Raw genomic sequence first — 1,153,433 nt, 5'->3', positions numbered from 1 at the left:
CCCCAGAGCCTGCTTTTCATTCTAATTCTAGGAATCTCTCTTTTGTATTTAGAACCATAGACCTCCTGCTTTCTTAATGAAATTCCTTCCTTTTTCCCATCTCTCTATCTGTTGCCTTGTCATTGTGTTCCCCTACTCCTTTGCTTTGTGCTGTCACTTGTTCCTTCGCCTATTAACTTGAATGTGGCCTTCCCTCACCTGTACCCCAGGCAAGACTCAACTTCCTGCTGGATGTCTTCTTTCTGTTCTTTAAAACTTAGCATGCCCCACATTGAATGCCTTACATTGTTCCCCAGAGGAGTTCATCCTTGCTCTCTCTCTTCCTCTTTATAGTACCAATCATTTCCCAGTGATACTGGCTGAAGATCCTGAGTCCTAGAATTGAGTGCTGAGCTGTTTCCAAACTTATTGCAATTAAATAAATATGTACTGAGTGCCCTTTGGTGGTGCCAGGTTCTAGGCTTTCCTATTGAAGAGCTCCAAGTCTGGAGGATTCAAATGAGAGCACCATATAACCAGGGCTGCAGTCAACAGCTGCATGTGCTTTGGTGGCCCACAGAATGGAAGGAAGGAAGAGAGGCATGACTATTCATGGAGGCTCTGCTAGGCATTTCCTGCACTAGGCTCTTCTTATATATCATCTCAGTTGAAGCTTATGACCCTCTGAGGTAGTTATTACAGCCAAAGAAAGATAAGCTCAGTGAGGTCAAGGTTGTATGACTACATAATAAATGCTGCAATCAAGATTCATAGTTGGATCTATTTTTTTTTTTTCAGAGCACCACATTGCCTCCTGGGTTGTCACAGAGGAGGTGATGTGCGTTAATCATTTAAGGATGAACTTTTCTCAATAGTTAATATGCAGAAAAGAGTTCCTAGCATTAGGGATAAAATGTAAAAGGGTGCAGAAGTATGAAGGAGTATGCATTAGAGTTTTAAGTAGAAATGAGAAATATGAGAGGAGGAGGAAGTTCAGGGGGAAAGATGATATATTAGATTTCTGACATGTTAAGTTTGAGGCATTTATAAGCTACTCACATTGTCAGGTGAATAGTTGGATATATGAGTTTGGAAATAAAGAAAAAGATAGAGTCTACAGAATAGGTAAAAATATTTGCAAATCATACATCTGACAAGGGGTTACTATCCAAAATATATAAGGAACTCAAACAACTCAACAGCAAGAAAACAACCTGATTAAAAAATGGGCAAAGGACCTGAGTATACATTACTAAATAGACATTACAATAGGCATATAAATGACAAATAGGTACAAAAAAACCCCCTAAAAGGTCACCATCATCATAATCATGAAGGAAATGCAAATTAAAACCACAATGAGATATCACCTCACAACTGTTAGGATGGCTTTCATCAAAAAGATGAAAGATAAGTATTGATGAGGATGTAGAGAAAAAGGAACTCTTATACACTGTTGGTGGGAATGTAACTTAGTACTGCCATTATAAAAAATGGCATCAAGATTCCCCCCAAAACTAAAAATATATCTACCATACAACCATCAGTCCCACTTCTACGTATATATCCAAAGGTATTGAAATCAGTATGTTAAAACGACATCTGCACTCCCATATTCATTACAGCATTATTCACAATAGCCAAGATATTAGCAGGCTTAAGTGCCTGCTAATAGATGACTGGATAAAGAAAATGTGGTATATGAGGGCAGTCCAGAAAGTGTCCAGCCATCATTAATATAACAAGAACATGTTACATGGCTGGATACTTTCCAGACAGCCCTTTTATATACACAATAGACTACGACTTAGCTTTAAAAAAGGGGGGAAATCCTGTCATTTGCAACAATATGAAGGAATCTAGAGGACATTATGCTAAGTGAAATAAGCCAGGCACAGAAAGACAAACACCACATCATCTCATTCTCATTTATAAGTGGATTCTAATAAAGTTGAACTTATAGAAGTATTAATAAGTATAAAAATGTTTATCAGAGTCTGGGAGGTTGGGGGGGGAAGGAAAAGGGGTATTGTTGATCAAAGGGTATGAAGTTTCAGGTAGACAGGAGGAATAGGTTTTGAGATTTATTGCATACCAGGGTGACAACAGTCAATAATAATTACATCTTTCAAAATAACTAAGAAAGTACCAAATGTCTCACCATAAAAAAGAAAGGTAATTGAGGAGGTGGATATGTTAATCAGTTTGATTTAATCATGCCACATTGTATATACATATATATGAAGACAGTCCAGAAAGTATCTAGCCATTGTTAATATAACGAAAATGATTACATGGCTGGATACTTTCCGGACAACCCATCTCAAAACATCACATTGTACCCCATAAATGTATATTACTATGATTTGTCAATTAAAAAGAAGAGATAGGAAGCTAGAAATTTAAATTTGTATGTCATCAGTGTCAGTGTAAGGTAGGGATTGGAACCATGGAGGTGGATGTATATATCCAATCTAAATAGGATGTATACAGCTAAAAAAATAAAATAAAATAATGAGCAAGGAACTACCAAGAACAGGAAGATTGAGAGGGAGCTGCCAGAGAGATAGGGGAACAGGAGGAAAGAGCAGATAATGAAAACCAAAGAAGAGTTTCAATGTCAAAGTCAACAGAGTTTGCAAAGAGATAATTTGAGGTCAGGACTAAAAATAGCAACTGAATCGGGCAACTAGGAGGTCACTGGAGAAACTGTTGAGCACAGTTTTCACTTAGAGGTGGGAGGTGCAAGTTTCAAGGACTTGGAGGTGTGGAGGGAGTGAAGAGCAAAAAAAATATCACAGTGGTCTATTCTTTCAAGGTAAGAATGTCTGCATTGTCTCTATACTGGTATCTTCCACATTTTCAAGGCCCAGCTCAAATATAATCTCATCTATAAAATTTCCCTCCATATCCCTTTTCTTTTCCCTGTTTCCAGGTCATTCTTTCCTCCACTGTATTGCTTACCACCATCCAATTTGTATTTCTGATTTGGGTACAGCTTCCAGCACTATTTAACTTCCATGAGGTGTGAGATCCTTTTCTTGGTGTCACTCACAACACTAGCCTTGCAGACAGTGAGTGTTCACATAGTACCTTGCAAACAGTAGGCATGCACAAAATAGTTGCTAAATCAGATTATTGAGAGACCAGCATCACAGAAAATAGCAAAAATTCTTATAATAATTCTGGCAAGGTTTGCTTTTTTTTTTTTTTTAGGGGAGGGAGTATATGCTGAGTAAAAGAAGTCTGGGTAAGTTTTCTGACCAAATTTTCTTCCAGCTACTTGGGGTCTGTGTTCTGAAGTTAGATAGCTCAGTCATCAATTATTTCAGAACTTTTAACCGTTTTGTCTGCATGAAACCCTACAATTAGCATGAAACATTGTTCAAGTTGACATTTTCTTCAGCTTGTTACAATGTGCTTCAACTTGTTACAATTTTCTGGGGATTTTAACTTTGTTTAGAAATGAGCTTTCAGGGGTTCTCACCCACCTCAGTGTTCTGGATAGTTTTGGAGTAATTAAATAGAAGAAAAAATGGTAGTAATGAAATGTGACCAAAAAGAGGGAGACCACTGCTGCACAGTATTCTAGAAAGAACTCTGGACTCCGAGGTAGGATATTTAATTTCTGGTCCCAACCCTACTCCTAATTAGCAGTGTTATCTTACTCAGCTACTTCTCTGTGTTTTGGTTTCCACACCTATAAAATAAGGCAACAGGATGTCCCTAAGATCCTTCTTCCTATTTCAATATTTTATGAATCTAAAAAAAAGCATATCCACAGTCATAATCCACAAAATATTTCTACCGTCATGCTCTCTAAGCTCCAGCATCCCTTTGGCAGTGAACATGGAGTTACTGAAGGAAGGAAGCACAAAATTAACTTCTTTCCTCCCTCCCCTCCACCTGCCTTGCTGTCATTACAAAGAGCTAAATGCAACTTGATGGCCCTAGTTTGATTGTTGAACTGTAAGCTCTGCAGAGAAAGGGACTGTGTCTAATCTTCTCTGTGTATCAACCCAGAATCATGGTTCCGGATCCTACACATGCTGTTTGCTTAACTGACCGTTTGAGAGCCCGGCTGTGTTGACTCTGTGTGGTGACCTGCTGAAGGTGAATTGCTCAGCTTGGCAGGTAATTTATGATTCCTATTTGTTGCTATTGATTTTAATTATGTGCTGTATTTCTATAAATATTCTACATAGACCCAAAAGCACATGGGATATATATACGCACACATATATAATATGTATTGCAATCTTTTATATATGTATATTTTTATGATTGAAAATGAAAACCAACTGGAAGGAAGAGAAATCCCAGCACTGGCCTTTTTGTCACATTTTCAGTCACAAACCAGGTGACAACTTGCTCTGCTTCTGGCTTCATGAGTTCTGTGTAATTTCTCAGTTGAGCTCTTGGGATAAGGTAGGGATGGGTGGGTGGTAAAAGTCTTCTTATTAGATGTGACAGCACTGGTGGTTGTTGTAATGTAAGGATTGGTTAAAAATGGCAATCTGAAAAAATGATGCATATGTCACTCAACGTTTCATTTCAGTCTAAAAACCTGTGAATGCCTATCCCTTTTCTGACCTTTTGATATAAGGTCAAGGCCTTTTGTGGGGGGCCTTCGGGAGTATACACTACTCTTGCACACACATTGCCAACAGTGCCCAGTTTCTGTCTCTTGAGGTGGAGGGAAAGCTTGGACCTTTGTAAAGCAATCTGAGTGCAGGTTGCCTTAGATATTTGTGGCCATTTCCCCAGTCTTTCACAATTCTTTCACACCTACCTGATTAAACACACCTTTGTGATCTTTCCAAAATATTCAACCTAATTTTCATAGAATTAACTCTTATTTTTCCACTCCTCTTTAATCAGTTTATACAATATTTAGTTACACTGTATAATTTCAATAGCATGTAAAACTGTTAATAACAAGCCAAGAAGCAAATTCAACGTGCTCCTGGCAGGCATAGAATACAACTGCATGAGGGCGTCTTAAAGTGGCCTCATAGTCACATGCCTCGGTGATGCGACAGGCATCAGCCCCGTGTTCTGTAGAGGAGATGGAGGCTGCTGTGCGGTGATTTGGTTACTGGAAAGCCCTTCCAAGAGTACTGACTGTACCTTTGAAGTATCCCTTCAACTAAAAAGCCAGAAGTATTCTTTTTTATTTTTCCAGCATTATTGAGGTATAATTGATAAATAAAAATTGTATGTATTTAAGGTATACAACATGATATTTCATTATACATATACATTGTGAAATATTTATCACAATCCAGCTAATGAACATCTCATATAGTTGCTATTTTTTTTTTTTTTGGCCAGAAAAATTAAGATCTACTCTCTTAGCCAATTTCAAATATAAAATACAATATTGTTAACTATAGTCACTATGCTGTACCTTAAAAATCCAGAACTTGTTCATCCTGTATATCTGAAACTTTGTACACTTTGATCAACATTTCTCTATTTCCCCACCCCAGCCCCTGGTAACCGCCATTCTATTCTCTGCTTCTAAGAGTCTGACTTTTTCACACTCCACATGTAAGTGAGATCATGCGGTATGTGTCTTTCCATGTCTGGCTTATTTCACTGAGCATGATATCCTCCAGGTTCATCTGTTTTGTCACAATTGGCAAGCTTTCCTTCTTTTTTAAGGTTGAATAATATTCCTGTGTGTGTGCATGTGTGTATATATTATGTATACTACATTTTCTTTGTTTTGTTAGATTGTGTGTCTTGACTACTGTGAATAATACTGAAATGAACATGGGTGAAGAAACAACTTATGAATTGGGAGAAAATATTTGCACACCATATATCCAATAAGGAGTTAATATCCAAAATATTCATATATAAGACACTCAAACAGCTCAAAACCAAGAAAACAACCTGATTAAAAAATGGTGAACTAATACCTTTTGTAACAACCTGGATGGAACTGAAGACCATTTTTCTAGGTGAAATATTGCAAAAATGGAAAAACAAACACCACGTGTACTCACTATTAAATTAGAACTAATCATTCAACACTCATGGGTACATAGGGAAGTAAAACTCAATGGAAACCAAACAGGTGGGAGAGGAGAGGAGGGGGTGGGTAAATTTACACCTAATGGGTACCATCATGCTATCTGGGTGATGGGAACACTTATAATTTTAACTCAAACTTTACAAAAGCAATTCATGTAACCAAAACATTTGTACCCCCCTGTAATATTCTGAAATAAAAAAAAATGAGCAAAGGACCTGAGTAGACATTTCTCAAAAGAAGACATACAAAAGAAGACATACAACAGGTGGCCTTTGTATGAAAAGATGCTCAGTATCAATAATCATTAGAGGAAATGCAAATTAAAGCTACCATGAGATATCATCTCATATCCATTGACATAGTTATCACCAATAAGACAAATGATAACAAATGCTGGTGAAGATATGGAGAAAAGGGAACCCTTGGACACTATTGGTGAGAATGTAAATTGGTACAGACTGTTATGGAAAACATTATGTAGGTTCCTCAAAAAGTTAAAAATAGAACTACCATATAATCCAGCAATCCCACTTCTGGGTGTATATCCAATGGAAATAAAGCCAAAGATATTCTTAATTCTGTTATAGGTCTTGCTCAAAATCCAAAGCTGATTTTTGTATGCTGCTTACCCTGTTGACTGAGCACACAGTGGGTTGGTTTCCTTCCCTTCACCTGTGTAGCCTGCTCATGGGCTGGTGCAACTGTCTCAATGCTTATTATGCACTGAAATTACTAAGATAGTCTTGGACAAATCATTGTCATTGTTACCACTGGTAGTAATCTTCTAGTGTACTTACAACATGGGAGATGCTGTACAGGATGCTGAGAATTCAGAATATGAATTATGGTCTTCTTCTCTTAAGGATGGGTGCAATCTAGTGGGAGAGGAGGGATTTTGGGCATAAATATGTATGTATGTACACATAAATGGAAAGCTAATAGTGTGGAGTAATATGTTCAAATTATAAAATGGTTTGTATAGATAGTAAGGGCACAGGAATTCAGATGGACTGAATGTTATAGTTAAAGGTTTAAAACACTTATCATACCTTGAGGCATATTGGGACATAGGTAAGATATTTCAAACAGGAATATCTTGAACTTCAACTTGAACTTGACTTGAATAGGACATTCCAAAAGGGGAACGGACATGGAAATGGACAAGTCACTGGATGAGAACAGAAGTAGAGTGAGATTCAGCTGATGTGCTGGGGAAAGCCCAACCCACAAGTCAGAAGTCAGTGTTCTGAGCATCTGCACACAGGCCAGTGGGGCTAACCAATGTCCTGTCATGGGGCCTAGAGAGGGACAATATTAAGATACTAGGGGACAGGCAGTTAAAATTGTCAGCGGAAACAGGGCTGAAGCCACAGAGCAGATGTTCATGAGGGCTTTGGCCAAAATGTAACTTGATCCCATGTATTGATCAAATTGAGCACTCTGTAGATGCTTTACCAAGGAAAAGAGGCTTAAAGTACCTCCTTTTGCAACTAGAAAGTGACACAACTTCCCATTGTCCCTTTCTCCCATTCCTGTTTCTAGAAAAGGAAATTTTTTAATCTAAAAAAATGCATGTGGGATGCATGTGACCAATGGAGAATGTGGCTCCTTCAACCATTGCTTGACTTCTTTGGGTCCCTAATAAGTCTCCTGTTTAGAAAGGAACTTAGAGGAGCTGTATGTAGCCTCAGAGTTGCAACGGTTCTCTACCAATTGCGTGAATCCAGTGAGACAGAACACTTGCACCGTAAATCAGGCAGAGCTCATTTATTACTCAGCAAAGATAAAAAGAAGCCTAGGACCCAGGTGAGCCAGTCCCCCAAGGCTCAGGAAAGCTGCCAGGGTGAATGGAGTCTTGTCTGTGCATGCCCCACGTTGTACCATAGCTGAGGAACTCCAAAGCGCTCCACCCTGGGTTTGTATGCCTTGGCTGCCACTGGGCTCATTGAACACAGTGTTGCAAAGCATCCTGTTCTAGAAGTAATGAGGACATTTCTTCTTTATCATAGGGTGCTGCATTCTTGGTACATTCTGACAAAGAATGAAGCCACTTTGTCCCTGCTGGTAACCCCTCTCATCATGGCACTGTCAGCAGGGCTACACATTCCTGTCGGGATGTGGGGATCCTATTTCCACGTGGGAGTCTGTTGTGTTGCTTCCTTTTTTGTGCCATCTTTGTGAATTTCCCCTTTGCCTTTAAATGTGCTCTATATCTGTTTATTGTCTGTTTTCTCCATGAGAATACAAGCCCATGACTTTTTGTAGTTATATCCATAATGTCTACAACAGAATCTGTACGTGGAGGATACTCAATGAATATCTGTTGAATGAATATGTTCTCTAATTGTGTGTATTGTACATTTCCATCAACCACCCACTAGACAGCAGTCAAGGTGCCAGTCACTGGTGGGGAAAGGGTTAGTTGAGGTCACTGACAATAGCAAAGCAGGGCCTTAGTCCCATAAGACCTGGGACACTGAACAGGTTATCAAAGGTGGGTCAGCAAGGATTCTGCTACCAGAACCAAGATAAAGGGCTTCCTCCTAAATTCCCCTAGACTGAGGTCTCAAATGCTGCGACAGGCCCCAGTCTCTGCATTAGCGTCATTCACCCCTCATTAAGGAGAAATGAGTGTTGCAGCTACAGAAATGCAGGCAAAGCATGGTGGAGCTTTCCTGCTTTCTCTCCTGTGCACTTTTGGCCAATGCGATGCCTGTGAATTGATTGAAATCAGGCCACCTCAGTCCTTGAAGGGCTGAGTGACAATTTAGTTGTCAAATACCTGAATTGTGGACAAATCATTGTTATTTAAATCTCCTTACGAAGAACATTTGTAAAAATTACCGCACTATCCCTCCTGCCTGCCTCTGAAAACTGAGTGCTTGACAGCAGAGAGAAAAAAATGTTTTTGTTTTTTTTTTCCCCACAGCAGCCCCAGAATACTGGCAAAAGAGAGCAGGCTGCCTCCAAAGAACTACTTTCAGGCACATAAACAGGTCGGCTTGTGACAGGGGGAATATCCCTGGGATGATTCGATTGACGGCGTTTTCCTGGGTCTTGCTGTGTGCAGGTCCTGGCTGCTCTGTTGCAATGCAGCACCAGCCCCTCCCCGTCCTGTCCCCGTATGTGAGGTGTCTTTGGGCCCAGGTACCACATCTCCTGGCTGCTGAGAGCCAACCTCTATCAATTTGGCCTGGATTTATTAAACTCTTGTTCCCAGGATATTATGTATCACAGGGACATTAAGGCCATATATAGTGAGCCCTGTCCTATATTTCTAACTTCCCTTCTTGTCTGCACCTCTCTCTGCCCAGAATTTTTGTGTTTCTCTGAATGTCCAAATCACCCATAAAGTGCCCATTTCTCTTTCCCAGCTGCTCCCTTGTGTTATTTATAATAGGCCCAGGAGAAAATGTTCATTGAAATCGGAAAGAGGAGGTGATGTCAGAGGAGAGAGAGATTTGGCAATGCTATTTGGAGTTGAAACCTGTGACATTAAAAAAAAAACAAAAAAAAAAAAAACAAGGAAAAGAAAATGAAAGAAAATCATGCGCTGGGCAAGGGCTGCAGCCAGAGGTGAAGTGTGATCCAGGAGCTTCAGGAATTGATTATTTTGGTGTGAAAGAATCGTTTAAAAATAAGCAATTTAAAAATTGTTATTATCACCCACTTTTGATCAGGACTGAAATAATTAAGTGAATTATCTTTTAAGGAATATGACAAAGAAGTAGGCACTTGGGGGAAATGAAAGCTTTCTGCTTGATCTTGTCCAATCAATACAAACTCCAGGGGTCCCTGTTCAATGAAGAAATTCAAAAGACCCCTGGCATTTCCAAGAGCAGGACTCTGCTTTCTGAAATCTTAACATAAGTTCTGTAGCAACTGATGAATTTGTTTGCTCCAGAATACTGACATTCAGTGAGAATTCTATATTTAAAACGACCCTGGAACATGTACCCAGAACATAAGTGGATAAATCCTTTGTTTCTAAAAATATTAATGATGCTAGCAACAACTCAGAAGTGATAAGAACTAATATTCTACCTTCAAATTCCGGGTGGCTAATTCCCATAGACTTGCTATTTCAGTTTGAAGATCTACATAATTCTGTACTGCTCTGATACTATGTAGGTCTACAATTGATGGAGAAGTTTCTAAATTTCTTTGTCAACTCATTTCTAGGTCTAAGGGAGCTAAAAACATGGCCTGTTTGCAGGAATTTAAATCTGATGTTCAATATTGTAACCTCTATTCACCTTACCCCTTAGCCCTGAAATTTGGTTCTCCTTCTAGTTCTCACACCCCAGTATGTGGTCCTGCTACCAACCTACTGCTCAAACTGGTAACCTCTGAGTCCACCACCCCCAGTCTATTATGGAGCCCTGATGTTTCTGCTTCCTAAATAACACTGGAATCTGTTTTCTTCTTCCCAGCAGCCTAGTGCAAGCCGCTCCTCTCTCTCCTGGGCTACTATAAGAGCCTCTTCATGTCCTTACTGCTGGTCTGGGGCCCATCTGCCCTGCAACCTGTCCTTTCCTGCCCTTGGTCCTTAGAAGATGTAGTTCTCTCTGCTGGGAACATTTTCTCATCTCTCCTCCCAACCTGTTTGCTTGGCCAATTCCTACTCTGTTTAAAATTCAGCTTGGATTTAATTTCCTCAATGGAGTCTTCCCTGATCACTCTGTATATACTGGAATATCTTGTTTCAAGCCCTTACAAAATACTGTACTTGGTAGCAGCACAAATCTCACTTCTAATTGATGGTTCTATGCTTGTTGGGTTGTAGGCTCCATGAGGACAAGGATAGGGTCTGTCTTGCTCACAGGACCTATAATACATCCGACACTCAATAAATATTTGTTGTGCACAAGAGGAATCATAGAGATGATTGATCACCGTTCTATAGATGTATTTTTCTTGTAGAAGAAGCCCAATCGACAAAGCAAAATGAAAGGTAGAGACATATGAAAGTAGTTCTGATCCATGCTAATTTGACTCCCAAAGTGAATTCCCAAGTACAGTCAGTCTCCACATATTTTTATTTTTTTACTTGAGTATGACATCTGCATCCTGGGTGAGTAAGATTTTAATGGGTCATTCTGTGCCATTCTTTTTGTGTTTAGATGAAATGGAAAATGTGGTTGTCTTCCATGCTATGCTTTGGCTGTGGCTTTTTCTTCTTCTTCCTCTTCTCTTAGTATTTTTCAGAGGCTGTGTCTTTCTTTTCTATTTCCACATGCTATTTCAAACAGATACATATAAATATGCGAGGTTGTTTTGTAGCAGTGGGAATGGGTTACAGACATGTATCATATACTATTTTGGTACTTAATCTCGTTAAAAGCATTTCTTGGTAATGTGGAAATTTACAACCATCCCAAGTCACAGCTGCTTTCAGAAACATTGCTGAGTAAAAAAAATCTAAGTAAAAGATGGAAAAGTTGGTAGACCTGCCATATGTTCTAGTTATGGAATCATTCCTGGTGACTTGCTGTGTGCTGACTCTCAGCCCCTGTGTGTATGAAACTTTGCTGCCATGAAAATGACGAGGTGGGAAATGAGGCTGCATCCACAGGGTTTACTTCAGTGTGATGGACCCGCTTTCATCACACAAAATATCATGGATTTTGCCATCCCCAGATTAGCAGCAGTTCAGCTTTCTAACATGGCACTTGGCATTTTCAAGGAATTATTCTTGTTTTGGTTTGGTAGAAACTTTGGCATCATTCTTGCCAACAGCAGCATCTCCTTGGGTTTTTCCTGGAGGACACAATGCTGCTTTAGCCTTTTGAAAGACAGATGGAGACTTCAAATTGTTGTGTGAAAACGGTACTCATCATGTTCCTGGGAGACTTCAGTGTTTTCATTTGTTAACAGCAGGGGTGATCAACATCGTCAGCATGTCTGAATATCTCAATAATGAATTTAATTTACTCGTTTGAATAGGATTTGGGGGAGAAATTCTTCTTTAGCATATTTATCATTTTAGTATTTGATTTCAGGAAATATTTTATGTTCACTTATTTGCTTTTCCTGGAAGTACCCTTTGTGGTTTTTTTAAATTAATTAATTAATGCTTTTTAATTTCAGAGTATTAAAGGGGTACACTTTGGTCACATAAATTGCCTTTGCACTGCCAGAGTCAAAGCTACAAGCATGCCCATCCCCCAGACAGCGAGCACTGCCCCTATTACACCCTTTATGTTAAGGCTTGCTAAATCAACCTTTAACAAATTATCACACTTCTCAATACACTTTTAATATAAATTGCATTGGCCATTTGTATATTTTTCTTTGAGATATACGGTAAACTTTTGGTTATTGAAATGTTGATTGTCTCGTTTCTAGAATTTCTAGATTTTTTGTCCCTCATCTTTCTTTTTATTGTCTCCCTCTGCCTGCCTGTTTTCTGACCTGTTAGTTCTCTGCAGAAGGAGGAACTGGGCCATGGAATCCATCATTGGATTGACAAATACTGCTCATGTGTTTAGGCCCAGTGCAGCCTCTGTTTTATGGGAACTTGCTGCTCTCCTGGGAAAGTGGTATCCGTGAAAAAGTGTGACCCATCCAAGATGGTTTGTTATCAAGTTCTGAGTTGGTGGCTTAGTCTATGTGAGGGGGTGGGAGGTTGGTGAGGCTGGAAGGGGAAAGTGAGGCTGAGGAGAGGCAGCATTTGAGCTGTGAAGGCTTTGGAGGATGGTGGGGATTTGAACAGAAATAAGATAGAGGGGAGAGCATCATAGACCTTCAAGGGGCCAGTTTTCTGCTGGGGATGTGAGATGGGCAAGCAGGTGGAGTGACTCTGGGGGACAGGGTAGACTGGATTACGAAGGGCTTTGATTGTTGGAAAGTACTTGATGTTGGAGGGACATGTAAGAGGATTTTTGGCTTTGTGTAACAGGCGATGGGAAGGCATTGATGATTTTGCCCCAATCCCTGAGATTCAAAACAATTAACATGATTCCTTATAAGGAGCTTTGGCTAAAGCCTTGACAGAAAATTGAATGAAAGTTTAAAATTAAGTTTTGGGAGATTTATCAGTTAACTTTAAAAATTTTAATCCTCTAGTTTTGAGGGATGACAGGGCATTAGCTTCATGTCATTTCGCCCCTCTTTATCTCACTCTTTTGTATGTTCATTGATAGGAGATTTGCATTTGAAAAGTTTTATTATACATTTCAGTAGGAAAATTGTACATTGTTGATAAATGTATCTTTTATAATCCTCAGTGTTATTGGAACACTGCTAATTTTGTTAACACTTTCTCAAAGGAAAAGAAAAAGTGAAATAAATGCCTGTGCAGCCCCTTCATTATCTTGTCTGCCCTTGCTCACTTGCTTTGCTGAAATTCGAATGGGAAAAAAAAGGGGGTTGCCCAGTAATTTTCTTTTCCTATGACATTTCAGCACTCCTCCAGTTTATTGCTGTAATGAAAATTGGCAGCTCTTGAGAAAAACAGTAACCATTCAGAGGAGAGCACCTGCTCCATGGACCATGAACAGCGGAAGAACCTCTCCAGTCCAAATATGATGCCATTCTTCAAATGTATTAGAGGCAACTCTGCTAGATTCCCAAAGGTCAGTCAGTATCAGAGGAGGAGATGGACGGACCATCCTATCCCAAATGCCTCATCATCCATAATCTCGCTCATAATGATCAGAAGTTTGAAGTTTAAAGGCAATAAGGCCCCAAGGTCACTGTGATTTCTCTTTGGACTTTTCGGAACAAGAAGTAAAGGTGTCTTAACAGCATTAACATCAAAAACTATTCAGTCCTTACACAGTTTTTTTTCTTTTTATAGAATGTTCCATTCTATGATAGTTAAAACAACATTATATTGATTTGCCTTGAAGGATAATAAGGTATGACTTTATGGTGTTTTCAATATACCCATGGTGTTGAAATTTGAAGGGGCTATCTTAGGTCTCTGTGTTTATTGCAGTGATGGGCCCTGGATTATAATCAGATAGTAACCCTCCTTTGGGAATTCCTCTGAGATAGCTGATAAGACACACAAAATAATCACACAGTTTTCTCTTAAATCTCAAATGATATCACCCAACAGTGTTACCCACAGTGTTTGCCAGCTTTTCTTTGAGTGAATTTTGACTGTCCCATAAGTAAGTTCTACTCTGAAAACATGAGGCACATTTCATTTTTAATGCACCTTGAGCACATTCTCAATTATTCTGAAATAATCGAGAATGTGCTCAAGGCAGGAATAGAAATTTCAGAGGTGGATTTCCAAGTGATTTTCATAAATGGCAACATCATTGGAACAGCGTCATGTCTCGAGATGACAAATTTGAGCAAGAAAATATGCAACTAAATATACACATTCTTTGGCATTTTTTACACATATGTGGTGTGTAATTAACAGCATGGGATTTGGAGCCAGACAAGCTGTATTTAAATTCTGGTTCTGCTACCTTAGAGAAGTCACTAGCATGAGAGTTTCAGATTCTTTAGAGTAAAATGGGGATTGAAATATCCATTTCATAGGTTTTTGTTAGGATTAAGTTAACTGGAATTAAATTAAACTGAATTAAATCTATGTGTGTATATGTGTAGATAATATACCTATTTATGTATTTATCCATCCATCCATTCATCCCTATCTCACACAGCAATGGCCCAATAAATGGCAGTTATTGTTACCAATGCACAAATCGTCACTAACAATCTTTCTATTCTCTATGATCTAAACTTCTTGGATGGTGCCGCCATTGGTTTCTCTTCTCTTCTTTCTTCCTCTGTTTCCCCTTCTATCTTCTTATCTGCTTATAAGCCTTCTTTCCCATCCCTGTCATCACTTCTCCCTCTTTCTTTCATCTGTCTCCCTTATAATTCCCTTCTCTCCTATGAATGAAGACTTGTCCTGCTTCCTAAGCATGGAGAGAGAGAGAGGATGAGCAGAGTCTGGCAACCACCTGGGCTTTGCCACTTTCATGCTGAGCTGGACATTTACTTAGTCTCCCTGTCCTGCCTTTCTGTCTTCTGCAGAGGGAGCGCTGGACGGCTCCCTGGAGGGAAGGCATACAACCTCTTCCGTTCTCATCAGCAGCTCCTCTCTCCCCAAGCGCTTTCCTGTCCTATCCCGTAGGAGAGAAAAACACACCAATCATGCTGAAATGAGACAGTTTCCTTTCCTAGTTTTGGAGTTAATTAAATTTCAAGTCTGTGACTCTCAACCAGGACGTCCAAAAGAAAAATCAGGATTTCTCTGTGGAAGAGGCAGGTGGGTTGAAAAACATGTTCATTGTGATAATACCACGTTAAGACAAAGCCAGCCCAAACCAAATAAAACCAAACACTGTTATTTTCTTAAATAAAACTGGAAAAAATAAGCTAGACAAACCAGCCTTGCTTTGTGAAGACACTCTGAATATACGCTTTATCTTTGGAGCGATCGAGTATCACTAGGAGGTTTTAGTCTTTGACTCTTCTTGTTTTTCTTGAGGGGGAACTGCATGAGCCTAATATATTCACCAAACAGAGAATAAATTTTTAAAAAGTACAAAGACTGTTGAGAGACACTGTTTGTTTATGAAGTTAGCAATCATAACCCAAGCCAGACACCCTGACCTGGGGACTCCTGGGAGACCTGTTTCTGTGTTTAATGAGAAGCTGGTCTAAGGGAAACAGGCTGAAACTCACATGCCCATTGTATTTGTTTGGAGCATTTTAATTGAATGTTAACCTGCCCATTACAGGAAATTCACATGAGGTCTCAATCATAGTAAGCACCACTTTGTACTTCAATAAGTAGAATTAACAATCCCTGTGTGAACTAGACATATGAAATTGATGATAACCTTCCTTGGGTTTTTCTATTTGCTCCAACGTAATTGGCTATTTCATCGTACTTTAGGAAAAATGAAACTGCGGGCTAATGCTTATAAGCATAAAATCCTCTAGTTTCACTCAGGTGAATCTCCCAATATTGACACTTTGGACGTTCAGCTTTGGATATTACATGTTACCTACCTAGTAGCATATGATCAATTGGTTATTATATATTAAAAGACAGACAAGTATTTGGTATAGGCATAAACTCCAAAAAACACCAGCTTTTGATTGTAGTTCTTCTGATTGATGTTGTAAACTGCCTTTTACTTAGGATCTCTTATCAGATAGGAAATAAATGCGGAGAAAGCATGGTGTACTGAAAACAGCAGATTTAAACAGGCATGTGTTTGAATTTTGGCTCTAATATTTAATAGCTGGGTGGCCCTGGATGATATATCTAAGTTTTTTGAGCCTTATTCTCCTCATTTATTAAATGAGCCTCAGTTTCCTCATCTACTAAACACCTTCTCTGCAAGTATTTTGTGAAGATTGAAGACATGCTTGAAAAGCATCTAGCATAATACTTGGTGCAGAGCATGCAACAGAAGCTTATTTTTATTTTTATGCACATTGGCTAACTTCTCTAGCTTGAAGTTTAACTGAATACTAAACACACATTCTTACACTGATCTCAAAGTGTCTTCTCACTTTCAGGTGTCCTGGAACCCTAGCCTATGGATGGGCATAGTTATAACCCTCTTACTCATGTTTGCACTAAGATCAGTTTTACACATTCAGATAATCATATACAAATACACATAAACCCATTCATTTTAGGGTTAAATTGACTCTGTTTTCAGTACCCTCTTGTAAGACACATGCACAACGGGATGGAAGGTGGGGCAGAGAGCCGATGCCACTCTGCACCCAGCCCACTGGTGCTGATGCTATGCTACCCAGGCAAGGGAAGCTGAGGACTGCTCACAGGCGCAGTCACTGGCTCTGCACTGGTGTCTGCTCACAAATGCAGTTTGACTGAGCTCCAGCGTTTTGGAGTCTCTGACATAGCAGAAAGCCCTGCTCTTTAGACCACAAAGTGGTTGGCATGATATGAAGACCGGGAGGCTGACCTGATGCCAGGCAGAGCTGGGCAGAGAGCTCTGAGGTTCGTTGTTGGCTCCCACCCCTTCACTGAGCCCTGCTGTGTGTTTTGCACATCTCCTGTATAGCGTGTGAGCCTGTTACGAGTACTGCCCGTGACCTCTTGCCCTACTGTCTGAGTAGGGCACTTTTCACTCAGGAGAAACTTAATGACCAGGGAAGGAGAGAGGAGCCATGGTCCTGCAAGATGGGCAGTTATTGATTAGCACCTGACTGTCGGGCGCTGACTCTACCTGATCAGCCAGCTGGACTTCTCTTGCTAAGAAAGACATGTCCTTTCTCTGGGCCTCGTTCAGCAAGGCCCTTTTGAGGTCAGGTAGGAGAAGGGAAAAGAGGGAGACGCCAATCAATTCTAATTGTCCTTGTGGGTGACACAGGGAAAGCTTTGGTGGGGTGACTGGGAAATCTATTGTTGAAGGTGAGGTGTATGAATTATCTATTGATTTTTTTCCACAATGAGAAATATCTTTACGTGTTTTTCCGAGTATGTAAAAAATACATACTCATTTTAACAATATTTGCACGATGCCATGAAGTATAAAGAAGAAAGTAGAAATCACCTGGCATGCCAATACTCTGAGATTACTCCCATTAACATTTGGTGACCTATTCTTTCATGAAAGCTTTTATGCACATAAATCTAGAAATATCTAATTTCATGCAAACTATGTGGCAATGCTATGTATTAGACTCATGGGCATAGTTTTTTGTGTGGCGTTATACTAAAGTTGGTGTAGATACACTGCTGTGCATCGTGCTTTTCTCAGTGAACACTTTGGAAACATGCCTGTTAACCAGCATGCACCTAACTTACGGTTTCCCAGCTCAGCACTGTTGGCTCTTTGGGCTGGGTAATTCTCTGATGTGAAGGTGCTGTCCTGTGCATTGTAAAATGTCTAGCAGTGCCGCTGTCCTCTACCTACTACATATCAGCAGTGCCCAGCCACCCACCACCCCTGGTTGTGACAACCAAAAATGTCTTCAGACATTGCCAAATGTCCCCGGGGGACCAAACATTGCCCCTGGATGGAAGCCACTGATCTAACGGATTCTTTTCAATAGCTGCATGCTATTCCACAGTAGGGATCTGCCACTTTTTATCCAATCGTTCCTTTCCTGGTGGTCATTCAGTTTGATTCAAGTATGTTTTTAGCCTATCAAATTGATGATTTCGATAGGGGCTGCCCTTGGTCCATGGTTATCATTTAGAAACCTGAATACCTTGCAAGACAAAACTCATGCCTGTATCTCTCCAAATATAGCATTGCTGTGGTTGGACGTCATTCACTTTACTCCTGGGTGAGCCCAAAGAGCCACCATGCGTGAGTGAAGCTGATGACAGGGCCTGTGAGACACTGGGGAGTACCGCCCCATTTATCTGGGCACAGGTGGGTGCTCTTCAGTAAGAGGGGGGTGACCAGGTAAGAATGTAGGCCCAGTGTCACCACATATTCTGATTTTCAAGAGAAGCTGGAAATCCATATTCTCATGTAAAAAAAAATTTTGCCAATAATTTAAGGTTGGAAACTAATTAACTTTTTTAGGCTAAACAAAAAGGCCTCTTGCCCAAATCTAGCCCGCTGGTGACCAGTCTGTAATCTCTAGCATAGATATTCATTACTGATTGTGATTGCTGCCTTCCTGGGATTCAGTTCTTTGAATGATTAATCGTGAAGCTCTTGTACAGCTTTTTGGGGGTGAGCACTGTGTGCTCTGACCCACCTTGTCTATCACGGTGCTTGTCTCTCCCCGGAATCCCCATCCTCGCTGCAAGACAGCTCATGCTGCTGCAGCCGCCTTGTCTCCGCGTCTGACGCTGCTGAGCTGTCCCGGTGCGTGGGAGCTGCGGACTCACGCGTTCTCGGCAGGATCAGTGTTAGGGCTGCCTGACGCCGCGGCATCTTCCTAGCTCCACCTTGGGAACGTGTCCCGACGGTGCCTGAGGTAGCTCTGTGCGACGGGGCGTTTACTGGGACTTGATGGCTTTCAGCAACGCAGCAGCTACGTGCCTGTTTGGAGTGTGCTGTTCATTTAGAGGCCGTGCTGCTAATTTATTACCTGGTTTCCTTCCTAGGCAACATGTTAGAGCTAGAAAGGACGTTGGAGATCTTTGACTCCCACCCCTTCGTTTCACAACTGGGGAAAGGGAGGCCCAGGGAGACGAAGCGACTTAGCTGAGGCTCCACAGCCAGTGGGGAGTCGGGGGCAGGACTGCTGTCCCTGTGTCCCTTTGCAACATGGCTGTACCACCGCCTCTCAATGGCTGGCTTTGCTAGAAATCCGCTTTTTCTGCTTCTAATTTTCAGCTGATTTGTCTGGATGTGAATATTTCTATGACCCATATCTGGGAGGTGACACTTAGGTGCTATTTATGCATTTATTTGAGTTTTGGGGAAGCTAATTACCTCCTCAAGTTTTTCAAAGCAACAGCCTTATTCTTCCATTCGGGCAGTATTTTAGAGAGAATTGTTTTAGCCTGGGAATAGATTAGAGGAAGATGTTGTGCTCTAATCTAGCACGAAGACTAGGTTATGTCATATTTGCAGGTGCTGCCTCAATAAATTAAATTCTGGGCTTGTGAAGATTATGAAGACACAGAAACGTGTGATAACTAGCAAGCTCTAAGTGGGGTTGGATGAATGGGCCGTTTGTCCCTTCAGTAGGAAATGTGTTGCACCGTGGTTCTTATGGACTCAACTTGTTGGCTCTCTGCACCCACAGCTGCCAACAGCTCTCGGCTGCTGAAGAAGGCAGCCTGAGAGCAAAGCCACGTGTTGGCACAGGCGTTTATCCCTGTGCCAACTCTGCTGCCAGGATGCTGTCAGCACAGTCTGAGAAATGCTTTAGGGACTGTCCACCGGCTTGACACCTGGTTGGCCAAGGTCAGAATCCTCAGGACTTTGACTGCTTGTTGGCAGTTGCAATAACAGAAGCAATGGCATGAGGAGAGGCACACTGCTCCAACAGAGGAGAAAAGACGCCCAATGAAGAACCTCAAGGCCTGGGGTCCCGTAATCCCTTAACTTCTCTAAGCCTCAGTAGTCTTTTCTGGAGCATAGGGATGGAACTAAATTGCCTTTTCCATATCTTAGAGATGATATTAAAGTCAATGTCACGTATACCATATGAATGTGTGTGTCTTATGGGTTGAATTGTGTCCCTCCAAAATTCACATCAGATGAAAAATTACTTGTGGGTACAGGGGGACAATGTACATTATTTGAGTGATGAGTACAAAAGCCTGGACTTCACTACTATGCAATGTATACATGTTACAGAATTCAACTTGTACCCCCTAATTCTATTAAATTAAAAAAAAAATTTAAAAACAAAACAAAATGCACATATTGAAAGTCCTAACCCCCAGAACCTCAGAGTATGATCTTATTTGGAAATAGGGCTGTTGTAGATGTAATTAGCAAAGATGAGGTCATAATAGAGTAGGGTGGGCTCTAATCCAATGTGACTGGTGTTCTTATAAAAAAAAAAAGGGACCGTGCCCACAGACTCACACACAAGAAGAACACACAGTGAAGACTGAAGTTATAGTTAGGGCACAAGTCTAAGAACTACCCAAAGCTAGGAGAGACCTGCAGTGAGACCACGGCCCTACTGGACTTGATCTTGGACTTCTAGCCTCAAGAACCATTAAATAGTAGATTTTTGTTGTTTAAGCCACTCAGCTTGTGGTACTTTGTTACAGCCTTCCTAGAAAACTAACACAATATATAAAATGACTTAAAATATTTAAGGCTCAACAGCAACCTCTAGCATATCTGGGATCCAGTACAGGCCTGGTCGTGGCAGGGTGTGAAGCTAATTGATTCACACTGGCAGGCTGGGCAGAGGATGGGGCTTAGCTAGATGGAAACACAGACTCATCAGTAAGACCCCTGAGGGCAGGGGCTGCTTCAGTTGTACTGCATTTGACATTTTATCCTCAGCACCCAGTGCAATATCCAGCTCAATATTGGTCCTATTTATTGAGCAGATTAAAGGTTATGACCAGTGAAATTATTATCATTCCAAAAAGAAGCCCTGTACACATTAAGCAGTCACTCCCATTCCCCTAGCCACTGGCAATGGCTAATGTACTTTCTTTCTCTGTGGATTTGCCTATTCTGGGACATTTCATAAAAGTAGAATCATACAGTGTATGGTCTTTTGTGTCTTGCTTCTTTCAATTAGCATAGTGTTTTCAAGATTTAGCATAACGTAGCGTGTATTAGTACTTCATTCTGTTTTCAGCACTGATTAATATTCTGTGGTATGGATATACCACACTTTCTTTAATCCATTAATCAGTTGATCAGCATTTGGGTTGTTTCTAGTTTTGGGGTACTATAAATAATGCTACTATGAACAATTCATGTACAAATTTTTGTGAACTTTTATATACAAGTATTCTCTTGGATATACACCTATGTGTGAAATTGCTGGGCCATCTGGTAGCTCTGTGCTTAACTTTACGGCATCTGTACCCTTTTACATTTTTCCCAGGAATGTGGGAGGTTTCCAATGTCATTTTCTGCACTTCCCGGCTCGGATTTATTACTTTCCGTCTTTTTTATTTTTTAAATAGCCACTCTAGTGGGTGTGAAGCGGTGTTCTCTTGTGGTCTTGTTTTGCATTTCCCAAAGATTAGTGATGTTGAGCAGCTTTTCATGTGTTGATTGGTCATTTCTATATATTCTTTGGAGAAATGTCTATTTAAGTCCTTTGCCTTTTTTTTGAATTTTTTAATTGTAGTTCTTTATATATTTTAGATATTACTTCCTTGTTGGATATATAATTTGCAAACATTTTCTCCCATTTCTAGGGCATCTTCTAACTTTATTAACTAATGTCTCTTGACACACAAAATTTCTTAATTTTGACAAAGTCAAGTTTATCTATTTTTTTCTTTGCTTGTGCTTTTGGTGCTGTATTTAAGAAACTATTGCTTAAGCTAACACCACAAAGTCTTACACCTCTGTTTTCTTCTCAGAGTTTTATAATTTTAGTTCTACATTTAGGTCTTTGAGCCATTTTGTGTTAATTTTGTATGTAGTATGAGGTAGGGGTCCAAATCCATCCTTTTGCATGTGGCTGTTGAGTTGTCCCCACACAATTTTTTGGAAAGGCCATTCTTTTTCCACTGAAAGGTCTTGGTGCCCTTGTGAAAATCAGTTGATCATAGACACATTGGCTTATTTCTGGACTGTCAATTCTTTTCCATCGATCAATATCTATCTGTCTATCTATCTATGTCTATTGAGGCTTTCTTAACCAGCAGGGACAGCTAGGACTTGGTCAGGAATCTGAGTTCAGCAAATTGTTAGCAAGACGGCCATGCCCTCTCAGAGATGAAGACCGTCTCTCTACCCTTGATAATAGCTCTGATGTGGAAGAGAATATGACCCGCACCAGGACAGTGGAGCTGTTGGTGACTGAAGTAGCTAGTCAGTCTCATTGTTTTCCTTAGATTTGTGTCAAGTCACCTTGAAAATCAAATACATATTATCTCACTCCATTCTTCAAACATATACCCAAAGCATATCGGGCAAATGTGCTTATGCCCATTACATAGATGGAGAGAGTGAGTGGCAGAGTTCAAAGACTTGTTCAGATTACAAAATTAATTTATGGCATAATAATTACAAGAAGCAGGTCCCCTATCTCTCAATGTGGTGTACTTTTTTGTAATTTTTTTTTAAATTACATGAACAGTGAGTGTTAACTATAAAAATTCATTACAAATAAGGAGCAGAAGTAGAAAAAGAAAGAAAAGGTGTCTTAGTCTGTTTTATGTTGCTTATAACAGAACATCTGAAACTGGATAATTTATAAAGAAAAAGTATTTATTTTTTACAGTTCTGGAGGCTAAGAAGTCTGAGTTCAAAGGGTCGCATCTGGTGAGAGCCTTCTTACTAGCGGGAACTCTCTGCGGAGTCCCGAGGCAGTGCATGACATCACATGGTGAGGGGGCTGAGTGTGCCAGCTCAGATCTCTGCCACGTCTTATACACCCACCAGCCCCATTCCCATGACAACCCATTCATCCATTAATCCATGAATGGATCAATCCATTCATGAGGGTAGAACCCCCAGTCTCCTCTTAAGAGCCCCACCTCTCAATACTGTCACATCAAGGATTAAGTTTCAACATGAGTTTTGGAGAAGGCAAAGATTTAGAAGGAGAAGGAGAAGAAGAAAGAGAAGGAAAGGAAGAAGAAGAGAGAATTATCCATTATTCCATTACTCAGACAAGAGCCACTAATTGTGAGATTCCTCGCTGGACTATGAGCCGAGTTGTGTTGGTAAATGTTTAGCAACTTGCTCTCCAGAAAAAAATTAATGTCCTGATTTGTAGCAATTTCCAATGTCAATTGTGTAATTACTTCTACTATGGCTGATTTCAAGCTGCCAATATGACATCACTGAATGAAAGTTTGGGAAAAGATGCATAGTTGGCTCTTTTGAGCCAGTGCCAGCACCAGCACACCACTGAGGATATCCTAGTTTCTTGCTGTTCAAAATGTCGTCCATGAACCAGCAGCACTGGCATCACTTGAGAGCTTTTTGAAATCCAGAATCTCAGGCCCTACCTGGCCCATGGAATCAGAATCTGCGTTTTAACAAGATCCTTAGGTGATTCCTATGCACACTAAAGTTTGAGTATATCTACATGTCCAATAGGGTAACCACTAGTCACATGTGGCTATTGGACATTTAAAATGCACTGAGCCCAAATTGAGTTGGTCTGTAGGTGTATATAATACACACTAGATTTTGAATACAAATAATGTAAAATATCTAATAATTTTTGTATTGATTACATGTCAATATAATAATATATTGGATCAAATAAAATTCATTATTAAAATAAATTTTACCTGTTTCTTTTTACCTTTTCTTAATGTGTCTACTAGAAAAGTTAAATTTGCCATTTGGCACACATTATATTTCTATTTGACAGCACTGCTCCAAAGCATGGGATCCCTAGAACTCTGACTGCTCTGTGTGTTCCTTGGGCTTGCCTTACTTTAAAACATATTCTAAGTTGACCTGAGCCTTACTGTGATTAGTTGCCCATGGCCATACTGCTAGTAAGGGCTGAAGCCACTTCCTTCTTCCTTTTACTACTGTTCTTGTGCCCTACTGTGAACTCGGAAGATGTTAACAAGCAGAAATGAATAATTATAATACCTCTTTGCCATTGAAAGCTTTGGGAACATTCTACTTCAGAATGAAGTAGGATTCCAGAAATTAGCAATGTCCTGTACACCTCTTCCTGTATCTGTTGTTATCCAGTCGAATCCCCTGGCAATGGCACATTGAGCTGAGTGCCATTTCTAGGACCCTCCGTGATCTCTCAGGGACTCCTCTCTACAAAAAAGGAGGAGTCACTAAATAACTCTTGTTCCTAACAGAGCCCGAGATTGGGTGCAACACTGCTCAACATATTAACCATATTTACCATCTAAGAGGCAGAAAGTAGCCTGTACCATTTGATGAGGAAGCCATAAAGTTTTAGGGAACTGGAAGTAAATCAAGGCTTCCATTTGCCTTGTAAAAATGCACTGCCTTGTGCTGCATCTCACCCTTCACTCGCACGAGTGTATTTTTATTCCTCTGTATAAATAAAACATGATTTATAGCCACCTTCTTGACTTGCTCCTGGCGCTGGGTTCAACAACCAAAAAATTAAAGATGGCATTGTGTTTCTGATGAGGCCTGAGCATTAGTATGAAATACCTAAAATACTTGCAAGACGAAAACAGCTTTAAGCTGAGAAAGGACAAAAAAAAAAGAAGAATCTTCCCCCTCAGTCCCTGTGAGAGTGCATGCAAAATGCCTGGTGCAGCCTTAGGTACAAATTAAGACCACAAAACAGGCTACCTCACCTTTCCTTTCCACGTGTTTTAGCCAAGAGCACTTTGAGGATAAAAATAGATGAATAAGCAAACAGCCACATTTGGTAACAACAGCCAGTTTTTAAAGTTGCTTCACAAGATCAGTGGCAAGTGCTAAACTGTGTGCTGCAGTCACATGGATATGTGAATATTTGGAGACATAAAATTTTGTTGGTTGATTTTAGTCAGCCATTTCCTTCTTTTAGACTCAGAATAGTTCAGGCAAAAGCTACTTTGTTGGCTATTAGTGAATCTGATGTCCCCTTTTTACTTTTCCTGAACTTTAACTTTGGCGCTGATGTGGAGAGAAACTCCAGAACCCCGCACCTTGCAGAGTTTGTGGAGGGGTTGGGTGGGGGAAGGTGGGAGGGACAAATGTCTGGGCTGGCCAGACCCACAGGGCTGGACTGAGGCTTGGAGGCAGAGGACTGTGGAAAGTTGCCAACTTTGAGCAGTAGAAATGTGTTCAAAATGGATTATCAAATCCTACAACCCTGAATCAAATATTGGGAGCTGAGATGTGGTATCCATGGTGTCTGGCAGTTGGGGAAGGGAAGGCAGAGAGAAGATGTTCCGGTGAATTCCAGACTCCAGCAGAGTCATCTTCTAGTGGGCTTATGTGCCTCTACTGTGTTTTCCTGGATAGCTTGGGTTTATTTAAAGCACCTGGCATGTGTTTGACAGAGAATGTTGTCTATCTAGTTTATCTGATTTTTCACTTTTTAGGTTTTTTTGGTTTTATCTAAAGAGTAACGTTCTTTTAAGGGCATGTTCCCTTTCATAGATTTTTAAATATAAATCTTCTGTTAACAGGATTTAAAGATGGCATAACTTTCATGTCAGAATTTTATATAAAACTTCAACATTGAGAATAACAGGCAATAAATAACATCATATTCTAAAGAGGGCAGTGGACGTGATCCCCTGAAAACTTAAGAAGACAACACAGAAAACTACAGAGACCCCAGCACCTCCTCCACCTATATCAAAAGAAGCCTTGACATTGGAAAGGATGTGGATTGTGGGTTGTAGACCTCAGGTAGGATTTTACCCTCTACTCTTCTGACATAGTTTTCTTCTAAGCCAAATGGGAGCACTATTTGTGTAGATTGGGGGTGCCTGCAAGAAAGGAAGACTGGCACCATCCTCCCCACCTAGCTGGTGCATGTGGAATTGTAAAATCTGTGGGTCTTGTCTGAGCCACCTTTGGAGCAGAGTGGGGTGCAGTAGAAAGGCCTCTGCAGCCTGATATCTGTCTTGGGTGTGTGGGGGCATGTGAGAACAGAACCATGTCTCCTGATTGTCTGGAGAGCCCTGAAGTCTAGATGTCAGGAGCAGCCCTATGGCAAGATGAGGAGAGAAGGCAGTAAAGGAACAGCCTGCACACTATTTGACTCAGCAAGGGTCAGTGAGTTTTCTGTGGGTTAAGTACTTATTGCAGAAAGTACTGGATTCCTTCTTCCTATTGTCCCCTGTAAGACTATAGGACCAGGACAAGATATTATGGACATGCCATCTGGGATAGGAATGGAGGGAGTTGTCTGAGAGGTCAGCCACAGAGTGTATCACCCTGTGAAGGAACAGTGAAGGGGCCCCCAAAGAACCCACTCCTGCAGCCTACAAGAGAACCAGCACTAAAACACCACTGCCCACTGGGGCACTGGTGGCCAGCCCATAGGGCATGAAAACAATGGATGTAGTTAATTAAAATACTGTTTTTTTCCATCTACTTCCCTTCTCTCCTATCCAATGAAAGTTGGAAAAGGGAGATAGAAGAGATGAAGGAAGAGGAAAGAACAGGTCTCATTCTCTTCCTCATTTCTGGTCTTAACTCAAGGGTTGGGCCTGAGTGATGGGCAAGTTAGAACCTTTGAATTGTATGTAAGATTCAAATTTTGATTTACATTGTACTGTACTTTTCAGAACCAAAGGAGGAGTCTAGAATGGGACTTGTTTTTGTTGTTGTTGTATCTGAAAGTTCCCGGATATCTATTGGATCTGCTCAAACTGAACTGCTATCAAGGGTTGATTTGTCAGAGCAGGAACAAGGGAGTGATTGGGGAGAAAAATAAAACTATTTCTTGCTTGAACTCCACTGAAGCTGTTCAGAATATTCAATAACCTAAGTACACCTGTTAAGACAGTCCTTCCCACAATTTTTATGTCATGGCAAAATAAAAAATGATAATTCTTCTGGTAAGGCTTACTGAGGCAAAGAGACAAGGCTATTAGTCCCTAGGGGTTGCTAGAGCTGACTGGCTGGGGGGATCTTCAGCTCCATTCTGCCCTAGACCCTGATTCAAGAGCTGATGACCATGGCCCATGGACTGGGACAATTCTTTTTCTTTTTTCTTTTACCCTCATTCCCAATGGGACATTGTTTTATAGTGTGTAAATTCAGACTGGCCAGGGAGAATTTTCCATCTTACTTTATGGGAGATAGGATAATTTTTAGTCTCTATATACAGCGTTTTTAAGATGGTATGGGTTATGGAAATCCCTAGGTTTAAATTCTTGTCTGCATATCAGCAAGTAGAAGAAACAAAGAATAATGGAACAAATATTGGCTTGGGAGACAAAGTTACAGCATTGTCAATGGCCATCTATGTACATTGGGCGGGACCCTCAATCTATCTGGGCTTTCTTTTCTTAATCGTCAAATGAAGGGATTGGAGAACAAGCACTTAGTAAATGGCAGCTATCACCACTGCCACCACTGCTACTACCATTATACAGGGCTGAGCTGTAAGTGAAGGAGCAACAAACCTCTCATTCAACTAGCTCATCAGACTTTGATTAGATGCCTACTACAAAAAGCAATATGAAACTCCCCAAAGCATATGAAGTGGGGTGTTTCATATTCTAGTGCTGCAGAACTCTCCAAAGTCTTCAGTGTCATTCTCTGGGACAAATGATGCGTGGTCAAATGTCTCTCTGTGGCCTCTGAGGCCTTTCCTGTGATGTCTGTTGACTTTAAGAAGCAGTGCATCCTGGTCACGTGTTGGGTGGCTACTGCATGGGATTGGTTCACTGCCACTGCCTGTCCTATTCCTCAGAGTTCCATTACTCTGGTTTCTACAAGCATCCAAAGGAGGCAATCTGTCTAGCAAAGGGCTCACATTCATCTGATGCCAGCAATATTAAAAGTGGATTTGGGATATCCATGGCATATCAGTACTATGTTTGATCAAATATCAAATTTTAGCTGCTATTTGCCCAAAGGTCTAGAAATTATTATCTAGGGAGAGAGTGGTATGTGTGTCTGATAGGCATGGGATTCGCTCTGTGGGTATTCACGTTTCTCAGGCAAAGAACTCAGTCAGGAATCTGGGTAGAAAGAAAGCATTCTTTCTTATGAACCAACTTCCATCAATCAATTAACAAACATCTGGTAACTTATTCATTACCTCCTTCCTTCCTCATCCCTTCAGTTAATACATATCAAGCAATTTATTCATTGCCTCCTTCCTTTATTACCTCTTCCTTGGGAGGTGATCCTAGGAAGAGGAGTGAGGGAGTGAACTGGGAGAGTGAGACAGAGAAGGAGAAGGTCAGTATAAAGGGTACATTATCAAGCTCATTGCTGTAAGAAATGGAAGCTTGATTCCACTAGATTCTTTTCAGTCTTTGATTTTTAAGCTTCGTTTGACACTTTTGATAGCTCCCTCTGTCTTGAAACTCTTTACTGACTTGCTCCTGGTGACCCTACACTCGTGGTACTCCTTGAATGAAGTTCTCTACTTTATTCTCACCTTTTTTGTGGGTTCCTCTTTTTCTACTTACCCACTCAGAGACTCCAGGTCCTGTCTTCAGTCCACTACTGTTCTCATTCCAATTCATCTTCCTGAATCATCTTATGCATGCCCAGCCTCAACAACTCTCTATGAAATGATTATTCACAAATGTATACCTGAAGACCCATATCTCCTCTGAGCTTCAGACTCATATCTCCAACTTCCTACCAGGTATCTCCACCTGAAAATCCCACAAGCACCTCAAGCTAGCATTTCCAAGACCAAATTCATCTACTTTACCACAAAACCTACTCTCTATTTTTTTCTAGATCATGCAGTAGTACCGTACTCTACCTGCTTGATCCAAGATAAACGCTTGCAAGCCATACTTCATTTCTCTCTCCCTGACCTTTGAAAGGTTAAAGAACTTGGCATAGTCACAGAGCTAATAAGTAGCAAGCCTGAGAGTAAAAGCAATACATTTTTTCATCCTACATTAGCAATTGATGAATAGGCTCTGAGTTTTCATAGTTGAATTTTATTTTTCTCTTTCTACTATCTAAAAAAAATGAATGGGAAAGATAAACAGTTAAGAAAAGAAAGAAAAAAACTCACAGAAAGACTAGTTCCAAAAGTAATCGGTTCATTCCTCTAGTCTCTAAAACCAGAAATCTATTAATGGGTCCACCAAAGAACCAACAATCTGAACCCTCCACCTTAGTTTTGCTTTTACTGATCATGCTTTGGGGGAATCCTGTATTCAAACATAAGAAATGGTATAATAAAACTCACACCAAATTTTACAAGAAAGATTTTGACAAAGATGTAATTCATTGCAGCCTCTTACCTTCTTTGAGGATCCATGGAGGAAATTTCTCTCTGCTGTCAATGCCAGAAATAGTTGTGTTGCTACTGAGCAACACATGCCTTTCAGTCATCATAAAGTTTGCACTTTGTCATGCTTCCTCTTCATGTTGACGGTTCAACATTCAGAGACTTTATTTGACTTCCACATCTAAGGAGTATACAGGATTAAATGACATCTGTTCTTACAATACTTTGTTAACTGACTCATTTTTAACTTATCAGAGATATAGATAAAGGTATAGACATAGATAAAAATGTTTGTTAATGTATACATGCTTGTAGGACACCATAAAGCCTTTTTAGCATAGGAAGATACTGCTGGCACTTTTGTCACATCACCCAGCCCACATCTGATTTCAGCACTAGTGTGAACGGAGAGTTCCCAGTGATCCTGTCCTACCTCAAGAATGCTAATGCTTCCTTTCTTTTTCTTTCTTTTTTTCTTCTTAATTATTATGGGGACATAATAGTTGTATATCTTTATGGGGTACCTATTATGTTTTGATACAGGCATACAATGTGCATTATTCAAATCAGGGCAACTGGGGCATCCATCACCTCAGGCATCCATCATTTCTTCATGTTAGGAACATTCCAATTCCACTCCTTTAGCTATTCTACAGTATACCCTAACTTACTGTTGGTAATAGTCACTTTGTTGTACTATCAAGTATTGTTCATTCTATATAACTATACAACTATATTTTTGCACCCATTAACCATCCCCAATTTATCCCCATATCCCCGCCACTGCTCCCATCCTCTGGCAACCATCATTTTCCAGGAGATGCTTTTAATATTTAGCTCTCACATGTAAGTGAGAGCATGCAAGATTTGAAGAATGACATGCTTTCTACCCTAGAGTCTTCTCCAAAGCCCTTAGGGCTTGCAAAGCTGGTGCAACCTGAAAGTGCAGGGGAGGCAATGCCTTGGGGGTAATTATCAAAAAAAAAAAAACAAGGAAAGGAAGCTGGTGGATAAAGACACCAGTCTCTCACCATTTGTTCCATGGGATGATTCTGTTGCACTCTGGACTCCACCTTAACCTTTCTTTCTGGGTGGTTTCTGTGCTTCATTTTCACATCCCATTTCTGCCTCCTGCATTCCCATTAAATCTTGCTCATTTGTCTCTATTACTTTGGGATAGTCTCTTTTGTTGGGGCCTGGTTTGGCTGAGGAGAGCAGGGTATAGGGACAATTCATTCCAACAAGCACTGATTTCAGGGGCTGTGCACACACAGGTGCCCCTAGGACAGGCTGGTCCCAGGAGTGGGTTAAGTGGGAAAGGGAGAGAGAACCTATCAAAAACATCTAAAGAGGACACTCTTTGCCTGAGTTGATTATAAGCAGATGGGAGCTTAGGCTCAGTGTTGCTGAATTTTTTTTTTTCAGGAAAAGTTGGAGACATATGTGAAAGTTTTTAACACGAGAAATTAACTCCAAAAATTTTCAAACAATGTGTGAGCTATAAAATCCATGCCCATGGACAGAACCTGGCTCAGGGGTAAACAGCTTACCATATTTAACCCGCGGAATGTTTTCTGTGCCAGGCACTGGGCTGTGGGAAACACTAAAATGAGTGAGACAGCTTCCATGTCCTGAAGGGATTCACAGGGGAACAGTGAAACCCATAAATTCCTACTCTGTCACAGGCAAGATAAAAGTAAGTCTTTCTGTGAAGAGGGAGTCTGGGAAATGCTGTGCATGCCCCAACAGGAAGAGATTTTTATGAAGACATTTTTCTTTATATGATATTAACATGAAATACTGATTACACCTTAAATAAATAAACTTCAAAATATCCAGGGAAACTGATTTATTCTGCTGTTCATGGGATCTACAGTATGTGACTAGCTTAAAGGTGAGACTACTTTAATAAGGAGATTTTTTGGTACTTCACTAAATAAATCCTTTTGAGGGAAGGATTTATACTTTACTGATTTCTGCTTTGGAGTGTTACAGTGAAATGCCTGTGTAAATAGTGAAATAAGATTTTAAAAGATCACTTTTTCTAGGCCGGATGACTAATGAGAGAGGTAGTCCTTTAAGATGCATCCACTTGCTCAGCAGCCTAAAATATGAAGAACCCTCCAAATGTGACCAGCAGATGGTAGTGGCAGAGCCAGACCTGAAGAGGCCCCAGGTCAGGGGATCAGGTAGTTCACTGGGTTGAGGCTTTCCCTGGGCGCAGATCCAACTGGGCCAGATGGAAGGAGAGAGGCCAGAAGTCAGCAGGACACCCAAGTCAGGGTATAGCAATTATCGCATCATCCCTGGTGTGCCTATGGCATTGGGATCCCACCCTTCAAAACCTTTTCATATGCTGTATTGCATGCTGCATGCTTCCCTCCAGCAAGCTTTAGCATCTTGGTGCAGGACCAATGTTGTCACATTCTAGTGCCTAGGAGATGGCTGGTATGAAGAGACATATCAAATGTCGGTTGAATGAACGAATCAATGATAAATCAAATAAAAGCTTAGTCAGGTGTATGGCACGAGGGAGCTTCAGCAAGAGGTTGTTGTACTGGTAGGTGGATGAAGTGAGGTGACAGTCTGGAGCTAGCAATATGTGGAGATCCGGGTCTGCAGACCAGAGGGTGAAGTGAGGGGCTGGCTTCTGATGGGGGGCAGGTGTGCCAAGTGGGTTATCAAGGCAGGAGGAAACACGACAGGGATTCAGTTAGTGGGATGGAGGAACAGAGCACAGCCGCAGGGCAGCACATAGCAAAGGGTAGGAGTGCAGGCTCCAGCGTCAAAGAGATTTAAACTCAAATCATGGTTCTACCTTTTCCTAGCTGGGTGACTGGGCAATAAGCATGATCTTAAGTCTATTGTGCCTCAGTGTTCACATCTCTTAAATGGAGGTGTAATTGTTACCGAGATCAAATTAGATGTTGCTTGTGAATCACTTAGCACAGAGACTGACAGAGAATATTAATCAGAATATAGATAGGGCTGGATTAGTAACAGGATACTGGTGCTGAGACTTCTGAGCAGAGACCAGGAGCTGCAGAGTCAGCCTCAGGCATTTGCAAACCACAAATACCCTCGTCCTACCCCAACCAGTGTGTTTCAGAGAAGGGAATACATGCTATATTTTAGAAGCTTTCTAGGAGACTCTAATAAGTGAGACTTTTCCCTTTGTGCACTCGCATTTTTATTTCTTTAAATCATCCATACAAAATCACTGTAGGTCTCAATGTCTTGTTAGGGGATTGGCTTACAGATGAAGATAAAGTAGCCCCGGATTGTGGGGACTAAAATGATATCAGGGCAGGCAGGGCTGAAGTATCCATGCGGTTCCCATTACACTTATATACCTATAAAAATGTCTTAATTTCTTTTAAAATGAGAAGAAGAAAAAAAGAACTCTTAGGTTGAAGAAAATGTTTTAATATATAATAATATATTCATCTTTTACCAACACAGTTATAAAATATACTTTTTGATATACTTTATGAAAGAAGGGCCCACAAAGGCCAGCATGAGAAAGGTTCACTAATTCATCCATGAAAGTCATAATGAGGCCTTGGGGACAGGAATCCGGGCCAGTCATTGCACTAGTAATTCCCCACGTTTTAGGTGCATGAGAAGTATCTAGAAAGTTTATTAAAATGCAGATTCCTGGGCCTAAACCCAGAAAGTCAAATACAGTCTATTTGTAGGGGCCCAGGAATGAGCATTTGGGCAGAGGCTCAGCTCGTTCTGAAGCTTCTCAGCCTTGAGAAGCCTGAGCCCCGCTCAGTCAGGGGTGGTCACCCCCCAGCCACGTGACGGAGGTGCTGGGCGGAGGGGAGCTGCTGTCCAAACTGGCGAACCCATCAAAGCACCAGGCAGAGCAGCCAAAGTGTGATCAATTCAGCAAACACGTCAATCTGATTCTGCTGCCGAAATAACTGCTGGATTGATGAAACTTTTCTCTTGCCGCCTACGTGTTAAGACCTCACTTATATATCTTATGCCTGTAAAGAAAGGTGTTTGAAGCAGCTTTTCTTTAATGTGTTGTGCCATTGCGGGATGTTACTTTGTATTTAAAACCCAGTTTCAAAAGGTTATTTTATAAAATAGTTCCATGAAACCTCCACATTAAACACGGGCATTACACAGGCGGCTGAGTTTGCTCCATTCTCCATGAATAAGCAGATTTCTTTAATTAAATATATGATTTTCTTTGATTACAGCAGTTAGTTGGAAAGGTGATAGCTAAATAAAATTTTATCCTGCAAAATTTATAGAAGAAGAGTGACATTAAAATAACATTAACGTTGTAGGACAAATAGTGAAGGAGCAAACAGGCAGAAAATTGACAAATCCCCCACCTTAATGACTTGCAGCTGCACTCTGTTAAGAGCGGTGTGACTTTTATCTGTGTTTCCTTGCATTGGTGACTCTTTCCAATAACATTCTATGATCTTTTAATACTTCTGTTTTGTCTCCATTGTTATTACTACATAAATGATTCCCTTTACAGGCATACATCAGAGATATTGTAGGTTCAGTTCCAGACAAATGCAGTAAAGCAAAAAGACAAAATAAAGATTTTTTTGGTTTCCCAGTGCTTATAAAAGTTATATTTACACTATACTATAGTCTATTAAGTGTGCAATAACATTATGTCTAAAAAACAAACCTTAATTTGAAATACCTTATTGCTAAAAAGTGCTAATGACCATCTGAGCCTTCAGCAAGTCATAATCTTTTTGCTGGGGAAGGGTCTTGCCTCAAGGATGATGGCTTCTGGCTGTTGAGGGTGGTGATTGCTGGAGGTAGCGTGGCTGTGGTGATTTCTTAAAATAAGACAACAATGAAATTTGCTTATTGGCTCTTCCTTTCATGAAAGATTCCTCTGTAGCATGAAATGCTGTTTGATAGCATTTTACCCACAGTAGAACTTTCAAAATTAAGGTCGATCTTCTCCCACCCTGCTGCTAGTTTCTCAACTACGTTTATGTAATATTCTAAATCCTTTGTTGTCATTTCAATAATAGTTATAACATCTTCGCCAGGAGTAGATTCCAACTCAAGAAACAATTATTTTTGTTCATTTATAAGAAGAAACTCCTCTTCTGTTTAAATTTTATCATGAGATGGGAGCGGTTCAGGCACATCTTCAAGCTCCCCTGCTAATTCTAATTCTCTTGCTATTTCCACCACATTTACTGTTACTTCCTCCACTGAAGTCCTCCATCCCTCAAAGTTATCCATGAGTGTTGGAACGAACTTCTTCCAAACTCCTCTTAATATTGATTTTGACCTTCTCCCATAAATCGCAAAGGTTTTTAATGGCACCTAGAACAGTGAGTCCTTTCCAGAGGGTTTACAACTTATTTTCCCAGGTCCTTCAGAGAAATCACTATCTATGGAAGTTATAGCTTTATGAAATGTATTTCTTAAATAGTAAGACTTGAAAATTGCAATTACTCCTTGATCCATGGACTGCAGAACAGATGTTGTGCTGACAACCATGAAAACAACATTCATCTCCTTGAGCTTCTTCATTAGAGCTCTTGGATGATTACATGCATTGTCAATGGGCAGGAATATCTTGAAAGGAATCTTTTTTTCTAAGCAGTAGATCTCAATAATGAGCTTAAAATATTCAGTAAACTATGCTGTAAGCAGATGTGCTGTTGTCCAGGCTTGGTTGTTCCACTTATAGAGCACAAGCGGAGTAAATTTAGCATCATCCTTAAGGGCCATAGGATTTGCAGAATGGCAAATGAGCATTGGCTTTAACTTAAAGTCATCAGCTGCATGAGCCCCTAATAAGAAAGTCAGCCTGTCCTTTGAATATTTGAAGCCGGATATTGGCTTCTCCTCTCCAGCTATGAAAGTCCTAGATGGCATCTTCTTCCAATATAAGGCTGTTTCATCTACACTAAAAATCTGTTGTTCAGTGTAGCCACCTTCATCCGTTATCTTAGCTAGGTCTTCTGGAGAACTTGCTGCAGATTCTACTTTAGTACCTGCTGCTTCACCTTGCACTTTTATGTTATGGAGATGGCTTCTTTCCTTAAACTTCATGAACCAACCTCCGCTAGCTTCAAAGTTTCCTTCTGCAGCTTCCTCACCTCTTTCAGCCTTCAGGGAATTGAAGAGAGTTAGGGTCTTGTTCCGGATTAGGCACTGGCTTAAGGGAATGTTGTGGTTGGTTTGATCTTCTATCCAGATCACTAAAACTATCTCCATATCAGCAATTAGGCCATTTTATTGATCATTTGTGGGTTCCCTGGAGTAGCACTTTTAATTTCCTTCAAGAATTTTTCCTTTGATTTCACAATTTGGCTAACTGTGTGATGCAAGAGGCCTAGCTTGTGGTCTATCTTGGCTTTTGACATGCCTTCCTCATTAAGCTTGACCATCTCTAGCATTTGATTTAAAGTAAGAGATGTGTGCCTCCTCCTTTCACTTGAACTCTTAGAGGCCATTGTAGGATTATTAATTGGCCTAATTTTAATATTGCTGCATCTCAGGTAATAGGGAGGCTTGAAGAGAGGGAGAGAGATGGGGGAATGGCTGATTAATGGAGCCATTAGAACATACACATTGATCAATTAAGTTCACTGTCTTATATAGGTATGGTTTGCAGCACCCCAAAACAATTACAATAGTAACATCAAAAATTACCTGGCCACAGATCACCATAACAGATATCACGATAAAGAAAAAAGTTTGAAATATTGGGAGAATTACCAAAATATGACACAGAGACACAAAGTAAGTACATGACAATGGAAAAATAGCACCAATAGACTTTCTTGATTCAGGGTTGCACAGACCTTCAATTTGTAAAAAAATGCAATATCTGCAAAGCACAATAAACATTAGCACACTAAAACAAAGTATGCCTGTACTTTCATGGTTTTACAGAAGAGTTTGTCACTTTGAGACTGAACCATCTGGGATTAAAGGCAGTTTCTGTGAGTTGGTTAAAGACCAAATCTAGATCAGGGGCTTATCCTAACAATTTTAACACCCCTTTTCACAGTGAATAGTTTGTAATGCCCCCTTAACCAACCTAAAATGAACTTAGTAGGTAATATAATCTACCTACTCATTTTCATAAAATTATCAATATAATGCCTTATCTGTAATAAACAGAAAATATAAGAGGTGAGTTATTTATAATAAAGTAATATGTATTTCAAAATGCAAATGCTTGGGCAGGACTGTATTAAAAGACATAATGAAATTGTCAAGTGCTTACACCTTTATGAAGAATCACACTGAACGCAAAATCATCCCTGTATGTTCTATTGGTAACTCAAGTAATACCCAAGTGGCATTACTTTCATTCATGAAAATGATGAAGGACTTCTGGTAAAGTTCCAAATAAAGTAAAACACATTCTTCCCTCTATTTCTCTGGTAGTTATGCTCCTGGAAATTCAGTGTACATAAAAAAGTCATGCGTAAATTGCTGTGTCTCTATGTAAAACAGAATTTTGTTCTAGGCTCAGGTAATTGTAAGCAACATTTCACACTCATGAATGGGAAGATTCTTCATTATGTGGGCCACCACCCTTGTTCACCCTGCCTACTAAATGCCAGTAGCATCAAAAATGACCATGTAGGTTTTCAGAATTGACCCCATTAAGACGCACTGGGATAGATGAAACGGGAGAGCACACCATCAGCCTGGAAGAGAAGAGGCAAGGGAGTAGGCAGAAACTAACATTGATTGGATGCCAGGGCACAAGTCACACACTTAGAGCTTAAATGAGATTTTGTTCTCAAAAACAACTTTTTAAAATCGAATTTGATTGCCAACCCAACACAACTTTCCATCACTTTTTATTGTCTTACATATGCCTTGATTTCTTTCTTTGTGTTACCTTTTATTTTCATAAGGACATTTAAGTTGCTTTTGCTGGTCTATGGTGACTCAGTAGCTGCATATCCATCCACTTATTTAACCCTTACAACTACTTATCCATGGAGGAATCCAGTGCTTTCCATTTTACAAATGAAAACACTGAGGCTCAAAGACATGAAATAACTTCAACATCGTACAACTTCTAAGTGGCAGAGTCAAGATTCATATTTATTTGAATCCAGAAAACTATGCTCTTTTTATAACACGTTCACCATTTATACATCTCACATCTGGCACTTAGGAGTTGATCTGGGGATGCCCTCCATGAAAAAAACCTTGATTTCTGACACTGACATCTCGGACAAGTGAATGATGGTCTCTGGACAGGTGACACCAGGACCACAGGTTCTGACTGTTCCAAGGGAGACCAGAAAACAATGAACTTGCATTGCATGCCTTTCCTGCTGAGTTTATCCACTATTGTTCAAGCAGCCCGATAGCATGGAGAAAGATTTTTCTCCACAGCGTGCTCCTGTAAATAAGTAGTTTATCAAAGAAAACCTTTCGACATAGAGGGTGAAGACATGCCGTATTGACAATCCCTCAGTGACTGCCTGTTTCTGGTGATGCAAATTCACCTCTCATTCAACAATTGTATTTGTTGCAGGTCTGGAGGCTTAAGAGGTTTTGTATGAATTTGGATTTGCAGTTCATTTGAACAATCCCAGTTTTCCAATTCCTTCCTAAGGAATAACCCCTTGGAATTCAATAACGTATTGCAAAACATGATAAAAAACTCATTTCCCTGGGTTTTTGTATAATTATCTTTGTGAGATAAATCTCATATGTAAGAGAAGGCAAGGTTATAAAATGAACTGAACAGTATTTATTTGTTCAGGCATTTGGGGGAGTAATAACTGTAATATTCATTTATTGAGCACTGCAACAGTGCCAGGTACAAGTATACCAGAGTGGACATGTTTGTACTTTGTGTCCCTGTGTCCCTGGCTGGACCAGTGATGGAAACCTGGTCCAGTTTGAATTTACTGTTGGAATTTTGAATTGTGATTGTGAATGGATAGTCACTGACTATTAACTCTTGAACTTGGAAGAAATATTGTGGGATGTGGGAGAAAGGGCATCTTCACCCATCTGAGGAGACGAGTATAGAGAAGATTAAAGGCCAGGATTAGAGAGAGGTAGAGATGAGACTCTGTGCAGCTCCAGAGATAGAAAGGAAATGCTTGAAGCCCTGCCTTCCTGAAAGTGCTTCGGTTGTTGGTTTTGGTCCTACAGGAGGCCAAAATGCATACACAGGTCTTGGGGTTAAGTGAAATCACTGATCCTTAAAACAAATCCTCATTTTTGTTTAAGCAAGTCTGAGTAATTTTTTACTATGTTCAAGCAAACAATTCCTGATAAAAACAACCAGTTTCTTTACATACTTCATCTTGTTTAATCCTTACAACAACCCTTTGAAGTAGGTACTATTATTTCTGTTTTATACACGAGGAAAAGGAGATTCAGAGCTATTAATTACTTCCCCGAGGTCAAACAGCTAGAGTAGAGAAGTTGAACCCACAAAAATTCCTTTCTGCATGTTTACTCTTGTTAAAATACTCCCTTATGTTTGTGTTACACTTTATAATTTATGAAACCTGTGTTATATTGCTTAATTCTCACATTGACCTAAGGAAAAGGATATTTTATACATAGGGAAATTGAGATATAGAAAAGCTAGGTAAGCAGTTAAATTTGAATATATATTTCTATGTATTTATTTTTTTTCAGTAAGTTTTTTCCTTTTCTGGAAGTACAATCGCTAACCCTCTTTCAACATTATTGGAAAGAGAGCCCCGTTGATTCGTAGGGGAATAAGAAGATATTGCTATGGAATAATGTAGTCTTTAGTGTTCCCTTGTCTAAAATGCATGCTATCAACATTTAAAAAATGAAATTTTAATAAATATTTTATATATATAAAGAAATATGTAAATGAGGTCTGTGTTTACCTGTTGTATTAATCAGCTTGTGCTGCCATAACAAAATACTATAGACTGGATGGCTTTAACAACAGAAATTGATTTTCTCATGGTTTTAGAGGCTGGGAAGTTCAATATCAAGGTGACAGCTTATTTGATTCCCACTGAGGGTTCTTTTCCTGGCTTACAGACAGCCTCCTTCTTGCTGTGTCCTCACATGGTGGAGAGAGAGGGGGGTGGGCTCACTGGTATCTCTTTTTATAAGGGCACGAATCCCATCAGACCAGGGCCCACCCTCATAATCTCATCTAACCCTAATTACCTTCCAAATGACCCATCTCTAAATGACATCACATCAGGAGTTCAGGTTTCAACATGTCAATTTGGGGGAGGGATTCATTCAGTCCATAACACTTATACACAGGGAAGACGGTATAATTATTATTATCATTATTGTTATTTCTAATAGAAGTGTTGCAGAGATAGGCAGATTTCCTTGTCATATCCCTTTTCTGAAGGCAGGGCAACTTTTCTTGGCCTGCTTTTTGCTTTCAAGGCTCTGGCTATATGTGTGTGTGTGTGTGTGTGTGTGTGTGTGTGTGTGTTGGGGAGGAAAGCATCTCAGGTCCTTAGATGCAGCTTCCATTAAATTTGGGCGATCTTAGTTTTTAGTTTCTTGCATGGCCACCTTTAATTCCAAATTGCTGGATTCCTGGTAAAAGCATTTGATTGTTAATTGACTTTATTCACCCTCCTTTTGTTGTTGCTGTTTGTTTTTGTGTTTGTTTGTTTGTGCCCTTGGGGATTTTCCTTTAGCTCCATGTTTGTGAGCTCAGCAATGTTTTTGACTTTGTGGTAATTTCTCCAACACCCAGTTCTTTTAGAGTGGTCAATTTTGTTCAGAGTATCTAGTCTCTCTTCCCTTCTTTTTTTTTTTAAATTATTGCTGGTAAAGTATACATGTAATGTTTATCATCGTAACCATTTGTAAGTGTACAGTTCAGTGGTATTAAGTACATTTACATTGTTGTGCGACCATCACTACCCAATCACCTCCACAGCTCTTTTCATTTTGCAAAACTGAAACTCCATACCTCTGAAACAATAACTCTCCATTTCCCTCTCCATCCTGCCCATGACAACCACCATTGTACTTTCTGTCTCTATGATTTTGACTACTCTAAGTACTTCATATAAGCCTAATCAGACAATATTTGTCTTCTTGTGACTGGCTTATTTCTCTTAACACAATGTCCTCAAGGTTCACACATGCTGTTGCATATGTCAGAATTTCCTTCCTTTTCAAGGCTGACTGATCTGTTATTTTGCTATTTGTTTTCTATATGCCTTATAGCTTTTTTTGTTACTTATTTTCTGCATTATTGTCTTCTTTTGTGTTTAGCTGATTTTTTTGCAGTGAAATATTTGAGTTCCTATCTCATTGCCCTTGTGTATATACTGCAGTTATTTTTTTGTGGTTATTATGAAGATTATATTTAACATATTAAAGTTATAACACTGTAATTTGAATATATACTAGTTTAACTTCAATAACACACAAAAACTCTGATCTTTTACATCTCCATCCTTACTTCTTTTAGTTGTTGTTATATCCAAATTACATCTTTATATACTGTTTGTCCAAAAACATAAACTAATACAAAATGAGCATCCCAAATCTGAAAATTCAAAATCCAAAATGCAACTTTTTGAGTGCTGACATGGTGTTTAAAGAAAATGCTCATTGGAACATTTTGGACTTCAGATTTTTGGATTTGAGATGCTCAACTGGTAAATATAATGCAAATGTTACAAAATCCAAAATCTGAAACACTCTGGTCCTAAGTATTTCCAATAAGGAATAATCAACTTATAATTTAAAAAAATTCACCAGTCTCTTAAATTATGTGGGAAACAAAACATGGAGTCACAATAATACTAGCTGTAGACTAATAGCTGCTTTATAAATTTTTTTAATTTTAATTTTTAAATCTTTAATCATGCTTTAAACATGTATTACTGTCTTAAATTATGTGGAAAATAAAAAGGTGAAGTTACAAACCATTGTTACGATAATACAGGATTTTATAATTGTCCGTATTTTTACCTTTACTGATATCTTTATTTCTGCATGTCACATCTGGTTACTATCTAGAGTCCTTTCATTTCAACTTGCAGGACTCCCTAAAGGGAGTTCTTTCAGGGCAGGTCTAAGGGTAATGACCTCCCTAAGCTTTTGTTTATGGAATGTCTTTATTTCTCCCTCACTTCTGAGGGTCAGTTTTGCCAGTTATAGAATTCTTGGTTGACAGTTTTTTTCTTCTACCTCTTTGACCATATCAGCCCAGTGCCTTCTGGCCTCCAAAGTTTCTGATGTGAAATCTGCTGATAATCTTTTTGATGATCTCCTGTATGTGACAAGTGGCTTCTCTCTTGCTGCTTTCAAGATTCTCTTTGTTTTTTGCTTTTGACAGTTTGTTTATAATGAGTCTTAATGTGGGTCTTTTTGAGTTAATCCTACTTGGAATTTCATTTAATTTCTTGGATGTTGTATTCATGTGTTTCAGCAAATTAGGGAAGTTTTTGGCCATTATGTGTTAAAATATTCTCTCTTCACTTTCTATTTCTTTTGTCTTTCTGGAATTCCCATAATGCATATATTAGCCCACTTGATGGTCTCCCATGGGTCTTTTTTATTCAATCATTTTTTTCTTTCTGTTCCTCAGAGTCAATAATCTCTATTGTCCTATTTTCAAGTTCATTGATTTTTTTTCTTTTGCCTCCTTAAATCTGCCTTTGATGCTCTAGTGAATTTTTCATTTCAGTTATAATTTTTTGCCCCAGAATTTCTTTTGCCTTCTTTTAAGTTTTCTGTCTCTTTATTGATATTTCCATTTTGTTCATACATCATTTTCTTGACTATCTTCATGTGTTCCTTTAGTTCTTTGAGAATTTTTAAGACCGTTGTTTTAAAATCTTTGTCTATTAGATCTGCCATCAAGTATTTTTCTGGGACAGTTTCTGTTTGTTTATTTTTTTTTCTATTGAATGGGTCATACTATTCTTTTTCTTTGTATGTCTTTTGGTTTTGCTGAAAACTAGACATTTATATCTAATAATGTAGTGGCTCTGAAGATCGGATGCTCCCTCTTCCACAGAGTTGGTGCTCTTGCATGCACATTCTCTCTCTCTCTCTCTCTCTCTCTCTCTCTCTCTCTCTATATATATATATATATATATATATATATATATATATATATATAAACTGTAAATGGCAGTTAATTTTGGTCAATTTTGGATCTTAGCAGAGTATCAGCTACTCACCTCCCACCCCTAGCCCTGTGGAAGGGAGCCATGGTTCTAGGAACAATTAACACACAGCTTGTAGGATCCAGGTGGGCAAAAAGGATTCTGTCCTCCTAGTATTGGGGATCTGTGCTCTAATTGCTGATTCCTCTTCTGATCAGAGAGGTGCAGAAACTCTATCTTCATAGAGTTTCATGTGGCTTCTTAGCAGATATGTGAAGCAGGCTGGTGTTTCAGTACCTGCATGAAGGCAATTGGAGGATTTTATAGAAGTCACTGAGGCTGATCTAGCCACTTATTGTTTGTTTGTTTGTTTTCTGTTTGTATAGAGAGTCCCAGTTATCAATCTACTCACCTAAACCTTGGTGCCAATTGCCTCTAAAAAGAGCAACAAATCTCAGAAATGGCCTATGTGTATGTTTGTTTAATATACTCAGAACCCCCCCAAACCATTAGGTTCGCCTAACTAAAATCAAACAGGTGGTCTAAAGTAAATTTAGCTTTTCTCCAATTTCTCTTTCATCTTGAAGTTCATTTTTTAAAACAGGAATGTGTATTTATGGCAATCATAAGTAAATAACTGGTTGTGTTCACCCAGTCCTATGAGGTAGAGGAAGGTAGAAGGAGGAGTAAACTAGAAGACCATAGAAGCAGGAGGCACAGTGGGCTGGTCTTGATTTTTTCAACCAAATAACTTTTCTGAAAACAACTGAGCATAATTTTAGAAAGCCGTTTTGCAAGGCTAAGGTCATTCTTCTTCTCTTTTGAAATATATCTTGTTATTTGGTGAGATTTTTCCATTACCTTTTCTACTTCATGAAAAATAAGCCAATTGCACCTTCTTGTCTACCTAATTCCTTTGAAAGTATAATTCTGGCATCCAATAACAATTTAGCCAACTCTGGGAAAACCTCCTGAGGTAGAAATTGAGTTCAGTGGCTAACAAGAGTAAGAGGCAATTAGTTAGAAATATAGCATACATTTTGTAATTTCACTAAGGAAAGATTCACTATGCAGAAGACTGGCTGAATTTACAGATAGTAAGAAAACTTTTAAAAGAACTGAATCAAGTGATTTAGTGTATACAGTACTAAATCCTGGATTGGTAGAAGCAATTTTCACTATCCTTTATTTATTAAATTCAAGTCTACTTGAAAGGGGAGATAGTGATGGATGTGGATTTGCTTTTGCTGCCATTTTCAGGCATAAAATCTTTTCAGTACCTGGTAAGGTGATAATAAAAATAATTCTATCTAGTGAAAAACATGAGTATGTTTGCAGGTGTCCCACATAGTTACCTGAGGGGGTGTGTTTGAATACATATACACATGTATGTATGATTTAGTGCCTGTCACAGGGTCATCTTGTAGTTCCACTATTGCATACAAACCTCATGTTTATCTGTCACCAAGAAGATAATGGAAAATTGCTTGTTCTCTGCTTATATTGCAGAGCTCTGTGATTATGTGCTCTGAGTGATGTACAGCACACATATATTTATAGCAACAATGCAACAGCCAAAGAAAATGGTTAAAATAAAGCTTTCACTACAGTGTACATATCCCACCTGCACAGAGAACCCATGTCATCTAAGAAGACCTGGAACTACTTCTGCTTAGAAGGGTGACTCCATAACACCCTTTTTATAGATCCACTCCAGGAGCTTATCTCTGGAGGGTCACCTGATCAGTTATTGCCTCTGTTCTGCTGAGTCCTAAGTCCTTGCCCCTTCTCAGACATGGTCTCAAACACTCTCTCTTAGTTTAACCAGATTCTGAAGTTTTCTCCCCAGGGATGATCACTAATCCACGGGGCTTGCATTACAGGCACAGCAACAAGTCTCAAACTCTTTTTAGAAACAACCTGAGAATCATAATTTCATGGATGACCCTCTCCTCATCCCCATGAAGCCCAAGAACAATCCAGTCAAGTATTTCTACATTCTGTATGTTCAAATGGGGGTGCTCCAAGGGTAAGGGAACCTGAAGTTGCTATTTGTCTTTCTTCTGAACTTCCAGTCTTTCTGTAGTTTGTTGAACACACTGCACTCTAATATTTCAAGCCTCTTTGCCTTTGCATATGATGTCACTCTGCCAAGAATACCCTCTCACTGTTTCACTTAGAAAACTCTTATTCATCTTTCAAAGTTCATTCTCCATCATCTCTCATGTAAAGCTTTCCCTGAGATTTTGGACAGATAATTACTTCCTTTCCTCAATAAATTATGTGCTTTATTTATCTCTTATTGGAAACACCATTCTATATTTAAAGTGTTATTTATTTATTGCTAATAATTATTAATGAAGACCTTATCTTATGTACTAGACTGTGAGTACCTTGGTGGCAAGGACAGCCTCCTATCCACCTTTGTGCCTTCTGTCTCTATTATAGCATTCGCTTGGCACATAGTACAGGTTCTTGAATAGAATTGAATCTCATTACAATGGTAGATTTGTCTGTGTATCTTTAGATAATTTGATGCGTTTTATCAGTTATGGAAAGAACTTCTCAAATCCTTAGACCTCCACTCTACCCATTTAAACCTCAGACCATGATACAAATTGAAAGCAGCCCACAGCAGAGGAAATAATCTTGCTTCTGACTCTCTCTGGTCTCCCAAGGAAGTGGTTCATTAATCTCATTACTATAAACTGTGAAATAGGTAGGTAGGCATTATTCATGGTTTGGGGTTGCAGTTAGAGGCCATTCCCATTAATTAAGTTGCCCACAACTCAAGTCCATGGCTTTCTGTGGGTGCTTTTGCCCCAGAAGGGCCCTGGATAATGGCTTCCAAATACAATCCAAAGTGCAGATTATCTTCAAATGAGGCAAAATCTTTCTTTATTTGAAGAATAACAATCAAATAGATTTATCTGTCTTCTGTTTTCCCTGGACTCCAGTGCCTGAAATTCATTGTGGTTACACTACTGGGTGGTCAGCGTCTTAAGATTTATGAGCATCTTTGTGTGTTGTTGATACTGACTTTTAAAGAGCAAATGACTTCCCTCCAATAATTGAAGTCCCCCAAAGGTAGTCAGTCACCTCTGTGGATTCACAGCCTGTCAGATCCCTGGCCATAGGGATTCAGTGTCTTATTCTGCTTTGAAAGATGGTTGGGCTCCAAGTAAAATAACTTTTAATTAAAAGCAGGGAATTAATTGTATTCTTTCATCAATTTTTCTTTTTCTTAAAGTGTTTTATATTTTCATTTGTTTAGTTTTTCAGGTAGATTCCCAAACTATTAAATATTTTGTTTAATTTCAAGAGAAATCAGCTGTTAGGATAGAATGGTAGAAAAAGAAGGCAGAAACTCTTTTGTTTATTCATTTATTTCTTCATTGCATTGGGCCTGGGACACGAAGATAAATAATGAATAGCACTCTTGGCTAGTTCAGTCTGGTGAGGAAGAAGGAGAATTTAAGGAAAGCTGATGATGACGTTGAGGAAAAGATTGAATAATGGGCTGGATACACAGTGAAGGAACATCTTACTGTATTTGGGGAGTAGGGATAAGTGGTCAGGAAGACTTTTAGAGGTGAGACCTACCTATATATTCTACGCCCAACAGCACACTCCTCACAGAGGGTGAACTGGGGCTCTAATGCATGTTCCAGGCAGGAGGAATAGCATGGGTAGCAATGCAAGGAGGCCTAGGAAGAAAAAAGGCTACCTCTGTCTCAGGAGCATAGAGTAATAGCAGTGAGGGATTGACTCATGATACAAAGTCAGTAGAATCTAAGCTAAGTCCTGAACGATAACTTAGGAAAGGGAGGAGCAGACGTTACAGTGACTGAAGCCGGAGACTGACGGAGAAGATTCTTGGATCCAAATAGTGATTCTGGAGAAAATGGGATCAGGAATGCAGGCTAAAGGGGACAAACAAGAGGGGCAGAGTTAAGTGTGAGCTCTGAGAAACAGCCCAGCATATCGGCAGCAAGAATGGAACTTGACTCCATATCAGGGATCTGTAAGTCGTGTCCTCTTGGGTCTCTTTGGATTCCAAGCCCTAGTCCAGTGTAATACACATATGCCAACAGAGGAAAGATATGATGATGGAGACAGTGGTGGTGCCTCCAATGCTATGAGCATGTGTGTATCTCAGAGTCTGCAGTGGGGCACAGCGGTTTAACTCACAGACGAGAGTGAATAAGGTAGCAGGGTGGTGACCAGGCACTCTCTGGATGGAGTCAACTTCCAGGGTCTAATATTACTATGCAACACTTTTCTGCCAAAGTCAGAACAATTTTGTTATTGAACTTTGTTATTCTCTGCGAGATTAATATGTGTTTTAAAATAATAAAATAAAATGTGGCACAATGCTGAAAAAATCTTGTCGAGAGCAGGCATGTTTCTGACAGAAAACTACCCTTATTATGTTCCTGTAGGCCATTAGTAGGCTTGATTGACTTTTTAAACTTGTTTTACAGTGATGGTTGTATACTAACAAGAATTATTAAACCATTAAAAAGAATGAATTTAACTGCACATGAGTGAAAGAAATTGAAACAGATTAAAGCACTAGACAGAAGTTAACTCCCAAAATCTCCATAAAAGAAGCTTCTTTGTCTGATCTCGGTGGAGTAGCTATTGGAGCCCATTCATAAGGACTGACACTGGGTTTTTATTTCTAAAGAATTATCTGTTGCGTCTAAGCCAGCTGATGGCCTACGCCATATCAAACGAAGCCCAGCGACTTCCCAAAGGAACTGCTGCCACAGAGAGTTCACATCAACCAGAGAACAGCAGTTTAGCCTGCCGGGTCCATCCTCCATCCCAGCTCACCCAGAGGTGGGGGCAAGAACGTTATGAAGGATAACTGCATAACTGGTACTGACCATTTCTTTTCCATAACATGGGTTGTTCCAAGAAGGGAAAAAGAACTTCATGTCTAAGGCACACTAACCAAATATGTTATGCTATACTAATTATAAAAATAATTTATAATATACCTTCCATTCCCATCTAAGATCTCAAAGTCAATTGTATCAAAAATGTTTATGAAAGCACTGTATCAGAATCTATGTAGTACATTTGTTTAGTCAAACCTAATCCTTTTCTGCAGGGAGCTTATAATTTTGCTGAAGATATAAGTAGGAAATCACATAAAAAACTTAAACATGTTTTATTCATTACTGTTTATTTTGCATCTACTATGTGCCAGGGATGCAAAGATAAAACAAAAGTTCAAAATAATAATTTAAAACATCAGTAGAATAAGTGAATTTCTTATAAATTCTACGAAGGTCACAGCCTGGCACACCAGAGCTATATTATTTGTCTGGCAGAGTGCATTTTTTCTTTTCTGTTTTAATTACATTGGAATACCTTTTAGGGAAGACATTCTCTATAGTTTTTCCAATTACCCATTTATGCTACCTGCCTGACTCCTGGAAGCATTTGGGTTACATCTTTAATATTTTTTCTTTATTTTTTCTCTTTTTTTTCCTTCCCCCATATCGATAGAGATGGGCATGGGTTACATCTTTAAGTTCAAATGTAACCCTAGTTACATCTAGCATGCCTAGTTCAGAGGAGTAAAACAAACACTTTGAGATGAGGGAGCAAAGGAAAATATTAAGACACACATGGGAAGTCCGGGTCCTTAAGGATGGATAAGATTTGGATAGACAGAGAGTACTGGGGAAGATTGGACAATAAATCATCCTCCTCTGCTGAGTTCCACATCAGTTGAAATATAGACACAGGGACAAGTAGGAGCCCAATTTGAACATTAGCTTTTTTTTCAATGTATTAGACAGGACAGTCAGGATAGGTTATTCTGTGCTGACAAACATCTCTAAAGTTTCAGTGGCTTAATACAGCAAAAGTATTTATTTCCCACTTCTTCTACCTGTCCAATCCAGTCGTTAGGAGTGTTCTGCGAATCGTGGTAATGCGGGGACCTAGACTGATGGAAGGCTCATCTCAACGAGTAGTTCCATGAGTACTGTAACAGCGGGAGAGAAACAGGGTGTACAACTCACTGGCCTTTAAAGTACTTCTTTATGTTTCATTGGGCAAAGCAAGTTACATGTGAAATCTAACTTCCAGGGACTTAGAGAAATATAGTCTTACCCTGTGCCCTGAAGGAGAGGAAACTGACCATCTGTGAACAGCCCTTACGACTGCCCAAGCAGGTCTGCTGGATTGGAAGATGCTCCCGAGGGCCAGGGCCACCGTGATCCTGCTCTGCCCCTTCCCCACCTTTTGACCTGAAGAACAAAGAAGACTCTTTCCCAGGCAACTATACAGAGGATCATGGCCACCTGTCTCCATTGATGGGCACAGGGAATCAGAGAGCGAGAGAGCGCGAGTGAGAGAAAGAGAGAGAGAGAGAGAGAGAGAGAGAGAGAGAGAGAGAGAGAGAGAGAGACACGCATGCCATAGTGACATTTAGCTCACGACTCTGCAGGACCTCGGACTCTTCACCCCCTAGTCAGATCAATCTCGCCTCCTGTCAGGTGCAGGATGTGTGTAGCTTGACAGAAGACAAAGAACAGAAGGGGGAAGGCAGTATGATTATAACACAAAGAAACAGAAATCTGCACCATAAAGGCAGTATCTGGGACTGTCTTAAAATCTCCATTTAAAGGAAAACTGAGACCCAGAAAAACAAAGAAATTTCACAGGATATTCTTGTTGGGCTGGTTAGAGCCGCAGGCTTGGAAATGCCCTGGGAAACTGTCCTGGGAGGATGTGAGCCTTTGCACCGGGGGTGTGGGCCGGGGAGGAGCCGTCCAGGTCCTCAGCCTTCCGGGCCTCTTCCCTTCTGGTGGCCTGCCTGGGAGCTCACCCCTCGCTGGCTCAATTGCCCTCGCCCATTTTTTTTTTTTTTTTTAAAGAAAAGCATATCTTTAACCCACACTGCATTTTACTATTAACATCATTCCTTTCTCCAGGGTGTGAAAAACCTCTGAGGCACCAACACGAGGGACAATCTGAGAATGTGAAGCTCGGGAGGGAGAACGTGGGAAAGAGCTGAGCTCAGAAGCGGTGACGGAGCCGCTGCAGAGTCGCGGCCACACACCTTCCTTCTGTACCTTGACAGCTGCACTCGTCCATTGACCAACCTACCTTATCCATCGATCTCATCCACTGTAAACGCAAAATTCAGAAATGAGGTGTTAGTCACAGGGACGCTTACGAACACGTTGGGTTGAAATTTTAAAAACGAAGCCATAGTTGTGTTAGAAAGCTAACTTGATTCTGCTGACTGGCCTGACCGGGAAGCCCACTTTGCTCGTGGGGTTACATGGCAGACGATTTCTGTGAATTAAACGAGCTACATCTCTAGTGCCAAGGTTTTAATAAAAATAGATTTAAAGCACATTACACAACATGCACCCTGGACGTCACATGCTTTTTAACTATTAAACACATGATAAACACTTTAGAGGTAAGCTTAAAAAATTATGAGGGGATATAAAAACTGTTTAAAAAGTCTTTTAGGGAGCGTGCTAGTAAAAAAAGGAAAAGTTCCAAGACCACGATCTAGGCTTCTTGATGAAGTGACACCTGTAGGCTGGGGATGTCGCGGTTTTGGAAGCAGCCTGCAGGGAAGGGAAAATGTGGACGGCCCAGGAAGAGAGTGGCAGGCAAGGGGCACCAACGGTGAAGGCAAAAGCTGAGAGACTGTTGTCACAAAGTGGCCCCGGCAGCTCCTGGAGAAGGTCTGCCTGTAAAATGGCCGGGCTAATGAGGCCGGGGTTCCAGGCCTGCTCTCTGCAGCCAAGAGCTTCCCCTGGGCTGCCAGGATTGCACCTCGGCCATCTCGCCAAGGTCGGTGCTGTCACAGAGAGGACCAGCAGAAGCGACAAGTTGGTGCCTTAGCCATTAGCCAAAACCCATCATCACAAACATACAAACAGCTCAAAGCTAATGTTCCAAAGCAATAAGGTCAGGGACATGTCTGTGTGAGGAGAGCAGCCCTTCAAAACAGATCTGCGAAGAGCACTTTGCAGACCCTGGCTGAGGGTATATGTGCGGAGCCAGGGTTCCCAGGACACGTGTACCCTGTTACCTCCTTTCCTTGGAGTTCCTGGAGAGCCCCACTCAGCCCCTGCTCCTTCGGGGAGCTCCCAGAGCGAGTGGCTCCAGGACAGAGACAGCAATTCTGGAGGAGAAGCCGACACTCAGTGCTGGCCATGCCTAGAAGCGGCTGCTCAGGGAATGTTTTTATAGCTCTGATTTCTGGGGGAAAAATATTTAAGCAGGTCAATGTAAACAAACAACGAAGAATATCTTTGGCAAAGCTTTTTTTTTTTTTTTGCTTGCCTTTTTATTTTCACAGAGGAAAAATAATTGGAACATGTTAAGAAACATTGATACTGACTTCTACTGTGAAGTCCAACAGTGAAAATGAATGGAGACCAAGGGGGAAGGTGTTAGATCTTAATTAGTCAGAGCACTGTGAAGGGGAAAGGCAGCGTTCGACATGTCCACTTGCACTGGGTTCCTTGTTTGCTGTCTCATGGCCCCACGGTGTGCAGGCTCAGTGTCTATAACAGGTTCTGCCTCTGTCCCCAGGCTTGGCAGACCAGTCCGAGGTGGAAACACAGAAACTTAGGCTTGAGCCAGCCAGACCATGGCTCAGGCCTGGGCTCCAATGACCCTGGGGACTTTTCCAATTAATAATAATAGTAATATATTAATAATAGCAACAGTAATCTTCTAACACATTTATGGAGTGTTTAATATGTGACAAGCACTATGTTAAGGTTTTCAGACCTTGTGTAATCTCCAAACAACCCCATAAACTCAATTCTGTTATAAGGAAATTGAGGTTCAAATAATGGGCCCAGATTCCCAAACCCACCCTCTGAATCTTTGGGCCATGCTGCCTTGCCTTTCTTCCCTGTACAGCAGGAGTAATCTGGAGCTTCTCTGTGGTAGAGCCATGAGGATTCAATGAGCCAGTGTGTGTAAAGCAGATGGTACAGTGACTGCCATTTTATTGAATTCACAATAAATGTTGATGACTGAAAATGGTAACCACTGATGTTTATCGTGTGCTTAATACGTGCCAACCATTGCTTCACACTCTTTTTGTGTATTCCCTCATTTAATCCTGTTCTCCTCACAGACCCATGAAGTAAGCATTACTCTTGCTCCCATTTTTACAGATGAGGAAATAGGGTCTTGGAGTGGTTAAACAACTTACTCAAAGCCACCGAGCTAATATTCACTGCTAGGGCTGGGATTTGCACCCAGAGTCTGAGTTCTGATGAAGCAACACTACTTATTATTATTACTGTAATAGGAACTGATGCAAAAGGAAAATAAAAGAAGAAATAGCCTCAGCAAACTACATTCTCTGGGTTTGTGCATTTTTTTAAGAAAGATTTATGAACTTCTTGTGACATAGCTTATCAATATATACATAAGCTGAGTATCCCAAATCTGAAACCGTCAAATCCAAAGTGCTCCAAAATCTGAAACTTTTTGATTGCCTACATGATGCCCAAAGAAAATATTCATTCAGTTTTGGGATGGTAAACCTGTAAGTATTCATATAATGCAAATATTTCAAAATCCAAAAAATCCTATATCTGAAACACTTCTGGTCCTAAACATTTTGGACAAGGCATATTCAACTAGAAACACAATTATTTGTGAATGTGTTTGTTCCCCACAATTCTGCCTGCTCCTGCATGGCAAGGACTGGGTGTCTCTTACCTTTGATTTGCAACTCATCATAAGTGCCTGTGGAACAGAAAGGAAGTCTGTTCATATGCTGGACACTACACTAGGATAAGCTAATTCCATTTCTTGTGGGTTTAAAAATGGGATGGTGAAGACACCATTTAAGCAAATAGTGGCACTATAACTGTGATGCAGTAATAGAGCCACAGCCAATGTTTCCTGGGACAAGGAAGCCCTTTCTCCCATGGTGGTTAGGGATGGGTGTGGTGGGCATGGGTGGATTCCAGAGGAGGTAATGCTGGGGCTCATATTTGAAAGATACAAAAAGATTTTTTTCTGGTGGAAAAGACGTAAAATATACCCAAAGAGAGCAGCATCTGAAAGAGTAAGCCTCAGGGGACTTGTATAAGCACTAAAGAGTGGGTACTGCATTTTCTTCCTAATAAGGATCTGCAGAAATATTTCAAGCAGGAGAGAGGTAGGATCTGATTTGCATTGTAGAACAATTTCTCTTGCTGCTCTGGGGAAGATGGTTTGATCAGATGGGGTGAGATTGGAGACGAGAGACCACTTATGGGCCCATTGCAATAGAACAGGGCAGTGACAGTAGAGTCTGGACTGAGCTCACCTTGCAGCTTCCCTCTGAAGTGGTTTCAGGGAGGTGCTTCCCGAGGCTCGGAGGAGCACTGCGAGAACCTGTGGTGCCCTCCTCCTGCTCCGGCTGCATCCGGCTCTGCAGCAGCCAGGGCTCCACGGGGGGAGGGAATAACCTCGTGTTAGCAATTGCGTCTGGGCCTGGGCTATTCTACTCCTCCAGCAGGCATTTGCTAAAGAAACAAAGTAAAGGGAGCCCGACAGGAGCAAAGACTGAACAAATAGAGTGAGTGGTGACTACCAGGCGTCTCCGCCCCGTCTTCTGGAGCTACGTGTAATGAAGGAGCCATTATGGGCCGAGCTCAGGGAAGGACGTGGGGTGATAGGCAATGTGTGAGGGCTCTCCATCCAGGGCTGTAATCTCAGTGAACTCTTGCCTGGGGATACAAAAAAATAGTTGCTGGGGAAAATTTAAGAAAAAGGCTGTGAGTCTGGGTGAAATGAGGCCTTGTACTGTTCATATTGTTTTTATGGCTATTGAGCAGGAATAACCCAGTAAAGTATGATAGGAACAGGCAAAGTTGTCAAGAACTTGTACACTACACAATACACATCTTAAAACGACTTGTTCCAAGTCAGAATATTCTTTTTGTATGGCTGAGCTGCTAGAAGGTCTCCCTTTTTGCTGTGTGGACTGTGGAGTTACCCTGGAGAGTAGACATCTCCTGTGACCTTTGGCCTTATATAGATCTCCCCATGGCCCCTCTTCTGCTCGTCCCCCCATAAAGCTGAAGGGGTGCCTTGGAGAAGCACGTAAGGGACAAGACCTTGGGGCTGCTCCCAGCATGGAGGATTTATCACCACCAAGCCCATGCGCAGAGTGACCAGGCTGTGAAGAAAGCCGGAAGTGGTTACCAGGTGGTCAGGCTGGGTGAAGGCTGGAAGAAACATCACCCGACAAGTACAAAGGTCTTGCACTTTCTTTTTCTCTTTCTGAAATCTTTTTTTCCCAAGGTCTTTGTCTGGCTTCCTCCCGCTCAAGGTCTAGGGCTCAGCTCAAATGTCACCTCCCCCGCAAGAGGCTTCCTCTGACCCCTCCATCTAAATTAGTCCCCCCACTGCCACTTCATCCAATTGTCCTCACGACAGCACTATCTGAAATTACAAATGTGAATATGAATATACATGTATATTCACTTATTTATTTGTTCATTGTCCATACATGTCTGTCTCACCCACTGGACCATAAGTTCTATCAGAATGTAAATGTCATCTAAATCCTTTATCACTATATTCCCAGCTCTTAGAAAAGTACCAGGCATATGGGAGACACTGAACACACCCTTGTATCAAATTCAAGAGTACATTTTAAAAGGCCCCAAAGAGATCTCAGAATGACAGCACAAATTCCCAATATGATGCTAGTTACTTTTCTACCTGGAGGAAAGATTTGCTTTTATTGCCTTACAAACAAGGAGGGATTCAAATGGCCAATCCTGGGAAGAGAAGTGGAAATTAAACAGCTTTAATCCATTGAGTGAAATAGCTTCTTAGCACCAGACTCACTCCAGGGAACGGGCTCGTCCGCTGGTTCTTGTCTGTCCTTCTAGTGGCAGCCAAAAGGTATTGACGGTGGGTCTCACCTTTTCTCCTGTTGAGTGCATTTTCCCAACTCAGCCATGTAATTCTGGTGTCAGGGACCTGGTTCAACAATGCAGATGAGCAGGGGGGGGAAAGAAGCAAATGCAGAAATAGGAACCTTTGGGGAAGAAGCTCTCTAACTCTGTCTCTATGTCTATCCTAGTAGACGTTAATCTCATTGCTTCTCCTGGACCACAGCAATAGACTCCACATAACACTATCCCTCACTCCCCATTTTTTTCTCCATCCAATAGCCAAGAAGAACTCTCCAAAGCCCAAATCTAGTCAGAACGTTTCGGTGGCTTCTTACTGTTCAAGGCCCTACAGGGTCCACTCATCTACCTTTCCAACTGTATTTCTTGCTGTGGTTCCACAGGACCCTGCTCCAGTCACCTTTATTGGTGTGACTTCGTGGCTTATGTCTTTTCTACTCACTAGAATCCGTGAGGTCAGGCATTGTGTTTGTTTTTACTTATGATTTCGTCTTCAGTGCCAAGCACAGTGCCGGGCAAATAACAGATGTTCAATAAATATTTGTTTGGATGAATGCATGAGTAAAAGAACGAATGGTGTTTAGGTCATATCCCACTGATGGTAAGGGAAAGGTTAAGGCTCTCAGAAACATGAAAGTCAGAGCAAGTCCCTGGACTCTATTGCACAGGTGGAATGGTGAGAAATTTCTGTCATCACATCAGCTGAGGCCAGTCTGTACAGGTGGGAGACAGTAACCTAGATATTCAGGTCCCTGCTGTGAAGGCAGTCAACCTCTTGCTTGCAAACTGCTTGTGGTCATTAAAACCCACAGGTAGTGTGATTGTTTCAGGGCTAGAGAGACTTATTTATCCACAGGAGATTCCTGGAAACCTTAATGACCAAACTTAATCCCCTGCATCGCAGCCTCTTGTCACCATGGTGTGGGCCAATTGAGTGACCGTCAGGATTGACTGATTTTTTTTTCCTAAATCTTTTGCACCAATTTTTCAGGCCACAGCCTGCTGCTTGTCGGGTTCACGTAATTACATTGATGTTCTCTCAAAGGAAAAACAGAACAAGAAATTCTTATACTGGGGTGTTTTACAACAGATATCAGTTAACAGGCATGAAGGGCAACAGGTTGAAGATTCTGATAGCTAAGGAGACCATACCCATCGCTAAGTAAGACAAGATCTCGGCAGAAAAGTAGACAACCCATTCATCAAAGAGGAAATCAAAATAACTAATCAACATACGAAACATGGTCAACCTCTTTAAGAATCAAAGACGACTGAAGAGAAAATAAGATAATTTTGACTATAATGTTTAAAGATTTAAAAGTATGATGTCAGCAAGACTGCATGTAATAGACACTTTGAAAGAATGCTTGTAAGAGGGTGAGTTGCTTGAACTTTTATTAATGGTAAAGCATATTGGTAATACATAACAGGACCACAGAAAGTATTTAATGCCCTTTGCAAATCATCCTCCCCAAATCAATCCAAAAGATGTTTGACACAGTGTTATTTATATTAAAAAATAAAACCCCATGAAAATATACCTTAAATACCTAATAACAGGGGAGTAGTTTAAAAACACAGTGCCACCACAAAATATTTACAAGAAATTTTAATAGAGAAAATGCTCATAAGGATATTTAGTAAACAGAGCATGGTACAAAGCTGTATGAAAGTTAGATATTGAGAACACAAGAATATTTGCATATACTAAAAGAAGAAAATATCAAATGTTTTTATGTTTAGACATAGCAAGGAAAGCAAAAATCAGTATAATTTCACAATTCTAGGTGCAGATATAAGACAAATTGGTATGATTCTTTATATTAATTATGTATTTCCAAAATTTCTATACTAACCATACAAGTCCAGAATATCATGGAGAAATTTATTAAAAACACAATGGTTTTGAGGTTAGCTAGGCCAGGATTCCTATCATGATTCTGCCAGTTTATTGTGATTTTGATCAACATGGTCAGGATCTGTGGGCTTCAGTCTCCTCATTTGTACGGTGGATACAATAATGTACAGCACACAGGGGTGTGATCTAATGAAATAACACATGGGAAGTGCTTAGTATAATAGTGCCTGACACAGAATAGGCCTTGGTTAATATTCATTTCTCATCTTAGAATCACAGAATTGGAGAATTTCAAAATGCTGAAGGATATTGGATCCATCCTTTCAGTTACTCAGGTTGGGCAGCTGATGCTGAGAGAGAGTTCATCTCAGTGGTCAAGAGACCTGTGCAGGAACCCAAACCTCTGGCTTTTGCATCCCTGTTCTGTGTGCTTTTTGCTACGCCTCCTTGCTTCCCAGAGAAACAGAGTTCAGCCTTGAATTATTCCTGTTTTTTGTTTGTTTTGTTTTGATGTTTTTTACGCCATTCATCTTTGCAAAGTGGAGCAAATTTCCTAGAGTGATTGTTGATGCTGAAGCCAAGGAAATTACATTCTGAGAGAAGAATTTAAATGACAAATACTGCTTAATATCAGTTGAAGATCACTGAGCACAGGAAAAGTGACAGGAGAAATCAAAGGAAGTTGGGTTCACCTATCTGGAAAGTTAAGCTTTACTTTATGGCAAAGCAGGAACGGCTACTCTTGGGAAAGAGGATCTTCAATTCACCACCGGACAGCCTGCTAACTGGCATCGTCTTCTGACCCCTGTTCTTGCTGGTCTAGATTTCACACTAAGGCAGCGTGGGCTCTATAAAATCCATCCCCTGCACCTCCTGATATTTCACCCAATTAAACGGGCTCTGTAAAATCCCTTCATCCTTGTGTAGAGTCCTAGAGTGCTCTGTCTGTGTGTTTCCACAGTCTACAGTTTAAGTTTCTGTTTCTATATTATAACTGTCTATCCCCTTGTCTGTCTCCTACATGGGACCATACACTCCTTGAGGACAGGATCCATCTTCTACTTAGGTTGGAAGGTCCAGCACTCAGGGTACACTGGTTCTTAACAAATGTTTGTTGATTGATTCTCTGTATAACTACTGTCAAATCTAACCTTTCCCTTCTCTTTTCTCTTCTTTTTTTTCTCTCTCTCTTTCTGATGTTCTGTCTTCACTAGGGCCATTAGTGATTTTATTAGTGCTTGAATTTCCATGTGTTTGAATTTCACACATCTCAGGTCACACTTTGAAATGCAGTTTTTGTATCTGTAATGAAGCCTGGAGCCTTGCTTAAAATGACAATAGCTACATAAATAGAATTTGATTGAAAAATTTATTAATAATTCTTTTCTTTGGGAGATAAAAGTATGCATTTGGGCTTTATCATAGACAATGTAAGTTGAAAATTGAAAAGTTCAAATCTTTCACATGAAAAATAGGCTTCATACAACTAAAACCTAAACAAAACAAAACAAAAAAGTTAATCCAGCTTTTTTGAAAATAACAGTCTCAAACTGATCTATAATTTCCAAGGGGCTTTTATGGTTCTTGCTCTCCCCTTCTCTCTCCTCCAAACCATGCATTTACTTTTATGCTGAGAAATATAACTATCTATGGTGGGATGAGTGAGAAGTTGTCATTCTCTAAATGATCATGTCTCAGAGCCTATGGAAGAAATTCCATGACATGATTTGCACAGTGTGCATCTGTGCGTGTGAGTGGGCAAGATTGCTGTAAATTAATGAGACATGTAATAATATCTCACATCTTTTTCTTCTAGAAAGCTTTTCCTGGCTCTCCCATCTGGGTTAGTAAACCTTCCTCTTAGTTCCCTTAACACCTTCCTTACTCTATAATTATCTATCGTGTTTAGTGTAGTGCACATGCTAAAAAATGTTGCTCAATAACCAAGATTGTACAGTGGAGATTTATATATATATATGTGTGTGTGTGTGTGTGTATTTCTACGTGCATACACTTATTTATTTAGTGAACACTCATATAGCACTATGTGCAAAGCATGTTTCCAAGTGCTTTATACATATATTCAGAATGTTATAATTTACCAAAGCACTTTTGACACATTGGCTCATTGGTTCCTCATTTTAACCTTAATGAGCAGATGGATAGAAATTTTCTCCATATCACAGCTAGGGGAACACACTCAGAGAGGTTCACTTATTTCCCCATACACAATTACATGGTTTGTAAATAGCAGAGTTGGGATTTTAATCCACATATTCTGCCTGACCCCCCAGCCCAGTGCTTTGCAAGAAGAATCATGGCAGATCACCTTCAACATTTTAGCATTACCACACTGCAGCAGGTGAAAACTGAAGGGAAGCTTTGGCTATTTTGAGAGCTGATTAAGTCTTTAACAAAGACTTTTTTCATATGTTTAAAACCAATGTTGATAGTGTCTCAGTTAGCTATTGCTATAATAGTGCTACTCTACAAATAGCCCCAAAGTTCAGTGCCTAAAGCAACACTACAGATTGGCATGGAGTTGGCTGATCCAGGTTGGCTTGGCTGGGAAGCTCTACATCAAGTGGTGGAACTGCCTGGGCTCAGCTCCTTGCAGTAGGCTGGGCTCAGGGCTATTCCACATGTGTTCGTTCTGGGATCCAAGCTGTTTCTTGGGAACACCATGATGGGAGAAGTGGAAGAATTTAAGTCCAACTATGCAAACTCAATTCAAGCCCCTGCTTAGATCCCATTGGCCACAGCAGTTTACATAGCCACACCCAATTCAATGGGGGAGCACACTTGCAAGTGACATGGCCAAGATCAACTTCTAATGAGCGGGTAATCAAATTCCACCATTGAAGATGGGGGAAGAGTTGGACATGAATATTTTTGAACAATAATCTAATCGACCACGGGAAGGTTCCAAATAGGGTTGCCAAATTTGGCAAATAAAGAAAAGTATAGGAGCAGCCAATTCATCTAAAACTAGGATTTCCAGATAATTTCAGATAAATGTCAAGTAGATTTTCATATAAGCATACCCCAAATATGGCAATGAAACATACACTAAAAATTATTTGTTGGTTCTCTGAGATTCAAATATAACTGGGTGTCCTGTATTTTATCTGTCAATCCTAGTTTTAGATGAATCAGTTGCTCTTCATAAGGCTGGGTTAATAGTAAGATTCTATAATTGACTAGATTGTGCAAAAAGCACGCCCATGTCAATTTCTTTAATAACCACCATCTGCCAGGATTGGCCTTGTTCTCAGCGAAAAAGCACTAGCCTCCCCGAAAATAGCACTAAATATTTTAAGGGGCAAGATAAATGGAGTCCTCCAGGCCAGTTAGCTGCTGGCCTTCTTGTTAAGCTGTCAATGAAGGGGACAGTGGAAGATGCTGGAGATTTTGTAATTTTAAATGATGTCAGGGAGCAATTCTGGGCAGGTTGTCCCCGAAATCTCTCCCTGAAGAGGGATTCCAGGCTTCGTAACTGTATAATCTGAGAGTAAATAGAAGTGTTTGTCTTTATCATGGCTTTTGCCTCTTCTACTCTCAGTAGGTTGGAAAAATATTGGTGTCCTTAGCATCAGGTGAAGAATGGGATGTCCATTCACGGGCCACAAAAGCAAAAGCAGATTAATTTTCATTTGGTGGCCACCGATGTTGCAGTGATATAAAATCTTTATTTGGAATGACTCCTCCCTCAGTCTCTCCTTTGTCCCTCACCCTCAAATAATTATTTATGGCCTACATACCCCTGCCATGGCTATTAAAATGGAAGGACAAAGGACACACCTGTGAATTGCTCTAGCTAGCTATTTGAAAGGGATTTGTTGGAGCAGATTACTTTGTTCGGTGTTTGATTGCTGTGGTGCCAGTAGTTTTTTGAACCAGCACAAAGGGTCTTAAATTGTGGTGTGTGTGCCTGTTTTTAAAGGTTGAGGAGGAGGAGCAGAGATAAATAGCACGCGAGAAGTTCGGTATTCTTTTCTTCGTGCCTTGCTTTTCATCCAGAAATATTTATATTCAAATATGAGGCCTGGGTTTTGTAGATGAATGCCAACGCCATAAACTCAGGATGTTAATTTTCATTTCTGCAGGGATTGGAAATGATTCATGGTTTGCAGGAGTTAGAGACACCAAAGCATTTTCCATTAACACCTGGAGCTGACTGCGGAGGTGAAAGGCAGTTCTTATAGAAAGAAAGATGTTCTCCCGGGAAGAAAAATGTCACTTTTGTCGTTTTTTTCTTTCTTTTGTTTGTGTGTGAAGATAAGGATTTTCTTTTCCTTGAGAAATAGTTCTTATCTTGTTGCAAAATGTCACTGCAAAAATCTGTTTGAGAAAATACTGAATCATCCCTCTGTTTATTCTTTTTGCTGTGTTCATGAAAATATCACCTTACGCATGTGGTGAAAATTAAGGGAAAATGAGCCATTTCACCTGGTTTTGTAAATGATCGCATTCTTTATACTCTTCAGTTCTGTGAGAGTAACAAAGGAAAATTTCCTTTGACTAGCTGATTAAATAAATGTCTATTTCTTTTCTAGGAGAAGTTGAGAGACGAATGGGGGGAAAAGTGGCAAAATAAACAGGCACTTAAGTCTAATCATTTCTGTGGGTGACAACTGTGTCAGGGGTCACAGGGACAAAAATGTACTCTTCCAGTGGCAGAGATCTTGGCTTTTGCCCTTCCATCCCTTTTGACTGCTAACTCTAACCAGTTTTCAAGGAGCCCTAATAATTATTAAGTGTATAATAATGATACTGATAAATGTATTGAAAAAGTAGTAATACTAATGATTATAGCTATCATTAGTTAATCACTATGATGAAGACACTATACTAAATGTTTTTTATACTTTATCCCACTTTTATTCCTCTGAAAACTCTATCATTAAGATGGTATTAGAATCACATTTCATGGTTGAGGAAGTGAGAGGTGTAAGGAGGTTAAATAACTGTCCTAGGATTCCATGGCTATTATGTAGTATAGCAATAATTTGAGCCTAGACTTCAAAGCCAAATATTTTTTAAGAGATGAGGTGTCGCTATGTTGCCCAGGCTGGAGTGCAGTGGCTTCATAGATGCAGTCATTGCTCACTGCAGCCTCTAACTCCCGGGCTCATGTGATCCTCCTGCCTCAGCCTCCTGAGTAGATGGGACTAGAGGTGCACGCCACTACACCTGGCCAAGGCCAAAAGTTTTAACACCTAAATTCTTTAATGGGTTTTCATATTGGTGTGCAAGAGATACTCTAAAATCTAACCCTGCCTCCTCTATGGGTTTCTGTCTCTGTTTGATGTCCTATTAATACTTTTTCGGGATTATATTCTAAGCCCTGCTCTCCAGGTCTTGGCAAGCCAAGTGAGATGTTAATTAAGGAGCTAATGCTAGGAAAATTTTCCAGAGCCAAGGACTGAGAAGTAAGGTAGTCACACAGGGCTTAGAAAGGCAGGTGGAAAAAGAATATATCACATCCAAGAGGCGTCAAGGGTCAAAAGCACAGCCAAGTGAGCCATGAGGAAAAAAGGTAGAAGGAAAATCCAGAGTGTTTGCCAAGTAGAGCTCCAATCTCCCTTCTGAGGTCTGTGTCGGGTGCCCTGGTGCTTAGGTCAGCCCAGTTAGCACGCAGGTGAGGCAAAGGTCAACAGTCTTCACATTATCCTCCCGGAGGGCTGCTCTTGATTTTTCCACTCTGTGATCCTTACTCTGTGCGTGCGGGAGGTAGACGTGGCTATAAACATGGGGGTGTTGCCAATGTGGATTAGTCACTTCCAGCTCAGCAAACAGATTTCCTCTTGGGCAAGTATCAAGTTAAGATTTTGCATCTCAAGAATATTTTTGTTAACTTTAGACCTCACTGGATAACATCTTCACCATTTTTACATTAGCATGGCTTACTCAGACGCATAGATAAATTTTGACCACAGAGGAGGTCAGGGCAGAAAAACAGCAAGTCTGTTAACCTTTTGAGTGAGTGCGGGCCCGGGGTTGGTCCCTGCAGAGGTGAGGTCCAGGCTTCTGTGAGAGTGTTTTCCGGATGGGCACTGTCAATCTCCCACGGCCCGTCTCTGCCAGGAGCTGTGCAGCGTTGGCCTATCAGGTCTATGGGTAGGTCAGCAGAAGTGTGGGAGCCCTTACAGCACCCCTCGTGGAAAATCACCCCAACCTCTAAAGGCTCCAGAAGGAACAGCATGGGGGCCTAGAGGACTTTTCCCTCTTAAATCCCTACGTGCTGCCAGGGGCGTGTCTTCCCATGTTGTGTCTCTTTAGGCGCACGCATGTACTCAGGGGATCGCCTCCTCAGCTGGATTCCATGGGAGGGCGGTGCGGCCACTGAGCTGGCCACAGGCCTGCAGGGCACTTGGCGACTGGCTGCAACTCTGTAGCGTGGCTGGACTTGCTCCCTTTCTCATCAGTGCCCAGTTTCCACTGCGCCAACAGTGGGTGAGAAGGCAACATTCTGTTGCTCAGCGGTGTGGCGCCTATTCAACCAAGGGGCATGTGCTTGAAACCAGTGCTGATGGAGGCCCAGAACCCTGGCTCTGGGTGTCCTGCCACCACCCAGATGGGCCCCGAGTCCTGGCTGGATGAAAAGCTTCAGGGAGAAAATTTCCTGGGTATCTGTCCAATGAACATGGCCTTAGATAATTCAAGACGTTACATCTCCCCCTGCCCCCACCTTATCGTTCTTGGCATCAGGCAGTAAGATTGAAAACCAATGCTGTTCAATCGAATGTTCCGTGATGATGGAAACGTTCTATATCTGTGCCATCCAATGACACAGTAGCCACCCAGGGGTGGGGAACCTGCGGCCTTAAGGCAAAGTGTGGCCTTCTAGGTCCTTAAGTGTGGCCTTTAGAGTGAATCCAAATTTGGCAGAACGAATCTTTTTATTATTAATAAAAGGGGTGCAACAGAGAAAGATGAAGCTTTTCTTGCCTCTTTTGGCACTTAAAAAAGAACAATCTTGAAATCAGAAGGCTGTAGGTTCCCCTACCCCTGCGGGCTATTGAGCACTTGAGATGTGGCTTGTGTGATGGAGGAACTGAATTTTTAATTCTATTTTATGTAAATTTAAATAGCCACATGTGGCTAGTGGCTACTGTATTATATAAATGTACTTTGAAATAATTTTCTTATGGCTTGGAGGTGGTTTGGTATAAAAAGAACGCGTGCACACACACACACACACACACACACTTTACATTTTCGTAGAGCTTCTGTCCACTAGCACTATACATCTCCAACACTTTGTTATCACATCCATTATCTCTTAACCCACTGGGAGGGTGATGTTTTTGTTTTTCAAGTTTTATAGAGGAGAAGACTGAGTCGCAGAGAAGTTACAGGTTTTGTCTGAGGTTACTTAGTGAGCAAGCCTGAGCTCCAGCCCAGGTCTGTTCCTGAATCCGGGGCCTGTAGTTGGTGAATCTCTCAGGAAAGATTCAGCCTCATGCTCTTCTGTTAACTCATTGACCACGTGATTGGGACGGCCTTAACGTGGCTCACCCCAAAACCAGAGCGTAAGGCAAGGGCGTGGTTTGTGTAATCTAGTTTGGGAAGAGACCCTGAGGGACAGAATCGAGGGTCTGGGAAGTGTGATCGGAAAGGAGAGAAAGCCAATCCAAGGCATGCTAGTGAGTGCAGTGCTGTGGGCAGCTGGCTCCATCCTGCAGGGCCTCTCAGGAACGGCACAGCATGCTCCTTAGAAGTGTCCCCGCCCACACTGAAGAGGGGAGTACTCGTCCACTAGCTTCTGTCCCCTATTGGTCAAAGACCCCTCAAGTGGTCTCAGCTTGCTTGCAGTTCTGGGTTTGGGCGTGTGGGAGCGTAGCTGAGTGGGCTTCCACAGGCTTCCTCCATGGTGGTGCAGAGGAACCCTGGCCAGAGAGCAAGAGACACCTGGGGTCACTGAGGCAAGGTGCTGTCAGGTTCTACCTGTGTGCAGCCTGCTGCCACAGCAAGAGCAGCAGCTAAGAAAATGGGCTGAGAGGATGTGAGATAGGGCATAAAAGAGGAGCACAGACCAAGGGAAGGAACTAAATAGCATAGGTGAGGCAAAGTCAGAAATGAGCATTAGAAGAACCTGTGAGGAAGTGAGAGTGAATTCTTCTAAAACATTTGAAACAAATAGCCCTTAGCTTTGATGCTGTCAGTGAGCTTTGGTCCACTTGGTTGCCAGCACAGAGCTATTGCTTTTGCACAACATGCATCACTGTGTTTTAATGTCAGGCTCGATTCTTCCCGTTGCCCCATCTTTTCTTGGTTGACTTCATATTCCGCCTAGATGGAGTGAGTTCAGGGAAAGCAAATGCATTTAAAGTCAGCTTGGGCAGAATAAAATTTAGAACTCAACCAATAATTTAATGTATTCCAAAGCCACATGAAAAGATTTTTAAAAATTACTGTTTACTCATTTGTCCATTTATGGGCAGCATGGCAAAGACGTTAAGAGCATTGGCTTTGAAGCCACATTGCTGGGTCCAAATCCTTGCTCTACTACATTCTAGCATTGTGGCCCTGAGCAGATTATTTAGCCTCCCCGGGCCTCAGTGCCTTCATCTGGAAATAGGGATTATAGTTCCTACCTCATAGAGCCAAGGTGAAGATTAACTGAGCTAATATATGTGAGGGATTTATAACAGTGTCTGGCATGTAGAAGGTACAACATGCATGTTTGCTATTATTTATTCATTCATTAATTGATTGAGAATTATTTAGTGTCTGATACATGCAAAGCACTACTCTCTTTGTTCAGTGTGCATGTTTGGGTCTGATAATGTTCCCACTGACCTATGCTGTTGAAATTCTTCATGCTATAAATTCTCAGGCCACCATCCTCTCCTCTTTTTTCTTCTACTTTCACTTAATCAAACCTTCTTATTTTCCTTTACTGGTTCCTTTTTACTGTCCAACCTTTAAATGTTGGAGTGTTTCAGGGCTCACTAAATCTTTGGGCATCTTTTCTTTCTTATCGACATGGTCTGTCTGGTCCTGTGTTTTAAAAACACCTATATGCTGATGTCTTTCAAATATGTATTTCTAGCTCTGATTTCTCCCCTGAGCTCCAGGCTCATAAATTCAACTCTGTACTTGACATCTTGATGTGGATATCTGCCAGGCACCTCAAACTTAACATGGTTGGAAGAGAACTATTGGTTTTCCTTTATGCCCCCCGACCTCCTGCGACTGGATCCACCTTCTATCTTCCCTATTTCAGTAAACAACATCCCCAATTAGCTAATTACTCAGGCCCAACCTAGCAGACACCTTAATATTCAACACCCAGACCAATAGTATATCCAAAATTGTGTCCAGTCTGAGCATTTCTCAGTATAACCACTACTGGGATCTCCATATATGATTGTGCAGTTTGTGCACTGCACAAGGGAGTCCCCACTAATATGGTAGACATGATAGGTTTGTGTTTTTGTGATAAAAATTTTTCAGCAGATGGCCTAAACGTTTCTTCTCAAAAAACCAGAATATCACAACAACCTTCTAACAGATATAATCAAAATGCATCAAGGATGAGGTGCCTCTTTCTAGTTTTCACAATAGTGCTATAAGAATTAGCAGTGACCCTAACCATTGCTACAAATCTAGTTTATGCTACCATAAGCACTTGCTCAGATTATGACAGCCACCTCCTATTCAGTATTTGGTCTCCCCTGTAGTCTATTTTTCACATGGCAGCCAGAACGATCCTAAGGTTTAAATCAGATGAGATTACTCTTGTTCTTAAATCCTCTGTATTAGTTATCTATTGTTGCATAATAAATGATCCATAAAATTAGCTAAAAACAACAGAAATTTACCATCTCACAGTTAGTACAGGTCAGGAGTTCGGAAGCAGCTTAGCTGGGAGGGGCGGGCTCAGGGCATCTCACAGGGCTGCAGTCAAGACATTGCCTAGAGCTGCTGTCATCTGAAAGCTTGACTGGGGCTGGAGGATCTGTTTCCAAGGCAGTGTACTTACGTGGCTGTTGACAGGAGGCCACCATTCTTTGCCATGTGGGCCTCTGTCTCGAGCTACTTCAGTGTTATCATGACATGGCGCCTGGCTCCCTCCAGAGTGAATTTTCTGATAGAGAAAACAAGACAGTTGCCACAATGTCTTGTAGATCTAACTCAGTGATTCCCAAGCAGGGAGGATTTTGCCTCCCACTCTCTGGGGACATTTAGCCTGGTTTGAAGATAGTTTTGGTTATCACAATTGCAGGGAGGAGGACACATTAGCCTCTACCTGGGAGAGGCCAGGTATGCTGCTAAGCATCCTATAATGCAGAGGACAGCCTCCCACAACACAGAATTATCTGGTGCAAAACATCAATGGTGTCGTGGTTAAGAAGCCAGGATCTAGCCTCAGACATCAAATATCATCACTTCTGCCATATGCTTCTGTTGACACAGACAAATTCTGATACGGTGTGGAAGGGGATAAAACAAGATGTGCATACCAGGAGGTGGGCTCATTGGCCGCCATAGCTTGCTACCTCCCCTCTCCAGAGGCAGAGGTTGTGATCGAGTTAGAAGGAAAAGTGCTTGCCATGGTCCTCAGGTCCTGCCTTATTTAGCCTCAGCCTCCTCCTACTTCATTTCCTACCATGCTTCTCCTCTTCCGCTATGCTCCAGTCACATTGGCCTCAGTCTCCTCAACATGCCGAGCCTGACCCTGTTTAGGGCCTTTGTCCCTACATTGAATTCTCTCCCCTGATCTCTAGGCGATACTTGCTTTTCATCATTCAGGTTTATCTTAATGCCCCCTCTTCAGAGAACCCTGCCCTCATGCTGGAAGCTAACATTGACACACTTCCCACCAGTCACTGTCAATTCCATAGTTTTGTTTTATTGTGTTCACACACTTTTCAGTCTGTGAAGCTATTTATGCATGTGTTTGCATGTCTCCTCCCAGGAGAAAACAAGCTGGGGCTTTGTTCTGTTCAGCTCTGTATTCCCAGAGCCTATGGCAGTACTTAGACCATAATAGATAATCAATAAATATTTATTCAATGAATGAATAAATATGTTCTCTCTCATTTTTAAAATGTTTCATATAAGCTCCTGGCAGATTATGTAGATAGATTTGTGAAATATTTGGGGAAGGGGTGTGACAAGGAGCGGAGAAGTAACACCCTTTTGAACTAAGCTCCTTTTACAGCAATGTCATGGGAGACTCCACACATATTTTGAGTTATTTATCCTCTTATCTCTAATAAATTTGCTACTCCAAGTTCCCTTCTTTTTCCATCCTGTATCCATCCTTCCTTGTGGTCTTGGCATGGACTGTAGGAGAAAGTTAAAAGGCACCATCTTTGGACATGGAATAAGGCAAGGGAATTGATCATCTGACCTTGGCCTCATTAATCTAGTACTGCAGACATTGCCACTAACTAGCAAAGAAGTCCCTGAAACCAAGTACAGCCACATTAACCACTTTAGGATTTTTTGACTAAAGAGCTATTTTTACACAGTAGGAGAATGTACTGCAAACAAAGAATCAATCTTTTATTGGAATAATTAAAAGCCAAACTCACTGCCTCGTACTGCAACGTTATCAGAGTCAATCTGCAGAGTTCTGTCAGTCCCTTGGGTATTTTGAATTTATAGACACTCTTTATCCTGAGTTTACTTTTGGACTCGGCTGTCTCTGGAGCAGTGATTCATGTGACTTCAGTACAAGAATCACTTTCAGACAGATTACAGCTGAATTCCTAAGCCCCCAAATCTTTACTCAATTTGACATTCCCAGACACCTCCAAGAGGAAGATGTCTGCACAGAATAAGTTGTCTCTTCGGGCAGGAGCAGCTAAATATGGTGAAGAAAGAGACAGGGTCCTCCACCAAGGGGGAGCTTCCTGGGCAGAGACTACTGGTCAACCCTGTCTCAGATTATCCCATTTGGACCCAACTCATTCCCTGGCAGTTTCAAACTTCAAGATTTCAGTTAGAAGCCAGAGTACATGCCTGTGGAATTTCCATTTATTGGATGAACATGCTTAGAACTGGCCTACTCTGTGAGAGGGCTGAGGGAGAGAAATCATTAGTAGCACTGAAAACCAGAGTCTGAGAGTTCTTACTTGCTGGGAGTCAGCGTGTTACTGGGATGACACCCCACCCCCAACCATGCTGTGCTGGGGAGCAGACCAGCTCTCCTTGAAATAACGTAATTACAGCATTTGGCAAAAAGTAGAGGACAACAAAAATAAAATTCAAGAATTCAAGCACGTCAGCCAGACAGAAAGGCAGAAAATCTCAATCCAGACCCCCGGGGGGGAAATGAGGTGATGGGGTCTGAGGTGCACACAGGCAGTTGTGTTATAAATGGTAGCTGCCTCAAGCAGAAATTTCTGTTACAAAACTAAAAGAGAGATTCGGTGACACATTCCTGTAGGTGAATGAGGCAAGTTTCCTTCCAGATTCCTGGGTTGTAGGCTCTAGAGAGGCTTTGAAGATGGGAAGGCACAAAATCAGAATGTAAATTCCTAAAGTGTGGGAGGAGGGTGAGATGAAAATAGGAATCTGGCTTGGGTTGTTCCTGTCTCTGCCACTAACTAGGAGCTGTCTCTGCTGCTAACTGGTGGTGTTGACACATTACTTAACCCTTCGTGATCTGTTGAGACCTTCAAGTCTCTCTAATAGAAAAGCCTCATGGCCTGGAAGTCTGAGGGTCTTTCCTGGAAGAAATGTGGACACCTTTCTCATTTTGTTGTCCTCTGGGGCATCACCTGGCATTGGTTGGTGGCAAATGAGAAGAAACAGCAAAAACATGTCAAAGGAAAAGAAGCCAAACTCTGTAAAATAATTTAAAGAGGTTTATTCTGAGCCAAATTTGCGGACCATAACCCGGAGTCATGCCCAAGAAGCCTTGATCAAGTAGACTGGCTGTGGCTGGGTTACAGTTTGGTTTTATACATTTCAGGGAGACAGGGATTACAGGTAAAGTGACAAATCAGTACATGGAAGGCATACATTGGTCTGGACTAAAAAGGTGGGCCATCATGAAGCAGGGGGCTTACAGGTTATAGGTGGGTTTGAAGATTCTTTGACTTGTAATTAGTTAAAGACTTGAAGCTTTGTCTAAAGGCTTAGGAATGTTTTAAGATAAGGAGGTCTGTTAACCAGAGACAAGCCACTGACATATTTGGTGTATAAATTTGAGGGCCTACATTTTAGTCTTGCATAGCCTTAGCCTGTTAATGAGTTACAAAGGATGTCTCTAAGCAGGGAGGGGGGCCTGATGAGACATGTCTGACTCCCTACTCATGGCAAGCAACTCAGTTTTAGGGTATTCCCTTGGCCAGAAGGGGGTCTATCAGCCAGCCAGTGCGGGGGAAGACTTAAGATTTTATTTTGGTTCACAAACATATTTGGTGTGATGCAAAAGTAACACAGCCACCACCAAGATAGTAAGAAGTCACCAACTTCAGGTCACACAGTGTTAATCTCTATAGGCTTCAGTTTTCTCCTCTGCGAAATGAGAGGATAGAGATAGATAACTTTTCTGGTCTCTTGCAGATCTAATTTATGAGAATGTCTGGAATTAAGTGAAAGATAAAATTATTGAAGTAAGGATTTGTGTCTACTCATTGATTTAAAAATGTTGGTTGGACTCCAACTCTGAGCCAGGAACTGTATTAAGATCTTCTAGGAATTTAGAGTTAAACCTACATAATCTCTGCCCTCACTTAGAAAAATAGTCAAGCCAACAAACCATTATATACAGTATGGTGATTGCTGTAATGAAGACAGCACAATGGAATGCAATTTATCCTAAAACAGAAGTTTGAATGAGGGATCTTGTTTTGTTTATTAAGTTACTGAAAGAGTTTGCTACCAGATTCAACCTCTGATATTAAAAAAAATCAGAACTTTTAAATGGTATCATTTAAGCACACTGCTGTTCTGGGGGAGGAAAGGTCTGAGCTGAGTAGAAGGCCACATGGTGAGCTGGGTCCTTGAGCAAAGGTGAGCACTTTGCACTGGCCTGAGAAAGGAGACTGTGTCCTCAGCGTGTGGCGTGGAGACCCTGAGCAGGAGGGCAGGCCGAGGAAGCCGCCAATGTACCAGCTTCTTAATTAAGCTCCATCATTATTTTTGCGCTCCTAGATGCTGATGCAAATTCATGGGTCCAAATCCTTTCCAAAGCCAAATAGAAATGATCCTTAGCTTATCACCATTTGGGAGCCGGCATCTCTACCCCTCGTCCTTTTTCTGGGCATACAAACTAGAATTGAGCATCCTGAAATCTTTGATTGCACAATACAACAAAGCCTTAAAGGGAGCTTTTGAATAGAGAGGTCAGCTTTCTTCATTAATCTAATATTTATTTATTTCCCATTTGTCTTTTTCTGTATTCCCTCTACCATGATATCCCATGACTTTTGCTTTTCAACAATGCACTTTTGTTTTTCTCCTCTTATCTGGGGCACAGCAAGCCCAATTTGCCTGGCTCTGCGGCTGGCGTTACCACAGTGAATTATGGCATCTCTGTGAATTCTTTGCTGAAGGGTGACTCCCATCCTTCCAGATTCATTTGTGTATTTCCTCTGGTCTCTGACTAAGGTGACAGGAGTCTGTCATATAAGCCTGAGCCTGGTAGAGTAAGCTGATAAACACCAGTGATGCAGCCAGCAGGCTAATACTGATTAAAAATACCATTTCTGGCAAACAAAAAATGTTAATAAAAGGAATTCAGTTAGCTTTCTATCCATGCTGATGGAGGGGGGCAGTGGTGCAGATAATGCAAATGTCAGTTGTATTTAGTTTTGCTCTGCCTGCCCCATGCTCAGGGCGGGATGTGGCGTAGATAGAGGCTTCTGCAGGTGGCTCAGAGGTCCGAAGATTTCCACGGCAGAGACCATTTGTGACGTCTGTGACTGAGGTCACCAGTTTTGTTTTGAAGCTGGAGCTGTATCTCAGTTGTCTGACTGTGTGATTCAGTTTAGTTAAGGATGCATTCAGTAAGAAGCTGCCATGTGCCAGGCATTGTATTGGGTACTGAGGATTCAGGGGTATGTAGGGAGCTGTGAGTGTCGTGTGTGTGTGAGCATGACTGATGGAGATGGAGACACCCACGCACCATCACAGTATCAGTGTAGTTCCCTTCGAGCATTGAGCAATAGGGTTGATTGCTGCCAAGTACCCTCTGTGCCCCACTGGGCAATCCCTCAGGACATGGGAGGGCTTCTTAGCACTGTTTGCCACTGAGTTTTAGAGTTTCCGATTTTTTTCTCCTACTTCTGTGTCTACTTTTTTTTTGTTCTTTTCGCAAGAATATTTTCCTCTAGAAAGCCATTTAACGTAGAGTTCCTTAGTCCTGGGTTCTCATGCTCTCTCTCTCCCCTGCCGTCTCTCTCTCTTTTTTTTTTTTTTTTTAAATTTTGGATAGTCTCCTTACTTAATCTTAGCCATGCCCATGGCCTCAATCAACATTTCCTTGATGGTAACTCATACACATGCATCATTATCCAAGACTTCTACTTTAGCTGCAGGCCCGTACATTTAGCAGCATATTAGACAAACCATCTCGGAGGTTGCTGTGGTACCTCATACTCAGCATGTCCCAAATCCAGCTCACAATCCTCCTCCTGGGATTGGTCCCCTGCCAAGACTTCTTTTCTCATTGAATGGCACCATGATTCAACCATCTGGAAACCTGGTGTCAACCCAGACACCTCCCACTCCCCAGCCCCATATCTAATCCATCACCAGGTCCTGTTGGCTTTTCCTCACAAATGTTTCTGGAATCCACCCAGTTATCTCCATCACTGCTGCCACTATCAATGTCCAAGTTCACCTCCCCTCTTGCCTAGATCAACAGATTTACCCACATCCACTCTGGGTCCTGTCCCACCCTTTCTTCATAGTGTAGCCAGAGTGATGATCTCAAAATGCAAATCTGAGAAAAATGTCCTAATCAGTGGTAGATGCATCCCGAAACACGTCTGGATGATATGGTGTGATGTTTTGGATTTGTTTTAAAATAGTCCAGAAAAACAATGGGCAGAAGAAAGATCAAACAAGATAAGCAAATGTTGATTACCAGCGGAGCTGGGTGATTAGTACAAAGGAGGTTCATTTCACTATTCTGTCTACTTTGGAATTTTCCATAATAAAAAGTCAACACAAACACAAACACACACACACACACACACACACACACAAATATCAACATGTTACCTCCTTGGCTAAAACAATCACTGGCTTCCTGTTGCTCACAGTATAAAGATGAAATTGTTTACTTTCTTACTCAAGTATCTGTGCAGTCTTGTCTCTACTGATCTTTCTAGTCCCCTCTGGCACCATGTGCTCTTGCTCTCAGCCCTTCAGGTCTGCCTCCCGGATGCTACTCCTCTGTGTATGCTGTATCCTCCCAGCTGCAAGCTCAGCACCCTCTCCCTTCCCTGATTGATCAGATGCCTCTAATACAGACTGTCAGAACACAGACTACCTCCTTTTCATATTCCATGTCACCACTGCAGTTTTTGTATGATTGTGCAAGTCATTGAATCTAGTTTATTCCACTAGACCATAAAATCCAGGAATCGCCATTATATCCCCAAGCACAGTGCCTAGCACATGTTATCATGATCAATAATCATTTCTTGGCTGAATGAATGAATGAATGAATGAGAAGGGATGGAAAGTATTTGGAAGTGGCATTCACTTTGCAACTTGACCACAGAAGCTCCAGGATCTGTTGAAGACAAACTAAGATGAGCCTGCAGGGGGGCTCTGGTTTGTTCCTCTGCAGTGCCTGTGAGACAGTGAGGTGCTGTCTCTAGTTCTGCCTCATGTTCCTTGAGGCAGTAAGTAGCAAAGCAGACTCGGGCCCATGATCACAATAGTCTCCTTCCAGAATTCAGCAGCTCTTTGACTATTGTAACTAAGCTTCCTTTTTGCCAATTGGTCCTGGAACTCAGTGCTTCTGGAAAGCAATCTTTCCCCATCATTTGATGGCCCAGACCTGGGCTTTATCCTTAGTCTTTTTCATGGCTCCTACCGGTGAGTTCTGACCAGTTATTCTGCTTAATGCTCTGTCTCTAGGCCTGACCCAAATTCCCTCCCAATAGAGCCTGCCTTTCACATTCCAGCCCTCCATTCTAGATGCCTCCCCTGCTACCCCTGCCTAGTGGCAAAGACCTCCCTAAGTAGACAGGTGGCCTGGCTGATCACCTGCCAGCCAGTTTGCTGAGTATTGCCTGCCACCTGGATTCATCACTACTCTCCCCTGTCCACCTTCTTGAGTCTTCAGGAACAATTATGAACTTATGTCTGAAGCTGTGTTGTCTCTCCTAACCCTCTGCCTCAGGCAACAATCCTCAAACCTCAAGGCTGTCAATACTCAGCCTAGAGAACTCTGCTGCTAAAATCAGCTTCATAGCCACATAGGTCCCCCAGACTATGGCCCTCAGTGGTGAGAAGGCCCTGAATCAGCTCCATGTCAACTTCTCCCCATTGTGTAAATCACAAGTTAAGATATCAGTAGGATGGGATTGAAGGAATCTAGGATTAGCAGCTGGGAGATAGCTTCAAAAAAGAAGAAAGGAAAGAAGGAAGGAGGAAGGGGCTTTTAACTAGATTCATGTTTCCCAAAAAGTCACACCAATAAAAGTATTTGGTGGCAATTTATGTTTGTAGAACACTCAGGCTAAACAGAATTCAATAGCTTTCTTTATAGCAGAACTTCTTAGAGTCTTGAATGTGCTAACCTGCATCGTGACTCTCCATGAGAGATGTATAGAATAAGGGTTTGCAACACTTATGTGAACACTTATGGAAACGAGTTTGGGAAATACAAGATGAGATTATTTTTGAGTTAAAACTCTAGTCCTATGATTTAAAATTTTAGTTTTCTTATCTATATTTTGAAGTGTGATATCTAAGTGTGATGTGGTCTGAGTGTTTGAAGAAGAAATGGTGATGCTCCACTGAAAGGCCATGCCATTGAAAGGAGGCTCTAAATTAGTTTAGGTCTGGTCATCTTTGGGTAGACCACATGGCTCTCAGAAAGAGAACATCTACTTTCCATCTGGCACCTTCCCAATCGAGGCAAATTCCCTCATCACCAGATTCCACCATGGAAGATTGTTAGCCTGAGAAGACCAAGACACTCATTTCACAAGGGGAGAAGCAGGAAGTCTTAGTGGCCCAGATCAGGATCCATTTTGGAGGGTGGCAATTGCTGAAGTCTCAGACCCAGTGCCAGCTTGTTAGTAGGTCTTGTCTGAACTGTGAGTATTGGGCTCCTGTGTTTAGGTGACATGAACTCTAAGATTCAACTGCAGAGTAATTAGTTCTGCCTGAATTACCCTCTTGTGCCAGATCATGAGCTTGATCTTTTACACCAAACTTGATAGTTCAATAGAAAAATCTGTTATTTCATAAAACTGAGGGTCTATCCTGGCCAATCTGGCCTCAAAAGACCAGTTTTGTAAATGCTGCTACAACTTTGCAAGGTCTGCTCCTTGGTCAAGACCCATAAGAGAGGAGCATTTCACCTGCTGCCCACAGCTCACAACCTTGGGCCTGACCCTTCCAGCTTCTCCAAGTTCCCTCCTAACTGCCAGTCTTCTGCAGCCCTTTTGTCTCTGCCTTCACAAAGACTCTCTACTTCTGTTCTCCAATTTAGCAACTCTCACCTCCCAACTCTTCGCCCTACCCTCAGAGCTTCCTGATTTCTGATTTCCTCTTGCGCAGCATGCCTGCTGGTGAACCCTTCTTAAAAACTCCCTCACTTGGAAACCCTCTCACCCCATTCCCTGCTGTGGAAGGCGGGCTTTCCCTCCCCACCATAGGTTTTTCCCAAGCCTTCCCCACACTCTTCAGGTCCTCAGATTGGCTGCATACTCTACCTGGTAGAACACTAGAAAGCCACATCTGACAATTTTTTTATTCCTAAATAAAATAAAAACATGAGGAGAAATAACAGCACATATTAATGGACCGTGACAAACACAGGCTACTTCCTAACAACCCTTGGTATTTGTCTTTATTTTTAGAATGTCCTGCTGCTTTACTATCACTCTCTATTTGTTCTTGACAAGGTTCATAGAACAGGAGAGAAAGGAAAGAGGCAGAAGGGAGAGTAGAGAAACAGGTTATTTTTAAAAAAAGAATGAGAAAAAAAGACAAGCTGCTACCAACCCCAGCTGACAGGAACCTAGTCATGCTTTGGTTTCCCTGGGTAGGGTCACGTATCACGTGTCATGACCTTGATTCTTCATTCCTCTGTCTGTTGGTTCTGCTGAGTCCTAAATGGGATGCACCATTCTCCTTTGATCACCAGTGACTTCTTGAACTGACCAAGTGACACACAAATCTTCGTATGGTTGGGACAATAGGAAAAGGAGTCAGTGTTGTTCAATGCTGAGGTGTTATAAAGAACATTTTGTTTTCTTTTCCTCTCAATAATGAAAATGATTGAGATGTCATTTGGATGTCATGTCTTTGGACGTTTTGGGGAAGATAAAAGGAGGGTCAGATAGGGGACTGCCCTTCTGAAAATAAGAAACTTATTGCTTCTCTGGAAGGTTTTTCCTAAGTACTCATCACTAGCACTCTTGGCTCCTGGCTTGTCAGCAGGAAACCAACAACTATTTTGTCTTGCCTTCTATAAACCCAGAACTATGCTAGCAACTGTTGTGTGTTATCTGGTTGTGGATACAAAATATACATAAAAGAAAATATTAGAGAATGATGTCAGATGGCATAAATTGCAAAACTTTTTCCTCTTGTGTAGAATCAGGTTAGAACACAAGGTTAGAGGGTTGAATAAATGTCCTCTCCTCTGTTCTCTCTCCCCTCCACATGGCTTTCAAACCATGTCACACTCCCTGCAGACAACCACAACCAACATGCACACATATGTCACCCAATGATGCAAATGCCAACTCACAACTTTGTTCAAGTCAACTCCTCTCCGATGCCTTAGACTCCCAACCCTTAGAACTGACCACTCAGACATCTGTGCCTGGCTCTACCCAGTATAGGTGGCTTGGTTATGAGACCCATGCCCTTAACTGTACATATTTATCTGTGGGTAAATTTTCCTTTAGTAGATTTCTAGGCTCTTGAGGGCAGAGACTTTTCTTATTCCTTGTGAGTCCTGGAGCTGATCTAGCTGACTTTAGACAACCAACATAACCTCTCTGAATCCCAGATTCTGCATATATTCATTGAGAGTTAATACTGTCCTCACCACATTAAGTGGTTGTTGAGGCTTCAGTGAGACAATAAAGACAACACATGTAGCCTAGTACCTCACATATAGTAAATGCTCAAGAAGGAATAGATGAAACACAAAAGAGAACGTCTGTATGCTCAGTGCCAGTGCAACCTGGGCCCATTCACAAAGGCTCTAATTAATGTCCAGCGAATGACTGAAGCAAGGACTTTATTCAAGGGAGGTTTCCTGCAGATGAATAGTTTCTAAATGAATTGTTCTTAAGCTGGAGATAAATAGTTATATCTAAATTTTTTCAATTAAACATAACCCTTCATATCTTTTTCTGACTCCTTGTAGAAAAGAAATGCAAACTTTGTTAAAAAGGGAACACAGACCCACTGACCAACAGTTCAGAAGGAATTGCTGAGCAGGCAAAGAAAAGCACCAGTGTCGGTTGACTTGAAATTTTGGGCAAGGCACCACTGGATAGAGGATTAGCGGTGACCTGGCCTTGCTCTGAGCCAATCCTAGCCTGCATGGGGCCCTGTTCCAGCCCCCTGGGCTGTGCGTGACATCACAAAAGACCACTGGACCTTACTTTTTTCTAGATTTCTGACAGCACAAGTGCCCTACATAAAGGGAGATAAATTGGGGTCAAGGTCACCACACTATACCAATAATAAATGGGCAGTAAACTGCCCTTCTGGTCCATGCCCAATCAATTCTGAATGAATAGCAAAAAGAAGGCAAATAAAGTATGAAGGTGGAAGAGGTCAGAGAGCAAATGGAAAAGCAGGTGGAATGTGTTTGTTACTACCTTTCTATGTTCGCCTCTTCCCCCTTGGTACTCTCTCCTTTCTGCTGGTTCCCAGAACCTCTGTGCCTTATGTGTCCTTGGTCTGGCTCTGCTATTTCTAGCTTGCTCAGCTGGGGTCAGGGAACTAGTACCTAGAGGAATAGCCCCAGGAATTCTTGACTCCGCCCCAACCAAGACAGGCAAGGAAGCTACACTGGTCTGAACTCCAGACTTGGCAAGGACCCTGGCATTCTGCTTCGTCCTTGTCCTCTGGTGACATGATCTGTATGCACTGGGCTGGCATTCTGTTCCAAGCTGCGTGGACAACCACTGCCTCTTTTTGACTATGAGTGATACACAACAGGGATACACAACATGTTGCCATGTTTCCTCTCGTAGATCAGCTCCTCATTGATATAGACATACACTGTTCAAGTCCAAGTTTATCATTTCTCTTGGACAGAGAAATCTGAACTGCTAACTTCTGTCTACTTCCAGGGCAGAGACCCACAGTTGTGTAGTCTCCCTTATTTCATATTCTGCAGATTTTAGAACTCCTTCCTTTTCCCACTGCTTGTCACAAAAGTCCCAGTGTGCCTTTAGTTAACCACCCCTTTATGCTGGACTTTGTCTAATCTGCTCTCCAGTAGAAGGTGAATTAGAAAGTGATAGATAAACTAAATTGAGGAGGAGAGAGAGAGAGAGTGAATGAGAAAGAAACCTTCATCCAAAGTTATAGAAGAATGTTATGCTCTGATGATTGGTCACTGCGGGATTAGCAGGAGGTAATATAGATCCTCCCCCACCGGCCTCTTTCAAATGACCTCACATAAGTGATTGGTTACTCTATTGCCAACCAAAACTGACCTGATAAAGATCTAGTTAGTAAATCAACATTTATTAATGTAAATATTTTTCTGTGGTTTCCTCGCATATGATAGGGTTTTTGCTAATTTTAAATGACATTGCTCTTTCATTGGAGATTAATAAGATATGAAGCAATCCCAATATTTTAATCAGTGTTTGGAGATGATTCCTGCTGAATAGGAGGGAATATCATTCTTCTGGAAATCCATTTTTCATTTGTTTTGTCATTTGCACCCTTAGTTTAAAGAAAATTGACTTTTTAAAAGTGAGTGATAATTAATCTGAAAACACTGCAATTGGTTGGCTTTACTGCTATTTCAGAATACCTAGCACATACCCATGCCAAGCGGAGCTCTGCTGGAGGGGATGCAAGGATGCAGGGACAGCAGTGCCGTGCAGTCACTTTGGCATTAGGCAGTGGCCAGCCCAGCTGGTGGGGAGGGGCGGAGGGGCGTGAGACCAGCTCTGACAGCCCCCTTAGGTGGCCCGGGAAAAGCCTGTGCTCCTTTGAAGCATTTGACAGTCTTTCTCCAAGTGGGGAAACAGCTTGCTCAGTTCAAATGAACTGCAAGGGCAGACTGACGGATAGTTCAGCAACGCGTTATAAAAGTTAAATGATAAAGGAATGAAATTCATCTCCAGCAATATGATACTAGATGGGCAGATAAAACTCTCTAGGTATAAAACAGATAAAAATGCTGGATACGATATTTCAAAATGTATTTGTAAAGCATGGTTGAGCTCACAGTGAAGGGGAATAATTAAAGACTAGTAATGACAAGAACTCGTTATTCTACAAGAGTAAGTAGGCATTAGAGCTGGTGACTGTCCTCAGGGCCTGTGTTCTGAAGAAAACATCACATCCTCAAAGGCACCTACCTACAGTCCACACCTGCCCAGGCATATTAAATAAGAGCTCAAAGTGCTGGTATTCCCAGCCTGGAGTTTTCAGACACTGTGATACACAGTGTACAGGTGAAAAAGCTTGAGGCCTTAATAGGCTGGGAGGTTGAACTAGAAACTCTTGCATAAAGCTACAATCCTCCGAGGTCAACACATTTGGTAGGTGAACTACAACATAATTTGCCTTATAGAAGGAGAATTATCTGTCCCTACCTTGTTTCTGTGTGAAGTAAAAAGAAAAAGAAATTAAGTTCCACTAAGAATCCCTAGCTCATATGCCTGCCCTCCAGATTTGAAGATAGAATTCATGCCACCTGTATAATTAAAATGGAAATTAAGAAAAAAATACACAAATTGATCAGATATAATGGGCCCCTGGATTGACAGTACCCATAGGAACTTGATAGAAAAAAGGCAAATCTTTTATGAAATAACACACTTAAAATACAGGTCCCAAAATTTCTATAAATAAAGTCTCAAGAAACTGGAACTCACAGTCAAAAAATCACCAAATATAAAATAAAAAAGCTACCATGAGTAAGGGTCAATAGAAACAACAACCTATAGAGTCAGATCCACAAAGAATGTAAATATTATAATAATCTGATACAGAATATAAAAACATATGTGTTTCACATGTTGAAAGAAAGATAAGAGAGGGGTGAAAAAAAAAGTCAAGACAAAAGACCAAGAAGATTTGGGGGAAAGTTACACAAACAGAATACTTAGAAATTAAAAGAATAGTAACTGAAATAAAAAACCGTATGTATAGATTAAACAGAAGATTGGAGACAAATGAAGAGAGAATTAATGTTCTAGAAAATAGATAGGAAGAAGAAATTAACCTGAATATAGTTTAGAGACAGAAGGATGGAAAATATGAGAGGTTAAGGGACACAGAGGACAGGATGAAAAAATCCTGCATCTGTCTGACTGACGTTCCAGAAAGAATAGAGAGAGTGGTGGACAAAATATTCAAAGTAATAATAGATGGAAATTTTCCATAATTGGTAGAAAAACTGGACACCTTGAACCAAACACCAAACTAGGGATGTACAAATAGGGAAAACTGCAAGCTAATGTCATTGATGAAAAATATATATATATAGATAGATAGATATAGATATATATAAATGAAAGTCCTCACCGAGTTCCAACATAAATCTGGTAATGTATAAAGAAAATAATAATACACTATGACTGGTTCTATGCCATCTTTTCTTTCTCTCCTAGGTCATTTTACCAGCCTATGTGAATTTAAGTACCATATTTATGCTGATGACTTCAAAATTTGCAGCCCTAGCCCAGAACTCTTCTTCGAGTTTGGACTCAAGTATCCAACTATCTAAGAATCACAGACATCCCAGCCAAAATAAGCCCAAAGTGGAGCCCTTCATTTTTTTCTTTGCAAATCTATTTTGATCTCCCGTCTCACCTCTAGGTCTTTCCCTTGGCTGTTTCAATTTCTCTTCCATTTTCTTGATCTAATCCATTCCTATATGTTTATCACATCTCTAGTTCCTCTACTCAAGAAATTTTTCCTGACCTACCTCTTCCCTCCCTCCAAAACCAAGGATAGTTGTTTCTCCTATGCCCCCACCTCAGGAGCCATCTGGAGAAGGTCATTGTAACCTGAGGGATTTATATTCATTAAAAGTTGACAAAAGTACAAGTCATTGCTCAGAAAGGGAACGATTACATCAACTTTCCTCCTTTCTGCTGCTCATTGTTTTCTGCTAGTTTTATTACTGTTTTGGCACTGACCTTGATTTTGAAGATGAAAACAGATAGTGGCTTCGTGTCCAATATTCATTAAATATGGGAAAATAGGTTAATCCGCAGGAATCTAATTTTGATGTTAAAATTAAAACTCATGCAGACTTTTCTTAGGATTTTGAATGCCTTTTGTAGAAACTGGTGACAATTAAAGACAGGTTATGCCTCCTGGGTCAATTGTGCTCCATTCCTTTTTGTAATCTTCCTTTTTAATAATGTTTTAGAAAATACTAATTTATTAAGCAAACATAATAATCTCCACAGACTGTTATCTAAATATTTAATTTGCATATTGAATCATACATCTGATAGGGTGGAATAAATGTGATTAGATTTATTAATATAGATGTCCTGACATGAACGTTTTCCTTGCTGTGCTGTGATGTGTTTTCGACTCAGAGTTGAATCAGAGCACACTGGCTTTTAATGCCACAACATTACCATCTCTTTTGTCCTTAATAGACAATGTTGTCAATATAGCCAAGCAAACAAGCACCAGCCGAGGAGTTGTATGCACATCCTCGCTCTCAGGAGGAGGCCCAGGGAGTGGTGAGAATTTGGGCAAATGTGTTCCAGGGGCCTTATCATAGGTGTAGATACAGTTTTGCTGCTTCTTGCACCTCGCCTTCCAGACAGGGTGGGGCAGCCCTGAAGCCATGCTGGGAGACTGGGCCATGAGAGGCACTCCAGAGGAAAATATCCTTTGACTAAATGAGTGTTCAGGATCCAGAAGAAAACTGAGACTGCTGGATTTGAGCGAGTCCCCAGCTATCTGGTAAGCTTGCCTAGAAGAGAAAAATGCACGAACAAATGCATGAACTCATTTTTAATGAGAAGCAGCATGGCATAGAAGTTAAAGGAATAGACTTTGGATGCAAACTTCCTAGTTTCAAACCTATACCTTAGTTTTCTCCTGTGTAACTAGGGATCTTACTGCTAGCGTGCTCTCTCCTGAGCTTGACATTTGCAGAGTTCTTAGAAATTGCCTGTCACAATATAACCAGGCTTTCTCCTTTACCTGTTGGTGTCTGGTCCTCTAGCACAGGGTCTGGCTGGCCGTGAGCATTCAGTGTGCTTAAATTCAACCCACTGGCCATCAGCACACACTCCCTGAACACCTACTAGGTGCCAGACCTGGGCTAGGCACTAGGATAATGATAAATAAGACACCATCTCTGATTCGAGCAAACCAGAGTCTCGTACAGGAGACAGATGTGTAAATGGTGGATTTAATTATGTGTTATGAAAGGAATAACAGAAGTAGATATAAAATTCCAGAGGTGGTAGAGGGAGACTAAGTTCTGATTTAGGGATTTATGAAGGGAACAGTTTTCATAGTTTTCAATTACTGTGCTGGATTTTGAGGTATGACTAGGAGTTGGAGTTGGATTTTCAGGAGTGTGAGTGATAAGGGGGAGTGAAAGGGTTAAAAAAGGGCAGATATAGGATGAAGAACATGGGAGTTAAAGTGCCACGTCTTTCACTCCTTCTGTTGTTTCTCTGATTTGGCCATGAGATTTACGGTTCTGGAGTATCACCAGTTGCCAGTCTAAGTCTGGAAAGAGTTGCGTGCCTAATGCAAGCATCAAACTGGAGAGTTCCCTCCTATTCTGGGAACTGACGTGCTGGCGTCCAGCTGCATGTGTGCTGCCATTTATAGACCACTGGCTTGTCTCCAAAAACAGAGTCTAGACTTGGTCCATTACTTTGCTTCTGAGAGGATCTTCTTGCCAAACCAAACCAAGAGGTTGTTTGCATATCAAGACATCAAATCTGAATCCTTAGCTATTCAGAGCTTCATTCTTCTGGGGAAAATAAGATGGCCAAAATTTGAGACAACTTATGAATTTCAAACTCGAACCATCTCCTTTGCTGGAGGCAGAGTGGAGGATGGGAGTCACAGTTGCCACAATCACCTTCTCCATTTCCTCTGCCCTTCAGTCACTTGCCTGTCTTTCGAGGTACTATCATCCTGAGAAATGTATGTAAAAAAAAAAAACAAACCTCGGTTTTCAATTTATTAAAATTAAACGTGTCACATTTTACAGGTGAAAGTACAATTTTCAGATGGAAAATGAAAACATTTTTCCCTCCTATTTTGCTATTACTGTGCCCACAGTCTCACAGTTGACAGTCAACTTTAAAAGGCTGTTTCACACAGATCTGCACAGAATTCTTATTGGGAGCATCAGGCATTGGGGGGAAGTGCACACAAGTGCTTTCAGGGGAGCCAGGCTGTGTGAATGAGCTCTGAGCCAACCACGGGAACCACACCCCTTTTCTGATGGTCTTGCCTGGCTGAGGAGGGGTGGATTGCTTACCTAAGCTGAATCGATTTAACCAAAGCACGCTGTTAAATTTAAAATGATGTGTATTGTTTCCAGGCTGGTTGTATTTTTGTTCCTGCTTCTACTTAGTGGCTAAAGGAGAAACACAGAACTAACCATTTTCCTCCCTAAATTGCTTTCTCCTCTTGGATTCCCAGTCTTAGTGGTACCATCCTTTTCCCTAGTGAGAAATCTGGGAGTCAGCCCACATTTCTCGCTGTCTTTAATTTCTTGGTCTAATTTTCACTGTTGTTTCCATCTTCTCCATTTTTTTTTGTCTTACATCTCTCCCTTTCATGTTCCCCTTGTGAGTGTGTGTGGAGATGGAGACCCTTAATTGAGAAAAATCACCATTTTTACATATATTTCAAAACATTGCTCATCTGGATTTCTGCAGGAGCCTATCATGGGGTCTTCCTGGCTTTTTTTCTTAAACTTCTATCCCAGATTTGCAAAACTGATTATGTTCTGCACTTTGATGGCTACAAGAAATAAATGGCCTTTTGCCATCTGGCTCCCGCTTCCTTCCAATGCCTCGGAGTTCCTCTTCATGCCTTTGCACACGCGCTTCCTGTCAAACCTTCCACTCATCTTTCTATGAATTTTCTTGAATCGCTTGTCAGTCACCTTCTGTCAGGACACAGCTTATTCAAAATGGGTAAATTGAGGAGAATTTAATAAAGATTATCTACACCAAAATGGGCAGGAGGTGGGGAAAATCACAAAAGATAGAGTAGTAAGTCACCTGGGGCAAAAACAAGGAGCTGGCATCTGCCCCCTCCCTGGGCAAGGGAGCTGTTAACTTGCACCCAGAGACAAAGAGGGCTGCTGCGGGCAGCCCACTGTTATTCACCTCCCCTCTCTACAGGAAGGAAGCCAAGGGAACAAACATCCTTACCTCACTCTTCCTTCCCTGCAGTCTCCCCCCAGCCCTCACTGTGGGCTGAAACCGAGAGGAGCAGGGCTAGGGGAAGGGAGGAGCCTTTGCCATGGATCGCATATGTCAGCCTCCTGGGGTGCAGAGCAGCCTGAAGAAGGGTGAGGAGTGAAACTGGAAGGGCGACTGAAGCTATCGGGCACCCCCCCCTAAGCAGAAGTGATCACTTTGTTCTCCAAAGGGCCTGGTTCACACTTCCTTTATTGACATTATAATGCCACATTGCAGTTACTTGTTTCTGTATTCCTCTCCTCTGCCATGTTATAACCTTTTGAGTAGCAGGAGACACATTGTTGGGTTTTGTTTGTTTGTTTGTTATTTTTTGGTCTTTGTATTCCTGTTGCTCACCACAGTGCCTGGTAAGCAGCAGAAACTCAGTGAAAGTGGTTTATCCAGAAAACTGTGAAGACACAGCCTTGGAGGGTGAGAAAACTGACTCTTCTTATATATTGGAGGGGAGGAGCTGCACCACCTGACACCAGCAGCCTCTTTCCACTCGCCACCCCCCTTCACCCAACGTTCTCCACTCCTGGCATCACTGCCTCCCTCTAGGGTGCTGGTCCCTTTAACAATGGACACCCATGTGTGGAATCCCTAAGTCTCAAATTGTTATCCAGGCACTTTGGTTACTAAAAAAGACACAGAGGAAACTACTTAAGACAAATAAGGACTCATTTTTTTCCCCCATTTTTACACCAAGTCCTAGCTGTGCTTCTGCTCTGGTGAGCTGGGCTGAACCACTTAGGAAACATGAATTTCTTCCCGTGTGATCCTTCTCACCTAAGACCTAGAGCAGAGCCATCCCTTAAGTGGCCTCCCAGTTATTTCATTTTTGGATACTACCCCAGTTTCTACCTGGCCCTCCTAGGCTGAAGGCATCCCAAGAAAAGATCTCCCTAACCTAAAATGCATTACCCAAAAACAAGTAAAGAAAGGACATCACGCTCCCCATTTCAATCCTCCAACTGGAAGGCCCGTGTTGGTCTCCCTTGTGCCCTAGCTGCACATGAGAGCTCTACCCGAGCTCAAATTGCAAAGGGGGAGGCTGAGGGCTTAGAATGAAACTTTGATGAGTGGAGAAAAGAGGGCCTTGATGGGAAAGAGAAAAACAAACTTTCTTATATAGTTTAATTTGCAGATGGAGCTCCTTAGCATGACCCTGGGTACGAGTTTCATGGTTTTGGTGAGATTTGGGCTCTTTTTTTTTTTTTTTTTTACCACTGGTATCAATAAAGTCAAGATATATTGATACTTGATATTCAAAAATCTTTTTGCTAGGGGCTGTCTTCAGCACAGAGAAGACATGTATCATAGCCTTAGGAGTGTCTATGGTCATGAAATTCAGTCTTTTCTTCATCAAACAGGAAACTGTTAAGAGGGAGAAGTGGCGATGTAGTTGACCACAAAGAGAGGAAAGATGCAATAAACGCTTGGCACAGGTATCCTAGCCTGGGAGGTATGCTCTTGCTATGGGCTTCCTGTTCTTTCTCTATAACAGCTCTTACTATACTTCACTATAATTGTCTTTTTAATGTCTGTCTCTCCCACTAGACTATATGCCCATGAAGGCAGGGAATTTGTCCTATTTACTGCTGTAACCCCAGTGCTTAGCACAGTGTCTGACCCACAGCAGATGCTCAACAATTACTTGTGTGAAAAAATAGTTTCCTATTGTTTGAAGAACATTTGTGCAAACAGGAGACCCGCATTCTATTCAGTATATGGGGCCAGGTCTAGAGTGTGCTGGGTGTGGCTGTGGGAAGGAAGATTCTTTTATTTCTTCTCTCATGGAGGGATAATGCATGAAAGTTATTTCTAGATACCTATATAATAAGATGTAGCAGGTGAGATAATTATGTCACCCACTTATTTTTATTTGAAGATTCTTGTGGTCTCAAAATACCACCTCTTACCACTTAACATTAGTCATTATCAGCTCTGTCAAAATGAAAATGTGTATCATAGGGTAGAAATACAATGACCCATCCTAAGCCATTGGCTTCCATGGACTTGTTAACTCTACTATTTTGTTAGATTGGCTGGAATAAAATATGGACCTGGGACACAGGATGGCTAAGTCTTGATAAAGGTGAGCAAAGGGAGAGCTCTTTCATATTGGTCCTCAGTGGAGAGGGAGCATAAAGGAAGGCAGTTCTCCGGGGGCTGGAACCCTTTAAACTGGCCCTCTGGCCAAGGTGGAGTGTGCTGTCCACAGAGCAGGTCTGGGTGGAACACCTCAGGCTGCGTAACTCGAGATCTGGGAGAAAGCAGGATGAGGAGGGGTCTGCAAATATTTCAAATTTTACCTGGTGCTTCACTGGGAAATGCATGAGAAGAGATAGGACATGAGGCTGTGCCTTAGACATCAATGTCCCTCAAAACACGCAGCAAAGTCTGAATAAACCCAGGAGGGAACCTGATGGCTGAAATGGATCCAATATAGTTCGAGGTGATTTTGAGGACCTATTAAATATTAATATCTGAAAGGTGCTGTTTTTTTTTTTTTTTTTTTTTGTAGGTAAGATATTTATTTATTTATTTATTTATTTATTTTTATATATATTTTTTTTTTATTTCAGCTCATCATGGGGGTACATAAGTTTAGGTTATATACATTTTCCATGTCCCACCCATCCCCCCGAGTCAGAGTCCCAAGCGCGTCCGTTCTCATTCTCCCGACAGTGCACCTGGCACTCATCATGTAGTCATACCTCCATCCCCTCCCCCCCCCACCTCCCCGGGTCTGCACCTTCAAGCATGACCATTCCCCAGAGGGTGTGCAACGCACTCATCATGTAGGCATACACCCATCCCCTCCCCCCACCCCCCATCCCAGTCTGATATCCAATTGGTATCCTTCCCTGATGTACATTTAGGTGATGATCAGGGAAACCAGTTTTCTGGTGAGTACATGTGATGCTTGTTTTTCCATTCTTTGGATACTTCACTTAGTATAATGGGTTCCAGCTCTCTCCAGGAGAACCAAAGAGATGTCGTATCATTGTTATTTCTTATAGCTGAGTAGTACTCCATGGTATACATATACCACAGTTTACTAATCCATTCGTGGATTGATGGGCACTTGGGTTGTTTCCACATCCTTGCGATTGTAAATTGTGCTGCTATAAACATTCGGGTACAGGTGTTTTTGTTAAAGAATGACTTTTGTTCTTCTGGGTATATGCCCAATAATGGGATTGCTGGATCAAATGGTAGGTCTACTTGAATCTGTTTAAGGTATCTCCATATTGCTTTCCATAGGGGTTGCACTAGTTTGCATTCCCACCAGCAGTGTATGAGTGTTCCTGTCTCTCCGCATCCACGCCAACATGTGTTGTTTTGGGATTTTTTGATAAAGGCCATTCTCACCGGAGTTAAGTGGTATCTCATTGTGGTTTTGATTTGCATTTCCCTGATGATTAGGGATGTTGAGCATTTTTTGATATGTTTTTTGGCCATTCTTATGTCTTCTTTTGAAAAATTTCTATTCATGTCCTTTGCCCATTTTTTGATAGGATTGTTTGATTTTTTCCTGCTGATTTTCCTGAGTTCTAAATAGATTCTTGTTATCAGTCTTTTATCTGATGTGTAGTATGCGAAAATTTTTTCCCATTCTGTAGGCTGTCTGTTTATTTTCATGACTGTTTCTTTGGCTGTGCAGAAGCTTTTTAATTTAATCAGGTCCCAGTCGTTTATTTTTGTTGTTGCTGAGATTGCCTTAGGGGTTTTCTTCATAAATTCTTTGCCTAGACCAATGTCTGTAAGAGTCTTTCCTACATTTTCTTCTAGAATTCTAATTGTTTCCCATTTAAGGTTTAAATCTGTTATCCACCGTGATTTAATTTTTGTGAGAGGTGAAATCTGTGGGTCCTGTTTCAGTCTTCTACATGTGGCTATCCAGTTTTCCCAGCACCATTTATTGAATAGGGACTCTTGTCCCCAGAGTATGTTTTTGTCTATTTTGTCAAAGATTAGATAGTTATATGAGGATGATTTTATATTTGGGTTTTCTGTTCTGTTCCACTGGTCTGTGTCCCTGCCCTTGTGCCAATACCAAGCAGTTTTAAGAACCACAGCTTTGTAGTATAGTTTGAAGTCTGGCAAATCAATACCTCCCATTTTGTTTTTATTGCTTAAGATTGCTTTTGCAATACGGGGTCTTCTCTGATTCCATACAAAGTGTATAATTATTTTTTCTAAATCTGTGAAAAATGATGTTGGTATTTTAATAGGAATTGCATTGAATCTATAGATTACTTTGGGTAGTATAGACATTTTAACGATGTTAATTCTTCCAATCCATGAGCATGGTATGGATTTCCACTTATTTACGTGTTCTGCAATTTCCTTCCTTAGCGTTTCATAGTTCTCTTTATAGAGGTCCTTTACCTCTTTAGTTAAATATATTCCTAGATATTTTATTTTCTTTGTTGCTATTTTGAAAGGTATTGAGTCCTTAATTTGGTTCTCCGATTGAATGGTATTGGCATATATGAATGCCTCTGATTTGTGTGTATTGACTTTGTAACCTGAGACATTACTGAATTCGTTAATTAATTCCAGGAGTCTCTTGGCTGAGTCCTTGGGGTTTTCCAGATACAACATCATGTCATCAGCAAAGAGTGAGAGTTTGATCTCTTCTGTCCCTATTTGGACACCTTTGATTCTGCTCTCTTGTCTGATAGCTCTCGCAAGGACTTCCAATACTATGTTGAAAAGTAATGGGGACAGTGGGCAGCCTTGTCTGGTTCCAGTTCTGAGTGGGAATGCTTTCAGTTTTTCCCCATTCAGTATGATGTTGGCTGTGGGTTTGTCATATATGGCTTGTATTATTTTTAGGTAGGTCCCATTTATGCCTATGTTGTTAAGTGTTTTTATCATAAAAGGGTGTTGAATTTTGTCAAATGCTTTTTCTGTATCTATTGAGAGGATCATATGGTCTTTATTTTTGCTTCTATTTACGTGGTTAATTACATTTATAGATTTTCGTATGTTAAACCACCCCTGCATCTCTGGGATGAAGCCTACTTGGTCATGATGAATTATTTTTTTAATCAGCACTTGGATACGATTTGCTAGGATTTTATTGAGGATTTTTGCGTCTACGTTCATGAGAGAAATTGGTCTGTAGTTTTCTTTTTTTGTTGCATCCTTTCCTGGTTTTGGTATTAATGTTATATTGGCGTGGTAGAATGTGTTGGGGAGGATTCCATCCTTCTCAATATTGAAGAATAGTTTATGTAGGATGGGCACCAGTTCATCTTTGTATGTATGGTAAAATTCAGGTGTGAACCCATCTGGACCAGGGCTTTTCTTTTTGGGAAGGTTTTTTATTGCTGTTTCAATTTCAGTTGTTGATATTGGTCTATTCAGGAATTCTATTTCTTCCTGATTGAGCTTGGGAAGGCTGTGTGATTCTAAAAATTTGTCCATTTCCTCCTCATTCTCCAATTTGTGTGCATAAAGATTTTTGTAATATTCATAGATAATGTCACGTATCTCTGTGGCTTCGGTTGTGATTTCTCCTTTCATGTTCCTGATGGAAGTTATTAAAGATTTTTCTTTTCTGCTCTTGGTTAGTCTAGCCAGTGGTGTGTCTATTTTATTTATCTTTTCAAAGAACCAACTTTTTGTTTTATTAATTTCCCTTATAGTATTTTTGTTGTCTTTTTCATTTAATTCTGATTTGATCTTAATAATTTCTCGCCTTCTGCTGGGTTTGGGGTCAGTCTGTTCTTCTTTCTCCAGCTCTTTGAGTCTATTTATTAAGTTGTCTAGTTGTAAATTGTCTGTCTTTTTGAAATAGGCATTTATGGAAATGAATTTTCCTCTCAGGACTGCTTTAGCTGCATCCCATAGATTTTGATAAGTTGTGTCACCTTTGTCATTTAATTCAAAGAATGTTTTGATTTCTGACTTAATTTCTTCCTTTACAAAATTGTTATTCAGGAGAAGGTTGTTTAGCTTCCATGACTTTGAGTAGGAATGAGAGTTCCTGTTAAGGTTCATTATTATTTTTATTCCATTGTGATCTGAGAAGATGCAGGGTATGATTTCTATTTTTTTAATTTTTTTAAGACTTGCTTTATGACCTAGGATATGGTCAATCTTAGAGAATGTCCCGTGAGCTGATGAGAAGAATGTATATTCAGTGGTTTTCGGGTAGAATGTCCTGTAGATGTCAGTCAGGCCCATTTGTTCTAGCATTCTGTTTAAGTCTACTATGTCTTTACTTATTTTCTGCTTGGAGGATCTGTCCTGTGCTGTCAGTGGGGTATTAAAATCTCCAACTATTAAAGTGTTGTTGCCTATGATTTGGTTTAGATCGAGTAGGATTTGCTTTATGAATCTGGGTGCACCTAGATTGGGTGCATATATATTAAGTATAGTTATGTCTTCTTGTTGAATTGTGCCTTTCACCAGTATGTAGTAACCGTCTTTGTCTTTTATTACTTTTGTTGGTTTGAAGACTAAGTTATTGGAAATTAAAACTGCCACACCAGCTTTCTTTTGGCTACCATTTGCTTGAAATATCAGGTTCCATCCTTTTATTTTCAGTCTAAATGCATCTTTGCCGGTTAAGTGAGTTTCCTGAAGGCAGCAGACACTTGGTTTGTGTTTTTTTATCCATTGGCCCAGTCTATGTCTCTTGAGTGGGGAATTCAGGCCATTGACATTTAGTGAGAGAACTGATAATTGGGATAGATTTCTGTTTATCTTATTGGGTAGAACTTCATTGCTATGTTTTCTCTCTTGAGCCATTGTGGTGGCTAGAATTTGATCTTTAGCTCTTGGGTGGTTTTACATTCGTGGGTCTTTGTTGTGATGATCCATGTGTAACTCTCTTTTGAGTACTTCTTGGAGGGGTGGCCTTGTCTTGGTGAATTCCCTCAGTCCTTGTTTATCCGAGAATGTCTTAATTTCTCCTTCATATAGAAAGCTTAGCTTAGCTGGGTACAAGATTCTAGGCTGGGCATTATTCTGTTTCAGAAGAGTGAGAATGGGGCCCCAACTTCTTCTTGCTTGTAAAGTTTCAGTTGAGAAATCTGGCGTAATTCTAATGGGCCTCCCTTTGTATGTTACTTGTTTCTTTCTCCTTACAGCTCGAAGAAGGGTCTCTTTAGTGGATATTTTGGTCAGTCTGACGACTACGTGGCGTGGTGTTTTCCTATTTGCTATGAATCTACCAGGGGTTCTTTGAGCTTCTTGAACCTGTATATCTAAAGTTTTAGCAAGGCCTGGGAAATTTTCTTCTATTATGTCTTCAAATAGTTTATCCAGCCCTTGCTTATTATCTTCTTCACATTCAGGGATGCCTATAACTCTCACGTTAGGTTTCTTCACATAATCCCACATTTCTTGAAGACTCTGGTCTTTTTTCTTATTCTTTGCTCTATCTCTGTGACTGTCTTATTTAATTGGAAAGAGTTATCTTCGATTTCTGAGATTCTGTCTTCTATTTGATCTACCCTGTTCTTGAGACTTTCCACTGTGTTTTGTAGCTCCCTGAATAAATCCCTCATTTCTAGGAGTTCAGTTTGGTTTTTTTTTCAATACGTCTATTTCTTTAGTGAATTTTTCTTCCAAATCCTGGAATTTTTTTGCGGTTTCTTTGCGGTGGATATCAATTTTTTCTTGTATATCATTCAGCTTATTTATAACCCAAGACTGAAATTCTTCTGGTAACATATTGGTATTCTGAAACTGGCTTGTGCCAATTGGAGGAGAGTTGGTATTTCTCTTTGGGGGCGAGGTTTCCGTTTGGTTTTTTGTGCTCCCCATATTTTTCCGCTGAGCCCTTCCCATCTGGCTCTATCGTTAGATCTTTTCTCACAGCTTTAGTCTAGTTAACAGCACGTCTTGTACTCTGTTCTTAGGCTATGGAACAGTCTAGGAATGTTGCTTCCTTTATCTATAGGGGGAGACTGTTGTGTGCTGTTTAGAGTTTCTTTTTTCTATCTCAGTTGGGGGACTGCTTCTGATGGGTCCACCCCCAGAGGGTTGGCTTGACCTAAGACCAGTTTGGCAAGTTGAATCATTGTGTTGCGGACTTTCAGTTAGTAGGCAGGATTCACACAATTTGCAAGCGGAAAGCCTCTTCTCCCTCTCTTTTTTTTTTTTTTTTTTCCTCCCCCTGGCTTTTTGGTTCTTCCTCTGGATGTGTGGTTTCTGTCTCCTTCAGCAGGAAAGACACTGGCTAGGCCGAGGAGGCAGTGCCCTCACTCCCTCAGTGCCCCAGCTGCTGCAGCTCCCACGGGCAAAGGTCTACACTGTCCCAGTGTTCCCAAGGTCCGGGCTCCACACTCTTGCCTTTAGGGAAGCACTCAGTGTTCACACCTGGGAAGGGGACCTGGAGAGGGTCTATGGATCAGGGGATGGAGCCTCCTGAGGAGTCGCCTGGCACCCTATGGCTCTGCAGCAATTAGACCTTGGCCCGCACAATTGTTCCTGCCCCCCCGCAGATCACTGGCACTGGGGGGCAATTTTCAGGGTCCGATAGGAATCACAGCTGGGGGTCTGGAGCACTCAGGAGTTTACAGTAGCTCCTGGGCTGGAGGGACACCGGAAAGGAGAAAAGAAAAAGAAAGGAAAAAAGAAAAGAAAAGAAAAAAAAAAAAGGAGAGAAACAATATGAATAACAAGAAGAAGAAAGAGAAAACAAGAAAGAAAAGAGAAAGAAAGAAAGAAAGAAAGAGAGAGATAAAAAGAAAAAAAAGAAAAAAAAAATCCCACTTTAATATTTCAGGCTCGGGGCCCCTCGCCTCGGTGCAGGTCCGCGTCTGTCCCTTTAAGAGATAGGGCACTGGCACCGCGGAGGCCTGCCAGAGTTCAAGGTCCTTTCCGCTTAGCTGTGGGAACCGAGATGGCGACCACGCGAGAGCGTTCAGAGCTCGGCAGGCGCCAAGGCCCGCAGCGGCTCCCCAGCCGGAGAGCTGCTGTACGGGGGAAAAAAAAAAAAAGCAAAAAAGTCCCGCTTTAATATTTCACGCTCGCGGCCCCTCGCCTCGGTGCAGGTCCGCGTCTGTCTCTTTAAGAGATAGGGCACCACGGAGACCCGCCCGAGTCCAAGCTCTCTCCCGCCTATGTCACCTGTCCTCGGAGCTCCACGTCTCCCGCGGTGATTCTGCACCAATTTCAGCCAGATCCCTGACCGAGTGGATGTGGGGGTCAGTGGGGAGATGAAGCCGCTTTGCTGTGGGGCTGCACCCGCCCCACTCGCCGGTGAGGCAGGTACGGCCATCCCGCACTCCGCTGTCTGTTTTCCGTCCCGCACTCTCCAAATTATCTCGGTCTGATTTCTCACTCGCCTCTGTTTTTTCCTGTTCCCCGTGTCCCACGGTGATTCTCCGTGGGTTCACCCCACCGTTCCTGTGGAGAAGCAATCCTCTAGCGTTGTGGCAGGTGGAGATCCACGCCTTCCTCTCTGGGAGCACAAATCCAGGAGGTCACCTCCACTCCGCCATCTTCTGATCCCCCTAAAGGTGCTGTTTTGAATGATTATGGGGCATACATGAGGCGTGCAAGACACTGTTCTTTTCCCCAGGAATCTCACAGTATGGCTTTGAAGACCTCATAACAGAATATCAAACCAACCACTTCTTTGCCTTGTATTTAAAACGTACCAATCTTTGCTCAATCAATAACATAGACCATCTGCCTTCCAGACACTTGTCAGCGAGAATAACCTCAAATTGTCGGCTCTCTAACCCCTATCAGAATCCAATCTGAGAGAAGAGTAACTTAAAGAAGATAGTCTCTAAGGAATGGTTTTCAAACTACTTTTTTTTTTTTTTTTTTGGCAAGAGGTTTTTTCTTCCAATGATATCTTACCTGGAAACCCGGCATAGGAAATAGAGACAAGTGAAGGTGCACCTGTTGAAGAGGGCAAAAGACCCCTGAAACTCCTTAGCCCTCTTTGGTGCCTGAATCTCCTGTGTATGGCCCCACTGCCCCCTTGGAGTGCAGTTTGGAAGCCAGAGGTCTAAAGGAAATGCAAGATCTTTACTCCTCCGCAACTTCTGCCCTTGTAAACATAGAGAGGAAAGCCACAACCAGGACTCCTTTAAGCTTAGCATATGCAAAGCTGCCTCCTATGAGTTATGCCCTTAGCTTATCCTGAGGGCAAGGGCAAGAATGGTCTGACGTGTTTTTTCTCTTTATAGATAGACAAATTATAAAAAGAGTGTGTTATTTCTATAGCTTAAAAAATACAGAAATAGATGATATAATTAAGCAGTATCTTAGAAAGATGGACTTGATAGCTTAGAATAAGTTGAAAATATTAGAGACTGCAAGCAGAGAGAAGTTTGGAAGCTGGTGTCGTCAGCCTAGAGTGGCACTAGGGACACCTGGACTGCAGTGGTGACAAGTACAAGATGGAAAACATTGTTCATGAGAACCACTCATTGTGAGCGTGGATGGACAGGGAAATGTCAGAGACATCAGGAGGACAGAAGGACAGAGGGGCCTGTGGGGGAATCCTGAGGGAATGGAACAGTGGGATTTGTACAAGGAAGCAGGGATCAGAGCTGTCTTTTAGCAGTCAGGATCAGAGACAGCCATAGCTGGGAAAATCGTGCTCCCTTGTGTCATGAGGGCCATGGAGGTGAAGGGGAGGAGAATGATGGTGCACATAGAAGTGGTAACATCGCACACTCACCGGCGACTCTGATCCTGCATATAAGATGCTTTCTGCCAAAACTTCTCCCCGATGAGATCCTCCCTGAGTAATGCAGTCTGCCTGGATCCTAGTGACTTAATAAAAGTAATAATCATTTGCCTTTGTATACAGAGTGGATGATGCATTTCTCCAGAGGGGTTTCACATCCATCCTCTTGCTTAGCCTGTCCAGCAACTCTGTAAGGGAAGAAGAGCTGCTGGGGTCTTGATTTCTCGGGAAAAGATTCAGACAGAAAGTGCAGTAACTGACTTCTCGGTAATGGCCAAGCCATGCCTGGGACCTGGGTCTCCTGCCTATAGCCCTGCACTTGGTCTCCTCCTCCACCCCAAGCAGGCTCACCCAGTAGGGCTCTGTGTCCCTGTATGTCTGCAGGGACACAGGAATTCCAGACTCTTGAAATCATTTGGAGTTTCTGCTATGTTTGGTAGTCTGCACATCACCTTTCCAAACTTTTCTGAATTGGATATTGATGTTGGGCACTTGGCTCGAAGGGCTGTGTTTCATTTTTCCAATGTTTCAATTTTACTCATTTAGCGGGTATCTTGTCTCTCCTTATCCATATTTTATCCACATTAGCACCATCTTGTGTGTCTGAGCTCTCATTTAATATGCACAGGCAGGTGTGGTCTGCATGAAGATGACTTTGAGGATGTCTTCCTTGATGTTTCCTGTCCTCTCATTCTATAGGTTTTTGCTGGTCCTGTGGCCTGTCTCTGGTTCTTGTCAATGCACTTATGGTGATGTCCTATATATTTTGTGTAAACGTGACCTTTGCAATGTTTCTAGACTGGCCTCTTTTACTCATGTTTGTGAAGTAGTGTGTGATTAGGTACTTATATAAATACACACATATAAATATATGTAGTATATATATAAATTATTTAGCATATATTATATAGTGTGTATATACATGTGTATAAATGGTATGCATACGACTATCTATTTATCCATCTATCCAAACTATTTATCTATCCACACACACATGCACATAGATTACATACTGGGCTAGGTCCTGAAATCTAGTTATAAAAACATCCTTCCCCAAAAGTGATCTTGAATATGACATATACGTGGGAGAACATAGTCAGTTTGGTTTGTTCAGTCCCCTGAATGGGGTTATTTATACAAAGAGGAATTGTTTAATTAGAAGCACTGAGTTTTAGACATAGAAGCAATCAGGAAAGTCATCATGTCCAAACTCCCATTTTGTAGCTAGGAATGTAAAACTTACAGAGTTAGCTTAAAGCCACTCAGCTCTCTATGACTTATAACTCAGTTGGGAGCAGAGCCTGGGAGTTTCCTAATTTCTACTCTGGTTCCCTTCCTTACATCTTTGTCTCTGCCCCATATGTATCTTTGTTTTCAGGAAGCACAATTGGCTAGAAGAGAAATTAAAATTGGAGTTTAACATCATCATCCTGTAACATTTTATTGTGGGAATTGTTATACACGATCATGTTTGTCCCTGAATTCTCCTGAGACCACAGAGTGTCCAGGGACATGGAAGACTGAAGCAGGGAATTAAGAGCCTTGTAGGTGAAAAGGAAAGTTTTCAGCATGGTAAGTGGACAGCAGGTGTTGGGGGCTTCCCTTCCCCAGCCTTTGGTCAAGGAAAGATCTAGCACCACCTTCTCCTAGTACCTTTCTGCTTCCCCATCAACCCCTGGGTATCAGAACCAACCAACAGTTATACAAATATAAGTCACTCTGCTTCACAAAAAGGATACAGTTACCAAGGGGTCTTCTGTTCCTACCATCCTGAGGCTGTCTTTTTGCATCATCCCAGGCCAAGAAGTGATTTTGGCACTGGGTATTTAGGTTTGCCCAATGCTGAAACAACACTTGATTTATGCAATTTGGTCAGACACCTGTAAAATCACTCAATAGAAACTCAACTGGATGAAGTGACTGGTGTGTGAAACAACTGGTCATTTGAACGAGAACCCTCAGTCTGGCCGTTTCGTGCTAATATAACATGTGCAGAGCACCAAACCAAGCCTTGCCCTCATACAATTTTGATGAAGTAATAAACCATAGGCACATAACTTTCATAGAAACTGTACAAGAGAATTCTTCCTAAATGAGCTCACTGGTGGGAATTTTCTACCCTAGAGAGATAAAGCTGAGAGGGGAAAGCTGCAATGGGGTTGGGCTGGCATTGTGCTACCCCTGTGCCCGGAGAGGGCAGGCAGCTGGTACTTTCCCATTTAGACCATTTAGAACTTCTGACTGAATGGCCTGGTCACCGCCCAACTTTTAACTATGAAGTGATTCACCAGTTTGGCTAAATGAGATGGACTGGTGGTATGTACAGGCATAGCCAAGGCCTCCTACTTTTTACTGTTTATGGACAGAGCAGATCTGGACTTTGTCCCTGCCTTGTGTTCATGGAACCAAAACTCCTCAGCAATCTGAGTGTGAATTACATAAATGCAGTCTAGTTGTCTCTATGACCAACAAGCACATAAGACCTTTCCTCCCTCTACTTGTTAATGTTTGTCTTTAATTCATTTATTCATTCATTTTTTTAAAAATTTGTACTTTGAAATAATTTTAGATTTACAGAAGAGTTACATTTTCTCTCTCCCTCCCTCCTTCAAATATTTCAGTGTGTATTTCCTAAATACAAGAGCATTCTCTAATATAACCACTTTACATGATAGAAATATCTTGTTTCTCATTAAAGTTTCACTCACTGGTTTTAGCATCCATTGATGATTCTTGCCTTATTTATTTTTGAATGATCAGTTTAGTGAATATCCACTGTGTCTCAGCTACTGGTCTAGACACATACATGAACACAAGTCACTCTCTAACCTCAGTCTATTAGAAAATACACAATAGATGCTGGCATTAATGCAGAGAGAAAGGAATGCTTATACACTGTTGGCAGGACTGCAAATTAGTACAACCTCTATGGAAAACAGTATGGAGATCCCTCAAAGAACTAAAAGTAGACCTACCATTTGATCCAGCAATCCCACTATTGTGTATTTACCCAAAGGAAAAAAAAGTCATTCTATCAAAAAGACACCTGCCTATGAATGTTTATTGCAGCACAATTCACAATTGCAAAGATGTAGAATCAACTCAAGTGTCCATCAATTCATGAATAGATTAAGAAAATGTGGTATGTGTATATTATGGAATACTCCATAACCATGAAGAAGGATGAATTAAGGCCTTTTACAACAATTTGGATGGCACTGGAGATCATTACCTTAAGTGAAGTATCTAAAGATTGGAAAAACAAACACCACATGTACTTGTTAAATTGGAACTAACTAATAAATTGGAATGAGCACACATGTGCTCAGAGAGAAGTAAAACTCAGTGTAAATCAAGCAAGAGGGAGGGAGGTGGAGGGAGTGTGTGAAAACCTTCCGAACAGGTATGATGGACACTATCTGGGTGATGGGCACAGTTATAACCCTGACTCAAGCATAACAAAATCAATACATATAACCAAAACCATTTGTACCCCTGCAATATTTTGAAATAAAATAAGAAAAGAAAATAATAAAAAATTAAAAAATACATAGAAGAATTTCAAGAAAAAAAGAAACTATAGACATGTAAACATTGTCATCAGAGTAGCAAGTGGATCAAGGATAGCAAAAGGGTAGCTCAGAAGAGGTCAGGATGACTCTGGGCAATGAGGTCAGGGAGGACCTCACACAAGAAGTAATTTCTGGAGTGAATATCTCCAATTAAGGCTGAGGACATATTCTGGGCCCTATACATTATTGTGGTGATATGAAGTCTTAGCTGTTCTAAATTTAAGACATTCTTGCTGCCTGCACTTTTTTTGTCTCAATATTTCTCATTGTTTTAAAACTTTATGACTTCTATCCATAGGAAGAAATAAATTTTACATTGTGGTGTAGTGCTCATGCACACACACACACACACACACACACACACACACACATACACACACTCATAGAAATACAATCTCCAGGGACAATTCTTAACCTTACCACTCTTTTGATGCATTCTCATATTTTCTGTTGTATTTGATTCTACCCTATTCTGTTCTCTTAATATACACGTAACTAATACATCCAATATACAAGAAAGGGGTGATGTGGAATCAGCATTCCTAACCAGTTCTCTGTGTCATTCTGATGTTGACCTAGGGTCCTGGCATAAGGAAAGGTGGAAAGTATTCTGAGACAAAAAGAGTGGCCCCAAGTGGCTCTGTTTAATAGAGAAGCTCTTGAAGTTCACTCATGGGCAACCCTGCTCTAGTTGATACATGAGATCTTTGTCATGGGAGTGTTCATTTGCTGATTTACAGCTAACTGGCACAGGGGAAGAAACCAGTGTCAAGATTTCTTAAAAGCTCAGTCCTTCTCTGTTTGTGGGTGGTTGACAGAAGCTGATGAGAACTCTCTGGCAAAGATGAGAGAGTTGTCCCAAGAAAGAGAATGAAGGTTTCAGTGGTGAAGTGATTCATTCCAGTCTTCTGCTAATGCTTCATATAACTCTGTCAACACTGCTGCAGATGCTTACAGTGCTATGTTGAAAGGCAGTTGGAACAGGGAAAAGATGAAGCAATCCCAGGCTTTGAAAAGAAATTTCTTGTCTTTATATAAATCACTTAAAAACATGGATCTTTGGTCAGATGTCAGCTTACCTTTGATAGGCAGATAATTTTTCTCAGTGTGTAGCACCTTTTCTCCTAAATAATATAAGCTTTCTGAGTTCCAAGTTCCAACCAGATTGTCCTTTATTTTAAGGACATGGACGGTGAAGAACCAGAACCACAAAAAAGGGGCTACTGAAAAATAACATAGACGTTCACCCAGAAAGAGCATGTGAAAAAAACACAGGTGGGATGCCACATGGTGCTGGAGTCTCAAGTTGTAGAAATCATGGTGGGGAGTGTTTCTGGGGGATTCGGAGGTGCTTTAAAGTCCTACTAAGGGCACATTAGAGTCTCTTCTGCAGTGACAGGTGATCAGTTCAGGTTGTTACACAAGAGACAGAGGTGGTCATTTATTGACTCTAACATGGAAGAGAAGCTGAGGGAGGAAGGTACAGAGAAGGAAAAGTCAGTTGGGTGGTTATCTCAATGGCCTCAATGGGAGAAGCCAAAAAACTGAAAGTAGGGAGTGCGCTAGAGAAGAAGGTTTGTCCTCCAAGCATCCTCCACCCAACCCACTTCCAAGAATGTAAATGTCATGAAGGGAGAGGCTTGGTTTTTCTGTTCAGATCTTAGCACCTAGACAATTGCCTGGCATATAGCAAGCAATCAATTAAAACTTATTTAATCCATATTTGTAGAAGTTCATCATATCATTCAAACAACCAACTAATTATATGGGGAAATATACCTTCTAGAATAACCACTTGGCCTAAATTGGAGGTTCTTAATCCTGAATGCTCATTAAAAATGCCTAAGGGAACAGTTACCTCAAGGTAGAGTAGCCCAGGTCCTCTCCATCATAATTAAAACACATAGTAAGTCTCTGAAATGTGGAGGAGCCACAAAACAGTGAATCCCCTGGGTTTCTTTATTGCTTCCAATATATCCTAAACAAAGTGCTGTAGGGGCTTCCAAAGTGGAACTGCCAATAGGCACAGGCTAAAAACCCCCAAGAAAAGCCAATGCCCCTGGCCAAAAGACTGGAAAAAGCATGGCCTAAAAACCGAAATTTTTTTTGGCAATATCATCCTATTCCAACCAAAGACCAGTATAAAAACCACATCTCCCCACCCTCTCTCTGTGGCCTCGCCTGACCCAGCAGGAAGCTGATCTTCTACACTTACCCAGTGGATGCAGAAGGCACATTCCAATTTCCCCACTGGGTGATGTCTTCAGGGAATGGAAAGCTAATCTTCCTTCCTCTCCTGGCAGAAATAGATGGTGCTCCAATTCCCCTGCCAGAGGAGTGCTGCAGGGTTCAGCTAAGCTTCCATCCCCTCCCAACAAGGAGGCAAGAGGAGGCAGTGGGAGGTGGGGTAGTTGATGCTGTTTTACTATCTCCCCTGGTGTCAAAGGAACCCAGTAAAGAGCTGAGTCTCTGCCTCCACCTTGCAGCAACAACCCTCTGCTTCCCACCTCCCTGGTGTCAGCAGTACCCACTGGAGAGAGCACAGGTGAGACCACAGGTGGTATAAATCACAGCTTCACTTTTACTGGGGCAGTGTCTCAGAGGCCCAGCCAAAAGTTGAACATACACACCCACCTGGCCCCTAAGCTACACCTCAATAAGGGAACTACTGCTTTTAAAAAAAAGATTAAATAGAATCTACAGTCTCAGAATGCAATATCTCAAATGTTCAAGATACAATTGAAAATCACTTGTCATAGGAAGAACCAGGGAAACCACAACATGAGCAGGAAAAGAAAGTCAAGAGGTGCCAACACCAAGATGAATCAGATGTTGGAATTATCTGACAAGGGTTTTACAGCATCCATCATAAAAATCCTTCAGCAAGCAATTATGTATTCTCTTAAAACAAAATGAAAAGATAGAAAATCTCAGCAAAAAAATAGAAGTTATAAAAAAAGAATTAAATGGAGATTAGAGAATTGAAAAATATAATAACTGAAATAAAAACTCTGCTGGCTGGACTCAGTCGTAGAGTGGAGATAACAGAAGATAGACTCCATAAACTTGAGGAAAGGCCAAAAGAATTTACCAAATATGAACAACAGGGAGAAGGTAGCCTGAAAATAGTCAGAGACACATGAGACAAAAACAAAAGATCTAACATTTGTTTCACCAGGTTTCCAGAAAGATAGGAGAAAAACAATGAGAATGAAACAGTATTCAAAAAAATAGTGGCTGAAAACTCCCAAAATATGGCAAAAAGACATAAATCTACATATTCAACAAGGTGAATGAAACCCAAGTAGGGAAAAAACTAAAGAAATCCTTGTCAAGACGCTTTATAATTATATTGTTGAAAACTAAAGACAAGGAAAAAATATTGAAAGCAGCCAGAGAGAAACAAAACACTGCCAATTTGAATGATAGTGTATTTCTAATATGAAACTATGGAGGCCAAGAGGAAATGACATAATATTTTTCAAATATTGAAGGAAAACTCTTCAGGTGTGAATTCTCCATCCAGTGGAACTATACTCCCCAAATGAAGGGGAAATAAAGACATTCACAGGAAAAGAAAAACTAAGAAAATGTCTTGCTAGAAGACATAACCTTAGAACAGTTAAAGAAAACCAAAAGTATGATCCATAAAAGGAAAACTGATAAATTGGACCTCACCAAAATTAAAAACTTTTGCTCTGAGAGACTGTTAAGAGGATGAAAAGACAACCTACAAACTATTTGTAAAGCACATATACAACAAAGGCCTCGTCTCTGGAAAATTTTTTAAAAACTCTCTAAAGTCAACATTAAAAAAAATGAACAATCCAATTAAAAATGGATAAAGGACTGAAGAGGATATGCAAATGGAAAATAAGCATATGAAAATATATCTAACATCATTAGCCATCAGGTAAATGCAAATTTAAACTACAATGAGATACAGAATAGCTAACATAAAATATAGTGACAACAAATGCTGAGAAGGATACAGAGAAGCTGGATCATTCGCACATTTCTCATGGGAATGTAAAATGATACAGCCACTCTGAAAAACAATTTGGCAGTTTCTTTCTTTTTATTTCAAAATATTAACGGGGTACAAACATTTTAGGTTTTACGGATCACTTTTATAATGCTTGAGTCCTGGCTAAAGGTGTGTCCATCATGCAAATAGTGTTCATAATACCTGTTAGGTAAGTTTTTCCCCTTCCCCTCCTCTCCCTTCCCCCCGGTTGATTTCCACTGAGATTTTCTTCCCTCTGTGAACATATGTGCTCATCGGTTAGTTCCAATTGAATAGTGAGTACATGTGATCTTTGTTTTTCCATTCTTGAGACACTTCACTTAGGAAAATTGTCTCCAATTCCATCCAGATTGTTGTATTAGTTCATCATTTTTTATGGCTGAGAAGTACTCCATGGTATACATATGCCACATTTTATTAATCTACTCATGAATTGACGGGCACTTGGGTTGATTCCATATCTTTGCAATTGTGGATTGTGCTGCAATAAACATTTGAGTGCAGGTATCTTTTTGATGAAAAGTCTTTTTGTTCTTTGGGTAAATACCCAATAGTGGGATTGATGGATTGAATGGTACCTCTACTTTTAGTTCTTTGAGGAATCTCCATACTGTTTTCCATAGAGGTGGTACTAATTTGCAGTCCTACCAATAGTATATAAGCATTCCTTTCTATCTGCATCCATGCCAGAATCTGTTGTTTTTGGACTTTTTGATAAATGCCATTCTAACTGGGATAAGGTGATATTTCATTGTGGCTTTAATTTGCATTTTTCTAGTGATTAGAGCCATTGAGCATTTTTTAAATATGTTTATTGGCCATTTGCCTTTCTTTTGAGAAGCTTCTTTTCATGTCTTTTGCCCACTTTTTAATAGGGTTGTTTGTTTTTTTCTTGCTGATTTTCTTGAGTTCTTTGTAGATTCTAGTTCTTAGCCCTTTATCAGATGTGTAGCTTGCAAATATTTTCTCCTATTCTGTAGATTTTCTATTTGCTCTATTGATTGTTTCCTTAGCTGTGAAGAAGTTTTTAATTTAATTAAATCCCATTTATTAATTTTTGTTGCAGCCATTATTGCCATTGGGATATTTTTTCGTAAATTCTTTGCCAAGGCCGATATCTAAAAGAATTTTACCTACATTTTCCTCTAGAATTCTTGTGGTTTCATTCCTTAGCTCTGGGTCTTTATATCTCTTGAATTAATTTTTGTGAGTGGTGAGAGACAGGGGTCCTGTTTCATTCTTCTGCATGTAGGTATCCAATTTTCCCAGCACCATTTATTGACTAGGGCTTCTTTCCCCAGTGTACATTGTTGTCTGCTTTGTCAAAGATCAGTTGATTGTAGGTAGATGGTTTTATATCTGGGTTCTCTGTTATATTCCATTGGTCTATGTCCATATTTCTGTATGAATACCATGTTATTTTGGTTAGTATGGCCTTGTAATATAGTTTGAAGTCTGGTAATGTGATGCCTCTAGATTTGTTCTTTTTGCTTATGATTGCTTTGGCTATTTGGGCTCTTTTCTGGTTCTAAACAATGTGTAGAATTATTTTTTCTAGTTCTGTGAAGTATGACATTGGTAATTTGATGGGAATTGCATTGAATTTGTAGATCACTTTGAGTAGTACGGACATTTCAACAATGTTTATTCTACCTATCAATGAGCATGCTATGTTTTTCGTTTGTTTGTATCCTCTGCAATTTCTTTCCTCAAAATTTTGTAGTGCTCCTTGTAGAGATCTTTCACTTTCTTGGTTAAGTATATTCTTAGGTATTTTATTTTCTTTGCAGCTATTGTGAATGGTATTGAGTCTTTGATTTGACTCTCAGTTTGATTGTTATTGGTATATAGAAATGCTACTGATTTATGTACATTGATTTTGTATCTTGAGACTTTGCTGAATTTATTTATCAATTCCAGGAGACTCTTGGTGGAATCTGTGGGGTTTTCTAGATATGAGATCATATCATCAGCAAAGAGTGATAGTTTGAAATCTTCTTTCTCCATTTGGATACTCTTGATATTCTTCTCTTGTCTGATTGTTCTGGATAGGACTTCCAGCACTATGTTGTATAGAAGTCATGACGGTGGGCCTCCTTGTCTTGTTCCAGTTCTTAGGGGGAATACTTTCAACTTGTCCCCATTCAGTACAATGTTGGCTGTGGGTTTTTTATATATGGCATTCATCATTCTGAGATATGTTCCTTCCATGCCTAGTTTGTTGAGCGTTTTTATCCTGAAAGGGTGCTGGGTTTTTGTCAAATGTTTTTTCTGCATCTATTGAGAGAATCGTATGGTCTTTGTTTTTGCTTCTGTTTATGTGGTGAATCACATTTATTGATTTATATATGTCGAACCATCCTTGCATCCCTGGGATGAAGTCCACTTGGTTCTGGTGGATTATTTTTTTGATGTGCTGTTGAATTCAGGGTGTTAGTATTTTATTGAGGATTTTTCCATCTATATTTATAAGAAATATTTGTCTGTAGTTTTCCTTTTTTTGTTGTGTTCTTCCTTGGCTTTGGTATCAAGGTGATACTGGCTTTGTAGAGTGAGTTGGTGAAGATTTCCTCCTTCTCAATATTATGGAATAATTTCTGTATTATGGGTATCAGCTCTTCTTTGTAGGTCTGATAGAATTCAGCAGTCAATCCATCTGGTCCAGGGCTTTTTTGTTCTTGTTGTTGGGAGGTTTTTTCATTACTGTTTCAATCCCACTGTTTGTTATTAGTCTGTTCAGGAGTTCTGTTTCTTCCTGGTTGAATCTCGGGAGGCCATGTGTTTCCAGGAACTTGTCTATTTCCTCTACATTCTCTTTTTTATGCATATAGAGATTGACATAGTATTCATGGATTATGTTTGTATTTCTGCCATATCGGTTGTAATGTCAACATTTTCATTTCTGATTGAGCATATCTGGATCCTTTCTCTTTTGTTCTTGGTTAGTCTAGCAAGAGGTCTGTTGATGTTGTTTATCTTTTTAAAGGACCAATTTTTAGTTTCATTAATCCTTTGCATTTTTTTTTGTTTCCAATTCATTTAGTTTTGCTCTGATCTTCATTCTTTCTTTTATTCTGCTGGCTTTAGGCTTGGTTTCTTCTTCTTTTTCTAGTTCCTTAAAGCATGACAATAGGTTGTTAATTTGTGATCTTTCTGTCTTTTTGATGTAGGCATTTAAGACTATGAATTATCCCCTGAGGAATGCTTTTGTTGTGTCCCAAACATTTTCACAGCTTGTGTCCCCTTTGTAATTTAGTTCAAAGAATTTTTTGATTTCTATCTTAATGCCATTCTTGACTCAGTAATCACTCAGCAGGAGGTTGCTTAATTTTCATGACTTTGTGTAGGTTTGAGTGTTTCTCTTTTGTTTTTTGTTTTTTTTTCTTGAATGTTTCCCTTATAATTGATTTTTAATTTTATTCCACTGTGGTCTGAGGAGGAACATGATTTTGATATTTTTAAATTTGTTGAGACCTGTTTTGTGGCCTACGATATGATCAATCTTGGAGAATGTCCCACGTGCTCCTGAGAGGAGTGTGTATTCTGTAGATTTTCGGTAGAATGTTCTGTAAATGTCTGTTATGTCCATTTGATTTAGAGTTTGGTTTAAGTCCATTGTTTATTTATTTATTTTTTGCTTTGATGATTTGTCAAGCTCTGACAATGGGGTGTTGAGGTCCCTGGAAATTATGATGGTACTGTTTATTTCTTTGCTTAGCTCTAGTATAATTTGCTTTATGTATCTGGGAGCTCCTATGTTGGATGCATATATATTTAGGATTGTTATGTCTTCTTGTTGGATCGATCCCTTTACCATTCTATAATGACCCTCTTTGTCTTTCTTTACATTTGTTGGCTTAAAGTCAATTTTATCTGATATGTGAATAGCTAGCTACTCCTGCTCTCTTTTGATTTCCATTTGAATGGAATATTTTTTTCCATCCTTTCACATTGAGTCTATGTGCATCTTTGTGATATAGATGTGTTTCCTGCAGACAGAATATACTTGGGTTGTGTTTTCTCATCCGCTCAGCCAGCCTGTGTCTTTTGAGAGGTGCATTCAGTACACTACCATTGATTGATAGCATTGATATGTGGGATATTGGTTTGTTCGTCCTGTTGGGTGGTCCCTTATTGCTTTGTTTTACCTCTTGTTCTGTTGTTTTATAAGAAATGTGAGTTTGTGAGGTTTTCTTTTTTTTTAGGTGAATTTACACTGGTGAGTGTCTGTTGTGTTGATTTGTGTATAGTGCTGTCCTGAGTATTTTGTGCAGGGCAGGTCTGGTCTGGCAAATTCCCTCAGTGTTTGTTTGTCTGGAAAAGACTTAATTTCTCCATTGATTGTGAAACTTAGCTTTGCAGGATACAAAATCTAGGATGGTAGTTGCTCTGTTTAAATTGATTAATGATGGGGCCCCAATCCCTTCTGACTTGTAAGGTGTCCACTGGGAAGTCTGCAGTTAGTCTGATGGGTTCTCCTTTATAGGTTATTTGGTTCTTTCACCTTGCTGCTTGCAGAATTTTCTCCTTCATTTTGACTTTGGCTAAGTTGATTACTATGTGTCTTGGAGATGACCTATTTGCTATGAATCTTCCTGGTGTTTGATGTCCATCATGTATCTGTATGTCTGAATTTCTGGCAATACCAGGGAAGCTTTACTCAATAATTTCCTCAAATATATTTTCCATGCTTTTAGTTCTTTCTTCTTCTCCTCAGTGATACCTATAATTCAAATGTTAGTTCTTTTCACATAGTCCCATATCTTTCTCAGTGATTGCTCAGGCTTTTTAATACTGTTCTCTGCCTCTTTGAATGACTGAGTTATTTGAGAGCCTTGTCTTCAAGATCTGAGATTCTTTCTTCTCCTTGGTCAGCAAAAGAATCCTGGCACATGAAAAAACAAAATAGTTCAACACTCCCAAAAGGAGCACAATGGAGCCTCAGTAGTGGACTTCACCCACAAGGAAATTGCCAAAATGACAGAAATGGAATTCAGAATATGGGTGGCAAATAAGATGAATGGAATTGAAGAGAAAGTCGCAAACCACCAAAAAGAAGCCAAAAAATATTTCAGAATATCAATGAAAAAAATGAAAAAGTCACTAGAGAACTAGACAACATAAGAAAGGGTATAATAGGGCTTGACAAAATGCAAGAGTCATTTAGTAACTTTCAAAATGCAACAGAAAGCTTTAACAACTGGCTAAACCAAGGAGAAGAAAGAATCCCAGGGCTTGGTAGTTTCTTTTAAAATTAAACATGCAATTACCATCTGACCCAGCAAATGCACTCTTAGGAATTTGTCTCAATGAAATGAAAACTTATTTTGACACAAAACCCTGTGCACAACTGTTCACAAGAGCTTTATTCATAATAGCCTAAAACATGAAACAACACAAATGTCCTTCAACAAGTGAACAGTTAAAATGTGGAACACTATCAATAAAAAGGAACAAAATGTTGTTAAACAAAACAATATGGATCAATCTCAGGGGAATTATGCTGAGTTTAAAAAGCTAATCCCAAATGGTCACATATTATATGGTTCCATTTATACAAAAATCTTGAAATGACAAAATTATAAAAATGGAGAATAGATTAGTGGTTACCAGGGGTTATTAAAGAGGTGGGGGAGGGAAGGAAGTGGGTGGGGTTATAACAGAGTAACAGGAGGGATCCTTGCAGTAATCAAACTGTTCTGTATCTTGACTGTGACTGTATCAATGTAAATATTCTATTGTGATATTGTACTACACTTTTGCAAGATGTTACCTTCAGGAGAAATGGTGCAAAGAGTATATAAGATCTCTCATTATTATTTGTACAGCTGCATGTAAATCTATAATTTTCTCAAAATAAAAATTTAATAATAAAAATATATGAAGCTTAAAAAAAATACTGATGTCTGTAGCCCATAATACATTCTCCCTTCCAGACTCTGATATAGTTAATTGGAGGTAGGGACTATAAAACCCTATTTTTTTAAAGTTTCCCATGGGATTCTAATGTGTGATGAAGGTTGAGAACCACTGGTCTTAAGAATTGGTTAGGGAAACATGGCTGGAGAGGCAGCTACATCCAGTCACAAGTTTATGTCCTTTCTGCCTCCAGTTGTGTCACTTGACCTTGATAAGCTTTCCACGTGCATGGACTGTGGCTGTGAGCACTGGGACAGCACCCTGCTCTGTGCAGTGGTGCTTACTCTGAAGCTGCTGTTGCTAAAGACAGTGATGCTGCTGGTGGCGGTGGTGGGTATGGGGGTAACAATGAAATCATTGATCCAACTCCGTTCCTATTCCATTCCTCATGTTTATCCGAAAAATGAAATTTTATCTGAAGAATAATAACATTTCCATGACTATTTTCATGCTGGATCTGCAGGGAATCTGAGAACAGGAATAAGATAGATAATGCATGCTGCCTTCTCTTCTTGCATAAATCACAGCTACTACTGGCTTATCCATTCTGAACATATGTTTGGTAACAGTTATGAGTTGAGCATATGTTGTTTTAGGAGATTATTTAAATCTTACTCTAAATCCAAAGGAATCTTGTCTGAATATAAAGAGGCCTACAAAGCACTCTGAGCAAACCGAAGTGGTGTCATGAATTCTAGCCTATTTTTTCCCCATTACATTGAGTCATATGTAGGTTTTCTAAATGTAATGTTTGTCATCTTCTTTGGTCCAGGGATCTTATGAGAAGCTATTTTACTGACATGGTTGGCTATTACTTTTAATTGTTAGTAATTAGAATTAATTAGAATATTAGTTTCATTATAATAAAAATGTATGGCTGTTGGAAAGAGATAAAGGTGTTCTAGAGGTACTGACTGGGCCCAGGAATCTTACAGCAGTCATTTTTTTGAGTGCCTGCTATGGGTCAGGCACTCCGCTAGGCACAGGGTTGCAAAGATACCTACAGTCTACTAGGATGCTATAGAGTTCTCATAATTTGGGAACAAATAGATCTTTATATAAACAAATATTATCCCCAGCATAATGCATGTTTTCTGGCATGATGCATTGATTGGTTTTTGCTTCTTTTTAAAAGTTACAGCTCGCTCTATCTTTTCTTTCCCTCTTGTCATTTAAACCCAAAGAACATACTCCACGCTGGCTTGTGCACTCCTCCATCTCCAAAACCCCTAACAGTGCTAGCCACGCATGCATCAAGCAGAGCCTGCTTCACATTCCCCTCTCCCACCTGCAGACACCATCCCCATCTGCGCACTCCCTTCCCACCATGAACAGTGCAAGAGACCTTTCATCTCCTGTCTGCAGCTCATTCTATCACGTGAATTTACCCCATCCTGTCCTGTTTGCTCTGTGATCTTGCTTCATCAATTTTTATCCTCTCTCTCTCTTATAACTTCAACCTTTCCTACTCTTCTTTGAAAAAAACATACTCAACTCTCTTTCTAAATAGAATTTTTGGACCTCCTTATTGTTCCCTCTAGCTATTGACTTATTTCTCTTCTTTGGACCTTCTCATCAAAATTTCATGAAAGAACTTGTCTTAAACTCACTCTCCTTACTGCTTAAGCCCTTGTTCACTTCTCAACCCATTGCAATCTGGCTTCTACCTCCCTGAATCTGCTGCTTCTGTCCACACGGATGCTTCTGCTTAGAGTGCAATTTCTTTCGAGGCATCTGTCATGAAACCTTTTCTCAACCTCCCAGTGAGGTTGGGTGGCCCTTTATGATTTCCCTGGGCATATCTTTTTCAGGGTTCTTACTACTCTTCAGTCCTTTCTTGAAACTTTAAGGCTTGAAGGCAACTTTGTAGGTCTGACCCTTACTGTAGTGTCTTGTTACTCCAGACACTCGGTAAATGTTTGTTTAATGAATGAATCAATGAAGGAAGAAATGAATAGTAGATTCCCAAATCTATATATACAGCCCAGTTCTTTCTCATGTGTTCTTAAAATAGACAGCCAAGCATGTACCGAATATCTGGATGTTTTATCAGAATTTCAATCTCAGCACAGCTAATACTGAATTTATCATCTTCTTCTGAAAACTGATTTGAGTTCTAAATCTTTTTGAATAACACTATCATCATTAGACAAGAAAAAAATTGGAGTCTTCTTAGACTCTTTCCTTTTCCTCATCCACTTACTTGAATCATTCACTAAGTCACCCCAACTTATCCTTCTAAATAGATTTCAAAGTCATCCTCTCTCTTCTATTCTCACTGCCATTGCCTTAGCTTAAAGATATATCATCTCACACCTGAGCAATTTTAACAGCCTCCTCACAGGTCACTCAGCAGCCATTATCTTCCCCTCTAATTCATAAGCCACACCTCCTTGTCAATTCTCATTTTAAAACTCAAATTTGATTCATCTTTTCCATAAATATTTATTGAGTACTGACAAAAATCCCATGTACTTTCTAAGGCACTAAGGATACAGTAGCAACCAGAACAGACAAATCCTTTGCCCTTGTGGGGGCAAAGTTCACCCCCTTCTGAGATACGATCATGTTTCTTCCCTAAGCATCACCTCCCACCAGTCCCCTGTTACCTGTGTGGGAAAATAAAATAAAGGAATCTTAAAACGACACACAAGGTCCTTCACCATCCAGCCGGGTAGCTCCAACTTATTGTGTGCATTTGAGTCACTTGGGTTCTTGTTAAAAATGTGTCTTTGTGGTTTCTTTCTTAAGAGATTCTGGTTCTTGGGTCAGGGGTGGAGCCCCTGCATTTTTAATTAGACTCTCAAGTGATTCTAACACAGGTAATTCATGAGCCATCCTTTGAGAAACACTTACCTATTTTTTTGCTTATGTCTCCTGCCTCACCTCCTGCCTCTTCTCTCTGTTCATCTTATGTTTTAATAGTATCAGACGACTTTCTTCACTGCAGTGGGATATTTCTTACCTCCCTGCACTCAGCTATGCTGGTTAATTAACAACAGCTGATCTAAAAAACAACAACAAAATCACAGTGACTTAAGATGATGGAATTTATTTCTCATTGTCTGATGTAGCTATTCCTGAATACCTTTTCTAGGTGGCCCTCTTCGAAGTGGTTGCTCTGGGACCTAGGCTCCTCCTGTCTTGTCATGCCAGTGTCTGGCCTCCAAATGCCCATATAACGGGAAAAGAATGTGGGAAGGAAGCACACTGAATGCTTAAACTGCCGCAGACCAGAAGGTACACACCTCACTTCTGCACACATTCTGTTGGCCAGAACTGGTTCCATGGTCCCACCTAGATGCAAGGAGGCTGGGAAATGTAGTTCTGGCTGAGAAGCTTCGTCTTAGCCAAAACTCCACCCACAAAGTTGTGGCAATCCGAAGGATATCCTTGCCACCATCTGCCCCTCTGGTCACTAAATATCCATATCCCTTCCCTGTCCCCACCATGCCCTCACACAGCACAGTTCATTCCCTTCTCCACAGGGGCTGTCTGTCACTATACCTGGCTCAAAGCCCATGATTTCTGAGTGGTCTGTGGTCTTCTCCATCAGTTTGGAATGCAGCCCCTCTTGGCTCAGCAACTTATAAACTAAGAGGATAAGACATCCTTCCCACACCCACAGCCAATGTGTGGTGATAGAGCAGAGACAGGATAACCTTGGGACAGACTCCTGTTTGGGAAAAAGAAAGGATTCCAGACACAGCTCAGTTACTTGCCCATGGCAGCTGTGGAACAGCAAGCATTTTGAAGGGCCCTACCCCCACAGTGAGTGAATTTTCTTGTTTAGGCCCTGGTATTGCTCTCCAGGGGATGCTCCCATTCATTATTCTTCTTTGCCCCTGGTTCTATCCTCTAGGAGTTTCTTCTTCCTTTTGTATATCTTCCTTGGCCACATCTGTAGTTGGTGGGGCTCGTGCCCTCCTGGGGGACTGCACAGTGTTTACAACCTTCTTCCTGCTGTGCAAACTGGAGGGCCCAGGGGTTATTGTACCATTGGAATGGCCAAAGCATTTTTTTTTCTTTTTAGCAATACAGTTTCTTCAAAACTTGGTAATCTTATGATCAATTTGCTTCTGGTCAATTCCAGGTGCCTGTAAGCACACTCAAGAATTACTAGACAGAACACTCGACACTGATTTGTTTGGTTTCATCTTCTCCTCCACACCTCTTTCTATTCAACCTAATGCTGACCACAGTGAGGCTGTCTGAAACCATGGCTAGAAAGGTATAACCTTAATATAATTTTGCATCGAGTCCCTTTCATCAATTGAAAGAGGTTTTAAATGTTTGTCATTCAGAAGTCTTTTTATTTTTTAAATTCTCATTTCTTAGTGTTTGAAGTCTTAAAGCTGTGAGCTTTTCAAACATGCAAAGTCTCATACATTTGCTCCCTCTCTATCCTCTCATTTTGGCTTGCAAATCAGCCAATTCTTTCCTAATCAACCAACACATATCACTAACCGTCTGTTTTTCAACCTCTTCTCTTAGAGCTGTAGACTAAGTAGGCATGTCTGCCTCCCAATTCACCATATGAAAAAGTTTGACCAGGTGTTTTGTTTCTACATAACATAGACTGCCATCTTTCCAACCTCTGATAACAATTTTCTTGCTACCCAAGAGCCAAGCCAATGTCACATTGCTCCATTTTACTCTAATAAATGCATAACTCCAGTTGCCCTAATCCTTACTAGCTTATAGGTGGCAATGGGATCCAATTAATAACATCAACTCTAATGCCACGGGATCACGTTCAAAATCCTGCATGAAGAATCTGTAGAGCTCTTAAAAGATCTTACTCATACTCTGGGAGTTACAGTGAGTTGCCAAGCAGGTTTACTTGCACTAGACTGCTATACTCTTCCGTCAATATCTTCTGGGCACTGCATGTTGGCCCAGCTTATACTATTTCCTGCTAGACACTTGCTGGGCATTTCCATGTCCACTGGACACCTGCCATCTCCTCCTGAACATCTTAGTTTCTACTAGTGCCCTTCTATCTTGTCCTTCCATAATGAATTAAATTTCTTAGTACCAAAGGGGTGCTGTGTTTTGTATTGATTCCTCTGCTCTATTTGGAGTCATTCATAGTGCTTAAGCACCATGCTTCAAAACTCATCCACTTTGCTCCTGCAACCTACTTGGGCAGCAGTCTCTGTTCTCAGAGCTCAGAGGTCAGAACATACCATCAGGCCCAGCGTTGGCCCAGAAGTTACCTCATACATATGCTGGCTTTCTCTAGGCACAGCCACAAAACTTTCTCCTTGCTGATTCTCCTCTCTTGGGCCAATCAGCTTATTCAACTGACCTCTTGGAATCCCTGGGTTGTTACCCTCTGACATTTTTAAATCTTAGCCTAGATTTCTCCTATGCCCCCTTCTATAAAAACATTGTGTCTTATGGAGGAATAAATGTTCTTTCTTCCTAGAGTATCCCTCCTACCTTGTTTAGCCAGAGAACTCCTGTTCATTCTTCAAAACCCTAGTTCAAGGATGACCTTCTTGCTGAACCATCTCAACCATGTCCAAGTCTCACCAGAGAATCTCACTTTCTGCTCTGTGCTAACTCAATTTGTAGCTTTTTAAACTGAATAGTGAATATTAGCTTGCTTATCTGTCTCCTCTATGTTGTAGTATGATCCTTACGTGTATTCTCAGTCAGCCAGGTGGAAGATGTTTGGTCAATGTTAATTGAGTTTAATTTCACTAAATTTCCCTTTTTAAAACACATTTCATCTTCACAGGTGCTGCAGCCTTTTCCAGTCTGGTCTCCTTTGTGTCGTATACACATGGATTAACTGTCCGCCTCCTGCCAGTTCTCGAAGGGTTGTGAAGTGAATGGAACCCCACGAGGCACTATGTGATTCTGAGAGTCACGGGCCACAGAAAGATGTGCTTCCCCGAACCCCACTCCCCATGATCTGAATAGTGGATGATACTTGATGTAGTAACGTTTTATCTGCTCCTGGTATTTCAAAAGTTCTGAGATGATCAGCGTACAGAGCTGCATGTGTCATGAAACAACATTTTGTCTTACAACGTTATTCGAGTTGTGACACAGCCTTCTTGACCTAATTCACAAGAAAACATGATACCATTTTGATCTGAAAACTGCTATAGAAAGTAATTGTCCTCTGAAACACATCTCAGACAATACGGGTACCAACTTAATTTTTCTCCTTCACCACTGTTATTTATGAGGTAGAGGCAAGGAGAAAAGAGATGTTTTTAGATGAAAGGTGAAATATTCTATTGTAGGGTATGTTTTATGAGGAAGGAAAAGAGATATATAATTTCTGACTCTGGGTTTGCATAGGCTCCAGATATCTTTTTAAGTTACCATCTCAACACATTATTTAAGGCTCTGTTCTCTGGGATTTTGAAGTCTTAGTTTATTTTTTGATATAGAGTCATATCACTCGCAGGGTAAATTCTCCCCTAACAATTGCCAAGCCAAGGGCATTGTTTTTCCTTGCATTTTCAAGGTTAAAGGGTTCCATTTACTCAGAATATATTTAGTGAATATATCATGATAAATATGCTTTTAATGATATTTCATTTATCATGTGTTATTTTCCACTAATTTAACAACAGTATCCTTCTCTGCTGTGGGGGATTTAAGAACAAGCCTGAGGCCTTACATGGGAGAAACATCTACAGGGAATTCTTCCAATAAAATGGATTATAGCACTGAATGCTCATAGGCACAGGCTCAAACCCTGTCCCCAATCCAGCATTGCACGGATGGATGCGGTGACTGCTGTAGGTGTAGTGGCATAAGCAAGGGTTGTTCGGGCATTTGAGAGGGTCTGTGGCTGAGAAGTTTCTTTTCTTGCTGTCTCTCTCCTAAATGAGGTTAATCATGAAAGGAGCAGAGGGTGAGAGCTGGCGCATGCTGGGAAGGATGCGTAATGGAAGACAGAGGCAGAAGAGTGGGCCATAGAGCATTTTGAACAGGCTGGTGAGCAAAGAATGAAGAGAAGTCGTGGGGCATGGAGAAGAAAGAGAAGGAAGTTGGGAGTAGCATAAATGATATAAGAGGGCTTTAGATGACAAGGCCACGTGTTCTGGGGATGTCAACTGTTGGGTTTGGTCCTGAAATCTCAAGAAGGATCCTATAAGAGACACTGCCAAACCCCATTCTCAAGGTGGCACAGGTGCCAGGCATGGACTGAATGCCTCCCCTTAACTTGAACACTCAGACCCCAAACCACAGGAAGACATCACTCAAAGCAGGAAGAAGAAAACGACCCATTCAATACCCAGAGTGCCAACCACAGGGGTGGTTGGGGCTGCTTCAGAGCAGGAGTGTTAAGGCTTTCTTCCCGTTAGGCCAAGATTTCTCAACTCAGAACTATTGGCATTTTGGGTTGTGCATTAAATAACAGCAGGTTCAGCAACATCCCTGGCTTCTACCAACTATATACCCCTAGCAAGAGCCCCATCCTCAGCTGTGACAACCAAAACTGTCTCCAGACATTTCCAGATGTCCCTGAGGGGCATAAGTGCCCCTAGTTGACAACCACTGCTCTAGACCAACGTGGAAGCAAAAACCACACATCCGTAAGCCCTTGCTTCACTCAGAACATTCTAGAATCTGACCCTGGTGTCTTCATCTGTTTTTCTGGACCTTAATCTCTCAGTCTCTCCAAACAACAGAGCTCACCTGAATGACAACCCTTCTACAACATGAGGCTATTACTGCTTGCTGAGTCTGCCATGTGGAATCCCATTGACGGGACATTTTTTTTTTTAGTTGAAAACTCTTTGAGTAGTTTACATACAACAGGAGGGTATGGGGTATTTGAGAAGAGCTGGAATAGACAGCTCCACCCATGCAGTGGAAAGAACACAGATTTTGAGTTCCACGAATTTGATTTTGAATTCTCATTGGTAAATTGTGGATGAAAACAATAATCCTCACTCCATCTCAGTGAGGTATTTTGAGGATAGTGTTAGTGAATGTACAGGAATTTACACATATCAGACACTCAATGACCCAACAGCAATGATTAATGCAGTCATAGCACTGAGCAAGAAGATATATTTGGGATATTACTTAAGATTAGTAAGAGCCCAGATAGATTGTAGGCATGAGCCAAGGAAGAAAGAAGTATAGTTATATATCTGCTATAGGTTATTATAAAAATATTCTTGTAGGCCCAACTGTTTATCAGCAACATGCTTTCATATGCACGAGGGACAGCATGCAAAGGAATGCAAGCCTGGGCCATGCTCTCTAGAAGCTCCAGAAAGCCAGGTGTACATGCCAAGTGAGCTGGGCAGGTATTACGTACCTGGGATCTTAGAGACAGTGGGATTTGAGTTCTTCCTTTTAATCCTTTGAATAAGCATGGGAGAGTCAAGAAAGTTACTCTGGGTGCTAAGTGGAATGTCTCAGGTATCTCTGCAGAAGGTAGGAGAGGCCAGGAGTTCTGCATGGCTGGGCCAGAGGGAAGCCGGTACAGGAAGCCTGGGCTGTGCTACTGTCGGGGCCGGCTTGTAGCAGGCAATTCATGACCCTTAGGGAGTGAGTCTGCCTGGCACAGTGTGACACAGTGAGGCTTGGTTGAAGAATAAAAGCTCAGGCCCAGAAAAGACCCAGAACTGAGGAGCCAGGTAGAGGCACGTTGGCAATGATGTCTATGTACATACAATCATCGTTCAAATTATAGAGGTTTAAAACCCCAGTTTTATCTGACAGCTAAATATTAATAAGGATTAGATGTTTGAATTACTAAAACATTACTGAATTTTAAAACCAGCTTGCCCTTTTTCTCATTTCATCTTAGCCAATATTTTCTTTTATGATATTCATTTTCTTTTTAATCACGGTGTAGACTTATTGAGAATCTACCATCTTTAGACCTTTCATTTTATAATGTAGAAAATATAAACCCATTTCTTTCATAATATATTTTTAAAGAGCAGTAATGAATCTTTTGAAATTTTTAAATGACTGTTTAATGGTAGACTTACCTTGAGCTCTAAACTCTTCCAGACAATGAATAACTGTTTTATAAAAATGCAGGAATATTTATTATTCCCAATAATAACTCTCCAATCCTCCAATCTGCATGATGTAATTTGTTTAAAGCATTATTCATCTTGCCTAGGAGGCTGCAAATAAATAAGATAAGAAAATGCTAAATTAATGATCGCCTCATTTTGAGACAGAGTCTTCTGTTTTCCAGAATGTCTTTTTAAGATTGGAGAAGAGCACTGATTCTTGTGTCTCGTAGGAGAGGAGATACGAGAGGAGAAACGTTAGAAGTTTACAGGAAAGCTGCTAATGGAAGGGTCTGGTCCTGTTATGGGTTTTGTCCCTTGCTCCACACTGGCTGCTATGGCCATCGGGGGCAGGGAGGGAGAAGGAGCATGTGTCCACCTGCATCACCCGGACTGGCCCGCACCCACCCGCATGTGCTGCCCCTTCAGCCTGAGGCTGGCCTGGCTCTTCCACCCCTAAATCTTGACTGCCCTGGAGTTGAGTGAAGCCCTGGTGCCTACCCTCGGGTATGGCTCTGACAGATGGCATAGAGACAAATAGATAAACAGATCAAATAATACAATCGTCAAGCTGCTGTCATTTGTGAATTCTTTATTTTATTGATTGATTTCCATGGAAGAGTCCTGCTCTCTAATATAGTGCATTTATCTGAATATCTCAGCTGACAGAGATAATCATGGACCTCATAAACCAAGAGGAGGCACATTTATATTCCTAAGTATAGCAGATATTTAGCTATTTGTTCTGGTTTATGTTTATTCTTTATGGGCTTATCTTTTCCCTTCGAGGTAAGTTAGAGATCACGCTCCAATATTTATCATCCTCCATGGCTGTTGTTATTAATAATCACCAGTCTGATAACAGCCACCATTCACTGAGCTCCTTCTGTGTGCTAGCCTGGTAACAAGACACCCTCCCTCCTCCCCATACTCCTTATAGCAAATCTGCGATGCCAGGATTTTTACTCCCATTTTTCAGATTGGGAAACTGAGACTTCTAGATGTCAGGCAACATGAAAATAGTCGAATTAGAATTCAAACCTTGGCCTTTAGTATTAAAAATTAATGCCCTCTCAGGTGTTCCTGGGCTGAGGCTTCTGAGGCCATCTGCAGAGCTTCAGTAGCTGTGGGAATTGTTAGTGTTTTGTCATGCTAATAATTTAAAAATTTGGCAAAAAAAAAAAATACCTTTGTTTGGTGCCCACAGGGTAGAAATAGGAATTTGTTTTGCAGCAAATAAACATCATGAGAGGTTTAGTTACTCAAATGAGAACATATCGCACTACATTCCTGCATCTTGCCCCCCCCAATCTGGTTTATTTTATTTTATTTTCTACATTTGAGCCTCTGAATCATCCACTTCTCTGTGAACTTTTCTAGGACATTCTTCATGCCTCACCTCTTGCTAGTGCGTAAGATGTCTGGTGCAGAGTCAGCGTTCTGTTGAGTGAATGACTCACTGACCGTAGCGTTCAGGGGCATCGCCTGTACTCACCTCCCGCTTGGATCCACCCCTGCTCAATCTTCTACCCACCTCAGGACCTGGCTCCTGCATCTCCATGATTAGAAACTTTTAGAAGATCATTTTACTTTTAAGTCAACTGGCATCATTTGACTTTTAAAGTTTTATGTTAAATTATGCTCATTTATTTTTTAATGGGTCATCATATGGAGGCAGTATGATTCAAAAACTCAGAAAAGGTGTGGAGTTAAAAGTAAGCCTAGCTTCTTTTATTTCTCATATAGCCTGTTTCCACATTTCTCATGTGTCCTTACAGAGACTGGGTATGCAAACATAAGTGTGCGTGTGTGTATTTGTTATATATATATATATATATATATATATATATATATGTATACACACGTAGATAACAGTTTAGCCATTATGAGAACTGTGTGTACAATGTGCTATCATATATGTTAGTATACACGTATACTTTTATTCAGATCATTTCTTATGCCAAAGTACTTGATACATTTAGTAAACATTACATTGTATTATTTGATACAGTGTCATAAAACAAAGCATAAAATCTCTACTTTGCCTGGATTGGATACAAATTCATATGCAATAGAATTACTGAATGGTTTCCTGGTGATCCCAATGGACTGTTGCACCTTCCAAATGTAGCTTCACAGGGTGAGTCCAAACAAGACTATTCCATGATGCTGCTGATAGAAACAAAGACATTCAGGTGGCCTTCAGCAGTCTCTGATCACTGGTTCATAATTCTGGCATTTTGAATACCTTAACTATTGAAGAGCTACTGAACCAATTTGTCCTTTATCTTTTTATCTTTTTATCTTTTTATTTATTTATTTATTTATTTAGAGATAAAGTCTTGCTCTGTCACCTGGGCTAGAGTGCTGTGGCATCAGCCTAGCTCACAGCAACCTCAAACTCCTGGGCTCAAGTGATCCTCCTGCCTCAGCCTCCCAAGTAACTGGGACTACTGGTGCTCACCACCATGCCCAGCTAATTTTTTCTATTTTTAGTACAGACAGGGGTCTCACTCTTCCTCAGGCTGATCTCGAACTCCTGGGCTCAAGCGATCCTCCCACCTTGGCCTTCCAGAGTACTAGGATTACAGGCAGGAGCCACCGCGCCTGGCCTACTGAACCAATTTGTAAGACAGAAAACTATGGCAGAATGGTCACCTCCTTAGCAAGTGCCACTGTTGCTGAAAGGTTTAATTTCATGAACGAAAAGATAATAAAGAGGTTTTATTTAAGAAGTCCAATTAAAAGCTTTTTTTTTTAAAGAAACATATTTCTTATGTTTTATCTTGGCTTACAGTGATGCCCTAAAGTATGAAAATGTTTCTAGCTTGTTTTTACATAATGGTGGGTCTAAAACATTTTGTTATTGCAATTCTGGAGGACGGGTTCACTAAGAGAATCACATAAAAGGAAATGCAGTTGAGAGAAAGAGAAAAAAGTTCATTTTTTTCCTTTTTGTCGGGCTCTCTGACTTCTTAAGAGATCTCTCCAAACACTCCCTCCAGACTGTCCCTAACTAAGTCTGCTTATGGTGAGAAGGCCCTGCCTCCGAATTAGGCTCTAGCAGGACCTGCCGTCCACCTCCCTCCCTGGCAGAGTCCAAGGCTCTGTCTCTGTGGGGCAGTGAAGGTCTGCTTCTTGGGAACTGCCCATACTATCTGCTTGATTATTTTCCTCTTCGTACTCCAGTTGAACTGTTTTTATTTGTAGTCTCTCATTCTACTGTGGGAGGACTAACCTTCTAGTATTATGGAAAAGAAAACAGTCCTAGTATCAGCCCTTGAGTGGTCTGGTAACCCGGGGCAGCGGCAGAGCACAGCGCTCTGCCCAGCTGTTCAGTTCTGTGTTTCCTCCTTCAGAGGCAGGTAGAGATTTCCAGTGAAACCATCCTGAGGAGTCCTTTTCCTTTTTCTCCGTGTATGCAAAGGGAATTTGACAGCTTGGTTCAAGGCAAAGCCTGGAGAAAGCAATTATCTTTGGTCAAAGGGAAAGGAAGGTAGTAACCAACACAACATAGCCAGGTGGAGCTTAACCCAGACTGGACTATGGCTGATGAGTCCTGGGCAGGATCTCCAGGGGTTGTGTACAGCAGGGCTATTTATTTGTTTGTTTGGCTGGGTCAGAAGTCTCTGGGTACTCTTTCTGGGGAGGGAGGGCTAGGGATAGAGGAGGCACTTGATAAATATTAGTTTTCTTCCTTGCCCTTTCCCTACATGCCAACTTTCCTCTTGCTACTTCCATTTCTCTTGGAGAGCTGCAATCAAGCCGTGTGTGTGTAAACATTTCCTTCTAAACCAGGCACTGATTTTGTTCCATGAGAGAAACTGGGTCTATGGAGCTCTATCTAATGAAGCATTTTTCAAGGTGATTGAATTACTCTCTGAGAAAGAGGATACCAAAGGAAATTGAAGAGGCTATTTCTGCAAGTCACAAATGGTCTATTTTTGATGCCCATAAGATGAAGTGTAGCATGGAGACAGAGAGGGAGTCATCTCACTTTTGCACAGAATGTAGAATATCTCTGGCCTAGTGATAACTCCATGGATCGGACTCCTCTGGCACCTGGCAATTCACAACTTTGGGAACATAGAAAGGTAAACCTCCTGGCACAAATGCTGGTAGTTTTGGTGAATACCAAAAGTTGTAAAGCCATGAGCTTTGAATACTGACAAAGGGAGTCAGAGTACTTTCATGAACACATGGGGACTTCAGAGGTATGGAGAAGGAGTACTTTGCAAGTAGCTCTCTTAAGCAAGTGGGAGGAAAAACCAGAGAAATTGGGGCTTTTGCCTTTAGTGTGACCCTATTTGCATATCTTGCTGGATGAGTTGTGGTGAAGTCAGGACAAGTAGTCCATAGCAATTCTTCAGCTTGTTCCATATCTAGGTGTTGTTGAATAAGGACATAAAATTAAACATCTGTGAGATCTTGTGTTATACAGAGAGCATGCCCATTGAACAGAAGCAAGAAATAAACATGAAAACTATACTCTTACTCTGATATCTAACATTAATTGAATGGGCATAATATACAACCCTGTTCTAAGTGTTTCACACACATCATCTCATCAATCCTCCCAACAACCCAATGAGGTGGTACTGTTATTCTTATTTTACAGATAAGGAGATGGAGATTTAGAGGTGTTAAACAACATAGTGGATAATTTGTGAATGTGGAATGTGAACGCAACTGTGTCTGGCTCCAAAGACTCTCCTTTTTTATTTTTCACTTTATTTTTATTTAAATAAAAATTTTTAAATTGACTAAAAATAGAGTTACCATATGATCCAGCAATCCCACTTCTGGGTATATATCCAAAACCCCCTGAAATCAGTATGCCAAAGAGATACATGCCCTGCCATGTTCATTGCAGCATTATTCACAATAGCCAAGATATGGAAGCAACCTGTGTCCATCAACAGATGAATGCATAAAGAAAATGTGGTATATATACACAATGGAATACTACTCAATCTTAAAAAAGAAGGAAATTCTGTCAATTGCAAGAACATGGATAAACTTGGAGGACATTATGGTAAGTGAAATAAGGCAGGTACATGAAGACTATGCTTTTAACCACCAGGCTAAGTTGCTTCTCCTTTTATTTGCCTAAAATTGTCTAATTTCCTAAACTGGATTGGAAAGGAAGCAGCTAGTTGCACTTTCTCCAGGCAGGGGAGATGTCAGAGGATATTCAACATTCTTAACTCTTTCATTATACTTAATGGGTATATAGTATAAAATGAAAATAATAGTAGATCTTGTGATTTTTGCTTCTATATCAAAAAGAAGTGGAGGTAGTGGGAGATTTATGTTCTCTCTTAAGAAAGGAGAGACATGGTAAAACTGTTATGTACTGAACAGATATAATAGATAGGCATTATGTTGGACATTACAAATTGTGAATTACTTCTGTCTTGCAGGTGAATAGGAGTAATGAGTTAGTCTACTTCTACATTTTCTTTTTGATCTCTAAGTTTTCCACCAATGAATATAAGGCAATATAAGTGCTAGATCCTGGGCTCTTGGGAAATTTACAAGTGTGCTGGGATGTCAATTTATAATCCTATAATTCTGTAGATAATACAATTATGATAATATGATGCATGCCATTTACTACCTATATGCATATAGATTTACTATGTTGTATATTATTAAAATAATATAATTCTGTTACTCTATAAACTAGTGGAGGAAAGTAACAGTGAGTGGAATCGTGTACTAAAATTCATGAAGTAAAAATAAAAACACCATGAAAGTTCATAGATGGGAGAGAACTACAGGGACCAGAGTAAATAGAAAAAGCTCTTAGAGTAGGTAAGACTTGAACTGGAGTTTTTCTGGGTAGAAATTTGGACTCTGGCAGACTAGCTAGCACCAAAGCAACCCTCCCACAATAACAACAGAAAACTGGATCTAAAAAACATTGTTTAAAGGCATTGGAGAGCTTTAAAGTAGCAAAGACTTCAGGGTCCTGGAGAAAGGATAGGTCAGAGATGCAAGCATAACACTGGTGCTGCCTCATCCCCCTAGATAGCAGCCAATACTAAAGTAGCAGCTGAGAGGGCTTTGGTAATCTCATGGGACTGAGGGAATGGAGAAATCCAGCATCTGCCAAGAGAGGAAGGCACTCATAATTACTTGAGGCTTTTATCTGGGACTCTTAAAGGTTGCATTCTAGGAGTAAGGACAAACTAGAAATAGACCAATCTTCACAGAGACTAAAACTCCATTGAAAACATCTCAATCTCAGATTAGAAGAAGATCTGCTTCTGCTCCAATTTCCTGCCACTAAGCAAGAGGAAATCCACTTTGGAAGAATATAAAATCATTCAGAGCCTCAAGGCAATGGTTGGTGTTTATTTAAAAAAAAAAAAAACAGGATAAAAACTAAACTAGGCAAGCAAAAATACAAAAATTAACCAAAGAAGACAAAAGTCTCTAGAAATCCACAAGGAGGAAACCTACATATTCTAGTTATCAAACACAAATAACTGTGACTACTATGTTTAAGAAATTAAAAAAATAGAGAATTTTAGCATAACATGAAAATTATAGAAGTGTCAGGTGAAAATTTTAAAGCAGAAAAATATCATAACTAAATTTAAGAACTCAGTAGATGGGTTTCACAGCAAATTAGGCACAATTTAAAGGTTAAAAAAAGTAGACTGAAAATACAAAGAGACAGGAATACAGAAAAGAGCATAAAAGATTTATGGGTTATGGTGTAAAGGCCTAATGTATTTGTCATTGAAGTCCAAAAGACTAGGAGAGAGAGAGAATGTGTGAGAAGCAATATCTGAAGAGCCATTGCTAAGATTTTTTCAACATTTACAAGACATCAAGCCACTAGATCTATGAACTGCTTCAAAACCAAAATAGGATAAATACAAAATGCCTGTGCCTAGGCACATCATAGTAAAACAGTTGAAAACTAAACACAAGAGAGGATCTTAAAAGCAGCCAATAGACAAAAATATTACCTTCAAACAAGTAAGAATATCCTACAGAAACGATGGAAGTCAGAAAACTATGATTGACAGCTGTAACGTGCTGGAAAAAAATATCACTGCTAACTTAGAGTTCTATATCCAATGAAAATATTCTCAGCAAGCAGCCAAAATCAAGATGATTTCCGACAAACCAAAGCAGAGAATTTATCACCAGTAGACCCACACTGAAAGAAATAATGACAAATCTTCCTCAAGTAGAAGGAAAATAATCCCAGATAGGAGGAACATGGAAATATAGGAAGAAATAAAGAACAGTGGAAAGAGTAAACATGTGAGCAAATCTAAATGCATATGCCCTGTATAAAACAAGTATAATAATATATTGCTGAGTTTAAAGTATATTTAATCTATGACAATAAAAACCCAAAAGGAAGAAGGGGTAGATGGAGTCAAAGTGTCCTTGACTCAACTCAAAGGTCTTTGAGTTGTCTGAGATGTTGCATACCAATTAATTTATATTACGCTTTTTAATACGTTAAAGATTCATGTTGTAATCTCCAGGGTAGCCATTTAAAAAGTAGTGAATAGTGGAGAAAATTGTTGTTTTACTTTGGGTTCACCCAGAAGCAGTCCTTGGGACAAGGGTTTAAGTGCAGGAAGTTCATCTGAGAGATGACCCCAGTAAATTCCAGCAGAGGGGTGGGACAGCAAGACATCGATAGGAGGGAAGCCAATGAAGAGTATCTTATCAAGAAATGTACCTGTGGGAGCAACAGAAGCTTTCTACTGGGGAACACTGGGAGCCAGGACAAAACAAGCACATTAGACTTATCTCATCCAAGGGGTAATCTCACAATGACTTATCCTAGGGTTGATAATTCCCTGGCACTTCTGTCTTGCTTAGTATGTAGGCAGAGAAGACTTCATTGGCCAGAGAGATCCTTCAAATAAAGAGTCACAGCTGTGGGTGGGTGGAAATTGGACTATAGTACCAGGAAATGGTAAACTCCAAGATAATAAGGAGGGGGTAACAACAGGTGCTGCAATACCCAGCAAAATGTGCACATGTATGTGCTAAGGACACGTGGAAGAATATACATAGTATCACAAGTGCAATGGCCCCAAACTATAAACAACCCAAATTTCCCAATAGTAGAATAGATAGATTTTTTTATATTCCTACAATGTCATATTACATAGCAATAAAAGCAAGCTATAGCCATACACAAGAACATGTATGTATCTCACAAACATGATGGTGAGCAAAAGAAGCCAGATGTTATAGAATGCATACAGAAGATTATATTTATATACACATTTTTGAAATCTGCAGGATATGTAGGGAATTGTAAAAATACTGGTCTATGGAAGCCGGAAGACTCATGTTAGATAGATACTATTGGGAATATCTGGCACAATGAATGGGTTAAGACTAGTTGTGGGAAACTGAGGAATTTGTCCTTGACATAACAGGTAATAAAAAGACATTATTGCATGTGAAACTCCAGGCTCTGTTTCAATTGCCATTTCTCACTCTTCACATGTAACCCCATACTTTAGACAGTAGAAATCACTTCTACTTTACTAACTTGGTAAAATGCATAACACGGGTAGGAACTTAATGAATCATGATGAAATTAAAGCCAGCAATCAAGGGGAATTTTAGTTTACTTAAAATCAAAATGTGGACATTGCATACCTCATCTGGACCTTGTGAAATTTATTCATTTGGAAATTTCAACCTTCTGTCTGAAAGATATTGAACTAGGTGCCAGGAGCACAATGATGAGTTCAGCTATGTGAGCATGCCTGACCCATAGCAGGAACTCACTATCTGTGGTTGATTATAAGAGAGTGCGTAGAGAAGCAAGTTTCAGTAACTTGGTCTAATTTCTGGAGGAAAGTGTTTTGAATGTAAACATGAATAGATTTTAATAACATTATGTGTTTGGCGGGCAAGGCAACATATATTTACGGAGGTGCCATTATTGTGACAGACAGCAGCTTTCTTATGCAGAGAGTGCTATTCTGATACGTCTGCCACATTGTCTCTTTTTCTCCTCTAACAAAAAAGGCAAGTGAAAATTAAAATGGAAACTTCTGGAGGGGGCAAGTAATGAGTATTCTAATTATTAAAGATTCCTTTCAAGACTTCAGATAACACCTAGGGTTGAAACTGTCTCTCTTCAAATCCCATTAAGAGCAGAACACCTATGTCTGAGAATGTTATGATGGTGTTTCACGCCCAGCCTCCTCTGTCAGCCACAACCCAAAGAAAAGAGAAAGTGAAGTGTCTCTCTGTTACATGGTGACTCATTTTTGGAAATTAACTTCCTCTCTGATAAGGTGATACGATACCCTCTTAGCAATGAGCATTTGCCTGGGAGGCATTGTCTAGCAGATGAGGACAGAAGATGTGACTGCTACAACCAGACACGTTCTGGCCTTGGGTGAGTGAAAGATTTCTCCACTTTCCAAAGGGTGGTACAGTGGTGGTATTATTTTTTCATGATAATAGAAATCCATATGAATTTAATGGTGTTTACTTGTTTATTGACCATTCTTGTTACAAGAACAGTTCACCCCCTCATGAACAAAAGACTGCTTTAAAATTGCAATCACTTTAGCTAACACTGTCAGCAGAAAGGACTAGATTCAATTGGCTGTGACAACTAGCTCCATGTTTTAGAGTATTGCTTCAAAACCCAAGGCCAGGTCTGCATAGTGTTTGAATTTTGCAAAAGCCAGTGCCAACAGGTGGTCACAGTCAGCAGCTAGAGGGAATAAAACTATGGACCCACTGATGTCCTGAGCTGGATACCACATTCAGCCTCCAGGGCTTCTGACAATGTGTATGCCGACACGCAGACAAGCTCTGTTAGAGGGCACGACACAAGTACATGGGCAGCACCGAGGAGCTGCCTGCTAAGTGTGACAAAGGAGCCCTCAGCGCAGCACCAGCATATGGAAAGCAGGCATGAAATTATCCCATGCTCAGGCTTAAGAACTGTGCAGATTTTTTATATGGAGCTCAAAGTGCTGGGTGATGACAAGCTCCTCTTTGCTCCAGCTGTGAAAAGGCTGGCTAATTGTCTTTCTCTGACAAAACATGACAAACGTTGAACAAAATTCTCCATCCTCCTTCTCACTCTGCTATTTTGCTTTGGCCCTTAAGTTGTAGCTGACTTTCTGGGTTCCTAAGCAAAATATGAAACGTGTGTGGCATGTGGGGTAGTATGTGTAGTATGCATACATGTGTGCATATATATATGCAAAAATTAATGAATAAATTTTAAAAGCTCTTCCTTGCACTATTCTGCATTGATAATTGCTTAGCTTTCTTTAAGGAAGGTGCATTCTCCATTATGGCCCTGCTATGTAATGCCATTGCTCCAGGAAGAAACCCTAATCTGAGGAAATGCACTTCTATCTTCAGAGAGTTTTGAGGATCCTCTCTGGGTGCTGGTACCTTGGGTGGTACTCAGAGCAGTTGACAGCTGTTGGAGGGTCCTCTCCTGTGGCTCCACATGCTCTTTTGAAGCAGGCAAGTCACGATGGAGAGAGGACCTCTTTTTTCATAGCCCCATTTGAGCATTGATTGTAAGGTAATTACAGAACTCAGGGTGAGCCTGTTAAAGCAGGATCAGCACTACCAGATTTTCTATTTCCAGATTTTCATAACCCAACCATAATACTCACCAATAGGAGGAAATAAAACACACAATACATAAAAGATATTTTTCCTTGAATTGTCTTTCTGAAGTAAAGGAAATTTGTGTTGGTTCTTGGTGTCTAAGAACTTTTCCAATAATAGTGACGATGATGATGATGAATTTTTCCCTTCATGAAAGATTTAACTTGACTATCATTGCTTTCTTAAATTCATAATGCTAATATAAATAATTTCAAATCTAATTATTTGAATAGTCTTTTGTTCTTCCAATTTGTGGCCTGGGTGAGATGAAAACCCAATAAACGTTCAACATTATTGTAATAAAAAATTCTGCTCTGATTCTCCTATTCAATCATTTCTCTATCAAGCTACCAAACATTTATTCAGATTCTTCTTCCTATATGCCAATCACTTTGCTAGACACTAAGGACCAGCATGGTGAAGGCAATGTCCTTGCCCTCTAGGATAATAGAAAATCACAATACACTCTGGTCCAAACAATAATAGAGGTGGTCACTTAGCAACATGGTATTATAAAGAATGGGAGCTTAGACTAGAATGGTAGGTAGATCGGTCTCAGGGATGATTCCTTGTAGGAAATGACCCCTTAGACAAATTTTAAAGGCTAGAACTTAGCCATGTACAGTGGTGTTAGGTAGTCTATGTAGAGAGCAATGTGATCCAAGGCATGCAGAAATGGTAAACAGGTTAGTAGTGCTGAGAGGCAGGGATAGGAGAGAGGTGAGGATGAAAAGGCTGATAGAAGAGAGATCCTGGAAGATCTTGTAAACTAGAGGCTGGGCTATTGTTGGGAAGCTATTAATGACATCCATGTTAAAGTTGACAAAGGACTGAGCTAGGGCAGTGTTACTCAGACGGACAAGCAAAGAAAATCCAAATTTGAAACATATTCAGAAGGTAAACCCAGCAGAATTTGGTGGGGGATGACATATTGAGAAAAGTCCATGATGCTTCTCAGGTTTCCAGCCTGGGTATCAGTCTGGATGTTGATTGGTATATAAGAGATAAGATAAGATACTGATGTGTGCAGTGCAGGCTTGGCTGGATTTGAGGTGTCTGTGGATATCCAGGTCAGCATGTCCCACAGAGAGTTGGATTTACGAGTCTGAGGCTTAGAAGAGAAGGTCTTCCTGGAAATAAAAAGTTGGAAGTCATCAACATCTAGGTGGTAGTTAAACCCACAAGCGTAGGCAGACTGGATTATCCAGAAATAGGAGTGAGGAGAGCACTCTACTGAATTCAGAATCATGAAAAAGACCATCTTTTAAGGGGAGGATGAAGCAGAAGCATGCATGAAGAAGACAGAGCAGGAATTATCAAAGTATGAGGAGAACCAGGTAAGCATATTGTCATGGATGCTAAGAGAGCAGATTACAAATAATGAGAGAGCAACCAATAAATGCTACAGAGATGCCTCAGATAATAAAACCTGAAATGTGCCCAATGGATTTGACCCATCTTAGACCTCTAAGCTTCAACCTCTCCTTTTCCTAAAGCCAATTGACCTAACTCAAAATGTTATTAAGAGAGAAACAGTGGGAACCAGATGCATGCAGTTGTGTTAACTGTTGTCTGACCTGCTTCACCTTCTGTGGCTTGCCCTGAAGGCTAAGCTCTCTACAGGCTGCAGTCGTAGCTGGTGTGTGTGCCTGTGTCTCTGCATGGTTCCCTAGCACGTCAGGGTTTGCAGTGCTCTGTGCAGCTGGTGTAACAATTACAGGTATCAGAATAAAAATGGACCATTCCATCAGCCATGTAGCGTCTCCTTTATCCTATGACAAGAGGATCCATAATTAGACTGGGTGTGATCACTCATGCCTGTAATCCCAGAACTTTGGGAGGCCAAGGTGGGAGGATCGTTTGAGGCCAGAAGTTCAAGATCAGCCTGGGCAATGTAGTGTGGTTTCCTGTCACTTGTATGGTGGGAGCTGTCCAAGGTTTGCCTCCAACCTGCTCCAGACTGAAGGCTCCCTATGTGTAGTGGGTATATAAGAAATATGACAGAAATATTCCTTTTAAGTGTTGATTCCTCATATTTTTGAATGACTTACCAAGACTGGGATGACCTGAAAAAAGCATGTAGCTCCGTAAGTAAGAGATGATTTGCTCATCTATGCTATATTTGGGATATCTTTCCATATTTATTAAAATTAATTTTGAGAATATATTGAGACAGCTCATTTGTGTTGCCACATGCCAATTTGGAGTTGCCAATTCTCCACATTGTCTGCATGCAGATATTTATAATGCATCACAGATAGATTACTGTGCCCCAGTCCAGTCTTAGAATCCTTGTCCACGAGAGCCCTCCTGTAGCCACTGTGAATTAACCAGACGTCTTGTGAGATAAAAGCTTATTTGCCGGATGTGGCCTACTGTGGTCTAGCGCTGAATGAGGAACTCTAGATATTATGGAAAGGCAAACACATTTATTTTCTAGGTTGCTTATAATTAAGCTGAAGAAATGAAATATATCCGAGTCATTGAAAGGCAGTATTCAAATGTGTCCTCTCTGCAGGAGAAGGAGAATCAGTCACTGTATTTTGTTCTTTATCCTGATACTCAAGCATCAGCTGGAACATTGGGGTTTGTATTACTTGAGATCCTGCAGAGAAACAAAACACACACACACACACACACACACACACACACACACACACACAGAGAGAGATTTATTATGAGAAATTGGCTCACAGAATTATGGAGACTAAGAAGTCTGACATTCTGCCACGTGCAAGCTGGAGACCCAGAAAAGCTGGTGCTGTAGTGCAGTTCAAGTCCAAAGAGCTGGGAACCTCGGCAGGTGAGGATGTAAATCCCAGTCTGAGGGCCAGAGAAGTTGAGATGAGATGTTCTGGCTCAAGCAGTGAGGCAAAAAAAAAGGAGCAAATTCCTCCTTCCTCTGCCTTTTATTCTATTCAGCCCTTCAGTGGACTGAATGAGGCCCACCCACATTGGGGGGCCGGGGAGACTTACTTTACTGAGTTCAATGATTCAGACGCTACCCTCTCAAAACAACCTTTAATCTAGGTGCCCCTGGGCCCATTCAATTTGACACATAAAATTAACCACTACCAGTTAGCTGACTCAGAAGAGCTTTTGTAACCTTGGAAGCTATTGTTCTATCAGAGTCCAAGCAGCCATATCAGCTGCTAAAGCTGTGATCGACATTGGTGGTGATCAACATTGAGATGTATAAAGCTCATCGCCTGAAGAACTTATTTAAAATGCAGATTTCCTGGGTTCTACCCCAAGATCTTCATTCAGTAAATATCAACTTAAGCCCAGCAATCCATATTTTTATAAGAACCTTGTTGATTCTGATAAAGATGGTCTGAGGACCCCATTGTAAAAAATATTAGGGGCACGGTCTCCAAAGTAAGGTATGCATGCCTCTGCCACAAGGGACAATTCTTTATGGTGCGGAAAAATTTTAGAACTTTTACTTACATTTATCTTAACAAAGGAAAGTCCTTAAGCTCTGCTGCTCATTGGCACTGGTGCCCTCATTGAATCTGTATGATAGTCAGTTGGTCACGTCCTGTACAAAATCTGCAGAATCTCAAGGAGTTGAGTGGGAGTGGAAGGTGACTTGAGTTTAGCTTACTGTGAAGTAGCGAGGTGTGTGTTGCTGGGGTAAATCACCTTCATGGTCAATGGTCTTGTTTAACAATACCACCCCTCACAAAATGAGCCTGAAGCTTAAAAGATTTCCACAAAGAACACATGAATAGATAATGCCAAAGGAACATCCACAGGGAGCAAAAGAAAATGGCCATGTTGGCGCTTGTCCTAGTCATTCAAAACTCCAGTCAACTACATTAAGTGGTAAAAAAAAAAAAAAAAAAAAAAAAAAAAACAATGACAGTCTAATCAGATACGATTACTAAGAAGACTATTTGAAATATGGATTTACAGCCACTGTCATTAATGATTAACCTCTCCCAAAGTGCACATCATGCCTCAAGATATTAGCTAATATCATTGTGATCAGCACGGCAGGAGAACAATTTGGGAGGCAGGAGAGAGTAATGCAGAGGTGAGGACTCAGGTGCTAGAGCCAGACTACTGGGTTTGGATCCAAACTCTGGTGCTTACTGGCTGTGTGACCTTGCATGAGTTACTTATCTGCACTGTCTTAGCCTGTTCCTGCTGCTATCACAGAATAACCTTAGACTGGGTAATTTATAACAACAGAAATTTATTTCTTTACAGTTCTAGAGGCATGAAAGCCCAAGATCAAGGAGCAGGCAGATTTGGTGTCTGGCGAGGGCTCTCTGCTTCAAAGATGGTACCTCTTGCTGCTTCCTCAGAAGGTGGAAGAGTGGAGGGCCCAATCCAGACACTATAAAACAAGATCCAGACCAAAACCAAGGCCTGTTTGTTACGACAAGAGGCCCATTCGCTGTTTTGTGGCAAAGTATCTTGGAAGGCCACAAGGAGCCAAACACCCTCAAGCCCTTTTATAAGGGCGCTAATCCCATCCATGAGGGCAGAGATCTCTTGATCTCATCACCTCCTAAAGGCCTCACCTCCTAATACTATCACAGGACAACCTTTGAAATCCAGGTGGAGGCAGCCATGCCCCCACAGTTTGTGCACTCTGTCCTCTGAGGGAGATAGCACCACACAGATGCCACCAAGGTATGCCACCTGTGTCTTCTGGAGGGGTGGCCACTACAGCACACACCACACCTGGGCCCATTGGAGCCACACCTGTGATGGCCAAGAAGCACTGCGCTAGAATGCAGGAAGCAGAGACTGGAGGTGGCCCATGGCAGCGAATACTGAAGTCCCATGGGTGTTTGAATCCCCCCTTTTGACACCATTTTGCCCACAAGGCCCTGGTACTCTGGGCCTAAAGTCGAAGTATCAGCCCCTGACAATCTCTGAAATGCCTTTTGGGTCATTCTTCCACAGTCTTGATAACTAGCATCTTGCTTCCTTCTATCCATACTAGTCATATCAAACAGGCTCTTGATCACAACTTTGGTTCTCTCCTGAACACACTTTCTCAATTTTTTACAAACTATGAATTTTCCAACTCTTTCAGTTCTGCTTTCCTTTTGATTATCAATTCTGTCTTTGTTTGTCTTTTCTGGCATTTTACTATTCACACCTAATGGATGTGGTGCGCACCATCTGTGAGCTGGACATGCTTGAAGCTCTCACTCGGGTGGGGCAAAGGCAATATATGTAACCTAAACATTTATGCCTCCATAATATGCTGAAATAAAAAAAAAGAAAAGCCATGTTGCACCCTCAACACTTCACTTAGATCTTAGAGATTTCTTCTGCCAAATATCCTAATTCATTGCTCTTCAGTTCTACCTTCCACAAAACACTAGGACACAAACACAATTCAGTCAAGTTCTTTGCCACTTTACAACAAGGATGGCCTTTCTTCCAGTTTCCAATACTGTATTCCTTATTTTCATCTAAGAATCCATCAGAATGGCCTTTACTGTCCATATTTCTACCCACATCTGATCACAACCACTTAAGTAATCCCTGAGAAGATTGAGGCTCTCTCTACAGCTCTCCTCTTCTTCTGAGCTCTCACCAGAATAGCCCTTTATGATCTAGCCTCTATCTATTACCCAGATCCAGAAAGCTTCCACATTTTTAGGCATTTGCTATAGCAACACCCCACTTGTTGGTACCAATTTTTGTCTTAGTCTGTTCCTGCTGCTATAACAAAATGCCTTAAACTGAATTATCTATAGGTAATAGAAATTTATTTCCAACAGTTCTGGAGGCTGGGAAATCCAAGATCAAGGTGCTAGCAGATGCTGTGTCTGGTGAGGACCTGCTTTCTTCCTGTAAGATGGCACCTCTTGCTACGTTCTTACATGGAAAAAGGGTGAGAAAAGGACGAATGCTGTGTTCTCACATGGCAGAAGGAACTGAGGGGCCAGTCAGCTCTGTGAAGCCTCTATTATAAGTGCATTAATCCCACTCATGAGGGCAGAACTGTCATGAATCAATCTCTTCCCCAAAGGCCCTATCTCTTCATACCACCGTAATGGGGATTAAGTTTCAATGTGAATTTCAAAGAAATGCAAACATTTGAACTAGAGCATGCACTATGCCTCAGTTTTTCCATCTGTAAAATGGGGTTTAATAACTATAATATGTACTTGGAGGAACGATATAAGCATTAAATAAGTTAATATGTATAATGTGCTTAGACCCATGCACATATACTGTATGCTATACAAATATCAGTTTAAAAAATATAGTTTATCCCATTTTATGTTATCCCCTAAAGATTTCTATTTTTATATTTTATTTGGGTATGTTTTATTATAATATCTAAATAAATACACTGACTTTGGGGTATATGCTCAAACTTTCTTGCTCATGCGGATAAGCAAATAAAATATCTATAGTTCACTTTCCAGCAGATATTGGTGCTCCTGAAAATGCCCCAGGTCTCCGGAAGCATACACAGTCACTGACATCACCCTTTGCTGGGACTGCGGGGATGACCAGTGGTGGGGACTGGGTATAAAAGCAAAAACATGTCATCTTTTGACTATGCTCTCTACACAGCTCTTCTGTATATGAAACATTCTGACCTAATTGACACCTTATCTGGCTTCCTTTCGTACCTTTTTATTCTAGTCCTCAAGACTGTCATACCAAGATATTACCTGAAAAAGTGTTTAGAAATGTGCCAGTTTGGAATAATGAGCTTCTGGGGAGCTCCTCTTCTCCTTTTGTCCCCCACACCTGGCCCTAATCCTCTGCCCCGGGGCTCCTGCTCATAGGCATGAATGCTTCCTGGACCAGGCAAGCCCCGGCCACATGTCCAAGTGTGTGAACAAACACAATTTGTTCCCTTTTCCACTCAGTACAGGTAGGTGAGACTGGATTTATTTTTCAAAAGCAGAATTTCTGAGAACATAAAAGAAAATAAGCAAAGGAAATGCCAAACCATTGAAGTAAATGACCACATCCAGTATTTTTTCCAGTCATCATTTACTGAACACACAGTCCTCATTTTTCTCAATCTGCTCTAGCAAACTACTGCCAAAGATGGCTTCAGGTTGGATCCTCCGTTCCTATCCAGTGCCTATTTCCTAGCTGTCGTTGCCTATAGGTCAGAGTCCAGACTCTGCACACTTTCATTTAGTTTTTCTCCATGTTCTACCTCTGCATTAAGGACTCATGTACAGGATTGGACTAGAAGACCTTCGCTTCTCCAACTTTCTCTCGTTATCTCTCCAGACAGACACTTCTTCCAAGATTGCTTCACCAGTGTCTAAACTCATCATGATCATTTGCTTGTGGCCTCTCCCTGAAGTCATCCCCCAATTCTCACAGCTGATACAAGTTTTGTTCAGCTTCCTGGGATACATCAAATCCCACCTTTCATGAGGGATTATCATAGACTAGGGAGAGAGGTAACCTTTGTTTCATCTCAAGTCACACTCCAGAGCTGTCTGCTTTGTCTGTAGAACTGCACACTATGTCTCCAAGCAAGGCTACCTGATCTAGAACAGAGACTTCAGGGGATTTTTCTAGGGTGACATTCCTTCTAGCATGGGTCAACCATATTCAGCACTGTTCTAACCATTGCAATATGTTATACATGATTGAACCATTGTATCTCAGGTTTGGAAAAGAATCTACCTTCTACTTCCACCCAACATGTGAACCCCTCTGAGCACCTCAGTGCACAGTTATCCATACGCCAAAACATCTCACATGATGATGACCTCACTACCACTCTAGGCATCTAATTTCTCAAAGCAGAATATCTTCAATTTACTTTAGAATTAGTATCACAAAACACAGCCTAGATTTCAAAAAACACAGCAAAGCTTTTTAAAGAAAATAAGGGTGAACTAGTGATGAATTTTGAATATGATCAGATTCTTTGGGTGCTTTGGAAACATACACTGAATATAGCCAGGTTACTGAGGCTTAATATTTGATTAATATGTGTGCTTTGCTAGTTTCTCCTGAAAGTGAGTGTTGAAAAGGTAATGTCCTGTGAAGCATATGAGCTTGTATTGGAAAACGTATAGTATTCCAAAATGGGTAAGGGCCAGAGAGGACAGAGAACTCTGGCTCTTTGTCTGAAATCCAAAATTCTTTTCCAGGCACTAGAAGACTTACTAAGCTTAAGCTATTACAATTTATTGGTTCATTATTGACAATAGGCTTGTTGATATGTATTAATAAAATACAAACATACATTAACTTTGCCATTGGATTTTTTTTTTTTTTTTTTTGAGACAAAGTCTCACTCCATTGCCTGGACTAAGAGTGCCATGGAGTCAGCCTAGCTCACAGCAACCTCAAACTCCTGGGCTCAAGCAATCCTTCTGTGTCAGCCCCCCGAGTAGCTGGGACTACAGGCATGTGCCACCATGCCTGGCTTAACTTTGCCTTTGGGACATAGGAGGTGGATGGGGAATGCCTATTGACAAGGTTGAGTAGATTATTTTAAACAATTTTAAACACATGGATATGTGTATTGTTTTCTGTTGCTTTGATATTATTTTCAACCTTATATCTTGCTTTAGTCTCAGGAGAATCCTGTTACTTTGTTGATTCTTCAAAGTCTTCTATTTGTCCTTGCCTTGTTCTTCAGTTTCCATTTGCCCCAAATTCTCATGCTAACTTGCACCGTTGGTCTGATCTGCCAGCACTGACTCTTTTACTGATTCCTCTTTCTGCACAGTACTTGATGACAGTGAGAACATGTTCAAGGCTTTAATGCATTCCTCTGCTGAGGACTGAAGGTGATTGATGTTTCTAAAATAAGGAATTTGTTTAAACATAATCATGCATCTTGTCAAGTGTTTTAAGTGAATTAAAGACATCAAAAAGTAGATGAAATTATGTTACAGTTTTGTTGTTGAATCGTTTTTCAATGGTCAAGCAGTACAACTAAAGGTAGGAGAAACTGGCAAATCTCTTTGAGGTAGACAGAATGATGCTTCTTCCTGCTGAGACCCCAAGATGTACATGCCTTAATGCTCCAAATCTTGAAATTTTTTAAAAATGTTAATTTACATTGCAGATGTGATTAAAGGTACAGACCTTGAGATAGGGAGACTATCCTAGATTATCCTGATTGACACAATCTAATCTGGAGAACTTTTCCCAGCTGTTGCTAGAGGGTGATGCTATTGTGGAATAAGGGTTGGAGAGAGAGTTAACTTGCTGGCTTTGAAAATGGAGGAAGGGGGCCATGAGCCAAGAAATGTGGGTATCCTCTAGAGGTTAGAAAAGGAAGGGAAACATACTCTCCTCTAGAGCCTCCAGAAAGCAATACAGCTCTGCCAACATTGGTTACAGCTGAATGAAACCCCTGTCAGACTTCTGACCTACTATAAAATAATAAATTTGTACTGTTTTAAGCTGCTAACTTTGTGGTAATTTGTTGCAGCAATAATAGGAAGCTAATTCAATGTACTTCCAAGACCACCTTTCATCTTTATTGGGAATGTAGTCATTATTTATGCCCTGTACCTGGAAGGGCTTGTAGCGAAGTCCTGCCCTTCCGTGCACAGCTAAGGATTTCTAGGCAATACGAGTGGCTAAATGCTCTGGTAGCTATTTGTTTTGGAATCATCCAGAATTGGAATGACTGACACCTTGTCCATGAAATCCTAGAACTCTTTGCCAAGAAATTAAATATTATTTGCATCTACACATGACCTTTCTACAATGCTAGCTGGCTGGTACTCCCCATCTTAAAGTCCTTTAATTGCTCTTCTTTTTTCTTCAATGAAATCCAAGCTCTACATGGCTCTTCAAGAAATAGCCCCTGCCTACTCTTCCCACCTTTCTTTTTGCCACTTCTTATGTTTCAGACACACGATTGCTCGCCATTCTCTGAAAGCATCATACTCTTTCTGACCATCATGCAACTGCCCCAGCCTCCTGCCTCCCATGGCTTGCTTCTTTTCGTGCATGACTCCACTCAGGCATTATCTTCCATATGAAGATGTTCTTGTTACTCTCCAGCCATTCCTCACACCCCTCGATCCTTTGTACTCCCATATGACACTCCCTGCAACCTCCATAGTAGCACTTATCATGCTGTATTATGATGCATTACCTGTCTATATTTCATGAGCTCTTTATAGATCAGCAGAACACCTTTCATCTCTAACCTTAATGACTACTACTACACCTGGCACCTGGGAGGTACTCACTAAGTAGTTTATAAATGAGAACATACATCCTATTCTTACGGTCTTTGAAAACTCTACAGCTTCAATTAGGAATTGAGAGCTTGGCTTAAGAATCGAGGTATTTAGAAGTTACAGTGCTTTCATTTAACACTTTAAAGGTGGCCCAGGAGTTCCTAATTATTTTCTTTCCTTTTTTGTTTCTTTTTCAGCGTATGTTTTATTTTCCCTACTTTGACCACTGTAGGAGGTACAGAAAAATAAAAGCAAACTTTGGAGCAAGAATTTTTAACCTGGAGCCCAAGTATCCCCTAGGAACTCCATGAAAGGGCTTCATGGGGTTCTGTGAACCACTCTAAATATATTTATTACTGATATGAGTGCATTTCTGGGAGAGAGTCAGAAGCTTTTATCATATTCTCAAACAAATGTGTTCCAGGGATTCTGTTCTAATAAGCAACAGTGCAGCTATGGAGAAAAATACTCAAATAATCCTTTCCTTGACTTTGGGTACCTCCAATGCAACTTTAAGCTTCATACTTTCAGGAGCTTTTGTCACCACATTTGCACCCAAAGGAAGAAATTATCTCTGTTATTGTATACTAGGCAGTTTGAGGAGGTGGCCCCTGTGGGGTGATGGTCTAGGCTGATATTTCTTCACTTTCAGCAGTGGAGGGGGTCATCACTAAACAAATGGGTATCAGGATCAGGGTGACCTGAACACAATCATTTACATGGGATTTTATATTTGTTTAGGACTGACAGGGGACTTTGAAGTGTCACTTTGCTTTATGACCTCCTTTGAAAAAAATTTCAGATGAATTATATGAGTTAAACTAAATTACATCCTATCTATAAGTATACTTTCCCCATCCCTAAGAAGGTGGTTGCCTAATTTTAACCAGGGAATTCCACACTCACAGGGTTACTTGGGGAGAAAAAAAACAGAGATCAGTTGCTTGGAAAATATTCCGTGGCTTTCTTTTTTCATCAAGTGTAATGAAGTGGAGAGAGACAAAACTGTGACTGTGGATTTAAATCCTTTGGTTAAACGGTGAGCAATCTTCCGATGCCGGCCACACGGTATGTTCCCTACACAGGTAGTGCATGCAGAAGCTCTTCTGCAAATAAACCACAAAGTGTGCAAACTTGGTCACAGCATTTGAGCAAGAGCAAGTAGTGAAAAAAAAAATCCCTTCCCTAAGGTCAACATCTCTGTGAACTCATTTGGGGGGCCTGAAGGGACTTTCTTGAGAATTAGGAAATTTTTCCTTGGAGAAGAACAATTTTCTGACTACTGTGTCTAAAGCTCATCTACTATTGTCAAAACTGTGAGGCCAGGGCAGGGAGAGGCTGGCCTCAGCCTTAGTTAATGCCTGTCTGCATTTAATGCTACATAAGCAATTTAGGAGTGTATAAGAATCAGGAGGAAGGAATCAATCCAGCAATTTGAATCCTTTGCATTCATTCGTTCATTCAAATGGCAGTTATTTAGAGCACGTACTGTGAAGCAAGCATTGTGCTCAGTTCTTGGATTCTCCTACGTAGACTGGCTACAAGGGGCCTGGTTATTTCAGTATAACAAGGTAATGATTGCCTCTTAACTTTGTTTATTCTGCTGAATATTAATTAATCCATCTGTATTCATTAGATTTGTATTAATCCTACTTCTACCACATGCAGAACTAGGAGCAAGGTGTTGTCACAGATAGATGGAGATGACAGAGTGCCAGTTGTTAAAGAGTTTACTATTTACTCTTCAATTACCTCTAAGCCCCCTCTTAGAAACAGGCAAGTTATATACTATAAATAAGAGCATTTCGCTTTCTCCTACTCCCTCTTTCATTCTGGAGGAAAAACTTTAGTGTAAGAGTTCTGTTTTCACAGTCTTCAGAAGTGGAAATGTATACTCCATTTGGCTATAAGGGGATGGCACTCTCTTGTGCTAAGGAGAACTGGCTTTGCTTAAATTCAGGTTCACCAAAAGTCTTGTCTTGGCCGGGCGCGGTGGCTCACGCCTGTAATCCTAGCCCTCTGGGAGGCCAAGGCGGGTGGATCGCTCGAGGTCAGGAGTTCGAGACCAGCCTGAGCGAGACCCCGTCTCTACTAAAAAAATAGAAATAAATTATCTGGACAACTAAAAATATATATAGAAAAAATTAGCCGGGCATGGTCGCGCATGCCTGTAGTCCCAGTTGCTCGGGAGGCTGAGGCAGTAGGGTTGCTTAAGCCGAGGAGTCTGAGGTTGCTGTGAGCTAGGCTGATGCCACAGCACTCATTCTAGCTGGGGCAACAAAGTGAGACTCTACCTCAAAAAAAAAAAAAAAAAAAAAGTCTTGTCTTCATCAAATCATGAAATTAGCAAATAGAAAATAATCTTAAGAGTTTATTTTCCCTCTTTTTTCTCTACATAGTAGAATCTCCCAACTAGTACATGGAATAGAATTAAATTTATTCCATTATTTTTGTTTAGATTGTATACATTTTGAATTACCAATGTATTTCTGAAGCCCGCCTTCCTTCTACCTCCTCCTAGTATCCTTTTCCCATTGGCTTATGAGCTCACACCAACTATCTTGTATTTTCTTGGAGCTAAGACTTTTCCCTTCCTTTGAGTTATATTGAAGCCTACCCAATCTTGGTATTCCTCCCCTTTGAAAATCCTGTACAACTTGCCTTTTTTCCTTCCATTGACTAATATTGGCTCTAACTTGGAGTCAACTTAAGTTTAACCAGTGACTGCCTTTCTATCTACTGCTATAGTTGACACAGCATATACATAATTAACTACACCTGTAAAGTTATCGCCTTTCAAGTTCTTCCCCTTTTCTCATTTTGCCCTGCCTCTGTCCTTAAGCATACTCTCTCAAGGCTAAAAACAAGTCATAAAAATGTTTAGTGAATATTTATCTGCCTTCAGAAGGTCTCTGCACTTGGGAAGATCATTGTATTGGGCATTTTCTATTTAACTAGAGAATAAGGAATTTTAAGAGAATATAAATAGCACTTTTTGATGTTGCGTTTAAGGAAGTTTCTCTAGCCATGGAAGGTCTTATTTAAAATTCCTTGTAAATGATAACTTCATTAATAAAACAAGAAGATAAAGGAAGATGTATACAAATCTCTTTGGTGGTTTCTGTGCCACTTGTTATGTTTATATGATACATATTTAGAAGAAAACATACGCTGATTGGTTTCAATGTTTATTTCTATTTATAATAGAGTAAATAGGTCGGGCGCGGTGGCTCACGCCTGTAATCCTAGCACTCTGGGAGGCCGAGGCGGGTGGATCGCTCGAGGTCGGGAGTTCGAGACCAGCCTGAGCAAGAGCGAGACCCCGTCTCTACTAAAAAAATAGAAAGAAATTATCTGGCCAACTAAAATATATATAGAAAAAAAAATTAGCCGGGCATGGTGGCTTATGCCTGTAGTCCCAGCTACTTGGGAGGCTGAGGCAGTAGGATCGCTGAAGCCCAGGAGTTTGAGGTTGCTGTGAGCTAGGCTGACGCCACGGCACTCACTCTAGCCAGGGCAACAAAGCGACACTCTGTCTCAAAAAAAAAAAAAAAAAAAAAAAAAAAAGAATAGGTAGAGAGGATAAAGGCTAATAAATCCCTACTGATAACTTCCAGTGGCAGAAATTTGATTCATAAGTCTAGATAAAGAATAAGGCGGTCCTTTTCCATACTAGTATATTGCCTACGGCTTGCATTTAGTATAACATTTATCACACTGCATTATAATTATTACTATTCTTGTTCGACTGCCTCACTATAAGCTTCTTGGTGACAGTGAATTTTTTCATTCCATATTATCACTTTACTGGTTAGAATATTTTTTTGGCTGTAAAATAATAAAAACCCTACTCAGACCTGTTTAATCATAAAAGAAAATTTATTGACTCAAATATTGAAAAAGTCCAGGCTCTAAGTGGGCCTGGGTTCCAGGAAGTCAAATGCTTTTTTTCAGCATTTCCTCTTTGCTCACTGCTTCTCATGCAGATTGTGCGTTAACTGCATTTTCTCTCTTAGAAGAAGGCTCCCTCCATATAGCCAGAGAAGATGACCACATGCAGCTGCAGCACACTTGGGATAATATGTTCAAAATTTTTCTGATAGAATAGCTCCAGAGAGAAATCATTTTGCTTTCCTTCACTGTCAACAATTCATTTTTGTCTCCCTCCAGAATCCAGCTTGAATTCCTTTCTATAGATACCCTCTCAGTTCATTGAAACCAGGATATGATTTTCCATTTAATTCATTCTTGATTTTTTTTGGCCATGTACTTGAGAATGGAACATTATCTTGAAGCTTCCCTTTACTATTGTCTTGCCTTGATATTTGGCTCTAGAATTGCTATTTAACTTTTAAGGTACCTGGAAGACCATCACTAAATACTTGCTGATTTGACTTGCTAGAAAGAACTATATGGCATGACAACTTTGCATAATGTCTTCCTTTGTTCTCAACATTTAAGATTTGGGGTTGAATGTACTCTATTTGGCTCTCTTTTCCACAGTGGTAGAACCAGTGGTTCTTAAGCTAATGGATCTCCTCCTTACTGGGTACTGAGGAAATTATTCACCTTCTTTGCCCTTTATTTCTCCATATATAAAATATAAATAGCAGAACCTTCTACTTTAGGCTTCTGTAATAAGAAACTAAATCACATTTTATTTGATTGCCATCATTATTTTTGCTACTGCATTTTGGCAAGAGTGAAAGGTGGCTGCTGTCCAACGTGCTGAATAAAGCCCCACATTGTAGGAACACGGAGTGTAAGTCTACCTTAATTTCTAACAGGCATTCCAGGCAGATCTGATACAAAAATAAACAGAGCATAAGACATAAAAGATATAAGGTATAAAAGTGGTCTTTGACACTTATCTTTCTTATATTTTAAATAACTTCTATTATTTAATAATTCACTCAGTCAACAAATATTTATTTGTTGCTAAGAACAAGTAAGATGATATACCTTGCTTATCTCTCTCCAAGAGTGGTTTCAGGATTGCAGGCAATGGTTCTGAAATGTGTGTATGTACAAGATTCATATGGAGAGCTTGTTAAAATACAAACTATAGGATCCCATTCCTGGAGAGTCTGACTCCGTAGGTCTGGTGTGAGATCCCCTAAACCTTCATTTTCTCATACCGTAGGTGGACTTGGAACCACACTTTGAAAGCCAATGACATATTATATGTGAAAATTCTCTGAAGTGTAATCATTATTCCAAAGATGGATGCAATCTATTTATTTCACTAAACGCATGCATTAGTGGACTTAGGGAATAAACTTGTCACCCAGCAATACCTAAGCTATTCCATGATGGGTTAGAAAAGTGCCCCAAAACACCATGGAGAAATCTAATGCCCTTGAATATAGGTGCACAGGCCAAAGTTATGAGACAGGGCTGATGGCAATTTTATTGCCAAGTAGAAGTAATAATGAGGGAATCCTTGTACCATTTCTACTGAGTTTCCTAATATAGAATTCAGCCTTGTGAAATGTGCAGGTGAGGTTAACCTTGTATCCCTCCAGCAGCTGGGAGATCAAAGGTCTAACAGAAGATTTTTCTGATTCTAAATATTGATTCTGCAAAAGCCCTTACTGTTTACCAGCTGCAGTTTGAGGGGCCTTTAATTACTGTGCTGCTTTCCAGCATTCCTACAGGTTCACCTCAAGACATAACAGTCTTTCAAGCTATATTTTGAAAGGAGTGGCTTGTAAACTTATCCTATTTAAGTAATGACATGTACATCTGAATTAATAGCTATTTCAGATACATATGTCAATACCTAATTATGGACCATCCCAACCATTCTCCCACCTCAGCAGGTCTGCCTCTTGTGGCCTCTTTCTTGGGAGCATCCCTGCTGATGGCTGCTTGACTTCAGAGCCCTGAGTGACTGCAGAGTTCTCTTCCACCAAGAGACAGAATTAGTCATCAGAACTGTTTTAGGGTTCCTCTCATTCAGATAACACTTACCTAAAACAGAAAAATTAAAATTAGGACTACACTTTTCTTTTTGTAAGACAAAGAGTATCAAGTAACTTGATACTTGATGTGTATCAAGTTACATATCAGTTGTAAAAATAATCAAATAACAATATTTTTGAAAAAAAGCACAAAACGCTAAAAAACACATCTCCCAACAGCGCTTGCTCTTAAAGAATCTGCATATCTGCTTGCTTTTATCCACCAGGCTCAGTGGTTTAGTAGATTCTGCTAAGTGAATGTTTAAATTTTTAACAATTTGTATAGTTACTTCATGGTCTACATGATCCTCCTCTTACTATGCCAATAGGTATTATAAAAGCACATATGCTGTAAATTAGAATTTAATCATAAATGAAATCTTATTTGTCACCTAATAGGCACTAAAAACATAATTTTCATGTAATTCCAGGCCCCAATGTCATAACAATCACCAACTAAAGAAATCAACATTTTCACAGGGGTATTGCCTGCAGAGATACCATCTAAAAACTTGCCCATTGCTGAAGACAAGTGGATGATGGACATTTTTTTAAATTAAAAGGTAAAATAATAAGGAGTAGGGCTTTTTGTTATTGTTGTTGTTTAAGAACCTGAACACAGGCACTTTGGAATGCATGAAATTGCTTTGAGGAATCTGAGATTCAGGACAAACCTGACATCACCCTTGATTTCTCATGGTTCGGCTGTTCTTCTCTCTCCTCTCTTTCTTGTGTGTAAATAAACAAATTTTCATCTAAATAAGGACAAACAGAGGCTATTTACTCAGGGCTTGCTATAGGAAAAGAGTCAGCCACCATCACTTGTGTTTTGTAGAGACTCAAAGGCAGGAAGAATGGTGGGAAAACTTTATGGTGAAAAAGAAGAGATGATTTCAGGCATGCTCTGATTAGAAGTTGCTGGCATGAGGAAGTTTGCGGTGAGAAAAATAGAAGTAGAATATCTTATGTGATAGGTTTGAGGAGCATATTTGGCTCTTTCTGGGTGGTTCTGTGTTGGAAGAGGGAACAAAAAATACGAAAACCAGCAGTCACTGGCCAAGTCCTGAGCAGTCTGGGCTGGCTGCTACACAGGCTGTAGTCTGGCTTTCTGGACTGCTTGCTGTAGAAGCTTTTAAGGTCTTGCATGGAAGGCAGGGTCCATCCCTCTCCCTACACAGAGTGGCAGCATTCCTACAGCAGAGCCACAAAGCTGTCTGTTTGGGGGTGATGGAAAAGGTTCTACCCCGAGCCCATTTTGGTGGAGAGCCACAGGACAGGGATTTTCCACTGCCCTCAGCTACACTGTGGCCTGGAGGTAAATGACAGCAACGAAACTGAAAGTCACCAGCCCCAGGATGGGATGTGATAGGGAAGTGGATCATATTTACATCTACCCAGGTTGTGGAGCTGGTGCAGTCTCCTCGTCACACCCTGGCAGAGACTGCAGCACATTTCACCATGAGCTCCTCCTGCCACCCCCGTCAGGGTCAGTGCTGGTGTTTCTGCTTGTCATTAGGGTTTCCAAGGGCGAGCTTGGCAGTCCAGCCCCACCTAGCTTTGTCTCCCCTCCTGGGGCTGAGCAGGTAACTCAGAACACTGGGCATTCCATAGACCAGCCCACTTCCTGAGGCAAATGAGAGGCCCTCCTGGTAAGCAAAGATCAAACACATAGACATCAGCTTCTGCCACAGCAAGCACTTGCCCATAAACACCACCTGCTGGCCTGGAGGTTGAACTGCACAACCCAATACAAAACCTGCTGACAGAAGTGCAAAGTGCTAGAGAACAAAATAAGCTTCCTGAGCCCTCCACAGTCCCAGTCCTGCAGAAGGTAATGAGCCTACTCAAATGCCCAGTGCATTGCAACTACAATCAGCATTTGAGAAAGCCTCTGCAAGAAGGCTATCTATAACCAAGAAATTTATACAGAACCTTGGACCCCTGAAAGCACCCAGAATCAAAACAAAATGAGCAAACAAAATATACATTACAGTCACACCCTCAAGGGGAAAAATAAAAATAAAAGAGTCCTATCCAAATGACTCCTGCATAAGAATGCATTTTCCAGATGAGAAAGAACCAACATAAGAACTCCTAAATAAGAATGCGTTGTGAAAAAAACAGAATGTTTCAACACTCCTAAAGGATCTCACTAGCTCTATAGCAATGAATCCTAACCAAAATAAAAATGCTGAAATGATGGTAAAAAACTCAAAATATGGATTGTAAGGAAGTTTAATGAACTCCAAGACAAAGTTGAAAACCAACACAAAGAAATTAGAAAAACAACTCAGGGTAAACTAAAGACATAGATTTTAAAAAAACCCAAACAATTTCTGGAGGTGAAAGATGCATTGAAGGAATCACAAAATACAGCTGAAGGCTCTAACAATAAAATAGACCAAGCAGAAGAAAGAATTTCAGAGCTTGAAGACAAGTCTTTATTTTTTCACCACATCTGTGAAGACAAAACAAGTCTTTTGAATTAACTCAGTCAGATGAAAATAAGGAAAAAAGCATTTCAAAAAATGAACAAAACCTTCAAGAAATATGGGATTATGTAAAGCATGGAAACTTATAAGTCATGGGTATTCCTGAAGGAAAAGAAAAAGTAAAAATGGTGGAAAATATTTTTGAGGAAACAATTGAGGAAAACTTCCCTAGTCTTGCAAGAGATTTAGACATTCAGGTACAAGAAGCTCAGCAAGTATAAGTGAGATACATTGCAAGTCAGACTTCACTAAGGCATAAAGTCATCAGACTATCCAAAGTCAACATGGAGGGATATATATGGTCATAAAGTGGTATAATGGACACCTAAAACTAAGAAGGGGGAGGATAAGAGAGGGGTGAGAGATAAAAATCTATCTGTTTAGTACAATGTACACTATTCTGGTGATGGGTACACTGAAAGTCCTGATGTCAGTGTGATACAATTCATCCATGTAACAAAAACCCTTGGTCCCCCTAAGTTTTTTGAAATAAAAAAAATAAAGTCAACGTGAAGGAAAAAATCCTAAAAGCAGCAAGAGAAATGCCTCTAGTCATCCACAAAGGAAAGCTGATCAGACTGACAGTAGACTTCTCAGTAGAAACCTTACAAACCAGGAAAGATTGGGGACTTATTTTCAATATTCTTAAAGGAAAGAAATGTCAGCCATGAATTTTGTATCCTGCTAAACTGAGCTTCACATAGGAAGGAGAAATAAGATCTTTTCCAGACAAGCAAATGCTAAGGGAATTCATCACCACTCAAGGAAGTTCTAAACATGGAAATGAAAGCATTATACTTGTCATCATAAAACCACACAAAAGTATAAAGCTCACAGATCTTACAATGCAATTACATAATTGAGACTATAAAGCAACTAGATAACAATTAACATTATGACAGGAACAAAACCTCACATGTCAATATTAACCTTGAATGTAAATGATATAAATGTTCCACTTAAAAGATATAGACCAGGGGTGGGGAAACTGTGGCCTCAAGGCCACATGTGGCCCTCCGAATTTCAGCCAAAAGTCTGCACTCAAGGATCCAGAAGACCACATGTGGCCTCAAGTCTATATTATAAACTGACCAAATGGATTTAAAAAAACAAGATCCAACCATATGATGCCTACAAGAAACCTACCTAATAGGTAATGACACTTACACAAAGTATAGGGGTGGAAAAAGGTGTTTCACGTAAACAGAAATCAAAAGCAAGCAAGAGTAGCTATACTTATACCAGATAAAACAGACTTTAAATGAAAAACTATAAAAAAGACAAAGAAATTAATTTTCTAATGATAAAAGGATCAATTCAACTAGAAGATATAGCAATCATAAATATACATGCACTCAATACCAGAGCACCCAGATTCATAAAACAATATACTGCACCTAAGAAAAGATATAGGCAACAATATAATAATAGTGGGGGACTTCAACACCCCATTGGCAGCACTAGATAGATCACCAAGGCAGAAAATCAACAAAGAAACTCTAGACTTAAACAAGACTCTAGATCAAATGGACCTAATAGACATTTATGGAACATTCAACCCAATAATCACAGAATATACTTTTCTCTCATCTGTACATGGAACATTCTCCAAAATAGATCATAGGCTCGGCCACAAAGCAAGTCCCAATAAATTAAAAAAAAATCAAAATCACATCAATTATCTTCTCAAACCACAATGAAATAAAACTAGAAATCAACACAAAGAGCAACTCTCAAACCTATACAAACACATGAAAATTGAACAACCTATTCCTGAATGATCTTTGCATATATGATGAAATCTAAAAGAAAATTAATAATTTTTTAAGTGAATGAAAATAAAAACGTAACATCCCAAAGCTCTGTGATACAGCAAAAGCAATGCTAAGAGAGAAATTTATAGTGTTAAATGCCTATATCAAAAATATAGAACGATCTCAAATTAACAACCTAATGTTGCATCTTAAGGAACTTAAAGAAGCAAGAAAAAACCAAAACCAAAGCTAGCAGGAGAAAAGAAATAACAAAGATCAGAGCAGAACTGAATGATACTGAAACTAAACACTTAAGCAAGGAGGTAAAAGATGTCTATGAGGAGAATTACAAAACAATAATGAAAGAAATTGTAGATGACACAAACAAATGGAGAAACATCTGTGGAAGAATCAACATTGTTAAAATGCCCATATTGCCCAAAGTGATTTACAGATTCAATGCAATTCCCATGAAAACACCAATGTCATTTTTCACAGAGCTAGAAAAAAATAATCCTAAACTTCATATGGAACCAAAAAAGAACTCAAATAACTAAAGCAATATTAAGCAAAAAGAACAAATGTGGAGGCATCATATTACCTCACTTCAAATTATGCTACAAGGCTAGAGTAACCAGAAACAGCATGATACTGTTATAAAAGTAGATATATTGACAAATGGAACAGAATAGAGAAACCAGAAATAAAACCATATAGCTATGACCAACTGATTTTCAACAAAGTAGACAAAACATACACTGGTGAAAGGACACCCTCTTCAATAAATGGTGCTAGGACAATCAGCCACATGCAGAAGAATGAAATAAGATCTCTATCTCTCACCATCTATAAAAATTAACTCAAGATGAATTAAATGTGTAAATGTAAGAGTAACCCTCATATCTATCAGGAACTGATGAGGTTGACTATCTACATTTATAGTTAATTCACCTAGAGTGTTTAAGGAGAAGGCAAGATATTAGGCACCTTTTTCTTCCTCATGGTATCCTAAGAATCAGAACATTTATTGATGTGAATTTTCTGACTTTTCATCATTTTGGTTATTATTTTGTAAATGGGACATTCTTTTGTTTTTCAGTGTCCCTTGTATTTGCAATATTTATAAGTGTCCTTGTCAATAGGTGACCAGTTTGAAGTTTGATCTACTGTTTGATCTGCAGAGCCACAAGTATATTTTGGATTCTGTCTGGTTTTTGTTCTAATGGTCTTTTAAAATGTTCTTCTCAGAGCTGTAGTTCAGGTAAAGGAGCTATTTCCTACTCTAATTTCTATTCTTTAATTAGGTCTCCAATATAAGGTTTAACTTCAATGACAAAATCAGATTAAAAAGTTGCTGTTACATCATTACCTTCTTTAATTTCCAAGTGCTGTTGGAAGGTATTTCTAGTGTATCTTGAAAATATCCTATCGTCTCATCTTTTCTGTTTGCATGATTGAATCATGGTCCAGTCAATTTTTATTCAAAATATTTTTGGTGTGGCTTTTAGGACACTTTGATCTACTTTGGGGGGCTTTTTTTTCACCCTTAAGACTTATTGTGAAAAGAAGGATCCTATAGGTCACTTTCTGGGTCAGTTCAACCAGCTTTTGCCATTCATTATTTAGACTCTGAGGATCTGACCAACAATGTGTACAATTTTATGTAGATCAGATAACTCTGGGTCATATGTACTCCAAAGAACTCTAAATTATTCTATGAATCATTTCTGGTCTTCTCCAGGTTTAGGGACACCCTTAACTATAGCTCACAGTGCAGGTTAGGTCCAAGGTTTAAGTTCATTGTCTGCTTAATTGGCTCATGGGAAGATGGAGTTTTAGAGGCACCTGGTGTTTTGAATCTTAGGAGAGTCACTGGGAAAAGTAGGGTGTCTGGAGTAGGGTCAGAAGATAGAAATGTTGATGGAGGTGTGGAAGGAGAGAGAACAAAAGCACCGGGAAGAAGGAGAGCTGAATGTGCAAAGGTAACTGAAGAATAAAGGGGAGATATTACTAGGGAAATGAGTCTAGTTTGTTACTTAAGTTTGTCAAATTGATCATTAGCTTTGGCCAAAGAATCTTTAGTGAAGCAATTTTTCATCCAGAATTTCATTTGGTGGTCTCTGCATCCCACAAAATATAAAAACAAAAAAAAAATGCTGCCAATTGGGACTAAGTAGTCTCATTCCATTTCTTTTTTATTTTTTTTAGTTTTTCCATCTGATTTTTGACAAAGCAGACAAAATCATACACAGGGAAAAGAATCCCTATTCAATAAATGGTTCTGGGAAATTTGGATAATCACATGTAGAAGACTGAAATAGGATCCATACCTCTTACCACTCACAAAAATCAACCCACGATGGATAACAGACGTAAACCTAAGGCATGAAACCGTAAGAATTTTAGAAGAGAATGTTGGAAAAACTCTTATAGACACAGACTTGGCAAAGAATTTATGAACAAGACCCCAAAAGCAATCATTCCATTTCTTTTCTAAGATACCTCTCGAAAAATTTTGTCCAACTCAAATGTTTCCCAGAGTGTCCACTGAAGGCACAAATCATCTTTGTCAAGTTATGCCATTTAGAAAGATAGGTGTAACGATTAGGATTACAATGACAGTATTTTTAGGAAGGAGTAGTTTTCCTGGAAGAGGAGACGATTTAGTTTTAGACAACCTCATGAGGGCTGGCAACAGTTGGAAGAAAAGCAGTATTTGTGTACTCTGTGTCTAGGGCACCCAACCTGATGGTTGTCCTCCTTCAAATACAGACCCAGAAACCCATGCCCCCGCAAGCTGAAAACCAGAAATAATACTATACTCTGTCTGGATCAAAGCCAGGGTCTCAAGACAAAAAACATCTGGTTTCACTGGTGATGCACAGCAAAGTTTGTCCACATTGGCACCAGTCTGGTGAGAACCAAAATCTTCACCAGCCTGTGAAACCAGCTCAGACAACACAGGCTTATGGAGCCTATTCCTGTGTCTTAGATTGCAATTCTACTTTTTATAAAGAGCAACAGTTTTAGACAGTGTGACATATGGATGCACAAAGGAGAGCAAAAAGCATGAAAAGGGATGTCCTGATTCCATGAAGAATACCAAACAAATGACAAGCAGTAACAAAACCCTAGTACCAAAAGGAGAATAAATAGCTGAGGAACAATGTTTAAAGAACAATACTAGGTTTTCTGCTCTGTTTTCTTAAAGGGCTAAACACCACACATTCTCTAGTTCATCGATATTTATGAGGTATATACACTTTATTCTGTATCATCAATTTTTCCTGTTCTACTGGATCATTCCAATCAGCAGGTAAACGTGATAATATTTTAAAAAGTCCTGAACTATATATTACACACACTCCCATAGTATAATTCCATTTTTCTGTTTCTTGAAAAAAAATGATCAAAGTATATTGCATTTCCCAACATTTTCCCTACTTGACTTCAATCCCACTCCTTCCCTATCTCTTGAACCCATTCTAACCAGGCTTCTTTCTGCACCACTTCTGCAAGTCTACCTTTGTCAAGGTCACCAGTGACCTCCATGTTGCTAGATCCAATCTTAAATCCTCCCCTTGATCCACCTCTCAGCAGGATTTGACCCATCTGATCAGCTTTTCCTTCTTGAAACTCTTTCATAAGCTTTGACCAAACCTTTCTTTCTTAGTTCTTCTACCTCCTAGTACTTCCTGTTCTTACTTGTTTTCTTCTTATCTGTCAGACTTTTAAGTAATTATGGCCTCAGGGCTTGGTCTTTTCTCATCCCCTATCTAGCTACACTTACAACCTGAAATGATCTCATTGGTCTTAATGGATTAAAATAATGTTATATACTATTGTCTTTCACACTGATATTTATTGTCTGAGCCTCTGTATTGAACAACAGGTGGATACTTCATAATTTTTATGTTTAATTGGCACCAAAAATTAAAAATGAACAAAAAATTTCCGTAGTAGGCTTTCTTCCTTGAATCTGCTTTTTCCACAATTTTCCCCAGATCAACCAAGAGAAAACTTATCCTTCGAGTCACTCAGACCAGAAACCTCAGCATCCTCCTTGATGCACTTGCTCTCCACTCCACCCCAGACTCTAAACAAATTCTGTTGGCTCTATCTTCAAAATATATACAGAATCAAACATTACCATCATCTCCACTGTTACCACCTGGACAGTGGCAGCAGCCTCCTAACTGGTCTTTCTACTTCCATTCTTGCCTCCCTACAATCTAGTCTTCATCCAACAGCCAGGATGATTGTATGAAATCTAAATCAGAGTATGCCACTCCCCTTCAGAAAGCTCAGAAAAATCTTCTCATCTCACTAAGAATAAAAGCCAAAGTCCTTACAGTGGCCCATAGTCTGGTCCCCAGGCCACTTTAACCTCATCACCTAGAACTCTACCCTTACTTACTCCACTCTGGACACTCTGCATGCCTCGATGTTCTTTAAATGTGCTAAGCATGACCTAACCTCAGGGCCTTTGCACTTGCTCCCTCAACTTAAAATACTCTTCTACTAGATATCTGCATGCTTTATATCTCTGCTTCCTTCAGATCTCTCCACAAATATCACCTTGTCAACAAAGTCTTTCTTGTCCAATCTGCTTAAAATAGTGACTACTCCCATCTCCACTGTTCTGGATCACTCTTTTAAATTTTATAAGGCTATACACTTCCCTGATTAGTTTCCCCCATAGCACTTCTCACCATTTCTCATGCTAGCTATTTGCCTTATTTATGTTTGTCTTCCACCACTAGAATGTAAGCTCCATGAAGGCACGAACATTGTTATGTTTCCTGCTACATCTCTAAGCTCACAACAGTCCCTGGTACAGAGTAGGTGTTTGACATTTATTGAATGAACTAATAAAACCATTATCTAAATAAAAGTATCTAATAAGTGCCCATTAGGTAACTCTGTTATTATGCCAAATATTCTAGCAGATCCAAAAGAAATAGAAAACAGTCAGTGTAGAACTGAGAGACAAGACTGTCAAAAAAAATTTTTTTTTTAAAGGCTAGGGAGTGACTGAGTGTTAGCTTGACTACAAACGCTGTAGAAATTCAGAGGAAGGAAACATTTTAAAGCTTAGCTTAGACAAGAAGGACTTTACAGAGGGTGGGAAAAGGGGCTGAACAGGTATGTTGATGTTGAGGGAGAGGAGCCCAACAGAGATAGAAAATATCATCCGTGATCAATCATCCCTAGTTCATATCATGAAAGTGATCAAGGCCCAAAATTGGATAGGCAGGGATTCAGTGGAGACATGGAGCCACAATTCTTAATAGTCAAAAGCTCTCACTTTAGCATTCTCAGGGTAAACAGTAAAGGCTTCTTCTCTGAGTCATTCTTTTTTAATTCATTTGTTCATTCTCCCTAGTAATTTACTGAATATATATTGTTTATTCAGTATTACGCATATATCAAATATGGTATGATTTTTGGAAAATTTTACAAGCCAATTGGAGACAGAGGAAAAAAAATCATACGACCATAAGGCAGTCTAGTAAAAGCAGAAGGAGGCTCATAAATACATGCCTAATGACTAGCTAGTCAACATCTATCTGTTTCTGGTTTACGTGTCTTATGGTTCACTCTGTTATTAACAGAGATAACATTGCCAGCATCACAGTACTTCTGTGGCTTACATGAGCCATCATATAACAAAGTACTGTGTATACTGTAAAGTGCTACTCAAACATTTATTATTGCTACCTGGAAGTAAGTACAGGGAGGGTAAATGACTTCAGAGCTTATACAAAAAATCATGAAGCTTGAGAATCATTAATATGAAGATTTTTAGAGTTAACCAATTTAAAACTATGGAGGAAAGGTGGAAAATACAGAATTTGTACATCTCAGAAAGGGCAATGAACTTAACTACCCCAAACTTCCAACACAAATAGAACATTTCAAACTGAGAAGCCAGTGAAAGTCTAACCCTTGTTTGAGTAATTTTGGAGAAAATGCGTTATTTAAAGTCCTTCCATGAAATCAAAGTCAATAGGTTCCATTATTTTTAAAAAGCCTGTTAAGCAAAATTGCTATTGGTGCAGCACTTGGTTATTTTCTCCCTTCTCTGCTAGAAGGGAGTTTAGTTGCCAGTGTGATCCTCCTGACTGAACGTGGGCTTCCCCTAAGCTGCTACCTTTCTGATGGCCCCTTCTTCCAAAATGCATATATTTGCAAGAATTATCCCTCGGGAAATTGTTGTTACCTGAGAGAACAAGCTATGGAAACCCCTCTTTCTTTTATCAACAAAATTAGATTGAATAGATTTTTTTTTTTTCATTTTCAAGAATTGATGAAATAGGAAAAAAGAAGCACTTAAATTTTAAGAGGAAGAAATAGAATAAAACTTTTTAAAGCTTGAGAAAGTTCAAAGTGGAAAAGGGTAGGGGCATTATGACACATACTCTTTTAAAGCATTGATTTTTCTTTTCGAAATTGATCTGAAAGCATGACAAACGTTTACTCCAACACCCAATACGGTATTAAAAAACTCAAATGTCAGGATGAAAGTCTGATGGGCTGCAACCTTAGTGGAAGGAAGGATAAAATATATCATGTGACCCAGGACTCCTGAAAATGCCTTATTTTTCTCTTTTTGCCTTTTTTTTGTCTTTATTTATTCACTTCAATTCAATTCACCTAGAAAAGAGGAAGAAAGAAGCCATTTCTACTATTAACACTGCCAATAGAACTTTGCTACCCTTAAGTAAGGGAATTCTTTTTTCTCTTTGTTTAAATAGGAATGATCAAACTTATTAATATTGTACCTTAATTACTCTTTCAGTAATAGATGTTCAATCATCAGGCATCTACTTAAAGGTGATGACTCAGCACTGTGTGGAATCAAAGGACAGCCATGCCATGCTAAACAGTTTCCCTTGCAGACCTCACAAAGGTTCTTTGCACCCCAGAATGTATTGATTTCGTTAGATGTGCTAATTTAGCAGTTCTCTGGTTTAAAGACCATAATTACAACACAATGCACGACCTGTGGATACAGGCTTATTGCAAGGAGAAAAACTTTTGCTCTCAATTTATTATCAGCAAATGTACACATTTTTTTCTGTAAATGTTAGTTATAAATCTCCCTTATGAACCCACAGGCTCTGTTATTATAGTCTTTTATTAATAAACTGAACAATTTTATATACTGTTAATGAGTTAGAGTTTATCTTGTGCTCTTTTTTTATAGTTAAAATGTGCTAGAGACCTGGACAATTTATCTAAGCATGTGAGTGACTAAGGTACATGATACTTTTAATAATTAGGTCCCATCTATCTCTATTTCTCTGATGGAAAAATGTTACACTTGATTTTCTCATTTTCATAGCTGTATCAGAGTTCAGAGAAAACAAATCAAACATAGTAATATGATAATAGAGCTGAATTATAGGGCATCTTCACTATAAGTGGATTTTTACTGCATTCTGTGTACACTGTGTTTTTGAAACAATTACTAAGACATGAGGAATAAATTAGGTTGTTCTTTGTTTTCTTTTGGAATACTAATTTTATTTACGGCACATCTGCCTGTTTGTAAATGTTTGCTCCCTTGCCACTCTATATGTCTATTTTTTTTAAAGAATTAATTGCATATCTACCACGTGCTGGATACTGTGCAAAGAACTTTCACTTTATTTTATCTATTTAGCTAGATGGTAAGGTGGTACAAGGGTGCTAGTGGAGGTATGTGAGTGTGTGTGTGTGTGTGTGTGTGTGTGTGTGTGTGTGTGTGTGTGTGTGTATATGTGTGTGTGCTGCCCTCTACTGGACTTGATTTCTAAATAAGTATTTAGGAGATCTTTTGCAGGGTGGGGGGGTGCAGAAAGGTGAAAGAAAATCTAGGGAGGACTATATTTCCTTATGTTACCTATAAATTTCTTGGGAGTTGGCAAGGCATTTTATATAGCCCAGGAATCCCAGAGTCTAGTGCAGCACCTTTTATATAGCAGGTGCTCAATAATTGTTAAGTAAATAAGTTAAATAATTTATCAGAATCTCTTTTCTCCCTGATAGATGGCCTCTACAAGTATTTAACCCAAAGAACATTGCCTCAACCTTAGAATCTATAATAGACTTGAAAAAAAAGTGACATAGCTTATTAGAGACAGGGTAGGTCTACATAAAACCCCACATTTTGTGTAATTAACTTCCTTTGTCAAATGTCAAAATTAATAATTTGGTAAAGTATAGTTAGGGATGCAAAAGCAGGATGAAGGGTAGCTGCTTAAATATCTGCTTAAGATTTCACCCAGGTGAACAAGAACTTGAGACATGAATTTGGCTATGAGTAAAGAAAGTATATCAAGGGGAGAGATTAGCCTTTCATTAACTATCTTGCACTTCAACCATTTGGCATTTTTCACCTACTAAAACCCAGGCAACAGGCAAGTAAGAGGCAAAGTCATTTAAGGGTATGCCCTAGGAGAAAAAAGAACAGTGTAGGAGAGATGGCTATTTGCCTACTGAAATCCATTTGTAGCATCCACATTATGAGATTTTAGCTGGAAAATAGCTACCTAGCCAGGGACTGAACTTCCCAATCCTCCTCGCATTTTAGTATGGTCTTCTGGCTATGCCATTCACAAACTGGAATGAGAATGAAACCGACCAGTGCCACCTCTGACCCAAGACTTTAAGCTGGTGCATGCATCCCTTCTCCCCTATCTTTCCCTTTCCACTGATGGGAGCTGACAGCAACAAGGCACAAGCCAGAAGGAGTCTAGCAACCTACTTACTGCCCTCCAGCAGTAGAAGAAACCCTAGTGAAAAAGAAACTTTTTTGTATTAAGCCTCTGGATTTGTTTGTTACTGCAGCTAGCATTGCTTACTTAACTAATACAAACATAAATTCAATATATTCTTTCAGATTAACAAGGCAAAAACACATCTTTTAGGAGGAGGTCCAAATAAAATACTTAATATTAAAACAACCACTTTCCTCACTTATGCTGAAGACATATACCTTAGGGGTTTCTAATAGCTAGGATAGCCCTGTAGTCTGGACTGGGCATTCATTTGGTCTGTCACTCAAGCAGGGATGGCTGCAAACAGAAAGGACAGAGTCTATGGATCCACAAAATATATTACATGGATACATCGGTGCCTTGCTTGGTCTTAGTAACAGGAAGGCAGATAGGAAGGGTGAGTGGAACTCATAAGGTACAAGTGGAAAATTAATGCTCTATTTTTATGCTAATTAATTGTGGAAAAGCTTGGTTCTACTATCATTAGATAGCTGAGTCTGCACAAAAAAAAATCGACAGCTTTGTCTCCAATGGACAATACAGCAGTTGTTTTCAAGACAGCCTTAATTAATTAATTAATTAGTTCATTTATTATCTTCATCCATTTGTAGTAAATGAAGATATTTGACTATGTGTTGTAATAGCCCCGATACTGTGAGAGAAACCTGATACTGTGCTTGGCTGAATATAGCTGAGGGGTCTCAGAGGAGATGTCTTGACCCATGCTGTATGCAAAAAAGCATCCAATAATGAGCTAGATTATAATGGAGTTTGGATGTTTGCACTTTAGGTCCTGCTGTTATCATCCTATTTTCATAAATGATTTTTGCATTTTTAATGGAAAAAAGTGTACATAAAAACTCACTAGTTGGGTTAGAAGGTGCTCAAAGGTATTATCCTTCTCTTTCTCTTCTTGCTCATGTTTTATTGTACATTTGCCCAGGGGCTATGGAACAAGATCATGTTTATTAATCCAATAAAGAAGTACGTGTAATGATGATCGTTTACTCCTGACCTATAAGAAATAGGTACTTACTTTATTGGTGTAATGAAGTTTTATAGTTTCACAATTTCTTTGCTTTTTAATTCCTCTTAGAGTCCTGGGTTTGGAGTTTCAAAAAATAAAAAGAGCACATTGATACAAATCCACACTTCCAGAGTCTTTGGCCTTTGCATAGCTTTTTGAAATTCTCCTCCTGTTTGAGTTTTCATTTTCTGGCTCACTAAGATGTTTCTTGTTGGAATTTCGCTTTATCAAACACTGCTTGAGATAAACTGGCCAATTGCTAGATCAGAGGAATCTTTTTATCATTTGGAGATCTGAATTATCATGGGTTATAATAAGATTTGACCTGTAGACACAGGCAGAAATATGTTCATGATAGCTTTGTTGTAGTTCTGCCTGGAGGCAAAGTTATAAGCCAGATAACCTCCTGAGGTTCCCTATAACTCCATAATTCCACCATCCTAATCTCCTTGAGTGAATCCCACATTTTTTTTCCTCCTTTGAAGATACTAGTGTTCTGTGCTTTGAAAATATGTTTCTCTTTGTTCTTTTGAGGCTTCTTTGGTAACAACCAAAGAACAAAGTAGAAACTTTTAGGAAATTCGTGAGCGTGAGGCCTGCATTATTTTTCTGAAAAGAAGTGGGAAGATGGAACAGATCTGTGGTTTCCAAAATTTATTTCAATTCGATTTAATTCGATGAACAAATACTGAGTCTGTTTATTTGGCAGACACTATAATAGGATGTGATATATCACCTACAAAACTGGGGTAATAGGGTCTGGCTTATTTCACAGGTTTGTTGAAAAGATGAAATGAGATCACAAGTATACCCAGCACCTGGCACATAGAATACCCTCAATAAACAGCAGCTATTCTTGTCAGTATTAAGAAGTAACTGGACAACCTGAAAGCACTTTGAAATGTAATGCTTTGTTAATTTCAGGTTTTTAATGCCTACAGAGTGTTGTTCTGAACAGCTGAACAGTACTGCGTGGAAGATAATGCTGACAGTCTCCAGCAGGTCCGGGTTTGAATCTTACTTATATTGTCACTACATCACTCAGTGTCAATTTTCTCATGTAGGACTGTGAGTTTTCTAAGTGAAGTAACTAGCTCACCGCAGGCTTGCATTCAAAGGCAACCATGGTTACAATTATTATATTCTAGATGTCTTAGGCTGAGTCCTCTTCAAAGCAGCTGGAGTCAGAGTGTGGAGTGTAGGTCGATGACTTGGGAAGTGACTCTAGGGAGTAAGGAGTAAGAGTCGGGGGTGGGAAAATGGAAGAGAGAAGCAGGGAAACTAATAAAAGTGACTGAGGTGGCCACGGCTACAGGTGACATGTTTCCTCTCACCAGAATCTTCTGGAGACCCTTGTGAAATATGTCTCAAAATTGAGACTGGGGCTTGGGCTTGGGCTGAAGGTATGGCATTGGCATAGTCAGGATGCACCTAAAGGAAGCAAATTGGTCAGAAGACTAGTTGTCACAGTGGCTAAAGCAAGGGGTGGAGTCCAGAGAATATGCAGTGTTGGGTGGAAGTGTCCAATAGGCTGGAGGACATCCAAGAGAGATGAACAAGGCAGTAGCATTGCTTGCTAAGCTGGGAAGATCACACACACACACACACACACACACACACACAGACACACACACAATATAAAATGCATTTATGGGAACTGATAACTAAATTTCAAGTGCGAATTCACGCATCTGTTGGTCATAGTAGGCATGTTTCAGTTGTTTGTGCTGCACATTGTTTGAACTCTGTTCTCATATCACACCAGCTGTTGGAGTTTGGGGAAATAAAAAGAACACACAGAAGGTTCTCAACTTTGAAATTTAATAAAAACTGTGGGAGTAGATCATTTTTGCTGTCTCTCTCCACTTTCTAATATTGTATAAACCATTCTCCTAAAGCAGAATTCCAAGAACACAATGTCTTGGATTTAAGTTGGTGAGCAAGTCTTTAACTAGAGGAAAATGAAATATAGATGTCTTGAATTGTAGCTATATTCAGAATAGAGCCCTCTTTACAACTTTTTTGAACCAAAAGATTGTTTAATCTTTACCATCTAATGGAAAATGATTTCGGAGAGAGAGAGAGAGAGATGTCTTCTATTCTCCTATCCCCATAGCTATTAGAGTTCACATTTATAACAATTTTTTGTCCTCTCCAGAAAAAAACTTTTATTCACCTGTAAGAATAACCAGTTCAATATTAACCTTAGCAGGTTTCCTGGTAAGCTGCTATAAAGAACTTCTGTATTTCTATAAAGTCTGTGAGTGTGCTGGCAGATGCTTTTGGCACTGGAAACAACATCCTCAATGAGGGAAAATTCGAGACTGTCATGCAACGGTCATTCAGCTTTGTTTTGAACACCATGTAAAAGGAGTAAAGATTCACTCTAATAAGATATGCTTGTTATTTAAGAAACAATATATTAAAACATATGATTACAGATGGTCCCCTATTTATGTGATGGTTCAACTTACGATTTTTGGACTTTACGATGATGCAAAAGTGCGATGCATTCAGTAGAAACGGTACTTTTAAGTTTGAATGTTGATCTTTTCCCTTGCTGGTGATACGTGGTATGATACTCTCTTGCAATGCTGGAAAGGGGAAAGGCCATTTTGTTTTCACTTTCAACACACTATTCAATAAATTACATGAGATATTTAACACTTTGTTACTAATATAAAATAAGGTTTAGATTAGATGATTTTGCCCAACTGTAGGCTAATGTAAGTGTTCTGAACATGTTTAAGGTAGGCTAGCCTAAGCTATGATGTTCAACAGGTTAGGGGTATTAAATGCACTTTTGACTTATGATATTTTCAACTTATGACAGATTTATGGGGACATCACCCCATCATAAGACGAGGGGCATCTGTACACCTCTGAGTAGGCAGTATATGTGACCTAAACAATTAAAAAGTCTTAGTCCTTTATCACTTAGTGAAAGTTTTAAAGTGACAAGCCTTTATTATTTAGTGAGAATTTAAGGACTCAGGATTGGCTGAAAATAGTGAATGAAAACTTTCATCTCTCTTTTTAATGTTGTGTCACAATTTAAATGGTATTTTTAGTGACATAAGCAACAAAAGGAAGGGAAATTGTGATTTCAAGATACCTAATTCTTGAGTTATTTTGTGCTTTATGTATCACTAATTTAGACAATTTTTTTTATCAAGAAGTCATGTGTATGTGTTAAAGATAACATGTCTTACTTTTACAGTATTTATTTATGCTTAATTTAAAATTAAAATTTCTATATATGAATATCAAAATATCTATCAGTATCATTGCCGTATATTAATGAATAAGTTTTTTTCTTTCTCAAACTGATTATGGTTGAAGATTCTAATTTCCCCTAAATGTCTATACTTTAAAAAAAATCTGCCATGACAAGATTTTAGTTAATATTTTAGAGATTCTTTCCCCAAAATATATAAAAATCATCAATCATATCATAGGTTTTCTTTGACTAAGATGAGGGATTGAGCTATCAAAAAAGATGTGTATAAATTAACTCTTAATTAGGGAGACACCAATTTAAATTCTATAGTTGTGTTAATGGCAAACTGATAGAACATGTTTAACTTAAGCAATTGGGTCTTGTCTATTCCAAGTCATCTTTTGTCTTCCTCTTAATTACTAGAATTCCTGTGCAAAACTCAGAAATTAAATCAGAAGATGAAATGCTGAAATAAGTCTTTTATTGTTGTGGCTTGAAAATAGGAAACAGTTTTCCAATTCTTGCAATAATGAGTCAGAGTCCGTATTTTAAGAAGGTGAAATGAAATATTTTGGATAAAATGATGAGTGAATTAATGCCATTTCTAATCAACAGTGCCCATGTCAGCATAGAATTATCTGTTTATCTCTTTTAACTGAAATAATTGGTCACTTCTTCCAACAACACATTTGAGGGATTTTTTTAAGGTCAAAATGATGAAAGACAAATCTTGTATACATTCATTATATAACCAATGGGACTGAATTTTCCACTGTATTGACTAACTGACCTAATTAACAGCTAGGTTTCGAATTTTGCCTACATAGGGTGACATTCCAAGCATAGTCCATACAAGGAGAATGAAAGGCCGGGCAGTGTCCCAAGGCATTTACTTTATGTGAGGACATGGACCCATTTTGGTGGAAAGCTGGCTCCTTTCCTTTAATGTTGCTAATTGTGTCTAAGATTGTGTTCTGCTTTTATTTCAGAAACATTGCTGCTTGTTATGTATCTATAAACACCTGGGAAATGACATTTCTAAGAATAAGAATTACACTCCCTTGGGAGATAAAGATTGGTCAGAAAAACCCTTCACTCCCATAATTTTGGAGTGCAGCCTGAGTGCACTGTTAGCCTCATCTCAAGGGCTGTGTCTCTACCAGTCCCTTGTATGAGAATGGCAAATAAAATATTTAAATGGTATTTTTGGAGACTTCCACATATTTTAATATTTTTTTATCTCCTCTTTCAGACAAAACATCTGAACAAATGAATGCAGATGCTCTCTTAAATTGTGCCAATTTAAAAACTGAGCCACATACTTTCATAGTGAACTTGTAGATTAAAAGAAGTACAGTATTGTGTTTTCCTCTGGCACTACTTGTAGAGGTTTCATCTCCCTTCAGACCCATGTGTACGTGTCAGGAATTGGCTATCAGTTCGCTGTTATCAACTCTCTTAGAAGGATTCATTAATTTTATAACACAACATCTCTTTACAATGAATAGTTCTGCAAACAGGGAGCTTCGTTATTTTGTTCAGCTCGAGCCTGCTTGGCATGCTGCAGGATTCTCTGGGAATAGAGTTTTGCAGGACGAGACTATTCCCATTTTCAATAACCCACGCATCTGTTCGTGCAGCGTCATCAGTAAAGCAAATAATAAACCACTCTCAAGAAAGCCTATAAAAGGCTCTCCTCCCCATCCCGAGCTGAAGCATAATCCTCCCAAAGACCCACTCTTATCTGGCCCAGTAAAACAGTGTAAGTAAATTATTGTGGCTATTAACCAGTCAAATCATAGAAGGAGAATTGAAAAAGATGCCTGAGCTGTCACATTTGGGGAGACCTGGCTTTAAATCCTAAATGTGGGAAATGTTATTTAATCTCTCTGAACCACAGTTTCCATGTCAGTAAAATGAGGACAATAGTGGCTTCCTTGTAGAATTGACATAAAATTTGCATGACATAATATATGTAAAGTGTGAATATACACTATCAATTATTGGTTGGTATTTCAGTCAATAGTTTTATCAGTGAGAATACTTCCTGCTTTAAGTAATGAAAATCCAACTTGAATGGCTTAATACGGTGATTTATATGTCACAGAACAAGAAGTCTGGAGGCCCTGCGGGCCCAGCGTTGGTGATTTCAATGGGACAGTCATGCCCAAAGAGATCCAGGTCCTTCCACTTTCCGCTCAACCATTCTGAATATTCTCCTTGGGCTCACTTCCTTCACAGGTCACAGATGTTTAGTTTTAGGGTTTACATCTTCATCAAGAAATGTCCACAGCCATAAAATGGGGCTTTTTAGCCCCATATCTCTTGTAACTGTTCAGAAACCCACCCAAGAGCCATCCAGCTCCCTCATCAGTAATGTGGCTAGAATAGAGTCCCATGTCATATGCCCGCTCCCCAGTCACTGGAAGGACAATGGCATCACCATTATTAGCGTAGACGAGGCATGATAATTAGTATAGCCCAGACATGATTTGTTCCCTGGTTCTGGTGCTGGAGATGGGGTAGGCACCTGGACATACCTACCCGATTGAAGTCTAGGTGCTATTAGCAATATTTAAAGAGAAATAGTTGGTAGACAGGCAACCAACAGTGTCTGCTTCACCATTATTACCCTAAACTTCACCCTAGACTTCTCCTGGTAGCAAACGCTGAGAGAACATAAAAGTTGCTCCTTGTAAGGTGTAAGTTGAGTTGGAGGAGACGAGACTGGACGCAGACTCTAGTGAAGTCTTACGTGGCATACAGCAGCGCTTCTCAAACTTTAATGTGCATGCAGACCACTTGGGGGTCTTACCGAAAGGTAAATTCTAATACAGTAGTCTGGGGTGGTGCTGAGATGCTGCATTTCTAAAAGCTTTCAGACGATGCTGTTGCTGCTGCTATGAAGAGCACACTTTGAGTAGTAAAGGCACAGACCACATGTGATGCTAGATGTGTAGGAAGAGTGAAATCTGGATCATTCTGGAGTGCTGCCCAGAGGTGGCAGGATACTGTGTGGGCCCTAAAGCTTGTAGGATTTTGATAGATAGAGAAGACAAAATACAATACGTTTTGGGATCTTTTATGGAAACACATTTGTTAACTTGGTAATGCAAGTAAAATAATGTGGCTATAAATCCACACCTAAGGGATGCGGTCTGCGCTGTCTGGGGGATGGGCATGCATGTCAGGCAGTGCAAAGGCAATTTAAGTAACCAAAGCATTTGAACCCCTGTAATACTCTGAAATAAAAAAAGATAAAAAATAACTAAAAAATAAATTTAAAAATATAAATAAATAAAAATTAAAAAAATATCAACACAAAGTGTAAATTTTCTGGACTAAATATCAGGCACACTGTACCAGAAAGCCATGGCTCTTTCGGTTACCTGCTCTTCTTTTCTTTGCTTTAATGCACGAAAAAGAAAGGGACACGGTGACAGTACATCTGTATCCCAGAGCAGAATAGCAAGCTAAAAGAACGTAGCCAGGATTTGGATATATTTTCACAAATGGGAGTGGGCCTTTGCCTAAAAATAAATTAACCTCTTTGGAGTTTTTTTTTTAATATTCTTTACTCCTATAATCAAATAATCAAAACAAAACTATATCCCATCTTAATGGTTGCACTTTTCCTTTCTTAATGCTATTTGTTTTATGAATTAAATAGTCAAGTGAGATCTTAGAAAATCAAGAATGCATTGGGGAAAACTGGAGAAAATAGGGGATATACTCCTAAAAAGTACGTATGTACATATGTGGGTAAAAAGATGATTATAACAGTAGATGCTGACCAATCAATTGGGCTGTTGAGGCAGCATGTTGATGTTCCTGAGTTATAATGATGTGATTTTTCTTTTGAGAGTGTAACTGGAGATTCCCTGAGAGCTCAAGAACAATAAAGCTATAAAAAATTAAAAGGGAGAAAAGACAATTATGGAGTGTCATTGATTATACAGCTAATTTGTAGACTGTTACTCGAGAAGCATTCCTATCCTCCCTGCGAAGGCCAAAAGGCTGGTGATTAGGAATATCAGGGATGATATTTCATTTTTACATGGATGAAAATGAACAGCAATAAGGAGTGAAGAGATCCTAGCTCCAAATTCTGGATTCTTCTGCATCTGGTGGCCTGCACTCTGGAGCACTACTTTTTACTATTATGCAATGCTGTTGATCAGATGAAAAAAGAATAGGATTTGGTAATCAAAATAAATTGAGCATGAAGAAGGGGATGTTAGCTCCGGCAATACTATGAGTTAGCAATCTGGTTCTCTGGTTCTTGGACCCACCTAATTCCTGAGGGTTGGGTGGGCTCAGGAATGGGGCCCAGGGAATATGCACCTTTAAAAGCCTTCTTGGTTGAGTCTCATATAGTGCTTTCTCCCCAGGTTGGAGGACCTCACATTTGGAAACATTGGGAACCATCTTTTAAGATCCAATTCAGCCCCCAGATCCCATGATTTTAATACAACAGTTAGGGTGGTGATTTAGGAATAGAGAATGATTGAAAGGAAAATAATTTAGATAACCATAACAATAGTATTCTTAAATTATTAGTTTACTGTGAAATGGTTTTCACAGTGGTTGGGCCCAAGTATTTGCCTCAATTTTACTAGACTTCACCTTTGCCTTTGGGAATGGCCGTCCATCAGCACAAAGCTGATGTGGAGGCAGAGAGGAGAGAGAAACCACTTTATTTGCACTCACAGATCCTGGTCTGCATTTATTCAGGCTCAATTAAAAACAGTAGGGTTTCCCTGTTAACATTTGGTAAAGCTCAAAAAGATTGTTATTTTGTTTATTGCTTTGAAAAGTCTGTGGGGGAGGAAGCATGTTTTGATGAAAGCATTGTCTTCAGTCTCCAAATGTGAAACTGTGTGTTGGCTTACGCATCAGAGTGTTGGTTCTAAAGCACTTTGTGGTCAACTCTGAGGGCCAGTTGGGAGTAGGAACTCTTTTTTCACCTCTTCTTCATTAGACGCTGTGCATGTGTTTCTTGAAAGGATGGAAGGCTTTTCTTCAAAGATGTTGTTGAAGTCTTGTATTTTGGTGGTGCTTTTGCCTTATTGACTGGTAAAAAATTGTTCCTGAAGTTTCACTTCAGGAAAATATGTGCAATCTCATCAGGTATGTGGGCTTTCTCGATACTTGTGCCTTTAAACCAGGCCAATCCCTGGTCCACACAGCTGGCACCCGGATGCAAGGAGGTTTGCTGTCCTGGCTCCTTTATGTTTGTGCCAATTATCCTATTCCCCACCCCCAGCCCGGCCCTCACATCCCAGGTGTGTTAAGTCCTTTCCCCTCTACACCATGCCTATATTTACCTGGCCCCGGGCCTTCTGCCGTGTCTTCCACTATTCATGCTGAGGACTGAGTTAGAATTTGAATTTGTTTTTGACCCTCTTTCTTAGACCAGGATTGTGTTTGCCTTCTGATTGTATCTGCTACTTCAGGTGACCATCTATTGAACAAAATTCCGGTCCCTAATATTATATCACTGCTGGGTCTGTCCCTCCTCCTCCCCACCCTTCCAACCTCCAAACACCTTCGTAACATTTCCTCCCTGTGCCTGTGCCTGAAGACTAGACTGGTTCCTGGGATTTGTCTTACTGAAAACCTCTCACAGGGTGGTAGAGTTAATGGTATAACTCACTGCCTCTCAAACTTCAATGTGCAGATGAATCACCTGGGGATCTTATTAAAATGCAGACCCTAATTCAGTAGATCTGGGGCGTGGGGGACTTTTCTAAGAAGCTCCTAGGTGATGATGCAGTGCTGCTGGCCTGCAGACCATATTTTATGTAGCAAGGTATAACTGATCCCAGAGGCAATATAATATAGAGCAGGAGGTTTCAACCTTTGTGCTATTGACAGCTAGGGGTGGGTAATTCTTTGTTGGGGGGTGCTGTTTTGTGCATTATAAAGTGTTTAATAATATGCCTGGCTTGTATCTGCTAAATGCTAGCAGTATTCTTCTCTCCCAGCTTTGACAACCAAAACCATCTTTGGACATTGCCAAATATCCCCTGGGGGGTAAAACCACTCTCGGCTGAGAACCACTGGTATAGAGGTTATCACCAAGGACTCTGGATTAGAATGCCTGGGTTCAAATTCTGGCTCACCGACTGATTGGATGTGTAGCCTTGAGCAGTTTACTTTCTTGTGCCTTAGTTTTCTCCTCTATAAAATGGGGCTAGTAATATCTACGTTAATATTCATAGGGTTGCTGAGAGGATTAAGTAATTAAATATCCATGAAGTGCTTAGAGATATATGCATGTGAGTACCTGGAAATCAATAAACATTATCAACATTTTACTCTGTACTGGCCTTTTTATTAAAGGACACTAATTTACCATCTGCTAATATACTTTGATCAATCAAAAGAAAATAAATTTTACATATTCATGAATTAATGCAATGTAGTTTATTTACTTATCCAGATAAAGAATGGAAAAATAGCTCATTAAAAACACATCTTGGCATTTTGTATTGACTCAATTTAGTTAATTACAATCCAATATTCAACACCTAATTAATTCCACTTGAACCTTATATAAGGTTATTATCAGTGGGGTGTAGGAAGATGTAGCATGCCTATGTGTCTGACTCCTAAGGAGCAGCATCTAATCTCTACCCAATCCAAGCAATTCTGAGGTTTGGGTAATAGAACCACAGTCCCCCAACCTTCTTCTAGGATTGGGCATTAGTTATTTCTATTAAGTCTTAGGGTTTAACATCTTGGGGTGTATTTGATTGATGTTTGCTTCTGTGGTGGGAGAAGAGGATATAAAAAATAGACCATAAATTTCTGCTACATTGGGATTAAAGCTACCCAATGAAGGCCCACGGAGATTCAGATTAGTGGCTAGAAGATAAGGGTGGAACCAGCCTGCCAGACGTGGCGTTTCAAACTTGGGATGTCTAGCCTGTAGGTTGGTCTGAAACCCAAAGACCCTGCGGAGGATTATGGCAGGGTTAACAGAGCCAGCCCCCAAGTTAGCTGGATTTTAGTCTCAAATATACCTCTAACAAATCTGTGACCTCTGTCAAGTCTGTGACAAGTTCCCAAAGCTTTCTGGGCCACTTCATGGCGGCTTTGGTATAGATTAATGCTTCCAGTGACCTGGAACCTGTCAGACTCAGAGTCTCCCTACCCCTCACTCCCATAGGACTGAATAACCCCCGCTGAGTGTTGATTTCCCCCCTGGCCCTTCTCTCCGATCACCCTGCCCCTACCCCTTCCGGTTATGGTAAATATAATCATATTTTCCTGGTATTTTCCAGGGGTATGATTTATTTCATCATGATCCTATATTCAATGCCTAATTAATGCCACCTGTCTGCTTGGTGGAATTTTTTTTAGGAAGAATCTTTCTTCTAATTGTCAATGCTTTTGCCAGGATGACAAATAGTTTACTTTGAATAACCTCATCAATTATGATATTTGGATTATTTCTTCTTAATCATATGCTACCATTGACTTTGTGCATAACTTTCTGTGTAAGAGTTGTTTAGACTTTACAGGTCTCTGTGAGACAGCTAGGTTTATGGAATGAGAAAGCACAGCATTATTATTGTACTTGTGCTTAGAGCATTTCTACGTGGTGATAGAATAGCTGGTCATTTCAGTGGAAAAAGTCCACTGGTGTTTGGTTTTATGTGAATCAAAACAAACAGATGAATAGATAAAATTTGAAATTATTGATTGAATTTTTCACTTGCTGTCACTGCATTGGATGTCTAAGCAAAACTGAAGTGAGATGCACAGCAGTTTTCTTTGTTGTCCAGCCATACTCACGTCCAGCCAATAGCTGGTGAGGGCTTACTGTGTCCTGAGCACTGCAGTAGGCACATTTTGTGCATTATCTTGACTTAGTCCTTATTCCAAAACAGTATATTCATATTCTCCCCTCCTCATTTTGTTGCTGAGTAAATGGAGGTCTAGAGAGATTTAGCGTCTTGTCCAGGGTCACAGGGCTAGTAAGCGATGGAACTGATATTAGAACCAAGTAAACTTCAGAGCTCTTACTCATGATGCAATCTTTATCAAGATTTATGCATAATTTTGGCAGGGTGCAGTGGCTCACGCCTGTAATCCTAGCACTCTGGGAGGCTGAGGTGGGAGGATTGTTCAAGGTCAGGAGTTCGAGACCAGCCTGAGCAAGAGTAAGACCCTGTCTCTACTAAAAAATAGAAAGAAATTATCTGGACAACTAAAAATGTATAGAAAAAATTAGCTGGGCATGGTGGCGCATGCCTGTAGTCCCAGCTACTCAGGAGGCTGAGGCAGTAGGATTGCTTAAGCCCAGGAGTTTGAGGTTGCTATGAGCTAGGCTGACGCCATAGTACTCTAGCCTGGGCAACAAAGTGAGACTCTGTCTCAAAAAAAAAAAAAAAGATTTATGCATAATTTTATTTTAAAACATTCTCAGTATTCACACTCTAGATGACACTAGCTACATTCTGAATGTGTTAAATGGAAATTCCCTGGTACTTTTGGTTGAAGAATTATCCAATTCACATAAGAAACAAATAAACATATTCTGCTTGTATATCATTGGCACATTGCCCAATCTCATTATCTGTTCACATTTTGGACTTATCTTTCTTTAATAGAATACTATGCTTGCTATCTGTTTTCATTGTTACAGCAAGAGAAGACCAATTTGCTACTCTACCAACTAGTTTTTTTTCTTACTTATTAAAATGACTGTAAATCCAGAGCTGGTAAAACATGTCAGATTGATAGCACTGCTCTAGGAAGCCACAGAAAGGAAGTGTAAATTCTTTCCTCACTTCCTGCCAATAATCTCCCACTAAAACCTGGAGGGTGTATTTTTAGAAAGGAGAGACTAATTCATGGTCTGAGGCCATTACTCTAAAATTTCCTTGAAAGCCCCAGTTAGGAAGTGAAGCATCCACTAAAGTAAAGTGGAGTTGAATCCTTTAGAGTTGTAATGATGAAAAGAGAAAGCACCTTCAGAAAAGATGACTTTGTATTTATTAATCAGCACAGATGAGTACATTTTTACCTTTAAGATTTGTGGTAAAGTCATGAAGAGTTTCTTAACGGTGGAGAGGAGTTAGCCAGGATGGAGAGCCATTCTCAAATCATTGTGATTTTGACTGTAAGAAGTGAGGATGTTTGTATTGAAGAAGAAAATAACGGGGGGAGGGTCTATTATAATTATCCTAAAATATTTAAAGAGCTGTCATGTTAATAATAATGATATTAATAATAATATCTACTCTTTATTGGCACCTCCAGGTCCTCATTGCACACTATCGAGTGTAATTTCCACAACAACCTGAAGCGTTATATACTATTTTCATCCCCATTTTGCAGATGAGGAAACAGAGCTCCAGAGATTGAGAACCTGGTCCCAAGTTCACAATGCTAGTTCATGGCGGAGTCAGGACCTAAACAAGCTCTGTCTGCTTTTAGAGCCCTTTCTCTTCAACCACAACACGTAGTCTCTTTGTGAATGAAGGCGTAGGTTGATTCTTATTCCATTCAGCTTCTCAGAGCACATCCAGGACTAATGGGGAAAATTTACAGGATGACATATTTAAGCTCACTATTTCTAAATCTAAAGTAAGTACATTTACAGCCATCTATTTTCCATGTTAAAGAATGTGGAATTTATTCTCTGGGCAGTAGTAAGCCACAGGAGGGCTTTTAAGTAAGAGTGTATTTGATTTGGAGAAGGTAGGGAAAATGACTATTATCTTATCATAAGATTGTTGTAATAGTCTAGGCAAAAGATGATGGAATCTGGACTTTGGCAGAGGATGAGGGGACAGTGCATAGGAAACGTATTTCAGAGACACCTGAGAGGTAGGCAGGAGGGACTGCTGATCAGCTGGATGTGGTGGGTGGAACAAAGAAAGAGTCAGGGACGCTTCTGAGATTTCAGCTCAGGCAATGCAGTGAGTGCCTAGTGACACTATTAACTCGGATATGTTATAAAGGAGAGACTGATTCAGGGTCCTGGAGAAGAAGTAATGCATTGACTTGCTGAGCCTGAGGTGCCTGTGCCACAGGAAGGCAAAGATACAGCTTGGGCAGTTAGAAATGAGTCTAATGTTACAGGGAAAGGTCAGAGCTGGAGATGAAGTTTGGGCCCCTCAAGTCAGAGCTATGGGATGGATGGACACTCCCAAGGGGCATGTGGAGCCAGAAGACTGGAGGGCTGAGGAGGACCATTCACAAAGTAGTTGTGTCTGTTCCAACCATTTAGCAGGTGGTTGCTGGTGGAGGAGAACCACAAAGAGAAAATTAGATGATCAAGCCTCAAATCACAAGAGAACATGTTGTTTTGTTGAGATTATCTGCTAAATAATGCAATCTGTGTGCAGCTGAACACTTCCAGTTTTCTCATACAAAAGGCTCCCAGTAGGACAGAATCCTTAGGAACTGGTTCCAGGGACCACGATGTAGGCTGGTATTCTTAAGACCTCCCCCCTCTCCTCCCACTGCTTCCCACCACCCTTCACCCCGATCATTTGGGAACTGACCTTCTTTTCAAATTATGGTTTGCTAACATTCTCAATAACTTTTGTGTGTTAATACCATATTTGAAGTGTGATAAAATACATTGAGAAGGTATTTTAGGCATTAGGTTTTTGTAGAGTGTTTTTGTTTTTATTTATATAAGAGGCTGAAACCATTTCTTTTTCCTTTTATCTTCTTACTCACTTTTCTTCAACTATAGGTGGAATGGTAAAAGGCCCATCTCACATGTTTTCTTCTTCTTTCTATTTCTTGACAATCTGTGTGACCTTGTACAAGACACTTCAGCTATCTGGGGGGTCAACCTTCCTTATCTTTTAAGTACAGGAATTCGACTATATTTTCTCTGAAGTCCCTTTCAGCTTAAAAAATTTTGTGATTCCATAATTCAAGCTCTGCACAAAAATGCCATTTAAATGTCATTGGTTAGATCACCAAAAGGCTAATAATTGTATAATCAAGGATAGATCAAATACCATTGCAATAAGTTTCCTCAAAGATTGAAATAGTCCTCTTTAGAGGAATGAAATCAAAAGAATTTTTTTTTTCATGAGGTCAAAATCTCCATTTTGGTGTGAGTTTTAATTAAATTAAACCCTGAGAAATTTAGACTGGAAATATGGAAGAACCCTTCCCTCCCCTGGCTGACTCTAAAGGTTACAAAATAATGGAACATGTTCTTTGGAAAATGTACAAACTTTTAAGAAAGGTGAATAACTAACTTGATAAGAAGGTTGTAGCGCTAAGCTACAACTTAAAGTGGGTGAACCTAGCTAGAGAGTCTATTTTGACAAATAAGGACACAGAACGTCAGCCTGGACGGGGTAGGGTATTGTCCTCAAACAGCTGACAGCAGTATTACCTGAGAGATGGACCAGGTCATGGTTCACATGGGAAGCAAATTGTCTAAGTCAGAGAATCAATGCTGAGTGACACTCCTGGTAAGAGGGCTAAAGGAAGGCCATCAACAGGGAGCCAAATCAAGGAGTCAGTGATGGGGAGAATCAGGGGCAAGCTGAGAAGCAAGGTGTGGGAATATTTGCAGGGAAAGCAGTGCTGGACAAAGGTTGGTACACCATGAGGGCCTTCCTTTGTATGGCCCTAGCCACCTGTCCTGGCAGTTTAGAGAAGCCATGCGAGCCGACTCCAGAAGATAAACTCACTTTAGTGCTCCAGGCACCCTCGGTTTAGGGAGAGGAGACTGCTAAGGAAATGGAAGTCTTTCCTTCCTTGAGGGCTCTAGAAATCGGGCCAATGGTGCACACGCATGATATGATGTGTCATATTGAGATGTGCCTGTATATTATGGCACCTGCACTTTCTGTGTATTTTGGTGGACTTGGAAACAGACCCTCAGGTCAATCCTGTTTTCCATCCTGTCACTGCCCTCCCCCCCAACACACCTTGGGTGATTCATCTCCTTCCAGAACAGTGACAGCCGTCACCAAAATTGAGAACTCAGTGTGACAAAAGGGCTGTTTTCCCAGTTCTCTGGCAACATAATATAAAAGTTCACCACATCAGGCACATCATCTTAATCACCAGGATCAAAAGAACCTTTACGTGTGACAAGTGGCTGCCTCCTGAGTTAACTTCTTCCTTCTGATTGGCAAGGAGAAGACTGCAAATCACCAACACCCAGATGATCACTTCACTGTATAATTTCTTTAGATATGTCTCTATCCATTGCAAATACAGATTTCAGCAAGAGTCTTTTGTATTAAAAAGTTATATGAAAGGAAGCCAATGCTCACTCTTAAAATAAAGATAAGAATGAGCAAGAGTGCCAGGGTTTGGAAGTGAACCTGTGAATGTGTTTCTGTAGTCCAGGTTTATTAAGCACCTACTCTGTGCCTGGCATTGTTTCTTTAGGCACTGGGGGTACAAGAGTGAACAAGCAGACAAAGTTTGGTTCTAATTGAGCTTATGTTCCAGCAGATAAACAAATACTGGAAGAGCAAAATGTCACACGGTGACAAGTATCATGCAAAGAACCAAGGAGGGGGATGTGATAGAGAGTGACTGGTGGCTACTTTATTTAGGTGTCTAGAAAGACCCCTCTGAGAAAATGACATTAACCCTGAGGTCTGAATGACGAAAGAGAGGCAGCTGCGTGCAAGTGTGGGGGTTGAGTGGTCCAGGCACAGTGCAGAGTTGGTGCAAAGGTGCTAAAGCCACCTTGAAATTGGCATGCAAGGCTGTAGTTCAATGACGACAGAGTCGAGAAGTAGATGACTGACTTCTTTAAGAAAAATAAGGGCCAGATCACAGAATTTGGAATTTATTCTAAGTGGGAAATCATTGGAGGGTTTTAAGCAAGAAAATGATTTTATCTAATATAGCCTTTGAAAAGATCACTCTGGCTGCTACTTGGAAAATGGGTTGCATAAGGACAGGAGTGTAAGAAAGGATGTCAGTTACTGCTACCACCCACCATGAAAGATCAGAGTGGTGGGAATAGAAATGAAGAGAAGTGGATGTATGTGGGACTTATCTTGGGGGTAGACCTAACAGAACTAGTTATTTCTGTGTGGGTAGACTGATAGGAAGAAAGCATGATGCGCAACTCCTGGAGTTTGGGGTTGAGCAGAATTAGTGTTCAGTCTGAAGTACATGTGTGAGGTCAAAAAGAACATCAAGCAAGTACTTGATTATAGAGTAGGAGTGCACAGGAATGCTCCATGCTGGCATGGCAGAGACAGTTACTGCTCACTGCATATCACGTGCTCACCCACATTTTTGACCACCCTGCATTTTGGTGGAGTCACATGACTAGTTCTGGCCAATGGGCTATGTTACTTTGGACTGTAGCATAGTAAAGGGAATTTGAGTTTTTCTATGATCTCTCTGCTACCACAGAGACCAGCAATATCCAAGACGGCATAACCCTTTCAACCCGGGTCCCTGAGTAGGTTCTGTGAAGCAAAGTCACAATTTCCTCTGCTAACCTGTGTTAGTTATACAGGATGAAAGAGAAATAAACTTTGTGTGTTATGCCACTGAGGTTTGGGGGTGGGTTAATTTGTTACTGTAGCACAACTTAGGTTAAACTGACTACTACAGCCAGAGAAATGGATTAAGGTATTGTGTGTAAAAAGATACTCCCTAAAATCATGGGAATGGTTACATTCATTTAAGGAAAAAGTGTACATGGAGAGGAAAGGGAGGCCCAGCCTAGAACGCTAACACAAAAGCTGGTCAGAAGAGGAAAGGAAGGGTTGTGTGGTGCCGAGGAAGCTAAGAGAAGAAGATGAGGTGTAAGAACAGGATTCTCAGTGTTGAAATGCTGAGTATTTGTGCAGATGGGATGGTTCTACAGCTTGCATAGACGTCACAATGGCAGTTGTGTTTTCCCTAGACTATGTGTGTGAGAGACTTAGAATTAAGTCATGAGTGGAGCACAACATGCTAAAAATGGGACATTTATAAATAAACTATTTCAAGCCAGCAAGTCACAAAACCTGAGGATTTTTTTTTTCCTGGCTTTGAATTTGGGCAGATGCAGACAGGTTCAACCTTTCAAGCTTTTTCTGACTCACTCTAGTCTAGGTTAGATGCTCTTCCTTGGGGCTTCTAATGTGTCCACAGGATGCCTCTAAGGTTTGGTTTATTGCAATTTAAATGTCTGTTTCCTCAGAAAATAATCTCCTTCAGGACTCTCCCCAGCATTTACAGTGGTGTCTGCCACAAAGCAGATTCTCAGTCAGTGTTTGTTCAATGAATAAGGTCTTTCCTGGCACCTGGCAAGATCACCTCCCACAAACATAAGGTGGCAAGTGTTTCCATTAACATCACATGACCAAAGGAAGCCTAACCCTCTTGTTCAGATTCTTTACACATCACAGTCTATCAGCAAGTACTTACTGAATGCCTGCTGGGTACCAAAAGTTGTGGCACTGGAAGAAAAAAAGGGAATATCTATCTTAGCCTCTACCTTCAAGGAACTAGTAATGCAGTTAGGAGGACTAAGCTAATGGCTATGAAACCATTAGAGGATGGTAGGAGATGGTGTACAGTTAATTGAAAAGCTGAACAGCACCAATAATGAGCACTAAAGGAACTTGATAAAGGGAAGACGTAGATAAATTTGAAATAAAATGAGATCTAGGAAAATTTTTTCAAGGAGGTGGGACTTTGACGGGAGGTAAGATCTGCAAGGCTGGGGAGAGAGACAAGAAGAGGATCTGAATCAGAGCTCACTGACTGTGAGGGGGCAGTGAGGGGACTCCTGAGACCAGAGCACTGGGCATGTATTGGGCAGTGATGACAAACATCCATGGCAAGGTATGGTGGGGCCAGATTAGGAAGGATCCCAAAAGTCATTCATTGTGACAGTAACGTATGCTGTTCACTCATTCATTCAATTATTCGATATTTATTGAGAGCCCAGGATATGCCAGGGAGTGTTGTAAGTATGGAGTGTGTGTATGTGCATGTATGTGTGTGTGTGTGTGTGTGTGTGTACTCTCTGCCTCATGGGGCTTATATTCTTAATAAGAGGATGGATGATAAACATTGAAACAACTACATAGCAAAATTTCAGATTGTGATAAATGCTATGAAACAATAAGACAAAGAGAAACAGACAGATGGAACATGCTATTTTCTCTAAGGGAAAGTCAGGGAAGGTTTTTCTGTGAAGCTGATGTTTATGAATGGACTCACATAAAGTGACCAGATGAAAACAATTGTAGGTTCCTGGGAATCAAAGCAATATGACAGAGTATTTCAGGAAAATGATGCATAATATGGAGAAAGGTAGAGAGTCAATGAGGTAGCAGCAAGAAAAATGGCATAATTCAGATTCTGAGAAGAATATATAGAAAGCTTCAGTTACAAGGGTTTCTTTTATATGTTTTCTTTTCAACATCAAATGTATTGGGTTTCCCCCCTTAGATAGTTGAGTAATATAGTTTAAATGAGTAAGAAATAAAACTTTAAAAAAGGTCTTCTATTTGTTCCACCCCTCATACCTCACTCATGAACACTGTAGCTTGCGATCCATTGACAACAGCATCATTTTCCAATGTTTTCTATTCTTTGTACCCGTGGAGGAACCTGCTGTCCATCAGAGAGGCTGGTGTCCTTGGAAAACAGAGAAATGGAATATACAGGCTCTCCTGCTCATCTCATCAAAGTCAGACCTATGAGAATTGTGTGGCTTTGTTCCCAGTAGAAGAGGATTAAGGTTGCCAAATCTTTGGATAATAACAAGCTCCAATCTACATAACACCTGGTCTTTACAAACCAAGTCATTATGAATGTGATCCAAGTTGTCACTCCAGGGGTTTTATTATTTCCACATTAGTTGGAATGTCTTACATATATGGAAGTTGCCTGCCCATGTTCTCTTATGTAGTGTGGATTGAGTGATTGCCTCTCCTTTGTTCACTTTGGTTTGGTAATGATAGAGAGCAGTGAGGAAGAAGGGATCATTGTACCCCAGATCTCCTGGTCAGTAACTATTATTGGAGGATGAGCGTTAAAATAAAGAACTTAGATTAACGCTGGGCATTGCAGAGGGAGTGGGAGTTTCTAGGACAGGGATCAGAAGAAAAGGCTCCAGAGCTGGTCAAATGGAGGCTCATCACTGTTCATCCTCTCCACAGTGCTATTATGACAAGAAGACAGAGCCAAGATCCAGCGGCTGAGATAAAGAATCTGGGATTTTGGATCTTGAGGTACACAACTGGATGGTCAAACCTGGGGAGAGGTGGGAAGGCAGAAGTGGAAATGAAGGGATGAACCAGGCCTCCCAAATACCCACCAGACCCATCTGGTTCTCTCCCTTTCCATTAAGCCACCATCACCTCTTGCCTGGACCATGGGTCTCCCTCTGACATTTTTGCCATTTTCTTGGTTTCTGCAGAGCACCAGGGTGATCTTTCAGAAGTCTAAATTGGATCCTATTGCTCAGAGTTGAAACCATCCACTGGCTCACAAGGACTTGCCCTTCTGCCCCCTGCCTGTCTTTCTTACCCTGCCTTGTGGCTGTCTTCCCCAGGCTCACCGCTCTCTGGCTACATTGGCCCCCAATGGATTCCTTATGTGCCAAGCTCTTCCAGCCACAGGCTCTTTGGCCATATATCCATCTTCTCCCCCTTTCTTGGCTGATGCCCACTTATATGATATGCAACATATCTCAGTAGTTAAAAATGCACACGCTACTGCCAGACTGCCTGGCCAAATTTCTAGCTTTTCTACTTAGCAGCTGTGTGACTTTGAAAAAGTTGCTTAAACTCTCTATTCCTCAGTTGTCGAATGGAGTTGATAATAGTGCCTGCCTTGTGGGGTGGTTATGAGGATTAAGTCACGTGTGCAAGGATTTAGCCCAATGCTTAATATCCAGAAAAATCTCAGTCAGTGTTACCTCTCATTATCTTTTGGGTCTCAGCCTAAATATCTGAGACATCTTGCCTGACTCTGACCCTTCGTTTCCACTCCCCTCTCCTGCATTCCTTTTTCAAAGAACTCATTTTTTTCTCTTTTCATGCTATATGTTTATAATCATTTGAACACCTCTCTGTTTATTGTTCCCTATTAGACTATAAACTTCACGAGGGCAAGGACTCTGTCCACTATATCACTGAATAACCAACAGCGAGTGCAGTGCAAGGCACAAAGTAGCCACTCAACAAATATGTTGCTGAGGGAACGACTGAGGCTGATGGTTCAGGACTAGGTTTGCGAGGGCCGCTGAGAGTCTGCTGGGAAAGCACTGGTGCATCACAGGGACTGAGCTGGCCAGAAGCCAACTGAGTTCCACTACACTACTACTTTTCAAGACATTATCTTTATGTTGTATTTTAAGATGTTGACACATCAAAATCAAATTACTGGACCTAGCTCAAAACTTACATTTATATGCCAGGATTAAATGCTCTTTTTTGGCAGAAAAAAATGTTCAGATTTGCCATAGAATCTCATCCAACCTGGAACTGGCCTGAATGAATTGTGTAAATGAGATAATCATGGTTCTTTTTCTTCTCCCCCCTTCTTCCTTTTTTTGTCCCCCAAAGTGACTGGATATTTGACTCAATTCACTGCCTCAGTGGATGGGCTATTGTAGATCTGGGCAGTGACTTCCTGGTGGCAAGTCCAAGGTACTGGATCCTGTTTGCATTTCTGACTCCTATTTTCAGTTGGGCTTCATGATCTACATGCCTTCTTCAGCTCTTATTTGTTTAATGCTACTGCTTGTTTATTTCATTTACATAACACTTTCCTATCCAAGCTTGTTAGATTGTATGGAGAACATTGTGCTTAGAAAGAGCAATGGCAAACACATAGAACAGCAACAAAAAAATGAAAATTTAAACTCCAACAGTACTTGGCTAGCATAGGGTTACTTTCCTCTGTGGTTCCCCTTTGGTTCCCACTAGAGACCTAATCCCAACAGACTTTCTCCTCCCACCCTCTCTCCTCTTGCATGCACTTTTGTTTTGTTCATACTCATTGGAAGTGTGGTGGGGCCTCTGGCATCTGTTTGTGCAGGGTTATGGGAATTTCTAATCTCTAGCATATTTTCCATCCCTGAAGCATTAATCTATTCCTTACACATAATGATGCTACCTATTTTTGAAGGTTACCTTCTTCCAAATCCTTTCTTTGTTCATTTATTTTGTAAAATTTCTGTCCTTCTCTCACAGTCTTCATTATCAACACCTCTTTCCCTGCCTATGTTGCCCTTTTAATGTTTCTGACCTAATCTAGATTTTAAGGGCAGTGCTTTTATTAAGAATCAAAGCTGATAAGCAACTAACATTATCAGCAAAATATGCATTTTAAAACATAAATTGGGAGTTTGAGCTAGAACTGGAAAGAGAAAGTTAGAAGAATGAGTCTTATGTCTGCATTTTCCTTCTACCATTTTTGTATGTAATTGCATGATGTCAGATAAAGTTCAGACATCTGATACATTTTGACTATACTGAAATACTTATTGGCAGTGCCTTAGTAAAAAGTGACCATTCTGAAATTATTTAGATTTCATTCTTATAAATTACTACTTTTTTTATTTTAAGAAACCCAATGTGTAGACCATAATTACCATGTAACTATTATCTCATATCCTAGATTCAAAAACCAGGAGACCAAATATAAATAATACCTCAGAAGAGAAAAGTTGTGTTTTAAGAATCAAAGTATTCTAATGAGTATCATAAGTGATCACTGCCATAGAGCAAAGGATTAATGAGAATCGGCCAGCAAATGAAATCAGAATGCATGTTGAAATCAAATTGCCAGCCTAAAGAAAAATATACATATCATTGTTGCTGAAGAATTAGTAACTACTAACATGTCCATAAATGACATACTCACAAGTTGTCCTTGATGTCTTCTTTCCAGATGGATTGCAAACACAAGTCTTTCCACCATATGGATGAATGTTCCTGGGATGTGGCCTGAAAATGCAGCATTGATTCTGGGAAAATTGAAACCTGGGAAGCCTGGGTGTAATAGTCAGGAAAACAGCAATGTTTTTCTTTGGCTGTTGTTCCTAAAGTTACTTAAACGAGACTCATTGGCTATTGATCTGTATATATTGAGATTACAATAAAACATAATGGACCCGTTTCTCTTTCCCCAGACTTACAGAATTGGCATTATATCTTTGGGGAGTAATAGATCATGTTCTTAGATTTGGGGAAATATTCTGGGATCTGGATGGCAGCTGATTTATTTTTAAGACAGTGATGTCAGAAAGAAAAGCATAGCCCAGAATGTGACTGCAGTGCTCACTGGGAGAATAGTGACTGGTGTTTAAAATATTAAGTAAGGCTTTCCCGCTTTCAGAATCCATCCCTACAGCAAGCTGGGTTGGAGCCCCTCAACAACGCATACATTTTCCTTTACAGTGGCACTTAAATTCTTTTGATTTGTTTTTTTTCTGGACAGATCCTAGCTGCTCTATTTATCTCTTTAGTCTGATTTGTGCGATGACATCAAGCTTTAATTTTATCATTATTATTTTGCTTCTTTTTAAGCACCCATAGTGTGCCAGGCATTGGATAAAATAGAAAAGATACAATCCCTGCTGTCGCTGGGCTCACACATTTAAAGAGATATGACAGGCAAAATATCCTGTAATTGGCAATAGATAGTCCTCATGCTTTCTTCCCTTCTCCCTTTTGAAGCAACTTCATCTCTCTGAACAAGCCTAAGAAGTTCCCTTGATCAAAGGTGTCGAAAACCAGTAGGGTTTGGAACAAGTGTCAGAGAGTAAGCAAATGACTTTGTGAGCTGTGATTCTGCTCCTCGTCTGCCCACGTGCTCTCCGCTCCGTGCACTCCTGCCTCACCTGGGCGGACCTGGACTCTTCACCTCCCGCACTGCCTCTGGCATCAGCTACCCGGGAGCCTAGGGCGCTCCTTCCCGCACCTCCCCACCTCTGCACCCCAGGACTGCAAAACCTTTAAACAAGAGTCCCCAGAGCTAGGGGTTTTTCTAGGCTCTGGTCAGCGTGGGCTGATAGCCGCTGGAAGTCCCTCAACAGGGGGATGTCCAGGCAGGTACGGACCCAGCTCCCGGCGTTTTCCGGAGTCACACCAACGTCTCCCTTTCTCTCTACCCCACACATCCTGCTAGGATCTTCTTTGTCTTTTTTCCTAGTAACACCGAAGCCCTCTCGTGCCCGGGGACTGCAGAGGAACGCCCGGCCGTCCGGACCGTGCGGGATGGCCCAGGGTGCGTGCGTGCTTTCTGGTATGTGTCCTAGTGTTCTCGCGTGCGTGAGTGCTGGGCAGGGTCGTAAACGGGGGCCTAGAGCACCCCCACTCTCTCTTCCGCTTTTTCTCCCAACACTTGGTGGACCCCTGAGGCGCAACGCGCTCGCCCCTCTCAGCAGCGCTCGGCGTCTCGGGTACCCCGGACTCAAGCTCAGCTGGGGAGTCCCCCTCACCCAGGCCGCACTTACACCCCGAAGCTTCAAAGTTGCGGCAAACAGTTGCGGGGAGCCGAGGAGCGGAGGTCGAGGCCAGCGCGCCCGCCCGCGGCTGCTCGCACCGGGAGCCGGCAGAGCCGAGGGTCGGGCGGCGCGCGCCGAGGCAGGGGCGGGGGCGGGGAGGGGAGGGGAGGGGAGGGGAAGGGGAGGGGGCGGGGCGGGGAGGGGCGTTGGGGAGCCGCTGCCGGGGGAGGCGAGCGCAAGGTGGCTCCCCGCGCCCCGCGCCCCGCGGCTCCGGGGACGCACCGGGCAGCCAATGGCTGCGCAGAGGTGTACAGCAGATGGCGTCCGACTGCGCCGTGCCTTCCTCCTCCTCCTCCTCCTCCTCCTCCTCCTCCAGTGCTGAGGAGCCGGAGTCGCCGCCGGGTTGCCAGACGCTGGAATGGGTGGTCTCCCGACACACACCACCATCTTCCTTGCGCTCGGGAAGCTCGGGGCTCGGCGGCTCCCAGAGGCTGCGGCAGCGGCTCCGGCGAGGCGGGTGAGTGCGACCGCGCTGAGCCCCGAGCGGGGAAGCGGGGCCCCCGGGCCGGCGAGCGAGGGCGCGAGGGGGCAGCGGCCGGGGCTGGGGGCGCGCCGCCGGCACAGACTTTGCTCTTTCCTCGCCGGGCAGCCTCCGTCGCCCCTTCTCACAGCCAGACGCGAGAACTTGGAAGCGGAGCCTCTCGGACGCCTCTGGCTTCAGGCTGCGGGAAGCGTGGGCTGCCCGGGGCGCAGTGTGCCGAGACCCTCGGGCGGGTGGCGGACACCCCGCGCGGCGACCTGGGCACCGACCTCAGGCAGCCAGACTGAGCCATGGGATGGGGCGACAGGGGTTCTGTTCCTTCCACCTCTAGCTTGCTTTGCGGGGTACTGATGAAGGGAGGCAGGGGTCCGCCATCCTGCGCGGGGAGTCTCGCTCGGAGCCCAAGACCGGAGGGCGGGCAGTTCTGCGGGCTTTGCAAACAGGTTGACTGAGGGGTCCCCTTTGGTAGCGCCGATTGCGAGATCTGCGCGTGGGCGTCCAGTGCCCGTGGAGGATAGCTGGGCAAGCCAAGAAGTTTTGCAGCTTCCTCTGATTTATCAGTGAAGTGTCAGGAGGCTGCAGCAACAGTTTAAATTTTCACTGCCCCTGAGGTGGGCGAGGGGCGAGCTGGGAAGAATGAGACTAGAGGGTCGGACGTGACATCAGGCTGTTTATCTAGAGAAAACTGGGAACACGGCATGAGAGTGAGGGGCAAGGAGGACGACGCGCGTATTTTCTAAGGCATCACACATTGGCACCTGTCTGTCACCTTTCCTCTGAGGCGTCCCTCAGTATTAAAGTTATTTGAATATGCAAATGAACCCTTGCTCTTTGGCAACCGCGTATTTTGAGTTTTTGAAGTTGGAAAACTTGGGGGTCAGGTGTTCAGGAGGGGGCATTAAACTTTCTCACTCTTTAAATACAGGAACCTCCCCCCTTTTTTTTAGTGGGGGTGGCATATGATCTAATGGTGTTTTCGTTTTTCTTTTTGGAATCCCTGAGCTCTGTGAACATCCCATAAGATGGGATCCAATTGCCATAGCATAAGATGCGATTCAATTTTGTACAGCCAAGGTGGAGTTCTACTAAAATTGTGGGACACTGGTGTATTCTTTGGGAGACACCAGAGTTCCTCGGTGCTCTGTTCATTGCTGGAGTGGTCTACTGGTAGCCTGCTCCTTCAAGCGCATTCGTATTTTTAAATGACAGTCTGACCAGAGGAGCCTGCCTGGTGTTTCTCAGCAGTTCACCTATGGGTGCTCTGTTATCATGGAAATGGTAACCCATGCAGGCAGGGCTCATGCCAGCCAGACTGTGTGTGTGTGTGTGTGTGTGTGTGTGTGTGTGTGTGTGTGTGTTTGGAGTTTCCTTTTGACAAGCAATCTTTGGATGTCAAAGTGGTACAATTATCTCCCTGGCAGCGTGAAGGCAATCCGGGTTTGTTAAGTTAAGGGGAGGAGGTGATCTCCAGGGAAGTTTTTTTGTGCTCTTGACTATAATACTCAGCAGTTGGGTAAAGCTTCCTGAAAGCCACTTAGGGTGTTACTAACCAAATCAAGTCCTATTCAGTGGTAAGTGGAAGCTCATGTCTTTGTGGGTTAAAAAGCTATATAAAGTCCCTGTCTTGAGACCTCAGTTTGATGCACTGCTGGTTTTAAACCTCAATACCATTAATAACAGAAGCCTCCTTTGAAAACTTATTGTGGTCAGTTCTCTGTTTTCTGTGGGTGGATGAGCCAACCAGATAGATACATTTCTTGAAATTGGCTTCTTTCTTTCCTTGGGCATTTTGTTTTCTTATCTACCTGCTGAGAGTTGAGGACTTGAAACTCTTTTACATGCAAATTTAAGTGAAAAAAGAATTATGAAGATAATTCTTCTGACCCTGTAACAACATACCTAGATACTTAAAAAATAATTTGTAATTGTTAACTTTAAAAATGTGGGGTAGTCTTGCACATCAGCACAGACAGGTCCGGCAGGCCTGAATACATACAAACTATTCAGGGTTCTGGAAATTTGAATTTAATCTGTGATAAGGGGTTGGAGAATGTATGGTCCAGGAAAGGGCTGTCTATTGCTAGTGGACTTTGATGGTCTGTTTAGAAGGCTCATAAGACACTTTATATCTACTTTAATATGTAAATCAATACTTGAAAAATGATCTTTAGCATGTTACCCCCCCCCCCAGTTGTTTTTCACCAAAGTTGCTGCTTGTTAAAGAGTTGAAAGGCTAAGAAACAGGAACACTGTCAGATAGGTAGAAAATAATTACTGATCATAAAAACAGTATAAACACAGACTCTGCTGTTTGAGAATTGACATTAATAAATTGGTAAGGAGCGGTATGTTTCTGTTCTCTGCTGAGTGTGCCTTTTGAGAGAAGTCAAGGAAATAAAGAAAAATGGTACTGCTAAAATGTACTTTATCAGAAAGGCTATTAAGGACCTTCCCTACTTGCTGCAGATACTATTTCTGAAGGAATAATTCTTTTATTAATATCCGCAAAAAAGTTTGTCCTTAAATAATAGACTAAAAGAGCAGAATAAAAAGATAGGAGTTAAGTTAATAAGAGTGTCTAAACAAGAAAAATTTTAAGGCATGTCAACTTATTTTAATTATACTTCACAAATTGAAGCTGGAGTCATATGAGTCCTTCAAAGAAAAAAAAAATCTTGCCTAAACTGTAATTTTGCTGTTCTGTACACCTTTACAAAGATTAGACATTAAAGTAATAACATTGCTTCAAAAGTTTGAATAGAATGATGAAGAATAGTTGACTGGTCCTATTGAGTTAACAGTCAAAATGACAAATGATACAATGTATTAAATATACAATTAAGACAAATGTTTCAAGGATTCTAAGTAGTGACAACTATAGCACTTGATGGAGAAAAAAGCACAGCACCATTAACAACAAAGCTTGAGAGATGTTCTACAGACAAAGTATAAAGGATGAATAACTGTTGGGTGTTATAGTATCAAAAACTATTTACATGAGTTACTTAGATATGTTTTTGGATATATGAACATAGATTGCATATAAATGCTTTATGTTTTCAAAAGAAGGAATTACCCAGTGTATAACTATAAAGGAAGCTTCTGCATTCACTTTGACACCAGGCAGCTCACTAAATATAACACAGGTCCTTAATTTAGAGCTGTTAAGATTAATAACTAAATGATAATTAGCACATTAAACCTGTGAAAGTAGAATTTTTAACTCCACTTTTAATCCTAGAAATTTACTATTCTGAATTTGAATGGGATCTGTAGTTTAGCAGATCTGAAATCAGAGCCACCCTTGCTTCAAGATGATAAACATTTTATTCAGCCTTTAAAATTTCCCCATTAATTGAAATTGTTTTGTTGATGTTTTTAGTAGGATATTCATGGGTGGTTATTCATAATGGTTTAACAGTGGCAACTGAAGAAACCAAGCCAAGGAGGATTAGGTACAGTTTCCTGTCATATGGTATGTATCTCTTGACTGAGAAGAAAATAGGAATCCTGGAGATTGAATTTCTATAATAATGCTTTCATTCTGAGATGTGTTATCTGGAGTGGGCCAGTTATACAAAATATAGATACATGTTTATTTTTCCAGTTTGTAGTCCACCAGTGATTTATTATGAGCATTCTGTAGCTACTAGATGAAGCATTTCATTTGAAAGGGAAAATAGAATATTAGTGAAATCCTTTCACTCTATATCTTCTGGTAAAATTTTGAAACCAACTCTAGAGATGTTATAGAATAGAATTTTACTGCTGGTGGGGACTCAGGGTTATTGCAGGTGGAGAATTGAGTATAAGCTTGGTTTGTAAGCAGAACAATGAGGCCATCTGGCACATATAGGAACTATTAATGTATTCTAAGAGTGTGTATATGCTGTTGTGAAGAATGAAACAGTACATTTAAAAGCATCACTAAATTCATATTAGCTTTTGGTTACTAGATATTTTTGTAATTAATGGATTTTAAAAGTACAACTCTGCTGTGATGTGGAAATAAGTAGAATTTTTTGAAGTGAAAAAAGAGGCCCTCATACTAGAAAAGGCTAGACATTGACCTAGATGTGGGGATCCGTGAAAGTGTGAAAATGTTTCCTCTATGGAAAAAAAAACCTATCGTTGTTTAACTTAGATATTTTGCAGCGAGAGACATGATGCTCACTTTTGATTTTGCCTCTCTAGGCATATTTTAATTATGAGCCTCTTGTAATTAAATATGCTGTAGCTAAAAACAGAATCCTAAGTAACTAATGCACAAACAATTCTTCAATGCCTTGACTGGGAAGAAGCTCATTGCTGTGTTCCACTTGCCTGCATGAGGGTTGGCTGCTGATTTGTGTCCCAGTGTTATGTTAGTGAACAGCTCATTACTTCTGGAAGAATCACAACATTGAGGAAAGCCCTAAACTTCGAGGCAGTTAGGCACGATTGCCTTGGTCTTAGATTGTAGTTTTGTAGTAATGCATATTTTAATTTTGGGTCCTTTCAGATGGTTATTTTTAAAAGCATACCATGTAGTCTGCATACATGAAAGATTTTAATTATAAGAAGACTAAGGCTTGCAGTAATCTCCTCTTGCAGAGTTTGCTTCTGGGCTCTCCTCTATTGATTTCTGCCTTTTGTGCTTACGTTAGACATATTCAGGGAAATTTGGCCAGTGTGCATTAATGTAGACTTACTGGTGGTGAAAATATTGAAATATTTGTGTACTAATAGGTAAATGGGTACTGTTCTGAGCCCCCTGAAGGCCCCACTATCACCCCAGTTTTATAGGCCACTCCCTCAACACCCCTTAGATCACCTCTCAATATAGCCATCAAGTGTCACCTACCTGCTATGGCAAGGGGGCCTTGGGACCCACTCTAGGGATCTTGCCAGAGGCTGTTCTGATTGGTTTGTGCCTGAGCCCTAGTAGGTGGTAAATATTTTTGATATTATTCCTTGATATTTTTATTTATAACAAGAATAGATAAAACCATTGGCATTATCAAGTAGTTGAACTTGAGATCTGCTTACATTTACATTTTAATTTTCTCTAATATTTGTATCTGTTAAAAACACTTAAATATTATTATATTTATATTACCTAAGAGTCCAAGGGTATTAAGATGCCTTTCCACTGAGTTCTTGGTTCATATAAAGCCACCCTACCTTCAGTTTAATTTGTTTTCTTAGAAAATATATAATAAGAATATTTAGTAATACTACTGGTAAGAGGCAGAACCCAAATTTCTAAGCCAGGTCATCTGCCACAACTATAAATTCTACCCCACAACTGTCTCAGACCACATAATTAAAATGTATGTATGTGGGAGTAGTTCAACAAGGATTTTTCTTTAGGGGAAAAAGTAATTATTTTTTTTCCATCTCCATTTCTAGTTTTCAGAATTAACTCAATTTATTTCATATCGACTTCCATTCATTTTCATGATTAAATATTGTTAATGGGGCTTCATTTCATCTGAACTGACCCATTCTACGACCTGGAATATCTTCTGGCTAACCACAGAGAGGCATGGGATGTTGATGACTTCTTCAGACTCTTAGAGGAGAATTCTTTGGTACTTTCTTCTGGATCTCTTCTAGCTGAAACTAAACCCAAGCAGTACTTGCTTGGTCCTGAAAAACACAACTTAAATTATGCTTCTTTCGGCCGGGTGTGGTGGCTCCTGCCTGTAATCCTAGCACTCTGGGAGGCTGGGGTTGGTGGATCGCTTGAGCACAGGGGTTCCAGACCAGTCTGAGCAAGAGCGAGACCCCGTCTCTACTAAAAATAGAAAAAATTAGCTGGGCATGGTGGCACACACCTGTAGTCCCAGCTACTCAGGAGGCTGAGGCAGGAGGATTGCTTGAGCCCAGGAGTTTGAGGTTGCTGTGAGCTATGCTGATGCCATGGCAGTCTAGCCTGGGCAATAGAGCGAGACTGTCTCAAAAAAAAAATTATGCTTCTTTCTTGAACAGAAAATAAAGTATTCCAGATCCTATATCAATTTAACTTATGCCTGTCATTAATTTCTTATTATCTACCTTTTTGTTCTATCAGGCTTATTTCTTTAAATTCACCGACAAGACTCACACCTATTTAAAGTGGCCAAAAGTGCAGCTTTCCTTACCTCCTCTGTCCCCAGTTATCCAAATTCTGTCTATTAGTCAAGATCCAGTTCTAATTTTACTTCCACTGAGCTTTCTCTGATTATACCAAATCACAAAGCCCTCTCTCTGTCCGAACAACTCAGGTGGTAAATTTTAATTTTAATGTTTGATTGAATCTATTTTCTTATTAGCATCTACATGTGGAGTTCTGATGGTAAAGGATTTGGCCGGGCGCAGTGGCTGACTTCTGTAATCTCAACACTTTGGGAGGATGTGGCGGGAGGATCGCATGAGCCCAGAGTTCAGGACAAGCTTGGGCAACACATTGAGACCCCATCTCTACAAAAAGTTAAAAAAAGATTTAGCCAGGTGTGGTGGTGTGCACTTGTAGTCCCAGCTACTCAGGAGGCTGAGACAAGAGGATCTCTTGAGCTAGGAGTTCAAGGTTGCAGTGAGCTACAATTGCACCACTGCATTCCAGCCTGGGCAGCAGAGCGAGACCCTGCCTCTAAAAAGAGGGATTTTAACAGGAAAGTGTGCCACTCTCTACTGAGAATCCTGGAAAATATTGGAAAGAAGTTGGTGGGGAGTAGGGGCCTGGGTTATAACAGTTGTTTGAGGGTCTGTAAGGTAAGGCTTAACAGTATCCAGGTAGGCAATGAGAATGACTGCTGTCATTTCCAATACTGTCTGTTAACAATTTCTATAGAAATAGAGTGCTGGAATCTGACCAGTTCTGTCTTTGCCTCTGGCAGAATCATATAGAAAGAAGCTCAGAAGAGTCTAAGTTGTAAAGAGATTTTTACTCATTCCAGGAATGAACTTTTTCACGTTCAGAGCTGTCTAGAAATGCAGCAAGCTGTCTCATGTGAGTCCCCTGTCTTTGGGGGTATGTCGGGATGTTCTGCAAAGAGGATGTGTGCTTTGGATATTCATAGCTGAGATTTATTGAACATATACTATGTGCCAGATGCTGTTCCACGTGGATTAATTTATGAAATCCTCTCAGAACGCTTATGAAATTGGTTGTATTATTATTTTCACTTTACAGATGCAGAAGCAGTAAGTGACTTGTCCCAGGTCAGGATCTGCATCCAGGCAGTCTGATTCTAGCCAAGCACTGCTCAATAGAAACAGAATGTGAGCCACAAACACAACTTACATATACGATCTTATATTTTCTTGTATCTGCATTAAAGAAGAAAAAAATTGAAATTAATTTGAATAATTTATTTTATTAACCCAGTGTATCTAGAATATTGTCATTTAAATATGTATTGATTATGAAGAAGTTATTAATGTGATGTTTTAGATCTTTGATGTGTTATGTCTTCGAAACCCAGTTTATATTTTTACACTTACAAGCACATCTCAGTTCAGACTAACCATGTTTCAAGTGCTGGGTAGCCACACGTGGCAGGTGGCCACCATGCCGGACATGCCTAGAATACACACTATTCACAATTCCTTTCTACTTCCTCTATTGACAAAAGAAGGTTTCCTTCCAGTGTTTACACTGTTAGTCTTTGCATATGTGAGGCCATTCATCTACTTGTTAATTTTGCCCTTAAATCCCAGCATGAATAATCTCTTTAAAAAACTTAAAACATTCCATGACTTCTCTCAGGAGCACATTTACTTTCAAAACCTGTAAGACAGGAAGATTTCTCTGTGTCTCGTCTATTAACAACTGAATCCCGTACCTTTCATTTGTGAAGATAAAGCACATCTGGCTTGCTTCCACTTTATAATTATTTGTGCACATTATGAAGTCACCTCACTCTTCCTGTTTCCAGGCTAAATAATCCCAGTTTCTTTTATCTTTTTATTTTTTGTATTTATTGGTTTTGCTAGTGTGTATGTGTAGCCTGATGCATATGAAATGGACATATCTCAGAATCTGCTTATCTTAGCATGAGAAAGGAAACAAAAAAATAACCTTTAACTAAGATTGAATCTAACCATTTTTTCTAATTTACACTTGAAGTGCATTTCTCAGCTGTCTTTTACTATATCCTTGTTATGAAGACTGCAGTCAGAAATGACATGCAGCCCACCAAAGTGATATTTCTGATCAAATGGTAGTAATTTTTTGGTAGGTTTGATTCATTCCTGGCAGGTAGCATTCTTAGTGACCTGAAGGGCTTTTCTCAAGTTGAATTTCTGACAGTAACCGACCCTCTGGGCTGTGACATGTTTCAATTGAAAAAACAGAATGTGACATGCCTTTCATTGTGTGGAACATATAAAAAAAAAGTCCTGTGTTTCCTTTGTGAATGCAACCTCTATTCAGCTATACATGGCAATGTGAAACATTTTGATAATTTCCAGCCTCTTTTGGTGGGGGGCATATTACACAGATTGCTTAAATCTGACTTCAGTTACTTATTAAAAAAATATTAAGAACAGGGCTTCCGTTAGAAAAATTCTAAACTTCACAGGGAGGAATTTCCTTGTGGAGACAGACTGTAAGGATGTGTCATCTAATGTTATGTGCATGATTATTAAGTATTTCATTTGGATTACAGGCAGTTGGTGGAATAAAAACATAATGCAGTGGGCATAATATAGTCCCAGTGAAGCACTTCTTGTAGTTTTTTTTTTTTTTAAATAACTAAGCAGTTTTCACACATAGCAAGACAAACTAATGTAAAGTGCAAGGGGCATTTGCTGTAAGCTATGTGAATAAATTCATAGAGTATTTATTGAGCACCTGCTGTGTCCATGGCATAGAGTAGATAAAATCAAGTATAGGATATCAGCTCCAATTTCTAGGAATTTACAGTTTACCTGAGGATATGTGAAATGTACATCCTCTGCCTTTGGCAAAGCCAAGTCACTTTATTTATATATGCCTGTCTCTCTTACTAAGTATCAGTTTCATAAAAGCAGAGAATGCATCTTACTCATATTAGGGGCCTCTCTTGCAGAGACTGACTATACAACAGATATGTGTTGAATTAAATGAAAGAGGTATGTTAATTTTGTTTACATGTGAATTAAAACATGGATGTAATGCCATATTTACTATGAGACCATCTATATAAAATTTACATTTTTAATAGTGAAAACAAATAGAATCTAATCTCAATCCTTTTTCTACTCCTCTGGATCGTCTCTGCTCCCTCCATTTGGTGAGTTCTAACATCCCAGCTGCACTAGAAAAAGATTATGCTTACCTGAAGGGAGGAAGGTGATGTGGACCTCTGTTTTCAACGTGGCAGGGTCATTTTGGGATTTACCCTTAGTCACAAACTCCTTCAGTATAAAAACAAATTTATTTGGTTCAGAGGGTGAAGAACCTTGTCATTCAATCCTTGGAAGTATGCGTATGGGAGGTGGGAGTGGAGCAGGATAAAAGTGTGTTTACATATGCCTGCATATGACTCGCGATGTCTCCTGAAGAATACAGTGCTAAGCAATACCAGGACTACCACTTAATATTGGTGAGCAAAAGGAATCAGGCAAAAATTAGCAAGGTTATATACCCCGCAGAGATTGAGCCACCTTTGAATAATCCATCAAGTGCATAGAATATGCTGCATTGCTAGTTTGGCTACTGGAGCCAGTTACAGAACAGTGTACATAAACAGTGAGGGCAGCAGATCATCAGGAAGATATTTCTTTAGCATTTTACAGGCAAGAAGTTCAATATACTTTGATAGATAATTCTTCCCAGCCTCCTGGGTTCCTCAAGCCAAATTTAGCCAATGGTTATTATGTACTGCTTGCCTACAGTGTGCAATATATGCGCCATGTCTGACCCAGCCAGAGTGTACAGGAATACCCAAGAATTGGCCATGCCCTTAGGAATTTTCATGGAGTCTCTGTGGACATAGAGGAAAAACAGAAGGATGCTTCAGAAGTAAAAGTGGAATCTGTAGGGTTTTATAGGTGAATAGATGCAGCATGGAAATGAACTGGGCTCCCTGTCTACCTGTTTGTTTCTGACACACTTTTCCCAACATTATTTCTGATTCTGGGTTATATATGCTAGTCTTTAAGATGGGTTATTTATATTCTCTTTAATATAAGATCTTATTTCATAGAGTGTTTTGAAGTCTCTGGCTTCAGAAACCTCTTCAAGTGTAATTAAAAACAACAGCAGCAGCAATAACAACACCTTCTACAGCCTGGCAGTGCAGGCATCTCCGGTTTACTGGGCCACATAAAACTTGATAGCATTCTCAAACTCTGTGTTTTGAAAACTTGTGATGCTCACAGCACAAGCTAAATAAAGAGAGACCAAAAGCCTTATAATCCAAGGTAAACAGTTTGTCCTGGCATGTGGCAGTGTGTGGTGAGGAAATGTACACAGGGACAGAATTATCCATTGATTTGGCAATGAGGTTGGCAAGCGTAGATGTTTAGTAAATGCCTACAAGATAAAAGCACCTGAAATAGCAAAGTAATTATTCATCCCCAACAACTGAAAGCTAAGAGAGGCTCAAAATAGTATAAAATAATTTATGCTGTGAAGGCTTAGGAAGTGAATATAGGCTGATGGAAATTTGGGAGGGCATACACGTGCGCATGTGCACACATACAGAACACACACACACAACACACACACACACACACACACACACACCACCCAAAAGAACACATAATGTTTGAATGACAAGAAAGTGAAATCCAAGGTGAGAAATGACAGGAAAAGAGGCGCAAAGAGGAGGCAAACAATTCAACTGAAGGGTAAAAAGCATTCTTAGCTATTGGTACTAGACTTGTGTGCAGAAATATCATTTGATTGAAACCAAAAAAAAAATAAGATGATTAAAAGGAGTAGAGGGAAAGAAGACATATTGTTCCTGAGGTTACCCAGTTGCAAAGGTGGGAGAGATCTGTGTAACCCAATTGGATTGACCATTCTCTTGGATTTAGAGAAACTTTATGTCCCACTTATCAGTTCTCTCAATAAATGTAGAGAAACTTTATGAACAAGAGCAAGAACAAATGAGAGAGAAATGAAACAGTAGGTGATAAATAGTGAAATTTAATACTATTTATCATGTACTGTCAGAAGTTCATGCATAGTACATGCAAGCCCAAGACTTTCCCATTTAAAACAAAACATCTGCTACTGAATTCCTTTCCAGTTACTTCTTCATCTCTCACCTTCCTTTCAAATTCTAACTTCTGAAACTAGCAGAACTTTCTCAGGGTCTCCAGTTTGCACTCACTCTTCGTGCACCCAGGCTGGATTCTGTGCCCCACTGTTCCAGCTGAAATAGTTCTGACCAAAGTCATGAATTGCTTCTCAGTTGTCAAATCCAACGGACATTTTTCAGTCTCTATTTATTGTGATGATTAAAAAAAGAATCTTAGTATATTAGAGGAGCCAAGAATGGATTGGCAAAGTTCCTGTGATTCTACCATTTTGATTCTGTCTGTTAAAGCTGCCAAAATAACTACTGATGCTTTAGACAAGGAAAATGAGTAATTTTGGACTAAATGTAAACTGAAAAAGATTGGAATATATGACACTTTGCCAAAAGGATAGCTCCATGATGAAGTTGAAATTGGAATATTGGCCTTTGGAAATTGAGCAACATATGGGTAAGTAAAGGGAAATTTAATGAAGATTTGTTAGGAGAAAATATAACAATGCTTTATGGAAGATACCCTGTTAACTCTGCAGGGGATAAGGGGAGATGTTGCCTAGAATACAGACATGTTCCTCTTCCTAGAGGACTTTGGAGCCAAAAAGTTAAAAGTGGCAAAGTTTTACAGGAGTACATAAAGATGAACGTGCACTCAGACACAGACGTCCTTCTGAGCACCAAACATTTATTGATCCACAGTGTGAAGAGAATGAAGGGTGTGCTTGTAGAATGTTCTGGTTGACAGTGTTACCACTGAAATCATCTTTCCAAGAACACCTGGGAATTTCCAAGATGATTATTTTTGAATAGTTCTACATTTCTGTGGTTTCACTGTCCTCATGTTGCCAGATTAATCTGCTTTCTTCAACTTGCTTTACTGCTCAAATTCTGTCATTAAGTCTGCATGGTCTAGACTGGCCTTCAGAGTCTTTTTTTTTTTTTTTGAGACAGAGTCTCACTCTGTTGCCCGGGCTAGAGTGCCATGGCGTCAGCCTAGCTCACAGCAACCTCAAACTCCTGGGCTCAAGCGATCCTCCTGCCTCAGCCTCCCGAGTAGCTGGGACTACAGGCATGCGCCACCATGCCCGGCTAATTTTTCTATATATATTTTTAGCTGTCCATATAATTTCTTTCTATCTTTAATAGAGACAGGGTCTCATTCTTGCTCAGGCTGGTCTCGAACTCCTGAGCTTAAACGATCCGCCGGCCTCGGCCTCCCAGAGTGCTAGGATTACAGGCGTGAGCCACTGCACCCGGCCCAGAGTCTTATACTTTGAGCTCTCATACTTCTCATACTTAGTTTTCTACCATTTCCTTCTATAGCACCCTTCTGCAGATCATCCGTGGCAACTACACTTGACCCTGGAACACAATCTTTGTGCTTCCCCCTCCTGTGATTCACTTCAGGTTCTGGTGTCTCTTCTGCCCTTCTCAGTAGCTAATTCATCGCTTCCTAGCTGAACGTCCAGCCTCCCACCCCACCCACCCTGCGGTAGATCCAGCCTTTCACAACCTTCTCCATGAATCCGTCAATGTCCTGCCCAGGAATTCACACCAAAGACAAGATGGGGCAGAGGCTCTGCAGTTCTGTGAGAAATGTTTTGATGTTCCTTTGTAAAAAACCTCTGTCACCTATCTAAAAAATGCTGCTTGGGTTTCTCAGTTAAATTCTTACATGTTTACAGACTCTAGGCTTATTCCATATTTACTTTTTTTTTTTTTTAGTGTGGTCAGAATCTGTCACTTCAAGGAAATTCAAGAGATAGAAGAGGCTGGGTGCAGTGGCTTACCCTAAGATTACACTCAGTGTAATCCTAGCACTCTGGGAGGCTGAGGCGGGAGGATCACTTGAGCTCAGGAGTTTAAGACCAGCCTGAGCAAGAGTGAGACCCTGTCTTTACTAAAAATAGGAAAATTAGCTGGGTGTGGTGGTGAACTCCTGTAGTCCCAGCTACTCAGGAGGCTGAGGCAGGATGATCGCTTGAGTCCAGGAGTTTGGGGTTGCCATGAGCTAGGCTGATGCCATGGCACTCTAGCCCGGGCAACAGAGCCAGACTCTGTCTCCAAAAAAAAAAAAAAAAAAAAAAAATTTAAAAAAATAAACAAAAAAAGAGAGGAAAAAAAAAGGAGAGACTGAAGTGGAGAAATGGTAGGTCAGTCCTTTTAAAAGAGAAAAGATGCACTAATACCACTACAACCATTAGGAACAGACATTTATTAAACACCTGCCCTGGGCCTTTAAGACAGCTGTAAGATCAGGGAGGAATCTGGATGCTCTGCAGGGAGATTTATCTGGAGAAAAAGAATGCATCAGCTCATTTTTAAAGGAGACTGAGGCCATCAAAATCATCCCCAATGTACCCTTTCAAATCCAACAAGTCAAGCAAAACTATGGTTAATGATATACTTGTGTTTATCAGAGCTGGCATTAAGTAAAATTTATAATACTTTTGAGTTTACATTTGAGTTTTATTTTTGTGCTGTGTATAGACTTGAGTATATTGGATCCCATTGCATGATTCTACATAATTATTATTTCTTGTTAAGGATACTTATGTTATATTAAATGGCTACCAGGGTTTCTTATGATTTGTGTTTGTTTTGTGATACGTTATTGATTGTATGTGTGTGTGTATAGATGTGTGAGTGTGTGTGTGTATTCTTTTGAATGCCAAGTCCTTGATCAAGAAAACAACCTCTAATTATAATTTATAATATTTTCCCTTTGGGAAATATAATCCAATTTATGACCCAGTTTCTCAGGACACATTAGAACAGAAAGAAAAGTGTCTTTGTTGGTGTGTGGCATTCCTATAAATATTGTTACATTGTAGCTTAATTTATGTTCTGCCTTTTCTTATGAGTATTATAATTGCTTTAAGGTCCCAATTGTATTATATCTGGATTGTCTCCATTATGCTGAGCACATTACTGTGTATACAGTAGGAGCTAATTGAAGTATTTCTTAAATGAATCATATTAGAGTAAGAAAAAAAATCTTGGAAACTTCACTGAACAGAGGTTAATCTTGCTTTGATGATTTAGAGTTCCTTTAGGAACTTGGAGTAGTCCCAGAAACACTAAGAAAATCAATTACCATTGAATGGCACTATAAATTCTGTTTGTTTAAGTTTTCTGGGGTTTTAGAAATGTAATAAATGGGATTTTACTATAAATAGGAAGAGATATGCATGCACACTGACTCATTCAGCCTACAACGATCCTATGGAAGAATGCAAATAAACTGGTTATTGATACAAATAGGGCTAGTCCTATAGAGGAGTTGATGTCAAGCCTGCTGAAAAAGGTCTTGTATTTAGGGTACAATGCACAGAAGTTATGGAAGAGAAAAGGAGTCTGGCCTGAATCTTGGTAAAATTTAAAGGCCAGAGTTGAAGGAAGGGATTGGCCAAGACTGCAGGGTGCTGTCCACCACGGATGTGGAGGGTTTTGTTGTGTGTGTGTGTGTGTGTGTGTGTGTGCATGTCTGCCTTAGTCTGCTTTGTGTTGCTGTAACAGAATACAACAGACTGGGTAATTACAGAGAACAGGAATTTATTCTCCCACAGCACCAGAGTCTGGGAAGTGCAATATCTGGCAGGTTCGATCTTTGGTTCCAGGATGGTGCCTCATCGCTGTGTCCTCTGGGGAGGAGGAATGTAGTGCCCTCATATCGCGGAAGAGCAGAAGAGAGAACTCACTCCTGAAAGCCCTTTTTATGGCAGCATCCATTCCTTCATGAGGGCTCTGCCCTTATGCCCTAAACACCTCCCAATAAGGCTCTGCCTCTAAATACTATCACATTAGAGGTTAGGATTTCAGCATATGAATTTTGGTGAGACACAGCCATTCGTACCGTAGGGGTATGAGTATGTCTGTGTGTGTGTGGGGGGGGCTTTTCTCTTTTTACCTTAAGTCTCCCCCAATTAAATTTGATTTCCTTTATGTAGAGTGAGCAGATTGTAGTTTTCCCCAGTGATCACCTTTCTCTAGTGTCTAAATTTGACTTGCTTTTCATCTCCACTTTGTATATGTCTTTCAAATACATACTTTTTGAATGAAGTATTTAAACAAGTCTTTTAGATCACCCAAAATCTGATCTCTTTATATGGGCATTTAAATACAGAGGCATTTATTGCTTTTTATGCTATTCATTGAACAATCCAGGTGGTAGTTTATTCGTGCTCCTCAAAATTCCAGAGAGGTGCAAAATAGGTCCATACTTCTACTTATAATTACAGAGTTAAATAATTAGAAAGGGGGGGCAGCCCTACTGAAGGTTAACATTGATGCCCCCATGCGTGTGATGAAGGTGAATGTGCATATAAAGAGTGTGAGTAAAATGCTTCATGAAATGTGTGTGTATAAAACAACAATATTTTAAAATCACCATATGATTTCTTGTAATGTGATTTTAAATCTGCATGTGTAAAGATTAATAACTTAAATTTTTATAAATAGATGTTTTCAACCTAGTAAACATTGTCAAAGAGTGTGTGTGTGTAGCTATTCAAGTTGGCCCAACATAAATTAATTTGCATGTGATCAGTGAGAAAATGGGGCCTTGTGTTATATTTGGCCTCCTTACCACTTTCTCTGGAGACTTGTCTACATGTCCAGCTCCCTCCTGCTAGTCCACTGTGGCCCCTCTCACCTTCCCATGCCTGGCAGGCTCTCCACGCAGCCCTTGCCTACCACTCTAGCCCTCCGGCCTCCTCCCAACCTCACTCCTGTCTCTCAGTTCTCCAGCTGCCCCACTCTGGCCTTCCTGCAGTTCCTTCTAACTATGCCCTGCTCCCTATCTCCAAGCTCTGGCCCACTACTCTTCTCTCCTAATACATGGCATCATAGAGCCATTGCTCTTTCCTTCAGTGTTTGTTCTGTTACGATGTGACATATACATTTTTGAAAATCACCATGCTATGCAAAATTGCACAATGAAATACATAGGGCAATGGGAAAAGGGATTAGGATACAAACTTCCCCAGGGACACGTTAAATAAAAGAAAGGGAACTAATACTAAATGGTAGTATGTTTTTGCACATGTAAAATGGTTAAGAAATGCCTAAATACCTCAATAAATGAATGTGATATTTTACCTTGAAAAAGACCTAAGTTTATTTGTGGAAGTGGGCTTTGGAAAAGCTGCTTGTGAATTGGGAAGGGGTGGGGGAGGCTTATCTGAAATGTATGCAAGAGTTGTAGCACCAGGTGGGTGTGGCTGAAGGTGAACTGAGATCCCAGAAGACGTATGTGCTTCTGTTCCATTTGTGTATTAATATCTGGCTCTGTTCAGCCGGATGCAGATTTTTGTGTGTTTTTTGTGTGTTTCACGTGGGAGTTTTTCCCAGGTGAAATTGCTGCATAAACAAACATGAAGTCATGTTATGCTCTAGAAGTAGAGAGTAGAATAGTGATTACCAGAGGCTGGGGTGGCTAGAGGGGAGGAGGAGATGGGAAGATATTGGTCAAAGGATACATAATAACAGTTAGAAAGGAGAATTAAATTTCAAGAGATCTATTGTACAGCAAGGGGACTATAGTTCCTAATGATATCACCTAAATGCACATCGGGGAAGGATACCAATTGGATATCAGACTGAGACGGGGGGGGGTGGGGTGGAGTGGGGGGAGGGGGTGGGTGTATGCCAACATGATGAGTGCGTTGCGCACCGTCTGGGGAATGGTCATGCTTGAAGGTGCTGACTTGGGGAGGTGGGGGGTGGGGGGAGGGGATGGAGGTATGACTACGTGGTGAGTGCCAGGCGCACTGTCTGGAGAATGGACACGCTTGAGGCTCTGACTCAGGTGGATGGGCGGGACATGGACAATGTATATAACCTGAGCTTTTGTACCCCCATGAAGAGCTGAAATAAAAAAAAAAATGTAAAGAGAGTGGACGTTAGGTGCTCTTACCATATGTGATGACTATGAGAGGTTATAAATGCATTTGTTAATTAACTGGATTTAACCATTCCACAATGTGTATGTACTTCAAAACATCATGTAGTACATGATAAAAACATGCAATGTTATTTGCCAATTTAAAAAGAAAGAAGGAAAAACGACACAAAATAGAGGAATGATAACATTCCACAGAGGAAAAAAATCATATTATGCTCAAACTGTTGCCTAATACATCAATTTCATATTTTCCAAACAAGTTCCTTAGCAGAACTGGCTGCACATTGTTGTAAACTTACACTCGTTTTTGTGATATTCCACGAATGCCCATCTTCTTCCCTGTTAGGCTAGACGCTGTGAAGACCACTTTTGCCTTCGCTTGTCTTGTAGCCTCATCATCTAGCACGTTGTCTGGCACTTGAAAAATGAATGAATGAATCTGTGTGTCCATTCTGAACTCATCTGTTGTCTCAGGGCCCTTATGCTTGCTGTGTACACTGTGAGTGAAAGGGTTAGTGGCTGATTATGGTTTAGTGTATTGTTGACTTACAGAGCAAAATCTTGGAGTGGTTTCTTCATGAATTACCCAGGTGGCCCCTGTATCAGGCAGAATTGAGCTGGGAAAACAAGAGCACTTGCCAAGTTGTTCAGTGAAGGGAATTTGAGATGGGTACTCATTCCAAAGGTGTTTTTGAGAATTGAAAAGCCCAGAGGTGGTAGCCAAGCAATTCAGGGTTCAGCTACAGCAGGAAGCTGCCGCGGCCCTGGGGCTGGAGAGACCAGCGAAGGAGGCGGCGTTACCAGAGCCCAAGGCGGGGAACCACCAAGAGGGACCTGGAACCACGAAGGGGTCACAGCCACTGCTGTAAATGCTGCCCTGAGAGAGCGAGAGAGGTTAAAATACAAGGGAAGGTGAGCTTCCCTGTCCTCTCACCCCCAATCTCCTGCCAGGACCTCCCATTGGAAGCTCTTAATCAGAAGCCAGTTAGCAGGGGAGTGTGGGCATTGAAGTTTGCAGGAATCAGCCCACAGAGGGGCCCTGCTGTTTCATCACCTCCTTTTCAACAAATCAGTGAATCCATGGTGTCAGTGCTGCTGTAAGAGCCACTTTGGGAAGGGCTTCTTCATCAGTTCCTTAAGAGAAATGCATGGCAGTTGGGACTTTAATTAGAGTTTTCTTGAGAGAACTTACTGGTTAATGGGTTATTTATGTTAAAAGTGTGAAGTGTAGGCCACATAGAGCCAGTGAACCGGAGGGTGTGTTCCGAGAATGTGTGTCATGAGGAAACTTCTTTTCCTAATGAGTCATAATGTGAAATAATTTTTTTTTTTAAAGCTAAGTCTCAAGCTTCAAGTCACAGAGGCAATGTGGTGCGTCTCACCTTTACCCTAGCTTATTTTCCTTGTGGTTTTTAGGCGATTTTGCCATCCAGAAATTATGTTTCCAGCTGAATATTAAAGTATTCTCCAGGGCACAACAAAAGTAATCAAAACGGTGCTTTTACAAATAATGATTTTGAGCACTGATTCTGCCTGAGACGGAGAACGTCCTTTCTACTTGGGCTGGATTTTTATTTGATTCGTTCCTTGTATGTTTTAGCTCAACAATGCTATAGAAATGGCTAGGCACAGTTTTTTTTGTAAGATATTAAAGGGCTTAGGTTATTAAAAAAATATCTATATTGTAGGCTCCACTCTTTGTTATTGTTTTTGTAAAATATGTGGAAGACAATTTAAGATGAACAAATAAGAGGTTTTTAAATCATTGGCTAATTCATTCTTTCAAGGAGAAAGTGTTATTATAATACAAAATGAAATTTAATTTTAATAAATGTATCTTAAATTTCTAAAAAATTTGATTTTTTTTCCCTATCTGCTATTATTTAGTTCTGAACTTCAAAGGCATTATATGCAAGAGACTTTTTTATCCTTAGTCTATAAAACTGTCATCATGATGAAATACTTGTTAACCTTTCCTCTGTTAGTAGTACCTGAAGTACAATTCACAAGGCAAGTTACAGTGACATCCACTGGCTCTGTAAACAGGGATAAATTATTGTCCTGGCTACAATATTTTTAAGCCACATACTTAAGAGTGCCAATAAGTAAATTTCTTAATTTTTTCTCTTGCATGTCAATCTCTATATTCATAATGCCATTCAGGCTAATGGCAGAAAATGTAATCTGAGCTAATTATAGATTAACTTCATCACATCTGGTTTTTTTTGTTTTCCTCATTCAGTTCTGAATATCACTCTCACCTTTCTCCCCTGGATAACACCTGTTGTGGGCGAGATCTCTGGCCTTGTGCAGTCTGCCGTGGTCCAGCTGGCATCGTCTGGGATGTAAAAGCCTTTGCTGGTCCTTGGGCGTTGCCAGCCTTCCCTGTCCTGGCCTCTGCAGTATATCACAGTTCCCTCCGGCCCTCTCTTTATTATGTCCACACCACCCTGCATGTGGCATCCCCAGTCACTGGGAGACCCTTTCCCTGTGCGTCACAGCCCTGCCCCTCTTGGTAGCTCCCCTGCTTCCTCAGGTGAGAGCCAGTGAGGCAGTGTAGCCCCTCTGCTTAGCCCCTTGTTGCTGTCACTTCCCTGCCATGTGGCCCAGGGGAGCTTGGGGACGAGGAAGTGTGGGGACAGGGGCCACTCACCACTTCTGAAGGCCCAGAAGGAAGGCAAGACATGGGTCTGATTTCTCTTCACCGCCCCCCCCTCAGAAACCCTTTAAACTTGTCCACTTTGTTTCAAACACACATACAAGGCCAATTTGTAAACCCAAAAGTCAAGGACTTGAGATTTCTGTTTTCTGATTATCCTGTGAACTTCCCCTTGAGGCAATGAGCAATTCATTTGGTAGAGGTCCCTGGGACGGGGAAAGGCCTCACAGTCCAAGTTCAGGGATTCAACAAAGCTGGATGAGGATGACTCAGTCAATACTCAGTACACTCCTAAAACCACATGGTGTAAACTCCTGGGAGCCCACTTTCTCATCTGCAAAAAAGAGTTTATAATATTCAGTTTGTGAGGTTATTGTGAAGATTAAATGCAACAGATTAGGTCAAGTGCCAAGCCTGGCGACCATTCCCCACAATTAGTCCTTTTCCCTATACTTCTCCCCTCTCCTTTGTATCTTAGAGGCAGAAGTTATTTTAACTTAAGTAGATACACAAGATAAAATAAAATCAGTTAACCAACTCAAGACTGTAATTCAAAGTATCACCCATATAACCATTTTGAAGTGAAGCCGTTAGAACAGTCTTGTATTATTACAGAAGCAGTACATATGCGGTGCAGAAAATTAGACAATGCTGATAAATAGAAATAAGAAAGAAAAAGTAGTTGTATTCCAACGTGTAGAGATAACAGTTTTAAAATTTTACTGTATATTCACTTGATCACTCTCTTTCTGTCTGTATACGTGTATGTATGTGTAAAATTACAAATTAAATTTTCATCTCATTTAGTACCAAAGAATATTCACATTTTCCCAGTTGTTCTCAAAATGTCTTTCACTGCTGTTTGTCCCAGCCAGCATCCAAAAAAGGACCGCACATTGCTTCTGTTTGTCAGGTCCCTTAACATTTCTTTGCACTAAGAGCTGCCTATTTCTTAATAATGTTGCCTTGTTGAAGAGACCTGTCTGGTTGTCCTGTGAAATATCTCACCTGGTTTTGTCTGATTGCTTCTTCAGTGCGTTGTTTGGCTTGCTCCTCTTTTATTTATTGATTTTGTTAACGAGACGTTTTACTTAAAATGTTTATCAGCAAAAATTTGGGGTTTGAGTGCTTCATTGGCAATTTTTTGTACTTCAGATTGCATCATATCAGAATATACACAGTCTTGGTGGTAACATTCTGATGCTTCCTTTGTGTGGTTTCCCCTCTGTCTAGAAAGTAATGCATGCAGGGTTATTTTGGTATTACATGAATCTCTGATTTCTTGTCAACCATTCACCTATAGTTTTAGCACCAATTAAAATAGGGAAAGGTATTTTGGATTAAAAAATGGTTAAGTATGTTATAGGGATGGAGATAGGCAGGCATAGTTTACAAAGGGGGTGGCTACATCAGCTTTGTCTGTTCAGGTTAGCAAGGTGGTCAGATTTTAGTCATCTTTGCCTGAGGCATACCTTGGTGGCCAAGACACACAGCATTGCCAGAAGTATCAAGAACTGAGCCTAAAGTTCAGAAGAAAGCATAGGGTGATTTTAACAAAGAATACTTTTGAGTTTGTGTCTGGGATAAGTGTAAGGGGGAGAGTTAAAGTTTAGAAATGGTAGAATTCATAATCCAATGTCACTCAGAAAATTTAAAGCACCCTAAAGATGAAATTCAAGAAGCTTCAAAATTTGAAGTTGGATGACTTTTTTTTTTTCAAGGGAAGTCTTGAGTTGGAATATTTTTTCCTTTATATCTGTATAGTATACTTTTGATTAAGTACCAGAATTTTATGAGCTCTGACAATTTTTTCATAAGCCCTCTCTTTTTAGCTCTCTAGGTGTAAATTATTCTTTTCTGTTTGCCAGGAGTAAATTACCCTGTGCTCTGGCGCAGTGACTATTTCAGAGACTGCTGGGAGGATTAGATGGTAGTGGATTCTTATAGAGTTTCAAGGTCTGGTTTTTCGGAACAGGTTGCTTTGTAATACTGCCTAGTGTGTAAGTTTACAAAAGGAACCTACTTGGCTGGTTTGTTTATCCCCTCCTATGTCAAGATTCAAAATCCCTTGGAGAATTGGAGTAGAATCTGAAGTTTGCCTTGATAAATATAAATATTTGTGGTTTTAGAGGGTATGATAGATTGTATTATTACCTTATCATTCATTGATTATCAGAAATATATTGCTGTCCCTTGTTCCAGGAGGCTCCTGTACAGAGCTTGGCTGTGTGACTTGCTTTATCCTATGAAAGGTGAGTGCTCCTCCCAAGCAGAAGTTCTAAAAGCCATCGTGTGGTTCTACTAATGCTTTTTTTCCCCTTCTTCTCTGAAACCAGCATGTCCAAGAAAGAGGCTGCTCTTTCAACCTGGGGTCTCAGATTTGTGATGAATGTGTAGCATGTGTGAGAAATCAAAATGTGGTTGAAAGCCACTGTGATTTTATTTTATTCATTAATGCAGCATAACTTAACCTAAACTGACTGAAACAGAGGGCAAATGAGATATGTGAAGATAAGGCAGGGTTGTGCTGAAGCCAACTGGAAGCTAAAAGGCACTGGGACTTTCATTTCAGTTTTGTGATTCAATGAAGTAAGCTGCCAAACCAGAATAGGGTTAAAATGCCCATTGGGAGAGACCTTAAGCTACTTGAGTTATGCCTGACACTACACATCACAATTGATTGCAAGAATGGGAAACTATTTCCTCTGATATGGAGCACAGTTCCACATTGAGGTTAATACTAGTGGTCTGTTGGAATAGTTAGCTGAAAATGAGCTGGAACTTTTTAATTATTTTTCTTCCAGATACGCTATTTGAGATAGTTATGCGAATTGCAGTGCCACGTTGTGAAATAACACAATCTGTTGCTTTTATAGTCACACAAATTAATTTTCAACTGAAATATAAATGTCAGATGATGTATGTCTTACTCAGCTTAGGAAAAAAATTCCTTTATATTTGATTTTTTTTTCCTTAGGAGAAAACATGCTTAGCATAAACTGTGAGAGCTATGAATTGAGAGGAGAAACCATTCTCTCTTCAATTCAAATTAATTTCTCAGAACAGAAGCAGGATAAACACTCCTGCTGAAGTGTGTGCCTTAATTACAAACCTTAAGTTTTATGGCTCAGTTTAAGCATCTAAACCTGTGCAGCGTGCCTCAAGTTAGCTGAGTTATCTATGAGGTGATTGTAAATCATTATTTTGCATAAGGATAGTTATATAAAAATTAAGAATTAGAGACACGTCCCTTCCTACCTCTCCTGGTTAAATGAAATTGATCTTCAAAAGAATGTTCTTTTCAGCACATCATTTGCTATGTGTTGGAGGTTTCTACATACAGGTTCTTCAGACAATCAAGAAACAGCGATGAGGGTCTATAATTCATAATTCAAATTTAGCCTTTAGATTAACTTCATTAGTATGCAGTTGATTAGGAGGTATGTGTTTATTAAATGAAATGACCTCTAGATTTGCATATTCAGTACAAAATTAGGTTCTTGGAGACGTAAGGATGTTTAAAATCACTATTTAAAGGGATATTATTGCCAAGATTGAATAATTAAAATTATAACAGTTTGGTTTTAAAAGTTTTTATAGTTTTTGAAATTGCTTCCAGGCCATTTCTTTCTACACTTCTGTCCTCAGCAAAAAGTAATCTTTTTAACATTAAAAAAAGGTGAATGGAAATTTCCTAATCCTAAAGAGCTGATGATCACTACTTAGTTTGATTTTTAAATTTTTTTAGTTTTTATCAATACACAAGAGATGTACATATTTTTGGGGTACCTGTGACAATTTGATGCATTAATATAATGTGTAAAGATCAAATCAGAAAAAAAAATCAAATCAGAGTAATTGGAATATCCATCACCTTAAATATTTATCTTTTCTGTATGCTAGGAACATTTGAATTGTTCTCTTCTATCTATTTTGGAATGTACACTAAAAAATTTCAGTTTAGTTCACGAAGCACCTCCCGTGTGCCAGTCATTGTGCTAAGCTGGTGACGCAAAGATAAAAAGATTTGCTCCCTACCCTCAGCAGCCTCACAACCTAATCAGGGAGATAGATGCTTTAAAAATAAGCAATGTATACCTTGGTATGTGACATTATGGGAGCATTATAGAGGAGAGAGCAATTAATTCCATTATGAGGAATTAAGGAAAGATGAATAAAATGTTATGAAAACTAATTTTAATTACAAAATTGGCTTTTATATCTAAACAACAACACAGTTAAGGTGGACATCATAAAAAACTTTGTCTAGGGGATAGTTTAGAGAACGAGGAATATGTTACTTCTTAAATTCCCAGTCCTTATAGCATGTGACGTTGCATGAGGGAGGGATCCTTCAGTTTTAAGTGACAGAGAGGATGGGGCCCTCTGCAGAGGTATCTTACTCTCTTTTATTTCCCAGGTGGCCTGGGGAAGGGATGTAGCTTTGTTTTCAGGGCCTTACCAAATTTCTTTCCAACTCTCTGTGGCCTCCAGTGGTCGGGAATCTTTTTTGGTTCCGTGTGTGTGTGTGTGTGTGTGTGTGTGTGTGTGTGTGTGTGTATTATACATTCCCCTTGCCCTGGGTTTCTTTGGGATTAGGGTTTTGAAACTCAGCTCCCCCTTTTCACTCCTCATTTTTGATAAATTATAAATTCCTCACAGGTAATAAACTCTACTGACTTAATAGGAGAAAGAGTAGAGAATAGAAGAAAATATGGAAGGGGAAAAAACCCTCTTATTTAATATCTCAAAATATTAAAATAGTATCTGGCCTCTTTTATTGAACTAGATATTAAAGATCCAGATTTCAATTCTATAACATATCATATTTATTCATCAAAGTTGCAGTGAAATCCTGCCTTCTTTATGAAGCTTTTATTAATAATTTAAGTCACAACGATCTCCACTTGTATTGCAAATTTTTATGACATTTACATGTCATTGTAGGTAATAGAGCTTTCAATTATATATTGCCTTCTATCTTGTTTTCCTGTTATTTGTGTTAAAACATTTTCTCCCCCCAAAAGATGAAAGTCCTTGGAGATTTCAAGGACTGTGATTTATGCTTATCTCCACTATGATAGCATATTTGTAATGGTGAAAATGCTACTTAGGGCATCTATTAATAGGTTCACATTGGATAATGTATCTACCTAAATCCAAATCTATCCACAGGTCTCCCAAAGAAGGAATACAGATCAACAAAAAGAGCAAATAAAACCACAGCATAACAAAGGGACCAAGGGCACTACAAACTCCAAATTACCTCTAAATAGAGAAACACACAAGTGCAGCAGAGGAAACACAGAAGAGAGGACAGAGGAAACAGGATGGTTGATGGAACCATTGAAAATGCTCACTTACAAGAGGGAAAGCATCACATAGGTTGGAGGTATTAGGAGGAAGTCTGAGACTTGGTAGACCAGAGTGCTGGCTACTGGAGGACTAAAGGGAATGAACTTGAATGTTTGTGAGATCTGACATGGCCATCTCAAGAAGGCATTACAACTGGTGGGAAAGGATGATTGGGCTAGGAGAGCTCCCATTGGAGACTTGGTGATACTGGGAAAGAAAGAAGAAAGAGGGTAAGAATTAAGGATCCTACAGAAACAAAAGAAAATCATAAAATCAGAAGATGTAGCAACTCCTAGATTCCCCTCTCCCCCTCCAAAAAACCTGCACTTCTTCATGCCAGGGGACAGTGTGGAAACTTAATAAGGTATAGTCACGCAACCATCTCCACAATTCAGTTATTTTAACTATATCAAAACAGCGGGTTTATTGTTTTTTTAATATAACAACTTTATTGAGGTACAGTTCACATACTATACAATTCACCCATTTAAACTGTACAATTCAATAGTTTTTAGTATAGTCACAAAGTTTTGCAGCCATCACCACAATAAATTTTAAAATATTTTTATCACCTAAAAGGAACCCCCTTGCCTATTAACAGTCACTCTTAATTTCTCTCCAACCCCTCTCTGCTTCCCATCCCTAGGCAACCCTAATCTACTTTCTGTTCCTATAGATTTGCCTATTCTGGACATTTCATATAAAATTATACTGTTTATGATCTTTAGTGACTGGCTTCTTTCACTTAGCATAATGTTTTCAAGGTATATCTGTGTTTGTCAATATGTGTCAGTACTTCATTGCTTTTTATTGTCCAATGATTCCATTGCATGAATATGCCAAATTTTTTTCATTGGTTGATGGACATTTGGCTGTTTCTGCTTTCTTGGCTATTATGAATAATGCTGCTAGGAACATTCATACACAGTCTTTGTGTGGACATGTTTTCATTTCTCTTGGGTATATCCCTAGGAGTTCAATTGCTGGATCATATGGTAACTGTATGTTTAACCTCCTGAAGAATTGTTAGACTGTTTTCCAAAGCACCATTTGCATCTCCCCCAGCAGTATACCAGGATTTCAGTTTCCCCACATCCTTGTCAATCTTTGTTATTACGTGTCTTTTTGATCCTAGTGGGTATGAAGTGATATCTTGTTTTGCTTTTGATTTGTACTTTCCTGATGGCTTATGATGTTGAGTGTCTTTGCATGTCACAACCTAGGGTTGGAACACTTCCATCACCCCTCAAAAGTTCCTCTGCAAGGAACTGAAAAAGCAACACAGTGAATTATTCCAGCTATATGACATTCTGGGAAAAGCAAAATTATGGAGACAGTAAAAAGATCAGTGGTTGCCAGCATGGGTGCTGGGGGAGGGAGGGATTAGTAGACGGGACCCAGAAGATTCTTAGGGCAGTGAAACTATTGGCTCTGAAACTGTAATGGTGGATACCTGTCATCATACATTTGTAAAAACCCATGAAATGTTTCCATATCTTTGCAATTGTGAATTGTGCTGCTATAAAATTCAAGTGCAGATGTCTTTTTTTATAGAATGTCTTTTGTTCTTTTGGGTAGATGCCCAGTAATGAGATTGCTGGATCAAATGGTAGTTTTACTTGTATCTCTTTGAGGTATCTCCATATTGCTTTCCACAGAGGTTGCACTAGTTTGCAGTCCCAATAGCAGCGTATGAGTGTTCCTGTCTCTCTGCATCCACATCAACATTTATTGTTTTGGGACTTTTTGATAAAGGCTATTCTCACTGGAGATAAGTGATATCTCATTGTGGTTTTGATTTGCATTTCCCTGATGATTAGAGATGTTGAGCATTTTTTCATATGTTTGTTAGCCATTAGTCTAACGTCTTTCGAAAAGTTTCTGTTCATGTCCTTTGTCCACTGGTGATATGGCACCTCTTGCATTATCCTGGATAGAGCTGGAACTCATTCTCCTAAGTGAAGTATCCCAAGAATGGAAGAACAAGCACCATATGTACTCACTATCAAATTGGTTTTAACTGCTCAACACTTAGGTGCACATGTAGTAATAACATTGATTGGGTGTTGGGCAGATGGGAGGGGGTAGGAGGGGATGGGTGCATACAAACATAATGAGTGCAGTGTGCACCGTCAGGGGGATGAATATGCTTGAAGCTCTGACTCGGGTGGGGCAAGGGCAATATACATAACCTAAACATTTGTACCTCCATAACATGTTGAAATAAAAAAGAAACCCATGAAATGTATAGCTCCAAGAGTGAAGCCTAATATAAACTATGGACTTTGGGTGATAAGGATGTGTCAATGTAAGTTCATCCATGTTGACAAATGTACCACTGTAGGTGCAGTGTTGATAGTGGGGGTGTCTGTTTTGTGCTTGTGTGGAGGCAGCAGATATATGGAAACTCTGTGCTTTCCCCTCAATTGCTGTGAACCTAAAACTGCTCTAAAAAATAAAGTCTATTTAAAATAAGTTCCTCGACAATTATGTTCCAAATTAATCCCCGTCTGTGCTTATAAATCTCCATTTCAAACCCAAGCAAACATTGATCTTTTTCTTATCTCTATAGTAATACTGTCTATACTGAAAATCTTATGTAAATGGAATCATACATTTCAAACATAGTGTTTTATGTCAGACTTCTTTTTCTTATCAGTATGTTTTTGAAATTCATCCATGTTATTGCATGTATCAGTAGTAAATTCCTTTGTATTGCTGGGTAGTATTCCATTATGTTGCTCTGTCACATTTGATTGTGCATTCACCATTTAAAAGCCATTGAATGCAACCTAGTACAGCCGTTGTGGAAAGTAATGAGATCCTTCAAAGAGCTACAAGTAGAAGTACCATTTGATCCAGCAATCCCATTACTGGGCATCTACTCAAAAGAAGAAAAGACATTCTGTAAAAAAGATGTCTGCACTAGAATGTTTATAGTAGCACAATTCACAATTGCAAAGATTTGGAAACAACCCAAGTGCCTGTCAGTACATGAGTGGATTAATAAAAAGTGGTATATGTGTACCATGGCGTTCTACTCAGCCACAAAAAAACAATGGTGCTCTAGTACCTCTTGTATTATCCCGGATAGAGCTGGAACCCATTCACTAAGTGAAGTATCACAAGAATGGAAAAACCAGCACCATATGTACTCACCATCAAATTGGTACTAACTGACTTAACTGACCAACACTTAAGAGCACGTATGTAGTAACACTCATCGGGTGTCGGGCAGGTGGGAGTGGGGAGGAAGGGGTGGGTATGTTCATACCCAATGGGTGCAGTGTGCACTGTCTGAAAGCTTGAAGCTCTGGTGGGGCAAAGGCAATATATGTAACCTAAACATTTATACCCCCGTAATACGCTGAAATAAAAAAAATAAAAAAATAAAAGCCATTTGGATTGTTTCCAGTTTTTGACTACTATGAATAATGCTGTTATAAACCTTAGGGTATAAGTAAGTCTTTTTGTGTGGGCATATATTTTCATTTCCCTTGAGTAAGTATATCAGTGGAATTGCTGTATTTTAAGGTAGTGTATGTTTAACTTTTAAGCAACTGCTAAACTCCTTACCAAAGTAGCAGTCCTATTTTGCATTCTTACCAGTAATGTATGGAGTTTTCAGTTTCCCTGCATCCTTGCCAGTACTTGGTGATATCCATCATTTTGATATTAGCCATTCTTGTGGGTAGATAGTGGTATCTTATTTTGGTTTTAATTTACATTTTCTTGATGACTAATGATGTTGAGCATCTTTTCATGTGCTTATTTTCTACTTGTATATTTACTTGGTAAAGTATTTATTCAAATCTTTTGCCCATTTTAAAAGTTGTTTGAATTTTTATTATCGACTTATAAGAGTTTTTTATATATCATGAATAGAGCTCCTTTTATATATATATATATATATATATATATATAGAGAGAGAGAGAGAGAGAGAGAGAGAGAGAGAGAGTTCATAAATATTTTTCCCAGTATGTGATTTATCTTTTCCTTTGCTTCCCAGTTGATCTTTTGAAGAGGCAATTATTTAACTTTGATACACTAAAACTCACAAATGACTTTTAAATGTTAAACCAGCTTTGCATCATTGGAACAATGTTGTATCATCCATTTTTATATATTACTGCATTTCATTAGCTGGAATTTTCTTTAGAATTTTTGTGTTTATGTTCATGAGGGATAATGGTCTGTAATTTCTTTTCTTGTAATATCCTTTTAGGTATCAGGATTATCCTAGCCTCATAAAATAAATTGGAAAGTATTTTCACTTTTTTTATTCCATAAGGGAGTATATTTAAATTTGATATTTCTTTCTTAAATGTTTGGAGGTACTCATTTGTAAAGGCTTTTGGACTGTTGTGGAAAGATTTTTAATTACAGATTCAGATTTTCATTATTTTTTCATAAATTTTGATAATTTATATTTTTTAGTGAATTTATTCCTTTCATTTAAGTTGACAAATTTATTGCTATAAGTTTTCTCCTAACATTCTCTTATTATCTTTTTGTGTGTAGTGATAACCTCACTAATTCCTGATATGTGTGCTTTGTGTTTTCTTTTTCTTATTCAGTCTTCCTAAGTAAGACTATAAAAATATTTTACAAATCTTTTCAAAGAAAGTCTTTGACTATATTGAACTGTATATATCTGCTTTCAGTTTCATCAATTTTTATCTTATCTTTGTTATTTCCTTTTTATACTTTCTGAAGCTTCAATTTTCTGTTCTTTTCCATTAGACAGAAGCTTAAATAACTGATCTTCCACCTTTATACTTTTCTAACATATATATGTAAGGCTAAAATTTCCCTCTAAGCACTGCTTTAGCTAAATTCTATAAGTTCTCATATGTTATATTTTCATTTTCATTCACTTAAAATATTTTGTAATTTCCATTGTTTTCCTATTTTCCCTTTTAAAAGTATATTATTCAATTTTCAAACAGTTGGTAGATTTTTCTAGATATCTTCCTGCTTTTTATATCTAAATTAATTCCACTCAGGTCAGAGCACATAATCTGCAGGATTCAGTCCATTGGGATTTGTTGAGTTTTGTTTTATGACCAAATACATGATCTATTTTGGAAAAGTTCTATATGCACTTGAAAAGAGTACTGATTCTGCAATTGTTGGGTATTAATGTATATACTTTTACTGGGTCAGTTAAGCTGTGTTCTTCAGATCTTCTACATTTTTGTAGATTTTTTTGTCTGACATTCATTCTTGAGAGAGAGTTGTTAAAATATGTAATGATGACAGTGGATTAGTCTAGTTCTCTTACTTCTCACATTAAAAAATTTAGGGCTTCCATGTCTTCCAGTTAAGCTGACACTTTTATACTTACAAAATATCCCTATTAACTTGTAGTAAAACCGCTTTTCAAAAAGTCTATTTTTTCTAATATTAATATGGCCACACCTGCTTTCTTTTGGTTAATATTTGCTTGATATGTCTTTTACCAGCCTTTACCTTTAAGTTACCTATTATCCTTATATTTAAAATGTTTTTCTTATACTCAACTGTATTAGCTTCCTATTGCTGCTGTAACCAACTACTACAACGTATTGACTTAAAATAGCACAAATTTCTTTTCTTACAATCCTGGAGGTTAAGAGTCCAAAATGGGTCTCACTGGGCTAAATTCAGGATGGCGGCAGGGCTGTATTCCTTTTGGTGTCTCAAGGAGAGAATCTGTTTTCTTGCATTTTCCAACTTCTAGAGGCTGTCCCTATTCCTTAGCTCATGTCTCCTTTCACCATAAAAGGGCCCAGTTGAGTCTTCTCATGTTTTATCAACCTGTTTCTGACTCTCTTGCATCCCTCTTCCACTTATAAGAACTCTTATAATTACATTGCTCCTACCTGGATAATCCAAGATAATCTTCCTGTTTGAAGATCCTTAATCACATCTGCAAAGTCTCATTTGCCATGTGAAGTAACATATTCACAGGTTCTGAGAATTAGGACATGGACATCTTAGTGGGTGCCATTACTCTGCCTACCACACCAGCATATAGTTAGATATTGTTATTTTTATCTACTCTGACAATTTTTGGCTTTTAATTTGATTGTCTATTCATTTACATATAATACAATTAATGGCATAGATGAGTTCACATCTACCATCTTTATTTTCTATTTGATATATTTGTTACTTATTCTCTGTTCAACCTCTCTCTCCTGCCTTTCTGTGGATTAAACAAGTATTTTATTATTCTATTTTTTCTCTTGTAATCTTTTTAGTTATGTATGTAGTTTTATGATTTTTTGTGCTTACCTTAGAGATTTCAATATGCACACTTATTATAGTACATTTTGAATTGTTTTTATCACCCACATTTTTTAAAGTCCTTGTATGCTAACTCTAATACCTGGATCATACGTGAATCTGCTTCTGTTTGTTCTCCCTGTGACTATCAGTCTCATTTACATATTGAATACACACATAATGTCTTATTCTCATTTACCCTCATCTTACCTGGAAAGTGTTCTTTCGTCTCTGAAATCTCAGTTCTTGTAGGCTTTACTGCTTCTACAGCTTTTTGATGTTTTTCAAAGTATGATTTCTGAAATTTATCCCTTTTTTTAAAAGTCATTTCAGTAGGACCTCTACAGGTTGCCATGACTACTACAACCATCCTAAAAGCACAGGACAGGAAATGTTATTTATGAGGGAGAAAAGTTAAAGAAACTGGCATAGAACAAGGCAGGCAGATTGTTAGGGACACTGGCCCAACCTGAGAAGTGGCATTGACTGGTTTTTGATGACACTTTCACTTTTGTTTTTCTATGATCTCTTATGTTTTTGTAGCAATTGCTTCATGGCAAGGTTTGTAAAGTTTGACATTGTATGGAAACCTGCTGGGGACTGTGGAACTTTAATTGTAGACTATATGCCCATCTAATTCACACAGCTCTGAGGGGATTTGGTTGGAAACTAGTCTAGTTCTACCAAGGTCCCATTTAAATCTTTTCAAAGCAGATTATGAAAGCTGGGTATTACCTATAGGTGGCAATAGAGAGTCATTCAGGTGTGATAAAATCTAATTCAAGATTTTATGAGATTAATTACTAAATTATGGAATTGAAATATTCCCCAATATTTCAGCCTTTGTGCTTCTTATCAAATCTGGGATTTTTGAGTTTCTCTAAAGTCAATATTTATTTAGGTTTGGAAAGAGACTCTATGACGTTATAGGCATGTCATAATATAAATTCCATCATGACTGAGGTCATGAATTTATCTTTCTCCTTAAAAAAGCTTCTGTTTTTCTTTGTGTTTCTTATAGTAATTTAACATCATAAATAGAACTTTGCTTCTATATTTAAATAAGTACAAGTATTTGCACATGGTAGGGAGTACTTGGCAATGGCATTTCCTTATAAGAAAGTGTTGATGCTTTGAAACATCCATCCCTTGATATCAAGCTAAATGCCTTGTTTGAATGAAAAAACTGAAGGGGAAAGACAAACGAAAAGCAAATCATGAAATATCCCCCTCTGAGGGGCATTTATGAAGAAACCACAGGTAAATTTTGGAAGAGTTTGGCAGAGTATAATATAATCCATTTTACTGGCCAAGATATTGATATCGTATTTGATGACACACACACACAGACACAAAGGAACTCAAGACTTATTTTTTTAAAGAAACAATAATTAGCAATAAGCAGAATGTCTGGTAAATTTTGTTTACTTGGAGACCTTTCAAGGACAATGCAGTGGTGCTTCTATGTGTCATTAACCTTCAGATACTGCAACCAGTTATTGAGAGAAGGTGAGAAATTTTCTTTTTAGGAAATTATTCAAGTCTCTGCTGGTTAGTTTATATACTCATCATCCCCTTCTGCCCCTCAGTCAAGGGAAAGATTTAAATAAACACTTTCACTCTCTCAAGGCCATGAGTCACTAAAGCACACAAATTAAATAACCTTTCTACGTTTTGAATGAATGGACTTAAAAACAATTGGAGAGGACATAAGTCAACTCCATGTGAATGAATAAACTCAGAGCAGATGTGTGCCTACCGAAGTCTTAATAGTGCAGGTGAAACTCCACTGAAAGACCATGGAATAGGGCTTAGTTAAAATGAGCTTGCTCATGTGTTGCAAATGGATAGGCCATCGATTAGACATAGTGCTTCTTCATGATCTTTTTGAGACTGGTGAGATGGAAAGCAATACAATTTTGAACACATTTAAATCATTTTTATTGAGTGTTGGCACTTGCATTTTCCTGAACTGTTAAGGGTACATTTCATGGTTTGCTTTTCATTTGTCTTTTCCCTTCAGTTTTTTCATTCAAACAAGCCATTTAGCCTGATACCAAGCGATGCTTGTTTCAAAGCATCAACACCTTCTTATAAGGAAATGACATTGCCAAGTACTGCCTACCATATGTAAATTCTTGTAGTTATTTAAAACCAAAACTTTTACATGGGGTTTGTTGCATTCTTGGATCAAGTGGCCTGATAGATTTTCTGTCATGGTATTTAATATATCTGACTTTTGTTTGGAGATGATTTATATATAAAACAAATCATTTCCTTGCTACTACAATTACAGACAAGTATCTAGCAAAATTGTGCATTCCATTAGATTTATTCTTTCTCCCCTATGACCATTTCCTACTGGGACTATCATTTCTTGGGCCCCCATCTGATACTCAAGGATGTCTATTGGTTGACCTAGTACACTGAGCTCTGAAATTATGCCTTTCCTCCAAGTCCAATTCTTTTAGTTTGACTATTTTCCCTCCCGCCCTATTAGAATATCAGGATTCAGAGTCTAGATACCTCAATCTTGCATGTTTTTTCCACTTCCTTGTTTTATATGTTAGGAATTTCCTGGCTTTCTTTTGATGGCAGAATGGTTTTTACTGGCTCCTAACCACTTGTGAACAGTTCCTTGAAAACTTTGTGTTCAGTTCTTTGGTTTCTTTGCAGGGATACAAAGTAATAGGGATTGCTTTAGATGCCATAGATTGGATTTTGAAGGGAGGGGACATGGTAGGTAGGGAAAGATCTCAGTGTTCCTTAATAGAGTCACTAACAGCATTTTGGGTGGGACAGGTCTTCCTGTGTAAGGCTATTCTGCATATTCCAGAATGGTTAATGTCCTTGTCCCCTCCCTGTATTCTAAATGATAATTTCTACCTTTTGTCAATCAAAAATGCCTACACAGATTTTCAAAAGATCCCCTCAAGAGATGGTACTGTTCCAGATTGAGAACCACTGACATGGTGTCAACACTGTACCAAAACCAAAACCAAAACAAAACCCACCAAACTGGCCAGTAAACATTTTTACTCTCTTGCAAAATGATTAATGGTTGAAGCCACATTTACTATGACTACTCTCTGTGGAACTTAGTTAAAACAACATAATTATTTGACTGCTATTTACCCAGCCAATTTCCTTTGAAAACTCAAATTTCCATAAACATTGGTCAAAGAGACAGTAGAACTATTTAGTCATGCTTTCTTTTCAATTTTGTAGTCTACACACATTTCCTAACTTCCTTTAGGCCTTGCCCAGAGACTAATTTGCCAATGAATCCATAGATTTTGGGGGAGTTCATCTGAAGTCTCTCTTTCAGGCTTAATGCTGCCTTTCCTGATGAAAGAACTTTGTTTATCTACCTTCCTTTACTAACTGGTAATAGTATCTTCCATCTAGACTTGCCATGTAGGGTAATTCTCAACACCCCTCTGTTAGCTGAATAAGAAACATGTTAGCTCTGAATAAGAAAAATGATTTATTTTGCTATAGCAAAAAAAAAGAAAAATGTTGGCTGGCCATGGGATTTTACTGTAATTTCATCACTGCTTTACACTACAATAATCCATTTTCCTAGCATAAAATGTATTTTGGAAATGTTTTGGGAGATTGAAAAAATAATCTTAACATTTAAGTTTCACAAATTTTAAAAATATTTCTTTTTGAACAGTTGGAACCATTAATTAGAGCTTATTTATTTTATTTTGTTAATAAAAATATCTTTGTATATTCATCAATAGTTTTCATAGATTGCACTGTTTTTGTAATCCAATTTCACCTTCAAATTCACTGACCTGTGTTCCAAGCATGTCTATAATTTAATTAAGGTCAGTTCCGATATATTACAAGTCATTATCTCCATTCTAGTCAATCAGCATTTGAGTTTTTGAAGTCAGTTTGCAATTGGAAAGGGTGTTTGACCATAAACACACACACACACACACACACACACACACACACACACACACACGAGATATGCAAACACACATTTATGCATATACTACACGTTCTTTCTTTTGTCACTGTGAGGTGCTGCCCCTGGATTGGTGTTACTTTGAAAGAAATAGGACTTTCAGGGATTTGAATATCACCTTTTCAGTGGGATCAATATGAAATTTTATATAAATTATTCTTAAGATATACTTTCTTATATTATATATCTTATACATACATGGCATCTCCATTATTCTAGATCCCAAGAAGGGTCATTTTGGTTTTAATTCTGCCCTCAGTAATATGGACATGATTGAATAATTGTGCACATGAAGTAGCTATGTCAATAGCCCTGTAACTAAGTAATTGAAGTAAGAAGACCTTATTATTTATCCCCTTGAGATATGTGTTCGCTCTAGGTGCAATAAGAAATATTCTGATTTGTGGTGGTCCATAGAAAATTGATTGCATTTGAAAAAACAATTTTATATACTGTGATTTAAGGAAATCCTGACCTGTTAGTATCTGAACTCTCACATTATTTCTAATATTGATTAGATTCTATAATGTTTTATGTAGTATATGCTTAAAATAGTTTTCGACTTCAAGACAGCCAAAATTTAGTCCAGTTGTGATATTTGCATGAGTTTCAAGTATTTTTACAATAACTCTATTTTGTGACTACCTCCTTTTGGGAGGTAATTAAGCATCACATTAAGGGGCATGGGCTCTTGGCTTAGGCTGCCTGGATTTGAAATTTATCTGCATCATCTCACGGCTTATTCTGCCTCTCTATGACTTACATTCAGTATCTATCAGTAGGTGACTATGTTATGGTATGTTCCCCGCAAAGTGAGTTGTAGTGTATGTAGTATGACTTGTGGCTGCCAAATCTGAATAGGAAACTTAAGACTAGTAACCAAAGCACTCATTCTGGGTGCTTTTATCTGCTAATCAATGCAGCCAAGTGAAACTGTTTAGAGAAATGTATTGTTCAACTTGTATCAAACCTACTAAAATTGTTATATTTTGGAAATAAAATGTTTTCAGGATGAGTTATTTTTCAGGTACATGCATTTTGTGTAGGCTTCCATAATTTTCTCTTGTGTTTCTGTCTTGATGTTTAGGATGAGAGATCAAGCCTTTTTGGGAGCCGTAAGAGAGAAAAAGACAAGACAGGCAGAGAAAGAGAAAGACTGAGAAAACAACTTTCCAGATTTTCTTCTCCTAAACTTTCTTGCTTTTCAGATAGCACAGAACTTTTGTGGAGCTGGAAGATTTTCCTTGTTCCTCTTTTTTGTTTTTGCCTAAGCAGTTCCCTGGGCTGATCATGAGCTCATGAGCTCGCTATTCAAACTCGTACTGTACTTATCCTTTAAAAGAACACATCCATAGCTACCTCATTCATGAAGCCTTTTCTGACTTTCCCAGGTAGACCCAGAGTTTTTTCTCTTAGTCTTCCTTCACCATCTGAACACATGTCCATTCTAAGAATAGTCCTAAGTCTTGGTGGTTTGCATATCTGCCTCCCCAAATAATTTATCACCTGGAAGGCAGAGGTGTTTATTCTGACGAATGATGTAACTTGCAGTGCAATTGGCCATGACCCCTAGGGAATCAGGGATACGAAAAATTTTAGAACTAAAAGAAATCATACACATTTTTTTCAGTTAAGATTTCTTATTTTATATATGAGGAAAACTGAGGACCTCTAAAATTCCATTTCCATTCTGTAGACTTGGTTGTGTCTAGAATCATTTGAGATGGCATTGGGTGGGCATGTTTAGGATAGAATTCATTTCAAGAAAGAGATGGTCAGGGTAGTCTGGTTCATCCCCAAGCTCCTTAGAAAGGCCTACTATGGCCTCAGCCTGTTGTGGTTGTGACTACCTCTTTAAACAAGGTTCAAACAGTTCATTCTTCCTCCTTCCACTCTCTGTTCCAATATTCTTTGGTTAGCATCTATATTAGAAGAAAGATGGTGGTGGATCAAAAGAAGAGCCCATTAAAGAGGCTCTAACAACTGTAAGAGAGTGTTTTGCAAACGAGGGGGGTGGTTTGAATAGTATTGTAATGCAGTTGGCAAGCCAGTGGAGTTGTGTCTGAGGGCAGGATGTAATTGTGCAGCTGTGAGTGGCTAAAACGAAGGCAGTAATTTTCAGCACATGCTGTGATCTGGAGTGCTAGAACTAAGAGGAGACTTCAGGGAAGGAAATGATAGCATCTTAAACCAGAGCATTATTTCATTCCAGTTGCATAATGTAGACATGGCAGTTAAACTGTTATTGTAGAGAAATGGCTTATGCATATTTAGCAAGCTGCTTATATAGAAATGAGTGGCTGTTACAATAATATAAATGCATGTGTGGTTTCTGAACAGTTAATAATTGTTTAATAAGCAATTCCTTGTAAACCTCCCTGAGTCATTGTAACTCTGGTAGAGATGGATTATTCTTCCCCATTATTAGGGACAGAATAAGAAATAGCTGGTAATGAGGAAAACACTTTAAATATAAGGGGAACATTAATGGGGTAAACTGCCAATTACCATCACGAGAAATTTTCAAAGCTGACAGAATATACCGTGAGAATAGCAGAGGCAATATAATCCTATGGATCCTTGGAGAATTCACTTCCTTTTATTTCCAAATAGATTTTAGCAATATATGTACAGTGAAGGAAAACAGGAAAGCTACACTGTTGAGAGGGAGCCAGAAGATTTTGGCCAAAGTACTGAATTCCTTTGTATTGTAACATGAGCAATGAGCATAGCTTCTCTTGACTGCAGAAATGTACAGAGCAGGTGTAAAAGTGAACCTGTCCCCAGGTTGTTTCTCCTGAAAGGATAACAAAATATTCAACAAACAAAATGCTGTAATTGTTTTTAGATAACCTGGTGTTGTAGTCCTTCTGGTATCCCTACATATGTACTGTTGACTATAATGCCTTTAAAATGATTTATGAATCACACTTATATACGTGTGTGTAGTATTTGATCAAAGCTTTTGCACCCAAGAGTGGGCAAAACCTACTATAATTTGTCTACAATGAAATATTAAGCAGCCTACTAAATATTTAATTCTCCTGCTGAACTACAACAGAATGGTTTAGAAATGTGAGACCTTCTTCACTTAGAGGGACACTTGCTATATAACCAAATGAATTATTAACACCATTCATTATTATATTATTATTTAGATCTTTATTATCATCCAATGGTGGGTAGGCTTGGAAAAATTTTGCCTGCAACAAATAGAGCTAATATCTAACAACAGAGTCAATAGTATTTTTCAAAGAGTAAATCTAAGCTCATAAAAATTATGAGCCATGGTGCAGATCAAGGAAAAGATGCTTATTTATAAAAACATTTGAGAGACTCTCCGGTAACATCTCGATATTATGGATTCCTTTGTATGGATCAAGTCATATTTCCTTGAATATAAATATATATATAAACAATATCACATTAAAACAAACAATTCTCTGTTGATTTGTTCTGTCCAAATTTTCTGTAAGTATACAATAAATTAACTTAAGGAACACTTAAGATGATAAAAAGAAAGAAGCAGCAAATTCACTACCAAAAACCTAATACAGCTATTGTGACTGAATCTTAAATTTGATGCTGACTTTCCCAGCAGTCAAGGCCAGGAGGCATAGTAGGATTGGTTGCAAAATTCTTGTTATCAGGAAGGAGGGAACATGTCAATTTTTTAAAGGTAAACATCTGCACTAAATTCTAAAATAAATTTTTACATAGGACTATGGGTAGAGGACTTTGGGGATTATGAAAGTTAAATGTCCACCATGGCTATTTTATAGAAAATGCAGAGGCAATTTTTACCTGGCTGTCTAACACAGAATAAGAAAATGAGATTATATACTTATATTAAACAAGGTTCTCCAGAGAACCAGAACCAATAGATCTATGTCTATATCTGTATCTTCATATCTATATCTAAGAAGAGATTTATTATAGGAATTGGTTTATGTAGTTATGGAGGCTGAGAAGTCTAACAGCCTGCTATCAGCAAATCTGAAGGACATGGAAAGCTAGAGGTGTAATTCACTTTGAATCCATAGGGCTGAGAATTGGGAGGCAATGGTGTAAGGCCCAGTCTAAGTTTGAAAACCCAAGAACCCGGACTGCCAGTGTCTGAGGGCAGAAGAAGATGGATGTCTCAACTCAAGCTGAGAGCAAATTCACCCTGCTTTTGTCCTTTTGTTCTATTCAGGCCTGTGTTACTCCATTTTGCCCTGGGTAATTTATAAACAAAAGAGGTGTATTTGGCTCATGGTTCTGCAGCCTGCACAAGGAATATGGCACCAACATCTGCTTCTGGTGAGAACTTCAGGGAGCTTCCAATCAAAGCACAAGGTGAAGGAAGAGTAGGTATGTCACATGGTGAGAGGAGCAAGAGACAGAGGAGGTGGTGCCAGGCTCTTTTAAACAACCAGCTCTTGAGTGAACCAACAAAGTGAAAACTCATTCAGTATCTTGGGGAGGGCACTCAGCCATTCATTAGGGATCTGTCCCCATGACCCAAACACCTCCCACCAGGTCCCATTTCCAACAATGGGGATCAAATTTCAACATGGGGTTGGGAGGGGCCAAATATCCAAATCACATCAAGGCCCTCAGTGGACTGGATGACGCCCACTGGCAATGGTAATGACCATATGCTTTGTTCAGCTCATCAATTCAAATGCTAATCTCTTGTGGAAACACCCTCACAGGCATACCCAGGAATAATGCTTTCCTGGGCATCTCTTAGCCTAATCAAGTTGACACATAAAATCAACATCAAAATCCTGCTATGTAAAGCTGGATATGATATGGCCTCTGAAGGAAATGTGGTACGTTGGAAAGAGCTTGTTCTGTGAACACTGCTTTGGTCATTTATAGCTATGTGATCTCAGCAGTGCAATTATCTTTCTATGCTCAGTTTCCTCGTCTCCAAAGATCTTCCATGTAGAGTTACTGTGAAGGTGTAATGAATTACTGTGTATACGTAGAGGCTGAAGCTTAAGGTTAATTCATTGCTTCATTCTTGAGCACCAATGCCATAAATTAATACATTACAACTCTCTCTTACACACACACACATGCACATACATCTTTTTCATTTGAGATTTCTCTTTAAAGATGTTAATGCTGGAGAAAATGGAGCTTTTTTTCAAAATTAAATTTAAGGCATGAAGATCAGTATGAATACCAAATGTTAGCTTGGGGAGTTTCAGTAACATTATGGTGTTTTGTAAGGTAGTCAGCCAGAGTGTTAAGATCTGGGGCATTGCCCTCTGAAAGACTGTATTGAAGAGGAGGGTCTGGATCATCTTTCCTACATACAACTCAGAGCTCCTCAGTTATCTGCATTCCTTTTCTTGAAGTAACTTTTTTGGTTTGGGTTCTTCAAAAACCTCCTTTAAAAAAACAAACAAACTTTGCTTCATCATTAAGACTGGGTCACGTTACTTCCAGGGAGTAATATGTATAACTTTCTTGGGGCCTTGGGATCAGGGCCAGCAGGTGGGATGACGACGTCACATTCACTTTTTGTCCTAGGGAAATGGTGCCTCCTACAATCACTAAGTGGAAATGGTGGTGCTGGAGTTGAGCAGTGCAAGTCCTCTTTTGGGCTAGTGGCTAAGCAAACTTAAGTTAGAATTGGATGACGTCCGCACAGCTGACTGTTAAACTGAGCTAGACCTTCAAGGACTTAGGGCAGATTGCTCTTCTTTTCCTCACCATGAATGCTGAAAATATGCATGATTCCATACAATCCTTATCTTTATTGCTCTTGGGAGGAAATAATCAATTAACAAACATTGTCTTTTATGAGTCCTCTTTAACTGATAAAACTTCTATTGGAGTAGACTTATGTATCTGTGGCACTTAGACAAATCAGTGACCACACTTCAATCTTTTTTGTGTTCGTTTGAATTAGAATCAGAGGGAAAAACATAGCACATTAAAACAGTATGTGTGTGTCTCCACCAATGGGATGGGAGAGGGGATCTGTTCTGTGCGTCTGAATGGAGACGCCTATAATGGCCACAGTGAGAAAAGACCTTCCTAAGTCCAGCTCAGAGTCAGTTGTAGTTATGTGTGGGTGGACCAGCTAGTCAGTTTGCCTTGAGCGTTGAAGAGCTGCTGTTTGCTTCTCCCGATCCCTTCTTCCCTCTCATTTATCCTGTTGCAAGGTCTGGGAAGCAGAACCATATTGGCTGCATCTTCAGGTTCCTTTTCCCATTGGCTTCTGATTGGGTTTGGCCAGTGCGGGCTGGTGTGCTGGGAGACAAGTAAAAGTTGGAGCCTCTCATTCCCCTAACTTTCTCCCTGTGGGGTCTATATCTTCTGCTAAGTGGCTGTCTTCACCTGCTTCTTCTCAGCCTTTGGCTCTGTGTTCTGGTCCCTTGGGTCACAGCAACAGCTCTGCCGCTGCTAGTTTCAGGTACTGCATGATTCTTTGTGGCTTTTTCACACCCAGCCAGCACCTCTGTAAATAATACCTTTACTGCACTCTCTTCATATTGCCCAATTAGAGTTTGCCATCTGCTTCTGCCAGGACCTTGGACTGCTACAGTTATTTAGTGCTGGTGCCCACTTAGAGGGTGGGAGGCCCCCGGGGGAGATTCAGGCTGCTAATAAATATGTCTAAATATAACTTGGCCAAAGCATTGCAAAAGTTGACTCTTGTTCTCCTGCAGGTCATAATGCTGAAACTACTTCTTCAAGATTGTGGAATTAAAATTTTTTAAAAATCTTTTTCAGCCTATGATATTTTAGACTTTAGGAATTATATCATGGGAGTCAGAATAGCGTACTAGATAGAGTGTGGGCTAGGAAAACACAGGTTTGAATTTCACCTCCCCTAGCTGCATGGCTCTAGGCACTTTATATAATCTTCACTTCTTCATCTGTAAAATAGGAAAATAACACTTGACTCTTAGGGCTGTTATGAGGCTAAGAAAGACAAAGTATGGAAACCACCAAGTGTAGTGTTTGTAGTTTAGGAGAATTAATAAATGATAATGAGAGATGACACAGCTTAGCAAGAGGACAGATAAATGTTTTATACTTAGTCTTGTTATTATTTAAATAAACTTTAATTTTAGAATAGTTTTAGAGTTATAGAAGAGATGCAAAGATAGTACAAAGAATTCCCATATGCCCAGCACCCAGTTTCCTCTATTGTGACATCTTGTGTCACTATGGCACGTTTATCACAACTAATGAACAAATACTGATCCTGTTCCAGGATCTCATCTGGGATATCATATTACATTTAGTTTTCTTGTCTAATGGTGGTGATTGTTTCTCAAACTTTCCTTGTTTTTGATGACCTTGAAAATTTTGAGGAGTTAATAGAGATTTTGTAGAATGTTTTTTATTTTGGGTTTACCTAATATTTTCCTCATGGTTAGACTAGGGTGTTTGGGAGGAAAACCACAGAGGTGAAGTGGTCTTCTCAGCACAACATACAAGGGTGTGTATACTGTCGATATGACTCATTCTAACTCACTGAGTTAGTGTTTCCCAGGTTTCTCCACTGTAAAGTTATTTATTGTCTTTATTTCTTCCTTTTCTAGACTGTGCTATTTGGACAAGTCACTAAGTATAGCCCAGATTTAAGGAGTGAAAAATTATGTTCCGTCTCCTGGAGAAGAGGAAAATTTACATAAATTATTTGGAATTTTTCTGTACAGATTTTTTTCTTCTCCCTCACATATTTATTTATCCTAACATTTATTTATGTCAGTATGAAGTCATGACTATTTACCTTATCCTTTGAGTTATTCTACAGTAGTGTGTTATTTACTTTTTGTTCACATTATTCCAGCTTTGGCCATTGGGTGTTCTTTCAGTTGGCTTCTCCTATATGCTTTCACATACCCGCATCATTTTGTTTTTGAGGATTTCCATGTTTTCTGGCACTATAAGATGTTTCTAGCACATCTTGTATATTCCCTGCCCTGGTTCTAGGACCAGCCATTTCTCCAAGAAACCCTTGTTCCTTCTATTGGAAAACAGTATTTAGAAACTAAGATCTGGGCACTAGATATGCCCTTTGCTACTGTCATTGCTTCTAGACCCTCTCAGTGCATAGAGTTAGGAAATATATGTATGTATACACTATCCATAGTAAGCTATACATGACTTCCTACTGATATCTGCAATTCTAATCTGTTACCTCATGTTACCTCCAGCCTTCTCCCTTTGCTTTTCTGTAATCTCCCACTCCAATAAACAGAAGCCATTACTTGTTCAATCCAGTTACATGTATACAGTGTTTTAAGCATTATCAACTTGTACCCCCATAAGAAGCAACTTTCCCAATGTGATTCTGTGCTCATGTGTAGGTCCTTCTGTCTTTAGTCTTATAGTTTTCAGTCATTTCCAAAGTCCTGTGGTCAGTGCCTCTTTTTCCCCACACTATTCAGTGAGGTTATGAACTGCATCTGTAATAGAGTTAGGTTCTTTTGTCCATCTCATTCTGGGTTACCACGCCCTCCTGACTGATTTTTTTCTTTTCTTTTTCCCTGTGCATTTAGGTCCACTCTTTGTACTGTAAAGTTGTATAGGTTTCTGTAAATGTATAGTTTCATGGATCCACCATTCCAGAATAGTTCCACTGCCCTAAAACCCTCCCTGTCTTTCCCTTAGTCTTCAAGTTTCTAGCTGCTCCCTCACAAATCCCTGGCAGCCTCTAATCTGTTTTCTGCCTATAGTTTTGCCTTTGCTAGCATGTCTTGTAAATGAAATTGTACAGTATATAGCCTTTCCCAACTGGCTTCTTTAATTTAGCAGTGTGCATTCAAAATTCATCCACATTGTTGCACTGATTCATAGCTTGTTTCTTTTCATTGCTATGGTATCATCCGTTATATGGATCCACTACAGTTTGTTTATTAAAGATGTATGTCCTTCATCTATGGAAGAACATCTTGGTTGCATCTAGGTTTTGGGTGATTATTAATAAAACCATTATAAATTTTTATGTGCAGGTTTTTGTGGGACATATGTTTTCAAATCAATTGGGTAAATGCCTAGGCATGTGACTTTCAAAGTGGCCGTACCATCTTGCATTCCCACCAGCAGTGAATGAGAGTTCTTGTTACTCCACGTTCTCATTAGCACTTGTAATTACTAATTCTTTTCATCCCTAGAAATACAAATATCTAAATTTAAACACATGTAATTTTTATGTTTAAACTATTCTATAGCTTTTTGCAACAGGTAAAGCTACCTAGGGGCATTTGGTCTTTTACAGATCTGTCCCTGTATGCTGGAGGTTTGCCAGGTTACTTGTCAATGAGGACTAATTTTCTTTCAGAAGTGAGAAGTGTGTAAATTATCTTTTTAAGGTCTATAAAAACAAGTTTGGATACTTGCCTAAGCCACTGTTCATTAGAAGCACCAGTTTCGTATATTCACTTGTTCATCAAATATTTATTGAATACCTACTACATGCTGGGCTTGGGAATTGAGCAGTGAAATAAATAAATGACATTCTCCTTGCAGTTATGGAGCTTCCATTTGTAGGGGAGAGCATTTTTTCATATAAAAATATAATATGACATGATGTAATATGATATATAAAGTAGTGATAAATGTCATGATCAAATCAAAGCAGGGTCTAGGCATCTCGAGAACAGGAGTTGCATGGGAGATCGGGAGTGATCAGAGGAGGGCTAAGAAGACAGTGAGCAGAGATCTGAATAGGGTGAGGGAATGAGCCAGGCAGATGTCCCGAGGCATGAACATTCCAGATAGAGGGAAGAGTTGCAGTGGATGCCCTGAAGTGGCAGTGTGCTTTCCACATTTGAGGAACAATAAGCCCAGTGGCTGGAGCTGAGTAAGTGAGGGTGGTAGAACATGAGGTTGGAGAGAGGGTCGGAGCTTGGTCTTGGAGTTGGTCCACCAGTGCTTTTCAAACTGTAATGTGCTGAGACCTCACCTGGGGATCTTGTTATCGGATAGACTCTGATTCACTAGTCTGGGCAGGCCCTGAGATTCTGCATTTCTAATAAGCTCCTGGGTGATAGTGCTGCTGCTGGGTCTATGGACCACATGGTGAATAGCAAAGTTGGAGACTCTGGTCAGGGTTTTATTCTGAATGAGACTAAAATGCCTTAGGAGGGTTCTTAGCTGGGAATGATATGACGTGACTTAAAATTTTTAAGGCTATTGTGTAGAGAGAATCCTCTGTGTAAGTGAGGAAGAAAGTACAGAGAATGGCTAGGAGCCTACTGTTGCAGTCTTGGTGAAAGATTTTGGTGTTTGGACTTGGATGGTGGTGACGACAGTAATGAGAAAAGTGCCAGCCAGCACAGTTGCATAGTTTGTGCACTGCCCAAGGTGCTCACAGAGCAGGCACAATGAACTGGCAATCTAGCTACATTCCACTTGCTCAGCGATTCATTTTGTGATTCATCAGCCCTTTTTGCAATTTATCCTCCCAGAAGGTAAGGAGTGACTTTTTATAATTATGCAAAGGCAGGGTGCATGCTGGCTGTGCTCTGGGTAGGAAGTGGCTGGATTTAGTTTAGAAGACTCTGGGTAGTTAACGTGTAGAGAAGGCAAGTGTGACAAAAGCCTTTCTCTCTCAGTTTTCACTTGCGCTGTCATGTGCTGCTGCCTGAGTTCATGGCCCATGAAAGCTTTTCCTGGAAAGTCGTGCAGCCACAGAGGAGCTAAGCTGAACTTTGAATTTTCCAGAGAGTAGTCTTTCAAAGAAATTGCTCTTGCCAGAGGAGATGGAAAACAGACCTAAGTCATTTGTTTCAGGCTTCTCTCTGTGAAGAGATAGAAGTGAAATTTCTTTTAAAATGTCTCTATACAACTATAAAAGGGGTCACTAAGTGTAAAAAGAGAGAGTCATAGATGCCTCTGCCATTTCCCAAACTGAGTCTAGTAGTTAATCTCCCTCTCCCCATTGCAAAAGGGGTCTGAAGATATGTTTTGTCTAAAAAGTGAAACTATAACATAAAAAAGATATATCATATGTTCTGTAGCTGCTGACATGTTTCCCTGAGAATGTTTTAATCAAGCTGGTTCTTGGATGTGGGTTGGGTTTCCTTACTAAAGGTTGCTTCACCCTTATGGGTTTTCTGGTGTGCAGTGAGCTCCATACACGAATGTTTAGTTGATATGTCCCTAAGCGCTATATATTATAATTAGCTTGTATGCTGTTTTTACTTACTCGTGTCAACATAGTCTGTTCCTTATGGACCAGGCATTGGCATGGTGCCAACCCTATTTGAAAGACAGAAATAAAATATGATGACCTTGGGCTGGTCATGCTCCTGGCATGGATTGAGTTCCTTTATGGGGAGTCATGTTTGACTTGCACCCCTGCACTAAACATGGGGTGATAGATCTTGCTGACAGCCTAGTGAGCCATATTTACCAGCCTTCAACCCATGGTTTTATTTTATTTATTTATTGATACTTTTTTTTTTTTTGGTAGAGATGGGGTCATGCTATGTTGCCCAGGCTGGTCATGAGCTCCTGGCCTCAAGCGATCCTCCTGCCTTAGCTTCCCAGAGTGCTGAGATTACAGGCGTGAGCCTCTGTGCCTGGTTAACACATGGTTTTAAAAAACAGTTGAATAAATGGAAACCAGCTCAACAAAAGTTGGCGATCCAGTGAGTTCTTCTTTTTTTTTCCTTTTTCTTATTTTAGGATATTATAGGGGTTCTTTTTTTTCACTTTTTTTCCAGCATATTATGGGGGTAACAAAAATTTAGGTTCGGTATATTGCCCTTTCCCCTGCCATGCCCCCGAGTTAGAGCTTCAAGTGTGTCCATTCCCCAGACAGTGCGCATCGCACTCATTATGTAGGTATACACCCATCCCACCCCCCCCCACATCTGCCGGACACCCAATTAGTGTTATTCCCAAATGTGCTCTTAAGTGATGATCAGTGAAACCAATTTGATGCTGAGTGCATGTGGTGCTTATTTTTCCATTCTTGGGATACTTCACTTAGTAGAATGGGTTCCAACTCTATCCAGGAGAACATAAGAGATTCTGTATCTCCATTATTTCTTATAGCTGAGTAATACTCCATGGTATACATATACCATATTTTATTAATCCACTCATGTATTGATGGGCACTTGGGTTGTTTCCACATCTTTGCGATTGTGAATTGTGCTGCTATAAACATTTGGGTGCAGATGTCTTTTTTATAGCGTGACTTTTGTTCTTTTGGATAGATGCCCAATAATGGGATTGCTGGATCGAATGGTAGGTCTGCTTGAATCTGTTTAAGGTATCTCTGTATTGCTTTCCACAGAGGTTGCACTAGTTTGCAGTCCCACCAGCAGTGTATGAGTGTTCCTGTCCCTCTGCATCCATGCCAACATTTATTGTTATGGGACTTTTTGATATGGGGGTTCTTGATGGTGAGAGTCATGGTGAGTCTCATTCACAACTTGAGTCCCCCGAAGAGGATGCATTCAGGCTCTGCACAGGAATGAAGGGCTGTAATATCTTCCTACGCTGTGTTCCCCACGGCTGAATCTTTCAGATCTGGCCTGGACTCTGATATTTCTCTTCATTAGACAAGACTATCTTCTTTAGCATGAGTTTGGATTTTATTTTACAAACTCATTAGATAGATGTAGAGAGTAGCACTTATCCCATTTCTGAACCCTCAGGCCTTAGAATAAATGCACAGTACCTGGTAGGTAAAAAACTGTCAAGTGAAATAGTAGAGAAATGAGGGTGAGAACTTAATTCCCTTCTTACTTTGGAGCTCTGCCCTCTGCCTTCTTGGAATGGTTTATTATCTAGATCACAGACCATTAGTTTACTACTTTAGATTATATAAATTAATTATATAGTTTACAAGAATTATTTATTTATTGTGAATATTTATTTTCCTCACTCTCTTCTGGCTCATTAGCTTATGATTATTGTGAAAACATTTTATTTTGAAGAAAGCAGGATATTCATACACTAGGGTTGAGCTTGGAATAAACATTTCAGTGGCCGAATCTAGCTTTTAGACATGATGTGCTTGGTCTAAACAATGTTTAAAATCTTCCATCATTTAAACGTCAGGAAATTTTACACAAGACTTACGTTTTCTGTGTCTGTTGAAATGTTTCCAAATGACAACACAGGGACCTCATTTGGACATGGTGACCATCAGCATGTGCTTAGTAGCAGCTGTCCTCTCTGGCAGGATGTGTACTCTTCAAGTTCCCATCATCCTCTGTACTCGTGGATGTTACCTGCTTGATCTCCATAGGTATTGAATTCTGAGTCCCCGATCTGAAGAATGAATTCCTCCAAGACTATGTTTGCAGTCAAGAATTTAGTTCCAACTCCAATCTAAATTAACATAAAATGAATTATTAAGTGCAATAGAAAGCAAATTACTTGATTAGAGCAATATATCTCAAACTACTTAGGATCTTGTGAATCATGTTTGAGTGATTAATTCATTCTAACCAACAAATAATTTTGCTTTTAAAATAATAATTTGAAAGCTCATTCTGATTGCTGGAGCTCACTCTGAATACACTCGGTTATTTCAGCCTAGAAATGGCAATTTTGTTTTCTTGTTTAATTGGCCAACATCTTGCCATGTTGTTGCACAATGATTGTCATGAAAAATTTTAATGGCATACCCAGTCAATTATCTAAAAAGAATATACAAAATTTATAGTATTAATTCTTAGTTGACCTGAAGCTTGATAATTAACAATAAGATATCGTATTTGGTTTTTTGTATTAATAATATTAAAAGAACATTTCTATTCTCTAACTTATGTTATTCTGATAAGACCTTGGTGAGGTAGTTGTAAGCTAAAACTCAGAAGCTGAGCAAAATAGCAATGGAAATAATAATAACTACTATTAATATTTATTGAGAAGTCTCTATGTGCCAGCATAATGCTAAGTACTTCATATACATTATCTTATTTACTCATCAAAACAATTTAAAGAAATAGCCACTGATATGTTAACTTCCTAGATAAAGAGACTGAAGTTGACAATCTTTAAGCAATTTGCAGTAGGTCACACACAAGTAGACAGCAAAGTGGAATTTAGCCTCAGGCCTGTCTCACTTAGAGGTTGCCACAGTACACATTCTGAGTGTAAACTATGAATAAATAACAGTACTGGGCTCCACATCCAAATATAATTAAGGAAACTATTGATTTTAGGAGTTTCATAAGCTTTGCTCTAAAAGGACATTATTTTTGGAAGTTCACATAGGCAGTGGTTGCTGGGCAAATATTAATCTATTTACGTATATCTGGTGATACAAATGAGCAATACTAGTTTGCATTTGGCCAGCAGTAAGTTACATTCTTCCACCTGTTGTTAAATCAGTTGATTTACAAGATAAAATAATGTGATTGGATAAAAGTAAGCATGTCTTATTTACCACATTTTCTTCTGTTTAATTACTTTTCTTCTTTTTAATTAATATCCTTTCTAAGTCCTCATACTTTTTTGCTTCTGTTTGATGAATATGCAATGATTTTTTCCCAGCATGGCTACATCAATCTGGAGGAAAAATATTGACCTATATGTCAAATAATCTTTCTTTTTTATTATTACTCTTAATTAAAGCCATTTAACCTGACCTTGGACCTGCTGTGACTTACTAGACACCGCTGTGCATTCATACCCTTTGGATTAGCCCCACAGTATGACTACAAAGCTCATGTTGGCTGGAAAGTTAATGATGGGTACTTCTTATTTCCCAAGAGAAGGAAAAATGGAGCGACTGCTCTTTGAGATGACTTACACACACACACAGAATTGACAAATGGCTTCACTGTGTTTACACTGATATTAGTTTGCAGACAACCAAAGATTTTTAACTCCTAATTTCAAGTTTGAACTCACACAACTTTGAACTTCAGCTACAAAATTGCAAATAATAATTATGAAAATGCCATAATTCAATTTACTTGATATTCTGTCATTTTTTCAGTTAGCTCCACAAATCAATACAATTTCTCAGAGTGATTTTTTGTTGTTTCCAGAAACACAGTAGGAAATGATGGCCGTGTTCTTTAAAGTCAGGTTGCTGGTTGTATTATTTAATGAGGATGATTAGGTTAGTTCTCTGCTTCTGACTCCATACAATTTCTCTTTCAGACTTCATTATTTTTTGTTTTATTGTCCTCAGTTTACAGAGGGCTTTTCTCTTTTGATTCTCATAAAAATTTTGTGAGTTAGGTGATCCCATTTTACATATGAAGAACTATGTCTTAGTGAAGTAACACAGTGACCTGCTCTCCTAGCTTCATAGTGGCTGTGCAGGAACTGGTGACTTTGGGATTTCTGACTCAGGCTCTTGTAATTTTCAGTATCTCCCAGTGTTCTGTTGCATAAACCACCTGTCAGGAACTTTGACTTCTATTTTTCCTGGATCTTTGAACTCAGTCACAATTCCCTTAGAGCAATTACTGAGTAACCATTACACAAACTACATAAATTGCTTTGTTCCTGGACGAAGATATTTAAATTCCCGTAGAAAATGAAAACAGGCTTTTGATGGGAAGAAGTGGAAAAGTTAGCCTCAGAACGGACTCGCTGGTAATTACGCATGTGTAATTAAATGACACCATTACAGTTCTGTCTAAGACTCTATTTCTTAAAAGATTGTTTTTTGATAAGATTCATGTTTTTGTTGCCTTGTTTATTTTTTGTATATACAAAGAAATGTTCAGCGGGAAATATTATAAACACTTGGATCTTTGTCTTTCATCAGTTTATATGGCAGCAGTAAAATTGCCAACGCTGATGGTCTAAAACAGGGGTTGGCAAACTGGATGGTGGGACATGTGTGACCTGCTACCTGTTTTTGTATGGCTCTTGTTTTTACAATGTTTTTTACACTTCCAGATAATTGAAAAGAAATCAAAAGAAGAATAATACTTCTTGACATGTGAAATTATATCATATTCAAATTTTAGTGTTCATGAATACAGTTTTATTGGAATACAGCTGTGCTCATTCATTTATGTATCACGTGGCTATTTTTGGATTAGAATGACAGAGTTGAGTTGCTGTGACAGTCAGTATGGCCCCACAAATCCAAAAATATTTGCTCTCTGTCTCTTTACAATAAAAGTTTGCTGACTCTTGTTTTATAGGAAACTTACAGGAAAGCATATCTGTATTGTTTTAAATATACCTTTTGTTATCCAAATAGATGGCTATTGCCTTTTGCATTTTGGAGAGAAGCAGTGTAGGATTCACTGATCTAGAATGAGAATTGACTTGTGTAGGCCAGTCAGGCAAAAGGATGGTAAACTTTGGCCTTTTCCAAAAGACGCCTCTCATCCAGCCTTCCATGACTCCTGGTACTTGATTTGGATTAAGACATTATCTTTCCTGATAGCCTCTGTTAAACTATACCTAGATCACCTATCAGTGTACATAAGTGGCATTTCCCATGTGTTTCCTATTTGGAATTGACAACAATGGTGTAAATGTATGAGATAGTTTGTTAAGTGCTTTTTTCCCCCCTTTGATATGGATTCATTTTAAGGTATATCAGAAAAAATAATTAGAATATTAAACCCACTATTTCATGGATGAGTCTAAAATATTTAAATAAAAACATGAGCTAATATAATGAATAGAGTGATAGACATTATAAAAGTTGGTAAATATAGTGAACTTAATAAGCAAATGACAAAAGTTTGGAACACACTACTTAAACAGATTAAAACAAATTAGGTTATGAGTTGAGTTAGAAGATCCAGGGTATGTCAAAGACACACAGAGAGGTAAACTTTGACGAAAGTGATGAGATGAGGGCATGCCCAGCTGAAAGTGAGGTTCTTATTCCAATGTGGAGAGAGGCTCAGGGGAGGGATTTAAGGATTTGGTTTGGGATTATTGCAATGTGGAGAAAGCATTTTTCTGTCTCATGTTCTTTAGAGTTTTTTCAGATAGGTATTATGTGGGGTCCCTACATTGTGGGAATTTGAGAAACTTGGAAAGCATCCTTTGATAAGTTAAGTGTCTGTTACGTGCATACACATTTTATGAAGTGGAGAATATTCTGCTTTTCTATTTGGTATACTGCTTTAATTGTACATTGTTTAAGGCTGTTTTAAGATGACTTCATATACTTGAAAGCTATGTTTTTTTATTTCAAAAAATTTAAGGACTACAAATAAATTTTGTTATGTGGATGAATGGTATCATACTGAAGTCAGGGTTTTTAGTGCACTCATCACCAGAATAGTGTACGTTGTAGGTAGATTTTTATCCCCAACCCGCCTCTCACCCTCCCTCCTCCTTAGCTTCCAATGTCCATTGCAGCTCTTTATGACCATATATATCCTTTGTTTAGCTCCCACTTATGAGTGGGAACATGTGGTATATGTTTCTCCATTCCTGAGATACTTCACTTAGGATAATGGTCTCCAGTTCCATGCAAGTTGCTGCAAAAGACCTTATGTCATTCCTTTTTATGGCTGAATGGTACTCTGTAGTGTATATATACCACATTTTCCTTATCCACTCATGAATTGATGGGCACTTAGGTTGATTCCACAACTTTGTAATTGTGAAAGTTACAATAAACATTTGACTGCAGGTGTCTTTTTGATAAAATGACTTCTTTTCCTTTGGGTAGATACTCAGTAGTGGGATTGCTGGATCGAATGGTAAGTTTACTTTTATTTCTTTGATAACCACCATACCGTTTTCCATAAAGGTTGTATTAATTTGTAGTCCCACCAATATTGTGTAAACATTTCTTTCTCTCTGCATCCATGCCAGCATCTGTTATTTTTTGACTTTTTAGTAATGGCCATTCTGACAAGGAAAAGATAGTATCTCATTGTTTTTTTAGTTTGCATTTCCCTGATGATTAATGATGTTGAGCATTTTTTCATATATTTGTTGGACATTTGTCTGTTTTCTTTTGAAAAGCTATTGTTCATGTGTTTTGACCACTTTTTAATGGGGTTTTTCATATGCTTCATCTACGCCTAGTTTATTGAAGGTTTTTATCATGAAGGGGTGCTGAATTTTTTCAAATGATTTTTCTGTATCCATTGAGGTAATCATATGGTCTTTGTTATTAATTCTTTTTATGTGGTGAATCACATTTATTGATTTGCATACGTTGAACCATCCTTGCATCCCTGGGATGAATCCCACTTGGCCATGGTGGATTATTTTTTTGATGTGCTTTTGAATTTGTTTTGCTAGTAGGTCTGCTAGAATTCTGCTGTGAATCTGTCTGGTCTGGGAATTTTTGTTGTTGTTGTTGTTGGGAGAGTTCTTATTAATGTTTTGATCTTGCTATTCTTTATTAGTCTCTTTAGGATTGCTATTTCTTCCTCATTCAGGCTTGGGAGTTATGTGTTTCCAAAACTTTATCCATTTCCTCTGGATTTTCTAATTTTTGTGCATAGAAGTTTTCTTTGTAATTATGGAGATATTTTATATTTCTGTGATATCAGTTGTGTAATGTCTCCTTTTTCACTTCTGATTGAGCTTATTTGAGTCCTTACTCTCTTTTTTCTGATTAATCTAGCTGGAAGTCTATCAATCTTGTTTATATTTTCAAAGAATCTAATTTTTGTTTTATTGATTCTTTGTAATTTTTTTTTCATTTCCATTTTGTTTAGTTCTGTTCTGAGCTTTGTTATTTCTTTTCTTCTGCTAGCTTTTGATTTGTTCTTTTTCTAGTTCCTTGAGTTGTGACATTAGGTTGTTAATTTGTGGTATTTCTGTCTTTTTGATGTAAGCATTTAAGGCTATGAACTTCATTCTTAACACTATTTACCTATATCCCATAGATTTTTGGATGCTTGTATTATGTTTGTTGTTCAGTTTGAGAAATCTTTTGGATTCCATCTTAATTTTGTCATTGTCCCAAGGATTGTCCAGCAGCAGGTTTAATTTTCATGACTTTGTGTAGATTTGAGGGTTCCTCTTAGAATTGATGTATAGTTGTATTCCACTGTGATCTGAGAAGATACATGGCATGATTTTGATTTTTCTGAATTTGCTGATTCTTGTTTTATAGGCTAACATATGATCTATCTTAGGAAATATCCCATGTGCTGATGAGAAGAATGGATATTCTACAGTTTTTGGCTAGAATGTTCTATAGATATCTGTTAGGTCCATGTGTTCTGGAGTCCCAATGATGTCCAGTGTTTCTTTGTTTATCTTCTGCCTGGATGATCTGTCCAGTTCTGTCAGTGGAGTGTTGAAGGGCCTGCAATTATGATGCTGCTGTTTATTTCTTTGCTTAGATCTAGTAGAATTTGTTTTATGAATCTAAGATCTCCTCTGTTAGGTGAATATATGTTTAGGATTGTTATATCTTCTTGCTGAATTGCTCCCTTTATCATTATATAATGACCATCTACTTTTTACCATTGTTGATTTAAAGTCTATTTTATCTGATAAGAGAATGGCTACTCCTGCTTGCTTTTGGTTTCCATATTTTTTCCATATCTTTACTTTGAATCTATGAGAATCCTTGTGAGTTAGGCGGGTTTCTTAGTGACAGCATATAATGGGGGTGTGTTTTTTCATCCATTCAGCCAGTCTATACCTTTTAAATGGAACATTAAGACCCTTTATGTTCAGTGTATCAATATATGAGATACCACTCTGTTCATCATGTTGAATGATACTTAGTCGCTTTCTTTTTTCCCTTGTGTTACTGTTTTATAAGAGTTGTGAGCTTTAACTATTTGCTGTTTTTACATTGGTGGGTGTTGATTGTTCTGTTCCATGTATAGAATACTTTTAAGCATTTCCTGTAAGGGTAGGTCTAGTGGTGACAAATTCCCTTTAGTGTTTGCTTGTCTGAGAAAGACTTTATTTCTCCTTCATTTATGGAACTTAGTTTTGCAGGATACAGAATTCTTGTTTGGCAGTTATTCTGTTTAACTGAAGACTAAAAATGGGACCTCAATCCCTTCTGGTTTGAAAGGTCTCTGCTGAGAAGTCTGTTGTTAGTCTAATGCATTTCCCTTTTTAAGTAACTTGTTGCTTTCGTCTCACAGCTTGTAGGCTTTTCTCCGACTTTGGTCAGGTTGATGACTATATATCTTGATGATGTCCTGTTTGGTGTGAATTTTCTAGGTGTTTGATGATCATCTTGTATCTGGATGTCTCAACCTCTAACAATACCAGGGCAGTTTTCCTCTTTTATTTTCTCAAATAGGTTTCTATGCTTATTTCTTTTTCTCCTTTTTCCTCAGGGATACATATGATTCTTATCTTAGCTGCATAATCCCATGTTTCTCACCGTGATTGTTCATTCCTCTTTTATCTTTTTTCTACATTTTTTACCAACTGGGTTGCTTCAAAATCCTTGTCTTCAAGTTCTGAAATTCTTTACTCTGCTGGGTCTAATCTATTGCTAAAGCTTTCTGCTATATTTTGAAATTCCCTAAATGACTCTTTCATTTCTTTAAACTGTTATCTCTTTTATAATGTTATCTATCTCTTTATTGAATTTTTCATTCATGTCCTGAATTATATTTTTAGTTTGTTTGAGATGATTTTCTACCATCTCCTCAATTCCATTCATATTACTTGCTGTCTATAATCTGAATTCCATATCTGTCATTCAACGATTTCCTTTTGGTTGGAATTTATTACTGGAGAGCTATTGATCCTTTGTGCGTGTCTAGACAGCCTGTTTTTTTTCATGTTGCTAGAGTTTTTGTGCTGGTTCCTTCTCATCTGGGGCCACTTCTCTCAGCTCAAAACAGATAGAAGATATGGTACACCTGTTCTCCTCTGCTGGGGACTCTGTTGCTCGGTGAAGATAGGGATAGGCCCCTGGATGGCATCTTGGGTCCTGCTCCAGAAGCTTCACCAGGCAGGAGAGGTGCAGATGCACTGTGAGCCTTTAACCTGCTGCTGTGCTGTGTCTCCCCTGTTCTCCTGTGGTTGTCATCGAGCAGCTGTGGCAGGGCCAGCCCCTGGTACAAGGTGCACATGCAAGGTGGGGCTATCTGGCAGGAAAGGGCCTGCATGGGGGATGGATGAGGTACACCTGGATAACCATGGGGCTGGACGTGTGGGCAGGGCAAAGTAAAAGCAGGGCATAGAGAGCCTGTGGGGTGGAGTGGGCCCGAAGAGCGGGCCCATGGGTCACAGCTCATGCTCGGGTGGAGAAGGACCTTAGGATAGAGTGGGCCTGTGGGGCAGGTACCTTTGGGGGATGGAGCAGGTCCACAGAGTATGGTGCTCATGTGCGCAGGCCAGGGCAGCTGTGGTGCCAGGTGCCTTGGCAGGGCAGGGTGTGGTGCCCAGGGTGCCTGAGTGGCATGGTGCACGGCCCTGGCATGGAATCTGCCTGGATCCAAAGGTAGCTGGGTTGGCATCCCTGCTTAGAGCCTCCTAGGTGGCAGTGGTGGTCCAGACACCTTGACAGTGGGTGGTGGGTGCCAAGGAATACGGGCCCACAGGAGGGGCAGTTGAGTGGGATTGCTGCAGGCCATAGCAGCGGACGCTGAGCCCATAGTCTTCTGTTCTGCCCAGATCCACCAGTGGTGGTGGGGGTGCATATCATTTTCCCATGGGGCACGCAGGAGCACCAGGATTCCCCGCACCTTCCCCTCCTGGCATTGGCAAAGGAGAGGCTGCAGTCACAGATCTGACCCTTGGGCAGAAGTAGTGTTCCAGGCTCGGGGTGTTACAGTGGCACCAGCCACAGTGCCCAGGGGTTAAGCCAGCTGTCCCTTGTTTCCGGATGCAGCTGCACAGCCTCTGGTCAGGTCTTTATATTAGTCCAGAGGCCTATTGTGGTGGAGAAGTCCTTTCACCAGTCTGGTTGCCATATCTTCAGGAAAAGCATGGAGCCTGAGATTCTCTCCTCTGTCCCTCTCCATGGGTAGCCACCTTCCCTAAGTCCCTCTGGTCCTGCTAAGCAGATCGTCCTACTTCTCTGTTCTGCACTTCACTCTCGCCTTCTCTGCATGGATTCCCAGTGCTCTCGCTCAGGTGGTCGATCCGAAGGTGCGTATCTATTACCACGCTCAATCCTCTGTGCGAGAGCAGCATTGTTCAGGCCCTCCTCTCTTGAAAACTGTGATTTTAATAGCTGCATAGGGTTCCATTGCATGAGGTGCAATTTAGTTAACCAATTCTCTGTTCTTGAATATTGTTTTGTTTTGCTGTTATAAATAACACTGGGATAAGCAACCTTCATCCTTGGTTACATTTCTGACAATTTCCTTAGGATAGATTTTAACACAGAGTTCTTTGGGTTAAAGAGTATACATGTAGCGAGAATTAATATGTAATAGCAATTGAGCTCCAGAAAGGTTGCACAAATCTGCGTTTCTGCTGGGAATGTATGTGAATGCTGTGCTTATTTGTTTGCTTATTTACTTATTCTTATATCTATATCCTTATGCCTGTAAAAGTTTTATAATTTTCTAAATATAGGACTGGCACATTTCCAATGAATATTATACTTAAAGATTTAATTATCTGTTTGTATGGTGAATAGGAATCTTTATTCCATTGTTTTCCGTAAGGTATTGCTGACATATTAAGAAAACATCACTTTTGGTAAATTTCATGTATGACCATATTGGTGAACTCTCATTCTAAAAGTATGTCAGTGGATTCTCTCAGTTTGCATTTAGACAACAGAGAGGTTAGAGTCGAGTCTAGGTGTGAAAAACTTTAATTTTCCTCATTGTATGTGAAATACACATAAAAGCCTCTATTGGTCCATTCTTATCTGAGCCAAAAAACAACACTAGTAAGTAACACGCTAAAAGGACCCAATTTGGATAAATAAAACTGGATTAATCTGCCAGTTTGAATGCTTCCCTTTAAGAGTAGAACTTTTAGAAATACTAAGGTTTTTGTTTGGTGTTACTTGTCAAATTTGTTTTTAAAAAAGAGAGTATGTGTTTTCCTAGAAAAAAAAAGTGTAAGAATTGTGTTCAGCATTACAAAGAACCTGGAATGGGTTTGGAAATGACTACAATCCTTTGCTTCTTTTAGCTTAAAACAGAATTTATGTTTTAATTTAGTTCTTCAGCCTCTATGTGAAATTGTTTAACATGAGTGTTAAGGCCAATGGTATAATAAAATGTCACCGATTTCTCATTTCTAATTTTTTTTTCATTTAGCAATGTCCATTGGCTTTCAAATAAGTTGATTTTTAGGGAACTGGATTTGGCTCCCTATGGCTCTAATAAAATTATGCTGTTATAAAGGAGAATTGTCATTTTAGGTACTATCAGACTTTTATGTTCTCAATATCCTGGCATCTCAGTGGAGAATTAGGTATTTATGCTCGGGTGAAAGCAGATTTAATGAACATGAAAACCATTGCCTTTACTCTTTCAAAGCTTTCTCCATATTTGTCATGTAAAACCCACTGAGAAGCTGTGTGCTTAATACTTTTTTTTTTTTTTTTTGCTTATTTCATCTCAATCCTCCAATGTCAACACTGGGAACAAAAGGATCCAAGCTAGTGTCCTTGAAAAAATATATAATGGACCAAAAACAAAAAAAAAAACAACCCCCCCCCAAACCATATCAAACTGTCATTTATCAAGGGGTTTTAAAAGTCAGGATCATTATTATTTTTTTAAGGAGACAAAGTATGATTATGTAAACACACTAATAGTGCATATCTATTGTTTTTTCTGCTCATTACATCTTCTTCCTTTCTTCTGAATTAGGATATTTGGAGATCATTTTCTCACTGTGTCTTGGGATGGGATTGGGTGTGTTAGGGTGGATTTGTGATCCAGACCTTGTCAATCCAAACACCTTCCCTCTTCTTCCCCGCAGCCCCTATCCCTAGGGATTTACTCAGGCATAGACAGGAGCCGGGCAAGGTCCAGGAACCTTGTTCTCAGGACTTGTTCTCAATCTCTTGGGGAAGAAGCACTCGCTTTCCCTGGGATGACTACATGAGAACCGTGAAAGACTGCACCTGGCATGGCCATCTGAGTCACCTCCAGGGGAGAAGAGCTGGAAAGGCTCCTGGCACCATGCTTATGCCCCCCAATCCAGTTGATGCCGAAATGAGCTGTTACTGCTGTCAAATTATACCGACCAATACATTTTCTTCCACTTCCCCCACTTTTAAATTCACTTTAGTTTGGGGAGTGTTTTGATCAGCTGTAAAGGAAAGAATCCTAAGAAATCTACTTTCCTCTTTGCACATTTCACTGTGCTCCAGCCACACTGGCTCTTTGATGTCTGTTAAACATAGCAGGCTCCTCCAGCCACGTGCATGTGCTAGGCCGTGTGTCTGGAAAGCTCTCCCCTTCCCCAGGTTCTGGCACTCACCTCTTCAAGTCCTCGCTCAAATGTCAACTCCTCAGTGAGGCCTTCCCTGACTGTCCTATTTAAAATGGAAGCAAACACACCCATCCATAAGCCCCCTTCAACTTCCTTCTAGCACACTAAATACCATATCTTTTATTCATTGTCGATATTCCCCTGCCACTACTCAATCCTTGGAGGAAGAGTTTCTCTGACATTCCTGGTGCCTCAAATAGTGCTGGACAGGGTGGATGCTCAATTAACATTTGTTGAACTGTATATAAAAATGGTAGCTAATTTCTCCAGAGGTAACTTATTTACAAGAGGGAAAATGATAACTTATGCAGTAAAATAACCTAGAGGACACCATCTCAACCCAGTGATCGAAGTCAGTATCCCTAACAGTGGGACAAAGTGATATCACATACCTGTGCCTCCCGTTGTGAGGCACTGAGAAGGATACAGCATCACTTCCATTATCTTGCCACAAAATGCAAGGAAACATAAGAATATGTCACATAAATCCAATACAAGGGATAGCCTACAAAATAACTGGCTTGTTATTCTTCAAGGATATTGATAATATAAATGAAAAAGAAAGGTTGATGGGCATGGTGGCGCACACCTGTAGTCCTAGCTACTTCAGGAGAGGTTGCAGTGAGCTATGATAATGCCACTGCACTCTAGCCTGGGTGACAGAGCAAGACTCTGAAGACTCTGTCTCAAAAAAAAAAAAAAAAAAGAAAAGGCTGAGAAACTTTCTGGATTAAAGGAAACAAAAAAGACATGGTAAACAAATAAAACGTGATCCTGGATTAGAAAAAATTGGTATGAAGGTGATTACTGGGATAATTGGAAGAATTTGAATATGGACTGTATATGAAATAACAAGAGCATATTGATGTCAAATTCCTGATTTTTAAAATAATGCTGTGATTATGTAAGATAATATCTTTGTTCTTATAAAATACACACTGAAGTTTTTGAAAGAAAACGTAATGTTGCAACTTACAAAAATTTCAGCACTGTTTATATCTGTATCTGTATATATCTATATCTATATCTGTATCTGTATCTATTAGACAGAGAGAGAGAGGGAGAAGCAAAAAAGCAAATGCTGCAAAATGTTAGTAAATAGAGAATTTAGGCAAAGGGTAAATGAGAATTCATTACGTTAAAAAAACAACTTACCGATAAATTGCAAGAATAATATCAGGTGGGCCCATATGAAATTACCAATACTTGGCCATTTTCATTTAAAAAAATGACAATTTCATATGCTTCATCTAATAATATTGCAACTTTTCTGTAAACTTGATTTTGTAAATGAAAATTTTTAAAAAGGAAAGCAAATATGGTAGATATGAATGGACAATCTTTACTGAGTAATATATTTATGTGGATTATTTTTTTCCAATAATTTATATCAGCTCAACTTTTTAAACTCCCATATCCAGTGTATTTGCTGAGGGGAAGAAAGAAAGAGGATGTAAAGTTGCCAACTAGTGGCTTCTCAGTCCCTCCTGATCATTTTGTCTTACTTAATATTCATTTATCATCAGTTTGAGACTCCCAAGTCCATCCTATGTGATAGTTCAGAGCTCCCTGGGCCTGGCTGCTCAAGAGTGTCTGCTGGGACCGGCTCATGTGGATTGCATTCTCTCCCCTCCCTCTCTCCTCCCTGTCCAGTTTCCTAAACAGCTGGTGGCTGGGTGGGTATAGAGGGTAATCATGGCTGGTGGGTGGGGAAAGAATCCTTTTTTTGTAATTGACAAGCAGAGCAGCTGGACTTGATGGAGTAGGTCCCTTTCTTGGTTATCACTTGCTTCTCTGGCTGATGCTGGAGGTCTATGGCCATGGCCTCTGCCAAGTCTCCTTGCTCTGTTTGGCTGGCGTCTACTCTGAGCTTCTCCTGCCTTGGAGTTTTCAGCACAGGAAATGTACGTGCTCTACTCTAGCTCCAAACTCAGTGGCCTCTGAGGGAGCCTTCACATCCTTTTAAAACCTTCTACCAGTGATACATGCCACAGCCCAACTTTGATTATGAACTTCTTTTGTAAACTTTAGGAAGGCAGAACTTTGCAGTGTGCACATGACCTGGTAAGACTTCAGTAAATGTGTGTTGTCTACAGAGAGCACAACAAACTATATCAGGACATGAATAACCAGGAACATAGAGAGATGGGGGCGGGGCGCTCTGGATCATGGCTGAAGACTGATCACCCTACTTACAAGCCCCTCTGAAGTGGAGAATGAACCATACTCACACTAGATAGGACAAAGTAACTATGGCATAACTGGAGGACGACTTGGGAGTTATAAAGAGGAAGTTCAGTCCTCTTCCTTTATGCATTTCTCTAAATGATGTAGAGACCTGTGCACTGCCATTCTCAGTGAGTTGATTTGTCAGAGTTACGGGGACTGTCACACTGAGAACCTCTCCAGACTGGCTTTCACTAAACACACTTTACGTGATTTTATTCCAGCAAAGAATCCCCTAGGCTGTTTGTGTACTGAAATATAAAAGCCAAGGTGTACCCACTCCTTCTAGAAGTTATTGTAGGCCTGTGCTAAGCCTGAGTTCTGTTGTTGCTGGAGTTGCAAGACCAGCTTGGCAAAAACTCATGGTCTTTTTTTGAAAGATAAATGGTGTGAAGCACTCCTTTAAGCACCTTAAACACTTATTGACTCTTAAGATCAGCAGAGCAAACTTGTGAAATAGGCATTATTTCTCCATTTTACAGATGAAGAAACTGAGACTTAGAGAAGTCAGTTGTCTAATTACCTTCTACAGCAGGGTTTTGACTCTATCTATGATTGATTCCAGGTCATTTGCTTTTAAGCCCAGTCTCCAAACATGCATAAGTATGTCTAATAAAGGAAGAGGGGAGCGTCCCGTGGAAGGAACTAGTGGAAGATGGCTCAGAGCACAGGTTTTCCTGTGTCTAACATCACTGTGGAGCATGTTTAAAAGGGAGACACCTACTTCCCTTCCACACATCATGATTCAGTGGATGGAATGGAGAATCTAACATTTTTAAAAGCATCCCATATAATTCTGATGTCCTAACTGCCCTAGAAAGTTAGCTAGATTTAGCCTTACACATTAATGAAATTGTTTATTCTAAGTAAACATATGAATTCTAACTTATTTTGTGGAGTACTGATGGGGACCTTTCTTTGGAGAAGTTTGGGGTTTAATTACAAGGCGATATTATCAGTAAGCACCTGTTTTATATTTCTTTTATGACTTGGGTAGTATTTAGAACAGTGAGAGGCACAATACATGCTTTCTGGTTAGTTGGTTGGTTATTTAATGTGGGAGAGATGTGCATCATCTGGAAGAGGAACATTAACATGTAGGATATCCTTATGCAAGATGATTTTTCAAAGATAAAGGCAAAGAGATAATGAATAACCAAAGAGAATGGGGCTTTTAGTACTAACATCCGGAAATTCCTCAACTGCTCTACGATGTGGGCCATTAAAGTTCTGATTTGAAGACATCCAGCTGCTAAAGAACAGTTTAGTACTTTCTCCCTCAATTTTGGTTCCATTTTCTTTTTTCTTGTGACAGATGGCACTTGCTTTGGTTAGCAGAAAACAGATGATACTTGTTTTAAAAGGCATAGCTGAAGACACGAGACCACCTCCTTACAATGATCAGTTGACCTTTCCTCCCCTTGTCTCTTTTTTTGCTTCCTCAGGTCTTCTGTGTTTTTTGCCAATAACATCTTTTAGTTTTTTTTTTCATTGTTTAAACTTGTGTCTCCCCATATTTGCTTCTACATATTTAAAACCTGGCTTAATTTTTACTTCTCATGGTATTCTCATTTGCTCTTAATTCTCCACAGAGATCTCATTTTAGCCAATTTATTACTTGGGCAAAATTTTCTTTTCTAAAATTCATTTTTATTATCTTCCTGATTTTTCTCCTCATTTTCTCAGAGTTTAGCATCTGTTCTTGTGTTGTTGCTTCTATTTACCAAAGAAATTCCTCTGTGATTCTTAACTAAATTAACAAAGAATGTTAGGGTAAGTCCCTTCCTTTGAACTGTCCCTGTTGTTAGGAAACTGACCAAGACATGGCAAAAATAGATCTGATGAACTGTGGCTGGATTCTCTATCAGATTTTATGGTAAAATGTTTCCACCACGAGCATGATGACCATAATTGAAGAAACTGATTGGTACTACGTATTCAGTACCTATTGTGGCTCAGACATGGTACTAAACCTGTTACAACTGTTACTCCTTTATTCCTCACAACAGTGTACTGAGCTTAGTACTCATTTATTACTGTTTTGCAGGTGAGGAAACTGAGGTCCAAAGAAATTAAGAAACTTTCCTAAAGTTACAAAAGCAGTAAGTGGTGTAGCAAAGATTTGAATGTAGATAGTTACTTTTAGACAAATGCTTTTGTCCCTTCTTCACCTAAAAAAAAAATTTCTAAATAGTATTTTTGGAATTTGTATTCTTTTGTTATATATATGTAAGCTTCCTTTGATTATTTGATATTTTCTGAGGTTAAGATCCTTTTTTTGTTCGTATCCTCAAAATGATTGTTATGTTAGCTAGGAAGCTCAGTTTTGGATCCATCTAATATATAAACCCCAAAGTTATCTTTTTTAAAGGGCTGTTCCGGGAACGTTGACAAATCATTTTATGTGGCCGGGCTTCAGTATTTTGAGTGTACCAAATATAATCAGTGTTTGACTGATTAAATATGTTACTTGCAAAATATTTTATTAGGTTTGCAAACTCTAATACATGGCCTGCTGTCCTGTTTCTGATAGCTAAGGGTGGATGTGGAAACTTTTAATACATGGAGTGTCTTCTCTTTGCTGATAGATGTTTCTGTAAAAAATGGATAAGGCGATGAGATCAGAATCAACTGTGTTTCTTATGCAGAACCAGTACTTGAGATGCACGCTAAATCCCCAGCTATGCATCTCATTAACTTGCCTAGCAGTCGGAGATCTACATACTGACTTTGAGAATATTTCATTACTGTATTTTTCTAAGGGAGGCTTTCCATTTGCCAAAGAACTGACAAGATATGTGTCTCTATAACTCAACTAGTTTTATATTATGATCAATATGAAAGATTGCTTCTGATTACCTGGGGATGTCATGAAACTGTTCAGATATATTAAGTTTCTGGTTTATTTTCTAATTGACTGGATCCCGTAAAATTTAGGAAAAGGAAGTACATTGAAGAAAATTTTAAAATGCTATTTCTTTTTACTCAGTTTTTTTTCATAAAAATCTATAAAAATCTGTGTCCAATATTGCCATGTAATGTTGGTAACAGTTTAGAAGAAAAATGAAAAGACAATTCTCCTCATTTTACAGTTGACACAATATAAAGGAAAAACAAGATAGTTTTCTATTGCTGCTATAACAAACTACCGCACATTTAATAGCTTAAAACAAATTTATTATCTTGCAGGCTAAAATCATGGTGCTGGCAGGACTATGTTCCTTTCTAGAGGCTCTGGAGGAAAATCTGTTTTTTCCACGTTCTAGAGGCTGTTTGTATTCTTTGGCGCATGGGCCCTTCCTCTGTCTTCAAAGCTTGCAACAATAGTCCAATCCCTCCCACACTTCCAATCTCTCTTTTTTCTTTCCTCTCATCTTTTTGACCTGGCTAGGAAAGGCTCTCTGCTTTTAAGGACTACTTTGATTAGATTGAGCCGGCTTTGATCATACAAGATAATCTCTCAATTTCAAAGTCCTTCTCCTCTTAGCATCTGTAGTGTCCTTTTTGCCATTAAGGTCACCTATTCACAGCTTCTGAGGATTAGGATGTTGACATCTTTTGTGTGTGGGGGGGGGCGCTATTGAGCCTACCACAGGTTCTTCAATGTCATAATTGAAAAAGGGTTCATTATATATAAGTGTTAGTCTCATCCTTGTCATTATGAAATTATATACTTCAAAGTAGACTTTCTGAAATATAAAATAGTTCATAAATATTTAATTGGACATAGATTTCCGGAAATGGCAGATGTGAAAGAGGGAGTCTCTGTTGCGAGGATTTGTTACTGCTTTCTGTGGTTTAACCCTGTTTTGTGCCGTTGGTATAGCTCCCAGATAAACTGTAAGCATCTTGAAGGAGGTAAATCAGACTTGTCCTTTCTTCCCTAAAGTGTCCTACTCAGTGCTGAGCCTGTGGTTTCTTGTTCATTTGTTGACTGCTGTTAAAAAGCTCTTTGATTCCTAAGTAATTACAATAGGACTGGCTCAAGGAACATTGGTTAAAGGCTCAGATTGCGTTTTCCAGCTTCAGCCTCTTTCTTCCTCTCTCCCTCTCCAGGTCACACCGTCCCTTCTCTCCTCCCATGGAAGGTCTAGGGAGGCTTTTGTCCTAACGAGATCTGCTGTTGAATTCTTCCCTCATGATGCCTGGCAAAATGTGTTTGTTTGCATTCTGTTAGTCATTAAAACCACCAAAGAGAGAGGTGATGAAATTTCAGATGCAACTAGTAAATAAAAGGAATTTCTTCACATTAAGACCTTCCTGGTGGCCCCCAAATCACACTCCACGACCTCTTTTCTCTGCACTGGATGATGTCTCTGTCTCTGTCTGATCAGTGATGAAGCAGGAATGATCTGACATATTTCAGCAATAGCGTTGAGCGTAGACTCTACCTCTGGGTGGACTTAGTGATTTGTTGGTTAATTATATATTTGTATCCTTGCTTCTTTGAGGATAGGATTTCTGACTTTTCCTTTAAAAAAGCGCTGATAAATAGAAACATAAAATTAGAAAACCGGAACAAATGCAGGAAAAGAAAATATGCTAAATATTAATGTAGTCTATATAGTTCCTATGATTAGCAATCAGATTTGCCCTTATGGCCACCACAGCGAAAAGAGACTCATGAAAGGTCACTGGTTCCTCTGGCAACATTTGGTCAGCTCCAGACTCTTGCAGAATTTCTGACCCAGTGTTTTTTTTTTTTTTTTGATCTTTCATTGACTTGGAATACTCAGTATAATATAGAGTGTGTGCAATATCCAAAATATTTAGAAAACTCACATTTATGGTATTCTGGCATCCAGTCTAGGTATTGTGGGCATCCTGAAAAGAAGGATCAATAGGTAGTTCTGAACTGTGTGGGACAAGAGCATGTATGGCCTTAGGCAGCAAGGAGAGAGAAACTTGAGTTTAGTTCTTTAGGCCAGGACGACAATTCATCTGTACACTAGAGGATGCAAGTGAAGTCTTATTTGAGGAAAGAATAACTCAATGTCTCTCAGATGGCTGCCTCTGTTGACACAGTGTCGCTGCAGTTTAGTGGAGCTTGATAGTGGGGTGAGGAGAGCCAGAAAGAACCTCCCAGCCTCAGACACTGGAATGAAAACAAAGGCAAAAGCTCTCACAGTGCTACGGGTGTTCCTGGTCTGCTTTCTTTAGAGGAAGATACAGGTACATTTCTTGAGTTGATACTTACAAAGGTGTAGCCATTAGTTGTCAATAGAAAGGTTTGAGACATTTAGAGACAGTTACAGTAGAAGGGGTGTGTGTGTGGCTGGGGGGGGGGAGAGAGAGAGAAAGAGACAGAGAGTGGTTAAGGGGGTAAAAGAAGAAGCTCATTTTGTGCTTTGTATTTCAGATTACAAGAATTGAATTTAGCTCGTTTTTTACCTTGATTATTGAGAGACAGTTTTAGTAAATGATCTGAAGGGTGTGTGTGTATGTGTGTGTGTGTGTGGGTGTGTGTGTTTTGTTTGTGTATATTATATTGGTGGATATAACATAGAGCCATGAAAATGCTACCAGCTGAGTGGGGATTGACATGCATTTGTACTCTACTCTCTTCCTTCCTTGACCTCCAGGTCCTCATTCTATTCTTATCTTTCACCTGGCTCCTCATTCCACCTACAGTAATTTTGAGGAATCCAATAATCTTCATGTTTCTAAACTCAAAAGTCATCATATTTAACCTGTCTAGAGCATTCCCTTCTCCTTTTTAAATAGCCTTTTCCTATTTTCCCTTTTCAGTAAATGGCACCATCCTTCCTTCTGTTATGCAAAGCAGAAACCTAGTAGCTATCCTTGCATTCATTCCCACACCTACCATCCTAGCTCAGCATGTCATCATTTCTTACCTGGTCTGTGCAGCAGTCTCTGAGATATCTCCCCATGTACATTTTTGTCTTGCTCTATTGCCTTCCCCACACAGTTGCTAGAAATGTACATACGGCGAGGTATTGTTTCAAAATGAGACTGCTACCATGGCCTACAAGGCCCTGCACGTCTGGTCTTGCTTTTTCTCAAGCATCATCTTTTGCTCCTTGTTCTTTGCACTCTAGCCACATGGCCTTCTTTCAGTTCCTCAGACCTGCCAAGCACATAATTGCCACAGGGCCTTTGCACATATTCCATACTCAGACTGCAGTATTCTTTCCTCTTCTGTTTCGCCTGGATAATGCCTTTTTGTCCTTAGATTTTAGCATGATTGTCACTTCTTCTGGGAAGTTCCCTCTGAGTTTTTTTTACTAGGTTCTTTCCTCATATCTCTCACATAGCAGCATGGGCCTCTCCTGTCCATGCCTATCTCCTACTAGACTATGAGCTTAATGAGAGCAGGAATTATGCTTGTTTTTGCACCTGGCACCAAGTATGTACTCAGTAAATATTTGTTGAATGAGCACAATCCTACTGTCTCTTTATAGGCTGTTCAGACCTGAATGAAACCCTCCTTTTTCAAGGCTACTCTAGCATTCATCACTTAAGTGTGAGTATTCCTTTGTTCTCTTTCTTGTTGTATTTTAGTGTGTTCTTCTTACTAGAGAGTAAGTTCTATAAGGGCAGGTTGTAAGTTCTGTGAGCACAAGGAGCATTTTTATGCTTTAAAAAGGCCCTTTGGAATGCTCAGAATGATTTTGAGCAGATAGCAGGTTTCGAAGCAAGACTTGAGGATCAGTTTACCTTTGTTGATATGTATGTGGAAGTTCAACCATAACCTTTTGCACCTGGCACCTCCTTTCTGGGCTTTCTCCTCCCGCCTACTGAGATATGGAATAGGCTGGGTCAAATGAGAGGTGGAAGTAGAACCATTTATCAGCGCCGCCTTCTCTGTGGGAGCTTTCTGGACCCTAGAGAGCACAGGCTTCAACTCCTTACCTGTCATATCAGGAAATTGAAACCCGGAAAGGAGAGACTCTCCCATTACATGGGGCAGGTGTGCAGTCAATTGTACCAGGCTGCGTAACTAATTAGAAGAAAAGCTGTGGCCATCAATTTTGTCCCCTGACTCCAGGCCCATTGTTCTTTGTTGGGTTGTCTCATTTAAATTGGGGAAGAAAGATTAAGCACTCGTTAATATGATGAGGAGCATGTGCTGGGAATCAAAATGAATAGGGACAGGGAAAGCCATGAAGATCCTGAGAGGAAATATGGGTCTGTGGGTGAAGCCAGGTGGAGCAGGGATGTGTTATATATTTGGCTAAAACCATTATCTAGAATTTATTTTTGTTGGAAGCATATACATTACCTCTATTTCTTTATGCCTTACTGCTTTAATCTTTATAGGATAATTATACATGAAAACATCCCTTTAAAAAATATCCTTTTCCGTCTTGCCTCCTTTTACCTTTTTTATGTTTTTATTATATAAGCTCTAAGTTGTGACCCTCCAGGGCATTATGGTCTGTAACTGTGAGCAGTGGTGTGTGTGGCTTAGTTTATGTTCATACACAAGTCTGGTGGCTTTTCCTCCCAGTCCTCATACTTGTCCTTTTCCTAGGTGCCAGATGTCATGTCCTTTCTTTGTGCCCCAGCGTGTGCACGTGCACAGACACACACCTGAATGTGCATAAACAAAGACTGAACTGAAGTGAAATACTGTGACATATGGTACCTGAAAAACCAGTCTCAATAACAGATCTGTAATCAAGGGTGCAGATGTTTAGTATTTGACAAATGAAGTTTTTTATGTAAAACTGTTTTAGTACATTAAGTTAAAAGATGGGAAATTAGCTGCATACTGTAATGAACATTTTCTTTCATTGAGAAGGAATAAAATGAGAAACTTAACCAAACAAATAAGTTAGGCCCCCAGTGATCCTCTGAATACGTTTTTCCAAGTACTCAGATTTCATTTTTATTGTCTCCTGGGGGTTCTTTTCTTCTACCTTCATTATTCAGCTTACACAGATAGTGCATTAAGGTGTTCTGAGTTTTGTTAACCTCAAAGTATTTGGAAATAGAGTTTCTATAGGCTCCTGTAATGTTTTCTTTCTCTAATGTTGAATTTTACAAGAAATGTAAATTTTTTGTTCTCTCTACCCTTTCAGACTTTTCTGTTACCCATTTTCTCCTAGTTTCTGGAACCTCTTTTCCCTTCTGAACACCTTTACTTAGGTATTTCAAATGGATAACAGCCTATTTTTCAAATATGTTTCATTGTCTATATCATTGTTTTTAAATTTAGTTCTGTGTACAATTTGGCACTTAGTTATCCGCTGTCCAGAATTGCTCCTTGTTTAATGAGCGCTATTCTTTTACTCCACCTAGATTGTAAATCCCTTGAAATTAGGAGTTAGATCATGGGGTAAGTGATCCATAAATACCTTTGATTCCTTTTAGATTGTTTTTAGAAAAGGAAGGAGGTACACTGCTTAGCAGAAAATGACATATGTGGATCAATTATAAATACATAAAATGATAATCAACTGGTAATTGCCATCAATAAAATGATTTGGCACTTCTCTCAATCTTTTGGAACTGGGCCATCTATGTCCTAGTTTGCCTTATTTGGTTGCTGCTCTGGAGTTCTTGGCCTGCAGAATAATCATTTTTAGCAATATTCACTTTGCCAATGGATTTTTTTTGTGCTCTTTTCATTAGTGGCAACTCAAAATGATATTTCTTAACAATATCTTTGTATTAAAAAGAAATAAGGATCTCAGTTAAAGATTAAAATAACATTTATGTTTAATATTTAATATTTGTATATTTTCTTTCATCTTATTTGACCCTTACAACAATCTAATCTTATATAGGCAGGCATTTATAGTCTCAGTTTATGAGTGAGGAAACAGTCTCAGTTTATGAGTGAGGCAGGCATTTATAGTCTCAGTTTGTGAGTGAGGCATATAGGTGTTGGATAGCAAAGCTTGAGCTCCAACCCAATCATCTTGTTTCAGAGCCTTTGGGCTTACCACGTACATTGTGTCTTTGGTACAATAGCTAACCTGTAAGTGAACACTGTTGTGTTTGAAGTTGTATAAAGAAGTAATCTCCAAAATACATGGTAAAGGCATTTCTTTATGGTAAAGACATGTGCTGTTACAATATTTTGCCTAGTGGCACAAATTTGATAAGAAAGACATGGATATCAGCTGTGTGTGGATTTGCCAAAGGTTGGTGTACCAAAGGAAGGCCCAGGAGTTACAGCCAAATGATTTTGGAAGCTCTAGGAAAATTTAAGGCCCTACCAGATATTGCCCTTTGGGGCATGCTCGTTGGTCTTGGCAAATGACCCTAGGTATACCTTTCTTATTCTGACCTAGCCCACTTATCTAAAGCTTATCTTTCCTTCAGGCCTAGCACAGCACTCCTGTATGGGCTTTTTCTGTGTTTCTGAGGACACTGGGATCTCTTCCTTTCAGGACACTCCTACAATAGTTGTTTTCCATGCTCATTTATCACTTAGCAAATGTGTTAGCTTAATTTTTTTTTAATAAATGTTCTGCTTCCTCAAGTAGTTGTAAGGTCTCTTGAGGATGGAACCATGCTTATACTTTTTTATATTACCAGTTTGACCACAGTTCCTTATACATACTAGGCTATAATAAATACTGGTTGAGACATGTATTAGTCAGGGTTCTCCAGAGAGAACCAGAACCAATAGAATATTTATATCTATAATCATCTATCTGGGAACATGAAGTTGTTCCCATGGCTAATATACACACACATTCAGAGAGAGAGAGAGAGAGAGAGAGAGAAATTGATTTATTATAAGGCATTAGCTCACATAATTATGGAGGACGAGAAGTTCCATGAAATGCCATTTGCAAGCTGGAGACCTGAGAAAGCTGGTGATGTAGCTTAGTCTGAGTCTAGAAGCCTGAGCACCAGGGGAGCTGATGGTGTAAGTCTCAGTCATAGGGCAGGAGAAGACCAATGTCCCAGCTCATGCACTCAGGCAGAAGGGGTGCATTCTCCCTTCTTCTGCCTTTTCTTCTACTCAGGACCTCAATGGACTGGAGGTTGCCCACCCACATTGCAGAGGCCAATCTACTTTACTAAACCCACTGATGTAAATGCTAATCTTGTCCAGAAGCACCGTCACAGACATACCCAGAAATAACGTTTAAATTGGGCACCCATGTCCCAGTCAAATTGACACATAAGACTATCACAAGATGGTACTGTTCCCAGTGGCCTTAATCACTGTGCCTTTGGCCATCCAAGTTATTGATACCACCTTTAAAAAATAAATACCATTTGCCTTGCATATAGCATATGACAGGTGCTATGCTGGATCCTTTTTATATTAGGAAGTTAAATAGCTTGCCAGAAGTTACCAAGTAAGTGCAGAGTTGGGATGCATTTTTTCTTCTTCCATACTGACTCTTGAAGCCTGGCCTGTGTTCATCCTCTAGATATACTTTAGTCTTGGTTTTGTCTTTGCCATTTGCCTGGGAATATTGGTAACTGGACAAAAATTTGTAGATTTTCCAGATAAAACTTTCACTCTTCTAATGATCTCTTAATGGACTCTGTGGTGGGTAATTATCATACTGGTAGAAATTAATACCCTAATAAGTTTAAAAGTAAAGGGCAATTATGTGCCTAGATCTTGATTATTACTAGGACTTTTTTTTTTAACAGTTAGTTATTTGGTACTTTTAATGACCTATCTCTTTCCTTTTTAGATTTAAGACAATAAATTAGAGCTGATCTCAGCTGGGTGAACTATGAAGGGTCAAGTGTGTTTCTTTATGATTTAAAGAAACTTGTATTGAGTATCATCAGAAATATCCTAGTTTGTGATATTACCATTGTGTATCCAAAGTCACATGTCTGAAAACTGCAGATTGGAGCCTAGTTTATGGAAGGGGGTGTTTCTCACTCAGGAAAAGTGCAGAAGGCCAGCTAGAATAATTTAGACCATCATTCAGCATCTTCTTTCTCATCTCCCATAGGTCTCCTCTCTCAGCTCTTGATGAGGGCAAGGAAAAGAAAAAGGTTTGAGATCAGGTGGGAGAAAGTTTGTTAAGATGTGGATAATCACTTTAGCTCATAAAAATTGCAAAATTCACTAAAGTTAAAATAATGAAAATATCACTACAATTTTTATTTGTCTAAACTGTATAGCATAGCCTCTAAATTCCCAGAGATTTTTATTTTTTGGGGGATTTATTTGTGGAATTTTGGAGTTTAGTAGTTTAACCAGAATCCCTATCAGAACTTTTTCCTGCTGAGATGTTGTTCCTTTGACTAAAATATAGCCAGTAAATATCAGTGGAAATATTGAAATATTTCCATATTGGTTGGTAAATGTCACTACCCCGACCTGCTGAAATGTCTCATAATCCAAGAGCTAAAGGGTTAATATCTGGTACAGCAGAGGCCACCAAGAACCCTGCTCATGGACAGCATCCATCCTATTGGTGGTGAAGGGTTCTGGGTATCACCTTCGGTGGTTCCTGCACAGTCTCTCTGCCATCGAATGTGCAAAATTGTGTAGCTGAAGTGGCTGTGGCACTTTGTCAAGCTGAGAGCTGACTTTTGAGTGTTATTTGACAGATATGTTCCAATTTAAATTAGTGGTGGAGTCTTCTAATTTGTAAATACCATACCTTCAAAACACCCCATATATCTAGGCAACAGTGAATGGAACAATGCTTGGTTTTGCTTTCTTATTTTGTTATTAGGATTGTTTCCCAAGGAAATGCATATAGGTTGCCTATGACTATGTGAGATATGGGTGGAGTTAACAGAGTTTTAAGCTGGGGGTGTCTAGGATTGGGGAATAAAGATTTGGTTTCTGAGCTTCTATGACAAGGCATTCCATGGATTGTGAAGTGCTTTGACTCCAGGATTTATTAAAAGAAGTTGGTTTTATGATACAAGTACAGTGGTAGTAGTTGCGGTAGGGACAGCAACAGTTAGCACTGATTGTCTTGTATTGCATGTACAATTGGCCTCTGGAAAATGCCAAATTGATGTCTACTAATAAATCTAGGTTACCTTCTGTATTTTATGTAACCATAAAATGTTTTAAATCATTAATGAAACAAGGTTGGATATAAATAAATGTTCAAATGTACCCGTTGTCTAATTTTATCCTCATAAAACCAATGAGAAAAGTCCTACTCCCTGTATTTTACAGAGATTAAGTGGCTTGTTAGAAGCCAGATGCTTCTCAGTAGTGGAGCTAAAGCTGAGGCTTAGATCTGCCTCTAGAGCCCATGTACAAGTCTGCTCACCTCTACTCTGATGCTAGGATATCTTCCAGTTGTCAGGACCCCATCTCCATGCTGAGACGTTTTATTTTTCATCATTTTCAGTTTTTATTTTTTTAATTTATTTATTTAATATTTATTTTGAGACAGAGTCTTGCTCTGTTACCCAGCTAGAATGTAGTGGCATGATCACAGATCTCTGCAACCTCAAACTCCTATGCTCAAGTGATCCTCCTGCCTCAGCCTCTTCAGTAGCTGGGACTACAGGCACATGCCACCATGCCTGGTTAGTTTTTCTAGTTTTTGTAGAGATGGGGGTCTCACCCTTACTCAGGCTGGTATTGAACTCCTGATCTCAAGGGATCCTCCTGCCTAAGCCTCCCAGAGTGCTAGGATTATAGTTGTGAGCCATTGCACCTGGCCCTAAATTAGAGACTTTTAAAGTTATAGAAGATTTCCAGGTCATGAAACAAACCAAAACAAAAACACCTCTTTAAATATAAAAAATGGAGACTGTATTTGTTGTGTTTTCAGATTGTTCATAAAATAAGAGAGGAGGAGGATGATATTTTGAGCTTTTTAATTGAGTCCAGGTATCAGTCTCTGGTGACTGCTAAGCTATATTTTCCTTAGTGATTGAAACAAAATTGTTAACATTAGCTTGCCTCATAGGAGATGTTATTGAATGTTGGGAAACTTTTAAATTAGGAATATTGATAATGTAAATTATTGTGATGCAGAATGTGAATTCATTAAATTTTGCAGCTGTGAGGAGGCTCTGGCTGTAACATCTGTTCCTCTGTTGATGTCAGGAGTAGATTAGGCTCTTTAGCAAGCTGACTTGTGACCCGTTCTCCCTCTGCACTCCGTGGGAAACTTTTTGAGTTATATCCTTGGTTTTCTTGGGGAGTAACTCTTTAATCTGTAATTTGTTTTAGCATCTTCATGTTAGGTTATGAAAGGTATCTAAAATATTATCTCTTAGCCTTTCCGTTTCTCCACAAACAGTGGAGAGATAAAAGACTCAGATACATTTTTCCTTATTGAAAAAAATGCTGTGCTTCCTGAATGTTCCATGCTCCAAGAAGAGAAACTGGTGCACATTTTGGTTGTTAGATAAAGGACTGAATCTATCCCTGATATTGATAAAAGAACACAGAGGTTTGAGTTGCGTAAGCACAGAGAAAATAACTGAGAATTAATGTCTGTTTATCTTTGCTTTCGGGGAAGAAATTAAACTAATCTCATCAAAGTTATTTAGGAAGTTTCTGACTGTACTCTTTAATCTTTGTTTCAAAAAACAGCAGACTGCATTATTAGAAAGGAGATCATTGCATGTGGGAAGAACATTCAGCTGCTGTCTGTTTTCAAATATGAAATTAAAGAATTTGAAGTTAATTTCAGAGCTGAAGAAAACTGCTAGTCAAAACAGTGTAGGGCATTTTGGAAATGTTATTGCATTGTTTAAAACATATTTATTGAAAAAAGTATGTATATGAGCTGCTGTAAATCCTATGAGTGTAATCACAAATGAAAATTTCACTGATGGTGAGCTCCAGATTCAAACTGGACAAAGGGACTTGAGGGTGTTAATTTAATCTCCCTTTTTTAGTTGGTCCATACTCAACTCTTGCCAGAGTTGGGAAAAGAGAGTCTAGAAGTCTTTTTCCATCTTCACTGTCAAGAGGTGCACATGTATGCACACACTCCAGTGGTATTTTAACTTCATATTGTCTAGTCCTATGGCTAGGAGGGATGAGATTAATTAGTGTGTATGCAGTACCTTTTTGAATATATTACAATAATTAGTAAAACCACCTTGTGACCTAATATCCTTACAGGGAGTTTAGCACCTCATTGGCTGTCCTTTCTTATCAGCTTTTCTAGATCCCCATCCTATGTTGACCTCTGAATGCTGGAGTGTTCCAGGGCTCAGTTCTTGGACCACTCCATTTACCTAACTACACTCATAGCACTCACTCCTTGGGTGACTTCATCCAGTCTCATGGCTTGAAATGCCATCTGCATGCTGATGATGTCCATGTTTTTATTTCCAGTCTCAGTAGCTCTTGAGTTTCAGACTTTTGTGTCTACTGTGTAGTATACATTTCTCTTTGAATGTCTAAGGTCATCTCAAGTCTAGTGCACCTGAAATGATAGCTATTAATTTCTGCCCCCCACCCTCCCTGTTCTTGTTTCTCTCTCGACTTCCCCATCTTTCCTGTGCTACCATTTATCCAGTTAATGGTGCTACCATTTATCCAGTTGCTCAGGCCAAAAAACCTTGGGATTATTCTCATTCTCTTCCATTTTGCTTGGATCCATTAGCAAGTCCTGTAAGCTGCACTTTCAAAATATATTCCCAAAGAAATCCCAGAAACTCCACTGCTATCTTCCTAGATTCTACTGGGTTCATCCTTCCAAAAGCTCTCTGTGTCCACTCTCAACCAGACGATGGTCTGTATTCCACGCTTTGTATTCAGAGTGAATCATTGAAAATATATAACTAATCTTGCCACCCCTGTCTTCTAAAGGTTTCCTGTCTCTCTGAGAATTAAATCTTAAGACCTTCCTATGGCCTGCATGGTCTGCCATGGCTGGTCATTGTCGGTGGCTCTTGCTTCATTTTCTACCACTCTCCTGCTACACCCACCTCATTCACTCTGCTCTAGCAATAGCCTCCCTCTGGCCAACCAGGGGCCTCAGGGCCTCTGTTTATAATGCTTTTTATCTAGATATATACATAGCTCATTCCCTCCCCTCATTTAGAAATCTGTACTCTCCTTCCCAATTCCTGCAAGGCTTCCTTTCTGATGTCATTCAGAATAACTCATTCTATCTGCAATAGCAACTCTAACACTCTCTATTCTTGCTTAAAGTTTTATAGCACTTCTCATTACCTGAAGCAATATCGGTTATTTCACTTGTTCATTCATTATCTGTCTCCTTGACAAGTGTGGAAGCTCCATTTGGACGTGGCATTGTGTGTGTTATTCACTACTGTCTCCAGAAACGTCTAGCATATGATGAGTGAATGAATAAATGATGCAATTACATTCACATTTTTCCTTTATATCCTCACCCAGTCTCCAATCTTCATCTTGTGGTGGTTTAAACTGTTTCTTTATATCCATCTCACATTGCTGTGAATACTCAACAGTATCCTGGTTCTTTTAGAATAAAGGATGTGTCATTTAAGAGGCAGTCAAAAGAGCAAAATGGACTCAGGCATAGGACTTGGAAAGAGACAAATGTGGGTTAAATGCTGGCTGTCTCATTGCTAACTTTGTGATTTTTTGAATATTTGTTTCATTTTTCTTGATCTCATTTTCCTTATTTGTAAACTGAGGATAATGGCATCACACCATATGTTTGTTATGAAGAGTAAATAAAATCACATATGTAGAGCTCTTGGTTTAGAGTTAATGATCACATGATATGGTATGGTACCTGTTATTATTAGCTTTCATCCTAAATAATTATGTCAACTGATTTTTTGGTGATAAAAACATTGATATCAAGTGTCCACATTTGTCAGTTTTTTTTGTCTGATGATCTGGACGTGATTGTGATTTTCTTAGGAGCTGCTTCCTTGGGGTGGGATTGTAATTTGGATATAGAGGGAAGGAGGGTGGCCAGTTTGCTTGGCCATTCCTGAATGAGAAGAGTCATGTTTTGGGCTTAGGAGCACTATGAGAAGTTTCTCTTTTATCATTTAAATATGTGTTAATAGCAGGGTCAATATTTAAGCCACTACAAATGAAGCTGTGCAATAAATGTAGATTCTGAATTTTCTATAATTGATCTCATCTTGCTTGCAAGCATTGCTCCACTGGGTACTAGGGGCTTGGGGGAACATAAACTTGCTATTAATAATTAAGAGTACAGCAGTGTCTTTTGGTCAAAAAAGTCATATTTTGGGCATTTAATTTTTTGACTGTAAATATCCAGCTTTCCATAATTTCTCTCCCTTCCCTGTCCTCCTTCCCAAGATTGGGTCCTTAAGTTGAGAAGAACTTAACAGGCTGACAAACTAATGTCCAGGTCTTTGTTGGTGTCTGATGGGGTGTGGCCATTTTGGTCTGACCCTGAATGTCAGGCACTGTACCTGCACAGGTGTTCTAGGCCTGACTTTCAAGTTCCTGGGCACCATACTGGCACTCACTGCTGAAATCTATTTTTTTTTCCAATTATAAAAATCTCAATATGTTGCCTGAGGTCTCTACCTGCGCAGCTACCTTGTTCTTTAAGCCCAGGTTTCTCTAGTTTTCTCCATTCTCTCAGCACCTGGAAAGCCCTGGATGGTGGAGAGGATATTAGGACCTGCCAGCTGCTTTTGCTTCATCTTGCTGGACGGTCAGAGCTCAGGGAGAGAATGCTTTAGTCCACTGCCTGGAAACCTCTGTCATGTATGTCTAAACTACCCTTGAAACACTATCCTGTGCTCCTGCACCATATTGGACACAGCAGTTGACAAGGGCATTTGCAGACTTTCCTAGACTATGCTTTGAGGAGAAAATATCAAGCCACCCTCACACTGGAGTTTTCTTGTAAATGTGAGGGTTTCCACCACACCTACCTCCTCTCCACTGCCTGAGGGTCACCTGTGGCTGAGAGGTTACTCTTTCCACCTCTTGCTTCTCCCTCTCTCTCCCTGGCCTCTGCTAATGAGCAATGGGAGAAGAACTTCTGCTTCCTGGCCAGTGGGAGCTTCACATCCTCCATCCCCAACACACTGTGGCTTATAGGAAAGCTCTATGGTCTGGGTTCAACATGCTTACTTTAGATATATAAATAGGGAATATTATAGTAATAATACTCATGATTAAAAAAAAACAGAGCTTTTTCTTTAGCTACAATCTCTGACCTTCCAGATTATTGTCTCACTAGGTTCTCATTAATTTTTGGCTTTGAGACTCAGAGTCTAGCGTTAACCTCTTTGCTTTAGGCAGAACCTCCTCTGTCCATCCAGGAGACACCTGACCTTCACAGTGGAGGTTGTAAAGGGAAAGACTTTCTTTCTTTCTTTTTTTTTTTTTGAGACAGAGTCTCACTCTGTTGCCCAGGCTAGAATGAGTGCTGTGGCATCAGCCTAGCTCACAGCAACCTCAGACTCCTGGGCTCAAGCGATCCTACTGCCTCAGCCTCCCGAGTAGCTGGGACTACAGGCATGCGCCACCATGCCTGGCTAATTTTTTTTCTATATAGATTTTTAGCTGTCCAAATCATTTCTTTCTATTTTTAGTAGAGACGGGGTCTTGCTCTTCCTCAGGCTGCTCGCGAACTCCTGAGCTCCATCTGCCCGCCTTGGCCTCCCAGAGTGCTAGGATTACAGGTGAGAGCCACCGTGCCTGGCCAAGGGAAAGACTTTCAAAGAGATAACCCGTGCCTCTCTTTAACCTATTGCTAATATTATTGCATTGAAATGTTTTACAGTTCCCTTTTCCTGCTGGTGTGCTGGGGCCTGATGTTCATCTAGATCATGCCTGTTTATGTTGGTCTTGCTAATTTATGATTTTTATCAAAGAAATCAAGCAGTCCTGGACAGAGACGTGCTTGAGTTAAGTCAATGGGCTCTGAAGTGGAATCTCTTACATACCATTTCAAGGATATACATTCAATAAGCATTTTCTGAATACTAGCTATGTGCCTAACATTTTATAATGGTCTGGGAATAATTAAATTGAAAAGACATGGATTTTTGCCTTAAGGAGAACCGAGTTTAGTAAAGGAAACAAACAGAAAAATAAGTACAAGGCAAATTGATACCATATAACTGTAGGAGGATATGAAAGAATACGGGGGTGGAAATTGCCAGTTCTCTTGGATAGTTGCAGAGCAGGTCAGGGAAGGCTCTCTGAGGAAGTTACCACTGAGTGGGGGTGGAGGAATCGCTTGGCAGCCAAGCAGAAGGAGAGTGGTACCAGCAAAGGCATTGAGGCACACCTCGTGTGCTCTCTAAAAGGATTTATATGGTCGGGCATTAGAAGTTTGTGGAATTGGCGGAAAATCAGATTGTCAAAGAAAACAGAGTCCAGATCAACAAAGGCCTTTTATGTCTTGACAAAGAGCTTGAATTTTACCCTAAAGATGAGGGTCATTGGAGGATTTTAAGCACAGGAAGGGTATGATCCAACCTGTAGTCCAGGGAACTTGCTCTGGATGTTGTGTGGAGAATTGATTAGAAGGAAACGAGCCTGCTGGAAACCAAGTAGGATATAGCAAAAGATGATGGGGGAAAGAGAAAATATATTAGTATATAAGGTCAAGAGGCATAAAATAAGCAGAGTGACAGGACAAGTGGTTAGGGTTGTGGGGAATGAGAGGGTAAATATGGAATAGCTCCAGATTTATTGGTTTGTCTGATTGGATAGTTGGTGGTGCTACCAAAGGAGAGGGAAGATGTCAAGAAGAGTTTCCTGAACTATCATTAGTGCAGCCAGCATTTACTGAGCACTTGTTATGTGCCAAGCCCTTTGCATTTGCTACCCTTAGGTAATGCTCTATGATAAGAACCAACACTATCCTCATTTTACATACCAGGAACTGGAGCTCCCAGGGGATAGATCTTTGTTCACAATCACACAGTGGGAGGTGTCTGAGCCAGGACTTGAACCCAGTCTGTCTGACTCCGTAGTCTACTTAAAACATATTTTAAATTTATACATTTAATGTTTAATATAATTCAATTTTAAATGTAATATGCATTCAATATAGAAATGAAAAAAAATGTGAAAGCAGGAAAAGGAGAAATGTTGATCAGAGTCTTACCACACTAAAAGCCAAGTCTTGGCTTTATTGTGCTGGGTAAACTTGAACTTTCAGGTGGGGTTGGAGGAGTTGGAGTCGTCTACAGGTTACACAGTTGAGAATATTCTAGGTGGTTGCTTATGAGTCTGGATCTCAGACTAGCAGTCAGAGCTAGAGTCACATATTTGGGAATCATCAGTGGGTAGGTGATAAATTAACTGTAGAAATGAAGAAAAGAAAACCAAACTTTTCTTACCTATTGCAACTGTGTGGATCTTGACCTTATGCAAAGAAAATAAAAATTTACAATTTTGTTTGAAGAAATGAAAGGCTGAGTGCATGCAAGCAGATTTGTGCAGAATCTTATGCATACTAGCGTGAGAACCAACTGTCAGTGATTCTGGAGATTTCTCCTCTTTTCTTCACCATGTTAGTTTGTTACTACTTTGTCAATGTCTTCTGCTTTACCAATAATGAGACCTATGTCCTCCTAGCAGGCTAATTGAACTATAAAAATGACACTCTGAAGCAGCTGAGTCTGTGGAAACACGGATTTATCAAATAAAGGGATTTAAAGACAATTGTTTTTAAAGAATATCTTGCACTCTGTGTTATCACTTCCTTTTTCATCCGAATGATCTCTGCGTTCTTGGGAAAATACTAGCATTTATCATTGTTGAGTTGGAAAAAAGAACTGCACTGGGTCATTTTATAGGTGTCAAAAGCTACACAGGAAGTAGAGAGCACCATGAGGTACTAACAGTGTGAAACAGTATGTGTTCCTTGTACCTTGTCCAAAAATAATTGACTCATTAATCTCAACTACATCAATCTGGCCCCGTTATGAGGGTCAAAGATAGGTTAATTCTAATAAGTAGATGAGTATCAGTTTCAGATAGGCATGCATTTAACAGGTATTATCTTAGCAAGACAGCAATAATTAGAAAAATTATTTAGTGAAATGATCTCAGGAAAATGCCATCACGAAAGCCTTTGTTTCCGCCTCAGATTTATCAGGAGAAAAAAAAAAACACTGAGCTATGTTCTGAAAACTGACATTTGGAAGTAAAGCACAAAGTAAACTTCTTTTCACTTTGGGAAAACCTTTTATGAAGATTATAAACAAAACACTTTCATTAAGGAGCAATAATTTCACCTAAACCACAGAACAGTTGGGGAGAAGAAATGCAGGGCTTTGACATGACAGTGTGGTGGCTTTGATTCCTGACTCTGTGGCTTCACTATTTGACTTTGAGCAAAGAAGTTAATCTTTACAGATTTCTGTTTCTTTCTCCATGAAGTGAGACAATAATCTATTTCTCAGACTTAACAATAAAATGTATGTGAAAGCATCAAGCACAATTCTTCATGTGCTGTAATTGTTCGGTAAATGTTCTCCCCCTCTGAATAATGAACTCTAATCAGGTACTGACTGGCATAACCTCCCTTTCCAGAAAAACGTTATGGTAATTTTGAAGTTGAGCAAAATAACTGTTCACTCATAGCAAGTGATTTCTTTCTTTTTGCTTCTTTCCTTTGGTTCTGACTAAGACATTGCTTTCTTTTTCTTTCATTTAACTTAACAGATAAAAGCACTGTTTATACTTCCATTGTCAAGGGTAATCATTCATTTGAAGTAAGGCAATGTCCCATTGTTATAGTTATTGGTGTCTATTGGGAGAAAAGTTAGAATTTTATTAAGTCTGCTTAAACATTACATTTCTTACATTTCCCAAGAGGAATCCTAACTTATCTAAAATTCTCTCTGATGATATTTATATTAAGATGCTTATCCCTCATCATGGAATCATATTCATGAATGCCCCATTGTTCTTTTCTCTTGCATCATAACCATTCCATATTCATGGGGAAGCCATAAAAAAGGAGAAAAAATATTAAATAAAACTGTCTGAACCTTCAAGAAAAAGGCATAGTAATGAGACTCTACCATATGCCATGTACTTTCTTAGGGGTGGAATTTGATGAATAAGACAGTTACCGCCATACCCTGTGGAAAAGATAGGCATGTGCAGAACCAGTGGTGAACTGACTCCTATCCTGGAGGCAAGCATCTATTTTGATAATCCATGTGCAGTAACTTATTACTTGGTTTGCAGATAAAAGGTGCATATTTTAGTTAGGCTGTTTCTCTGTACTGGGAAGGTGAGGAGGGGTCCCAAATAGAGCACCCTGAGAGTTTTGAGGTGGCTGCTTCTCTGATGTATTGTAAGATGGTTGGGTTCTGGAATACTCCTTGTTGTTCTCCTAGGTGCACAGTATCCTTTGTACACTTGGGATTTATTTCAGTTTGCATGATTTCATGATCAATAGCTATTCACTGTCCCCAGCTGCGGGGGCAATGTGTGCCATAGTAATGGAGGATCCTCCACTGTGGATTTCAAACTGTGCACTGAGGGGCCGGAGGCGTCTCTGGGACAGAAAGCACTGTGCTTCCACCCCCTTTGGGCAGAGCTCCACGATTTTGATCTTTTTTACATATTGGGCTTCTGCATGTGGTTATGTTCCCTAGAGTGCAGTCAGGCAAACCAAAATCATTCTAGATACTTCAAATGGAGGGAATTTAACACAGGGGTTGTTGACATAGGTGATGGAAGAGCTGAGAAGCCAAACACTGGACAGTGTGGTAACTATGAGTCGACAGCTGAAAGCTACTGCCATTCCTGGGTCTGGTGGAACAAGAGAGGGAGAGGTGTTTCCACAGCCCAGGAGCTGGGGCCACATGGTAGAAGCGGGAATGACGGCTGGCCTGACTGTTGGATGCTGGATCTACACGGGGCAGGAGTTTTACCCGAGGGGAGAGGCCACCCAACAGAGAGATGGGGAGAGAGACATTTCTGGGCTTCTCCCTTCCTCCTGCTCTCTAACCTTCTTTCAGCGCCTCCTAATGGCCAAACCTAGCAAGAGAATCAGAGACTTGTGAACGGCCGTTTGAAGGGGAAGGGCCAAGATTGGATTTGAGTGCAAACAGGTGGTGACTAGTGGACGTGGAGATGAGCCCTCCTTCAGGGAGGAAGCAGCAGGATATGTGGTCAGCAGACAGCCTCCAGCTGTCAGCTCCTTTGATCTATCTCAGCTATGCCAGCCTGCTTCCTTGAGGTCATGCCCAATTCAGGGGAACCCACCTCTGGTGGCTGAGCTAGGAGAATGGATAAGAGCCTGGGCATCAGAGGGCGAGGTGGCATCACTCTAACAAGCAATATTCTCCCCAGAACTCCAAGATGGGTTGGCCAAGACTTGGCAAGCCTGAATTGTAGTTTACCTTCTCTTTCTGCCCTCTTCCGCCTTCTTCCTTTCACAAGTGTTGATACCTAGTGAATATCTTGCACCACAAACTCCATTTCGGCATCTGTTTCTAGATAACCTGGGGTTAGAGACATGCTTATCAACTCAAACCTGGACACAATCCAGGGCAGAGAGAGAAAAGAACATGCTTTGGTTCCGAGAAGGGAAACAGGATTATAATTCTCTTTACAGATTAGAGAAAAGGCAGAGACCCTGGTGGATTAGAGCAGCTGGGCATGTCATCACAGAAGGGGTGAAAGCACTGGGAGATTTGAATAGGTGGGTTGCAGTGAAGGGAGGATTCTGGAAGAGATGAAGAGCTTAATCAAAGCTGTAATGTGGGAATTACGCTCAGTGGAAGAGGTAGTGCAAAAATTTAGGACCTGGCCTTGATACTAAATTCCATTCCAGGGAGGGATGAGAAGGCTTGATAAGTGAAAGAAGTTTTTCTTTTTAACTTTGCAGCATCTGGGAAACATATTTCTCAGTGTGGTGGAAAGAGGCATACAGATTTTAAATAAGCTTTCTAACAAGATTCTGTATCCTGGGTCATTTTTGTTGCCCTGTAAAAACCTTTAATCACAAAAGCATAATTGAGCCAGGTAGAAGTCATTGTTTAAATACAAATTCTTTTTATTTTCTGGGGTTTAGTATTAGAAAGGTAGAACATCAGAAAGGCACTATTATAAGCAGTGACAGGATGGAATGCTCTGTGTTTGACCTATTATGATCTTTGGTACACCTAGGCAAGATGCACTTTTTTGTTTCTTCTAGATTAGATTTAGGCAGTCTGTGAACATGAATTTGAGGAGAGAGTTGTTGTCAACAGTTATTCCTGAACATTTGGAAGCTTAAATTGAAAGTTCCCAATAATTTCTTTGCTGATTATGTAGCTCCTGTGATATGTTGTTTACATGAAAGGAGTATTAACCATTCCTGTTATTGGCCATAGTGTGGTATATGAATGGCCTAATAAGGGGACCCTGGTAAGTGCAGGAGGTAATCAGACTTCTTCCTGTCACTGCCTCTCTTCTTGGCTCAGGGATGATTCCTTAGACTTCCTGAGACCAACGAGGAATTTCCTATTTTTGTTAATGAGGGATGCTTAACACTAGGGGCCAAATCAAGAGTGAAGGGTCTTCTGCATAAAATGGGGCCTTTGTTGCATTTTTCCATGGTCACAACCATGGTGATTTGGCTTGAGACATTGGGCTTCCTAAGTCACTTCCTCTTCTGAGAGGGCTCTGAATATGATGACTAAGGAGAAACTGGGTACTGAGCAAATGTCTGACAGCCACTCTTAAGATTCTCTTTCATGCTTAGTGTTATGTGGGAGAGGAGCCATAACTAGTAAATGTGATCACTTCATTCATTAGAGAAATCAAAACACTTTCTAATACAGTAATTTGATAATAAAATTTGTATATTGCAAGAAGCAAGAACAACACCCCAGTACCTGCCTGATTTTCTTTAGTTATAAGGCTGATGCTAAATAATTAACACGAGAGTCGTTTATAGTGCCCTTATTTTATTGAAAAGCACTCTGTGATTTCATTTTAACCTTACTTAGTAATTCACACAGAGTGCAAGCAACAAAGGCATCATCATAATTATACATTGAAAATTGCCCTACTAGGATATAATGTTTTTACTCATATAATATAGAATTCAGCAAGAACATGAGCAGAACTTGGTATGTGAGGAAGAAAATCACCCATTGAAGTACCATATGGGTTTTATGATACACAGATTTCTATATTAAATTTAGGACAGCATTAGAATTTACTAGCAACTCTCTTTCCTAGGACCCTATTGATGTGCAATAAATATCAATAATAAAAATAATGGTGAAAAGCTGAGACTTCGTCTTTATACATGCTGCTGGCTTTGTATGTAATCATATCGGTTATTTAGAGTTTATGTAAACCTTTGCTCTGGCCTTGAGAGACACTTGGAAATCTTTCATTGAACATAATTTTTCTATTTTTTTCCTGCATAGAAGACTTTTACTGCTGAATTAAATGAGGGAATGAAGATGTCTTGGGAACACATCTTCATTTGGATGGAAGTAAATGGAATCAGTTTGATTTGAAACAAATTTTCCAAATAAACTTGGAAGGCTGCTACTATATTCTGCTATTGGCCAAGGTGGCGCTATGTTAGTAAAGTCATGGAGAAGTGAGAATAAACACAGAATGAGAAAGTCTGAGTTGGTCAGTGAGATCTGAGAGTGGCAAACCTTCCATGATGGAAAAGAACGTGCATTGAGGATTGCTTGATTTTCGTTCAATCTAGAACTCTCTGCAAAGCAGTCCTGGAATCAGAAAGCCTCTTTCTGCTGGGAAGGGACTATAGGCTCAGAGGGGAAAAGATATGTTGGAGGGTTTAGGGGTGATTTCTGTCTCCTGGAACAAAGGAAATGGGCATTCTTGGGATGGTTACCATGACTTTCTGAGAAAGTCTTTAGTAGCCAAAAAGAGGTGAATATACGAGGTCTATCCAATAAGTATCCAGCCATGTAATAGGAAAAATAGAGACATTTATTGAAGCAGGTATAAGATACAAGAAACATTGTATATAGGATAATGACACCTCAGTCCCCTTCAAAGTAGGCACCTTGGGACCTCACATAGTTCTCCCAGCGTCTTTCAACTTAACCCGTACACATTCAAAATTCTCAGGTGTTCTGCTTGTTGTAGGCCTTCCAGAATGTGGATCACTTTCAACAGATTCTTGGCCATCTTTGAAGAGTTTGTGCCACACTTTTATTTGTGCTGTACCCATTGCATCCTTACTGAAAGCCTTCTGAATCATCTGGATAGCCTCCGTGGAGGAATGTTCAAGCTTATTGCAACATTTGATGTAGATTTGTTGCTATGCTCGTTCTGTCATTTTGAATGCAATGCCCACATAGTACCCATGCTCACTCAATAGCCTCTAGCGACCTACTGACTAGTACAGTGATGTCGTCGTTGTTCACACATGCACATCACAGTCCACTCGGCTTGGCTGCCTGGTTACATTGATGTCCCGCAAACCGTTCTCATTATATGAACAATGGCTGTATACTTTCTGGACAGACCTCATATGTCTGGGTTTAGTGTCTACTTGGAAATGGTAAAATATACATTTATGGTATTTCATATGCAGTATATTAATGCTTCTTTAAGAGATTTCTCTCTAGTAACTCTGAAGAAGAGATGAATGTCTGTGATTGTTGGTTGATTGTCAATAGTGACACAGAATCCTTGAGCTGTGTGGGGTCTCTGTGTGGATGTTTACCAAAGTCTACCTAAGTCCCACCCTTCAAAACCAGGTCAGAGACCATGGAAGCAGGTCTTTGATTTTTGAGAATTTCATGTCTGTCTTTTATTTTTACCTTATACTTTGGCAGAGTTCTTTCTCTACTTTAGGCTTTTGGTTAGTTTGAATGAATACACTAGAAGCAAAAGATGTGGAATTCTAAAAGCATTCACCACAACTTAGCTTTATCCCTCTCTTCTTACAGGAAAACCTTTACTAAGATTCCAGTTGTGTATTTGAAGGTTCCCCTCACCCTACACTGTCTATCACTTTTGAGGTGGAAGGGACCAAAAAGATCATCATGTGGAACCTCCTCCTCTGTGTTTTGAAGCATTTTGTGCAAATAAAGAGACCACTATCTTTTAGCCTCAAAGATATAAGGGATCTTAGAGGTTTTTGATACAGGCTTCCAGCCAATGTACAGATCCCTTCCTTGTACAGTGGCCCTCTGCCAGGTGTGGTCAGAACACTGGGCTGTTCCCAAGATTTGGAAACTGTGGGTTTACTATTATGCAACCCAGCGTGTCTCAGATTTTTGCATGCATCATAATCACCTGGAAGGCTTGTGCAACACAGATTGCTGGGCTTTACTTCTGAAGTTTTGGATTCAGTAGGTTTGGGATGGGGCCCTAGAATTTGCATTTCTAAGAAGTTTCCAGGTGGTATTGATGCTGCAGATCCAGAGACCATACTTTGACAGCCAATGGTATAACCCGTAGTTTTGGATAGTTTCTGAGATTTGAAAACTAACCAAACAACATATACTAGAAAGACAGATGCTAAATTAAGTATACAATATAAATTCTAATAACTTTTTCAAAATGCTTCTCATTTGAAAATCTTAATTTTAGATTTTATTGTGATTCTCTGAATGTATTTATTGAGGGCAATGAAGACATAAGACCTAAGCATTTATTGTTTCTTTTTATTCAGTTTTTGCCCGGAGGTGAGTAAGTCTGTCAATCATTTTGAGAAAGCTGTAGGGGTTTTAGTTATGCAAAGTTTTATTGAGAATGAAATGGTCTTATTCTCTTGAAAGTTTGTGCAGAGACACATTAGATTTAACAAGACTTGTAGTGGTTTTAAAATTCATAGTTCATTTCTTACTCTGTGATCATAAATTCCCAATTTCTTCTCCTCTTGTCTTTTTCTCTCTCCTCTTAGTTTTTAGAGACTGATAATATTGACAACAACAACAACAGTAATAGATGCTATTGTCATTGAGTGCCTTTTTAGGCCTAGCACTTCAATTTATGATATCTCTGAGTCTTCCAATAACTCTGCAAGTTATGTTTTGTTATTCCCACTTCCCAGATGGAGGAGATTGATGCTAAGAAATGTCACATGACTTATTAAAAGCTATGTGCAATATGGTATCTTAGGTTGTAAAGACTTGCATTTTCTTCATTGCAAAATGCATTTCTCTCCACCACAAACAATATATCTGGTTTCTGAAGCATTTTGTCTTTGTATACATCAATATTGCTTGAAGGAAGTTTAAGGGACTAATATATCAAGTGCCCACTAGGTGCCGTGCATTTTATATATGTTATTTCATTTATTCCCGACTATACTCTGCATGTGAAGTATTATTGACCTCTCATTATTAGGATGAGAATTTTAAAACGTTGAGAAGGTGAAGGAACTCATCTAAATAATTTGGGTTGGAATATTTGAACTCAAGTCTTTCTGGCTCTTAAATCTATACTCTGTTCAAGACACCAAAATGCTTCCCTAAGCCTTGAAATGGTCTTAAAGGCTATTAAAGTTGATAATTGTTGTGGTTAGTTCACCTAATCACAGTCAGACTTACTCTTAGGCAGAACAGAGAGACTTCTTTCTAGAGAGACTTAAGGTGTATAAGGAAGTTCTGCCCCCTCTCTAGCTCCCTAGTAAAACGTCGGGGCTGGGGAGCCCGATATTTGTCCATTAGTGTTTCACAGCTATAAATACAGCCTCCATTTCTCCAACTGTCTTCTGCAAATGTGTCCACCCCTGGGAGGGCTAATGCACTAAAACACTCTCCCATATTGCATTTCATTCTCTACAGAAATAAGCAGAATGAGCTTTAAAAAATTGTTTGGATATTTTTTGTTATAGAATATTAGATACATACAGCAAGGTAAAGCAAATGCTTTAACTCCTATGTATATACCACTTAGCTTTATCAAATCTTTAGTTTTTTATATTTGCTTTAAAAATTTTTTTAATGTCCTAACATTACTTTTTCTTTGGAAGCCTCTTGTATTCTTTGTCTCAAACCCATTCTTCCCCACCTCTCTGCAGAGTTAAGCACTAGCCTTTATTTGGTGTTTATAATAATTCTAATATGTATTTTAATACTATCACTGCATATATATACAGTTATAGAATATATTATATTGGTTGATGTTTTTAAACTTTAATTAAATGGCTTGATACTTTAGGTATCATCCTGCAACTTGTTTCTTCACTCAATCTTATATTTTCTGAGATTTGTCTAAGGTGACAAATGTAATTTTAGTTTATTGATTTTTACAACTGTATAATTCTACATTGTATGAGTACGCTAAAAATGATTTATCCCTTGTCTTTTGAATGGTCATTTAGGTTGTTTCCACATTATGCTATGGAAACTGTGTGTGCGTATGTGTTTGTGAATGTTCTGGTGCGTACTTCCCAGAAACAAAGACACCCTCCTATATTATTACTCTACATCCTTCCTAATCAGGAAATCAACATTGATACACTGTTATCTATCTTATTCCTTTGTGGTCCAGATGCAATCGAGGATCATGTGTTGCATTTAGTTGTCAGGTCTCAATAGTCTCTTTCCGTTTGGAGCAGTTCCTCCATCTTTCTCTCTCTCTCATGTCCTCCAGAGAGTTTTAAAGAGTACAGGCCTTTATTCTGTAGGATAATCCTTACTGTGGGCACATCCAGTGTTTACCCATGAGCAAACTCAGGCCACGAATTCTTGGCAGGATACCATAGAAATGATTCTACGTTCTTCTTACTGAATAACATCAGGAAGCACACATGCTGACCCATCAAACCACTGGTGATTTACCTGGTCAAGATGGTGTCTCTGAGTTTCTTACCTTTAAAATGACCTCTTTCTTTGTGTCTGAGTAACATTTTGTGGGGAGATATTACTATATTATGCCAAATCTATGCTTATCAGGCTTGGCATTCATTGATGCCTCCTCCTTGTATTAACTACTACTCTCCTGATTGCCAAATGATGATTATCCAGTTCCATCATTCTTTCTAAATTTGCAGATTAGCATTCTGCTGTGAGAAAGAATTCTCCCTTCTCCATCATTTATTTACTTATATCAACATGGACTCATGGATTCCTATTTTATTCAACAGGGTGTAATCTCTGTCCCATCCATTCTTTCAGTACTTCCTTACTTTCTGGGATAACTGGATGCTATAGGCTCATCTTATCATTTTGTATCTTTCTTAACCCAGCCTAGAATCAGATCAGCTATTTTTCCTTGAGCACGGCATTTCAAGACCAGATCAGGTTACTTAATGTGTTTATTTGTCCATTGCTATGGGAATGTCATAGCTTCTAGATTTTCTTAGGAAATAGAGCAGGAGGGACTACACACACACACATACACACACACACACACACACAATCACATGTGTACCTACATCTATAACTATTTCTATACCTGCAAATATAGATATATATATTATATCCTATGATTTTGTACCAACACTCTCAATTCCAATTGAATACTTCAGGATTCTTTGTAGTCTTCCTTTTATCCATGTTTGTAAATCCCTTCATAGATAGTGAGAAATGGCCCCCATAATCTTTCATGTATTCACTTCTTTGCTCAGTTAACACATTTGTTCAGTTACTCACCTTGCTACCCCCCTTTTTTCCCCCACCAGGTGACACCCTCATGTGTCCCCTTCCTCTGCCCCATCCCACCTGACCTGTGCACATCACCACGGCCTCAGAGTAGCACCCACTCTCCCCACAGCTCTGCTTCCACACGTTCTGTTTGCCAAGGCTGGAGAGGGATAAGAAGGAAAGATGGGAAGTTGGAAAGGGAAGATGTGAAAGAAAAAGCAGCTAGATCACTTTTACTGAGAAGTAGTTCAACAGTTTTTTTCCTCTCTCTTTACCTACCCCTCTGTACCCAGGGTTTTATCTTGACATTTTATGCTCCCAGGTCATGATGGTGTTGTGGTTGTGGGATATCCAGCCATGGATGCAGGGGACACCTGGTTTCAGTTCTTGGCTGCTGGTATCTGTATCATCTCTCTTCCCTGTGTATGTATTTTTTGTATATGTTTTCTATAAGCCATTTGCCCAGGTGATGGTCAGCAGAGGTGTTTATTTTAGTTTTTAAATTTCTTTTTCAAATATAGGAAGCCCTTTCATAGGCACTGCTTTCAAATGATTAGGCTCAGTGTGGTCTGCTATACTATGTAAAACATTTTTAGTTTCCTTTCTGCATCCGATGAATTCTTGGCTGCTTCCTCCTACTTCCAAACATGGGACTCAGAATGCTGATGACTTTAGCCTTACCCACTACTCAATTATTGAGATATGGCTCTTTGAATTTCTGTATATTTATTTGTGTATTTTTCCTATTTGGATTTTATTTATATGTATAGAGTGAAGAGTTGGTGCATCTTGACTAAAATTTGAGTATATTTTTCTCCTATTTTCGTCAGATCACATCACCTTCCCCCCCAACCCCTGACAATCCTACCACTTAAAATCTTATAATGACTTTTATTATCTTAAAATAAATCCAAACTACTTGCCTTGACTTTAAATGACCTATATGATCTAGCACCTGCCTGTTTCCCTTAACTCTTCTTTTATCATTCTCTCTCTCATTCATTATGCTCCAACCTCAATGACCACCTTTTTGCTCTCACAGACACCAAGCGCACACTGTACTTGTGGCCTTTGCAATAATTTAACTCTTCCCTCTGCCTGGGTGACCCCCTCCTCTTCCCCAGATCTTCACATGGCTGGTTCCTTCTTATCATGCAAGTCTTGACTCAAATGCCACCATCTCAAGGGAGTTTTTCCCTTATGCCACCTAAGTCCATACTCCCATCATCACTTTTTATTGCACCACCCTCATATTTCTTTCAGAGATAATTTATCATTTATCCCTTTCAGAAAGAATTTTGCATATTTATTCATGTCTTAATCTCCTCCATGTCACTGAAGGGCTGGGCACTTTTATTCTTGGACGGTCACTAGCATGTGGTAGACTCATGCTTGTTGAAGGAATGAATGAATGAATGATTCCCACATTCCTAAGAGGGAACCAGATGAACATGGGCATTTAGGGAGCTGGGAGGGCTCAACCATAAGCAGAGGTTGAGGGGTCTTTCAAAACATACCTGACTACCTTTTTAACAGGCTGGGGCCAGCTCTTGCTTATTATGTTTCACCAAAAGGCTCTTATTATTGAATTCAGTGTCATGGTTCTGTTCCAGATTTTCTTTAAAATGACTTTTAATGTCAGTGCTAAATCCTCTCTTGAATTTAGGTCAATTTACTTAGCTCATGATGAGAAAGATCACTCAGTTATAATGAGCTGGATGTCTGAGTGGGGTTCAGACTTCCTGTTAATTGTTTTTCTTGAATCTTCATTTTAATATTTTCTTCCCTTCAGAGAGACAGTGTGAGAGAGAGAGAAAGAGAAAAAGTGAGAGAGAAAGAAAGAGAGAGAGGTCCACGATCCAAGATTTTAGAAATGACCTTTCTGAAATTTACTTAATTTTACTTTTCTTACTTTTCATTCTTTTAGAATAGAGACCTAGATTAGTTTCTATATGTGATGGTTTAAGACTTTCATTTTATTTCAACATTTTTCATTTCATTTTGACTATTTTCATTTCAATGATATCAGAAATGTGGTTTAGCCACTATAAAAAATCATTTGATGTATAACCATTAAATTAAAACTTAAATTGGCATTATTGATTTTAAATTGACACCAATTTGGCAATCTGTGGTCATGAAATTATGCGATCAATTTTAACAAGAAACAAAATGACATGTCCTTGTGTTGCCAGAGTGAGGTTCTCCGTGTGACACTTGGCGTGTCCACTCTGGGCTCAGGCATGGGCTGGAAGCATACTGATCCCATCGGATTCCATTGCGCCTAGCCTGCCGAGGCAAGCCTCGTGCTTATGTTTCCACCAGTGCAGCAGTAGGTGGCTGAAGGTTGCAGCAACTTGCACTTCTTTGTTCCATAACCCTGAAAGTGTTAAAACAGGTGTCGCTTTTCCAAGTTCTCTTAGGCATCTTATGTTTTATTTCCCCTTTGTTTAATTTTGCACTTGGATCTATCCTGTTGAATGTCTCTAATGTGTTTCTATAGCTTTGTAAAATTTGATAATTTATATCATTCCTTATATATATGAATGAGTTTAAGCTTACTTAAAACAAATCCAGTGCTATCAAGTGGAGACAGAAACATATATCTGGAGGAGTGATTTGAAGGTCCAGATCTGGGTTGCTGAATTCACACAAGATGACTCCAACAAAATCTCACACAGTACCAGCTTTTCGGAAGGCTGAGGTGGGAGGATTGCTTGAGGCCAGGAGTTCGAGAACAGCCTGGGCAAAATAGCAAGACCTCATCTCTAAAAAAATGATAAAAAATTAGGCATGGTGCCATGCCCATGTAGGCCCAGCTACTCGGGAGGCTGAGGCAGGGGGTTTGCTTGAGCCTAGGAGTTCCAGGTTAGAGTAGCTATGATCGTGCCACTGCACTCCAGCCTGCGTGACAGAGCAAAACCCAGTCTCTAAAAACAAACAAACAGAAAAACCTATAGAGTTCATGTCTTTCATAACAATTTTTCCCTATTGTTGAACATTGCTATATCATCTTCCCTCTGTCTAAACTCAATCCTGTCTCCTGTACCCGCAGTTTAAACTATTTCTTGCTCTTCTAGCATCTGTAGAGAATAGCTGTTTGTTTCCTTTGTCTGTCTACTACCCATTGTATTGCTGGAAGGTTTATATTTATGCCCTGGCTGCCTTTCTTTACATTCTGAAATATTTGTAGTTCCTGTAGTCTTTCTCCTTAAGCCTAGTATCTGAACTCCTTATTTTGGATGGGAGTAGCATTACAAACAGATGTCTTAAAAACATAATTGAACACAGTGTTTGAGGAAAATAATTAAGGATGCAAGTGAACAGAGATTAGTTATTTAGATATGTTAATTCAAAAAATTTTAAAGTGATTATTAAATGAATATCATTCTAGTTTTGGGCACTGCATTTTCACTAAGATTTCAAAATCTTTTCCTTTTGGAGATTGAAAATGGCTTGTTAGACAAAAATGAACAAACAAGGCCCATTTAAAACAGGATCTATAGGTCTATACAGTGTGGGAATTGCAGACGTGCTAAAATGTGGTGCATTCCGGGCTTATCTTGAGTTGTTATTGCCATTGTCTATTCATTCCACACAATATAAGGCTAATGGTGCTTCACATTTTTGTCCATTTCCAGATCATCCTTGGGCATCCTGTGAAATAGTTAGGTAATACATCAAAAATATGTTCTTTTACACAATACACACTGTTTAGATAGTGATACTTTGTTTGACAGAAGCTTCTGCCAACACTGCATTTTGTTTATATGATCTAAAATAGTGATGCCATTGTGAACATGTAGTTTCAAAAGTCCAACCCATTTGTGTTATTATTTTTATATTCCTTTCAAAAATGTATTGGAATGCTACGCTGGGAAATTGACCTAATATTTCCAGGTGATCAAGTACTCTTTTCCCTCCCATTATCCGAATTGCTCTTGCCACCCATTGTGAAAATGGAGAAAACTTAGGCTGACGTCCCATAATATCTTCCCATGGTGCGCCCTTATTGAACTATTTCCAGGTGGATGGGACAGATGTTCATCAAGTCGCTCCTGGCTTCCACTGTTAATTGAACCATAATGGGAGTGACAGCAGGGAAGGACAAATTACTGGAGTAGAAATACAATTTGAACTCTGGGTTCCCATGACCTTTCTGGAAGTGTTGTTGGGCTGATAATTCCTGTTTCTTTCTCATACAATGGAAGGGATGTGAGATTGTTTCTGCAATGATATATAAACAAACTAATGTCTTCTGAAATTAGTTGTAGCTTACTGTTGACACCTGTTATCAGTCAACTTGTTATCTCTTTAACTGTGAGGTGTTAACGGGTTACTAAATCAGGGGTCATAAGTCCTAACTATGAATCATATCTTTAGAGAAGTCCTTTAATCTTGATGAGCCATCATTTCGTCATTTCCAAAAGGAGCAAACATTACCAGTTTTAAAGTATCTGAAAATGAGGCCTTTTACTTGTCCATGAATATTTTTTTGCAAGGAGATAAGTGCATGTACCAGGCCACTAGTTAAGTGACTGTTTTAAAAGTCACTTAACTAGAATTAAAAATTTTCCACTCAAATAATTTAGTTTGATGGAGAGAAGATGGACTGGAAGTTGGCCGAGTTTAACAAGCCTCTGATATGCTGATAGACGAGGACTACAGTAACTAACAGTTAAAGAAGAAGCTACTCTAAGAATAGAATTTGCAAACTTCCCAGAGATGAGCTCTGAGGAAGAGTGAGTGGCAGCCATCAAATAAGACAGGATATAAAGGAACTGAGTGGAGCAGTGGCATGGCTGGGAAGACAAGCCCTCTGTCTGTGTGTAGCATCCAAGAGGGAAGACTGAATGGTCAAGTATGCGTGGCCACAGGGTGTTCTGTGTTTATTGGTAACAGCCTTCCTACCAGTTCTTTAGTATTTTTTTAAGAGGAGCGATATGGCCCCAAAAGAGAAGCCAATAACTACAAGTGTCAGGAAAGAAGGGAAGGAAGAACTGAGGGACGTTAGCTGACCTCTGGTGGGATGTGACCGCAGGACTGACTGTCCGTCTCCCACTGTGTGTCAGCCAGTGAAGGGAGCAGAGAGCAGCCAACTCCTTCTAGAAACTAGTTTTGGAAAAGGTAAGTGTGGAGCCCAGTGTAACATTGGAGCGGGTTGGAGAAGACAATTTGTGCTTTATTTGAAGAGTTGAGGGAAGTAGTGTGGGAGGCCAGGGAAGTGGAGTGAGGGAGAACTCAAAGGAGACAGAGGTGTGAGTGGAGGACACATGTTTGTTGATGGCGGTGCAGTCCTTGGTCTCCTCTATTCATGCTCATACCACCTTGGTGACCTCATCCAACCTCAGACTATATGTAGCTAATGCCTCCCAAATTTACCTCCTCAGCTCAGCGCCCTCCCCTGAACTACAGACTTGTCGATACAGTTTCCTACCTGCCGTTTCTACTTGGGTGCATTATAATACATTGAATATATATGTGATGAAATGTACGTATACACATTTCAACCTTACTATCCGAAACTGACCTCCTGCCATCCCTCCTGCCTCAAATCTGTTCCTCTTACTTCACAGCCTTCCCCTATCTGTTAGTAGTAATTTTATTCTTTCAGTTGCTTGTGTCTAGAATCTCGATGTGATCCTTGATTCTTGTTTCTTACTCACGTCTAATCCATTCAGCAAATCTTGTTGTCAGTGCCTTCAAAATATTTCTAGAACTTGAATAATTCTTTCCACTGCCATTCATAATTGCATCGTATCCAGGCTCTCAGTGTCTGTATTTTCCCCTCCTAAGTCTATTCTTAGCACAGCAGACAAAGAGATCCTGCTAAAATGTAAGTCACATGATGTCACTCTTCTGTTCAACATAGTCCAGTGGCTCCCCATCTGATTCGTAGTGAAAGCTACAGTTATTATAGTGGTCTGTAGGGGCCCTACGTTTACTTTGTGGCTTTTCTGGACTCCTTATTTCTGTTTCTCTTCTTGCTCTCCCTGGCTTCCCTGCCTCAGGACCTGGGCACTAATTGTTACTTCTGCCTGGAACGCTGTTTCCCAGATAGCTGCCCAGCGCACCCTTATCCGTATCGAGTTTATTTTGTTTACTGCTGTATTCTTTGCAACAAAAACAATACTTGGTATATAGGAGGCACTGACTAAAGATGTCCTGAGATAATTAATTTACCTTGAATTAGGACATGGGCCAGAAGGCTGGCAATGTGGCTAGCATGGGAGGGGTTTGCTAAAGAAGTGAGATGGACCCATTCTGTTACATACAGGGGACAGGTCCTGCCACAGAAATATTTTGTGTGAGGCAAAAGTCTAATTTTCGGATCTCATTATTTTGTGGTTTATCCTCTATAATGGTTTCTTCCACTTATTTCTTAGCCTTTTAATCTGGTGTCTCTGAACTTTCTTTAGATTCTTATTCAATTCATATTTACTGAGCACCTACCATGTGTCAGATAATTGTGTTGAGTGCTTAAGATTTTTTTTTTTGTCTCCTTTAGGACCACTCCACAATAAATGTTTGTATTAGGCATCGTATTTTCATTTTGCAGGGGAAGGCAACAGAGTTTCAGAAGGATGTGCCCAGAGTCACAGAGCAAGCCAGGGAAGATGAGGACTTGAATTTCGTTCTTGTAGTTTTATTTATTTATTTTTTTTAATTTTTTTATTCTTATTTCAGCATATTGTGGGAGTACAGAAGTTTAGGTTATGTATATTGCCTTCGCCCCCCAAACCCCTGAGTCAGAGCTTCAAACGTGTCCATCCCCTAGACAGTGTGCATCACACTCATTATGTATGTATACACCCATCCCCTCCCCCACCCACATCTGCCCGACACCCGCTCAATGTCATTCCTAAATGTGCTCTTAGGTGATAATCAGTGAAACCAATTTGATGGTGAGTACATGTGGTGCTTGTTTTTCTATTCTTGGGGTACTTCACTTAGTAGAATGGGTTCCAACTCTTTCCAGAAAAATACAAGAGGCGCTATATCACCACTGTTTCTTATAGCTGAGTAGTTTTATATCTGATTTGCTCCATGCTGCAGTCTTTAATCCACCAGCACAATACTGAAGTGTCTGTTCTGTGGGAGTCACCATTATTGACTGTTCCTTTTTACCTTCTTCGTTTTGGGGAGGAGATCTAGAGAAATTGAAAGAACCTAAGTGTATCAGTCATTTATTTTTGTGTAACAAATTATTCCAAAATCTAGTAGCTTAAAAGAACAATAAGCATTTGTTATCTCACTCAGTCTCTGTAGGTCAGGAGGCTGGGAGCTGCTTAGCTGGGTGGTTCTGCCTCAGGGTGTCTCATGAGGCTGCAGCGCAGACATCAGCCTGGGCTGCAGTCTTCTGATGGTGTGACCAAGGCTGGAGGATGTCCTTCCAAGGGGACTCACACACAAGCCTGGAGTGTTAGTGCTGGTTGTTGGCAGGAGGCCTCAGTTCTTTGGCATGTGGACTCGCAGTAGGGTTGCTGGAGTATCCTCGGGACATGGCAGCTGGTGCTCCTCAGAGTGAGTGGTCCAGAGGGTGGGAGGCAAAAGCTGTAATGTCGTTTATGACCACGCAAGGTGTGGGTATCAGGAGCTGGGATGGTCAGAGGCCATGCAGGAGGCTGGCCACCATAGTCTGCCCTGTGGTGCCCGATCACCCTGAGCCTGCCCACTTGCACATGCACTTCAGGGCCCCCAGTGTGTAGCATCAGCTGGATGTCTAGAATCCCATCATCTAAATCAGGTCCGGCTACTATTACTTTTATTTCACAAAATCTTGCTGTTTTATATCTATTTCTACCTATAAGGACATTTTTTCCTCTACTTTGCTGGACACTGGGCATCTAATAAGCATTGATTAAGTGTCTCTCTGTGTGAGGCACTGAGCTAGGAGTATGGAAAACATGATGAGGCAGGATGTTGAGTGCTGGGGAGCTCACAGTCCAATAGGTGAAAGAGATGCGTAAATGATTATTACATAACATATTTTAGGGTCATGAATTGGGGAGTGAATAACTCTCTCCAGATGAACTAGAGGAGCCCCCACAGATGAGAAACTGTTTATGCCAGGCCTTGAGTTTTACAGAGAAGTTCATAAAGCAGTCAAGTAGAAAGCATTTCCCTAGAAGAGACAGCATGAGCAAAATCTGCTTCTTGCTCGTGAATGTGAGCAGAGTACCCTTAGCCTCCCACTCTTCTGCATTGCATTCTCTCACTTGGAGAGCTTGCCCTATTTTCTACTATCATGGACTTAACCACCAACTCAATGGGCCTGATTTTCCAAATCCATTGCTTATGGAGTAAAATCAGAAGCTTTTACATTTCAGATCCTTTACCATGTGGCCTCAATCTGCATTTAAAGCTTGATCTCTGATTTCAGCACTTTAATTCATGCTATTCCCTCGATTGCTATTCCACGTGTTTTCCCATGCTCCAGCCTTGCCTAACACCTCCTCCTCTTTCAGAGTCTTTTCCTTGAAGTCATTCTAGGAGCACCTAGGACACCCATGCTTTGTAATGGGAAATTGCATGGGCTACTTTGTGAATTAAATCTTTACTTATTACATGTCCATTGATGGGCAGTTAGTTGGCAAGCATCCTGACATGAGGGGCTTGTACACCTCAGCCAGGCACTCTAGTTTCTCTCTGTATTCCTGTATTATTAACTATTTGATGATGGCAATGGATGATATGACATATAATGTTCGAGGAGGAGCATCATGAGATTCTGTTCACCGTGTTGCTGAGACTTAATATGATGCAGTTAGTTAGGTGTGTGGCAGATTTTAACTACATCCAAGGGACCATCCAGATCTTTTTCACTGGAAATTCATCTAATATTAAATGAAATCAGCTGGCAGTTAGCTGGTGCGGTGACTACCACTGTGCTAGAATTTGGCCTCAGTTCCTTGAAGGGACAGCCAATTGGAGCAGAGGATATTGGGAGGAGAAGGTATTACGGTGGATTTTGGTTGGTTGTTTCACAGTCTTAGGAAGAGGGCTCCGTGGCTGGCACAACTATTAGGGATGGCCAAGGAACGCGGAGAGGGGTAGACATCTCCATCTCCATTTGAATTTAAGCTTTCTTTATTGAACACAGGAGCAGCTTCAATAAAAATAAATCACAGTGATAGTAACTTCTTGAAAGGGGCAGACCATTTACATTTATTTTAATTTTCATGATGCAAGATGTAAAAGTTATCTGGCAACATGCCTTGATTATTTATGTGGGACCATGAAGCCCAAGGGTCCGCTTGCTGTGCAGCTGCAGGCATTGCCGTTACAAGCCGATGGTGACTCCATGCTTGGACGAGCTTTTAGGGAACAGCGGAGGGGAAGCCAGGCCCCTCTTTGCTACTTGGAAAAGGAATGGCTACATGGGGAAACAACACTATTTTTAAAGTAGTCATTAAAGTTTCTTTTGCAGGAGATTATTTTCCTTCCTGGGCAAAACATCGTTTCACTGACAAATTGCCAAAATCCACACAGTGCAGTGAAATGGCCTTGCTGAGTTGGCTTCTCCAAGCAGGCGGCAGATGCTTCTTAAGCGCTCAATATGTACTCAGAATTGTGCCACAGTTGGTGCTGGGACACACAGTGTGTTCTCTGGATTTTCTTTTTTTAAAAATAAAAAATCTGTAAAATAACAGTAGTCTGAATTGCACATGCTCATTATAAAAAGCTTTTGAAGCTTGAAAAAGTAAGAGGATGAAGAATAAAATCTCTTGTATTGCTACCATGCAAATACAACTAACATTTTTTGTATATTTCTTCCAAAAATGTTAATGTATAGATTTTTGGTCATAATTTAAGTCAAATATAATATTGCGGTTTTATTCAACGTATCATAATCCATTTTTTAAAATCCTTTTCCATGTTTTTATAATCTTTGTAACGGCATAATATGGCTACCCAATACTTCATTGAGAAGATATAACAAAATCATTTTCTTATAATAGACATTTAGGTTACTGTCTTTCTATTAATAATTAATATTATAATATGTTTAATTAAAATTAATAATAAGCACTGATACGAACACTTGTGTGCACAGGTTTTTTTTTTTTTTTCTTTTTGTATTTTAGATTACCTCTGGGGCAGTCATTGCTCTGTCCAAATCCTCTTTACCTGGCCAGGTGCTGTGAGGGCTGACTGCTAGTGGCTCACAGCCTTACCCTCCTCAGAGAACTGCTTTTCACCTCCCGGAGGCATGTCTGGAAAAGGGGCCATTTTGGTGAAGGATATGGGAAGCATGCTTAGTGGAGAATGGTTGAGATGGATATGTTTAGCCCATAAAAGGGAGACTTGGAGTTTCAGCATGTGGCAGAAAGATGAGGCATACTTTAGCTCTAATTATAAAGAGAAGAGTTAGGATCAAAGGCTTTAGAGTAAGAAAGGAAAACAGTTATTTCCATTTGAGGTGCGCATCCTAATATTTGGAACTATCCAAAACTGGAATGGGCTTCTTTGTGGGGCATTGAATTAATTCCTTGTCATTGGAAATATTCCATTAGAATATTAGAGAAACTTTGAGTTATAGAGATCTCTTCCAACAGTCTTTTAATTCCTTGATCCTTCAAGTGTTTGTGTCAATGCTATCAATATTCTCTTCTAGGCTTCAACACTGACCTCAACATTCATTTCTTCTTGTGCTTGTGAGTTAGAAGATGCAAGAAGAGTTTCTGTAGAGGAAGAGGAGGAAGATTTAGAAAAACTATGGTGTGAACTGAAAACTGTTGAGGGAAAGATAACATTGTCAGTTAGGGAGATATCGCTGGAAGTTGACATCACCAGTTAAAAATGGTGTTTTTTCTCATAAGACCATTGATCCTCTGTAAGAATAACTACTGCATTTTTTTAAAATAGTGACAAAGATGTGTTGGAGTACATCATCCCTCTTTGTCTAAGACTATTCAGCACTCCCACTCCGAGGCCAGTGACAAGCATTTTTAAAGCCGGTAGGGGATTAAGGTCCAGTTGTAGCCACAGAACAAAGTGAGAAATGACCCACAAGGTGACATATTGTGTTACTTTTTGTCTCATAAATTTACAATTCCATTCAAGTGTGATTTGATTGGCTTGGATGAGGCGGTTTATCTCTGGTTCCCCAAAAGTATCATCAACACCTATGAAGTGGGTGTGATTATCAATTTGCCACAGTTGTACCCAACATGGGAAAAAGTGAGATTTCTTTTTTTAAACATTTGTGAGAATGTCTGTTTCATTCTTGTTATTCATCTAGTTCTTCCTAAGCTTACTTGGTGTTTATGCTAATTTGCTTAGATTGTATCATTTTTGTTTTAATGCTTTTAAGAAGTTTCTGGTATTTCTTTCTTCTGTCTCAGACTCCTGCTTTGTTTCCACAGATATCTCTTCCTGACCTTCAGACCTCTGAGCATTATTTTTCTTCTCCTAAATGACAGAAATCATGTCAGTATTGCTGTTAATAAAATATCAGGTCTGTAGGAAGTCCTATTTTGAACTTTAATAGAAAATGACTATATTATAGCATGTTGTTTTTAATGGCCCAGATCCTTTGAAAGCTTCCTGAAATTCACTCTTAACTCTGAAAAAAAAAAAAAAGAGTGATTATTTGAAGAAATTATAAGGCATCTGACATTCCAACACTATTAGTCCAGGGAATATGACTCATTTATTTTCTTTAAGAACTTTGCCTAATCATTAATTAAGGCTTACTTACCAACACATCTGTTTGGCATTTCATTTTTCATGTGCTGCCACAATTAGAAAAGTGTTCCTCCTTGAAGCCTTAGAGATCTTCCAGTGCTGTGCTTCTTGTTGCTCACTTCAGTTTTGGAATTGGCAACACTCTGGAAAGTGTCTGCTACAACAGGTGTAATGTTGATAGGGTGAACAGAAAAAAGTTAGATATCTAAGAAAATCTGTGGGAAATGGAATTTTGCAACGTTTTGGGAGAAGCATAATTGGTAATCGATTTTCTGTATGTGTTTGAGGTTTCTGGCTTTCCTAGGTCAATTCTCTTTTATTCATTGTAATTTTATTATATCATAATCTATTACTAGAATAAAATGTAGCCTGCTCTACCTATTCCCTTCATTCAATCCTTCACTTATTCCACAACTACTGTGCACCCGCTGGGTTTCGACGTTGGGCCACAGGCTTGGAATACAAGATGCAAAAATATGGCCCCTGACTTCCAGGAACAAGTTCTTATTTGGACTCTGCAGAATCCACAGGAATATTGTTGAGGCTTTGAAAATGCACGTCTTTAGCATGCTAGTATCCCACGTAAATACTTTTGTTCATGCCAAGAATAAAGTTGCAGACAAGCTATCCCCTTGGCTATCCCTAGTGGACTACTGCTAATTCAGGGGACACTGTGGTGGTCACTGTTGGCTCCTTTGCCTTCTTCTGAAGCCAGTGGGTCTCCATGCAGTGTGGAGCTACCTACTTCAAGGGTAGGTCGCCAAGGACTGCATGCAAACAAATAGATGCTTTTCAATTCTCCACATTTCTTAGAGGACCTTCCCCCTTCTCCATACTCTATTTTCTGCCCTCATACCTGAGAGTGAAAGGTTTAAACATACTTTGCAGACTGGAATAGTTTCAAAGAATATATTATATAGTAAATAGTTTTAATGAACTGAGGGTAACAGTAATATCATTTCACAGAAGAGATCCATCCTACTGCTGTTTAATTAAAATCTTTCTGCTGATGGAAAGTTCTCTCTCTGGTGTTTTCTTTAATGCATTCATGATGCATCTGTGTGGGCTCCCTTGCTAGAGATATCTTTCATTATAATCCACTTATCTAAGTTTGTAATTAAACATCTAAATGTAAAATTTCCAGTGGTAAATTGCCAGGATACTCAGTGAACTTTTCTTCTTTCTTTGAGAGAAATCACTCTTTGAAAATTTTGATTTCGTGTTTCAGCCAGTGTATCATTTTAAAAGTATCTGTGTGTATGCACACACTTTACTAGTGTTATACAGTCATGAAGATGAAGAGTGTTTTTTTTTATTTAGTATCATTAATTTTTGCCTGTTTCTGTAAAATGGGAGGTAGAGAGTATTGATTGAATGAATGTATTGCTATTTTTTTTTTTTTTTTTTTTTTGAGACAGAGTGTAGCTTTGTTGCCCGGGCTAGAGTGAGTGCCGTGGCGTCAGCCTAGCTCACAGCAACCTCAAACTCCTGGGCTTAAGCGATCCTCCTGCCTCAGCCTCCCGAGTGGCTGGGACTACAGGCATGAGCCACCATGCCCGGCTAATTTTTTCTATATATATTTTTAGTTGGCCAGATAATTTCTTTCTATTTTCAGTGGAGACGGGTCTCGCTCTTGCTTAGGCTGGTCTCGAACTCCCGACCTCGAGCGATCCACCCGCCTTGGCCTCCCAGAGTGCTAGGATTATAGGCATGAGCCACCGCACCCGGCCAGAATGAATGTATTGCCATTTTTAAAGATAGGAAAATGGTAAATGACATATACTTCAAGAAAACTGCCTTTAGGCTTTGTTGATCTATTTAAAATGTCCAGACACACATACACACAACACACACGTACACAACCTTAAAGAAGTTAGTGGAAAGAATAATATAATCAGTTTTCCATTGGTGAAACATGTTCTTGCAACTTTCCTTGGAATTTGTACAATAAAAAAAGAATCTGAAAATATCTTTTGCATTTCAACTTAATTTGGAGTGTTCTCTTTCAGACAGCATTCCATTCTTTTGGGAAGAAGAGATAACACAGAATGAAGGTAAATTCTATCGAATCTCCTGAATCTGAGCAACTTATTAATGGTCAATGCCTAGCCATAATAAATGAAAACTTATAAAAGATAATGGAAGAGACTGCTAAAAAATTTTATGAGCTAATAAACATGTTATTATTTTCACGTCAACTGTGGATATATTTTTCAATAAGTTTCTTTGCAACAGTAGATGCATAATTAATCAAGAGAATGCAAAGCTATATTTACAGTTTAACTGGATAATCCTCCTGACATTAAATATTTAGAATCTTACATTGAAGAAAATATTAATGAGTAATTAAGTATTTTTTTTTTTAATTTCAAAGGATAACAGCATTTGAGAAGAGGATGTTTTCTTGTTAACACATTCTGGTTATTCTAATTTCTTATAAAGCTCTTTAGGTAACTGTCAAATATAAGCCCACATGAAATCACTCTCCCTCTTTACATCATTCATGTGTGTGTGTGTTTGTGTGTGTGTGTGTGTGTGTGTGTAAATTTGGTAAAAAGAGGTTATCCAATTCTTTCTTGCACCTTCAAGCAGAAAGGACTATAGACTAACATCATTAGGTATCTATTTTTTTCCTTAAAATATCTACAGAAAGTGATTGCATCAATGTTATTGCTGTTTCTAGAAAGTAAGGTTTTCAAATGGAATGCATTTTCTTTTTATAATTAACCCAAGCTCCTCAAAACAGGAGATTATATAGATTTTATTTTTTTCTTTAGTGATTGCTTTTTTTCCCCTTCTTTTTAATGGGGGGGGGGGAGGGATGTCTCACTGTGTTGCTCATGCTGGTCCAAAACTCCTGGGCTCAAACAATCCTTTTGTTTCAGCCTCCTGAGTAGCTGGGATTACAGGTGCATGCCACCACACCCAGCTTTATGTTCTGTTTTTTCATATTATTTCTATTAAATGATTTAACTTACATTTTTTCCTACTTTTTAAAAGGAGAGCCTCCCATTTGAGGATTTTTAAAGTATAGACCATATAGAACTTCCTCTATTTTTCTGATTTTTTGGGGGTGGTGGAGTGGGATGTTTGTAACTTATTTATAAGAAGGAGAAATGTTTTGGTTATTTACCATACAGTGGTACAAGTACTAAATTAACTTTACTAAGTGCAGGCAGAGAATTCAGAGACTCAAACCAAGAGACATTTCTATCGTTATTAGAAGTTTACTATGGGCCTGGGCAAAACTTAATTTAAATGCTATTTAAGAGATAACCTACTGCTGTTCTCAATTTAAATACTTTCTACTTTTCTGTAAACTGAATAAGTTATAGGGGCCATTAAAGTTAAAATGCCAAAAACACATTTTAGTCAATGTGGTTTTTTTTTTTTTACCCTAAATGCAAAGACAACAACTTTTATTGAAGCTGAGCAGCATTCAGTAGTGACAGTCACTACCCTTGAATAACAATGCAAAGAAGGTCCTAGGATGAGAGGTAGGAAATCATACATTTTAGAAACCATTCTTTTTGAGTGAATTTTGTTTTCCTCGATTCTGTAATTTTATTCCTTTCCCACAAGAGGCATATCATTTTGTATTTGGGAGCCATTTTGTGCTTTAAAAAGTAAACAGTAATTTGTTCCTCTAAAACACTAGGAAATATGATCCTTTCTAAAATGGACATCAGCACCTTCAGCTGTATCTTACATTGTGGCTGATATTAATAGTTCTGAGTGTTGAATTAAGACCCCATTACCTTCGTGTTTGGATCTACCACCTATGTTCCAAGTGTTAGGATTATAGAAATGATTTTTTAAATGCTTTGAAATAGTCTAATTTTTCAGGTTGGTGGGCCTTTCTACCCATTTCTTCCCATTGTATGCTAAAGCTTCTTCATTAAAAGTGTGGTCCAACATCAAGAAAACTTAACTACAAAAAAAATTTTAAAATTTGACTCAATAATCCTTGCATTCATTTAGCAAATCTTTATTGAATGTCTGTTTTCCAGGCAATAGACTAGGCTCTGGGCATGTCACAGTGAACAAGATAAAGCCCTTAGCTGCTACTGGAGGATATGAAAATAAATAAATAATCCAATAGATACACATTGAATTGTGGGATATTGAGCTTTTGTAAGTGTCACAAACAAACAACAAACGAACGTAAAGAGGACAGGGTGATCTCAACTGTGCTGAAGAGAGGGTGTGGGAAGGCCTTAGAGCAGGATGAAGTGGGGAAAAACAGCAGTGCAAGGTCCCTGAGAAGGTGCATCCTTGAGGAACAAGAAAGAGGCCAGCATGTCTGGGGCAGAGGAGTGAATGGAGGGGGTGAGAAAAGAGGAAGGAGAAGGGGCAAAATCCAACCAGCAGAGGTTTTTAGATTTTATTCTGTAATCAGAAGCTGTTAGGAAATTTTGAGGAGGAAAATACATTTTTTTCCCTTCCTAAAGAGCACTCTGGATTTTCTGCAGAGCATGCATAGAAGGAGACCAAGAGCAGAAGCAGGACAAGCAGATAGGAGGCTGTTAAAGCAGCTCAGGTGAGAAATGATGTGGCTTGCAGTAGAAAGGGCGTGGCTTGAAACCAGATAGCTTGTCAACCAGTTTTGCTGATGGATTGGTTTTCAGATGTGACAGAGAGAAAGGATTTCAGGATGACTACTGGGCTTCTGACCTGGTGACCTGTAATGCCACTGTTAGGATGGGGACACTGAGGGGAGCGCTGGGCCCTGGGCTCCGCAGGGCAATGGAGAGCTCTGTTCCATGTGTTATGTGCGAGTGCCGATCAGACACGGAGTGGAGATGTTCGGGGGTGAGTTGGATGTATGCGTTCACGGGAGAGATCAGGGCTGGAGATAAGGGAATGGCTACGGAGAGACGGGATCATAAAGTATGGTACTTAACACTGTGGGACTACATAAGATCACCTGGAGAGTGAACAAAACTAAAAAAAAAAAAAAAAAGAAAGAAAGAAAGAGTCTGAAGACAGAGCCAGAGTTATGCCAATTTTGAGGTCAACATGAGAAGGGCATAGGAAATGGAGGCAGAGAAGAAGTGGCCAGTGAGAAATCAAACAAAATGACCAGAAGGTGATGTCTCCATCCCAAGTGAAGAAAGTGATTAAGGAGAGAGCTGGGGAAAATTTGAGCAACAGCCAGGAACACCAGGGAGTAAAGAGGAGGTGATTTTCTATGAGGTGATGACAAGGTGGTTCTAACATTGTACGAATGTGTCCATGATACCTTCAGAATCAGGGAGGGCTCAGCAACTGCAGGGAAGGAAGTTGCATAAATATGTTCTTACTTTAGACTGTCAAATGAACAGATTCGTTCTCATTGGGGGAGCCGAGGCAGTTTACCAGAATAATTACTACCTTTCTTTGGTGAGCTGCCTCCGATCCCCTAATGAGAACAAGCCCATCCATATAATTTACTTCTGTGTACTTGCCATCATAAATGAAACACCCCTTTCTTCACTGGAATGACACTTATGAAAAATGACAAGAGATGCAGATACTGTATTTTTCTGTGAGTGATACTTGTATTGCCTGAAGAAGCCAATATAGGGAATAAACCAACCTCACCTTCGTAGAAACAGGGCCATTGTGTTCAGGCTCAGCAGAGTGCTGGAGGAGCGCTCGCTCACACAGCTCACACAAACATACACAGATGTTTATAAATAGACCCGCTGCACCTAGTGGCTTGGATAGTGCAGGACTTAAGAGTCTACATGAGCAGAAAGCACATAAACATGGCTTAAAAACAAAGTGGTTTACTTTTCTCACAAAACAGAAAGTCCAGCAGTTGACAATCTAGACAGTTGCTGCAGCTCTGTGATGGTGTCTCTGAGTCTCAGGTTTCTTTGTGTCTCCACACCCCATCCTTAGTGAGTGGCATTCACCCTCATGGTTTCAGATGGATCTGGCACCTCCAGCTAGTATATCTTTGTCAATGAGGTCGATGGCAAGAGGTCATACTATCTTTTTTTGGATTTTATATTTTTATTGGATAAGGTTAATTTCCACACCCCTGACACTTCTGCTTATGAATCATTGGCCAGAACCATGTCATATGGCTGCCCTAGCTACAAGGGCATTTGTGATTTTTCTTTCTTTTTAAAAAATCAGGGCATGTGAACATCATGAAAAAAAAAAAGCACTTCTAGAAGAAAGGAAGAATACAGCAATGTCATAGCTGCCAAGTTGTAGTTTTGAAGGTTTCACAAAACCTATTTCAAGCCCCTTTTCTATCTGTTAGATCCTGTGGCAAAAGTTTGTTACAAGGTCAGTAAAATATTTGCGAGGACTTCTTGCACAATTTTCTGTCGCTTCATTATGTGATGCAAAGCTATCGCAATTATTAATACATCAAACCCCAAACCATGTGAATGTATATTTTTATGTTACCTGTTCATGCACCATGTGCTGACATTTGACACAATTTAGAATTCTTCAGTTCCCTGCAGAAGTTGTAATGCTGGGGTCTGCAGAGGGAGGTGCGTAGTGGAAGAGGCTGGTGATTCAAAGGCCTGATAAAGTTACGAAACTTTGTGTCGTTGGGAGGCCAGAGGTTACTTTCTCATAAAATAGAGATGATAATACCTATTTTCTCCTTCACAGGGTCAGTGTGAATCTTTAATGGGGCTTTTGGTACGGAGAGCTTTTAGCTCTTCAGAAATATGGCACAAAGTCATGAGATTGGGAGGTTGAAAAATCGTCTTCCCTTCCTTGCCGCAGGGCAGGATTGCATTCCATCCATTCCTTAAATATTGCTGGAGTAGGGTTTTTCTGACTTTTGAGAGAACAATGACAAGAGTGACAATGGCAACCCTTTAGTGAGCTCTCATGATACACTGGCCGGCACTCATCTATGCACTCCGCACCCATTATTTTATAACCCTTAACCCCTAAGGGTTATTGAATGAATGTCCTCTCGTTTTGTATATGAGGACCCTCAGGCTCAGAGGTCAGGGACCTGCCAGGGTTCATGGAGTGCTGTAGGAAGCAGATGGGCTTGTGGCATCAGGACTGTTTTGTGACCCAGCTTTGACGCTTGCTGAGGTGACATTGGAATAATGATTTAACATCCTTAGTGATCAATCTCTTTTACATGTGAAAACTGGGAATAATTGCTTATTGTGAGGATTAAGTGAAATGATATGATATAAATTGCTTTGTACAAGATGCTGAGAGAACCCACATGAGGTTGTAAAGAATCTACACTTCCCAGGATATGAAAAACTGCTTGTGTTGGTTGAGTTACAATGGTCGTCTCTCTTATTTCAGAGAAAGACCACTGAGGTCACTTGCAGACAACTTACTACCCTTGTGACCTTGGCTTGTCACTGAATGCGCCATGCCTCAGTTTCCTCATCTTTAAAGTGGGGCATGATATGAACATCTACTTTACAGGGCTGTGGTGAGCATTAAGTGAAGCACTTGTTTATGTCTTGTGTGTAGTAGCATATGGCAAACGTATTATGGAAGAGGAAATGGAATGCAGACTGTTGCAATCAGACATTAGCCCATTGACCACCCATCCTTACTGAGCCATCCTCTCTGCAGTTACCGTGAGATGGCACTATGAAGACATGCACCGTCACGGTTACCTTTTCTCCCACTCATTGCTATTCCTTCAGGCTGAAAGCAAATTGGAATGATTTTTATTTTATTTTATTTTATTTTTTTAAGTTTTGTACCTTTTAAATATTCAAGGGCTTCAACAAGAATGCATTTAAGAGAAAATGAAATGCATATGAAGTGTAAGGCACATTTTTCATAGTTTGAATGGCCTTTCAATGATTAGAAAACTGAGGCTAAAAGGAGAAACTGTGTTTTTTATTTCTCTCAGTATTCATCAGTTTAGAGCTCACCTTGCAAATACATTTTGGATGCTAAGATATATAGTAAATAAGAGGATTTGGAAACTCAACGACCTTCATGATATAAATTATTCATCCCATTGTGGGTAGCACATGTCGCCTGCATAATATATTTTTTATCGTAGTTATGGCACTTTTCATTTGTGTTATACAAACAGAGGAGTGGAATCTCTAATTGTTTCTTGTCCTCTCATTTTGTTTATAATGAACTCTTGGGTGGCTTCCCGAGTTACAGACACAAGAATCACTCCCAGTATCTTACAAGGAATAATTTGGTGAGTTTCAGGCATTTGGGGGACAGAGAGCCAACATGAAGAGGAGAAAGACAAACCTGTGTTTAGATTCCATCCTGCACTCTTCACTAACTCAGCAGAGAGTCTCATTTTATTTACGGAGTAAAGCATGCAGTGTGACTGATGGCAGAAGCTCCATCAAAGCCAGTTTCCTATTCACTGCCCTCAAATTTCTTGGAAAAAGGGAAATAATGAGTTATAGGGTTATAGGTAATGCAGATACCAAAAATGTGTGTGTTTTTTTTTTTTTTTTTTTTTTTAGGAGTCAGATTGGTAGGGCATCCTAAATTGAGGTGCTTTTGATCATTCTCTAAGGTCTGTATTCCAGATTGTTTTTGATCAAGATCACTCTTACGTTTCTTATTGGCTCTTTGCCTTGTTAGTGATAACCATGAGATATGGTGAGCATAGGAGTCCAGTACGTTCTCCAAGCCATTCTGAGTGTTGGATCCTAGCTTAGGTAAACACAGAAGGAAACTTAGAGGCATGAAGTCACTTTGCAGAGTCAATAGAGGGCTTTAGATGCTGAGAAAACCTTACGGGAGCCCGGGCTCATAGGAACCTGTGCTAAGACACTATTAGTGTGATTATTTATTGTTGTTGCAATTAAGATCCAAAGACTGATGAAAAATTAAAAGTATTTTTATATGAACCCTTGGCTAATCATTCTGCCTCATGTATGGTCTCTTTGGAACTCATAGTTCCTTTATATTTCTTTTTGGCTTCCCACCTGTAGCCATTTGGAGTGGAGCAAATGTGCTTTTGATCTTCCTTTTCTTTTTACATTTCAATGACTTGAATATGTTGTTAAATGTGATGCATGCTTGTCTCCCACTATTGGGGCTGCACAAAATCATCTCCTGCATCCTGGTGATTTTGTGTCACGGAAAAGAGTGGTCTCAGTAGAGAACTGGTCCTACTAGCTGTTACCTTACTAACTTCGGAAATAGTAGCTTAGGATCAACTACCCTAAAACTCAATCATGACTTTATCAAAAGCCTTCTAACACAGCACTGACTTAGCCCCATTGTTATACAGAAGGCTAGCTGATGTGTTTCCCAAAGGGTACATTTTTCAACTAATTTTCTTTGTGTGAAGTTATTTTGCTTTGAAGGAACTTTCACCAGGAAGTTACATTGTTTTATGAGGACAATGTTTAGATATTTTTCAATGCCTTAATGGAATAATTGATGATAATGTCTTCTGTAAAGTGTCCAGACTAAAGACTTTGTATCAAATCTATAAAATGCAGAATTAATCACCCATTTGTGTGTGTGTGTGTGTGTGTGTGTGCATGTGTGTGTGTGTGGAAAATAATAGCCTAGCTTCAGTCCCCCTTTCAGCAGAAGTTTAGTGACCATCCGTTGAGAGAAAAAACTGAGGCAGACTTTAAAGTATCACGATACAATTCTTACTCCATTTCTTGTTGTATTATATCATAAAGCATGTGAACTTGTCATTGTCAATGTGAAATATCCATAGTTTACTGTGTGTGGATATGTATGTGTGCACAGAAGTATCTCATTTAACGGGAATTAATTCACATCATAAGCACATACCAACATCCATGGGAGCATGCGAGTGGGAGCTGAGATTCCAGGGCTTCTAGCTGGAAGCCTACGTAAGCGCTTCCTACATAAGCCCGCACCTGAACCAGTGGCCTTGTCAGCAGAGTAGTCACTGACTGGTAAACACATATGCTGGCGGCTGCAGTCTGTGCACCCTACATCTTCAGCACCCTACATCTGCAGCTCTCGCTCTGCCTGTGGCACCATCTCCTCACCTGGAGAGTGGGAGGGAGGGTGCAGAGTGTGCTTTGTGTTGGGGATGTGCGTGTCTGTGACTCTCCACACGTGCAGATGGGCTAGAGTGGGCCCACATGTGTACACAGCTGGGGCTGCTGTCCAGAGGGGCTCTGGAAAAGGACTTATGGCCAGAACAATTCAGGTTCTGTAATAGTGTACTAACTTAAAATATTTTTACTTGAGGAGGGGCTACCTCTATCTGCTTCACACAAAAATACCTTATGAGCTAGTAATGGCCTTAGAATAAACTATAATTTAGTATCCATGTTGCCCAACCTTTTAGCAAAAGCACAGTTGTGATAAATCATATTCTTGGATGGTTGCTCCAAGGCAATGTGGCCAGTTCAGTTCTGTAGGCCAGAGGTTTCATAATTGTGCGTATAATGCCTCAAGGGTTCTATGAAATCATTTAACGGGCCGTTCTTGGAGAGAAACACTCAAGCAGTTTGAGCCTTACCCTGTTTCAGCTGGAGCACTCCACTATTAGTCTTCTCACTACTGGTATGCAACGTAGAAATTTGAAGAAAAGTTTTTGGTTGATTTTCAAAGTATTTTCTTCATCCCTGGATTAAGGCAGGCCATAGGAGAGCTATGTATGAAACTTCATTGCTTGACTCTTTGTAGAATAACTTTTACTGATTTGTACTTTGCCACTGTACCCTTGGAGTGTTCTAGAAGTGCCATGAGACTGTGCTGTAGACAATTTGCAGTTGTCGGTTTTATTTTATGAAGTAACGTGTTCGTTGCTCAGCACATCATCTGTCTTTATGAGGACTCCTGGGGTAAATTCCATCAGTGCTTGGGAGCAGGGCAACAGCTTCTCCTGGAAAAGAAAAAAAAAAAAAGGTATAATTTAATCTTATGCACATGGGGGTCACAGTAGCTATTTCTTTTCTTTGGCCATTAGGAAGCTCATAGTCAGATTTACCATCTACCTTTAGCAATTCTGTGGGTATATATTTAGGGGCAATAACTTCTACCCTTGAGATCCTTTTCACTGTTCCATCTTTTTACCCCCCTTAACTATGTCTTTTTATATTTTTTTCATAATACATATATTGCAGTGAGTTATTTCAGATGTCCTTCACTCCAGGTAGAATTTTCTTATTATCTTTTGGGAAACTGTACCTGGATATCTGGTAGGCACACCAGACTTAATTTATTCTAAAGTAAATTCTTTTGTCTTCCTTTTCAAACATGGCCCTCTCCCTGTTTCCCATCATTGGTAAAGAGGTCCCATTAGTTCAGGCATCTGAGCTCGTAGTCTTGATGTCTTTTTTCATCTTCTTCCCTTATATAGCACAGCCAACCGGTAACCAAATCCTTTTAATCCAACCTCTGCACCGCTTTCAAATCTCCCCTGGTCCTTTCAGTCACCGATACTTGCCTAGATAACTATTTCACTGGCTTCCTAACCGGCCTCAGTTTCTCTAGCATCATCCATTAGTAATCCATTATGTACACTGACCATTATGCACACTGATCCCGGTTATTTAAAAGTCTTCTGCTCATCTGTGATTCTTATTGTTACTATTTACAGTGAACTATTTACATGAGAAGCCCAAATCCCCTATATGACATTCAAAGCTCTTCATAATTTAGCCCCCAACCTATGTGTTAATCTCATCTCCATCCATTCCTCCCTCCCCTTTCTGTCCTTCACAGCAATCACCGGTCCCCAAACACAAAATGCATTTCAACTCCTTGTTGATCTCTCTGCCTGAAATTCCCTTCCTGACTCCTTCCAGTCCTTATATTTCCCCAAGGCTCCTCTCCAGTATTATCCTGTGTGAGGTTCTCCTCTCTTTTTTCTTAGCACTAAGGAACTAATCGCCTTGTCCTCAATCTTTCCTTCCCACTTTCTTAATACCGCTATTAGAGCATTCCTTGTCCTATTTTGGATTTTGTTATGCGTGTGTATCTCCTTCCCCAAATCACAAGCTCCTCAAGGAATTTGGCTGAGTAGAAGGGAGGCAACATACCAAGTACCTGCCAACTCTGCTTTTAAAAATAAGAGTAAACTGACGGAGGGACTTTGGCATCTGTAGAATTGATGATACCTTCAATGGGTAAGGATTGAAAATGTGGCTGATTAACTGCTGACCTGAAAATGTTAAAATTATATGTACTATCTTCATGGTAATGGAAAATTGACAATACCATCATAGAAAAGGTTCTAGCAGTCAAAGTGAGTTTTTATCATTTTGTACAGAAGAAACTTACCTGATTTTCTTCTTCTTCTTTTTTTTCTTTTAGGTTTAGGCAAGTTAAAAGGCTGAAAATCTGAAGAATGTTTCCAAAGAGTACTCTGGCTGTCACTTGCTGGGTATGGAGGAGCATGAGGAAGCTATTTCTATTACTGTCTCTTTTGCTGCCCCATGCAGCTCATTTGGAAGGCAAAAAGGACAATCAGTTCACCTGGAAACCAGGTAGGAATGCCCTGGCTGTTCCTTTGTCCCATTTTCATTAATGAGAAGAATATTCTTTCCCTTCTTGTTCTTCTTATTTGTGGAGTAGTGGGAAACATCTAGAGAGGAAAAATAGGCTGTCTTTATCATGCAGCGTACATGGGATTTTTACTCTTGCATAATTGTCTCTCCCGTCCGTGATGCTTGTTATCCTCCTGAATTTTCATGTTGTTGTCAATTAAAGTTATGATTTCCATAGTTACATCTACGTGTCCTTTGTCAAATATTTCACCACTGTGCAGCACACTTGTAGCAAAAATGACATCTGAATTTAGCTTGTATCCTCAGGCTAAGAATGCTTTGGATCAGTTTTGTAGGTGTCTTTCTTTCAGGGTTCAAAATATTTAGCTATATGCAGCATAGATCTTGTATATCCAAGTTTGGGAGCATGAAAAATTATCCTAACCTCTTTGGTCATTAGTTGTGACTATGAAGTTGCTTTAATGTATTTTGGGACCCTTAGTTACCTCATATGCGATCCTTTATGTATATGAGTAATTTGAGCTGAGGTTTGGTGGCTTATATATAACGTACATTCTTCTCTAAATACTTCCTTAATTTGGCTGTGGAAAAGATCTGTTAAATTTACTTTCAAAGCCTAATAATTTATTAACTTAAATTATGAACCCTGAACATCTTGGCTCTTTGTATCACTGATGCTTTTCTTTGCTCTGGATTTTAATTTTCTTAAAGTTTCAGAATCAGATCATTTAAAGCATTTATTACTGTTTCAAGAGTCCTTTCTTGCAAATACAGATAACTTATACACTTAGTATCATGGAGTTGGAAAATGTGATGTTGTAGAAGATCTATGGTCCTCAAAGAGTTTTCATTTTGGTCTCATCATCCATAAATTAAATAGACTGCAAACGTATTGTGTCACCATGGAAATATGTACAAAAGTGATATTTGTAATATTTAAATGACTTTGCAAAAATGAAAGTGAATTATGCTCTGAAGTATATTAAGTGAAAAAACCCGGCACCATTAGAGATACAGTCTGGAGGAAATTTAATTGCATTAAAGCCCCTATAAATTAATTTAATTGTGAGCTCCAATATCACATTAGGGATTTGCATTTTTTTCTCACAGTAGTTTTAAGAAGCTTTGGAAATAGTCCTAAAAGTGAATATTTCATTTCTGTGGTGAGGTTATTTTGTTTTAATCACAAAAGACAAACATTTTATCAAGTCAAAATAAGCCCATTTTTATGACTATCCTCTTGTCTAAAGTCTCCCCCCCCAAATGCAATTAAAGTGGTAAATAGCAAATTTGAAACACGAGTGAGATGTGTTAAGAAAATGGGCTTATTTTGAAGTAAATTTAAAAGTAAGAATGGTTTTCTAAAAACAGGTCACTGGGACAAGATGGTCAGAACCAAGTCTGCAGTGGTAGAAGTGAGAACCCTTTTCATCATGGTTTAAAATGAGCATTAAGTCACTACTCACATTTCCTCTGGTATTTGTTCCTTCTTTCCCTCCTTACAGTGCCTTTGAAAAGGTAATATACATTTTTCCCCATTTAGTTTTGCTTTTCAACCAAACTACTTGTATATAACCGATACTTTGAAAGTAGAAAAAAACTTAAAGGTACAAAATTAAAAGCAGAAGTCCAGATGTATTTCACTTTCCAATCGTTTTGTATCCTTCAGAAATTTTCCTTGTACGTGTACATAAGAACACCTTTATGCATACTTGTGTACATAAATCACACACAGTATACATACATATACACATATAATTATGGTTATCAATTAGGTTTTGCCAAGAAAGAAATGGCATGTGCAAAATAGGTAATTGAGAGTTTAATAAAAGGATTATTTACGAAAGTGGGCAAATGGGGGCAGGGTTTAAGGACAGCAGTAAGGGGCTGTGCCAGTGCCCCTGGGTGATATCAGTTGGGAGTCTCTACAGCTCCTAGGCCTGCAGGGCCCAGGAGAAAGACTAGTTCCTGGAATTGGAAAGACAACCTGATGCAGAGGATGCCTGATAGATGCAGTGACCTTTAGAGGGATGATACAACAACCTGCAGTGAAAAATAGGAAAGGGGCCAGGGGAATGAAGGGCCCCACCCTACTTTCCTTCTGTCCTCAGGTCTCCTGCCAGGGCTCCCATTGGGTAAATCCAGCCCAAAACCACAAGGCAAGGGAGTGCATTGGTATATCAATACCAGTGAACTTCTTGGGCAGGAAGCAGGGTGGAGAATGGTGGATCTGAAAACATTTAATTCATTCCTATATGCACGTATGTATACACACGTGTTTCCTATAAGCAGAATCATGCTCTGGGCCCTTTGTTGCAGCTTGCTCTTATATAATGATGTTTTGATGAATATTACATTTTAGCGTGCATAGGTCAACTGCATCTTTTAATGATGGCATAGTATTCTCTTGTACTTTTATTCAATAATTTATTTAACTAGTCCCCCGTTGCCTTATCTTTTCTTCCCCTATTGCTTGGCATTTCAGCGGTTTCTAGTTGTTTTGCTATTATAAATAATGCTGACATGAATGCAACATTATTTTAAAGGTAAGCAACAGATCGATTTGAGGATCATATCCCTTGAAGCAACTCTGGGCCATCACCTTCCAAGACAACCTCAACATCTTAGAATCTGTTTATTTATGGATGAATTTATTACATTTTATTTTTTAGCTGTATTGCAGTTGAAATGAGCTGTATTTTTATAGTATGTTATTAAATCCAGGGACTCAGGTCCACCTTAATCTGGAATTTGAACAGATTTCCATGGAGATTCAGAGAACTATACTTTATTTTAGAAACCTAGAAACCATTCTGTAGGTTTAGATTGTAGTGCCAGTCACTGAAGCTCTTTTATTGGTCTCTATTGTTTCCCCCCCTGAATCAGTAAGTTAAATGTTTGTCAATCTCATCAAAAGTAGAAGCATTTCTAGGTGAGTCTTGGCATTGGAAAAACAATGGATTGAAGAATAATAAGTGAATGACAGATTAAGTTTCTAAGGATTTCTGTACAGAGGGAGTGGCTGGTGAGTTGTTGGCAATGGGGTCATTGATCTGGCAAGGCTGTTGAATGCCTGCCATTGTGGTGAGATCTTCTGTTCTATATTTAGGGTCAGGCAATCTGTAATCTATGCCAAGAAAGAAGGACTTGTCAGCAAGGGTATGAGATAAGGAATGGTGTTGCTTGTTGTTCTAAGTTTAAATATGTGGCTATTCATGCCTGTCTGTTCTGTAGAGGTGAGCAGATCATGATCTCCGACACCACAGTAAATAGCATGAATCTCTTAAAAAATTCCTCAGTTTTGTTTTTAAGAGGTTCACTCATTCTAATAAGGCTTACCGATTCCTTACTATGTGCCAGGCATGGTAACAAACCCATGAGGTACGTTGTTTGAGAACAAAGCAGTCAAATCATTGGTCCTCCTAGAGAGGCCAATAAACATGAACAGCAGTTAAATGGAGAGTACGTGAGACGGTGGCCCATGCTGGGGAGGAAAGACAAGGCCAGGAAGAGGGATATATGCTGGTAGCGAAGACTAAAAGTTTAAATACCTTGTTCATGGGATGCCTCACTGAGGAAATGATTTGAGTAAAGACCTGAAGAAAGGAAGGGCGTTAGCCATGGGGATATTGAGGTGAAGAACATTCCAGGTGGGGGGAACAGGAAGGACAAAGGCCCTGAGGTGGGAGTGTGTGGGGCATGCTTGAGGACCAGAGCGGGGACTAGTGTGTGGAGCAGAGTGAACATGGGAGGGAGATAGGAGAGAGGTCAGAGAGGACTCACACCAGCTGTGTCCTCATAGGTCAAAATAAGATTTTTGCATTTACTCCATGTGAGATGGGATACCACTGAAGCATTTGGAGAGAGTAGTGATATGATCTGACTTTCTTTTCAACAAGATTTGAAGAGGACCCTTGCGGATGGCCAGTTGAGAAGAGCATGGCAGGGAGGCCAGTTAGAAGGCTCCTGCAGAAATAAAGAGGGGAGTGATGACGATAGCTTGAACCAAGGTCATGGCAGTGAAGGTGGGGGGAAGGGGTTGAATTGTGGATGTACTTAAGAGTGGTTTTGCCCTGCGGTGGATATTTGGCAATGTCTGGAGACATTTCTGGTTGTCACACTGGGGTGGGGTACTACTGCAATCTGTTGGGTAGAAGCCAGGAATGCTACTAAATATCCCAAAATGCACAGGATAGCTCCCTACAACAAAGAATTATCAATCCCCAAAATGTCAGTAGTGCCCAGATTGAGAAGCCCTTATGTAAGGTATAACCATCAAGATTTCCTGATGTGAGGTGGGAGGGAAAGCGACACAAGGTGATGCTGACTTTGCCCTGAGCAGATGGAAGAGGAGTTGCCGTTGTTTAAGATGGGCTGACTATCAAGAAGCTGGGATGGAGGGAATGTTAGGAGCTCAGTATTGGACATGCTAAATTTTTGATCCTGATAGGAATTCATGTGGAAGTGTTGATGAGGAAGTTGGATACATGGGGTCTGAATTCAGGAGAGAGGTTTCTGCTAGAGATATAAATTTGGGAGCCCCTACTAAGGAGGTAGAATTTAAACGTGTAGCCTTAGAAATGAAGATGTGGGCTTGAAATTTGTGATCCTGAATATGTAGAGGATACAATTCTAATATACTTCCTTTCGGGAGCCAAATGCCATCTTAAAAAATTATTGTGGTAAACTACAGATAACATAAACTTTCCTATTTTATCCATTTTAAAGGATGCAATTTAGTGATATTTAGTACACCACAGTGTGGTAGAACCATCATCGCTGTGTAGTTCTGAAACATGTTTAGCACCCTCAAATTACATTTTGCAAAAGAGGTTATAAAAAGACTGGAAAACAAATTTTGTTTTGAATAATAAGGTCTGAAAAAAAAAAACCCTTCATATTTGTTTCTTCGTAACAGACTTTTGTGATAGCCTTTAAGTCATCCTAAGAGATCACTCTAGCATGGTAGAAAGAGCTGAAGCTTTGGACACAGGTAGACCTACGTTCAAATCCCACATGTCCAAGGGGAGAAAGTTATTTATCCTTATTTCTGAACCTTATTTATTTATCTGAAAATAAGGCTAATAATAAACCTGTTTTGAGAATGAAGTAAGACAATATGTTGAAATACCTAATGTGTAGGGGCTATTCAGTAACTGTTAGCTACTATTTCTATCATTATTATATAATAATTTCATGTTTAAAATATTTATTTATGCTTTTATGTTATACATTTTTTTTTTTTTGAGGCAGAGTCTTGCCCTGTTGCCAGGGCTAAAGTGCAGAGGCATCATCAGAGCTCACTGCAACCTCCAACTCCTGGGCTCAAGCTATCCTCCTGCCTGAGCCTTCACACCTGGTTAATTTTTTCTATTTTTGGTGGAAATGGGGTCTCGCTCTTGCTCCACCTGGTCTCAAACTCCTGACTTCAAGTGACCTTCCCACCTTGGCCTCCCGGAGTGCTAGGATCATAGGCATGAGCCTCTGTGCCTGCCTTCAATTTTTTTATACTTTTCTTCCTTAGATGCACAAAAAAAGAGAGATTGTTTGACAGCTATATGAACTTTATTAATAAATGGTCATAAATTATTTTACTGACTTTTTAGGTCTATAACTTTCTTTCTACATGCCAGACTCTTAGAAAGTTTTAATTTCAGTAGCTCCTGCTCAATGAATAGAAAGAGTGAGAATAATGATCTATGTTCTAAGAACTAAGTAGATAAGTTGGAATTAATCTTTCAGGAAAAAGAGATTATGAAAATTGCATTGCATAAGGAATAAAGTATCTTACATATGTTAATATTTAATTGTAGTTTAAATAATAATGTTTCCAGTGTAGAAAGTACTTTAAGGAAAAATTGCATTATATTTATTTTACATATATATTAAAGTTTAAGAATTTTAGAGAAAATAAAATGTTCCTAGGAAAGAGCTATTTTGTAAAATATGTGCTAGAAGTCCACAAACTATTTCTTCTGGGAATTTGATTATATTGAAATCATTTTAATTACTTCTATGCATATTAGTTTATCTAAGAGGCATGCCTGTAACATATTCTCAATAGTATTAAATCTGTGATAGCAAAGAGTATAGACATATATGGCATGGGGCTCACTACTAAAAATTCTAATCATTTTTTCTTAGAGACCACAAGCACTAATTTTATAATCCTCCCAATAGATCAGAAAAACAGCTGTGTTACCTAAATAACACAAAATAAATTACTCTGCTATTATTTTTTCTAAATTGTACTAAAATGTAGGCTCCATGAGGACAAGGTATTTTACTGGTTTTACTCATGTATATATTCCAAGTACCTAAAACATAAATAACTTTTGCATAATATTAATATATCCCCAGCACATTAAGTAAAATGAGGGGCACTGTCTTTGGGTGTGTTTTTGTATGTGTGTGTGTGTGTGTGTGTGCGCACATGCATGTGTTTAGGGGGATTGAGAAGTGAGACGATGAAAAAGGAGGATCCATGTTACTCTAGAGCTTGAAGTATATGCTGAGAGAATATAAAATGACTGAAAACCAAAGTCAAACATAAATAAGTAAACGTGAAAATAAAGGATCCGTATTTTCATGTTGCTTGGTTCTGGTACTATTGCTGATCCTCGTTGGAAAAGATATTGAATTCATTTTTTAAGAGACAGAATAGGTACACAGTTAAAAATTTAAATATTACTCCAGTCCTTATGATGAGATATTACTGTTTGATCCCACCTCCCAGTTTGATTCCACAGAGGCACTCAGTTTTAACTCTTTTTGCTGTTTATTATAATATTCACCTTCATATTTCTGAGTAATATGCTCATATGCTCATTATGGATATTTTCTTGATTTATATGTGTATATATATATTATTTTCCATTGATTTTCTGTTATGTTAGTTGAGTATTTATCTCTCATCTATCTGCCCCTCCCCTCCTTACTGCAGTCCTTAAAATAGTTCTGTGAAAATATTCACATTAATAAACAATGTTTATATTCTGTGTCAATACTGTTCTCTGCTGAGTCAAGCAGTATACTATGCATTTGCATCCTTTCTTGTCAGCTTTTTGTTTTACATAGAAATGAAAAATTACCTTATTTTTTCTTTTGCTTGGTCATCTTCCAGCCCACTGCTTCTTTTCCCCCAGTGCTCCATTTGATGTGTCACATGCCCATTGTTAAGTTTTTGAAACACTAGAGCACAGTTCCAAACACCCTATTATGTTTTTTTCTTTGGGAGATCTTTCCACAGCCCTCCGTCTGCCTGGTTCCATTTGTGCTGCTGCACAGTTGTCATCTGTGGAACATCCCTTTGTTCTGTCTCATCTGGGATCCTTGTACCCTATTTTGTGTTTCCCTTTCTTGCCATATTTTCCAGAACTGCTAAACTTATCCTCTAGTACTGCTAAAATAGGGTACATCGGAAGTAATTCTGCAAATCCTTTCATATCCAAAAGGGTCTTTGTGGTTGCAATATATATGATTGATAGGTTTGGTATGGAATTCAAGGATAACAGGCAGTTAGTTTTCCTTCAGAATTTTAAAAGTCTTGCTTCATTGTGTTGTAACCTCCAGTGTTGTTACTGAGAAGTTTGATGTCATTCTGATCTCATCTTTTTGTGCAGCTCCTAAGCCTTCCAGAGTATAAATTGCATATTTGTATAAATTGCAAGTATAAATTGGGATTTTGCTGTTGTCATCATACTCTTCTGTAGGCACCTAATCTTCAGCTTCCTTTACATTGCCAAGGGGCTAAGAGCACCTCTGTCTGCTCTTCATGTTGCAAAATTGATTGCCGTCTTCTCCACCTTTAACTCTTATCCTGTTGGTCTCATCTTTTTACACCTCTTGTTGATTTGAGTCATATGTTTTAGTGCCTTTGCTGTCATTTCAGTAGAGCATTAGGAGAGAGTGAAAATACATATTTATGTTATGTCCCCCACATTAATGGGAAATCTTCTCGTTTACTTTTTATTACTTCTACCACAGACTTTTTTTTTCTGGAATAGAATAGCACGTTGAAGTGAGTTCATTTTGTGGTGATTGACTCAGTTATTCTCTTTGAGAATATCCTAAAAAAAATCTGCCCATAATAAAATTAACTGGCCATCCAACTTTGCCCACTTTAAAACTTCAAAAACCCTGATGCAAATGTTCATTGGCTATAGATGATTGGGGGTCGGATTGAGCTACTAGATTGGCCATTGATATGGGAAAGATTTCTGTCTGGTGATCAGATTATCGATGGAGAAATTCCTTTATGGCACCTGGATTATCTCCCTTCACCTTTTTCTTCCATGGTGGAAATAAACAGTTAAAGTTCAAAACAAGTCAGAACTATGAAAGTGGGACTGAAACGTGAATTAAAGACTCAATGACAGTATTATGAATTCATAAAGGTTACCTTTATGGTCATGACCTTAGGTGCTATTATAAAGCACAGTCAATCTTATTGGAATCAAATATTTTTAAAAAGTACACCTTCCCATAGGTTCCTTATGGATTTATTCTTTTCATTCAGTTATTTTGAGATTTCAACCAAGGTCCCAAAACTTTGTAGCCACAGATGACATCTGTGCTATAGACGTTAGTGTCACAGATGAGATCTAAGAGTCAAGCAGAGAAATAGTTCAAAGGGTATAAATTTAACACCACTCACATTTACTTTCTTTTAATAATATGTACTGTTAAAGCTTATTTTCTTAGAAAAACTATAAATATGAATTAGCCATCTCATCTTTTTGTTTCTTTTCTCTTTAGAGTTACTATGGGAACCAAACTGTGGATTATGTAGAAAATATGTGATATTATTGCCCCCTTACATTGATAATTTACCCCCAAAAGTGTAGTTTTATCTTCCAGTAGTGGATTCCATTCATGAATACACTTAACTGCAAAAGTAACACAATAAATGGTAAGAATAACATATGGAATTTTTTTTTGTAGATTTTCCCTCTGTTTCAATAATTTTTTCATTGAATGTAGCTGTTCAAATATTTCTATTGCTAAGTATGCATACTATGTTGAAAAGGAGTGCTGGCATTTTTAATCCTTTTTAGAAACCTGTTTTGAGGCTTAATTACTTAGCTGTATTTGTATAGAACTTTGAACCCTTTTCAAATGCCTGTAAATAATAAAGGAGCTGACACTACGTACTAGGCAGGGGGGTGGAGTGGTTAGGAACACGGACACTGAAATCAGACTGTCTGGGTTTTAAGCCAAGCTATGTGTGACTTTGAGCAAGTTCCTTAACTTTATCCCTCTACCTTCTCATCAGTAAAATGGGAACAAATGAGAAAAACTATGTAAAACCTAGTTGATATTCTATAGTATATACCCAAACTAAATTTTCTATACTCAAAGTGCGTACTCCATGCTCAAAGTCATATTAAGCACTTAAATAATGCTACTTTTTATCACTGATAAATGGGTGTTGGTCAAAGAAACTTATTCTCTGTCCCTCCACCTTCTGACATGTAGAACATAATGCAGTTTGGATATTATAAACATGCGCCTAATAATACATATCATTTTTAAAGGTCATTAGATATTCTTTTTTGGCACTTTAAAGTTTATTTTCTAAAACATTATTTTTAAAATTTCTATCTTATTACATAATTCTAGTGGTATTCCTCATGTACCTTAAAGCTGTTTCAAATATTGCACCGCCAATGTTTTCCCCTGACATTTTCATTCATAAAACTCTATTTTATGGTTTTCAAAGCAAGAGCTATGGGATTCTATCCAAAGCAATTACCAGGCAGAATGTAGTCTCAAAGCTTTCTTAGAGCTGGCCTGTTTGATCAAACCCACGTTTAAGCTTAGATGGGCACATACCATTGACTTCTTCCAGTTTAAGCTTGAAATGTGGGGGAAAAAAAGAGTGTAACATCTTTATATTTGGTAATAAGTTCAAAAATTACTATGTTATAGCAGCTTCTCTTTTATTTAGCTTACATGAGCCTCACAATGGCCCTGGGATGTTGTAGGTAGGACAGGGATCCTAATTTATCTTACAACTGAAGAAATTGAGTTTGAATAGCATAGATATGTGACAGAACTAACACTTGCCTAGTGTCCTTTCACTGCTTGAGTTTTCCTATGACAAAGTCTTAGGTTTTTCTCTTTTGAAACTATGAATTTAGAACTGCTTATGATGTTGCCATTCTCCAAAGGGAATCTCAGGAGCTAAAAAGATTGTCACTTTTTATATTTCCTTAGATTTCATGTTAATTAGTTACCATTTTGAGTGCTTGATGATCCAGATGAACAAATGTTGCCTGCCAAGTGGATACTTCTCTTTTATGGCATTCTACACTGACACACACTAGTAATTGTTAGACTGAAAGACTGGCTATATTTTGAACAACTTTATTAATGTATAATTTATATAGCATACAATTTGTCCATCTAAAATGTATAATTCATTTGTTTTTGGTACATTTACCAAGTTGTGCAAGTCATCACCATAATCTAATTTTAAATCATTTTCATCACTGCAATAAAATCCTGCATGCCCATTTACATTTAATCCCTGGTCCCACCTCCAGCCCAGGCAACCACTAATCTGTTTTCTGTCTTTATTAATTGCCATCTCTGGATATTTCATTTAAAGAAAATGATACAGTATTGGTCTTTTGTGGCTGGCTTCTTGCACTTCACTTAATGTTTTTGAGGTCATCTATATTAGAGCATATATTAGTGTTTGATTCCTTTGTATTGCTGATTAGTATTCCATTGTGTGGATATAGCACATTTTAAAAAATGTATTCACAAGTTGATGGATGGTTGTATTGTTTTTACTTTTTGTCTACTACTGAGCATAGTGTACAAATTTTGGTATAGACATGTGCTTTCATTTTTCTTGGGAGTGGAATTGTTGGGATTTATGGCAAAAACACGTTTAACGTTTTAAGAAATGCAAACTATTTTTCAACGTGGCGGAACCATTTCACGTTTTCACCAGCAATATATATGAGAGTTCTGTTTCTCCATATTCTTGCTAACATTTGTTATTGTCTGTCTTTTTTATTATAGTTATTTTAGTTGGTGTGAAATAGTTTCTCATTATGGATGTGATTTGCCTTTAACTAACGACCAATGTTATCTTTAGAAGTATTTATTAAACACTTGTATATTTTCTTTGGTGAAATATCTATGCAAATCTTTTTGCATTTTTTTTATTAGATTCTTTGTCTTCTTATTAGTGAATTTCAAGAGTTCTTTGTATGTTTGAATGTAAGTCCTTTATTGGATGTGAGTTTTGCAAATATTTTCTCTCCGTATGTAATTTGTCTTTTCAGTTTTTATGGTGTTTTTTGAACTGCAAAAGTTTTGTATTCTGATGAAGTCCAATTTACCAATTTTTAAATGTATGAATTATATTTTAGGTCCCATGTCTAAGAAATCTTTGCCTTATTCAAGGTCTCAAAGATTTTCTCCCATGGTTTTTCTAAAATTTTCATAGTTTTAGCTCTTACATTTAAGTCTGTGATCTATTTTTAATTAATTTTTTTGTATGGTATGAATAAAGGTCTATGTTCAATTTTTTTGCATGTGGATATTCAATTGTACCAGCATAATTTGTTATAAAAATATGGAAATTTAATGGAAATTTCTCATTGAATTGCCTTGGTGTCTTTGTTGAAAATCAATTGACCGTAAATATAGGGGGTTATTTCTGCACTGCCTATTCTGTTCCATTGATCTCTGTATCTGTCCTTCAGCCAGTACTATACTGTCCTGATAACTGTAGCATTATAAGAAGTTTGAAATTGGGAAGTGAAATTCCTTTGACTTTGTTCTGTTTTTCAAAATTGCTTTTGCTATTTTCTTTTTCATTTCCATTTCCATTTTAGGATGTCACAATTTCTGTGTAAAACTCTGATGAAATTTTGATAGGGATTGTGTTAAATCCGTAGATCAATTTAGAGAGAATTACTCTCTTAACAATTTTGAGTCTTTAAGTCCATGAACATGGAATGTCTCACCATTTCTTTAATTTCTCCCAGCAATGTTTTGTAATTTTCAGTATACAAGCCTTGAACTTCTTTTGTTAAATTTATTCATAAATATTTGTAGTCATCTTGCATGGAGTTGTTTTCTTAATTTCTTTTTCAGTTTTTTGACTTCTAGAGCAAAGAAATGGAATAGATTTTTGAAAATATAAATCTTGTATCTTGCAATGATTAATTATTAAATTTATCATTCAATGATTAAGCTATTCTCTGCTTAAAGTTGATATTTGGGAGCTTTATAGAATTTTCTGGACTTTCTGAATATTAAATATAAGAGTAAAGCTTATTTCCAGTACTCTCTGCCTAATAGAAGCTGGCAATGTGCTAAAACTCACTTGAAATATGAAAGTGGGGAACTGAGACTTTTAATAATCATTGCTACCTCTTATGTCCAGGAGGCCACTCCTAGACCCTTATCATGGCAAGAGTCATTTTTTTCCAGCACAAAAATCAATATAGCACATACCCTTTAAAGTACCAGTGAACTATGTTAAGAAAAATACCCTTAGTTAAATGAACAGACTATTAAAAGATAGCAGGAGCTGGCCAGGGTCTTTTAGCTTATATTGTTGAGAGTACCTGGTTCAAATAGGAAGGAAGTATTGCTTTTCTGTTTTTTAAAATCTTTGTTTAGAGATAAATCCTGTAGGCTATCACTAGTGCTCTCAAATTCTAGGCCCTTGGGAGTTAAATGTCTTGTTTTTCTTTTAATATTTATTTGTATTTTGTATTATTATATGTTTAAGTAACTGCTATTTATCATTCAGCTATAAGGTGCAAGATAAATGCCTATTGCATTCTTAAATGTGATTTTAAAATGGTATTTTTACACTGTAACTTTTCTTCTGGGAGCACATGTCCAATTTTATAAGGCAAGTCAATTGGACAATGTATTTTAGTTAATGTAAATGGGTTTTGTACTTTAGTTTCCAGTGAAGCACAGCTATATTTAGCTCCCCTAAATGGTGCAAGGTTTCATAAAGTTCAAAAAGTTACAAGTAGCTGAGACTCTTATTCATTGCATTTCAGTGGGTTTATGTTACGATTTTTGTAAGTGGAGTTCCTAAAATTACTGGTGGGAAAATTTAAGGATTATAAATGGGCATTCATGTGTTTGCTACTTACCAGCATTTATGTTAATTTAAGTTCAGAGAACCAGATGGATTCTGATACTGCTACCCAGAATATTTATGTCAAGTATTACAAGCTGATTTTAAGATTCAATCAATGAATAATTTAAGCAAAGTATAAATTTTGTAGTTGTTAACATGTTGATAATATGCCAGTGTATACTTAGCTGGGAGCTTTGGTAGTGCAGCCTCCTGCTCCTAGCATGTCTTGTTTGGCTAGTTATGAAAAATCACTTTTCAAATTAGAACTTAATAAAAACTTCCCTGCTCTGAACAGTAAGTTCCACTCCCTATGCGATTAGTGGTTTCATTTCTTTCTCAGCAGTTGGGTAATGATTATGGCTCCAGATGCAGTGAGAGTGATAAAGAGATTGATTAATTTCACTTGAAAGGGCATATGTTCAAAGAGAATCCAATCGGAACACCATGAATGAGGCTGTGACATCTTTGCAGCCCAGAGTCATATGTACCCTTACTGGGTGTCTGACTGGTGCTGAGAGTAGGATCTCTGCACCAGTGCTACTAATCCACTTGGTGCGTAAAATACTGGGTCTTGCTCATACCTAATGGACACGTGTGTGAGTGTGTGTGTGTGTGCTCTTACTGCTTCTCTCATTGTAGTAAGTTATTTGTGACAGCTAAAAAGGTTTCTTTGGATCCTTAGGGATGCCTTCGAGGTATGTTGTCATTGATCAATAGAACCAAAGTCGCCTCTGAATCATGGCTTAATTTAGAACACATCTCTCTCTCTCACACACACACACACACACACACACACACACACCATACACCCATACCACACAATAAAATCTCTCTCTATTTTAGTTTGAAAAAAACATTTTCAATATTACAGCAGGGTGAACATATAGAAAGACTTTCTATTACATTTTATAAAAGACAAAAAAAGGATCTGTTTTCTACGTCTAATGCTTTATCAGCTGACATTTATTTGCTACTTCCTATTTCCAAGGAACACATTTTATCATAAATGCTTTTTTGATGTGCCACTCCCTTTCATTTTCATGCATTATGTAATCTTTACAACAAATATTTTATAACAATTTTAAAGTGACTCAAAAGTTACTTTTTAAGACAAAAATGTTAATATCCATAAAAAATGATGGGTTTCATTTTGATGAAAGAAAGATGAAGATGCACAACCCATTTTAGTGTGAAGCTTAAACTTAGTGAATTTTGCTTGTGAGTCTATAAATGAGTGGATGGGTGTATGTTCCTAAATAGACAAAATTCATGTACTCGCCATTTGGAAAGTGTCTCATATACAAATCTCCATTGTAAGATGTGAGGTTAGAAAATTACATAAATATATGATACTTAGAAAACTATCATCATAATCTTTTTCTCAGTTTTTTTGTAATCCAGAAAAATGTTCTCAGTTCTTGGATTTTCTGATTGTTTTACTAGAAAAGAAAAGTTTTGATCTGAAATGTCTTAGGTTCTTTTTCCTGTCTTTATCCTGGAATCCTAAGATTCTATTCATGTAGCAAATAGTACCTGGGTGGTTATTATATGTCGCATGCTGTGCTGTGGGAGTTACAAAGCAGAGAAAGACACAGCTCCTGTTTCCAAGTAGGAGGGGTGTCATATAATGGTCCAAGTAGACCGTGGCCCATGAAGACCCATTATGAAAGAGCACCAAGAAGAATTTCCCTCTACAATATATTGATGGAAACCCCTTAGATGTTTTAAAAGTATTTTCTTTCCTCAGTGCTTCTAGTGTTTTAAAACTCTAGAACATTGTCAGAGAAAGCCCATGTGCTCCTAATCACTAGATTCTGAAGTAGACAATAAGGTCACTAGAGGCTGGTAATGAGATGCATGGAGAGGGGAAGTTTGAGAAGAATTTCATAACTATTTAAACACTCCTCACCTGCTTAGGTTAAATTTTTAAAAATGATTGGGGGAAGTGACTTTAGCTCTTTAAGTCCTTTTGATATTTTGAAGACATTTCCGTTAGATGAACTTTGACATGGAGAAATTCCCCCAGAGAGTTGTATTTATAACACACAAAAAAGGAACTATGTATTCTCACTGGTTGTTTTTTTTTTTTTTTTTTTACAAATCAAGGATACTTTTAAAGAGTTTTTTTTTTTGAGAAGCATCTTGTATTCAGTATAAAATCCAGGGATGCGTTAAAAGGTATGCTTCACCCTTTCTTACTCATCTTTGTTAGACTCTCTGATTTGTTTGCCCTTGATTGATTTTGAAATAGACAAGCCAGCTTTCAAACCAGACCATGATTTAATTATTACAGAACCCAAAGCCTAAAATCAGATTTGAAGGTATGTTGAAACAATGTTCAGAACGAATTAGTGAATAGATGCAGAGTATATGGCACCAATATCTGACGCTCCTATGCTAGCCTAACAGTAGTGCATTTCCCTGAAGGTCTTCACCTCTGAAGGGCAGAAGGTGGAATTTGATGATGCCACTTAATCTGGGCTGAGTACACTCAAGTCATGTAATGGAAGTGCTGGGATCGTTAAACAGTCTAAAAGCTAAGAAAATGGAGGAAAGGACAAATGCAGGATATACTGAATTTATTGGCTAGATAGGGACCATATTTTAGGGTGATTCAATTCGCAATCTGAACTTTGATGTCAGGACTGACACCAGAGATCAGCTAAAGTACAATTTATTTTTTAATAGTTTCAGAGGTCATTATAATTGTTTGGATCATAATGAAAGATATGTTTAAGCCAATGGTTTCACAGAATTTTCAAGCTGGAAGAGCCCTTGAGATCAGTAAACCTGGCCTCTTCATTAACGAGGGCCAGGAAGGCAGTTTGGAACAACAGAGATGCAACTGGAACATGTGCTCCCTGAGTGCATCCTTCGGTCCCTGGTCCAAGTGCAGCTGGATATGCTTCCACATATGCTGATGACCGCAGGGGCTGGGGGTGCACACCCTGGCAGGAGGGAGCTGACGGTGGGATTTCATGGTACACATTCCACTTTTTGTAATCTAAAGAGTAGGAGGTCATTAAAAAATGGGAGCTAAAATCAACGTTCTTAGGAGGAGTCTCAGTCAGGAGAAAGAACAGATGAAAAAAATACAGCAGAGATGTCCACAGTGACTTCCTAGAAAGTCAAGATTCCTGAGCCCTTACTGGGTAAAAGAGAAGCACCCGAGAGTCTGGACCAGCATCCGCAGCTCTGGAACCTGGTAGAAAGAAGCAGACACTCCAATATATTTACATAGGAGAAAACTTCATTTTAAAATCAGTGCCAAGAATGACCAGCTTTACAAGTTTGTCCAGCAGGGAGGCATTTTGAGGTTGAATGAAAGTGGCACGTGTCCAGCTTTGTTCTTGCTGGTGTATGAGTTTAGGCCGTTGTGCATCCGCTCTGTGCCCTAGTGTGCTACATCCCTTCCCTCACTCACTTGGTGAACATTACCATTGCATTTATCATGACCCTTGCCATATAATGTAAAATAAGGTTATTGATAGCTACTCCAGAAGGTGTTTTTGTAAAATGTGAAATTGGATAACATATTAAAACACTTAGCACAGTGCCCGGCATCTGTTAACTGTAGGAGATAGAATTGATGCTGGTGTTGAACTGCTGGCACAGGGAAACCACGTGTGTAGCTGGGGAAAAGGAGTAAGGGGATCAAGAATATGACATGAAAATGGGCGAAAAAAAATGATTATGGGGAGATAACACGGTTTTGAAAGTAGTCTTTCCCTGACACTGGGAGGTAATTTTTTTGGTTTTATTTTCTTTTTGTTATTTGCTCTCTTGCTTTCAGAATACTTTTTTTTTAATTAAAGAAGAGAGTAAAACATCTTAAAATACATTTCCTTCATGTCCATCTCAAAGGTGGTCCAGCTACAGAGCTGGGGTATGGACAGGGTAGAGGTCTTTCACCCCAGTGTACCTCAGCCCTCCCTCCTGAGTGACAGAGGCACATGGAAGGCCAGCACCCTACCCCACACCCATACACACACTGGCCTAACGGATCAGTAATTCTGAGTTGCAAAAATGGAAGGAGCCTGGCTTTGTATCACAGGGCTGGCGAGCTAGGCTGGTGCCTCCACGGAAGTTGGGCGTACTTGTTAAGAAAACAATCAGGCATGGAGCTTCCCCTGTGCTCCCAGCACAGTGGCCAGGGTCACCACCTTACACAAGATCCTGTACCTCCTTCTTGGGTCTTAGGATAAGTGACAGAAGGAATAGGAACTTTCAATGGAGTTCTCAGGATCCAGCAAAGTCTCTCTATGGTGTGTGTGTGTGTGTCTGTCTGTCTGAGCAGAGCCAGAGGCATGATTTTTGGAAGCCTTAAAGCCAATGGCCAAACCCGCAGTCCTGGTTATGTCCCCAAATGGTCCCAAATGATGGGGGAGGATAAGGATAGGCATTTTCCTTGGGAGAGAAAACACGTTTCCCTTTCTCATAATTCAATACTATGTGGTATGGGGTGGGAGTATCAGGCAACCCCAGCAGAGGTGGGAAGAGGTGAAAGTGGTGCCATGGAGTGAAGGCACATGCCTGCGGTATCCTGCCCAAGGCAGAGGTAACCCACATTGGGGCTGGCCTGAGTGGCACCAGGAGGTGTCTGAATGAATGGACCATCATGATCCTTGAGATGGAGGCAGGTGGCAGGTGCAGAGAAGGGGAGCCAGTGGCTGAATTTGGTGGGTTAGCAGTAGTGCACAGTACTGAGGGTTCCTCCCTACCTTGGCCCGGGAAGAGTTCACACTCAGAAGTACTTCCTGGGCTGGCTCTGGGAGAGATGGGGAATGCTCTGGTGTGGCTTCTGAAGGGCTCCCTCTTCCCCTCCTCTGAGTAGCTGCAGACCTGTTATGGGCTAAGGGTTTGTGGAAAGAACCCCATGCTCACAAGGATTGGAGCCAATGTGCTTGGGGCCTGGCCGAGACATCCTGCCCCATGCCAGGGGCCATCTCTTCCCTGGTCAGGACACTGAGGGGCAGGACAGCTGGTGTGCAACAATAATGGTGCATCCCAGTTGGGGGAAGCAATGAGTGGTATGGAGACTGCCAGGAGCCTCCCTGGTCTCACTGGGAGATAATTTTGGAAGAAATGTAATAAGTTGGACAAAGGAGATAGAGAAGGCTGAGAGTTAAAAAAAAATAGAGAGAGAAAAAACAAAAATTGTTTGCTTCCAGAAAGTGTTGCATGTTTCATTTGATGTGGTTTTTTTTTGTTTGTTTATATTCATCTGAAAACTTCAGTGTCATTTGTTGGGGATTCTACACACTCATACAATGCTGGAGCTGGTGTGGCCTCCCATTTTTCAACTGAGGAAAATGAATCTGTAGGAGGGAATTGAATCATTCATTCTCTACATCTTTGGCCTTGCCCTTCACATTTACTATCTGATGTGATCCTCATAGGAACCCCACGGGCTATGTCGGGGTCTTACTCTCCTTTTGCGTGTGGGTTGCTTAAGAAAACACAGGAAATAATTCGTAAAAGGGAAATTAGAATCCAGCTTTTCAGATAATTTGTTGAGCACTCTTATTATCATTCTACTTAGTTTAGTAGTGCGATCTTACCAAACTTCACTCTACCTTCATTTTTTCAATCGACAATCAGATATTTATGAAGCATTTTCCATGGTACTTAGCATGTTCTAGGCCTTGAGGATACAATGATGATTCCCTCTTTCTCCACTCAGGGACTTGACCATCTGGTTAGTGAGGCAGCACAGAAATAGTCACAGAAAGGAAAGCTAATAGAGATATCTCAAAAGCATTAGAATACAAAAATTATATGAAAAATATTGTTTTGAACAATGAGAAGGAGCTGTAATAGCTCTGCATAGCAAATGTTAGATCAAGTGCTATGCTGTTTATGTATTGGAAAGACCATGACATTGGTTCTAAATTAATAGCCAGGTTTGTAATCATCCTCTTTAATCATGAAAGTGCTTATTCTCATCACTAAGCTTTGGTAGAATGTTCTGGTATCTAATACAATATTGTATGTCAGGAATAGTGTATCATTTTTGGTTGTAGGCGGATACACCAATGATAACCGACAATTCAAGGCAAGTACATCATTAGGCATTGAGACAAATGATCATTATGGATAATCCAAAATTGAGGGAGCATGTGGTCTCGTGTGAAAACAGAACTCCAGGGACAGTCAGATGGAAGAAGACAGTTGGGGCTAGTGTTGGAGCCTCGGCTTATATTGGGGAGGGTTGTGGCTCTGAGTCTTGAATACCCAGTGGGGATACTCACAATTTACAGCAGAATCAGCTGTGGCATTTTGCTTGCCTGGGCAGCCCCGTGAGTGTAGACGGGTTCTTAGTGGTGAAATAACGTGGTCTCAACATTCCAACACGTTCAACCTGGTCTTCTCTGCCTTGCAGGCCATCTGCTTTGCTTTCTGTGATCCATTTTCTTGTTTTCTCTGCATTTCTTAATAGGGTCCTTGAAAAATATTCTACATTTCCTACTTTATTCTGTTTGCCTTGTTTGGGGTGAACTTTTAAGGGAATCTGAGGTTTGGACCTATATCTTAGTATGTAGCCACAGGCAGATACCTTTATGAGACCTTCCTAACTTTAGAACACCTAGTCTTCCAAAGTGAGTTCTAAATGTTGGTTAGAAAGAAAAAGAATATACATGTTTGTGTTTTTAGTATATATATGTGTATATATATATGTGTGTGTGTATATCTATTTCTTATCTGTATCTATCTACCTATTGAGAGAAAATAGGAGGGGGAAGAGGAAGTGCACACCTTAATTTAATATTTTTTGTACTTACAGAACTTCCCTAGTGGAAAATAAGGATTTACTGGAGAGCCGGGTGAGATCAAATAAAAGAAACCTGAGTTTCTTAAGGTCATTTTTGTATTTTTGAATTTGTTGATTATGCTAACAGAAAAAGCAAGAGTACGAATACACCAAAATAGTAATTTAGTGTAATGATATATTTGACTTGGAAGTTCTAATGTAACTTTTTCAGAGTCTTTTGCTGTTTTCTGTTTAGGAAATAAGAAATTGAAAGGTTACTCTGCATATAGGATAGAAGAGAGGAAGAAATATGGCATGAATAATAGTGATCCTTCTTTTTGTTGGTCTTTTTAGTTTTTTTAATCGAATCTTTACAAAAGTAACCTATGGCATTATTAGTTTAGTTTTCAAATGAAAATTAAATAATGTGAAAATTATTATTAGACTTTGTAAAGAGCATCAAAGTGAGCAAACTATTGTATCAATTAAAAGTAAGTTAAACACTTATGGTTTCCTTACACTTTAAGGCATCATTTTTACAGAATTTTTCTCAATAAGAATGGTCAAAAATATTTCAATATATTTTTCATTAAAAGTGGACACAAAAGAAAACATGGTGCAGAGTCAGTCACCAATGTCTATTTCCTAAATCAGTTACAAAGGTAGAAACTATTGTATTTCAAATTTTAAGTGAAGATTTCATTTTTATTATTTTCTAATCTGTACAGATGGGTACATTTCAATCTACCTACATTGTATGAAAGAAATTTGATAACCAAGAGATAAAATGTAAAACAAAACAAGAATATGATACATAAAAACCATGGAATAACTAATTCATTTAATGTCTAAGCAATTAAAACTGTTATTATCTTAATAATATTTATACCTCATCCATTTAGTTCCATTAACTGTTTTAATAGTTTACTAAAAATCTCGTACTTCTCAAAGTCTGAAACTTTTTATTTTGTTTTGTTTAAGAAAAGCTGGAGTAATAATTATGGTCTCGGATACTGACAAATTGGTTTTCTCTCCTTTTGAAAAGGCAACTGCTGTATATCACTGGCCTACAAAGATTTCAATTTAGAGGTTTGTGTTTTTCCTTCTCAAGCTGAAAAATAAATGTCACCAATATTAAACCGTAGGATGTTTCCTTTGGTGCAGTATTTTAGGTGATAGTGATGACACTAATAGCAGAGGAAATTTGACATAGACAGCTATAACAGATGAAAAAACATTTATCTGAAGTTTTTATATTTGCCTGAAATTTTAGTATGTTAAAGTTCTTAAAATTGAGTGATTTACATTTCATTTAATCTTTTCAGGGAATTTATTTGACAGCTTTGATTTAAAAACACTTTATGTTTTTTAATAGTTTTAATATTTTTTGTAGAGAAATGTTGAGTATGACTGCCACAATTTGCTTCCCAGAGCTCATTTTAAATCTCAAGAGCCAAATTAAGATATTGTGTCATGCACAAAATTAGTAGATAAAGCAAATCTTATTAAAAATTCTCAGATGATGTGCTAGAAATAATAGCAGCAATAATATTTATGTTTATTGACCAGTAGATTCCTGATTGCTTTTACATTCTTTATTTCACTGAATCTTCACAAAAAACCATGAGATTATTATTGTCACATTACATCTGAGGAAACTGAGTCACACAGTGATGTGAGTAGCAGAGTTGGAATTTAAACTAGAATACCATTGATAATAGACTTGTGCTCCTACACAACTGCTTTACAAAATGGGACACACTGAGTCTCCAGGTGGGATTTGATATGACTGGAGTCCATTAGGTAGCTTGGAATCTCATTTGGAGGAGACGGGGCTCCTTGGGAGCCCATGTCTATGCAACACCCGTCTAGGATAGAGTTTAGACCCTCTTGCACCCATTATTGAATGGATAAAGGAAAGCATAATTTTGAATGAATGTCATCACACCTCAGTTAATTGGGTTGATTACATTAACAATTAGCTGCAAAGACTGAGTGAATTTGAATTTTCTTTATGGGGAAGAAGTAGGACATTTTGAGGCATAGCTATTGAGGATTATATTTTCTGAGTAAATAAAAGTAGAACACTGTTTAACAAGTAAACTTATGGGAACAATGGGGCAGATTAATTAAAAGTGGCCTAATCTACAAAATCTACCAGAATTGTCACTTTCGGCTTGTGGCCCCCGAGGCAAGGACTGGAATGATGTGGAGCTCTAGATGCCTGAAACGGCAAGATGGAAGGGAAGAGGTTGGAGAAATGAGGGGTACAGCATAAGAAAGGAGGCAGAGAAAAGGACCAGGGGGAAAAGCAAGAGGTTTCCTTGCTTTATCCATCACTGACGATGGCCTGTGCTCTACTGTTTGTACTCCTAGAATAGAAGCCCTCTGAGGGCAAGGCCATTTCTTACTCGTCTTTGTAGCTTTTTCCCTCAAAGTTTTGATTCCAGAGTCTTACTTAGTTTTGAGCTCAATAAATGTCTAGTAAATAGAGGAATGAATGCATGGCAAAATACACAGTTGACTTTTGAAAATCCAGTTTGAGCTTCTATGTATCTGTGAAACCCAGAATACTAATCTGGTTGTATCTAAAATATAGTCCAAAATCATATTGGAGATCAAGGAGAAAAGTGGATGGGATTGTTAATTGAGGGCCTGTGAACATGCCCCAAACAATCTTCAAAATGACTAAATGGGTAGACTCCACATGATGCTTCAGCATTTGTGATAAGGCCAAACTACTTACATTGTTTTCTTTTGTTGTTGTTGATTGCTTTGTTTTTTGTTATTGTTACTCTTCAGTTTTATTTACTATTTCCTTAGGAGTGAACACAAATTATTGGCATAATGGGGATAACGTGCTAAGAACCCTGGGAGTAGAGTAGCATAGGGATGTGGTTGGCAAACAGAAAAGAAAGAATGCTTTTATATATGTATAAAATATAGAGAGACTGTGGGGCCCTTCTGGGGTGTGTGGGGAGATCTCCCCTGGTTTGAGCTCCTTTCAAGAGTGGCACTTAGGTTAGGTTTCAGGAATCTTGGAGCAGTTTCACGGAGAAAGAGGAGGGTGATAGTGTGTTGTCTGTCTATGGAGTGACTCTGCCAGGAGGGTGAAAACAACTTGAACTACAGGCACCTGGAACTGGGTATAGACAGAACACCATGATAGGAACACCCTGTTAAACAAAATGGCCGAGCAGGAGATGAGTCAAGAGAGGATGAAGAGGTTTCAGAGAAGGGCTGAGAAAGGTCAGTGTATGGATGGTTCTGGAAGTGGTCCTGTCCAAGGTGGTCTCATTCTGTAGTGTGGCACACTATTAGGAAAGGGGGGCTGTGTTCTGAGAGGGCTTAGTCACCCTCATGTGGGATTTTATAGTATCATATATAGTTGAGAATCTAAAGTAATTAAGTTGAAGCTCAAGAATGTTTTCTTATTCGGAAAATGTCTTGTTTCCTAACATGCACATGGATATTATGGTTATTGATTTTGTATGGACATAACAATTAAGCCTAAAAATCCATGGTCTGAAGATATTAGTGAATATCTTGAAAATATTTATTTATTCAAAAGCTTTTGTTAAGGCATGGAGGAGAATCAAAGCACTTTGCATATATGAGCAGTTCAGTGATTATGAGTATGGATTCGGCGAACACTCAAATGTGAATTTGAATGCTGGTTCTGCCATTTGTTAATTATACAGTTTGGGGCTAATTTCCTAAATTCTCTAAGCCTTACTTTCTTTATGTATAAAGTCAGGCTTTAAGGTACCTTAATTAGAAGAGAATTATGAAGATCAAGTGAGATAATACACAGATCATCATGCTTTGTTCAGTAGCTATTACATACTAAGGGATGATGCTGAAATTGCTTGGGAGATATTAATTTTGGTCAGCAAAGGCAACTTTAAGGTCGGCTTTTGGCCAAGGCACATATTACTGTTTCCTCTAACAGCAGACAAATTCATGTTTTGCTCTTGGAAATCTTTAATGTCTATAACCACTGATAACATTTGGAGTGATGATTATGTTGATTTGACCCATATTCACGTTTAAATTGCTCTTTAAATGCCATTCATTAATAATTCTTTGATCATCTTTGTGTTTAACAAAATTGATAAAATTGCTTTCACTGTTTCTAATACAAACCTTTTGGCATTCCTCTGGAGATTTTATTGATAAACTCTCCCTTAAGCATACATCCAAATTAAATGTGAGAACCTGCAGCTAAAAGAAATTGCTTCAAGGCAATGATTCACTAGGATGAAAAATCAATAGCAGTTTCATTAAGGAAGGAAAGGTAGTTTAGACATACTCCTCCCTAGCCTTTTTCATACTGAAAAAAAAGGATCAATTGTTGATAATGCCTTTCCTTATAGATATAATGTTCATATCTTAGTTACATGGCTGCTGTATAGCAAGATCGTACATGTCCCTTCAAATCTGCTGAGTTCCTTGAATAGAGCTAGTCTTTGCATTTTGAAATATTGACACTCATTCAAAGCACAGTGTCTTTAAAAATGCATGCCGTGCTGAGCCTACTACAAGTGAGCACTTTACAGCCACCAAATCCTACTGATATATTCAAATTAGTTAAATTGCAAACTTCTTTCTAAATATATGCTTTAATTCATTCTTCCTTTCCATCTAGTGCTTGGTTGATAACTAGATAGGAAGATGAAGAGATGGATGGATGGATGGATGGATTGATGGACATAGGGTGGTGGAAGGTGGGAAGGGAAGGTGGGAGGAGGAAATGGAGAAAGGGATTAAAGAGTTTAGCGTAGTGATATGTGTGTGTCTAGTGGTGTGCCTTCCAGCTGTATGACACTGGGAAGTTGAGTCAAACTCTCTCTGCCTCAGTTTTATCACCTGTAAAAAGGTTCTAATAATAGTTACTGCCTCATAAGACTGTGAGAATTGAAACGAGTTAAGTGAAATGTTGAGATCAGTGTCTGTCACCACGATAAGTAGTATGTAGCTATATAATTTTGAGCTATATTATTAGTAACATTATTGAAAAAAGATAAAGAGATAGGCAAGGTAAATACAAAGAAAATTTTAAGATGCCATTTTAGACTAGAACAATTCAAGATAAAAATAATTGCATTTTTAGCTGGAAAAAGCATAAAGGTGGCTTTTGGGTTATCTTAGATGGGAGTTGAACTGTTTGGGCAATGAAATACCCTAAACAAAAGATGGTTTTATCTATAAAGGAGTATCTTAGGCGGAGTGGGACTGCATTCATGCAATAGAGTGAGATACCACCCTTTTCAAGGCATTTCGGTATTCATGCTTGCTCTGAAATGAGTTAAGGGACTTCAAAAAGTCTTTCCAAAGCAAGGTGAAATGGTTTTTCACAATGTAGAAATAATCAGGGGATTCAGTCCAAAGATAGAGACAGAACTTTATCATAAATTGCTGTGCCTCCTGCTTCAGGTGTAAATGTGGTTCTATGATGTAGTTTCTCCTGTGATAACAGTAGGCAGCATGAGTATTCAAGAGTTTTCCAGAAACTTTTTTATAAAATACTATTTCAAACTCTCCAGAGTTTAACCAGCCCCAGCAGCCTTTACTTACCACATTTCCCTCCAGACCTGTGAGATTCATTCAGTAATACCTAAGCACAATTGCTAACATTGGCTACTTTTTCTTAACATTCAGGCACTGTTCCAAATGCTTTGTATGGATTTGTATATTCTTTTACCATGCATGGATTGTTAAGAGGTTGGTGCTGTTAGTATTTCAGTTTTATAGATGAAGACACTGAAGCACAGAGAGGTTAAGCACCTAGCCCAAGGTTATACAGCAAGTCAGTGGCAGACCCAAGGTTCAAACCCAATCTGATTCCAGAGCCTGAGTCCTAAACCAATGCCTTCTACAGTAAGTGCTTAATAGTTTTGAATGATTATAATGTATTATAGTATTAAATACAGCAAAGAAAAGAGAAAGATTTCTGCTTAACCTGACAGTTCATCTCCAGGTTTTCAGGTTTGTATTAAGTGCCTGTACTTGAAGTATGTTTTAAAACAACTGCAGAGATAACTGATCATCTCATTTCCTTCACCTTCAAGTATAAAAGGAGATGAAGTTGCTTTCTTTAATAATTGCTTAATTGCTTTCTTTTTTTTTGAATCCACTTACAGCTACCAGAAAAGGGAGAAAAAGCGCTGGAAGAGAGTTTTTCAGTGTGTTTATTACTTTATGAGATGTGAGAATGTTTTGATCATCTGTGGCCCATGGGGAACTGCGGAGGAGAGTGAGGGGAAGAGCATGTACTAACCTCTACCATTTACAGCAATGTGTATATTTGGGTCTGGTGGTTCAAATTGAACTTTGTGGCCATAAAAGGACTTGGTGGCTGCATGCAGCAGACATGGTAAAAGTAGTGTCCTTCATGGAGTGCCCACCAGCCCAGATAGACTGGTTAAATACATTCACTCATTTCCTCTCAATGGCAATGCAAAGGAGGCTCGGTTATACCCGGGATCACTGGTGAGAGGAGCCAGGCATTAAGAAGTTCAGAAATTTGCTCAAAGTCAAACACAGCTTGAGAGCAGCAGCACTCAGTCTTGAACTCCTGTCTCTGGGACTTCTGCCCACTTTCCACCGTCCACAGGGGGGATGATTGTAGTCCAAGTGTGTGATCTAGAAAATCCCCACTGCTTCTCCCTGGCCATGAAGTGCAGCTTCCAGATGGTGTAGTTTTTTGGAGTCTCTTACCTTCCCCTGCTGCCTTTTTGACCCAGGTAGATATTTCAGCAGAGCGAAAACTGCTTTGCCACTGCACCTGCCTCTGCTTCTGTTCTCGTTTTCGTAGGTAAGGAGGGAAGAGGCAAATGACACATAGTGGCTTACGGTGGAAAAGGACCTGAATCCTAATAGTAGTTGTCTTGAGTCAATAGTTTCATTCTTTAGTCATGACGCTGCACTTCTCTGAATAGACCTCGGGACCCTGTGCATAAAATAGACAGTTAGAGCTATCCAGCCTATGTCACAGACAGCATTATTATGAGACTCTAAAAAGAAAGTGTGTAGAAATATCTAGAAAAACAGCATTCAAATTAACACTGGTTTATTGGTCTCATACAGGAGCCAATTTACTTCGATAAATAATTACTTTGAGGAACACTTTTGACTACGGTATGACTTTTACAAATGATGAAATTATCCAATCATAAACTTTGAGGCACAAACCCCACCCCCCCCCCCGCCTTGTTAAATTGATATGAAATCTTCAGTTTGGAATATGTGTATTACCATTCGCCTAGTTCCTGTTAGTAAATGCAAGTAGACTCACACTGCAGCGGCATCTGTAAATATCATTCAGCTTATCAAAATAGCATATTTTACTGAGTTGTTTCGGCAGGAATGGGCAGAGCTGATTTCTGTGTGGTTTTTTGTCTGTGGACACAGAAAGCCAACTCTTGTCTAATTGAGTCAGTGAGTCAGCTTACGTTTATTGAGCTCCCAGCTGGGGGTGGGGTGGAACTGGGAATTTTAACCAGAATTGAGCATCTGCTCAGTGCTTAAGTAGCATGAGCCTCCAGACTCTGGCTGGCCTAATGGACTCTCTACCGCATCTCTGCTATTGAACAGTGATTAGTATACAGATTGGGACATATTTGGTTTCAGTTCAGTCTGTTCTCACAGATGAGGCCCGTGTATGATCACATCATATAAATTATTTAAGGTGCAGGGTCTATGTAACCTGAGCCATAAGTACAACTTGGCCCACCGTCTGTTCTGTCACCCTGGAGGACTCTTTATTTTCCAAAGGAAATAGTCCATCTTGTGAACTGACATCATTAGAGTCATAAAAATTCAAATGCCCCTTGAGCGATTTCTTTACTTTGGCATAAAGTCTCAAGTACAATATCCAAAAGCTTAACATCTTTTAACTGCAATATAATGGCTTAGGGTTAGGGGAAGACATTTCTAGAACACTAATTGCAGTTCCAGAACAGTATGATTAGTGGTAATAAGAAGAAATGCGAGCCTGTAAATTGCATTAATTTTCACCAACTCTGAAAAGTTTTTTTTTTTATTTGTGAATTTGGTTTGATTGTAAATACATTTTATCCTGGATTTTGGGGCGAGGGCATGAAATGGGCTACAGAATTATTCTGGTACATTCCTTTTAGTTTGTACATGAAGAGTATTGGGTCTAGAAATAAAATTGACATGTTGGAAGACCACGTGGTTATAATTGGAACCCAGCTCACCTGACTTCTGATGGAGGAACCTTTCTGTTTCATAATCTCCACCACATAATCCTATTTTAGTAAAGAATCAAAGCCTAGGTCTCTCTCATTTTCATTTGCCCACTCTGGTCTCAGTGAGTTGGAAATGGAAAAGCAAACAGGAAACTCAATCCATCTCTCCTTTCCTCTTGTCGAATCACCTTGCCAAATATAGTTGCCATGTACTATCTATTCTTATCCTTGTCTGGATAAGACCTGTTCCCTGAGCCTGTCCTTCTTATTTTTCCTGAATGCATATAATGAAGACGTTGGGGTAAGCTGTGGCAAGTGACAGCATCCCTGGAGTTAAAGGTCTGATAGTTACAGACCCGCTGCTAAAAGGGTTTGTAACTCATGCTTTGGAAGGAAGGATAACAACAGAAAGTCCCCAGAACTTCGTTATTCTTCTCTGTGACAGGAGATCCGAATTGGAGCTGCCAGCCCAGACTGGCTTTTCCTATGTCAGGAAGGAACATGGCCTCTTCAGTGATTTTTCCAGAAGTGCAAGTTTAAATTGGCTACCCCATTTAAGAAAAATATCTAGATTCAATCAGTGGAGTTAAAGGGGGCATTAGTTTCTTCCATTTGACATCTTTCCTTTCTCTCTATATACCGTGCTATTCTTTAGACCTGGGTGAGTAAAGTAGACAGTTCGTCTGAGCACTGGGAGCCCTGGGCATGAGCAGTGAGAGTGACGTTGCTGGGGAGACTTGCCATTCTCTTCCCTGGTCTTCCTTGTTAGGCACTCAATTTAGAACTCCTTTAAAAAGTGGCCTTAGTTCTAGCTCCTTAAATTGGTGCTTCCCAAGCCCCAAAGCGAAACAATTTCCCAAATGATGAATTCCTTAAAAATGCATGTAGTTTAGGAGAGCAGTAGTAAATAATTGGCAATTCAATAGCTTTAGACCTTTTTACTGTCTCGAAGCTCTTGACTAAAGATGGCAATCATATAAAACAACCATGAAAGAAATAGGTGCCTGAAACACTAATGCCATAGAGTGTATTTTTTCTTCTTCCAGAATATATTCTTGATTATTCCCTGGTAATGAGGACTAGCCTCAGGCAATCCTCAAGCCGGTGATTTTTTTTTTTTCTAGTGTTTCTCTCCCTTTCTTGTCCACACTTCTTACCTTGCAGTGATCTGCTTTTTGGGAGACCCACTTGCTTCATTCTGATGACCCAGATCAAATTATGTTAATGACTCTTTACAATCTCAGCTTCTTCTCATGGGAATGTTTACCTTCCAATAGATTTATTCTAAACATGCAACATTTTAACCCAAAGGACTAAATCTATGATTGTGGCAGGTAGTCCTGTCCAAGAAGTTTAGGGGACTTTTCCCTCTGGACACCCACAAAGAACACCACATATTCAGGCCCCTTACTCTGCTTATGTACAAGCCTACTTCTGTAAATATACTGGGTTTTATTTTCTCATACAGTGGAGCCATAAGCTAGATAAGATGTGCTAACCTAGGGAAGGTAGAAAACACAGTGTGATAACGAAGTAGGTAGAATGCTTGGTGTTTGTTCCAGGTATTACAAATTTTTTTTTTTTTTTTTTTTTTTGAGGCAAGGTCTTGCTGTGTTAGCCAGGTTGGAGTGCAGTGGTGCGATCCAACTTCTGGGCTCAAGTGATCCTCTCACCTCAGCCTCCTGAGTAACTACGGCTACAGGTGCCTACCACCACACCCGGCTAATGTTATTTATTATTTGTGTAGAGATGAGTCTCACTATGTTGCCTGGGCTGATGTCGAACCCTTGGTCTCAAGCTGTCCTCCTGCCTTGGCCTCCGAAAATGCTGGGATTACAGGTGTGAATCACCGTGCCTAGCCCTAGCTGTTCCTATTGACAGGACTGCCGTAAGGACCAGATGGGAATTTCAATTTAGCATTTCCTTAATTTTGGGGTTTTTTATATTCTTAACATTTTCTTTAATTATAGAATTAATTAGCATGTTAATGGAAAAATCCTTAGATGGGAAAATTCATAAAGCCTCTGTTTTTGCAAATAATCATTTGCAAAACAGAGTACTGTCGTTTTAATTACAGTCAATGGAGCAATTGGGCCAAACTGCACTCTGTCCCTAGATTGCAGGAGCTCAAATGTCCCCTATCTTTCTGACTGGTTATCATTTTGCACAGAGGTGGCTAATTTCCTTAGAAACTTCCCAAGCTGTAAAGATAGGTCGGAGAAGATAGAGCCTGGGATTGCTTTTGTGCTTTTTAGTATTCGTTTCTCCTTAGTTTTAACAGTCTAATCTCAGGTATATTTTTCTACACATTAACAAAGGAATAAAATGCCACAGTGTTCTCTGAAATGTCCTCTTATTTGCCCTTTGCTGTCTGGCCTCTTGGTTCTCTGCTGCCTGCCTCCACTTCGTGAGCATGAGCAACCAAGCCCAAGGTGACTGTGCCTAGAGTCAGCTTTAAACTAATTCCCGCTTGGCCGCCTGGCCCACCGTGGGAACTGGGTATGGATGGTCACTGCAGCCATGTTCCCTGACTAGAGGGGATTTACGCCCCACAGCATTACATCATACCGTATAATAATATATTATAATTTTTCCTTCTTTTCCCACCTGATTCTACTGAGAATGTGCCCTGCCTATCCAACCCCCCTTGATCAACTTCTTTTGGCTGGAATCTTGCTATTTCCATCTTTCTCGAGGTCATGGAAAGAGGAAGGAAGGTGTGCTTAAAAAAGGCACATTTTAGAGGGAGCATACGATTAGTTGACCATGATGTAATTTCCAGTTGATAATCTTTTCAGTCTAGCAACCAGAAATTATACCTAAAAAATGCAATATGCCTCCTCATCTCTGTTATGTTGCCATTTTCAGTGTCTTCAAGGAGTTGGAAATGCAGATACGAGACATATATTCTGTTTGTTGTACTTGACCGATGAACTCTTGTTTGCTATATTCAACTTTTAAAGTAGATAATCTTGACAGAATTATATGTTCCTGTAAAATAAACCCCATAAAATAAAATAAAATAATAAAATAAAATAAAAACCTCTTTTCCATGAATAATCTCTATTTCAGTCAAGCTGACTATAGCCCATTTTTCTATTAAAACAACAAAGCCAAGCATTTAACCCTGTTATTGTCATGTCAGAGACCAGTGATGCCCTGCAACACTTTCTTCACCTCCCAGTGCCATTCCTCTGAGTGCTCATGTAGTTTACGTGCATGTGGATGTGCAATTGTGTTGTTTTCCCAATATCTTTTTTATTGTGGTAAAAATAACATCAAATTTAAATATTAAATTTACTGTCTTAACAATTTCTAAGTGTATACTTCAGTAGTGTTAAGTATATTCACATTGTTATGCAACAGATCTCTAGAATTTTTCATCTTGTAACACTGAAACTCTATACTCACTAAACACTATTCCCCCTCTTACCTCCCCCAAGACTTTAGTAATAAACCTTCTACTCTCTATTTCTACAATTTTGATTACTTTAGATACGTCATATGGGTGGATTCATATAATATGTGTCCCTTTTTGACTGGCTTATTGCCATTAAAATAATGTCCTTGAGTTTCATCCATGTTGTAGTATGTGACAGAATGTCCTTTTTAAAGGCTACATAATATTCCATTATATATATATATATATATATATATACGCATACACACACTTTATCCATTCATCTTCTACTTCTTCACTATTATGAATAATGCTGTGATGAATATGGGTGTACAAGAATCTTTTAGAGACTCTGGTTTCAATTCTTTTGGATATAGTGCCAGAATATATCTAGGGTTGTTGGATCATATGGTAATTCTATTTTTAATTTTTTGAGCAACTTCTGTTCTGTTTTCTGTAATGCCTGCCCCATTTTACATTCCTGTCAATAGCACACAAGGGTTCCAATTTCTTTCCATCCTCTCTAACACTTGTTCTGTTCTTTTGATAGTGGCCATCCTAAATGGGTGTGAGGTGATATTTCATTGTGGTTTTGGTTTTCATGTCTCTTATGATTAGTAATGTTAAAGATGTTTTCATGTTTTTGTTGGCCATTAATATATCTTCTTTGGAGAATTGTTGATTCACATTCTTTATCCATTTTTTAATCAATTTATTTGTACTTTTGTTATTGAAATGTAGAAGTTCCTTATATATTCTGGATATTAAACCTCTTAGCAAATACATGATTTACACATATTTTCTCTCCTTCTGTAGGTTGCCTTTTCACTCTCTTGATTGCTTCCTTTGAAATATGGAAGTCTTTAATTTTAATGTATTCCCTATTTGTCTATTTTTGCTTCTGTGGCTTGTGCTTTATAGGTGTCATATCCAAGAAATCATTGCCAAATCCATTGTGCTAAAGCTTTTCCACTATGTTTTTGTCTAGGAGTTTTATAAAAGTTTTAGGTCTTCTGTTTAGGTTTTATTCTATTTTTACTTACTTTTTTTTTGTCTATGATATAACATAAGTGTCCAACTACATTCTTTTGTATGTGGAAATCCAGGTTTACCAATGCTATTTGGTGAACACATTGTCCTTTCTCCATGGTGTAGTCTTGGCAACTTTGTAAAAAGTCATTTGACCATATACCTAAGGAGTTATTTCTTGGGTCTATTCTGTTCCACTGGGCTATATATCTGTCTTTATGCCAGTACCACACTGTGTTAATTATTGTACCATTATAGTATGTTTTGAAATCAGGAAGTGTGAGGCCACCAACTTCTTTTTCAAGATTGTTTTGGATATCAGGGTCCCTTGAGATTCTATGTGAATTTTATCATTTTTTTCCTATTTTTGTAAAAAGTGCCATTGGGTTTTCATAAGGATTGCATTGAGTTGGTAAATCATTTTGGGTAGCATAGACATTTTAACAATATTAAATCTTCCAATCTATGAGCATGGGATGCCTTTCCATTTATTTGTCTCTTCTTTGATTTCTTTTAGTAGTGTTTTGTAGGTTTAATTTTATTCCTAAATCTTTTGTCCTTTTTGATGCCATAGTAAATGGGATTGTTTTCTTAATTTCCTTTTTAAATTGATCTTTGTTAGTGCATAGAAATGCAACTGATTTTTGCACGTCGATGTTGTATCCTGCAACTTTGATGAAATCATTTATTAGTTGTGACAGTTTTTTTGTGGAGTCTTTAGGCTTTTCTATTAAATACATACACAGTCATGTCATCTGCAAACAGGGACAATTTTACTTCTTCTTTTACAATTTGTGTATCTTTTATTTCTTTTTCTTGTCAATTGTCTGGCTAGTACTTCCAGTACTATGTTTAATAGTAGTAGTGAGAATGGGCATTCTTGCATTCTTCCTGACCTTAGAGTAAGGATTTTCTGTCTTTAACCATTGAATATATCATCAGTGGACTTTTTATTTGTGGCTTTTATTATGTTGAGTTTCTTTCCTTCTATTCCTATTATAGTTTGTTGAGTTTTTTATCATAAAAGGATGTTGAATTTTTTTCAAATGCTTTTCCCGCATCAATTGAAATGATCATGTGGTGTTTTTCCTTTATTTTGTTAATGTGGTTTATTATATTGATTCATTGTCATATGTTGCACCATCCTTACATTCTAGGTATAAATCCCTCTTGGTCATGGTATATTATCCTTTTAATGTTCTGCTGAATTTGGTTTGTTAATATTTTTCTCAGAATTTCACATTGATATTAATAAAAGGATGTTAGTTTGTAGTTTTCCATTTTTTTGTTTTCTTTTGTCTAATTTTGATGTCACAGTAAATTGGCTTCATAAGATGAGTTCAAAGTGTTCCCTTCTCTTCAATTACTTAAAAAAGTTTGAGGAGGATTGGTGTTAATTTTTCTTTAAGTATTTGGGAGAATTCTTCAGTGAAGTCATTTGGTTCAGGGCTTTACTTTGTTGAACAGTTTTTAATGACTATTTCAGTCTCCTTACTAGTTATGCAATTGTTTTTATTAATTCAGTGACACAATTTTCCAGATATATCCTTCCTCCTGAACACACCACATACATATTTTACTGATATTGTCAGAGAAAGAAATTATATGACAATATTTCTCTAAGAGTATAAAACTATAAAATAATTTAGGAATGCTATGCAGAATATTGCACGTTTCTTCTAATGCTCTCACTCTTCTTTCTCTCTGCAAAAATCTTCTTGATCAACTTCACCAAGAAAACAACAAACCACCACAAGAAAAATCAGGCAAAAAATTCCTTCACCTTCACAGTTCCCTTGCCAGTGCATTTTCTGGATATGCATCCTTCCCTCCTTTCTCCCATGTCTGGGGCAGATCCCTCCTACAATTTGGGTCTCATCCCTTCCCCTGGATTCTCCATCCTGCACTATCCTTCTTGGTTAACTTGCTCTAATAAGTAGTCTTACTTTCTTCTTATATTGGCTTTGTCTCTCTCTCTCTCCCCTGCCCCCTTCTGTCTCTCAGCTCATTCTCTTCATCTGTTAAAAAATGCTTTTCTTTTCCACCTTAATTTGCCTCTGTTTTCCTGCTGGTCTTTGTACATTCAAACTGTAAAAGGCTGTGGTAGAAAGTGCAAGCTGGCAATGTGGTTCTGGAACAGTATGGATTCAATAGTTTGCTCCAGCAATCACTTGCCATGGGATGTTAGAAAAGTTAATATAAACCTCTGGAGTATTTATTCTTTTCCTTTCAAATAAGGATAGCGACAATAAGAACAGTAATGATAATACTTCCCTTGTAAGGTGGGGATTGCAAAGGTTATAAAACATACATATTGGTCTTGATCTTCCTTGGTGTTTATGATGCATTTGACACTTTTGGACCTTTTTCTTCCTGGAAATTGTTTCATCTCTTGAAAATATTTTTCTAATTTTCTTCCTACATTTCTGTCCACTTCTTCTTTGCTGTTGGTGAGCTCCTTTCTTTCACCTGCCCTTTAGTGTTTTTATTCCTCAAGGATGTGGTGTCAAAGCTTTTCTTTTCCTGTGCCCATCTTACTTAAACTCTCTCACTCAGAAGCACAGTTGTATTTTTGATCTTCATTTGGGATACAGAATAAGTACATGGGAGATACACACACAGACACACACAGTCCCAAATTTCTTCTGAAATCAAAATGTTCTTGTGGCCTGCAGATTTCCCTGGGTGCTGCATGGTCACCTAGAACTCAGCTGGTCCCTCAGCAGCTCCAAGAACCTCTTCTATCCACTCTACTCACTATTTCTGTGATTGCTGTGAAATCCCCTGAGCCAGGCTGGCTGTATAAATAGACAATTCACCACCCCAGACACCACTCACTGCGTCCCTTCCCCAGGTCTGTGTCTTAAATGGTCCTGTAATTTCTCCTTGGTTTTCAAGTGCATTTCTATCTTATCGCTCTTAGATGGTCTCCTTGTCTCCAACTTTTGAGTCAGTTCAGTTACCTTATAAAATACAGACTTGTTTCTAGCACTTCCCTGTTTAAAATCCTTTAGTAATTTTCTGCCAGTTTTAGGATACAATCTGAATTCCTTTGTGCACCAAAACAGCTGTCTGTGATTTGTCTTCTGCCTCAGCTTTATATTCTATCTTCTATCACATACAGTTTTGAGCAACACAGAACTACTCGTCCTCCCAGAAAAGTGCATCTCTCTTCCTTGCCAGTTCTTTTTTTCATCCTTCCCTCCTATTCTCTCCTCCCTGTCTTGCTCCCTCCTTCCCTCTCTCTCTTTCTCTCTTTATTTCCTTTTTTCTGACTTTGTCTCTTATCTTTACATAATTAACTTGTTTTAGTCTTTTAAGAACAGCCATAGTATCACCTGCCAAGTGAGTTCTTTCCTCTTCCCCCACCTCACACATGCTGGGTTGCAATAGGCCTCCCTCAGTGGGGCACCCAGATCTGCTGACCTCCAGGGCAGTTGTCTTGTCATTGTTATGCATCCGAAGGGATGGTTTGAGTTCCAGGCAAATTGACTTCTGGAATACTAACAAGAGAATTTTCCTCTGCTGCCACTCCACCAGGACATACATCTTTTGACATTTAGATAATGTTGTGGAATTCTTATTAAATAATTGGCTTCAGGGATGAAGCTCTTGTTCAGTGTTGAACAGATAAGGTCACCTGTGTACCTAGCTAAGAGCCTAATTTTATCAAACTGCAGGACATTTAGTTAGCATTTCTGAGGAATGGGTGTTTCCTTCTGAGAAAGGTTGGCGTGAACTAAAGTAAATTTTACCTCTGGGGAATGAAATCCACTTTAGTTCAAGCTGGTAGACTACTGGCTGATGACAGATATTGATAAAGGAAAAACAGTGCCTAGGAGTGCAAGAATGTTAACAAGGGTGAAGATTTTCCTGCTCAATTTTTGACACCAGATATATCACAATTGTTTCTCCTTAAGGGATGGTCACCAAGTTAAAGCCCTTTTGATTATCTGTCAAGATATATTAGATTATATCCATTCTTAACATGAGTGGTCTCTCCAGGTCTGGAAGTCAAGAGGGAGAAAGGTAGGAAAGAGATACAGGAGAACAGGTCTTTACCTCTGAAAGTCAGCCTCAATCTGATATTTTTGCAATTTAGCTTAAAAATAGTTGTATAGTTTTTGGTACAGATGTTCCTCAATTTACAGTGGGATCATTAAAGGTTGAAAATATTGTAAGTTGAAAATGCATACCCCTAAGCTACTGAACATCATTGCTTAGCCTAGCCCTAAATGTGTTTGGAAGGCTCACATTAGCCTATAATTGGTCTAAATCACCTAACACAATGCCTATTTTATAATAAAGTGTTGAATATACCATATCATGTAATTTATTGAACACTGTACTGAAAGTGAAAAACAGAATGGTTATATGGGACTTGAAGTATGGTTTCTGCTGAATGCGTATTACTTTTGCGCCATCTTCAAGTTGAAAAAATCGTAAATAAAATCATCCTAACTCTAGATCTGTCTGTATTTTGAAAGTATTTGTGTAGCATTTGTTTTATAAGCTTAACCCATTACATCCTGTGTTTGACATTATTGTAATCCAGTTTATAACCATATGTTAACAAGATATGTGACTGTATCCCTCGTAGACCCTAAAGAACACATATTTAATAGTCTAGGTTTGAAGAGGCGATTTTGATATGAAAGAGTGATTGTTTATTTTGGTTATTGATTTATACAAAAAATAACCATATTTTACACACAAATTTAAATACCCAGAATTCATAATTGAATGATATGCTTCTTATTTTTATTTAAGGACGTCTAACATAAAAGATTCATATAGAAAAAAACATAAAATTTTTTTTTAAAAGAAACCATAAAAACAAGTTTATTACACATTTTTAGGAACCCATCTCAAATATATCTACAGAGTGGGTTGTTAGAAGAGTCATAGACTATGATACATATGAAAAGAAAAAAAAAAAGCTATTGAAAAATCATACTTCTCTTTTTTCCCTTTATTTTTTTTTATTTTTTAATTTTTTTTTTGAGACAGAGTGTCCCTTTGTTGCCCTGGCTAAAGTGAGTGGCATGGCGTCAGCCTAGGTCACAGCAACTCCTGGGCTTAAGCGATCCTACTGCCTCAGCCTCCCCAGTAGCTGGGACTACAGGCATGCGCCACCATGCCCGGCTAATTTTTTCTATATATATTTTAGTTGGCCAGATAATTTCTTTCTATTTTTAGTAGAGACAGGGGTCTCGCTGTTGCTCAGGCTGGTCTCGAACTCCTGACCTCGAGCAATCCACCCGCCTCGGCCTCCGAGAGTGCTAGGATTACAGGCATAAGCCACCGCACCCAGCCTTCCCTTTATTTTAATCATAAAAAAAATCATGAAAATTGTTCTATAAACACGAGTGAGTTAAAAAATAGTACCAGAGTATTAGTTACTGGAGAAACAGAAATGAAATTTGAGGATAAGATTTATCATCTTCTCACTTTAATTTGTACTCCTGCTGTACTGTAAATGTAATAACCATCAACATGAAAAATGTAACAGATTGATAATACCATTGAGTTTTAATTAAACCACTGAAATGAAAAGGACCCAGATGGATAACTGGGAAATGTAGTTATCCTTTATGCAATGTGCAGGATTGCCCGTTTGTTCTGTTTCTTGTAAATTAGATACTCTGCCCAAAATAGTGCCACATCAGAAGATTTACTAAAAATTAATCATTTAAGTTTGTAAAACAGATGGTTGTTTTAGTTTATCTAATTTAATTTTAAGACACTTATCACTCTAAATCAGCATCAGTGATTGTTCCCTTCGTGTCCCTGCCCACTATGACTTCCCTTTTCTGAGGCTTTCTACTTAAATAAATCAGTAGTATTATAAAGTATATTCATCTACAAAATCATGGGTCTGGTGTATTTGCTTCAAAATGTGAGGTTTTTTTTCATGTCTTTTTTAATAGGTTTTAGGTTCTGTGAATTCATAAGTTAAAAAAAAAATGAAATGGGACTTTTAGAAGCCATTCAATTAGAAAGTTTTCATCACTCCTAAAAATTACCACCACTGGCATCAGTTTAGTTAAGGCATGAAGAAGTGGTACTTTTTTCTCATCAGCTCAATGGAAGGCTGAATTGGCTACTTAAGATTCAGGAGTTAAGGTTTTCAGATGTTTCAGGAGATGGTTGCTGGTGTCCATGAGTGTAGACTGCTGGCCTATTTGTGAACCAGAACACCAGGTCTCCCCTATGGGACAGTTGGATGCAATGAAACTGTTGTAAACATGTGCAAATTTCCAGTTTCTGACTCCTGTGTCACATGACCATGTGAGGATGACCTTTATCCAGTAGCCAAACAGGACTTAAATGTTGAATTAGAAACATAACATTTTCATGACAGCTACAGAGAAATGAGACAGATGAGTTTAATCACCAAGAAATTCTGTTTGTTTTTATCCTAGGGTTAACTATTTAGGGTATGGAGGAAGATGGTTCTTGGACTGCAAAAAGCATGAAAATCAAGTGTTTGTTGTTAAGTGTGCATTATGACTGGCACTGTGAGGAAGACATTTCTAAAACATTTCTGTACTTTCTAGGTATGTACAACCTAAATGGGGAAATGGCAGAACAAATAAGAAATGATAAATTATTATATAATTGATTTCCCTGGATGTTGTAAGAATTCAAGGAAGGGAGAGATCCTATAAAAATAAGACAGAATTGGAGCATTAGACTGCAATGAATTATCGGGATTTGAAACAGAGAGAGTAGACCATTTTAGGTAATAAGATTAGCGTAATCAGAGGCCTGGAGAATGATTATGACATGGTCGGAGAATATTAAGTATCTTGGAAGAATGGTTCATCTTAAGGAATAGTAGCAGGTAAGGTTGGCGGGATAAGGAAGGGCCAGACATTGAAGGAGGTTTAAGGCTAAATGACAGAGGTTTGATCTCTTATGACAGGCCACACAAAACCATTGTTGGTTCTTGAGCCTAAAAGTGAAAAGATAGTGGTGGGAAGATGAATCCAAAAGTGGTACCTAGGTAGACAATGATTGCAGTCATCCAGGCAGATAGATTTAGTTGAGAAATGAATAATGATTTGTGACTTTAGAGAGATGTTGGAGTATATCAGTTCTAGAGAGTGAAGAATCCAAGATGCTGATGTGGTCTTGTATAAGCTGGTATCTGGGTTTGCTTAGACTGCCTGCCCAGCCTCTTGGGCTGAGCCCTGTGCTCCTTCAGTCCTGGCTCAGGCTGGCTCAGTATAGCATGGCACTCCCTGGAGCAGGGTAATTTGTCTAGCAATGACTGTTTAACTCAGGGTGGGCCAATAAGAGTGCTGTCTCAGAATTTTTTCTGACTGTTCTGGTTACAAAGAGTCCTGTTTTTCCAATGGTCATGAAGCCATGAAGCTGTAAGACCAATCTGCCTGCCATGAGTGTTACAGCTTCATGGGGCAGCAAGCCGGAGAGAGAGAAGCCTGAATGCAGAAAGATACAGTGATCAGATCAATGACTAGGGAGTTGGAGGGAAATCTATGTATGCATGTGTGTTTGAATATCTATGTGTGCGTACATACATGCATGCCTTAGTATAGCTCTGGAATATAAGCCTGACTAGCCGCATTTTACAGATGAGGAAATTATTGCTCAGGAAATCTAGCAATTTGGTTCAAGGTTAAATAGCTACTTACAAGGCGGATTAGGAATCAAAGCCTGAGTTGGTTTGGTTCCAAACCAGTGCTCTTTTCTCTTTATGAGCTTGCCTCTCGTCATGGTGGTGGTAGAGAGTCATGTTCCATGTTTGGGTTAATGCCAATTATATTAATTGCACTTTCTTAATCTTTCCTTTCATGCTGGGAGGGTATAATCTTGGCAAACACAGCACTGTAGCTCTGCTCTGTGCTGTAGGAAAATAACTTTTTTTTCTCCACATCCATGTGATTCTCAGTTGTATGAATTATGGAAAGCTTTACCTCCTAGTAAAAGTGTCACAAAGAGTGTTTAGTCAAATACTAGCCAATAAAAATCTATATAACCCATATTATAGTCCATAATACAATCCATGTTAACAATGAAAAAACAAGATGGTTATTGTTGCCGAAAGAAAGAAGGAGGAAAGTGAAACTAGGAATAGAATTTAATTTATAACACTTCTAATATATAGGCACATTTAGTTAAAAGGTTTTAATAAACGGGAAACAGTTGTGGAGATTTCAAATGATATTTTAGGCACTTTTCAACTAATATAATGTAGACAGTAATAGTTCTGATATTTTTTCAATTGCATTTTATGTATATTTACTGGATTTAACATTTTAAAAATTACATGTAATATAAATAGGCCTGGTTCTGATATTTATTTTGATTACATTGGTAGCTTTCCTTTTTCTTCATATTGTTATAGCCCATTTTAAGCCTCTTTGGTATAATTTTCTATGGCCCTATCATTAGAAATAATGATAACATTTATCATTATTAATGATTTACCTAAACTTGAGCCCTAAACTCAATAGCTGATTTTTATCTTGTTGTAGAGACTGAAGAGTGAGATGGAAAGAAGAAAGGTAAAGAAAGAGATAGAAGATTATTTTTATAAGAAATTTACTGGAAGTTGGGAGAGATATAAAATAATAAAAAATGGACAGTTAGGTGTGTGAATTAATCTAGAAAATGGATCCTTGAGGTGGAAGTGCTCGAGTCAGGGTAGGAAGTTACAGAAACAGTGAAAATACAGTTTTCTCTTGAAACAACTCAGGGTTAGGGATGCCAGTCCCTTGCAAAGTTGGAAGTTCACACATAACTTTTGACTCCCCCGAAACTTAATCACTAATAGCCTACTGTTGACTGGAAGCTTTATGGATAACATAACAGTCAATTATCACATATTTTGTATGCTGTATGTATGGTATACTGTGTTCTTACAATAAAGTAAGCTAGAGAAAAGAAAACATTATGAAGAAAATCATAAGGAAGAAAAAAATGTATTTACTATTCATTAAATGGAAGTGGATCATCATAAGGGTCTTCATCCTTGTCTTCAGGTTGAGTAAGTAGGCTGAGGAGAAGGAAGGGGGTGGGGATTGGTCTTGCTGTCTCATGGGAGGCAGAGGTGGAAGAAAATAAGTAGACCCGCACAGTTCAAATCGATGTTGTTCAAGGGTCAACTGTATGGTGTGAATTTGTGGAGTGGGAGGAGAAATAAAGTGAAAGGAATGCAAAGGGTGCAATAGTTCCCCTTTCTGGCCACAAGGAGTTTGCAATGTCCCAGAGAAGACTGAAAGGCATCAGAGGCAGTAGGCCAAACTCAGATGTAGATAAAGCATTCATTATCATTGAGAATGGTTAAATGAAAGGAAAGGCGATATTTGTTAATCTGGTTTCTGCTCTTTGGGGAGTGTCTTAACATCAGACTTTATTCAGGGGGTGATTTCTTCTTTATTAATACATAGATTTACATAGATTCTTTTCTTTTCCTTTCTTTCCTTTTTTTTTTCTGTTCCACATTTGACTGTTTCATTGTTCTTTAATACATTCTCAAATAGATTGGCCTTGGAAAATAAAAGATGATCTCAGATTTGTTGTGATTGCTGTCTAGTACTGTCATAGAAGATTCCTGGTTGGCGGAGAAACGACAACTGGCTTTTTTTAATTGATGATCTTAATTATTACATCATTGTCTTTCTATGATCAGTTTCTTTCTCTCTTCTTGTCTCTCCCTTGTTTGCTTTGCTCTCTACCCCTATCCTTCAGGGTTATCACAGAAATGAAGATTTTACTCTACTCTCTTTTCATATTCTAATGCTGAATTGTCTTACCCTAGTTGATATTGAGCCTTACTGAAAATTTTAACCAGTTCCTAATCTCTTCTAGTGATCTAAAGTGGCAGGTAAATAAGAAACAAGTGTGAAACCACATGGACCCTTAAAATCCATAGCCATTTAGGTTGTGCTATTAACTGAGGTTCTCAAGCTAGAAGTGTATTAATTTCCCCTCTTTGGCGATCTATCAATTCAGAAACTCAGACAGTTTGTCAGGCAGCCTTTCTCTACAAGCCCTGTTCACACAAAAGGCATTAGTCTAATTAAATTAGGGGCTATTAAATCCACAAATTAGCATACAAAGTTAGAAAAATCAATATCTTATTAGTTTCAAAACCTTTTATCTAACTCCTCTTGAGTTTTCTTGAGAAATTTTTTGTAGTAAATGACATGAAAATTGATTTAAAGCTTTCCAAAAATCAGTGATCAATAATTGTTTTCTAGTCACGGAGAAATTCATTAACTTCTATGCTTATTGCATTGCCACATATTCGTATTGAACTCTCTTCTAATCACCACATTATTCTTGGCCGAAAACACATTAGCTATAAAAATTCATGAAATGAGAAACATAACGTTATAAAGACTTTGTTTAGGTATAGTAGTTAATGGATTGTGCAGAACAGTGGAACATTCTTTCATTTCCAGTAAAAATAAATTTATGTCTTCCATTGTTTTATACTTAAACATGGATAACTTCACTGCTTTATCATTGCATAAACAAATTGTTGCCAAATGAATTTGTAGACACACAGTATTTCTATTTGTTTGGCAAGATGTAGGAAGCTCAGCATCTTCTGTAGAGGAAGATAGACAACAATTGTATATGCACTAGGGAACCTTTATTTTTATTTTTTAGATTTTTATTTCAAAATATTAAGGGGGTACAAATGTTTTAGGTTACATGGATCACTTTTGTAATGCTTAAGTCCCACCTATAGGTGTGCCCATCAGTCAAATAGTGTTCATTGTACCCATTAGGTAGGTTTTTGCCCCTCCCCTCCTCTCACCTCCCCCCTCCTGCCTACTTGATTTCCACTGAGATTTACTTCCCTCTGTGTACATGTGTGCTCATTGGTTAGTTCCAATTTAGCAGTGAGTACATCTGGTGTTAGCTTTTCTATTCTTGAGATACTTTGCTTAGGAAAATGGTCTCCAGTTCTATCCAGATTGTTGCAAAAGGCATTAATTCATCTTTTTATGGCTGAGTAGTACTTCATGGTATACATATATTACATTTTGTTAATCCACTCTTGAATTGATGGGCATTTGGTTTGATTCCACATCTTTGCAATTGTGAATTGTGCTGCGATAAACATTCGAGTGCAGGTATCTTTTTGATGACAAGTCCTCTTTTCCTTACGAAACAGTGGGATTGCTGGATCAAATGGTAGGGCTACTTTTAGTTCTTTAAGGAATCTCCACACTGTTTTCCATAAGGGTTATACTAATTTACAGTGCCACCAGCAGTGTATAAGCATTCCTTTTTCTCTGAATCCATGGCAACATCTATTGTTTTTGGACTTTTTAATGAAAGCCATTCTAACTGGGGTAAAGTGATATCTCATTGTAGTTTAATTTGCATTTCCCTGATAATTAATGACATTGAGCATTTTTTCATATGTTTATTGGCCATTTGTCTTTCTTCTTTTGCGAAGCTTCTGTTCATGTCTTTTGATCACTTTTTAATAGCATTGTTTTCTTCTTGCTGATTTGGTTGAGCTCTTTGTAAATTCTGCATATTAGCCCTTTATCAAATGGGTAGCTTTTGAATATTTTCTCCCATTCTTTATGTTGTCTGTTTGTACTGATTGTTTCCTTAGCTGTGCAGAAGCTTTTTAGTTTAATCAAATTCCATTTATTAATTTTTGTTTTTGCCATGATTTAGTCATAAATTCTTTGTCTAGGCTGATGTCTAGAAGTTTTTCCTACATTTTCGTCTAGAATTCTTATGGTTTCATGCCTTAGATTTAAGTCTTTTATCTGTCTTGATTTAATTTTTGTGAGTAGTGAGAGGTAGAGTTCCTGTTTCATTCTTTTGCATATGGCTGTGCAATTTTCCCAGCACCATTTATAGAATAGGACTTCTTTTCCCCAGTGTACATTGTTGTTTGCTTTGTCGAAGATCAGTTGGTTGTAGGCAAATGGTTTTATATCTGGGTTCTCTGTTCTGTTCCATCAGTCTATGTCTCCATTTTTGTACCAATACCATGCTGCTTTGGTTACGATAGCTGTGTAAAAAAATTATTGGTCAGTACTAATTTTAGAAAATAAATGTAGTATAGCAATAAGAAATTAGGCATACCTAACTCATTTTAGAATTTTGGCATATAATTTTCTTTTTTTGGAGTGTATTTAAATTTTAATCATTTTAGCTGATAAAACAATTTTTATCATTTAATTTATAAAAATTCTAAGTCATTTGTATTAAAATTTGGCTTCCTTAAATTGCATCAGAAGTTTAGCTAATGAATAGATATATTAATACTAATTTATAATTCTTTAATTCTAGAACATTTAAGAAACTTTTAAAATTAAGGTAAATGTAAAAGTTGTTTGCATTTTTCCAAGATAAAAGTGCAGTATTTATGAGGAATATGATCATGACAATAGGCTCATGGATTGAAAGGCAATTAGAGGTTCATATTCAGACTTAAAAGTATCCAGAGACTTTTAAGAAATGATTCAATTATAAAACTGTCTTTTTTTCTGTGTTCTAACATTAGTTAGTATTTGTGCTTATGTAGAACTCTACATTTTCTCTCTTGAACCCTCCTTGATTGGCTTTTGAGTCAAATAGACTTGTTTGAATGTTGATTTCACTACTTTCTAAGGGTAGGGAACGTGACTACACTTTTCTCAGCCTTAGCTTTTTTGTGTACATGATAAGGGTCATTAAATCTTCAACATGGTATTATAGTGAGGAGTCAATGAAGAGAGTCTATAGGGAGTGTTTAGCGTGTGTTAATGCAGAGTAATTAAGTTATTATTTTGCCGTTTTTATTTTCCATAATGAAGGGAATAAAGCTGGATAGAATATATAGAATATATCCTAAGATCCACCCATCACTACCTACTTTAAGTCATTTGTGTATCAACAGAATGGATAGGTTTCTAACAAGTGTTTTTAACTTGATGAAAAAGTTTCATGGGTTAAAAGAGATTCAGAGACACTGTCATCCAAGTGTCATTTCTCAAATATGAGGACATCAGATTGTGACTAGTATCATTTACTCTTTCCAAAGCCATGACGACTGCATACCAAACCTGTCATACTCTGGAGGTACCTAAGAACATAGCGGAAGAGAAGAGAGAGTGTGCTTTGTGAAGAATGCCAGTTGGGGGTGTGGTGGGGTCTGGAGTCTAGAGACAGTGATGGCCAGGTATTTTTTGAGTATATGCTAAATTATTTATTGGATTTAAGAATTATTATATGAAAGATAATTTTGAATGCCCTTTAGTGACAATAATAATCAATGCCCTCTTCCATCATTTTTAAACAACTTTATTGATATAAAATTTATATACCATAAAATTTACCCACATAAAATAGTTAATTCAATGGTTTTCACAAAATTCACAAAGTTGTACAACCATATTCTAATTTGAGAATTTTCTTCACCCCAAAATGCAACCTCATACTTATTAGCAGTCACTCCCCATTCTCCCCAAACCCAAGGCACAGACAACCACTAATCCACCTTCTATCTCTTCCCTCACTTTTAAGCTTTTCTTCTCCATTTCCTCAGATTAGAATTTCTACTCGAGCCAGTCTGGTTGACTCAGGTTCTCTAGTACGTGGTTTTTACTTTGGCATTTCTGCCTTTTCATCACATCATCTGCTTCCCCCACCCCTGACTTGCTAACTAGTCCTTCTCATGTTCTACCTGTGCAGACCTGATCAATCCCAGCTCAAATCACATCTTCTCTATGAAATTGTTGCTGACATCTCGGGTGAATTGCTGAACTTGGATTGCCCCATTGGCAAACATACTTTCTACTGTGTTGTGTCAACTGTTCTTATGTCTTAAACTGAAATCTTACTTAATTATTCATGTGTTGACATTATCTTCCCAGATTAATTATGGGATGCTTGACCCACAGTATCCTACTGAGTATTTAACAGTGCCTTGTACAGAGCTACTATTTAATAAAATATTTGTTGATTTTTTATCTCAAAGCATGAATTAATATATATTTTTTAAATTTCAGAATATTATGGGGGTGCAAACATTTTGGTTCCATGTATTGCCATCGCACTGCCCAAGCCAGAGCTACAAGTGTGCCCATCCCCTAAGCAGTGTGCTCCACACCCCTTAGTTGTGAATATACCCATCCCCTCTACCCACCTCGCACCTGCGCAGCATCCGATGAATATTACTTCCATGTGTGCACCTAAGTGTTGATCAGTTAGTACCTATTTGATGGTGAGTACATGTGGTGCTTGCTTTTCCATTCTTGTGATTCTTCACTTTGAAGAATGGGCTCTAGCTTCATCCAGGATAATACAAAAGGTATTAGTTCACCATTGTTTTTATGGTTGAGTAGTACTCCATGTATACATATACCACATTTTACTAATCCATTCATGTATTAATGGGGACTTGGTATGTTTCCACATCTTTGCAATTGTGAATTGTGCTGCTATAAACATCCAAGTGCTGATGTCTTTTACAGAGTGACTTTTTTTCCTTTGGGTAGTTGCCTAGTAGTGCAATTGCTGGCTCAAATAGTAGTTCTACTTTTAGTTCTTTGAGATATCTCCATATTAATTTCAATAGAGGTTGTACTAATTTGCAGTCCCACCAGCAGTGTAAGAGTGTTCTTATCTTCATATGGAAGCAGAGAAGACCCCATATAGCCAACACAATCTTAAGCAAAAAGAACAAATTGGGAGTCATCAGTCTACCAGACTTCAAGCTATACTACAAAATAGCATGGCACTGGCACAAGAACAGAAATATAGACATTTGGAACAGGACTGAGAACCCAAATATAAAACCATCCTCATATTGTCATCTAATATTTGACAAAGCAGACAAAATATGCATTGGGGAAAAGAATCACTACTTGATAAGTGGTACTGGGAAAATTGGATAGCCACATGCAGAAGATTGAAACTAGATCTGCATCTCTCACTTCTTTCAAAAATCAACTCACGATGGATAACAGACTTAAACCTAAGACTTGAAACCATAAGAATTCTGGAAGAAAATGTTGGGAAAACTCTTATAAACATCAGCCTAGGCAAAGAATTTATGTAGAAGACCCCCAAAGCAATCACAGCAGCAACAAAAATAAATAAATGAGACCTGATCAAATTAAAAAGCTTCTGCACAGCCAAGGAAACTAACATTGGAGCAAATAGATAACCTACATAAGGGGAGAAAGTATTTACATGCCACACGTCAGATAAAGGGCTGATAACTAGAATTGATATAGAACTTAGGAAAATCAACAAGAAAAAATCAAACAACTCCATCAAAAAGTGGGAAAGGACATGAACAAAAACTTCACAAAAGAAGGTGGAGTAATGGCCAGCAAACATATAAAAAATTGATCAACATCTCTAATCATCAGGGAAATGCAAATCAAAACCACAATGAGGTATTACTTAACTCCAGTGAGAATGGCTTTTATCAAAAAGTCCCAAAACAACAAATGCTGCCATGAATGAGTTACTATTAACTGTCACTTCTATTCACTTATCTGCCTGATACAGTTGCCAAAATTTGGCTGAATGTTACCTTCACTTTCTTGTAATGAAAGAGATCTGCTTCTTGGACATATGGTGAATACTTCTTGTCCAGAAAGAGCTATGTCCTCCTTTGCTCTTGAGTTGAACTGGAATAAATAGTTGAGCACAGCAGTTTCTTGATTTTGTATTGAGTAAATCAATACTTGCCATGGTTAAGCATGTGATTTTAGATAGATGAAACTCATCTGAGTAGGGAGGGCTTGTATCAGGACATACTCTTCTTATATTACATTTTTGCACAAGTTCAATTAGAGTAAAGGATAAATAAGAATACTTTAAGAGGTGAAGGAAGTCCAACAAAGAGTATGGGGTACAAGAAGTGGGTCAGAAATCTAACTTCATTTGACTTAGGCTGTGCCTTGGAATCGGCATCTTTATTCACACTGCAGAGGACGCTGTTGTAGGTGGTCTGTAGATCACACCTGGAGAAGCAGAGCTCAGATGGAACCAAATGCCCATCCTTTCTAAACAGCTGATTGTGAGATTTTTAGGGGAGTCAAGGTTGAAAGGAAGGAAAATAAGCCTGGGTCACTGAACAACCAAGAATGCTAAGGCAGGAGGAGAAGAGAAAGGGAAAAATATACAATCCAGAGACTGAGGAGCTAGAGATAAGTGACATAAGTTAGTTTACGTTATCCTGAACTGGGGAAAGGTGATCAATTGTGTTTTTTCCCCCTTCTTTTAAAACATTAAAGTCTTAACAGTGAGCCCTTCCCATTCCACCCCAAATGCAATATCTTTATTTATTCCCCTGCATACTGTATATATATTTTTCATGTGTTCAGATTTTATTCAGATACTTGTATTATATAATATCTGAACAAGAATAATCTTTTAGTTTAGAGTCAAAGATAATGTAATGTTCTCTGGTTTTGTTGTAGCAGAGATTAGAATGTGTATTCGGACAACTTTTCCCTTTTTGTACCACAGTGCATCCCTGGAGAAGTTGCATTTGATGCTATAATGTGTGGACAGAGCTTTTGAAAGGAAAAAAACAGATGAGGACCCAACTGATGATGCCCCCTTTGTGTCCATATCTATAATAGAGTAATTTCATGAATAAACCAATCTGAATTTGTATAGTATCACAGAGGTGACTGCCAAAATGGAATACTTGTTCTCATGTAGGCTCTAATAACTAGAGACTTAATGGAGGAAAAAGGAAAATAATACAACCCACACTGCTGTAGAAATTAAGACATATTATGTGACTTGAACATAGTAATGGCAGAGAACTTACATAACTCCTTTGCTACTTGTTGAGTCTTGTCCACTAGCCTACCTGGCCACGCAAAACAGGAGTCCCTGGCATCTGTTCTAAGCATATCTTTCTTTCAAGCAGATTTCAATAAAAGCAAATTCCCCATCCCTTTCATTGGTTGTATGATTTGTCTGGTTTTGTGTGCCTGCATTTCTATACCTGGCCTTGACTTGGTTCCCTCATTCACACCCCAAGTCCAATCCATCATTGTGTTACGTAGAGAATTTCTTCAAGTTACCTTTGCATTTCCATTGCTACCACCCTAGCAGCAGCCTCCAATTTATTCTCTGCTCTCTTGATATATTCTTCTCAATCAATGCTGAAATTAAACATATTGGATTAATCTTCCCCAAAACACAGAAGCTAACATGTATGTCATCATGCTACTGGAATTTAGATTTTTTTCTTCATTATTTGTAATAAATAGTTCCATTCACCATCATCTGACATACTGGCCTTTACAGCTTTATTATCTTACGACCATGGTTTGTAGTATAATTCATTCCTTCCTGTGTGGATTTTCCTTTCACCACGAATATGCTGTACATATCCCCAATCAGGAATCATTCTCTGAGCCTTTTCTCATCTTGTCTCCTCTTTTTTTTTCTCTGACCCTTGGCAATAGATTTGCCTCTCTTCTGAATCATGGTGTATACATTGTCCCTTTACTATAACTCTTATTAAGTGTTGTATTTGCATCTCACTCCTAAACACTTTGTTCTACTCTCTTTGCTTCACAGGTACAAATTACATCCCTAATACTGTAATCCACCTTTTGAATGTGCACTGTCTATCACTAGGAATCTCTAGGTGAGAGAATTCTGATTCTCCCTAAACCTCCCCTCTTCTCCCTACCCCACCACGACCTCAAGCACCTAGTGGTAACACAGAGCTTTTATTTTTGTATACAAAGGGCAGCACTTTTTAACACGTGCAACCACTATTCTAGCTAGGAAGTCCTTCCTTCTGTATCATAAATAGGGTCTGTAAAACTAACCCCCAACTAAGTTTTTTTTTGATACCTTCTTAATGTTGGTGATTATATGTAGCTAAGAGGAAGTCTTTCTTCTACTAGGGGAAGTATTTGAGACTTTGTTGGTTTCTATTTATTTTTGTGTTTTCAGGTATTACCATGTTCTCCCTCTTTGTTTAAAGGCAAAGAGGGAGAGGTGAGGGATGGTGTAGACATGATGGGTAGTTGGAAATATTTGGTTAATTGAGATGTTTGATGAATTATTGAGATTATTTTTTTCTCATACTGTGCAGCCTCTGATGTATTCAATATATATATATATTTACTTCCTTAAGCACATAAGTAAGGAAATCACATTTCAAATAATTTTTCAAATGTATAAGAATGCTTTCATAAACAATGCTACCATTTATAACAACAACAACAACAACAACAACAACAACAAAAATCTGTCAAATGCCAGTCAGGGGTTGAGTTGCCATTTAGGTTACCTGCGGTGGATATGAGGTCCTGGAGAACAGAGAACTTAATCTAAGGATGTGTGATAATAGGCCACCCTGACCAGAGATTATCCAATTTTCAGATTATTTTAGTTTATCTCTCTCTTCTTTCTGTCTGCTATTGCCCCTGGTCACTTCCATCTAGTACAAGTGAGGTCACATAGGTTGTGGATGCTAAGGTTCATATAAAGTAGGTATCAGATTAATTTCTGCAGATCTTGTGAGATTTCTATAGATTGTTTTTACATGATTTTGACTCTGCATTTAATAATTGAAACTTTTTTTTCTTGGAGACTGTAAATTTGGAAACTTACTATTCCAGCGTAGATCATTTCAAGTATATCTCTCCCTGCTGTGCTCCAACTTGCAGAGCAGGTGTCTGTGTCATCTGTATGGAGGTGTCCTGCAGTCACTTCACACTGACATGTCTACAGTGGGCTTGTCACCTTCACACCTGACCATCCTGTCTTTCCTGATCAACAGTGACACCATCAGCTTTCTGAGTTTACATGAGTATCTTCCTCTTCCTTTTAAAATAAGCCTTATTATCTAATAAGTACTGCTCCTTCTACCTCCAAAAAAACCGTTTTTTTTTCTTTTAATAACAAACTAGCAGGGTGTGGGTCCTAAACTGTTGACTGAATCCATGAAATCCATCATTACTGCCTACTTGTCACAGATTGACTTTTTTGAAAATGTAAGTTGTGCATGTCAGGCACCTGCTCACAAACCTTCAGCAACTCCCATTGTCTGTGGAAAAATTGAGATTCCTTGCCTGGCAGGCAAGGCCCTCAAAATCTAGAACCATGTGGTATTCTTATGTCTTGTTACTGTCTCATCAGATAAACTTGTCTCTCATGGTTGATGGAATGGCACTCCACTGCCTGTACCTCCTTCTCTTGGCTCCTATAGCATATTGCCATATATGTATATGCATATGTATAATATACACATTAAAAATTGGGAGAAAATGCCATGGAAATAAAGGTAAGAAAAACATTATTTCCAGCTGGGTGACATTAGGAAAGTTTACTGAAAAAAAAAACCCAGTATTTGCATATGACATATATATAAGAATCTATACACATAATATACATACATGTACATACATATGCATACACATAGATACATATATATGCATGCATGTGTACATGCATAATAAAAGCAGGCTACATTTGGAAGATTAATTGACCACTTATTTTATATTTTACACAGTGCTAAGAGCTTTACAGATATTTTTCTCATTTAATCCTCTCAAAAGTTCTAAGTCAACATATGGATTACTTTTTATATGAAAGATATATTCCTGATCTATGATAGTAGAAAACATGTAGAATTTAAGACTATTCTTTTAAAACCTTGGAGGTTTTTTTTACTGTGTTGTAATAGTATGATGTAACTTAGAATTCACTGAGTCTGTTGGCTTAGAAATTATTGTTTTGCTAAAAAAATTTGGATGGTTCATATTACTTCTGATATTTCGAACATTCTAAGACCTTGTTGTACTCTTTCATTTACATAATTCAACTTAGCACAGATACCTATTGCTACCGGACTGTAGTATTAACTGAAAGCAATTTGAGTAGGTGGAAAAGAATCAGGAGCGCATCCTCTCCTGTATTGTAGAAACACAGTGGTGTTGCATCATGTGTGAATTTACCTTATGCCAGGTCAAGCGTACAGTCTTCATGACAAAAATTTACAGGGAGAATAACATATTAAGCAGTACATGCAACTCTGCTCACCCTCCCTTTTGATGATCATATATCCTGAGACTAATCTTGAAAAAGAAAGTTTGATTCTGCTGTCCTGCATTGTTCTTCATCACTTTGCCTCTCTTGATGGGAACTTATATTAATGGATAATGCATTTCTGTTTAACAGGGCCCAGAAGGGGAATTGACTATTTCATGTGTTACTTAACTGAAGAAATAGAGATCTGCTCCCCACATAGAGGAAATCTAGCTATATTGGACTTACTGAAATCTGTGTGAATAATGTATCACTGTGGTAGCTTTTAAATTCATTTTCCAAAGTTGCTTTTTGCTAGACATGATTTCTTCCTTGTGTACTAAGATGCAATATCTATCACTGCATGTCTGGTTGTCGGGGGATTTGGCCTGTGTCCATTTCTGAGGGGCTTCCTAAACCTTACCTCTTCTCAGTCTGAATGGGATTTGGAAAGCTAGAAGCAAGCTGGTGGACTATTATGGTCATCATTAGAACCAACTGCCAAAGATTCCTCACTCTCTGCCACGCCGCCTTCCATGCTATGGTACAATCATGCTTCCTTGATCCTTTGGAAGTGAGTGTGGCTCTGAGATTTGCCTTCTCCACAAAATGCAAGTCTCAGCTGGGGAAAGCTTTAAGAGTAACTATGTGATTTTCTAAATTAAATTTTTTTCTGCTTTAGCCTTTATGTGAGAGTGGACTTGGGGCCCCTCTGAGCCTGGTTCCCTCGTTAAGAATGATGTAAAAGAAAGCCCCAGATTAAATGCAAGTCAAACCACTTGGATTCGTTGTTTTAAGCCACTGAGATTTGGAGGGTTGTTTGTTGCTGCAGCATATCCTATCTTACCCTGACTGATAGACCTAGGTTCTGCAGTTCCCCGTCTTCAGGGGGGCTGCTGTAGTGCTCTGTGCTTCTCACTCCTGCTTCTGTTGGTGACACTGGGAGTTCTCAATACTGGCTCATGTTAGAATCACCAGTGGGATTAAAAATACTCTATAGGGGCAACAACCCCCATAGTTTCTGATGTAATTGGTCTGTGATGAGGCCTGAGAATCTACAGTTTTATTTTTTTAATTTTTTAAAATTTTTATTCAGAATACTACAGGGCTAAAAGTGTTTTGGTTAGATGGGTTTCCTGTGTACTGCTGAGACAAAGTTATAAGTGTGCCCATCATGCAGTGTACATCTGCGGTCCCCAACCCCCAGACCACAGCCCAGTACCAGTCCATGGCCTGTTAGGGACTGGGCCGTGGAAATCCACTGCCCGCTCCACCTCCGTCCATGGAAAAAATTATCTTCCATGAAACTTAGGAAATGGGGTGAGGTGGGGGAAGCACTGCAGGAGGTGAGTGAGCAGACAAGCGAAGGTTCATTTCTATTTACAGCTACTCTCCATCACTGGCACCACCACTTGAGCTCCACTTCCTCCTCTCTTCCCCCATATGTGAAAAAATTGCCTTCCAGGAAACCAGTCCTTAGTGACAAAAATGTTGGGGACCACCGGTGTACATTGTATCCATTAGGTATGATTTCACTCATCCTCTCCTCCCCCCTCCCACCTGCTTGATTTCCATTGAGTTTTACTTCCATCTGCGCACATAAGTGTTGTTTGGTTAAGCTCCAATTTAACAATGAGTACATGTGGTGTTTGTTTCTCCATTCTTGTGATACTTCACTTAGAAGGATGGTCTCCAATTCCATCCAGGTTGTTACAAAAGGTATTAGTTCACCATATTTTTTATGGCTGAATAGTGCTCTGTGGTATACATATACCACATTTTATAAATACGTTCATGTATTGATGGACACTTGGGTTGATTCCACATCTTTGCAATTGTGAATTGTGCTGCTATAAACATTTGAGTGAAGGTGTCTTTTTGATGACAAGTCCTCTTTTCCTTTGGGTAGATACCCAATAGTGGGATTACTGGATCAAATGGTAGGGCTACTTTTAGTTCTTTGAGGAATCTCCATACTGTTTTCCATAAAGGTTGTACTAATTTGCAGTCCCACCAACAGTGTATAAGCATTCCTTTCTCTTTGCATCCATGGCAACATCTATTGTTTGGGACTTTTCATAAAAGCCATTCTTACTGGGGTTAGATGATATCTCATTGTAGTTTTGATTTGCGTTTCCCTGATGATTAGTGATATTGAGCATTTTTTGATATATTTAATACTGGCCATTAATCTATCTTCATTTGAAAAGTTTCTGTTCATGTCTTGCTCACCTTTCAATAGGGTTATTTGTTTTTTTCTTGCTGATTTGCTTGAGTTCTTTGTAAATTCTGGATATTAGCCCTTTATCAGATGTGTAGCTTGTGAATATTTTCTCCCATTCTGTAGGTTGTCTATTTGCTATGTTGATTGTTTCCTTAGCTGTGCAGAAGCTTTTTAGTTTAATCAAATTCCATTTACTAATTTTTGTTGTTGCCATGATTGCCAATTTCTTTAGTGAATTTTTCATTTATTTCCTGTATTATTCTTGTGGTTTCTTTGTGTTAGTTTTCCATTTTCTCTTATATGTCATTGAGCTTCAGATTTGGAATGCTTTAACCTATCATCTCAATATTTTCATTTTGGTTGTTATCCATTGGTGAAGAGTTGTTGTTTCCTTTTGGGCATGACCTTTCACTCTGATTTTCCTGATTCCTTCCTATCTGGCCTTTTGATCCAGTCCCAGATAACAGGGCCTGGCTTGTAGGCCTGCTCCTGGGTCCCCGAAGATCAATACTTGACTGTTCCAGAGAGAAGAGTGCTGGTTATGAGTTGCCTATAGGGTGTTCAAGCAGGTTTGATGATCCTGTTGGGTTGCCATTGTGCTGCTGTCTTCACCTCTTCCAAGCAGTGTGAATTGTGTTAGGTGCTTCAGATTAATCTCCGAAAGGGAGGTTGGTACTTCTGAGTATGAATCAGTCACTCCTTGTTTGCTTGAGTTGGGTGACACTAGGATGCACTATAGAGTTGTTCTCCCTGTCATTGGTTAATGTTTATATGATAGAGACAGCTGCTCAGATGTTCTTTTATGTCCATGGCAGACTCTGGTCCCCCAGATGGAGTACCCGAGTGTCCCTAGCTTTAGGAGGAGAGACTGTGAAGCTGCCAAGGGGTCACTTGATCATCACCACTGAGATGGAGGAAGGGGCAAGGCAATTCATTGCTAGAATGCAGGAGCCCGAAAGGCTTTGCAAAGCCTCTACAGGGCTCAGAAAATGCTTCTCTGGTCACTGGGGGAGCTGCTGGTAGGAGGGTCTGGATGGGCTCACCAAATTAGGAGGGCTGGTCAAGTGGCAGGGGCCTGAACGCTGAGTGCTAAGGCGCTGGGCTGGCATCCTTCCACCCTTATCCAGTAGCATAGTTTTTCTGAAAGGAGGGGTGGGCGCTCCCCCAAATTGCCACTCTTTGGACCCCTGCATCACACTCCTCTCAGTTCAGTCCACATGTGCTCCCTCACCACTTGAGTCCAGCCCTCAAAACTGCCCCCGGTGTGTATGTCTGAAATAGTAGCGTGTGTTGCCATGAAACGTTGGTGGCAGGGAGTTCCAAAGTTGTGCACCCCTGTTCTACAGCTAGTTTTTGGAGGAAGAGGTGTGGGTCCTTCTATGTATGGGGACATCTGTCTGTAGCATGTGCCCGCTGGAAAGAAACAGCCACTCGTGAATTTCTTGGCACAAACTGTTCTCCCTGTTGTAAAGAGTGTTGGAGGGGTCAGAGCAACAGGTCAGCTGGTGCCAGAGTGTGAGGTGTTCAGTTGCCATGGAACTGGGAAAGGCTGTTTCTCTCCAAATGCCACACCCTTATTCAATATGGCAGTCCTCCAATAGGGGGCAGAGGGGATAGGCATGTTCCCAAATTCCTGTTCCTCAGCACCCCAGTACACACTCCGGTCCGATATGTCCATGCGGGCTTCCTTGCCACCTGAGTCCAGCTTCCAGTCTTCTCTCCTGTGTCCCCCTGCACCCATCTCATGTCCAGGGTACACTGAGGCTGGCTTGCCTTTCTGAGCTGCCAGTGTGTGAGCCTGTAAAACGCCTGCGGGCAGGACGTTTCCAAATTGTTCACCCCTGTTCCACCACAAGACCTCAACGGGAAAAGGTGTGGGTCCACTTTCTGAGGAGACCTCAGCCTGCGATGTGTGCCCATCAGAGAGAAGTGAGAAGCAGCTGTTCACAAACTTTTTGGCTCTAACTACACCCGTGGATGTGCTGGGTGGAGCTGCAGCTCCTAGACAGCCTGAGCTCACACTGCTTTCTCAGTTGCAGTGCCTAGGGAAGGTGGGGTCGGGAGGGTGTCTGGTGGGAGAAAGCTGGCCTCTTGTGGGACTCTGCCCCAGGGAGTGTCCCACTTGGGCTGCCCAAACTCCTGGGACTCACTAGTTCACTCCACTATTTCGTATTTGCCGCTGTTCCTGGGCTTGTGGAGGGTGGAAAAGCCTTCAGTATGCTTAGTGTCCTGCTGTTCACTGAAGGCTTTATGCGGTGGAGGGGAATCTCCCCTTCCCCTTCCCCTGGGCTCCAAGCTTCTCTGGGTTTCATCCCTGCCGACATCTTCTCCTCTTTATCTTTTTACTTCTTGGCTTCACAGTTTTCTCCTCAGGGTCCTCAGCCATCTCTGACTTCTCTCTCTGGGGTCCACAGCTGAGCTGCAACTCTTCTCCCCTCTCCTCTGTCTCTGTTGGGATGATCCGACAAGCAATGTCTCCAGTAGGCCATCTTGCCCAAATCCTCCTGATATTTCTTGAGAATCTGCGTTTTTAAAAGGTCCCCAAGATGATGCTAATATTCTGGCAGAGTTGAGATCCACTGGTCCAAAAGTAGGCTGTTAGCTTTCAGACTTTCTGCTTTACTGTCGACCCTTGTGATGAAAGTAACTTGAAGGCTGATTCTTAATATTATGATTAAGCTCAGAGGTGGTAAATTTACCTTTGATGATATCTAAATTATTTAATTAATCAGTAAAATTACTCATGGAATTTCTTACCGTCACCCCATTAAAAAAGATGATTGGATTAGAAGGAGCAAGTGGATGGAAAGGATGAAATCTTCAAGTGCAAATGGTGGTGTTCATTACTGCTGTTTTTCACATTCCCATCAATTATTTTCAAAGTTCCTTTCAGGGACACTGAAGAAGGACTGCTGGCCCATGGTTGTGTGACATTCTCTTAATGTTGAGGAAGGGAACAAATCCATAACTCCTTTCTTTGTTTCTTTTTTTTTAAAATTTCAGCTTATTATGGGGGTACAAAAGTTTAGGTTATGTATATTGCCCATGTCCCCCACCCCTCTGAGTCAGAGCTTCAAGTGTGTCCATTCCCCAGACAGTGTGCATCACACTCATTATATAGGTACACACCCATCCCCTCCCCCCACCCCCACATCTTTGTTTCTTATGAGAGTATGTCATCTTTTAGGCAGGAGATGGGGAGAGATGCATAGAGGTTGTTCTTGTGTTAAAGACTCACATATATGGTGGCTGGACTGAAAAGTACTTTAGAAAAACTCCCTGTTTAGATAATTGGGAGGTCCCTACCACTTATTCACTTCTCAGTGAGTGCTTGCACCTATAGACCTGGGGGGGTCAGTAGAGAATGAGGTGCAGGTGGAAAGCCTGGTAGGTGTTTATTATAGCAGGTGTAATTATAGCAGGTGTCATGGAACCCTACTGAGAATCTCTCTGCCTGGTGGTGAAGCATGCACTTGAGAGCTGGCCTTCCAGAGATAAGTCTATTGAATAATTTAAGGCTGAGAGACACCACAGAATACCCTCTCTCTCTCTCTCATTTATCACATGCACACACACACCCTTGCACATATACCCACCCCCCTGCATTTAACTAGTTTTATGATTAATGTTTCCTAAAAATTTATTTAGGTAAAGATATAAGTATAATATAATTCTAATGTAACAAACTCTACTGAACTATCTAATTTTTTAAAATCAGGAGATGTTATTAAAGTTCATTTGTTTAGTCTAAACTCCATTCCTGGCCAGTAGATCTGGGAAAAAATAGCTAATGCCTAACTAGCTTCTTTTGCAGTGAATAAACTAGAGGGAAATGTTATATGACTTCAAAAGGAGAGGAGAAGATTTGTTTAGATTTTCTTACTCCAACTTTCTTTCTGACTTTTGTCCTTCATATTTTTCCGCTACTACCAGAGATAGAGAATGATTTTATATTAGAAGGGATAGTTGAATAATTTCAATGGTTTTTTTGTGTTGAGATATTTAAGATAGGGTATTTATGAATATTATAATTACTAGCTGGTGGTTAGAAAAAAGAACTTTCAAAATGGTCAATCTAAATAGCAAACCAGCATTCTGTGCCATCTACATGTAAGTAATTTATCATCAATGTATATTTTTTTAAATATCCAACGTGTTTTAAATGAAAAGGGACTAAAAAAAGAAAAAAAAATCACTTGTATTGAACTCATTAAAATCACATCAATAAAACATATTTCACTAGGTCATGATATGGAAATAACTTTGGAATTTAGATTTTTCTTTGTCAAGGTAATTGTTTTAATGAGATTCTTCCTGCACTTTAATATGAGTAATGTACTATGTAGCTTCTATTTTTCAGTTTTCATCAAAAATATAAATGCAATGAAAGACAGTCTGGGTAGAAGACTTTCTTGTGTGTGTATGTTGTTTCCTTGCTAGTGTAGGTTATTGAATCTCCTTTCCTAGAAATATCTGAGATAATAAGCCCAGGCTTGTTCAGTGGCAGAGGACTTATCTTTGGATAATTTTTTTTATCCCAATAATTATAGTAAAGCATCTAAGAGATCCAAACTCATTTTAATATTTTTACTCTTTGTGAATTACTATGTAATATGCATGATTTACAAGCACCTCTAAAGTGGTTCTCAAAAAACCTATAATTTATACTGTGTTTTATGTTAAGTATGGTAACAAAAAGCTATTATTCTTTTAATGTCTTGACTGGTTCTCTACAGTCAGGTACAAAGATCTTGAGCTCCTTTCACATTTGACCTTGGGTCTCTAGTAATACTCTTGAAGGACATTGAGACAGTAGGTTACCTTCCCCCATGTATATCTGATATGTGCTATTAATGGGAATAAAAATTCATAAACCACTTAGAATTACATTTTCACATGGATTCTTCCAGAGCAAATGTGTATGATAATTTATACCTTCACCCAAATGGTTTATGACTCATGTGATAATTTCTCAGGAAAAAAAAAATGAAGACTAAGGTAAAAAAATAAATATGTAAAATTATGTTGGTTACAGGGCAAGAGACTTCATTTGTTACTGATTCAATAAAAAGCAGAATATTTTGTAGAATAATATCTACAAAGGTAAGTAGATTAAAAAAACTAAAATAAACATAATCATAGACTTTCATTTATAGTTTTTAACTTGTACTTTGAGAACAAATGGATGGACAGTGGGGCGTCCCCTTACAGAGATGAAAATTTCCTCTTAGACTAATTTTGTAGGGAAGACAAACTGGTTTATTGGGCTTCAAGGCTAGCTAACTCCTTCAAAGACACTGTTGCTTAATCCGATTATTAGTTTCAAAGGACACATTAAGCTATTTTAAAGAACAACTATTTTCATCCTCAGGAATTCTCTGCATATGAGGCTACAATATTTCTTACCTGAGTAATAAAGGACTCAAACAGAGAAAACAGTAAGAAATAATTGTACATCTTTATACTTAAGCTTTTCTTCTACATGTAGAGATTATTTCTAGGGTTATTTCATCATTATGCCACATATGTACAAATGTGTGAAAGCCATTAATAAGGGTTCACATGGGTCAAGTTTAAATGGAGCATCACAATGGAAAGAGAAATGACCCCAGAATTACTCCACCATCTTCATGCATTAAGGGAACATCACCTCCCTCACAAATTAATCTCATCAGTCCTAAAACACATGCAAACAAAATGTCTGCCAATAAGTATTGCTAAAACACCAATAAGTCCTAATCCTTAAATGGCTTTTTTATTCTCCTCTGAGAGTCTGATGGACATTTTCTTGTTTATCATGCTCACTCCCCTCTCAGGGACTGAGTCACTAAACTTGCCCAGATTTCTAGAGTTCAAATTGAAGAGTATAGTGATTTGCTTATTGACAAATCTGTCAGAAATACAGCTTAACCTTCCAGTCATCTGAATGGTAATATGCCCCATTTTAGAATCACATTCTAGGTAATGAGAGGAGTTAGGTGGTTCATTCACTCAAAAATTACTTATTGGATTATTTATTGACACTGTTAGGTGTTGGGGACATGGACAGGATCCCTAAAGTCACTGAGTTTGCAATAGAGTAATCAGTTATTTAAAAAATCATTACACTATTCATTATAGAGTCTCAATTGTGCTCCAAAAGAGAAAAAATGGACTACTGTAGAAGTTTAATGGGAGGTAGTGATCTGGTTTGGAAGTCAGGAAGGATTCCCTAAGGAGGTGATGTTTAAGCTGAGATTTGAAAAAACCCATCAAAGAGTAGCCACGTGAAAAAAGGTAAAGTGTTTTGCAAATCTTCCTTGGGCAACTCATCTCATAGTGATTTTCCTCTCCATTTGATGTATTGACCAGTTAGTTAGTGTCTCTGCCTTGTTTTTAAGACATCACACAAGAGCATTTCTATTCTTTGTCTTTTATTGTTTCTCTTGACTCTTGTAGTAGGCTATAAGAGAATGAATTTCTGGGTTCTCAGGCTTCAGCTTGCAGTGTCCATATATGTGTCTCTCTCTCTTTCTCTCTCTCTGTGTGTGTGTGTGTGTGTGTGTGTGTGTGTATTTATTTACTTTACTGAGCATTTGCATATGGTTGTCTTGTAGTACTTGTTTATGTCAACAGGCTCTGGAGTTAAAATATTTTATTTTTTATCAATAGACTGTAATCTTGCTTTCTTAACTGTTTGAATCCTTTGAGTCCACGTTTGGGTTGAATTTTATCAGAGGGATCCCAGGAGACTATAATGGAGGTGAAGGAAAGACCAGTCACACTGATGACATAGAAATGATGGAGTTCTATTTGGCCATAACAAACGACGGTGAACTAGCACCTCTTGTAGTATCCCAGATGGAGCTGGAGCCCATTCTTCAAAGTGAAATATTACAAGAATGGAAAAACAAACACCGCATGCACTCATCATTAAATTGGTACTAATTGATCAACAGTAATGTGCATATATGGGAAATAACATTCACAGGGTGTCGGGCAGGTGGGAAGGGAGAAGGAAGGGATGGGTAAATTCACACCTAATTGGTGCGGTGCACACTTCTGGGCAATGGACACACTTGTAGCTCTGACTTGGGTGGTGCAAAGGCAATATATGTAACCAAAGTGTTTGTACCCCCATAATATTCTGAAATAAAAAAGAATAAGAAAGAAAGAAAAAAGAAATGAGGATCACTCTTGACCCTAACTGAATCATAGTTTGGGGAACTCTGCCTTGGTTTAAAACCAAAGACTTAGCAATAAAATTGTGTGCAATTTAAGGTGATTTCCAGATAGCTCTTATATATTGGGTCACCTTGATAGAGCTGGTGTATAAATGGAAATTTAGAGAACTATTGTTTGCCCAGATCTTTAACTGAGCAAGTGTCAGCCCATAATATCAAATAGTTGTAACTTAATTTAGAAAATCACCTAGCTAAATTAGCCTAACTCCAGAAGAGAATTGGATTTGATATGACTAACATAATCTATTCTGTATAGATTCTTCCTATGTGTTAATAATAGCTTCTCAAGCTCCTTAAAAAGGAAATTCTCAGAGAAACAGATATGGCACTTCAGGAAATTTAGTCACAGAGTCAGCCATAAGAGTTCTTTTAAAGTTGTAGTTTTCTATTTTTAAAAAAAGTTAATATCAATTACCTTTAGGGTGTGAGTTTTGTTATATTTTAATCTGAATTTTCAGATTCTAAATAGGTGTAGACATTTCTTAGAATGTTTTGTGTGAAGTATGTGAATGTAAAAGCAGGGCAAAAGTGAATGCATGCCATCCACAGAGGCAGCAGAAGAGAGGAATAGCAACTACATGTTTTCTTTCTTTCATCAAAAAAGTTAAGGTTCTTACTCTCAGGCAGTAGAAGTTTAATAAATCAGGCATGGAGTAAGATTAAATTTGCCCTAAATTCTTTAAATATGTAAGGAGGCCAGCCTCATGAGTCCTGAGCTAAACCTTTGATCTCAAAGGCACTTTGGAAAGCAGACATGACTGATTTTTAACTTTGCGTCAGCAAAATAAATTATTTAGCAGACTGCAATGCCAGTTTGGCCCTGAGTGAGAATGGATCTTACACTGGCTGAAATGGAAAATGTGGTGGCATGCTTTGTAAATCTGGGAGAGACCACTTGCCTGTTTGTGCTTGGAAGCACGACAAGTTTTTTTTCTGTAGGTCTGGGCAATAGCACCACCCCTGTCTTTTACCTAGCAAAGTGCTCTTCCATGGTTAGTGTCCCATAAATATTTTATTAGGCTTGTTTAGTGGCCATCTGAGGTCTGGCCCATCCAATATCCATTGCCTCTTCCTCTGGCGACAGTGGCTCAAATTGCCACTGCCTTCCTCAGATTGCGTTCCAGAAGGGCTCTCTTTCTGGTTCCAGAGTGGGATGAGGCACGTGCCTTGGCTTGGCCAATCAGTGCCATTTGGTCCCCTTGTTGGTTCATTTAGTTATTCTGGGGCCTCGGGTTGGTGTTACCATAGAGATACTTGTTTTTTCCATCAAGGATTGATTCTGAGGAGAACACAGGGCGATGGCTGCTGGCAGCCATCTTGCTACCACGTGCAGCCCGAGAGTGAGCCAACATAGAGGACAGCGGGGCTGACAGATGGCGGGGAGAAGACGTCCTCAGGGCACTAGATGAGCCCAGAGTCCTGCTACAGCCATTTAGCCTTTTCATTCCGTAAGCCAGTACTATCTTTTTTTTTTTAATTTGCCTTGACTAGTTTAATTATCACTATTAGCATTATTTTCTTTTTGAAAGTTGTAGCAGGAAGAGTCCTGACAAGTGCAGTTTCATTCTGTGACTAAAGCATTCCATTTTCTTTGTTGTTGTATTCAATGAAACCTCCTGAGTTTTGTTTCATATCTCAATTAAAGCACTCTGTATAATGTGGTAGAAATAATCTGGTCATGTACATTTTAGTGCTTCATTTGGTATCATAGCTTATCACTTAGTAGATAAAAGTGTGAAAAATTTGAGATAAATGATAGTCGACAGCAAGAGGGACTCTTGACTAATTGAAAGACTGTACTCAAATTGTGAGGATTAAAGTTGCAATGTTAACATGATACTGTTAATAGCTGCTAACAGTGCCTTAGTATCGGAAACCTGGTCAGTGTTTTCCTTAGCCTCTGGAAGTTAGCACTAATGGAGGTATTTATTAGTTGGACACAAAGCTGAAAGTGATGATTAATATTTTGCATATCTAAATCAGGATATGCAAAGGTCTCCAATAACTGGAATAATTATTTGTATGTAACAGGATGAAATTTAACAGAGTTCTCCTGTTTTATAATGGTACATACTGGTAAGATTTGTCAAGCCTATTTTTCTTTTTAATTACATCACTTTTAATACATTGACCAAAACAAATTGATATTCGTATCTTAATTAATTTACTTTGCAGAAACAAGTTCAAATGTAGAACTAATGAATGAGGAGATAAGACGAGATAGGAATAAAGATATTTTGAAGTTTATCAAAATGCAAATATTGGAAACTCATTTTTTTTAACAAAAAGCCAAAAAAAAAAGTAGCTTTAAAGATTTCTATAAGTAAAGATCTATAATTTTGTCCTTCAAATAAACTTCCATGTACATGAGCACAGGATGAGGGATGTGTGGTTTATCAGCGGCACTAGGAAAGCAATTTAGTGGTTTTAATTGATTGCAAGCAAATATAATTTAACAACTTGGTGTACCAGCAAATATGATTTAACAATCTGGTGTACCAGCCAAAATGGTTAATTTGAGCACATTGATTCAGATGTAGACCAGTTTAATCCAGATACAAAGCTCCAAACACGGGAGGTAATAGTCAACTTTTATTCTGGGATGATGGGGCCACATCTGAAGAATCAGATTGCTTTTGGCATGTACTTGAGGGACACTGACAATTGGGTAAGATTCAGAGGAAAGGGGAACAAGGGTGAGAAGATCTGTCACTTTTCTGGGGGAACTGAGGAGGTTTGTTTTAGAGGAAGAAAGACTCTAACTATTGGAATGACATTACTGTGGGAGAGCGAGTTACTGTGTTCTGAGCAGTGTTGGAGAGCACTCCCGGGCCTGGTTTGTGGGAGGCAGGTTTCAGCTTATTAGACCAAACTTATTAGATCAAATAGCTTATTAGACCTCTGCCGCCATCTGACACCGTATTAGACCAAATAGTCTAATAGTCAGAACTGCTCCAAAGTGGGCTGAATTTCATCTAGAGAGGCACTTTCAGACCTCTGAGTTCCCTATTCACTCTTAAATGGAATCCACTTCTTGGAAATGGGACAGAGGGGACTCAGACAGATGACCCTCAGAGAGGACAGTAAAGGCGGTGGGGGGGTGGGGGTGGAGAGGACGAGCTTACCTGACTTTTAGGATTCTCTCCAACCTGGGATTCCCAGGGTTTCAGTGTGTAATTGGTTCCAAGTGGTGCTAGAGGCAGAACCACAAGGACACTTCAGAGACTAGGCACTATCCGGGAGTACAAGCCATCCAAGAGCCAGGAGCTGCTTTGGTGTAATACAGTTCTGATGAGTTTGCTTCACTCATGATGACTTTCTTAATAATTTCCTGCTTCTTTGTCTGATAGTGTGGCATTTGTTGATGTAAATTGTGAAACTGCACTCACGCACTCACGTCCTTCCTACTTTTTCTTGTCATACAGTTTCTTATTCTCTGAATTTACTACTTCACTTTTGCCCCTAAACACAGCTTCTGTAGAAACTTAATACTTCCTACATTCTCTGAAAGTCATCTGGTTGTCAAAGCCCTCATTTCATGAACTTTTTCAAATATCACATTTGGTTTGATCGGAGAAATCATCTTGAATTTCCTTGTTGATTTTTTCTTTAGCAGGGTTGGCTGAATTTCCAGTTAGTTACAGTCTTTATTCCTCCTTAGTGAAATGTTTTTCAGCCTAAAATCTGGGTGACTAGAAATAGAATAGATAGCTAAGGGCTGGGTGTTTATGCCTAACCACAAACCTCCACAGATACGTAGCAAAGATCGTTAGGGGGGTTTCTGTGCCTATTTGGTTAAAATAATTGTGATATTTATCTTCAACTAGAGTTGAGAACTGGCAAAATAGAGACACTCCGGAGGGGGAATTCAGAGATAGGAATCAGAGTAAGTTGAGGGGAAGAACCAGGGCACTAGACTAGAGGAAGGAGTGCTGGAATCAGAATTAGAATCTACACCTGGATTCAGAATTAAGAGCTGAACTGTCACTGTTCTGAGTTAGCGAGTTCTGGGTTGTTTGTGTTTGGAGTAATAGTGCAGTGAGTGGGCGAAAGGCCCATCTCTCGGGTGCTTACTGGGGAACATTCTTGTGGTGGATCAGGCCTGGAGTGCAGTGGTCTCTAAAGTCTCTTCTAAACATAAAGTTTCCGTAGTCTTTGTTCATCATTGGTAGTGACAGTGGGTAACTTTGGGAGAGGAATGCGTGCATGAGTTTATTTAGCTTCACTACATTCTTTGAAATGGATGACTTCAAAGTTGTTTCTAAGAAGTGTTTTGCAAACAACCTCTTTAACATGCAGGCGCTAGTGTCACTCATTCCCTATCCAACAAGGTTCCTATGTTGAATCTCCTCATATAGAGAAGTTCTGGAGATGCCACTGTCACTTACGGTCTTACGGAGAGAAGAATGGAGCATGAAATTCAGGCTTGCAGGGAAAGAAAAACAATGATGTTTGAAAATGTGAGACCAGGAACATTTTAGAAATTTTTTAGGTAAAAATGAAGATTTCTGTTTCTGATGGAAATCTTTTATATTAACTTTCAGGTATAATTGGTGTATTTTTTTTTTTTTTTTTTTTAAGATAATACAACTGTGAGGGAATGCCCAGAATGGATCATTCCTGGCTGGGCTCTCTGCCCCATGCTATGGAGGGCTTCATGAATATGCATGTCCAACTGGAAATGAGGCAGAACTTATTTTCATGAATTTATTGCTTCTTTAGCTTAAAGAAGATAAATTACCGCAGATCAGGAGAATCATACGGGCTCTGTATGAACAGGGGAATGTGGTGGTCTCTGGGGAATTGGAAGAGAGTAGAAGCTTCATGCAACTTTCAGTTGCTTATCATATCGGTAAGGGAATTGGGAACTAAAGAAAGTGACCTTAAGAACATAAAATGATTTCTTAGATTTTGTAATATTTGCATCTGTGCTAGGCAGACTAATACCTCCCATCACCATGAAAGATGCCCATCCTAATGCCCAGAACTTAAAAATATGTTGGATTATGTTCAAAAGTGAATTGAAGTTGCTACTCAACTGACCCTGAGATGGAGATTACCCTGGATTTTGTGGATGGGCCCAGTGTAGTAACCAGGGGGCCCTTACGAGTGGAAGAGGGAGGCAGAGGACGAGTGAGTGTCAGAGTCATGCAGCCCAGGACAGACTCACCAGGCTGCTGCTGGCTTTGCATATGGAAAGGAGCCACAAGCCAAGGAAAACAGGTGGCCTCTAAGATGCTGGAAAAGGCAAGGAGACAGATTCTCCCCTAGAGCCTCTGGAAGGAATGCAGCCCTGCCAACACCTCGAGTTCAGCCCAATGGGACCCATTGCAGACTTCTGACCTCTAGAACCGTAAGACAATACATTTGTCTTGTTTGAAGGCACACATTTTGTGGTAATTGGTTACAGAGGCAATAGGAAATTAATACACTTGTATATAAATCTGTTATCTGTTTCTTCAAAATCATGGCAATAAACATTCTAAAAACTGAAGAAGACCTTGCCTTGGGAATGAGCAGAGCGGCAGAGAGTTGGGCTGGCAATACCCTCCTCCACCATCTGCCTGGATGGAAAGGCGAAGGGAATGTCTCCAAAGCAGCTGTGTCGCGTCAACCCCTGTGAACAGAGAAAACAGTTTCTGAGGACAGGTGGGTACAAGAAAGGGATGATATCACAGTTGAGAAACTACTCTGAGGCTTTAGTGTAGAGATACACAAAAATTGTCAGTAAAATGATTTCAAGTACTACAGAAAATGATATATATTTTGCTGAGGCATATACTTCATAAAGATAAGGGATCTATTGCTTTGCTTACGGGAATAAAAGTTTGTGGGGTCCTTTCTTTCCAGTTGTAAAACATATGTACAGCTTGAAAGAAGGAAAATTAAAGTTAAGATTTCAATTTTGATCATAAAATATTTATTTTGAAATCTAAGTTTTTGTTGTTTGTTTAGACAAGAGGATCAAAGGAAAGGTCCAAATGAAGTGGCAAATGTAGATGACATTTCTCTTTCTAAATATTATACCCCAGAGATGGATGCAATAGGTCAAAATATTGCATTTTGAGGGGTAAGAACTATACAGTTGAAACTATATACAGGCCAGGGGTGGTGGCTCGCTCCTGTAATCTCAGCAATTTGGGAAGCCAAGGCAAGAAGATAGCTTGAGGCCAGGAGTTCAAGAGCAGTCTGGGCAACATAGTGAGACCCCATCTCTACAATAAAATTTAAAAATTAGCTAGTTGTGATGGCACATACTGGTAGACCCAGCTATACAGGAGTCTAAGGCAGGAGGATTGCTTGAGTCTAGGAGTCTGAGGTTGCAGTGAGCTATGATCATGCCATTGTACTCCATCCAGCCTGGGCAACAGAGAAGGACCCTGTCTTAAAACAACAACAGTGAACTATGTACAGGGATGAATGTATGAATAGTCAAATATCCACCATCTCTTTCCTGGCTCTACTCTCTGGAAATTTGGGTTGGCGTGTTTGACACTGCATACTCTCTAACCGTGCCCTTCCTGCCCCTATCCCTCCAACTCATTTTGCAGGTGAGAGTAATTTGTAGGGAAGACTAGCAGAAGACATGATGGGCAATTTTCTTTAATTACTCTAGAGAGGTGGGAAAAATATAGGCAACGGAAGAGGTAAATTAAAAGGAGAGAGCAGAGACCATGCCAACCCCATGTCCTGAAAGAGTTTTGACTGGGAGAGTTGTAAGTAACACATTGTGCTGAGAAGTTTGAGGGGTAGCTCTGGGTGAGAGAGTTAGTGAGAAGAAAGAGGAAGTGGTATTTGTGTGTTACGAACATCTTGAATGTCCTTTAATAGACAAACAATTCTTTTTGATGATTAGACTTTATGTGTGTGATTGGTAATGAGCTAAAATAGTGAGACTTGACCACAGGAACCTCTGCTATTTATTTGGGTTACAAGTGTAGGCAGTGGTGTGTGATCACTAGGTAGAAAACACTGCTAGTCATGTTGGTTAAAACCAACTCTTCATACACCCCACAGTTGCACCCTTGCAACTGAGCATAGCTGGAGAAGAATGCACAACTCCATTGCTGAGTGTTCTCACTTTAAATTCCTTATCACAAAATTCCCATAGGTACTCAGTAGTACCTAGAGATTTTGTCCAATTTCCTTAGTAAATTCACATTTTCATGCCCAGGGCAATTGTCTCACATATCCACCCTTAAATCTTCAGCAGAATCAATTCTCCTTGCACTAAGAAAGGAGTCAGAAGAGAATTCTGCCTTATCTTCAGTCAAAGAGCATCTGTACTAGGCCTCTCTGCCATTCATGATGGGGGAACATCTTTACTTCTTTCTAGGGTCACCCCCACCTTGTGCACCAGAATTTGTGCACACATACATCCCGACTTCTCAAGAGAATTACTTCACTAGCTACCCCCTTCTTTTTCATTATCAACATCTTTTCTGTCTGCTGCAGTATCTCCTATCTCAAAACAAAACAATAACAAAAACATCTCTCCAGATATCATCTCATTTCTCTTCTTCTGTATATAGCAAATGTCCCTATAAGGGTTGTTTATACTTGCTATCTAATGAAACTCCCTCCCTACCCATTAAAATAAGTTTTATCCACTTCATTTTTTTTTTCCACACCACTTATTTAAAATTGCTCTTGCTAAGGTCATTTTCCAAAATCTAACTGTCAGTTGTCTGTCCTCATATTATCTGACCTTTTATGTAGCACAGTTAATGCACCCTTTTGACTTGATTTTCAGGACATCCCCTATATCGACCCTATTCTAGACACTGGAGCTAAGAACAAATAAATAGACATATATCCTCTCTCTTGTGGAGTTTACATCTAGACATAAAATAAGCAACTATAAATGAGTAACACATACAGTGAAAAGTGCTGGGGTAAAAGTAGAACCTGGGGATGGAAAAAAGTTTTTAGGGTCACAATTTTAAATAGGGGGTTAGAGAAGATGGTATTTGAAGGAAGACATGTAGGAGAGAAGGCATGAGGGGTGTGTTCTGGGTAGAGGGGACGAGTGCAGAGCTCTCGCCTCCCAGTGTGCCTTCACCCACTCTGCGTTAATGAAACTGCTTTCCTGAAGTTCACCAACGACTTTTTAATTGTCAATGGCATTTCCAAAGCCCTTTCTTTGTTCATTTCTCCTTGACTTCTCTGTTGTTTTGGGCTTGATTCGTCTTTTTTCAATTATTTGTTTTTCTTACTGTCCAGTTGAGATAATCCGGTTTTCCTTTTGTTTCTAATTTTTATTTTGTTGTCATTTTTGAATAGTTTCTTTTCTTCTCACCTCTAACTTGTGATTTGTTACACTTTCCCTTTATAATTCTTTTTCTGTCTTCTTAAGTCAAAGTGCCTGTTGCGGTATATCACATGTGGTAGGTGCTCAATACATGATTTTTTGATAAATTCACAGGAAATCTTTCCTAATTCCAGTTCTCACTTCTCTGCACAAACATATTAGTTCTTCTGCTGACCTAACTTTTTTCCTGAGTAAATGTTCTGATTTTCCAAGACCATATTGGGCTTCTCTGCTTGATTAATCAGCTTCTGTCTCATCCTCCCAGTGCTTAAAATTGAACTTATACCTCTCCCCCAGTGTCCCCATCCTGGCCACCTTCTTTCTCCCAGTGGTGTCAAAGATCTTGCTGTCTAGACTTCAAACCTCAGAGCTGGTTTTATTTAGCTTTTTCCTCTCCCTCCAATCCATTTAATATTAATTCTTCCTAAACAACATTTCTTGAATCAGTTCCTTCATTTTTATTTCTACTGCCACATTTTAGATCAAGCCTTTATCTCTTTTGTGTTTTAACCACTATGGTGGCATGGTCTCTGAGCCGTGTTCTTTATCTTTTGTTTGTTTTCTTAGCTTCTATTCTGCTGGTGAAAATATCTGGCTCCCTCCTGTGCTGCCTTTGCTCTTCCTCTTATTCTACCCAGACTAGTCCGTTTGCTGTGCTCTGAATATACTATTAATATTAAGCACCTTCCCTGCCTGGAAAGACTTTTTTTCTTCTTTCTAAGTCCTTTACATGTTCCAAAACACAGACAAAAGAAAGACTAGTTGGGAATGACTCTCTCTTTATCTATCTATCTATCTATCTATCTATCTATCTATCTATCTATCTATCTATCTTTCTATCTATCATCTATCTATCATCTCTCCTTCCTCCTCGCCTACTGAAGTCTGTATCATTAATCATTTTTGCAACTGATTCAGCCTTGTCTTTTATTTGGTTGCCATTCCAGTTAGGTGCCCGGTATCTTCAGTTAAACTGCAAGCTTCCCAGGGAAGAGAAGGCTGCTTATATCTTACTGTGTCCTCTGCAGTGCTAGTGCTCAGCATGGTACCTTGCAGGTGGGAGGCACTGAGAAGAGCATTTCTTGGTTGGCTATTTGAAATAAATAATTGCCATGATATTAAATTCTGAATGAGTGTTTCAAGCCTGTTGGATGTCTGTACATGGATGGCACAGAGAGGTGTTAAACTCAAAATGGCCAGCCATTCCTATCATCTTCCCTGCCTTTTTCCTGCTAAACTTGCTCACTTTCCTCTGTTGCCTCTCTCTGTTAAATGGTGTATTTATCTTACCAGTCGCCTGAATAAAATCTTGAAGACATCTTCATTTCTTCTTCTTCTATTTTTTATCGTATCCAGTCATTCACCAAATTCTATTAATTCTACCTCCACTGTGCCAACTCTCAGTCCTGTTCTCTCCTGCCCCTCTGCCATTGCTGCAGGCTCGCATCCTTTCTCCTGAGTTGTTGCAATAGTCTCTCCCTCTGCTTGTGAGATGTTTTCTTTTTTCTAGTCTTTTGCCATATTCATGTGTTTCAAAATATTTATGTATTTAATTTATTTTATGTTGGTAGATATACTTAGAAAAATACATATAAATGCAATATTGAATAATAATTGTAAAGTGAGCCCCAATCCAATAGCGTGGGCTTAGAAATAGCATTGCCTGTACTCCCAATGTGTCTCTTCTTTGTCACAATCTACTCCCTCTCACCCCGAGGAAAGCACTTTCCCTGATGTTTGTAGTATTGTCTTCCATTTATTTTCTTTACAGTTATTGCTGATGGATGCTTCCCCCAAAGAAAATAGCTTAGTTTTGAACTTTATGTAAACTTTATGTAAATGAAATTATACTGTATATGGATCTTCCCTGATTTGCTTCTTTCACTCCACATTGTGTTTCTGCAATTCATCCATATGGTGTCATGTTGTGGTGTGCTTTTATTGCTGTAGAGCCTTCTATTGAGTGAATATTTCACAATTTGTTTATCCATTCTATTATTAATGGACATTTGGATTGTTTCCATTTGTATTATTACAGACACTGCTGCTCTGAACATTTTATGCATGTACCATAATGTGGATGTGCATGAGATCAAGTGGGATTTGTATCTAGGAGTGGATTGGCTTGGCATAGATATCTTCAATCCACTATTAATGACAGCTCTTTTCCAAAGTGGTGAAAACAATTTACATTCCCATTAGCATTATATGAGTGTCTATATTATTCCATATTCTAATTGTATGTGCTATCATTAGGCTTTTAAAAAATTTTGTTTTTGCTGTTGTTGTTGTGTGTGTGTCTGTGTGTATGTATGTATGTTTAAAGGTATCTTTGTAATTTTAATTTGAATTTTTGTAATTACTAGTGAGGTTGAAGATCCTTTCATATTTTTTGTCTATTTGGATTCTCTTTTTGTTAAATGCCTGTTCAAGCCTTTTTGCCCTTCTCTATCTTGTTTTCTCTTTATTTTTTATTGATTTGTAGGGATCCTAATATATTCCTTGGGTGAATCCTCCACTGGTTAGGTATGATGCAAATATATATTCTTGCTATGTCTGTATTTTCATTTTCTTTGTGATGTCTTCTAAAAATAGCAGTTCTTAATTTGAATGTTCACAACATCCATAATTTATAGTTAGTGCTCTTAGGATCTCAAGAAATCCTCTCCTACCCTGAGGTTATATAGATATCTTCCTATATTATTTTCTAAGAGGTTTTAATATTTAGGTCTTTATTCCCTCTTTGATATTTGTTTATGCTGTTAGAAGGCAACAGCTTTTTAACTCTTTTTGGTTTTCTCTTTAGTTTCTCTCTGCTCCCATCTAACACTTTGAAGCCCAAATCACATCCCTAAAACACAACTTGGATAGTTAGCAAATGAAAAGTATGTAGCATGTTACCCAGCACACAGTAAGAATTAACTAACTGAATAAAAAATACTAATAGTATTCAATTGCCTAGAGAAAGCATTTCAGCATTTTTACCCTAAAATTTAAGATATTGCTTGGGTGACCCCAATCTACATTTGCAAGTTTTCACTTGTCTTTTGAGCTCATACAACATGTCAGCTGTGGGTCTGCTTGGCATTGTACTAAAAACTCTTGTTTTGATCTCCTTACTTCTATGCTTTAGACTTCTTGGACTTTTCTTTGGAAGCTCTCCTTAACCTCTTTCTCTATCCAATTTTGAACTGCTACAGTCCTTTACATCTTGTAAAATATAGTTCATTCTCAGAGTGCTCTAAGCTCACAGTACTTTGTTTTTTATCTCACTATATGGTTAATGGTATATCTCTGTTGCTAGACTTACCTCTTGGTAATACCATAAAACACAGATCTTTCATTAACATTAATTATGCTTGTGTCTTTCTCTTCAGTAGATTGTGAACTGTTTTGGAGCAAGTATTTTATCTTAATAATTTTTGAATTTTACAAAGTATCAAACATAAAATCTAAGAATATTTTTGAATCATTTTGTTTACCAATTCATTCTTTATTTTTCTTTTTAAAGCTGTTATCTAATTTAAGAGTAATTTTGCAAAAATATTTTGTGAAAATAATGAAAATATAAATAAAGGAATAAATGAAAACTCTGAGTTCTAACTTGTTGCTTTGTTTTTGGAACACATCAGGCAAGAGTCTTTATAGAAACTGAATGATTTCAAAAAAAAGACATAGAAGTACCAGTATGTGGGAACCTTAAGCATCCCTTAAAAACCTACCACCTAATCACTTTAAGTGAAGGTCACTAATTTACAAGCTTCCAATCAGCTTTTCAGTGTTCGATGTGTAATATAATTAGATAAATGAGGATCACCATACATTTGATGGAGGCCTCCAATATGAAAGTCATAAACTAGAACAAAAACCCCCATATACCTACAAATTGAATTTGAAGGAAATAGAGCCAATGCTGGAAAAAGAAAATATTAAAAAATAATTTCTAGAGAGAAATAGTAGAAAATATTTCATCTATTAAACAAGATCAGGATGCTTTAAAAATATGGACACTCTGAAGATATCAATGTGCCCTAGAAAATTAAAAATTAAATAGAGGAAAGAAAAAATATAAAATGAAAATTTGGATGATATTGAGGAATGCTCAGAACCAAATAAACAAAAAACAAAGAAAAGGAAACAAAAGAAAAGGAAGACTCTAAGAAGGTATATTAATTTATAATATAACAACATTAAAATATCAATATCAGAGGTCCAACATTTGATAAGCAATAATTTCAGAAACACAGAACAGAAAAAATAAGACAGAAACATAATGAAATAGATAATACAAAAAAATTCCCAGAATTGAAATACATCAATATTGAAAGATTCTACCAAAGTCTAGCTCAGTAAATGAAAAGAAACAAATCTACTCTTCAGTACAAATCATAATTTACAGAATATTAAAAACAAAGAAAACATCATAAAATTTTTCAGAGAGGAAAAAGAGAGAGAGAAAACCCAGCTTATATACAAAGTACTGGGAATAAAGATGCTGTTGGATTTCTGGATAGCAAGTTTGGAAACTGTAAGGTAATGCATCAAGTCTTTTAAAATTCTAACCAGATGGTTAATCAGCCTTAAACGTGGATTAAAGACATTATCATACTTCCATATTTCGAGAATTAACTTTTTCTAGGAAGCAATGAAACAATGTGTTCCAACAAAACAGTGGAATAGACGAAGGAAGCTGAAACTACTAGAAAATATTTTCTACCTAAATAAAGAGAAAGACATGAAATCCAGACACAATTAATCTAAAATAGGTAGGAATAAGACAAAGGGAGTTTCCAGGAGGTCTGTGATGGGAAGTTACAGAACTGTAAATGTGTAGCAGGCCTGCAAAAGAAAGGAGAACCCCTGGAGGGAGCTCCTTAATTTAAAAATGCATTGATCGATTATTAGATTTATTTATGGAGACTGTACATCTTGTTTTCTGAGTACAGTCCTGATTTATACATATGGTTCTGGCATAATCATTGATAACACATACTTTCACTCTCAGAAGTGGCACAGGTAGAATATTAAATTACACAGTCACCCTAGACATGTTGTACCATGTGAAAAATTGCACTGAAATGTTGCGTTGAAAGTCTCCTATGGTGTAACAAGGAATAACTATAGGCTGAAAGCAATCTAAGCAAATGAAAAATGAGGCACATTTTTAATTCCAAGGAGCACTAACTATTATGTAGAAAAGCAAATGTAATTATTGTTTATCACTAGAAAAACTTACTTAGATACAGAACACAAACAATGAATCATTGATTTAACCAAAAAATACATATATACATAATATATAATAAAATTATATTGGCTGGCAGAGAAATAACTGAGGGCTTTTAAAGATATATTCATCTATAACAGGAAATGCCAACTCAATTTAAATTTAAATTTTATATTATATCTTACATAATAAGAAGTTTAGAGATAGGAAGCTACAGCCACAGTGCTGGCAGGGCTTGGGCTCCACATCTATGTGAATGTTTAGTTATTCTCTCTGCTCATTTGGCCTTATCTTCAAGCAGAAAGCAAGATAGCTGTAGAAGTTCCAGTGATTGCATCCTGTTACAATAAAGTCTAGACACATAAAGCAAATCAAATCTTCTGATATCTCTGTTGTGTTATGTAGGAACTCTTTCCCAGTAGCTCTCCAGCTGACTTCCCTTAGGTCTCTATGATGAGGTTTAGTTATATACCTACTCCTAAAACCAACCACTGTCAAGGAAAGTGGACTACCACGATGGGCTTAAGAGTCTTAGACCAATGGTGGATGTTAGGTAGGCAGCCAATAGGTTCTAAGCTTGGGATAGGAAGTGTTCAGGAGTAGTGAGAGAGATGTTGTCGTCCACCTAAGAAGTTAGTAGATAATGTCTAATACTGATGAATTAGGGTATATAAGTATAAGTATATTATTTAGAAAAGTGGTGGTTAATAACAGCAGATATAAAAACAAGGCAAAAGCAGTTGCTCTGGGGAACAGACAGGAAGTGGAGAAACAAGATTTTAACTTTCATTATATTAATATCTTTCAGTGTTATTTGATGTTTTAAATAATGTATATGTATTTGTTAAAATATTATTTACAAAATAAAATCACACATGTTAAACCTAATGCCGTCTTTTAAAGTAACAGCATTATATTCCATTATAGTTTTCCATTGCATTTAGCCAACTCTTTATTATACATAATTTATACATTTAGGTTGTTGAAAATTTTACTATTGCAAATCAGGTGGGTGATCCTTGGTGCATTTAAAGTATTTTAGACATGCTGATAAACAGGAAATAGACTTGGGTTTAAGGCAAGTTATTATTAGGGAGAAAGTGCTAAAGGATTAAAATGGTAGTTCTCAAATGTTGCATCACATATGAATCACCTGGCGGGATTTTATAAAATCTCAGTGCTTGGGCTGCACCCCAGACCAGCTAAGTCAAAACTTTTTGTGGGGGATCGGGCAGCTGCACAGTCATGGGTTTACCTGGAAAACTCTTCCAGTGATCTAGTGAATACTAAAGTTTGAAAATCACTAGATTCAGAAAGGTTCTTTTCCTTCTCTCCCACCCTCCAAAAATTAAACCACAATTTAAAAGCAGTTGGTATGTTTATGGTGTAAATTTAATCAAGATTAGAATTATATCATTTCTCATAGTCATGACTCTCCTCTTAATAGCTCTCATTTCCAGTCTTGCCTTCTCTTTCACTCCCCCACTCCCACTCCTGTGCCTGGGGGCAAGAAATCTTTGGAAGCACAAAGGTTATAATTTCTTTCTTCTTTCCTTACTTTACATTACAACCAACCTTCTCAGTCTTCTGCAGGAGCACAGGATGTACTGCCTTGTACTGTCCATTCTGAATTTTGTGCACCCATAAGTGACCTTGCTTTCCTTTCAAATGTATAATTAATATCTTGTCCACTTTTATACTGTTCACATTTGGAGTTCTTTCATTTAGTCTAATGACTCTTGCTTTTCAATCTGGAAGATTTTTTTTTTTTTTTTTTTGCTTTTACAGTCTACTTTAGCAAATAGGTTAAGTTTAGAGATTAAATGTCTTTGGCTTTCTTTTTCTTCACTTTTTTTCTTATAATGTAGTTTTATTTTAAATCAGAATTTGTCATTACAAGAGAAGGAAAATCCATCATTTTCAAAAATTATTTGTGAAAATGGATTTGTAAGTCTTCAATATATTCCTTCTATTATTGTACCAGTAGAAAAGTGTATTCAATTTACTTTTTTGATCAAAACCAAACTTGACAAATACATTGTACTGCTATGCCATCTGTAGCAAGCTGTCATAATTATCCATCTGTTTCAAATTGCTGTTTTGCTGGTACATTCTTGTATTTGTTGTTTTGCATAATTAAGTTCATTAAAGTAAAACCCTTGAGTTTTAATATTTAGGGTAATATTATTGAATTCTGGTGTTCTGGAGAGTACAAGTCAGTGTGTGGAGTTTTAATGAAGGCATATATTTTTTTCCTTACTAACTTATATTAGTTTGAGACATAGTTTTTAAAAGCTAAACTATCATGAGCTAATAATGCATTGTATAACCTCATACTTCAAAAGATTTTATACTTTAATGAAAGTTAGGCTAAAAGGAAGTGATTAAGTAATGATGATTTAGATTATATTTTTTCCCATAATGCTTTATGTGAGAATTTTAATGAATGTTCATCTGACTATGACATTTATTTTCATCTTGTTATTGATAATTACTTGCTTCTTACACTGCATATTGTTAATATCTATAATATTTCAGTATTCTTAGGATTCTAAAATGTTTTATATATTAATAGTTTGTGCTAAAATGTAGTGTTTTACTTTTATAAAAATTTTTGTACATTACAGTTTGCATTGGGATAGTATGTAAAAGAGTGAACTTAACTTTCTTAGGCAAAATTTACTGGTTAAGGAACTTGAGATACTAAAGTTCATTTTGAATGCAGATTTTATAGCTGATAGATGACTCTCTCTTTGTGGCCTTAGCTTGTGAATGATGACAAGTGCTGGATCTGAGGCTTCTATTGTTAGCCTTTCTTTCCGTCCCAAACACAGGTTGCTGAGATGATGAAAGGGAGCAGGATGTTGGCCAACAAGAGAGTAGCACCGCATGCCGCCCTGGGTCCTGTGCTGTGTGCTTGTTAGTTGGGAGGGCTCACCTTCCTTCCACCTTAAACTCGGTGTTTGGTAATTTAAATAATCTGCATGAATGTTTTTTTCCTTTTGCTTCATTATTAACCCTGCTTGTCCCTTCATTTTTTAGTTTAATTCCATTCTCTCCATCTTTGCCTTGAATGTAGCTATGTGTCCTTTCCCTGGGTACTCTTAGGCATGGAGTGTTCTCATCCACCCTGCGGTTTGGCCTGCAGGGGCCTGGGTTCCACATTAGCGTCATCATCCCTGCCAGGTCTTATGCTTAATTGAACTTAGTGAATCCCGACTGAGTGCCTTCTTTTTATTCACTCGGCAAGTTTCCTCTTCCTCGTCCCCTTCTCTGGAAAACCCCGTCTGACTCCTCCAGGCTGAGTAGGGACCTTCTGCCCACTCAAGTTTGCACACCACACCATGTGACAGCACTTGCTACCTCATCTTGTAATCACTGGTTTACCAACCTCTCTTGCTTATTGGCCTGTGATCTCCATCTCGGGGAGGAGTTGGTGTTGTCATTTGCTGTCTAGTGTCATCACACTGCCTGGCTCTGGCAGAGCGCTTGCTTGAGAAGCACTACACAGGAGGTGCTGGGTGAATTTCTAGGGAGACCAAGATGAATGTGATGCTGTTTTGCTCTCCAGGAACTCACAACCTACTTAGGGAGACAGACACACAAACCACAGAGTAGAACAGCTATTCGTTTAAAAGCTGTAGCCAAGAAATGTGCCGTGTTACAGTGAATAAATAGCATGGTGTATGCACGATGTAGCGGGTGGAATGTGGTAAGGCCCTCCTTTCAGAAATTTGCAGTTTTCTGACCTAGACTTCGTGAGGGTGCTTAGTATACAAAGGCTGTCCAGAAAAAATTATATTAACAGTGGCTGGATACTTTCTGGACAGCCCTTGTATATCATAGCCATGTGGAATGGGGAATTTCTGGACAATCCAAACCCTTCAATCAATGAAATCAATGAAGATTAATTGAGCATTGAATAGATAGGCTGAAGTGTTTTGCAAGATGCAAAATATAAGTATAGTTTCTGCCCTTAAGGTAGTAACCCTCAGATGAGAAAATATGACATGAAAGCCAGAAAATAAGATTTTAAAAAGGAGAGAGAGGGAGAAAATATTTGATAAGCACCAACAAGGAAGTGTGTGATGAATTACCAAGTGGATAATAGTGCCATAAGGTTCATACTCTGCCATTTCAATAGCTATTATCTGTCCATGCCATCCTACAGAATGGTCTAGCTACAAAGTATGTAACGTGAACAAGCACGTAGAAGCAAATAACACAGGCCTCTACATGTAGAGCTAGTTGGGACCTTTCACCTGGGTTTCTTAAGAAAATGTCAAGCAGCGCTGGTGTTGCCATGAGTTTTTTCAGGATCCGATTAGTGTTCATAATCTGAGAACATGAATCATAGGACAGATAACCATTCCTGCCAATAGTAACAACTGTGCCTTTGTAAACTATCATCCCTGAAAGTTTATTTCTGTCACTCTGTTGGCGCCCGCTGGTAAGGAGGTATGACTCTAAGGATAGCTTATAATTTTGGAAACAGAACCAATGCTGTTTTGATGTCCTGACAGTTTGTTTAGTGGGTTTGGGTGCCATCCCAGAGTCCTCCAGAGATGCTGGTGACAGCAGAAGTGTTGATTCTGAGTTATTCAGCCACCTCAAATTCAGCACCTAATTTGTACAGCACCATGGTGCTATCTCACCTCACTATCTTTCGGCAATACTGAGAGGTAGTGATCCATACGTCCATTATGAAGATGGGAACACTCAGACTGGCAATGGTTCAAGCAACATTTCAGCATGTCTCATATCTAGATCTGTCACAGCTGTCACATACATGCTAGCAAATAAAATAGATCCCGTCTTTTGATTTTGCAAAGTTGTTTAGCCAGGGCAGAGGACTGTGACTCCTACAGAATTGGTGTGTCTTACTTGGGAAATTATATCACATCTACAGTAATTCTGTGGTGGAAAACCACAGGGGTTATTCTTTTCTTTAGTGCTGTGATCAATGGCATGCTTTTATAAATGTAAAGAATAGAGGGAAAACAATAAAAAAAGTTATCCATAAATGAAACAGGAACAACATAGAAAAGAAGTCAGGCATGAAAGGATGGATTCAAGGTGAGAAATAATGACCACACTTTCACTACAAGAAAAGAGGGATGAGACAGCTTTGGAGATTGAAAACGTGAAGTTAGGAAGGGAGCGACTGAGAAAGGCCAGAGCACTGTGCTTAAGGAAGCCCATCTTTCTCACCAGCCTTTCCCACTGCATGACATAGACTCCGTCTGCTGCTTCAGATTGGTGTCATTTTGACTTGCCTTGGAATATTCTCTAAGTATTTCACATAACCTAGTACTTGGGTCCTTTTACATTTGGCCAAGTGCTAAAGATTGTGCCAACGATTTTGTATCTAGTCACTGTTTCTGTTTGACAAAAACGAGTAATGACACATTATTTTTGGAGTGAAAACTACCCTTCTGGGAGCTTTTGGTAATATTATCCAGTCAAGACTCCTCCACCTCTTTAAATTAAGAGGAAGAAAGAAGAGAAAAAAATACCATTTTTATATGGAATTTCCCCTTGAAACTGAACACCAGGGGAAATCAGATTAAGTCTAAAGATTTCACTTAACAAAACTGAGATATAATTTACATTCCATAAAATTCACCCAATTTAATAACATTTAATAATATTTAATAGATTTACTGAGTTCAAACATCTCTAACAATCCATTTTTAGAATACATCCATCCCCCCAATGAGATCTCTGGTGCCCTTTTGTAGTTAATCCTTTCTCACCTTCAACTTCAAGCAACTAGTAATGTACTTTAGGTCTTTATGGATTTGCCAAAGGCTTTATTTTAAGAAAAGCAAGTCGGGCCATGAAATTCTTAGGTTAGATTTTGGTGTCTTTGGCTTCAGAGGTGGGGTATAGATGCTAATATGAGCTCAGGTACTTCAGCCTGAAATTTGTAAGTCTTTTGATTTTTACTTATTGTTGAAGAAAGTGACCTTGGCAGTAGAAGAAATGATCCAAAGTTGCTTCCAAATCTGCCAGAGAGAGTTGAACTACTTTTTAAACTTCTTTTTAAAAAGTAGTTTGAAATGGTTTTATTCTTTCTCTGACCATCGTGTGACCTCAGGTGGTCTTATGTGGGAAGACTGGCCTCCGCTGATGTGTGAGTAAACTGGTTCCATGTGTGAGGAGTTTCCAGTGAAGACTGTCCTTGGAGTGGCTACATGCTCGAGTTTTGTCTTCACCCTCTAAAAATATTTCTATTTTCCAAAGAAACATGTTCATTATTTCAAGAAGCCTCTCATAGATTTCCAGCTCTGGGAGTGTGAGTTTTTTTCCCACCAAGGATACCCTGTTCTTTGTTTTCCATTCCAAATCTGCTCCATTCCTGCTAAGTCAAGATCAAGTCTGTCATTTAAAATGTCCAAGAAGGCTTCGCTGCCCAGGTAACTCCACCTTCTCTTATTCCGCCATTGAACTAGCATTTGCCATTTTGAGCATGGTTCTAAGCATAAGAATACAGGTGTGAATAAGAAAAAAACAATGGCCCTATTCCTCAGAATTTTACATTTTAGTAGGGAGAGAGAAATAATAAACCGAAAAATAAGGTAAGTTCAGACAGAAGTCAATGATAATTAAAGGAGGTTGTTGGAGTAGGAATGATTGGTTTGATTAATATAGATCGGGTGATCAGGAGAAAGTGTCTATGAGGAGATGGACATTTCCCCTGAGATTGGAGTCACACAACAGAGGCAGCCATGTGATACTTTATTAGATAGGTATTCCAAGTGCAAGGCACAGCAAGTGCCAAGGCAGAAGGAAATGGGCATGAGTGTGATGTGTTTGAATGACAGCAATGTCAGTGTGGCTGCACTTCAGGAAGGGAAGAGTGACCCAAGATGGGGTCAGAGGGGCTGGGGTCCATGGAAGGGCATTTGGAATTTATTCTAAGTGCAGTAGGTGGCCAGTGGGGGAAGAGGTAGTGATATGATCTGACTTCCACTTAATTCAGATGACTCTAAGTGCTGGGAATAAAACCAAGGTGTGTGGGAGGAAGCTGGGGGATCCATTTGGAGGTGCTAATGATAGTGGCTAGTACTAGGGCCTTAATGCATTTCAGTGGCTTCACACATGTTAATTCTTAACTGATGCTTTCTTTCTTTACTCTTTGTGCATCTGTCCTTTTAGTGATGTGTCTTCTACTTTCTTTCTTTTTTTTTTAATAGTCCCTATTGACTTGTCTAACCTAAAGTGATGGTGACTTTAAATCATCAAGTTAGAAATGTTCTTAGAAATAATTTAGTGCAAGCCCCTCATTTTTAGAACAGAGGTAACCAAGGTCAAGTGGGAAATCAGTGACATTTCTGAGTTTATACATCTAGTTAATGGCAGATCCAAGAGTAGAACTCAGAACTCTCATTGATTGCTTTTTCCACTAATGTCCTGCCTGGTTTATGTACTTGTTTTTGTCTTCTGTAATGTGAGGGGCAGGTATCCTGTCAGATAGATTGGTCATTGGGAAAAGAGACCCGAGCTAATAGAACAAGGTGGAGTAGATCATTGTGTCAGCCCAAGGTGATCAAGATGCCTACGCAAGGTTGGCAGAGCGTCAGGAAATCGACAGGACTTTAAAAGGTCAGAGCGATGAAGACAGCAGATGGACAGAACTGTAGGGGGGATCGCCAGGCAGGGAGCAGATGAACCTGAGACTGTCTGAGGGCATTACAGGACAGTCAGCAGATGGGCTGCACAGGAATGTGGGGTGAGAAGCACTGTCATTGACACTAATTACTTGTGATGGAGGTGCTTTGCAAAACATGGGGGGAAATAGCCTTATTTCATAGGACATTTACTGTAACAGTGGACAAGTTCACAACAGCTTTCTACATTAAATACACTAAATTGAGGAACCAGGGGAATATTTGCAGTTTGCTCTTCCCCTTCCCTAATACCTTGTTTGAGATGAAGATACTGATTAGGACACGCCACAGTGCCCGGCCAATGGCATTTCTTCTGAGCACTGAGCATTTTCACAAATTAAAATTCCCTTTGCAAGTAAAATATTCAGAAGTGAAGCAATGCATAACATAACAGATGAGGTGGTTTTGTAGCACAAGTCAGCAGTTAAACCAGGAGAATATGTCGGAAAGACGTCAAAACTGTCACATAGTCTCTGCTAGCACAGTTGCATACCCCTCCCCCCAAAAAATAGAAAAAAAAAAAAAAAAAAGAAAGAAAGATGGTTATTTGCTAAATAAAAAGGGTCCAAACAAAATGAGGTTTAAAGTTTAATAAAAAGGCTATACATTTTGGCCTCATCAGAAAGTACTAGGTAGATAATGTAGCATTTTAAGTAAAGAGGTTGTTTTTTTTTTTTTTTTTTTTTTTAGCAGCAATTATGTGTCATACACAGTGCTGGGTTTGGTGATGGAAAATTCATCAAGACAGGATCCCAAATCTCAAATAGTTTACCATTTAGAGAGCATGCATGCAAAATGATTCTAACATAACTGCTATTGTGGAGGGAAGTAAAAAGAGCTTTGATGACATGAATGATAAGCTTCATGATGTGATGATAATGAGAGTAAGAAATTAAATAAAAATATGAAGGTCAATCATGATTTAAAGAAAGATATACTGGCTAAATGATATATTTGGGGGAAAAAAAGGTCTGTATTTTGGTTACCTTTGTGTTGGAAGTCACTGACACACACGAGTGTCACTTTGGCTTCTGAGTGTCACTTTGGCTGCAGTGTAGCAAAATACCAAATGTTAGCTGGACGATTCCCAAAGCATCTGAGTAGCCGGACAGTTGGGTAAATTGAGTGCAGTGTGTCAATTTGCTTGTAAGTTCTTTAGTTTGCTGTTCATTTATAAGACAATAAGAATTAGGGATTCTTCATAGCCTAATTGTTTGCATTCTGTCCTCATAGCCAATTCTTTCATCCCATTAATTTTTCTTCTGCTTCACTTCTTTTCTTCAAATTCTTTTATTTCCTCACCACTACCCCAAGGCTAAATTAAATTTGTCAAGAGTATTTTGCAGTGTAACTCAGGTTCATAAACTTTGAATGCCAAACTGCAACTGTTTGGTTTTTGCAATTTTCAGAAGCTTGTCTGGCCCTGAAACAAGACTTCTTATTTGGTTTCGGCTTTCTCCATTCGTCACTTTCCCATATTAAAAATTACGGAGTCCCCTACAGTGGTCACATAAGCTATAGAGTCACGTTCATGAAAACAAATTAAAATTTATCCTTATTGTCTCTCTTGCCCAACACGCCAATATATAACTTTATTTCAGACTTGGAAAAAATAATTTAGTTGATTGATATAGCAATAAAGAGGCATTTCAGATCAACCAAGATACAAAGCTTGACTAAACTGTCTTTGTTTCACAATAATCTTTCTCCTGAAGTTACGAAGACCTTAATTAAGTGACTGAAGTATGGTACATAACATTTTTTTCTCTTAGCAAAACTTGAACTGATTGAAGGCTGTAAGTGATTTGAAGGGGTTTCCATCTTAAAGTGTCATTTTGGTTTTGTGGAAATCATGGGAACGAATTTAGCTGTTTGCTCTTGTTATTCCATATGTACATGTGTCCTATTGTGGGTTCTCCCAGGAATAGATCTGAAGACCTTGAGTGCGAAGTGTTTACTTGGATAGTACAGGAAAAACCTGTAGGGGATGGAGAAGTGATACAGGAGAGAAAAAGCAGCCAGAAAAAGGTGAACTGTTAAACCAGCATTACAGTGGGGGCCGGGAGCCTGGTTCAGAGGGCAGACTCTGGGAAACAATAGAGATTACACAACTGAGGCGTGAAGGAGGGAGGACAGTTGTACACCAAGTATCAAGATGTTGGTTGAAAACTACCCTGTCCCTGGTCGAGTCCTTGGCACGTGTGGCCTGCCCAGCAGTAGAACATCCTGGCAACTCACCTGTCCATCATTCCAGGAACAAAGGGCAGCTAGTGGCAATTTTAAGTCAGCCTGATAGCAGCACATACAATGGTCCCAAGACTGTGGATGGGCTGTCAGCAGTGTCTGCTATAGTTTCTTTGTCCAACTTTATATTATCTGAAGAACTAAGGGACAGAGAGAAAGCAGTTAAATCCTACCATCTTTGCTCTTTTATTTAGTTGTGTCTTTCCCCCTTGTCAGTGGTCTAACTGAGAGATTTTAGTTCCTTCATCTTTCTATTCATGTTCTTGCTCTAGGAGAAATACTCAGACTATGAAACGGTGAGCAGAATGAAGAGAAACAAAGCTACCTGAATGATTCATAAGCTAGAGAAGACCCTGAATAATTAAGGGTTGGCAATGCAGGCCTTTGCAACCAAGAGGGAGCTTTAGACCTTTTGGATGTGTATGAAAACAAATCACATAGTGCTTGTTATCACTCTCATTATTAATGTCTCACATTTAGTAGGCATCTCCATTTGGATATGACACTTTCAGAAAGTTTAAAAAGCAAGTCAAACTGGTGTTCTCCTTTCCCCTGGAATCTAGAATCCAAAACAGACACAGAAAGGAACAAAAAAGCATAGTCTGGAGCGTAAAAGTGAAATACTCCCAAGGGCTATGAAGGTAGAGTGAATGAGAAAGGAAGCCAGATGTCCTGTGACAAATAGTAAGTGACACTTAGCCTTGTGGTCAAGAATACATTAAATAACAGTGAGTGGCAGAGCCTTCAGTAATGCGGTGTGCTGGAGCTTCACCTAAAGTGAAGGGGTTACCTTGTGGGGAGGCATGCCCAGTGGTTATGCATCAGTCAGACTCTCCATAGTGGGCACATAGATGTTCGTGTGATGTTGTCAAATGTTTTAAATGAGTAGGTAATTCATACACATTAAAACACTCTGTGACCCAAATCTATTAAGGCTAAATAAAACACATTTGCTGCCCAGGTGCAGCATATAGGCCAAATTTGGCTGGGGAACTCTTCACATAATGAGATTATGAATACCAGATGACTTCCATTGCCAAAGGTGGAGTTGTGTATATCTGTGTCTGTGTGCATGTGTGTTCGTGTCCAAGAGATAAAGAGAGAGAGAACCACCTGATACTCTCATGATGAATATGAATATATATGCATTTATATATGTATATGTATGTATAGGCATATATATGTATTATGCAAAAGATATCTGTTTTCCATATACTTCAGCAATTTCAATCATATTCTCTCTTTAAGGCCTACACTACTGCCACTTCATCAACACCTTGCCTTTATAAGAAAAGATTGTTGCAGGATGGATTTTTGCTTGGTGGATAGGTGGATATGGAGAGAAAGGCATAGTAGACTAGGGCTGGCATAAGATAAGAGATTTACACTGCCCATTTTGTAAGAGAGAGGGAAGCATGGAGAGGTTTGCAAGGACCTTGGATTGTAGCTGGAGAATCTAAGAAAGCGTATACTGAATATCCCTGGGTGCTGAGTGCTGGGATAAGTAGTTTGCCTGTGTCATCTCATTTAACACCTACAAAAATCTTGTGTGGTGTGAAGAAACCATTTTACAAAAGAGAAAACATATCCCTTTACATATACATGTACACAAAGTTTAAACAACTTGCTCCACATTATATAAGTAATAAACATCAGTACCAAGGTTCCAATACAGATCACACTTCTTAAACTATGCATATAGCACAGCCCTGGACATTAGGTTTTCTAAGCAATAAATATAGTCTACGTTTTTCTGAAAGTAGGAAAATAGGCACTAACTTGCTTTTGTGTGTGGTATTCCTATCTGAACTACAATTTGATAAGTGTTGCTTGATTTGTGGATCTGCAGATGGAGCATATGCCTTTCGTGATGACTGAGCTAGCCTGACTCTGCATTACTCCCACGATTCATTTCTCTCCTGAAGTCTTTCTAAAAGGTTAGCTAAATTTCAGAGCAAGGCATTAATCCATCAACACACACCTCAAGTGATTCAAAGCTGGCTCCTGGAGCAGAGGAGGAGGATCAGTCTTACCCAACCCAGAACTCCATGGCTAAGAACGGCTGTCTCAGAGCAAATGTTGGGGGCTGGGACCAGAAGGTGGAAATGGAGGTTTGCCAAGTGGATGCTGAATATGATCTTCCAGCAAAGCAGGAAAACCTGAGATGGTGTGGAAGGAGTTGGGGTAAGGGAGATGGGCACATGAGTAAGAATGAGTAAGACCACAGAGAGACTCAGGGACCAGCAAACCAGCATCCCTGAGACATGGAGAAAGCAATGAAACTTCCTCACTTCTTGCTTCTCCAGGATAAATTCTTCCTGCCTCTATTTCTATTCTATTTGCCTGATTCTTCCAATAAATGCCCATTTTTAATTTAAACTAGTCTGAGTATGTTTCTATTCCTTGCAATGGAAAAACCCGCATCTAAGGGGGCGTTTCTTGAGGAAGTGTGATATGAATCAATATTGAAGGCATAGTTTTCCCCTTACGTGGGGAAAGGGAATAAGATAGACAAATAATGACTTCTGATGACTTCCTCATCTTAAGGAGACAAAAATCTCACCCAGACCTCACCTAAGAAAGAGAGCTAGTTGTTACCTGTCTTTGTCCTTCTCATTTAAGAGAAAAATGAAAAAAGTTTGTCGAAAGTAGAATTCTAATGCAATATTGAAACGTATTTCCCTGGGTTATTCATTTCCAATGCTAGGGCTTATTTATTGATGGGTGTAATGAGGACAGAGTACATGTCATTGTTGAGGTCACAGTCAATAGCAGTGTGTCCTACAGCAGAATTTTTTCAACCTCATCCCTTGATCCACTAACAGATTTTTCTCCTAAAGGTTTTAAGTATTCATCTTCATTTATTTTTACTTCATCTCACATAAAATTTTGTATCTCTTAATAGAGACATATAATCTAAAGACGTAAGAGTGTTATTTGCAGTTATGAAATTTTTTTCTGTTAATCCTGTGTGTGTTGACACCTCTGCAGAGGTGCTGCTGTAGCAGTAATTTATGTTTTCCCTGATCTGTCTGTGTGCATCAGGCTAGCAGACTGGATGAAGTTTTTCCACAATTTTATAGGTAATTGCAAAAGACATAGAAACCTATTTTAATTTACCAATAAATCAGTCAGACTGTGTTTTTAACATGTGATTTAGAAACACACTAGAAATCCAAATTGACACTTTTAATAAAATAATTTAATTATTAATCAATCAACATGCATTGGCTATCCTTGGAAAGAGCATGCTGGATGCCAAAATAAATACATCTATCTGCATGGAAGTATAAATAAGCGATTGAGAGAGCTGTCTTTTAATTATACTAATGAAATATTGTACTGTCTCTGATGTTGGACTGAATTGGAAACATTTATAAACTGCTGTGGGCTAGGGTGATTGGAGAGTGTTTTATCTTTATTGAATGCATTTTTAAGTGGTAATAGAAATTATTTTTCTTAAATACATACTGCCAAAAATTTATAATATTATTTTGTCAATGGAAACACAGTCCAATAATGTAATTGATATCTCTTTGGATCTAGGATCTTCTTACAGTGCCTCCAAATTAGTCCTTCTAGCATCAAAGATTATTATGAAGTTGAGGAAAAAATAGATTGTGCTGAGTCTATATGGAGCTGGGAATAATTCCTGGTATGGAAAACCACTCCTCTTTTCTTCCTCCCCTTTCTTCTCTTTAATCTCCTCCTTTACCTTCCTTCTTTTTTCTTCTTTCTTTAGTCAAAATCCTACTTATGAAATTGTTTTTGTTGACATTTACTTTATTTTTGTAGAATTAGGGTACAATATAAGGTAAAATGCACATGCTTGAGGGATTTGTTCCACTGGGGATTAAAGTGTAAAATATCTTACACAAGTTATGCACTTGATTTTGTAGAGATATTGTATCTTAGAATTGATGGTGATAGTATTTAAAAAATTTAAACCAAATGCATTTTTTTTAAACACCTTCATTCATTGATGCTCAAATGCAGACATTTTGGAAAATGGAAAATGGGGGCATAGGTACCACTGGAAGAGGGAAGAGGATGTGACAAAGCTCTTAAGTTTCTGAAAACAGAAGATTAGAGGTGACAGAAACTGAGGTGGTAGAAGCAAGACATCTGACACTTTTGTCCTACTTTCCTCTCTCCAGTTACAGCAGAATAAAAAGTGCTTAGTGCTGGAGAGGGCACGAGTTATGACTCCTTGCCTAGTCTGATGGCTTTATGTCATGGAAATGTTTAAAAGTTCCCTGTGATTTTGGGGGGATGCAGAAGGAAGCTGAGCTCAAAGCCGGGAGCCCCACGGCATAGGCTGTTGGACGCTCTGCTTGAGCCAGAGTCAAGTAGGAGGACGTGGATAAGATGCAAAGTCTTCCTCATGCCAGGGAGGGCTGAGCTAGGGCAGAATCTTCAAGGGAAGATAACCTGGCCTGGACTAACTAAGAGAAAAACCCAAGAATTCACCAATTTCGCCATAATAGGCAACTGAGCAGGGCTCAGGGTATGATTAGACCAGCTGGAAGGAGACACTCATCAAACACACTCAAAAACCAAGGACCCCACTTAATTGCCATGGCATCACCTATGCTATTTGCTACACTTAAGATGCCATTTTGGGGAGAGGAAGCATTAGAAACCCTAAAAGCCTATAATTTATCCTTAAAAGATAGAGTTTACCTCCTAAAGTAATCTTATAAATGGAATTAGACTAAAAGACCATAAAAAAAAGAAAGAAGAAAAGACAAAGATACCTTTATTAGCAAATTTGTTTTTTTTTTTCCCCTTGGTTTTCAGTGGGGATAGGAATATGCTTTTCTGTACATTTGAGTATAGCATGTATAAATATCAACCCAGAAGTCACACCAAAATGGATAAGGATGGCTGCTTCTTTATTCCTTGTCTCATCTGTGGGGGGAATGGGAAAGGCATTCCTAATGTCAGAGGCTGGAAGGTATTTGTAAAATTTTACTGAGGAATTAGACTTTAAACATAAAGCTTCACAGTATCAAGTTATGTAGAGTTATTGGACTTGACAAACAACCTTTTGAGAATGAAAGCATTTTCTAGCTGTAGAACAGAGAATGTCCTTGCAGAAATGTACAAACTTGCTTTCGTTTAGTACTTAGATCATTCAAGAATACTGCTGGTGGTGGTTACTTTCCAGAGGATGGGAATCTCCGATCTCAGGTTCTCAAGTTCCGAGTCTAAAGTTATTTCTAGGAGCATAAACAGAAGCTTGAGAAACTTCAAAACACACTCGGTAGTGGGTAAGAGAAGTAATTAGAGGCATCTCTTTCCTCATTGTCTGCTGTTTCATGCTCCTTGAAATAATACCCAGTACACACGTGCAAACACACACACACACCCACACACACTCCTACTTTCCTTTTACCCAAGTCTCAAGGATGGGTGAAGATACTGTTCAATATTTGCCTCCTTGTTGCAGTTTTAGCCAAGCACTCCCATCTCTTCCTTCCTTTCAACACCTATTTTCTAGATTTCTTATTTAGGGACTACTTGTATTTTCCCTTTAATTATCAATAGTTTTATGAGAGCTTAGTGTTTCCTCAGGAAAGATTTTAAGCCCCATAAAGGTATAACCTTGGCTTGTGATCTTACCTTGCTTTTCTGGGCACAAAGGAGATAGCTAATACTTAGTAACTAAAATGAAAGCCATGTAACTGTTCCTAATAAACAGCACATTCTTTCAGAAATTTTTGCTGAATCCTTTTAGTCACATCTGCTAACTCATGAATTTTTTCATGTTCAGTAAAAGGCAGAAGATGATGAACTTGTGTGTTGACTGAAGAAAAGGAAGGTTAGGGATAAAAGTAGTGCAGATTTAAGTCAGAGATCTTTTATTTTTTCAAGCATGATAGTGATTTTGATTTATCCCTTTTGTGCATCAGTATGAACTTCACTGAACTCACCCTGGAAATTTTGAAAAATTATGGCAGCAGGTAAGGGATTAGTTAATTCCCTAAATCTAAAAGTCTGTTCTCTACCCTCCTGGCATATGATTTTGGCATCTGTCTCACCAGCAAGCTGCTATGAATCTGCAACATTGTGAGGAGAAACTCACAATATTTAAGAAATATGAACATACTGTTTAGGTTACATTTTTCAAATATTGTGCCTCCCCCTTAATGTCTGACTAAAGCCCAGCTGGAAAGTAATTTTGGTACAGTAGAAGTTGTAAGCCAATTTGTATTTTTCAAGTTTTGCTTTAAGGCTCAGTTAAGAGAATCCATCCTGTGCTAACGTGTTCAATTTGGCACTTTTTGGAAATGGATGGAGAGCAGTTAGAGTTCCAAATCTAATTGTGTGAAATATTCCAGGCATTTTAGTGTGGATTCCAATTCCAATGGAGAAATTTCATTAGACAGTTCTACGTGAAGACAAATTACATTTACTGCCTTTTCATAAATTGCAATAGGAATGTCTAACAGAAGATATAGTCTACCAGTTTCTCTCCAAGGGGGTTAAATCATTTTATGAGGCTTAAGGAGCAAACACAGAGTTAGGATAAAATGTACAAAAGAGAAGTACAGTTTTGCAAAGCAGCAATGTTGACTAAGTCCCTCTTCCATTCCCCACCCTGGTTTTTCCTAGGTTGAGGAAACCTTGCCTAACTGTTCAAAATTTAAGGGGACTATAACTGAATTTTACGTCATCTAAAATTGTAGATTTCCCATCACTCAGAATTTAACTGGGAAGCTGTGTTGACATTATAGAACCTACAGTGTCTCAAAGTCTTTTCATGCTTAATCTCATTAAGAAATCACATATTTTAATATGCATTTTAATTGTGATTGCATAAATATCTTTAGCATTTAAAAAGGAATACTGAGCCCCGAGGGGTTTGATTATTAACACTGTTATTATGTTCTTAGTGTACTCATGAAACTGTTTGGTAATACACCCATAATTTATTTTTATTATATATTTTGGAAGCATTGTTAGAGGTTAATTGGCTCTATATTTTACATGTTTGCATCACTAATACCAATAAAAATCTGTTTATATTGTTCTTTTGGGATTCTGATTGTGTTAAGGAATGATTAGTCCTAATTAAGTTCTGTAGACTGTACTAATTACAATCAAATAAGTCTTCACATAAAAATGTGAAATTATGCCAAAGTAAATGCATTTTTGATCATTAATTAGAGAACTACTAGGCATACCTTTGCAGATGTTTTAATGTTATTTTTTTATTTTTGGTTACTAGAAGGAAACTTCACCAATAAGCCACTGCATTTCGAAAGGGTGCCTTTCACAGTTGTCACAGAAGCCCTCTAGTTAATTATAAATTTGAGCGATGTTTCCTTGTTTTACTCCTCATGAGAACTGAAGTGTCCTCAGCTGTTCCTCATCCACCCTCCAGGTAGTAATGTTATGTTTACATTATAGAATAAAAACAAGAGGCTGAAGGTTTTAAGAGCAGGTGTTCTATTATGTTGCCTCATTTAACTTTTATGCACTGCAGTTTTTTTCATGTTTTACATTCCCCTGATTTCTTTTTAATGCTGTGGGTTCATTTGGACCCTCCTGTGTGAGGTGATAATGATACTTCCCTCTGTACTTCCCTGGTGTGGCGATGATTGATGAACGGTATCCTTTGCCCTCAGCACCTAACTTTTTAATAGTCTCGCATACTAGGAGCACTGGATACACAGGGTAAAATCACAATTTCTGGACGCTGACATCTTTTTCTGTCCTCTCATAGAAAGCACTAAATGAGATCATACCTTTAAAACACAGTATGGTTCCTGGTGCAAGGAAGGGTTCAGTAAATGTTAACTAAGATAATAATTATTGTTAGGATTGCATTGCATTTGGTGCTTCTGGAAGTCCAATTTTAGACCAATTAATTGGTTTTAAGCTCAGGAGGAAGAAAGTATTTCATCAAAATTCTCCAACAGTTTCACTTCCTTTTCTATACTCGTCCTGCTTGGAGATGCTTCAACTGTGGAAACTAGAACAATTATAGAAACCAAACTTTCTAGACTGTTTCAATGACCGTGAAATGCCCATTTGATGCAGCACTAAAGGCTCCGATTCAGAAATAATCTTCAAATCTTTGACCATTTATCTACTTTTAGCTTCAACCTACTTTTTCTAACCCACCTACTCATTCATTTTCTCACAACCACTTACATTTCTCTCCTATTTATCAACCCAAGAGCTGTTTTTCTGCTTTTCTGACTTTGAATTGGATTTCATTTTCTTTGTTCTCTTTTGTTTCAATCCTTTATCTTTTGCCTTAAAAACTTTTTTTTTTGCTTACTCTTCAGATACTCTCTTCGTGATTTTATTCCTATATAATTTTCTACTGTTGTCCTGTCTTCAGCTGAGCTGCTGCTTTCCAAGAGCCTACCTTCTTTCCCGTCTCATTACTGACATTTCTCTCTGAGTCCACATTCCAGCCAAGCAGCTATGAATTCTGCCTTTGCCACATGACTCTCTTGTTTCTAGCTTTGGGGTTTTGTACATGACTTTTGCTTTGCCTGAAATTGCTCTTTGATGATTTGTCAATAGTCCATTCATATCCTCTGCTTTGAGTTCCGCATCAGAATTTCTTTCAAAAATCTTTTACATCCAGAGTATGGGGTATGCCTCCTCAGTGAACTAGAATCATAGAATACTCCAAGTACCACTGACAGTGTGTAGTGAACCTCTTCATGTTACAGGAGAGACAACTGAGGTCCTGAGCGGGTCACCTGAGCTGCCCAAGGTTACCAGACCTTCAATGGCAGAGTAGGGGACTAGGACCTGGGTGATTTCAAATCCCCTGCTATTTCTCTTGCACCTGCTCTATCTCAGCAAACAAAATTGGATTTCCGCTTTGACATCTTATGAGTTTTTTAAAGAAAACTTTCTTCATGTATGGGCCTTTTTTCCCTCTCAATTTATTAATAGGATCTTAGGAAACAGGGACCACACATTGCATTTGCTCTTAGTATTCTACCATCATCCATAACATCTAACACAAATTGGATTCTCAACAGACTTTCACGAATACTTGTTAAATGTCATTGTCTACATAACCCTAGCATGTGTATTTTTCCTGTCTTAATTTATATACATTTGATTTTATATCATTGTCCCCATTTCTTTTTCTTTTTTCTTTTGTGCTTTAATTCTTTCTCCACTGCCCATTGCTATAAAAATTATATTTGTGTCATATTAATTTCCTTTTTATGCTCAGTTTTTTCTTATACTTCTCATATCATAACTAGATTTTAGTTAGAAAAAAATATATAGTTAATGTCTATTTTTTTAGTGGTTAGGCAGCTAAAACCAATAACAGGGGTGTCAATGATTGCTGAGTCACAGAGCTTTATATAGTGTCTGAATAAACTGACCTTGCGTATACTAACTCAAATCTTTTATCCAGTTGACTGCAGTTACCTCCTGAACTTTTCAAATGTTTGACACTTCACTGGGAGATCCCTTCATTTATTATTAATGGTTTGTAGGTCAGTTAACAACTATATGGCGATTGGCCTCATGGGAGGAATTGAACTAGATGCTGTGTTTCTGTGTTGATGGAATGCGAAGACCCACAGATGGCTTTTAAAAAATGTATACCATACGGTATTTAGAGGCATATTTTGATTGTCTTGGAATCATACTCCTTTAGAACAATTTTGGAAGGAAATGAAAATTTTGCTAAAGAAAGTGAGAAGAACATTCCAGGAATGAGAAAGGGCATGAGTAACTGTTCAGCGGGAGAGAAGAGGCAGGTTACTAAATTTGTCTGCTTTTAACCAAAATTTGAGAAAGGATTATGGAGATAAGAGGTGTATAACAACAGAAGAGTTGCTGAAATACTTGAAGTCAGTGACCAAAAATCCCCCGTTTGAAATAACAAGGAAGTAGAAAGTGTGGCAGCTAGCTGTTGAGATGCAAACTCATTAAATGAAATTTCCCCTTCCTTTGCAGGGCTGGAAAGATTCTGACTTGCACATGAATCTCTTTAAAACATCTTCTCCCGATGACCTTCTTGTCCTAGAAAGACTCTTTAAGAGCACCTACCTACTGTGTCCCTATCTGTGTTAAACCTGTCTTTGCATTTGTCAGCTCATCAGTCATCACAGCTAATTCTTAGGCAAACAGTATCAGTTTCGTCTTATATAGATAAGGGAAAAAGAGTCACAAAGTATTGAAGTAATATGGCCATAGTTAAGCAATGTGGTTGATCCAGGATCCGAACCTGATATTTGTCTGACTTTATAGCACTTTAACTTTTCCCATACTTTATTACTTCTTGGTGTTAAAAATATCGTATAGATTTTATGAATTCTAATCACATGACCCTAACTTGTCCTCTTCCACTGATGCCTAAGAAGTACTCTTCACCTCCCCACCCCTGCCTCCTGAAAGTAACTGAGCATTAAGTTGCAGAGTTACAACTCTGCCTTAGTGTCTTGATTGTGAAAAGGTACAAAGTTTCTGAGAAAATCAGTATTAATTGATAATTACATATGAAATTATTTTTGCCATCAGTCAAAGAAAAAATGTCATTATGATAAGGATTCAAAGATAGCTTTTGTAAAATGAAAATTATGTGCATTTATGCATTCATAGACAGGGCTGCTGACTTTCATCCACCATCCTCCTCCTTCCCCTGCTCCAGGACACACACACCCACCCTCCCCCCCCCACACAAACTCATCATTCCGGGAGAACATAGTCATAAGGTCACATAAGATTATATGACTGTAGCTCTTCATTCTATAAATCACATTGTTCTTAAAGAAACGGTTGGTTATTACTTATAGGTTCACGGAGGTTGCTAAAATCCTTCAGTATGCCTCCTGTTATTTTAAAAAGGCAGTGAAGTACAAAAGAACATACTATCTTATAGGAAAAAGTGCTTATCTGACTCAGATAATTTGTCTTTCCAAAAATTATTGTCGTACACCAAAAATTGAAGAAATCTAGTTCTAAAATCACAATGACAGTCTTTTTGTGTTTGGAGAAATGTTATGACGATGTCGATACTATCTCAAATTCTGTTGAAATAACCAGGCAGCTATGTGGACATTTTATTGGCCCCAAATATTCAACTAAAATTTCTCATTTCCTTGTGAATGTTTACTCTCAACAATGTGGGGTCTTTGTTTTGTTAGGATTTTATAATGATTTGAAATATATTCATGAATTCATGGAATTTTTATTGTAAAATAGATTTCAGCTTCCTTAGATCATTTCTATTCTAAATATCCATGAATAGTTAAACCATTGTATTATTCTATTTATTTTGAAGTTGGATATCATATAAAGGTACCATTTACTCATGCATGAATACATTTCATAACTTTTCTTACTTTTTGTAAAATAGTTTATACAATAAAAAGTCTTATTAAATAAATGTAACTACTCCGAAAATCCTAACGAAATAATGCACCTGTATTATATCTCAGAAGAGACCCTCTTCTTTCAGTCCTTTAAAGTATTATTTGCTATAAACCAGGACAGCTGGAATATTGTCAGGATTTTTAAATGAAAATGTGATTTCAGTGCTCAACCAACTTATTTTACCAATCATTTTCTTCTTGAGCCACCAAATGTTTGTGCACAAGTCAGCTGGGAGAGTTGAAAGGTTCTGAAATCTGCCAAAGCATGTCGGTTGTTTTATGTTTAAATTCCCTAAGGAAAAGAAATGTAGGGTATGATACAGAAAATATCATCTGCTGTCTTTTCTCCCCAGGGAAATAGCTCTGCTTTGCCATCAGTGAAACTGCCCATCCTTTACTTTGTTTGACTGGCACCTTGTGACTTTTCACATCAGTGGAGTTGTGAGATGTTATAATACTTGTAGATCAGACTGCAGGTGTTAGCATTACTGTAGGAAGAAATTAAGACATCTTAATAGAAGTAATTGTATACCTATATTGTTGGCTACTCTATGTCATAATTACTTCTGCCGTTGCCAAGTTTCATGAATTCAAAGTTAGCCAATTAATTTGTCTTCTATTGTAGAAAAAAATGAACCTAAAATCTAGATTTTTCGATTATACAAAGAAGAAGAAGAAAAGCTTATTTTTCTAGATTCTTTTGTGTGTATTTCAAATAACAGAGTCATTTTGTATTGTTAGGTGAACTTTCATCTTCTAAAGATTTCATTTCTGTCTCTGCCTTAAAATTAAATTAAAAATAATAAGTCCTTGAATAAATCATATAATTTTGGGTATTACCAGAGTGAGGAGAGAACTCACTTAACATTTTATGTTTATGTGTGCATGTATATAAAATATATATAAATGTTTATGTGTATATATACACGCACACACCATGTTTACAGTAAATTATGAATGTTATATCTTTTCACATGGTTAAGAGGAGTGATCTGAGCCAACAACAAAGCTGGACAGAACACCATTTTAGCACCTTTAAATACTAAAGCAATCAGAACTAACTCAAAACATGTGCAACCAGAAGTCCCATCTGAGCTGTTTTAATAACTATAGGGTGTGTGTGAGAAATATGTACAGTTGGCTGTGACATGGCCTGGAATTTGTGTACAGGAGGTTAAAGAACTCCTTTCCTAATACTCATTCTACCGGTTTGTTTGACACATCCCTCCTGTAGTGCCCATCCACCCCCCACTGTCAATGCTGAAAGAGAAAATGTGGCCCGCTTCCCTAAATCCTCTTAGAAATAAGCAAGACATAGCTAAATAATTCAATATTTACCTCAACCCAGATTAACACTACAACAAATTTGAATTAACTGAATATTGTATATCTCATTTCATATTTGTTGAACATAACACATCTGGCAAAGTGTTTTCATATGGAAAATACCCTCATACCAAGGGGGAAATTTTGCATTTTCTATTCTTTGATATTCTCTATATCCATACGGTTTTAAAATGTTTCTTATCTTATCAGGGATTTGAATATTTTTGAACCAGTGCTAACATGGCACTGTATGAAACTGTGATGTCAAAACTGGGATATAAAAAATTTAAAGAGGATTTTTCTATGATAAAAATGTAAATTTTTTTCAATACTCAAATCACTATGGTGCAAAACACTTTCTCTCTAGCTACATAGATGACAAGCAAATTAGTCTTCTGGTCCTCTTAGTTTTGAAGGTATTACATTCAAATCTATTAGGGTAACTAAAAGAATTCCATGTCACATCATTGCATATGACTAATAGTGGAAATTTGGATGCAAATAGACATTCTTGAGTGTAAATGAGTAGGCTGTCTCAGTTCTATGATAGTAAATATTCATACTGTAAAAATAGACAGTAGTGAATGAAGCTATAGTTAAATCAAACATTTGTTGCTTTAAGGGAGAGGCTTTGTGGGCAGCTTAAATCATGCCAGAGAATATTTAGACAGCTAAAATATACACTAATTATCACAGGAATGTTTAAATTACACTATGAAGCATTTTAGCAATTAAAAGTTTCCTGTGGATTTGAATCACATTAACATCTAATAGAGACAGATGACTGTCTGATGGAGAAATGAAGGCAGGAGCTCTGTGTAAAAGACCGGAGGTGCCTAGTTTAATATATTTCTATAGCAGAGAATAAACAACTCAGGAAGAAAGTACAAGCCGATGGAAGATAGCTTGTAAAATTTGCATCTATGAGAGACAAATGAAGTTTGTGGCCTGGTCAGACCTTGAATTCTATACTTGGGCTGTTAACTGTTGCAAGGTTACAATGCAATGAGGTAAGAATTGCAGGGACACTCTTTTGCCATTTTGATGCTAGCATAAACAAGCAGAAATCAGGGCATACACCAATAGTAATGTTTCTATAGAGATCATGTTGCTAATAGAAAACTTGAGCAAAGAACTCTGTATGATGAATTCATTAGGCAAGAGTCTTTTTGTTTAACTATGCATCATCTAACTACCACTTTAATTCCAGGTCAATTGATGTTATCATTAGTTCTTTTAATATCTATAAAACAAATATCCATCATGAAATATGGAATGATATGTGGACCGCTTTTCTGAGCATGATTGATATTAGTTGGCTTGGTTTCAGCACTAATTAGTTGGAGGATTCAGCTATGCAGATAAATTTTATATGATGTCAAGGCTATAAGACCTAACGGTTTCATATCTCATTTATTCTCTACTAGAAAAGGCCTGAATAAGTGTTGTATAATCAGAAAAAGACCTTATTCTAGGTTGGACTGGATCACAAAAGTACCCTCTGGCCAAAATTCCATTTGCGACAGAAAGCAAAAAGCCCTTTCTGAATTCTACAACCTTTGTAGCGCATTGTTAAATGGTTTAATGATAGAGGAGTGGGTGGAAATGCATCTTAATGAGAACGTCCTCTGGCACACTGTGAGTCGAACACGTGGAAACAAATTAATTTAAGAAGTCCTTTTCTTGAAAAAAGTTAAATAAAAAATAAGGAAATCAGTTTTAACTACAGAGAAACTATAAAACAAATCATTCAGCCTTAAGGGTACATTGTGTCTTCAGATGTCAGCCAGTAAAATATCCTCATTAGCTGTTATGAAAATGGAATTTATGACCTAATGGACAACCCAAAGTGTTTTGCATAGTTCTTTGGTTAACCAGGTAGAAGTGAGTTCTCTCAGAATGAGATGAAATTTGACTATCCTGTTTTGTTTGATGTGGCTGATTTCTCTGGTGTGTGTGCGCGCACATGTGTGTGTGTGTGTGTGTGTGTGTTTCCATTCAATATAAAGAGATAGGGACTCCTATTTTCTATAAGTGCTTAATCTTATAGAAACCCTTATATTTGCATGGACATCACAATTTGTGGAACATTTTTGTTTTACATAAATGTGGAGAGTATAATAAAAAAAAATCCTTGTCTATGAAGGAGATAGTGCCAGTTCGTAAATTGTGCCTGTTGTTAACCACTGGAGATGTAAGTGACCTTAAAGTGTTTTATTTTCATTCTTTCATTTTTGAATGAAGTCCTTTGTTCTACATACATGTACAAACTACGGTGTGATTTCTGTTCTTTGAAACATCAGCTTGGTCTGTTCTGTAAAGGTTGACATAAAATTGCTTTGACAGTCTTTAAACCTAATTTGCCACGTGGGGCTCTTTTGTTCTGCAGACAGAAAGGAACAGAATAAATTAAAAATCATTGGGAGTAAATTTGCTAACTCTTTGGGGCTATGTGATATCTGGCACCACATTTAAAACGCAGATTAATTACAATGTAAGACTGATACTGAGTGTCACAGAGTAAGAGTGGGGAACCGGTGATGCTCTTACCTAGTGCTACTGGGGCATCTTAGACATTGTCCGCTATGGCGCTTATTGTGTTCCATTGTCATTATTTGCTGGCCTTGAGTCCTTGAGGGAAGGAATCCTTTCTTTTGATCTTTAGGTGTACAGCAGCATTTCTCAATCTCAGTACCACCAACTCCTTGAACCAGGTAATTCTTTGGGGTGGGAAGCTGTGCCATGCCCCTTAGCATGTTTGCAGCATATCTGATGCCACAAAATCGTCCTCCCTCGATTCATGTCAATCAAGAATGTCTCCAGACATTTCCAAATGTCCTCTGGAGGGTCAGCTCCGTGTATGGCACATAATTGATATTTAGTAAACATTTTCTGAAGAAATACATGCAGCTATTGCTGCAACATAAAACAATAAACATTAATAATATCTTTACCATAAAATCTGGAACTGTGTTCTGGATTCAGATGGGTTCTAAAAGTGTTATTTAGGCATTTCAAGATGGGAGGGCAGACCTGTTTCCCAAACCCAATTCTGTTATTTAATTCTGAATAAATTTGAGTGACTTCCCTTTCTCCCCCGACCCTCATGCCTCCCATCGTTTCTACACCTCAACTCGAGGACTTGTAACCGTGCAGGGCTGGCTTAACCCTGACAAAAATTCATCTGACTGTGTAGACACCTTCAATTCATTTCGATTGGAGGGCATGTGCAATCCACTATGATCAGACACAGAATCATGCACAGAAGCCCTCACAGCCAGCAGGAGTGGAAGGAACCAGACATTGGCAGAGTGAAGACTGGGCTTCAGTTTTGTGTGTACTGCAACGTAGACACACTGTGTTAATCTTAATGACTAAGCAGTCAGTATATGCTTACAAGAATCTCATCACCTCTCGACCAGATGACTGGGAACAACTCTGCTAATTTCTATGACCTGCTGTTTTCTCACTGGTAAAATCAAGATAACAGTAGTGTCTATCTCCCCTGACACTGTCATGGCTCTCTGCTAGGCTGTCCCCTCTCACTATCAACATTGTGTACTGGAAGGCTGTCACACTCAGTTACAATTATTGTTTCCACTGCCTGCCACTCTTGGCTGGCCTGCCAGGTGTGCTGGGGGCAGGCTCACATCTGGCCCCCATCACAGCGCCAGCACATGTTATTTCTCCAATAAAGGGACTGAAGTGTTTTGTAATAGTGTACACTATACAAATGTGATCATCATTAATTTGTTAAACAAATATTTAATGAATGCCTATTTTTCAAAGCCCACTTGGGACACTCTAGATTCAGGAATATAGCAGGTAATAGATGAGACAAAGTTCCTGCCCTCATGGAGCCGGCATTCTAGTGGGCCGGCCATTCAGTAAGAATTGGAATAGTTATCCATCTATCTATCTGAGTTCAGGTAGTTGTAAGTGAGCAAATGTTATGAAAAAATATAGCAAAGTGGCATGAGAGCGATGAGGAGTGTCAAGGAAAAGCCTCTCAGGAAGTAATTAATGTTGTAATTTTTATCATTATCATGATTAACATTATCATCAAGGTGATCTTATTAGCCTCTCATTAGTAGAATTCGTACTTTGATTCATCTTCCTAATAGTGATTCTGAGCTATTTACATTCTCTGACCTGGTTCCCCTTGAGACCCAAAGTAGGAAGTATAAGACTTCCCAGCGCTGGGGCGAGATCATTTTGCTTTGAAACAGAGATTTTGACAATACAATGGATCAAACCTGTGACCTTAATCCAGCCAGTCTGCACTTGAGCCCTTCTATAGGAGGGCTTTCCCTCTAAAGCTTTATATATCATTTGTTTCCTAAATAGCCCCCTCTCCCCCTTTTATCTCTCTCAGTTGGTATAAAGAAAGCAACTTTAGTGAGCTATTTAACATCCTTTTATAAGCTCTTCTTATAAGACAGTTTCTCAACCTTAGCACTTTGAACATTTGGGGCTAGATAATTCTTTGTTGTGGGGGGCTGGTCTGCGTGTTGTCAGATATTTAGCAGCATCTCTGACCTGTACCCACTAGATGCCAGTAGCACCCCACTTCAGCTGTAGCAATCAAAAACGTCCCCAGATATCACCAAATGTCTCCTGGGGGCCAAGTCAGCTCTGGCTGGAAACCTCTGCCTTTCCAGCTGTGGTGCCAAGTCTCCTGCAGGTGTGTTTGCAGACCCCACTTGTGTTTGCTTGTGAGGCCCCCCAAGCTCTTCTGCAGTGACTTGAATCCCATCCATCCTTCAAGACCCAGATAGACCCACGCCTACTGCGTAAAGCCTCCTATAAGCACTAGAACCTGTTCCATCTCTTCCACTTCTGAATCCCTGTTGGGATTCTTTTGTTTAATCACTGCTGTCTTCATCCATTAGCTGAGCTCACTGTTGTTTATGGAAAGGATCACATCTTTTTACTTTGACTACTTTGTAAATTCTTCAAAAGGAGAAACATGCTTTGGTCACCCGTGTATCTTCATAGAGTACCTAGAAAAATGCTTGGAATAAGGACATTCATTAAGTAATGGGTTAAATTTAGCAGGAGGAATCCTATTCACACACAAAAAAGCAAAACACTGAAAATCCCACCTTCAGTCAGGGGAAGTGATAGATAACATCAACCGTATAGCCTTCATAACAATTAATCATTTGGCAAAATTGCATTTTTTATAAATGTACTCTATAATTCAATTTTAACTAATACCATGGAGGTTCAGTACTGCTATCGGTGGAACAGAGTTTATAGAACTACTTTTTCTGAGAGAAGACATCATCATAGGGGGATCTAAAGGTTAGAGAATCAGACCACTTTAAATATATAGTCTTCCACTTCAGCAACGAGACTCCACCTAATTGCTAGCTCTATATGCAAAAGGTGGTGATGTGACCTTGTAAGGTAAAACCCTGAACTTGATCGTTTTTGGTAACAAGGTCTTTTGAGGGGAATGTATGGAAAGGGGCATCCTTTCAGGTAGATCAAATGTGTGTCCTTCTAGGAGTTGATGGCTTAATTTAACTCTTGAAATGAACTTTAGTAGGTTAATAGAAAAGAATGCACATTCAATTCTTTCTGTCCCCAAATACATGTTATTCAGAGTGTATCTGGTGGTTCAGTAAGTTCAGTGCTCATGTGGCATTCAGGCAATTATTGAACACTCGAGAACCAAACTCAAGGTCCTTTCAGTGAGATTTGAGAAGCGTAGGATAACCACAGCTTTCTAAGCTCACATGCCAGCAGCTCAGGTTTCCCGGTGTCTTCACTGCACTTACGATGCACGGTAATCTTTCTGCTTTTATTTCCACACTTAGCAGCATCTAAGGGACTGCTTAGGGATTTTTAAAACCTGTCTCATACTCTCTCAAAAATAAATTTTTTTAAATAGTAAAGCTAACTTTATTTTTTTCCAAATATAATGACTGGATCTAAACTACCTGGAGTTTAGACTTATCTGAGAGATGGCTGTGTGGTGAGGAATTCATGCCTCAAACTCTGTGCTTACTCAGATGGATTCATTTTAGCTGGTCAGGATAAATCTGGATGAAATGAGCATTTATTAAATTCTTTGTGAGTGTACAGAGGTTACACTATATTGAGTATCTCACGTGCTAGCTGCTCTACATGTAGCAAATGAATCCTGAACACACACTTTTGTGAGATTTCACCATAGAGAATTCTCTTTTGGGGGACCTGTAAACCCCAGACTGTTCTTTAAGGCCCGTTCCCCACCCTGTGCCCTGCCTCCAGGAGGGCTCTAGGAGCCAGGCTGGTGCGTGTGACCTGCCTCCTCTGGGGCAGAACTGGGCCAACCGGTGAGCTCCTAGAAGTTAGGAATTAAGATCCACAGAAAGGAGTCAGTCTCTGCTAGTAACTAATGAAATGTCACCCGGGGGCTTATGGCGAGCCACAGTCCATCACCTTCCTGCTGGGAAAGGAGAGGGTGGGGCCGCAGATGTGAAGCAGAGGCAGAGAGACTCAGGCAGCCAGAGAGCCATGGCTTTCTGCAGCTTCCTAGTTTCTGCTTCCATTCCCTTGGGAGGCCTGGCTGCACCTCCTACCATCAGGGTCTGTGTCATCATGCTGATCCTTCACCTCATCCTCTTTCGCTTGTGCCAGTTGGCTGGGTTTCTGTCACCAACAGAGCCTTGACCAAAAATAAATAAATAAATAAAGTTTTCTCTGTTTTCCTAGTGAGAAAAATGAAGATCAAAGTCACTAGCCATGCGTCCAGGATGGGGTGGCTAGGGCGTGGCGGAGGTGGGATTCTAAGCCTGGCGCTCAACATTCATGCGTCTCTGCAACTGCCCATGTGGTCCGGCTGCCATCAGCACGGTGCCGTGAGGCTGTAAATAACGTTTGCAGAATAAATGTGCTGTGAATGAGCTTGTGCTTGGGCATGTGTGCGATGGTGGTGCTTTCCTGGGTGCTGCTGTGTATGCTTAGAGCTGGGCTCATGGCTTCAGACTAATTTTTTCCACCTGCGGGCCGGGATTGACTGTTCTCCGCTGCTTTTGCAGCTCAGAGTCACGTCTGTTTACTTACAGCCATTCCCTCAGCTTAGAGTTTTCAAGTTTTATCAACCAGGGAATACTTTTATCTGGTCCATTAAAGTTTAAATACCTGTCTTAGTCAAGAGCCCCCAATCCAGGCTGCTGAGCATTGGCCTGTCCGGGGTTGGCCTGCTCTTTATGGCCATGACAAACAGCTGCCTTGTCTCACCCATGAACTGCTCCAGTGTTGGCTCAAGGACTGTCCCTCCCCCGTCAGACCTCTGCCTCCCTCACACGTGCTCTCAGGTCACTGCCTCTCTTGCTTTCTGTACACCTTCAGTGTCCTTCACCGCATCGTGAGGCTCCCTCTTCCTGTGTCTGGAGCTTTGAGCGTGCTGTTTCCCCGTCCAGGAACAAGCACTTCCCCTCTGCCTTCACCTGCCTGGGGCCTCGTGTTTATCCTCGCTCCCTCTGAGAGGCCTTCCCTGGCTCCTAGGCTTGGTTCTGATCCCTTGAATCCACTTTTGTCTCCTAGACCCTGCATCATAACACTTGTCACCACTTAGTAAAATTGCTTTTACAGTGTCTGTGTCCTTTATTAAAATATAGACCTCTGGGGGCAATGACCATATCTCTTCCTTACTCTTGTATACCCAGAGCCCGTCACAGGTGTTAGTACAGAATAATAATGACAACTAACGTCGAAGACATGAGTCTCATTCTAAGCTCCAGATATCCAAGAAATATGGCCTTTATGTATTTCTATAGGTCAATATTATTTTATATATTTTTGTTATGTTATGTTATATGTTATGCTATGCTATTTTATATGTTATGTTATTGAGACAGGGTCTCTCGCTCTGTCACCCAGGCTGGAGTGCAGTGGCACTAATGTAGCTCACTGCAGCCATGACTTCCTGGGCTCAAGAGATTCTCTCACTTCAGCCTCCCCAGTAGCTAAGACTACAGGCATGCACTATTGTGCCCAGCTAATTTTTTTTATTTTTTGTAGAGATGGGGTCTTGCTATGTTGCCCAGGCTGGTGTCTAACTACTGGCCTCAAGCTATCCTCCCGCCTTAGCCTCCCAAAGCTGTGGGATTACAGGCATGAACTACCACACCCAGAGAAGTCAACATTATTTTTTGACTCTGATTTACTCTGCTGGACTGTTGAGAAATTCAACCTGGTTAGCTTTGGGGGCTCTCCCCTACTGCGGTTGAGCCACAGTATTTGGGCCTTTCTAATAAATACTTACGTGTACACGGAGGTTACTGCTGAGACATCCATTGTCTCAGCAGCTTTTTGCAGCTTCAGTGGCATGGTAGAACTGAACATCATTGGCGAGGAGGGGCACCTCGAGGCTTCTGGGCCCATCTCCCTTGACATGCCATATTCACATTTCATGTGAAACTCCCTGTGAATTTCATTCTGCCTTGACATACCCTATTTCATGCTTTGAAGGTGATATCCGCCTCCCTGGGTCAGCAGTGTTATATTCTGGAACCAAAGCCCTCTCTTCCACCATCACCCCTTACTTTAAAGAGTCTCTTTCTAAACTTGGGAAACTCCTTCTCACCTCCTGCTTTTCTGACTTGTTATCTCTTCTCTAAACACAACTGTTTTTGTCTTTCAAAAGTAGACTTTGATGTCCTACAAATTTCAGAAATGGAACTGGCGGCACTTAGACCTCAGTTTCCCTTTCCTTGCGAGGAGGGAGGGCTTAATGAACAAAACCTCCCAGGAGTTGAAAAGAAATGGAAATATTTGGGTTCCTTTCTTCTAGTGCAGAAGTGAATGGTAAAAACAGAATAATTAAATTTGCATAATAAAAGAGTCTGAATGTTCATATCTTGCTATGCTAACATCTGTTGAATACTATGTGTTAGACACTGTGCTAAATGCTTCACATGGACAAAAAAAAACACATTTCATCCTTACAAGAACGAACACTTTGAGGTAGGTAATAATTTCATATATGAGGAAAAGGAGGCTGAGAGGAGTTAAGTCACATTGTAAGGTCACATATGAGGATTCCAGCCGAGCCAGCCTGACTTCAGAGCCTGCACTGTCACTTTTCTGCGGTTTTCCTCCCAAAGACTGATAGAGGTTTGTGGGTGAATAATTAGATAAAAGAGACCCTTGAGAGCTTTCCTAACCTAATGAATAATAAAGGTGAATTGTGGGAGATATTTTTGACAAATGTCATCTGTCGCTGTCTCTGTCAAACTGCATCTTTTAGAGGGCTGTGACTTTGAAGAGTGGTGTGTGTATATTTTCACTCACCTCCTTGAAAAGTTGGACAAACATTGCATCTCACTGTGGAACCCATCGACACCCACACACTCTTCTGTGAAGTCTGCTCTACAAAGCTCCTAGCAGGGGGAGAGGCAGGTGATAGTTATTTTCTCATTATCTGTTCTTTAATTATCACGAGAATTATCAAGGTTTATTTCCTTAAGACAACTTTCCATACATGGACCAGGATATACACTTTGAGAATATTAATTGGTATATAAAGAGTATTAAATGTTAATGCACATTACTGTAGTACTGTAGTGTGAATTAGACCACAGTTCTGCAGATGAACTTCTTAAGTAGGAAACCACTGGTGTTTCATATCAGCCCCTGTATTAGTCAAGCATATAATGTAAATACTTTTGCAAGTGCACTTAACTACTGAGATTGATACGAAAGAGACTGCAGGTTTACAATTCTTTGTTCAAAATCCCCTGGGGCCAAATCCTTTTCAAAATACAGATGCTTTCTGGTTTTTACACATGTAATATGGTGCATATATGCTGTATGTTACACAGCACCCCCAGTGGACTGCAATCAACCATAGTGAAATTTCCACTGCAGAATATGAGAATATTCACTCCAAGTGTCAGTTTGTATGAGATTTAGCTGCCAAAGTAGATCAGGTTTGCCCTCAAATGAGTTGCAAAATATTTTTTTTAGAGTTTTTTTTTTTTTTTAGGATTGTAGATGTATCCACTATTCTTCACCAGAAGGAAAACAACAATAAAAACAAGATAGTAAGTTGAGGTGAAATTGGAGTTGGAAGAAGGGGCTTCTTTGTTCTCTCTTTCTAGAGAAACTTAATTTGGGGGGAGGTAGAACCGATTTTGGAAAGAGACTGAGAAAGAGACATGTACCTTTTGAAAGAGGAGGAGGGAAAGGGCCATTATCAGGCAGGAGGAGGGAAGGAGAAGTTGGCTCTAGTGAGATGGAAAGGAGCCAGGGCATGCAAGTGCAGGTCTGGTGACCCGGTCTTCATGGCATCATGGTAGAAGCCAGTGTCATCTGCCCAGTGTCTCAGGGACAATATTTGGGTTGGAAATGGCAAATGCAGATGTATGAAACAGACTTTCAAGCCAAAGTGGGAATGTAGCTGAAGCACAGACTGCTGACCTACACTCTTCGATGTCAGGAGTGTGAGGACATCCCCGGTCCTCTGTGTCTCATGCAGGCTTCATTAATCCCACAGGTATTGTGGGTCCTTCTCTGGTCAATGCCACGTGGTGCCTTATCCTGCAAGATGCTTCCATGGATTTTTCAATTCTAGTTTGAAAAGTTGTACAAAATAATTTGTAACTTTTCAAGATCTCATCAAAAAGAATACCCAGTTTCCTTTTATTTAAATTCTGAGCAATCAGTTTCAAAATTAGTTTGCACCATTATACTATTTCCAAAGGTTCTTTTATATAAGACATAATCAGAGAGATTATTAGCATCTGTGAGGCTGAGGGAAAGACACCTTTTTTCTTGTTTTTATTTTAAGTTTCTTTGGAGGAGATCCTTGTCTTTTCTGAGTCAAGAGCTCTGATCTTTTTTTAGCACCTTTAGATGTACATTGCTTTTTCTGTGTGTTGAGAAAGCGAGTCTTCAAGTCTTTTCTTTTAAAGCCAATAATCTATCCTGAAGGAAAATATAGTATAAATACATTTTGTTTTATTTTAGAATGAAATATTAAATTCAAAAATAAATTATAGATGCAATTTTAAACTTTAGAACAGATTTCATTAAAAGTATATTGCAAAATAAGATAATAAATTGTAATTCCATGTCGGCATAAGAGAATTTTTAAGATTTCAAAATAATGATTTGTTTGTTGGTAATAAGATTACAAAGATGTTAGCAGGTAAAACCAAAGAAACCTAATAAGAGCACAGAAGTACTGAGAACAAACTGAGATAATATCTGGAAATGTACATATCTATATCCTAAACCTTGGAAAATTCTGGAAAAACACAAGGATTCACCAGCACATATTTCATTTACTCTCATAATTTGTTTGATGCTGAACAAAATATAGCTTCTGGATACTCCATCATACACTTATAAGTGCAGGTTACAAATTTGCAGGGAATTCGATTTGCATAACACAAGACATACATGCAGCAGGAAAGCAAATAGAATAGGATTCATTATTTCTGTAAGCTCAAACATGTATTATTTTGGTAAGTGAGATGACATAATATTGACCACTATTAGCTAACAAATTTAATCATTGATATTTAAAAAATCACAAAAGTACATTGTTGTTATCTGGCATACTGCTATCCATTTCCAATGTTTTCTTTCTATTCAAGTCTCTTTTTATTTGTGAATTATTAGTGATTTCTTCTTATTGCTTATAAAACTCTACACAGACTCTTTTCTCTGCGAACTTACTGGGCTTTATTTTTCTTTTCCTGTTTCCATTGTCTTGGCACTGCCATAAGCTCAGTTAGCTAAAGATTTTAGTCTAAACCCAGTTCTTCTCTACTTCTTCCTTGTCTCCGTCCCGAATTCCAGCAAATCACTGAATATTTGATTCATTTTTAAGGAATACTTTTTAAATACATTCTTGTCATAATTTCAAAGCCCTTTCTCCTTCTAGTGCATCCTCCCTGTACCCTCTGTGTGACATCTCCTCCGGGGACATCTGCCAGCTCCTGACACCCTCCACCTGCCTCTATCCTAACCAGTGTTCCATCTTCGGTGCTCCCTAACACCCTGCCACGAGTTACATTGTTTTTCTGTAATTGTTGGCTTATTTGATTCTCTCCGCCATTCTACTGAAAACTCTTACTTATGTCTGCAGTTGCAATACAATGCTTGGTACTCAATACATACTTGAATAAATGAAAGAGGTGCCCTTGTGGTGTGATCATCGTCTGCTTAAAAATCCTTCTGTGGCTCTCAGCACAGAATAACTTCCAGCTTCTGCCTGTGACAAAGCAAACCCTTACAACCTGTCCTTGACTGTTTCTAGCATGCTGCTGCACTATTCTGAACACTATGTAGACTTATATAACACCTTGTCTTTGCACATATGTTCGTTTCTGTCTAGAATTTATGGTCACACATTCCCACATCTCCACCCCGTGCCTTTGTCCAGGCCCTTCCCACCTGGTAAGTTGCAAATCCACTGTAAGTGTAACATCTTTGTGAAAGCTTATAATTCTCTGCACATGTCTTAACCAAATGCACTTATGGGATTTTATTATGAGCACCTGTAATTTATGATCTGTTATGTCCTTAGAGCCTAGCTCAGTGCCTGGCATCTATCAGATATCTGTAAAGGTGATTTGATTAAGTGACTATGCCCTGAGTTAATAGAATCATGTGGGGATGAAAGCACAGGTTTTGGAGACAGAAAAATAAAATTTAGTTTGAATACTGGCTCTGATGATTACCCTCTGTGTGACCTTTAAAAGTAACTCTGATCCTCAGTTTACTTGTCTGTAAATAGGGATAATGATTCCTGCCCCCGGTTTGTCAGGATTCAGTTAGGGAGCATGAAAATGCCAGGCACAGAAACATACAGTTGCCCAGGGAATGGCAGCTGTTATTATTACCAGCGGGGGCAATCCAGCAGCAGGCAAGGTCACTTACAGCTGGGTTGGATTTCCAGGCAGCATGGTCTTAACTGGTCAATAAAGGAGGAATGAGACCCTAATAAAAATAAATGGAAGAAGTGTCATTCTAGGCAGAGGGGGTAGCAGAAGCGAAGGTACAGGGGCAATCCGAGCTGTGTTCTGAGGGAATTGAGTGGACCAGTGTGAGCGTAGCGTGGTGGCACATAAAGCCCGGAGGCAGGAAGGCCGGGATGGTGGAGTCCTTGAATGCTAGACAGAAAGGTTGTTGATTTCTTTCCGGCCCCGCTAACTTGCTTCAGTCCCTTTAGAAAATTGTTCCTGCTTGTTTTCTCCCAACCTGATCCAATTGTTCTCCATTTAAAAAAAGCATAGCTCACTCAAGCCCTACTGGTGGGAGCATACATGTAAGTAGCACAGCAAACTATGCCAGGAGCCCCATTATCTCACTGAGAAGCAAATCACAGCAGTCTTGGCAGGGAGCAGAACCCCCAAACCCTGTACAGCCTTCCCCAGAGCTCTGCTGGCAGAAAGTATCCCTACCTGCCTACAGTGACTCTTCTGTGCTCGGGAGGCAGGCGGAAGCATGGAGGAGCTGCAAGCGCTCTTTCCCTTCGCCTCTGGCTTGTCTGCCTGTCTTCCAGTTTCATTTGTCAACTTGTCAAAGAGAGGGGCTTTCTCTACTGTGAACTGGGGCCATCACTGCTCATTATCATACTAAACTCCATTGTTCATGCAGAAATAGAGGTTGGTGGGAAAAGCTGTAATCTAAAATTATTCACTTTTATTTATTTTATTCATTCTTTTTTTTTTCTAAAAAAAAAGAAGACAGTTTAAGGAGGAAATGTACATTTTATCCAGGAGACAGCATCATGTTAATTGGCTGAGGAACTGTCTAGAGAACAATGCATCTCTATAAGCAGTTTGTCACAACTGGTTAGTTCTTAATACCATGGAGGCTTCATTACCACTTTTGGAACTGCAGAGTTTTTAGAGTAGAAATGTGTTTCTTTGTAGGAAGTGTGCTCTCTGGGAGTAGTTTTGTGTAGCCATTTTCCTGTCTAATGGCTCAAATTTGGCTATATTTTTAGCCATTCTGGCTCTAAAAGAGGACTAAAAGCTACGCGATCCAATGCTTTAGCCACTAGCCACAAGTGGCTATTGAGCACTTTTTGTGTGATGAGTGTGACTAAGGATTGCATTTCTAGTTTTATTTAAGTTTAATTTAGATTTAAAAACTGTTAGTTGGTTCAGTTACTGGAAAACTTTCAGTTTTTGGAGAAAACTGGTAATATGAATATACTTAAAAAAAATTAAACTCTCTCATAGATTCACATGCAATTATAATAAATAATATGGAGAGATTTCATGCACCTTTTGCCCAATTTCTCTAATGTTTGTATCTTGCAAAACTATAGTGTGGTGTCACCACCATGATATTGACATTGATATAGTGGGATCCAGGCATTTCCGCCACCACAAGGATCCGTCATGTGCCCTTTTATAGTCACACCTGCGTCCTCCATCTCTGACTTCTGGCAACCACCAATCTGTTCTCCATTTCTATAATTTTATCATTTCAGGAATGTTATATAAATGGAATCATATAGTAGGTATTTTTTTGAGCCTGGTTTCTTTTACTCAATGCATTTGAAATTTATCTATGGTGTTATATTTATCAATAATTTGTTCTTCTTTACTGCTGAGTAATTTTCCATGGTATGTCTGGACCACAGTTGTTTAACCATTCTTCTGTTGAGCAACATCTGTGTTTTATCCGATTTGGGGCTATTGCCAATAAAACTACAATGAACGCTTGTGTATAGGTTTTTGCATGAACTAAATTTGTATTTAACTGGGATAAATGCCCAAGAGTGCAGTTGCTGCATCATATGGTATTTGCATGTTTAGCTATATAAGAAACTGCCACAGTTTTTGGAGTGGCTGTACCACTTTGCATTTGCACCAGTGATGTATAAATGAACCAGTTTCTTTGCATCCTCACCAACGTTTAGTATTGTCACTATTTTCTTGTTTTATCAATTCTGGTAGGTATGTAGTGTGAATCTAATTTTTCAACTGCAAATTTTATGAAATCTACATATAAGTCAAGTATTTATAATGAAAATTTAACATCCAAAATTAGACGTACTGTAAGTGTAAAATACACACTGGGTTTTGAAAACATAGTACAAAAATTCTCAATAGTTTTTTATATTGGTAACAATGGAAGGGATTATAGAATACATTGGCTTAAATAAAATGTATTTAATTTCACCTGTCCCTTTTTACCTTTTTTTTTTTGTGTGACTACTGGAAAATGTAAAATTACGCGTTAGATCACACTGTATTCTATTGGGCAGTGCTGGTCTAGACTGTAATGATCACCGAAACTAACAGGGGCTCTGGATAGAGGGCCTTGTTTTATTTAGTGCAGGAGGCAGCAAACATACTCTGTGGAAGGCCAGCAGCTAGTAAATATTTTAGATTTTGTGGGCCATAAAAGTTTCTGTTGCAACTACCCAACTCTGCTGTTGTAGCACAGAACCAACTATACAATACTTAAATGAATGAGCATGGCTGTCTTCCAAGAAAATTATTTATAAAAATGAGCAGCAGGCCCAAGGTCCCTAGTATGCTAATCCCTGGTATTATGAATATAAGCAAACACACAAGCAAAAGTACACTTGGCTCTATCAGATATGCTCTAATCAATAAACAAGAAAACATTCCAGGTATTTCAACAGAAGGAATTTAATAGGGAATTGTTTACATAGGAGATGAAAAAGCTGAGAAGCTAAACAGCGGATGGTAAACCATCCAAGAAATTAGCAGTCACTGGAAGCTGCTATCATTCCTAGATTAGAGGGACAATGAGAGGTAGCAGGGGTGTTTTTAGAGTTCACCTGGAGAGTGCTGTTGGGGACTGCCAGTCAGGATCTGGGACTGCAGAAGCAATAGGTCCAGTGGGACCAGATGCTGGAGGAGTCTAGTAGCTGCCAGGATTTCTCTTTGCTTCCTGCTATTCAGTCCCCTGCCTGTGCCTTGCAGAGGATGAACCTATATTAGGAAGAGAATCTGGGGAATGTAGTTTTCTGCAATTCAGAGGATAGCCCAGAAAGTGTGGGGAAAAATCTGAGAGCAATGCCATTTTAATCAACAGATTAAAGCTAAAGGGAAGCAATGAGCTTTCAGCTAGCCTAGAACAAAAGCATTTTGTGCAGCGTATCTCCTTCCTTTACGTGGACTCTTTTTCAGTAGTTTTACTATTTAATCCCTCAGGGAAAATGGTTAGTTAAGAAAGAATAAGATAAAAGGCCCGAGGACCAGAGTCCTCAGATGGAGTTATCAGTCCTGTCAGTAAATCATCAGGAGCATGGGAGATGTGATGGCAGTGATGGAATGTTAGCTGGCAGTTTGCAGCTCCAGGAAATGTGACATTTTTCCCCTCTGGGTATGAGCCACCTACATAATAAGAGATTGGAAAATGGGAAAACAAGATTTCACTTCAAATCCAAAAAATGGACAAGACATTTTTCTCCCTTCTAGTTTTTTTTTTTTTTCTTCTTTTACTGTCTTAAATAAGGTAAAAATCTCTATTTTGCTTCAATCTGTTCCTGAGTTCCAAGAGCTACATTGGAAGGTGTCAAGGAAAAGATCCTTTATTACACATTCTTGTCTTTGAAATGACATTCATCCATTGAAAATTTCCTCCTGGGATCCCCATTGTATCTTGCATAGATGCTTTACAGACATTTATTTTATTTCTTTTTATTTCAAAATATTAAGGGGGTACAAATGTTTTTGTTACATGGATACATTGTACAATGCTGAAGTCAGGGCTTTTAGTGTGCCTGTCATCAGAATAGTGTTCATTGTACCTGAAAGGAACATTTTTACCTCTCAAACTCTCCCACCCTTCCCCCTTCTTGGTTTCCAAAGTCCTTCACATCTCTTTGTGCCCATGTGTGGCCATCGTTTAGCTCAGGCTTATTAGTGAGAACATGTGTTGTTTATTTTTCCATTCCTGAGATACTTTACTTAGGGTAATGGTCTCCAGTTCCATCCAAATTTCTGCAAAAGACATTATTTCATTCCTTTTTATGGCTAAGTAGTATTCCGTGGTACATATTTACCACATTTTCTTTATCCATTCATTAGCTGATGGAAACTTAGGTTGATTCCACACCTTTGCAATTGTGAATTGTGCTGTGATAAACACTCTGTTGCAGGTGTCTTTTTGATAAAACAACTTCTCTTCCTTTGGGTGGAATCCCAGCAGTGTGATTGCTGGATCAAATGGTAACTTCACTTTTATCTCTTTGAGGAATCTCCATACTGTTTTCCGTAGAGGTTGTACTAATTTGCAGTCCCACCAACAGTGTATAAGTGTTTCCTTTTTTCTGCATCCACACCAGTGTCTATTATTTTTTATCTTTTTAATAATGGCTATTCTGACAGGAGTATGGTGGCATCTCATTGTGGTATTAATTTTCATTTCCCTGATGATTAGCGATGTTGACCATTTATTATATGTTTCTTGGCCATTTATCTTTTTTGAAAAACTTCTGTTCATGTCTTTTGCCCACTTTTTGATGGGGTTGCTTTTTTCTGGCTGATTTGTTTGAGTTCTTTGTAGATTCTGGATATCAGCCCTTTGTGAGATGTATAGCTTGCAAATACTTTCTCCCGTTCTGTAGATTGTCTGTTTATTCTGTTAATTAAAAAGCTGTGCAGAAGCTTTTTAATTTAATTAAGTCTTATTTATTTACTTTTGTTGTTGCTCTATTTGCCTTTGGGGTCTTAGTCATAAATTCTTTGAGTAGGTCAATGTCTGTAAGATTTTTTCCTATTTTTTTTTTTACAATTATTTTTTCTAGATCTGTGAAATATGACGTTGGTATTTTGATGGAGATTGCATTGAATCAGTAAATCACTTTGGGCAGGATGGGCATTTTAATGATGTTGATTCTACCAGTCCATGAACATGGGATGGTTTTCCATTTGTTTATGTCATCTATGATTTATTTCATCAGTGTTTTGTATTTCTCCTTGTAGCAATCTATCACCTCCTCCATTAAATGTATTTCTAGGTATTTTAGTTTCTTGGTAACTATTATAAATGGTATGGAGTCCTTGATTTGACTCTCAGCTTGAGTGTTATTAGAATATAGAAATGCTACTGATTTGTGCACATTGGTTTTATAATCTGATAGTTTGCTGAATTTATTTATCAATTCTAGTGGGAAGTCTTTAGGGTGTTCTAGATACAAGATCATGTCATCAGCATACAGGGATAGTTTGACTTCCTCTTTCCTGATTTGTACGCCCTTTATATCTTTCTCTTGGCTGATTGCTCTTGGTAGAACTTCCAGTACTATATTGAGTAGAAGCGGTGACAGTGGACATTCTTGTCTTTACAGACATTTCTAACATTTACTCATTTGTATTTGTTGTATGAGAGAAACTCCTTTCCCTTTTCTTTATGTTTCTATATAGGTAACATTTCTGGATTGATGACCTATCACCTTACACCCTCCTCAGGAGAATGCGGCAGCCTTAACTGACCAATAATGCATCTGGGAGAAGAATCTATATGTGTGTGGCTTAGGCCTTCTACATTCTTTCTCAGAAAGCATGTATTGGACTATACCCTCCATTATAGGTTTAGGGACTTCCTTACCGAGTAGGCGTGCTTTTGTTCAAAGCTGTCTGTTGCAGGGAGGGAGGTGAGGCTTAGTATTATTAGCAAGGCTGCTTAGCTGAGGGTGTACAATTCTATAATCTAGTCAGCATTAGCAATTACAAAATTGATATTTAGATCTCCCTATGACTGATTCCTGGATTTGTTTCATGATTGATTTCAAATTTAGGAGAAGTGGGGTGTTATGTATTTACTGAATCCCTCCAAAACCTTCAAAATTAGCATCCTCTCCCATTCGAATAGGGGTTACCAATACATATTAGCATACTTATATTAAAAATTGGTATTTAATACATTGATCATGTCAGGTACTGTGATAAAAGTACACACACACACGGTTTCTATTTTTCCAATACATAGTCAACTTAAATTCCCCAGTTTTCCTCATTTCATCAAATAACACCTCTATCCACTTAGGTTTTCAGGCCAAATATATAAGTATTGTTGGTTTTTTTTTTTTTTTTTTTTTACCCATAACGTCTCATCCACATGCAAACGCTTTTCAGCTCTAGCACCAAGATACATCCCAATCTGACCACATATCACCGTCTACACCCCTCCCTCTAGCCAGCCACCATAGTGTCATTGCTAGGGTCCTGCAGTGGCCTCCCATCTGATCTCATTCTTCCATCTTTTCTACCCAAAGTCATTCCCATGCAGCAGCCAGCAGGATGAACCCCATCATGCATGCCACTCTTTTGCTTAGAAACTCTTCTGAGAGTTTCCTGTTGGAGTTAAAACCTGCCCAATCTTCTCACCAAGCAAGGAAGACCCAAGCATCATTTGATCCTGCCTCTCTCCCTTTTCTCACTGTGCTGCCCTTACACTAGCCTTTTTGATCTTATTTAAAAAGCATAAAATTGGCCTATACCCTAAGAGCTTTATATAAGCTTTAATTTTTGCCAAAAATGCTCGTTCCACAAATTTTACCAGACTTCTTTCTCAGCTAAAATGTAACCTCTTTAGAGAAGGCTTATTTGATCCTCCTATCTCAGTGAGTGATCCCAGCTCACAGGGCTATGGCTCTATCCATCGCCCTGTTTTATTTCCTTCCTGTTTCACTGCTGGGAATCTTATGTGTTGGTGTGGGCTTTTCAGGGTAGGCTAGGTGGTGGTGACAAAATAGACAGATCCCCAAATAGTGTACTAATTCTACTACCATAGAAGTTACTTATTGCTCATGTTTGGAATAAGTGTTCCTAGTCGGCAGACAGCTCTCCTCCCCATGAGGATTTAGCATCCTAGATGCCTATTAGCTTGTGCCTCTGCTATTCTCTAGAGTCTGAAGTTAGCAGAAGGGGAAAATGAGCGTGTGGGAAGAACGCTCACTTCTTAAAATCATTAGCCCAGAACTGATACGTATCACTTCTGCTCAAATTCTTTTGGTGATAACTCATCATGTGGCTTCATCTACTCGCAAGGAGGCGGGGTTAATGGGGCATAGAGTTCCTGACTGGCAGGCTACAAACCACCAATAATAATATTGAAGGAGAGGAACAGATTTTGTTGGAGACTGGCCACCTCTGCCTCATCTGCTCCTCTGAACACAGATTTTTGTGCATAACCTTTTTCTTACATAAAGAATACACTCAACTCCTCCCCCAGGTGAGACAGCTAAAGTCCCATTCAGATGCTGCTTCCATCTCAAAGTCCAGAATCTCTGAGTAATACTCAGTTCTTTCCATGTGGTCCACGTGTTGTATGTGGTTCCTTGTGTTCTGATGACTCGATTAAAAGATGAACTGTCATTCTTCCATTCCTAGTACAAAATGACAGAACAGGGATGGCATGTGTACTGGACAATTCCCACTGGGAAAAGGGAAGATTGAGAAACACATAGCTGTCAGCAGGTCAGAGCAATGATGGAAACTTTGGTATAGGGATTGTAAAAACTCTGCTTTACCAGTGCAGGAAATTCTTGATTAGAACCCAGTTCACACGTGCGAGGAGCTCTGTAGTTCTTTGCTTTGCCCTCTAAGGAACTACTATTTCTTGTCCAGTTTCCTTCATGGCCATATCTGAAGTGAGCTTTGGGAAATATTCTTCTTTGGAGGTTGTGCAACTTCTGTACCTTGCTTCTTGCTCATGAAACTTTGGGAGATGAAAGATTGCTTTAAGGATCTGGGAGTTCAAGTCTTGTTTTTTTTTGTTGTTGTTGTTTGTTTGTTTTTTGCCAGGATCATGGTTTCTTTGGCAGTAAATTTTTTCTCAAAATTTATTAGCCTTTTGATCTGTTTGTTTCCAATCAGTGTTGCGTGTTTATCCCCTTCCCCAGGTATTTCCCATACATCCCTTTTGAGCCTCCTTTGCTTTTTGCTACCTCAAAGCCATGGCCCCCAACCTCCACCTCGTGGCCTCATGGTCATCTGAAATAATATGTAGGGGTTGATAAGCAATACTCATAACTTTATTTTTGTTTCCAGCTGAGTCTATTTATTTAAATGATAATTTTTAATAAGTATTTGTCCTCATTTTTCAGTCTTATCTCCTGATTTTGGAGTCACTGATCATTTTTCTTTTCCATCCCATCAGTTTCCTTAGTTTCTGTCAACTTTTCCCTGAGCTTATCAGTGTTTTACAATACATTGGAAAAGGCAGCAGCTATAAGCCAACAGAAAGTATTCCTCTGAAGTCCAACTTCCTGGAGCTATGTGCTCAGTATGTGCTTGGTCAGCCTCAACAATTATTGTAGGCTATAGTGTTCCTAAATATTTTGTAACTGTATGAAGTGGATTTTCATATTTCTAGCCTGTGACATATGTCCCATGCCACATACTGCTTGGCCATTAAATCAATGACACATACTTAGGTTGTATTCATGGTAGCACCCAAATCAATGTACAGCTTTCTATATTGTTTAGGATAGTGCTAGATGCTATAACAAATAGACCTCAGTATATGGCTAAGCCCATAGATGCCTATTTCTAACTCACAAAGAAGTCCAGGGCAGGTCTTCCTAGTTGGCATGTGTCTTTCCTCCAAGTACTGATTTGGAAACTCAAGCATCCTCCATGTGGAAGCTCCTCTATTCTGTAGGACTTTATTATTGTCTATATCCAGGTCAAAAAAGGAGAAAGAAAAGAGGGTTTACACCACACAACTGATTCCTGGAAGCTTTTGCCCCCCCAAAATACAGATCTTTTAAACTCACATTCTGTTGGCAAAAAGTAGTCACATGGCCATAGCTACATGCAAGTAGAGCTGAGAAATGTATGTGTGCATGGGTGTGGTTGTTTCTATCTTAATTAAAATATAAGTTCTAGGAGCCCAGGAACTTTTATGCTTGTTCACTGGCATATTCTCAGGACATAGAGTGATGTCTTCCTTAGAGTAGGCACTCAATAAATATTTGTAAAATGAAGAACAGCAAGATTAGTAATGAAGACTCTGGGGTTCATAACCGTGACTTTGGCACTCACTGGCCTTGTAAACTCTGAATACTTGCCTCAATTTCCCCATCATCAAGAGGAAAATCATATTATCTACCTCATAAAGTGAGGGTTAAATGAGATAGTGTATGCATATTACTTAGCAAAGTTCCCAGCAAATAGTGAGCTTTCAACAAATGTTAGCTAATTTTTTTGTTATCATTTCTGTTATTATGCATATATGTCTACACATCTGCTCCATACTGTGAAATTTTGAGGGTAATTATTACAAATAGAGTTTCACCTCTGGAATTTAAACCAATTTCATCATTAACATGGTTGTTTTGGGACCTAACTAGGAGTTTAATGTCAAAACAATTCACTGCTCTGGATTCATAAGCTTAGAGTATTGTATTCCAATGTGAGGCGAATGGAGAGACTGGAGCACATGTAACGTTATATACACTGTACTTAGACAGTCATGCTGATAGAATTATATAGCAGATGTCAGGAATCCCTGTTATCCCGAAAACTGGGTGTGAAGGAAATTGCTTACAGATGAAATTTCATAGGAAATATAAATTATTGACAACATTTATCAACAAAATCAGCTTCCTTAATAAAAGATGCCATATAAGGGAAATTTCATTGTTGTTCCAGAGTGCAAATATTATGTTGTATTTGCTTCACTATAGACAACACATTTAGGAAATGAGAAAACTTCCAAACTTTCAATTATTCAGTAAATGTTTATTTTAACACCTACCATTTTGCAGTCACTGAGCTAGGCACTGGGATTACAGCGATGAGCTGAACATAGAGGTTATTGTCAATCAGATGTATGAACAATTAAACGAAGCAGTGGAATGCTGGGGGATAAGTGCCATCTCAGGAAAGAGCCCAGCGTGCCGCGGGCACTCTCCAGAAGGGCACCGACCGCAGATGTGGCATCCTGGGGGTTCCCCAGAGAAAGTCATGCCTACGTTCAATGTGAAAAATAAGTAGGAGCTCATCAGGTTAATGATGCTTTGGTTCTTTCTGATGACCTAAACTTGATTTGTTTGTTTTATATTTAGTTACATTAGAAGATATGGAAAAATTTATAGGTATACATATAAATTTTCCATATCCCACCAACCAAAGAAAGCCACTGTTAATATTATAGTTTTTTTAAATCTCTGTGAATTTTATATAATTGAATATATAAAGTATATATAACTATTTTTCTATTTTGTCACTTAGAATATAAGCATTTTCCAACATCTTTATAAGTATTGTTTTAATGGGTAAAAGATATCATATTTTTAGCATAGATCCACTCCTTACCCTATTATTGTACCTTTAGATTGTTTCCATTTTTCACATTTCAGATATCACTTGGAATTAATATTCTATCTTAAATACAAAGATATGCAAACATACTTGTCATAATATAGTAAAGTCTACACCTCCTGAGGATAGCCTGAAAAGTAAAATTAAGGAGAAATTAATTTTCCTTGCCCACTATAACTACAAAAGTAAAATCTTCTGATATATATCATCTCTCTAGATCATTCTTCCTAGAGTTGGTGTCCCAGTGAGTGTTCCCATGTGTTAAATGATCCAAGGGGTCCTTCAAACTGCTGGTCAGCATTGAACCAGTTTATTGTGGGATTTTTTTCAGAGCCCTCAATCTGCTAAGGTGCATTGTTTATCTACAAGAGAGGAGGTATATCACTATGTTGTGATTTCCAAAGGTGTTTGATCATGGCACCCTGTTTACATAGAACATCTGATAGGACTAGCGTTCCATGGGGTGTAGCTTTGGAAATAATTGTTTTATTAATATTATAACTTTGAGGAGCTTGTTGCTGGTTGAAAGTTTCTATTAATAGTGGCTAAGATGGGAAGAGGTATGTCTTAATTCAACTTGTATTGGTCATATGTTTTCTCTGTTTGACCATGCTACACCTCATGGGGCAAATGTTGGAATATGAAAAACAGCTCCTGTCCTCAAGGGTTTTCTAGTATGTCGCATGTATCAGAGTAATGTATGTGTGGCTGTGTGTATATATGTATGTGTGCATGCATTAGTCCATGAGAGTAGATAAAGGTAGGGGATACAAACACAAATGGAAAAATTGTCTATATTTTCTACAGACCTCAATAAATACTCCAGGAACGGGACATGCAAGATGCTTAGAGAAAAGGTGATCTCACAGCTCACTGAAGGGCTTAGGAAAACATTTTATAGCATACAAATAGGTGTAAGAAAATTTCCTTTGGAGCTCTTCATGTTTAAGGATATGAAATTTGAGATAGGGCTTATCCAGAATACATTCAGACATAAGTCAGCAGAGTGTAGCCTATTGGTCAGGAGTTTGGGCTGTGAGTCAGAAAGCTGTGGGTGTAAATCTGAACTCCACAATTCAGAAGCTGTGTGATCTTGAACAAATACTTTAACCTTGCCAGGTGCCAGCTATCCACAAGCAGATGATTAGTGTTTTGTAAGGATTTAGTGATAATGTATTTTAAGGAAAATACTCAATAAATACTAGGTTGTAGTTCTTGTCCCTACTCGCATTGTGTTAATAGTTCACATTTATACCCCATACCTGTGTACCTTATAAAACTAGAGTGAAATTTAAAGTAGCAAAAAACATAGGCATATCATTACCAATTCTCTGCTAAGACTAGTCTCTTGTTTTTACTGGAGCCCTTGTATTTTGTCACACTTGGCCCCAGAAGCAGTATGATAGGGGGGAAACCAGACTCTAATCTCCATGAGGGCAAGCACATGTAACTTTTGTTCACCAGCACATACCTATTTGAGTAGCAAAGTACCTAGCTCCTAGCTTTGATACCACCCCTGCCACCACATCACATTCCCTTACCCCCGTCTTACATCATTGGCCAAGCATTGTACACTTTTCACTGAGCTTGGGGAGCATCTGAAAATCCTTCTTAATACAGCACTCCAAGAGCGCCCTGATAATAGAGTGAAGTTGGGGCATGAGGTTAAGAAGCTATTTGCCATTTTTTGTTGATATTTAACTTCAGGCCTTTTGCTTGGCACGTAGGTCCCTGACTTGGACTTGCTGGTCTCCCTAAATAGAGTACAATTCCTCAAGGACAGGGACCCTCCCGTCTTAATCGCCTCTGTATATATTAATATTTGCACCCAGTACTGCACCAGGCACGTAATTGGTGCTCAGGAAGTATTCTTTGAGTCTATGAAGGAAGGAGTGGCTCCCAGATGGTGACATAACCCATAATATTTGGTGTCCATCTCAGATAGTCCTCAAAAAGGAAAAGGCATCTCCAGTGGGTGTTCACCAACATTCCAGAGGTATCTTATTCTTTTACAGGCTGTCCCAAAAGTTGCCATACATAGGGAAAATGGGAAATTGTAGCTAAATGTACCTTTATTTACAAAGTATTTATTACAAAATTTTATGAAATGTTTCCTTTGTTTGGAGATTTTTAGGACACCCTGTAGAACAGCCTCTTGACTACCTTAGAATGTGTTAGGACACAGTACAAGTAGCTTTTTGTCATAATTAATACAAAAGTTCTTCTAGGCAGGCCCTGGTTGGCCTCAAGTCCTGATAATAATAGACCTGGGGTTTTTCTTATATCACATAAGTGATATATTTCTGCAAAATTGCTTGGAAGGTAGATTTCAAAAATCAGATTATAGTTTAAATGGGTATTGGAGCCATTTAATAGATCACTGACAATACATAAAAATATCACGTAATATGTCTAGAACACCTTTAATTTGTTATTTTTATAATTCTGATTTTCATGTCTATTAAAATTAAGATCATGTGCCACCCTTGGGAATAAATTACACTGGATAGCTGGAATTTTTAGAAGTTTTGAATTTTTTTTTCTTTATGTACTTTTAACGGCCATTCAGATGGAAATAATTCTAAAATATCTTCATGCTTCTGTGCCTTATTAAACAGAAGATATTGTGCAGAATTTAATTTTTTCCAATGATTACAGTTCATTGTTATGTGGAACAGCTAATATTTGCTGAAATTCAATTACATCAGTTAGTTATCACTTGGTAACAAATACCCCCAAACTCAGTGGCCTAAAACAATAAAATTTTATTACTTTATGTATGTCTACATGTCAGCGAGGTAGGTATGCTTATATCTGTGGGGCCCAGCTGATCTGGACTGAATGAACGTGCTCTCACAGCTCCAGTCAGCGAGGGTCTTCTAGAAGGTGGCTGCTCTAAAATGATTGTAACTTGCACGATGCATGTCTGCTCCATGTGTTCTCTCATCCTCCAGCAGGCTAGCCCCGGCTGTTCACATGGCAGTAGCAAGGTTCTAACACAGTGAGCCAGAGTGCACAGGTCTCTTGAAGCCTCTCTCAAAACTGGCAGACATTTGCACCGCATACTTTTGACCAAAGTAAGTGAAGAGGTTGTTAGCCTTGTTTCAGGGGATGGAGAAGTAGAGTGCACGTCTTGATGGAACTGCTGCAAAGTCACATTGCAAAGGGTGCAGATACAGAAAGGGTCGAATAATTGTAGCTCTTTCTTGCAGACAACCTATTACAACATCCTCAAGGAAGAAAGAGCTCCAGCTCTCTCAGCCCCTCATGCCAATTGGTCTCAGACTGCTGGGAAGTTTGAGCTCTATTGTTTCCCTTTTTTGGAGGTATGTGAGGCTCCTTTCTTATCCTTAGGCTATTTGTGTTATCTTTGCTGTTGATGTACCTGCTTCTAACAGCCATTTAACCATACCCTTCTCTTTTCCCATCTTACTTTGACTAATTTGCTTAGAATCCAATTGACCAACATCTGTTAGGGATTGTGTAAAGTAATTCTCAGTAATTTCTGTGGCACAAGGAGCTTTCCTATTTGTGATGCATTTTTGTTGCTTGGAAACTTAATTTTTTGCCAGCAGAAGATATCGTAGAGACGTGTGTTCCCAGATGGCTAGAGTGAGGTTCTAGGTATGAAATATGTCACGATATTGTTTTGTCATAAATGAAAGCACCTTACACTTTACACATGAAGTTCCAAGGGAGAGGACAAGGATAGTGCTCCTGGTTTTTTTGTACCATTCTATCCTTAGATCCTAGCATCTTGTTCAGGCCTCATAATGGTTAGAATGAGTGAATAAATGCACTGATGATTTGTAGTAGCTCTAAACCCAGGAAGACTTGTGAAAATCCCCAGTGCTCTCTGTGTTCTGCCAAACGTAGTGCAGGCAATACTTTCCTGCCTCGGAGGGGTATTACAAGGATTAACTAATGTCAGGAAAGGGCTTTGATATGCCTAGATGAAGGGCATCCCATAACTATAATATTTTATTGTTATAATACTATAAAATGCTTTTTGGGACATATAGCTTACATATTTTTCCATAAAATTAATCCATAAATCATGTACAAAATGTATCAAATCCAAAAGCAATAGCTTTGACCTTAGAATTGCTGCAGTGGTAGTTTGATGATATACTACCTACTACATCAGCAGTACTCTAAAGTACATAATATGTGCTTCCATATATTCAAAATGTGCAAACACTTAAAACAAATGACTAGGTGCTTTAAAAAAAAGAAGATTAAATGAAAATGAGTCAGAGTTTTTCATATGGAATGTAAGTATTTTAAGACATTATCATGAATGCTGCAATTTTTAGTTATATTCACTAATTCATGTGAAATATTCGCTATATCACGAATATCAAATGTTTCATATCAAAATGTTCCATAGAACTACTTTACAATTTCCTTCTTTGAAAGGTAATTTTTGTTTCCTCATGCTTCCTGCTTAATAGCCATATACAAATGTCTGCAGAGCTTTTAATGAAATGTCAGCGTACATAATCTTTTTGTTACATCTTTGTTTTATGTCACCGTGGAAAATATAATACTTGCAAATTTTTTTTAAAAAATACTCATTTCTCCTCAGTTATACTATCAAATTTATGAGTAACTATCTGCAAATGAGGGAACTATATTATCATTACCAACGTTGCCAAAAACTGGTTATACTTGAAGAAACTATTACAACTTTATAAATAAGATTTTCAGAAACATAAAAAGACATACTTGTCACAAGTGGACTCTTGCTCAAATAAGGTTGTTTTCAAATGCCTCCATTTTTGCATGGTGCCTGCAAAAGAACATGGTTTTGCAAGCATTAAATCAGAATGGTGTGTGCATTCCTTTCCCAGAGGGACTGAGCCAAGTAGGGGAATATCACTGAAAGAGTATCTCTATCACATATGTAAGGTAACCTTTAAATATTTGCATAGTGTAATACCAGGCATTGAGTTTAGAGGGATGGTTACTCACCCCCACTAGATTCCCTATCCTCACAGTGGCTGGGTTGAATATGTCTGCTTATCTCCCAGTTTATTGAGAAGTTCAAGGCCATTTGACATGAATTCCTTTAACTACTTTCTTCTCAGAAGTTGCTCACATCACCCCCATTCTCTCCTCCTTCCCTGAGAAGAAAGTATAGTTATCAAACTCTGCTATCCAAGAAACATCCAGTTTTCGGATTCAGTATTTCTAAAGCATTTGTATATTGACTGGCACAGCCAGTTCATAATTCTTTTTATTAACAGTGTTTTTGACTAAGTCGTCTCGTCCTAGGGGATTCTAAGCAATCTGAGGCAGAGATGCATCTTAAATATCTATATCTGCCATTTCAAATATAATTCCGACATCAACGTTTTGTACAGAGTAGTTACTTAATACTGAATTGAACTAAGTTTATATATGTAAGCACTGTTTACAGTACTTAATACTGATTGAATATTTTGTATAGGTGGGTACTGTTCCAACTCTGAATATTTCATGCTTATATATTTAAATGATGTAAATATAAATGGACATTAGATTCTTAGACTAGTGAAGAGCCATATGAAAATGGAAGTCATGGTTTTTAAACTGAATTACATATGTGTGTATACATATATATTCATATATGTGCGCCCTCCCCCGACATATACAGACAGAGTTTGATTTTGATTAGGGCATGTTGTGAATACTGCACTTTTGTTTTAAAAAGGCAGGCCTTTATGAATTTGGTTTATTTTTCCATGTAAATACAATCTACTGTTTTTATTTTTCACACTTCTGTGTCTAAGAGAAGGTCTTATTTTTATTTCTCAAGAGGTCTCAACCTGGGAGAAAAAATCACAGTTCTGCTTTTTTTTATCTTTCTTTTCCTCTCTTAAGAAAATAAATATGGATTTATCTGGCTAAAGTACTTTCCGAGCTAACAATTCATATCTTAAGATTGTTTTTTTTCTCACGTTTCCAGTTGTGTGACAAGGTGGCATGAACAATGTAGTTTGTATTAGCTGCATGTCCTATAGAGAGTATGCAGAAAGGGTATTGAGGAGACATTAAAAATAACACTAGGAGCATTAAGAAGAATGTTTTAAGTCAAGGATAATGGATAAATGGAATCAGTGTTGGTCATATCAGCTATGAAGAGGATAATCCCAAATGTTCTTATTTATATGTTAATATTATCATCTCATTTAAGGTTTAACAAAAATAAAAATGTTTTGTTAGTCTCTTCCTTTGGAGAATCAATCACATTATTATTATCATTATTATTATGATAATAATAATAATGCATAATTTTAACATAAGATGTAATGCTAATCCATAGTATTTCGTTTCACAATGCATATTGGGCCAAGTAAAGTAGTTACCACTTTGGAATTTAAGGGTCTGTATGTCCTTAAAAATGTCCTCTCACAAGAATGTTTATGGTTTTTGAAGTTCCAGGAGTGAAAACTGAACTATTTGACATTTTCTCTAAGAGATTTTTAAGCATCTTATTTAACACCTCCTCATTCAAAATAACTATACAGAAGGGGCTGAGTGCTAAATGGTCATGTTCAAACCTATCTGGTGAAAAAGAATCACTTCTCTGTGCTGCGCAGGACTTCACTGCCCTGTCATGGAAAATCCACACTGTGGATGACCCTGGTCTCTTTCCTTGGACAAGAGCCACCACTGCCCTTGGCTGCTAACAGGCATCATTGCTGGACCCTTTTTCAAGGTCGCTTGGTCTTAGACTAGATAGGGCAGCTAAGTTATGTTTAATTTGTATTAAATTAGTTGGGGAAGTTGTATTATTTTTAAGTTGTGTTTTGGTAGGGAAGGTAAGATTAGTCATTTTAAGGATGCCAATGAGCAGGGTACATTTAATGGCAGGGAAGGAACCCTATTGCCTCTGGCAATGGCCCTGCAGAAGGGTTTAAGGAAACAAGCTTCACTCCACAGCTGCAATTTGAATTGTCCACCCCTGTTCTGCATAGCAGGCTGCAGCCGGCTGTTAACACCGTTGTGAAGTTGGCAGAATCTACTTTGCTTCTCTGTAGGATATAAAGGTGAGAGTAAGTTATGAGACTGGGGTCACCCAGCTAGAAAGCGGAATAGCCACAGTTCAAATCCAAGCTGTCCAATTCCAAAGTCTAGAGAATATTTCTAGAGAACTGAATGAGGAAGGTAAAGTGGACTTTTATGAAGTAGCACTGAAATGAACGAAGATGGATTGTTCTGAAAATTTGTTTATTTGAAGATTAATAAAAATGGAGGGTGGGTGAAACACAATCATATACGCATTACTTTGTGCAGCCAGAAGTTACACTTAGCATGCTCAATATATAGCAGTGGTACTTCTGTTCTTCTTTAAGATATACACTCTAACATTGTGGAACACAGGGGTGGGGGTTCAGCTTTTGACTCTGTCCTGAATCCCCCCTGTATTACTGCTGGGTCCTGGATAGGTAATGCGGCTTCTTGTATTATAGAATGGAAAAGTCACCCACCTTCTAGCTAGGATGAAATGATCTAGTGTAGATCGGTGGTTCTCACCTGTGGAGATTTTGTTCTGCAGGGGACATTTGGCAATAGCTGGAGATATTTTTGATTGTCATGACTGGGGACGGATTTGGTGCTACTGCCATTGAAAGAGTTGGGGCCAAGGTTGCAGCTAAACATCCTGCAATGCACAGGACATCTCTTCACAACAAAGAATTATCTGGCCCCCATGTTAAAAGTGCCGAACTTGAGAAATTCTTGTGTAAATCAAGAGCCTGGTAATAGATAATTTTTTCCCACATAGACCTGTTATTGATTCAGGACTCTCCATGTGCCAGACACTGTGTCAAGGTCTTTCCTTACATCATCCCTGTCCTCACAAGCCTAAAAGGTGAAATGATTGAAGATCAAAGCAAAAAGTGTCTCACTCAAGGTCACAGAGCGCTGAATGGCAAAATCAAGATTTGGACTAAAGCCTGTATAGCTCCAGAGCACTTTCTACAAACTTACTGTCTCTGTTTAAAGTATTTTCTGCCATTGATTCTTTGCTTTAGATATTTGAAAGAACAAATGAATGTAAGCATTTAAGGCTAATTCATCAGACACCGTGAGCCGAGCCTCCCGACTCTATTGTGTTTCTGTCCATAATACTGTGCTCAGCCGCTCAGAGGGTGTTGGTTTCTGGTTGTCGCTGACTACTGCTATTGAACCTCCGCTTCTTCCCTACTGCCTACTCAGGCCTGCCTTTCAGATCCCTGACAAATGTCCACATCTGTAATCATCACCCCCGTAGTTGAGCAAAAGGTTTGCCAGCACTGAGTGATGCTCTGCTTTCACTGCTTATTGTAATTGCCTCGAGGAAGAAGCAGGTCACAGAGGAATAGTGGAGTGTTTGATTCCCAAAGGAACTCTTCAGTGCGAACTACAAGGGCCGGACAATGCATACAAATGTGCTCGAATGGAGAGGCGGACGGGAACTGTGCTACCGTCAGCCCTCGCAGGCTGAGTATGAAAGCTGACTGTGATTCTTCTCTTCCCCTAGACAAACAGTCCAAGAGGCAGCATTACTTCTTTCTGGGACCCAGCAGATGGGCACTCAGCATACCCCATGCTTTGGATGGTCAGCCAGGAAAAAGTGGAGAAGAGGGAGGGACTTGCCAGGACTACATCTGTCTTGACCATAGTAAAAGAAAACCTCAAGTAAATCTTCATATGGATTAGGAAGTGTGGACTTCAATTACTTCAAAGTGATATGAGCTTTGATAATGTTTCATTGGCATAGGAATTATAAGGTACTCAGACTAATTCTCTGAAATCACAAAGGAAATAAAGAGTTCTAACAGCATGTTACAGTAAGTTGGTACCGAGGGAGTAGAACGTTATGGTCAACATTATATTTCCATATCTGGACCATGATTTCAGTACTGGTTTTTGGAGAACAAGGATATAACAGAGTACAGCTCACTCTAAAATAACAATGAGTGTAAATTAATCTTTTTGTGGATGGTTCAGAACGTGTCTTTCTGTGTTTCATCAGTTTTTGCTGGGTGGTCTCTGGTGGAGAAAGAACCAAAAGTCCTTAAATGTTGGCTATCGGTACTTTCCTGTTTTATTCAGAAGCACAGTATTTTAACTAAGGAGGATAGTTGTCCATTTGTTTGTGGAGAAGAAGGAGAAGGAAGGCTCCTTGATGTTGTTGATAATGGGATGGAATAAGCAGCTGAGCAGGATTTTTGGTCTTTTAAGGTAAAGCATATTAGAGTTGGCTATTGAGATGTATTAACAAAATGTACTAAGATGGAATACTATAATACACTAAAACAGAATCAACTGGCAACACACATTATGTACATATGTATGCACACATCGTATACATACATAATATATAATATGGTTATATAATATTTAACATAATATATAACATACCTATTTTTACATAAAATACATAATACATATAATAATATAAAAAGTATACCATACATAAGAAACAAAATTGACTTACATATATGTAATGTATTACTATAATATTTATATTAGATTAACATAATATATGTTAATATAATTATATTATGTAATTAATATAATTATGTTAACATATAAGCCGACTGTGCTTATTATGTATTATAGAATACTGTATTCATGTAATGTTCTTGGCTTAGCATACACAGTCAATAATGCTGTGTTCTAAAATTGGAATCAATGATTACATTGCTATAATTCACTAATGTGTGGCCGATAAAATACATCTTGTCATATCCTGAAGTAAAACCTCAGCACAGCACAAGCTATGTTTGAAATGATGTAGAAAACCTGAACTTAGAGGACGTGTATCATAGGCAGGACCCTTTTATTTGTCTGTAAATTAGACAAGTTCAAATTAGAGACATGTTCAATGATTGTTCTGAATTAGCTTGTGCCTTTACAGCATTCAGCCTTGTCACTATTCTATGCAAATTTGATCTTTTGTCTCAGGGCTTTGAAAATTGCTCTGCTAACACCTAAGAAACATGGTGAGCTCTGCTAGGCATTTTACACCCATCCTTCTTCTTTGTGAACATGTGGCAGATCTCAAACTTCTTCTGTGTTCATTGTTTTGTAGTTTTGTGTGTTCATATCCTATGAAGGATGTAAGTGGATTGGAAGTTAGATTTTAGCCTAAACTTAGGAGATATAGACACTAAAATTAAAATTATAAAAATGTTTTTATCTTATGTTATCTATAGTCATTGAGGCTTAAAAAAAAGATCAACTACCTCATCTAAAACAAGAAAGCATCATGCAGGTAAAATATTTGGTTGTTCTTTGTCCTGCAGTAAAAGAGTTACATAGGGAAAGCAGTTTGTGAACTTTTGCACACTAGGGATAAACTTTTGAGGATCACAATGTGTATTAAAGCCTCCAGGAGTCCTTCAAAAAACAAAAACTTTGCTTTTAGTTTAACCCTGCATTGTTCCCAAATTTATTTAACAACAGGGATCCTTCTTTCTTACTGACCTCAGAGGGTGCAGGGGTTCTACTGGAAGCATTTTGGGAAATCCTGAATGATGACATGTTATTTTCAGTTGGAATTGGATGAGATGATTCATCCAGGAATGGCAGGTGACAGCCTAGTACTCTCTTGTCCCCAGGGACTTTTAAAACTCAGCATTTTCTTTTCAATAGTCTGTGAGCTAACCTTAAGTCTAACAAGTGATTAATGCTACCTTATCATAATTATTATTTTCATTATGTAAATGTGGAGCCCCCTTATAGCTCAAATGACATTTCTTCAATTCACTTTCTTTGTAAACTGGATTCCCACAAAGCACTCTGGGAAATTCCAATCATGCAGGGGCTAAAAGGAGTTCACACAGGCTGCAGGCCACTGCTGTGTGTCACCTAGCTAGCAAAGGGTAATGAGGATAGATTTTCTCAGTGCACTATTGAACGACGGCCTGCATGTCCTGTGGGGCTGTCAGCCCCTAGGCCGGTGGGGGATGCATTTATTATTGCAGTACTTCTCTGATTCCCTGGCATTATTATATGTGGTCGTGATTATTGTAGTGGGTACTCATTGTAGTTAAAATATTTAAGCGTGCAAGAAATATAATTTTCTTTGCTTTCCTTTAACTTAGCTTGATTATTTATTTTGAGCCCTTTCTACCACCAGGGTCACAGATTCCACCCGCCACCCCCGGAAGTCCACCTTTACTTGTCAGTTCACACTAGTCACTGCTTAGAGGGCCCTTATTCCTGATAGGCTGGCTGGTGATTCTTCCAGAACTTCTGGGCCACACTTGGTCTTCATAGTAATTTCCCACTCTCCTGAGCCCTTGGATCCTAGGAGGTGCTCAGTGACCTTGGCCTGCCCTGTCTGGACACCCCTGGCAGCCGTTCACTTTCTGAGGAAGCAAGGTACAGGGCCTCTCACTGACACTGATGTCTCCATTCTTACCACTTTTGCTCCGGGGACAAGAAGAGCAAAGCAGAGAGGAAGCTTTTTCATTTTTTAAAAATTTCAATCTCTTATTTATTTATTTATTCATTCATGAGCCAAGAGGTATGTGGCAGGGGAAGAGGATCCCTCCTTCAGAAATACCCAACAGAACCTACCTAATGGACCAGGCTGCTGGCCACACAACAGCCAGGGGCTTGTCGGGCTATGTTCACTTCTTGCCTTATTACATTTCTTTTATGAGAACATGAACATGGGACACAGATGACCCTCTTGAAAGGGGAAACGGGGAAAAGAGAACTACCTGGAGGAAAAAAAAATAATTGTATAGATTAATACTTAAAAAATGTCTTTCCACTGCCTTCTCCTAAGAAATATTTGTGTTTTTGTAAACAAAATATACTTTTTACATGTGTTTCTGTGATCCTCCAACCACACATGAAGGTGGGTGCCCGGTCTCTGGGCCACACTCCGTTCTTCAGAATAATAATCTCACTGAAAGCCCCGCTAGGGTGAGAACATACAGACATCTTCTGCATGATCTTCTAGGTTTTAGCTGGGAGCCTGCATCCTGGCAGATTTCTCGCTGCTGCTGGGGTTGCCTTCAGCTTTGGGTGTTTATTCATCAGGAAAGGAGGGTGCATGCGAACAGCCTCAAAGCCCACCTCTCCAGGCTGTCCCCTTCTTAGATATTTTCCTAGATATTGGAGAATGTAATCATGTCAACCATCTCTAAAAAGAATACATTCACCCTCTTTTCATTCTTTCTGACAATTTTCCTGAAAATATCCAGGGAGTTTAAGGCATCTGGGAATGCTTATTAAGATTAATCCACTTTGTAAGGCTGCTTTGAGGACTGCATATGATTGCTGTAAAGTGTCCAGTATAATATTTGGTGCGTTGCTGTTGCTGTTATTATGATGAACGTGTGACCACCATGATAAATTCATCTCCTGCCAATTTTTTTAAATTTCAGCTTATTATGGGGGTACAAAAGTTCAGGTTATGTATATTGCCCATGCACCCCCATCCCCCCGAGTCAGAGCTTCAAGCGTGTCCATCCCCCAGACAGTGCGCATGGCACTCATTATGTTTTTAGTTTTGCTGATACTGTAGTCCTTATCGGAGGGGGATGTATTCTAAGACCTCCAGTGGATGCCTGAAAGGGCAGATAGCATCAAACTCTATATATACATTGTTTTTCCTATACATACATAACTATGATAAAGTTTAATTGAAAATTAGGCATAATAGAGATTAACAACAATAACTACTAATTGAACTAGAACAATTATAATAATATACTATAATAAAAGTTATGTTAATGTGGTCTCCCTCTCTCTCTCTCTCTCAAAATATCTTATTGTACTGTGTTTACCTTTCTTCTTGTGTTGATGTGAGATGATACGGTGCCTACGTAATGAGATAAAGTGAGGTGAATGATGAAGGCATTGTACTGTAGCGTTAGGCTGCCATTGACCCTCTGAATTTCAGAATCTGTGCAATTATCCCTAGTAAATGGCTTGGTGTTGCTTGTTTCAGGAGATTCCTTGCTGAAGTCGTTGTGTAGGCTCAGTGCTTTCTGGTGCAATATGTTGTTGTCAATCAGAACACGTCTCTATTCATATTTTCCACCCACAAATTTAATGACTTTCCCATCTTAAGTAAGCACTTGTCATGCGCTGTGGCCATAACTTTTGCAGTTTGAGTTATGACAACAAAATTAGCTTGAATTCTTTTTCTTTTTGCCAATTTCATGGGTAGAAGACTTGGTTCTTACCATAGATCTTAGCAACATCATCATATGATTTTTTTTTCCTTTCCTTATTAGTTTTAGAACTTTCACCTTTTCATTTAAGGGAAGCACTTTATGGATTTTCTTTGGCTTATCCAAATTACCGGCATCACTGCTTTTGCACTTGGAGGCCATTATGAAGTAAAATCAGGGTTACTTGAACACAAGCACTGTGATTCTATGACAGGCAATCTGACAACTGAGACAGCTCCTAAGTGACTAACTGGCAGGTAGTACACACAGAGTGGATCCCCTGGACAAAGGTAGGATTCACATTCCCGGCTGGATGGTGTGGGATGGGGCGAGAATTTATCACACTACTTAAAACTTATGCATTGTTTATTTCTGGAATTTTTCATTTGATATTTTGGGATTATAATTTATCACCAGGAACTGAAATCTTGGAAAGCAAAACCATGGATAAGGGCAGACTACTGTAGTAAGCTGCTGTAATAGGATCTGAAGTGTAACTGTCATTTATTTGCATCTTCCTTGTTGAGTGAGGTTCTTGGATCATTATGATTAGGGCTATGCCTAAGATCAAAGGTGTTTCTGTAGACTTGGGTGCTTTAGTACATTAACATGCTAGTCATGAGAAGACTGGACACCCCCTCGCTGAATTCCATGGGTTTTATGGAGGCTGGCTAGAAGGGGTCCACAGAGTTGCAACAAAGAACAATGGCCATTACAAATGGATTTGTGAAAAAGTAGTATTTAAAAATTCTGTTAGGACCATTACTGGAGGTTTCTTCCTGTAAGCATAAGCTAAGGAAACACACAAAGGAGACTTTTTCTCTAACTTTTTCTTCATTTTGAAAAAAACTGTCAACCCATTGGTGTGGTGAGTTTCCAGCATTAAAGTCACTCCTAACTATATTTGGACATGATTTTGCTTCCTAGCATGCTACTTGTTCTAGCTTCAATAATGTGCATTATTGATTAGATCTTTACTGTATGCCAAGGCCCGGGCTAGTGCTGGAAATAGAGTGGTGAACAGAACCAAAATGTTTCTGCCATCATGGAGTTTAAAGTTGAGTAAGAGAGAGAAGCATTAAACAATGAATTACATGGTTAGATTTGAATTGCAAGAGTGAATTCTTTGTAGGAGAATAAAGTACTGTCAGAGCACAGGGAAGAATTCCTTATGGAAGTGCCCTAAGATCTGAACGGTGAGTAGGAATTAACTTTATTGAGCTCGAAGGGGCAGTGGGTGTGGCTTGGTTTAAGAGACAGTCCGTGTGGCTGCCCCAGAATGGGAGGGAAGTTGGCACATTGGAGGAACCAAATGGTGGCCTACATGACAGGAGAGCAGTGAATGAGGGTGGATGGCCCAGGCAGTCAGGATACTAAGGGGCATGATGGGGCCTGATCAGATAGGCACTTGTACATCATGTTAAGAATTTTGTTTTTCTTCATTCTGAGAGAACAGGTAGCTCTTGATGAGCTTTTAGCGTGGAAATTACATACAGATGACATGCTGTACCCAAAGTTATAGAAATTTGAGTGAATAAAAGACATAGGGCTGCAATAGGGAAATAGAATTGATGGCAAGGGTGGTGTGGAGGTGGGGCCATGGATCCTGCAACGCCACACCGGAGGCTACTCCTCTCATCCACATAAGAGAAAGAGATGGTCTCGCCTCAGGTGGTGGCACTTGGAATGAAGCATGGGCAGGTTAGAATGATGTTTAGGAGGGAAAGCTGGTGGGTGACTGATTGGATTTGATCTTTGCAAATCTTCATGAAAGTCTTCAGCATGCTTGTTAGACTATACAGGGTAAAGAGGTGTTTTTAGTTGTTTCTAGATAGAAAAGTAACATTGCGATTATGCCACGATACTGCTGCTTCTCAGATTTTTTAAAAATGGAATAACTTGGAAGTTATTTTCCAGAGAAGAGTGGAGTCTCACACAGTCTTAAAATTGCTATTTTAAAGCAGAAATAATTGTTCCTTTGAAAAAAATAAGATGAACTAAATGTTCTGTCCACCAAAATGCAGCTAGTGCTTTGTTCCCTCTCACTGGTACATCATAGGAATCTCTGCAACAAGAAAGAGAGATGTATTTGTACTGTTATAAGGATGGTTTTCTTGAAGTTAAGAAAAATATTATCTTGGGTGTGCTTTTGTACAATTTTTATCCCAGGCAAAATTAATTCTTGAGTTGCTTAATGGTAAATGAAATGTTTGGATGCCATCTGCCCTTTTGTCTTATGTATTTTTAAAGCCTGTGTGCGTAGTCCCAGCGTTGCTGCCTTTCCTTGACCTCTAGTAGACAACACAAAGGAAAGCCTCCTTCGTCAAGCCCAACATGTATTGATCATTCGCTGTATAAATAGAACTTTATTCTCATTTTTTCAGTAGGGACACAGCTTAAAATTTTTAGCCTCCCAAGCACGTGTTCCTGTTTGCTTTCTCTGTGATATAAAGCAAACCGATCTCTGGCCCTCCTGAAGTGTAGTCCATGCTTAGGCGGTCCATAAGCTAGGGGAGAAAGTCCTTCAGGAATATATTGTGCGAGATGCAGCTGCTCTCTGTTTCTGGCTTACTCACCATTGCCTTTTCCATTTAACTGATGCAAAACAGCCAATAAATGATTTTCTTCCTCCTCTTCAGTGAATCCAGAAGGCTTAGCTGAAGCTTTCATAGTAAGTAAAGTCAAAGTTGAGTGGAGCCATATTTATGGGATGAGAACAGCCCATAAATATCTCTTGACAAGTAGCAGAGGCCCAGGAGTTCTGAGGCCATCCTCCAAGCCAGGCCACTGAGCTGGGACAGAGACAGAGGAAGGAGCTTTGGGCAAAACGAGTGGCAGGGCTCTCAGCCCCTCACAGTAGCTGCTCTCAAAACAGACTGCCTTCTAAATATATTTCACCTAAGGGGCTTTGCAAGCCTCCATTTGCTCAAGGGATATCATTGCTAAAAATAGTTAAACTGCAATTGTTGTGGAAAAGGTTTAGAGTAAGATAGAGCCGGAGAAGCTTCCTGAGCTGTTTACCTTGAGCAGGTTCTTTGATCTCGTGCACAGATGTTCTCATCTGGCAAAGCAGAACAATGTCAATAATGCATGTTTGGTATTGGGGACATGATAGTAGGTGTCAAAAAAAACCCCAGCACCTGTTACTATTATTGCTGTATTTATTATAGGGACACGTGATTTCTGATTGGCCCCCCGAGGGTTCCTTGTTGTGTTAAACCCTTGCACTTTGCTGGATGTATGTGAGCAGTAGCTTAGTCCATGTTCTCAAGCATGCAAAGACAGGACGCAGCCCACTTCACATAATAAATCGTGAAGGGCGCCTGGTAGCAGCTGTCCTATGAGGCTGAAAAATCTCAGTGTTAACAGGCAGTCTGTTGCTTGTGTTATATGAGTTTTTATGTAATTTCTACTTAGTCATTCTGTCTTATCCTCTCTTCCCTCCCCCACACCTTATGTCGCAATCATTTACGGAGCCCTTATTCTTCCCTTGCAGTCTTAGAGCTGTCATAATAGCGGCCAGTGTGATGAGTGTATCAAGATCACTGGATTGGGTGTCTGGAAATGGAATTGTCTTATTTCTGCTCCATATGATTGTATGACCTTGGGCAAGTCATTGAGTTTTACTAGGTTTTATTTTTTCCTTTGAAAACTGTAGGCTGCAAGATTCCCTTTCTACTCCTATATTCTAGAAGTTTAGCAGGATGTGGGTTTTAGTGATCCTAAAAGACCCACTTATGTTAGAATGTATGAAATATATGAGGTTTGAGAATCTTTTTTAGGCTTTAGAATCTTTGGAAAGTAGAATTCAAACCAGAAATATAGATACAATTTCTAAAAGGTGGTCTTCTGTCTCTGTGATGTTTGCATTAGCTGCTGAATTGTTCAGATATATTTCTAATCTATCTTGCTGTTGAGCTACTTTTAATGGATGTTCTAGCCACTAGCGACTAATAATTTGTAATCAAGAATGATAAGTAACAGAGGCATTTTGCTTTTCGGCTAGAGGCATCTGTCCACAAAGACGAAATGAATTTACCATGTGCTATTAGTGCCAAGCAAAAACACAATCACACAGAAAGAGCTGGGAATGTTAGCAACAATGCTAACACTTACTTGTGGTATGAATATTATGTCCACACACTCTGTGGTAGCCTCATATGGCACCATGAAAATACAATTGTCTCTAATCATCAGGGAAATGCAAATCAAAACCACAATGAGATATCACTTATCTTCAGTGAGAACGGCCTTTATCAAAGAGTCTCAAAACAATAAATGCTGGCATGGATGTGGAGAGATAGGAACACTCATACACTGCTGGTGGGACTGCAAAATAGTACAACCTCTGTGGAAAGCAATATGGAGATACCTCAAAGAGATACAAGTTGAACTACCTTTTGATACAGCAATGCCATTACTGGACATCAACCCAAAAGAACAAAAGACATTCTGTAAAAAAGACATCTGCACTAGAATGTTTATAGCAGCACAATTCGCAATTGCAAAGATGTGGAAGCAACTCAAGTGCCCATAAATACATGAGTGGATTAATAAAATGTGGTATATGTATACCATGGATTTGTACTCAGCCACAAAAAACAATGGTGATCTAGCACCTTTTGTATTATTGTGGATGGAGGTGGATCCCATTCTGCTAAGTGAAGTATCTCAAGCACCACATGTACTCACCATCAAATTGGTATTAACTGATCAACACTTAAGTGCACATATATCAGTAACTTTCATCAGATATCTTGGCAGGTGGGGGGGGAGGAGTTGTGGGTATATACACACCTAATGAGTGTGGTGCACACCATCTGGGGGATGGACACACTTGAAGCTCTGACTCGGGTGGGGCAAGGGCAATATACGTAACCTAAACATTTGTACCCCTGTAATTTGCTGAAATAAAATAAAAAAATAAAATAAATAAATAAATAAAATAAAATTATGTTTGGTAGCTCTTAACTTTTGCTGGTAAATTTTTCTAAAGAGATTTATTGGAATACTTCAGCACACATATACTTCAGGCCATGAATGTGTTTTTTGAAAAGAATTTTAAGTATTAATGCAGGATTTTTTTATTGTAAAAAGTGCAATGGAATTTTCTTAACGAAATGCAACAGAGCTCAAATTCCTTCTCATTTAATTTTTTTTATGTTTTATATTTTTTATGTTTGTTAAAACATTATCTGATGCATAACTCAATAATGGATATATCTAATGAACAGGTTTTCTCTAACAGTTTAGAAAGTATTGAGTGGATTTGTGCATACTCTGTTGTTGGAAGTTATTGATTATCATGATAGATTTATAAATATAGACTAGAAAACTCTCATTTCTTCTTTCTATCAGTGTATCTGCCTCCAAGGCTCCTTCCCAACTTCTGGTTTACTGCTTTAGATCTGGTGAGCTGGAAAGCCAAAGCATTAAGAATATTAATACTATGTATAAAGTAAGTGTAGATAGACCTAAAGAAGGAATCAAAGGCCCCCTTCTTGAGTAAGTTGTCATTACATTTAGTGCACAGATTTTTTAAGAGATATGCAATGCCTTACTTAGTTATATATTCCCAGGACCTAGTACACTACCTGCCGAGTAGTAGGTAATGAATAATTGTTGTTTTGAAGAATGAATGCTCAGATGCCACTTTTTCTCATTCCTTGGGCTCTGAGATATATTTTATTTTTAAATTTTGAAAAAAAATTAATTATTATGGATACATAACAGTTGTATATCTTTATAGAGTACATGTGATGTTTCAATATAGGCATACAATGTGAATTAATCAAATCAGAGTAACTGGGGTATCCATCAACTCAGGCATTTATCATTTCTTTGTGTTAGGAACATTCCAATTCCACTCTTTTAGTTATTTTAAAGTATACCTTAACTTATTGTTGATTATAGTTACTTTGTTGTGCTATCAAATATTGTTCATTCTATCTAACTTTTTAGCTATATTTTTGTACCCATTAACTATCCCCATTTCATTCCCTCCTCCCTATTACACTTCCAATCTTCCAGTAATCATCATTGTACTCTCTGGCTCCATGAGATCAATTATTTGTAATATTTATCTCCCACATATGAGTAAGAACATGTGAAATTTGTCTTTCTGTGCTTGGCTTATTTCACTTGACATAATGTTCTCCAGTTCCATCCATGTTGTTGCCAGTGGCAATATTTCATTTTTTGTGGCTATATAATATTCCATTGCATATATGTACCACAATTTCTTTATCCATTCATGCCTTCATAGACACTTAAGTTGATTCCAAATCTTGGAAATTAATTGTAACTAGTGCTACAATAAACAAGGCAGTACAGATATGTTTTCAATATGCTAAATTCCCCTCCTTTGGATATATATACCCATCAGTGGAACTCCTGGGTCATTCTATTTCCAGTGTTTTGAGAACAACTGTTCTCCGTAGTGGTTGCACTAATTTACATTCCCACCAACAGTGTACAAGGGTTCCCCTTTCTCCACATCCTCACCAGCATTCATTATTCCCTATCTCATTGTAGTTCTGATTTGCATTTCTCTGATGACTAATGATGTTGAGTATTTTTTCATCTTAGATATATTTTAGAAAGTGAAATTTCTTAGATAATTGTCTGCCATATAAAAGAGGTATTACTTTAATTATTCCATAGTTATGTGTAAACTTTTTGAGAAGTGAAAGTTACTACATCAATTTCTTGAAAGTGAGGCAACTTACAGGTAAGTCAGTGTTGTTTTAAATTAGATTTTGTAATTCTGAGGTCCATGAGTCCTGTGGTATAGTAATTACCCACAAATAATTCGCTTAAGATGCTAAAGCTCGGCATTATTATTCATGTCATCCCTCAACCCTTTTGCTCAAATTAAAAATAAAACAATGTCAGGATAATAAAAGCTGTGCCTGGGAAAAATATGTAGTAAAGCAAACATCTCTTCCTATTGCATGGTATTAAATTACAGTCACCACTTTGAACAGTGGCTGGTACTGTACAAAAGCTATGGAGAGTGTCTATTCTCTGTCCTCCAGAGCCCGCTTCTTCCTTTGCTGTAGGCATGTTAGTGAACACCACACCTAGAGTTCAGCCATCCGGCATGCTGTCGTAAATGTGATGATTTAGATTGGGTAATCCATTCATCTAAACTAATCCAGTTAAGGGTAACTTAATTAAGAGAATAAAATCTGCCAGCACTTTTCTGCTTCTAGAAGAATATTACATTAGAGTGTTCACATATTTGCACTTCCTGCAAAAATACAGGCAGGGAAAAATGAGAAATCACAGTCTTAAGTTTGAATGTCACCTGAGAACTCATCAATGCTACCCTTCTGTGTCCAAAGAATTTACCTCTAAGCCAAAACTTTAACCTGTTAATTAAAACTGATATGGCACAGTGGTCCCCAACCTTTTTGGCACCAGGGACTGGTTTCATGGCAAACAATTTTTCCATGGATGGGGTGGGGGGAGGCGGAGCTCAGGTGGTGATGTGAGGGATGGGGAGCGCCTGTAAATACAGATGAGGCTTCGCTCCCCAGCTTGCCACTCACCTCCTGCTGTGCGCCCCACCCCCCACCCCTTCCTAAGTTCCATGGAAGACAATTTTTCCACCAACCAGGGTGGGGAGTGTGGGGCCAGCTCTGCCACCTGGTCCCTAACAGGCCCTGGACCTGTACCAGTCCGAGGCCCAGGGAAGATCCTTAGTTTATTTGAGAGCAACTGTATTTATCTCACAGAAAGTGTAGTACATTGTAGATATTAACGGATGACATTTTTATATAATGTTGGCCCAGGTAAACATACACAGAACAACTATCCTTGTTACATTACTGAAATGTGTTCCAAAATTACTGCCAGCATGAGTCTTAGTAAACATTACATCAATAATTAAACTTTTATTCCTTCAATTGTTCTAAATTTTGTTTTATTTTTATTACTTGATGATTGTTTTTCCACAAGACATATGAAATGATTGTTATTTAAAAACATGGGTTACTTATTTTTTTTTAGATTATTTATTTCAGATATATATTCTAAATATAATCAGGTTTTATGTATGTGGTAAATTTGAAGGTGATATTCTCTTTTATTCATGCAACTGCTCGCATTTTTAATCCGTTCTTCTATTTCTGAATTTGAAAAAGGGATGTAAGATTTCTCAAAGTGCAGGTCACATTTTACTTCAATATGCATGTTTTTTTTTGAAATGGCAAAATTCCTCAGGGCTGTGTGATTTTCACTCATGTGTGTATTGAAAGTTCATTGCCAAATACAACTGAATAAATCATGGAACACATTTTCTTTCCATGCCTGAGAAATGCAAATTGTTATAGGTCAATTGTTGAAAGGTCTTGTCTCCATCTTGTATGTCTTGTTTGTAATTCGTTTTTCATTTATTCCATGCCTACACAATTCACGTTTCATTTGATTGTTATTTATGTGTTGTGTGTTTTTCAATTGTCCCCAGAGTTTGCTTTAATGTGAAGAGGAACTATTCTCCCTTGACTGTGCCTTCCTAAAGCTATTAATTTCCATAAACGAGCATGTGTCTTACTTCACAAGAGTTGCTGCCCTAAATTTCTAGAGGAAATTCTAGGGGAGGGAAATTCGTTGCTCACGTTGCTTACATGGGTATGTTCTACTGACGTCCAAAGGAATGCTAACCAACAAATAGGCAATCATGGCTAAGCTAAGAAACAGATCTGCAATGGTAACAATTTTAATTTCTTAATCATTACACTTTGCCTTCCAGTCATCTAGGAAAAATTTTGCTATTTCATACAATCCTGCACTTGATCTTAACCAAGAAGCCTAGGAGCAATTATTTGGTAAAATTCTGTATAGATGGAGAATGCAAAAGCTAAAGGAAGAATAGTAATTTATAAAGTTTAAAATAGTAACGATTTCAAATAACAAAAACAACTGTCAACTATTTCCAAAGTAAGTGGAGAACAATATTATAATAAGAAGAAAATGTCTTAGTTAAATGCTTTAAATATAGAGACAAGGGTCACTTGGATGATGTTCTAAATCAATTAAATGTAAGATTAACTTTCAAAAATTGATTAGAAATCGCTCGATTTTTCCGATCTTCCTTTTTCTAATCCACACACAAGTCCTGAGTGGAAAATTGTGTGTGTGTAATACCTAAACAAATAGAGATAAACTGACAGCCATTATTAAAAAACCCACAGTGCTTTACAAAAAGTTTCCTTTATTTTTATGCAGTAACTGTTTTATATCATTCAAGACTGATTTTAGATTTTGGAAGTTTTCTGCAGTTGTATATGTTTTTGAAATTGTTCCTTAATTGAGAAACAGTGTTTTTTTGGGGGGTAATAATAAAAATATACATGTATAGTCTGACATGATGAACAGTGGATAGATGCTTAAACTGCTCCAGAACATCCAATCTGTTGCCAAGAATGCCAGGTTTATGTGGCCAGAACAGGAATACGAGGGAGAACTGAGATGACCATGTACATTTGAAACAGAAACGGGTGTTCTGCTAAAGGGACAGATCCATATTGTGCCTTGTGGGACCAAATACAGATACTTGCTTCTGTGGCCATGCATATGTCTCTTCCTAAGTGCAAGTGACTGAGTACATGTCTGTTGTTTCTGCAAATGTACGAAATGAGAATGAAAATACTTTCTTCGAAGTAACTAAATGGCATGTGGGGCAACTGATCAGATTTGGGGAAAGAGAGAGAGTATTTTATTTCTCTTGAATGTGTCAATTAATATGCTTCTCTGTGTGTGAAGTGCCTTTATGATCATCACAGTCGTGGTATACAGACAAAAGTTACCTAGTTAAGCTGATAAAACTTACCAGATTACATACTTAAGTAAAGTTAAAGGGAAGAAGCTATTTTTTTTTTTTTTTTATTGACACAAAATGTGATTACTTGCTGTCCTTGTGAGAAGATATATGATCAACCTTCTGGATAAGGCCAGCTGGTGTGTCTGTAGAGTAGATGCAAAAAATGTGATAAACTTTAATGGGTAGCTCCCTCATCTGTCCATTTCTTGGAGTTTCCCCCCTCCTGTCAAAAACCTAATTACTTAATTAAAAGAGTCAGCATATTACAGGCTAATGTTGGAAAATTTACCTATCAAAAATCAAACTGAGTGTACTTTGAGGATTCTAGGGGCAGAATTTCCGTAGGCTGTTCAGTGCCGCCACTTCTTTGACTACCTCACATTTTTTTCTGCATAAGATTGTTTTTTCATTCAATTTGCTCTACAAGTACTAACCGAAACTGAAGAAAATTATTTGGAAAATGAAAATGACATTATGTTTTTAAACATATTTCTCTTCTGAGCTTCTTAATGTATGAGCTGAAGGATTTTTGGAAATATGAAAAATCCTGCGATATGAAAATCCTGGCTTTAGGGCTTTCCTTTTAGATGAAACACTGCCTAAGTAGAAAGTATTAATATTGAGTTAGATATGTAGGTTTGGGGACATACTAATTATAATAGTACCAATCATTTATTAAATGCATATTGTTTACTTGACACCACATTGGATCCTCAGAACAACTTTACAAGTCAGTGCTTTTATTATCTTCTACCTTATATATACAGGTAAGGAACTAAGGCTTAGAAAGTCGAAGTAATTGGTTCAAGTTTTCATTGCTGGTGAGAGATGGAATGTGTATTTCAACAAAAGCAAATTTTTTTTTTTTCCTTAGTTACATCTGAAGTATGAAGAGTCCACATTCTTAACCATTAAATTAACGTTGTCTCCGTTCCATCAAAATGAGTAGTTTCATGCTGGTTGTGTTGGGAAGTGTGTTAATTGACCTCTGTTTTCCTGTGAATAGCTGAATGTCACCTCCGAGTAATTGACACCGTTGTTTTCCTGCCTGTAGGTCCCTGGGGAAGGTGCACAGGAGACTGTGGGCCGGGAGGAGTCCAGAGCCGGGCAGTGTGGTGTTTTCACATTGAAGGGTGGACAAGTCACCTGTCCAACTGTGACGAGAGCAACAGGCCTCCAAAGGAAAGAAGTTGCTTCCGAGTCTGTGACTGGCACAGTGACCTCTTCCAGTGGGAGGTGTCAGATTGGCACCACTGTGTGCTCGTTCCTTACGCCCAGGGCGAAGTGAAGCCTCGGACTGCAGAGTGCGTGATGGCGCAGCACGGACTGCAGCACCGGACGGTGCGCTGTGTGCAGAAGTTGAACAGAACCGTGGTTGCAAATGAAATATGTGAACACTTTGCCCCTCAGCCCCCTACAGAACAAGCTTGCCTCATTCCTTGCCCCCGGGACTGTGTTGTATCTGAGTTCTCACCATGGTCCAAGTGTAGCAAGGGATGTGGGAAGAAATTGCAGCACAGAACACGTGCAGTCATCGCTCCCCCTCTCTATGGGGGTTTGCAGTGTCCGAATCTGACTGAGTCGAGAGCCTGTGATGCTCCCATGTCCTGTCCTCTCGGGGAAGAGGAATATACCTTCAGCCTTAAAGTTGGACCGTGGAGTAAATGCAGGCTGCCTCATCTTAAAGAAATGAACCTAAGCGGAAGAACTGTCCTGGATTTTAGCTCTGATTCAAATGAGCAAGTCACCTTTAGACATCAGAGTTACAAAGCATATCACCATTCCAAGGCCTGGGCCGTAGAGATAGGTTATCAAACTCGGCAAGTCTGGTGTACGAGAAGCGATGGAAAAAATGCTATGTTAAGGTAGGAGGCCTTCCATGCTTATATCTTTAATTTCTTTAAAACATTTTATAGTGAAATTTTATAAAACTTCTTTATGATTTTATACAAATGCAAAATTATAGTCCGATTTGTAATTTGGGTTGTTAGAAGTTTCATTTAAAAAATTTTCAATTTTGATTAGAAATTTTATACATTTTATGGTTTGGACCAAGCAATGCCCTAAAATCTTGTGCTAAAATCTAGTGCAGTTACATAGAGTGAGTCATATATTTCCACATTTTGTCAAGACAGCAAATAGCATAAAAGTATATCTTTTGTTACTTTATTAATAGAAGACTAAGTGGTTTTTTATAATGATAAAAATTCAAGTTCACTCTCCAATTTTGGATATGAATTATGTAATTATTTTTTTTCAAAATGTTTATGCTTTTATAATTTATTCTTGGTTTTGTTTGTTTACTTTTGTTTTCACTAGTATGATTCTTTTAAATCTGAGTTGTAGAATTTTTTATATTAGTAATAATGCTTAAAGGTTAATCCAAGAGTATTTTCTTTGGCATTGCTTTGATAAAAATGTTAACTTATATTAGTGGTAATCAGAATTACCTACCTGTAGAAGAAATAAACTAGAGATTTCAAAATTATTTATAATTGCTTTATTTTAAATTGTAGTCTAAAACGTCATGACATGCACTCAGAAATATGTTGAAAGTAGGATTTAATTTTCCTCCAGAAGTTTTTAAATGGGAGCATTGGTATATTTCTTAGTTGCTTCCAAATTAACAAGCCTTTCAACAGTACTTAAATTACCAAACAACATAATACTCATCTCTAGAATTAATCATTATCATCAGTTGCTGCTTCTTGGGATCCACAGCTGGCTGGGACATGCCCAGAAGATTGCCACTGCTGTTTATGAACAAAGTAACGTGATGATTGTTTTCTTTTTCCATTTGACTTCACAAATGAGCATATTTTATCTTTGATGTTTCGTTTTTATTTGTGCCACATGCAATTGGCAAATCCATTGGACAGTGATTTGTGGCTTTTTATTGCTTACCTCTGTGAAGCTCAAAAGATTAAGCAAATGATTTGTGCAATTTGTTTGAATGTGAGTGTGGGATTCTGTAAAAACATTATTTTTTAAATATTCCATACTATATTGCTGCGTTTAGCATTACATAGAATCTTTTCATTTCATGTTGTTTGCTTGCTTTTGCCATATTCTTCTTTTTCTTTTTTTAATAGACTTTATTTTCTAGATCAGTTTTGAGTTTACAGAAAAATTGAGTGAAGGTACAGAGTTCCCATATACCTCCTCACTCTCCCCAACACACAGTTTCTCCTATTATTAACATCTTGCATTAATGTGATACTTTTTAAATTCAGGCTGTGTTATTCACTCAATGTTTGTGTCCCCCTCCAAATTCATATGTTGAAATTCTAACCCTGAATGTGATGTTATTAGAAGGCTTGAAGCCTTTGGGAGGTAATTAGGTCATGAAAGTAGAGTCCTCCTAGATGGGATTAGCGCCCTTGTGAGAAGAGACTTGAGAGCTTCCTCTCACTCTTTCCACCAAGCGAGGATACAATGTGAAGTTGGCAGTCTATGACCCAGAAGAGAGACCTCACCAGAATGTGACCATGCTGGTACCCTGGTCTCTGACTTCTTCTAGCCCCTAGAATGGTGAGAAATACATTTCTGTTGTTTTTAAGCCATCAGTCTATGGTGCTTTATTACAGCAGCCCAATTGACTAAGCAAAATACCATAGATTAGGAGCTTAAACAAGAGAAATGCATTTCCACAGTTCTGGAGGCTGGAAAGTCCAAAATGAAAATGCAGATTGCTTTAATTCTTGATGAAGACTCTCATCCTGGCTTACAGATGGATATCTTCTTGCTGTGTCCGCACGTGGTGGGAGAGAGGGGGAGAGAGCGTGTGCTGTCATCTCTCTTCTTATAAGGGCACTAATCCCATCATGAGGGCTCTACCCTCGTAACCTGATTACATCTCAAAGCCCCATCTCCAAATTAGAGGTTAGAGTTTCAACATTTCAATTCTGGGGTGATACAATTCTGTCCACGGCAGATAGATTCCTTACAATTGATGAACCAATGTTGTTGAGCCAATATTGATTCCATAGTTTACATTAGGATTCTCTATTTGTATTGTACATTCTGAGTTTAATGAATGTCTGATGACATGCACCCACCATTACAATATCATGCGGGATAGTTTCACTGCCCTAAATAACCCCTGTGCTCCATCTACTGAGCCTTCTCTCCCTCCCCCAGAACTCCTGGCAACCACAGATAATTTTACTGACTGTCTCTAGAGTTTTGCCTTTTAAAACATGTGATATGGAATCATACAAAATGTAGCCTTTTCTGATTGACTTCTTTTACTTAGAAATATGCATTTACGTTTCTTCCAAGTCTGACTTGATGGCTTATTTCTCTATATCCCTGAATAATATTCCATTTTGTGGTATTATAATTTATCCATCTATTTATAATTATAAATTATCTATAATTTATCTATCTATTGAAGAACATCTTGGTTGCTTCTAAGTTTTGACATTTATGAATAAAGCTGATATGGAGATTTACGTATGTATTTTTTGTGAAGTTAAGCTTTCAACTCATTTGGGTAAATATTAAGGAGTACAATGGCTGTATCATATTGTAGGGGTATGTTTAGTTTTTTAAGAAACTCCCAAAGTATCTCCAAAGTGGCTTGTACCATTTGCATTCCCACCAGCAATAAATGAGAATTTCTATTGCTTCGCATTGCCAGTATTTGTTGTTGTCAGTGTTTCGGATTTTTGCCATTCTAATAGGTGTGTTAGTAGTATCTTGTTTTAAATTTCAATTCCTTAACAGCATATCTTTTCATACACTTGTTTGTCATCTCTATATCTTCTTTGATGAAGTGTCTAATTAGATTTTTTGCCTATATTTTAATTGTTTGTTTTGTCATTGTTGAGTTTTAAGTGTTCTTAGTATATTTTGGGTATTTTGCAAATATTTTTTTTCAGTCTGTGGTTTGTCTTTTCGTTTTCTTAACAGTGTCTTACAAGAGAGAAGTCTTTAATATTAATGAAGTCCAGCTTCTCAATATTTCTCTCAAGGATCATTTTTTTGGTGTTGCATTTAGAAAAAAATAATCATCAAACCCGAAGTCAACTAGGTTTTTCTCTTACGTTTTCTTCTAGGAGTTTAATGGTTTTGTGTATTACGTTTATGTCTATGATTCCTTTTGACATTTTTAAGTTTTATTTATTTATATTTTTGGTGAATAGTGGAAGATCTATGTCTGTATTCTTTTATTTTTGTATCTGTGTGATATATCCAATTGTCCCAGCATCATTTATTGAAAAGAATATCCTTTTTCCATTGAATTATCTATGCTCCTTTGTCAAAGATCAGTTGGCTATGTTTATATGGGTCCATTTCTATGCCTTCTATTTTTAGCCTGTTGATCTATCTATCTATCTATTCTTTGTCAGTAACACACCATTTTGAGCATGTAGCTTTATAGTAAATCTTAAAGTAGGGTAGTTTCAGTCTTCCTAATTTGTTCTCCATTATTGTGTTGGCTATTCTCTGTCTTTTGCCTTTTTGTATAAACTTTAGAACTACTTTTTGATATCCACAAAATAAATTGCCAAAAGTTTGATTGGAATTACATATAATGTATAGATCAATTTGGAAAGAACTAATATTTTGATAATATTGAGTCTTCCTATCCATGTACAGGAATATCTCTCCATTTATTTAAATCTTTTAAAAAGTTTTTCTCAGAATCTTGTAATTTTTTCATGTAGATCTTGTACATATTGTGTTAAATTTATGTATCTGGCTTTTTTGGTGCTAGCATAATTAGTATTGAGTTTTTAATTTCAAATTCCAATTGTTCATTGCTGGTATACAAGAAAACAATCAACTTTTGTGTATTAACCTTGTGTCCTTCCACCTTATTTTATTTGTTTATTATCCATGGATTTTTGTTGATTCTTTGGGATTATCTACATAAACAATCATGCCATCTGCAAAAAAAGTTATTTCTTCCTTTCTAATCTGAGTATCTTTTCTGTCCTTTTCTTTTCTTGAATTATTATATTAGCTAGAACTTCTAGTACAATATTGACTAGGAGGAGTGGTAAGAGGGGACATTTCTTACTTTGTACTGGGAAAGAATCTGGTCTGTCCCCATTAAGCATAACATATTGCTAATTGTAGGGTTTCTTTGTAGATATTCTTTATTCAGTCATGGAAGCCCCCCTCTACTCTTAGTTTGCTGAGAATTTTTATCATAAATAAACATTATATTTTATCAGATACTTTGCATCTATTGTTATGATTATATGATTTTTTTCTTTAGCCTGTTGATTTAATGTTTTATGTTAATTGAATCACAAATATTGAATCAGCTTATATTAAATATATATGGAGTAAATCTCACTTGGTTGTGTTGTGTAATTCCTTTCATATAGTGTTGGATTTGATCTGCTAGTATTTAGTTAAGGATTTTTGCAACTGTGTCTATGAGAGATGTTGCTCTTATTTGTTCTCACTTGTAATGTCTTTGTCTGCTTGTGTTATTCAGGTAACGGTGGCCTCATAGAATGAGTTGGAAAATGTCTTAGTCAGTTTTTCATTGCTATAAAGGACAAACCTGAGGCTGGGTAATTTATAAAGAAAAGAGGTTTATTTGGCTAGTGGTTCTGCAGACTGTACAAGCATGGCATCGGCATCTATTTCTGGCAAAGCCTTCAGGGAGCTTCTAATTAAGCTGGAGGGTGAATGGGGAGTAGGTGTGTCACATGGTAAGAGAGGGAGCAAGAGAGAGTCTATGCTCTTTTAAATAACCAGCTCTCATGAACGAATACAGCAAGAACTCAAAACTCCAAAGTATCATCTGAGAATCAAGGCAAATTCCTTCTATGAGCCTGTAAAATCAAAAACAAGTTATTTATTTTTAAGACACAATGTTGGTACAGGTACTGGGTAAACATTCCCATTCCAAAAGGAATGGCCAAAAGAAAGGGGCAACAGGCCCCATGCAAGTCTGAACCCCAGCAGGTCAGACGTTAAATTTTATAGCTCCAAAATAATCCCCCTTGACTCCATGTTCTGCATCCTAGGCACACTGGTGTATTGTCGACAGGATGGGGGGGGGATGGACAGGGGCACCCTGAAGCCTCAGGCAGCCTTGTCCCCATAGTTTTGCTGGGCACAGCCCATGTGACTGTTTTCATGGGTTGGAGTCCAGTGTTTTTAGCTTTTCCAGGTTGAAGGTGCATGTTGCTGGTGGCTCCACTATTCTGGGGTCCAGAAGGCAGTAACCCCTTCCTACAGCTCCATTAGGCAGTGTCCCAGTGGGGACTCAGTGTGAGAGCTCCAACCCCACATTTCCCCCTGGCATTTCCATGGTAGATTTTCTCTGAGGGGGCTCCACCCCATGGCAAGCTTCTGCCTGGGCACCCAGGCTTTCCCATGCTTCCTCTGAAGTCTAGGTGGAAGCTGTCAAGCCTGCACCACTCTTGCATTCTGTGCACCTGCAAACTTAACACCACGTGGACACCACAAAGGCATATGGCTTATGTCTTCTGAAGTGGTGGCCTGAGGTGTACTAGGGCCCTTTGAGCCAAGGTTGGAGCTGGAGCAGCTGGGATGTGGGAGGCAACATTCCAAGGTGGTGCTGGGTAGTGGTGCCCTGGACCTGGTGCTTGAAACTGATCTGCCTTCCTAGGACTCTGGGCTTGTGATGGGAGGGATAGCCTGGAAGATTTCTGAAATGCCTTTGAGGACTTTTCTCCATAGCCTTGATTAGCACTTTGCTTCCTTTCAGTCATGCCAATCTCTCTAGGAAGTGATTACTCCACAGCCTACCTGAATTCCTCTCCTGAAAGGGCTCTTTCCTTCTCTACCATGTGGCCAGGCTGTGAATTTTCCAAATTTTTACACTCTGCTTCCCTTTTAAAAATAATTTGGAACTTTAGGTCATTTCTTTGCCCCAGTATCTGATCGTAGGCTACTGTTAGAAGCAAGCATGTCACTTCTTATTTCTTGAATGCATTGTTGCTTAGACATTTCTTCCACCAGATACTCTAGGTCATTACTCTTAATTTCAGCCTACCACAAAGACCTAGGGCATGGATTCAGGCTTATTTATATTATTGATTTCTTCTTGCGTGAGTTTTGGTAGATTTTGGCTTTGAAGTAGTTGGTTCAGTTCCTGTAGGTTATCATATTTTGAGGTGTATATAGTTGTTCATAATATCCCTTATTATCTTTTAAATATCTATGAGATTATTAATGATGACCATTCTTTTATTTCTGATATTAACAATTTGTGTCTATTTTTTTTTTCTTTGTTAACATGGCTAGAGTTTTATTAATTTTATCAGTCTTTTCAAAGAACCAACTTTCGGTTTTATTGATTTTCTTTATTGATTTCCTGTTTCTAATTTCATTGATTTTTGACTCTAATTTTTATTATTTATTTTCTTCTGTTTACTTTAAATTTAATTGCTCTTCTTTTTCTAGTTTCCTAAGGTAGAAGCTTAGGGTATTGATTTTATATCTTTCTTCTTTTCTAATAGATGCATTCAATGTTATAAATTTTCCCAAAGAAGTACTTTCTCTGCATTGCATAAATTTTGATAATTTTCATTTTTATTTGGTTAAAAATATTTTTCGATTTCTCTTGAGATTTTTTCTTTGACTTATGTGTTATTTGGGAGTATATTTTTTTAATCTCTGTGTATTTTGGTGTTCTTCATTTGCCTTTCTGTTATTGATTTTTAGTTTAATTCCATTGTGTTTGGGAGAAATATTATTCCTTTTTTCTTAGTTTTATCAGGGTGTGTTTTACACTCCATAAATGTAGTCTATCTTGATGAATATTTTCTTGAGAAGAACATGTATTCTGCTGTTGTTGGATAAAGTATTCTATAAATGTCAATTAGATCCAGTTGATTGATGGTGCTGTTCAAGTCAACTATGTTCTTACTGATTTTCTGCTTGATGGATCTGTCCATTACTAATAGAAAGTGTTGAAGTCTCCAATTATAATAGGGATTTGTCTCTTCCTCTTTGCAGTTATAACAGCATTTGCTTCATGGATTTTGACACTCTGTGTTGTTAGGTGTATATATATATATATTAAGGATTGCTATAGAATGGTACTCTTTATTATTATGTACTGCCCCTCTTAATCCTTGACAATTTTCTATGCTGTAAATTCTCCATTGTCTGGAATTATTATAACTACTACAACCTTTTCTTTGTGAGTGTTAGCATAGTATATCTTTGTCTACCCCGTTGCTTTAAATTTGTCTGTGTATTTATAGTAAAAGTGGGTTTCTTGTAGGCTAAGTATAGTTGGATCTTGTTTTTTCACTCACGCTGACAGTCTATCTTTTAATTGGTGTATTTAGACCATTGGTACTTAAAGTCATTATTTATGTAGTTGGATTAATAGCTACCCTATTTACTACTATTTTTAATTAATTGCCCTTGTTTTTTGTTTCTTTTTTGCCTTCCTCTCTGGTTTTAATTAAACATTTTATATCAACCCATATTTTCTCTCTCTTAACATATCAGTTATATTTTTCTTAAACTTTTCTAGTGGTTTCCCTACAGTTTGAAATATACATTTATAACTAATTAAAATCCACTTTCAAATAACACCATAAACTTCAAAGGCAGTGTAAGTACCTTACAACAGAGTATTTCCAATCTATCCCTTCCATCCCTTATAACATTGTTATCATTAATGTAACTTATCCATAACCTATAATCACCAAATACATTGTTGATATTATTATTTTCAACAAATTATTATCTATTATGTCAATTAAAATGCAAAAAAGTAAAAAAAATAAATTACCTTCATATATTCCTTCTCCGATGGTAATTTTGTATATTTCTAGATCTAAATTTATACCTATATCATTTTCCTTCTCTCTGAAAGACTTAACATTTTTTTGCAAAGCAAGTCTAGTAACCAATATCCTCAAATTTGTCTGACAAAGCCTTTATTTCTTCTTCACTTCTGAAGGATAATTTCACTGGACATAGAATTTAGGTTGGTGGGGTTTCTTCTTTCAATACCATACATACTATCAGAGTGCAGAACAACAAGCCAAATAGAAACCTCCAGCAATCGTCCCTCTGGAAGAACACCTAATTCAACAATTTTCCATGAAAGGAAGCACCTTCAGAAGAACCAAAAATCATGTGAGCAATCATACTACCTGGTTTTAACATTATGTCAGGAAAGAGGCACTAAAGAGAACAAAAAAGACAGTCTTGCATTGCCTATGCCACCCCTCTTCCATCACCTGGGAGTGCTCTGCCAGCCTGTGGAGTAGACAGAGCATCTGTGCACCCGTGGAAGGGAGAGTGAAGTGATTGTGGGGCTTTGAATTGAAACTTAGGGCTCCTGGCATAGGGGACCACAGCATAGGGCAGAATTCTGATGGTGTCCATGGAGGGAGCATTTTGACCAGCCTGGCCAGAGGGAAATCCTCTACCCTGAAGCCTGAATTCCCACCAGCCTCACCACCAGAAGGCAAAAAGCAGCCTGGGACCTGGATGAAATTCATAAGGCAGTCAGGCCACAGGGGCTACAGTCTGTGGTCAATTTCTGTGGCTGTGCTGGCTTGGAGACAGTAGACTTGGGGTGCACATGACACAGTGAGACACCAGTGATGGTGGCCAAGCCAGTGCTTGTAGCACTCCTCCCCCAACTATAGGCAGCATGGCTCAGGGAGAGTCTTCCACTTGAGGAAAGGAAAGAGAGGCGCTCAGAGGACTTTGTTTAGCAACTTGGGTACCAGCTCGGCTACAGTAAAATAAAGTACCGAGCAGACTTCTGAGGCCCCTGTGTCCAGCCCTTAGTTCCTGGATGGTATTTCTGGATCCACCCTCGGCCAGAAGGAAACATGCTGCTTTGAAGGGAAGGACCCAGTCCTGGCAGAATTGGCTATGAGGGAGTGCCCATGTCACTCCTCCATCAACTTCAGCATTCCAGCATGGAGAGTGAGGAAAGAAAGTGAGAGACTTTGCCCAGTAATCCAGGGAATTCTCTTGTATCTTACCCAAGCACATCAGGGTGTTATCACCAGGAGTCTGGAACAGCCACAGCATTACTGGGCTTCGGGCACCCTCAACACTAATACAGTTGCAGTGACCAGAAACATAGACCACAACGCTCAATTCCCTTTGAGTATCTGGAAAGCTTTCTCAAGAAGGACTGGTTCAAATAAGCCTGGACTGTGAAGATTAAAATAAATACCTAACTCTTCAATGACCAGACGTCAATGAATATGCACAAGCTTCAAGAACATCAAGGAAGACATGATCTTACCAAACAAACTAAATAAGGTACCAGTGACCAATCCTGGAGTGATGGAGATAGGTGACCTTTCAGACAAAGAATTCCAAATCGCTTTTTTTGAAGAAGCTCAATGAACTTCAAGAAAATACAGAGAAGGAATTCAGAAACCTATCAAAGAAATTTAATAAGGAGATTGAAATAACAACAACAACAACAAAAAAAAAATCAAGCAAAAATTCTATAGCTTAAGAATTCAATTGACAAACTGAGAAATGCATCAGAGACACTCAACAGCAGAAGTGACTGAGCAGAAGAAAGAATTAGTGAGCTGGAAGACAGGATATTTGAAAATACAGTGTCAGAAGAAAAAAAAGAAAAAAGAATAAGTAAGATGAAACACACTTACAAGCGCTAGAAAATAGCCTCAAAATAGCAAATCTAAGAGTTATTGGCCTTAAAGAGGAGGAAGAGAGAGAGTGATTGGGGTAGAAAGTTTATTCAAGGAAATAATAACAGAGAACTTGACAAACCTAGAGAATGATATCAATATTCAGGTACAGTAAGGACATAGAACATCAAGTAGATTTAACCCAAGCAAGGGTACCTTAAGGCATTTAATAATCAAATTCTCAGTGGTCACAGATAAAGAAAAGGTCCTATATAAAGCAAGAAAAAAAAAGAAAAAAATATATACCATATAAAGGAGCTCCTACATGTCTGACAGCGTACTACTTCGTGGAAACCTTACAAAGCATGACGTATTCAAAGTACTGAAGGACAAAAACCTTAACCCTAGAATATTATATCCTGAAAAAATATCTTTCAAACATGAAGGAGAAATAAAGACTGTATCAGAAAAATAAAAGCTGAGGGATTTCATGAACATGCGACCTGTCCTACAAGAAGTGCTAAAAGGAGCTCTTCAATCTGAATGAAAGGAACATTAATGAACAATGAGAAATCACTGAAGGTATACAACTCACTGGTAACAGTAAGGACTCAAATGCAGAATACTCTATTGCTGTAATTGTGGTGTATAAACCACTTATATGTTGAGTAGGAAGACTAACAGACAAACCTGTCAAAAGTACAACAACTTATTGAGAGATAGATAGTATGAAAAGATATGAATAGAAACAACAAAAAGTTTTAAAGTGGGGAGGAGTGGAGCTAAATGGTAGAAGTTCTTTTAGATTTCTCTTTGCTTGTTTATTTGTTTGTAAGCAGAGTTGTCATGTGTTTAAAATAATTGGTTATAAAATGTTTTGTGCACATCTCATGGTAATCTCAAATCTAAAAACCTACAGTAGATACACATAAAATAAAAAGCAAGAAATTAAAACACACTTCCAGAGAAAATCATTTTTAACGAAGGACGACCGGAAGTAAGAAAGCAAGAGAGGACCACAAAACAACCAGAAATTTAATAACATTATGGCAGTGGTAAAGTCCTTACTCATCAATAATAACATTGAATGTGAATGGACTAAACTCTTCAGTCAAAAGACATAGGGTGGGTGAATGGATAAAACAAGAGCCAACGATATGGTGCCTACAAGAAACACATTTCACTTATGAAGAAACACACTTCTTTTATAAAGAAACAGACTGAAAATAAAGGGATAGAAAAAGATATTCCATGCAAATGGAAACCAAACAAGAGCAGGAGTACCTATACTTCTATCAGATAAAATAGATTTCAAGACAAAAACTGTAAAAAGAGACAAAGAAGAAATCCAAAATCTGACTAAACCAATAACCAGTAATGATATAAAAGCAGTAATAACAATTCTCCTATGGAAGAAAAGCCCAGGACCTGATGGCTTCACTGATAAATTCTACCAAGCAGTCAAAAAGAAAATAAACATACTAATATGAATACTACTTAAACTATTTTAAAAAATTGAGGAGGAGGGGATATCCCCAAACTCATTCTAAGAGGCCTGTATCACCCTGATACCTAACTTAGACAAAGACACAACTAATGAAGGAAACTGTAGTCAAATATCCCTAATGAACATAGATGCAAAAATTCTCAACAAAATACTAGCAAAGCAACAATACATTGAAAAGATTGTTCATCGTGATCAAGTGGGATTCATCCCAGGGATACAAGGATGGTTCAACAGACACCAATCAATCAATGTGATACATCATGTCAACAGAATAAAGGAAAAAAATCCATGTGATCATTTTAATTGATGCTGAAAAAACATTTGATAAAATTCAACATCCCTTCCTGATAAAAATTTTCAAAAAAAAATGGGTATAGAAGGAACTTACCTCAACACAGTAAAAGCCATATATGACAGACCCACAGCTAGTATCATACTGAAAGGAGAAAAACTGAAAGCGTTTTTTTCTGAGATCAGAAACAAGACGGATGCCCACTTTCACCACTGTTATTCACCATAGTACTGGATGTTCTAGCTAGAGCAATTAGATAAGAGGAAGAAATAAAGTGCATTCAAATTGGAAAGGAAGAAATCAAATTATCTTTGTTTGCAGACAGTATGATCTTATATCTAAAGAAACCTAAAGACTTCACCCAAAAACTATTAGAACTGATAAATTCAGTAAAGTCGCAGGATTCAATTCCATACTGTCTTATTGCTTGCATAGTTTCTGAAGGGAAGTCTAATGTAATTCTCATCCTTAGGAATAAGAACCCATAGATGGGTTTTCCCCACTCTGGCTTCTTGAAAGATTTTTTTTTTTTTCTGTCTTTGTGCAGTTTAAATAAAATATGCCCAGAAGTAAATTATTTGATATTTACCGTACTTGGCTTTCCCTGAGCTATCTGTATCTGTGGTTTGGTGTCTACCATTAATTTTGGGGAATTCTCAGCTATTATTCCTTGAAACATTTCTTTTTTTTCTCTTCATTTTTCTTTCTTTCTTTCCCATTTTGGGTATCTCACACCATTTGTAATTGTACCACAGTTCTTGAATGTTCTGATCTTTCCATTGTTTTTTTTTCTTTTTGTATTTCAATTTTTGTAGTTTCTATTAACATTCCTTAAAGTTCATCAAAAGTACTTTTCTTTCTATTATGATGCTTTTGATTTCTGTTATTTTCTTTTGATTCTTTCTTGGAGTTTCTGTCTCACTACCTTATCCATCTGTTCTTGCATATTGTCCACTTTTTCCATTGGAACCTTTAGATATTAATCATAATTATTTTACTTGCACAATCTGACAATGCCAAAATCTGTGCCATATCTGAGTCTGGTTTAGATGTTGACTCTGTCTTTTCAAGCTGTATTTCTTGTTTTTTTGTGTGTGCTGTATAATATTTTGCTGAAATCTGAACACAATGCACTGGGCAATAGGAACTGAGGTAAATAGGCCTTTAGTGTGAGGTTGTACATTCTCCTGACTTACAGTTATGCTGTGTTTGCTATAACTAGAGGTGTCAGAGTCTAACATTGTGTCTGGTGTCTGGTTTTGTTGGTTTTTTTTTTGTTGTTGTTGTATTTTTTCCTTTTCTATTGTCTTTGTGTTTCCTTAGAAACTTCTTTCTAAGTAAAGTCAGAAACAAGCAATTCTTTCTGTGGTAAATCCCTTATATTATGCAGGAGCCCTATTAATGATGTGCTGAGTTTTGGAGTAGGAACAAAATTCTTTTGTCCTATGATTAGGTTCCAATATTTTATTAAGCATGTTTCTCTGGGCCTTCACAGGTGCTTGTCAGTTTCTCCTCTTCCTTCACTCCTAAATTATGTAAGTCAAGAAGGTGAGAGGGGCTGGAGTTGGGTATTTTCCTTCTTCCGTGTCAGTTAGAGTCTGGTTAAACCCCAGTTGGGTAGGCTACGGTTAGATGGTAATGGTTTCCTTTGAGGACAGGCCTTATTAAGAAAAACAACATTCTTTTGGTGTATTTCCAAATATGTGCCTTCCCTTTCCATGCTGAAAGCACGATCTTCACTCTGAGGACCTGGCAGTGCTGCTGGAGGTATAACTCACAAAACTGCAGGGTCCCCACCAGGGCTGCCTCCCCAACCCCTTAGAATTTTTAACTATCAAACTCACCCACACTGAGCCTCCAGTAATTTGTCAATCATAGTTTAAGTTTTCCTACCCTGGCACTGGCTCTACTAGTGATTTCTGTACCTGCTTTTCTTCCACCAAGTTGTGATTCTAGGTATCTGTCTGTTTGCCTCTCTGATTTTGGAGGTAGCCATGTGCCCTGTGACTTCAGTTCTCTGACAGATCTAAGAAGAGTTACTGATTTTCAGTTTGTTTAGCTTTTTTCATATTGTGAGGACAAGAGTGACAATTGTGAAGCTTCTTATGTGGCAGAATGGAAAGCAGAAGTTGCCATGGTCCCTTTTGAGTTTTAGACAACACGTTGACCCAAATAGCTTTGTTTACATTGCTGTGTTACATCGTCATGAAATCTATAAAGCTCATTGCATTTAGTCATCAAAAGGATTAGGAAGTGATTCATATACTATCATGAATGTTAGGTTACTAGAAAAATATGGTGTTAAGTGGGGACATTTCTATTCCTCTAAGTTTAACTGCCAAAACTAAAATGTTACTCTTGACAGCTGCGTGATCACATGGCTGACAATGTTGTCTCATTTCTATTGAACCTGATGAACTATGTTGGCATAGTCTACCAGGATTTTTGCTAAAAATGCTCAAATCCATCTCTGAAAAGTGACATTTTCTTTTCATGGATTTGATACATTCAGAAAAACATTGGTATCTTTGTGCATCTATCGACTTCTAGGATGAAATTTAAGTTTCCCTTAATCATTATAATTTGTCCCAAAGTACAGATTCCTTTCACTGTGTATTTGTGTCTAACTGCAGACCTATTTCCTTTCTCTTGTCTCTGTGAGACTGTAGGGCCCAGGAGGATTCTGTTGCCTCTGTTGTGATTGTGGCCGTTGCTAGTTGTCATGTCATTTGGCATAGGAAGAGCTTGCCTTTACTTCCATAATACAAGCCTCTGTCTGTGTCTTGCTGAAAGTCATTTTTGCAATCTAGGACAGCACAGAGCTTTAATTAATGCCCTTTACTCACTATCACATTGATTACTGTGACTTTTGATAATCACCTCAAGCGATTTTCCCTTCACAGTTATATTTGCAATGTGGTAGGCAGTTGTATTACTCTTGGTGCTACTCTGCTCTCTCCTCATTGATTTGCCTCTTGGGCTTAAAGATCTTTTGCTTTTACTTGCCTCATCGCACATCCTAATTTTTCTTTTATTTTGACAGGAGTTTCTCTGAGGTTTCATTATTACACTTAAAAATAGCTGTCATACAGTCTGTTCATCATTCCTTCTCATATATCAATGATGCTGTTATTGACATTTTATGATACCTTAACTTGTGAAATGCAATAGTTTCCTCTATTCAGTTTTTGTGTTTGTTTCACCTTGTTTCTTTTTTTGTTCAGAGTCAAAGTACATCTGAGTTAAGAAATGTGAGCTATAGACTAGGCAGGGTGTTCATATGAATAAGAAATTGATTCATATTTATTGTTTGGGTGAGTAAAAATTAGATGAATAGATTTTACATTTATTTAGATATAGAGGAACATTTAGTGTGGGCGATCTTTTAAGATCTGTGATTGCTTGGTACATGTTAACATGCTTTCAATTCTCAGACCAGTTTAGTTAAATAAAAACACTGTGATTTTCCCATAAAGGCGTACCTGAAGGTTAATAAATTTTAAGATTATAAAAATATCACTTCTATAGCTCAGACCTTTTTGTTACTGTTTGTTTTTCATCTCAACTACTAAAGTAGATTTAGAAATAAATTTTACATGTCTGTTCCTCCCCAAACAGAAATAAATGTAGACCCCCAAACAATACAAGTCTTTTTCATAATTTAGTCTTTGAAAATAGTAGAAAATATACATATTTTTTCTTTTGTTAGGTTGGTAGAAATGGGAATGGAGGACATTTTCTTTTCTCTTTCTTTTTCCAGTTCATTTCCAGTTTTAGATTTTATTTCACTCTCCACAGCATATTGATTTAATTTTACATTTGAATGTATTATACATTAACGTGTATAAAAGTCAAAAGTATACGTAGTTATACTCAGAGGACTGTCACTCCTTCCTCTATACCTACATCCCATGCCTTCTTACCCCTTGCCAATCTCTAACCTTAACCAACTTGCTTGTTTTCAAGTTTATCTTCATGCTTCTTTATATTTTCTTATTTTCCCTTCTTTCGTACACCAAAGGTAGCATATTGTTTAATCTCTTTTGAATTTTTTCACTGGATATTATTTCTTTGGAATTAGTTCATATCATTTACTCAGATTCTTCCTCATTTTTTTTTTACAATAGCATAGTACTTTGTTGTGTGTGTGCACCCATAGTTTATTTGAACATATTCCTCTGCTTAGATATTAGGTAGTTTCCAATAATTTTCCACGGCAAATATTTTTTCAATGAATAAACATCTACACTTGTATTTTGGTATTGTTGGAGGTATATCTTCAGGGTAAATTCCTAGAAATGTGATGGCTGGATTAAAGGATAAATCCATACAAGTTTTATTAGATATTGCCAAATTCTCTTTCATGTTAGTGGTACCATTCTTGCATTCCCATCAGCAACCTTACAAATAGAGTATATGGTCAAGCTTTTGAATTTTAGCCAATCTGAGGTGTGAGAAATCATATTGTAGTAGAGTTTCAAGTTGGATTTCTTTTAATATGCATGAATTTGAACGTACACTCATATATTTAGGGGCCATTATTTATAGCTCTTTTTGTGAATTGTTTATGCAGTTTTCCTGTATTTCCATAGGAAATTTTGTCTTTGCCTTTGTTTTCAAATCTTTGTATTTAGAGACATTGGTACTGTGTGATATATATTGCAAATATTTTCTCTCAGTTGGGTATTTGTGTTTTGACTTTGCTAATGGTGATTTTTGCCATGCAGAAGTTTTTAAATAAAATTTTTACATAATCAAATTTATCAATCATTTCTTTTATTGCCTCTGGAATTTTAATCATGGTTAGAAAGCCTTTTTCAACACCCAGCTTAAGTTTATCCATCCATGGTTTCACCAAATGTGTGCATAATTTTAGTTTTTACATTTGAATCTTTGATCAATTTGGACTGTGTGTGGTGTGAGGAATGGATCTAATCATATCTTTTTCTAAAAGTCTTTCCAGTGTGCCAGCCAGTACCATAAATGACAAAGATTTCTCTCTCTTTTCCCTGTGATTGAGATAGTATCTTTATTACATATCAGGTATCTATATATATTTTGGTTTCTTTATTGCAATTTTATCCCATTTGTGCCACTTTTTATGAGTTCCACACTATTGTAATTAGAGAGGTCTCACCAGTATATTTTAATATTTGATAGGGCTAGTCCCTCCTCATAGCTACTCTTTATTTGCATTTCCTAGCTATTCTTGTAAGCTAATTTTTCCTTACAAAGTTTAGGATCAACTTGTCTAGCTCTGTAAGTAAGCCTATTGGAATTTTTTTGTGATTACACTAAATTTATAAATAAACTTAGAAAAAATTAAAATTTTGATGAGTTTGAGATGTCCTAACCAAAAACAAGGTACATATATTCATTTGTGTCAAGTCTATTTGGGGCCTATTTGACATGTTGTATAATTTTCTTTACAGGGACCCTGAACACTTCTTACTGTCTTCTTAAGTATTACATATTATTGTTGCTATTGTGGATGGGGTTTTATCATCCATTTTATTCTCTAAGTGGTTATTAGAAAATGCTATTAATTTATGAATGCTAATTTTATAAAATGCTAATGTCCTCAATTCTTTTATTATTTGGGTTTTTATCATTTAGTCTTTAGTAATTTTGAAATACAATGTCATGTTAGAGAATAGAGAGGTTTTATTTCTTTTTTTACAATTCTTATGCCGCTAATTGTTTTCTCTAGTTTAATGCATTGAATCCAGGAAAATGTTAAATATTAGTGAAGATAGTGAACAGTCTTACCTCTGCCTCATATCATTGGAAATGCCTCCAGGATTTCCCCATTAAGTAAAATTCTGGTTTTAGGATTGAGGTATTTATTAGTTTCCTATCACTGCGGTAACAAATTACCACAAATTTAGTGGCTTAAAACAACACATTTATTATCACAGAGTTTCAGAAGTCAGAAGTCTAAAATGGATTGCACTGAAATAAAACCCAGTTGTTTGCAGGGCTGCGTTTATTCTGGAGTCTCTAGTGCAGAATCTGTTTCTTTGCCTTTTCTGGTTTCTACACACTGTTGCCTTCTTTGCCCAGCAGTGTAATTTCTTCAAATCTCTCTCTGATTCTGATCCTCCTACTAAATCCCTCTTTCACTTAAAAGTAACTCTGTGATTACATTGGGCCTGCCTGGATAATCCAGGATCACCTCCCCATCTTAAAATCCTCAGTCACATTTTCAAAGTACCTTTTGCGGTTTAAAGTAACACGTTCACAGATTGTGGGGATTAGACCTTTTGTGGGGTGGAGGGGAACAGTATTCTGCCTGTCATGGGTTTGTGTGTGTTTTGATCATATTAAGGAAATATCCATCCATTCCTGTTTTGTTTTGTTCTTTTCAAGAGTTTGTATTCAGAATGGATGTTGAATTTTATCAAAGGCTTTTCAGCATCTTTGGAGATAATCACATGATTTTTATCTTTCGACCATTAATATGGTGAATTACATCAATACTTTTTCTAATGCTGATCCATTTCTGTATTTCTAATATATTCTCCACTGTGTCGTTTTCTTGTTGGTCTCTTTATCAGGTTCAGATATTACAGTTACACTTGCATCATAAAAAGAATGTGGCCATTTTTCTTCACTTTCTTTGTCCCCAACAGTTTATATAGCATTAGAACTATGTGGTTACTAAATGTTCGGTAGAATTTTTTTTGCGTAATCATCTGGACCCAATGCATTTTTTTGGTGAGGTATTTCTTTGGGCACTCTCTATTTATGCTGAGGTCAGTTTTGTTCTGTTTATGCTGGGGTGAGTTTTGGTCAACTATATGCTTCAGAGAGATGACTCATTTCCTCTTAATTTTCAAATTTATTTGGTAAATGTATATAATTTATTGAGTTTTAATCTACACTATTTCTTATATTTTTATGTGTGTGTGTGTGTTTCTCTCCTTCATTTTTTAAAATTATTTAGTAGTCTACCTATTTTGTTGACTTTTTAACAATATTTTGGTTTATTTTTCTGTTTTTATGTTCTCTATATGATTAATTTCTGTATTTTTCCTTATTGTTTATTTCTTTATGCTTCCTTTGCTTTTTTTTTTTTTTTTTTTTGAGACAGAGTCTCACTCTGTTGCCTGGGCTAGAGTGCTATGGCATCAGCCTAGCTCACAGCAATCTCAAACTCCTGGGCTCAAGCGATCCTCCTGCCTCAGCCTCCTGAGTAGCTGAGACTACAGGCATGCGCCACCGTGCCTGGCTAATTTTTCTCTCTATATATTTTTTAGCTGTCCATATAATTTCTTTCTATTTTTAGTAGAAACGGGGTCTCGCTCTTGCTCAGGCTGGTCTCAAACTCCTGAGCTCAAACAATCCTCCTGCCTCGGCCTCCCAGAGTGATCCTTTGCTTTTTATTTTATTATTTTTCCAACTTTTTAAATTTAGAAGATTTAATTTATTTTCATTTTTACTAATATATGTGTTAGGGATGTTAGTTTTCCTCTGATTACTGCTTTAAATGAATCTCGTAAATTCTGACGTTGTGCTTTATCATAATTTTTTCAAAAATTCTGTAGTTTTTCTCCTTTTACTCAAGATTTGTTTAATGCAGGTTATTTTAATTTTCAGAGAGAAAGACCACTTGTTTTTTTTTGTTTATCTCATTTTTAGCTTCTAGTTTTATTGCATTATAAGCAGAGAGTGTTGTTTGTAATATTTCTACTTTATAGAACCTACTGATGTTTTCTTTGTGTTACAATTTATGATCAATATTTGTAAATGTTGCAGGTACACTTGAGAAGAAGATGTATTCTCTATTATTGGTGTGAATTATTTAATATGTATGTACCTTATTGATTATGCTCTATAGGTTTTTTTATAATTTTTAATATTTTTTCACTTGATCTGCCTTGTACTTAAAATAGTTGTTAAGTTCACCTATTATTAGCATGTTTCTATCTATTTCTCCTGCATCTTCTATATTTTTCTACACATGGTTGTTTTATTTGGTGCATAGTCAAAACTGCTATTTCTTCATTGTGGAATGTAAACTTTAACATTCTAAAGTGCTCTTAATCATCTCTTGTAATGCTTTTTGTCTTGAATTTTAATTTGTCTGATATTAGGATTGCATGACACACATTCTTGTTCTTTTATTTTGCCTGATAAATCTTTGTCCATTTCTTTATTTTTAGCCAATTTGAACTACCACATTTTAGTTGTGTCTCTTATATTCGTTATGAGCATGGAGCTTGGTTTTGCTTTATAAGTCAATGTAAACACTGAATTTCATTTAATAAAAGAATTAGCCTTATTTATATTTATTGATATGAATATCTTTGGTCTCAATTCTTTCATATTAGTGTATGTTGTAGTTTATATTATATTACAGTGTGCTTAATGTGATATTTACTAGTTTATTTGCTGTATACTTTTTGCTTTTTAAGAATTTATTTTTTTGGTATTTAGAAATGCTTACATTTTATACTTTAGAAGTTACTTTCATATTTAACACAATTTATAGTTCCCTTAACTTCCTTGCCTTTTCTAACCTAATGTATTATTACGTTATGTCAGTTTTAAATGATTCCTACCTATTACTTAGAATCTTATATTACTTCTTCCATTTTCTCTCTCTTCTACTTCCATGTTGTAGGTGAATTCATTCTACTTTATCAGAGCATGTAATATTTACGTATTATTCTTCTACCCGTGACTCCACTCTTATTGTAATTTTACCTCTACGGTTATATATTTGAAATGCTTTAGTCATTTTGCCAAAATAGTCCAAGTTGTTTTTGATTGAATGAAGGTCAACTTCCAGTAGATTCTTCAGGAAAGTATTAACAACACTATATATTATTTCCTGAGTTTGGGAGATTCAAAACTGAAGAACTATTTAGCATAATAGAATATTCTTGGTTCACGTTTTTTTTATTTTTCTTAAAAATGTTACTCCATTGCAGCCTTGATTTGTATGTTGTTTTTGAGAAGACGGTTGTGAGTTTTTCAATTTTTTGCATTTTTATTTCCTTAAGTTTTTAAAAGTTATTTTCTTAAGTTTTTTTTCCTGAAAACTTATTTTTTTCCTAATTTTGAAATCAAATTGTTGTTTTAGTATATGCCTTAGAGTTGATTGTTCTGGGTCATATTTCCATGGTACGTGGTAGGTCCTTTCTATGTATAAATTAGGGCCTGCTTTTCTTCTTGGAAATTTTGGGGGGTATCATATTTTTGAACAATACTTTGATCAATTGTTTTGATTCACTTTATCAGGGAGATACACACACAGATATATGTTGGAGTATTTTTTATTTCATCTACTTTCTATGAACTACCTTACTTTTTTTTTATGTCACCTTATTTAACTTGGCATATTTTTCTACTTTTATTCAGTGTTTTCCTTGAATTTGTTATATTGTCATTTGAATCTGTTCATTCTTAGGCATCTTGTAAATTATAATTCTTTTTTTTTTTTTTAGGATGACGTTTTCTTCTTTTTTTTCTGAGTTTAATCAGCTCATTTTATTTCTTTCTGTTTTTTACCTATTCTGACCTCAACTTTAAATTTCTGATTCAAGGTACTTTTCTCTCATATTTTCAAACGTTTATTTGAAGATATTTAGTGCAGTTTAATGTGTTGTGTTACAATTTTTTTTTCAGCTTTGTGCTCAGTTACATGGAGAAGACTTCCTATTAACAGAAAATATTTTACATTTTCTCATTTTTTATTGAAGTTTGAATGGATCTAGTCTTTTTATGTCAATTTCTATTCATTTCGTAAATGTCATTTCTATGTCAAAAGCATCCTCTTCTGCCAGTTCTGCCCTCTTTTGTGAAGTTTCATTTATGGATGTTGCTGCTGGTAGTGGTGCTAGGGAGAAGGTGGTGTCTTGTTTCACCTTTTTTTCTGTAGGATCCTTAATTTCCATCTTTTGTTTTCTCCTTTCCCTTCACTGGCTCATCTTTAAGGTCTACCAGCTATTCTTTTTTTTTTTTTTTATTTCAGCATATTATGGGGGTACCAGTGTTTAGGTTATATATTGCCCTTGCCCCACCCAAGTCAGAGCTTTAAATGTGTCCATCCCCTAGATGGGGCACACCACACCCATTGGATGTGAATATACCCATCTTCTCCTTCCCGCTGCCACCTGCCAGGCAGCCGATGAATGTTACTACTGTATGTGCAATTAAGTGTTGATCAGTTAATACCAATTTGATGGTGGGTGTTTTTCCGTTCTTGTGATACTTCACTTAGTAGAATGGGCTCCAGCTCCATCCAGGATGATACAAGAGGTTCTGGATCACCATTGTTTTTTGTGGCTGAGTAGAACTTCATGGTATATATATACCACATTTTATTAATCCGCTCATGTATTGATGGGCACTTGGGTTGCTTTAACATCTTTCCAATTGTGAATTTTGCTGCTATATACATTCTAGTGCAGACGTCTTTTTTATAGAATGTCTTTTCTTTGAATATATGATTATCTCCCAAAGAAATGCTTCTCCATGACAGCCACTTCCATAACCATATACTTTGCAGGCTGTTCTCTGTATCTGTACTGAACTGTATTCTACATTTTGAAGTTATTGATGAAATTACTTCTTCTAGAAATGATATTGTCTGTGCTTCATCTAAGTCTTTTAGTCCTGTGTTTTCTTTTTGTGGAATCTCTTAACACTCTCTCCTTCTGTACTTTCCACATCCACTGGGTTGTATCCATAATGGGTAATCCATTAGGTTTTTTCTACTTACCTATAATTTGAAGAGGAGTGTGTATGTGTGTGTGTGTGTGTGTGTGTGTGTGTGTGTGTGTGTGTGTATGTGTGTGTGTGTTCATGTTCTGTCTCCAGTAATGGGGAAAGAAAGGGTAATATGTGGTTTATTTTCCTTGTTGACATTTTTTGGGATCATAGTGATAGGGAAATTTCATGGTCAGGCACCTGCCATTGTTTTCCAAATCTCAAGTTAAGATAGGTGTTTTTTTTCTTTTGAATTGCAACAGGGAGGGCGGGGTGAGTCTTATAAATTTAAGTGCGTAACAAGCTGTAAACATAGTTTTGGTCTAAAGGGCAGGGAAAATTAATTTTAATCTTGGCTATTCTATAATTTTGCTGTGTGCGCATTAGGAAATTGCTTATCCTTTTGGGGCCTCAGTTTTCTTCTCTATAAAATGAAGATAGTGGCAAAGACCTTCAGATGATTGCTGGTATTGCTTTTATCTCTAAGCAGTTACACACGCATCCACAAATATGTACCTACATATCATTCTTAGTACTCTGTCTAAGAAATTTGGAGAAGATAAAATCTGTTTTATTTTGAGACTTGCACTGCATTTTAAATCTCTGTTGAATAATGTTTTCTAGTGACAGAAAATGATCATAATCCTAAAAACATTCCATTTTGATATAACATCACACTCAAGGATATTTCTTGTCAAGAATTTAATATCTCAGTATATCTGTGTGTTTATCTCTATATTTGTAGAACAATCTCTCTATTGCACAGAAGTAGCTGAACAGCATATTTAAAACATAATTTCATGCTGCTATTTTAGTTTTAGTGCCTGATGTTAGGTTTATTACCTATTGAAAAGTTCAAAATTGTATAAATCAAGATGAGAAATTAAGAGGCATTTTAATAGTGCAGTTTTATTTTATTGAGAATGTGAAAGAAAAAGAGTATATAACTCAAGCAGTAACTCCCCTCCCCCCAATTAGTTGTACATACTAAACCTTAGGTAAACATTGTTTTTGCCAAATAAGACATAAGTCACCTCAGGTTAATTTGGCCAAGAAAGAAGATTATAGAGAAAAGGAAACTCGTACACTCTTTCAGTTAAATTTCTCAGTGATCCTTAATATTGTTTCTTAGTAATTTAAAATTGCTTTTAACGTTTCAAAATTGTCTTTCAGACCACAATTTAAAAACTCTGCATATTCAAGTATCTTTGCTAAATCTTATATCGCAGTAAATGGCAATGCTAATTTTTTTGGTCTGGCTTCTAAAAACAGGGGTTTTACGTAAACCTTGATATATACATGTCTTCCTTCATCAAGTTATCATTCTCATAGTTTTTCCTGATGTTTCTATTAGTTTTACTGGTGGCAGACTGATGCTACCAGTTTGGAGTCAAAATCATTAAAAATAATTGTATACATTCTATTTGATTTCTCAAATAGATTGATTCTCTTTTAAGCCTATATCAGTTCTGGTTCACTTCTCTTCATTTTTCCATTCACATTTTATTCCTTGGTATTATTTTCGTAATGTGATCTTGCAAACATTCCCTGAGTTAGAATCTGTAAACTGTACAAGCAATTGTTCCCTTGTTATTATGTTATAATTTAGGTAAGCTGCTACCATATGGATAGTAGTGTTTTTGTTAAATAATTGGAATAACCATGGTTTCAAATGGCTGTCTATTATATTAAGAGTTTATAAGATACTTTCTTACTTGCAATTTCATTGCTGTAAAAAATTACTTTTTAACTGTGGAATATATTTTGGAAGTATTAAGTTCTATGAACAAATATTACATAATTTAGAACAAAATTAATAGAAATGGAAATACATTCACAATTAAGGACTTTACTCATATGTTTTTAATTACTTCTAATTAGTATTTTCTCCATATGTAGGATAGAGTTAGCTCTCTAGGAATATGTTCATTTATATATTGAATCATTATGTGGCTTTAGCAAACTTTTGTGTCACATAACTTTTCAGGTTTCCAGCTGAACATGGTAAAATGAGCACAAACATTTATGTTTGTTGTATTCCGGAACGCTGATTAAATGGCAGTAATTTTAAAAAGGCATATTCTGTTAAGGAAAAAGATGATGGGAAAGTATATAACAGCTGAAAGGAAAAGTCAACAAATTTGGATAACCGAAAAGCAGAGACAGGAGTGGTAATTCACTTAGCAAAGTGGAAAAAGTAGAAAGCTTTTCTTTAGTTGTTAAGTTCTGCAAGAAACAATTCAATTTATATGGAAATAATTGGATTAGGTACAAATCTAATAATCATCATGCTTTTGCTTTTTCCATGATACATTGTAAGATATTTCACTTTCTTATTTGCAATTACATTGGAGCCATTTGACTGAGATCTGGCCAATGGCATGTGGGCAGAAGGAATATAAGCCCCTTTGAGGCTAAAGTCATACAATACCTTGGGCTACCCTCCTGCCCTCTGTTTCCTTTTTAAAGGTAGACTTAAAAGCCACATATTCTAGATAGTGATACTATAAGGTGGACGCAACCTGGATCCTTAAGTCTTCAGTTAGAGGAATGCCCTCTGGAAGAGTTGAATAACCTTCATCACACTTTATGTAACAGGAAAAACACTTATTATGTAAAAGTGCAAAAGACTTATTTTGATAAAACATTGAGATTTCAGGGTTTGTTACCACAGTATAACCTATTCTATTCTGACAAATATAAGATTCTTAGAAGGGTTAGGGGTTATAGGTGGTTAAGTAACTGAAGACAAATGTGTTCAATGGTTCTAAAAATTACCCGCTTACCTGCAGAACATAGGGGCATTGTGAGACATCATACTGTGACTTGCAGGTTAAGTGGAAACCCATGCAGAGTTTCTGAGAGTGCCCTGACAGCAGGTCCCTTTCTCGAGTCTGATATCCAAAGCTACCAGCCAGGTATGCACACATGAAGCAAGAGATAGGCTATTCCTATCTTGAGAGAAAGGTAAACTATCAAGTAAAGACTGATGGAGACCAAAATTTGAGGAGTTCCAATAAAATGGCCTGGTCCTGGCATAATCAGCCAGTGGTAATGTTTACCATAGGATGAGCCCCACCTATGATCAAAGAGCTTCCTATCTGTGTTTGCGGTACCTCACTCTAATCCCTTATAGCAAAGGATCATCAGGGATTTAAGCTAAATCCAACATGAAACAGTGAGACCAAAATAAACTGGAATTGGGAACTCAGAATAGGATGAGATAATGTGGGGAGCATGAAATAAGGCTGACAAAAGTTTCAATTAATGTTGCTAAAGACATGAGATGAAATATTGCAGACAGGAAATAAAACCAGGATAATATTTAAAAGGAGTAATTAATAAATGAAATCATGGACATTAAAAATCTGATTGTAAAATATGTTAAAAATCAATAAAAGTTGGAAGATAATTTTGTTGAAATCACTGGGAAAGAAGAAAAAAACAAACAGAGCATACATAGAGCATAAATAGAGCAAAACAAATAGAGCATAAATATCAGACAATTATATAGGTTAAATATCTGACGGATGATGGTTCCATAAAAGGAGGACCTATAAAACACCATACCTGAAAATGAATGTCAAATTGATGACTTAAATATGAAGTGGGAAAGTATAGTATTTTCTAGATGAAAAAGTATGAGAGCATAACTTTATGTCATTGGAATAGGGGGAAAAATCGTAAGTGTGGCATAAAAAAACACAAACCATAAGGGGAAAGATTGAGCAAGAAATTAAAAAAATATACACCACAAAAAGATACCATAAACAAACGTAAAAATCAAATTATAAGAAAAGATTTGTATCATATAAAACCAACAGTAGTTTACTGTATAGGATCTAATATATATGTCTATATATCTTATCTATTGTTGACATCTGTCTGTATATATATACACACACTCTATATATACACACACACACTATGCATGTGAGTATACTTCTTAAACTCAATATGAAAATATATAGGTAAGAAGGCTAAAAGATAAAACATCTTGAAATAAGGGGAATTATTCTGTGTTCTCTCTGGCAGCTCTAGGGGAGAAACCATTTCTTTGTCTTTTCCACCTTCTAGAGTCTGCCCACACTCCTTGGTCCATGGCTTTGCTTCACTCCAACCTGTGCTGCTGGCCTTATGTCTCCTTCTCTTGATACTTCTGCCTCCCTCTTATAAAGATGCAGTAATTACACTGGGTCCGCCTGATACTCCAGAATCATCTCCCATCTCAGCATCCTTATTCACATCTGCAAAGTCCCTTTTGCCATATAAGGCAGCACATTCATGGATTCCAAGGATTAGGATATTGGCATCTTTAGGGAGGTCATTGCTTAGCTACAATGGGCAAACAGTATGGGCTGATTTGCAAAATAGGAAGTGTGAGTGGTCACTAAAGATGTGAAAAGAACATAAAGCTTCATGTTAATCTGGAACATAAATGCATTATCTAAACATTTTAGAAAAATAAGCCTGATGATACCAAGAGATGGAAGCATGTTGGAAAGGAGCAATTGAACAATACTTAACACATTCACTTGTATAAATATGTATGACTCAATTCTAGGCTGTAATACTAAGGGAAATCTCTGTTACGTGTGTAACACTTAGAGACATGTACAAGGAGTTTTAATACATCGTCCTGTGAAACTGCAAGCAGTTGAGCACAATCAAAGGACCCATTCAATGAGCAATGAATAAATAAATTGCCATGTACCCATATACCAGAATATTGCACAGCAGTAAAAGTGAATGAATACTGTCTGCATTTATGGACATGGATAGACCTAGAAATTACAATATTAAGTAAGGGAAATATTTTCCAGAGCAATATGCATAACAAAACAATACTTAAGTGAAATTTAAAATATGTATACATATATATATATATATATATATACATGACAATGCTAAATACTATTTATAAATACAGGTATACATCTTTAGTTAAAGTATAAAACATTTATACTTTTTTATATTATATATTTTTTAAGTCTGAGATAATGTGAATCGATTTAGGATAGTGGCCCTGTCTGGGGAGAGAGAAATGAAACTGGGATTGCAAAGAACACAGGAGATTTCACCTGAATTAGTAATTTTTTACTTATTTAAGGAAATCTGAACCAAATGTTAGTCTTTTCTAGGAAGGTATGGAAGTGCTTATTATATTCCCCTACTTTTCTGTATGTTTGACATATTTAATATCGCTGTAAAGCAGTGGTAACTGAAGTGCTAATGAATTGGAGGCACTTTACTGCTCAATTTTATTTTATAAGAGTTTCTGCCCTTGGAAGTAGGGAGATTTCCTTACATTTCTAGGGAAAGCAAGAATTGCTAGAGTAATTTTTAAGTCCCAGAGTTTCCCTTTATAGTTGAATACTTGTGAAGTAATTTATAAAGGACAACATTCTCTATAAATGTCAAGGAGGTAAAATTACCACAGCATTTCCGTTTTAAAAGACAAGTCAACAGCACAGGTCTGTGTCATTAAGAAGGCATGCCATCTTTTATGAAAGGATCAATCGCCATTTCTGCATGTGGGCAACAATCTGTGCTGGGACTTTAGTTTGTGAGGTGATTCCACTTGCATTGAAGGTTGCCCCAACTTGGGAGGGGGAGGAGTTGAGTAGATCACATTTTATTATTCTTTTTCTTTCTGCTGATAATGAAACTAAGCAGCCAAGAGATTAAGGTCATACTATTATATTGTGATGCAAAACTCAGGACCCAGATATTTCTGATTCACTATTTAGTGTTCCTTCCACTACTACAGAAAATGGAATCTCACTGATCAAATTAGACCGGAGTCCAGCGTGGTACCTTTTATTATCATTACTATTTTAACCAAGAAGGAGGGCTAGTGAAAATACCATTAGAAATATTTAATTGATGGGACATAAGCCATTTCTTGGCAAGCAAACAAGAGTTAGGATCCCTTTCCAAAAATATAAAAGCCCTAATTGATCCCTGCAACTCAATACACATGCTTTTCCTGTTGGGGACTTATTATCTGTTGTACTGGTCGGGTAGGGAAGGTCAGCGTGAGAAGGATGAGCAACACAGGGTGCAAGCTGGCAGATGGGGACAAATGGGCCACCACCACCACTTCACCTATAGACAGAGAATGAAAGACTGTGGGACATTCTTTATCAAGGGAAGAACAAAGTCCATCTTGGAAATCAAAACTCATTTTGTAAAGGAAAGCATACACAAGTTGAAACAATTTATTAAATTTCTGTATTAGTTTGCTCCAGCTGCCTTGATGAAGTACCGCACAGACTGGATGGCTCAAACAACAAAAATTTATTTCCTCACATTCTGGGAGCTGGAAGTCCAAGATCAAGGTGTTGGCTGGAGTTCTTTTTTATGAGGCCTCTCTCTTTGGCTTGTAGATGGCCCCCTTCTGCCTGTGTCTGCACATGGCCTTTCCTTTGTGTGTGCCTGTATGCTAATCTCGTCTTATACGGACCAGTCATACTAGATTAGGGCCTACCCTAATGCCTCCTATTAACCTAATTGCCTCTTTAAAGACCCTATTTCCCAATATAGTTGCATTCTGAGGTCCCAGGAGTTAGGACTTGACCATACCAATTTTGGAAGGATGAAGCTCACCCATAACAATTTTCAAAAAGTCAAAATCTAGAAACTTCTTGATCCACAGCTTTCTGTTGTGTCACCCAGCAGAAGGTTGTGGCCCCTCCCCCACCCTCCACGTTGCTCAATGATGGTGGCATTACATTCTGTATTAGGCGAGGCGTTTTCAAGAGAAGTTCTTCCTAGTGTTTTGATTCCAGGCCCCAAAATGTCACAGTGGATGGAACAATGATAATGATATACTGCCCTTTTCATTTTGAAAGGATCAATATGATCTAAATAGTTTTTTAAATAAATAAAATATTGGACCAAAAGTTTGTCTTATCTTAATTTACCATTTTCTCTATGAACACCACATTAACTGCCAGTGAGGGATATAAATATGGAAATCTCACTATCATTGAATCATCAATATGGCCAAATATGAGAATGTTTTATTTTCCACTGCACACTGTCGTCTATGAGTGGCAGCTCCCCTATCTACTAATACACATTTTTCCAAGTTAGAAACCGGGAGACGATTTAAGACTTCTCTCTCTTTTTGACCACATACAGAGGAACCATTACCAAAGCCTAAGTCAGTATTTGAATACTGACCCTTTCTTTAGTTTGCATTCCTATTAATATCATCCTTTTCCTCCCAAAGTAATGGGTGCCTTTGACTGAATAAAAGAAGGGCTAAAAACAAAGAAGTGACAAAAGAAAAGAATGTCAGTTCATATGTGAAATATTGTCTTCCTGTGTGAGTCTAACTGACTTCCTCCACTTGAAATTATTTAATACCCGATTGAAACCAAGTTCCTTAGCCCATGATGTGAAGCCTTCCCAGACCTACTTTTGAAGAACCCATGCGCCTCATATCTATCCGCTTTCCTCCTTGCACTTTCTGCTTCAACCAAACAAATTGGCTTACACCTTCTCCCCAGGGATGTGCTTATTAAACGTTTACCCAAGTAGTTCTTAGGGGTCAGGGTGAGAGGGCTTGATCTGGAGTGTTTGCCAATTTCTGTAGTGTAAATACCCCCCCTTGGCAAATTTTAAGCTTATGTGAAGTCAAGTGGCTTGCAAATTCCTGAAAATGTAACCATAGTTCTAGCATACCACTGTTCCCATCCCCTGTGAGGTGTTATTTCAAGGCTTTGGATATGTTATTCTCTTGACTTAGGATAGTGTTCCCTCTGTGCCTGAGAAGCTCCCATTAATTTTTTAAAAATGCAGCTCAGATGTCCTTTTCTCTGAGCACCCACCTGCTCTCCCAGGTGATTCATCACTGCCTCATCAGTGTTTTCCCTCATCATTGTAAATGCTCATGTTTAGTTCATCACATTATCTTATCTTTTTATTTATTTCCCTATCTGCCAATTAGACTGTGAGTACTTGATTGCACACACATTTTGCAGATGAGGAAATTGATGCTCAGAGCCTAACAATGTGGGGAAACATAATATCACCTTTTTTTATAGCCGAGTTTTTACAAGAATGGCTAGGTTAATATTCTAAAGCTTACATTTACCTTTGTTTGACACTAGATAAATGATTTAGTCTTCCAGAGCTTAAGTTTTCTTACCTGCAAAGTGGAGATAATAAAATGTAAACTCATAAGCTCGTTGTGAGATAGTGTCTGTGAAGTGCAACACAGTTGTGCCACCTGGAAAATAGTCAACAGAGGTAGTCGTAGGCTATACCATCAGTGATAGCATCCTGGAAGGACTTCCATTATTTCTGATAATGCTGATGAAGATGGACCCATCTTACGTGTGTGCCTTGCTAAAGTGAAACAGCTTCACTGTTTTAGATGAAATAGAGTGCACATTCTTAAAATGTTATGTCCTCCAATATTTTATCATGATGTCTCTAATGTCTTTAAAACTCTAATGCTTAAATCAGATTTCAGTTTTCTTTTACTCATAGTAAGTGCTTCATATTTTGGTTGCATTTGTTAATCTATGGCCTCCTGTTTTCTGCTTCCGTTCCTTCAGCCTTTGCACACAAGACTCCTTCCCATTGACTGTGCAGTCCTGCATCATGCCAAAAGACTGCGAAACCTCCGAGTGGTCCTCCTGGAGCCCCTGCTCCAAGACGTGTCGTTCAGGGAATCTCATGCCAGGATTTAGGAGCAGGAGCCGGAATGTGAAGCACATGGCCATTGGAGGCGGAAAAGGGTGCCCTGAACTTCTTGAGAAAGAGGCCTGCATCATTGAAGGAGAATTTCTGCAGCAATGTCCCAGGTATTATCCATTCTTTGGTGTATTTAATATATAACTTCATTTGATCTGGTGATAGGAATATTAATAGTAGTAGAAGTACCTGTGACTAGTATTTATCAATTTTTGACTCAGTATGGAAGTTCCATAGTTAGCAGTATAGAATAGTGGGTTAAGATCATGGGCTTTGGTGCTAACTCCCTGGATTCAAGTCCTGTTTCTGTGACTTTCTAATTTTATGAATTCCATCAAATTACTTAATGCTAGTGTCTTAGTTTGCTAGCAGTGCTTACTTCATCCAGTGCTTGGCACATAGTAAATGCTCAGTAACCATTAGTTATTATTACCTGACACAACACACTTAATTCTTACAGCAACCTAAGAAGCCACTCATAGCATTTTAATTTTGCAAATGAAGCCATAAATGCTCAGAGAGTATGAATACTTCCTGAAGTTATGTAGGCTCTGAGCGATAGTACCCTGATTCTAACCCAGCTCTGTCTTCACATCTCTCTGCCACTCTGTGGCATTATTTCTATTCTAGTCTCCCCAGGGAGCCAGAGAATATGGGAAAATGGGTTACCATCCATTAATAGCTGTATTTTAACATCTTGGTATTGGCTATATTTTGCCTGGCTCTATGGCCCCAGGTAAAAGCCTCCAGTGTGTTTTCCTTTAGGTTGTTGGCTCACGGTGGGCCCAGTCTGATAATGACAGAAGTCTGTCCGCAATTATTGTGGCAATGCATGCTGGACAGCTGCCCTGAACTATATCTGTTAAATCCATAGCTATTTAAGATAGACATTTTCTATAGTTTCTTGGAGCCTCTAAGAATACAGAATCATCTCCTCAGCAAAAAAACCAAACAAAGTGAAGCAAAAAATAGTTTCTTGTATGAACTGATCATTTGGTGTTGTGTGAGGAGTAGGTGGGTTGAAAATTCAACAGGTGTTGATGGGCTGAAGCCTGGCTCTTCCTGAAACCTGACATGATGTGTGTATTGGAAAGACAGATTTCTGTTGCCAGATTCCTAGCCACTCTCACTCCTTGACTCCACGACTGAAATCAGTGTTGATTGAAAACACTCCTTACATAGTGATCATTCATTTTTTACTAAAATGACCCCTTAGCTTCTTATCATTCCTAATCTCCAAGGCAGAGAATGGAGATACAGTTCATTATCCTTTACACATTAACTCACAGTCTCACAGAATCGTTCCTTGTTGTGTTAAATATGTGTCCAGTCTTAAAAAACACTAATTTTGGAGCAAACAGAGGCCTGGAAGTGGCATAACTCTGAGGTCTCTGTCCCTTTTGACATTGGATATAACTAAAATTGTATCTCCATCACTTACTAGTTGTGTGACCTTGAACGAGCTACACAACTCTTCTAAGATATTTCCCTTTTCAGGAGAATGTGTCTAATAATACTGCCTGTGTTGCAAGGTGGAAAGATTGGATACCAGGCATGTAAAATACCAGGCCCAGTGCTTAGCATATAGGAGACACTACAAGAACAATGACCATGATTGTTGCTATTTGCAGGTGTTTGTTTCCCCCGGAAAGAGAATCTCTCCTTTCCTTGGCCAGCATACCAAAGTAATTTCATGGGGTAGAAATATTTCTTCTGGGCAATTTGGAAATCTTTTTTTGCCTATGGAAGTATACTTCAGAAGGGTTCTCAATGTTAGGCAGGCAGGGCTAGAATCTGGGGTTCATGATGACCTTGACATTGGTTCCTCTGTCTTTCATTTTTTTCATGGAATAGATAGTAATCACTTTCTGATTTTTTCAACAGTTTGTTGATTTATAGACATCCTTCTGTTTTCTTTGTTAATAACTATTATAATACTCTTGGAAGTCAGGGTGGTACCTTCATTATAATGCTGAGAAAGTTGAGCTAATCTATATTTGTTAGACAATGCCTGCCTTTTATTATTTACCATTGCCAATAATTATAATGAAGTTATAAATTAGCTAACTAAATATAAAGAATATTTAGTTTTCTTTTTTTGTTGTGCCCTTTTCTCGCTTTGGTATCAAGGTGATACTGGTTTCCTAGAATGAGTTGGACAGGATTCCCTCTTTCTCAATGTTATGGAATAATTTCTGCAATATGGGTACCAGCTCTTCTTTGTAGGTCTGGTAAAATTCAGCTGTGAATCCATCTCGTCCACAGCTTTTTTTGTTGTTGTTATTATTGGAAGATTTTTTATTACTGCTTCAAACTCATTGCTAGATATTGGTCTGTTCAGGAGTTCTATTTCTTCCTGATTGAATCTTGGGAGGTTGTATGTGTGCAGGAATTTGTCCATTTCCTCTACTTTTTTGGGTATGTGCATAGAGATTTTCATAGTATTCACATGACATTTTGTGTTTCTGTGTTAACAGTTGTAATATCTCCTTTTTCATTTCTGATTGAGCTTATTTGTTTCCCTTTCTCCTATTCCTGGTTAATCCAGCAAGAGGTCTATTAATTTTATCTTTTCAAAGAATAACTTTTTTTAGCATTGATCCTTTGTGTTTTTGTTTGTTTGTTTTCCATTTCATTTAGCTCTGACCTTAGTTATTTCTTTTCTTCTGCTGGCTTTAGGTTAAGTTTTCTCTTCTTTTTCTAGTTCCTTGAGATGTGTCATTAGATTGTTAATTTGTCATCTTTCTCTCTTTTTGATTTAGGCATTTAAGGCTATGAATTTTCCCCTTAGGAGTATGTTTGCTGAATCCCACAGATTTTGATAGGCTGTGTCCCCTTTGTCATTCAGTTTGAGGAATATTTTTATTTCCATCTTAATTTCATCATTGACCCAATAATCATTGGGTCAGGTTGTTTAATTTCCATGACTGTATGTAGAATTGAGTGTTTCTCTTGGAGTTGATTTCTAGTTTTATTACACTGCCGTCTGAGAAGGTACGTGGTATGATTTCTGTTTTTTTGAATTTGTTGAGACATGTTTTATGGCCTAAAATATGAGCAATATTGGAGAATGTTCCATGTGTTGATGAGAATAATGTATATTCAGTAGTTTTAGAGTAAATTTGTAAGTCTGTTAGGCCCATTTTTTCTAGAGTCCTGTTTAAGTCCAGTGTTTCTTTATGTATTTTCTGCTTGGAGGATTATGAATAGAGTTGCAAAAATCCTCAACAAAATACGAATAAACTGAATTCAACAGCAGATGAAAAAAATAATCCACTGTGAACAAGTGGACTTCATCCCAGGGATGCAAGGATGGTTCAGCATACATAAATCAATAAATGTGATTCACCACATAAACAGAAGCAAACACAAAGACCATATGATCATCTCAATATATGCAAAAAAAGCATTTGACAAAATTCAGCCTCTTTCATAATAAAAACCCTCAACAAAATAGGCATAGAAGAAAAATATCTCAAGATTAGAAATCCCATATATGGCAAACCCACAGCCAACATCATACTGAATAGTGAAAAGTTGAAAGCACTCCCACTAAGAACTGGAACAAAACAACGATGCCCACTGTCACCACTTCTATTCATCATTGTTCTGGGACTCCTAGCCAGAGCAGTCATGCAAGAGAAAGAAATAAAGTATATCCAAATTTGGAAAAAAGAGGTCAAACTATTGCTTTTTGCTGATGAAATTTTCATATATCTAAAAAACCCCAAAGACTCTACCAAGAAACTCCTGGAATTGGTAAATTCAACAAAGTCTCAGGTTACAAACTGAATGTACACAAATCAGTAGCATCCCTATACACCAATAACAGGCAAGCTGAGAGTCAAATCAAAGACTCAATACCATTCACAATAGCTACAAAGAAAATAAAATACATAGGATTATATACTTAACCAATAGGGTGAAGGAACTCTACAGAGACAACGAGGAAAAACTGCAGAAGGAAATTGCAGGTGACACAAATGGAAAAATATATCATGCTCATGAATCTCAGAATCAACATTGTTAAAATGTCCATACTACCCAAAGTGATTTACAGATTCAATGCAATCTCCATCAAAATACCATCATATTTTGCAGATATAGAAAAAATAATTCTATGCTTTATTTGGAACCAGGGAAGAGCCGGAATAGCCGAATCAATCTTAAGCAAAAAGAGCAAATCTGGAGGCATCACATTACCAGACTTCAAACTATCCTACAAGGGCATAGTAACCAAAATAGCATGGTATTGGCACAAAAATAGAGACTTAGACCAATGGAACAGAACAGAGAATTCAAATATAGAACCATCCACCCACAGCCAACTGATCTTTGACAAAGCAGACAATAATATATACCAGGAAGAGAAGCCATATTTAATAAATGGTGCTGAGAAAATTGCATAGCCACATGCAGAAGATTGAAACAGGATCCATATCTCTCACCACTCGTAAAAATTTAATCAAGATAGATAAAAGACTTAAATGTAAGGCATGAGACCATAAGAATTCTAGAAGTTAATGCTGGAAAAACTCTTCTAGATGTAGGCCTAGGCAAATAATTTATGAAGAAGACCCCAAGAGCAATCACAACATCAACAAAAATAAATAAATGGGACTGGATTAAATTAAAAAGCTTCTGCACAGTCAAGGAAACAATCAATAGAGCTAATAGAGAACCTGCAGAATGGGAATAAATATTTGCATGCTATACATCCGATAAAGGGTTAATAACCAGAATCTACAAAGAACTCAAGCAAATCAGCAAGGAAAATATAAACAACTTAATTAAAAAGTGGGCTAAAGTCATGAACAGAAGCTTTTCAAAAGAAGATAGACTAATAGGCAATAAACATATGAAAAAATGCTCAATGCCACTAATTATCAGGGAAATGCAAATATAAACACAAAAAGATATCACCTTACCCCTTGTAGAATGGCTTTTATTAAAAAGTTCAAAAGAATGGATGCTGGCATGCATGCAGAGTGAAAGGAACACTTATGCACTATTGGTGGGATTTCAAATTAGTACAACCTCTATGGAAAACAGCATGGGGATTCCTCAAAGAACTAAAAGTAGACCTAACATTTGATCCAGCAATCCTGCTACTGGGTATTTACCCAAAGGAAAAGAAGTCATTTTTTTTCCCAAAAGACACTTGCACACAAATGTTTATTGCAAACAATTCATAGTTGCAAAGATGTGGAATCAACCCAAGTGCCCATCAGTTCATGAGTGGATTAACAAAATACGGTATATGTATACCATGGAATACTACTCCACCATTAAGAAGGATGAATTGAGGCCTTTTGCAACAATTTGGATTGAACCAGAGATCATTATCCTAAGTGAAGTATCTGAACAATGAAAAAACAAACACCACATGTACTCGCTATTAAATTGGAACTAACCGATGAGCATACATGTGCAGAGAGGGAAGTAAAACTCAGTGGAAATCAAGCAGGTGGGAGTGGGGAGCAAGGGATGGGTGACAACCTACCTAATGGGTACAATGAACACTACCTGGGTAATGGACACACTCATAACCCTGACTCAAGCATAACAAAATGGATACAATTAACCAAAAACATTTGTACTCCCATAAAATTTTGAAATCATAAAAAACCCCAAAGATTTAGAGTAACATAAGAGTTTATCATTCACTTTTGAGAGTTAAAGGTGTGTAAATTGGTATTGTCAGATTCGTGCACAGGTTCATATGGCTCTGAATTCAATATTCTTTCCATTCCATCACACTGACTCTCAGGGTAGGAGCAGTGAAGACATGCACCATGATGAGGGTAAACACACAAATATACATGCATTCATATGCATCACTTTTTTCTGGCAAAATAATGTGGCATAGTAATAATTCAAGATGTATCTAAGGTGAGTTTTTATATTGAGCTCGACTGAACCTTAATGTCTGGAAATAGAGGCTGACAAACTTCATTGGCAATGAACCTAACCCTTTATTTCTACTGTTGAAAATGTTGCTGAGTTTGATATTTTTTTTTAAAAAAAATTAAATGATGACTCTGTAGGAAATAGGAGTCTTGGAGAATTCACTGAAATTCTAACCAATGTTTCCTAGAAAGAATGATGTGTTAAAATGATTCGACTTGGTCGCAGGAAGGAGAATGAATAAATAACAGCAACTAAATTAACATCAGCTGACATTCTTATTTGTCTGCAATCTGGGCTGTGGCCTCTACCACAGGAAAGCATAAAGGTTATGTACTAACTTTCATTTCTAATGTTATGTCGGTGATTAAAATTCATTGTGAACAAAGGAAATGGAAACAAAAATCTATTAGGGAACAACAATGCCCCTTTCTCTTTTCCCAGAACTCATGAGCAAGTCATACACATCAAGCAATTTAATTCCTCTTATTTCTCCCCAGCAGAGACAATATACATTTCTGTGACCCTTCCTAGTGTTTTGTTTTTTCAACTTTTCAGAATACTGTTTGACTTTTACCCTTCCACTGTTTTTGCTATAGGAGCTGTGTTGGTTCATTCAATAAATATATTAATACACTGAGCTCTTGCTATCTGTGGAGCACTATGTTAAGCATTAGAGATACCTCCGAGTACACAATAGACCAAATTCTCTCCCCCATGAAACCTAAATTTAAGTGAAAATACACCAAATAAATAACATAAGCAAAGTAACTTATACACTTGGTGCATGAGCTATGGAAAAAAATCATACATTAAAGCAAGGTTAAGGGGGAGGCCTCTGGAATGCTGTGTTGGAGTATCAGCGCAGGTTACAGAATGAAACAGGATCATTAGAGAAACCTCCTTGGAGGGGTGGGGTGTTTAAAGGAAGTGGGTACATTAACTTTTCAGGGAATTACGGGAAAAATATTTCTAGAACAGGATATGGATAGAGTGTTCTAGTCCCTGTATACTATAATAATACTGTTTAGTTGCATAGCTTTGTGGGCAACTTTTCTCAACAGCAGAGCTCTACTGTCTCTAAGGCATGATTCCATGAAGGGAATTATTACCAAGAGGAACCCATTCTAGAAATACTGCCTGAGACCATAACACTTTGGAAGGTGCCTGGGGGCAACTAACTTAACTTGAAAGCACATGGAAACCAGACTGTGTTAAGCTAACGTGGGAAATTTTAGACCTACCTGGGAGTTCGCATTTTGTAGCCTTAAGTTTGTTTCAAAGGTGTAGTTTTTGACTAAGACATGTACAGACCCCAAGAAACCCCTTCTTTCACTCCACTTGTATTTTTGTTCGCATCCCACCCCCCGCCCCCGACTCCAACATAACATTAAACACTCACAGGGGATATTATGGGGTGTGGGATGGACATGGAAGAGACAGGATGAATCTGCTTGTCACTTGCCACCTTTGCCCTTGGTGTGGTCATCCCCTGTCATTGGACATCATGAAGAGATGTGAGTTCCTGATATAAGATACCTTGTTTCTTGGGTACTTTCCTGTGTCCTGATTAACATCTAAAATATTAGATCCTACATTTCAACTAAAGGGAAGGTAAAAAGCATTCTAACACTGTAAAGGACGAGGCTGCCCTGTTTACTAGAAGGATGAAGAAAGACAAAGGACACAGGAGCTGTGATATTGTAAATGCTTCATGTCAGGGAGCTGAGACACAACCTGCTTCTGGAACGGCTATGACTCAAGATCCTTTGTGCTTTAGTAGAGGGCCCCATTCTGGCGGAGAACACCGTAACACACACGAATATTGAAAAAACATCAACTGCAGTCATCTTTCTTAGAAGTGACACCTCAGATGACCTGCCAGCAACTTCTACCACCCCACCGGGAGGCAGCAGTTTTCATGTGACAATGGCTGTTCTGTCTCTTAAATGATCATTTAGAGTTTGAAATAGAATATAAGACAGCGCTATTAAATGTTGGCAGTGACCACTGCAGAGTAAAATTCTTAAGAAAATCTCAAGGCAGAAGCTACATGGCTGATAGTATTATATAGTCTGTGTGATGTTACTACGCAGAAAAGCCAATTTGTAAAATATCTTTTCAATACTCTGGTCTGGCACTGAATAGACGGGCTCTTTTAATCCATCCCTGCTTGTTTCTGGTGTGTGTGAATTTATCCTTAGCATGGGTAGACTAGAGACCTTTCACAGGAAGTCTGTGAGCTCATGCTGAGCAACCTGCATCCACTTTGATTTGCTTATACAACAGACCCCTGACAGCATCTTGATTCTCCCTAACATATTTTTGAGGCACTGAGCCCCATTTTAGATTTTCTAGATATAATTCTTTTTCCTTGAGAAAATTCTCAGAATTAGTTGATGGGTTTTTTAGATGAACATTGAAGCCAGGGAGAGTGCTAAGGAAAAGGGTGGTGGATGAAAGCTTGGCTTGGTTGCTTGCTTCCTTTACCTGTTGAAACAGAGTGATGTGTTGTGAAGGGATATTTGTCCGACCCCTGCTTTGGCCTGCCACTGTGTCAATCACCGGGTGACTCAAACAACAGAAAACTTTCAGTCTGTGTTCATTTGGTTTATTCATCTTAAGAATCTTGCGTAATATACTCTTTCAAAACTGGAGCACGCAGAACACTATTACTATGCCCTCTAAGAGTGTTTAAGAGTTGATAGGGTTCCCACACATAGTCTCACACATGTGGATGTGACTATTTTGTTTGTTTGTTTTTTCCTCTACCTTAGAGGGAGTAGCACCTAGCAAAATGTCTGGCTTATAGTAAATGCTCACTAAACACTGGATGGATGAAGGAATGCATGCTCAGATGTAGGGCAGTTCCAGAACAGTATTATACACAGAGTACTTTATTCCATGCTTACACTTATTATATAATGTGTGTGATGACTCAAAGGCATTTTTTTTTCATAAAGAGAAGCTGAAATTGGTGCCATCAAAGAGATTGAATAAGAACATCCTACCCAGGACAGGAATGGACCCACAGAGCTTGCCATGGTCCTAAATAGTCGCCCCTGCTGATATTGTATCTGGTTTTCCAGATAAAAAGTCTCTGTTGTCATTGAGTATAAGTGTTGCCTCAAAAAGAGTGAGCAGTAGGATCCCAGTCTGAATTTGTGAAAGTTTGCCTTTTGGCAGTCATGTCACCTGTCTTTCTTCTAAATTTTCTCTCATTGATTTTCTATCACAGCCCCTAATGCACTACACATAGTAGGAACTCAAGAAATGGTTTTAAAATAAAGTAACAGATCTAAAATTTTTTTTAAATTAAGCAGGTTTTCTTCAGCTAAAAATTTAGGAGCAAAGGAGTCGTCATGACCTTGAGCCCTCAGGAGAAACTGTTTTAGAAAAGAAGCAACAGTTTCAAAGATTCTGGAAATTGTTTCAAAAGGAGACTGATGATACCTTTATATTGGATCTGTCAATTACTGGTGCATATTGTTTCATGAGTCCCCATTGTGCCACTTTAATTCTTCCTGGATGGAAGATTTGTCTCCCAGTTAGTGCAGAAAGTTAACATACTGCTAAGTGCTGTGCGTAGCGATAGAAGTCTATAAATAATACATATGTGGAGTTTAGCTAGCAAAGCCATCTGCTGAACAGCAAAGACCTTTGCACTTCAGCGTAGCTTTCCATAATCAATAGTCCCACACTAACCAATAAAAAATTGCTAGAGCATAAAATGTACAAAGCTTGATCAGTTCCCTTTATTTTGGTCATGTGTTCAGTGAAAAATGACAACTTAATTCTTTTCTAAATGCATTTACAACTTTAAAAGGACAACGGACATTACCATAAATTAGCCATGCTGCAGTACACTGATTTTTAATGTACACATGCATTTAATTTAAATACCTTGCACTAGGGTTTCAATTCCAAGAGTGTTTGCAAATCTATATGTGCTCAGTCAAAACACAACCATTAACTAATCCAATTATTCTTTCAATCTGTCATCATTAAATCACTTAAAATTCTATTTTGTGTTGCTTTGCTTTAAATATAAACCTTTAGAAGAAAGAGAAAAGAAATCCACACTTTGTAAGCAAGTCTAAGCCTTATAAAGTGACAAAGCTTAGAAGCCAAAGCATAGAGGTGGCTGTAAAGTGGTGATGGTCCTGGTTCTATTTTAAGAATAGTCACTAAATGTGCCTACTTCTCTTATTTTGGCTTTGCTAATTTAGGGTATCTCTGTTCATTGCTTTGAAGCAATGAATTCTTCCCTCTTTTGTCCATCTTTCTTCCCACAATTTAGGGACAAGTTTAATTATGGGATTCCTTAGGTTGGACAAAATTACTCTTGGGAAGCCGACTACCTGAGTTATTTAATTCCAAGGTGTAAAGTAAGCTTTTCTAATCCAAAATTTGTTTCCTGTCTCATTTTATTAGAATATATAGTTCCATAGTTAGAAAATTTCTTTCTTTCATTTAATCTCAATTTCTTCTTTTAAGCTGCACATACCTCCTGAGAAGGATAACATATTAAATCTTAACTCTTTCTACCTTATGTGAATACATTTAATGACCATTTCCTAAAAGTGGACTTAAATTTTAGAGAAAATATAAAGAAATTGGGCAATGACTCACAGGCTTGGGGAGAAAAGTTCTAAAAATAGATTCTAGGAGGTAAATAAAGAAAAACTGAATTTCACAGTTACAATAGTAACACATGGTTACTCTGATGTCTGGGATTTTGTTCCCTTTCCTGGGCTATCTCACCTAAGAATTCAGTGCCAAGGAATTGTGCTGCTCATACATGGGTCAAAAGAAAATATGGAATCATTTATCACTTCTCTGTTTCTTTCATATTTCATGTCTAATCCATTGGAACATTGTCTCCAACTTCAGAATATATCCGGAATCTGATCACTTCCCACCACATTCACTGTGACTACTGCCGTTGAAGCCACCGTCATCTCTTCTACACTGGCAAAGGCCCCCAAACTTGTCTCACTCCTTTCACCTCCCCTATCTTCCCTCAGTAGCCAGGGTGATCCTTTAGAAACTTAAATTACATCATCATGTTACCGCTCTTCCCACAACTTTTGAACGATTCGTCAGCACATTTGGATTAACTCTCACAGTCCATAATCTGGGCTACAAGGCTCCCCAATATCCTGGCTCTTGACTACTCCCGTTTCCTATCTCTTCCTCTCCCCACCCCCCAGGGCCACCTGCCCCAACCACAGTGGCTTCTGCGCTGTTCCTAGAAAGTGCTGAGAACTGTGCCTTTCTGGGACCTTCGAAAGTGCTACTCTTTTCTGTGCTGAAAACACTTCCACTCCTTATCTGCCTAGTCTAGTGCTCACTCCCTCATTTCCTGCAGGACTCTGAGGACTTCGCTCACCATGGCACTGAAATAGCTCTTCTCGTCCACGTCTGTGATCTCGTGTCACGTATTGATGCATTCATGTCTGTCTGTCCCACCGGAAGTTACTCTCCCAAGGTCAGGGGCTTTGTCTCGCTCACTGCTATGCTTACTGACTGTTTGAATTCGTCCTGGGCACATAGTTGCAGCTCAGGAGTTACTTGCTGATGGCAAGGATGAGTGAACCCGTGGATGAGGGAGTTGTCCACTTACCATTTGGGCAGGCCTGGTTCTTTCTCTAGTGGAGCCTACTTTTTAGCTCCTTTCTGGCTTTGGTCTTTCATGCATATCTTTAGCTTAACTAAAATGTCCTTGTCAGAGTTTTTCTCCCTGTGGATTTGGTATTTGAGTTACTAGCACTCCCCTTTTTAGAGGTTTGGTGCTTCAGAGTGGCTGGAAGTGACTCTCACTATTAGCAAGGACATCAGAGTTGTTTTTACATAAATGGAGGGCAGGTGTGTCTAACATTTAGAGCGACTAGTGAACAATATGGGGAATTCGATTTTTAGGTGTTGAAAAGACATTCCTCTTCAAAAAGTTGTCTTCAACACCTTTTAGTGGGAATTTGAATTCTCACAATTAGAGATTACTTGTCTTTGGTTTCTCCTTAAACTTGCAATTACAGTCATGTACTGCATAACAAGGTTTCTGTCAATGTTGGACCCCAGAAACAATGGTCTCATAACCTATAATATTGTATTTTTACTGCACCTTTTTTTCCTGAAAACCCTTTAAGATCCAACGCTGTACCTTTTTTATATTTAGAGATGTTTAGATACACAAATACATACCATTGTGTTACAATTTCCTGCAGTATTCAGTACAGTAACATGCTATACAGGTTTGTAGCCTAGGAGCAGTAAGTTATTTCACCTGGTCTAGGTGAGTAATAGGCTATCCAGCTAGGCTTGTGTAAGTACTGTGCACTCTATGATGTTTGCACAATCATGAAATTGCTTAATGACACATTTCTCAGAACATATCTCCTTCCTTAAGTGACCCATGACTATATCTCCTCAAAGTGCCAAGATTTGACCCTGTATGATCACAGTGCTCTAATTATGAAAATATTCTCAACTGCATTTGTGTTTGAGATGGGAAAAAAAAGTTATTTTAGTAGTGTGAAATATTATTGGTCAGTTGTCACTGACAATATCATTGTCACCAAGAGAGGATTGTTTTTTAGTCTAGAGCACATTTCCTCAGACCAAGACCAACATACACTTGTCCCTGTAATGGCTGGACAGGTAGCTACCTATTGTATACTGAAATTCCATTTTATACCACCTGATCAAGCTTCAGGTGCATTTGCCATTCATTGTTTTAATCTACCAGAGTGTCATTTTATTAAGAAAAATATGCTTTGGAATCTGATACACCTGGCTTTATATCCTATTCTTCCACTTACTTATATGCCCTTGGAAGAGTTACTTGCTTTTTATGCCAATTCTTCCATCTGTAAAAGAAGAAATCATACTTTCTTTATAGGGTTGTTGGAGGATTACATGAAGCAATGCACCTCAATTCATTAGTGCAGTTCCTGGAATAGAGTGAACGGACAAGAACATGTTGGCTGATAGTTTTGCTACCTGGGAGATCTACCATGATACCCTACTAGCTCAGCTAAATTAATGGCTTGTTTATTCTGTTGGGCCAGGCCTTTGAAAAAGCAAATTGATTCTACACACTCACCTTGGTAAGGGGCTGTGAGAATTGACTTATTTCTTTCATTCTGTGGGCATCTACTGGAGGCATTTCCACAGCTAGTTTTGAAGTGCTGCTGCCCCATAAGGGGTACTACTCTGGCCTTTGAGACTCCCCACATTCCCCTTGTAAGCAGAGGACAAAATGAGATTGTGTTGAAAGGAATCAGAGTTGGGAGACCAGGAGTTGAAAAGGCCTAGTCTTTGACGTGGGCTTAGCCATTAAAGCGAGCGTCCCAGGCATCTGGAAGCCAAGTTTTCCAGAGGCTGGAGGACTATCACTGTAACAACTTCTAAAGGAGAAAGGGAGCAGCGTTTAGCTTCGCAGCCTCCTTTGATTTGTTATTCTGTCAGATCCTACAGACTCTTTCTCAGGTTGGTGCAGCTCAGGATGTTCCGATTTCATGGCTGCCGGGTGATTTGTGACTAAACATAGATAGGGCTTTTGAAAAAAATAAAGGAAAAAAAAGGATGAGCAAAGACTATGAAAAGACCCATATTTTTAAAAAGGAATATAGAAGTCCTTTATTGGTGTGCTTTTTTCCTCTGCCTCTTGCTGGGTTGGTATTTTCTCCGAGGTGGTAAACAACAGCAATAGTGAGGAATGTCTTCTGTTTCTTTAAACAATTTGTCATTTGCCGGTGAATGCAAGTTAGGTGTTTTTGGTTAATAAGCTACCAACAGGGTTTTTGTTACTTTATATAAAACTATGGTCATTAAACATTTCTTTTCATTTTTCCCCATAATGACTTCCATAATTCCTCCATTGCTAATTCTTATAGGGTCATGATAAATTAATTGCAAAAGCAATTTATACAGCGTGGCCCATTCTTTTCAAACAAGCAAACAAATTACTGCGATTTGCCATAATTCTAAACCTTATGTGTCTTTTATGCTCTTTGCTGAACTTTAGTTGCTGGAACCTAGAACATGGCAACCTTGGATCTCTAAGATTAGGACGTTTGATGAAGTCAACAAAATCATTATTGATGAAATATTGTGTGTGTCCTTTGTCTGCAGTGGACAAAGGGCACATGTGGAAGGACCTAAGCAGAAGGGGAACTGAAATTTACTGAACATTTGTTATATGGCAGGTTCAGTGTTTGGCATTATTATCTCAGTTGCACAGGTGGGAAAACTGACCTGGGCCAAAGTTTCATGACTACAAAGAGGTGAGGCTCAGCTTCACACCAGGTCTGCTGGACTGTGAAGCCTCCTGTCATCTATGCCACACCACCCCCTCTTGCCTGTCTTATTTTGTAACTATAGTAGGAGTCTCTGAGTCAGCTGTTCTATCCGACCCCCTGCTTAATAGCAGGAGAGCTCTTCTCTTAGGGAGCCCTGGGAAGAAGAGGGTTTGAAAGGAGTACTTGGTAACCATCCACCCCAGTTTGCCCCTACTTCATGATATTTTGCCATGGAATACAGAGCGACTTGGGCCCTGAGACTCAGAAACCAGAGGGCCACACCTTCTGCTTAAATGACTGTGAAGAACAGAGTGGTGTGAGAAGAAAGGGTTTCAGAGCCTCGGCTCTGGAAAAGAACTCTGTCTCTGGGGAGAATCGAACTTCTCGCCATCTCTCGTATTCAGAAATTAGAACTGTACTGTTGTCTACATTCCCCTGGCATGAGCAGCACCTGAACTCAGCACTCCAAACTCTTGCCTAGCCCACTGACTAATTTTTAAGCCTGGAAAAAAAAAGCCATGTGAAAATTAAGTAGTGAGGCTGACGGAGAAAAATCACGTTACGACAAACCCCAAAGGATTGTCCAAATCCTTTTTCTACAATGGGCTTTTCATGAGACTAATGATTCTCGGCTGATTCTCAGCTTGCGAGCTTTTAAAAATGATGACGTTCATCGTGAGGGATTTAGTCACTATTAGGTTTCTTAGAGATTTGCTTTCTTACTTTGGTGTCTATTACTTGATTTCAATTTTACTCTAGTTTCTATAAAGCTGGGGTCTTGGTGACATATGATTATTTTTATTGCTGTTTTTTTCTTTTTCTTTTAAACAATCACAATGCTGAGAGAGTTTTTTTCTTTAAATATGAAATGGGGACAGCAGATATGAGAGTGTTCTTAAGTTTTATTTGTTGTTCCAGAAGTTAATGAGTCTCTTGGTATTTAGGTGAATGCTGTAGGGTTATATTAATGCTGTAAGCTTAAGGAATGCTGTAATCATGCACAAAAGGAAATTATGTCTGAACCAATCCTGCAGGTATGAATGTAGTGGTGTGATAGTTTTGTTTTCTGTAACATACATACAAACTCCATTGTGTTTCCCCCCCTTATTTGTACGTGTGTCTGTGTATCTATGTGTATTAGGTATTTCTTAACTAGGTATAAATCAGGATATATTCCTAAGTCAGTTAAATAACAGCATGGATGCTTATGTAAAAATGTGTTAATCAATTAAATATAGTGTCACAGTGTTAAATCATTTTTAACATGCACACTTTTATCCAAATGGCAAGGGTCAAATGGACAGAAAGTTTTCTGTATCAAGAAAATTGAAAAGTTGGAGGTCATCTGTGTCTATATAAAATAATATATTTATAATTTCACACATGTATATACTATCCTAGTATAGAAATCCTATTAAGTAAGGGCAACTTTCACACAAAGTCATCTGGAAGTCTGTGAAGTGAAACCCTATGACATGTTCAGCTGCTCCTTGGATTTCCAACTCCTTCCTCTAATCCTTCACAGTCTTCCAGCTTCAAGGCAAGACACACGCACTGTTTATCCAAATTACCTTCCTGCAATCTGGTCATCCTGTCCTATTTAGTACCATCCTGGGCTGCTGGGGTTTTTTCTAGGAAATAAAAGGGATTTTAGTAATTCAAAACCAGTAGATTTCTTTATTCACAGGCAAAGATTCATCCTTAGAAAGTGAGATTGTCACTTGAGGTCATGATGGCTGTAAGTTTCTTATAGAATTGTATATTTTCCTTACTTCTTCTTCTTCTTCTTTTAAATAAATCAAACCACACAGGTATTCCTGGAGAACGTCTGAGTGGAAAGAATGCCAAGTCTCTCTCCTCCGCGAGCAGCACGATCCCTACTGGCATGTGGCAGGACCCGTGTGTGGCGGTGGCATCCAGACCCGGGAGGTGTACTGTGCCCAGAGCAGACCAGCGGCTGCCACACGGACGGCCAAGGAAGGTAGGCAGCCGGTTCTGAGGCAGATGGTGCTGCTGGTTGGAAGGAAAACTGTCTCCAGCTCTCCTAGTAGTCTTCTTGATACAATTGACACTTAGCATTCACAGATTTAATATTTGTTCTGTCAATCATTTGCAAACCACCCCTAAGTTCTACTTTTAGCTTCTTGGGATAGTTAAAAAGGGTAGTAATAATAATAACATCTGTCTCCAGAGAATCTTTGGGAAAGTTAAATGAACAAATATACCTAAGATGTGCAGCACAAATGAGTGCTACAAGCCAAGGGTCTAATGTGCTGGAGTGAGCCTGTTAGTAATGAACGGATAGCATTCTTTTTGTGTGTGCATTTTCTCAAAGGATTTTTTTTTCATTATTTAAAAATAGACTTTATTTCTTAGAACAGTTTTAGACTCATAGCAAAGTTGAGTTTCTAGAAAGTACAGAGAATTTCATATATCTCTTGCTCCAACACATGCACAGTCTCCTCCATTATTCACATCCCACACCACAGTTATATATTTGTTACAATCAATGATATGGCATTGGCACATCATTATCACCCAAAGTCCACAGTTTCCATTAGGGTTGACACTTGGTGTTGTACATTCTATGAATTTTGACAAATGTTTAATGACATGTATCCACCACTATGGTATCATACAGAATAGTTTCACTGCCCTAAAAATCCTCGGTACTCTGCCGCTTCATCATCTTTCCCTCCCCCACCAACCCCTCAAAACCACTGATCTTTTTGCTGCTTCCATAGTTTTGAATATTCCAGAATGCCATATAGTTGGAATCATACAATAGTATGTAGCCTTCAAAGGATTTTTTTGTATGTGAATTTGTGGATGTGGGAATTTCTACAGACATATCCATTTTAAACATCAAGGATCCACTGTTTTATTGCCAAATTTTAATTTTTCTGAAGAAGAAGGATGAGGAGGAGGAGGAGGAGACAAAGGAGGAGGAATGTTAAGCTCTCCAGTGGGCAGGCACACCCTCAGCAGCGTCCGTTTGTTTCAGAGTTTGGGACAGTGACAGCATAGAGAGACTGGGGAACGCTCAGATTTATTTAAGTTGATTGACTGAAAGTCAGGAGTGGACAACAATGCTTTCACTCCGGAAGAATTTGTGGCCTGTTCCAGCCACATTGGGGAACACATGCAGTGCCTCCTGCAGAAGTGGGAAAGGGGGCATGTTTCCTTGGGCTCGCCAAGTGTGAGTACACATTGCTATCCTGGCCTTTGATTAGGAAGGCAAGATGAAAGTTTTCTTGCTATGGCAATAGCATCTGTTTTATTCTATAAAGCTTTTCATGCTGGGTACCTTTTTTGCGACATGGTTTCTCAGAGTTCCAGAGGCATCTATGACCATAGCCTCAGATAATGCACCTCCTGGCATAATCTTTACAGAGTCCTTAGCATTTTGCTTCAACAATCAAAGTTAAAGGGACACATTTACAGGGATAGAATTATTTTAAAAAGTAATAGTTAAATTTTCTTCTTTCCCTAACTTCACTTTTGGAAAATGACAACTTATACACTTTCTGTTTTGGGATAAAATATGACTATATTTATGCCTCTGAATTGGGAGAAACAGAATTTAGGTAGAAACCTTCAGATTACGCTTTCAAACCTTGGTGATCTTTCCATCCCAGTTCCTCTCTTCTCCCCTTTTACTATGGTCTACAGTTCTAGGGTCTTCAGGGATCAGCAAATAAATGCACATTTTTATAGAATTGATGTATTATGACCTGCTTATTTTCAGCTTCAGCTTTTAATCTTCTGTGGAAATTTTCATCTTTCTAAAGTTTCTTTTGTAAAAATAGTTTTCTTGGGGATCACTTGTTTCTAAACTTTCTATTCCTCAACATTAAACTTTCCAGCTTTTGAAATGGAAATATACCAGGCAGGAAGATTGTAATTAGAAAGTAGGAAGAAGGTGTTCTAGAGTTGGGAAAGAATTAGAAGCTCCATGGTGAGGGGCAGGTAAATAGAGAATGAGTGTTAATTGCAGATTTAACAGCCTATTAAGCCCTCTACAATCTGCTCCAAGCATCTAAAGAAGAAGAAAATATCTTAGGCCAAGGCACAGCTCAAAATTAATGGCTGGGTTCACAGGGAAACAGAAAGTACTTAGGAAGTCCTAAGTCTGATAGCCCAGTTCTTGGCAGGGGGAGGCTAGATGTGGGGCCAGGATGTAAACACACCTTTGTGTAGTGTGACCATGTGCTCTTGTACAAACCTGAATGTAGTGAGTAAAACTATGTTGGATAATATAGCAAAATAGCACAGCACCTTAAAGTCACGGGATAGCTTACTACTTACCTTCGTAGTTGTTATTAAAGGTGGTTTTTGCTCTTGTGTGGAAGTGAGCCAGCCGGATTGCTAATCCATTACTTTTGTTTCTTATAAATGCTTTCATTTCTTACTGTTATCATTTATAGATATACCTTGACAATGAGAGTTTCCTCTTGGTCCGCATTAAAAACAAGAGAACAATTTAATTCCTATTGTAAGGGACCAGTGAGTGTATGCCCAATTAATTTGGCCAAATTTAAATATTTCTAACATTTCTGCTAATACACTAACAAGGGCCAAAATTGGTGACATTCTTTGCATTTCAGTTTCTGTGAACATCAGCTTTTTATGATGATGATGATGATGATGCTGTTGATGTTAGATATGTTGGAGGGAGAAAGCATTTTAGTAGCACTGGTTTTGGAAATGCCTTTCTCAGTCACAGTTGACTTTCTCATAAGGTTAATTTTCCCTTAGACTCAAGGATCACTCTGTTCATTCTCTGCAGTATAATTCCTTGAATTTTCTTCCCAGCAAAATCCCACCATCCCTGTGAGTTAACTGCTTTGCATTCCAAGAGCTTGATCTTATAGGAATTTACAATCTTGGGAGAAAAAAAAAAAACAACTTCATTTCCAAGGATCATTCACACAACAGAATGCAATAGGATTTCTAGATGCCATAACTGAAATAAATAAATAAATAAATAAAAAGACTGCTAATTCCCTCCCAAGGGCCTCCAAATCTCCTGGCCTAGGCTGAATCCTGACGTTGATGTTGTTCTGTTGATGCCTTACCTTCGATGATGTCCCATTCACCATTTGACCTCAATTCATTATGTTGACAGGACAAGCATAATGACACCTGTTGCATATTTACCCAACACTGTTGTCCAATGTCTACATGATATTTTAAATATAGCCAAAATAGTAATGTAACAATCAACATGAGAAGTATTACCAGTAATATTATCGAGCCCAATAGAATTGTGAGTGCAAATATAGGGGACTATTTATGATTTTTGTTTAACAGTTATTATTTTAAAGAGAATTGTGTTTCTCTTTTATAATTCAGAAGCATCAGCAAAAGTGATGCTTACTCGTAAATCCAAAAGCTTGGATGTGGTCAGGCTACTTTCTTCTTGCCCTTTTCTCAAATGTGATTAAAGCCACTTAACCTGAATTCAAGGATTATGTCTCAGAAAGTAGGACATGAAACAAGGAAAGCAACTTCAAAATCTAATAAAGAGCAGGGAATATTTATTCCCTTTATGATAATGTAGCCTAGAGACTGGCGTATCAACAAATGTGGAGTCAAATGACATAGAAGTAGAATGGATTGATATTGTGAAGCAAAAGAAAAATAAAAAAAAATAAGAACAAACTAAGTTAAAAAATCAGGAAAAGGTATTGGTGTCATTGTATTTGAGCAGAACACTGCTTGTATTTTTTTTAAATATATATTTCAGATTCATTATTTGGCATCACATGGACACAGCTATGTTAAAAAAGGGACACCGTTTATCTTTGAATTGTTAAATTCGTTAGTTGCCCCCTCCACCCAGTTAAGAATGTCTTTATCATGCTCTGCCCAGAGCAGTCATTAAGAGAGTACATGAGCAGATAAGGGAACATGTCCTGGAGTTCTAAGTATTATAATATACATAGGGAGATATATAATATATTTTGTGTTCTGGGTTTTAATTTTGAGTTGGACAGAACATTGATAAACCACTTAAGTATTGTATCCATCTTCTAATTCATTAACTTGATTTTAAATATATTGATTTAGTGAGTAAAAGTGGATGACAATCAAACATTCCTTTTTTTTCAAAAATAGTTTATATACCAGCTGTGATTTAGTCTATGCACTAAGCACTCCTGTCGTGAAGGTGCCCCCAGTAATTTATAGTATTTTAACTGGAATAGCAATTGAACTAATACTTACGCTATAGTGTCTTAAGTCTTGTGATCACTTCATATACAAAATGGTTGAACCCATGTAATGATGCCCAAGAGTAATCTTCATAGAGAAAGTAATGCTTGAAGTGAGTTTGGGGTCAATAGCAAAGCATATTCTATATGGGGAGAACACATGGAGAGGAGCAGCAGGTTTGCGTTCAGTGGCAGCCTGTGCACAGGTGTGAGGAGAGCTCAGGAAATAAAGAAGTTACCGTGACACTGGGAAAGTAGGTCTCCTGTGATATTCTGGAGTAAGACTTTCTGTTTGAGAGTATGAGTGTCCACTGGAGCCTTTATTTCCCTACTGCATGCTTTTAAGCAGAGAAGAAATCCTATATTCTTAGCGGCATATAAGAATGTAAAAATCTTAGTTTGTTAATAAAATTCTCATGAGTAGTCATGTCTCATTCGCAAATGAATCTGATTACCTAAGAAGTTTTTGAGACATGAAATAAAGTAATTTACATTCTGAACAGAGAAACAGATTTCTCAAGGGGCAATTGGAGGAGATATTCCATCATCATTTGAGAGACTGGAAATGTCCTTTACTTGTCTTTAGAAACTGGTATTAAAGTCAATAAACTCATTTGAGTGTGAGAACAAGGGTCAGGAAAGTAGTGCATGAGGAACTTCCCTTGGTATTGAACCTTAGAGGAGAAACGAGACTGTTTAAGTGGGGTTACAGCATTTTCTTTGCTTTCTGCTCACAGAGAAGCAAAGATAACTGAATAAAATTACCTTTGCTAATTAACAGCAGATATTGGATGACAGTTCGCACTTGGAAACATCTTCAATGATTGGAATCATGGGTGTAGGAGAAAGTCAGCAAAGGGTAGCAGAAGGTAGTTATCAACAGGCAGGTCTCTGGACTCTTCATGTGTCATAACCGGGGATAGAAAGGGCTGGGAGGGGAGAGAAGGGGGTGAGGAGGTGAGTGAAAGAAGCTGGTTGCTCCTGTTTTTATCAAAGAGGAGGAGAAAAAGGAGAAGAAGGAGGAGGAGGAGAAAAGGAAGAAGAGGAGGAGGGGAAGGAAGAAGAAGGAGAAGGAAACTTATTAAGTCAAACCCTTGGGGGTCTTTCTGTTCCATCTGAACCTTCAAACTTTCTAGGATAGAGTTTGGGATTTGAAAACACATTTGCCCATAGGTTATAGATACAGGATCCTAGATTCACAGATGCTCCAGATCTCTAGTATTGACTCCATCTCCTTCTAGAGTGAGAATGCCACACTACCACAGGCTGGGTGCAGGAAACCTTATTTCCAAAATTGTTGTCTGTAAATGGAATGACCTAGGAAAGTTGGTGAAAGTCACAATGTATATCTCATTTTTAATCCGTACATTTTTGCAGAGGCAAACATAGATCATATGTGAATATAATTTAAATATTCTCCCTAAAAGTATAAAGCTGAGAAAAGTTTAGAAAAGAAGGAAAGGAATGGTAAATACTTAGAGGCAATTGGGTCAGAGGAAGTCTCGATTGAGATTGGTTTCTATTGCCTCTGTTTTATTGCATTTGTATCTCAGTTTAGTGATTTTTTAATCAACTGTAACAAACATCTTAGTGTGATATAGCAAATGTTTATTGAATTACTGTGCTTAGAAAAATATTGAAGAGATCCTGATTTAAGCATTCATTAAATTATCAGGCTGTTCTTGACATTAAAATTTTCCTAATTTATTTAGCTCATGGTATAATTTACATGATTTTGACAAGAGCAGAAGAGGGATGCCCTGGATAAATGAGAGAGACAGGGTATTTGAGGAGAAAGCCTAGCATTGTGTAGGGGTTACTCCTGGGAAAAATAAATGGCTTGTGGAAAAACAGCCTTTTTGGATGATGTGTGGGTCCTCTTGATGTGACCTCCTAAAGAGGAAGAACACATGTTCTTCTTCATGCAGTGTGTTATATATTTCTTCAAAATTAACCCAACTAAATTGATAATTCAATACTATGTGTTCCTGAATCCAAAGCATGTGACATCATGGAGGAAGAAGATTGTCAAGGACCTAAATCTAGATATGAATTTGGATTTTCCCAATGGTTTTACCAATAATACTTCAACTTTCCTAGCCCTGTAGCACTAAGTCCACACTCTTGTAGCACATCGCTTTCTGCCTGATTTCTAACCATTATTGTTATTTTCTTTGTCACCCAATAGGGTATAGAAGGCCTTGAAGGTTGTGTTTGGAATCCTTCTTTGTATTCCTAGGTGCCGGCACCCATAATGATAAAGGCAAATGGCAAATACTTCTGGAAATGGAAGCTCCTCAGATACGGAAAATGGAAGTGCTGTTGAATTCTTCTTGGTTTTTGGATAGCATAGAGAAAAGAATTGTTTTACTATTGACCAAACCAGAATGATTTGTTATCTGTGTGTCAGCATTTCATGCCAAAGCCTGGTGGTCCAGAGGGTCCAGAATGCCATCAGGTAAAACAGGAGATGTGAGAATCGTTGAGTGATGGAAATGTTCTGTGGGGAAAGACTGGGAGGAAGGCAAAGGAGGAAATAACGTGGGGATCCCCAGGCAGAGTGATCAGCTTGAACTGAAAGGTAACCTTGCCACAGGGTCTTGGCCCATGACAATGCTGATTGATTTCTAAATGATTTCCAGAGTTAAATATTTCTGTCTGTTGTTCTCCAGAGAAAACCAATCATAGAGACTATGAATGGTTTCAAATTGCTCATTTCCGTCAATGTTACTTATGATCTCTTTAGCAGTCTAAGAGGGGAGATGAGACAGTTAAAGAACTACAGAAATAAGTTCCTTCAGAGAAAATGGGAATTTTAGGGAAGAAGAGGTTAAACCATTGGGGTGTGAGGACATATGGTAGATTTGTGGAGAAGAAAGATTTTACCTGGGTCTTAAAAGCAGGGCTGTTTCATACAGGTGCTCATGAAAAAGGGACAGAATCCCAGGTGAAGCAAGCCAGGTGAGTAAGTGGAAAGTCATAGAACATAGTTGAAGTAAAACTGATAATCGAGTTGGACACGAATACAGGGTGGATGAAGGAAAGGACTTAGGGTAGAGAGGCGAAATGGTAGGCTGTGATCTTAGGCCTTATGATGATCAGATCATGACGTTGTAGAAACTGAACTGTTAACTCCTCCATTTCTGTCCAACGCTCTGAGCTCCAACAACACTGAACATTTTTCTCAGTCTGTGCCTTTGGAGTCCGTCTCTCTCTGCCCTCTGCCCACTACCCTAGGTCACTTTCGTGTCCCCCACCCTCACTAACTTACCTCCAGCTCTGACCTGCCACCTGGATAACCCCTACTTAGAAATTGTCTCATCTGGGAGACCTTTGAGGTGACAAAAGTATCTCCACTCCTTAGATCCCATAGTGTTTTATCTTGCTGCATTATAATCATTCCTGTGTGTGTGTGTGTGTGTGTGTGTGTGTATGTGTGTGTGTGTGTGTGTGTGTGTGCACCACCCCTCAGGCTGCTGTGCAAGTCTGTGAGGTCAAGGACCACATCTGTATTATTTCCTAGCATCTCTCCAGCACTTGGCACAGTATCTGGCCCATAAAAGATGCTCGTATTGAATTCAAGCTTTACATACTTTCTCATATTCCTCTTTTCACCTTCTTTCTTTCTCTTTATTTATGCTCTATGCTTTAACCATTTCATCTCCCCTCCTAGACTATAAAGATGTTGCCAGTCCACTTTCAGACTTGGATGAAACCCATGTTGTGGTACATGGGATCGGGCTTCCTGCCTGGCAGCTGAGGGACTGGATGCTGCAATCAGGAAGGTACAAGCTGGAAGTGAGGGGGGCTTGGCTCACTATGGAGTGAACCTTGACCAATGGAAAACAGGATTTGAGAGGGAGCCAGGCCATCCTCAGTGCACCTGCAGATTGTTCCCGCGTGCAGTTTCTTCTTGCAATCCTTCCAGAGAGATCCTGTTTGCCAGGATCTGCGGTGTGTTTGCCGTACGTCTTTGTGGTTTGGTGTGAAATGGTAGTCTGCCCAGTAGCACATCACACAGGATTGTTCATCATTTCTTTGCTTTGTTCCTGTTGTTTCCTCACTGTCACTGTCTCCAGGCCTTGCAACTTTCCAATTAAGTATTAGCTCCCAAATTCTCATTATAGGCTTTGTTTTCTAGAGGACTTCAGCAACAATGACATTCGGTGAATATGTGTTGAAACAATGAGACACACTGTTTTAAGGATTTATTGAAATCAATGAAACATAATATAGGCCTGAGGTATGTGAAAACTGTAAACGACTCTTCTTTCTCTTCTTCCTTCATTCCACTTCTCTTTTTTCTCCCTCAACCTTATTTTCCTTCCATTTCTTTTGTACATTTTCTCTTTCTCATCATCCAATTTTTTTATTTCTTTTCCCTCCCTCCTTCTTTCATTTTGTATGAATCTTGAGAGGAGAAAGAGTTTTAGTAATTGTGGTAGACTTCACAGCAGTTAGCACATTGCCTGGCAAAAAGTGGATATGAACATAATACGTATTTCTTGAACAAAAGAATATAAACCCCTGCATGTAGTCTTACCATTTAGTCTTAGGCATTTCTTTTCACTTTGGGACAACTTTCCTCTTCATTCCATTGTTCGCATACACCTGCACTTCATTAAAGAACAGTTAAGTTCTTTTTTTTCCGGAGTAGAGATTGCACTGGAAAAACACGCTGAGACTACTGCATTTACAATCTTTAGTTGAGTGTCTCGCTCAACTTCATTTTATCAGGTGGACTGGATTTTTCTCAAACATCAAGCCAAGAGGTAATGAGGTTCCTCTTGGCAGTGCAATTTCTGAAACAAAGTTATTGCTTCCAAACCTATTTCTCCAGCCCCGTTGAGTATGTGAATGCACTGGCAAGTAGGATATAGAAGAAATATCCACTTACTGCCCAAACCTTCCTGCAGAAAAGTTTCAGAACATCGTCACCAACTTATTCTTGTATTTTGCAGTTTTCCATGTTCTAGTTTAAATTTTTCATCAGGTTCTGTTCTCAAGAGGGAACAGTTACTTAGTCAGATCGCCACGTACTTATGAATAGTGAAATGACTGCTTGTGTCTTCTGGCCATTTTCTCAGGCACATGGGGGACGGGATCGATTTCTATGTTAAGAGAAAGGCCAGAAGATCAGCTGAACTGTGATGCCACTTCTAATGCCACTTCGTCCACCTTGTATTCATGTCCAAAAGTCTATGTGTCTCTATGGGGATATATACTTATAGCTCATTTTATTCTTCTAAGATCTGTTTTTCTTTTTTGAAAGTAAATGTTTACATACAAGTAAAACTGTATGTATTTATGATGTACAACATAATGTTTTGATATATGCATACATTGAGGAATGTCTAAAGCAAGCTATTTTACATATATATATATATTACCTCATACCATGTGCTTATCATTTTTTTGGTGAGAATACTTAAAATGTGCTCTCCTAGCAATTTTCAAATATATAGTATATTTTTATTAACTGTAGTCACCAGATGTGCAATAGATCTTTTGAATGAATTCCTCCTAAAATCTGCTTTTCTAAAACTTTAATTATATTTGTGGCTCTTGATGAACTTTATTTAAGTTATACCAATTCTTTCTAGGTTTGGAACTCGGTTCTGTAGATATCTATTTCTGTTTGAATAATCTATAGGCATTTTAAATTCAGTTTTCCTTCTACTGGACTCTTTACCATCTTCCCCACGCCCATATCAGAGGCTTTTTCACTACTCTAAAATTCAGGAAACCCCCTCTTTTCTTGTCAAGTGCTTATGCTAGAAACCTAGGAAATGTCCAGTGTAATTCACTGTTCTTTACCACTTTGCCCACTTTCAGTCTGTCACCAAATTCTGTTAATTCTACCTCCAAATATAATGTGGTTATTCTATTTATTTATTTCCATCTACCTCCACTTCTAGCACTATTTCTCATATGTGCTATGATTATAGTTTCCTAACTGATTTCCCTCCTTCAACTCGTGCCTCTTTTAAATAGAGTGGGGCATGATTTATATGGTTCAGCACATGGGCTTCGCAGACAGACTTCCTCTGTTCAGATCCTCACTCTTTCTCTTACAAGCCATGTAACCTTGGACGAGTTAATTAATCTCTTTTGCCTTCAGTTTCCTCATCTGTCAAATGAACATAATGATAATCTCTAGCTCATAGGGGTGCCATGAAGATTAATGAACACATACACACATACACACATCCCCGCAACTTAGAACAGAGCCTTATATAATAAACACTTAATAATTATTAGCTGTTATTAGTTTTCTTCTCGACACTCCTGCCAAAGCAATCTTACAAGAAATATTATCTGAGTATATCATTCCCATGCAAAATGACTTTAGCAGTTTCTCCTAAACTCAAACTTTTTAACATTACTCACAAGGTCATGTATGAGCTGGCCCCTGCCTACATATCCAGAACCAACTTTCTCCATTCTCCCTTAACACTCATTTGAGCCACCCCATGTGGCCTTGGACAAGTTAGTTAACCTTTCTGTGCATGAGTTTCCATTCGGTGGTTAGAAGCTAGTCTTGCATCACCCAGGCAGCAGAAAGCTGACAATTATGGGCCATAACTTGCATGTCTTGTCTCAGAACTGATGTACTTCCACCCACCAAGGAGACTAGTCATTGTGGTCCAGTCTCAATGCAGAGGAGTGAGGGTAGGGACGCCAAGAGTTCTTGCAAAGTGTGTCCCCTAGTTGGGCAGCCACTTTCCAGCAAGAACGTAACACTTTGGAAGGGAAGCACAAATCTTTGAGAGGCAGCTAGCTGTCTCTTCCATAGGCATTATTTTCTATTATTCCTATGTATTGGTTTCCTATTGCTGTTGCAACAATTTGCCACTAACTTATGGCTTAAAACAACACAAATTTATTATCTTACACTTATAGAGGGCCGAAGTCCAAAATGGACCTCCTTGGGCCAAAGTGAGGGTGTTGGCAGGGCTGTGTTTCTTCTGGAAGCTCTGGGGGAGCATCTATTCCTTGCCTGTCCAAGCTTTAGAGATTTCCTTATTCTTTGGCTCATGACTTCTTCCTCTATCATCAAAGTCAACAGTGTAGCATCTTCCAATCTCTTTCAGACTATAATTCTTCTGCCTCCCTCTTCCATTTATAAGGACCCTTAAGATTGCATTGGGGCCACCCAGATAATCCAGGACAGGGTAGTCTCCTTATATGAAGGTCAAATTATTAACAACCTTCACTCTATCTGCAACCTTAATTCCCGATTGCCAGGTATCACAACATATTCAAAGGTTCCAGGGAGTAAGATGTGGACGTTTTGGGGGGCCATTATTCTGCCTACCCAAATCTTTTTTCTTTCATTTGAGAAATAAATGAATAGTTGGGGTTTATTAAAATTAAACAAGAGGGTAGTCCTTATGATTATATGGATTATGTGGTGTGATATGAAGGTCAAATACAGAGGTCCAATAAGCTTAGTAATTAAGAACACAGGCTCTGAAATAGGGATTGTCAGGGTTGGGTACCAGCTCCTCCATTTCCTAATTGTATGATGTTGGGCAAGTCACACAGCTTGAGTTTCTAGTTTTCTTATCTCTAAAATGGAGATAACAACAGAGTTGTCAGGATTACATGAGATGATACATATTTAAAGGGGAGAAAAATCATAGCATAGTGTCTGATGCATAGGAAGCAGTCAGTGAGCACAAAGTATCTTTCTTGGGGGGTAGGGAGCATTGAATGTGCAATCACACATTTATTGAGGCCCTGCCATAGGCTAGACACTGTGCCAAAATTAGAGACAGAAAGAGGAACAAATTATCTGACACCTAAATGTCAGGAGGGCAAAATCAATTTTGAGAGAGAAACACATAAAAAATTACATTAGTGTAATATGATGAATGTTGTATTCCTGCTGTGTAGAAAGTAGTTTTTCAAATGCAAGATTAAACAATAAGCAGCCTAGAAGAGGAAAGAAATATGCCCTTTAAAATTTCTGTTAAAATGAAAATGCTTCAGTTTCTTTGTCTGGAAAATTAGGAAGTTAGAATATGATCCAAAAGGTACGTTTCTTTCAGTAATAAAATTATGTGATCTGTTCGCTCTGGGAAGAGGGAAAATTAAAAATAGTTAAGAGCCATTACTAGAGCATGGCCCAGGCACTGTCCTGGACACTTTACTGCCTTGCATGTGGTATGGGGTGCAGATGAGGGCTCACTCATTATACTCTTTATCAGTTAACGTCTACTTGAGATTAAGGCACTATTTTATGAATCCTGAAACTGTGATGTGCGTTCAGAATTGACTGATAACAGATTTGGTACTGTACTAAGAATTCGTATATCAGCATCCCATTCAAAATATCCTAGATGATTTGACTATAAGACGTCTACAAACTACAATTTAAGAAGCATTTTGATGCAACAATTTGATACAGAAAAAGTATAATAGGTGAGGCTTTTGGAATAGGTGTAATAGAATATGTGGCTAAAGTTTTGACTTTTTCAAAGGATTTCCCAGAGCTAAGTTACTTAATTGAAATGGACAGTCATAAAATGACTCTCGAGGATTCCTTATAACACAGATAGAGAGTTAAGAAACAGGCAATTCTAAAGGAATTACGCAAAGCCATTGTAGGAAGAGCTGTCTATAAGCTCATATATAAATGACTGTTAAATACACATATCAAGAACCATAAAGGGTCTAAGATATTTCCCTACTTGTGAGCTAACATGTTAGCCTGGCAGTTTCATCATTTCTGGCAGAAACTATGAGACTTCTTGATCAGAGGCAAAGGGTAGTTTATTACTCACAACAATATCAATAGCCAAAGTATCATCATTTATACCAGTTTTGTGAGGCCCAGTTCCAACAGTAAAACACAATGAAGGCCACATGATGCCTGCACATATAGTGGATTGAGTGACAAGAGAGGGACAGTGAACTTTAGAAACCCCAATCTCCTATAAGGGGGCTGGGAGTAAATTGCACAGTCTTGGGCTCAGAGAGTAACATTGTATCTCTCTTCCAAGGCTATTTACTGTACAAACATCCTTGAACAGATAATCTGGGGCAACAGTTGTCAATATCTCTGATCACAAAATGTGTTGAAATATGACAGACTCATGAAGTTTGGTCTGCCATTGAACACACAAACACATATACACACACGTACACACACGTGTGTGTTAATATATCCCTTTCCATGAAAAATGTAACTATAATAATTGTGTATAGTGAGTGATCTGCTGGTTTTTCAGTTATAATCAGGAACTGCTATCTCTACTATTAATATGTGAAACAATAAAATTCCCACATCTTTGACTAAAATTGACTTCACACGTAAAGGAGTTTAGATATTTCCTTCTGGTGTTAATACACCAGAAGGCAATTATTGTAGCCAAATTATGGAAGCAAAAAATTATTTTGTTTAGAAAGTGAGTACGCTCCCTTTTTGGAAATTTGTTACATTTCCTTGCATCAAATGGATATTGCAGAGGTGCTGAGGTATTGATGTGTGGGTTCCTCTAAGAATTTGTTAAGGGTAGAGAGGTAAATATATAACAGATTGGCTTCTGCTGCGGAAATTCTTGAGGTGTGAAACAAAATGATCTTGCTGTAGTTTTTGGCCTGTAGAGCTGATATTCTGGAAATTCTACTACAGATAATTTAAAGTTTGCATCTATAGATGAATCATGTCCTATTGATCTCAAGGTAACTAAACTTTCTTTTTGTTTTAATCCCCTAGAATTAAGCAAAGGGAGGTAAATGGAACATATGTGCTCTTAGGAAATTAAAATTATTTCATAGTATTTCAGAGTGTGAAAATGATGAGCAAATAAAAACATAATTTGCTATCATTATGAAGGTTTTTTAAAACAGTAATTTTCTTGTTCTGGCTTTTTCCCGAGGAAACGTTGTTCAAACAACCTAGTTTCATATAACTCTGCTTTTTCTCATGGTCATATTGCCTCTATTCTCTCTAATTCTCAATTGGTACAGGCATACCTAAAGATGTTGTGGGTTGAGTTCCAGACCATTGCGATAAAGTGAATATTGCAAAGAAGCAAGTCGCATACATTTTTTGGTTTCCCAGTGCATATAAAATTATGCTTACACTATACTATAGTCTATTAAGTGGCCTTTTATGTCTTAAAAACAATTTGCATACTTTAATTCAAAAATACTATATAGCTAACAAATGCTAATGATTATCTGAGCCTTTAGAGAGTTTTAATCTTTTTTGCTGGTGGAGTTTCTTGCCTCCATGTTAATGGCTGGTGACTGATCAGGGTGGTGGTTGCTGAAGGTTGGGGTGGCTGTGGCAATTCCTCAAAGTAAGACACCAGTGAAGTTTGGCCCATCCATATACTCTTCCTTCCTTTTTTTTTTTTTATTTCAGCTCATCATGGGGGTACATAAGTTCAAGTTATATACAATGTCATGTCCTGCCCATCCCCCCGAGTCAGAGCCTCAAGAGTGTCCATTCTCCAGACAGTTCGCCTGGCACTCACCATGTAGTCATACCTCCATCCCCTCCCCCCACCCCCCACATCCCCGAGTCAGCACCTTCAAGCATGACCATTCCCCAGACGGTGCACAACGCACTCATCATGTAGGCATACACCCAACCCCTCCCCCACCCCCCATCTTAATCTGATATCTAATTGGTACCCTTCCCTGATGTGCATTTAGGTGATGATCAGGGAAACCAATTTTCTGGTGGGTACATGTGATGTTTGTTTTTCCATTCTTTGGATACATCACTTAATATAATGGGTTCCAATTCTCTCCAGGAGAATCAAAGAGATGTCATATCACCATTATTTCTTATAGCTGAGTAATACTCCATGCTATACATGTACCACAGTTTACTAATCCATTCGTGGATTGATGGGCATTTGGGTTGTTTCCACATCTTTGCAATTGTGAATTGTGCTGCTATAAACATTCGGGTACAGGCAGACCTAAACCTTAGGGGAGAAACTATTAGAATTCTAGAAGAAAATGTAGGAAAGACTCTTACAGACATTGGTCTAGGCAAAGAATTTATGAAGAAAACCCCTAAGGCAATCACAGAAACAACAAAAATAAATGAATGGGACCTGATTAAGTTAAAAAGCTTCTGCACAGCCAAAGAAACAGTCATGAAAATAAACAGACAGCCTACAGAATGGGAAAAAATTTTCACTTACTACACATCAGATAAAGGTCTGATAACAAGAATCTATTTAGAACTCAGGAAAATCAGCAAGAAAAAAATCAAACAACCCTATCAAAAAATGGGCAAAGGACATGAATAGAAAATTTTCAAAAGAAGATATAAGAATGGCCAACAAACATATGAAAAAATGCTCAATGTCCCTAATCATCAGGGAAATGCAAATCAAAACCACAATGAGATATCACTTAACTCCAGTGAGAATGGCCTTTATCAAAAAGTCCCAAAACAACACATGTTGGCGTGGATGCGGAGAGATGGGAACACTCATACACTGCTGGTGGGACTGCAAACTAGTGCAACCCCTGTGGAAAGCATTATGGAGATACCTTAAACAGATTCAGGTAGACCTACCATTCGATCCAGCAATCTCATTATTGGGCATCTACCTGGAAGAACAAAAGTCATACTCTTCCTTTCACAGAAAGATTTCTCTGTAGCGTGTGATGCTGTTTGATAGCATTTTACCCACAATAGATATTCTTTCAAAATTGGAGTCAATCCTCTCAAACACTGCCACTGCTTTATCAACTAAATTTATGTTAATATTCTAAATCCTTTGTTGTCACTTTGACAATGTTCACAGCATCTTCACTAGGGGTAGCTTCCACCTCAAGAAACCACTTTCTTTCCTTATCCATAAGAAGCAATTCCTCATCTGTTCTAGTTTTTTCAGGAGATTGCAGCAATCCAATTGTATCTTTAGGCTCTAATTCTATTTCTGTTGCTATTTCCACCACATCTGCAGTTACTTTCTCCACGGAAGTCTTGAAACCCTCAATGTCATCCACGAGGGTTGGAATCCATTTCTTCTAAACTTCTGTTAATGTTGCTATTTTGACCTCCTTCCATCAATTACAAATGTTCTTACTGGTAACTAGAATGGTGAATCCTTTCTAGAAGGTTTTTCAAATTACTTTTCCCAGATCCATCTAAGGAATCACTATCTATGGCAGCTATAGCCTTAAGCAGTATATTTCTTAAAAATAATTGAAAGTCAAAATTACTCCTTGAACTATGGGCTGCAGAATGGATCTTGTGCTAGCAAGCATGAAAACATCATGAATCTCCTTGTACATCTCCATTGTAGCTCTTGGATGACTAGGTGTACTATCAATGAGCAGTGATATTTTGAGACGAATCTTTTTTCTGAGTAGTGGGTCTCAAAAGTTGACTTAAAATATTCAGCAAAGCATGCTGTAAGCATATATGTTGATATCCAAGCTTTGTTGTTCCCTTTAGAGAGCATAGGTAGAATAGATTTAGCATAGCTCTTAAGGGCGCTAGGATTTTCAGAATGGTAAATGAACATTGGCTTCAGCTTAATGTCACCAGCTGCATTAGCCCCTAACAAAGAGTCAGGCTGCCTTTTGAAATTTTGAATCCAGGTATTGACTTCTCCTCTTTAATAAGAAAGTCCTAGATGCATCTTCTTTCACTATAAGGCTGTTTCATCTATATTGAAAATCTTTTGTTTAGTGTATCCACCTTCAGCAATGATCTTAGCTAGATCTTCTGGAAAATTTGTTCCAGCTTCTGTATCAGTACTTGCTGCCTTGTCTTGCACTTTTATGTTGTGGAGACAGCTTCTTTCCTTAAACCTCATGAACCAGCCTCTGCTAGCTTCAAACTTTTCTTCTGCAGCTTTCTCACCTTTCTCAGCCTTCATAGAATTGGGCCTTGCTCTGGATTAGGCTTCAGCTTAAGGGAATGTTGTGGTTGGTTTGATTTTGTGTCCAAACAACTGAAACTTTCTCCATATCAGCAGTAAGGCTGTTTCACTTTGTTATCATTCATGTGTTCACTGGAGTAGCACATTTAATTTCCCTCAGGAACTTTTCCTTTGCTTTCACAACTTGGCTAATTGTTTGGCACAAGAGGCCTAGCTTTCAGCCTGTCTTGGCTTTCAACATGCCTTCCTCACTATGCTTAATCATTTCTAGATTTTGATTTAAAGTCAGAGACATGCAATACTCTTCCTTTCACTTGAACACTCAGAGGCCATTGTAGGGTTATTAATTGGCATAATTTCAATATTACTGTGTCTCAAGGAATAGAGAGGCCCAAGGAGAGGGAGAGAAATGGGGGAATGGCTGGTTGGAGGAACAGTCAGAATATACACATTTATTAAGTTTGCCATTTTATGTGGGTGTGGTTTGTTGCACTCGAAAACAATTAGAATAGTAACATAAAGATCACTGGTCACAGATCACCATAACAGGCCTAACAATAATGGAAAAGTGTGAAATATTTCAGGAATTATCAAAATGTGACATAGAGACATGAAGTGAGCACATGCTGTTGGAAAAATGGTGCTGATAGACGTGTTTGACACAGGGTTGCCACAAACCTTCAATTTGTAAAAAATGCAATACCTGAGAAGTGCGACCTAGTGAAGTGCAATAAAATGAGGTTGGCCTGTATTTAATATCTGCTAGCTGTGCTGAGGAGGTAGGTATTTCAATATATCAGCTGCATACCCCAATTTGGTTCCAGTCTTAAGCGAGAAGAATATGTTCCCTAACTTATAGTGAACACACCATAAATATTGTTGCTAGTAACACATTTGGACACCTATCAGATGTGTGTAAGTGGAGATAATCGTCATTACTTTCATATAAAATGAAATTAAGAAGGAAGAAACAGAATTAGGAGTTAGGTGAATGGAATTATAATTCTGTCTGTACTGCTCATGATGATGGCTACTTTCTGTACGTGAGTTACCCGATTTTGGCTTCAATTTGTCATTTTTGAAGGTGGGGTCATAGAATGTATTTATTCTCATCTCATAGGTATGTTAAACACCAGTTTACTCTATTAAGCACTAATTAATGTAGAGAAACATTGATATAAAAGTTACATTCTAAAGAAAATTTATGTAAATGTAATACTCTCTTTTCTTATTATGTGTAATGTTTTATTTCATTGGAGTGGAATGGATTGGGAACAATACATGTTCTTTATTGCCCCAAAATTCTGTACCTGTAATTTTTGTTGTTGCTGTTATTTAGGATATATTGTCAAATTGATGAGGCCCTTTAGAGTACGGGAGAGTAAAGCTTACAACCATATCTATCATTTTTAAGACTAACTTCAATAAAATAAACTCTAATTATTTGTTGATTTAATAATATCTTTCTTCATTTATCTGTTTAGGTGAAGAGGAATTATTATTTCAACTAAGGTTTAAACAAATGGGATTTTAGAACCGAGGGGAATTTAAGTATCATTTAAGCAGCAATTATCAACGACGTTTGTGAAACAAATCACCTATGCTATTTGCTAAACATATTACTTCCTGGGCTCCTCTCCTGGCAGTTCTTGTTCAGCAAATCTAATATGCAGCCTAGAAATGTGAAAATTTGTATCATATAGCAGGCGATACCAACCGGGAAAGTTAGGAAAGACTGACATAATCCAGTATTTTTATGACAAGATGTGCAAATTAAGACCTGTGGTAGTTTCAACTTGCTTACATTCTCAGTGTTGGTCAATTGCAGACCTAAAGTCTACGTCTTAAACTTCTAACACCTGGGCCAGTTCTCTATTCATTTCCCTGGCCTGAAAGTTAATGTGCTTACAAAACATGTACCGTCCCTACTAAATCATACTGATTTTTTTCCCCACACTAATTTACTTACTAGTCTAATTTCTTCCCCACTAAATTTGGCAACTATTCCAGTTCTAAGGGTTGGAAGGCAACCCCAGGAATCAAACAGTTCCTATAAGAACTTGTTTCCAAGGAAAATAACTTCAGGTGGCAGGGCTCAGTGTGGAGTTTGCAGCTTTAGCCTCAATGCTTGTAATGACTTGCTAATGCTAGAGTTTCTGCATTTCTGTTTACTTGTTGATTATTATATCTTATATAAGCCACATGACTTTTCTTCATGACCTTGCAGAAAACTCCTCTTGTGATAATTCTTTGGTAAAGATCCTTGAAAATCTGTAACCTTTTATAAAGACAAAAATATTTATTATATTTACTCAGCTTCCAAATTGCATGGGTGGAATTAAAGCTTAAAAGACATGGTGGCTCTGAGACTTTTCTCCTGATTTCTCTTTCCTCCTTAGCAGAGGGGAAAACGCTGTGCAGTGTCATTGCTGCAGTCTACATGCTTAGCTTTCTTTTCCTGTCAGATGTAAGACTTCTTAAAGGAGATTTATTTCCTTATTTTTCAAATCCTATTTTGAGTATCATATAATACTTTTTAACTCAGCTTCACACAGTGATTTCCTTATACCATTTATAATTACGGGCATTTGTTACCTACACTTTGACCATTTATGTTATAGGGTGGGGTGATCCTAGCAGAGAGCAGATATCAGAATATGTGTGGGAGCTTTGATGTTTATCCAGAGGATTGTCAAAGCCAGGAAAAAGAGGTCCTTCTAAACTCAAGAAAGGAGCCACATAGGGAGGGGGTTGCATGAGGAAGTGAGGGAAGAGGGAGAAAGGGGCTGGGGCACAGAACTGGCAGATGAGAACTAATTTGGGGTATGGGCACATGAGGTGGATTTAGAGGGCTGGAATGGAACAGTCACTGAAAAGACACGTAGTACATGGCTACTTTGTTAACATGTTTTGATAATGGATGTAGCCCTACCCTGTTTGTTCAAAGGGCTGTACTGCATTATCATTTTAATTTCCATAATTAGTACAATCTCCACTTTTTGCCCAACCCCGCCTCCTTTTTTAAAGAATCCATGCACATGTTTGCTTTTGGGAACTTTTTTTTTTTTTTTTTTGACAGGAGAGTAATGGAGTAGACCTTTTCTATTGGTAAAGTAAGGAAACTTTCTTATTTCTGTTCATATTACATAGTTTCAATATATTAATTGTGCCCATTAAAACATTAAGTGACTGTCTTTTGGTTCCAAAGTAACTGTTTTCTTCTCTGTGGAGGTAGAATCTAGAAGTTGAGGTATAACTGTAGCATTGTTGCTGTGATCATTCTTGTTATCTTCACTAAGATAGTGTAATCGTGATCTCCACAATTTGAAAGGGGTTCTGGGAGAGTTCCAAATTTGTGGCTTCAAGTTGCATGCTAGTGATGAGTAATTCATTATTCTACAAAGTTGCAATTATTACATAGACTTTTACCTTATAGAGAATTGCCTTTTTAAAATTTCCATCCTTTTCTCCCAGTTCTGTGCTTGCAAGCTACATAAAATTAAACTATTTTTTATATAAAAACACTTCAGAAATGTAAAGGCATCCACACTTTATACTTTACATTTTCTGTTTATACCAAACACATACAGTCTTCTATTTTTTTCTCATGGGTTATATTTTCATACTCTTTTACATAAAAGATGATTAATGACCTCTAATCATCTCATAATAAAGTATGATTTCCTTTCTGTGTGGTTACTGACTATTCAAAAATACCCCATTGAATTTTGCCTGGGATTATTATCATACTGAATACACTGTGGAATTTACCCTCTTTCCATTTTTGAATAACTTCAAAATTGGTTCATTTTCCTTCTCTACCACCGCCTCACCCCAAATTCCTTATGTACTAAGGTTCTATTTTAAAAGACCCTGAAGGGATGGAGTTCCTTGGGTGAGACTGGGGAGTGGGAACGTTAATGGGATTTATAGATACGCAAACTGAGAAAGATGAGGTTGAGCAATTGGAACCCAAACTTCTCTATCCAGGAAAGTAAAAGGGAATCCCACCTCTGCCATGCAGACAATGTGGGAGGTAAACTGGTTTTTCCTCTACAATAGTGCTTCTCCTATTTTAATGAGTATATAAATTACCCAGGGATCTTTGAAAATGCAGATTATGAATCAATAACTCGGGGGTGGGTTCAGGATCCTGCATTTCTGATTGGCTCCCTGGAGATGCTACCCTGTCACTCTATGGACAGCATTTTGAGCATCACTGTCCAATAGAAAGTGAATGTGGCCACAAATGTGAACTACATATGTAATTGTAAGTTTTCTAGTGGCCACATTAAAAAATGCAAAAAGATAAAAAGATAAAAAGAAATAGGTGAAATTAATTCTAAAAATATATTTTCTTTAACCCAATGTATCCAATGTACTATCATTTCAAGATTCAATCAATATAAAAATAATTAATGACATATTTTTAATTTTTTTGGAACTATGTATTTCATATTTTTATATATTTTAAACTCCCGGCACATCTCCTATTGGATTAGCCACACTTCGGGTGCTCGATAGCCGTATTATATGGCTCCATGGCTACTGGCTGCCATATTGGACAGTGCAGCTCTAGGCCTGGAGACATGGCTCTCTCTAAACCTGAAAATAACACAAATAACTAAGATTTGTGGAGTGCTTACTTTGTGCAAGGCACTGCTATGAGATGTCAGTGCCATCTAAATGCTTCAGATAAATCATCTCATAAGATCCTTACAACATCCCAGTCAAGTATAAGCAACATTATTATCCCCATTATACACAGGAAGAAAGTGAGGCTTGGAGCTGGCAGTAACTGGCCTGAAATCACAGTGGCGGGGCCAGGATTCAAATTTAGAATCTGACCCTGGAGCCCATGTTGTTATCTGCTGTTCCAGAGCATAGCGCCCTCTGAGGGAAGCAAGTCATTCCTGACCTTGAGTTTTAAATTTATTTTCATGCGATGTCATTTTCTTATGGTATCCTTAAGCATTTAGTACAGTTCATTCCCTCCTACAGCTTAGCAGCAGTAGCCTTGGATTGACAGCAATTTAGGTTGGTGAGGATGCGAGGGGTACTTTGTGTACAAACCTGCAGTGGGCCCGAGTGTCACCTGGAGCAGCATCCAAAGGATGAGGAAGATGGGGAGTGCCTCAGACCATGCACTGGCATGCTGGGGTATCTTCAAACTCATCCCAAGGGGCGGCCTTCCACAGCCAGGTGGGGCGAGGACTCAACAGATTTTGTTTGTATACAAAGGGAAACTGCACACCTGTGGCCTCCTTTCCTGTCTCAACAGTGGTTGAGGCATTGGTTATATAAATTTCTTCTCTATTCTGGGCTATACATTTTCTGGAGCAAGAGGCTCAATTTGGCTGGGCATAGTGGCTCATGCCTGTAATCCTAGCACTTTAGGAGGCCAAGGTGGGAGGATGCCTTAAGCTCAGGAGTTCAAGACCAGCCTGAGCAAGAGCGAGACTCCATCGCTACTAAAAATAGAAAAATTAGCCTGACGTGGTGGCACACACCTGTAGTCCCAGCTTCTTAGGAGGCTGAGGCAGGAGAATTGCTTGAGCCCAGGAGTTTGAGGTTGCTGTGAGCTAGGCTGATGAAAGGGCACTCTTGCCCAGGTGACAGAACGAGACTCCATCTCCAAAAAAAAAAAAAAAGAGGCTCAATTTTATGTTGAAAAGCTACACAATCTCTTTGCCTACTTTAAATTTTGATTTCCTCCTAGCCAAGTTTGTTCTCTTTTCAGATGTATAACAGGATTTCAGTAATAGTAGCAACAAAGAGAGTTTGAAAGGTAGATTATTTCCTGGTGCCTAAGAGGGCAGGCTCTGGGCCCACGATACTGCCCTCAGACTCTGGCTGTGTCCCTGCTAGCTGTGTGACCTAGACAAGGACACATCCTCTATGAACCTCGGTTTCTTCTGAGCCTAGACTAAGGCTGATAATAGTACTGGCTTCACAAGGCTGTTGTAAGCATCATACAAAATAGTAAACATAAAATGCTTAGCTTAGCGCCTTCCCTTTAAAAATAATCAATAAACATTAACTCTTAAATTATTGTTGCCATTCTTGCTCTTATATCTCATTATTCTATTTACACAAGCTGAATAGTCATCCAGTCCTTTTACTGATTTTTGTTACCATACACTTTTAAAGTGCCCCTTCCCCTCTCTTGCCTTCTTTAGCATTTTTGCAGGCCCAGTTTATTCTAAGCTTTAGCCCTAGTACCATGATTGCAATGCCATTCTGATGTCATTAATGTCTGTTCTTGGCTCTGTCTTCCTCTCTCTAAATATGTGCAATTCCTTAAAGCATGTGTTCATTAAAGAGCTCCCTGTGCAGCCAATGAGCCCTCCCTTGGAACTTCCTTCTATTGAATCCACTTTGGGGTTCCTGCAAATTGGTGATCAAAATTCCTTTTGGGGAGAGCTTATACCTTAAAATCCTTCTTAAAAGATTTAGCCAATGGCTTTTCTCTGACCCTTTTGGAACTTGCATTTGTAGTCTAGGGTGCAAGTCTAGCTCAGCTCTCTGTGTCTGTCAAAAACCTAAAGGAACTGAGAGAGAAACCAGGGAGAGGCTGAACCACTCATGGTTGGTCCCTGCTCTTGACCCATTTCCATTCTGATAACAAAACTCAGTTTCTGAATGCAGTCTCCAAATACAGCTCCACGGACACAACAATGTCATGAGAAATGGAAGTTTTCCTAAAGATTTGAGGAAAGAAAGGAGAGTTACATCCTACATCAAGCAATGCACCTTAATAACATTCCTCACTAGGCCAATCAGACACATGGCTCTTCCTCAATACCATCCTCGAAACCCTCATTTTCTGGTGGCCTCTTTATATCCTTTTCTTCTTTAAACTCAAAACTTTCTTATTTTTTGTTTTTTTAAAGCCAATTCAGTTCTTTTCATGTTAACAATAATACATTTAGCAAATCAAAGTTTGAGGGTTAGAAAAACAGTGACTATATATTGCCAATAAGTAGGACTGTAGGGGACAGCATCTCAGTTAATCCCACTCAAATTGCTTTCTGCCAATGCTCTCATCATATCTATGCTATCGACAGGTAACTCTGCGTTTGTTAGAATTTGTTTTATGATAGCACCTCCTTTCCCTACTTTCTTTACAATGTCAGGTATAAATATGTCATCAATAGAATTTCCAGGTCTTCCGCTTTTAGTTGAATGACATTTTTATAAAGTATCTGAACAGCTGAAATCCTCATTTATACCTTATAACCTTAATACCTGTGTGATTTTTTTTTATTGAGGTGTAACTTACACACAGTAAAATGTTCAGATGATAAGTATATATTTTGTTGGGTGCATATCAAGACACAGATACTTGCAAACCCCAGGAAGTTTCCTTCTGCCCTTTTCCCATTGTCCTATATCTCCTTCACTCCCAAGCCCTACCAGAAACAACCATTCATCTCTTTTCTATTACCTTACATTAGTTTATCCTGTTCTAGGATTTTGTATAAATGGTATGGCACAGTACGTAAGGTCATGAGCTGCATAGTAAGTTTAAGTCAACGACGGACCACATATGTGATGGGGTTCCATAAGATTACAATGCAGTATTTTTACTGTAACTTTTGAATGTTTAGATATACTTATATACACCTGTAAGTCTTGGTGTTATTTACAGTATCCTACTTACCTTCTTTTGTTACATTTCTACTTTCTTTCTAAAGTATTGCTGAATACATCTTCCACTGTTGGAATTTTTCCTGTTCTATTTTTCAACATTCCTTTATCCATCTATTCCATTTTTCAACTTTATATTGGTCTTTTTTTTTTCCTTCCTTTCACTGTCAGCTTGGAGTATATCCTATAATTATTCGATGAGTATTAACTGCTGTGTTAATATGCAGCCTCTACTGTATGGACATGTTGTTGTCGATTGTGGGTCAGCAGGGTATGTGCGTGGAATTATTTTCAAATATTAATAATATTTAATAGATTGCACTTAGTCATCCCCATTCTCCTAGCAGAACATCTGAGAAATTCTTCTGCTAATAAATTTCATCTCTGAAAAAACCGAGTAAACAATGAAAAGATCTGCAATTCTGGGCCTAAAGGAGCATGTTTATGAGGCAATTTGGACGTAGTGCACAGCTGATGCGATATGGACGTGGATCCACTCATTGGCTGGCGCTGCAATGGGACCATGGAGGCTCCCAATCAAAGTAGGTATTAAGAAGATTAAGGAGAAGGAGAAAGAAGAGGATTTTTTCTTTCTATTTTTAATCATTTGACTTCTAGATACAGAATAGTAAACTCTCCACACCAAGCCTGTAAGTAGTTTGCCTGGCATCGGGCCAGGAGTTTTGGATGGCAGGAGAGTTAGATTCCTCCAGACTATCCAGATACTGCATTTGCCCTCATGATCCACTGTGAGGTGCTCTAGGCAGCCCTCCACAGTAGCAACTGTCTTGCTGAGATTCTGCCCCTGGCAGTTTATTCCTTTTCTTAAGAAAAACTGTCTTTAAATGCAAGTATCTCCAGTGAAAAGGTAACGCATTATGTCAGGTACTATATGATATTTTATGTCAATGATCTGAATTAGTTTAATGAGACTATCTTCCGTATAGTTTTTACTTTTTCTAATTGGCTTTTGTTCATAAAATAAATGTTATTATAAAAATTTATATAGTGAATATGTAGTGCAAAAATAAATAATTAAAGCTTGCCCCAAGAATCTCTAGCGATAGTTATTAAAAGTGAATTGGCATTGTAATTGTTACATAGTTATTGTGTATGAATTGGCATAAATATTTTCTGGTCTAATTTTGTGCATATACCACACACACAGACATACTTATATCTAAATATGCATACAGTATATTTTTCTGCAACTTGCCTCCTTTGTCACTTGATTTTCCATGATACTCTGTGTGTGTGTGTGTGTGTGTGTGTGTGTGTGTGTGTATCCCTCATTATAACCATTGTTGAATGTCCATAAATTTAATCATTTTCCTTTAGAACGACATTTAGAAAAATTTTTTCTTATAACAAATAATGTGTAGGAGAACAGCAAACTCTCCTCAAATAATGTTAAGGTGAACATGATTCTATACCTTTGTTTAAATGACAGTATTTTAATGTGATTCCTTGAAGTAGAATTGTTGAATTTGTGCACTTCAAATTTTAACAGATACTACCACGATTTCTTCCAAAAATGCTGTGCAATTTAAATTTCATTAACAGTGTCTGAGCATGCCAGTTTCTTCATTTCCCTGCCAGTACTACATATTTTCATTATTCTTAATTTTTGCCAACTGGATAAGAGAGAATTGGAATCTCACTCTTTAAAGTTTATTTCCAAGATCATTAGTGAGAATTTATTCATCCAACAAGTATTTATTGAACTTCCACTGTATGCTAGGAACTGTTTTAGATACTTGGAATATAGCAATAAACACAGCAGTCAAAGTCTCTTTTGTGGTATTTACGTTCTGATGAGAAGAGAGAGAAAATGGATAATTTAAGAAAAAATAAATATCTAAAGCTGATAAGTGCTATGAAGAAAAATAAAACAGGCTAAGAGAAGAGGTATTAATGAAGGAATGAGTGAGAGAATATACTGCTTCAGGAAGAGAAGTCAGAAAAGTTCTTTCTGAAGCGGTGATATTATTTGACTAGAGACTTAAGTAAAGTAAGAGAGTGAAACCATAGCTGTCTGAGAAGGAGTGTTGCAGGCAGAGACAAAATACAAGTGCAAAGTCCCAGGGCAACTGTGTGCTTGGAATTTTCTCCAAAACAGCGAAGAATTTCCCACGTGGAATGTGAGGCAGGGGAGAGAGGCAGGAGGGGAGTCTGAGAGTTGGCCCCTGGTCAGGGCCAGATAACTCAGGGATGTGTTGGCCAAGGCTAGGGTTTGGGATTTAGTTGAGTGACATAAGGTGCCATATTTCTCTGAACATCATCACAGCCCAGTGGTGGACCAAGGGCACAGCAACGCCAGCAGTGAGCCTAGGGACAGGCATAGGTTGCATTGTCTATAGAGAATTTATAAACTATAATAAGACCAATCAGAAAAAATAAAGAACAGATTAGTAGTTGCTGGGGGTTAGTGATGGGAGGGGATGGGTGTAGCTATAAAGAAGTAGCACAGGAGAGCCTTGTGGTGATGGAACAGTTCTGCATCTTGGTTGGGGTGCTGGTTACATGAATTTGCATAGGTCATAAAATTGCATAGAAACACACACACACACACACACACACACACGCACGTGCACAGATGCATGTACAAGTGGTAAAACCTGAATAAGCTCTCTAGATTGTACCAAAGTCAATTTCCTGGTTTCGGTTCTGTACTCTGGTTATGCGAGATGTTATCATGGGGGAAACTCGGTGAAAGGTACAAGGGACCTTCATGCATGTTTGTTTTTTTTTTTTTTGGAAGTTCCTGTGAATCTATAATTATTTCAAAATAAGAAGTTAAAAAAAAAGAGTTGATACCATGTGCAGGCAATTTTTCATAAATCAGTGATAAGATACTCCTCTTCTGGGGCAGGCCACTGTGATTGTTCTACCCTTGGTACACACAGTTACAGCCTAGAACTTAAGTTTAATGTTTTTTGTTATCACTCTTGTCTCCTAAACAGTAAGGTAGTAAATACAGCAAATTGAAGTTTTAACATAAATGAAGACATAGATATAGCCACAGGTTTGTTTTGACTATTACCCAAACCTCCCTACATATAGTTGTTTTTACATATGACACTCCATGCTTTAATAAACAAGATTTCAACAGTATTCTTTAACCAGAGAAAGAATTGTTACAAAATGTAGCAGATAATTTTTTTTTAAAGTAGACATAAAGAAAGTGTCTTTCTTTTGTGCTGCTATAACAGAATACTACTGACCGTGTAATTTATAATGAGCAGAAATTTGTTGTCTCACAGTCCTGGAGGCTGAGAAGTCCAGGATTGAGGTGCCAGCGTCTATTCAGAGCCATCTTGCTGTGTCACAACATGGCAGAACTTGGCAGAAGGTTACATGGCAGAAGGGCAGACACAGAGAGAGAGCACAAGGTGGTGTGAACCCACTCCCTGCACAATGAACACACTCGTGTAATAATGGCATTAATCCAAATACCTGTTAAAGATCCCACTTCCTGATACCATCACAATGGCAATTAAATTTCAGCATGAGTTTTGGAGGGGCAAGCATTCAAACCATAGCAGGAAGACTCTGAGAAATTAAAGATGATACCTAAACCCCTATTATACTGTCTTATAAATTCTTACAGTTTTTATTTGGTGTTGCCAGATTTTCTAGATAATAATCCTATTAATATAAACATTAATGTTTACCTTTTCTTATTTAATATTCATAATTTTATGGCTTTTTAAATGTCATTTCCTAGGAAATCTAGTACAATGTTAGGCCGTAGCATGTTAGCTGGTATCCTTGCCTTGTTTGTAAGTTAAATATTTAGATTTTTTCAATTCCAGTTATGACTTGATATGATTTACGTTTGACGGCATTTATTAAGAGTGTTTCTTTTTCCATGTTTGTTTTGAAGATTTGGGTGTTAAATTACTAATGGCTATGGAATTTATGCATATTTACTAATGGCTATGGAATTTATGCATATATGTGTGTGTGTATATATATATGATGTGTATACACACACACACACACACACACACAGAATGATGGAGATGAATTTTTGAGTTTTTTTCTTTAATCTATTCTCATAGTAAGTTACATTAACAGATATCCCAATGTTGAACTATCCTTGCATTTTTGGGGGGAAAAATCTAGCATCCTGTCAACGTATGTATAATTGGCCAAAGGCAGAACAAGGATCCCGTATACCTGGGATCTTACAAAATGAGCCACGATAAAAAAAGCAAGAAGGCATTACATAATTCATGATTATACCCTGGTTATTCCAGCCTTTTGCAGATTTTCTCACCATGTCCTTGATCTTTTTCTGCTGTGAATACTCACCTCATGTACAGTTGGCACTATGCATGGTAATGCCTAATTACATACCTGTTTTTTAATACTGCCTAGCTTTTATGTGTAAATCTAATTCTTCCATTCAAATTATATACTCACCAAGATGTGGGATCATACTCTATTCTCTGGGACTTTGTAACAGCGTCTAGAAAAAAGTATGGTCATTAATACCTGCTTTGCCTTGAGGAACAGCAGTGAGGTGGAAGGGGGATTTAGTAGTTCACCACTTTTATTTCAATTGCAGCTCAGCTGACATGTCTTATTTGATAGTGATCTGTGTTAAGGAGGTACTTTCTGCTTCCAGAATATTTCCTTTTATGAAGAGTGTATTTTTTCCTTTTTAAATTACACTGCTCATTGCTGAGAGGTTACAAAAGGTAAGTGGCCTAATGTGGGCACTTTCATGCTGTTTCTATTTAAATTTTTGGACTTTGGTGTCATTAACAAATAAATTTAGCCTTCTGACCTTTAATGCATGTCTCTATTAACCTCATTCTTAGTTCCACTAGTCATTTTTCATTTTCATTTAGTGTCTCGTTTCTAATAAACTACACTGGTTATTTTCTGACCATAAGACTCTGTCACTGATTAGTTCTGCCACATATTGTGCTTCAATTGATGTGGGATAAGTTTGTTTGTTTGTTTTTTTTTTTTTTTGACCAGTCACCTGAATTTTCTACCTTTTATACATTTCTGATTTTTCTCCTGCTTTTTTTTTTCTTCAAAGTTTTTAATTAACTTTAAAACAGTTCATAGGAATTTATGACTCAGGATGCCTTCTAATTTTCAGATGGAACTTTTAAACCCACCTGACTCTACAGGTACTTATTCTTTAAGAACCATAGGCAGCATGGATTGAGTCACCAAGCAAATTAGAAAAAGTCCCCCTCTGTGGGGAAATATTAGAAAGAGATGCCTTTCTGGGCATAAACTAGAGGGAATAGCTTGACAAGAAGAGAATGGGCTGGATTTCAGGCCCCACTTGCCCCATTGGTGAGGTGAACTTTTGCAAGTTCAACTTGTATGAACATATGTGGGACCTTGTATATCAGAATTTTCAGGCAGCTACGATACTCTTTCAACTGTACATCAAATCTTTGCTACCAAGCCTTTCTCTCTTTTATTTAGTATCAGGATTAAAATTGAATTCATAGAACCACATTAATTAATTTATATATTTATTCAATATTTGTTGAGTGCTGACTCTCCTCTGGTCAGTATCAGAGAGGCTAGAGTTAAAATGGTGAGCAGGACAGAGTGTCTGATTCTGTATTACAGGGGGATTTAACTTAATGCCTGTGTTCTTATTTAAATATCTACTCAGTCTACATAGCCTTTCATTGTAGTTAGGATGTGTATTTCAAGCTGCTTATTGGCAAAAAGTCTTATCTTTTTTTTTTGTTCTTGGTGGCTGGAAACATGCTAATAATGACTGTCTGACAGAAGTAAATGATCCAGTCTTAACAACAGTGTTTTCTGTGAACAAATTGAGAAGGAGCAGACGTACCCATTTCATGAAAAAGAATATCATCATCCAGAATAAAATGAAAGAATATGAAGTAGAGGAGTGATTGGGGTATGATAGGGTTAATCATGGATTTTATTGTTTTTATTTAACTAGAGGCAGCATAAATGAGTGAACTAAGCATCTAGATAGGGAATTTTAGGTTGATTTTTACACTATCTATTGATCTTGGGTAAGTCATATGAGCACTCTAGGCCTTGATTTTCTCATTGGTAAAAATAGGATATTGTGTAAGATATCATTAAGATCATTCCGTTCTAAGATTCCAGGTGGGAGCCCATCTCTGAGGGGAAAGGTAGGCCACCATTTTATTTAGGATCAGGCTACTCTTTGAGATCAGCTTACTCTTTGAGACACAAAACTTTCTTAGACCATGCACGTGTGAACTCAGAGAAGGATAAGAAGTCTCTTTTTTCCTGAAAATGTAGCATTGTATGTCAATTTTTGATTATTATAGATCTAAAATAAAATTATAGATGAATGATACCTCATCTAATTAGTTGACAGTCAATGTTTAGTAGCAGGGCCAAAGTTGGTTATTCCCTGGTGGTCTGCAAGATGGGGTCAAGTCTTTGTTCCTGAGATAAGAAATATTTCAGAAAGCAGGAATGGAGGGAGTCCATGACCTGTTTGTCCTGCTGGGCCAGGTTGGAGGCAAGACGGTTCTGGGGAGGTAATGCTGATGGTTCTCACATGAGGTGCTTCATCATTACCTGTAACCCCTCACAGGCAGCCTCCGAAAGCTGGCTGACTTTTATGCCAAGTTGACTTCTTCACTGTAAAGATCTTGAGCTGCCAAAGGTCTGAATATCATCTGAAAAGCCATAACTACTATTCATCATATTTTCCGCCACCCCCAAATATTAACCATGATAAGCATTTCCTATCTTTGAGCTTCATTGATTTAAACAAAACAATAATTGTTAGAGCACACCAATTAATAAAGTATAAATGTTAAAAAATAAAATGATTGCTGCAGCTATATCTCTTTTTATGCTATAAAGAGTCTGTATTACTTTGAAAAATACAATTCATCTGCCCTTTTAATATTAGGTAATAACACTTCCAGAATTAATGCTTATTTGCATTTAAAAACCTATAAATATATCCATGCTGGGTTTTAATATAAAATCATCAAACTGCGTATTTAAATGATATAATTATTATTGTCTCAATTTTTTGATACTTAGCCTCTCAAATTAAAACTTCAAGAAGACAATTGTAATATTTTAAAATGTACATAATTGTTCTCCTTATTTTATAACCTAATTTGCTCTGATGATTTACATTTATGTGAAAAATTAAAGAGTGTACAACTTCTCAAGACAGTCTTATAACACAACTGCTATTTGAGCAAAAGAAAAAATTTGAAAATGGTTGGCAGAAGATGGCTGACTAGAGACATTGGTTGCTAGATTTTCTCAGAAAGAAGGAAAGTTTTAGATGACAAAAATATAGATCAGCTGTAATTCTGAGAGACAAGTGCACGAACCTATCAGAGATTTCATGGGACGAAGTTGCAGAGCAGAACAAGACGGAGCAAGATGGCAGCAGAGATCAACCTCCCAGAAAGTTGGAGCCCTGTGGAAAGGGTACATGGGGGGTGTTGTTTCTTCTTGCCTCACAGCTCTGGATTTCAGCAGGCTCCTGAGCTGCTGAAGAGCTTTTCTACTGTGACAAACCCAAAAGCTGCTGCCACCAGTGAACTGGGAGCTTCTTGAAAACAAAGCAATGGGCTGCCAGCCCCCTGGGGGTCACTCGTCATCACCACAGACATAAGCTGAGAAAGCAGGCACCATATTGCTTCTCCACCCATTGTGTTCCTCTGTGCTCCCCAGGGAGCTTCAGCTCTTCAGTTTTTGTCTTGCTTGTTCCCACACAAACGTGTTCCAACTCTGACCCAGACTGCAAAGTCCACAGGGGCTGGTGGGTCCCAGGAAATCTGTGTGATCCAGAGCTTGGACATTCTGGGTGGGCTGCCATCTAGGGAGAAGGACAGAAACAACCAGAGTGCCAGCTCTCCTCCTCACAGATTCTATTCCTTCCCTGCCCCTCTCCCACCCACTGCTGCCTAGTGGCACGGGTGCCCAAAGGGACCATTGAGCTGAGACTCTTAGGGCAGCTGGTTCTGCTATGTTGGTTCATCCACTACAGCAAGGCTCCCATAGAGAGTGGTGCTCATACATTTCCTCTTAAAGACCTGCAGTGGACCACGGGGTGCTCAGACTGTGAGCTCCCTGACTGCTGGCCATCCCCTGTGCTACTAGCCTGGCTGCTTCAGCAGAACAGGGAATACCCCAAAGGAGAGGAACATTAAACCTACTTGAGCGCTCCATGGGCAACTCAGGATCAGTACACTTCTGTCTGGCACGGTCGGGGTTTGAACATGGGGGACCAGAGGACAGGCCCACAGGCCAGCTGTCTCATAGCCCCAGAACTTGATTGTGTTGCTTGGGGGCATAGTGGGGAGATTTGTGAACTAATCTTGGGAGGTGAGGGAGAACACATGGGCAGAACTGAAATGAGAGTGCAGTGTGGGTCCAAGCCACAACACACTTGTAGAGCACCCCTCCCTCCACAGGAAGGCCATGCTTTCACACCACAGGAATGCTCCCAGCCTACAGCACCATTGCTGGGGAGCTCAGCTAGTTCAAGTTCCTGCCTGTGGCCAGACACTGGAAGGAGACCTTGGGGCAGGGGAGGAGGGAAAAAAGCTAACCCCAACCCGACAGCCACACTGTGAATCCCAGACAGCCTCTCTTCTATGAGCAGACTTTATGGTTTCAGCTGCTTCAGCCCCTCCCTGAGGGCTTTCTCCAGAGGTCTGGGAGCAGACCCTCAAATCCTGCTGAGACAGCTCTTGTGCCTGCCTTTGTGGATCCTGAATGAAGGCTCACCTCACCTAGCCCTGCCCAGCTTCCACTCCTCCACCTGCCTCTGCCATAGTGGAGAATAAGGAGTCCCCTGGGAGCTCCAAGGCCCTGCCCACCAGCTGGGGCACTGAAGTGCATCTCCTGAGGCACTAGAGCCAGTCCTAGGTCCCAAAAAACAATACTGCAGCTAAATCTTTCCAGTGAGTGCCACCTACTGACAGGGAGGACAACTTGTACAGCCTATTACAACATTTACTGACACAATCATACAGGTTGTGGCTGATTCTTATCCACAAGCACCACCTACTGTCTCAGAGATTAAACTGGTTATCCCAACATAATTAACAGTGTTAAGAAAAGCACAGGGCTGGGAAAAAGAAAAGATTTCAAATACCTCCATCTTCCCTCTTCAACAAGAGACAGGGAATCTGCCCACACACATAGTGTAACAGCACTACAGCCTGCAAATAATTAATAATTGAAAAAAACCACCACACCAAGGATATCTGTAACCAAGGCATCCATCCAGAACTCAGACCCCCATGAAAGCATCCACAAGCAAAGCCAAAGGTTCTTACCCGACATATGCTACAGACACACCCCTAAGAACAAGGCAGTACATATCCCCATCTAAACAAAAGAAAATCGCAAAACAAGAAGGAACAGCTGCTTTAGATGAGAAGGAATCAGAATGACAACTCCAGAAATATGAAAAATCAGAGTGATAGCATACCCCAAAGGAACAGACCAGCTCTCTATCAATGGATTCTAAGAAAAATGAAAATATTGACATAATAGATAAAGAATTCCAAATATGGATTGTAAGGGAGCACAAAGAAATCCAAGAGAAAATGGAAAACCAACTCAAAGAAACCTGAAATCAATTCAGGAAATGAATGAAAAATTCATTAAAGAGATTAATGTATTACAAAAAATAGAACCTCTGGAAATGGAAAATTTATTTCAGGAAATATAAAAAACAGTGGAAAGCTTTCAGAATAGACTAGATCAGTTAGAAGAATAGACTAGATCAGTTAGAAGAATAGACTAGATCAGTTAGAAGAAAGAATTCCTCTTTCTATTTAACCCAATCAGTCAAAAATAAAGAACAAAGAATCAAGAGGAATGAACAAAGTCTATGAGAAATATGGGAATATGTAAAATAGCCAAATATAAGAATCATAGGCTTCCCTGAGGGAGAAGAAGAAAAAGCACAAGGTCTTGAAAACCTATTTGAGTGAATAATTGGGGAAAACTTTCCTGGTCTAGCTAGAGATTTAGACATCAAGTACAGGAAGCTCAATGAACTCATGAAGATTCATCACCAAGACATATAGTCATAAGACTGGACAAAATCAACACAAAGTAGGAACTCCTATGAGCTGTGAAGCAAAAACATCAAGTATCTTACAAAGTAAAACCCATCAGGCTAACTGCAGACTTTTCAATGGAGAATGTACAAGCCAGAAGGGATTGGGGCCCCATTTTCAGACTAATTTTTAAAATTTTATTTATTTATTTTTTTATTATTTTGAGACAGAGTCTCACTCTGTCACCTGGGCTAGAGTACAATGGTGCCATCATAGCTCACTGCAACCTCAAAATCCTGGGCTCAAGGGATCCTCCTGTTTGAGCCTCCCTGGTAGCTAGGACTGTAGGCATGCGCCACAACACCCAGCTAATTTTTCTATTTCTTTTTTGTAGACACACACACATACACATGCACCCCCATGGAGTACTACTCAGCCATAAAAATAAAGTAATGCCTTTTGCAGCAATTTGGATGGAACTAGAGACCATTATCCTTTATGAAGTATCTCAAGAATGGAAAACCAAACATCACATATTCTCTCTAATAATTTGGAACTAATCAATGGGTACACATTAACACAGAAAGAAGTAAAAGTCATTGGAAATGAAGAAAGTGTGAGGAGAGGAAGCGAGGGGTAAAAACCTACCTAACAGGTACAACAAACACTATTCGGGTTTTGGGTACACTGATAGCCATGAGTCAAGCATTAGAAAAGCTATCCATGTAACAAAACATTCGTACTCTCTTAATCTTTTGAAATAAAATAAAAATTCATAAGATCCTATAGCATATCATTTATTTTTAATCATCCATATTCTTCACATACATAAGCATTACACCAGAATGTAGTGTATCTTATTGGCTAGTGTATTATCTCCCATTTTTATTTTCTTATAATAATAATATCAGTATATAGATTTCTACTAACAGTAAAACACAGGTATTGAGAATGACTGTAGTCATATTAAAAAGATTCCAGCCTACAGCCATGGTGATGTGCAATGAATCCAAGAGTTTCAGATATTAAACTTGGAAGAATCTAACATGGTGATAAAGAGGGAAACCTGTCATTACAGTGTGCTTCTAGTGTTGCCATTGCCATTTACAAATTATAGAACCTTGGACAGATTTGTTAAACTTTAATTGTTTCTTTGGAAACTGGAGATACTGGTACTTATCTCTTACTGCTGTTTTACTAATTGAATTAGAATATACGTGGAAATTGCTCAGCACACCAAATGTTCAGTATGTGTTCTATTCCATGCATTCTCAATGGGGGTGATAACACCCTAAAGGGGACAAAAATTTGTTCTTAGGGTGAAATAAAATTCCTGTACTTCTTGTATATAAAGCACAAATATACATATAGCACATATGCAGATATACAGTATATTTGTAGTCTGAAAATGTCTTGAAAAACAATGGGACAATTAGGATAAGAATGTTTACAAAGAGTACTTAGGGGGTAACGAAAGAAAGGTAAGAAACACTGTATAATCTATTTATTTCATTGAAGCTCAATTGCTAAGACATATACCCAGTTCATACAGGTAGAGGTATACTCTCAGTTTAATGGTTTTTTTACTGATAATATTTTGCTAATGTGCTTTTCACAATCATACTCCATAAATTATTGAAAAGATTGGCTCCCCAATCTAGTAATGATAAAGATTTCAAAAAGTATGCATCCTGCTGCACTATCTGCTCTTCTTCCCATTTCTGACCCAATGATCCTGATGTGGGTCTGTGTTAGGTTCCATTGGTTTAGACAGGTTGGAAGCTTCTAATTTAGAATATTGGCCTTGACATAGTGAAGACTTTGTAAGTCCTTACAAAGTAGAACTTGTAATCTATGACTTGGCCTTGGAGGAAGTAGCTTCCATCCAGTTTTGCAATGCAGGGGTTATGTGTTTCCTCATACAAAAGAATGAACTAATCTTCATTTTTAATATTATGCTGCAAGGTCATGTTCCTGTCACTACTTAGGGACCTGGTGAATCCCATGAGCCTTCCTTTGAAGGTGAATTAACTTGTTCAGTCTAAAATGATTTGCAAATTCAAAGTAGCATATGCTAACAAGGACATCAAGTACAGTGAGCTTTCATTTTCTCTTTCTTTAAAAACAGGATGGTGTGCATATGTATTTTAGAGACACATAGTTCTTTCTTGAACCTCCAAAATAATCCCCCCAAAACCGCCACTCTCTGTCCTTTAGAAAAAGCTTTAAGCTTTGGAGTTTCTGGTGCTGTTCTTGGAGAACTATGTTATTTTAGAGAATAAGGATTTCCCTTTTTACTATTATTAGTAATTTCCATTCAGTTACCCCCAGGTTGAGATACTCACCTTCTAAAAGAACTCAAGTGAACATACGTCTTGCTTGGTTCTCCCCCAGTGGGTTCACAGGGCATCTTGTGATCTTGTGACTAGAACTGAAACCTGGGAGCTTCACCACTGCTTCTCATCCGCTTCTTCTTTACAGATCTCTCTGATCTCTTTCCCTCCTCCCAGACATCCCTATTTCAACCGTGTATTTTGTATTTTTTTAAGCATCTGTCTTCCTTCACATTCTTGCTCATTAGCCTTAGGGACATTTTACTATCTCCTCTGGCCTTTCTCAGTTGATAAGAAGAAAGAATTTGTGCTGGTGAGAATACAGTCATGCCCTGCTTAATGACCGGGATAAGTTTTGAGAAATGCATTGTTAGGCTCTCATTGCTGTGCGAACATCACACAAGCCTAGATGATATAGCCTACTACACACGTAGGAGGTATAGTATAGCCTATTGCTCCTAGGCTATAAACCAATACAACATCTTACTGTGCTGAATGCTGTAGGCAGCTGTAACACAGTGGTAAGTATTTATGTATCTAAACATAGCTAAACATACAGCAAAAATATGGTATAACAGATAAAAAATAGTACACCTGTATAGGGCACTTAGGAGCTTGTAGGACTGGAAGTTGTTCTGGGTGAGTCAGTGAGTGAGTAGTGAGTGAATGTGAAGGCCCAGGGCATTACTGTATACTATTATAGATTTTATAAACACTGTACTTTTAGGCTACACTAAGTTTATAAAAATAATATTTTTTCTTTCTTCAATAATACATTAATCTTAGCTTACTGTTAAATTTTCACTTCCTAAACTTTTTGATTTTTTTGAGTTTTTGAGTCTTTCTTCCTAACACTTAGCTTAAAACCCAAACACAGTGTACGGCTGTACAAAAATATTTTCTTTCTTTACATCCTTATTCTATAAGATGTTTACATTTTTGAATTTAATGTTTTTCACTTTTTAAACTCGTTTTGTTAAAAACTAAGACAGAAACACACAAACATCAGCCTGGGCCTACACAGGGTCAGGATCATCAATATCACTGTCTTCCATGTGCACATCTTGTCCCACTGGAAGGTCTTTAGGGGCAATAACAGGTGTGGAGCTGTCAACTCCTATGATAACAATGACTTCTGGAATTACCTCCTGAAGGACCTGTCTGAGGCTGTTTTACAGTTATTTTTTTTATATATATAAGTAGAAAGAATACACTGTAAAATAATCAAAAAATATAGTATAGTCAATACATAAACCAGTGACATAGTCATTTATTATCATTACAAACTGTTATGTACTGTACATAATTGTATATGTTGTACTTTATATGCCTGGCAGCAGGGTAGGCTTGTTTATCAGCATCACCCCAAAAACATGTGAGTAATGCATTGTGCTGTGACGTTGTAATGGCTGTGCTATCCCAGGCAATAGGAATTTTTCAGCTCATTTATATTTTTGTGTTTTTTTTTTTTTTGGAGGGGGGATGCTCCTTTATATTCATATGGGATCACCGTCATATATGCAGTCTTTCATTGAGGAAAACATTGTCATGTGGAGCATGACTGTATTTGCCCCTGGTGGAGGTGGAGCTTTGCACCCAGTTGCTGGTCCTTCCCCAGTTTCAAAGCTCCCTTAATGGTTTCTTTGGTCATTCTTTGCACCTTAAGTAAAACTTAAGGGGTTGGATGCTTATAGTGAACTCTTTGTACATGGTTAGGAATAGCTCTAAAACTAAATTTTAAAATGAAAATAGTCATTATAAAATAATTTCATTCACTCTCTCAAACCTTTAGAAATAATTGTAAGTACCTTTCAGAATTACTACAAAAATACTCACCTGGCTCCTTCTCTTCCTTTAACATCACTTATACCTTTTCTGAGGTTTAGATTTACTGGTGATATTTTTAAAACTATTTTTTCTATTTTGTCTCATTTCAATTTTTTTTTTTTTATTTTTTTGAGACAGAGTCTCACTCTGTTGCCCAGGCTACAGTGCAGTGGCGTCACCATAGCTCACAGCAACCTCAAACTACTGGCCTCAAGCAATCATCCTGCCTCAGCCTCCTGAGAAGCTGGGACTACAGGTGCTCTCTACTGCCCCCAGCTAATTTTTCTATTTTTTCTTTTTTATTTCAAAAATATTAATGGGGTACAGATGTTTTTGGTTACATGGATCACTTTTGTAATGCTTGAGTCACAGCTATAAGTGTGTCTATCATCTAAATAGTGTTCATTGTACCCATAAAGGTCTTGCTCTTGCTCAGGCTGGTCTTGAACTCCTGACCTCCAGTGAACCTCACATCTTGGCCTCCCAGAGTGCTAGGATTACAGGTGTGAGCCACTGCACTCTGCCTCGTTCATATATTTTTTGAAAGTGGACATGAAGTTCACTTATTTTTTTCCTAATTAATTATTACTATAAGAGCAGATGTTTTTTCTGTCATAATTTTTCTCATAAATAAAATAATCATTGTATAGCACATAGGATTATCTTCAAGCTCTGAGATTCTTTCCTCCACATGATCCATCCTATTCTTAATGGCTTTCCACTGTGTTTTGTAGTTTCTTGAATGCCTCTTTCATTTCCAGTATTTCTATTTGGTTCTTTCATAATATTTCAGTTTCTTTAGAAAATTTTTCATTCATTTCCTGTATTATTCTTGTGGCTTCTTTGTGTTGGGTTTCTAGTCAATTCCACTGAGATTTCTTACAATCCAGATTCAGAATTCTTCCTACATCATTTTAATCATTTCATTAAAGTTGGTATCCCTTGCTGAGGATCTAATGATTTCTTTTGGGGGTCACTTGCACCACATGTACTCGCCATCAAATTGGCACTAACTGATCAACACTAAAGTGCTCACATGGTAGTAATATTCATTGGGTGCTGGCCAGGTGGGAGGGGGTTAGGGGTGGGAAAACTCACAACTAACGGATGCAAAGTGCACTATATGGAGGATGGGCACCCTTGTAGCCCTGGCTTGGGCGAGGCAAAGGCATTACATGTAACCAAAATGTTTGTACCCCCATAATATTCTGAAATAAAAAAAAAAGCTGACAAAAAAGTTGCAATATCATTCTTAAAATACAGAAAACTCTTGGAAACAACTCTTAGAATGCACTATATTGTATATAAATTATATCTCAACAAAGTTGATTAAAAATAAATCAATGTATAAAGTAATATTAAAGAATATGGGCTTTTAAGATGGCCCAAATTTGTCATTTATTAGCCTTGTCATTTGAAGCAAGTGATTTACCATCAGTTATCTCATCTATAAAATGGGAATGATAATTATACCTACCTCAGAGTGATTTTAATGATTAAATGAGAAATCACATTCAAGGGCTTAGCACAGCGCATAGAACCCGCTGGGTTTTTAGTGGATATTAGCCATTGTCACCAACATTAGTCAGTTAAACAGGCATTGGTGGTCATTCCTGGGAACACTTGCTCTCATTTAGCTGTTGTCATTGTTTCTATGGAAAAATGAATTCTGGGTTGCAAAGTGCTGAGTATGAGGAGGACTCTTGGACTAATATAATCCCTTTTGAAAGCTGCACTTCCCTGACATTGTACATTTCTGCCCTTGACATTTCTGGAAATAACTCTTTTACCTGCCTCCCTGCCTTTTCACTTTTTCTCTTTGCCTGACCCCTTCCCCGTCTGTCCCTTACCTCCTTTCCCTTCTGTCTCCTCAATCATGGTACTTTTAACTCTGCGAAGGGTAAAAGATGCCACTTAGAACAGCTGTTCATTCCATCTCCTCCATACCCCCCTTTCAGCCCTGAGCTAAAAGTCTAAGAAACAATCAGAAAAAAAAAAAATTCTGAAAAGAAACAAAGGAGAGAACATATGACAATAGAAACAGCTGAATATAGGGCTGAAGTCTACTGTACTTTTTCCATAATTATGTGAGTGTTAGTATCGATTCTGATTGCTTTCTAAAATTTTATGCATACTTCACTTATTTTGCTATCATTTTTCTTCTGAAGATGATTTTTCCATTTTTGTCTATAGTGTTGTTAGTCTGTATCATTAGGAAAATCACTAGTTGGTATTCATTTTCTAATTGGCTATATGAAATGAATGAAATTTGGAAAACTTTTTGATATGTGGCCAAATTTCACATAATTATTTCTAATTGCAGGAATTATTTTTAGATATTAAATCTGCCGTACGTACACACGCATCCTCCTGCCAAATTGTATTGCATGGTACTTTGCCAAGAGAGTCACAATATGGCTAAAATTAAGCTTTATTAGGTATAACTGGATGAGATGTGATTTAATTCTTTAAGCTGCCTATAAGTGCCAGAAGACAGATTTTATTCTAGCCACTAAGTTAAAAGAATGATGAGTTAATTTGCAAATCCCAATGGCAAAAGGCAACAGAAGTAATGCATGAAGCTTCTTAAAGGAAAATAGCTTTATGGCTAAATTGTAATAGTATTTATCTTTGTCCCTCAACCATTTGACTCCTTCAGTCTGTGGAAGAGACCTATTTATTTTAGCAGTAGGTGGATTGAGTTTCTGCCAAGTCAGTGTACTCTCTAAATGAATATGTCAGAGGCAATACTGTTTCTCAAAAATCATACAGAAAGCAGAATTTTTACATAAGTAGGCTCTTTCATTAGTTTTGAATTAAATTTGAACAATTCATGTTGCTAGTGTAGTTGTTTCTAGGTGAGCCCATGGGATGAGGAAGTCCTGAGTTCTTGAGTCAGAATTTCCTTGGGGGTTTATAGTGCCTACATTTGATTTGGAAAATTGAAATGAATATAACTTCTTTATCATTTTTGTGGAAGATGATGTTATACTGGAAATTAAATATCTTATTTAAAAACCCAGGGAAAATGTTTTATTGCTAGGGTTACTTAGGTACCCATAAGGTAGAAGGCAGGCAAAATAATCCAGTTGGGAGGGGGGGCAGGAAGTAGCATTATCTTCATTTTCTTTTCACCTTTACCTCCTTGAAAATGCTGAGGACAAAATCAATATCTGTAATTCCTCTACCATCTTCAAGATACTTCCTCCTGTCCTAAAGGAAAGGTGACCTCCATTGTACCATGGCAGAATTACCTCAAACACTTAAAGAATTTTGAAAGACTGACTTGATTTTTCATCCGATGATAGATATACTAAAAAATAAGAAAGTGCCAATGACTCCCGTAGTAGGTCTTTTTTACTTGAAGCAAATATAACTCTTTGTTTATAAACTATAGAGGGATACATGGTTTTTAATTATAATTAATTATTATTATGCAATTTCATTTTAATTTATTTTTTTAAGAGTTAAAATGCATTGAAATTTAGACTTTACAAAATGGTCATTAGTAGACGTGGGGAATGATACACTCGTACTGAATCTTTGGTAACTTAACTTATTTGGGGGTTAATTCAAATTCGTTTGGATTAGAGCTGGATTTAATTTCAAAGAATAAAATTTGAAGGTACTCATTTTTCTTCACAATGGCAGTCACATGCTGATGATCGCAGCAGGCATTTTTCTTCTTAATTACAATTCGTTTTTACTGAATTTGTATGCTCATCTGAAATCACCTTGTCATTAAGGAAAATCATGAACTTTGTTCATTTCAAGAATTAAGAACAGCTTTTTTTTTAAGCATTAAGCATACAACTCACCCTGCATATTGTTCCTCTTGTTAATTAACATTCTGTTCATGGGGTAATTCATTATTTAAGGCAACTTTGCAATCGTTACTAGCAGACTTTAACATTTCTTGTAAGGCAGGTCAATTTAATAATTTCATATTGGAAATGAAAAATTCCAGGTCAGCCACCAAAATATCCAATTAATGACTATTGCATATATACAATCATTTATAATACTGCAATATTTGTTAGCATTTAGAAAGATGCTGCTATACTGTGATCCACATTTGTCCAAATTGTATGTTATTTTGACTTTTTAACACTGTGGCCATGAGAAGTCTCTATGGGGACTAACATTGTTGCCTAGAAAATCTGAATAGCCTCTAAGACCTTGGCTAATTGCTTATCTAGTCAGGCAGTTGGTCAATGCAGGAGTGGCAGAAGGCTCCAAGGTGACATGGTCTAAGAGGCATCTGGAGACAGTGGGACAAGTACAGACCTGCACTGACCGGACGTGCTGATTAGAGCAGGGACTCACTGCATTAGGGAAGACAGAGTGAATTCATAGAAATAAAGTCGTTTCAGGCAGTAGTTTCAGAGGAAGGAATGCAGGTGAACAGAAAAGCAGCAATTCTTACTATTTGTCATGGGTAGAGTTTGGCCGAGGAGAAATGAAGGTTTATTAAAGAGTAGACTGCATATAACGTCCAACTCCAAGTGACCCAGGGAATCCTTCACACCACCCACTTCCTGAGATAATTTTATTTCCCGACAAATAGCCACAAACAAAAAAAATAAATAGTCATTTGAAGTGTAGCAACTTTTGATCTCACTACTTTCTTGGTGGGGAAAGTCTGAGGAAGGGATTGGAGTTTTGCACTAGCAGGGAAGGAAGGGAAAGATTTTTTTGTTCAAAGGTATGAAGGGTTTAAAGGGTTAAATTTATTTAAAGAGGCTGCAGGATTTATGGGTACTTTGGATCTGTCCTGTCCCTGGCTGCCTCCAGTTCTGGTCACTGTGATTCATGAACAAAATATCCTTGGTACAAATTACCTCATCTGTCCTGTCTGATGCTTTCGTTCCATGGAAGCAGGACCAGGAAGGACAGGTGGAGGTGACCTGGCCACTCGGGACAGGCTCAGCTCTTGTTCTGCTCTGGACTAGCTGAACGAACCACCTGAAGTCTTCAGAGCTTGATTTTTCAGCAAACTTGATGAAATAAGCTAAATTAGCTCTAAAGCTCCCTCTAGCTCTAACAGTCAATAGGTGTAGAAATAATCCTGTGTTCACTCTACTCAGGAAGGTGACTCTCTAAGTGGTCTGAAGCTGGTAAGTGCTTTGTGACTTACTCATGATTTATTTCTAGAGCAAATTTAGCCTGGGGTGGGAGCAGAGGGTCTGTGATAGGGATAGGTTGACTCAAGCACATCGATTCGGTGCCTAAATGAAGCGTCTTAGACGTGTCACCAGGGACAGGAAGAATTTATTGATATGGATTAAGATTCACTGTCCATCAAAGCAGCAGGTGCAGAAGAGACGTGACTGCTCTGACAAATGGTCTCTCTCCTACCCCTGGGTTGCCAATATGTCACTTAGTAGTCCCCAGAGAAGTCCCTCCCTGCTCTTTTCCCACAAACCATGTCCTTCCTACTTTCCAATCTGAGGAGTACCATTAGTTCTGTTGTTCAACAGTCAACTAATCGACAGTTAAGTATTTATCAAAGGGGACCACGAGGGACTTAACCCCACAACCCTAATAATCTTCAACAGCCCTCCCAAAATAGGCCAAATAAGCATAATACCTCTGTCGAAACAGTGTCCTTGACGGATGCAGCTTCAGGACATGTTCCCAAGTCTCTTTGCAGCTGCACTGCCACCTGGAAGCCTTTTCTGCACAGGCATGCTGGGGGCTTCAAGTGAGCTTTAGTGAGAGCCCGCTGTGTGCCTGGGAGTTGCTCTGGTGGATCAGGTAGTTTTAACTGCAAGGCACAACATCAAGCAAGGAGGTTGTGCCAGCAGCTGTCTGCCGTGTCTTGGGGCTGAGAGGTTTGGGATATCTTCCGAGCATTGGTCGTCAGGCGCTGAAGTCTGTGTGATGTTGGAGGGAGACTGTCATGGCCAGGGAAAAGGGACAGCAGTGCAGGTTTCTAGTCTTGTTCAGGCTCATGAACGGGTCTGTGATTAGTATCAACCTGCACAGGAGTATGGACTCCCTGAGGGCAGAAACCTTGTGTGTTTTACTTGCTGTTGTTTACTTGCTAGGTGTTGGCTTCGGCACCTAGCACGGTGTTAACACATGGTGTGAAGCAGGGTTCCTGTGCACCTATTACCGACTTCTCTGGATCCAGTGGGACAGAACGGCAAGTTATATGGAGCAGATTTATTACTTACAGATAGGCCCCAAGGGACAACAGAAGCCTGGGATACATTGTGAGCTGGTCCCACCAAGACACAGAAAGCTGCCCAGGGCAGGTGGGGTCTCCACTGTGCATGCCCCCCTTACACCACAGATGAGGAACCCTGGAAAGTGGCCCACTCTGAGTTTTATACCTTGAGGGAAATGCGACATGCTTGGCTAAAGTGTTGAAGGGCATCTTGTTTGGGGGGGCTGGAACGGCACCTGGGCTCTTTTGACCAGCTTCCATTTTATCTCAGGATGTAGCATTTCCAGCTCATTCTATAGTTATTCTTGAGAACTACAAGAAAGTAAAGGGGGAGAACTGTGTGGGTCTGAGGCCACCCAGAGAAATGTCCTGCACATGCTAGGCACTTAATGTAGGTTGGATGACCAGTAACGAGACCAGACAGGGCTGTAGTTAAGAGGAAAGACTCTGGAGCCAGACAGCCTGGATCCAAATCCCAGCCCCACTGCTCACTAGCTGGGGATGTGGGTATACAAGCGAACATTTCTGTGCCTCAGTTTCCTCCTTTTAAAACTAGAGATAACAAAAACATATATCTAAAAGGGAAGTTATACATGTTAAATATATTAATGTTTGTAAGACGGTTATAGCCTATGCCCGGCATGGATTATAAATATTTATTAAATAACTAGATTAACCCGCTTACATATCACACTTCCTTTTCCATCATTACGAAGGTTTTGTTTCTGGAACTAAGGTTAGAGTTTGTGAGAACATATGCTGACCTGTATGGGACCAGACCCAAACCAGTTATGCAGCTTTCTACCTATATGAAGCTCTGACACATCTCTTTCCATCAACTCTGTTAATACCCTACTTGACTTACCCTTCTAGACTGAGAGCTCCTTGTAACCAGACACCTCTCAAGAGTGCCTGATTTAGATGCATGCACAGAGGTTTGCAGTGGATGCATGGTTTGCTCAAGGAATGGCTGCCTTGTGCGCGTTGTTTTCTTTACTCCTGGGGAGAGGATCATAAACCCTTCACCATCGCTCAGGTCCTTTTTTACAGACGGTTCATCAGTTCATATGCACATCCCCAGTTCTGGTCACTCCGGCTCCTAATGCCACTCTTGTCATTTCTAGCACAATCTTTGTTATCACAACCTCTCCTCAGCCTCCCTGGGCAACCCCTTTGCTTTCCCCTAATATCTGTCTTCTCTTCCTTTCTCTGTCCCCCTCTGCATGGCTTGCAAAATTAAACATTTACATTGGCAATCTTGCTTTGCCCTTGCCTATTTTAAGACAGGTCAAATCCTTTTGGTAAATTGGAAGAGAATTAATTGCAAACAAAACATTATTGTTCATTAGAATCACTTTTTCCCCCATGGGTTACGACTTTGTCATGACAGCATTTTTTGATTTTGCTGTTGTTTTGGTTTGTATTCAAAGTTCTGCTGGTCAGAGCTGCGGGTGACTATCACCTTTACCAGATTTGACCCTTACACATACGTCAAGGGAAGCAAAGTGGATGGTATGATTCACCTCCTCTCACACAAGTCTCCACCATGGAGGCATTCCTAATCTGCTCAAGTGGATGGAAATGATACTTTGGAAATATTTAGGCAATAGTACAAGCTAGTCCCCGAGAATTATCTCCTAAGATAATATCTTCTAGGCTTTAACCATTTGCTCAAAAACTCTGGATTGCTCCAAAGCCTTCTGAATATGGGGTCACTCTGTGCAAGGGGAATTAGCTATGCATTTGGCTGTTCATTGAGTGTGCCGTTTTCAGATATTGCTGTCCTAACGCCTATTATGTTGAAATCTCCACAAGCTCAGGATTTTGTCTTCTCCTTCGTCTGTGTCATCTCGTGGTGCCCAGAATGGGTGTGCACACGGAGGACAGTTGGTGCATGCCACTGACAGGAGACACTTGCTGCCTCCCGAAGTGACCCCGCTCCGGCCCCACTCTGAGGGCAGGTGCACACCAGGAAGGGTTGGGAGCTGCTAGTTTTGTCATCCCCAGGAGGAGCCTTGGGCCTCTGGACGGCGTCCCTAATGAGACTGATTTCCAGGGGGCCAGCTCTGCGGTCACAGATCCTGAATTTTCTCGTCACTCTAAGAACCATTTTTCTTCTGTGTCTCCGCCAGCTCCGCCCCTCCAGGGAGCCGCCGCAGTAGATTGCTTATGTTAAATGCTCCACCTCAGGGGTTCCATTCTGATTTTTTCACAGTGACCTAGTCATTTATATAGTCGAGATAGACTCATCTTGAAACTTCGCAAAGCCATTTAATTTTTTTTTTTTAAAAAAAGTCATAATTCTAGATAATTTGTATCTCTGATATTTCCAGTTCTTGGATTCCCAGGGAATACTCTGCGAAGCAGGAATTTCAAGTACCTGCCCTTTGCCTCTGTCTTCTTTGCTTTTCCTCACCCAAAATACTAATAACTTGGAGCCAAGGGATGCACAGTGGGGAGCACTGATATTTCGTTTGCATACACTCTTTTTAACCGTAAAGCTGGTGTGGGCAAAGAAGACGTGCAAATAAAGATAGAAACAATGCTAAGGATGACATGGGCCACTTTCTCTTTGTCCTCCAGTCTCTAGACCTGTGGAAAAGACACTGTGTGTGGGACCTGCCCCTTCAGCCTCTCAACTCTGCAATGTCCCTTGCTCCACCGACTGCATAGTATCGTCCTGGTCAGCGTGGGGCCCGTGCGTCCACGAAAACTGCCGCGATCCTCAGGGGAGAAAAGGTGAGTGCCCTGTGTGTGTGTGCTTCGTTCACTTCCAGTGTACAAACATTTATTCTGGTTGCTAAGTCGCTGATTAAGCCTCCTTAAGACAATATTTGTTTGTGAAATTTAGATAAGCAGCTCAAGCCTGACAGTATTCACTTGTTAGGGAGGCGACTGGGGACATTCCTGTGGAGCACAGGATTCGACCTTGATTAGCCTTTCAGTTAGGCTCGTAGCTAATGAAGTGACTATTACGCTACTTGGCATGACTTAGTGCTTTTATACCTAATGGTTATACTGTGGAAATTAGACCTGATTTCTATAATTACATCAGAAAGCAACTGTTTTGCGTATCTATTTATTTGTAGATTTCCACATTTAACATCTGATGTTATGTTTTTGATTTTTATAAGGGGCATTATGTATATTGTTTACTTTTTGATGTTGTCCTCAGCAGGTCTAAAGAAAAATCTTCAGCCTTATTATTCCTGTTTAATTTTGTAGGCCTCTGTGGCCTTGTTTTCTTTGGTTTGCGATGAAAATGCACATTTTCATCTTCAAAAGTTTATTTGCAGTGACATCTTGCCTTCTCTTTCATTGAACCTTTAGTTTCTATTGATGTTTTATGTTCCCTTAAAGAGCAGAGCTAAAAAGAAATATTTTCTTTACCAAGAGAAATGAAACTCAGGGATATTCTGGAAGTTAGGTTGTATTTGCCAAGCAATAATCCTAGTTACTGCATGCAGAGAAAGAACACATGGCCAAGCACTCAGTGCTACCATGCTGCCATGCCCAGCACTCTGCTCACAGCTTAATGCCACATCCATTTGAAAACCCACATTTCAGTGATCCCTGGAGTGCTCATATACACACATGAGGCCACACGCCCATGTCCCTGGGCTTTTATGCTGACTCTTGTTCTAAGGTAGAAAGGAAGATGTGTGTTGAGTCTGAGGCAGGAAGAAGCTAACTTTCACTGTTTTACTAAATCAGAAATCTGGATCTCAGTGGGGACCGGGGGGGAGGGAGTGGCACCCGTGCAATTCTCTTATGCAGTGTAACCAGAACGTCCCCCGGGCCTCTTCAGTTTATGGACACAAATAAGTTCCCATTAAAACCAGTACCCACAGTCTTGTGACCCATACATGTATAATCAGACCTTGGAAGTCGGTTGTACTTGCCTATGAGACCCTCAGGGTGACCCACATGTCCTTAGAACCGGTCCTCTTATGTTCGACCTGTGCCACTCCTGTTTATGTCGCTGTCTGGAAAATCACATGAGGTTGGGTGGAGGATCCTCCAGTCACTGTGGCTGTGGCTGTTGCTGCCCAGGCTGCCACAGCTTCGCTGCATGAAGTGCTGCCTTCATCTGCCTTCAAAGCTGTGGCGCCCACACCAGACCAATGTGGCCTCATATTACTTGGGATACTTTTGGTCATAGATGACATACAGTAAAACAGAAGGGAAGATAGCACCATGTCCAAAAGTATGAAGGCCAACAGATGTCAGTCTCTTTCTCTCATTCTTTCTTTCCCTTTCCAATTTTCTAGCTCTCTAGCTCTTGATCCTGCTTTTCTCTGCATTAGGTTCTATTTAAGGCAATAAATAAAGTAGACAGAAATGTCTTCCCCAGTAGTTCCAAGAAGAGTCCTGGAATTGAATCTTACTGGCTGTTTAGTGTCATGTGCTCCTCCCTGAACCACCTGCTCCGACTGGCGGAAGTGTGGGTACTACAAGAAAGTAGAAGCAAGTTCTGAGGCAAGACTTAGTAGATGTTTATGACATGGATATTTATTAAATGCTTTGTCCTCTTTGTTCTGAGCTAAAGGTTCTCTACAGTGATTCAGAGAATGCTCTTTTTCCTAATTCCGTGTTGCACTTTTTGTCCAGTAAGCCCAAAGTTTTACAAAACTCATGTGAAAAACTGCTCCTTTAACTTTTTGTTCAGTCTTCCTTTTCCATATAACTCAGAACTGGCCCATGGAACTCAGCTGGGAAACTCACAACATTCTGCTCTTCCATTTGCCCCGAATTGCTTTTATGCCAGACTTTCTCCTCATTGGCCCCTATTCCTCTATGGTATAAGTCAACTCTTGCAAATACACCCTGGTCCATCCCTCATTAGACAACATGCACTCAAATCCTAACGCTGGTACCTGTGAATGTAACATTATTTGGAAATAGGGTCATTGCAGATGTAAGTTGAGTGAAGATGAGGTCACACTAGATGAGGGTAGGCCCTAGTCCAGTGACTGATGTCCTTGTAAGAAAGGGGGAGTTTGAACACAGAGACATGCCCAGAGAGGAGAGTGCTGTGTGAGGACACTGAGTCACAGAAGACAAAAGGAGAAGTCCATGGGAAGATGGCGGCAGACATTGGCAGAAATGCTCCTACAAGCAGAGGAACACCAAGGATCGCCAGCCACCATCAGAAGTTAGGAGAGAGGCCTGGAACTGATCCTTCCCTGAAGCCTTCACAGGGAGCATGGCCCTGGTGACACCTTGATTTCAGGATCCCAGCCTACACAGCTGTGAGGCAATAAGATTCTAAAGTGCCCAGTTTGTGGCACTTTGTTTTGGCAGCCCTAGGAAACCAATATACCACCCAGCTTTGCATCAGCGGTTAGGCTCAATAAAGGATATGACACCTCATAAAATGCCAAAAGTGTAAAGAAGTAAAGCAACCTGTGTAAACTCCCACAGTGGTTTAGTAGTGGCCAAGCCTGCACCAGGACAAGGTTTCCTGTCTCATTTCAATGTGCTTCCAGACACTAGGCTTCCTTAGTTCATTTCCTCCGTGGGCCTAAAGAAGTTTGGACCAAGGTGCAAGTCCAGCCCTGTGTACCACCCTAGGGAGTGTGAACCATTACCCTTGAGAGCAAATCATTGAGCTGATGTTGGAGATCAGGAGTTGGGTGTCGGATGCATCCTAGCGCCAGTTCTTCTCCATCAAAGAAGCGGGAAAAGGAGACCACAATTGTCAGAGTTGTGGGAGGGAGGGAGGTTTTGCCAAGAAACACTTAAGAGCACCAGAACAGGGGAAGGGAATGTTTTGCCCCTGACAACAATTTTTCAAAGTGAGGCTCAGCCTATGGGGCCCAAGGAAAGGGTGGAGGCAGTAGAACCTCTTACCTGAAGGTGGTAGCATCCCCACAGCCTCCCATAGAGTTTTGGGGCATGTTTGGATTGATGAGAATTAGCCTCTGTTTTATAGAGACCACACTGAGGCTAAAAGCTCCCCCCGCACCCAAACAAGTAGTCACAGACAGGAGAGAAGGTAAGCTTCCATGATTGTTATTCAGGTCTGGGAGTTTGCTATTTTATGAACGCTTCCCAGGAGCAGAGAGAATTTTGGTGTTTAAGGTCTTGCTGAAACCTGTCAGGACCACCTGCCTGTAATCCCTCTTGGGAGGAATTAGGAAGTAGAGTTTTCACTCTAGGGAAATGATTCTGTGCCTACAAGGAGTCCAAGTGTGTTGTGATGATGATAAGTAATCTTCTTGTTATTTCCACTGACTTGTGAGTGTGAGGTCTGAGATCTCCTCATTCTCGGTTCCTGTTCCATGATCCTACCGTGGGTTCCTCCAGAGTCATTGACTGGCGCAGACTAAATGTAGTTTAGGATTCCACGGAGGCTGGGGTACACAGGCAAGTGCATTAAGCATTGCAAAATTCTGGATGTAAGTGGGGATGTTTATCGTCACGCTTGAATTCCCTACTCTCAAATCCATTGAACCCACTAGCAGAAATCTAGGACATTTATACTATCCTAGATATCTCATACTTTAAAAAAAATATATATATATATGTATACACACACACACACACACACACACACACACACATGAAGAAAAGTGAAGGACTGGGGGGATAATAAGCAAAAAACAGCAAAATACAATGTGGAAAGTTGGAGATAATTCCTTTTTTCTCTTCATTAGTATTTCCCAGTTATCGTGTTATTACTTCGGTATTTTCCCTTTGTTAACGTACAAAAAAATAGTAGAAAGGAACGGGATAGTAGGAAATGTTTTATTATCCAGTAGAAGAAATTAGTTATTATGGAAATTGTCTTCACATGACTTTTATACTTAGAAACTCTTCAATCAGGACTCATCGAAGGTCTGTGGCCATCAGCTACTCAGAGTACATCAGAAGATCAGGCAGTGCACACAGCCCTCACACCCTTCCATCGCGTTGCTGACAGCCAGACAAGGCAGACAGTGCTGGGCAGGTTTGCACTTGTCAGGTGAAGCTGGAATGCCTTGCAGAGGAATTTAAATTGGATCAGGTTTTATCATTTATTGCTTTATCTTTGAGACACTCCTAGAGAGTTATAATTAGAGATTTATGAAAGAGAACTAGCCTAAAAAATGCCTATAGACAAACTCTACATATAGATGTGATGCACTTTTGAAAAATTCTTCTTGATACATAGACATACACTTCTATGGTATCCTTGTCCCTTTAAGACATATTTTAGGAAAGCAACCTTGCCCACGGACGTTGTTCTAAGGAGAAATATGATGCAGTCTTCCCATATGGTATCACAGTAGCTGACTGCTTACCTGATAGGACTTCACGGATTCCCTCCCTTTGCCGATACAGTATCCTCTTCAATCATAGCACCTAAGTTCCTAAACATTTCCATGCAAGAAGACATTTTGAAACTGACAACCATGACTATTTCTTGAAGACAGTCTTTTCTGTCCTTAAATTAATTTAGATAACATGCTAATGTCAGAAAATACTGACATGTTTTTGATATCACATAATAATAACAGGGAAGGTTTCCATTTTCCAACTTTGCCTGCTAGATAGGCTCCATTTTTAATGAGAAGTCTACAAAATCATTTTCCTTTAGTGCCGATAATAGATATTTGAAGAGATAGTTTTTTCTTTTTATTTTTTTTCCCATGTCTGTGTGTTTTGGGGCAAGTAGGGGGTTGTGCCTACTTCTCATGCTGATCATGGGGGGTTGTCATGCTGATGTCACCCCATCCGTGTGTGTCTTTTTATTTTCTGTATTCATAGCAGGCTGCGAACTAATACCGATACCATAAAATGCTCCGCCTGCAGGAATGGTTGTTGATTTCTAGAGAGTTGGAATCAAAGTTTCAATCTGCTCAGGTTCTTTGACTCACAGTTGTTACTCAACGTCCAGGGCCGCCAGAGAGGAAGAGCAAATGGGACGCTTAAGCTGGAATAAGCTCCTGTCATCTTTGCTTAACCCGCCGGATATTCCTTAAGTCCATCCCAGTGGAATCGGCGGAAAGGCACAGTGTTGCCTGTGGAGCTCTGTGGCAGCTCGTGGACGCTTGCGTTCACTGACATTGGAGAAATGCTGTTCTCAGACCTGGATGTATCCTCCCGAGACTCCTTTAATTTTTCCATGGATTCAATTAAAAAACACTGACCCCCCTTCTGCCATCTGCTCTTTTTCCTTTTCTCTCCCCAACCCACTATTTGCTCTTTTCTAATTGTCTGCAGTAGAATTATACATGAAACCATAATTCCTGGGGTCATAAGGAAAAAAAAAGAATCCTTGCAGATAGTGGTTTCACTAAAGGTGAATCGAATCTATGGTCAGAAAGTGATTATTATAACTCTCTCCTGCTACGCGGTGCCTAAAATTTCAATATCTATTCTGTTTACCTTTAGTTTAAGGGGATGATCTGTGGTACCTTTCAGGTTCACTTTATAAAGTGGGGCTTAAATGCAACGTACGTAGGAGCTGACTTTAATCCTTTCTTGTGAGGAAGCATTGACACCAATAGACCTCTGCTGATTTTTATATCCATCCATTTAATCAGTGATGTGCCTTTGGAGAAATGATAAAGTGCCATCTTAGTTTTCACATATGTGAAATGGGAATAGTAACTTTTAAAATTGTTTTGAGGATTTATTAATTTAGAGTAGTAAAAGTAAAGTCCTGGTCTTGGTGAAAGTAGATCCTTGGTTAACAAATGTGCCTTTTTCCTTTGCCGGGTTATACGCTCTGAGAAGAGGACATGTGTGCTTTCCCTTCGTCCTGTGGCTTCCCACAGGACAGGACAGTGATGTGCACGTGGTGGTTAATATTAATGGAATGATACTCTCTGATTAATATGGAATTCAGTAAATGAAGGTGAGTGGTTGGCTGGCCCCAGCCACCGTGGACTTGGCTGTTGTATATCTTTCACAACAGAAGCACCTGGAGGAAGCCTGATGCCTATTGCAGGCATCAACGCCAAATGTGTGATTAAAGTTAAGTGCCAACAAGAGAATCCAAGGTTTTTGTTTTATGCTGAGCTTGTGGTATGATTTGATCCTAGTTAGAGTCAGGACAAGGGCATTACAAATGAAAGACTCAAAGAATTTATTGACTGAGGAGATGTAATCTATAGATTTATGGCAAGATGGATGCAACTTGATGTACGGAGGGAAACTGTCCATGCCCCTCAATGGCATTAACCTCCAGGTAAGGGGACACCCAGAATCCCTTGGTAAAGACTGCTAAGTTTCTGTGCTTAACTGTGAGCGGGTTGTGAAACAATGTGAATCATGGGGATCCATGCCACATCTTGCTTAAAGATAAAATCTCAACAAGTACAAACGTAAGGCAATAAATAAGCAGCATACAGATATTGCATGTAACAATAGAGGCTATTTAAGTTGTGTAGCAGTGAGAGCTCAGAGGTCATTGTAGTCTGGTGTTCATCAAGCATAGTTTTGAGCCCTGTTTTTTCCCTGTCTCTCTTCTGAGGTGGCCAGAAAGGGATCTGAGCCCTCCCTTCTGCAAAGCTTATTTTGACTAGTTAATGAGATGGACTTGGAGGTATGAAGCAGGGCTCAAGCCATCCTTTTTCTTTCTTTCTTTTTCTTTTTTTTTTTTTTCAATCGCCCCAGACCTTAACATTTCCAATGCCATGAGAGTGCAGTCTCTGGGAAGAATGATGCCTTCCTTTAGGTAACTGATCCTTAAAGTAAAAATCTAAGAGTCTCTTTCAAAGGGAGTCTGTGGGTTCCCCTAGACCAAGAAAACAAGAATAAAGCATGTAAGACTATTAATATAAAATATTTGCCCAGCCCTGTACTATTCTAATCAAGCTCAGCTTGCTCTTGTGTCCTGAAACCACAAGTCCGTTGTGTCCTAGGCTCCTTGGCTGTGCTCCTTAAGAGGAGCCAGTCTTTCTCCAACTCCACTGTAAGGTTTGTAACCTTTCATGTCATTATCATTGGTGGCAAAACTGTGAGAGAGACGTTATCTCTTATGTCCCCTAACTTGTTCTTCTCCTCTCTCCTATGGAAGTGATGGTAGGTAAAGAACTCTCATTCTGGCAATTGAACACTCTATTCTCCTATCAAAGTCTCTCCTTTTATGTACTTACCCCAAGGAATAAATGAATAATAATTCCTTAAAATCTTACTCATGCAAAAATATTGGTTTCATTAAAAAAAAAGACTTAAAGGAAATAAATCTGTTGATTGTATTTGGAGTATAAACAATAGGAGATAAGATATGAGATCCATAGGAGGTAGATGTAGCCTTTAGAAATGATATAGCATAAGGACCAGAAATTGAAAACCCAGACTAAAGAGTTTAATCTGGTTCTCAGTCATTCTATTTTAGGTCCTTTGGTTTTTCAGAAACAGAAATGAGTTTCTATCATTTAAAAATAGATTTCATATAAAAACAAAACACAACTTAGATTCTTGTTTCTTAGACCAAATTGGAAAGTCTGTTAACAGGGGGTCCACATTCTCTCGTGGCAACTGTCAAGGGAAGCTGAAGAGCAGCCAAGCATTTCAAGCAAGCCCACCTTTCACTACCGACCCTGCCACTCTACAGTCTATGGTTGGCCTGTTGCCCTGATGTCTACCTGCTGGACTCCTGTTGATTTGAGTTTGTGACTCTGTAGGCCCATAGCATGTAAGACTCATTTAGGTGCTTATTATGGTCTCTGGCTGATGGGACTTTGGGGCTTCAGTCCCACAGTAAATATATATTTTAATGAAATAGCAGACCAGGGACCCATGTCTAGCCAGGGTGGAGAATGAAGTCCAAAGAGATATTGTCTTTATAGGGCAGGCTGATGTGTAGGTGTCAGTCGAGTGAGGCAGGGAAATCTCAGAGTAGGAAGCTGTGAGCAGTCAGGCAGCAGGGATCTACCGAAGTGTAGATGTATTTTCAACTTAGTACAGTGAAACAAGAATGTCAAAAACAACAGCAAAAGAAAAATGCCTAGTTATCTAGGCTTAGGCCATTTCTGTAGGTCTTCACGCATTTTTACTGGTTTATTGATACCATTGGACTTATACAACTTACTATTCCATTGAATTATGTTTGGCCTCCAAACCCTAGATTATAAATTCTTGGAAGACAGATTTCCTGCCCCCATTTTTTCCATTTTCTTTTTTCTTTTCTACTCATCCCTTCACTTCACATAAAATAAAACACATCAAAATAATACATGCTTCAGAGCAATTAGTACTCAAATAAAACTTTCATCTCTTACCCAGCTGCTACTTTTTTTTCCTTTAGTGGCCAACAATGAAATCCTGTGAAACTCTTGTTCTCTTTCCCTTTAGGATTTAGAACTCGGCAGCGCCATGTCCTCATGGAATCCACGGGGCCTGCGGGGCACTGCCCTCATTTGGTGGAGTCAGTTCCTTGTGAGGATCCGATATGCTACCGATGGCTGGCATCAGAGGGGATCTGTATCCCTGATCATGGAAAATGTGGCCTGGGACATCGCATCCTGAAGGCCACCTGCCAGGATGACCGAGGTATGACCCAGTGACACACTAGAGGTGTTAAGTGACATCAGCCAAATAGCATATTGCCTATCTCTTAACAGGTCATTGTCACGAGGGAGGGGAACACAGCCCTTCCTATGCTGGAATATTTTATGTCTAAGTCAAGTGACACATTGCTGAAAGAAGATTGCCATTTCTTAATGTGAGACCACATACTCTGTAACAGAATAACACTATTTGATTACGCCTGAATGTGATACAGCCAACCTAGAGATTTCTCAGGACATTTGAATTTCTCAAGACAAATAGAAAACAAATCTCCTGGATAGTCTTCAACTTATCAATACAAAACGAGTTCAGGTTGATATATAATGTGCCTTCATATACTATAAACAAAAACTACCTTGTAAAGAGTCTAGGGCTGCAACTCCATCCAAGTTAAATTAAAAAACAAACAAACAGAAAAAAACTGTTATCTTTTCATTTATATAACATTGGAGTAGCATCAGCTCTAGATATAATAGCAACATTTCAAAAGAACCATTTCATATGTAAATTGTCAAGATTTACAAAAGTAACAATGATGTCTTTCCTCGATCACCAAGCATCTAGTATAATGGTTGTTTGAAAGGAAGGGCGATTTAGAAAATACGTAAGTCACGTGGAAATGAGAAAAGTGACATATAAAACCTTTATCCTAGAGTTTAAAAAAAAATTCCGTCCCTTAGAAGAATATAGAGTGTGTCTATTAACCAGTTTTGGAATGAGAAGCCCCATTTATAATGCTCTTGGCATGTGGGATGAATGTTTTGACTTATGCAGCTAAGTAATCCATTGGACAGAAGGAAATTACAAAGCGAGTTCAGAATGGATAACAGCATACACGCAGGTTTGGCATACAGCAAAACATTTCCTTCCTTTTTCTTCCTCTCTCCCTCTCCCTCCCTTCCTCCTTCCTTAATTTCTTCCTTTTTTTTTTCTTTTTAATCACTACGATAATTAGGCAAATATACATTTTATCAAGTAATACAACTGGTTACCTCTAGAAACCAGGCGACTGTTTAATTAGGGGGCAATGACAGCTTGTATTAGCTACAGCAGATATTTAAAACTTCTAATAGTGACTACACGCAATATTAACAAATTATTTTTGAACTGTGATAACATATGTGCAAGTTAGTAACAGAGATCAGTTTTGTATTACTTTTCTTTGTGTGATTCCATGATTTATAATAAGAAATATTTATTTTGATTTTTGTACCTGGTTCCTGGCCAGAGCTCCTAAAACTCTTGTAATTTCCTGAGCTATAGGATTGCTAGGAGAATCTTTTGTTTTAATATTTGGTCTTTGATTCTGGTTCCTGACACAGCTCCTAAATCCTTTAGAATTTCCTGGGTGACAGAAGCATCTTTTCTTCTAATGAGGTGGCTCTTAGTGGGCCTCTGTATGGGGGTTGGCCACCAGAAAGACCAAGCCATGATTAGAAGCTTGAAACTTTCAGCCCTACCTCTCATTCTGTAGAAAGAAGAGAGAGGTTGGAGATTAAGTTAATAACTGAACATGCCTACGTAATGAAGGCTTCATAAAAATCACTGAACTGTGGTGTTCAGATAGCTTCTGGGTTGTCAAACATGTTGGGGGTATCTGGAGGGTGGAATACCCCAGAGAGGGCATAGCAGCTCCATCCCCCATCCCCCATACCTCACCCTATGCATCTCTTCATCCGGCTGTTCATCCATCTTCTTTGTATTATCCTTTATAACAAACCAGTAAACGTAAGTAAAGTGTTTCCCTGAGTTTGTTAGATGTCCTAGCAAATTATGGAACCTGAGTGGGTGTTGTAGGAACCCCAGTTTAAATCCATGGGTCTGAAGCACAGCAGACAGCCTGGGGCTTTGATTGGCATCTGAAGTGAGGGGCATTCTTGTGGAACTGAGCCCTTAACCAATGGGATCTGATGCTAACTCCAGACAGAGTCAAAATTGAGTTAATCTGTAGGACATCCAGGTTGTGTTGGAGAATTCCTTGGTATGAGGGAAAACCTGCACGTCTGGGTACAGAGTGTTCTGTGTTGAGTGTGGTGCAAGAAATGAAGTACAGAGGTTTAAAACATGAGACCTAGAGTCAGACAGGTTGGAATTTCAATTCTGCTACTCATCTGCTAGATGATCTCAGGAAAATTATTTATCTTGGTTCCAGTTTAATAGCAAGTACATGTGGTGTTTGTTTTTCCATTTTTGGGATACTTCACTTAGGATAATGGTCTCCAGTTCCATCCAAATTGTTGCAAAAGGCATTATTAATACATCCTTTTTATGGCTCAGTAGTACTCCATGATATACATATACCACATTTTGTTAATCCACTCATGAATTGGTGGGCACTTGGGTTGATTCCAAATCTTTGCAGTTGTGACTTGTGCTGCAATAAACATTGAGTGCAGGTGTCTTTTTGATAAAATGACTTTTTTTCCCTTTGGATAGATACCCTATAGTGGGATTATTGGACAGAATGATAGGTTTAGTTCTTTGAGGAATCTCCATGCCATTTTCTGTAGAGGTTGTACTAATTTGCAGTCCCACCAAACGTGTATAAGTCTTCCTTTCTCTCTGCATTCACACCAACATCTGTTGTTTTACACTTTTTTGTAAAAGCTATTCTAACAGGGGTAAGGTGATATTTCATTGTGGTTTTAATTTGCATTTCCCTATGATTAGTTACATTGACCATTTTTTCATGATTATTGACCATTTTTCTATCTTCTTTTAAAAAACTTCTGTTCGTGTGTTTTGCCCACATTGTAATGGGGTTGTTTTTTTCTTTCTTAATGATTTGCTTGAGTTCTTTGTAGATTCTGGGTATTAGCTCTTTATCAGAAATATAGCTTGCAAATATTTTCTCCTATTCTGTAGGTTGTCTATTTGCTCTGTTGATTGTTTCCTTAGTTCTACAGAAGCTTTTTAGTTTAATCAAATCCCATTTATTTATTTTTGTTGTTGCTGTGATTGCCATTGGGGTCTTAGTATAAATTCTTTGTGTAGGCTTGTATCCTGAAGAGTTTTTCCTATATTTTACCCTAGAATTTGACCTAACTGATGAGCACACATGTGCACAGAAGAATGTAAAACTTAGTGGAAATCAAGCAGGAGGGAGATGGGAGAAGAAGAGGGGCAAAAGCCTATTTAACGGGAATAATAATCACTATTTGGGTGATGGACACTCTTATAGCCATGACTCAAGCATTACAAGAGAGATCCATGCAACTAAAACCATGTGTACCCCCTTAATACTTTGAAATTAAAAAAAAATGCTGAGTGGGAATAAAATGCTGGGAAGAAAGAGATACTGTCCTTGATGTCAAGAAGTTTTGTAATTTCTTTTCTGCAGACAGCTGTGTAATCAAATAACCCCCTTAATAAATATGTAATTACGAAGAAAATTTAAAAAAAAAATAGCTTGGAAGCATCCTTTCCTTCAGCTGTCAAGTGAAGTAGTAAAACCTACCTCTCACTCTCAAGACTGTGAGAGTTAAATGAGCTATATAAAAGTGATTAGTGAAGTACCAGGTACATAACCATTTAAAACAATCTATAAACTTATTTCACCTATATTTCACATTTATTATTGTACCTTGTCCTCAGGAAATTGTGCAAAGAGCATTCTTTTACAAAATGAAAATAATAATGGGGATTAGGGTAATCATAAGAACTTCTTCCTCCCAACCTCCATCTGAGGAAGCAAAAAGATCATTTGTGCAGTTAGAACCCGGTGAGAAATGACTATCATGCTCTGTCATCTCATAGCAGGTACTGGAGGGTTGTCACCATATAGTATGTTCATTGGGCTAGGAACTTCTTTCACAATATGTGGTGTGCTTTCTGCAATAATTGTAGAGGTATCAACTTTACCATTTTATAGCAGTTCTAAAGCTTTATTGCCTAATATTATGAAATGACTACTTTTCAGCTATTGACCTACATCGTCAACTTCTGTGAGGAGAAGAATTAATACTTGTCCATATCAGCTCCGTGAAGTCTCTGTGGTAGTTAAATACCTGGATGACCCCTGGACTGTGTGTTGGGCAGCAGTCGCAGTCGTTAGTACAGGATGTTGTCCTTATAATGGCTGCAACAGGCTTTTGTCCAGTGAGAAAGTGAAAATGTGGTCTGGTTGCACTTTGTGAGATTGAGCTTCTGTGTGATTGATGATAGAGGTTTGACAGAGAAGTGTTCCTGTTGAAGTTATCAGGATCCTTCCACAGCTACAGAAATTGACAGTACTGTTGACTCTCATTACAATGCCTGGAGAAAGAAAGTTTTGAGATGTACTCTCCTGTGACCTTTTTTCTTGTAACATTCAATAGTTTTTTTTTTTTCTTCATCATTCTGAGTTTATTAATTGTTTCGTATGCCCTTTATTTAGAGTTAAATGGATAAGACCAAACAAAATATGATATTTTTGAGTTATAAAAAACACTCATATTAAATTCAATCAGACTTGAGGCCCACTATAATTTGAAAGGGTGACTTGCTTTGTCTGCCATTTTTAGGATTTTCCATATTTACTGACTCCAGATATCCTACATACAGGTGTATTGGAAAGAAACATTTAGCATTCCTGCAAAATATCATGTTCCATTCAGATTGTGAAGCCAAGAGCTTTCTATATAATGTGAGCAGAATTCTGTAGACTCGACGGTGTGTTTTTGGGTGTTCTTTTGCTGTTAGGGAGACATATTTTTCTTTCCCAGAAGTTTGTTTGGACCATTATCTTGGAAACTTCAAAAATACATAATCTATGTCATATTGAAGCCAGAAAGTAACTGGAAATAGCAATCTTTGATATGCCTAAACCTTGTGGATTAGTTTAAGTATATGATCTTCTTTGGACTACCTAAGATCCAAGTAGTCGTCTACAAATTTCTATAGCTATCTCTGCTTTGTTCTACTCTCTACTTTGATTTATCAGTGATACTGTTCAATCAGTGCCGCTGAAACTCCTATTTCTCACTCAAGCCTGTGATTGTAGCAAAAAATGTGTTAGTCAGTGATATTTCTTTTGAGGAGGAAAATTGCATAATAGATTATATGAATGAGTATTCTGATTTGGAATCTGATTTTCAAGTCTCTGATTGGTGATCAGCTTTGATTTCTCTCCTCTGTACAACATCTTATCGTTGTGTGGGTCAATACACATTAACTGAGCACAGGTTATTCCTGTCCCATTGGCAGGTATATTTCTTCATTTCAAAGGAGGCATTTGAAATGTAAATGGAGAGTGAATCAAAAATTTTGATTCTCAAGCATGTAAGTGGTTCATTGTTGCCAGGTTTCACTAGCAATTGATGAAGGTTTACTACTATGTGATACCTTCATGGAGCAGGTTGGGAAAGCCCTCATAATAATGCTGGGGCAGTGGACGGTGATCCCAGTGGATGGCAAGTGACCACTACATATCTACCATCTTTCATATGTCCATGATGCAAAATGGGCAGGGTCATTGGATAAACATCCATCTTCCTGCTGGAGCAGTCAGACCCCCAGCACTCACCATGTGCTTTGCCCCTTTATTTGCCCAGTAGACTATCTTGGGGAAAAAGTGTTGATCTATTTCAGCAAACATCTTTATTCAGAGGTAATGCAGCACAGATTTTGTAATTATAGAAAGCAAATACTCACACTGGTGAAAAGTGTAATAGATTGGGAAGGGCAAAGTTCACATGTAGATAATGGAGTTAGAGTTCTCCAGTGTTGCCACAAATGCCCCCTTGGATATAAGGTTTCTTATTTTCACAGATGCACTAGACATTTTCTATGCAAATATTTTCTTAAGTGGTGTATATATTTGCACAGCGTGAGGAATGATTTCCCATCATTAAGGTGACTTTGCTTTTCATTTCAAGAGTATATTTCTAGGAGCACTTGTCTTGCATCATTAACCTTGAACAATCCAGGAATGTTACCTTTAATCCTGGCTAAAATGGCATGTACTTGTAAGCTCTAACAACTTAAGTACCTTTTTAAGGAGAACTTCACTTGGTGGAAAGTGTGCTAGGATAATCACTTACTGAGTTGGATTAAACATTATTTTAATATTTTTAAATCTATGATTAGAGTTGGAAGTTTGTATTATTTGTTTATTTTTAGATCTCAAAAAATGTTCTGTGGCTTACCTGTGAGAATAATGTCAAACTCCATTGAAATAAAAATTATTTATTGGAATCTTTTGTGATTCACCAGAATTCTAAATAGAACCCCTTTTGTGTTTATTTTCTAAACCTTTAGATTATGCTATATCTCATGTTGTTAACAAGTATTGCTTTACTTCTTCTCTGTATATATTTTGTTCCTTTTATAAGACTTTATATTAATAAATGCTATTTCAGCACAATATGTAATTTCTTATATTTGGGGAAGAAAGAGGAACAGATTATTCTTCACATATTTCTTTTCTTTTTTTTTTTTTTGAGACAGAGTCTCACTTTGTTGTCCAGGCTAGAGTGAGTGCCGTGGCGTCAGCCTAGCTCACAGCAACCTCAAACTCCTGGGCTTAAGTGATCCTCCTGCCTCAGCCTCCCGAGTAGCTGGGACGACAGGCATGTGCCACCATTCCTGGCTAATTTTTTTTCTATATACATTTTTAGTTGTCCAGATAATTTTTATTTCTATTTTTAGTAGAGATGAGGTCTCGCTCAGGCTGGTCTTGAACTCTTGACCTTGAGCGATCCACCCACCTCGGCCTCCCAGAGGGCTAGGATTACAGGCGTGAGCCACCGCGCCCGGCCTCTTCACATATTTCTTTTTCTACATAAGTATATTCCCACAGTGAATCAACCTACTAAAGAAACAAAATTAGAGCCACCACTGAGGATACCAGAGACTCTGAAATAAAGTTTAAATGCAGATTTTCTAAAATTTTTGATCTTGTTTGAAATAAGTGTGCAGTTTATTAAGATGTACATTTTGGAAAGGATGATACTAATTGGTTTTTTTTAAAGAAAGTAACTATCATTTTTTTTCTTATACTATCAATTTTTTATTTATTTCTACTTTGAGTAGGAAAGAAAAAAAACACCTTTGCATAAGGATGGGAATCTTGTCTTGCCAACATCTTGCCAACTTTTCAGAGAGATCAGAGAAGAAACATGGATGTGCATTTATACTAGTAGTGCAGATTCAGAGAAATGGCCTTTGGAATAGACTTAGTGGATTGTATAATAGCATACACTGTTGTTACCTACCCAGAGCCCCTCAACCATTTACAACTTCTGTATGAGTCAGCCTGATATTCCAGCTGACATCACCTATATCTCTTTGACTGAGGAATTTCTCTGGCCACTACAACCTTGCTAGGGAATTAACAATCCCACGGAGCAGCCTTCAATCAATGATTGAGAATAGGTATAAACATACCCACCTTCCTGCTTCTCAGTTGGAATTACCTTGGGATAGAAGTTCGATGCTGTTTCCTACTCTCCTAGTGAAATGAAGCTCCACTTCTAATGGTGATAACTTATTTGATTAAATATCTTTTATCAGCCTCCTCCCTTTCCTGTCTCACTTCCCCAGTCTTTTACTGGTTCCCTGGCATTACCTGTCCAAGAGTCTTTATCACAGAGTTTCATTTTGATGCAGCTCAAACTAAGACAAAGATGCTTGGAAAGGTATTCAGTTGATCCACTCTTGTAGGCGATACAAGATCCAGTTCAAATCATACTATATTGATTATAATTTTTAAAGAATCTCCTCCCAAGGAAGAAATGATATAGTCATTCATGAGAGCTCATTCAATATTTTAAACAACTCTCACTATTTATTAATTATTTGGCAATATCCAAAGGGCTTCAATATACTGATTCTGTCTTCCCTATGAAAACATAAAAAATGTAATTGAATCCCATTTATTTCCTATTAGGCAATCTAGGTAAAATACAGCTTCATCCTGAGTCTTGTTTTTAGCAATTGAGTCATTTATGACTCTCTGGGAGAGGACTAGGTTATTCATATTTTCATTTTGTAGTGGATTCCAGGGTGTATCAGAAGGTCTCTGAAGAACAAGAGAAATAGACCTCTTTTGGATATTAAGGTAATTATTAGTATAGGTGAATTGGATCTGAAGTGTTGGAGGAACATGTAGCTCTATCTCATTTGTTCTAGATCAGTGGTTCTAAAATTACTGGGCATCAGCATCACCTGGAGGCCTTGTGCAAACACACATTTCTGGCCCTCGCTCCAGAATTTCTGATCCAGTAAGTCTGGGATGGGGCTCAAGAATGTGTATGTCTGACAAGGTCCCAGGTGATGCTAATGGTCCTGGTCCAGGGACCAGACTTTGCGAAACACTGTTCTAGGCCATCGAGAGCAGATGGACAGGCTCACAATGTCAGCTACAACGGGGGCAGGACTGGGCTAGGACAGTGCAACACATGCCTTACAATTAGTCAGAATCAAGGGTAGCCTGAGTTCTGATTTGTTTCTTGTTTCCTGCTGGAGAAGTTATTCTTGAAATCCATAAAATATATTACTGAATTTCCAGAAGCAAACAGCAACGAGTAAATATTCCTTTATTTCTTTATTTTTACCTAGATGGATTACTAAAAGACCAAATAGTGGAAAGCAATAGTGTTCTTTTGCAGAAACAGAAGACACATAATATGTGAGATGAGTTATTTAGGTTTAGAGGAGAGAATTTTCATTTTCAGCAGGCTGTCTTTTTCAGACCACCGACAGGTAGCAGTTTGGTATCAATGTCCTTACTGAAGGAGGTATGGTGATGACAAATATGCTGTATTAAATTTTGAAATGAACCTGACATTGCAGTTGAAAGTGCCAATAAGATCAAGCTGTGCTATTCATGCTACAGGAATCAGACTGCAAAGGAGATTAAATTAGAAAGTTCCTGTAGCCAAGTTCCTCATTCCCTTTCATTTAGTTGTCTTGCAGTGAAATTAAAGATGAAACTCTAATAATGTTTGGCAATGAGGGAGACCAAAAGAGAAAAATAAAGACTCATTCTAATCAGAGTTTCTCCATCCATGTTTGATGGGAAGGTAGGGAATAGATGTAAACTGGTGAATCAATTTAAATGCTAAAGAGAGAGGAACTGCAATGCAGCTTTAAATATATTTACTGTATGTTGACTGTTGATAAACAGGTATTGTATTTTGAATTACTTCCTCTTTCCACCCTGCTGCATACCTAGACATTACAAGATAGCTTTCCTCTTTTTTTCTCTTGTAAAAGGTTCCTAAATAAATGACTGTATTCCCATCACTACTGCACCAGTATTTCACAATCAGACTAAATATACTCTGATTTTTCCAGGTTTTAATATTTAGAAATAGCTTAGAGTACATTGCTTCCTGAGTGTGCCTGTGTCTCTCATAGGAAGGCTGTCTCCCTTTACTATCTCCTCTGAAATTCTTGTTAGGCATTATAGGCATTCCACATAATTCAAGAAGTAAAATGAGTCATAGATTGTACAAATACTTCAAAATGTAGTTCATATGATTTAATGGTCCGCCTAACCTTTCAGTGGGAATTAATGTGAGATTTTCACCCTGCCATTACTTTCAACTCCTTCCCCCGTGGATGTGCTCTAAGTTTCCCTATTCCATTGTGTATTACACTTTAATGTCAATAACAGGGATTAGTTATAGCGTTAGTCACAAGGATAAAATTTTGGTTTTTTTATTTTGAAAAGTATTTTAAAGTAGTATTTGGCTGTTTCATATGACCTTTGGCTGATGTCTCTTGTCACGGCATTTACGAAATTTCCCTCTATATAGACATAGGAAAAGCAAAGAACAGAGATTAAAACTCATTTCCAGCGTGAAGGAGTAATTTTCACTGTGAGGATGGCCAATATAACTAGGTAAGCAATACAATCAGAAACTTACCCATGCTGTACCCATTTGAGTGTTTTTAGGAAAATAGAGTAAAATAAAACTTTCTTTGAAAAGCCCGTCCATCCCATGAGAAATCAATTAGAAGAAAATTTTACTTAATCTTATAGTCACATACTTTTTGAATTACTAAATTGAAGTAATATATACATATACCTTAACTGATTAATGAATCAAAATTAAGAATTCCTAGCGTGTGACCCTTTGTGCTCTGCTGTTCATTCCATATTTACTGAGTTGAATGCTATGCACAAAAAAATTTATGATCTCTATGGAAAGATATCTAAGAAGTAGAAATTAATTTTTTCCTTAGATAGATCACATATTTTATTTCAATGAAACATTAACTAAAGGAAAAACATGAATTGAATGTTAATTTAGGGATATCTTATGACTATGATACTTCTCTTACTTCGTAGGTAGATTTCAACCAACAGGCACCTAGAAAATCCATAGCTCACAATAAGTGCTCCCTCTGCCTCTGCTACCTCTATGATAGTTTGCTTCCATAGTCAAGGTCATGTTCCCCTGCCTCAGATGCTCATCCTCCTCTTCCTTTGGCTAATTCTTACTCATCCTTTAAAAACTTGAATTGTCACATCTGTAATCCTAGCACTTTGGGAGGCCGAGGTGGGAGGATTGTTTGATGCCAGGAGTTTGAGACCAGCCTAGGCAACATAGCAAGACCCCCATCTCTACAAAAAATGGAAAAATTACCCAAGTGTGTATCTGTAGTTCTAGCTACTTAGAAGGCTGAAACAGGAGGATAGCTTAAGCCCAGGAGTTTGAGGTTGCAGTGAGCTATGATGATGCCCCTGCACTCTAGCCAGGGCAATAGAGCAAGACCTTATCTCCAAACAAACAAACAAACAAACAAACAAACAAATTTAGATTGGTGTCCTTCAGGAAGATTCTCCTCCACTCCCACCCCGACTATTTTATGCTGGACTAGAATCTCAAGTGAATACTATAGTTACCCCCTGCCGTGGATTATTTGTCACAACCACTTATGATAATTCCATTTCCTTGATAGGTGATTGGTTCAGAAATGTGTAGGGTTAAATCTGTTCAGAACAGCGAGATGTGAGGAGAGGGACTTGAACAAAGAAGGATGTTGTTTTAATTGCTGCTGTGATCCAGGATATGTGGCTTCAGGATGAAGGCAATACTGTGGACAGTAGGACAGAGATGGAAAGATACTCTGGGTCCTGGAAGACATTGTTGAGCCCCTGAATCAACAGTCTGAGCACTGGCTGTTCTGTAAAACAATACCTTCCCTTACTGTTAAAGTCAGTCTCTATCAGAGTGTGAATCAGCTGCTGCGGAAGTCATCCTAATTGATGGAGTGCCCCATCTTCTGTGTTCTCGTAATACTTTCTGATTCGGTTATCAATATATTCACCACATTTTATTGAAATTATCTGCTCACTTCTGTTTTTTCTGTTTGACTCTTAGCTTCTCAAGGGCAATAATCTTGACTTATTCATGGTTTTATTGTTGGCATGATGCCAGAGTGTCTGGTATGTTAAGGTATGCTCAATAAATGTTTATAAAACTTAAGAGAGTTATTTCAATTGATTCACACAACAGCCCAGTTGGGAATTGTCATTATTACTCCAGTTTTACTGATGAGGAAATTTTAGGCCAGAGATGTTGATAGTCTTGAGTCACTCAACTAGTAATTTCTAACACCAGAAGCTTCAACTCCATTCCTAGGACTCCAAAGCAATGTTTGTTCTACTTCATCAATGTCAGTGAATGCCTATCATATGTGCCAACTACATTGATATTGCCCTGTTACAGACCCATGCAATAACTTTCATTTGTTAAGATGTTATTCTTTTAAGTCAGACTTGGCCTGGGATTCACCCTCAATGCAGCTCTAAAGACAGTTATGCCAATTCACTGGTGTAGGCCTGTGAAGCCTATTCCTACCCACACATTGAGCATATCGCCTCTGTTTTCCCTAGTATGAGCTATGAGCAAAAGAGAGCTCACCTGGTACAATGAAAACATAAAGCCCACACACGTTTTCTTCTGGCACAAAGTATATTCAAGTTAGATATATAGTCGTTATCTGGCTTTCCCTGGCAACTGTAGTTCTAATCTTGCTCATATTCAGACAGCTAAGCAGCATAGAAATTATTCATCAGACTGCATTGGGAGAGAGAAGCAGATTCTCTGAAAAAGAAGATATGTGAAATCATAAAGAAGAAGGTAGGAAACAGCTATTTAGGGACAAACAGCTTTTCACTCCTTCATAGTAGGGATATTCCTAGAGGGAGGTGATAGCAGAGTTGATAACACCATACTGTGAAAGTTGAGGAATTTTGGTAAAAAGAAAGCAAAATTCTATGCACAAAAGTGGTCTTTCATATTACATCAGAGCTTATTAAAATATGCTTAAACAAAGATTCATTGAGAAGGGGAGGTAGTTTCTCCATATTATTCCAGAAAGCAAACAAACAGGTGGAAATTAAAGGATGACAAATGCTGGCCTAGCATGAGAATACGTGTTTTAGCTGTTCACCAACAGTGAGTATTGAGCTTATAGCATTGGAGGCATTTTCCCAGAGGCCAAGGACCAGCCCTCCATACCATACCATGCCATACCATTCTGCAGGTGAGGGTAGCTCTGTGGACTACTGTCGCCATTTTGAACAGGGCAATTATTTATTGTTCTCGATTATCTTGCAATTAAGGATATTTAGCATTTCCAGCTCTCTCCCAGGAATTGGCAGACATGTCCCTTCATCATCATGTCAGACAAAACATCCCCACGTGTTTTAGTTGTCCCAGGAGGAGGGAGTGGCACTGCTCCTGATGAAAAATCACAGGCAAGGAGAGGTCCAGAGCCTTTCCTGACTTATCAAAAAAAGGTTATATTTTATTAAATAATTACTTTTAGTAAATGATAATAATCAAAATTAATTTAGAATTAATTAACAAAATTAACAGTATATTTTGAATGCATGAAAATTAAAAGATAAAATAAGATCATGCTGCAAGTGAAAATTTGAGACTTCAGGTAAAAAGAAAAACTCATTTATCCAGAAGGGCCACTCTGCAGCATCTTGACTGATAAGATTTCTTTCTTTATAATGTATCAGAGAGTATAAGAGAATGATACGAGAGAGGAAGCGTGACTTTCTCTTTAGAGGACTATTAAGGCATACTGGTGTTTGTTTACTGAGATAAGTAGGACCCTGTGCTTTAGGAACTTGGCAGGGAACATAATCGCAAATAAATTTCCATCCAATATTTATCACAAGCACAGCTGATAGAAACAATCTAAGTCCAGATATTCTGAAATATTTCCTTAGATTAATTCAGGCTGGAACTGTTTGCCCAGAAAACATGGTATCGACAACTTACAGAATTCTTTTTACAAAATTGTTTACTGCTGTGATGTCAGCTGCCTATAGAGTGTGAGGTTGTAAGATTCACTTACACTCCAAGACCAAGCATACTTGCCCGTGTTCTGATCATTCAGCCAGCTTGGGTTGCACACACTCTGAAACTGTACTGTTGACTGGACTTCCAGATTGCGTCCCTCCTGGATTCATTTTATGCTCTTTCTCTTAGTTTTTTTCTCTTTCCTGCCATACGAGTGCCATCTTGTATGTTGTGTATCATCTTCGTTTCACCACTTGCTGGATGTGTGACACTGAGCAAGTTACTGATTTTGGCGTCTCACTTTTCTTGTGAGAAATGGAAATTAGAATAGGACCTACGTTGTAAGTTTGATGCAGATATTGATTTAATCTATGTCAAGTTCTTAAAACAGTTCCAGGCTGTAAAAATGCTAGCTGTTATCTTTATAATTATTATCTTTCATTTTATAAAAATAAACTTTCTAAAATATTGTACAACATAGAATGAATTTGTGGTATAAATTGGTGAAAATGATAACTCACTTTAGGCAAATGATCAGTCTCTCAGAGGCCTAGTTTCCAGACTCACGGTTATCAGGATACTATTTTGTAAAATTTTAAATTTTTTCTTTTAAAAACTTTAGACTTTCAGGGAAATCAAAGAGTCACAAAAACAGTACAAAGAGTTCCCTTGTACTTTCCACCCACTTCCCCAGTATTAACACCTCCCCTAACCACGGTTCAATGATCAAGAGGTAGAAACTAACACTGGTATAATAGAGCTTACTTTGAGGATTAAATAAGATAATATAGAAGCTTAGGGGAAGATCTGGCAGCTATTTTGATTTTCCTGAAACTTGCTCTTGTCTGCAAGAGTAGTGTCTGATAATCTTCAGTCAGTCTAGATGTTTGAAAGCATTATTTACGAATGATGATTGCAAAAGAATTAGAACTTTTGGACCGGAAGGTGCAGGCATAGCCCAAGGTTTAGGCTTAGATCACATTCTTAAAAAGAATGATTTTTATTCTTTTAATTAATTAAAAAAACTGCCTTGGTAACAGCACAATTTATTATAAATCCTGGTATATCCTTCTGGTAGTAGGGAGGAAACTTAACGGCCTCAGGCTCTGATAGTATTGTGAGCCAAGCAGCTATGTGATGGACCGTAATTATAACCAATGTCAAAACAAGGGGCCCAAGCATTGATGGATATAGGTCTTTACATGCAATAGGAAAGAACGTCTATGGAAAATCAATTTCTTTGCTGTGAAAAATGACTCATTGTCATTCCTAACATTTTACTTTGGGCTGATTTCATTTTTAGAGTTCAAATTTGTTTATGGTGTGCAATAAGGATGAAAAATGCTTGTGTTCTCTAGTTGTTTCGATTAAAGATAATGGAAACTACCATTTGTATATTACTTTACACTTTCAAAACGCTTACTTTCACTTACATTATTTCATTTTACTCCTCACAACAGCCCTGCGTGGTAGTCAGGGATTGGGGATCTCCTAGTTCTGGAGGCTGGGAGTCCAAGATCAAGGCACCAGCAGGTTCAGGGGCTGGTGAGGGGCAGTCTCTGCTTGTAAGATGGTGCCTTGTTGCTGCATGTCCTCACATGGCAAAGAGCAGAAGAGGAAAAATGTACAGAACTCTGTGTGAAGCCTCATTTATAAGAGCCTTAATACCATCCAGGAAAGAGGAACCCTTATATCCTATTCTCCACTTAAAGGCCCCACCTCTTAACACTATCACATTGGCCATTAAGTTTCAAGACAAGAAGTTTGGAGGGGACACATTCAAACTACAGCAGTGGCTGACTCCCATTTTACAACAGAGGAGATGGAGGACAGATAGGTTATAAGGCTTGCCTGAGGGCACAAGACAAGCACTTGAGCTGTCTTCTTACTTCTGAGCTAGTATATTTACAAGATCTTAGCTACTGAATCCTGGCATTCTGTATGGAAACATGGAATTGAGACAGCTACTATTCAACAATGCAATTTATATATCTGAAAAATTGGCTAATATTTCATCCCATATGCAACTTAGGGCAAAAGCCTTTAAATCCACATCTATATATCCATCTATGTCTATACCATTTATATCTATTCTTATGTTTGTATCTGTATCTAGCTACTCCTAAGACTCTGGTTCCCTAGACCAATATCTTCAGTAAGAGAAAGAAAAGTCAGGGAACCAAAGGAAAGGTAAAATGATAGTATGCCCACTTTACTAGAAACCTATTCTTAAGGCATAGATGAGTATACATGGGCCAACACTAACTTGAAATTTGTTTGGAGGTGATAATAGTCATTTGGGAATATGAGGCTTCATTCTACTGTCCCAAAGTGAAATTATCGGGAAAAGATTTTTATTCTCTTTTGAATTATATGTGCTTAGTTACAGTCACAGTTGAGCAACTTTTAGCTTTTTGTGTGTGTGTGTTGTCATTCCCTTGTTGGCTTGTATTGTAACAAATAGTGTGGAGCTACATTATGGAGAACAAAGATGACATGCTTGATCAAATGCTTTAAGTATCCCCAAGAAGACGCCCCAGAAATGGCTCCCCAGAAAGGAACCCCAGAAATGGCAAAAAGAAATGTTCTTTTTACCCAGAAAATAACAAGCTCCCTACAATAATATATATATATGTGTGTGTGTATATACATATATATATATACGTATATATATATATATAACTTTTTATGTAAAAGATCTATGGGGTTTTTCTAGCCGCAGGGCTGTCTGCAAAGTTTTATCTCTGTTGCCTTTTTAAAACTGTTCAAAAAAGCCAGGTGGCATAAGTGATTGGATAAAAAGAATAGAAACATGCTTTCCTGTGTCATCTTCCTATTCTTTCACTAGGAGATGGCATTTGAAGCCACGTTAGTCTCTGTGAAAGTGTAGTCAGTGCCAAACCTTTGACATTGGGTAGCTCTTGCCTGAAGGAACTTAGCTGTGAGGACAGAGGCAACTTTGGGCACTGTTGGCCTGGCTTCTCCAGGGCTAAAATGAGCAATGGGCTTGTGAACCAGCCAGAGTGTGGCTGTGTGTCAGGAAGGAATGACCTGCCTAGTCCCCGGGAGATTGGTGTGCTCCACACAATGACCCAGCAAATAGACCGTGATGTGCCGGTTTTATACAAAGCTTAAGAGCAGCACTTCTTTTTTATGGTTTAGAGGGCAGGGAATGTTTTGAATTCTCAATTACTTCCTTTTGGCTGAATTTCTGTCCTGAAACTGTGATAGTAATCTTGAATAAATGTATTAGAACAGTGCATAATAAGCTTCACAGTTTAGGCAGTCGTATTCCTGATCCCTGTGTTATCAGAGGCTAGAAACCCAAGATCTGTAAATACTGTTTTGGGAGGACTTAGCAGAATGCCAGCGACCACCACTACTAGCACCGCAGACAAGGCAGGAGAATCCTGAGGAAGGGAGTCGTCGCTGTGGTGAAACAAGTACATTCTTGTTTATTTTGTATTATCTTCAATGATTAGATAATGTCGTGTGTTGATCAGATTAGAGTGTTCAGCCAGTATTTACTTTGCTGTGTAGTTCATTGCTTCTCAATTTGGTTAATTTGTTTTAATTATCTTTAATTTTCTTTCAAATGTTTCCCTCATCTACATCCCCTCCTACCAATGTATATACTCCTGGTCTGAGATTTTAATAACAAATTTGAAAAAAAAAAATATTTTGTTTGCTTTCCATGGGAAATCCTCAAGGGATGGAGGGACCAGCTGCAGACAGTACAAGGTAGGTTTTACTGTTCATCTTGTATGAACAATGTAGCACAATGTCTGACCCGTGGTAGGCACCCCAATATTTGTTGAATGAGCTAAAGGAATTCTAAATCTACTTAACGACAAGGTAGAAATTATAAGATTTAAGAGCTGCAAGAAACTTAGGCATTGAATTTAACCCTGTAATTATATTGAGATTCAAGGGCCTTTGCTTTTTTTAAAGTGAGATAGTGCTGAGACCAGAATCCATTCACCTTGCAGCCTGCCAAGTGCTGTTTCTCCCACTCTATTATCAGCAAATGGATATTCCATTTGTCAGAGCGGTGCCACCTTTAATGTGCCTGCTTTTATGAATTGGAGCACTCTGGGTAGATATTGTATCTGGAAGTCTTCTGTCCCGTTCGCTTAACAGAGCATTTCCCAAATCGTGTTCCATGGGACATTAGTTCCAAGGATTCCTAATAAATAACTTGTAGAAATAGATCCTCTGGTTAATAAAAGTGGCAAATACGGCATACTTTATCTCTCTTATGGAAATCTATGATAAACATTACCATAGAAAGTACCCTAAGAAGAACACCTTTGAAGGAGCCTGCTTAATTGTGTTTCCTTAGGAGTTTCCTAGAATCATCTGAGCATGGAACACTTTATTTGTAACGTGCATACTTGCACTTTGTAAAACAGTATTCCCAGGGATAACAGTTTGGGAATTGCCATCGTCTAACTTCTAGGTTTGGCCAAGTGTTACCCAACACTCTGCAGTCCTTGGGAGCTACCTCTGCTTTCTGTGCTGTGACGAACCCGAAGACAGACATGGGCATTTATTTTAAGTTACTGCAAAGATATGAGTCCTACCAGGCACTATCAGAAACATGTACTGTACTGAAGTTTTCACAGGAAAGATGGAGGCAGAATTTTACATAGAGCGATCATTCACCTTGTTTGCTCAGTAAAACTCAGTTTATCCCAATTGCCCTGCTGTCATGAATGCCACCCCTTTTCAATCTCAGAAATGCCCTGGTTTGGACACATGGTTATTCTCTCCAGGCCAGCTCTACCACAATAGCCACCATATTTCTCTTCAACCCATTATCTCCTTTGGCAGCCAATTCCCATCTCATCTTCTTCTTCCTTTCCTCAACACTACATCCAGTCCCCACTTCTTCTCCTGCTACTGCTTTGTTATGCAGAGTTGTTCTCTATTTATGTGAAACCCAGGGGAGTTGAGGGGCAGCTCCTTGTCTCCAGAGGTGAGGTTTCAGAAATACTTGACAGGAAGGTGGTTTCTCCCTACCAAAGAATTTTCGTACTTGTTGCCAAGAACCTATGAGGGAAATAATCAGAAAGTTAAAAAAAAAAATCCTTTCTATAAATGGTTACTGCAACTTAGTCTCCAGCATGGATCCTGTGCTTGTCCACACCCATTATGGTGTCCACTCTTGGCCCTGCTCTTTCTCAGGGTCTGCAGGGTCACCATTTAGGAGGCCACAAGGCCAACATCATTTGTGGCCAAAACCCTCTAGAGCTCAGGTCCAAGTCTGCTCCGTCCACTGGGTCCTCAAGACTTTTCAAAGCAGTTTTCTGGTTGCTTCTCTCCCTCCCTCTATGTGCCGTGGTACCATGTTTTGCATTGCAGGTGGAGCCTTCTCTGACTCTGCTGCTCCCTTCTCTCTTCTCCTATTTCACAGCCACTTGCTACTACACAGCTTCACACTTACCTGTTCACCTGTGTATTCTAGGTTGAGCTTCTTTCTTCTAATATGTGCTCTTTGAAAATAGAAACTGTCTTAATAATTCTAAATCGTCTTCCATGCCTAGCACATCGTAAGATTCATACAAGGTATTTTAGGTATCATCTAGATCGTTCCTTAAACACGTTCAGTGACTTGTGTCAGGTTATCCATTTGTGGAAGGCCAATGCAGGTTTCCAGGAAGAATTGTTGGTTATTAATAATAAGAGGGCAGTGGCCCACATTTAAGACTCTGAAGATCCAGATTATTATAGGCTTGTGCTGGGTTTGGGTAACTAGGTAATTCCTGCCACTTACTTTCTCCTCAGTGTTCCCCATCGGCAAGAGCAGGGGATGATGGCTGGAGGTGAGGGTTATATGAGACAATGCATATGCCATGTACTATTCTGAATCTGGGACATACCAGGCTCTTGGTACCTTACAGTTAGTCTCAATTGTTTTATTGCTGGTTTTCATTTCTTTTGTGTTCAAATGGCTTGATTAACTGAAGCAAGCTGCCTGACTTTGGGCAGCTTATGATATAAAATCGACATCATAACATCTGCTCTGAGTTGTCTCCAAGGAGAGTTGGGAGCATGGGATTGCCATGGCGACAAGGATTCTGCCAGACCCACCCGCAGCAAAGGCGCTTGCTCTTGTTCTGAACCCTCTGACTTTGATGACACTTGGCAAAAGTATCCTTGGCTGTTTGCAGCCTTGGTTTCTGTGCTGCATGGTCCTTCTGCTCATCTTTTTTCTGGGCTTTCATGGGTCAGAGTGACAACGTCAGTGCTGAATACTGGGCCAGAATCCCCGAGGGCTGGTAAAAGCACATATGCATACTTAACAAGAGAATTCTGAAGGAAATAATTTGCAACTAACAATATCAGGTAAGCATATTTATGACAAGCATAGGGTTTCTTTCAGGGCTTTTAGGGGATTATACCTTTTCCCTCATGTGGAGAGTTGATGGGACCTGCTCCCTGTCAGCTGTCACCACTGTTCTGGAATACAGCTGCCCAGTGACAGCCTGGTGGAAGTTTACTGGCAGCGGACTGCTGTATGTCTCCGCAGGGCAGACCACTTATCACAGGGCTAAGCCAGGGTTGGGAGATGCTGCAATTTCACAGCCTCACTGCTGCCGACAGTCTGTCACCCAAGCCCGGCCGCCCTCTGCAGTGTGCCTTTGCCCTTACCAAAGGTCCTGGGGCCCAGGCAGGGTTTCTCTCTTGAACTGCTTTCAGCAGGGTCCACTCAGCCTGCAGAGATGCTAGTGATAACCCCTGCAGGTGACATCACTCTTCCCGAGAATGACAAGCAGGTATAAAAGCACAAAGATCATTGCCCTTGGTACCTTCACCAAGTATTTATTCAACAAAATACTTCTTGCCCATTAGTGTCAGGATGATGATTCCCTTCTTCACTTTATCCTCTCCACACCAGTTTGCTACTACAAAATGTCACGGTGTTTCTTTTATAGCCCATATATAATTTTATTTTCAAAAGTTTATGTAAATTCCCTAGTTATTACTTGCATTTCCATTGTTCCCTTGCTGCATCGTCGAGACTCAGGTGGGAACTAAGTAAGGAGCGTAGACTAAGATGAGGGGCTGTTTCTCTGCTTGGAAATGGCCTGGTGTGAGAGTGGGGAACCCGGCAATTGCCAGTCCTGCTGCTTTTCTTACAAGATGTCTGGGTGTAATGTTTAATAAGCTACTTGGGGTTCCTTGAACTCACATTTCCTGTTGCCTCTGGGCCTTTTCTCAACACTGTACCATATGCCTGGAGCATGCCCTATACCACACCCCCCTGGCCGCGCATCCACCTTCACCCAGGCAGTCATCTCAGCTTATGGGCTGTCTCCTCCAGGAAGCTCTCTCTGATCCCTCACTGGGTTGAGTATCCCCAAATATTCTCCCATCGCTACGTGTGCACAACCTTACACAGCCCTAGTTAGGCAGGTATACATTATATTGTATACAATGGATAATGACCTGCCATTTTGTTATGGGCATTTTATGGATTTGTTCTGTGAGGTTTGGATTCAATCAAAAGGCCACATTCGGGGATCCGGAAGGCCACTTGTGTCCCCAAAGCCAGCTTAGCATGAGTTGGTACATGTTCATTCACCCATCCACCCCTTGAGTCCTTTCAGAGTTCAGCCCCTTGCCCGGGACTTACCAGACCTATCCATAGTCCAGCAACTGCTAAGTCCTCGTGTCTCCCCAGGGGTTAAATATTTGGAATATCATATTTACATGTGTGTATGTATGTATGTATGTATGTGTGTGTGCATACATAATATGCACACTCCTGACAATTTATAATTGTATAAATATATGGAACACAAAATGATGCTATAATTTATAAATGCCATGTGGAATAATTAAATCAATCTAGTTAACATATCCATCACCTCATGTACTTAACATTTTTTGTGGTGAGAACATTTAAAATACACACTCTTAGCAATTTTGGAATGTGCAATACTCTGTCATTAAATTTATTCACCATGCATGAGAGAACAGCAAAGATGGAAACAGAAATGAGAGGTCAAATCTAACTGATAAGAAAGCCTCTCGAGGTAGTAGACCCAGATTCTGCAGGAAAAGAATGGCTGCAGATGCCTTTGGCAGATACTCTGCCGCACATTGCGATAGGCATGGCTTTGGACTTTCAGAACAAGAGCAGATTCCTATAACATCAAGAATTTGTTGTTTGCAGGAATGTTAGTTTTATAAACTGAAAAGTAAAAGCCAGACCTACAAGGATGCATACAAAACTTCTGACCTGCATGTCTTGAAGCTTTAATCCTGTCTTAGACCTAGACGGCAAGTCATAGAAATAAACTTGTGTATCCTAGATAATTCCCACTCTGGACTTCTGGTCCACTTCTGGTCCTTTTAGCTGTTTGACATTAGATGAGAGTCTGAATTTTCAGTCTTAGGTTTCTCATCTGGAAATTGTGTAAATGGTCTTATCTCACGGGGTTCTTGTAAAGATTAAATGAAGCAATAGCCAAGGCCACGTGGGCCATCTAAAATTGACATTCTCAACTTCTCCAAACACAATAAGGAAAGATGAGAGCAAATAAAACTACATAAAATCCACAATCTCAGCATCACTAGAAGACAGAGACGACCCAACTTCTATTTACATTAAGTAGAAAAATAAACACCAAATACGGTGACCTATCCCTTGCACTCCCTTCCTCCAGAGAGTGAAAGGGTAGTTACGTAGTGGGGAGAAGGGGTTACGCTGTAGCAAAGAGAGAGCTGGGGAGCCAGTAACAGCCCTAAAGTTGACCCAAAGCCACCCTAAGGAAGAAAAAGACAACCCTGTGTGTGAAAATATTGAGTTTATTCCAGTTTAGAGCACTAAAGTGACTGAAAAGTCCACGTATGATCTGAGTAGGGAGTGTTTGGAAGATAATGCCCCAGGAGGAGAAAAAAGTGTGTTTGTATTTTTATTTGGATCACATTATCTTCATTAATTAACTTGGGGAGAACTTCATCTTTATAACGTTGGTTCTTCCTATCATAGACCTAGAGTATCTTTATATAAGCTCAAGTCGACCTTTGTGTCTTTCACGACTGTTTCAACATGGGTGTTGTACATTTCTTGTTAAAATTATTCCTAAATATTTTATCCCTCTGCTGCTATTGTAAACAATATTTTCTCTCACTTTTTACCCTCTATTTTATGTCTGAATGAACACTACTGATTTCTTATGTTAATTTTGTAGCTTGCTTTTTAATGAATTTTTCTTAGTTGATTTTAGCATTGATTCGTTAGGGTTTTCCTGGTACACAATCATATCTTCTGGATAAAATTTTTTACTTCTCTTTATTCAAGTTTTATTCAGATAATTAATTTCTCTTGTCTAAATACACTGGGTAATATGTATTTAATATTGGTAGAAACAGGGAGATCTTCCCTTTACCTAATCTTAATGGAGATACTTGCAATGTTTCCCCATTAAGAAACATGCTGGCTTTAGGACTATGTTAAATATATTTTAATAGTCTACCCATCAATTATTATTTTTTATATTTTTAAATTAGGAATAAATGTAGAATTTTGTCAAGTGCTTTTTAAGTATCTATTGAGAGAAGCATATGATTTTTTCCCTTGGATTTTTAATATGGTGTATTAGATAAATAGATTTCCTAACATTGAGTCAACTTTGCTTTCCTTGCATAAGTCTTATTTGGCCATGGTATATTATATTCTTGATGTGATTTTGGATTTTGTTCACTAATATTTTATCTAGAATATTTCCACCAACCTTTAAACCTGATTTTATAGTATTTTCAATATTTTTATTAGGTTTACTTATCAGTGTTCTACTCCGTGATGATTAATAAAGTGTGGGGGCTTCCTGGTCCTTGAAGGTTTGGAAAAATTCCTCTGTGAAACCATGTGGGCCTGGAATGTGTGGCGTGGATCACATAGATCTGTGATCACTTTCTTTATTCCTTTGAGGAAAATTGGTCTGTTTAAGCTTTCTACTTCTAATGGAGTTAATTTTGATAAACTATGTTTTCCTAGGAAATTATCCATTTCATTTGGATTTTCTAATTTGTTTTCATAGAGGCTTACTTAATAGTTTCTTGTGATGTTTTTATAATTCCTTCTGATTGAAGTTATTTTCTGCATGTTATTGCTTATTTTTTGTAAAATAGGTAAAAGGTTATCACTTTTAATATATAAAGAACTTTTTTAAAATGAGGTAAAAGATAAGAAAAATCAATATGAAATTTGGAAAAAGCATGACAAGATGATTCACAAAACGATTTATAGATGGCCTTTAAAAATGTAAAAATTTGTTCAGCTTTATTCATGATGAAAATGAAACTATGCTGAGATGTGATTTCTCACCTATCAGATGGGCAGATGTTAAAAAGGATGATAACACATTCTACTGAAAAAACTGTGGGAAAACAAACATCTCTACACATTGCTGGTTGGAATAAATATTGGTATTGACCTTTGTGAAGTGGAATTTGGAAATATGCAGTGAAACTGTATATACTTTTACATTTAGATATGTCATTCCCACTTAGAGGTGCCCCCCAGAAGGTGCACCCCCAATAGTACAAAAAGAAATATACACGAAGTTATTCATTATGGCATTGTTTGTGATTGCAAAATACTGGTACCTAAATGCTCATACACACGAGAGTGGTTGAAGGGAGAATGGTTGAATAAACTATGATACATCCATGCAATAAATTACATTGCAGCTGTAAAAAAAAAAAAGAATGAGGACACTCTTATGAACCAATATAGATTGATTTCCAGGATATATTATCCAATGAAAAATACAAAGTACAAGAAGGTGACTATACTGTGCTACGTTTTGTGTAAGAAACATTAAAAAATAAAACACACAAAGAAAAATACAGAGCAGAGTAGGATTAGATACCTACAGTGTGTGAGTAGGAATTGGGTGGAAAGTGTACAGGGAATTGGGGGAGGGGCAGTTGTAGTGAGTGACTTTGGTGAATATACTTTTTTATAGGCCTGATTTTTAGAACCATGCTAATGTTTCACATATACAAAAAAGAAAAAAAGAAATGAAATGAAATTCATAAGGATGGAAGTATGGCTGTTAAAACAAAAACAAATAGAAATAAATAAATTGAAGGTGTTTTAAATGAATAACCATAATCACAATGAAGTTGAGAGTGGGGAACTAACCCAAGTAACTTTTCAATGGTATTTGAATTATATGGCCTCAAGTAAAAGGTGAACAAACAAACTGACAAACTAAAGAAATGTTGAACTCTAATTCTCTAATAAGAACTCTTCTTTGCAGGGGCATGAGTTAACAATTCTGTACCTACTTCTCATTCATTCTGTGAGCCAAATTTTCACTGTTGAAGAAGTGAATTTGAAATATGGAAAGGGGAAATCATGAAATGAACCCTGTGGTTTTAGTTTAGGATTGGTGATATCTGTGAAATCATGGTGATAAGTAGATAGTGTAAAAAATGCATACAGTGACTCCTGGCTTTAGCTCCAACATGTAAAGAGCATAGGAGTCTTTACTCCCATATTTAAAACAAAAAATCTTGAAAAATTGAAAATCAGTTAATTTTATTGACCTATCAGAGAACTGAAGTCTTAAAGGAAATTGTGATTCTGACATCTAGAGAGACAGGTGAATCCACAGATATACAACAAGTGAGAACTGTGTACATTGAGCAGAAGCTGTTGGAGCTATAAACTAGTAGGAACATATAAATATTAAGTCATTAAATATGAAATGTCCAATTTCAAATCAAAAGCCTAGTTTATTGTCTCCCAAACAAGAAGCAGTACAATTAATCAAAGTGTGTGCCTAAACTATCAACACTGTTTTGACATCTTAACAGTAGCTTGTTTATGCCAGCAGCAAAGAAACCTGGAAAGCAATTGGCAATGAAACGCAAAAGCCATTTTCCATAGTTTGTTGAGAATTGAATATTTTTCCTTGCAAGAAGTGGTCCAAAGCCTGGAAGAAGTGTCAGTTGGTGCAAGGTCTGGTGAATATGGTGGATGACAGAGAGTTTCCAAGTCCAGCTTCTGTAGTTTGAGCAGCATTGTTTGTGCAACATGTGGTTGAGCATTGTCTTGCAAGAGAATTGACCTGTCTCTATTGACCAGTCTAGGCTGCTTAATAGCAAGCATCTTTATCATTTTGTCCAACTGGTTTCAGTAGACATCTGCTGTAATCAGTTGACCAGGTTTCATGAAGCTGATAATATTAGTGCTGGACCACCGAACAGACACCATTAGCATTTTTGTATAAATATTTGGTTTGGGATTATGTTTTGGGACCTCATTGGTATCCAGCCATTGTGCTGAACACTTGCAATTGTCAAAAAGAATCCATTTTTCATCACATGTAACAATACTGTGTAGAAATGTTTTGATAGCAAAGAAAGACAAGCTTTGAGGCTATTTCTCTTCAGATGCTTGTTTAGTTCACACAGAACCCATCTGTCCAGCTTCTTTACCTTGCCCATTTGTTTCACATGGTCCAATATTGTTGGAATAGTAATGTCAAACCTTGCTAATTCACGCATAGGTTGAGATGAATTTGCTTCCACTGCAGCTTTCAGCTCATCACTTTCCACCTTCATGTCAGCTCACCCATGTGGCTCATTTTTAAGATTAAAATCACCAGAACAGAACTTCTCAAACCATCAATGTCCTGTGTGTTCATTAGCCACATCCTTGCCAAACATTTAGTTGATATTTGGAGCTGCCTGTGCAGCATTGGTTCCATGATGGAACTCGCATTCGAAAATAACACAAATTTTTGACTTATCCATGGTTTCACAAGAATTCCTCTAAAAAAAAAACTTTGAAAGATAATCACAAGCAAAGCCATGTGTTTGAAAGAATGATATACCTTCACGATAAAAGTGAAACAAGAAATCTCAAAGTGAAATGTCAGAGATATCAACTGTCAAACTTAGTACTTAAGGAAATTGGACCTTTCACACTTAATAACACAAATAGTAATTTTGACAGATTGCTAGAGGCAGAGCATGGATGAGCTTGACAATGAGAAACTCCCAGGAGCCAATGTCTTGCAAGCTGTGTGCACATTCTCATGAGCTTTCCGTTCACGAACCCTATGTTAGTCCATTTTATGTTGCTATAAAGGAAATGCCTGAATTAATTTATAAAGAAAAGAAGTTTATTTGGCTCACAGTTCTTCAGGCTATACAAGAAGCATGGCGGCAGCATCTGCTTCTGGTTAGGGATTCAGGGAGCTTCCAATCAAGGTGGAAGGTAAAAGGGGAGCAGGTGTGTCACATGGCAAGAGAGGGAGCAAGAGAAAGCTCTTACATGAACTAGCACAGTGAAAACTCACTCATTACCACGGGAGGGCACGAAGTCATTCATGAGGGATCCACCCCTAACACCCAAACACCTCCCGCTGTCCCCACCTTTAACACTGGGAATCAAATTTCAACATGGGACTTGTAGAGGCCAAACATTCAAACCATATCAAACCGCAATAAAATCTCAGAGTGAACATGTGAGAAAATTTCTCTCCTGGCTCTCAGAGGGAGAGAGGTAGAATAACGATTGTTAAATGTGTCAGATATTCTTTATTAAAAGGACTTACTTTCCCTGGGAAAGGACTTTACTAGAGCTCAATTTTGAAATTTATCCAAAACAGGTAAAGGGAATTCCTCCCTACTCTAGTCCTCTCTCACCTAAGTGGAGAAGGTAGGATTTAGGGCATACTCAGCAGAGGTCAGGGCTTCAAGGAAATACATTGGGAATACTCAAGCCAGGCTAGAGGGTAGAGGATTGGTGGAGAGATACAGCATTATAGAAACACTGTGAAGGTCACAGTCCCAAGCTACAGGATCATTAAAAGACTGATATCTAATCATAAGATATGGAATACTGGCCCTCCCCTGGACCTTACCACCATACCAACAGGGCTCCAGTATATTAAAAGTGGATTGTAAGTGAAAGAGATACAAGACACAGACTCTCTCCAAGAAGGAGCCCATAGGAAAGTCCAAAGTCAAGAAAAGAGACAAAGTCAAGGACACTGGTAGAAATTGAAGCCTTTGATATTTATACTTACCATCAAAATTAAACACAGCCCACTTTTATACAGATTACATTAACCCCCATAATAAAATTCCCTTTACCTCATTTCTTATTTCCTGATACATTTCAGACTTTCAATAAAAATTACAAGGTATAACAAAAGCAAGGAAAAAAATCATACTCAGAAGAGGCACAGCATTTATTAATTAGAACCAGTTTCAGATATGACACAGATGGTGGAATTATCAGGCAGGGGATTTAAAATAACAATGATTAAAACTTTAAGAGCTCTAGAGGAAAAAGTAGCAACTTGCAAGGACAGTTGAGTAATATAAGAAAGGATCAAGTGGAAGTGCTGTAAATAATAAAACCACTATAACAAAATGAAGGAAGAGCCTTTTTATGGGCTCATTAGTAGACTCAACACAGCCTAGTAAAAAATCCAGTTAGTTTAAAGATAAAGCAATAGAAGATTCCAAAAATGAAATGAAAAGAGAAAAAAGAATTAGAAAAGTGGAACAAACTGTGCAACAATTCCCAAAGGTGTAACATACGTGTAATTGGGATAGCAGGAGGAGAAAAAGAAAAGGAAAAAAAAAAATGGAGTAGTTTAGGAAGTTCAAGAACATGTCAGAATAAATACCAAAATAAACAACCACAACAACGACAAACAAAAGAAAAAAAATACACCTAGGCATATCATGTTGAAAGTGCAGAAAACTGAAAATAAGGAGAAAATCTTGAGAAAAGCCATAAAGAAAACTTATTTTTAAGTATTTAGGATCCTAGGATGGAATTCAATCTGTGACAAAATAATCTAACCGTATTACAAATGTATGTGATTACACCACTGAACAGCATGGGGGGAACTTTGGAAATGATTGGAAAATGTATGAGTAAGGGCAAAAGGAACTGTACATAAGCAACTTCAGATTATAAATTTGTTTCCTACAAGTAGGAGTACAGATTAACAATCCTGAAACCTATATACATGTATACTAGCATTGGAACAACTCAGTGGATGATGGATGGTGGGCACTAGGTTTCTCACTGTTAGAATAGAAGGTTATAGATAAGAAAGGGGAGAAAGCTAGTGGGATCCATGTAATAATAGGTTAGAATTGGAGATACTATTATAGTATGAATGCATTTTGCTTAATATAGATACAGATGGATATATACAGAAATATTTGTAGGTATGTGTATATATATGGATTACTATACACACATGTATATCTTTGCCCTGTCAGCTAAGAGGACCTAGAGACAATGACATGCCAGCAGCAATGAGCATGCCTAGTACTCAGACCTTGCTTCTGATTACCATTCTTCCATAAAAGGAACCAGGGCTCATTGGAAAAATGACTGATAATAAGAATGGAGTAGAAAATATACAGGATGAACCTTGTAATGCTAGAATATAAGGAAGTGCTACACAGTCTCCTACACACACACACATGCATGATGTGGCTATGTCAAACGGACACAGAAGCTAACTGAAAGGGCTCCAAATGGCCATGATAATTTAAGCAACAAAATATCTAAAGTAGTATGACTTATAATAAAAATGATAAATATCCATGTGTCCATACTAATATAATTGATTGAATTTATTTAAATAAGGGAGCAGAGACAAGTCTCCTCTGCAGAAGAATTCCAAGTAACTTATGTAGACACTCTGCACTCAAGGAGGTGGTGCATACCTTCCCATCTCTCAAGTGTGACCTGCACACACATTGACTTTCTTCTAGAGCATAGTATGGAAAGGGGGAAGACAAAAAACTTTTCAGTGTTGAGACCTAAAACCCTACCTTAGCCCTGTGATTGTGATAATAATCAACAGTAATAAATCATATTGATAGTATTTATATACCCTTGATATGAGGTAATGAGTAGGACATTTGATTTTTGCCCATAAACTCTGCCCTAACCTTGAGAAAAAGTTCAGACAAAACCAACTGGAAGAGAATTCTATAATATGCCTGGCTAGTATTCCTCAAAACTATCAAGGTCATGAAAAACCCAGAAAGTGTGAAAACTGTTATAGGCAAGAGGAGCTGAAAGAGACATAATGACTAAATATAATGTGGTACCTTGGATGGGATTCTGAATCAGAAAAAGTCATTAGATAAAAACTAAGGGAATCTAGAAAAAAAATCTATGGACTGCCGGGAGTTAGCTACTCTCCCAGAAAAACAGGTCCCAGGCAGGATCGTCGCAAGAGATTTGGAAATAATAGAGACAGAGACAAAGTGTATTTTAAAGTGATGTGGGATTCAGGTATCCTCCAGCATTCCCGTGAGCCAGGAGGCACTGAGTGAAGTCCCACATCAGTATTTATTGTTACAGCAAGCAGTTGTCCTTGGTCATAGAATTATGTGTACAGATCATTTGTTAAGGTTTCAAAGCTCCCCAAAGGTTTCAAGGGACCCTTACCTAACTCTGTCTACAAGAATAGACGGTTATAAAATTTTTCTAAGATAAACATTTTAAGCCCTAAGTTAAGAATAGACCTAGCTGAACATACAAATTAAAGATAAAAATGTATAAAGTAGGAACACTGAGTCTGTATACTAATCAAATCTATTTCTCTATATACAGGGACATGTGGTCAGGAGTGAAGCAGGAATAGCTTTGAAGTTTAAGATAGTTCCAGCTGCACATTGTCTGCTTGGCTGGCGTTTCAATCAGCTTCTTAGCCTTGGGCTCTATTCCGAGAGCTCTGCCTTGCACAAGCTCCAGGTGATGGCTTGCAGGCCTCGAGGTTGTGCCACCTTGCAGACATCTCTGATTGGTGGAATGCCCCCCTTGTTGCTAAGCAGCTTCTAGTCTGTGAACTAACATGCCCACAGATTCCTTCAAGGCAAAGCCCTGCAAAAGTCCTGAAACTTTTCATGTCTCTTAATTCTATATTCTGACAATGGACTTTACTTAATAAGGTATCAATATTGGTTCATTAAATTGTGTCAAATGTGAGTAAGTTGTGAATCATAGAGAAATTGTTTATAGAGTATGTGGGAACTCTTTAGGGAATTCACAACTTTCTTGTACATCTAAAATTCTCCTAATAAAAACTTTATTTAAAAACTTTGAAAAGCAAAACACTGCTTTATATATATATATATATATATATATATATGCATACATATATGTATATGTGTGCATGTGTATATGTGTGTAAAGCTATTTTTCAGCTCTCCCTGAGAAAGTTGAGAAACAGTGACACCGCAGGAGCAGTAAGCATCTCTAAAGCCCGGATCTTTGTTTCTAAATGCCATTTGATACTAAAATGACCCTGAGCTCCTTGGAAAAAAAATAGCTGATTCCAGATGCAGGTTAGCAAGAGGAAAAGATAAGGAAAAGATGACCTTGGAACATGTTTTTTTTTTAGGCAGAGTCTCACTCTGTTACCTGGGCTAGAGTGTCATGGCATCAGCCTAGCTCACAGCAACCTCAAATTCCTGGGCTCAAGCAATCCTCCTGCCTCAGCCTCCCAAGTAGCTGGGACTACAGGCATGTGCCACCACACCTGGCTAATTTTTTCTATATATATATTTTTAGCTGTCCATATAGTTTCTTTCTATTTTTATTAGAGATGGGGTCTTGCTTTTGCTCAGGCTGGTCTCGAACTCCTGAGCTCAAACAATCCGCCCGCCTCGGCCTCCCAGAGTGCTAGGATTACAGGCGTGAGTCACCACGCCTGGTCTAGAACATCTTTATGTGCTAAAAATTAAGAAAATATTCAAAGAATGTTGAAGATATAACAAAAGAGTATTGGAGCCACTTTGAAGGAGTCTCTACTGGATAAATCTCGGACAATGTGAGCTTCAGATAAATAATATTTAACTATTAAAATCTATTGAATGAAGTATAAATCTGCTTTGATATTAATATATAAATGCATAAATAACTAAATAAATGGGGAGAAGGCAAAGCTCTTGCTTGCATTAGAAAGGCAACTAATAAATATGGAATGAATGGCAGTTAGAAAATCACTATTTGCAACCACCATAATAGTAATTGAGTCCTGCAAGAATCGTCAATGACTGTTGACACTAGTGGATAAATGTTTAAAGAGGAGCAAGATATTTACCTAATCTGAAAGTGTATACCCAGAAGATATGTCTTAATAACAAAGGGTAGAGTGGTAACATCACAGAGGGAAAGTTAGCAGACATTACTTTAACTGATACAGGTTAAGCATCCCTAAATTGAAAATCCAAAATGTGAAATGCTCCAAACTCTGAAAGTTTTTGAGTGCTGACATAGCGATGAAGGTGACCCTGTTAACACTGCAGAACCAGTGCCTATAGAGAGAATGGTGAAAATGTGTGATGGGCCTGTTGAAGGACTAGAGGTGCACACATTCATAGCAGAATAAGAAGTCATGTCAGTTTATAAAATCAAAGAGAGACTTCTGAGACAAAAAAAAAAAAAAAAAAAAAAACATCATTAATGAAGTAGATGACTTTGGAGGAAACATTTTAAAAAGTCAGCCAGTAGAACATGTCCTCATCCCTAGAGAACCCACTTCCTGGTTCCTCATCTGCTTCTGATGTTTCTTCTTACCTAGAAAAATGAAATACAGTATACAGTAAACTTTTAATCAAAGCACAGCACTGTGGGTGGAGACTGAAAGCCTGCCATTGTTTGCTGTTACTGTTTAACACCTGGCGGTGCTACTGTGTTGCTTAGTCACCTCAGACAGATTATTTTCTCACTGCATTAATGGTATGCCACGCTTGTTACTGTTAAGTATGTGTGAATAAATGTAAAAAAATGATTGCTTATTAGTAGCATAGCATATAAATTCAAAATCAGGAATGATGGTGATGCCAAACAACCATAGACTGTCCACATGGGTGACTGAGATAGTGACACCTTTGCTTTCTTTTGGCTCAATGTACACAAACTTTGTTTCATGCACAAAATTATTAAAATATTGTATAAAGTTATTGAGGCTATGTGTATAAGCTATATATGAAATAGAAATGAATTTTTTGTTTAGACTGGGTCCCATCCCCAAGATATTTCATTATTTATATGCACATATTCCAAGATTTGCAAAAATCCAAAATTGGAATCACTTCTGGTCCCAGGCATTTCAGATAAGGTATATTGAACCTATAATCAAAGATCAGCAGTAAGGGGGCTACTGCACAGCATGTACCTCTCATAATTATGTACTAAGAAGAACTCTGCATCAGTTCTGTGGGACTCCTGCCAAAGGTATGTGCATACCTGAATCTGAATCTAATGATGTGGAAATATCTAATGTGATCATGAAGAAACACTAGACAAACACAAATTAGGGGCATTGTACAAAGTACCTTCAAAAATCTCAGTCATGCAATGCACAGAAAGACTGAGGGACTCTTTCAGATTAAAGGAGAAAAAGAGCCATGGCGACTAAATGCAAACGATGAAAAAATAATTTTGGATTTGCCATAGAGGGTGTGATGGGGATAATTGACAAAATCTGAGAAAAGATGTGGAAATTAGATGACAGTGTGGTTTTCGGTGTTAAGTTCTATTGCTTACATAGTAACACAGGAGAGGGAGAGGGAGGAAAGAAGAGGTTGCATTAGAGAGACACATGAATGATCCCTGTTTACTGTGAGATAAAATAAAACCTTCAGGCATCTTCTTGACTGGTATTCAGGAATATTTTGCTGTATTCTTGCAACTTTTATGTAAGTCTGAAATCAGGTAAAATTTTTACAAAATAAGTTGAAATAAAGATTAAATGAGGTGCTCTGAATAAATCACCACTAGAAGATGTGCCAATTAAAAAGCTTTTGTTAGAAGAAATGGACACCAAACCTGACAGAGAGAAGCTGAGATACTGTGAAATGGGGAGCTATTACAGGTTTGAATAGAAGATGTCAGAGTAGGTCCTAAGTTTTATGAGGATGAATGGGAGCAGCATGAAGTATAGTTGTCACTTCAGAAATGCTCTAGCCAGAAGGGGCAAGAGGAATCTGTTCTTGGTGTTTGGGTGCTTAGAAACATCATGGAAGCAGAATTGGCATTCTCTTCTCATAATCTTAGGGCATTAGCAGTTTATTCAGAGAGTTTAGTACACATTTTTTTTGTGAAAGCTGAAACTGCATGATTCCCTAGAGTGTAGGAAATGCCCATTAGAGCAATGAGAGTAAGACTGTGTCTTCAGGGTCATTGATGGACAGTCACATCCCTAATCAATCAAATAACCTGGGCTATTTCTCATTCAGCACACACTCATGCACACAAGTTGGTGAATTCAGTTTTTATTTTCAAAGTGTCGTAAGTACATCCTTCATGCCTCTGTTTCTACTCCATCTTTCTGCCTGCCTGCTCTTCAATTATTTAGCTCCAACTTTTCATTACTTCTTCACCAAAGGGAAAAAAAAAAAAAAGAGAAACAGAAATACTAATGAGTCTATATAGTCATTTATCAGAAATTCTTCAGAGATGTTATGGGTCTAGAAATCAATGGGATTGGTGTTTCCCTTGCCCTCATTTATTTTCTTCCTTCTGGGATTTCTCTCTCCACTGCCTGCCTCCTTCCTCAATTTTAAAAGGAGAAGATGAGAGTTTTATTTTCTTTTTATCTTTCAATGGTATAACCTGTAACGTCATCCCTTAACCTTTGAAGGGTAGATCCCAACACTCGGAGAGGAGTGACTATGTTTAATTAAAATCTGTTTCCTGAGAGTAAATGAGAAAATGCTTTACTACAGTTTAACTTCCTCCCAGTTCCTTCCCAGCTTAGAAGCTGCACTTGGAAGACACTTTTTCTGAGGAAAAGAGACTCAGGGTTTTAACTACTAATTTTTAACCCCCTGAATGGTGACCAGAAAACGTCCCCTTCCCCTTCACTTCATATGTGCACTGTGAGTGGTAAACGTGATTGGAAAAAGACTGGGGGTGAGAGCTCTACATGTATAAATGGGAATGTACATGCCGATTAACTTCTCATCTCTGTGGACGCTCATTAAATGGCTGTATTTCTGATCACAAATCTTTATTCCATAATATCTTGGTAAGTGATCAGTTAAACATATAAAAATTTGGAAGATATTTTGATGGTTTTCTTTTTTTTTTTTCAGACCAAAAATTTTAATCACCTTATTGTTACTATTTTTTTCTTATTATTTGAGTATTATGATACTTTGGGGGGAATAGTATCATGACTTTGCCTAAAATTTTTGAATAAGGGAATTTGAATATCTTGGATTTGAATTGTTTATATGAAATTAACAATCAGAAGAGTGGATGCTGTTAAGACTTTTTGCCACAAGTACAGGGGCAGAGCTGAACTACACAGCGTCCCTCTCAGAGTCCTTGTGTGTGAGCTGCAGTGTAATTGGGTAAATAATGGTGTTGCCTTCCATGCTACAAGTAGGCTGGTTGTATTAAGTAATTTTCCATGTGTAACTTTTCGCTGACAATGGTGAATAGGTTTTAAGACAACATGTTTTAAGAATAGTACTTTTCTCAGGCTATTTTCATTTTTTTTCTCCCCTAGAAGATATATTGAAAGAGAATATGATGTGTGTGTATATGATTTTATAACTTTAAAATATGCAGGATAAAATTTATGTATATTGTAAATACTTTAATAATATTTATATAAAATAAAAATAAGTCCTCTTCTCAAAGCCTCCTTCCACTTGCACCGTCTCTCCAGTCCCAATAATTAATAAGGTTTGGGATATTAATTTGATACTTTTAAATCTTTTCATATGTACATATAAATATACATTCATTTATGTACATTTGTTCTGTATTGAAATTCAGGGCATATTAGCTAATTCCTTTTAGTCGATCTCGAAGGATCTGATATATAATACTTGGTTTTAATAGTGCTCATCCTGAAATGACTGTGAAAGCTAATATCAATACTCATTTCATGAAGTGGAGAAAATAACACACTATGATGAATATCTACTAAAATAATTTTGATAAAAAAATGCCACATTGCATCCTTGCCTTTGACAAGTAAGTATAATTTATTTCTTCGTATCGGATCTTTAAAATTATTTTCTATGTGCTGCTTAACTAAGAGAAATATGCAAATATGAGAATCTTGCATTACAATTTTGAACTTTATTTCATAATGGGTTTTAATAGAGAAAATGAAAAATCTGAAGATAGTGTAAAATATTTTCTAAAGGCCAAGTGGCTAGAATGATTAATGAGAAAACAATGCTGGTGACCAACTATTTCCGGAGATGCCACTGAGATTTGAGAAGAAATAGCTTCAGAAACTGACTAGACTATTGCAGAATCTTCACATAATTACATCCGTTTAATTCCTCAAGGAGCACTGGAAACTTGAATATTTTTCAATCTTTAATGATTTTTCCTTTACTTAAGTTCTTATATCTGTACCACTGCATTCCTCCTTAGATATTTCAGACATATATATTTTTTTCTCTGTGAGGCTATAAATTATTCAAGGGCATGGATATGCTTCTTATTCTTTTATATGCATATACCTTACTCATTCTTACCCCAATTGCATATGATATGGATGCTCTGTAAGTGCTTGTGAAATTAATAAAAGAAAGAAATCAGTTTAGATTTAAATCTCCATTTGAATCCACTTTATTGTAGCATTATATACATAATTTATGTAAATGCTTTAAATTTAATGTTTAAGTTGTTTTAGACTAAACGTCACATTTTTATTTTTTTCTTGGTTTGTCAGGAACTGTCTTTTTAAAAATGAGTTTATCTTGTTCATTTTTGAAAAGTATTTTCATAAAGTATAGTAAGCATATGGAAATTGGCATAAATCATAAATTTGTGGAAAGAAGTGGGACATTCCTAACTACTCAGAACCCCTCCTTCTGCGCTATTTCAGTCACACCTACCAAGAAAAACACTCTTTTACCTTGTAACATCCTAGTCTGGTTTTGCCTGCTTTTGAACTTTATGTGGATATAGCCTATTTTCACATAACTTTGTGTCTAAGATTCCTCTTTGTTGAATATTAGTGATGATAGTAGATGTGGTTCTTTCTCATTGCTAATTAGCATTCCATTGTTTGGCTGTAATAGATTTGTTTATCAATTCCTTTTTGATGATGTTTTCTGTGTGTGTCTATGTTGCATTTAATCTTTAGTAGGAAGGACAGAACTTCTTTCTTGTTAAAGGCTGTATTCCATTGTGTGTGTGTATGTGTGTGTGTGTATAAGCGTGTGTGTGTGTGTGTGTGGATGCAACATTTTCTTTATTCATTGACCCACTGATAGACACTTAGCTTGCTTTTATATCTTGGCTATTGTGAATAATACTGCAATGAACATGGGAGTGCAGGTATCTCCTTGAAATACTGATTTCAGTTTCCTTGGATGTGTACCCAGTAGTACTGGGGATTGCTAGGTCATATGGTAATTTTGTTTTTAGATTTTTGAGGAATCTCCATAGTGTTTTCTATAATGGCTGTTCTAATTTACATTTCTACCAACAATGTATGTATATGTGTGTATGTGTGTGTTTATCAAAACATCACATTGTACCCCATCAATATATATAATCATTATTTGTCAATTTAAAACAATTAAAAAATAAAAACAAAACAAAAACATTTCCACAGTGGCTGTACCAATGAAGACCCCACCTCAGTGGCAGTGTGTGAGAGTGTGAGGTGCCACACACCATTGCCAGCCATTGGTGCTGTCAGTTTTTTCCTTTTAGCCACTCAGGTGGGTGAGTAGCAGGATCTCATTTGTGCTTTAACTTGCATTTTTCTGATGATTAAAGGGACTGAGCCCTTTTCATATCTTTATCAGACATTTGGGTATCTCAGTCCTGCTCAAGTGTTTGCCCAGTTTTCTGGTGTCTCTCTGCCTTTCTCTTGTTAATCTCTAAGAGTACTTGGTTCTCTTGATCCAGGTCCTTTGTTTCACATAATCTTTTCTTCTATTCTGCATTGTGCAATTTCACTTTCATAATAATATCTTTTAAAGAAGAGAAATGTTTTTATTTCCATATGGTAAATTAGCTAGAATTTTCCTTGAAGGGTTCTGCATTTCTGAGTGAGTGCATACATGATTTTCTTTTTATTATCTTTCTTGGGCATTGTAATAGGTCAAAAAATGGTTTTCCAAAAGATATCCACATCAAATCCCCAGAACCTGTGAATGTTACCTTATTTGGGAAAAGGGTTTTCCAAAAGATATCTACATCAAATCCCCAGAACCTGTGAATGTTACCTTATTTGGGAAAAGGGTGTTTGCAGATGTGATTAAGCATTTGAGATGAGAAGATAATTCTAGACTGCATCAGGTAACCCATACATGCCATCCCAAGAATTCTTATAAGAGAGAAGAAGAAAAGACAAACACTCAGAAGAGAGGACACAAAGAGGAGAAGGTGATGTAAAAAGACAGGGGCAGAGCAGAGAACAGTGTGACCACAAGCCAGGGACTGAGGACCACTGCAGAAGCTGGGGGAGGCAGGGAACAGAGTGCCCAGGCAGGCCTGCCAACATCTCACTTTCAGACTCTGGTCTTCAGAACCGTAAGAAAATAATGTTCTGTTGTTGTAAGCATGAAACTTATAGTAATTTGTCATAGTAGCTCTAGGAAATAAATACACATTTCATAGGGTTTCTTAAGTTGATGGCTCCATGAGTTTGGCCTAGATTCACACCAAGAATCAGCAAATGCCTTGAGGACAGAGAGGCAGCAATCATAGTCAAGTGTCTGCAATTTCATCTCTCTGGGATCCTGACCTCCAGATTCCTATTTGACTCAAAAGTTTTCCTATATCTTCAGATAGAGAGATTGATAGAAGGATTGATAAACAGATGATAGGTAGGTAATAGAGGGATAGATAGACGATAAATATGTAGAGAGATGATAGAGATAGCTAAGTAGATTATGGATAGAGGAATAGGTATATAGATGATAGATGGGTAGATAGATGCATGATAGATAGTAGATGGATGGATGGACAGACAGATATAGATAATAGACAGACAGCATTTTCTTTGACTTTTTTAGTTGTTCTCAGTGGGATTATTGGTGTTTTTCAAGCGATTTCATCATAGCCCAAAGCAGAAGTCTGATATGAAGTTTGTTTTTTAATTGAGAATTTGCCTACGTTTTTCCTAAATTCACTTTTTTTCTCTAAGTAAAGAAATAATAACTGTTCCTAAATCTTAGGTAAATTGTTCCCTGGTCTAGGGTAGGAAGCAGTGCATAGAACAAGAACACCCATCTTCCTCATTAGCATTTCAAATTGAAACAAAGCTGCTTTTTGTGATTTATTTTTTTCCTAAGTAAGACAATAATAACTGTGCTAGATTTTCTGGTATTAGCATAGATGTAAGAGAGCAATTGCAGCTAATTCAAATCTTAATGAAGTATATTTCTCGAGATATCATTGGTGGAATGGAAAATAAATAATATTTACTTATTTATTTATTTATATGTGGAATAGACCTTCTTCATGCATCTGGTTCTATGCAATACTCAATCTTTCTTTTCTATTGAGGGAAGAGATAAGGGAAACATTTTTTTTTAATTCATTATTTTGTTAAGAGTTGAAAATGTAATTTATTAGCAGTTACAAGGGTTGCTTAATGTGCTTAAGAACTAAGTTAGCTGATAATGACATTGGGGGCTTTAAGATATATCAATAAGAAATACAGTGGGCGTATGTATGTGTGTGTGCGTGTGTGTGTTAAAAAGTTGAATCTTTGAACTTTAGAAAATAGGATAATGTGCACTGTATTTTTCACTTTGAGCTGCTGCTAATCAAACTCAAAATATCGAACAGGAACTTAGAAACGTGTATCATCTCTCTCTCTCTTTCTCTCTCTCTCTCTCACACACACAGACACACACACCTTTGCATGAACTTTGCTCTTCAGAGAACTCGGAGACATAATACTGTATGTCTCTAACACATTACCTCTCCTCACAGGCAACATTTTCCTTGTCAGGTGAGAGCATGCAGACTACTCACATATGAGTGTGTGAAAGAAACATAGCCATAGACAATCTCTAGGGAAAAGGAACAGTTTAAGCTGCAAAGAAATTAACATCAAATGTTTCTCAGATTGACAAGATGACAATTGCAATAGAACGACAGGTAAGAGGTGTGCTGTTCAGTCCTCTGGGGTTTCTATGAAAAGGCAATCTGTTGCATGGCACCTGAGGTGGGCCCCGTGGGAGTAAATTCCCAATCTGTTAGAGTGGCACTTTTATTTAAAGGATGATAAAGTAAAGAAAAGAAAGGTTGTTTCAGGATTCTTCTAAATTGATTTAAGAAATGCATACATCAAACTCTTAATGAAAGGACAGAATATAAAAGTTGAGTTTTTCCTTTGTTTACTTGTCTTTCAGTTGAGAATGTCAAGTTATGGTCAGGAAGATGACGGCGTATATTATTTTCCCCTGATGGTGTGATCTTTAGATTCTATATTTTCCGTGTTGCAATAAATCTGTTAATTTTTGTTAGAGTTCTATTGCATATCACTTTACCTGCTGTTCAGTTGTCTAAGTATGATTAAGATCTGAGATTAAAGACAAAGCCTTTTTGAGAAATTCCAGTTGACATTCAATAGTTGATTTTTTTAAGAAAATCATTTAAGAAATGAGACATTTTCATTTAGAAATGCACATATATTAGTAATATATATTTATATGCACATATATTTCTTTAGGATGTATGTAGCTTTGAGAAGGCATATTGCCTATATGAAATATATCAAGAAGTCAGGACTCAACTGTTTTAAGAAGTTATACTTGAAAAGTGTATCATTTTTCATAGATTATGATGTAGCAATTTCATATAGATATTTAGCCAGTTTAATGAAAGGAAAAAAATCACTAAAACACATTGGCATTTTTATGACTATGAAAAGATTAACAAACTTTGGAGTCTAGGAACATCAGTAAAGAGGTGACAAAAACCTTCATGATCATGGAATACTGGATCTGAACATAACACCCAATTACTGTGTGAGACGCTGTGTTGGAATGCAGCCCAAGTGGATGATCCAAAAGGTGTCTTCTGTCTACCAACCTCATCCATCTCTTTGTTGACTTTGGGTAAGCCCAGGCCAAATCTTGCCATATCTCAATTCCCAATGGAGGGAAGACAGTAGGCTGCTTCCCATGTTTATTGTTGGTTGAAGTGTCAGTGATGGTGAAAAAACCGTAGATTTCTTTAGAGAACATTCTTGGAAATTATAAAAGTTGTCATTAGGTATTTAAAAGACTGTCATATAGAACATGTGTTAAACTTGTTTTCTATGGTCCCATGGGAACTTCTGAAAATCCCAAAGGTACTCTGACCATAAATGAATGGAATTTACAAGAAATTATTTTGGTCAACTTAGTTAAGATCTAAGTTAATTGCCACTGCAAAAGGTCAAGTAAGGACAGACCACTTGCTGAGATGTTGTCAGGAAATTAATGAAACAAATGGTTAGACTCGATCCTTTAATTACGCAATTTTTTTTTTTCTTTTTTGCTTTTGGAATAGAGGAAAGAGCTGTTTCCTCTTTGTTATCACTGAGTTAAGTAGATGTGAGGCCTCTACAATAAGACTCTTAACATCATTCTCCAATTTGGAAGCTCTACAATTTCCTCCAAGTTTATCCCTTTCTACAAAAACAAGGGCGAATAGAAACAACTTTATGTTTAAAGGTTCTAGGGTCCTGGAGAGCCCTACTTTTAACTTCAAATATATTTGCATTTAACACCACGTGCATCTTAAGTCCCAGGGAAGTGATTCTACAACAGTTGTACGTTTATGTTACAGTAGTTTGCATTAATTCAGACCCTACTTGCTCTTCTAATACATTATTTATCATTGTGTTAAGAATAAGAATAATGTCAGTGATAAATTGTTGCGGCCTATTTCTACATATGAACACTATCGACTAACTTATTTCCTTCCATTACTTCAGTAAATTGACAATACAAATTTGTGCTTCTTCTGACAAAGAAAGTAGTTTATACTTCCAGCAAAGATCCTCCTTCTGTTTTTTTTTTTTTGATCTACATGTCTTTCATCTTCCATCCTTCCTTCCTTCCTTCCATCCTTCCTAAGAGGAGAGATTATGGAGGGTGATTTTGGAGGCAGAGTATTTTATTTTTAGTGGGTAATTCTTATGCAGCTGTTGAGTTCTCAGTGTAGTCATCTTACAACTGTATCTTTTAATTTTTGACGCCACTCTGGGAGGTAAGAGGACTCATTTTATTCTGGGCATCAGAACACTGTGGTTATGAGAGGTTAAATGACTTGCCTAAGGGCATGCATCTAGTATCTGGTACAAACTAAAGAGGGAAATGGCTTGACTTTCAACAATATAACTAATGGAGGAGAAACAATTAACTTAATTGAAAAATGTTTAAAGTCACAAACACATAATCATATGTAGCCAGCTGCCACTCAGAGTTTTTTAGCCCTGACTTCATATTAGAATTACCTGTCAAGCTTTTAAAAAATATCAGTGGGCTCTACGGCCAAACACTGATTTAATTGGATTTGGACTGAGTCCTATCATCAGCATTTTTTTTAAAGATTTCCAGGTGATTCTAATATGCAAACAGGACTGAGAACCACTGCTCCCTGTGTAAGAACCGAACAAGGCCATGCATGAAGGGCATAAGATCATGGAGGGTTTTGCTTAGAAAAGTCACAGATAGGGAAAAGAGGCATGTTTTGCAGTAATGTATCCAAGTGAGGGCAAGGATATATTTTGTTTAACTTTATTAGAGTCACTATTCATAGACACATTGTTTGCTGAGACCAGGTACTTGAAATTAAATAATGAAAGCAGAATAATAAATGAAGTTCCATGGTTGGAGCTGTGAATACAAATTAATATATTGAAAGAAATAAAAGCAATTAGATAAGGAAGGATTTCATCTAATTAAAGCAAGAATGTGTACTCCTTGTGGGGTTTCAAAGAAAGGATATGAATTTATCAGATGGGGAAGTTATTATTGTTTTTCTAGAAAGGAAAGTTCAGAGGGGAGAGAGGATGTTGATGATAGAAAGGAAATACTTTTAAAAAGTTATTTATTTATTTATTTATTTATTTATTTATTTAAATTTCAGAATATTACGGGGATATAAACATTTTGGTTACATAAGTTTCTGTTGTACCATTTGAGTCAAAGTTATAAGTGTGTCCATCCCCCAGGTAGTGTGCATTGTACCCTTGCACCCGTTAGGTGTGAATTTACCCATACCTTCCTCTCCTCTCACACCTGCTTGATTTCCTATGAATGTTATTTCCATATGTGCACGTAAATATTGATTGATTAGTTGCAATTTAATGGTGAGTACATGTGGTATTTGTTTTTCCATTCTTGTGATACTTCACTTAGAAGATTGGTCTTCCTTTCCATCCAGGTTAATACAAGAGGTATTAGTTCACCATTTATTTTTCTAGCTTAGTGGTACTCCATGGTATACATATACCACATTTTATTAATCCACTCATGTATTGATGGGCACTTGAGTTGCATCCCTATCTTTGCAACTGTGAATTTTGCTGCTATAAACATTTGAGTGTAGATGTCTTTTTTATAGAGTGTCTTTTTTTTTTTCCTTTGGGTAAATACTCAGTAGTGGGATTGCTGTATCAAATGGTAATTCTACTTTTAGTTCTTTGAGGTATCTCCACACTACTTTCCATAGATGTTGTACTAGTTTGCAGTCCCACCAGCAGTGTATGAGTGTTCCTATCTCTCTGCATCCACACCAACATTTGCTGTTTTGGGACTTTTTGATAAAAGCCATTCTCACTGGAGTTAAGTGATATCTCATTGTGGTTTTGATTTGCATTTCCCTGATGATTAGGGATGTTGAGCATTTTTTGATAGGTTTGTTGGCCACTAGTCTATTTTCTTTTTAATGGATAATTTTGTACCATGTCTATAGGAATGAAGAGAAACTACAAGATTTAAAAGTCAGTAGAAGAGAAGGTGGAGAATACATCTACTATTCAGGGCCACCTATTATATTCTCAATGCTTTTATATGTTAACAACTCAATACATCTCAATAAAATGTATTATGGACATTTTATTACAATGAGGAAGCTGAGCTCAGAAAATTTAAATTATTTGCTCAAGGCCTGAATACTGAAAATGTGTGCTGTTATTATAAATGTGTGATATTGTTGTTATTGCTCACATCTTGGTCTTTCTGGTCCAAAGCTTGGCACATTCACTACATCCCTTTTCTGTCCAGACCTGCTGCCATATTAAGGACATATAAAAAAACATCAGTTACTCCAGAACTATTGAATTAATATAGGTGACACAGAAGGTGGCAACAAATTTCTAGATGCCATTTTGCTCTTAATCTTTTGACCATCAGAGCATAAGTCAAAGAGTTTGCAGGAAGAAGATCATGTCATTAAAGCATGCAGCATAGAAGCAGGTGGAAATAAGAGAAATGCAGGGTCCTGTAAGGATGGGCAGTCAGTATGACTTTAGTAGTGTGCCTGAGATAGGGCATCGGTTTCAGTCATCTGGATGCTGGCGAGGGAGATCACTTAAGAAATGGAAAATGGGCCAAAAACACAAGGGCAGAAACCTGGCCTGTAGTTTTCTCCTGAGTTCAGTAAGTTCCTACTCATTCAAGCCTCCCTTTCTTTGCCACCTCTTCCACGAAGCCTTTCCTGACCTCTGTTCACATTATTGTTTACATTCTCCTTTGTGGTATCATTGCACCTCTCAAATGCCTATGTTATAACACTGATCAAATAAATCTTTGCTTACATAGCTGACTCCACTAGATTCTGACCCTCTTCAAGAAAACAACCATGCTTTAATTATCCTTGAATCCATAGCTCCTGGCACAGGATATTTTCTTTCATTAAAAATGAATGGATTAAAAAGGAGAAATATCCTAGCACTCTGGTAGGCCGAGGTGGGAGGATTGCTTAAGGTCAGGAGTTTGAAACCAGCCTGAGCAAGAGTGAGACCCCGTCTCTACTAAAAAATAGAAAGAAATTAGCCAGATAACTAAAAACATACAGAAAATACTAGCCAGGCATGGTGGCACATGCCTGTAGTCCCAGCTACTCAGGAGGCTGAGGCAGAAGGATTGCTTGCGCCTTGAGCCCAGGAGTTTGAGGTTGCTGTGAGCTAGGCTGATGCCACGGCACTCTAGCCTGGGTAACAGAGTGAGACTCTGTCTCAAAAAAATAAAATAAAATAAAAAAGAGAAATAAATGGATTAATAAATGGATTGAGTTCACTCTTTTCACTAGTGACCATGTCCCACAGGGTGCCAGATTCATGGTCAAAAACACAGGTCAAAATAAAAAGTTTAAGATTTTATTTTTAGTGGAAATTTCTTTTAATAAAGTATTTTAGCACATAGTATTCATTCCAGATGAGAAAATTGGATAATGAGCAATTAAATGACCTAGCTAAGCATGCATATTAAATTAACATTGAAAGTCAAATGATTAAACCAAGATTCACCATTTCTTTAAAAAGAAAGAGCAAAAAAACACAGGTTGCAATTACATTGCTTACCTAGACATAATGTAATTACTGTTATACCTATGAATTGTTTTCTAGGTGTGGTTATATTTGTAAACCCCTTTGTTTAATATTAAAATTTAAGAACTTATACTAGGTACTGTTGGATTTTGTAAATGATCAAATTGCTGCAATAATGCCCAATTTATTTGATTTACACACAATTCTAATCACATGGAAGGTAGAGAGATGACGAGAGATCAAGTATTATTTAAATGTAAGAAATGTAAATGTTACAGCAACTTGGCATGTGGTATGGGCTGAATTATGTTTCTTCAAAATTCATATGTAGAAGTTCTAACCTCTATTACTTCAGAACGTGACCATATTTGAGAACTGGACTTTAAAGGATGATGAAGTTAAAATTAGGCTGTTAGGGTAAGCTTTATTTGAATCTGACTGGTGTGCTTATAAAAAGAGGGAGTTTAGACACACAAAGCAGCACGGTGGGTGGGGGGTGTGCACACAGAAGAAAGACCAGTGAGGACACAGCAAAAGGTGGCCATCAGCAGGCCATGCAGAGAGGCCTCAAGAGAAACCTAACCTGCCAACGCTGACACCTTGATCTTGAAATTCCAGCCCCAGACCTGTAAGAAAATCAATTTAAACTACTCAGTGTATAGAGTTTTGTTATGACACTCCTAGCAAACTAACACAGAGTAAGGTTAATTTTCCTTCTCAATGATGCTGCATAATCTAGGTTCTTCTAAGCTTTCACTTTTTGGCATTTAAGTAGCTATTACCACTAAGTAATCAATAAACATAAGTAGATCATGCCTAAGCTTGTAGACATACAATATTAAACATTCTGCCACATGTAGTTGGGAAAAATTGTATAATTGGTTCAGAGATATATGAGGAAAACAAGTACTCTATAAAATTATGTTAAAATACATGCATTCATTTAAAATCACCTATTGAGGCTGATTTGAAGTATCGGCTCTTATAATCACGTAGGAGCCTCTATTTTTTTTTTCTATTCAAGTTTAAATATTCAAAACATTCAAGGATAAATCTCTTTGTAAACTACCTATAAGTCATTGTCAAATCTTCACAAACTTTGAGTGGGGGAATTTTGTAAGAAATTACCAGACTGACTTAGTATGATGTGTAGTAATACATTTAAACTGCAATTAAGCAGAGCTGAGAGGAATATCAAAGACTACAGCAATAAACATTCATTTCACCTGAAAGTGTTTAATATTCTCTAGTACAACTTTCAGGTTCACTTTTGCACTATGCCATTTAATGAGATTGTGTTCTAGTTAAAGTTAATAAAAAGTTATTTCAGAAGATAGAATTTAGCCCTCTAGGTATATCAGGCTTTTGAATGTCATATGGCTTTTGAACTCTTTATCTATCTTTCATTTATTCTGAATAATTGTTAGAATAAATCATTTGAGGAAAAAGGAGAACTTATTCATAATATAGTTGTTTCTTCCAAACTTTGATCCTGTGCAGGAACATTAAATATTCTTTCCTAGTTACATTTTTTTTTTTTTTTTTGGCTTTTCTTTTTTCTGGAGTTCAGCATCTTGTTAAAGTGAACATTCATTGAGAACCTATTATTGCAAGACTCTTCCCTGGCATCTAGTGTTTCAAAGACATCGAGTGACCTCAAGTATCTTTCACTTTGGCTTAGGAGATGAGATTTGCTTAAACAGAAGTAGATAGTGGCCATGAGAAAGAGTAGAAAGAGTATTTTATGCTTTAACTGTTTGCTTATTTTGCTCATAAAATTAGACATTGAGCCATGGAGCATAGCCCATTTAAAATTAACGCAGATTACATGTCTATTACTTCACCAGACTCCATCCCTCCTACATATACACAAACACACACACACACACACACACACAAGAATATGTCATAGTTGTGCTCTCTCACTATCTCACACAAGATCGTCTCAACAAAGCCAGTGTTTTATATGAAAAATTAAAAATATTAAATTATTTGAAAAGTCTATCTACATTGTATAATATTCATTTTCAATCAATTTATTTTAATATTATAATAATGCACCTTAACTCTTTAGCTGAATTTTAGTATAGAATTTATAAATGATCGTAGTAGGAAGACCTGCGTTTAATGGCTAGCTGACTAACAGCAACACAGTTAATTTTCTCTTGCCTCAGATTCTTTGTCATAATAAGACTACTAATGCCTCTAATAATACCTTAGTGGTGATTGTTTGACTCAAGATATGTGAAATTGCTTGGTGAACAACTAAGTGTTCCATAAGTATATATTTTTTTATTTTTGCCATTGCAATTATGATTCCTATTTCAAAGTGTCTTTTATGGCATTTATGGAATCACCTGCCTGTTACTAAACTATGGAAAGAAAATCTAGGAATGAAAATCAACCCCTTTTTTAGGCCTTCATTCATTCATCGACTAAATATTTATCAAATGCATACTCTGAGCCGGGTTCAGTCTTGGGAGTGAGGATGCATACCATAGTGAGAAAAAGAGGGATGATTCTGCCATCTCAGAGTTAAATAAACAAAGGAGGAATCCTAACATTAATCAGAACAATCATATATGCATTTGAAATCACACCAGTATTTGTAGTGATGTCTTCTAACATGTTCTCATAAAGTCAAAAATTTCATTCAATATTGAATTTTATTAAATATTTTTTAAATACTACATTTAAATGTAAAACTATGTTACCTTTTGGGTTCAATACCTTTGGCTTCTCATACCCTTGATTAAGGTCAGTTTTCAACTTTTGTTTGTTCTTCACAGATACCATAGTTTCATAGGTGGTTCATAGGAATTCACTTTATGATGAGTGGACCTTTTATTAATTATATTCTCAAAGTCCACATCTCCAAAAATATTGCAGAGCCCAACTCAATAGTACAGAATCACCTATCCCATCAGAATTATGAAAAAGCCTTCACAAGAAAACTCTTTACTAATATTGGTAAGATTTGAGAATGCTTGAAAATTGTTCAAGGCCTAATTTGATTTGTCAAAATTTTTGTCCAACTGAGTAATTATACATGTGTCTAATAGAAATAGTATGCAGAATAATTTTAAAGCAAATTAAAACATGGCCAGATGGGACTAATTGGCTTTCAAAGTGGGATGTATTGAGAGCTGATATACTTGAAGGTAGGCCCCAGCTCTAAGGCATTTTCTTTAGTATACAAAGAATGTCATTTTTGACCTGTAACTTACAGTTCAAGAATTTCATTGCTTAAAGCAATTCATAGTCAGTCATGAAAATAAAGCATTTTTAAGATGAGGACTGCATCTGTTTAATAGGTAGAAAGATGCACTGAGTCTTAAGGATCGCTCCAGGGACATAACCAAGATGGTATTAATATAAAGAGAACAGCAATGGTGTGAAATTATGGCTCTGGAATCAAAATAAGAACTGGAACACTGTCCCTGAGAGTTGATACCTCAATAAAGGTTCAAGAACAGGAATGTATGTAGTTCAACTCAGACCCAGATTGATGGCATCTGCCTAAGCAGCAGTTGTTCCAAATTCTATAAGCTGATGTCTATATTCTTAAAAACCTGTTGCAGATAAATTTTATCAGGCATACAATGTTTTTGAAAGCCTGAATTTGGAGGTAGCTGTGAGATAATTTGAAATACCTGAGGAATACTAAGTATATTGAGAGCACACAAGCATTTGTCCTTTGGCCTGAAAAGTTTCTGTGACTTTTAAAAAGTATATTCCATTGTTAATTAGCTAGTTAGCTAGATATCAGATAGATGTCTGACATATCTTCAGTATATCTGATGTTATGTATCACTAACTCTCTCCCACTATTTGCATGTTTTACTATTAGCAGATAATTGTATATAATATAATGTTGTTATATGTTATGAAATATGTACATATAATATATGCTTATATACCATATGCTATATTTATTATCTACTATATACTATATTATACTGTAGTGTACATTATAAGATATATACTATATTTAATATATTAATATTAGGTTATCTATAGTATATAATATAATAAACTACATATAATTATTTAGTAGTATATAGTATATATAGTTTTCATATATTAGCAGATAATCATATATACTTATAAATAATATAAACGATATTTGTTAATAATTAAAAAAAATAAGTGGCAAGGCAGAGAATTGATTCCTTATCCACAGTGTTCTCCAAGCAAGCCTGGGTTGCTACAACAGATACTAATGAACCCACTTTGAAATCTTGATCTTGGTCCTTGAAGACTCAGGCAGCCTTAGGACCACGAACTGTTCTCATGCTCATTTAAACCAAAGTAGGTAACAGCTATTGGGTGCTGACAGAATGGCAGGTAGAATAGATCACAGAGTCAGGACCTGAACACCCAGCTGACTAACTTCTCAGTCTCACCCCCGCCATTCCATTAACTCCGTAATAATGTGATTCTATATTTTATGCACTTGAAATTTTTAGAATCTACTTACTGTGTTAGGGTGGAGCTTTAATGTTCAGAAGCTGAGTTCATGTTCTGTTTACTGTTTTAATGTCTTAGATCACAATTTATTTTACAGGATATAACAGAACTAAACTCCGTGCTGTTTAAAATTAAATGAGAATGCATCTTTAACTTCCAAAAGTATATATAAAAGTCTCATCTCCTAATCAAATGGAAAGAAAAAATGCTGGACTAAAAACTAAACTTAAACCAAAAATTCTCAGCCAATTTTATTTGCTCACACTTGTCACGCAGATAGTGTCTTAATTAAAGAAATACATAAACACAGTTTAAAAATAGCTTTTTGTTGTGCATAATTACTATAATTGTGTAAATATGGATATATTAGATATACATATAAGAAAACATCTATATATTATATACTATACATTTCTTTTAGAGAATGACATAAGCCTTTGTTTAATATATTTTGCTTCCTAGAATGTATAGAAAATCAGGTTAGCTTCAATAGAAAGAAAAATGAGCAAGAATATTGACAATAATCTAACATTGAAAACAGAAGTATATTTTTTAATTTTTCCTTTGTAGTAAAATTCAGAGCATAATGTAATAATAATAATTTTTTTTTCTGACACTGAATTTGCATGTTGTAGGTGGGAGGAAAAGAAATACACTCATAAGTTGAATGTTCTGATTCTAGCTAATAATGCTGTCCTATAGATTTTATCTGTTAATGGCAGCATATACTTTTCTCATATACGTTGTTTTCCTTTGTGGGAAATAAGAAGCTCTCAACACTGTCACTATACCTATTTACCTACTTTTATCTGGATTTTCCTTCTGTTTACTATCTTCCTTATGTTTAGAACATGAGGTTGCTTATGTTAGGTACCACGCATGAAATGGAAACAGAGCTATTAAAATACAAATATGGGCTCTAATAAAGATCTCTAGCATAGCATGTAATAAATATATCAAGACAATAAATATATCAAGACATTGGTCATGTATGTTGTGTTCTTTAATCTCTTAATCATTTTGAATCAGCTCTTTGACTACTTTTGAATAAGTAGAAATGGTATTTCTGAATTTTTAATATTTCTTCTCTAAAATACTGAAAGTAATTTATCAGAATAAGAGTCTAGGAAATTATGCATTCCTTAAATAGGTTTTTAGATTAAACTATGAGATAGGCTCAGAAGTACATAAAGATAGTGATATTCTATTTGCAATGTCAGTGTTTCAATATTTTATGAAATTAGCAAAGCTTTATTGTATTTTCTGCCTGGGTACTCAATTGAATAAAAGGCATAATAAATAAGAATTCAAAGGCAGAATTTTGTTCAGGGGGAAAATAAATTAGAAACAGTAATGCAATCATGCTTATATATATTTTATGAATTTCATGCATTCTGTCTTTGGAAGTTTGTCAAGATATGCTTGGGTTTTAAAATGTAGATTAACACTGAAAGTTTTAATATTTTTCTGTTTACATAGTTATTCCTTTGCACACATAAGTATAAAAAATTCTGCCAAAAGCACTTGTCAGGATATTCTCCCCCATTATAATAACTGAATAGTAAAGAGAATTGAAGAATAGTTCCTAAGAAATATTCCTAAGAAACAATATTGCTTTCTCTAACTCTGGGGCTTCCTATATTTTGAGGCAAGCTTATTTCGCATACTCTTCTTCCATTTTTACATCTATGTTTGGAAGAATGGATTGAAATTATTTTTGACAGGCTTGAGATTTAGATAAAGCAATAAATAAGGAAAATAGAACAGATTTCCATTTCCACGTTGCTGAAATTTTATATACATATGAAATTATAGGGACTTCTGTCACAACCTGGCTATAACCACTGTATGATTACTTCTGAGTCTGAAAGAAGTGCCCATGGTACCCACATGTGCAAGGATGAGTTTGGCACACTCACCAAAGATCTCATAAGTCAGCTCAGCTTTGGCTGGATGTACAAAACGGGTGGGTGATTAAGCTTTCACAGCTTGTGAAATTTCACAGGGAAAAAAAAATATGATTTCTTGAGCTTTGGTTGATCTCCACAGCCTAGAATAGGAAAGTCACATGAGGCCAGGTCTGGAAGCAGAGGGATGCATCAGAGGCTCAGGCTGTCAATGCCAGTGTTCATATTTTTAAGGATGCTCAAATAACACTGTCCAGCTTACCTCCCTGATTGCCTTGGGGCAGGTTTACTCCTGTATCTTCCCAGAGTATATGTAAAGGGAATTTACCTCTTTTGTGATTATTTGACTACCTTCCTCCTTGGCACTTTCAGTCATTTTTGATTACCTACATGAGAACACCTTTTGTAAAATTTTCCTTTTGCCATGGCCCTCCTTTGCCATCCAACATTGCTTCTTGCATCTACCTCTGAGGAAATGCATGCTAATGGATATTACCCCAAGCAGTATAAGCATACTGGACAGGTAAATCCTCTGCCAAAACAAGCGCATGGACAAATCAGAGGATATTTCACAAAGCTTTACATAAATGCCTCTTGGTATGACCATTATTTTCTACATTCTTCCCTACTTCTCTCTTATGTTAGAATAGTCTTTGAGACTTGATTGTATTGGCAATTAATTTATGCAAAATCTAAAGGCATTAAAAGAGGTTGGTAGACATTTATCATCATCATTATCACCAACACATATTGAGTACTTACTATTTGCCTATTACAATAATGTTACCTCATTTAATCATGACATAATTCCTGTGATGTATTGATAGGAATCGCTATTCACATATTTAGATGAGGAAGTCAATAAAGATGAAATAAATCACATAGAAACACATAATTTGGAAGGGCAGGCTAGAATTCAAACCCAGGTCTGCCTGCTTCTAGACCAATGTTTTTTACCAACATTCATGGTAGCAGAATCTTGATCGAATATATTGATGTTAGTACATTCCTAAGGCATTTAAAATTTTCCTCAATTTGTGCTAACTTTATGGAAGCCAAAAATGCTAAAACATCTGTTCAGCTCAATTATGCTCGTTTCGATTCAATTGGCATTTATCGGGTACTTACTATGAGTGAGGTGCTTTTCTAGAAATTGGGGATCTGGGAATACATAAGATATATTATTTTCTCTAGCCAAGGAAGTAATGTAATGGGTTAAAAACTTAAGACATTGCACAACTTTAAATTTCTTAAGCAGATATTTCTCTCCATTTATTATGTCTCAGGAAGAAGTGCCTATGAACAAATAACCTAATAAGTGTTAGTTTAACTGCCTAGAAGGATTAAAAAATTATTCTTTTAACCAGTAGGCCAGTTATAATAAGATAAATGATCAGAAATATCTAATGTTCTTAAATTGTTTCCAAAGAAACCATGCCTTGTAGGCAATAAATGTCAACATGATTATTAATGATATAATTAGGGATTTAACCTCTTAAGTAAAGAAGACATCTAATAAAATAGGATTTATTTCATGGAATAAGAACATCTTTCTGTTTCAATGCAGAAGAAAAAGGAGTACACAGATTTCAAACATCTGTATCCTTCCTCTTTTATTATGCTGAGCATACAACTTGAATTAAACGGCACTTTTACTGTTATGAAGTGTTGAGGAGAACTTGACAAGAATATAAAGTGATGGCTGGAGTTCTGAAACATTTGCTTAAGTTTACTCCTTGTGTTTTGAAATATCTCAGCATACACTTTATTTATATTTAAATTTTTCTTAAGTTAAAATGTTGATTTTTTTTCTGAATTATGTGGAATTGGCTAGAAAAATGGCAATGCCACATTGAGTTTAGTAACTGGTAAATCAGTTTGGAGAAGATAGACACATAGAGATAGAGTTTATTCTTCTTTAGAATTCATTCAATCACAAAAAGTTATCAATATCAGTCTTAAGATAGTACTAGTGACATATACTATGTAAAAGAAAATTACAGAAAAAAATCTATATATCCATTGACCTCATATCATTAATTTAGATGTTATATAAATTTCCAATTAACATTAAGTTTAGCACGAATACGAACTTTAGGATCATGCCTTCAGTATTTATTCTTTTGCCATTCTATTTTTCTAATTATTATCTTTCTGATATTTATTTAGAGGGTTTTTTTTTTTTTTTTTTTTTTTTTTTACATCTATCTTGTTTTACCAAAGACTGAACTAAGCTTTTAAAAGCTCTCTGTTTTCTGTTTGGATCTCAAATTCTGATGGCTAAGAAACATATTCTCAACATTAGTTTATATAATGCCTAGTCTACGGTATTGTAATCCTGTATTTGAACTTAATTTGTGAAACAAATTAGAAAAGCAGTATATATTCATTACTTTGGAGTCTTAATTAGTTTTCAACATTTCGATGAGAAAATTATATGGCATGATTTTCCCCTGGTTCATCACTGCAAACTTTCAATGTAGCTATGTGGCTTGTTGTTCTTATTATACCTCTTCAATATAGTACAAAACTAGTCATTAGACCCCTGCCATGTTCTGCAAAATTGAATAGGAACAGTTGAATAGCCAGGGGATCAGGCATGGGAAAAAGACATCAACAACACTTTTTAAAGGGAAACACCATCGTAATCCTGTGAGAATTACACAATCAGCGATATTTGCCTGCTTTAAAATGTTCTGTTTTTGTAGGTTTCTTCTACAGTACAAGAATTCTTAGATGTTGGTGAACTCTACCTATTTTTCATAAATCCCCAAATGGGCAGGATCTGAAGACAAGAACTGGCAATATCCTGGTTGCTATAGTAGCAGGCACAGGATTCAGACAAAAAAAAGAAGAGATACCTCCCAAGTAAAGAAAAAGGCAAACTTATCTTGCCTTTCTTGTACTTTATTCAAAATCAGAGGACTTCCCAGAGGCCTGAGCTTAAAAATTTGTTAGAACAAAAATAGTTTGCCATGGTCTGTAACTTTCAATATGTTACTATCGCAATTTATATCATAGAAACTATTGTATTGACTATCGTGTTGCAGCAGGCTCCTTTCTTAGGGCTTTATGTGTAGCTGATTTAATTCCTACAATAACCTAGGGGAATGGGAGTGCTATGAAATAGGTACTTTTGTCATCGGAGTCCCACCCTCTGGAACAGAAGTCTCCATTGTACAGATGAAAACACTGGGGCACAGAGCAGTTACGTATTAGCAAATAAGTGGCAGGGGTTGGGTTAGAACCCAGGAAGTTTATATCCAGAGTCCGTTATGTTATACTGCCTCTTGGTTAATATTGGGGTTAGAAACTTGACCTGTAAGGATTAGGGGAGGTGATACTATGAAAGCATAAGATGGTTTATTACCTTAGTAGACTAAATATCTTTCCTTTTACTTCTCACTTACTCCTTCATTCAAAATTTCTGGGACCTACTATGTGGCTGACATCGTGCGAGATGACTGATGCTATATTATAAAAGACACATCTCATCTTCATAGATAGTACATTATACCATATGGATACTACGTAAGTGTTTTAGCCAGGAGATGATTTGAATTGCATCATATAAGTTGTCAGAATCTTATAATACTGGACTCTCAATTATTATACCAGTGAATATTTGCCATGGAAAAACTGTGCTTGAGAACCACATGTGCAAAACTAGTGTTGGTTGCATACACTAGGACACACTGTTTGGAGAATTCACTGTATTATTGAAAATTATAAAATTCTATGTCCTAATAAATTTCAACTTTTTGGGGTCCAAGGAATGTATTTTCTGTTCCTTCCTGGAATCTTTGTCCTTTTTAAAGCAAACTGAATAGGGTACCGAAGTTCAACCCATAAAGGAAAAATTTATTGAAATTAAGATTTTTGCTCTGCAGAAAATACTGTTAAGAAAATGAAAAGAAAAACTACAGACTGTGAAAATACATTTCCAAATCACATGTGACAAAGAATTTCTTTCTAGAACATATAAAGAACTTTCAAAACTCAAAAATGAAAAAAAAAACATCTCAATGAAAAACAATAAGCCAAAGATTTGAAAAGATCCTTTGCCAAAAATCCATACAGATGGCAAATAGGCACATGGAAAGATGCTCAACGTCATTACTCATCAAGAAAATGCAAATTAAAAATACAGTGTAATATCACTGAACACCTATAAGAATGACAAAATTTCAATAAAGGACAAAAATTCAATAAAAAAACAAAAATAAGCTGGTTATACCAAGTGCTGGTAAGGATGCAGAACAACTAACTGGAACTTTCATATGTTGCTCATGGAAAGGCAAAATAATACAGTCTGGAAAACAGTTTGGCAGTTCTTATAAAAGCTACACTTACCATATGACACAGCAATTTCACTCTTAATTATTTACCCAAGAGAAATGAAAACTTATATTCACACAAAAGCCTGTTGAGCAGCTTTATGCATAATCACCAAAACCTGGAAACAACCCAAATGTCCTTCAGCAGGAGAATGGATAAACAAAATGCATCCATAAACATCCATAGGATGCAACATTTCTCAGCAACAAAAGGAATGAATTATTCATAGAGACATCAACATGGACTAACCTAAAGTGCATTTTGTTAAGTGAAAGAAGTAAGACCCAAAAGGATACAGACTGTATAATATTATATATGTGACACTCTGAGGGGAGAAAAGCAAAGCTATAGGGACAGAGAACAGCTCAGTGGTCACAACTGGGGCAGTGGTCACAACTGGATTGACTACAGTGGGGCAGCACAAGGGAATTTTTTGGGGTGACAGAATTGTCCTGTGTCATGATTTGTCTGAATTTGTCAGAAACTGTAGAACTATATAACGCAAACAGTAAATTTTATTGTATGTAAATTAAAAAGCTACTGGCAATGACAATGTGGGAAAAAAAGCCAACTGGCAACTTTTTTTCTACCAAGAACCTTAAAGAAGTTTGTATCCCTTGACTGTTTTTTCATTTCTAGAAATTTATTCTTAGGAAAGTAATCAATGATATGGTCAAGAATATTCTTTGTAGTGCTATTGATCACAGGGAAATTGAAAACATCTTAATTGTGCAATTATAGTGAAGTAGTTAAATAAACTATGATACATTTCCTATTGTTGAATAAAAATGATGTTTCTGAAGGTTAATGACAAAGACAAATGATTATTCTTTAGTGGTGTGTTATCAGTTTATTGACTTACCCAGTCTAACTTAAAAGTATGAATTTTCAAATATTTAAGAAACTTCTAGATCAGTTGAGGTACTTTGTAAAGTTATACCTCTTATTCAAGCTGGCCAAAATCCTTTTCTGCATAGCTAGCCGGGTAGCTACATAGCTCGATGAAATGAGTAATATTATTTCTGACTTCATAATCCTTTCAGTTCCTCTTATATTTTTCTATCTAAGACAAAACTAGTGTGGAGAAGACAGATAGTATCTTTGACCCCAATCATTTTTCTATTTAGAATGTCCTTTATCCCCATTTTCACCAATAATACAAAGCCACATTATATATAAATGGTACTTGCAATTTTCTAAATATTATTTTACATTAGCCTCTTTGATCTGTCATCAGTACCAATAATATAGTCAGGGATCATACTACTGCCGCTCCTCTCACCTGTTGTAGGTATCTTAAACCTAAAGAAGCTTAACAATTTTCCAGGGTCACATTTTGATAGGTGTCAAAGGTAGAACTGAAATCCAGATCTCCTCATCAAATATTCTGTTATAATGTACTATTTATTTGCTCCAAGATTTCTCTTTTGAAGTAGCACTTCCTACATTACAAAGGTCACTTATTTATTCCTTTATTATTATTCTGGATTCATCTTTTTAAAATTATACAGAGTCTCTTTGTAAAACTCTCATGAGCAACCAAGTTTCCACATTAAGTAGAAGTCATCAGATCATATTTTGAGATATTATCAGTGTGCTTTTCTCTCCTATGCCTTCTTGGACAAGACCCCCTCCCCTTGTTGATTTCGGAGGCATTTACTGTTTCTGAAAAAATTAAGATTATTATACACCTCAAATATAAACAAAAAAGAGTCAGTGCCACAAAATGGAAAGTTGAAGCTCATGTCAGAGATAATAACCCTGAAAAGCAGGCATTTATATGCAAGAGCCAGGCATATAGGAGAAAAGGGCTTTGTAAATAGCTTCCTTCAAATATCAAGAAGGAAGGGCAAAGGACTCGAAGTCTAGAGTGTTAGCCTAAGCCAGGATCCGACCTTGGCCAGCTTCCTGGGTCAGAAGAGAGGAGATTGGGGAGGATGTAAAAAAGAGAGCAGTTGGTGAGGGTCCCTGGCTTCCACTCATATTCTCCAGGTGAAATACTGGGCTGAGAAAATGAAAACTATGGACATTTAGGTAGGTTAAAGGAAAATGGACGGCAGAGAAAATGGTGTACTGTCTTTAGGCACAGCTTGGGCCTGAGCTAGCTGCTACCCACCCTCACAACCAAGTTTCCTAGGCCCATTTATGATGTGGAGGCAATACTGCTATTGCACTATATATATGCCCTTGTGTGAGACGTGGAGGTGTTGATTACCCCTGGAAACGAACTGGCTTGGAGTCAGGTATAGATGAATATAAAGTATGTGGACCAGAAAAGTATAAACTGTGTCATGGACTCTGGATATTAGCAGTGGAGACTAGTGTACCTTCAGACACTGGGTAATGACACACAAAGTCCAAGTTGATGGAAATAGCTCAGTTAGAACCAGCAAAATTCACAAGAGAGTATGCAGCATTGATATATATATGTTTGTCTGACTCTCAGCTGTTGCCCAAAGAGAAAGAAAGAGGAGAGGGGAGAAACATTGACAAACTGACACTAACTCTGAAAAGATTTAGTTTTATCATGTGATGCTAAATTATTAATACCTTAAATGGATACCTTCTTACACCACTCTCATCCCCCCCAACTACCAAGCTGAAATTAGGGCTTGTGACCACGTTGATGTCATATTTAGGAATAATATTATTTTTTTCCACACTCAAGTCATAGTAAGTAATTTCAGACTTTTTACACACACATAAAATAGTGGTTACTTCCCCCTGGCATGTGTGACTGGACCTAGGGAAATGTGACATTTCAGCAGTAAGACATTTTGTTAAATTTTACATGATTCTTTCTTTTTCAGCAACTATAGTTTGCTCTGAAATCACAGTCTGTTTCTGTTCTTTTGCATCTCCTCTCACCCTGAGTAATATGTAGTATACAGTAGTTGTGCACTAAAGGTGTGAAAATACTTACAGTTATTTGACTTTCCGCTAGATTTAGCCTTATGTAGCCAGGTACAGCAGCTGTCCTGAGAAAGAAGACATGAGTATCAATAGAGGATAGAGGATCGTGATTAGGAAACAGCTCTGGAGTTAGGTTGCCCATGTCCAAATCCAAGCTCCACCTTACTTGTGTTTATCCTTGCACAAGTTATTTAACTTATCCAAGACTCAGTATCTTCATCTACAAAGTGACCATAATGATAGTTCCCACCTCATAGAACTATTGTAAAGTATAAAGGAATTGATACAGGTAATTTACTTGGAGAAGAAACTGATATCTACTAGGTGTTATGTACGTGTTTACTGTTATTAATGCTTTGAGAGTTCAGTGAGCTAACACTGTAACAATATTGTGCTGGATACATTCTAGGTGACCAAAGTGTTAGTTACTAATATTGTATTATCCTATGCTGAGGAACATGAGATAGATGTTCAGTTAAACAAGCTTCTGAAACAAACAGCTCATCTGCACATAAATGCAATTTATTCTAACTTCTGGCCTTCATAAACATGTTTATCTTGGAAATATTGTTTTCTTTTTTTTCAGGCGTTATTATTTGTTACCTAAAGTATTTTATTTTTAGAGTTTCTTATGGGTTTTCCTACCATGTTCATTTTAGCTTTTGCTCTTGTGGTCTATCTTTTCTTTTATCAGCTCATGGAATTTCATTGTTTGTCACTTGGTGAGCATCTTTGTATCATTATTATATTTTGCCAGTGTTTGTGTCACTTATCTCATCATACATTGTACTGTTTTTGCTGAATGTCTCTCATTTGCTCTTTCCCTATTTGGCCTTACATTCTATCTGTCCCCTCCATCTCTCCATTTTGAACTGTTTTTAAACTGCTTATCTGTTCTATTTTTGTGGAGCATTGTCCAATTCTGCCTCATCCCATGATGTAGTTCCAAGATAATAAAGGCACCCACTCTTTTGGGCTTTCTCCCTCCAATGCTAGATTTACTGAGGAGCTGACAATGAATTGTATAGAGTCCCTTCTTTGTGGTTTGGTATTAGCTAAAAGTAATGTAAAGAGAAAGACATATGTAAGATACAAACCAATAAGCAACACAACCCATAATGGATAAGAATGTAGCTTGTAACATCTTACAGATATGTTTGCTAGGTGGAGTTTTGACAGGAGCTGTGTAAGTAAACTTCCAGCACATTTTTTAAGCTCTTCCTGCCTCAGGCATACCTATGGTGCCAAACTAATGATGTTGATATGAATGTTCAATAAAACACTACATGTAATGTGGTTAGCTAGAGTCTAGCCCACTGTAAGCTTTCCCAAATATCAGATGATGTCATTATTTTATTGCAGTTGTTGATATTTCTTTTGTTATTATTAATATAATACTTAACATCAAGTTTCTTTGTCTTCCTATATGTGTAACCTAAATGGACAAATAAGCTTCAAATTCTGACATTAGCAAGCAGAGACATTAATTGTATTGTTGGTAATATTAGACTGTTGCAAATAGCTTCTGTTTTGCCCTTAGCTTTTGTATCATATTTTATTGGTTTTGGTTTAAAATATAAACATTTTCTTAGCTTATTAGGCTCTCAGTCCAGAAGTGGCCAGGGGATACTTGCATTTGAGGAGGTAATATTTAGATTTTAAAAAATAGAATTGATGCATATGAATTCCACTAAATTTGCAATGTACTGTCTGTTGACATCTTACTCAGCTGTCGGCAAGCATTTAATCAACATTTATTGGCATTCTTTTCTGAGATTTAAATAGGACATAAAATTTTATGACATGTAGAGTATTTTCAATAACTGTTTCATTATTTTCCATAGATAGTGTAATAGTATACAAGAGGAAATATCAATAAAGGACCCAGTATGCATTATTTTTGGAAGATTAAAGTACTTTGAAGTTTCTGTCATAACAAAGTATTGGTCTACTTTTCAGATAGTATTGTAGATTTGTGGATGTCTGGGTTTTTCTTTCTTTCTCTTTGTATTTTGACCATATCTTTATTTTTTTCTTTTCTCTTTTTGAACATCTGTAGTCTAGTGTCAGAAACTAAAAATTATGGATTATGTTGTTTGTTCCTTGTTATAAGAGATATATGGTAGCTCATAATACTAAATTCTAGTTATTTAGAGGTCAAAAACAAACAGTGCCACAGGATATAGAAAATAGCATATGTATGGATTAAATATTAGTTTGATATATTAAGCTTAATCTCTGATAATTTTATCAATGTTAAATTTATATAGTTGTTTGACCAGTGGCCACGGAGACTCTGTCATGAGCCATTTATACTATATTTTTAAGTAGTATATATATTTGAACTGGAAAAAGAAACATTCTTAAAGAATCTTGAGTGTAAGTTCAAGAATCTTTGTCCTAAGTATATTTCGTTTTAGCTGGGAATGGGGAGCTGTTAGAATCATAGTGTGAACTGTAGCCTGGACCTTGTCATTTGGCTGTCTGTGCCACAGTCCCCAGAATCACAAGCAAACAAAATCCAGTGATGAATATGACTCCAAATTCCACTCCTAGGTATATACTCAAAATAATTGAAAACAGATACTCAAACAAGTACATGTATAAGCATGTTCATAACAGCGCTATCCATAATAACAAAAATATGGAAACAGCCCCAATGTCCATCCACAGATAAACAAACAAATTCTGGTGTGTACGTACAATGGAATATTATCCAGTCATAAAACTGAATGAAGTACTGAAACATGCTTCAGTGTGGATGAACCTTCAAAATATTATGCTAAGCTAAAGAAGCTAGACACAAAAGGTCACAAATTGTATGTTTCCATTTATATGAAATATTCAGAATAAATAAATAAATCCATAGAGACAGTACATAAATTGGTGGTTTACAGAGGCCGAGAGGAAGATGTAACAGGGATATATGTTTAAATGGGTTCAGGGCTTTAATTTGGCATGATTAAAATATGTTGTAACTAGAGTGAGGGGGTAGTTGTTCATCATAGTGTACTAAATGGCATGGAAGTGTTTACTTTGGTTGACTTTATGTTAGGTGACTTTCACCATATAAAACTATTTAAACAAATACTAAGTGACGTGGTCAAAGCAGCAACATGTTCCATGTTTCCAGAATCCCAACCAGTTTAAATGAATCTTCACAAGGAGAGAACACAGAGTTTGCCCTGACTGATCCTAAGAAAGCTGGTGAGGGCTGGGAGCAATGTTGCAGAGTCTTCTAAAAAGATAAATTCAATTTCCCTCTTAAATATAATCTATTTTATTATGACATTAGATTATCAGAGCTTGTGAAAATCACTTTTAATGGCTAAGTTTCTATACCACGTCCTGTTTTATTTTTCATGCTTGCCTGAAATTTCAGTTGGTCTCATTAATCCATCCAAAAAAATAAAAACAGGAAAACATAAATGCCCCTCTTTTGAGATGCATTCTGTCTGTGCAGTGGGAAGATAATTATACCAATGGAGATGGGCATATGAGGTTATTCAGGCTCAAATGCTTTATTTTTGGCTATGAAATGGTTTAGACTAGCCAACCATATCAATAAAATGGTCTGTATAATGATAAATATTCTTTATATTTTATGTGAACCAATCTGTGAGGCTGCTTGTAAACAAATATTAATGTAACACCGGCACTATCCATGGCTATGACATAAATATCTAGATTTTTGAGATGAAGAAGGCTATTAGTCTTTTGCTGTATATGTCTTTGCAAACATCATTTTTTAGGGTTCCTGTATACTGAGAGCCTGCTATATGTTAGATACCTTCATATGAATGTTGCATAAATTATTTTGAATCCTCTGAATATCTCTGAAATGTAAATGTTATTATTTCATTATTGCAAATGAGATAACTGAGGTTCAAAGAAGTTAAGTGATACCCTCAAGAGGGTAAGTGTTGGTGGCTAGGATCTTAAGAAACTTAATCTTGCCTGATCAGGACACCTTGTGGCTAGGATCCCATTGTACAGCTTTTCTTTTGCAAGATTTTTTATAAAGTAGCTCACCCCAAAATTGCAGGATCTTCTTGTGAGTATTAGTTTGGTTTCCCTAAAGAATGTCTGAACTGTTTGCTCACTTTGCTGAATTAGCCTATATAGACAAGCTATAAAAATGTTGGTGGGAATATTGACGTTTAACTGCACTGAGGAAATAAGAGTATCAGTTTATATGAAAGCTTAGGTTTTAAAAAGTACTCAGACACCTGAAATGGTTACTGAGGGCACTGAATGTGTGGTGATGGGGAGGATGTTAAATCTGAGTCATGGAAAATGAGAGCAACTGGGAATTTAAGGAAGGCAGAAATATAACAAAACTTGTGTGCCAATCTAGATCATTCAGAATTTGACGTCAAATAACTCTTTCAACATGGGCTTTCTCTTCTCATACATCTTCAGTATTGTCTTCTAAAAACCTTGTACTTTCCTCCATATTCCTTTGTTGACCCTTCCATTGCCTGAAGTCCCCTCCATCACTGCCACCAATTTTCAGTCTTTCTCTTTCCCTTTGTTGAAAGGTACCATGCCATACCCCCAGAGATCCTTCTCTTCCCTGAACTACTACAGTATTTTCCGTTCAAATCACACAGTTGAAACTTAACATTTACTTTTGGACTTGATTTTATTTTTATGTTTTAATAGCTCATATCTATCATTAATCATGAGGTCTAGGGCAATAAATAATAGTAACCTCATCTATTTTTATTCCATCATATGAGTTGGACATAGTATGTGATTATCAAGTAGTAGTATTTGATAATTTTATAATTCTTTAAGACAGGGTTTTCTGAAAGCATACTCATAAAAATACCATTTCTGGGAGTGAGATGCTCCTCAGAAAGGATGGCCCTTGATCAAAAAAGGCTGAAAAGCACCATATCACATTTCTCTCCTAGGAAATTTACAGTATATATTGGCATCTTCAATGCTCTGAAGAGTTCTTCAGTAATGAGACCAGTTTTACTCTTTTTAACCTAGCACTACTCAACTTGCCCCTACTTTTATTCATAAGACTCCCATGAATATCTTATTCCTCAAAATATTCTTTGCAAGACATTGCTTTAAAATGTTTTGTGCAATAATTATGCTAATAATATTCACAAGTGTGGAAATTAAATTTTGTTTGAATGTAAGTTGGGCATTTTGTTTGGCCTGCCTGCTTCTGTACTTGGAAAAGTGCTAGCCTGTAGCTGTATTGCGTGTGTGTATATGTGTGTGTGTGTGTGTGTGTGTGTGTGTGTGTGTGTGTGTGTGTGTACACACATGTCTGTGTGTATACACAGTGTGGACTCAACCTGCAAATAGATTGGAACTGAAAAGAGAATGATTGGAACTGGTCTTTCAGTTTGCTTATCTGCTAGAACCTCTATTACTTCTCATAATATGCTTGAAAAGTTTTATTTGTACCTCAAGGGCAATGAGCCTGGCCTCATTTACAAATATGAATGCAGATATTAGCCATGCACTATCTTCTCCTTCAGGCAGTCTTGCTGACTGTCAGCTTGTTTTATTTACTTCTTCAGAAGAATATCCAACTCCATGGAATTAGATACAGCATGGTTAATGGGAAAAGCAGATGTTTTAGGGTCAGAAAATTTGGATTTGATCCCCAGTTCAGACCTGTGTGACCATGAGCAAGCTTTTCCTCTAAGCCTCTGACTCCTAGTCTCTGAGAAGAGATGGATCACATCTGCCATTGAGAGTTTCATATGAGGACTCAATACCATATGCTAAGCCTGAGTAATGTATGCAAAACACGGTGCCGGGCACAAAGGCAATGCTTAATAAATACTAGTCCCCTTGCAGTTATTTTTTGTGTCAGCCAGCTCATGACAGGAGAATTCCAAAGCCATAAAGTCATACAGACAGAACTGCTTCTCTGCTGTCGCTGCCATTCCACATTTTACGTTGTTATTTCAAACAACAAATAGTGTCGTTCTTCTTTCTGTCCTCTGATTTTATGAGCAGACTGTGAATGGAGGGAATAGTAAGAGTTGAATTATTATCTATCAAGGAGAATATTTGAATTATAAAAATATCAAATAAATAACTTGAGAGTTTTAAAAAATAATTGTAATCATTTGAGATTTGGAGAAGTAACTTTGAAATGATCTCTTTAGTCTTTACATCTGTTAATTGTAAAACCCCAACCCCCATTCTTTTATAGATTTTTCTTTTTGAAAAATCTTGTACTTTGATATGATATCAAATGATTATAAACAGTATTTATAGAAAGGCTCTAGGGCAAGAGCAAAATTAGGAATCTTGATATATGTGTATCTTTGTGCCATATTTTTGAGTATAATTATTTTTTGGCTCAGTATTTCATTAGACTCTTCAAAGGGAGAATAATAAATGTATTATAGGGAACTTCAGACTAGATGCCAAATTTTATGTCAATGTATTACCCAATTTTGGCCACAGGCCCATTTCAATTTTAGTTTTCAATTATTTACCACTATGCACAAAGCAAACAATAGAGTCATCATGTGATGATGCCATTTAAGGGAGGTGAATGCACCCAAAAGAAAATTAGAATGAAGAAAATCCTTCTTTACAGGGTAGATTAGAATGTTCAACATAAGTTGTGTTTTTCTGGCCTACTACATACAATATATACTTGTTACATATGGCTGTCGAAAACATGTTGATCATGACTGTATCCAACCAGCCATGGCTAAATGGTTCCTGGAAGAAGCCAACTTTGTCCCTGTGAAGGATGGCAGTTGAGAGTTTTGCTATAGTATCTACCTTTCTAAATGCCAAATTATTCTCTGGCAGTTTTTCTTGCCAGAAATATTATGAATGGATGAAGAAACCATCATTTTTTTTTTTTTGTACTTTATTGGTTTAGACACCCGGTGAAGTCTTCTAAGCTAACCTGAAATAATAGAGAAAGCAATGAATCTAAATGTTCCTTGGACTGGCCTCGATTATGCATTAATCAGCATCTGTCTTGATCTGGTTGATTACAGGAGAGGATGTCTCAGGGAGTCTCTGCCCAATACCTCCTCCTCCTGAACGGATGGTTTGTGAAATTCCCTGCCGAATGGATTGTGTGGTGAGCGAGTGGACAGAATGGTCATCCTGCTCCCAGTCCTGTTCAAGTAAAAACTCAGATGGGAAACAGACCAGGTCAAGAACTATCTTGGCATTGGCTGGAGAAGGTGAGTAACAGAAAAGCTTTCAACTGTGTATTCAATAGCTCAATTACTGTCATTTTTCCCCCATAGGTGATGGAGAAGTTTATATTACAAAAGTAGCCACACATAGGGGATATCTCTATTTCCTGAATCCAACTTAACAGTTTCATTTCCATGCATACTTGTTTTCTTTAATCCTCTAGTTTCTCTGGGCTGGTTTCACATAGTCACATGAATTGCTTTAACTTGTACCTATGCATGGGCAATCAGATGGATGCTATTTTTTAATATACTTCTTAAAGAAGAAAGCAGAGTTTGGTTGACACACATCCAGTTTCAGATAGCGTGTGCAGTTGTGAACATAAGTAGACTATATCTGGTGAAAAGAGCTCCAAATGAGGAATCAGGAGACATGGCTTCTTGACCAGAAACTGCCACTAACATCTGCCAGCTACCTGAAACCTGGTTTCCTGTTCTGTCGTGCCGGCATTCTGGAGGTGGGGGGACAAGAAACCTGCGAAGACGGCTTTGAAGAATCTAAAAAGTGCTATGGGAATATAAGCAGGTGACATCAAAACAAATTAGAGGAACAGCTGTTCCTATCATTTATAGTGAAAGTCTCTGTCCCCAGTTGTGCACATCATTTCTTTCACGGCCTCCCCTGTCTCCATCTGCCCAGGGCTCAGTTAGAACACAGCAGGGCAGTGTGGTCACTGGCTGTGAGGAACTCCTTTTTAAATAGGATTCTGTTCTTTGATCCTGAGAAATGGAGCCAGAGTCAAGATAAATGAAGATTTTCATATTCTTAAAGTGCAATCACTTCCCTCACTTGTCTTTTATATTTTTGGAAGGGGAAAAAAGTCAGTAGTATTTAAGTGGGGGGGGGAAATATCAAGAATAACAAAACCAAGGTCACAAATCTTGGGCATTTGGCCCACTGAATAAAACATTATAGTGTGGAAGAGTAGGAAAAGATCAATACTTTAGATAAATGCCACTTTTTGCATGGATATAAAAATGTGGGAAAAAAGGACAGTAATGAAATTTGATTGTCTGACTCACCCAAGAGGGTAAGCGTGCACATCTGTCTGGTCTCCCTGCCGGCAGATAGCACATTGCCAGGTATTATTTCAGAGTTTAAGGATGGGCTCTCTCCTGCCAAACTTTAATAGGTATTTCTGGATTTCTCAAGTTGCAGTAAAATGCACTACTTGATGCAGGATGGGTGTCTTAAAATGGCTTTCTGAGAAAAATAATGCTTCACTTACAAAAGGAAGACCGTGTATAAGTAGAGTGTGTGTGTGAGTGCATGTGTGTGTGTGTCTGTGTTCAACGTAATATCTGTTCAAAGTCATGGACTAATTATATATAGGCATAGCAATATTTTTTTCTAAAAGCAGATTTCTTTGGAGTTTGTCTCAGAGATACATGCCCCAGAGGTGGGTCGTAGTGTAAATTAATTTTATAATTTAAATTCAAATATACCAAAAGCAAGAACAACAATAACAACAGCAACAACTATGTATTCTCTTCGATTTTATTTTTTGCAGGTGGCAAACCATGTCCCCCTAGTCAGGCCCTCCAAGAATATCGTTTATGCAATGAACATTCTTGTATGCAGCTTTACTGGGAGACATCACCATGGGGCCCCTGTTCTGAAGACACATTGATAACTGCCCTTAATGCAACCATTGGCTGGAATGGAGAAGCTACATGTGGTGTGGGCATTCAGACTCGGAAGGTCTTCTGTGTCAAGAGCCATGTCAGACAAGTGATGACCAAAAGGTATTATCTGTCTACTACTGAAAGTGCATTTGATTATTGCATAGTTGAGTATTTTTATTTGAAAGCATTTATCAGTGAAACAACTGATGCACCTGGGTCTGTGCTAGAGTAAGAGGATTCTGTTGTAGCTGTTGTTTGGTTCTAAAGACTAAAGCATGTGTCTCAAATAAAGATAAACACAGTTACAATATGTATCACTAGTGCATTTACAATATGTACATTAGTTAATGGATAAAAATAATGTCCACAAACATCAAATGTGGTTGAATAATCAAACAAGTTTTCTAGAACTGGTCTCAGTAATTTTTAGTCTTCTCAAATTACACAAAGAATAGGTCAACATAAAGGTAGTTTCTGCACTTTGAATTATAGGATTGTATCTTACTGCTCGTTAGACTCCACAGGTAAGTGGAGTGAGCAGATAAATCCATACAACCGTTTAAATTATACTAATCCATGCCTTCAAGTAGGTTACAATACCATGCATGCTGTACTCTCTGCACATGGAGATATAAATCTTTTAAAAGGAAGTAGAAAAATACGGTTATGGGATATGAGAATATACATATCAGGAAGGGTCAAGAACAACTGCAAGCGAGCTGTGGGAGTTTCATCTCTAGACCAAATGAGGAGATCTGTCTCTTCCTGAAGTTTATATGGGAATGCTTGTAAAAAGAAAATAGATGGGTTGTATGCAGTATACAGAGACTGGCCTGTCCATGGGGATCACCAGTGGCCATTTCTGCAGGCTGCACCTTAGCCACAGGGATGGTGGGTCACCAGGATGGGCTGGTGCAAGTTTTGGTCTAGTGTCATAAGTTAGGCAACTTGGAATCCTTCCCTAGGAATTCTGAAGCTGGGAGAATGAAATGCTCTCTCCCTTCTGCTCATGATACTCTAAGCATATGGGCTTAGAGTTGCCAAGACTTGATCAGGTCTGGTGGAAAAAGCAAGAGGAGAGAGTGAAGCCGATGCTCGGAAGGAAGCAGAAACGGAGTCATGATGAATCTCTGCAGAGTCAAGCCTGGTCCCATCCCCTGTAACTACACCCTTGCCCTTTCTGGAAAAATAGGCAAATTTATTCACTCTTCTGCTTCACTCAATATAACATGTGTTTCTGTCGTGAGCAACTCAAATACCTCAATAATTTCCTCTGGGCACCATGGTGAAGAGCTCTGGGCCTTATCCACACTGCCATGGAAGCCACTTAGGCTGTGTGTAAGGAAAGTCACAAAAATTCAGTCAAGGGAAATGAACTGCTTATGGCAGAAACAATGGGCAGACACTGCCCAGTGCTGGTGTTGGAATATCTGATGAGCAAATGGTTCTGCAAATACACATAGAGATAACTGTGACTTGAAGTGAAGCATAGCCAGGAAGACCTCACTTCTCTCTTCTAAATACAGTTATCTTCATATGTATTTGCAAAATCATCTGCAAATACAGTCTTGAGCACAGTGTCTGACATGCAGTTTTCCATAAACATTTCTGGAATTTATGAATGAACTAGACATGGGTGTGGGGGGAGTGATAGAGATTGACAAGGATTGAATAGGAAGAGCAGAACAAGAGAAGCTGTTATTTATCTTTGCTTCAAGAAAAAATATTTGATCTTCCATGATAAATTTTGGTAAAGGGGACTATCGTGAAGAGTGATGAACAGATCATACATGTGACCTGCTCTTATTAATTCACAAGTGTTGTTTCTGCTCTAACACCTGACTGTACGTTGGTTGTGATATTTTGCAGAAAGAACATCAACTTGTGTCAGTTGGATTTTTCAACATGCCTGGTACTCATAGCACCACATTGACTGATTAGATCAATAAATATATGGAAGTTATAGACAAATATAGATAATAACATTTTGCATCACCTGGTTCAGGTGGTGACCTAATTCATGAGGTTATGGCAAAATCCTAAAAAGTTTTATAAAGGTGTTATGCAAACATAAAACTCCTTTCATTTGCAGCCTGGATAATGTTTATTTTTGTGACCTAAATTGTTAACTGCTTAAAAAATATGCATGAAACATTAGGCTCAATATAAAAATAAATATGGCTTAGATGTAGGAGTAAAGTCTACATAAAATGCAGCAAACTATTATTATTTATAGTGATGAGAAAATTTAGCATGCCTGAAGTCTGATCTCCCTTCCACAAAATTTTTCAGCTCTGAACCATAATAGGAAAAATCTACTTGACATGGATGTAATTTATCGCTCAACAAAGGGGAATTAGAATTGAGACTAATACACAGTGAATCAATTATCTCATTTTAAAGGGCTATTTGGGTAGAAAAAGAGTTATATGTTCAAATAGCCATCTAATTCCTCCTTTATCTTCATAATTACTTCGAATAACTGATTTTTATAAAGGTCTCTGAGCATATCAGCTTTCTCAAAGGTTAACTTAAAGATTTTTTGAGACCAAAATAAAAGAAAATCAAAACCACAGGACCAGAAGTTTGTAGTTTAAAGCATAATACGTAAACTAATATGCATTTTTTGAAAATTTACGTAAAATATTACACCTTTTGTTTTGATAAAGTTTACCAACACAGGAAAATCAATGGCAGAGATGTTTTCCCTAACACACACACACACACACACACACACACACACACACACACACACACACACAGGTGCTGCTAATTACTTTAGGCACTGTTAATGAGGCTGGAGACATAACAACCGAGTTTTAATTCTTACTGTATGTCTCCAAACAGCCCCTCTAAACATGAGCAGCCTGCATTGACTTTAGTAAAGTTAATTAAAATTCTTGAGGTTAATGAGCTTAATTGAGCTAAGAAAATAATTCCTGGTGTCCAATGAAGCACCCGGTGAGATTATCAGCTATAGAAAGCACCCTTTGCTTTGGCCCACAAAATATACTTTTTGTTCTTTATCATGTGAAAATCATTCCAATGGGAAAAGATCCCCTGTCACATATGAAATTCGTGGGATGGGAGTAGAAAAATAGAAACAGGAAAGGAAGAAGAAAATATCCCAAAGAAAGACTATACCGTCAGGGTAGAGAAGAGGAAGCAGATCTCCATGGAATGGGTGGGATAAAATAATGTGTTTTATCTCTAAACCCACCACACTGAGATGCACAGAGTTTCCTGCATGTTCTTGCATCTGTGGGTTGGTGCTTTGGTTTCCATGTAATTGTATAGGTGAGAATGTTACCATTGTACGAGTAATAGAGCTGATCATATCAGAAAATGAGAACTAGCTAGGGCACAGCTGAACCAGGGTAAGAGCTTGTTGGGATATTCTTGGAGCTGTGTTTGGTTTTGTTTCACTATTCAGTTTTTTCCCCCTCAGTGGCAATGTACAAAACAAATAATAAAGATTGAGAACACACAACTCAAAGCCTTTCAAAGTTCCTGATAAGGCACTTTCTACCTTTAATGTGAAAACACCTGGCATTTTGTGAGATACAGTAATAAATAGCTCCATTTAAACATTTAATGTTTAAAAAGTTGGCAGGTCTGCCCCATCTACCTGAGTGAGATGAATATGCCTGTTCCTGGGTCAGAAGGCTGATCAAGGAGATGGAGCATTGTGTGTCAGAATCTTGATTGTGGAGGCATAACTGAAAAATGGCAGGTCTTTGTAGCTCAATTTGATGCATTTCAGCACAGTGCTTAGAAATAGCTGAAGCCTACTGTGTGGCCAAGAGACGAGAGTTATAGAACATTCCAGTGCAAGTCCAGAAAATATATGTACTGAAATGGAATGCATTCCCCTTTTATGGACAGCATTGGCGATCCAGGATCACAGTGTTATGTGAAAAGCTGTAAGTTAAATTATGACTAAAGGCAATGGGCCATATATGCTTGCCTAAAATGTGAATCTCTATGCTTCTCTGGGTTTCAAGGCTTCAATTTTGTTGTGGAAATGGCTGGAGAAATAAGCCTAATAACCTCCAGGGTTTGTCTTCAGGCTTCAATAGCATGGAATACTATTCAATCATCCAATTACTGTTACTAAATATTTACACTGAGCTAAGATCCGGAATTTTAAGACACAATGTAAAATGAAATTCCATCACAGCATTCAAAACAAGTGTGTGTACAGCATGTGCATTTGTGTGCACACACTGACAACAAAACAGCAGCACAAAAAATGTCAAAGCCTTTTTTTGTCAGTGACAATACAATGATGCAGAGAACAAACCTGATAGTTTTTAGAAGTAGGGGAGCATGTAAGTTGCTAATATTCAAACACGGTATCTTTGAGACTAAGAGGACGTTTATGGAAATTGGAAATGAGATGATGCATGAAGAGGTAAATTCATGTGGATAAATAGGAAGAGGAAGTTGAACCCCTGAGGACAAGATAAACCTTTTTGGCAGAAGAAATGACAAAAAGACAATTTCCCTGGCAAGAGAATGTGTGGCCTTTATCAGACCAGAAATCACTTGCATTTCCAGGAAAGCCCTCAGTTCATTGCTTCTATAAAAGCACTGTAACCTAAGCTTGACCTTTGTCATTGAGGAATGATGCAGTTTCTCTCTGCTGGACATCAGGGAAGAACGGGAGAGAGAAAGGGGCCATACCATGGGAGCTGGCATTATTCCCAGTGAGAGTTTATTGTGACTGATACTAATAAAGGGTCAATAAAGGAGGCACGATCAGTTCCTTTAAGGAGGTTAACACCTACTCCTAATTGAAGTGGATAAAGTTCCTGCCACATGAGCAACCCTCTATAGAAAGGCTGAAGTCTAGCACTGCAGATATGCCTAGTCTGTTTTATGATTGCATGCGTGAGTGTTGGGGAGGGGGGCCCGTGGCCCACTGAGCACATGGAAGTCGCCATCACTCAGGTTGTGCTTTCCTTTCCAGACACATACCAGCAGCAGAGACTGGAGAGCAGTTAGAATAAATGACAGTTCAATTTATTTTTAGTAGACCTCAGAGTATGAATAAAAGACTTGGGGATGATTTTAGTGTTTTTTTTTTTTTTTCTTTTGTTATCTTGGCTAAAGTATGTTATAAATTTTCCTGACCAGAGTAGCTTGTTTAAATAACACTATATCCTCATAAAGACGCTCTTCTTTCTTTCTATTGTTATGCTCACATAATTGATCTGTTTGATAGATGGCTTGTGTGTGTGCGGGTGTGTGTATTAAGGATGCTTAATGATAATGCTATTAATAAGAATTAATTTATTGAGTATGTATTCTGTGAGTATATACAGTTTTCATTTTAATTAATTTTTTAATCAAAGCATTCCATGTTCTATAGTAGAAGTAATATAATACACAGGGATTGATGATGGAGAGCAGTTGGTTCCCAATCATCCCCTGCCCTACTTCCCAAACTCAACCACTTTTTAATAGTCGCTGTGTTTTCATGCGTGCCACTCTCTCTCTGTCTCTCTCTCCCTTTTGACTGGGTGAGTTTTCACGTGGTTTACCTACTGTAACAATAAATAGGCAAAACAGTGAGAGTTTTATGCTCTCACTCACCCTTCCTCCTGCATTGTCATTGTCAACCACTTTATTGGTTTCTTTTTTTTTTAATTTTTTTTTATTTCAGCATATTACAGGGCTACAAATGTTTAGGTTACATATATTGCCTTTGCCCCTCCCGAGTCAGAGCTTCAAGCATCCACCAGACAGTGCGCATCTCACCCATTAGGTGTGTGTATACCCATCCCCTCCTCCCCCCTCCCATCTGTCCTACACTTTATTGGTTTCTTATCTGCCTCCACTGGACCTTTATGTCGATGCAAACGAACACAAGTATGAATTCTTATTCTTTCTCCCTTTCTGGTGTTTACCTTCTAACTCTAAATGGTATATTTTTCACACATCATTCATATATCTCTGCATTTATCAGTTTAAAATAGTCATTTCTTGACTTGCTCCCATGACAGTAATAAAGCTTAGCTCATTTACACTAACTCTTCCTGGTTTAGCCTCCTGAGTGTGACTAGGACTACAGGCGAACACCATCACACCCAGCTATTTTTTTTTCTTTTCTTTGTAGAGATAGGGTCTCCCTATGTTGCCCAGGCTGGTCTTCTTGAACTTCTGGCCTCAAACAATCCTCCCACCTTGGCCTGTCAAAGAGCCTGGGATTACAGGCATGAGCCACTGTGCCCGTCCACATTAATATTAATAATTTTTTACATACAAATACTATTTCATTTTATTTATTTTATATTAATTTTTAAATTATAATTATTATGGTCACATAATAGTAGTATGTATTTGTAGGGTACACGTGATGCTCTGATATGGGCATACAACATGTATTGATCAAATCAGGGTGGTTGGGATATCCATCACCTCAAACCTTTATCATTAATACTCGTGACTAACATTCTTAGAACCTTTGTCTTAGTTCGAGTTGCCATAATAAGAATACCATAGACTAAGGGGCTTAAATAACATTTATTTCTCACCGTGATGAAGGTTAGAAGTCCCAGATCAGGGTGACTGCATGGTTGCATTCTAGTGAGGGCCCCTTCCTGGTTTGCAGATGACATCTCCTTGCTGCGTCTTCACACACACGAGAGCAGAGAGAGCAAGCCAGCCCCCTCATGTCTCTTCTCATACGACACTAATGACATTCATGAGCACTCCACCTCAAGTCTAATTACCTTCCAAAGGTCATTACATTAGGGGTTAGGTACCAACTTATGAATTTTGGGGGGAAACAAAAATTCTGTTCATAATGATATTGTTTCTTATTTCATTTATGTTTAGATCAACTCTCTGAACACCTGCTTTGGTGAATCACGACAGCCAAGTCTCCACCCTCTCTCCTTCCCCTTCCATCTTTCATCCCGTACCCACTGCGTCTTTACCTTACTGTGGCAAGAGTGACATTTTGGAACATTTTGTTCCAAATCCAAATTCAGTCTTCCGCCCTTTGCCTACGCCTTGTTTCTAAACTGTTAAAATTATGAAAATGCTTTCATTTTTATAATTACATGTCTTATTATAAATTATGAAAAGGTCTAATGTCAGTCAGATTCTTCTCTCTTCTTGGATGACCTATTTTTCTTCCCTTTTGCCCCAACTGTTATTGGTTTCTTCTCTCACTCTTTCTTTGGGTTTGAAATATATACAATCCCTGTATGTGCACGTTGGTCAGTTTGTATACACTCGGTGGATTTTTTCACTCTGAATTGTCCTCCCTTTGTCAACTCTGTGATATGAGTCCATTATTTCCTTGTTAATTTTTTCTCCTTCATTTTCTCTATTGTGTCCTACTGGAAGTCTGTTATTACCTATTTAAACTTGCTAGGCTGGTGTCTTTTCTGTCATGATTTTTTTCAAGTGCTTTGTCTCCATGTGGCTTTGTGTCCATTACTTATCAATTCCGTACTCAGTGTATCATTTAAGAATGAAGATGATCTGCTACGGGACTAACTGAAAGAATGTAGGCAAAACTCTTAGCTCAGCACTGGCTATCTGATGCAGGGCTCATGCCGTCAAGCTTCATACACTGCGTCTCTGTTCTTTGTAAGAAACTTATAGGGAACAATTTAAAAACCAAATATATGCTGCAAAGTGCTTTCTTATTTTTCTTCATAGTGTATCACTGTTGTAGAAGATAATACATGTGGTTTTTAGCCCTATGTACTCATGAAAACAAGCATTCAAACAAACACACAAAAACTTGCTTGCTATTTTCTGAGACGTTAGTTCTTCCAAGTGCTTGTGGATCCATTGACTGTTTACATTACTTTCCTCCCAAGTATGGACATTAAATTAATTATCAGCAAAACAGCAGAATTATCTTTCTCTAGTTAATCCTAGTTAGTGTATTTGTTATTTTCAGGCTGTAATATCTTGCATACTCTAACTCATCAGACTACATGTTTTTAGAAATACCTGCCGATTATTTAGATATTTTGGAGTTCTGTTAATGATCAAAGAGACATAATATTTTTAAGTGACCTTCAATAATTTTTGTTTTCTAATATATCCATATGTTGCTTTTTATTTTCCTCTTCCTTTTGTAGGTTATCACTAATTTTTATATTACCCCCGAATAAAACATTTTAAAAAAATGGTTTGTTCATTTTAAAAATATAAAATGTTATTTGAATTGATGCTGATGGTGAGATACTTTCTTGTCACTTGTCTTTCATTAGTTTTAGGGACTTTTTTGTTGTTGTTGTTCTGGTCTTGTGAAAAGTATTTTGTTCTCTGGGTCAAGAGGGCTGAAATCTGCTTCAGCCTCTCCTCTGGCTGTGAGCACTTGGGCAAGTAGCTTCACCTCCCTGGGTCTTTCTTCCCTCATCTATAAAAGGAACAAGAGGGCCTTGACATTTCCTGTTCTAAAATCCTGTAATTCTGTGTTAAACCACTTACCCTTTCCAGGAGGCATTGACATGGTCTCTTTACATTGACAGATGTCCAGATTCTACCCGGCCTGAAACTGTGCGCCCCTGTTTCCTTCCATGCAAAAGAGACTGTATTGTGACTGCTTTCAGCGAGTGGACGCCCTGCCCCAGGTTGTGCCAGGCAGGTAAGTGGATGCCGCTTTCTTAGTGCTTTCTTTCCTAACCTTCTGATTACCTCCCCACCACTAAGTAAGTCAGAGATTATGGAATGTGAGCATTCCATTTGCATGTCATCCTGGAAACAAGGTTGGAAAAAGTTTGTAAATGAAGTCGTGTATTTCCAGATCAATCAAAACTTGGAAGGGAGAACATATTCAGTTATTACATGTCATAATTTCACTGGTATGCATGGCAGGAGTACTCACCTTCTGTTGAGTATTTTGAACATTTGTTCCAGTGTGATTCCTTATAAAGCATCATTGCTATCACAGTTTCTATAGGGCCCCTGTGTGCTTGGAGCCTGATTCCAGGCACAGTCATTAGAATATATGGGTTAAATACTATGCTTACATCACTGACATATATATATATATATATATACAAGAGTAGATACATTAAAAAGTATTGAACAAGTACATAAATTACCAAAATAAGATGTATATATTTTTTCTTAATGGTGATGCTTTATGTACCTGGGTGTATTTGGAGGGCTATGATCCAGGACACTTAATACCTGGGTCCTAGGTGAACACACGGGGTGCTTTGGTAAAGTGATCCTCTTTCTTAGAATAGATCTTTTTCCCCAAGTTTATTGCAATTCCTTGGTGAACTAGTCCATGTGAAGATACATTCATACCTTTTCCCAAAACTCCATTTTGGCCTAAGATCCAGGATTAATAACTTGGTCCCTCCTCCCTAGTCTCACATGCTAGCCTTGGGTCTTTGGATCTTACCATTGCAATGGTGAATAAATAAATAAATAAACAAACATTTGAGTGCCCTGAAAACATTTTGCTAAGTGAAAGAAGCCAGTCACAAAAAGATCACATATTTTATGATTTCATTTACATGAAACTTCTAGAATAGGCAAATATATAGATACAGAAAGTAGACTATTGGTTGCTCAGGACTGGGGGGATGGAGAGACAGGTAAGGCAGTGATCCGTAAAAGGTGCTGGGTTTATTTTTGAAGTGATGAAAATGTCCTAAAATCACTGGTGGTGATGGTTGCGCATAAAACCGTTGAGTTGTGTACTGCAAACAGGTGGATTGTATGGCATGTGGATTATATCTCAATAAAGCTATTTAAAAAGAAAGAGAAAAGCCAATCCAAGAAAAGGAAGTTCTGGCTTGGGCAGGGCAAAGGCAACATATGTAACTTAAACATTTGTACAACTGTAATATGCTGAAATAAAAAAAGAATTAAAAGAACAGAATACATTGGTTTCCCTGATCATCACCTAAATGCATATCGGGGAAGGGTACCAATTGGACATCAGACTGAGATGGGGGGTGGGGGGAGGGGATGGGTGTATGTCTACATGACGAGTGCGTTGCGCACCATCTGGGGAATGGTCATGCTTGAAGGTGCTGACTCGGGGAGGTGGTGGGGGGAGGGGATGGAGGTATGACTACGTGGTGAGTGCCAGGCGCACTGTTTGGAGAATGGACATGTTTGAGGCTCTGACTCAGGGGGATGGGCAGGACATGGACAATGTATATAACCTGAGCTTTTGTACCCCCATGAAGGGCTGAAATAAAAAAAAAATACAAAAAAAATTCAAAAGAATCAGATTTAAAAAAAAAGAAGACAAAAAGAAGAGGAGGGACAGAAAGAGTATTAACCCTGGTGCCCAGTGTTGAGTGGGTCTCATCCACTCCTTCCTGGCCATCTCCATCTTTCGGTGATCATGTTTCCAGCAAGGCATGGCTCTCTGTTGCTGTGTCAGCCTCTGGAAGAGGGGAGAGGGGAGTATGCAATTTCACAGAGAGAGAACCTGTCAGAGATTGAGAGCATTAGCACCTTTCCTTGAATAATTCCAGCTCTGTGTATCTAGGATCCCTCAAATACCTTTGACTCACATATCTATAGCATCACCTCATCAGAATAACATGAAAATATGGCCAATATTGACACAGATCTGACAGTCATTCAAACTACCTCTCAGTGATTGGAAACACGGTAGGGGCAACTATTGAAGATTATCACTAATATCTTGTATTACAATGGTGGGGCACCTGCATCAAATTTTGTAACTCTACCATTTCATCTTTCTAGTGATTTTTTTTGTCACATAATTAATATAGTGGCATCCAGTGAGGTTTGCTTATGGACAGAGTCAGAAATAAATATATTGAATAAGAAAAAGCTTTGAAAATACAGTGAGTTATTGATCTGATCTTTTGAGGGATGTGAACAACAATCTCTTCTAAAAACTTCCAAAAATTTTTTCTTGAATGAAAGTACAAAGTCAATGAACTGGATGAATAGGGTCTGTTGAATAGCCAGAGTAATGCCATTTCCAGACAGAGTAAGATAGAAAAGCTACTGTCTACTGTCTCTATTCTGAACCATTTGAAAGGCAGCATCTAGAAGGCTGACTTTTAGAATTTTAATGGTAATGTTTGTAAAAAAAAAAATAGGCTCTTAAAGATAAATATTTAAAAAAATGTAAGAGGATGATATAATCTGTGATGATGGAATTTTATTGAGATTCAGCTATTTCTTTTAGTTTCTTATTCACGAGCTTAGCATATTTCCTCTGTTAAATAGTTGTAAGAAAATAAAAGACTGAATTTTAAAGAATACCCTATTGGCAGCCAGAACTTGGTTGGAGCTATTGAAGTCCCCTGATACTTAGGCAAGCAGATTAGCTTTGTTGAGCTGGTACAACCTGGTGACCAGAGACTACTTCAGCCACTGCTATTCTGTGTATTGTACATTCAAGAAAATTCTCTTTACTGCCTGAGAGTTTTTTACCAGCATTGGCTAAAGGTAGAGGAATCACAGGGCATGTAAAATAATTGCTCTTCAAACAACTTTAAATTTTACTCCAATTTCCAGAGCTTCAATTAGTTGTTTAAACGGTTGGCATTGTTATGAAAATAGTTCTAAGTCTCTGTGGACTTTTTTTGCCTCCAACTTTTCAAGCCTAGGTAATTCTTTTCACAGCTTGGCAGCCAGGGACCTGGAGGAGCAAAGATTCAATTTTCAGATTTCTTCCAGCTTTCCACTTCAATCCTATTTACCCTCATGTTTAGTTTATACCTCGGGAGCAAGATGTTATTAAATAACCATGGGTTAATTAGGAGGCACTATGAGAGGGGGAGGGTTTTGGAGGGAATGGTACCTCTAAACCTATGGTTCTCAAACTTTATTGAATACAGATCACCTGGAAGCATTTATTAATATGCAGATTTTCAGCTCCATGACCAGAAATTCTGATTCAATAACCATAGGTTGGATGGGTCCTAGAAATTTGCAGTTGTAAGAAGCTACAACCCCTGAATGGTGACCCCTTTGCCCACATTCTAAAGAAAAAGGGCCATAGATCCATAAATAAACCCTGCTTTACCTCTGGGCACTTGGTCCTTTTTTCAGCTCCTTGAATGCTTCATGTTCTACCCAGTTCAAGAGGCTATAGATTGGGGTATACGACCACTGATGCTGGAGCCAGGTGGCTGAGGTTGGATTTTCAGGTTTGCCCTGTGACAGATATATTACTTAATTTCTCTGCCTCAGTTTCCTCTTCTGTAAAATGGGGTTAATAATAACACCTGCCTATAGGAAAAGCCCTTAGACCTCCTCCTGGCACAGAGTAGGCACTGGGCAAGAGTCTGTCTAGTTGTGCAGAGCCTTTGCACCTGCTGTGTGTGAGGCTGGCGCTCTCTGCAACTGCCCCTCCTTCCTGGGTCCTCAGCCTTTGCATCTGCACAGACCTGCCTTTTCCCTGGAAGTCTGGTCTTATCTCCCAGACTACCCTCCCCCATCCACCCCATTAAGTAGATCGTTCCACAGCATCCTACACACCCCCTTTATGAATTCATCATGCCTATCTTTATGTTGTCCCTGCTAGATTTTAAGACTACAAATGCAGGAACCACTTCTGCCATCTTCACTGATGCATCCTCTAAACCCAGCAGAGTATGGGGCACATAGTTGCCACTCAGAACATATTTTTCGAATGCACAGATGTCCTGTAAAGAGATAGAAGGGTGTGGGTTTAAATGTAGGCAGTGGATTTTTCAGTTCTTGAGAGTGACCTTCAACAGATACTTTGTGAAATGGTGCTCCAGGACAGTAGTTCTCAAAATTGATGTGCATATAAGTCCCCTGGAGATCTTATTAATCACAGATTCTAATTCAGTTTACCTGTATGGGGCTTAGAATTGTACCTTTCTATAAACTCGCAGGTGATACCTATACTTTGGGTATAATGCTCTGGGTGGGGTGGGGTTCATTAGAAATTTTGGAGCGAGGCAGTATCTTTATCCAAGTGGTACAGTGAGAAGCATGAGTCAGGGACAAATCAGCAGGTGGGAACACAGGTAGAGTGGGAGTGAGGTGGAAAAATATGGTTTAATCCAAACTGAGGGATTAGGAAAAGTGTTCCAGGAGGAGGATGGGCCTGAGCAAGTGGAAACCTCAACTAATGAGGACAGAGGGACTCTCTTTTTGCATCTGTGGCTTCATTTTGGGTCATCAAAGTTGAGAAAAGTTTACATTCATGGTCCCCAAACTTGGCTGCACAATGGTATCACTTGGACATCTCTAAAATATACTGATGCTTGGATCCTACTCCAAGCCATTCTCATTTCATATATTGGCAGCATAACCAGGAAATCACAGGATTATGTAAATTCCAAACCAAATCCATTCTAAACCTCTTGGAAAGCCAAGGTGGTGCCGGGGGACTGAGTGCACCAGCACTGATTCATGCCTTAGCAATGGGTGAGTTGTGTCAGGTTTTACTTTATCCTGGCTAGGTTCTTGAGCTAAATCCATAAGACTGAAAGGTATTTTTCAAGCCATGAGCAATCTCTAGTTAGTAGCCAGCCATGCTTCTTGTCTTCTTCCTCCTCCTTTTCTGAGTCTCTCCTTAAAGCAATAATGATAATCCCACCTTCTTCTAAGCAAACCAAAGGTCTGTGAAGCCCTGGCCCTGTTGTGACCTCTCTAATTTTAAGTTCCTGCAATAAATGAATCAAATATCAATAACCATTTCTTGGCACTTGTGATTTTTCTCCTATTCTTTCTTTAGCCTGTAAAGCACATGCCTTTCTGAAGTATTGAATGTTGTTTGGTTACTAATAGCAGCAGTTTGCTTATTGTAATGTTTCTCCGCCCCACTGAATTTTGTCAATGCACAGATGTCTGAGACTCATCCTAGCCCACCTCAGTTTGATGAATTTCAAACGGAATTTCATCAGTTTGAAAGGACATCTTCAATATTAAAGCTCTCCATAGGTGACTCTTGTAAGCAGTAGAGAATGAGAAACACTCACTTAGTGTTTGATATTTTACAATATGTCTTCACATACATTTTAACCTACTACAAGAGATCATTTATAATTGTTTGTCTGGATAGTGTTGGAAATTAATGATCTTGGCCACTGGTTTCATCAGTATCATATTTCATGTTTTTACTTTAAGGTCACAAATCAATGCTAGATTTTCAACATTTAATTATATGAAGTTTCAAACATGTACATAAATGAACACAATGTTAATATGAAGTATTAATGATTAATGCAATATACTTTTGAATGGTGATGGCTACACAAAGTGATTATCAACTCACAGACATTATCATCTTTTTTATACTAGCAGTTATCACCCCTTCCACCCCCAATGAACTACTTGAAGTAATTCCTAGATATTCATACTTTATGGGAAGGAAGAATTTGGCGGAGGTAAAGTTATTAGATTGAAGATAAAAAAATGGCATATTCAAAATAGAATATTCAACAGACTATTCCTAGAAGCCATGGAGCTAATGATTAATTATTTGTCAATCTCAATAATTGGAGGCTGAGGGAGTTCCTTTAACTTTTATCTCTAAGGGGTGAGCAAGATAGCATTGTCATGGTAACAAAAAGGCCAATGGCAAACTGCTGCTGGGAAGTGGTAGGAAACCTCATCTGGTGGTATCCATTTCCTCCTGTGTCAACCCACCTGGAGTTATGCTTGAGTTTCCAGGATCAACAACCGTCTTTTTTTTTTTTTTTTTTAAACACCTAGGTAGTGTAGAATAGATTCTTGCATTTAACTTCCTGGATTCAAATCTCATATTTGTCTTAGAATTCACTTTAAATTTGCTTTGTTTTAATTTCTTCCCTTCCAAAATGAGATAACATTAGTACCCACTTCAAAGAGCTATATTAAGGAGATTAGGATGCATGGAACAGTGCCAGGTACATAGAAATGAATGAATGATGATGATGATGACAATGACCATGATATTAAGAGTTCCTTAAGATCAGAGGACTTATGTTATGTTGGTGTCCTGCAGTATTAAGTCCTCCATCTGTGGGTATTATGGCACTTGTTTCCATGTCTGTATTTTCCCTGGACAGACTATAATCTCTAGAGACTAGGGGTCTTCAGTTCCATTAATGAACTTCCAGTGCTTTGGACAGTGTCTGGCATATGATGAGCATTCAGTAATTGTTGTTGAATGAATGAATAAAGGGACTCTAAATCTTTTCCTCAGTCAGCTCTAATTCTTAAAGATTTTGGTTCCATGTAGATTAAATCATGGCATTAACAGATTTTCCCACAGATCCAGGACAATGAGGGAATTAGTCATTCTGAATATCAAAGAGGTCAAAAATAACCTGTCCTGGACTTCAGAATTTTGCCTACTCAAATGCATACCAGCACCACCCTCCCTCTTTACTTTCCCCTTTCAAGCATATGCGGCTCTCCTCCTCTCCACAGACCTACCCAACCTTTGCCAACCTAGGCATTAAAAAATAGAAGGCTAATTTATTCCCAAATCAGGAAGGGTCTGCTGTGTTTGAGTAGTAGAGTCTTTAAGCATGGAATCCTGGCCCAAAAAATGATGTTGAAGGCAATCTAACACCTTGTTTATCCTTGAGAAAGTGACTTGACCTAAATCTCTTTTACTTCTCTAAATTTTGGATAATGTTGTATTTTCCAAAGTGTTTTTGAAAAATTAAATACAGTAAGATGTAGAGCTCACATATATGTCTCCAGTCCCAGCCTGGTACCTGAGTGCAGGTACCTTTGTCTTTTTAGGTGCCACTGGGTGTGATTTGCTTCCTTTAGTCTATAATTTAAAGTCCATAGATCACTACCTGGCTCTAGTACTCAATAAATATTCTTGATAATTTAGTAGGAGGAATGACAAACACTTGGGCTTGTAGAGATTACAATTCTCAATCATATTCCTGCCAAACTGAAGAGGTCTGCTGATAAAATTCATAAAAGTCACTTTCTTCTAACTCATAGGGAGGAAAAAGTTAATGGATAAAACTCTCTCAATTAAAAATTCTTTTAATTTTTTTTCTCCAATGTGTTTTTCTTAAATTATGGCATCCTCTACCTGTCTCTATTAAAACCCAGTAAAAGATGTTATCAGCTTCGGTTAAAAACAAACAACCAAAAAAGGACATACCATCAGAGTCCTATAACCATATCTGCTCAGAGCACAGAACTCTTAGATGGTGTGACTTACACATCTCCTTCAGAGCAAATATTAATCCAAGTAATATCTGATGGATCATTTTCAGTCCAAACTTCTTCCTCCCACCCCATTACTCTCTCTTCCTTCTGGGCCAGAAATTGATGTATATTTAGACAGATCTGGAGTCCACAGTATCATCAGCTGAATTCTTCTTAACCTCCTACAGTGGCCCCAGGAGGTAAGTCTAATCACACATGACTCACAGGTGAGGAACGCCAGGCTCAGAAAGAGGAAGTAACTGCTCCAAGGATACCCAGTATGCTAGAATCAGAGCAAGGCTGAAATCCAGGTTTCTATGACTCCAGCACTTCTGTTTCCATCCTATGACAACAAGCTACTTGCCAAGTCCATAGGCACAGATCATCTTGCTTCTCTATTAGTGAGTCAAGAATGTGAAGCCCAGTACCTGTGATGCCGGCTTTGCATGCTGTAGATCACATATTACTTTGACATGTGCAATGTCGTAGACTGTTCAGGATAGATTGATGATAAAGGAAAGACTGTTTTATCAGTCCTCCAAAGATGAGGCGACAGACTCCTCAAGGGAAGCACTTGTGCTCGCGTGGCCCAAAAGGAGCAAAGACCAAGTCAAGAAACCCAGTGTATAAACTGGCTACATTGTACAGTGATAGAAAGGCAAGCTAGACAAGTTTAACTCTTATCACTGAAAGGCTGTAATTTCAACCTAGCTTTGCATCATTTCACTGCCTCTTCCTATCACATTTATAATATCTATAATTTGTTGATACACATTACCCTATTTCATTCTTTTAATTTAAAGTGTTATTTTAGTTTTAAATGACAAACAATAATTTTATATATTTATGGGGTAGAATGCGATATTTTGATACTTGTATAGATGACTAAATCAAGCTATTTAACATATCTATCACTTCACCTGACTATAATTAACAATAATGTGTATTTCAAAGTTGCTAAAAGAGTAGATTTTAAATATTTCACTACCCTACTTAATTCTTATCTCAATCTTATATAGGAAGAACTGTTACTCCATTTTACATTAGAGGAATTAGAGGCTTAAAGATAGAGCCCAAGATTGCAAAACCGATGAATGTAAAAACTGCACAGAATCCTAAGCTCTTAACCACACGTTTAGCAACCAACATTTGCTGAATGATCACTGGGTCCCAGGCACTGTGCTAGAGATGCCGCATGTATATGCACAGAACAGCGCGTGAAATAGACACATGTCTCTCCATTCCGGAGAGGGGCCATCTAGTGCGGGAAGATAGAGGTATTGAACACATGGCTAAGTGAATATGCAGTTAAAAAATGTAGCATGTGCTATGCAGAAGGTCAGGGTGCTATGAGAAGGTAAGAAGAAAAGTCTGATTTTCCCCTCTGTCTAGAATGTTTCTCTCTTCATCTCTCCTGCTTGTCCAGATCTTACCAAGGCCTCAATCTTTGCCTCCTCCAGAGTTAGTCCCTGATCTTTCTGGGAAATAACCACTTCTCCCTCTGAAGTCTCATAACTCAGTCTGAATTGTTTGTATTCTGGCTATTGTTAAAGTGTTTTGTGTCCCTCAGATGGAAAGTGAACTCCTTGAGGGCTGAAACTTTGGCCTTTTCAGTTTTCCATCCCTGAAGTACCCAGTAATAAACTTAAGACAGAGATATTAATAGCTGCTAGTAAGGACCAATAGATGCTAGTAAGACCAATTGCTAAAAGGGCAGTTAGTTTACCTTGAGAGCTCAGTTTCTCCCATAATTATTTGTGTAGCTCAAGGCAGTAACATACGCAACGATGCTGGCCACAGAATGTGTGGCACTTTGAGAATCTGGCCTCTGGCTTCCTGGCAAAGGTGGTTAAAAGGGAAACATATTCCATCCTTTTAATTTATTTTTATTTTTATTTACTTATTCATTCATCTGTCAGTCTATTATTTGCAATAAAATCATATGAATAGCTCAGGGAAGCAAAGCCTATTTAATTGGTAGTTCTTTAAAGTCATTTCTCCCTGGAACGTCACATTTCAACAGAGGTCACCACCTGAGGTACAGGTTACTGTTTTCAGCAATTTAGATACAGGAAATGCAATACGGGGTTTCGTGGGATTTCTTTTTTGATAAAACCTAAGGCTGTAAGGTTGAAATGCAAAATTGTGGTCATGTGCAATCTTTCACGGGCTTAGGCTGACCCAAGGGTAAAACTTAGAATAATTGGAACAGGTTTTTGAAGTGTGGTCCAGAGACATTCAGCTCAGAACTACATTGTATGCTTGTTACAACCCTAAGAGACTCTGATTTCAAAATCTGAACTGCAGCCTGAAAGCCAACATTTTTAAACAAACTTCCTTAATGATTCTGAGACACACTAAAGTATGAAAACCGCTGTATTGGAGAAACATTTAATAAGAAATGTGTGACAAGCACCTACTGTATTATTCTAATTAAATCTATTTTGGTCTTTAAGGATCAAAGGCCTTTAAGGCGCATTAGGTAAAAAGGGGCTTGTTGGGAGGTTATAACAGGAGCTCTCATTGATCTCCAAACATAAGAAAAAATAACCCATCTGGGAATTATGGGACTTGGAGTGGCCAATGGGAACTGAGGCTCCTTTGTTCATCTCCTGGGGCCAGGGTGGTTCCTCCTATCTCTGCTTCTCTGCACCTGATGCCCTGCCCCTTCCAGTGGGCTGCTCCGAATCTCTCCACCCTTCTAACCAGCAGCAACACAGCCCCAGAACAGCTAGCTGCCCAGTCCCTACTCTACAAAACTTTTTGACTCAAGCACCCGACATTGACAGAAACTTCTGTTGAAACTTCTGTATTCAACTAACCAAGGCAGAGAAACTGGTGGCCCAGTTTGTACTTTTGTACCAGGTCCCTCAGTCCCTCAGCAACCCATGGGAGCAGCTCCCCAGCTCAGAGACCCCTCTGGAAGGGGAGTGCAGCACTTCCTGAAGGCAGCGAGGACTGAGCGTGGAGCATCGCCTCAGAGAGGGCCTGGGGTTCAGGCGTGGACTTTGGCCTTCCCAAGTCGCTCAAGTCCAGCTCTTTGGAGGGAGTTCAGAACCTGACTCATCCCTCTCTGGTGCCCCTACCAGGCCCTCTGGGTGCTGAACTACTGTCAGAGACCAGCATGTTTCCAACTCAAAAGCCACCCTTTTGGCACCTCACAGCTTTGGTTTGGGAAGAGAGCTGTTGTAAATTAAGTAGAAATACAGAAAAGGGAAACGAAGCTCCAGAGAATATAAATGCAGTAGAATTAACACCTTCATGTGGAGTAGAAACGGGAAGGAGAAAGAAAGCTCTCACTCTGAGTATGACCTGGGTCAGATATTTTACTTCAAACAAAATATGTAGTCTGTGCACTTAGATTTTTATCAAAATCCCTTGGCTATGATTCCTACCAATAGTCTGTGATAAACAGTGTTGTCTTGGTTATCTAATAAAACAAACCAACATACCAAACAAAACGAAACAAATACAAAAGCAAACAAAAGTAACCAAATGTAGGTAGGTTTAGTGCATGGAGAGCTGTCCTTTACTCCTGAAAGCTAATGTTGTGCCTTCTTAGTTTATATCTAATAGGTACTTTAAAGCACTATTAATTTTCTTCATTCAGTAGCCAAGCTACATTACCGTAAATAAATTTTGTGGCACACATGGATATTCAGAATGATTTATTGTTAGCATTGGTGGCAAAAATCTATGTTCATTTGGATGTGAATGTTCTTTTCTTTCAAAATGCTTTTACTTCTGGCTGATTTCATTCTTATATCTCTAGAAATCTCTGTGGACAACAAAATATGATCCTTATTTGTCTGTAGAGGTAAATGAGTTGTTTTTCAGAAACCAAGGTACCAATTCTAATTAGGAGTTTATTTTTAGACTTTTGATGTCCTTTCTATGAAGAAACTGAATAAATTAGTTTGATTTACCTGGGGTGTTTCTTTAAGTTTATTAAATAACCTTCCTCAATTAAAAAGAATAAATTAATTATTTTTTACTTCCTTGGCTTTGGTCCCATTTTAATATGATTCTAAATTAGAGTGTGGTTTCCAGTGGTTTTTGACTCACTGGATTAGCTAATATGATGGTAGATTTATAAACTGTTTAATTTGTACTAATATAATAAAGGCTGGAGTTAGAGGTGGAGTTAAACGTTGGAATCTTAATATGTCAATTTGAAATTCCAGATTTTATAAGAACAGCAAATAATTTATGTCAGGTAACAAATCAAGAAGCTATTAAATTCACACTCAAAATGAAATAGATTGCTCATGGTTTAAACAAACAACTTTTAAGTGTCCTCTAATAGAAAAATCAGCCCTGGATAGTCTGCCAAACTTTTGAAGTTGCTTCAAAATTAAGTTGCTACATATAGGTTCAGATTGAATATCTATTGAATGATATGTTTTCAATGATAAGGAATAAAATTTCCAAAAATAAGTATGCTACGAGTGACAGACTCTCTGCCATTTGAAATATTTCCAAGTTAAATTTAATTTGCTGGTACCTAAAGTATGCTTATTGTAACTCTCTTTTGAGATCTTATGGATATCCAAAGTAGAAATGCAGATCACATGAATGTGATAACGAGTTCTGTTGGAAGTGTGTTAATTTCTAACTTGACTTACAATGTCCTCTCTCTTTGCTGAGTGACCACAATGCCTTTGAATGGTATTTGATTTTATTTACATAGCATTTAATTATATTCTGTCTTGAGCTTGCCAGGTATAGTGGGACGAGCTTGACCTTGCCCTTTAGAATCTAACAGACTGGTAAATTTTTAGCTGGGTGTTTTGAAATTTAGTTAACCTCTCTGAAACTCTATATGCCCATTTGTAACATAGATATTACACCTATATTTCCACATAGGTATAACATCTATAAGACAACTTACTTCATAGGATTTTCTTATCCCTTCCCAGAAGGTTAGCTCAGCAACAGCTGCTCTATATGTGGTAGTTCCCTCCTTGTCCTCCATAATGTATTTTGTTCTTCTCAAGTAAGTTTTAGGATCCACAAGTACTCAAGCTCAAGCAGTAGACATTATGTATTTTATAAACAGAATATACTTAGAACTGTGTGTACGTTGGGGGAGAGGGTGAGAGAGAGAGAGAGAGAGATTCTTATTCTTATAGTGGAGCAACAATAGGAACTTAGTAAATTTATATTGAAATGCATTGCATGGAATATAAAATACATGACCAAGAGATCATACATGGCCTTGAACTTTGAGGAGTTCTTTTAGCCACGCATCTTCCCTCCACTCAAAATGAGAAGCAACTGAGAATTAATCAGACAGGAGAACAAAATGTCAGCTGTTTCTCAGCCTCAGAATTAGACAGACTTTCCTAACTAGTCACACCCCATGCTGGACAGCTATAAACTCTTCTTGGATGATGACAGGGGAGAATAGAGCAGAATATATACAACTTCTGAGCAGATGTACCCCAAAGAACGAAAAGGAGAGAGAAATTAGAGCCACACATATCCACTGCTTGCTGCCAAAGTCATGATTCAGATACCACTCAGCCTTCCCGAAGGAGACGTAGGTGAGGGAGGTGGAGAGAGTCCAGGGACAAGAAGGACTATGGAATGGAACTCCTTTCACATCAGGAGGGCTCCATCCTCACTGTCTGGTGCTGGGCAACTTCATGAACCCACATCCTACCTTCCACTGCCTTCTTTACTCCCTTCTGGCTATACTGGATTCCTTTGTGACCAAGCTTGTTTCATCTTGTTCAGACTTTCACGTGCTGTTTCTTCTCCCTGAAAAGCTCTCCTTCTAGCCCTTTGCTTGGGTGTCTTTTTATGAACACTTTGTTTTCAGTTCAAACATGATCTCCTTGGAGAGCCTTTCTCTGACTATCTTTTAAAAACACCCTCCTTCCTCCTGTCCTTTTCCGTGCTCACTATGCTATGTTATTTTCTCCTGACACTTACCATTATCCTGACTAGGATATAAACTTCATGTCTTCTTCACTGTTAAACATGTTGAATAAGGGCTGCCACAAAGTTAGTGCTCCGATATTATTGAATGAATGCTAATGATGAGTGTATCATTAATTCAGTAAACCTCTTTGTAGGGCTTACTGTATGCCAAGTTTTATGCTAACTGCTTGTTACATTATGATGAATAAAATGAGGTTACTTTCAAGGGGCTTTTAAATAAGAGATTCAAGTATGTAAACTCATGTTTTCTCTAACAGGAATGAGCACAGGGAATTATAGAGACAGAGAAGAGGGGGTCTTGTTCTAGCTAAGTGATTGGGGAAGATGTGACCAAAAAGGTAAGAGTTGGTAGATCAGGAGTTGCCAGGCAAACAAGGCATAGAAGTTTATAGGTAACAAGTTGCAGAGGGGATGTGTGTGCAGAAGCTTGGCAGTGTGAGAGTGCATTGTAATTGAATTAGTTACAGGCAGCCCATAATGCTTGGGATGCATAACCCATATGGGGGAATGATAAGATATAAAGCTAGAGAGATATGCAGGAACCAGCTCATGACGGGATGTATGCCATTTGAGGAGTTTGGACCTTATCTGGAATTCTGGTGGAATTTAAATTTTAAGCATGGGTATGATAAAATCACATTTGTAGTTTAGAAAAAGGAAATAGTACAGAAAATAATGAGGTTAGACAATGTTGGAAACCCATGAGAAAACTAGGGGACTGTTCAATTATCTGGGCAAGAAATGAGAAGAATATTTTCTTGAATAGAAAAATATGAATCATAGGTGTCTTAGTCCATTTTCTGTTACTTAGAATACCTGAAGCTATTTAAAGAAATAAAATTTATTTTTTGCTGTTCTAGGGGCTATGAGGGCCAAGGTCTAGGGGGTGAATCTGGTAAGAGCCTTCTTGCTGGTGAGGCCTCTTTGCATGATCCAGAGGTGGTGCAGGGTGTCACATGGTAATGGGGCTGAGCGTGCTAGCTCAGGTCTCTCCTCCTATTTTTATGAAGCCACCAGTTCCACTCCCATGATAGCCCACTAATCCATTAATTTATTACTCTATTAATCCATGAATGGATTGATCCATTTATGAGAGCAGAGCCCTCATGATCCAATCACTTCTTAAAGGCCCTACCTCTCAATACTGCCACATTGAGGCTTAAAGTTCAGCCTGAGTTTTACAGGGGACAAATATTCAAACCATAGCAATAGGTAAGCACATAAATTACCATCACTCAACATTATTTAATGGTGTGTGTTCATGACCCAGACTGCACTGAGTTCTTCACCCACCACGTGGTGGAGTTCACATAACTGGATGAAAATGCAAACATTCTCTCTTGCTCAAGGGATGTAAGAGAAACAACAGTAAGCAATTGTCAGAACTCTGGCAAGGCACAAACTCTTCTCAGTCACCTCTCCTGAGTGTATGCTTCCAAGGAGTAAAATCATCCCAAAGACCCAGAGGATCTCACTAATTCCCCACATTCCCATGTATTCTTATCAGGATCAGTGACATAATTTGAGGGTCTTCTGTAAAATGAAAATGTGGAGTCCCTTGATTAATAATTATTGTGAATTTCATGATGGCTGCCACAGAGCCTGAAACCTTCCCAGAGCCTTCACAGATTGCATGCTGCTGATGCTGCTCCAGTCTTCAACTTTCTCCAGGGGCCAGGATCCTAACTGGCTTTGGGTTGCGATTCCTGGGAAGAGTTGCCATATCCAGTGACCAGCACATTAACCCAGATTATTTTATCGGATTTCAATTCTTCAGCTGAGAACATCCAAGGATTGGAGGGAATAGGACTGAGGAGAGATACATTTTGGTGACAGGCAGCAAAGCAGAATATATACTCTGGACCCAGACTGCTTGGGTAACAAGTTCTCTGTGAACTAAAATAAAATCTTAAGGCTCATCTTCCCACCAGGCTGACTGAATGGAGCCCCTCTTGGCCAAGGGGATATCCTAAAACTAAATCACCTGCCAGGAGGGGGAGGTCAGACATGCCTCATCATGCCCCTCCCCTTCTTGCAGACATCCTTTATAAACCATGAACAGGCCTAAGAGTATGGAAGACAAACCTGCAGGTCCTCAATTTACACAACAAATATATGTCAGGTGGCTTATCTCTGATAAACAGCTCCTTATGTTAAAACATTCCAAGCCTTTAAACAAAGCATCTTGTCTTTAACCAATTACAAGTCAAAAATCTGTAAACCCGCCTCTAATCTGTAAGCCACACACCCCCCTACGAGATGGCCCACCTTTCTGGGCCAAACTCATGTGTATATCTCCCACATATTGATTTATGACTTTACCTGTAACCCCTGTCTCCCTTGTATAAAACCAAACTGTAACCCAATCATGAGAGTCCACTTGCTCAAGGCTTCTTGGGCATGGCTCTGGGTCATGGTCCTCAAATTTGTCTCAAAGTAAATCTCTTTAAAATTATTTGACAGAGTTTGGCTCTTTTTCCATTAACATCTCTCACCACTTACTGGGACCTGGGACAAAATACAAAACCTCTCCATGCCTCCATTTTACCCTACTTGCAAAACAGGAATGGCAAGAGTAACTGTGTTCTATAGTGGCTAGAAGGATAAAGTGAATTGATTCATGTAAACCACTTGCTAAGTGGCTGAAATAGTTGAGTTGTCTTTCTTATTGTTTTGAAGATTATATTCCCCATAGTAAACTGTGTTGGTTACATCTTATACAGTTATCACCATTCAGGGTAAAGTTTGTCATTTGATAAACAGAAATGCTTAATTTTAATGTAGTTGAATTTATCAATTTTTTATGATTTTCATTTTTTGTGTCCTAAGATACTTTTTCCTGTCTCAAAGTTATGAAGATATTATCCCATCTTTTTCTTCTGAAATCTTTACATTTGTCTTTAAAAATCCATTTTTTATATAAGGCATTAGGTAAGAATCCAATTTATTTTTCTGTGTGGGAAAGCTTACCTCCTTGCCTCTCATTTCCTGTGTCCCCTCTCAGGGATGCAGACACTCTTGTCCCCTTTGCTCTCTCTGGACTTTGGCTGCGGACTGTTTGCTCTGCCTTGACTTCTCTTTCACTAGATATTACATAGACGACTCCCTACCTCCTTCAAGTTCTCACTCAAATATTCCCTTCTCATTGAGGCTTTTGAAGTTTAAAATTACAACACCCTTTCCCTCACCACACAAACGCACACACACAAACACATACACACACAGGCACACTTTCCCTGCTCTGTTTTTTTTTTTTTTTTTTGCACAACATTTAATTACCACATGAAACACTAAATATTTACCTGATTTATTTTCAAATTGTCTTTCTTTCTCTACTAGAATGAAAGGTCCTTGAGGACAGGAATATTTTTTTTTTCTTATGTTCTGTTGTTGTCTCAATTTTAAGAACAGTATCCCCTCCTTAGAAGATTTTAATATTCTTCTTCCAGAACACCTATAAATAGTTTGTGTCTTGGGTTTTCTTCTTCCAAAGAGAATTGTGTGAATTCCAACTCCACAGATATATTAATAAAGACATCTGTCTGGGAAATCTTTGAGTGATATCTCTCTCTTTTTCTGTTCCTATCAGAGTCAAGGCCAAGACAGACAAGCACCCCCACTGTTTCTCTCTGTTGGAGCAGTTTTTTCCTAGTGTACCCAGCAAGGGATTCAAGCTTTATTTGTGCATATGTGTGAGGATGTCTCTGACCAAAGCCCACTCTGTGCTCTGACCACAGGCCCTGCCTCCTGGTTCCCGACTTACCTTGTCCATTAAAACCCAGGCTCTCGCCACCAGTGATGGAGAAATTTTCCCAAGGACCAGTGCTCCAAAATATTTCCTCACTTTCTTTGTTTTTTGGCCATATATTTAGAAAACATTCTAGAAACAATTCAATGAAAATTGCAAGGGAAACAAATATAAAAGGGAGAGGAACCTTTAGGACATGCCAACTAATTACAGTCCAAATGACAGTTGGGTATTTATTAATAGTGAGGAGAATTGATATTAATATGTTACTATGATACTATCTTTAAAAGATAGTTTTAAAAGGAGCCCTTATCTTTTAAAAATCTATTCTGAAATGTTTGCATATGAATGATATGCTATTCTTTTAACTGATCTGGGTGTGTGTGAGTGTGTAGGGGGATAGAAGAAACAAGTTTGGCCATATGCTGATAATTATTGAAGCTAGAAGACATGTACATTAAGTTCATTTGATAAGTTTGGACACTTCTAAAATTAAAAAAAAAATGATGAATTTTAAATTGAATTAGGAAACAAACTCCTTCAGCATTCTAATGGCCCTGTGTCAGGAGAGTTTCTCCAGGCACATAGTCTTGTATATTGTTAGAAACTAATATCTACATCTTCCCATTCAAGAAAAAAAAAATATTAGATGGCTCCATGTTCATTCAGTCGTGATTTTCATTCATTCATCATTTTATTCATTCAGTAATCGTTTGTGATTTATGTTGCCTACTAGGTTTTCAGCACCGCAGTAAGACATGGAGAGGCAGGAAGTCACAAAAACAACAGTACACACCATGGCACTTTGTAGGGAGATAGAAACACAGGGAGGGGGCAGTTTGGCTGAGGGGGGGTGTGGAAAGATTTCTTGAAAGAGAAATCTCTGTCTCAAAAAAGCAGAGGGGTTATCTAGGTGAAGACAGAAGAAATATGCTTAGCCCACCCCCACACTAACCTGGACACAATTAACATTTTTACATACTCACTGGATGCCAGACTCTGAACTTGTTATATTCCCTTACCTGATTATTCTCCTTCAAAGCTCCATAATAACGTATTCTTATTATTGCCCTTTGAGGCACCAGGAAATAAGTAATTTTCCCAAGTTCACGTACCTTGGATTCCAGATTCACTGATTCTTCAATTCATGTTATTATATCAACACTAACTAAGCCATAAAAGGAATTGTGAAAGCTAGCGACCTTACGTTGGTGGTGCAAAAGTAATGACAGCAAGACAAGCAATAACATGTACCTCATGTGTAAAAAGATAATTGACAGTCTTTATCTACCTTGTGCTAAAATTTATGGTTAAAAATAAAAAACTTCATTTTAATTGGTTTATATTCAAAGAGTTATTTCCTTTAACCATGTGTTACCAACGATCCCCAAAACAAGTCCTTTAATGTCACAACCGGTATTTAATATCAGGGTGATTAACCACACCTCACGTTCAAAAAATCTAGCTTTTCCATGTAGACACATCCAGGAAGGACGTTGAAAAATGTTTACAACGAAAGCCCAGGGTTTATGTGGTTGAGCCACAGTGAGTGATGGTGGGTTTAGAGCACAGCAAGCTCTGTTACAGCCAGTGGCCAAAGGATACACTTGACTCTCCCTTAAGAATTGAGGATCTGAGCATCCCAGGCTACTGCTGTGCCCTGTGTGAGTTGTGTCCTCACTCTGCTATCACGCATAAGTTTGACCCAGAAGCCCTTCTGCCCTCTAGCTACAAGCACAATGGTAGGCCTGAATAGCAGTCTTTTATGGCCTTGAAGGCATAAAGCATTAATAGGGTTGGGCAACATGATTATTTTCAGTAGTTTTTCTAATATATCATTCAGTATTTATGCCTACTAATGATGACAGCATCTTTAACTTATATGTTAGATGACATTTAGGCCCCTAAAATCTGTCTGTACACTGTGCGATTTGGTGTTCCAGTGTATTTCAGTCTTAACGCTGAAGGAGCACTTTAAGGAGCCCTATAGCAGGCAGCCACTAGACACGTCCTCTGTTAAAATGAAAGGGAGTTGGGATGGGGGGAAAAATAAATCCCTGTCATTTCAGCACACATTGGCAAGAAAGGACAAGTGCAACTCATCATTATAAATGACGTTGTTAACCCTCCTTGTTTGTAGCACACATTTCCAATTACACCCATTATGATGTACTTAGCTAGAGGGCAAGCATTTTTGAAATGCGTTGAGACCAGTAATGATTTAGCTGGCGTTCATTTGTTTTCTGTTGCTTGGTTAAGCACACTCCGTTGTCTTTTTCCTGTTGTACACATTGGGTGAATGAGAGACACTGCTTTAATTGTGCTAAATTAGTGGTTCTTTGCCCTAGGGATTTTTAAAAACATACTATTGTTGGGCCTCACCTACTTGAGATTCTCATTTAATTGCTTTGGGTTGCAGGACATTAGGAGTTTGAAAAAGCATCCCTGAAATTCTGATATGCAGCCTGGATTGAAGACAGTGAGACCAGCTATGTGTGACTTCAGCTGTGATATGCAGAGAGGGAGAGGAAGTTCAGACACAAAGAGGGTGACTGTTCGATCAGATAAGCTTTCTAAATTAGTGATGTTTTAGGAATAGTAGTGGTTGGGGATAGGAAGAGAGTAAATTGGAAAGAGCCCCTGAAAATTTAGAACTATACTCTAGGCTTCTGCGAATGTGTTGTATCTATCAGAGAGAGAAAATATTCATTTGCCTCTGTCTCTTATCTTGGATAGTTAATGCAGATATAAACATGAGTCGCTACTTCTGAAGTCTATGTTAAGGTCTTGCATATAAAAAATTTAAGTTCATTGATTTTATATATATATATATATGTATATATATATATATATATATAATTGGCCAAAAGTTTAAATCCCATTTAATTAAGCGTTCCTAACAGCTGTCCTGTGAATTGGCTCAGCAGTATTACCCACACAGGACAAGTAAGAAGATTGAAGCTCTAAAAGGTTAAGTGCATTGCCCAAGGTCATATAGCAATTCAGTAATGAGCTGGGATTAGAAATCAGAGCACTGGAGGTCTTGTCTGTTGCCAGATCCAGTGAATTTGGCTTCTGTTGCAAAATGAATGATGATTTTGGAAATTTAAGAATATAGAATACATATTCTTCAGGACATATTTCAAAATGAAAGAAGTATTTGGATATCCTGGAGCCTATTTTCAACATTCCTGGAAAGTTTAGCAGAAGAGCTTTGCAATTTTGCTCAATTTCATCAGCGTAGAGAAAAACAGTGTCTTTACCTCAGTGTTCATTTGGAAGTACTTTAAGGTTTAGGCTGGGAGGGAATTCTAGGGGAGGATGCTGCTCTTGATGTATCTGCTGTATATATGGAATACCAAGATGAATAGGAAGGAAGTTTATAAAAACTTGCTACTCATGGTTCTAGGACATTGCATTTTTCACCACTTAGGCCTTCATTTTTCCTTGAACAAAGAGAGAGCATACTGGATTGATGGCCTTTGGATAATAAATACAAAGTTTATATTATCATTTATGAATGCTTATGAAACTATAAAGAACTTTTACATTATTATCTATCTGTCAAGTTTCACTTCTGCTGCACTGGGGAGATTTAATAATGCATGTATGTACATTTCAGTATAATACCCAGCTTCTAGGTAAGTTGCCTACATATAGCAGACACCTGATAAATATTTATTAATGACGACAACACTGTTTGTGGTAAATGCTTCCCTCTGAGAACTTAGAGTCACAGATTTAAAGTTGAAGAAACTTGGGCTGCCTAATATCATATCATCTTTGTCTATAGCATTGACTCAGAAACAGACTTCTTAATGACAAGTTGGAATTTTTGGCAAGTGCAGATTGTTTTCCACTCATATTAGTGATCCTCTTTGATTAAACACTAGACTTTTTTTTTGTTATATAGCACCTATTTGTAATGTTTCTATCATAATAACATATATAAAGTAGCTCCAGTCAGTTATTTTGATGTAGGCCCTAGCCCAGGGGTGGGGAAACTTTTCGTGCTGGAAGGCCACATTAATTTAGCTGTAATTAAATAAGGCCGCATTCAAGAAACTTCAATTAGATATACTTAAAAATGTGCGTTATTTTGTAAAAAATCTAACTACTATGTACTTAATAATTTTTAAAAATGAAAAGCTTTTGTTAATTTTAAAGTTAACTAACCTTTTAATTACTTTGTTGTGTCTGCATTTTGTTGGAAAGCATTTGAAAATTTGGTTGTAGCATGAAGGTCCACAGTTTCAGTTGCTCCTCTAGCTGGGTATCAGTCGTCTTTGATTTTAAGAGTATCTCGATTTGGGTTAGGTCAGATAATGTAGATTCACAGCAATAAGTGACTGAAAAGCAGGAAAGCATTTTTCAGGCATGTGGCTTAAGGCATGGGTATTCTACTGCATTTTTCCATATTTCAATTGTATCTTTCTTAGCATCAAGCAATGACTTTTTTTTTAATTTCAGCATATTATGGGGGTACAAATGTTTAGGTTATATATATTGCCCTTCTCCCTCCTCCCCTGCAATGACTTTAAAATGTTATCTACGGAGAGCTCAGTCAATTCCATCCGTAGTTCTTTAGGTGCCTTGGTGGTGTCAACTAGGTGAGGCTGAAATGCTAATTTGAGTGTGATGTCATGATTCTCAATGTCAGTGAGCCTTTCATTGTATTCTACAATTAATAGGTTTATAATTGCTGCATATTTTTAAATGCTTCAGATATATCATCCTGCTCATCAATGACCTTTGCTAACTGGGGAAAATGTTCATCCAAAATGTCCTTTTGAAAAAAGGTAGCTTTTTTCAAAATGCTTCGATTTTTTGCCACATATCATATATGGACTTAGTTTACCTTGCAAAGAAATACTCAAGTAATTTTGATTTGACATGATATCACACAGAAATGCTGCATTCCTATAGAAAACTTCTTGCAATAATTCACATTGCTGATTCTGTTCTTTAAAAAAAATAACTATCTGTTACATTAAACTATCTATTAAAATTTTATCTGATAAAATTTTGGCTGACACCTGTCCCTACAATAGCCAACACACTTTAGAATGGTATGACAAATCTACAATGAATTACTCATCTTTCAACATTAGCATGTTATGAAACTGAGAATGCCATGTTGCATTTGCACAAATATAGTTAACAAGACTTATAACTTGTTGCAAATTGTCACTTAAAATAGCTTTAGCACAGAGATTTTGCTGATGCCAAATACAATGAAAAGAAATGAGAGTATCTGGATTTGTTAATACTTTTTTTATATGTGCAATAAACCTTTCATATTTTCCTGTCATGGAAGGTGGACCATCTGTATATACACTCACTAATTTTACCAAATTCAGTACAATTTCATGATATTTCTCTTGAGAGTTGTTGAAGGTATCTATTCCCTATGTTCTGTTCTCAAGAGTGCCCAAAGCAAGTAACTCTTCATAGCAAAGAAAATCTTCTGTTATGCCCCAAATGAATTACAAAACCTGTGCCATCAGTAGTATCAGTTGATTCATCCAAAGCAATTGAATAATATATATTTTCCTTTTGCATGAAGTTGTTCTGTTGAAGGCTAATTTATGCTGCCAGTCAGTTATGATTCTCCTTGAAAGAGGCAGTTGTTTGTAGTTTGAAATGTTATTGGGGTCTAAGCATCCTACAACGTCGACAATGAATTCACAATTTCTACATCACTAAATTGGCTTCCCTTTTCCCCAAGTGTACAAGCTACTTTATAAGTTGCTTCAGTGGCATTATTTCTAGGTCCTATTGCTGCTAGAAAGAATTGTCTTTGCTTTTGCTTTTCATCTTTTGGTTTTTGCAATACAAACTCTCACACCTCTCCCTCTAATTTAAAATATTTGTGGTCCTTATGAATGTTATAATGCTGATGAGCATTGAATTTCCTTTATTTTGATATTACTGTATCACAAAGCAAGCAAATCATCTTATCTTTAGCAGAAACAAGATAATATTGCAATTCCCAATTCTCATGAAAAAATCTGTTTTCTTCCTTCAGCATTCTCTTGGTCTTCTTTGACGTGATGGGCTGTTAAGCAGACAGAATTAAAAAGTAATGTCAAGCTGTGCAACCATTCACAGATTCCACTTCAAACAGAAACACAATGAACTGTTGTCAAAAACTGCTAACAGACTGGTGTACTCAACCCCAATAAACTCTCACCAGCCAGCCTCATGCCGTAGTGGCACCAGTCAGACAGGGGAAATTAGAACTAAATCAAGAGCGTAGCTGCTGTCAGTTTAGCACCTTATGGCTTACTAATGTTCTAATTGTGCTGGTCAATCTGGGAAGATCATTTTTTTAAAACTTATTTTATTCTTTGGTATTTTAAATATGTTCATTTTAAAAATAAAATAAAAATATAAAATACAAACAAAATGTATTAATAAAAATAAAAGGATTTGTTCGGTAAAATTTGCATTCAGTCAAAAGGCCATACTTAAGGACTGAGAAAGCCTTAAGGGTGCCAGTTCCCCACCCCTATCCTGTATCCTCCTTTCCCTTTAATTTAATGATTCATGAGCAAGTGTGCTTGTGCACAAAACAGTTCTTTTCAGATACATGAATGGCTATCTCAAGCAGAATTTTGTGGCCGAGAATAAAAGGGTCCAGTGATCAGATTGAAAAGAGTGATGGTCTTTGTCAGAGTGATCATATAATTTTTCATACAAACCAAGACATTTTTGAGAGTGAATGAAGGAGTTATTAATATTTAATCCAGGATAACAGGCATTAACCAGGACTGCTCTGAGCAAACAGGACATTTGATTACTCCATGTGTTCCTTTCCAGTTATATGACAAGGAGGTTGTAGGTACTAATTGCCTTGCAATTGTAGCTTAATTAACCAGGAACATGAAGGGTTTTAAGCCACTCATGTTTTACTCCAAGAAGTACAGAGCATGAATGAGAACCAGCTTTGAATGGAAGGCTGGTTTGTCAATTTCTTAAAAAATTAGAGAAGACTCAACTATTAAAACCTTTACTAATTTTTCTACTTTAAAATTTATTTTATTCTTAAATTTACCTATAATAATTATGCATATGCAAGTTATGGGGTACATAGTGGTGTTTCCATATGTATAAAGTATAGTGATCAATATACCACATTTTCTTTTTCCATTCATCTGTTGTTGAATACCTAGGTTAATTCTATATCATGGCTATTTTGAATAGCGCTATAATAAACATGGGGATGCAGATATGTCTCAATATACTGATGTCCTTTCCTTTGGACAAGTGCCCAGTAGTGGACTTTCTGTATTGTATGATAGTTCCATTTGCAGATTTTCGAGGAACTACCGTACTGTTCTTCATAGTGGTTGTGTGAGTTTATATTCCCCCCAAATAGTGTATAAGAATTCCCTTTTCTCCACATCCTCACTATTATTTTTTATTTATTTTATTTTCGGCTTTTTGATAATCACCATCCTAACTGGGGTGAGATGATACTTCATTGTGGTTTTGATTTGCATATCCTTAACGGTTAGTACTGTTGAGCATTTTTAAAAAATATATTTGCTGGTCATTTTTGTGTCTTCTTTTGAGAACTGCCTGTTCAGATCATTTGCCCATTTTTCTAATCAGATTGTTTGTTTTTTGCTGTTGAGATGTTTGAGTACCTTGTGTATTCTGGATATTAATCCCCTGTCAAATGAATAGTTAATCTTTCTCTTCTTCTTCTTTCATGAACTCACATTACACTGGAGAAAATTCCCTGTATCAGGCAGTGTGTACATGCTTTACATGCAGTATCTAGTGTAGTGCTCACAGCAATTATAAGAACTGGAAACTTTTCATTGGCCTGCTTTACAGCTTAGAAAGATACAGTTTAGCAAGGTCAAAGGAATGGCCTGAAGTCTAACAGGTATTAAAGTTGTAACTCAACCCCAGGAAGTATTTAATGCATGACTGTTTATATGACATGAATCTTAAAATATCACCGGTATCATCCTTTTGCCTCAAAAGTGATTATAGAAGAATCACCAACAGAGGTTTAGTTTTGTTTTTGAATGGTGAATTGGATGTATAAGCAGCAAGAACGAAAGAGAGCCCCAGGATGAGAACCAAGAATTTCCAGCTGATAAGCCTGGAAGAATATTGGTGCCCTGAAGCATAATATATCACTGAAGTCTAATCAGCAGTAGGTATATTTCAGAAACAAGGGAAAGCCCTAGAGGTCATTTTTAAAAAATCTACTAGTCATAATTCTGTAGGTTGTTTCTGGAAAAGCTTCCATGCATTGCTGATACAGAACTGTTCTTTATCTACTTAGCACATTTACTTTCCTCTAGGATCCCTCCCACCCCCACCCATATATTTATCTTCAGCCCTGTTTCTCCTATCAGCCAGTGCCTGCACTCACCCCATTCTACCACGCCCTTGTTTTTCACTTACTTTCACATTTTAGATCAGTTACAGACTTAGGGAGTGAATTCTCTATTCTACATCATTGACTGAATAAACCTCAACACTCCTGACACTTCAGTTCAGTGTGATGTGCCCCAGCTTACCTAGCTGCAAATCACCAAAGGTTCTCTTTACATACTTATTTCTTCCACCTTTGCTGCTGTCTTTCTGGGAAAGACTGGTATAGACTGACCTTCACACACACACACACAAAAAAAATCTATAAATACCTCTGTGTTTGTAGGTCACTCATATATATTCTATGTTAAATATGGTTCTTGATTTTTAAATTGCCATCTTCTCTAAACGTTACTTCTTTTGAATATAATTAATAACTTAAGTTTAATTATGCCTGATGGCTTACTGATGATAAAATATACATAAATCAAAACTGAATTTAAACTAGTTGTTTATTAGTCATAATCATGCTTGAGCAATCATTTATGTTTGCAAACAGGCACTTTAATTTATTGTTATTTTTCATATGCCTAATAAACATGGAAGCATCACTCACAATACCCTACAAATATGATGTGTTTTTGGTTTTTCTGTTTTTTGTTTGATTGTTTGTTTTGTTTTGATACTGAAGCCTTCTGCAACAGGATACTAGTGAAGAATTGCTTAGAAAGGAAAAGGTATTCTAATAATTCTAATTTGGAATAGCAGGAGGAACAGAGATGCAAACTCCTCCCCATGGCATGCGCCTCTATTTCTGTTCATCTTACCATAAAGTCTCTTTTAATGGAATGATCATTGGGTTTGATGTCTGTCTAGCATAATTTTAATCCTAGATAGGTGAGTTTGGGCAAATTATCTTACCTCTGCCATCCTCCATTTTCTTATATGTGAAATGGGAACAATGATAAGAATAATACCAATTTCATAAGGTGATGTAATTAAAGTAAGTTAGCATATGTGAAACGCACAGAAGTGGATCTGATATAGATTAAGGTGATAATTTCTGGACACTTTTAATATGCTTTACACACATATGTGATCCAAATGTCTTCCACCTGCAAAGCCACTGACCTCCCCTCTGTATCTACTTTCCAGACATCATTTTTTGCATGTATTTAATGGAAAAGTAGGCGTTGTTTCACATCACTTCCTGAGAATTCCACTTGGCCTTTGTTCATCCTCTCTTGTCTGGCTTCAAACCATGGAATCGGGGACTGCCTTGGGCATTCACTTCTTTTGGTGCTAGTTACCTCTTTGATTTCTTGAATTTTTGTTATTCCTTAATAGAAAACTGCCACCCTCATGCTGGCTTCAAAGTTGAGTTGGAGTGAGAAGACCACTAACTGCTTCATCCCAACTGTACATGCTGCCTGCCTTTGAGTTTCCCACAACACCACTGAATCAAATCTGTTGTGTGTAACAGATTCTGCTGTAGGTTTAGCCATAATTTCAGGTACTTACCTCATAGGAAAAGAAAAAGTCCTTTAAGACCAAATGCTAAATATGACCGTTGTATGTTCCAGGAAACACTCACAAACACACACACACACACACACACACACACACACATACACACAGAAATTCTTAATAGGTATTTTACACATCCTGGCATTGTTTCTCTAGATCAAGATCCTCCTTTAACTCTAGCTGTTTCTTCAAAGACATATACATTTTTCTTCATTTCTGTATAGTGCTAATCAACTTCCCCTCTGGAAAATCTTACTTCGATGCTAAATGTTTATTTCACCGTAGAATTCATCCTTGTCAAGCTCGACCTAAACATCTGTAGGGCATAAAAATCAATGCTACAGTTTTCCTTAAAGTTTGGACTACTTGACCTGAAGTCACACCATAAAGGCAGAATACCTTTGTGCGTGAGTGGGTATTGTGTGTGTATGGTGTGTGCATGCGTGTGTGTGTGTGTGTGTGTGTGTGTGTGTGCAGGGCGTAAGGGAGAAGCATTGGTCCATGCCCTAGGTCTACTCCCCCTTTTAGGGTTTCTCTTTCTATGTGAGGTGAAGGCACACCCTTCATTTTTTCTATCGTCTTCAGTCTTTATCTACAGTCTCCTAAGATAATATTTGGGCAGCACACACACACAAACCCACACTCATGTACACATTATAAGGCTACACAATAATTTTCAGAGTAAGTACAGTGTAATTAAAATTAATTGGGAGTGGGAAAAGAAACTTTTTCCTAAAGGCATAATTATTGTTACTACCCAAACAAAGGTAGCTTTTTATTTTATTTTTTTTTAATTTTATTTATTTACTTTTTTTATTTCAGCTTATTATGGGGGTACAAAAGTTCAGGTTATATATATTTCCTGTGCCTCCCCATCCCCCTGAGTCTGAGCTTCAAGCGTGTCCATTCCCCAAACAGTGAACATTGCACTCATCACGTAGGTATACACCCATCCCCTCCCCCCACCCCCATCCGCCCCAGTCAGAACTTCAAGCGTGTCCATTCCCCAGACAGTGCGTATCGCACTCATCATGTAGGTATACACCCATCCCCTCCCCCAGCCCCCACCTCTGTCTGATACACAATTGGTGTTATTCCAAAATGTGCACTTAGGTGATGATCAGGGAAATCAATTTGCTGGTGAGTACATATGATGCTTATTTTTCCATTCTTGGGATACTTCACTTAATAGAATGTGTTCCAACTCTCTCCAGGAGAACAAAAGAGATGCCATATCACCATTATTTCTTATAGCTGAGTAATACTCCATGGTATACATATACCATATTTTACTAATCCATTCATGAATTGATGGGCATTTGGGTTGTTTCCACATCTTTGCAATTGTGAATTGTTCTGCTATAAACATTCGGGTACAGGTGTCTTTTTTATAGAATGACTTTTGTTCTTCTATATGGGATGTTCTTCCAATAATGGGATTGCTGGATCGAATGGTAGGTCTACTTGAATCTGTTTAAGGTATCTCCATATTGCTTTCCACAGGGATTGCACTAGTTTAGAGCCCCACCAGCAGTGTATGAGTGTTCCTGTCTCTCCTTATCCACGCCAACATGTATTGTTTGGGACTTTTTGATAAAGGCTATTCTCACTGGAGTTAAGTGATATCTCATTGTGGTTTTGATTTGCATTTCCCTGATGATTAGAGATGCTGAACATTTTTTCATATGTTTGTTAGCCATTCTTATATCTTCTTTTGAAAATTTCTATTCATATCCTTTGCCCACTTTTTGATAGGGTTGTTCGATTTTTTCTTACTGATTTTCCTGAGTTCTAAATAGATTCTTGTTATCAGTCCTTTATCTGATGTGTAGTATGTGAAAATTTTTTCCCATTCTGTAGGTTGTCTGTTTACTCTCGTGACTGTTTCTTTGGCTGTGCAGAAGCTTTTTAATTTAATCATATCCCATTTATTTATTTTTGTTGTTGCTGTGATTGCCTTAGGGGTCTTCTTCATAAATTCTTTGCCTAGGCCAATGTCTGTAAGAGTCTTTCCTACATTTTCTTCTAGAATTCTTATAGTTTCCCACCTAAGGTTTAAGTCTGTTATCCACCATGATTTGATTTTTGTGAGAGGTGAAAGCTGTGGGTTCTGTTTTATTCTTCTACATGTGGCTATCCAGTTTTCCCAGCACCATTTATTGAATAAGGAATCTTTTTCCCAGAGTATGTTTTTGTCTGCTTTGTCAAAGATTAAATGGCTATATGAGGATGGTTTTATATTTGGATTTTCTGTTCTGTTCCACTGATCTGTGTCCCTGCACTTGTGCTTTTTATTAATATGTTATTATGCAGGATTGTTTTAGTTATACTTTTTTCTTTTTAAGCTTTTGTTTCTAAATTCCTCACAGAGCCTTAACTACATTTAAAAAGGAAGCAATTATCGCACTCCCTCTGTCACACTGCAGGATCTCTACTTTGACTTTATTGGTATGTCCTGGCAGGAAACAGGTGGCCCACTCAAATGGAGTGGAAACTGAGGAAAATTTAATGAAGGGACTATTTACAAAGTAGTGAGCAGCGTTAAGGTAAACTAACAGGGATGATGGTTCAGTATCTGGGATAGAGACGAGAGTCTTGGAGTTGGTTAATGAAACCAAAAGAAAGTAGCTGTAGGCAAGTGCCACTCCATCGGAACTGTGGCTTTTGTTAGAGGTAGGGAGACAACTAGAGGTGATCAAGGGAATCTAATCTGGTGGAATAAATACTCTGATCTCTTGTCCTCTCCTCTTGTGCTCTTTTTTTCCTTCCATTGTGTGCCCCTTTCCCACATTGGCCAAACCCAAACAGAAGCCAATGGGCAAGGGGCCACCAAGGCAGTCCTTTTATGCGTAATTTACTAGGTACAAAGCAGTTGAAGGAAGGGCAAAGAAGGGATATGGGAAGCAAATAGATTAGACCCTGTATATCTGCTCAACTTCTAGTTCAAGGCCTTGAGATATGCAAAAGTGTTGGTTTCCCCTCCTTCTCAAGATCTCATAAAAAATCTTAGAAAAGGAATTTTAAAAGTCCTAATTTCTTCTGAAAAACAAAAAGAGAGGACCATCAGTGCATGAGAGATCTTTATGGAAGACAGAGCATTAATGGATAAGACTGAAGAGTAGAGAAACTTCTGACATGGCGTGGGGAGCTGTCACCTAACTTAACAGGATGGTGGGTGGCTATTGAAGAGAAATCCCATCCACCCAGGAGGTACTGACATAAGCACATTATTTATAGATTTGGAGGTATCCACAGAAGAACTAAATACAGAAACAGTTAAAAGTGTTTCTTCTGAAAAGGAGGAAAGGGAGTAGAGGAACTTGGGTGGTGGGTCAGTTGCTTCTCACTGTAAGTCTTCTAGTAGTAATGATTTTTCAAAAACCATGTGCAAATAAAAATTTAATAAATCTTCTTTTTTCTCCTGTTGTTTTGCTTCATTTAATTGGCTGGCTTTTTCTATAATTTAACTTCTTTATATGATCAGGGCTATTACTTATCCCAAACCTACCAATTAATTCCATTTTCTCCTGCACTTTTCCTTCTTTCCATTCTTTATAACCTTCACATTGCTCTCCCCCTCTCCGTCACCTCCCAATGTTCACACAGCCAGAGCCATACTCACACAGCTGTCCTTCTAAATGTAGCTACATGTCTTTCTCTGTAAATTCCTCACACTCTAATGTCTCAGTGCCTTTTCTCAAACTATTTCCTTGACCTGCAATGGCTTCATATATATATGTGTATATATATATATATATATATATATATATATATATATATGTATGTATATAGACACACACACACACACGTATATATGTATTTCTATTTATTTCTATCTTCATGAGGTGTCTTTGGTTTACAAAGTCAAAAAGGATTACTCGTTTTTCCATACTCCCCCAACACTGTCTCACTGACACTGCTTACACTCTGCAATGTATTCTAACTAGTTGTGCATATATATGCCTTTCCTTCTTGCTTAATTTTAAGTTCTGTTGCTATGAGATTTGTATCTGCACATCTAGTACAAATAGTATATCTTCCACATAGTAATTGAGATAGTAATTGATTTGTGTTATTTTTGATTCAGAAGGCATCTAAAGATTGTGGAATGAATGCCCCAACACATTAAAGAGAACATCACTTTTTTGTTAATTGAGGTTTCTGTTAATATATCTTCTTCTCAGCAAAATCATGAAGTACAGAATATTTGGTTCTTTCCCAATTTCAGTGCCTGTTCCTTTATTTCAATTATGTATATATTTGTTATGAAGCTATGAGGAATAAGATATCTAATAAACTAATGTCCATAGTTAATTTATGTAGGTTAATGTATTAATTTTTATAGGTGTGTTAATTTATATAGGTTAATGTATTAATTTTTATAGGTGTGCTTCCTTTATAAAAAGTAGACTAGAGAGGGTGATGCCTTAAAAGAGCAAAAGAATGAATTGCTAATAATAACACTCTAGGGCTTTCAGCTGTTGTTTTGAGATCCAGGTGGCTTTCTGGGGTCCCTCAGATCATGCCATAAAACTTTCATGCCACTGGTAATGTAGATTCTATTTAGGTGATTAAGAGTGGAATGTCTGATTTCCTTAAGTACTATTAAAAATTTGACAATTGATATCTCTGACATTTCATTTTGACACTTCTTGGATTTTATTATTATTATTATTATTTATTGTGAATCTACATCCTCATTCTTTCTAATGCATGTTTTGGCTTGTGATTATCTTTCAAAATTTTCTGAGAGCAATTTTTGTGAAACCATGGAAAAGTCAAAAATTCATGTTATTTTGAATATGAGTTCTATCATGGAACCAATGCAGCACAGACAGCTCAAATTATCAACGAAATGTTTGGGAAGGCTTTGGCTAATGAATGCACAGTATGTAGATGGTTTGAAAAGTTCAGTTCTGGTGATTTTAATCTTGAAAATGAGATGTGTGTGACCTGAGACTGGGGTGGATAATGGTGAACTAAAAGCTATCGTGGAAGAGAATCCATCTCAACCTCTGTGTGAATTAGCAGCAAAGTTTGACATTACTATTTCAACAATATTAGACCATGTGAGACAAATTGGCAAAGTAAAGAAGCTGGATAGATTGGTACTGCATGAATTAAATGAGCATCAGAAGAGAAATTGTCTTGAAGCTTGCCTTTCTTTGCTGTCAGGACATAAAGTCAAACCATTTCTACATCATATTGTGATGTGTGATGAAAAATGGATTATCTTTGATAATTGCAAGCATTCAGCACAATGGTCAAATAAAGATTGAGTGCTGAAACACAGTCCAAAAGCTATTATTCATCAAAAAAAGCTAATGGTGTCTGTTGGGTGGTCCAGGGCTGGTATTACCCACTACAGTTTCATGAGACATGGTCAACTGATTACAGTGGATGTCTACTGCCATCAATTGGACAAAATGATGAGGATGCTTGCAATTAAGTCACTGTGATTGGTCAATGGAGACAGGCCAATCCTCTTGGAAGACCACGTGTCACAAAAAACAATGCTGCTCCAACTAAAGAAGCTGGACTTGGAAATTCTCTGTCATCCACCATATTCACCAGACCTTGCACCAACTGACTACCACTTCTTCCAGGGTTTGAACTACTTCTTGCAAGGAAAAATATTCTATTTTCAATAAGCTATGGAAAATGCCTTTCGTGATTTCATTGCTATTTGCTCTCCAGGTTTCTTCGCTCGTGGCATAAACAAGCTACCGTTAAGATGGCAAAACTGTGTTGATAGTTTAGGCACCTACTTTGATTAATTGTACTGCTTCTTGTTTGAGATATAATAAAGTTTTGATTCAAGATTGGATGTTTCATATTTAATGACCTAATAATTAACTTAAAACATATCAAGACAGTGGGAAACAATTGTATTTGAAATAATAATGATTAAGTGTGGTGTGTTTATCTCACAAAGTTCAGATGGAGTGCTAACTCTTGTTCTTTGCTAGTTATTCTCATTTTGCAGGTTGTCTTTCCACATGTGCTTACTTTACCTCTCTTTTTTCCTCCATTTTCTGCCATTTGTGAATTTTGCTCTGCATCAACATAAAGGGTCACTATAACTTTCTTTTTTCTTTACTTCAGGAAATACCACAATAAAACAGTCTCGATACAGAATTATCATCCAAGAAGTAGCCAATGGAGGCCAAGAATGCCCAGATACCTTATTTGAAGAGAGAGAGTGTGAAGATGTCTCATTGTGCCCTATATATCGGTAATTAGTTATCTTTTAAAATGATCATTAGATTTTACTATAAATCATATCCTATTTTCTTTCATATAATATATGGTTATTTAGTGAAAAATTAAAAGAGGTAGTGTTGTATATCTTCAAATACTTCAATGTTTTTCCTTCTTAACTAGATTATATCTGGAAGGAGTAAAGAATATAGCAGTCTAATTAAGAGAGGAAAAAAAACAAACAAATATGTTTGACTGTAACTGAGCTGCTGGACTTATGTCACTTAGTCAATCAGAATGAGATCTTTACCCAGGGGAGGGACTGCACAGGTGCACGCGCACACGCCCACCCACCCACCCACACGCACACACACACACACACAGAGGAGGTAACTTAGCCTCATTCTATTGTTCTCATTTTAAAACCTTTAATAAAGAATTAAGAACACAAATTTACTTCCTTAATAATTGTTTATTTTAATTAAAATGCCTTTGGTTTCCAATTTTTATCATATACACATTTTCAGGAACCTTCTAATTAAGAAAAAGTTTAATCTATGGATAAAATATTTTTTAAAAAAAGAAAATGAGTAACTGTTAAACTATCTATGTCCTCTATATATTTTCTCTTGGCAAATCAGCAACTGTTATTTATAAAAATAATACCTGAGGTTTCTGTGATTAGTCATAAACTTCCACTTGTTTAACACTTGGCAGTTTTAAATTTGACTTAAATATTGCTTAAAAGTATATTTGGATTAATTTCAATCACTCTTGGGTCTTACTGATTTGTGAAAATACCTCGTGGTCTTAAAATCATATAGTTTCATCAGCACAGTTAAATATACCTTCAGTAAAAAAGCCCAGTGTTTTTCCTGGTTATAATATTTGAGACACTTTATCTTAAAACTCTGAAATTCAAGTGTTAATTTATTCAGGATAATACAAGTTATTTTGTTTTATAAAGTTTGAAGGTGTCATTGAAGAAGTCTGAATTGATATCAGTTTTATCATCATTTATTCCCATTGTTTCTATCCAATGACCAATTTTGGGAGGATGTAACTAAACACTGGGACCATGCCCAGACTACCAGTTTTTCTCACTAACCACAGGGCCACTGTGGAAACACTGTCTGTATTCATCCCTTTGTGCCATGTTTAAATATTGAAACTTCTGAGCCCAGCAAAAGAGCTCTCAAGGAAAATATCCAAGTGAAAAAAAATTGGCCAAATCAAATGTTATTAGATATCAAATATTTTTATGAACCCAGGGCTATTATCATCAGATAAAATCCTAGAAATGATTAGTAGGACCTTCCATTCTATCGTCCAGTCCACTCTCTTCATTCTCCTGTTGCACTTCAATTTAGCCACTCATGTTTGAACTGGTTCCCATCATGACCTCCTGCCACTTTCCCCAGGAATCGCTTCCGCTGTGAATGAATTGGATCATTGTGTCTTCTCTCCTGATGTGTAGTTCAGAACATACCCAAGTTATCAGCATGAGTCTCTGCTTCTTGTAAAACATCCTTGAATTTTGAGCAACATGATTCCAATTTAGATTTCACTTTCCCCTTCATTGATATGTCAGAGAAGAAGTTTTTCTAAGAAGTAAGTTAACATAGGCTTTTATCATCGTCTGATTCTTCCTTCTGACCCCATTAAGATGATACCTTCATATGTTTACCAAATTAAAGCAGAAGGAAAATGTCTATTTAATTTGTCCTGTGAATTCAAGCTTCTCCCAATACATTAAGAAAGACAGCCTGGGAGACTTTATGCCTATGTAGAATTGGCAGTGAGATGTAGCCAAAAGTCCAGAGACTTAGGACTGATAATTGGCCTCTCCTGACTTGTACAATCTGGGACATATCATTTAACCTTCTGAGCCCAGGTTTATCATCCTAAAATTCAAAGTTTCACAAGGAACTTCTGAAAATTCATTCCTTCCCTTTCAGTCTATGCAACAAGCAAAAGGAGATTGAATTACTTGGTCTCATTTTGGTCAAGAAAGCCTATGTAAATTCAATGTAAGGAATCTGAGAGATCTATTGCAGTTGAAAAGTTGGATTTAAAAAACATTGTGAAGAGACAAGTTCAAGGACAGAAGTCATAGTCTGTCCTGTGAGTCATAAAAATAAGGAGTTTTGTTGATCCCAGAAAGGAAAAACAGTGGAAATCCAGAAGACTTCCTCAAAGACTGGTTCCTCTGAGGAAGAGAAATGGTGGTATTTTATCAGAGGACAGATGGTCCATCCTCTTCCCTAAGATGAACTATCAGTTGAGATAGATCCCATAGTCTCCTTTCTCCTTTTACTCTATAACCTTTTGAGATCTTTGAGTTACTCTAAAGTCCTAGGAAGCACCTTATAAAAAATTAGGAGCAGATTATCAAGTGTAAAAGGTTTGCACCTGAAACTTTTGAATGTTCAAACCTTGATTCTCTAATGCTCCAATGAGATATAGAGATGTTCTCACTCTTTTTAATTGTGTTTTTTAAACAACTTTAAATTCATAAAGTTACACCTCCCAGATTGACCTGTGATTCTAATACTTTTTGTTGCTACTGTTCTATATGAACTAAGGTTTATGTGCAAAATGTCCAGATTCTAAAAAATGGAATTACTGCCTTAGCCATGAATCTGGGACAGAGTGGACTATTGTCAGCCTAGTGCTTGCAGGGCTTGATTTTATGACATTGGTTCCACATCTATTTTTATTGAATTATTGTATTTATGGGTATTTTTTTTTCATTTTAAATTTACCTATTTTGAGTATTTTTTTTGCATGTTTATGGTAGTGAAATTGCTAGCCCACTGTTCTTTGTAATCACAGGTGGAAGCCACAGAAATGGAGCCCTTGTATCTTAGTGCCAGAGTCTGTCAGGCAGGGAATAACTGGCACCAGGGAAGCCTGTGGAAAGGGCTTGCAAACGAGAGGTAAGGGGATTTTTAGTTTTTCTATTAATATGTAATTTAAAGTCATATTATCCTTATGCGTTGCTTATTTTTATATTTGAGTAAGTTGTGATATTACTGTATTGGATTGTTTATATTTATTGGCCTTTGAGTTTAATTAGACCATCTTTTAACTGTAACCAATTAGTGCACCTAAGGACTAAAGCAATGTAAGCAAATATCTGTTCTCAGTTGTACCTTACCCCGCTGCTGATGATTCAGATGCATGCTGGATATTAATTACCAAGAAATGAAGGATATGTCAAGATTAGACACAACAATATACATTGCAATTTTAGGTGCTAATTTAATATTTGTTGATGAATGAAAGAATGAATGAATTAACTAATCTTAATGATCATGGCTTACATACAATTGTAATATACAAACTATATAGCCTATATATAAAATGCATAGAAAGGAACTATTAAAATTTCTGGAAGACATGTGAATGAGGTTCTGGATCTGATAGACATTCCTTTTATCATCAACAGTGTGAGAAATCTCTGAAAATCCCTCAGAGAATCATCAGACTGCTCATTTTTCTGTTTCATTCATAATCCAGGTGCCAATGATATGAGGCTTGATAAGAAGTGCTTTATTTCCAAAATATGACCTCTGCTAAAGGGTTGTATGTATCAAAATTATATTTTGTGGGACCAAATCCATTATAATTATTTCATAATTATGTTCTTTTACAAGACATATTTAAAATTAGGTTTCTCTTCCTATTGTATAGGTTATAATTTGGAAATGATGCCCTGTCAAAACATTTATAGATGAATGTGATTAGCCAGGTAGTTTGATTCAGGACTGCTGTGAGGATCTACAGTGATGTATAAATTGTAAGAAGGGTCCACTTCCGTATGACATTTTACTTCCGTATATCACAAAATTGTAGTAATATGACCTTGTTACTACAAGACTCTTGCCTACTTTCTGTTAGAAAATTTCTATAAAATATCTAGATCAGTAATATTTACTGTATGAATGAAACCCTTTAAAAATGGCATCTTTGTGCAGTGAATAATTTAACTCCAAATGGGACCTGGACTTTTTGCTACTCTATGATACTAGACTATCATAATGGTCATTTTTATTACAAAACCATTTAGTAAGTTCTGCAGAAATTTTGCTCCTAAATGATGTAGAATCATCACATAAAAGTCAAGATATTTCATCTGTCTTAGAAGGATTCTTCTTTGAGTTTCAATTTAAGTAGATTTCTAGCTGGAAACCTGATAGTTCTTTAGACTAAGCAAGTGACCTACTTGAGTTTTTCCTAAATTAGATACCAACATTGGAAAATTCTTGCTGTTTGGCTGGTGGGCAATTTGCACTTTTAAAGTAGTAGGATTTTAAGATAATAAAGGAAAGACATTTCTACCCCATCTTGTCTCTAAGCTTACTTAAAAACCGTCAAATAAAATAATAAATTAATCTCCAATGAGATCAATCCCCTTTGTAAAATCACTCCAAAGAACAAAGAGCACCAGGTCTTCATAAAAGTATATGTTTTAAAGTGATGATTTATTTAATATTCCAAGTGATTAAGTGAGCGCATTGCAAAGGTCTGAAAAATCTAGGTCTAGGAAGGAAAGTCAGCCTGGGGGAGGAAGGAAGAGGAAAAGGAGGACTCTCCTGTCTTACACTGTGTGGAGCAGTTTCTCCTGTCTGCATTTCTTGCTGGTTTTCACAGACAGAGTCATCTTTCTCCATGCATTTTTGTGGCTTGAATTGTAGATCCCAAGAATATATGTCCACATCTTAATCCCCATAACCTATGCATGTGACTTTATTTGAAAAAAGGGCCTTTGTAGATATAATTAATTTAGGAATTTTGAGGTAAAATCATCCTGGATTATCTCAGTGGGCCCTAAACCCAATGACAAGTGTTTTGATAAGACACAGAAGAAGACAGAGAACGTGGAAGTGATGCAGCCAGAAGCCAAACTCCACCAGAAGCTGGAAGATGCAAAGAAAGATTCTTCCCTTACAGCCTTTGGAGTGTGGCCCTGCTGACATCTTGATTTCAGACTTTTGGCCTCCAGACTGTAATAGAATAAATGTCTGTTGCTTCCAGCCACCAATGAATGGCAGTTTGTTATGGCAGCCCTAGGAAACTAATATACTATCATCATCATCATCATCATCATCATTGTTATTTTGAGAGACAAGGTCTTGCTGTGTTGCCCAGGCTGGAGTGCAGTGGCTATTCACAGGTATGAGCATGGTGTACCAAGCCAGGAAATCCTGGGATCAAGTGATCCTCTTTCTTCAGCCTCCCAATTAGCTAGGAATACAAGAATGTGTAACCATGCCAGGCTACAATTTTTGACTTTGAGGTTCTCATTCTAGTCCTACAAGCAATTTCATCCATGGGAATTCTTTGAGGATTGTTTTGAGCTCCCCTAGAAAGGGTTTATCTGTGTTTGTTTCATCCATTCCCATGGAAGCCTTATTAACTGGAAAAACTTTAAATTTAATTTTCTTTTTGGGGATTATCGTATCACAAAGGGATCATGAACTCAGATCATAAAGTCATGGGAAGGCCAGCTCAAGGTTATGAATTCTCATGAGAGATTCTTTCCTCTTGCCATCCAATGCTGTTTTAGAATTACCAATGGCCTTCCTGAGACCTCTTGCTTGGCAAGTTTATTTCTGGCTAGTCCATCCCTAAACACTGAGGGTTAGCTTTTGTTGTCATTGCTTTTAGTGTGGGACTTTTAAAAGATTCTCCACAGCAGGCCTTAGATTTTTTCCTCCTGTGAATTATGAAGCCAATGAAGTGGAAACTGAGGTTTCCAATATTGGATAGAAACTCTCAGGATAAAAGTTGTCTTTCTTGCTTACTTTGCAAGGTCTCATGCTTTCACTTTGTTTTGGGCTTTATGGGTTCCTTTCTTTTGGACCAGCCCAGCAATACATTTAGAAGATATACATTGTATCTAATGTGTTTGTCTTTTTCATTGAAAGGCTCTTTTAGGATTTCTAAGCCAGAAACAGAAGTAACATTTGTTTTATTTCATTGTGTTTGTGTTGCTGACCTGACTAATTGGTTCACAGTTAAAAATTCGTTTAAGTAACACTCTTTTAATCATAAAAAAAGAACAAGAAGAGAGTAGAAGAGCATATAGAATTACAGCTGTAGCTAAACATCTATCCCATCTCCAAGGAGACAGGAATTTTGAGTTCCATCATCCTAGCTGTCTTATACTTCAGGGAGTCCCAGCTGTTATTTCTGCCCAGTCTCTTGTGCTTAATTTGATTTAGATTGTATGGCAAAGTAAGAAGAAAAAACCTTAAATATTCTAATACACTTTGAAGAAACTGCCCTTAAGAGGGTAAAACTTTAGTAGTTAAAAAAAGAGAAAAAGCGAAGATGCTAGCATTCCTAGAGGGGAAGTGAATTTGTCTATGGGCTGAATTCTATTTTGCTATCGAGAGTGACTACTTTAAAATTGACTTAATGAATTTTCCAGTATTTTTCTTTGGACAGTACTGTCTTCCCATTCATCGGCTTGTGAGTATACTCCATCAGCAGTAAGATTTGACATCTCTGGCACTGTAATGGATACAGAGTTAATACTGGAGATCGAAGTCATCTTGTTTAAGATATCCTTGGCTTCCTTGAAGTACCTGCATTCTTTTTTTAGTTTATTTTCACTGAACAATGTTTAGGTAGACCAAGTAGGCAGATCTCTAATCACCGTCAAATCTTTTGTTCTTCCGTAATTAGTTTTTGTCACAGTGAAAGCACAGTCTCCTTACACAATAGTTTTGATGGAAGCTGTGTGTTCTTTTTTTATTTTTTGCATTAAAGAAATATGCTTAAAATAATTGTATTTTCTGTAAAAACATAGGCAAAATTATCCACTTCAAAATAAATTCTGGGTTATCTTTTTTTTCGTTTGTTTTTTAAAGAGGATGGAGTTAGAAATAGATAGGAAGAAAACAAGGAAAATGGAGATCTGAACACTTAATAACATAAAATAATACCTAATCTTCAAAAATTAAAATTCATAAGAAATATATATTTGGCTGTGTTTGCCATGTTAGCAAGATATGCTTTATTTTACACACTATTTTATAATCATTTTTCCTCTAAAGCTTTTAATTTGTGATTGAATCTTCAAAAATTAATTTAATTTCCAAGATTATATAAATTATATAAACTATACATCCACATAAAATGAAGGCAAGTAAATAAATTACATGAGATGGATTCAGAGGAAACTATTCATATTGTAGATCTGAATACTCTAATTTTATGAGCAAAATTTTTTCTTCTCCAGTTGCATTGTCTTCATGTGGAGACAGTTAAAGATAAAGATGTTAACTCACCATCAGCTCATCAGCCAACTTTTGTCTAGAAAACACAAAGAAATACAGTAGGAACACACACTTTGAAATAAAGAAGTCGTTATGGCCTATGAAATGTCCAGACAGCCAATCAGCTAGTCATGCTCTTCTTTCTGCAGCCAAGCAGTCTTGAATTTTAGGAGACAAAGCAGTTATGTCTGAAACATTGGACTTCTATTCTCCAGATGGCGGAAGTTCACAGTCATTTAACCTTGTATCTGCACAGGTTTATTCTCTGTCATATTCATCTACATACAGCACATACAAAGAGTCCTTTCAGTAGATTCAGAAAGGAAGACAAATATACAGGTTTGAACTATGACTGAGCAACAGCTCCAAACAGAGATAGTTACAGCCTTTTTAATTTCTAAATAAAAATATTTTTTGTTTTTGGTGTGGAAGGAGGAGGGGAAAGGTTTTCTGGAAAGGAAAGTGGAGGAGGTTCTTCTATTGACTTCAAGACTTGGACAAAAACGAGCTACATTATCCATGAGCTGTTGGCATTTCTAGTAGAGAATGGGGAGCAACTGTAGCCCACCTAGCTCAGGTACCCCTTCTGCAGGTGTAACTTTTATAAATGAGTAAAAACTTGACAATAACTTTCCTGTGGATTTGAATAAGGGAGGGCATGACTCCATTTCCCAAATCAATGTACTTGGGTTTCTGACGTAGGCAAGAAGCAATTGCATATCTAAGCACATCATTTTCAGTAACTTTTATGGCATCATTTTTAATAACCATGTTCATCTCATAGGAAAAAGTAATCATACCCCAATTCTCTTTGCATTAAATATTACTCTTGGGAGGAATTCTAACTTCAATTCTGACATCAACACCAGAATAAACTATTGGAAGGCATAATATTCTTTATTAACACCCGATACAAAATGATTGGTTATAAATGTTTTAAGGAAATTTATAAACATCTCTCCTAAATATTATGATTTTTAAAGTACATAAATAAAGATCAGATTAAAATGTAGAAATTAAATCCACAGTGTAGAGCACTTTCTAAATTAAAATATCCTCATATTATAACACAATAATGAGTTTTATAATACTGTAGGCACTAGTTTTGAGAGTTAAGTGTTAAATTCAGAGCAAATATTGTGTTTTAATGTAAATGAATAATGATTCTGGGAGGTATTTTTCATTTTCATTACATGTTTTAGGGTAGGATTATCTTTGTGGCTGTAGGTAAAATATGCACATTTTTTAAATTGGTAAAAAATTTAAAATAAATATTAAAGGAGATGAGCAACCTAAGGCATGATGCTTTAGGAATGCAATGTTAACTGACTTCAGATTTAGACATGTCTTGTGCCTGTCTCCCATTTTTAACATAATAAGCTATATGCAAAGGACAGAGTAACCCATCCTTCCACCTCCACCCCACCCACATCCCAGCAGATATTTCACTGATGAAAAATGGATGTTGGGGGTGAGGATGGGTGGGGGGTTATGTTTTTTCAATTGATGAATGCAGTCATTTGCAAAACCCAGAGCAAGAAATTTCTCTTCTAGTTACATGGTTCTCAGTTACAGAACTATCTTCCCTGCAGAATGCAAATGTGAATTTCAAAGTCTACTGCAAACTGTAAATGTAATAGGATTATCTGTCCCTCATCCACGACCAAAATTCCCTCTCTTCAAATAGATGTGAAGCCCCTGGCTTCCCTTAACAATTGGATTCCTGAGGTGAAGGTTTCTGTTTATCCCAGGTGCCATCTCAGGATTGCATAAGAAGCATGCAGTGTTTGTACATTTTTATTTGCATTTCTAAAGAGAACACAAACACCAACACTCCTTCCAGGTAGTACGAAAAGAAAGAGGAGGCTGCACTTTCTCTAGAGGCTCTAAAAACTATCAGAGGAGAGTCAAAATAGCTTCACCAGTACTCTGAATTCAAACAGATACAAAAGTTGGCAAAACAGTGCCTTTTTAGGCCAACCATATGATGAAGGATTTACATTATGGGAAAACAAAAACAAAAACAAATTCTTTCAACTGCATTTGGGGAACGAGAATTTAAAACCTACTATAGTCAATTAAACTTAACAAGTACATAAAAGTGTCTGCCTCATAGATGGATATGAAAAATAGGAACTAAAAGTGGAAAGGTTAGGGGTTTATGGGTTTATGAAGGCTTTGTAATTATGCCAGGAAGGATTTTGAAGGCCTACACTAGAAGAGTGACTTTGAGAATAGATTAGAAGGAATACACATAAAATGAATTTTAAGAAATAAAATTCTTTAATAGCCAATTTTATATATGGGACAAAGGATTGTGGTGGATGGAAAGGACACAATGTGGTTTTAAGCCAATAGAATGGGACAATATTGACATAAAAATTGACATAAAAAGTTCCCATAAAAATGCACACACAGACACACACGTACAGAGACGGAGACAGAGTACTTAAATATGCAAGAATAATCATTTCTAAAAACATTACATATATTTTAGACTCATCTGCTTAAAGATTGTAGATAGTGCCAATTTTTACCTGGAGAAAACACAGAGAAAACGTGGAGGTCTAAGACCTAGAGACAATCAGATGTATTGAAAAGAATGTTCCTTCGCTTTGAAATGTAGGCACCTTGGCTCAAGTCATAGTTTTTTCACTCACTCCTTGTGTGAGGTTGGTTGTACTACTTAACCTCTCCGGGCCTCAATTTTCCTGTCTAGAAAGTCGATAATAATTCCAATTTCTTGATGTACCCTTATCAGTGCTTTATATTTGCTCAGAAATCCTCTTTCTTTCAAGACTTGGAGGATAGCAATACTTAGAAGCCAGAAAGAATGTAAATATTACAAAACATGTTTCTGAAAGTAAATGAGTGCAAATTATTGGAGAGATTCATTGGTTAAATGAAAAAGGGGTGGGGTTCTGTGACCAAATGATTTTCTGTTTAGAACTCCTCAATATAGAATTGCCTTCAATATTGAAGTCTCTTAGAATTGCTGCAATGAAGAAATCTATTACTTTTTTAAGTGACAGAGTTTTCTCGAACTTCTTTGTCTATAACCTTTTTAGCACAAAATACCACCTAACATCTTAATGCTATTAAAAAATGTGGTTATCTTGGTATCATGAAAATCACAGAGGGGGAATATTTAAAAATATATGCATGTGGTATTATCCAATGTTTTTTTTAAAATAATTGTGTAAATAAATCAGAAGGAAGGATTTGGCAATTGAGTAGACATAGCTGAGTATCCAGAGTCTAGTCTCAGCAAAGTAATTGTAGTTCTTTTTTAAAAATCATAATTTGGGGACCAAGGGCTAAGAGGAAACAAATATTGACTAGATGATCTTATAGAATATTTTTCAAAGAAAACCAGGAAAGAAGTAGCATTATAGCTCTAGATTCAAATAGTGAAAATAAGACTACCCTGTACAAATATGAAGACAAAAGAGAAATAAATAGTAGTGAAAAAATATTGAGGCTGTTAGAGAGAGAGGAAACACTTGAATGAGCATGATTCTGGAGAAGGGGGGGGATGTCACTGAATATAGAGGTGAATTCAGGAGTTGGAAAGAAGAAAGATCTTTTTTCTTTCTTCTAAACTCCAAGGGGAAATACCATAACACAGGTTCAAGGATAGTGAAGAAGAAAGATAAAAGACCTTTTATAAAATGGTTTTAAGTTTGTAGAAATCTCTTTCCCAGTAATTTCTCATGATTATCTAATTTTAAATCCAATAGTCTCTTTTTAGCCTGCACAGGTTTCTTTTCTGAGACTCCTTCCCTCTCCTCCTATTTTATAGGTTTCTCTTGGTGCTCACTGCACCTCCCTCATCCTCAGGTCCCAAATCTCTGAACCTGGCTTCTCTTCTTCCACTCAACCCTTACATGGGTATCGTTTTTCATGGTTCTCCTTTTTGCTTTTGTCTTTTTTATCTATAATGTCTCCTCAGATCCTTCCAACTCTTCCCAGGATTTAAACTCTTGAGATAATCTCCAAGGATTCAAGGGATTCAAGGAACATAACTTTCTCAACTCCAGGCTCAGGATGTTCACCTGCTGAAAATTCTACTCTGCTGAAAATTCCTCTATAGACCATATACAGAGAGTTCAAATTCATTGTTTCTAAACGTGAACTTATTTTCAATCTCAAGGAGTTGTGTCTTCACCTACGCATTAGCAGGGAGAATCAGCCTAGGAATCCTGTCCGTTTTGTCTTCGTCAGTGTCCACAGTCTCTTCCCTCTTCTCTAGATCACTGTTGACATCTATCTGGGAATTGTAGCAACCCCCCTCCCCCACTGCTCTCCCTGTCTCCAGGAACATTTCCTACAAATCTGTAGCAAGTTCTGAAGCCAGGGTCATCTGTGTAGAGTAAGTCATCTGATTATCTGATTGTCTTGCACACTTGCTCAAGAATTTTCAGTGGGTGTCCTTTTCCATTCAGAGCCATCCCATGTGCCCTGGGTGACTTCCTGTGGTCATACACCATTTCACTTTTCTTACTGTTGTCACCCAGATCCCTCGTCCACTGGCGATTGTCTAGGCGTTACCCATAATCTACAAAACACATGTCAACTCTTGGTTTCTCTTCACCTAGAAATCTTACTGCAGTTGTTAGGATCCTATGCCCTATTCTAGTCCCATCTCAGATATTACCTTCTTCTCCAAATAATTCCATTTTCCCAGTTGCAATAAGTTCTCAGTGTACACTTCCAACTTCCTTACACTTGATGTTTTGCAATTATGTTATACATTCAATTTATATTTGAATGTTCCCTTATTAGATTTTTAGCTCCCAAAATGCAGAGAATACACCTGATTCATCTTTATTTCCCCAATGCCCCAATTATTCCTACATTACATACGTAACAGTTACTCAATAAATGTTTACTGAGTAAATATTAATCTGTGTGCCAGTATGGAAAGTTCAGAACTTTGGCAAAAATGCGATGAACAAAAATAACACATAATGAATGTATGACTTCATTCTGGAAAGTCTAATACAGAAATTATAACACAGCAGAATTACTATGATAAAACACTTTTTCTATGCTTAAATCAAGTAATGGAAAAAAGAACTGTGCTTATGAGAGTTTAATCTCCTAGAGAGTAGAGGCTGTATCAATTTTGCTCACTTGTGTACATATTTTGCAAATTGTTTCAATAGTGTATTTCTAGTGAAAGAAAAATGAGATGATAAAATATTATGCAACCTGATTCTATAATGGTGAGATCATGAATTGAATTTATATAATTTATCAGTCACCACTTTATGAATTTACATGAGAGTGCAAGTATTTTGTCCCTTGCTATAACAGAGTGGGCCAAAGGTGTTGCTTCCCTTTCTCTAAAGCAATATTTTTTCAAACAGGGGTGAATGTCCCCCAAAGGGACATTTGGCAACATCTGGAGACATTTTTGCTGGTCACTGCTGGGTGTTACTGGGATAGCTCTGGCATATCAATAGTTCTGAGATTGAGAATCCCTGCTTCTAGAACCAGAAATGGAGTGTTAGCTTCACTTTCTTATGATTAAACAAATCCAACTTGAAAATATCTTTTAATTTTCAGGACTACTCAAAATGCTTTCTATACCAATATTATTTCATACAACTTAGGCCCATTGTTAATAGCATAACTAATTGGTTAACTGTGTGTATAGCTATAAATTAATTACAAATGCATTTTAATCTGGAGTAGTGCTAAACACTTTCCTACAGAATCATTTTTTTCAACATGTGGATCCAAGGCACTTCAGAATGTACAATTAGATGGTGGATGGTGATGTGACAGTTGCAAAACTGCAAACTCATAATTAAATTCTGAAACTCTTTTGTAGACTGAGCATTTGAGTACTGTGCCATCTTATTAGCAACTTCCCTTGGAAGTCTAGGCTTTGGAGTGACGTGTGTGGTATAATTATACTCCACATAAAGAGCTGCTTATTTTGTGTTTATATTTTAGAACCTACTAAGTTTAATTTGTATTGGTATTATTAAAACAATCCAATCTACTGTTAACACAGCAGTATTTAATAAGTTCTTTTTCTTCCTTATATTATCAGAAAAATAATTTTGTCTCCATGGCGGTTGTTATATACTAGTATTTTTTCCAAGTTAGGCTATTTATTTCCTAATACTAACTTAAAGACCCTCGCCCTTTCATTAAGTCCCAACAGCAATATTATTTTCTCAGTTATCTTTAATTACTCTAGGCCATTTCTTCCTCATGACCTTGCTCTGCCTTGACCTTTCTATGTCTAGCATGACTTACTCTTTAGTTATTTCATCTTGTGGGTTATGTTTGTACATTAATACTCCCTACCTCCACCAGTAATCCAATCTTAGCAGTGAGTTTTCTTCATTCTTGGTGGAACTGTGGATCAAATTGCATGTTCCGTCCTTGCCAAGGAATAGGCAACATCCTTTTCCAGCCAGTACTTAAGGCTCTAGTTTCCAGGATTTTGAATATTAAACTGAATGAGTCAAGGTGGTGCTTTTAATCAAATTTACTTGCTATTCAGACTCAGGAACTGTCCCGGTTTTTGGTTTTGATGTGTAGTCATTTATTCTCCTGTGAAATGCCTTATATCCTTCTTTTTCTCTTATTTCTCTATCTTTTTTGCTGAGTAAACTAAAATTAATTGTAATTTTAAACCCTTAACTGATATACATCAATATTCCCAACTTGTTATTCCTATATTCCATATTCCAAAGAATGGCATCACTGTAGAACTATTCTGGAATCTTCCCAATTCTTAACCAATTAAGCACAAGATCTTACAGATTCTATCCCAAATCTATTCTCTTGTCTCTCTTTTTACTATTGCCAATTAGTTCAATATTTCATCATCTCACCTGGACTGTTTTATTAATCTCCAAATCCATACCTGATATTTCTAAATAATTATTCTAAAATTAATATCTCCTTATGTCACTACATTTTTAAATATTTTTAATACACCCCTGTGTGCTTCTAAACCATGAAATAGAGGGCTGTTCACGATCTGGACCCTGTATTTCATTTCTTACCTCACCTGGCCCTACCCCTCCAATACGTAATTCACCTTTATACTTAATTTCTCCAATGGTCTGTCCTCTCTCTGCTTTACCTGAAGTTGTCGTGTTGCTTTCAGGATAGGAGTTTCTCTGTTCTCTCATTGTATACTTCTCTCATCCATTTTTAGTGCTGAGTTGTATTTGTTGGTTAACTTATCTGTTTATCCTATTGGTTTTTAAAATATCAGTGGGGAGAAATTGTGTTTCATTAATTTTTGTACACCCTGCACAGTGGTCCCACCTTAAACGTAGTTTTGTTTGTTGCTGTTTCAGTTTCCCATGGTATGGCACAGTAGGATATTTTAAGACAGAGAGAGAGAGAGAGAGAGAGAGAGAGAGAGAGAGAGACCACATTAATAACTTTTATTACAATAAATTGTTATAATTGCTCTATTTAATTATTATTGTTGTTAATCTCTTACTGAGCCTAATTTATAAATTAAGCTTTATCATAGGTATGTATGTACAGGAAAAAACATAGTATATATAGCACATGGTACTATCCGCAGTTTCAGGCATTTACTGTGGGTGTTGGAACATATCCCCCATGGGTAAGGAACATACTGTACAGAGTGTCTAGCACACTCTAGGCATTCAGTAAATATCAGGAAAATCAATGCCTTGGTGCTTATCTTTTCTTGTGGTCACAGAATTTTAGCTAATGTTGACTTTTAAAAAACATTTCATTGTGAGCATTTTTTCATATGTTTCTTGGCCGTTAGTCTATCTTCTTTTGAAAAGTTTCTGTTCATGTCCTTTGTCCACTTTTTTTTTCAACTATTTAAATCACAATTTATTGAAAAGTATTTAACCAGATTAAGTTGTGTCCCTTTCAGGAAATATTGTGGTTACCTTCCTGTATGTTCTTACAATCATGCATTGCCTGATTTTTATCTTTCCACATTTTTATATTCTATTCTACAACCTGGATCAGTCTCCTATATGATTAGGAAAGGAATCTGCCTGTGTAAGGTTGCCTGATGCATACAAAACAAATCCTCTAATTCTGAAACCTCCTTTTTATCATGGTCATGTAAAATTAAAATACTGGTGTACACATCTTAGGTTAAGAGAGCATCACAATATATAAAGTATGTGTTACTTATTATCTTATTTGATCCCTTCAACCATTGCTAAAAAGGTCTAGTCTTTTTGTACTAATTACAAAATGGGCATAATTTATCTTCGTACCCATTACTTATCTCAGATGAGAGAGATAAGACTTAAAGAGGTTGTATCCAACTTAAACGTCTCCTTCAACCACCAAATGGATGTCCAGAATGTGAATGTGGCAGCATGAAGACAGTTGATCCACTGCATACTCTACATTCAGTCTTTAGTTCTAAACTGTTCTCCCCAACCAGTTTCTCTCAGCTGATTCCATCCTGTTTCTGACACTTGTGCTGTCGACTGGCTCCTCATTTCTTCATTTTTATCCCAGTTTCATGCTCAGCACTATTTCTGGATCTCCACTCAAGTGATGTGGCCTCGTTCCTCTTCTCATTTCCTCTGGGTCCCAGAATGCTCTGTATCTGGCCTCCCTGCCCTAAATCTCCATGTCCCTCCCAAGACAAAGCTTCCACTGGGCTTTGCAGGCATTAGGCAGGAGAAAAGCATGTGGCATATGGAATTCCTGGCCCAAAGTCACCTGTCTTCTATGTAGCAAAGTTGAAATTGAGAACTGAAACCTACCTATTTTCCTGTGCTAAACAATTCTGGGACCAAACATACTTCCCCATTTCCTAAATTTCCTAATTTCCTAAACAATTTACAATTTTATTTTATTTTTTTATTTCAGGATATTATGAGGGTACAAATGTTTTTGTCTGCCCACTTTTTGATAGGGTTGTTTCATTTTTTCTTGCTGATTTTCCTGAGTTCTGTATAGATTCTAGTTATCAGCCATTTCTACTAAGTATCACAAGAATGGAAAAACAAGCACCACATGTACTCAGTGTCAAATTGATATTAAGTGATCAACACTGAAGTGCACATACAGTAGTAACATTCATCCGATGTCGGACAGGTGGGAGGAGGGAGTAGGGGATGAGTATATTCACACCTAATGGATGTGTGGTGCACACTGTCTGTGGGATGGACATGCTTGAAGCTCTGACTCAGGTGGGGCAAAGGCAATATAAGTAACCTAAACATTTGTACCCTGGTAATATGCTGACATGAAAAAAAAAAAATTTAAAAAAAACACACAACTTTTTATTATGGTATGGAAAATTTCAAATATACAACTCATACATGTACCTATACATATACCAGTGTTCAATACTAACATAGTGCTTTCATCTTTAACTTTTTGCTCTCTCCTCTCTCCTCTTCCCTTTGTATCACTGCTGACACTTGCTCACTTGTATCAGATATAATTTCTTAGGTGGGCTTGTAATTGGCTCCATTTTCTTCCCATTTTTTTGTTGGAGTCATTATAGGATAGCAACAGGGCCTGTTTTAACTAAAACACTAGCGCAACCAGGAATATCATAATAACAAATGCTAAAGATATAGTCTCAATAAACAATTTGTCAGTTGAATAAATATTTATTTTTGCATTTTACCTAGTGTATAGTCCTGTATTAGAATGACAGATTCTTAATCTGAAATATATTATGCAAATGTACTTATTTTTTCATTGAGTCTGTTCTCATTATGTGATTTCCATGGGAATTTTGAACTTTGCTGCAGATTGTTCCTCCATCCATCAAACAGAGCACAACATGTCAGTCTTAAAGATAACATTTTACCCTACTGGAATGAGAAAATCGTTACAGCTAGTAGAATTTCCCTGCTTATATTTTCTTAAATGATGAGGTTTATAGTGACTAATTTGCTTCCATTAATATCTGAGGTCCCAAAGCATTTTATCTTCTGTTGGCTGAGATAGATTAGGCTTTGGAAATTCATGTCCTGTATGATCTGACCTCCTCCACTCACTGAGGATTGACTTACGTTAAATTTTTTTTGTTATGCTACATGTATTATGGTTATAATTAAATAATAATATAGTACTTAATAACAGCCATTGCCTTTGATTGGGTACCTAATCAGTGGCATCCAATGTATGGCATTGATAACATTGCCTTTTCTATTTTTGTCTCCACTGCTTATTATTTTTTAATACTTGGTTTTGTACATTCTTATTTAGACTTCTTATCTTTTTAAAAGAATTATAGATGTGAGATTTAGAGGGGACCTCCAAAACTAATGATCATTAACCAGAAGTTTGAAAGTGAACTCAGAACTTTGAAAGTCAATTTTCCATTTTCCTCCTGTTGTAAGCGGATCACAATTCTTTGGGGGAAAAAATCCATTTGAGTTGAAAATGACTTTTTTTTCACATATTCCATATCACGATTTTTATATGTTCTCTATTGACCCATAACCCCTAGTCTATGAAGAGAATTTGTTATATGTTGTTTGCAAATTTATTGTCATTTGTATAGTGTTCTACCAGAATTTTTTGCTAGTTTTCTTCAGCAAGCTATCTGCACTTAACGGTTATATTTTTTGCTTTTTGTTATTTCCTAAAAATCCTCTGGTGTTACCTTTTTAGTTGTAGTGACTCAATTTGCTACCCAAACTAACACAGAACTTTTTACAAAATAGAGGTATCCCTCAATGTGAGGAGCTAAGCTGTGAGTGACTAAGTTTCCACTAACAGGACTATTGAAGCTAGACAATTATCTATCAAAAGTCCTGTAGAAAGCACTCCTTCTCTCTTTCAAATTCTGGGATTGAGAGCAAAGTAATTACCAGAGACCATAAACTAATAATGCCAGGTAGGATTTTAAAGCATTTTGTGCTACTGAGTTTTCATAAAGATTGATTAGCTCCAATACTACAATTAATGCTAAATGACAGTTTCTACAATTAAATGCTCTGTACATGTAGGGTCAGATAAATTGCAGATATTTTTGAAAACCTCAATTCCCTTATCCTCATCCTTGGAAGCAATAATTTCACAGAAATGGGAGTGAGTGGGGTAAAGAAGAAAGCTCCTACTAGCTGAGCCTCCATCTGGCTTAGGAAGATAGTCCCCAGGTGTCAGCTCCAGTGACAAGGAAATCAGGGGGATTGTGGCTCCCTTGCTCATGATCAGTCCATTCTAGTACACTCAATCTCCTCAACCAAAAACCATCTCCAAATTTGTTCTCAATAACTAGCATAACAGATTCAAATATTTGGCTCATGTTACTGCTTTGCCTTTCCTATTTTTGTCTCCACTGCTTATTTTTTAATACCTGGTTTTGTGCATTCTTGTGTAGATTTGTTGTCTTTTTAAATGAATTAAAGATGTGAAGTTTGGACAGGACCTCTGAAAATATCTGGTAGGACCAACCACTTCCCTGCCATTCTTTCCCCAGCTTTCCTCACATATTTTATAGGTAAGCATATGAGTTTGGCTTGGCCAAATTTGGGGATTTTTTTTAAAATACCACAAATTTCAGGTAAGAAATATTCAGGTCTCTGAAAAGGAAGAAATTGATAATCAAAACATGATTCTATACATATGGCAATTTCTATATTTAAAGCAGAGCTCCATCATGACTCAGTGTGTGGACTTGAAGTCGGTGTTGAACATCACTCTGTCCTCTCGCACTCTTGGCCTGAACCCAAAGTGCCTGTCTTCTATAGCACAGATGATATTCTACAGGAATTTTATTAAACTAATTTGGTGTAGACTTGTCTTTACACATGAATAAATATCCGATGTACTATAACAGGTATTGATTTTACTTTATGCTATTGAAAAGATTGTATTCAGATTTTTAAGATCAAGAAATCTCATAGGGCAAGACAACAAAATAACAATTCAGGGTAATGACAAGCTTATTTATTAAGATATAGAAAGATTTTGGGAAACTTGTATTTTATTGAAAAGCAACACACTATTATCACACTTTTAAAAACCTCTAAATCTGTGGGCTTAACCAGCTGTTAAACATTATACCTATTTTTAACTTTGTTCTTTTTTTTTTTTTTCTTTTTGGCTTTTGTTTTTTATTTTTTTTTTTTCTGAGACTGAGTCTAGCTCTGTTGCCTGGGCTAGAATGCCATGGCATCAGCCTAGCTCACAGCAACCTCAAACTCCTGGGCTCAAGCAATCCTCCTGCCTCAGCCTCCCGAGTAGCTGGGACTACAGGCATGTGCCACCAAGCCTAGCTAATTTTTTCTGTATATATTTTTAGTTGTCCACATAATTTCTTTTTATTTTTAGTAAGACAGGGTCTCTCTCTTGCTTAGGCTGGTCTCAAACTCCTGAGCTCAAACAATCCACCCACCTTGGCCTCCCAGAGTGCTAGGATTATAGGCATGAGCCACCGCGCCCGGCCCTATTTTTAGCTTTGAATAGTTGCTATTGCATCATGGGTTTTCTCTATTCAGTATAGGAAATTGATTTTGTACAAGTGAATGATATGATTTTTAAACTTTCTCTCTATATAGATTTGTTATATTTTTGAGAAATTGCTTTTAAACCATAAAACATGATATTATACACAATCGTTTCTATCTGTTCTCTCAATTGGGCAATAAAGTATTGAATAATATTCCTTATAGGAGAATTGCTGTGTCTCACTGTTCTGTGCTTGATGAAAATATTTTATCTACGTTATGGAATGAATAGGATCAGGTAAAAGTTGATTATGATTTTTCAAAAATCTGTTTCTGGGATGGAATTATTCCTCTGCATGTTATGTGCTAAGGGAAATCAAATAGGAATTTCATTATAATTAGCATTTATAAACTTAATGCTATTTTAATTGCTTCTTATTCTTACTCGTCCCTGCCCTCTGCAAGTTGCTAAACCAAAAGAAAAAAATGTTAATTTATTCCAACTAAAAAATCCATACTTACATAGCAATATCATTTAATCAGCTGTAATAAAGAACTGAACCTGGGCAGGTTATTTTGTAATTTACAAAAGGTTATGAATATTTAGAAGCCTTCCTTCCTTTTTTCTTTTTTTTTCCTTTGAATGATAATGTATGGTATGTCATCTCTATTTCATCTACTGTTTTAGTGACACATATTGGTCCAGTAATTGTAGGATGTTTTTGTATATGTATGTGCATGTATGTATTTCCTTTGCAACTGTTGTGCATTAGTACATTCACAGGAAAATTAAATGTTCAAAATTTATTATCAAATATATGTGGAATAGAGGGAATAAGGGTGCCCAATGTGTAATTTATACTACCTGAAAATCTAGAGATGGATGATAGACATTCTATAAAAAAGACATCTGCACTTGAATGTTTATAGCAGCACAATTCACAATTGCGAAGATGTGGAAACAACCCAGGTGCCCATCAGTACATGAATGGATTAATAAAATGTGATATATTTATACCATGAAGTTTGCTCAGCCACAAAAAAACAATGGTGATCTAGCACCTCTTGTATTATCCTGGACAGAGCTGGAGCCCATTCTCCTTAGGGAAGTATCACAAGAATGTAAAAACAAGCACCATATGTACTCACCATCAAATTGGTAATAACTGACTTAACTGACCAACACTTAAGTACACATATAGTAGTAACATTCATCAGGTGTTGGGCAGGTGGGAGGAGGAGGGGATGGGTATATACACACCTAATAGGTGTGGTGCTCACCATCTGGGGGATGGACATGCTTGAAGCTCTGACTCGGGTGGGGCAAAGGTAAAATGTGTAACCTAAACATTTGTACCCCTGTAATATGCTGAAATAAAAAAAAATAATTCAGGAGAAGCTGACATTACTATAATAGAAGGAACATGCTGGAAAAAGGAAAAGTAACATCAGCCAGGGTGAAGCACTCATGCCTCTGCTCAGGAAGAGATGAGTAGTTGCTTTGATATTGGAATACGGGAAAAGTAAGAGAATGGTTGAACAAGCATATATGGGAAGAAAACTTGAAAGAGCCCTTGTAGTGACTTGACTGAGAAAAGTAGGTGACAAGACAGGCCAGTGAGGAAAGAAGTGGCAGGGGTCATGTGGGAAAAATGGAAGCCCTAGAAACCACTTTGGTGCCAGGGGCGGGGGGCAGGGGAAGTAGATAAAGTCTATGCACCTGTGCTAGCTGTGCAGTTCCTTATTGAAATTCTTATCACTGACAAAAGGAAATAAAATCACTTTACAGTTGGAATTTATAACCTTTCTTATAATTTATAAACAATATAAAAGCCTCTCTCCCATTGGCTCTTTAGAACAAAATCATGCTGCCCAGCACTACATCACAGCTGGCCCATCACTGTTTACGATGGGTGTGCCTCCAGCTGTCCCAGCTTCCTTTGGACTACTGCTCTTGCCATTTCCATTTCTGCTCTGGACCTCATAAGCTTATAGTACTTGCTTCCGGTTCTTTCCAGCATGTTTGGTCATTCCTTCACTGACGTGTTCATTAATTTAACAGGTATATAATGATCACCTACTATATCATAAGCACAAGTTGTAGATAATGAAGCATAGTAATACAGAAAATTGAAATCCTTTACCTTCTGTAATTTATATCATGCTGAAGGGAAATGGATGATCAACAAAAATAAATGGCATATGATGTCGGAGAGTGACAAGTGCTGTGGAGAAATAGGAATCAGGAGAGGAGGACAGAGAATGCAAGAGTGAGGTAACGAGAATGGTTCAGTTGACCAGGGAGACTCTTATTAAGAAAGTGACATTGGAGCAAAGACTTAAGGGGCCGGGGAGCGTGAATTATACTTATGTCTAGGAAATATAAAAGTCCCAAGACAGTAAAGAGCCTTTTGCATTCAGGGAACACCCCAAGGCAGTGAACCTTGAACAGAAAAGGCCAGGAGGAGAAAAGAGAGAGGCCAGAAGGTGGGGGAGAGGAAACAAACTGTGTGAAGCATTCTGAGCACTTCTGATTTTTACTCTGAGTGGGGTGGGTGACCATTGAAGGTTTTATACCGAAGACTGATATGGTATGATTTACATGGCTTTCGAGTGGATAATAGACTATATGTGGAAGGATGCAAATAAGGACACCAATTAGGAGGCTACTGGGACCATCCAGGGAATGACAATGATGCCTTGGACCAAAGTGCTACCATTTGAGGTAAGAAATGGTCAAATTTGCAAATGATTTGAGAGCAGGATTTATGGGATTTATAAAGGTTATGAGAGAATGGTTATCCTAGAATAACTGGAGACATAATGTGGAGAGTCATCAACACATAGTTGAGAGTGAAACCATGGGACCAGATGAGACTGTGGAGGAATTGTATGTCACTAGGGAAGAGTCCAAGGACTGTGCCACGGCTAAGAGATAGAGAAATAAGAAATAACCAGCAGCACTCTGGGAGGCTGAGGCGGGAGAATTGTTTGAGCTAAGGAGTTCGAGACCAGCCTGAGCAAGAGCGAGACCCCGTCTCTACTAAAAATAGAAAGAAATTATATGGACAGCTTAAATATATATAGAAAAAATAGCCGGGCATGGTGGCACATGCCTGTAGTCCCAGCTACTCAGGAGGCTGAGGCAGGAGGATTGCTTAAGCCTAGGAGTTTGAGGTTGCTGTGAGCTAGGCTGACACCACGGCACTCTAGCCCGGGCACCTGAGTGAGACTCTGTCTCAAAAAAAAAAAAGAAAAAAAAAAGAAAGAACCAGCAAAGGAGACTGAGGAGAAGAGGCCAGTGGTGTAGGAAGAAAACCAGGAGAGTGTGGAGTGTTGGACACTAAGAGAAGGAAATGCTTCAAAGAGGGAGAGGGAATGACAAACTATGCTACATGTTGCTGAAAGGGTTGGGGAACTGTCCATAAGATGCAAGACCTTGGAGGTCATTGTTGAACTTGACAAGCACAGATGCACAAAGGTGGGGAAGGATTACAAAAGCGTGATCGCTGTGGGTTCAAGAGACAATTGGAGATAGCAACTGTGGAAAATAAGAAGAAAAAACCTGGTGACAGGTTTTCGATGTAAAAGGGATAGAGAAGTAGGCAGTAGCTGGTGGAAGGGGTAGTACAGTCAAGGGAATATTTTTTTTTGTTTGCTCCTTTGCTTTGTTTTGTTTCTAATATTGGAAAAATACAATAGCTGAAGGGAATGATTATGTTGAGAGAGAAACTCATCATGAATAAGGAAGAAAGAAATGATGAAAGGATTTTCTTAAAGGCAAGAGGGGGTGAATTTTAGTTTTTTATACTTTTCTGTATTAAAAATGAAATTATGACCATTAAAAAAAGAAATGAAAAGAAAAGCAGTACAGTATAAATCCATGCTTCCACTTCATTCCTCCCACCACAATCTCTGCTTCTTATGTAAACTCAAAAGTAACTTGGTGTGCGTCTCTCCATACATACAAGTGCAAATATCCACACAGACAAAGAGAGGCACTTCTAAAATATAAATTCCTACTGTATTATGACCTTTGTAATTTCATCTAACATTAACAGTGCAAATATATTTCCATAATATGTAGAAGTTCCTCATTCTTTCTTTAAACTTGCATTTAATATTTTCCTCTGTTTATAAATATTGATACATATTGGTTAAAATATTTGGAAAATACTTCTACAACATATGAATAAAATACATTTTTCCTCAACTCGCTTCCCAAAATTTAACAGAATAAAAAGAAATAGAAATGAACATGGGAGAGTTAATGAACTTCAAATGCTTTATTTTATTTTCAATTTTTAGTCCTCAAAGATTCATGTAAGCTTCATAAAAAAGTTGAGAGATACATTAAGTTGAAGTTGTTCCTTGTAACTTTGTGTGTTTCTTAATGGCCGTAAGTTTATTTTCATTACTAATACTTGGTCAGTTCTCTCCTAAGAATCACAATGCACCACTGATGTCTGAACACTAAGCTAAACCTTTCTCAATGTATAAATTAACAAATTCCAAAAATATCTATGAAGCACTGACCATGTGGTAGGCGTTATTTTAGGAAATTGAGATGTACTAATTGTCAGTGCAGATAAAGCCTTTGCCTGACCCTAGTGGAACTCATATTCATTTTAAAAACAAGAACAATTTTTTCTATTTTAATCTAGATTTAGAGATAATACTAGGGAAGTGTTCCTCTGAAGGCAGAATTCCTATTAGTGACAAAAGATTTTTTAAGGAAAAAAAATACATCATGGGGTAATTATTACACTTAATACCTATTATAAATTAAATAAAAATTACAAATCACATATGACTCCATATTCTCAGTAGACACCTTCATCATTCTGCAATTTCTTCACTTAGTATGTGTGCGTTTTTCCAGAAAACTCTGATATGTTCTGTTATGTGCCTTGTTACACCATGATTAACTTGTTTCATCTATGAACCATGGCTCTACGTAGGAATTTTTTCTTTGCCCAGAGTTTCCATTTTTGTTTATTTGTTTAACAAAAGATGATATGCAGTTTTCTTAGCAACAGTGCATCATAATTTATAATATAATATATATATAATTCATAATAATAACCAGGATATTCATGATATAGTTTGCTAAATGGTGAATGCCATCTTCCTAAAGAAATATCTATGAGCTTTTCTAGACCTGCTGCCTGATTATAAAATAGGACCTGAACTTAGGTTTAGTTCTACTTCCTTTCTCTTGGATTTATATTTAATTTTATTTAGGTTATTTTTCAGGGGTCCTGAGGTGGTAAATTTTCTGAGATCTTATGTGTTCAAGAATGATTTTATTTTGCCCTTAAACTGAAATGACACTTTGATTGAATATGGAATGCTGGCTTTAAAATAATTTTTTCCCATGGTGCAGGTCAGAAATCTTATGCCAATCAGGCATTCATTGTATCAGTCAGGATCAACTAGAGAAGCAGAACCAGCATGAGATATGAATTTGTTATAGGCACTTGGCTTACACAGCTGCTGAAATTGGTTAATCAGTCTCTATAGGGCTGACAACAGTCTCTGCATTTGATGCTGAAGCTTAGAGTCTACAGGACAGGCAGTGAGGAAGAGAATTTTACAAGTAGGCTGGACCCCACAAGCACTAGTTGGAACCCATGAAGATGCATTGAAACTCATGTCCATTCTTGCTGTCTTTGACCTTGCTTAGGAGGGTATCCTGAAGAAGCTGGGACCTCTGTCAGAGTTAAACACACATCTTGGAGTCTAAGAATGTAAAGGAAAATGGAAGGGAAGGTAGAGCAGCTGTAGGCTTAGCTAGCTACTGCTCCATGCCCAGGAGGCAAGTCAGCAGAGCAGCAACAACATATATGAACTAGAAAATGGCTGCTGCCTTCCATACCCCTCTCAGATCCCCAAGAATCTCTCTTCTGAGCCATTCTAGCCTGAAAGAGAGTCATGCATTTCTTCATGATGGGGATACTTTCTGGGAGATGTTTCATTAGGCGATTCTGTTGTGGGAATATCATAGAGTGCACTTACACAAACCTAGATGGCATAGCCTACTACACATCTAGGCTCCATGGCACAGTCCATTGCTCCTAGGATATAACCCTGGACGGCATGTTACTGTGCTGAATAGTGTAAGCAATTTTAACACAATGGTGAGTATGTGCACATCTAAATACATATAAACATAGAAAAGATATAATAAAAATATGACATTAAATATAAAAATTTGAACACCTTTATAGGTCACTTATCATGAATGGAGCTTGCAGGACTGAGAGTTGTTCTGGGTGAGTCAGTGAGTGAGTGGTGAGTGAATGTGAAGGCCTAAGGCATTACTGCACACTTTTAAACCACTGACAGCAGTAGGTTTGCTTATACAACATCACCATGAGCATGTGCATAATACATTGGGCTATGATGTTAGGATGTCACTAGGCAATAGGGATTTCTCAGCTCCGTTGTAATCTGACGGGACCACTGAAGCATATGTAGTCCATCATTAACTGACTGAAAAGTTATGTGGCACATGACTATATACAAATAATGGGATTCTGGAAAATGTAATGCAGACTAGCCAGTTTGACATGTTACGGATCCATCACACTTACACTGTTTTAGATAGCCTGTTTTTTTGGTTTTTTGTTTGTTTGTTTGTTTTACCCTGGTCATTCTAAGAATCTGCATTTATTTATTCATTTTTTATTTCAGAATATTATGGGGGTACAAATGCATTGGTTACATATATTTCCTTTGCACAGCTAAAGTCGGAGCTATAAGCGTGCCCGACCCCCCGACATTGTGTGCCTTACCCATTAGGTCACTTTCCCGACACCCAGTGAATGTTACTTCCATATGTGTACATTAGTGTTGATTAGTTAGCACCAAATTGATGGTGAGTACATATGGTGCTTGTTTTTCCATTCTTGTGATACTTCACTTCAAAGAATTGGCTCCAACTTTATCCAGGATAAAGAGGTGCTAATTCACCATTGTTTCTTGTAGCCTAGTAGAACTCCATGATATACATATACATTTTGTTAATTCACTCATGTATTGATGGGCACTTGGGTTGTTTCCACATCTTTGCAGTTGTGAATTGTGCTGCTATAAACATTCTAGTGCAGATGTCTTTTTTATAGAATGTCTTTTTTTAACTTTGAGTAAAATAACCAGCAGTGGAATTCCTGGATCGATGGTAGTTCTACTTTTATTTCTTTAAGGTGGCTCCATATTACTTTCCACAGAGGTTGTACTGGTTTGCAGCCCCACTAGCAGTGTATCAGTGTTCCCATCTCTCTGCATCCATGCCAACATTTGTTGTTTTGCGACTTTTTGATGAAAGCCATTCTCACTAGAGTTAACTGATATCTCATTGTGGTTTTCATTTGCATTTCCCTGATGACTAGAGATGTTGAGCATTTTTTCATGTTTGTTGGCAATTTGTCTTCTTTTGAAAAGTTTCTATTCATGTCCTTTGCCCACTTTTTAATGGGGTTGTTTGATTTTTTCTTCCTGATTTTCCTAAGTTCTATATAGAGTCTAGATATCACCCCTTTATCAGATGTGTAACATGCAAATATTTTCTCCCATTCTGTAGGTTGTGTATTAGCTCTGTTTTTGTGCCATTTTTATTCCATTTTCTCCCAAATTTTAAGATTTTTTTTTTTTTTTTTGCTTTGGATTTCCAAAATTTTAGAAGAGTTTTTCAATGTGTTTATCATCACCAACATCAGCATTCTCCTTATCATTTATGTTATTAGTCATAAGATATTTTGTTCTTAATTTAATTTTTTCTTCTATACTTAATGGGCATAATATTAAGACTTACATGTCTCTATAATAAAAAAGAATATCTTATTATCTTTATACTTTCCTTTCTATTTTTTTCTGTGATATCTTTACACTGACATTTGTCTCTTATACTTACCCTGTACACCTTGAGTTTTCTCTTATTGTGCATCTCTTTCTTTTTCCCTTTCAAGAATGTTTTTATTTTATTGTCCAGATATGTTTTTCAGGCTTGTTTATTCTATTTCAACATATTTCTTAAATTCTAATAGTTTCTTTCTCACTTTCAGATTTTTCTTTTTCCAAAAAAAATGAAGAAATTAGATAAATAGAACAAACAACAATATTTCGAGTAACAGCCTCTTTTTTTTAAATTGATTCAGTGTACTCTTAAATCTTTGAGAACTGGATTACTTTGAATTCTCTTCCATAATCTGCATTATCTCTGTTCATCTCGTTCTTTTTCTCTTAAGCTGTTGGTTTTCCACATATGTCTTGAGATTCTTGGTTGTTCATTTATATTTGTAGTTGAAGAACTAGTTTGAAACATGGGCTTCTGCAGCAGCTTTACAAAATAGATATATCACCTGAAAGGGAAGAATTACTTTGGGGTAGGCAACTCTTTCACGGTTAACAGGATATGCAGGCCCTATTAGATCTATGAGATAAGGATTTCAAGTTGGTTTGGGCCTTGCTAACATCTCTGATGTTGGTGCTACCAGTAGACCTGTGAGGGGGTCCTATTCATCCTTCCTACCACAGACTACCCTCAGCCAGAGTAACACCGAGACCTCCCACCATGAGAGGGAACATTTAGTGGTCACCTGCAGGAAAAGCACAAGAGACACACCAAACTTTCTAGGAACATGTCTTGACAACCCAGGAATAATAGGAAGCTCTGAATCAATATGAATTTTCACTTCATCCCCAATGCAAAGGTGAAATTCATTTGCCTTCTGAAAATACACACATTAGAAAAGCTATAGAATGCTTTGGATAAATTGTAGCATTATTTATTGGAGTGTAGAAATGGGAATGTCAAATGCCAAATGCCATATGTGAAATGTACCCCTAAAAACAGTGTCAGGCTTCTACTCCTGAGAAATCAAACAGATATTTTTCTGAAGGGTGAAAAACAATGGTCACGCACTACTGATAATCATTTTCCATTCTGTGTACAATTTGGACACTGGCATAAATTAAATTTATGTTGCACAAGCATAAAATGTAATCTTCTGAGAGTAAACTGTAGGATTAGCATGTATTTTAGGATTTATCATACTTGACTTTGATGCCTTTGATGGTCAGACAGCTCCAGAAGCTCATCAACAGTGATGTTTCTCTGGAGACTCTGTGCAATGATACAAGGAGTTGTGGAGCTCACTCACAGGAGCTGCTATCACCTGACAAGAACTCCTCTGGCAAGGAGGCAGGGGTGCAAATAAGGCAACCATTTCCTACCATACAAGCTATTTATCTACCCCAGTGCTCTCATCTCCTAAGGATGTGTGATACACCATAAAAGGAAAAATTGAAGCTTCCTATTTTCCTTTCCTCCAAGTATTAAATTAATACCTTCTTGTTGTTACAACCTACCCCTAGAATGTTGCACATGTGTGCACTCATGCTCACACACTCATACCAAAGTCCTAGTGTTGATGAAGATGGCTCTGCTCTATTTGAGCTCCAAGCAGAAAAGATTGCCAGGAATAAGGTAGCAGGTATTTTCAAGCAGTGTGTGAGAATTTTTAGTGGCTGTGAGCTTCCTCAGTAGGTTCCAGACCAGCTTAGTTTCTGCTTAGGCTTCTTTCATCTATGAATAAGATCTTGTGGAAGCAATTCTATGCTTTTAAGTTGTGTAGGAGCTTTATAAGTAATGGAGTACCGTGATGTATAACATGCCCACCTACAGATCTATCCTCTTACAGAGACAATGGAGATCGCCAGAGAACTGACAAGAGGCAAAGTGAAGGAGATGGGGATGGGGCGTTCCACTCACCAAGATGGGAAGGTACCTGGTGGAGACTCCTACTTGTAGAGAAGGGATAGATAAAGGAAAGAGCCCCAGGGCCCCCTGCTCCCTGCACAGACTCTGTGACTTGAATTGTGTGGGGCCAGCCACCCCATCATCACAGGCCTCTGTGCTGATCAGGGAACTTCTCTGAAACCATAAAGTGAAGTTGCATCAGACAGCGGGCTTTGCAGGGACTCACTGGCCTCGGTTCCTGGGTTGTACAACTGACATCACTCTGAGCTCTCAGGTCTAGAGCTCCCATGGCCCCATGGTCCTGCACCATGATCACTGGAACAAGTCCCTCATCCCATGCAGTCCTATGGCAAATCCCTCACCTCCATGGATACAGGGGCTGAGAGCAGGTCCACGCCCTCACAGACACATCCACCAACCAGCAGCCCATGCCCGCTGGTCCTGCGTACCAACTGGATGAACAAGCCCCTGGGTCCTTCTTGCCATGTGGAGGTCCAGAGACATGAGCACTATGTAGTGGGCCATACCCCCAGCCTGATGGGCCGACGGGCTGGCCACACTTACACAGTCATGTATGCAGTGTAGTGAGCCATGCCATTAGCTTTTGTGCACCTGCCAGCATGCCACACCCCTGTGGAATCCCACAATACCATGCCTGCAGTCTAGCTCTCTACCATGGACCTGCCAGCCACAAGCTGCGCCCCACCATGTACCAACATTACACCTAGACCTATGTGGACCAAAGGCATATGGTCATGATACCTCTAGCCACCACTTAGATAGGCTTGTCCAACAGCCACTCCCACCACTGTGGGAGAGCAATCTCCCACAACTGCCCATCTCAGTGGGGAGGAACTCACCTAGTCCCCTTCCTGAGCTTTCAGTGGTAACCTAAGGACCAACTCACCACTCAATACAAAGGTCTCCCAGCTGTCGCCCAGATCCCTTCATATGCCCAGGCACTAGTCAAGGTCCCTTGACAACCCAGGCACCAGCCAAGGTCATGCCACCTGCCTCTATGGAGAGAGTCTTGTGCAGGCTCCTGCCTGAGGTTCCAACAGTCACCTGAAGACCAATACACCAATCTGAGTGAATAACCCAAAGCATTGACTTGGACTGTGACAACCACAGGGGATCAAAATGACACAAGAGAATAGCTGTGTTATAGGCTCTCAGTGCATCTGCCCCACTTCTGCCCAGGTAATCCTCTGGAGCAGGACACAAAAGGGTTATCTAGGGACCTCTCCTCTTTCTCACAAAGTAGGAGAGTGCCCAGCAATGAAGAAAAGTTGTGCTGCAAACCTATCAGCCCTGAGCTGAGAGAAGTTTCAGATAAGAAGAAACTAGCAAAAAAATTCTGGCAACTTAAAACTCCCAAAGGATCACAACAGAGCTACACCAATTGACCCCAAGCAAAAGGAAATTGCTGAAATGTCAGAAATGTAATTCAGAATATGGTTGGCAAACAAGATGAATGGAATTGAAGAGAAAGTTGAAAACAAGCACAAAGTAGCCAAAAAAAGAAAAAAAAGTCTCAGGATATAAATGAAAAAAAATTTATTAAAACTCACTAAAGAGAGAGATGACGTAGGAAAGGATATAACAGAACTTAAAGAAATGAAAGAGTCTAAATTAGGGAATTACAAAATATAGCAAATCCTTTATTAAAATGATTTATTCCATAACATTTAGATTCAGTCAAAAGATCACACTCAAATATCCAGAAGGCCACATGTGGCCCCAAGGCTGCAGGTTCCACACCCCAAAGGAGAAAGAATCTTAGAGCTTGAAGACAAAGCTTTCAAACTAACCCAGTCAGTCAAAGATGCAGAATAAATAATAAATAAGACTGAACAATCACTCAGAGAAATATGGGGGTATGTGAAACAACCCAATGTATTAATATAATTATAGATATCTCTGAGGGAGAAAAATAAAAAGCAAAAAGCATGGAAAGCCTTCTTAAGGGAATTATTGAGGAGAACTTCTCTGATATCACCAGAGATTCAGATATCCAGATACAAGATTGTCATCAAACACCAGGATGATTCATAGCAAATAGGACATCCCCATGACAAATAGTCATCAACCTGGCCAAATTCAAAATGAGGGAGAAAATTCTACAAGCTGCAAGATGAAAACAAAAACTAACTTACGAAGGAAAACCTGTTAGGCCAATAGCAGAATTCTCGGCAGAGACCTAACAAGGCAGAAGGGATTGGGTGCCCATTAATAATATTCTTAAATAGAATAACTGCCAGTCGAGAATTTTGTATCCTGCAATACTAGGTTTCATAAACATGGAGAAGTGAAGACATTTCCAGATAAGCAAACACTAAAGAAATTTGTCACTACTAGACCAGCCCTATAGGAAATTCTCAGAAGTGCATTATATGCTGGGGACAGTGGCTTGTGCCTGCACTCCTAGAACTATGGAAGGCCAAGGCAAGAGGACTGCTTGAACTGAGGAGTTTGAGACCAGCCTGGGCAAGAGCAAGACCTTGCCTCTACAAAGAATAGAAAAATTAGTTGAGTGTAAGGGCATACACCTGTAGTTTCAACCACTGGGGAGGCTGAGACAGGAGGATAGCCTGAGCCTAGCAATTCAAGGCTGCAGTGAGCTATGATTTGATTATGCCACTGCACTCTAGCCTGGGCAACAGAGTAAGACCCTATCTCAAAAAAAAAAAAAAAAAAGGACAAAGAAAAAGTGCATTCTACATATAAAAGGACAATAGACACCCACTAGTGTAAAAACACCCAAAAGTTAAAGCTCACAGCTGTTATAAAACAATAGGAGAATGGGGAAAACCAAACAATGAGGTATCATCCAACATGATGAACAGAACAGCATCCCACATATTAATACTAACACTCAACACGAACGGTCTGAATGCCCCACTCAAAAGTCACAGACTGGCTGACTGGATGAACAAACACAACCAAAATATGTTCTGTCTCCAAGAAACACATCTAAACCACAAGGACTCAAACAAACTCAAGATTAAGGAATGGAAAAAATATTTCATGCAAACGGAAACCAAAAGCAAACAGGTGTAGCCATTCTCATATCAGCTAAAACAGGTTTTAAATCAATGGTAAATCAATGGTAAAAAAAAAAACACAAAGGTGATCATTATATTATGGTAATGACAGCAATTCAACAAGAAGACATAATAATCCTAAATGTCTATGCACCTAACACAGGAGCTCACAGATTCATTAAAAAAAGAAAAAAAAATCTTATATATCTAAGCAAAGAAATGAACAGTAGCATCTTAATTGCTGGGAATTCAATACTCCACTGTCAGAACAGCAAAGATCATTCAAGAAGAAAATGAATAAGGAAACACTAGACAGGAATAGGACTCTAGAACAAACGGACCTAACAGACATTTACAGAACATTCTGTAAAAAAAAAAAAATGACTAAATATATGTTTTTCTCATTAGCATATGGGATATTTCCCAAGTATGAACATATCTTAGGCCACAAAACAAGGCTCAACAAATTCAAAAAAATTGACATCATATCATTTATCTTCTTAGACCACAGTGGAATAAAATTAGAAATCAATTCAAGAGAAACACTCAAAACCACACAAAGCCATGGAAATTAAACAACATGTTCCTGAATGATCCTTGGTGGAATGATGAAATTTAGAGGGAAATTGAAGGATTGCTTGAACCAAATTACAAAGTATACAGAAGCTTTCAAAATATATGGGATACAGCAAAGCACTCCTAAGGGGAAAATTCAGAGCCTTAATGCCTACATCAAAAAGACAGAAAGATCACAAATTAACAATCTGATGTCAAATCTCAAGGAACTAGAAAAAGAACAAACTAAACCCAAAGCCAGCAGAAGAAAATAAATAACAAGCTAAGAACAAACTAATCAAAATGGAATCCAAATTAAAAAAAAAAATACAAAGGACCAATGAAACAAAAAGTTGGTTCTTTGAAAAGATAAACAAAATCAATACACCACTAGCCAGATTAACCAGAAATAGAAGAGAAATGACTCAAATAACCTCAATCATAAATGAGAAAGGAAACATCACAACTGATACTGCAGAAATACAAAATATCATCCGTGAATACTAGGAAAACCTCTACACAAACAAACTAAAAACCTAGAGGAAATGGACAAAGTCCTGGGAACACACAACCACCTGAGCCTAAATCAGAAAGAAATAGAAACCCTGAAAAGTCCAATACTGAGCAGCAAGATTGATGTAGTATTAAAAAAATCTCCCAATAAGAAAAGTCCCAGATCAGAAGGATTCCCAGTCAAATACTATCAGATCTACAAAGAACTGATACCTATCCTATAGAAAATATTATGTAACATAGAGAAGGACAGAAGTCTTCCTAACTCATTCTATGGAGCCAGTATTAACATGAAACCCAAGCCAGGAAAGGACACAGCAAAATAAGAAACCTACAGACCAATATTCCTTATGAACATAGAGGCAAAAATCCTCAACAAAATACTAGCAAACTGAATTCAACAGCACATCAAAAAGATAATCTACCATAATCAAGTGGGTTTCATCCCAGGGTTGCAAGGATGATTTAACATACTCAAATCAGTAAACGTGATTCACCATACAAAAAGAAACAAAGACCATATGATCATCTCAATTCTCGATACATACAGAATAAGCATTCAATGAAATTGAACACCCTTTCATGATAAAAACCCTCAACAAAGTAGGTATGCAGGGAATATACCTTAAAATTATAAAAGTCATATATGAAAAACCCATGCTCAGATCTTACTGAATGGGGAAAAATTGAAAGCACACATCCCCCAAAAAACTAGAACAAGACAAGCGTGCCCACTGTCACCACTTCTACTGAACATAGTATTGGAAGTCCTAGCCAGAGCAATCAGGTGAGAAAAAGAAATAAAGGACATCCAAATCAGTAAATAGTATAGTTCAAACTATCCCTGTTTTCTCATGATATGATCTGGTATCTAGAAAATCCTAAAGACTCCACCAAAAGACTCCTAGAATTGATAAATTCAACAAAGTCTCAGGTTACAAAATCAATGTACACAAATCAGGACTATTTCTATATACTAATAACAGTGAAGCTGAGAATCAACTAAAGGAATCAGTAATATTCATAATAACTACAAAGAAAATAAAATACCTAGGGATATACTTAACCAAGGAGGTGAAATATCTCTACAAGGTGAACTAAAAAGCACCGATGAAAGAAATTGCAGATAACACAAACAAATGGGAAAAAAGATCCCTTCCTCATGAATTGGTAAAATCAATGTTGGCAAAATGTCCATACTGCCCTAAGTGATTTAGAGATTCAGCGCATTCCTCGTCAAAATACCAACATGATATTTCACAGATCTACAAAAAATAATTTCGAGCTTCATTTGGAAACTCCCCACCCAAAAAAAAAAAAAAACAAAAGTGCCCAAATAGCTAAAGCAATCTTAAGTAAAAAGAAAAAATCTGGAGGCATCAGATTAGCTGACTTCAAATTATACTTCAAGGCTATAGTAACCGAAACAGCATGGTATTGGTATAAAAATAGACAAATGCAACAAAATAGAGAACCTAGAAATAATAAAATCATCTATCTACAACCAACTGTTCTTCAGCAAAACAGACAACAATACACATGTGGAAAGAAAGCTCCGTTAAATGAATGGTGCTGGGAAAATTGGATGACCACATGCAGAAGAATGAAACAGGACCCCTATCTCTTGCCATATACAAAAATTAATTCAAGATGGATAAAAGTCTTAAATAGAAGGCATGAAACCGTAAACATTCTGGAAAAATACATAGGGAAAACTCTTCTAGATATTGCCCTGGGCAAAGAATTTATGACTGAGACCCCAAAGGCAAATACAGCAACAACAAAATAAACAAATGGAACTTAATTAAACTGAAAAGCTTCTGCACAGCAAAGGAAATAGGCAACAGAGTAAATGCATAATCTGCAGTATGGGAGAAAATATTCACAAACTGTAAATACAACAAAGATCTAATATCCAGAATCTATAGAGAACTCAAACAAATATGCAAGAAAAAAACAACAACAAAAATTGGGCAAAAGAAATGAGCAGAAGTTTTTCAAAAGAAGATAGACAAATGGCCAAAAAACATATGAAGAAATGCTCAACATCATTAATGATCAGGGAAATGCAAATTAAACCCACAATGAGATAACCACCTCACTCCTATGAAAAAACAATAGATGCTGGCTATGATGCAAAGAGAAAGGAACACTTATTATACGCTGTTGGTAGGATTGCAAATGAGTAGAAGCTCTATGGAAAATAGTATGGTGACTCCTCAAAGAAATAACTGTAGACCTACCATTCAATCCAGGAATCTCACTGATGGGTATCTACCTAAAGGAAATGAAGTCTTTTTGTGAAAAAGACACCTGAACTCAAATGTTTATTGCAGCACAATTCACCATTGCAAAGATGTGGAACCAACCTAACTACTCATCAATTCATGAGTGATAAAGAAAATATGTTCTGTATATATACTATGGAGTACTACTCAGCCATAAAAAGGAAAGAAATAATGTTGTTTGTAGCAACTTGGATGGAACTGGAGACTATTATCCTAAGCTAAGTATCTCAGGAATGGAAAACCAAACACCATATGTTCTAACTAATACGGTGGGAACTAAACAATGGGTACACATGGGCACAAAGTGATATAAAGGACAAGAATCCAAGAAAGGAGGAGGTTGGGAGGGGGAGTGTAGGATAAAAACTTGGGTATGATGAACACTATTCTGGTGACAGGTACACCAAAAGCCCTGACTTAAGCATTATACAATGTATCCATGTAACGAAAACACTTGTACCTCCTTAATTAATATTTTGAAATTTTAAAAAAAGGAACAAAGCTGCTGATCCTATGAACACTCCATGTTGTGGTAAACAATTTATTACTCAATGAGGTGAGGTTGTTTCTCTGTTAGAAACAGCTCTGAACTACAACTTTGTCGACTTTTAACTTCAGGACCTACTTCTACAGGTGGAAGTGCTGAGTCAGAGAGCATGCATCTTTAAAATTTTTAGTAAATATTTCCGCATTGGCTTCTAGGAACAGCATATCATTTTATCCTCTCAACCAGCAGCATAGGAAAGGACAATACCTAATTCTTCACTCCTTTAGCTAATGCCAGGTCTACTTAGTATTTTTAATATTTGTCAGTTAAGATGGGTCAGTGATAACTTTTTTTGTATTCATATTTCTTTGAATATGTCTTAGTTAATTACATTCCTTTTCAAACTTTGCCTCTCAAAGTTCTTTGTCTGTTTTTATACTGGCCATTTGCCTTTTAGTCTTTCCCTAAGTTTGAAAGAGTCATTTGATATAATATGGATGTTTAGCCTTTCTGTGTCATGTATTTTGCAAATACATTCCCCATTTGATATTTATCTCTTAACTTTGTTTATGTATTTATATATTTTTTTAATTATTGGACAGGTTTGAGGCCTTGATATATATAATTTTTAAGCACTTTCTAGTAGTATACTTATCAATTATTACATTTTTATTTCTAGATTTGGTATTATATTAGAAAAGTCCCTCTATCTCAAGATTATTAAACTAACTCTAATTTCTTCTTCTGTTTGATGTTTTCATTTAGTTATTGTATTGAGTTGGAATTTATTTAGGAGAAAAATAGAGTAACGGAGTGTTTTATTTCGAAATTGCTAGGCCTGTTATCTCCAGCTACTGCAGGATTTGAAAAGCTGCCTGCCATAACTTCTCATGTTAGGACCTCTTCCTGGTCCCCATTTCTTTCTTGATCCATCTGTTCACACATCAGTAATCCCATGGCTGTAATATTGCTAGTTTTATATTAATGTTTTGGCATTACTAGCCAATTTTCCCCATTGTACACTTATTTTAAGAATTTTATATATTTATTCTCCCATGTGAACTGTTAAATCCTTTATTAAATTTTCATTTTAACTTTCAAATCTTGGTATTATGTGCGTTCCATAGTCTCTAATATCATCTCAAAATTATTACTTGGGTAAAGTATACCACCCAAGCACGATCAAGCTGGTAGAAACATATTGGCAATTGTAGCAAAAAAGTGTATACTATCACAGATCTGTTAGAAGTTATAGTCTTTGCCTAGGCTGCATGTGTGGGGGAAAAGTTACCACAACTGGTAGCTTCAAGTGAATCCTTAAAACTAAGAAGCTGTAGGACATGGTGAAGTTTAGATGATTGGTTTTAACAGAAGGCCACAGTCTTCGTTTTTTACTAAAAATAACTTCTGACCATTAGCCAAATAAGTTAAGATTTTAATCTAGCAGTTTCCCTCCTCCCCTCTCCTCCAGTTTTTGCATGTAATATTTCCCAAAGTGTTCAATAAGTTCTAGGTTCATACAAGTTAATCATGTAAGTAAGAACTAACTGCTGTGAAGAAAGAGTGATGAGGTTCATATGCTATGATAACATTGGTAGGGAGAGACTGGGCAGGAGGGAGTGGGCCAGTGGGAGAGTAGGATTAATTGCCACTAACTGTTGTTAACATCACATACATTTATTGCTCTCAGCAGATAATTAAGGCTTTTTAATTCTCTGACTTGGCAGGTTCTGATATAATCTGTATTTCAAGAGTAAAAATAAAACCATGGGGGAAAAGTGCAGTATTTATAGTATAAATTGAAATCATTTGTAAATGTAATTCTTATTCACAGCATTAAACTGATCCCTGAACGCAGGTGACAGTTTTTCCCAGGTGATGTTGATATAAACTTTTTGTATATCTTGATTTCTTTCTGTTTTTCTATCTTTGTTTGGGTATTATTTATCTCAGTAAAATGAGACTATCCTATGTACTAGCTTTCTGACCTGTTTTTATTTTCCCAAAATTTCTATGAGCAGTAAGATCCTTTTAGATACTAAAAGAGAATATTTTGTATTAATGCTAGGTGCTCAAATAGTGGTTATTGATATTCAATACTGAGCCTACTTCTTATAAACCTCTGTAATGATATGGTGTGAATACATTTTATACAATTACCTAATACATAAAGACATTTTATGAAATATGGAGGATCAAGTGATGTCAAGCAAAACAAACAAACCATAAGGACTCTAGAATATTCTAATCACATGATCTTATAATTTATCCACACATATCTCCAGAAGAAAAAAAATCTCAAATTTTCTCAGGGTAAAACTTTTACTAACTCATTACACTTGGACTCTAAAAACTACTGATGGTAGGTTAGATGCAGCTATTTTAAATTAGTCAATATTAACAACATCATGTATTATATCATATTTTTATCTTCTGTAAACTAACTTTAATTAAGATTGTTTCCATTATAATAATAGGTAATCTAACTCAAATAAGGCTTATTACAAAAATTGGGACCCTACTGTCTCACACAATTGAAAAATTTAGGATATAGATTTTCCTTCAAGCATGACTGAATGCAGGACTCACATGACCAGGGCCTAGGTTTTCTTCTTGGCTCTACATCCCTATGCACTGGCTTTATTTTCTGGCCATCCCTATCCATGAGGAAGTTCCTCCTGGTCCAGGCTTAACAACCACAGGACAATGAGAACTTTTCCTTTCCAATGGTTGCAGCAAAAGTCCAGGTATTAAGACTTAATGTCCTTATTTGGAATCATGTCATTCAACCAATCACTATTGCTCTCAGGGTGGGCTGAAGTCTAGTACCCACCCCAAGAGGTGCAATGTTGTGCCAAGCTTATCCCAGATACATTTACTGAAGCTGAGGATTGAACTAGTCTGCCCCGCCTTCCCTAAAATCCAACCTATAGATATAGAGGACAGAGAGAAGTACACAGTGGACAACAATAACATTGAAAAGCCACAAGCCAACATTATTCAAATTTCTCTAACTGCTTCTAGCAGACACAGCATAGGATTTGAAATCTAATTACCTGAATTTTGTCTTTATACTTAAGAGCTTGATTTTAACCTCTAACCCCTTTCCCCCCCAGTTTTCCTATCTCTAAAACAGGAATAGCTTCTCTCAAAGGATGTTGTGAACAGTTAATTGTACCACATGGAAAGGTGTAATGTGTAGCATATCTAAAAATAGTACTCATTAAGCAGAATTTTGTAATGTAAGTTGTTTACCCATTTTACTGTTTCTGGCCCTAAAGTCTTTACTCAGAGTGTAAATACTCTCTGTAACCCTGTGAAGAACAGAGTGTTGTACAACTTGAGGTTTTTTGAAGACAAAAAAATCAGGGGGCAGTTAAAATGGCAGTAGTGTATCTGTGTATTTCTATGAGGGACACGCGGTGAGTCCCAGAGTTAGCTCCCCTTCGTTAAGGTGCTTGTATTAATACAATACCCAGGCAGCTTTGAAAATGTTCTGTCCTGTTTTCTACTCTTCTTCCAAGTTTTGAAATGCTCATATGTCTCCTCTGTCTTATCTCATGTGATCTGCACCATGATGTCCACCTCCAGCCTCAAAGCTCTTCTAACCATCTACAGAGCAACGTTAAACTTGTTTTTCTCTTATTCAGAGCCCTTGTTCAAAATGTCAAAATGCTTATGGAACCAGTGCTTATCTGTTGGTTTCTGTGGAAGGTTTTTCTTGCCTCCAGTGTGCTCTGCAAAGCGCTGACTTTCTTCTTCACATGATAATGAACATGGCTGTAGGATGCTGCCAACAGCTGTAACCCTCACCTGAGGCCGATGCAACGCTGTCTCCTTCCTTTCCGTCTGCTATAGCCACAGAGGAGCGGTTTCAAGTGCTCTTGGCAGAAAGAGCTCCTTCTTGTCAGGAATCCCTCAGTGAATAGTGTTGTGACACGTTCTGTGTCACAGTATTTACATGCCAGAGCCCCTTTAATCTGGACCATGGCTGTTTAATCACTTCATGTTCAATATCGTGTGGACAACAAAAGCCCTTCATAAAGTTCAAAGCACCGCAAAGATGCCATCATGGCTATTGCTGCCGTTTTCTCAGAAGATCTACTCAACCTGTTTATTAATTTGGAGTTTTCATATCAGACACTGCGGTGTAGGGTTCTAGTGGTCTGGACAACTGAACAATTTTATTTTTTTCCTTTTCACCAATAACAGAAACTTGACTTTTTTAGGTATGCCCCGCTTAAAAAAAATATTGTTTCCCAAATTTTCTTAAAACCAGAAGTGGCGAATGTGTTAAAAGCAGAACCTTTTGGGTAGAGCTTCTAGGAAATACCTTTAAATGTGGCTGTCCGACTTGCCCTTCTCTTGCTCTTGCCTGGCTCATAAATGAGACTGCTGGAGCTCCGGCTGCCATCTTGTGAACCTGTTGATGGACACATGTACTGGGGATTGCAGAGCAGAAATATGGAAAGATCCTAGGGGAGCTCCTCTGTCACCCTTGAAACACCACTAGATTGGTTTTAAGAGATAATAAAGTTGTAAGTGAATTTATTGTATTTCAGCCATTATTGTTTGATTTCTGTTATTAGCAGCTGAATTTTATTCCTAACTGATTTACACTCTTACTTTTCTTTCTTGTCATAGTACCCATATTGAGCATATGAACTCACACATGGGTAAAGATATCATAATTGTGATTATCGCATTGTACCCCAGTTCAGATATTCTAATATTGTAGGTATATTATTAACTACATGTATTGATGTATTTTGTCACATAGCACAGCGTTGTTAATAACTTTTTGCCTACTGTACTATACTTATACAAGAAAAAATTTGCCCTTTGTCTCTAAAAAGAACCATCTAATTTTATTGAAAAGTCTATTTTGAAATCACATCCCTTTAGTAAAATTTATTAGTCTTTGATTAAGTAAGTAACATTAAATGCAGAATTTGTCTTTAATAATGCCTTTTCAAATTTTTAATTCATCTCTGTTGATTTAGGCCATGTGGAAGATGAACATAACATGTGGACTAGTGTCAGGGTTATAATTATACCCAGAGCTCAAGGTCATGCTTTTCATATTTAAATGGAAGCATAAATCTTATTCTATTTCTTGCCCACAAGCTGTACTGTGAATTCACCAACCATCTTAAAAGCTAGACCAAGGTAGACTGGAAGGAAGTGTGTTCAAACTAGAGCAAAGTGATTAATCCTTCTCTATGCTTGGCTTTGGGCCAGCTTTTTCTTTACCTTGAACGTTCTCCTTCTTCTTCTTCTTCTTCACCTGGTAAAATTTGACTTATCCTCAAAGCCCAGACCAGATGACACTTCCTGTGAAGCCTTCCCAAATTCAAAGACAGAATTATTCCTTCCTTTCTCTAGCTTCCCAGAGCAAGCAGCAAACGCATTTGGGATCACACAGAGGATCCCTGACTTTGGGCTTGTGCATGCCTTAGACGAGTTACTTAATTTCATTAAGCTTCCAGTTTCATTTTAAAAATAATGATAATACCTATGCTATAAGTTAGCTGTGAGATAAATGAAGGTGATTACATAAGGTCTTCACAAAGCAGTCAGCCCATATTTAACTCTCAAATTTTAGAATTTTTCATCATCCTTCTTTTCTTCATTAGCCTTAGGAAAATTATTCTTTCCATTTTAGCACTGAACATATGATGTAGTTGAGAGCATTATGTGTATTTAGCTATAGGCTAAATTATGTACAGTGTAGAACAGGAAATTTTTCTTACTCATCTTTGAATACCTTGGACCTAAGTAGTAAATAGCTCTTTTATTGAACTTGGTAAATCTAAAATAAGTATCTTTTCAATTAATTAATGAATTGTTCATGCCTTCTGTTTTGTATATGAAAATCTTGCCCATACATTCTGAGCTATTATAGAAGTGTTGTGTTTGTGCTAATGAATCCACATGTTCTTATCTGGTCACCTACTATAGAAGGGATAAGAATGCCTTACCATTATGTTAAATAAAATTAACTTCCCCAGATGGGGATAGTATCCATAATTCTGGCTTCATTAGTTTGGCACATCAACAGCTAACCCAACCAATCACAGGCACTGTAAGAATGAGGCAACATGGTAATCTCAATGTGTAAAGTGGATTCTTCCAGACCAAAATGTATACAAAGTGGTTGGCAATAGGAGAATAAGGCTCTCAAGGGCCTTAAATGAACATTCTGGGATGGTGAGCAGTACATCCCTTTCAATAACCACCCAAGAAATACAAATATACCAAACATATTGTGTTGTTTTAGTCCATGCTGAATTTCATGGAGCATAAATTCTTGTCCAATCTAAGCACATCTGTTCATAATAATTAACTTCTGTGCCTTGTGAGCAGAAAAGCAGCATCAGCTATATAGTGAGATGCATTGGCTTTATTTCTGTTTGTCATAATGATTCATTGAGACATTATGGGGAAGCAGATGCTTTTTATGCACTCCAAGACTCTGCATTGTGGCTGCCTGTGCACTGCCGTTACTCCTCATATGTTGAATTAAGCAGGGTTTTAAGGTTGTAGAGCATTAAGGTTGTCAAGCATTAATACCACTGTGGGAATATAATTTTGAAACCTTAAAAAGTCATTTGCTCATTCCAAAACTCAACTCCTTTTTCCTCCCTGGTGTGAGATCATAATTTAACCTCTAATCTCAAATTTGAGTGGAAGCTTTTATAAAGTTGCAAATCATTAGACTGGAAGTTCCTGTGAAAACTTTAATTCCAGTCCCAGATCTAGCACCTTCTCTGTCAAAGACAGGTAATAACACTTTAACAATAGAGATATTGTGATGATTAAAGTGAAATTATATGAGTAGAGCACATAGCAGGGAGCCTGACATATAGCAATGATAACAACTTGTCACAGTTACTTTTCAGGCCTTGGCCTTGCTCTAAAGCTTTATATGGATTGGTGTATTCTGTCCTCTAGAAATCCTGTGAAGTGGGTACTACTATTGTACTCATTTGGGGTATGAAAAGACTGAATCCTAAATAAATTAACTTCACTGAGATCATCCATCAAGATAATGTGGAACCAGGATTCAGGCCAATTCTCTCTTGAGTCCAGAGCTGGCCTCCTTAATGCTGCCCCTGTTCACTCCATAAATGTTAGTTGACAAATCTTTGACTAAAGCTAACACAGAATCAGATTTTGACCGTGAGTTGAGATTTGATCAGACAGTGGTTAATACCATAATTTAGGTAGAGTGTGATAGATATCCTAGAATACTCTCTCACCCTCTCCGATTTTCAGACTTGCAACATCTCTGTTTGTCACGGAGCCTCACCTTCTTGCCTTACAGGTACAGAAGCCTAGTTTTAATTGCTGCAGGGTGACATGGAGGAGAGAATGTTTCCATAAGCATATCTAGAATATTGTCTGGGATTCCCACAGCTTTTGTCAAAGGAAGTCATTCCAAAGCACCTATTGACAGGGCAGCCCTCATGTGATGACTCTTCTTGCTCTTTGGGTCCATATTCCTGACTCCTGGGGAAGTTCCCTGGCTGAAGCCAGTCAACACATAGTGTGGTAGAAACTCAAGGAATGTGATGATGAAGGAGTCAAGGAGGCTATGATGGATGAGATTCAATCTGAAATTTTGAATGAGAAAAACTGTGAGTGAGCAGAAACCACAGGGTTAAAAAAAAAAAGTCTACATAAAAAAGAGAAAAAATAAATAAATAACAGCACAGGTGACAGAGAGAGTAGACTGGAACAAATAGGAAGGAAGAGGCCAAGCATGACAGAGACACCATTCTGCCACCAGCAAGGGGACTGGTGGCCTGACCTTCTGGCTGCCAAGGACCCTACTTCCTTTCTCTGACTAGAAGCTCGGTGTCCCAAGTCCCTTGTATTCCTATGAAATCCTTCTCCCTTAGTGCCTGACATCATAGCCTTACAGCATTCTCCCGTTCTCCATTGAGATATTGTGAGACACTCTTTTATTTTCAATCAAAAACAAACATTAAAATGTCTACTCTTCACTCACTATGCTGGGAGGTAGTGTGATATTAAGGAAAGAATTTTGGCTGCACACAGCTCTGGGCTTGAATCTCTTTTTTGACAGTCATTAGCTACGGAGGATGAGGGGTTAGCTATTTTGATTAAGTAGTAGCAACTAGGTGAGTGTTTAGTCTCTTGTTTATTGGAATGAATTTGACTGGAAACCTGATGACAAATTTGTCTTCAAGCCAAAATGGCAACAGAAAAACTGCAGTGAATTGGTAATTTTGAAAGATATTAATTCCATAAATTTTACAGATGAATATTCATCATTTTATATGAGAAAATTTAGGAAGATGAATGAGATTCTATTTGACAAGAAAAAGTGCTCTGGCTCTAGCAAAACAAGATGCCATACTATTGTCAGCAGTAATACCTTTCATTTATTTCCATGTTTTCCCTAAGTCATAATCATTTTGAAAGTGAATTTTAAATAGGAAAATATATCATTCTCTGAGGCTCAAAGCAATGATCACTGGAGACTTAGACTATCATTTCCCCCATTGTCAAAACTCAAGAATATGATATGTTTCAGAAAAGTGACAGATTAACCTGGGAAATTAGCACATAGTGCAATTTTCATTTTACTTATCATACTATCTTGCAATTTTGATTACTTCTGTGTTTCCTAAGTACCCAGACAGAGACGAAGCCCTTTATTATACACTGCCCTGGAACCTAAGTATAGTATAGATTGGCACACAGTTGGCACTCAATAAGTGTTTGTTCAATGAAAAAATGAAATAATGATACTGTATCTCTTCCCTAATGAGTCATGCAGCTATGGTTGCATCTACAATACTTTAATTAATATTCCTGACAAGAAAACTGTATCATTAATCAGTCATTAATGATATTCATGTTTATTTCATTCAGGCAGAAATTACTATATATTTTCTAACTCATTCATTCATTGCTTTGAATTTTACTAGGCACCTTATAAGTTAACATGGAAACCTCTATAGTTCGTATCCTCAAAATTTTAGTTAAAAGGGATGAAAAGTACATGGTAACTAACAGACATACTATTTAGAGTGCTTGCTACTTTCTCATATTGATTCTCACAGCAAAGTTTTTCACCTGTGGGTAACAATGAATAATTTAAGGGAAAAAAAGTACATTTTTGTAGAGAAATAAAAGTTAAAAAATTAGTTTTTCTGTAAACCAGGGGAAATACTAATCAAATCAAGGATATCAAAATAGTATGAGACTGGTTAAAAGAAAGGATCAAGAGGACAAATTAAAATTAGGAGGCAGAATGAAATCAAAACTCCATTTTACTGACCCTTTTCCAAAGGACTTTCTCCCAGGAGGAAGAAAGCCTCAGACCTTGAGTCAACTTGATCAATGCATGCCTCCACCTTGTGAATGGAGGTCAGCAAACTCCATTTCATACCTAACTGCATTCAACTGGTTGTTCAATGTCCACGATACAATATGACAGATTTCCTTGAATTCAGTGTTTTATTTCCAGTCCAGCCTGTGATTTTTGCCATAGGCACTGGCGTTAGTTACACTGTGCATCTATCCCACATGTTTTTGCTGTAGAAAGAAGTCACTGGGCGGGCAGACTCGGGTTAATAAGAAATCATTCCTCTGAATTCCAGCTCTCTTCCTCACCTTCTCTTTCTAAAAAGAGCTGGTCCCAGACAGAAGCTCTACATCTGTGGCAGGGAGAAGGAAAACTCTGAACTGAAGTGAAAACAAGCCCATAACTTTTACTTGGGCTTGCTTTTCAGCTGCAGATTTCTTTTCTTTTCTTTTCTTTTCTTTTCTTTTCTTTTCTTTTCTTTTCTTTTCTTTTCTTTTCTTTTCAATTCTTATTTCAGCATTTTGTGGTGGTACAAAAGTTTGGTTACCTATATTGCCCTTGCCCGCCCCGCTAGTCAGAGCTTCAAACATGTCCATCCCCTAGACAGTGTGCATCGCACTCATTATGTATGTATACACCCATCCCCTCCCCCACCCACATCTGCCTGACACCTGATCAATGTTATTCCTAAATGTGCTCTTAGGTGATGATCAGTGAAACCAATCTGATGGTGAGTACAGCTATAAGAAACAATGGTGATATAGCACCTCTTGTATTTTCCTGGAAAGAGTTGGAACCCATTCTACTAAGTGAAATATCCCAAGAATGGAAAAATATACAGATTTCTTTTAATTGTTCCTTTTGTGCTCGCTCTGGAAAAGAGCAAGAACAATAATGAAAGCAGGTTGGAAGTCCCTCTACTCAGCAAAATGGCACTGCAGAGGAAACCTGGGGGTGGGCTTCCTCAGACCTGAGGTCTTTCATGTATTAGGTGTCTGACTGTGGTGGAATTATGTATCCTTCATCAGCTTCATGATGTATAAAATGGTAAAAGAGCTAACAACTTCAAAGCTGTTTTGAGAGCTAAATGAGATAATCCACCCACACAAAAATACATTTAGCACAGTGCCTGACACTCAGCACATGTTACTAAGTTTAATAAATGTAAAACGGGATGCCACCTATTTCTTATATTTGGTAGAACGAAATGAGATAACATAAATATATTTGGAGGGATGTTTTTGCTGCCAGTGATTTCAAACCCCACTCAAATTATTCTACTATGCAGACTTAGTGTCTGCTTCCCTTTTTTTCTGATTCTCTTGACTCTGTCCTGAGCCATCTTCATTTTCTGGCTTCCCCGAGGTTTTACTATCCCAGACTTAACATTCCTGTGTTGCCATAACATCCAAGGGATAAGAAAACATATCTTCCCAGTGCCCCCTCTTAAGTGTGAGCATTTTTCCTAGGAGCCCTCAGAAATTTTCCCTCATCGACCATTGACTTGGATTGGGTCACAGTCTCATTCCAGAACCGATCTTGTAGACAGGGGAATGAATATCAGGAATTGATGGGCTTAAGTTTGAATTCTTGACTCAATGTACATTTTAGATCCATCAAGACGTCCTCTAACACTGGTGAGAGATGTAACTTTTATTGAGATGCATGATCATAGCGAGGAGGGGTAGATACTCAAAGGAAAATAGGGTTCTCTTTAGAAGGGGAAGAGTGAATGAATAATGCATAAAAATAAGAAGCATTATAACAATATATGAACATGACTACATCTGTGTCTGGCATGTAATTGATGCTCAGTGTAGATTACTTTCTTTACCATCCATCCTTTCTTCTCTTGGCTTTACCACAAGAGGTCTTAAGCACCCCTCATCTTTAAAAATGTATAAACATGCAAGAAATGAAAACTTGACCTAGTAACAACTAAAGTTAACTAAAGAAACTTCAAAAGGAGGTTGTACAAAACCATTTATATTCCTAAAAGTGGTAGCCTGAATGACTGACAGATGGAACAGTGGTTCTATTTTTGTTAAAATTGTGAAATCTACCTATACTCATATTTCCCTATTCCCCTCCACTCTTCTTCTTAGGAAGAAAAGCTATCAGTCCAAGGCATTGATTTGGCTGTATCAGACATAGAGCCATTTGGAGATATCAAAATAAATAGAAGACTCTGGAATGAACATTTTTGGGGAACTTAAAATACAGTTGACAAAATTGGATGTACACAAGTGAAAATGACTTCAGTCTTTACAAAATAGCAAGCGTACTAACACAAATCAATATAAGAATGTCAGAAAAATGCACCTCCTCTGCTGATAAATGCAGTTAAAAAATAGATGTTAAAAAGGCTGTTTGTCAATCTGTTAACTCATTTCTACATGTGTTCTATGTCTTTGTAAACAGAAAACTTTCTAAGATATAAATTGGAAAGCAGTTTTATACACACAGCAGCTATACTTAAGTGTGTTTCATGATAAATGTTTAAGTATGAAAATAACAAATACATAGAATCTTTCTGTGGGTCAATGCCAGAACACTTAAGCTTGTTGAATCTTTCCGGGAAAACACATTTATCCACATATTTAATGGCTTTCTTTCTATTTGACTAAACCATCCTTCCTCCTTTAGTGGTGAATAGTTATTTGTCATCTCCCATTGAGAGCTGAGTGTGATTTTTGCAGCATTTGCATATTCTCTTACTGAAGTTCCTGATTTAAAGAGCAGGCCTGTGTTATAGGGACCTGGGACAGTTGGACTAAGTGAGCATCTGGCAAGCCCAGGCCCAGTATTGTAGATCTTCTCATCTGTCTTGCCTGATGCTAAATTAAAATTTTGATTGGTTAACTTTGATTTGTTACTGTTAATATGAGAAGTGCCTCATTAGAGTGGCTTTTACTTATATTAACAATATGATACCACGGAGTGGAAATTTGGTATAGTTTTACTATGATTAGTTAACCCAACCTCTAACTGACACTTTTCCCATGACATCTCTCTCCTCTTTCTTCCATTCTCTCTTCTCTTCTCCCTCTTCATTTTCTCTCCTTCTCCTCTGCCCTTGATCTCCATCTCTCCTTCCCTTTTAGTCTCTTCTTTTCTCTGCTTACACTTCTTCATTCCCTTTGTACTCCTCAATCTCTCTTCCTTTCTCTCCTGCCTTTCCCCATCATTAAATATTTATCACAAACATATCATAGATAAATCAATACAAATGAGTGAGGCAATTATTTAATATTTATAGTACATAGTTTTAAGTAAGCTCTGCCTTTGAAATCTGTAAGGCAAAAAAAAAAAAAAGACAGAGATTTTCAAGCAATAGTTTCAGAATTCTTAGAGAATGAGATTAGTTATAATTTCTAGTCACACATATGTATGTCATTTTTACCAAAATAGCTAAACAGTCTTAATTAATTGTCTTAAATAAAAGCCGTCAAAGTCTACAGATGTGGCTTTTGGAGTTTCTAGATTATTCTTCAGGGACCTTTTTGTGAAAGGTATGCTGACATTTCAAAAAGCAAATAGCTCAAGCTGACATTTTTTTCACAGCTGGATAAATTTTCTAGATACCACTGAGGCAAAGAACTACAAAGCTGTTACAATATCTCTCCCTTACTGATATAGGGAATTTTGCTTTCTAATCAGAGTTTTGCAAATAATTGGCATTTTTTGCTGCTTTTCCTTTACAAGGGGGATGTGGTTCCATGAAATTTGACATCTTATTCTTAGATACACACATATGGGTCAAGTCTATTAGATAAAGATAATATATTATTTTAAAAATATAATTGGAAAAATGGCTAATTTTTTGATTGAATTTATTTTACCCAATAAGAGTTGTCTACTAAAGACTTGGCAACATATATAAATCAGTAGCATATCTATATACCAACAGCAGTCAAGCTCAGAGTCAAATCAACGACTCAATACCATTCACAATAGCTATAATACAAAGAAAATAAAATACCTATGAATATACTTAACCAAGGAGGTGAAAGTTCTCTACAAGAGATCTGTGAAACACTGAGGAAAGAAATCACAGAGGACACAAATGGAAAAACATATCATGCCCATGGACCAGTAGAATCAACATTGTTAAAATGTCCTTGTTACCCAAAATGATTTACAGACTCAATTCAATCCCCATCAAAATACTAATTTCATACTTCACATATCTAGAAAAAATAATTCCATACTTTGTTTGGAACAGGAAAAGAGCCTGAATTCCTAAAGCAATCTTAAGCAAAAAGAACAAATCTGGAACCATAACATTACCAGACTTCAAACTATACTACAGACCATAGTCACTAAAACAGTATGGTACTGGCACAAAAATAGAGACATAGACCAATGGAACAGAGCAGAGAACCCAGATATAAAACCATCTACATATAGGCACAGATCTTTGACAAAGCAGACAGAAATATGCATGGGAAAAAGAATTCCTATTCCATAAATGGTGCTGGGAAAATTGGATGGCCACATGCAGAAAAATGAAACAGGACCACTATCTCTCACCAGTCACAAAAATCAATTCAAGGTGGATAAAACATTTAAATGGAAGGCATGAAACCATAAGAATTCTAGAAGAAAACGTAGGAAAAACACTTTTAGATGTTAGCCTAGGAAAACAATTTATGACTAAGACCAGACCCCAATGGCAATTACAGAAACAAGAAAAATTAATAAATAAATGGGATTTAATTAAACTAAAAAGCTTCTGTACAGCTAAAGAAATAATCAGCAGAGTAAATAGACAACCTACGGAATGGGAAAAAATATTTGCACACTATAAATCCAATAAAGGGCTAATATCCATAATCTATAAGGAACTCAAGCAAATCAGTAAGAAAGAAAACCCATTATAAAGTGGGCAAAAGACATGAACAGAAGCTTTTCAAAAGATATGGACAAATGGTCCTATTAATATTTTGAAATTAAAAAAAAAATTTGTCAAATAAACAAAAATCTATCTCGTTTATGAACAAATATAGTCACAGGTTTCTTGTAGCAATGGACTTTTGGTTGCCCTCTTACACTAAGGCTTACTTGTATTGAAATGCATGTAGAACACTTCTCAAATTTATTTGAAAACATTTAAGTGTTAGACAGGATGCTGGTAATTAGCCTCTTGTTTTAATTTTACCATGACAAACACATCAACAAAACAAAACCTCTTTATTTTCAACCTAAATCATGAATCAAGGAAAAATAGCAACAGAATGTATTCTACTAGCAGTTCTATTTCTTCTTTTGAAAATGGACATCAGCAGGCTGGTGTTTTGTCTAGTGATGCATGACTGGTTTTACTATTCTGCACCATACATTCTCAAATCCTTTTAACACAGAAAGTTTCAGCAAGCAACGAAATGAGTTAGGTGATCCTATAGTATTCAATTGTATGTATCCAAGGAAGCCATATGCATCAAGTCAACATAAATTGCCCAGAGAACGCTGTGCAAGTGGAGAGATGGATGAATGCAAGCTAGGCATTTAGAAGTCATCTTGGACATCTAATACCTCTTCATCCCCAGCCTAGTAATTGGTTCTGATACATCTATTTAATACCTCCTCAGGGTGCTCAAATTATCTTCATCTCCACCACCAGCAGTGTGGTTCCAAATAGCATTTCAAGTCATTCTTCACTCTGCAGACCATATGATCTTTTAAGTATAGAAATCAAATGATATCAGTTGTTTACTTAAAAGCTTTCAATGATTTTCCTTTACTCTTAGGACAAAGGCACAATCACTTACGTGGACAGCAGCAGTCCCGTGTGTCTGTGTTCCTTCCCAGGCCAGGAAGGCCCTTTCTTCTTCTATCCATGCTCCAGCCACACTGGTCAGCTTTCAGTTCTTAAAACGTGTTGCTGTCTTCAACCTCTGGCCCTTTGCACATCTCCCCCTTCATCCTGAAATGCTGTCTTCAGTAGGGGAAACTTTATTCTCCGGACTGCTAAGATCTCCCTATGACATCTCGTGTCTTTATACCACTTGTCACAGCTTTCACTTATGAATTTGGGTGATTAGTTGATTAATATTCATTCTTTAATGAATGATGGGATTAAAAACAGACTATAAGCTCCATGATAACCAAATTACAAACTAATGTCTGCTGTTTCTACCCTGATTTCCCAGTATCTAGGATAATGCTCAGGAATTCTGGCGTGTGCATACATAAATAAACAACTGTCCACTTTGGAAAGAAAATACAGAAGAGTAGATATGAAATTCGGTTTTGGTAGAGGCCGACTGGAATTCCAATCTCCACTTCCTTGCTAACCATGTAACCTTGGTTAAATTACATAATCTTTCATGAACTCAGTTTCCAACAGGGTTAATAATGTCTGGTATACATAGTGATTGTAAAGATTAAATTATATAATGTCTCCTAATAAAATTATTCCTATTAATATTATGTCACTAATATTATATTTAGATCTGTGTTAACATTGCATTACTCAGTATTCTCATTTCCCTTAAGGGAAAATTATAGCAAGCTAGCCAAAAGCGCAGTTAGTACGATGCCAAAAAAGCACTCTCATTGGTGAGTACTTCTTTGAATCTGTTTAGAACCTTCAGAGATTAGGAATTGAATACTATTTCCTTCTGGAGGGCCTCCACAGTGTCTTTTCTTCAGTATGTAACCACTCAGAATATTGTGAGTGATGACATAACAAGCATGCGATGGACAGCCAATATTAAAAGACAAAAACCAAAAATGCCCAAATTTTCCTCTTCTCAGAATGCAATTTCTTAAAATGAGTAAGAAAAAAAAAGCTTTAATAAAAATGTATTTATTTTGGAGTTGCAACTTTTTGAAATTCAGGAAAAATTTTTAAAAGATTTGCAAAAATTAATGGTTCTTTAATCAGTAAATTCTCAGAATTTTCAGGGATGCTCACCTGACTAAATTAAATCTTGTATTTTCTTGTTTCTGAGTGTTTCTACAGGCTTCAATCAGTCATTCTTGATTATGTTACTCAACATGCACTTAGACTGTGCCAGACACCACTGAATATATAAAAGAAATATAGTTCTTGCATGTAAAGAAATTATTGCTGACTTGAGAAAGTAAGATTCCCATCTGGATTAAAAAGAAAGGCAGACAGCAGATAAAATGTAAAATTTCATGGCAAAGACAACTAGAGAAAAGAGAGCCGGCAAGAGAGGTCCAGGGAGATTTGGTATGTTTATGTTTGTTTTTTGTTTTTGTGACCTTGTCTAAGAAAGAGAACTTTCTTTGGACAGCTAGAGGTACACCATTCTCTCCTGATGTCCAGACACTTTCTCTCTCTTTTTTTTATTTCAGCATATTGTGGGGGTACAAAAGTTTAGGTTATGTATATTGCCCTTGTCCCCCACCCCCCCCATCAGAGCTTCAAGTGTGTCCATACCCTAGACGGTGCGCATCGCACTCATTATGTATGTATACATCCCCCCCGGCCCCGTGCGCCACATCTGCCCGACTCCCGAATGATGTTATTCCTAAATGTGCTCTTAGGTGATGATCATAGCAGACACTTTCTCTTGACTCCCTGTCCTTAGTTTGCTCTTTGTGCCACAGATTAGAAACTTTCTCTTCTCTATTAGCCCTGCTTTCTCCTGCTACATCATCCCAACGCCAGAGTAGCCATAGGAGGAAAAGCAGGAAAGGTTCAGTGATGTTGGCGTAAGGTAGCAAAGAATTTACAAACTCTACAAACTCGTTTTGCAAATGGGCAGAGAGTAGATATTTTTGATTTTGCAGATGATATGGTTTCTGTCGCAACTGCTCAATTTTGCCATTTAGCATGATAGCAACCATAGACAGTAGGTGGACAAATGGGTGCGGTTGCAATCAAGTAAGACTTTTTCTTTCTTTCTTCCTTTTTTTTTTTTTTTTTTAATGGGCCAAATTTGACCCACAGGCTATGGTTTGCTGATCCTTATTCAAAACCATCCCTTTTTTATTTTACCTCAATGCTAGCGGCCACAAAAGGAGGAAAGGAGAGAAATACATCTGGCAAATTATGTTCCACCATCAGTGTTCTTTTCCTCCTTCCTCAGCTCTTCCCAGCCCTGCATCCACAGGAGATAGAAGATTATGGGGGGAGACAAGGGAAGTGATGGGACGGAGGAGAATAGATTCTGCCTCTGGTTCTACACCCCAATTCCAAAGCCTTCAGTCCTTTCTGTCACCCTCAAATGTCTTGTGCCAAATTCTCCCTGACCCCTCAGCTTGATAGTAACTCCTCCTCATGCTCCCCTACCCCAAACCTTCCACATCCCCCCAACCCTCCAGCCCCACTCCCCTGTGACCTCTGCCCCAGTAATTCAGGAACAGTCACGGCCCAGGTCAGGATGTCTGGTAAGGATGTGCGCTGCTGGCATTCCAAGGGCATTTCTGAAAGTTTTTGTCCGTATAGATGCTGTCAGCAAAGAGAGTTAAATATGATTAGAATTTGATTAACTAGATTTCTATAACCCTACCCCAGGAACTTTTTATTTCTATGGAAAAATATGACAGTTATTTTGGAGATTTGAATTAATGGTTGCATATGAGCTTTTAGATTACAACCATCTGTAAGTTAAAAACCACCTCATGATCTTATTTAAGCCAGAATTACCTAGTGCTTGAATTTTATGAGTGCTCACAGATAAGATGATGAAAGCACTATTAGTTTTAAGTGGCCAAGGAAGGAGTCCTTTCCGTGGGCCTTATAAAATGTATCTGATCTTCCTCCTCCTCTTTCCATGAAGTGTTGATGAAACAACACAGACAGATTAGCAACTGATAACTGGTGCATCAATTCCTGCTTCTTTTATTTTAACCTTTCTTTTATTCCCCCCTCTTGGAAGTATTTTTTTTTTCTCATCCACATTGAATTTTCCTGCCAAAGTTAATAGTCCATGCTCACAACCTCTAAATAAATCATCAACAGTTGGTGGTAATATTGGTTTGGGGAGAGAAAGAATGTTTGGCACGCATTGCAGCAGTTAGACAGATTGGAATCAGCTTAAGACAGAGGGGGTAATAAGGTGGTTTTGAGTTGTAGTTATTGCCCTTCAGTGCACTTTGAGTAAATAGATCAAATGCTGGTTTCAAAGATAGCAGCAGCCTAAGAAAGGCCGGAATATTGATTTTAAGTGATTTTACCTGCACAGAGAATGGTGATTAGGATTCCTGCGAAAGCAAATTCAGAAGGAAAGTTTCTTGGATTGTAAGTCAAGAATATTGCCCTAGCAGTTTGAAATGTTTGTTTTTCCTCTCTTTTCTTTTATTTCAGTAGTTTATTTTCTCTACGGATTTATTTATTTATATGTTTGCTTAATTTTCTTGTGGACTCATTCTGGTGGCAAGATATTCCACTAGTGAGCCATTGGTGTATATTATTTAATAGCCTTAATTTTCAAAGAAAGCAGATGATTACGAGTTAGAGAAGTATAAAAGTTTATAGATGAATTAAAAGTTAAGTGCTGTTTTCTTAAGGCAGTAGAATAGGAAAGTCCTCAATTAACAATACTAAACTCTCAGGGGAGCCATTAATCATCATGATTAGATCATCAAAAATATTCAAGGTGATTTTATATATTTTGGGGCTACTATGGTTTATTATTTATGTCTGATGTTAAGAAAATTAACTGCCTGCCAAAACTGCAATATATAATGTCGGTGTAGGAAAAACTAGTAAGTGATCTGCCTCCTCCCCAACCTATTGTCTTCTGAAGCTGTACTAGAACAGATGATAGCATCTGTCTTGACTCCACTTCAGCCCATGTAAGTTTAGTGTTTAATCCTTCAACTCCTGGTCTGATCTGTTGTGAAGAGTGGGGCAAGATTTTGCAATATCAGTGTGACAGCCAAGGATCCAGCCTGTGCTTCACAAGGTACTTTACAGAGATGGTGTTAGAGAAACTTCAGCATCATTCCCTGCTATCTTCCACCTCCAGAATGGGTTGCATATCAAACCAAAATCAAGACATACATAAAGCTCAGCAGAGAAATGGCAATAACAACAGTTCTTTTCATGGTCTTGCTCCTTGTACTGGGAACAAGAGGAACTGCAATGACCTTGAACACAAGACAGGAAATCAAGTTATGAAGCTGTGTTCCTAGAGAGAAGACCACAAAACAGTGTTTGTCAACCTTGAGTCCTATATTAACTTTTTCTTATATTTTGAACTTTTTATTGATGCATTGCATACATAAAAGTTTAGTATTATTTTTTAAAACATCTTTAGAAATAATCATTTAAATGTCTGTTCTTCAAGAATAAAATGAAGCAAGTTTGAGGTCGTAACTAATCCTCCTTCATCCCAATTTCTGTGTATCATCTTTATATTTACTTTCTATTAAAATACTGTAGAACTTACAAAAAAACTTTGCAGTATAATATACTCTTATAAACCAGCCTCCCCTGTTGCTAACATCTTATATAATAACAATAGTGTAATTATCTAAACTAGGAAATTAGCACTGACATGGTAACAATACATTAATAATCTTCAGACCTTATTCACATTTTACCAGTTTTGTCCCACTAGTTTTGTTTTGTTTTGATTATCTGGTCTAAGAGTCAATCCAGGATCCCACATCACATTCAGTTGCATGATCATCCTTAGTATCCCCCAGTCTGGGACAGTTCTTCAGTCTTTCTCTCTCATGACCCTGACAATTGCAAAGATCATTCCTTCCTCATTTACTTCATAGCATGTTTCTCATCAACATGTCTTATTACAGGTTAATTTTGATCCCTTTGTTAATGTGATGTAGGAAAGTTTTCTGCATTGTGAAGTGACAATTTTTCTCTTGTAACCAATAAATATTATGTGGGAAGTTACTTTGAGACTGCAAAAATATCTGGTTTCTTATCAACCTTTTGCTCATTAATTTTAGTAACCATCAACAATTCTCAGCAGCAAAATGTATGGTATTGGTCAAAAATATGGTATTTGTCAAATAGTGATTATCAAGTTCTATTACTCTTACCTTTTATTAATTGGAATACTACTTAAAGAAATAATTATTTCTTCTTTCCCCTCTATTCAATTATTTATATCAGGATGGACTCAAGGACAGTGATTTTACTCTATGAGTCCTATTCTATTATTATCATTATTTTCATGCTCAAATTGTCCCAAATTTGGCCACTGAGAACTTCTTAATTTTGGTTCTCTATAATAACATTTTGTAAGAGGAAAAAATATATTCTTACAAATGCTGCTTTGGTCATTTAATGCCCTATAGCCAATAACTCCAAAACTTAGGGTTTGAAACAACACTGTATTATTAGTTTTCATGCTTCTGGGAGTTGACTGTCTCAGTTTGATGGTTCTCACTTATCCCTCAAACAATTGCAGTCAGTGCCTGAAGCTGTGCTGAAGCCTTCCTTAGTTACATGTTTGCAACATCTGGGGCTAGTCTGGTTTTTCTTTCTCCTCAGTCTCTCCAAATGGCTAGGTGGGCTTCCTCATTTTTGTGAAGATTCAGAATAGTTGGACATTTTACATGGTAGGTAATTTCTACCAGATCAAGTGCTCCAAGGGACCCAGGTGATAGCTACAAGGTTCCTAATGACCAAGCCTCAGACATCATGGATCATTGCTTCTGCCTAGTTCTATTGACCAAATCAGTTATGGTCCAGTGGATTTGGGGTTGGGAGGTAGAAGGACTGGCCTCCTACTTTCAGCGGGGGAATGGCTTGACCAAAAGGGAGAGAAGACATTCATGATGGCATCTTAGAGAAAAACTACTATACACACCTGGTGTTGATTTAAATTAGTTTAATTTAAATGCCACTTATAAGTGTACATACATAAAACTAAGTAAATATTCTTTGTTTTACATGCTTATGAATTATAAAATAATACAAGTTGAATGCAAGAGGAATTTTTTAAAAAGCCATATAATTCAAATTAACAGTATTAATTTGATAGTTGATGTTGCTTCATTGAAGCCAAAATACTGCTTAGTATGTGCTACTGAATGTTGTAGAGAAGGAGGTTTTGAATCTGACACACCGAAACCTCATCCTTTAATCAATTACACAGCCTCTGTGTATACTACACATTATGAAATCTTTTGCTGATGGAGGAAGATAAAAAGGAAGGACAGAAAATGTAGCAAAATTCATGGCTCTGGAGGTTAATTGTTCTTTAGAGATTTTATTAGGGTTCCCTAGCATCTAACATTTGTCCTTTCCATGATTCTATAACGAATTGGTTACCTGTGTGTACTCACAGATAGCACATATAATAGATATGATTTCTACTCTCAAGGAAACTATAATCTATTTTTCTGTAACGTAAAGAAGTACCAGCCTAAACTTTCTGTTAGAGATGGACAATTTTTTTTTCTGAATAAGTATCTTTCGAAGACAAATTAAAGACTGACCCAAAGGACTTTTCTTCCAAGAACCGTGTCATCGGTCAGAGTCCTGTGCAATTAGAAATGCAGTCCTTCTGCTCAGACAAATAAGCACAACTGTTTCTGTCAGATGGTGAGCATCTAGTGCATCCAGAAATCACTGGAGCAGGTGTGTTTGTGGTAGATGCAAAAATAACTAGAGAGAGCAAATGAGCACAAGCTCCTTCATGCTCTACTGAGTGCTATGGGAGAAGGAAAAAAAAATCAAAGTATCAACAGAAATTCTTTCTAGCCATACTTGGGAATATGAGAATGGATGAAGCAGAGAAAAAAGTACAGTACTATGAAGGGGTGGATTGGAAGCTAAACAGGATTCCCAGTTTTCTAAATTGAATAATAATAATTCAAAAAAAGAAATGCACGCCATTTGTGGTTTGGGGCTTGGGGAAATTTATAAGGCAGCCATAGTTAATAAATTGATCTTGCATTTAATTAAGTCCCATTTATTTGGTTTTTTTTATTGCTATATTTGCCTTTAGGGTCTTAGTCATAATTTATTTTGCCTAGGATGATATGTAAAAGAGCTTTTCATATATTTTCTTCTAGAATTTGTATGGTTTCATGCCTTACATTTCAGTCTTTAATCCATCTTTGAATTAATTTTTATGTATGGCAAAAGATAAGGATCCTGTGTCATTATTCTTCTGTGGCTATCTGGTTTTCCCAGCACATTTATTGAATGGGCTTCATTTCTCCAGTCTACGTTGTTGTCTGCTTTGTCAAAGATAAGGTAGATTGTAGATAGATGGTTTTATTTCTGGGTTCTCTATTGTAGTCCATTGGTCTGTGTCTCTACTTTTATACCAATACAATGCTATTAGATTTCTATAGCCTTGTAGTATAATTTGAAGTCAGGCAATGTGGTACCTACAGATTTGTTCTTTTTACTTAAGATTGCTTTGGCTATTCAGGCTCTTTTTTGATTCCAAATAAAGTTAAGGATTATTTCTTCTAGATCTGACAACTACCAGGCTGTCTTCCAAAGCAGTTGCATCATTTTACATTCCCACTGCTGTGTATGAGGGTTCTAAGTTTTCCACATTGTCAACAGTACTTGTTATTATATGTCTTTTTTATTATAGTCATCTTAGTGGGTGTGAGGTGGTATCACATTGTGGTTTTGATTTGCATTTCCCTGATGGCTAATGATGTTGAACATCTTCTCATATGCTCATTGTCCATTTATATGTCTGCTTTGGAGAAATGTCTGTTCAGACCTTTCACCCATTTTTTTGTTATTTATTGTAAGATTCTTTATATTAATACATTCTAGATATGAGTCTTTTATTAGGTACATGATTTGCAATATTTTCTCCCATTCTGTGTGTTGTCTGTGCACTTTCTTGTATCCTTTGCAACACAAAAGTTTTAATTTTGATGAAGTTCAATTTATCTATTTTTATTATTGTTGTTGCTTGTGTTTTGGTGTCACAACTAAGAAACTAACAGCTTATCTGAGGTCACATAGATTTACCCCTATACTTTCTTTTAAGAGTTTTATCATTTTAGCTCTTACATGTATGTCTTTGATCTATTTTGAGATCACTATTGTATATGGTGTAAGAGAGGGATCCAATTTCATTATCTTGCATGTGGGTATGCAGTTGTTCCTGCACCATTTGTTGAAAGACTGCTTTTCTCCATTGAATTGTCTTGGAACCTTTGTTGAAAATCAATTGACCTTAAATGTGAAGGTTTATTTACATTCTCTGAATTCTACTGGATTGATCTATATGTCTATCTTTATGCCAGTATTTCACTGTCTTGATTATGGTAGTTTTGTAATAAGTTTTGAAATTTAAAAATAAATAAATAAATGTAGACCTATCGTTTGATCCAGGAATCCCACTGCTGTGTATCTAGCCAAAGGAAACGAAGTCATTTTATCAAAGGACACCTGCACTTGAATGTTTGCCACAGCACAATTCACAACTGCAAAGATGTGGAATCGACCAAGTGCCCTGCAATTTATGAGTGGATTAAAAAAATGTCTCACACACACACTCACATGCACCATGGAGTACTACTCAGCCATGAAAGGAATGAAATAATGTCATTTACAGCAATGTGGAGTGAACTGGAGACCATTATCCTAAGTGAAGTAGCTCAGGAATGGCAAACCAAACACCGTATGTTCTCACTAATAAGTGGGACCTAATAGATGGGTACACAAGGGCAGAAAGCAATATAAATGACGTGAGAAACCAGGAAGAAGGGAGGTTAGGAAGGTGGGCATGGGATGAAAACTTACCTTTTGGGTACCATGAACACTAATCTGGTGATGGGCACACCATATGCCCTGACTTAAGCATTATACCAGATATCTATGTAACAAAAACACTTTTACCCCTTTAAATGTTTTGAAATAAATAAAAGTCTTTCAATGATGCTAATAAAGGAAAGTGCTTTGAGCTAAGTGATTATCATGATGTAACTCTAGAAGAGAGACCAACCCTGTGGGGAAGCAGCCATAGGAGTTTTATTAGGCTTTGGTAAAGAAGGGGACAGGAGATAGATAGGGAAAGAGTTGCTTTTTTTTTTTTATTGTTTTGATTTTTTTCCTCTCAGTTCTACACAGATGTGTCTCTCTCTTTTCTGCCTATACCTTTTCCTTTAGCTCTCTCTTGATATCCAGTTTAACAATGTGGAGAGGCATCACTGAGTTGAAGAAAGAGGAAAGAGAATGAGCTTCTTTGTTTTTTCATATAAGACTGATCTGGCATTTAATCTCATTTTCTCTCCTTCTAGAGAAATGTAAGGTGATATTTGGCAGGCTGCCTCATCTGCTGATTACCCAGTTTTCTTTTCTCTAGTGTGAAGGTCCAATAATTCTGTCATAGGATTGTTTTGCTATAGAAACTTACTAGTCCAGTGTCTGAAACATTGGAGATAAACATCATATTAAATATATCATTGTGATTTATAGTCAATAAAAGTTGAAATCACTTCTTTTTTATAGACATTTTATCTTCAACTGAGATTTTACTTCCTACACTTTAATCAAATAGATACAAATCTAAGATATATTCTACATATTGTATAATTTAAGGAGAATTCAGACTTCACTTAAAATTTTTAAGTTTCAGAAGAAATATATCTTGAAACTCATGCACAAAGGATGTAAATATTTTAGAACAACTTCAGAGGAGAATGTTTTTTATTGTAAATTGAGAATTTAGAATTGCATAAATTTATGCAGTACCAAGTGATGTTATAATTTATGAATATAAAGTGAAATAATTAAATCAAGATAGTTAACATATCCATCATCTGAAATACTTAACAATTTTTTGTGGTGAGGACATTAGAAATTTACTCTTAGCATTTGAAATGTACAATACTCTATTATTAATTATATTCATCACACTGCGCAAAAGAACTAAAAGAAAAACCTATATTCCTTCTGTTTAACTGAGATTTTGTACCCTTTTATCATTATCTTCCCATTCCCTCTAGCCCCCAGCCTCTGTAACTACCATTCTCCTGTCTGTTTCTATGAGTTTGATTATTTTAGATTCCATGTACACATGAGAACTTGAAGTATTTTTGTCTTTCTGTGCCTGGCTTATTTCATTTAACATAATATTCTCCAATTCCATTTACATTATTGCAAATGACAGAATGTCCTTCTTTTTTAAGGGTGTATAGTATTCCATTGCATACATATACCACATTATTTTATTTATCTATTCTTCTGTTGATGGACACTTATGTTGATTTTATAACTTGGCTACTGTGAATATTGGTGCAATCAACATGGAAGTGCAGAAATCTTTTTAACTAACTGACTTTAAATCTTTTGGGTAAATGCCCAGAAATGGGATTGCTGAGTCACATGGTAATTCTGTTTTCAGTTTTTTTGAGGAACCTCCATATAGTTTCCTTAATGGCTACACTGCTGTAATTTACATTCTCACCAACAGTGTTTAAGGGTCCCCTTTGTTCCATATCCTCACCAACACTTGTTGTTTTTAGTCTTTTTGACAGTAGCCATTCTGACAGGTGTGAGATGATATCTCATTGTGGTTTTAATTTGCATTTCCCTAATTATTACTGATATTGAGCATTTTTCCATATATCTGTTAGACATTTTTAAGTTTTCCTTTAAGAAATGTCTTTTCAGGTCCCTTGTTTATTTTTTTAATTGTGTTTTGTTTGTTTGGTTGTTTTTCTTGCTATTGAGTTGTTTAAGCTCTTTGTGTATTTTAGATGTTAACCCCTTATCAGATATATGGCTGGCAAATATTTTCTCTCAGTCGCTAGGTTGTCTCTGCTGTTAATTGTTTCCTTTGCTGTGCAGAGGTTTCTAGTTCAATATAATCTCATTTGTCTATTTTTGGTGTTTTTGCTTGTGCTTTTGGGGTCAAATACAAAAACAATTGTTGCCAGTATTATGTAGTTTTGTTCCCTGTGTGCTGTTCTAGTAGTTTTATATTTTCTAGTTTTATGTTTAGGTTTTTAATCCATTTTGAGTTGATTTTTGTATATTATGGATAAACTTCCAATTTTATTCTTCTGCATTTGGATATCGAGTTTTCCCAACACCATTTATTGAAGAGACTGTTCTTTTCCTATTGCATATTCTTAGCATCTTTATCAAAAATCAATTGACTGCACATACATGGTTCATTTCTGGGTTCTTTATTCTGTTTTTTCAGTTGATATGTCTATTTTTTTGCCAGTACCATGCTGTTTTAATTACTATAGCCTTGTAATATAGTCTGAAGTCAGGTAGTGTAAAGCCTCCAGCTTTGTCTTTTTTGCTCATGATTGCCTTGGCTAATTTTTTTTGTATGCTTTGTTTTGTTATTGTTGTTCTATATGAATTTTAGTATATATTTTTCTATTTTTATGAATAATGACGTTAGAATTTTGATAGGGATTGCATTTAATCTGTAGATTCCTTTGGGTAGTATGGACATTTTAACAAAATTCTTCTGATGTAATAAATGTAAATTTTTACATTTATTTGTGTCTTATTCAATTTATTTCTTCAATTTTTTACAGTTTTCACTGTATAGGTCTTTCAGTTCCTTGGTTAAGTTTGTTCCTAAGTATTTTTTTCTTTTGTAGTTATTGTAAATGGAATTGTTCTTTTGAATTTTCTTCTGTTTAGTTTGTTGTTAGTGCATAGAAATCCTACTGATTTTTGTATGTTAATTTTGTATCCTGTAACTTTACTCTATTTGTTTATAAATTCTAACAGTTTTTGCTGGAGTCGGTAGGGATTTCTATATGTAAGATTATGTCATCAGCAAATAGTAACAATTTTGTTTCTTCCATTCCCATTTGGATGCCTTTTATTTCTTTCTCTTGTCTAATTACTCTGGCAAGGATTGACTTCCCAGCACTAGGTTGAAGATAAGTGGCTAGATTGGGCATCCTTGCCTTGTTCCTGATCTTAGAAAGGCTTTCAGTTTTTCACTGTTGAATGTAATGTTAGCTATGGGATTCTCATATAAGGCCTTTATTGTGTGTAGGTATATTTCTTGTATACCTAATTTGGTGAAATTTTTATCATAAAATGCTGTTGAGTTTTGTCAAATGCTTTTTCTATATCTAAGGAAATGATCATATTTTTTTCTGTTAATGTAATGTATCATATTTATTGATTTGCTTATGTTGAACCATCCTTGCATCTCAGTGTTAAATCCCACTTGGTGATGGTGGAGGATTCTTTCAATGTGATGCTGAATTCATTCTGCAAGTTTTTTGTTGACTATTTTTAATCTATGTTCATTAAAGATACTGGCCTGTAATTTCCTTTTTTTCTGATGCCCTTGTCTGACTTTGGTATCTGGGTAATGCTAGCCTCACAAAAGCTTTTGGAAGTATTCTCTCCTATTTGATGTTTTTGCAAGAGTTTGAGAAGAATTGACATTGGTTCTTCCTTAGATAGAAGGTATTAGGTAGAAGTCAGCTGTGAAGCCATCAAGTCCTGGGATTTTCTTTGATGGGAGACTTTTTGTTACTGATTGAATCACTCTACTCCTTATGGCCTATTCAGATTTTCCATTTCTTCGTGATTCAGTCTTGGTAGGTTGTATGTGTCTAAGAATTTATTCGTTTCTTCTAGGTTATGCAATTTGTTGATGTATAATAGTTTATAGTAGTCTCTTATGATCCTTTGTATTTCTGTGGTCTCATTTGTAATGTCTGAGAGAATTTTTTAGGTAACTCAAGTGTTAGCCTGAACAGGGTTTCTCAACATAGGTATTATTGATATTTTGGGCAAGATAACTCTTATTGTATATGACTGTCCTGTGCCAATGCAGGATTTTACACTCTCTGTCCCCAGATACTAACTGCCACGCAGTCATTGTGACAACCAAAAGCTCTACTTCTCATTTTTAAATTCTAACTAGAGAAGCACTATTACTTCCAGTTGAGAAACTCTGTACTAGAGAATGTGTTATTTATTTGTTTTAAAAGAGAGCATATTTCCATATATTAGGCTGGGCATATGCTATAGTATACAGATCCTACACATTTATTCTTAAAAATTATAGAAAAGGTAATTTAATTAATGTATAACTTTATTCTTTTACAGTGCACTAAGCTCTTGGTGCACCAGAAATTGCTACCATAAAGCATTAGATAGATCATGGCAACACTGATCTCAAATACATATGTTGGCTTTGTTGAGGTGGCCTAATAAACACAAAATTTGTCATCCTAACCATTTTTTTTTATTTCAAAATATTGCAGGGTACAATTGTTTTTTGTTACATGCGTTGATTTTATAACTCTCGACTCTTATGCTTTAGTCAGGGTTATAAGTGTGCCATCATACATACAGTATTCACCAATTAAGTAGGTTTTTGCCCATCCCCTCCTCCTTGATTTCCACTGAGTTTTACTTCCCTCTGTGCCCAGGTGTGCTCACTGATTAGTTCCAATTTAATAGCGAGTATGTGTTGGGTTTTTTTCCATTCTTTAGATACTTCACTTAGCATAATGGTTCCAGTTCCATCCAAGTTGTTGCAAAAGGTCTTAATTCATCCTTCATTGTGGAGTAGTATTCCATAGTATACATATAAGACATTTTATTAATCCACCCATGAATTGATGGGCACTTGGGTTGATTACACAACTTTGCAATTGTGAATTGTGCTGCAATAGACATTCGAGTGCAGATGTCTTTTTGATAACATGAGTTATTTTCCTTTGGATAAATATCTGGTACTGGGATTGCTGGATCAAATTGTATGTCTACTTTTAGTTCTTTGATAAATCTTCATATTGTTTTTCATAGACATTGTACTAATTTGAAGTCCCACCACCAGTGTATAAGCATTCCTTACTGTCTACATCTACACCAGCATCTATTGTTTTTGGTCTTTTTAATAAAAGACATTCTAACTAGGGTAAGGTGATAGCTCATTATGGTTTTCATTTGCATTTCCATGATGATTAGTGACATTGAGTATTTTTTCCTAATGTTTATTGGCCATTTTTCTATCTTCTTTTGAAAAGCTTCTGTTCATGTCTTTTGCTCACTTTATAATAGGGTTGTTTATTTTTTTCTTGCTGATGTGCTTGAGTTCTTTGTAGATTCTGGGTATTAGCCCTTTGTCAGATGTATAGCTTGTGAATCTTTTCTCCCATTCTGTAGGTTGTCTATTTGCTCTGTTAATTATTTCCTTAGCTGTGCAGAACTTTTTAATTTAATCAAGTTCCATTTATTTATTTTTGTTGTTGCTGTGATTGCCATTGGAGTCTTCTTCATAAACTCTTTGCCTAGGCCAATATCTAGAAGAATTTTTTCAACATTTTCTTCCAGAAATCTTATGGTTTCATGCCTTACATTAAAGTGTTTTATCCATCTTGAATTGATTTTTGTGAGTGGTGAGAGATACGGATCTGCATTCATTCTTCTGCATGTGGCATTCTATGAAGCCACTATCACCTTGATCCCAAAGGCAGAAAAGGACACAACAAAAAAAGAAAACCACAGACCAATATCCCTTATAAATATAGATGCAAAAATTCTCAAAAAAATATACTAGGAAACCAACTTCAACAGCACATCAAAAAATAATAATAATAATAATAATGCACCATGACCAAGTGGGCTTCATCCCAGGGATGCAAGGATGGTTCTACATACATAAATCAATAAATGTGATTCACCATATAAACAGAAGCAAAAACAAAGACCATATGATCATATCAGTAGATGCAGAAAAACCATTTGACAGAATTTAGCACCCTTTCATGATAAAAATCCTCAAAAAACTAGGTATGAAAGGAACATATCTCAAAATTATAAAAGCTACATATGGCAAACCCATAGCCAGCATCATACTGAATAGGGAAAAGTTGAAAACATTCCCACTAAGAACCGGAATGAAACAAGTTGGCCAGTGTCACCACTTCTATTCAACATAGTTCTGGAAGTCCTAGCCAGAGCATTCATGCAAGAGAAAGACAGAAAGTGTATCCAAATCGGGAAAGAAGAGGTCAACCTCTCACTTTTTGCTGATGATATGATCATATCTAGAAAACCCCAAGGACTCCACCAAGAGACTTCTAGAATTGATAAATAAGTTCATCAAAGTTTCAGATTACAAAATCAATGTACACAAATCAGTAGCATCCCTATACACCAATAACAGTGGAGCTGAGAGTCAAATCAAAGAATCAATACCATTCACAATTGCTAAAAATAAAATAAAATACTTAGGAATATACTTACCCAAGGAGGTGAAATATCTCTACAAAGAGAACTATAAATCCCTGAGGAAAGAAATTTCAGATGACACAAACAAATGGAAAAACATATCATGCTCATGGATCAGCAGAATCAACATTGTTAAATTATCCATACTACCCAAAGCAATTTACAGATTCCATGCAATCCCCATCAAAATACCAACATCATATTTCACAGATCTATAAAAAAATAATTTTCTGCTTTGTTTGGAATGAGAAAAGAGCCCAAATAGCCAAAGCAATCTTAAGCAAAAAGAACTATTCAATAAATGATGCTGGTAACATTAGATAGCCACACACAGAAGAATGAAACATCTTTTTTTTTTTATTCTTTGCACAATGATTTTTTTTTATTTTATTTCAGCTTATTATGGGGGAACAAAAGCTCAGGTTATATATATTGCCCATGTCCTGTCCATTCCCCTGAGTCAGAGCCTCAAGCATGTCCATTCCCCAGACAGTGCGCCTGGCACTCACCATGTAGTCATACCTCCGTCTCCTCCCCCCACCCCCTACTTCCCCAAGTCAGCACCTTCAAGCATGACCATTCCCCAGACGGTGCGCAACGCACTCATCATGTAGGCATACACCCATCCCCTCCCCCCGCCCCCCGCCTCAGTCTGATATCCAGTTGGTATCCTTCCCCAATGTGCATTTAGGTGATGATCAGGGAAACCAATTTTCTGGTGAGTACATGTGATGGTTGCTTTTCCATTCTTGGGATACTTCACTTAATATAATTGGTTCCAACTCTCTCCAGGAGAACCAAAGAGATGTCGTATCACCATTATTTCTTATAGCTGAGTAATACTCCATGGTATACATATACCACAATTTACTAATCCATTCGTGAATTGATGGGCACTTGGGTTGTTTCCACATCTTTGCAATTGTGAATTGTGCTGCTATAAACATTCGGGTGCAGGTGTCTTTTTTATAGAATGACTTTTGTTCTTCTGGGTAGATGCCCAATAATGGGATTGCTGGATCGAATGATAGGTCTACTTGAATCTGTTTAAGGTATCTCCATATTGTTTTCCATAGGGGTTGCACTAGTTTACCGTCCCACCAGCAGTGTATGAGTGTTCCTATCTCTCCGCATCCACACCAACATGTATTGTTTTGGGACTTTTTGATAAAGGCCATTCTCACTGGGGTTAAGTGGTATCTCATTGTGGTTTTGATTTGCATTTTCCTGATGATTAGAGATGTTGAACATTTTTTCATATGTTTGTTAGCCATTTTTGTATCTTCTTTTGAAAATTTTCTATTCATGTCGTTTGCCCACTTTTTGATAGGGTTGTTTGATTTTGTCTTATTGATTTTCCAGAGTTCTAAATATATTCTTGTTATCAGTCCTTTATCTGATGTATAGTATGCGAAATTTTTTTCCCATTCTGTAGGTTGTCTGTTTACTCTCGTGACTGTTTCTTTGGCTGTGCAGAAGCTTTTTAATTTGATCAGGTCCCATTTATTTATTTTTGTTGTTGCTGTGATTGCCTTAGGGGTCTTCATAAATTCTTTGCCTAGGCCAATGTCTGTAAGAGTCTTTCCTACATTTTCTTGAAACATCTTGACCATTTTTAAATATATACTATGTAGGGTTAACTATTTGTACATTGTTATGCAACAAATCTCTTGAACTCTTTAATCTTGCGTAACTGAAACTCTGTGGCCACTGAGCTCTGCTCTGTATTTCTTTGCTCCTCTCCCCTAGTCCCTAGTAACCATCATTCTATTTTCTATTTCTAAGAGTTTGACTATTTTAGATAACTCATAGAAGTGAAATCTTACAGTGTTTTCTTTTTTGTGTGTCTGGCTTATTTCACATGGCATGATATCCTCAAGATTCATCCATGTGATATATGACAGGATTTTCTTTTTTCTTAACACTGAGTAATAATATTCCATTGTATGCATATAACACATTTTCTTTTTCCATTCATCCACTGAAGGACATTCAGGTGATTTCTACATCTTGGCTATTGTGAATAATGCTGCAACAAATATAGGTGCTCAAATATCTCTTCAAGATCCTGTTTTCAATTCTTTTGGATAAAAACCCAGAAGTAGAATTGCTGGGTCATATGGTATTTCCATGTTTAACTTTTTGAGCAACCTCCATACTGTTTTCCATAGTTGCTGCACCATTTTTTATCCCTACCAACAGTGCACAAGCATTACAATAGCTTCATATTCTCACCAACCCTTATTGTTTTCTATAAAGCCTGAAATACTTACTTTCTGTCCTTTTAAAGGAAAAAAAAAGGTCTAACTCCTGCTTGGAGATAAAGAAAAAAATATTTAGTTGTAGTATTTAAATATATGTCAACCTTGACAATACACAACTATGAAGGCAGACATTGAGACAAACAGAAAAAGGAGACATGCAGGTCAATATGGAAAAGCTAATGCACTCACCTTACAGAGTGATATAAGAAACATTTCTGTGAATAGCTATGAGTTAAATAGTACCACAATTAGAGGTAAGTAGTGTTTCATTAATGAATAAATCAATGGTATGCTACAGAAGTTATAGTTATGGATGATAAGACTTTGAAACCAGAAGCAATAGAAAGTGTGAATGCTTGGAGCTGGAGTGATGGCACAGAGTACTGGGGGAAGAGAAAACTGCTTTTCACTAATCTTATTTATAATGACTTACATTGGTTGATATTCAATTCAGAAAAATAACAAGAGGAGCCGTAGATCATAAGGAAGAAACACTGGGCTTAGGTTTCCCTCTTGGCTCAGTTATTTATTGTTCAATAGTATGAATTTCAGCAGGTCTCATTACCCCAGGGCCCTTAGTTTCCTCACTTGTACTTGGTCTCTATGATTGAGTTTTGGCTTATAAAATTCTGGGATTTTTTTCAAGTCCTGAATTTAGGATTGGAAACTTACAGAGTGACTTAACAAGAATGATTTATATGAAAATAGTTCTTTTTTTTTTTTTCTTTTTTCTTTTTTATTTCAGCTCATCATGGGGGTACATAAGTTCAGGTCATATACATTGTCCATGTCCCACCCATCCCCCTGAGTCAGAGTCCCAAGCGTGTCCATTCTCATTCTCCAGACAGTGCGCCTGGCACTCATCATGTAGTCATACTTCCATCCCCTCCCCCCACCACCTCCCCAGGTCTGCACCTTCAAGCATGACCATTCCCCAGAGGGTGTGCAACTCACTCATCATGTAGGCATACACCCATCCCCTCCCCCCAGTTCTTAATGTTATAATTCTACTAGAATTATCATGCTTAGATATTCCTCTCTAAAGCATTAAAATTAGAGACAATTATTATGATCAAATCACAGGAAGAAATTACAGAACTCTATTTTACTATACCCTAAATTTAATGTGGGCTTTATTTAAAAAAAAAAAATAGCATTATTAGAAGAAATCTAGACCAGCATTTCACAGTAGCTGCACTTAGATTGAATCATTAATCATTTGTTTGTGTTAATTCAACAGTGTGGAAAAGTCTATATGGAGGCATTGGAACTATCTTAAATGCTCTAATGTGAAGAAAGATATTATTAAAGAACCAAATATAAAATTTCATGAATATCCAGTTGATGTAGACACTCAACAAAAGATAGGATTGAAATATCAACAATAGATTCTCTAGATTCAGGTTACACAAGGTGATGTCAAAAGCCAAGCATGATTTAGTAACTAAAATGCAATTGTTTGCCAGTGAATGCCTAGTGAGAGTATCCATAACTGCAAGGCCAAATGTTCAGATTCATGCTTTTTTTGTGTTTTCTCTGTTTTTTTTTTTTTTTTATTTTCTGAGAGCTGTTAATCATATGCCCTCAATATGCGGTGTTCAATCCATTTTGTTAGCCTTTTATCATTTTAAGCAGTTACAGATTATGTCTCCATGGAGTGTGCTAGAAATGTCCTTATGTTGCACCAGCCCATGCTTTATGAGATAAACAAATGAGTAATTCAAGCTTTGTAGCAGGTTCGTGTGTCACATAAGAGCTCAGTAATAATTTTTGAATTGTCTGCCAATGCACATTAAATCAAAGTGTCTATCTGAAACAGTAGTAGTATTTCATGAGCTGTGTAGAACAGTTCCTTATCCTATCTCTACGAACTCTTTTATTTTTTCCGTTTTGGTTTTACTAGGATGATGGGGGTGTAAGGTACAAAAGTTTAACTTAATGTTAAAGTCAAGGTCAAGGCACTGGAATCTAAATGCTGGATTTTTCATTCCTATTGTCAAGAAAGTTTAGTAAGTTATGCATGTAGATAGCAGATCCCTGGCTGATTGGATATTGTTATTTACTTTTCCTGAGGCTTTAGAAAGTGATAATAAATCCAAGTTTTGCAAAAATCAATAATATTACTTCAGTTATGAAATAATATTTTTCCAGCCCTCTAAAAACAGTGATTTCCTGAATGTAAATATATTTGCATCCATGTGTGTGAATGTGTGTGTGTGTGTGTGTGTGTGCCTGCACGTGTAACTATTTCCACAGACTGGAATAAAGTTAGATAAGGTTGGTGATACATTTTTTCTTGTGGCAAAATTCTATTTGACTCTATGATCAAAGTGGGAAATGTCTTCAGAAGCATCCATTCAAACCTATTGCTTTGGGAAATCACATATAAGCAATCAGGGGCATCTTCAAATCAAACTAACTAATGTTCCCTTTGGAAACATTATTTTGTGATTTTTAACAGCATTTTTACCCATTTGTCATCTTTTCATGGAACAAAATGATCATGAAAAGGAATATTATTAATTTGCGATGCTGATTATATTCCATTTCAGCTGATTAAAGCCAGCTGGGAAACAGTACCCCGATGCTGTTTATAAGAATCACAACTGGCATGTGCAAAGTTCATAAAAATCCTTAGCAATTTGTTAAATAATGTGCCAGGTGATAGCTATATGTTTGTAATATTTTAGAAAGTTCAATCTTTCATTCATCAGCCTTTCAATTACCTTAAAAACTTATGCCAGAAGGGCAAAGCTGTCTGACCCACTTATAGTTACAAACTCTGTTTCCAGTTACAGTTTCAAAGTAGGCTATTTCTGTTGACTGCTGTGTTCAATATTTTATTGAGACCATTTTTCTTTGACTCTTGAATATCTAGATAGTTACTTGTGATAGTTATTTCAAAGTTTTATTCTTGCTCTCATTTTTTTAAATGAGTTCATACTTTTTCAGAATTTTGCTCAATAATCATCCAGTGATAACTATAATATGCTAAAGTTATAACATTAGAAGAATCAATAGAGATTAAGAAGGAAAAATGCCCCTTAACAGTATTTGTCTTGTGTGCTAAATCCCAGATAAATTGTGAGATGTGGCAATTGTCAATCATAATTTGCTAGACTTAGTTTCTCATAGTTCTATTATGAATAACACACAGTTAGGGGCTAGAGACAGTGTTATTGCTATCAAGCATCACTAAACAAAAGTCTCAACCAATAAGATTTAGCGATTTCTTATTAATTTACTTTTAAAAAGAAGTGCTATTTGATAATGCGTAATGTATCAAGCTATTCAGAGCACAATAAAGAACAAGATATATGCAATGCTATCCTTATGGGTCTTTTAACCTAACACTGAAGTTATATATACTAAACGAATGTTTATAAAAATAATCAATTCATCTTGTGATAAGCATTACAAAGAAAAATTCAGAGTACAATGAATGAGATTAATAAGGTTAAAGAATCCTTGAAGGTTTTCTTGAGGAAATATAATTTAAACCAAGACTGAATGAAGGGAATTTGATTGATCAGGAAGAGGAAAAAGGGTATTTCTAACAGAGGGAATACGATATGTAAATCTGTCTGTAAAGATGTTTGATGCATTGGAATAATAGAGATAGAAACATTGTGGTTAAATTAGAGCTAGCAATGGAGAGAGCCAGAGAGTGGCACAAAGTAAAGCTGCACCAGGAAGTGTGGAGGAAACCGTGGTCACGTAGGAGTGTGCAAACCACATTACCGTACTTAGACTTTATGATAAAAGCAATACACCCATTGCAGAGTGTTAAGTTGGAGAGTTGCATGATTAGATTTATGTTTTAAAATATCACTCTGGCAGCAATGTGGAGAATTAGTTGGGGAGAGTGGGGAGGAACATTGACTTAAGAGAGACCAGGCAGGAGGCTATTTTTTGTAAACCAGAGAAGATGTGCCAATAGCTTTTATTATCGAAAAGGATGTGCTGGAAAGCTGTTTGAAAAGAAAAATGCCAAAGATTAACTGGATATTGGTGTAAAAAGAGAGAAATATCCAGGAAAACACCCAGGTTTCTGGTTTGAGCAACAACAGCATTGATGGTGATGCCACTTACTGAGGTAGCCATGAAAGGAGAGCAGGACACAGAAAAGATCCTTAATTGAATTTTGGGTATGTAAAGTTTGAGAATCCTGAAAAAACAGGCCAGTGGAGATGTCTAGTAGACAACTAGAGCTAAGTGGAAATGTCTTGGATTCAGAGTCAGTCCTGATAGCCATTCATAGCACCATTGGCAATTGGATCCTTGGGATTGGATGAGATCCACCAGTCTCAAAGAGAAGGTGAATGTCTAGAGAGAAGAGATCAAGGCTTAATGCCATGTCATGAGGAACTCCAACCTTTAAAGGTCAAGTGGCAAAACAAGGCATGAGTTTTAGGTGTCATTTAATAACAATTATAATTAGCAAAATATGTTTAACATACAATATTAAAGTCATTCATTCAATATATTTTTATCATCGTCAATAAAGTTCTATATTTTCAACAGGATAAATAAAATATTTCTGACTTTAGTCACAGCTTCTAAAGCTTCACTTAATTCTTAGCAAAATCAAAGACAGCTCAACTGTATATGCATAGGCAGAGTGGGTTATCACTTGAGCAGACATTTCTACTAAGGATCATTTTCAACTAAATAGAAAACAGAGTTCTGATACAATGAGGCAATAGCTGAGTGAGTCTTGCTAGAGTTCAGGAAATAATTAAAATGTAGATTACCAATGTGGGGCTCTGGGTAGCTTGCAGCATGAGGACACTGAGTGCATGGGAATAGAGGAAAGACTCAGATGCCACTAAGACAACTAGGAGATGGAAAGTCTTGGAGATAAATTTTGCCAACTGGAATTTTAATTCAAGGATAGCTTTTTAGTAATATTGATAGATTTCTTCTAGTTCTCCCTAAAACCATAAAGCACTAAATGGTTGCATTATTTATTCTATCCCAAAGCAACTCTTTACTTTAAGAAAAGGAAAAGAGAAGAGATTAAAAAAAAAAAAAAACTTTATATAATTGTAAAGGAAAGATAAAGCCTGAGTTCTGGGCAGACAAAATTGAGATCCTACATTTCCCCACTTTTCTCATCTGCCTGCATGATCCTAATAGGAGTTAATGGGTAAATGGTCGATATGGGATGAATCATGACTGCTTCTGAAAGTCCTCATGCCTAATTGTGTCTCTTTTTAAGGAGGGACAAAAATTTGTTTCCCCTCCCCCTCAAAAACAGCTTGGTCTTTTCAGTCTCTGTTGGGCCTTCAAGAATCTGAGTTGGCTCGCGGGTTGAGCCACTTAATCCTCTTGGCTTTAGAAACAATTTAATCAGTCCTAATTTTTTTTTTTTAATTTCAGCTCTTCATGGGGGTACAAAAGCTCAGGCGATATACATTGTCCGTGTCCCACCCATCCCCCTGAGTCAGAGCCTCAAGCGTGTCCACTCTCCAGACAGTGCGCCTGGCACTCACCATGTAGTCATACCCCACTTCCCCGAGTCAGCACCTTCAAGCATGACCATTCCCCAGACGTGCGCAATGCACTCATCATGTAGGCATACACCCATCCCCTCCCCCCAACCCCCACCTCTGTCTGATACCCAATTGGTGTTATTCCCAAATGTGCATTTAAGTGATGATCAGGGAAACCAATTTTCTGGTGAGTACATGTGATGCTTGTCTTTCCATTCTTGGGATACTTCACTTAATATAATGGGTTCCAACTCTCTCCAGGAGAACCAAAGAGATGTTGTATCACCATTATTTCTTATAGCTGAGTAATACTCCATGGTATACATATACCACAATTTACTAATCCATTCGTGAATTGATGGGCACTTGGGTTGTTTCCACATCTTTGCGATTGTGAATTGTGCTGCTATAAACATTCGGGTACAGGTGTCTTTGTTATAGAGTAACTTTTGTTCTTCTGGGTATATGCCCAATCAGTCCTAATTTTAAAGTTACCGTCCCCTAGTTTATGGAGTTTACCTGGAGTGGTTACAAGGATTCAAATTTCCTGGTGTGACTTTGGGCTTCTTCTGAGACAAATGTCCCCCAATGGTTCCTGACAGTGAATTGCTGAGTACTTTTACACTGCGTCCCTGACACTGCCTGAAAACTATGGACCAGAGAGCAGGGTTCCAGTTAAAACTAAACTAGAACCCAAGTGCCCACCAATTCATGAGTGGATTATTAAAATTTGGTATATGTATACAATGGAATATTACTCAATTATAAAAAATGACAGCAATCTAGCACCTCTTATATTTTCCTGGATAGAGCTTGAGCCCATTATCTGCAGTGAAGTATCACAAGATCAGAGGAATAGCCTCCACCATGTACTCTCCATCACATTGGCACTAACTGATCAACACTATGGTGCTCACATGGTAGTAATGTTCTCCAGGGATTAGGGGGTTGGAAACGGTAAACTCACAACTAACGGACACGGTGAGCATTGTAGAGGGGGAGGGCATGCCTCTAACCCTCGCTTGGGTGAGGCAAAGACATACAATGTAACCTAAATGTTTATACCCTCATAATATCCTGAAATTAAATAAATAAATAAATAAAGCTAGAGTAGTGCTTCCGAAACTATAGTTATGGTTAAGCTCTTTATGGAAATGTTTAAAAGGTTTAGAGCGAGAAAAAGTATTAAGAAAAAATAACACCCTACCTTTAAAATAAATTCCTTTATTAAGCAAAGTTAGACAGGTTTTCACTTTTACTTGAACATTTTAGAGCCTTTAGCACATCCATATGTATTATAAGTTTCTAAAAGATAGATTCGGTATGCATTTTTTTCTAGCTTTTTTTTTGATGGTAGAATGAGCACTGCTGAACATTTCCTAGAATTAGTGCTTCCTGGAATACAGTAGAAATGTTGAGTTAGCCATAAAAGAGCCTAGGCACTTCTTAATTGGCCTAGTTCTGGAATTCTGATCAGTTAAGATGGTCTGTATTAGGTAGTGACTAATTGACTCAGTCAGATTTTCATTTTTGAAAAGTCAGAGTGGCAGTGTTGGAAAAAAGTCACAAGTAAGTGGAGACAGGGAAAGTAAGAAAAGCAGAGTAGGAAAAAAAAAAAGAAAGAAAGAACTAGGTAATGAAGATGGTGGGATCGCCAATTTGGGGAGAAACAGATAATCTCTTCTGAGAATTTAGCAAGATGCATCAGTTGCCACAGGTTCTCCTAGATCATTCCTGCTGCCACTTGGATTGTGAATGATGCTTAACTCTGGCCCAGCTCTCCTTGAGGCCAGGTTGTAGAGCTATGGACAGTGGTCTATGCCTCACAGCTTCCCTCTGCATCCTCCTCTGACCTAACCAACCCTGTTTCTTTTCTTTGCAACCTGAAGTGTTGACTCTGTATAACATCCTGGACAATGGCAGAGATTCCCTCAAAGCACAATAGAGTAAAAAAAGAGGGAGGTATCATTCTTCCTTAAAGCTCATTGTAGTATTAGGTTGTTTGTTTTCATGTCTGATATTCTTTTAAGATATTTAGCAGTAAGAATTGACTTCAATTTATTCCTTTCATATTTCTATATAAGAGCTTGTGGATAAATGCAATTTGAATAAAATAATCTTATGCCTTTTCTGCCAAGTATAATAGAAGTTTCAACCACACAAAAGCTTTCCTTCTAACCTTTCAGAATATTATGCCATCTTTATTTTACATACTTCAGGAGATTTCACATGTGATTGAAAAACAGGTAGAGTAGGCTTTGGAAAAATTGGTAAGCTGTAGTTACAGGAAAAAGAAAATCACATTTATGTCAATCTCTGTGTCACTTTTTACTAGAGAAAGGCAATCTTCAAACCATCTGGCCCACTTTGCTAGTCTCCCAGCTGAGTCTGATGTCTGATCTTTCTCTGTCTCTGACTAATCCTATTTGTAACTACATGGCTGGCCCTCCAGGCAGAACTGGTATTTCTCTCCTCTGTACTTCTAATGACAACTATGTATGCATCTCCACTAAAATACACTGTTACATTGTTATTATAGTTATGTGTTATATATTTGTATTTCCCATGAAATTATGAGATTCTTAAGGCCTAGAGTACTGTCTTATTTGTCTTTGTATCCCCAAGGCCTCACAGATGTAGAATGTATGAATATGATTAATGCAGCCAAATAAAAACCAAAACCAACTCTTTGGATATCTTAATTCTGCTAAATGTGTGATGCACAATGTTTTACCTTTTAAAAGAAAACTGATCAAATTTCCTGTTAAAAAAAAAAATTTCCTGTAAGTATTATGTTGGCTAGAGCAATAACTTATAACCATATTCATAGTTTGTCCCATCGGATGAATTTTTCTTTAATACTCATCTATTCAAATCATTCCCTAAGTAATACAAAAATAACATAATGTTATATTTAGTTTCTTTCTTTTATAGATATCCAAGTAATTAATTTTATAATTTTCCTTTTAAATAATATAGGGTACATCTGGATAAATAATATATCTTATTATAAAACACCTTAAATAATATAGGGTACATATAGGAAATAGCCTCAAGTTAACAATTTTTAATATAAATTCTGTAGTCACTTTTGACTGAGTCATTGAGCAGTTGCCTTTATGGTTATGCATTGTATTAGAAAATCTATAGTAATCCTGTGTGTCATTTTGCATTATGAAATTTGGAATCAAGGTGGGGCTACTTTTGTTCAAGAACAACCCCATAAACTCAGTCCTATCTTGATTGAAATTTGAATTTAGGTCCCTCTGGGTATCTGAGCAGTCATTTTTTCCTACATCTTGATCATTTAATCAAAAGGGAATATTCTGAATCTATTTTCATTTTGCCTAAAATTAACAGTGAGGCTTCAAGCAGATGTTACGAGAGATTGGAAATAACTGCTAAATAAAAAAAAAAATAGCAAAGGACTGCTGCAGTCTAGCAAGGAAATGGCAAAGTAATCAACCAAATAAAAACAAAATTTAGTAAGCATCCACTATGAGTATCTTTTAATAGCTTTATTTGGAATGATTCAGATTTTGGTGGTTTGTGAAAGGAATAATCATGAATGAAATTCAGACCTCAAATATTTATGCTTTTTAAAAAAGAGCCACAAACTTTAAGGCCTTTTAAGAGCTTAATAGTCTTGTGTTTGGTTTTATTTTTCCTGAAGCCAGAGTAATAAAAATAAACCAGTTGCCATCAACTCTAACCTTGAAATGTGGATGGCTATTTAAATACCACAAAGCCAGAAGAGCAGAATGGCCCATTGAAACTGTGCTGCAAAATAAGTAACATTATATGACTGATATTTATTTTACAAAGAAATAAATCAGGCAATCATAAATAGGGATATTTCAATAAGAATAAAAAATTTCTTCTGTAAATATACATTTTAACACTTATATATTCTTCTAAAAGTATCTCAATTCATGATAAAAAGTATAAGGAATGCCAATTCACCATTAAGAAAAATAAATATATCTTTGTATAGATCTGGGAAGGGACCAGAGTGGGGACACTAGTATGCAATTTCCAATTCATGAATGCTTTTAAAATAAGCGTGCATTTCCAAAGAGCTGCAAATATAGTCACACCATTTACTTTTCTAATTAATCGATCTCCTGGGAAGGCAGTGGTTCAGAGCTCAGTCTCTGGAGCCAGACTGCCTGGCTTTTAGTCCTAGCTCTGCTATGTAACACCTACTTGGATTTAGAAAGTTAATTAACCTTTCTTTGCCCCTGTTTCCTCCTCCATAAAATGAGAATGACAATAGATGCCTACGTTAGAGTATGTAGAACAGTATCTGACACATAGTAAGCACTCAGTAAAGTTTAGCTAACACTATGCTTTTTTGACCATCTGTCATGTGGTGTTCATTTCTGAGAATCATAGGCATGGTAGTGTGCCATGCACATCCAAACAGGGAGAAAGTGGTCATCTCAAGTCCCCTGAAGCCATAGCTTCTCACTGATGCAGGGAGCTGCTGTTGAAGGCTACTCCACTATAGTGTTCATCATCATTGAGTGTCACTAGTACACCAAAGTTCTTTGTGTCAAAACAGTTCCACAAGTGCTAGTGTGGATTTTGGCCAAAGTAGTACCATAGTGGGTACCAAATGTGTATATCTTTATGCTCGTACTTTATTTCTCACATATTTCCACATCTTGGGGCTATTCGTGTGCCATTCAGGGCTGACTCTGTGATCCATCCATCAACTCATGGACCAGAACTTCCGCCTCCCTCCCCTCCTTAGGAATCTACCTTAAAAATTAGATATCTTTGCCCTTTAAGTTCTCAAATACCAAACATCTGCTAATATCCCTTTTGGAGCCTAAACAACAAAGATGCTCTCCGATGCCTCTAAAGAAAAGCTGTCTTTAAGTCCAAAAGGGTATCTGTGGTAGACTGTTACATATGTTCTAATGAATCTCAGATCTTAGTATCCATATCCTTGGTACAGTCCCCTCCAACACTGATTCTGTGCTTGCCCACATGACTTGCTTTGGCTAACAGGGTATCAACAAACACAACAGGAGCATAGGTTTGATGAGCAGCGCTTGCCCACTGGAGTTTGCCCTCTTGGAGAAGCTGTCCCCACCATATGAGGCAGACTGTCTGGACACCATGTGCAAGAGCACATGGAAAAGGAGCCCGGTGGCCCCACTGTGACAGCTCAGCTCAGCCTCCAGCTAACCCTCAAACTGAATATGTTCCTTAGGTGAGCCCAGGCAAAAACCAGAGGAAATGCCCGGGCAATCCACACTTGCTTTAACACCTTTATTTGGGGTAGTTTGTATGCAGCAAGAGATAATTGATACAATGTCAATGCCTACTATTTCAAGCTGAACTACTTTGAAATACCTGTCTGAAGTGAAGAGAAACACACACACACACACACACACACTTTTACTGTTTGGTAGCAGATATTGTCATACTTGGCTTGGAAATGTTTTCATAGGAAGCACATTTTCCAGTTATATTGGTCAAAACATATTAATGACATTATATATGTATGATTTACTACATCAAAGATTTAGTAAACACCCAGGAAAAAATTTTACTAGGTATTAAGAAAAGTCAATCTTAAGGAAAATATGTTAAAAAAATTAAATGGATATTAACAATTAAACATCTTCAAATGTACATATACTTTAGAAATATGTGTTTCTCACTTGGAAGCAGCTAAGTTTACTGCAGTGACTTCGTGCTGTGATGTTTGGTGGTCATAGGTTTAAATCTTGCCATCTCTACTAGTTTTTTTGATTCAGGGAGAAATAATAGGCTTTTCTGAGCTTTACTTTATTTATTTACAAACTAAAGACTATATTACCTTATTTATAGGATTGTTATAAGTTATCAACAATGATTACATAAGACATGTAGTAAAATGTTGGGCCTCAATGTATTAGTATTAATAATTGTTCTGTATGTTCAGTTTGCTTTCTTCTTGCCATAACCAGTTTTAAGTTTTGAGGCAATCTATACATACCTTAAATGAATCCACTGGAAACAGTTGCTGTTTGAAAATGAAATTTGGAAAATACGCATAGTCTAACTTGTCTCTCCCTTTTGAGGACTATATATGACCGGTTCCTATACCCCACTCACTAATCATCCATCCACAAATGTCAAGACGTTGATCAACAGTGGTACAGGATGAGACAGTAGTAAGATGAAATTTCAGTAGCCCATGTGATTATGACCTGGGAAGAGCAGCAATGCTCCTTTTCTCTGCAACTCACTGCTATTTGTACCTGTTAGGTCGTTTCCAATGAATAGTGATTCTTAGCCCTGTGTTTCATATAGTCCCTCCTATGTTCACATTTTAATCTTACCACTTGTTCAGGTTTCAAAGCAAAATATGTCTCCGTTTATTCTCTTCTACCTTTGCCTGACACTTCCTCTGTTTATGGTGATTTTATTTTTTTCTTTTCTTTTTTTTTTTTTTTTTTTTTTGCTTAAGTGCACATTTGTTCCTTCAGGCACCAATCCTGACATGATACTTCTTTCAAATATCTTAAAACAAATAAGATGAGTGTCCTTTGCAGAGTAGAAGATTCTTCAGTCAGTTGTATTTGTTTGTTTTATTTTCTAAAAGGGATTATAAGATTCCCACTCAAAATTCCTCATGAATATGTTCCATGAAAAGACACATTTTTTAAATTGCTGGCCAAGGCGCTAATGAGAACCTTATTTGTCTTTCTCTTGTTTCATAAATTGATTCAAAATAGAGCTGACCTTTCAATCTCATGTAATAGCATCTGCGAGAGCACTTTTGGTCGTGATTAAGGGCTGATTTCATTTGCAGACAGTACATGAGATATGAACTTATTACAACTACTCAGAGGACAAAAAATGTTTATTTAAGGGTGCACATGAATATGCCAAGTTAATTTCACATAATATCTTAAACATACCAAGCCTGTTATTGTTACATGAAAGATCAATAGCATCGAAGGATACAAGGGGGAGCCATTTTGGAGAATGACTCTGAGATACGCAACTATACGGCAGCTTCCATGACCTCCTGCATTCTGCCTCTGGTATCAGTTGTCACCACATGGAGGTTCCAGGGAGGCCAGTTGGAGAATGATTTGGAGTCACTTGCAAACCCATTGACAGAGATGTCATATCGTATAAGTTGGATCCCTTTCAGTGTCAAAGACAATATTTTACATTTAGAAGGTGCTTAGTGCATATTTTTTCAATGTTTGACTATTTTACAAAGGCTTTAGTAACTTTACTTTTCCAGTCATCACAACCTGGTTGTCAGCTTTCACAAATGGTTCACATTAGTGCCCTTGGTTGTGAATGTTTGGGTTTGTGGGCTCTCTTTAGATACCTTTTACCTGTAGAGACCAGAGCCCTTACTAGGGCATCAGAGGCCTTCTATAATTTTGTGTTTACTACCTTGTATAGTCATATTTCTTAAAGGAACCTTTTGTTTTCATCCAAGGAGAGCTAATTGGCTGGGCCATTTCCTCCCTATAGAATCCTCTCCCTCCCCCTATTATCAGGTAAAATTGCATTCCTCATTCAAGGTCCTGGGAAGGCACTACCTCCAGCAGCATCTCAGGATGGGGTGGTGGGGGGTGCAGATGGGGGTGGACAAGACTTTGGTTGAGTGCCTTTGAAAAACAGACCTAGTAGGGCTTAAAGCCAGAACGCAGAAAATCTAGCTTTATCTTAAACTGATATGAGAGTCAAACTAAGCAAAAGGGAATCAAAGTGTTAAGGCATCTTGGAGGAGGTGAAATCTGAGGACTTCTGTTGAAGTATAACTGTGGCCTTATCGAAGAAGAGCACTAAGAGGGGCATGGCATGATGTCAGGGTAGGTGTTCACTCAAGGAGGGTGGTAGGATAAAGTTGGCAGGATGCTACAGAAAGGCTCCTGGCCTTTTGTCTGATCTCGATTTACTCCAGACCTGCATTTTAAAAGAGAATAAGAGCTTGTGGGCTACTGTAACATTGCACAATTGCTAGAACATTCATTTCTCTCCTGGGCACCTTGAAATTTTAGATAATACATTCCTCACTGGGTATTCTGTTTTAATATATGCGTGTCGTATCTCTCCTGCTGTCCTATAAGGTTCTATGTCAGGGAGCTGGTGCCATACTTATCTTTCTGTACTTCCCTCAGTTCTCCAACCACACATTCACAAACACATACACACTCCCAAGACAGGTGGTATTCAAAATACCTTTATTGAAGTAATGAGAGAATCAATGAATAAGTGATTCACTTGGATGACAGACACACCTTTAGCTGGAACTCAAGCATTACAAAAATGATCCATGTAACCTAAAACATTTGTATCCCTTAATATTTTGAAATAGGAAAAAAAAATAGAAAGAAAATAGAAAAAAAAGAAAACTGGCATTTCTTGTTGGTAGAGTTTTTGAAAAGTTCAAGATCTAATTATTCTGAGATGGCAAACAATATCATAAAGTTATTGGTACCATTTTGTACAACATATGGCATACATATATATATATATATATATATATATATATATGAACAGGCTGAGAAACCTTGCATTAGAGTAATATTATTGATTTAGTAGTTTTGTTTAAATTTAATTTATAAAAATATATGGTTTTACATTAGTTTAAGAGCAATATGATTAATTTTATACCTAGCTTATTATGTATATGTATTCAATATTATCATAAAATAATTTTCAACAACATTGAGCATTCATGACAATTTTTACCTTTATACAAATGTGACAAAGACTGCTCTGCACAAACTATGCTGTTTTTGTCTTCTTTTCAGAAAAAAAAAACTTAATATGAAATCCTATAATAGGAATAAAATTAAGCTTAAATCTATCAGGACCACATTAAATAGGCAACTGTTATATTTTTTTTAAGCTTAGATAATCAATACTATTTTTTTTAATTTAAAAAAATGAAATAAATGGTTCCAATGTTTCTGGTTATATGGATCACTAATGTAATACATGAGTCAGGGCTACAGTGTGCGCATCACCCAAATAGTATTCATTGTGCCAGTCAGGTAGTTGTTCACTCATCCCCTCTTCTCCCCACCTGGTTAATTTCCACTGAGTTTTACTTCCCTCTGTGCACATGCATGCTCATCAGTTAGTTCCAATTGAATAGCGAATACACATGGTATGTGTTTTTCCATTCTTTACATACTTCACTTAGGATAATGGTCTCCAGTTCCACCCAAATTGTTTCAATTCATCCTTCTTTATGGCTCAGTAATACTCTGTGGTATACATATACCACATTTGTTAATCCACTCATGATTTGATGGCCAATTGGGTTGCAGTTGTGAATTGTGCTGCGATAAACATTTGAGTGCAGATGTCTTTTTGATAAAATGACTTCTTTCCCTTTGGGTAAATACCCAGTAGTGGGATTGCTGGGTCAAATGGTAGGTCTGCTTTTAGGTCTTTGAGGAATCTCCACATTGTTTTTTTATACAGGTTGTACTGATCTGCAGTCTCACCAACAATGTTTCAGCATTCCTTACTGTCTACAGCTCCACCAGCATCTATTGTTTTTGGACTTTTTAATAAAAGACATTCTAACTAGGGTAAGGTGATAGCTCATTGTGGTTTTAATTTGCATTTCCATGATGATTAGTGACATTGAGTATTTTTTTCAAATGTTTATTGGCCATTTGTCTATCTTCTTTTGAAAAGCTTCTGATTGTGTCTTTTGCCCACTTTATAATGGGGTTGTTTGTTTTTTTCTTGGTGATTTCCTTGAGTTCTTTGTAGATTCTGGGTATTAGCCCTTTATCAGATGTGTAGTTTGCCAATATTTTCTCCCATTTTGTAGGTTGTGCATTTACTTTGTTGATTATTTTCTTAGCTATGAAGAAGCTTCTTTTGATTTAATCAAGCCCCATTTATTTAGTTTTGTTATTGCTATAATTGCCATTGGGTCTTAGTCATAAGTTCTTTGACTAGGCTGATATCTAGAAGGGTTTTTTCCTACATTTTCCTTTAGAATTCTGATGGTTTCATGTCTTACATTTAAGTCTTTTGTCCATCTTGAATTAACTTTTGTGAGGGGTGAGAGATATGGATCCTATTTCATTCTACTGCATGTGGCTATCCAATTTCCCCAGCACTATTTATTGAAAAGAGATTATTTTCTCCAATGTATGTTGTTCTCTGCTTTGTCAGAGATTGGTTGGCTATATGTGGAATGTTTTATATCTTGGATCTCTATTCTTTTTCTTTGGTCTATGTTTCTATTTTTTGTGCCAACACCACACTGCTTTATTTACCATATAGCCTGCTAGTATAGTTTGATGTCTGCTAATGTGATGCCTTTAGATTTATTCTTTTTGCTTAAGGTTGTTTTTGCTCTCCGGGCTCATTTTTGGTTCCAAATGAAGTGTAACATTATTTTTTCTAGGTCTGTGAAATGTGATTTTGGTATATTTATGGGGATTACATTGAATCTATAAATTCACTGTGGGTACTATGGACATTTTAATAATGTTGATTCTACCAATTCATGAGCATGATGTGTTTTTCCATTTGTTTGTGTCATCTGAAATTTCTTTCCTCAGTCATTCATAGTTTTCATAGAGATCTTTCACTTCCTTGGTTAAATATATCTCTAGTTGTATTATCTTCTTTGTAGCTATTGTGAATGGTATTGAGTCTTTGATTTGACTCTCAGCTTGACTGTTATTGATGTATAGAAATGCTACTGGTTTCTCTACACTGATATTGTAGCCTGAGACTTTGCTGAATTTATTTATCAATTCCAGGAGTCTCTTAGTGAAACCCTTGTGGTTTTCTAGGTATAAGATCATGTCATCAGCAAAAAGAGATAGTTTGACCTCCTATTTTCTGGTTTGAATGCCCTTTATTTCTTTCTCTTGCCTGATTGCTCTGGCTAGTACTTCCAGCACTATGTTGAATAGAAATGGTGACAGTGGGCACCCTTGTCTTGTTCTAGTTCTTAGTGGGAATGCTTTCAAAATTTCCCCATTCAGTATAATGTTGGCTGTGGGTTTGACATATATAGCTTTTATAATTTTGAGATATATTCCTTCTATGCCTAGTTTGTTGAGGTCCCCTTAGCACTTCTTTTGCTGAATGCCATAGACTGTGATAGTTTGTGTCCCCTTTGTCATTCAGTTGAAGGAATCTTTTGATTTCCACCTTAATTTTATCCTTGACTCAATAATAATGCAGTAGCAGGCTGTTCATTTTCCGTGACTTTGTGTAGAATTGAGTATTTCTCTTGGAATTGATTTCTAGTTTTAGTCTGCTGTGGTCTGATAGAATACATGGTATGATTTTTATTTTTTGAATTTGGTAAGACACGTTTTATGGCCTAAAATGTGATAATTCTTAGGGAATGTTATGTACTGATGAGAAGAATTTATATTCAGTAGTTTTGGGGTAAAATGCTCTGTAAATATCTATTAGGCCCATTTGTTCTAGAGTCCCATTTAAGTTCAGTGTTTCTTTCTTATTTTCTGCTTGGATGATCTCTTTAGTTCTGTGAGTAGAGTGATGAAGTCCCCGGCAATTACAATGCTGCTGTTTATTTCTTTGCTTAGATCTAGCAGAATTTGCTTTAGGAATCTGTGTATTCCTGTGGTAGGTACATATATATTTGGGAATGTTATATATTCTTATTGAATTGCTACCTTTACCATTGTAAAATATAATAACCATCTTTGTCTTTCTTTACTATTGTTGATTTAAAGTCAATTTTGTCTGATAGGAGAATGACTACACCTGCTTTCTTTTGGTTTCCATTTCCATGGAATTTTGTTTTTTTTTCAGGCCCTTCACCCTTAATCCCTTAGTCTGTCTAAGTCCTTTTGGGTTATATGCATCTTTCCAGAGACAGCAGATCATTATTTTTCTTTTATTTTTTCAATCAGTCTATGTCTCTGGATTTGGACATTCAGACCATTCACATTGATTGATAGAATTGATATGTGGGATGCTGTTCATCATGTTAGGTATTAACTTATTGCTCTGTTTTACCTCTTTAGCTATTGTTTTATATGAACTATTCGGTGGTTTTACAGTGGGGTGTCTATTGTGCTGATCCATGTATAATGCAGTTCTGAGTGTTTCCTGCAGGGCAGGTCTGGTCATGACAAATTCCCTCAGTGTTTGCTTGTCTGGAAAAGTCTTTATTTCTCGTTCATATATGAAACTTAGTTGTTCAGGACACAAAATTCTAGGCTGGCAGTTCTTCTATTTAAGAAGACCTAAAATGGGGCCTCAGTCCCTTCTGAATTGTCAGGTCTTGGTTGAGAAGTCTGCAATTAGCCTGATGGATTTTCCTTTGTAAATTACTTGATGTGTTCACATCACAGCTCACAGGAGTTCCAGTTTTGTGTTGACTTTGGCCAGTCTTCTAAATATATGTCTCGATGATTGCCTCTTTGCAATGAGTCTCCCAGGTGTTCATTGAGCTGCTTGCAGCTGGATGTCTAAATCTCTAGCAAGACCAGGGAAGTTATCCTCAATTGTTTCTTCAAATAGGTCTTCTAACCTTTTGCATTTTCTTTTTCATGCTCAGAGGTTGGCCCTTTTACATAACGCCATATTTCTTGTAGGCTTTGTTGATTACTCTTACTTCTTTGGTCTTTATTTTTGACTTAATTTGAAAGAATTTTCTTCAGACTCAGAAATTCTTTCTTCTTCTTTTTCTAGTCTAGTCTTAAAGCTTTCCACTGTGTTTTGTATTTCCTTAAATTAATTTTTCATTTCCAGAAGTTCTATTTTTGTTTTTTTAGGACACAATTACAATTTGCTTTAAATATGTCTTTTTGAAGGGGACACCACACTTCTATGCAATGAAGAGAAACATTTTTAAAGTCCGGGAATCTTTTATTTTTTACATATCTTCTGCCATGAATTTATAGGGAATAGGTCCTGGCAACTCAGGCTTCTTTCCATTGCTTCTCACAAAGTGTGCTGCTCTGGGTGGAGTAGGCTGGCACTTCAGTTGAACCCAGGTAACCTTCTTTTTGGCTTCCTTCTTTTTCTTTCACACATTTCAGGAAGCTATCTTGGCTCTTAGAGTGATTAATATGCTCAATATGCACATTAATCTTCCTGGCAAGAATCTTGTCCCTAACTTGTTTGTTTACAACAGTGCCAACAGCTGGGTAACCAGCCAAATGCTGGGTAACATTGTAGATTCTTCCAGTTTTTCCAACATAACATTTGTGGGGCATGCTTTTTTGAACAGTAACCATTCCCTTCATGTCTACAGTATCACCTTTCTTGTAGATTCACATGCATGTGGCCAAAGAAATAACTCCATGTTTTCTAAAAGGCCTAGAGAACACGTATCAGGTGCCCTTCCTCTTTCCCTCTGTGTTCATCATTTTGGTGAATTACTGGAAGATGGCGGCACCAGACAAAAAGTGGTTTTTTGTTTGTTTGTGCTTTTTAATATGTTTATATCTATTTTTTTTCATTTCCTGAATTGATTTTCTGGTTCCTTTGAGTTGGTTTTCCATTATCTCTTGGATTTTATTGAGCTTCTTTACAATCCATATTTGGAATTCTTTATTTGTCATTTCAGTATTTTCATTTTGGTTGAGATCCGTGGCTAGAGAGCTGGTATTTCCTGTTGGGAGTGTCCTTTTGCTCTGATTTTTCATACTTCCTTAGTTCTTGCACTTAGTCCTTCTCATCTGGATAAGCTTTCACTTCTTTGAATTTTCTTTTGATTAGATGGTGATTTTTCCCCCTTCACTCATAAGGGTGTACCTATAGCATAGGTTGGATAAGACCCTTTGGCTTTGTTTTTGACTGCATTGAGGGGCATCTAGATTCTGGGGCAATACCTTGGTTATAGGTATCCTTCCTGTGGTGGATTTCACAATTGCTCTCTGTTTGTAAGCTGTAGCAGTGATGAGTTCTGTGCATGGGCAGATTCCCTGTCTCTTGTTGATGAGGGAGGATGGAGGTCTTTGAAATCCTTTCTCTTTCCCCAGCCCTGTGGTCTTCTTAACAGTGTGTATTGTATTTGCACACCCAGTTTGATCTCTGAGTCAGTAGGTGGTTCTGGAATGTGAGACTCAACCATTGAGTCAGTAAATGTTGTAAAGGGCTGTGCAAATTGACCTCCCTGTCAGTAGGTGGTGCTTACCAGAATGAGCTAGCTACAGTGTTGTTTTGGGGACCTGTGACTGGCTCTAGCCCCTCAGCAGAAGCACTGAAATGCTCCAGTGTTGGGCAGGGCCCTGGAACTTCTACATAAGTCCTTATTCTCCACCACAACAGAGGTGGGTAGGGGAGTGGGGCTGGTGGGGCTGGGTGGGTGACCTGCCCCCAGGCTCCAGAAAAGCTGATAAGGTGGCTGTTTTGCCAGGGGTCAAATGTCCACTCTTGGGCTGCTAGTGGAAACATCCAGGGAGACGCTGAAGTGGCCCCACCCAGCCAAAAAATCTGCTTGTTAAGGAGTGGCCATCTGAGGTCCACAAAATGACTCTGGAGCTCTTCTCCCCTCTCCCCTTTTCTGCAGTTTCCCTGAAGCATCTTCTAGCTGTCAGGAGCTCAGACTAGCTGAGCTCCACAGCAATGGCACTGAGGGCTGGGAGTTTCCCTGTCCAGGATTCCACCCTTGGCTGAGAGCAAGGTCTTCCTGTGGGGGGAGGGTTGCTCCACGAATGTGCTGCAGCTGGGACCCATACTGCTCTCTCTTTTCATTTCTGCCTACAAGGGCTCCCTTGCCTCCAAAGACTAATTCACAGATCTTCCCTCCGTACCCCCAAGCAACATGACTGTGTCCTGGGGATAAGGGATCTGGCCTGTGGGCCTGTCCCCTAGTCCCCGAAGATCAATCCATCACTGTGCCAAGGGAAAGCGTGCTGGTCCCAAGTTGCCTATTGGGTGCTCCAGCAGGTTTGAAGTCCCTCTGCTTCTTGGTGTGCCCTGCTCTGATGGAACAGTTGGGTAAGCAGCACTGGCAAGGGCCAGTGAGGTAGGAGCTCATAATCAGAGCAACACTTAGTCTGCTGCAATTCTTAAGAGGAAAGGTGTGAGCTCCACTTTCTGTGGAAGCCTTGGTGTGGTGGATGCACTAACAGAGGGGAAGCAGCCACTCCTGAGAGCCCTGGCTTAATTGTCTCACAGCAGCCACATATGAAGGGGAGGAAAAGAATCTGAATGGAGGAAAGCTAGCATTCTTCTTATCTCTGTCCCTCTCTCTGGACAGCAGCCTGCCTGGAATGTCCAGGCTCTGGGGTCACACAGATCCCCAGGGACCTACAAGTTTTTGTGGCTCCCGCAGTCTGGGCTAGAGTTGGGAGATGTTTGTGTGGGGAAAGTGACATGAAAACTGAAGGACTGAAAATCCCTGGGAAGGACAAATTTTCAGTGTGTGGGGAGGCAATATGGTGTCTGTAGTGTCAGAAAGTGGACCCAGGAGGCTGGCGACCTGGTACTTTGTCCTCAAAAGCTCCCAGTTCACTAGCAGCTGCAGCTTTTTGGCTCATGAGGGTAGAAAGGCTCTCCAGCAACTTGGAGGCCTGCTGACTGCCAGAGATGTGAGGGAGGGAGAAACAAACCCCTCCACCTACCCTTTTCACCAGACTTCAGGCATCTCAGGGATTGATCTCTGTTTTTATCTTGCACCTTCTTGTTCTGCTCCACAATTTCTTCCCATGGAATCTCTGGTAGGTTCTGGCACTTTTCGCTTGGAATTATGCACAATCAAGGTCTTTTCTTTGTTTGCTTGTTTTTCCTCTAAAACTTTTCCTTCTGTGTGAGATGCCCTGACAGCTGATGTATCTGGTCAGCCATTTTGTCTGCACCAATATTAAAAATTAACAATTAACTTGCCAAACAAGGACATATAGAAGTCTATGAATGTTTTTAATGAATGTAACAGTATTCTTAGAAACATTGGTTTGTAACATGTGAAATATGGGATCAAATGGCTGCAGAAAGCTTGAGTTCTTGGCCAGACACAGTTGAGCAAAAGGTTCATCTTTTTTAAGTGTCAGTTTCCTCTCTTCTGAAATAGAGGTAATGCCTTGCGTTATGTAGGTAGGCAGAGTTTGGGGAATGATCACATGAGAAAATATCTATGGACATTTCTTGGTAAATTATCAAGTGTCACACAGATGTTACATTTCATTTTGTTGATATACGAATTCATTGAAGGGGTTCAAGGACCTATTATCTAGGTAATAGTTCTTTGATTATTTATCTTTTTCAGATCTTGCAAGGTTTACAAGGAAGGAATATCAATGGCCTAGCTTTTCTTCTATTTTTTTATTTTACTAATTATATGCTAATGGTATATTTTGAGGAAGAGATACATTAGAAGGAGATGTAATAAACAGATGTAAAGAGAAACTTTTTGAAATATTAATTGCTATAATTTTTAAAATATTTATTGGTGATTTATATAATGTAATTAGAGCAAAATATAGACATTTTCATAGATTTGCTCAGTCTTCAAATGTAATAGTAAAATACATTTCCATAACTATCTTACAACTTTTCTGTTATTTCCTTTACTATAATCTATATTATAATATTTTTCTTCCAAAAATTCTTTAAATTCTTTCTGAAGTCAATATTGACAGAAATCCTTCAAAAAAATGTAGCATGAGGATTTTTATTTTGCCTGTTTTCTTCTAATGCAATGATATTTCATCTTCAAATTTACTATGTACTTATTTTAGAATTAATCCATTTGAGCAGACAAATAAAATAAAAAATGAATAGCCATTTTTATTTCTGGTTTGAAATATTCTCCTAGTATCCATCCTTTAGGTACCCAAATTACATAGTACTGTCTTGTAACTGGTGTGGTAGTTAACTAACATAGTCCTTAGGCAGACTATGCAGTACAAAACCATACAGGGTAGCAAGATATTTAGATCACAGACTCACTTCTTATTTTAATTACTTGTCTCAGCTTAGGCAAGAACCTTAAATTTCTGAACTTTAGTTTCCTCATGTATAAAAGGAGAGAGTTGGCGGAAATCAGAGTCACAGGCATGAAGCAGGTGACACAAATGTGTTGTTAGTGTGGGAGTAATGCATTTGACAATGATGGGACTTGTGTAAAATTACAGCTATGATCCTTATCCAATATATGTTTTCAAAGTATTTTTAATTCCATGCACACAAAACAAAGCAAGTCTGCAGGCTAATTCAAAAGGCTATCAGTTTTTAGCCCTTGGAATTAATCATCTCTTAGTTTTCTTCGAGCTTTAAAGTTCTGTAATATTTCTAACCTATATCAGTTGGTTTGGGTATCCATAACAAAATATCATAGACTGGGTGGCTTAAACAAAGGAAATTTGTTTTCTCACAGTTCTGGAGGCTGGAAGTCTGAAGTCAGGGTGCCAGTATTGTTGGGTTTGGGTGAAGAATCTCTTCCTGACTTGCAGATGGATACCTTCTCACTATGCCTACATGGCCTTTCCTCAGTGTGTGCACTCAGAGAGAGAGAGACAGAGACAGAGATCTTCCTCTTTTTATAAGGACACTAATCCCATCATTAGGGCCCCATCCTTATGACCTACTCTAAACTTAATTAACTCCCAGTGGTGTCTTCTCCAAATACCATCACTTTGGGATTTAGGGCTTCAACATACAGATCTTAGGAGACACAAATATTCAGTTCTAACACAACCTATTCAGTCTTGTCTTTCTGAAAATGCAAGAAAAAGCAAGTTTTGTAGCTAAAGGCTCTAAAAGACTCAGGGTCACTTTCCTTGATGGAGTTGGTTGAGAAAGAATAAAGGCCTCTCTATATCTGAAGATTATGCAGAGAATGTATAGCCCACTGTTTTTTGTCTCTGTGATTGAAGGAAAAAGGAACTAACTTCCAAAATTAAACTATATATGAAAGAAAAATTATCTATAAATTAACCTAAATTGCTGGATTAAAAAAAAGTTACAGAATTTTATTCTGAGATTTCATATCAAAAGGTTAAGTAATTTTTTCTTCTCTCTCCCCCCTTCTTTTTTCTTCTTAAAAAAAGTGTGAATCGGTAATTTAGGCATTTATTCAAACCTTTTGGTTTTCGCCTAGCTCTGCGAAAACTATATCATAGATAAGATTCTGGCTTTTTCAGCTAGCTTACATTTAATTTTTTATAAGGATCACACATCAATTCAGTTTATTTCAACACGAATTCATCTTTTCGTTGATATCATATTCAAATGGCTGGGTACTTTTCAGATATATTTTTGTTGTGCTAATTTAGAAAATGAGAATTGAAGATTATAGAAGCAAGAGAATTTCACTGCTAAAAAAACAGCTGTGGTCTAAGTTTCTACAATTTGGAAAATAAATTTAAAAGAAAACTAAGTAATTTTCATCTCAACCCATGAGGTAGAAAACTGTGTTTTGAGTCTTAGCTTTATCTTGATTTTTTAATTCCCAGTTCCCCCCTACTCAGAAAATGTTTTCATTATGTTACTTGCACTTGGTATCCTCACCACAAAAAGATTGCCATCATGTAATTTTCAGAATCTTCAATCATATTTAAGTAAAACAATCTTAGAACTATGCTTGGAATTTCTTGGACTCAGTCTCATTTTGATATCATTTGCTGAGTCATTTTGGTTTCATTTACAATGGTTCAGCTTTTTAAGTAAACAGACTACTAGGAGAGTTGAATGTGAATAGTACTTAAATGTGTTAAAGTAAAGAACGTTTTTTACCATGTTCATAGAAGGCCGCCAACTGGTTTTTTCAGTTATTTTGATTTGAACTTACCACTGCTCCTTCCTAATTTTTTTTAAAACAACTTTAGACAATATTTGGCATTACATCCTTTTTCCCTGCAAGGTTACACAGTTTTAGAAGGAAGCAGATGCCTCGCAGTTGCTAATTAGTTTATCTTGGCTGAGAATAAAATGAGATTATTTTGGCTTGAGTTTGTTAATTGCTGTCAGCAGTCTTTCAAATTGATTTCTGGCATTATTTGCTTTAGCGGGCAGCAGTTTGGAGGAGTGGCGATGCCCTCAATACCAGAATCATGCCTACTGCTTTGAATTTGCACTAGACTGTTTCTTTTTGACTTATGAAATCAGAGGGAGGCAGAAATTAATGCTACTCTCCTAGAAATGGGGAAAGAGGAACATGGAAATAAAATTTAAGATTATCTTTGGGGCTGAGTGTCCTGAAAGGAGCAGAACAGTTTTAACCAAGGAAAGTGAACCCAGAGCTACAAAGTAACCCTCTGCCTTTGCCTTTCTATGCAGCTCAATAACAATTACCCTCTTTTGCAGGCCCCAGTGTTTCCAGCTAGTTCATCTCTCTTTATGAGCAAATGACCATTGTATTTCATCCTCATCATATGGACTCTGCTATCAACAAAGTTTTATCTGTGTCTTGTAATTTCTTCTTACATCACCCATCTGACTAACCTCCTTCCCAATCAACCAACCCTTTAAGCTGTCAAAGGTTAGGTTTCTTTTGTGTGTTTTTCCTTTGTAATGCTTAATAGAGCACCTGGCACATAGTAAGCCATTAATAAATGAAATAACTGAATAGCTGTCTCTCTTATTTGCACAAAGTTAGAAGAAAAAAAAATCTGCTCCTTTTTGCCGTGTCATTTTTGTTGAGAAAAATAAATAGGTGAAATATCTGGAGGGCTGAAATACAAACTTATGTGCATTGTATTTTATTGATAAAAGGAGGAGAATTGGAAAATTGCTTATAAAGAAGGCATTTATGATATAGAATCCAGTATACCATGTATTTGATCTGCTATACTATTTTTGTAAGTATATTTTAAAGATGTTGGACTTAATCTGTTTCATCCATTCACTCATTCATTGTAATTTTAGTTTTTATTTTTGTTTAAATGTACACATGCCCATACTTTCAAAGGTCAAATAGTTCTATAACAAGAATGAAAAATTAAAATAGTTCTATGATATTTGCTTCCATTTGCCTTCCCAAAGCCAACTACTTTGAATTATTTTTAGCAATTCTGATGTTTTTAAACTGTATCTCGATAAAATATGTTTATTTTGTGACTTCTTATATTTTCTGATTTAAGTATTATTTTTGGTTTCCCCACTATGAATACTAAGGATTTAGAACTCTTGTCTCACCTGTCTTCACTATACATGTTCATTTCCCATATTCCATAATAGTTATAATGTAATTTTATTACATCAACATATTCAGTGTTTATATTGGTACAGAGCTGTATATACGTTTTTAAAAGCCTTACCATGGGTAAATAAATTATGGTAATCTTTTTTCTTTACCATGCAACATTTTGTTATCCCTGGAGTTATTAATTGTCTAGATTTTTTTCTTTGCTTTGTTTTTCATCCTCTCATCATTAAAAAAACAAACTAAGCCCTCCACTGATTGAGTAAATATTTTTCTCAATATGATCACATCCATGAGTTTCATATTTATGAAAAACTGTCATGGATATTTTTGACCTGTTGAATCTGGACTCAATCTCAGTATTTAGTGTATGTCTATCATCCTTGGGATCTCTCTTCAGCATCATCCTGTCTTCTTATTCTATCCTCTGCTCTTCTTTGGTTCACTCTCTTTCAGTGAATTACATCCCATCCTTCTGTAGTTTCCTGAGAAAGGATATGGAAGTAAGATTTTCATAAACATGAATATCTAGAAGTAACCTTCATTCTGTTCTCAACTTGAATGGTAATTTGGTGAGCTATAAAATCTAAGTTGGACACAATTGTCCTTCAGAATTTTGCAGTTATTTTCCTTTTAGATATCAGTAGAGACAAGAAATCAGAAGTTGTCAGATCTTTGTCCCCATTGTACTGAAATCTTATTAAGATGTAACCTCATAGGGATCTATTTTAATTGTATTGATTGCACATTCAGAGATCCCTTTTAATTTACAAATGTATATTCATGAAGATTTTATGAATTATTTTTTAGTGACTTCCACCCCTGCAAATGTTTATTCTCCAGTTCTAGAACTTATAAAATCTGTATGTTAAACCTCCTAGATGGGTTTTCTACTTTTTCTTCCTAGTTTCCGTCCATTTGTGTTTTTACTCTACTTTGGAGAGATTCTCTTGACTTAAGCTTACACTTTGTTGAGTTATTATTTTAACTTTTATTTTGCTTTGATTTCTAAAATATTTGTATTTGCCAAATCTTTTTTTTTTTTTTTTTTTTTTCAAAATATTCACTGCTGGTTTCATGATTTAACTCTTTCTTCTTTCAATATAATGTTTTTAGTTCTAGTCTTTCTTCTTCATTTTCTAATCTATTCTTAAAGCTTTCCACTATGTTTTGTATTTGTTTAAATGCATTTTTCACTTCCAGAAGTTCTATTTTTTTAATATGTCTATCTTTTTAGTAATTTTTTTATTCATTTCCTGAATTGTTTTTCTGCTTTCTTTGAGTTGGTTTTCCACTTTCTGTTGAATTTTATTGAGCTTTCTTATAATCCATATTTGGAATTCTTTACTCTCATTTCAATATTTTCATTTTGGTTGGGATCCAATGCTAGAGAGCTGGTGTTCCCTTTTGGGGGTGTGCTTTTCCTCTGATTTTTCATGCTCCCAGATCTCTTGCACTGATTCCTCATCATCTGGAGCAGCTGTAGCTTCTTGGTTTTGGATGTTTCTTTTTTTTAGATGGGGCCTTTTTTCCCCTTCACTTTTAAATGTATTTCTGTAGTATATGTTGGATAAGAATATTTCCCTGTGCTTGTGGGTGTTTGATGGGAGTCTAGGTTCTTGACAGATACCTTGGTTATAGATATCCTTAGTTTGGTGGTTTTCTCAGTTCTTAGTTATTTGTGTGCTATAGCACTGGTGAGCAATATGTACGGGAGTTTCCTGGTCTCTTGTTGATGAGAGAAGTTCATGATCTTTGAAATCCTTTCTATATCCCCAGCCCACTGGTCTTCATAAAAGTATGAATTATATTGAGATGTCTAGTTTAATCTCTGAGACAGTAGGTGGTGCTTGTGGGTAAGAGTCAGCCATGCCCTGTATGACTGAGTCAGTCGATTTTGTAAAGGGCTGTAGAAGTTGTCCTCCCTGCAAATAGCTGGCACTTGCAAGAATGAGGCAGCTGCAGTGTTGTTTTTTGGGACCTGTGACTGGCTTCAGCTTCTCAGGAGAAGCACTCAAATGTCCCAGGTGATTGGTGAGGCCCTGGAGCTCCCAGGGGACTACTTGTTCTGCACCACAACGGATATGGGTGGAGGAGTGAAGCTGGGCAGGGCTGGGTCTGGTAAGCCTGTCTCAGGCTCCACAAAGGCAAGGAAGAGAGCTCTGTTAGCATGGGTTGAGGTCCATTCCCGGGCTTCTGGGGAAATCCCCAAGACTGGGGCTGACGCAACCCCACCAAACCCTACATGGGAAAGTTTGTGCATGTGGGATGGTCTGTCTCAGATTCACAATGTGGCTGTCAGGTGTGGGTTTTGCTCTTCTGCTCCCTACCCTGCCCTGAGGTCTCCTTTCAACATCTGGCCACAGGCAAGAGCTCAGATTAGTTGAGTTCATCAGCAATGGCACACCGTGGGCTGGGAGTTTCCCTGTCTAGGATCCCACCGCTTGCTGAGAGCACAGCTTTGCTATGGGGGAGAGGCGCTGCATGAGTGTGCTGGGGCTGGGACCCACACTGCGCTCTCCTCTCAGTTCTGTCCATATGGGCTCCCTTGCCTACCAAGATTAGTTCACAACTCTCCCCTCCACACCTTCTAGCAACACAATGAGGTCCTGGGGGCAGGGATCTGGCCTGCAGGCCTGGCTCCAGGTCCCCCAGGTTTAATCTCTGACTGTGCCAGGGAGAAGCGTGCTGGTTCTGAGTTGCCCATGGAAAGCTCAAGTAGATTGGATGTTCCTCCACTTGGGGTATGCCCTGCTCTGCTTGAGCAGCCAGGCAAGCAGCACAGAGGAGGGAAAGCAGGCAGAAAGCTCATAGTCTGAGCTCTTCTTGGTCTGCACAGGTCTTTAAGAGGAAAGATGTGAGCTCCACTCTCCGTGGAAGCCCCAGCGTGGTAGGTGCACCAATAGTAGGGAAAAAAGTGCTTCTGAGAGTCTTGGCTCTATTGTCTCTGTTGGCAGCAGTGGACAGGGGAGGGGCAGGGGAGGAAAAGAATCTGAATGGAGGAAAGCTAGCACTCTGGTCATCTCTGTCCCTCTCTCTTGAATGCAGCCCACCTGGACTATCCAGGCTCTGGGGTCACACGGATCCCCCAGGACCCACCAGCCCCTGTGGCTCCTGCAGTCTGGGCCAGAATTGGGAAATGTTTGTTCAGGAACAAGTGACATGAGAACTGAGGGCCTGAAGCTCCCTGGGGGTAGATAAAGGCACACAGTGGGTAGAGAAGCAGTATGGTGCCTAGCATCTCAGCTTGGGCCTGCAGGGACAAGAAGTGACCCTGAGGGAGCTGGTAGCCTGGTGCTTTGTCCTCAAGAAGCTCCCAGTTTATTGGCGGCAGCAGCTTCTGGCTTCATGGGGTAGAAAGGCTCTCCAGCATTTTGGGAATCTGCTAAATTCCAGAGGTTTAAGGGAAGGAGAGACAAAGCCTCCACCTACCCTTTTTGCTGGTCTAAGACTTGGAATATTTTAATTTAAGATAGGGATGTCTGTTAATCAGAGAAAAGCCACTGGACATTTAGGGAAATTCAAGTGATCTGTTAAGTAAATTGATGGCCTGCAGATGTGGGTTAAGCTTTGTCTTGTATAGCCTTAGGGCTGTTAATGATTTAGCATCTTATTGTTACAAAGAATATCCTCAAGAATGAAAGGGGTCATGATGAGGTGTATCTAGCCTTTTTCCTCAAGGCTAACAACTCAGCTTTAGTGTATTTCTGTGGTCCTCTTGGCCAAGAGGGGATACATTCAGTCAGCTGGGGGGCTTAAGATTTTCTTTTAGTTCACAAGTATGATCACTGTCAAGTAATTCTCTATACTATGCCTTGGGTCCTTAGTCCAGAGAGCCTATGGTATACTCTTTGTAACCTCCAGTCTTTTGGAAAGAGAAAGGGAAGACCAATATCCTAGCTCTGTATGAGCTGTGTGTGTGTGTGTGTGTGTGTGTGAGAGAGAGAGAGAGAGAGAGAGAGAGAGAATGAGAGAGAGATCTGACCACTTTGTAAACACACAGGGGTATTTCTGATTTTTTTAAAGTATATCCCTTCCTTCTATTCAACTTCACTTCTAGAGATTCTGTGATGTAAATCAGATTAATCCCTGATTTTTGCTGTTTTCTGTTTTAAAATCTAATATTTTCTTTGGTCTGTTCAGTCCTTTACCTCTTTACCATTGATTTACAGCTTCCAAGACCACAACATTGTTTTTTGTTCTTTCTTCCTCTTTTTGTCCTTAATGTGTTAAGGACTCAAAGTTTTAGTGAGCTCCCAGGAGGAAATGCAAGTGTATTCAAGTTTCCACTCTGCCATCTTTACATGGAAGTCCAACTAATTTATATTTGTTATGTCAAATGCCTTCCTAAGCAAGGTATAGATGTTTTTTAACCAAAATGGTAGAATGTTTTCCACCATGTATTAGCATGCTGTGTGTATTTAACATGTCACTAAGTGAAATAAAAACAAAATAATTATGCATAAATGCTTGCTTTAGTACCAGCTGGCTATGCTAATCTTGCAAGTTCTCAGTAGAACCACGGATTACACAATACCCATGAGTATGCTGTGTACATGCTTCTACCCATAATGTATTCATGCAGCGTTAGCACTGGAAGGAATCCAGATCATCCAGGTCCAACCCATTCATTTTGCATATAAATACACTTGAGTCTTCATAAGCCTCGCCCTGTGGGTTGTGCAGCTATCACAGGTAAAGCCAGAGTCAGACTCACTCTCCTGACTAGCCATGTTGCCTCCTCAGGTTGTGTTTGGGTACTGGTCATTGGCATGGAGCTCTCTGACTGAAAGACAAGTTCCAGTTGGGTGCTGTGAGGACTTGAAGCACATATATAGACTATGGTATTGTCAGGAGATCTGGTTGCTGGTTAGCCTTGGTAACATGAATCATCCAGGTGGCCTGTACCACCTCGAAGTAGTCATTGAATTGTGTGACTACCTCAAAGTAGTCAAATATATAAATTGAATATTGTTAGTCACATTAAGGTTAATCATTTTTTCAGTGAAATAAAGTCAAGTTCCTGACTTCAAGAACTTACAACTGGTCAGATATTTAAAAGCAGTTTTAGCCTTAACTCAGCTAATTTTAACAAAATTAATGTACACAAGAAATTGGAGGTCATTTGCTTTTCAAACATACATTACTTTAAGCAAATTCAATCTCACATAAGCACAACAATTGTTGTTTGTATTGAAAAATGAATCTTTGAGGTTAAACACTATTATTCTGGGTGGAAAACCCTTCAATAGCAGGCTTCCTTATTGCCTTCCAATAAATTCATTTCGTTCATGTTTTTTACATACAGCTTTTCAGGAATCCATCTACATATTAAATGAAGTGAGCTGTTCTTTATTGAAAAGTCTTGTGCGAGATGCTAAGCTGGTGAATATATATAGTACATAAGGACTACAGTATGATCCTCTGAATCCACAATTACTCACACTTTTACTGTAGGATTTTATTAGTTTGAAATTCTGGAACAGAATTAAAGTGTAATAAATTTGTTTTTCATAAAGGATGTAGCAAATGCACAGTCTCCAGAGAGACCAAAGAGGATATGGGGATGAATAAACGTAATTTCAGCAGCACCTTGGCAGAGTCTATGAAGCAGGAGAGCAAACAAAATGAAAACAAATGCCCCCTTGACATGGCATCAGCTTTCTACATAGCAGACAATGTATTATAATGATGGTTATTATGATTTCATGTAAAGCATGAGTATTCAATAGTGATCTACAAAGAAAAATTCATTTGTAGGAAAAAGAAAGTTCCTTAGAAGATGTTTTAAGTAGCCCGATCCACAAGAAAATGTAGTATACTTTGTTGGCAAGTGGGAAAAATGAATGTGGGTATTATGTTGATTTATTGTTTCTCTGTAGCTATGAGATAATTAATATCTTGGGTCTTTGAGGTTGTTTTTCAATAGAGAACACCAAATTATTTCTAAATTCGAGTTTCACATTTCATTTGTTACTTAGTTACTGTTACTAGAATGATTATATGACACAAAGTTTAGCTTCCTGATAAATGATGCAGCATTTATTATCCAGATAGTCTATTTCATGGCAGCTATAGTTAGAATTTCAGTTGTACACAGGCTTTTTAAGTGTCTTACCTCTCATACTCCACGAATGAGTACATTTTTTAAAATCTATAATTATTTTCTGCAGTGATTTGGCTTAACTCTTGCCTGTGCCTTTATGTGAAGTGCAGCAGGTGACTAAAGCACCATCCATCTGTCAAACCCAGAGCAACTGTTAAAAATTACCCAGCCCATTTTTTTCTCTTGATTTGGAAGTTAGTTGCACAACAGCTGTTTGCAGAGATACAGGTGAAACTTATGTAAATACTGCCATATTCCTTCAAAAAAGGAATAAATCACACACATACAGCGTGTGAATTAGCATATTTATTCTTTCAGACCTGCCAAATATGCATTTTCCTTGTACATGTACATAAAATAGGGGTTTAAGGAGCATAAAGCTTCTAACATATTGCATAGTTATGGGCAATAGCCTGTAGAATGAAGTTATGTATGATTTTTTTTTCAAATATATAAAAGAAATGCCAAAAACTTTTATACAATTTGAATTGAAGACTTCATGCAGCATAAGACACAGAATTCAAATGTGAGTGATATTTCTGAAGGAATCTTACCTGATGTCTTATGGTGGCTGTTAGAAACATGATTTGGAAATATCAGAAAGCATCTTCTCATTAATTTATACTGCTAATGAAGCCATGATATAGAAATAAGGAAGGAAAAAGAACACACATTTATAAGGGGAGTTAGATGATTTTTTTACCTGACAGATTTTTAAAACATGGTAAGAAAGGGACATTAACCACCACTCAGTGCTTATGTATTCTAAATACATTCAATGCAATGATTCTTAGATATTTATATATTTTGTTGTTTTTTTCCCTACATAGTGGGAATGGGGTAGTCTGTGTAGATTATGAGCTTTCTTACGGCAGAAATTCTGTTTACATATCTGCTGTGTTTCAGAGTTCATCTGACTCTATCCTCCAAATAGTGTTCTACAGAATTCTAATTTGATAAATTTGACACCACAGAAAGTCCATTTATTTTTCTTAATGGAGAACAAAATTTAAAAATAAAACATTACAGTTCATAATATTTCACAAGTACTACATTAATGACAAAATATTAATTCCTTATTCATGGGCACACTCTTATTCATGAAAGTTACTATAAATAGTTTTGAGCATAATTTTTGGGAGAATATTTTCTTTGCTAACTGGTAAATGCTTATGATTTCCAGGATTTCTGGAAATGTAGCATCTAATTGATAATTGACACAGTTTTGTGACGTGATGTTTGAGTTCATTTTTAAAAGTACATTTATTTTAAGTTTCAGAATATTTAAATCATGAATTTTTATCACAGCTTTGTTGAGATAAAATTCAACCTTTAAAATGTACTATTTGGTGGTTTTTAGTATGGCCACTAATGGAATTGTGCAATCATCGCCACTATCTAATTCTAGAACATTTTCATCACTCCCAAAAGAAACACATATTCATTAGCAGTCATTGCCCATTGAACTCTTTTTAATGGAAGAAATTCAACTGAGATAAGTGGAGCTACCCTAAGGTGTTGTAAAACCAGGGAGAGAATCACTGATCTATAAAAACAAAGGTTGGTTGCAATGAAAGCTTCTTCATATTCACTGTCATATCTTAATTTAGATGATTGCTGCCAAATGTCTTGCTGAATGTGAAGATTTATAATGGTTTTTTTCAATACAGCCTTTAACATTTCTCTATAGAAGGAAGGACTCAGAGGGGTATTCTAAACGGCATGAGTAGCTAAGGGACTTCTTTTGAAGCTACGTTTGCACAGCATGTTCTCTGTTTCTATTCAGAGTGTATATTTACTTGGTCTAGTGTAGGGGAAGGCGTGGATGGGGATTAAGAAACTTGTCTTGCAGCCTTTTGAACAACCAAGCTACTTTTTGTTCTCTATATATTTATTTTGGGAGGTTTTATCACGGTTTGTGAAGATTATTGGGCTTCAAGACCACTTGCTGTCACGTAAACATCATCCTCAGCCTACACTTTGTCCTAACAATTTAATGCTTTTCTTTCTTGGATTTGGGATTCCCAACAATTACTCCTTTTCCACTCCAGTCCTTTATTTTTTTTTGGAGACAGAGTCTTCGCTCTGCCTGGGCTAGAGTGCTGTGGTGTCGGCCTAGCTCACGGCAACCTCAAACTCCTGGGCTCAAGCAATCCTGCTGCCTCAGCCTCCCGAGTAGCTGGGACTACAGGCATGTGCCACCATGCCCAGCTAATTTTTCTATATATATTTTTCACTGTCCATATAATTTCTTTCTATTTTTAGTAGAGACGGGGTCTCACTCTTGCTCAGGCTGGTCTTGAACTCCTGAGCTCAAACGATCCACCTGCCTCGGACTCCCAGGGTGCTAGGATTACAGGCGTGAGCCCGTGAGCCACCGCGCCCGGCCTCCACTCTAGTCCTTGAAGGTCTTCACTCTACTTGTCTGAAAGTGCTTGATTTTCTGACTTGACTAGGAAGTTAAGTTGCTGCACCTGTGAGTCCCACGCCCACCAACCACGCCCCAAACGCATGCTGATCCTGATTACTTTGCTTCCAACCACGGTTGGGTGACTTGGCCACAGTTCCTATCATTCCCTTCCGGAATTGGCCACAGCAGATCAGCAGCCTGAGTTTAAGATCTCCCTCCTTCCTCTCATGTGAACCACACATGTATTAGCTATTCTTCATATCTAATTTATGAATTGTTTGCAATTTTACTTTATTCTTTTTGTCACTGAGATTCTTATTCTTGTCAGTGTTTTTAAGTGAAGAATCAAATACATCAAAGCCATAAGCCCTATCTGTGTAATTTCTCTGGGTAGTTAAGAACACAGAGGGCCCCAGGACTAAACATATGCCTTGCAATAAAGTGAAGGGGCATTTTTCAACTGTGCATATTCTGATCTTGTGTTAGAATCTAAATAAAGTGCTCCCAGGTTACATAGGGACTAAAAGTACATTATTACCTTATTAATCATTTCTTATTTAAAAATTCTTTTCTGAGAGGGCAATAATAATTGGGAAATATATTTCCAACACACTAAATAAGTTGTATCTTTCCATAAGCAAGCTTATAATTGGGCTCCTGCAGCCACACAGCTTCGCATATGGTACTTATGAGTCAATTAAAGCACCCTAACAAGCAATTACGAGTTTATTGTTTAATTCAATTTCCACAACTCATGCTGTTCCCATTCAAAAGTTGCATATATGTCAGTCAGCATGTGAGCATAAGCACACACTTTCCTCAAACACTGGTTTTGAAGAATGGGGCCCTCCAGATACTGTGCTCCCACACACTGTGTGCTACAAATACAAGGGGAGAATGAAAGCACTTTGGGTATGGCAAGAACTGGCTTTAACTTGCAAATCAATTTATTAATATTTGGATAATAGCAAGTAAAACTGTACTTGCTTCTACTTACAATTGCCACAGAAATGGAATTGCTAGGACATTCATTCTCTCAGTGAATTAGAATATGTAGAGTGGTTGGTTAGTTTAGCTCAAGAGATTGAAGTCCAAGGCGAAGGGCTGGGGTTTGATTTTTGAGTGAGGAAATTGGCTTGGTTTGGCCAGGGTGACCCTGGTCTCCATGCCCGTGCTGAATGGCTGCCTTCCTTGTTCCTCCCTTGCTACTGAGGCTGTTGTCTTTACCCCACAACAGTGTTCCACCTGGGGAAGAGAATTTGAGCCACCTTTCCCCTTCCTTGCAGCCTGAGTAACGAGGCACAGGTAAGCTGGGAAGAATCTCTTCCAAACAGCATCCCAGTGACCATAGCTATATTCATCCTAATCCTGGTGGGCTCTTGCCTCTGGAGCGTGGAGAGTAGTGTGGGTGTGGCCCCAGGTTTCCATCACTTCTTGTAGACAGTTCAGAGCGCATGTGCTCATAGTAGAGTCAACAAGACATGTTTTCTGTGAAAGACAGCATAGAGTTACCCTTCTTTTCCAGAATATAGGCCTTTCTCTTCCTTCTAGCTATGTTCACTCCCTTCTCAATACCAGTATTCTTCTGAAGAGATTCTCCTTTCATTTATTCAAAAGCCAACCATTGCACCAGGATAGTTGGTTGGATGTAAATGGCTTTACAAAAACAGAGAGACACGAGAAAGAGATGTGAAGACAACACAGTGCTAGCTCTGAGGACAGAGGAAGGGACTGTGAGCAAGAGATGTAGGCAGCCATTGGAAGCTGGACAGGGCAAGGTAACAGATGCTCCCTAGGGCTTCCAGAAGGAACCAGCCCTGCTGCCACCTAGACTTTAGACTAGCGAAACTGATTTTGAATTTCTGACCCCAAGAACTGTAAAAGAATAAATTTCTATTTTTCTAAATTGCTCAGTTTATCAGTCATTTGTTACAGCACCAATAAGTAACTAAGATACCCTCAAAACAAGTTAGCATTAAAAAAATCTCATGGGTCTTTCCTTATACTAAAGGGCCAATGATGTTGAGCTGTCCAGCAAAGCATCTAAGTCCTTTAGCACCCGATACCCAGCCTCTGCTTCCAGCCACATGGACCAGAAAGAAGAGAGAAAAGACAGGGGGAGGGAGGGAAGTGGTGTAGAAGGGGTGGGTGTCATGGTTTCCCCTGACTCAGGACTGATGCTCTAGAGGTAGAGTTTGGCAAAGGAAACAGAAGGAAGCTGAAGGGTATCTGTTCCATGACCTGCTCAGAACTCTGTGCAGAGATGCCCTACAGGGACCACTCCAACATGGCATGGGCCCCATCAGAGTGCAATCCTTGGCCTGGGGTGACTAGGCAGATGAGGTCTTTACTGGCTCTTCATGTTCTCCCTGAGTTTTCCTGGCCAAAGTCTCCAGAAGTTGCCCCATGCCCCGCCCAAGGAGGGTGTGCTAGCTGATGGGGGTGGCTGGCAGGCTTAGCAGGAAAGCCTAACCTGGATGTCCTGGGCCACTCATCGCATCCACCTCCCCAGGTTGTTCCACACCAGCAGGTGCTGAGATGGGTGACACCTCCTCAGCTGGAGGACCATGCACCTGATCTGGCTGACAGAAAGTCAATCTGAGTACGTCAGCCTGAGACTTTAGCAGTGGATGTCACCAGGGCAAGCAGTCACCAGCTGGGCAAGGGTCACTTTTATTGCAGAGGCTTCTGAAGGACCTTCATGCAGATCCAAGGCCCCTGCTGGCTGCCACAGACACCCAGATACCATCTTGGGAGGAGAGGGGGAAGTTGCTGAAAGAGGGACTATGCATTTACCTGAAAAGAAGTATTTTAAACAAGAAAGAAACTAATTAAAATGGCCATAATTGAGATAGTGTTAATTGGCATTTTTACCTTTCCTGATTACCTAGTAGGAAGGGAGCTCTTAAGGAAGATTATATCAGTTCATAATGAAATAATTGCAGTGGAGTGTAGTTCTGTCCTTAAACTTGGCACAGGGGCCCTTCCCTGGCCTCCATGCCTTAGAGAGGCCCTGCTCTGGCCTTTTTCCAGCCAAGAGGCATGAGAGGCAGACAGGAGCACCACCAGAGTCTGTGCCTTCCAACCCAGCCTCATGTCTAAAGTTTGCCCTGCACTCAGCACCATGGAATTACTGTCCAATGGCCCTGAATAGCTTCCAAGGCTTTCGGGGGCCTCTCCCCTTAGTATTACCTCCGAGGAAAGCTTACATGGACTATGTGTATAATCCCAGGCCAAGGAGCAGACAACAGGTGGCCAATTTGTGACTTGAGCATTGGAGGATTGATTACTGTGCCCATGCATATGTGCAAGAAGGACCCTCCCAAGACAGAACCAAGCTAGGAGTGAGAAGAAAAGGGGCCAGGCCAGAGACCTTATGCTGCCATATTCCAGCCTGAAACTCCAAGTCATCCAAGAATTCTTTCTTGCAATCTGGCTTTCAAGTCATTATGAAGGTGTATTTGTTAAGGTGGGAAAATAGAACTGATGTATTATACCTTTTTAAATTTCAGTTATAACCTTTACCTCTTTGGACTTGTGGTTGTGACCTCCACTTGTAGTCTAACCCTGGCCCCCACTCATGCGGGCAGCCTGGTACAATATTAAATTACAGACAACCAACATGTAATAAGTGTTATAAGTCTTATAAAAGGTGAATGTAAAGAGTCCTACAGGGTAGCAAGAGCAGGAATCCAGCCCATCACATTGCTTGTTTTTCTGCGAAGATGTCTCCACGTTCCATGCCCCTGAGCCCCCCCAAGCTCATGCCATTTTCACTGGACACTTCCTGCTCACCATTTATGTGTCATTCCTTCCAGAAAGGCTCCACTGACTGTCCAGTTCCCAAGGTCCCAGTGCCGTGCTTCTGATGCCCCCTGAGTGTACGGAAATCTTTTTTCTGTATTTCTTTCACCTGAGTATCCTAGGCCATTAGTGCAGGGCCTGACATAGAACACACTGTGAGAACATTGACTAAGCTGGGCAGTTGGTGTGCACCCCCTTGGATCCTTGCTGTGCATGTAAATTGAGTCCTGTAGCCGAACTGAGATAGTCTGCTATTGCAGGACAGCAAGATTTATAGATAGAGGCCTTCAATTTTTCCAGCATTCCACCCTTATTTCCTGGAAATCATGACCTCTTGAAAGAAATTCTTTCTCCCCTCTTCCTTCCTCTATTAGAGTTGAACACTGGTCAGAATCAACTTCAGGAAAGTAATTTTGGTGTCCTTGGTGAAGGTGATGAGCAAAGACAGATCTGAAATAGCAGGCTCCATTCTTATTTAGTCTCCCCAGGGAGAACATTATCATTTCTTATCATAAGGCCAGTAACCCCTGCCCTCTTCATACCATAATTGAAAAGAAGAAAAACTTATCACAGCATGTGTGACTATCAAAGTTTAGAGGTGATAGGGGACAGAAAGACCAGCCGCTTAGTAGCAGTTAATAATCTGCTGATTGTAGTCATCATTTAAACTTAAGTGGGCTGCCTGACTATCTTACATTAACAGCAATTCTTTAAAAAATATATATGTAACTGCAAGACACACTGAGAATTCATTCATACAGGTCCTCGATTTGTTTCTTTTGCTAAATTCACGATAATTTTACATTTCATGTCAGGGCCATGCTTTTTATGCTGCTGGAACTGAAAAGAATCAGATAACAGGGGAAAGCAATCAGTAACTCTTCTCCCCACTCTGACCTTCCCTGGTCAGGGCCTTTCTCTCAGGGCTCGTCTTCTGCAGCAGTTAAGAATAAGATGAAGTAACTGAACTCAATTCGATGTGTTATGTACCTTGTTAGAGACTTTGAATAGGAAAATATGACCTCGGGCATCACGGAGATTTTTAGAGGGTTTAGGTCACCCTACCACACCCACTGGCCAGGTGCTCTTGTCTCAGTGGCTTGGCTCAAACACCTGCTTCTCTGTCATTCCCTAGCAAGGACACCCAGCTGTCCCAAGCAGCTTCATGGCGAGCTTCCTGTCCACAGCTTAAGATAGCTAAATTGCAAACAACACTCAGTGATGACATCCTTATAGAGCCATTTGGAATAATTTTACCTGGAAGTATGATTTTCCTCCAGTAAAGACATTATTCCACGTTTAATAAATGAAATATAATTAAGCATTGAGTTGCCTCTCCTCTTAGACAATTCAGTTCAGGTAGAAATATACAATAGGAAGGATCTGTAGTAAATGTCTCCTGATTTTTCAGTGGAAAGATCTTTCTCATGGGTATAAAATAGTACTTGAAATATTCGAAATCACCAAAAGAGAAATCTCTTGAGATTGTGGCCTACAAATGATTTGCTAAGATCTGAAGGACCCAGGACTCTGAGTTCAACTAAATGGCAGATGTGGGACAGATAAATTCTCTGTAATGACTTATTTTTCCCTGCCGGCCCATTACCCATCCTTTTCATTCAAGACTAGAGTGCCTGATTTTCCCTTCTACACCGGGTTTCCCACTCATTATCACCACTATGGAAACTACAGTATTGTACTACTTTTCTCTCTGCCTGCCTGTCACTGCTATTACTGTGGCCACCCAGAAGCCAGGTCATTTGTATGTATATGTATATATGTGTGTAAAGACACACACATGCACACACACACACACAACTCATGTGTAATTGTTCTGAGTTGAGGCTGTTTACTTCAAAATTATAATTCAAGAGAGCCTCTAGTCATCCTTCTTAGGGTTCAGGAGGGTTTTGGTGGAATTTCAAAAACTCTTCCTGTGCCAAGAACCAACACAAGTGATGGTGGGCTCTTTCTTGCCATTTCTTACATTTCAATTCTGATAGCATTTTCATAAAAATACAAAAATCTCAGGACTGATGAACTAACCTACTAGGTGTTTAGTTTTGTGCTAAGCACTTCATCTGTATCAATTTATCATATTATGTAGGTATTATTATCCCATTTCATGGATGAGTTGAGTCTTAAAAGAGTTTGCATAAGTTGTCAAAAGCAACAGTAAAAAAACTGGAGTATAATGCTTAATTTTTAAGAAAAATTTTTATTAATATATAATATTTTTGCATGTGATATTCTGTTATATGCATAGAATGTGTAATGATTGAGTCAGGATATCCATCACCTCCAATATTTATCATTTCTATATGTTGGGCACATTTCAAGTTCCCTCTTCTAGCTGTTTTGAAATACAGAATACATTGCTGTTAGCTATAGTGACTCCTCTCTGCTATTGGATACTAGAACTTACTCCTTCTACCTGTATGTTTGTACCCATTAACCAACCTCTCTTCATCTTCCCCCCTCCACACCCATGCAAGCCTTTGGTATGTGTGATTTTACTCTCTACTCCATGAGATCAACTTTTTTGGCTGTTACATATGAATGAGAACATGCAATGTTTGTCTTTCTGTGCCTGGCTTATGTCACCTAACATAATGATCTCCAGGTCCATCCATGTGGCTGCAAATGACAGGATTTCATTTTCTTTATGGCTGAGTGATATTCCATTGTGTATATAAATCATGTTTTCTTTATCCATTCATGAGTTGATAGGTACTTGAGTTGATTTCATATCTTTTCTATTGTGAGTAGTGTTACAATAAAGATGAGATTGCAGGTGTAACTTTCATGTAGTGATTTCCTTTCCTTTGGGTAAATACCCAGTAGTGGAGTCACTGGATCATATGATAGTTCTCTTTTTAGTTTTTTTGAGAATCTCCATACTCTTTTCCATAATGCGTGTACTAATTTACATTCCCACAATAGTGTATAAGCATTACCTTTTTTCTACATCCTCTCCAGTATGTGTTATTAATATTTTTTTGTCTTTTTATGGTAACCATTCTAACTGGGGTAAGATGATATTTTATTGTGGTTTTGGCTACCATTTCCCTCACGATTAGTGATGTTGAGCATCTTTTCTTATACTTGTTGGCTATTTGTGTGTCTTCTTTTGAGAAATGTCTATTCAATCCTTTGCCCACTTAAGTGGAATTTTTTGGGTTTTTTGCTGTTGAATTGAGTTGTTTGTATATTTGGGATATAATTTCCTTCTTGGATAAATAGTTTGCAAATATCTCCTCTCATTAAAAATAATGTATCTTCACTCTGTTGATTGTGTTCTTTGCTGTGCAGAACCTTTTTAGTTTTATATAGTGCCATTTTGCCTATTTTTCTTTTTGTTGCCTGTGCTTTTGAGGTCTTATCCATGAAATTCTTGCCTAGACCATGTCCTATAATGTTTGCCATATTTTTTCTCTAGTAGTTTTATAGTTTCAGGTCTTAAGTTTAGGTCTTTAACCTATTTTGAGTTGATTTTTGTATATAGTGAGAGATAGGGACCTAGTTTCATTCTGCCTGTGGATATCTAGTTTTCCCAGCACCAGTTATTAAAGAAGGTAGCAGTGAATGTGTCACATTTACCTTCATAAATGCAGCGTATTCTAATTTAGATAGTTTGTAGAATTTCAAGATATCATTGAGCCTGTATTTTTCATAGGTTTCAAATTCTAAACTTATTCAAACAATCATAGAAAATGAATAAAATATTTTAAAATAATTTATAATCTTTTAAAAAATCTTCTCATTTATATACATCTAGAGGTTTAAATTCCAAGTAGCTATGCTGTTTGAAAATATTTAAAATGTCTCTTCATGTTATTCAGTACATTGTCATCTTAGAAAAAAATTAACTTGGCAAGATAAAAGTTCTCTAAATTGACTCTAAATTGGTTATCTAAATATGCAATTCCAATTGTACCCTACTTAAGATAAAGTATCTTGCTATATTCACCATTAATGGCTGCAATATTCCCAACAAAGAAAATGCAGGTGATGTTGGCTTAATGTGAGATGGATTTTAATCCTAGGATGTGTATAAAAACAAAAACAAAAAAATATTCATAATGAATAATATGTCCACCTGCCACAGAGCAGATGTGCAAACTGGAACGTATTGTGTGTGTATCCATTGTCATCTTAGCTAATTCCTCCGCCCTAAAGCATTAGATGGCTTTGGCTTTCACCAGTTCTAAAGAAAAGACAGATGTGTGGTATTCAGATAGACTTTGTTCTCTGTTGTGCACAGAATATAGAAATAAATTCAGAATTAAAAGAATAAGAAGAATGGGCACCTGAAAGGAAACCCTATGTGCACTTACCATGAATTAGAGAAGCTTATATTAACATAAAGAGTTCTTAACAACATTTATCCCAAACTGTAGTCTTTTTATTCCTTGTCATATATCAGATTATAAAGAGCTGCAATAAAAAAGATCTTAAACTATGGTTTCTTTGGATGATGAACTCACCAAATATCCTTTAACACACACCATGTCTAACAACATCTTGCCAAGTATGGGCAGTCAATGGACAGGCTGGACAGAATTATGTGAGACACTTAAAGACAAAAATATTCCCAAACTTCTTGCCCAGAGATGCTGGTACAGCAGGTCTGAAGTGATGCCATGGAATTTGTGTATTCTCATAGACATTTACGGTTAGGAACCAGTTTAGAAGAGTAGTTCTCAACTGGGGCAATTATGACACCCAGGGGACATTTGGCAATGTCTGGAGACATTTTTGGTTGTGACAACTTGGAAGGAGCATGTACTGCTGGCACCTAATGGGTAGGGGCCAGGACAGGGGTGCTGCTAAGTATGTTACCATGCACATGACTCGCTCACACACCCACACAAAAAATGTCCAATCTAAAATTTCAATAGTGCCAGAGTAGAGAAATGTTATTCTAGAGAATATAAACACACATCCTTAGAGAGTCCATAATTAGCCAGCGTGAATAACAAGATGCACCAAAATATCATGCATTCATAATCAAATAAAATAAATGGTATTACTCAGAAGAATTGAATAAAAATTAAAGCAAAATTCTGTAAATGTTTTACCTCAAGATAATTAGTTATTTTATGGTATGACTAGAGACATTCAACTTGAAAAACTATGTGAGGGAAACTTTGAAAAGTTCTCTGCAACTGATGAGATATTTGCAATATCTGAGTAGATTATGCCTGTGCTTGAAAAAAATGATTTAAATTTTAACTGATCCTTAAGTATCAATAAGTAGAAGAAATTTTATTTATAGACAACAGAGATGCCTTTTTAAATACTGACTGTGAAGTAAAAATAGGACTAATTCTATAAGTGCCATGTAACAAGCAAATAGAAGTCATATCTAGGAAGAGTCCATATGATTTTTTTAATTTTTTTTTTCCTTTTTTGTCCTCATCTTACTCCTCTTACAGATTTTCTTTCCTAGTTTTGCTTTATCGTTAGAGATCAGATGCACAGGACCAAAAAGTACAATAAATTACTGGAAATTATTTTGGTTGCTGTCAATGCAGGGCTTAGATTAATAATGAAACCAATTAAATCCTCAAATACCTCCTATGGCAACAATAAAAATTTAATTTACAGAGAGAAATAAGGTTAGCTGTGTTGAACATCATGTGTGATCACAGTGAGATGCAAATTTGAAACATATTTTGTCAAAGAGCCAGCAGCTGACTGATTTAATCAAAATAATAACAAAAGAATGCATGTTTATTTTTTTCAGCCATCTCCTGCATCTCTGATGATAACCAGCCAGCAGAGATGATGGAATGCCTCAAGCAGACAAATAGCATGCCTCCCCTTGTTCAAGAATGCATAGTCCCATGCCGAGAAGACTGCACCTTCACTGCTTGGTCCAAGTTTACACCCTGCTCTGCAAATTGTGAAGCTACCCAAAGTAGGCGACGACAGCTCACAGGTAGGGTGTGGCTTTTACTCTTTAACTTCAGACAAGCCGTACATCTCTGAACATAAGCTCCACAAGACAGGAATTTGTAACAGGTCTTTCCCACCTCCCCTGTGCCCCAATACATATCCTCAACACCTAGGGCAATGCCTGGTCCATAATATCTACTCAATTAATATTTCTGAAATGAATGAAAGATGTGAACCATTTTTTAGCAATTAATCTAGTTTCTCATCTTTGTTAGTTTTCTAATCTTTGTAGTCATAAAAGGCATTTTATCCACCAACTTCTTTAGAATAGTTAATTGCACGGTTTCTGGTGTTTTGTCATGCCATGATCTCAACAAGCTTGAAAGCAGTCACTGATTTGGAAAGAATGTCAAAAGCAGATGTAACCTACATCTCTGTTTTTTGCCATTACCTCATAAGTAATTTGACATTTTAAAATTTTAGTAGTGTAAGGCAAAGATCAAATTACATATACAGATTCTGCTTTGTGGTATATTGTTAATTATCAGTTCTGTTTACATCTGCAAAATTTAATGGAAATTAAAGCAACTAATAGCTTAATTAAAGTCCTGGAGCAATTTTTGCCTGCAATATACAAATAATTGATGCAGTAGTCTATTATACTACTTGTCTAGGTAAATATGACACAACTTTTCTTAACTTTATATGTATTTGTATATGCAGAAAACTTAATTCAGGGGTTGGAGAACCAAAGGAAAAATGCCAGAATAGTCACTGAAATAATAAAATTGGTGCTGACGTTGAAGAATTAAGTGTAGATGACCATTTTCTCTCATGAGCAGTTCAAATGCTGTTAATAATTCTCTTGATTTCAAGACCCCTTTGTCTGAATGCATTGCTTACCTGATCACACTTTAATTTTAAATCACTTTAATAGATTTACTTAACTGACTAGAGCATTTAACAGGATTTCCGCACACAAACTGAGAGCTCATTTGTAAATGCAGGTGAAATATATAATCGCAAATAAAAACAAATAAGATATGCTGTGCTTGTGCTCTCTCTTTCACAAAAATTTTTGCATGTATAATTTTACACAACGTTGCTTATATTTCTAAGGCAAAACAAATTTCTTGTAGAAAAACAGTACAATGGAATAGATTGTGTAGAGTAATTTGAAGTTCAGGGGCCAATTTAATTAAAGCTTGTTTGTATATACATATATAATGTGTCAGAAGCCATTATGCTAGCAATTCTTTATATTTTTGAGGTGAGAGATGATTTCCTTTAGAGGGAAAAAAAGTTTTTAATTGGTGGCCAGTTTTTTTTTTTTCTTAATTTGCTAATGCTATTTTGCACCTGCAAAATGAGAATGGAAATTATTGAAAATTCTAAGATACTTATTCATTTTACAACTAGCACAGTTTGTATTATGAATTATTAAAATGCTAATGAATTTGATTTTTATTTAAAATACACTTTTTATATAAATATTGAAGAACGGTTTGTATATTTTTCTGCAAACCCTAACCCAAGAATTACTCATACTAAAAGACTGCTTGGATTTTCTTTTCTAAATCATTTACTGATAAACTTTTAGGTGGCTAATTTATCTTTGTGTCTTCTTGTCTAGGAAATACCAAAACAATTGATCAATTTCATGAGATACATGAGTTATAAAAAAAACAGTAAAATAAATCATTTAGTATCTTTGTTGAAAAAAACAAATCCTTGCAGTGAATGGAAATTTTTCCACTTTTCAAGACTTAATTTTTATTGACGTGAAACTAATGCTTGCATTTTGGCATCCTCCGTGTAATTTGGTAGTAATAAACAATCTCTAACTTGAACAGTGATAAAAGTCTTGAACTCAAACTCTAAAGCCATGTCACTCTTTCTGTTCAACTCAGACCCAGAGAAGCATGTAGTCACAAATAAAAGCCATTCTACTTAATATCAGGCCATCTAGAGTATTTATCTTTCTTTTTTCTATTTTTAACAAAAGGTTTTCATTCATTATTGGGGTGTCCTGTGTGTTGTCCCCAGATTATAAAATCACCGGTTTTAACCTGAGTGGTTATTAAAGCAGTTGTTTATACAATGCTGAAAATAATCAAGTCATTGAATAGAAAATCTGTCCAGGTTTTATATATAAAATGTGATATATAAATACATATTCCAAATAACTAGATAACTAATACACATTCTGACTTCAGGGAAAAACGTCCTTAGACTTGTACTAGGGATTGATTTTTTAGTACAAGCTAGTTCTGAATCCAAAGGTTAATGCTGGTTTTGATTAGAATGTAATCAATGTTAAGGACCGCTGATAATTTGTTTCTTATTGTGAGAACCATTTCTACATTAACTAATTTGCTCAAATCCTTCTTCAGATCAGTGAATCCATGTAATTAAGAAGGATATCACAAAAGTAGAGACAGAATATATTTGTACAGAATATCTGTTCTGCTAGTAACTTCCAGTAGATGAACATTTTTTCTCTTTTTTTCTCCCTTTTCTCCTCATCTTCTTCCTTCTCTCTCTCTTTCCTCCTTCCTCCTTCCCTTTCTCCTTTTGTTTTACAACTTCCTTTTCTCAATTATTCAATGAATATTTTTTGTTTACCACTTAATGTGCTAGGCCTTGGGAATACCACAGGGAATAAGTAGACATGACTTTAACTAAACAGAGCTTACAGTAGATTTTTACTACAGACAATTGCAACACAGTATAGTACCTGTTATAGTAGCTGTTGTGTTGGGTGCTATATTAGTTTCCTATTGTTGTTGTAATAAAATTGCTGATTTGAAATAACATAGATTTATTATTTCACAGTTCTGTAGGTCTGCAGTCTGACTGGGGTTTCACAGACCTAAAGACAAGATATTGGCTGCATTCCTTTCTGGAGGCTCTAGGAGAGAATTAGTTCCCTCTGTTTTCAAGCTTATAGAGGCTTCCCACACCCCTTGGCTCATGGCCCTTTCTTCGATCTCCAAAGCCAGTAGCATTGCATCTTTCTAACTGTTCTTCCATGTTCAAGGATGGTTTCTGGAGGCAGTAACCTATTAGTTTGGACCTGAAGGACAAGTAGGCATTAACTAGACTAAGGAGGGAAGGAAGAACTAGTGGAAAATTCTGGAGTAACATATGCAAAGGCCAGAAGCCAGATGAGTAATTTCTAGGAAATGAAAGATGCTCAGTATGACTGGATTGGAACAAACAAGAGGCAGAATGGTGCAGTATAGGCAGGAGGCAGATACTAATGGTCTCAGATTTATGGGCCCTGACAACCAAGGTGAGGAGACTTAGGTATGGTTAGTCACTGACGGGTTTTAAGTACACAAGCAATGTGATCAGATTTACACCTTTGAAAGCTGGCTCTGACTCCAGTGTGGTGAACAGTTTGAAGGGAGTGGGGTACTGTGGCAACAAGATCTTGGAGGAAGCTGTCATAGTTATTTAAGTTGGAGATTTGAAGTGGGGCTAAATACAGGTGGTAGCAGTTGGAATAGAAACAAATAGACTTGTTCAAGAGATAACGATCTCTTGAACATCATTTGAAGTAATATAATCATTTGAAGTAATATATTTTTGTCATTAATCAGATATAGTGGGTTCAACAAAATATTCAAGAAATTCCAGTTTTTGACTTGGTGATGTTGGTGGAATTGGGGAATGCAAAAAAAAAAAAAAAAAGGTTGTAGTGTGGAGAGGAAGAGCATGGGTTCTGCCACATTGAGTTAGATTGGATTTTTAGGTCTAGATTTTCAGTTTATGACTCAGAAGCTTGAGCAAGAAATCTGGAATGAAGATAAAATTTGTGATTGAAGAAATCTAGATGTCAATTTAAACTCTTCAAGTGGGTGAAGATTTAGGATCAGAAGAGAAGAGAACCTAAGATGGGACCCTGAGGAGCCCTCTCAGTTGAGGAGCCTCTCTCAGTTGAGAAAGGTAAAGAAGAAGAATTCACCAAATAAACAAATAAATAATATGTGGCCAAAGGAATGGTACGGCATGGGCTGAGGGTGAAGGACAGAAATGTAGGATATGTATGATAAAACTTGGAAAGGTTATTTGAATATTGAAGATGTAGACAACAGATTGAGCTATCGTTGAGTGATCAAGTCTAAAAGATAAGGATAAACAGATAGTCTAGGGTTTTGTTTCTTCTTGTTGTTGCTATTGTTTGTTTGTCTTATCACTTTGTTGAGAGTGGTTTCAAGTAATAGATAGACTCAGTATACAGGGTTACGTGGGTTGCGAAAACAGTGCAAACTGAAGAAATGGATACAGGGGTTTCAACAATACTTTATGGAAGTTTGGAAAGAGTAGAGACTTGGACATACTAAATGGTGATAGGAAGGAGCCAATCACCACCCACTGTATATCTCTCACCCTATGATGGAGGCTTTACTTCTCAAACTTAGTCTAAGTGTCCCTAGCAGTAGAGACAAGTGAATACCTCCTCCCAGAGGGACAGAACTATGGTGAAGCTACTGCCACAATAATTGCAGTTCCTGCAGGAATCCTGATTATTTATCGTGGACACAAGCATCAAGGCAGACCATAGACCCAATCACTCAGTTGACAATGGTAGAGTGTGTGATGCAAACCGTCTGACAACGAGAAAGTAGCCCATGTGTCATGTGGTATCAGACATTTCCAAAGCAGCCATAAACACTGGAAATAGAACAATAAAGCTGCCTACATTTTTTTATAACCAGGCATGGCTATAGCTAATGACTACTGAGAAAACAAAAGGTAGAATTATTAGATCTACGAAAATTTTCAGTCATCTAGAGGAAATGTGTTGGCAGAAACATTGAATCCAGTTACAGGCTGACCTAGAATCCACTAAACAGGACTATCAGGTGTTCACAGGTGCATTGTCTTACTCAAAGTTGGGCTCACACCTAAAAGGTCCATCAAGGTAAACTGGTAAGGTAAAGTCATGTTCTAAAATACCTAAGTTGAAAGGGTCTGTCAAAGTGGAAGTCATAGCTCTTTCTCTGATAAAATTTTCCAACACGATTTGATCATTTATTTCAATTTATTATTTGTGTCAACATTTGAGAGCTGCCTGATAAAAGGGACAAAAATAAGTTCAGCTTTGTCCATCACACTCCAAGGGACCCCTGCTCTCACCCCAGGGCCATTGTACAGGAGGATATCATTTTGCTTCTTGAATAAATAAACTCAGTTTTTAAAAATTTGAAGAAAAAGAGAGTGAATTACTAGTTAGACCCTTTTGTTGTTTTCCCTGGCAACTTACTAGTTTCAAGGAGAATGAAGACAAGGTAATCAATCTCTATCAGTAAACTATGGATAAAATAATATTAAATAAATTAACAAGAATTTTCTAGCTTTTGAGCCACTATAGAAAACACCTTCTAAGTATTTTGTGTCACTCATGAAACCATTTTCTATTTTCTTTCAATTTAACTTGAATTTCACAGTTGCCCTGGGAGCTGCTTCCACTGTCCTAGGATTTACTTTCATGGATAACAAAAAAGAATGAAAAAAAGGCTTTATTTTATTTAACACTTAATATTCTAAGAGTTTGTCAGTACAAAAATATGAGTGACTGTTTAACAAAACAGCAGATATGAAATTAATACATCAGTGTCTCTTGTTGGAACAGGGAAAAGCAGAAAGAAGGAGAAATGCCAGGATGCTGACCTGTACCCTCTGGTGGAGACAGAAGTATGTCCTTGTGATGCATTTATATCCCAACCTTATGGAAACTGGTCAGATTGCATCCTTCCAGAAGGCAGAAGGGAGCCTCCGCGAGGACTGCGCGTGCAAGGAGACAGCAGAGAGTGTGGAGAAGGCATGCGCTTTCGAGCAGTAGCCTGCTCTGATAAGAATGGAAGACCTGTTGACCCCTCACACTGCAGCAGCTCTGGTAAGGAGATGGATGAGGAGGAACAGATGAGAATATTGACACAGCTCAGTAACTTTTTCTCCAGGTCTATAATTAGTAGCTTTGTTCTGGAATAATTGTTTTAGCTTTCCTTTGTCAATAACAGAGTGCCTCTCACAAAAGGTGGACATATAAAATGCACACATCTGTATCTCAGTGATTATCTGCAATGTGATGGTTTTGGATCCTTGACTCACTGCATTCTATACTTCACCTTTGTTTATTGGCCACCTGTTTACTGGTGGTGAGCATGGCTGCTCTACTTCGCTAAGAAAGCCAAAGTCTAGTACAAATGAATGTATCTTATGCTGTTTTGTTGTTCTGATGTATACACAGAAGACATCAGACCTTGAATTTCTTCTAAGGTAGTTGACAAAATACCAATGAAAACATTGATTTTTAAATGTTTTACAATGCAAGGTGTAGGTACACCCAAGTTAATAGAATAAAGCTGTAGGAAAAATAAGAGGCAATCTGGGAAAGTTTTGTGAGATGTTAGAGAGAAGACTGTTCTTGAACCTTAGTTGGAAGAATTTGAAAGATATGGGTGAATAGAGAAAGGAATGAAAGTTAAGTACAGCTGGGATGAATGCTGGTGAAAAAGCTGAAACTGATAATTATAAGCTTATGAATTTCCTGCTATATTTTCTTCTTTCACTGCCTTTTTTTAAAGACTAAACAGTTGAGGAATTTTACAGAGTAGTATGGAGAGAATTCAGGTTTGACTGGGAAACTCTGAAAATAAATGGATAGGTTTTGGTATTAATCATCAAGTCTTATGTACTATTAATAATAAGCTTTCTCAGTAATACCAGGAATGGCAATTTGCATTTGATTCTAATTTACAAGTCAAGTACATGATAGTTCTTTTATTGCTAATGTATTAGCTCATCATTATTTCAGATATACCCATAGCATTATATGAATGCAATTTAATAATGTTTAATTAGTTCCATCATTGCTCTATGTATGTTTCCCAGGTTAGCTTCTATTAATTGTTTTAGGTGATTTGACTCCCGGAAACATTAAACATATAGTAAGCAATTAATGGACCCATTTTAAAATGACTGTAATCTTTGTTCTTCAGCTTTTATGTGCATATTGTTTTATTTATCCATTCATTTTTAAAACCTATATATTGAACACCTGCTATGTACTCGGACTGATATGATTTGTGTGTACAGTTATGAGGAAATCAGGGATGCATAGATTTTATTGCCCACTGGGAGATAGAAATAAATAAATAAAAAGAATTTCAAGTCTTGGTCAGCTCTGAAGATGCTGGAGAGAAAAATCTTCAGATAGACTTTAGGGAAGCCCTCACTGAAGTGGTATCAGCCTAATATGTTCAGGGTGAGAAGGAGCCGGTCATGTGCAAAGTACACAGCAAGGCCATCACACTTAGTGGGATGCCCAGAAAATGAAAGGCAGCAAAGATGTTCTGGGAAAAAAATAAAGGAAGCCCTATGGTTTGAGTACAAAGAGTGAGGGGAGAGCTGTGTGAAGTGAGGTTGAAGAAGAAGAATCTTATGAGACAAGCCAAAGATTGCGGATCCAATTTAAGTTTAGTCATCAGCTGGGAAGTGGGTAGGTAATGTGATCCAATTTAGCTTTTGTAAAGATCAGTTTTGGCTACTGTGTATAGAATGGCTTGAAAGGGGCAAGGAAACCACTGGAAAACTATTGCAGTTAGTCAAGGCAAGACACGATGGTGAGTTATACTAGGGAAATGGAAATGCAGAAATAGAGAAGTAGTTTTAAGATATAATTTGTGGATAGAATTAATAAGATTATTCCAAATGGAAATCATCTTTTTTACATATTATCATTTATCTTTAATTTTGCATAGATTTATGAAGGGTTTAATTTAGAAGATAATAATTTCAGGTTAGAAATGAAAATATCTTCAAAGAAGAGGCAACATCTGTAACTTAAATGAATTTGCAGTGCAATAGCAAAACCTATCAGGGAATCTAAAATATTTTCACCGAATGAAAATAATGCTTTAATAAAGATTTACTATAGGCTCATAGCTCTTATTATATTTGTGTTAAGATAGTTTTACAGTACATCTTTTCAAAAAAGGTGAGTTTTTTGTTTCTTTTTTAATAGCAAGAGAAAATACCCCATTGTGTTACCTCTAGGGACATGATACATACCCATCTATCAAAGGAAAAGAAAAAACTTTTAATTGTCACTAATGAAGACGTAATTTTTTTTTTTTAAGACAGAGTCTCTCTCTGTTGCCCCAGCTTTAGTGTAGTTGTGTCATCATAGCTCACTGCAACCTCAGACTCCTGACCTCCAGCAATCCTCCTGCCTCAGCCTTCCAGAGTGCTAGGATTATGGGCTTGAGCCACCATGCCCAGCCTGTAATTCCTGTATATATTCATGAATTAACGTGACATTGAGAATTCTATTTTCATCATGAACAGACTGAGGTTCAAAGTGGTGACCCCTATCTCGTTTTCCTAATAAGAATGGTGAGTCCTAAGCCCTTACATGGACTTTGTCTTCTATTCGCATTTGGAAGTCCCCAAGATGACACAGGGAGACTTCCTCCTGAGGATCATTATTCTTCATGCTGTGGTGTCCTGTAAGGCCCCTGTGGTACACAGACCTGTGGGAACACAACTCAATACATCCTGAATGATCCATTCTAGTGGATTCCATGGATGGTTCAAACCGTAGATAATCACAGCTATGTCTGTTTGACTTTGGGAACATCACAGTGAAGACAAATATTAAACTTGTGCTTCATTTAAAAAAAAAAAACTTAAAAATGGAATTTGTGTCTATGTCCTGTCAGTCACTGTTGTTTCCTAATAAGTCCCATCACTGCCTCATGCAAATTTTCTATCTGTGTGACAGCCGGCCAGATGTTGACTGGGACTACCTAGTTTGCCAAAACTAAGATGCTTGAGATGAGTTACTCCCAACTGTGTCTCTTATCTCAGTGATTTTTTTCGTCCATGAACAAGGCAAAAAATTACTCCCACAGCCCGACACACTGCATTTTCTTTCTCCCTGGCCCAGCCTTTATCTCTCCCTTCATCCAGGTCTCTGCTCAGTATCCTCCCAGAGCACGTCTTTGCAACTCCTCTAATAAATCCACCCTCCTCACCACTTCCTAGTCCCCTTACCAGTCTACATTTGCTGTCATAGCACTTAATCACCAACTAACATATTATATATTTATTTTTTTGAAATTACTGTTTATTACCTCTCTCCCTCCACTAAAGAATAATGTTCCAAGAGAGTGGACACTTGTTTTCCTTTCTTTCATTTTTTTCCACTGCTGTATGTACAGCACATAGAATAGTTTCTGAAAGTTAGTAGACATTCAAAATATAATTTTAAAAACATGACTGATCATCAGGACTTAGTAATTTTGTCTCCTAAGAATCTCTCAATCTTTTCCATTTTCTTTTGCTATCCACTGCACCTGGCAGTAGATGTTATACTGTTCTGTCTTGACGTGTCCACCTGATACCTGTCAATCCAAGAGCCATAAGCCATCACACTGATATGCAAATGTGACCATGCCACGAGCTAGCTTGCAATCTTCCCTGGTCTCCCCTTTACATAGCAGCTTCTCCGGACCCTCAAGGGCTTCCCTGAGTGTGTAGTCTACCTGGCTTGACTTTCCCTCCTTTCATGAGACTCCTCCTTCTCTGGGATAAGAATAGGTGCTGCCTGTTGCAGGAAGTACATCCCCTTCTTCTACTTTTTGCTTCTTTTTAGGAAAATTTCCTTGTATTAATAGATTTTTATTTCTCTTACTAAATTGAGAGTTCACTGAAATTCAGGACTGAATCATGTTCATTTTTCCACCTCCAATGCCTAACACAGAGTCTGGCCTGATGCAAGCTCTCAATATATGTCAGCTGGATGAACAAAAAGGCTAGTTTAGATATGACAAGAGTCAACACACATATACATATATACAGGTTCTGAAGTGCGTGTGTGTGTGTGTGTGTGTGTGTGTGTGTGTATGTGTTTTAACAGCCTTTTGGGAAGAACAGCTGTTTACAACAAAAGCCAATCCATAGAGAAACCACCTGTGCAATACAGACAAAAAAAACCAGAAAATCTTGTTCTGTTTTGCCCTTGATATACACTTTGGGAATAGAGAAAATGAAATTACATAGTGACAAGTGGATAACCAATGCTTTTGAAAGGATAAAAGAATGCAGAAAGAACAACTTTCTAAGTGATCCAGTGATAAAAAAAATGTGAATAAATGTTAATTTATCAAATTATAAAGTGAAAATGTAATGTTTTATATCTGATTCCAGATAAATTATAATTGATTTTGATAAGCAATTATTTTCATTAATATATCATCTAGATATAACGTAGCATTTGCAGCTTAGCTATTATAATTTCATTAATTGGTGTCATACATAAGAAGGTATGATAGACAAAACAAAGTAATAATCATCATCATAATCTAAAGAATCTCTAAAGAATAAATATCATTTACATGTTTGCAAACAATAGGAAAAAGTGAATATAATATTAATGCATTTAGAAAGTTTATATTATCTGTATGTGTGTTCAATTTTATATAATTGAAATATTTCTGTTACAACTACATGTGAACAAGTTTATTTTGGCTGAGCTGGGAGAATATACTCAGCAATTGAAAGTTTAATCTTTATTAACCAAAGTGATTAAGCGAGTATTTTATAAAGTATCCCAGCAAAGATTTGTGGATATCAATATCCCTGATAGATCCAAAATTCCTCAACAAAATATTAGCAAACCAAATTCAATAGCACATTAAAAGGATTATAAACCACAATCAAGTAGGATTTATCCCTGTGAACCAAGGATAGATGAATACACAGAAATGAATAAATGTGGTATACCACATTAACAGAATGAAGGATCATATGATCATCTCAGTAGATGCATAAAAAGCATTTGGCAAAATTCCACATCCTTCATGATAAAAACGCTCAATGAATTAGGTACAGTTGGTACTCTGTATTCATACATTTCACACTGGCAGATTCACTCAACAGCAGAACAAAAATATTGAAAAAATGAACAATAAAAATAACAGTGTAACAATAAAAATAATACAAATAAAAATAATGTAATATAAAATATTTACATAGCATTTATAATGTATTGGGTATTAAAAGTAATCTAGAGATGATTTAAATTAAATGGGAAGATATAAGTAGGTTATATGCAAATATTGTGCCATTTTATATAATGGACTTGAGCATCACAGATTTTAGTATCTCTAAGGGGTCCTGAAACCAATGCCCATGGACACTGAGGGACAACTATATAGAAGGAATGTACCTCAGCAAAGACCATATGTCACAAGCCCATAGCTAAAATCATGCTCAGTGGTCAAAAGTTCAAAGCTTTTCCTCTAAGATCAGGACAATAAAATAAGGATACCTACTCTTGCCACTTCTGCTTAACATAGTACTGGAAGTCTTAGCCAGAGCAATTAGGCAAGCAAAAGAAATAAAAAGCATCTAAACCAGAAAGCAAAAAGTAAAATTGACTCTATTTGCAGATGACATGATCTTATATGTAGTAAACCCTAATGATTTCACCAAAAAAACTATTGGAACTAATTCATAAAGTTGCAGGATACAAAATCAACATAAAAATCAGTTGTTTCTATACACAAAAAACAAACTGTCCAATAAAGAAATTTAAAAAATCCCATTTGCAATTGCATCCAAAAGAATAAAATATTTAGGAATAAAATTAAGCAAGAAAGTGAAAACTTTGTACACTGAAAATTATAAAACATTAATGAAAAAATGGAAGATGGCAGGATAAATGGAAGGATATCCTGTGTCCATGGATCAGAAGACTCAATATTGTTAAATTGTTCATACTATCCAAAGTGATATACAGATTCAATACAATCCCTATCAAAATTCCAATGGCATATTTTACAGAAATAGGAAAAAAATCCTAAAATTTGTATGGAACTCTAAAAGACCTTGAATAGCTAAAAGAATCTTGAGCAAGAACAAGCTGGAGGCATCACACTTCCTGATTTCGAATTATATTGCAAAGCTATACTAATCAAAACAATATAATACTGGCCTAAAAACAGACACATGAACTAATGGAACAGACTATAAAGCCCAGAAATAAACCCATGCATATGACTCTCTAGTACTCTTTGACAAAGACACCAAGAATACACAATGGGGAAAAATAGTCTTTTTAATAAATTGTGTTGGGTAAATTAGAAATCATTATATTAGATTTTCATGCCATACACAAAAATATATTCAATATAGATTAAAGATTTGCAAATAGATCTGAAACTCCTAGAAGAAAACATAGGGGAAAAGCTCTAATTATATGAAAGAGAAAATGGATACCCAACACAAAGAAACCACACCAAAAAAAAAAAAAAAAATCCAGGACTTGGAAGAAAAATTTACTAAAGAAATAGAAATTTTAAAGAAAAATCAAACAGAACTTCTGGAAATGAAGAATTCATTCAAGGAATTACAAAACACAGTGGAAAGCCTCAAGCATAGTGTAGATCAAACAGAAGAAAGAATCTTAGGGATTAAAGATAACACCTTTCAATTAAACAAGTCAGTCACAGAGATAGAGTAGAGAAATAAGAGACAAGAGCACAGCCTACAAGAAATGTAGGATTATGTGAATTATAGACATGAGAATTATAGATATCCCTGAGGGTGAAGAAGAAAATACACAGAGTTGGATAAATTATTTGAGGATGTAATGGAGGACATTTCCCTAGCCTTGCTAGAAATATAGGTATGCAGGTACAAGAAGCTCAAAGGATTCCTGGGAGATTCATTGTAAACAGAAAGACACCACAACCCATAGTCATCAGACTGGCAAAAATAAACATGAAAGAGGTCATCAAATGAACTGCAAGGTGAAAGAAGCAGATAACATACAAAGGAAAACCCATCAAAATCACTGCAGACTTCTCAACTGAGACCTTACAAGCAAGAAGAGACTGGAGCCCCATTTTCACTTTTCTCAAAGAGAATAATGCCCAACCTAGAATTTTCTACCCTGCAAAACTAAGTTTCTTATATGAAGGAGACATAAAGACCTTCTTAGACAAGCAAAGACTCAGGGAATTCATCAAGATAAGACCAGCCCCACAGGAAGTAGTCAGAACAGCATTACACATGGATCAGCAAAATAGACACTTACCAGTGTAAAATCATCTGAAAGCTAAAGGTCAAAGGCCAGATAACACAATGGCTCAAGAGAGAAAACAAAGCAATAAAGTTCAACTCAACAGGATGAACAGAAATCTACCCCACTGATCAATTCTTTCAATAAATGTGAATGGCTTGAACTACTCACTAAAGATACATAGGCTGGCTGAATGGATAAATATACATAAGCCAAGCATCTGCTGTCTTCAGGAAAGACATCTAACCTACAAGAATGCATTCAGACTCAAGGTGAAGGGATGGAAAGCAATATTCCTGGCAAATGGAAGCCAAAAGAAAGAAAGTTGGCATAGCAGTTCTGATTTCAGATAACTTAGTCTTCAAATCAATAAAAATAATGAAAGACAAAGATGGTCATTATATTATGGTGAAGGGTACAATTAAACAAGAAGACAAAACAATTCTAACTATGTATGCAACTAACTCAGTGGGACTGAGATTCATAAAACAAATCCTACTTGATCTAAATAAAATGATAAACGGCCACACAGATCTATCTGAAGACCTCACCCCTCTGACAGAATAGGACAGATCCTCCAAACAGAAAATAAACAAAGAAAAAATGGACTTAAACAGAACTCTACAACAAATGGGCCTGACTAACATTTACAGAATATTGTACCCCAAAACAACTGAATATACATTTTTCTCCTCAGCTCATGAGAAATTCTCTAAGATTGACCATATCCTAGGCCACAAAGCATGTCTCAACAAGTTTAAAAAAACAGAAATTATACCATGAATCTTCTCAGACCATAGTGGAATAAAATTAGAAATCAACGCCAACACAAACTCTCATCTCTACACAAAGTCATGGAAACTAAACAAGCTTCTGCTGAATGATTATTGGGTTAAGGAGGAATCTAAGGTGGAAATCAAAAGATTCATTGAACTAAATGATAAAGGAGACACAGGTTATCAAAATTTCTTTGAACTAAATGATAAAGTAGATACAAGTTATCAAAATCTGTGGGACACAGCTAAAGCAGTCCTGAGAGGAAAATTTATATCCATAAATGCATACATCCAAAATACAGAAATATCACAAATCAACAATCTAATAAATTGTCTCATATCAATAAAAAATAAAATAAAATAAAGATTAAAAAAAAAGAACTGGAAAAGGATGAGTAAATTGACCCCAAACCCAGCAGAAGAAATGAAATAGCAATGATGAGAGAAGAACTAAATGATATAGATAACAAAAAAAAATAATACGGAAGATTAACAAAACAGAAAGTCAGTTCTTTGAAAAAATCAACAAAATTGACACACCTCTGGTTAGATTAATGAGAAGCGGAAGAAAAGCACTCTAATAAGCTTCATGAGGAATGAAAAAGGAGGAATTACAACTGATACCACAGAAATACAAAATATCATCTATGAATACTATAAAAACCTCTATGCCCATAGACTTGAAAACATGGAGGAAATGAACAAATTCTTAGCAACACACAGCCTCCCTAGGCTCAATCAGGAAGAAATAGAATTCCTGAACAGATCAACATCAAGTACTGGAATTGAAGCAGCAATAAAAAGCCTTCCTAAAAAGAAAAGTTCCACACCAGATGGTTTCACACCCAAATTTTAGCAGACACACAAAGAAGAAATGGTGCTTATCTTTTGGAAATTGTTCCACAACACAAAGAAGGAAGGAACTCTCCTGAACACATGTTATAAAGCCAACATCACCCTGATACTAAAACTAGGAAAGGACTCAACAAAAAACAAAACAAAACAACACACCAATATCCCTTATAAATGTAGATGCAAAAATTCTCAACAAAATGCTACCAAACCAAATGCAGGTGTTTGTCAAAAAAATCCATCATGACCAAGTGGGATTCATCCCAGAGATGCAGGAATGGTTCAATATACACAAATCTATAAATTTATTCACCACGTAAATAGAAGTAAAAACAAAGACCATATGATACTCTGAATAGATGCAGAAAAAACATTTGACAAAATTTAGCACCCTTTTATGATAAGAATGCTTAATAAAATCACACCGTCTGGGGAATGGTTGCACTTGAATGTTGTGACTCGGGGGGTTGGGGGATGGGGGGAGGGGATGGGGGTATAACTACATGATGAGTGCAATGCGCACTGCCTGGGGAATGAACACGCTTGAAGTTCTGACTCAGGGGGATGGACGGGACATGGGCAGTGTATGTGGCCTGAACTTTTGTACTCCCATGATGATAAGCTGAAATAGAAAAGAAAAATAGGCATAGATGGGACTTACCTAAAAATGATAAAAGCCATAAATGACAAACCCACAGCCAACATCATATTGAGCAAGGAAATATTGAAATCATTTGCATTTAGAACTGGAATCAGGCAAAGTTGCCCTTTATCACCACTTCTATTCAACATAGTGCTGGAAGGCCTGACCAGAGCAATCAGACAAGAGAAGGAAATCAAGGGCATCCAAATGAGGGCAGAAGATGTCAAACTATCACTCTTTGCTGATGATATGATCTTATATCTAGAAAACTTGAAATATTCTTCTATGAGACTACTGGAATAGATAAACAAATTCAGCAAAGTCTCAGGTTACAAAATCAATGTACAGAAATCAGTAGCATTCCTGTACGCCAATGACAGTCAAACTGAAAACCAAATCAAAGACTCAATACCCTGCACCATAGCAACAAAGAAAATAAAAAACATAAGAGTATATTTAACTAAGGAGGTGAAAGGCCTCTACAGGGAGAACTACGAAACACTGAGGGAGGAAATAGCAGAGGAAGTAAACAGGTAGAAAACCATACCGTGCTCATGGGTTGACAGAATCAACATTGTTAAAATGTCTGTACTATACAAAGTGATCTACAGAGTCCATGCAATCCCTATTAAAATACCAACATCATTTCTTACAGATCTAGAAAAAATAATTCTATACTTTGTTGGCACCCAAAAAGACCAGATATAGCAAAAGTAATCTTTAGAAAAAAGAACAAATTTTGAGGCATCAATTTACCAGACTTCAAGTTATACTACAAGGCTTTGGTAACTAAAACATCATGATACTGGCACAAGAACAGAGAGATAGACCAGTAGAACAGAGCTGAGAACTCAGATCTAAAACCATCCTCATATAACCATCTAATCTTTGACAAAGGAGAGAAAAACATACACTGGGGAAAGGAATCCTTATTCAATAAATGGTGCTTGGAAAATTAGATAGCCACATGTAGAAGACTAAAATAGGAAGTGCGCTTCTCATCTGTCACAAAAATCAACTCACAGTGGATAACAGACATAAATCTAAGGCATGAAACTATGAGAATTCTAGAAGAAAATGTTGACAAAACTCTTATAGACATTGACTTAGGGAAATAATTTATGAAGAAGGCCCCAAAGACAATCACAGCAACAACAAAAATAAATAATGGGACCTGAGCAAAATAAAAAGCTTCTGAACATCTAAGGAAACTGTCATGAGAACAAACAGAAAACCTGCAGAATGGAAGAAAATATTTGCATGCTACACATTCAATAAGGGGCTGATAACCAGCATCTATTTAGAACTTAGGAAAATCAGCAAGAAAAAATCAAACAACCCCATTAAAAAGTGGGCAATCGACATGAACAGAAACTTTTTATAAAAAGACAGACTAATGGACAAGAAACATATGAAAAATTGCTCAACATCTCTAATCATCAGGGAAATGCAAATCAAAACCACAATGAGATGTCACTTAAGTCCAGTGAGAATGGTTTTTATCAAAAAGTCCCAAAACTATAAATGTTGGTGTGGATGCCAAGAGATAGGAACACTCATACAATGCTGGTGGGACTGGAAACTAGTACAACCTCTGTGGAAAGTAATATGGAGATACCTCAAAGAGCTACAAGTAGAGCTACCATTTGATCCAGTAATCCCATTACTGGGAATGTACCCAAGGGAAAAAAAGTCATTCTATTAAAAAGGCATCTGCACTAGAATGTGTATAGCAGCACAATTTATAATTGCAAATATGAGGAAACAACCTAAGTGCCCATTAATACATGAGTGGATTAATAAAAATATGGTATATGTATACCATGGAGTTCAACTCAGCCACAAAAAACAATGGTGATATAGCAGCTCTCTTATTATCCTGGATAGAGTTCAATGAGTCCATTCTACTATGTGAAGTATCATAAAAATGGAAAAACAAGCACCACCTGCACTCACCATCAAATTGGTATTAACTGATCAACACTTACATGCACAGATAGTAGTAACATTCATCGGGTGTCAGGCAGGTGGGAGGGGATGGGTATAGTCACACCTAATGGGTGCAGTGCACACTGTCTGTGGGATGGACACAGTCAAAGCTCTAACTCCGATGGGCAAAGGCCATATATTTAACCTAAAAATTTATATCCCTGTAATATGCTGAAATAATAAAAATAAGCTCTCTAACAGTGTTGTCAATGATATTTTAGATATGACACCAAAAACATGGGCAACAAAAGAAAAAATAAGGAAGTGTGACCATGTCAAACTAAAATGTTTCTATGTAACAAATGAAACAACCAAGAAAATGAAGAGGTAACCCACAGAATGGGAGAAAATATTTTCAAAGCATATTTCCAATAATGGATTAATATCCAAATTATATATGGAACTCATACAACTTAGTAGTTAAAAACAAATAACCCAATTGAAAAATGGACAAATGACCTGCATAGAGATTTTTCTATGGAAAAATGCCCAACTGGTATATGAAAAGTTGTTCAGCCTCATTAATTATCTGACATATGCAAATGAAAACCACAATGTGATATCACCTCATACCTATTTGAATGTCTGCTATCAAAAAGTCAAAAGATAACAAATGTTGGTGAGATTTAGAGAAAAGATAACCCTTATACATGTGTGGTGGGAATGTAAATTGGTTCAGCTGTTATGGAAAATAGTATGGAAGATCCTCAAAAAATTAAAATTAGATCTAACATATGATCCAGCAATCTGACTTCTGGGTTTACATCCAAAGAAATAAAATCACTATCTTAAAAGATTCATTGCAGTATGATTCACAATAGCCAAGATATGGAAACAGCTTAAGCATCTGTTGACAGATTAATGGATAAAATGAATAAAGAAATTTTGCTGTGTATGCATTTGTGTGTTTGTGTACAAATATATATATTACATATAATATATACATATATATAATATATACATATATAATATATACATATATATATGATGAAACATTATATGGCTTTGCGGCTATATGACTTTATGAAAGAAAGAAATTCTTCCATTTGCAGCAATATGGATGACCTGGAGGGCATTAGGCTAAGTGAAATAAACCAGACACAGAAAGACAAATACTACATCTCATTTATATATGGAATCTAAAGAAGTCAAGCTCATAAAAACAGAAAGTCAATGAGTGGTTATCAGTGGTTGGTGTTAGGGGAAATGAGGGGATGCTGATCAAAGGGTACAAACAGGAGTAATAATGTACACCAATGTACATCACGGTAACTATAGTTGATAATAGTTTACTTGAAATTCTCTAAGAGTAGATCTTAAAGATGGTTACCACACACACACAAAATGGTAAATTTGTGAGGTGAAGGGTGTGATATTTAGCTTGATGGAAATAATTTCATAACGTATGTGGGTATCAAAACATCACATTGTACACGTCAAATACATGCAATTTCTATTTGTCAATTAGACTTCAATAAAGCTAAAAAAAAGAATGCATAATGTACAGAGTGGGAGAATATATTTAGAAATGGGATATCTGATAAGAGTCTTGTATACAGACTATATACAGAATTCTTATAAGCCAACAAATAAAAGTATTTGTCTTTTTATTGTTGAAATATGATCCAAGGATCTAAATAGGCATTTCTCCAAAGAAAATACAAAAAAAAAATGCCAATAAGCACATGATAAGATTCTCAGGATCCTTAGTCATTAAGAAAATGCAAACAAAACCTGATTAAATACCACTGCTTACCCACTAGCATGGCTATAATCAAAAAGATAAAAAACAAGTATTGGCAAGGATATGAAGAAATTGGAACTCTCCCACATTGCTGGTGGGAATCTAAAATGATTCAGCTGCTTTCAAAACTGTTTGGCAGTTCCTCAAAAAGGTAAACAGAGCTATCATATGACCCAACAGAGATGAAATATATACCCAAGAGAAATGAAAACATACATCCACATAAAAATTTGTATACAAATGTTCAGTAGCATTACTCATTATATCCAGAGAAGTAAAAAACCCAAATTTTTATCAACTAAAATGGATTTAAAATGTAGTATATACATATATTATTAGGCAATTAAAAGAATGAAGTACTAATACCTCCTTCAACATAGATGAAACCAGATATGATTATACTAAATGAAAGAAACCAATTACAAAAGAGCAAGTAATGTATGATTCTATTTACATGAGATGTCCAGAACAATCAAATCTATTGCTATGATTTGAGTGGATGTGTCCCTCCAAAATTCATGTTGAAACTTAATCCCCAACACAATAGTATTGAGAATGGGGCCTTTAGGAGGTGATTAGGTTATGAGGGCTCCACCCTCATGAATGGGATTAGTGCCCTTATGAAAGGGTTTGAGGTAACCTGTTTGTACCTGTAAGGACACAGCAAGAAGGTCATTTATGAAGAACTATTCCTCACCAGATACCAAATCTGCCAGCACACTGATCTTGGACTTTCCAGCCTCCAGAACTGAAAGAAACAAATTTCTATCATTTACAAAGTACCCAGGCTAAAGTACTTTGTGAAGCAGGAATGAACTAAGACATCTGTAGAGACAGAATTTAGATTAGTGGTTGCCTAGTACTGGGAGAGGGACAATGGGGGAGAGTGGGCAAGACTGCTAATGGATATGGGGTTTCTTTCTGGGGTGATGTAAATGTCCTAAAATTGTGGTAATAGTTGTACAACTCTGTGAATATACCAAAAAACATTGAATTTTACATTTCCAATGAATGAATTTTATGTGAATTATATCTCAGTAAAGCTGTTTAAATTAAAAATCATTTTTTCAGATCTAATTAATGAAGAATTTATAATAATTTAAAAGAAAAAGAAAAATTTGGTGCAAATATATATAAAAATAAATCATGTCTATGTATGTATTATATATACATATAATAGACGTGCTTATGTGCATATACATATACATACACATATATTCACATATATATATAAAATATCGATACTGGCAATTTTGACTCATTTGGACGATTGTCTGGAGAATAAGAATAGACTTGTAAATTAATTAAATGTGAAGCATATCAGAAGAAAAATTTGAATGGAGTATTCTGTTAAGACTGATAAATTCTGGGGTGGTTTCAGGTTTCAGGAATAGCACCTCAGAGAAGGGGGACATTTAATCTGAATAATAAAGGGGAAAACAATGCATTGTGGTTTGATACCATTGACTGGCCTTGTGTGATTAAGGTATATGTAGGTCATTGAAGACTAGGATGGAAATGTGGGTTGGAGTTAAACCTCTTTAGGAACTTATGCTAAAGAGGCTTTGTTATTCAAGGTAGGGTTTTTTTTCCCCCCAAACTTGAGTAATGTTTGAACTTGTTTTTTAAGGGACTCATGTCTAACAGGGCTCCAGTGTTAACTAAAATTAGTTTTATGATAAAATTACTTAAGTATGTATCAACATAAAAGTAACCATAACCTCCTTACACTTACAAGACAGCTCTATAAGCTGAAAGATACACAATATTTTAAATAATAAATTTTGAAATTTTCCTCTGGAAAATAGCTGCAGGCAGCTGCATAACTCAGCTTTAGGCCAATAATCCTCAATGTTTTTACTTTGGTGACATATTTACCCAATACAGTTTATCTTGAACACACCCATCAGAAAGGGACTTTGTCTAGGAGCTGTCCAAGGATAAGATTTCTTGCCTAGGGGTGAGAAGAACCCAGGAGCAAGGGCCCTAACTTACCTTTCTCTCTGCCACTGATTCTGCAATCTCAAACTGTCTGGACACTACAGCCTAGAAACCAGGGGCCCTAACCAGGGCTGTGATAGAGTCCATGCATGTTTATTTTAGAAAAGTAATTCTGGCTTCAAGGTTGAGGTTGGATTAGATAAAAGCAAAATTAAAGGTAGAGAAACCAGCCAGAAGAGAGTGACCGTAGTCCCTGAGAGAGCGGAAAAAGTTGCCGACCTTGAGGATGGGGCAGGAAGACACTGGAGATGCAGAAACACAGTGGGTTTGGGAATAATTTTAAAACTGAGCTAGTAAAGCATGGTGACATTAACAAGGATAAATATCAAGCGTGTGAGTAGGAAATGAAGAACTCAGTTTTGGATGATTTGAGGACTGAGCAGACCAATTATTAGAAATGTTAAACACACACACACACACACACACCCGTGAAAATATCTGATTGAAGTCAGGAGAAAAAAATTTCTTTAGTTATAGCTTTGGAATATAGATTTTGGAATAGCTTATAGGCGGCAAGGTAGGTGATAAGAATGATGCTGACAAGGGGAAGAGATGACTTTAGACAGAACACTAAGAAATGTTTTTATCTGACATGGTTGTGGTGGAATCTGCTAAAACCTCCTCACTGAGAAGAAAAGCACATTACTAGAAAAGTCAGATGAATAATTCTAAAATTGGAAAGATCTTTATTTTTTTTAAGTCTAAGTGGAGCTCCCTTCACCCGTGGGTTCCAAATTAACTTTATTAATTAAAAATTAAATCTAAAATATTGGCTGCATAAGAGCTTTTCAAAAATTTGAAAATACATGTATTACCTCCTCCACTTAAACATGTTTTATTTTCTAGGCTCAGTATTCAAGAGTTTTTTGTATTCTGATTTCTATGACACTTTCTCACCTTTTTCATCTTTGTGCTTGTTTTTCTCCAATATGCTTCCATTTGGCAATAAGCACTTAAATGATAGTAAAGGGAACATAGTGTCCCAATGTCATTTTCAACCACACATTTCACGTACCATATGCTCTAACGATGCTGGACTTCCTCCCACTGTTCCCCACGCACCTTCTGTCCTTCCAAGACTCCGTTCCTTTGCCTATGTTCTTTCCTCAGTGTGGTGTCTTTTTTTCTTTTTAAGGTGAACTTCTTCTCATCTTTGAACCCTGACTCAAGTAAGTTTCTTCAAAACACCTTTCCCCCACCTTCACCAGGCTGTTTTTGTACTCTCCCAGAAATTTAACCATACCTTCATGTAGAATATGGTTTATATTAGGTTTTATTGCTTTGCATGTCCCTCTCCCCTTCCAGATTGTTAACCCCTAATTCTTGGCTCATTTACTCATTCATGTAGGACATATTTATTGAACACCTGTGATGTGCCAAAAACTCTGTTATACCTTGGCTATATAGTGTTAGAAAAACCAGATGTGATCTCTGGGCAGTCTAGTAGTTGAGAGAGATATCAAGAAAATATATACACAGAATATGTCATTTCAAATTGCCCTAAGGGCTCTAAGCAAAAAGGATAAAGGTGCTATGAGATAATAAGAAGGATGAGAGGGCATCATTTAAGCCAGGGAACGGAAACACCACTCTAGAGAAGAAAATGTGATCTAAAATGTGAAAGACAAGTAGATGTAGATGTATAATAGGCAAAAAGTACTCCTTAGGACAATGTCAATGCTCAAAAAATGTCTCTTGAATAAATAGGAATACAATATTTGCAGTATTGTATTGCATTTTCCCACTTTCTTTGGGCCATTTTAATACTACCTTTTTGCATGTTTTGTATTGTTTTATAAACCATCTTAAATATTTCTCAGTAAATGACATTTACATTACAATAAATGAAATGCATAATTTAATTTGTATAGTAACTATTGATCCATTTTCAGTTTGCAGTCAAAAGACTCCCGAAGTCTGCTTTTTAGGAACTGCTATAAAGTTGTGCATCTCCCATTCTGAGTATATGTGTTCAGTTACTCTTTGGGTACCATAATGTGGAACTATGCTTTTACCTGTATTCCCTTTCCTATTCTTAGTTGCAACTAATTATTCCAGCTTTTAAAGGGTGTTAAATCTTGACTCTGACATCCAACATATTAACTATAACTCTCAGCTTTATATCATCCACAAATTTGATAAGCATGCCATCTGTGTCTTTATCCAAGTTGTTAATCAAAATGCTGGACAAAATAGGACCAAGCATTTCCCCTGCAGCATTCAGTTGCAGAGAAATAGGTCTCAGGATGGCACTGGTCCATTAATCAACATTGTTTGGATAGCTACCAAAATCCATCTAGCTCCTTACATTGGTTTATGAGGGCATCAGGGGAGTTTTTGTCAGATTCCTTTCTGCCTATAGCATCCCCTTCTTTCTTTTCTACCAGTCTAGTAAACTAGTAATTTTATCAAAAAAGAAATTAGAACAGTTTGCCCGAGTTCATCAAAATGAGCCCATTTTGATACCTGATGCCCACTTCTTTATTGAAATATCCACAAGCTTTTTAATAGTAGGTTCATGAATTTTGGTCAGAATCAGGCACTACCATAGGTTTGTGTTAATCTTCTGTGGCATTATCCTCTCTGGCAAAGCTCAGCACCCCGGGCAAAGATAATGTCTCAATGGCTTGAAACCCAGACCAAGTTACACAACCTCCAAGGAGAATGGATCTCTTACCAGCTCAATGTTTCTTTCAGGTAGTGATGCTGTTCAGCAGGCAGGCATGACAATGTAGGGATGTAACTGCAGGATATATTTCCTATACTGATTGCAGCTGAGCCTGTGCTTTACTGTGTTTATTTTCCATATTTTGTGTATTAGTCTACAGATAATGGTGGCTACAATGATTGTTCCTCAATTTCTGCTAGTCTTTTCTCCTTAGGATGAATTGTACATTCCCTACTCTTGATTCAAGTCTTGTTCTCAGATTTATACTTTGACCTGTCCACTTGTCCTCCTTCCCCTTCAAGTCAACGCTTAAGCCCTACAGTTCATGAGAGCTGCAAAACATTTTTTCTCTCTTTAAGATGTACTTAATCATTTGCCAATAGGCCCATTATATTTCATTGCCTAAAAATCTTAAATGTACTCTTCAGTGCTATCTGCACTGAAAGCACTTCAGTTCTGTGCCTTTCTTTCTTTGCTGTTTTAAAATTTTTTTCTAGAAAAAAAAATGGAAAAACACAATAATACCACCTGTATTCCCCCAAGTCCCTTATCTAGATATCAATATCTAAGTCCCAGTAGCTACATTCCAGATTTCTCATCAGTTACATTCCTTCCTACTTGTATTATTCAATATAAGTGGCAAACAATTAATTTGATAAGTTTTGACAACTTTTTCTTGAATATTAGAGCCATGCTTGAGGAAAGTGAGTGGAAAGATAGCAACTTTTTGAGTATATGCTATGTGTTAGTCACTCTGCTGGGAACTTTGCTCATGTTATTTCATAACACCTGTTTACCAGGAATAAAACCTCAGATCCCAAAAAACTCATTCTTGATGTGCAAAGAAATTAAAGTATTTTGAATCTTTGCAGATTCTTGATGTAATACAAGTAGTGGAATGATGGATCATCATGCACAGAGATCTTAAAAATACTGTTTTTTTCCATTGTGGCCCCACCCAATGTACTGTGCAGGAATGGAGAGAGAGAAAACTGTTATCTTGAAACTCATAACACTAATTTTCTGTGTCCTTATGTTTTACATCTCAAGTTGAACTGGTGTTTTATCACCTCCCTGAGCAATGTTCTTTGTGGAGTGCCTAAGAGAACTGAGATATTATTAGGCTATCTTTAATTTTAGACAATGAGGAAACATTGAAGTAGTCTCAGGTATTGGGGCCCATTGATGGATACATGGGAAGCTACAGAAGCAAAGAGAAGCCCCTCTGTTCCAGGAGGAAGTACACAGCGGCTCCTGGTTCTGCCCTCTGCCATGGCTCCTCACTGTAGGATTCTGCTATTCATGTGACTCTGTCTTTTGTTCTCCTGATTCTTGCTTGAGATCCTAACTGTCCATTTCCTCCCCTGTGTCAACCACCTTTTCTGTGTCTCACATTTAAACTTCCCTGAGAGAGGATCTGAGTTACTGCACACTCCTGTCTCCAGTCCACCCACATCCTCTTTTTATTCTTAATTCAGTTTTGTAATTTTCACTTTTACTCTGCATCCCCAATCCTATCAGCTTCCCTCATATTTAATTTATAACTTTCCCAAACTGCTTTGAATCTGTTGATATTAATGTATATGTGTTCCTGATGTGTACATACGAATGAATGTATATGATTATTTAGATTGTGTTTTAATCTACATTTAAAATATATATCTATCTTGTTTTTTGTGAAAAACAATGATAGCTAACATTTCTTGAGCATTTATAATATGCTATACCTTTCTCTCAGTGTTCTCTTTATTAACTAACTCATCCTTATATCAGTAGTATCAGATATGATTATTATTCCCATGTTATAGATTAGGAAATCAAGGAACAGAGAGGTTAAAGAATTTGTACAATATTGCCGTACTAGAAATGTCAGAGCCTGTTTTGATTAAGAGACAGGCTCTGGAACTGAATTACATGAATGAAAAAACAGGCTCTGACATTCCTATTTGAACAATCTTGTGCAAGAACAGTAACAAAACATATAGAAATATGGCTGGGTGCGGTGGCTCACACTTGTAATCCTAGCACTCTGGGACCTGAGGCAGGAGGATTGCCTGAGGCCAGGAGTTCCAGACCAGCCTAAGCAAGAGCAAGACACATTTCTACAAAAAATAGAAAAATTAGCCAAGCATGGTGGCCCATACCTGTAGTCCCAGCTACTTGGGAGGCTGAGGCAGGAGAATTACTTGAGACCAGGAGTTTGAGGTTGCAGTGAGCTACGATGACAACATTGCACTCTAGCCCAAGCGACAGAGCCAAAGTTTGTCTCTAAAAAGAAAAAAGAAAAAAAGAAGAAAGAAAGAAAGAAGTATACCCAAATGCTATTAATAATGGTTGGTAGCCTTTGAATCGTGATCCTCCAATTCTTTTCTCTTTTTGCTTTCCACTTTCTGTTAATATATCACTACATTTAGAATTGTACCCTTGACATGCTCTCAGATTTTGAGTTTTATATGTGAAATCAAAGTCAGAGCCAAATTTCTACCTCTGTGGCCTATATATTGTGTCTTTTAATTTTGCATACATCTAAGTATGGATGGGTTTCACCTGGTTATTTCCAACAGCAGAAAAACAAAAATTTATACCCTGAAATACAATAGTTGGTGTTGTAGTATTTCAATTTTCTTGAATGATAAGACTCAGAGATTTTATCTTATTGTTTCTTTTTCCAAGTCATCTTTTGGTATATTAAAAACATGAATGCAAAGTACATTCTAACCCCAGATGGAATAATTCAGCACTTTCCTGGGCCAGAGCTATACTTCTAATATACACAGCTATAGCCTCAGCTTCCTAAACTCTGATTTAACAGACAGCTTAAAATAATCTTGTCAAATGAAAACATTTACTAATCACATTGTCCTTCACCCCCAACCCCCATTCAGGATTGGGGAACCTGCAGCCTCCTGATTTAAAGATTGCTGTTTTTTAAGCACCAAAGGAAAAAGAAAAGCTTCATCTTTCTCTGCTGCAATCTTTTAATAAAAAAATTTGCTATGTAAAATTTGAAGTCAGTCGGAAGCCCACACCTAAGGACCTAGAAGGCCACATATGGGCTGCAGGTTCCCCACTCCTGACTGCTGCTCAAAGTTCATCTCTAAGGGGAAGATGACTGCGAAGAGATCCCTATAAAGCCAAGATGATTATGAAGAGCAGGAGGAAAAATGGAAGAAGCTGCCTTCGACACTCCCTGAACTGTATCTCCACTTGGGGAAATCAGTGCCATGTGTTGAACATTGTGAAATTACATAATTTCATGTGCCACAAAGGGACATGGAAGCAACAGATTACGGAAGTCCTCGTGAGTCATTTCAAAGACCCTGGATTTTAGTATAGGAGCAGGAAAGGGAACATAGGAAGAGGAACCTAATGGGCCAGAGTCGGGGAGATGATAATGATTTCAATGTAGGTGTTTTTCTTTAAGGTCTCATGACCTCATCCCCATCCATAGTGGCCTTCAGGCTCTGTGTGTTCATTAGTTTAGGTAGTTCTGCCTTAATTGTCATGGGACTATTTTCATATACCAAGTGTCAATTGTTACCTGCTCTATTTGTTTGATGAACAAATAGACAAAAATTCACATGAGCATCTACTCTTCCCTGCATGCCACAGAGGTTTTGACCTCACGGAGAAAACATCATCCTTGGGAAGATTCAAGATGTTGGATATTTTATTGTGTGGAATTTCTCAGGATGAAACTGTCTTCCTACCTCCCACTTCCATCTCATACACTGAAGATGATGGTGCTTTCTTTGTTGGAGAACAGTAATAGTAGAAGCAATGGCTAATCTCTTGCTCCAGGCCTTCTGATCCATAGAGCAATTCTTTGAAATAGGTGTAATAATTACCTACATTTTACAGATGAACAAATTGAAGCATGGAGAGGCACAAATAATAACCACAAGTAATATGTGTCCTGGTTGATTTTGAACTTAGGTCTTTGTAATTTCTAAGCCCATGCTATTATTATTCACCCTAGCACTAAGCCTCTCTAAAAGAAACAGCTCATTATCACTTATCAAAGGCTCACTGCATGGTCAATACTGTGTAGTGCTCTCATTTGATCCATACAATAATCTTAGGCAGTGAGTACTATTATCCCCATTTTATAGATCAGATATTGCAAGTGTTTTCTATAAAGGTCTGGATAGTATATATTTTTAACTTTGTGAGCCATACTGTCTCTGTCACAACTAGTCACCTCTGCTGTTGCAATATGAAAGCAGCAGCCATACACAATGCTTAAAGAAATAGATGTGGCTCAGTCTCAATAAAACAGTATTTACAAAAACAGAAAGAGGTAGAATTTGACCTTCAGACCATAGTTTGTCAATCCTTGCTGTAGATGATAAAATTGAAGCTTACAGAATTTAGGCAGCTCATGTTGAAGTGGGCTTTAGGGTTAGGTTGGTCAGCCCACAATGTCAAAGGCTGAACTCTCATCCATGTGTTACATTGTCTTTTTTGTTATAATCTTGCTTCTTCTCTCTAGTAGGTTGAATTATGTCCTCCCAAAAGATATGTGGGAGTCCTAACCTCCAGTTCCTGTGCATATGTACTTACTTTCAAATAATCTTCAAAGGTGCAATTAAGTTAAGGAACATGAGATGAAATCATCGTAGGTTTAGGGCGGGCTCTAAATCCAGTGACTGGTGCCCTTATAAGAGAAGAGAGAGAGATGTGAGACACAGAGACACAAAGGGAAGCCACCATGTGGAGATGAAGGCAGAAATTGGAGCCATGCTGCCACAAGCCAAGGAACACCAGGAGCCACCAGAAACTGGAAAAGGCAAGAAACCATTGCCTCCTATAAACTTTAGAGGGAGCACATCCTTGCCAACACCTTCATTTCAGACTTCTGGAATGTACTGAAATGGATTCACAGTGCATTATGAGAGAACTATGAGAGAATAAGTTTTCCTTGTTAAAGCTATCAAATTTCTGCTAATTTGTTATGACAGCCCTAGGAAACGAATAAACTCTTTTTTCTTGCCGCTTTTTGTTTTTTCTTCAGAGGGATATTTTGCTTGCTCTTGATACCTATTTCTGGTTTAAAAGGCTTTCTGTCTGTGTGAATTAGGACTATCCATAGTGCCTTGACATTTCTATTAGTGTAACTAGGAGACTGCTGGCTATTTAAGTTTTCTTAGAGAATAAAGTTAAATAAATTTTAAATAAAATTAAATGTCTCAACTTCTTTTATTCCTTTATCAGGCTATCATTAAATATCATTGAATAAAATCATAAGATATCTGTTTGTCATTTGAAGACAAGAGAAGCCTAAATGTAAATCTCTAGATTAGATAATGCACAATCCATCAGGAAACAAAGTTCTTGGTAATAGAACAAATTTACCATTACCAGCATGCTGTATAAATCAAAACTGGGAGTCATATTTAATTTTACACCTTGGCGATAGTTCAGAGGTTTTTACAGTAACTTGCAAGGAGTTAATGTACTGTGAATTCATTCTAGTACATTGATTTCTGTATTATCTCAGTGAGAGGTGCAGTTCTTTGACAAAAGCAAACTTTCAGAGGTAAATTTTCTTCATCATGTAATCCATATTCTGATTATATTTCATTGTTTATGAATGTAAGTCATTGTCTGCTGACCCAACAGTCTATCAGAGAAAAAAAATGGAGTTTCAAGTCTGAAGTTTGTTGTGTGCACACTTTTTCACATTAGGAACCTTGTTGTGTGCCATGGAGGTCTTTGAAGGAGCCTGGCTCTGAATGAAGCATGCTTCCATGCACCTCATTCTCGATGTTCATGCTGTTCTAGATACTCATGGTATCTCCAGCTGCCACTTTTAGGAATTGTGTTTAAATGCTGGTGCACTAATATATAGGATACTGATGGCAGTAGAAGTCATTCCACCTAGTGAAGCTTAAACTTCTGGAACTTTTTACTTGCATGATCCTCTTCCAAATGATTGCATCTAAATATGCATTAGTATTTTTGTATTTTTTTTTTAAAGAATGACTCCTTCATTACATAATTTCAGAGCCCACACTAATAGCTCCATCATTGGCTAGTAGCACAGAGAGTGGCCCCTCCTGAAGGCTTCAGACTAGATGGATGTTTCCAGCTCGACTCTTCATAGGTCCTTTCATATTATGAGTAGGGTGAGCCTGACAGGTGAGGGTCTCTGTATCTTCCACCTTCCCCTCCAATAACAGCAGCCCTGCCTTTATCTGTGTTTATATTGGACTTATGAGTAAGTTTGTGCTTTGTTTTGGTTGGGGAAGAAATCTTTACTCTAGGGAATGTGGAAGACTGTGAAGGCACATTTCATCTGAAGAAGCCAATTATTTGATTCCAGTCAATTATTGCTCTGCTAGAATGAGAACTCAGATGTTCCCAGATCATCCACATTTTCAGAAAGAGGAGTCATAAATCTTTATTTTCATCTAAAATCTTCCAACTTTGGACTGTCGGCCTCAAACTAAATATATAAATAAACAAGCAACTAAATAAGCAGGTAGACAATAAATAAACCCACTGTGCTAGTCCAATATACTGTGGGATTCAGGTCAGAGTTTCCCTAGCGACCAGGAGGGGACAAAGTAAAAAGAACAGAAACACTTTTCTTCCAAGCTGTTAATATATATTTCTGAATCCCATGGGATACATAGAGGCATCTGTGTACTCATAAACTGACTATTGCTGATTCTTAGGATTGACTATATTAGGCCTGTCTTCACAGTTGGAAATGAAGCTGCTGTTTAAAGAGCAGATTCATTGGTCATTTTGAAAATAGTCATTTCCATTTAGGTAGTATATTAGTCATGTGTACATGTCACAACTAGTTAATTATAAGTCATATTCTATCATGTTTCACTATATTGTTTTCTAACACCATGTGTATCTATTGTTTGTTATATTTAGAGGTCTTTTAGCCTAAGGCCGCCCTAGGCATTTGCCACTTCTCAGTTTTCCAAATATCTCTTACCCAGTACTCTCATGCTCTCTCTTCTTCGGTTCAACAGCACACCCAAATTAATATCAGAATTCAGAATCAGTTTTTTGAGCCCCTCCAGCATGACCTCCCAGTCTGGCCCCAAACTGTTGTAGCCAAATTTAAACTTCTCTCTAAAGTCAAATTCTGGTATGGAAGATTTCTCTGTTGACTTGTACACATTTTGGATTCATTCCCATCTTCTTGATTTAATTTGCGGTTTCTTCCCTACCTAGATTGCCTTCTACACGCTTGTCCACTTATCAAAATTCTGCCATGCTATAAAGGTTATTTATGTTAAGTTGGGCCGTGATATACATAGAGCTGTGCTTTAGGGATAGTAATATGGCAGCTGATCAGACAGAGAATGGATCAAAAGGAAGAAATTGAGACCTGGAATCCAGTTACCGGGCCATTATAACAGTCCAAGTGAGAGATATTGACTGTCTGGCCTTGGCTGGTAGCAGCAAACTTGGAAAGAAAGAGAAGGAATCACATGATTTACTGACCCCAAATAGAATCTCTCATTCTGTCAATATTATCCTAGCCTTTAATTTACATGGAAATGATCTGGAATCAGAAATGACACCCAGATTTGAAAATTATGACCCTATAATTTTTCTGCTAAAACATCTTTACTGAATTATATTCTCTATTAATCACTAGTCACAAAAACATGATAAAGAAAAGAACATTTTCCCTTTGCTGTATGGCTTTTAGTAGTGGTAAAATATTAGTATGTCATTTATACTGGATGTTAATTTGCCCCCCAAAATTCTACTATTAATACTTATTTTTTTTGACCCTTATGACATTGTAGGGAGTTACAAAGGAGAAGTATTGTTGCATTTTTACTTTCACACAAGGAAATTGAACTATTGAAATTTAATATTTTATGCCACATCACAAAAGGTTAAGCTTTAATTTATAATCTCTATTGCAAGTCCTTTTTAAAATAATATATTATAAATTTTCCTGAAACACATACATAGGCTTAATTTTTGCAAAGTCACATTCTCATGTAATAATGCTGCTGATATTCAGACCATGCTAACTGCTGATGTATCTTAATCTTATTTTCTCAGGACATTTTGTAGAGATTCTCACAATATTCTAAATATTTGTTCCGTGGTCCTCTTTATTTCATCTCTGGAGATACTCTTGGCTGCACCAAGGTTGATCCATAAGGATGGAATAAGTGATGTCATAGCAACAAATGAAATAGACAACATCAAAGTCTCAGTGGTTGAAAGCCACAGGGGGCCCTCACTACCATGTTCGTCTTGGGGTGGTTAAGGCTCTGCTCCATGTCATCTTCTGTCCAGGACCCTGGCTGATTGAGTAGTCACTGTCTGAAACATTGTTGGACCCTGTGGCACAGGCAAGAAAGCGTATGGCAAATCATGATCCAGCTCTTAAAGCTTCCACCAAGAAGTGACATGTTTCATTTCTCCATGCATTTCATTGGCTAACTCAAGATATAAGATCACACCAAAAACTTCAAGGGGTGCAAAGTGAAATCATACCATGTGCCCAGGAACAGAACCTGAAATATGTGGGGAATAGCCTGATGAATGAAAGACATGCTTGAAGATCAGTTTTAAGAAATTTTAAAGGGAATGCAAAGTGGAAAGACTATTATGTAGTTTAAGGTGAAATTCTCATAAGGCAAGAAGATGTATTGAGAGGATTTCATATAGGCCCTGGAAACTGCAATTCTAAGACCTACTCAGTAATATTGGCTTATCAACAATCTGTTTGTCTTTATAGTGTTGCAAATGCCAAGTTTATTATGTGATTAAAGCAATCAGTCACTTCAATTTTAACAGCACTTATTTGTAGTAATGAGAGAAATCACTTGTGTATGTACAGTCCTAATTGAATAGTTCAGATTGTTGTGTGTCTTGTGTTCCATTTGTCCCTAATATCCTCAACATCTTTGAAGAAAAAAAAATCTATTTTCTCTGCTTGAAGGAAACTGGCACAAGGGAGTTAATACTGAAACTGTCTATATGAACAACTGGAGATACCATTTTCATTAAATAGCCTGGATTATTCAACTTAAAAGATCAGTTCTTTATATGATTTGGTTGTTCAATTAAACTAACACTGATATGTTTAGTTATAATAAGTGAACTAGGTCCAGCAAATAGTCAACAGTCTGTGTCCACCACAGTAAATATACTTCACAAGAATTTCTTAGAAAATTAAAGCCAGAATCCATTCATGTTATCTCAGATTGTCATAGAATCTGCATGTATTACTTGTGTCATATAACTTATGTAGTTGTTTATATACCAGATTTTTCCCCTACATTTATAAGACTGATCATTTCTAAAATATGAATTACCTCAAGGGCAGGGTTGATTCTTTAGCTTGTTACTCCTGCACTAAAGAGAACATTCTAGGACCATAATAAATTTTTTCTACTTGATAGTGAGCTGGTTATCTCAGTCAAGTCTGTGTTTGAGATTCCTTTCTACTTTGGACTATAAAATGAAGCTTTTAGCTTAGATGACCTTGAATAACTTATCTACATCTAAAATAAAATATACCAGTGATTTACATTTTTAATTAAGGAAACTGGTTGACACTTAAATGATTTTTCTGGGGGGATGTATTAAAATTTAATAAATAATTTTGGTACAAAAAAATGAGTTTTAAGGAGCCCAGAAAACTTATTTGTCAATAAATTGTTTGGACTTTGTGTAAATTCTAAATCAGCTACATTTCAGATATCTTATTATATTGTGGGTCCAAATGAAATACTTTGTTATTTGTAATATTAATACATTGACATCATTTTATAATATTTAACATTATTTTCTGTGTCCTGATGAGTATTTATATAATGCAATAAAATATTTTCTACAAATAGAGAATATTTTCAAAAGCCTTCTTTTAATAATTCAAAATTTAAAAAAAGAGAGGTAACAATAATTAATTTAGGCACTTTTCAATGATGTGTTTTCAGGCCCCACACATACCTAAAAAAGGTTGAGAGCATCTTTAAGAGCATGTAACTGCTTCATGAACAGCATTCCCAAGTCAAAATATAGATTCACCAAGGCAAGCTGACAACCGTATTGTGTTTGGCCTACATTTTCACATGCTAATGGGCTGAGATTTTTAAATAAATGTTTAACACTGTCTGGTATTCCCTTGATAGCAGTAGTAAAATATGGATCTAACTTCTCAAATTATCTTTCTTGGACCAATGTCAAAACATTTGTCCCAATTTTTCCCCCACATATCCCAAACCAATACCCTTTAAACCAATCTAACTTCAGTCACCAGATACTTTTTAGTATGGTACATCTTGACTAGATAAATAGAAAAACAAGTAAATTCTAGTAATACTAAGATGTATGAATGGAAAATTATATATCCATATGCAAAAAAATGAAACTAGACCCCTATCTCACACCATATACAAAAATCACATCAAAATGGCTTAAAGATTTAATAGAAGATTGGAAACTACTAGAAGAAAACATTGGGGAAATGCTTCAGGATATTGGTCTGGGCAAATATTTCTTGAGTAAGACCTCAAAAGCACAGGCAACCAAAGTAAAATTGGGCAAATGGGATCATATCAAGCTAAAAAGCTTCTGCACAGCAATGGAAACAACAAGGTCAAGAGACAACCTGCAAAATGGCAAAAACATTTATAAGATATTCATTCAACAATGGATTAATAACCAGAATATATAAGAAACTCAAACAACTCAATAGCAAAAAACCAAATAATTGGTTTAAAAAATGAGCAAAATACTTGAACAGACATGTCTCAAAAGAAGATATACAAGTGGCCAACAGGTAAATGAAAAAATACTCAATGTCACTAATCATTAGGGAAATATAAATCAAAACTGCAATGAGATATCATCTAATTTTACTTAAAATGACTATTATCAAAAATCCAGAAGATAATAATTGCTAACAAGGATGCAGAGAAAGGAGAAGGCACATAATGCCGTTGGTGGGAATACAAATTAGTACAGCCACTATGGAAAACAGTTTGAAGGTCTCTCAAAAAACTAAAAATAGAACTACTATATGACCCAGCAATTCCACTGCTGAGTATACATCCAAAAGAAAGGAAATCAACATATAGAAGAGATATCTGCACTCCCATGTTTATTGAAGCACTATTCACAATAGTTAAGATATGGAATCAACCTAAGTGTCCATCAGTGGATGAATAGATAAAGAAAACGCAGTATTTTTGCACAATGGAATATTATTTGTCCATAAAAAAGAATGAAATCTTATCATTTGCAGCAATATGGATAGAACTGGAGGTCATTATGTTAAGTAAAACAAGCCAGGCACAGAAACACAAATACCACATTTTCTCACTCATATGGGGGAGCTGAAAAATTGATCTCATGAAGGTAATAAAAACAATGGTGGTTACCAGAAGCTGGAGAGGGTCATGCGGAAGGGGTAAAGAAGACAGATTCGTTAATGATTACACATAAGATCTGGTGTTCGATAGCACAGTAAAGAGACTATAGTTAACAATAATTTATTGTATATTTCAAAATAGCTGGAAGATATGGAATGTTCCCAGCACAAAGAAGTGATAAATATTTGAGATGATATATATCCCAATTAGCCAGATTTGATCATTACACATTATATGCTTATATGAAAATATCACATGTACCTCATAAATATATGCAACTATTATGTGACCAAAAAATTCAAAATTAAGAAGTAAAAAATTAAAAAGAAGATGTTTAAATATTGATAAATAAAAACATGATATTATTTTAACTCACAAGATTCTCCCAGATCTTAGCTTGTTCATCATTTTTTATAATTTTTTCCTATGTTATTTTTAGTACTGTGTTTTCACTATTTGGGCACAGTGTCAGTAAATAGAACATGGACTGTTCAGTAAGATGTATGCTGTTACTTTATATAATTGGAAAACATAAGTAAATTAATCTAGGTTATTTTCTCAGGCTTACTATCATCCATGTTTTCTTCTTTCACATTCTCCAAAACTAGATCTTATTAGGAGAAAAATGTGTTTATATTTGAATAACGGAGGGAAAAAATCCTCGCAAGGTAATATTCTGGTAAGAAGTTTCATTAATGAGACCACTTTATTCAGAAAACTCTGTTTATACCTACATCCATTCCACTAGCCCAAAGATTTGAGTATTGGGGGATTAGTGATATAGATTGAAAAATGATTTCATTCCAGGTTTCTGGGATTCAATTCATTTGGCAAATCATTAAATAAATATCTCTGGTTATAAAATGGATGGAGATAGAGTTAATTCTATTCAGTCCATCTTTATCCATAATAGAATTTTTTGAGCACCTACTATGTGTAATGTGTATAGTTTACAAAATTATTAATATAAGGTTGGGTGTATGCCTTGCTGATAATTCTGTAATGACTACTTTCCACCTAATTTCATGTGCCTGCAGATAAATAAAATAGAACACTAAACCATCCCTAGGCCAAATAATATGATAGTCCAAGCAATGTATTATGCATATAAATTGTAGTATAAAATACTTTTTGGTAGAAGAGCTCCTTCCTTTATAGCAATTAGGTTTAGGTTCATAAATGTTGCCAGTGAAATGTTACCTATGTAGGATCAGCCATTCTGTGGTATATTTTATGGAAATGGGTTTTTAAAACATTAGTGAGACTTCTATAGTCAAAAATTAGAATTCACATATGGCAGGTTAACTTTGTCGATAGTCATATTTTATCATAATCTGTTTCCAAGAACTGCAAGTATTAAGTATGTAGATAAAACTAATCCCTTCAAATAGGAGATAGGTATAAGAATATGCAAGTATTAATATTTCTCACTGTGGACTTTCCTTTGGGGTATACTCTAGCATGAAAATAATTTTCCTGAAAAATAAATGTCACTGTTGTTTAGTCCTGTTGAATTTCAAAATTATTTTATACTCATTGAATTTATGATCTTGACTTTTGTGGAGATCCTCCGGGTTCCCTTCCTATCATGGATAAAGGGAAGAAAAGTATTGCTAGAGGCTTGCTAATTAAAATCCTTCAATATGCAATATAGATGAGAATGATTTAAGATCTCATTCAATTAAGAGGGTATCTACTTCAAAATCTGCTTTAAAATAGGGTCTACATAGGCACTCAAATATTTACAGTTTATTTATATGAAATCTCCTGGAATTTCAGATTTACTAATGTGAAGCATGCCTGCCATGGGTTGAATTCCACCTGATTTCTAGCCCTACTCTTTTCATTTGGTAGCTAATGAAAGCATTTTGTGACTCAGTTTATTAAGTGAGTAAATAATACAAAACTAAGTAATATTTGTGGCTTCTCTTTAATCCTTTATTTAGCTTTTACCAATACTGAATTGGTGATAAAAGCTCCTTAGAAATGACTGTAGAACTAAAATTATGCTGAATAGAGAAATAATCTTTTAACAATCTCAATTGGAGCAATTTTTTTTCAATTCCGGAAGAATCTTTCCTGATGACTCTTAGAGTTGGTGTATTCTCTCTTGTCAATGAGTACTATTTGGGAAATTTAAAATCATTCTAATATGATCCAAGAGAAATATAAATATAAACTGGGGAGAGAAGAGACAGAGAGAGAAAGAGCTGAAGACATGGAGAGATACCAGGTGGAGGTGAATAATGTGCCTTTTATAGGAAAAATGTTGCCTTTTTCATTTTAATATGGAGAGAGAAGAAAAATGATGGGATACATATAGACATATTCATAGGAAATCAAAGGAATTCTCATTGATTTCTTTCTGGAAGGAAAGGTTTTTCTGGAAGGAAAAGGTGAGGTCTTAGAAATTTGAAAATATTAATAGATGGAAAAGGTTTAAAAGAGCTGTGATACCGAATGAGACTAAGAAAGCAAACTCAGAAGAATGCCCAGGCAGTGTGAGAAATTGGTTGAAGTTAGACTTACACATTACAGGGTCGCCAGTGTGATATTAGCATGTTCTTCATCTCTGCTTGGTAGTCTTGCTTTAAACACAGAGAGGGAAGACAGTCGGACTGATCTCTGTCTGAAATTTTGCCAGCCTGGCATGGCAGAAGATCACTGGGACAAGGTGGTCAACTACACTGGCAAGAGAGTGATTGAGTAATGAACCAGGGAGGCTAAACTCAGTTTTCATGAGCAAAGACATAATTATTATTGGAGAAGATGGAGTAGTATGTATAGATAAAATTCAAGATAGAAGAGAGTGAAGGGAAGGAGGGAAAACAAGGTAGGGAGGTGGCATTCAGCCTTGACTGTACACTGGAATCACCTAGAGATGTTTAAAAACCACCCATGCCTGGGTCTCCTCCTTTGATATTCAGGTGGAATTGGTATGTGGTACATCTGGACAATGGAGTTATATTTTACAGACAAAGTCAAAAACTATTGTTTAGATCCTTTCATAAAGAATCTTATCTTTTTGCAAAGTGGATTGGCATTGTATATTAAAGCCAGTGGAGAATTAGCAGAGGTTTTAAAAAGAGGAGTGATATAAATTATTACATATTTTAGAATATCTTTTTTCTTAGACTAATTCACAGGTACCAGAAAGGAATAATTAGGAAAAAGGGAGACTAGTGAAAAGAATATTGTATTATTCTGTCCAGAAACAGTGAGATCTTGAACTAGGGACTGACAAAAGAACTGTAGACATACTTGTGGTGTTTCAGTATAAGAATTTATGACATGTACTAACATATGGGTAGAATGACTGAGGAGGTTACATAATAACTTGAGATTTTTTGTTTTGGATAATTTCTTGGTTTTTAATTGCTGGATAACAAATTGCCACAGACTTTGCAGCTCAACACAACCATTATTCTCACAATTTCCATGGGTCAGGAGTGTAGGCACGGCTTCTCTAGACTCTCTGTTTAAGGATCTTTTCAAGCTACAATCAAGGCATGGGCCAAGTTGAGGTCTCAGCAGAGCTTTGAATGGGGCAAGTGCCTCTCCTGTGCTTCCTCGGGGTTTTGGCAGAGTTCGTCTCCATGCAGCCATAGACTGATGTTGCTGTTCTCTTGCTGGCTGGCTGCCAGGGACTGCCCCCAGGTCCTGAAGGCCACTGATAATCCCTGCCATGTGGCCACTCCATTGACATTTCATAGCCTGGCTACATACTTCTTCAAAGCCAGCAGCAAAAACTTTCTCTCTCTAGAAAAAAGACCCAGTCTCTCTTTTAAGAGTTTTCACCTGATAAAGTAAAACTCATTCAAGATAATCTCCTTTTGATTAAGTCAAACTGATCAACTGATTTGGCATGGTAATTATATCTGTAAATTCTGTCACCTTTGCCATATAACATAATCTAATAATGGCAGTGGCATCCCATTACATTCACAGCTTCTGCCTAAAATCAAGCAGGAGAGATTATACAGGCACTTACAACAGGGTACAGGAAATAGATGATTTTGCAGTTAATTGAGATGAGAAATACAAGAGAATTAGAGTGTTTTAGGAGATTGATCATCTCAGTTTTAGACATGCTGAATCTGGAGTAACTGGGCATCCACTTGGAGTGGTTCAGTAGGTGGTGTAGAATTCACTAGAGACATCAGCATTGAAGGTACATATTTGATAGTCATCGGTAGAGGTGATCGTTAAAACAATGACGTTATCTAGGAAAGACTGTAGCAAGAAGTGGGCTGAGGGTATGAACAAGACCAAGTAAAGCTAGAACTTTTGGAGCTATACTTCGACCCGTATCTCTTGATTCCAGTGCAATATCCCATTACACAACTTTTCACTATACTTCTATTTTATTCTTTCAATAATATTCTGCTCTTCCTAATTTGTGTTCTACTCTATGTCCTCCTCCCACCCCCAAGTTACACTACCGGGAAGTCCGAATCACCATCGTTCTTAGCGAAAGCCTTGCAGACCATAGACCCATAAGAAAGATTAACTCTATTCTCCCTGTTTCAGACAGTGAATTGTAGAATGGGGAGCACAAAGCCTAGTGAAGGGAGATGGTACCTTCTTTAGCCACAACTGTTTCATTTCTTCTTATCAGAAACTAGAACTGTGTACTCTTTCCAGTTCCTTCCCACCCAGAATTGCCTATGAAGTAAATGAAATGGCACAAATTTGATGCAGATTTCATCATATTTATCCATCTCTTAAAATTTTCGTCTGTTTATCTGACTAGAAAATTATTGAAGCCACTGTAGCAATATTGTGGAGAAATCTGAGCTATGATAATGGAAATAGGAAGTGAATTTGATCAGTACGTTTTGACCGGACTTTCCTCCCTTCTCTTAAATCTTTTTCTTCCAGGTTATATTCAAGAAGAATGTGTCATCCCCTGTCCATTTGATTGCAAGTTAAGTGATTGGTCTAGCTGGGGCTCTTGCAGTTCGTCTTGTGGGATTGGAGTGAAAATTCGATCCAAATGGCTAAAAGAGAAGCCTTACAATGGAGGTCGCCCATGTCCCAAACTGGATCTCAAGAATCAGGTAAAGTGCGTGCAGCAACAATAAAAAGCTAAAAAACTGCCCCCATTATTATTTATTATTATAAAATTATTATTTTATTATTATAAAAACTCTTGGGTATAAGAGGATAGAATTAGTAATAGAAGCTTCACCCTCTCTTGGGTAATGCTGAGATCAACTTGGTATTTTTAGCAATAATAATATTTACAAAATCAAATCCAATTGATTTTTAAATGATCTTGAAGTATCATTTGATATTATAAAGGTTATATATATATATATTTTGAAATATAAATAATAATGCTGGGAGAATATCAATTACTTAATGGCCATATACTTAGTGGGATTGAAGTGAAAATTCAATCCAAAAGGCTGGAAGAAAAACCTTGCAATGGAGGTTCGTTCGCCTGTCCCAGACTGGATCTCCAGAATCAAGTAGTGTGTGAAGCAATAATAAGAAGCTAAAAAACTGTCCCCATTGTTATTTCAAAGCTAGTGTTCTATTTTTCCTCTTTATCTTAATATTTTTCTGAATTTTCAATCTTGCCAATCCTTCCACAACTCTTTAAGTCTTTTTCTAACTGTTTTTCTGTTTCCTCAAAAGTCATAGCTATTTTCATAAATGAAACCCTAATAGATATCTTTCCATATTGATGTCTGATAAAAGTACCATCCTAAATAATCAAAGTTGATTGGATTATTCCAGCTGGCTATACCCATGTAACAAAGTCTAAGATTTAGTTTAGAATTATAATAGAGAACTCAAATTTCTCCTATGATTGCGTACTTATTATTACATTAGGACTGATACTTCACTTTGTGAAAATTCAGTTGAATAGATGAAGCACAGATGATGATAGTTAAAAGTTCTTCATTCTTAGAGAGGTGAAGTGTGTCTCATATGAGTGTGTAGAGGCTTTGTCATTGGGAAACTCTTAACAGAAGAGCTACAAAGGCTTCTATTACCAATTCTATTGTATTAACATCTGTGGTCTGAACCCCATTTTTATCAGATTCAATACAGCTTCTTTAATGTAAGGAAATCCCATATATCTGCTCTTAATTAATTTTAATAATATGTCTAATACTGCTTAGACTTAAAGATCATGTGTTAGTTTAAGACTAATATCTCTAGCTATTTTTTCCTAAGTTTTTGTAAAAGACATATAACTCACTGAAATAAAAAATTGTCATTACAGCAAGATATATTTAAGTTCAAAGACAGGGCATAGTTATTATGCTAGTCTTGTTTTTTAAGCTCATATAATAAAATAATGACCATATTTTCTCCCCTCAAAGAAAATGTAAACCTTTTAGGGAAAACAAAGCAGAGGACTGTGAAATCAACAAAAAGGTTGCAAGGAAACCCCACAAGTACAAAAGTTTGGTGGAGGGAAGAGTGAGATATGATTGTTGAAATCAAAGCAGAGATAATCTGGTGAGATAAGCTTTATAAAGAAAGGAGCAATATAGGTTCATGGTCAGGAGGAAGATTGTCAAGTGAATGCTCTGTGTGAAGACTATTTGACCATCCCTAGGGGATTTTCCAGGCATCTAAAACGGAAGGGAACTACTAAGCATATATATTATAGTTATAAATAATGTATGACAATTCTTATTATATCTTCCTTAAAGCCTTCAATGAAAGCTAAACATTTATAGCACTAGTGTTAAATATGAATTTTAATATGCTAGTTTTATGAACTAGGAAGTTATCAAGGGACTGGAAGGACTTCATTTGAGCACAGACTTTAAGACTATATTCTCAGCATTCTCAGTGAAGACAAATGTATAGAAAATTAAGATAATGGTACTTGGGTGTCTGTTGTGACCTGCAGGAAACTTGTCCTAAATGCTTAAATGACATATAAAATTTACAACCTTGAGAAGTAGTACAAGCTAAAAATTAAATCCAAGTTCAAGAATAATTTACACAAATTCAATAACTGAAAATTAAGTGAAGATAGATCTGGCTGTAGTGATTATTTCTAATTTTTTAGTTTAGGAAGGGAATTATGGCCTTTTAAAGACATTTGTATTTTGTAATGCTCAGAAATGAGTCCTGAGTTTTAATGATCAGAAAGAGAATTCAGTATGCTGTTTATTCTGACGTAATAAGGTTTCCAATATCTAATATGTCTTTGGCTAAATTAAACTTTAATCAAAAATTTCACCTCAATCCATTATTTATATATATTTTTAAAAATTTATTTTATTGTAAATTGAGAAATTATAGTTGTATATATTTGGGGGGTACAAAATAATGTTATGATTTATGAATACAATGTGGAATAATTAAATTAAGCTAATTAACATATCCATCACCTCAAATTTTCTGTGGTGAGAACATTTGAAATTTACTCTTACCAATTTTCAAATGTATAATACACTAGTAACCGTATTTACCATGCTGTGTAATAGATCTCAATAAAAAAAAATGGCCAGGAGTGGTGGCTCACACCTATAATCCTAGCTACTTGCGAGGCTGAGGCAGGAGGATCGGGTGAGCCCAATTCTAGGCTGCAGTCAGCTATGATCGTGCCAGTGCGCTCTAGCCTAGCCAGCAGAGCAAGACCCTGTCACAAAACAAAAACAAAAACAAGAACAACCACCACCAAAAAAAACCAACCATAAAGCTATTCCTCCTGTGTAAATGAGGATTTGCACCCTGTGACCGCCACACCCCGCTTCTCTCCACTTCCCAATTTCTGGTAGCTGCCATTCTACAGTGTTTCTATAACTTCAATAGTTTAGATCCCACATAAAGTAAGAACATATAGTATTTTTATTTCTGTGCCTGACTCATTTCACTTAGCATGTTTTCCAATTCCATCTATGTCCCAAATGACAGAATTTCTTTCTTTTTAAAGGCTGAATAGTATCCCATTGTGTATGTACCACATTATCTTTATGCCTTCATCTGTTGATGAACGCAGGTTGATTATGTAACGTGGCTACTGTGGAAGGTGTTGCAATGAACATGAGAGTGCCGATATCCCTTCAACATATTGATTTCAAATATTTGGGGTAAATACCCAGAAGTGGGATGGCTGGATCATATGATAAATTCTATTTTTATTTTTTTTAAAGAATCTCCATACAGTTTTCCATATGGCTGTACCAATTTACATTCCCACAAACAGTGTATAAGGGTTTCCTTTTCTCCACACATACGTTATATCTTAACATAAGTGATCAGGACAATAAGTAATAAGCCCTCCCTCTCACTCATAAGCCTGTGTGTGAATGGCAAGGGAAAATACCACTGTGAAAAATCCTAAATTTAAAAGAAATTCTCCTCAGAGAAATTCATTTTCTAAAGCAAGCACACTTATATCTGTATATATATTTGTGGAAAGGCATCTGTGGTGAAATCATTATATACTTGCTCTTATATATAGAAGAATTCCATTTGTATTTGTGTATGCCATACTGTACACAGACCTTTTATGGAAGTTACTCATATTTTTTAATTCATCTGATAAAAAATTTGGTTGTCAGCAATTTTCATCATTTACATAATATTCCCCAGCTTCTATTATTTATGACAATTCTTCTTCATAAGCAGCTGCTGTTTGTTTCTGTAAAACAGACATGTGGTAGAGGCTCTTTTGTAAAGTTCATCTCCCTTCTAATTTATTTTTAGGTTTCTATTTATTTTCTTGTTTTTGGAACCAGATTAATACCCTTTTGCCTATTCACCCACAAGTAAGAACTTAAAAAATAAGTAACCAGATTATATTATTCTATTAAGAGAGGCATTTATCTTTAGTACCTGAGCATGAGGGTAATATATGTCAGATTGAGCCTAAAGTAATGTTCATAAAAATTGAATTTTCATGTGTGTTTGTGTCTATGTAAATGTCAGTATACCTGTATATACTTATTCATTCTTCCCCTTTGATTCTCTTTAGAACCTGAGTTCTTTTTGAGGGCAAGGGCTGTCTTTTACTTCAGCAACTCCTTCCAGTCCCTAGTACACCATCTTGTGGGTTGTCAAACTGTATTAAGTAGTCTTCTCTCTAGATGAGTGGGTGCCTAGTTCCATAGAAATAAACAAATATATTAGAACTCTGGTCTCTTGTGCTGTGATTTGTCATTAGAATTCTCAAAAACATGACTTCCTCTAGAAGAAAGAAATAAGAACCTCCAAATTCGTATTGCCCAAAGAGAGTCTTTCAAGATATTCCTGAAAAATCTTGTGTGTTTGGATCCCCATTGAAATCTAACACAGCAATATAAATGGAGACATTGCTAATATGTACACAAGCTCATAAATTGGTCTGACTCTGTTAAGTGAAATCAATATTTATAATATTTCATAAAAATCCTCCCTTTTAAACCGAAACCTATCAACATGGCTCTTTCTCTAGAAGTGCCTAAGCGAGACAGCATCGCTTGAATGGCTTTCCACTAAGTATATTTGCAATGCTAAATAGCTTGAGCATGCAACTTGTCCAAAGCTCTTAGCTAGGCATAAAACATCTTTTAAATGGTTTATTGGATTATCAGATCAGTTGGCTGATGCCCTTGACTCTGCTTTCCATAATAAAATACATAATATATTTTAATTTTTTACAGTCTATAATGTGTTGAGTGGATTTAAGTGCTCTTGTATATTTTTGCCATTTTTGTCTTTTAAAATGCTGCCTAATGGAAGATTAAATATGAGGACATTAAAGCCCCATTGGGTTTACATTTCCCTTTATGAATTCTTCACACAATTGAAGCCAAGGGAGTTCCAGAAAGCTATATTTTGTTTATAAGTCACAAAGCAGTGTGTTCACAATTTCTTTGAATAAAAATGTTATTATGGAGATTTATTGCCTGCACTTTTAAAAAAATACATGCTATTTAAATGCTTTTTTGAAAGAGTTTTGATTATGTTTGCAACTGAATGAGAGGATATAAATTAAATATGTGTGTTCTCTAGAAACAATTGCTATTTTAAAGGTGTGTCTTCACCCTAAAGAAAGTTGGTCTAAATTTGGAAATGATGAGTATAATGCATTTTATTTTTCATAGCAAGGTAATGATGTTTTTAATAATGCTTCCTCTCCAAAGATACACAGATATACCTTAGCATGAACATTTCTTCCTTAGAAGATGACTTTTGGGGTGAGAAAAGGTTTCTATGGAGAAATAGCTTGTGCTGATTTTGATACTGCTTCATTAACTATTAGCAGCATGTTAGGATGTGGAAATAAGATAACGTTCATTCTATTTGAATGTTTATCTACTCAGAAAAATATAGCCATACTTAAGGTTTAATTTGATTTAATCAATTTTGGCTTCTTGCTTCTTTTCGACCAGCCTGACTCCCACTGATCCTGACCTAGACCAAAACATTCCTGGCAGAGTGCTGTTCACTCTGGACTTAGTACTTTGGCAGAAGCCCCAGACTTTACTGGAGCAAGAAGGCTTCTTCCTGAGCGCTGACCTGGAAGGCAGCCCAAACTGATCTATGATTAAGCACATTCCGATGTACTGATCTGACATGGAGAGGGAAAGTTTGTGGTTGTACCTTTGATAAGAACTTGTTTTAAATATGAAATATCACATGGCATAGAATTAAAGGCTGCAGAGTGATTTATTGCTTAGGGTTATTTGGGAAGATTTCATAGAGGCAGAAACTCCTGAAACATTTCTCCCCTCTCTGACATATTAGTGATCCCAAAGCCCAGGTACACAGCACCCTGTCTCAGAGGCAGCATGAAATGGCTCCTATGAGCTGGTGTTCTTCTGTTTGTGTCCTCTGTGCCTATCTGCTAGCCCCAACTCTGTGCTCTCAAGTTGTGACATTGCACTAATTGAGCTGAGTGGAGCTCAAAACAGAGGCAATTTTTCTTTTTCGCTCTTGCACTGTCGCCATCTCCAAGAAAAATTGTTTTTTCTTCTCAAGAGATTTCTCTCCCCCAACATTTGCATCCACACACACCCTACTCTCTGTCATTCCAAAGTACTACCCCTCAGGCTCCTTAAAATCTTTTGAAACTTTGATCATTATTCTTGAGAGCTGTCAGAATCAATCATGAGAAGCAATTTTCCTAGATCTGTTGTCCACTCGCTTTTATATTATACTGTGTTTTTTAACACTGGGTATTGCCACTCTGCACATGTCAAACTCACTTTTAGTTGTTCTTCAAGATGTTCACTATGCACCTCTAGAATGTTCTCCACTAGCCTGGCTTGGCAAATGTCCCCAAAGCTGCCCCTTGGCTGGAGCCAGCTATAAAATTGTGAAGCTGGCAAATTTTGTCAAATTTTGCCTTTGGAACGTTTTCACTATCCTTCCACACCTAGTGCTATCCCTAGCCCCTTAACTTCTAAAGCCCTGAAATATTAGATAACATTATTTCCTATGATTTCAACAGGAAAATCACATCATCTGTGTTTGCAATTTTGCAAAACTATCTTCTTAACCAAGTACTTCAAGAAGAAATTCCTAAGTACTTTTCTAGAAAAAAATAAGAGCAGAATCTACTTTTTCATATTTCTTCTGAATCAGTCTGTCATTTAAGCTTTCAGTACAGGATGGAGAATTCCCTCCTCCTTTAAAGCATTGACAGAATATAGATCTGACTTTTACCATGAGCATGAATTTGTTATACTAAACATAGTTGTTAGAAAATTAAACCCAAACTGATGGAAGTGCAGCATCTTCTTTAAAAAAATGAAAAAGTAATAACTTGCTTTAAGATCACTTGAGAATAAAATTCTAAGTCGCATGCTAGTTCTCCAGTTCTTTAGACTTTTTTTCAAGCTTTATCCCAATATTAAGTTAAAATACCAGAAAGCAAGTGACCTAGGTCCTATCACAGGACCCTGCAGAAAAGCAATTATTGAATTGTGATTTATTTTTTTCTACATGACTTAAGATTCAAGTTAAAAATAGAAGCCTAAGTCTTTTGAAATCTGGAGTTTATTGTTCATACCATTATTGACCATAAGAATAGAAAAACAGAAACACCACTAGGATTAGAAGGACATTGTTACAAGAACAGTTTCCCAGGCCCCTGCTCCACAGTTAGAGTGGATCCGGAAATGTCTTTTTTTTTTTTTGCTGATTCTCCTGATCAAACAGGTTTGTGAATACTGCCGGAGTTGAGATTCTTGCCTAGTGCTGAATTCAGCCCTAGAAAAAATTTTCTCTGCAGTTGACTTAGCCTCCCCTTTCTAATTCTAATAGTGAAAGTAACCACTACTGGTTTCCATAGTGTCATATCCAAAGCAAATCTGTGAGGACCCTTCCATTTTACTAAGGAGACCAAGGTTTAGAGGTGAATAATAGCTTGTTCGGTATCACCATCTGTTATATTAAGTGGTTAAGACTTAATCAAATCTGGGGTCAAATTGAATCTTTCTGAGTCTCAATTTCACAATCTGTCAAATGGGCGTAACAGTGACAACTACTTCACATGCTTATTATGAGTATTAAATAAGATAAAATAAATATAAACTTCTTATTTCATTATTTGGCACATAATAAATGCTTGATAAATGTTGGGTATGATCATTTTTCCTTGGTGTCTGAAATGTAATTTCTGTTTTCACATCAATTTACTTTTTCTCTATATCACATTGCTTTTTAAAACTAAATTATGCAAATTGCTTCTATTTCTACATTTATTTACTAAAACATTTGAAGTCAAATATTTTACTTGCAATGACTCAGCTTAAAAGCTACTGTCATTGCTTTCTGTATGGGAAGTCTGTTTTATTCTATTTCTAAACATCTTATTTGGCATTGCATTGATGGCAAAAAGTAATATAACTTTTAAATCATTGTAACTAAGTTCTAATGGATTTGTGATTCTTTGGTCCTTTTTATATAAATGTCTGCATTCAGGAATGCATACAGAAAGTACACGAATCATTAGGGCCCACCTCTATGAATTTTCACAAAGTAAACTTTCTCGCTCAATCACCACCAGGTAAAGAAATAATAATATATCATAAACATGTCAGATGTCCTTTTATGCTGCAGCCCCCTCGCTAGCACCTTCTTCTCCCCAAATATAACTATTATTCAGATTTCTAACACTATAGATTAATTTTATTACCTTAAAAAAATTTTGTGTAAGTGGAATCTTGCAGTACATATATTTGTGTGTGTGTCTGCTTTTTTTCTTTTTCCTTTATTTTATTTTATTTTATTTTATTTTATTTTATTTTATTTTTGAGACAGAGTCTTGCTCTGTCAGCTGGGCTAGAGTGCCATGGTGTTAGCCTAGCTCACAGCAACCTCAAACCCCTGGGCTCAAGGGATCCTGTCACCTCAGCCTCTTGAGTAGCTGGGACTACAGGCATGCACCACCACACCCAGCTATATTTTTCTATTTTTAGTAGAGACAGGGTCTCCCACTCTTGCTCAGGCTGGTCCCAAACTCCTGACCTCGAGGGATCCTTTCACCTCGGCCTCCCAGAGTGCTAGGATTACAGACGTGAGCCTCTGCACTCAGCCTGTATCTGCTTTTTTCTAGTTAACATGTTTTTAAGATTTATCCGTGTTTGGATATGTGGCAATATTTTGTTCATTTTAAGTACTTTACATTATTTCTTTTTTTCCTTTTTTTTTTTTTTTTTTGAGAGATGGGGTCTTGCTCTGTTGTCCAGGCTGGAGTGCAGTGGCATGAACATAGCTCACTATAGCCTCCCACTCCTGGGCTCAAGTGATCCTCCCACCTCAATCTTCCAAGTAGCTGGGACTATAGGCACACTCTATCAAACCCAGCTACTCTTATATTATTATATTATTTTATTATATCTTCTTTATTATTTTATGGTATATACCACATTTTATCTATTTTATTATCGATGGGTATTTCAGTTATTTTCAGTTTGGGGCTATTACAAAGAACACTGCAATGACCATTCTTGTACATGTCTTTTGCTACACATTTGTATGCATTTCTCTTCATCACATACCTAAGAGTAGAATTCCTAAATCATGGGATATGCATATACTAAACTTCAGTAAATAATTAGCATTTCATTTTAACTTGTAAACTATCACAGGTCTTCCTAAATACAGATAGTAGATAATTTTAGATAATGACTTGAAATATGATTTGTCATCATGAAAAGAGGTGTAAAAGCCATATGGGTAACTTAAATGTTTATCTCAGCACCTCTGACTCACATAACTTTCCAAACAGAAAAAGTGCATGAGCACTACTTTCTTGCTGGACTCTGCTCACCTCTCTCCAAACTAACCTTCATAACCACCATGTTTCCTCTGTCTCTGATCTCCTTCCCTCCTCTCCAATCTATCCTGTATACAGCAACCTTGATCATGCTTAAAATTTGTCAAGGTTCCTTGCTGCCTTCAGAATAAAGTACAAACTATGTAGTACAGTTTGCAAGACATTTAGTGATCTGAACACAGTATGTTGCTCCTCGCTCAGAGGCGTGCTCACACAGTAGGGCCACAGGCCAGGGAAGCTGCTGCAGAGGCAGCAGGGCCATTTCTGTCTTTTTCTCTCCTCACCAGCTCCCACCCAGGCTTTCTCCTAAAAAATGAGAGGTTCATGGTCTCAGGCTGATCATATAAATCTATTGATTAATATAAAATATGATGTCTTTTAATAGAAATTATCTTTCAATCCACTTTACAAGTCACCAGATATTCCTTAATGAAATTAAATACAGTAGTCCCCCCTTATCCTCAGTTCTGCTTTCCCCCGTTTCAATTACCCATGGTCAATAACAGGTGGAAAATATTAAATGGAAAATTCCAGAAATAATCTGTAAATTTTAAATTGTGTGTTATTCTAACTAGGGTGAGGAAATCTCACGCCATCCCACTCTGTCCCACCTGGGGTGTGAATCATCCCTTTGTCTAGAGTCTCCATGCTGTGGACCCTACTTGCCATCACTCACTAATTCTCTTGGTTATCAGATTAGGAAAAAAAAATAAAAATAAAAAAAAATAAAAAAGCCTTTATCTGAGAAATGCAAGCCACTTTAAATTATCAGGCCCAGAGAGACGTTTAAAGCATAACAACTCTGGTCTCACTCCCCCTTGAACTAAATAATTACCTCTTGAAGCTGCTGGTGATGCAGGTTGCAGGCTTTAGACTGAGGCCAAGTGGCCATACCTAAAACACCATGCACCTTACGGTTCAATAGTGTCTAGCCAATCACTAACCAATATTATTTCTGGAAACCAACGAGAATTCCTTAGGAACAGCTTTTGTAACTGCCCCCTCTCCTGATTTGTCCCTTTTTCTTTAAAAACTTGAGCTTCTCCTTTGATCTTCAGAGCACTATCTAAGGCAACCTGGAAGTGTGTCCTGGGGCTTCAGTCCCCAACCTTGGCCCAAATAAACACTTTATATTAATTTTGCCTCAGCTTCTTCCTTTTTGGTCAACAAAATTGACTGTCCTGGTATCACAATGCCTGTGTACAAGTAACCCTATTTTACTTAATAATACCCCCAAAGAGCAAGAATAGTGATGCTAGCAATTTGGATATGCCAAAGGAAAGCCGTATAGTGCTTTCTTTAAGTAGGAAAGGTGAAAGTTCTCAAAACTATGCTAAAATTGCTAAAATCTATGATCAGAACAAATCTCCTATCTGCAAAACTGTGAAGAAGAAAAAATAAATCCATGCATTGTAATATAGGGTTTGGTACTACTGGCAGTTTCAGGCATCCACTGGGAATCTTGGAATGTATCCCCCGAAGATAAGAGGGGACAGTACAGTAATTGGGTTTGCTCTATTGCCCTTTCTCTGGGGATTACTCATTAAATTCCTTATATGTTGGATTAAAATCATATTCCACTGTCATGTAAATAAAGACCTCTCAAGGTAGAATGGAGCTGTTGCTTTCTTTCCTAAAGACAACTCTCTTTCTCTTAGAGGAAAAGATGCTGGACACTGTGCTTATCACCAATGCTGAAAGCAAGTATGAAACTGATTGCAAAGTTGCCTCCAAAGAATGTTCCCAAACAGCAGAAAGGTTGCCCAAAGCCATCATCAACCCTAATAGATAAAAGTTTTGTTACCTTAAGAACTGAAGATATGTTAATTTGAATAACAATATTAGGGAAGAAGATTGAATTGAGCTGACTCCCCAGTGCACTGTATGTCAAATGGACAGCCAGCAGCGTCCATGTGGCATAAGCCGTGGGCCAGCTATAACACACAGAGGGAAATTGCTGTTGCTTTTCTCTGTTTTGAGAGCAAGGGGATATTGAAGTTATATAGTTGGTCCAAAATTTTATATTTAAAGGGGCATTTCATATTTGCATAGGTGTGTTTTTATACCTTATTTTTAAATCTTTGCTCAAACTCAATTTCTTAATGTGTCCTACCTGACCACCTATTTAATATAACATCCTCCCCCGCCAGCCATCAATCTTCCCATTTACCTGTCTTTCATTTTCCTTTTGCCACTATATGACTGCCTCATTTTTTTTTGTTTTAATTTTTGGCTGCCTCTCCACCACACCCCCAAAACAGATATACTGCCCAGTTCCAAGGACTGCCTTCAAAGCTGATAACAGTGTTGTCTTGGATTGGGTTCTCCCAGAAGCAGAGCTAGAGATAAGATCGAAGAACAAGAATTTTATTTCTCAAGTTCAGGCAGCATCATTAGGGAAGTGGATAAAAAGTGTTACAAAGAAGGGAAAAAGCCAAGAAGAGGTATGTTTTTAAGCCAGGTACCATAGCGGCCAACAAAGCTTAAGCCTCTGAGTAACTTTGAGAGACTCTGCAAAACACCTACCTCAAATTTATCCTGCCCAAAGGGCCAGGGAGCTGAGATATTCATTAGGAAATTTCTGAGAGTCCCTGGTTGAGGGAATGTTAAGTCTATTCACTTTGGATTAAGCATAAGCAGTCTGTTCTGGAAAAAGGCTTTAGACATAGAGATACAGAAGCTGGTAGCTGGAATTTGGCCAGAGCACAGTGAAAAGTTGCTGCTAGTATTATCCCGGTATGATTAGGAATACCTAGAAGAATCAAAGTTGCTCAACTGGCACTTTTCACTAGGTGTAGTGTATTGTCTGTGCTGTTTGTGTCAAAACCAAATGTGCGTGCCTTTTCCAATAAAAATATACTTTACTATAGCCCAGTGGCCAGTTAGATGTGTATTTTGAATAGTTTGCATTTGAAATAAAGTAGATGTATAATTATCTGGCTGTGCAACCAACCTCGTGGTGTTTTCCTGAAACTGACTCCATGTCCTTTGCAGATGGTGGATCAAGGCGATTAGAAAGAGTAAATCTGGGTGTAGAGACCAAAATATGCTCCAATTCATGAGTTAGAAATAAGGACATGCAAACGGCTTCAGAGTAATCCAGCATATATTCTCCTTTTCTCCTTTAGGTTCTCTGCTATATGTTGAATCCTTTTTTCTGTCACTGCTATCAAGTAGTTTTGTTTGTTTGTACATGGGTGTAAGCAGGAAACAGAGTAAGGTAGGATCCTTAGATGGCCTTTCCCACGCATGAAAAAAGAGTGTGATTGAACATAAGTAAGGCATTCCAGGACAACTGGACACTAGAATAATAGTTCAAGTTGGGAAGAAATCTAAAAATATCTAACCTACCAGTTGCCAAACATGGATGCACATTAGATTTATGGGCAAAGATTTACATCCTCATCTGGCCCCCTAGATCAATGAAATAAGAATGTCTGGTGATGATATCCAACGGTCTATATGTTTAAAAATCCCCAGATGATTCTAATGTATAGCTAGCATTGAGGATTGCTGCCTAACGCAACCCAGCACCTTGTAAATGAGGTAAGTGGGGCTTAGAGAGGTGACTTGACTCTTGTTCCATTGTCCCTTCCCTGTCTGAACACCTCGTCAATCCCGATGAATGCAAGTACAGTAAGAAATATCTGTGACATGGGTGTACCACATGCTCACTGTTCTTATAGGAAAACAAGTAAAGTGCACTTTTACTTCATCCTGCAATATTCTCTTCTGATGGTGACTCTCTCTGAACAATTAACATTGAGTAATATTTATTAATACCATGAGCAAGCAATCTCTTTGGGGAGAAGGTTTAACTGAACCCATGGCTTCCAACAACTGTCTATTCCTCAGTCAGAGACGGAACTTACCTGGTGGATGTGCACATATCCCTTGAGAAAAATAAAACAAAATCCTAAGCCCCCGAACTGACTGAATGGATTCCCTCTTGGCCAGGGTGACCCCAGAGAATCCTTAAAAGCTGAAATCCCAGCCATGACAGAATGAGTCAGACACACCACGTTATACTGCCTCCTTCCTTAACCACCATTAGGCTTTCTTCTCTAAGGCTTAAACAGAAAGCATCCCTTTGGAAAGAAAGACTTGCTCCACCACTGATTTCAACCAGCCTCGTGACTGCTCCTCCCTTTTTGCTTTTTCAGCACAACTGACCAGAATTCCTTCCTGAAAAGAGACCAGGGGCAATGGAGTGGTTCTAGCCAGGCTGCTGAGTATGCTCAGTGAGGGTTTTCATGCCCTCTGCTTCACCTTTTGACTTCAGAGGGCTGAAAACTCCACCCTGGGATTATGCGAATGCAACCATTTTTTGAACATGGGTCCCATGAAGGGGTATGAAGCTCAAGTGCACATGTGCTTGTTTCTCCTTTCATAAATCTTCATGGCCCGTCCTATAGCTTATTAAATATGTATATTCGGCCACCCTGCTCAGCATAAATTTCTGTTCCCTTTATGATTCCCTGGAATTGCTTGCTTTCAGCTTCTGGCTATGTTTCCCAGCCTGCAAGATGACCAGCCTGTAGGTTGCAACCTTCTATGAGAAATAAAGCTCTCCTTGCCAAATTTATGAACCATGTCATTCTTCAGTTGACACCCTGAATATGTTGAAAAATAAAATAGAAGGTATCCCACAGCCCCATGGTTTGGGGAGGTATGATATAGTGGCAAATGCATTTTCCTTTGCATTATTCAACAAGTATTACAGGTGTTTCCTCGTGCTATAAAATTAGGGATATTGGCAGTGTTATGCAGGCAGGTAAAAATGATGTATGATGTGGATGGGAATTTCTTAGCTAACAGTAATTTATTAATGGGTCCTAGTAGCCTTCAAAAAGAAAAGAGGTAACAATAACTGGAATCCAAGGTAATGGTAAACATTTTGGAAAGCAATTTAAACTTAGTGCACTTCTGCCATTATTCATTCATTCTTTCATTTCCTTCAGCACACTCTTATTGAACACCACTGCTCAAAGAGTTTCTACTGGGAGTTGGCACTCACGGTAACCGGAGGGGAGGTTGGAAACGCAGGAAGTGTACATGATAATGCTCCACGGGCTCATGGCATTCAATCTGCTTTACCTTTTTCGAAAATGCATGAAACCAGTTGCACTCAATCAGGAAAATTGCCCTTCCTCCCTTTTATTAGGATGATATGCAACTAACCAGAACCTCAAGCTAAATTTGCTTAAATGATAAAGAAATGCATTACCTGGTAGAGCAGGAAGTCCAGTGGCCATGGAGACTTTAAGATAGGCTGGCTTCAGTCTCTCTCTGCGTTGTCACCTTCAGCATTGGCTTCAGCCTCAGGTTGTTAGTAAGACGGCTCAGCAGTTTCCAGCCTGGACTCCTGAAGCAGTAATGGCCAGAGGAATGAGAGCATTTCACTATTTGGGTAATCTTAGGAATAATGCAATTTTCCCAGCTCCTTTAGAGGACACTCCGTCACACCCCATTATCTGAAGTTGGATTTTGTGTCCATTCCTGAACTGATTGATCACTGGGAGGAAGAACTTGATTAGCTCAAACAAGTACTTTCCAGCCTTTTATGTTTTCAACTTCATGGCACACATAGAAATCTATAATGCTTGTCCAGCAAACTGGGATACATGTTCAAAGCTCTTTATGGCAGCAGTGAATGGTCTGAGACCCTGGGCTCTGTGTGGTGGTGACAGTCATGTCTCAGTCAAACTTGAAATGCATTATGATTCTCTGGTCTGGTAGGGCAGTTCTTCTCATACTTTAATGTGTACATAAATCATGTGACATATCTTGCTTAAATGCAGACTCTGACTGAGTAGATCTGGGGAAAAGGAGACAACCTGCAATTCTAACCAGCTTCCAGATGCAGGCAAAGCTGCTGGCCTGCAGAGTACACTTGGAGATGCTAATGTGTACCAGTTGGGGAACTCTTTAATAGACTAATCACCTAGGGTGGAATGCATGTGATGAGTGAACCAAAATGTCCACTATATGCTCTTGATTTTACTCTCTTTTCAACGTTTAATTTGCTAAAACTACAATTAGATTTAAGTAAAATTTGGAGTCTTGTACTGAGATAGAAAACTTAAGTAATGTTTTTAATCAAATATCAGAGATTTTATTTGTGTTAGGAAATGTTACTTTCCCTATAAGGATATGAGTTACCTTCACCAGGGCTCTCTCTTAACATGTATGTTTTTGGCAAATATGTCAATCCATTTTGCAAGTGATTTGGTGTAAACAACCATCCAGTGCCTCACCCCAGTGATAAATAAGCAAACCCCCAACCAGATAAGCAATACATTCACATACCACATGTTTCTCCTTCTAGTTTCCCTGACCTCTGTAGCTGTGCATCTCTTTCTTGGGTTATTTACAAATGATTTAAAGACATACTAAAAGTAGGCACATATTAATAAGTGCCCATAACCACACTAATGAAAGGAGCCAAGTCTAATAATTTCTTTACATTCCTCCAAAATGTTTCACTCTGAGTTAAACCTTCTATAAACTATTCAAAGTTGCAATACCATTTGGTAATGCAAGTAGCAATAGCAACTGGAAAGGATAAAGAGAGCTACATATTATTTTATATGAAAGTAAAATAAGAGCCCATATTTGTGGAAAAGAAATCCCAGTGAAAATTGTCATTTAAGGAGATTTATGTATTTAGATGTATATATATGTGTGTGTGTGTGTGTGTGTGTGTGTGTGTGTGTGTGTGTGTATATATATAGTTGCTCTAAAAGTTTAAAATGCCCCTGAGGATGATATTAATACATTCAGAATAGGTGAGGGTGGAATCTTAGAAAACGCAAAGCAATGAGACATCAAACACTTAAAGCTTAGTTTAATATGTACATACCCATGTAGTTATTTGCCAAAGCTCTTCTATTTTTTATGAGTCTGTTCTGGTTTGTCCTCTAAACTTGAGGCTGCTAGAAGGCAGGTGCCTTATCTTCTGTTGCCGTCATCATTTCCCAAGAGTTGAGCACTCACAACCACATCAGTGAAAGTCCATGTGCCCTCCAAACAATGAAAAAGAAAAGGAAAAAGAAAAGGAAAAAGAAAAGATTTCGTGTGTAGAGGAGTAGAACTTTTGACATAGTGAAAAGATTATATTCTCTGCTCTGAGTAAATTTAGTCATTGGAGAATAGCATTAGCATGTGTATTTAGATGCTTTCTGTTCAGATTCCATTTCAGTCTTACATTAACTGCTCTTTTGGCTTTTTCATAGTATTTACATTACCATCTCTATGTCAGTCAGAGCTAGAAACTAGACAAACAGAATCAAGCCCTGGGATATAGAGTAAAAGGAGAAATGTTTGATTCTGACATTTTGATATATTGGTATGGCTAATTCTTTTCTTTTTGGTGAAAAAGAGATTGGACTTTTTGTTGACTACCAAATTGCTAACTCTGTATCTTTGTCCATTTTTAAAAAAATGTTGGTTTGCATGTAGTTGACTGAGGACTTGTCTATATGAAACTGAAACAAATGACAAATTCAACAAAATCAAGTGGAAAGAATCCATGAAAAGGCAACATTTAGTGACCTGAGCATTGACCTATCTGGACCTATCTTGATTCTGTCTTCACCCCCTTGGGATTATGGACATTAGAAGCTAAGACCCTATGTCTAGAAACCAAACCAGAAAGATAATTGACTAAAATACTGAATAATTCTGGGAAGAAAAATTAGTTAGCTTAGCTACTTAATTCTAAAGAGGGATAGCAAAGAACTAAGAGAGAAAAACTGAATAGAAACAGCTCTGTGATGTAAAAGTGAAATATGAACATTTTGAATTCAATATATGATCTTCTTTGCAGGAATTATTGTCTGTCATTTGTAATGCACATGATTCAGAACTTCTGAAAAAATCTTTTCAGGGTTACTACTTAATTAAAAGTAAGTTATGAGCATTTTAATTTTTATGTAATTTATAGCATTTACAAGTCACGGATTTCCCATAATTCTATTGGCCTTAATCATCAAAAAGTATAGCTATGCTTAAGTACAATCACTATGCATCCTTTCTCCTCGCTAGCAGATGTTACAAAAGAAAGTATCACAGCTGGAGAAAATTGATATTCAAAAGTATAAAATTTGGCAGTGAAAAGATTAATTTTCTGTACTTAATGTCCTTGATTCTTGGAAACTTTAAACTTTCTTCACAGTAAGGGCAGTGGTTTCATTGTCTGGTTGGCAGTGGACAGATGAAAACGTTCTGGTCTATTTTACTTTATGATGAACCAAAGAGGACCGGTTGTTTCTCTAATGAATTTGTAAGAGATGCTTCGATGCTGAAACGTTAGCTGAATTCTTTGGACTACTATGAGGGGGAAGTGAGACGTAGATTTAACAACTTGCTAAAATTAACACCATTAGAGTGAATGAAGCACTAAAATATATATACCAGATGTTTCAAATGGTTAGATTTGGGAGAAAACACAATTAATTTACATTTTAGTACTAAGTACAAATTTTAATTTATTCTGATTAACTACTTTATAGCCCATCTACAAGACCATTTGAAGGAGTTATGGAAAAGCTATAAAAGGAGTCATAATCAAGAGATGACACTTTATTGGCATAGAAACCGAAGAGTTTCATGCTCAATGCCCATGTTGCTCAGAAAGGTTCAAGTTTCACTTGCCCGGAACCTATTATTGAATTACAGACCTGGAATCAATATGGGAAGCGGATTAACTCACTTAATTACAACTTGTGCCAAAGTTTAATCTCTCCACAGACCAGGTAAATTGTTCTAATTTCATGTCCACATACTTTATATTTACTATCCTTCCTGATCAAAAGCACTAACAGATGTCTTGATAAGAACTATTATAAAGGCTAAGTGGAACTGGCTAAGTGAAAATTGATGGTTGAGCTCCAAAGCTTTCTCATACATGAAAAAACATTTGAAAGTACCAAAGCAGTTGAAATAATGTGTTCGATAGTCCTAATATAATGCCCAGTATGTAATAATAGGTAGCCATTGCTGTTAACATCATTATTGATCATATTGCCAGTGAGGATGCTGGTAGAAGGGCTTCAGAATCTCCATGAGGTTACAAACTTTCTTCAAGCCCAGATATAATTTGGTGCCCACTGGCCAGCTCTAGGCTACACAGTGCATTATTTGGACTGCTCAGTAATTCCTATCAGATGTTAATTTTTTAATTAAGATTTTTAAATTAGAAATTTTTGCATTAAAATTTGGGTTCCTAATATCACTTTAAAAATCGGAATGTCTGGCAAACATCAGCTGAATCTGAGAATGCTTGTTCTCTTTAGACAGAATATACTAACATAATGGCCATCGTCCTTCCCTCTCCCCACAGTCCTCTCTACATCTAGGCCAAGCATCAATAGCCAGGCTCATCCCTTAACATTCGTGATCTGAGGACAGAATCCAAATACACACTGACATTTCAAGTGTTTAATTAATTAAGTAATAAACTGAGTCAACAAACTGTTATATGTTTTATCCTCCTAATTTGACAAATATAACAACCCAGGAGGCCAAGTTCAAATTTGGGATTCCCAAAGTTCTGACTTGGCATGTGGTGCCACAAGAAGAGCCCATCTTCAGCCTGTGGTTTGGGCTCCTGCTTTTCCATCCCCTACTCTGTCCTGGAAGCCATAGTCTACTTGTACGAACTCTGCCCACTGCAAACACACATCCCATGCCTGCCCCTCAGGCCTGGGCGTAATCATGTGGTGGGGGGGGCGGTTACAGCCCCACACTCAGGAGGACAAACTAGGGAAGACACACAAGTCATAGAAGCAGCTCAAACCGATTTGACAGAGAATTCTGGGGCCCCGGGTTTGTGAAGTGTGGTCTAGGAACAGGCTGCCTGTGGCATGTCCCCTGGACTCTGCAGGTTCTTCACCCATGGGGAGAGGTGCAGCTGGAGAAGGGACAGAAAGAGTTCCTCTGTGCTCAGGGGAAAAGCCAGAAGGCAGTATTGTTGGTGACCATTTATAATGAGACATGCGCTATTGCTTTCTTATGGTGGCTTTAAGATGAAGACATTATTCTTGGAATCCAAGTTTCTATCAAAACTGAAAGATAAGAAAATAATGTGGAGGGTTTCAAGAAAGTGGAAAGGGCTTAGTTCTCAGAGATTATTTTACTCATTTATGTCACATGCCTAGAATCTGCAGGTGTTTGAGTTTAAGACCTTTGGTTAGTCATCTTCCTCCTGTCCATATCGTCGTGCCTTGTTTATGGTTATAGAGTAATTGCTCATGAATATTAATTGCTTGCCTTCATGATAGAATGTAAGATTTGTGGGACACTTATTAAATTATTTCAGTTGAATAGAAAAAAAATCATCTAAAAGGCTTTTAGGAAAGTGCGCTTAAAATGATGATCCTTAAACCTTGTGGTTTCAGGATCCTCTACACTCTTAAAAATTATTGAAGATCCAGGCTAGGCATGGTGGCTCACACCTGTAATCCCAACACTTTGGGAGGCCGAGGTGGGAGGATTGCTTGAGGCCAGGAGTTGGAGACTAGCCTGGGTGACACAATGCGACCTGTCTCTACAAAACATAAATATTAGCCAGGTGTGGTGGTGAGCACCTGTAGTCCCAACTACTCTGGAGGCTGAGCTGGGAGGATGGCTTGAGCCCAGGAGTTCAAGGCTGCAGTGAGCTATGATGGTACCACTGCACTCCAGCCTGGGTGACAGAATAAGACCTGTCTCTAAAAAAATAAATAAATAAAATTATTGAGGATCCAAAAGAGCTTTGGTTTATATGGCTTAGCTCTATCTATATTTACTGTAATCAAAATTTAAAGTGAGAACTAGAGAAAGGTATTTATTAATTTATTTTAAAATAATGAAAATTAAATACACTTCATGCCAACATTAATATTATTTTTATGAAAAATAATCATATATTCTAAAACAAGGAATAGTTTTAAAAAGCGGCATTGTTTTACATTTTTGCAAATTTTTTTGATAACTGACTTTAAAGAAGACAGCTGAATTCTCATATCTGCTTTTGCATCAATCTTTTGCAATAGGTTGTTTTAGTGAAATACATGAAGAAATTAGAGCCTTAGAAAGATATGTAGGTGAAAAAAAGAGGAATATTTTAGTAGAATTTTTTAGGTAGCTTTAGGTAGTCTTTGATACTACACCAAAATCCGACAAATGATAATTTTTCAAAGGTTGGATGCAATGTGGAATCTGAAACAATGCCCTTTTCATGTGCTGTTATGTAAAAATCCAGTGGGCTCTAGGGCACTCTGAATAAACCTCTAATCCGTGCATTATTTTTTAACATGATGCATTAGTCATTTGGAAAATATTTGTCCATTGAGTTATGCTGAAATATTGATATAGTTCACTACATAGTATCAAAAAATCTTATTTATTAATATCGCCACTGATATTATCAGAAAAGTCTTTAAGTACTAAGTTCTCAAGCTCATGGTGACACATAAGTTTTCTAAAATCCTAATTTTTGTTTGAGAGCTCAAATGTTATTATTACAAACAAATACTATTAGTTGCTTTCCTTGGCTCACTTCATTCATTTTCTGAGAAATTATCTGCTAAATATGCAAGTCTTTATAACTATAGCTTGTCTGCAAAACATTCTTTTACAGGAAAGTGTTGTTCTGTAATCAAAGAAGCTAGTTCAGCTTGCAACTCATTCACTCAAGTGTCTTTTATCAAGAGAACCATCAAACTTCGGTGTGCAGCAGAATTGCTTTATGTTCAATTCAAAATTAGTCGTGTAGAATATTATGAAGATGTGTAATTGAGTATGTAGTGGTGGAGAATACAATGACTGCTAGTACGGTTTTGTGCCACTCCTTTATTCGTTTTAAGTACCAGCAGTTTATCCTCCATTGCTTTTGCAACATCGTTACAAATGTCACAAGAATAGAAAAAAAAAAAGAAAATTCTATCTGTTTTATTATTACGAAAATAGTTTTGACCTATAGACTCCCTGGAGATGTCTCAGGGACATCTTATTAAAGATGTGTGGGACATCTGGTGTCTACAAACCACACTTTGAAAACTTCTTCCTTTAAAGTAGAATGGGGGCCAAGGGGCAGACAAAGGAAATAAAACTGCATTTTTCTCTTAGATTTCTCACTTAGTTGTAATAAATCCATTAGGAAAACAACTTTAGTTTTTTAAAAGAAGGCTGCCTAATCCCTTTGGCCAAGGCTTTCTAAGTTTACACTCTTTACTTTCAGAAAGCCATTTTTACTAATTACCAAATTCTTTCTACAGAAGTTTACATTCAGTGTTTTTGTACATATTTTACCATGCCATTCATAATTCCTCTGTATAAATATTGTTCCTAACTTAAGCCTCAATCTTCCGATTTTTGCTTAGTTTAGCTTTTCTTTTTTTTTTTTATTTCAGCTCATCATGGCGGTACATAAGTTCAGGTTATATACATTGACCATGTCCCACCCATCCCCCTGAGTCAGAGCCTCAAGCGTGTCCATTCTCCAGACAGTGCGCCTGGCACTCACCATGTAGTCATACCTCTATCCTCTCCCCCCACCCCCCACCTCCCAGAGTCAGCACCTTCAAGCATGACCATTCCCCAGACGGTGTGCAACGCACTCATCATGTAGGCATACACCCATCCCCTCCCCCCACCCCCCGTCTCAGTCTGATATCCAATTGGTACCCTTCCCCGATGTGCATTTAGGTGATGATCAGGGAAACCAATTTGCTGGTGAGTACATGTGATGCTTGTTTTTCCATTCTTTGGATACTTCACTTAATATAATGGGTTCCAATTCTCTCCAGGAGAACCAAAGAGATGTCGTATCATCGTTATTTCTTATAGCTGAGTAATACTCCATGATATACATGTACCACAGTTTACTAATCCATTCGTGGATTGATGGGCATTTGGGTTGTTTCCACATCTTTGCAATTGTGAATTGTGCTGCTATAAACATTCGGGTACAGGTGTCTTTGTTATAGAATGACTTTTGTTCTTCTGGGTAGATGTCCAATAAAGGGATTGCTGGATCGAATGGTAGGTCTACTTGAATCTGTTTAAGGTATCTCCATAATGCTTTCCACAGGGATTGCACTAGTTTGCAGTCCCACCAGCAGTGTATGAGTGTTCCTGTTTCTCCACATCCATGCCAACATGTGTTGTTTGGGGACTTTTTGATAAAGGCCATTCTCACTGGAGTTAAGTGATATCTCATTGTGGTTTTGATTTGCATTTCCCTGATGATTAGGGATGTTGAGCATTTTTTCATATGTTTGTTAGCCATTCTTATATCTTCTTTTGAAAAATTTCTATTCATGTCGTTTGCCCACTTTTTGATAGGGTTGTTTGATTTTTTCTTGCTGATTTTCCTGGGTTCTAAATAGATTCTTGTTATCAGTCCTTTATCTGATGTGTAGTATGCGAAAATTTTTTCCCATTCTGTAGGTTGTCTGTTTACTCTCATGACTGTTTATTTAGCTGTGCAGAAGCTTTTTAATTTGATCAGGTCCCATTTATTTATTTTTGTTGTTGCTATGATTGTCTTAGGGGTCTTCTTCATAAATTCTTTGCCTAGGCCAATGTCTGTAAGAGTCTTTCCTACATTTTCTTCTAGAATTCTAATAGTTTCCCACCTAAGGTTTAAGTCTGTTACCCACCGTGATTTGATTTTTGTGAGAGGTGAAAGCTGTGGGTTCTGTTTTATTCTTCTACATGTGGCTATCCAGTTTTCCCAGCACCATTTATTAAATAAGGAATCTTTTCCCCAGAGTATGTTTTTGTCTGCTTTGTCAAAGATTAGATGGCTATATGAGGATGGTTTTATATTTGGATTTTCTGTTCTGTCCCACTGGTCTGTGTCCCTGCACTTGTGCCAATACCAAGCAGTTTTAATAATCACAGCTTTGTAGTATAGTTTGAAGTCTGGCAAATTAATACCTCCCATTTTGTTTTTGTTGCTTAAAATTGCTTTTGCTAAATGGGGTCTTCTCTGGTTCCATACAAAGTGTAAAATTATTTTTTCTATATCTGTGAAAAATGATGTTGGTAATTTAATAAGGCTTGCATTGACTCTGTAGATAACTTTGGGCAGTACAGACATTTTAACAATGTTGATTCTTCCGATCCACGAGCATGATATGGTTTTCCACCTATTTACATGCTCTGCGATTTCCTTCCTCAGTGTTTCGTAGTTCTCCCTAAGAGGTCCTTTACCTCCTTAGTTAAATATATTCCTAGGTATTTTTTTTCCACAAACTTACTTTGTGTGCTATCAACTCAGCCTTTCCCCTGAATTCATTTGCTTGTTCCTGTTCACATGTTAAGTCATCAGATCTGGAGGAAGCAAACCAAATGGTTTCAGGTTTCACTTGTCAAGTCTGCTCCCTTGGGTTTACCTGTTCTCTACTTTTTCCAGCTTTACCAGTGGCACTTTCTATCCCCAGCATCCCAATGTGGAGACCACATACAACTTGACCAGGAAGTATGGGAAGGCCAGATATCTTACAAGAAGTGTTCCGTTATTTTCTCATGAGCTTTGCATCAGTTTAAACCTCTGGATCACAGCACAGATATCTCAGGTGACAGTTAAGATTTTTAAAATAGCTGCTTGTACTTTCTTGGTCCATATTTTCAACTGTTCCAATCAGTGAGCCTTTCCAGTATGGTCTTAGTGTATAGTTACAAGGGGCTAGGCCTGGAATCCAGCAATCATGTCTTAAAATTCTTAATCATTTATTTATTGTTTAAATCCTGAGCAAGATTAAACTCTCAGAACCCCAACATCCTCATCACAAATGGTGACAGTAGCATCTATATTTCATGAAAAAATAATACACAAAAATCACCTACCATAGTCTATGGCATATAATAATCTTTCATAAATGCTAGCCATCATTTAGTGTTAATAAATTGTTCTAAATGGGCTTGTATTTCATTTATACTAACTTCTCTCAGCTTTTCATAATTATGTCCAAGTGTAAGTTTCTCTAGGACTAGTTGTTATTTTACTGAGACTCCAGAAAGAAATACGCTCTTCTCGGGAAGGCCAGTGCCCTTACATGCTTAAGTGATGTCATTTACTGCTCTCTGTGTGCATTTCTTACAGTCATATTGGAGTCTTTGTTCATGTTTACTAAGATATACATTCAGTTCGGGGGTGTTTGGAATTACCATTTTTAAGGAACTTTTGGAATGCCCTTTTTAATTGATATATAATATTTGCACATATTTATGGACTACATGGGACATTTTGTTATGTGTGTAGAATGTGCAATGATCAAGTCAGGGTATTTAGGGTATCCAATGCCTTTGCTATTTTTTATTTCCATATGCTGGGAACATTTCAATTCCTCTCTTCTACCTACTTGGAAATATATAGTACATTGTTCTTAACTATGGTCACCCTACTTTGCTATCAAACATTAGAACTTATTCTTTCTAGCTGTGTTTTTAACCAATAACCAAACTGTCTTTATCCCCCCACCCCGATGCACACACATACCATTCTTAGCCTGTAGTAATCAACCCAATACTTCTATGAGATCCACTTTTGTAGTTCCCACATATGAGTGGAATATACAACATTTATGTTTCTGTGACTAACCTATTGGTTTATTTCACTTGACATAATGATCTCCAGTTCCATTCATGTTGCTCCAAATGACATCACCTCATTCTTTCCATGGCCAAATAGTATTCCATTGTGTGTGTGTGTATATATATATATATATATATATATATATATATGTGTGTGTGTATATATATGTATCACATTTTCTTTATACATTTGTCCCTTGATAGACACTTAGGTTGATTCTATATTTTTTGCTATTGTGAATAGTGCTGCAGTAAACATGGAAATGCAGATACCATTTTGATATCTTGATTTCTTTTTCCTTAGATAAATACCCAGTAGTGGGATTGCTGGATTGTATGGTAGTTCTACTTTTAGTTTTTTGAGAAATCTATGTACTGTTTTCCACAGTGACTATAAAAATGTACTAATTTACATTCCCAATAGCAGTGTATAAGAGTTTCTTTTGCTCTGCATCCTCGCCAGTATCTATTATTTTTTGTCTTTTTAATAATAGACATTCTAATTGGGGAAAGATGATATATCATTGTGGTTTTGATTTGTACTTCCCCAATGATTAGTACTGTTGAGCAGTTTTATATACATGTTGGCCGTTTGTGTGTCTTCTTTTGTGATATGTCTATTCATATCCTTTGCTCACTTGTTAATGGGATTATTAATTTTTTTTGCTGTTGAGTTGTTTTAGTTCTATATATATTCTGGATATTAGTTCCTTCTTGGGGGAATAGTTTGTAAACATTTTTTCTGATTCAACATATGGTCTCCTCATTCTGTAGATTGTTTTCTTTGCTGTGCTGAGCGTTTTAGTTTCATATAGTCCCATCTGCCTGTTTTTGGTTGTGTTGCCTGTGCTTTTGAAGTCTTACCATAAAACCTTTGCCTAGACAAATGTTCTGAGTCATTTCTCATGTGTTTTCTCATAGTAGTTTTATAGTTTCAGGTCTTATGTTTAAATTGTTAATCCTTCCTGAGTTGATTTTTATACATGGTGAGAGAGAGGTGACCAGTCTCATTCTTCTGCCCATGGATATCCACCTTTCCCAGCACCATTTATTAAAGAGGGTGTTCTTTCCCCAGTGTATGTTTTTGGTACCTTGTCAAAAATCAGTTGGTTGTAAATGCATTGATTTATTTCAGGGTTCTCTATTCTGTTCCATTGGTCTATGTTTCTGGTTTTATATTAATACCATGCTGTTTTGGTTATCACACCCTTGTAATATATTTTAAAGTCAGGTAGTGTGATGCCTCCAGCTTTGTGTTTTTTGTTCAAGATTGCTTTGTCTATTTGTGCTCTTTTTTGGTTCCATATGAATTTTAGGATTTTTTTTCTATTTCTGTGAAAACTGACATTGCTATTTTAATAGGTATTGCACTGAATCTGTATATTGCTTTGGATAGTACAGCAATTTTAACAATGTTAATTCTTCAGATCCCTGAGCATGGGATGTCTTTCCATTTGTTTTTTCCTGTTTAATTTATTTCATCAGTGTTTTATAGTTTTCCTTTCAGAAGTCTTTCACCTTCTTAGCTGAATGTATTACTATTTTTTGTAGCTGCTGCACATGGGATTCCCTTCTAGATTTCTTTCTCAGCTAGTTTGTTATTAGTGTATAGAAATATTCTAATTTTTGTATGTTGATTTTGCATCCTGTAACTTTACTGAATTTATTTAGTAGATCTAAGAGATTTTTGGCGGAGTCTTTAGATTTTTCTAGATATAAGATCATGCTATCTGCAGAGAAGGATAATTTGGCTTCTTCTTATTCAATTTGGATGCCTTTTGTTTCTTTCTCTTTCCTGACTGCTCTGGCTAGAACTTATAGTTCTATGTTGAATTGGAGTGGTGAAAGTGGGCATCCTTGTCTTATTCTACTTCTTAGATGAAAGGCCTTCAATTTTTGTCCATTCAATGTGATGTTAGTTCTGGGTTTCCAAAATATGGCCTTTATTATGTTTGAGGCATGTTTCTTTTTTCCTAGTTTGTGGAGAGGATTTATCATGATAGGATGTTGAATTATATCAAATGCATCTTCTGCATCTACTTAGATGATCATATGGTTTTTGTCTTCATTCTGTTGATGTGATGTATCAAATTTATTGATTTATGTATGTTGAAACATCTTTGCATCTCTGGGATAAATCCCACTTGATCATGGTGTATTATCTTTTTGATGTGGTGTTGGATTTGGTTTTCTAGAATTTTGTTGAGGATTTTGTGTCTGTGTTAATCAGGGACATTGGCCAGTACTTTCCTTTTTTGTTGTATTCTTATCTGGTTTTGGTAATGCTGGCCTTGAAGAATGAGTTAGGGAGAATTCCTTCCTCTTCAATTTTTTTGGGATGGTTTGAGGACAATTGGTACTGGCTCTTCCTTATAAGTTTGGTAGAATTTAGCAGTAAGACCATTTGGCTCTGGACTTTTTTTTGTTGAGAGACATTTTATTACTGATTCAAGCTTATTATCCATTATTGGTTTGTTAAGGCTTTTTTTAAATTTCTTTCTGATTCAGTCTTGGTAGCTTGCATGAGTCCAGGAATTTGTCTATTTCTTCTAGGTTTTCCAGTTTATTAGTGTAATTGTTTGTAATATAATCTGATGATCTTTTTCATTTCTATAGTATCAGTTGTAATATCTCCTTTTTCATTTCTGAATTTATATATTTGAATCTTCTCTTTTTTTCTTGGTTAGTATAGTGAGTGATATCAATTTTTTTTCTTTTTTGTACTTTAAAAAAAACATATCATTTCATTGATCCTTTTTAGGCTCTATTTCTTTTACTTATGCTCTGATCTTTATTATTTATTTCCTTCTACTAATTTTGGGTTTGTTTTGTTCTTGTCTTTCCAACTCGTTGAGGTACACTGTTAGATTGTGTATTTGAAATCTTTCTACTTTTTGGATGTAGGTGTTTATTGCTATAAACTGCCCTTTTAGCACTTGTTTTGCTTTATCACTTGGGTTTTAGTGTGTTTTATTTCAATTTTCATTTGTTTGAAGAAATTTTTTTAATATCCTCCTTAATTTCTTCCTCAACCCAAGGGTCATTCAGGAGCATGTTGTTTAATTGGCATGTATTTTTATGGTTTCCAAAATTTCTCCTGTTATTGGTTCTAGTTTTAATTCATTGTAGTCTGAGAAGAAACTTGACATGATTTTGATTTTTAAAATTTTATTAAGATTGTTTTGTGTCCTCACATATGGTCCATCCTGGACAATGTTCTGTGTGGTGATAAAAAGCATGAATATTCTGTAGGTGTTGGATGAAATGTTTTGTAAATGTCTGTTAGGTCAATTTGGTCTAAATTGAAGTTTAAATCCAAGGTTTCTTTGTTAATTTTCTGTCTAGAATACCTATCTAGGGTGTTGAAGTCTCCAACTGTTAATTACATTGTAGTTTATCTCTCCCTTTAGATCTCATATTTGCTTTATATATCTTCAGTGTTGGGTACATATATGTTTACAATTGTATCTTCATATTGACTTGACTGTTTTATCATTATGTAACAAATTCTTTATCTCTTTCTACTGTTTTTCACCTAAAATCTGTTTTATCTGATATAAGTATAGTTATTCCTGCTCATTTTGGGTTTCTGTTTGCATGGAATAACTTTTCCCATCCCTTTACTTTCAGTCTATATGTGCCTTTACAGGTGAGGTGAGTTTGTTGTAGGTGGGATAGAGTTGAGTCATGTGTGTCTTTTTTTATAATTCATTTACCTAATCTATACCTTTTAAGTGGAAAGTTTAATTTATTTACATTCAAAGTTATTATTGATATGTGAGGGTGTATTTCTGTCACTTTATTAATTGATTTTTGGTGTTTTGCATATCATTTGTTCCTTTCTCTCTTATTGTTTATCATTGTATCTATTTGGAGATCTATAAACTTTCTGTATCTGGATATTTGATGGTTTTCTGCAGTGGTAACATTTGAGTCTTTTCTCTTCCTCATTTTAGTTTTTGCTCTACCAGTGAGTTTTATACTTTTGTGTGTTTTTATGATGGTAGATATTGTCCTTTATCTTTCAGATGTAAGACTCTCTTAATCATTTCTTGTAGGGATGGTCTAGTGGTGAGGAATTCCCTCAGCTTTACGTGCCTAGGAAAGACTAATTTTGCTGGGTATAGTGTCCTTTGCTTGCTGCTGTTTTTTTTTTTTTCTTTTCTTTTAGCACTTTATATATATTATCCCATTCTCTCTTGGCCTATAACATTTCTGCTGATAAATCTACCTTTCATCTGATGGGGGTTTCCTCTTAAGTGACTAGATGCCTTTCCCTTGCTGTTTTTAGAATTATCTTTTTGACTTTTGATAGTTTGACTATAATGTGCTCATGAGAATATCATTTTCAATTGTATCTATTTGAGGATCTATGATCTATGAGCTTTCTGTGTGTGGATGTCTAAATCTCCTGCTATACTTGGGAATTTTTAAGGTATTATTTTGTTAAATAGGTTCTATATCCTTTTTGTTTTCTTTTCACCTACTAGGACACTGAAAATCTGAATAGTTGGTTACATGGTATCCCATATGTCACATAGGCTTTGTTTATTCTTTTCTCTTTATTTTTGTCTGAGTTATTTCAAAAGACCTGTCTCCATGTTATGAAATTCTTTCTTCTGCTTGATATAGTCTATTGTTGAAACTTTTGAATATATTTTGTAATTCATTCAATGAATTCTTCAGTTCCAGAATTTCTGTTTGGTTATTTTTTATGATCTTTCTCTTTAGTGAATTTCTCATTCACATCCTGAATTGTTTTTCTGATTTCTTCATATTGTTTATTTGAATTGTCTTGTATCTCACTGAGCTTCCTTTAACATCATTATTTTCAATTTTTTCAGGGATTTTATAAATTTCTTTTTCACTGGAATCTGTTTTTAGACAATTATTGTGTTCCTTTGGAGGTGCCATTTTTAATTGCTTTTTAATGTTTCTTATGTCTGTCCTTACATTGCTATCTGCTCATTTGGTGTAATGGTTGCTTCTTCCAATTGTTTTGAATTTGTCTTCATAGGAGGGGACTTTTTCCTGAAGATGTATGTATGTTGTTGGTTGGGCAGGACATTTTGGCTTTGACCTTAAGTGTGTGCACTAGTGTAGTCTCTGTATGATTTCTTCACCAATAATGGCAACAATAGTGTTTTTGATTTTCTCAGTGGCCTAGGGTATGGTTTTTTGTGGTGACTATGGTGACATTTTGCTGGGGATAGAGATATCAGGTGGATCACGTCTTAGGTCTCAGTGGTGGCAGTGGTGGACTAAGCATGCCTGTCCTTGGTCCCCAGGGCAGCACATGATGGCATCAGTGTTAGCAGGTCCAGGTGGCATGATTCTTGGACCTCCAGGTGGCTTGCTTTGGTGTCAGTAGTGGGCCAGGTTGGTGGTCAGGTCTTGGAGCCCCTGAGCAGTGAGTGCGGTGCTGGCAATGGCAGTAGTAATGGCAAGATAATTCTCTGGCTCCGAAGCAGTCTATGTTGCTGTTGGCAGTGGTTTGACAGGCTAGGCAGGCCAGTCTCCAGGCCCATGGGTGGCACATGTCGGTGGGCACCTGCTGTGGTGGTACTGGAAGGTTGGACAGGCCTGATCTCAGGGCTATAGGAGGATTGCTCAGGTTCTGATGGTAGTAGAGGGGGCTGGGAGATCCCCAGGCCCTTGGACAGCATGCTCAGGCCCTAGGGAGGGTGAAGCCAGGCCAGGTGGGCCTGTCCTCAGGCTTCCTAATAGTGCGTGTGGGAGCTGGCTATGGTAGGCAGGGGTAGGGTGATTCCTAGGCTCCTCATGGAATGCTCAGGTTCTGACAGCAGCAGCAGTGCTGTGGCCCTGCTGCTGGTGAATGTGGGGTTGCTTTCAGTGGCAGCAGCTAAAAACAGGAGGTTGGAGAGCATGTGTTTTAGACCCAGGTCATGTCTATAAGTGGGGTAGTCTTTTCTCATGATACTTGTAATTGCATAGCGGCCCTCCTGCTAGGGTCAGCAGGGATTGCTACCAATGGCTGGTGCTTCAGCCCTGGTATCAGCAGCCAGCAGCACCACCTGGCTATAGGCAAGTGATACCAATGGAGCTCCAGGGATGTGGATATTCAGGGGCTTGGGCCCCAGGCCAGGATTCAGTCTAGTGGGGGCTGGGCTCTCAAAATGGCACCCTGGTGTAGCTGATTAGGACTTGGGGTGGGGGTTGGATGTGGGACCCAGAGTGAGCACCCTCTCTGTAGCAATGCCATCATAAGGTCTCCAGGAAGCTCCTTATGTTAGTCTTAGGGCCCATGTGGGTGGAGAAGCTCTCCCATGGCTAGGATTGCAGGGGCCATAGTGGGAATGTGGACTGCTGGGGGAGTCTTTCACCTACCTTTTCTCCACATTGGGGAGCCTCTTCAGGCTCCCAGCTGATCCTGCTGAGCAGGCTGCCTCATTTCCCTCTTCTTCTTGGCCTTAAGTGCTTCCCATCACTTCTCTGTTGAATTCCAGCATTCTTTCTTATGTGATCTATTCAAAGCGTGATTACCTACTTGCTATTTTGGTTCCTTGTGGATGAGGTGAGTGCCAGATGCCTCTAGTCAGCCTTCCTGAAGCTCCTCTCCCTGAGGGAATTCTCTTTATCCTTTGGGGTAAGAGCATTAGATTACCATTATTGATTCTAGAAGGAGTAGACTTAGCATATGCTTTTATCAGAATTTTAAATCATGGCTATTATTTCAATATTTACAAAGATTCCATGGCCTTGCTATCTTATAGAGTTTTGAAAAACTAATTTTGATTTATAGTATATTGTGTGAATTTGACATATCTACATAAGACATTTATCAAAGTGCCCATGTAGGTCTCATAAAATTCTGCAATCCAATAATACATCTAATACTTCTGTTGAAAGTATCAGATAATTTTATTAAATTTACATGTAGAGTAATCTACATTTTGAGCAATTACATTGAAGTTCTATCTTTATTGAAAAAAGATGAGAATTTTCACTTTTGATTAAGCTAAATTACATTTTTTAAGAACCTTCCAATTAATTATAACTCAAATAGAGATTTTTCATTAGTGTTCAGAAGAGGCTAAATTTAAGTGCATTAATAAATTAACAAGATTAAAATTTTAACCATATGAAGGGCTATTGGAAGTCTCCAGAATTTTCTGAAAGACAACTTTGTAAATCCGTGAAAATAAAATCAGAATTTAAAAATAATTTCTCCCAGCAGTACTATGTGCTATGATTTGAATATGTGCCTCCCCTCCAAAATTCATGTTAAAACTTAATCTCCAATGCAACAGTATTAAGAGGTGGGGCCTTGTAAAAGGTGATTAGGTCCTTATAAAAGTCTTGAGAGGGTCAGTTCATCTTTTTGTCCCTTCTGCCCTGTGAGGACACAGTATTTATCTCCTCTGGAGGAAGTAGCTTTCAAGGTATCAGCTGGAAGCAGAAAGCAACCCTCACCAGATGCTGGACCTTCCAGCACCTTGTTCTTGGACTTCCCAGTCTCTAGAAATGCGAGAAATAAATTTGTATCATTTATAAATTACCCAGGCTCAGATATTTTGCTGTAGTGACATAGATAGACTAAGACATATGCATATAACTCTTTGGTGTCCGTCAAGTGACTGAGACTTTCTTCATACCATGACTTTTGTAGCTCACACAGAAATATCAGTTTTTGATGTTATAATTTTATATCTATGACAGTTGTAAGATTCTGTCCAGGCATTAGATAAGGTTATTAGCTAGACACTTTCCAGATTGAATTCTTATAGATAACATCTTCTGTAAGATTACTTTTAGAATGTTGTCATCTGATTTTAAATAAAAAATAACCCTGGAAATCAGGGTCAGCAAGTTGTTTCTATAAAGCACCAAACAGGAGATGTTTTAGGCTTTGCGGGACACATGATCTTTGTCATGACTACTTAGTTCTGTTATATTGCAAATGAGCAATAAGGAAACAAATAAACATGGCTGTGTTCCAATAAAACTTTATTTATAAAAGCAGTGGACTGGATTTGGCCTGTGCGATATAGTGTGCCAACCCCTGCCCCTCCCCCCAATAAATGAACCATTTCTCAAAATATCTGGAATTAGGGAATATATTAAAAATCAGAGATCACATAAATAAAATAGCAGATCCTACTAGCCCTTTCACATATCCAAGGTATCTCAAGAATGATGCATATAAATCAGAATGGTGTAGTCCCTTTGGGCTTCTGGAAATAGCATTCTGTAAGACTGTTGCCATAGGTTCATTTGAATTGCATACAAACTGTTGACTACTCTAATTATTAGTATAGAGTAACATTTCAACTGTATTTTGCATGTTCATTGAGAAATTCTTTGGTGTTCTAAGCATAAAGGTAATTGCATAAATTCTTACGTTCAAATAATATTTGGAAACACAGGATTGAAGAAAACTAAATTTGTTTATTTACTGTAGAACTTTATAAAACTTTTAATATACTTATATGCACTATGAATTTCCAAGGGGCAGTGCAGAGTGGATGTGGCACATTATGATGTTTCCTTAACTTACTCAATTATAGAATCCCTATTGAGTAATTATAGAAGGTACATGAAACATAGTTTGAAAAATGCTTGTGCAGATAATCCTGGGCTTGGGTATGTCTGACGGCATTCTTAAATATGACTGGCCATCTGGCAATGGCCTTCCCAGCTGAAAGGCTCAATACCCGCCCAAGGATAACTATTTTTTCCCTTAGCTACCATTTAGGGTTTATTATTACTATTGCTTTCCTTTTCTCAGCTTGTATATCTCAGAATGACCTCTTCTACCCTAATTGTGTTCCAGCTTCTCACCTTGCTTCAGAGAAGGGAAAAGGACAGACAAGGGTGAAAACAAAGGCAGGAAGGGGATGGTAGATGTCTGTGCCCAATACAGGCTGGGGTCTCTGAAAGATAAAGTGAATTGCACTTCACACTGCTGGGACATATAAACATTGCAGTGTCCTCTGGTTTCCAGGAAACAACTTAAAGAGGGAGAAAGAGTGAGACACTATAAAACATCAGAGCTATGGGCAAAAGCTATGAGAGTATGTTCTGTTCCACTTGGGACTGAGATGTGTCCCCAACAGGATGCCTTGGGACCTATAGCTCCTCGTCCCCTGGCTCTCTGCCACCCCCAACCATTTATTCTGGTGTTCTGTGGCTCTCCCACTCAAGGGAATAATATAATAAATAGTATTAAGAGTTCAAACTAATGAGAAGAATTCTTTCCCTGCATTATCTGTTTTAATTCTTGAATTACCTTAGGAGAAATGTACTAATATTGTGCCTTTTTATACTTGAAGAAAGTGATTTTCAGGGACGTTTAAGTAATCATCAAAAGTGCATAGCTAGTAAGTCATAGGTCTGAGACTAAAACCCAAGGGAGTTGTCTCCAGAGTCTTAGCTAATACTTCTTCCTAATGATCCAGTGCATAAGGGAACAGAAGCCCCTAATCCCACCTGAAACGTTTATTAATCACTGAATATGTTGGGCACTGTGCCAGGAGCAATGCTGTCAGAAGCGAAAATGCTCTAACCATTATTCTGAAGGCACTTACACAGCACCTACTTCATCGAATTCTGGTTATTGTCTGTTTACTTTATTTCATTTTATTTTTTTAGGGATGGATTTTTCAGAAGCAACCAGGTAGAGACAATTAATTCTAGTCAATGAAGTAAGGGAAGGTTTCATGGAAGAAGTTAACAATTGAGCTGAGCCTGTAGGATGATTCTAACAAGTAGAAAATGGAAGAAAGGCTTTGTGGGCAGGAGAAAGTGCAAAGACCCACAAGCCTCTAGTGAAGACAGGGAGAAGTGTATTGTCAAGTATAACTGGTTATAGCCTTAGGAATCATTTCAGGGACAGAATTTATAGGATGTGTTGATGGATTGTAGCTTGAGGCAGGGAAGACTAAAGAAGAATCATTTTTCCACCTTGCATGGCTAGTGGGATGCCAACACCATTAGTGGACAGAGAACACCTTGAGGGCTGGGCACGATGCGATTAGTTCCAGATATGCTTAGTTTGAGGTTCCTTAAGGTATTTAGCTGCAGATTTCCAATCAATAGTTGAGTATTTAGATTTAAAGCCTGACAAAATGCTCAATACTGGACAGACTGAGTTGGAACTAAAAAGGTGAAATATTTCAACTGATAATAGCTTTTATATTATAGTCAGAAGTAACTTATTTCTTATACTTAAAGAATATTATAAAATAAATACTATTTAATTAACTAGATAAGGTATTCAGATATATATACACACATATTATATATATATACCAATATATACAACATATATAAACCTAATTATATATTATATTTATAACTGATATATATTACATATTATATATTAATATTATATACAATTTATAGAGGAATGTATGTGTATCTTCTATGAGAAAAGGCACTTTGAGTTTTAAACCATTGATACAGAAGCAGATTTTTTGAAATCTTTGTTTAATTTTATGAACTGTTTAGAATATAGAATATTCAATTGATGAAAATGGAAGTAGAGGTGCTAGTGACACAAAGGATGTTATTTCACAATTTTCTTCTGTTAGTCTCTTTCTCGCCCTTTCTTTCACATGTGTACACAAACATTGTATATTATTCAATATCATCAGTCTTCTGAGATGAAGATGCTAAGATATCCTCTATACATTTTTGGAGAAGGAAACGTTCTCTTGTGCCTTGCCTGAGAGAAGAGTTACAAATCAGACAAGGATTGAGTTTGAAGTTACCGAATGCTAGAGGAGAAAGAACTTTGTCCACCTGCAGGTCTACCTCTCCTGCAGGGTGAGCCAGAGAGAGGGTATATGACTTTCCTGGCATGGTGGGCAAATCCAGGACTGGGATAAAGTCTCTGGGATTCCTAAAACTGTGCTCATTCTGGCTACTTCACTTCTCTGATTTTAGGGATAAAGTCGAAATTTTGTCCATGCTAAGATAATTTTCTATACTTGTTAATTTTCTATACTTGTTGAGCAAAGGAAGAACTCAACATTTTTTCTGGATTGCCAATTATTCTAATAAAGAGAAACAACATAGCAACCAAAAATTTGGTCTAATGTCTCCTCTTCTTAAGAAAATATTAGCCCACCAAATCCCATAGGAAATAGAATAAAGTTAATTAAGTCTTCTTTCTTCTGTGTTTGAATTTAGGCTTAGAGACCATAAGTTGCTTTGGTTTAGGTTTTTGTTTTAAGAATTGCATTCATTGAATTAAAATCACATGCATAGTTGAAAATTTCTTACAGTACTTTTAAATTACTGGTGAGTCACTCTGTAGATGGATGATATGATCCAGGTTAATCATGATTTGAGTGGTTAAAAACAAAAAAATCCTGGATCAGAACCCAGCATTATTCCTGATGTGCACACATGCGCATGTGCACGCGCGCGCACACACACACACACACACACACACCCTAAATACATCCTCAGTATGGAATATTTTTATATTTTGCTGGCCTGAAATTACTATATTTTATATCACTCATAGTTTGAGGAGAAAAACCTCTCATTCCTTTATTGTCTCATCCCCCTATCACTTCATAAGCATCACTGATTGTGAAGTCCATGAACAAACTTTTTTTCCTTCCACATGTGGTATCAGGTAGACAAAACACTTGAGCAACTCAAAAACAATAGATACTCATTAGAGAAATCCATCGTAGAAATCAATGGTAATTTGAATTCACCAAGGACAAATGCAAATACATTGAACAGACCATATGATCAGACTGATCACTAAGCTAGCAGGGACAATGACATTATAAACTATGGTAAAGTGAATATAGCTAAAACATGTGTATTGTCTGCCATTAGTATTTGGCCACTAGAATTCATTCAGCATTCAAAGGATACCCATTAAGTATCAACTAATGGCAAGCTACTTTGGGTCATAGTAGTCAAGATAGTGACTTTTCGGAGCTTTGATTTTGATAGATGGTATAGAATTCAGTGTGTAAATTTGAATTATGTTTCATATTTAATGACACTTCACTGTTTAAGTATACAAAGACCATACTTTTAAAAATCTTTTTCTAATGATGTTAGACAGTAAGGTGACAAAGATTTTTATAGGGTTGTACAGCATTTTTTGTCTTCTTTTAAGCAGACTTTATTATTTTAGAGAAGTTTTAGGTTCATAGCAAAACTGAGCAGAAGGTACAAAGATTTCCCATATAGCTCCAGCCCCCACAGATGCACAGCTTCCCCTACTATCAATATTCCCACCACAGCACTATATTTCTTACAGTTGATGAGCCTACATTGACACATCATTATTAGTCAAAGTCCGTAGTTTACATTAGGGTGTGGGTGTGGGTGTGGGTGTGTATGTGTTTAATTTCTTTTCTTTTCTTTCTTTCTTTCTTTTTTCTTTTTGCTCACTCAGAAATGCTAACAGAGCATTGTTGTTGAGAAAGTGATAAATATGCTAATCTTCTGCATGAGAATGTTTATCCTACTGGGGTCTAAAGATCCCCGGGGAATAATGGACATAGTTTAGAAAGCCTACATCTTGTCTAAAAAAAAATATGCATGCATGTATTTATGAATGTGTTTTAACTACAAATATAATTCTTATAAAAGGAATAAATTCAAATACATTCTGGATTATCCAAATAACCACTTTATAGCCCAACGTGGTTTTACAAAACCTTCATTTGCATTTGTATTTCTGGTCACACTAATGACAAGTAGTCACCTAAATGGTGTATTTTTAAATCTGAATCTGAAGTTCATAGAGTAATGAAGGTTACAGAGTTATTCATGTGACCCCATATTTTTAGGTTAGAGACATGTTGGCCCAGATTTGAGTACTTTCCACGTGCATAACACTGGATAATGAAACCAGAACCTCTGAACAAAACAAAGTGTTAGCCCTTTCTGCTACCCTTGAAGGAAACATACACACACACAGCTGCATACATATACACAAAAGAAATAGCGCTGTTTCCCCCTTAAGCAGATTTAAAGTGAGAGAAGGAGAGAAAGGAGAAGAGGGAGAAAAAGAAAACCCACTCATCTTTCTTTCTCATATTTCCATTAATCATGGAAAAGACTATCAGGAATTATGGGTGTGGTCAGCTTTTTTGATAAAACTATTATTACTTCTGACTTTGCCTATCCATCTGGGTTTGTGTAAAGGGACTAGAAAAAAATATTAAAGGCAAATAAAGTGCTCAGTTGTATTTACGTGATGCCTAGCAATGTATTTAACTGCTGACTTTTACTCCTCTCTTCTCAGTATTTTTAACTACATGGACTATTATTTTGTCATCATGTGGGGATAGATTTGGATGGAGGGTTGGCCAAAGGCTTAGCTGTTGACAAACTTCTTCATCCCAGGCAGCTGGAAGTGAGTTCTCTATGTTGGCCACAACTTGAAGCTAAGACCTGTTTCTTAGTTTGCTATACCATGCTATACTTAAAATTATATTCCAGTTCCTTTTTAAAAGATTTTTGCCTTCGTTACTCTCAGTGTCAATTAAAAGTAAGGTAAACCATTTAAGAGTGATGAGTTGGGAAAAAATTCTTGGAAAGAAATGAATTAAGTTGTTCCTAGTTTAGTGTACCACTCTTATTAATAAGTTTCCAGATTGTTTCTAGTATTCTACATGCCATGACTATGACTTGATTTTATTAAGCAATCAGTGATGTGTTTGATCTTTGCGAAAACTAAAGCTGCTCTTTTTTCATTTCTTTTTTTCTTTGTAAAGAGTACTGTCTCTAATCTGCTATTGGTTTGAGCTAATCTTTGCATCTCAATAAGGAGGACAAAAGCAATTTCTTGATTAGCTCCATCTTCAACTATTCCCATCCTTTACAGTTTTGCATTTAACCCTGAACTCCTTGACTGCTTCTTTAGGATACAAGCACATACCCAGTACTAATGGAATGGAAGTAAGACTATTTTTCCACTTTCAGAATACATTCCAACCCCTGTTCAGTAGGGCTGGATAACAGCAAAGGGATGGACTTGGGTTTTGAAATGCCTTTTCTTTCCATCTTACACCAATTTTCCAGGGTTCAACATCCCTACCCACCAAGCACCCATGTGTGCATGTGCCTGCTAGGAGCCTCTTTCCCTCCCTCTGCTATTTGGTTTACCAGCCTCCCCACCTCCACTCTCACATCAACTAAACCACCTCCAGGGAAGAAATTTTCTGACTTGAAGCAAGTTACACTATGGTGTAGGTAGGTATGTGGCCAGTAGGCATAGCATTCTCATCTGCCCGGAATAATTTGCCTTGCTAAAGAAAAATTCCTATTTCAAGGTTCATAAAGAGGAGGTAGATGGGCTTTGAACTTTAGCGTCAAGAAGACTTGGGTAGTCATTGTGGGCAACATTTTTTCCTCAGTTTCCTCCCCTTAAAAAGGTACAACAATGGTTGCTTTTCTGAAATCTTGCCAGGATTAAATTAGATGATATGGCTAAAGCACCACACATAGTATCTGACATAAATTAGCAGTTAATAAATAAAACAAGAAGTTAGCACTTGAAACAAAGTACACTTTTAACTACTAATATTATAGCAATAAGCTAAGGAAGGTATTTTTAGACAGCAGTTCTTTGGGGCTGTTTTCATATTTCATCCATAGTATTCCTTGAATCTTCCTCATTTCTCTGGAAAGAGATTTATAGGAAGTTAGGTGCCAAATTTACTGAAGCCTTTCCTTTATGTGTTAACAATTGCTTTCTCTAACCACTTGTAAAAATGGGTCTTATTATTTTGGCCACAAAGAAGCAGGCTAAATGTTAGCAAGAGATTAAGTGTATTATATGTAATCTGAGAACATTCTGAGGCTAATAGCTGGTGATGCAACCCTGTCTTCTGTTGTCCTAGGAGCCCCTTCCTCCCCCTGCCTGCCTGACCCTCCACCCCATTTCACACACTTGGACAACAAGACAACAGAGGGCACTCATGGCTCACAACGTCTGCCACAAGGAAAATCCATTATCATCTTCAAATAAAAGAATGGCTAGTGGTAAAGGTTAGCTCATAAGTCCCATTTTACCTTTGGTTTGCGATTGGAGAGAAACAAAGCCACACAGATATGAGCCAAGATGCCAGCAAACTTTATAGTCTGAATCTTCTAAAATGCAGATGAGGGACTAGCAACATAATGGAGAGGTGTTATCCCCTGCTCCTACTTTCTTTATTTAGCTTTTTATTCTTTCATTTTGATCAGATGTAGTTTAAGAAGAGTGATAGTAACCCTCAGGGGAAATCTACCTACCATTGGATGTTATACTCTCTGTGTTATTTGGAAAACGATACTGTTAATACCTCAGCTTAGATTTTCACATTTCATAGTTCTTCACCTATTTTTATATGGAATCATCGGCTCAGTAATTAAATTTGATGCATGACGTTTTTGAATATAAAATTTTACTAGTAAATGAGTTGAACAATAGCGTATCGTTTTCCTAAGAAATCAATCTTCCTGCCTCTTGATTAACCAAGATGCATGAAGGGAGAGCATTTATTATTAAATTTTAAAGCTGTGGTTAACAGAGAGTTATTAATTTAATCTTTGCTGTTGAAAATAGCTTTAAATTTATTAGTCTACTACACAGCCTTAGGATATGGCGAATGAAATAAATGGAACGTTCTCTGATGATTACACCCCTTGTATTTCCTTAACATCATTATTTTTGTCCCTGAGAGTACATTAAATGAAGATTTGTAAGATAGGAGAGGGGACCACATCAACTATAAAATATTCCTTGGAATTTACTCCTTTAAAAAATAAATTGGTATTTATTGCCAGTTTTTCTTCAAATGTCTTTCTTTATGGGACTAAAGCATGGAAAAAAATGAGGACAGGATTTCGCAGAGATCCTATAAGCTAGCCACAACTGAACTTGTGATCATGTGATATATGGACAGGGAATACAATGTTTCCTTATTTTCCGCCCCTTTGTAAAGTCTCTTTTAACAAATCGAAACAAAATGGTAATCTCATTTTCCTTAGGAAACATTTGTAAAATCACCTGACCATCCCTGCCTACCACACCCTTATTCTTCTAGAATATTTTTGTTACCATTATGTCTATTTTTAACTTCTTAAGCTATATTTTGCTTCCATAATAATTTTTGTGGCAACCATTTTTTATATCAAGAGAAAATTTTACCTTCTTAGCTTTGTAACCATGGCTCTTTATGATCTGACGATATGCCTCTATGGATACCCTTCCCCCAGTCATCTAGAATTACATTCAAACCTCCTTGCTTTCCCATAAACAGTGCATTTTGCTTAATTCCCACCCTGCCTACCTAATCCATTTCTTCACTCTCTTCCTCTGTGACTCCTATGTGTACTTTGGTATCCACATTTTGTGTCACCTTCTCCAAGAATGCTGCCCTTTTCACCACCTCCATCCCAAAGCACACCGAGTGCTACTTTGCATTTGATGGAATACTGGGATCCTCTGTGTCATTCGTCAGTCACTTACTGTCATGTAATCATTGGCTGTTGTCTGTTTCTCCATGTGGTAGAGAGACTCCTTAGCACAGTGCTGAGTACTGTGTATTCAAAATGTTATTTCAGCTGGTTTGGATTTTTTCTTTCCTATTAAGTAGTACCTGGGGAAAATGTATAATAAGGTTAAATGATTATACTATTTCAATTTAAATATTATAACACCCAGGAATAATTTGTAGGTTTAATACTTCCTATAGCCAGGCAATAAGACGATAGGCCTTTTAGCCTTTCCTTCTTCCTCATCCTTAAAAGTAGCGACTTGCTGATCCCCAGGTGTTATAGCCACTTTACCCACTAGAACTCTTCTCCCTGTTGGTATTGGCGGGAATTTAGATCTCACCTCCTTCAATCCCTCACCCAAAATAATTCCAACATCCAGGGAGGTTTACTCTGAGATTTACTTCCCTGGTCTTTAGAGGAGTGCTCTTCTCTATAAAAATAGCCACTTCCAAGGATAAAACTTCCATCACCCCAAGAGCTATCTTGGGAGAGACTCTGGAGTGAGTAAGTTAGTAATTTAGAAGAACTAAACCTCATCTCTCATTAAGTGCACAACGGTTGGTACAAGAGCCTGCCTGCAGATCCCAAGCACCCAGCTGCCTCCCAACCTCTGCAAATGCCCCCTTACCCAATGAGCTTCTGAGCAATGAGTAGTTGTATAACTGAAAGGGACTGTTTGCTTCTTTTCAGGAGAAAGAAGTTCTGCGCTACCAGATCTTTGATACTTGTTCTAGAAAAAAATACATGCCCCTTAACTTTTAAATGGCATATGCTGCCAAAACTAACAAACCAAATTATAGTTCTGCCCCTTGCAAACCCACTACATTCATTTGCTAATTTGGGGGTCTTTTTTTGCAAATAATATGGAAATTTTATTTTCCACATTATTTCCATATGTCCATATTTTTCTTTTTAGTGAATCACGTTTCAATTTAGGCTTAATTATTTGCTCTTGATCATTTTTACCCTTTTTTGAAAAAATATTATGTGTTCCAAATCAGAGTCAAAAAATTTTTAATAGAGCAAAATTTGAAATTGGAGAGTTGTAGTGTGAAATTCTATAAGCAGAATTTTATGTGATTGTTTGTACGGCCGTCCTTTCAAATTCTACAAGTAGAGAGGCATCAAAGTTAAATTTTTAAAGCTACCAAAGGCTTTCAAGCTCGGTTAATAAGCTTTCTCATTTTGCAAGGGATGAATAGATTCCAGACTTGATGCTCTTATATGACTTTCCTAAGTTCTCTTATGGCCAAAGAGTGACAGATTTGGGCTAGGACTATCCTTCTGACAGGCAGATCAATGCGTTTTCCACTCCAGCTAATCCCCACTTTCCACATTTTAAGGATAAACTTAAATCTGACATGTTAATAAGGGCTCCTAGCCAAAATTTTGTCCCCTCCCACCAGTAGGCAAACTTCCTACCTCTTTTGCATCCTCTTTGTGTTGTGTGGTTTTTGTTTTACACTCCCAAATAGACAGACAGCTTTTATTATATGCAAATTTCTCTCATACAGCCAGCTCTTCTAAGTTATTACCAGTTATAATTACCACTGCATTAATAATTTCTCTCCTTCAACTGTACTGTTTAAAAACCACAGGCAATATTTGATCTCTTTTGGCAGCATAAATCTCTGATCCATTTATTTATAAGATAAACTGATGGAATTGGAAGGATTTTAAAGTAATCATTATGTTGTAAATACCCTGTGAGTAGAGGCAGTTTACAAGATGGATTTAATTTCTTTTATAGAGTTGTGACTTCTCATTAACTGTTTTTTTCAAAGATATTTTTTAATTCAGCCACATTTTTTAATGCCTATAATCATCCCTTAATGATATAGAAATTAATAAACCCAGAGGTTATCCTTGGGGAGGAGGTCCAATCATCTAGTTCATGTATTCTGCTGGAGTCAGCAAATCGCCTGAAATCGTAGGCAATTTTATGTGATTGTTTGTATGTCCATTCTTTTTTTTTTTTTTGCCTAGAGAGAAGAGTTATAATTTTCGTTAGGATCTCCAAGAGCCTATAATAAAAAACAAGGTTAATAAATACTATTAATCCAGGCTACCAGACTAACTTTTGCCCCAACTCTGATGCAAGTAAAGACTTCCAGAAAGATCTCGGGTTACTTTTTTAGGCCTCTTATGAATGAAACTGTATACACACACACACACACACACACACACACACACACACACACACACACACGCACATGCGCACAGACTCTTACATGCTCGTATGCTAGTTCTCACTACAATTCTCTTTCTGCTTGTTAAAGAAGATAAAGTTCTGTTGATTAACATTAATGGTAAAATAACTTTTAATATAATTAATTTTTCTTTCAACTACTACCTGGCAAAAGAATCTTAGATCCTAAAAACATTTCATGTGGACCTAAGTTTTTTAATTTGTTGGCAAACTGTATAGATGTCCCCTGAAATCCACATTATTAACCATGGTAATTTTAGGCAAATTCCCCCTCTGCCTTGTTTTGAGGCCAGATACAATTCCAAAGATACCAACTGCACATAAGCTTTCCATGATACAATATAGCCAATATTTTTTTAAATTACACATACACACACACTCACACACACACATTTCCTTGAGGAAGAATTTTCTCTTGCATATTGAGAAAAATATTTTAGTTCTTTAAAAACATCTCTGACAGCAGTATAGCTTAATTCCAACTGGCATAGACTGTTGACTAAAACTATCTTCATGAAATAAAAGCATTATTAAATGGCAGGAAGGTTTCATGACACCTTGGTTGGCTTCCATTTTTAAAGTCATACATGTGCAACTTTAAGAGAGTAAACTAATACTGGTTTTCATGGAGTGCTGGTTTTGTTTAAAGCTCAACAATCTCAAATGGATATTTTCTACCAAGATGAAGCAAAATGTAATCTTTTTGAGGAGAAGTTAGATTCAATGGTAATTTACTTTCCTTGCAATGCTGGTTGCTAAGCACCGTCCTAGGACTCATTGCACCTCAGCACACTGACTGCCATTGCAATTTAAGTTATCTGAGGCATAAAGAACTTACCCATATATAAAATGGTGGTACGACATCTAATACTTTTGGTGGCTTGTTAAATATTTTCAGATAAATATGAAACGGAGTCAATCTAGGGGTTGTTGTATCTTCTCTTTTACTTCATTAGGGATGTATTTATTCAGCTCTCCCACCATGTGCCAAGATGTCATGTTAGGAACAAGAATAAGATGAATTAAGACTATTTAGTTCAGTATATCATATCTCTGCAAATGGAACAGCTAAGCCTATTTTACATGTAGAAAATATGTTTTCATTGTTTAGACAATTTAATTGATTTCCTAACCAAGTAGCTCTGAGATGTTGGCCATACCTTTTAGGTCTTAATCCCCTATCCTTAAATGAAAGCACTCAAACAGGTTATCCTATATATCTTCTGGAGTTTAATAATCTAGAACAGTGGTCTCCAACCTTTTTGGCACCAGGGTCCATTTTCATGGGAAACAATTTTTCCCATAGACTGGGGAGGGGTCAGGATGCTTTCCAGATGATTCAAGCACATTACATTTATTGTGCATTTTATTTCTACAATTATTATTACATTGTAATATATAATGAAATAATTATGCAACTCGCCATAGGTTGAGGCCCCCTGATTTAGAACAAGATGACCCACCAATCCCAACTCTTCAGAGTTCACAGAGTTTACTGGCCAATGACCCATCTTTGGATCTATTGGATGGGGCCGTTTTATTGTTGCTGAATTGAAGAGAAAAGCAGAAAGTTGGGGGAAGGGGAAGTCTTAATTGTTTGTTGACTATTTTGTAGTCATTTGTGGCAATCCTTCTTTCAGTCAGAGACAAAGAGCAAAGGGGAAAAGGGGTTGTAATTGGCCTCTTTGGCTCATGATAGGAGCGGAGGGAGGTGAGTATTATATCCTGAAAATATTGCCTTCATGGTAGTGCTTGTGAAACTCTGAGAGAGATCAGAAGTATCTCAGGACCTAAGCGAGTCATGTTGAGGAAAGAAATAACTCCCCACTTCTTTCAGGAATCCTGTAGCCTCTGTAGGATCAGAGAGAGGCAGGCTGCGCCCTTGGCATGGGTGTGGGTATTGTCACCATGACCACTAGCAAGGTCACTTCTGAGGATCCCCCAGGAGGTAGGCAAGGAGGTGCTGGAGGTCATGTGACTGTGACAAAGAGCCTGCCTCACAAGCATCTGTGGGCTCCTGTCTAGAACGACCAGGAAACTTGGAGTAGGCTGGGGACCTCTTGCAGGAGACAGGTAAATGTGGAGGTCTGTTGTGAGTAGATGAGGCAATATCAGAAAAATCTCAATTATTGGTCCAATGGGACTGATTATACCATAATGGTGAGATGCAGAGGACGTTAGCTTCTTTAATCTCTTGTATTACTGTGTGCAATTCCTCTTTTAGTCTCAATGGCGCATTGTAATATAAGATAATATGCAGGGTACAGGGACTTGTCTAACCTACAGAATTTTGAGAAATTTTAAATATAAACACTTTCAGAAAAAAAGATATGGATATTTCCAGCCTGGCTAAAGCGTGAATGCATTCTAATCAATGCATAAGCAATAACAACAAAATTATTCCCCTATTGCAACATTTCACTGTCTTCTTATAATACATTCCTCTAATTTTGCATCTATTCCTAATTTTTCACTGGAGAATCCATCTCATTTTCTACTTAGGATCTTTCAATATCTTATGGCAAATAGTGCTAGGCTATCAACATTGAAGGGTTTTCACAAGACCCATGTGTGTTATTTACATTTACATCTGACAAGAACTGAATTGCTTAAGTTCTCACCAATGCCCATCAATGAATATGAGCTTTGAAGCTCCTTCAACTGCCTTCGTGAACAGAGAACACCAACAATAGGAACATGAACTGGAGCAGGAGAGGAGATGGCTGAGGGATCATGTAGTGACTGTAGCTCAAAGACAAAGTACAGGTGAAGCTCCCCTCCCCCCACACACATACACACTTGAAGATGATCAGAAATTCTTGGAGGACACCCATCACATGAGAGTAGAAAATACAGTATCAAAAATCAACCAGGAGAATATTGAAACTATTAATATATAAGTCCTAGGGAAAAGATGAAGGTAAAATATTCTAAGTAAAAAGGAATACAGCCTATGAAGAAATATAGGATGATAAGGGACTGTAGCAGTGTCTAATCCTTGATAATGTAGGAAAAACTTAACAAACACAGATGTTTCAAGACACCTACTGTTTATGTGTGAAGTTCAAAGACCCTCAATTCCAATCAAAGCCTCCCCTTTCCTTGAGGAACCATCACTAGTGAAATCCTGACTAATTAAAATACCCACTTTGGAATATCAGAATAAAGAATTAAATATTGTTTAATGCAACCTACCTGGGTATATAAGATGGAATAATATCATAACAACCTTGCATAAGCTAAATGTAAACTTTGAATCTAAGTTTAGATCTGCCATAGGAAATACAAATTCAAGCCATTATTTGGGTTATTCAGAAACATGCCGTTTTGACGCAATAGCAGAGACCTAGACATTTTAGATGCGCATATTCAGGCTGATGGCCTAGTTCACATTTCAGCTTAAGATGTGCTACACTTCATGCTTTAGCATTCAGGGGCCTATGGAGTTGTTGTACCAACAAAGCAAATGATGCAAACAAGAAAGGTCTAAGTTATAAGCCAGGCACACTATGTTTGCTTTTCAGCTCTTTCACTTCCTACCTGTACAACCCTGAGTCTTTTAACACTCTCTGAAGGGGTATTTTAAATCTGTAAAATGAGCATGCTAATATGTATTTGTGAGTGTTTCTTTGATAATTAACCAAAATGATACGTGCACACTTCTTAATATGGAATGTGACGTTCAGTAAGCACTCGTAATATGCTATTAAAACATTTTGGGGGCATTTCTAAGCAGTATAGCACACCTGATGAGTGGGTATTCTACGTCCACTAAGGCCATTCAATGCCTCCTTATAGCATGGCTTAGAGCCTAGAACTTGATAATTGCATAAGAAAGGATTGTTGAAAATGTACATTGTGACTTTAGACTTGAATCTTTCAGGTTTTGTGGTTTTTTTAAAAAATATATTAAAGGAAAAAAAAAAAAACAGGAACAAAATTTTCCAATTTTGTTAGATTTATAAGATTAAACATCCCTGTAGCTCACACAGGGGTGAAATCCATTGCATGGCAGAGCAGTTAACATTTAGAATCACCTTGAATTGTGACATTTGTTTTAAAAGGGTGCCTAGCATCCTTTCATAAAATTGTAGAAAGAAGAATTTCCTACATCCACCCCTTTTGGAATAAGATACTGTTGATTCATGAAAACATATTTACTTAATCAACATGGAAGAATATTCATGTACTGGAAAGAAGAGGATTCTACAGTTTAGCAGAATTACGTTTTTTAGTGGAATATAGGGTATTTCTTCCCATGGAGTATCTGTAATAGACTACAAGCTCAATAAATATGGAGTGACCAATGAATTCATTGCTAATATTAGAATCATTTCAATATTACATAAGATGTGTTCTGCATCCACTTCTTAAAAAAATAATAATTTTGGGACAGGTGTTTTATTAAAGAGGTCAAAATGTATAATGTCAATAAAGTTTTTGGTTAGGTTTTATTCTATGACATATTATGAAAATGAATCCATACTTCAGCTCATTTTGCTATTATTCATATTAGTTGATACCTCTTTAGATTGCTTCAGAGGTGGGAAACTTGCCTTAAAGTAGAATGAAAGAATCACAACACCCCCTCCACAGGAATCATTGATGCATTACCAATATGATCGCACTTATAAAAACCACTCAAGTAATTTGTATTTAATTCAAGATTTCCTCCAGAAAATTGCCTATGATTTACTCCTCTAATTGTGGGTTAGCAAGGAAATTAGCATCTCTGAAGCCACAAAAGAGCAGAGGTAAGTTAAATTTAGCGATTAATTGTGAGGGTAGTTACAGAAATCTAAGCAGGGCTTTCCCCAATGAAGGATGTTGAGCTTCCCTTGAATACAACTGGAAGTGCTTTGTCGGCTGTGGTCTGGCTAATGAATTGAGTAATTTAAGCAGGAAGGGATTAAATGTGCACTGATGATCAATGCACAAGTTAAAAGTGTTGATTTGTCTGCTCTCAGTGTTTATCAGAAACCTAAATGCAAGAAACTCATAAACCAAAAAATGATGCATAGTGAAACACTTTAGTATAATTTGAAAATGTATTGGATAATAAAATTAATGGTGATGAAGGCAAGTTCTATGCATTGAGGAGAAGATCTTTGGATTCATTATTTTTCCAGTTAATTATTTAATGTTTTTTCCAGTTATTTAATGTTTTTTTCATTATAATGACTTTGAACTTCAGTAGTTACCTCACTAAGTCAGATACTTAGTCATATTAGTACTTCATTATGCAACATAAATCCTTAATGATAAGTATATAGATGAGAGATAGATACACAAATAGATCATACACAAATAGATTAACATACTTATATAGTATGTGTATAAGTATTGTATGTGTTTGTGATATATATATGTGTATGTGGAGAGAGAGAGAGAGCTAGGAACATACAAAAAGAGAAAGAGAGAGAGAGAGGAAGGTAAGAAACAACCCTGACATTTGAAATGTAGTACATTGATTCTATTAATGAAACCTCAAGGGCAAAATGAATACAAGCTAGCTTCTTGCTAAACTTGACCTATAAATGCTTCAGAATCAAGCTACCTTTTTTTGTGAATTAAGACTAAAATGCGGCAAAACCAACTGCCTTGGGCAGCTGAAATTTTCGTCATGGCTACAATAAATATTAGCTGGATAAATTTAAATGAATTGGGGTTTTTAATCCTTGAGACAATCCCCACTTTGATTAATCCAGCGCCGTATATACCTTGCCCTCAAATTATCCTTATTTTAGAGACTACTTCTGTTTGATCTCAGCCCCCTACAATGTCTCTGACTCCATGGGTTATAGCTGGTAATGTTTATTTTCAGGTTGATGAATTTATAATATTCTTAGTGTACTGCAGAGTATCATTCAAAATGCATAAGTTTACTTGTAATTGGAAAAAAAATCCTTTCCCTGTGCAAATTTAGAAGATTCTAATCATTACTGCATATTACATATATTACATAATACTAGACTGCCAACAGTAAGAAATTGTTTCCAAGAAGCAGCAGGTAAAAAGGCATACCTTTAAGCAAAATCTTCATTCTATCATTGTTGTTTGCAGAGTATGATGTGTCCAAAGAGACTGTATATTATAATCTGTAAACAAGCATAGCATTGTTATGACCCTGAGACTTTTTTTACTTCCTAAAATGAACTTTAAAATTTTTTTATTTCAATAGATTTAGGGTGTACAAGTGTCTTTTGTTTGTTTGTTTGTTTTTGTTTCATGGATGAATTGCATAGTGGTGCAGTCAGAGCTCTTAGTGTACCCGTCACCTGAATAGAGTACATTGTACCCAATAGGTACTCATTGAGACTTAATTTATATATAATAAAATGCAGTTGTAAGTGTACAGTTGAGTTCAGTGAGTTGTGACCCACGTATATACTTGCATTACTAGTACCCCAGTCATAACACAGAACATTTCTCCCACCCCAATCAGTATATAAAACATTCCTCACAAACAAAGTCTTCTCATGCCTTTTTTCGGCCACCACCACTCTTGCTTCAGCCCCTGGGCACGGTTCAAAATCAGAGATATTTCCCATTCGAAACTTGTGCCACACTGTGTATGAAGAAACATGTTATGTGTTGGGGCCAGAGACATGAGAAAGTATTTTGAAAATTCTACATTGCTGTACCTGCAGATATTATAGTTATGTAATTTTACATTTGTTCCCTTTTCATTGGAAAAATATCCAGTGATGCAGCTAGAGAGCAATATAAAAACAACATGGGGCTTATTACAAAACAGACCTGCTTTTCCAGATTACCTACTTTCTTCATGCATAGATTCAAATTCAAGCTATGCGACATCTGTGAACCTTGGCTCCCTTCTCTGTTAAATGGAGCCGACACCCACTTGAGAGTGTAGAAACGAGAAAATGGGCTCCTGTGCAGTGATTGTCACTTTATGGTGCTGAACATACTTTTCCCTGAAATTACTATTATTTTCATACCATTCTGGTCAGTCTCAGTCATTTACAATGTCTCTGACTCCATGAATGAAGATTTATAATGTTTATTTTCAGGATGATGAATTGAATTTATAACATTTTTAGAATACTGCAGAATTTCATGAGAAGTATATATGTTCATGCATGGACTACAATGTGATTGGGAAAAATCCTTTTCCTGTGTATTTTTGAGAAGATGATAGTCATTATTGCATCTATCTAATCTAAGACCTACCCATTCTTCCTCAACTTTTATTGTGCTGCTAAAAAGTCAATGTTAGATTATTTCCCTCTCATCCAATCCCTGTAGGTTGACTATTTTTCTTCATGAGTGTGCCCAAAGTAGCAGGGAGTCCAACACTTGTCTTTTAAGCAAGGAGACATATTACCACCTTCACCTAAAATGACTATTGATATAATACAAATATGACTGAGCCAAACAAAAATTAGATCCCCACTGAAGACTGATCATGGTTAGTCTTTTCTGTGCAGTCATCGTGGGTCCAACATCTACCTGACAAAACCTCAGGAAAGGATGTGTGAGACTGCGGCTTTGCTGGTGAGGCAAGATACAGATCTATATCCCTGGCTGCGTGATGCCAACTCTAACCAGCTTCTTTGTTTGGGTCAGTCTTATAGTTTCTGCACATCTGGAAAGCTGCCACTTAAAATGGCATAGAGCTATGTGTTAATCCAGGTTGTGCAATAGGCAGACTTCAAGATAGGATTAGAGTGAGAGAAAACACTATGGGGCTGGGAGAGCCACTGCACCAAGATACAGGTCTGACCTGGAGTGAAGGAGAGAGGGAAGGAAGGAAGGTTGGTGCAAACAACTTAGAACGCGGTTCTCAGAGAAATTCAGCAAGGCCATTGGAGAGACCCTGAGCCAAACTTACCTGTCCCACATTTCCCAAGAATAGCCCTCCCTGCCTGCATCATATCTCTGATATGGTCAGTCACAGGCTGGGAACAGCCCATGAGAAGCATGGACAAAGTGGTTCTTTTCAGACTTTAATGAGCTTACAAATCACATAGGGTTTTTTTTAACATGCAGATTCTTATTCAGTAAGTCTGGGGAGGGACTTGAGATTCTGCAGCTCTAACAAGCTCGCAAGAGCTACGTATAGCCCCAGCCTGAGGACCACAGGTTGGGTTACAATGGCAGGGACACTTAGCTATTGATCAGTCCACATTTGTGGGTCCATTACTCCTCATTCTCTTGCAATCAAGCAAACCCAGTTCCACAGAACTTTTGCACCAGCCCAGCTCACAGGCCACCATCCAGTCTGTAGATGACTGCTCTGTGTCACATGGTCATCCCTAGACCACTAATCTGTGACCAGCCTTCTGGGATAATGTTGTCTGGAGTGGTGTCCTTGCATAATAAAGAGCCAATGTTTTAAAATATAGTGTATTAATAGAAGTGTAATAAGGACAACAGATTAGAAGATAAATACCATGGAAAAGATAGCTTGTGTATTCACAGAGGAGAGGTGCTGCATGTTATGGGGGGCCACATTGGAAAGCACCAAGATTGGCAGGAAGCAGAGTGAGGGGGGGGAACTGTGGCCTTTATTATGATTTTCCTGTGGGGAAGGAACGGGTAAGGCAGGGTAAGTGGGTTTAGGATTGGCTAGTTTGAATAACTGGCATAAGGGCTGCCTCTAGTCTGGTGCCTGGCCCTGGGGAGGGTGGGAGAGGTGGATGGTGGGCCCGAGTGTGAGAGCTTGAGAAAGGGGGTAGCTGGGATGTGGCCTCTGGATTGGTCGGTTTGTATTTGAAAAGTGCACCCCTGGGGACAGTGGTGCTGACAGTGAGGGAGGAGGCCCAGGCAGGGTGACTCAGGCCTATGACCGGGTGGTCCAGAACAAGGCATGCCCTGCATGTGCACGTAGGGCAAAGGTTAAAGCATCACCGCCACAGAAGCTAGAGCAAGACTGATACAGCCATTGCCTTTGTTTCAGAAATGAGTCCTGGGCACAAAAAGCCCATAGATGCCTCTTCAACATGAGCATTATCATTTACACATGAGGGGGTTTCTCTCCAGGTTGATTATACCCTTGATCAAACCATTTTTTGGTCAGAATAAGCATCTTCTTCAAAGTGCCCATCAGTACAGGAGTGGATTAATAAAATGTGGTATATGTATATCATGGAGTTCTACTCAGCCTCCTCTTAGTTTCTTTAAAGTTCCTGAATAAAAACTTATTCCAATTGCTGGGTCTATAGAAGCCAATTAAAACAATTTTTTTATTTCTCTGAGTGGACCGAATTGTACCTGCCTTTCACTCTGTATACTTCTGATTCTCAAACGTTGCTTCGTGGAAAGCAAAGGGGATGTGGAAATGCTTAGGGAAATAAGTACTTAGGAGGGAGGTTCAAAAAAGCCCACAGACAGGCTTATCCATTAGCATTTACTGCACACAGTGCTTCAGACAGTGGACATCCTTCTCTCTATACGCACTCTCTCTTTTACAATGTTCTTTCAAGTTTTGGGATGACCTCATGATGAAAACCTTATTCACCCTTTTTAGTCCGGGAATGTTCTGGAAGCTACTGAGCTACTGCAAGACAACTCAGCTCCAGGGCTTAATTAAATTAAAAATCTTCTACACAGCAAAGGAAATAATCAGCAGAATAAATAGACAACCTATAGAATAGGAGAAAATATTCTGAAACTATACATCTGACAAAGGGCTAATATCTAGAATCTACAAAGAACTCAAATCAGCAAGAAAAAAATCAAACAACCTCATTAAAAAGTGGGCAGAAGACATAAACAGAAGTTTTTGAAAAGAAGATAGACAAATGGCCAACAAACATGAAAAAATTCCCAACATCAGGAAAATGCAAATTAAAGCTATAATGAGATAGTACTTTACCCCTGTCAAAATGGTAATTATTAAAAAGTCAAAAAAACTAAATACTGGTGTGGATGCAGAAAGGAAGAAATGCTTATACACTGTTGGGGGGACTACAAATTAGTACAACCTCTATGGAAAACAATACGCAGATTCCTCAAAGAAATAAATGTAAACCTACCATTTGATCCAGCAATCCCACTGTTGATTATCCACCCAAAGGAAAAGAACTCATTTTATCAAAAAGACACCTGCAGTCGAACGTTTATTGTAGCACAATTCACAACTGCAAAGACTTGGAATCAACTTATGTGCTCATCAGTTCATGAGTGGGTAAAGAAAATGTAGTACATATCTACCATGGAGTACTGCTCAGCCATAAAAAGGAATGAAATAATGTCTTTTGCAGAAAATTGGATGGAATTGGAGACCATTATCCTAGTGAAGTATCTCAGGAATAGAAAAACAAACACTGCATGTACCCTCTAATAATTGGAAGCTAAACGATGGACACACACGGGAAATAGAGAGATGTAAAGGACATTGGAAACCAAGAAGTGGGGAGGGTGGCAGGGGATGAGGGGTAAAAACTTACCCATCAGGTACATGGAACATTATTCTGATGATGGGTACACTAAAAACCTGGACTTAGACATTATACAATGTATCCATGTAACAAAAACATTTATACCCCCCCTAATATTTTGAAATAAAAAAAAAACAAATAAAAATATCTGAATCAGAAAGGTGATTAAATTTCAAGAAAGTTGAATTAGCAACCTTTAACTCAGCAGATCCACTCATCTCCAGAGGCTTGCAAGAAATAACAATCACATAATTGGTGTTTTCTGAAGAAGGTAGTGTTTACTTTAGTATAACAATACAAGCTCAGCTGGCAGACTCCAGGTGCTTGAAGATATTTGGGAGGCCAGCACAGTACATAATTATATCCTTGAAAGGAAAATAGATAACCCCTCCAGGAATAGAGTATTCACGTTTATACAAAATCTGGCCTGTTTGTCAGCCATCATCTTACAATGACAGCTAGCAATAGGAGAGAAATTACAAATAGCTCTCACTCTCATGCCAGAAAGTAACCTTCCAGCTTCTCTTCAAACCACAGAAAATAGAGCCACCTCAATACAAAGTCAAAGAATTGTCAACCCCAGGAAGGTCAAACTCTAGTCATCCATTATGGTTCAAGGATTTTTAGAATATAAATCATACCAGAAAGCCCACTGTCTTTCTCCCTTGGCAACAAATTCTTGTAAAATTGGGCTTCCGTGATGTGAAAATTCTGGAGTGAGGTTTGATGGAATAAGCTAGTCGGGTTCATATTCAGAACTGCTCTGTCCCTAGCTAGCTTTGCCACTCCAGGCAGGTGGCTTAGACTCCATGAAGTCATAAATCCCCACTCCCTCCTTTATGGCTTTAATAAGGATCTGAATTAGGTAATAAATGGGAATAAAGCTACTTGTAAAGTTATAATTACTCTTCAAATAGGAGATTGATTTCCAAACCTGGATTTTGTGTGCTGTGTTCAAATCCACTTTCTATCCTTTGCTTCTTTTTCCCTCCCTCCCTTGCACTTTCCTTTCCACCCTCTCTTCTTCTCCACTTCCCTCTCTCTCTCCCTTTCTTCCTTTTTTTTTGTTTTGATTTATGTCGGGTGAAATGGATTTTCCAGAAAGATAATTTGGGCTAAAATAATTACCCCAGTCAGTACATTGAGTGAGTATTTTAGAACCAGGCTCCCTGAGATCAAATCCTGCCTCCACTAAGTGGCTGTGTGAACATGAGCAAGTTACTTAACCTCTCTGTTCATCAGTTTCCTCACCTTTACAATGTGAAAAAGATAATAGTGCCTACTTCACAAGGTTGTTATAATAATGAAATGAGTTTATATTTGCAAAATGATTAGAATAGTGACTGGTGTACAGTTAATTGTTGTAGTTGTTAAATAAGGTGTTATTAAGCGTTATTTGAAAAGAGACAAGTTATCACTGAACTGAGCTTAGATTCCAGTTGTTTAAAAGAAACTAAATTAGTTAAATAGAATATGTATGAATACGTTTAGTCTCAGTACTGTCCTTATATTTGGGCAGGCATAGCTCCCGTTCCTTCTCAAGGAATCTTGCGTTTTAGAGTGTCCTCCTCGATGGAAAATACCCTGTGCCTAGAATCAGCCAGGGTCAGCCCTGTGGCCAGGGTGGAATCTGAGCCTGTGCCTGGAGCTAGGTAGGGCTCTGTCCTGTTTTTGCGTCAGGGCATTCTTTGACCCGCTATTCCATGCAGGGTTAACCGGTGCTCCAAAATGGTCCAGGACTCACCACTGTGAGGTTATCCTGAGGCACCATACGCAGATTCTCGCTCTGGTTCATGAAGGGCAACCTGACTAGTGAATCATTTTCCCTGGCCACAGCAGTCTGTCTTTTTCAGGGTCATATGACATTGGGCTGCCAGAAGAGTGCTCAGATACTGATTTTGGAGGATGCAACTTCATGTATAGACAGTGGCCCCACCAAATATATTTGTCCAGGGCCCTGCACATCTTATGAGAGACCTGTGTAGTGTAAGGTCATCTTCTTGTCTGTGTTTTTCTTTCATTTATTTTGCATAGCTTTATTTATTCACAATAAAATTTGGCCATTTTAAGTATACAGCAAGAAGAGTTTGGGCCACTACCAAAAACCAGTTTTAGAACACTTCCTTTATCTCAAAAATTTCCCATGCACTTCTTTGCAATCACTCCTGTGGTTAAATGCTTATACTTTTATGAGTATAATTGTTATAGACTTATGATTTATTACTCCTTTTCTAATTAAACATGAAACCAAATTCTATAGCAATATTTCTTCTCTTGAAATCTCTTTTGTCTGGAATTAGTATAGTCATTCTAGCTCTCTTCTATTTATTGTTTGTTTGGTTTAACTTCTTCCATCCCTTTATTTTCTTTTTTCCTTTTGATTTCAAAGTATTACAGGGGTTCAAATCTTTTGGTTGCATGGATTGCTTTTATAATGCTTGAGTCACGGTTATAAGTGTGCCTGTCACCAGAGAGTGTTCATTGTACTCGTGGGTTTTCATCCATCATGTCCTCCTGCCCTCCCCCCACCCCCTCTTGCTTTCTGTTGAGTTTTACTTCCCTGCATCCCTTTATTTTCAACCTATTTATGTCTGTATGTGGGAATTATGTCTCCTGTTGAAATTAAATGGTTGGAGTTTGTTTTTTATCCAATCTGGAAATCTCTGCTGTTGGCTGTGTTTAGTGAATTTGCATTTAATATAATAATAGATACGGTTGGATTTAGATATGGAATTTAACTTCTTGTTTTCTATTTCTCTCATTTATTTGTTAATCTAGCTATTCTTCCTTTTCATCTCGTATGTTTTTTAATAGACATTTCACCTTCTCTATTTACTTTTTAGCTGTATTAATTTTTTAAAAGTGATTACACTAGGGATTATAATGTACATCTGTAATTTATTTATAATCTAATGTGATTAACACAGGAATAGGAAATTTACACAAGTGTAGCTCCGTTTTCCCCATCCTTTTTGTATTGTTATCATCTGTATTATAGCTATATGCATTATAGTCCCCAAAATATAATATCATTTTGCTTTACACAATGCTGTCTTAAAGAAGTTTAAAAAAGAGACATGCATGTTTGTATGTATTATATTTACCCCATATTTATCATTTCTAGTGTTTTTCATTTCTTCAGATGTAGATAAATTACCATTTTGTGTTATTTGTCTTCACCTTAAAGGATTTTTTTAGTACATTGTATGGTACAATTCTAGCAACAAATTATTTTTGTTTTTTGTTTTGTTTTGTTTTACTTGGAAAAGCCTTTATTTCACCTTCAGTTTTGAAGAATGATTTTGCTGTATATAAAATTCTTGGTTCATTTTTTGTGTGTGTGTCAGTGATTTAAATGTCATTCCAGTGTCTCCTCTGGCTTCCATTCATTCTGAAGAGAATTCTGCCACTAATCATACAGTATTCCCTCCTTTTCGTGATTTTTCATTTTTCTCTTGCTGCTTTCAAAATCTTCTCTTTCAATTTTTGTTTATCAGGAGTTAGACTATCATATCTCTAGATGCAATCTCCTTTGTGTCTATATTTGGGGTTTGTTGAGCTTATTCTTCACCCATTTGGGAAGCTTTGTCCATTGTTTGTTAGAATATTTTTCTTCTTCTTTCCATCCATCACCTTTTTCTGGGACTCTGATTGCATGATTATTGGAATGCATGATATTGTATTACAGATCTCTGTTCATTTATCTTAAGCATGTTTTTTTCTCTCTTCTTCAGATTGGATATTGTTTTGTCCTCAAGTTTGTTTACTCATTCTTTTCTTTCCTTTCTTTCTTTCTTTCTTTTCTTTTTTTTTTTTTTTTTTTTTTTTGAGATGGGGTCTCACTTTGTCACTGCAGCTAGAGGGCAACTCACTGCAACCTCAAACTCCTGAGCTCAAGTGATCCTTCTGCCTCAGCCTCCTGAGTAGCTGGGACTACAGGTGTGCAGCACCATGCCTGGCTTATTTTCTATTTTTTTGTAGAGATGGGGGTCGCGCTCTTACTAAGGCTGACTCAAACTCCTGTGCTCAAGCAATCCTCCCGCTTCAGCCTCCCAAAATGCTAGGATTACAAGTGTGAGCTACCACACCCAGCCAATTTTCATAAGTTTTTTAACTCTTTAAACATACTTTCTTCTAATTCCTTGAATTAGTATTTCCTTAAAGTTGAGAAAATTTAGAACAGCTACTTGGAAGTCTTTGCCTGCTAAATGCACTCCTACTCAATTTCTATAGACCTTTTTTTTTCCTCTGTGCATGGGTAACATTTTTTTTTCTTTGCATGCCTAGCAATTTATTTCGTGAGAAATTGGGCAATGGAGATGCTATGATGGAGATGACATGACGTAGTTACTTTTATGTCCGTTTCATTTTTGTTTTGTTTTGTTTTGTTTGTTTTCTGAGGGTTGTGTGGGGTTTTATTGTTTGTTTGTTTGTTTTAATAGGCAATTATATTTCCTAGACTTAAACTACAAATCCTGTCTGCCCAGCAATGGGAAGTCCCTGATGTGTCCATTCAGCATTTGATAGCCTGATTTCCTTGCAGAGTTTCATGGTCAGCCAATGACATATGCAGAGGTTATGTCTCACAAAGCCCCCCAACCCACCTTTGCAGTAAGGCTTCCATCCTCTGCCGTCTGAGCTGTGTGTTGGTTGACAGCCTCAAAGACAAAGCAAATCCTGAATTCTCCCTAGGCTTTCAATCTTTACCTGGATCACTACTGTGCCTCACCTGCAGAAGATTTTAAGAGTAATCCAGGGCTACCTGGAGAGTTTATTATTTCAGCCTTTCTGTATCTCCCTAACTTCCAAAATTTCTCACTTAAATTTCTTGTTGCTTTGGCACCAGCCCTGAAATGAGACTGCAAACACAAACTGTAAATCTCGGGAGTTTTGCCACCCGAGATGAGGAATGGGAATGTCCCAGCAATATGGCCATAAAATCACTATTCTTACCTGATGAATTAACATTGTTTCACAAATACACAATTCTCAAGTTGTTGCCTACTTTTGGTCATTTCTAAATGTGCTGAAGTGATCATTTTTAATAATTTTGACCAATTTTAAACTTCTTTTCTCTCATCCAAATACTAACCGAGGCTAACCCAGCTTAGCTTCTGAGATCAGGTGTGTCCAGGGTGGTATGCTCATAGACCAATTTTAAACTTGTTTTGTATAGAGTATAATCACTTTCCTTTCTCATCAAGGCATTATTGAAAGTAAAATTCTTTCATTTTATTTTAAATGTTTTCATAAATCATTTTGTATCATTCATAGAATCAGTATGTATATAACTTTTTTGTTTATTTTTTAATGATTAACAGAGGTATTTTAAAGGGCCTTGTAAATCCTATGATAAAAGATAGCATAGATATAAAGATTAACTTATTCAGGCCCAATTCTAAATCCTTTACATGTAGTAATTTATTTTATATTCACAATTACATACTCCTGTGAGGCGGAATCATTATTGTCGTCATTTTCCAGAAAAGTAAGCTAAGCACAGACAAGATAAATGACTTGCCCAAGGTCACCCAGCTACCAGATGACAGCCAGGATTCAAATTCAGGGAGTCTAGGATAGTGACCATTATGCACAGTCTCTTATTTTGTATCATTAGAGAGGCAAACCTAAGAAAATATCAGAAGTTCTCAAGGACTATTATTCACCTTCTGATATTGGCTGAATTATACTAAAATAAAAATGAAAATGTCTAATCAACATCACTGAAAACCTCTGAAGAGTGTACCGTAGAGGTCTCTGATATTTCCTGGTGTCTTCCTGAAACTTTACCACACTAATGAACTCAAGTTTCTTTAAGCCATTGCAGTTTATTGTCGTATTTTTTTAACAATGCTGTTTTGTTCTCTAATTAATCCCCCATACTTAGTACAGAGAGCCAATGAATAATAATAAGCAGTAGTTTACATTGAGATTCTGCATGAATTTTTTGAGGTCGAGAATTTTGGTGTGATAGGAAGGTTTGCTGCAACACGTACCTAAAAGGGCATAATAAAGTGAATTGTTTAAAAATTGTTGACATTGCTACAGGGTTGATGTTCTAATTGGAAATTGAGGATTTGGAGAGAGTAGGATTAACATCACATACAAATCTAGGCTTGACCAATGGAGCATAAAAACAAAGATAAAATCCTCTAATAATTTGTGGTAGGAAAACTATGATCCAAATACTGTAAACTAGGCATAAATATATTATGTGCATTGACAGATTTCAAGCTTTCAATGATTTATAAAGTATATAGTCACATTAAATGGAATAAAAATCCTCTAGTATAAATGTGACCAAAATTAGTTTAGCTAAAATACATAAACATTTCATGAAGAGTGATTTTCTTTGCCTTCTGTCTTATTCGGGGTACCCTAAAAACAGACCCTGGGGCAAAGTTAGAGCCAGCATGGTAAGGGCTGTTCTGGATCCTGACTTCCTCAGCGGTTGTCCAGACAACCAGCAGGATTTGCAGAGGAGGCAGCGGTGAACACTGGGAGTCTCTATGGACAAAACCAAGTACTGGGATGCAGGTGATATCCAGAGCATCTGAGAGGGGACATAAATTGTTTCAGACACACATATTTTGACCATATCATCCCATTTACCTTTGTGAAATATAATTTGATATGTCTCAAAGTCATAATGCAGTTGCTTTCTATCTCTATGCCCCACTGTATTTCTCTTTCTCATCCTTTCTGTATCTCCTTTCATTATTGACAGTATTTTCCTACCAGAGATCAACTGAAAATTGACAAATGCCTCAAAATTGACTTGCACCCTCTCTTACTGCTCATATACATGATAGGATATGTGATATATACTGTATTGTATATCTCATCAATTAAAGGCTATGGGGAAGGATCAGAGAGCTGTTCCATTCATTTAGAGACTTAAAAGGCGATGTTTATTTCCTATATCTTTTTTGATCTTACAAATTTGCCATTTATGATTCCAATTTAGATTAAAATACACTTAATATTTTTATAACATGCTTAAATAGATATTTCTTAACATCAAATATTAAGATTATCTGAGACTAATAGAACTATAGTTCCAATTTTAACTCTTCTATGGGTTAATTAGATCACCCTATTGAAGTCACTTAACTTTTCTAAGAATTATTTTCCTCATCTGTAAAGCAGAAATAACAATACCTGCTTGAAGAGTCACTGTGAAAATTAGGTGCATCTATCAGTCATTGTCCAGTCAGAAAAGCAACACCAATCTAGGTATTTCAATCAGACAGAGATTTATTATAGAAAAGTTTGCAACAGCGTTAAAAGAGCTGGAGAAGGAATGGGAAAGGGACATTACCCAGATATCAGGAAGATGCTGCCATCCCTGGACTGATGCCCAAAGAGCATTCACTGTTTGAACAGTTATCTTCAGAACCACTGGAACTGTGGCAGGTGGTGTGAGCAAGAGCTGCTGTCTCTTCATTTGCTGGCATGGCGAACTGCAGAGTCTAAAAGGCTTAATTAGCAGAACCTGGGCTCCTGCTGCCCTATTGTTACCACTCTAGGAGGGCCCATCAGAAGCAGAATGTCCAATTTCTTACTAATTTCCATTTTGGCATGAGTGCTTCTGATTGGCAGAGGACAACCAGAAACATTGTAACAAGGAAGGCTGCAAATAGTAGTTTGCAAGCTTCTAGCCCTAGCAGTTTGAAGGTGAATATGGAAGGACAAGTTTGGGGCTGAGGATTAAGAGGTAATTATTGTCTAACACATTCAGAGGAAACAAAAAATAAAGCATCTGTCATAAGGTGGGGATCTTAGTGGTCCTATTTTTATACATTTAGACTTTCTTATAATTTCTTTGACATCCTTCTTAGAATGGGTTAATAAATACTTAAAATACAAGAACAACAACTTTACTTGGTCACTGGGACTTTAAAATGAAACATATATCTCAGGCAATGAGGGAATCTCAGTAAAAGAATATCAAGTGTTCAATGCCTATTGCCATTTCCTTTCTGACATTGAAAGACAGTGAAACAGATGAAGACATAGAGCCCTAAGGTACAGGAAGCATTGTCACAGGAATGCTGTGAGAAATATGCGAAAAGGTAAAAACTCCTCCTGTCTGATGTTGTCCAGTGCCCTTAAAAACCTAAACACATTTTATATTATTTAATAGTTAGGTGAAAAAGCTCTAGATTTGGACTTAGGATGCTTTCCTGTTTCTGTTTTTCTCACTAATTAGTTGGATAACATTAGGAATACATTAATCTACAGAGTGTAGGCTTCTCTTCTTGTCTGGAGGAAAAAAAAATGTTTGGATTAGTTAATTCCTTTTAGGTCTTGTCCAGCTTTATTCTTCTGTTTCATCAAAATGATGATGATAATGATAATGATAATGGCAACTTGTATAACTAATAGAATTGAATTTTTATTGAATGCTAACTGCATGCCAAAAACTAGGATGCGTACGCTGTACATATAATAACCATCATTAATGTGTTTCAAGCACCTGCATTTAATAGAGGGGAAAATTAGGCAGAAGTAAGTGAACTAGTTACTCTGCTTATGTGAGGGCAGCTGAATCCAGAACTGAAACTAATACTCAGTTCTCTATTAAAAGAACTAAATGTATAAGAGAAAAATGCCTGTAAATCCTAGGTATATTCTATGTCCAAAGCTTCCTAATGTAGGCACTGTTACAACAGGAGCACTTGAAAGAATAATAAGTTCATTTACTGCTTATTTACTCCATTATTTCTGTGTACAGTCCATTCACATGCTCTTCTTTGGTATAAGGCGCTTTTTATCCTCAGCATCCTTGTGGCACGGTATATGCACTAGGAAACCAATAAACATGGCAACGCTGCATATTAAATTACAGTTCTGTATTACCTGCTTTCATAACGCTAGAGTATGATGAAATTTCTATAAATTACATTTTCATAATTCAATATGCTGGATGAATCATAATTAGTGTTTACAAATTATCAGTATCTTTTTTTTAATACGCTCTTCAAGTAGTTTAACAGTTGTGTTTAGTGAACTGTTGTGGATGAACTCTGTGGTCAGGCAGAAGTAAAATATTAGCCTCCCCATCTTCTCTAGTAATTTCCCTAACCCAAGACTGGGGCTAGGGTTGGGGTTGTTTTTGCTGCCTGGTGGTGGTATCACAAGCACAGGAGTAAAATTGCTGTGGAGGAGAACGGTCATTTGGGCATTGTCCGTGGGATGATGTGTTATTTGTGATAAAGAGCTTATTCCAGGGATCTCAGGGCTGCAGATTATGAAAATTATACAGTCCTTATTTAATAGGTATTTTATCTCAATTCATTTCACAACACTTTTTTTTTTTTATTTCAGCTCATCATGGGGGTACATAAGTTCAGGTTATATACAATGTCCATGTCCTGCCCATCCCCCTGAGTCAGAGCCTCAAGCGTGTCCATTCACCAGACAGTACGCCTGGCACTCACCATGTAGTCATACCTCCATCCCCTCCCCCACCCCCACCTCCCCAAGTCAGCACCCTCAAGCATGACCATTCCCCAGATAGTGTGCCACGCACTCATCATGTAGGCATACACCCATCCCCTCTCTCAGTCTGATATCTAATTGGTACCCTTCCCCAATGTGCATTTAGGTGATGATCAAGGAAACCAATTTTCTGGTGAGTACATGTGATGCTTGTTTTTCCATTCTTTGGATACGTCACTTAATATAATGGGTTCCAGCTCTCTCCAGGAGAACCAAAGAGATGTCGTATCATTGTTATTTCTTATAGCTGAGTAATACTCCATGGTATACATATACCACAGTTTACTAATCCATTCGTGGATTGATGGGCATTTGGGTTGTTTCCACATCTTTGCAATTGTGAATTGTGCTGCTATAAACATACAGGTATCCCTGTGGAAAGCATTATGGAGATACCCTAAACGGATTCAGGTAGACCTACCATTCGATCCAGCAATCCCATTATTGGGCATCTACCCAGAAGAACAAAAGTCATTCTACAACAAAGACACAACACTTTTCTTAACGAAAGTAACAAAACAGACATTTGGTGAGCTCTCACTCTGTGCCAACCATTGTGTCTGTGCTACAAACATCACGGAGACCATTGCTGTCAGCAAGAAGATTGTACTGTAATGGGTAGAGAGATTTCTAAATAAATTGTAAAAGATCATGTGGAATGCAGCACACCCTTGTCTAAGGAAAATAAAAGGCTCAGAGGAAGGAAAAATCACTCTGCTTCCCCCTCTTTGTCTTCTCTTTAGACTCCTTCCCTTGCTCATCAATTCATCCCTCTCTGGCAGAGCTATATTGATGCAGGGGAAAGAGTCGATAGTGTCTCAGCCCTGTTTGTGTTCTGTGATCAGAGCATGGTTGGAAGAGGCGGCGATGCCAGCTGGCAAGGCCATTTCTGGTAGATCAGGGACAGTGGAGGTGACACTGGCATCTGGATGGCTTTTGAGGCTTCTCTGACATGCAGGAGTGCTTCTTAGCATATGGTCGCTGTGTCACACGGCAGGGCATCAGAGGGCCTGTCACTCACAGGATGTCCACATAGTGGGGCAGACTCTTCTGACATTTTGCCCTGAGCTGCTGAGTAACCTCACTCCATGTTCTGCATTATGTCTGAGCACAGGAAACTGAGTGCTCTAATCCCTCCTCGTGGGGCTGTCACAAAGGAAAATCCCACAAGTCCTGGTTGGCCCTGCACTTTGTAAGTGTGGACAGCTTCCCAAATGGAGGTAAACTACCCTTTCTTTTGAACTCAACCTGAGGACTGTACAGGCTGGGCTGTCCTTTTCCGAGGTTGGGACCAGATCAGATAAACTCCTCTTGCTGCAATAACTAAGATTCCCCATGGGTGTCCATAGTGAAACATTCAGATGCTCCTCTCTGTGTTCAGTCTTTAAAGTTCTGCCACAGTGCCTCATAGACTGCATGTGTCCTCGTGTAAATGATATCAAGGTGTAGAAGACATAAGTTTAATTTCTAGCTTTGTGCTTTTTCTTCTGTAACATGAGGAAGTCAATTAATGTGTCTCAATTCATTCATGAAAAAGTTAGAATGATAACAACCCAGAAATTCCACAGTTGACTGCATTGCATGCATGTCTTTCTTCTCTGTGGTTGGCATATTTCTTGCAATAAAGGAGATTCTTGATGAGTATTTGTTGAATGAATTTCTGGTGAAAGAAGGTAATTCAGAGTGACCTTTTCTGTTTTTGTTTTGTTTTGTTTGGCATGGAGAGGGAAGAATAGGGATGGGGCAACTGTGGAATTCTTTACAGTTAGAAACCTTAGTTTCAGCTCCTTTTGCTGTGGACTTTCCATGCCTTTGCATTATTTCACTGACATTATTATAAATCCAGCTTCATAAGAGCAAATCTACCTGCTACTTAATTGAGAACAAAGCAGATTTTCATTAGAAATCTCTCAGCAGAGCAGAACAGAGCACTTAGAAATTATATGTTGTGCCACAGTATACACTTACAACAGATAAATCATTTCTGCATTTAAGACTCTGCCAATTACCACCATTTGTGCTGGGTGATTGCACTCAAGCTAGTTGTTCATCTGCCTGATGGCAAGGTTTGCGTCTCATTTATCTTTAAATATCTCAAATGGATTGTGGAGAACCTTCCACATAGTGGCTACTAAACAGATATGTATGTTTTGAATTAATATACTTGAAGACTAGTGTTGACATTGCAAATATCACAACCTGCAAAGACTGATGTACTTTTCTTAGACCAATACAATGGTATAAATATTATTTCAGATTCCCAGATGTAGAAATGGACTATGGATATCATGATTGTTCAGATTATAGGTTGAAGTTGTTACTTTGTTAATAGCCTCTTTCATCATTGACTCAAAAGTCAATTTCCACATCAATTTTATTGGCTGATATAGTCTTCAGCTGTTTTCCATGTGTCCATCATATTTCTCCATAAGATTATCCCAGAGGTTTCCAGGCCAGAAATATCTGTTTCTTCTCACATTTGGAATTTCCCACAATGTCTTGAATTATGGATTTTTAGCGGCAGGAAGAAGTTTAGAAATTATTAAACTCAATCCCACATTTTTGAGACATTTTGTCACTTTTGTGTATTCATACAGAACAAGATGGGTACTGGAAGAACTGATCTGGTAAATATTATCATTTTCAAACTATGCTCTGGTAAGTTTCCCATCTCGCTCTAAAAAATTTTAAGAACAATTTGAGATAGTTGGAGTGCATGGCAGACACAGTTGGTTGCCTTCCCAACGATTGCCTGCCCAGCAGTCATTGTTCTCTCCATTCCCTTTTTCATGCTCGTGGAACCCAAACGTGTTCAGTCTCTGTGTGCCCAGCTCCACTGAGTTAGTGAAGATGGGCATGAGCCGGCCATGGTTGTTCCATTGTGCTGCTTCAGTGACCTGGTTCCTGCAATCCCGACTTATAGATCTCTAGGGCACAATCCTTTTTTTAAGCTCTGGGATGGATCTCAGACACCATCATTTTTTTTCCCCTGAAATCATTATGTGATTCTAAATGTGAAGCCACGGTTGAAAACTACTGCTATAGCATATTCTGAACAAATAGGTTCTGAACAAATGACTTTTATTTAAAAAATGCATTGAGGAGATTTACTTTCATATAAAGGTAGTTTTTAATAGTTTTTTTCCCATTAAAATACTAATCAATTTCTGGATTTCAACCAACTCTATATACAGTCTACTAAGTGAAACTGCATATGTGTTTACTGTATTGAAACGCAAACAACAGCAACAACAGAAAGTCCTGCTGCTTTGAGTTTTGTAGCCTGTCAAAATGTCAGAAGATTTGACATCAAGACCTCATTTTAAAAGAATGCGTTGAGATATGAATAGGATATGCAGTAAGGCCTGGAAAATCTCAAGCCTGCCTGGGGTGCGGGGAGGAGGGGTTTGCAGTTAGCCTAAGAGGCAGAAGTTCCTCTATGGAGCTGCCTCTGCACCACCCCCTGCCATGCGCCGCTGGAAATTGCTGCGTGGCTGGCAGGGCAAGGGGCCCTCTGCATGTTAGAGCTCACTGATCATTTCTCTTTCTTTCCCGTTCACTGCTATTTTGGGTCTAAGCTATTTTGGAGTACAAGGTGTCTCATCACCTCCCCGCACAGTCTGGAATAGAAACGTCTACATTTTTAATAGGTGACTGGTGTGCCCTTGTTTCTGTTTGCCAAACCAATATTATGGAGTCTACTGCCGTATATCAAATGTTGAATGAGAAACAGTCCTGACTCTCAAGGAACTTAGATTCTGTCTCGTAGGTATCGAGCATGCAGAAAAAGGATCTATGTTCGTAAGTCTGGAAATAGATGTGCACTGGTCTGAGGTGAGCCTTCTAAACTTAGGTGATGCTTGCACGGAGCTGCTGATCCTCTTGTGACTAACATTCCATGGATACGTACCTGTCTGGCTCACCAGCTGGTTCACCTCTCATTGTTAGTGACTTTGCTCATTGGCAGGTACCAGCCATGCAGGTTATTAAATATTCTGAATATCATCATTGCTCTAGAACTTGTATTCCCTTGAACTGTGGGTGGCATTGTTCTGCGCATTGCTGTCCACTCTGTTTTTCTGTGCTGGAATCTGGATTGAAGACAACAAGCAGAATCCATGCTTCCTGTTTCGTGAGGTCATTGTTGGGGCATCATTTTTTTTCACCTGTTTTTTTTTTTATTTATTTATTTAAGAATATGACATGGTCACAAACGTTTTGGTTGCATAAATTGCTTTTGTGCCATTTGAGTTAAAGTTATAAGTGTGTCCCTCCCCCAGACAGTGTGCATTGTACACATTAGGTGTGAATTTACTCATCCCCTCCTCCCCCTCCCACCTGCTTGATTTCCATTGAATTTTACTACCATAGGTGCACATAAGTGTTGATCATTTAGTTCCCATTTAATAGTGAGTACATGTGGTGTTTGTTTTTCTATTCTTGTGATACTTCCCTTAGGAGGATGGTCTCCAGTTTCCAACCAGGTTGGGGTGTCTGTTTTGTTTGTTGGTTGGTTTTGTGTTTGATTTACTTTTCTCACATGCTTGGTCCAATCCTTGGTATTTAGTATGAAATAAGTATTTGTTGTTTGATTAGGGGGTTCAAAGCACCAAGGGTAGTGGGACCACACATGAGTGTTGTGTTCCCAGGAGCAGTATGCTCACAAGGGGTGACGTCTGAACGTGGACTGCTGCAGAGAAAACAGGAGCCAAACTCCATGGACAATTTCTAGTGCTCTCTCTCTCTGATCCCAGACATCCCAGGTCATTCTAACTCTTAGCAGCCCAAGGGAGAGCCACTGCCCCAGACCACAACTCAGGTAGGAGCTGCCAGCTCCTAGGTGGCACCAAAACTCTCTTCCCTTTGACCCGCAGCTTATTAGCATGTCTTTGGGGCATACATTTGATTAGGCAAACCTTTTTCCAAGAACTAGTTACTAATACTTATTTATCCATTTCCCAGCTATGTATAATTCTCTTTTCTCTTGAAAGTCCTAACTGCCACTCAGGGATACATTTTAAAATATGCTGTCGTTATGTAGCTTAAGTAGCGTTCCGCATCTGTAATTTGTTATGTTGATCGATGTGGGCCACACTTTGCAAACATAATAGTGCAATTTAATTTGTTTAAATATCATTAATACCAATATTTCATAATGCGCCATGCTTGAAAATGGGAATTTTATAGTCGGAAAGTGTAGCAACTAATGGGAAGATAGCTGGAGAGCAAAGAGCACTGGTGAGTTCACACATTTCTAAGTATTTAATGAGTCAGAGGGGGCTGGTAAGTAAGTGTCTGTGTAACCAAATTACTCCCCCTGTTCCCAGCTCTTAATACAGTCATACATCCCCATTTAGGAGTCACATAAAAGCCAGCTTCACCCAGCCCCTGTCGCAGTTGGTATGCCAGCCAGCCCCTTTCCTCCCTAGTCTATAGGTTTCTCTTCCCTTGTGTCTGGATCTTTGTTTCTCTGCTGTGACAATTCAGCTCCAGGTAGTTCCCCTAGCCAACCCCTCCTGCTGTGACAGCCGTTTGGCCTGTTTCTCTGCCCCTCTTCTACCTCCTCCCCCCTGGTTTCAGTACACTCACTGCCTAGAGAGAGAAGGGAGAGGGATGTCCCTACCACCTGCTCTTTGCCTTGAGGACTCGAACGAACAGGACACCTGGCACTTGGTGCATTCCCTTCTTAACCTTTTAATCCAAGAGCATTGAGCAAACTCAACTTTTTACAAAAGGAAAATATTCAGTTACCACATGACTAATTATAATATGTCCATCATTAGTATTTGCAAGATACTTTGCTGGGGCTCAGAATGCAGAGCCGTGACCTCAAAGAGCTTTATGGAGTAAACTACATTTTTTTAAGTCTAATCATATTTTATCTGGGTAGTTAATTAATTTTATTATGATGATATTTATAATAATTGTAGTACACAGTGATAAATATTTTGAATAAGGGAGTACTGGGGCATAGAGAAAAGGTGTCTTAGAGGTTTGAACTGTGCTTTGAAGAATTGGCAGGTTGAAAATTAACACAAATACTCAAGAGAACATAAAATAACACCAAAGAGGAAAATCCCCAGGAATTCTGTTCTGCTTATCCAATCTGTAACAAACCACCAAAGAGATAAGTTAGTAAAACCTTCCACCTTCCTTAGAGAAATGAATGATTTTGGAAAGGGAATAAAAAGATATGAATTGCTGGAAGGAAGTATTGATTAAAGGATTAAAAGAACCAATGTACTTTGGCTGAAGAATGATGTGGCTATATGTGCACACAAATTACTTTAAAGTTTAAAAAAAGTGCTTGAATTTGATTGAACAGTGGATTATTTTGAAAACAAAATAAAAGAATTTAGTCAGTTGTTTACAGTATAATCTTATTTGAATAGGTTTAATCCATATCAAGATAATGGTCTTGTAGAAATTGGTGTGTGTATATGTGTGTATGTGTGTGTAAAAACCATCTAAAAACAGATTTGCTGTTAAAATAAATTTTCATCTGTGCAGTGGTGTGCCCTAAGGAAATACAGAAATTTAGAAAAGTATTATCTAATTCATCCATGAGTTTAATTGATACCATCAGTAATAAAAAGCCAAGATCAATTATCTTGTTCTTTTGATTAGCTGAACATTGTGGATATTTGCTACCCTTGCTGGCTCCAAGTTGCTTCTTTTTTCTTATTCCATCAATCAAATTTTATTTTGAAGAACAATTTGTCCCCTACTTGTTGTCTGTGCCATTTGGGTGGTGTTGAGTCTATGCTGATTCCAAAGGTAAACACGAGACTCCCAGGTGGACAACCAGAGAACCGGGTTGCCCTGGCTACAGGGTTGACTCAGGGATGGATCCGTGACTTAATAAGAACTACAGTGGGTCTTTGACAGAGTTTACTAGGAAAAAGAAAAGTGCTTTTTCTGCTGAATTTGAACTTTTGAGGATATGAGGCTAGCATTCTGGAGCAAGCCATCTTACCAAGACCAGTGGAACAGAACATGGAGATGACAAAGAGAAAGCCACCAAGAAATGGGGAGAGAGAAACTGGATTCTAGAGTCATTTTGATTCCCTGAATCACTTAGTTCCTAGAGTCTACCATGGACTTTTCAGCCTTAAGAATCAATAAATTCCCATTTTGCTTAAACCAATCAGGCTTGAGTTTTTGTTTGCAATAGGAACAATCCTCATACACACTGACTGGATAACTTTCAAATTAATATTCAACTTTGTTGGGCCTAAAATTGATGTGTGTTTTATTTTATTGCATGCTTTGAAAGTTATATGGCAGTTATTTGGAAAGACAACATGAGGAAGGAAATGAAGTCGGATAGCCCTAGATTTTAATCCAGACACCTATCACACAAGAAGCATTGTGTGACACTGAGCATGTCATTTCAACTCTCTGAGCTCTCATTTCCTCATCTGTAAATAGAGATGATAATGACTACCTCATAGGGATTTTATGAGGCTTAAGTGAGACAATTTATTGTGTAACAAGAGATGAGTAATGGCTGCAGGAACATTATGAATCAAACACATAATATATCGGTGCCTTATAGATCACTTAGGTACAATCTCGTTTTATGCAAGAAGAGCAGCAACTAACTCACTAAATAAATAAATAAAGCTGTTTGTACTCATCACCGTTAACATTGACATTTGTTGCCTGATCTAATGCCAATGACTCCCCCACGCTGCTTGTTCAGTAACCCCTTTAGGTTTCCCCCTCTCATTCAGATGGGATCTATCACAATTTCATTTGAGGACATCTTATATCAGAATCACCAGAGATATTAAAAATACAGATTCCCTGACTCCACTATAGACTTACAACATTAGAGTCCTTAGGAAAGTTCTAGATCTGCTGGTACACAGGATAAGGAACACACTAACTGGCGTGGCATGCAAAGCGCTTCACAGCTGGCACTTTCCAGACTCATTTTTCTACCATCTACATTCCAGCCACACCAAAAATTCTTGGCATTCCCGGAGCATACAATCCTCTTCAGTCATTAAATTTTTATACCTGTAATTATTTTCACCTGAAAAATCTTTCTCTTCACCTTTAGCAAACTCCCACTTATCACTAGTTATAGAGGTTAAATTAAATATTCCAGGATTCCCTCACTTTCACACACACAGTTCTGTTCCTTTCTAAGAAACTTTTCATTTTATGAATTATTTGTTTTACGTGACTGTCACCGGCCTCCCCAACCCCACTTTTCCTGCTGGACTAAGAGCAATCCAGATGTGATCAGTATTATTTAATGTAGTAGTCTGTAGATGTTTGTTGAATAAATAAATGAATGAAAGAATGAAGGATTTATTGGTATAGGCATTGGGAATACAATGACATATAGGCAAAGTGGATTTTCAATACAGTCAGGGAATTAGCTCTTTCACCTAAAATTTATTTGAAAACATAAGGCCTACATGTGCTAAGGGACTAATGGTTGCCTCAAAGATAAAGGCTGTATCCTGTATAGAGAAGCTTCATAAAGACAATGAGGTAAGAGTTCAGCCTGGAAAGACACAAATAAGGAAGTGTTAGAGATAGGCAAGTACAGTATAGAATGTTCATGGAATCTGGATATTTTAAGGAATTTAGAATCCTCCTAAGAAATTCTTTTTGAAAACAAAAATCCATTGTGCACTTGTTTTCAAGAGACACCATAGAAAACTTCAGCAAATAGAAATTCAAATTGAAACTAAGCTTTTAGACAGGAATATGGTAAAAAAAAAAAATCATCAGAAAAATGTAACTGTTCTTTAGAGATCATGCCTATATTTCCTGCTGTGGTTGAGATGAAAGATGAGAGTAGGGACATCTGGGTTTCTGACGTGACCTCCAGCCACATGGCAGCACTTAGAGCAGTATCCTGCCACATATTTATAATTTCAGTGACAAGTAGATGATGATCCAATTAACATTAAAAGGGAAACAAAGTGCTTTTTAAGCAGTACATGGGAAAGATTAAATGAAAAGGAGTCTTTTAATTTTTTTTGGTTTTGGTCCCTCTAAATATTGACTTAATTGAAAAAACAGTTACTGTTAGCACAACATGTTCTGTAGTACACTTGGGAAAATTAGAGTTTAAAAGCTATGCGGGTCTAAAGAAAAAAATCAGCATCCTGCTATTGCTCTAGCAGTCAGCTATAGAGATGTGTCTTTCTCACTGAGACTTTGCAGTAGTTAATTGTTGACTAAATAATAGGTAGAAAAACTCTAGGGATCCAAAGTGAGTAAGTTGTGTTTACAACTGGAACATCTGAACATTGTTTATAGATGCATGTTTATAGATGGCATAAAGGCCATTATCAGCTACTCTGCTCCCAAAAAGGTTCCATGTTAAAATAAATTTTAAGAACATAAATTTTAACTAATTTAAACCTGTTTGTTTAATTATAGAATTCTTTAATTCTAGAAGTCTCTAGAAGTCAATGTCTCACAAATATATTTGACTACAAATCTTGTAAAAATTGAACATTTCATGGTTATAGCCTTTTCTTTGATCATGAAGATGCCTCAATTTGATCTAGTAAACTGCTTCTGAGATACTCATGAGCATATTGCTTGACATGGCTGAATCACCAGCCTGGCCCATCGTGTTTCTCAGTGACAAGGTGCACTGTCCGTACTATGGCCCCTGGAATGGGACTAAACTGCAATATAAATGATACTTCCTGGAATTGTAAAATGACCCTTGAAATGACAACATGACAGACCTTCAAGTCAGCTTGGTCACCGGCCTTGTTTGGATAATTATGCTGTTTTAGCACCGGGCTCTTTTATCTTCCAAGATAGGAAACTGAACCATCAAGGGCATGCTGCTGCCGGCAAAATTGGGAGATCCAAAGAGGCAGCATTAGGGGAGTTCTGGTGACAGCTATCACAGGCCTCATCTTAGGGGCTAGGACACAGATGCAGGGCTCCAGAAGGCCTAGAAAGAATAAACAGGGTTCTGTGAAAAACAAAGTAGATTAAAGCATCTGTGAACAAGTGTAGGACCTATTAGTAGAATTGTGATAAGTGACAGGGCTTGATCCCATGAGGAATATGTCATGAGCTGAGTTGCTAGTATTAGGATATAGAGGAGTACAGGCATCCTTGATCTTTGAATTTCAGTATGTATTAACAATCATTTGGAATAAAGAATACTTTATATTGATCAGTTATCAAATATCCTACCATGTAATATTTGAGATAAATTTTCTATCATTACAAAGCATATTTGTAGCCTGTATCTTCTTATTGTTAAATGGTATGTTTAAAGATTACAAACCCATTGTTTACATGGCCAGAAAATAAAACAAAATCACAGTGAGCAAGCTCATTCTAGTAGGAAAAATATAAGCATTCTATCCCAAAGCAGTAAGGACCAACCTCTGAAACATAGCATTCAACTGTACAATATCTGCCTTGCCTGGGCTCTGAAGATCAGTAAAGCAGTCTTATCAGAGCATAGTGTTTCTACAATTAATGATGGCATTTGGGCTTAATACAGTACTGAAGAAAATATCCTGACACAGTTGCCCTTACCACATCACTTTGTTGAACAAAGTACGGGTATGATTCAAGTAAATAATGATTGGGTACAGAAGCAGGCACCCAGCCTAAGAACTGTTAGTGTAAAATTCAGTTCTTAAGCATTTGAAACCTAGCAGCACTCTCACTTAATGTAATTTCTATGAAAGCTTACTTTTATATCTTATTTTCTGCACTAGAGTTTTTAAAGCAATAATGTTACATGGGAATTTACATAATTATACCTTTAATTACCTAATAATTGGCATAATTAAGCAAGGGCTCCCTTGAGAGGATATAACTGACCAGTTACACCTGCAGTTAGCTAATTTCAGATGCTAGTTCTTCATGCATTTTTTTACACCTGCAGTTAATTGCAAGCACTAAAGTTGAACTTAAGACAAAGACATGAATATGACCCTTTTCTCTTAGTGTTCATGTGCTTTATACTATTATCTAGAGTCTTATGCTTAATTCAGCAGTGCTTTAAATTCTTAGTAGGTAAAGTGTCTTCCTGGAGTGACATGGAGACTTTGGGTGAGGCATTCTGCTCACAGAATATTAAGTAGTATTAATATTTCCCAGAGAGGAATGATCCCCAGTCTAGGGCTGATAGCCAAATAGAAACGATTAGACTTCTATAAAGTCAACAGCAAGAGTATTTGAAAGAATGAGATGTACTTAAATGGAAGAGTTCACTGTAACCATGTTTTTGGAGTTGAATCTTAAAGAAGTAAGGAGTTCTGATTTACCTAGTTAATTTCTTATCATAATATTGAGAACACAGTAGGAGTTTAATAACTGTTTGATGAATGAATGAACAAGCCTTGCTTGTTACTTTAGGACCATTTTGAATCTGCATCTTTGGATGTCACTAGAGCCATCCCGATCAAATGTATTATGCTAGTTCTGTATATCAAATGCCAATAAAGGATGTTTTTCTAAATACACAAAGTTATTACCAACTTGCCTCCTAAAAGAGAAATTCTTTGATGTTTAGTATTACTAATCATTGAAGAAACTGAAAATAGTCTAATTATAGAAAAGGTAAAACTTTGAGAAAAAAAGAATTATTCTAGATTATTCTATTTCTATGTGTTTTGTAACTTATTAAATTCCTACAAAAGACATTTAATTTAGATTTAATTTGATGGGATCACAGCCCTTAGGGAAAAATTAACATCTCTAACATCTCTGAGATAAGATTTCCTTATTAGAGAGTGCAAGAAATTAAGCGATTTTCTATAAACAATTAAACCGCTTGGTTATAGAATGGAGACAAAACATGCTGTTCGTGTCCCTCAGAGTTTGTCTCAAAATATAGAGGTACAGTTGGGGCTGTCTCTTTGCATCTTTGTTTCTCTTCTAATTCTGTCTCTGTTATTATCTGCAGGGTTTTATGATATCACTCCTGGATTTTTAATATGAATGATTTAGAAATTCTGTAATGATTGAAAATAAGTCTATCAACTAGATAGTGAGTGACCACATGGGCAAAAAACATAGTTATTAGAACAAATATATAATATGTGTGTCTTATATGAACAAATAATGTGTGAATATATACACATAACATGTATCTATTTCTTTGCATCTACTTCCATATATGTCTTATGTAATATATATTATTTATATATAAATACATAGTGATAAAGGTATGCATAATGAAATAAAATTTTCTTAACAGTGTAGCTCTGAAATATTAGAGAAAACAATCATTTTAATTTGAATCACCAAATTGCCCTTTGGTATAAATTATTGCCTATTGCTAAATTAATTTCTTCACAGTAATGAAGGAATTAATTCCTCTAGTATTCTCTAGTATCAAGAATGTTCCAGTTGTTTATAAAATGCCTGTCCAGAATTTTGACCCATAGGAAATAAGTAGAATATAGAAAAAAACTTGTTATTTCTATTCTGGTTAAATCTATCTCTTTTCTCTGTATTCACATGAATGACTTCTTTGTCATATTATTTTATTAGTTTCAGACTTACCTAAATCTCATAACTCCATTACTCCTCCTTCATCTCAATATCTTACTTATTTAAAAAAAAAAGTCTCAACCATCATGATATATAGCAAGAAGAGAGCAAAGCAATTGGAGAATTTGTTGTTGTTATTGCCGTTTTGTTGTCTTGGCTTATTTGTTTTAGAACTTCCATTCTTAAAAAAGGCTTTGTTTAGTGACCCAGTCCAATGATATGCAAAGCAGTGTATTGTAAATGTATAAATAGCTCTCTGCAAAAGACGAAAATGATTCCCTAAATAGATTATGATATTTGTCTTAACATATTCATAGTATGTGAGTCCTTAGCCTGGGCTGCCATTGACTGGGCTTTGTAGATTATTGAGATTTCAGAAAGTTGCATATGATTAAAAGGAATCTCGGAACCAGCAATTTGCCACTTAAAATATTGATTTTTTTTTTACCTGCTTGATTGATTCTCTCTCTTATTACATGAATGCACAAAAAAAGTCTTTGACTAAAAGCTTAATTTGGCAACTACAGTCTTATGAGCTTTCTTTCTCCAGTATTGCTCTTGTTTATTCTAATATCCTTTCCAAAAAGTGTGTATTAAATAACTACCCATGCACAAATGTGCTCACGTGTGCGCACGCGCACACACACATACGCACACTTTTAATCTCTTAATGGTGCTAGGAAAGGAGCTTATTTTGTTCCAACTTTGATTTTCCACAGTTTGAAACACTGATTATTTTCCTAATCTTTCCATTTCCCCTTTTGCCTTTGATCCAGGTTTATTTCTCCATTTCTAGTTTCAGTACTACAAAATAGAAATAGTTGTCTCTTTTTCTGTCTTCTTACCTATTTATGGAAGGTTTAAGAGGATTAATGAGAATCAAGGTTCCAACAGCAGCACATCTATTTCAAAGTTGTTGGTGCTATTAAATGGTGTATAGCAATCCCTTTTATGTCACTGTGAGCACAGGTTAGAATCTCATTACCAACTAGAAGTTAAACTCAGAAAAATACCATTGATGAGATTTCTGGGCACTGAATTTTTTTGTCTCATTTAGTCTCTGAGGAGACAGCAAAATATAGGTACTCTGAGGAAAGAGGAAGTGAGCTTGAGCTGTGCTGCATCTTTGTTCAACTTTTCCATGGGTCTTGAATTGTAAAATGTACATAATACCAAATTCATTTTTATTTCCATGAACCAAATAACAAAATAAATGCTTGACTTATGGGGAAGTTTTATACACTTCATATTAAAATATATACTATCAATGTAAATTTTCTTTTCCTTCAAATTTAAAAATTATGTCAAAATACATGCATAGATTTATGAATAATAAATATATCATTAGCATCTGTCAGATTCTAAAAGAAGCTGAAAAGTATTTTTCTTATGATAGTAACAGGTAACTCATATAAAAGCCATATAATAGCATATCCCCTCATGTGATCTCATATTAAAATAGAATGACTATATATATCATGCCATTTTTTAATTATAAAATATCACAAGAAAAGTAGACATGCAATCCATACATCCTTCTGGAATTGATATTTGGTTTTGTCCATTAACATCCTTCTTAATTGCCTAGTCATAAACATCCTTATTTTTCTTTATTTTTTTCTAAGGCATATTTCAAATATTCTTTAGCATTTTATTTAACTTTATGGTGCTATAAAAAGTTGTGAATACAGATAATACTATGGAAATTTTTTAAATATGTAGAACCTGATAACAAACCTGCTCATTTATTTTTTCATGGTTAATATTTTCTATTCACATTTCCCTAGATAAGCATTCATTATTTATGTAAGTTTATACCATTTCTATCCATTCCTGTTAATACACATGGCTGAAAATTCATTATTTGTAGAAGTGCAAGGTATGGAGGTATGTGCTGGAAAACACATGAGAAACAAGCCAAGATGTTCATATCTCCTAGTGAGCTGCCTAAATTACCATTTATATTAAATATCAGTGATATTTAATTTCGGGTAATGAATAAATTGAATTATGTGGAAATGGAATTCAAATACCTATCCCTGTTTATTTAGTGTAGCGAACACATAGACTCCATGTGACATAATATAGCTTCAAACTATCTTTTTACCAAATTGTCTTAATTCTGTAGTTATCAATCTTCACAGTCCTTCCTTGCTTAAGACTTTCTACAAGGGGCCTAACATGTGAAGAGATTCATGGCACAAACAATTGTTGAGTGCATCCTGTGTGCTATTTGCTGGGATACAGCTAAGAACAAGGTGGTCCAAACCTCTGATTTAATGAAGCTGATATTCTAGTGAAGGAAATAGATTGCAAAGAAGTAAAAATCTGAATAAATAGTTGCAGATAATGATGGCTAACATGAAAAGTATAAAGAAGGGTTGGAGGTTGGAGAATGATCAGGGAGGACCTCACTGCTAGGGTGACCTCAGAGCATACCCAAGAATGCCATTAAGGGAAAGCTGTGGCAGCCTGAAGAAAGAATATTCTAGATGGAGAGAACATATACACAGTGAGGCACTCACTTGTCGTGGCTGAGGAATGATAAGAAGGCTGTTACTCCAGAGGGGATAAGGTATAGGGAAAGTATTGGAGATAATTTTAGAGAAACAGGCAAGGATTGGGTTATTTAGGGCTCAGCGGGCCATGAGGAGGAAAACCATGGGTATGATTCTAAATGTGACAGAAGCCCCTGCAGAGCTTTGCTAGCAGAGAGAATTGGTCTGAGCTTGTCTGATGAAGTATGTGCAACAGATCCCAGTCTCAAAACAGTCTCAGACTCATCTACGGTGATAGCATATATGTATAAAAGACAAATCTGGTGCTTTAAAAAGTCATGAATACAGATAATACTATGGAAATTTTTTTTAATATGTAAAACTTGATAACAAACCTACTCATGTTTTTTTTTTTTTATGGTTATTTTCTTAACCATGCTGTGTCTCAGAAATTCAAAGGACTGCGGAAGTGCAGATTTGGGAAAATTTAGGGTTAGAGAGAGTAAGATCTAAACTGAGCTTTGAAGAAAGAATAGTATTTAGATATGTGGAAATGGAGTTGTCCCATTGTGAAAATTAAGCAGTTTCTGTTTAGGCACATTAAAGCTAACAAAATAGCAGTATTTTAAAGTTGAAATAGCAAAAGCAGTTTAACAAAAGCCAAGGAGAAAGATTAAGACTTTATATAGAAGTAAAAGTGGTTGAAAGAATTTTGAGCAAGAACAATAAAGGTCTAATCTTATGAAGAAATTATATGTATTTAACCAGAAATTAAATAATTTTGACACTAAAATTTAAAAAAAAGGAAGAATGATATGTATAATTTCAGGAAAACAACTGAGTTCATCGTAACACATTCAAATCACCATTTCTAATATGATTAATATCTCTTCAGTATGTATCCTTAGGAATTTCAAAGAGATGCTTTTGATTGCTTTCATTTATTGCTCCATAGAAATTTAACCATCCATATCTAAGAAATTACCCATTATTATTCAGTAAAAGAAGTTTGGCCTTTAATAGTAATAATGCATTTGTTATTTGCCCAGCACATATTTTCTGTACCAATGCAATGAATTAAAATTGAATATTTCTACCCACCCTTTAACTACAGAGCTGCATTCCTGGAACCCTATTAATTCTATGTTCTGGAAAGGCCACAAAATATGGCTTTTCTACACAAAAACAGGAGTGAAGGAGGTGATACACTCAAGTTTCCATGGTCATTGATCTAAATTCCAATCCATAGGCAGTCATCATCAAGATTTAGTAGTAATTTTAAGATAGCACATAAATCATTTCCATAGGTATGATACTAACGTGCAAGAAAATAATCATGTGAATATAGCTCATTGATCAGACTTTATTATTTCTACCAGATATCATGAAGCAGACGGTTCTCTAATGTGAAGAATTTTCTTGAGTTTCTTATCACTAAACATTTTTAATGTATTTATACTGCTATTTATAGCCAAAGATATTCTTCCTTTGATTAGCCTATATAGCTTATAACTGGCAAATTCTCCATTTTAGTAATGTTTTTGCAATAGTGACAGTAAGTCTGGACACTTGCTAAGTTTAGGAAGCCCTCTAGTCTCAATGACTTCTGGTTGCAAACAACCATCATTTGCAGATTGTAATGATAATGGATTAATTTAAATATGATTAGAATTCACAAGGCAGCATATATATGGATATTTAATTAATCTAGTACCTAACTTAGTTTCTTTGGAACTATTATTCTGTTAAGTTTTCTGATCTATTATGTAAAAAATAAAACTTGAATTCAAATTGTAATGGATTTTGGATTTGGGTTATAATTTTTCAGATGTATCTAAATATTTATATTGCCTTCAGACTACATTCATTGATTCATATTTCTACAAATATTTTGGAAATATCTATTCTATACCAGAGACACTATATCGACACAATATTTTTTTTAAATGATACCAGCCCTGCCCTTAGGGAGCATTTGGTCTAGTTTTAAGATGACAATAGTTAAACTATCACTCAAGTAAGTTCAAAATTAAAATTGTGTCAAGGTTAAGAAGGAAAAAAAGACACACGGTTGGGGGAAGGGGGAACACATAGGAACAAGTTCATGGAATCCACATTCTAAGAGTTAGTTCGGTCTATACATGCTGTACTCTTCAAACATAGCAACTCTGTGGCTGTTGCTGTGACTGATAACCTGTGGTTATGATACTTCTTAGGGAGTTTGAGTTAAGCTTCAAAGGTTTATTTCATTTCCTTAAGTCCTTGATCTTAGGAATCATCTCTCATAGCCAGAGGACAGCTAGAAAGATATCTTTTTCAGATCCGTATGTTCTCTCTTCCCACACAATCTTACGTTTGATATCCACCAGGAGGGAGTATTTTGCTTAAGAACTGGGAGGGTAACATTCAAGTTCTAGCTAAAATACAGCCATTAATTTTGAATAACCAGGGGAAAGGATTTCTACTTATTTTTTCAATTTTGCATAATTATAGCAGCTCAACTAATGCATCTATAATTTTCTTTCCCTTTTGCTTATCATGCACTGCTAACATGGACTTCTACAAAGGCTCAGGTTGGTGTTGCAATCTGTTTTGATCTTTACTGTTTTCATTTAGTGAAAAGAAGCTTTGATGTTTTCCTTCACGAATCAGCTTTTTTTCTCTTCATAAATTCTGATCAAAACATTGTTCACACATGGAAGAAAAGAATCCTCCCACAGAAGAGTCAGTTTCTCACATGTTGCTGCTGAATGAATTTCTTTACTTCAGTGAAAAGACTATTTCAGAAATCCAGAAGATTGATTTATTAATATATCTGCTTAAATTTGCCATGCTTGACTTATGATAGGAAGAAAACAATGCTCTGAGATTTCAGAATCAGCATAATATACCAGGCTCTGAAAAGATTTCTGATATTGAATCTGTTCTATGCTTTCAGAATGTATTAGATGGCAATGTGGACGGTCAACATAGCTCCAAACACTGTTGAGAATTCCATACATAGCTTCGCATCCAGATGCTGATTTTTGCATCACCAAATTCTTAGTAAATAGTGTTTAGACAATTGATGATGTTTCTTTCCTCTCTCTCTCTCTCTCTGTTTTTTAAAGGCATTAATCTACTTTTAAGATTACATCAGTATCTCATATAAATCTCAAGTCCTTTACTTTTATAGTTTTAATAAATCTACATGCTATTCTGTCCACCCCAATTCTTATTTGAAATATTGTTGGTCATATAATAAATAAAAACATCAGTAATGTCTTCAGAGACTACACATAGAGTAGACGGGAGTGATGTTTATTATGCCTTAGGGGCCAAGTGCTAAGTACAGCTAAAGTGAGTTTGTCAGTCACAGGAGAATCCAAGTATTTTTTTTATGTGTAGAGTTTTACAAGGACTATGAAGGGAAAATAAAATTCCTGGGTAGTTTGTATCCCATGCACTGGGGAGGGTATAAGATGTACAATTTCAAACCTACTGGGCCTTCTACTGTTTAGTGGCTAGATAGCAGACTTTCAGATACAAGAATTTTATGATGTCTTACCTTCTGTTATATTTATACTTTAAATGCTCACATTGGCTTATATACATTGGTGTATAAAATTATGATATCATATACTTGAGATTGGCTCTCATTTCATGCTCTGAACATGTGCAAACAGCTTATGTAGAGGATGAATTTGCTAAAATTAAATATTAATTTTGCATTTTCATATTTAACTTCCAAGATTATTATAATGATGTGTCAAGATGAATACTTACAGTCCTACAGAAAAGAATTTTTCTGAGTAGTAATAACGACTTTTTGCTAGGAGGGCTATAGATTATGTGGCATGACACATGCAACTTGGTGGATTGTTTTAGTTTACTGACCTGAAATGTTTCATTGTGTTGACTTAAAGTCATTCCTTTTTTTAGGTTGAAGATGGTGGACATTCTTCTCCTAATTCAGGACACATTTCCTTCTAAATACCCAAACTTTCCTCTTATTGATTAGTATATCTTATTTTTATTTAACTTTATACTAAAAAATCACATTTGAAATTTTCCTTTAAAACATAAACACACAATATAAAAACCAAAAAATTAAAAAATTAAAAGCTTTATATAGTTAATAATGTCTTATATGAAATGGACTGTGAGATATAGAGACAGGGTCAGCAAATATGTGTTTGCAGGCAATAAGGTCTTGTCACAATTGCCCAGTTTCTGCTATAGCAGCACAAAAGCAGCAATACACAATGCATACATGAATGAGCATGGATGTGACTCAGTAAAACTTGATTTAAAAAAATAGGCAACGTCAGCAAAAATGGTAGATAAAATATTTCCTAAAATCCTCTCCTGTATAAGAACATCAAGAATATTGGCAAAACTTGTCAAATTCAAGTTTCTTAGAACTCTGGAAGTTAATCAAAGGGTCGTAGCAATCTCAAGAACATTTATTCAGCAAACGATGGTTGAGTCTTGGTAAGAACAGAGCTTTATTGCATTTTAATTTGCCCTGTTCTTATATCTACAACCTCAGCTCCAGGGTAGCCTTGAGTGAAACATCCCACAGTTGCATTCAGGAATAACATTAATCGGGTGTCCGGCAGATGGGAGGGGGGAGGGGATGGGTGTATACATACATAATGAGTGCGATGCGCACTGTCTAGAGGATGGACACGCTTGAAGCTCTGACTTGGGGGAAAGGGGGCAAGGGCAATATACGTAACCTAAGCTTTTGTACTCCCACAGTATGCTGAAATAATAATGATAATAAACTAAAAAACAAAAAACCAAACAGCATTCTGGAAGCCAGTGGAAATGGCTGAACAGGGTTGGAGCTCCCTCAAAATCCTCACCTTGAAGAATTATTGTTTGGACTGTCTGGTGGTTCCCTGAAGACCCCACTCACAAGGCTGTCTTTGTTTTAGCATATTCAGAGCTGACTCAGTATGAACAACTTTTCACCTGGGGACATTAGTCTAAAACAGTCAGAAGCAATTGTTTGATTTGTGGCTCCCTGATGTTGTAGATAACAGTTGAGGTAAACAATAGAACAAAAAGAAAAGCTTAAAAGGGAAAGCTAGAGAATTAAATGTCCATAGGGGTTGTCAAAAACTCTGAATATTCCTGGGGATTAGAAGAGTATGTACATGGGTAGGGCTGTGCGCACAATCAGGAAAGCTCTGGCAAGACTCTAAGCTCTCACCTCAGGCTAACCTTGATGATCTTTGCAAACAAAAAATGAAGACAAAAACAAAGTTATAAATTGCCTAGCTGAATGTTGAATGTGTGCCCCAACACAAAGGCCCTCCACAAAGACTGGTAAACTTATTAATTCCAAGCATTAAAGGGAATCTTTGTCAGATGATTAGACAAAGACAGCATTAGACATGGCAAACAACACATACATCACAGAATTAATAAAAAAACAACTAAATAAACAACAATAGCAAATAGCAACAACAAGCACTGAGGAAAGGGGAGAATCTGATTTTCAGAGTTGCCATATTATATTATTTTAAATGTTTCCTTTTCAACAAAAAATTGTGAGACATGCAAAATAACATAAGGAATGGCCCATGCATAAGAAGCAATCAACAGAAACTATCTCTGAGGAAGCTGAGATGGTGGACTTAACTAGACAAAGACTTTGAATCAGCTATTTTAAATATGTTCAAAGAACTAAAGGAAACCATGTCTACAGAATTAATGTATAAGAGCAATGTAAAACCAAATAGAAAATATCAATAACCAGATAGAAATTATGAGAACCAATAAAATAGACATTCTGGAGGGAAAAAGTACAAAAATTGAAATGAAAAAATTCACTAGAGAGCTTGAAAAACATATTTGGGGAGACAGAATAAAAGAATCAGTGAAATGGAATATATGTCAATTGAGATTATCTAGTTTAAGGAACAGAAAGATGAAAAAAAAATCAAGAAAAATGAGTAGAGCCTCAGAAATGTAAGGAATATATCAAGTATATAGACATTCATATAATGGGAATCCCAGATGAAAGAAGAGATACAGAAAGGGGCAAAAAAGAATATTTGAATAAATAAGGATAAAAAACTTCCAAAATTTGATGAAAAACATTATACATTGAAAAGCTCAGCATACTGTATAAGATAAATTCAGAGGCAACTCCATCTAGACACATTCTAATAAAAACAAAGTGAAACACAAAGAGAATTGAAAGCAGCAAAAGAAAAATGACTTATTAGATACAAATATTCAGCAATATCAGGATTAACAACTGAGTTCTCATCAGAAATCACAGAGGCTAGAAGGCAGTAGAAAGACATATTCAAAGTCGTGAATCAAAAGACTGTCAACCAAGAACTATCCAAGAAAATCCAACAAATATCCAACAAAAGCATTCTGCAAAAATGAAGGAGAAATTAAGAAACTCCCAAGTAAAGTAAAGCAGAGAATTCATTGCTAGCCGGCGAGACCTGCACCGAATACTAAAGTAAATCCTTCAGTCTGAAATGAAAGAATACTAGACAGCAATGAAAATCTAAATAGAGAAAACAAAGAGCATCAGTAAATATAAATCTAAAGGCAACTAACTGCATAAGCACAGAATACACCACCTAAAGACAGCAGAATATACATTCTCAATTGCACATGTGGTTTATCCCAGAGAATGTGCCCGTATGTTAGGGAATTTAACAGCTCATTAAAGTTAAAGGGATTGAAGTCAGACAAAATATGCAAGGGAAATAGAATAGACAAAACAATCTTGAAAAAGAAGAACAAAGTTGTAGGACTTATACTTTCCCATTTCAAAGTTTACTATAAAGCTACAATAATCAAGACTGTATTGTACTGACTTAAGCATAGGCCTGTAATTCAATGAAATAGAACTGAGAGCCAGGAAAAAATTCATGCATTTATGATCATTTGAGTTTTGACAAGGTTGCTGTATTAGTTTCCTGTTGCTCCTGTAATAAATTACCACAAATTTAGTGGCTTACAACAACCCAAATTTATTATCTTACAGTCCTGATGGTGAAAAGTCCAAATAAGTCTCATAGGGCTAAAGTCAAGGTATTAGCAGGAGTATTTCCTTCTGGAGGCTCAAGGGAAAAAAACTATTCCTTGACTCTTCTAACTTCTAGAAGCTGCCACTATCTGTGGCCACATCTCTCTAATCTTAGCTTTATTTTTCACATCATCTTCTCCTGTGTCTGACCTTTCTGTGATCCTCTTATAAAGATTCTTTTAATTGTATCTTCCCCCACCTAGAATAATCCAAGGTAATCTCCCTAACACAAAATTCTTAACCATATTGACAAAGTCTTTTTTGCTGCATACAGTAACATTCACAGATTCTAAGGACTAAGATGTGGTATCTTTGTGGGACCATTGTTCAGCATAATACAGATGCCAAGGAAATTCAATGAAGAAAGACTAAGTCTTTTCAACAATTGGTACCTGAACAACTGGATATCAACTTGCAAAGAATGCATTTAGACCACTCCCTCACATCATATAAAAAATTAAATAAATATAATCAAAGACCAAACTGTAAGGGCTAACCTATAAAAGTCTTAGAAGAAAATTTTGGTGTAAGTCTTTATGATCTTGCATTCGTCAATGGACCCCTAAAGCTCAAGTAACCAAAAAGAAAAGAGATAAATAGGACTTCATCAAAATTAAAACTTTTCAATTCAAAGGACACTATCAAGAAAGTATGAAGGCAACCCAAAGAATGGGAGAAAATATTTGCAAATCATATATCTGATAAAGGTTTACTATTGAGAATATACAAAGAATACTTACAACTTAATAATAGAAGACACATAATGCAGTTAATAAAGGACACAGTACAGGAATAGACAATTCTCTAAGATATGACTTGGAGAAGATAAACAAATGGCTAGTAAGCAGCTGAAAAAATGCTCAGATGCTAAAGATTAGTCATTAGGGAAATATACATGAAAACCAAAATGAGATGTCACTTCACATACACAAAGATGTTTATTATAAAAAAGACGGAATGTAAGTGTTGTGAAAGATATAGAGGAATTGTAATCCTCATGCACTGTTGCTGGGAATGTGAAATGTTGCAGTCACTTTGGAAAACTATTTGGCAGTTCCTCAAAAAAGGTAAACAGAGTTTCCACATGACCGAGCAATTTCATTCCTATATAATCAAGAGAATTAATGACATATATCCCTGCAAAAACTTGAATATAAGTGTTTATAGCAGCATTATTCATAGGTGAAAAACCAAAAGGTGAAAACAACTTAAATGTTCCATCAAGTGGAGAACGGGTTAACAAAATGTAGTACATCGATATAATTGAGTACTATTCAGCCATAAAAAATAAGGAAATACTTATTCATGCTATAACATGGATGAACCTTGAAAATATTATGCTAAACGAAAGTAGCCAGATACAAAAGGCCACACATTATATGATTCTATTTATATATAATGTCCAGAATGGGCAAATTCACAGAGGAAGAAATTAGATTTGTGGCTTCTTGACAGGGCAGAGGGGAAGAAAAAATGTGCAGTGACTGCGAATGGGAATGATTTTTCTTTTTAGGATGATGAAATATTCTAGAATTACAGATAATGATTATGGTTATACAACTTTGTAACTATATTTTCAAAACACCGAATTTTACTCTCAAAAGGGTGAATTTTATGATACATAAATTATACCTCATTTAAAAACAATGAAATAGGGAGCAGGCCAAATTTGACCCATGGGCCACAGTTTGCCAACCCCTACACAAGAGAAAAAGATGCATGCCATCTTTATTTATACAGTGTCTATGGAAGCAAATTCTCTGTCTTACCTAGTGGTAAGTCAGTAAATGTCTGCTGAGTTAACACATGAGCAAAGGAGTAAGTATAGGAGATCTGCCTGCAAAGTGTTGAAGGTTTGTATAATCTACAATTGTTCTTATCAGATGAGATTTATCTTTAATGAAGAGTAATTTTCATGATATTCATACTCTTCTTTCTATTCCTCATCAATACCTTATACTCTACCTTGTATATAGTAAGTGATTCCAAAATAGTTAATGGCTTGATCTTAATTAAGTCTTTCAGCATAGGCCACTTCATATAAAATTATAAAATTAAAGACATTTAATTTCATAAAATTATAAAATTATAATCAGCTATAAAATTAAAGACATTTCTTTTTTTGGAGGAATCATTTCATATCAAGAGAAATGTAAAAAAAAACGACATGACTGTGGAATTGCAAATACTTCCTTGTATCTTTATGAGAAATAGAAATGATATTTTTGGAAGGACTAGTTTTTTTTTTTGCACTCTTAGCTGTTACTGACTGGACATCTCTTTTCCTCCGCAGTGTATCAGGGGTTATGGAGGACAAGAAAGCTTGAAACTTGAAAACATGTGTTTGTCTCTTTCAATCACCTCTCCTAGGTTTTGAGGGTGCAGTGTTAGCCAGTATTCATGCATTAATGCATAGAAATATTTGTCTACATGGGAGTGCAGCTGTATTTTGATAAAGACATTGAGGCAGTTGGAATCCATGATCATATAGTTTACTCCCAGCTCCAAAATGTTATCAACTCCATGCCTCAGTGCTAATCTTATTCAGAACAAGTGTTACTTGTTACAGTGAACTCTCTCAAAGTTTCTAAAGCTCATCTACCATTGCTGTCATTTTCTTGAAAATGATAAGTATTAATGTCAGGTTATGAAGAGAAAAACTAGACCCCAAGAGTCCCATAAGTGAGATGCCAGTAAATCAATGGCGGAACCTGAATCAAAACCTTTTTCTCACTGCTTCCTTCATACTGCCCTGTTCACTGGACCACAGATAATCTCTCGCATAGTATAAAGGATCACTTCACCCATCACTGGAATGAAGCCACCCCCCAAAGAGGACCACATTATCAATTTAATAGAACCCAACACAGAAATCCAATAATGAAGGACAGGAATCCAATACGAGTAAAGTGCTTGATGCTGCCCATCTCCTAAATTGCTCTGCAGATGCCGTTTCATCAATCCAAGGAAGTGTGCTTCCTGCTAAGGAGGAATATTTTAACAGACCCCCCAAGTGACAAGCCAGCACAGTTCTAGAACCACAAGCTCTGTACTTCATAGAGTTCAGTCAACATGCATTTGTTAAGAGCCCACCACAAGTTAGGCACATGCCAAATGCTATGTGCAACACGAGATGTCTAAGACATGGTCCATATCTTCTAAAAATCAAGGTATCATTGTGAGTGTGACCCCTCATGCCAGCAGGCACTGCCCATAGTTATGCATGGTGAGTGCTGACGACCTTGAATATTATGTGCCTCTACAGGGAAAAAAAGTCAATCCTTTTAGAAACTTGTATGTTTCTTAAGTAATTTAAGGTATCTTTAATTGAGATAGGGAAGTGAGATAATATTGTCTGATAACTATTGTCTATGTTCACAGAAATCAGAAATGAATTCTGAAATGAGAGAATTGTGAATCCATATAAACCTAAGACATATAAGAAAGACTGAATTCATTTGGACTTCTGCTTTCTAGAACCATTTAAATGTAGGGACTAGATTTCAGTCATAAGCAATTAGATTTGAATTATTGATGCATAATGCTAAAATCTTATAAAATTAATAATAAAGTAGGCAAAGTTTTAGCATCATGTTTGGGTCTAGGTGTGTTTTTCAAAAGCATACTCAGATAATATTTTTGCATACATTTAATGAGTATTTATGTCAGTATTGATCACAGAGCATAAATCAAGAACAATGATGTACAAGATTTTCTCTTTCTTTTTTTCTTTTCCTTCCTTTCTTTCTTTCTTTCTTTCTTTCTTTCTTTCTTTCTTTCTTTCTTTCTTTCTTTCTTTCTTTCTTTCTTTCTTTCTTGGGTTGGGTTTTTTGTTTGTTTGTTTGTTTGTTTGCAAAAAAACCTGGTTTTCTAGAATACTTTGTTCTCAATAAATATCCCAGAAAGGCTGTTGTTAGTTGCACACACGTGTGTATTTATGTTTTATTATCAAAGCTTAGTGTTTATAAACTTGTCCACTTTATATAAATAGGTTAATTGACCATTCTGTAACACATTTTATGATCTTCTTTATTTATGTTACATGTAGTAATATCAGCTCATGTTACAAGTGACGTCTACCTTGCCATCAAGCTATCTTTCCTTTGGCCAACAAAATAAAGTTTACTAAAATGGAGGCCAAATACAGGTTGGCCTTAAACTGTCACTTTTTTCCAACAATTGTATTCCTTTTTCATTTTGTGAAAACCCAAAAAACGTTTTATATCTGTCTTTGTCTCTTCCTGTCTGCCCCAGAGAAAGAATGTTTGCAACAAAATACTCTTTATGCCATAAAGCAATAGCTTTCAATTAGTCCTTAATAAGAGTTTCCAGTTGATAAAATTACTGTGGAAATCAGAGCCAAGATTCCAATTTATCACCATGTAAGTGAATGGCAGGGGTTCCATTATCCAATCAATTTTGGCTCTCATTTCTGCAAAGGTCAGGCTGTGCCATCCTTGGTTATAAAATACCACTTCTGCTCTGTGTTCTACTTTAACTTTATCCCAGACACATTAGCTTTGCTATGGCGGGACATAGACTAAGAGTTCTTATTTTCAAAAGTTATTTTGTGCTGCGCCTGGCACTATATTTTAACATGTTAGAGCTCAGTGCAGCTTGAGACCTGCTTTCTCATACATTTAATTTTTCTACAGGAGAAGAAAAAGTTCATGCTCTGTGTGTGTGTGTATGTATGTGTGTGTTTGTAACACGTAATATCTGTGCAAAAGTCTCTTTAATAATTATTTTCATTTTTCTCTCTCTCACAAACTACAAATAAGTAATAATTTGTCCATTTTCTTTTGGATAAAAAGATACAGTGATTTCTTCCTCTTTCTCTGACTTAAGTGATAGCAGGATCATTTAGAAATTAGCCAAATTAGGACTGGAGTTTGCACACTATAATTCTTATCTTTTTCTTTCTTTTTTAAATTAGTCTTTCTAGACAGAACAAAGGCCATGTTTGATGATTCCTTCTTTTATTATATTCTCTTTCACTTCCTGACAGACTTTGGAATAAGTGATCTATGAGAACTCTGATGTGTTTCAGAGTAGGCAAGTTTTGTGTGTGGTAATGATTAAGAGACTAGCGTGGTGGGCCCAGAGCTCTCACTGCATAATAAGAAAACTGTGAAAAAGCATTTCTTACCAATTATGGGCTTTCCTTTTGGATGTGATCCTGGACTTTAAGCCTGATACAGTTTTGTGCCTGCCTATTGTGAATATTGGTAAGTTCTGAGCTAACCTTCCACAGACTAAATTGCTTTTAAGATCATACGTGGTATCAGATTTATCCTGAGTAAGCCAACATAAGATGAGATAAAATGGTAAATGTGTTATGAAGAAGTTTTCTTGGCCACTACCCAAGAGTTTCTACTGCTCTTCTCATTAGCAGTACTTCCTGGAATGCAGGGCACTTGGGAAGCTGATGCCTCATCTTTTTCCTCACAATGCTGTTGGTGAAAAACAGGAAACTTGAATGTGTCCCTCGGTTCTAGAATATATTAATGTTAAATGATTCCAAAAAGTAGCACTGGTGTTTCAATTGTCTTGTTCTCACTACTGAATCTTGGTGTCTCTTCCTCCTTCTTATGGACTGGGAGCTTTGTGAAAATAGTAGTTAAGATGATCATTATTCCGTAGCCATAACCTCACACTGAGACCACGGAAATTTCTTTCTTTCTCAGATCTCTCAGATCTTCCTTTCTCAGATCTCTCACATACAGGATGATTTATTTTTCCTCAAACTTTATGTGGAATATCTCACAATGTAAATCTCAGAAGTCTTAGTGGCCCCCATTGTCTACAGGTACAATTCTACATCGTTACATTTTCCCATTTGCTTATCCTAGCCAGCTGCGCGCTCTGGACTTCGTTCCGTATGCATCATAGCCCTTGTGTGCAGTTTATGAGAATTACATTTAGATTTCGGTTTGTTTGCTTGCTTGACAGATCTCCCAAAGTGTAGTAGTTCATGTTAGATTAATCCTAACTGGGGCTACTCATCCTCGTCCATGTGTATTTAATAGCCCAGGCACACAAATATAGGATTTCTCTGTCTAAAAGGTGTGTGCCTTAGATTATGTTGCTTCTTTATACAAATACATTTTTATAATCCCAATTATATTGACTTCCTGGGTATGCTCCATAGGCTTCTACATGCCTTCTTGCATATTTTAAGGAGACAGTTGCAGGCATCCTGGAGAACAGGGATAGCATGAAGCTCTTAACCACTGAGAATTAGAGTGAGTTGTACAGTCCCCTCTCTCAGCAAAAGCTCATAAGGAAAGTAAAGGTTTGCCCCCAAGCTTTTATTTCTTACTTAACAAAGGGTTGCAAGATCCAGGCTTAAACTAATTCTCCTCCCTTTTTTGATAAACCCCAAACAGCATCAAACACCTTTCCGACTTACCCTTAGGACGTTTGTTTCTGAGAACTGAGAGCTGTTAGTTGATCTCTGCTTTAGCCCCACCTCATGCAATAATACATAAAACCTTTGCTGCCTGACGGAGGGTAGAGCCACCTCCCTTCCAGACGCTCTTTTGGTAACAGAGAAAGAAATCTTTCCTTTCTCACCTGATTTTTGGTGGTCATATTCTGGGACTCAGACTCACTTTATCTATCTATCTATCTATGCATCTGTCTATCCATCCAGCCAGCCAGCCTTGCACCATACTCTAGACAGTATGTCCAAGATGGTAACGGCAGTGATATTCCTGTGATCAGGTTTTCATGGTGCAATCCAACTCCCTCTGAGAAATATAATCTCTTTTTAATTTTTTTTTAAATTTTATTATGGTGAGAACACTTAGCATGAGACCCTGTTAACAGATTTTCAAGGGTACAATGCAGTGTTGCTATCTGTAGGCACAATGCCATACAGCAGATTTCTAGAACTTATTCACTTTGCATAAGTGAAATTTTATACCCATTGATTAGTAACTACCCATTTCCCTGACCCAATAGCCCCCGGCAACCACCATTCTATTCTGTGTGTCTATGAGTTTGGCTATTTTTAATATCTTATGTAAGTGGAATCATGTAGTATTTGTCCTTTCATGATTGCCTTATTTTGCTTAGCATAATGTCCTCAAGTTTCATCCACAACCTCTTTTGTGAAGACCTGTGAGTTCAGCTCTTCTGGCATTTTCTGAAAGTATCAATCATAGCTGGCATGGTGTTGTTTCCTTTCACCTGAGCTTTACTGATAACTACAATGTGTTCTATGAAAATCTGAAGGGCCTCCATGGCTAGAGTCCCTCCCATGCTGTGAACAATCTGCAAAATCCTCTGTGATTTCTTGCCAGCAGCACAGCATGGCAGTGGGAGGAACCTCCCAGGGTGTTGGAGAAGGCAATTTAGACTCTGGAGTGAGTGTCCCTCTGTCATTCTATTTGTTGTGATTGTTTTCATAATGCTGTGGTACATAATGTGGGCTGTACAGTTCAACTTGCCCCAAGTTACCCGTGTCAATATGCTCTCTTAGTTCTATTAAGACACACTCACACACACACAGATTGTGATCAACGCTCAGAAGGTGTATGTGTGTACATTGTATTACTGCTTTCGTTATAGAATATCATGCACTTTATAGTATCTGTACAGTAATAATTGCTAACTGCCCCTTACCGTGTAGTTCACTTTAAGAAAATGGTTTATTTTCATAGTCACTTAAATAGCACACAATAGGAAATATTTATATAAATCTACTATGGAGGAAATATAATATGCATTAAAAAAAACTAAGAAATTTCTACTTATTTGCCATTATAAACAATCTAAACTACATTAACACAGATAACTGAGCTTTAACCATGGTCTTTGAGATGAGGGCTTTGCGCCCTCTACTAAATACCCTGTGTAATGGGAGGGTGTTCTGTGTGCGGCATCCTCAAAGGAGGCGGGAAGCGTGGGAGAGGGGATGAAGTACATGTATGACTTACAGCTGTGTTTATTCAGTTGCGGTACTTCCCCCATGAGGAGGAAGATAAGACTATGGGTAACACAGATGGTTTAGCTGTGAGTAGGTGTTGGTCTTGATTTGGAGGACTCCATGCTTCAAAGTTCATCAGCGATATTCAGGCCAGAGGGAAGGAGTTAAGTGCTATAGACCAGCCGTCCCCAACCTTTTTAGCACCAGGGACCAGATTCATGGAAGACAATTTTTCCACGGACTGGGGGTGGGGGTGAGGGTTTTGGGATGATTCAAGCACATTACATTTATTGTGCAGTCAGACCTCTCTGTTAATGATGATCTGTATTTGCAGCCACTCCCCAGTGCTAGCAACACCACCTCAGCTCCGCCTCTGATCATCAGGCATTAGATTCTCATAAGGAGCACATAACCTAGATCCTTCTCATGCACAGTTTACAGTAGGGTTCGTGCTCCTATGAGAATGTAATGTTGCTGCTGACCTGACAGGAGGCGGAGCTTATGTGGTGATGCCAGTGATGCGGAGTGGCTGTAAATACAGACAAGTTTCCCTGCTCCCTGCTGTTCACCTCCTGCTGTGAGGCCCAGTTCCTAACAGGCCACAGTCCAGTACGGTACTGGTCTGTAGCCGTGGGGTTGAGGACTACAGCTATAGACCATTAGAAAATGAAAGGTAAATAATCCAGAGTTCAGAACTTCTCAGTAAAAAATATTCTTCAATATTCACTTTCAGAAGTGCTATTCTATACATGTCTTTTACCTAAATATAAACAGTAATGTGATATTTAGTACACTGCCTTCATGTTAGCCAATTTCTTCTCTTTTTCATATACAAAGGCAGCAGTTCCCTGCAGTTTTTGATATGAGGACCTTGTGCTCTTTGTCATCCTGGATTGGGAAAATGCCTAGCAAGATAAAAGCTAATTCAAATTCAGCAGTGCTTTCAAATGAAATTAAAATTTCATTAATCACAACAGTGCCTACTTCACAAGAGATGATACCAACATGTTTCAGACTGTTATTCACTGAAACTACAGACAGGGTTTGGTATGTGAATGCGTTCCGAGGCCCCTTGCAATAATGCTGTAGTCCTCAGGGTCTGCACAACTGTTGGCTGGAAAGTACTGTTCTTGGGAGATGGGGAATGCAGCTACCACCATTATTATTGTTCATATAAGGAACTTACCATTGACTTTAAAGTTCTACAATTTACTTGTCAACAAATTTTGTAAATAAAGCTCATTCCGCATTATTAGGTTCATTTTTAGGTTTTTAATATTAAAATTGAAAACATGTAATGCATATTTAAAATGAATGATTATTCTTAACAAGGCATGATGTGAAGCTCGGGGCATTCTGAGGAACCCTTTTCAGTCGCTGTGCAGCTAAAGACGCTTGTGTGTGAAAATTCCAGTGAAGAGTAGGGGAGCCAGGGCCTGGGGCTTGAGAACCTGGGTTAAAACTTGCAGTTACCAACACCCATGGGGGTCAATCACTGGACCCAGGATCTTCAGAAATACCCGACTCCAGATGCTGCCCTCTTTAAATGACAGGCATAATTGTTTTCCTGCAGGTACCAATTTTAAAAAGTTTGTGGATATTTTTTTAACCCATTGTCTTCACACCCACAAGACTTCACACAAACAATTGCAACATCCACAAGGCCTGCTACCACTTTAAACATGGAAGTTAGTTTTCTGAGAGACATTTTGACGTTTTGAAATTGTCAAAGGAGTCTCCATACCCAAAGACTAAGAATAAATTGCTTGTGCAACATTTTTCTGTACAAAGTAATAGACATATTCTAATTTTTATAGATAATTTTGAAAATTCTGCTCCTGGTTTTCATTTTTCAGGAATTTAGAACTATTAGCTTTATCTTTATCATTGTAAGGATGTAATACACCTCTTAGAGCATGGTGATGGACCTAAACAAACTAAAGAGGCAGAACCCCTGTACCACTGCCATGTCCAGAGTGAGATTCTCAAGTAATCTCTGTGTGAGCACCAGCTCAGTCATTAGTTTCTTCAAATTTCAGTTATTTTTCTCTATAAGTAAGGATCATATCAACCTTGTATAAAGCATGAGTGTGATGACCAAGATTTAAGACACAGAATATGTTATGTAAGCTATAAATTCTACACATTATTATTGGTATATCCTTGTTAACCCCAGAGATTGCCAATGGGCACAGTTGTACATTTTGTGGGTATAGTTGCATTAGGACTGAGCTTTAGCGTTCCATATGTTACATTGTGCACAAACGTATAAACGCATGATTGACAAAAAGGAAACATAAGTTCTTTGTGTAAATGTTATACTTTCCAGTCAGTCAGACCAGTCAGAATGAAGGAAAGTATCACTTAGTTGCTGATTGAATAAGAAAAGTGTCAGAATTTGATAAATTGAGAGAGATTATAACCTAGGGAACACCTCTGAAAGAAAAGTGTGAGCCATGGACGAGCAAAGAGAGAAAGCATGGACATGTAGAGAAGGGGTAGAAGGAAAGTTCTTTGAATAAGGGGAGGAGGATCTTGGACCGGACGGAGGTCCAAGACATGTGCATCTCGTGTCAAGAGCTCACAACATTTGGAGAAGAAGGGAGCCCATGTGCTTTGTTGATCTCACCACTTCTGGAGACCATTTCCTCTCACATCCAATGGAACAGACCCTGGCTCTGACTTGCCAGGATCTCTGATCCCAGACGGACCTTTGAATGGACTTCCAAGTTCTATTGAGTAGCTACAATGCATGGAGGTCTCAAGCCTGAAAGCTTCTACCTGGGTCTTGATGAGCAACTTCACCGAAGCGAAGATTTATTGCTACAGAATATCAAAGGCTGTAAATTTTCCTTTCTTTCTTTTTCTTTTTTTTCATGGTTGTTGTTGCAGGATTATTTGCTTTATTTGAGTCCTTGAACCCTGAGGCTCTGATATATAAGCCTGATATCCACAAAGCCTCAGTGAGACCTTGCTTCCACATTTATGCCAGAAAAGTCAGTCTGTAGCTATAGAAGCAATACCAGAAAGCAGTATTTAATTAAATTGATCAATTACAGTGAGTGGAGGCTTATTTAATAAATATTAGAAGATTGACTCAATGAATGAGTTTATGCTATGACTCTGGAACTGGCAAAAATTACAAAAACACAATTCCCCAATGAAGATATAATAAACAGGACTCATTGCTAGGAGAATGAAATGTTGCCTTTCTCAAAGAATTTAGACTTTTCAGTGGCATTTTTTAGCATCTATGGCCCTATTAAACCCTGTTATTTTGTTCCTAATTTGTGCCATTTAGAAATGATTTTCATTTAACTTTCCCATGGCTCATTTCTCTGCTTTAGAACATTTTCATATGATTCCCTGACAAAGTCCATGCTGTAACACATTTCCATTATAAAACTATAATAAGCACCAACTAAACAGCAATATGAAATAGCCAGAGCATAAAAGACTGACAGGAGAAGAAATTGGGCACCTGGGTAGTTAATTTTTATTCCTGAATGCCCTACTGCCTTTTTGCCTTTTTTGGTCCTCTAGATAAGATTCCTTGCCTGGTGGACAAGGGCTTTCAGGAGACAATTTTCACAATTCTTAAAAGATAGCCTTTCCTCCCCACAACAAAATCATCCAGCAGCTCCTTTCACTGACACTGTCTTTGTTATTCTTCACCCAAGTCCCATAATGGAAAGAAAAGGTTTTCATATTTGTCCCCTCTTATTGTCCTTGGTACTTTGTAAAATATCCCTTACCTGTTCCATTGAGTGGGCCTGTTTTCTCTAGAGAATTAAATGAGAGGGATTTAACAACCTGGGTCCCTTCAAAAATTAGTTTCCATTCAACAGATACTTATTGGTAGTCTCCCCCAAGCCCATGTCTTGTGAAATATAGACATCATGAAAACAGAGCCCCTCCCTGCCTAAGATTCACAAGATTTTCTACTTCGTTTGTCTGGTTTTGGTGTTTTTTTTCCCCCAGTAGATACATAAACAAATGCTGATAGTCCAAGTCTGACTTTGGTTAGGACCAGAAGCATATGTAGGCATGGAGAGTACAAATTGTGCTTCTCTGAACATATTCTTTCAGTATTATTTAAGGTACAAAGTAGACATATGGTTTTTAGGACTAAGGTGAGAAAAAGAGCTAAAGTTATGAGAGGGTAAAAAATACATAGAGAAGGAGTCAGGATGATCCCCTGCCACCCAGAATGTGGCCCAAACCACCACACTGCCTGGCCTATACATGTGCACCCTGACCTCGTAATCTGGCTACACATCTGCTTAAAACGGACTGTCACTGAGTGCCAAAGAAATGCCAGCTGGGGTCAGGGGAAGAGCCTTGTATTGGTGATGGGATTTACTTGGGCTTTGAAAGAAGGGTAAGGATTCCTCAGCTAGAAGGAACAGCATGAGCAATTTTAAAGTGGTAGACACATATGGGGAAAAAAGTCAAATAGTTCCATGTGACTGGAGAATCTTCTTTAAGAGGTGTTATTTTTTACACTTCAGTCAAGGAGGTGGCTGAACATCTTCCTACACAGACCTGCTCCCTGTCTTCCAAAAGCTTGGCATTGCAGTTAGCTGCTGTGCTACTGCTGCAGACTGCTGGAGCATATAGAATAAAAGCAAGAAACCAATATATGACCAGCTGGTCAAATGTTTATCCCAAAGGTACATGCAAGAGTTTTTATTTTCAGTCTGACATTGTGGCTTTATATGGGAGGGAGGGTGGGAATGTACGCTCTGCTTAGTATTGATAGCTTTAGAGAAAATAGCCCCACATCAGAAGGATATCTCAACCATTTGCTCTTAGATTCATGCATAAGATATAGGGAAAATTACTTTTTAAATTATTTTTTTCATTCACCCCCTATTTGTGCAAAGTTCTTTGACAGAGATACTCTATTGTATCTCATATAAAAACCAGAAAGCTTTGTGTAAATTGATATATATTGAAAGGCTTATGGAATGAACCCATAAATGAAATGAAAACATCATTTTCCACGGTGCAGTCAAGTTAGCTAAACCCTCAGCTGTTATCAGCTCAGTTTCCTAGGATCTTGTTCAATTGGAATCATGCCTTTTCATTTTTATAGATTTTTTTCTTACATCTACTATCCTATGAGTGGTTGAGGCAGACTTTTCTCAGATACAAGCGATCACCGCCTTATTCTAATGTAGGCACTGCTTCTGACCCTTTCATTCCATTCTTGTCAGCATTCACAGCATGAGATGTGATTCTTTTATTACTTAATTCCTTACTTTCCACACATGCATTTCCACTTCTATTTTCCTATCTGCTTTTATTTTGCCCTCACATATTTGTTACTTTGTGGTTTCTCTTCTCCTTGAGAGAACCAAGTAGAACCCCACGGTTAAAAATAGTTTCTGACATTATTTGCGATTCCTAAGAGGTAGTCTTGCAATCACCTTTTCTCATTTGATTTCCACCTAACATGCTGACAGTGCTCCAATCCTGTTTTTTGATTATCCTATTACATAGTGCTTTCCTTTGCATTTGGTAAAAACTTACAAGAAATGGTTCTGTTTGGATAGCACTGCCTAGTCATCATTTACAATTTTATGGAATTAGAAAGGCGAGAGGAGGAAAAGACTGGGACTTAAATTATTATTTAAAAGGAAAAGCATTAATTAACTATTTTGGTAATAGGTCGAACCACTCTTCATCAGCATGCCTATACCAGAGCCACCTTGGTGATCATGAAATGGACAGTTTCCTTTTTCCTTTCTAGGGAGAGCATTGTGCTTATATTGAGGAGTAATGTGTTTGAAATGCAGCCTCAAAGAGGCAGACAAACTCAATTGTCTGCCCATTGGGATACAATTTCAGTAAAAAATCACCACAAACAAATGCATAGGAAATAACTTAAGAATTCATTTACTGTACTCATTGGTTTTACCATAAAATTGTAAATATTCATAGTCAGTAATAGTGCAGAACCACTAACAGTTTAGCAGTATTAGTCGTGTGGGGTGTGTGTGTGTGTTTTAGCTGTGCTCTGAAAGAGCCTACAAATAGCTAAATTTATATGAAGCCACAACACCCAGGAGACTAAATGATTGCCTGTTAGCATTGATCATTTGGGGGCATAAAAAGAAATTTCCGGTGCAAGCAATACCACTTTTCTTACGCATTATAAGAAACCCTCATATTCAAGAATAGTTTTCCTTATATATATTTGTTTCAATTGACATGCTAAAGTACATCTGAGAATACAATATACTATATAATTGAAAGCTGGACCATCTAATAGATGCCGTGTGAGCTCTTTGAGGAAATGAAATGATAATGGAATTCCTATTCTTGGTGCTAGGAAATGACTGTCCTTTGTTCTCTCCTGTGAAAGCACACCATCATATTTTAGTCGATTTCCCCAGTATGCTTCTTTAGGCGAGTCAGTAAATTCAGAAAAGCCAAATATATCTTGCTTTTTGGGAATGTAATTTGGCTATTTGGGCCAGAGTGCAGTTTCTCAGGTTGTGTTCAGCAGGTATTACTAAAAGATAGGCTATTTTTCTATAATTTGGATAGTTCCACATAATTTTTTTTTCCTTTCCTGTTCTTGACAGGTGCATGAGGCAGTCCCATGTTACAGTGAGTGCAATCAGTATTCCTGGGTTGTAGAACACTGGTCTTCATGCAAAATCAACAATGAGCTGAGGTCCGTGCGCTGTGGAGGAGGAACACAATCTAGGAAAATCAGGTGTGTGAAAATGGAGAGATTTGGGAAAGAGGTGGAAGTGGAACTTACATATTTTTTATAAAAACAACAGTGTCGTTTACCCAAGTACACTCTGATTTTTACACTGTATACTCTGGCTTTTGCTCATCTTTGAAACATCCATGGAAGCATATGTACCCTGACTTGCTATGTATATAGTGGGATTCCCTCTGCAACTCAGCTCAATCCTTACTGTTTCCTGCAAATGACTTGAGTGGGACAGCCAATTGCATGGAGCAGGCTGGTATCACTCCACTGATTCACGGCCATAATTGTTAACAAATTAGGAGATTTTGACTATGTTGCATTTCTTTTTTTGCACTATGGTTAGAACAGTTGATGCACATTTTCTTAATTTTGGATGTAAACACATTGAGAAGGTCAATTTAAACCCCTACAGTCAGCCTTGGAAACTACAGTCTAAGGATACTTATGAACAATAGCAATACATTTTAATATAAAAAGAGAGCATCTCTGAAAGAATTTAGTGAATGCTAGGTTATTTACTGAAGGAGCCTGTTTAAAGTTTTTGTTTTATAAATACAACAGTGGTAACCAAAGGAAACACTTGGCCTTGGGTTTTTCATGATGGTCTATTTAGAAATTACTTAGGAAGAAAGAAGAATAATTTTCTTACCAACTGAGAATAATGGCAGTGAACACCAGAGACAAACAAGGACATGTAAAAATGTTGATACACAATGTTTAGTATATAAAATAAATAAGAAAACATAGTATAGTCAACTATTCAATCACATAAGCATAGTGTATCATTTTGCCAGATTTAGGAAGCTCCATTTCAAACAGATAGACAGTGCCCATATCAGATAACTGCCTATTCAGTTAACTGTTAGATGGATTTGCAATGCAGAGCCTACTTATATGTGTTAATTATTACTCAACATGAGTGAAACTTAATGTGTTCAGTAATTCAGTATGTACCCACTATTTCTGACAGTCACAATGTTGGAAAATAACAGGTAGGAATGTTGGAAGAAAGAACCACTGGCAAAATTATAATGGCGCTTTTCATTACCAACTCAAGAAAATGGCTAGTAGACAAATTATTTTCCTTTTCCTTTGTTCATTCGCCTTTCTTCTGGGACAGATATGCTTAGACTATTGCAAATTTGGGGCTTTTATCTCTTTTTCTTCAAAACCTCTGTCTCCTGTATCTTATTCTGCCATGGTTTTGAAAAATGTCTGACCAACCTAGCTTATAATATAGTATGTAAATAAGCTGTGGCATCTCTTACTCTCATCCCATTCAGGCCTCTTAGCAATATTAAAGAGAAATCTCAGGGGAGAAAGAAAAACTGTGATAAATTGCTCTCAACAGAATTATGGGAAGTTGATTGAAGAAAATACACTTGGAGAGGGCCTTTCAGCTACCTCTCAGGTCAAACCTACAAAGTCTGATACAATAAAAACAACACAGCCATCAAATATTACTCTATGACGGGTTGAAATGTGCCTCCCCATCCTCAAAATCCATATGTTGAAGTTCTAAATTCCAGTACCTCAAAATGTGACCATATGTGGAGATAGGATCTTTAAAAAGGTAATTCAGGTAAAATAAGGTTATTGGCATGGGCTGTAGTAATCCATTCTGACTGGTGTGCTTATTAGAAGAGGTTGTTACAACACACACACAAATAGAGGAAAGACCATGTGAAGACACAGGGAGCAGATGGCCATCTACAAGCCAGAGAGAGAAGCATCAGAAGAAAATAACCCTGATGACACATTGATCCTAGACTTCTAGCCTCCAGACATGTGAGAAAATAAATTTATGTTGTTTAATCCACCTAGTCTGTGGTATTTTATTATGGTAGCTGTCTTTGTCCATGTTCTGTTGCTGTAACAGAATACTTGAGACTGGGCAATTTATAAGAAAAGAAGTTTATCAGCTCATTGCTCTAGGGACTGGGAATTCCAAGGGCATGGTGGCAGCTTCTGGTGAGGACTTTAGTACTGTGTTATAACATGGTGGAAAAGCAGAAGGGCAAGCCAGTGTGTGCAAAAGAGACCACAAGAGTGAGCCCAGCCTGCTTTTATAGCAATCTGTTCTCTCAAGAGCTAATTCATTCCCATAAGAATTAACTTACTCCTGGGATAAGGGCATTAATTCACCATAAGGGCTTCACTCTCATGACCCAATGACTTTTTAAAGGCCCCACCTCTTGGTACTGTTCCATTGGCTACTAAATTTTCAACATGTCAACTTTTGGGAGACACATTCAAACCATATCATTCCTGCCCTGGATTCCCACAATTCATGTCCTTCTCACATTGGAAATACACTCATTCCAGCCCAATAGGCCCAAAGTCTTAATTCATTCCAGCATGAACTCAAAAGTTCAAAGTCCAGAGTCTCATCAGATGTGGATGAGAGTGAAGGTGTGATTGAGCTCAAGGTACATTCCCTCCAGCTGTGATCCGGTGAAATCAAACAAGTTATCTACCTCCAAAATACAATCATGTGATGGGCATAAGATAGACATTTCAGTTCTTAATGGAGAAATATGCGGAAAAAAAAAAAAAAGGAGTAACAGTTAAGTCCAAATGGAACAGGGAAAATAACATTGAACCTCAAAGTTCCAGAATAGTCTTCTACTCCATATGCCACTTCCTGGACATACTGGGCAGGGGGTTGGACCCCCAAAACCTCAGGCAACTTCCCCCCTATGGCTTTACTGGGCTCAGCCTATGCTTCAGCTCTGCCAGGCTGGCATTGCACACTGGTAGCTCTGCAGTTCTGGGGTGTTGGTGGCGGTCCTGCTCCCATAAATCCACCAGTCATTGCCCTGCGGGAGACTCTCTGCTGCAGCTCCAACCCACATTTCTGTTTGGCATTACCCCAGTGTGGGCTCTCTGCAGTAGCTCTGCCTCTACCACAAGTCTTTGCCTGGGCCCCCAGGCTGTCCATGACATTTTTTGAAATCTAGGTGGAGTAAGTGCCGTGTCTCCATGGCTCTTGTGATCTGCACACTTACAGAATTAGCACCACCTGGACACTGCCAAGATTTATGTCTTGTACTTTCCAGAGTGGCAGGTTGAGCCACACCTAGGGCTCCTTCAATTATGGCTGGGGTGGCTGAGGAGTATCGCACCGGTATGTAGAGAGCAGAGACACAAGGTGGCCCTGGGAAGTGAGCCCACAGAGGATGCCACAGGCACATTCGTGGAAATCATTCTATTCTCCTAAAACTCTGAGGCTGTGATGAGAGGGGCAGCCTTGAAGATCTCTGAAATGTCTTTGGAGTCTTTCCCCCATTGTCTTGATGAATAGCCTCTGACTCCCTTATGTCTGTACTAATTTCTTTAACAAACGGTCACTTGGCCACGCCTGAACACATCTTTTTACTCTTTATGTAGCTCACTGTGAATTTTCAAAATTTTTCTACTCTGTTTCCTCTTGAATATTACTATAAGCAGTTAAAAGTAGCCACAGAGCAGACTGATACTTTTCTGCTTAGAAATTTCTGCCAGATAACCTAGTTCATTATTTGTAAGTTTCACCCTCTATAAAGCCCTAGGTCTTGGACACAATGAATGCAGCAAGTTCTTTGCAACTGTATAAAAAGGATGGCCTTATTCCAGATCCTAATACCTTGTTCCTCATTTTCATCTGAGAACTCATCAGAATGGCCTTCACTGTCCATATTTATATTAGCATTCAGGTCATGACCACTTAAATAATCTTTCTGAAGTTGAGACTTGTTCTACTCTTCTTCAGAGCCCTCACCAGAATTGCCATTAACACTTTGTTTATAGTAATCTAGGCTTCTTCTAGCCTGCTCCTCCAAATTCTCCCAGCCTCTACCCATTACCCAGTTCTAAAATCACTTCCACATTTTCAGATTATCTGTTATAGCAATAACCCAACTTCTTGGTACCAATTTTCTGTCTTAGTACATTTTTCCTGAGACTGGGTAATTTATAAAGAAAAGATTTTTTTTTTATGGTTCTGGAGGCTGGGAGCATAGTGGCTGTTTCTGATGAGGGCTTTTGTACCACATCATAACACGGTGAGAGGGCAAGAGCATGCGTGTCAGCTCGGGTCTCTCTCCTTCCCTTCTTATAAGGCCTCCAGCCCCATCATGGGGGTCCACTCTGAGGACTTGTCTAATACAAATTAACTCCCAGTGGCCCTACCTCCAAATGACATCTGACTTTGAGGATTCAGTTTCCAACACGTGAAACTTGAGGGACATATTCAAACCATTGAAGTAGTCCTAGTAAACATACATACTCACTGGATAAAGTGCTTTATGTGCATGATCACTTCTAAATATGGGAAGCAGATTTCTGAGGCACCTTGCATTCTAAATTATGATTGACCTCAATCAGATCCTGTTATATTAATAAAAAATGAAACAGCTTACCTGTCCTCTTTCTTAAAACCTTCAACCAGGAGAGCATCTTCATGGCTCATCTATAACTACAACCATTTATTAATTCAAAACCATGTATGAATATTTGCCTTCTATGCATCAGATACTGTTCTAGGCACAGGGAGGTAAAAATAGTGAATTAAAAAAATGTGTCCTTAAAGAACTTAAAATATATCAGCAAGGGAAAAAATAAACACATAAATTAATATACAATGAAATGCCAAGAAGAAAAATGAAATTGGGTTGGAGCGAATAGGGATGCTATTTTAGAGAAGATCGTCAGCAAAGTATTTGAGCAGAAACCTAAATAAAGTCAGAGACCTGAATGAGTGTGAAGCTCTGTAGAAAGAGAATTCTAGGGGGAGGGAGTGTGCAAAGCAGGAACCTTCTTGGCTTGTTGGAAAAATAACAAGATGTCCTATATAGCTAGTGCCAGTATTCAAATCATCTAGGGTCTTATAAAACAAGATGAAAACTTAGGATATTATTCTAAAGGCAACACGAAGCTATGGAAGGTTCGAGAGAAGGGAATGACACGCTCTTACTTACATGTGAAAAGGACTTTACTGGATGTGGTATAGGGAAGTTACTTTGAGGCAGGGACGCAGGCTTGAGGCTACAGCACAATTCCAGGTGAGAGAGGTGGATGGTTGGATTGAGTTTAGTAAAAGTGAAGGTGGTTAGAAAGTCAAATTTAGAATATATTTCAAAGGTGAAGAACACACCTGATAAAATGATTACAGAGTGGGGAGAAAAAGAAGCATCAAAGATGACTGTTAGGTGACATTGCCTGAGCAATGGCAAGAATGATGGTGCCATTTGGTGAGTTGGAGATTATAAGAAACAGATTTGAGAGAAAATCAAGAGTTGGCTTTTGAACAAATTAAATTTGAGATGATCTTAGCTTTCCAACTGAGATACAGTCTAGAGTTCATAGGAGAGATTTAAAATATAAATTTGGGCATCATTAGCTTATAAATTTGGTATATATTAATAAGAAATTGAGTCCTGGGGAACTTGGATATTCATAGAATAGAGGAAAGAGGAAGATTTCTACAAATAAGACTGAGAAGAGCCAGTGGAATAGGAGGAAAACAAGGAAAATGGGAAGACAAACAAAAGAGTTTGTCAAGAAGATATAGTAATCAATTGTTTCAAATGCTTCTGAGTTCACTGAGATAAGAATTGACCATTGAGTTTGGTGACAGGGAGTCTGTTGATCTTAAGAAGTGTTTTCTCTGGAACGGTAATAAAAGCATGATTAAAGTGAGTGCTAGAGGTAATAATAGGGGGGAAGTAGAGGGAAGGAATTGTAGATAGCAAGTATAGACAATGCCTTGGAGCAGTTTTACAATTAATTTGGGTAGAAATGAGGTAATTGCTGAAGGGAGATGGGCAAGGAAATTGACCACGCAGCCTTGAGAACACCCGCACATTTCAGTCTTTTTCAGTCTTTACTCTTGGGCTTGTCAGAATCCTCAGAAAAGTTTCTTCTTAAACTGTGTGTGAAATAGATAATCCTAACAGCCAGTATTCCGGGAACGCAGTGAATGAAATCTGGTGCTGTAGACAGAATGATGCCCTCAAAGATGTCCACCTCCTAATCCCTGGAATCTGTGAATGTGTTATTTTTGCCCAAAGGCACTTGGCAGATGTAATCAAGGTAAAGCACCTTGAGATGGAAAGATTTTCCTGGATCCTCTGAGTAGGAACAATTTTTTCACAAGGGTCCTTGAGAGTAGAAGGGGAGATGAGAAAGAGGAAGCTATGACTACAGAAGCAAGACACCACCAGATGCAATGCTGCTGCCTCTGGAGATGGAGGAGGGGGCCAGGAGAGGAAGACAAGCACCTTCAGAACCTGGAGAATACAAGGAGAGAGATCCTCTTCCCACCCTTGCCCCCAGGAGTGAGCTCTGCCAGCACCTGATACCTTGATCTTGCCCATGAGACCCAGGTTGGATTTTTATCCACTAAACAAGTGGCATCGTTAAAGCCACTGAGTTCGTGGTAATTTTTTCCATATGCAAACTCTTTCTCAAACCTCCTGCAGGATGGTGTTCCCACCCTTACGTGCACCATGTGTTCTCTAGTCCAAAGACCCTTCTGTGACCCTCTCCAGACAGTACACCTTCGATTACCTGCAGGAGCCAGGGACGGACAGACAATTTAGTTGTGTGGACTAGGGGTGGGGAACCTGAGGGCCTAAGTGGTTCTGAAACATATTTGCAATAAATGTTCCAGTGTTTTAGCCTCCTCTTCATCTCCATTTCCAGACATACTTAGTGCTAGAAACTCTAGAATTTTTCATTTGTTCTATGGTATAAATGGAGTTATTTTCGTGTTGTTCCTTGAAGGCTTAGCATTCAGCTTTCTCAGATGTGCTAAGGCAGTTACCACGACTCTTCTGTTTTTCGCTTCTTGTGCTTGTCTTCTCCCATGTTCTTTGTCTTTGTAGAGTAATGCCTTTCCCTCCCCATTATTATTATTATTATTAATTTGGGTAACAAATTCCTTTCCTATTGCTTTTGTAGCATATGGGCAGTGAACAGGGACTAATACATACATGCACTGGGTGTCATTAACCAGAAATCTGGCCTCTTCTTTCTCCGTTAAAGAAGAAGTGTACCTTGGCTGAGAGTGAGCCGGCAGGAAGGAAAGCAATTTCCAGTTGTTTAAGTTTGTCTGGGAAAAGACATTTGAGTCATCCCATAGACCCTCCTTCCACTACTAACTATTACTGCAGAAGAAATTAGAGTCTGTCGCTGACTCTATACCATGCCTGCCTGTATTAGAAGGCATTACTGACAGCCTCTCTGTCCAGCATTCTCAGCTAACCGCCTCTGTATACTACAACATCTAGCTTTTCATGACTTAGCAGCTCATAAAGCTTGTTTTATTTTTTACCATGTAATAGGCTACTTTGTAATTTTCCTGAAGTTTTCTTTTTCTATTTTTAATGAGCGTGTAAAAGAAATTCCTAAAGTGTGTGGGAAAGTTCATTAGCATAGCGAGATTTTGAAAGTTCCAAAAGCACTCCAGCACATAGTTCTTAAAGTGCTTACTCCTTGACTTTGACATTGTGTCTGAATTACCAGACCAGCAAATGGCACCATTTATCTCATCATTATTGTCATTTTAATCTTCACCTTTAGCATTATCAGGAGAACAAAGTACTCATAACACTAGGGAACACGTCTGTGTTTTTTTCTAGTTCTGTGCCCTGACACCCAGGCAAAAGCCTGGTACATAGGAAGCCCTCAAAAATATTTATTATACCAAATGAATTATTATTAACAAGTAATAACTTTGTATCCCAACAGCTAGCAAGAGATTTGCACATAGCAAGTCTTTATTGAATATTTTAAAAAAATAATTTTAAAATAAACTTCTGATTGGGATATAATGTAAATACTGAGAAATGCCCACATCATAGGGGTACAGAGGGATGAATTTTCACAATGTGAACACTTCCGTGTAACCAGCCCAGAGATCAAGAAACGAATTATTAACAGGACTACCTAAACCCATATCAGTCACTCACCATTCCCCCAAGGGTAACCACTCTTCTGACTTCTGATACCATAGATGACTATCACATGTTTTTTAGCTTTATATGAATAGAATCATGCAGTATATATACTCTTTTGTGTCTAGCTTCTTTTGTTTGACATTATATTTCAGGTAACAATAGTTCATGCATTCTTATCACTTTATGGCATTTAACTTGATGAATTTACCACAATATATTTGTATATTGTACTGCTATTAATATTTGGATTGCTTCTAGTTTAGTTCATTATGAATAGTGTTGCTACGAACATTTTTCAGCCAGTTTTTGGTTTTGTTTTGGTACACATTTATGTGCATTTCTATGTAAATGGAAGTGGAAGTATTGGGTTACATGATGTGTATATGATTAGCTTTATTAAACACTGCGAACCAATTTTTAAAACAGTTTATGTTTCAACTAGTAGAGAAAGAATTACAGTTGTTCTGCATTCTTGGAAGCCCTTGGTATTTTCCACATTTTTTGTTTAATCCATTCTGGCAAATATGTAGTGGTAAAACATTTTGATTTTACTTTGGTTGACTCATCATCCTTCTTAATAATAACATGATTATCTCATTATTGCCAGCACTTATCTCTAAGGCTGACACAGAGTAGGCCAAGCAGCCCACAGGTGTGCATCTATACTGCGTGCTCAATTGCTGCATGAAAATACTAGCTCATTGTCCTTTGGTTCATGATAGTATTTTTCATATTACTTTCCCATGACTTTAAAAATGGGTAGGACAAAGATTAAGAAAGTCTAGATGGCATGAGAAAGACGTTTGGGAAAGGTTTAATTAAGAGAGCCACTGAAATTATGAAGCCTCTAGCTATTACAAAGAGATGGATTTATTTAGAGAAGCAGAGCCTTCAAGATTTGTTACAATAAAAAGAATATTCACTCAGTACTGGACCTGAGTGAATGCATTGTAGATCTCTTGAAACTGAGAGTTCTTCAAGGTCAACCATTGCCTCTAGTCCTTCCATTGTTCTCTCTTGCTCTGTTGAATAAAGGATTCTGTACTGAGTTATCGCTCAATAAAGGCCAACTGTCTGAAGGAGGAAAGTCTTTTCTTCCCCTGATTTCTCTGCTGGCCTTGTGTTATATTTAACTATCTTTGAGAAGTCAGTAACTGTGATACATCATAACTATTTTAAATATATTCTCCCCTGTTTTAAGTAATCAAGCTGTCATGTGACCTTGCCCTACAGGTGTGTGAATACTGCTGACAGTGAAGGTGGAGCAGTGAATAGCAGCCTGTGCAACCAGGATGAAATTCCCCCAGAAACCCAGTCCTGTTCTCTCCTGTGTCCCAATGAATGCGTCATGTCTGAGTGGGGACTTTGGAGCAAATGCCCACAGGTAATTTCTCTTCCTTCCTCAATGCCCTAATACTCTAGTGCTACTTGCACTGTTGTTCTCTGCACATTCACAGTGCTGCTCCCCAAAGCATTCTTCTAGTAGCATGGCAAACTAACTTTTTTTCTGAGAAAGACAAAAAGGGGGGAAAAAAAAAAAGAAAGAAAGAAAAATGTCTGCAAGCAAGACTGAGCAATTTGACATGCCAGTGGCTCTTTCCAAAGCCTTTATCATGGGTACATGAACAAGGAAGATGAGCCTATAATGATCACAGCAGGATTTGACTGCACATCCATTGTGAAAGGGGTCTTCTTTAGTACCAAATGATGCTCATTATAATCTCTTGGTTCTGTTCCATTTATATCCTGGCAGAATCAATTAGTGTTAGGAGCTCAACTCCACTGTGCAATTTAGCTTTCTGTTGGTGATAATCTGTTTTTGCCTTTTGCTGTTTTCCCAAAGATGAGGTATTTTTTTTTTGTCATGTTTTGACTTCTTCCAAATATCTTTTTTTAAGTCTAAAGCATTTGCCTTCATTTTGCTTTTTTAAAAAATGAAGATGCAACAGGAGTATGGCAAAATAAATATTCTTCAGTGGCATAGTTGAACTTAATATTCCCAGAAGATAAATTCTTATATTTTAAACTTATATTTAAGATGTGGGGCTGGGCGTGGTGGCTCATGCCTGTAATCCTAGCACTCTGGGAGGCCGAGGCGAGTGGATCGCTCGAGGTCAGGAGTTCGAGACCAGCCTGAGCAAGAGTGAGACCCTGTCTCTACTAAAAACAGAAAGAAATTATCTGGCCAACTAAAAATATGTGTAGAAAAAAAAATTAGCCGAGCATGGTGGCGCATGCCTGTAGTCCCAGCTACCCGGGAGGCTGAGGCAGTAGGATTGCTTAAGCCCAGGAGTTTGAGGTTGCTGTGAGCTAGGCTGACGCCACGGCACTCACTGTAGCCCGGGCAACAGAGTGAGACTCTGTCTCAAAAAAAAAAAAAAAAAGAAAGAAAAAAAAGATGCGTAAAAATTGGAAAAAAAGAAAATAGGGATTAGAAACATAATATATGGGTCCAACCATTAGGAAGGAAAAATTAGGATTATTTGAATTCAATTGTCATACTGATAATTTCTGAAAAGATTGTGGAAATCTTTGTATAAAAATGGAAAATGTCCTTAAAATCAGTTAAGATCCTATATTTGCAGTTTTAAATCATTGATTCTTTATTAAATATTACAGCCTTATCTCTGATATTTCTATGATTTTTTGAAAGAGATTTACCTCTTTTGTTATTTTTTTATTTGTTGAGTTGTTTTGAGGGCAATACAGTATTAAGATAAAGAGGCACTAATAAAGAATAACTTGTAAGAGTGGGATGCTAGGCACTAAGTCATTTATTTTGTTTGTAACTTGAATATAATGAAAGTTAACAGTTATTGACCACTTATTTTGTGCAAAGCACATGCAAGAACTATTCCCTTTGGTCCTTGTACTAATCCTACTCAGATGATACTATTATTAGGCCATTGTTCTGCTGAAAATAATATTCAGAAACGCTAAGTAGTTTGCACAAAGTTTCATATTTAATAAATGATGAGCTAGGAATGAACCTTGTTTTGTCTGGTGAAGCCACAGCTTTTGCTCTTACATTCTTGGCTCACTTATCTTGGAAGAATTAAGGTAGATTTAGACTCAACAGTTTTCTTTCTTTAAAATGTAATATTTATTTTAAGAACAAAGCAAGTTGTGTTATAGCTGTCTGTATGACTTTTCCATGACTGAGTACATATATTCACACTTTAAAAAGTGTGCTGGAATGCACTCTTTATTAATCAACCTATGGAAGAATTAGGAACCTGAAGTTTAATTACATATAAGGTCATGATGTTCCTCACTTTTTTTTTATAATTACTCACAGAAGACTTTATTAAACTCTAATCACTTTGTGATGAAAACATTGCCCTCTTAAGTCAAGGTATCTGGCCACTGGGTTAAAATTTTTATTGTAGGAGCATTTTGCACAAGGTTGTGATGGTTTAGCATTCTGCGTCTGCTTCTTTTGGGTTTCTATTTTTTTAAGGTTTGTTTTTCCAAACACAATCATTTTTTTTGGAGTGTTTAGAAATTGAAGATAGAGAAAATATTTTAAACTCCTTTCATGTGTCAAGATGATGACATAGTTGCCGGCTTGTCAGCATGAAAGGAGAGGGTTGTTCCATCGGGTTATGTACCTTCTAACTTATGTAATAATAAAAGTTGTGACAATAGCAATAAGAACTCATTGAACATATCTCATGTAACCAACACTATGCTGAAAACTACATGGAACTCTAAGTTTTATAACACTTGTCCATGGTCACTCAGGTCTGTCTGACCACAATGGCCCTGTTTTTTCTCTGATTCCGTGCCACTCTCCAGTATAAATGGAGACTTCAAAATGGAAAAAGAAATGACAATCAGGGCTCACACTTGATGATTTTCCCTGTCTCTGGATACGTTGCATAACTTTAATAAGTTGCAAGATCTTAGCATAATGTCCCAACATCATAGAACCCTAATCAGTACTTGGTGATGATGATGATTATAGCAAAAGCATCAGCTGGATCGTTGTGCCTAAAGTTTAATTAGCACTTCAATGTGCATTCCCTGAGAAAAAGGAAACAATTGTTTTTGTTCTCTATACTATGTGCTGATTTAATGTTGGCCATTATTTTACCAAATTCTCCTTTATATTCTGCAGTGTGACATATATTAATGGCATCAATTCACTATGTTTTGTTTTTTTAGTTTTTTTTCCTGCCAGGGCTACTTTAGAGCCAAACACATAAATAAGCTTAATATATTTTTAATTATGATTGTTGCAAGTTACTTAAACTTCTGACTTACAGATTCCTTATTAGGAAATGAGGACAATGACAGCTGCTTTTCCAGATTGTTTAAGGATTAGAGATAATATGTATAAAATGAATACTAAGAGTGTTACCTAGTACAGGATTGTGAAATGAAGAAGAACAACAGCAAAAACAAACCCTCCCTCCCCTTATACTGTTTATAGTGAGGTTGGGGAACTGGAGACAGGTGTCAGAGCATTTTCTAAGCTCTACAGGAAATATTCTTTCTCCCGTGCAAAATAAATCACTAGTTGTCCTTACAGAAATAAAATGTCACCTCTGTTATTGAAATATGGCCTATGTCTAATTTAGTAGTAGTCCCCAAACATAAGGCATCAAAAAGTTAACTTTGAATGAATGAGTTATTGACCTGGCAGTGACTGCCAATTGCAAAGCATACAGAAGAGCAAACAAGACAGAGGCATTAAAATTGTATTGGGATCATTTTAAGACTGTATTGGGAAGAACTGGAGACTATAAATGGATCAAACAAAAACAAACAAAATTCAAGGAGGAATTTGAAGCAAATGGAAAACCATGTGTTTCATTTGTTTCACGTTCTTGTTTTTTCTTCCTCTCATAACACACACACACACACACACACACACACACACATCTCTTTCTTCTTACTTCAACATTCTCACTTTTCTAGAATGCTTTCATGTGGAAGGAAGCTTATGGAATTGTGCATACAATAACTTTCCCAACAGTATTTACTCTTTAAAGGTATATGTATGTGTGTGTATAAATACATTCATGTATATAAGTACATGCACACAGAGACAAATATATATACTTATTTAATAGCTTGGTATTTATTACCCAATATTCTTATCTAAATAATTTTATCTAAATAATTCTTATCTAAATATATCTTTATCTAAATAATTTTCCAGTTTTTATTCTGATCCTGTAAACTTAAAAGTTCTTCAAAAGAGGTTTATAAATTTCTACATTCAGATATCTTGGAACATTTGGAATTGCTCAGCCCCAACGTATCTGAAAGACTATATGGTTGTCTTCATTTATGCTACAAATTCTTACTGAAAGTTTCCATTGAATAACACAGATTTTCTTATTATGGCTCTCCTTGGAGGCTTGACGAAGAAATTTCTTAAACACTAATATTGATAGAAAGATGGTCTTGGAGATGAATTTTCAAACTGATATATATTTTGCAGAAGCAAGACTTTGAAAACTCTCTCCAGAAAGGTGACTTAGGTTTAGCACACCCATTTGAACTTGGATTCATCTTCAGCTGCATGCATCCGGGGATGGCTAGAACTGTAGCAAGGCATCCCTTCAGAAGGTGGGAATTTCAGACTTATCTAACAATGGTCCAGAGGAAACCTCATGATCAGTGACTCAAATCTTTACATTATCACCAGGACAACCTCTGAAGAAGGATCACAAAGGAAGACTTTGCAAGAAACCACATAGAACTTAAGTATTATGAAATATGGATTATATCATAGTCTGAATATGGTGTTTCCAAAATACACTTTTTTTTTCTGAGCTTTTGTCTTTTCTCTAGCTCTTTATGTATGTAGGACACACTAGCTGAGGCCAATGCAAAAAGTGCCATTATTCCTTCTGATGAAGACTCTGCTTTAAAAAAGAAAGAGAAATGCATACCAGTTTTCTGATAAATGACCCATAATTAAGCATTTGAGGTTAATAAGAATGCCTTTTTCTGCATTGTGCTCCAGTGTTATCTTGGGGAAAGGCTGTGAGCAATTTATTCCGGATGACTCAGCATTTTCAGCACCTTAGCGCCACATCTGTAAATTGTGTTTCAGGGAAGCAATTTACTCCAGTGGCGAGTGCTCAGCTCCAAGCACTTCCTCAACTTCAACTAACAGTCTTCACCATCCAGGTGGCAAACCAGAGGAAGAGAATGATGATAGTTTTCTATAATCTGAACTATAAGTTTTGGTCGCTTCTGTGAAATTGATATTGGCTCTGTTCAGATGACAGTAATTCATTACTTAGGGACTTGTGGAGTATTTTACCCCTGTGTGCAGTGAGAAGTAATATTACTCAGAGCCATTTTTATTTCCAGAACCACGTGAGGCATTCCAAGAAGGGTGCCTCATTTCATGCACTGGAGCAGCAAATGACAATCTAACAAAAGCAGTCTTTGGGCTGCTCCAGTTTTCAAAATTTAATATGCTTGTTATCATTTTTATACAGTCTGATTTTCTTTGATTCTCAATATGAGCAACATGAAATAAAAAATAAAGCTTCCATTGCTCTCGATATTCTCCCTATCTCTCTCTCTCCCTTTCTATCTATACCTCTATCTCTATTTTATAATAGAAATTCTCAGTAAGAAAAAATAGTATAATAGGCCCTATACATTGGTCATCCAGCTTTAACAATTATCTACATATGACAAACCTTATTTCATTTATCTCTTCTCCCCCATTTCTATTCCATTTTCCTGCCAGGAGACTATAAAACATACTCCACTCTTTATATCATGTCATCCATAAATATTTCTATAATATATATCTTCCTAGGATATAATGATTAATCACAACTAAACATAACCATAATACTTTTTCATATCTTATAAAATTATAATTTTCAAACAATTAAAAACATGACTGCCATATAAAGTATCTAAAATAATAAATTTATTAATGATTAAACCAGCATGATTCTAAGGGTGGTTCAAAAGAATTGAAGAATACTGACAACTTTCACTTTTTTCAGTGATGGAATATCATTGGATTTATTTGGGTTGGATTGGATATATGCTTTCTTTGTAAACAACTTTAAAAAAAAGCACATATATAAAACAGACATTGGACAACAAGTAGCATGGAATTATGATCACTGAAGGAAGAAAATCAAGTGAAGTGAGTCTTACAATCACCAGGGCTTTCTGCATGGAGGCACTCTCTGAATGGTGGTACAAGGAATAAGATTCCAACAAGAACATGGTGAGGATCCAGAGAACAGAGCCTGAAAAGGAGAGGAAGCTGAAATTTGAAGGGCAAAATGAAGATATAGATGCTAGGTAAAGAAAGAAATCTAGATATCTGTGTGGGATCTCTTTAAGTTCTTGGCTAAATACTAATTTCATATGCATATTGTGAAACTCCAGAGTTCGGGCAAAGAATGACTTCTGAGGAGCTGCAGGGTGTACACATCCCAAAGCTCACACAGGTCTGGAAGACATTTTAATTCTGTGCAGCATGAATAGAGATATCTCTTCAACTACTCAGGCCATTTGATAACAACCCAACAGGGTCATCCCTTAGGAGGAGGACTAATTAGCCTTAAAGTCTACAGTAGGACTTCTCTAATGAAATTTAAAGACAGACCTTAGAAGGATCAAGCTGATCCACAGGTAACTTTACTGCCTGTCAAAACAAACTTCAACACATTCAAATGGAATACAAACCCCCAAACTTTCAACAATGTAACATTCACAATGTCTAGGAGTGGTTAGTGACTGGAAGGGGGAGTGTGACAGGGGCCTAGGTAGTTCTGGTAATATTTTATTTGTTTCCTTTTTATAAGTTAATATGTTGTTTCTTGAGCTATGATCTGGTTATATTAATATAGTTGTTTTCACATTGCGAAAAGTAATTTAGCTGCATTCATATAATATGTACATTTTTAGCTATGTTATCTTATACCTAACTACTATACATGTGAAGAGGCAATAACTTATGACCTATAACCAATGGGAAAATCAGTCAATAGAAGTAGAACCAGGAATCTGAAGGCAAGGAATTAAAAACAGCTATAATAAATATTTTAAGTATTTAAGTATGTTCCAGAATTTGAAGGAAAATATGAGCACAATAGGAGTAAAATAGAAGATCTTGAAAAGCCGCATATGTAACTTTAGAGATATAAAATATAATGCCTGAAATGAAAAATTAACCACATGGGAGTAAAGCACAATAGACTCTGCAGGAGAAAAGATGAGTGAACTTGAAGACATAGCAATAAATCACAGAAAGAAAAAAAGACTGGAGAAGATATAGAGACTAAGTGATCTATAGAATAATGTCAATATCAAGTAGTTTAACATAAGTGTCATTAGAGCCCTAAAAAGACAGTAGGAGGTGGGCAGAAAAATATTTAAACTAATGGCTCAAATTATTTCAAATCTCGGGATGATTATAGTGCTCAGGGAATATTACCTGTATCATATAATTTTGGTTGACAATACTCTGATGACAAAATAGGAAAAAAATTCTAGAAGATCTCAATGTTTACTTAAAGGCTATCTTTCACTTTATCACTTTATTTTTGAAACAATAGCACTATGCTCGATTGTGCCTACTGTAAAGATTCTCTGCTTTACCTTTTTGAAATAATAAGGGTCCGTTCTTTATCTGGAGTTAAGGAGGGTGAGCACTAGGCTATGCCAAATAGGCAGAGGCTATATATATGGGAGTGTGGTGGTTAATTTTATGTGTCAACTTGACTGAGCCACAGGGTATTCAACCACTTGGTCAAACATTATTCTGAGTCTGTCTGTGAGAGTGTGGAGACTAACATTTGAATCAGTAGACTGAGTAAAGTAGATTACCCTGTCTAATGCTGTTGGGCCCCATCCAAACAGTTAAAGGCCCAAATAGAATAAAAAGGCTGACCTTCCCATGAGCAAGAGGGAGCTCCTTCTGCCTTGAACTGGGACAGTAGTTTTTTTCCTGCCTTTGAACTCAAACCAAAACATTGTCCCTTCCTGGGTCTCAAGGCAGCAAGCAGTCCTTTGGACTGGAACTACATCATTGGCTCTCTTGGGTCTCCAGCTTGCCCACTGCCGGTCTTGGGACTTGCCAGTCTCCATAATCATGTGAGCTAATTCATTACAATAAATTAATACACACACACACAAACACACACACTTGTGTTTCTCTAGAGAACCCTGACTAATACATAGGGATTAATTACTTAGAAAATATATTGTCAATAAATTCTCTAGCTTTGAATACTACTTTCACCTCCTTTTTCAGATTTACTTGATGCTCACATTTCTAGTCTTTTGAGGCTAGTCAATCCAAATCAATTTCCAGTTTATTCAGTGCTCGTTTGAGACTCAGTTTTCTCAAATCTAAGTCGGTTATCATATCAGTTTTCCACCTTTGTAAATTTTATTGCTGTTAGATCCTTATATTATTATTGTGGTTGTTATTTGTACACTTTAAAATATGAATGTTCTTATGCTCATTTTAATCCCTTTATTATTATTTTAGTGATATTTCTGGAAGTAGTGGTTTATAGTCTTTCATCTTCAACCAAAATTTCCTATCAACCAAATTTTGACACAGTTTATGACATTTTAAGTCACAGAAAAGTGTTTAGTTTTTATGATACTAAGTTTCTTTCTTGCAAAAAATAAATCACAAGTTTACTATTTTAAGATATGCCTCTAATAGTTTAATTGTTTAAAAATATATAAAGATATTTGATTCATCTGTTATTTAGTTTTAAATGTGGAAAGAGATGGGGTTTTCTATTAAATATAAAATGAATATTCCTCCACTGAGTAGTTTCTGGATTCTGTTTTCTAGATCTTTAAAAAATATGTTCATGAGAGTTTTTATATTTTTGATGTATGCAATTAAATTTATTCTCATATATAGTGAGGTTTTTCATCAGCACTATGAATGGGGTATTTTTTCCCATGTGCATTTCTAATTGGTTAGTACTAGTGTCTAAAGTAACTATTGGGTGTTATACTGGGTATTATAGGTAAATCTTACATTCAGCCACGTTTTCTCAATTTTTTTTTATTAATTCTACTGGTAGTTTATTGTATTAGTTCATAGACTTATATTTTCCTGAAATACAATAATGGAATCCAGAAATAATAATTTTTATCTATTCTCTCTTGATATTTACATCATCTTTCCTAGATATGTATACTTTATTAGGAAGAACCTAAATAATGCTAAAAATCAAAAAAAATTGTTTTTATGTTTTCCTGGCTTTAATAAGAATATAATGTTTGAGTGATTTTTAAACAAATCTTCATAGTTTCTCATATTCAAAAAAGAGTTTGTGACTTTCTTTTTATATATATGTATATATTAATATCTCTATATCCATATATGTATGTATTCAGTAATGATTACTCAGTTTTGTCAAAAGCTTTTTAGTATCAATAATTATAGAATTTGTCTTTTATAAATATTATGATTTTAAAATACAGCTTATAATTTTAAAATGCATATTTATTTGTAAAATAAACTCTAATTTAAATTATAATAAACAATTTAGTTTATCATTATCTTAACTGGTTCAGGATGTTTCTCTGTACTTCTCTGTCCTTTTTCTTTCTTTCTATTCTTCTATTTCTCTCACCCTCATTCTTCCCATCTTAGCATATTTGGAGTTAATATATGCTCATTTGGAAAGTTTCAATATTTTATTTCTCTGAACTAATTTTTTTTTAATGTAGAAAATAGATCTTTGACATTTTAAAACATATCTGGAGGTGGAATATTCTTAAGTGGTATATTATTGACAATTTCTTCATATTCTCTTGTGGTTATGGTCTTTTGAATGCCTCTGCTTTTTGAGTCGATTTTAGTCATTTATATTTCACATAAATATGGCATACTTTTGCTAGATTTTAAAAATCAATTAAAATAAAATATACATAGTTTTTTCCCATTTAGTTAATCTCATATATCTGTGATTACCTTCTTTTTCTTTCTTTTTATCACACACAATTTGTGTGTATGTGTGTACGTGTTTCTGACACTTTGGTACGTGTGTTCTGATCCATATACTGGTATGTTGACTCTCATGTTCTCTCTTTTAATTCATACAATTTAAATATATATTTTCAATGTTTGGGAGATACATGCTTGCCATTTATTTTTCTTTTCCATTTTATGGCTATTTACATTTCTTATTATTCCTAATTAAAACTCTAACATTTTAATCAACTTTGAAAGGCAAAAAACTTGGATATTTATTAAATTTTTATCTGATCAGTATTTGATTTGGAAAGTTTTTACCTCATTCTATCCATTTAATACATTTTCTCTCTTTTTAAATCATGAGACATTTTAGGCATGCAGAAAACTACACAGAATAATAAAAATAAAACCTTAGTGTCCAAACTCCAGCTTTGTTAGTATCTTAACAATCTTTGTACTTCACTTTTTAAATTTAACCCTTTTTTTATATACTTTTATGAAATTTTGTGACCTTCCTCATGTAGGGATTTTGTATTGTTTATATTTAGGCATTATTATTTTAAATGACACTGTTTAAAGTGTTATTACTGGCACAGAGGCATAGTATTGGGTTTTCTTTTTTGTTTTTCATATTTCTACTCACTTCACTAGACTTTTATATTTGCTCTTGCACATTTGGGGTCTGGTTTTGTGGTATTTTAAGGGATACAGTGGTATTATTTCAAATAATGAATATGCCATTTTTCAGATGTGTGACTGTGGTATATATTTTTTCCTAAACAGACCTTATTTAGTTGGGCAGAGCTAACAATGACTATGACAATGATATGCTGCTGGTTATTGGACATCCTTGTTATATTCCTGAGTTTCACAGCAATGCCAGGTGTTACACAATTATTGTGACTGTTAGATTGGATCATTTATAATACATATATTATTGCTTCAGGGAACACAAGACTAAGACCAAGACCACAACTAAGATTAAGACCACCTAAACTGCCACTTGTATTTGAAAATTATTTAAAAATGAGTTGAAGTTATGGACTTTTGAGTCTATATCTTTCTTGTATGGCCCCTTGATTTTTCCCTTTTGCTATTAGTACGTATGCTTCATGTTGTATGTCTGAGCTGTGCTTCTACTATGCCTTTTACTCCTGAGCAGAACTCACAATATTCTCTTGTGTATGTCCTGAGAAGAGCTATTAAAATTTGCATATTGTTGATGCTTTGAAATATTATATTTTGTTAATAGGGTATGTGATGCTTAAAGGTATAATAGAGTTTAGTCTGTGAAACTGTCTGGACACAAAGCATTTTGGTTGAGAAACTTTGATCACTTCCTCTATTTTTCCCAAGCTGATCAGTCCATGCAGGTTTACTATGATCCCTTGAGTTAATGGTGGAAACATTTTTTTCCTAATACTTTATAAAAATTTATTTCAATAGATTTAGAAGCTACAAGTGTTTTTGTTTGTTTTGTTTCTTTGTTTTTCAGATGGATGAATTATATAGTGGTGAAGTCAAGGCTTTTATTGTACCTGTCACCCAAATACTGTGCATTGTACCAGATAGGGTATTTTTGATCCCTTGCTCCCCTTCCATCTTTCTCCCTTATGAGTCTCCCAAGTCAATTATATATCTCTATATGACCATGTATACCAATCACTTACTTCCTACTTATATGTGAGAGCATGCAGTTTTTGTTTTCCCATTCTGAGATACTTCACTTAGGTAATGGTATTCAGCTCCATACAAGTTGTGGATACCAAATATATATATCATATTTTCTTTATCTGATCATTAGTTGATGGGCAATTAGATTGATTCCAAATCTTTGCAATTGTGAATTGTGCTGTGATAAACATATGAGTGCAGGTGTCTTTTTGATATAATGACTTCTTTTCCTTTGGGTAGATACCCAGCAGTGGGATTGCTGGATCAAATGGTAGGACTACTTTTACTTCTTTGAGGAATCTCCATACTGTTTTCTATAGAGGTTGTACTAATTTACATTCCCACCAACACTATATTAATATACACCTTTCACTTTATCCATGCCAACATCTGTTGTTTTTTGACTTTTAACTAATGGTCATTTTAATAGGAGCAAGGTGGTTTTTATTGTGGTTTTTATTTGTATTTGCCTGATGACTAGTGATGTTCAGCATTTCTTTATGTGGCTTTTGGCCATTTGTATATCTTCTTTTGAAAAAAAGCCATTCATGTCTTTTTTAATGGGGTTGGTTTTGTTTGCTGATTTGTATAAATTCCTTATAGATTCTTGATATTAGTCCTTTGTCAGATACATAGTTTGCAAATAATTTATCCCATTCTATAGATTGTCTATTTACTCTGTTGATTATTTCTTTTGCTATGTAGAAACTTTTTAGTTTAATTAATCCAATTAATTCATTTTTCTGTTTTGTTCTGTTTGTATATAAATTCTTTGCCTAGGCCAATTTCTATAAGAATTTTTTCTAAGTTTTGTTCTAGAATTTTTATAGTTTCAGTTCCTATATTCTAATGTTATATCCATCTTGAGTTAATTTTTGTATGTGGTGAGAAATAGAGATCCAACTTTCATTCTTCTGCATGTGGCTATCCAATTTTCCCAGGATCATTTATTGAATAGAGAATCCTTTCTCTTTTGTATATTTTTGTCCGCTTTGTCAAATATCCATTGGTTGTAGGTATATGGTTCTATTTCTGACGTCTCTATTCTGTTCCATTATTCTATGTGTCTACTTTTATACCAGTAAAATACTGTTTTGTTTACTATAGCCTTGTAATATTATTATAATTTGAAGTCAGGAAATGTGATGTTTCTAGATTTGTTCTTTTTGCTTAGGATTACTTTGGCTATTTATACTGTTATTTTATTCCGTATGAAAATTTAGGATAATTTTTTCAAATTCTGTGAGAAATTGCATTGTTATTTTGATGGGAATTGCATTGAATCTGAAAATCACTTTGGGCAGTATGCACATTTTAGCAATATTGATTCTTCCATTCCATGAGGATGGGATGCATTTCCACTTGTTTGTGTCATCTATCATTCCTTTCTTCAGTATTTTCCAAATTTCTTTGTGGAGATCTTTCACCGACTTGGTTAAGTTCATTCCTAGGTTTTTTTTTATTTTTTCTTTCTTTTCTTTTTTCTTTTTTTCTGCAGCTATTGTGAATGAAAGTGAGTTCTTGTTTTGATTCTCAGCTTGGCTCTTATTAGTGTATAGAAATGCTACTGATTTGTTTATATAAATTTTGTTAATTGAGATGTTACCAAATTTATCAATTCTAACAACCTTTTGGAAGGGCCGTTAGGGTTTCCTAGATATAAGATTATATCACCAGCAATGGGGCATAGTTTGATCTCTTCTTTTTCAATTTGGTTGTTCTTTATTTCTTTCTCTTTTCTAATTGCTCTGGCTAGGACTTCCAGTGCCATATTGAATACAAGCGGTGAAAGTGGACACCCTTGTCTTGTTCCAGTTCCTGTGGGGAATGCTTTCAACTTTTCTCTATTCAGTATGATGTTGGCTGTGGGATTGTCATATATGGCTTTTATTATTTTTAGGTATATTCTTCCTATTCCTAGTTCATTGAAGGTTTTTATCATGAAGGGGTACTAAATTTTATCAAATGCTTTTTTTTTACATCTATTGAGATGATCGTATGGTTTTTGTTTTTAATTCTGTCTATGTGGTGAATCATATTTATTTATTTGTGTATGTTGAACCATCCCTACATCCCTGGGATGAAACTCACTTGATGATGGTGAATTATTTTTTTGGTGTCCTGTTAAAGTCAGTTTGCCAGTTTTGTGTTGAGGATTCTTGCATCTGTTTTCATAAAGAATATTGGTGTGTAGTTTTCCTTTTCTATTGTATCCTTTCCTGGCTTTGGTATGATGGTGATACTGGCTTCATAGAATGAGTTAGGGAGGATTCCCTGCTTTTGGACATTATGGAACACTTTCAGTAGGATAAGTAGCAGTTCTTTTTTGTAGGTATAGTATAATTTGGCTGAGGATCCATCTGGTCTGGGGCTTTTTTTGTTGTTGTCGGGAGATGTTCTATTACTGTTTAAATCTCACCACTTATTATTGGTCTGTGCAGTATTTCTATTTCTTCTTTATTCAAGCTTGGGGAATTGTGTGTTTCCAAAAATTTATCAGTTTCCTCTAGATTTTCTAGTTTGTATGCATAGAGGTGTTCATAGTAGTCTCAGATGATCTGTTTTAGTCATGTTCTATCAGTTGAAATGTGCCCTTTTTCATTTCTTATTGAAACTCTCTCTCTCTCTCTCTCTCTTTCTCTCTTCTTTTCTTGGTTAATATAAGGAGTGGTCTATCAATTTTGTTTATCTTTTCAAAGACCCAAATTTTTGTTTCACTGATCTTTTGTATTCTTTTTTGGTTTTAATTTCATTTAGTTCTGCTATGATCTTTGCTATTTCTTGTCTTTTGCTAGCTTTTGGTTTGGTTTGTTCTTGTTTTTTTAGTTCCTTGAGGTATGACATTAAGTTGTTAATTTGTGATTTTCCTGTCTCTTTTATGTAGGCATTTAAGGTTATGAACTTCCTTCTTTACACTGCTTTTCCTGTATTCCAGAGATTTTGGTAGCTTGTGTCACCATTGTCATTCAGTTCAAGTAAAATTTTTTATTTTCATCTTGATATAATCATTAAACCAACTATCATTCAGCAGCAGCTTTGAGGGTTCTTTTTGTAATTTATTTCTAGTTTTATTCCACTGTGGTCTGCGAAAACACATGATATGATTTTGATTTTTTAAAATTTGCTGAGGCTTGTTTCATGGCCTAATATATGGTCTATCTTGGACAATGTTCCAGGTGCTGATGAGAAGAATGTATATTATACAGTTTTGGGGCATAATTCTTTGTAATTGTCTGTGAGATCCATTTGTTCTAGAATCTCTTTTAAGCCCAGTGTTTCTTTATTGATTTTCTGCCTCAATGTTCTCTCAGTAGAGTGTTGAAATCCCCCACTATTACTACATTGCTGTTTATTTCTTTTCTTAGGTCTAGTAGTATTTGTTTTATGAATCTAGATCCTCCAGTGTTAGATGCATATATATTTAGGATTGTTATATCTTTTTGTTCAGTTGATCCCTTTACCATTATAAATAACCATCTTTGTCCCTTTTTAATGTTATTGACTTAAGATTGTTTTATCTGATATAAGAATAGCTACTCCTGCTTGCTTTTGGTTTCCATTTGCATGGAATATTTCTTTCCATTGCTTTAACTTGAGTCTATGAGAATCTTTAAGAGTTATTTGGGTTTCTTGGAGACAGCAGATATTTTCGGTGTGTATTCTTATCCATCATGCCTTCCTATATCTTTTGAGTGGGCATTTAGAGTATATTCAATGTTAATATTAATATGTGAGATACTGGTCTAGTCATCATGTTGATTGTTGCCCAGTTGCTTTGTATTCTTCCTTTTGTTACTGTTTTATAGGAACCATGAATTTTTACTTTTGAATGCTTTTACACTGGTGAATATCAACCATTCTTTTTGATGTTTAGGGCACTTTTGAACATTGCTTGTGGAGCAGGTCTAGTGGTGACTAATACCCTTAGTGTTTGCTTGTCTGAGAAAGACTTTATATCTCCTTCAGTTATGAAACTTAATTTTGCAGGATACAACATTTTGACTGACAGTCGAAGAAGACTAAAGATAGGACACCAATCCTTTCTGGCTTGTAAGTTTTATGTGGAGAAATCTGCTGTTAGTCTGATAGGTTTTCCTTTGTAAGTTATTTGATGCTTTCATCTTGCAGCTTGTAGGATTTTCTCCTTGACTTTGACTTTGGCTAGTCTGATTATCGTGTGCTTTGGTTATGTTCTTTTGCAATGAATCTTCTAGGAGTTCATGAACCTTCTTTTATCTGGATGTCTAAATCTCTAGCAAAACCAGGGAAATTTTCCTCCATTATTCCCTCAAACAGTTTTTCAGTGCTTTTTGCTTTCTCTTCTTGTCCTTTAGCAATAACTATATTTCTTAATTTTAGGCATTTTACATAATCCCACATTTCTTGAAGATTTTGTTCTTTTGCCTCCTTTTTTATTCACTCTTGACTGACTGGATTAATTCAAAAGCCTTATCTCCAAGCTCTGAAATTCTTTCTTCTGTTTGGTCTAATTTGTTGTTAAAACATTGCACTGTATTTTATTTTATTTTTATTTTTTTATATTATTTATTTCAGCTTATTATGGGGGTACAAAAATTCAGGTTATATATGTTGCCCATGTCCCCCTCACCCCCCGAGTCAGAGCTTCAAGCGTGTCCATTCCCCAGACAGTGCACTGTATTTTATAATTCCCTAAATAAGTCTTTTATTTCCAGAAGTTCTGTTATTTTTTAAAAAATATCTATCTCTTACTGAGTTTATCATTCATACCCTGAATTTTTTTGTGTATGTTGGTTTTCAACTTTCTCTTGGATCTCATTGAGCTCAGTTGTGATCCATATTTTGAGTTTGTTGGCTGGCATTTCAAAAATTTCCTTTCAGTTGGAATCCCTTGCTGGAAAGCTAGTGTGATCCTATGGTGATGCTTTGCACTCTGTTTTCATACTTCCAGAGTTCTTGCACTGATTCTTTCTCACCTGAAGAAGCTGTCACTTTTGACTTTACTTTTCTTTAGATGGGATGTTTTTCTCCCTTAAAGATTTGACTGTATTTTAGATAAAGACCTTTGGCTTTGTTTATGGGTCCTTCCAGATGGTCAAAACTCTGAATAAATTCCTTAGTAATCGATAGTTTTAGTGTGGTGATTTTCTCAATTGCTAATTATTTATAGGCTGTAGTGGTGATGGACTATATATGTGGGCAGATTCTCTGCTTCCTGCTGAGAAAGAGATGGGGGAACCTTGCCTCTTTCCCTAGACTTGTGCATTTCTAACAGTAAGCACTATGTTGGGATGTCCAGTTTAGTCTCCAGACCAGTAGGTGGTGCTTGTGGGTAAGGGTTGGCCAAGTCCTATAGAATTGAATCAGTAAATGATGAAATAGGCTGTTCTAGTTGACCTCTCTGCCAGTAGGTGGTGCTGACAGGAGAGAGCTGGATGTGGTATTGTTTGGGGGACCTATGCCCAGTCCTAGTCTACCAGAAGAAATACTCAATTATCCCAGTTGATGGGCAGGGCCCTGGAACTTCCAGGGGGCCCTCTTGTGATCCACCACCACCAGGGCTGGTGGTGGGGGGAAAGCAGAGTGGGGCTGGGTTGGGCAAGTAGGAGTCCAGGCTCCCAAAAGGCTGGCACAATCACCATCCCAGTAGGGATTAAAGGTCAGTTCCTAGGCTGGAGTTGGGGTGGAGATGCCCCCACCATGCCAAAGAACCTGCTCATGGAAGTGGGGCAGCCCAGAATCCACAATCTATCAGGCAGAAGTGGAGTTCAAGTTGCTCACCTTCCCCTGACCTGGCGAATCCCCCTCTGGTTTCTGGCTGCAGGCAGCTGACCAAACCAGCCAGGCCAGTCACAAGGTGACTGTGTTCAGGCAGTGCAGCTGGACTAGACTGTGAGCCTCCCCAGCCAGGACAGAAAGTGTGGATATAGTTTCCAACAGGGGAGGAGGGTCCTGTGCATGCACTGCCGCACAAATACATACCGTACTCCTCTCAGTTTTGCCCACATGGGCTCTCTCCCCAATTAAGATCAGTTCATAAATCTCCTTCCCATGCCCCCAAATGATGTGATTGAGGTCTGGGAGTATGGGAACATGTCCACAGACCCATTCCCAGATCCCTGAGTCCAAGTGCTGCCCTGACCATGAGAAGCAGGATGGCCCTGAGCTGCCTGGAGAAGACTCAGCCACTTGGAGTTTCACTGCATTCTGGTTGGGGGTCAGGGAGAAAGCAAGCTGCTATCAGTGGATAATGGCTGGCAGGTGTAGATCTCTTGGTCCAAACACCCTTCAATTGTGCCCTGGCCTACAACCATAGTGGTGAAACTTGACTCTGGGGTGCAGATTACCTGGGTTCCTGTCTCTTTCCCTGGCCTTGCAGCCAGGCAGTATCACTTCAGAGCACTGGGGGAAGGGTTCCAATTAGTTTTGGACATCAGAATCTAGGATTTGGAAGCCTTCAAAAAGTCCACCTGAGCTTCCCACAGCTCTCTGGAGGCCCGTGGGTTTCTTAGTCAAAACCGTATAGGTTCCAGGAGTGTGTAGGGGGCTCTAAAGGTGTCCTGCTTACCCCATCCCTGGGTCCCAGTCAGGGGGCTACTTGAGGCATTCAGGAGACCCATGTAGGCAGTCCATCCTCTAAGTTCACACTTGAGGTGTCCCATCACCTCTCTGTTATCTGGATTTTTCTCCCTCCGATGATCCATTTAAAATATCCTGATACGTTCTTAAAAATCCCCTTGTAGAAGATCTTTCTTTCGCCCCCCACCCCCAGAAGATCTCTCTGTATCTGCTGTTGTGTGTATTTTTATTTTGCTACATTTATCATTTTCCCGCTTCATATCTCTTGATTAGATTTGTCAGAAGTTTATTTTAGTGATTTTATTTTCAAAATTTTATTTGATTATCAAGTCTAGTGTTTGTATTTTTATTTTCTAATTTATTATGTTGGCTTGTTATACCTAACCCATTGTTTTTGTGTTTTATGGTACACATTATTGTAGCTAGCATAGAATGCTTTTTGACATAATTACTATCTTTTGTAGTAATGAAAACATTCAAAGATATTAATTTACCTATAATAGAATTGGGCAGAGTGACATCAGCTGGGATGGTAAGAGTTGACTCTGACCTTAAAGTTGACATGTAGTATTATAATTTTCACTATTGTCTAAAAAGCCCATCAAGATACAAATGTCCTGGTTTCTTACATAGTTTTACAAAATACAGTATATTTCAGTTCTTAAATTTCAAAGCTTTCCTTATTGTTTAAGCTTTTTTATTTATTAATTTCTCTTTGCTTTTAATAGTATCTTGGATTTTTTTAACAAAACTGATGTATGATTAACATTTGTTTATGTTCCTCCACGTGCTTGTATAAATGAATTATTGCCTTTTTAGAATACATATATATTCAAAAACTGAACCCTATTTATTATATTTTTCAATATTTGTTTTTATTTGTCATTAACCAATTAAAAAGTTAGAAGCTGACAGCAGCCTATTAAAATATGCTATTATAATTGTATTTCTGTCAAATTTTCCTTGCTTTTATAATAGTGTTTTATTCTTATAGCTTAATATCATGTTATTTAGCACAATAAGATTCACAAATGTTTACATCTATAGTGTTTAATTGATCTTTGTTTTGTCAGAACTTTTTGCCTTGAATTCTGTTTTGTTTGAGAAAGATACTTCCACTTTCCTTTCTTTTTCTTACTGTGTGTGTATGTATATATTCTCTGATCTTTTGTTTATTTTTCTATTTATCTTTCTTCTAAAGAATACTTCTATTACAAGTACACATTAACATGTTTGGCTTTTCAGAGGAACATTTAATATTTATTTTAATTGCTATAATTTACATATGTTGTGTTTTATGCTTAAAGAAAAGAATTTTAATAGTTCTGTTTTTTCTAGTGGCTTTATGGTATATGCCTTATATTTGTCTGAGTACTTGAATGATTTAATATTACTATGGATTATCTTTCATTTTTATAAAAATATTGAATATGTATTTCTCTGCATAAAAATTTATGAACAAAACATTAAATTATGAACTTTACATATTAAAAATATTAGCTTGGTTTAGTAATCCCTCAAATATTCTTTGTCAATATAATCTGAAATTATAGACATAAATAATTATATTTTGCAGCTTCTATATCTTACATAATCATAAATTATTTGTAGATTTTCACAAAGAAATGTTAATCTTTATTGGAACCTTTTTTTGCTTTTAAGAATGTGACCTCTTTAATTGCTACATTTTAACTATGAAAAATCACTCCCAGAAAGTTAGAATATCTTGAATTTCTGTTTACTTCTTTATGAAAAAATTTCTAGTTCAAGTGCTTTACTGTATTCTAAGACTGTAACTATTACTTCTAAATCATCTTTCATTTTCACTGATTAGTGGATACCTCAAGCTGCATTTTTCTATTATCCATTCTTGTATGGTTTAGGGTTTTACATTTTTATTTCCTTTTCCAATTCTAGGGAAATTTTTAATAGTCATTTGATGATCTGTAAATTTCATACATTAAAATAAATAGCTATTAAGGATATGAGATGATGCATTTTTAGTTCTCATAGATCTGATTAACTACCAAACACATGTAGACAAAAAAAATGTAAGGCCATTTAAGCATACTACAGTATCTTTGATGCTACTTTTCAGTGTATATGCACAGTTCCCTACCCAAACTTAGCCACTTCTATTATATCTATTATTAATTTGCCTGTCATGAGCTTCATGTATTGTAATAATATACTATGTGCCCTTTTTTGTATGATCTTATTAGGTCAACATTATGTCTTGGACTTTACCTAAATAAAATCACACAGTTATTTTGTGTCTAGTTTCTTTTGCTCAACATAATGTTTTTGAGATTTATGAGTGTTGTTGAGAAGGTCAGTAGTTCTTTTGTCACTAAATAGTATTTCATTGTGGGAATATAGTATTATTTTTTATGTATTCTCTTGATAATAGACATTGGGGTAATTTCTAGTTTAGTTATTATGAATAAAGCTACTGCAAACATTCCATAAGAGGCATTTGTGAACATGTGCACTCATTTCTCTTATGCACATATCTAGGGGTAGAATAGCTAATTTATAGGGTAGGTGCATACTTATTATTAGAAATGTTCAGTCAGTGTTCAAAATTATTGTACCATTTTACACTACTTTTAGCAAAGTATGAGAGTTCTAATTCTACTGAAACCTCATCAACATTTGGTGTTTAAACGAGGTTTTTTTTTTTTCCCTTGTTAAATTTTAACTCTTCTGTTGGATGTGTAGTAATATCTCACTATGATTTTAATTTGCATTTTCCTGACAACTAATTGCACTGAGTAAACTTTTCATCAGTTTATGGGCCATTAAGATATCTTATTTGTAAAGTGATTTTTCAAGTCACTTTTCTATTTTTAATGAGTTAATTTATTTTTATTATTGATTTTAAAAAGTTCTTCATATTGTCTAGATGTAAGTCTTTTGGCAGATATATGCATTGTGAATATTTTTAGCTTTTTTTTTTTTTTACTTTCTTTGAAATTCTTTGCTTTGTTTTAGCACAGGATTTTAGTTCGGTTGATGTCCAATTTATGGTTTTATTTTATAGTTAATATGTATTTTGGCCTAAGAAATCTTTTCCTAACCCAAGGCCATAAAAGCATTCTTCTACACTTTCTTCTGAATGTTTTGTAGGTTTAGTTTTCACATTTAGATATATGGTCCATCTTAAATAAATTGTGTGGGTGGCATGGTTTAGTAGTATATTGGGCTGTGTTCTTGCAAAGGTGGATCCTGAGCTAATTCAGTGCAAGTGACTTATTAAAGAAGCATTAAGTGTCCCCAGGAGACACCAGTAAGGTAGTGAGGAAGCAGGACAAAAATTAGAAAGAAGCCTAGCAAGGCTTCCATTTCAAATGAAGTCCCAGACAGTCTGATCTTGAAAGAAGTTCTGGAGCCTAATTACACCATAGAGATGGCTCTTTTTGAGGCAAAGAGTCTAGGCTTGTGTCTCCTGCTGCCAGTCATTCACTAGCTGGAGGCTGCCTGATTAGGATTGGGGATTAAAATCTTCTAGGCAATATTGATTCTTCTTAAGGTTTTTGAAAGGTGAGGTAACTGTCTGCTGTCAATCTCTGAGATTCTCATTTGCAAGTCATTAGCAGCAAATCATGCAGCAGCAGAGAAAATGGTGCACAGAACTGGTAAAATTATCTAAAGGAATCTGGATGGGGCACCAAGGGTATCTGCTATAGGATTCATGCTTATCATTCCCATACAGATGGCCAGTCTCTCTAGCACCATTTATTAAAAAGACTTTCTTCAAATTGTATTGTTGCCTTTGTAGACCATCAATTGAACAGTTATGTGTTTGTCTATTTCTAGATTGTCTATTCTATTCCATTGATCTATTTATGTATCCACACCCCAATATCATACTGTCTTTTTTTATTTCAGCATATTATGGGGGTACAAATGTTTAGGTTATGTATATTGCCTTTGCCCCACCTGAGTCAGAGCTGTCTTAGTGTAGATTTCAAGTAAGTCTCAAAATCTGGTAATATAAATTTTCCATTCTTAATCATTCTTCAAGATCAGCTATTATGCATCTTTGCATTTCTATATCAGTTTTAGAATTGAATTAGTAATTTCTTAAAACAATCCTGCTGTGATTTTTATTGATCTTATGTGGAATCTGCAGATCAATTTGGAAAGGAGAACACCTGCCTTAAGAACAACCTCCCAATTGATGAACATGGCATATCTCTCCATTGTTAAGGTCTTCCTCAATTTTTTCAGCAATGTTTTGTAATTGTCATTACAGAGGTCTTACATATCTTGATTTAATACTCTGATTTCACATTTTTGGTGTTACTGTAAATGAAATTTTTTTGCTATTTTTACTGTCTCATTGTTGGTTGGTACTGTACAGATATTCAATTTTTTTTAAATATTAATCTTACATGACACTATTATGCTAAATTCACTAGAGCCAAAAGCACTCTTTTTCTGTGGAAAATGCATTTTTCCAGTATTTATGAGAAGAACTCCTTCCCTTATGATATTTTATCACTCTAACATGTGTGATGGCCTCAAGAATCCAAATTGTCCTCTTCGCTGCTTTTCCTACATTTCTCTATCTATTCCAAAGTGACAGTATTTAATCATAAGAAGATATAAAAATGCTACACCTGCTCCTTTTATTTTTCAGTCTGCCAAAATTTCTCCTTTCTATGCCATATCTCCTCATAGGCAGTGATATGAGTAAATTGTTGTGTTTCATAAATCATGATATGCTTTATATTATATTTGTAGCACATGGCTAACTAAGCAGCCCTAAAGCAGACACATTCTAACAACCAAATGATAGACACTTTCTCTAAGAGGTGGGATTAGAGTAACAACTAAACAGGCTCCTTGGTTTCTAACACTTTAGTTGTCTTGTTTGTACAATTCCAAATCAACTTACATTTAGCCTAAAACTTTTGCAAATATGAATCCAAGAAAATATGATTAGAGATTTACCATGTTGGTTTGGTTGTGGAAATACTCAACTTTCACTTTCAAACAGAAAATTGACTATCTTCCACAGGTTTATATCTATTTTTTCTGGATGATCTTTGTAAGAAACTTTATTTTAAAATGTATTTGTGTAATAAATATACACATTTCCATATGTATCAATGAATATATTTGTATCCATCATGAATGATTTATTAATCACACAAAACTTTAAAAAATAATTTTAATTATTACAAACTCCTGTAGATTAAGGTTGTGATTAAATACTTACATTTTAATTTGTTATTAAATATTTAGTATATTTTAAGTAGCTTTATATATTGCTTAATGGTTTTGAAGATATACATTACATAGTTCTAATCCTTACAAAACTCAGAATATTAGTGAAGAAAAAAATCACACAAGTAGCAAGCAAAAACAAAGAGCAATACAAAATAGTCAAATATATTCTATCCTTTAGGTCTTATTGTGGGATCAAAAAAGAATGAAATTACTGAGAATGAGACTGACTCTGGAAAGAGTCACATATTTTGCAAGCATGGAGAGTCACCAAACAAAAAAATCCCAAAAGCATGAACACATGCTGGATGATATAGCATCCTCAAGGGACAGAGCTGAGGCTACCTTACCTGGAGTTTAGTGTATTTGTTAACTAACTGCAGGGTTTCAGTAATTGGAGGCAGATAACACAGGATTTCAATGTCAGATTAAGAAATTATTTTTGTATTACCAGTATCTGGAATTAACATGTGTTGTGAAAAACACACACTTCCTAAAAACATCTATTAAAGATTTTCCTTTAATTATACTTCTTGTGGCCATGTTCAAACATCATTTTCCAATAGCTCCAAAGAGCAGATAAAGCTCCTGAAACCAAAATCTTATCGTTATGGTTAAACATATGCTGATCAAATATCAAGCAGTTACAGCTGTCTCTCAACCTGTATTGAGACATTTTATTTTCATTGAATTAAAATGAATTGACATCAACCAAATTCATCAACTCACATTCAAATCGAGTTAACGTGAGAGTTGTGCTATGAGTCTCTAATTTGAATGACTTCTTTTATTTTCTTCCTTTCTTTCTTCTCTACTCTTTTCCCTCTTCCTCCTTCTCCACCTTCTTCCTCCTCTTCCTCTTTCTTTCTTCTTCGAGATTGTTAGTATCAGGCCAGGCGTAGTGGCTCACGCCTGTAATCCTAGCACTCTGGGAGGCTGAGGCGAGTGGATCGCTCAAGGTCAGGAGTTCGAGACCAGCCTGAGCAAGAGCGAGACCCCGTCTCTACTAAAAATAGAAAGAAATTATCTGGCCAACTAAAAATATATATAGAAAAAATCAGCCAGGCATGGTGGCGCATGCCTGTCTGTAGTCCCAGCTACTCGGGAGGCTGAGGCAGAAGGATCGCTTGAGGCCAGGAGTTTGAGATTGCTGTGAGCTAGGCTGACGCCACGGCACTCACTCTAGCCAGGGCAACAAAAGTGACACTCCGTCTCAAAAAAAAAAAAAAAAAAAAAAGAGATTGTTAGTATCATGTGGCTGTGTTCCAAGATCCAGTAACAAAGGGGCCTGATCAGCACATTTTGTCCTTTGTTACTATATATTCCAAATTCTTTTTTTTTTTTTACATTACCAGGGACAGAGAGTCATTTAATAATTATAAAGGGAACACAAAATTCCTAAACAGATACTTGTTAAATACACTTATTAAATCCATGAAGCAAAATCTGATTGAACATACTTAATGGTGAGAGACTGAATGCAATTTCCTTAATAACATGTACAGGCAAAACTGTTGGCACTCACCACTTTTTCTTTTTGTTTTTTTGTTTTGTTTTGTTTTTGTTTTTGAGACAGAGTCTTACTCTGTTGCCCGGGCAAGTGTCATGGCATCAGCCTAGCTCACAGCAACCTCAAACTCCTGGGCTCAGGCAATCCTCCTGCCTCAGCCTCCTGAGTAGCTGGGACTACAGGCATGCACTACCACAGCTGGCTAATTTTTCTATTTTTAGTGGAGACAGGGTCTCATTCTTGCTCAGGCTGGTCTTGAACTCCTGAGCTCAAGTGATCCTCCCGCCTCAGCCTCCCAGAGTGCTAGGATTACAAGTGTGAGCCACCATGCCTGGCCAAATTCTTTTTATTTATTTATTTATTTATTTTTATTTCAGGATATTATGAGGGTACAAACGTTTTGGTTACGTTTGATGTCTTTGCCTCATCCAAGCGAGGATTAGAGGCATGCCCTTCCCCTCTATAATGCTCACCGTGTCCATTACTTGTGAAATTCTTTTTAAAGGTTTGAAATGAGGTAATGAAACAAGATGATCATGTATAAATTTCGCAGCTGCTAGATAATGTGTATTGCCATAGAAACAATAGAATATGAGAATACATTAACGTGTTTGTTAATGTCATAAAAATTGAAGAAACTATTGTCTGGTATTTCACCAAAAACAACATTTCAAAACTAGCATTTCTGGTAGCTGAGGCTCCAAAATCACAGGTAGGAGATAATGTGATGTGTGGTTTTGACATTTTGTCAGAAGGGAGGTTATATACTGGAGCATTATTGCAATTAATAAAAGAATTATTGTTGTCATGGGGAATCAAATGTTCATGGAAATGGATTGTCAGATATAGTCTTTGCTGTAATGACATTTAGAATAATAGGATGGTGCCTATCTTATCAAACACGTGTAATTTACTTATGACGCTCTAACTCTAGAGAAATATTACACCATGGAACCCTCCAATGTCCATCAGGCCAAAGGGCATGATCTTTTAGTGCTTGGAAACAGATTTGTGTTTAAAAGGCATGGGCTGTATGAGCTTGCTGTGAAAGTCATTTACTATTCCAAGAAGGTCCAATGGGAAAAAGAGGGGGAAAAACCTGTTGTTTTTTTTGAAAAGATGGTGTTATTTGCAGATATCTTATCACCACAATGAAATTTACCTGGAGTATAGGAAGAATGGGCTTCTAGTTCGCTGACATCTCTGCATAATTATAGGAAATGTCCTGACTGATGGCCAAGAGACAGAGAACATATCCCCAAGAACAAATACATGAAATCAATGAAATGTATTATGTTTCACATATTACAATGCAATTTTGTAAAACTCAACTGCTCAAATTTTTAAAAGGGCAATATACTGTGCATTGCAGTTTCCTGAGGGAAGCCCTGCAAAAGGTACACGATTTTGGTGGTTACAGTTTAATTATTTTGAATTGGGGCTACATGGTTTATTGATAAAAGATTAGCTATTAGAATTATAATTACACTATCTATATCTAGAGCTAGCCCTCACTTTTCATATCTATAATATGGTTTGTTAGTAAATATTCCTGAAAGGGTTCCTAAGAGAAATAAATGATAGAACACATAAAAGCTCCCAGTAATTCAGCTTGGGCCTCCCTTTTCCTATCTCCTACTTCTCCCGCACCCTCACTCAATCTCATCCCTGTTCCTACCTCTCCATCCCCACTTTATTTCCTTTTTTCTCTCTTTCCTCTTCACCCCACTCTCCATATTGTGTATATATGCATAGACTTATAAAGAACTCACAAAACCCCAGAATATTATTTTTGTTCTGATGTGGGTAGAGGGCAAATTAGATGAATGACACAGTAGTCTGCCACATGGTACATTTCCTAGAGTTAACCAATATGTTAAGATACCTCAGAACCTGAAATGTATCACAATGCTACATCTGACAAATCTTGAATATAGGGTCCAGAATAAAAGAAGATTTTCTTTTTCATGCTCCAGCAAAATTCAGCAAGGAAAGTAGGTTCTTTATCATTCAAGGTCATTATCATTTACGACCCAGTCTACAGATTCTGCCTTGTGCTCCAAACTGTTCACTAATTGACAGAATAAAGTGCCTATAGGATAACTAGTAAACATTTACCTTGGCTTGTACAGTAAGTTAGAATACGAGCATTTATTAGACAGTTATAACTGTTCAAAACTCACTAGAGATGCATTCACTTTAGTTTAAGCGTTTCATGTTTCCATATAAATGGCTTGCTGTGAATAATGTAAATGTGCATCCCTGAGAATAAATTAAATACATTTCCTGATATTGTTAATGTGTTAGAACAGTTGTGTCGTAAATCACTTGAATAGCATTTATAGACTACTTTACTCTATCTAGGCCAAGCTTGTAAATATCTGTGTAACTCATAATTCAATGATTTGCAGCCCTCTAAAGAAAACCTTAGAGATTTTTCTCTTTTTTTTTTTTCCACTCTTCTTGTATGATATCAACAAACATCTAGCTCAAAGACATTCGTTTTAAATGCTTTTATGAAGCTTTCCTTTTTAATAGAAGCTGGAGGATTTAGTGTGTAACAACAAGAGGGAATCAGCCAAAAGCACATGGAGTGGCTCTCACTGCACATAGTCGGGTTATCATTCACGTACCCTTTTTCCTTTGCTACCAGGCCATGCTCCCTGGGAAAGTCAGAAATGCCCTCCAGGATGATGGCCGTGCAAGGAGTGACAATTTTCCAATGCTTCGGAGCTTCCAGCTTCCTTTGTTCTCTTTCTTCTCCCCTCCTCCTCCTCCTTTTCCTCTTCTTTTCCTTTATCTCTCTTTCCCTCCTTTTCCTCGTACATATGTGCAAGGGTGCAAGCACATGCCACCCCCCCCTGCCGACACACCCCTACATATAAGACATCTGCTATCCTGTAGAAACTGATTCAGGCACATTTTGTCTGCTCCTACTACCATCAAGTTCATTTCAACTGAGGGTATATCAAAAGCAAAATGGGCATTCAGCTTTAGAATCAATATAGATAATGGGTTTCAGTATACAGTCAAGTGACACACTACATTGTGGTCAATGACTAACTGCATTTATGGAGTTAATTCCATAAGATTATGATGGAGCTGAAAAATTCCTATTGCCTGTGTTCACTGTACAATACTTTTTATCATTATTTTAGAGCGTGCTCTTGCTACTTATTAAAAAAAAAAAAAGTTAACTGTAAAACAGCCGCAGGCAGGTTCTTCAGGAAGTATTCCAGAAGAAGGCATTATTATTATTATAGGAGATGACAGCTCCATGCTTGTTATTACCCCTGAAAACCTTCCAGTGGGACAAGATGTGGAGGTAGAAGACAGTGATATTGATGATCCTGACCCTGTGTCAGCCTAGGCTCATGTGTGTGCTTGTCTCTTAGTTTTTAACAAAAAAAGTTTGAAGCCTAAAAAAAATTAAATAGGAAAGAGCTTATTTATGGATATAAAGAAAGAAAGTATTTTTGTAAGTCTGTACAATGTGTTTGTGTTTTAAGCTAAGTGTTGTTCCAAAGGAGTCAAAAACTTAAAAAAAAATACAAAGTTTATAAACTAAAAATGTTACAGTAAACTAAGGTTAATTTATTGTTGAACAAAGTTATTTTCAATAAATTTAGTATAGCCTAAAAGTACGTTGTTTATAAAGTCTGCAGTAGTGTATGGTAGTGTCCCAGGTTTTTGCATTCATGCACCACTCACTCCCTGACTCACCGAGAACAACTTCCAGTCCGGCAAGTTCCATTCATGGGAAGAGTACAGGTGTACAATTGCTTACCTTCTGTACTGTATTTTTACTGTATCTTTTCTATGTATAGATATGTTCAGATATACAAATGTCATTGTGTTATAATTGTCTACAGTATTCAGCATAGTAACTTGCAGTGCAGGTTTGTAGAGTGGGAGCAATGAGCTCTACCATCTAGGCTTGTGTAAGTACACTCCGTGATGTTCACACAATGATGAAATTGCCTAACAATGCATTTCTTAGAATGTATCCCTATTATTAAGTGATGCATGACTCTATATCCTTGAAATCATTCTTCTAAGTGGAAGGGAATTTATAAAAAAAGTATTTCTCTGTGTTAGGCCTTTTGTATGCATTATCTCATTTAATACTCACAGTAGAGCATTATTAGCTCTTTTTATAGTGAAGAATGAGAAAGATACAGAAATTAAATAACTAATGAAACTCTTACTACTTGAGGTTGCAGCATCAAAATTTGAAATTGAGCCTAATTCAAAAACCAGCATTCTTTCAGTTCCACCTAATTGGTCATTACTGTAGCAAGCTATTTTAATCTTATGAAAATCTATCATGTCTGTTCAATAGAGTGCTCTGAAATTTTACCTCCATTAACTGTTTGAGTTTCCAAATTTGCAGTGGCCTGCTCCTTCTCACATTTACCTATGTTGCTTTCTTTCACCTCTTCCTGGTCTCTTTGGGCTTCCAGGCTAAGAGAACACATCGTGCTCTTTAAGAGAATACAATCCAAATTATCCTTCAAACATAGTATTTATTTCTGAGGTGCATTAATAGAAAGTGGACAATCCTTGTGTCTTGATCCGTTTTGTACGGTTATAACGTAATACCACAGACTGCATAATTTATAAAGAAATAAAATTTATTCTCACAGTTCTGGAGGCTGGGAAGTTCAAGACCAAGATGCCAGCCTCTGATGAGGGACTTCCTGTTGCATCATCCATCCCACAGTGGAAAAGCAAAGAAAGGTCAGGGTGGGCAGGCAAGCTATTCCTTTATAAGGAACCCATGCTTGTGATAATGGCATTAATCCGTTCATGAGTCCAGAGCCCCTATGGCCTAATTACCTCCCCTCTCAACAGTATTGCATTGGGCATTACATTTCCCACACAGGAACTTTGGGTACACATCCAAACCATGGCACTTTGCAATGGGGAGTTTCTCTCTGTGCCAAACATCTGTGTCGAACACCCCCTAAGATCCTGCTTCAGCAGATTCGGCCCTTCTTGTGCCCACTGACTCACATTCCAGAGCCTGGCTGTCATCTACTCTGTGCTCTACCAATTTATAATTTGTTTTCGGTGCCGCTTGGTTGAGGTGCTCCAATCTTTTTGTAATTGGTGATGAGTTGGAACTTGATGGCTCTTGGATTTTATTCAGATGGCTTTGGTGAACTACTGTCTCATGGCACAGTCATGAACTCCTCCCCTCCCTGGAGGGTCCCACAATGGCAATATGGATAACACCACTGTGTATTAGTGCAGTGCCTTGTGTTCTTCAAAGTGCTCTCAAACTTATCTCACTTCATTGTCTTCACATCACTGTGAATTTTAGAGAGTAAATGTGTCAGTGAAGTAATGAGATAGGGAGAAAAGATTTTTAATTCTAAAGGCAGTGAGTTTAGATTTTTAAGGAAATAGACTTTCTGCCAATATCCCCTTCATAATTACAAGGTGCTAAAATAGGTTCTCTAAATCTCTTTCTTTTTAGGATACTTTTTACATAGGAACATTCAGATCATTGAACAGTGTACTTGGATGATTTTAGTCACCCGTATAATTTAGACTGGAGGCTGAGGACTCATTGGCCACTGCTATAATAGTAAAATTATTCTTCTTGGTATTTATAGAGAAAGTATTTAAAGACAGTATTTGATGTAGTACTTGACATCCAAGAAGACAGAAAGAAAGGGATATCTACATTCTGATCTCTCTTCTGCTTATTATGGTATGTGACTTCAACAAGTCACTGATACTCTTTGAAGCTCAGTTTACTGATCTATAAAAGTGTAATAATTACTTTTTGGAATATCAAATATGATTTTTCTTGGGATTACAATAGCATCAAAAGTTAGTAATATCAAGTAGGCATAGTGGCATGCACCTATAGTTCTAGCTACTCAGGAGGCTGAAGCAGGAGTATCGCTTGAGCCCAGGGTGTAGCACACTATGGTCACACCTGTGAGTAGCCACTGCACTCCAGCCTGGGCAACATAATGAGAGCTTGTCTCTGAAACTTTTAAGAAACAATAATGATCTCAAAAATTTAAAAAAACAGAGTCAGAGCCCAAATTCACTTATAATGGTAAATATTTCTAATTGCTCATAGATTTCTGAAAGTACAGAATTTTCTCTAAGAAGTATGGAAAAAGTGACTATTTCAACTTCTTAAGCAGTAAAAATATAAAATTTAATTTTTTGAAATGACTCAATTCCTCTTTGATCTATGTGAGGTCTGTCTTTATTGTCTATACTATTTCATCATGATGGCTATTATTAAAATCTTAGTATCAAACCACTGTATCTTACTAATTTTAAAGCCAAGTGTGTGATCTATATTGCACTTGTGATTTTTATTCCATCTAAAATGTATGTTTTATGTCCAAAAAGAAAAGGCCAGATTTTCACTTTGAATTTTTAGCATATATTTAGAGTACATGAAGGTTATCCTACAAGTCCTTCTTTGCGTTATTTCAACCCTCAAAATTGGTTATGTGGAAAAAGAATGTGAAAATGCATTTACTCCCATGGAGGATCACAGCATTCGTTGCCAGGCAACCTCTCCATAAAATGGCACATCTGATGCGTCAGAATGGACAGTGATCTGTTGTTGAATTTTGTATACACTTAAACTTTTTAAAATGTATGTTTTTCTCCCTAAGTCTTAACATGTTTTCCATTTTGGTTATAATGTATGTATTACCTTAAAAGTATCTATTAATAATTTTAAGTGAACTGTGATTTCTTAAAGAAGGATGTAGTATGTTTGGTTATATTAGGTTTATCATATCACACTAGTATTCCTTAGTTCTTCATATTTATCTGTAGGAGTTTTAAATTTTAAATTATTACATTTATTATATAGTTATAATAGTGGAGAAAAACAATAATTCTACAATTGCAGATATAAGCCCTATGAGGGCTTTGACCTTCAAATTAGGTTTTAAGTATAGATTTTATAGAGAGTATCTTCCCATGCCCCAGATTTATTCCCATTCCAGAAGACCCGGCCCAAAACTGGACCTTCTCAGTTTGGTTGCATATCTTATTTTCCAGATGCTAATTTCTACATTGAAAGGCAAGTACATAGCAATGCTGAGTAAACAATTGTGGGAAATAAGTTTAAGATTTAGAAACAGCCAAAATACATTGCATTCTCCTTTCTCCCTATCTCCCTTCACATGTATACACCTTGGCATTGGCACTTTGGGCAAGTTACTTAACCTAAATAAGTCAGGGAGATTGGAGTAATAGTGCACAACTCAGAAGAGAGTGTGAGGATTAGTGCATGTAAATCATTTAGCGCAGTCTGGCACATAAGCACAAAAATAAATTGTAAATATGATGTATTTGATCAACATTAAGTGCTTGGCATGTGACAGATGCTATGTTAGACATTGAGGCTACCATGATGAAGAGCCCTTGTCCTCAAGGAATCTACAATCTCATGAGGAAGGCAGAAAATTCCAAATCAATTTCACCAGAGTAGTAGGTGTTAAAAGAGAAAAAGCAAAGAGTGTCAAGAAAACGTATATTGGCACATTTCCTAACCCTGGGGAGGATCAGCAAAGTTTTTCAGGAAGAAGATATTTCCTTGGAAACCTGAGAGGTGAGTAAGCGATAGTTAGGCAAAGTGGAGTAAGGCAGTGATGGGGAAGGAGGATAAAAGAAAGAAACAAAGACCCTGTGCGAGTGACAGCCCAGAGCAAAATGTGCCTGGAAAGGAGGGACCCAGATCAGAGTTCCACGTGGGGCTCTCTATGTTGTTAGCCCTTGTATACAACTGAATGACACTTCTTCCACGAGCAGATCAAGTGGCTTTGGATAACCAAGGGTGCTTGTCTTCTGAGAGGAAAGGGGCCCTGTATTCCTTGGTGGGAGAGGAACGGTAAGGGTGGAGAGTGAGATTCCAGATGCATCATTTGGCCTCTTTCCTTTGGTTTATGGTGGGGAATGGGAGTGGAGGGGGTGCAAAACTTAAGGCAGAAATGTCACAGAAGTGGCCCCCTTTTACTTTTCTGGGGTCTGGAGAGAGACCCAACACTCCTACACTGCTGGCAGAGATCAAAATTTTTGTCCTGGGATTCTCATTCCAGACACTGTTCTGGGGCCCCTCACAAGCCAGGAGCCACTCTGGCTTGACTCTATATTTGGTTCTGGAATGACTGGGGCTTAGAGTACAAAAAGAGAAGTCAGCATCATGTAGGAAGGAAAAGGAGGAGGATGAAGAGGATGAAAAGCAAGAGAAGGAAAGTGATTCAATTGGAGATTTATAGTTTTGTGTGCCCTCAATTCCAATAACAACTGCTGTCTGAAGACCTTCTGGGCGACATATAGATAGTTATAAATGTATGTTTCATTTATCGTATTCATTAGTGTCTCCTGAGTACTGATGTTCCAGTGCCATTTATATTTCTCTGTTAATTGAAAAAGAAATTCCAAATAAACTCAAATTTGCACTATCATTTTTAAGCTTACTACATATGCTTTATCTCTATGTCTTTTTTCTATCTCTAATTCTCTGTATCTACACAGAGCCCCCAGCCACACATACACATATCTTATTTTTTTCTGAGCCATGTGAACATCACTTGCAAGCATCATCCCTTTTACCCCCCTACTCAAGTCCCAGGGGTGGTGCCTGATTCCCAGCACTGGCAGCTACAGCCCACACCATGCTCACTTCTCAGTTCTTGCTGCAGGAGCCTTCTACCCACTTGCTCCCTAGTTCTGCAAGGAACAGCCTGAGTTTCCCTAATGCCTAGGACTGACTCCACTGGGTCCCAGAACAGCACACAGTCTGTTAAAAGCTAGGATCGAAAATGGCATCTTACTGTAGCTGCGTAGGTTTCAGAAAGGGTGTGAGACCTAGGGCAAGCTCCCTCCTTGGAGCTGTTCCTTCTCACAGTCTCCTAGCAGCTCCCTAAGTTAGATTCTGAAGGCAAGAGGATGTCTAGGTGCTCTCCTATGGACCACAGAAAGACTGGACTGTCACTCACCGTGTTCCTGTACTGGGGTGTCACTCCCTGCTCCCATCCAGTCCCAGCCAAGCAAGCCTAATGTTTGGTTTTTCCTATCACTTTTCTGTTGAACACCTGTGTTCTCCTTTGAATAATGTATTCAAAGAGTGATTGTCTACACACTAGTTTGGTTCTTCTAAGTGGATGACACATGCATGAAATGCTTCTGGTCAGCCCTCTTGAAAGGAAACGCCACAACTCCTTAGTTCCATAAAATACCAGTCAGAAAGACTATGTGGGAATTATACCTTGCCATTATAAAATCTTCATCCAAACATCTTAGCTAAGCAAAAATGTACTAATATTTATGCATCATTCTAACTTCTTAGCAGTGGACCAGCAAAACCTTACCAGTAACATTATATCATCTTGATGATATCATAGTTTTTGCTCCTGCTCTTGTCAGTCCCATTATACTGAGACATGTTTCTGGCACTTTTCCTTCCAATTAACTCTCTAAATCTGACAAGCCAGGCCCCTAGACTAGGAACATCTTTTATGAACCATGGGCTCTTCAAAGGCAGGCAGCAAACCTTATTCATTGTTCTATCCTTAGTTTGACTCTCCCATTCTTTAGTCTGTTATTTATTTTGCTTTTTGGTTAGCTTATAAGCTGCAGTGCCTAGTATCTATTCCCTCTCTCCTTCTCCATCTTTAATTACCATTGTCCATGCTAAATTCTTTCTAGGTTACAATGACAACAATCAAAATAGAGCTCTGTGATGCATTGTTTTACCTATTTTCCCACCTCAACATATTCCACAAGCACCAGCATTTTACAAGTAGAACAGATACTGAGGAGAAAATTAGCCTTCTTATATTCAAATCCTGGCTTGTGCATCTACTGTAAAGTTGTTATATTTGAGCTTCAATTTTAACATCTGTAAAAACAAGGATATTAAAAGTACACCTAGCCCATTGGAAGGTTGAAGTTTCGGTGAGATAATAAACGTGGAATGTTCAGCACAGTACCAGGCATGTGTTGATTCACTAAAATGTTTCCTAATGCTATTATTTTGGTGCTAAGACAGCACTCAGAATATGTTTCAAACTCCATCATTATTATCCATTTTCTCTCTCAAAAGACCAGCAGAAGCTAGAAGGGACTATTCTTCTACGAACAGATTTGCATATCTTATTGGATCCGTCAAATCTAGGGGAAAGTATAGGAAGAGACAAAAGAGACAGCCACACTATAGGACCCAGGACTCCAAGCCCCTGGCCCTTCAAATTGACCACTTTAGTTTACAATATTTTCATTTCTGATTAGTTTTGCTATGATATCATAGTAAATATTCCTTTGTTGTATGCTATCTTTTTATTTGTGTAAAATAAATTAGTAATCAGAGTATACAACACTTGCAAAATCCAAAACTCCCAGGAATTCAGAACACGTATGTTCATTAATCTCATTAAACTCATTAAATACCCCCAAACCCTGGGGAAGCTAAGTGATAAATCTTCTCTCTTTTTGAGCCAATTAATTGGCCAGACTACCTTTGCAAAGCTTCAGTTGTCACTCACTCACACACTATCTGTTGAAATTTATTTGTCAAGTATCTCTTATGGGCACAGGCCTATTCCAGATACTAGAATATCAATAATCAACAGAATCAAGTTTCAGCCTTCATGGTGCTTACTTTCTAGTGGAGGGGAGAGATATAATTTAAGACAAACAAAACACCCCAAAAAGCACCAATTTAGTATATTACATATCAATTAGTGATAAATGATACGGAGAAGAATATATATATGTGTGTGTATGTGTGTGTGTGTGTGTGTGTGTGTGTGTGTCTGTGTGTGTAGGAGGACAAGGAATGACATAGAGGAGTTGTTGATATTATTATATACCATGGTCAAAGAAGGCCTCTCTAATAGGGTAGCCTTTGAGTATTGGTGACCTGAAGGAAGTAAAGGAGCGAATTCTACAAGTACTGGAAGAAGAGCATTATAGGCAGAGGGAATAGCAAGAGCAAATCTTTGAGGCAAGGGATTGCTTAGAGTTCTCCAAGAACATCAAGGAGGCCAGAGTGGTGAATGGGACAGATGGTGTCGGCAGGAAAAGAACAGACCACAAGCATCCAGAGGTAGTGCTGGAACAGATTGTGTAGCACTTTGTATGCAAAGAAATGGACTGGATTTTCCCCCTGAAAGCTGAGAAACCATTTATAAGGGTATGGAAGAGAGGAGTTAAGTGCTGTGACTCACAATATTTTATTTTTATTTTTTTTTATTTATTTATTTTTGAGACAGAGTCTCACTCTGTTGCCTGGGCTAGAGTGTCATGGCATCAGCCTAGCTCACAGCAACCTCAAACTCCTGGGCTCAAGCAATCCTACTGCCTCAGCCTCCTGAGTAGCTGGGACTACAGGCACGGGCCACCATGCCCGGCTAATTTTTTCTAGATATTTTTAGTTGCCCAAATAATTTCTTTCTATTTTTTTTAGTAGAGACGGGGTCTCACTCTTGCTCAAGCTGGTCTCAAACTCCTGAGCTCAAACAATCTGCCTGCCTTGGCCTCCCAGAGTGCTAGGATTACAGGCGTGAGCCACTGCGCCCAGCCAGACTTACACTATTTTAAAAGGATAATTCTGGCCCCAGGATTTAACATAATCTATAGAATGCAAAGAGCAGAGTCAGTTATGAGGTTATTTTTGTAATCTAAGTGAAAGGTGGTAGAGTCTTTGACCAGGGTAGCAGTGGTGCAAATGGTGAGAAGTGGAGAGATTGTGCATTCTACTTTGAAAATAGAGCTGAAAATTTGCCCAGGATTTGGTTGTAAGGTATGAGAAGGATAAAGCAGAAATGACTTCAGAAGTTTTACCTGAGCCTTTGGATATCATTGGATTTGCCATGAACAGATATGGGAAAGAATAGGGGAGGATGCTGGGGCATGGGGAAATCAGGAGTTTGTTATTTTACATACAAAGTTGAGAAACAGTGGTTTGAGAACGGTGGTTTTCAAACTAGAATATGCTTAGAGTCACCTGGAGGACTCATTAGAACACAGATTGCTGGATCCCAACCCCTAGAGTTGATTTCTGGTTTTCTTTTGTTTGTTTGTTTTAATATGATATTTTTTATTTCAGAATATTATGGGGTTACAAATGTTTGTATCATAACTATTCACTGTATGATTAATTATTTTTCTAAAAATAATTTTTATAGATATACAATAATTTGTCTTGTGTATATATATATATATATATATATATATATATATATAGTAATTAATTCAATCAGTCCTTAACTGATGAGCATTTAGGTTCTCTGTTTTTATTATTACATAAGACTGTTGGGAATGATGTAGACATTTTTGTATGTACCTTATGGTTTCCTTATATTTCTGTTACAGAATTGCTTTTGATATAGATTTTCAAATATTTTCTTCTGGGAGATCACATCAGTGGATACATCCCCAAATGTATGAGGCTGTTTTCTGCCCTGGATTTTGACCAATGCTAAAGCCTGATTATTTAAAATTGCCATATTGACACATAAAATTAATTCCTAAATTGGTTGATTTTTTTTGAAGATGCATCCCATTTTTATTCTAAAATATTTTTAATTTGGTTTGTAATTGAAACATGATGTCATTTGGAGTTTCCTATCCCAGAGAATTATGGTTACAGAAAAAATAAGAATATCAGAATATTTTCATGATTCAAGATTATGCTTTTATCTAAACTGTGACAAGGCTGAATAGATATTTGTTTTTGTTTTTCCCAGAGTTTTTGCCTCAGTGGATCTGAGATTGGGGTCCAATAATTTACATTTCTAACAAGTTCCCAGGTGATGTTAATGCTGCTGGTCTTGAGATTACACTTGGAGAATGAGTTTTCTAGTGTTGAGAGAGTCCATGGAAGACATGGCTAACATGAATAAGCCCCGGGTCATTAGAAGAGATGAGTTAAGAAGAGATGAGTTAAAACATACAGACTTGAACACTTTCTGAGTCTTGACTGCTGGGTACCCCCTTAAATTCTACCTCCTTCCAATTTATGGCCAATATTGATGTGGGTTAGTCCATACCTAAATGGTGAACAGTAGTTTTTGAGTTTCGACTCTACTTCCTATTCTGTCACAAAGAATCCTGTGAAAGGGAATATCCTAAATATACTTGCTCATCCATTACATGAAGAGTCAACTGGAGTTGACCTAGGCCCTCCCTTTTTCTTCCCCTCTGGTTAAGTTTGATTTATCTAGATAGGGTGTAGACACCAGCCTGCTCTCATACCCATTTTTTTTTTTTTTTTTTTTTTTTTTTTGTGACAGAGTCTCACTTTGTTGCCCGGGCTAGAGTGAGTGCCGTGGCATCAGCCTAGCTCACAGCAACCTCAAACTCCTGGGCTTAAGCGATCCTACTGCCTCAGCCTCCCAAGTAGCTGGGATTACAGGCATGCACCACCATGCCTGGCTAATTTTTTCTATATATATTTTTAGTTGTCCAGGTAATTTTTTTTTATTTCTATTTTTAGTAGAGACAGGGTCTCGCTCAGGCTGGTCTGGAACTCCTGACCTTGAGCGATCCACCCGCCTCGGCCTCCCAAAGGGCTAGGATTACAGGCGTGAGCCACCGCGCCTGGCCCATACCCATTTTTTATGGGAAGTGATATGCTTAAGAAATTAATTTGCCTTACAAGTTTATATTTAAGTATCACATTTATGCTTTGGATCCCATATAATTGAAAATAATGTGAGTTTTCTGGGTATAAACTTAATTTGATAATTGTTTTACCCTGAAATTAATCCTAGTATTTACAGAAGAAACTAGTTTCTACTCTATAAAGAATTACTCTGGAGAAAAAAAGAGAGTGAATGCCTACCTTTAAAAAGAGTTATAGCATATACTTGCCAAATAAAAAACAGATAAACGAACCTGTGTAATGAGAACACAGTTTTGCAATAATGATCATGACAGTCTATTAAATGGAAGGATTCTTTTGATAAGAATTTTTTATTAGATCGGTGTCTTATAAACATTTTTGACCATGACCTACTGTAAGAAATACATTTTATATCACAACACAGCACATACATCATTTACATATGAATATTATATTTACTCACAAAAGTTTTATGAAATAATTCTTACCCTGAGAATGTGACAGATATTTTCTATCCATACTCTACCAGTTTTAAAATTTCTGGTTTTGACCCACTAAATTGAGAACCAAAATCACATAGTTGAAAACACATACTCACAAGACTGGTGGGGTTGGAACCATGGCTCTGCCTCTTTCTAGCTGTGTGATCTTGTTAAAATTGCTTAGCCTCTCTGCATCATCGGTAAAATAGGGGTAGTAATATATCTACATCATAAGGCAGTTATGAAGATAAAATAAGCTAAAGAACTTAGAACAGTGACTGGCACATGGTAAGCACTATAAAAATATTAGCTATTAATGTTGTTTTTACAACCCACTAATATGTAACTGCTTGAGGTTTAAAACAACGCATCTTTGGATGACTAAGACTAACTCACTCACCTGCCACCACTTAACTTCTAATACAGACAAATTAGTAAATTAAATCTAACTTCCTCAGTGGCAAATACAGTAAGCACTTTTTTTGTAGGGAGGATGAAATAGTTCCATTTCCTTTTAAAACCCTAGTATGTTCTTTTAGAATGTAATTGTACATCTTTTGTGAAGACAAGGTATGATCTCTTGAAAATCTAAACTACAAAAAGAAAATCCTCCCTGAGATGATGTTTTATTCATTGGTGCAGTGCCTTGCATTTAATGTATTCTCAAAAACTATTTGTTTAAAATGAATGGAAACCTCAATAGAAAAGTCTTCAAGGAGACCAAGTGATTCATATAGATAATTAATAACTTTATAATTTACAAAGAATTTCATATTCATTTATGTTGCTGGAATCTGTAGTCCAAAATGTATTATGTGGATGCTAAATTGATAAATAAAACTTTGAGACTCATGGAAGATCACAATGTACACGTAGTAGTTGTGATGCGTAAAAATAAATAGCCTCAAATTGTAATGATTCACATGCAATATAGTTTTGCCAATCAACTATAAATAGTCCTAAGTGGATTTTTCAAGTGCAGAAGGGACACTGTCTTCCCCACACAGTCACTCTGGCCTCCAGGCCCATGGTGGGTCTGCCATCTTCAAGTTTGGCTTTCAAAGTCACTCTGGCAATCGCTATTCTAGCTCCCTGGAGGGGTTGAAGAGCTTGGAGGACCACCAGTAGGATTTAGGATTAGGAGAGAAAGTGTCACACGTGGCCTCCCACTTACCTGTCATTTGCAGGAATTCGGTTATGTAGTCACATCCAACTGCAAAGAAGTCTGGGATATATGGTCCAATCCTGTGCCTAGGAAGAAAAAGAGAACAATTTTAATAACTAATAGTGGACTCTATCAAACATAGTAAAGTCCTACTGTAAAAATATTTCTTTAGCACAGCTTAGCTCAATGTTCCCTTAAATGCGTTTGGCTAGCAACCCCTTGTTTTTCTCTTTTGGCACCTATTAACACACTATAGTAAGCCACACGCTTTGGAAAAGACTGTTGTCAGGACTCCATCAAATCCCATAATGAAGACAAGCTTAAATTTTCCAAGAATAGTAAGAAAGAAATTATTTTTTTAACTTTTTCAATTTGGTAATTATGACACAAATACAGGAAACTGCATATAACAAATATAAAATTAAATCATTATCAGGCAAATGCCCTTATAGCAGTCACCTAGGAGGTAGAACCTTCCTAGCTACCCTAGAAGGAAGAGCTTCACAGCCTTCTCCTAATTATAACTTTCTCACTTCCCTCAAAAATAAACACTGCATTGAATTCTATAATAATCTTTTTCTTATTTCTCCTTATAGATCTATAACCCAAATGGACCAAATATTATATTAATAACTTAGTTGTGCCTTCATATATATCTTCATATATGCCAATATATATATATGCCTTCATATATATCTTCATATATGCCAATATATATATATGCCTTCATATATATGTCTTCATATATATCTCTAAATCTCTTTTAATCTCTCTTCTCCTCCCATATCTTTTTTGTTTTCCTTCCTAGTCATTTATTGGTGAGGACAACACGCCACCTGTCACATAAAAATTCCAGTCTGTCTTTTTGAGAGTTGCATCTCCATGGTGAGGTTTAACAACTCCTTTGTCCTTGAATTTCCTGTAAATTGGGAGTTGTCTATAGAAGCCCCATCAGTCTTTGGCAGGACTCCTTCATAGAAGGTGTGCCCTTCATCAGGAAGCACATAATGTATGGTCGTCACTTTTTGTGAGCTTAGCATTGATGGTCAATAACTAGACACTTTATCATTTAGAAGATACAAAATGGCAACATTCCAAGTCTGTCATCCTCATTTATTTGTAGAACTACTCTATTAGGAGAAATTTTGCCTCTGCTATTTAATTTTCCATCTGCTATTTAATTACCTGATAATTTATTTTGTATAGAGAAGGCAGGAAAGATGCTTATTTACCAGTTTTCAAAATAACTCTGTATTTATTTTAACTCTTTATTTACCACTTTTCAAAATGTTTTCTTAGCAATTTTCACCACCTGTGACTTTCTTTGTATCATTATGAAATCATAGATTTAAACTAATTTGATATGTTTTAATTCTTTTCAGTTATATATTTTTTAACATCCAGGTTGTCCTAGTGCTAATCTTTTTTAAATGTATTCTATAAATATTTCAATAAAGACTCTGGTCGTCTTTGTTAGCGTCCTTGCTATATGATATGTCAGCATGTTTCAGGTTCATCTTGGGCATTTCATTTGCCGGACTTGGAGTCATCTATTTCTCTAAAAAGTCCTGCCTTATTTCAGTGGAAATGGCTCTTCAGTGCCACAGTAAGAGCTCTAGGGATGCTCCCTGTTACTGGGTTCCACTGCTTCTATGCACAAGAGTAGGCAGAACTTTGAAATATATTTCAATTATTTTATTTTGAAGATGAAATATAAAAATGGGTTGATGCTAATGTCTCCAATTCAAATTCAGAACTATAGGACTTCACTTAAGTTCTGTCTTATATCTATATGTCATTTTTGCATACTAAGAATAAAGCTTATCAAGGGCAGTGGAGATAACAGAAATAGAATATATAATAATTAAGATATTTACTTTATTCCACATAACAGAAAACATTCTCAGAATAATACCTACACCACCACTATGAGTACTTAAAAATGTTAATATTTTTCACATAAGTTCTTGTCATTCTTTTACATATGTGTTTTATCTATTTTCAGAGCATATAACCCTTACATAAATTCTACATGTGAAGTTGGCTAATTCTTAGTCTTAATATTGATGTCTTTCCACCCATTGTGGTTGTGTAAAACTCAGTCCCCAGTAAATTCCTAAGGAAGGGCTCATGGAAACAATATTCTTTGGGTTATTGCTTGTTATTAAAAGTTTATCTATGGTCTTTTTCCTTTTGTTTTTGATTGCACATAATTATAAATATTTATGGGGTACACTGTGATGTTTTGATATATGTATACATTAATGATCAAATTAGGGTATTTAGCATATCCGTCACCTCATATATTTAGCATTTATATGAGGTGATGGATATGCTAAATACCCTGATTTGATCATTAATGTATACATATATCATTAATCCTCTTTTCTAGCTATTTTGAAATATACAATATAATATTGTTAACCATAATCACCCTCGTGTGCACTAGAACACCAGTACTACTTCCTCCTAACTGTAACTTTGCACTAATTGATCAATCTCTCCCCATGTCTTCCTCCCCCACCCCTCTCCAGCCTCTGGTAACCACTATTCTACTCTCTACTTCTATGAGATCAACTTCTTTAGATTCTACATATGAGTGAAACCCTGTGATATTTGCCTTTGTGGGCCTGGCTTATTTCACTTAACAATATGTCCTCTAGGTTCATCCACATTGCCACAAATAATAGGATTTCATTTTTTTGTGTGTGTGATTGAATATTAATAGTATTCCATTGTGTATATACACCACCTTTTATTTATCCATTCATCCATTGGTAGACACTTAAGTTGATTCTCCACGTTGCCTATTTGAGGATAATTCTGCAATAAACATAGAAATGTAGATATCTCTTCAACATACTGATTTCATTGCCTTTGGTAATATACCTGGTAGTGTGATTGCTGGATCATATGGAGCTCTGTTTTTAATTTTTTGAGGAACTTCCACATTGTTTTCCATAATGACTGTACTAATTACATTCTCTCCTTTCTCTACTGCAGCATTTGTTATTTTTTGTCTTTTTGATAATAGTCATTCTAATTGGCGTGAGGTGATTTTGATTTGCATTTCCCTAATGATTGGTGTTGTTGAGCATTTTTTCATATACCTGTTGGTCATTTGTATGTATTCTTTGGAGAAATGTCTATTCAGGGCTTTTGCCCATTTATCAATGGTCTTTGTAATTAAAAGTCGGCTTTACTAGATGTAAAATCCTTGGATCATGGGAGCTTTTTTTTTCCTTGTGTATCTTTATAATATTTCTACATTTTCTTCTGGCATAAAGTTTTCCTGTCAAAAAGTCAAATAACAATATGATTTCATTTTCTTTATAAACCATCTGGTATTTTTGCCTTGATACTCAAAGAATTTTCTTCTTTAAAACTTAATAATTGTGCTAGGATATGTCTCAGTATTGGTGATTCGAATGTATCATTTCAATAAGTAGTTTCAAACCTTTTCTTCATTTTTATTGGAAGGTTTTCGTGAGTATTCTTTTTGTTAAGTCCCGTGCTCTTGCTTTGGTTTTCTTTTTCCTGAAATTCTATCATATGTATGTGACATCTGTTTTGCCTCACTTCGCTATTTGCCAGTTTTTCTCAAATTCTTTAATCTCTTCTTTAAAGCTTTTTATTTCTGTTTTTCTTTACCTTTTTGTTTACCTTTAGGAATTATTTTTGGAGTTTTGTTCTTGTATTCTAGTTTCATTTTCCTTTCTGAAAACTTTTTTATTTCCAATTATTTACTGATTTCTATCACCTGATTTTTGAGTTTTTCTGATTCTTGTTTATATTGTTGTTTTATAGCTCATGTCATTTCCTAAATAATTGGTAGCTCTTTTTGAAAGAGTAGTTTCCATCTGTTTTGCATGCCAGTCCTTCTGCTGCATTGCCTAATCTGTGGGATGTTATTCTGCCCCTTGTTCTCTTTTTCCTTAGATAACCCTTCTGCAGAACTTGAATTTGATCTCTATTTTTGCTTATTTTTCTGTGAAATCGGTTTCTGTAAACTTTTAGAAGGGAGTGTGTTGGAGTATTGTTTTTCTTCATTTCATTTCATTGCTTCACTACTCTCTCTCTCTTTTTTTGTTTTTTGAGTGGTCAAGGAAAAAAAGCCCCTTACTTTGTGAGATTTACTGGTTCGCATTTCCTTCCCCACTTTGCTTACTGGTCCTTTCTTTTCCTTAATTGCTATTTTACTCAGTTTGGAAATTCTTCCCACCTGTTTCTCTTTAGTGTCAATGGAGTGGTGGAGGAGGGCAGTCGGGCATCCTGGAAGGGAGCTATGGCTTGTTAATGTTGAGAGTTCACTGCTAGCGGACTGCATTGGCTTTCTGGATCTCTCCAAGGACCTCTTATATTCCCCTGTTTTGGGACTGTGTAAACTCCTTTCAGTCTCAGATTTAATTCTCCATTTTTGTGATCTTGGGTCTGTCAAATGCCCTGTTTTTACGTGTGCTTTCTCCTGTCACAGGCTGATATCACACAGGTCCAGTAGCTTCAGTCATTGGTCCCACGTGCTCCCAGTTTGGGGTTTGTAGAGACGGATTGTCACTTAATTGTACTGAGCATATGGTCTATGTGTTTCTTGTTTCGCTCTTCTTATTGCACCATAATGTACAAGAAACGTGTTTTTTTTTTTTTTTTTTTTTTTACTTCTGTAACCATCTCTTCAGAATCTCTGAGGATTGTTTTAAACATACAAGGCACAAGTAACAATTCTTCAGGCCTAGATTTTTCTCCTCTGGAGGTTTTCTCACTCCTTGTCAGCCTTTGAGAGTCAGGATTTCATTTCATTAAAATTTTCCTTACGAAGCATTTCAGTGTTTTTTTTTTTTTTGCATGTGTGAACTTGTAACCCTATTTTTCCAAATAAGGAAACGAAAGTTTATGGAGTATAGATCCATTTTTTCCTTTAGAGAGAAACAACAGAGCTACTACAGTAGGACTAATCTAAATGAGGGAGAGACCATCTCAGAGTTATCAGATAGACCATATAATGGAATAAAGTCATTGGGTTTCTGTATCTGATGGGAGCTGACAAGGCCAGGCCTTGGATTCATGCTCATCTTTAGACAGGAAATTTGCAGAGTGACTTAAATTCACAGGCAACTGGATTTATCACAGGTTTTATTAAACCATGATTATTAATAGTTCAATGATAGTGAGAAAAATATCAAATTATACCTCCTTGATTGGATTTATTTAAAACATACAAAAGATATAAAAATTAGTTGAGCATGGTGGCACATGCCTATAGTCCCAGCTACTCAGGAGGCTGAGGCGGGAGGATCAATTGAGCCCAGGAGTTTGAGGTTGCAGTGAGCTTTGATGATGCCCCTGCATTCCAGCCTAGGTGAGAGAGTGAAACCCTGTCTCAAGAAAACAAAAAAAATCTTAGCCAAATTATCTGTCATCTTTTATATGGGTTAATTAAAACTCATTTATGAATATGTTTCACTAATATAACGATGGATTATATTATTCTAGAAAATTCCATCAAGATTTTGTAGGAAACCTATGAGAATTAGAGAAAAGATTATTCTTTTTATCAGATATACAGACCTATGGCAAACTCTTACATTCAGGCAATCTGATCATAATACAGAGTTGACCATTTGTATGTTAATGGCAGCTTACAAAAATACAGTCTTATTTTCCAGGAAGAGCCAAATTATGCTACATAACAAGTATTTATTATTTTCTTACTCTGTACGAGCCATAAGTACTAGGCTCAGAATGTCCAAGACAATTCAAACATGGACTCTCTAAATAGCCTACAGGAAGGAATGCACACAAATCAATATATGTAAGAGTTTAGTGGAAACGACTACTAGACGGGGTGATTCCATTTATTATGGGTCAAGGAAGTCAGTGGGAGCTCACAGAAGGGACATCTGGTTTCATTTTGAAGGATATAAATACAAGTATTTAGGTCAGGCAAGAGGCTTTTCTTCTGGAGAGAACAAAACGTGGAAGGGCATGTCATGTGGAAGGATGGAACTTAAAGGCAAGTGCTCATTTGCACAGGTAGTAAGTTAGAAAATCTAATCTCATAAAGAGGTTTATGTACTAGAGAGTAACTTGTTCTTATTGGTCATCTTATTCTCTGGCAAATAATCTTTAGCTATATAACCTCAATCTTTGTAATGAAACTGATCCAAAGTTGATTTGGGGTTAGTTATCTACATATCATTTTCCCACCTCTATATTTAGAAAATTGATAGTTATGTCTTTATATAATCACTCTAGAGAAGAGGAGGTCCAGATTTATATTTGAGGAGTCTTAACCCAATAAAAAAATCATCCAGAAAAAAGCCTTTCTTTTCTTCTTTTTTCCTTATCCCCACCCCCACCTCTCTTGTGGCTAATTATTATTTTGCAAACTTCCTATACATAGCTAATAGAAAGAAATCTAGGGAAACACGCTAAACTTCCCGTAAATAGATAAGAGAAAGAAATAAGGAGACATAGTAGTGTATTAATTGTTAGCAGTACCAGGACAATTTATATCAGGTAGAGTATAAAATATTGCCTGAGATTAGGTTGGATGCTGTCTGTGGATTTCAGTTACCCATGCTAACCTTTGCCCGTTTCTACAGATGAAGAGTTAGTAGGAGAGTTACTTGCAATGTTGGTTTCTATATATTAGTTTCTAGCAATTATCAAGGTCTACATGGTATGAATGATGGATGAGGCTCAAGAGGATATTTGAAAATCAGGTCAAGCAGACATAGACACACTGTGAGATCTAAGGGGAGAAATTCTTAGATCTCATCAAATTACACCCCATCCTTTGTCTCCTAGGTTTAGATGAGGATCTAAGGTAGAGTATAAACTACGTAAGTGAGTTGTTCAAGGTTACATAGCAATTTGATTTTTGTGTATGTGTTTTATTTTCTCTTTTATTTGATGTCTTAGACTAAGCAGGTACATAAGCCCTTACCCATATTCATGTGTTTTAGACATTAATTGATTATAAGCTAGAAATGCAGTAGAGCACTAATCAGGAGTATTTGCCAAGGCACTTTCATTTTCTTTTATTGACAAATCATTTGTTATTATTCCTCCCCATGAGAACAAACATTCAGATTAATTGGTAAAATAACAATAAATTATTGGCGTGCAATTAGCATGGGATTCATGTGTAGATAATTAAGAATAATTGCTAGGTTTCAGTGGCCCTTCTTGATTGTCTAGAGACAATTTGATACATTTAAATGTAAAATTAAAATTACAAGTATTGGCAGATTATCCAAATATGGAGTCACATGGATAGCAAATGTGTTTCAGTGGTCCAAACTTTTAAAATTAGGAGAAAAACCTGTGGCCTTCTTTTCTGCATATTTCAGTGCAATCCAACATTGTCATTTTGATTCATAGCCAAGACTTGGCATTAAGGGTTGTGTTCTTACTACAGTATCTGAAAGCATAAAGGAAATAAAAAATGGTGACTTGTTGGTCTTAATCCAGAGGCTTTTATTTCTCTTGTGGCTTAAGAATCTATGGGCCTCTTTAGATTTGGCAGTTCTGGAATTGCATGTGGTGGACATGTTTAATGGTATTTGTTGAAAATATGCTATGTATAATTTATATCAAGATTTTCAAGGAGTGACATGAGAAGTAGAAGCCATGATCCAACATGCCCTCAAAGAGTTTGTAAAGTAAGAGGCAGGGAAATGAAGAAACAAAGAATGACAATATAAGGACAGGCATAACATATGTGTGTGTGTATATATATATGTACACACACATATACATGTATATGCATATATATGTATATAAATATGTTTAGAAGCAAATCTATAGAGAACTTCCTGAGCATGGGTGGAAAGTTGCTCAAAAGAGAAGAGAAGAATCTGGCATTACTAGAGAGAAGACTGTGAAAGAAGTTAGACTTGTTAGTGTTCTGAAGAGGGTGAAGGACAGGGTTTGGAAAGCAGATTGTTCCAGTGGGAGGCGCTCGAAGGCCCACTGTAGGTAGACCAGTTGGATGAGGGTTGGCAGGCAGGTATACCTGGCTCAACAGGATTCTGTGAGCTGAGGCTGTTAGAGGACTTGTGGACCCATTGGTATCGTGACATTTGCAGTAGATCTTTGGAGTTCACATTTTTACATTAATTTTGCTGAAAGGGCAAAAGCATGCCCTGAGGATCAAAGGAGCACCCAAATAAGGAGAAAGTTCTGGTATATTGGCAATATTGATTTCATAATTCCCTCTCTATACCTGTTTGTTCTAGGGTTTTAAAAATGATTTTCCCATTAAAGTGTTCTGTGTGATTATTTCTGTTGGACTAGACTATCTGAGGTCACAGGGAAAGTGTCTTTTTTAACTACTCAAAATGTATGGATCTCTTACTTTGTGGCAGATTATTTGAGACTTCAGCGTGAGTTTAAATGATGAAAATAGTCTCCATGTGCTTAATTATACATGAGGGGGAGAAATGTAGCCTTCAAGACAACATGGAAAAGGAAAGAGTTATCAGGTGAAAAAATAATTTGCAACGAATCATAGACTGGTTTTGTTTTCTAAGTATTATGTTTAACACTCTCAATGGTTTCTTCCCAGTAGTTGTTATACATGCACCTACTTGTATACAAATAATCATGAATAATTTATCAACTAACCACGAGGCTAACTCTGCCTGCCCTTTCATTTTCATAGTCATGTGACCCCCACACAATGCAGAGAAGAACCCGTCATCTGCTGAGACCCTCGCTGAACTCAAGGACATGTGCTGAAGACTCACAGGTGCGGCCCTGCCTCCTTAATGAAAATTGCTTCCAGTTCCAGTACAATCTAACAGGTACAGTTGCAAGCTATGACCTTGTGGTTTTCTCTGAACATTGACTAATGAGGGAATATTTGTGTGTGTTTTCATTTTGGGGATAAAGGTCGGAGAGTAGAATGTGTGAGTATGATGCACAAAAGGCTGAGGACTTGGTATTTCCAGTATCGGCTCCTAGCAAGAAGTATCCACTCTTGGCATGTAGCTTTAGCAAGACCACCTAAAATCTCTATCCTAAGAGATGCTTGGAAAGATTGGGCAATGTTTCAGAGTTATGGTGAATGAAGCCATGATAAACTGAAACAAACAAACAAAAGTAAGTAGTAAATGATAATTTATCATTGAGAGACGAATGTAATCATATTGTCACAAGGGTTTTCTCTTTCACGGCTTTTATTATTTCAGAAATTCAAACCTGTGATGTACTTTCTCTATAAGTCTCAGTAAGGATGAATGGCAGGCCTGACCCTGTCAGGGATGTTTTAAAGGCACTGGGAATCACATCAGCCTCGTTAAATCAGCAGTTATTCACTGCTCGAGTTTTTCCCAGGCACCACAGTGCTAAGTTTCTAAAACCAGTGGACTGTTACAGTTGCAATGATCTGCCAACTGTCATTCCCTGCAGCAACAGATATACAAAAAATGCCACAAAATGTGGAACTGTGATAAGTCACAGCATTGAATTCAATACTGACAACCAAACCACCACACGCCTGCAGGGGCAAAGCACCCAGATTCTCTGAGAAAAATTCACCACTGTGGCCACATTGGCACTGCTGAGATTCCTCACATAAAAAACCTTGTGGCAAATTCTGTGGGGCTGTATGATTGTCTTTATGGGTGAAAGATGACCTTGTGTATGTGTTCTTTGTCTCTAGACAAAAATAATTCTTTGGTTTTCACAGTAAGTTGTAAGAAATACAATGAAATTTTCTTTATTGGCAGAGCATATCTTTAAAAGACTGATTTTACTACAACAGTGGTTTGCTATTCCTGTTAAACTCTTAGATCATTTATCAAGTATAAAAAATATCCTTAAAGTGGTTCAGATTGTATATAATCGAGGATTTTCCTTTCTACCAACATCAACAATCAGAGTTTAAGAATCAGATTAATTATGGGATAATTTATTCTATGTCTCCACTGTCTAGTTTGTAATGTGACTAGCCAAATCTATAAAGTCTTCTCTCATGATAGCCTAATTTGAAAAAATTAGAGTTTTGGGAACACTTCATACAGTCCTGTATGTCTCTTGCCCTTTCGTTTATGGGGCATCTCTCTTGGCTACACTGTATCAAATGTGTCAAATGGTTTAGATGATTGGATTCATACTTGAAAAGATTTTCAAGTTTTCACTGAAGACTGGTGTCTTAGTCTGCTGAGGCTACTATAACAAATTACCAAAGACTTGGTAACTTATAAACAATAAAAATTTATTTCTAACAGTTCTGGAGGCTGATCCATTCAGTGTCTGGCAAGGGCCCATTCCTCATGGATGGCACCTTCTTGCCACGTCCTCACAGGATGGAAGGGACAAACAAGCTGCCTTGGGCCTCTTTTATGAAAGGGACTAATCACATTCTTGAGGGCTCCACCCTCCTGATCAAATCACCTCCCAAACTCTCCCCTTCAAACACCATCACCTTGAGGATTAGGATTTTAATATCTGAATCTGGGGTGGACAGAAACATTTAGAGCATAGCAACTGGCATATGGCTGTTTTCTCTCTCAAAAACCCCCAACAAATAGTTGATTCCAAACTGGTTTTTCTCTACTGTCCTTGTCTGTGTCTTTCCTCTCCTACGCCAGCCAACTATGAGATGGTCTCTAACAAGCCATTTTGGCTCTTTATCTCCAGAAAGAAATCTTAGGAAGGTAGCTCACTTTTCTTTGTTTACTTAGTTTTTGATTTTGTTTGTTGGTTTTGCAATAAAAGAATTGTATGATTCTTTCCGAAGCCACCTGGAAATGGTTTTAGGATTATGTATGAACTACCCTCCACCAATGCAGATAATCAAGGTTTGTTGCATTTTGCTCACATGGCCGTAATTATGAAACTCAGTGTGGGTGATCCTATGCCTGTAGAGTGGAGCACGTGCCAGCTGAGTGAAAATGCGACCTGTGGTCAAGGCGTCAGGACCCGCCTGCTGACCTGTGTGCGCAGTGACGGCAAGCCAGTCGCCATGGACCAATGCGAGCAGGTAATTTGGCTGTATTTGTATCTCACGTCCACAGCTTTGCTTTATTTAATATTGGTCTGCAACCTCTACGATGTTGGATAGAGATGACAGACTGTGGTTTCTTCTTATCTCAGCTTAGGTTCAGTCGGAGTTAAAGGTACTAGTACAGTAGAGTTATAGCTTACTAGTTTGAATTTAGTCAAAATGACTGGGAAAGGTCATTTTGTACTGAAGAAAAGGGTTCATGTATATATTTTTTATTACTTCTAAAAACTTATTTAACCATACTGGTTGGTCAAACTGTTGACATTGGGTGACTTTAATATTTAGATATGACTCTTTGTGTTGGGCAGGTGATTCATTTGCATATGTGATAAACACTGTACCTTGCAGATGAGATGAACATGGCCACTGAGATTAGAGAATTATGTTAATTTGCTTAGCAAATGATTGCTAGATAAATAGCACAGTTATGTTATTTTTCTTTTCAATCTATGTTGAAATGCCTTTATAACATGTCTCAAATTAGTGGGTTCTGAATTTTTGTAATTTTATTGCCTTGCTTTTTTTTTTCCTTGACACACTATATGGTATTAGGACAAAAAAGCTATAGTCACACCTGTTCTAAAGAAGTTGGCATTCCCTTCCCAATGTATAAATGAAAAGCACTACAAAGGTAGGTTAACAGAAGTAAAGATGCTATCACTCTGTAAGAATCACTGAAACAATCTTTGGAATAAATTGGAAACAGGGAGCCACTTAACTCATGTTTCTGCAGAAACTTCTTTAACAAACTGGCAAAATAAAAATTGGTGCCGTTTCTTCCAAGATAGGTGGAGTACATAAGTGGAAATTAAAACAAGGCAAAACCTTTCTCGCCTGTCCTGACTTAACTCCAGTAGGTCTTGTTGCAACATGCTCTGTAAACCAGCAGCAGAGTCATAGACCAGGACACCAACACTGAGACCAGGACATCTGAAACTATATCTCCACTGGGAGAAACTCTGAAACTGACCAACATAGGGCAGAGTGCTGTCCACCACGTGTTAGTGATTTATTTTTAACATATTATTTCATGTAATCTACCTTTCAGAAAAAAATAAATCAATCACTAATCTATAGCTCCAAATCAGTGAAAATCTTATATTTAGTATATATAATAAATATTTTCTTTCGATAAAAAGAAAGATATAAAATATTCATTAATAGAAAACAGGTTTCTCTGCTTTCCAAATAACATATGCCCAACAAATATTAATATTTAAAGAATATCAGTTTAAAGAAGTCCCAAATTATTAACTTAACTAAAATGTCCATGTATCTCCAATGGATCATAGATCCTATTGTGGTAATTTCTATTTTACCCACTTGGAAATTCATCATGTTATAATCATTAATTTCAGCTTGGTGTGAACATTGCTAACATTTAATGTGTTTAATGTCAAAGTTTTTCTAGGTAAGCATACAAATAATGTGTGATTCCTACAGCAGGAATTTTTATTTATTTTTTCTGTATTTCTTAGGTGACTTGTTCTTTTACTAAGACATCTTCTACCTTGGCCAATAGAAAATTTGTACATTTTGCCTATATGCTGATTTCAGAGATAACAAGAAGAAAATAAGCTATCACCAAATTATTCTATGGTTAAGACCATGATTTTGTTTTTAGCACAGTTGGTCTTTTTTATGGACTTCAGATAGGTTGTTGATTTTATTAATATTTTATTCCTATTTTACTTATATTACAGCTTCGCTAGCTTTTAGTTTTTGCCCTCTGTGTGTATTTGGCCCATCCAGAATCCCAAGGTGCCTGAATTTAACCCTGAAGTTTCTTCCTGGTTCCTTGTTGTCTGAACAACAGGACACATCTCTGTGTCATGTGACCTCCTGCTTTCCCAGCACCCTAATAGCAGGTCTATTCTAGAGTTTAGGATTTTACAGAAAGCAATTTGGTCCAACAAATATTTATTTTGTGAAGTGAGAGCAACCATTTTCTATGATTGCTACCAATTTATATAAGAAAAGATATTTTTCCCCCACCAAAATGTGAAAAGGTTATTATCACAGACTAAAGGACAGTCTTTCCCATGAAAGGACAGTTATTTGACTTGATAGTGATATAATTTCTCCAATGGAGTCATATTTCATTTCCATTTGCAGCGTAATTTGGAGAAGCCCCAGAGAATGAGCATCCCCTGCTTGGTGGAATGTGTCATCAACTGTCAGCTGTCGGGATGGACGGCTTGGACAGAGTGTTCACAAACCTGTGGCCATGGAGGTATTTGGGTTCCCTGTGTTTCCCACTAAATAGTTGAGTCTTTTAAAAACTACTTTCAGTGTGCCATAGCTTGATAAATGGCATAAGGCATGGTGGCCAGCTGAAGGCAACATGAAGCTGACCTGGGAGAAAGGGAAATGCAACCTGGCCTCATGTCAGTTTGGGAGGGCAAGGCAGAGGTTGCAGCACTGGCCTAAGAATGGCAGCAGACTTCAGAGGGGCTTCCGGACCTGCTGCAAAACATATATTTAAAAAGTCATAAGCTTAACCAGTTGAAAAACATGTTGGCCTCTGTGGTTTTGGGAAGAAGTATGTATTGTATAATTGAAGCTGGCTACCGTGTAGGCAGTGGTTTAGCATAATAGACTAGAGGCTTGTTTTTCACCCATGTAAACAGAGGGGTAGTTTCTGCTTCAAAAAGTCAATAAAGGGCATAGGTTGACAGAAGTTCTACCACTTTAACATAAGTAAGTTTCTCTGGATGGTAATATCCCCTGGCTCCATGGAGGTTTTTATGGGAAGGGTCGGAAGCAGTGTGCATTTCTTCTACTATATATTCTATTAGAAAAAATTTAGTCCTGTGTCTCCAACTCAATGCAAGATGGCAGGAAAGGAAATGTAGTTTCTGGGTGGACACTTGCTTCTCAGCAACAGTGTTACACCATAGAGGAAAGGGAGTATGAATCTTTGGCGAACAGATAGCAATCACCACCACACAGTCCTAGGATCTTACTGGGTAAGTAGTGCACAATGGCAGGACATGCAGAAGGCAACCAATACTCAGAAGGTAGGCAAATGGAAACACAGGTGACACTCTAGCCACTAGGCTGAAGTAGGGACCAAAACATGGATCCATGAGAGAGGGCAACAAGGACATAGCAGGAAAGCGCAGAGCTCGTTTAGGATAGAACTCTAGTCCTGACAGAGAGTTATAATTTATGACAAGGTAAATGTCAAAAATTTGGAGTAGGGATCTAGGGAGAAATCCTGGTATATGTTTAGACGCTGTCTTAGTCTGTTTTGAGCTGCTATGAAAGAATGCCTGAGACTCGGCAATTTATAAAGAAAAGAGGCTTATGTGGCTCACAAGTCTGGTGGCTGGAAGGTTCAAGATTGGGCAGCTGCATCTGGTGAGGGCCTCATGCTGCTTGCACCCTGAGTTCCAGTGCAAAGTCCCACAATCACTTCATTCTCCCTCCCCAGGCTCACAGATTCTCCACCTATAGTGCTGGCGTGGAGCTGCCGTGGTGGGGGAGGGACGGCATAGGCAATGCAAGACTGTCCTCTTTGCCCTCTTTAGTGCCTCCTTCCTTGATATAATATTAAAACCAGGTACTATGATCGCTCACCTGATTTTTGGATCTTCTGAAGGTGCCTCCTTGTGTGGATAGTTGCTGAATTTGGTATTTGTGTGGAGGGAGGATAGCTGGAAGCTTAGTCTATTCAGCCATTTTGCTCCACTGCCTGCTTGGGTTCCATTCTTGAAGGCTGAATAGTAGAAGTTTATTCGTATATCTCACAAATACACATTGGATGCTTTCTGGGTGCCAGGCACTCTTCCAGGAACTGAGAGTACGCTGTTCATGCAACAGAGTAGATCCCAGGCAAACAAAGCCCCTTTACTTCACAAACTTAATATTCTAGTGGCAAGATGGATGGTGAAGACAGAGAAAAAGCAAATCAACAAGGACATAATCACAAAAACAATGGATGCTAAGTGCTATGATGAAACTAAAACTGGCCACGTGACGGGGAGTGAGGGACAGGAGAGGAAAGGCCACTGAGGAGGTGGCATTTACATCAAAATTGAACAAGGTGGTGGCCTAACTCTTGTAACTGGCATTTTCTTACTAGGCTGCTTAGTGTCAATCTCATGGGCATTTTTTGACCACATGTTCTATTTAAGACGCTTCAGAAAAAAATAGGAAGACAATTGTTTATCTACTTGTATTTATTTGTGCCCAATCTCAATCTTAAAAATAAAATAAATGGAGCAGTACAAAGGGGAATAGGAATTTGTAGGCATCTGCGCTCTGGACTGTGCTGAGGCAGCCTTTGAGGTTATATTGTATTACTATTATACGTCACCAACCCCAAACTTCTCCCCCATTCCAGCCTTCTTGCTTCAGTCAGATGGCACTGCTGTTCCTTGCTCGTCATCCCTGTGGTAGATAGTAATGTTTTTAAAATGAGATGATTCTGTTTCTAAATCATGCCTTAATCCTCATACTGCACAACATGAAAACAATAAGCAAACAGTGGTAATCCAAAGCAGACATGTATGGTATGGATGAACTTGTTTCTTAAAAGACACCAAACTCGAGCTGAAAAGATTGGAGACTGTCATTGGGAAACATCTGCGGCTTGCTTCCTCTGAGATAGAGTGCCAGCAGCTGTCTTTTGTACGAGTGGCTTTCTTTTTTCCCACTGGTTGTATCAATGGGGCAGAGACCACAAAAAGATATAGGGTTTATTTAATCATATTAAAGTGGGGAAGCGAGTTGCATGGGAGTCAGACTTCAGCAGCTGCAGCTCTCGGCTGACTTCTTTATCAAAGACAAAAGTTCACACAATTACCTCTGTTTATGAATTTACTGAATTGTCGGGCAAAACCTGATGTGTTGGACGTCCCTGAGGCTTCCTGGTGAGACACGCTTCACCATCAAACCCACAGAACTCCATTGATCTGAGGGGAAATTTTGAAATGAGCTCTTACTTTATTTTTCAAGCATCTGGGTTGCCTCTTTAATGTACACCTGATGCTTGGTATATACTTTCTAATTGTGTTAAAGATTTCAAGGTCATAACAGTTTGAATCCAATTTATTTCACTTTAGAGAGAGACTGAGTCTAAGCTTCCACTAAGGGATCTTTGTAGATAGATTTCAAAGATCAAAGCCTGTAATAGAAGAGCTTAATATTTGGATTAGTCGTGTTTTTTGTCTCTTGAATTTTCATCACTTTAGTGGAATGTAGCACTCTGTAGATTTAGCATATCATGAATTATTCATAATTATTTAACCGATAACACTCTAAGAATGTTATTAATCCCAGACTATGATTTTTCCTATTTTATATTTTTAATTTAATATATATGAGCTTATAATGTTTTTATATACTATATAATCCAGCCTACCTCTTGTGTTTCCCAGACGGCATATAATTTTTCTGTCAACTTTAGCCCATAATGAAAAAATAATTTTGTATTAACTTCAAAACACAACAACTTTGTGATTTCCAGCCTTTTTTTGTTTCTTGTAGACTTCAAAGGTGAGCCAGTAAGTTTTATTTTTGGCATCTACATAAAATTTGATCAATGTAGTATCCTTGATTGGGCAAAGTTTGACAGTTATAACAATTCAAACTTATTTACTGTATCAAGTAATTAGTTCTTGTGGCAAGAAAACAAGGAGCAAGATAGCGGAATGGGAAAGAAAGAGAGACTAGACAAGAAACTAGATCTCAGTTTTAGAGCCAGCTCTCCTAATGGCAAGTTGTAGGACTTTGAACTGTTCACTCAATCCTTTGCAGCACTCGCTTGCACATTTTTCTATCTGTAAAATGATGAAATATTAGAGTGATTACTTTTTAATATCTGTTGGTCAAGGGTACAGTTACTGATGCCAGGAGTATGTCAGTAATTCCTCACTCTCGTACTATGAAGTATAGACTTAATTTCACAGATGTGTTGATAGGCAATTAAGTTACCTGTCCAAGGTCACAAAGCCTGTCAGTTGTGAAGGAAAGAGTTGAACCCAAGTCCAGGTGTCTCCAAAGCCTACCTTTGTTCCACTATGTCCCTTTGCATCTGGCATTTGGTAATCACCCATGGTGTACATGACCCTGGGTTGGGTGCTATATCACTTTATAAAAATTCTTATCATTTATAGGTATATTTAAAAATAAGCGGAGAATGGGTCTTAAATTGGAACACAAATTACAGTGAGATATAGTAATGCTTTAAGAAGTCCCTCTAAATTTTAAGCCTCCTAAATGTATTCTTGTCTCAAAATCAATAATGTAATAATGTTGCATATTATCTACTTCATCTACTAGGAATACAGCTGCCAATCTTACAGACAGGGAATGTGTGACTGACGGTTTTCTCTAAAAGAATGGACAGAGTAGCTCCAAGATTGCCAAAATCACTCTCTCTGACCTTCTTGTGTGCCATGGGGGTTCCTCACTGTGGGTACTGCAGTTGTTTATAGGTATTTAAAATGGTCCATCAAGTTGTGTTCATATGTGAAGAGACTGAAATGTGATTTTTGAGACTGGAGGTGAATAGTTAGAATGTATATACACATTCTACCACTGAAAAGTCTGGAGTTCTTTATATCAAAGCAAAGCCAAGGGTGCTTAATCTTCTGCCCATAAAAGACCTATCTTGCCCCGGTGATATTATGGTCTATCTTGGTGTCTAAAACCATGGTCTTTTTACTTCCTTGGGTAACTGGCAGAAAGATGATCCCAGCTGCTATTAGACTTTGTTTTACTCTGGAAAGCCTATGAAATTTTTATCTTGCCCAAATTGGATGTTCTTTACAAGGAAGCAGGTTTGGATGCCTGAAGCAATTTTCAGACAAGCCAAAGAATCCCTCTATAGGAGAAGCCCATGAACTGTAACTCTGAGTGAAGAATCATCACTGCATCTTCCAATCTCTAACAAAGCCAAACACATGCTGAAGACCTATCTTTAACTGCAGATCAAGACTGTAATTTTTTCTTCACTCTGTTACATAGGAAAATAAGCTTGATCTCAAATTCATGTCCACCAGGTTATATATTTAAAACAAATTTTGCACTTAAAATAAAACTTGAATAAAAATTTCAGATGATCTTTGTTAAGAGAAGTGAAAATATAGTTTAACCACTTTTTATTAGATGTCTGACATAAAGAGCCACATGAAATTAATTGAGCATTTTGTATGCAATCTGACTTTCCACTGCTTTCAGAAATTTACTCTGATTAGTACCCAAAAGCAAATATAGAGTTATCATAGGAGAAAGGTGTTAGTACATAATCTCAATTACTTTTTGCTAAAGAAAATATGGAGTGTATGAGTACAAGTAACAAATGTATTGCAGAGGATAGATTTAAGCGCAACTCGCAAATTCGTTCAAATGGTCTCATGACTAGAGCGTGGCATCTGATACCCATGACATGAACCACATGAGATCTGTTGGAAAGTATGTGCTTTAGGAGTAAGACAAATCTTTGTTTCAAACCCTCTATTATAGCTGTATCATTTTGCAAAAATTATTTAAATTCTCTGAGCATCAGTTTTTCACATACTAAATGAGAATATTAACAACTGTGTCCTGATCTCAGCCTAAGACTGGGTTTCTTGTTAAAGTGATTTATTTAGTTCGGGTGGGTGAGAGGTGCTCTCAAGGGAAGGAGAGTGAAGAAAGTAGGATAAAGAAGGGAAGACAGTTAAGCAAGAATATACTATATTATCTGAATATCAGACCGTATTGTAATTGTTGAATGAATTTAGTCTTTCCCTCCATAATGGGGCCACTTTTATAATGATGAAAGGTATCATACAATAAATCGCCTTAACCATAGAAACACATGTGACTAAAATTAATTAATATATTGAACAGGACCATCTATTCATGAGGTTTTTGTTAGTATCCATTTGCTTCTTTTTCATTTATTTTGACAACTAATATTAGGTGGCATGTAACAAAAGCTTAAGAATGAATCCATAGGGGGAAACATTTGAAAGGGAAAATATTTTATTCAATAACCTAATTTTTAGCTGGACACCAGGAAAGACCACCATTACCTCATGTTCAGTGGCATTGTACCCTGTACTACATGGGGTTTCAGTTGGCCAACCCCTTGTAGATGTTGGCTTCAGGATGACCATTCCCTGCCAATGATCACACATGTGCTTTGGAAACCTAACTCATATTCAAAAGAAATAATGTCCAGATAGAAAACAAACCAGTAATAATAATATTCATAAACATGCTGAAAGTTCAAAGTCACACTATGATTATTGCTTTTACACATCTGCAGTGCTTTGGAGTTTATAGGTATGTTCCTGTAAATTGCTTAGATATCTTATTTAAGAAACAATTTGTTTCAGGTTAGTAGATACCTTCTTTAATGTTCTATTTTTCTTTTATTTCCTTTTCCATTATGCCTTACATATATACTTTGCATTGTTGGCCTAGGCCATATCCACATCCACGAGAGCTATTAAAGCCATAATCTTCAGTTAATTCAATGCTTGTGTTTCAGGGCCACAGAAGGATCACTATGTGAAGCATGCCTCTGTAAAGGGCATGGTGACTGGCTACTTGGATTTGAAAGTATGTTCAGAATAAGAAACCATTGCATTTGACTGCCTTTCTTTTTCTGAGTGTATACATTGACAAATTTTTAACTAGTTTTGAGGGTTTTCTTTTAATTGCTTAAAATTTCCTGCTTTCATTTCATCAGTGAATCTTCAGAGTGAAGTTTGACTACTGCTGAGTTCAATGAGAATGTAATCTGGTAGGCTTTAACTCTATATTGCAAGTACCAAGATCAGCCTTTATTTTTGTTTTTACAACTAGTGTGCTTCACTATTTTTTTTTCTGTATATCTTTCCATGCAATGCTTTTTCCTTCATTGCATGTAATTATTGCTAATTTAGTAGTAAGCCCAATGTCACTAGTGCTTATAATGAGGTCCCAATATTCCCCAGGGGAGACTAGACAAAGGCTCATTGAGGAGAATTGCTAGCAAATAACACACTTACCCTATCATGATTTGCTTCATTATTTAATTGGAAACATATTTTTTCAGAGTGCCTTTCTCTCTTTTATAACCTGATGAGTACATGAATAGAGAAAAAGTCAACTTCTGTTCCTTCATCTCATTGGTATTGCACATTAAGTATGTTGTTAATATTCACCATGGAATTCAGGTTCCGAATTGATGCCTATTTCTATATTTTATGCATTTATTCAAAAACATAAACCCAGGCAAGAGGAGTCCAGAGAGTTTCCAGAAAATTCTTCCACTTTCCTTTTGGAAGCATGAGGATATGTATGGCAGCAAGCCTATTACTCTAAGGGCAGAAGGAGTCCAGGCTGAAGTGTAAGGGATTTGGTGGGTTAGGACTTGGATGAATAATTACGAATTTCATGGTTGTGTTCATTTAATATAATAAGCCCAATAAAATACAGGAGGAAACAGGTAGTGTACTTTAGATACTTATTTCAAACTTGTTCTAGGGCCAATTCTAGGAATTAATATAAAATGGTATTTGTTAAAAAATAAATGTTTAGAAATAGAAAAAAATGTTTAACAAGCACTTACTACATTTTACTTATTCTATAAGTTGCTATTTTATATATTGTATTTTTGATTCATACAACCTATGTGAGATATATTCATCTGATACTCTTCACCTGAACCCCCATACTTGTGAGTTCCATAGGAAACAAAATCCCTCAGAATATCAAAATATTCACTAATGAACTGATCACTGACAAAACTTTCTCCAGGCAACAAGATTTTTCCATTAGCGCACGTGTTCTATCGCTGTCCATCAGGGGATTTGTGGGTCTGTCATCTCCAGCTTCAAGTGAAACGTGTACCTACAACAAAGGGGCTTCAAAATGGGGTGATCTTCACACCAAAGATTAAAGGGAGCCCTTGGGAAAATTGATGAAAAGTAACTCAAAGGCCAACGAATTTATGATCAAGCTGTGAAAGTCAATCATGAAACAACGGGATCTTTTTATAGCACAATCAAAATTATGTAAGAAATATCAATGACTAATTTATGCTTTGTCCTAATGATGAGTGCATAATTGTAATTATAATCTATATGGTAGCTGACATTAGATAAAATAAACCCACTTGCATGCTTTTTAGTCACATAAAAACAATCATATTTAAGTATTTTTTACTATTTATTTAAAATAATTTAATTCCAATTTAAAATAGCTGGACTTTTAAGGGGCATTTTCTCCAACAAGAACTATCCTCAGATAATAAAGACTTTCTGTTTTTTTAGTTTTATTTTACAGAAGAGAAAATTCACGCTCCAAGTAGTTAAAATGCTTGCATGTAGTCACATCATTTTTACTAGCTGTTAATTTGAGAGAAGTGTTTTCAACTGGAGATTTTGATGCCAAGTCCCGGTTTCTTTGCACCATACATCAGCTATTTTTAAATTCTCTTCCTGTCATGTTCTATACCACAACATAATTTTACCTTTAACATGATCACATTCTCTGCTTCTTTCTCTCTCCCATCGAAATTCACCATCACCAAAACAATTCCTTCAGGGTCCTGCTGTTAAGGGTCCTTGATAAATAAGAGCTGCTGAGAGACAGTTGCTAGGTTGAATATTCCATCTTCTCTAAGATTTGGAATCCCAGGTAATATTTGCCCATTACCTTAGGAGGTGCCAGGCTCTTTGTTGATACTGTCTGCATTCCATGTTGCTAGATTTTGCATTTATAGAATCAGAATTAGTGAAAGAGTCCTTAATTTGAGGAATACTTTCTCTGATTATTTAACTTATGCTTCCAAAATATTCCTGACTTCAAGACAAATGTAAACTTACTAAAATAGTATCAAGTATTCCACAGAAATATCAGGTTCCAGTAATTATTTTACACTTTCATACATATATTAGCAATATTTTTTATGTTGAACTTTAATATAAACTGTTAAACACAACAGTATAATTCAAAAATGTAGATTTACTATATATTCCATGGTTTTAAAAAAATATTCTTGGTAGTAATGGGCATTGTTTGGAACTCTTATATTGGTGTTTGGTTAGCAAAAGATAGAGAAATCATACAGCTGTGCTTCCAGTGAATGGTCTTGAGACTTCATTATTTTAAAAAGTAATAGCATCATTATTTTTCCCACTGAATTCATTAGATTTCCTCCACCTTTATGTCCAGCAGAAAATATCTGTCACTTTAATGGAAATAAATAAAATGGTTCTACAGTACAGGCCATCAGCACGCTATCAATTTAAGAACAAGCTTGAAGGTATTTGGTTATAATGAAATAGAGCCTCTTTGGCTACGATAAAGGTGACACTACATTGTCATTATTCTTACAAAGATGGATAGAACAAAATTAAATCATGATTAAATATAAATTATAATGACATTAGGATAATAAGTATTTAGGTCAAGAGAATAAAGATTAAAGTTATTATAAAACTAAAGAGGACTTAAGCAAGAATGTAAAATCTTGGGCCAAATGTGTTCATAAGGCCGGGACAACATTTCACATGAATGATGTCTGTTGTGTATGATTTGATTTGAGTGATGCTGAGAGAAACATACATCCTTCCAGATGCATACACTCCACACTAGGGCTCAGTGCCCAAGGTTGAAGACTGGGTTGTTCCCCAAGCCCATATTATCATTGAAAGAAATTTTACCGCCATCCAAAGTTTCCTTCTTGTCCCTCATGAAAGACCTAGTTAGGTAGCTTTCTTTGCTGCATTGCCTATATCTCCCCAACAGCATGGTTAATGCAGGAGCCTAGGAGCAAAACTGCTTCATTTGTTTTTTTTTTTATTATTTCAGCATATTATGGGGGTATAAAAGTTTAGGTTACATATATTGCCCTTGCCCCCTGACCAAATCAGAGCTTCAAGCATGTCCATCCCCTAGATGGTGCGCATTGTGCTCCTTATGTATGTATACACCCATCCCCTCCCTCGCCCACATCTGCCCGACACCCAATTAATGTTATTCCTTAATGTACTCTTAGGTGATGACCAGTGAAACCAACTCAGTGGTGATATAGCACCTCTTGTATTTTCCTGGATAGAGCTGGAACCCGTTCTACTAAGTGAAGTATCCCAAGAATGGAAAACTGCTTTGAATTCCATTTTGCAACCTACAAGATTTTTTGTTGTGTTGTGTTTTGTTTTGTTTTTACCTCCAGCAAGTGACTTAAACTGTCTATGCCTCAGTTTCCTTATCTTTAATATAGGAAAATAATAGAATTTTCTTCTTGGGTTGTTATGACTATTAAATGAGTCTGTTCGTATAAAGTTTAGAATATTGCCTAGTCCTAGCACATGGCACCAACTCAATAAATAGTATTAAAAGTTTTATACCATCACACATTTGCAGTTAATATATCATGTGTACAATTTATGAAAATATAAATTAAACAAATATTTCATTAGTGCTTACTGTCTACAAAATACCATGTTAGGCATAGAAACCGAAACCTTAAGGAAGTTAGACGTCATTGATCAAAACTTCATAGTTTTCTTCAAAGGTCTCTAATCAGAGACAATTAGTTTACCACCAAATCTATGATAGTATTCTAGTATTCAGTAACAGGTCCAGTCTTCTGAAAATGTGAGTTATCCTTACCTGTCACTGGATTTGAGGACATCTGATCATTATTCCTATCCAGGGCTTTCAAATGAATTCTATGTAGAAGTGAAGTCATGGTAGCTTTCCATTTCTCTTGGAATATCAACTCTTTGACATCAACTAAAAGACTCTGTTTTTATTAGATTATTAAGTATGGAATGTCTGATTTCTTTAAGTACTAAGTTTGACAGTTGATATCTGACATTTCACATTGAGATTCCTTGTTTATTTGGTTGTTTTAATTGTGAAGGTGTATCCTTATTCTTTCAAATGCACATTTTGGCTTTAAATTATCTTTCCAGTTTTTTTAGAGCAATTTTTGTGAAACCATGGATAAGTGAATAATTCATATTATTTTTGAATATGAGTTCCTTCATGGAACTGATGCAGTGCAGACAGCTCAAAATCATCAACAAAGTGTTTGGGAGGGATGTGGCTAATGAATGCACAGTACAGTCATGGTTTGAGAAGTTCTGTTCTGGTGATTTTAATCTAGAAAATGAGCCATATGGATAACCTGAGACCAAGGTGGATAATGATGAGCTGAAAGCTGTATTGGAAGCAAATCCATCTCAACCTATGAGTGAATTAGCAGCAAGGTTTGACATTACTATTACAAATATATTGGACCATTTGAAACAAATGGGCAAGATAAAGAAGCTGGATACATGGGTTCTGCATGAATTAAACAAGCGTCAGAAAAGAAATCATCTCAAAGCTTGCCGTTCTTTGCTGTCAAAACATAAAGGCAAACTATATCTACACCGTATTGTTTCATGTGATGAAAAATGTATTCTTTTTGACAATTGCAAGTGTTCAGCACAATGATTAAAGATGAAGTGCCAAAACACAGTCTAAAACCGAATAGTCATAAAAAAAGCTAATGATGTTTGTTTGATGGTCCAGCGCTGGTATTATCCACTACAGCTTCTTGAAACCTGGTCAATCAATTACAGTGATGTCTACTGCAGCCAATTGGATGAAATGATGAAGATACTTGCAATTAAGCAGCTGAGATTGGTCAATAGACACAGGCCAATCCCCTTGCAAGACAACACTCGACCACATGTCACACAAACAACGCTGCTCAAACTACAAAAGCTGGACTTGAAAACTCTCTGTCATCCACCATATTCACCAGACCTTGCACCAGCTGACTACCACTTCTTCCAGGCTTTGGACCACATCTTGCAAGGAAAAATATTCAATTCTCAACAGGCTGTGGAAAACACCTTTCTTGATTTCGTTGCCACTTGCTCTCCATGTATCTTCGCTGCTGGCATAAGAAGCTACTGTTAAGATGGCAAAACTGTGTCAGTAGTTTAGGCACACACTTTGATTAACTGTACTGCTTCTTGTTTGAGATATAAAAAGCTAAACTTTTGATTTGAAATTGGACATTTCGTATTTCATGACCTAATACTAGCTTTAGCAATATTGTCTCAAGCTCTTCTCCCCCTCGCTCTCTCTGTTCCAGCCACAGTGGCTTCTGCCAGGTGCTCAGACATGTGATGCTACTTTGCATCTCATCATCCCTTCGTGTGCTCCTCCCTCTGTGTGGCTCACACTCTCCACACATCATGTCTGGCTTACACCCCTTCAGAGTTCCACTTACAGTTCAACTGCTCAGGGCAATGATTTCTGTATCAGAATGGGCTGCCACCCTGTCCCACGCTCCCATAGAACCCTCTGTTTGTCCTTTAACATTTGTCACAAGTAACTTCATAGCAACAAGGGAAGGGCATCATGTTCACAAGTAACTAATAGTAATGAAATTATATGTACTTAGTACCTCATTAGTGAAAGAGAGTATGGACAAGAGTGAGTGGGAGAGAAAGAATGAGAATGAAAGTGAGAGAGACAGAGAGAGAGAGAAGAAGAAACATTTAAATAGTGTAGGTCATTCCATCCACTATTCCACTTGAGTTTATGACCTGATGTCCAGGAGTTGGCATAAGATGACAGGGTGGCCCTGCTCTTTCTTCAGCCATTCTTATTAACCATTGTCTTTCATTGTGGAATGAAATACTAGTATTTGAACATACATTTTTCAAACATCATGGTTCCTTCATAAAAGGGAACAATTTTATCTTGTGCTCAGTGAAGAAAGAAAATGGTTCTACATGTCTAGGAAAGTTGGTTGTATAGAATTAATTGAAAGATACTATTGGGACTTTGGGGGTAGCAGCTTGCTAGGGAATTTTTTAAGGTAGTCTACATTATTTGCATTTTAAATTTGTTAATTTATAACCTAACAGAAGAAGGAGATGGAAATCTCACTATTTTCATTTAATATTTGTAATCCTGCCTTACAGTCTAAGGCCTTTGAAGGTAGAAGATACATCTGGCAATTTTATCACTGCCCCTAGTACAGTGCAGGGTGCTGTGATCATATTAGAGCTTAAGAAATATTGTTAAATGAATGAACATTCCACCAATGTTTACAGGATAAGTCTACTTGGCAACAATGAAAAGTTTGGACTTATGAAGACTAAAGAAGTAGAATATAGAATTTCAGATCCCATAAGCATTATTAAAACCTAAATAGCCTGTATCACTGTAGAAATCTAATGACAGAAAAACTAAATGTGGGACAGGACGGAGTTTAGTATATTATAATGAAAACTTACATACGTGAGGCAGCATTCTGTTGTTCATTTCCCTTTCCATGCCAAACTAACTGAAAAGCTGACACCTCCCTTATCATTTTAGGTCGAATGAGCCGGACTCGATTTATCATTATGCCAGCCCAAGGAGAAGGACGGCCATGCCCCACAGAGCTTACCCAGCAGAAAACCTGCCCAGTGACCCCCTGCTACAGCTGGGTCCTTGGCAACTGGTCTGCATGTAAATTGGAGGTAGGTCATGTAATGACACTTAGAGAAATACTTCTCAGTATGTCCAAAGCACTTGTCTGGTCAAACCTACGCGCTGATGGAATAAATTTCACAGCACCAGAGGTCTGGCACAATGTATTTTCGATGCAATGGAGAACATGGAAAAATACTGCCAAGTGACTTAACCTCATGCAGAGTGATATTGCTGGGAAAACAAACAGCCATCCATTAGTCACTGAATATAATAGGACAGGTCATGGGACTTTCGATAGCTTTGGCATCCTCAAAAATTCTCTGTTATTTTCTTGGCTTGTTGGGAATATCAAAGTATGATTTAATTAGGCAAAACTCTGATGCTTTGAAAATACACAGCTTGCTTTAGATTGTATTTCTTAAAGAGGCACTTTTAGGCTTAGACAAAATCTTGCATATGGGCAGAAAACCAAGTGTAGGGAAGTTATATTTTAATATTATTACATGAACCAAGGTTACTACATTTTCCTCAGTGATTACTTTTTTTTATTGGCCTTAAATATAAATGCCTAGCAACATCAGAATACATCACATACCATGAGTTTTTGCTGGATCAGCAAAGATTCTGTACTGCATTTTCTGTCTGGCTCCTTGCTTAAGAAAAACCACATTGATTTTCTCTATTTTCTTATCTTACTAGTTTACTCTTCAATTCATGTTACAAGGCATATTTTAATTAGGTAACAATAATTTTGGTTATGCATTAAGAAATCTGCAGAGTATTCCCATAGAGATGTTTAGTGCTCCTGTCAGGATGACATTGTCAGGTAGCATTATTATCGTGCAGAAGTTAAATGCCTATGTATTTTAATAGGTCCCAGAAGAACAAAAATGTGCAGTACACTTGTTCAGTCTCATTTTTACAGAAAATAAGGTAACCATGCTAAGTAACTAATTCAGAAGTAACTTAATGGCTTTAAATATTAATACTTTGTCTACCAGTCTTAAATCTTCTTTCCTAAGCATTCAGCAACTTTTAAATGCTGTTTGGAATCCCAATTACAAAAATGGAAAGAATATTTCTCCTTATAGCTGTGACAACTTTGACAGAGTAGAAAAATAAGCTCAAAGAATGCAGGAAGCCATTGCTGGGGAGGAAGAGAAAAGAAAGTTGAAGGAGGACACAAGGTGGGGAGTAGGGAGGGACGAACAGAGAACTGACAACATCTGCACTCCAAGTCTCACCAGGTGTACAATTACTACTGTACCTTACTTGTTTTTTTCTCACTCTCCTTTGTTTCTTCTCAGTTGTCAGGAGCCTATTTTTTTGATAGAGAAGTTTGGCAATTTGTCCCATAAGAACATTATGGGAAAATGTCAAATGTAATATTCTGCTGTCACACGCTGAGCTTTTGTAAGAACCACAGGGACAAGAGTGGCAGGTGGTGACCATTCTCTGTAGTGGTGCTGGTGATGGCTAGAGGGTTGTGGTGTCTATTGGAGATACCCAGTTTTGGAGGCCCCAGAGACCCATAAGAGCAGATGATCTGTTTGTGCCTCCAGAAACTTCAGAGCTGCCTCATATTACTATATGGGGTTAATCCCACTCGCTGACACTTCCGGTGGGGAAGAAAGTCTGGAGCTAGACTTAATCTATGCAAAGCCCTCAAAAAACAAGACTATAGTTAATTATTCTAGGGTGGCCACTTACCCAAAAAGGCTAATAGGTGTTTCCCAAAATTTTAAAATGGAATTGAAGCTGTTCAAAGATACTGTAATCAGGAACTCTTAGCTGCCACGTTTTTTTTCACCTTGTAGATAAAGTCAGCCACTCAGAAGCAAGAACACACAAAGACAACATAGGGAAAAGTAGAGACAAAAGAGAAAGGGAATCAAGGCAGTATCTGGGTTGATTTCTCCTGGATTCCAGCTGCATTCCTCCTACTTTTTGGGCAGTCTCATTATTAATTCTTTGTGACATAGATAACACGATACCTTTTTAACGAATTGTCTATTCTTAAATTTATATATAAGCTGAGTTTTTGGAATTACTGATCAAAATACACATGGGTCTTTGTACACAAAGGGAGAACATCTCTCACACCTGCCTTTCTGTTTTTCCTTGTCCTAGCACATCCTAACCTGCCAAATGCAGGTTGGGAGCTCATTCCTTGAGGGTGGTAATGACACTTAGGTGGCCACTTGCCTTCAGAAGTAGTAGCCAATAATAATAGACGCTTGCCTGGGGCACAGTGGATGTGCCAATTCTGCCACTATATTATGTGGGAAAGGAAGGATGTATCCTCATGCATCACTTCCTTTTTAGGGTTTCCGATTCTTCCCAAGTTCCTCAGCTGCTAACATATTTACACTCATATGCTAATAAACCTACTTGAGGAGCACAGACTCTGGAGTCTAGCAGCCCTAATTTTGATTATGGTTCTGCCAATTCCTAGCTCTGCATTTCTGGCCAAGTCTTGAAACTCTCCAAACATCTGTTTTTGTATTTATATTATGGGAGTAGCAATCATACCTGTTTTGCTGTTTTTTTTTGGGGGGGGGTGGTTAGGAATTATATAAGTTATATAAAATGCTTAGCATAGTAATTTACATAAATTAAGAGCTCAATAAATTATAGTTAATATTATAATTTTTATTAAAACTATAATTATGGTCATTAGCACCATCTGCCTATCCACACCTGGTAGAGATGCCAAGTAAGTGAATACAAAACCTCCATTAATGATCTGGACAGTGAAGAGTTATTGTAGTAAGAGAATCCTTGCTCCAAGAAGCCCGGGTCTATTTCTGGGCCCTATTATATAAAGTCTTTTCAATGTAGATGAGTGAATGCTTGCTTTATGAATGAAATTATCATTCTAATGCGGATTTCTCTTCATAATATGGCTGTTGCTGTCAAAGGGATAAGAGATTAAGATTGACTGTGGACTGATCCCAAGGTACATACTAGGAGCATACTGTTGTTTGTCTTGGTTTTTAAAGTGATCCTAGTGTAGGCTTGTTTCCTGTCGTTCATTCCCTTATACTCTGTCTCATGGAGTGTCAAAAACACTCTAATCAGTTTTATCTTCTGTTACCTGAGGGTCCAGATACCAGTTCTTTCAGATATTATACCTTCTGCAGTATCTTTACACTCTTCTTTCCAAGTACACAAAGTCTGATACACTATAGCAAAACATACACCTAGACAATTCTGCAGTGAATCCATCATCTAGAATAAGTTATGAATAAGCCCTCTCTCCCCCCAAATTTTTAATTTATATCTGTTATTCTCCACTCTAGGGCACAAACAGTTACAGGAACATTTACTTTGAATGAATCTACTGTGAATTGATTTTCAATTTCCACTTATCTCAAAAAAATGCATTTAGGTCTAAAATTATGCTACATTTTCTTTGGACAATTTCACAACAGCTGTAGAAATTATTAATGCAGTTATGGAATACTGATAAAACAAGTGTGGGAATTGTGATCTGCTGTGGTCTGAATGTTTGTGCCCCCACCAAATTTATATGTCCAAACAACCCCCAATGTGATGGAACTGGGAGGTGATAATGTCATGAGGCCTCCACAGTCGTGAATGGGATTAATGCCTTTATAAAAGAGACCCACGGGTGCTCGTTCTCCCCTCTCACCATTTGAAGATGCCTAGAAGGCACCGTCTATGAGGAACTGGCTCTCATCATATGGTGCCTTGATCTTGGACTTCCCGAACTCCAGAACTGTCACCAATACATTTACAAACAGTTTCTATTATTTATAAATTACCCAGTGTAAGGTATTTTGTTATAGCAGCCTGAATAGACTAAGACACTGTCTTAGATAAACAAATCATAATTTCCATTAAAATAACTTTATAACAGGGAACAATATCCCAAATTTATCATTTTAAATACTTTCTTTATGCTGAAAGCATTCAAATTATTGTCTTCTAGCTATTTTGAAATATACAGTAGATTTTTATAAGCCATAGTCATCCTACTGATCTACCAAACATTAGGTCTTATTTCTTTTATCAAACTACACATTCATACCAATAATCAACTTGTCTTCATCCTCTCCCCCCACTACCCTTCCCGACCTCTAGTAACCACCAATCCACTCTCTATCTTCATTAGATCCACTTTTTTACTCCCACATATGAGTGAGCACATCTGATATTTGTCTTTCTGTGCTTGGCTTATTTCACCTAAAATAATGACCTTGAGTTGCATCCATGGTGCTGCAAATGACAGGATTTCATTTTTTTTAATGGCTAAATAACACTCCACTCTGTATATATATACCACATTTACCCATTCATCCACTGTTGGACACTTAGAATGAGTCTCTGTTTTGGCTATTGTGAATGGTACTGCAATAAACAGGAGAGTGTAGATATATCTTCAGTATATTGACTTGTTTTCTTTGGGATATATATATTCAGTAGTGGAATTGCTGGATCACATGGTAGGTCTATTTATAGTTTTTTGAGGAACATCTGTTCAGTTTTCTGTAGTGGCTGTACTAATTTACATTCCCACCAACAGTGTATAAGAGTTCCCCTTTGTCCACATCCTCACCAGCATTCATTACTTTCTGTCTTTTTGATAAAAGCCATTTTAACAGGGTTGGGATGATGTCTCATTGTGGTTTTGATTTGCGTTTCTCTGATGATCACTAATGTTGAGCATTTTTCATATAATCACCAGCTATTTGTATATCTCCTTTTGAGAAATATCTATTCAAATCTTTTGCCCATTTTTTATTTGGATTATTTGGATTTTTTGAGCTCCTTATATATTCTGGTTCTTAATCCCTTGTCAGATAGGTAGCTGGAAAATCCATGGATTGCCTCTTTGTTAATTGTTTTCTTTGCTGTGCAGAAGCTTTTTAGTTTGATGTAATCCTAATTGTCTATTTTTGCTTTGATTGCCTGTGTTTTTAAGGTCTTACACAAAATATCTTTACCCAATCCAACATCCTGAGCATTTCTCTATATTTTTTTCTAGTAGTTTCATAGTTTCAGGTCTTAGATTTAAGTTTTTAGTCCATTTTGATTTGATTTTTCTGTATGGTGTGATACAGGAGTTTAGTTTCATTCTTCTACATATAGTTATCCAGTTTTCCCAGCACCATTTATTTAAAAAGCTGTCCTTTCCCTATTGTATGTTCTTGGCACTTTTGTCAAAAGGGAGTTGCCTGTAAATGTGTGGATTTATATGTGTGTTCTATTGTGTTCCATTGGTCTAAGTGTCTGGTTTTATGCCAGTACCATGCTGATTTGCTTACTATAGCTTTGTAGGTAGTATATTTTGAAGTCGGGTAGTATGATGTCTCCAGTATTGTTCTCTTTGCTCAGAATTTCTTTGGCTATTCAGGGTCTTTTGGGTTCTACATAAATTTTAGGATTGTCTTTTATAATTCTGTGAAGAATGTCACTGGTATTTTGATGAAGATGGTACTGAACCAGTAAATTGCTGTTGAAAATATTGTCAGTTTAACAATATTAATTCTTCTAATCCATGAGCATGGAATATCTTTCCATTTTTTTGTATCCTCTTCAATTACTTTCATTAGTGTTTTATACTTTGTCTTGAATAAATCTTTCATTTTGGGGGGTAAATTGATTCATAGATACTTTATATTCTTTGTAGCTACTGTAAATGGGATTGCTCTCTTAATTTCTTTTTCAGATTTTTTGCTGTTGGACTATATCAATGTCATTGGTTTTTGTATGTTGAATTTGCGTCCTGCAACTTTATTGAATTTGTTTATCATTTATAAGAGGTTTTTTTGGTGGAGTCTTTAGGTTTTTCTAAGTATATAGTCATGTCATCTGCAAACAAGGCAATTTAACAACTTCCTTTCCAATTTGGATGTCCTTTTTTTCTTTCTCTTGCCTAATTTCATTGGCTGGGACTTCCAGTATGATATTGAATAAAAGTGGTGAAAATGGGTATCCTTGTTTTATTACAGAACTTAGAGGAAAGGCTTTCAGTTTTTCCCTGTTCAATACAGGGTTAGCTGTGGGTTTGTCATATATGGCCTTTATTATTTTGAGGTTTATTTTACTTCTGCACCCATTTTTGAGATTTTTTATCATAAAGCAATGTTAAATTATATAAAATGCTTTTTTAGCATCTATGGAAATAATCATATGATTTTGTTCTTGCTTCTGTTAATGTGATATCACATTTATTAATTTGCACATGCTAAACCATCTTCGCATCCCTGGGATGAATCCCACTTGATCATGGTGAATGATTTTTTTTAATATATTGTTGAATTCAATTTACTAATATTTTATTGAGGATTCTTGCATCTATGTTCATCAGTGGTATTGACTATAGTTTTCAATTTTTGTTGTGTCCTTGTCTGGTTTTGTTACCAGGGTTATGCTGGCCTTATAGAATGAATTTGGAAGTATTCTCTTTAATTTTTTGAAGAGTTTGATTGAATTGGTATTAGTTCTTTAAATGTTTGGTAGAATTCAGCAGTGAAGCCATCAGGACCTGAGCTTATCTTTGATAGGAGACTTTTTATTACAGCTTTGATCTCCTTACTCATTACTGATTTATTGAAGTTTTCTGTTTATTCATATTCAATCTTGATAGGCTGTATTTGTCCAGGAATTTATCACTTTCTTCTAGGTTTTCCAATTTGTTGGTACATAGTTGTTCATAGTATTCTCCAATGATACTTTGTATTTCTGTGGTCTCAGTTGTTATGTCTTCTTTTTAGTTTCTGATTTTATTTATTAAGATCTTTTCTCTTTTTTCCTAGTCTAGTTAAAATTGTGAATTTTCTTCATATTTTCAAAAAACTTACTTTTCATTTTGTTGATCTATATTGCTTTTTATTTTTGGTCTTAATTTCATTTATTGCCATTCTGATCTTTATTATTTATTTCCTTCTACTAATTTTAGGTTTAATTTGTTCTTTGCTTTTCTAGTTTCTGGAGGTGCATTGTTAGATTGTTTATCTGAAATCTTTCTACTTTTTTGATATAGGCATCTATTGCTGTAAAATTCCCTTTTAGTGCTGCTTTTACTGTATCCCATAGATTTTGGTGTGTTGTATTGTCATTTTCATTTTCACTTTAACTTTTTAATTGGAGAATTGAGTCCATTTACTTTCTACTTATCATTTTACTTACTACTATCATTTTGTTGCTTGTTTTCTGGTTGCTTTGAAACTCCTTTCTTTTTTCCTGTCTTCCTTTGTGGTTAAGCAATTTTCTATGATAGTATGTTTTAATCTATTGCTTTTTATTTTTAGTAATTTATTATAGGTTTTTGCGTTGTGTTTACCATTAGTCTTACAAAAAAAGTCTTGTAAATATAACAAGTTATTTTAAAGATATGACAACTTATCTTAGATCACAAAGAAAAGAATAGAAAGAAAAAAATAAAAACATCTATACTTTAAGTTTATCCTAACATTTTTACTTTTATTCATCTCAATTTACATATCTTTATATTACCTATATCTTAACAGCTTGCTGTACCTATTATTGTTTTTGATAGATTTGTCTTTTGGCTTCATACTAGAGTTATTAGTGGATTGCACACCACAGTTACAGGATTAGAGTATTCTGGGTTTGTCCCTGCACTTAATTTTGCCCCTGGGTTTTATAATTTCAGATGTTTTCCTTTTGCACATTCGTGGGTTTTTTTTTTCTTTCAGATTGAAGAACTCCCTTGAGCATTTGTTGTAAGATTGGTCCTGTGGTGGTAAATTCTCTCAACTCTTGTTTGTCTATGAAAAAATTTAGTGTGCCTTCATATTTAAAGGATAATTTTTCTGAGTATAGTATTCTTGGGTGGCAGTTTTTTTTCTTTCTGCACTTTGAAAATGTCATTCTACTCCCTCCTGGCCTGTGTTATTTCCACTGGGAAGTCTGTTGCCAGACGAATTGGATCTTCTTTATATGTTATTTACTTCTTTTTTCTTACTTCTGTTAGGATTCTTTCTTTGTCCTAGACCTTTGAGAGTTTGATTATTATATGCCTTGTGGTATTCTTATCTGGGTTGAATCTGTTTGGAGATCTCTGACCTTGCTGTACCTGGATGGTTATATCTTTCTCAAGTTTTAGAAATTTTTTTTATTATTATTTCTTTGAATAAGCTTTCTAACCCTTGCTATTGCTCAATTCTCCTTTGAATACTAATAATTTCTAAATTTTGAATTTGGTCTTTTTAGGTATCTGTATCATGTAGGTGGTCTTTGTTCCTTTTCATTCTTTTTTCTCCTTTAAATGCATATTGTCAAATAGCCTGTATTTGAGCTCACTGATTCTTTTCTCTGCTTGATCCATTATGCTGTTGAGAGCTTCTAATGAAGTTTTCAGTTCAGCAAATGTAGTTCTCAGTCCTAAGATTTCTGTTCGATATTTTGTATTATTTCAATCTCTGTGTTAAATTTCTCTGATAAATTTCTGAATTGCTTTTCTGTGCTATCTTTGAAATCACTGAGTTTCCTTAAAACTGCTATTTTGAAATCTTATTTAGAAAGCTCATATATTTCCTTCCTGTTGAGGTCAGTCACTTGTTCCTTCTTTTGTCCATCTGAGGAATTTATGGTTCTCTGTTTGCTATTGTGTTTGTCTTTATGTTGAAGTTTATTCTGGACTCATCTGTTTGGCTTGTTTCGGTTTTTCTTGGATAAGTTTGTTTAGAAATTCTTTGTAATTTACCTGTTGATTTTCTATCCTCTTTTCCCCACTAGGTTGCTGCCTCCTGTTAGGCAATAGATACCACCCTGAGCCCAGGTTTGCTTCACTTCTAGTAAACAATCAGAGTGCCACCTGTCCAGAATGAGGAAGGTCCCAAAGGGACTGTCTCAGTAGTGTGGGAAGGCTGACTAGGCATTTATGCCCAGGGGACCTGTGGAACAAAGCTCCTACAGTGTGGAGCTGCTGAACAGCCACTCTGAGTTGGCACCTCCTTTGGTTGAGTTACACAACAGCAGAGTTTTCAGGACTGGGGATTGTAGTCCTGCCTTCTCCCCTTTCCCTCTGGCTGTCCTCTGGAATATTTCTTCAGGCATTCCTGATGCTTCCTGTAGGTTTAGGCAGGGACCGATCACTTTCCAGGATACCCAAGATAACATGGAAGCTGGTTAACCACCTTGATCTCACTTTTTCCAGTGTAGATGCTCTGATTTTGGGGGAAATTTTCCATGTGCTTGGTGACAGGCAGATTTGGATGAGGGGAGTCACAGATATAGACATCCAATTCTCTTGTCATCTGCTCAGAGTTTTTCCACTTCTCTGTGGCCCTGGGAACTACCTCATTGAGATCTGGGATATTACTGGTGATGATCTCAGCACTGTTTATTTGTTTCTGGTTTTCTGTAGTGGAGGAAGAGCAGTAAAGGCAACTTGCTTCTTTGTCATAATTTTGGAACTGAAGTCCTCTGTGTCAAAAATTTTATAGTAGAAAATCTTTCATCAAGCAGATGATTGAGCCAGACAACCACTAAGAGCCTTCTAATTCTAAGCTTCTGTTTCTGTGAGATGCTGTACAAAAGTTTTCCAATTGCCTAGAATATCTGAGTGAGATTGGTATCTGAGTGAAATATCTTCAAGGAATATTATTCAGCACAGAAAACATGCTGGAAAAACAACTTTTTGTGGCAATAGAGGAAAACAGTGTTTTACTGGAAACCCCAACTTAATCCACATGAGAAAGCACTGCACTCTATAAAAAAGAAAAACAGACAAAATAAAAGAGAGATTTATGCCCTCTGGCTTTACATGTCACCATTGGGGGTGATTATAGATTAGGTCATTGTATCCCCTACACCTGGACAAATTATGTATTGTTCTTCTTTTTTAGTCAATCCTGGCTGAGTTCCAAAATGAATTGTCACATTCTGAGTACATAATTTCCATGGCATAAATTTGCATTTCTACTTCAGCTTCTTTACCAGCTCTGGAATTATTGCTTGGTGATGCTTTATTGTCAACGGTTGAGAAATTGCACCCAAAGGAGGACACTGCCAAAATATGCAACTATGGTTTTCTTAGGCGAGAGGTGGCAAAAGCCAAAAACTTTGAGATGTTAATTATTTGGGTAATTTGAAGGTATCTTTTCCTCTCACAGGGCGGAGACTGTGGGGAAGGAGTCCAGGTGCGCAGCCGTTCCTGTGTGGTCCACAATGGTTTGATATCTCACACAGCTGTCCGTGTAGAGGATGCACTGTGTGGAGAAACACCCTTTCAAGACAGTGTCCTGAAACAGCTGTGTTCTGTGCCTTGCCCAGGTATGCAATTCTAGCAACTGGGAGTGTCTCCCATTACGAGGCTTTTTGTTTATTTTTTTTTTTTCTGGAGAAGCTTTATCTCATTAAAATTGAAGTTTTTAATTGACTTTAATTCATTTTTTATTGCGGTCATTACATTGGAATATAACTACTGCTTCAGTGGAGCCAAAGTAGGTAAAAGAAGAAAGAAAAAAAAAAAGCACTGGATTTGGAAATAAGAACTAAGTTACAATCTTGTCTTTACCATTTCACTGGTGTTTTAACTGGGGCATATAATCCAGCTCTTCTGAGCAATGGTTTCTTCATCTGGAAAATGCGACGATAATACCTAATCCAACAGCACTTAGCACATTGGCCAGCACTCAAAGGATGTTGACTAAATCTGAATGGATGAATCCTGGGTGCTGGCATGATGGGAACCAGGAAGGCTGTGGGTTTGTAAAAGCACTGTGTGAGCAGTCACACTGTATCTAAATCTGAAGGTGTTCCTTAGTTACATAAAATGTATAAATTTACTTTAATCCTAGTAACACATCTTAGCTTATATTGCATAAGTTTGAGGTAACAATATATCCTTGTAATACATATGTATATGTGTGTATGCAGACATGTATATGTAAATATACACAAAGATACATATACACAAATGTACATATCTGTGTATAATTTATATATGTTTATTATTTATTTATTTTGTTTAATTTATTTTTATTATTTGTAATTTTTACATAATTATATAATTAATAAACTTATATATAAAGTATATATATATGCAGAGAAAGGTGTTTAGAGTATTAAATTAAACATTCTTTAGTCCAAAAGATATTTCATTTTAGTGACCTACTTATTCTCTTTTATATGGTTTCTATGAAAACCCGTTTATGTTATGCTGATCTTTGCAAACTGAGTTACTATAATCTTTACATCTCCCTTTTAAAATTTTTATTATCACTAGAAGACACATAATATTCTCTAGATGCAACTGCTACAATCTGAAGCAAAGTAATGGCAATCTAGTTTTTGGCACTGTCTGATCAAACTAGATTCAACTATAAATTGTTTCATCATTCTTAGTACTAACAAATAGGAAAATTGGTTAAGATAGAATGTGTCATATCTAGAACCCACCCATATCACTGCAGATATCTGCATGAGCCGTGTCCATGAAAATCTTGTCAAGTGCCAGTTTTCATGCTCTTTCTCCCACCTTGTACTGCCTGACTGCCCAGGAGACTGTCATTTAACTGAATGGTCAGAGTGGAGCACGTGTGAATTAACCTGCATCGATGGAAGAAGCTTCGAGACTATGGGCCGCCAATCTAGGTCAAGGACATTTATAATTCAGTCCTTTGAGAACCAAGACAGCTGCCCCCAACAGGTTCTAGAAACACGCCCTTGTACAGGTAGCAAGAACAATTTTCACTTCTTTAGCCTTGATTGATCAATGCTTATTGTTTTTAAGTGAGGTGTAATAGAACGGCTGCTATCATATTTACTTGCAGGAGGCAAATGTTATCACTATACATGGAAAACAAGTCTTTGGAACAATAATGAACGAACTGTATGGTGCCAGCGTTCCGATGGCATTAACGTCACAGGTATTGCTGCCTAAGACTCACGTAGACACTTCAGAAAGAGTTAATAAGTGAGGGATGACTGGGCAGGTGCCTTAAATGATCTTCAGGGCAAATTTTCATTATATCTTTGCTGCTTAGAAAGCCCACAATTGTATTTGAAGGCCCATAATATATCAGGCAACTTAAGGAAATAAGATGAAATGCAATGTAATAAAATGTCCTTAAATATCACGATCTGAGACAAAGACTGAAAAAGACGCTAGTTTAAAACAATTTTCTCTGAAATTTTAAATCATGTACCTACTCAGTAAAAAGTTCTTGAGGTCATACCTCAACATATATTGCTGCACTACTATGTCCATATATTATATTATAAAACATACTCAGGATTGGAATTAAATTTTAGATAAAGATAAAATCAAAAATTAAAATATTTTGGGGTACAAAAACCTCTGTTGCTATAAATTATAAATGTTTGTGTTCATGCACTGAAAGCTTAGTTTTTTTTTTGTTTTTTTTGAGGCAGAGTCTCAGTCTGTTGCCCGGGCTAGAGTGCCGTGGCGTCAGCCTAGCTCACAGCAACCTCAAACTCCTGGGCTCAAGCAATCCTACTGCCTCAGCCTCCCGAGTAACTGGGACTACAGGCATGCGTCACCATGCCCGGCTAATTTTTTCTATATATTTTTAGTTGTTTGGCTAATTTCTTTCTATTTTTAGTAGAGACGGGGTCTCACTCTTGCTCAGGCTGGTCTCGAACTCCTGAGCACAAATGATCCACCCGCCTTGGCCTCCCAGAGTGCTAGGATTACAGGCGTGAGCCATCACGCCCGGCCTGAAAGCTTAGTTTTTGAGTATTTTGCTGATCATTATTATTACTTATTATCTAAACGTAGACTGAGGGAAAGATTCCTCATTCATGACAGTGGAAACAATTTGATTGTACAAATGGTCTTCTCGGTAATTTTAAAGTTTTTTTAATGCTTTCTTGTGAGAGCAAATGAAATTATCATTGTTTTTACTTAGTGCAGGGCTGACAGAGAGCTCCCGTGAGGGCTGGGGGAAGTGCTATAGGAATAGAATTGTCACCACCTCCTTTTCCTTGTTTTCCTGCTCTGGCACTATTGGTATTCCTTTTAATCTGTGGTTTATCCAAACAATAATTTATTTTGGGCTGCTTGCTTGTCCATTTTGTAAGTTGTTAAAACTAAATATACTGTGCATTTACCTAGCCAGGAATACAGAAAGCAGCAAGCCCTGCAGTACACTGGGAGTTAACACACTGGCAAGGGTCACACTGTCAACTCTCTGCACCGAGTTCCTCGAGCACAAGCATACAACACGTGGCCACCTGCCAAATAAGCGCAGGTCACCAGTATCATCCGTGAAATATTGTTAGAGCTTAATTTTATTCTTTAACTTAAAAAAACATGTTTTATAATGTATGTAAATTCCAGTATTTTCTTTCCAGTTCCCAAGAGCTGTCCTCCCCCTGAGGTACTATGCTTTGGAGATCACTGGTTTAAAAAGTGGAAAACTTCCCCACCTTCATCACAATTAGTAGCAACAGGAGTGTGTGGTTATTGCCACTAACTCCCAAATTATCAATTTCACACCTCAGTGCTAATTTTGAATTGTGAGGGTTTTTTTTTTTTAATTTCTATGTGGATTATTTGTTTTATTTTCCAAGTAATAGTGAGAATTTAGCTGCTTCCTTCCCAGGGAAAGTGTAGAGTGGACTGTTTCCTACTCTGCCTTAGGCCCAAAGATTTTTGCCATCTACAGCATCGTAAACTATAACCGGTTGATAATTAGTTATCCAAAGGCTAAAATCTATAAATGCAACCAATGCTGTATAAATACAGTTTAACTGCTGCGCTTGAATAAGTCAGCTTGTTAGTAGCATTGTCTCCAGGCTTTCTCCCGGGTGTCTTTTACTACCTAGAATCATCTACTAGTGTGTACATGGTTTCCAGATTATGGAGACATACATTGCGCCATCCATTTACTCAAAAATACTTACTGAGCAGCTACAAGTACTGTGTGAGATATTCGATTGCCCCTCCTAGAGCTTACACATTTGCTCTTAAAAATAAGGCTAGGGATCTGTCTGTGACTCTGTGTATGTGTATATTCTGCTTGACAAACATTTAAAAATGCTATTAAAGTATGTGATATCATGATCCCATGAATTGATTAGTGACATTCTTTTAGCATTTATTGGGTTGTTGGAATTGTCCTAGTGCCTAACTGGGGTGTTCAGGAGCTAAAGCAATACTTACATAGAATGAATCTTTGAAAGCAGATGTGTTTTCTGCTTCTGAATTTAAATTGAGATTTCATCAATTCTTTTACTGATCTCGACTCTCATAGACTTTGTCCTCAAGAATAGCCATATGATAGAATCCCATTGCCAATGAGCAGGTATAAACACCCTGCTGCAAACAGCCTCTGTTAGACGAGCCTCCAGTTTCAGACAACACACCCTGGAGTAATCGGTAAAAGAAGCTGGACCACAACCAACAATGGTTGGCAAATGGATTGTTAAAAAATAATGCTGTTACCAAGAGTCCAGTGCCAGAGGAAAAAAATATCAAAAAATTAAAAATGTTTATCATAGAGAAATCCGCAAGTGATGGTGGGATTTCCTTTGTAGGAGGCTGCTCCCCTCAGGCCCGTCCTGCTGCTATTCGGCAGTGCATTCCCGCCTGCAGAAAGCCTTTCTCCTACTGCACACAGGTGAGTCATGGGCTGGAGCCTTCTACAAGTATTTTAATTGCTGTGTTTTACATATTCAGTCAGATGTTCTGCTGTCTGCTGCAGCCCAAGCAGCAGTTCCATGTGCCCACCATACCACCTAGAGGCATTTGCAGGAGTAATCACAGCTATTTAGAGTTTCTGAGCAGGACCCTGTATTAAGAAAAGCAATCTGTTTTTGGTAAATCTGTCTTTATCCACTTCTGTCTTCCAGAGATCTAATTTATATTAGCTCTATTTACTAATAAGTGTTCTTAATTGATTTATGTCTTCTATTCTTAACCTTTTATATACCTAACCTATTTTGAAAGACAGAAATGCTTTTAATATTTGCTAAAGTTATTGTGTAAAATGTATGACACTATGATTACTGTAGTATGAGTGAATTTTTAGTTCATTTTAAATAAGCTAAATACATATGATTCAAAATGTGTATGTGTGTGTGTGTGTGTTTGCAAACAGAAATCTTACTCCCCTTTATTCTCCCACCTACCACTGCTCAGGGATTAATGCAAAACATGTAATGTAGTCTAATCAATAGCATTCATAGTGTGCAGTGCATGTGTAATTTTAAAAAGTTATGCTATGTTTCGTAAAGAAACAGGCTTCTTCTTAATAGTGTGCTCATTCCAAAAATGATTTTATTAAAAACAATTCAAGCACTCAGTGCTATTTTGTGGCTCTTCTACTTCAAGGTCGGTTAAGAGATAGGGGTTAAGCTCACAGAGGGAAATGGAAAAGAGGAAGAGAAGATTGGGAACAACTTCATTTGGACTAAGGACGTCTGCAGAGTAGAAGTTGTAACCTTTCACCAACTCTCTGGATGCCCTCTTTAATAAAACATAAATTACTTTTTTCCTTAAACCCTTGGAACATATGATTGGTTACAACTTCTCTCTCAGGCTAATAATAGAGAGGCATCTTGAAAAGAGGTTTTAATAGCTGAGCATTTGCACATTTTCTTAATTAGCTCTCTCCATTGAACACTGTGTGATAAATGCTGAATATTCAATTAAAACCACCCCAAAGTACCATATTTATATGTCATTATTATGCGACTGCCACCTGTACTAAACTCTGGGCAGTTAATTATAACATACGCTTTTCTAACCTTTTTTCCTCCGGTCAAAGATTGAGGTGCCTTTTTTACTTTCAGTATCTAATGCTCCTCATAAGTCATGTGTCCAGTCAACAAATGATGACCTAAATAGACCTGGCTGGTTGATGAGGATTGGCATGAGGCTAGGGTCTGTTCAGAAAACTGTAGAAAAATAAATTTAGGTAAGGAGCCATAATGGCAAAGGCATAGAGACTCACAACCTAATGCTTATTCTTTTCTGTTCTTCTCTATTTTCTGTATGTTTGGGGCAGGAAGACAGTTATCTTCAGGTTGGATTCCAGAGGCAGATGGGAATCCTTATCTATCATGCCTCATCATGGTCAGCTTCTTGGAGATAATTCATTGTACATGAAAATGACCAGGAATTCACAAATATAAAGGGACAATGCCAACTAGGGAGGTGATGTGGTGTGACACTCAGCTTTCTACAAGGAAGAAGTAATTTAGATAGATACTTCTCTTGGACATGTGCCTCTTTTCCTCCACTTGGGCTGCCCTCTTTGAGTACAGAAGAAAGCCTAAGAGCAGAGAGAGAATGTGGACTAGTTAGTGGTCAATGGCAGAAGATGATGGAGGCATTTAGAAGCTGGGGCAGCCATAGACTTCAAAAAACGCTTAACATAGGAAGATACGTACTATAATCCCTGTTGCTTTGCTTCTCAGTAGGAAGGGCTGGTTGCAGTGAGTGGGTAAGAATCTGAAACAGTTGGGGGGAGAGTTGAAGATAATTTGATTAAATGCCATAAACATCTCTATAAGCAAGAAAAAGACATAGTTAATGTACTCTATTCACAAAGAGCTGTGATTTCATATTTGGAAGGTGTCAGAATTGTAAACACATTCGAAAAACCTGACAATTTATTTAAGGGCTGACTTTGGAATTCAAAAAGATGAAAAGATGTGTTTGATTTTCATCTCATTGGTAAGTCAGCTGCTCAAAACCCTAAATTGCCATGACATATAATGCCACTATTAAGTGATTTTAACGTTTAGATTGTTCTCTATTCATCTGCACAATTCACTATGTAACTATAAAAATATTCTTTATGCTGTAGGGTGGAGTCTGTGGTTGTGAGAGAGGCTATACAGAGATAATGAGATCGAATGGTTTCCTGGATTACTGCATGAAAGTACCAGGCTCAGAGGATAAGAAGGCTGATGTGAAAAACCTTTCTGGGAAAAACATACCTATGAATTCAAAAATACATGATATTTTTAAAGGATGGTCCCTTCAACCACTTGATCCAGGTATGTTTCACTTGTGAGTAAAAAATGCAAATTTTCTCATGGGAGGTTCATATTTCAAGCACTGCTCATGATGGAAAGAATGGAAGGTAAGAAGGAAAGAAGGAAGAGGCACTGTGGTATAAAGTTTCTCAGATTTGGGTATTGCATGATGCATGGTTCTCTTTAAATGTAAAATGTTTTCATGGGTAGCCAAGAATAAGTCTGTCAACCCCATCCTAAGAGACAGTGAGTTAAATAACAAAATATTATCCTTGGAAAATATATTTCAATTGTAAATTATCTCTGCAAAAGTCTTCTTTTATAACTAAATTTATATGTGTAGTTGAAATTAAAAGGAAAAAATGGAATAGAATCTCAGGAACTTGCAAGAAATGTCCAGAGACCCTGTCTGGTTTGAGAAACACATGTGAAATCGTGAAGAGCTTCAGTTTCAAAGGCAGTCAGACCTTGCTGGCCCCGTGGCTTAAAACATACCTGTTTTGTGATTAGACATAGTTTCTTAACTTCTCTGGACCTCAATTTCTTCATCATAAAATCAATCTAGTGGCACCTGCAAGGTTTTCATGAGTATTGCAGAGTGTCAGGCCTGTGGGGCTCAGAAATTGGTGCTTATAAAGGACAGGGATGAACATTTATTAGATGCTTTCTGTGTAACTTGTGTTTCTGTGCTGGCTGCTTGTGTTGCATGAATCATTATATTCTTGCAACCTAATTAGATGTTATCATCCATTTGAGAGATTAGGAAACTGAAAATGGCATTGCAAATTAATTTTACCAGAGCCACATGACAAGCAAGTGACAGAGGAAGGTTTTAAAGTCAGGTCATTAAGGCCTTTACATACCACTGGTCCCTGCTTCCCACGCTGTGAAGTGGGCAGGAGAAAGCAAGAGTCTGTACCTATCACCCACACCTCCTCTAGGAAACAGAATGCTGCAAATGACTGAGCAAAGTGACCTAACCGATGGTGCCTGGAAGGTGAAGAGACAAACCTCAGGCAAATATACCCTGGGAAGTTTCTTCCCAGGCCCTAGGCCTTGGCTGTCCCAGAAGTACCTTGACGGCGTGTTTAAATGAAGCAAAACCCAGAGCCCAGGCCCAGAGGAACCTAGATCTTATTGGAGAAACAAAATTTATACTCCTCAACTGACTTCTGTGAATGACCACCATATCTTATTTGACTTTTGATTCCCTGTGTGTCTGGAAATGCAGAAGGTGTTCAAATACAGCTCATTTGTTTTATGACTAAATTAGAAGTAGATTTAAATATGAGGGAAGCACAATATGAAATGGAGCCAGGTTCACCCATTGCCTGTGGACCCTATTTCAAAAATAGAATTAAGGTGAGGCCCAGGGCAATGAGTCTTCAAATCCACAAGTGAATCTCTCAACATTTAATCCATAGATGGACTTCGGGGCTCTAGCAAAAGCACCAACAATATCATGTGTGTGAGTATATGTGTGTCTGTGTAGATGTATACGCACATGTATACACACATATGTATACTCACATATAATATTGCATACATATATGTATATTTGTGTATATATGTAAATATATATTTAGTCTGAGGAGAAATGCAACCTCTCACAATTAGGCTATCCTAATGTATTTTACCTATAAATTTTTCTCCTAGGAATTCATCATGCAGTTATATGCACATATACTATTATAAAAGAAGTGTATGTAGCTGGTATTTATTACATGATTGCTTGTTATAGCAAATGAGTGGAAACAACCTAAATGCCCATAAAAATAATAATGGTAAAACAAAAGTATGGTACAACTGTGCAAATAGTATCTTATAGGGACACTTACAAGAGGTAGGCCTGCTTTTATGAAGTAGCATGAAAGTATTTCCAACCTATATTCTTAAGTGAGTGAAAAAATACAAACCAAAATGAATGCTGTACACCATTTGTGTCTTTTTAAGAAAGGTTATGAATTTGTGTGTGTGTACTTGATGTTTGCGTATGCAGAGAAAAACTGAAAAGATTCACAAGGAGACTGGTAATAGTGACAGCTCCTGGGGAGGGAGATGAGAGAGGGTAGAGGGAAGACATTTTTCACTACATATCTTTTTTAATAGTCTGAAGTTTTTCCAATCCTGTAAGTGATTATAAAATGTATATTAATTATTTTTTAAGTAACATGATTTAAAGGTTGTGAACCACCGTGTGCCTCTACGCTGGAGATTTAAAAGCGCTGGATCTTCCCAATGCATCAATTCTAAGAGATCTGATGGACGATGAGATATAAAGTGTGTTCTCACTTAGGAAAGACTTTTTTTTTTTTCATTTTATGCCAATGTAAAAACTCAGAACAGGGAGTTTCATCATTAGTGTTTCAAAGAAATTAGAATCAGAATCAAAGCTTTGGTAAAAAATTTATGACTGTAGAAAAATATCATTACTATATTGAACCTCATTCTAAAATCTGATTGAGGCTTGAAAGTGTCTTGTAAGCAAAAACTATAGTAGGTAGTCATAACATAATTGAAAGTAATTGTGATTTTATTCAAAACAAGTGTTGTTTGCAATTGATTTTGGATGTTTTTTATCCCATGGAAGCTTTTAGAATAAGATACTGATATGTGTATTTTGGACCTACAGTTAATTATATTCACATCGTGTAATGAATCTCTGTGTGTTTCTTTCAGAAAGAAATGCAATTCCTGTGGGATACTGAGGCATTGCCTTTGTCGGTCCAATTCTAAGATTACTTAGCTATGTGCTCACATGAAATAGAGCAAAAAAAACTAGATTGCCAGAAACAGCTCAAGTTTCTATCATATATAGAAAAATCATACGTGCATTCGAGCTATATCTTACATAAAGTAAAAGTACAAAAATAAATTATAATATTTGATTAATCTATTTTTCTTACCTTTAGTAGATATCAAATCCAAAACAATCTGTACTTGTTCACATGTCATCATAATTTTACAGTAATTTGGTGACCTGATTAACCTGTTTGTCACGTCGTTTTTGTTCACCCAACATCACTCTGGAAGCAAAGCTACTAAAAATGATCATAGTAGTTGTCTTTGCGTGCAGAGTTGTCTCTCTTAATTATAATTATCTATGTCCTTTTTTTGTTGTTCTCAAAATATTTTGCAATATTTTTGTATTACATGTATAAGACTATAAATACCTTAAAATAAGTTCAAAATAGACTTCCAATTGATTCAATTTTATGAAATAATGATTACCAGTGTTTGGCATTGTGAACACATTTGACTATCTATCTTATATTTTACATTTTCACCTGTTTTTTTCTCTTTTAATATTTAATAGCTGCCACCACTGGGTATTTCCACATACGCTTATGACTTACGCAAGCATCAGAGTTCAGATAAAAATAAAACATTTCACAAAATAAGTGTTCTAGTGCCATGCAGTTACAACCTAATGTTTTGGAGAGTTAATTTCTAAAAATCAACTAGTAATGCAAATTGTTTATATCTGTAAAAGTCCATGAAAAGTAGCATCATGTAATATAATTTAGAGTTTGTTTTTTCACAGACATAAATTGTAGCAGGAAACCCATATTCCTATGATGTTCTGAGAGAGAACCTTGTCAATTCTTGGTTATGTCTGGAAACTTACAGGGTATGTTAGAACACTGCTCACTTCTGCAGTCCTGTGCACAGTTTACTAAGGTCCTGGTGTTCATTTCCATTCCAGAACTAATGGTCAGCTTGGGGTTGTCAGACATTATGTTACCCTATCTCTCCAAATGCTGCAGACTTTTGTATGCTAAGCTTGTTATGTTATCTCTATTTTAAACAGATGGCCGAGTAAAAATTTGGGTTTATGGCGTTTCAGGTGGCGGTTTTCTAATCCTGATTTTCCTAGTATTTACTTCCTACCTTGTTTGGTAAGTAGTAATTGGCAAAAAGTTTATATTCCATATTTTTATGGGTAGCATTATATACTAAAAGAAGACATATGTTAGGATCATTGGGCATTACAATAGGACCCTTAAAGCCACAAATAATCTCCAACTGTAGAAAGGCTGAATAGTTGAAATAGGGGATCATTATCTATATTGTTCCTATTTGAAATAACACTTTATAAATTTGGTTTTTGAGTAATATCAGAAAGTATAAAAGAAAAATCATTAGTCAGAATTTTTTTCCATATTAGTATTTTGATTTGGATCAGTAGTTTTCAGTCTTGACTACACATGGACATGACCTACAGACTCATGCCTGAGCCCCTCTCCCTGGAGATTCTGATTTAATTAGTCTTGGGTGTGACCAGGTCACCTGGATGTTTAAAAGCTCCCCAGGTAATTCTAATCTTTAGCCAAGGCTGCGAACACTACTTTAGATAATTCTAGTTCTTAAATTTTGTTCTTAAATTTTGACTACTTAGGTTAAACTGACCAGTTGGTTCAATCAACCTGTTAGCGCATTTTAAATAGTAGAGCCAGGTATTTATTTACATTAATCAGCTATGAAAGAAAATGTAACTGTCAATTCTAAGAACCCTAATTTTGTAAATGACTACTAGTCTCTGAAAATTTGTTATTCTCATAAAACAATAGTTTATTGTCCAGAATATATGTGAGTTGGTGAGAAGCTCTTGAAAGCAGATGGAAGTAAATTCAATTGACCTTGAACAATGCTGGGATTGGGGCACCAACTCCCCGTGCAGTTGAAAATCCATGTATAACTTTTGATTCCCTAAAAACTTAACTACTGATAGCCTACTGTGGACCAGAAGCCTTACCAATGTCATAAATGATCAACATATTTGTATATCATATATATTATCTGCTGTGTTCTTACAATAAAATAAGCTACAGAAAAAAATTTTCCTGAGAAAATAATAAGGAATAAAAAATATATTTACTATTCATTAAGTGGAAGTGGATCATCATAAAGATCTTTCTCCTCCTCATCTTCACATGGAGTAGTCTGAGGATGAGGAGGAAAAGGAGGCATTGGTCTTGCTGTCTTAGGAGTGGCAGAAGCAAAAGAAAATCTGAAAATAAGTGGACCTAGACTTCAAAACTGTGTTGTTTAAGAGTCAAATGTACATTTCAATGTTTTCAAGTATGCTAAGAATATTTTATTAGCTTTCCAAGCAGAAGTTTCAAAGTTTTTTTTTTATTTTCATAAGATTAAAGTATTACTTCACTTTTTTTCTCCAAATCAAGATATTTATATTCATCATCTGTCTCATAGACTATTTCTCTGAGAATTTTTACACAAGGTTTAATCTTGATTCAAATCTGGCCTTTGTATATTTAGAAAATTGGAAAATTCTGTTTCCAAGGCTACACATGTTTCTAAGTCTTTGCTCTTGGTCAGTGGATGTCAGCAAAGAAAATAAAATGACTTTAATTCTTTCTACCACCTATAGTGATAGAAATGGAATCTGTAGAAATTGGATTTCTATCCCACTAACATTTCCACAGTGTTGTAGTGAAAAGTAACAGCTTCAGTTAGTCATTCACCCTATGGTCAAATGATTTGACTAATTTTATGTCCGAATTGATAAGTTTGGCAAGTGTTGCCTAGATCCAGTCTTAATGAGCACGTGTGAAATTGAAAGCTTTGTATGAGGTTCAGAGCAATAGGAAACATTCACTACCAGAAAAGATTTAAAAGGTGGGGGAAGGTCCTTATATCACTGCAGAAAACATGAAGCTTCAGCAGATAAGAAACTGCTCTCAAAGCAATTGTTGAGCCAACACAGTGCAAGGTAATCAGATAGTCTATTGGTCTGTAAAAGCTTGGATGAATTCTAGTTGTTAATAGTCACACTCCCAAATCTAGATTCTATGATTCCCTCTTCCCTCAAATAGCTAAAAGTCTAAAAATTAACATGTAGTGACACGTAAATTTTACCTTTTTACTTTTCTCCATTCCCTCCAACCTAAAAATGTGTTATCCTGAATCCATTCCTTCAACAACGAATATTTATCAAGGTCTTTTTCTGTATAACTCTAGGTTCTGGGGATTAATTAGGTATGTCAATTAATTCTGGTAACAAACAATTTTCTAGAGAATTTTTAAATTATAAATCAATGGAATTTCCTCTTATTTTTCAGTGGTTAAATTACATAAACATTTATGCACGTTATTTCTCATAACTATTCTTTTCATCCATTTAATAATCCCTCCATTTAATAATCCCTCTTTGGGAGGAGCACAATAGCTCTGTACCTGAATTTGTTACACATGCTCCCCTCCTGCAGCCTACAACTAGATTAATCTTTCCTAAAACTTAGCTCCGGATGATCAGCCCTTCTCCTACTCATGCACAAACAGTGGCTTCCCAATGACAGCAAAACTAAGTCTGTTCTGATTGTTTAGCCAGTCAAGTCTTCCACAATTAAAGCCCAAACAACACTTTCAACTTCATCTTCTACTCAGTCCCTACACCCTGGACAGTCTGGCAAGTTGTATAGGCCAAAATATATCTGTCTTCATTTTCTCATTGAGGAAAAGAAAAAAAAAAGAATTTTTTAAATAAACTTTTTTGATTTAGATAAATTAGTAAATTTTATACTTTAATATTTAATCAATGTGCTTAATTATACAGTCCCATCATTAATCCTATTTTAGATATTAATACAAGATTTCATTATAAAATACTCATTCACTCTAATTTCATATTCACAACACAGTTTTATTTAACATCCGAATCTATCTTTCAGGTTGGTCACTTTGTCACTGCTTCAATCTTCCTTTCCACAATCAAATCCAGTTTCCAGTTTGTCATATTCATTCCCACCCAAGTCCTTTGCGATATAGCACTTCTTTGAATCTGTTTGTGCTCTTGTTCCAGAGATTTCATACTAACACCCCAGTACCTATCCACATATGTTAGGAAAGATGGCCATTTTATTTGTCCTGTGTGTATATTTATGATCTCCATTTAAAGAAAAAGTTTTTTATATAACAAAGGTAGCCACTCATAAGATAAAAGATTTTATAAGGGTTGAATATAAGGCTACAGCCTCTTTTTGAGGGATAGTTTTTTAAGAATAGTAACTTTATCTTATGGCACTTAGGATGCTACCCATTCAATTTCTCAAGGAGGCTTGTGCTTCTAAGGTTTACTCCTTATATTCCATTCATCTAAAATGAACTTTTCATTGGTAGCTGTTGGTACTCTACCAGGTCCTCCAAGTCAAACTCAAATCCCAACATTTTCCTTGCCAAACAGTCTGGAATAACTTGTTATTTTTTTTTGGTAATTATTTATTTGTTTATTTATTTATTTTATTTCAGCTTATCATGGAGGTACAAAAGTTCAGGTTATATACATTGCCCATGTCCTGCCCATCCCCCCAAGTCAGAACATTCAAGTGTGTCCATTCCCCAGACCGTGCGCAACACGCTCATCATGTAGTTATACACCCATCCCCTCTCCCCACCCCCCACCTCAGTCCAAAACCCAATTGGTGTTATTCCCAAATGTGCACTTAGGTGATGATCAGGGAAACCAATTTGGTGGTGAGTACATGTGGTGCTTATTTTTCCATTCTTGGGATACTTCACTTAATAGCATGGGTTCCAACTTTTTTGTTCTCCTGGAATAACTTGTTAATGTCTCCTTTCCTGTGGCACTTACTCCATGCTGGTGGTGTAGTTATTTGTCAATATCCTTCTTCTCTCCCAAACCCCAAAGAATTTGAGTGGGGAGAGATAATTATTATGCTTTATTGAATTTTTAGAACATAAATCTGATAAATATTTATTGAACAAATAAATAAGTGGATGAATAATGAGTAGATTAGTAAAAACTGATTTATTGCCCATGATTTTTAGAAAAACTGTCTAGGAAAAAAAATCTAATATTTCTATGTCAAACATAAAATATTTTATATACATTGCCTTTTTCAATCCCCATAATAATCTAATGAGGTATTACTATTATCATTTCCATTTTTAAAGAGTGAGTAATTGATCCTCAGAGAAATTAAATAGTTTTTCTGTTAGAATCAACCCCAGGCTTGCCTATCCCCAGAGCACATGCTCTTTCTCTTGGTCTTTGAGTTTCTGTAGTTTCTTTCTCTTTGTTAATAGTATCCTAAAAACTCTTTAGACTCAGTGGAATGTCTACCACTTTCACATTTTTTTAGAGGCTTCTTATTTCACAAGTAAGTAAACTATAGACCTGGGAACAGATCTATTGATATCAAAACACATACCATTTGCTGTTACTTATGAGCTGCCTAAAGAAACCCAAATAGATATTTTCACAGCACCTGATTCTATTAAATAGCTTGCAGGAGAGTTAGAGGATAACTGTTTTGGAGATTTTTATACTTCCCCTTAAAATAAAAAGCTTAGGACAAGAGAACTGCTATAATATATCAGGTCTTGGGTGTAAACTTCAGAGGAAAGTAATTTATACTAAAATTTGGAAATGCTTTTTAGAAAATATCAAAAAATCGTCCTTCTAAAGATGACTTCTTTCAGATGCAATCCTTTGAACATTAGAGTTTGGAGTTTTAGAAGTATTACTGACACCCTAGTTCCCTTGGCAATAAATATCCATAGAGCAGTGTAGTGGGGATAACCACTGGGTGAGCTTGTAGTTCACCTGGACATAGCACCTGGAAGTTACTCCAGATAACGATGCTGGTTCTGCCTTGCCCAGCACAATTTGGTGATGGATTCTCATCCTTCCCAGATTTGAGAGTGGTACTTCCACTTCCAGAGGCTTGCCTCTCACAAGTAGCTGCCAAAACAAAAGACGGTCCATTGCTTTCATCACTATTTAATCTCTGCTAGCCTAGGGATGAATCCTTGTGGCTTGAATTCAAGAGTGCTGAGAAGTGCCAGCAGTTTCCCTGTCTGCCCACAATAAGCTCACTTTTCTGGCTTAGTACATTTTTCTCCTTTGCTAAAATGCAAATGACCCTAAAAGAGGTCACTTTGGAATGCGTCAGTCAAGGATCTCTCACGGCCAGGGTTGCAAAATGGTTTTCTCCTTTGTGCCAACTTTAACGGCCGCGGTGGCTGTCAGGAGCGCTCCATTAGGAAGAGTGATGAGGCTACGCCTCGGCTCAACAGGAGTGAATCGTGTGATGGATTAGAGGTGTCCGCGTGGGCACAGGATGACTGGTGGTGGTAGTGGCCTATGTGCCAGGCATTTATGGGTCCTGATTTAGTGAGTGAGGAGGTGCTCGTACCTTTCCTGATACCAGAGCTGAGGGGGAATAAAAATGAAAAACAAATGTATTTCCTAAAGAAAGAATGGATACCAGTAAGGGAGAAAGGAAGGGGAGCTGGAGGCTCTAAAGACAGCCTCCTCATTGCTGGCCTTGCTCGGGACAGTCCTGCCCCTCAGCTTCACCTCCTGGGGCTCTTTTGAACTGGCCGGGGAACTTTGTGAAGCCACAGCTACCCGGCAAAGTACCACCATATTCAGTGACATTTGTGAGACTGTTAATCTCTCCCAAACCATAATACTTCTCAGATCCCACACATTCATACTTGTGATTTTGATGTTTGTCAATTGAGAGGTTGCACAATATGAAGAAATGCATAATAGACGAAGTCCTAATCCCAGTGACCCCCAACACACCCCATGGCCCAGAAAGGCCCACGGCCTAGCCATGAGGGGCCCCCTTTTCTTTCCAGAGGTGAGCAGAATGTCCATAATTCCATACGTGGAAACTGGTATAAACTTATCTGTGTATATTTGGAATAGAATTTTCCACGCCCAGCTCACAGAAGCTGGCCACGTTTAGTTGTCTCCCAGGTGATAGTATTGGCTCTTTATAAAGATCCAACCGTCTCAAGCCTCTGCCCTGACTCCCAGTTCTCAACTCCCCAATCCCCAGGACTCCCTCATTTCTTTTATTTATTTCTTTATTTTTTTTAATTTCAGCGTATTATGGGGGTATGAATGTTTAGGTTGCATATGTTACCCTTGCCCCCCACCCCCGAGTTTTGACCAATAACTTTTAGTAAATGCCAATTAAAGGCAGATGGCCAAAAACTGTGCTTGAAAGCTCCTACATTTCTTCCTTCTCTTTTCTTTTCTTGTTCCTGTTCTCAACCAAAAAAAAAAAAAAAAATCCAGGAGAGATACGAGGGGCAAGGCCCCTACTGTCATTTCAGATAAACTTCCTTGTACTCTTTTTTGCCATTAGGACAACCCCCACCATCACCACTACCACCCCCAGGGTGGATACACAAGCTGTCACTTTCAGGTCGTCCCAGCCTCTTGTTTGTGTGATGAGCATGCTCAGGACCCCATTTCAAGCTAGAGCCTGGGCCCCTCAATATAATTAGAGCCCCTGGAATATACCTATAGGTTAATATAGAGAACATTGAATTGGATGTTATTCAGATAATTATGCAATGCCCTTTTGAGAATTGGAAAAGACCTAGAAAGCAGGAAATCAAAGGCTGAGACTCCCTCACACAGGATTCTAAATCATGTTGTTTTGCCTCTGCTCAGCATCTCTGGTTGGAGGGTGTCTGCCTGCAGCCATGCTTAGCACCCAGCAAATCCTCAGTGAGCGCCCATCTCATGCCAGGTGCCAGGGTGGGGGGCGCCAGGAGGATCTGTGGTTCCTTTTAGTGGCTTTTTAAAAGATCATTTTTAATTTATCTCTTTGGCTTCCATGATTTGCTTCAAACATCAAACCAAAAAAATAATTTTACCTCTTAAATTAGAACTTAAATGTTTTAAACTAGGAAGTTCTCCCTACGACAATTTTATCAATTTTTTTTAATTACAGTAAAATTCACATAACATACAAGTCGCCATTTTAGCCACTAAGCCAAAGAAGCCAGACACAGAAGCCATACCACATATGATATGATTCCATTTACATGCAGTATCCGGAAGAGGCAAATCTACAGAGGCAGAAAGTTGATTAGTGGCTACTAGGAGCTGAGAAAGGCAGGGAATGGGGAGAGACTGCTTGGTGCATCCGGAGTTGCCTTTGTGGGTGATGAAAATGTTCTGGAGCTCCATAGTGCTGAAGGCACTCAACATTGTGACTACACCACGTGTCACTGAATTGTACACGTTAAGATGTTTGTTTTTAATTTGAATTAACTCAGAATATAAAAGTTTATTCATACATACACACAAAAAAAGTCATTTCACCAATCACCCAATGAATGGCATATACATATATATATATATATATATATATATATATAGGGAGAGTGTGGAAAGAGGTTAAAGCTTGGGTTTGCATATCAGATTTCCTTAGAATCCAGGCTCTGCCACTCACTTAGTGACCTAAGGGGAGTATATAAACAGCCTCTCTAGTCCTTCTCTGTAAACTAGCAATAATCCTAATGCCTCCCTGTAAGGACTGTTCTAAGATATTTTGAGAGATTTTATGTAAAATACTCAGCACAGATCTTGGCACTTAGTATGCATGCATTCAGCCTTAGATGCTGCTATAAAATAAAAGGACAGAAATTTGGAGATGGGGAGAGCGATCTCTCCCCACTGGGGAGACAACCCCAAGCAGAGCAGGCCCTGAGGAGGGAGGGGCACGTGTGGGGGGCTGAGGGGCGTGCGTGGCAGAAGTCAAGCTGTAAGTATTTATAGATACAAATTGAGATTCACTCACACTGAGAAACAAGAAATGCAATGTAGGGTGTTTTGTCCCCAATCTGGGGCATCCCTGTGATATTTGGGAATGTTATTCAACTTCAGCTTGTCTCTCCATGGGGCGGAAAAGCGGCCCTCTCTGACCTGGCAAAGTTGTGGACGTCAGGTAAAGTAGAGACTGGGTGAGAATGGCTTTGCACAGAGTAGAATTGGTCAGATTCTCCTGACAAGACTCTGGCAACTTGGCAGCTAAATGTTAGATTTCAGGCCAGAGCAGAAGTGTGTTTACTTCAAAACAAGATCAGAGGAAGGCCTGACTGCTCCAGCTGCTGACAATGTTAAGCATCTGTGATGGAGAGGTCACAGTAGCTTAGAAATTAGAGGACAGCGGAAGTCCATGTTGCTGTGCAAAAGAAACAAAAGAGAGGAAAATTAGCCCATCTACCAAGTTCCTTGAATCCACTAAACCATTTTTAAAATTTTTAAAAATGATAGCTTCTCCTTAAAGAGAGTTAGAGTATACAATGTTCAAAAAAGCAACCTACACATACAGAGAAATGAACATTTTGTCATTTTACCACTTGAATCTCTATACCTCAAAATTGTCTTTGGTAGATGAAACAGAGTACTGTGAATTTCTTTACCTGAGGAATTCTTTTCCCTTTGCAGCAAGAAGCCAAAACCACATCAAAGCACACCTCCCCAACAGAAGCCTCTGACCTTAGCCTACGATGGAGACTTAGACATGTAACCTGAAAAAGAAATCCAAATGTAGACATCAACTGCCTTAACCGCTTTCTCTTTTGTAGCTCTCAGACTTCTCAGTTTTTTGAGGAATCTCATGATGTGATATATTGGGCAGAATACAAATATTGCAAAAGTAATGTTGCCTCAACGTCACTTGGACATGGAGTCAAGGATTATTAGGTCTGCCATCTTGTTTTCAAGTTGTTTGTGGGTGTGAGCGCTTTATTTTTTTGGTTTTCCTAAGGGACCTGAAAACCCTTCTCTTCCTGTTTGGAACTGGGAGGAAGAAAACATGAGAGAATTCCCACAGACTTGAGTAAACTTGATCTTCAGCAGCAGAATGACAATCCAGAGGAAAGTCCAATCAAGGCATTTACTGAAAAGGACGAGTCTGACACTGCATTGTTACGCACTATATTAGTGCAAAGTTTTATTCTTCCCATACTTCAACACTGAGTTTTCTAGAGTTTACATTGGTTTAAAGACTTTCAAATTGGATTGCCTATTTTCATGAACACAGAGAGAATGGGTTACCATTTCAGAAATTCTCTGAGTTTTAACCTTTAAATATTGTATTTTGTTTTATAGCCAGGGGATAATGGCACTTCATGGATTGCGTCTACTGAAAATGATAAGAGTGTGTGTAACTGCTGGACTAGATGAAAGAAAGCCAGGTGGGTTCTGAATGAAATGTGTCCTGAGTGTTAGGGTGTACAAATGAAATTGGTGGTTATATTGGAGAATGAGGTAGATTATTTGATTATTAAAACTGTATTTTAACAAAAACTTAGCCATGTAGATAGAGCATTAACCGCACACAGTTGTAATTCAGTTTAATGATGACAAACTCTGCTTTTGTAATTTTAATTTTCTTATCTGAATATTTATAAATTCTTTTTTTGAATTTAATTATATGACCTCATTTAATATACATCTCAAACACCAATCCTGTTTGTAGCAAGTCTTGCTTTTATAAGGTTTCAATGATATCTGAAACAACACGTTAAAAAGCTGAGACCATTTTATGAAGATAATTGTTTGTAATCGTAGATGTTGAAAGTAAAAAGGTGCCATCTTGTGGTATTGACTTGTATTTATAACAAATAAAGTGCTCAAGAGACTGCAGTGTCGGCTGTTCTAGATTTATTCACTTCTGAAGTGCCCTTGCTTTGACAGAAACAGTATTAATACCAGTTTTCCAGTGTTACTGTTTTAGGAGTTGATAGCTGAAATCACTGACAGAGAAAATGAATCTTACCCTTCAACACCATCGGGTGTACTATGAAATAAGGCCAATCACAATGACATGGAGTGGCTTTTAGGGAATATTTAGAGCTCAGATAATATTAGAACAAACCACTACAATAATGCACACACTGATATGTAAATGATCTGAGAGAATTAAGAACGTGGAAATGTTAGAAATGTGAAACAATGAGCAGAATATAGGATGTTGTCATTTATGCTGTGACTTCTATTAACCATTTAACATCCAAGTAAGGGCTCCAACTGACTGATTTGTCCAACGGCCCATGATTTTAAAAGGGAAAAAAGTAACATAAGAGGATAGCTTATTTCAATAGTATGGTTAAAGAAACAACTCCTGGAGTTGTGCTTTTATCATTCACTTTAGCTAACATGTCAGTAGTCTTCTTAGTAGTTCAAGAGAGGCTGCTTTGGGGATCAAACCCTGGCTATGCCCATTACTGCCTGTGTGACCCTGAACCAAGAATATAAATTTTCTGTGTCTCAATTATTTCACCCACAAAATGAAGATAATAAAATTATCTTCCTCGTAAGGTAGACATTAATAATAAATATAAATGCTTAATATTCATCACATATCAAAAGTGCAATAAATATTATTTATAATTAGTATTCTATAGCACATTCAAAGGTGGGATCCTTAGGTCATTCAAGTTTTCCATGCATTACAGATTCAACAATTATCTATATATTGAATTTGCATTAATATATTAGACTTTTAGCATTCATGGCTTGAGTAAAATTGTTTCTCTGATAATACAGTTACTCAAATGTTTTTATTTCAGTTGTCCCCATGTTTCAAATATCATAATTAATACATATTTCATTTATTCATTCAAACAATACCAATTTATTAAACATCTACCATGGGTTAGACACAGTACTCAGACATACACTGTTGAATCAATGAAATATAATCCTTTCTGAATTTTAATTTACTTGAAAATTATGCCACATAGATCCAAAGATTTGGGAACTCTACCCTCATAGAGGAAAACCAGGTTAAAAGATGTAACTAAAAAAACAATTCATAAACTGATATAGATTCCAAAAGCTTATGCTTAAAGTCTGTGAATACTTGCCCTTAGGAGAGCATATTGCTCCTGTAGGAAAAACGGTTTTAATATGTGTAGTTCTTATAGGCAGAGAATAAGGGTATGAGGTCAGAAGTGCCCTGGTACTGCTACTAAGTAGTCATTGACCATAACAAGTCACCTAAGCCACCTTTCATACTGCACAGTGTAGAAAACAGACTCAAAAACACCAACTGGTCTGCCCCGTGATTATATATAGTAAAAGTCCCAGATAACCAGCTTGCAGACATACTTGTTCAACATGCAATGGCCTTTTGTATTTTTGAATTAGTTACAGCCATTTAAAATTGAGAGGTTTCACATAAAAGTTTGAAGTTCTAGCTTCTCATGAAAACTTAGATCTGATAACAAATGCCTCAATCTTTCATGGTAATGGTTTTCTGGAACTAAATGTTGGCTTCACTCTTTAGAAATGACATTCACTCTCATTAATTTAACAAATATATATTGAGTATCTATGTAGTTCATTTAATTAATTCATTGAATATCTACTATGTGCTAGATACTACTCTAGATGCTGAGTGTATGTTGGACATGTAAAAAGTCTTTTCATGTCTTTTTTCAACTGTACCTTTTCGATGAAGCATTCCCCAATGAGAATTTAATACTGTAATCCAAGAGTCCACAAATTATAGCTCTTGGGCCAGATCAAGACAGCCGCCCATTTTGGTAAATAAAGTTTTATTGGAGCACAGCCACACCCATTCATTAATGTTTTGTCTATGGCTGTGTTTGCAGGACTGGGTAGTTGCCAAGAGACTGTATGGCCTGCAAAGTCTACAATATTATCTGGCCCTCTACAGAGAAGAATTACTGACCCCATTCCTGCTGGTGCTCTCAATTCCCTTTAACCCCCCAGCTTCTTCTTTTTTTCCAGTGCCTAATCACCTCTAATATTCTATTTGTTATAAAATTTATTTTATAGTTTGTCTATTTTCTCCTTACATTAAGACATTAACACCAAGAAGGCAAAGATCTTAATTTTGCTCACATACGTATCCCAACTGTTTGGAATATGGTAGGTATGCAATGAATATTTGTAGAATGATTGAATGAGGTTAGAGAAATAAGCAGTATACAGCATGTAATCGAAGAAGCCGTGGTGAGGAACTTGCACTTTATTCTAAATCTTATGGGCATGCACAGGAGTGTTGTAAGCAGTGGAGTAACATGACGTGATCCAGACCACGGCAGTCTCATGACTTCCTGCACTTCATACCCTGGATTGGTCAGGCCCAGTCATCTGTGTGCCTGGATTGTGCTGCAGATCTTATTCCAGCAAATACTTCATGAGTGAGAAAGGATTATGGTAATGGAATCTCAAAAGACCAGTGTTCAGTCATTCCACCTCAGATTTCCCTGTGGGTAGAGGCCCCAGGGAGAAACAGGTTTAGTGGAAAGATCTGCATAGTTCTTCAATAACAACATTAAACAGTAAGCTCAATGATTTTGGGACAGAGAAATCTCTTGGTAATTTTACAAGCTTTATGTATTATAGTATAATTTTCTTCTGCAAAATCAACACAAGGATAATCAAGGGTAATCAAAGTACAATAAAACTCAGCTCACCAACTAATATGCTGAGTGGTTTACGAGTGAGCCAAAATAGTCTTCTCCACTTTGGGGTGGCCAAAGCCAGCCTGCCTCTCAGTCCATCATGGCCTCATCCATTTACCCAGGGATTTTATGGAAATATTAGTATTCTCTAATACATCCCATAAGATTAAGAAGCTCTGCAATGGGCAAAAATCATAATTTGTTAATGATATTTGTTTTCCCAAAGAGAAGAAATATCATTAACTTTGTGGCTACTTCTAAAATTATGAGGTTGATCAGGACAACTTGACAAAGTTTACTGAGAATATTCCTACTCTTAATGCATTTATGAACTAGGGAGAAAGCTCATATAAACAGTAAGGGAACAGTGATATGAATGGATGCATGAAGGAAGGCTTGACTCATTGCATCTGGGGGATTAAGGAAGGATTTAGGAAGAAACTGGAATCTTGCTTGCACACTGGAGAGTAAAGACTTTTTGAAGAGGGTAAAGAGAAAGCTAACTGATAACTGGCTAGACATTGCTGCCCCAGATATTCAAGGGAATTTTCACATTCCTTGTGGTAGGGACCAGGATGAAAATAATTTTCACATTCTTGGATTGATCCAAGAATGAGATGCCAAACTGAAGTCTATCAATTTCTTCATCAAACAGCATGAAATATTTTCTCATTTACACCTCCGGATGATTGGGCTTCTCAGAACCAGATTACTAGGAGTCTCCCTTAAAGAGTTTTTATCCCATGCCTACCATGTGAACAGCCTCATCCATCTGACTCCAGAAGCAGGAGTTGTGGATAGCAGTCCGTGCTACTCAGCTACCTAGTTAAATAGAGCCTGTCTCAATTAGTTGGTGGGTAGAAACTGGGGCATATTTAGCCAGGGTCTGGGAATCACACACATGCACAAATAAACCAAAATTACTTCCTAGTGTGGCTTTGCTTTTCTTGATCATTCTCAAAGAAAAATCAACAGATTCAAACTGTTCAACAGTATAAAACAACAAAATTTTGTCATTCAGTGATCTCCAAACATCCTTGGTTCACAGAACCCTTAGTATCCCAGCAATTTTTTCATGATGCTCAATAGGCCAAAAGCAATGCAACTTAATAACAACTGAAAATACTGAATAAGTTATATCTTAAGAATTTAGAAGCCTTTTTTGGGGGGAGGGGGAAGACAATACACATAAGTTAAAAGAAAAAAATAACATTTTGATTTCATTTCTAAATAAGCACAATTACCAAATCACTAGGAGTCTAAGGGGATTTGTACTACAGGAACTTCTCAATCCTTGGAACCAAATTGAATGCTGCCACCCTCAATTTCCAAATTCATACTGATTTTCACGTACTATTTATTTGTGTCACAGCAATCGATGAAAACTCAGCTTCACAAAGATGTGACATCAGAAGAAATGTAGTGCAATCTAATGTTGAAATATGAACTACCACAAGCTAGTAGTTCATACCATGTCTGAGAAATGCTGCATTTTGCTGTTTTCCTTACAAATTTAAAATCTAGTGGATGTAATCCCAAAGACACTGCTGATACACAGCCAATCACAGTTGCGTTTCTAAACAGCCATGAATACATCAGAGTTTTAGACATCAATGTCAATTTTCTATGAGCTTGTTTTTCATTTCAGTGATGAAAAACTGCTTGAGACTCATTTTGTTGTTGTTGTTGTTTTGGTTCCTGAAACTACAGCTTCAATTTATTTCTCAAATCTCCAAATATCTCTCTATCAAGCACTATTGATTTGCTACATATTTAAAAGCACAGAGGGAGAAGTCAAAGGGATTTTGTGTGTGTGATCACTCACCCCTAGTAAATATATTCTGTGAAGATAGAATTTTTATTGAGAATTTTCTTCAAATGGAGTATTATGCCCTCTCCCTCAAAGTTTTCTATTACCAGATCCTTTACCCAAACACTTCTCATTAACACCTTTGCAACATAACCACATTGATATATAACAAAAAAGTAACAACAAAACATGTAGTTGGAACAGGAGGTAGAACAAAGCAAGACGTAGCAGAGAAATTGAAGAAATGAAAGTAAAGAATGGAGAGAAACCTTTGGCTGCTGATTATTACATCACGTTGAAAGGATCCAAAGCCATTGTGATAAAAAGCAATTTATAAAAGTTTTATTCACAACTGTGAAATTTATGAGATTATGTATACATATATGTACACATACATGTGTGTTTGTATTTGTATGCATTTTTATGGGGGAACTAAACTCAAGATTAACAAGGAAAGATCTAAGACCGTTCAAGAGGTAATATGTTCCAGCTCACTATATTAGGTAGGAAATAAATTATTACCCTTATTTTACAGATGAAGTTAGGTACTTTGCAAGATGATTACATCGGTAAATTGTTAACAAACTAGAATAGGCATGAAACTATAGAGAGGTTTAATCCCTTTACCAGCAGACAGGGTATGACCTGCAATCTCATAGCCTAACCAAGGCGAAGAATGGCTACATACCACCTTTCAATCTAAGAAATCATACCCTATGTCTATAATGTCAAGTGTGGATATGTGGCCATGCTCCATGAAGGGCCATTGAAGAATCCTGAGAGTTATTGTTCCCAGTCTTTCATTTTAACAGAATAAGAGGGTATTTCCTCTTAACGGCTCTGTACTGTACCTTCCTTGGACAGAATAACCCATCAGCACAGTGAGGCTGATCATCTTCAGGGGAATGGAGAAGATAGTCAGGCTGCTTGAAGTGTCAATGGGAGAGAGAGAGAAACAGAAAGAGAGAGAAGGAGGAAAGTATTGGAACACATTAGAAAACAAGTGAAGAGTTTCAAGTCCTTCTCTTTGTGTACTTCATACAAAGGATAAGAAACATAGCATTCAGGGACCTCATGGAGGCTGTAGGGCTTTGCCCAGAACTGGGGAGCTCCATCCACATTCCATATTGCCATGGCCAGTTTTTCTATGTGAATGATTCTAGCTGTAGTTGTGTGATGATACAGCCCTGATGGTCTTCATAGTTTGTTTGATAATTTAGAATAACTGCCTCTAATTCTTTAACTTTTAAGAGAAATTTATCATATTTTATATTTTAAATGGGGAATAAGATAAAATGTTTAACACTGACACTAAAGTAGCAAATAAACAAAGGCTTGAGGAAAAAAAATTCAGGTCCTACAAATTTATTTGTTACTCAAAAACTGTATTTTGTTGATTCTATTCTTTAAACTGAGAATAACTTTATAAGATTTTAAATTTGTCAATTTTTCATCTGCACTGTGTCTTTCAAATATTATGACAACACACTAGCCTCTTGCCTAAGATTCTGAAAGGATAAAAAATGTTTTTAAGTACAAAATAGTAATCCTAATTTTTTTTAGCTTTCCAGATTTCCCATAAAAACCAATCTTCTGTTCTATTAATTTATAGAAACACTAAATATACACATGACGATATTTGGTGTGTTTTCTTCACTACCATTGGTTAATTTGACACTAGAGTTTATATACTAGTGCCAATTCACTTAGTCCATCTCCCAAAGAAAATGAATAAATTTATAATTAAAGCTTAAAATTTTCAAAATTGTACCTATGTAAAACAAAAAATAGAAGGTCAACATTAGTCTTATTTAAGGATAGTTGATATTTCCGTAAATTTCTAAGGATAGACTTTTCAGTTTGAGAAAATTGGCAAATATATGCCTCTCTCTCTAAATAAGTTTAAATAAAAAGTTCAATTGCAAATAATTCATAGAAATCCTAGCAGAGATATGCAGAATTAAGAAACATTGTTCTGGATTTATTTGAATTCAACTCAAATACAGAATTGATTTTCCTTTCTGGCAGTTTTCTGAAATGTACATTATGGCTTTGTTTAGTTAAACTAGTTATGACACTTATGCCCCTGAAAAGCTACTATACCTCCACCCAGGCTCTGAGTGTGTTGATTTTGCTTCTTTAGTGGGGCAAATTTCAATCGTTTTTTACAGAAAACTAAGAGGAGTAGATATCTGTGTAGTGTCTATGTTAATTAAATCACACTGTTCTCTGGGGGCCTGGTAAGAAGAATGTATTATGGCTATTTTAAGGTAGGCATTCCCTCATAAGAAATATTAGGGCAATAGGGCAAGATACCATATTGCTAGAGGTTGTAAAGTGACCTGTTCTTATAACATACCTAAAAATAAAAGAAAATCATGCTCTAAAAATACATTTGGATGCCTTAATGTAGCAGAAATGTGGCTTCCATCAAGTGTTGTATTAATATCATGCTGATGGTCACCAAGACAGTACAATTACTTCACTTGGTTGGGGGCTTTCATAGCTGTACTCAGCCCATGGTTGATGGGTTTACATTACCATAAAAGATTAGCTTTTCCATATGACCTGAAAACTATCTTCAGACTCCATCACTATTCTGCCCACTAGCAAGCCATGGGCTTATAGATCAAGGGACAAAAGCCAGCATGTCCACATTGCTGCTATACTTTCATGCCAGCCCAATACTCATAGCAAGCAATGACCATGCCATAAGCAATCCATCAGAAACCCTCTGGACTTCAAACAGTCATCCCAGAACATGCTCACTAGCTTCCTACTTGGCTTTGGTCTGATAATTGATCAGTTCCCAAATTTTGAGGGTTTTTGTTTTGTTTTGTTTTATTTAATGTTCATTTTGGTTCTGGTGTTGACACGTGTCACCCAGATACCCATCAAGCCTTTTTTGTTGCAATTGCCAACAACTCACTCTCCTTCATACCAGCATGACTTTGCTGGTTTCTCCACAACCAACACAGAGTCAGCCCATTCAAGTCTATCCTTAAAGAGTGAGATTTCTGAGAAGTGTGTGTATCTTTGAAAGACAACAGAGGGGATATAGCAAAATCTCAAAGTAACCCACTGTTTTATTTACAGGGTAGTGTTTAGGTCTTATCTTCAGTGTGAGACGGAGCAGCTAACCACAAACACATGGGGCTTACTTGAGGAACTTTGTCAATTTTACATAGGTAAATGTGTATCTCCATAATTCCAGAAAATATGCTTCTATATGTATTATTGATTTATTAACTTTATAAAGTAGCAATTGATTCCATGATATGAATGATGAGTACTGAGCCTGCTAATATATTCTCTTCTTCCCAATTTTTCATATTTATATTATTTTAGATATTCTATCATTTACATTTCAAATTTAAAAATATAGCAAAACCTCTATATCGTCAACAATTATCTTTGACCCCCTATATTTTACAGTGCTAATGTTAATGCTTCTCTCCTCTCTCCCCTCATCCATATGCCACAGTCATTTTTAATGAGCAAATAAATATTGTATTCTACTTGACCAAGCAGCATATTAGATTATATTTTCTTCACTAGGCATCTAGTCCTACAGATGCCTTCTATTATCAAGTACTTAAAACTATGCTCTTTTGTGTTTTACTTAATATTTGGGAAGATTCTTTCTCATCCAATTTTTTTGCCCTTTGGAGTATCTATTAATAGTGGATTTTTTCCCCTTATGTCATTACATGTCTTAATTACAACCTAATTTCTTTTAAACTCATAAATACAGATTATACACTGTAAAGACTTCTTTTTTCTCCAGCCACCAAATTCCCAGTCCTTCATTCTCTTCTCCAGTCCAAACTGGTTGTTTTTTAGTTTTTTTTAACAGAGATTTCATTCCAGGACTTCCCTTTATTGTTTGACTAGGTGGTTCCATTGTTTTTTAGATCCCACAACTTCCCTTTTCTTTAATTACACCATTATTTTGCTGAAGAACAACCTCAAGTCATTTCCTCAGATGAGATGCATAAAGAGAAAAATGGTTTCAGTCTTTTCAGTCTGAAAAGACCATATTCCACCTTTATGTGGATTGATTCTAGGCTAAAAAGGGGGAGAGGAGTTATACAATAATGAAAGTTATCCTATCAAAAACTGTAACAATCATTTACTAGAATATATTCATAAAGTATCAAATATAAAATTAAAAAATGGACTGAATCACAATGATAATTTACTAATATAGTAAAATATTTTTAACATGTCTCTTTCAGTTAATGGTCACTTATATAAAAGGTGAAATTGTCAGTACAATTTTGAATCTGTAAATTTTGGAACATTGAAGCTAACAACCAAAGAATATACACTCATTTCATGCATAGGTAAAATAAATGACCACAATGTAAGTATATCACAAAGAAAACTAAAATAGACATAGAGTTGGAAATTTTCAGAAAAAAATAAAATAGAAAATTAACAAAGCTAGATTGCTTGTTTGAAAATACTGCTAAGCAGTTGATCTTCTGAAAAGATTGATCAAGAGAAGAGTTACAAATAAAGAATATCTGGAATGAACAAAAGGGACATATTGCATGGTATAGAGAATGAAATATAATGGGAATAACATGATAAACTTTATGGGAATAAAATTGATAGCTTACATAAAATTCCCAGAAAGAAAAACTCAAAAAGAAATTGAAAACCTGAACATATTTTTTAATATTAAAGAAATCCAATTGATAATTAAATATAATCATATACAAGAAATAATTGGCCCAGATAGCTTTGAGTATAAGTTCTAGCAAACACTCAAAAAGTACTTCTAAATATTCACAAACTTCTGCACAGAATGGTAGAAAAGCCAATACTCTCCAACTCATTGGAGAGGCTATCATATCCTTTATACCACAACAAGAAAAGATTGCACAATTTATAAAAATTATTGGCCAATCTCACTAATGCAATTCTAAAGAAAACATTAACTTAATCTGGCAAAAAATATAATGATAATTTTGGGATATACCCAAAAATACAAAATAGGCTTATCATTAGATAATTAGAGTAATTAACCACATTAACAGAGTAAAGCAAAAAAAAAACATAATGATTGTCCCAATAAATGCTGAAAAAAATTGATAAAATGGAACATTTTGTGATAAAGCTCTTAACATGAAAAATAGAAATGATAGAAGAAAAATACTAACCTGACATGGTAGTTAGCCTCCAAGATATCCCACAATAATCCTTACCTCCTGGTATTCATGCATTTATGTAATTCCCTCTGTCAAAGAACAAAATTTCAAATAATTGAGTTTAAAGAACTAGTTGTCTTTATTAGTGAGTCATGAATCAAACAGCATCCCATCTGTGAAATATAAAGGCACTCCCCTGAGCTCAGCAAAACAAGTGAGCTTTGCAGGCAAAAAATGGCTGAAGAAAGCAGAAATAAGGAACAAAAAATAGATTGCCATTTTAAAGTTACTTTCCTGATAGGGTTAAAGTAGAGAGGACCCCCTTATCATGCTGGCTCTGGTTGACTTGGTCCCTTGGGATTAATTACTATGAAGCTCCTGTTTTTTGGAAAACTGGCCTAAGTTCAGTTTGATTATGTGGCACCTAGCATGAGTGACTTTAGCCTGGATTGATCGGGTCTGTTTGGGTCTAGGGCAGGAGCTGAGTCCAAAAAATGACCTCTCATAAATTGTATTTAACCCTTCCTACATTGTATTGGGCTGATCTGTGTACCCAATAAGATATTGTGGAAATAATAGTGTGTGACTCTCAAGGCTGTCATAAAAGACATTTTGGGTTTTGCCTTGCTGTCTCGTGGATTGCTCACTCTGAGGTGGGCCAGCTGCTATGTGATAAGGGCATATAAGCAACTTTATAAGGAGGTCCATGTGGAAAGGATCTGAAATGTCCGTCCAACAACCAGTGTCATCTTGCCAGCCATATGAATGGACCATTTTGGAAGCCAATACTCCAGTTCAAGTCAGTCCTTCAGATGACTGCAGTCTTGGTTGATATTTTGACTACAATTTTATGAGAGATCCCCCCACAACCAAGCCAGAATCATACACCTAAGGTGCAACTAAATTCATTACCCACAGTTAATATGTGATTACATATGTTTATTTTTGTTTCAAGCCACTAATTTTAAAGTAATTTGTTATATAGTGAAAAATGACCAATACACCTGATAAAATGTTTTTATAAAAACTTACACCACTCATTATGTGTAATAAGGAAATATTAAAATATTCACTTTAAATTCTAAAACATAAGGAATTCTGATATCATCATTTCTTTTCAATATCATATATTAAGAAGTCTTAGGCAGCCCAATAAGATGGGAGGGGGGGAGTTACAAAGATTATAAAATGAGAAAAAAAATCTTTATTATTATTATTTACAGTTGAAAAGTCTCAATAGATAATGCAAAAAGAATTTACAAACTATTAAAGTTAGTAAGAAAGTTTAGTAAGTTTGTCAGATAGGAAATCATAACATTAATGTCCATTGCAATCGTTTTTGAAAATTTTATTATTTTTTTAATAGGTTCCGTCTATGTTATCCAGGCTGATCTCGAACTCCTGGCCTCAGATGATCATCCCACTCTGGCCTCCCAAAGTGCTGGGATTACAGGCATAAACCACCATACCCAGCCTGTTGCAAGTCTTTATACCAATAGCAAATAGTTAGAAATGCAATAAAAAGATGCCATTTGAAATTTCAATACCAAAAAAGCACTAGGAATAAATTCAACAAGGTACATGTAGGACATTTTTGTAGGATAACACTTTATTTAGAGACTAAAACAAAAACTTAAATAAATGGGAATATGTGCTGGATATTTTTCATTTTTTCCTCGAGATCCACTCTCAGCTCTTCTCTACCAAGAAGAGTTGGATGAATTTATGGACTGCATCAGTAGGCTCCTTGAACTCTGGATTCTGGTAGGTATGAGCCAATGAAGAGCACTGGCAGGGGAGTGGAAAGCAAAAAGAGAATATTCAGCTACTGCTGCCCTGCTGGATTGCCATGGAGTGATTACATTACTCTGATGAAGGCCACGGATGCTATAAAGTGGCTTTCCTTCACAGCCAGAGAGATTCTGCCTCTGGATTCCAGTAACCACTGTCTCCATCTGCCTTCCTTTGCCCTTTAGGCATGTGGCTGTTGATTTTTCCTAGTCCTGCTCATTCATTTAAAAATACTTTTATTAAACTCAAATCAATTACCTTGTGAGAGTAAGCCAATTCTTTTTTGTTTAAACTATGAATAATAAGTAATTTGGACCAGAATGACCCCAGGAATGGGACTCTAGTATTGCATTGCTCATATGTTTAAGGAGAGCACAAATTACTTTCTTGTCCTAGAAATTGATGGCATGTAATGGATTCACAATTACTCACATTAACACTGATGGTGGAATGTTATGGAATGCAAAAGCACAGCAAGACATTGGGAGGTCACCTATGGCCCTTCATTGCTATGTGAGAAAAGTGATTATAATGATGTAGGAGAGCCTAAACAAAGAAAAGGAGAAATTAAAGGCCTTGAATGGCAACTCAGGCTTTGAATGGATGAAAAATTAGCACACCTGCATGGCAGCTGGTGTCTCAGATTGATTATGGCTGAGATATTAGCCAGGGGCTTGATTGGAAGCATTGAATGTGCATTATGTTAAAATAAAGCCACTGATCTAGAAGGAGTAAAAATATAAGCTATGAGACAAGGCATTTGAACAGACACATATAATTCTGTGAAATTTAAGCCACCAAATACTCCTGGAACTCCTTTGGCAACAAAGGTATACCTTCTCCTTTCTTTTTTTTTTTTTTTTAAACGGACTAGTCTTCTCCCTGCATAAAAATTTCAGGAAGTTGCATAGCAGGAGATGCTAATTCTTCTCATGACCACTACTTATTTCCTGTAGGTTCATAAGGAGAGTTTGATCACAACCTGAAGTATAAGACGTGATTCAGAAAATTAAAATATTCACCAAACTTGTTTTGACAGGAGTCTGAAGAGCATTCATATGAGTGGATTCTAGGGATGTCAGACCAAAAATGAAATCAAATATATACATATATATATATATATATATGACTTAATTGAGCCAAGTTTATTAAGACAGGGATAATCACCTAGTATTCATGATTCAACATGTTAACTTGAGTGTCTAAGAATTGCATTAATAGACATCTAAGTTGTATAACTTAAGCCTAGACTCAATGTTGGACTAGGTGTGCTCTAGAAGAAGACCAAAGCTCAAGGAGATGGGATGTTGGAGTACAACTACTTTGAACTTGCTTAGTCACCCACTAACATTACCTTCATGGAAAGCACAGTTTGGTGAAAGCCTTCACCAAACCATTAAGAAAGGCCTTGGCAAAAGAGCACCAACACCAGTGGTAGCTGACTTTGTAGGTCAGAAGTGTCGGTGGGGGATGCTTCACTGCAATTGGGTTCCCTGTTTTTAATGAGGATAATAATTTCCTACATAGGAAAGGGCATGTCGTAGAACTTAAAAATCAGCAGGTAATGCACACAATTGCCACAAAAATTCAGAAGGACAGAGTGACAATCAGAATATTGACCCATAGGGAAAGGATCTATGGTGATTGTTAATTGCTCACCCAAACAGGTGCAAGGTTTATTCAGTTACTACAATGCATATACAGCCAAAAAAATCCTAGGTCTGTTAACAGTCCTGGCTCACTAGAGTAGAGAATTGTGATCTCTTATATAATACCTAGACCTAAGCCAATTTATGGACCTAGAGTCTCTTGACAGAGAAGGAGACCCTACAATGTGACCAGAGCAACATACTTTAAATCATGGGTCATGGGTCGAGCCTTTTCCAGAGATACCTGTAGCCATTTCCCAAGATGTTTTAGCCCCACATAAATGGACACACACTGACCTTCTGGATATAATTAGATACTGAGATTAACTGATGCTAATTCCTAGGTTCTTTAACATGTTTTACAAGTCCAAAGAGGGAAATTACGGAGGTCTGGTGATAGACTACTCACTCCAATCCCTATTACAATGAGTCCAGTAAAAGCTCAAATCCATTCTGTGGTGATTTACTCTGTCCATTAATTAAGACTTGGAATAGGTATAATGAGTATATAGAACATTGGTTTTCAAACTTTAGCACTCACAAGCATCATCTGAAGGACTTGTTAAGACACAGATTGCTGGACGCTGCTTCCAAAGTCTCTGCTTCAGTAGGTCTGGACAGGAGCCCACAGATTTGCACAACTAAGTGTCCAAGTCATACTGATGCCTCTTGTCTGAGGGTCATACTTTGAGAACCCATAGCCCTTGTTCTATGGCTCTGGTAACCAACTGGCTGCTCCAGCTAAATAATTTTCAAAATATGGTCCCCTTACCCATGGAATGAGGTATTCATTCCTTTTGATCTTGTCTGAATTGTGCAAAAATGAGATGTCTTCTGGTATACATCAAACAATCAAAAAATTATATCAATTACAGCTGTCTTTCTAGACATGGTATTTTTCTGGACCAAAACAACATAGCCCTTGGCACCTAGTATATAGGTACTGACTTGACAATTTTTTTCCCTTTATTGCTATCAGCAAAGTTAGTTAGAAGCAATTTGTCTTCACATATTAGGGGAAACAGTATACTATTATGATCTTGTCACTTGCCAACCCTCATGTTTTCTGCCCATGATGTACTCCAAAGGGAGCTTGATTTTCCTGATTGCCTACAAAATGTTATGCTGGTTCATTTAATTTTTTTATTTTTATTTTTATTTTTTTTGAGACAGAGTCTCACTTTGTTGCTCAGGCTACAGTGAGTGCCGTGGCGTCGGCCTAGCTCACAGCAAGCTCAAGCTCCTGGGCTTAAGCGATCCTACTGCTTCAGCCTCCCGAGTAGCTGGGACTACAGGCATGTGCCACCATGCCTGGCTAATTTTTTTTCTATACATATTTTTAGTTGTCCAGATAATTTATTTCTATTTTTAGTAGAGACAGGGTCTCGCTCAGGCTGGTCTCGAACTCCTGACCTCAAGCGATCCACCCGTCTCGGCCTCCCAGAGGGCTAAGATTACAGGCATGAGCCACCGCGCCCGGCCTGGTTCATTTTATTGATGGCCTTTTCCTCCTTGTACTTAACGAGTAAGAAGAGATACACGTGTACCCGAGGGTGGGCAATAAACACCCATGAAATTCAGAGGCTTGCTACATTGGTGAAGTTTCTGGACCCATTGATCTGTGGCATGCTGGGATTTCTTTTGTAAAATAAAAAGCAACTGCCATAGTTTTCCCTGCCCATTAACAAACAAAGAAATCCAATGGTGGTGATAATCTAGATTTAGGCATTAATTATAACTTATTTAAGCTTGCTATTTCAAGGTGTTTATTAGGTTAACTGAAAGCCTCATGGTTTTGAGTGGGCCCTTGGAGCAAAAAAAAAAAGTCTCTATAGCAAGTACAGGCTGCAGTGCAAGTTGCCCTGTCACTTGGGACTTATGACCTATAGACATAACCGTTTCAAAAAGCTCTGTGGTAGGGAGATGGTGAATAAAGCTTCTAGCAAGCCCCCATAGAAGAACTATAATGCAGACCCTGGGAACCTTGGAGTTGTGTCGTGTCGTCTTTACCCTCTTTTTCTGACAACTGTACTCCATATGAAAAGTATTCCCTGGTGTGCTGCTGGGCTCCGTGAATACCTGACCATGGGAAACCAAGTATCTATGCAATCTAAACTGCCTGCTAGGTACGCGTTGTTATATAATTTGCCAAATCATAAAATCGAAACATTTTCTGTTGCCGTTGCACTGTAAGCTGGAAATAGCATACAGTCCACTAGCAGGTTCAGAGTGCATGGGTAAACTGCACAAGGCTTACTCCCACAACTTCCCTGTCTCTTATTCATCCCGTTTACAGCCTCACAGAAAGCATCCAAGGATCAGTTAATATAAAATGAAACAGGGCAGACCTGGGTGATAAATGAATCTGCACATGTTCTGCCACGAGCTGCAATGAAGAAAAGAGAAAGTAGGGTTGAAGGGTCCCTTCCCAGTAGGTTGGTTGCTTACTTTACATGAAATAGAGATGGCCTGTGGTAAAGACCAGCACCAATTCATAGGCAATGATGTATGCTGGCTGGCTAGCCAGGGACGAAGTCTGAGAGTGAAGTAAGTTGATAAATGTCTCTGCAGAGACCACAAAAATGTTCACACTCCACATCAATGTCCAGCAGAGAATATTCACAACTTATGAAACTCTTTTAATTAGATGGCCAAGATCCTTTCTTTGATTTCAATCAGCCCTTTCCGTGATACTCTGCTGTTTGCTCAGTGGGCTTTTATACAATGAAACCCTAATGACAGATGGGAGGCTACACATAGCTCAACAACCTATTGCCACTGTTTTTTTCTTTATTTCTTTTTTTTTTTATTTCAGAATATTACAGGGATACAACTGTTTTGGTTACACTGATTACTTTTGTACTGCTTGAGACAAAGTTATAAGTGTGCCCATTATCCAGATAGTGTACATTGTACTTGTTAGGTATGATTCACCCATCCTTTTCTCCCCCTCCCACCTGCATGATTTCCATTGAGTTACTTCCATCTGTGCACAGGAATGCTGTTCAGTTAGTTCCAATTTAATAGTGAGTACAGGTGGTGTGTTTGTTTTCCATTCCTGTGATACTTCACTGACGAGAATGGTCTCTGGTTCCATCCAGATTGTTACAAAAGGAATTAATTTATCTTTTTTATGGCTAAGTAGAACTCCATCATATACATGTACCACATTTTATAAATCCACTCATGTATTGATGGTCACTTGGGTTGATTCCACATCTTTGCAATTGTGAATTATGCAGCAATAAATATTCAAGTGCAAATGTCTTTTTGATAAAATGTCTTTTTTTTTCCTTTGGGTAAATACCCAGTAGTGGGATTGCTGGATCAAACGGTAAGTCTGCTTTTAGTTCCTTGAGGAATCTCCATACTATTTTCCATAAAAGTTGCACTAGTTTGCAGTCCCACCAATGGTGTATAAGTGATCCTTTCTCTCTGGATCCACACCAGCATCTATTGTTTTGGCACTTTTTGATAAAAGCCATTCTCACTGGGGTTAGGTGATATCCCAGTGTGGTATGATTTGCATTTCCCTGATGATTAGTGACATTGAGTATTTTTTCATATGTTTATTGGCCATTGGTCTATCTTATTTTGAAAAGCTTCTGTTCATATCTTTTGCCCACTTTTTAGTGGGGTTGTTTGATTTTCTTGCTGATTTGCTTGAGTTATTTGTAGATTCTGGTTATTAGCCCTTTATCAGATGTATAGCGGTGAATATTTTCTCCCATTCTGTAGGTTGTCTATTCACTCTGTTGATTGTTTCCTTGGATATGCACAAGATTTTTAATTCGATCAGGTCCCATTTATTTATTTTTGTTATTACTATGACTGTCATTGGGGTCTTCTTCATAAATTCTTTGTCTACCGCTATATCTAGAAGAGTTTTTCCAAAATATTCTGCATCTTGAATTAATTTTAGTAAGTGGTGAGAGGTATGGATCCTGTTTCAATCCTCTACATGTAGCTATCCAATTCTCCCAGCACCATTTATTGAATAGGGATTCTTTCCTCCAGTGTATGTTTTTGTCTGCTTTGTCAAAGATCAAATGGCAATATGTGAATGGTTTTATATATGCATTCTCTATTCTATTTCATTGGTCTACGTCTCTATTTTTGTGCCAGTGCCATGGTTACTATAGCCTTGTAGTATAGCGTAATTTCTGATAAGGTAATACCTCCAGATTTGTTCCTTTTGCTTAAGGTTGCTTTGGCTATTCAGGTTTTTTTCATGTTCCAAACAAAGCATAGAATTATTTCTTCTAGATCTGAGAAAAATGATGTTGGTATTTTGATGGGGATTGCATTGAATCTGTAAATCACTTTGGGTAGTATGGACATTTTAACAACATTGATTCTGTTGATCCATGAGCATGATATGTTTTTCCTTTGGTTAATCGATTTTTTGAACTTTTTTTTTTTAACTTTGATATGTTATTTCTCCAGAAATATTTGTTTTTAAGTTGAAGAACCCTACCTTACTCCATTGAACCAATCAAGTAATCACATATAGTGGTTTATTTCTGGACTCTTTAATTTTGTTGACGTATTTGTCTGTCTTAATCTCATTGGCTTAATAAATGTAGCTTATTCTAAGTCTTGAAATATGATAAGTCCTCTATCTTCTTCTTTTTCATAAATTGTCTTGGCTCTTCTTCTTTAGCATTTTTCTATAAATTACAGAATAAAAATTTCCAGTTCTAGAATAAAAACCTGTTAGAATTTGGAATGATATGGCTAAGAATCCCTAGATAAATTTCAGGAGAAATGGCATCTTAAAATTCAGACTTCCAATTTATAACAGTATATTTCTCCATTTATTTAGATCTTTAATTTCTTTCAACAATTTTCAATGTACAGGTCTTACACATTATTCTTTAAAAGTTATTAAGTATTTTATGTATTTTGCTGCTATTACAAATGATTTGAATGAAACGAAATGAAATGAAATGAATTATTCACTTCAAACATTGTTATTTCCAGTTCTAGAATTTCTATTTTTTTTTTACTGAAATTCTTCACCTTTATACCATTTTATCTATCTTTTCTTCTAAATTACTTAACTGACATATTTATTTTTAAATTTTTTGTCTACTAATTTCTACATTTGAGTCATCTATGGTTCTCCTTCTTTCAGCTTTTTAACATTTTATCAAAAGTCTCATTATCCTACCACTCTGCATGTCTTCTAGCTTTTTATTGTGTGCTGTACATTTGGTATACAATAGCAGTAGGCACCCAGTGGAAAATAATTTCTTCCATAAATATACTGGAAAATTTTTTGGAGATTGTGACAATTTGAAAAATCTCATCTCTCCAGTAAATTGTGCATAGCAGAAAAAAGTGATCTTTTATTTTTCTCATGTATTTTTCATTGTGATTAGTGGAATACCACAAACTTTGAATAACATTATGGGAACTATGCTAAATGCTACCAGTGATGATGGAAGTGCTTCCAGAGAAAAGACATGATTTTAAAAGAAAAAGTTAAATTGCTTTGTATGTACCACAGATTGAAATCTGCAGCTGTGATTGTCCACCATTTCTGACAGACAATTCATACTGTAAAAGAACAATGTAAACTTATGGTATGGATAAATATAGTACAATACTATAAATGTATTTTCTCTTCCTTATGATTTTCTTGATAATTTTTTCTTTTATCTGAGTTACTTTATGCTAAGAATTCAGTATATACTACATGTAACATACAAAGTATGTATCAATTGACTGTTTATGTTATCAGTAAGGGTTCCAGTCAATAGTAGACTTTAGTAGTTAAGTTTAAGTTTTGGGAAGTCAAAAGTTATACAAGGATTTTAGACTGCGTGGAGGATCAGAGCCCCTAACTCTGTAAATGCACAAATATATATATATATATATATATATATATATATACACAAATATATATATATACATAAAAATATGTCATGTTTCCAGAATATATGAATAATTATTAGGAACCAATAAAATAAGACAACTCAATAGGAAAATGAACTGAGTAGACAATTTATAAAAGAGAATATCCAAATGTCCAATACATAAAAAAAAATTTCTAAATTTCTTCAGTCCTCAACACATTGAAATTGAAATTGAAATCACAATGAGACCACAATTCATCTGTCAAATGACTAAAATAAAAATAAAATTAAAACAAAGTCATTATTGAATGTCAGTAAGAATTTGACACAATGGGAATCTTCATATAATGTTATTGGGAGTATATATTGGTATAAAAAATTTAGACAAATCTTGTGGCAATTTCCACTAAATTGGAATAAAAGCATACCCTATGATTCATTTGGTCCATTTCTACGTATTATGGACCCATGTGCAAAAAAAAGTTATGTGCAAGAATGTATGTAACAGCATTATTAGTAATATCCCTAAATAAGAAACAAGCCAAGGTGCAATCTATTCATACTATCAAATACCATGCAATGAGAATGATGAAAATATGTTTACATGTAATGAGGATTAATTTAAAAAGCACATACAGGTGGTCCCTAACTTATAATGGTTTGCCTTAATATTTTTTTACTTGACAATGGTACAAAAATGATATTCATTTAGTACACTCTTTGAATGATGAAGTTAAATCTATATAAACCCATCATAAATTGAAAATACTGGAAGTCAAAAATGTACACTTTCAACTTGTGATATTTTTACCTTATGATGAGTTTATCAGGGCAAAGCCCCATTGAAAGTTGAAGAGTATCTGTAGTAAGCAAAAGAAGTCAGAGACAAGAAAATATATGCAGACGTTTCTCAACTTACAATGGGATTATGTCCTGATAATCCCACTGTGAGTTGAAAATATTATAGGTTGAAAATGCATTCGATATGCCTAGCCTACCAAACATTGTAGCCTAGCCTACCTTAAACATGCTCAGAAAACTTACATTAGCCTATAATTGGGCAAAATCATCCGACATGAAGTTTATTTTGTAATGAATGCTAAATATATCATGTAATTTATAGAATGCAATACTGTATTAGAAGTGAAAAACAGTGGTTGTATGAATACACAAAGTATAGTTTCTATTGAATGCATATTGCTTTCAAGCCATGATAAAGTCAAAAAATCATAAGTTGAAACATTTTAAATTGGGCACTGTCTGTACTTTGTGATTTGATGTAAAGTTCAACAATACGGTACTGCTAACCTTCCTCTAAATCTTAAAATATCTGATATACAATTATGATTTGTATAGTTTTCTATATATATAATATATATTATTAAAAGTTTACTGAAAAAGAAGCAACTATACATTTACCCATTTCCATGAATCTATTTCCTGGGAAACCATATAATAGAAATTAAATCACTAGTGCGTAAGGACATATGTATAATGATGTTAACTGCAGACTTTTTTATAATTAAAAAAAGTAAATACCCTTCAATAAGAAACTATTGAATAACTAATAATATATGCACATCATGGAATATAATGCAGCCATTAGAAAGAATTAGAGTTATACCATTTGACTGGGAAAGATTTCATAAAATGTCATCATGTGAATAGAGTAAGATGCTGAAAAATGAGAAAAGTATATAGAATGTTACTCAATTTTTATAAAAATTACCAAAAACTTATGTTTATATCTATATATGATTATATATTTTATATACTTTATATGTTATTGTGAGATAATGGGGCAATCTTGAATAATGCCCACATTCTTACATAAGAAATGAGGATTGACATGAGTGGAAAGATGAGGAAAAAAGGAGAATTAGGTAAATTTAAATAAAGAAAAATACAATACTATATATGGTCAAAGTGATTTTTTGTTATAATAAATTACAAATGTATAAATATATGATGCAATAACATGAAAATATTAATAGCTAGAAAGAATGAAAGGCCAAAATTAAGTAAAAAGGAAAATTTTGGGTCAACGTCACTCTGACCATAGATACAAAACTCTGTTTAAGAATTTTAGAAAAGCAAATGCAAACACTTGTTTTAAAAAACATGTCATGGCCATATCAGAGTTTCCCAGTAATGTAACAATGCTTTAAATTTAAAAACAAATTTATAATAGTTTCCTTGGCTATACAGAACCTTTTTAATTTGATCAGGTCCCATTTATTTATTTTTGTTGTTGCTGTGATTGTCTTTGGGGTCATCTTAATAAATCCTTTCCCTTGGCCAAGGTCTATAAGAGATTTTCCAACATTTTTTTCTAGAATTCTTATAGTTTCATGCCTTAGGTTTAAGTCTGTTATCCACCGTGATTTGATTTTTGGGAGAGGTGAAAGCTAGGGGTCCTGTTTCAGTCTTTTACATGTGGCTATCCAGTTTTCCCAGCATCATTTATTGAATAAGGATTCTTTTCTCTGGTGTATATTTTTGTCTGCTCTGTCAAAGAATAGATGGCTATATGAGAATGGTTTTATACCCAGATTTTCAGTTCTGTTCCATTGGTCTATGTCTCTGCTCTTGTGCCAGTACCATGATGTTTTAGTTACTACAACCTTATAGTATAACTTGAAGTCTGGTAGATTGAATCCTCACAATATTTTCTTTTTGCTTAAGATTCCTTTTTCTATACTGGGTCTTCTCTGGTTTCCTGTGAGGGGTAGAATTATTTTTCCTAGATCTGTGAAAAATGATGTTGGTATTTTAATAGGGATTGCATTTACTCTGTAGATCACTTTGGGCAATGTAGACATTTTAACAATGTTGATTCAGCCAATCCGTGAGCATGGCATGGTTTTCCACTTGTTTCAGACAACCTACAGAATGGGAAAAAATATTCACATCCTACACACCAATAAAGGGCTGATAACTAGAATCTATATAGAACTCAGGAAAATCAGCAAGAAAAAATCAAATAACCCCATTAAAAAGTGGACAAAGGACATGAATAGAAACTTTTCAAAAGAAAACAGACTAATAGCCAATAAACATGAAAAAATGCTCAACATCCCTAATCATCAGGGAAATGCAAATCAACAACACAATGAGATATCACTTAATTCCAGTGAGAAGGGCTTTTATCAAAAAGTCCCAAAGCAATAAATGTTGGTGTGGATGTGGAGGGATAGGAACATTCATACACTGCTGGTGGGACTGCAAACTAGTACAACCTCTATGGAAAGTAATATGGACATACCTCAAAGAGCTACAAGTAGAACTACCATTTGATCCAGCAATCTCGTTACTGGTCATCTAGCCAAAGGAAAAGAAGACATTCTACAAAAAAAGACATATGCACTGAAATGTATATAGTAGCACAATTCACAATTGCAAAGATTTGGAAACAACCCAAGTCCCTTTCAATTTATGAGTGGATTAATAAAATGTGGTATATGTATACCATGGAGTTCTATTCCACCACAAAAACACAATGGTGATCTACCACCTTTTGTATTATCCTGGATAGAGCTGGAACCCATCAAATTGGTATTACCTTATCAACACTTAAGTGCACATATAGTAATAACATTCACTGAGTGTCTGACAGGTTGAGGTATATGGGTATATTCACACCTAATTGGTGTGGTGCACACTATCTGGGGGATGGACATGCTTGAAGCTCTGACTCAGGTGGGGCAAAGGCAATATATGTAACCTAAACATTTGTATCCCCCTAATATGCTGAAATAAATAAAATAAAATAAAATAAAAATAAACTTAACAATTAAAATTTTTAAAAAATAAAATAAATAAAAACAAATTTATAGATATAACTTGCTATATTTAGACATTAAAGAAAGTGATACAAATCATGTCAAAATATATGAAAAGCATTTGATTAAATTCAATATTCATTAATGGTAACAACTGCTAGCAAACTAATACTAAATAGAAACTCCCTTAGCCTAATACAAATCATCTGTCAAAATTATGCATGAGTTATCATTGCTAATGGAGACATATGAGAAGCATAATTGCTAATGGAGACAAATGACATCAGTGAGATGGTGGAATAGGAATCCCCTGACATCACTTTCCTTACAAAAGTATAACTAGCAGCTATTTGTAGACAAGAATACCACCATGAATTCACTGGAACTTGGGGAGAATTGGAAAAAAACACTGGGTCTGCAGAAATGAGAAAGGCTGCAACCAGTAAGAGGAAAGGTCATCTTAGAGCACATCACCACCTACCCCAAGCTGATGTAATGCTACTTACAGAGAATTCCCCTGGACACAAGATTTCTGAGGTAGCAGGAGGGAATTGGCAGTGGATATTTAATTTCTTTACCACTTTGGGAATTTTCCCAGAAAGTCTGTTCCAGTCCCATCTTGTGGAAGCATTGGGAGTGCCAGTAGAGCTGAACCACTTGGGGTGAACTGAAGACAGAGCAGAGGTGCTGATTGCAGTGGTTTACATGTGGATGCTAGTGACTGTTTTGCCATCAATCAGCAAGGTTGCCATGCTGAGGAGACGTACCAGTGCCAACACACTGCAGGGACCCATGGTCCATGGGTTTTCTAGGCCTAAGTTCCTGGCAGGTTTTCCAACCCAGTTCAAGTGCTCTTGTTGAATCTTCTTCTGAATGGGAAGCAACTAAAATTTTGGTAATTAAGTTCTAGTACTCACATTAAATCTTTCCAGACACAAAAGAGAACTGCAGTTCTGTGATTAAGTTCCAATATAGCATTTAAGCTCTGGTGCTCAATGTTAAGTCTTCCTCAGACTAGAGAACAACTGCAGGTCAGCAACTTAATTCTAGTGTAGTGCTTATGTTCCAGTGCTCACTATTTTTGTTCCCTAGAACAGGAATCAACTGCAGGCCAGCAATTACATTCTGATATTAAATAGCAAAGGTTTAACACCACCAAAGAACACCTGCAAAAGGTAGAAGAGGTGGCTATTTCCCAAAATACAAAGGTATTAATGTAAAGACACAAGGATTGTGAAATATCAGGGAAATATGACACCACCAAAAGAAATAAACAAAGTTGCAGTAATGGGCCGAGAAGAAATGAAGATGTATAAAATGACAAAGAATTCAGAGTAATCTTCTTTAAAAAGTTCATGGAATCACAAGAAAATATATATAAGAAAACTAATAAAAAATTTGGAAAATAATTCACAAACAAAATGAGAAACTTAACAAAGAAATAGAAACAATAAAAAATTGAAAATTTAGAAATAAGGAATACAACAGCTGAACTGAATACAACAGAAAGCTTCAACAGAAGACTTGATCAAATAGAGGAAAGAATCAGTGAGCTCAAAGACAAGATATTTGAAATTATTCAAACAGAGGAGCAAACAGAAAAAAATAATAAAAAGAAGGAAGGCCTATGGGAATTATAGGACACAATCAAGTAAGCCAACATTCACATAATAGAAGTTCTTGTAGGAGATGCAAGGAAAAAAAAACCCACTAAAAAGCATATTTAAGAAAATAATGGCCAAATTTTTTCCAAATCTGGGGAAGATAACAACATTCAGGTATAGGAGGCTCAGAGGTCCCCAATCAAATATGAACCAAACAGGAATTTCTCAAGGTATATCATAATAAAATCATCAAATATCGAAGACAAAAATAGAATACAGAAAACAGACAGAGAAAAGAAATATACATATCACTTTCAATAGAGCTCAGTATGGCTTTCTGCATATTTCTCAGCAGAAACTCTGCAGGCAAAGAGAAGATAAGATGATATATTCAAAGTGCTAAAGAAAAAAACCCTGCCAATCAAGAATACTGTACTCGGCTAAATTTTCAGTTAGAAGTGAAGGAGAGAAAAGTACTTTCCCAGACAAACAAAAGCTGAGGAAGTTCATCATCACCAAACCTGGCTTATAAGAAATGCTTCAAGCTGAAAGAAAAGAACGCTAATGTGTAATACAAATACACCTGAAACTATAAAACTCACTGGTAAAAGTAAGTAAATAGTTACATTCATAATACTCTAAAAAGAAAACAATGGTATATAAATTATAAAATATAAAAATGTAAATTGTGACATTAAAAGTTCAATTTTTAATGGGAGGAGGTAGAATTAAAATATACAGCTTTTTTGTTTTGTTTTATTTTTTTAGTGATCAAAGTTAAGTTGATAACAGGCTAAAATAACCCATTCTAACTAGAAGATATTTTCTGTAATCCTCATGGTAAGCATAAAGCAAAGATAAAACAAAACAAAAAAACAATAAAAGATATATTAAAAATAAAAATCGAGGCATCAAAAAATACTACCAGAGAAAATCACAGCCACAAAGGAAGACACTAAGAAAGAAATGAATAAAGGACTTACAAATGACAATAAAATAATTAACAAAATGGTAATGTTATAAAAGTATGTTCATAATATATTGAAGGCCCAAAGATGCTAATAAGTTTGCCTGGAATGAGTAAGAGATGTCTTTACAAAGGATTTGGAGCTAAGATTTCAGATAGATTGGGGAATGGAAATCCAGGCAGAAGAAATTAAGACAGCATATCATGTAGATATGAGATAGCTGAAATATTTGGAAACTGTAATTAGAACAGCATGACAGGAACATAGGTATAAGGTGAACTATGGAATAAATCTTTTGAAGGGGAAAAAAGAAAAGGGCTGGATTGTAGAGAGTCACCCATAGTATAATAAGCAATGTAGACATTGACCAAAGGCTGTGAAGATCCATTCAATAGGCTTAAGCAAAACACTCCTCAGATTTGCATTTAAGTAACATGGGATAGAAGGCAGGGTAATAAAGGCAAGGAGAAAATAGCTTTGGTAATTAAAAAAAAAAAAGAACTGAAAAGATATGTGGATCTGGTTTGAGGAAAAACATAACAAGATAAATTGGAGACACATTTAATCTGAGATACCTGTAGGATCACCTGGCCAAGTTCATTAGACCTATAAAACTGGAAAGGAGGAATCTATCCCTAAGGCTGTTTTTTCCTATTTCCAACCCCTATTGGGTTAAAACCCTTTTCATGTGTATTTCCAATTGACCAAAAGTAATATTTTTCATTTAATTTATCCAAGCCTTATAAGGTATGAAAACATTGTTTTTTGTGATGGAAGTTTGAAGTGAAGATAATTCATTATTTTATGGAAATATGGTACTATAGATGGTAAGGTGAGAAATCCTGTGATTGACTCAGATTTTCTGTTCTTCACAAGACAAGAAAAATCTAAATATCTGAGATCCATTGTTTTGAAAGCCAAAAAGAAGCAATTTAATTTTTATGAATGAAAATTTATCGACTAATTTCAATGAAAATTTGTTTTTATTTTAGCTACATCTGATCTAACTTTCCTTTATTAGGATAATTTAGCACCAACATCTATTTGTAACAATTTATATTTTAAAATAATTTTACATTTCCCCATTTGATCTTGGATGTTATCTTCCATCACAATGAAACTCTGAATTAATTATCTGGTATTTAAGATGAGTTGATATTTATAACTGATGTATAGAAAAGTATATTGTCCAGATATATTCCAATATCCAAAAAAGCAGTATTTATTAAAATATAGATACCAAAATGTCTATAAATTATTATTCTGTTTTTGAGTTTTTGTTAATAAAGATCATAAAATATTGTGGTTTCAAAGAATTCAGCATTATAATTATTTTATTCCTATTTTAACACTGAGTAATTATTTGTTTTTATTTTTTCCCTGTCAGGTAGAACATATTTGCATAACTGCATCAAAATGAGAAAGTGTATAATAATATGATGTATCTGAGTTCATATCCTAATTGCATGTTCTGAAAACTAAATATTCATTTTTAGTTGTCTTGGAAAAATAAAAGACTTCCTGCCAGTTGGATGAGTGCACCTTTTAGTATTTACATTTGGAATACCTTTGGTATATTTTATAGAGTATCTCCAACTCACATTAATCCACCTTTTTAAAGGAACTTCCCTCTGGTCCACAAGCATGAGAGCCCAGGAGTCATGTGGCATAAAGTTTTGGTTCTAAAGTCAGATAGCACTCAATATTCATGGGGCCCCAGTGCCTGTGGAGCAGACTGCTGCTTGCTTGGCCCTGAGTCCTCCCTTCAGGCCCTGACTACCTCCTGCCTGGTTGGCCTTGACCCTACCTTCCAGGTTGGATTGGCCTGTTATCTGCACAGCTCTGCATCTGGCTAAGAAGCCCTGCTAGAGGCTCTGCTTATGGCTTATCCTTAGTCCTGGCTTAGAGGCTCTCATGCTGGGGCACACCAGACTCTGACCTTAGAGGCTTTAGGTGGCCACTTTGGCAGGTCCTGAGTGGAGCATGGAGAGCTCTGCAGTCCCTGGGCCTCTGGAGCTGACCCCTTTGAGCAAATGCTGACAACCCAGGAGCCCATGACAACCATATCCAGCTGCTATGGTCACCTCTGTGGGGAGATCCTGGGTAGAGCAATCCCCACAACACCAGTCACAGTAAAGAGAGTCTCATCCAGCTGTCAACTCAATCATCCTACAAATATATGGAGTGTTCAAGGCAAGGAACAGGAGTCCTTCAAATCTATTAGCTGTGAATTGGGAAGTGATCTCAGATGAGAAGAAACCAGCAAAAGAACTGTGGCAACATGAAAACTCAAAATAGATCAATACCCCCAAGAGATCACAACAGAGCTACAGCAGAGAACCCCAACTACAAGGAATTTGTCAAAATGACAGAAATGAAATTCAGAATATGAGTAGCAAATCAGATGAATGGAATTGAGGAGAAAGTTGAAAACCAACAGAAAGAAGACCAAAAAATATTTCAGGAAATTAATGAAAAAGTCACTAAAGAAATTGACAAGATTGTGAAGAATATAATAGAACTTAAAGAAGTGAAAGAGTCATTTAGGGATTTTCAAAACACAACAGAAAATTTCAGCAACAGATTAAACCAGGGAGAAGAAAGTATCTCTGAGCTTGAAGACAAGACTCTCAAGCTAATCCAATCATTTACAGAGGCAGAGAAGAGACCAAAAAAGGCAGAGCAATCACTTACTGAGATATGGAACTATGCAAAGCAAACAAACATATCAATTATGTGCATCCCTGAGGGAGAAGAAGAAAGTGTAAAAGCATAGAAATTCTATGGAAAACTTCTCTATTATCACCAGAGATCCAGACATCCAGATATGAGATGGTCATCAAACTCCGGGAGGATTAATAGCAAACAGAACGTCTCTAAGTCACATAGTATTCAACCTGGCCAAAGTCAAAATGAAAGAGAAAATTCTACAAGCGCCTAGATATAAGCAACAAGTGACCTTCAAGGGAAAACTGATCAGGATAACAGCAGACTCCTCAGTGAAAACCCTACAAGACAGAAGGAAGTGGGCCACCATCTTCAATCTTCTTAAACAAAACAACTGCCAGTCTAAAATTTTGTATCCTGCAAAACTAAGAGTCACATCTGAGGGAAAATTAAGTCTTTTCCAAACAAGCAAATGCTGAGGGAATTTTTCAAGACTAGACCTGCCCTGCAGAAAGTACACAGAGCTGCATTATACATGGATCAGCACAACAGACACTCACTAGTGTAAAATCACTCAAAAGCTAAATGACAGAGCCCAGTCACCACAAAGGCTAAAGAGGTAAAACAGAAGAATAAAGTTCTGTTCAACAGGAAGAATAGAAATCTACTCCACTTATCAATTCTTTCAATAAATGTAAATGGCTTCAAATCTCCACTCAAGAGACATAGGCTGACTGAATGGGTAAAAACAATACAAAGTATCTGCCATCTCCAGGAAACACATCTAATCCACAAGGACTCAATCTCAAGGTGAAAGGATAAAAAACAATATTTAATGCAAATGGAAACCAAAAGAAAGCTGGTATAGCAGTTCTCACATCAGGTAACAGAGACTTTGAATCAATGAAAGTAAAGAAAGACAAAGATGGTCATTACATTATGGTAAAGGGAACAACTCAACAATAAGGCATAAAAATTCTAAATATTTATACACCTAACACAGATGTACCCAGAATCATAAAGCAAATTCTATTTGATCTAAACAAAATGATAAACAGCAGCACCATAATAGCCAGGGACTTCAACACCCCACTGAGAGAACTGGCAAGATCCTCCAAACAGAAAATTATGAAACAATGGGCTTAAACAAAACTGTAGAACAAATGGTCCTAACAGATATTTATAGAACACTCTACCCCAAAACCACGAAATACAACATTCCTCTCATCAGCTCTTAGAACATTCTCTAAGATTGATCACATCCTAGGCCACAAAAGAAGTCTCAACAAATTTTAAAAAATAGAAATTATACCATATATCTTCTCAGACCACAGTGGAAAAAAATTAAAAATCAACTCCAACAGAAACACTCATCTCTACAAAAAGTCATGGAAACTAAACAACCTCCTGGGGAATGATAGTTGGGTCAAGAAGGAAATTAAGATGGAAATCAAAAGATTCTTTGAGCAAAATGATAAAGGGGACACAAGTTATCAAAATCTGTGGGATATAGCTAAAGCAGTCCTGAGAGGAAAATTCATAGCCTTAAATGCCTACATACAAAGGAAAGAAAGATCACAAATGAACAATGTAATGATTCATCTCAAGGAACTGGAAAAGGAAGAGCAAATCCCAAGCCTAGCAGAGAAAAGAAATGACCAAGATCAGAGCAAAAGTAAATGAAATCTATAATAAAAGAATTATACGAAAGATTAATGAAACACAAAGTTGGTTCTTTGAAAAGATAAACAAAATTGGCAGGCCTCTCACTAGATTAACCAAAAGCAGAAAAGAAAGAACTCTAATAAGCTCAATCAAGATGAAAAAGATGAAATCACAACTCATACCATGAAAATATAAAATATCATTTCTGAGTAACATAAAAATCTCTATGCACATAAACTTGAAAACATGGAGGAAATGGACAAATTTTTAGTAACACACAGCTTCCTTAGACTCCACCAGGAAGAAATAGAATTCCTGAACAGACCAATATCAAGTATAGAAATTGAAGCAGCAATAAAAAAATCATCCAACAAAAAAAATGTCCTGGACCAGATGGTTTTACACCTAAATTTTACTAGACCTACAAAGAAGAACTGGTACCTATACTGTAGAAATTATTCCATAGCATCACCAAGGAAGGAATCCCTTCCAACTCATATTAAGAAGCCAACATCACTTTGATACCTAGCAAACTGAATTCAGTTGCTCACCAAAAAGTAATCCATCATGATCAAGTGAGCTTTATCCCAGAGATGCAGGGATGGTTCAACACATGCAAATCTATAAATGTAATTCACCACATAAATAGAAGTAAAAACAAAGACCATATGATCCTCTCAATAGACACAGAAGAAGCATTCAATAAAATTTAGCATGCTTTTGTGAGAAGAACATTTAACAAAATAGGCATAGCAGAATTTACCTAAAATGATAAAAGCCATATATGACAAATCCACAGCCAACGTCACATTGAATGGAGAAAAATTAAAAGCATTCCCATTTAGAAGGTTGTCCTCTATCACCACTTCTACTAAACATAGTGCTGGAAGTCCTAGCCAGAGCAATCATACAAGAGAAGGAAATGAAGGGTATCCAAATGGGGACAGGGGAGGTCAAACACTCACTCTTTGCTGACAATATGCTCTTATATATAGAAAACCCCCAAAATTCTGCCACGAGACTACTGTAACTGATAGATAAATTCAGCAAAGTCTAAGGTTAAAAAAAATCAATGTACACAAGTCAGTAGCATTCATATACACCAACAACAGACATGCTGAGAACCAAATCAAAGACTCAATATCCTTCACAATAGCAACAAAGAAAATACAATGTCTAGGAATATATTTAACTAAGCAGGTGAATGACCTGTACAGGGAGAACTATGAAACACTGAAGAAGGAAATAGCAGAGGATTAAAACAGATGAAAAACAATACCATGCTCGTAGATTGGCAGAATCAACATTGTTAAAATGTCTATACTACCCAAAGTGATCTATAGATTCAATGCAATCCCTATTAAAACAACATCATTTTTTGCAGATTTAGAAAATATAATACTACATTTCATATGGAACCAGAGAGGACCTCAAATAGCCAAAGCAACCTTAAGCAAAAAGAACAATTTGCACGGTATCCACTTACCAGACTTCAAGCTATACTACAAGGCTACAGTAACCAAAACACTATGGTACTGGCACAAAAACACAGACATAAACCAATGGAACAGAACTGAGAACCCAGATATAGAGCCATTCTGATAGTGTTATCTGATATTTGACAAAGCAGACAAAAACATACACTGGGGAAAAGAATCCTTATTCAATAAATGGTGCTGGGAAAATTGGACAGCCACATGTAGAAGACTGAAACAGGATCTGCACCTCTCACCTCTCACAAAAGTCAACTCACAGTGGATAACAGACTGAAACCTAAGGCATGAAACCATAAGAATTCTAGAAGAATATGTTGGAAAACTCTTATAGGCATCATCCTAGGCAAAGAATTTATGAAGAAGATCCTAAAAGCAATCACAGCAACAAAGAAAAATAAATGGGACCTGATCAAATTAAAAAGCTTCTGCATAGCCAAGGAAACTATCGAGAGCAAAGAGACAACCTGGAGAATGGGAGAAAATATTTTCATGTTAAACATCTGGCAGAGGGCTGATAACTAGAATCTATAAAGAACTCAGGCAAATCAGCAAGAAAAAAATCAAACAAACCCATTAAAAAGAGGGCAAAAGTCATAAACAGAAACTATTCAAAAGAAGATGGACTAATGGCCAACAAACATATGAAAAAATGGTCAACATCTCTAATCATCAGGGAAATGCAAATCAAAACCACAATAATATATCACTTTTCTCCAGTGAGAATGGTGCTTATCAAAAAGTCCCAAAACAACAAATATTAGCATGGATGTAGAGAGTTAGGAACACTCACACTGCTGGTGGGGCTGCAAACTAGTACAACCTCTATGGAAAGTAGTATGGAGATATTTCAAAGAACTAAAAGTAGAACTAACATTTGTTTCAGCAATCCCACTACTGGGTATTTACCAAAACGAAAAAAAGACATTCTATAAAAAAGACATCTGCACTTGAATGCACAATTCATAATTGCAAAGATGTGGAAACAACCCAAGTGCCCATAAATACATTAGTGGATTAATAAAATGTGATATATATACACCATGGAGCACCACTTACCCTTAAAATAATGGTGAACTAATAACTCCTGTGTTATCCTGTATGGAGCTGGAACCCATTCTTCTAAGTGAAGTATCACAAAAATGGAAAAACAAACATCACATGTACTCACCATTTAATTGGTAATAATTGAGCAATACTTATGTGCACATATGGAATTAACATTTATCAGGGATGGGGCAGGTTGTATGGGGGAGGAGAAGATGGGTAAATTCATAGCTAACGGGTGTAGTACGTGATGTCTGGGTGTGAGCATGCCTGTACCTTTGACTTGCCTGATGCAAAGTCAATTTATGTGATGAAAGCACTTGTATCCCCATAATATTCTGAAATAAAAAATAAATTCAAAAATTTTTTTTTAAAATATTTTAGTTCTTAATTATAAGAAGCAGAGAACAAAATGAAATTGCTGAGTAGTCCATTCATGGCAGACCTACCTCAAAGTTACCCCCTTCATGAAGACTTCCTTTAAATGCTCAATATACATAGGTCCTGAATTGCTGCTTCTTTGGCTTTCAAAACAGTGGATCTCAGATATTTAGATTTTCTTGTCCAGTAAAGGACAGAGACTCTAACTTCATCACAGGATTTCCTACCTTACCATGGCTATATCACCATATTTCCATAAAAAAATTATATTCATTTCAAAAAATTAGGAATGACCTTTATCTTAGAATATAGTTCAGTACTATTATACTTTTTTTTTTTTTGAGACAGAGTCTCGCTCTGTTGGCCAGGCTAGAGTGAGTGCCGTGGCATCAGCCTAGCTCACAGGAACCTCAGACTCCTGGGCTTAAGTGATCCTCCTGCCTCAGCCTCCTGAGTAGCTGGGACTAAAGGCATGTGCCACCATGTCCGGCTAATTTTTTCTATATATATTTTTTTAGTTGGCCAGATAATTTCTTTCTATTTTTAATAGAGACAGGGTCTCGCTCTTGCTCAGGCTGGTCTTGAACTCCTGACCTCGAGCGATCCACCCGCCTCAGCCTCCCAGAGTGCTAGGATTACAGGCGTGAGCCACCGCGCCCGGCCAGTTCAGTACTATTTTAATTAAATATATTCATCTTTATGTAAAGTATCTTACATTTTCCTCATTTTTCTTATTTTATGATCAACTGGCACAAAACCTTGATCTAATGTCACTTCACTTTTAGCACCTGTCAGTTCATAGTTGTATTTATTAGGAAACCATTTCCTCTCTTCCATTAAATATTTTCCTTATAGAAAAAAAGTGCCTCTTTTATTCATCTTTGTCCTACCCATCATGCTCAGACAGCCCCTAATACAAGCCTTCTATATAGCCAATATTCAATAATATGTTGCTGAAGGCTGTGCTACGCAGGTAGCTCAGGAAAAAGTGAGTTATTTTTATTAATTTTTAATTTCAGTGCAGGATTGAGTGAGAAATAGTTGGGTGTCAAATTTGCACACACCAAGACTTGTTTTACCTATAATATTCAAATCATTACTGTAGGCACTACCAAAAGGAGTTCAACAATAATACAGACTTAAACAAAATCTGATTTCACCAATTATCTTTATTTTAAGAATTCAGTTATTGTCTGTGGGTATTTTGATGACCATCACTGATTACTTGGATTTCATTTTCAAAGACATCACTGTTTTTCTAGTTTAAACAATTTTAATAGCTCCAGGATAGACAATAAGTGTCTTAGAAATAAATTATAGGCTATAAGCATTGTTGGTCCATTTGCATTTGAGATTCATTTGCTGGAATTACGAGGCTGGGTTACAATGGAGTGTGGCTGAGGCGCTGGCTGTTTAAGACTTTCAAGGGCTACTTTGACTTGGAAATGATTTTGAAAGTAAGCAAGAATATTTATCTAATAATAATGGAAACTGAGAATATACTTGCTGACCTGTCATTCTCATACAGTTCATGTAAGCCCTGACTAGGGCATATAGCACAGCTGAGAGAACCACACACTTTTGCCACCATTGTGGTGGCTCAACATATGACAAGATGGTGGAATTCTTGTATGAGCAGTCTCAACTCTGGACATCTCTCTGGTTTGGCAAAGAATGAGTCTCAGGAGCTGTGATTCTTCAAGCAGCTGACCACTGGGGCTGTAACAAATTAAGAGACCTCATTCTTTTCTGGGAAGTGGAGAAACCCAGAGTTTCACATATTTTGAAGACATTGTCTAGCCCCATTCAAATACCTTACGTGTTTTTTCCTACCAGCATACATTTCAAGTAACCGATTCAACACAGGCAGTTTCTGCAACAGCTCCAAAGAAATACTCTCATACAATCAATTGAATTCATCTCTCTTGACCACTCAATTACTGCCAATATGCACATTAAATCATCACTTCAAGGTAATTTGTTTTATAATTATTTGGTGCAGTTAATCACCCAGAAGCATTACAAAGTAGATTTTTTTCCTCTTTGCTAGACACAAAAAGTGGTTTGCAAGCTTCTTGTTGTCTGTGCTCTCCTCCAGTCCTCCCTTAGCATGTGTTCTTACATCCCACCCACCGACCCAGCCCGTTTATGCATGCTCATGATGACCTAGCATATTGCCATTGCTGCCCGAGCTTCCCAAGATTTGTGCTCACTAATGCTCTTTGTTGGTTGTCTTCTCAAGTAGTTGACTCATCACCCAGACCCCAGCCTTAAAGTTGCTTCTTCAGAGAAACTGTCCCCAACCTCTAAGACTAAGTCAGGCAACTCAGTAACATGAAAATGCTCACATTTTAATTATGAGAATATTTACTTAATTTTTGCTTTTCTCACTAGATTACAAGGTCCTTATGAGTAGGTACTTTGCCCCTGCTGCTCTGAGATCTATGCCCAAAAACTACCACAACAGTGGGGGTGGCAACACCATTCTTTTCTGTAGAACTGACATCTAGCATATGATAATAGTGCTAAATTTTCCAGGCTAGTCCTTTGAGACAGCAGCAGCTGTGTCAGAGTTTACATTAAGTGTCATTGTGGAGCAATGACCAAGATGGTACTAGCCTCAACTTTCTTTGGCAACTTACCTTGAAACCAAAGGTTTTTAGAGTAATGTCTTGACAGACCCACATGGGTTGCTATTCTGCTGGGAAAGAACCTGAAGTCTTACAAAATTCTTATTTGTGAGTAGAAACATATGTGTTCCTAGGGAATTTGGGGAATATCTGCATAGGCAGAATCTTTCAAAATCTGTACGTTCTTATAAGTCTAAGAAGTCGTAGCAGTGAGCAGAGAGGTTTATGGAAAATTCAAGCAAAGGTGACTTTCTCTAGCGTATTTGTTTGCTAGGGCTGCCCTACCAAAATATCACAATCACAAATTGGTGGCTTAAACCACAGAAATGTATTTTCTCACAGTTCTAAAGGCTGAAAGTCCAAGATCAGGGTGTTGGCAGGTTTGGTTTCTCCTGAAGCCTCTCTGTAGCTTGTAGATAGCCACCTTCTCACTGTGTCCTCCTCTGGCCTTTTCTCTGAGCACATATCCCTGGTATATCTTCGTTTTCTTATAAGTACACCAGTAATATTGAATCAGGGCCCCACCCTTAGGACCTCATTTAACTTTAACTACCTCTCTAGAACTCCTGTCTCAAAATACAATCACAGGGGGGTTCAGGGTTTCAACTTAGAAATATGGAGGGAACATAATTCAGTGCAAAACATCTGGGAAATCTTGGGATACTGTGGTTACACAGGTATCTGCTGTTTCAAAAGAGTGATCTTTAATGTTGCTGCACTTTGATCTTTTATATGTATCTATATATGTAGTATACATGTGTATATTAAATATCATATGCATAAAGATTAATATATAATATTTATAATATATGACTTATGTTTCTGATCTGTATCTCAGAATAAAGTCTGTATCTTGCTGTTAAGTTACATAGTCAACTTACTCCTAATAGACAGCAGTATATACTTATTTTAGGAAAAGTCTTAAGAGGAAATAACATTTCTCATAAAATAGCCTTGGAGACATACACATTCACACAGTTAAATTCTGCTCTACATCACCCATTGCATTGAAGGTAATAAAAATATATTGCCAACTTTTGCCACAAGACACTCTTACATCTCTGCATATGAAAATTTAGACCTTTATGAACCACTGATATGGCCCTTTATTATGAATTTTAATGTTTATTTATGGGAAAAAAATCAATTATTATTTTGCATTGACTTATCTAAAATTGTTTTAGATACCAACCAGATGTTATGTAATTTCTTCTTGTTTTGTCTTCATCTGTAATTTGGGATATTTTCCCAGCCTATTTTTGATCCAAGGCATTTGCTTTGTATACCATATTGTGAAGCCCATTTTATCCATGGGAAAGTAAAAAAGCTCAGCATGACTGAACAAATTTGATGCCTGACAAAGCTGTTGTCTTTTCCAGCAGGAGAAGCTCCAATTCCCTGTTTAATGCAATCAGTGGAGGAAGTCTATGAACTGTTTGAGTTGAAATGAAAAACCATAATGACGACGTTTATAACATCTGTCACATTAGATTTGCTTGGTCTATATCTCTCTCTCTCTGGAATAATAGTGATTTATGCAAATTGCTTCTCACTGCAATTTATATCAGTGTAAAGATGCCACCAGATATATGGAGGATTTTATTTGCTTCAAACTGAATTTCTGTTTAATTGTATTTGCCAGTAAATGAAAATACTACCCTCTGGCATATCTGTTTAGATATAATGGTTAATTTATTTTTTGGTTTTATAACTTCAGCCTCTTCCACTTGTTGGGTACTTTAAAGCATAACTTTCTCTCTCTTTATTTCTATAAATATAGACATATGTTTACATATATGTACATGCAACATCTTTATGTCATAAATCTGGTAATTACAATTTAATTACTCCAGAAACCTCATTGTTTAGTTATATATATTTTTTCCCCTTGTGGAAGAAACAAGAAACCAAAACCTTACTCTGGCTACTATTAAACTACCGCAGTGGTTTCCAATGTGGGGGAATGGGGCAATTTCCCCACTTCTACTCCCCAGAGGGTATTTGGTAACTGGAGACATTTTTGATTATCCAAAGTGGGGGGAGGTGCTACTAGCATCTAGTGAAGAGAGGCTAGGGATGCTGCTAAACATCCTACAATTCACGGGGCAGTCCCCACAACAAAATAGCCAGTCCAGAGTTGTGCTAGGGTTGATAAATCTTGAATTATGGAAGTTTCCTTAGTGCAATGGAGTTGCATTATCAAGATATGTCTATATAAATCCAGACATTTCCATTAAAAGTAAACAACTTTCAAAAATAGAAAGAGGTCAATTGATCCAAGCACATATTATATAGATGGATTTCCAGGGAATCCAATTGCATTATCAGTTGTAATTTGGGATGCTTTTGTTGTCTGAGTTCTTCTGGCTGCTCCCATTCTGCCCTCTGCAGGGCAGGGCTTTCCCCAGAGTTGGACAAAGCCCACTGTGCCCTTATCTTTTTTCTACAGACTCCCTTATCTTTGAAGGAAAAGAGTGAAGGAGGCCCAGGGACTCATCTCCAATCATGATTTTAGCTCTCTGCTGCCAAGCACTCTTTCTCTGCATCTCTTCTACACCAATGACCTCTTTTTCTCTGTCCTTTTCCCTACCTTTTCTTCTTCCTCTCATTCCTCCCATGCAGCTACCACCCAAGCCTCTGGCTTAGAATCTGTGTCTTTTCTTCTGAATGTGCTTCTTTGACAATCCCATTTACCTTCTGGTTTCAACAATGATTTCTAGGTGATTATTAAATTTGTAATTTAAGCCTCAGAATTTTTTCTGAATTATAGACTTTTTGTTTCCTGGGCACCAGCTGCTTTGCCCAATTTTGCTGCTTTACTTAAAGGCATTTCTCCTAATCTCCTCCTTCAAGCTAACCACCTTCATGTATTCAGTGCTAAATCATGCAGATTTTGCCTCATATAGCCTCTTCCCATCCAAACTTCTTTTCCAGCAGGGACAGACTCTGGCTGAAGATTACTCCCGTCATCATTCCTGCCTCCACCACTTACTTGGGCTCTTTCCTCTCCCTTCTCCGCTAGCCAAGTCCTCCTCATTTAAATCAGAAGTTGCAAACTAATAAACTATAAGCTAGATGTGACCTATGCAGCACCGGTTTTATGATGTGTTAGAAGAAAATATTTAAAAATCAGAATGTTTCACAAAAAAAAATCTAGATCCTAGAATTTCAGAAAAATGGAAAGTTCTGGCAATAGTGAGCCAGCGTGTTGCCTTGTAGTAATTGGCAGGAGCTGTGTGAGAAGTTGCCATTTAATTTAAATGGAATAGACCACACAACTCCCTAGGATCTTCTTGTTATGGAAACCAAGGTAGTAATTACAACCTACTAATTACAAATTACTAACACTATTTAGCATGTGTTAGTTTTTGTTTATTCTTATATTGCCTTTAATACTGGTTTTATCTCACTGGGGTTATGTGATACCTCATTGTGGTTTTGATTTGCATTTCTCTAATGATTGTAGATGTTGAGCATGTTTTTGTATGTTTGCTGGCCATTATTCTGTCTTCTTCTGAAAAGTTTCTGTTCATGTCCTTTGCCCATTTATTGATGGGGTTGTTTGATTTTTTCTTGTTGATTTTTTTGAATTCTGGATATATTCTTGTTATCAGCCCTTTATCAGATGTGTAGAGAGCAAATATTTTCTCCCATTCTGTAGGCTGTCTATTCGCGCTAATGACAGTTTCCTTGGCTGTGCAAAAGCTTTTTAATTTGATCAAGTCCTATTTATTTATTTTTGTTGTTGCTGTGATTGCTTTGGGAGTCTTATTCAAAAATTCTTTGTCTAGGCCGATGTCTGAAAGGGTCTTCCCTACGTTTTTTTCTAGGATTTTTAAGATTTCATGCCTTAGCTTTAAGTCTGTTATCCATTGTGAACTGATTTTTTGTAAGAGGTGAGAGGTGAGGATCCAGTTTCAATCTTCTGCATGTAGTTATCCAGTTTTCCCAGCACCATTTATTGAACAGAGATTCTTTTCCCCAGTGTATATTTTTGTCTGCTTTGTCAATGATTAGATTGCCATATGCGGATAGTTTCATCTCTGGAATCTTAGTCCTGTTCCAAAGGTCTATATTTCTGTTCTTGTGCCAAAAGGGCATGCCTCAAATCATAGTTAGGGTGTGGCAAAGTCATAACATGTAACCAAAAATGTTTGTACTCCTATAATATCCTGAAATAAAAAAAGCAATACTGGTGTTATAGTTATTTTATTATAATATCTGTGCAAAGCTGGAAAATAAAAAGTAAAATAAAATGACTTTTTATGATTAAGAAGACATACAGACATATCATATAAGGCCAGTAAAAATTATCCTTTTACAATAAATGCATGCCAAAGAAATGAATGAAAGTGAATAAGTATTAGGATATAGGCAACTAAATATACTTAACACTCTCTCCGTGGAAGGGAACTCACCAAATCTCATGAGGGAAGTGATGTTATCCCAATTTAGTAGATAAGGCAAATTGCGCTCTGAAAGGATAAAGAAGTTGCCCATAATCATATTAATAATATGAAGCCATTGGGTAGTGGGCCAGGATTCCACTCTGACTGACCTGCTTGAAAAGTCTAAGTCCTTCCCACATTGCCTTATGTGAGGCACAAATTGGTTAATTCTGTAATTAATTGTGAATGCAGGGAACAGACATTGTTATTAATTATCATAGAGTCAGTGATGTGCTGGCTCAGACAGGCTAATGACAGCCTCTTCTGCACATCTATTCCCAGCTTCACTTCAATGCCATCACGTTGGCAGCTTGAAGTCAGCCATGGAGGGATCACAGAAACTGGCAAAAATGATAAAAATTAGGACTGGTTTTGTTTTGTTTTGTTTTTGTTCTGTGGATAACCTGTTGTTAAACATTTACCAGTACACTCTCTTTAATGAAAAATCTGGACATTCTAGGTTTGGCCCAGAAGAGTTTTATTTTATTTTATTTTATTTTATTTTTGAGACAGAGTCTCGCTCTGTTGCCCGGCTAGAGTGAGTGCCGTGGCATCAGCCTAGCTCACAGCAACCTCAAACTCCTGGGCTTAAGTGATCCTCCTGCCTCAGCCTCCCGAGAAGCTGGGACTACAGGCATGCGCCACCATGCCTGGCTAATTTTTTCTATATATATTTTTAGTTGTGCAGATAATTTCTTTCTATTTTTTAGTAGAGACAGAGGTCTCACTCTTGCTCAGGCTGGTCTCGAACTCCTGACCTCAAGCGATCCACCCACCTCGGCCTCCCAGAGTGCTAGGCGTGAGCCACTGCCCCCGGCCAAGAGTTTTATTTTTTATTTATTGGGAAAGCCTCCCCTAATGCTAAGAACCTAAAAGACTGAATGTCAGGATTTGGAGAATTAACTTTGTGGTTGATCAGATCTGACCTTAAATCTTTGTCCTGCTACTAGTTATGTAATCTTGGACAAGTTATTTAATGCCTGTAAGCTTCAGCTTCTTCACCTATAATTAACAGATATGATAATTGTTTTAAGTAAGGTATAGGGAACAGAGGCAGATACCTTGCTCTCAACCTCACAGGGGCAAGCCAGGGATTGCTGGGTGAGAAATGTTTTAACCATCAAAAGTATAATAAAACCGTCAAAAGTAGGAAAATCATTTATACAAATTACAAAACATAATTTGTGGTTTTATTTTTTTTCTGTAATAGTAAAAATATTACACAATTTTAATCAGGTTACTCTAGGCCCTTTCTTCCCCAAACATTTTAGCTAAGCTCTGCTTAAGACACCTACCTCAAAGGACTGTGTAGAGGATGAAATTAAACAATATCTGTTAAGAGCCAGCACCATGCTTGGCACACATAAAAGATAAAGTAAATGGTAACTATTTCCATTAGCCCTGTGGGGAGCACACCTTCTGCTGCTCTTGCAAAATTTCAGAAAATTTCTGTTCATAACAACAACAGCTGGGAAAATGTGAGCACAAAAGACTGCCAAGTAGCATTTGCTGAAAGAAGCCACCAAGGAGAGAACAGTTAGCTGGAGATAAGGTATGTTGGGCCCCATCAGAAATAAAGGTGAGACTTGCTCATGACTGTTCTCACTGATGCTCCTAGCAGGCACTGTTAACCAAACAGAACAAGTCTTTGTATTCATGAGGTTCACATTCTACATTACACTGGAGTTCAAACTCCTGGAGCCTAACAACAGTGCTTTATAGGCACTTGTACCCTGCTGAGAATTCAGAACTTTGCTATGTCTAATACCAAACTTTTAATAGTTGTTCAATATGTATGAGATTAATTAAGGGACACTATGTAATATTCTTTTGGTAGATTTCTGGGTTTGTGGTTGGTGTTGCAGCAGATGAGATATAAAACCTTTGGAAACTGAGTGAGCGTCTGTGCTGACTAGAAGGCAAGAGACGCTTCCAAAGAAGTATTGGGAGAGAGAGAAGCAATGTGACTACCATAGGGAGAAAACCCATGCAGGAAGATCTCGTTGTTCAAAGTCGTGTACAGGAGCATTCTCTGCATGGTGTGCAAACTGGTCATCATCTTCTTCCCCACCTAAAGCTACATAGACATCTTTATTACTCAGCAAACCTTTCAAGGTTGGACGTTTGGGATTATAGGGCACAATTATCAAATGCTAAGCTTAACCTGTATGCAAGCACAAGATAAGAACAGACGCTGCAAAGGGAAACATGTTAAAGTAAGTACTAAAATGTTTTTCTTGGTTGTTATTGTTTTGTTATATATGCTATGAATTTTCTCTTTGTAATCATGAATTGGGTTGGGTGACCACTTCTCTATTTATTGAGGCTCACTGCTAAGTGCTGGAAGTAGTTTTATCTTGCTATGGCATATGCTGCTAATTGTCATCCAATATCTATTCTTTACTTTTTCCATAAAAACAGAACTCAATTTTAATTGAGTGTGATGATGTAACCAGCTTTCCACTATTTTTTCAAGCTTTCCCTTCAGCAAGGTGTGGGTGTGTGAATACTTCACTGCCAAGAAGTCATATGCAGAAGTAGTGTGTGGAATTTCCAGGAAAACAGTCAGAGGGAGCTGACTCAATTCCACAGACTTTCTGGTTTTGCTTCTTCCACTTTCTTATTGCATGTGTTGAAGTTATGATAGCCTGAACACCAGAAGTCATATTTGTCCTTCAAACAACCTTGAAAATAGAAGCCATATAGTGAAGACACTTGAGCAGAAAACTGAGAGTTAGGTGGCTGAGGAATTCAACAAATCATCTTGTGATCCTGGACAGCCTACCTTTATGTGCTTGTATCTCATTGTTATTTTGAGTTTTCTCTTTTATGCAACCAAAGCAATCTTAGTTTATACAATCATAATAACCCTTTATAAATTGCCAAATGTTATTTTTCTTATTATTTTTAAAAATAAGGAATTTTGCTTACAATTGATTCCTAAGTGTTTCTAGAGATTTGTGGTCATTCGTGCACTGATGCAAGTATTTTCATAATTTCTTATTCGTGTTGATTTTATTCATGTAGATAATTCATTCATGTATATATGTTTAAGTCAATTTTTCAACTTTCCCCCATGATTATTTTGAGTATATTAAAAGAAAAGAAAATGAAGCTGTTAGTAAATATTTAGTTATGTTTTGGGATAAAGTTTTTAAAATTTAATTCTATTGTAGTAAGAACACTTAACACGAGATCTACCCTCTTAAGTTTTTAAGTGTACAATACAGTATTGTTAACTATAGGTACATTGTTATATAGTAGATATCTAGGACTTATTCATCTTGCATAGCTGAAACTTTTGCCTGTTGATTAGCAACTCCCTTTTTTCCCAGCAATCTCACTTACATCTGTTTTTTTTTATCCTTTTAATAATAGCCACTATGATTGTTGTAAGATGATATCTTATTTTTGTTTTATTTGCATTTCTATGATGATTGGTGATACTGAGCAATTTTTATATGTTTTTTGGCCATTTCTATGTCTTCTTTGGAAAAATGTCTAGCCATGCCTTTATCCACTTTTCAATGGAATTATTTGGGGGTTTTGATTAAATTTTTGAATTCCTTGTAAATTCTGAATATTAGTCCTCTGTTAGATGCATAGTTTGCAAATATTTTCTCCCATTCAACAGGCTGTCTCTTCCCTTTTAATATTTCTTTTCCTGTGCAAAAGATTTTTTTAAATTAAGCCCCATTGTCTACTTTTGCTTTTGTTGCCTGTGATTTTGAAGTCTGAGTCATAGATTATGTACCTAAACCAATGTCCAGAAAAGTTTTCCCTAGGTTTTCTTCTAGCACTTTTATAGTCTGGGGGTCTTACATTTACGTTGTTAATCCATCTTGAGTTGAATTTTGTATTTGGTGAGAAATAGGAGCCCACTTAAATTTTTCTATATCTGACAATCCAATTTCCCCAGCATCATTTATTAAAAAAGAGTATACTTTCCTCAATGTATGTTCTTGTCAACTTTGTCAAAGATCAGTTGGGTGTAAACATATGGCCTTATTTCTGGGTTCTATATTCTGTTCCATTGATCTGTATGTTTGTATTTACACTAGTACTATGCTGTTTTGGCTACTATGACCTTGTAATGTAATTTGAAATTAGGTAACCTGAAGCCCCCAGCTTTTTTTTTTTTTTTTTTTTTTTTTTAGCTTAGGATTGCTTTGGCTATTTGTGCTCTTTTTGTACTTCTATATGAATTTCAGAATCTTTTTCCTAATTCTGTGAAAAATGACTTTAATATTTTGATAGAGACTGCACTGAATCTGTAGATTACTTTGGGCAGTATGGTCATTTTAATGATATTAATTCTTCTGATCTATCAGTATGGGATGTTTTTCATTTGTTTAGGTTATCTACAATTTCTTTCATCAATGTTTCATAGTTTTTCTTGCAGAGACCTACAAAAGTTGGTGCATTGAATACGTGTTCCAACTCTTTCCCTCCTAAGGAGAAGCTGGGAGCTGGAGAGTTTCCTTCCAATCATACGACATGGGCAGGGGTAAAGATTCTGGCAAGAGGGTGTTTGAATCTCCCTGTTAGCTTCTATGTGGCTGGTTTTGTGCTCAGACAGGATACAGAAACCTTTCAACTAGTTTCTGAATTCTCACAAGGGGAGTTTGATTATGAATTATTGTTAATTTGACATGTTTATTGGAAGGAGGGTCTAGGGTTTCCTTTTCCACCATTTTTCTTACCTGAGTTATTATATATTCCAAAAAAAGCTGCCAAACTGGTATTCATACTCTCCTTTAATGATGTAATTTGTGGGCAGCAACAAAGGCCTTAAGCTAAAAACAAGCAAGCAAACAAAATTGCGCTGCCTTGTCTCTCTCTCAGACAATCATGGCCAAGTTATGCAGTTCTGGTCAACAACACCTAAGCAGACGTAGTAGGCAGAGCTTTCTGAGAAGCTCTTTTAAAGGAAGTAAACTCAACAGGTTCATGCCCTTTTACTTATTGCCATGTCCTTTTCTTACATCTGGTGTGAGTATGAAAGCTGGTGCTGGAGCACATCTTAAGGCCGTTAATGAAAAGCCAATGGACTCCCAGGAACCTGAGCTCAGATATCTTTGAGCAGCAGGACCAGTGCCTGCAAATACCAGACATCTCATTGTGTGATTGGACTATAAATCCCCAATTTGTTTAAGTTATAGGCAGTCAGGAGGACAAGTTCAATCCCTAACAGTTACAAGGCTATAGGGAAAAATAAATAAATAAAAAGGAGGTGAAGTATGTGTATTTTAGAAGATGGATCATGAGAGATGATTTTTCTAAACTATTTTCAAGACTGCTTTCTGCACTTTTAGTCGGGATTTGGCAAGATTTCATTTTCCCACTATCCCTTCAATCATGAGAGAAGCAGTAGTCACTTATTTTCTTCTTTTTCTCCCATTATTTAACAAATATGTTCTTCCCTCAGGGAACTATTTCTCAGCCTCTTACTCCTGGATAATTGAGAGATTGTGTCTCCTTGTCCTTCCTTTTGGTTCTTTGCCCTAGTTTCTGACTCTTTTTCTTCAACATCCCATTACTTTCCTTCTTTTCTACCTTTCTCCTTTGCTTTTTCTCCTTCTCTTATCTTTTCCTCACCTGCATTGCTTTTTTCTTTAACATACATTTTTGTCCTATGCATTCTAAAATATATATTACAACTGTTAAAAATTCAATTTCTCTCTCTCTCTCTCTTTCTTACTACCCAAAATGCTTGGGTTATTGAAATTTTGGAAAATAAAAAAGTAGGCATTTTAGCAGTTTAACAGGCAAACACATTGAGTAATGACTAATATATATACATATATACAGACACACACACACATACTAACATGTACATATATATGTGCATGTACTGCTCAGTGTTCTTTAGAGAGAGCTTTTGTTAAAAAATGGTAAGAACACATATATTGTCAAAAAAAAGAAAAGAAAAGAAAAGCCCTCTTAGTACACATTTGATCCCAGTGATTTTCCTAGCATGACATACTACTTGCTGGTATAAAATGCCAATGTGTGAGCATTATGTATAAATTTTTAAAAGTTTATTCCATACCAAATTTAAATTAATTTTCCCCATCTCCGTTAAACGTGATGTGAGCTATTGAATGTGCTTGTTCATTTTAAAGTTATTTCTCTAATTCTTTAATGAACTTGACATTGAAGATTTTCTCTGTACCTTCCACCTCCAGATCTCTCCTAATTTGAATGTAAAGCAAATAAAAATTGGAAAAGCCATTCGCCATCTTTACAATGATTTGTGTAATAAATGGATCTTACTGCAAAATACTTTCTTTAGGTAAATCTGGTGGGGAAATGACAGCACTAACAAATTATTTTATTACTTGTTTATAACTTCAAAATCCTGTACCAGGTTTGAAAGATAATTTATGGTTTATTACCTTAGGGTCATTTCATGACAGTGAATGTGGTTTTCCTGACATAAAAAAAGCCATACAGTAACTAAATGAATATAGAATACGTGTCTCAACCAAAAGAAATGAAACTTAGTTCTAACAGCCTTGTATTCTGAAGGGAAAATGGTCAAGAAAGTAAATTGAACTGACAAGGTGATATAAACTGTAGAGGGAAGACTGTTCCTTCATTAACATAGCAAAAGACTTTGACCCCTCACAGTATCTGTAATAGTTTAGCAGTGTGAGCTGCTTGGCCTCTTTGGTTCAAATATCATTTTCCTACAGATTTCTGGAAATAGCTTAGCACACCACCAAGTTATCCTGTTGTGACTAGCTAAAGCTGTGTTATGAAAATGCCAGGAGTGGACATTAAGAAGCTTTGTTGCTTCAGTTAATTATGGAAAGAACAGAAGACAGAAACAGCAGAATTTCCCCAATACCAACTGTGTGGGAGCCTGTCAGTCTCCTGTAACTAGACTTTAGCACATTCTGCCATTTCCTAGAGGTCTCTTTGTCATCTTCCTTCCTGTTATCACCACCTACATCCTGTATTTAAAAGGGAACACATAACGGGACCACACCATCACACATACTATCATTGTTAAGAGAAAGCAGAATTCTAAAGGCATGTAATTCAGCCCAGGCACACGCCAGGATGTGGGAGCCATGAGAAATCAAAGCAAACATTTGTGGATCACTCACTTTGGGCCAAGCACTGGCATAAGCTTTTCATATAAATCATGTTTTATGCTTTACAATAATATTATTATCCTCCTTTTATGGGCTGAGTAAATAAAAGCAGAGAAAAGTTAAGTAAGTTACTTAGGGTCACACTGCAGGTGGTGGAGCTAGAATTTGAATCTATACTGTATGACTGCAGGGCTCCCTCTTAACAATGGCCAATACATCTTAACTAGGGCTTCGTAAATGCGGACCTGGAAATTCAGCCCATTACTTGCCCATCTGCTCAGCTCCTCCTCCTCTGTCTCTTTAATACCAGCCCTAGCACTGCAAGGCTGAGCGCTCCTTTAAATGAAAGGGCACCTAGATTTCTAAGCAGCCGGAAAGGCCTGAGCTTGCTGCTTCATATTTTTAGAAGTGTATTCCTTAGAAGGCTGATCCTTTCCCAGCCCTACAGGACAATTAGAACTTGGCAGTTGAAGACGCTGTGCATTATTCTCCCCCTTTAACTCTGTCGCATTTACGTTTCCTTATCGCAATCCACAGGCAGTTACTGATCTGATTGTTAAACAGGCACTTCACCCTGCTGCTCCTGCCTGTGGATTAGGGCAGGAGCTCTAATCTGTTCTGACCAGTTCAGCCCCACCCCTTTTGGGGTGACTGGGGTGACGCCCAGCTGCCCAGGGTCTTTGTGCTCTTTGTCTTCTGCCTCTGACTTCTTCCCTGCTATCCACAGGAGCTTCCCCTGTGCTCTCATTTTTCACTCCTAGAAATCCTGCATGAAGATACATTTCCTACCGGAGACCCTGAAAGCAGTCTGAAGCTGCAGCCCTTTTCCGCCCGTGCCCTCCAGGCATCCAAGCCCATGGAGCAAAACTAAAACTTGCAGAAACAAACCTGTCTGGTTTTCACAGACAGCCTTCAGCGGCCTCTCTAGACGTGGCAGGGGCTTCCAAAATCACTCTGGAGGAAGGAAGGAGATGCAGAAGCAAAGTTAATAATAACGCCACTATGCTTCCTCTCCCACTGGTTGCCTCATCAAATCTAGGAAGTGCTAAAGCGATCTGTCCAATTAGGCAATAGAATGTGCTAGTAGATCTACCATGCTAAAAGGGATCCCACTCAGTTTATTATTTCCAGGTTACTTCTTGTTACTAAGCAGGCTGCTAAATTCAATCAAATATTAATCTAAAAATAACAGGGTAATTCAGTCAAGCATGGGATAGGCCTATTGCTTTTTAGCTAATTGGCCTGGTAGGAGGGAGTTAGGACAATTATTACTTGCGTATTAGTCAACTGAACCTGGGGACCAAGTTGCCAGTGATTTTATTTCAGATTGTATCTGGGTGAAATGGCCCAAATTTTCTCTCAAATAATAAGCTAGGAGCTTAATTAAGAAGTATATTTTCATTAAACCCTTAGAACTCAAAATGGGGCTAGAGCTCTCCAGATGGCCTGACGTGACACGAGAAGACAGGAGTGAGAACCTACTGTTCCTCTGGAAGCACACCACGTTAGACTCAGAAGTTCCCCCAATTTGTTGCCCTCCTGCGTAGAGTGCCAAGACTGAGAAAGAGATACCTCATTTGCCTGTGGTCTTTGGCTTACAACAGTATCTTTCATCTACTTGTAATTTAAATTGGCTACTACACTTTTGCATAAAACTAGCAAAGGTAGTGATAGTACAACTAAGTGCCTTGATGGCATGGAGCTTCACGCTGAAGGTGACCAGCAATGGCTGTATTAAAATGCAAAGGCTGTTACTGAAAGGAAAGGCTGTTAGTCCCTGAATGATCTCATCTGCATGCTGTGGCTTCTCAGGAGCAGTGAGCACAAGCCCCACGCACTGTGGTATTTTTTAAACGATGTAAAGACGCTGAAAAGTATATTTTTTCCCTCCTCAAAGGAATAGGCATGAATATGAACGAGAGTGTTTAGGAAATGCATTCATTTCAAGGAAAGTGCTATCCAACCAAGAGGCTGGGATAATAAATGGAGTGACTGTCTGTTTTGTGTCTGTGAATTTACATATTCAAAAGAATCCAGAAGCCATGAATTTGCTTCCATGAAAAGATGCTAGATGCATTTAGGCTTGGGCTATGAAATGGTATGTCTGTAGTAGAGCTCGAGAGCTGCAGGTTCTGAATACAAGCCTGTAAGAATGTGTCACATTGAAACACCTTTCTCTAAATGCTCTTAAAAGTATTGATAATAGAGCCTGAATCTGAAGGTTTGGTCTTGTACAAAGTGTGCAATACTGTATTTCTTGGACAGCCCCATAATGCAGGCCATAGAATAAAAGAGGAAACCCGCAGGCTACTGCTGCTGAGGGAAAGTCATTAGCTCATGAAGGAAAGGTTTTGCTGTCCATGTGCCTGCAGTTAGAACCTGTTTTGTTATATTGAATGTAGTTTATTTTAAAATACTTCAGGACTATATATGTGTGTATTATTTTTAATCTATAACTTAGGGATAGTTAGTGAACTTCTAATATTCCTTGACTGGGAATACACCAGCCTATAACCCTATAAGCCTGAAGTTCAGAGGTTTTAGTTGTCTTAATCTCCAATCAACATCAGAGCCCTTAAAAGTGAACATACTGGATGCTGAAGTGGCTTTTTGTCAATGAACTGAGTGGTGTTTTGGATGTGGAGGAGAGTTACTGTTCTGGGTGTCGTGTCCTGCTCTAACATCTGGGTAAGAATAGAGAATAAGAATCAGCAAATCCAATAGGCTTAATCCTACAGAACGCTGGCTTCTGAAATTAAACCTTTATTAATTTTTACCACTGTATTAGTCAGAGTTCTCCAGAGAAACAGAGCCAGTACAGTGTGTGTGTGTGTGTGTGTGTGTGTGTGTGTGTGTGTGTGTGTGTGTAGAGCATATGAGACGGGATGGGGGAGGGGAGGGAGAGGGAGAAAGAAACAGGAGGAGAGAGATTTTTCATACGGAAGTGACTCTTGAGATCATGGATCTGACAAATCCCAAGATCTGCAGCTGGCAGCCTTGAGACCCAAGAAGAGCTGATATTTCAACTCCAGTCCCAAGACAGGGAAAAAAAAAAAAAAAAACCCCAAAACGAACAAACAAACAAACAAAAAAAGCAAAGAAGAAAAACCATACTCCAGTCTGAAAATAGTCAGGTAGAAGGAATTACCTCTTATTTGAGGGAGGATCAGGCTTTTGTTGCATTTATGGCTTCAGCAGAATGGATGAGGCCCACCATCAGGGGGTGTATCTGCCTTATTCAGTTATTGATTTAAATGTTAAACATCCAAAACACCCAGAATAATGCTTGAACAAATATTTAGGCCCAGTCAGGTTGACATAAAATTAACTATCATACCACCTATTGGAGAAATTTAATATGTGCTCCAATCACAATGCTGAGTGAATACTGCCTCTAGAACGATCTCACGTTTGTGCCTAGTGTTCATGTAAGATGATGTTGGAACAAGGAAACGGACGGAGCCCTGGGACCTCATCAATATATTTAAAGTGGTCTCTGATTGTTTTTGTGTGTGCTTGCTAAGAAATGTGGATGTGTGTGGGAGGATTTACTCTCTGGTAGTGACACTGCATGGGAGGATACCTACAGCTCTCAGCTGTCTCCAAATGGCTGGAGACTCCTCACTGTCAACCCGAAAGAATCTCATAATTGTGAATGACCATATTGCATTGGCTTAGGCCAGACTGCAGCACATTTTCTATAAAGCCTCTGTGCAGAAAATGATTTTTTCTACAAAGAGATTTTGAAATGCCCTTCCCATCTCAAAGCACTTGGAACAGGACAGATATGGCAGAGAAGACGTGGGTGACAGACAGCACAGCCCCAGGCCTCAAGTAGGAAGTAGGGGCTTGCAGAATCCCAACGCTATTTCTGATAATATAAAAAACAAGAAGTTAGCATTGAGCAGAGCCCATGGTGACAAAATACACTTCTGTGGAAATCAACTGCTAAAAGGCTATCCCAGGAGCAAAGAAAGGAACAAAATAAGCCTTTGGAACCCAAATAAAGAAGCAGACATTGGAGCACACACAAAAGGAGAACTCAGAAAAGATTGGCACTAGCCCCTTACTGCATTCTCAAAGATCATTATCAGCTCTACAGTAATCAGGACTGCAAATAAATATCAAAGGCCATTGAGTTACTTCGGAGTTCACTATATGTGTGTAAATTAAATGTTACATACTTTTTATTGTCTTTTCTTGTGGACTCTTACATATTCCCCAATTAAAACGCCCTCCATATGTTGTTATGGGATGAATGGAAACCATCTTATAAAATTAGAGTCAAGATTCTGGTGCCCAGAGTAGACTAGACAGGTGAGCAGCTGTGTGTCCTGATAAACATGGACTAGGACATGTAATTGAATACAGGCCTAATGAGGCATAATTCTGTTCCTGTGTACTCCACCAAAGTAAAGAACAATAGTCCCACAAAGAAAATTAATGACTGTTACTTTTTAACCTTCTGGAAACAAAATTTCTGAAATATTTTATATTTACCATTGAAAGTCCCTTTTCTTTGGCTAAGGAGTTCCCAGCAGGGTTGAAAAGCGAAGAAAACAGTAGAATTACTTTATATGTTGCCCGCTTAACTGGCTTTATGATGCAATCCGTGTTTTGAGCCTTAAGAGAGGTGCTTTTGGAAGACACAATAACTCTAATCAAACTTGCAGTATTTGCTCTGGAAAATCACTATATCAATGTCTAAAATTACATTCAGATGGAGAATTAGTAGGTAGTTTCCTCCCTTTAATAGTCTTTTGTGTGCTTGGTGTCTCTTGTTCAATCTACATTCAGCCTTCTCCTTATTTCTTCATATCTTATCTCCTACGGACAGTTGGGATTTATTTGGATTATTAATGTCTTCTTTTCAGGGATATTTTTCCCCATGAGGCTATTTCTTTTTCTGTCATGAGCTCATGAAGTTAATCTAAACATAGTGGCACTATTAACATTAAAGGAAATATTTGTACAGAAAATATCCCCCTGAGATGTGGAAAAAAAAATTTAACCTTCCAGGCGGATTCCAAAAGTCATATTAGTATGAAGATTTTCATTTTATGAAAAAATAGAAACAGGTTTGATTTTAGGTATCATTTTTTTGTAAGTTAGTGATACTGAGGTTGAATATGTTTGTATGTGTGGAATTTATTCTAGGTTCTCAGAAACAGTGAGCTTATCTCTGTACATTGAGTTGAAATGGCAAACACAGTTTGGGTTTTTTGCATTGTAACTAAATTATGTATCTAGAGTTTTACCTTCTCAGCAAGATAATCTTTTCTATTACATATAAGACCACATGCAAGAATTAGTAAGATTAGTAAGCATAAAAAAGCATCTGAGCATTTTGATCGTACTAGCAGGGGAAATTCAGCTGATGAATAGGAGAAAAAATTTTCTGAACAAAATTGGTAGAAACTCAATTTCTCTTCTACCATAAGTTTCTTGGGTTCTGGCCATTTCTGACTATTTAAGGCTATGGATGGGAGCTCTCTGCCCATTCTGTAATCCACTAAAAAGAAGGAAATCAAATACACATAACTATATTTATTCTCTTTATAGCAACCACTAAAATCAATGAGTTAATAATAAAAAATTGTTGCTCAAGAAAAATGTTAATTTTAAAATGCCACTATAGTAAGTCCAAAGTCATTTTTTACCCTTACATCTATCTTATCCTGTAAACAATTTGTCATTAATTCCATTTTTTTTTCTTCTTTAAAATGTCTTTCAGATTTTTTTTTGTTAGGCCTTAGATTTGCACTGCTGTGTTAACAACGATAGCAACAACAATAATAAACAACTTTCGTGTATCTCCCTGCCTCAGTCTCTACACTTTGACCTGTAAATATTTGCAGATTAATTTAAGGCTCCAGTTCAGCTACCTAAGATAATGCCCCTGTTGTCTATAAGAACATAAAGTACAAATTAACTTTATATTTAAAACACATCTCTTGGGAGAAGTAAACAGTTGGGTCTCACTTTTTATCCAACCTGACAAATTCTGCCTTTTAATTGGAGTCTATATCCCATTTTATATTAATATGAATGTGTTAAATCTGCCATTTGTTATTAGTTTTCTGCTTGGCTCATCTGTTTTTTTGTTACTGTTTATTTTTCCTACATAACAGATTGGCAGATCTGGGAGCCACAGACTGAAAGTAAATCACAGCTGCTAATGGAATCATTTTGGTTACTCAGGTAGACGTCTACAGTGCGGGTCCATTCTCTGATGAGACAGACTATTTGAGGGTGGACTGCTCAGATTGCCACCACCGTTGCTTGGATTCATCATCGCACCAGAAAAGGCAATACATCTACCAACATAGGTGAGGCAAAAAGTAAAGGGCTCTAGGTTTCAGATGCAGAAGTTACAACCACTTGGCCGACTTTTGACCCTACCAAATGTTGACTCATTTGTCATAAGGGAGTTCACATTGTGTAAGGCGTAGCTCTCATCCACTCCCATAGATTGACTAGATCACACCTTTGACCTTCTCTCAAGACTAATAGTGTGGTGCTTCACCACTCTTCTCACTCAACCTTGATATGGTGTTTCTGTTCCTATATAACTGATTGTATTGGGCCACAACTGTGGCCCTTGAAACTGATTTGTGTCATGTGTTCAGCCTTCCAGACCAATTGCTGTCTCATAAGGGCTTTTCATCACAAACATTACTTAATAATGAGTTGATTGTCAAGGTATTTGATAGGATTTCCACACTCCCTTCCATCCACAGATGTCTAATATTATTGCACATGCATTGCAACAGCCTCCTTGAAAATTGACTAAACTATTTCTGACTATGCTTTTAACTTCCTCCTGGTTCACACAGCATACGAAGGCAGTTTAGTCACTAACTGCAACTGTTCCCAGAAAGGAATCATCTCCTTGTGGCTGTTTCTTTGGTAATAATCAGGACTAAAGAGGTGAGAGGTTATATAAAGCTATTTTGAAAATTCAAGATTCCTCACTCATCATTTCTGGGCATGAAGTGTCTTACTTTTCCCTAATGACAAACCCAGGCAATCTTGGTCAGAATACCCTTTGGATGGCCAAAAGGGGCAAAAGGGATAGAAATTTGATTCTTGTTCAGCTACCTGGGTTCTCTTACTGGATCAACATTATCCTAGATCATAGGATCATGACCTCTTTGTTGACAATATTGTTTGCTGAATCCGCCTGCAGTGGCCCACCCCTACCAAATTGGGGAATATAATAGGTTTCTATAAGTTTTATAAAAATGACCTTTTAATCTCATACTTGATGTTTCTGGATGAAAAGTCGAGGTGTAAGCAGGAGAGGATTGTAAAAATGGTGACATTACTGATGCTGAAATGGGGCACACTTACTTTGTGTGGTAGAGTACAACATCTTGTCATCAGGAGCAAGAACATCTCAGACAAACGGAGGAACAAGAGAAGGAAGTGCATTAATCATCTTTGTTTTGCAGGATTGACCCTGGAGCCTTTTTTCACAAAGAAAAAGGCCCTAGTTTTGCTCTCCCAAAATGTAAGCGTTCTAAATTCAGCTGACTGCCTGGTCTACCATACTCCACCAGGTATCTGTGACCATGATTTTATCACTGTCTCCCTTAACCTTACTGAGAAGTCTGTTGGAAAAAGTATCTTCTGTACCTCCCATGTCGAACAGATGTCAGCACATGTGGAGGTCTTTTCTACTCTCACTCTTGTAGCCCTTGCTCAGTGTCATGAGACAAACTAATTCCACCCAACTGGTGGCAGAGACAAACAGGGTAGGTTGGACTGACTGCCCTCAAGTAGATTCTCCAAAACCAGAACTTGACTCAATCATTTTAACTGACCTGGACACACAAAAAGCTAAGGGCCAGACAGCAGATCCTGTAAGGAGCCCTGTCAACCCGTGGCCTTGACCCATGTAGGACCTACTTTGGGTGGCTGACAATTATAATCAACACTTTATTTCCAAGGGTACTATGTACATTTGCTTCTTATGTGTAAGCCAGGCATTAACTGACTTCATCCTAAAAAATATATTCACTTTGGCCGGGCGCAGTGGCTCACGCCTGTAATCCTAGCCCTCTGGGAGGCCAAGGCAGGTGGATCGCTCGAGGTCAGGAGTTCGAGACCAGCCTGAACAAGAGTGAGACCCCATCTCTAGTAAAAACAGAAAGAAATTATCTGGCCAACTAAAAAAATATATATATAGAAAAAATTAGCCAAGCCTGGTGGCGCATGCCTGTAGTCCCAGCTACCTGGAAGGCTGAGGCAGGAGGATCGCTTAAGCCCAGGAGTTTGAGGTTGCTGTGAGCTAGGCTGATGCCATGGCATTCACTCTAGCCCAGGCAACAGAGCGAGACTCTGTCTCAAAAAAAAAAAAAAAAAAAAAAAAAATATATATATATATATATATATTCACTTCACTTTAGAAGACTTTTAAAATTTTTAAGAAAAGATCACCAGGAGATTATTTAGCTCCCATATGACTGTGGAAACTTCTCCAAAATTTGGCTACACTCAGTTACTCAGGGGAGATTCCTGGAGAGATAAGTGAGATAAGTGATTCATTATTTAAGAACACACTGTGAGAAGTTATTCTTAGAATGTGAGTCATCAAATCGGAAATTTGTTCCTAACTCTGTTGAAATGATCAAAAATACCACCTCAGCTCTAGAATGCATTTAGGTCAGCTATAACTCAAGGGCTGTGATGGATGGTAGAATTGCCCTAGATATCCTCCTTATGGGATAAGGTAGAATCTGTATAAAAACTGATACATCTTATTGTACCTGGATTAAGGTTTTGGACCAAGTGGAAAGGTTAATGCAGAAATCCAGTAAGAAAATTACTCCAATTTCTAAGGTAGATCCTGAATTCCATAAGATTCTTGCTTATGGAATTTATTTAGCTGGCTGTGTCCAGCTGAGGAGAATAGTCAATAATGCAGATTGGCCTCGTCCTGCTGCTGTTTAGAGTCCTGGATACAGAAGTTTTAAATAAATGATGTATGAAAAAATGGTGGATTTAATCCTAACCTATTTTATTTAAATTAATGAGAACAGCCAATGGAGTGGGATACTCATGGGGAAATTTACCAGCAGTCAAGACAGAGTAGCAATAAGAGGCAGATATTGTTGTTACTTAATTCTCTAGGGATCTCTCATATTTCTGTATGTCTTTAAGGAAGACTGTTACTTCTGTTTATTCTGAACCATCTTTTAAAGCATGTTTGTATAGAGAGCAGCCTTGGAACACATAGTTTTTTTCTCTAGAGTAAATAGCAAGCTTGCTTACTGTCAAATACAATAAAGATAACATCTCCTTCTGGAGCAAAGGGCTGATGTGTTTATTGCCCATTATGAAATATTAGGGTTCTAAGCACAGAGTTAGTTCTTTTTCTGCAATACAGCCTACAGCATATGCTAATGCTTTCTGGTCATTTTCACATAGCGCTGTGGCAATTGGGACTTGGGTGCCCAGTGCAAAAAAATGCCAATACTCTGGCCACTACTATTACTATGAGTAATAAACTGTCTATCTTTTCTGAACCAGGAGTTTCATGTAATTTACCAGAATCCATGAAACTGGTGGCAGGCTAACTTGTTAGCTGCAAGTAGAATAAAATCTCAGAGACTTCAGAGTTATTGACAAGATGATAAGGTGAGACATTACCCAGCAACAGCTATTACAGTTTCTGATACAATAAATACCCTCAGTTTTGGACACTGTTTGATATAATTTCCTATGCATATCACAACACTCAGCACAGAGCTGATGTGTAATACATATTGACAGAGGGATCAGGCAAACTTTCGATAAAATATTACTTGCCAGAAGACCCTAAAATAACGATTCTCAAATATAATTGGATGGTATAAATAAAATTAATAGCCACTTTCATAATCTTTTTAGTGCAATATATGTCAAGCAGAACATCAATTCTCATAAGCTGAATAAAGTTTTTGCTTAATTTTCCACCCAGCAGATGTCAGCAGTGATCTTGTTGAACTAACAAGGCTAGTTTTATCCATTTCTTTCTAAAGTTAACTCATTCCTAATGTATAGGCTTTACACTTCAGAAATTCTCATTAGAATTAGGTTTCAATAATTACACAAAAATTTTGGTAGTATAATAATCCATATCTGCTAAAGATACTATTTTGAATATCATGTCAAAAGGCTAATGCTCAAGCTTCATATATGTAGATGCATTAGCCAGACACTTGAAAGAGTTCTCATTTATGGAGAATATCCTGGTATATAATGAAAGGATACCATGAATTTATGTCCTTAGAAATATTAATGACTTATTTAATCCATAGCATTCTTTCCTTTTCTTTCTTTTCTTTTCTTTCTTTCTTTTTGGAAGAGGAGGGAAGGATGGAGCTTCCATTAGATTATATTATTACACAAAATATTCTGTACCCTTTCCTGTGGAAAGATTATATGGAAATATGGAAGGATTTCAGGAAGCTTATGAAAAAATAAATTAAAATATAAAAATAAAAATATGGACTTTACTTCTTAACATAAGCTCATCAAGTTCAAGATACTTTTGTAAGCCATGGCACCAGCTGTTTAGTACATCCCTGAAGAGCTGGGGGTCCTGGGAATTTAATCATGTCAATGAAGTCTTTTTTACATAATTAATAATAGAAAAATGGGTGCAATGCCATTTAAAGATATTTTAAGTTTAGGAAAGAAAAAGAAATCAGAAGGAGCCACATCAGGACTGTAAAGTAGATCCTTAATGATTTGTCACTGAAACTCTCATAAAATTGCCCTTATTTTATAAGAGAAATGGGCAGGAGCTTTGTTGTAGTGGAGGACTTTCTGGTGAAGCTTTCCCATGCATTTTTCTGCTAAAGGTTTGCCTAATTTTCTTAAATAACTCTCATGATAAGCAGAGGTTGTCATTTTTTGGTCCTCTAGAAAGTCAACAAGCAAAATTCCTTTAGCATCCCAAAAAACTGTTGCCTTGATCTTTGCTCGTGACTGATCCACTTTTGCTTTGACTGGACCACTTCCACCTCTTGGTAGCCATTGCTTTGATCGTGCTTTGCCTTTAGGATTGTACTGGTAAAGTCGTGTTTTTTTTTTTTTTCCTGTAACAATTCTTTAAAGAAATGTTTTAGGATCGTGATCCTACTTATTTAGAATGTCTATGGAAAGCTCTGCTCTTATATGCAGCTGATCTGGACACAACAGTTTTGACGCACATGTGTGGGAAGTTTTTTCAATTTTAATTTTTCAGTCAGAATTGGGTAATCTGAGCCAATCGAGATGTCTGTGGCCTTAGCTATTGTTTTTGCTGTTAATCATTGGTGCTCTTCAATTAGAACATGAACAAAATGAATTTTTCCCTCTCAAATTGATGTGGATGGTCTGCTATTGTGGGCTTCATCTTCAACATTGTCTCATCCCTTCTTAAAACAAGTTATCCATTTGTAAGCTGCTGACTTATTTGGGGAACTGTCCTCATAAACCCTTCATAAAGCATGAGTGACTTCACTATTCTTCCATGCAGTTTCATCATAAATTTGTTGTTCTCACTTTAATTTTAGCAGAATTCATGTTGCTCTGTTAGGGGCTCTTTTGTAACTAATGTTTTATCCTTCTTATACATCAAACTAGATCCTGTTGAGACATGTTATAACAAGTTAGTATGATCTTATTTCCGTGAAAAAAATGTTTTAAACTTATGCATAGGTTTTTCATAATATGCATTTTCCGTGAACTTTTTGAAGATTCCTTGTACATTTCAATCTATTGATGTCATTCTTATCTAAAACTTGCTTTGATCAATAAAATGTGACCAGGAATTATGTGTGCCATTAATGAGTAGAATTTTTTGCACCTATCATATCCTTTTGTCATGAGATTGGAAATACCCCAAATAGAATTTTTTCCTTCATCTTGTGTTCTAGAATGAAGAAAATGAGTTGCAATTAACCAATTATGGACATGTAACAAGAGCAAAAACTGAACTAAATTATTGAAGACACTGAGATTTAGGGGGTTATTTGATGCTGCAGCAGAATTTAGACAGAACAATCTGATATAGGGACAATAGAGAAGGTTATTTATCACCCCAAAAGGTGGATAAATGAGGTAATATTTAGGAGCACTTTGTTAATTCTGAAGCACCACAATTCTATGCAGATAAAGAATACAACTTCTGGACATAAAAAGCTATTAGATTTCCCTCTTGTTCATCTGCTATTTTCAAGATTATCTATTCCATGTCTCTATTGATGTTTCTTAATACTGACCATTAAATTTTCTCTCTCTCTTTATCTTGTACTATCCTTAAGCAAAGATTCACTAAATATCCATTATGTGTAGCTATGTCAGCATTTCTCTCTGTATCCCTTCCTCATATCTTATGGACAAAATTTCTTGTAAGATTTGTAATCATGTATGAAGCCACCTCTACATGTCAGGTTCTGCCTTAATGTTTTTGTTATTAATACATTTAGTAGTAACAAATCATATGTTATACATCATTTTTCCTTTACAAATGACTCACATGAGGCTCAGAAGTACTAAGGAAATTTAATTACACAGCTGATAAAAGAGCAAAACCAAGATTTTAGTTCAGTTTGCCTAGACCCAAAGTTTCTGATACTTCTACTGTACCATTTGCATAGATGATATCTTGAGAAAACCATAGGTTTATCAAATGTAATTGGTCCATAAAGCTAGAAATATGTCTAATAAAATATTGACAGTATAAGAAAGTTATGAATTTCAATTAACATTGCTACTCCTTACCTGTGTATCTTTAAAGTTATTGACTCTTAGTACAGCACTACAAAAGTGTTAATTTCGAAGTACTAGGCAAATAATTAAGGTTGAAGAATTTGGACAAATGCAGGTATTTGAGATACATATTAGTCAATTGCCTCATAAAATTTGTTTTAAACTTAACTTTACATAACCTACATAATAATTCTTTTGGGGCTTAAATAAGTTTATTCAAGATAAACCTAGAACTGGTTATTGGTTTAATAAGACTGATTATAGATAAACAGATGAATTTTTAAAAAATTATGTTGAACACAAAAAGCCAGACACAAAAGAGTACATACTGTAGGAGTTCTTTATATGAAGTTCTAAGCTTATTCAATACATAAAATCAATTAATGTAATATATCAATATAAAAAATCACAAACAAAATCCACATCATAATTTCAATAGATGCAAACATAGAATTCAACAAAAATCCAACCACCTTTCATGATAGAACACACAGTAAGTAACTATGATGTATAAACCACTTATATGTTGAGTAGGAAAACTAAAAAACAAGCTTATCAAAAATAACAACTTTTTGATAGGTAGTATAAAAATACATAAATGGAAACAACAAATAAGTTAAAAAGCAGGGATGTAGAGTTAAAGGGTAGAATTTCTGTTAGATTTCTCTTTGTTTATTTCTTTGTAAACATAGTTGTAATGTTTAAATGTTGGTTATAAATGTTTTTGTAAGGCTCATGATAACCTCAAACCAAAAAACCTACCACAGATACACAAGAAATAAAAAGCAATAAATTAAAAAAAACTACCAGAGAAAATAACTTTTAACAAAGGAAGACCAGAAGCAAGGAAGAAATAAAGAGAACCACAAAACAAGTGGAAATCAAATAACAGCATGGCAGTAGTAAGTCCTTACCTATTAATAATAACATTAAATGTGAATGGACTAAACTCTCCAATCAAAAGAAACAGAGTGGCTGAATGGATAACAAAACAAGAGCCAAACATATCTTGTCTGCAAGAAACACATTTCACATTTAAGGGTACACGTAGACTGAAAATAATGGGATACAAAAAGATATTCCATGCAACTGGAGACCACAAAAGAGCAGGAATAGCTATACTTCTATGAGATAAAATAGATTTCAAGACAAAAGTTGTAAGAAGAGACAAAGAAGGTCATTATATAATGATAAATGGTTCAAGTCACCAAGAGGATATAACAATTCTAAAAACCTATATGCACCCAACACCGTAGCACCAAGATATATAAAGCAAATATTATCAGAGCTAAAGAGAGAGACAGACCTCAATACAATAATCTTTGGAGACTTCAACACTCTACTTTCAGCACTGGACAGATCATCCAGATGGAAAATCAACAATGAAACATTAGATTTAATCTAAACTATCAAACAAATGGATGTAATATATATTTACAAAACCATTTCATCCAACAGTTGCAGAATTCATGTTCTTCTCCTTAGCTCATGGATTATTCTTAAGGATAGGCCCTATGTTAGCCCATAAAACAAGTCTCAAAAAATTCAAATAAACTGAAATTATACCAAGTATTTTCTCTGAACACAATGGGATAAAACTAAAAAGCAATAAAGAGAGGAACATTGGAAACTATACAAACAAATTGAAATTAAACAATATGCTCCTGAATGACCAATGGGTCACTGAAGAGAATAAGAAGAAAATTTTAAAATTTCTTGAAACAAATTAGTATGAAAACAGAACATATCAAAACCTACAGGATACAGATAAAGCAGTAATAACAGGAAAGTTTATAGCAGTTAAGTGCCTACGTCAAAAAAGTAGAAAAGCTTCAAATAAACAACCTAACGATGAACCTCAAAGAATTAGAAAAACAAGAGCAAACCAAACCCAAAATTAATAGAAGAAAAAAAATAGTAATGGTCAGAGCAGAAATAAATGAAATTGAAACAAAAAAATACAAAAGAACAATGAAACAAAAAGTTGGCCTTTTGAAAAGATAAATAAAATAGGCATACCTTTTGCAAAATTAACTAGGAAAAAAAGAGAAAAGACTCAAATAAATAAAATCAAAGATGAAAAAGGAGTCATTACAACTGATATTGCAGAAATCCAAAGGATTATTAGAGACTACTAAGAGAAACTATATGCCAATAAATTGGAAAACCTAGAAGAAATGGTTAAATTCCTAGACACATAAACCTATGAAGATTGAACCAGGAAGAAATCTGAAACTATAATAAACCAATCACAAGTAAAAAAATAGAAGCAGTAATAAAAACTCTCCCAGCAAAGAAAAGCCCAGGACCTGATGGTTTTATTACTGAATTCTACCAAATATTCAAAGAAGAACTAATACCAATCCTACTTAAACTATTCCAAAAAATCAAGGAAAAGAGAAATACTCCCAAACCCATTCTACGAGGCCTGTATCTCCCTGATATCAAAACCAGACAAAGATACAACAACAGCAAAAAAGAAAACACAGGAAAATCAGCAAGAAAAAATCAAACAACCCTATAAAAAAGTAGGCAAAGGACATGAACAGAATCTTTTCAAAATAAAATAAACTAATGGCCAACAAACATATGAAAAAATGCTCAACATCTCTAATCATAAGGGAAATGCAAAACAAAACCACAATGAGATATCAGTTATGTCTAGTGAGAATGGCCTTTATCAAAAAGTCCCAAAACAATAAATGCTGGCATGGATGCAGAGAGATAGGAAACTCATACACTGCTGGTGGGACTGCAAACTAGTATAACCTCTGTGGAAAGTAATATGGAGATACCTCAAAGAGATACAAGTAGATCTACCATTTGATCCAGCAATCCCATTACTAGGCATCTACCCAAAAGAATAAAAGACATTCTATAAAAAAGACATCTGCACTAGAATATATATAGCAGCACAATTCACAATTGCAAAGATGTGAAAACAACCCAAGTGCCCATCAATACATGAGTGGATTAATAAAATGTGGTATATGTATACCATGGAGTTCTACTCAGCCACAAAAAAAAAAATGGTGAGCTAGTACCTCTTGTATTATCCTGGATAGACCTGGAGCCCATTCTACTAAGTGAAGTATCTACAAGAATGGGAAAAAAATCACCACATGTACTCACCATCAAATTGGTATTAACTGATCAACACTTAAATGCACATATAGTAGTAACATTCATGGGGTGTCAGGAAGATGGGAGGAGGGGAGGGGTATATTCACATCTAATGGGTGTGGTACACACTGTCTGGGGGATGGACATGCTTGAAGCTCTGATTCAGGTGGGGCAAAGGCAACATATGTAACTTAAACATTTGTACCCCTGTCATATGCTGAAATTAAAAAAATAAAATTAATAATAATAATAATAAAACCCATATGTCTATGACAAAATTATTTTCACCAAGAGTGCAAAGACCATTCAATGGAGAAAGAATAGTCTTTTAAATAAATGGTACTGAGAAAACCAGAAAGCTAGATGCAAAAAATAACAATTGTCATATATTATTGAAATGGTTTAATAAAATACAAATTCATGAGCCTGGTGCCAAGACCCATTACCATCTGGCCCAGATTGTTTTCCCTAATATTACACTGTTCTTTTAGTTAACTTTTATGATATCACCAAATACATTAATTGGCTGTTGACTTACCATGTTAATACTTGAGTCTCCCAAGGATCTCCACTCAGAATTGGAAACATAATAGAAACTGACATATAAAATTGAATAAATAAACTTTTCACTCTCTGCTTTTCTTTCCCTACTATTTTCTCTCCATTGGCTGAAATACCTCATTTAAAAAAAAAAAATCCTTCATATTCTTATCTTCACTCAAGGGTTAACTATTGTTAACAGTACAATGCATATACTTCAGAAATAATTTTATACTGCTTCTACTACATACATGCACATATAACATATATATTATTTTTACATTATTGTATGCATATTGTGTGTTTTGTTCACCACCTTTTCATTTAGGGTATGATATATCTCTCATAACAATAATAGCTCTAAGTTATACACCACTTCTTATGGGTCAGGCTACATTCTAAGTCCTTTACGGATTGTCTTAAGTTAGTCCTCACAAAAACCCTGTTAGGTAAGTGCTATTACTGTCCACATTTCAGAATGATGAAACTGAAGTATGCGGAGTTAAATAAATTTGACCAGGTTTGCACAGCTGGGAGATGCAAAGCTGAGCTGCAATTACAAGTAATCGAGCCCTGGAGCTCACATTCTTAACTTTCCTTCTACTGGCCTACCCCTGGAAAAGCTGGAGAAACTTGAAGTCTTTCCATAAAATAGCATTTTTCCTACTTAATTATTTTATCTATTTCTGTCTTTCAAGAAATGGAGACATAAACATTTAAGTTGAGTCTTTTTGTACTATTTCAATCAGTGCTACATGAACATCTTGATAAAATTTATTTTACTGTGTAGAATGAGGTAGGGTCAAACTATGTATCTTTTTCTGATAGCCAGCAAGCATTTTATTTATTGTATTTATTTATTTGTTCATTTGCCTGCCTGTCTATAACACGGTCAGGAACTGTCTTTTATCCTGTGCCCAGCAAAGTGACTCTGCAATAGTTTACTAAATGAATGAATGAATTTCTAATAAGTTATCTCTTTTATTAATTATTAGCCTATTGAGGGTAAATCAAATAATTCACAAAATTATGAGGCTCAGATGAGTAAACTATAAAATGCCCAGAAATTAAAAGTGCTGTATTGTTCTCCCTCTTTGTGATTTGATACAAATCTTTGCAGAGTAGGTACTTTAAAAATACCTGACCGTGTATGTATTCAAAATCCTAAACATTCTTTGATTGCAAAGTCACTGTCTCCTGACTCCTCTAAAGGTAAAATATTTCAAATTTTTTTGGTTTCTTTGGTACTTCATTTTGGTGAAAACTTTCCTCTTTCATTACATTTCAGATGGTCTTGGAATAGATACTCTAACTTTGTCTTTTGTATCCTGTCTGCCACTCTGGGTTTGAAAGGGGGACACACTGGGCCACTCCTCTCCTAGTAGGCTGTGGTGCTCCTCCCTGTCACTGCACTTCTACAGCTGACAGTACCGAGATGATTAAAGGATTTGAGGAATCTGTGAACAGCTGAGCACAGGTTTTTTGAATGTGTGAACTACTTGTCAAAATTTTATAGTAATTAGGAGCTGAGCAAATAAAAAGGGATGTTGCTGCTCAGAACTTGGTAGAATTTCAATATGATGGATATTCCTTTAAAGATTTTTAAATGGCCTGAATTCATTAAGAAGACACATAAACTTCACATTCCATTGGTAGAAAAATGTATATTGGTGTTGTCTCCTAGATAGCGGTGTGCTTGAGATACGAGCCGCCGGTATTTAGAAGTGTGGCATGTTCAAATTAATTGCACTCGAACATCTACCACTTTATCCTCCTTTCATTAAGAGAATAGTCGGTGTCAGATTCACCTTTTCATTGCTTTGCCCCTGCATTGCAGTTACACTGCCAACCCTGTAGCGGACATGGGGATAAAAGAGCAAACAGCACAGACGCTGTATCAGACCTTGCGGAGGGGATGACTTGGTTAGGACACTTTATTGCAATTTTATTTTTGTTGTTTACAACTATTATATTTAAACACAATTTTTTAAGCTTCCTGTGATTGAGAACTGCCATCATTCACGTAACTGTTTATGTGGGAACATTAAGGTTGCTTCCATTCTTTCAGTATTATATCGAATTTGGCTACAGATTTCTTTATCCTTGAATTTTCATTCATGTTGCAAAAAGAAGAGTTTTGAGGTAAAAATTCCTACTTATCACAGGCCTCAATTCAATTTAACCAAGGCAATTTTTTTCTTTAGGGAAGCCACTAGATTTTGTATGGCTTTGGCCAAAGGAAATAATTTAAAAACCCAACTAGAAGGTATATGATTTAGGAATCAGTTTTCCTATATTAGGGATATCAAGTAAGGTAGCTTCTTATCTATCAGGAGCCTTCCATTTGCTGTCATATTTATAGTAAGGGGACATCAGGTGACATGTTCATTTGCTTTATGATAATGGATGCTGTTTCCAGCTTCTGAGGTTCCAGACAAATTGGGCAACTTGAATACTTAAGAACACTTTGGAAATTCTGGATTACAGTTGTAGATACTGAAAATCTCTATGATAAGAAATATGTAAAAATAAAATAGGGAACTGACCTTCTTGGAGAGATGTAAGAGCTCGAGGACAATATATAATGAAGATTGAAAATGATCTAGAATTCAAGGTGTCGTTGCCAAGGGAAAGATGTCTCCCACCCTTCCCTACCTTGACTAGGTGCAATGAATCCTGGAAAACTGATCTTTCTGGTCAGTCTCCATTGGAAGGTTCAATTAGCTCATCCAGTCCCCAACTGGAGGAATAAATGCTATTAGGCTATTTTTCCTGTTACAAAAATCTCAAGCTATTCCTAGCAAGGATACATAGCCCCTCAGCTTAGTTTTGCCCATCTTTTTGCCATTTCCTCAGGCTGTAGAAAATTGAAAATAACACAGTATGAAGCTCTCACTATATCTCATGGTAAAAGAGAAAAAAAGAAGAAAGCAAGCAAAATTATACTAAAAATAGTCTTGTGGAGAGAGTCTAAAAGTTAACCACACTCTATCAGAGCAAAGAGAATGTGTATACAGAGACTTCCAAAAAGGAGAAAAATAGAAAATAAAGCAATGTTGGTGACTAGGTAAACCTAAGAAAAGAAAAGAAATAAAAGGAGGAAGGAAGGAAGGAAGGAAGAGGGGAGGGAGCAAAAGAAGGAGAAAGAAAGGAAGGAAAGGAGTGGGAGAGGCAGGGAGGAAGGAAAGAAGGGGGAAAGGTACATTGTCTAAAATAATAAATAAATAAGTACGTTGATCCAATTAAGAAATGAATAAAAATAATAGACTAAAAATCCCCGGAACAGAGAAATTTGTTAACAGACTACTGCTTAGTACTGTCTAAAGACAAAATTACAACAAATTTACTTTAAAGATCTAATCCATCTTTTCTTTGTGATTCTAGAATTGGGCAAGACCTCATTCTATAAACTATAATGAATATTTCAATGAACTGAGCAGAAGAGCTTGGCTTTATTGTCAGAAAAGGACAGAAAAATTAGAAATGAGGAAAAAGATGTAGATTGATGATTTCAATGTTACTTTCCTTACGTGTTAAACAGAGACTTCCTTACTACACTGACTCAAGTTGTGACAAGTGGCTCATTTCAGAGTCCAGTTTGATTACATGGTGCAACACAGTGACTCCATTCTGGTCTGGTCTGGTCTTCTGGGGCTAAGCTCAGGAGGCTAGTCTAAAACAATGGCCTCCCATAAACTTTGGTTAATAGTACTATATTCCTTAAATGTAGAAATAAAGCCAATTATTGCAATTATGGTTAAAAACCTAAATGGTAATATTATAAATGTTGACCAGGTAGGAATACTATAACCAAAATCCAGAGGAAGGAGAGAAGAGAGTCTATAGGACTGATTAGATCGCTGGTATCCTTCCAAAGCAAAATCAACAATAGAAATGGCCTAAAATAGAAACAGATAGTTTGGAAAAATCATAATGACTCCAACTTATACAAAAAACTTCATAGTATCTTTTTTTTTTTAGATTTTTATTAATTTATTCTATGAACAATTCTCTTTTTTTCCATTTAGAATTTTTTTTTTATTTCAGCTTATTATAGGGGTACAAAGGTTCAGGTTATATATATTGCCCATGCCTCCCCCATCCCCACCGAGTCTGAGCTTCAAATGTGTCCATTCCCCAGACAGTGCGCATCGCACAGTTGGAGCTTTTAGGAACATATCTTATAATGAAAAATCTATTTGATTTTAATTTTTTAAATTTATTTCCATTTCTTTATTTTTTAACTTCAAGTAAAATTAAATTTACCTTTTAAAAATTAAAATAGCATGTACTTTATAAATTCTTTTTATATACATATTAATATCTGTTCATTTTCATTCATCTGTATATAAATACACAAATATATCTGGATATTTAGAAAGTAACATCCAAATATATCAATAATAAAAATGTATGGATGGTGAGAATTAAGTTTCTTTCTAAAAAATACTTCACCTTCATACTTTTTAAAAAATAGATTTTATTTTTCAGAGCAGTTTTAGGTTCTTAGCAAAATTGAGGGGAAAGTACAGACAATTCCCACATATTCCCTGACCCGTCACACACATAGGCTCTGTTACTACCAACATCTTGTCATAGAGTGGTAGATTTGTTACAACTGACCAACTTACATTGAAATCATCATCATCCAAACTCCATAATTTACATTAAGATTCAATTTTGGAGTTGTGCATTCTATGAGTTTTGACATAATGTATGTGTCTTAGTTTATTTGGGCTACTATAACAAAATACTAAAAACTGAATTACTTATAAACAACAGAAATTTACTTCTCACAGTTCTGGAGCCTAGAAAGACTGAGATCAAGGTGCCAGTAGACTTGATGTCTGGTGAGGGCCTGTTTTCTGTTTTTTGGCTTTTTTAAATTTATAAATGGTGTCTTCTGTGTACCCGCACAGTAGAAGGGAAAAGGCAGCTCTCTGGAGCCATTTTTATAAAGGCACTAATCCCATTCACTAAGGCTCAACCTCATGATCTAATCATCTCTTTAAAGCCTGCTGACATTATCACATTGGTGAATAGATTATAAAATACAAATTTTGAGGGGTCTACAACATTCAGAGTATGGCAAAATTAATCCACCATTATATAGTTTCACTGTCCTAAAAATCTTCTATATTCTACCTATTTTTACCTCCTAGCTCCTGAAAACCACTGATCATTTTACTGTCTCCACAGTTTTGCCTTTTCTAGAATGTCATATAGTTAGAAACACACAGTATGCAGCCTTTTTCAGATTGGCTTCTTTCGATTAGTAATATACTTACGTTTCCTCCATGTTTTTCATGCCTTGATACCTTATTTCTTTTTAGCTCTGACTAATATTCCATTGTCTGAATGTACTGCAGTTGGTTTTTTCTTTTTTAAAATTTATCCATTCATCTACTGAAGGATGTCTTGGTTGCTCATAAGTTTTGGAAATTATGAATAAAGCTGCTATAACCAACTGTGTGCAGTTTTTTGTGTGGATCCAAGTTTTCAACACCTTTGGGTGAATACCAAGGATTATGATTGCTGGATTGGAAGGAAGGGTACATTTAGTTTTGTAAATTGCCCAATTTTCTTCCAAAGTGGCTGTACCATTTTGCATTCCCACCAGCAATGAAAGAGTATTCCTGCTGCTCCACATCTCTGCCAGCATTTGGTGTTGGCAGTGTTCTGGATTTTAGACATTCTAATAGGTAAGTAGTCGTATTTCATTGTCATTTAAATTTGTAATTCTCTGATGATATATAAGGTTGAGCATCTTTTCATATGCCTTTGTGCTTTTTTAATTGTCAAAAAATTCTATAAGAGTAATTTTCAATTTTAGGAAACCACTTGAGTAATATTTACTTTAAAGGAAAAAAAACTGGCTCAAAGCAAATAGGACAAGATTTAACAGTGGTTAATTTAGAGTAGGGAACATGGATGGTCCTATTTTCTCTTTTGCATTTTTTGTGTGTTTCTAAATTTCAGAAAAGTAATAAAAATGTTTGAGGCAACTTTGTTTAATGTACTCAGCCTGGCACAGACGAGGAGATAAGTAGGTGTGAGCTAAGGGATATTCCTCCCACCTGCTCATTGTTGCCCTGAATTTTTCAGCTTTATCTCTACCCCTGAGTACATCTTGTCAGAGCCTACAAAGACTAAGAAAACCCTTTGACTTGGCATTTCAATGCCACTCATACCCAACAAGAGACGTGAGAGTGGTGTCCTTTCTGGGCCTGGAGGGACTTGGCTTCATTTTGTTCAAACTCTAGCAAAGCTGCATTGCAAAACTGCTCTTCTTATTTTGCAATCTGCTATCCTTTTCTTTTCTCTTTCCAACACCAATCTTGCTCTTTTTGTAACATTTCCCAGTAGCAACAAAAGTGCTAGGGTGATCATGGGAACTGAGTCCTTAGCAAGTGAAATCCTCACGTTAGTCTGTAGGTGCAGTGTGGCAGAACCTGTTGTCAGGACTCAACAGCTGAGGCCACAGAGGGGGTGAGTTCTGGGACATTTCCACTTTTTAGTATTAATCATGTACGATAAGGCCGAGGTGGGGGTAGGAAAACTCTACTTGAAGCCTTAAACACTTGAGAAGCAAAAACAAAAGAGAGAAAAGAGAGTGGAGAAAAAAATACATCCCCAAAGGCAGATGGTGAACGTGGGCTGCTGGTACAGGGAGGTCACCTAGGGGATGACTGCCCTTCCATCCCTGGGTCATGCGTGGCTCTGGGGGACTTCTCCTGCCTGGTAGTTTGCGTTTAACCCTAGGATGACATAGCTAGTGTCCCAGTGCTTGTGCACTGGAAATCAAGCAGCTTTCTGTTTGATAATTCTTGTTGTTTTATATGCTAAGCTAAAGAAATCACCTTGGCAAGACAGAACAACCGTTGGAGGATTAAAAGGCCTGGGCCCCAGGCACTACCAACAGCCCCGCAGTGCTTGTGAAAGAGCACTGAACCCCGCATTAAATGCCTCCTCAGAGGCCCACCTAATCCCAGGCCTTCATAAAATCATAAAGCATCTGCCTTCCTAGCTCAGCTTTGGGGGCCGTGGCATCAGGAGAGAGACTTGTCTTCATAGTTGCGTAGAAATGTTTTCCCAGGAAAAGAGAAATCTTGGAGTTAGATATTCAATCTAGAGACTGAGAAGGACTCAAAGGTTCAGCTTTCCGCAGAAATATTATGGAACCAGGCAGACCTGAGTCAGTCAGAAAAGCGAACCTTCTTTCTTGTTTCTTAACGTCCCCAAGGACAGAAAGAGTGTAAATTTCTATGTTAAATAACCAAATAAATACTTTTTTTTTTTAGTCTTAGAGATTCACCAAAAATGATAATAATTTGAAACACAAAATGTGGTAGTAGAAAACTATATATAACTATAGGGTTCCTAAGGCATGACTTATATCTGAGTGGCTTTTGCTGACTTATTTGACATCCCTGAATCTCAGTTTCTTCATTTGTGAAATGGGGATGTCTAGCCTGGAGAGTTTTTGTAAGAATTAGAGACAATGAGTGTAACAAACTTGGCCCGGCGGCCAGCACACACTATAGATGATGTTTTAAGGACCATCCATAAATCATTTTTTTCAGATCAACACTAATAATTAGCCAATGTTGGAAAAAACATGCAATTTTAGCCATGTTCATCACTGGGTTTAAGAATACATAAAAATTATAAATTATTAAGAAGGCATGTGTTACAGATATTGGTTCAAATTTTGCTATTGTCTTAATTTACATGTGAAGTAAGGGGTAAGTGTTGCAACACAAATGAAAGACAAACTACTAGGAAAAACAGAGAGACTGTTATGTGTGCAAAAGGAGAAATGAAATAGCTTCTTAAATCAGTTGGCTTTAGCCTACAGAAAAGATCTGAGGGGTAAGATTGAGGAGCAGAGGGCATCCTCATTTGCAATTTTTTGACCATTACGTCATAATCACCTTTTCATTCAGAATCAGCATTAATGGTGTTTCAAAATTTCCTAAAGCACCACAGTTCTTTTTTTTTTAAAAGTAAATAAAAGAATCAATACATTTATAGTGAAAATTGAGGATCCTAACCAGGACTTTTGTGCAAATAGAGAGCCAAACCTTTCTGCAGAGAGATTGCCCACCCTAGGATCCATAGGCAGTACCAGGCTTGTCTTAAGGCATAAATAAATAAGGTTGACAGCTTAAAACACAGCTGAGTTGATTTCAATTTGCACATTTTTCAAAGCAGAATCCATGATATCATCCATGGATACTTAAAATCTGAGAAAAAATGCATTCACACCACATTTGGTTTGGTTAAATGAGTAACCCAGAGATTCCACCAAAATGAATTGGCTGCTGTCAGTGTCCTAATGAATTGACTTGCTATATGGCAAAATTGGAAGAAAAGAATTTTTTATAAATTATTATATTGTTATTTATTATGTATTTTTTTATTTCAGGATATGATGGGGGTATGAACATTTTGGTTACATGTTATGACTTTACCATATCCCAACCATGATTTGAGACATGCCCTTTCCCCCCTCCAATGCTCACTGTGTCCATCATTTGTGGGTTTCCCCATCCCAACCTCCCAATCCCCAAAGAATATTACTGTGTGAGCACCTTAGTGTTGCTCAGTTAGTGCCAATTTGATGGTGAGTACATGTGACCACCACAGTTCTTAATCTCTTATTTTCTGTTCTCCCACAGCTACCATACATTTCAGAGGTATAATAGAGAATTATAGGTTCCAGGAAATCATTTCCAAGATGTGAGAGTATCTATTCTTTTTTTGTTTTCTTTTTTTTAATTTCAGCTTATTATGGGAGTACAAAAGTTCAGGTTATATATATTGCCCATGTCCCCCATCCCCCCGAGTCTGAGCTTCAAGCATGTCCATTCCCCAGACAGTGCACATCGCACTCATCATGTAGGTATACACCCATCCCCTCCCCCCACCCCCCACCTCTTTCCAACACCCAATTGGTGTTATTCCCAAATGTGCCCTTAGGTGATGATCAGGGAAACCAATTTCTTGGTGAGTACATGTGGTGCTTATTTTTCCATTCTTGGGATATTTCACTTAATAGATGGGTTCCAACTCTCTCCAGGAGAACAAAAGAGATGCCATATCACCGTTATTTCTTACAGTTGAGTAATACTCCGTGGTATACATATACCACATTTTACTAATCCATTCATGAATTGATGGGCATTTGGGTTGTTTCCACATCTTTGCAATTGTGAATTGTGCTGCTATAAACATTTGGGTGCAGGTGTCTTTTTTGTAGAATGACTTTTGTTCTTCTGGGTAGATGCCCAATAATGGGATTGCTGGATCGAATGGTAGGTCTACTTGAACCTGTTTAAGGTATCTCCATATTGCTTTCCACAGGGGTTGCACTAGTTTGCAGTCCCACCAGCAGTGTATGAGTGTTCCTATGTCTCGGCATCCACGCCAAAATGTATTGTTTGGGGACTTTTTCCTTTATTCTTAACATACACTCTTTCTGCTTTATGCATTCGAAACATTTCCCCAACACAGGTGAAGAAATCCATGCTGGAGCCAGATCAGAGCTTGCACATTTGGGACAAAAGCCCAAAATATCTCATTACCCTCTAATTGTCATTTGAGTCCAAAGCTTTCCAAAGAGTGGCTCTGCTTCACTCACCAGAACTTCATGCTATACTATGCCTCTGGAATTCACAATTAGAATAAAAAATTTAAAATGAACAGTTTTAGATTAACTCTGCTTATAAAGGATGCATGCTGTCTCCACTTAATGTGGCATTTATTTTTCCTCTGCAGACATCATCTTCTGAGGGAAGAATATTTATTATTATTTCATTTTTTTTAAATGTACAATTTTTTTCTCAAATCCTATCCCCATCTCCAAACTCTTTATAGTTTATATGGTAGGATGGAGAAAAGTGCACATGGAAGAATTTTTCTTGTCATTTTATTGCTTTTATTGGCATGAATTTTTATTATGTGCATGTATTTATTTGCTCAGAAAATAAATAAGTTACAATGTATATGCCTAAGAACTAATGGTTTTGCTCAGCCATTCTGCAAATTTGCTGATAATTTATACCACTGTGATCATAAAGGCAGATTGGCTTAGTTAGGTCTTTAATGTTACTCATAGGGGTCTCTAAGAAGAAGAATAAATGACTTAATTTATTTAAAACTCAACATTTTTTTAATTTCGGCATATTATGGGGATACAAATGTTTAGGATACATATATTGCCTTCGTCCTACCTGAGTCAGAGCTTCAAGCATGTCCATCCCCAGACAGTGCGCATCACACCCATTAGTTGTGAATATACTTGTCCCCTCCTCCCCCCTCCCACCTGCCCAACACCTGATGAATGTTACTACTATATGTGCGCGTAAGTGTTGGTCACTTAATACTAATTTGATAGTGCATACAAGTGGTGCTTGTTTTTCCATTCTTGTGATACTTCAGTTAGTAGAATGGGCTCCAGATCTATCCAGGATAATGCAAGAGGTGCTAAATCACCATTGTTTTTTGTGGCTGATAGAACTCCATGGTATACATACACCACATTTTATTAATCCATTCATATTGATGAGCACTTGGGTTGTTTCCACATCTTTGCAATTGTGAATTGTGCTGCTATACACATTCTAGTGCAGATGTCTTTTTTTTATTTCAGCATATTATGGGGGTACAAAAGTTTAAGTTACATATATTGCCTTGTCCCCCCTCCCCCCACCGAGTCAGAGCTTCAAGTGTGTCCATCCCCTAGACAGTGTGCATTGTACTCATTATGTATGTATACGCCCATCCCCTTCCCCTGATATATCTGCCCAAAACCTGATTAATGTTATTCCTAAATGTGCTCTTAGGTGATGATCAGTGAAACCAATTTGATGGTGAGTCTTTTTTATACAATGTCTTTTTTTCCTTTGGGTAGATGCCCAGTAATGGGATTACTGGATCAAAAAGTAGGTCTACTTGTATCTGTTTAAGGTATCTCCATATTACTTTCCACAGAGGTTGTACTACTTTGCAGTCCCATGAACAGTGTATGAGTTTCCTATTTCTCCACATCCACACCAACATTTATTGTTTTGGGACTTTTTGATAGAAGTCATTCTCACCACAGTTAAGTGATATCTCATTGTGGTTTTGTTTTGCATTTCCCTGATGATTAGAGATGTTGAACATTTTTTCACGTTTGTTGCCCATTAGTCTGTCTTCTTTTGAAAAGTTTCTGTTCATGTCCTTTGCTCACTTTTTAAAGAGGTTGTTTGATTTTGATTTTTTTCTTGCTGATTTTCCTGAGTTCTATGTAGATTCTAGTTATCAGCCCTTTATCAGATGTGTAGCATGCCAATATTTTCTCCCATTCTGTAGGTTGTCTGTTTGCTCTCGTGATAGTTTCCTTGGCTGTGCAGAGCTTTTTAATTTGATCAGGTCCCATTTATTTATTTTTGTTGTTGCTGTGATTGCCTTTGGGGTCATATTCATAAATTCTTTCCCTAGACCAAAGTCTATAAGAGCTTTTCCAACTTTTTCTTCCAGAATTCTTATGGTTTTATGCCTCAGGTTTAAATCTGTTATCCACCATGAGTTGATTTTTGTGAGAGCTGAGTGAGAGGTGCTGATCCTGTTTCAGTCTTCTACATGTGGCTATCCAATTTTCCCAGCACCATTTATTGAATGAGGATTCTTTTCCCCAGTGTATGTTTTTGTCTGCTTTGTCAAAGATTAGATGGCCATATGAGAACAAACCCACAGCCAACATCATACTGAACAGGGAAAAATTGAAAGCATTCCTGCTTAGAACTGGAACCAAGTAAGGTTGTCCTCTATCACCACTTCTATTCAACATAGTGCTGGAAGTCCTAGCCAGAACAATCAGGCAAAAGAAGGAAATCAAGGGCATCCAAATGGGGGCAGAAGAGGTCAAACTATCGCTCTTTGCTGATTATATGATCTTATATCTAGGAAACCCCAACTATTCTGCCATGAGACTACTGAAATAAATAAATTCAGCAAAGCCTCAGGTTACAAAATCAATGCACAGAAATCAGTAGCATTCCTATATGCCAACAACAGTCAAACAGAATCAATTCAAAGACTCAATACCCTTCACAATAGCAACAAAGAAAATAAAATACCTAGGAATATATTTAACTAAGGAGGTGAAAGACCTCTACAGGGAGAAGCACAAAACACTGAGGAAGAAAGTAGCAGAGGACGTAAACAGGTGGAAAAACCATACCATGTTCATGGGTTGGCAGAATCACCATTATTAAAATGTCTGTACTACTCAAAGTAATCTATAGATTCAATGCAATTCCTATTAAAATATCAACATAATTATTCATACACCTAGAAAAAATAATAGTACGCTTTGTATGGAACAAGGGAAGACCCTGTATAGCAAAGCAATCTTAAGCAAAAAGAACAAATTGGGAGGCATCAATTTAACAAACTTCAACTTATGCTACCAGGCTATAGTAACTAAAGCAGCATGGTAATGGCACAAGAACAGAGACAGACCAATGGAACATAATGGAGAGCCCACTTATAAAATCAACAAACATTTTTGAGTGTCTGTTCTTTGCCAGTTACTGGAGAGGAAGAGGTTAATCAAATTTGGTCCATACTTTCCGGAAGCATCCTGTCTACTGATGATAATAATCCCATTAAGAATAATTCTGACACTGCTTCCAGCTGTTGTGTTCTTACCAAAGGCCTTGGCACTGCGCTGAGCTCTCTATTCACATTCTCATATAGAAACGTGTGATCAACAAGACAAAGGTAACTGTTAGTGTCTCAGTTTTATAGAAAAAGAATTAAGTCATAGAGATGTAGAGGTGATGGGAAACTTGCCCTTTTTTGCCCGAAAGCTCACTGAAAGATCAACTCACAATTAAGGCAGATTAGTAAGAGAAAGGTTTATTTACCAATACTACACATATGGGGAGAAATCACAGAGTGACTACCCAATATCTCAATGAAGCTCAGATATTTTTGTACCTGTGTTTTTGGAGGGGAAGGGAATGTGGAGTATAGGTAATTCTGTTTAGGGGTGACCAACGGTAGGGAAGACAAATGGATGAGGAGACAGAAAAGCTTGTAAATGATTCTCTTTGCAAATTAAATTAACCTGAAAGACAGGTATGATGTTTAAAGTAATGTGAGTCAGGTCTGTTTGCATTTTTGATCTTTTTTTCCTGCAATGCATCCAGATAACAGGGAGAGGAAGGGAAGTCAATTGACCTCCTTTGCCCTTTTGATCAGGTCAGTCTGGTTTACGTAGACAGAGGGAAAGCCCCTTTCAGTGCTTTTTGATCTCAAATGGCCTTTTATTCAAAATATTCTTTATACCAAGGTGTCATATTTTGGTGTGAAATTTCCTGAGCTTCTTCATTCCTCCTGTCTGCAACTTCCCTAGAAGTTTCACACATTCAAAGCTGTGTTGGCAGCTGTGGAGAGAGAGATCAGGTTAATAGTCTAGTAACAAGAGATCTGGAAAGAGAGACAAGAACATAAATTAGAATGAGAATGAATAAGCAGAAAATGAAGACATTTCCCCACACTCCATTAAAGCAATCTCCCGTTCCTGGGAATAGGTCAGACCAATAGAATGGTTTTGCTTCATTAACCTGATGGAGAATATTTGTCTTGTCTTTTAAGAGTGTAGATCAGTGTCTACTGGCCCTGACTGGTTAATGTAGAAACAGCATTCTTCACCAATAACTGCACAAGCTCTTCCCTGTTGGGCTGGCAAGGCATCCAGGACCCAGCAATTTTGAAATACAACTGAGCCTAGGCTGTTGACTTCCAACTGAAGTGCTCCCAATGTTGCATGATGATATTGAATTCCTGTTCTATTACCACAGAGGGATTTAAAACTGCCCTTTTAATCTCATAAATTCCAAATGCTGGATTAATAGTCCTGAGCACTGAAAAGAACTTTGAATTGTGGTATACAAGGGGGTTTTCTAAAACATCGCATCTTCTATGTCTATGTGGTATCACTTTATGAATGAAAGTGCCCAGGTTTGTAATTCGGCTGGCATTTAAAGTGGAGTACTTGGTAACAGAGGGTGTCAGATAACCAAGTTCACAGCATCCTGACCATCTAAGGTGGGAAACACTTGTATACTTTATTACCATACAAGGTAAAAAGACCGGTGTTATTGACAGATAGGGTCAGGTTGGAACCTGTGACCTTCCATCCTGGTGTTTGCTGTGTCTTTTTTTCTTTATTGGCACTTTCACATCTCCAGTTGTCATGGGTCCCTGTCAGTCTGTGGGAACAGAACAGGTTGAGAAATATTTGATATAAAAGGCCTTTGGTCTGGTTCCAGCAGTTACAGGGCTTGGTTCTGTCACCTAACCAAGTCGGTCCAGACTTTTGGTCTATCCATATGTAATATTTAGTGTCTGTCAACTTAACAAGGGGAGAGCGTGAACTAGCCCAGCCTGCACAGGCCTGGCTCGTGAGCTGTCCATAACATCTGGCGATTTGACAACCACTGACATTATGAGGGTTAATGTCAGCACCATTATGATCTTTGTAGGAGGTGTGAGAATGCCATCTGTGGAATCAGACCATAGAGTATGATCACAATATTGCCCTAATATGTCACCTAGAAAAGATCTGGCATCATGTCAGTTTTCGATGTAGAGGGAAAAATTCCTCTCTAGTGACTTTACCTGAGTGAAAGATAGTTCTTGAGTTTCCACAGAGGTTTTTTTGTGTCCAGTTGACTCACCACCAGGAGAAGCAGCATGATGTTTCTTTTCTGGTTATGGATGTCACATCTTGTCATACATCCATTTTCCAGACTGGTTCTACCAGGCACTTGCACTGACAGAAATAAAAATGAGTTCAGCTTCCTTTGCATGATCTAGATGTTGGCATAATCAGCAATCAGATTGATTAGTCAGGGTGGCCAGGGTTTGAAAGATTGGTGCAAAAGGATGCCGGGTTTGAGCCTGCCCTACTGGAAAAAACAGTAAGGGTTAGTAAGAGCAAAGCACAATTTGAAAGAAGAGTCATATTGAAAGATTAAAAGGGAGAATGGGATAGGTTGAGGCAGTCTCCTATCAACTTTCAATGTGTAATTCTTGAAGGGGGAGGCATAAAAGAAGAAGACTTTAAAAGGAATCTTTTTTGTGGGTGGGGGGAAGTAAAAGGGAAAAAACAGTTTAGATTTAAAAAATTGGGGTTTCTTGATCCACAATCTTGGGAAAAGCTTGTTACTGAAAACTTGGCACTTGTCCATGAGGCCAAATCAGAAGAACGAGGACAAGTGGTTTGGGGAGGAAGAAATAGAAGTTTTATTATTTTGCCAGCAAAGGAAGAAAAATGGTAGACCTTCTTATCTCAAAATCCAAATTTCCTGAACATAAGCAGATATATAGAGCTTTTAAAGGGAGGGCCTCTCAGTTCTGGGCTATTATCTTTAACTTTTCCATTAACAATTGTGCCCTCTTTGTCAAAGACAAAGACTGTGACCTCTGCCAGCCACCTACCTGGGGGACTGATGCTGCCTGTGATGGATAAGTTATCTCTTTTAACAAAGGACTTAACCTGCCTCAAGGCATGGCTGCAGTTTCCAAAAGAGTGGGGAAGTTTTAAAGAGACGGAAAATATATATATTTTTTTCTCTTCAAGCCCTTTCCTCTGTTACAAGCTGCCTACTTAGTGAAGATGTCTGCTTCAGGGGCTTGGGAGCTGGCCCTATAAATCCTTACTTTCAGGTCACCTGTAGGGGTATTCCTCCAATTGTCTTGGTGTAGTTTGGCATGGCTCAGGTGAAGCCAGGAGGACTTTTATTTTATTTTTATGGCAGAGTAGGTGGTTAATAATACTTAATAGGAGCCTTCTCAGTGGGGTGACAGCACATGTCTTCTTCTAAAAACTTTGATGTATACACAATTCCCTGGTTGAAACGGATGGCAAAGCTTGTCAGTTAGCAGAGGCCATGCTACTTTCACCTGTTGATGACAGGCTCCAAGCATATTAGTTAGCACCTGTATAGAGATAGTCATGGTATCAAAGTGTTCACTTAAATCTCCATAATAGTCAGCCCAGGAATAGGAGGTTTAGAGGTGCCAATAGGCATGGGGTGACCAAACACTGTTTCAAAAGGTGTTAATCCATGTCTCCTATTTGGGGTGTTTTTAGAAGGGTCAAAGGTAATGCTTCTGGCCATTTAAATCCTGTGTCTTGACAGACTTATGCCGAAGTCCTCTGTATATCTAGATTTCTACCTTCCACTTGCCCTGAGGATGATATTGGCTATGAAATTGTAATAAGTACCTCAGAGCCTTTGTAAGCAAGTGGTTTATTTCTGCTGTAAAGTGAGTCCCTTGGTCTGACTCAATCCATAAAGGAATACCAAAGAGAGGAATAATCTCAGCTCCTAATTTCTTTAGCACTGTTGTAGCATCTGTATGTCTGGTCGGGTAGCATTTAGTCCATCCCCTAAACATGCAAACAATAACCAAGCAGTGAGAAAGGCCTAGAGCTGGGGATCAATCTATAAAATCGATTTGGAGTGCCACAAAGTGTAACGTGGCTCTCTGGGGCCTTCCTGGGGAGTGTTGGTTTCCTCCAGAGATTTGGTGAGATTTACAAATAATGCACTGGTAAATAATTTGGTCAGGGATTTTTGTAGAGCTCAGGGCAGTACCAACTATTTTTAGTTCCTTAATTATCCCTTGTTTGCACATATGTCCCATCTGATGGGAAATAAGTGTAAGCTAAAAAGTTAAAAGAAATGGGGATACAGGGATTCCATTTGGCCCAATATATAATACATCTGACAATTTTTTAGCATCACTTTGTAGCAACCTATCCTTTTTGGACTGTGGGGCCTGATGGTTAATAATATTAGACAGGGATGAGGGTCAGGTAATAAATTGAATGGAAAAAGGATAGGGAGGGCCATTTTTGGCTGCATATTTAGCTACCCTGTCAGCTCTATCACTTCCTAGGGATACAGTATCTGTTTCTTCAGTGTGAGCTGGGCAATGAACAATAGTAATCTTAGAAGGAAGGTGAATAGCTTGGAATAGGGCAGCAATTATAGGTGCACCGGCAACAGGAGTGCCAGCAGAGGTTAAGAAATCACGAGATTTCTAAATCATGCCAACTGCATGGTAGACTTTGAAAGCATATTTAGAGTCTGTGTAAATAGTGGCAGTTTTTTTCTCTTGTTAAGGTGAAGCTCTAGTGAGGGCTGTAAGTTCAGCAGCTTGTGCTGATTTTATGGTAGGCAGAGAGTGTGCCTCTAGGGTTTTACACGGGGAAAGTATAACATAGCCAGTTATTATACTTCCTTTGAAATCACGTTTGCAAGAGCCATCACAAAAGCGGAGTAGGTCTGGGTTGTCTAGAGGAATGTCCGAAAGATCCTCTTATGGTTCTGAAATCACATCGACAGCTGTAAGGCAATCGTGAAATAGAGTGGGGGGTCTCCATCATCAGGCAGAGGCAGGACAGTAGCTGGATTTCAAGTGTTGTAACAGTATAAAATAAAAGCTCTTTTCAATGCTTTTGGATATCAAATGGCCTTTAATTCAAAATATTCTTTATACCAACATGTCATATTTTGGGGTGAAATTTCCTAAGCTAATTCAGAGAGGTTAAATAGATGCCCCGCGTGTTTTAAAATCTATAATTTATTATTATTCAGGTATCGTGAGGCCACCAGATCAGGAGATGACTGCCTTTGGAAAGATAGTGTTCCTCAGAGTTCCCAAGAGGAGGGGGCACAACCTGCCATGCAGGGCCACCTGCAGAAGCACCAGGGTGGGTCAGAAGGTAAGAGAGCAGGAGGAAAGTGGGAGGGAGAGATTTTGTTGTGTCTTTCATGGGGAGAAATGGGCAAGGCTGGGTAACCAGGCTGAGCAGGTCTAGGATCGGCTAGTCTGAAAAATTTCCACAGGCTCTGGGGTCTGGGGCTGTCCTGAGTTGTCTGGTACCTGGCCCTGAACTGAACAAGTTTGAGGAATAATTGCCTGAATTGTAAGAGGCTGATAAAGGAGGTGACTGGGGACTCTGGGCCCTGGATTGGTTAGTTGCATATAAAAGGCATGCTTAGAGGCGAGTCCTTCCCCATTTCTGAGAATTGGCTAACCCTGGGAGGGGCAGTCTTCTCAGGGTTGGCAAGGCCCCAGGTGCCAAAACATCAAAAACACATGGTTAAAACACGAGGTCACAAAGCTAATAATTGGCAGAAACAGTATTTGAATCCGGGTCTGACACCACGGCAATCAATTCCTTAATGACCCCGCTACACTTCCGTAGAGGTGTCAGCAAATCCACTGAAAAGGATTTTCCTTTTAAAAAAAGAATAAAGAAAACAAAATGAAAGAGACTATTCCAGCAAACAGTTTGCAAACCAGAGAGATGCAGCCTTCAGTACCGAACAAAGGTGTGAACAGAGAGGCTTTGTCTTTTATAGAGAAAATTCCCACTGAGGTTCCCACTCTGGTCAGTTTGCAAATGAGGGATGCAAACTTGCTCAGTTCTGATTGGTTGGCATTGAGTTCTGATTGGTCCACACAGGTCATAGTCTATTGGTTGATTCAGGTGATGTAAACAAAAAAAGAGAGCTATGAATTTCCCAAAGTTAAGGGAGCATGAGAGTTTTGGGGGAACTCAGAGTGTGTGAGTGACGTTTAGTCAGCAAATGGCTCCTTGGCTCTATTTTGAATGTAGGCCCAGTTAGCCACTCAGGATCCAGTCTTGAAGGATTGGCTCTTCCAGGGTCACAGAGGAAAGCCTTAGTTATCCTTCATCAGTGCATTATCTTCCAATTTACTCCACGTGAAGGCCTCCACTCAGCAGTAAGACAGATGCTAGCTTTCCATTTATGCCTATTGATATGGTTTGGATGTTTGGCCCCTCCAAATTGCATGTTGAAATTTGATCCCCACTGTTGGAGGTGGGGCCTTGGGGGGAGGTGTTTAGGTCATGGGGGTGGATCCCTCATGAATGGTTCTCTTTCCTCCTCACAGTAAAAAGTGAGTTCTCCCTCTATTAGTTCACTCCAGGGCTGGTTGTTTAAAAGAACCTGGCATCACCTCCTCCCTCTCTTGTGCCTTATCTCCCCATGTGACAGGTCTGCTCTCCTTTTGCCTTCAGCCTGCTTGGAAGCTTCCTGAGGCCCTCATCAGAAGCAGATGATGGTGCCATGTTTCCTGTACAGTCTGCAGAACCAGGAGCCAAATACACCTCTGTTCTTTATAAATTACCCAGCCTCAGGTATACCTTTATAGCAAAGCAAAACAGACCAAGACAGCTATACACTGTTCTTTGTGTCACAAATTCCGGAAACATGAAGATAATGAGTACGGGCCACATTGTGCAACTTGTGATAACATTTTAGGTAATTTATCACCTAGTCTGAAACATCACGGAAAGAAAGAAAAAACAAAATGCCTTTAAACAATTACCCTCCAGGCATCTGAGCTACGTGTCTTTCTCAGTGCTTACCCTGACAATTTGTTTTAGAAATTAGAATACATGCAAGCATAGTTTGGGGAGCATAGTAAATAAGCACTATCTGTTTAGAATTATCCAGGGAAGTTCCCCATCTGTGGGATGGGATTCTTGTTGGCAGAGAAATATTAGCAGATAGTTAATAACCACCTTTTAATGAGGATGATAATAGTGATGGTTAGACAAAATTTACTCAGATGCTTCTGGGTAAAGAGCATCTTTTTACTGAATTTCCAGAAACCATAGGAACATAGCAATTTGACAGAGTGCTAGAAATTATCTACAATCTAGTAAACAATCGTAAAGGGATTAAATGCCTTTAAAAAATTCTACTTTAACAACAGCTAATATATAATAAGGCTCCTTGTACAATGTCTAGTACAGTATGCTTCTCTTTATCCATATTGTCAGGATTGATTTGTATGTACATAAAATGGCATCACATATAAGAATATTATCTGAGGTATAAAAAATATAATTCCCCCTCTATAATTTCCTTCACTTGTCACTTGGGGCTGGGGATTCCAAATGTTAGGTTCATTCCACTGGGTTAAGAGAGTGTCTCCTTATAGTTCTTGTTAAAATGCTCACAGCTAGTCTGAGGGGTAGCACCATGTACAAAACATATCAGTCACAAAACGAAATGAGGGGTGGGGTCCTCAACCAGGTGGCTGTGGTTTGGTTGTTTCTTTTCATCATAATCCTGCCCTACCATCGGAACTGGTTACCTGACCAATTCCTCTGGGTATGTAGCCTGAACAACTGAGTAAGTGGTGATGTTATTTACTATTTACCAAAAAGGACAAGGGATGTGGGGGTCAGGTTGGGAATTGTGGGGCATCAAGTATAATGAATACCAGATCCTATATGGGTTTTATTTCAAAAGTATTTGTCCTGACATTTTCTTGGTAAAGAACACTGCTTTTTTAAATTGACTGGTCACTGGATCATAATGGAGTAAAAATAAAAGGGGGAATGTCAGAAAGGATAGGTATGGCTGAAAATCTAGGACACAGGGTGTGAGGTTTGATGAGGGCATCTCACTTCCTCCTACCAGAACTGTTACCCACAAAGAGTGACGCAAGATTCACCACATAATGAGAACCGCAGTGCCCATTCCCGTCTGGGGGAATTCTGCTGTGATCTTCAGGAGCTGACCAGGACAGGAAGCCCCAGGTAAGGCACCTCAACAGGAGCGCTGTGTCCCACAGTTTTGACAGATTGCCCGAGAGGATATTAGGCTGCATGCAGTTATTTTCCTGAAAAGAAGCTTAGAGATGTAGATGAGTAGCCAATGTAGGAATGAACGTGCTTTTGAATATTTTTAAAGTAGAGATTTTCTGACCTTGCTTTTGTACTTATTTTGTAGCCTGAAGAGGCAGTATGCTGCAGTGGGTAACAGCATGGATTTTGAAACTGAATAGAGGTGTGTTAAAACCCTAAGTCTGAGTAAGTTCCATAAAGAATCTTGGAACCACAGTCCCCTAATATGTTAAAATGTAGGGAGAAGACCTACCTCAGTAATTGTTGCAATTTTAAATGAGCTCAAACAGGTATTTAACGTACAGCATACATCATTGAAAGTGTCGAATGTGTTGTTTTTGTTAAGGTTATGATTGTTTTCTTCCTCATGGTATCAACTTGTTGATGTTGATCATTCTGGAAATGTGGATGGACTGAACAGAATAACCTGTTCACTAAGTCCAATTCTTGATTTCATTGCTATGTCTCAGTATTTTGTCTGAGTTGGCTGCTTGTTTTGGTTTCACCTAGATCTAGTGTCCGTAAGGGATAGGGGTTAATTCATCCTAATGAGCTAATAAATCATTTAAGCTGGTTTCTCTTGGTGCTCGCCTCACCTGCTTTCTCAATTCTTTGTATTTTGCCTTTGGAGGGAAGCTTGCAAGTATAGCTATGTGAACTAAAATAAAATCTTAAGCTCGCATCTGACTGAATGGATCCTCTCTTGACTCCAGAAATACCCTAAAGCTGAGTTGCTGGCCATGAGAAGGGAGATCAGACATGCCTCATCATGCCCCCTCCCTTCTTGGAATGTCCTTTGTAACTCATGAACAGGCCTAGGGCTACACAAGACAAAGTTTAAACCATACCTGCAGGTCATCAATGTACTTAACAGATCACTTGAGTCTGGGTATATGTCCAGTGGCTTGTCTCTGATTAATAGACTTCCTTATCTTAACTTAAAACCTTCTAAGCATTTAGACAAAGCTTCATTTCTTTAACCAATTATAAATCAAAGAATCTTTAAACCTACCTATAACTTGTAATGCCCCACTTCCAGATTTCCTGCCTTTTTGGGCCAAACCCATCTATACCTTCCATGTATTGATTTGTGACTTTACATATGCAATTCCTTTCTCCCTGAAAAGTATAAAAGCAAACTGTAACCCAACCACGGTGAGACCATTTGCTCAAGGGACACTGGGCATGGCTCTGTGTGCCATGGTAGCACATATTCAGCTCAGAATAAACCTCTTTATTTTAGAGAGTTTGCGTTCTTTTCCATTGACAGTGGGAAGATTTGTAATTAAATTATAAGGTTCATTTAACCCTTATATGCTGATTTGTCTTTGTGGGGACATAAACATTTTGGATATGTTACTGAAAGTGTGACAGTTCAGCACTTGTCCCTGAGGCCACATCAGAAGAATGAGGGCAAGTGGTTTGAGGAGAAGGAAAGGGAGGTTTATTAATTTGCTGGCAAATGAAGAGAATGAAAACTCTCGTCTTAAAGTACCATCATCCTCTGTATTAGCAGAAATACTGAGCTTTTAAAGGTGAGTTTTCAGCCTCAGGTGATTGCTGTTTACCTACAATGGATGGTCCTGATGGCCCCCATCTCCAGCAGGGTGGGCTCTCGTGCCCTCTGCCCAGGCAATTCTCTTGAGCCATCTCCCATGGTACAAAGAAACAAAGAACACTCCTCCGCCCTTCTGATTACTGGCCTTGGGGATGAATATTTTAGCTCCTGAAAAGGGTAAGGGGTTTGTAAAATGACAGCTCATAAAACATTTTTTGCTCTGTATCAGTCTGTTCCCTCTGTTACACATACACTGCATCAGGAAACAGCACCAGTTGCATTCTTATTCCTGAAATGATAACAAAGCAGATAAAATAGGAGTGATCACACTGAGTCTAAAATTGGTGTCAGCTTTATGTACTTAATGCCAATGAAATGGGATTTCCCTTCTCTTTTAATTCTCTGTTAGGTTTCTAACTTCCTGCTGTTTCATGGAGCCCAGGTTGTTAAGTGTTTGTGTCACTATGAACTCTCTGGCTCTAGGCACTACCAAATTTCTTTTGTGTGTCTTATTTGTAAGCTATAGTGATGGAGGTCTGTTTCTATGTACTCTTCCTATGTCCCTTCCCAGACCTTTTTTCCCTCTGCCTTGGAATAGTACTTTCCATGGGTTAGGTAAACCAGGGGGGACCCTGTGGGAAAAGGTGCATTTAACAAAATATTGGCTAATTTGAATTCTTAGAATAATGTGAAACTGCAAATGTTTGCTGATTCTATTGAAGTTAGTGTTAACGAGTCAGGAAGTCATTTCAACTGGTTGCAGCTGAGCACTACTGCATTTAAAGCAAACATTAGCTCCTTAGTTCTAAGCGTGCATATGGGCCCAGAGCGAGGAAAGGTAGGAGTAGATTAGACGAGGGCTTTATAGTCAGACAGCATGAGTATGTGTCTTGTTAAGATATGCAGTATATGTAATGATTCGGGGCTTGTTATAAAATTTCTCTGGGCTATGACATTTTCATGTCCAAAATGTAAAAAATAGGACCTTTGTACTAGAATTTTATTGTTTTCTCTTATTTAGTTTTCTCTTATTTAGAGTTGCCAGATTTAGAGTTCTCGGTAGAGGATAACCATTTAAATTTGAATTTCAGATGAACAATGAATAGTGTTTATTACAAATATGTACCAAATAATGCATAATTTTGAGTATAAATATATTCCATGCAATATTTGGGGCAATACTAAAAAAATATTCATTGTTCATCTGAAATTCAAATTTAAATGTGTAGTCCTCTATTTATCCAGAGCTCTATGCTTCTCCCATCCCTCCATTCTGTGATAATTCCTTATGTTTTTGTGGGAAACCACCCCTCCCCCAGTCTATGCCCTATATTTCAAATAGAGTTTCTCTTGCTTAGCACAAAGCAGAGCAATAGGATGCAGGTTTGGCCAATTAGGCACAAAATTCTCCTTGTTGCTGTTCTTGTTCAAAGTTGGTTATGTGACTACAGTGCTCCAGTTGAACTCAATCTTGGGACTCGAGGAAGCAACTCTAGAAGACAAATTTACTTTCTGATGGAACTCATGAGCTACAGATATAAGCCGGGAGTTGCTGGCATCCGTTTTGCCAGCAACATGATTTGAGAGACTGCTGGAGGACTGAGCCAGGATGGCATGGTGTACACTTCACAGTTGGAGACAGTGAGATTGTGCACTGATGACATTGTCTGAGCTGAACGTGCCTGTGCTTATAGCCAGCCCACCCTGCATTTCTGGTTATATGAGTCTTCACCACTTTCTTTTTTTTAAACAAAAAAAAAAACAAACCACTTTCTTGCTTAAGGCTTTTGAAGTCAGGTTTCTGTTACTTATAACCAGTAGAGTTCTGAAAAATATGTAGCATGATCAAATTTTGTGAATACTAAATGAAAAACTATGTAAAGACTTAAACAGAGGGTCTGTCACATATAAGATGTTTACCAAATATCACTCCTTTCTCCCTCCCCACCCCCAATCCCCATGGCATCACACACAAGCCCTGTACCAACACAAACAGTAATATATGAGTAAACATGGATGGAGTCATTTAAATTTATCCCCCTGTGAGAAAGAAGCAAGTTAGGAAAAAAACCTCTTAGTAACTATGGAGTCAGGCACATGTTTTCTTAATAAAGGAGACTACTACTTTTTCACTTCCTGTAGGCACAAGGTATGGCAGATCCTCTCCCAGTATAAAAAAGCAAATGCTTGCTTAGCTTATTGATAAGTAAGCCCCATAATGCTACAATAAGAGAAACTTCAATCTTCTTGGACTCATGCAATTTTGCTACAATTACTAGTTGGACTGGGATACTTACTTTCCTAAAAGTTTGTAGGGAAGATGATTATTTGCAAACTTATGCTAACTAGTAAACATTGGCAGAGATAATTGAGCTTTAATTTTGCTTACTGAGATGAAAAAATATGATTCTGTTTGAATCTGTGTTAAAATGTGTGTGTGTACAATGTGGTGTAGTTTAGTGTTTCCACTGGCTAATCCAGTAAGAATACATTCAAAAGAGTCCAGCAAACTGGTCTTAGGGTCTTAAATATTACAAGTTATAAGGGAAATCATAACATATTCTGATGGGTTATAGCATCGTCCTGGCTTCTTTAATTACAGTGATTACTTTGTTTTTATGTTTTACAATCATGGAGCACAGGCAGTGACTTACAGTCAAGGCTTTGGAGTTACATGAACTTGGAATAAAATCCAGGTCTGACAATTGCTAGCTTCGTGGGCACTAGCAATCACTTTAATCACTCTGATACTCTGCAACTTCTTTAAAACAAGGTGCTATGAGAACTAGAGATAAAGTGCAACAGGTAAGTGGCAAAATATCTGGAACAAGGTAGGTGCTCACAAAATTATGAGCTATGGAGATAGCTGAATCACAGCCGTGTTGGGTTTTTATAGCCTAGTCTCTGAGAAGTTGGTTGCCAGATCCATAGGGCAATTTTTCTTCTGTTCTATTCAAATTCCTTGAAGTTAGAAAGTGCTACCACCCACAGGTTCTTCTAGCTACATTTCAAATAATTGTTAGTTTATAATCCCAGGCAGGGAAGTTTATAACTCCCTTGGTAATTCCAAAATACCTCTTCTAGTCCCAATTACTTTCTGGGATTTTATTTTGGTTTCTTCCATTTTTTTTCCAATCACTATGAAGTTAACACTTTAGCTTCGAGTATGATAGTTTCTTTTGTGCCTTTGATCCATCCCTATCCCTTACACACATTTAATCAGACATGTATAGTTCTAAATTGTTTACTCAGATACAAATTGATGGCACGAAGAGACGCTATATCAGGGTATGCAACACTGCAACACTCAGTTCAAAATGGTGGCAGGCCAGTTATTGGCACAGGGCATGGAGCACAATTAATAAGGAGGGGCTGGTGCTGTGAGTGAGGCTGCTAGGGTGGGAAATTTAAGGGGGCACTTGCTGTGAGGGTTCCGCCAAAGCAGCACAGACCCTGAGAATAAATGCCTCCTAAATTTTGTGCCCCCCGGCCTCCCTCCCTTCACCCTAGTCCTTGCCCTGAATTGCAACACTAAGTCACATCGGCTATAAATGTAGAATAGCATTCAATGCTTGGAAAAATAAACATGTTAACTGTAGTTAATATGTAGTGAATTATATTAGTAACTTATAGTGAATTATATTAATATTAGAAGACCATGATAAATTTTACATACACATGGGGATATATACATACATACACACAGACACAGACACATATATATAGCATTCTGTTTTTAGGTTACACATTAAATAGTACTAGGCAGATTTTAGAAGTTTTATGACCATGTTTTAAAAGACATGAATAATGATAGAAACACTAGCACACATCAACAAAAATGGAGCAAAACAAGTGTATCCCCATCTTCATCTCACCGTGAATTCAGTGATTTGAAATAAATGTTATGTTAAACACTATGAGGAAATATGAAGTTTCATCCAAGGAAATTATGTACTTTTGAGGATTTTTTTAAAAGTTTTCATAGGAAGTATAGCTCTGATCAGCAAAAGTGAGATGCAGAAAGGACAAAAATAATGTATTAAATGATTCTCTTAAAACTGCTCCCTTAAAGAACACAGCTAACATATATTTTCCACAATGTTGTTATATATGCCTTATTTTACTTACGTATAAAGTAGAATTTTTTTATTTTTCCGAGTAAGTTATTTAAAATACATTTCTGGGTATCAAGATTAAATGTTAATTTATAATACCTTTAAAAGTCTTTTGACTTCTAAAAAACAGTTTCTGGGAATACAAATACACACATATACACACATATATTTATAATATATTTCAGAAGCAAATTATTTTATAATTAATCAGCACCATGTGAGGACATACATTTATTAGTTTTGGCTCTAGGGATTATTTTGGTTCAGCACATAAAAAAAATCATTAGTCTATTGAAAGAGTGGTTTTCAAAACAGCAAAAACATAAATTGTTTTCTAACTTCCTTTGATTGTCATATAAAGTGTTAATTTTTTCTTGAGATATTGAAATCATAAAACATAGTGTTTTTTCTGCTATACTAATTGATTTTTATAAATTGGCCCATTTCAGAAATTTAACTTTGTGAATACATTTGAAAAAAGAAAGAAATGTCAGAGTATTTTAAGTCACTTCTGATAACTTCCTTGCCTAGCAGAGAGAGAGAAAAAAAAAATACTAGTCCAAAACAAATTTAAAAATCAAGGAGTTGATCAGCTGCCCTTTAAGTTTCCAAACCTAAGAGTAATTGGTTGGTCATCCTTCTTCCCTTAAGATTAAGGCTTTGCTATTTTGTTCAGTGCTCAAGGAAAATTTATTATAAATGTCACAGAGCACACGCATAAGTCCCCATCACTGCTACTTTCAAGTGGCTTTTTTCCCTTTCAAGTGGCTTCTTTCCCCGTACTCACTTTGCACTGTCTCTATAAGACTCCTTGAGGCTAATCTTTGCTGTCAGATTTGAAGGAGTCCAGGTGCTATGCATTTTCAGCAGCTCACACTGCATACTGGCACTTGCCACATACCTGTGGGTGACATTTGGGGTAGGGGTCAGGTAATATAAGCTTTGCAAAAGAGAGACTTTTCTGCTACCTTCTGATGCTTTGTGCCTTTTGTCTGCCCTTCCCCTTTCTTCTCTTACTGTGTGCTTTTTCCTTTTTCTTTGGAAGAAAGTTTATCTGCTACTGGGAAAATGCTGAGTGATCTATAGCTGGAAGGGACAGGCAGGTTTTTGATGAAGTCTGAAGTTGTAGCTAGACCCTTTTCACCTGTCACTTGGCACCAAATTTATATACTTCCTAAAGCTGGAGAAGACAGAAAGATGGTCTTTCAGTCAGGTAGAGTGATTTCCTTTAAATGATATTAACCCTCCTCCTTGGTGATTATTAGGAAAAAACAAAAGCAGAGACATTGGTTAGAAAAAGCCAACCCCTCTGCTCAGACCAAAACAGGTTAAATGTTCTTTTGAGGGAAACTCTTTAGTTTGCCAACTTTTAAACATGCCCTCCTCCTCTAAAAAGTGTTGGGTTCTGATCCTTATGTTTGGGGGAATGCCCTTAAAAATTCAAGGACTTCAAAGTGATTGAATTTGTTTCATTATATATCAGATCTTAAGACTATTTGGTATAAAAGAAAAAGTATTAGACTTGAGTCAGAAATTTTATAATGCAGTTTTGACACTGTAACTAACTCTTTGAAAGGCATTAGAAAAGTTACTTTCCTTTCCTGGGTCTCAGTTGCCTCATCCTTAAATATGAGATTTCAAAATAAATCTCTGTTCCAGCTTAAACATTGCATGAATCCCTGTTATTCTATGTTTAATGCCATGATAGAGTTCAGGAGAACTATAATTCATAGTCATGTCTGGAGAAACCTATAATCCAGTCATAGGTATAAGGCTGCCCATGTGAAATAAGGACTAGAGAAAAGACTATATTTTAGACATGAATTGAGTGGAACAGATCATATGTGTCAAAACATTTCAAAAGAGAGAGATCAGCTTGTGCTCAGATGATAGAAGTTTCCTAGAGAGTGTTCAACTTGGGTTGGGCCTTTAAGGCAGGTATCAGGTAGGTGGATAAAAGGAAAAAAGTAACAATAATAGGAATCCAGTGAATGAAATCTATGTGGCAGGGACCCAAATTTGAGAGTGGACGGGGTAAAGTCGAGTAAGGAGATGGCTCAATATAGCTTTTGGTTCAAATGGTAGAAATTTGTCTATTTTGAACTTGCATGTTTTAGTTCAGGCCATTATAACAGAATACCACAGACTGTGTGGTTTAAGCAATAAACATTTATTTCTCACAATTCTGGAGGCTGGAAAGTGCAAGATCAGGATGCCGGCACATTCAGTGTTTGGTGGAGGCTTGCTTCCTCTTTCATAGATGCCCATTGTTTTTACTGTGTCCTCTCATAGCAGAAGGGGCAGGAGAACTCTCTAGGGCCTCTTGAATAAGGACGTTAACTCATTATGGTTCTATTTTCATGACCAATCACCTCCCAAAGGCACCATCTCTTAACACCATCACAGTTGGGGGTTAAGGCTGCAACACATGAATTTTGGGGTTACATAAACATTCAGTCAATAGCATTGAAGAACTCTTATTTCCAACCTTCTGAACAGTTTAGATAAGAAACAAACTAGGGCCTAGAGTATAGACAGATCATCTGAGCTATCTATACACATTTATGTGTTATTCACTTCTTAGGAGAGTTTCTCTGTATTACAGCCCATCCATCCTCCTTTGCTTCCTCTTTGATTGTCTTTTCTACCTAAATTCCTCAGAGACTATCCTCGGGACAAAAATTTTATTACTAGAACTAAAGAGTTTATTCCACTCTTTTTGAGACTTCCCAAAGTTTCAGGACAGATAATCTTTCCATCCTTAAATCCCAGAACACAGTCATTGCATTTGGATTTACTGCCTAATCACACCTTACCTCATCTTCAATAATCCCTCTGCATCTTGAAGTTCCTTGGGTTCTGCACTTGGCTTCCTGTCCTTTGGAACCATAGGGAACCTCAGAACATCTGTTGTTATGACTATTTGGAAGCTCCAATACTGATGACAGGCTTCAGCTGTGGATAAAAACCTGGCCTGCCAAGCCCAGAGCCATGAAGTAACCACTGACTCATTCATTTTCATGATCTAGCCACATAAAATGATACAGATTGCTTTCCTCTTTTCTCACCCATGTTATAGATTTTCAAAATTATCCTTTCTACCTATTAATGAAGAAGGAGAATTGCTTGAAGACACTTGAAGTGAGGTCATAGAATCTTACATTAGAAACAAATGGGCAGCAAGAAAGTGTTTGCTTCATCTTCGGGTATCAGGAAGGCCAGGGTGTGCATCCAGGTTTCCTCCCAAAGGGGTAAAGATCTGAGGTCCTTCTCTGAACCATGACTAAGGGAGGTGAAAACTTTCCAAGCTCTGCCTCATTTAGTGCTGAGGAAACACCTCCTGATGGATGTGGCCCTGTTTGTTTCATATTCCGTCTGGCGTTCATTAATTACTGAGAGCAGTAATGATGACTCAAAAGCCACTTTGCAAAACAATAAAGTGGAAGATGCTCCACAGAATATGTAATGCCCTCCACATCTATTTTATTCTGCCAGTTTTGAACAGGTGGGTCTATTATGTTTTTTGCTATTCGTCTCATATGACTGACTTTCACTCTTACAACTGTCACAACTTCATGCTAACTGACTAAAAAGGTGCTTAATTAAATGTGTGCTTGGTAATTAGAGAGTTTTCACGAGAGCAAGTACAGATGGAGCAAATGTAATTGAATGGAGGAACATAACAATCCACTGAGCATTTATATAGATGTGGAGTAGTATGAGTGAGATATTAGGAGACAATCTTGGAAGAATTCTAATAATAGAAGCCATTTTATCCCTTCCCCTAAAAATGTAATAGTTTAAACTCTTCAGATTCATACTCAACTCAAGGGGGGATGGGCAAACATTTTTTTCTTAATATACTGGACCATTAGCCGAGAAATTATATGTCCTAGTTTGCCTGGGATAGTCTTAGTTCACATCTTACAGCAGATGATGTTGATTTCCACCTATAACACCCTGGTGTTCACGTTCAAGTCCATGTCTAAGGTGTTCCGGGGCAAGCACCTGTGACTCTCTGTAAGGCTTTCTCTAGCCCAAAAGAAAGGCAGGTAAGAAGTGTGTAGTTGTTTATGCCCCTGGGAGTGGCCTTCAGACAATGAAAGATGGAAACTGAAGGATAAATAGCCCAGTTTCTTTTCTCCTCTGGGGATGACTCTGGGGTATGTTCTGTATGTTCTAGATTGATAGTCAGAGTTTCTCGGGAGGATTGAGCCCCAGTTGCCCACAGTGGTAACTGGCTGATGTATATCTATTACTAGCTTCTCTTCCTCCCTTGTCTCAGTTCCTTACTCTCCTACTGGTGTTACCCGGGATACTCTCCCAAATAAATGGCCTGTTCTCAAATTCTTGTTTCTACCTCTGCATCTCTGCTAGGATACCCCAACAAAAGCTTGCTGTGACTGGATAATTTTGAATCCTCTTTTTTCTCTCAAAAGTTTCTTAGTTTAGATATAAATTGAACAATCATCTGAGTCATTAAAGATCAGGATATATCCTTGCTGGACTCATCTTACACTGTAGACAATCTTGCCCTCATTATTTCAATATTTTTTATTGAGACAACAGTTCTAAATAGTGCTTTACTTATTCTTTTGCAATCTTCCAGGATAAAGATAGCTGGAGTATTCTAGTATCCTCAGACACCTCCAGGGAGTTCAATTCACTCCTCTTTCTGTGTTTCTATAACATTTTATTTATACATTTATGAATTAAACACTTAGAATAAAATGTAACAATTACAATTTACATAACTGTTTTTTCTACGAGATTATAAATTCCTTCAGGTCTGAGGGCACTGGTTTATTTATCTTTTAATTTCTGAAGTATGACATAATACCTAACATGTTTAAGTGATATTTATTCAGTGATCAAATGAATGAATTAATGAATGAATGAGTTGCATGCCTAAATTCTCAGGTCTATTTCCTTTGGAAATTAGGTCTGGATTTCTGTACTAGGGAAAGGATGCTTACTGAATAACAAATTGTTCCTGCCCTAAACCCATCTACATTTGCTGGAACGAAGTTGCATAAATATCTATGGCTCATTTATTGAGTAATATCAAAATTTTCTTTGTTAACTCACTAGGTTAGAGCTTAGCACTTGAAGAAAAGCAGTCTCTAAAGGCACATAGGAGACCAATAGCCTCTAAAATAGCTTGGGGCAAAATTCCACCCACTAGGGTTGCTCTGTATTTATAGGGTGGCCAAAGATTGTGTAAGTTCTACTCTCTGGAAATGAATCTCTAGGAAAAAAGAGAAGGCAATACATATGCCTATATATAGTTTGACTCCTGAAGAATCTTGAGACATTTCTCCAGTCTCCCATGAAACCGGCCATATACACAGTCCTGGAAATACTGGAAGCCTAAAAATGTGTCTAGATGAAATATTGAGGTGTTTTGCCACCGTACATTTCTGAGTATCTTTGAAAAGCTATGTTGCCAAAGGCAACATTTTATACCTCCTACTTGCAACCTTAAAGAAGCAAACAAATACAGAGAGAGCAGTGGATACATGGGGTGGGGCCAAAGCAAGAGATCACTGTGTAAAAATAAGTAAAGCACAGGAACAGAAGGATCATGCTCTGAAATGAGTTCTGTCAACCTCCTTGGCTTTCTGACTTGACCTCTGGCTTCTGTAACCCTCAGTTTTCAGCTTTTGTCATCTTGTATCTGAAGGTGTCTCGGCTCACTTGCTTTGTGAAATGAGTGCTACTTCTAGTCAGCTTTGGGATTATACTAAGGACCTAGGGTGCAGAGCACCTCTTAAACTCAAGGCAGGGTGACTAAAACAAGGTAGGCACCATGCAGCAGAATATCTGGTTGGGGCAGATGGCCAGATCTGCAGCCCCCTCCTGGTTTTGGAGCAGGAGACTAGGAGACAGGGCTGAGGCCAGATACAGGGGCTTGCAGAGTGGGTGCAGGTGTTCAAGTCTAACTAAGGGGGTTTGATAACCACAGACAAGAACCGGCTTCAATCAGGTTGTCGGCTATCTAGGTCACCTCACATGAACTTTGGCTAATTACAATATCATTTGCATTGTGGTTTTAAAATTTCTCTCCCCTTGAAATCACCATGACAGTTCTAAAACAATTATATAAAGTATGAAAATGGGAGGGAACCCAATTCTAGGAATTATTACCCAAATTCTTAGTAAAAACCAACTCCTTAACGTTGAATATTCCTTCCTTCAATTATTAGTAGGACTTCAAAAGACCAAAAACCCCTTCCTTTCAGGGTAGCTACTCTGGTTGAGCGAGTACGCTCGCTCACATGCCCTCTCTCTCTCTCTCTCTCTCTCATACATTCCCTTTCAAACTTTGAATAAAAGCTGTTGCTTTGACATATGTGTTGCATCCTTAAATTCTTTTCTTCAAACAATCACCAAGAACCTAAAAGAGCCTCCACTTAGAAGATAGTAACACTGGGACATGCAGAGAGTGACACTCCGCCAGGACTACTAGGGCTTAACAACATCTCTGCTACAACTTTCTGTAACAACACAGCAGAAATTCTCCTATTTTGAAACTCAACTTTCCCAGATGTGAAATGACTCCGGAAGTCATCTAAGCCCTGCTTTCATGGCTTAAAGGCAAAAAAATTACCACAATCAAAAGCTGAAAGTCAATAGATAAAAGGTGGAGGAAATCAACACCCTAATTATGTACAGCATTCTAAAAGTTTTAAAATAGTTTTTCTCTGTTATCGCATTGTATTTCATTCCCACAATAAATTTATTAAGTGAGAAAGAAAAAGAGGCTACTGAGACATGGGGGTGGTAAGCCATTCAGCTATTTATTAACTAAGTCAGAAGATGAGCTTTTTGATATCTCAGTGTCCTCTTAGCTCATCTGCAGGTGTCCCCATGGTAGGTCTCTCCCACCGTTCCAGAGAACCACTCCTTCCTTAATCTGCTTCCGTTAGGCTATGGACACATGTCCCAGGTCTGGGCAATGATATCCCTTCTCACTGAACAACAAAGATTGGTCCAAGAGACAGACATTATTTTTTCTTGTTTACTTGTTGACTTTTAGCTTATGACTTTATTTTTTTTAATTTTTTTATTTTTTGCTATGCAAATGCTGAGAGAGTGAAGCCATCTTTTCACTGGGATTGCTAAACTAGTAGTACTAATTCGGAGCTATTAACGGTGCCTTCCAAGCATTTGGAGAAACATACCTTCAAAGTGAGAATTTATTAAAAAAAAAAAAAAAAAAAAGAAGACAATGTTAAAGTGGAATTTGAAGCCCTGTATTAGTCTATAAAGTGATATCTTAGTTCCTGCAGCTCTTTCTCAGGCTGGGTGTCTTTTCTAGCTTCCTAAGCCAATAAATGCTCCCAAGTTTGTTAGTGTGTTTAAGCAGCTTTGGGTTGTGTTATTCTCCCTTGCAACATCTGACCTATTATAAAGATAAATAAATCATCTTGTAGTTAGAGTGTAAAAATGCCTCAACCATCCATGAGATTATGGGGCTTAAAAACAGACATTAGATAAGTGAATTTAGCTAGGAGATGAAGAGGGCAGAGCTGCTAGAGTGTAGTGAAGGGTGTATGTCAAAGAAGGGAGCCTTGGCCGGGTGCGGTTGCTCATGCCTGTAATCCTAGCACTCTGGGAGACTGAGAAGGGAGAACTGCTTGAGCTCAGGAGTTCAAGACCAGCCTGAGCAAGAGTGAGATCCCATCTCTTCCAAAAATAGAAAAATTAGCCAGGTGCAGTAGGGTGGTCCTGTAGTCCCAGTTACCTGGGAGGCTGAGACATGAGGGTCACCTGAGCCCAGGGGTTTGAGGTTTCAAAGAGCTATGATGATGCCACTGCACTCTAGCCTGGGTGACAGAGGGACACTCTGTCTTTAAAAACAAAAGAGAGAGAGAGAGAGAGAGAGAGAGAGAGAGAGAGCCTTAAGGACATGCAGGATAGGTGGAGGGAAAGGGAGTGGAAGAAGGCTGGAGTGGAGCCCGAGGAATATGTCGGCATCAAAGGCTTAGGGACATATTACAGGCCAGGAAAGAGTCTAATGCACACAACTTGGTCAGCTCACCGAAGGTGTCATCTAATGCCTTGCATGCTATGCCAGTCTGGAAGCACCTGGCAACCAAGATTACTCCTGAGCCTCTTATACAAGCACTCCTGAATATTGCTCTCTGTTAGCTAGCCACAGTGCAACCTATAGTTTACTAGTAAAATTCTTCTCCTTGGACAGGGGTAACAAGCAGCCTTCCTTAATCCAGAGCCTGCATAAGCCTGATTTCTTAAGAAAGCACTAGGCTTACTTAAATCCTATTTAAGCAGTCAAGAAATTAAAGACTCAGCAAAATGGGGATTATCATATTTTGTACTCATTTAAGCATTCATAAAATCTCTTGACTGCTAGAGGGATCATTGCCTATGAAGTAAAACCATTGGCTTAGGGAGAGATTGAATGACTGGTAAAAAGTCAGGTACCTTGGTATAAAGCTTGCCTCTGTCTCAAACATCGTGACACATTTTTTAAAGGCACAGTTTTAAAACATATCAGTTCTGAAGTTGGTTTGGTAAGTAGAGTCTTTATGTTAACAACCATTAGTTCATAGATAGTTGAACAAGAAAGCCCTGGGGTTGCAATCTGATCTTTGCTACTCTAGAGAACACCTATCTAATCCTACAAATATTTTTTGCTAATCACTGTGCTAGCTCCTGAAGATACAATGGTGCACAAATCATGGTCCCTAATGTCATAAAGCTGCTAGTCTGACAAGAAGGAAGATGGCTAAACAAGTAAGAGTGAAAATGTGAAGAGACAGTTATGAAGGAAAGATTTAGAGAATTTAAGGGAAGTTACAGGAGGAGGCTGTAACTAATAACCTAAAGGCAAAGAAAGCTTTCCTTTCAAAACTGATGTTTAATGCAAGAACATAGGGACAAACCGGACCAGCCAAGTGAAAGGGGCTATAGAGAGTATTTTAGGCAGCAAGAACAAAGTGTGTGTGAGAACAAAGCATGAGAAAGGGGAACATTGGCCCTGGAGGAAACACAGTATGTCCATTATGGTTTGGACATAATAGTGGGGTGAGGGAAGCCTGGGGGGCAGTGGAACCAACATAGTAACTAACATAAATAGGATAAATAGGCACTCAAAAAATATGGAATCAGTTAATGTCTCTAGGATCAGAGCAATGTTCTATTAGTTAGAAGAATCAAATTCCAACTTGAAGGTTTTCTCACTCAGCCACTCATTAACTGGTCACCAGGAGGCAGATTGCAGAGTCTTAAAAATTATTTTAAGGAATTTGGATGATGTGTTTGAAGTTTCTTTCAAATAGCTATCCACCCACCCATCCATTTGCTTTAGTAAACATTTATTAAGCTTCAATTGCATGGCAGGCACTGTGGCAGGAATTAGCTTTTAATTAGAGAATAAACTAGACATAGTTTCTGCCTGGGAATTTACAGAGAAAGTAGAAGAATGAACAGTAAAGAAACAAACGTGATATAACTTAATGGTACAATGAAGGAAAGAACCTTTTGCAGTGGTAGAGGACAACAGCAACGAACACCTAGCTAACTAAGCAGGTAGGAGAGGTTTCTGAGAGGATGTATAACTGGAACTGATAAAGGAAGGATAAGAAGCTGGTAGCCATGTCAAAACAAAGATAATAATTTGATTGGGGTGTAAAGGGAAAGAGAGCGTATGGTTCAAGGTGAAGCTGAAGGTTTACCAGGTCATGCAGGGGCTTGGTAGGCAATATTAATGCATTTGGATTTTATTTCAACAGCAATAAGAAGCCATTGAAAGTTCAAACAGAAAGTAACATGACGCACTATGTTATCTTTATGCCTTGGGTTCTTAGTGATTATCCTAATTGCTATGTGGAGAATAGATTTGCATTAGTCAGCTCTGGCTGCCACAACAAGATAGCATAAACTGGCTTAAATGGCTTATTTTCTCACAGTTCTAGAGGCTGGAAGTCCAAGACCAAGGCTCCAGAAGGATTGAGTTCTAGTGAGGCCTCTCTTCCTGGCTTGCAGTTGACCAGATTCTCACTGTTTTCCTGTGGTCTTTCCTTGTACACCTAAGAAGAGACAAATATCTCTGGCATCTCTTCCTTGTCTTATAAAGACACTAATTCTATCAGATCAGGGCCCCATCCTTATGACCTAATTTAACTTCAGCTACCTCCTTAAAGGCCCTACCTCCAAATACAGTCACCCTGGGGATTAGGGGGTTCAACTTACAAATTTGAAGAAAACATAATTCAGTCCACAAGATCACAGATCAAGAATAGAAATAGAACAGTATGCTAGAATCACAATTGTGCTTTGATTTGAGTCGTGCTTATGTGTTGGATAGAAGCAGATGAACTCAAGAAATGTTTGGAGGTAGAAGCACTAAAATTTACAGAAGTTGGTATCACTACTGAGGTGGGAAAGCCTTGGGGAACAAAGATTTGTAGGAAGGAAGCAAGAGTATGGTGTTGGAATTGTTATATTTGAAAAATCTTTGGGCCACCAAAATGGAGACTTTTTTTGACAATTGAATATAAGAATCTAGAGGTCAGAAAAGAGAGATGGAGAGATCTGACAATTTTGGGAATCATTTATATAAAAACTGTCACTGATGACACTGAACTGAAGTATCACCAAGAGAGAACACAGAGTGGGTGGAGCTGAAAGTCTGCAGTACACTAAAACTTAAAAAAATGAGAAGAGAAAAAGTCATCTGAAAAATAAGAATGAGCGGAACACAGGAAGAAAACCAGGAAAATGTGTTGCCAGAGGCGGAGAAAGATTTTAAGAGTAGATATCTGTGTCAGGGTCCCTAAGGCCACCCCTAGGTTCACTGATTCTCTAGGAGGACTCACAATACTCAACATATAGTTGTACTTACAATTATTATTAATGATAGGGTAGGAAAAGACACAAAGCAAAACCAGCCAAGGGTAAACGCAGACGGGTAAATTCCAGAGGAAAGAAGGTTCAAGTTTCCAGGGCTCCTCTTCCAAGGCACTCACACATAACACAGTTAATTTTCCCCAGCAACAAGTCCTAACAGCATGTATAAAATGTTGCCAGCTTGGAAAGCTCAGAAGAGACTCAGAGCTCAGAGTTTTTATTGGGCGTCCAATTCATGGAATGTATGAAAATTCCGGACTCCCGGAGGGAATCGGGTGTTCAGCATAAACCATGGTGTATGCACAGGCAGTTTAGGTATAGTTAGCCACTCTTTAAAAAAAAAAAAAGCCATATTGAAGTGTAATTTATATACAAAAACCCCATACATTTTAAAATACACAATCTGCTAAGTTTGGACACACACATACACCTGTGAAACCATCCCTAAAATCAATGTAATAGATATATCCATCACCTTCAAAACTTTCTTTGTATCCTTTTGTTATTTTTGGTTTGCTTTTTTGGTTAGAACACTTAATATGAGATGTACCTTCTAAGCATAATACATAAGTGTATAATACAATATTCTTTACTATAGGCACTATGCTGCACAGCAGCTTCTAGAGCTAATTGATTTTGCATAGCTATAACTATGTACCAAGTACACAGTAACTCCCCGTTTCCACTCCCTCCCTGGTAACCACCACTTTATTCTCCATTTCTGTGAGTTTCACTGCTTTGGGTGCCTCATCTTAGTGGAATCATGCAGCGTCCTGTGCCTGGCTTATTTCACTTAGTATAATATCCCCCAGGTTCATCCATGTTGTCTCAAATAGCAGGATTTTCTTCTTTGTTAAGTCTGAGTAATATTCCATTGTGTGCATATTACACATTTTCTTTATCCATTCATCTGTTAATGAATTCTTGGGTTGCTTCAATATCTTGGCTATCGTGAACAGTGGAATAGTGCTTCCATGAAAATGGGAGCACAGATGCCTCTTTGCAATCCTGATTTCGATAATAATTTCTGGGAATAGTGGGAACCCTCCCCAAAACCAGCTTCTCAGATGCCAGCCAAACAGGCCTTTCGAGGGATAAACAATCAGTTCTGTTTTGTGTTAAGTCTTTTTATACAGTGTCAAAGTGTCAGATGCTGTTTATGAAGGTTAAAGCTAGAGAGAACCAAAGGTTGTCACTGAATTATGTGACAAGAAAGTTGTTCATGAGGGTCTAAAAGCAGTTTCCATACAGGCCAGAGTATGCTAGTTTGCCATGGGTTAAGGCATAAGCAAGGATTAAAGAACCAAAGAGAGTCAGTGTAGACAACTTTCAAGAAGACTCAAGTCACCTTATGAAGGTGAGCACAGACAATGTGGTAGCTACAAGTGAAAGTCGGGTAAAGGGTGTCTTTTTGTTTTTGTTTAAACCAGGAAGTCTGGAACATACTGAAAAGCTAGTATTCACACGTTGGTAGAGAAGGAGAGGTTGAGGGTACCAAAAAGAAAGAAGATAATTAAAAGGATGAGAGTTCTGAAGAGGTATCCAGCATGCCAGAGGGAAGATTGTCCTTCTAACTGGAAGAGGGACTTTCCTTCATTTTGGTGGGAGGCCAGGCAGAATGGATGTGTTCAAGGGCATGGAGATTTGAGGTTTCCATAATGAAAAGTAGAAATGTAGTTTTTTGTTTTTTGTTTTTTGTTTTTTGTTTTTTCTGGTAGCATTTGTTTCCTCAAAGAAATAACAGGTTAGATTTTTCTGCTGCAATTTCTATGAATGTGGGTATTGAAAGATTAAAGAAAATAAGAGAAAGCTAAGTAGAGAAACACAGTAGAACTGACAGTCTGTTGAATGTTGAAGCCCACAAATTTGTAACTGCAATATAGGCCTAATTGAGTGCTTTCTTTAGAGCAAACTTGAGGAGCAGATTGATGTTGGGCACTCAGAGGCACACTGTAGTCCAGCTTAGGAAACCGTGAGAACACGATGCGGTTTTGAGAAAACCCTGAAGAGGCGAAAGTGGACAGCAGGGGTGAAGTTTTTTGAAAAAAAGAGTTTTTCTGACTTGGTTTTCCTGTCTTGTGTCTCAGGGGATGGACCTAGACGTTCAATTCTGTCCAACCATTTTATATGTGCCAGACACATGTTCTGGATGATCAAGATGAAAAATAGAGAAAGATAGTTTTGCATAAGTCTCATTTACCACAGTATAAAAGAAATAATTAAAAAAATCAAAAGTAAAGGTGATAAAATCATTTCTTATCTGCTCTCCTACAGGTAACTCAATGCTTTACATTATTTGGAGCTAATGTGATACTTTTCTGTAGTTCCTTTGTGACTGTATACAAAATACTCTGGCATTATATTATTCAGAATTTATTTTGTAACTTCCCTTTCTTCATTATAATGCATCTCACTAATTAGTTATTTCCTTACTCTACAGCCATTCCAGTTTTATTTGTTGGGTTTGTTATAGATAGTGCACATTATAGATGCAATGCTGGGAGTTGCTATTTCCTCTATTTTAATAAACCAAGGGTTTAATGAGGTGTCTGGCTGATACATAGCCCGGAATTTAGAAGAGAAATCAAGCCCTCATTTGAAACTGAGGATCTAGACTTTGCTAAAAATGCCATAATACTTTTGGCAGTCTGGAATGACAAGAGAACAAAAAGTTATTTTCAACATTCATTTTATGGTGATGTTATTCTTGAATATGTAGGCATGTTCTGATGAAAACATTTCCATTTTGAACTTAGGGAAAGTCTTGAGTGTAAAAATAAATTGAGAAAGTTATTGTAGCATTTCATTAGTATTTCTCATTCCATTTCAGCAACCCCTAAAAGGGAAAAATTCTAGAATCAGATGTGCAAAAATTCATGTGGAAGAAATAAATACATCTACAATGATGTTTATCCACGTCACTGGCATCCTAAGAAGCTATCATAGATTTACCACATTGTGTTTAACAAATATGTCCCTAAACATTTTAATGCAACAACAGTATATTTAGTACCACTGTATACTAAGAACTATGCTAACGTCTCTATGGAAGATGCAAATGAACTATAGCCTTTGCCTCCTGGATTGTAGAGTCTTACTGAGGGAAAAAGAAATGCATGAGCCAGTTTGAGAGGAGTGTAAGACAGCATCAACAAGACCCTGAATATGCGGCATAGAAAAGCTTGAGCAGATACAGCCCACTTACTCTGGGCTGTCAAATCCAGTTATTATTTCAAGAAGTAGCAGCTCCAGAATAAAGCTTCAGAATAAACTCTGCCATGATTGAGCTGTTTCAAACTCTGGATTAATCCGTTTCCATTTCCTCGCATAAAAATTCTGGGCTAAGTACACAGATTGCTAAATGTTGCCTGAAAACTCCACCTGGTTTGATGCCTTCATGACTGATACTTGCAGCTCCCTCTGGCTGGAACGCCACGCCCAATTCTTCAACCTGTTTTGATCACCAGCTTCTATCCCTTCAAAAGTAACTCAAACACCCCCTACTCAGAAGTGCTTCTCAGACCCAGCTTGGCTGGTTTAGGAAACCCCTTTTTTATGTTGTTAAAATACTGTCATTTACCTCTGTCCTAGAAATTACCACTTTTCTGGTAGTCTGTATGTTTCCTCAAAGGGGGCATATTCCCAGTAGCCACATGTACGCATGCGTGCCATCATCAGCCCCTAGAGTAACGCCTGGCACATAATGGGCTGTCTAAAAATTACCTCATAGTTGAATGAAAGGAGACATTTGATAAGGAAAATACTCTAATTAAATGTGACATCAGCCTGTCAATTGTTTCAGGAAGATAGAACAAAGGCATGATGGTCAAAAGTAGTATGACTTCTGCTAGGACCTGAGAGGAGATGAATCTGATTGGAATAAAGGAATAAAACCGGGCTCTGGGAAAACTAGGATGAGTCCTACAAATTGTGAAAAAACTATACACTACAGAATTTTGTGGGTGTGTATCTATTATATGTCCATTATTTCTAAATTCATTTTTATCTCATTTACTCCTCAAATAACTTTGCCAAATAAGTTTTGTTATGATAGCTTATAGGCACTTTCTACTTTAAAATTGTCTGAATTCTATCATATATTCTAATTTGATCAATATTTTTATTATAAAAATAACAGGTGCACATATGGTTTTAAATGCAATGGAAAAAACTATTATGTCATTACCATTTCCAATTATCTCACAGGTAACCTTTTTTAATTATTTTTGTTTTTTTTATTTATGGTGGTTAACAGCACTTTAATAATGTGGATTTGAATTCTTTGCTTGATTTATCAACTTAGGATAGTTTTCTTTCATTCACCTATTGAAGAGTAAAAATTCAGCTCACTTATTCTACCATTAACCAATTATTTCCCTTCGTTCTGAATTTTGAGAGCTATAATAGTATTTTCATTCCTCTATAGTTTTCTTTATAACGTACATAAAATATCTAGGCCAATATTTTTTCCATCAACTTTAAACCTAAAAAAAGAGGAGGATGTTTATACCTCTACACTAACCTACACCACTTACCTCCCTCTTTTCTCCTGTACTTTTATTTAAGTATCAAGACTTATGAAATTTACATTCTGATATAAAACCATAATCATTCAGATATCTTAATAGTTTGAGATTCTAAAAATCTGAATGCCAACAAGTAGTAGTAATAATATTTTGATTATCCAGATACTACTCTTTTAGAACCAAGTAGTATGATTGAACCCATAAAAAAATATAATTTGACATCATGTAAACTATGCTGAGGAAAAGAGAATTGACCAACATCAATCAAAATAATTCTCTTTTTAAATGTTCTTTCAACCATTCAAAGCATGGCATATTTTGCTTTGCTTTGTTTTGAGCATCACCTTCTTGTATAGCTCTTTGTTTATCTAAGGGTTTCTATCCACATCTCTATTCTCTCGATTAAAAGAAACCATGCCTTCTTTGTGACACAACTGACATCTTCCATCTTTTAAATCATAATATTGATTGAATAAGGCCAGTCTCATGTTTGAGCCATTCTTCTTGGTTCTCTCTTTCCTACCACCGGAACAGCCATGACCCCCAGAAAGGGGCCTGAATCTTGGGGTGAAGACAATGTGGAACAAAGCAGCCACCAGCCTACACTGGGCATGTAAATTAAGCATGAGAGGTTTTGTTACCTCTGCATCACTTGATCTATCCTGACTGATATGAGATTGATATATGTGATTGAGAATTTTTTTTGTAATATTGAATTACTATCCTAGCATCCAGTGCTTTTAATGAAAGGTTTGATGCCAATTTAATTATTATTTCTTTACTAATTGAGATATATTATCACATTCTCTTAGAAAAATTTCAAGGTCTTCTCTTTATTTTTGGTGTTTTAAACTTTCCTGAGAATATGCCTAAGTGCCAATCTTGTTTCATTCACACTTCAATTACAAACTTTTATCTTTCCTTAGGTCCAATAAATTTTCTCTTCTTCCTCCTTCTTTTTTAATTTTTCCCCTCCATGATCTCTAATCTAAACTGAAATCTTTCAGCTTTTAAATCATAATATTGAAATTCTTATTGGATGCAGATTTTCCTACCTTTATATTTCTAATTTCTATCTTATAGCTTTAACTCTCAATTTAATTGGAAATTAAATAAATTATAATTTAAATTAATTATCCTATTGGCTGTAAGCTATGAGTGATTTCCTCAAACTCATTTATCATCTTTTCTTTTTATTTTGTCAATTACAATTTTACTTTAAGTACTTTCTGTGTTCTCCCAATGATCTTTTTTCCTAGTAGTTCTTTTGAAATGAAGATAAATATCTTTTTAATTAAAAAAAACTGAAATTAAAAAAAATATTTTATTTTTACTAAGTTTCATTTATTTGCCACTTGATCAGTTGATCTGTGTGTTCATTTTGTTACTTCTATATCAAGCCATTTGTTTTCCTCAAATGCCTACTTGTCTTTAATTTTCTATAGTAGTTGTTTCTAAGTTATTGTTTTTTTTTAAGAAAGCAGTAGAATAACAAATAAAATGGTAGATTTTTTTCAGCCTCCAAACTCAGAGAAATCCTATATAAAGGGAATAATTTTTTGAAAAAAATCATTTTAAGACTGGCATAAATGGTGGAGCATATTGCATCCTTGCCTTCTATTGATATGCAACCAGTGATATATATTTTTCCTCTCTAGTTAGATTATACATTGATAGTGACACAGATGTAAGTGTTAGTGTTCTTCAATGTCAAATCAAGGCTAAAGGAATAGATGCTTTGCATTGGTGCCCACAGATCATGAGACAGAGACAGTAATGGAGGGTAAACCCAGTTCAGTCGTCCCCCACTATACTCACCACACCAGTGAAATGGGAGAAAAGTATAGCTCAAGTGTCATGCTCTTCATCCAGTCAAGATGGCGTGATTCTTTCTTTCCCAATGAGTTAGGTATGTGTGACACTCTCAGTATTTGTGGGTCTCACTATCAGTCTTTCTTCATTCTACATGGTCCTTCCCATATGCAAAGGGAGCTTAAAAACAGCAAATAACAACAGCAACAAAGAAGCAAACAACCTCTTGCTGTTAGATGGCTAACGAGGGAGGCTCACATTAGAATTTTCATAGAAAAAAATTTATTGACCACATATTGGTCAACTTATTATTAAAGATATTTCACATGTGGTTCACATAGGGGTGGTCTTTATACTAGATCATTACAAAAACAAACCTTTGCTATTTTGATATAGTTGAGTCTAAACGTACCGTATCATTTTTTTTCCGTTTGTTCAGTATGTTCTTTGTTTACTTTTCCCCCTTTTCCCGCCATCTATTTAAACAATTGAATATTCATTCCAGTTTATCTCCTTTATTGACTTATTAGCTATGCATCTCTGTTTTGTTTTCTAGTAGTTTTGCTAGATCTTTTGTCCAATAGAACTTTCTGTGATTGTGGAAATATTCTATTACCCATGCTTCCTAAAACTATTTTCTAGTTACATATGACCATCGTGCCTTTGAAAAGTATATTTAAATTTAACATCAAATAGACACATATGGCTGTCATAATAGACAGTGAAGCTTGAGGATTATTACTATGTGTATCATTAACTTATTCAAGTCTACCTTCAAATAATATCACTTCACCTATAGTGTAAGAATCTGACATCAGTGCTGTAAGTTTAAGATCTTCCTCACACCTGTTATTCTTGAGCAATTCTCATTGTACATTTTATTTCTACCCATGTCATAAGCCCCTATTGTACATTACTATTATTTTTGATTTAAACAATCATCTTTTAAATATATATTTAAAATAAAAAGAACTCTTATATATTCCCATATATTTACCATTTCAAGTGCTCTTCATTGTTTTGCAAATTTCTACCTGCCTAAAGGACTTCTTAAAATATTTTTTCATAGTGGAAATCTGCTGATAATGAATTCCTTTAGCCATTGTATATCTGAAAAATTGTTTATTTCACCTTTACTTTTGAAAGTTGTTTCTACTGGGTACAGAATGCTAGATTGATAGTTTTCTTTCAATATTTTAAAAGGGTTGCTCCACTCTCTTCTGGCTTGCATTGTTTCAGACAAGATGTCTGCTCTCACTTATCTTTGTTCATCTGTACAAATGGTCTTTTTCTTTGGCTACATTTAAGATGCTCACTTTATTACTTTATTTACAATTTGATTATGATGTGCCTTGGTATGTCTTATTCAGTTTCTTATGTTTAAGGTTGGTTGAGCTTCTTAGATTTGTGAGGTTATAGTTTTCATTAAATTTGGAAAAGTTCCAGTGAGTATTTCTTCAAGTATTTTTCTGTCCTTTCCCCATTATTGTTTCTCTCCTTCAGGGATTCTAATTATAGGTATGTTGGGCCACTTAACATTGTCCCACAGCTTACTGATGCTTTGTTCACTTTTTTTAATCTTTAATCTTTGTTCTCTGCATATTTATTTTGGTACAGGTTCTATTGCTACACTTTAAGTTCACCAGTCTCTTTTTTTCTGCAAAGTTTAATGCTCTGCTAATGTCATTCACTGTACTTTTTGTCTTAACTTTTGTGCTTTTTACCTCTAGAAATTTGATCTTGGTATTTCTTTTATAAATTTTATTTCTCTCTTTAACAAACTTATGCTATCCTTGGTGTGAATTAACATATGAAATATATTTTTAATACTTCATTTAATGTCTTTTTTAAATGAATTTCCTTATCCTCACCATTTTCTGCATCTGTTTCTAGTGAATAATTTTTCTCCTTATTATGGGTCATCTTTAACTGTTTTTTTCATGCCTACTAATTTTTTACTGCATGCCAGACATTGTGAACTTTACATTGGGTGCTGGTTTTTCTTAAGTTCTTTAAATATTTTGGAGTTTTTCTGTGATTAAATTAATTGTTTTATCACTTTCAGCCTTGCTTTTAAAAACCTGTTAGTCTGAGAAAGAACAAACTTTATTCTAGGGCTAACATATCCTACTTCTAAGGTAGTACCCTTTTGAAGACTTCACTTGATGCATATATATTAAGAGTTATTTTCATTCTGGTTGGTGAAAACAGGAACTATTCCTGGCCCTGTAAAAGCTATGAGTATATTCTTAATGTTTTACCTGATTCTTTCTGATGGTTCTTGGTTCAGACTTGGTAGTTTGTTCACATGTACACGCTGATTAGTACTCAGATAAAGGCCCAGGAAAACCCTATGAATATCTTGGAAGTATCTTTCTCTTGAGGATCTTTTATCCCTGGTATTCTGCCTCACAAATCCAAGTTGTCTTGGCCTTTGTGAATTCCAAACTTGTTCTCTTCAATTCAGGAAAACCCCACGCTCCACTTTGATTCCCCAGTTGTGATGGTTAATTTTATGTGTCAACTTTTCTGGGCTAAGAGATGCCCAGATAGTCAGTATTTCTGTCTATGAAGATGTTCCAGAAGAGATTATCATTTGAATTGGTAGACTGATAAAGATCGCTGTCATTGATGTGGGTTGACATCATCCATTCTATTGAGGGCCCAATATAACAAAGAGATGCAGGAAGGGCAGATTTGCTCTCTCTTCTTGATCTGAGAAGTCCATCTTTTCTTTCACTCAGATATCGAGCTCTTGGTTTTCAGGCCTTCAGACTCTTATTATACCAATTCTTTAGACTCTTACACCAATGGCCCCCCATTTATCAAGCCTTCAGGCTCAGATCAATAGTTATACTATTGCGCCCCCTGGTTCTCAGGCGTATGGACCCAGACTGAATTACACCACCAGCTTTCCTTGTTCTCCAGCTTGCAGATGGCAGATGGTGGGACTCCCAAGCCTCCAGAATTACATGAGCCAATGCCTATAATACATCCAATCAATCATCTTCTCTCCCCTCTCTCCCTCTCCTCTTCTCCCCCATTGACCCCTTCTCTCATCTTATATATATATATGTACATATATAAATCTCATATATATATATGTACATATATATACATGTGTGTGTGTGTGTGTGTGTGTGTGTGTGTGTGTGTATCTCAACAGCAAGGCAGCCATGAACAAAACATATATATAATCTTATGTTCTCCAGAGAACCCTGACTAATACACTCTGTCTACAATCTTGCCTGAAAACTCTCCTGGCAATAGGCTGTGGCTCTCGTAGGTCTCACCTTGTTTCTTTCCTTTCTCTCAAGTGCCACTATTCCTTTCTTTCTGATAATGTCTGAAAACTATTGCTTCACATATTTTATCTTATGTTTTAGTTGTTTAAGACAGGGAGATAAATTCAGTTCCCGTTTCTCTTGATTGGATGTAGAAACCTGTGATTTTTAATTACTTTGTGACACTTGCATTGGGTCAAAAAAACAAGCTATTAAGAATATGGATATAGGCAGTTTGGCTTTCCACTTATTTCTATTTTCAGCCACAATAAATCAATCCAAAGATCACAAATTAAAAAATAAAATTTATTTTTAAAAATACCAAGCATCTTCAGGGAGAAAAAGATTAAATATTAGAGGATGTATGGCTTATGTCTAACATCTAGATTGTTTTGGCACTATAGTCAGAGTTTTACATCCTGTTGACACAGCCTTATTTTACATAAGATGAAAGACCTTTTATCATGAAGACTTCTTCTCAAGTATTCACTCATATTTCAGGAATATTTGAATGTAAAGGACAGTAAAACAGTAAAATAGATGCGGTAGTCCACGTACAGAATTAAGCTGTTTTTTTTTTTTTTTTTTTGATGAGCAGGCTGGCTAGGAAATGAGGCCCACTGTTCAGCGAAAATTGCCTTAGGGTAATTTAAGTACCAAACACAATCAAATAAAAATATCAGGGCTATTCATTATGTGTAGCTAAGAAAGACAACAAATAAAAACTCATTTTAGAGTACTTGCGAGCCATTCAGATTTTGGAGACACATCTCCAATGAGTCAGAATGGCAGAGAAAGGCTGTAGCTGTTGTTTGCATTCCATAATCAATGGCTTTTGCAGCCTTTAAAATCTAAGAAAATCTTTGTGTTAGTTCTGGAAGCCCCAAGCATTTCAGGGGGCCATCTCTTTCTCCATATATGCTATTTTACCACGCATTTACTGACTACTTCAAGCCAAGCAGTGTGTGCTGACTAATGGGGCACACAATGATGAGTAACAACAATTCTATTCCTGTAGAATTTAATAATTGAGAGGGGTTAAAGAAGTACGTCCAACTATTCACAGCCCCAGGCACTATGTGTTCAGTCCCATAAGGATGGTCTGAAGAAGGGGAAGAGACTTTACCTGAATTGCACCTAAGGGATGCTTCCTTGGAGGAGGTAGCTTTTAAAGTAGATGGCAGAAGGTGGGCAGGATGCCACAGGAGGAGGCAGGAGGGGCATGATAACTTCCTGGAGGTAGAGGCAGCAAACCAAGGTAATGATTTAAAAGGGTACATAGAAGGTTAACTGGAAGGAATGATAGAAGAAGCAGCTTGAGAGAAAAGTTGGTCATAGGATTATAAAGAGCTTTATATGGCAGGCTGAAAGGTTACAGTGCAAGGTAGTTAGGTCCCTTCTGAGTTCTCACTGATAATACACTAGGATTTGGTTCAAAGTTCACAACTTTATATATATAGATTAAGGAACAGTTTTTATTGCAGAAACTTAAATAAGCCAAAGATAAGCATGGGAAAAAGAAGTCATGGAAGTCCTAATACTCCTTTCTCCCCATGGAGAGGTTGGGGAGCAGGACAAGGCAGTGCTGAGCCTGCCGTGTATTCAAGTAGCAACACTTTGACTTGATACTCTTGCTTTTTACAAGACAAGTCTGAGAAAATAGCTCATCAATGGGCAAGTGCACAGATTCTTAGTCCGAATTTGAGGAGCTAGCTAATTGTAGGAAGTGTCCTGGAAAGCCAGATAGCCAGAACTTGGAGACCTTGGAATCCCTAGGATGTTATTGTGTCTCCGTGAGGGGAAAAAGCCACTTGGGAAACTGAATTTGAGTCCAGGGCCTCCCATTGGGACATAGTGGTCCTATGTCCCAGTCAACTCACAGGGTTAATTTTTTGACATTTGTGCTCATTATACCATCAAAGGATTGGAATTAAGAAGGTTAATAAAGGTTGCAAATTCAAAACAACTTCAGGAGACAAACAGAATTAAAAAAAACAAAAACAAAAACAAAGGAAAGGTGAGGTTTGAGACATACTAGAAAAATTAAAGACATTCAAAGGCAAATTTAGCAAGAATCTGCATAACAAAGGTCAACAGAATTTGCTGACTCATCAAATGTTCAGCTGTGTTGTGAAAAAGATGATAGTCATAAATGATGATGATTCAACTCATGAAAACAGGTGACTAAGAATATTACAGTACCATAAACAGTAACAAATTTGAAAGAGGAGCTGTTTTGTGTGGGAGAAGGGCAGTAAGTCTGAGTTTTAGAAATGTTCAATTAGAGAGATCAAATAGAATAGCTAAAAAACATGGGGGGGTTGGCTTGTTTGTTTGTTTTTGCAAGTTAGGCACTCTGCCAAGCATTTTATGTGAAAATCCATTTAATCTTTACAGTTACTCTTTGAAGTGGAAGCTATTATTATGACCCTCATTTTATTGGGAGAAAAACTACAACTTAGAGAAATTAAGAAATGTATTAATTTAGCCTGTAAGTTGCAAAGCCCAAATAAAGAATGTCTTCTGACACCAAAGCTCATCAACCAGTGGACAAGTTCCAAGGAAAAGGCCAGATCTCAGGCCTCTCTGAGGCAGGCGTGGGGCTCTGAGTCATCCGCCTAGTCCTGGGAAGAAAATAAAATTGCTCAAAGGGAACATAGATCAAAAACAAGGCAGCCATGAACAAAACATTGGCATAGCCCAGTGTGGGGAGATAGTGGGAAATGGGAAGGACTAAGAACATGGAAAAGGGGAGAAATTAGAGAAGACAGAAGTTGATCTGAGTCACAGAAAATAAGGAAAAGAATTTTCTAGAAAAATCCATGATCCACAATGTGAATTGTTGCCAAAGGGGATAACAACTGGATGGTTATTGGGAACTTTGGAGTAATAATGGCAACTAAATAAAAAGTGCCTACTATGTGTCAGATACTGTTTTAAGGACTTTACAAATATTAATCATATGATCATCACAGCAAGTCTGTTATCCCATTTTACAGATTAGAAGCTGATACAGAGAAGCAATGCCTCATTAAAATCATTAAATGGGAGACCATTAGACTGGAGTGGCTGTGACACCCTGGGTTACTAGGCAAGCAAACCAAAACCTCACTCAGAATTTATTTATTTATTTGTTTGTTTGTTTGTTTGTTTGTTTATTTTAAGTGTTTAGAAACTTTTATTGCAATCTGACATTGCGATGACATTTCTATTGTATTTTGTGAAATTATTGGTCCACAGTGGATTAGGATGGAAACACTGATCCTTTACCATAGAGCGTTTGAGAAACTGCTCTAACCTGAGTGTCCCCAAGCCTCTCTGGCCTTTGGTTACCCATTTAGTCACATTAACAGGCAAACCCACGTATCACTGGTGGTTCTCCCGTGGTATTTACACAGGTCCTTCACTCCCCACAACGTCCATGGAAAACGCGTGACTGGGGTTCCCTGGGAGATGTCTCGCATTTGTACATGCTAACTCAGAATTTAAAAGACAATGAAATTAAGGTCAGTGTATCACAGGTTGCCTACTGGGCATTAGGTAAGATTGTCTTGAACTCCCCAACAGGATAGTCCAAATTGCTCAAACTTTAACCAGTCAACCAGTTTCTTTGATCTGCTGCTATATTCACCCTACATAAACTTCCCTCATGCCCCTTTTTTGATGTTCTGAAACACATCACGTTGGGAACTGCCTGATCATGAGTTGGTATCTGTGAAAATAAGCGCTTTAAAAGTTTAATGTGCCAAAGTTTATCTGCTAAGGAGCCCAAAGTCACGCAGCTGGCAAGTAGCAGAGCTGTGATGCCACCCAGTGAGTCGAGTCCAAGCATATACATCCTTCATCATGTCACGGTTTCGGGAGAATGGTGCCTACACTGAACAGTTGGTAGCATGTTAAGAAATGACCAAATGATATCATTTCCTGTCTTGGTATGTGCCCGTGGTTTATGGGATGACCTGGTTCAAGGTTTGTTGAACCTTGTTGCAGAATCATAAAAACAAAATTGTCACTGAGGTGGACTTCAGGAAGGGTCGACCTAGTGGTGCTGCAATGACCACACTGCAGCTTCTGTGCACCTGGGAACCGCTGGACTCTTGATGAGTAGGCCAAAGCCTTGAAGGCCAGGACCAGAGCTTCTGTGGGGGTGGTTTTAACTACCTGTTCATTTCTTTCTGATATATTTTCCCCAAACAGTAGGGAGGCCAACTAGAACCACATGTTTGGTAAGAAGGAGAAGAGAGGATTCTGGAGAAGAACAGGGTCTGGGTCTGAGTCGTTGCTAAGTGAGAGGAGGTCCCAATATCAGGTCCAAAAGCCTCTTTCATTATGAATCAGGCCTTTGCTACTTGTTTTGGGGCTTAGTTCATAGAGATTCAGCCTGAATCCTGCCTGACCCCAGAGACAAAGCTGCTAGAACCAAAGGGAAGGAAAGATTGTAATCAACATTCCCCAAGCCTCTGGTCCCCACAAGAATACCCTCCCAGGTATCTTCATCTTTCCTGTTTATTAATTCCTTTGAGAAAGGGCATTGTTTGTGCCCTTTGATGAAAAGCTCAGCATTTTTCCTGGGAGGAATTCTACACTAACCCATTAGCTGGAGCAAAGTGGGAATGAGATTGTCTTGGAAGCATTGAAAGGTCTCTGGTTTGGGAGAGAAACTGACCAGGATTTAAATAACTATTCTCACCAGCTCAGAGCCCCAAAGCCTTAAACTCCCTGTCCCTTGTTTTGCTGAACTTATGGCCTTCAGAGCCTCCCCATCTGCTCCCTCCTTAGTAGCCTACATTCTTCTGCCTTTACCATTTTATTGAAGAGGTGTTCACTAAGATTTCCAATGATGGAGTTTAAGTATGGAGGGGAGGATGGTAGACCAGGCAGGAAAGCCTGGGTTACTGTCCTTCCCTGCTGGGGAGTGTGGTGTGCAAGGAGAGACACTGGTCCTTCAAATCGGAGCTGGAATAATTGAGACAACTCTGTCTAGATTAGTGGTTCCCAAATTTTGCCACACAGTGGAATCCCCTGGGGATCCTTGAAAAATATGGCTGCCTCATTCCCACTCCCAGACATTCTGATTCAACTAGGGTGGGATGAGCATCAGAATTTTGAAAAGCTTCCCAGAAGATTCTAATATGCAGCAAAGCTTGGGAACCACTAGTATATATCACACTTGGCTCCCCAGGCGCTCGGGCAACTGCAATGACATTTTGAATAGGCTGATAAATCTTCAAAAATCTTAATGCTTGTAACTTTTTGGGATAAAAGTATTTAATAATAGTAGCAGCAGCCTCATTGAGTGCTCAATAGGTACAAATGTTTCACATGCATTAATTCATGTAACAAAATTAGGTAGCTCTTATTCTTTCAGTTTTATAAAGGGAGAATCCGTGGCTCAAATGTCTTAAAATGCATGGTCCAAACTTACATGGTGAGTAAGGAATGAAGGCAGGATCTGAACAGGAGGCTCACCCCAACCAGTCTTTTAATCACTACACCTGACAGTCCCTACCTGGGACCCCTTGTTTTAGATGCTTGATGAGTAGCTTTGAATGTGTGGCCTTGAGTTGGCCCAGGAAAGGCTGGATCCAACAAACATATTTATTCAAGTTGGCCTGCTGGACTTTGTTTGGATCTTGTATGAGGTCATGCTTCTTAGAATGGCCATCCTGACCCCTAAATCTCCTAGCAATGTGGTCAATAATCAGGCCTGGTCAGCTGGGAACTGAGCTTAGAGCAGACATAGCAGGAGTCACGGTTCAAACCTATGAGTTTAAAGGAGCTTGGGAAATGTCACCCCAAAATATGAATCCTTGGTATAAAGAGTATTTTGAATTAAAGGCCCTTAGAGATCAACAGTCCTTGGAAAGGGCTTTGCTCTTTCTTCATAAAAAAATCAGACCCATCAAAAAGAACAATCAACTTCCCTTCACTTCCCTATTATCTCAATACATTACAGAAGTAAGATCAAGAATGCAATCAGACCTGGCCCAAATAATTTTAAATATAATACCTATCTCTCAGGTTAATTTAATTTGCAAAGAGAATCATTTACAAGTCAATCTTCCCCACGCCCCCATCCATTCATTCTCTCAAGTATCTATTCATCCGCCCTAGTAACCATTTGTTACCCCTGAACAGAATCACCTATATCCCTTATCTCCTCTTCCCATCAAAAATAAGGGTATATAAACTTCCAGACCCCATTGGGATATTGGGTAATCACTCTGTGAGTCTCCTCATGCGCACGGTAAATAAATCCCTTTCTCTTATTAATCTTCCTTATTGTGAACTGATCTTTCAGCAAACCTTCTGGGGTGAAGGGGGAGCTTCCCCTCACCCCCACAAGTTCTAAAGGCCAACAGAAGTCCCCGGGGCAGCAGGTGGTGAAAATTCCTAGAGGGATGGAGGAGGCAGAAAAAAGTCTGTTAATTCAGCAAGTTTTGGTGGGTGAGTAAAGACAGCACCGATGGAGATACAACTCGATTCTAGAACAAACGGTGTTCATGTGGAAGGAAACTGCAATCAGAAAAACTGGACTTGACGCAGGAGGAGGAATTTGGTAGTCATGGAGATGGATGCTTTGACACAGATTTCCTGGTCTTTGTTGTATTCATTTTGTGTGAAAGAGTGAGTGATTTGTGTCCAGAGCAACAAAACTTAACTCCATACCATTGTGGGCCAGTGCTGGAAATATGTATTTGGGCAGTATCATCCTCTACTGGATTATACAAAGGACCAAGCACAGCTGGGAAGACTTTGCAAAAGAAGCATGTTGTACTGTCGTGTAGGGGAACAAGCTCTGCAGTTGGACATTTCTGGGCGAGCATGGCCCAAAAGCTTGCTAGTTGTGCAACCTAAGCCAAGGGACGTAAATTTCTGAGCCTTAGTTTCCTCATCTGCAAAGTGGGGACACGGTTAGCTTTCATATATTTGTTGTTGGAATAAGTAAGATAACGCCATAAGTGTCTTATACATTTATTGGCATATAACATGAGTTCAACCAACTCCAGTTTCCTGGCCTTTTAAGGAAACCTAAATATTCCTTTGTAAAATACAGGGGATTGTTGAGCCGAAGAAGGTTAAAATGCAGAGGGACACTCTGCCCCTCCCTCCGCTTGCCTGTTGGCAGGACAGCAATTTATGAAGACAAAGTCCTCCCGCTCTCCTCTCTGTCTTTCCCACCTAAAAGACTGGCCCTTTACAAGGCTTGCTTATCAGCACAGAGACAGCAGCGCCAGAGGATCTAGGAGCAGACTTGATTCTGCCCATACCCTTCCCACATTCTCTTGCCTTTTTGGAAGTCTGAAGATACTCTCTTCTTTGTCCTGTCACTATACAGGATTTATGGCTCTTTGATAAAAATACTGTTTAAGCAAGGCCCCTAAGCCACTGCCTTGAGAGAGAAGTACTTTGAACGGAGGCCTCTCCGTGTGATGAGAACCTCACGCATTAACAAACTTCTGCTGGTTCTTCTCTTGTTAATCCGACTTTTGTTTTCAGGAGAGCGTCTCAACTAAGAACCTAGGAAGGAAAGATAAGAAATTATATTTTCTCTCCTGCACTTTTCTATGTCATCTTGTTCTTTTATCTCTGGAATAGAAACGTATTAAAACATTTGTATAATAAGCAGCAGGTTCAGTATCACTTAAATTTAAAAATATTATAGGTGATTAAATACAATAATATATGTAAAAGTATTTGAAAATTAGAATGTACTAAATGACTCTAAGGTATCATTATTTTAATTACATAATTATACACGATCAGTTCCTAACTCACGGCTGTGACTGTTACCTCCCGCTGCTGCCTCTCAAATCTACATTTCTAGGACAAATCTCTGAAGGCTGCTCCTGCTCAGGGGTACTTACAAATCTCCACTTTGCATTTTCATAAATGGATTTATCACCTTCCCTCTGAATGTGTCTTTCTCTTTCTGCTTCTCCTATGGGCACTTTGGAAGAAGTGATCCTCTCTGCATTTATGTGAGGTGGGATCTGTCTGTGAATGCAGGTCAGAGTAGTGGGTGACCTGAGAAGGGCAGCTATGGAATCTGGAAGTCATAATTTGAAATTGTGGGGGGCAGAACAGCATATGGTGCATAGAATGCATTCTGGAACCTAGTTGCTTTGGTTCAAATCCCAGCCTCACTTCCTGTAAGTTGTGTGACCTCAGACAAGCTACCAGACTTCACTGTGCCTCAGTTACCTCACCTGTGGAATGGGAACAGTAATGACAGCACTTGCTTTATAGGGCCATGGTGATGCATATATGGCTCAACATAGTTAAACTGCTTACAACACTGTCATAATTATTAGCTCAGTGCTGCCTTTACATCTACATAATCTTGAATAAAGTGGTTAAACCTGGAGCCTATCAGCTTGTCTGTGAAGTGGAATGACAGTGCTTGCCTGTTAGAGAAGGTGATGACTCAGTGAGAAAGTAAATTTGCTGCCCAGAATTTGGAATCATTCCCTAGGTTCATCAGGATCTGGGAAGATGGAGGGTTGAGTCCCATTGCCTACTGGAGACAGAAAATATAGATGTGGTCCCCTTCTTGCTTCTCCTTCCTGTATCTAGAGTGGTCATCTTACCTGGGGTTCACCAGTTACTCCTAAATTGGATGCTCTTGCTGGCTTTGGTCACCTACCTCTGTATTTGGATGCTCACTCTTCATCTCACCTGGAAGCTGCTGGGCAAATGCTTTCTCACTTGCTGCCTGCCTGCTTCCATTCCCTCGTTATGGGGATTCAGGGTTAGACTCAAGGAAAAGACCTGACCTGAGCAAAATGAGTTTGCACATGGTGGAGCCTAGATTACTACGGGACTTGCAGAGAGGCCCCAAAAAACCAAAAATAATTTCCCTTCTATTTGCTATGAGTATATTGTCCTGAAACCGATCTAGGTAAAGTTGGATAACCCTAGACTCTGGTTATTATGTTACCAAAGGAGGACCCCAATCTCTTCCTGATTTCTAACTGCCATGTGCCATGGAATTGTTACTCAGTATGTTTCCACGTGTGATACAGTCATTCAGGCTGGAAAGGGGGCATTTCCCTCTGCCTTAACCACTGGAGGTGCACACCTCCCAAAGCCCATAGCCAGTATGACACGGACAGACTTTCGTACAAACAGGAGCTGTTTCCATGTGAGAGCCTCTGGTGTACCTCCTCTCAGTCTCATGAACGCAGTGTCCCTGTCAGTTTGGGCTCCTCCCTCTCTGTCACTGTCCCTGTTGTCTGGGTCATCCTGTAGCATTGACAACCCCCCCCAATGCTTCTCACATTCGTGATGTCTAAATAGTGGTGTCTCCACATTTAGTTGCTTTTCTAGCTGAGACAAAGCTAGACTCATCTTCCTAAAACAATAGTCCTCCTGTCTCACTGCAGTGATTCTCCATGGCACATATGCAGAGGTGGATTTGCCAGGAAGCTAATGAGGCACAAGGTTGAGGGCTACCCACTGGCTGGGGCCCTGGCATTGTGTTCATATGGCCATATATTATTGTAAAATAAATAAAAATAAGATATTTCAACAAAATGAATTAATACTTTCATGTCTTTCTGCTTTGGTTTACTCTCATGTACATGCCCCTGTGTGTCGGAAGGTGACGGTATAATGGGGATATTTTAGATATGTATAACGGGAATTTCAGTTGATGATATACTACAATTCAATTTAGTGGCATATATCCTTCTCTTTTTCTGTTTCATAGTCATATTTTGCTATTATGCTATTTTCCTGAGTTTTGTGATGTGTTGAAATCTGCCAGCATTAAAAAATCTTGTAGCATGCTATGGCTTATTTCTTTATTTAAAATAATATTTATTTTTTACCTAATTTTATATGAAAATTTTTATGAGGGTACCCAAAATCATGTAAATTTAGGCTCTCAACAACAACAAAAGATTCACTGCTGCTTATATTTTTTAAAAAATATGCTAGTTTGGGATTCAAATCCCTCCTATCTGGTCTGCCTATATATTTTTTTCCATATTTCCCCAGCCCTGCCACTGTCAGCATGGACCTTCTACTCCTGTTATCTAATCCTTTCCCCCTTAACATGTCACATATATTCAGATTTCAAATCCTCTCGTGTGTCTCTAAATTCTATCCATCCTTTTGGCCCTTGCCATGTGCATATCAAGGATAAACATAACAAGGTCACTGCTATTGACTATTTTCAGTATGACAGGCATTATCCATATATTATCTTTAGTTCTTACAGCCACCGAGAGAGAGAGGCCTCACTATGGTCATTCTGTAGATAAAGAAACTGTATGCAATTATCCTGCCCATTGTCACAGAGCACAGAAGCCAGGAGCCAGCATTTGCCACTTCCCTGCAGCAGCACCTCTTAAGAATGACAACTCCCCCCACATCAATGCAGAGATACCTCTGACCCCAAAGCATGATGGCATCCACCTCGTAAACAGCCAATTACTGGTGCTATTACACAACTCTTTTGTAGACGCACTTCTCACTTCTTCATTCTTCCTTCACCCCAACTAGAGTATGTTAACCTGGAAAACCTGGACAAGATCTTATGCTTCCGCTGTATCTTCTGTAGGGCCCTCCATATGCAGACAAATTAGGGTTTATTACATCCGGGTACAAATGAATTGCCTAGTTAGAAACTAAGTTAAAAGCAGTTGGAGAGAGTGCTCAATTTCAATTCATTGGAATTGGGAAACTATAAGAATGTGAGTATAATATTTTAATACGAGAATAGAAGAGAGAAGTTAAAAGAGCCATGTCAGAAAAATATTTGAATATACAATGTCAAAAAATACCATTTAAAAGTATTACTCACAAAGAAAAGTAATTCACAAGTGTCTTGATACTGACATTTCTGGGTAGATGATTAGACTGAGAAGAATTTACAGTTTTTAGAAAATAGCTAAAAAATTATGTAGGAATTTTGAAATCAGTTGAAATTATTAGATATAACTTAGCTCAAAACATTTAATCAAATTTATAATCGTAGCTGTTTAGTGCGTCAAGCACTATGTATGTATTAACTACAATACATATTTCATTTTCATTTTTTAAAAAGCCCATGAGGTATATATAATCTTTATTTTACTGCAGAGGTAGTTCAATAATAACAATCATTGTTAACATTTATCAAGTGCTTCCTATATGCCAGGTAATGTTCTAAGAGTTTTATGCGTGTTGATTGTTTAATCCTCACACGATGCTGAGAACAGTAATTGTGAGACAGATACTGGTATCCACATTTTATAGATGAGATCATTGAGGCCAGGAGATGTTTAGGGCCATGTCAGGGTCACATAGCCGGCAAGTGCAGACTGGATTGAAAAACCAGGCCATCTAGTTTTAGAAACCACCACTCTGCTTAAAATAATGCATCAATTCAGAGAGAGTCTTTGAACTTAAGTCTTTTTTCCCCAAAGCCTATTCTCTTAGTTATACTATTCAATCCCCTTTCCAATTACCTTACAAAAGGTTATTAAGCCTTGGCTGGAACCCCTGAATTGCTGGGGGGATTGGCTGCTTCTGCTTTGAAGAAAGTTTATTCTATTTTTGGACAGCTCTGTTAGAAAATTCTTCCTTATACTGAGCTAAACTCTGCCGCCCCACTACCTGTGTGAAGGCAGTGGGTTGGCAGAAAATGTCACTAGATGTTGGCTAGACAGGCAAGTAAAAGCCAGAGCGTGCTGTGCCTCGAGGCCATGCCAGACTCTGACACTGCTGTGGAGACTGACCCCTGGCACAAACCCAGGTGATAAGACACATCTGGGCTGCACCTGGATGGCAGGTTTTCCATTTGGAGGGCAGGAATTTACTCTCATTCATACTGCATTTAACATTGCGGGTTTCTGCTCACCATTCCAAGGTAAAGATGCTTTCGTCTCCCAGCTGTGACTTTGAGTATATTAACTAATTCTTTCAGCTTTCTACATTCATCTTTATCTTTATTCAAGTTATTGATAATCTCCCAGGAAAAATCTTACTGGATGCTGCCTAAAAAATAGACTTGAAATTGTTCATCGCCACTAAGCTATAGTATTCTTGCCTTCTGATATATTGCCTGTCAGTCTCTTCTCTTTCTCTCACTGGACGGTATCCTGGGTGCTTCAGCAGACAAGTGATTACTGGTGAGAAATAGTAAAAATCATAAAACTTGGCCTGCTGTAGCCACGGAGGCTGTTTCATGGTGTTACACAGGAAATAAAATGGTATTTATGTTTCTACTTAATGGAGAATCAATATTTAGCTATGACCTAATTGGAAAGTTGTTCTTCGCATGCTAAAAGAAAAAAAAAGCCATAGATCATAAAAGTCTACCCACTGCCACAGCTTTGAGAAGAACACAGAGTCGGCTGGTCAGAACACAGAGCAAATACACAAAGCCAAGATGGGACGAGGGCATGACCTAAGAAAGCAAAGACAGGAGTGTTTCCTGGCCCATGAGTAACCCACAGCAAGCAGCTGGCCCTTGTAGGCTGTAGTAGAGGACGGGCTCTACTTAGAAACACCTGGGAAAGACTTCACTAATTAAAATCTCAACTGTCACTGGCTGTAGTTACAGAGAGGGAAAATTCTCTGCAATTATAATAAAGTTCATGATACCAGGAAGCAATCTTTCCAGCCACCTGGGAAAGGCCCAGAGAGAGATATATCCCACATAGGAAATGAAGAAATTCTGTTCAGAGGAAGAAATAAGGTATTCTGAGCTAAACCAAAACGAAACCATTCCTATCATCATTTCCAGCTGACCAAGGATTTCACTACGTATTAGTAAAAGGAGAAGGAAGTTTAACAGAGTGTGCCATTTATACCTTTTAATTTACTGCATAGTCATTCTCACATTGTTTCTTTAAAAAACTGCATATAATTTTCATTTTTAAATAGCTCGTCTGTTTTCTCAAGGTATCTTATTATGAAAAATTAATAATAATAACCTTCCCTGTATCATGTCTGAGAGGTATCTGGCCCGAGCCAACTCAAACTGGAAATCACGTGGAAGACTGGCGTTTATAGCTCTGGGGCCTGACGTGGGCAGAACAGAAAAGTAATCTCTTTTACTATGTTGAAAACAGCTTATTCCCAACTAATTATGCTCCACATTATATTTGTACCCATCCATAGACATAGGTCCACGCAAAATTCCATTTTGGATAACCTAGTTTGCCTCCCTTCTTGTGATATCTGATGCTTTTGAGCAAGGTATCCATTCAAACGCTGTATCCCATCCCAAATTGCATCCTACTATGTCTCAGGAATTCTGTGTGATAAGTTGTCAGTAGTCATAACAAAGATAGTTACGATTTATATGCCACTTAGTATGTGCAGTATGTCCCTTCACTTAAAATGATGACTTTGTTCCTTTCTGAGATCTCATAGTAACTCTTTGACATAGGTTTAATTATCTAGATGTTATATTTTAAGAAATTGCAGTTCAGAGACTTTAAGTACCTTTTCTAAAGTCAAATAGACAAGAGATGGGGGACCCTTGATCTACTTTTTATGATGCAAGTCATTTCCATGCTTGGTGCAAGGCCTGGGTTTTACTACCAATTCCTTTCCAGGTTTCTGTTTGTTTGTTTTTCCTGTGGGCACCCCCAGCCCTGTGGTTCTCTTTTCACACTCAGCCTTTTATGGGCTGCTGCTTGCTCACCCCTCCACCTCCACAGCGAGCTCTTACTGCTCCGCATATCTCCAAGGCAGGGTTTGCTGGGCCCAGGGAAAGGTGAAAATGCAAGGCCCACATTCCATTTAACAAAGTATATGCAATCCTCCTACCTTTACAAAAATACCTTTATAAACACCAGGGAGGATGTGTTTGAGTTCAGAATTTTCAAATTACTCATCCATGATGTGGTGGTGCCTGAAGGGATGAGTCCCGGGCCCCAGTGAGCCTCTTCTTTCTGCCTCTCTCCACCTCTGACTCCTCTCTGTGCTGCCAAGGGCAACACACATTCACTACCTCCAGGCCTAGGCATGTGCTTTCCACCCCAGAGAGGGCAGATACAAAGAAAAAGCCTGCAGGGGACTTGGGAAAGGGCTTAGGGGCCTTTTGGGTAAAGAATTCTGGATCTGGGCACCTGCAGCACGGTCTGGGAGGGGAAGGTGCTAATTCTGTGGACATGTGCCACTGGCCCCGTGGACAGCTCATCTCCTGGCAACGGGCGTACTGAAATTAGTACAGAAATGGGTCTTCTTAGATGGGTCTAAAGGCAATGCTGCTTGGGATTTCTCCAAATCTTGGCTTCTCTCATTGAAGACCACTGAAGTAATGAAGAACCACTGGGCCAAATGCCAGATGAGTTGCTTTGCAGCAAGTCAAGCTGATCTTTTACAGCCAGTCTCCTATACCCCTTTCAAATTGTTTTTTTTTTTTCTTTCCACCAAGAATCCATTGCTTTCCTGCAGATATGAGCCATCCATTCACAGAGGACAGAATGTGAAACTTTCATTCTCTAAAACATGACAACATTGCCAAGGTACTTCATGTATTGTATTTTAAAATAATCTTCAATTTTAACTAAAAAAAAAAAATTTACTAATGATAGAATTTCTAGCAATGGTAGAAATATACATGGGGATGGGGATTTTCTTAATATAAATCTGTATTAGTTTCCTAGGGTTACTATAATGAAAGACCGCAAACATGGTAGCTTAGGACAGTAGAATTTTATTCCCTCACAGCTGTGGATGTCAGAAGTCTGAAATTAAGGTGTCAGCAGAGCCATATTCATACCCATTATATAAATGTGCAAACTGAGGCCTGGAGACGTTAAGCAAACTGTCAGGATCTCACAGCTAGGAACCGCAGGAGCTGAGCAACACAGAGTCCGTGCTCTTTCTAGGACTCCACTTCCCGGGAATCAGTCTAGAACAGCCCTAGCTCTTTAAGTTGACTGTCTTGACATGACTGATTTTCCTCCTTTTCCTCCTGAAACAGCTATAAAGCGTCCTTTATTAACAGCCAGAGAAGCTTAAGGATAGGGAAACAGATTTTCTTTTCGCTTACACTATACTGTCATCTAGTGGCCAGATAATTAATGACAGGAGATACCGTTTCTGGTACCTTTGCTTTATGGTATTGGTGATTAATTGGTGTTTTAAGTTTTGCTTTTTAAAACCGTGATCATCTCGAAATCCACATCAACTTCCCACCTTTACTTCCATATGCACATGTACGCTTCTCCTGCATATAGGTACCCCACCCGGACATGTTTCGTACAGCAGAGAACTGAAAGATTTAGTCCCACCTTCAGCTCTCACAGTATGATTCCAATCGTCCAGAAGTTAAAATCGCAAGCAAAACACATGCTCCCCTAACCTCCTCCTTATGAAATTATCCTCCTTTGGCGTGATCTAATTTGAGAAAAAAAAATTAGGGAGTTTACACAAAAATGACTTATAGATTTGCTTTTAATCATGTTTTCACACCTGGAAACACAATTTCTGTCCTGTCAAAGGTAATGCATACACTAAACCCGTGGCAGGACTGACTCCGGCACTGACAGTGCCCAGGAACATGCCGGAGCAAGGTTACACTTTAGGGGACGTGACGCTGAGCGCCTGTGTGTAAATGTGCAGTGGGAAGGTGCAGTTCTAATCGCCCCATTACAAAATACACATTCTGAGGCTGTGAGACACCTATTAGTACTAATATTGATCTCTTCTTGCTGCTGTTGTAGCAAGCTACCACAACCTTAGTGGCTTAAAACAGAACACTTTTATTATTTTACTGTTCTGGAGGTCGGAAGTTTAAAATGGGTCTCACTGGGATAAAATCCAGCTGTTAGCATGTTGGTCTCTCATGCAAGCTGCAGAGGAGAGTCTGTTCCCTTGCCTTTGCCAGCCACTAGAGGCCGCCTGCATTCATCGGCTTGGTGTCTCTTCTGTCTTCAAAATCAGCAACATGGTCCCGTCCTTCTCACTCTGCCATCTTGTTGGTTCACTTTTTTCTCCCTCCTCCACTTTGAAGGACCCTTGTGACTCCATGGAGCCCACTATGGTAATCCAAGATAATATCCAATATTCCGATTTTAAGAGTAGGTGATTAACAACCTATTTCCATCTGCTACCTTAATTCCTTTTTGCCGTGGAATATAACATATTCTCAGGTTCCAGGGATTAAGACTTGGATGCTTTGGTGAGGTTCGTGGGGCATTTCATGTTTCTGCTTCTTCAACATCCAAGAGAAGGGAAACCTAGACTGGAATGTTTCTTGCTGGGTCATGGTGGCATTGAGAGAGCCAGGCTCCATCCAGAGCCCTCTTCTCACCCCCTCCCCACCTTCACATACTGCACACAGCCTTGTAAGCACGAAGACATGTCTGCTCTTAGCTTCTACCTTCACTTTTTGAAAGCCACATTTAATAGTAGATATGAGTGTAGATTCAGACAGACATCAATGCCAACTCCAGATTCGTCCCTAAGATGTGAGAACTCAGGTATATTACTGAGCATTTCTAAACCAGTTTCTTCATCCTTAAAACAGGCATAATATCTGACTCGTAGTATTGTTGCCAGGCTTAAATAAAACATTTCAAACGAGCACTTAGAAGAGCACATGGCATATACTAGGACCCCACGTTGTCATAAGGAACAGTTGCTGAAAAATGAGGGTTTTACATCTAATTTCTACAGGAATATTAACTAAACATCCACCTGAACACATTTCCGGGTGCTTGGGGAACAAGAAAAAGGCTGTGTCTATGCTGAATTAACTTTCAGTTGATGAGATAAGATTTCATATGTGGAATTAGAGACCAAGACATGTTTTGCTGTGAGGCTCCTCTTCTAAAGTGGGTAAATGAAACCTCCCACTATACCTGTGTATAGGTATAAAAGTTGCTCAATCATACACCTTTAGGTGCGGGTACATTTGAAGAGAAGGTAAAAAAGGAAGACAGTATTTCCTTCATTCTTTCTTATTCTTCATTTTCTGTAATATGTATACCTATGTTAATACTTAGGTGACTACACTTGTTTCCTAAAGCTGGCTGAGGACATATATACATATACATACACATATAGAGAGGGAGAAAGAGAGCGAGCACTACCATATACTTACATATGACATCAAGTTATATCAAAACCTATTTGAGCCCTAATAAGAAATAAACTTTTGGCAATAAAAGTAAAATGTCTTTAAAAACACCTTAGAATAATAAAATTTATTTTCAAGTAGAAGTTATGAAATGGTAAATTAAAAAGTACATTGGTTATGAATTACTTATAACCAATGTACTCAAGTTACTGAAAAAGTATACTTTTATATAGGCTAAATCTATGTATTCCTTATAATCTTGTTTCATTAATAATTTTACTTAGGGACATGTTCATTAGAAAAAGTAAGTTTTGCAACTGTTGTAAAATTTTCTGATTTTGTAGCAGGTAATATGTCTTGAATGCATATTTTATTTTAGGATTTTATATAACTTTCATGTTTATAATTCATGAATTGCTAGAACGTAGAAACTAAGGAGTAAAATTCTATTTTTGCACATTAAAAATATAAAAAAGGCACCAAAACCCAAGGTTTTACTTTTACCCTTTTGGTCTTTTTGATTGCCCAAACAGGATCAGAAAACAGAACCCTTCCCTCGGGGCTTATCAGACCTTCCTGGAACAAACAGGGAAGATTTGGTTGTGCCTAGTCCTTCCTGGCTTTCTGCCAATGCTCACGCTTAGATGGCAGCACTGAGAAAGACCACTACATTTTTACTGTGGCCTCAGCTCTACTCCTGATCTCTGTAAACCTCTATAAACCTCTAGCTGGGGACTAGAAAACCTAAAACAAGATCACGGTTCTCAGGTTTGCATGAGTTTCACGTTCATTATATACCAGGGACTTTAGCAGGGGGGCATTAAAGGTGGATCTACAAACCCAAACTCCATCCTGAGTTAAGACTGACTTGGTGGGCAGGGATCACGGTTTGGGTACCGTGGTGGTTGCAGAGCGTGTGGGCAACTGTACTTCGGACAGAGTGTTCTGTGGCACTGTTGTGAGGATGCCCAGCACCTCCCTCAGAGAAAGTCATGGAGTTTTACATTTGAGAATCCTTTCACCATCAGCTAAATGTAAATGCCAAAGCCAGCGTGCTAATTCAGGGGGACAAGACTGACAGCCCAGGCCAGTTAGGCAGTGGCTAAGGCCACATTCCAGCATAACCTGGAAGTTGGTCAGCGCTGCCAGAGAAATGCTGGAAAGGATGCACTCAACAATCCATCATATTTTGTTCCTCTCTACCTCACTGGGAACTTTTTAAAAACTGAAGTTGTCTAGAGTTTAGTTTTTGAGTTTTTAGAAAGGAGCAGCTAGTTCATTTCAGAACTTGGTAGATAAATTGAACTAGTTGGTGATATTTATTTCGTACTTAATAAATGGCAAACATTCTACTAGGAACTATATATATATAGATATGCACACACATATATACACATATATATACACACACACATATTATTTATTTAAAGTACTCAACTACACTATTAGGTGGGTAGAATTAGTAGGTGATGAAACTGAGGCCTAAAGAACTCAAGTGAGTTAGCCGAGTTCACATGGAGAGTAAAGAGTAGGCTTCCTGTCCCCCTCGCATCTCTAACCCCTTTGATTGCCACTGTTACATAAGAGCAATGCAACCAAATATATATAAATAAACAAATACATCTTAAAAAACTTCAATTGGCCTATCTGGTTTTTATTCAATGGATCAGTCTCCCTCAGACATAGTTTATGCTTGTCCCCTCTCCAGACTTTGGTCACCTCCATCCCCTCCCTGCTGGGGTGTGTAGCATCGTGACTGTGAGAGAGTCATATTTGGGTTGTTCATGGGATGGATTCTCATTAAGGGCATTTATAATGGGTCAGGGACTGTCATTTTCCCTTTGCTCTGGATTAGATCATCTAGACAATAAAGGGTGTACTAGATAAAATAATAATAAACGGGTAGACGACTGAATGGATGCAACGATTGTTAAAGCAATGAAGAGGGAGAGACTGGGAGTCAATAAGCTCTTCTCTTTCATTTGTTCCAGGAGGCTAGGGGAGGGTGATGGTGTGATCATTTCTATTACATTATATATCAGTTACGACAAAATTTCTTAGTTTACTTTATCAACATATTGAGTTAAAATTCTTTCTACTCTATGACTTTTTATTTCTACAATCAGCAGAAAGAGATCCGTGAATTTTTGCATCAAGCTTCTGTGACTAAGTCCAATAAATGAAAAGAATTGTTTTGAAGTGGGTTCTTAACTTTTCCCCCTTCATTGGCCTAGATTGGAGGTGAAATTCAGTTGTCCTATTATGATGCACTTGTCTCTCCTATAATGAGGAGGTGATTAGGAGAAAAGCATTAACACATAACAAGGCCCAAAATGTATCATAAAATATTAGCCAATACTTTTTCTTTCCTGGTAAGAGAGTTTGGGATGGTTTCCTATCCATTTGAGGAGTAGCCTACATTAGTCTCAAGACCATGTGATTCAACATTCTATAATATTCATGGACCCACTTCTAAGCTAAGGTGCTTATTGCTGCTAAACCCATTAATTTTTTTGGATAAATTAAAAACAAGAGCTAAGAATTAACAGCAATTGAATGTCTCTTAGAAAAGGTCAGTGGTACAAGGAAATGGTTAAAGACAGCAAAAGAATAAGAAGAAAGTTAAAGAGAACATATTTTTTCAACAACAAAACTGAGTGAAAGCTATCCAAGCAGGGAGATTCACTAATTCATAGCAATTAAGTAGTTAATTAAAAGTCTGTAATTATCTTTGCCACTTCATTAAGAACTCTGTACAGATTTCCCAATATAACTTGTTGGAAACCCTACTTATCTTGGTTATTGAGATTTCATGAGGAAACTACTTTCAAGGTATTAAAAGATTGTCTCATTAAAACTCTGCTCAGCCATCCATGGAAGCACAAGTTGATTCCTAGGAGTCTCATAGTTCTGAGTCTGCTGGTGAACTGTGACTGAAAGGTCACGCGACAACACAAGTAATTTTCTTATCTCAATCACTGGGGTGGGTACTCACCCACTAGGCACGGCTATGCCCTTATTGCTTACTTATGCTGGTATCTGTTCTTGTTGGCTGTGGGCATTTGTTCTAATTGGTCAGAGCACGCACTGTATTAGTTTTCAAACATTCTAAAGATCACCTGTTCTGTAAATAGGTAACTTTTTGTACGGAAAAATGAAACCCATAACAAGATACTGACTCCAGGTCATCTACCTTGGCAACCGCATGTGACCTCAATCTTACTTCAGTCTACAACAGCCTAAACCCACAAAGACAAGTTCACAGAAAAGACAACAAATGCAAAATGGCAGTAGAGCCATCAGCGACTCTGTGCTTCTGTATTTCTTTCAATAAACAGGCCCTGTGATTATTATCAACACTGTCTAAGCCTTTTCAGAGTGCTTGCAAATGTAGTGGCTACAGTGCTATAAATACATGAATAGCAAAATAGTAGAAATTTCAGGCTCACCAAGTACTATAAGGAAAACAAAGTTAATGGATATATGTGTAACCTCTTAATCCAAATCTGTCATAGAGTACATTTTCCAAAAATGGTAAGGAATATCAGAGGAGAAGCATTTCCCCATGTTTTTCAGATTGATTACAACCTAATTTTTAATAATATGCACTACTGCTTCACCAAGTGAATGCACTATGATGTTTTTAACAACCTTTTTATAGTTGGACGTTTAAGTTACTTCAAAACTTTTGCAATTGAAAACAATCTCATAATGAACATCTGTATATATAACAGTGTTTCTGTATTTGGGGATATTCCTTATCCTGGATTTTTCCAAGTGAATTGACTGGATCAAGGGGTGAAAATTTGTTAAAGAGCCCATGACAATAGGTCCTACTCTTATTTATTGTCAACTTACTGGCAATGGTGAATTACATATGGAATCTAAGTTTAAAGATTTGTCATATTTGTAAAGAGGATTAATAAAAGTACAACATGTCATGTTATAAATGTGAAAAAAATCAATGATACAGAAACTAAGGGCCACTGATTTTCAGGCTTTGAGTAGGAATTGAGGCTGTAATTGAGAATTCAAGGAAGAATTTATATTATTTTATCAGGAAAAAGGCAGGTACGGGAATATATAATGGTGTGCTTGTGGACAATAAACAGATGAATTTTGCTGGCATGAATAGTTCATTCATAAACAGAAATAATGAGGTACTGATGGAGAATCAAGGCAGAGGCAGAGGCCAGAGAGGAAAGCTTCTTCAATGTAAGCTAAGGCATTGGAACTTTATTATCCAGGCAGTTGGGAGAAAAATGAAGATTTCTTAGTTAAAGGTTGACATGCAAAAAGGTATTATAGAAATCTATGATTTTTAGGGGTGTGGATTGGTTAAAAATAGTGGTTAAAAATAGAGACAATTTTTTCATATACTTTTTGGTCATTTGTATGTCTTCTTTTGGGAGATGTTTATTCAGGTAGGTCCTTTGCCCACTTATTTGTGGGCAGGGGAGGGACAAGATCTCACTCTGTCATCGGGGCTGGAGTGCAGCAGCATCATCATAGTTTACTGCAACCTCAAACTCCTGGAGTCAAGTGATCCTCCTGTGTCAGCCTCCTGAGTAGCTGGGACTACAGGTGCATGCCACCATACCTGGTTAATACCCATTTTTTAATTGAGTTGCCTTCTTGCAATTGAATTGCCAGTTCTTTATATATTTTGAATATTAACCCCTTATCCTATGTATGGTTTGTGCATATTTTTTCCTAATCTTTAGGTGGTCTCGTCACTCTGTTATTTCTGTTGCTATACAGAAGCTTTTTAGTGTGATGCAATCCCATTTGTCTATTTTTTTTTTTGTTTCCTAAGCTTTTGGGGTCAAATTCAAAAGTACATTGCCCAGATCCAAGTCAAGAAGCTTTTCCCCTCTGTTTTCTTCTAGTGGTTTCATAGTTTTCAGTTCTTATGTTTAAGTCTTTAACCCATTTTGAGCTGATTTTTGTGCGTGGTATGAGAAAAGAGTTTTATTCTTCATGTGGATGTCCAATTTTCCCAGCACCATTTACTGAAGAGACTGTTTCTTGTCCCATTGTGTGTTCTTGGCCCCTTTGCTGAAAATCAATTGACTGTAAATGTGTGGGTTTATTTCTGGGCCTTCTATCCTGTTCTATTAGTCAGTATGTCTGTTTTAATACCCATACCACATTGTTTTAATTACTATAGTTTGTAATATGTTTTAAAATCAGACAGTGTGATGCCTTTAGCTTTGCTCTTTTTTCTCAAGATTACCTTGGCTATTTGTGGTCTTTTGTGGTTTCATATGAATTTTAGGATTTTTTTTTTCTATTTCTCTGAAAAATGACATTGGAATTTTGATAGAGATTGTATTGAATCTGTAGATCATTTTAAATAATATCAACATTTTAACAATATTAGTTATTCTGATCCATGGACACAAAATTTATTTGCATTTATTTGTTTCATCTTCAATTTCTTCCATCAATGTTTTGTTGTTTTCAGTGTACAGATCTTTCACCACCTTAGATAAATTTAGTCCAAAGTACATTTTTGTAGCTATTGTTAATGGAATTTTTTTGTCAACTTCTTGTTCAGATAGTTCATTGTTAGAGTATGGAGATGCTACTGATTTTTGTTTATTGATTTTGCATCATGCAACTTACTGAATTTCTTTATCAGTATTAACAGATTTTTGGTGGCATCTTTAGAGTTTTCTATATATATGATCACTAATCATTAGAAAAATAAAAATTAACATAATGAGATACCATCTCACTCCTATTAGAAGGGCCATTATTAGAACAATGAAAGATAAAAAGAGTTGGCAAGGAGGATGAGAAAAGGAGAACCCCTGTACAGTGTTGGTGGGAATGTAAATTAGTAAAGTCATTATGGAAAACTGTATGGAAAGTCTTCAGAAAGCTAATATAGAATTACCATATGATCCAGGAATCCCCTATCTGGGTATATATCAAAAAAAAATTAAATCAGTATGGCTGCACTCCCATTTCACTGTGGCATTTTCACAATAGTAAAGATAGGGATTTAAGCAATGTATCCATCAATGGATGAATGGACAAAGGAAATGTGGCAAATATACACCATAGAATACTACACAGCCTTAAAGAAGGAAATTCTGTCATTTGTGACAACACAGATGAGCCTGGAGAACATTATGCTACACGCACAGAAAAAGCACAGAAAGACAAAAGCCACATGATCTCACTTATATGTGAAATCTAAAGAAATCAAAGTCAAAGAAACAAAGAGTAAAATGGTGATTATTGGAGACGAAGGGTGAGGAGGGGACAATGAGATGTTGGTCAAACAGTATAAAGTTTCAGTTAGATTGGAGTAATACATTTTTAAGACCTATTGTAGAGCATAGTAACTATAGTTAACACCAATGTATTGTACATTTCAAAACTGCTTTGAGGGAAAATTTCAAATATTCTCATCATAAAAAATGCTAAGTATATGTGGTGATGGCTATGCTAATTAGCTTGATTTAATCATTCCGTATTGTATACATATATCAAAACATCACATTGTATCCCGTAACTACATACAATTATAATTTGTCTGCTAAAAATAAAAAGTAAATTAAAAAATAGAGACAGCAAAATGCTATAACTCATTGATTTGTCATTAAGAATCTTTAAGTAGCTTGCTATGCAAAAGACAAACACTTGAAAGAAATAACTGTCCGTCTTATTTTTTGTATTAAGAATGTTAGATTAAATGTAATTATGTTATGTGTTAAGAATGTTAGATTAAATATAATATTTAAAAAAATGACAGGTTATAAATTTAAAAACAGTAACTGTTAAAAATTTTTGAGTACTTACTATGTGCCAGGCACTGTGTGAAGTGTTTTCCATTCTTCTTCTTATTTAATATCCCTAAACCATATGTGACAGGAACTATGATTAGCTCAAGTTTACCAAAGAAATAGCAGTTTAAAGAGGATAAGTCAGTCCCTTATTTCATGTAAGTAATAAGCTACAAAGCCAGGATTTGAACTCTGTTCTGCCTGGCTCCAGAGTATGTACACCTTTTTCTTCAAGTACGTACACATTCATGACAAACATGGTTTATTTAATAAAACAACTTTATTGCAGAACAGACAAGTGTGGCTCTAGGAGAAATGGAAAAGAGGGAAAGATACAAAATAAACTACTAAATTGAAAACAAGAGGAGAGATGAGAATCCAGGGATAACTTCAAGTGTTTGGATACAGGCTACAAGGAAAGCAGTAGAACCACTAATGGAAATAGTAAAAACCAGATAATAAGCTTGTTTTTAGTAACAAAATAAATTTTGGGCCTGGGCACAGTGGCTCACGCCTGTAATCCCTAGCACTCTGGGAGGCTGAGGCAGGAGGATTGCTGGAGCTCAGGAGTTCAAGACTAGCCTGAGCAAGAGGGAGACACTACTATAAATAGGTAAAAATTGCTGGGGCATAGTGGCACCTGTAGTCCCAGCTACTCAAGAGGCTGAGGCAGGAGGGTGGCTTGAGCCCAGGAGTTTGAGGTTGCAGTGAGCTATGATGATGCCACTGCACTCTGGCCCAGATGACAGACAGAGACACTGTCTCAAAAAAAAAAAAAAAAAAAAAAAGTTTTGGTTTAACATCAGTAAAACAGTATGGGCTCATTTTGGATCCAAGTCAAAGTTTTATAATTGTAACCCTTGAGTCTGGCAACTCGCAAAGTCATGTTAATACGTGGTAAGAATACAATGTTCCTAGATGGTGGCTTGTCAACAGTGCCTATCTGCTCTTCTTCCTAAGATCATACACAGCAACAATACAACACACAAGCTGGTGAACTAGCTCGACTACTGTGGGCGTTGGTGCCCTGGATGAAAGACAATCAGCTTCAATCATATAGAATTTCCTTGACTAATGAGATACAAAATTCCTTCTCCCTTAGTTATTCCTGCTGATTAACAATCCTCCTTCATGTAAACCAAAGCCCTCATCAACTTTTCAAATGCCTTGTTCTTAAGTATGAACAAAAGCCCAAAAATCTACAGATACACAAGAAAAACTGACAGTATACATGCAAATAAAAAAATAAGAATAAAATAAGAGGGAAGGAAAAAAGGAAGGAAGGAAATAAGGAAGGGCCACCAGAGAAAGTAGATAATTGAAAGAATAGAAAATAACTTATAATCATAAAGAAAAGCCAACGTTAATTACTGCTCTTAGAGAAAGTCCAGAAAATACTGCATTTATAAAACCAGCATTTTAGACCTGAGAAATCATTTGTTGATATCATTTATTGAAAAAGAAAGTATTTGAATGAGATGCTAATGGTCTGAGGGCTTTGGGCTTGAAAATTGTAATGTTAATCGTTAGTACCTTTTTAAAAAATATCACTGAATGACAATAGTGGTGACACAATAATGGAGCGGATAGTTTTGATTTAAAGCATTTCATTATCACAAATTACATACCTGGCTGAGTTCACAGCCCTTCAGATAAGCTTACAATGACAGGAAACTTAGCTCTACAAACCCCTTGAGAAGCTCTGGATTGGATTCCATGTTCCTAGCAGATCTTTCCTGGAGGTACCACGTCTTACAGGACTCATCAGAGGTCTTCCTAGGCGATCTGTAGAAGTACAAGGTTTAAATAATATCCTCACGAAGCAGTCACAGTTCACTGGAACTCACTTATGGACAATTAATCTACAAAGTAAATGTCCTTGATATCCTTTGTAGCTATGTTACAAAAATCTATGCTGCAAAAGTCAATTACCACTCTGAGTCTTGGTTTCCACCTAAAACATGGGTATAATACTATCTTTGTAGCAAAAATTGTTAAAAGAATAAATTAAGCACATTTAAAGTGCTTATTGTGGCAATTAGCATATAGAAACTCTATTATGTTGAAGAGAATTTTTAACATAGGCTTAAACTAAAATTTGCATATAAAAACCAAATCATCATATATTATTGATCATCATCAAAAGGTCAATAATAAATACATATTATTTTATTCACCCTAAACAGGTCAAGCTTTATTGAAAATAATATATGTATACCCCAAATCCTCTCTTATTCCATTAGAGAGATCGACATTAATTTTGAGCAGATAACCCCCAAACAAATAAAAACAAATATACAACATAAAATATATGGTCCTCATCATTAAAAAATAGGGTTTTAACAACATAAAAATCCAACTTTTATCTCCAATTCCATCATATTTGAAAAATAATTACTTTATTTCTTTAAATATAAAATAAAGAAGTGATGATTTATTAGATCTATTAACACTTTGGAACTCAAGCTCTAAAATTTCTAATAATTATTCAATCTAGACAATAAATTTAAATGGATTTGGTCCAAAACATAGATTTTATTTTTCCTAGTTTTATATTTATAGTTTCTATGAATATTTTTGGAACAAAAATCTACCTTTGAGCACAATTATGACATCTCTTGGTTAATCATGTAGAGAAAACATTTACAATCTTCATAAAATTTTCCCTGCCTTATAGACTCAGTGATGCTACAGAAAATATCACCAATACTGTAACAATCAAATTTATTGTTGAATATTCTTGGCAAAGGTCCTCAAAATGTTTAACATTAGAGTTTCCATATGACCTAGCAATTCCACTCCAGTGTACTCAAGAGAAGTGAAAACATATATCCATACATAAAAACTTGCACAGGGATGGCTGTAGCAGCATTATTTGCAATAGCCAAAAAGTAGAAACTGCCCAAATGGCCATCAGCTGATTCAAAGATAAACAACATGTGGAATATCCATACATTGACTATCATTTGGCAATAAAAAGGAATGCAGTACTGACACATCCTAGAATACGATGAACTTTGAAAATATTATATTGAGTGAAACAAGCCGGTCACAAAAGACCTTATAGTGTTTGTTTCCATTCGGACAAAATGTCTAGAACAGGCAAATTTATAGGGGTAGAAAGTAGATTAGTGGTTGTCTAGGGCTAGTGGAACATGGGGAATGGCTGCTAATGGGTATGGCAATTTGGTGGTATCTATCCAACTTTTTGAGAACATGTATATTTGGATTACAGAGGGAAGGAAAAGCCACTAAGGGAGCACTCGGATTTGAGCTAGGGACTTCTTGATCTGCAGTCAAATGCTCTACCACTGAGCTATACTCCCACACCATAGAACATGTTTTTTGACTCAGTAATCCACTTTCAGAGATCTTTCCCAAAGAAAGAGTACAATTAAACACATGTAACCTATGAGAAGATTGTTTATTACAATATTATTTTCAACAGTGAGACAGCATATTAATTCTGTGGAATATTATGTAGCATTTACAAATTATAATAACATGTACAGACTTGGAAAGATTCCCAAGACATTTATAGATACACAAGACAGATCAGTATAGCAATATGCCTTTTATATGAT

The 1,153,433-nt window shown here is 37.8% G+C and overlaps 1 protein-coding gene across 1 annotated transcript; it reads left to right on the top strand.

The window, feature by feature from the left end:
• Positions 1-297,479: 297,479 nt before the first annotated feature.
• On the top strand, positions 297,480-1,015,853 carry THSD7B (thrombospondin type 1 domain containing 7B). The gene is made up of 27 exons (XM_045559264.1): positions 297,480-297,639; positions 443,106-443,916; positions 474,719-474,967; positions 490,879-491,048; positions 538,754-538,909; positions 547,460-547,657; positions 613,057-613,248; positions 614,775-615,009; positions 623,391-623,506; positions 656,672-656,801; positions 659,603-659,706; positions 769,459-769,653; positions 775,252-775,515; positions 809,636-809,814; positions 909,768-909,901; positions 919,081-919,231; positions 967,703-967,844; positions 969,912-970,027; positions 972,167-972,284; positions 985,370-985,515; positions 995,578-995,737; positions 996,967-997,140; positions 997,240-997,335; positions 999,968-1,000,050; positions 1,002,244-1,002,436; positions 1,006,227-1,006,314; positions 1,014,657-1,015,853. Exons 1-27 carry the CDS (start codon positions 297,501-297,503, stop codon positions 1,014,736-1,014,738), a joined length of 4,821 nt encoding a protein of 1,606 aa, XP_045415220.1. The 5' UTR covers positions 297,480-297,500; the 3' UTR covers positions 1,014,739-1,015,853.
• Positions 1,015,854-1,153,433: the final 137,580 nt, after the last annotated feature.

The sequence above is a fragment of the Lemur catta genome, chromosome 8, assembly GCF_020740605.2.
Source record: "Lemur catta isolate mLemCat1 chromosome 8, mLemCat1.pri, whole genome shotgun sequence".
NCBI lineage: Eukaryota > Metazoa > Chordata > Mammalia > Primates > Lemuridae > Lemur > Lemur catta.
The sequence above is the reverse complement of the archived record's forward strand: the minus strand, read 5'-3'. Positions and strand labels throughout refer to the sequence as shown.

Excerpts from the sequence above, each read along its gene's own strand:
- THSD7B (XM_045559264.1), top strand. The coding sequence starts at position 297,501 with ATGTTTCCAAAGAGTACTCTGGCTGTCACTTGCTGGGTATGGAGGAGC. Across the intron at positions 443,917-474,718 it reads GGAAAAAATGCTATGTTAAG|CCTTTGCACACAAGACTCCT; the intron begins GTAGGAGGCCTT and ends CCGTTCCTTCAG. Across the intron at positions 1,000,051-1,002,243 it reads CTTTCTCCTACTGCACACAG|GGTGGAGTCTGTGGTTGTGA; the intron begins GTGAGTCATGGG and ends TTTATGCTGTAG.